The sequence below is a fragment of the Pristiophorus japonicus genome, chromosome 1 (assembly GCF_044704955.1).
Source record: "Pristiophorus japonicus isolate sPriJap1 chromosome 1, sPriJap1.hap1, whole genome shotgun sequence".
NCBI classification, from domain to species: domain Eukaryota; kingdom Metazoa; phylum Chordata; class Chondrichthyes; family Pristiophoridae; genus Pristiophorus; species Pristiophorus japonicus.
Genome location: NC_091977.1, coordinates 500,455,539 through 501,389,667, shown reverse-complemented (window position 1 = coordinate 501,389,667; position 934,129 = coordinate 500,455,539). Strand labels below are relative to the sequence as shown.

Here is a 934,129-nt window from a genome sequence, read left to right as displayed (position 1 = left end):
AAAAGGACCAATTTTGGGGTGCAACATTCCGTGCCTGATCTGCAACTGCATTACTGGCCCTGCCATATCAGTAAAGGCGGCTTTCCAGGCGTCCCTAGTGGCCCCTTGAATCTGTGAGTTAGAGGCCTAATGCCTGTTTAAGGTCCTTTGATGACAATTCATTAGGGCTGAGCAGAGCAGGCACCAGCCTTGTTCCACACAATTATTTGGTTCCTAATGGGACCGCTGGAGGCTGTCATCAAAAAAGTAAGTATATTATTTTTAATTTCCCTTTATGTGGAGCCAAAGGGAGCAGGAATGCTCCTCCTGGCTCAATAGCACTATTGTGCATTGTAGTTAGTGAGCAGCTGGCCCAAATTGGTCCTTTCCTAACCAACAAGCTACCTTTGGATGTCTGTATGGTATCTGCAGTTTACCGGCAATATGTTGATGAGGCCGGAGGATGGCTTATATTGGCATGAGCCTCAGGACTTCCGCTTCTGGCGTGCTCAGAGTGCATCGCCTATTTCAGGCGCAAAATGGGCATGGACCAATTTCTAGACCAGTGACTCATGCTGGGTTATAGGTCCACTTGGGCTGGCAGCTATCTGGCGCCTCATTAAAGTAGTCATTCATCATGTGTGAACCTGTAGGATAGTAAGTGTCAACTGCTTACTTGACCATAGAGAGCATCACAGCCAGGCAAATTCCTGCCGTCAGCTATTGTCCACACATCCACACTCTCCATCACAATGGAGTAAGAGCTCTGACTGGTTTCATTTTTCTTTCCCTCCCTAACCAAGTGCATTTAAGGCCACTTGCAGCACTCCCAACTCCTGCCCCGATGAGATCCACTTTCTCCGGACAGACCTGGTCTGCATAGCTTTGTGCCACAATTAACTATACATTTATCCATTGAGCCAATTTCAGGCCCTTGATCACGATGATGTGTGTACTTATATTTAATAAATTAGGGTACAATTATCAGTGAAGTAATATGACTATTATTTCACTCTAATGATAAGCACAACTGCAATGATGGAAAGGCAAGCTGACCAGTCTCCTCAACCTGCAGACAAAGGAGATGGAGCTTGTCCATTTAAAGAAGTTTCCGTTAATACATTATTTTGAGTTCATATCAATAAATTATTATTTCATTATTCATTTGTGAGTCACCTCACACCACCCCTCAACCAGGGAGCCTGAAATATAAATGGGTTGGCCTAATCTTTCCAGTCCCATCTCTCCAGTTTTTGTAAGAATCCTGGTCGATGGAGCCAGGAAAGCGCTTGGTTATGCATCTGCTGCGTCTTTACCTCTTCTCCCCCCCACCACCTTTTCTGGAGGACAATTCTGGCGGCATGCAAAAATGCAGCTACGTTTCCCACCATGTGTTCAGTTTTAAATGCTGGACACAGGGACTGCTAGTTAGGCTGCCGTGTCCAGCATTCAGGGCTGAATCGAGGAGGCCTCAGAAGACCTGTGCAAGTGCTTTCAGAGTATGGCCATGCACAAGCCCATTAGCACGTTTGATTTTTTTTTAATTGTTCCAGCAACTCACTTCCTCCCACTGATGCTGGCCACAGCAAGTCTCCACCCCTAATCTGGCTTTATTCCTTAGTGGAAAAGGTGAGCCCTGGAAAGTCAACTGGAATCAGGAGGTAGCTCCATTGCTTGGGCAGAAGTCCTTCCTGCCCCACAATTGGATAGCCTAGGCCATTGACAAATGCTAATTGCTGTCTGAGGACTGTGATTATGCTTACCGTATGTGAGTTTGTCATTAAAAATTATTTGTTCCATAATAGTATAATACTGTATCATTACAAAATGCAATTAATGTTGCTCACTTGATAACAGAAGATTTCTAACATGAAATTCCAAGTCCTACATTATTGATTTGAGATTCCTTCACGTTATACATCATAGAACCGGTCTACCTTCAGCTTCTGTATCATATAGTATCTCCAAACAGAAATCTGCCACTAAAGGATTGCAAAATAAAGTTCACCAACATTTTTATTTTATATATAAATATATATATATATTATATATATATAAAAATAGTGTGTGTGTGTGTATGTGTGTAAATCTATCACACCATTGCTCGTGGTGAATCGGAGGATACACTAAAGTGTGACAAGAAGAGTGATGCTTACATGAAGGAGTTAACTTTAACCGAAGTCAACGGGGAGTAAAATTGGGCTGGCTGTAAAACGGGTAGTTGACTCGATTCCTGCTTGCGGGTCAGGTTAACTTTACCGCCGAAGTGTGCATTTATGCACAAGACTTTTAGCAGAGCTACATTATCGATATAGAAATATATTCTAAATCATAATCTATGTCAAGGAGTTGAAATGACGAGAATCACTCTCACAATTTGATGTGATCGAAACCCCTTGATTGAATTCACGGAACTTGCAGTCTGACAACTGATACCCTCCATAAATTCAATCTTTGCTGTTGGGGAACTTTGACCACATGGGTTGACGATTTAGTGAAACGCAAGGCTGTGTGATGCTTACTTAGTGGAATACAACGAAAATGGAATGTAGATCTTTATTACTTATTAATTAAGAGAAGGGTGCTTCAATGAACATATATGGACTACGTAACCTACCAATCAAATGTATAAATTGTTGAGGTAGCAGTATATGTTTATTAACAAAAACACACTCAAAGCTGATATATTTTGCCTAAGAAATAATATCTAAAGATTTTATTAACCCTGAGTGAAAACTCTTATGCACTGGGTAGAATCACATTTTTTTGGATACAAGTATTACATTCAAAAGTGTTTATGTGCACTGTTCGGCTTCCCCAGAACTGGGTGAAGACCATTTCTGCACAACCTCTTATCATTGTGCATCTACAGATATTGTTTGCCATGTCTTGCTATTAAGGCTGTCTCTGCAGTGGAAGATACTCTGGAGATTCTTGAGCCAATATTCACTTGCAGCGGTGGCAGTGCCGAAAAACTGGTGGGAGTGGACTGGCTGCCCGTTATACACCACGTCAGATTTTCCTTTCGATTGAAGTCAATGGAAAGGAAAATTGGAAGCCGATCCTCCAGCAATATTTTTCCACCACTGCTGCAAGTGAAAACCGGCCCCTCTGAGGATTCAATCCTTGGAATTTGAGTGGGTTTGCAGTTCCTCAGCATTGTCTTCAATCTTTCTGTTCTCCCTTTAGCACTGTTTCCTTCTTTTGTTGTGATTGATGATGGACCCAACATAACAAATTTGCCATATAAACAATGCCAACATAAGAGTTTTCACAGAGACTGCTTACGGCGTGATTGTTAAATTATTTAAAAAAATGAGATTTATCTTTTATTACTGTGTTTTGTTTTGGGGTTTGCAACAATTTTACAAAATGCCAACCTTCAAAGGAAGAGCAGTTCACTGTGATGCTTCCTTTTGCTTATCCCAGAATGAGATTCTTTTTTTTGCAAATGTATCTCATGGTGCTATTTCTTGAACACTTTTGTCACCTGTGTAGAATTATTGTTTGAGTATGTACATGGATGTGTATAAAGTATAGTGTATGAGTGAAATGAAGTGCACTGTTGTAGCATTATTGATGCATGAACCACTTTTTTAAAACTGTTTAACCCTTGGTGGGGGGGGGGGGGGGTGGAGGGGTTGATTTTAAACCCTTCGGCCGAGCAGGAGGGGCTGAAAATTGTAGGACAGCATTTACCATCCTGTTCCCGTCGACATCTGGGTCCTTGAAATGGAAGGCCCGGGTTGAAGTTTTATTAGCCTATGCAATTGGAGTCCCGTGAAGTCAGTAGAATTCCTCTGCAATTTTGAGGTGCCAATGGGCAGAGCGTGCACCACATGCTTGGCACTGAGCAGCCTAACCAGTGGTCCTTAACAGAAACCAGGAAAGGCCTGTAAATGACATTTGTGAGGTCAGAATGAGTAATAATGGTCTTCCTGGCCCCACTAAGTCATCCCTTCTTCTGCCCAACCCTCCATGGACTTCTCCCGAGATTGCAACCCCTTGCTTTAACATAACTGGACTGCCTGGCTTCCACAGTGAAGCCACTAGATTTACAAGCCTAGCCAACCAATGTACCTGCTCAAAATGCCCGAGCAGCTCATCAACAGAATGTTAATGATGGCCAACCATAAAATTTGCTTGGATTTCTCACCGGTGACATCAGACAAGTAGCGGGCACCTGCTTAATGTCCGCTGAGACTCTTGTGTGTATATTTAAATGCTTCATGCTCTGCCTTTGGAGCCATCACTTTGAATATGCATGAAATTTAACTCAAAGCCCAGCTTTCTGTGAGCTCATCCAAAATGTACAGGATTTTTCTCCTGATGTTTCACATCGATGTTGCTCCAAACAGATTTTTGGAGGCTTTAGAAAAAAAGCAATAAAATAAATATATAATATTCATTCATAATTCACCTTTCAGTCTCATTAGTTTAACAACTAAATGTATACATTATGACAAAGATGTGGAATGCAAAGCTAGTGGTTTCTGCAAAAACTTGAGCTAATGGAGTAAAATGGGCAGCATTGAATTATCTGCCCATTATACATGATGGAATGACAAATGGGGCAGGGCAAATAATGGGTAGGCCAGTTCAATATCCTTCATCTTACATCAGTATTGAAGGCTAAAATTACACCCCGTGAGTCTGGAGTTGACAAAGATATGAATCTACAATTACATATAATTTACAGAACATGAACAGGCCATTCAGACCAATGAGACCATGCCGAGCTTTATGCTCCACATGAGCATCCTCCCAGTCTATACTTCATCTCACCCTATCAACATATCAGTGTCTCCCATAGTGTTGATCATGAAGGAAAATGTGTTGTGTATTGTTTGGAGATGCCATATTTTTACTTCAGTTTTTCATAAAATGTATTGAAGGCCTAGAAATTGGAAAACAAACTGAGCACAGGGAATATTCCCAACGCCGGAATGGGTAGGCCCCCATATAGGGCCTCGAGCCACATTTATATGAGACCGACAAGCTACAGACACCTGCTGGGTGTCCTCGGGTATACGCACTGACAAAGAGAATTTCAATTTCAGGCCATTGCATTGCTGGCAGCAACCCTCAAGTAGGTCCTGGGAGAGGATGTCAATCAGGAGAGGGGGCAAGTGAGGCAGAGGTGCGATTGGGAGGGTGGGGGGAAGTGATTGGGTGAGAGGCGGGCAGCAATCGTCGGAGAAATGTAGAAAGTAATCGATGAGGGAGTGGGTGATGGAAGGGGCAGTGATCATGAGTGAAAGGGGCAAAGATTGGGAGAGTGTGGCAGCAATCAGGGGAGGTAGGGGACCAACGATTGGGAGAGGGAGGGACAACGATTGGGAGAGGGAGGGACAACCATTGGGAGAGGGAGGGACAACCATTGGGAGAGGGAGGGGACAGCGATTTCTAAGTCAAAAGATTTAAAAAAGCCTTTCAATAAAATTGAAATAAAATCTTTGTGTTGAAATCCAACTAAAAGAGATTCCCAAAGGATTGAGAATGACAAATCGGAGGGGACATAGCTATATTTGTTCAAAAACAACAAACTGTTTCAGAAAGAGTTGAAGCTATTTGGGTACAGGTATATCAAGCTATTAGCCTAAAGTTGATCACCAGGATCTATTCTAGGCCTTTAGGTCAAAGGGCCCTTTATGATGAGACACTCTGGGTGCAAATTACAAGGGCAATTGAATTAGATGATGATTGTATAATGGGTAATTCTAAGGGGGTGAATTTCCATATGGGTTCTCCCACTCTTCCATCATAACTTCGACAGAAGAGCTGCATAAACACTATTGACATCAGTTTTCTGGGGCTCTTCCACTGAAGGTACTGAAGATGATCAGGCAACCCACACAGAAATTCATCCCCATTTCCCAAGCATTCAATGATCCAGTGGTGATCCATCTAGTATTGAAGGCAGGATAGCTGAAAAATTTGTTAAAAAAAAAACTTGACTGTTTCCTTACCCATGTTAGGGGTAACTGGGTACTAGATTAATTTCTAGTAATAACTTAATCAGCCAAACTAAACCTACTGAAAATGTAATGCTAATATCAGATTTAAGAGGACTAGATTTGCAAAGATGGCAAATAATTTGCACCAGTTTAATTGGGAAGTCCTACTCATGCAACATGGAAGAACAATGGAATGCTTTCAAATGATCCTTATGCAAAATTTATGTTCTTAGACTATGGTTAAATACGCTAAATTGGTTAACAGGTCATGTTCAAAGAAAAATCTGACTTAGGAGAAATATTTGTACAGGCTTAAAATAAAGAAGGAAATAACTTGCATTTATATCGCATCATTCACGAGCTCAGGACTCATTGGCTCCAAAGTGTTTTTTAAGCGAATGAAATAGCATTGAAGTGTTATAATGGAGGAAAATATGGCAGCCTGTTTGAATACGGCAAGGTCCTACAAGCAGTAATCAGATAATTGCCTAGTTAATGTTTCAATGATGTCAGTTGAGGGATAAATATTAGTCAGGAAACAGGGAAGAACTCACCTCATCCTCTTTGAAAAATGTAATGGAATTTTTTTACATCCACCGGAGAGGTGGATGGTTTAACATTTCATCTAAAAGACTTCCTCAGTACTGGACTGAAGAAAATAGTTCTCAAGAGAACAGGAATATGCACTGATCTCATCAAAAGGCAATGAAAGCTATCAGGGCAACCAACAACACAGAAGAAGACCATAGTGTATAGTTGTTGGGAGTAAGATCCATAACTGTGATGAATGACAATAATAAGGGAAATATGACAATCTATCTCTGCTCAAAAGACAGATGGGTACAAAATCTTTAAGAAGTATACAATGGAATATTTTTATATTTCTCTACTAAGCAAAGATGATAGCTTAGAACTCAGTAAAGCTTCCAACCTTCTGTGAAACTTGGATGGCAGATGAGCAAGTTAAAATAAACAGCCATCTTGAAGCTGCTTTGTGATGTCATCTCCAGCAACTCATTTGTTACTTCCATTGGTTGATTGTTCACATGGGCAATCAGAAGGGTTAAATCAAATGCCATTGTTAAAAAGTGACACTTAAAAAAACACTGAGCAGGTATCACCACAGACCAATGATGGGTGAGATTGTTCAATTGCATTGTAGTGACTGACCAATCACAGTACATGAACAAATATCATTGTTCAAACCTGTTTTGTGTATTGTTTGTAGTTTAGAGATTTGTCTATTTCGTCCCATTATTTTCTCCATTGCCATTTTTACTTCTATTGCATTCACGCAGTTCCTCCCCCTGACTTATTTTTAGGTTCCTTTGTATTGCTGGTATTTTATCACCTTCTTCTGCTGTGAAAACAGATAAAAGTATTAATTTAACGCAATAAAGTGTGAAGTGATGCATTTGGTAGATAGAATGAGGAGAGGACATATAAGCTAAATGGTACAACCCTTAAGGTGGTGCACATGCAGAGACCTGGGGGTATATGTGCATAAATCATTGAAGGTGGCAGGGCAGGTTGAGAAAGCAGTTAAAAGGGTTTACGGGATCCTGGGCTTCATAAGTAGAGGTATAGAGTACAAAAGTGTAGAAATTATGATGAACCTGTATAAAACATTGATTCGGCCCCAACTGGAGTATTGTGTCCAATTCTGGACATCACACTTTAGAAAGGATGTGACGGCCTTAGAGAGGGTGCAGAAAAGATTTACAAGAATAGTTCCAGGGATGAGGGTTAAGTGGATAGACTGTAGAAGCTAGAGGTGTTCTCCTTGGAGCTGTGAAGGTTGAGAGGAAATTTGATAGAGGTATTCAAAATCATGAGGGGTCTAGACAGAGTAGCTAGAGAAAAACTGTTCCCATTGGCGGGAGGGTTGAGAACCAGAGGACACAGATTTAAGATGATTGGCAGAAGAACCAAAGGCAACATGAGGAAAAACTTTTTTTTTAAACAGCGAATGGTTAGGATCTGGAATGCACTGCCTGGAAGGGTGGTGGAGACAGATTTAATTGTGGCTTTCAAAAGGAAATTGGACAAGTACCCAAAGGCAAAAGATTTGCAGGGCTATGGGGAATGGGCAGGGGTTGGGACTAGCTGAAGTGCTGTTGCAGAAAGCCAACCAGCCGAATGGCCTCATTCTGTACTGTAACCTTTCTATGATTCTATACTTTGGTAATCTGTATTTATCTTGTGATATCACATCCAAGTGGCATTTTAAGATGCAATGGACTATTTTGAGGAAATACAACAATTTTTATCTTGTATTTTTTTAGCACCTTTAACGCAGTGAAAAGTTCCAAGGCGCTTCACAGGAGTATTATGAGACAGAAAGTGATATGTCCTTGTATACAGTATAAATGCACACGAGGCCCATGCTTGAGAGAAGGTCAGTCTGTGATCTGTCCCTTATTCCTTAGCACTCAAGTAATGAAGGTGGGTGGAGCTTCCCCTTTTATACCTGAAGATCCAGGTTAGGAGTGTCTCCCACCTAGTGGTCATTGTTCTCACAGTGTACAACTTAGGTCAGATTATACATGGGTTACAATGCTGGTTGAATACATGACATCACTTCTTCCCCCAAAGTCTTATTTGGATCACAGGTTGAGTCTCTCTGGTGGTTTACGCTCTCTTGTAGAGCGTCTGAGTTGGGGCTCCGGTTGTTGGGCGCTGGCCTGAGTGTCTGCTGTTTGCGGTGCCTCAGGCCTTTCCAGACTGCCCACAGTGACTGAGCTCTCCTCCCTTTGGTTCTGGTGTTCGGTCACCTGTGGTGGAGTGAACCCTACATCGTGTTCTTCCTCTGTTTCTTCTATGGGGTTGCTGAATCTCCTTTTTGTTTGATCCACGTGTTTGCGGCAGATTTGTCCATTGGTAAGTTTAACGACCAGAATCCTATTTCCCTCTTTGGCAATCACAGTGCCTGCAAGCCATTTGGGCCCTGCAGCGTAGTTGAGGACAAAAACAGGATAATTTACATCAATACATCGCGCCCTCGCATTTCCGTCATGGTAGTCATATTGTGACTGGCGCCTGCTCTCGACAATTTCTTTCATGGTGGGGTGTATAAGGGATAGCCGGGTTTTGAGCGTCCTTTTCATTAGCAGCTTTGCAGGTGGAACCCCTGTGAGCGAGTGTGGCCGGGATCTATAGGCCAACAGGAGGCGTGATAAGCGGCTTTGTAGGGAACCCCCTTGGATTCTGAGCATCCCCTGTTTGATTATCTGCACTGCTCGTTCTGCCTGGCCGTATGAGGCCGGCTTGAACGGTGCCGTTCTGACATGGTTGATTCCATTGCCTGCCATGAAGTCCTGGAATTCAGTGCTTGTGAAGCACGGGCCATTGTCGCTGACCAAGACGTCCGGTAGACCATGGGCGGCGAACATTGCCCGTAGACTTTCTACCGTGGCAGAGGATGTACTTGAATTTAAAATGTCACACTCAATCCATTTGGAGTAGGCGTCTACTACAACCAAAATCATTTTTCCCATGAAAGGACCTGCGTAGTCCACATGGATGCGTGACCATGGCTTGGCGGGCCAGGACCAGGGGCTAAGGGGGGCTTCCCTGGGTGCGTTGCCCAGCTGAGCACACGTGTCGCACCTGCGAACACAAAGTTCCAGGTCTGCATCTATCCCTGGCCACCAAACGTGTGACCTGGCAATTGCCTTCATCATGACAATGCCTGGGTGCTCATTGTGAAGTTCTCTGATATACACCTCTCTGCCCCTCGGGGCATGACTACTCGGTTTCCCCACAGTAAGCAATCGGCCTGAATCGAGAGTTCATCCTTGCGCCTATGAAACGGTTTAAATTCCTCACGGCATGCCCCGTCCGTGGCTGCCCAGTCCCCATTCAGGACACATTTCTTAACTAAAGACAGTAGCGGGTCTTTATTTGTCCAGACTTTAATCTGACGGGCTGTCACAGATGAGCCTTCACTTTTGAAAGCTTCAACAGCCATGACCATCTCAGCATCATGCTCAGTTGCCCCCTCAGTGGTGGCTAGTGGGAGCCTGCTGAGTACATCGGCGCAGTTTTCAGTGCCCGGTCTGTGCCGAATTGTGTAGTCATAGGCGGCTAACGTAAGTGCCCACCTCTGTATGCGGGCCGATGCATTTGCATTTATGGTCTTGTTGTTGCCCAAAAGGGACGTTAGGGGTTTGTGATCTGTCTCCAGCTCAAATTTCCTGCCAAACAGGTACTGGTGCATTTTTTTTACTGCATATTCACATGTTAGCGCTTCCTTTTCTACCTTCCCATAGCCCCTTTCTGGAGGCATAAGCTACCGGCTGTAACTGACCATTGGCATTCACTTGCGGCAACACACACCCGACCCCATAGGACGACGCATCGCACGTTAGAACAAGTTTCTTACACGGGTTATATAACGTTAATAGTTTGTTGGAGCATAACAAGTTGCGTGCTCTATCAAAAGCCCTTTCCTGGCTGTCCCCCCAGACCCAATCACGACCTTTGCATAAGAGCACGTGTAGCGGCTCTAACAGCGTGCTCAATTTGGAAAGAAAGTTACCAAAATAGTTCAGGAGCCCCAGGAACAAACGCAGCTCCATCGTGTTGCGGGGTCTGGGTGCTCTCTGGATCGCTTCCGTTTTGGACGCAGTGGGTCTGATCCCGTCTGCTGCTACCCTCCTCCCCAGGAATTCTACCTCTGGAGCTAAGAAGATGCACTTCACCTTTTTCATTCACAGTCCTACCCGGTCCAGTCTGAGTAGCACCTCCTCCAGGTTGTGGAGGTGTACTTCAGTATCACGAGCCGTGATGAGGATGTTGTCTGGAAAAACCACCATCCTTGGAATCGACTTGAGGAGGCTTTCCATATTTCGCTGAAAGATCGCGGCAGCCGAACGAACATCTGTTATACTCAAACAACCCCTTGTGTGTGGTGATGGTGGTCAGCTTCTTCGACTCACTCGCCAGCTCCTGGGTCATGTAAGCTGAGGTCAGGTCCAATTTTGAAAAAGGTTTGCCACCGGATAGCGTCGCAAAGAGGTCCTCCGCTCTCGGTAGCGGGTACTGGTCTTGGAGTGACACCCGATTGATGGTGGCCTTGTAATTGCCACATATCCTGACCGACCCATCCGCCTTGAGCACCGGCACAATTGGGCTCGCCCAGTCACTGAATTCGACTGGCGAGATGATGCCTTCCCTCAGCAGGTGGTCCAATTCGCATTCTATCTTTTCCCGCATCATGTACGGCACCGCTCTGGCCTTGTGGTGTACTGGCCTGGCGTCCGGGTTTATGTGGATCACTTCCTTGGTCCCCATGAAAGTGCCAATGCCGGGTTGAAATAATGAGTCAAATTTGTCCAGGACCTGTGAGCATGATACTCGCTCCACAGAAGAAATTACATTGACATCACCCCATTTCCAGTTCGTGATAGCAAGCCAACTCCTCCCCAATAGTGCAGGACCGTCCCCCGGGACAATCCAGAGTGGCAGCCTGTTCTCTGAATCTTGGTGGGTCACGACTACCGTGGCACTGCCTAGCACCAGAATGATCTCCTTTGTATATGTCCATAGCTGTGCGTTAATCGGCAATAATTTTGGCCTCCTGGCCTTGGACACCCACAACCTTTCGAACTGTTTGATACTCATCAGGGACTGGCTGGCCCCTGTGTCTAGCTCCATTAATATTGGGATGCCATTGAGGAGCACTTTCATCATTATCGGTGACGTCCTGGTATATGAACTGTATATGTGCTCCACATGAACTCGTTGAACTTCAGCTTCCAGCGATTTCCCCCAGTATTCATTTGGCCTCGTAGGGCTTGCATCGGGCCCGTCCTCCTCGTACATCAATCTGGCTGCAGGCTTCCTGCACATACGCGCCAAGTGACCACTGATGTTGCAGTTTCTGTAGGTATATTGCTGATACCTGCAAGCTCTGGCTGTGTGTTTGCCTCCACACCTCCAGCATGAGCTGGAGGCCCCATTGTTGGAAACAAAAAGTCCATTACCAGTCGATCGTCTCTGACTGTCTCTGTAACTGTCCTTAAGCGTACCATTAACAGGTGTTGATGGCCTCATTACTGGCCGCATTGTCCATTGCGATGGCATGAATCGCCGTTCAGCTAGCCATTGTCTCTGTTGAATTCCCCCTTTGGGTTCGACTACATGCTGGGGCATGTCCGATTGCCCTTGTCTGCCTAGAGAACTGTGTGCTGCATTAACAATGTTGACTCCCTGGTCGTTTGCCGCATTTGAGCCAAGATTTTTGTCATACATCATTCTGGTCTCTTCCTCCCCTGAGATAAGTGTCTGGGCTATCAGAGCCGCCGCTTCCGAGGTCAAGTCTTTGGTCTCAATCAGTTTCCTGAAAACCCCAGCGTGCACGATGCCCTCAATAAAAAAGTCTTGCAGCATCTCCGCTCTACATGCATCTGGGAACTTACATAGGCTCGACAGTCGCCGGCGATCTGCCACGAAGTCAGGAACGCTTTGCCCTTCTCGCCGACAGTGCGTGTAAAACCGGTGTCTCGCCATGTGCATGCTGCTCGCCGGTTTAAGGTGTTCCCCGATCAACTTAGTGAGCTCTTCGAACGTCTTGTCCGCTGGCTTCTCTGGCGCTAGAAGGTCCTTCATCAGGGAGTACGTTCTGGATCCACAAACCGTCAGGAGATGAGCCCTGCGTTTGTCGGCCGAATCCTGACCCAACCATTCCTTAGTGACAAAACTTTGCTGTCGTCTCTCAATAAAGTCATCCCAATCATCACCAACACAGTACCTCTCTTCTGTGCTGCTAATGGCCATGCTCGCATGGTTTAATTCCCAGTTTCTCGTCGCCAATGATATGTCCTTACTATACATTATAAATGCACACGAGGCCCATACTTGAGAGAAGATCACTCTGTGACCAGTTACCTTTATTACCAAGACCTCAAGTGATGAAGGTGGGTGGTGCTTCCTCTTTTATACCTGAAAGTCCAGGTTAGGAGTGTCTCCCACAAGTTCAACTTCTTGTGGTCAATGTTCTCAAGGTGTACAACTTAGGTCAGCTTATACATGGGTTACAATGATAGTTGAATACATGACACATGTATTCAGAGCCAGGAGGAAATATTTAAGCAAACTGACTGTGCATTGCCGGGCTGAGAGAGGTCAGCTCGGTAGGTCAGAAGTCGCTGGGACCTAATTCTCCGCCCCCATAATATTTGCATTGATATTTGCATTCACCCAGCAGTGAAGAGCACCAGAGGGATGAGCTTCAGTGGGGGCCAGGCGACCTATTGCTGACCTGGAATCTTGTCACATTTGGGATCGAGTGTTACACAGGGGTTGCTAAGCGACCTCAGAACGGCGTGTCAGTTTCAGAACGTTGAAACACACTGCTGCTCCGGGCCAGAAATGGATGGGTCGGGATCCTTTAGCTTGTCTGCAAGCGTCTCTTTTCTTTAACGGGTTCAGTTAGATCCCACATCTGCAAGGGAGCTGTGCTCTGTGCCGAGATGTCTGCAGGTCGATTGAAGTCAGTTCAGACCAGCCCGTCGCTTTATTCTTCCAACGGCGTGGCGGAAAAACGCTGGCGGTACAGGATCGAGGTGGATCCCAGCAACGGCGGCCAAAAGAAATTGAAGCTGAAGGGCAGAGAGCTGCTGTCGCTCCCCCTGGAGATATTCGATTTGGGGGAGCTGGAAGTGCTGGAGATGAGCCCGGAACGCCAGGGCTGCCTGAATTACAGGGTGGGCACCGTTCCTCGGGAAATCGGGAAGCTGGCCAACCTCACCGTGCTGAACCTGGACACCAACGAGCTGAGGGAGATCCCGCCCGAGATCGGAGCTCTGCAAAAGCTGGAAAGGCTGACCCTCAGCAACAACCAACTGAGCCGCCTCCCCGCCGAAACGGAGAGGTTGCAGAGGCTGCGGAGTCTGCATTTGGCCAACAATAACTTCCAGGAGCTCCCCGTCCAGGTGTGCCAGCTCCGGCGCTTGTCGTTTCTGGACGCCAGCGACAACAGGATCGAGTCTATCCCTCGCAGCATCTGCAACCTGGAGCGCCTGGAGACTTTGCTCCTGTACTTCAACGCCTTGCGGAGCCTGCCCGACTCCATCTGCACCCTCGCAAGCCTGTGCACCCTCTGGCTGGGGAAGAACCACCTCAAGAGTCTGCCCGCTCGCTTCGGGCACCTGGTGAACCTGGAGTGGGGCCGCAATCACTCTTCCTCAAACTTCGAGGACAATCCGCTGGAATCGCCCCCTCCCGAGGTATGCAGCGGTGGCCCTCAGGAGATCAGCCGCTACTTTGCAATGTGGGATGAATGAGAACCAAATTCCTGCCTCCACCTCTGCCTCAGCTCATCTGCTGCTGAAACCCTCATCCATGCCTTTGTTACCTCTAGGCCTGACTCTTCCAACTGCACTCCTGGCTGGCCTACCACATTCTACCCTAGGTAAACTTGAGGCATTCAAAACTCGGCTGCCCAGTGTCCTAACTCGCACCAGGTCCCGTTCATCCATCACCTCTGGTGACCTACATTGGCTCCTGGTTAAGCAAAACCTGCATTTCAAAATTCTCATCCTTGTTTTCAAATCCCTCCAAGGCGCTCTCCCTATCTCTGTAATCTCCTCCAGCCCCATAACCATCCACCCCCTCCCAACCCGAGATATCTGTGCTCCTCTAGTTCGGCATCCCAAATTATAATCGCTCAACCACCGGTGGCCATGCCTTCAGCAGCCTGGACCCTAAGATCTGAAACTCCCTCCCTAAACCGCTCCACGCCTCTACCTTTCCTCCTTTAAGATGCTCCTTATACCTCTTTGATCAAGCTTTTGGTTACCTGCCTTAATTTCTCCTTATGTGACTCGATGTCAAATTTATTGTCTTATAATACTCCTGTAAAGCACCTTGGGATGTTTTACTACGTTAAAGGCACTAAATAAATACAAGTTGTTGTTGGAAATTTTACACTGATTATTAATAGCATGCATGGGCTACCTACCGACACTGAACTGATAAAATCCCATTATTGTTAAATAGAGTCTACTTGGGACAGAAGAAATATATTTCTATGAATGGAACTGACAAATGAGGACTATACAACTAATCAACTGCATTAATGTAATTGTATCTGGAAGTTATGCTGTGTCATGTCTCCCAGGGGTGTTTAATATGATCATGTAACTCCATCTGCCGCTAATTTACCCAGTCACTTAATCTGACTATGTCTCTTTGTAACTTCCTGCTCCCATCTACACAACTTACTGTGCTTTCTAACTTAGTTATCTGCAAACTTGGTCATTGATCTAAATGGCGAAAAGTTGAGGCCCCAGTATAGAACCCTGAGGATCACCAGGGTTGTGTTTGTGTACTTACAAAAGGCGATTGATAAAGTGGATTTATTAGCAGAATTTAAGCCCATGGGATTAAAGAGGCAGTGGCAGTGTGGGTACAAAAGTGGCTAAGAGACAGAGTAGAGAGCAGTGACAAATGGTTGTTCTTCAGACTGGAGGGAACTATACAGTTTGCTTCCTCAGGGGTTGGTATAAGGGCTTCTGCTTTAAAGAAAGACTTGCATTTATATAGCACAATTCATGATCACTGGAAGTCCCAAAGCACTTTACAACCAATTAAGTACTTATTGAAGTGTAATTACAGTTGTAATGTAGAAATGCGGCAGCCAATTTGCACACAGCAAGCTCCCAATGTGATAATGACCAGATAATCTGTTGTTTTTTAGTGATGCTGATTGAGGGATAATTATTGGCCAGGACACCAGGGATAACTCCCCTGCTTTTCTTCGAAATGGTGCCATGGGATCTTTTACATCCACCTGAGAGTAGATGGGGCCTCGGTTTCATGTCTCATCCAAAAGACAGCACCCCCAACAGTGCAGCACTCCCTCAGTACTGCACTGGAGTGTCAGCCTGGATTTTTCTGCTGAAGTCTCTGGAGTGGGACTTGAACCCACAACCTTCTGACTCAGAGGCGAGGGGGCTACCAACTGAGCCACGGTTAACTTTTTTTGATAGATATTAATGAGCTGGACTTGGGTATAAAGGGCATAATTTCAATGTTCGCAGATGACACAAAACTCAGAAATATCGTAAATAGTGAAGATAGTAGACTTCAGAAGGACACAGACTGGTGACATTTTCAGACAAATGGCAGATGAAATTCAATGCAGAGAAGTATGAACTAATGCATTTTGGAAGAATAATTAACCTTATAAACTAAATGATACAGTTTTAAATGGGGTACAGGAACAGAGAGATCGGGGGGGGGGGGGGTGGTGTCATATATATATTTAAAGGTGATATGGTAAGTTGATAAAGCTGTTAAAAATGTATACAGGATCCAGGGATCTAAAAGTAGGGACAAACAGTACAAAAACAGGAAAGTTATGCTAAAGCTGCTCGAGCCTGTTCCATCATTCAATGGTATCATGGCTGATCTGTGACATAACTCTGTATATGCCTTTGCCCTATATCCCTTAATACCTTTGGTTAACAAAAATCTATCAATCTCAGTTTTAAAATGAACAATTGAACCAGCACATTGTGTCCAATTCTGGACACCACACTTTAGGAAGGATGTCAAAGATCTTAGAGAGGGTACAGAGGAGATTTACTAGAATGGTACCAGAGATGAGGGACTTCAGTTAAGTGGAGAGACTGGAGAAACTTGGATTGTTCTCCTCAGGGCAGAGAAGGTTAAGGGGAGATTCAACAGAGGTGTTCAAAATTATGAAGGGTTTTGATAGAGTAAATGAGGCAAAACTGTTTCCAGCGACAGGAGGGTCAGTAACCAGAGGACACAGATTTAAGGTAATTGGTGATACCAGAGGGGGAATGAGATTTTTTGTTGTATGCAGCATATTGTTATGATCTGGAATGCACTGCCTGAAAGGGTGTGGAAGCAGATTCAATAGTAACTTTCAAAAGGAAATTGGAAATATACTTGAAAAGGAAAAATTTGCAGGGCTATGAGGAAAGAGTGGAGGAGTGGGACTAATTGAACAGCACTTTCAAACAGCCAGTACAGGCACAATGGGCCAAATCGTTTCCTATGGTGTATGAACATGACACTCCCATAAATCTGTCTTCATATTTGGATGATTGGTCTGGAGAGGATCAAGCTGAACTATGATGCTTACCGTGATCTAATAACCTACTGGCTCTCATTGTCTGGCCTGCCCCCAGCACCTGGACAAGGCCTACGAATTGTAGCACAGTAACAGACAGCACCTTAAAGTGGGGAGGGAAAGATAGGCTGAAAAAAAATTTGTAAAAAAACTGCAAAGCACGGGGAAAAAAAAGAAAAACCGTACATGAGAGAGAAAAGGAGTTTGAAGGGAAAGTAGATAAAAATGAAATGGTGGGGAAAAGGGTACAAAGGATTATGAACATGGACACTTTAGGATGTTGCCAGCCTCACCTTTTACTAACAACCACATAGTCATGTGAACTTGTAGAGCCAATAAATCATATCATTCTCATTTGTTGAGACAGACCTGTTCCAGACTGCTAATCCTTAGAACACTATGTAAAGGAACATCTGATCAGCTTGTATCAATACCAGACACCACTATTGGATTTTTAATAAAACATGGTGAACTGCTTTGAGTATTGACAATATCAACATCTTGGAGTCGATTTTAGAGCCTCCTGACCTGGCCGGCATGGTGTGTGAGAGTGGTCAAAATTGTCTGAGTCAACTTACCGCCTAAGGCCACACCGTTCCTACCCAGTGAGATTTTATCTTCACCAACATTGAAGTCGGCTGAGGCTCCCGCCAAATCTAAAAGTCACGGCCCAATTGGGTAACCTGTGCCATGACCCTATTTTAACACACACATTCAAGAGGACTGCACGGTGCCAACCCAAACAGCTTTACCATGGCGGGAGTTGGTGAATAGCTAGATAAGTTAAAGAATGTTACTGTTATGTGGAACCCATGTAGGCCAGAAGGAGCAGGAGATCTCCCTTGGGCCTCACAAGCAGTCCTAGCCCCGGCCTTTCCTCTTCCTTCCCTGAGCAACATTGACCCTGAAACCCCCATCCCCGAGCACGTCCCCTCTGCCGGGGATTGTTCCCTTGGCCCTCGCTCCCGCCACAACCCCCGTTCCCACCCGGACATCATTCCCACCGGCTTCGAGTGGGAGCCAGATCTTTTACATGTGTTAAGATGTTAATAGAGTGAAGTAACACGTGTAAAAGGTAAAGCATCTCTCCGCTGCTTCCATTGTTAGCTCATAAGTGGTATTAACACAGACTGCCCTGAGCTGAGACAAGTACTTTAACAGACTGGTCACATGCCTCCAGTTATTTTCAAAGAGGTAGACAATAAAATACAACAGTAAAAAGGAAATCTGTGAAATAAGAGTTTATATTTCTTGCAAAGAATGGAGCATTATTAGGAAACCAAAGAAAATGCAATGCAGTTATTACCATTGACTCACTAGATTTTTATGGAAAAATGCAAGGGCATCTACAGAATGTATATTTAATGGTATAGAGAGAGGTGAAATTCCTGTTTAATGAAGAACAGGAGAATGCCTGCGTTTCCTTAATTATTGTTCTGCCAATTAAATCGCTTGGGAACATAGGAAAGTACAAGAAAAGCCCATTACGTTCTACCTGGCCAGTCCCACTGTCCAGGCAATATTGTTTCTCACAATACCTGTTAAACGTGAGGTTTCTGAAAATATCAGGTCGTTAATTATGGAGAAAAATGTGCATTCATTTGGTATTCATCAAAGAGAAATGTTACCATTGAGAGTTCTGCTCTGTTTTAACAGAAAGAATAGTGTAGAACATAGAAGCACCACTTGTTTAAGAACAATCACTTTCAACACCTGAAATGTGGTTCTATTTGTCAACAAAGTATATTTTGTTTGGTGAATATGCTATCAGAAAGTTCTTATGTCCTGTATGGTGATGTAAAACTTCAAACTTCCTCTGGTGATCAGGAATTCAAATGTATATGGTTCAGATAGGCAGTATCAACTCCAGCAAAACTCTTGAGAAGGTGAAGCTACTGGTACCAAACAGTTTAAGATCCTGGGAATCAAGATGAAGAAATTCTTTAAAACGCTTGGGAGTTAACTGAACCCTTGACACAACTGGAGCTGTAGACCAATCGGTAACTAAGCATAACCTCTGTATTTGTTTTCTGTTATTTTGACGGTCCTTTCATATTCATAGATTTCTTGCCACTACCCATTCCTATGAAGTGGTGAGGTGGACCCATGCAGGAAGAGGCATCACAGATACCAGGAAAACCTCTGAGCCCAGGTATGCCAGGATGTCCTTGTTCACCAGGCAAGCCAATCTCACCACGGCCACCATCACGCCCATTCTTGCCAATACCAGGCAAGCCAGCATCACCTGTAACAGAGAGAATATGTAGTGAGACCCCTTTAGTACAGAGAGTTGCTAGCACTTGGTTTTAGTTGCCGAGTTGCTTGAAAGTGAATAGAGATTAAACTGGAACCCAAAGAAGCAATTTTTCCCCTAAGTTTCCCCTATGCTTAGCCAAGTGCTATAGTGTTAGACACTATCAAAATTGAACTAAACATGCTGGGGTTAAATTGGTCTTCAAAGGTAGTGCAAATCTGCAGCTCATTTTACACCCCGCCAGATTGAAAGAAATTCAGATAGGGTGTTAAACAGTCTGCCGATTCACTGTCACCCATTTTGCACAATTGCCGAAGACCAATTTCACCCATACATCTCAGAACAATAATGACAATACAGGACTTGTAGTTCTTGCATTTGAACATTTACTAGAACTGTCGTAAATTCCCCATAGTCTGCAGGGTGGTATTACCAACAAAATAATTTCAAGGACAGAGTGTTTTTAACAGTTGTACATGGAAATATCAGTGAAAGTAAGATAATAGTATAGTATTAGGCAGTCCCTCAGATTGAGGATGACCCACTTCCACACCAAAAAGAGATGAGTTCACAGATGTTTCAATGAGGGACCTGATATTCCAGGTCCCAAATTACATATTGGAAGGATGGAAGATGCCTGTGCATAGATACTTTTAATGTGGGGTGGCTGTTGCACACCAGCCACCATACGGGCTTGACAGAGCTAGGTCTTGATCCAGTGGCAAGGGTTAACCAAGACGACTGGAGACCAAGCTCTGTTGCACGGACCTAGTGCGTATACATGCTTCTACTGTCCACAGATCGCAGTTTGGGCTGGCCCATGCTACCCCTGGGCCCTCGCCTCTCCTGGATCCTGAACCCTCGCCTCTCCTGGGCCCCAAACGCTCGCCTCGCCTGGACCCCGATCTCTCACCACTCCTCCACTCCGATCAAAAATGGAGCAGTCAGTAACAGGACATCAATTAGTCTCCTCTTACGTTGGAGGCATCAAATATCGACGCACTGTTATTTAAAATATCAAAATATTAAACTCCAGCCTAGTTGAAGGGTTATTATCAGTATTGTGTTCCTAACACAGATGAGGCTGCACACAGGGAGGTTAAAGTAACAGTGACCTCAGTCTTTAATAAGACACTCCAGAGTGAGGAACAGGCCAGTGGGGCCGGCTTATTTACAGTGCACCCAAGGGATGCTGGGATCCCTTGGGACTTCAGGGGAAGAGCTCCCTGGTGGGGGAACATGGGAGTGCATGCTTTACAGGTACACAACATCACTCCCCCCCCTCAAAGTCAAAGTGAAAACTATTTACAAGGTGAGGCGGCCGGGAGCCTTTCTTTCCCTGGTGGACCGCCTCGGTACAAATGTCTGTTCTGGTGTGTTGGCTGTGCCCTCACTGGGCTGGCATGTTGTTGGCTCTGCAGGGCTTCTAGGGGAGTCTGGCCTTGCTGGACTCTTGGGCATGATTTCCTGGTCCAGCGTGGTGTCATTGATCCTTTGGGTGTGTGTTGTGGGCTCGAAAAAGGTGGTGTCTGCTGTGAGTTGTTCAGGGCAGTCTGTGAACTGCAGCCTCGTTTGGTCCAGGTGCTTTCTGCAAATTTGTCCATTGTCTAGTTTGACTACAAACACCCTATTCCCTTCTTTAGTTATCACCGTGCCCGCGATCCACTTGGGACCATGTCCATAGTTTAGCACATACATAGGGTCATTCAGATTAATTTCCTGTGACACAGTGGCGCGACCATCGTTTACATTTTGTTGCTGCCGCCTGCTCTCTACCTGATCGTGCAGGTTGGGGTGAACCAGCGAGAGTCTGGTTTTAAGTATCATGGTTTTCATGAGTAGCTTAGCCGGGGGCACCCATGTGGGCGAGTGAGATCCTGTGTGGTAGCTGAGCAATACTCGGGACAGGCGGGTTTGGAGTGAGCCTTCTGTGACTCGTTTAAGGCTCTGTTTGATGGTTTGTACTTCCCACTCTGCCTGCCCATTGGAGGCTGGTTTAAACGGGGCCGTGGTGACATGATTGATCCCATTGCGAATCATGAATTCTTTAAATTCGGCACTGGTGAAACATGGCCCGTTGTCACTGACCAGTGTGTCCGTGGGTGGCAAACATGGCACTCAGGCTTTCAATGGTGGTGGTGGTGGCGGTGTTTCCCGACATTATTTCACATTCAATCCATTTTGAAAAAGCATCCACCACCACCAGGAACATTTTACCGAGAAACGGGCCCGCACAGTCGACATGGTCTGGAGGGCCAGAACCACAAACTTAGTGGTGCCACTCTGGGCGCATTGCTCAACTGAGCACATACGCTGCATTGCCGTACACAAGACTCTAAGTCAGAGTCGATACCGGGCCACCACACGTGGGATCTGGCTATCGCTTTCATCATTACTATACCCGGGTGTGTGCTGTGGAGATCCGAGATGAACGTCTCCCTGCCCTTTTTTGGTAGCACTACGCAGTTACTCCACAACAGGCAGTCTGCCTGAATGGACAGCTCGTCCTTTCGCCACTGGAATGGCTTGATTGGCTCTTGCATTTCAACAGGGATGCTGGCCCACCTCCCATGCAGTACATAGTTTTTTACTAGGGACAGCAGAGGATCTTGGCCGGTCCAAGTCCTAATCTGGCGGGCCGTGACAGGTGATTTATCATTTTCAACAAGTCTGCAGGCTGCGCCATTTCCACCCCCGTGGTGGGCAATGGTAACTGACTGAGAGCATCCGCACAGTCCTCGGTGCCTGGCCTGTGGCGGATGGTATAGTTCTACACTGATAGCGCGAGTGCCCACCTTTGTATGCGGGCTGAGGCATTAGTATTTATCCTCTTGTTTTCAGCGAACAAGGATGTGAGGGGCTTGTGATCGGTTTCCAACTCAAATTTGAGGCCAAACAGGTACTGATGCATTTTCTTTACCCCGAACACATGCTAATGCCTCTTTCTCAATCATGCTGTAGGTGCTCTCAGCTTAGACAAGCTCCTGGAAGCATAGGCGACAGGTTGCAACTTCCCCGCAACGTTATACAATACAAGCAGCTTGTTGGAGCATAAAATGTTTCTGGCTTTCTCAAAAGCAATTACTTGGTTTTTTCCCCATACCCAGTTCTCACCTTTACGCAATAACACATGTAGGGGCTCTAAAAGGGTGCTTAACCCCAGTAGGAAGTTACCAAAATAGTTGAGGAGTCCCAGGAACGACCGCAGCTTCATGACGTTCCGTGGCCTGGGCGCGTTCCTGATAGCCTCTGTCTTGGCGTCTGTGGGCCGAATGCCGTCCGCCGCGATCTTTCTCCCCTAAAACTCCACGTCTGTTGCCATGAAAATGCATTTCGACCTCTTGAGCCGCAGCCCTACGCGATCCAGTCGCTGGAGGACCTCCTCCAGGTTTTGTAGGTGCTCAGCGGTGTCCCGACCCGTGACCAATATGTCACCCTGAAAGACCACCGTGTGTGGTACCAACTTGAGTAGGCTCTCCATGTTTCTCTGGAAGATCGCTGCAGCCGACCGAATTCCAAACGGGCATCTGTTGTAGATGAACAGTCCCTTGTGCGTGTTGATGCAGCTGAGGCCCTTCGAAGACTCCTCCAGCTCCTGCGTCATGTAGGCCTTAGTCAGGTCGAGCTTGGTGAACGTCTTGCCTCCTGCCAGCGTCACAAATAGGTCGTCTGCCTTAGGTAGCGGGTATTGGTCCTGCAGCGAGAAATGATTAATAGTAACTTTATAATCGCCACAAATCCTGACCGTGTCATCACTTTTGAGTGCTGGAACAATCGGGCTGGCCCACTCGCTGAATTCCACGGGGGAGATGATGTCCTCGCGTTGCAGCCTGTCCAGCTCGATTTCCACTCTCTCCCTCATCATGTGAGTTACCGCTCGCACCTTGTGGTGAATGGGTCATGCCTCTAGGACCAAGTGGATCTGCACCTTCGCCCCAGAAAAGTTTCCAATGCCTGGCTCAAAAAGGGAAGGAAATTTGTTTAGAACCTGGGTACATGAGGCCTCATCGACATGTGATAGCGCTCGGATGTCATCCCAGTTCCAGCGGATTTTGCCCAGCCAGCTCCTTCCAAGCAGTTTGGGGCCATCGCCTGGGACAATCCAGAGTGGCAGTTCGTGCACCGTGCCCTCGTAGGTGATCTTGACCATGTCGCTGCCTAGTACAGTGATAAGCTCTTTGGTGTACGTTCTTAGTTTTGTGTGGATGGGGCTCAGGGCTGGTCTGAATGCCTTGTTGCACCACAGTCTCTCAAACATCTTTTTACTCATGATGGATTGGCTAGCGCCAGTGTCCAGTTCCATGGCTACGGATAAGCCATTCAATTTTACGTTTAGCACTATAGGTGGACATTTCGTCGAAAATGTGTGCACCCCGTGTACTTCAGCATCTGCCTCCTCTCTCGGAGGCTCGAAATTGCTTTAATCCACCATGGACCGATCTTCCTCTGCCACGTCGTGGTTAGCAGGTTTTGCAGAGCTTGCAGCTTGTTTGGAGTTGCCCCATTGTTCCACAGCTTTTGCAAACATACCCTTTGAAGTGGCATGAATAGGCTGAATGGAAGCCTCCACAACGCCAACAAGGTGTGAATTGCCTTGCATTCATCCTTTGTTGGGGACTCAGTCATCTGGCAGTTGCAGACTCGTGGGTTCTGCCCTGTACATTTCTGCTCGCAAGCACAGTTCCAGTTAATTTATGAACATTGCTAGCACTAGTGTGCTGAGAGATTTGTTTGGTGTTATCACTGGTGGACATAAACGCCTGTGCTATCGCAATGGCCTTACTGAGGGTTGGTGTCTCTACAGTCAAAAGTTTTCGTAGGATGGTCTCGTGGCCAATGCCCAGTACAAAAAAGTCTCTGAGCATTTGCTCAAGGTAGCCATCAAATTCACATTGACCTGCAAGTCGCCTTAGCTCTGCGATGCAGCTCGCCGCTTCCTGATCTTCAGATCGCTGGCACATGTAGAACTGATACCTCGCCATCAGCACGCTCTCCCTCGGGTTAAGATGCTCCTGAACCAGTGTACACAGCTCCTCATATGACTTATCTGTGGGTTTCACCGGAGCCAGAAGATTCTTCTGGAGGCTGTAGGTCGGTGCCCCGCAGACTGTGAGGAGGACCGCTCTCCTTTTTGCAGTGCTTCCTTCTCCGTCCAGCTCGTTGGCTACAAAGTACTGGTCTAGCCATTCGACATAGGCTTCCCAGTCCTCACCCTCCAAGAACTTCTCCAGGATGCCCACGGTTTGCTGCATCTTTGCGTTTGATTCGTATACTCGTCGCCAGTTATTGTGTTCCTAACACAGATGAGGCTGAACACAGGGAGGTTAAAGTAACAGTGACCTCAGTCCTTAATAAGACACTCTAGAGTGAGGAATAGGCCTTAGGGGCCGGCTTATATACAGTGCTCCCAAGAGATGCTGGGATCCCTTGGGACTGCAGGGGATGAGCTCCCTGGTGGCAGAACATGGGAGTGCATGCTTTACAGATACACAACAATCAGCAGAAACAAACGGCAGCTAACAGAATGAACACGATTCAGTAGGATGTGAATAACAGTAGCAATAACAGCAGAATCCAACCCCTGCAGTCACTTCCATCGGTATAAAACCACAATGACAAACAATTCAAAATTAAATTTTTTGAATTGCAAAAGTGTTCCTTTTTTGAGATGATAATGGACCAGAAGTGTTAGGAATAGAAAATACCACAAATATTTATGATATATAATATATCAGCTCCTTTTATCTTCCCTTAACATATTGTATATATGCATGAATGATGTGTTGATATACATTTAGATTAGTGTATAACTCATTTTTCTACTTTTAAAACGGCATTTATTTCCTTTAGAAGACTGGCTGATCACACGTCCAGGCATCTAAATGATTGCTTTCTAAACTCTGAGACTCGCTTGGGACAGAAGGGACATCGGACCATAACTTCTTTCAACATCAGCAGTCACCACAGAGGAAAACATGTAACGTCAAAGAAAAACAAATGGAGAAAGTTGAGGCAAATTCCACTTTTTTGATGGTATAAGAATCTTTCCCAAGTTTGGTGTCACAAAACCGCTACTTTTTGATTCCTCCATTATTTCCTCCTATATTTTTGAACCTTGGGGACATTCTTTGCAGCCGTACCCAATCCTGTCCTCCCTCAACATCCCCACACATTCTGAGAGAAGAGCACATTTCTAGTTATGGAGGGTAAAGTTAGTAGTTAGCTAGGATTATGAGGTGTTCAGGCTCCCACAGTCTCCTGGAGTCTTGCACAGTTGCCTCAAACATATAGGGAGAAGTTCACTGTTTTTGTTGAATTGTTTGCAGGATTTCTTTTTGTATCTATTTTTGGCCTTTTCCAGGAAGTTGTTTAGTTAGTAGATGAGGATCAAGTTTGTAATTGTACCATATGTCTAGATGATATGGGCTTGATGATATGGTCTTTTGTTAGGTCACTGGATAGAGATCAGCAGTTGGAACCCTGTCTGATTTCCTGCTTCCGGCCAACCTGGTCAAATGTGCTGAGGCCAATAGTAGATTTCCTATTGCCATTCTGGTTTAGATCAGCTGATAGCACAGACTGAGAATCAAGATTAAGAGGCCCGGATGTTTTTTCCTCCCTCTCCCCCCTCTCTCCCTCCCACCCTCCACCACTTCCCCACCTTGTCCAGATGTTAGACAAGTCCAGCATACCATAAATGCACTGTGCCTGTCCAGGCCTCAGAATGCCTAACATTGGTTGCACTCATGGCACATGCCTGCCCACTGGCAGGAATTTGTGACTAGAAACAGGAGCAGGAACACAGGTATAGCTGCAGATCTGAGAGGCCTGGACCAGTAGGCCTGGCTGCCAGCCTCAGGGGGCCTCAGGCAGATGTTCTCCAACAGCAGCCAGAAGGTGCTCCAGACCGAATGATTGTAGGGGAGGCTCCAAAAGAACGTACACTTGCTGTCTCCACTCCTATCCCTTTCTAAAGCACCTGGGAAGTGAGCATTGCTATATGGGGTCAGATCTACTATCACTTCCGGTGTACAGAACTAACAATAAAAGCTCATGCGGGAAGGCTGTGGGTAAGAGCCCTTATCTACAGAAGAGTCTAACTGACCAATATGGTTCATGTGTAAGACCAAACTCTTAAAGGAACAGTCTCCCCAGTGGTTACCCCCACTTGATGGTCAGATATTTCTGTAAACAATGGTTGATCAAATGAGGATGTGTGACAAAATGGATTTTTGTCTGTGCTCAGTCTTTTATCTTATATTTTTGAATTGCAAGATTCAACGTGGAGGTATCACACCGGATATATCTCAGAGGAAACCGCATCAGTTTATTAACAGTCAGATAAGTCTAATGACAATAATTAATTCCAGGAGTCAATTGGCTAATCTTATTGCATTCGGTCCCTGGGTCATGTTCATATTTAACCCAGATATTGAGCAGGAAAAGGTGCACTCTGTATCCTAGCAGATGTTAGGTCTGATTAGGTGATTAGCTGGTTGCACTGAATCGGAGAAAGTATCTCATGCGACAAAAAGAATAATGAACATTAAAAAGATTAACACAAGACTCACAGCTCACAGTAACCTTCCAGCCAATAACTTTCCTTCCTGCTTTCTTATTCCTGCAAGTCAAATCTAAGGGCATTTCTTGAGTTGTGTTTCTCAGCTTAGAATCATGTCTTGTGGTATGTAGATCCTGTTTATTTATTCTGCTTTGTGATCTGAAGACTTGAATCACATGCACCCAATGATCCAAGGTATATCTGACGAGATTAGAGCTCTGGTGTTAACTCTCATGAAAAGGAAACCTGATTGAGATCTGAGCTCTCCCGTCCTGTGACAGTTTGAACTGGTGCTCTCCACTCTCTGTCCTGTGACTGTTGGAACTGGTGCTCTCCACTCTCTGTCCTGTGACAGTTTGAACTGGTGCTCTCCACTCTCCCGTCCTGTGACAGTTTGAACTGGTGCTCTCCACTCTCTGTCCTGTGACAGTTGGAACTGGTGCTCTCCACTCTCTGTCCTGTGACAGTTGGAACTGGTGCTCTCCACTCTCCCGTCCTGTGACAGTTTGAACTGTTGCTCTCCACTCTCCCGTCCTGAGATAGTTGGAACTGGTGCTCTCCACTCTCCCGTCCTGAGATAGTTGGAACTGGTGCTCTCCACTCTCTGTCCTGTGACAGTTTGAACTGGTGCTCTCCACTCTCCCGTCCTGTGACAGTTTGAACTGGTGCTCTCCACTCTCCCGTCCTGAGATAGTTGGAACTGGTGCTCTCCACTCTCCCGTCCTGAGATAGTTGGAACTGGTGCTCTCCACTCTCTGTCCTGTGACAGTTTGAACTGGTGCTCTCCACTCTCTCTCCTGCGACAGTTGGAACTGGTGCTCTCCACTCTCCCGTCCTGTGACTGTTGGAACTGGTGCTCTCCACTCTCTCTCCTGTGACAGTTGGAACTGGTGCTCTCCACTCTCTCTCCTGCGACAGTTGGAACTGGTGCTCTCCACTCTCCCGTTGGTGTAGGAGGGAGGGCTTTAGTTTCCTGAACAACTGGGACCGCTTCTGGGGTAGGTGGGACCTGTACAAGTCGGACAGGTTACACCTCAACAGAGACGAGACCAATGTTCTCGCGGGTGGTTTCGATAGTATGGTTGGGAGGGCTTTAAACTAGCTTGGCAGGGGGATGGGAACCCAGGAGAGGACTCTGAGATAGTTAGGGTGGGTGGGAGCTCAGATGAACAGAACCCCAAGAAAGAATGCAAAAGGCAGGAGGCAACAGAGCAGAGTAGCACTGGGGTAAGTGTAAACCACAAGGTGATAGGAAAGGACAATATGTATGAATATAAAGGGGCTGCAGGAGGGGTCAAAACTAAAAATCATGGTTTAGAAACTAGTATTAAAACACTTTACCTAAACGCACGCAGCATTCAAAACAAAGTAAATGAGTTGACGGCACAAATCATTACAAATGGGTATGAGTGGTTGCAGGGGTGGCCAAGACTGGGAATTAAACATACAGGGGTATCTGACAATTCGGAAAGATAGACAAGAGGGGAAGGGAGGTGGGGTAGCTCTGTTAATGAAGGATGATATCAGGGCAGTTGTGAGAGACGATATTGGCTCTAATGAAAAAAATGTTGAATCATTGTGGGTGGAGATTAGAGATAGTAAGGAGAAAAAGTCACTGGTGGCCATAGTTTATAGGCCCCCAAATAATAACTTCACGGTGGGGCGGAAAATAATCAGGAGAATAATGGAGGCATGTGAAAAAGGAACGGCAGTAATCATGGGGGATTTTAACCTACATATCGATTGGTCAAATCAAATCGCACAGGTAGCCTTGAGGAGGAATTCATAGAATGCATACGGGATTGTTTCTCAGAACAGTATGTTACAGAACCTACAAGGGAGCAATCTATCTTAGATCTGGTCCTGTGTAATAAGACTGGAATAATAAATGATCTCCGAGTAAAAGATCCGCTTGGAATGAGTGATCACAGTAAGGTTGAATTTGTAATACAGATTGAGGGTGAGGAAGTAGTGTCTCAAACGAGCGTACTCTGCTTAAACAAAGGGGACTACAGTGGGATGAGGGCAGAATTGGCTAAAGTAGACTGGGAACACAGATTAAACGGTGGCACAATTGAGGAACAGTGGAGGACTTTTAAGGAGCTCTTTCACAGTGCTCAAAAAATATATATTCCAGTGAAAAAGAAGGGCGGTAAGAGAAGGGATAACCAGCCGTGGATAACCAAGGAAATAAAGGAGAGTATCAAATTAAAAACCAATGCGTATAAGGTGGCCAAGGTTAGTGGGAAACTAGAAGATTGGGAAAATTTTAAACGACAGCAAAGAATGATGCAGAAAGCAATAAAGAAAGGAAAGATAGATTACGAAAGTAAACTTGCGCAAAACATAAAAACAGATAGTGAAAGCTTTTACCGATATATAAAACGGAAAAGAGTGACTAAAGTAAATGTTGTTCCATTAGAAGATGAGAAGGGGGATTTAATAATGGGAAATGTGGAAATGGCTGAGACCTTAAACAATTATTTTGCTTCGGTTTTCATAGTGGAAGACACAAAAACCATGCCAAAAATTGCTGGTCACGGGAATGTGGGAAGGGAGGATCTTGAGACAATCACTATCACTGGGGAGGTAGTGCTGGACAGGCTAATGAGACTCAAGGTAGACAATTCCCCTGGTCCTGATGGAATGCATCCCAGGGTATTAAAAGAGATGACGGAAGTTATAGCAGATGCATTCGTTGGACTCTGGGGAGGTACCATCGGATTGGAAAGCAGCTAATTTAACGCCTCTGTTTAAAAAAGGGGGCAGACAAAAGGCAGGTAACTATAGGCCGGTTAGTTTAACATCTGTAGTGGGAAAAATGCTTGAAGCTATCATTAAGGATGAAATAGTGGGACATCTAGATAGGAATAGTGCAATCAAGCAGACGCAACATGGATTGATGAAGGGAAAATCATGTGTAACTAATTTACTGAAATTCTTTGAGGATATAACGAGCATGCTGGATAGAGGTGTACCGATGGATGTGGTGTATTTAGATTTCCAAAAGGCATTCGATAAGGTGCCACAGAAAAGGTTACTGCAGAAGATAAAGGTACATGGAGTCAGAGGAAATGTATTAGCATGGATAAAGAATTGGCTGGCTGGCAGAAAGCAGAGAGTCGGGATAAATGGGTCCTTTCCGGGTTGGAAATCGGTGGTTAGTGGTGTGCCACAGGGATCGGTGCTGGGACCACAACTGTTTACAATATACATAGATGATCTAGAAGAGGGGACAGAGTTTAGTGTTTCAAAATTTTCAGATGCCACAAAGATTAGTGGGAAAGCGGGTTGTGTAGAGGACACAGAAGGCTGCAGAGAGATTTAGATAGGTTAAGCGAATGGGCTAAGATTTGGCAGATGGAATACAATGTCGGAAAATGTGAGGTCATCCACCTTGGGGAAAAAAAAACAGTGAAAGGGAATATTATTTGAATGGGGAGAAATTACAACATGCTGCGGTGCAGAGGGACCTGGGGGTCCTTGTGCATGAAACTCTTTTTGGCATGAATCCCAAAAAGTTAGTGTGCAGGTGCAGCAGGTAATCAGGAAGGCGAATGGAATGTTGGCCTTCATTGCGAGAGGGATGGAGTACAAAAGCAAGGAGGTCCTGCTGCAACTGTACAGGGTATTAGTGAGGCCGCACCTGGAGTACTGCGTGCAGTTTTGGTCACCTTACTTAAGGAAGATATACTAGCTTTGGAGGGGGTACAGAGACGATTCACTGAGCTGATTCCGGAGATGATGATCGATTGAGTCTTTACTCATTGAAGTTCAGAAGGATGAGGGGTGATCTTATAGAAACATTTAAAATAGTGAAAGGGATAGACAGGATAGAGGCAGAAAGGTTGTTTCCACTGGTCGGGGAGACTAGAACAAGGGGGCACAGCCTCAAAATACTGGGGAGCCAATTTAAAACCGAGTTGAGAAGGAATTTCTTCTCCCAGAGGGTTGTGAATCTGTGGAATTCTCTGCCCAAGGAAGCAGTTGAGGCTAGCTCATTGAATATATTCAAATCACAGATAGATAGATTTTTAACCAATAAGGGAATTAAGGGTTATGGGGAGCGGGCGGGTAAGTGGAGCTGAGTCCACGGCCAGATCAGCCATGATCTTGTTGAATGGCGGAGCAGGCTCGAGGGGCTAGATGGCCTAACTCCTGTTCCTAATTCTTATGTTCTTATGTTCTTATTAATGTTGGGGAAGTCCAGAACCAGAGATCACAGTCTAAGGATTAGAGGTAAGCCATTTAGGACCGAGATGAGGAGAGACTTCTTCACCCAGAGAGTGGTGAACCTGTGGAATTCTCTGCCACAGAAAGTTGTTGAGGCCAATTCACTAAATATATTCAAAAAGGAGTTAGATGTAGTCCTTACTACTAGGGGGATCAAGGGGTATGGCGAGAAAGCAGGAATGGGGTACTGAAGTTGCACGTTCAGCCATGAACTCATTGAATGGCGGTGCAGGCTGGAAGGGCCGAATGGCCTACTCCGGCACCTATGTTCTATGTTTCCATGTTTCTATGATATGGAGCTGGAGATACTGATGGACATTGAATAGAATGGAGTTTTCTCCTGGACCATTTGTTCGCTAGAATGAAAGGATTGTAATAACAGAACTTGTAACACTGAGGTTTCCTGTGTTAAGTGTTTACCAGGCAGTCCTTGTGGTCCTGGTGATCCACGTAGTCCTATTCCGTCCTCTCCCTTCTCGCCCTTTTCTCCTGGTGCACCTGTCATGCAGAAAGTCAGAGTTCAAGCTCAGTTCTAACAGCAGAGATCAGCACGAACACAATTTGAAATCTTTCCACAGCTATTTATTGAAACTTTAAAAAAGTTAAGAAATGAAACAAGAAAAGATCGCTTGGCCCATCAACCCGTTGTTTCCAGAGACTGACCCCAAAATCTGCAACCGATATGCAGACAGCTGCCGTAAGTCTACTGGGGCTCTGCTGGAATAGCCAAGACCTGGATGCGCCGAGTCTGGTCCTTAAGCCAGAGATTCTGTGATGGCCTCTCATCCCTAAAAGGCCATTAATGTCATGAGGGCTGGGAGCTCTGGAAGATCAGTGTTTTTCTCCCAACCCGGGCCCTCAGTTGGGACTCAATGCATTCTGTTGGATGTGGGACCCACCTTGAGGTTCAAGCCTGGACCGCTGAGGCCTGGACCTCAAAGAGGCCAGCAACTGATGTCACTTTATGCAGCCTCTTTTGCTGAGACGCACCACAGATACACATCCCCAGTACCAAATGCCTGTTTCTCTTGGCTCTACCCCTAATCCAAGAACATCAGCAGAGTCTGAAGCAGCGACTTGGGGTGCATCCTGGCACCCCATGGATTTTGGGGTTATTGGTTATTTGGCCTTATTGTGGAGATCACCAACCCATTCAACCTCTGAAAGTGAAAGATCTGTGACATTTCCCTTTGGCCCTCATATGTACTGAACAGAAACTGAAGAATATCTCAGAACTTTGATCATTCTGCACCACTTACTGTACTGTAGTCTTTGGTCTTAAGGGATCTAAGATTATATGTGTGGAGCATGGACAGTATATGTTAATTACAAGTCAGCAGGCCAGTACACTACGTGGCATTATCCATTGCCACATGCATTTTACATTTGACTTTTATACTACCACAGCTAGGGAGAAAAGGCTAGGAGGTTACATGTTTACAGTGTTGCTCCAGGGTGGAATTCAAAATCAGCTTTGCTACCAGTCCCTCACATAATCAACATTAAATGTGTTGTTCTCATCTATTTGGTCCTTCTGTGATACACATTATGCAGGCATGTAATACCGGCAAGTCACTTCCTCCCAGTCGCTAGCCTGTACTAATTTAGAAGCTGACTGCTTGGATAACAGTGGGCCAGGGCAACACTTAGTGGGGACCAGCAAACCTGTACCTGAGATCAGCCTATTGAGCTCCCTTCTGACTAATCAATGAGCATATTTACCGTTCGTGTCCACAACAACTTTTGTCTACTACAAGTCTATTGACAGAAACTAGTACACATCTCTACGCTAAAGAGCTTACTGAAAGCTTTCATAAGCGACACGATGGGTAGAAATGGTTTTCCTACCTTTTGATCCTGGTTCACCAGGGTAACCATGGTGACCTTTGATACCTGGTGGGCCTACAGCACCTGGGTGTCCTGCAGGTCCTGGAGGTCCAGCTGGTCCTGGGGGTCCAGCTGATCCAGGGCGGCCTGGTTCCCCAGACACTACTGGCCGTCTTAGGCTGGCAGACAGCTGTGATATTTGCTCTAAAAAGGAAAGAACAGAAATGAGAGCTGGCCTCAAAAACGATCAATTTTATTAGTTGTTAATATGCACTATTTAATGCATTTTATGTTCTTTTAACCATTCTTATCCCACACTAAGTTCCATTCACTGGTCACCCCTATTTGGCTATTGGCTCCCCATTTCCCAGCTCTCTGATTACAACACTTTTATCCTTGTTTACAAATCCCCCCCAAAGATTTGCCCATCCTGTATCTGCAATCGACTCCAGCCCTACACTCAGCTCCCCTCCTTCAATCTTCCATCTGTGGTCTGTTGTGAATCGGTCACCTCCTTTACATCATCATCGATAGTATAGCTTTCAGTCATTATCCACACTCTCCCCCCGCATGCCCATTGGAATTGCTTTGATGAAACCTTCCTTGCCATATCACTTCCCACTTTCAAAAGCCTCCTCAAAATCTGCTTTTTCAATTGTGCCTTCAACCATATGTTCTAAGCTTCCTCCCAAACACCTGCTCAGTGTTTGATTCCTCCGCCCCCCTCCCTCCCTCCCTCCAGCCCCCCCCCCCCCCCACCTCCCCACCTCCCCTCCACGACCCCACCTTGGTAAAATGCATTGGGACATTTTGCTACTTTAAAGGTATGTTATACAATAACAATACAATCTTCATGGGAGGTTGGGGTCGGATTTTACATTATTGCCGATTTAACATCCCCCCTCCCCCTCGACCCTCTCCCGCCAGTCATGGTGGGGTTAAATTTTCCCCCATTGTCTATATTGCTAAATAATATATTGAAGTGATTAAGTTCATTTTATTTTATTGAGAAACCTAGATGAAGAGTCATGACTTGTAGTGCAGGATACCACTATGGTTCAGGAGGGATGGGGAGAAGGCAAAGTAACCCTGGAAGTAACGATTCGGCAATGCTGAACTTGTTTTTTAAAAGCATGTTGATTGTAGTAAGGGGGGGAGCCTGAGGGAGGTAAGGAGTTCCATTGTCAGAGAGAAGATGGTGCGAGGAATCTTGATTTCAACAAAGTGAAAATCTTCTAACCTTAAACATTCAATTAACTTTGTATATCACTTCTGCTAAACCCTTGCAGTTTGGTTGAACCTGTGTCACTGCTTTGTGACATCCTCGAACTCATTATTCCTTTTTCTGCAACAACTCTATGGTCCATTACTGACCAAATTCATTCACAAGGTAGTTGCACAAGAAGGGAAGGAAGCAAAGCCTTTGAAAATCTGTTCAATTGAGATTCTTTGAGAATGTTTGCTCCCCAGCATTCTGGCCCATGTTCAAGACTGTCCCTGTTTTTAAAGAGCAGATTTTTCTCCTTTGTCCATGGCAGCAGTTATTTGTTAGAGGCAGTAACTGGAATGCTGCAGGACCCCTGACCGAGGAGGATAATGGGGACGGTTAGGGTTAGGATCGGCTTCTGCTCAGAGAATTGTCTGTGTGATTTTTCTGCCCTCCTCCCAATCACCTCTTCAAGGCAGACTACAGCTCCAAAGTGCCAGCAGCTTTCTGATGCTGCACCCAAGTTACCATTCTTCAGACGTAAGCCTAGAAATTAAGTGCCCGCAGGCTATTCAGCATGGGGAGGAGATGGGAGGGAGCATTGTAGCCCATCCTGATGCTGGCCTCATCTGACCTCCACCCCTAATAGTGGTCACTCGCTAATGATCTTTATTGATGCTTCTCTTCACCAGCTCAAGAACACTCAGCCATGATCTCATTGAATGGCAGAACAGGCTTGAAGAGGCTGAATAATCTACTCCTGTTCCTATGATACCAAATGTAGCTTCCCTACTGCCCCCATGGCTACAGATCAACTAGCTCAGACTGAAACATAAACTTAGATAAAATCACAGAAAGGATTCAAAGGAGAAGCTAGAAAATAATTTCTTTACACTGAGGAGGGTTAAAATGTGGAATTCTCTGCCATAAAACACCTGGTGTTCAGTGTTGCTAAAGTGAGATTACGACAAATATTTAAGGCCACCAGAAGAAAATCTAGTAGGCGGGAATATGTCATCCAGTTTTATGCGCCCATCCGTCTCAATCTCATCAGAAAATTGGAAAAGAGTGAAAGACATAGAGAGGCCTTGAAATTACACTGTGCTAACAGAGCTTAATGAATTCACATGAAATTCATCTTTCAGTTACTTTAACAGAATTAAATGCCTCTATTAAAATAGCAGCCAATGGATTTTTATACAGCTTTGCCAAGCATAATATTTTCTCAGCTTAATTTCAAGGCCAAAGGGGACGGACAGAGGGAGCACAGAAGGGTGGAGGGACAGACCTTAAACCCCTTGAAAATGAAGACCATCAAGCTGAAGACGGCTCTCACTCACCTTGAATCATGCTCATACACACGTCCCTGATTCGCCGCTCACTTGGCTCTTTGCCCTGTGGAGGAAGATTTTGTTTAGCAGCAAAGGCACATTTGAAAGATCCAACACAAGAATTTAGTCGCTGCTTGCCCTTAAAACTGTAGCACTGAACTATTGGGGTGAATTTTAAAAGTATTTAGTTGTCAAATTACTCCGTTTTCATTCAGAAATTTCTAGCAATCTTGTAAGCTTAGCTGTAATCTACAGGGCTACAGACCTAGTGTTGGGAGATGGGATTAGGCTGGGTAGTTCTTTTTCGACCAGCACGGACACGATAGGGCCAATGGCCTCCTTCTGTGTCGTAATTTTTCTATGATTTCTATGATTCTGTGCATTCTAATGCATGACAGCTATGAGAAATAAAGTATCTAATGATAGTTTTAGTAAAAGCGCACAGTGCGTTAACACAATCTCCTTTTGCCTCTGAAGCCTGGCTTTGTATCCAGTCCAGACTGCTGGGATATATTAAAGGATGTTTTAATGGTCAATCACAATCTAATTTTTGGTGGGAGTAAATTCACAACACAAAACTGCCTATAACTCAGCACAATTGTCAATAAATTTATAGAGTAGCTTTTCCTCTTCAGCACCCAGGCATAAAGAATTGGCGGGGCAGAAGTATTTATCGACCTGGCTGAAAGTGAAAAACTTGCCCACAGCCTCAATCTGCCTCCAGTACTTGAGTGATTATAGTGAAGACCAGAAAGGAAACTTAAAATATTCACCAAAAACACAAAGGTTACATGCTAACAACTGGCTGTCTTGCCACAGAAACTTAACACGTGGCAATCCTGGGTCAATGCCAAAGAAATAGGCTTGAGTACCATTGACCTCAGAGGTATCTCAAAAACTGCTCAGAGCTCATCCAGGGCCCCAAACACTCCTTCCAGGTGAAACAGTGATTTACTTGTACTTCTTGCAATTTAGTATCCTGTATTTGCTGCTCACAATGCAGTCTCCTCTACATTGGAGAGACCAAATGCAAATTGTGCAAATTGGGTGACCGTTTTGCGGTACACCTCCATTCAGTCCGTATGGGTGATCCCGAGCTTCCAGGCGCCTGTCACTTTAATTCACTGGACCACCCCCACTCTGACCTTTCTGTCCTCCGCCTCCTACACTGTTCCAATGAAGCTCAATGTAAGCTCGAGGAACAGTAACTCATCTTTCGATTAGGCACTTTGCAGCCTTCGGGACTCAACACTGAGTTCAACTATTTCAGATCATAACCTCTGCCCCCATTTTTTGGGACGGCAACTGTTGCTGATGATTCTGATATTCTTATTTACACCTCCTCTAGACTCATCTTTTGTTTCTTTACTTGTCCCATTACCAAATCCTTTCACCATCATCCCTTTTGTCATTTAATCATTCCTGCCTTCCATCTTATCACAGAGCTTCCCTTTTCATCTTTCCTCCCCACCCCACTTTCCCTGTCCCTACACTTGCTTAAAACCTGTTACATCTCTAACTTTTTTGAGTTCTGACAAAAGGTCATCGACCTGAAACGTTAACTCTGTTTCTCTGTCCACAGATGCTGCCTGACCTGCTGAGTTTCAGTTTCTGTTTATATTTCAGATTTCCAGCATTAGCAAGAAACAAGGATCTCCAAGAAACAAGGATCTCCAAGAAACCAGGATCTTCACAATGAATTAATGGGCTGTGTCTGCTTAAATAGCTGAAAAATATTTGTACAATCTTGCCTAAACAAAAGAATGTTTTAAAAACTACCTGGGTAAAACAAAACTATATTATATTATAAAGATTAACACACCCTGGAATGTGCAACATGGGTTGAGATCCTATTGATAAAGCATTCAATCTTTGTAGACGCAATGCATACTCTTGCAGTTTATGATATCAGCTCCTTTTCTCGATGTGCTACTGACATTTTTTACATTAATTTCATCCTTGAGATGTGGGCATTGTAGGTAAGGCTGGTACTTATTGCACATCCCTAGTTGCCCTGAAATGGGGTGGTGGGCCTTATTCTTGAACTGTCTTAAATCATCTGGCCTTGCAATATGGGACAAGGTTAGCTCACTGCAGAGCAGCTCATGCAACATTTGAGGAGCAGTGGGCTCAGCAGCTTTGCACTAGAATTGCAATATCCATCCCATAGTGTGCAGGGCACGTCTTCCCTCAGATACTTACATGTTTACCTGGTGAGCCAGGAAGCCCGGGAACCCCTCGTATTCCTTCCAATCCTCGAGCACCGACTCCACCTGAAGGTCCCTGAAAACCAGGCCGCCCACGAGGTCCTTGTGGCCCAATTGGGCCGGTTTCACCAAGCGTTCCAGACTATTAAGGTAAAACCAAAAGGCTTGACTCTGGAAGATGTGTACATTCTACTTCAATGCAACAAAATAAAAAGGTAGAAATGCATTTGTAAACTGTGCAATTTTCATTCAGCTATTTGTATTTTTGGCAGTAGGGCTGGCAGATCTCAAATTAAATTCTAGATTGATTTGTATCCACGCCTTACTGATTGACAATGTCGGTCAGATATTCTGGTTTCATTTATAGACCCACATTTGCACCTAATTTGTATGACTTCAATACTGTTCTGATATCTGAACAGGTTCTTTTTAAATTAAATCTCACTCTTGGCAGGATTAAAGGAATCATTCACTAAGCTAATCTCCATACAATAATCCAATTATTTAAATTTATTTTCAAAGTTTAAAAAAACCCTGTTTGGTTATTCAACCCATTACCTCTCTGCTCTTTCTTCCTCTCTTTTTGTTCAGTTCCATTAAAACTTCACTTAGCTTCCAGTTTCTAGTTCAGATGAAGGGTCTGCACCCAATATATTAACCTGCCTTTTCTCCCTACAGATACCTTACCTGCTGTGCATTTCAAGCATTTTCACCAGATTTTCAGCATTTGTGATACGTTTCTTTTTATTTCCAAGAAAAAGCATTATTTGAAAAGTGATCCTTTGCCTCATCTCTAGCCGCCAAACCTCTATCGCTCTCCATTGCAACATTTCTTGTCCTTCCGTTTTATTGATGCTATACTGCTCATTCCAATTTAAATTTTCTTCTAAGCTGAGCGTCCCCCCTCCATCCCCGTTATGTTGAAATCAAGACTTACCGCATTATCTCCTTCTCTAGCCCATGCGTTCAGGAACTCAAGTCTGTGGAATACTACCTGCCTTAGTGTTGGCTTCCTTCTACAACCTACAAGCTTTTAAAACTCAACTTTGGCATCACCTAATCATTAGGAAGATAGGAACAGGAGTAGGCCATTCAGCCTCTCGAGCCTGTTCTGCCGTTCAATGAGATCACGGCTGATCTGCGATCTAACTCCATATACTCGTCTTTGGCCCATATTGCTTGATACATTTAGTTAACAAAAAGCTATCAATTTCAGATTTAAAATTAACAATTGATCTAACATCAATTGCCGTGTGCAGAAGAGAGATCCCAAATTCTACCACACTTTAAGAACATAAGAACTTAAGAAGTAGGATCAGGAGTAGGCCATAAGGCCCCTCAAGCCTGCTCCACCATTCAATATGATCATGGCTGATCCGATCATGGATTCGGGTCCACTTCCCTGCCAGCTCCCCATAACCCCCCCCATTCCCTTATCAGTTAAGAAACTGTTTATCTCTGTCTTAACTCCATTCAATGTCCCAGCTTTCACAGCTCTCTCAGGCAGCAAATTCCACAGATTTACAACCCTCTGAGAGAAGAAATTCCTCCTCATCTCAGTTTTAAATGGGCGGCCCCTTATTCTAAGATTATGCTCCCTAGTTCTAGTCTCCCCTATCAGTGGAAACATCCTCTCTGCATTCATCTTGTCAACCCCCCTCATAATCTTACAGGTTTCATAGAAACATAGAAAATAGGTGCAGGAGCAGGCCATTCGGCCCTTCATAGAAACATAGAAACGTGGAAAATAGGTGCAGGAGTAGGCCATTCGGCCCTTCGAGCCTGCACCGCCATTCAATGAGTTCATGGCTGAACATGCAACTTCAGTACCCCATTCCTGCTTTCTCGCCATACCCCTTGATCCCCCTAGTAGTAAGGACTACATCTAACTCCTTTTTGAATATATTTAGTGAATTGGCCTCAACAACTTTCTGTGGTAGAGAATTCCACAGGTTCACCACTCTCTGGGTGAAGAAGTTTCTCCTCATCTCGGTCCTAAATGGCTTACCCCTTATCCTTAGACTGTGACCCCTTGTTCTGGACTTCCCCAACATTGGGAACATTCTTCCTGCATCTAACCTGTCTAAACCCGTCAGAATTTGAAACATTTCTATGAGATCCCCTCTCATTCTTCTGAACTCCAATGAATACAAGCCCAGTTGATCCAGTCTTTCTTGATATGTCAGTCCCGCCATCCCGGGAATCAGTCTGGTGAACCTTCGCTGCACTCCCTCAATAGCAAGAATGTCCTTCCTCAAGTTAGGAGACCAAAACTGTACACAATACTCCAGGTGTGGCCTCACCAAGACCCTGTACAACTATAGCAACACCTCCCTGCCCCTGTACTCAAATCCCCTCGCTATGAAGGCCAACATGCCATTTGCTTTCTTAACTGCCTGCTGTACCTGCATGCCAACTTTCAATGACTGATGTACCATGACACCCAGGTCTCGTTGCACCTCCCCTTTTCCTAATCTGTCACCATTCAGATAATAGTCTATCTCTCTGTTTTTACCACCAAAGTGGATAACCTCACATTTATCCAGATTATACTTCATCTGCCATGCATTTGCCCACTCACCTAACCTATCCAAGTCACTCTGCAGCCTCATAGCATCCTCCTCGCAGCTCACACTGCCACAACTTAGTGTCATCCGCAAATTTGGAGATACTACATTTAATCCCCTCGTCTAAATCATTAATGTACAATGTAAACAGCTGGGGCCCCAGCAGAGAACCTTGCGGTACCCCACTAGTCACTGCCTGCCATTCTGAAAAGTCCCCATTTACTCCTACTCTTTGCTTCCTGTCTGGCTTCGAGCCTGCACCACCATTCAATATGATCATGGCTGATCATGCAACTTCAGTATCCCACTCCTGCCTTCTCTCCATAGCCCCTGATCCCTTTAGCCATAAGGGCCACATCTAACTCCCTTTTGAATATATCCAACGAACTGGACTCAACAACTTTCAGTGGTAGAGAATTCCATAGGTTCACAATTCTCTGGGTGAAAAAGTTTCTCCTCACCTCGGTCCTAGATGGCTTACCACATATCCTTAGACTGTGACACCTGGTTCTGGACTTCCCCACCATCGGGAACATTCTTCTTGTTTCTAACCTGTCCAATCCCGTCAGAATTTTATATGCTTCTATGAGATCCCCTCTCATTCTTCTAAATTCCAGTGAATATAAGCTTAGTCGATCCAGTCTTTCTTCAGATGTCAGTCCTGCCATCGCATGAATCAGTCTGGTGAAACTTTGCTGCACTCCCTCAATAGCAAGAATGTCCTTCTTTAGATTAAGAGACCAAAACTGCACACAATACTCAGGGTGTGGTCCCACCAAGGTCCTGCAGTAAGATCTCCCTGCTCCTGTACTCAAATCCTTTCGTTATGAAGACCAACATGCCATTTGCTTTCTTTACTGCCTGCAGTACCTGCATGCCTACTTTCAATGACTGATGTACCATGACACTCAGGTCTCGTTGCACCTCCCCTTTTACTAATCTGTCACCATTCAGAAAATAATCTGCATTTCTGTTTTTACCACCCAAGTGGATAACATCATATTTATCCACATTATACTGCATCTGTCATGCATTTGCCCACTCACCTAACCTGTCCAAGTCACCCTGCATCCTCCTCACAGCTCACACTGCAACCCAGCTTAGTGTCATCTGCAAACTTGGAGATATTACATTCAATTCCTTTGTCTAAATCATTAATAAATATTGTAAATAGCTGGGGTCCCAGCACTGAAACTTGTGGTACCCCACTAATCACTGCCTGCCATTCTGAAATGGACCCGTTTATTCCCACTCTTTGCTTCCTGTCTGCCAAGCAGTTCTCTATTCACATCAATACATTACCCCCAATACCATGTGCTTTAATTTTGCACACTAATCTCTTGTGTGGGACCTTGTCAAAAGCCTTTTGAAAGTCCAAATACACCACATCCACGGTTCTCTCTTGTCCACTCTACTAGTTACATCCTCAAAAAATTCTAGAAGATTTGTCAAGCATGATTTCCCTTTCATAAATCCATGCTGACTTGAACCGATCCTGTCACTGCTTTCCAAATGCGCTGCTATTACATCTTTAATAATTGATTCCAGCATTTTCCGCACTACCGATGTCAGGCTAACCAGTCTATAATTCCCTGTTTTCTCTCTCCCTCCTTTTTTAAAAAGTGGGGTTACATTAGCTACCCTCCAATCCGTAGGAACTGGTCCAGAGTCCATGGAATGTTGGAAAATTACCACCAATGCATCGACTATTTCTAGGGCCACTTCCTTAAGTACTCTGAATGCAGACTATCAGGCCCTGGGGATTTATTGGCCTTCAATCCCATCAATCTCCCTAACACCATTTCCTGACTAATAAGGATTTCCCTCAGTTCCCCCTTCTCGCTAGACCCTCGGTCCCCTTGTATTTTCCTTAGTGAAGACAGAACCAAAGTATTTGTTCAATTGGTCTGCCATTTCTTTGTTCCTCATTATGAATTCACCTGATTCTGACTGCAAGGGACCTACATTAGTCTTCACTAATCTTTTTCTCTTCACATATCAGTTTTTCTGTTCCCTGCAAGCTTACTCTCACTCTATTTTCCCCCTCCTAATTAAACCCTTTGTCCTCCTCTGCTGAATTTTAAATTTCTGCCAGTCCTCAGGTTTGCTGCTTTTTCTGGCCAATTTATATGCCTCCTCCTTGGATTTCCCTTGTTAGCCACGGTTGAGCCACCTTCCACGTTTTATTTTTACGCCAGACAGGGATGTTCAATTGTTGTAGTTCATGCATGTGGTCTTTAATTGTCTGCCATTGCCTATCAACCGTCAACCCTTTAAATATCATTTGCCCGTCTATCCTAGACAATTCACATCTCATACCATCGAAGTTACCTTTCTTTACGTTCAGGACCATAGTCTCTCAATTAAATGTGTCACTCTCCATCTTAATGAAGAATTCTACGATATTATGGTCTCTCTTCCCCAAGGGGCCTCACATGACAAGATTGCTAATTAATCCTCTCTCATTACACAAGACCCAGTCTAGGATGCCTACTCTCTAGTTGGTTCCTCGACATATTGGTCTAGAAAACCATCCCTTATGTACTCCAGGAAATCCTCCTCCACCGCATTGCTACCAGTTTGGTTAGCTCAATCTATATGTAGATTAAAGTCACCCGTGATAACTGCTGTACCTTTATTGCACGCATCCCTAGTTTCGATAAGATCACTTCTCATTCTTCAGAATTCCAATGAGTAGAAGCCCAACCTACTCAACCTTTTCTCATAAGTCCAACCCCTCATCTCCGGAATCAACCTAGTGAACCTTCTCTGAACTGCCTCCAAAGCAAGAATATCGTTTCTTAAATATGGAAACCAAAACTGTACGCATTATTCCAGGTGTGGCCTCACCAATATCCTGTATAACTGTAGCAAGATTTCCTTGCTTTTATAGTCCATCTCCTTTGCAATAAAGGCCAAGATTCTATTGGCCTTCCTGATCACTTGCTGTACCTGCATACTAACCTTTTGGGCTAGATTTTCTACTTTTTTTGCATGCTTAACGCCCACTTAACATCCATTTTACCGCTAAAATTAGATTTAACGCCGATATATCTATCGCCACTTAGCCACAAAATGGAGACTGATGGGCATTTTTCGGAAACTTATCGCCAAGCGTTACTTTCCCCATATGTGTCACGCTGGTAATAAATACCGCCCGCCCACTTTTTGGGGGCGGAATCACCAGAATGGGCAAAATCAACGGCCATAATATTGCCCAGTGTCACTTTAACGCCGAGACTCAATAATATCTCCCGCCCACTTTTTTTTGTCGTAAAGATCACATTTGCCAAAACTAGTGGCCATGAGATCGCCCAGCGTCACTTTCACCACCTCGCACACATATCGCCCACAATATCGCTGGCCCAAAAAACCGCCGGGAAAAAGTGGAACTAACTGGAACTACTCACAGTGTTATGGGCGCCATGTTCTACATCACATGTCGCATACTTTAAAAGGCTTCAAGCTCGGGGGAGTTCGGATGTACTCTGGAGGTTGTTGGAGTTGATGTGAACATCTGTACAAACATCTTGACCATACTGTGACCGTTTGGAATTTAATAGGTGTCTTCGTCGGGACATTCATTGTTTGTGACCAATCGGTGGAAAGCAGAGAGCTATTGCAATGGGGTCTGTCCTTTCTCACCCTCTACTGATGACCAATTACATGCTGCAGACTCGAGATGGCCGAAGGTACGCTCCACAGCATTATGTACCCAATGTAAAATATGCTAGACTGATGAGGAGGACCAGACGTTACACTCCCTGCAAGTACAGGTAGAAGCAGTCTTACCTCAACTTGCTCGACACCACCTGCCTTCGGGGACTGCGGTTCCACAAAAAGGTTATCACTGTGGTCTGCCAGCTCATAAGGGGAGATCTGCAGCCTGCCAGCACCATCAGTACTGCACTGTCCATCAAGGTCAAAGTCACCGCCGCACTATCGTTCTACGCCTCAGGTTCTTTTCAGGCCTCAGCTGGTGACATTTGCGGTCTGTCTCAACAGGCCACACATCGCTGCATTAGACAGGTCACTGAAGCCCTGTAGGCATGCAGGAGGGACTTTATCAGCTTCCCTATGACCAGGGAGGCACAGAGTGAGAGGGGTCCAGGATTCTTCAGAATTGCAAACTTCCCCAAGGTGCAGGGAGCAATAGACTGTACGCACATCGTGATGCGGGCGCCTTTTCAGGATGCAGAGATTTTCAGGAACCACAAGGGATTCTACTCCTTGAATGTCCAACTCGTTGTCGACCACCAGCAATTTATAATGGCAGTGAATGCTAAATTTCCGGGCAGCATCCATGATGCTCACATCCTGCGTCAAAGCACTGTATCTGACTTGTTTAACAATCAGCCACAAGGTCAATGCTGGATGATTGGTGACAAAGGATATGGCCTTGCCACCTGGCTGATGACCCTCCTGCGTGACCCCCACACCGAAGCCGAGAGGCAATACAATGAGAGCCACAGAGCCACTCGCAATATCATGGAGAAAACCATTGGAGTGCTTAAGCAGTGCTTTAGATGCCTGGACCACTCAGGAGGCGAGCTCCAATACCACCCTGAGCAGGTAGCTCAATTCGTGGTGGTGTGCTCCATGCTGCACAACGTGGCTATCAGGAGGGGACAAGAATTGCCTGATGAGTCTGACAGTCCACCTCACCAGAGAGAGGAGGAGGAGGACGAGGAGGTGGACGCTGACATCGGCCCAGACAATCAGGCTGATGCTGAAGCCATGCCCCTGCCCCCTGTAGACCGCATGGAAGGGCCCGTGGTGGCATGATAGCTGCAAGAGCCTTATGTCAGGAGCTCATCAATGAGCGCTTTGCCTGAAAAATCGTTGGTGTTATTTACAAGCCTGACACACTGCTGGGTGTGCAGGTCATACATCAATGGTGAGCATCACCTTGGTGACAGTTAAAGTTTAAATTGAATGAAGTTAAGTGTAATTATACCCTTTTGATGTTAAGGAATCACCAGTGTGTAATGGTGCAGCTATCTGAGCCAATGCGCAACAAGGTTTTGTTAAATAATAAACATTTAAACCAAACAGTTGTCTGAAATCATCAACATTTCTGTAAAAACCAACCCTTCTCCCCACCCCCCCCACTTCTCCCCCCCACCTCTACCTCTACCTTTTCCCCTTCTGACTCCAAGCTGCCTGGCCGAGGAGTTCCTCAGGCGATGCTTCATTGGGGGGGGGGGGTGGGGGGATGAAGGCCGAACCACTGCTTGGATGGATAAGGGAGAGGACGGTCCCGAGGTGGGAACATGATCTCAGCCAGAAGCAAGATGTTGCTCCTGGCTCCCATGTGTGGTTGGCAATGGGGGTGCGGCACCTTGGGGTGCAGTGCCGCGCTCCAGGACCACTGGGAGCCCTCTGCCACCAGTGTTCCTGGCTACCAGCTCCAGGGCCTCCACCATCCCTTCCATGTTATATATTACTTGTTGGACAAAAACTTGGTGCCAACTATGTTCTTGGTGCTTAGTAGGCTTTTTGCTGCTGGTGAATCTCCTCCCAGAACAGCCAAACAAGCACATACCACAGCCACACACTCTTTCAGTCCCTCCCAGCTCCCGCTCTCTCTGCCTCCTCTTCTGTGCATGTCGTGATAACCCTTGACCTCCTGAATCACGGGAATCGAGCGTTGCATGCCGTTGCTAAAGACGGCGACACTTTAAGGCAGAAGGTCAGCGAGATTTAATGCTACCGCCCATTTCATATCGCTTGCGGTAACACCCAATTTCAAAAATGGCGACTAGGTGCTTTGAGAATAGACGCGAAGCCAGCGATCTGAAAACACATTTTTACCGCCCACGTCGGAAATAACGCCCATTTTTGGGCGATATGCACAAAAGTGTAAAATCTAGCCCTTTGTGTTTCATGCACAAGTACCCCAGGTTCTGCTGTACTGCAGCACTTTACAATTTTTCTTCATTTAAATAATAACTTGCTCTTTGATTTTTTCTGCATAGTGCATAACTTCACACTTTCCAACATTATACTCCATCTGCCAAATTTTTGCCCACTCACTTAGCCTGTCCATGACCTTTTGCAGATTTTTTGCGTCCTCTTCACACATTGCTTTTCCTCCCATCTTTGTAGCATCAGCAAACTTGGCTACGTTACACTCAGTCCCTTCTTCCAAGTCATTAATATAGATTGTAAATAGTTGGGATCCCAGCACTGATCCCTGCGGCACCCCACTAGTTACTTATTGCCAATCCGAGAATGAACCATTTATCCCGACTCTCTGTTTTCTGTTAGTTAGCCAATCCTCTATCCATGCTAATATATTACCCCCAACTCCATGAACTTTTATCTTGTGCAGTAACCTTTTATGTGGCACCTTGTCAAATGCCTTCTGCAAGTTCAAATACACCACATCCACTGGTTCCCCTTTATCCACCCTGTTCATTACATCCTCAAAGAATTCCAGAAAATTTGTCAAATATGACTTCCCTTTCATAAATCCATGCTGACTCTGCCTGACTGAATTATGTTTTTCCAAATGTCCTGCTATTGCTTCTTTAATAATAGACTCCAACATTTTCCAACCACAGATGTTAGGCTAACTGGTCTATAGTTTCCTGCTTTTTATCTGCCTCCTTTTTTAAATAGGGGCGTTACATTTGCGGTTTTCCAATCTGCTGGGACCTCCCCAGAATCCAGGGAATGTTGATAAATTACAACGAAAGCATCCACTATCCCTGACGTTACTTCTCTTAAGACCTTACAATGCAAGCCATCAGGTCCAGGGGATTTATCCACCTTTTGTCCCATTATTTTACTGAGTACCACCTCCTTAGTGACTGTGATTGTGTTAAGTTCCTCCCGCCACCGCCCCCCTCCCCCCCATAGCCCCTTGACTATCCACTGTTGGGATATTGTTAGTGTTCTCTACCATAAAGACTGATACAAAATATTTGTTCAGCGTTTCTGCCATCTCCATGTTCCCCATTACTAATTTCCCTCTTGTCCTCTGAGGGACCAACATTTACTTTAGCCACTCTTTTCCTTTTTATATACCGATAGAAACTCTTGCTATCTGTTTTTATAATTCGTGCTAGTTTACTTTCATAGTCTATCTTCCCTTTCTTAATCATTTTTTTAAGTCATTCATTACTGGCTTTCAAAAGCTTCCCAGTTTTCTATCCTCCCACTAGTTTTGGCCACTTTGTATGCCCTTGTTTTTAATTGGATACCATCCTTTATTTCTTTTCTTTTACACCATTTCCTCCTCACTGGAATATATTTTTCTTGAGAGTTGAGAAATATCTCCTTAAATGTACGCCACTGTTCATCAACTGTCCTACAGTTTAATCTATTTTCCTAGTCCACTTTAGCCAACTCTGCCCTCATACCTGTGTAGTTTCCTTTATTTGTGTGTTGAAGTGTTTCCTAATTTCACTTCTGAAAGGCCTGGCTCTAATTTTTAAACTATGCCCCCTAGTCCGAGGCTCCCCAACCAGCGGAAATAGTTTATCTCTATCTATCCTGTCTATTCCCCTTAATATCCTGAAAACTTCAATCTGATACCCCTTAACCTTCTAAATTCTGGGGAATACAATCTTAATTTGTGTAATCACTCCTCGTCACTTAACCCTTGAAGTCCGGGTATCATTCCTAAGGTGTGGTGCCCAGAACTGCTCACAGTACTCCAGGTGTGGTCTAATCAGGGCTTTGTATAGCTGCAGCATAACTTCTATCCTCTTGTATTCTAGTCCTCTAGATATAAAGACCAGCATTCCATTAGCCTTTTTGATCATTTTCTGTACCTGTTCATGACAATTTAATGATCTATGTACCTGGACCCCCAAGTCTCTTTGGACCTCCACTGTTTTTAGCTTTTCATCATTTAGAATGCACCCTGTTCCATCTTTTTTAGGATGACCTCACATTTGCCTACACTGAAATCCATTTGCTTCTCTTCTTTAGAAGGAAAAACAAAATTGGTGGGGAGGGGACAGGGTTATTCACATCTGACCTTGTACCTCATCCTTAATAAAATACCATCACCAACAATCTCAAAACAATTAGAACCAATATTAAAATAAAATCTCGAGAACGATTTGCCCCCATTAAGTTGATACATACCTCTCCTTTCATGCCTTGAACACCAGGAATGCCCTTTAAAAGACAAATACATCATTTTCCATATGAATATGAAATATCGACAAAGGAGAGCAATGCTTACACTGCAACAAAACCATGGGGGTAATCTTCATCTCCTACTGCATGCGGCAGTAATCTGGTGGAGCAGATTGCTCTCCCATTGTAGAACCTGCCTGATTTTCATCCTATTTCCGCTTGCCCAGGTTAATACCCAGGCGACAAATTTAAATATTGTCTGAAGACTCCACTTGGTCTTGATTCCCTGTGTGCAATGCCATGGGACATTGAAAAATACATCTACATACAAATATACATGGAAGCTGCTCCTTAATTGGAAAAATGGTCATCTGTAGCAATTGCTGCTGCATTACCTTCAAATAATACCATAATCCTGGAAATTATTATGGATACTCAGGAAAAAAAGTTGTGCCAGGTGGAGATCAATCTTTATGAATTTACAATCAGTGAGAATCAATTAATTCCCAAACATTCAACAGTAGCTAAAAATTCTCCTGTAATTGCTTGATTCAAAAATTTCAATTTGAGCGTAAGTTTTGCTGGGGAATTTCATAGTGCAGCAAATGCCAACAGGCACCAGGTGGTGCAATAGCCATGGACCTATATTTACAAAGGCTAAATACTGAGGACTTTAACTTATTTCATGACTTACCTGCTCACCCTTTTCTCCATTCTCGCCATTCATACCTGGTTTTCCCTTTTAAAAGAAAAATGGAAGAGATTCAATCAGGTAGTGCCCGAGTTTATCGGGACCATATGGTGTCATTGTAGATAATCACCAGTCACAGGTGAATAAGTACAGGTACTGGTATATTTGAAAATGTCACCCTCGGATTATCAGCCATCATTTCTTATTTACATCTGAGTTTTATCCAGATCGGTATCACGGTGCTCTGTCAGCACATTAATTCAGACCAAGGTGTTTAAGATGGATGATCCAGCGATTGGAAAGCAGCTAATGTAACGCCTCTGTTTAAAAAAGGGGGCAGACAAAAGGCAGGTAACTATAGGCCGGTTAGTTTAACATCTGTAGTGGGGAAAATGCTTGAAGCTATCACTAAGGAAGAAATATCGGGACATCTAGATAGGAATAGTGCAATCAAGCAGACACAACATGGATTCATGAAGGGGAAATCATGTTTAACTAATTTACTGAAATTCTTTGAGGATATAATGAGCATGGTGGATAGAGGTGTACCGATGGATGTGGTGTATTTAGATTTCCAAAAGGCATTCGATAAGGTGCCACACAAAAGGTTACTGCAGAAGATAGAGGTACGCTGAGTCAGAGGAAATGTATTAGCATGGATAGAGAATTGGCTGGCTAACAGAAAGCAGAGAGTCGGGATAAATTGGTCCTTTTCGGGTTGGAAATCGGTGGTTAATGGTGTGCCACAGGGATCGGTGCTGGGACCACAACTGTTTACAATATACATAGATGACCTGGAAGAGGGGACAGAGTGTAGTGCAACAAAATTTGCAGATGACACAAAGATTAGTGGGATAGCGGGTTGTGTAGAAGACACAGAGTGGCTGCAAAGAGATTTAGATAGGTTAAACGAATGGGCTAAAGTTTGGCAGATGGAATACAATGTCGGAAAATGTGAGGTCATCCACCTTGGAAAAAAAAAACAGTAAAAGGGAATATTATTTGAGTGGGGAGAAATTACAACATGCTGCGGTGCAGAGGGACCTGGGGGTCCTTGTGCATGAATCCCAAAAAGTTAGTTTGCAGGTGCAGCAGGTAATCAGGAAGGCGAATGGAATGTTGGCCTTCATTGCGAGAAGGATGGAGTACAAAAGCAGGGAGGTCCTGCTGCAACTGTACAGGGTATTGGTAAGGCCGCACCTGGAGTACTGCGTGCAGTTTTGGTCACCTTACTTAAGGAAGGATATACTAGCCTTGGAGGGGGTACAGAGACCATTCACTAGGCTGATTCCGGAGATGAGGGGGTTACCTTATGATGAGTAGACTGGGTCTTTACTCCTTGGAGTTCAGAAGGATGAGGGGTGATCTTATGGAAACATTTAAAATAGTGAAAGGGATAGACAAGATAGAGGCAAAGAGGTTGTTTCCACTGGTCGGGGAGACTAGAACTAGGGGGCACAGCCTCAAAATACGGGGGAGCCAATTTAAAACCGAGTTGAGAAGGAATTTCTTCTCCCAGAGGGTTGTGAATCTGTGGAATTCTCTGCCCAAGGAAGCAGTTGAGGCTAGCACATTGAATGTATTCAAATCACAGATAGATAGATTTTTAACCAATAAGTGAATTAAGGGTTATGGGGAGCGGGCGGGTAAGTGGAGCTGAGTCCACGGCCAGATCAGCCATGATCTTTTTGAATGGCGGAGCAGGCTTGAGGGGCTAGATGGCCTACTCCTGTTCCTAATTCTTATGTTCTTATGTAAACAATTCTAACATTGCAACAGTGACGACACTTCAAAGATTTTTCATTGGCTGTGAAGCGTTTTGGGAAGTATTGAGATTGCGATATGCGCTATATAAATGAAAGTCCTTTCTTTTCTCAACAACAACAATAACTTGCACTTATATAGTGCCCTTATTATAGAAAATGTCCCAAAGCACTTCACAGAGGTGCAATAAAAAAAATGAATGTTGAGCCAAAGTAGGAGATATTGAGAGGGGTGGAAGAGGATGTGTTTAAAGAGGTATTAAAGGAAGAAATGGAGGTGCAGGGTCAGAGGAGTTTAGGGAGGGAATTCCAGAGAGTGAAGCCTCGGTGGATAATGGCAAGACCGCCAACAGCGGGGGTGAAGGCAATGTATAAGAAGCCTGAGTTAGAGGAATGGAGTTGTGGGGTTGTGGACGAGGTTACAGAGATAGCAAGAGGCCATGGAGGGACATAAGGGTGCAAATTTTAATTTTGAGGTATTGGGAACCAGGAGCCAGTGTAGGTCATCAAGGACTTGAGTTATTTGTGAGCAGGGTTTGGTGAAGGATAGGATAGGTGCAGCAGAAATACTTAACTCGAGCACAACTCTCTAATAGTTCAGTTGGTGAATTCACCGCGCAGTATACAACTGGGACTTAAGCAGCGATTTTGCAAAACCGAGGCTGTGTTTGGCTCGCTATCTGGCCCAAGTTAGCCCACAACAAACTGAGATGGCATTGCCCAGTTTTCCAGGATGAGGTCATTTGAACATCTCATAAAGGCATTAACCGGTTAATAATGGATGAGCCAGCACTGCAGATGAGGAAACAGTGAGAAAGCCGCACGATGCAGCCAGAAGCCCATTTATTTCAAATTTGGAGCTTTGACAACGCTTGGGTTGACCAAGAGTCCCCACATGGGACTTGCTGAAAATTGGACACACTACCCATTTCACAACCCTTGTTCCCAGCTAGCGATGCTCCGCAGCACGACTGGGATCTTGTGAAATGCCCCCTATACAATCCAAAGAGGTTCCAGGTTTGGTGTTCATTCTTTGTTTAGTTCACTGATCTCAGCAGTTGCAGCTGGAGAGGTGCTTCAGTTGGGTAGCACCCCAGAGATAGGGAGAGGGAAATAAAAAGAAAATCAGACCTCCCGATTACTAAGCAGTGACTCCCGCTGGACTGAACACGTATGTTGACATCAGTCGAGGATAGCAGGAGGCTTGGCTGTAATGCCCATCAATGCTGACTATCCTCCCAACACTTTAATGTCAAATTTCAAGCAGGGAGCAGAGCGACTTGAATGAGATGGGGCAACAGCTGTATTCTTGTCTGAGTCAGCACTTTCTGGACAAGGGAAGAAAACTGGGTTGGGGAGGGTGGGGACTTTACATTCTCCTCCTTTAAAATGCAAAACTTAACCATGGCTTGGATTCTACAAAGAACAAAAGTAACTAAAAGACTTTCATCAGCTTTTGCTGGTTGCCTCTCTGAATGTCAACACCATTGAATGGATGCATAATTATTTTACCTCATTTCCTTTGAGACCAGAAATACCAGCAGAGCCCTGAAAAGAGAAAACACAGTATCTGAATAAACCAGTAGTAGCAAACTAATGTAATCATCAGTTCCTGGGATTGATCAATCAGTGCAGGAAAGAACACGACCTTGAAATTATGTTCTGGAGGTAAAACCTTCAGAAGAACTAATGGATCCTAGCGGATTGGAAAACAGCAAATGTGACACTAAAAACTGATAATCAAGGGGCTATTGGGATGGGGGAACTTAAAACAATCACTGTCACTAAAGAAAAAGTACTAATGGGAACTAAAGGTGGAAAAGTCCCCTGGACCTGATGGCCTGTACCCTCGGGTCTTAAAAGAAATGGCTGCAGAGAGAATGGATGCTTTGGTTGTAATCTGTCAAAATTCCCTGGATTCTGGAGAGGTCGCAGCAGATTGGAAAACCGCAATTATAAAGCTCCTATTTAAGAAAGGATGGAGACAGAAAGCAGGAAACTATAGACCAGTTAGCCTAACATTTGTCATTGGGAAAATGCTGCAGTCCATTATTAAGGAAGTAGTAGCAAGACATTTAGAAAATCATAATACAGTCAGAGTCAGCATGGTTTTATGAAAAGGAAATCAAGTTTGACAAATTTGCTGGAGTTTTTTGAGAATGTAACGAGCAGGGTGAATAAAGGGGAACCAGTAGATGTCGTGTATTTGGATTTTCAGCAGGCACATAAGGTGCCACATAAAAGATTACTGCACAAGATAAGAGCTCACGTGGTTGGGGATAATATATTAGCATGGACAGAGGATTGGCTAACAACAGAAAACAGAGAGTCAGGATAAATGGGTCATTTTCACGTTAGCAAACTATAACTGGTGGGGTGCCACAGCGATCAGTGCTGGGGCCTCAATTATTTACAATCTATATTAATGACTTGGATGAAGGGACCGAGTGTAATGTAGCCAAATTTGTTGATGATAAGGGAAAGAAAGTTGTGAGGAGGACGCAAATAATCTGCAAAAGGATATAGATAGGTTAAGTGAGTGGGCAGAAATTTGGCAGATGGAGTATAATATGGGAAAATGTGAGATTATCCATTTTGGTAGGAAAAATAAAAAAGCAAATTACTATTTAAATGGGGAGAGATTATAAAATGCTGTGGTACATAGGGATCTGGGGGTCCTTGTACATGATACACAAAAAGTTAGCATGCAGGTACAACAAGTAATTAGGAAGGCAAATGGAATGTTGGCCTTTATTGCAAGGGGATGGAGTATAAAAGCAGGGAAGTCCTGCTCCAACTGTACAGGGTGTTGCTGAGACCACAGCTGGAGTACTGCGTACAGTTTTAGTCTCTTTATTTAAGGAGGGATATACTAGCTTTGGAGGCAGTTCAGAGAAAGTTCACGAGCTTGATTCCTGAGAGGAAGGGGCTGTCTTATGAAGAAAGATTGAGCAGGTTGGGCCTACACTCATTGGAGTTTAGAGGAATGAGAGGTGATCTTATTGAAATGTATAAGATTCTGAGGCTGCTTGACAGAGTAGATGCAGAGAGGATGTTTCCCCTCGTGGGGGAATCTAGAACTAGGGGGCATAATTTCAGAATAAGGGATCACTCTTTTAAAACAGAGATGAGGAGGAATTTCTTCTCTCAGAGGGTCATGAATCTTTGGAATTCTCTACCCAAGAGAGCTGTCGAGGCTGAATCATTGAATATATTTAAAGTGGAGATAGACAGATTTTTGAATGATAAGGGAGTGAAGTGTTATGGGGAGCGGGCAGGGAAGTGTTGATCAGATCTGCTGATCAAATCAGCCATGATCTTATTGAATGACAAAGCAGGCTTGTGGGGCCAAATGGCCTTCTCCTGCTCCTATTTCTTATGTCCTTATGTTTATGGTCTAAGAAACATCATCATCATAGGCAGGCCCTCGGAATGGAGGCAGACTTGCTTCCACTCCTGAGGCGAAGTGAGTTCTTTGGTGGCTGAACAATCCAATACGAGAGCCACAGACTTTGTCACAGGTGGGACAGATAGTCATTGAGGGAAGGGGTGGGTGGGACTGGTTTGCCGCACGCTCTGTCCGTTGCCTACACTTGATTTTTGCATGTTCTCAGCGTTGAGACTCGAGGTGCTCAGCGCCCTCCCGGATGCACTTCCTCCATTTAGGGCGGTCTTTGGCTAGGAACTCCCAGGTGTCAGTGGGGATGTCGCACTTTATCAGGGAGGCTTTGAGGGTGTCCTTGTAACGTTTCCGCTGCCCACCTTTGGCTCATTTGCCATGAAGGAGCTCTGAGTAGAGCGCTTGCTTTGGGAGTCTCGTGTCTGGCATGCGAACTATGTGGCCTGCCCAGCGGATCTGATCGAGTGTGGTCAGTGCTTCAATGCTGGGCATGTTGGCCTGGACTAGGACGCTGATGTTGGTGTGTCTGTCCTCCCAGGGGATTTGTCGGATCTTGCGGAGACATCGTTGGCGATATTTTTCCAGCGACTTGAGCCATACAGTAGGGCAGGTATTACAACAGTCCTAGAGACCATGAGCTTGGTGGCAGTTTTGAGGGCCTGGTCGTCAAACACTCTCTTCCTCAGGCGGCTGAAGGCTGCACTGGCGCACTGGAGGCGATGCTGAATCTCGTCGTCAATGCCTGCTCTTGTTGATAGGAGACTCCTGAGATGTGGGAAGTGGTCCACGTTGTCCAGGGCTGCGCCGTGGATCTTGATGACTGGGGGGCAGTGCTGTGCAGCGAGGACAGGCTGGTGGTGAACCTTTGTCTTACAGATGTTTAGCGTAAGGCCCATGCTTTCATACGCCTCAGTAAATATGTTGACTATGTCCTGGAGTTCAGCCTCTGTATGTGCACAGACGCAGGCGTCGTCCGCGTACTGTAGCTCGACGACAGAGGTTGGGGTGGACTTGGACCTGGCCTGGAGAAGAACACAGTTCTTACGATGGCTGTTCGCATCTGTGGTGATGACTTTATCACCCCTGCAGCGCCCCACCCGCCGCCCTCACCTCTTTTCGGGGCTGACGGATTGTACCAAATGCTGCACTGCTTTCTGACTGGACAGAAGACTTGCTTGCACAGAAAAGAGTTGAATCCAACTCCCGTAGAGCCGACTCGCATGCAGCACCATCATCAGAATGGCCCCATGTGCATTCCAAAGTGACGCTTCTGTGTATGGGCACTAGGTCAAGCCCTCTTCCCATTTGCAACTCTTATTTCAAAGTTAACAACTCCAAGAAGTACGTGCCTCCATTTTTAGTAGCTGAAAATGAGTAGATGCTTCTCTTTTGAAATTAAAAGTGGGTATATAGTGTATACCCTGACTACACCCTGGTTCCAGGTTTTTCAGCCCATTAACTTTATTTCTGAAAATGGAGACTGCAGAGAATAGCACAGAAATGACAACCCAGAAACAGGAGGTTCAGTCCACCCAGTCCGTGTTGGTGCTTCTCCTCCATAGGAGAATGGTCCTAATCCTATGAGAGCAGTGATCCTAATCCCAGGGGAGCAGTGGTCCTAATCCTACGTGCTCGCTCTGTTCCCATATTCCTTCATTCACCTATTGTTCTCCCACTTATATAACCTATTCTTAAATGTTGACATGATCTCTGCTTCATTAACAAACTCTAATAGTTCATTTCAGAGCCTCATAATCCACTGTATATAGAAGGTTTCTCCTAGTCTCTGTCCTAAATCTCTTAAATTTAATATTATGTCTATATCCCCTTGTTCGAGACCCCTCAATCACTGAAAACATTGGGCCCAAAATTGGCCAGGAGTTTTTTTTTGGAGCAACTTGATTTTTTTGGAATATCTTAAAAATCCACATTTTGCATATTCAATTTGCGCCAGTGTAAGTGAGTTAGTTAGGATTTTTTAGTTTAGTTTTTTTTTCAAAAAGGTGGCGTTACCAGCCACCTTCACCTGTTTTGGCCATTTAGGCCACTTTGGCCAGCTAATAGTTACTCCAAACTAACTTCGGCCAGCGCATGTGGCCACATGGCCGCTTGTGAAAACCCTTGCGGAGAGTTAAGAAATCAGCGCAGGTAGGTACATCGGAGGCCAGCAGAACTTAATGACTTGACTAAAGAATGTAATTAGGATCAAACAGCTATACAAGACGTCATATGACAAACTTCGCAAAGTTAATTTACTATACAACAGAAGCATTCATGGAAGTTTAAATTACAAAAATAAAAGTAAAAGATAGTTGAATTAAATTGCCCTAATCTCACAACTAATTTAAACAACTATTTGTTTGCAATGATTATACTGGGCCAAAATTGAGCCCATATTATCTAAATAAAGTCTACTTCAATAAATAAGATATTCTCTCAGTGTTCCTCCGTCACTTATATACTTCTTTCACAATAGCACCAGGTAAATAGGCTTGACAAATGGTCACCACTATTCACAAGAGACAAAACATATTTACATAATTTTTCCAAAATATCCAAATAAAAATAGAAGTAAGTAAGTCCTACCCTACCTTCATCTTCAGCCCGGGAAGGCAGCGGGGCAGCATATGCGGCCTGGGATAGGGGCGGAACGCACCAGCAGCCGGCATGATAATGATGATGATGATCGGGTCCCACACTGCAGCACGCACACTGAGAGGCTGGGGCAGGAGGTACTGTGCATGCATGCTCACTCCAACGCGCAAGTGCAGATGTCCCGGCACTGTTTTCAATGCGGGATGCTAGCTCCGCCCCCAATCCGGGAGAGGCCGGACAGCGTCCAACGTGGGGACCGATTTTTTCGGAGCACTTTTCAAAGCAAAAAAGCCACGCATCTCCGGTGAGTGCGCCGAAAAAAGTGGTGGGTCCATTTTGAGCCCAGTATACCTCTGCCTGCTCTGACCCAACTCTTCATCATTTTAAACATCACTATCAAATCACCCCTTAGCCCCAATTTTTTGCGTTCTTTGTATTTGTATTTCCTCATACCAGGTAGCATCCTAGTGAAGCTATGCTATACTCTATGTTTTAATGTGCTCCTTATAGTGTAGAGTCCAAAAGTGCGTGGTGTACTCTAACTTAGTCTTAATAAGATTTTACATAGATTCACCATTACACCTCGATTTTTATATTCAATACCTCTTGCAATTTTAATTGCACTAAAATGTTTGCGTATCTTTAAAGGGCCTTACCTGTAACATTAACCTGTCTTCCTAGTTGACAAAAAAATGTTCGACTTCATAGGGACCAAAATTGTCCCTTTCATTAAGAGCCGTGGTGGCCTGAAAATGGCACATACCGCTCAGTTTGCGCGGAGGGATCTCCATTTTGAAATTTGCCCTCGTGGATTTTCCCGGCGGAGAATGTCTCCACTCCGCCCGTCTGGCCGCCCCATCAACCCTTTACCAACCAGCGGCGATTCCCTTCCTGCTGGAAATTGCCCCACGGAAATTGCCCCGCGGGAGTGGATCGGCTGCCAGTCAGTGCCACTGACAGCTTTTTGTGGTTGGGCGGCTCATCCGCCCTTAAAGGGGAGGACACACTGCCAAGGCCGGCATTTTATTTTCATTGTCGGCCGACTGTCAGGCCCGGCAATGGCGGCCATGGGCTCTTGGGTACTGTGCCGCTGGCCCGGCCAAAACCCTCACTCGTGGCCCAGTGTTTGCTATTAAAGTGGCTGCAGATTTTGCAGCAGATCTCCCCTTTAACTGAAGGGGCGGGACGTGTGACGTCATCAGCGACGTGCTGATGACTCAGAGGGATGGCAGTTCCGACCCACCCGTACAACTGCCCCTCTGACGATGGCCCCTTCAAACTTCCCGCACCTCCGAACTGCTGATGACACCATATCCGCCCCGCAGCAAAAAAAACAAAGAGCTGAATTTCTCCGGATTGTCCGCCCCATACGGTAGGTGCACCCCATTTTGGGCTGAGGGCAATTTCGGCCCCGTAGTGTTTATGTTAACACTGGTGAAAAATCTTATGCTAATCCTTAACAAATACATATAATACATAAATTGTACGGTATATTCTTCCACTTTTTAACTAATTAATGTCTTACCTTATCTCCTCTTCCTCCAGGAAAACCAAGAGGCCCCTGAAGACCTGGACGACCACAATCACCCTTCGATCCCTATTAATCAGAAAATATCAATTAGTTGGAGAAACAAATGAGCTATGGTCACAAGAAGGAGCTATGCTTGCACAGAATGTGGATCAGAGATAGGGTCAAAACATTGTAGCTCCAATCTCCAACCCACATTCCTTGCAAGTGTGACGAACCATTGGTAATATGGAATCATGGAATAATACAGGTTTAAGGGGCGAATGGCCTACTCCTGTCCCTATGCTTCTGTGTTCTTTAAACTTTAAAAGAGTTTGCGAGGCACAATGGGTTAGCACATTTTCTATTAATCTCTGGACATTTTGGGCACAAACTTGATGGTTCAAGTGGCCTGTTGTGTCGCAACATTTTATGATACTAACCCAGCACGGACTATAGGGTGAAAATCTACTCTATGGGATGCTAAGTTGCTACATAAGATATGTTTGGGCAATGTCAATGAAATTCACGGTCAGTGTGGAACGGCAGCATAAAGCTTTCAAAATATGGCAGGAGGCCCATCTCATTAACATAGCTCTGCCCGCTTGGAGTGTAACCCCACCTCCCTCCCAAGGAACCCTCAAGAAATCTCTGGGCAATGCAAATGAGGTAGATACCTAGCGTAATGGGTCTCCACCCCTTTTCTTTTGTTCTGTGCAGGGGTACAGATAGCAAATTACGAAGATATTAAATTCTGGAGATTTTTGCCTCAGTTACCCTTTGTCAACAATTGTAGTTAAGTGTTGTTCAGAGGGCATTGTCATTTAGTACATCAATAATACAATACCAGGAATCAGTTGAGTGTAGATGAACAGAGTAGGGTGGAATTTCATATCTTTCTCCTCTTTAAAATCATGCCTCAGGTGATTAAATAAACTGTAAAACACTCCAACCTAGCTCCCGCAATGGGTCAGTGAATTATTCCAGCTGAGCCACACAGACAATGAAGATCCCTGGTCCAATATTGAGTTTTTTGATCTCAGCTAGTGCTGGGAGCACTGAAATTCATCGTAATGCTTAGGTTGGGGAGGGGGCACGAGGTTAATCTAGGTTTCCCACTCCTGATTTCTATCCACCGACTCCTGCTGCAACTGAGTGTGTCTGTAGACGTTCGTGTGAGGATAGAATCAGGTTTGGTTGTGATGTTCCACTCCTCTCAGTGGGTAGCACTCTCACCTCTGAGTCAGAAGGTTGTGGGTTCAAGTCCTACTCCAGAGACATGAGCACAAAATCTAGGCTGACACTCCAGAGCAGTACTGAGGGAGGGCGGCACTAGCAGAGGTGCCATCTTTCAGATGCAATGTTAAACGTTGGATGTAAACGATCCCATGGCACTATTCGAAGATAAGCAGGGGAGTTCTCCCCGGTGTTCTGGTCGATATATATTCCTCAACCAATGTCACTAAAACAGATTATCAGGTCATGATCTCATTGCTGTGTGCAATTTGGCTGTCGTGTTTCTTACATTAAAACAGTGACTACACTTCAGAAGTTTGGCTGTAAAACGCTTGGGGACGTCCTGTAATTGTGAAAGGCACTGAATAAATGCAAGTTCTTTTTCCTATTACATGGCAACATTTACAGTCAATGGCTACTTGAATGCTGATTGGCTGTGGCCTTAGAGGCCTACCACAACACAGTATTGCAGGAACCCTCTTTGCTGCGGTTTTAAACTTCAGAGAAAAAAAATCTAATTTTTGAAAATAGTGCCTAAGCCTAGGCAATCCATACACATTTGAATATATACACCCTTCTAGACTCTTCCATCGCATCTGGCAAGAAATCCAGATTGTGACAGAGACAAAAGAGCAGGCGGAGCTGGAGGAATGCTTCACAATCAATTTTCAACTCTGTTCACGTAGATTCACACCAGTTCCTCGGCGTAACTCCTGTGTAAAATCATGGCAATGATAAATGTGACACATTTCTCAACAACTTCCCTTAATGTATGTGCACACTATCAGTTCAGTTGAAACATTGTTTTACTTACAGGAGAGCCTGGCAAACCAGGGGGTCCAGTAGGTCCTGGCTCTCCAGTACTTCCCTGTTAAAAAAAAAAGCATCATATTAATCTTTAGTATAATGTAAAAATACATGCTTTGTATTGCAAGACTTCCAACAGCAGACATAGCTGGATAAGACGTCCCTCGGCTAAACCATTGGTTGAGTCTGCCAAATGGAAACTGAAGGGATATTGGGGCCCATTTTATTAACTCCTTTTGTTTTTGGGCAGGCACGAGATTTTAAATCTGACGGAAATTAGTTCTGCCGACTTGCCACCTAATTTATGACTTATATGGTCTGGCCTTAGGAGGGCCTTGGAAGCTCCTATTCGAAGCAACTGAGAGCCTCATTCTGCTACTCAAAGTGGCACATAGATTTTAAAGGTAAGTGACTTTACACCTTATCTGGATCCTTCTTGACCAACTATTCTGCTGGAATCGTGACATGCCATCATTTATATGGAACTGCATGAGTGAGCAAGACCCAACATTGCCTGTTTGGCCACACTTGTCAAGATGGCACCAGCATTTTACATAAGAAATAGTAGCAGGAACAGGTCATTTGGCCACTCGAGCCTGCTCCGCCATTCAATAAGATCATGGCTGATCTGATCTTGGCCTCAACTCCACTTTCTTGCCTGCTCCCCATAACCTTTGACTCCCTTATTATTCAAAACTCTGTCTCTCTCCACCTTAAATATAGTCAATGGCCCAGCCTCCACAGCTGTCTGGGGCAGAGAATTCCAAAGATTCACGACTATCTGAAAGAAGAAATTCCTCCTCATCTCCGTCTTAAATGGGCGACCCCTTATTTTGAAACTATGTCCCTGAGTTCTAGATTCCCCCACGAGGGGAAACATCCTCTTTGCATCTACCCTGATAAGCCCCCTCAGAATCTTATACGTTTCAATAAGATCATCTCATTCTTATAACCACCAATGAATATAGTCGCAACCTACTCAACCTTTCTTCATAAGACAACCCCTTAATCTCAGGAATCAACCTCGTGATCCTTCTCTGAACTGCATCATTTCTGCAGGTCCTGGGATCTGTTCACTCAGACAGGTGCTGGGTCGCTCCGTCACTTGTCTGCAGACCCATGTCTAAATTTAGGGTTCCTTTCCCTTTCGTTCTTCCAGCTAATTTTAATTCTCTGCTCTCCAAAACTTGCTAAAATGTTGTCCCTCATGCTACCCTCTAATTGTTGCCATCCCTATAAATTCAGCTTAGATGCAACTTTCCTTTCCACCATTCGTGTCTTCCATAAACCAGTTTGCTCTTGGAGCAATGACGAATTATTCAAATTCGCTTAGACAGCAGAATTGGGCGCTATTTGCACTTGACCAATACGGTGGATTAGCTTCTGTTCTAACAATTTAGAACTAACTCTGACTGAAAGTTATTATTTAAGTGGAGAAAAATGGCCAAGTGCTGCAGTACAGCAGGACCTGGGGATCCTGGTGCATGAAGCGTAAAAGGTTAGTATGCAGGTACAGCAAGCGATCAGGAAGGCCAATGGAATCTTGGCCTTTATTGCAAAGGGAAGCAGGGAAGTCTTGCTACAGTTATACAGGGTATTGGTGAGGCCACACCTGGAATACTGCGTACAGTTTTGGTTTCCATGTTTTAGAAAGGATTATACTTGCTTTGGAGGCAGTTCAGAGAAGGTTCACTAGGTTGATTCTGGAGATGAAGGGATTGACTTATGAGGAAAGGTTGAGGAGATTGGGGCTCTAATCATTGGAATTCAGAAAAATGAGAGGTGATCTTATCAAAACGTATAAGATTATGAGGGGGCTTGACAAGGTGGATGCAGAGAGGATGTTTCCACTGATAGGGGAGACTAGAATGAGGGGGCATAATCTTAGAATAAGGGGCCGCCCATTTAAAACTGAGATGAGGAAGAATTTTTTCTCTCAGAGGGTTGTAAATCTGTGGAATTTGCTGCCTCAGAGAGCTGTGGAAGCTGAGTCACTGAACAAATTTAAGACAGAGATAGACAGTTTCTTAACTGATAAGGGAATAAGAGGTTATGGTGAGCGGGCAGGAAAGTGGACCTGATTCCATGATCGGATCAGCCATGATCGTATTAAATGGCAGAGCAGGCACGAGGGGCCGTATGACCTACTCCGGCTCCTATTTCTTATGTTCTTACGTAAGGACAAAAATTGCCCCTGGAGTCTGAGCAAAATAGCTGAGCTGCTGACAATGTCAATATAATTTTACAGCATGCCAACCGATACAGCGCAGTTAGACATATTCCATTGCACAGTATGTCACTGGCATATCCGTTTCATCAACTACAGATTTTTAATTATCAAAGAATTCTAGAAATGTAGACTCAAATGGAGACTATTTGGCACATCATCCATTCTCCTGTCCTTTTCCCACATTAATCTTAGAAACACTGAATGGTCATTGCACAGAAAGAGGCCATTCAGCCCGTCGAGCCCGTGCCGGCTCTCTGCATGAGCACTTTAGCTAGTCCCACTCCCCCACCCTTTCTCCATAGCCCTGCAATTTGTTTTCCTTCAGGTACTTATCCAATTCCCTTTTGAAAGCCAAGACTGAGTTTGCTTCCACCATCCTTTCAGGTAATGCATTCTATGTATGTATTTCACTGGGGAGAAATTCATTATCGCCCCGTTTGGGGCGCTAATTTTTAAAAGTTTGAAATGTTAGTGCCAGGTGCTAACAATTTCAAACTTATAAAAGATTTGCTGTTTAGCTTGGAATTTTCGGTTGCCCAGCCGGCTTAGCGCCTTAAGAGAGGTGTGCAACGCCTCCTTTAGTGCTCCACCCCACACTCAGGACCCAGGATGAATTTTGCTGACTTAGGCGCAAACTGTTCCCGCCGCCATAACCGATCCAAAATGAGCAGAACCGAAAATCCAGCCCTAGGTGTTGACTGTGAGATAGATGTACACAGCTGAGAAATGGGACAATGAACAGAATCTTTTGGAGATGTTTTGTGTCCTTTATTTATTCAACTAGAATGTGTGACACAAATCCCAGCAGACTTTCATAGAAACATAAAAACATAAAAACATAGAAAATAGCTGCAGGAGTACGCCATTTGGCCCTTCGAGCCTGCACCACCAATCAATATGATCATGGCTGATCATGCAACTTTAGTACCCCATTCCTGCTTTCTCTCCATACCCATTGATCCCTTTAGCCGTAACTCCCTTTTGAATATATCTAACGAACTGGCCCCAACAACTTTCAGTGGTAGAGAATTCCACATGCTCAAAACTCTCTGACTGAAGAATGGTAAGTCCGAAGAAATTAGTTTGCTGGACTTAGCTCAGTTTGACAGCAATAAACTAACTACAACCGTGACAACATATAACATCCATTTAATGCCTCATACCCATTAAGTGACTGCAACATGGACTGGCCCTCGTCACACCCAATCTAAAGACCATAGATAATATTATCACTAGAGCCAGTAACATCAGGAGAGGATTTTAGAATAAAAGTGAAAATAAAAGGAAAGTGGAGGTAAATAACTTGAGGTTACTTTGTTCTTCAAAGCTGCCATAATGGGCCTATGCGATTGTTGGAATCTGCCAAAATATTTACTTGGCCGAATTGAATCCGAGAAAGTATTCCAGTCTCGCTCCCCCAGTTGGTCGATTCTGAGCTTCTTGGCTTATTATACAATCAGAGTGTACACAAGCAATAACTCAGTTTGCATGCCACCATCACAAAGGATCTCAATTCTTGGCTTGACAAAGTATAAATGGTGTAAGATGGATGACCCCACTATAAAAACAGCTACAAAACCTGGCTATATTGATGGCTTAGTTATTTTGTTAAAGATCGAAGATTCCACTCGGACTAATTTTTCCAACTATTTCCTGAAACTGGTAACTCGCGCTGGGTTCTACAGGGACTGACCATCCTCCAGCACAAGACAAGATAATCTTTCAGCAAGTGCGAGAAGTCTATTTGTGTGTGGGAGACATCACAGCAAAGCCTTGTCCTGTCCATCTGTCATCCATGTGCACTTTCCAGCATGACTAAAGGCTGATATTCTTCCCTCATTGGCAGATACATTCTCTTCCTTAATCCAAGGGCATTTGAGACCAGATGCAGCTCCTCAGCCACTGCCCTGGCTGAAATCAGCTCACTCTGGGATCTGGTCCATATAGCTCAGTTCCAAATGGGCAAAAAAATAGAAAAGCAGAGTATTTTTAAAATTCTGATTGGAGAGTGTTGGTGTTCAGAGGGACCTGGGTGCCCTGTACACAAATCACTGAAAGTTAACATGCTGCAAGCAATTAAGAAAGCAAATGGTATGTTGGCCTTTATTACAAGAGGATTTGAGTATAAGAGTAAAGACGTCTTACTGCAATTATATAGCGCCCTGGTGAGACCGCACCTGGAGTATTGTGTACTGTTTTGGTTTCCTTACCTAAGGAAGGCTACACTTGCCATTGAGGGAGTGCAAAGAAGGTTCACCAGACTGATTCCTGGGATGGGGGAATTGTCTTATGAGGAGAGATTGAGTAGACTAGGGTAATATTCTCTAGAGTTTAGAAGAATAAGAGGTGTTCTCATTGAAACATACAAAATTCTTACAGGGCTTGACAGGGTAGATGCAGGGAGGATGTTCCCCCTGGCTGGGGAGTCTAGAACCAAGGGTCACAGTCTCAGAATAAGGGGTCGGCCATTTAAGACTGAGATGGGGAGAAACTTTTTCACTCAGAGGATGGTGAATCTTTGGAATTCTCTACTCCAAAGGGCTGTGGAGGCTCAGTCTTTAAGTATATTCAGGACAGAGATCGGTAGATTTTTGGATATTAAGGGAATCAAGGGATATGGGGATAGTGCAGGAAAGTGGAGTTGAGGTAGAAGATCAGCCATGATCTCATTGAATGGCAGAGCAGCTCGTGGGCTGAATGACCTACTCCTACTCCTGCTCCTACTTATTGTGTTCTGTTACTTACCAACTGAGTCATTTTTTAATTTTATTTATTCATTCACCGGATCTGGGCATCGTTGGCAAGGCCAGCATTTATTGCCCATCCCTAATTGCCCCTGAGAAGGTGGTGGTGAGCTGCCTGCTTAAACCGCTGCAGATTGTGATGAAAATACTCCCACCTTGTTGACTTTGTCATAGCGGTTTGATACAACTGAGTGGCCATTTCGGCTGGGCCATTTCAGAGGACAGTTACGATTCAACCACATTGCTGTGGGTTTGGAGTTTAGGGGCCATGAAAGTTTTTGTTTCACTGTAACACTAATAATTCAGTCTCTGAAGCATTACCTATTGTGATAGAAGATTAATTACATCCCTTCCATCTAATGTTGTACAGTTTGAACAAATGCAACAAATGTTATAGGCAATGCCAGTGTTACAGTACTTACAGAAGGGCCTTGCAGTCCTTGGGATCCCCTTTGTCCTGGGGTTCCTGGGTCACCCTTAGGAATAAAAGTACCACAATTAACAAGTGCATGGAATATCAGAAACTGTGTAATTGGTGTAAGATGTCATTTTATGGCCCAGTCTGTTGGATTGTGGGAAGGTATTGAAATGAAAGATGGCTGTCAGAGTGATAAATGAGTAATTTTCTTCAACTTCATCCGCATCACTGTGTTGAAATTATGATTTTTACAGAGTCTGCTATGCTACCTCATTCTTTCCTAGGATCTCAAAACTGTAGAATTCCTTATTTTTTATCATTCTTCAGGATGTGGAAATTTAGTACCCATCCTGAGTTATCCTAGTGAAGGTGGTGGTGGGCCTTCTTCTTGAACCATTGCAGTCCATGTGGTGAAGGTGCTCCCACAGTGCTATTGAGTAGGGAGTTCCTTTGCAGGTTGTCTCAAGACAGGTTAGATGCAGGAAGAATGTTCCCGATGATGGGGAAGTCCAGAAGCAGGGGTCACAGTCTAAAGATAAGGGGTAGGCCATTTAGGACTGAGATGAGGAGAAACTTCTTCACTCAGAGAGTTGTTAACCTGTGGAATTCCCTACCGCAGAGAGTTGTTGATGCCAGTTCATTGGATATATTCAAGAGGGAGTTAGATATGGCCCTTACGGCTAAAGGGATCAAGGGGTATGGAGAGAAAGCAGGAAAGGGGTACTGAGGGAATGATCAGCCATGATCTTATTGAATGGTGGTGCAGGCTCGAGGGGCCGAATGGCTTACTCCTGCACCTATTTTCTATGTTTCTATGTTTCTATGGAGGTGGAGCTGGAGCGAAGTGCAGAGACACACATGACATCAAAAGAGAATTTGAAATAAAGATCAAAAACAGTCCACAATAATTTAGCCAATGAAGGGAAGGTCAATGGGAACCATAATTTCTTCAGTCATGGGGGGGGGGGGTCTTTGGGTGACTGCATGGAGTCGGAGTTTGGGGAGCGCAGCCTGATGGAGATCACAGGAACCCTGGCCCCCTCTGCTATGGACTACAGCTTACCCCAGGGTGGTGTAATTCTCAGGATAAGATGTGGAGTCGGATCTTGACCCAACAATGATGCAGGAACGGCAATATATGTCCAACTCAGGAAGGTGTGTGACTTGGAGGGCAACTTGTAAAGGTGATGATAGTGCCATGTTCCTTCTGCCCTTGTCCTTCTAGGTGGTAAAGGTTGTGGGTTTGGAAAGTGCTTCTGAAATAGCCTTGGCCTCTTGCTGCAGTGCATCCTGTAGATACGACACACTGCAGCCACAGTATGCAAATTTTGTTTAAGCTTCTGTTTAAACTCGTGGATTAGGTGTCGCTTTGTCCTGGATGTTATTGAGCGTCATGGTTGTTATTTCAGCTGCACCCATCCAGGCAAGTTGAGAGTATTCCATCACACTCCTGACTTGTGCCTAGTTGATGGTGGAGTCAGGGGGTGAGCAACTTGCCAGAGAATACCCAGTCTTTGACCTGCTCCAGCAGCTATTTTATTTATGTGGCTGGTCCAGTTGACTTCCATGAGTCTTCCTTTCTTTCTACTAGCTGCAGGATTTTTAACCCCAAACTTGGCATCACCAAACTCATTCTTGAGTTACTTCACCTTCTCTCCTGTTCCTTTCAACCTGGGTGGTGTCCTGTATTATTTGCCTTGGCCTTTCATCAAGGTTTCTTAACAATAAAAATAGATTAACTAATGGAGTTAGATGCTATGATAAACTACAGGACCACAAATAATATATGTTTGTATGCACGTTGTGCTCTATAACATTTGTTACAATGTAGACAATGATGTCAAAGTAAAATCATTGTTAGTGACTTGAAATCAATGCAAATGAGTTGAAATCACTGCTAGCGACAAGTAATAAGTGCAGGTGAACAATCAGATTGGACATTGAGCAGACACTTTAATGTCTCCATACCAGAATAATTATATGATCCACAAGATGTTAAACAATGAGATAACCACTTGGATCCCCATTGAGTTCAAAGGTATTTCCATTTCCTTGGAATAACTTATTTGTTTTCAATGCACACGCTGTGACATTGAGAAGCAGACTAATTTTACAGTTAAACCTACTCCTGCTGTACAGTGAAAACTTAAAGAAATAACTGGCCCAGGTAGTGTGAAATCTCCCTGGACATGTTGGTGCTCCAAGAGTTAACCTGCACACTGCCTTTAGAATTTTATCCGGAGTCTCCACCCTTTAGCAGTTGTCCTTCAGACTGCCGTGCTCCAGTTTTGAGGTCATTTTCCAGGAGTTACCCTGAGGACATTAAGAGGCAACTACATAGTGTAGAACTAGAGTCACATGTAGACCGTACCTGGTGGGTGTGGCACGTTTGTACAACAATTTGACAGCTGGTGCTAGGCCACATATTACCAGATATTTGAATTCAATATCACAACTTGCCATGGTAGGTTTAAGCTCAATAACCTCTGGGTTGCTAGTCCAGCACCATAACCACTAGGCCGCCGCATGTTCTTGTCCCATTGCCACCTCTGACAAGAATAGTTTCTTCAACAATGGCTAATGTAAAATAAAGTTAAGGAGGGAGTTATAAATTCTCTCGTAGTTCTCTAGCAATTACGTTTATGGGCAGTTCAGCCATATAGAACAGAAGGGCTTAGCTTCTTAGCTTTGATCCCCATTGTGTGCTGAGTTAGTTGATCTCACTCAGGGCTGTAGTAAAGGTGCTTCAGTTGGCCATAGCTGCTCAGAGTTAGACAGGCAAAATCAGATTGCCACTATCCAGTGCCCCCGACTGGAACTGCATGTATGTAGTTGTTGGGAGTGGACCACTCATATTGACAAGTATTTGCAGGAGCTGCTCACCTTGGGGTGGGGGGGGGAGGGGTAATTATTTTGAACAAAGAGGAGAAAAGCATTTTTTTAAATCAATCTCATTATAGCTCCTTGATGTCCAAATATTTATCTGGAAGAATTCTTTAAATCATAGAAATGATACTTACAGGCTCTCCTGGAGTACCAGCAGGTCCCATTTCTCCCAGTTCACCAGTATCACCCTGTAATAGGGGCAACATATATCATATACATAAATGAGAATTTTACATTACACTACTTAGCTGGAAAAATATATGGAAAGCGAAGTAAAAGAAGAAAAGTGTGAGCATCAGAACAGAGAGAGAACCTTAAGTTGGAAAAAATGAAAAAGACTTGCATTTCTATAACGCCTTCCACAACCACCGAACATCTAAAAGCACTTTACAGCCAACTTTTGAAATGTAGTCACTGTTGTAATGTGGGAAAGGCAGCAGCCAATTTTGTGCACAACAAGCTTCCACACACAGCTATGTGATAATCTGTTTTAGTGATGTTGATTGAGGGGTAAATATTGGTCAGGTCATCGGGGATATCTCCCCTGCTCTTGTTCAATATAGTGCCATGCGATCTTTTGCGTTCACCTCAGAGGGCAAACGGGGCCTTGGTTTAACATTGCATCTGAAAGACGGCACCTCCGACAGTGCAGAACTCCCCCCGCACTGCACTGGAGTGTCAGCCCAGACTTATGTGCTCAAATTTGAATCCACAACCTTCTGACTCAGAGGTGAATGTGCTACCAGCTGAGCCACAGCTGAGAGAGAAGTAAATGAGCGACAGGGAGAGAAAGAACTAAACAAGAGAGGAGAGAGAACTAAATGAGGAGAATAGAAAGGAAGCAAAACAAAAGATAGAAACTAAATGAAGGAGACTGAAAACTATGGGCCCAAATTTGCCCAGGACTTGCTCTGTTTTTTTTGGAACAACTTGATTTTTCTGGAGTATCTTAAATATCCCCATCCTGCACATTTAATTTGCGCCAGTGTAAGTGAGTTCGTTAGGATTTTTTTTAGTTTAGTTTTTTTTTCAAAATGTGGCATTACCAGCCACCTATGCCCGTTTTGGCCATTTGAGCCAGTTTGGACAGCTAATAGTTGCTCCAAACTAACTTAGGCCAGCGTATGTGGCCACTTGTGGCCGCACAGAAAACCCTTGCGGAGAGTTAAGAAATCAGCGCAGGTTGCCAGAGATGGGGGGGGGGGTGGAAGGGAAGCACAGAGGACCTTGCAAAGCATAAACACCTTCACAACAACTAATACAGATCTTGTACTGAAACCTTTGCATAATTTACACATTCCACTATATATATATGCACTTTTTAATATCAGAAGACAAAGGGTTTCATAAAGCCATTTATGAATCAAATATTTTGCTAGCAGGGCTATAAACGATGGTCACTTGCGCAAGGTACCTAAAGGTGCCCATGCAGTTACTCCCCAATAAGGCACCCGTGGGTGCTGATGGAATGTTCCCAACAGGGTATCTATGGGCATCCATGCAGTTGTTCACTAAGAATTGGTGGGATTTTTAAAAAATTGACCTAAGTTACTGACAGACCAAACCTCAGGAAAGTTTTCTCTCGTCATTCTCACCTCTTAACTGCCAGTTGCATTGTGCCATTGACAGAGACATTTTCTAACTCATTTAAAGAAACTCGCCTCCTTCCCCCTCCCCCCCACATCAAAACTCTCCCCCGCGCCCCCCCCTTCCCTCCCGATCAAAAGTCTCCCCGCACCAACCTGTTTCTTATAGCCCTCAGCGTGGGAAGACAGCGGCCGGCCTGTGCGGCAGGCCACTTGGCCAGGGATAGGGGCGGCAAACATCGGGTCATCCCTTCGGCCAGGGATAGGGGCGGCGAGCATTGGCTCCCGCTCACAGCCTGCAGGACGCGCTGGGAGGGCGAGGAGCTACTGCGCATGTAGACTCCACCACATGAAGGCAGCTGCCGGCACTGTTTTCGGCGCAGGGCTGTAGCTCCACCCCCCCCACCCCCCACTGCAGTATACACACCACGCCAGGGCCCGGGACACACAGCAGAGCGGCAGAATTGTGAGTACGTTTTTTGGCGCCGTTTTGAGTGCACAAAGTCAGCGCATCTCGGGTTATTGTGCCAGAAAAAGGGGTTGGGGAAATTTGGGCCCTAAATAAGGGAAGGCTAGAGAGAACTAAATGGGACGCGGGATAGAAAGATTTAACAAAGAGAAGACATAAAACTAAATGAGGGGGATTGTGAACTAAATGAGAAATAGATAACTAAACAAGGACAGAGAAAGAATTAAAGAAGGGAGCAACATCCAAATAATGGAGAGAAAACTAAATGAGAGTTGCAGAAGAGGGAAGATAAAATAAATTGAAGAGCAAAAGGAAGAAAGAATGAGAAAACTAAGAAAGAAAGGGGGAGAAATTCGGGAGTGCCCTTTTTGGGATACTAACTTTTGAAAGTTAAAAAAATTAATACCTGGTGCTAATGCTTTTCAGCTTTCAAAAAAATTCAGTCTTTGTGCTCCATGAGGTGGTGGAGCACTACATCAAGTGCTCCACTTCCTCCCTGGAACGTAACAGGATGCAGGCGGGGCAATAGAACACAATATAAGAACATAAGAAATAGGAACAGGAGTCAGCCATTTGCCCCCTCAAGCCTGCGCCGCCATTCAATAAGATCATGGCTGATATGATCCTGGCCTTAACTTCACTTTCCATAACTCCTCACTCCCTTATCTTTCAAAAATCTGTCTATCTCCACCTTCAATATATTCAATGACCCAGCCTCCAAAGCTCCCTGAGGTATAGAATTCCAAAGATTCACGACCCTCAGAGAAGAAATTCCTCCTAATTTCCATTTTAAACGGGCAACCCCCTTATTCTGAACCTATGCCCCCTAGTTCTACATTCCCCCATGAGGGGAAACATCCTCTCTGCATCTATCCTGTCAAGCCCACTCATAATCTTATACTCTCAGTCTTCTAAACACCAACGTGTATAGGCCCAGAAGTATAGGACAGTGGTGCATCACTGCACACGGGGCTGTGAAGCCCTGTTGCATTCCGAAGCTCCTTCCCTCCCTTAAAGGGAAGGGCCATCACTGCAGGCTCTGCATTGGGACCAGTGAGCTGGTCGTCGACGGCAGCCGTGATCTGAGCCCGATCAGCAGAGTGCCGGGCTGATCGATTGCGGCCAAAAATGACCCGGAGGGTCAACACGCGGCGAAAACCCAGTCGCAAACCACCCGAAAATCCAACCGATTGACTTTACCATCTTCTGACTTATTTTGCATTTTCCCTGCTTATTTCTCTCAGTCATGCCTTTTCATTTTGGAGCTGTTGTTTTCAACAAACCTTCTGGTTTTCTAGCATACTTTTCTGTTATACCTACTATAAGCCCTGCAGATGTGATACCTGTATCATAAATTTAAACAAATCATAGAGGGACATGCTGATTCAAACAAAACTAATTGCAAACTGATAGCAGGACTAAGATTCAGGAACCTGCACCACAGCAACCCCACAGGGACTGGAACAGAACAGGATCCTCTGTCTACTTTCAACTTCAGTTGCTGAGTGGGTCTTTCAAATGCAGAAACAAGCTGAACTCATTTAATCGGGAGAGCTCAGCCAGAATTAATAGGTTTTGCATGTGGTATTTTACATATTTTACAGCAAAAGAGGAAATAGCAGAGGCTTTGACCGTCATTTTCCAGTCCTCTGATTACAGGTGTGGTGCCAGAGGACTGGAGGACTGCTAACGTTGTATCTTTGTTTAAAAAGGGAGAAAGGGATAGACCAAATAATTACAGGTCAGTCAGCCTAACCTCGGTGGTGGGAAAATCATTGGAACAAATCATAAGGGAGAGGACAAATCTTCATTTGGAAAAACATAGATTAATCAAAGACAGTCAGCATGGATTTGTTAAGGGAACATCGTGTCTGACTAACTTGATTGAATTTTTCGAGGAGGTAACCAGGAGGGTCAATGAGGGCAGTACGTATGATGTAGTGTATTTGGATTTTAGCAAAGCTTTTGATAAGGTCCCACATGGCAGACTTGTCATGAAAGTAAAAGCTAATGGGATCAAGGGCAAAGTGGCAAGTTGGATCCAAAACTGGCTCAGAGATAGGAAGCAAAGGGTAATGGTTGAAGGGTGCTTTTGTAACTGGAAGGCTGTATCCAGTGGGGTTCCGCAGGGCTCAGTGCTGTGTCCTTTGCTTTTTGTGGTATATATCAATGACTTGGACTTGAATGTTGGGGGTATGATTAAAAAATTTGCAGATGACACTAAAATAGGCTGTGTGGTTGATAATGAAGAAGAACGCTGTGGATTGCAGGAAGATATCAATGTACTGGTCAGGTGGGCAGAACAGTGGCAAATGGAATTCAATCTGGATAAGTGTGAGGTAATGCATTTGGAGAGGTCTAACAAGGCAAGGGGATGGTATTAAATGGTACGGCACTGAAAAGTGTAGAGGAACAAAGGGACCTTGGAGTGCAGGTCCACAGATCTCTAAAGGTAGCAGGCCAGATAGATAAGGTGGTTAAGAAAGCATATGGATACTTGCATTTATTAGTCGAGGCATGGAATACAAGAACAAGCAGATTATGCTTGAACTGTATAAAACACTGGTTAGGCCGCAGCTGGAGTACTGTGTCCCCTGCACTACATTACAGGAAAGATGTGATTGCACTGGAAAGAGTGCAGGGGAGATTTACAAGAATGTTGCCTCAACTGGAGAACTTTGGCTATGAGGAAAGACTGTCTGTTTTCTTTGGAATAGAGGAGGCTGAGGGGAGATCTTATTGAGGTGTATAAAATTATGAGAGGCCTGAATAGAGTGGATATGAAGGACCTGTTTCCCTTGGCAGAGGGGTCAACAACCAGGGGATATAGATTTAAAGTAATTGGGGGGAGGTTTAGAGGAGATATGAGGGGAAATTTCTTTACCCAAAGGGTAGTAAGGGTCTGGAACTCACTGCCTGAAAGGGTGCTAGCAGCAGAAACTCTCACCACATTTAAAAAATACTTGGATGTGCACTTAAAGTGCTGTAGCCTACAGGGCTACGGACCAAGAGCTGGAAAGTGGGATTAGGCTGGATAGCTCTTGATTTTCTATGATTCTATGATTCTTTGTCATCCTCTAATCTCTCTACTGCTGAAGCCATCTCCACATAGCTCAATATCAATTACTATAGATTGCACCCCCCACCCAACAATTCACAACTCTCTGTGAAGTCCATCAGAGATTTTAATACTGCTTCCTACTATGGGCCAGCTTTTCTGATACCATTTTCTCTCTTGCTCTCTCTCTCTCTTTCTCTCACATTCAATCCTATCCTCAAATGGACATAAGAAATTATTTTGTCTCGTAGATGACTGCTTTCTCACTTCGAGCGTCCAACCTCTTTGTCTCTGTCACAACCATTCTTGTCTATTTTCTCAATAACATTCTGATCATTGCTCCTCTGAACTTGGCCCTCTGAAACAGCAAGTACACTGTCCTACACATTGAACCGCCCTGCATCATCATTATATTGGAAGCGAGACTCGTCACACTGTCACTCATTGTTTCTCACTATAAATAAGACAAAAGAACACCTAAAAATGCAGCAAATCTGAAATAAAAGTTCAGAAAATGCTGGAGATACAAAGCAGCTCAGTCAATGTTTTGAAAGAAAAATAGTAGGCTGATGTTGTGGGTGTATTCTCGATATATACGCTTCAGCAGACTAAGGGCTCACAAACAAAGCATTTGTATTTTCTTTTTAGAGATGCTGTTGGACCTATTGTGTAGTTCCAACAATGCTGATTTTATTTTGTTGGCCCTGGGATCCCAAGGCTCTGGGAGTCTGCAGTACAGCAACCTTTACTTTATTTCTCAAATATTTTTAAAAAAATAAACAGAGTACCTTTTCCCCATTTGGTCCTTTCTGTCCTGGTGATCCATGTAATCCCTTAAAAAAGACACATACAAGATATTACAAATTTTCCCCCACTGGTTTAGTTACAAGGCCACTGTTACCTCCTGGTATTGTGAACAATCGCAGTACTGCCAACATTCTCTACTTACCTTTAAATCCTGTGATTTGTGGAAGTACTGTATCATATTAATGCTCACATTTTATGCAGCAAATTCAAGCATGCAGAAAGCTGCATTTAAATTTCCTCCAACTGTTTAAAAAACTTCTTCAAATCTCACTACCTGCTGGTGAATCAGAAGTGTTCACAACTCTCTCGTCACTGAATGTAATTATGCTGTTTTTTTTCTCAAAGAGCAACTTACACCTTATCCTGTCTCTCAGAAGAATCTTAAAAATGCTTCACACAATGAATTACTTCAGAAATGTTGTTCCCAGGATCCTTGTTTTTAGGTGAAGACATCAGCCATTTATACACATCAAAATGCCACGATCAGCATCATCATCATCATAGGCAGTCCCTCGAAATCAAGGAAGACTTGCTTTCAATCGAAAAGTGAGTTCTCAGGTGGCTGTACAGTCCATTGAGGGAATTAGAATCTCTGTAACAGTTGGGGCAGAAGAAAGATACCCCAGTACTGCACTGGAGTGTCAACCGATTATTACATGTTCAGGTGTTGTGGTGGGACTCGAACATGGCTTTCTAGCTCAGAGGTGAGAGTGCTCAGCCAGCTTGACAATTTCAAACTAATATAAGTAAAGGAAATAAATGATTGAAACACGTAATTTTTTTGTCACGGTATAAATACTTACAGGTAAACCCGGAGCCCCAGTTTCCCCCATTCGGCCTAGTAATCCAGCATCGCCCTATATTACAAACATAAGAACATAATGATTTGTTGGAACAGTTAATGGCCATTACCCACCAGATTGACCCTTTTTTTATTGAGCTAAACATTATCTACCTAGGACGGAGGAGGGGCGACGGGGGGGTGGGGGGGCGGGGGCCGGGGGTGGGGCGTGGGGTGGTGGTGGGGGGCTTCTGCATGATTCTGGAGGCAAGTGCCAGCACCACCTCAGACATTGGGATTCCACTTGGGTTAGATAGCGAGTTTGAGCGTTGTGCACGTGGTGAATCACAGAGAACCAGTGATCAGCAGCGGGTATCAGTGGCAGGAACAGCACAAGAGACAGCTCACCGAAGAGCGAGGTCCTCTCTCAGCTCTGCTTCGGAGAACACAGGTGATGCTGACAGGGACCCAGCCATGTAAAGAAAGTCGTTAGCATCACACAAGCTACTGTACGAATTATTGGAAGGCCTGCTGAGGATTTCACCACTATTATTGGCAGTAAGGAAGCCTGTGTCCTCCAGCACTCTACAAACATTTGCTGTTTCCCTTTAAATAATAGGTCATCATTTGCTGTAACAGGGCAACCAACGGCGTCCCCTCAATAGTTAGACTTGCCCTTGCCCGTTTAATCACCATGATATTTTGCACCGCAAGTTGCTGAAAGTGCAAGGTGATAACGTCGTAGTGAGGGAAACCGGGCACCTGGGATATGAGTGAACAGGGCAATCAACTGTGTATCTCCTTAAATAATTAGGTTGAAGGATTGTGAAATTAACAGCACAATGACTGCGAAGGAGGTCTAATTAGAGTGGGTGAATTCAACGTCAAATCAGGTACAGAAAAAAAAATAAAGAGAGAGAAAGAAAGATTGGATTAAGAGAGACATAAAAATGAGACAGAAAGGAAAAGTAAAAACGAAAATTCTAATTTTAAATTTTACATAAAAAATCTCCAACAACAATTAAAACCTGAAGGAATGAGACTTCATGCTTGTAATAATTAATTTTCAGTGCCAGGTTGTTTGGCAGTAGTTAACACAAATGACATTAAAAGGGTACTTAGACTGAAATAGATAAGACCTAACTTTCTGTGACGAGTTTAGTTTATACCTACCGTGCAAATACAACAATTTCACAGTGTTCAATGCATTTAAATGGTGACCCAGACAGCGAAATGTTGTTTTTGCAAAACTAATGACAGAGCAGCACATCTTGAACAGCAACTTTTTTATTTCCACATTTATCTGACCTCAGTTGAAAATGCACATAAATAATTGCGAGTGCCATTCGCCTCTGTTATTTTGACAATAAATCATGGCCCATAATAAATGTGTTTGTGTCGAAGAGCTATTGCCAATTTAGCAACTTAGTGTAGCATCAACAAAATTCTTGCTGTTACCTTTTTGCCTTCAGCTCCAACATTCCCATCCCGTCCAGGATGCCCAGTATCACCCTAAAACACAAACAATAAGTGAAAGTAAATTGTGGCTCCACAGTCAATTGTTCTTTTTTTCTTTTAAGAATTTCTCCCTTCTGAAGCCAGTGACTCCTTCCAGGTTGCAGCTCCACAGACACTTGCCCCAGTGTCCATTATTCATGTGTGAACCTGGTCAGGGAGTGTCAGCAGGATACTTGACTTGTGGGGGCATCAAAGCCTAGCCTTATCCTGTCCTGACCCGGCATGTACACACACCCGCTTTGTAGCAAAAGCCATGGAATAACAAGCTGGATTAAGAACCTTAGGGGATTTTCACCTCATTGCAAGACCCAGTGCAACACCCCAAGGATTGGCCTAACTGACGTCGGCTAACTCAACACAGAGTTGAAATCGAACCGAGGACCTTCTTTATCAGCTACTAAATGGGCAAACTCACTGAGCTATCAGGGGAGACCTACACTGTTGTTTTATTTTCAATTAATTTGTATCCCTTTGGATACCAGGCTTCTGGTGGATATCAATGTACCACTAAAATGTAGAGCACGTTATTTAGTAAAATTTGTAAAACCCCCTTCCTGCCACTCCATATGCTACCCTACATCACGGGCCTCATAGTATCAGTTCCTAATGACCGACTATCATCTCACATTCGCACCTCTTCTCCAACTTTAAATGAACAAGTTATAAAGTGGCTCAGTTGGCATTTAGTTGAGGACACAGCAATGATGTGAATGATGTATTAATATGTCATTCATGGAGGTATGTTAGCATTGGGATTAGAAACCTAGAGGCCATGACAAGTTGTGAAATTCAAATTAATAAATCTACTCATTTGTGGACTAGCACCAGATAGTAACAACTGGTTCACTAATGTTCTTCAGAGAAGGCAATTTCCAAGCCCCTACTTGGTCTGGCCTACTCATCTCTCCAGCTCCACTCTATGCGGTTAACTGTTAATGCATGCTGACAAGGCCTAGCAAGTTACTAGAAATTGGTAATGAATGTGACCTTGCCACTATCACCCACATCTTGAAAACAATTTTTTTTTAAATGAATATTGCACTCCTGTCAGCAAGAAGCTGTGTTTTTAACCAATATACTGGACACAGCACAGGAGCACTGACAATCGAGCAATTTTGCTGCATGTAAATGGAGCGGAAATGTAGGGCTGGTTACCAGGATTTTAGCTTATATTCATTCACAGGATGTGGGTGTGGCTGACAAGGCCAGCGTATATCACCCACCCCGAATTGCCCTTGAGAAGGTGATGGTCAGCTGCCTTCTTGACAACAGAGTGCCTTACTTATTTCAGAGGGCAGTTAAGAGTCAACCACATTGGGGGTCTGGAATCACATGAAGGCCAGACCAGGGAAGGAAGCGACCTGCCCGGAATTGCCCCTGGGATGCCGTAGGCGAAAACGGGTAAGCGCTGAGCCCCTTACTTTTCACCAGGGGTGGGGGTGCACACTGCGATGATAGTCTTGCACCAACCCCTTTGCGGCCCATGGGGAAAATTGCCCCGTGGGAGGCAAAGTTTTCATGGCTGGGGCGGCCTGGCTGCTCTTAAAGGGGAGGGCCTTGCGCCACGGCGGCCTCTTGGGTGCCAGGCCATTGGCCTGGCCGAAACCTTCCCTGGTGGTCCAGTGGGAGCCAGGAAAGTAGCTGCAGAGTTTGCAGCGGCCTCACGCCCTGCTAACGCCCCGGCAGCACCATGCGGAGGCAAATCACGCCTCTAATACTTCCCCGCACATTTCTTTTAGACAAAGACTCCAATTCTGCAATATTTAGTGGCCCATCTCACCGGGCACTAAATATACTTATTTAATTCAAATTGTGCGCCCCATTTGGCAATTTTGTGCCTGCCAGGGGGTGGGTTCCAAAATTGGTCCCAGTGCCCATGGATCAGGAAAGGAAACACCAGCCTTGGTTCCTGTTTTTGATTACTATTGCCCCCTACTAGTAGTATGCATGCAGTGAGGACAGAATTGGGCCCAACTGCAATATCCACCACAATCAAATAGCCCACTGACACTCGGTGTCCTCGTTCACGTGTGAATAATGGCTGCTTGGGCACCCAGCCAACCATACATGTGGAACTCTGTTCCATTAAGGGGAGGGGGGTTGGGGCACCTTCAGAAAAAGAGGGAGGGAGAAAATTAAGAAAATGATATATTATTTTCATAAAATAATATGATAGTCATTACAAAGTTAGCCCGACAATGTTAAACACTTACACGTTCGCCTTTAGGTCCGGGAGTACCGTATGGCCCTCGCGGTCCCTCTGGGCCCTAGAAAACAAAGAATAACTGTAAAAGGATTCAATGCACACAAATATCTAGCTATCTTTGGAATGAAAGGTCTTTATTCTTTTTTATGTTCTGCTTTATTTTGATGTGCCAATTTGTCACTTCAATGTCGGTCTGAACCCTGGTCTGTGCTGAGTTAGCTCTTTTCTGCCAGACAGCAGTGGGAGCCCTCTTACTGATTGCAATGTTTGGTTCAGGAAGAGAGAAAATCATCGCTTGCTATTTAATGATCCTGTGGAAGCCGGAAGTTGGGCGATATTAGGGTTGGCCTCGACTCTGATGCCATCCTCCAACAGTTGAATAGCCTGGCAGCACTTGCAAGTGAAGACAAGCGGGATTTCAGAGGAGCTGACAGCTGTGGAACTGTATCCCGACATATGCCCTCAGGACAGAAAATTGGGAAAGCGGGAGAACTCTGTTTTTGAATCAGCTTTTTATTTTTACCTTAAATTTCATTTAGATTACTGCCGTAATCACTTCCCAGGTATTCACTGTTCTCCAGAATAACTATCATAACCAACAACTTATTCATATATTACAATAGACAATGTTGCGCATTTGTATGCAAGCATTGACTTAAATAATTTAAAAAGAGAGCTGAACAAAAACTTACTTTGGCGCCTTTAATGCCTGGCTCTCCGTTTCCACCTCTTGGACCTTCTGGCCCCTAAAATATAGAAGACTTTCAACCATTGACAGTTGTTCTTTATTAGCAGGGGGCACTGGTATCTGAGCAATACTGCTTTCCAAAATTGATTGTATTTCTAAAAATATTTTAACATACCGTGTTAACAATAAATGTGGTTTCTATTTATTTTGCTGCCTTCTTTTTCATCTCCACAAGTGATATTCCCATAATAATCTCTTTTTTTGAAAAGACATCCGAGTATTCAACTCCCTCAGTGAGTTGAGAGTGAAAAATCCCTGTTTGAGGTGGACTCCACGGTCATAGATAGTCCAACCCACTTACTAATATATGATCTGAGATCTGTCAGTCAAATTGCTTAATCACTGGCTACTGTTTCGGAGTGTTAGCTTGTCTCAATTAGCATCATTCCCACCTCTGGATCCGAATGTAGTTTGGTTTCATTCCCCCATATTAAGATTCGAGTACATAACCTAGGCTGGCACTCAACTGCAGTATTGTCAGAAGGACTGTCCTTTAGATGGACATTAAATTGATCGGTCGCTGATTGGAGCATGGGCAGGCATTGCAGGAGCAGCGATGTCGATGCAAAGGAGCGGCGAGAGATTGTAGAGGGACATGATCGGGGCCCAGGAGAGGCATGAGTTCAGGGCCAGAAGAGGCGAGGGCCCAGGGGCAGCACGGGCCAGCACACACTGCGATATGTGCGCGCACTAGGTCCATGCAGCAGAGCTGGTCTCCAGTCGTCTTGGTTAATCCTTGCCACTGGACCAAGACCTAGCTCCATCAAGCCTGTGTGGTGGCTGGTGTGCAACGGCCACCACACGCGAAACAAAATCCATGCACAGGCATCTTCCACCCTTCAAGATTTAGTTTGGGACCTGGAATTGAAATACCTGTGAACTTTTTGGCATGGAAGTAAGTCATCCTCGACTCGAGGGACTGCCTATGATGATGAAATTGAAGTCCATTTAACTGCCCCATTGCCTTTGCCAAGCTGCGATCTGCCTGTTCAGGGGCACGTTATAGTGAGGCAGTGAGATCAAATGGATCAAGGGGCCTTTGCATCTGAAAATATCGTATGAAACCAGATGAGATTCCCAGTGAGACAGAGCAAAATGGCCCTTCATCCGGCCTACTCAGAGCCTACTGGCTGCTCCACTGATTCAGTTAGTACTTGTGCCAAGCTATTGGGAATGCACCAATATATTATGCTTGAGAAATGTAAGTTAAAAGGAGCAGCCTCAAGGGGCTGGATGGCCTTTTCTCAATCTATACTTTCTAATGGTTTTAGGCTCTAATCTCTGACCTGCCTATAGAAAAATAAATTGAACTATGGATCACTGCACCTTTAACTTAAATGAGCATAAAATAATTGAATACTTACAGTCGACCCAGCTGATCCTGGAGGCCCCGGCAAACCATTAAATCCTGGAATTCCCTGAATGAAAAAAAATCACTTTAATTTTTAAAAAGTTTTATACACTACAGTTCCTTTTTGAATACTGTTTGAAAGCTAGCTAGAAGCCCTTTTTGTTGTAGAATGCTTTTAACAGTGAGATTAGATGTGTTCTCCCTTTTGGGAGGAGCCATATAAAAGGCATTGTATTTCAAATCATGCTGTATGAGAGAAGATTATAAAGCAGAATATAATGGCTGTATTAAAATTTGAAAGTTACAGAATTAATAAAGATTTGAGACGGTTTTAATCCAGTAATCATTGTTATATATGTGGACTTGTATTTACCCTATTTTCTATGTTTCTATAGTCCTTACTACTAGAGGGATCAAGGGGTATGGTGAGAAAGCAGGAATGGGGTACTGAAGTTGCATGTTCAGCCATGAACTCATTGAATGGTGGTGCAGGCTAGAAGGGCCGAATGGCCTACTCCTGCAACTATTTTCTATGTTTCTATGTTTCTATGAATAGCGGTGCAGGTTAGAAGGACCGAATGGCCTACTCCTGCACCTATTTTCTATGTTTCTATGTTTCTATGTTTACTCTGTACAGCCACCAGAAGACTCATCCCCTGGAGTCCCAATAGATCCCAGAATCTCTTGGGAGCACAGGTATTTAAGGAGGCTTCACAGGTTGGAGAGGTACTCAGGAGACCTGCAATAAAAGACTAAAGTCACACTTCACTTTTAGCTGACAGTGTTCAGTCTGACTCTTTCTCCATGCACGACAACTGGCGACGAGATATAGATAGCGAACCCAAAGATGCAGAGAACAGTGGGCATCCTGGAGAAATTTTCGGAGGGAGGTGATTGGAAAACTTTTGTGGAGCGATCCGATCAATACTTCGTGGCCAACGAGCTAGATGGGGAACAGTGCGCTGCCAAACAAAGGGCGATCCTCCCCACCGTATGGCCTCATGAAGAATCTGCTCACTCCAGCGAAACCCATGGAGAAATCGTACGACAATTTGTGCACACTGGTCCGAGAGCACTGGAACCTCTGATGGCGAGGTATCGGTTCTACACCGACAAAAGGTCTGAAGACCAAGAAGTGGTGAGTTATGTCGCCGAGCTAAGAAGCCTTGCAGGACATTGCGAATTTGAAGGATATTTGGAGCACATGCTCAGAGACTTTTTCGTACTTGGCATTGGCCACGAAACCATACTTCGCAAACTTTTGACCATAGAGACCCCAACCTTGAGTAAGGCCATAGCGATAGCCCAGGCGTTCATTGCTACCAGTGACAATACTAAGCAAATCTCTCAGCACACAAGTGCTGCTACAACTACTGTGAACAAAGTGATGTTGTTTTCGCATCATAACGTACAGGGCAGGTCACACATACCTGCAGCTGCACGTCCGCAGATGTCTGAGTCCACCATCAAGGGTGATGAATGCAAGGCCATTAACACCTTGTTGGTGCTGCGGGGGTGATCATCGTTTCCATTCATGCCAATTCAAAGAGTACATTTGCAAGGGCTGTGGAACAATGGGACACCTCCAACGTGTGTGCAGGCGAGCTACAAAGCCTGTTAAACCTGCAAACCACTATGTTGCAGAGGAGGACAGATCCACGGAGGATCACGACGAACCAGAGCCTCGGATCAAGGAGGCAGAGGTACATGGGGTGCACACATTCACCACGAATTGTCCCCCGATAATGCTGAATGTTGAACTAAATGGACTCCCGGTGTCAATGGAGCTAACACGGGTGCGAACCAGTCCATCAAGGGCAAAAAGACTTTCGAAAGGTTGTGGTGCAACAAGGCCTCAAGGCCAGTCTTAACTCTAGCTCGCACGAAACTAAGAACTTACACAAAAGAACTGATTCCTGTAATCGGCAGTGCGACCGTAAAGGTCTCCTACGATGGAGCGGTACACAAGCTACTACTCTGGGTGGTACCGGGCGATGGTCCCACGCTGCTCAGCAGGAGCTGGCTGGGAGAGATACGCTGGAACTGGGACGATGTCTGAGCGCTATCACCTGCTGATGACACTTCGTGTGCACAGGTCTTAAACAAATTTCCTTTGCTGTTCTAACCAGGTATCAGGAAATTCCAAGGAGCAAAAGTGCAGATCAACCTAATTCCGGGTGCGCGACCCATCCATCACAAGGCGAGAGCAGTACCGTACATGATGAGAGAAAGAGTAGAGATCGAGCTAGACCGCTGCAAAGAGAGGACATCATTTCACCGATTGAGTTCAGCGAGTGGGCCAGTCCTATTGTCTCAGTCCTCAAGGGAGACGGCACCGTCAGAATCTGTGGCAATTACAAAGTAACTATCAATCATTTTTGACCAATACCCACTACCAAAGGCTGACGAACTCTTTGCAACACTGGCGGGAGGAAAGACGTTCACGAAGTTGAATCTGACTTCAGCCTACATGACGCATGAACTGGACGAATCATCGAAGGCCCTCACCTGCATCAACACGCACAAAGGTCTTTTTGTTTATAACAGATGCCCGTTTGGAATCTGATCAGCAGCGGCGATATTCCAGAGAAACATGGAAAGCTTACTGAAGTCGGTCCCGCACACCGTGGTCTTCCAGGACGACATCTTGGTCACAAGTCGGAACACAGTCAAGCACCTGCAGAACCTGGAGGAGGTTCTTAGTCTTCTGAACCGCGTGGGGCTCAGGTTAAAACACTTGAAGTGCCGTTTCCTGGCACCTGAAGTGGAGTTCTTGGGAAGGAGGATTGTGGCGGATGGCATCAGGCCCACCAAGACGGAGGCAATTGAGAACGCACCGAGGCCACAGAATGTGATGGATCTGCAGTCGTTTCTGGGACTCTTGAACTACTTTGGTAACTTCTTACCGGGTCTCAGCACACTGCTAGAACCACAACATGTCTTAGTACAAAAAGGGGAGAATGGGTTTGGGGCAAAAGCCAAATGCCTTTGTAAAAGCCAGAAAATTGTTATGCTCAAACAAATTGCTTGTGTTGTATGATCCATGTAAGCGTTTGGTACTAGCATGTGATGCGTCGTCATATGGCATCAGGTGTGTATTGCAACAAGCTAATGATTTCGGGAAACTGCAACCGGTTGCTTATGCATCCAGGAGTCTGCCTAAGGCTGAGAGAGCCTACATCATGATTGAAAAAGAAGAGTTAGCGTGTGTCTATGTGGGAAAGAAAATGCATCAATAACTGTTTGGGCTAAAATTCGAATTGGAAACCGACCATATGCCACTTATATCCCTGTTTTCCGAGAGTAAAGGGATAAATACCAACGCATCGGCCCGGATCCAGAGATGGCTGCTCACGTTGTCCACATATAACTACGCCATCCACCACAGGCCAGGCACAGAAAATTGCGCCGATGCTCTCAATAGGCTGCCATTGCCTACCACAGGGGTGGAAATGGCGCAGCCCGCAGATCTCGTCATGGTTATGGAAGCATTTGAGAGTGAACAATCACCAATCACTGCCAGGCAGATCAAAACCTGGACAAGCCCTTATTATCTCTAGTCAAAAGCTGTGTGCTTCACGGGAGCTGGTCCAGTGTCCCAGTGGAAATGCAGGAAGAGATAAAGTCGTTCCTGTGGCGCAAAGCTGAAATATCTATACAGGCAGACTGCCTTCTGTGGGGCAATCGAATAGTGGTCACCAAGAAGGGCAAAGACACCTTCATCAATGACCTCCACAATACCCACCCAGGCATTGTAATGATGAAAGCGGTAGCCAGGTCCCACGTATGGTGGCCCGGTATCGATGCGGACTTAGAGTTCTGCGTTCACAGATGTAATACATGCTCGCAGTTAAGCAATGTACCCAGGGAGGCGCCGCTAAGTTTATGGTCTTGGCCCTCCAAACTGTGGTCTAGGGTACACGTCGACTATGCAGGCCCGTTCTTGGGTAAAATGTTCCTTGTGGTTGTAGACGCGTACTCCAAGTGGATTGAATGTGAGATAATGTCGGCTAGCACGTCCACTGCCACTAGAGAAAGCCTGCGGGCTATGTTTGCCACTCACGGCTTATCCGATGTCTGGTGAGCGACAATGGGCCATGTGCTGAGTTCAAAGAATTCATGACCCTTAACGGGATCACACATGTCACATCTGCCCCATTTAAACCAGTGTCCAATGGTCAGGCAGAGAAAGCAGTGTAAACCATCAAGCAAGGCTTGAAGAGGGTAACTGAAGGCTCACTGCAGACTTGCCTCTCCCGGGTCCTGCTTAGCTACTGCACGAGACCCTACTCATTCACTGGGATCCCACCTGCTGAAATGCTCATGAAAAGAGCACTTAATACAAGGCTCTCGTTAGTTCACCCTGATCTAGATGAACAGGTAGAGCGCAGGTGGCTTCAACAAAGTGCATACCATAATGGAGCAAATGTGTCACGCGAGATTGAAATCAATGATCCTGTGGTTGTATTAAATTATGGACAAGGTCCTGTATCAGTAAGTAACCTTTAGCATTATTGTGACCAAAATAATTTAATCTAGAGATTAAGTCATGACAGGACAACTCGGACACGTGTTATGCTCCTCCTGTACTCTGTGGGAAGTGAGGAAGTCCAGTGTCCCTGACGACTACATATCCAGGAAGTGTATCCGGCTGCAGTTCCTGACAGATCGCATTGCGACACTGGAGCTGCAGGTGGATTCACTCTGGAGCATCCACAATGCTGAGAATGACGTGAATGGCAAGTTTAGTGAGTTGGTCTTACCGCAGGAAAAGGTTAGATAGCAAGATCGGGGCTGGGTGACCAACAGGAAGAGCAGTGGAAGGAAGGTAGTGCAGGGGTCCCCTGTGGTCATTCCCCTGCAAAACAGATACACCGCTTTGGGTACTGTTGAGGCGGATGACTCATCAGGGGAGGGCAGCAGCAGCCAAGTTCATGGCACCGTGGGTGACTCTGTTGCACAGGAGGGCAGGAAAAAGAGTGGGAGGACTATAATGATAGGGGATTCTACTGTAAGGGGAATAGATAGATGTTTCTGCTGCCGCAACCAAGACTTCAGGATGGTATGTTGTCTCCCTGGTGCAAGGGTCAAGGATGTCTCGGAGCGGGTACAGGATATTTTGAAGGGGGAGGGTAAACAGCCAATTGTCGTGGTGTATATAGGTACCAACGATATAGGTAAAAAATGGGATGAGGTCCGACAAGACGAATTTAGGGAGCCAGGAGCTAAATTAAAAAGTAGGACCTCAAAAGTAGTGATCTCAGGATTGCTACCAGTGCCACTTGCTAGTCAGAGTAGGAATCGTAGGATAGCTCAGATGAATACGTGGCTTGAGGAGTGATGCAGAAGGGAGGGATTCAAATTCCTGGGACATTGGAACCGCTTCTGCGGGAGGTGGGACCAGTACAAACCGGATGGTCTGCACCTGGGAAGGACCAGGACCAATGTCCCGGGGGAGTGTTTGCTAGTGTTGTTGGGGAGGGGTTAAACTAATATGGCAGGGGGATGGGAACCTATGCAGGGAGACAGAGGGAAGTAGAATGGGGGCAGAAGCAAAAGATAGAAAGAAGAAAAGTAAAAGTGGAGGGCAGAGAAACCCAAGGCAAAAAGCAAAAAGGGCCACATTACAGCAAAATCCTAAAGGGTCAAAGGGTATTAAAAAGACAAGCCTGAAGACTCTGTGCCTCAATGCGAGGAGTATTCGGAATAAGGTGGACAAATTAACTGCGCAGATAGCAGTTAACGGATATGATGTAATTGGCATCACAGAGACATGGCTCCAGGGTGACCAAGGCTGTGAACTCAGCATCCAGGGGTATTCAACATTCAGGAAGGATAGACAGAAATGAAATGGAGGTGGGGTGGCGGTGCTGGTTAAAGAAGAAATTAATGCAATCGTAAGGAAGAACATGAGCTTGGATGATGTGGAATCTGTATAGGTGGAGTTACGGAATACCAAAGGGCAGAAAACGCTAGTGGGAGTTGTGTACAGACCACCAAACAGTAGTAATGAGGATGGGGACAGCATCAAACAATAAATTAGGGATCCGTGCAATAAAGGTACAGCAGTTATCATGGGCGACTTTAATCTACAAATTGATTGGGCTAACCAAACTAGTAGCAATGCGGTGGAGGAGGATTTCCTGGCGTGTATTAGGGAGGGTTTTCTAGACCAATATGTCGAGGAACCAACTAGAGGGCTGGCCAAACTAGACTGGGTGATGTGTAATGAGAAAGGACTAATTAGCAATCTTGCTGTGCGAGGTCCCTTGGGGAAGAGTGACGATAATATGGTGAATTCTTTATTAAGATGGAGAGTAACACAGTTAATTCAGAGTCTAGAGTCCTGAAATTGGGGAAAGGTAACTTCGATGGTATGAGAATTGAATTTGCAAGAATAGACTGGTGAGTGATACTTAAAGGGTTGATAGTGGATAGGCAATGGCAAACATTTAAAGATCACATGGATGAACTTCAACAATTGTACATCCCTGTCTGGAGTAAAAATAAGAACGGGGAGGGTGACTCAACCGTGGCGAACAAGGGAAATTAATGATAGTGTTAAATCCAAGGAAGAGGCATATAAATTGGCCAGAAAAAGCAGCAAATCTGAGGACTGGGAGAATTTTGGAATACAGCAGAGGAGGACAAAGGGTTTAATTAGGAGGGGGAAAATAGAGTATGAGAGGAAGCTTGTTGGGAACATAAAAACTGACTGCAAAGGTTCCATAGATATATGAAGAGAAAATGATTAGTGAAAACAAACGTAGGTCCCTTGCAGTCAGATTCAGGTGAATTTATAATGGGGAACAAAGAAATGGCGGACCAGCTAAACAGATACTTTGGTTCTGTTTTCACGAAGGAAGACACAAATAACCTTCCGGAAATACTAGGGGACCGAGGGTCTAGTGAGAAGGAGGAACTGAAGGATATACTTATAAAGCGGGAAATTGTGTTAGGGAAATTGATGGGATTGAAGGTCGATAAATCCCCGGGGCCTGATCGTCTGCATCACAGAGTATTTAAGGAAGTAGCCATAGAAGTGGATGCATTGGTGATCATTTTCCAACAGTCTATTGATTCTGGATCAGTTCCTATGGACTGGAGGGTAGCTAATGAAACACCGCTGTTTAAAAAAGGAGGGAGAGAAAAAACAGGTAATTATAGACCATTTAGCCTGACATCAGTAGTGGGGAAAATGTTGGAATCAATTATTAAAGATGAAATAGCAGCGCATTTGGAAAGCAGTGACAGGATCGGTCCAAGTCAGCATGGATTTATGAAAGGGAAATCATGCTTGACAAATCTTCTGGAATTTTTTGAGGATGTAACTAGTAGAGTGGACAAGGAGAACCAGTGGATGAGATGTATTTGGACTTTCAAAAGGCTTTTGACAAGGTCCCACACAAGAGATTGGTATGCAAAATCAAAGCACATGGTACTGGGGGTAATGTGCTGACGTGGATAGAGAACTGGTTGGCAGACAGGAAGCAGAGAGTCGGGATAAATGGGTCCTTTTCAGAATGGCAGGCAGTGACTAGTGGAGTACCGCAGTCCTGAGACCCCAGCTCTTTACAATATACATTAATTGAAGGAATTGAGTGTAATATCTCCAAGTTTGCAGATGACACTAAACTGGGTGGCGGTGTGAGCTATGAGGAGGATGCTAAAAGGCTGCAGGGTGACTTGGACAGGTTAGGTGAGTGGGCAAATGCATGGCAGATGCAGTATAATGTGGATAAATGTGAGGTTATCCACTTTGGGGGCAAAAACATGAAGGCAGAATATTATCTGAATGGCGGCAGATTAGAAAAGGAGGAGGTGCAACGAGACCTGGGTGTCATGGTACATCAGTCATTGAAAGTTGCCATGCAGGTACAGCAGGCAGTTAAGAAAGCCTTAGTGAGGCCTCACCTGGAATATTGTGTTCAGTTTTGGTCTCCTAATCTGAGGAAGGACATTCTTGCTATTGACGGAGTGCGGCGAAGCTTCACCAGATTGATTCCAGGGATGGCTGGACTGTCATCTGAGGAGAGACTGGATCAAGTGGGCCTTTATTCACTGGAGTTTAGAAGGATGAGAGGGGATCTCATAGAAACGTATAAGATTCTGACGGGACTGGACAGGTTAGATGCGGGAAGAATGCTCCCGATGTTGGGGAAGTCCAGAACCAAGGGGCCATAGGCTTAGGATAAGGGTTGGCCATTCAAGACTGAGATGAGGAGAAACTTCTTCACTCAGAGTTGTTAACCTATGGAATTCCCTGCCGCAGAGAGTTGTTGATGCCAGTTCATTGGATATATTCAAGGGGGAGTAAGATATGGCCCTTACGGCTAAGGGGATCAAGAGGTATGGAGAGAAAGCAGGAAAGGGGTACTGAGGGAATGATCAGCCATGATCTTATTGAATGGCGGTGGAGGCTCGAAGGGCCGAATGGCCTACTCCCGCACCAATTTCTATGTTTCTATGTATGTTGGCCTTCATATCTCAGGGATTTGAGTAGAGGAGCAGGGAGGTCTTACTGCAGTTGCACAGGGCCTTGGTGAGGCCTCACCTGGAATATTGTATTCAGTTTAGTCTCCTAATCTAAGGAAGGACGTTCTTGCTATTGAAGGAGCGCAGTGAAGGTTCACCAGACTGATTCCCGGGATGGCGGAACTGACATATGAGGAGAGACTGGATCAACTCTGCCTTTATACACTGGAATTTAGAAGTATGAGAGGGGATCTCGTAGAATCTTCCAAGATTCTGACGGGACTGGACAGGTTAGATGCGGGAAGAATGTTCCCAATGATGGGGAAGTCCAGAACCAGGGAACACAGTCTTAGAATAAGAGGTAGGCCATTTAGGATGGAGATGAGGAGAAACTTCTTCACTCAGAGAGTTGTTAACTTGTGGAATTCCCTACCGCAGAGAGTTGTTGATGCCAGTTCACTGGATATATTCAAGAGGGAGTTAGTTATGGCCCTTACTGCTAAAGCGGTCAAGGGGTATGGAGAGAAAGCAGGAAAGGGGTACTGAGGGAATAATCAGCCATGATCTTATTGAATGGTAGTGCAGGCTCGAAGGGCCAAATGGCCTACTCCTGCACCTATTTTCTATGTTTCTATATTTCTATGTCCTAAGTTGCTTCCTGGCACTGTCATGGCCAAAGAGGCGAGCAGGGTGTTTCGGGTCAAACTTTCAAATGGACTCATTCACCGGAAACACTTGGACCAAATCAAACTCAGATTCACGGACTACCCTGAGCAACCCACCTTGGAGCCTACCTTTTTTAATCCCCCAACATACAAACCAGTGGCAACGGCACCACGGTTGACCACGAAGCAGAACCCATCAGCCACAGCAGCCCAGCAGGACCCAACACAACAGGCAGCCCAGCAAGGCTAACTGCACAGCAGGCCAGCGAGGGCCCAACAACTGATTCAACAACACCCGTTTTCATACCGAGATGATCAACCAGGGCAAGAAGGGCCCCAGATCGACTCACATTGTGAATAGTTGCACTATTGACTTTGCGGAGGGGAGTGTTGTTATCTATGTGGACTTGTATTTACTCTGTACAGCCACCAGAGGGCTCATCCCCTGGAGCCCCAAGGGATCGCATAATCCCTTCACAGGTTGGCGAGGCACTCTGGAGACCTGCAATAAAAGACTAAGGTCACACTGTACTTTAAGCTCACAGTGTTCAGTCTGACGCTTTTTCCATACACAACAATCTTTATCTTGATTGTAACTGACAGCAGGGTGTGTAATGCTGGCTCTAAATCACACCCAGCAGCAGCTTAAATGTTGCTAAATGGTTCATGGACAAACTGTGGGACTTCACAATAAAACAACGATAATGAGCAAAAAGGATGCGTTCACAAGCTTTTAATTAGATTTGGGCAATTCGCAGTTCTAGATAATTCACCAGCACCACATACCTTTGATCTATGTCTGTAACACAGGCTTGACTTGGAAGCTTAGAAATTGGGTCACGTAGTGCTCTTTTTTCAGGCGCCACATGACCTCTTTGGTACCTAAAATGATTTTCAGGAAGTGACCGCCATATTGGGTAAGAACAAACAAGAGGCATCCTTTACATACACCTGAAGCAGGCATAAGTCCATTTGCAAATACAAATAAGGGGCCTAATGCCTATTTCAGGTCCCTGCTGCAACATTGCTTTGACCTGATGCAGCCAGACCTGACTGCGCTCAAGAGAAACTAACTCTATAGATAGCTTGCAAAAAATAGGTGCTAATTCCATGTAAAGCTCAATCCCACTCCCAGCCCTGAGACACCTTACCCCGACCTCCAGGCTCAGACCCAACCTCCAATCTTCCTCCCCCCAGGCTGTGACCCCCGGCCTCCAATCTCCCTCGGCCTAGGCTGCGGCCCCCGACCTCCAATCCCGCAACTTCCAGGCTTCGATCCCCCACCACCTTCCCCTCAAGCTCCAACCCCCGACCTCTGAACTCTCTCCACCCGGCACCGACCCCAACCTCCAATCCCCTTGCACCCAGACTCTGACCCCTGACCTCCGATTGCTCTCCTCACAGGCACCAACCCCCCGACCTCAAATTTGCTTCACACAGGCTCTGACCCCCAATCTCCGATCTCTTCTCCCGCCCCTGACCTAAACTAAAGAGTACAATTCTAAAGGGGATGCATGAACAAAGAGACTTATGTGCCCAAGTCATTGAAGGTAGCAGTGCAGAATGAGAAAGTGGTTCAAAAAAGCATCCGGGATCCTGGGCTTCATAAATAGAGGCAGAAGGAGAGAAATTCAGAAGCGGCACGTTTGGGGCTTTAACATTTAAAAGTAGAAAAAATTAACGGTAGGCGCCAATCTTTTTCGACTTTAAAAAAATTCGGGGATAGCGCTCCAGGAAGGAAGTGGAGCACTCAATCAGGCGGTAGTTTGAGCAGCACTGCACACTGTGCTGTGCAACGCTGCTGCGTAGAAAGGCTCCTTCCCTCCCTTAAAGGCAAGGGCCGTCGCTGCAGGCTCTGCAACATAAAAATTTACCTTCTCCCTGACGGCAGCCGCAATCCAGCCCGATCGGCTCGATGCAATGAAAGAGTGCCGGGCTGATCGACTGCGGCCAAAGAAGAGCAGCGACAAACCTGAAAGAGAGCGGTTACATTTTGTTTGGACTTACCTCGCCTACCTCGCCTTTAATCATCGCCCCCGAAGCGCCCAGCCTCCCGATGCACGCCTCCTGCAGCTGCCGGTGTTTTCACCCGGCGATGCAGTAGGGGGCAGAACCCAAGTTCAGATCTCGGGCGAAGCACACGGTGATGATGTCACAATCTCCAGGCGAAGGAGATTGGGGCACAATGCCGTACTGCCGCAAACCTTCCGCCAAATATGGCGTGAGTCGATGTTATCACCGCGCCCACTTGGTACCTGGCTAGTGCCCTGTTATCGCCCCCCCCCCCCACCCCCCCACAGAGATGCTAAGGAAGCCAATTTCTAGGCCACAGAGTACAAAAGCAAGAAAGTTATGATGAACATTTATAAAACACTGGTTTGGCCTCATCTGGAGTATTGTGTCCAATTCTGGGCACCAAACTTTAGGAAGGATGTGAAGGCCTTAGAGAGGGTACAGAAAAGATTTACTAGAATGGTTCTAGGGATTAGGGACATCAGTTAAGTGGATAAACTGGAGAAATTGGGCTTGTTCTCCTTAGAGCAGAGAAGGTTGAGGTGTTTAATAGAGGTGTTTAAAATCATGAGGGGTCTGAACAGAGTAGCTAGAGAGAAACTGTTCCCATTGGCAAAAAGGTCAAGAACCAGAGGAAACAGATACGCAGAAGAATCAAAGGCAACATGAGGAAAAATGTTCTTACACAGCGAATGGTTAGGATCTGGAATGCACTGCCTGAAAGGGTGTGGAGGTAGATTCAATTGTAGCTTTTTAAAAAATTTGTAGGGTTATGGGAAAAGGGCGGAGAAGTGGGACTAGCTTAAAGTGCCTTGAAGAGCTGGCATGGGCTCGATGGGCCAAATGGCCTCCTTCTGTGCTGTAACCATTCTATGATTCGATTATTTTATGATCTCTGATCTCTCTCCTCCGACACCCAACCTCCAATCTCCGACATCCGACACCGAACTCCGATCTTTCTCCTCACAGGCTCTGCCCCCTGAATTCTGCTCTCACTACCCCAGGCTCCATCGTTCTAGCCTCTGACCTGCCTCTCACACAAGCCCCCACCACCACCACCCCCCCCCCCCCCACCCGTCCTTCAAGCCTGCTCACACAGGATCCCTGACCTCCACGCCCCGATCCCACTGGCTGCTGCCTGCTGATTGTACCCCTTCGCTCGCCACCGATAGCTCCCCCAAGACCCCTGATCCCCCCCACGGAGGTACACAATCATCCCTCATCTATCCACGATCCCCCAAGACATCATCTCCATCCCGGAGGCCATCACTTATTTTGTACTATCAGCTTCATCTATCTGCTTAGAGCTCCTCCTGCAGCCCAATCTCTACAGGAATGAAGACCCAGACCCATTATCTGTACCTTACTATTTGTGCATAGGGTTACTGCCCTGCACAGGTGGGGTGAGGCTTCCGAATTGCTAACTAATATAGTTATGATCAAGATTGAAATCCCAACATTCCAACTCATTTAATCTAGTGTCAGCCAGACAGTTCGGTGAGATTCTCATAATGGAAAAAGGTAGCATTCCCCTGGCCTATGCAGTGGATACAGAATGCCTGCTGGCTTATATAATAATTTGAGTCAGTCAGTCAACTAAGAACGCTGTCAAAGTGCACAGCTTGAAATCGTTGCCATGACAACCACCGAGGACAATATTTTGGATACAGCTCTCGCAAAGATTAGAGAGAAGAGTGTTTTGTTATGGTAATAGGAATGTGGCAGTTTTGTTTTAATTCAGAAGCTTCCATGAAGGGCACCATTAAGATTTTTAAAAATAGTCTGCAAGTCAAGAAGAATTAGCGATTTCCTTTGATTGTAAAAGTCTTTAGTTGTTAAGAGGGGGAGAAGATTGTGGAGTTCCACAGTTTTAATGTAGTGGGAAAGAATGACTGACGAGTAAGATTTAATAATGAATTAACAAAGAGGTAGTTAGTACTGGCCTTCGCTAGACCTGTTGATCTGCTGTTCTGTGTAGAACATTGTATGTCACATGATTCTGGGGTAAAGATGTGACTCTGCATTGCTGTGCACTGACCACACTCGACCAGCTCCGTTGGGTGGGCCACATTGTCTGCATGCCCGACACAAGACTCCCAAAGCAAGCGCTCTACTCAGAAGTCATACACGGTAAGCGAGCCCCAGGTGGGCAGAGGAAACGTTTCAAGGACACCCTCAAAGTCTCCTTGATAAAGTGCAACATCCCCACTGGCACCTGGGAATCCCTGGCCCAAGACGGCCCTAAGTGGAGGAAGAGCATCAGGGAGGGCGCTGAGCACTTCGAGTCTCATCGCCGAGAGCATGCAGAAAACAAGTGCAGGCAGCGGAAGGAGCGTGCAGCAAACCAGACTCCCACTCACCCTTTTCTTCAACGACTGTCTGTCCCACCGGTCACAGAGACTGTAATTCCCATATTGAACTGTACAGTCACCTGAGAACTCACTTTTAGAGTGGAAGCAAGTCTTCCTCGATTTCGAGGGACTGCCTATGATGATGGTAATGCTGTGAGATTTTGTGACTCAACCTGGGTTGCCACAAGAGGAGGCTAGTTGTTCCCCTAGAGCAAGGGTTTCTTACATGTTCTGCATTGGAAAGGCCTGGGGGAAAATTATTCATCCAACCCTATAGCTAAAGAAAATAGAGGAAAATCAGCCAAAAAAGGAAAATTTTCAGGAGAGGTTTCCAGAGTACAGGGATGTAGTGACTGAATGATCAGCCTCCTCCAGTGAAGCAAGCACAGGATGCCACTTGGACCATATGATCACATGAGCTAGAATGAGGCCATGGAAGGATTTAAAGACAAGGATGAAAATTCAGGAAGTCAGTTTGCTGGGAATCAGGGATGATGGGTTTTGGAACCTTTTGCAAGGGTGGTGCCTGATTGTGGAGTTCCGGATTCATTGGAAGCTTCTGAAGGGTGAGGAGAACACTGCAGACAACAATCCATGAAACGATGGAGAGGCAGATTTGAATTTTAGCAACAGTGAACAAGAGGTAGGTACATAAAGGAGCAATGCTCTATCAACAGAGGAATACTGTATTGGTGGCAGTAAAAAGCTTAGCTCACGGTCTAATAGGTTGCACATCTGGATTTATCCTGAGAGGCCAGCGAGGGAGGATGATGAAGTAAGTGCCGGGAGCTGAAAAGGATGGTTTCAGTTTGGACAGGGCTGAAAGAAATGGTGTCTCATCTCACTCTTGATGCTTCTGGTCCAGCAATGCCTCACTTAAAAAATTCTCATCCTTATTTACAATTCCCTCCAGGGCCTCGCCCCTCCCTATCTCTGTAACCTCCTCCAGCCCCACAACCAATGTTCCCTCCTTTTCAGGGTGTGCACGGCCCACTCAGTTTCATTAAATTTTACGTTGAAAAAGCCAGCCCCGGGCTGCGCAGGACCGGCAGAGAGGTGCACGGCTTACATACCTTATAGGGAACATTGCTTACAACCCTCCGAGATCATTGCACTCCTCCAATTCCGGCCTCTTGCGCATCCCCGGTTTTATTTGCTCCACCATTGGTGGCCGTGCCTTCAGCTGCTTGAACTGTTAGCTCTAGAATTCTCTCCCGAAGTCTCCCTGCTTCTCTACCTCTCTCTCCTCCTTAACTACATTAAAGGCACTATATAAATACAAGTTTTTGATGTTGTTGTCAGGCAGTGAGGAAGCCTTGGTGATAATTTAAGAAAATGATTTGGGTGTCATTGGCCCATATATAGAAACGAATGCAATCTTTATGGATGATGCCACCAGAGAGTAACATGTAAAAGAAGAAAAGGAGGGGGGTGGAGTTGGGTCTAAGGATATAACCTCTGGGTTTCATCAAAGGTGACTGCAAGGACATGACAGTAAAGCACTGAGGCGATGTATTGACTGTGTTGGGACATAAGAAGGGGAACTATGAGAACTGTGCTGCAGACATGGTTGGGAGAGGAGGAACAGTGGAGGACAAAGAAGTGATAAACAGTATTGAAGGCAGCACAGAGATTGCAGAGGAACAGGAGAAGAGGGAAACAGCTGGAAGAAAAATATTTTAAAAGAATAAAGAGAGAATTAAGTGAAACATTGGAACATTTTTCACTAATACTAACATGTACCATGGACCATGATGGCTAAAACAGTGAGGGATATTTCCTTGCAGGTGACTATAAAATGACTGGCAATTACAATATACAGCTCCTTAGGAAAATGCAGTCATGGCAACTCTCGCGATTTAATCACAGGACAGGCAATTTTTAATGAAAGTCCCCCACCAACTCACGATTTAACTCAGAAAACTCGCGAGTTAAAGGATTGATTCACCTATCGACTCTGGATCAGTTCCTATGGACTGGAGGGTAGCTAATGTAACACCACTTTTTAAAAAAGGAGGGAGAGAGAAAACGGGGAATTATAAACCGGTTAGCCTGACATCAGTAGTGGGGAAAATGTTGGAATCAATTATTAAAGATGAAATAGCAGCGCATTTGGAAAGCAGTGACCAAGTCAGCATGGATTTATGAAAGGGAAATCATGCTTGACAAATCTTCTAGAATTTTTTGAGGATGTAACTAGTAGAGCGGACAAGGGAGAACCAGTGGATGTGGTGTATTTGGACTTTCAAAAGGCCTCTGACAAGGTCCCACACAAGAGGTTAGTGTGAAAATTAAAGCACAAGGTATTGGGGGTAATGTATTAACGTGGATAGAGAAGTGTTTGGCAGACAGGAAGCAGAGAGTTGGGATAAACGGATCGTTTTCAGGATGGCAGGCAGTGACTAGTGGGGTGCCGCAGGGCTCAGTACAATATAAATCAATGACTTAGATGAAGGAATTGAGTGTAATATCTCCAAGTTTGTAGATGACACTAAGCCGGGTAGCGGTGTGAACTGTGAGGAGGATTCTAAGAGGCTGCAGGGTGACTTGGACAGGTTAGGTGAGTGGGAAAATGCATGGCAGATGCAGTATAATGTGGATAAATGTGAGGTTATCCACTTTGGTGGCAAAAACATGAAGGCAGAATATTATCTGAATGGCAGCAGATTAGGAAAAGGAAGGTGCAAAGAGACCTGGGTGTCATGGTACATCAGTCATTGAAAGTTGGCATGCAGGTACAGCAGTTAGCGAAGAAGGCAAATGGCATATTGGCCTTCATAGCTAGAGGATTTGAGTATAGGAGCAGGGAGGTCTTAATGCAGTTGTACAGGGCCTTGGTGAGGACACACCTGGAATATTGTGTTCAGTTTTGGTCTCCTAGTCTGAGGAAGGACGTTCTTGCTATTGAGGGAGTGCAGCGAAGGTTCACCAGACTTATTCCCGGGATGACAGGACTGACATATGAGGAGAGACTGGATCGACTGGGCCTGTGTTCACTGGAGTTTAGAAGAATGAGAGGTGATCTCATTGAAACATATAAAATTCTGACGGGACTGAATAGGTTAGATGCAGGAAGAATGTTCCCGATGTTGGGGAAGTCCAGAACCAGAGGTCACAGTCTAAGGATAAGGGGTAAGCCATTTAGGACTGAGATGAGGAGAAACTTCTTCACTCAGAGAGTTGTTAACCTGTGGAATTCTCTACCACAGAGAGTTGTTGATGCCAGTTCGTTAGCTATATTCAAGAGGGAGTTCGATATGGCCCTTACGGCTAAAGGGATCAAGGGGTATTGAGAGAAAGCAGGAAAGGGGTATGAGGTGAATGATCAGCCATGATCTTATTGAATGGTGGTGCAAGCTCAAAGAGCCGAATGCCCTACTCCTGCACCGATTTTCTGTGTTTCTATGTTTCTATGTTTCTATTCCAAACCAGAACTTCTGCACAGAAAAAAGTAGCAAACTCTGCCTGCATGCCCCATGCGCCTCTAGTCTATATATACTGAAGCAGTTCCAAAAGGGGACGGGCTCCCATTACCTGGACAGTGATTGATTGACAGGTACACTTCAATGGAATTTTCGCAAAACATACAGGAGGCGTGACCATGCCAGTAAGATCAAGGGTGGAGGGGTGGTGCTAACCGCTTGTCCGCTTGTTGAGTTTAGATCTTTTAAGGTAGCAAATTTTCAATCGGGCTGGTGTTGCGCCTGGCCAATGAACTCTGGTACAGGGACCCAGGTTTCTTCAGGGACCTGAGCTACAGAACCCCTAACCTGGATTAGCTGGTGGAGGTAAGCTGGTGATTCAGCGACTTCTATAGTGCATCCAGTGTATCCAGCCGATGGGAGCAGGGTCCCATGCATTGGCAATTAGACAGGCCGGGGACTGGGAACGGGACAGGCTGGGGACTGGGAACAGGTCAGGATCAATAATCAGCATTGATTAAAATGCATTAATCTGGTTAATATACAATAATTAATCTGCAATTAATAATATGTTATAATCGGCAATGATTACTATGCAAACATCTGATTAATATGCCATAATTCGTCTGCAATCAATATGAAACATCTGCAATAATTAATATGCAACAATCTGCATTGATTAATATAATATTTTGAGCTTATATGATAGCAAATTTTCAATGCGGGTTAAGTATGTGCAACATAAGATGGATGTGAAAACAAGTCTTTGTAGTTCAAAAGCACGAGGTGTTCAACAGACGGCTTCCTTTAATCCATGTGTGAAATCCAGAAACAAAGCTGTGAAGGGAGTTGTAGCAAAAAGGGGAAACAGTTTATGAAGATAGGTGTAGGAAATATGAACACTAAATCCTGCACAAAGAACGAGACGAGGCAGCTAAAAGTTCTGGCACCAATTTTCAGATGCAGTAATATCGTTTTTGTAAAGAGCTGTGATCGGTTGGAGATTAAATAAAACCACTAATGAGGTTTATAAACAAACTGTCAATCTATATTGGTTTATGTTTGAAAAAAGAGCACCTCATGATTTCTTATCAAATTTGTCTCATGATTTAAGAGATGCTGGGGTTGGCATTACTGAAAATGTTATTAATACATTATATGCTACTCACTTTACTTCCTTTATCGCCTGCCGCACCGGGAAATCCTCGAGATCCTCGAGAACCCTGTAAGAAACAGAGTGAAATAAATACTATAACGGGATAAAAACAAAGGGCCTGAAATTATGGGCTCACTACGCCGTGTGGTGGGGTGAGACTTCCATCCATTCCTTGAAAGCCTTTGACCCAGTCCCTAATCCTGGGGACAGAATCATTTTAATATTTGTGGCAGTCTGCATTTGCAATAGAGGCGGCCGGCCTGAGGAGGTGCTGGAAAATCAGAGCAGTTTCCTGCCTCTCTAATGGAGGCAGACAGAGGCCTACAACAGGCCGATGATTTGAAGTCAAAAATGAACGAGGGCCTCCCTCTGCTCTCAGCAGCCATGGGACCTGCTGGGGCTTATAGGATGTTGTGCTGTGCAGAATTGATTGTGCCGCCCCTGAACTCTCTGGTAGATGCAAGACGAGCAGGCTTAAGATGCCGCCGCCCCATCCTCTGTCATATCGACATTTGTGGTGGAGTAAATAGGGCATAGACCCAGTGGGTCCAAGTTCTGCCCCCAAGTTCCTGCTCTCCGCAGGCAAAACTCCTCTATCCTTCCCCAACACCAGATTTCCGGACCCAAAAAATTTAAATTAATTTTAATTTTAAAATCATTACTTCTTTATCACCCTAACTAATCTGTGCACCATGGCATTACTTCTTTTTATGCTCTGGGTTTTATTTTAACCCTACCCACCTGGTGCAAACTCAGCAGATAAACGATTAAAACCCATCGGATTACGACATTTCCGATTTTTATGCGCAATTCTGGACAGGCGGCCAAGCCGTCTGACCAAAGCTGGGCGGATTCCTTCTTTAACTTTGCAGATCGGAGCCCAAAGACGTCACCGAGCCCCCAATTGCAATTTTAACTCTGGCTGAAGCAGAAAAACCATTGCAGCTTTCCTGCCAGGTGAAGGCCTGCCAGAAAAGGTCTGGAAGCAGAAGAGGCCATTCAAGGAACGTAAGTTTCTTAGTTTCCGTTGCGGAGCCAGGAGGAGCAGTAATGCGCCCCACAAGAAAAGTTTAGGCCTCCACTACCTCGGTGTCCCTGCCCCCCTGCCCCCACCCCCCCATTCTTATCGAGGGACACTTGGTTTCCACCAGGCGTGCAGTATTAAAATCACTCCCCTAAATACTTGAATTTAAGTCCATTTGGAATACATAAAACCCATGACGATGGGGGGGGCGGGGGGGGGGGCAGGGACACCGAGGAAGTGGAGGCCTAAACGTTTCTTGTGGGAAGAGTGGGGTGAGTTAATTTTGGTCTATAAGGCTCCAAGTGCAGAAATGTGCACACTGCCAGTGCATGTCAGGAATTTAGATGTGCATCCAATTTGTGGCTATCATGATTTTCCACCTATTAAAAGTACTGGATGAAAAATCAAGATTGCACCCAAATTCTTGGCATACATATATTCCTATCATGCAAAGCTGAATGTCGGAAGTGCAACTGAGGAAAATTTATCCTTATGTGGTTTCATATCATGAATGGACCAGCTATGGAGCTCCCATCAGTATAGATACAGGTGCACCCCTCTCTAACACAGCTGTCTCATTTTCCCTGCTTAGCTGTGACAGCAATGCTTGCCTTGAAATGGTCTTTGTTACTGGTCACACAAAAAATATGCTGTGAAAAAATCTGCACAAGACACACACAGTATGAAGGCATAACATGTTGCTGGTTGCATTACGATTTAAAAAACGGTATTTGCAATGGGTCTAACATGGAAGAGAAGGCTAACTTAATGTATGAAAGATTAAACCAAGACACCTGCCTTACACACCTGTGGTTTGAAATCAATATCCAACATGTATGAGGCTACAAATAATTGTTGTGGGCGTTGTTATACAAACATTTAATGTTCTGTATCAAATTCCTCTCTCCTCTACTTTTACCAGAGGTGTTGACCCATTTAAAATAAACCACTTAACACTTCTGTTAAAACAGCAGAGTGAGGAACTTGATATGAGCATATTAAGCAGTTGTACGATAACATCACAGATAATATTTTTTCGCCTATGGTGTTTATCAGGATGATAATCAGGATTAAAATAGTTCAAAACAAGTACATTAAAAGAAAATCTGGTTCGTATTCTAGAATATGCTTCAATTGGATGCTATTACATACATACCTCAGATCCAGGGGCCCCTCCAATACCTTGTGGCCCAGAGAAACCACGATCCCCCTGTGTTTAGAAGCAACAACATGAATTAATACATATACTGGATAAATCTGACATTGCCAAGCTTGGTGCTGACACATGGTGCCTAAACTGGGAAAGTGTTTCATTTCTGAGCAGGGAAACCCTCACTTTGATGAATGCAGAATTCATCCGAAATCTGAGCCGACAAGACTCATTTGGTTAGGGTGCTGTCCAGTGTGCAACTCAGCCACTTGGATCAGGAGGGCCCCAGTTTTGTTCCTTGGTCTATGCTCAATACTTTTCCAAGCAATTTTCTCTCCTGAAGATTTTGACTTCCTTTTGGGGTACAATTGCACAAGAGCCAGATATCTTTCCTTACCTCACCCCAAGCGGTCTTTCATATGTGTGAGCCTAAACACAGAGGGGCCAAAATTGCCCCCCCCTTTTTTTTTTAAGGCCCATTACTGTCTCAGAGAGACTCTTAGAGGCGGTAACAGAGAGGTAAGGTCAATCTGCCAGGGGGAAGGCGTCGGATGCAACCCGTACACAATTGCTCCCAGACTGGGGGCGGCGGAAATGGTTTTCCGTCACACCCCGTCTTTGTGGGCACACCTGGCCCGCCGACATCTTTTCCGCACCGCAGGAGAGCAGTCGGCGCTGGTCGGTGTGGGGCACGAAGGTGCTGGTGGCTAGGTGCTGCGGCTGCCCTTAAAGGGGAGGGCGTACCGCCGCAGCCGCTATTTTGTTTTGATTGTCAGCCAACTCTTGAGTTGGCCTAACAATGGCGGGGCTGGTTCCGCCAAACCTATCCCTGGTGACCAAGTGAGTGGTTCGACGGGGTCAGCGTGGTGTTGATGGACACTGCCCCGATCCCAGCCCACTACCGCCTCCAACAGGGCTGGGAGGCAGTTTCTGATTTAAAGAGCCCAATTTCCCAACTCTTCCGCCGGGCGGTAATAATTCAAATAATTCAAATTATCCGCTTGAAACGGGGCAAAGGCCAATTTCCCCCCGCCCCCACCCCCCCCGAATATCAGTAGGGTATTTCACCATGGGATCATATTATAATCGTGCCCACTCCTGCTCTAGCCCACTCGCATGCAAAGGTTCATTGATGTTTACAGCACAGAAGGAGGCCATTTGGCCCATAATGTGCTGCTGGCTCTTTGTTAGAGCAAATAGTGCTGGACAGTGATTAAGAGCAGAGGGCTTGACTGATCTTTCCCTTTCTTAACACAGGACCAACACTATGACCTGTAGCATTACAATCACTCTGGCTGAAATCAAATGACTCAGCAAAGACCAGAGACCGAACCTGGTAATTCAGGATTGGTCAGCTCAGCTACTCACTGCATTAATTAGTTATACATTGGTCTGTGCTGAGTTAGCAGAGCTTAGCCAGGGTAGCAGTGAAGGCACATCAATTGCCTCAGCAGTCCTGCCTTAGAGAGGGTGGGGAGGGAGGAAATCAGTTAGGATTCCTGACGATAGTATCCAATGACCATTGCTAGAAACTTTCCAAGTATCACATTGTGTGAAAACAGCATCAGGCTCATCTATATTGTCGTCCACTCCACTGGTCAAAAAGTCTGCAAATACTCAGTATCTAGGTTCACTGAAGTGTTCACTTGTACAATATCTCTGGAACTGTATATTAGCGGGAGCCAGGATCTTTGCGATCGAAGTGGTTAAAACTGGGGAGAGAACACGGTATATCATCAACATTTGCTTACAAACGAACAAACAATGAAACAGATAATGAAAATCTTCCTTCCATTTACACTCATTCTACCACAAATCCAATGGTTCTGTCACAATCTTAATTGTAAAACTTTTAAAATCTCATGTTTCCCAATACAAATTTAAAAGCTAAATGCATGCAACACTCGTAACAAAATAGATACAAATGGGTATGATTTGGTAGCCATTACAGAGACGTGATTGCAAGGTGACCAGGACTGGGAACAAAATATTCAGGGGTATTTGACAATTCGGAAGGATGAGATCAATGCATTAGTGAGAAACGATATTGGCTCAGAAGATCAAGATGTGGAATCAGTTTGGGGAGAAGGAATAATAAGGGGAAAAAGTTGCTGGTGGGCGTAGTCTATAGGTCCCCCAACAGTAGCTACACTGTTGGACGGAGTATAAATCAAAAATAAAATCAAGTGTAAAAAAGGAACAGAATAATCTTGGGCAATTTTAACCTTCATATTGATTGGACAAAGCAAATTGGCCAGGGTAGCCTTGAGGAAGACTTCATAGAGTGTATCCGGGATAATTTCCTTGAACAGTACATTGCGGAACCAACCAGGGAGCAGGCTATCTTAGATCTGGTACTGTCCAATGAGACAGGATTAATAAACAATCTCCTAGTAAAGGAATCTCTAGGAATGAGTGACCATAACATGGTTGAATTTCAAATTCAGTTGGAGCGTGAGGATGTTGGATCTCAAACCAATGTCCTAAGCTTAAATAAATGAGACTACAAAGATATGAAGGCACAGTTGGCTAACGTGGACTGGGAAAATAGATTAGAGTGTGGGACGGTTGATGAGCAGTGGCAGACAGTTAAGGAGAAATTTCATAACCCTCAACAAAAATATCGGAAGAACGTTCCCGCTGTTGGGGAAGTCCAGAACCAGGGGTCATAGTCTAAGGATAAGGGGTAAACCATTTAGGACCGAGACGAGGAGAAACTTCTTCACTCAGAGAATTGTGAACCCGTGGAATTCTCTACCACAGAAAGTTATTGGGGATAGTTCGTTAGATATATTCAAAAGGGAGTTAGATGTGGCCCTTACGGCTAAAGGGATCATGGGGTAGGGAGAGAAAGTAGGAACTGAAGTTGCATGTTCAGCCATGATCATATTGAATGGTGGTGTAGGCTGGAAGGGCCGAATGGCCTACTTCTGCACCTATTTTCTATGTTTCTATGTTTCTATATCCCAATGATAAGGAAAGACTGTAAGAGAAGTGATAACCATCCGTGGCTAACTAAGGAAATAAGGGATGGTAGCGCCCCCTTTGGGTGTGGTATCAGCTGCAAGGCTGGAGTTCCTGCACTTGGCGTGGAAGTCTGACTCCGCTTGCGGTATTGGGGTTACCGCCCCCGAAAGCAAGTGGAGTACAAAACAATGTGCTCCACTTTCTTTGTGGGGTGCGAGCGGGGCAGGAGCACAGGGAGAAGGGTGCTACGCGATGCGCTGGGATGTGTAGCACTGCCCTGTAGAAGGGGCTCTCCCCTTCATTAAAGGGGAGGGCCCAGTTCCGACTCTGCGGGTCCCGACCTGAACCACCGGGGAGTGGTGAGCCATGGCATAAGACCAGCACTCAAGCGGAGTGCTGAACTGCCAGATTGCGGCACGGACTCTGCGTTCCACGATGCATCAGGCCGCGACCGGTAAGTCGGACGATTTTTCTTTGCACACGTCAACTCTCCTTTAATTAACCTCCTGTGCATGACCTGCAGACCCCTGAAGCTGCTACCGTCATTGCCCGCCGCAGCTTCAGGGATCGCTCCCGAATTTTTGCTCCGGAGCGAAAATGGGTCGTTGCACACGGTGATGATGTTCACCAGCACAGCTGAGCAGGGCACTACCGGTTACCGCCACGCTAAACTCCCACGGAATTTAGCAGGAGTTGTTAGTAGCGCCATGCCTGGGCGAAGAGTCGTTTACGCCCCGTTAGTGCCCCCTCCCCCCAGGGGGGCAAACAACCCCAATTTCTCTCCCCATTTTAAAAAATAATTAAGTCATTGCAGAAGGAAGGAAGGTAAGCTTTTGGGATATAACTAACTGGGGCTTGCCTAATCGCCTTTGAGGCATCAGAGAGGAATCTTAGACAAAGGTTCCTAAATTGGCTTTTTTTTGTCTGTCCAAATCTTTAGAGAGAAGGGAAAGGCTGGAGTTATGGAGATTATTCTAGTAAGCAATGGAGAGAGTGCAAATGGGCCTTTGCTCATCCTGGATATATAAGGTGACATTAGAGTAATTGAGTATTTTATATATTTTCTCTAACTTGGAGAAATGTACTGTATCACTCATGAGGAAATTTGGCTCTGTTCACATACCTTTGGACCCTCCTTTCCAGCCTCTCCAGAACTACCTTTTTGGCCTTTAGGGCTCTAGAAGAAAAAAGGCAGTTAGCTTAAGAATCAATTCTGAGCAGGCTCATGGCACACTGTGCTGGGGAAGCAAAATATGGCACCATAGGATGGAGGAACACAAGGTTGATCCACTTCACATCTGAGCTCCCAGTCTCAGCCATGCTCCCCTGTGAGAATAGAAACCAGTCTTCAAAAAAGAAGGGGGACAATTGGAGTCATTTCCTTGCCACTGTGATGCAAGATGGGGGATGGCACTGGCAGAAGTCTGGGACCATGACGACCACCCAAACACAGGAAGTGCATAGTCCAGCAACACACTTGCAGGTGGAAAAACAGAAACACCTCATAAAAGGGGATCTGTCTCTCCAAACCCTCACATCACAGAGTGAAAACCCTGTGCAAGCATTAGCAAAGCAAAATTCAAATTTATCAACACAACAGGAAGGTAAGCTGGCCTTTAAATGTCATCTTGGCTCAATTGGTATTATCCTCACCTCTGAGTCACAAGGTTGTGGTTTCAAGCTTCACTCCAGGACCCAAGCACATAATTTAGGCTGCCACTTCAGTGCAGAACTGAGAGAGTGCTGCACTGCCAGAGCCTTTGGGTGAGTCATTAAACAGAAGCCCTTTCTGTCCATTTAGGTGGATGTTAAAGATTCCATGGCACTACTCAAAGAAGAGCAATAAGTCTTCTTGTTCCTACCCAACATGCCTCCCTCAGCTGACAGAACCTTCCCTCAAGACCTGAAATAGTTGGAGAAGAGTGTGTGATAGGATAGATTATTAATGGGCTATGGATGGAGCCAATTCATTTCACATTTTCTTTTACCATGCTTTCTTATGTGACAGGTTTCAGGGCATTTACCAGGGTCAAAAGTCCTCAATTATGGTATTTATATAAGTTGGAGGAGCATAATGTAAATGAATTGTTGTTTACCTTAAACCCTGGTAGGCCAGGGGGCCCAGGAGGGCCTGGAGGACAGGACATTGTACACTGAAAAACATAACAAAGATTCTCTTAGTTATGTTGCACAAAAAAAACATCAGAGTAAAGGAATTCAAATAAAAAATTCATTGTTCAAGTAAGTGATTTATATCCCGCAGATGGGAGATACAGCAGCAAAGTTTTCTTGTTTCATTTACCATTGCAATAGTTATCAGGTGTGGGCATCTTCCAATCCCCATTCACCTTACTAGCTGACAGAGTGACCCAACTGACCAATAGAGTGCAGCCACTATCCAGATCCACTTCCCCAATACGGCTTCTACTGTAGCACCTCCCAAACCCGCGACCTCTACCACAACCCACGACCTCTACCACCTAGAAGGACCAGAGCAGCAGGCGCATGGGAGCACCATCACCTGCCAGTTCCCCTCCAAGTCACACACCATCCTGACTTGAAAATATATCGCCATTCCTTCATCGTCTCTGGGTCAAAATCCTGGAACTCCCTCCCTAACAGCTCTGAGGGAGTACCTTTACCACAAGGACTGCAGCGGTTCAAGAAGGCGGCTCATCACCACCTTCTCAAAGGCAATTAGGGATTGGCAATAAATACTGGGCTTGCCAGTGATGCCCACATCCCAGTATTGCACCCCAACGCCCGATCCAGACCTGAGGACAAGAAAAGAACCTGCATGGTCTCACTTGGTTTATTTTCTATAATTCGCTGTTCTCCAGTGTTGAATTCTCCTTTTTTTCTTATATCTCGTGTGATAGGACAAAATGACTGGAGTGTTAGCAAGGGCTCCAGGACTAAGTCAAAGACAAAATGGAACGTGCTTTCTTTTAAAAGTAACAGCTTCCAGTAACATTGGGATGCAATTAAAGCCTTATGATTTCCATCAATTAAGAAGTTTCAAAGTGACCTGCAAGCTAACTGTTCTGGGGCGTGCAGTGGGTGTAGCAATGAAAGAGAGAGGCGATAAGCCACTCCTGCACCTATTTGCTGGGCCTGCACCTACTACAGTAAGTGCAAGACCAACTCACCTCATCTCACTGGCGAATCCAAAGAAAATGTAACAGTTAAAGAGGCCCAGCAAAACTGGTCTCCACCTGTTAATCCTGACCTCTGTGCCTGGCAAAATAGGTGTTCTTAGTAGGTAAAAGTCAGGAAAATCAGCCTCCTGAACTCTAGATCTCTGCCTAATTCAACTTTCCCTACTTTTTTTCATATCCTTTAACATCCTTATTTCCCAAATACATCTCCAGTTCTCTTTCAAACATCTCAACTGACTCTGCATCAATGGCCTTTTGGGCAGTGTCCTCTACACACTCGCTATGCTTTGTGATAAGAAATTCTCTCTGACTGAGTTCAAATTTTAAAATTGCATTTCCGGGGCATGTTCTGGTTTACTTTTGCCAGTTTCATTAAAAATAAAACTTCTCCAGCTTGACCACGTCTGATCTAATGAAAAGTCTCACCAGAAATGTTCACCGATCTTTCTCTCCCAAGTTCTGGTTGACCTGTTGTGCATTTTTTGTATTTTCTATTTTAATTTTCTTTTTGGTCAGCCAGTTACATGTGGAAACCCATCACCGTGGTCAATGGATTCCAAACTAATATACAGCGTACGGCAAAATCCACTCAGGTTATATTTAATAAAAACAGAAAATGCTGGAAACATTCAGCAGGTCAGGCATCAAGTGCTGAGTATTTCCAGCATTTTATGTTTTTATTTCAGATCCCAGCATCCGCAGTATTTTGCTATTGTATTCGTGTTTATATTTGCCAAATATGGAGTGCGCACTATCTCCCAGTGGCAACACAAGGATGGGGTCAAAGACAACAAAGGAAATTGATTGCCAGGAGGTAGGATTCTGACCTAAACCAAGCTGGACGGAGAGAGCTTCACAGAGGGCACATTTCTGTGCCAAAAATCACTCAAAGTGAGGACTTGGATTAAGCAGCTGGTGATGCGTAAGCCTGCGACACATCATTTGTACTTGGGAGCCTAAAACATCAGGGTGTTCGACATAGAGTTTTATCTTTGAACACTCTGTGCACTTACCACAACATCTCCACTTCCATCTGCTCCTGCCACGCCAGGTGGGCCCTTTGCAAAGGAGAAAAGTAGCATTTAGTCATTTGTATTAAATTAAAAACAAACATGAAAACTGCACCTTAACAAACAATTTTTGTTAATAAGTAAATTATTTTCTGCTATTTTGTTTTGTAGCATGATTCATGAGTGTCACCGGGCTTTTTATACTTCGTTCGTCATGGACTGCAGTGATTCAAGAAGGTGGCCCACTACCATCTTCTCAAGGGCAATTAGGGTTGGGTAATAAATGCTGGCCTTGCCAGCGACGCCCATGACATTTTCTTTTAAAGTGAACATTATGCACGAGCCTGGACAGTGAGGGTCAGAGGCCACTTAATTATGGGAGGCAGTACAGTAGAGATGAATCCTGTTCACACAACAAAATTAATGTATGTTTTGAGTAATTCAGTTTAAAAAATTGGATCTCCCTTTGTATGTCTTCTAAATGGAACTGGCACACAATCAACAACAGGTACATGTACCAGACAACTACCACTGGAGAAATAGGAAAAGAATAATGCAGAACTTACTTTGGGCCCTGGAGGTCCAACTATGCCAGGTGTTCCTTTTGTTCCAGGGTCACCCTAACATTCAAAATAAAACAAAGAGCTAAGAACTTCCTGTGATTTTGTAACACCGTCGTCAACAGAAGAATCTTCATTCTGTAGTTCCTCCAATAACGTACATGTTCACACAATCGAATTCAAGTGCACAGACAATTCCTCTTGGCTGCAGTCCAAACTACATAGTGTGACATACAGCTCCCTACTTGTGTGGTATTTAATAGAGGAACAGCAAAATTAAAACCAGAAAGTGCAAGAAATGTAAATTAAAAAAGACACATAATAAGACCGGCATGATTGCATAATGCGTTGGAAAACAGAAAAGAAAAAGACTTGCATTTATTCAACACCTTTTACAACCTCAGGACATTCCAAGGCACTTTACAGCCAATGAACTACTTTTGGAATGTAGTCACTGTTGTAATGTAGGAAACACAGAAACCAATTTGCGCACAGCAAGCTCCCACAAACAGTAATGTGATAATGACCAGATAATCTGTTTTTGTGATGTTGATTGAGGGATAAATATTGGCCAGGATACCAGGGAGAACTCCCGTGCTCTTCTTCAAAATAGTGTCATGGGAACTTTTACGTCCACCTGAGAAGGCAGACAGGGCCTCAGTTTAATATCATCTGAAAGACAGCACCTCCAACTGTGCAGCACTCCCTCAGTACTGCGCTGAATTATGTGCACCAGTCCTTGGAGTGGGACTTGAGCCCACAACCAGTTGACTGAGAGGCAAAAGTGCTACCGACTGAGCTACTGCCAACACAATTAGCACCTCCAAGGAGGGAAAGAATGTAACTTCAAGTCTACACACATGGGGGCCGAAATTGGTGGATCGCCCAATTCTCGGCAGTCTCATGGTAGTCGGTCAATCTTCACCGTCCGGTACCACTAAGCGGAGTGCTAGCATCATTGATCTGGGCAGTCCTGAGCGGTGCGTCAGCGGAGTGCGACGGATGGTCTACTCCGGCGGTGCAGGGTAAGTTGTCTGGGACTTGGGACTCTTTGGGTCCCACGTTCTGCGCATGCGTGCTGTTCCATCGACCTCCGTCTTCCCCTCCCCCGCTCCACCGCTTACCCCTCCCCCACCCTCCATGCCCCCGAGAAGAGCAGTCTGGAGGCCAGAGACTGCCGACGTTGTATCACAGTTAAGTGGAAATTTTTAATTGTTTTGTGCAGTGTTTTTGATTTATTTATAATACTTATATTGTTATTTATTTATTTTCGCATTTTTCGGGGGGGGGGGGAATAGATTTATTTGGGGGACTAAATCTCTGGGGGGGGAGGACTAGATCTCTGGGAGTGGGATTAGATCTCTGGGGAGAGGAGTAGATCACTGGGAGATTGGATCTCGCTGGGGGGAGATCAGATCTCGGGGGAGGATTGGATCACTGGGGGATTAGATCTCTCTGGGGCAGATTAGAACTCTGGGGGGGAGGACTAGATCACTGGGGGATTAGATCTCTGGGGAGAGGACTAGATCACTGAAGGGGAGGACTATATCTCTGGGGGGAGGGAGAGAAATAGATCATGGGGGGGAGGAGTAGATCGCTGAAGGGGGGGAGGAGCATTGTAGTTTACATACTGCCAACATACCATCGGCATAAAACCACCTTTTTTCAGATGGTGTGTAGCTCCGGTGGACTTTTGGACGGTTTGTAGGGTGCTCTGTGTGGACGAACGGTATGCATACTGTTCGGTGGTATGCTGCTGATGAATTTCCCGCCGGGCAGTATGTGGGCGGTATGTCGATATTTTTTTATCAATTTCGTGATTTTGGGTGGTATTTCGGCGGTCCATGGGCGGTATGCGATGGTATGTCCACCAATTTTCGGCCCCATTGACTTCTCAATCTTAACTATGCCACTGAGGTGGCGGTCTGCACTTTTACAGATAGGAAAAAATTTGTACTCTGTGCCATTCTGCACATCGTGATTTATTGGTTCGAGAGCGGCACTAATAGGGGCCTGTCCAGCTGCCTGTCAGGCTTCTTACATAGGCCTGGATTTTGCAGTCAGCAGCAAATGACGGGATTCACCGTTCATTACGCTTACAGCTGATCACAGACTCTTAGTAGGCTTTTGCATGGCAATTTACAGTAATTAGAGAGACATTTCAGTGTGGCACCTTCCAAAAAGAATCTAGGACCTGTGTGACCAGGGAAAGCAACAGCGTGTATCTTCAGCCAATCAGATTCAAAAATCCTTACTCAGCCGCGCAGAATATAAACTAGGAGGTATAAGTTAGAATACTGAATTCAATGTAAAATCAAGCAAAATAAAGAGGTAAAAAAAAGATGGCATTAAGAGAGATTAAAAGAAACAGAAAAAAAGTTATTAAAAAAATTATTTTTAATTCTTTAAAAATCTCCGACAATAATTAAAATCTGAAGGAATGAAACTCCACACTTGTAAATATAAATTTTCAGTGGTTGTTTGATAATGAAGACTTATCACGCTGTTAAAAGTTCACTTGCACTTGACTGGACCAGCCCAAGCTTTTTCTGGTGTGTTTAGTGGGTATCTAGTGGGTAAGTACCACAACTTCATGCTCGTCATGTTGTAAAGTGTCGAGTCTCTTGTTGAGATACCAGTATAGCGAAGCTTGTGAAGGAGCAGAGCAACTCAGACAGCAACTTCCTGATTTCCGTGTTTAACTGCTTTCCAATTTACTCCGTAATAACAGTGAGCGCTGATGGCCTTACCGTTATTTCAGCTGCAAAATCTGGGCCATAGAAGTCACAATATAGAAACAGGATATTCAACCCAGCCACATCTATATTTACTCTCTATGGGCCCTAGTTTGCCCCGTCTGCTAGAACGGTGCACCTCCATGAGGTGCGCGGAATTGTAGTACAGAAACGGCGCCGATTTCTTACCTCCGTATTCTCCCCATTGGTTCCAGGCCTGTGGCCTGTGGCGCAGTGCATCGGAACGCGTGGTGGGCGGAGCTACAGCCCTGCGCCAAAAAGAGTGCCAGTAGCTGCGCGCGTGCGCAGTGGAGTCTGCGCGCGTGCACAGTAGCTCCTGGCCCTCCCAGCGCGTCCTGTCTCCGGGCGACCCTATCCCTGGCTGAAGGGACGACACGATGTTCGCAGTCCCTATCCTGGGCCGAGGGACCTTCCGCACAGGCCGGCCGCTGCCTTCCCACGCTCCCTGAACAGTTCCCATGGCAACACTGCAGTATGGAGCGTGTACACAGGGAGATTTAGGCCACTTTGTTTGCAGTGCTAAGGAAATAATGTTGGCAGTCTATATAATATACTCCAGTACATAAACGTAATTACTTTGAGCATGCAAATATGACATATTTACCTAGCACTCTTTTCAGGAGGCAGGACCCTTTGTTCTTGGATTAGCAGCCCAGCCAGAACTTACCCCTTTGATGTCTATGTATCTCAAATAGTATCAGCATTTTACACAATGACTAAATATGCTGCAGTAGATGAGGTAGGAACTTTTAATTTTTTATTTATTGATTTATTGATTGATTGATTGATTTATTGAATTATTTATCATTTATTATAGATGATGGTTCTTTATTTCTAAAAGTGAAGTGTTTAATGCTTTGGAAAATCCTCTAACTTCCTTCGAACTTCCCTTCTCCCCGCGCCCGCGCCCCCCTCCCCCCATCTCTGGCTATCGGCGCCTGATTTCGAAAGTGTCCGCAAGGTTTTGCTGAACGTACAAAAGTGCACATTTACTCTGGCCTAAGTTAATTTGGAGCAACTATTTGCTGGTCAAACTCGCTTAAATGGCCAAAACAGGCGTAAGTGGCTGGGAACACCCCATTTTGAAAATATAAACTAAACAAATAAAAATCCTAACTGACTCACTTACACTGGCGCAAATTAAATGGCCAGAATTGCAACTAAAAAGATACTCCAGAAAAATCAAGTTGCTCCAAAAAAAATGGAGCAACTCCAGGGGAAATTTGGGTCCTATATAACCAAATAGTCCTAATCACATTTAGCTGTCTGTCCACATATTCCTTCAACCCCTTTTCCTTCATCCACCTATCCAATCTCATCTTGAATGTTAACATAGTTTCTGCATCAACCTTTTAACCCTTGAAGTGAATTTCACAGTCGTTCATCACTGTGTAAAGAAGTTGCTCTATGGTCCCTCATTCTCACCCCCTCTGGATGATGTGTGGAGTTGACAGATCCAAGCAACACACAGACAGTAGAGAGATGAAAAGTTACATTTATATTTTCTTGTAACAACTTATGTTTACATAGAATCATAGAATGGTTACAGCACGGAAGAAGGCCATTTGGCCGACTCTCTGCAAGAGCACTTCAGCTAGTCCCATTCCACCGCCCTTTCCCTATAGCCCTGCAAATTTTTTTCCTTCAGGTACTTATCCAACTCCTTTTTGAAAGCCGCGAGTGACTCCACACTAGGCAGTGCATTCCAGATCCTAACCACTCGCTGCGTAAAAAAAGTTTTTTCTTATGCCGCCTTTGGTTCTTTTGCCAATCACCTTAAATCTGTGTCCTCTGGCTCTCGAACCTTCTGCCAATAGGAACAGTTTCTTCCTATCTACTCTGTCCAAACCCTTCATGATTTTGAACTTCTCTATCAAATCACCTCTTAATTTTCTCTGCTCTAAGAAGACAAGTAACAAGTTGTACATGTTACATTTTTTTTGTGATTTGTAAACACTAATGACCAAACCAAATTAAAGTAATATAAAAAGAGAAAGAAAGGTTTAATGTTTCAGGAGGAGCAGGCAGTTCATCAGAATTTAGAACCTATCTTTAAGCTTTTTGATGCTGACTGAACTGTTGTGCATTTTTTGTTTTAATTTCTTATTTTCTTCCACTTGAGTGACTTTATGCTGGATATTCCGATGCCCAAATATTTTTGCAGCTTAAATTAGGTGGCCAGAGTTGTTAAATGGGCAGTTTTCTCACCTCTCCAGAAATACAGGGTTTGCATCCATTTCTGAAGGCAATCGGCAGGCAATTTGCGCTGATGAAGCCTCTGGGAACTGGAGCTACAGACCTAATGGTACCACTAGGATGCAAAAATGCTTGATGAATTGGGCAGGATAGGTGGTGATAGGGACACCCACCTCTAACAGGCAGGTGTTTTGATTACATAGTCATTTGAGAGGATATTAGTAACTCACACAATTCCTCACTGTTCTTGTGTCTAGGAGCCTGCAGTATGTGGAAAGTGCAGTCGCACAAAGGTCACTGAGTTTCCCGCCGACTGGGTTGTCGCCAAAAAGAGTGAAATAGCACCAAAAACCCAGTCGCAAAATCGACGAATTTCTAGCCCATACTCATAAGCCTTTGTCATAATTATTGTAACTTACTTATTTTTTCCCTCAAGCCCATTCCTGACACCAATGGCAATCCTTCTGTCAGATGGGTTTGTTAAAAAAAAAGGACCTATGGAGGGATGCCAGGCAGGTCAGACTCACTGAAAGCTGTTATGTTCCCATCCGTCAGTGGGTGCAGTATCTACAGACTCTAGCAGATAATTTATGCTAATGAAGGCTCTGGGGGCTGGAGTACAAGAGAGTGGAAGTTACGCTACAGTTGTACAGTTGTATAAAGCTCTGATTAGACCACATCTGGAATACAGCGTTCAATTCTGGACAATGCACCTCAGGGAGGAAATTTTGGCCTTGGAGGGAGTGGAGTGCAGATTCAACAGAGTGATACAGAGACTAAAAGGATTAAGTTATATGGAAAGGTTGCATAGTCTAGACTTGTATTCCCTTGATTATAGATTATGGGGTGATATTATTGAGGTGTTTAGAGGGTAGAGAGAAACTATTCCCTCTGTTGGGGAAGTCCAGAACAAGGGGGCACAACATTAAAATTAAAATTAAAGCTAGGCTGTTCAGCGGTGATGTCAGGAAGCTCTTCCTCACACAAAGCTTAGTAGAAATCTGGAACTCTCTGCCCCCCAAAAGCTGATGAGGCTAGATCAATTGAAAATTTAAAAACTGTGATCGATAGATTTCTGTTAAGCAAGGTTATTAAAGGTTATGTAACCAAGGCAGGCAAATGAGTTAAGGTACAGATCAGCCATGATCTAATTGAATCGCGGAACAGACTCAAAAGGTTGAATGGCATATTCCTGCTGCTGTGTTCCAATGGCACCACTAGTATATGTGAATGCTTGATTAACCTCAATTACATCCAAGTAATTGATTTTTCCTCCGAAGCAGCTCAATCAACAGGGAAGCCATTGCAGTGTTGTAGCATCTGCTACAAGGAAACCTGCAGCTACCATGCAGCAAAGGACTGTCATGTCCAGTAAGAGTAGCAAGCAGCCATGAACTTGAACTTGGCAGCGCACCCTTGCTACGACGTTGCGCTTTTGAGATGGTGCTGTGCAGTGGCACAGAAGGCTATCCTCTTCGCAATCACCTCAGGCAGCACCATCTCCAAGGTCAGGTGCTCCGTCACTGGTATACAGCCTCATACCTGCACCTTGGGTTTGCTCTCCTTCAGTTTCTTCTTAATCCTCTGCCATTCCCATCTTGCCAAAGGCTGAAAATGGGTTTTCAGATGCCTTTTGAGGCTTTCAGAGTGTCCTCACATTGTGACACTCCCTTTAAATTGTCGCCATCTTTTAAATTTAACTTACGAAACTTTCTGCTCCTATTACTAGTTTGCTCCATACATCAGTTGGATCTACACTTACAACATATGATAATGAGCTGAACCTGGTAAACTGAGCATGAACGGTCCATTATCCCTTCAATCTGTCTAAACCCGGTAAATAACGCCAATATTGAAAAATCTAATCATGAATTCTTTGAAGTTATCTGCTTACAGGCTTCCCTGGAAGTCCTGGGTCCCCAGGGAGTCCATTTTCGCCAGGTGATCCCTGAAAAATAGCAAGATAGCAGACAATGAGAACACAGCCAATAAGGAGCATTTCATGAATTCCCTCAAATGGTTTCGAAAGATCTGTAAAGCAAATGGTATTGATTAGTTTACTGGCCTTTTCCCATTCCATGGTTTCTTATGCTTTTATAAATTTCTGTCAGAAAATCATGGGGCCGGGCAATCACGTAATATTCAGATTCAACTGTTTCATCTCCCGTGAAACCATATGACATAGGTAGTCTAAGATTGGACAAGGACAGTGCCAGTTTGGAGATAATAGCTGCAGTTGACACAATGCCACAGAATTTAATCCATATGTTATTCTCATAATTTTAAAGCCTACGTTAAACTCAGCTTACTTGCTGGTGCCCAGCTGCAGATTTAAATGTGCGAAGCCCACACAATCTGGATCCTGTGGTTTCTGCTGAAAGCTGGAGTATCACTATGCAAATACAGACATTGTGGGGGTAGTTTTCAAAAAACTCGCCAGGCAGGAAACAGGTGGGTTATACCTCGCCTGGAGCCAATGAAGAGTAAAATAGTGCTGAGTGTATTCATCTGATCAGAACCCACCCAACAAGTTAGGTTAAAATGGCTCCCTATAAGTCTGTTGATGTAGTTACGATGTACCAGTGCTGGGACTAGCGTTCATTGGGTGCTGGACACCTTATACCCAAAAGAGCTGACTCCACATCATAATTGTTATGTATGAAGAAAGAGTCTGACTGGATACTGTGAGCTCAAAGTAAAGTGTGACCTTAGTCTTTTATTTCAGGTCTCCAGAGTGTCTCTCCAGCCTGTGAGACCTCCTTAAGTACCTGTGCTCCCAAGGGATTGTGGGATCCCTTGGAACTCCAGGGGATGAGCCCTCTGGTGGCAGTACAAGGTATACACAAGTTTACAGATATAACAATAATGTGATTCATTTAATGAATTTGTATGCTCTGGAAACACTACAGAGGGTCAGAGGCAGGAATGTCAGATGCCATCAGCCAATGAAGGCCTGCTGGATTCCCATGAAATGGCAACATTTTTGTGCGTCCCAAATGTGGTAGAGACTTGGGGCTGAATTTTCCGGGGTGGTAGCGGGCACAATTGGTTGCGGGTTGGGTGGGAAAGTTGTTTTTTTTCACAGCAGGTCGGGAACCACGCCTGTCAACCTGAGGCGCGAGTTCCATGGCCATTGCTCCAGCTGATTACTTGACAGATGGAAAACAACCAAAATAAAAATATGTTGATTACGTCAGCTAACAGATTGATGGAAACATGAAAAGCTACTGGTAAATGTTAATTCAGAAATTCTTGAAGGGATGCGAGTGCTGAAGATTCCCCTACTACCCTGGATGGTGAGGGAAATACATTTTTCCTCGGCCATTCTTGGTTGTTGCCTTCCAACTCAACAGTACTCACAGTGAATTGATCTGCACTATAAAAATAACATATACCATTTTAATAAATGTGTTGTTTCTAGTCAGCTTTTTCTCACAGTAAACTGTGATTGTCCAGTTAGACATTAAATTAAGTCACCAACCGCAACAATTTCATTCTCGTCACTCATTCCACTGGTTCAATTTGCTTTCAGTCCCTGAATATGACTAATTTAAGTTTTCAGTCTGAGACTTAAGAGTGAATTTCTGTGGAGGTTCTCTCACTTGTCCATTGTTAACTTCAACAGAAGAGCTGCAGAAATCCCAGAAACACAGTGTAAGCACCACTTACACTGTTAGGGATTCTGCAGCTCTTCTGCTGAACTTGCATAAGATTGTAAATTCACCCCTTTACAATTACATTTAAAATCTGCTTAATTTTATGTCTAACCTATCACACACATCTTTTATTTGTACCAGTTACTGATACAAAAGTCGATAGATTTATGACTAAAGCATCAATAACTTACCAATTAAGATGCTTTTTAAATGATGTTCTTGAACATATTTGTAGGTGGAATCATATTACTTAATGATGTTTAAATATTTCTTTGTCTCTCATATATAACTTTTATTATATTATTGTACAGTAAAGATTCAACAACCATTATGTTAGATTAAACTTAAAATTTAATGTGGCCACAGTCCCTTTTGAGGATTCCGGCTTAAAATGCGTCATGAATGATGTCACCAGACCCGCTCCATCTAATTGGACCGGGTAATGCGCTGGACTGACTTAATAGGCCCCATTAAGGCAAGTTCATTTTCTACAGTGGGATGGAGCCAGCAGTGAGGTCGCGACCTGCCACTGACACCGGACCCGCCAAGGTAAGGAAAATTCCAGCCTTAGGTCCACATGTATGTATTTGGTCATAGAAATCCAGGAAAATGGGGACCAGTAAGAAAGAGTGGTCCTATAAGGAAAGGGCCAGCCTGAATCAGAATTTAACTTTTTTGAGGCAATCTTCACCTTCAGTGCCCATTGGGAATGATACTCAGGGGCTCCACTTCCATTAACTGCTTTTTTTCTGGGGTCATAACGAGTCTTGTGCACAGTCTCTGAACATGGCAGTGTTTTGGGCTCACAATGGGGATGTAGAGAGCATTGAGCACATGGTAGACTTTAAGCCCCCACATCCAATAATATAGTATCATTATGCATCTGCCATCGCATTATCGAGAACATGCACTCTTAACTTCAAAAGACAGTATAACGTTGACAGTGCCAGTGAGGAACATATTTAACATACCTTGGGGATAATTTTAACTTTGGGCGAAGGTGTAAAATGGTTGATATTGAATTAGCCATCTGATTGTGCCTTCAATGGAAAGGAATATCAAATGTCTTGTATAATGGCAAGTAGTTTGATGTAGCCCAATTTACACCATCGACTAAAGTTTAAATTATCTTCTTGTTTGCACCAAAACTCGAGTGTAAAATGGGCAAAAACCTGTTAAAATACCCACCTTTTATTAGAATACAGTCCTTCCAAACCAACCAATTTACATATGCCAACAAAACACATGTAACAGCCAATGCTCCATATATGTGAAAAAAAGGAATAGCATAAAGCCTAGCAGAAAAGACACTCCTTTATTACACGTCTATCATTATAGCAAAAATACTTCATAGTTTCACTGGTGAAAACTATGGAGCTGCAATTGGACGCTCCCACCCTATTTTGTTTGTTTTTACCGCCGTGGTGGTTGAGGTCGTCTCTTGAGCGACATTCCGCTCTTTGTTTTTTTTCACTTGGATCCGGAAGTCGCTCTTAATCGAGGCGGAAACACGGTGGTGGCAACACCTGAGAAGTGGAAGTTGGGGGTGGGGGATGCGGAGTAGCCACCGCGATGACATCACTTAACGGGGAAAGCCTTTGCGATTTTAAAACTTTAGCCACCAGGGAGGGTTTCAGCCGGGCCAGTGGCCTAGCACTCAAGAGGGGGTGCTAGGCTGCCTGTTGGCGACCCGGCCAAACCCGGGGACATAATTGTCGGGTCGACATGGCAGTCGGCCGACAAAATAAATCATGGCCGTACTGCCATTGCAGAAGGCCTCACTCTCGCTGGACCGCCGGGGAAAAGCTTGTATTGGCACTGCTGGGCGGGCCGAAGATTTTCATGGCGGGATTGCGCTGTCGGGGGCGTACATCGGCGGTGTGCACTGTGATGACGCACTTAATATGGATCAGCAGCAGCGGAGCAGTGGTTGGGGGGTGATGGGGGATTGGGGCATCCCTGGGTTAACACGTGAGCAGAATTTTGATAATGCACTTCGCTTTCCGGTGTTAAGAGGCCTTAATGGAAGGGGTAATTTCAGCTCCTATAAGTACAGGTACAGAAAATCAAGCAGGTGAACTTTATTGCACAGTAATTACAAGAGAATTATTACATAATTATTCTGTTGTATAACAACTTCCTACGTGGGATTTGGCATTATATCCGTTGAAACGATTAACAATATATAGATAAGCAAAAATATAAACTATAGAAAGTTTAGTTTTGGCTTTAAGTCAATTATCACAGAGGCTTCTCCCAGTCTGTCCAAGTTATAACGACCGAGTGAGAGAAGCCCCAAGGAAATTCACCCTCATCAGGTGATGAAAGGGATGAGGGGAACTAAATTTACAAGTACAACTTGAAGGGGAATTTTTTAGGTATACGAGTACGTTGTATTTATTTAGAAAAGTTGAATTCTTAATTTGTAAATGTGGAATGATCTTTTTCCCTTCCTTGATCTTCTGATCCTCCCGAGGATGAGGTCGTAACAAGCTAACCATCAACACTTTAGTCATTTCACCTCTGGCCTTTCCGCTCTGGTTTCCAAGTTCCAAATAAACCATCTTGTACGCTCTTCTTCATCCCTGCATCTTCACTATGTTGAAAACATATTTCACTAAGTTATTCTTTAGCAAAATCTCAAAACTCGATCTGCTTACCTCCTTCAGTCTTCACTTACTCCAACAACCCACTGCTTCTAAACTGATCTTGATCTCATCTGACCAGTACTGTTTAAGTTATCTTCTTTTTAAACTTTGGTGATGATCCACACTATGTGGCCTTAGTTTCTCAATAAAAAATTACCTAACTGAATCATAGGTACAAGTAATGTCACTCTATTACAATAACTCCAATTTCTGAATTTCTGAAGAAGATGATATTTTTCTTCCTTGCATGAAGAATGATTCCACAATCCCATTTTCCCACTACAATGAAAGGAAGCATGGATGGTGATAGCAGCTGGAACTTTCTCCCTTACAGCATTGTTGAAGTACCAACATCACACGGACTGCAGCTGTTCAAGAAGTTGGCTCACCACCATCTTCTCAAGGGCAATTAGGGATGGGCAATAAATTCAGGCCTTTCCAGCAACGCCCACATCCCGTGAACGAATATTAAAAAAAAGGCTACATACTGAAGCTCCAATTCTCCCAACCAGCCCCAGTTGCTTGTGGTCCCCTCCTGGTAGTTTGCGATCACAGACTCGCTCCTTAAACTTTATGCAAATCACATCAAGAATTACAGTTAATCCCATGTAAAGATCTTATTTACTTACTGGGATTCCAATTTTCATTGGTCCCTGTTGAAAGACAAAAAGAGAAGCTCTTGTTAAACATAACTCAATTATATCACATAAAGTATTGTTTTTTTTAACCAATGCTGGGTGTTTTACATCTGAATGCCAATCAGATTGTCGGAAATATTTGAACTTCATCCAGCTATACAGATTTCTGAATGTATTGCCATGTCTATTGACTTTTTTTGATGTAGTCAAGTAATTATATTCAGACAAGAACATAAGAACATAAGAACATAAGAATTAGGAACAGGAGTAGGCCATCTAGCCCCTCAAGCCTGCTCCGCCATTCAACAAGATCATGGCTGATCTGGCCGTGGACTCAGCTCCACTTACCCGCCCGCTCCCCATAACCCTTAATTCCCTTATTGGTTAAAAAATCTATCTATCTGTGACTTGAATACATTCAATGAGCTAGTCTCAACTGCTTCCTTGGGCAGAGAATTCCACAGATTCACAACCCTCTGGGAGAAGAAATTCCTTCTCAACTCGGTTTTAAATTGGCTCCCCCGTATTTTGAGGCTGTGCCCCCCTAGTTCTAGTCTCCCCAGCCAGTGGAAACAACCTCTCTGCCTCTATCTTGTCTATCCCTTTCATTATTTTAAATGTTTCTATAAGATCACCCCTCATCCTTCTGAACTCCAACGAGTAAAGACCCAGTCTACTCAATCTATCATCATAAGGTAACCCCCTCATCTCCGTAATCAGCCTAGTGAATCATCTCTGTACCCCCTCCAAAGCCAGTATATCCTTCCTTAAGTAAGGCGACCAAAACTGCATGCAGTACTCCAGGTGCGGCCTCAGCAATACCCTATACAGTTGCAGAAGGACCTCCCTGCTTTTGTATTCCATCCCTCTCGCAATGAAGGCCAACATTCCATTCGCCTTCCTGATTACCTGCTGCACCTGCAAACTAACTTTTTGGGATTCATGCACAAGGACCCCCAGGTCCCTCTGCACTGCAGCATGTTGTAATTTCTCCCCATTCAAATAGTATTCCCTTTTTTTGTTTTTTTTCCCAAGGTGAATGACCTCACACTTTCCAACATTGTATTCCATCTGCCAAACCTTAGCCCATTCGCTTAACCTATCTAAATCTCTTTGCAGCCTCTCTGTGTCCTCTACACAACCCGCTTTCCCTCTAATCTTTGTGTCATCTGCAAATTTTGTTACACTACACTCTGCCCCCTCTTCCAGGTCATCTATGTATATTGTAAACAGTTGTGGTCCCAGCACCGATCCCTGTGGCACACCACTAACCACCGAACTTCACAGCATAAGTTGTTGCTAGGGTAAGAACAGTAAGCCAAAAGAATGGGAAGCATAAATGTGAAACGGGAGATTCCAAGAAGAATTTACTACACACAATTACATCAGCACATATCAAGAAGAAGCTATTTGGAGAATACTGAAAACAAACAGTGGGTTTATCAACATACAGCTTCTGACTCCTTCATGTAAGAAAAATGTTTGGCTACTGTATTCAATAGCTGGTACACATATTTGGGAAATGAACTGTGACATAATGGAGTCTATCTAACTTGTCCTTCACTAGATACCTACTGAGTCAATAAACAAGTTGCATGCTTATCCAAGTTAGCCAACTAAAGAACCAAAGTCAGTGATATAACTACACAACCACACCTGGCCTCTGTTGTTACACCCTGAGCTTTCATGGTGAGGAAGGAGATTAACAAAGTTGATCCAGCTATATTGTTCACTATGATAAAGGGTTAAAATGCCAAGATTTAAGAAATTGGGAGGTTAAGGAAAGAAGAAAAGTTAGACTGGTAACAGAATTATGGATTAAGATACCAGGGAAGGCCATTCAAGTAAACAGTTCAGACTCAAATATTTCAGTGCTCGCTGGCAGACGTCCCATCAGCGATCCTCTGTTGACTTCAGCTCTTTCAAGACCCTCTTTAAAACCCAACACTTTGACAAAGCTTTTGGCACCCCACCTAATGTCTCTATGTTTGGCCCAATGTGCATTTTTGTTTAACATTGCCTCTGTAAAGCACCTCGAGATGCTAACAATGCTAACTTGGGATACAAGTTGCTATTGTGAAAAGAAATTCAGGGATATGTTATGATGCAGGTCAATGGGGCAGGTATATTGGGCCCAATGACCCTTTTCTGTTCTTAAAACTGTTTGTGTTCTTATCGTGCAAATAGTACAGCTCACAGACCTGTTTAAGTCCAAACTCTGGCCAGCAACAGCTTTAAAAGTAGTTTGGCAGAATCCAAAATGACATGGTATTTGTTTTTGCTTCAGTATTAATTAGTCAAGTCAGTCGCAGATCATTAGCCTTCAGTCACATCATCATTGGTTTAATCTCCGACGCTTAAGCCCCCAGCAGTATACAGGCTAAATAACCTCGAAAATGTTCAATATGGAATAGCATTTCAAAGGTTAATACTTACTGGTGGACCTTCTGGACCAGGCATGCCAGGGGGGCCCTTCAAAATAAAGAGATTATTGGAAAAAATATTACATTAGAATATTACAGATCACATTTATGCAAATCTCATTAGTTTATGCAATAAAGGAATTTCTGTTTCTTATATTTCCTCTGGCAGACATAGGATAAGTGAACCACTCTTGTTACTGCTAATATTATTCTTGAAAGAGCAACCTAACGTGATTCACTATATTTTCTCTCCTTTTTTCTTAGAGGCCCTTCACTGTGTCACTGCAATGTGTCAGGATCTCTTTGCATATAAGCTAACTGTCTGTGTTTTACATACTCTCTACATGCTAACATTTGTAGACAAAAATCAGCTCCACTCTTAGCCTCTTATCACAAATCTGCTCTGGAACTCTTGTTGCTGCACTCATTTTGCTCCAAACTCTCATGAGATCAGAAGTTTCCACTTCAGCATGCAATAGCATTCAAAATCAGAGCAGCAACTACAGAAGGTGCTGTGGAGGGAATTCAAGGACAGTGCCTGGGAGGGAGAGAGGGGAAAGTATCACTGGTGAGGAAGAAGGAGAAAATAAAGTTTGAGGGTAGCACTGGTAGGGAGGGAAGAGAGAAGGAAGGCATGTTGATGGGGAGGGTGAGAAAAGGAAGCGTAAGTGATGCTGAATGAGGAGGGGGGAGCGGGGGGGGCGGGGGGGAATGAAGAAAGCCTGAGAGTGGCACTTGTGAGGGAAGGAGAGGGGGAAGATTGAGAGTAGCAGCAGTGAAGGACAGCAAGAGCATGAAGTCTGAAAGTAGCACTTGTTGCTTGGAGGGACAAGAGGGAACCTGAGTGCAGTGTTGCAAAGGTTTGTGCCAGTGTGAACTGGATGGGGCTAGGAAAGTGCAAGCATAAATTGGAAGAAAGATTGCTAGAATGAACTGAAGAGTGTCTTAATGAACTCAGGAATGCTGGAGGAGGAAAGGCCCTTTGTGGACATGGAGAAAAGCACTGTTGGAGATAGTCCTTGTAAACTGAACTGGAGGAGGAGAGAGTCATGATCTGGGGCTGTTGGAAGGAGAGAGTGTTTAATAATGACGAGAATACATTGTTTTTAATGTAAAGCTTCAACATTTTCCAAGAAAAGCATGGCTCCTATCCTCCCAGGGCTTGGAAGAACTAAGTACAATATTAAATTTGCTGCCTATAGCCCTGGGATTAAAACCATTGGGATTAAAACCATCATGTGCTATTCAATAATACATTTATTTTAAAATAAATTTAACTAAAACTTTTTTCTGTCAGTAAAATATTATCCACTTGAAGACATTTCCAAATGGCAAAGAAAGTGGTTTTCAACTTAGCAACTTCTCCTTCATTTTCAGATTTAAAAAAAGCACAATTCCCATTATAGAATCTAAAATGCAGGAAAATGCATCAAATTATGCACAAAAATAACTTAACATTTTAAGAGGGGGTGGGGGAAATTCCAAAATTTTGTATTCAACACTTGTATTCCTCTTCAGATTTCCAGATATTTATTTTCTTGTCCCTCTAAACGTGGAGAAATGTTGGGCATACCTAGAGCTTAAGTTAGCAGCCCATGTCCCATTGCATCTAGGCGCCATAGAAATGCAAGTCTCTTTATCTCCCCTTTCTGTTTCCCTTAATATTACCTCTTTCCACACATATATTTAGGCCAGTTGCAGAACTGTCAACTTTTCTGGGCCTCGGTCATCTTTTTAAAGCTGTTGGCCAGCTTTTGTTAGTTTTCTAGGTTTGCATTTATGCTTTTCCAGTACAAATGTCACACTATTAATGTTTTGATGATCACATAAATCGAGTGGGCATTAGGTGGGAAATCCAGGGGTTTCTTCATGGTGCTAAGCTGGGGGGGGGGAGGTGGGGGGATTCCCAGGAGAGGACCACAGAGGGAGCACTTTTGTACAGTCAGGAGGATCCTTCAATAGAAAAGCAGTCATTTTCCTTTTTTTGGAAAACTTGCAGCAGTCCCTTTAAGGACCATTGGTTTTTAACATTCAATGCTGTTCAGAGGAAGATGAACATAAGAACATAAGAACATAAGAATTAGGAACAGGAGTAGGCCATCTAGCCCCTCGAGCCTGCTCCGTCATTCAACAGTGCATCACAGTGCTGTTACTGTGCCAAGATCTTTTAATGATCATTGAATCTGACAAGATCATGGCTGATCTGGCCGTGGACTCAGCTGTTTAATGTGTCTTAGACTATTTTAATGTGTCCTAGACTATTTTAATGAGGATCCTGTCTGCTTTAAATGGGAGTGTTGGCCGTATAAATCGAGGCCAACTGGAATATTGCATCAAGCAAGCCTCGGGTGTGAAATCGGCACTTTTTAAGATTGTCAACCTGCTACCTGCTACTCACACTGAAAAGTAGGCAAAGTAAAATTGTCCCATACCTGTTTAATGTGTTCTGCAAACATTCTGACTATGCGGTAAATTATTATGTGAAGTGTTGTTATGACGTTGGTGATATGTGAGGACACGTAACTAATGAGATAGGTATTTACTTTTCGCAAGAACAGTAAGAATTAACCTCGACTTTGCCCAACAAATGCTTCAAAATGGTCAGATTCAATGATCATTAAAAGATCTTGGCGCAGTAACAGCACTGTGATGCACTGTTGGATGGTTCCTAAATACCGGAACCGTAGAAACATCATACCAAGGAAGTGCACTGATGTATATCGTAGGGCGTATGGTTAGATAGATATTGTGGAATTTTAGCAAGTAACAAGATCGCTATCTAAAGTGCACAATTAATTCTCCCTTGCCCCCATCCCCGCCACCCCCCCCACAAAAGATAACAGCTGTCGCTTTACTAAACAGTATTACATACCCTTGAAAATCCAAATACGATATCTAATGGCTGTTCTATTCCAAATGTCTGTTAGTTCAACAATATGTTTAATTAAAGCCAAACGTAGTTAGCTACCACATTTCAGTGTTGCGTGTGTCCTTAGGGTGCAGCAGAAAATGGTCTTATGCTGTCAATTAGCAGCAAATACACATGGGAATGTTTTGCTGTAATCTTTACCATTCACCCTGGCAATGATTCATAAATTTCTATTGTTAGAAGCAGAAATAGCTCGCTCTATTCAAACTATTGTAAAGGTCAGCCTGTCTAATGGGGCGACCTTCATTATTACCTGAAAGGCAAGATTACAGTATAATGAAGAAAATAATGGCGAAAGCTTTAACATTTGAATAATTGAAAGGTGACTCATTACTTTGATATAAATGTCTCTCGTATTGGTTATTGGCTTATCTTTCTGATAAGTTTTCTTTCTCAGTTTAAAAAATATTACTCTATTTGTTCACCCACTTTTTTCTCCTCCTGGTTTGACAAAGCCATATTCCAGGGGAGGGGTAAGAGCAGGCAGCTGACCCTCTGCCAGATTATGGGTATTGGGGTGATATAGTAATTTGAAGCACCAATGCACAACACCATTTAATGGTTCAATTCAGACATGAATCCCACTTTGCCCCTTCCTACTGAGTTTCTGATCTCAGCTATGCTGCTGTGAAGAGGTGTGATTGAAGGCCAATCACCTCCTCATGGGAGTGGAAGTGATAAACTCAGAGGGAGAGTCATCATCTTGTTTCATACCTCCTTGTGGCCAGTAAAGAACAACGTTAGAAGAAGTTTGGGAGCAAGAACTAAATAGCCTGATGAAAATTATAGGGAGAATAAAAAGATCCAACAGGGATTTTCAGCAGACCTTTTAAATTTCACTGGATGACCACGGGAATCACAGAGCTCGGGAATCACGTTTGTCAACCTGAGGCGGCAGCTCAGTGGCCATTGAGCGAGGTCATTAATGCAGAGCATGGAAATCCCCCAAAATACTCCCACATGACACCTGCTTACTTGACTATGGGAAAGGCTCTTGCTAACTCCATTTTGAGCATAGATTTAGGTGTCTACAGTTTGCAAGTCTTTTCAGCAACCTTGGAAGCCACTCTCACTACATCGCTTGTAACTATCACACCACTGATAGATTACCCCTCTGATCTCCACTTGACCTTCCATCTATTACATCGGCATGGATGCTGCTTAGACTGTTTCACCTTGGTCCTCTGAATCAGACCAGGATGAGCCCCAACACCAGCAGCAGCAGCAACACCACCAACAATCTTTTCCTCAACAACCTGATGCTCCACTGGACAGAGGGCATCAGTGCAGGGCTGCACTGTGCCAGAGGCAATACCCCCAATACAGGGTATATAGGAAGAGCATGAGCTTCCTCAGCATAACTGAGCAGCTGTGCCAAAGTAGGCTCAGGCTATCACGCCAGATTGTCGCAGACATTTGCAGCTTCTCCTGCAAGGAGGACAAGAAAAGTTTGAGTGGGAGTGATGGCATGAGTGTAACGCATGTGTGGGTTAGATATGTAGTAGGTAACTATGAGGAAGTGGGGTGCCAATGCCAAAGTGCCAATGCCAAATGGCCTCCTTGTGTGGTGTTACTTGGTATGATTGCATTAGGATGAGGGTGAATATGAGGGGTGGTTAGTCAAAGGGGGATGTGAGTGTGTACATTGAGAGAGTACGATACATGGACATGCAAGGTACGTTGGTGTGAGTAATGATGTGCAGGAGCAGGGTTGGGAAGGCAGAGTGATGGGGATGTGGTGATAGGCATAGCAGGATGAAGGTGAGTGTGGCTTTGCACTCACCTTTCCTGATCTTATCAGATCATTGAAGCTCTTCCAGCATTGCACCCAGGTCTGCCTCACCACATCCCTGCTGTTCGCCTCCTCAGCTATTTGGAGCCAGGCTCTTTTTGTCTCTTGTGGAGGTCTCTTCTGCCCACCAGCAGTGAAGAGGACCTCCTTGCATGCTCAGACTCCCTCCATAAGAATATGTAGGGAGTCATTGGAAAACTGGGTTGCAGAGCTTTGTCTTTGCGGAGTCATGATTTGAAGTGTGAGCAGTAAGAAGATCCTGCAATATCCTCCCTGCACACACCTAGATGAACGTTTAAAGGTGATGTGGCTAAGGCTGCTTTAAATATCCCTGCTGGAAAAGAGTCATGGATGACATCATCAGACCCATTCCATTTAATAGGGCCTGGAAATGCACATGTTTGCCTTAATAAGGGCCATTAACTGAAAGTTGCTCTGAGGTGCAGGATCATTGTAACAACGTAGTTCCGACCCGTCACGCACCTAACCAAACTCAGTAAGGAAAATTACGGCCTTTGCAAAACTTTGTAACAAATCTGCTTCCCATCAGTTCATGGTCACCTGTACTGGTTGTCTGGAACCATAGAGGTTGATGTAATAGAACTCCCCTTATGGATTACTGCTCCCCTTGTGGATTACTGCTCCACTACTGCAACTACTGATGTAAATACAATAAAAGGGTCATGAGGCAAATTCACATGATGACAGTTTTCTGTTAAGTGCCATCTTGTGTGTGTCAGACAAGCTATGTTGATGGATATGGCCGACCAATGCTCCTGAGAATTTTGTGCCATTTCCAGTCGTCAGACAACTGAGGTGAATTGCCTGCAGGTTAAAAGTACAAGGCAATTGGGCCCCAAGGCCTCAGTGACTGGCCAAGCTAACAGTACATTGAAGTCGTGCTATCGGTGCCTGGGACAACACATTGCTCAAAGCTGTCCATATGTGAAGGCAGAGTGTTTCTACTGCAAGAAAACTGGGCATCTTGCGAAGATATGCCGACTGAAGAGTAAACCGATGTTCAATGCTAGAAGTAGAAATCGCCCGAGACTAAATAGCATTGAAGAGAAGCAATAGAATGAGGAGGTTCTGGAGATACACGTCATCAGGAGCACGAGGGTATCTAACAGCGATTCGCGAAGTATCGTCATCCAAGTAGATGTTGCAGGAACTAGGATATCCATGGAAATCAACACCGGTGCATCCATGAATGCAGTACCGGAATCGCCATATCTCGACAAGTTACATGATTTTTCACTGGAGAAATCAAAGATAGAGTTGTGAGGCTACTCAGAAGAGAAAATCTCTTTTGTAGGACGTATCACCATACTGGTGAAATATAAGGATTAGTTTCAGAGCTTGCCTTTCATAATAGTAGCAGGATACAAGCCTGCCTTGATAGGTAGAAATTGGTTGGGATCACTGAAGCTGGATTGAAATGAGATTTTTCGTGTGGAAACAAAATATGACATTGAATACAGACTATCAGCTGATCACAGTAATGCTGATGCTATGTCTAGGTTGCCATCCCCATCACAAGTTACACCCAATAGGGAAGAAGTTTTATTTTCATACCTTGATGAATTGCCATTCACAGCTGAAGAAATTGGTAGAGCAACCAAATATGATCCAGTTATGTCAAAGGTGTATGATTACATAGCAAATGGTTGACTAAACCAGGTATCAGAGTAAGGTATTCATCCATACGTCATTCATAGGAATGAATTGCCAGTGGATAAAGATTGTGGGGTGCAATAGTAGTTATTCCAAATAAATTCGGATATCTTCAGGACCAGCACCTGGGAATGTGCTTGACCAAGAGTTTTGCACGCAGTTACTTATGGTGGCCAGGTTTAGATAAAGAGATAGTGTACATCATTAGTCAGCGTACAACATGTCAATCGGTAAGCAAGAAACCACCATCAGTACCATTACAGCCATGGAAATGGCTTCCCAGGGTGTGGCACAGCGATTTTGCTGAGCTAGGAGGACAACAATTGTTCACTGTGATTAATTGTCATTCGAAGTGGGTAGAGGTGTTTCCAATGCGGAAAGTAACAACAATTAAAACACTAGACAACTTGCAAAGATTGTTTTCTTCATATGGCCTCCCAGAAGAAATTGTGTCTGATAATGGACCACAATTTTGTTCAGAAGAATTTTCACAGTTCATGACCAGAATCGGTGTGAAACATACCAAAGTATCACCCTGCTTCAAATGGTGCAGCAGAGCACATAGTACAAATTGTAAAACATGCCCTCATCAAGCAAATGTTGGATCCAAATCCAAGGAAACGGCAGTTGTCGTTGGACCACAAACTAGCAAATATTCTAATTACTTATCGTAATACTTGTCATACAACTACTGATAGAACACCAGCAGAGTTGTTTCTCAAACGACAGCCATGAACCAAGTTCTCATTGTTAAAGCCAAACTTGACACAATCAGCAGGAGAAACAATTAAGTTAGAAAGAGAATCATGATAGAGTAGAGTAAGAGAAAGAAGTGTGAAATTGAATTAGGTTACAGTGAAGAACCTTCACCGTAAATGTGAAAGTGGTTACCAGGAAGAGTAGTGAAGATATATGGCCCTCGTTCATATTTGGTCAAAATGTTTGATCATGGAAAGATTAGGTTTGTTCATATTGATCATATTTTACCTAAGATGTGGAAGGAGTTGAAAGTTGAAATGATTCGAGTACCTCTGATGAGTCACATAGTTTTGTTCCAAGTAGAGACCCAGTAGCAAATCCTATATCAGTTGTACTATAAACAAGTCCAAGAGAAGGTCAAAATTTAAATCTGTGTCCAAGTCAGGCAGACAAACAGTCTAAAGTTGTAGAGAGTCTAAATGTAGATCAAGGGTTGCCCTTGGAGAAAAACTCTCTTCAGGCTCCATTTATATTGATCTCCGTTTTCAATATCTATCCAATTTTCGATTTAAGGATGCAATGGTTTCTGACTCGACCACTGTCTATGACAAAGCTCCACCAGCACATTGCGTAAAAAAATGTCCATCAACCTCTCTTAGTGACAATGTTAAATTGATGATCCAATGTCATTGATTGCCCAACCATAGGAAATAGCCTTTTCCTTTCATCTCATTGAAACCATCATAATTATAAAAATGGGTATTAAGTCCCTTCTTAGCCTTCTCTAATCCAGTGGAAATAATCCCATTATCTCAAATCCCTCCACATAACTAGTTTCCCATCCTGTTAACACCCTGAAGAATCTACACTGTATGCTTTCTACGGCTTTAATTTCCTATTGGAATGCACAAAACTATATTAGCATGTTAATCATTCTTATGTAGACTTGTCAATTGGAACTTTGGTGTTTAAGAATCAATGGCTGAGTAGGAGATGTACTACTTGGTCAACAACACAGAGGTCGAAATCGGCGAGGAGTGGAGGTTGGAATCGGGGAGGAGTGGAGGTCGGAATCAGTGTGGAGTGGAGGTCAGAAGTGATGAGAGTGGAGGTTGGAAGTGGCAAGGAGCGGAGGTCTGGAATGATGAGGAGTAGAGGTTGCAAACGACGAGGAGCGGAGGTTGGAAGCAGCAAGGAGCGTAGGTCGGAATCAGGGAGGAGCGGAGGTCGAAAGCAGCATGGAGTGGAGGTGGGAAGCAATGAGGAGCAGAGGTTGGAAGCAACGAGGAGCAGAGGTTGGAAGCAACGAGGAGCAGAGTTCAGGACCGACGAGGAGCAGAGGTCGGGACCGGTGAGGTCCAGAGGTCGGGACAGGCGAGGTCCAGAAGTTTCGATGGGTGAGGTCCGGAGATCGGAAGCGGAGAGGAGAGGAGGGTCGAGCCACAGAGGAACGGATAAGTTGGAGCCCAGAGGTGGAGCAGCGTGGACAAGACCAAGGGAAGGCGCAGCATGGGCCAATAGCGAGGCTGTGAGGGCGGTGAGGTTCACATTGTGTACTATGAATTCGACATAGAGAGCGGTCTTGTGGGAATGAGGAAGGAAGGAGGACAGTAGAAGTATGTTTGAGTTTGTGTGTATGTATTGGCACATGCGGCGGAGCCTGGTCTCCAGTCGTCTTGGAATTCCTTGCCACTGGACCAAGACATTGCTCTGTCAAGTCCATGGGGTGGCTGATGTGCAATGACCACCCAATGTTAAAAAAATTCACGTACAGGCATCTTCCACTGTTTAAAATGAATTAATCAGTCACCTGAGTACTCGTTTTTAGTGTGGAAGCAAGTCATCCTCGACCCCGAGGGACTGTCTATGATGATGATGAATTACTACCTAGTATGGTGGTACATCTCCTGACAAACATATCAGATATGTTCCAGACATATTAGTGCTATAGGCTGATCACAGCTGTGGTAGTGTCATAACTGGCCTCAGTGCCCTTGGATTAAGGGAGGTTAAACAAAGCCATAATCCTCACTCCTGATCATTATTCAATGTTGGGCTAATGGAAGTCCATATCATAGGCAGTTCCTCAGAATCGAGGAAGACTTGCTTCCACTTTTAAAATGAGTTCTTAGATGGCTGAACAGTCCAATACGTGAACCACAGTCTCTGTCACAGGTGGGATAGTCAGTCATTGAGGGAAGGCGTGGGTGGGACTGGTTTGCCGCATGGTCTTTAAGCTGCCTGCGCTTGATTTCTGCATGCTCTCGGCGATGAGACTCGAGGTGCTCAGCGTCCTCCCGGATGCACTTTCTCCACTTTGGGCAGTCTTTAGCTAGCGACTCCCAGGTGTCAGTGAGGGTGTTGCACTTTATCAGGGAGGTTTTGAGGATGTCCTTGTAACGTTTCTGCTGCCCACCTTTGGCTCGTGTGCCGTGCTTGCTTTGGGAGTCTCATAAGAACATAAGAAATAGGAGCAGGAGTAGGCCATACTCCGCCATTCAATAAGATCATGGCTGATCTGATCATGGACTCAGCTTCACTTTCCTGCTCGCTCCCCATAACCCCTTATCCCCTTATCGATTAAGAAACCGTCTATTTCTGTCTTAAATTTATTCAATGTCCCAGCTTCCACAGCTATGTGAGGCAGCGAATTACACAGATTCACAACCCTCTGAGAGAAGAAATTTCTTCTCATCTCTGTTTTAAATGGGTGACTCCTTATTCTAAGATTGTGCCCTCTAGTTTGAGTCTCCCCCATCAGTGAAAACATCCTCTCTGTATCCACCCTGTCAAGCCCCCTCATAACCTTATACGTTTCGATAAGATCACCTCTCAGTCTTCTGAATTCCAATGAGTAGAGGCCCAACCTACTCAACCTTTCCTCATAAGTCAACCCCGTCATCCCCGGAATCAACCTAGTGAACCTTCTCTGAACTGCCTCCAAAGCAAGTATATCCTTTCGTAAATATGGAAACCAAAACTGCACGCAGTATTCCAGGTGTGGCCTCACCAATACCTTATATAGCTGTAGTAAGACTTCCCTATTTTTATACTCCATCCCCTTTGCAATAAAGGCTAAGATACCATTGGCCTTCCTGATCACTTGCTGTACCTCCATACTATCCTTTTGTGTTTCATGCACATGTACCCCCAGGTCCCGCTGTGCTGCGGCACTTTGCAATCTATCTCCATTTAAATAATAACTTGCTCTTTGATTTTTTTCTGCCAAAGTGCATGACCTCACACTTTCCAACATTATACTCCATCTGACAAATTTTTGCCCACTCACTTAGCCTGTCCATGTCCTCCTCACTCATTGCTTTTCCTCCCATCTTTGCATTGTCAGCAAACTTGGCTACGTTAAACTCAGTCCCTTCTTCCAAGTCGTTTTTATAGATTGTAAATAGTTGGGGTTCCAGCACTGATCCCTGCGGCACCCCACTAGTTACTGGTTGCCAACCAGTGTCTGGCATGCGAACTATGTGGCCTGCCCAGCGGAGCTGATCAAGTGTGGTCAGTGCTTCAATGCTGGGGATATTGGCCTGGTCGAGGACGCTAATGTTGGTGCGTCTGTCCTCCCAGGTGATTTGTTGGATCTTGCGAAGACATCATTGGTGGTATTTCTCCGGTGACTTGAGGTGTCTACTGTACATGGTCCATGTCTCTGAGCCATACAGGAGGGCAGGTATTACTATAGCCCTGTCGACCATGAGCTTGGTGGCAGTTTTTAGGGCCTGGTCTTCAAACATTTTTTTCCTCAGGTGGTCGAAGGCTGCGCTGGCGCACTGGAGGCGGTGTTGAATCTCATTGTCAATGCCTGCTCTAGTTGATAAGAGGCTCCCGAGGTATGGGAAGTGGTCCACATTGTCCAGGGCCGTGCAGTGGATCTTGATGACTGGGGGGCAGTGCTGTGTGGCAAGGACACGCTGGTGGAGGACCTTTGTCTAACGGATATTCAGCGTAAAGCCCATGCTTTCGTACACCTCAGTAAATACGTCGACTATGTCCTTGAATTCAGGCTCTGTATGTGCACAGACGCAGGCGTCGTCCACGTACTGTAGCTCGATGACAGAGGTTGTGGTGGTCTTGGACCTGGCCTGGAGATGGCAAAGGTTGAACAGGTTCCCACTGGTTCTGCAGTTTAGTTCCACTCCAGTGGGGAACTTGTTGACTGTGAGGTGGAGCATGGCAGCGAGGAAGATTGAGAAGAGGGTTGGGGCGATGGCGCAGCCCTGTTTGACCCCGGTCTGGACGTGGATTGGGTCTGTGATGGATCCGTTGGTAAGGATCATGGCCTGCATGTCATCATGGAGCAGGCGGAGGATAGTAACGAACTTTTGAGGGCATCCAAAACAGAGGAGAACGCTCCATAGACCCTCGCAGTTGACACTGTCAAAGGCCTTTGTAAGGTCGAAGAAGGCCATGTATAAGGGCTGGTGCTGTTCTCTACATATTTCCTGCAACTAGAGGGAGGAGAGCATGCCGGGAGATCTCAGAGATGCAGTGATCGTAACCATCTTTAAAAAAGGGGACAAGTCCGACTGTGGCAACTATAAAGGAATCTCCCTGCTATCAGCCACTGGGAAAGCCATCTCTAGAGTTCTCCTCAACCGTCTTCTCCCTGTGGCCGAGGAGCTTCTCCTGGAGTCACAGCGCGGATTTCGTCCCCTTCAGGGCACAACGGACATGAAAGTCCATATGCATGGATGTCAGATGAGGAAAGGGTCAGGCTTAATGATGATACCACTCCTCCGTCATGGCCAAATGACCTCCTGACACTCATTGTCTCGGCTCAGGTATGAAAAATTGCCAATTGGGCAATGTTGTTGGAATCTAACCAAGGCATGAGCCAGTGTCTTCAGAAGATGAGAGAAAAGGTAATAAGACTGGGTAAAGAGTGAAAACAAGTTTTTTTAAACTTGAGATAAATTTTCTGCTTCAGCGTTCCAGGCACTTGCATAGACTGTGTTCAAGAAATCACACATCTCCAGACCATGATTTTCCATCCATTAAAATTGACAGCCTGCTCTCTGTCTACACTCTGTCTACACCTGGCTCCAAAGTAAAGAATCCCCCACTGTCTTTAATACTTAAGGAATATGAAGTGCCTTGGTATGTTCAGCCACATTAAAGGTGCTTTGTGGCTGTAAGTTGTTGCTGTAGTATTTCTCGATCCAAATAACATCATTCCAGTTTCCTGGATTTATTGAACATTAAAACGTTACAGGAACTTATTTTTGCTAAAGTTAATAGATAACAGACAAATATATATTTTGAAAACTGAGATGAATTCTCAATGTATTTGAGATAGCTGGGCCAGCTTCCCAAAATCAAAACCTGAGAATTTCCTTGGGATGCTTGCAAATAAACAATTTGTGACTCTCCCAGCGTGAGTTTAGGAGCAGCATGAAGATCATCAGATTCCTCATTAAAAAAAGTGCAGTTCAGCATCTGGTAAAACAGCAAATGTTGCAGTATGCTGCTGTAATTGTTAATTAGCTCAGCTTCTGGGCACTTTCAGCAAGATGAAAGAGAAGAATTTTCATTAGCTCCCCTGCCGAGATTATCAATGATACATCAGGCTGCCGAGTTGGTGGTGCAGAATCACCTCCCCCCACCACCCAATAGGTCAGGATAATGAAACTTCTTTGTATCTGTGCGTTGACTTATATTGTGCATGAAGGAATGGGAAAGTTTACAATTTTTAAATGTCTCGTTTATTGCTGAGACCCCTCGGGTGATGTGCAGCAGAAAGCTATCAGTGGGTCAGCTGATGCAATGCTGCATGGAGATCCACCTCAGCAAGAGAAAAAGTGGTTCTCAAGGCACAGGATAGTTCACCTGGCTATCATCAAGCATGGGATGACATTGATCAATCCTTGGAATCACTTGTGCTTACTGCTTCCTGACTAAAAATGAGTGTGCTAATAAGCATCACAGCAATGAGAGAAGGAACAGATGGTACGCAGATGTTATGGCTTCAATGTGGAATTCCCAGACAGGCTTAGTTACTGCAACATTCAGGAGCAGTTTACAATAACAGCTCCTCTGCCACATTGTATCAATGTGTTTTTCATTCGTTTTTTTTCATCTGAATAATATTGAGTAAAATGATTGCCAGCGCTGATCAATAGTACTAGCATCATTAGCTGTACCAGCACGATCTCTTCTACTTCAGACCCTGCAGACCATGTCCCATATTTACCCAATTTTCTGTCTTTCCTTTTGGAAGTAGGTGGCTTATATTGGGTGAGCAGCTCCAATACTGAGATAGGCAAAGCCTCGACCAGGCCAAAATCCCCAGCATCGAAGCACTGACCACACTCATTGGGCGTGCCACATTGTTCGCATGCCCGACACAAGACTCCCAAAGCAAGCGATCCACTTGGAACTCCTACACGGCAAGTGAGCCCCAGGTGGGCAGAGGAAATGTTTCAAAGACACCCTCGAAGCCTCCTTGATAAAATGCAACCTCCCCACCGACATCTGGGAGTCCCTGGCCAAGGATCGCCATAAGTGGAGGAAGAGCATCCGGGAGGGTGCTGAGCACCTCGAGTCTCATCGCCGAGAGCATGCAGAAAGCAAGCGCAGGCAGCGGAAGGAGCGTGCGGCAAACCAGACGCCCCACCCACTCTTTCCTTCAATGACTGTCTGTCCCAACTGTGACAGAGACTGTAATTCCTGTATTGGACTGTCCAGTCATCTAAAAACTCACTTTTAGAGTGGAAGCAAGTCTTCCTCGATTTCGAGGGACTACCTATGATGATGATGATGATGATGATGATATCACCTGGACCTAACTACAAGAATCGCAGAGCTCACAGCGGCTCTCCCCTTTAAGTGAAGAGGAGAGATGTGGTGACGCGCCAACATGATGACTGGCAGCGGCGGACACTCTACCCACCCCAGATTGAAGGACACTCTGCACCCATTTCCGCCATGGTGGAAAAAAAAGACAAAAGTCTGAATTTCGCGCAAGAGGCCACTGTGTCCATTGCGGCAGTGAAAACAGTTGAAACACGGTAAGTGCGCCCCGTTTCCAGCGGAGGTGAAATAGTCGCACCTCATATCAAATGTAGAGCTGAAGTTCAGACATCTAGGGATCAAACTCAAAAATTAACCATCCCTTCAAGAGGTACTGTGGAAATCCAAGATCTTCTAATCCTTATCACTATAATCTTTAATGTTTATAATGGCTAGCTACATATTTGAACTGTGTGAAAAATATGTTAGCATTCAGATTTCCAACTCCTCTTCTGTGTCTTTTCTTGAGGCTATTCTCTGCCACCTATTCTCTGAAGCAAGCAATACACTGTTCTGCAGTGTCAATCTGTTGTTAATAACATGTCTCTGAATGAAGGCAGATAGCATTATGCTAGGCAGGATACTAAGACAAAGCTTTCCATAAGGCCCCCTATTCCCTTCTCAGTCCCTTATATCCCTCTATGAGAGCCTCTCATGACTGCCTTGTAACTGACAGTCACTGTGAATCAGTTGGTAACAGGTCTAAGGGCCATTTATTGTCCTTCAGTGGGATTTTATTGGGAATAGTGACTTAAGATTAACCTTTTCTGTGCCACGGAGTCCCTTATATCCCTCAGTAAGGGCCCTGCTCAGTACCTTACTTCTCCCTATAAGGGCACCTCTCATTCTCCACTCAGTACCTCGTACCCCTCTGAGTGCAGGAGTTGGACAGAAAATATCAAATAACAAGAACTTTGGCTGGTCGATCTAATTAGCATCTGATGTTCTTACCGATCATGGTTGTAGAACGGAATATGAAACTTAAGGAAGAAGGGACCATACTGCCAAGCAGCCATATTATGAATCCTATCCCTATAAATAAACCTTTGAAGGCAGACGTCTCTTTGTTGATTCCACAAATAAGATGAGTGCACGTTCTGGAGTCTGTATTCGAAAAGCACCATTGAATGCAGATTATACACATTCCCTTTGAACTTTAAATAGCAGCAAGAATAAAAGCACATTCACAAATGCAGATCGTCTGCATTTTATCACTTACCACTCGACCTTCAGGACCCATTGGTCCTATTGGGCCTGGTCGTCCCTAGTCAAAATAAAGACAGCAACGATTAATGATTAAGAATTAACACTAAATCCTCTGAAAACATAAATTAAATCAAGCTAAATGTTCAAAGCCCACAGGACAATTGAAAGGTTGCGTTTAAAAGCCTGAAATTTGTAAGACAGAGAGGCATAAGTTTGATGTCTTAGGGAAGAATGGGTTAAAGTAGTGCAACGAGTTTTAATTTCAATTCAGTGAAAGGTAGAAGGAGGAAGAACAGCGTGTAGGACAGAGTCGAAGGAACAAGACAGAAAAGCTTTGATCAGTATTAACCATAAAGGAATTGAGAAAACAAAGACAAAAACATTTGAAAAGAGAAAGGAATTGGGGGACGAGAGATGAGAATGGCATTGACGAATAGATGAAAAGTTTTTGACTGCATGTGAGAGGAGCCTGGAGAGTACGCAGAGATGGGAACACTCGTCAAGTCTTGTTTGAACCTAACCTTTCTCGAGAGTTAAATGTTAATGAGGGAAAAGAAGTGTTTTCAGAACAAAAACAAGTATGTTGAGAGCTGTCTAATCACTGGAAGAGATGTGAGTTCCATTTGAGGTCAGAGGAGATTCTGAGATCAAGAATATCATTGGATAAAGAAGGATTTAAGGTGTCAAGGGAATAATGGTGACATCTACTGTTCAGATTGTTAAGACTCATGAAGAAACTGTGGGGGTAACATGAATGAAATCCATCTTCTCAATATGAAAGAAACTCAGAAACTGGGGGGGTGAAATTGCCCTGCGCTCCGATTGGGGGCGGAAACCAGCTGGGGGCGGGACTTTCTGTGCCCGCCGCAGAAGTCCCACCCCCGCCGCTGAATTGGGCTTACCACTCCTCAAAGGAAGCGGAGCGCAATCTTGCGCCCTCCATTTCCTTTAGGGGTGGTTCCTGGGGCGGTACCAGGACGGGGAGAGATGCGCCAGTCGGATGCTCCACATAGTGCAGACACGCTTCAATGCCATTCCCCTTCGCTTACAGGGGAGGGCCGCTGCACACTCTCCAAGGCCTCTGATGGCCTCCACTAGGCCACCAGGGCAGCGCGGAACTGGGCCTGCAGCCCGACACCCAAAACAGAGTGTCGGGCTGCATGATGGTGGTCTGGACCACGTCAGGGCCACCATACTGGTGCCGACCTGAGAGCTGGCACCCTCCACTTTAATTCCCGCCCCGAGAGTGGATGTCGGCTAGCTTCGCCACCCATAAGGCTGGCGTTGACATCCGCTCGCACCAGCCTTGCGGCCCAAGGGGCAATTCACACCGCAGGATGGTAAGGGGTCAGCACTGGGGCAGTGAGGGGGTCGGCGTGCATGGCGATGATGTCATCGTCAGTTGTACGGCGGCTCGAGGCGCAGTGCTGCCATGGCAGTGTCTCCGCAAACTCCCAGGAAATTTCCCGGGAACTAGTAACGCCATCCCACCACACCCCCCGTCCCCACCAACACCAACCACCGCCACCTCCCCGCCCCCCCCCCCCCCCCGGGCCTCTAAAAAAGGGGAAATTTAGCCCCCTAGGTCTATAAGTACCCTAACAATGAGGTATCTGGGAATGACCTGTAGTACTTACATTCATTCCTGGAAGGCCAGGCTTTCCCGGTAGTCCTGAGAATCCAACTTCACCACGCTCCCCTTTCTGACCCTGCATTGGAACAAAATTGACGTGTTGCTTAATTGGGCCGTTGCTGTTAGCTGAACTTCACTAAGAATATCCACAGGCTGTGTATCTTACTGGTAACAGAGTTATTGGTGTCGTTTCAAACTGCGACCTATGGGTTTCAGATGATAATATTTCAAACAAGAGAAAAGAATAAGCATTTCAAATTGAGAAAAAAGGGAGACCTGAGGCTTGAGTGGGGACAATGAATCATTGATTTGTTTTAAGGATGTCTCAACCAAAATGGCATTGTATATTATTTATTAAAAGTCTTGCACTTGCACGTATTTCTTGTTACGCACCTCTTCCTTTTGCTTCGCACACTGTGAGCAAGACTACAGGAGATTCATTGGTATAAAAAGAAAACATTGCAGCGAATGTTTTACGTTCTGCTGTTTAAAATGTCTGCGTCATTCTCTGATAATTAACAGGAGCAACAAGAAGCTGCTATAAAACTGGATGCCCCAGCGAGTCACTACGCATTTTTATTTACTCGCTATTATGTCCTTTCTTGTATTACAAAGAGCCAATGTTTCCCCCCCCTCCCCCCGCGCACCGTGAAATATTGCGGAGAAACTCTTGCTGCAGCCGCTCAGTGCCACCAGCAGCTTTTTAAAAGGGCAATAACGGACTGGAAATCAGGGGGCCGAAATCGCCCACCGCCGAAAATGGGGCGCACCTACACTGTTTCAGTTGTTTTTACCGGCGCGGTGGATGTGATGGCCTCTTGAGCGAAATTCCATTCTTTGGCTTTTTTTCCAGCGGTCCGGAAGTCGGTCATGATGGGGGCGGAGGTGTTTCAGTGAGCGACGGTTCGCAGTCTAGAGAGGCGGATGTTGGGGGGGGCGGATGGAGTGTCCGCCTCTGCCACTCATCAGCGTAGCACGGATGACGTCATCACGGTGCCGCGTCACCACGTCTCTCCCCTTCACTTAAAGGGGAGGGCTGCTGCGATTCTTTAGGTTAAGTCAACTGGGCCACCAGGGAGGGTTTTGGTCAAGAGTGGGTGCTAGGCTGAACCTGCGGGGCAGAATTGCTGGCCCGACACGGCAGTCGGCCGAAAAAAAAAAGATAGCGGCCGCGGCAGTAGGTCCTCCACTTTAACGTTAGCCGCAACGCCATTTTGCATCACTCCAAGCATTGGCAGAAAAAGCTGGTAGTGGCACCGAGCAGCTACAGCAAGATTTTCTAGATAGCATTTTGTGATCAGGGAGGAACATCAGCGGTGCAGGCTCTTATGACACACTTAGGACGGATCGGCAGCAGTGGAGCGGTAGAGGGGGGAGTGGACACCACAGGAGTGGAATTTTCAAAATGGCGGCCATTTCACGAAAAATCGGCGGCCATCTCACTCCGCAGCGTGGCTGACGATTTCTGACAGTAACAGGACTTAAGGGAAGGGGCAATTTCAGGCTGAAGAAGAACTAAACGGCACAAAACATTTAAGTCAATAATGATTTTGCCATGTAATTTAATTCACTTAACTCTTCTATTCTTTTATCTGTTTTAGCCGTTGTATCAAGTTTGGCAAGGAGTTCAGAAAGGAATGCAAACTGTACCAACTATGACAACAACAACTTGCATTTATTCAGTGCCTTTAATGTAGTAAAACCTGCCAAGGCACTTTACATGAGCGTTATCAAACAAAATTTGCCACCAAGCCACATAACGAGCTAGTAGGGCACATGACCAAGCTTGGTCAAAGAGGTAGGTTTTAAGGAGCATCTTAAAGGAGGAAAGAGGGGTAGAGAGATGGAGATTGCAATTACAGTACTGGAAAAGCAATCACAATTGTTACGGATATCGGAACATGTATTTATGTCATTTACTTTCATTACTATACAGGTGCAGCGTCAAAAATCCGGAGTTCCGGAATCCAGAATGTTCCGCAATCCGGACTTCGGACCTATCGGTGTCAGGGTCGTCTGGAATCCGTAAAATGTTCCGGAATCCAGAACTGTCAACGCTGCCAACCTCAGGCCTTGCCTCGCTGCCCTTCATCCCGCTCGCTGTCATTACCCTTACCTCGGGGCTTCCTCGCTGGCTCGACCGAACACCTCCACCACAGCGGGGCCCGTCCGAACACCTCCACCACAGCGGGGCCCGTCCGAACACCTCCTCCACAGCGGGGCTCACCCGAATACCTCCTCCACAGCGGGGCCCGCCCGAACACCTCCTCCACAGCGGGGCCCGTCCGAACACCTCCTCCACAGCGGGGCCCGTCCGAACACCTCCTCCACAGCGGGGCCCATCCGAACACCTCCTCCACAGCGGGGCCCGTCCGAACACCTCCTCCACAGCGGGGCCCGTCCGAACACCTCCTCCACAGCGGGGCCCGTCCGAACACCTCCTCCACAGCTGTGCTCGCCCGAACACCTCCTCCACAGCAGGGCCTGCCCGAACACCTCCTCCACAGCAGGGCCTGCCCGAACACCTCCTCCACAGCGGGGTCCACCCGAACACCTCCTCCACAGCAGGGCCTGCCCGAACACCTCCTCCACAGCAGGGCCTGCCCGAACAGCTCCACCACAGCGGGGCCCGTCCGAACACCTCCTCCACAGCGGGCCCACCTGAGCACCTCCTCCACAGCGGGCCCGCCCGAACACCTCCACCACAGCAGGGCCCGTCCGAACACCTCCTCCACAGCGGGCCCGTCCGAACACCTCCTCTTTCTGATGTTCCAAAATCCGGAAATATCCGAACCTGGGCTCGGGTGTTTCTGGATTCGTGATGTCAGAAAGACAATCGAATGTCCGGAATCCGGAACAGCCTCGGTCCTGAGGGTTCCGGATTCTCGACACTACACCTGTATACACATTACAGGGCAGCACGACAAATCTTTAAAAACAAAAGGACCTTTAAATAACAGATTAATCACATCTAGCAATATCCCACAGTATTTGACAGTTAATCTTTTTTTTAAGAACAGTTCGTCAATTATGCGTGTCCTTTAGCCAGTGACACTGGATGAACTGTGTGCTCCAGTTAATAGAATGCTAACAAAGCTTGAGTTTTAGCACTTGATGAGGTTTCTAAACCTAAACATAAGCGCTAGTTACACTGATAGACAAAAAGTCTTGCACCCTAGCATCTGATGATGTGAACAAACCATGAAATGTCAGTGAACTGGTTACTAGGCAATTTTCATACCTCGGCAGAAACGCTTGTATAAAGAGCTGAATATATTGATTGGCAAAAAGGGCATGACACATCAGCACAAGGAATAAATCCAGAATTTTGCAATTCATTTAAATATTTTATTCATTGAACAGCTATTAATTTAACAGGAACAGCTATTGTTGGAAAATGAAGAAAAAGGGATTTGTGCATGGACATTTTATTCTCTCACATTTAAGTGTGCCTTGACTGTGATAGAATGCAGAGTTGGCATGAATATCTCTGGAAATCACTGTCACCAAAGAATGAAAAAAGGACTTCAACATGGGACATAATAATGTAAGGACCAACTCGAGGATTCAGTGATACTGATTTTCTGCCTGAAGTGACAGGGAATATGGGTGTGCATATTCACGTGAGTATCAAAGATCATGCAAAGGAATACACCATCTGACATATTTCCTTTCATTTGCACCCCAGCAGTGCTGCGTGCCAGAAATACCTGTGAATTCCTGGCATCTGGAGTTGCTTGGTGTTGAGCATTCTGTGAATCGATAAACTGAAGCAGATTTGGGACAAATTTTAAAGAAGTTCGAACACGTTATGGCCAGCCGCACAGGTATGCTACAGCCATTTTGAGACCACCTCACCCCCGCCCACCGCCCCCCTCAAGCTGGCTTCCCAACAAAGGTAGGAATCATGTCAATAATCAGACAATGATCATAACATCTGAAAGTCGGCCAGGGAACAAGACTAGCCATTACGGTGGGTGGATTTGCTGGCTCACTGAAAACGTGTTGGGATTCTACCAAAGTAGTAAATCCCACACCTGCTGTCTAACCCACAGAGCAACATGAGAGTGAACTTTCCAAGATTCCATTCCATTCCACTGGTGGGCCAATTAGAGAATCAGGCGTGATGATCAGTGTGGCAAACTTGTGGAGCTGATTTTCCAGCCAATAAAAGTAATCACAATGTAGACCATAACAAGCTGTTTCACCATGTCCAGAACAGTAGAAGCAGATGACAAGATGACAGGCTTGAAAGGGACGGGTGGGGGGGGGGGTGACTTCAAAACGAATCTGCAGAAATATCTGTGAGTAAGTCATCAATCTATGGAGCAGGATCAGTAGGGAGATGGTGGAAGCAATTAGTATTGATAAATTCAAATGCAAATTAGCTAAAGTTCTATCAGAAAATAACATTTTAGGATACAGTAATTTGAGACATGACATGTGGTGAGTGTAGCATGATTGGAAGGAACAGGTAACTTTGGAACTGTGGTTCCCAAAACTCTCCACCACTGGGGCTTTCCTCTCCTCATGTCTGGGTCTGTTGCAGACTAATTGATATCAAATCAGGAGCATCCAAATTAGGCATGAACTGTCCAATCAGAACTCGCGTCAAGCAAAATGGAAGGAGGCATGAAGTCTTGCGAAATTCACCCACAAAACTCTGTGACACTGTAATGGTCACGTGACATCCAAGGAGGAAGATACTAATATATTGAATCTTTGTTGCAATTATTTTGTATGTTTTTAGGGGAGATGTTTACAGCAGCCAGGATAGTATACCTGCATCAATGGCTTCACATGGTAGCTCCTTCTAAATTGGGATCAGCTTTTGCAGAATTTTGCAAACTTTCACTAATTATGTCCTTACACTTTACACAAAGCTTCAGATGGTTGCTTCTAACTTAATGACACTTGAAAACAAATAGTACTTACCGGAAGGCCTGTCCGACCAGGAGCACCTGCTCCACCCTGCAAAAAGTAAATTAAACATGATCATTTTTACAATTATTGAACTATATTAAACTACTATTTAATTATGGTTGGAATTATCTTTGTACCCAAATGAAGGATGTTAGTCATAGAGAGTAGAACACTTTAATCAAATCTGTCACCTAGTAGCAGCACCAAGCATTCCTCACAGGTATAGCATGGCCCAGAGCAAGTTCCCTTTGCTCTATCTCGATAAATAATCCTGAGCGCCGAACATAGACACATAGAAAATAGGTGCAGGAGTAGGCCATTCGGCCCTTCGAGCCTGCACCGCTATTCAATGAGTTCATGGCTGAACATGCAACTTCAGTACCCCATTCCTGCTTTCTCGCCATACCCCTTGATCCCTCGAGTAGTAAGGACTACATCTAACGCCTTTTTGAATATATTTAGTGAATTGGCCTCAACAACTTTCTGTGGTAGAGAATTCCACAGGTTCACCACTCTCTGGGTGAAGAGGTTCCTCCTCATCTCGGTCCTAAATGGCTTACCCCTTATCCTTAGACTGTGTCCCCTGGTTCTGGACTTCCCCAAGATCGGGAACATTCTTCCTGCATCCAACCTGTCCAATCCCGTCAGAATTTTATGTTTCTATGAGATCCCCTCTTATTCTTCTACATTCCAGTGAATATAAGCCTAGTCGATCCAGTCTTTCTTCATATCTCAGTCCTGCCATCCAGGAATCAATTCGCTGCACACCCTCAATAGCAAGATTGTCCTTCCTCAGATTAGGAGACCAAAACTGTACACAATATTCAAGGTGGGGCCTCACCAAGGCTGTGTACAACTGCAGTGAGACTTCCCTGCTCCTATACTCAAATCCTGTCGCTATGAAGGCCAACATGCCATTTGCCTTCTTCACCGCCTGCTGTACCTACATGCCAACTTTCAATGACTGATGTACCATGACACCCAGGTCTCGTTGCACCTCCCCTTTTCCTAATCTGTCACGATTCATATAATATTCTGCCTTCCTGTTTTTTGCCACTGAAGTAGATAACCTCACACTTATCCACATAATAATGCATCTGACATGCATTTGCCCATTCACCTAACCTGTCCAAGTTCCCCTGCAGCCTCCTAACATCCTCCTCACAGCTCACACTGGCACCCAGCTTAGTGTCATCTGCAAACTTGGAGATATTACACTCAATTCCTTCAACTAAATCATTAATGTATATTGTAAATAGCTGGGGTCCCAGCACTGAACCTTGCGGTACCCCACTAGTTACTGCTTGCCATTTATTCCTACTCTTTGCTTCCTGTCTGCCAACCAGTTCTCTATCCACATCAATACATTACCCCCAATACCATGTGCTTTAATTTTGTACACTAATCTCTTGTGTGGGAGCTTGTCAAAAGCCTTTTGAAAGTCCAAATACACCACATCCACTGGTTCTCCCTTGTCCACTCTACTAGTTACATCCTCAACAAATTCTAGATTTGACAAGCATGATTTCCCTTTCATAAATCCATGCTGACTTGAACCGATCCTGTCACTGCCTTCCAAATGTGTTGCTATTATATCTTTAATAACTGATTCCAACATTTTCCCCACTACCGATATCAGGCTAACCGGTCTATAATTCCCTCTCCCTCCTTTTTTAAAAATTGGGGTTAGATTAGCTACCCTCCAATCCATAGGAACTGATCCAGGGTCGATAGAATGTTGGAAAATGACCACCAATGCATCCACTATTTCTAGGGCCATTTCCTTAAGAACTGGGATGCAGACTATCAGCCCCTGGGGATTTATTGGCCTTCAATCCCATCAATTTCCCTAACACAATTTCCTGACTAATAAGGATTTCGTTCAGTTCCTCCTTCTCGCTAGACCCTCAGTCCCCAATAATTCCGGAATGTTATTTGTGTCTTCCTTAGTGAAGACAGAACCAAAGTATTTGTTCAATTGGTCTGCCATTTCTTTGTTCCCCATTATAAATTCACCTGATTCTGACTGCAAGGGACCTACATTTGTCTTCACTAAACTTTTTATCTTCACATATCTATAGAAGCTTTTGCAGTCAGTTTTTATGTTCCCTGCAAGCTTACTCTCATACTCATACTCTATTTTCCCCCTCCTAATTAAACCCATTGTGCTCTTCTGCTGAATTCTAAATTTCTCCCAGTCCTCAGGTTTGCTCCTTTTTCTGGCCAATTTATATGCCTCTTCCTTGGATTTAACACTATCCCTAATTTCCCTTGATAGCCACGGTTGAGCCACCTTCCCTGTTTTATTTTCACACCAGACAGGGATGTACGATTGTTGAAGTTCAGCCATGTGATCCTTAAATGTCTGCCATTGCCTATTTACTGTCAATCCTTTAAGTATCATTCGCCAGTCTATCCTAGCAAATTCACGTCTCGTACCATCAAAGTTACCTTTCTTTAAGTTCAGAACCCTAGTCTTTGAATTAACTGTGTCACTCTCCATCTTAATGAAGAATTCTACCATATTATGGTCACTTTTCCCCAAGGGGCTTCGCACAACAAGACTGCTAATTAATCCTCTCTCAGTACACGACACCCAGTCTAGGATGGCCTGCTCTCTAGTTGGTTCTCTGACATATTGGTCCAGAAAACCATCCCTTATACACTCCAAGAAATCCTCCTCCACCGTATTGCTACCAGTTAGGTTAGCCCAATCTATACGTAGATTAAATTCACCCATGATTAATGCTGTACGTTTATTGTATGCATCCTTAATTTCCTTAATTTGATGCCATCCCCAACCTCACTACTACTGTTTGGTGGTCAGTACACAACTCCCACTAGCATTTTCTGCCCTTTTGTGTTCCACAGCTCTACCCATACAGATTCCACATCATCCAAGCTAATGTCCTTCCTTACTATTGCATTATTCCTTACTAATCCCAATTACATCATATCCGCTAACAGCTATCTGCGCAGTTAATTCAGCCACCTTATTACGAATGCTCCTCGCATTGAGACACAGAGTCTTCAGGCTTGTTTTTTTAACATTCTTTGTTCTTTTCGAATTATGTTGTAATGTGGCCCTTTTTGATTTTTGCCCTTGATTTCTCTGCCCTCCACTTTTCCTTAGTTCCTTTCTACCTTTTGCTTCTGCTCCCATTTTACTTCCCTCTACTACCGTCCAGTTTGTACTGGTCCCACCTCCCCCAGAACTGGTTCCAATATCCCAGGAATTTGAATCCCTCGCTCTTGCACCATTCCTCAAGCCACGTATTCATCTTAACAATACTGCTATTTCTACTCTGACTAGCACGTGGCACTGGTAACAATCCTGAGATTACTACCTTTGAGGTGCTACTTTTTACTTTAACTCCTAACTCCCGAAGTCCAGCTTGTAGGACCTCATCCCGTTTTTTACCTATATCGTTGGTACCTATATATACGACAACTGGCTGATCACCCTCCCCCTCCAGAATGCCCTGCAGCCGCTTTGTGACATCCTTGACCCTTGTACCAAGGAGGCAACATACCATCCTGGAGTCTCGATTGCGGTCGCAGAGATGCCCATCTATTCCCCTTACAATAGAATTCCCTACCACTATAGCTCTCCCACTCTTTTTCTTGCCCTCCTGTGCAGCAGAGCCATCCATGGTGCCATGAACAGCATAGCCTATTGTGCCAGTGCAAGATTGAATTGATAATTTTTTCTTGAATTCCCTCAGGGGTAGGGGGGAATTTTCGCAGAATATGATCATCTTTGATGCTCTTCTGAAATTTGCTTTCCTGTTCCTACTAAGTTCCACATTCATCCTCGTTCCGACATTCTCATCGTGCTGAAATTGAGAGGTGTCAAAATTCTCCTACTCACTTTTCCACAGCACCTCCAAACTGTGGAACTTTTTACTAGCCTCCGTCTTTCCTTTCTCCTACTACCTTTATGGTTTTAAAGCCCAAGATTGATATAACAATATTGTTGTTTTCTGATTTCCCCTACGATTTACCATTTTTGCTGTTCTGCTAATGGGCCTTGGCCTTTCAGCTTGGTTTTCCCAATCAAAAGAAAATTGTGCATGGAAGGAACCTGGAGTATTGTGTGCAGTTTTGGTCGCCTTACCTAAGAAAGGATATACTTACCATAGAGGGAGTGCAGCGAAGGTTCACCAGACTGGTTCCTGGGATGGCAGGACTGTTGTATGAGGAGAGATTGGGTCGACTAGGCCTGTATTCACTAGAGTTTAGAAGAATGAGAGGGGATCTAATTGAAACGTATACAATTCTGACTGGGTTGGATAAACTGGATGTGGGGAGGATGTTTTCCATGGCTGGGAAGTCTAGAATAAGACGTCACAGTCTCAGGATACGGGGTAGGAAATTTAGGACCGAGATGAGGAGAAATTCTTTCACTCAGAGGGTGGTGAACCTGTGGAATTCTCTACCACAGAAGGCTGTGGAGGCCAACTCACTGAATATAGTTAAGAGGGAAATAGATAGATTTCTAGAATCAAAAGGCATCAAGGCGTATGGGGAAAAAGCCGGAATATGGTGTTGAGATAGAGGATCAGCCATGATCATATTGAATGGCAGTGCAGACTCGAAGGGCCAAATGGCCTCCTACTGCTCCAATTTTCTATGTTTCTACGTTTCTATGAACATGTTCAATGGGCCCAAATAGCCTATTCTCATTCAATACTTTGTTAAGTTCCTATCTAGGCTCAGATAGTAGATTCATCCTAGTGTTAAGCATATCCTAATACTCTGTTTATACTCAGAACCACAATAATTTGCAATCCTTCCAGAACAAGAGGGCATAATCTTAACATTTAGGCCACTTAGGAGTGCAATCATGAAGCACTTCATTACACAAAAGGTGGGGGAAATCTGGAACTCGCTCCCCTTGTGGATGCTGCGTCAATTGAAATTTTTAGACTGAGATCAATAGATTTTTGTTACGTGAGGATATCAAGGGATATGGAACAAAGGCGGGTAAATGGAGTTGAGGTACAGATCAGTCATTATCTAATTGAATGGCAGAACAGGCCAAAGGAGTTCAATTGCCTACTCCTGTCCCTATGTTCTTATGTTCACAGGTGCGCAACGAGGCCTGTCCTTGGCCAAGGCATGAACAGGAACTGTAAGCTGCATTCTCAAAGCATAATTTGAAATTTCCCCTTGTTTTTAATGCAGTTTGGTGATTTGATCAGGCCCTTTTATATTTGCTATCGTAGAATCTGCACTTTCGCAGCCAGATCTATAGCAAAGCCAGGTGGTTGAAGATTTTACAGTGACTTGGTACCAGAGGAACTAAGTTCCATCTATTTATATTGAGCTCACCAAAGCACATGTGCAAACAAAATGCATCAGTTTCATCCTAAACCAATTTAGTTGCGTTGCCAAGAAAAACTTGGACAGCCTCTCTGATTCTAGCCTTGAAGAAATCAGGCTGTTATTTTGGAATTATAAAACTTTAAAGACTTACATCAAGTCCAGCTCTTCCATCCAGGCCAGATGATCCTGGAAGCCCTGGAGATCCTGAAGGACCTGGCAAACCTGGTGGACCTGGTACACCCGGTGGACCTGGCTTTCCATAGTCAGGTCTTGGACCTCTGAATCCAAAATCAGGCTAAATGAAAGGAAGAACATCAGTGCGAATTAGTAAACTCCCACGCTTTTTTGAGGAAGGTTTCTTTAAACTCTACCACAGCAAGTGTGCCACAATTGTGCAAAAAGGCCTGTGCTTGGCCTATATTTGGGGAAATGGTGAAGTTGAACTTGAAGAAATGGTAAAATGTCCTCACTTCCCCAATTAGGTCAGTGTCTATTCCATGAGGGTCTTTGAGCTTTCCTTCAGAATTTTGACACTAATCTCCTTAAAGGCACGTGAGGCATGCAATGTTTAAATCACCAGCTCTCATTACATCAAACAACAACATAAATCTTGAGCAGAATCCTTCTGAAGTTTGAGATGATAAAAATGGAAAGTTTGGTGAATTGTAGTGGCTTCATTTTATTCATCTGTTGCTCAAAGCCCAGGTTCAACTGCATTCCAGTTGAAACAACCAAAATTTCACTGATCATTTTTTTTCTAAACTAACTATAGATCATCAAATTTTCCCCTAAACTCTGCGAGGACTGAATAAGTATGAGGCGAGGATAATAAATTAAGCGTTACTTTTAAATTTCCTTCAGGATGGAACAATTTTATTTTTTCTTAAAAGTTTATTAGTAACTTTTCTGTTCATATATCCCTGCAGAAAAGACATGCTCCACACCCTCGAGTCCCCACACACTATAGGGAAGGAACTGATCAAAGTTGGTTCCCCAAACGGAAAAGAAAATCAAGGGAAGATTCCCTCTATAAAATTGTTATGCGGTTCCTAGCACGCGTATACAGAGCAACATTGGGAAGGTGCCCAGGGATAGATTGGTTGCCTGTCTCCTTGAATGGAGATGGTGTAGGATACAGGGAAACTTTTACAGTTTCAGTCCGATACCAAACTGGAGAAAGCTTCACAACCGAATACACATAGGGGTGAAATTGGTCTTCGGAGGTAGCTCAAAATGGGCGATAGTAAATCAATAGTTTATTTTACACCTGCCCGATATTCTTCCCATTGATGTCAGTAAATTGGACGCGGTGTAAAATGGGCTACTGATTCATTATCACCCGCTTTGCTCTACCATCGAATATAAATTTCACCCCCATAGTGAACAAAGGAGTTCATTCCCTCATTATTCCCCGACTAACTTGTTTTTGAAGAAAAATTACATTAAAATAGAAGTATTTACATTTTTAACAGTGTAGTTCAATTTTTTAGCCCTTTTCCCCTTGATTTAAAAAAGTGCATATTTTTTTAGATATATATATATACAAATTGAGGACATAATGGATCACAAACGCTTCTTTTTCCTTTGGTGAAGGCTGAGATTTTCCACCTCAGCACTTCTGGCACCGGCTGAGAATGCTTATCAGGAAAATTCCGCACCCTGAACAGCTAATTCTATGTACATTAAAATTAATGGTCATAAAATCACAGGCTGGCAGTGAATCAGTCCCTGAAATGTGCTGCTGGTCTTTGCCAAGTAACAGCTAATTGGGAAGGAGCAGGAGTAGTGTTGGTGTCTGTGTCCATCCCCACTAATGGTTCAGCAGCTTCAGGGAACGAGGGAGAAGACGGCAGAAAAAAAATAGCTTACGGCTTCTCGGCAGAGTGTTATTAAATTGTGTCATTAAAAATTAAAGGGATTTTTTAAATCTTTGTCTAAAATTATTTTTTACTTTCTTTTGGAAAATAGGTGATTGTTAAACAAAACTTTGTACCCCTCATGAAATTTCTACTGGAAATATGTAAAATAGAAATTAAATTAACATTGTGCAGTCACTGGATACATTTCTTCAAACAGTTCCAGCCATTTCGTCCCAAATCTTTTACTCTACTCAGAGTGTACAGACAAGCGTGCAACTACTTAAAGAGACAGCACCTCACCTCTTGCTGGTCTTCTGCAGGATGTCAGCATTGTAAGTTGCATCACTTACACTAACTGCAAAACACCCACACAAGAGTTTGGGGTACGTTTTGTGTTGCACTGTATTTCTGTGTGAATACACATGTGAATGTCTGTGTATGCATATCTCATATACATGGATATCTATGTCAATATGTATGTCTGTATTCTGCTTGGCTGCATATTGATTTCATTGTATGTGTGCTTGTCTACGATGACCTGTACTTGGCTGAGTGATTATCTTGATGGATGAGAATATATAACTTGTGTCAGTGTGTTTTTTTATTCGTTTTCCTGGGATGTGGGTGGCCAGCATTTACTGCCCATCCCTAATTGCCCTCGAGAAATGGTGGTGAGCTGCCTTCTTGAACGGCTGCAGTCTGTGTGGGGAAGCTACTCCCACAGAGCTGTTAGGTAGGGATTTCCAGGATTTTGACCCAGCGACGATAAAGGAACGGCAATATATTTCCAAGTCAGGATGGTGCGTGACTTGAACGGGATCTTGGAGGTGGTGGTGTTCCCATGTCCCTGCTGCCCATCCTTCCAGGTGGTAGAGGTCACGGGTTTGGGAGGTACTGTCTATGGCTCTCTAACTCAATTGCCTGTCTCTATGAGTGTCTGTGTTTATGGGGGCAATTTTAAACCCTAATAACAGGTGGGTTGGGTCAGTTGAGATGTTAAAAATGTTTAAATCTCAAACCTGATTCCAATTTGCCTCCAACCCACTCACTTCCGGGTTTAACGGAGAAGGGGCAGAGGGAGGGTTGCCAGCCTGTTCCCAGGTGACAAGGTTGGCTCTTTAAATATTATTATGAGGCTGGGAGCCTCACATTTAACCTGCTTTACAGGTTTAACACTGGCTAGTCAGGTTTTCTGGGCCTCAGGAAACCAGACAGCTCAAGGGAGGCGAGGACGGCTTCGGGGAAAAAGTAAGTGCCTTTACAGCACTGCTGGTGGGCTAGGACGAGCAGGAGTACCTCCCCTGCTGCCCCCTTCCCCCCTGGCCCACCTCCCTCACTCCTGATCGGGGATCGTGCCCCCCAGGATGGGGGTCCGCACCCCCTGGGATTGAGGATCGGACCCCTCCCCCCCCCCCACGCCACACTCCCATTAGCAGCTGCAGGTCCCTTATCTGCAGCTGCTGCCTGCTACAGAGTGCTTCCTGACCAAAACTCCTCGCCACCGCCCATCGCCCCCCCCGCCCCCGTTTACCAAAACCACCCCTGTTAATATCGCTGCTTCTGTGTTTGTCTGTGCCTCTCTTTTGACCTGTTTATATCTGTGTCTCTATCTGCCTGTTATTATATTATTGGGAAAGATTGAACGCTGCCTTAGAACAGCCATAACCTGGAAGCTAAATAATATTTATGTAATATGTGTGTGCGTGTGGTGTGTGTGTGTACACATATTTATATACCCTTGACACAGGCATGCCCCCTGACAGGCCCTTCTGCTGGAGGGGTAGGAACACAGGTTTAGGCCTATGAGGTCTATGAGGAGTGTGTTGCGGGACTGGTCGATGGCCTCTGTGCCTTCTGTTTGCTGCTCTCCAACAGCAAGTGAGAAGGACACCTGGCTGAAGGAGGGAGAGAGCAGACACCAAGCCTCTCCCATGGCATTGCTGCAGGCAGTGGAAAGGAGGAGCAACATCCTTTTTCCTCCAGGGTCAGGAAGTCCTCCAGGCATCTGCTGAGCAGGCAATGGGAGGACATCGCTCAGGACATTGCCGCAGGCAGTGGACAGAGGGGATGGGGGAAGGGAGAAGAGGGGGAATGAGGGGTGTAGAATGGGGGGAGGAATGGGGGAAGGAGGATGGGGAGGGGTGAGGGGGAATGCGGGGAGGAAGGAGGAGGGGGATGTGGGGGTGGGGAGGGGGGGTGGGAGGGGGGAGGGATGGGGATGGCGAGAGTGGTGAGGGGGAATGGGAAGTGGAGGGGAAGGGGCGGTGGGGGACTAGGAGGGGAAGGGATGGGGAAAGAGGTGGGGAGGGGGAATGATGGGGAGGGGTGAGGGGGAATGGGGGAAGAAGGGGGAGGGGAATGTGGGGATGGGGTGGGGGAGTGAGAAGGAGGAGGGATGGGTACGGCGAGAGGGGTGAGGGGTAAAGAGATGTGGGGGAAGGGCTGTGGGGGACAAGGAGGGGGAGGGATGGGGGAAGGGCAGGGGCTGCAGAGGAAGGGGAGGAGGCTGATGGGGAGGGATGGGGAAGGGATGGGAAGGGCAGGGGGTGTGGGGGATGGGGAGGAGGCTGATGGGGAGGGATGGGGAAGGGGTGGGAGGAGGGGCCACCATTCAGTGTATGAAACTTCTCCCATTTTGTGCGAGGGAGGTTTTGTACGTTGTTTCTCTGTGCAGGGACTTTGCTGATTATTCAGTGTGAGGATCTCACACATTTGTGATGGGGAATCACGTCCATGATCAGATCAGCCATGATCTTATTGAATGGCGGAGTAGGCTCGAGGGGCCAAATGGCCGACTCCTGCTCCTATTTCTTATGTCCTTATGACATCAATGCCAGCAGCACTGCCCCAAGAACATGGCTGCAGTGCAGAAAAAGAATAAGGATCTAACTAGAGTTGTTAAGGTAAGAAGACTGATCTCACATTTTTTCATCACAGCTGCACCAACCACAGTCTTGTTAATTCCAACACTCACAGCAATCACAACACCGCCCTCCTTCACTCACTCAGCACTATTATCAGCTTCACTTACCCATCACTCACATCACACACACTGTCAACTATTTTACCATGACAGCCACATTCTCCAAACACCTCACAAGACTCTCAATTAACACGCTTTAATCTTTCTTGCAGGAGAAGGTCGTGCACAACAGCAGGCAACAGGAGGAGGAAGAGCATGTCAGCATAGCAGCTCCTCTCTGGAAGAGAACATCCTGGCAATAATGGGAAGGAGCAGAGAGGTCCTGGCCACTGGCAATGCTGGATGAGACTTCACATAGGGTTTTATTTATACCTAATCGTCTTTGTCTCTTTTCACTTTTCCCTCACCCCAAACACTCTGCAGGAAAAGCTGTGTATGCTTTCAACACACACTTCTTTCTCCCTGCTGTCCTCACACCACAAAATAACCCTGCCCCCATTCTTTCATTTCAACTGCTGAGAATGTCAACACCCCTCAGCCAGTGGTGGAAGAGGAACGCCATGTTGCTGAAGATGCATCATCACTTAATCTGACTCTCGCAAGCACATTCTCAGATATTGATGCCACGCGGACTTTAGAGGCTAGATTAGACATTGAATGAGGATGTTTTTGGTCTGATATGGCATGGGCGCAACAAAAGCTGTCAGAGCTGTCATGATGATGGGCACCATTGCCGCGTGCATGGAACAGTTCAGTCGGTGCATGTTGGCCAGAATTGGCTCCGTGCTCTGCACAAAGCCTTGCAAGAAGCTTAAAGCTGGACTCCTTCATGCCCTGAACCGTTATGATCAGTTTCACTGTCATGGTACCCAGTGCAGCTAGCATTTCCTGGTGTATGCCCTCGAACTCAGCAGCTGAGACCTCTGCAGGAAAGTAAGGAACTAAAGAGGAGAGGCATTTAGGGGACCATGTACAGAAATCAATAAAAACTAGTGGAAAGGTACAAAAAATTATTTAAAAGGCTAACGGAATGTTAGCCTTTATCTCCAGCGGGCTAGACTACAAAGGGGTGGAAGTTATGCTATAGTTGTATACAGCTCTGATTAGACCACATCTGGAAAACTGCGTTCAGTTCTGAGCACCTCACCTCAGGAAGGATATTTTGGCCTTGGAGGTGGTGCATCGCAGATTCAACAGAATGATACTGTGACTAAAAGGATTAAGTTATGAGGAAAGATTGCATAGACTAGGCTTGTATTCATTGGAATATAGATTAAGGGATAATATAATTGAGGTGTTTAGAGGGTAGAGAGAAAGGCGGAGATAATTTGAATTAAGTGATTATTCTCCGCCCAAATCCTTGGGGCAGAGAATGTAGCAAAATTGCCCTCTTTTTTTCAATGTGTTCGGGCGATGCTTCGGGCAGCTGCGGGGCGGAAGTGGGTTCGGAGCGGGGTGGAAGTCGGTTGGGAGCGGGATGGAAGTAGGTCGGGAGCGGGATGGAAGAGGGTGTGGAGCAGGGCAGAAATGGGTTGGGAGCAAGGCGGAAGTGGGTCGGGAGCAGGGCGGAAGACGGGCTATGTCATTGATGCGTGCTTAGAATGTCAGCGCGAAGCATCACAACATGCAAAGCCTCACAACATTCCTCCCCTTCAGTTAAAGTAGAGGGCCTCTGCGAACTCTGCAGCCACTTTAGTGGCGCCCACTGGGCCACCAAGGAGGGCTTCGGCCAGGCCAGCGGTCCAGCACCCAAGAGGGGTTGCCAGGCTATCTGTTGGCCGAACACATGACCACCATTATTGGGCCAACTTCAGAGTCAACCGACACTTAAAATAAAATGGCGGCCGTGGCAATGCGCACTCCCCTTTAAGGACGGACGCATCACCCAGCCATTGGCAGCTTCCCGCCGGGAAAAGCTGTCAGAGGCACCGAGCGGTGGCACCTCCGCTCCCGCGGGGCAATTTCCCTCACAGGGTGGAAAAGGGTCACCGGCGGATGGTAAGGGGTTGACGAGTGCCCAATGGGACTGGAACACGGACGGAGCGGAGACCCGTTTCTGACGCCCCCAACACGGGGGCAATTTCTGATGGGTTGGCCCATCTGCCTGCCCCCGGTTGGAAAGGCGGTACCGCCCCATTACCACCTCTAAGAGGCAGCAATGGCCCTTAAAGAGGGGGCAATTTTGGCCCCAAACTATTTCCTCTGTTGGAGGAGTCCAGAACAATGGGGGTATAACCTTAAAATTAAAGCTAGACTGTTTAGTAGTAATGTCAGGAACTTCTTCCTCACACAAAGGGTAGTAGAAATCTGGAACTCTCTCCCCCAAAAACTGGTTGAGGTTAGGTCAATTGAAAATTTCAAAATTGAGATTGATAGATTTTTGATAGATAAGGGTATTAAAGGATATGGAACCAAGGCGGGTAAAGAGAGTTGAGATACCGATCAGCCATGATCTAATTGAATGACAGAATAGGGGCTGAATGACCTATTCCTGTCCCTATATTCCCATGTGACCTCACCCTCCGGCGACCTGGTGCCTGTGGCATCCTATGCCCATGTCCAAGCTCTTGTGCCCCGGGAAGATCCCTCCTCACACCTAGCCTCTGAAGTATGCGTGGTTACAATCTCTGAACTGGCGCATGCTAGGGTCAGAGCGAGCTGCATCTTCAGGAAGGCTGGCATTCTCTTCCTGAAGTGGCAGAGGTATCTTCACATTTCTAGCACCTGAGAGGAAAGAGAGGGACAAGGCAGAGCAGAGGAAGAAACCGCTGGTGAAAGCAGTTACAGATTGTCATGTCGAGTGTGTGGGGAGAGATAGAAGTAAGAAGGGAGAAAGAGGATAAAGTGTGGTGAACCCGAGTCCCTGAGTGACATCTCCTCCAGCATGAACATGCCTCTCCCCCTGCCTGTAATGGCCCACACATTTTCTTCCACAAGGGAGAGGGTGTACAGACGGGCGTGGCCTCCAACGGCAGCCTCCTGGTGTAGGTTGTCTGCAGCTTTCTCCTGCAAGAAAGACGAAACTGTTTTAGTGACAGTTTTCCAAGGTTTTTAGAGAATGTATCTGTCATGGTGGAATAGTTGGCATGCTGTATGTAAGATGGGAGCTGCAGAAAAGTGAGTGTTGTAATAGTGAGGGCTGCAATTGGGGTGAGTGTGTGAGTATGAGGAGCAGGAACTGGAGAGAAGTGTGATGCAGTGATTGTAGGAGAGGGAAGGGATTTGAAGGAGGGGTGCATTGTGAGTAGCAAGGCTGGAAGTGGTGGATCTGTGAGCAGAGACTAAGAGAGCTGTTTCTTAGCTTGATGACTCTGGTGAGGTCATTGAACTTTTTCCGGTATTGCAGCCGTTTCCTGGAAGCAAAACTCCTGGCAGTGACCTCCTCAGCGACCTATGAGGGCAATTAACTCCCTGGGCAGCGGAGGAATGGCAGGATCTCCCTCTCCTGTCCACCACCAGAACCAGGGCCTCCAACGTGGCATCGGAGAAGCTGGTTGCCCTGTCTAGAATTCTTCCAGCCATTTTAACCCTTTGACAATGTTTCCCTGCTGCCTGCAGCCAGAATGCACATCCCCTTTAAGAGGTGTTGGCTGCCTTTAAGTGGCGTCAAAGACTCTCAATTTTCCACTCTGCAAGGAGGCGTGCAGCCAATGAGTGATGGCACTAGCTACATGGTGGAATCATTTTAACGAGGTCCCAGCACAAATTTAACGTGTTACCTCGGACCATGTGAACAGGTACGTGCAGCATTCCTCCTGTTCCCTGCGCACCATTTTTAGGCACAATCAAATTTCTGGGCCCTTATGTTTTAATCTCTCCATGGCCTCACCCTTCCCTATCCTCAGTTCCCTCTACCACCTCCCAAACTCTCTGACACTGGCCTCTTGTGCATTCCTCCTCCTTCACCGCACCCTTGGAGGTTGTGCCTTCTGCCACTTGGGTCTGAATTTCCTTCCCTAAATTGCCATCTCCCTCCCTCCCTTCACTGAATCCTACCTCTTTGACTCAGCTTTTGATCACCCTTCCTAATCTTTCATTCTGTGGCTTGGTGTCCATTTTTCCTCACACCACTGGGAAGCACCTCAGGTTGGTTTTCTATGTTAAAACCCCTGGTTGATAATGTATCATGAAGAATTCCAAACAAAATAAGTTAAGTAAAAAGAACCGGTCCCTCAGCATCTCACCATTTTCCTTCTCTGAATTGAAACGGATGGTCACAGAAACAGTGAGACCTGGAGTTTTAATCTCTGACCGTTTGTTGGTTAATGAATACCTGGTGTGGTATTTTGCTGCAATCATGAACCTTTTTTTTAAACCAGAGGAATTTTCAAAGAGATCGATAAAGGAGATACTGCCTCCTAAACCTAAACTATATTAAAAAGTATTTAATTAATGGCAGTTCTACAGCACATGCAGGCAACTAAACAAACTAGGTTTTCTAATAGGAATTGTACCAAAGAACTTGCATGCATTCTATTCTATAGAATCATGCGTAAATTATGATGCTACAAAGAACTATATTTAACACACACTGGTTCTAAGAGCTACTGAAACTGTCAATTGCATCCATTAGAATGAATTACTGAATACCTCGGAATTAGGGATAATTCTCTGAGAGGGAGAAAAATTGGAAAAAGTAATGGTTAGCACTGTCTTAAAAGTGTGAAACACATTTACTTCTTGGGGCAAAGATGAGGAACATATGCAAAGTACAGTGAAGTCAGGAGCTAGGGTGGTCAGCCATTTTGTGATCTGACCTCTATCTGACAAGTATGAGTACAAGACCCTCCTCACCTTCCCATAGAAAAGGTTTCATCATTAACCACACCCCCCCCCATCCCCCCATCAACCCCCAACTTCCAATGTATCGTATTGGAAAGGTTTAAGAGTGATATTCTACACACCAGACAGCCTGGGCCCCTGGAGGTCTATTTAAATCTACCCAACAGTGTCTCACGAATCGATCAGTTTGGTAAAGAAAGGCTGCTAAAGTTTGAAGGAAGAGAAAAATAGCCTGCTGCAAATGAATTGGTCACATTTAAACAAAGGAAGAGATCCTTTTACTTTGATAATCTGACTTTTAAGATATATATATATATATTTGTTTGCAGGATGTGGCGACACTAGCATTTATTCACACACCCCGGGTCATATTGGGAGTCAACCACATAATGTGGTCTGAAGTTGTATGTAGAGGTAGCAGGTTCCCCTACACAACAACTCATGGTCATTTCTTGTGGTACTAGCCCACAAATTCTGAGATGATATTAATTCTGAGATTATCAGTTTCACAACTTGGCATTGTGTGATTTGAACTCATGGGTTGCTAACCCAGCGCGATAGCCAGTATGCTGCTGTATCACATACAATACTGCATCTGAAGTTTGGTTCGCCTTTTTGTGCAAATCAGGGTTCACCAAACAAGACTAGCCTGATCTCCTGCCAAATGGTGCAACTGGATTAAAAAAAGGGCTACGTGTATTTGCCAAATGTTAAACTTGGCTGGTTGCCCTGTTCCAAAACAAAGGTTTCTTTACTTTTTTGCCCAAATAGATTTGCTCCCCACCTCTTTTGAAGTGCTGATCTAGATAGGGGTACTGTTCCACTGGTACCAGCCACCATCTGGCACCTCACCCAAGTGCTCATTCTTAACATGTAGCCTGGATAATGAGCAACAGCTTTTCCTTTAGACCCCTAGAGCAGCGCAACCTCCGTGGGGTAAACCTTCTGCCTGTGCCCAAGACCTCAGTCAATTCTCTGAGGTCAGTTTGAAGGTCAGGATCAGATCAAGATCAAGGTAATTACTATCATTTTTTGGGGGGTTCTGATAATGTTTGCATAGCCGCTGGGTCAGCCACAGCTCTTTAAATGCCTCCTCTCTGCCTCCTTAGCAATGCTGGCCACCAGCAACGAATCAACATTATTAGCGCCCAGCGTTGCTATGGTGCAATGGGCAGGATGCATGTCATATGATGTATTCTCAATATTTGTATCTCATTACCATGCACCCACTTACATTTGGATGCATGTATTGTATGCCCAACGTCACCTCCAGTGAGAAATTACAGAAGTGGCACTAGGCAGCGGGAAGATGGCACAACTGTTTGCCACACGATTTTCCTCCGCTGCCCACTGCAGTGACATCTTTGTGTAGTTTCCAAAGAAAGTCTGTTAGGGCTATGACAAAACTGTCCAATTACATCCTCACTCAATATATACATAATCAAGCACAAATTACTGACTTCCAATCAGGAAACCTTAGCTATTTGTTTATCCCTCGGTGCACTAAATGATGCTAACAATTGTTGCTTCATCTCTGATTTCCCAGCTCAGATCAACTAATTTAGTGTAGTCTAGTGATCAAATATGAGATCTTCCTAGTCTATGTGGATCATTTGGAGAATGCCTTTATAACTGAGAAATTAGGGGGCTTTTTTATTAAACTTTATATACGTATCTCGACTTCCTCCCTCAAAGATACCACAGAAAAATAGAAAATAGGTGCAGGAGTAGGCCATTCAGCCCTTCGAGCTTGCACCACCATTTGAAATGATCATGGCTGATCATGAACTTCAGTACCCCATTCCTGCTTTCTCTCAATACCCCTTGATCCCTTTAGCCGTAAGGGCCACATCTAACTCCATTTTGAATATATCTAACGAATTGGCCTCAACAACTTTCTGTGGTAGAGAATTCATCATGCTCACAATTCTCTGAGTGAAAAAGTTTCTCCTCATCTTGGTCCTAAATGGCTTACCCCTTATCCTTAGACTGTGACCCCTGGTTCTGGACTTCCCCAACATCGGGAACATTCTTCCTGCATCTAACCTGTCCAATCCATCAGAATTTTATATGTTTCTATGAGATCCCCTCTCATTCTTCTAAATTCCATTGAATATAAACCTAGTCGATCCAGTCTTTCTTCATATGTCAATCCTGTCATCCCGGGCATCAGTCTGGTGAATCTTCGCTGCGCTCCCTCAATAGCAAACACATCCTTCCTCAGACTAGGAGACCAAAACTGCACACAATACTCAAGGTGTGGTCTCACCAAGGCCCTGTACAACTGCAGTAAGACCACCCTGCTCCTATACTCAAATTCACTCGCTATGAAGGCCAAGATGCCATTTGCCTTCTTCACCGCCTGCTGTACCATTCAGTGGTGGGAACTCATTCATTCCTCATATGTAGGTAACTTGTTATTCCATATTGATCTAAGTTGAGTTTTCATTCTTCAAGAGTTATTATGATATAAGAGTTATTACGTTAATTTAAAAGGAACATGTCAGCATAAGGAATCCTTCCAATGTGACTTCATCACTTTCAAACAAGCACACATGTTTTCCTTTAACTGTAGGTTATCTGGCTTCCCCAATGGGTCAACAGGTTGAGTCAATGAGCAGCTGAGCCATACCAGGGCAAGAAGATCTCAGATTCGATTTCCAGTGTATTCTGAGTGAGCTAATTACATTCTCACTCAACTATGGTTCCCGCTGCAAACTGCTGCTCAGTGACCCATGCTGGAAACAACATGTCGATGTTGATGCCAAGATCAGCTGCTATGTTTCTTCATGGTCTAATATCTGATGTTCAGTGGCCGAGTGTGTGTACATGAAGGAAGACCACTTGGGTGAAGTACTGGCGAACTACCAGCTCCTGTGGCACTGTACTCCAGCCTGAGTCAGTGACTTCAGGAAAGGAGTGAGGAAAATAGAGGGGAAAGTGGGGGAATGGCTGGGGAAAGGGGGGAAGTAAATGAAAGACAGTGGGAGTTACACTGCTGCTGGCAAGAAGTGAAACCAATCGAAGGCCACCTCTTGGAATAGTTTCACTTACAACAATATGGGTTCACACTGGCTCACTGAACATTTCAGCATGGCACTGGTGCCAAAGGTGCAGTATGACAGCAGAATAAAATAACTTTCAAGTATTCTGAACAGGGAACTCCTTCAACAGCTCAGCTGCTAGATGTACTACCCAGTGTCACACTGAGCCATACAGAGTAGGCATTTTTCAACATAATTCCACTCTGTGGTAAGGTTCCTGATCTCAAATGGTGCAGTCATATTGGAACTACAATTTCTTCAGTGTTCCTGGGCTAAAGAAGATCAGACACAGTTCCTGATGGCTGTCCAGTAATTTCCCCTCTCCCTCCTGGATAAAGTGTGTGTGTGACGTCAAGTGAGGACAAAGTCGGAATGTCACCACATGGTTGAATACTCTGTTGACATTCATTAGTCAAGGCTCACACATACACAGCAGCCTCTTGGCTGAGATAGCAGGGAGCAGTTGGTGCCCATGGACCCATACTATAACATCAGTGCCATCAAGGGAGGGGGGAAATAAAAATTAAAGAGGATTATTCTGATGTTTCTGTGAATATTATTTTTTTAATTTCCTAAGATATACTAAACAACAGTGACTACAATTAAAAAATAATTAATTGGCTGTACATCACTTTGGAAAGTCCTGAGGTCATGGAAGCTGCTAAATAAATTCAAGTTCTTTCTATATATACACAATATGTTATTGCTGTTGCTGTCTCCCTAAGTTTATATCTGCCCTTGTATTTTTTTCTTCTTGATATGAGATAAAGTCTAAACTAATAAAATATGTTTAAAAATTAAGGACTGAGGAAGGGACAAAAATATCCCGAGGGGTACCAAATTATGGAATTGCTAACAATAATGCATGCCCTCTAGTGGAGGGCAGAAGCAATGTCTATTCAGCTGAACAGCCGGCACCTGAATCATTCAGGTATTTAGGGGGCAGCTTCAGATAGCCAGAATTTGCTTCAGAAAGCTCAGCAGAAAAACTAAGGAACTGTGTCATAAATTAGGGGAGACGGGGCGACAGACATGGGACAACAGATCAGAAAGTGCGAGATGCACAGATCGACTTGAATTTCAAAATCCATCCCCATCCTCCTGGATATGAAAGCATGAACTTTCAAATTCAAATTTGGCTGAATTTCTGGGAACGGGAGAGAGAAGAGGAGAGCAGCTTGGCACATCCCAATCACTTGCAGTCTCAGTTAATTTAATAATATGAAGGGAAAATTTGAATTGAATGCATAGCTGAAGTAATGAAATAAAAACAATATATTTCCCACAGATGTCCGACACATACATAATTGGGAATATATTAAAATCAGTGGTGAAAAGGTTCCCTAACGGCTCAGTTGATAAGTCCAGTTCTCAGTGCGGAATGGATCCGGGTAGATGCCAGCAATATTCCGCTTAATTTTGTTTGGGTGCGTGGCCCCTTTAACAGGCTGCATAGCCCATTCAAATTTCCGCCCCTGCATGGTTTGTCCCCACTGTAAGGCTGGCAAGCAGCCTACGCGGGACCTCCAGAGCGCTGCACGGCCATGCAGCTTAACAGGAACATTGAATCCCAGGTTTAATGCCCCAGTCTCCGCTGCGTTGGTTAATCTTTGCCAGTCAGTAGATGAGATAATTGGTCTGTGTATGCCTGGCAGCATAATAAAGTAGCCAGGCTTCCTGATCCTGATTGCTATTCAATGACTTCCTGTTGGAAGTACACAAATGTGGATGATGGATGAGAATAGGGTACCGCTCATGATGGAATAGCTACTCATCTAGATACACACATGAAAAATGCTTGCTAAGGTTGGCTGGTACCCATGGAACAGTCACTGCCTTCAGGGGTATGGGAAGAAAAAAAATTAATGCTTGACTTATATTTACATGTCGACACCCTGGAGGAATTCATGCCTTTGTATTTTTCTTAATAGTTTTCTCTCTGGATTCACTTTGGAGCATCAGCGATGCTGAGAATGTCGTGAATAGCACGTTTAGTGAGTTGGTCACACTGCAGGTAAAGGTTAAAAAGGCAGATAGGGAATGGGTGACCATCAGGCAGAGCAGGAGTAGGAAGGCAGTGCAGGAAGCCCCTGCGGTCATCTCCATCCAAAACAGATATACTGCTTTGGATACTGTTGGAGGAGATGGCTCATCAGGGGAAGACAGCAGCAGCCAAGTTCATGGCACCATGGGTGGCTCTGCTGCACAGGAGGGCAGGAAAAAGTGTGGGAACGCTATAGTGATAGGGGATTCTATTGTAAGGGGAATAGATAGGAATTTCTGCGGTCGCGATCGCGACTCCAGGATGGTATGCTGCCTCCCTGGTGCAAGGGTCAAGGAGGTCTCAGAGTGGCTGCAGGGCATTTTGGAGGGGGAGCGTGAACAGCCAGTTGTCATGGTGCATACAGGTATCAACAATATAGAGAAAAAACGGGATGAGGTCATACAGGCTGAATTTAGGGAGCTATGAGTTAAATTAAAAAGTAGGACCTCAAAAGTAGTAATCTCAGGATTGCTACCAGTGCCATGTGCTAGTCAGAGTAGAAATAGCAGAAGAGTTAAGATGAATGCGTGGTTTGAGGAATGATGCAAGAAGGAGGGATTCAAATTTCTGAGACATTGGAACCGGTTTTGAGGGAGGTGGGACCAGTACAAACCGGACAGTCTACACCTGGGCAGGACCAGAACCAATGTCCTAGGGGGGAGTGTTTGCTAGTGCTGGTGGGGAGGGTTTAAACTAATATGGCAAGGGGATGGGAATCTATGCAGGGAGACAGAGGGAAGTAAAATGGGGGCAGAAGCAAAAGGTAGAAAGGAGATAAGTAAAAGTGGAGGGCAGAGAAATCAAAGACAAAAATCAAAAAGGACCACTTTACAACATAATTCTTAAAGGACAAAGAATGTTAAAAAAACAAGCCTGCCGGCTCTGTGTCTCAATGCGAGGAGCATTCAATATAAGGTGGATGAATTAACTGCGCAGACAGCTGTTAACGGATATGATGTCATTGGGATTATGGAGACATGGCTCAAGGGTGAACAAGGCTGGGAACTCAACATCCAGGGGTATTCAATATTCAGAAAGGAGAGACAGAAAGGAAATGGAGGTGGGATAGCGTTGCTGGTTAAAGAGGAGATTAATGCATTAGTAAGGAAGGGTATTAGCTTGGATGATGTGGAATCTGTATGGGAAGAGCTGCGGAACACCAAAGGGCAGAAAATGCTCGTGGGAGTTGTGTACAGACCACCAAACAGTAGTAGTGAGGTTGGGAATGGCATCAAACAGGAAATTAGGGATGCGTGCAATAAACGTACAGCAGTTATCATGGGTGACTTTAATCTACATTTAGATTGGGCTAGCCAAACTGGTAGCAATACGGTGGAGGAGGATTTCCTGGAGTGTATAAGGGATGGTTTTCTAGACCAATATGTCAAGGAACCAACTAGAGAGTTGGCCATCCTAGATTGGGTGTTGTGTAATGAGAGAGGATTAATTAGCAATCTTTTAATATGGTAGAATTCTTCATTGAGATGGAGAGAGACACAGTTAATTCAGAGACTAGGGTTCTGAATTACTTAAATAAAGGTAACTTAGATGGTATGAGACGTGAATTGGCTAGGATAGACGGGCGAATGATACTTAAAGGGTTGATGGTGGATAGGCAATGGCAGACATTTAAAGATCACATGGATGAACTTCAACAATCGTACATCCCTGTCTGGTGTAAAAATAAAACGGGGAAGGTGGCTCAACCATTGCTAACAAGGGAAATTAGGGATAGTGTTAAATCCAAGGAAGAGGCATATAAATTGACCAGAATAAGGAGCAAACCTGAGGACTGGGAGAAATTTAGAATTCAGCAGAAAAGGACAAAGGGTTTAATTAGGAGGGGGAAAATAGAGTATGAGAGGAAGCTTGCAGGGAACATAAAAACTGACTGCAAAAGCTTCTATAGATATGTGATGAGAAAAAGATTAGTGAAGACAAATGTAGGTCCCTTGCAGTCAGAATCAGGTGAATTTATAATAGGGAACAAAGAAATGGCAGACCAATTGAATAAATACTTTGGTTCTGTCTTCACTAAGGAAGATACAAATAACCTTCTGGAAATATTAGGGGACCGAGGGTCTAGCGAGAAGGAGGAACTGAAAGAAATCCTTATTAGTCAGGAAATTGTGTTTGGGAAATTGATGGGATTGAAGGCCAATAAATCCCCAGGGCCTGATAGTCTGCATCCCAGAATATTTAAGGAAGTGGCCCTAGAAATAGTGGATGCATTGCTGTTCATTTTCCAACATTCTATGGACTCTGGATCAGTTCCTATGGATTGGAGGGTAGCTAATGTAACCCCACTTTTTAAAAAAGGAAGGAGAGAGAAAACGGGTAATTATAGACCGGTTAGCCTGACTTCAGTAGTGGGGAAAATGTTCGAAGCAATTATTAAAGATGTAATAGCAGCGCATTTGGAAAGCAGAGACAGGATTGGTTCAAGTCAGCATGAATTAGAAAAGGGAAATCATGCTTGACAAATCTAGAATTTTTTAAGGATGCAACTAGTAGAGTGGATAAGGGAGAACCAGTGGATGTGGTGTATTTGGACTTTCAAAAGGCTTTTGACAAGCTCCCACACAAGAGATTAGTGTGCAAAATTAAAGCACATGGTATTGGGGGTAATGTATTGACGTGGATAGAGAACTGTTTGACAGACAGGAAGTAGAGAGTCAAGATAAATGGGTCCTTTTCAGAATGGCAGGCAGTGACGAGTGGGGTAGCGCGAGGTTCAGTGCTGGGACCCCAGCTACTTACAATATACTTTAATGATTTAGATGAAGGAATTGAATGTAATATCTCCAAGTTTGCAGATGACACTAAGCTGGGTGGTAGTGTGAGTTGTGAGGAGGATGCTAAGAGGCTGCAGGTTAGGTTAGGTGAGTGGGAAAATGCATGGCAGATGCAGTATAATGTAGATAAATGTGAGGTTACCCACTTTGGTGGCAAAAACAGGAAGGTAGAATATTATCGGAATGGTGACAGATTAGGAAAAGGGGAGGTGCAATGAGACCTGGGTGTCATGGTACATCAGTCATTGACAGTTGGCATGCAGGTACAGCAGGCGGTGAAGAAGGCAAATGGCATGTTAGCCTTCATAGCGATAAGATTTGAGAATAGGAGCAGGGAAGTTTTACTGCAGTTGTACAGAGCCTTGGTGAGTCCACACCTTAAATATTGTGTCCAGTTTTGGTCTCCTAATCTGAGAAAGGACATTCTTGCTATTGAGGGAGTGCAGCGAAGGTTCACCAGACTGATTCCTGGGATGGCAAGACTGACATATGAAGAAAGACTGGATCGACTAGGCTTATATTCACTGGAATTTAGAAGAATGAGAGGGGATCTCATAGAAACATAAAATTCTGACGGGATTGGACAGATTAGATGCAGGAAGAATGTTCCCAATGTTGGGGAAGTCCAGAACAAGGAGTCACAGTCTAAGGATAAGGGGTAAGCCATTTAGGACCGAGATGAGGAGAAACTTCTTCACTCAGAGAATTGTGAACCTGTGGAATTCTCTACCACAGAATGTTGTTGTGGCCAGTTCGTTAGATATATTCAAAAGGGAATTGGACATGGCCCTTACGGCTAAAGGGATCAAGGGGTATGGAGAGAAAGCAGGAATGGGTTACTGAAGTTGCATGATCAGCCATGATCATATTGAATGGTGGTGCAGGCTCGAAGGGCTGAATAGCCTACTCCTGCACCTATTTTCTATGCTCCTATGTTTCTCCCATCCCCTCCTTTTCCTTTCCCCAAGGTCCTTGCTGGGATATAGTTCACAGAGCAGTTACTGAACTTAAGATCGTGCTGGTCTATATGGCAGTGTATTAAATAGCTGAGCACGGGTCCCATCCTTTAGATTCTGTTTCATTGATCATTAGTCACAGAGATGGCAACTGCAATATACGATCTGAAGGAAGGCACCTCCACCACTGGAAAAGACCAACTCATATCTACTGGGTTCTCAGTGTGGACTCAATACCCTCACTAATAAGTTATAGCTTAGTATATAGAAGCAGCATCAAATGATTTGAAATAACGTGGGCCCAGTAATTACTCTATCCTAGTCGAAAAAACCTTAGCAGAACTACCTAATGAACTGAAATATAACAAGAGTCATCATGTTAATAAATCCTACATATTAACTAAAGAGATATTCACATGCAGGCACAAATTAGTAATGTGAGGTTACGTTTGTCCCGATAAGGGAATAAGGGGTTGTTGGGAGCGGGCAGGGAAGTGGACCTGAGTCCATGATTGGATCAGCCATGATCATATTAAATGGTGGAGTAGGCTCGAGGGACTGTATGGCCTACTCCTGCTCCTATTTCTTATGTTCTTATGTTCTTAAACATACATAACATATGGCTTAACATATATAAGAGAAAAAAAGTGGTGGAGTGATAGGTGGAGAGATATATGTCTTATTGGAACAGATATATTGCAAAGGAGGAAGGTCTTCAGAAAACAAGGAACATCCGGCCCATTCTGTTTGCTCTGGAAATTAGGACTCGCAATAGATGACATGTTCTTCTAGAAAAGAAAATAGGTGCAGGAGTAGGCCATTCGGCCCTTCGAGCCTGCACCACCATTCAATAAGATAATGGCTGATCATTCCCTCAGTACCCCTTTCCTGCTTTCTCTCCACACCCCTTGATCCCTTTAGCCGTAAGGGCCATATCTAACTCCCTCTTGAATATATCCAATGAACTGGCATCAACAACTCTCTGTGGTAGGGAATTCCACAGGTTAACAACTCTCTGAGTGAAGAAGTTTCTCCTCATCTCAGTCCTAAATGGCCTACCCCTTATCCTAAGACCGTGTCCCCTGTTCTGGACTTCCCCAACAACGGGAACAGTCTTCCCGCATCTAACCTGTCCCGTCCCGTCAGAATCTTATATGTTTCTATGAGATCCCCTCTCATCCTTCTAAACTCCAGTGTATAAAGGCCCGGTTGATCCAGTCTCTCCTCATATATCAGTCCAGCCATCCCAGGAATCAGTCTGGTGAACCTTCGCTGCACTCCCTCAATAGCAAGAACGTCCTTCCTCAGATTGGGAGACAAAAACTGAACACAATATTCCAGTTGAGGCCTCACCAAGGCTCTGTACAACTGCAGTAAGACCTCCCTACTCCTATACTCAAATCCCCTAGCTATGAAGGCCAACATACCATTTGCCTTCTTCACTGCCTGCTGTACCTGCATGCCAACTTTCAATGACTCATGAACCATGACACCCAGATCTCGTTGCACCTCCCCTTTTCCTAATCTGCTGCCATTCAGATAATATTCTGCCTTCATGTTTTTGCCCCCAAAATGGATAACCTCACATTTATCCACATTATACTGCATCTGCCATGCATTTGCCCACTCACCTAACCTGTCCAAGTAATCTTGCAGCCTCTTAGTGTCCCCCTCACAGCTCACACCGCCACCCGGTTTCGTGTCATCTGCAAACTTGGAGATATTACACTCAATTCCTTCATCTAACATGAAATGTATATTTTCCCCAAGCTTTCTCCTTTCCTGAAGGTGGTGACTCATACTGGGCTATGGCTCTCATTTAAGTTTTTATTTTATAGTAACTATTTTCAGGTACAGCACCTAGTCATACATTTATATTGTGCTCAGTGGATACCATGTAGATTGATAGGGAGTGAGCCTTTATATGGTCTATGGGTCTACAGACTAGCTCGCCCTAGTGAGTACGAATAGTTCTCTCCCATTCCCTCCTCTTCCTTTCCCCAAGGTCCTTGGAGCCCTAGGCTGTGAGTGCTGCCAGGCCATTAAAGGATGCGAGCCATTATATTGAGTCTGAACCAATCTCCACACCTTACAAGGTGGCTTTAATGCCTCTAGTCCATCTGAAAAGTAATTGAACACAATTTAATAACAGCCACTTTTCTATTGGTGGAATAAAATTGAAGGGAATGTAATTCTCAGTACTATTCTCCTATACTTCTCAGCATTCAGCTTCAAAGAGGCACTGGTGGAGACCAGTGCCCAGGGGATGCATGGTCTGGGAAAACCAAGGGTATTGAGAAGAAAGTACAGGGTTTTATACCTTCACCAAAAGATTCTCGGTGCCAAATTGCGATCAATTGTGTTTCAGATTGACTAGTTACACTTGTAATGTTGTGAAAAATGCAAACTCCATCTCTTGGTTTAAACCATTTTATTTTTTTAATTGTGATTCAAAAACAATTTATGTGAATCCCGATCTAATTTAGTAAAAATTCAATCCAGAAATTTTATGTGGTATTAATCTGCCCATATCCAGTATATACTAATATAACAAAGAGGAGGAAGGTAACAGAGAGGAGAAACTAAGAAGAAACACACAAAGAAATGCTGTCAAACAGAGGAGGCACAAACCGCAGAGAAAGAGAGATAGACAAGATGGTGGGGGGGGGTGGAGGGGAGAGAGACCAACAAATTGAGAGGAAAGAGTTGCACAAAGAAAGGAAAGGGACATATGCAGAGGAGAAAGATGGAGCAAGAAAGTCAAACTCAAAGTGACCGACATTAAGAAAGAAAGTCAAAAAGGAGAGCAAGAGATACACACAAAGAGAGGAGAGAGAAAAACACAAAGACAATGGGAATAAGAGGAGAGAGTGGAATGGAGAGAGGGAGAGAAAGAACCAACAGAGGCAGACTAATAACTTCACAGAAAAGTGAGAGAGATAGAGAGACAGAAAGCTCAGCCAACTGGGGCTGAGCTTTTTACCTGTTGTATGGATAACTCTGTGCAGGCCTCACGGTGCGCTCGTTGTGGATCACAATGAATCAGCATCCATTGCAGCTCAAACTAGAAGGAAAAAAGAATTGTTACAAATGAAACAGAAAGGGTAGAGCAGTCCTAATGTGCATTGCTGCTCCATTGTGACGTGTAAGACACCACATTTTTTAGTTTGTGCATTTCCCATACTGTAAGTTCCTGACGGCGATGGGCATTGACCAGGAGCCAGGTATTTCTTCAGATAGCAGAAAACACCTGCACTCCTGTCATCACAGGCCAGTCTCTCAAACACAAACTCAGTTCAGGAGTATCATTCCTAGAACACATCGCAGGGGCAGGTACATACTAATTTTTTTCAGTTTACAATGAGCTTGCCGGACCAAACAATCTACTTCAAAGGGCTATTTTTAAAATAGGAGTTTCACATAAAGGCAGTAATAGAAACATTCTTACTTCCATTAATCTAACATATCAAATAATGCAAATGAACAGAAAATAACAGTTTTCAGACAAAAACTTTAAAGCCACCAAGTCCAAGCACCAGTTATGTGTCTCTAGTTTATCAAAAACTTTGCTACTATTCACGACAATTTTCCTCACTAAACATCTCTGCCTCTCTTTCCTCTAAGACGCTCCTGAAAACCTACCTCTTTGGCCAAGCGTTTGGTTATCTGCCCTAATATCTCATGTGGCTCGGTGTCAAGTTTTATTTGCTAAAGCTCCTGTGAAGTGCCTTGGGGCGTTTTACTACGTTAAAGGTCCAATATAAATACAAGTTGTTATTGCTGTTGTTGTTGAACATTGCAGACACAACTAGTCAGTTTTCACTGGGCGCATTACAGAACTGTGCTCTGGAAGGACATTCTGTGGCCTATCAAATGATCTGAGGTACTTTTGTTCGAAAGCTGGAGTGGTCCGAGTAAAAATTAATTATATCATTTGATTAAAAAATCGTAACATTGGAAAACCCTGTACGTTGCCCCTGCACCCGCCACCGCGTGGGATAGTTGAGTTGGCACTGACTGCCCTTGAACTTCCTGTCACCACTGCTGTGTTGCTTTCCTTGCAGGCCTCCTTCACTCCATGCCAATCAGATCTTGTGCAGAAAGACTTATGTTCCTGCATCGCCTGCCAGATCTGAAGCCTGTGCAGAGTTCACAGTTCTACCAGACATTCTTGACGTAACTTAATTTCAGTTTTGGTTAAAAACAATTATTTTTGCTGTCATTGCCTCTTTTTGCTGCTGCGGACCTTTCAATTCTGCAGCAGCTCAGTAATTCATGCCCCTCAAAGGGCAGGCTCCGAATGAATGGTGTTCATAAAGCTGGGAACTTGCTGTATTTATTTAAATGAAGCTTGTCCCCAAAAATTGTGGCGGGATCAGGCCATGTCTGGTCAGGCAGCTACAAATCTTCTATCGCCCCTCAAAGCCTCCTTGATAAAATGCAACATCCACACCGGCACCTGGGAGTCCCTGGCCAGAGACCGCCCTAAGTGGAGGAAGTGCATCCGGGAGGGCGCTGAGCACCTCGAGTCTCTTCGCCGAGAACAGGCAGAAATCAAGCGCAGGCAGCGGAAGGAGCATGCGGCAAACCAGTCTCCCCACCCACCCTTTCCTTCAACGACTGTCTGTTCCACCTGTGACAGAGGCTGTAATTCCTGTATTGGACGGTTCAGTCACCTAAAAACTCACTTTTAGAGTGGAAGCAAGTCGATTTCGAGGGACTGCCTAAGATGATGATGATGATGATCATATTTCAGCTCAGGATTTTACTAAGCAGAACATCAAGGCCTTGGGCTAGAACCGCTACTTTTTTTGCATGCTTAACGCCCACTTAATGCCTATTTTACCGTTGAAATGAGGTATAGCGCCCAGATATCGCCCATTTAGCCACAAAATGGAAACTGATGCCCATTTGTTGGAAACTTATCGCCGAGTGTTACTTTCCCCATGTGTTTAATGCCGGGAAAAAATATTACCGCTCGCCCACTTTTTTGGGGCGGAATCATCAGAATGGGCGAAATCAACGACCATAATATCACCCAGCGTTAATTTCCACACTGATATAATGCCAAAATTCAATAATACCGCCCGCCCACATTTTTTTGTCGTAAAGAGCATATTTACTGAAACTAGCGGCCATGAGATCACCCAGGGTCAATTTCACCATGTCGTACACATATTGCCCACAATATCGCTCGCCCCAAAAAACCGCCCACAAAAAGTGGAACTGTTCTGAACAAACGCCAGCGGTGTGGCTGGCATTTTTGAAATCCCACTCTTACGTGAGGAGCTGATATCTGAACGATTTGCCTGAAAGAACGTTGATGTGAGTGACAACGCTGACACGCTGCTGTGTGTGTGCAGCTCAGACATCAATGGTGCCCATCACCTTGGTGCCAGTTAAAGTTTACGTTGATTGAAGTTAAGTTGTATTTAACCCTTTCATGTTAAGGAATCACCAGTGTGTCACGGTCCAGCTATCTGAGACAATGCGCAACAAGGTTATGTTCAATAAAAAAAATGTTATACCAACATTGGTCTGAAATCATAAGTATCACAGGCAATAACAACCAACGGCCGCCCACACCCCACTTTTTCCACCACTGACATCAATCAAATGTTCAACATGTCCAGCAACACAGAATACAAAGGCAAAGCAGAAGGGTGGTACCAAGCCCCCATACAATACAGCAAATTGCATACACCCAGATGGAGATATAACACAGCCATCACCTGCGGACATGCATCTCACTTTCCTTCCCCCCCTCCCCTTCTTCTCCCCACCTCTACCCCATCCGTGCCTCGCTCCACGGCGCCTGGCCGAAGAGCTCTTCAAGTGGTGCCACATTGGGGGGGATGAAGGTCGATGCGGTGGTTGTACGGGTATGGTAGCGGGGAGTTCCGAGGGGGAAACATTCTCTGATGCAGAAGCAGGGTCTTGGTCCTTGCTCTCATCTGTCGTTTGCAGTAGTGGTGTGGACCTAGGGGTGGAGTGTCGCACTCAGGGACCACTGAGAGGCCTGTGGCAGCAGTGTTCCTGACTATCACATCCAGGGCCTCCTCCATTCGCAGAATGTACTCAGTTGTCGGGATATGCCCCCCCCAATGCTTCGATGAGCTGGTCACCAATGTCTATAGTCCTCCTGGATAACTGTACCATCTCTCCGCTGTCATGTGGCACTCGTGGAACAGACCTGCTGCGTCCATGGGACCTCCACGGGGACAAATGGAGTGCCCTGTGGTGAGGTGCTTGGGGCCGGTCCCTCCAGAGTGGATGTGGGAATGACCGGAGGACCACTAGATGGCCTTAAGGTGGAATGGCTTCTGAAGCGTGGTGATGCAGGTTCCTCGAAGTCCGCACTCTCATCCATGGAGAACAGACCCAGCAGATTGACGGGCGAGAATTGGAGCTCCTCAGCACCAGATGTAGGATCGTTTGGGGAGTCGGTCCCCACGCCCCCACCTTCTGACTTCTGTGGTCTTGCTGGCTGAGCTGAAAAACATAAATGAGGTTATTAGAGAAGGGGGTGCTAGGGTCACAAGATGAGTCCAGCGCGACTCACAGCATATGCATGACAAAAGCACCACCATTCTCAAAATCATCACAGACATCACATTTCATGACAATCAACACATTTGCATTCCAATGATTTTCATTAGGCCATCATTATTTCTATCACAATTTTAGAAATCATCTATCATATATGATTGTTCGGATATGAGTGGGTGTGGCATCTATTGACTTTACATGACGCAATGGTGTAAGCTTTACTCACATGGCATCACTTCAAGGTCTGCAGTTGCGTTCGTGTGCTTCCCCACAAGTGCGAGCACTCGCTCCTCCATGTCAGTGATGTCGCTGGGGACTGGTGGCTCCCCACCTGTTCGCCTCTGCACGGACCTCATCGTCGATAGCTTCTTCTGTAAAAGGTGATACGACGTCATGGCATGAGATCATTGCGTGATATCATTGCTAGGTACTGTCACAGAACCTGATACAACACATAACCGACAGATGTAATCATGATTATTCTGAAAATTGTCTTTCTTTACCTAAAGACATAGCTCGTGACTGCAGGCTTTAAGTAAAACATTCCCGATAAAAGTGAAAGACCTCACATCTGATGATAGTCACTCATGACTGTTACAAATCAAATTATATAAATACATAAGTACATGTAAATCAATGTAATACTTACTCTTGCAGATTCCACAAGGTCGTTCCATCGTTTGCGGCATTGGTTTCCTTCACGCACCTTGTTGGTCGCTGACGAGACCACCTCTGCTATCTCGGTCAATATCTTCTGGTATGCCTTTGGGTTGGGCTTACGACGCCCTCCCTGTATCAAATCACCTCAGCGTGATTCGACTTCCTGCAGGAGGGAGGCATTTGCCTCGTCTGAGAACCTCCTGGGTCTTTTGCACCCTCCAATGTGCTCCTCTCCCACCTCACTGCTCTCTTCAGCGTCAATCTTCACAACGTGCTGCGATGCCTCCTCCTCTCTCTCCATAATAGGCCAAATTCGGGCAAATATGTGGCTGGTAACACCTACTTTTTGTTTGCCTACTTGCTTTAAAGCTCTAAAGTCTCCCGCCTTCCTCCCAAAGCAGCCACACCACATGCACACACGCCTTCAGTCCCTCTGAGCTCCCTCTCTCTCTGTCGCCTCTTCTGCACATGTCATGATGATGCTTGACCTCCTGAATCGCGGGAATCAAGCGTTGCCATGCCATTGCTTAGGATGGCCACACTTTACGGCAGAAGGTCAAAAAAATTTAACGCGACCGCCCATTTTATAACACTCGTGGTAACGTCCATTTTCAAAAGTGGAGACTGGGTGCTTTGAGAATGGGCGAGAAGCTGGCGATCTGAAAATCCTTTTTTAATGCTCACGCCGGAAATATTCCCCATTTTGGGGCGATAACCACAAAAGTGGAGGTTCTAACCCTAAATGTTTAACCCAGGGGTAGGCAGTTAGACATGCATCATTCCTCGTGTTTATTCCAGAGGTAACAACTCTACAGTTGCCCTTCTATACTTGTAGTAATCATGAGGGACGAATTCCTCTGGTCAGTATATGTCGTATTAACGTAACTGATTTTACAATGAGGGTGAAATTGGCCCTCGGCCCGATTGGGGGCGGTAACTTTCTGGGGCCGGGACTGTTACCGCTCGGCCCAGAAGTCCCATCCCCGACTTGGAATTGGGCCATAAGCCCCTCAAAGGAAGCAGAGCACTGTTTCCGGCTCTCCGCTACCTTTGAGGGCGCTCCTGGGATGGTAGCACGCTGCTGAGTCCAGCGCTACAATGCCCCTCCACTTCCATTAAAGGGGTGGGCCACAACCATTCTGCAAGGCCCTTTGCTGGCTGCCACTGGGCCACCAGGGATGCGTTAGACCGGGCCTGCAGCCTGGCAACCAAAACACATGCCGGGCTGCAAGATGGCGGCCCACCACAGTGTGGGATAGTTGAGTTGTCACGAACTGCCCTGGGATTTACTGTCACCACTGCGGTGTGGCTCTCCTTGCAGGCCTCCTTCACTCCTTGCCAATCAAGGAGGTAAGATCCCAGCCTGCACCAACCTATCACTAAACCCCGGAGAGGAAGTTTCTCACATGAAGACCTCAATTAAGTCTTTTTTTAGCCAGTCCCTCGAATCGAGGATGACTTGGTTCCACGCCAAAAATGGATGAGTTCAATGAGTTCACAGGTGTTTCAATGAAGGATTTAATATTCCAGGTCCCGAAATGCATATTGAAGGATGGAAGATGTCTGTGCGTGGATTTTTTTAACATGTTGCACATCAGCCAAAACAAGGGCTTAACAGAGCTTGGTCTTGGTCCACTGGAAAGGGTTAACCAAGGCGACTGGAGACCTGCTCTGCTGCACAGACCTAGTGCGCACACATATCACAGTATGGACTGGCCCGTGCTGCCCCTGGGCCCAAGCCACTTCTGGGCCCCGATCACATCGCTCTGCAATCTTTCGCCGCTCCTTCGCCGCGACATCGTCGCTCCTGCTGTACCTGCCCACGCTCCAATCACCAACCTGGGTTATGGTGATGTCCAAACCAGTCGCCCTTTTCACAGCTTTCACCCTCCTGCACCAGCTCGCGCTGTACCCTGTAGCGGTATGCCGCCACACTGCTCCAAGGCCGCCGCACGTCGCTCCTTTTATGGCCCCGACCTGCTGCTGATATTCTCACACAGGGCAGGGCTGCCCTAAGTGGAGGAAGAGCATCCGGGAGGGCGTTGAGCACCTCGAGTCTCATTGCCGAGAGCATGCATAAATCAAGCACAGACAGCGGAAGTAGCATGCGGCAAACCAGACTCCCCACCCACCCTTTCCTTCAACCACTGTCTGTCCCACCTGTGACAGAGACTGTAATTCCCATATTGGACTGTACAGTCACCTGAGAACTCACTTTTGGAGTAGAAGCAAGTTTTCCTCGAATTCGAGGGACTGCCTATGATGATGATGAATTGAGACTGTTCAAAATCATTTCACTTGACAACTTTGAAGTTCATCCGAGATTTCATCCCGAGTGTATGGGCTGGATTCAAATCCAAGTACCAGGGGCTCAAACAGATTTAACCCACTGCGCCAACCTATGTAAATTTTTTGTATACCATGCAGGAAGTGGATATTGCTAGATATCTGGATATCCCAGGCACTCAGATGGTGTGGTTGAAAAGTTAGAATTCTGAAAATGTTTGCCGACTCCTAATCTGAGGAAGGACATTCTTGCTATTGAGGGAGTGCAGCGAACGTTCACCAGGACCGGAACCAATGTCTTGGGGGAGTGTTTGCTAGTGCTGTTGGGGAGGAGGTAAACTAATATGGCAGGGAGATGGGAACCTATGCAGGGAGGCAGAGGGAAATAAAAGTGAGACAGAGGCAAAAGATAGAAAGGAGAATAGTAAAAGTGGAGGGCAGGGAATCCCAAGGCAAAAAACAAAAAGGGCCATATTACAACAAAATTCTAAAGGGGCAAGGTGTGTTAAAAAGACAAGCCTGAAGGCTCTGTGCCTCAATGCGAGGAGTGTGCGGAATAAGGTGGACGAATTAACTGCGCAGATAGCAGGTTAATGGATATAGAAACATAGAAACATAGAAAATAGGTGCAGGAGTAGGCCATTCGGCCCTTCTAGCCTGCACCGCCATTCAATGAGTTCATGGCTGAACATGCAACTTCAGTACCCCATTCCTGCTTTCTCACCATACCCCTTGATTCCCCTAGTAGTAAGGACTTCATCTAACTCCTTTTTGAATATATTTAGTGAATTGGCCTCAACAACTTTCTGTGGTAGAGAATTCCACAGGTTCACCACTCTCTGGGTGAAGAAATTCCTCCTCATCTCAGTCCTAAATGGCTTCCCCCTTATCCTTAGACTGTGTCCCCTGGTTCTGGACTTCCCCAACATTGGGAACATTCTTCCTGCATCTAACCTGTCTAACCCCGTCAGAATTTTAAACGTTTCTATGAGGTCCCCTCTCATTCTTCTGAACTCCAGTGAATACAAGCCCAGTTGATCCAGTCTTTCTTGATAGGTCAGTCCCGCCATCCCGGGAATCAGTCTGGTGAACCTTCGCTGCACTCCCTCAATAGCAAGAATGTCCTTCCTCAGGTTAGCAGACCAAAACTGTACACAATACTCCAGGTGTGGCCTCACCAAGGCCCTGTACAATTGTAGCAACACCTCCCTGCCCTTGTACTCAAATCCCCTCGCTATGAAGGCCAACATGCCATTTGCTTTCTTAACCGCCTGCTGTACCTGCATGCCAACCTTCAATGACTGATGTACCATGACACCCAGGTCTCTTTGCACCTGCCCTTTTCCTAATCTGTCACCATTCAGATAATAGTCTGTCTCTCTGTTTTTACCACCAAAGTGGATAACCTCACATTTATCCACATTATACTTCATCTGCCATGCATTTGCCCACTCACCTAACCTATCCAAGTCGCTCTGCAGCCTCATAGAATCCTCCTTGCAGCTCACACTGCCACCCAACTTAGTGTCATCCGCAAATTTGGAGATACTACATTTAATCCCCTCGTCTAAATCATTAATGTACAGTGTAAACAGCTGGGGCCCCAGCACAGAACCTTGCGGTACCCCACTAGTCACTGCCTGCCATTCTGAAAAGTCCCCATTTACTCCTACTCTTTGCTTCCTGACTGACAACCAGTTCTCAATCCATGTCAGCACACTACCCCCAATCCCATGTGCTTTAACTTTGCACATTAATCTCTTGTGTGGGACCTTGTCGAAAGCCTTCTGAAAGTCCAAATATACCACATCAACTGGTTCTCCCTTGTCCACTCTACTGGAAACATCCTCAAAAAATTCCGGAAGTTTTGTCAAGCATGATTTCCCTTTCACAAATCCATGCTGACTTGGACCTATCATATTACCTCTTTCCAAATGCACTGCGATGACATCCTTAATAATTGATTCCATCATTTTACCCACTACCGATGTCAGGCTGACCGGTCTGTAATTCCCTGTTTTCTCTCTCCCTCCTTTTTTAAACAGTGGGGTTACATTGGCTACCCTCCACTCCATAGGAACTGATCCAGAGTCAATGGAATGTTGGAAAATGACTGTCAATGCATCCACTATTTCCAAGGCCACCTCCTTAAGTACTCTGGGATGCAGTCCATCAGGCCCTGGGGATTTATCGGCCTTCAATCCCATCAATTTCCCCAACACAATTTCCCGACTAATAAGGATTTCCCTCAGTTCCTCCTCCTTACTAGACCCTCCGACCCCTTTTATATCCGGAAGGTTGTTTGTGTCCTCCTCAGTGAATACCGAACCAAAGTACTTGTTCAATTGGTCCGCCATTTCTCTGTTCCCCGTTATGATGTAGTTGGCATCACAGAGACATGGCTCCAGGGTGACCAAGGCTGAGAACTCAACATCCAGAGGTATTCAACATTTAGGAAGGATAGACAGAGAGGAAAAGGAGGCAGGGTGGCGTTGCTGATTAAAGAGGAAATTAATGCAATAGTAAGGAAGGACATTGGCTTGGATGATGTGGAATCGGTATGGGTGGAGCTGCAGAATACCAAAGGGCAGAAAACGCTAGTGGGAGTTGTGTACAGGCCACCAAACAGTAGTAGTGAGGTTGGGGACAGCATCAAACAAGAAATAAGGGATGTGTGCAATAAAGGTACAGCAGTTATCATGGGCGACTTTAATTTACATATAGATTGGACGAACCAAACTGGTAGCAATGCGGTAGAGGAGGATTTCCTGGAGTGTATTCGGGATAGTTTTCTTGACCACTATGTCGAGGAACCAACGAGAGAGCTGGCCATCCTAGACTGGGTGATGTGTAATGAGAAGGGACAAATTAGCAATCTTGTTGTGCGAGGCCCCTTGGGAAAGAGTGACCATAATATGGTAGGATTCTGTATTAAGATGGAGAGTGACACAGTTAATTCAGAAACTAGGGTCCTAAACTTAATGAAAACTAACTTCGACGGCATGAGGCGTGAATTGGCTAGAATACACTGGCACATGATACTTAAAGGGTTGACGGTGGATAGGCAATGGCAAACATTTATAGATCACGTGGATGAACTTCAACAATTGTACATCCCTGTCTGGAGTAAAAATAAAACAGGGAAGGTGGCTCAACAGTGGCTAACAAGGGAAATTAAGGATAGTGTTAGATCCAAGGAAGAGGCATATAAATTGGCCAGAAAAAGCAGCAAACCAGAGGACTGTGAGAAATTTAGAATTCAGCAGAGGAGGACAAAGGGTTTAATTAGGAGGGGGAAAATAGAGTATGAGAGGAAGCTTGCTGGGAACATAAAAACTGACTGCAAAAGCTTCTATAGATATGTGAAGAGAAAAAGATTAGTGAAGACAAACGTAGGTCTCTTGCAGTCGGATTCAGGTGAATTAATAATGGGGAACAAAGAAATGGCAGACCAATTGAACAAATACTTTGGTTCTGTCTTCACGAGGAAGACACAAATGACCTTCCAGATGTACTAGGGGACCGAGGGTCCAGTGAGAAGGAGGAACTGAAGGATATCCTTATTAGGCGGGAAATTGTGTTGGAGAAATTGATGGGATTGAAGGCTGACAAATCCCCGGGACCAGATTGTCTGCATCCCAGAGTACTTATGGAGGTGGCCCTAGAAATAGTGGATGCATTGGTAATCATTTTCCGACATCTATCGACTCTGGATCAGTTCTTATGGATTGGAGTGCAGCTAATGTAACACCACTTTTTAAAAAAGGAGGGAGAGAGAAAACGGGAAATTATAGATCGGTTAGCCTGACATCAGTAGTGGGGAAAATGTTGGAATCAATTATTAAAGATGAAATAGCAGCGCATTTGGAAAGCAGTGACAGGATCGGTCCAAGTCAGCATGGATTTGTGAAAGGGAAATCATGCTTGACAAATCTTCTGGAATTTTTTGAGGATGTAACTCGTAGAGTGGACAAGGGAGAACCAGTGGATATGGTGTATTTGGACTTTCAGAAGGCCTTTGACAAGGTCCCACATAAGAGATTGGTGTGCAAAATCAAAGCACATGGTATTGGGGATAATGTATTGGCATGGATAGAGAACTGGTTGGCAGACAGGAAGCAGAGAATCGAGATAAATGGGTCCTTTTTGGCTGAGTGCTAGGACCCCAGCTCTTTACAATATAATTAATGATTTGGATGCAGGAATTGAGTGTAATATCTCCAAGTTTGCAGATGACACTAAACTGGGTGGCGGTGTGAGCTGTGAGGAGGATGCTAAGAGGCTGCAGGGTGATTTGGACAGATTAGGTGAGTGGGCAAATGCATGGCAGATGCAGTATAATCTGGATAAATGTGAGGCGTGAGGTTATCCACTTTGGTGGCAAAAACACAAAGGCAGAATATTATCTGAATGGTGGCAGATTAGGAAAAGGGGAGGTGCAATGAGACCTGGGTGTCATGGTTCATAAGTCATTGAAAGTTGGCATGCAGGTACAGCAGGCGATGAAGAAGGCAAATGGCATGTTGGCCTTCATAGCTAGGGGATTTAAGTATAGGAGCAGGGAGGTCTTACTGCAGTTGTACAGGGCCTTGGTGAGGCCTCACCTGGAATATTATGTTCAGTTTTGGTCTCCTAATCTGAGGAAGGACGTTCTTGCTATTGACGGAGTGCAGCGAAGGTTCACCAGACTGATTCCAGGGATGACTGGACTGACATATGAGGACAGACTGGATTGACTGGGCCTGTATTCACTGGAGTTTAGAAGGATGAGAGGGGATCTCATAGAAACGTATAAGATTCCGACGGGACGGGACAGGTTAGATGCGGGAAGAATGTTCCCGATGTTGAGGAAGTCCAGAACCAGGGGTCACAGTCTAAGGATAAAAGGTAAGCCATCTAGGATCGAGATGAGGAGAATCTTTTTCACCCAGAGAATTGTGAATCTATGGAGTTCTCTATCACAGAAAGTTGTTGAGCCCAGTTCATTGGATATATTCAAAAGGGAGTTAAATGTGGCCCTTACATCTAAAGGGATCAGCGGGTATGGAGAGAAGGCAGGAGCAGGGTACTGCAGTTGTATGATCAGCCATGATCATATTGAATGGTGGTGTAGACTCAAAGGGCCAAATGTCCTGCTCCTTTAACTATTTTCTATGTTTCTATGTTTCCCCCCTTCCCCTCACATTCCAAGGACTCCCCCCCAGCCGCCTGATGCATCAGCAGATTAAACAGTGTTTATCGATTAAGTACTTAAGTGATAAATAAGCATGGTGCATGGCATTGAACTTGAATATTTAGAAGATAGCTGATACATCACAAGTATAGGTTGCTCCATCATGCTGAAAACAGGCGTCTGTTATATAATGGATGAGGAAAGTCTGAGATTTCAGACAATAGTTGCTGGAAAGTATTAACTGAAATCTGGGTATGAGAACACGCCATTATTTATCCAGGGTTCAGTGCCTACAATAATGGTATTGCACACAAGAAAGCAGCGTGTCCTGAGGATCCACATGTAAAACTGGTGGAAACACCATTCAATGAGGTATGATGTGTGTCCATGTTGCAATCAGATGGATGGCAATGCCTAGCTTGAGTTATACCGCTCAGCACTTCGCTTATTAGGAGCTCATAATAACAGCTGTCAACCTGCTGCGACCCTGAAACTGCACTTGAATGTTGTCTAATGATGAATTAGTGATCAGCCTTCTTGAAGGGAGGCAAACAGAGTCTCTGTTTCCATTGCCAGATGGCACATCTTGCAATGGAGACTCAGAACCAAATCTACCTCCATGACAGACTCGACTTAATCCTATTCCTAAGCCAGGCAGTTCCACATTGACTGGGCAGCCAACTGGTTCACTACTTAAACTTGAAGGCACGAACCTGTCACCGGGGGCTGGGATTCTTCCCACTTGGCTCTCGATAAGCCGACAAGCAAAATCCTGGCTGGACATAAACATGGGAAACTTCCCAGTGTAGACCGTGTAATTTTAGCTAATTAAACTCCAGAATTCAATCGGAAGTTCCTGAGCCTTGTCTTTGCCAACCTGTACCTAAACTCTCTAGATTTAGCTAAATGCGGTATGTTCCTGCGGAGAAAGTGTGCACTCAATATTGAGCAAAGTGAAATTATACCAGCAAGGATTCTGAGAAATAAGATTTTAGACTCAATCAAAACAAACAAAATAGAAAGATTATCTCACCACTACTGATACTTTGGAGTTTGAATCCAGTCGTCCTATCAGCGTATCACCATCTACATTCACGGTGCCCTTTGGCTTAATGGGTTGGGATGCTACTCGATGGCAGTCCACGAATAGGCTGACAGTATCCCTCTCCACACCCACCAGGATCTTATGCCAGTCAGTATCAAAGATCTGCGAAACCCCTTGGAAAATGGCTGATTGCAGGCTGCTATCCAGGCCGACTAAATAAAACTCCAAGGACTGGGTGTTGCCATTTAGTCTCAGGCCTACTTGCTCGTAGCCGTTTTCATCCACAATCTGCCACAAGTTCCACACTTTATTAACGGTGTTTTTTACCATCCTGAAGGTGGTGACAAAGGAATATTCCTCAGGCAGCCCTCGTGGGTAAATTATTCTAGAAGGAATCAAATAATCACGTTACATTACACAGAGTAAAATGATTTAGTCTTTACAAATTGCTACTCATTCACTTAGTATTTCAGACCAAAGCCTCTGCTCCTATTTTTCTCTCTCTCACATGGCAGCTGCCATTCCCATCTTATCTAGAGTCACTTTTGTTTCTTAACTTGTCCCATTACCATCTCTTTTGCCTTGCACCATCATCCCTTTTGTCTTTTAATCTCTCCTGCCTTCCACCCTATCACAGACCTTCCCATTTGTTCTTTCCCCTGCCCCTACACTTGCTTAAAAACTTGTTATTTCTCTAACTTTTTCCAGTTCTGACGAAGGGTCATCGACCTGAAACGTTAACTCTTGTTTCTCTCTCCACAGATCCTGCCTAAACTGCTGAGTATTTCCTGTATTTTCTGTTTTTATTTTAGTATGATCATTATTTTCCTTATTTATCTTTCTCTCCAGTTCTTTCATTTCTCATTATTCTTTTTCTCCTGCTGTCACTAGCTCATGCTGACATACATTCCCGTATCGTCTCAGTATATTATCAGAGCAGCCATTCTTCGTGTGAATGTTGGCAGACTGGTTATGCTCTTACCTAATGTCTGCAGACATGCACTTCCATCAGAGGTCTCTGGATAATGATCAATAACAAGAACCCCAGCCATTTTTCCCCTTGCTCACCCAGGACTTAGAGACCAATTGTCCACTTTATTAGTTGAATGCAGACCCTGAGGGCCAGAGAAAAGTGTTTTTGGAGTGGTGGGGAGCAGTAGGAGTGACAGCAACATGGCCCTCCCCTTACTGGGCAGTCAGGCTACATTCTGTGGCATTCTGGGACAAGTATAGTGACATGGGTGCTCTGTTCAAATGAGGTCACTTCCCACTTACCCTGCATACTCAATCTGGATGAGGAGCGGGGGCGGGGGGCGGGGGGAAAGGAGGCAGAGGGTTCATCGATCCCAAATTCATTGCTGGGATACCTGCCTGAGGATGTTTAGGCCATGTATCTCTGCATGTGACGGAATGAATAAACCTGCAGGCAAGTGATGGACTGTGGCAACATCCGAGCCTTTGAAAGACAGCAATATGATCATTGGCTGCATGGGGTGGGTACAAGGGAGGGTGATAATAGGGCAGCAGCACATGCTGCCTGTTAGACGATGGTGGCCAAGGACTCAGGGGCCATCAACTACACCCCGGATTTTTGGAAGCCCTTCCTGGCTCTTGGGAAATGTTTTGTGTCCTGACGAGCTGCTGCCTCTTTGCTTTGGGAATGTAATCATGCTGCTCCTTGCAAAAAAAGATCAGAAATTGCAATCTCTGTGCTGGGCCACGCGATCTGTGGTGGGGCAGGATGGGACTTCTGGCCACTCCTTTGCCCTCACCTTGACCCCCATCCTCATTCACCAGGACAGTCTTATTTAAATAATAGGGCGTAACCAGTACTACTGGGGCATCCAGCCAAGGGCCTGTTGAGATCCTGCAGTAGCACCTTCCTGCTTTGTTTGGAGGGGAAAGGTGCAGACCAGCATGGCACAAGTTCTAAAACTTAGACCTCGCTGATCTCATGCTAGTCTGCCTGTCTCCAAACATCAATTGATCTCTCTAAGGTCAATTGTTGAGTTGTGACATTGGTGCACCCACATGCTGACCTGTACGGCAAGTACACAGGAACCTGTTCCCACTCATTCTAGCAGCAATGAAAAGTTCTAATGGGAAGGATCTGGTGCTTCTCCCTCCTTCCTGACTTCAGTTTTGAGGAGGCAATGGTGCGACGCTGAGCTTGTTCAGAAATCCCACCAGTTCCAACTACTGTTGGGTCTGCAAATGATAATTCCTGAAACCAAGGGACTGATTTGGCCGATATCACCACTGGTGTAAAAGTTTAATCTATGCCCAGAGGAAGGGCCTATGCCTGTGGAATAACTTGACTGCAAGTTACCCATCAGTGTGGGATGCACACTTTAATTAGTGATCACCATTGGATAATTGTAACATATATCAGAAGTTAGATTTATATATACCACCTGTAAGATACACCTATTTTTCTTGGAACAAGGCAGAAGGAAGAGGCCATAAACAAACCGTTTTAAAGTAAAACAAACTATTTTAAATTAAAAACTGTTGGATTACCTGGGAGGGAAAAAGACATCAGCTTAAGGCAAGTGATGACTCATCACCCATTAAAAGCAATCTCTGTGATCAAGGATGAAACTTAGTTATGCATACAGACAAAGACATTGATACCTCAGAGACTACAAGTCTGCAAGAAAACCAGGATTACAAAGGACCCTACAAAATACACATTTTTGGATAACAGAGCATTCAGAATAAGGAGTTATCTTTTGCACTGTCGACTCCGTATGCAAATTAGTAGCCATTCAAACTCATCACCACAGCCAGTTAAACAAATCACTGCTTCGACCCAGACACATTAATCGGACCCCAGCCCAGCAGGAAACTTATTCATACTATGGATACAAATATATGAACACAGAAACAGCAAGCAGACACGGAAGGAAAGGAACACAAGCAGGCACGGAAAGAAAGGAACAGCACTGCAGAGAACGGCTGGTAGAAGAACCAACAGGTCAGGGAATCAACAACCATGAACCTACAATAGCTACAGCCAGGGCTGGTGATTGTATGTCTTAAGTCAATTCCTCTCAGAAGTCTAATCCTGTAGTTTTAGTCAGTTTTTGTAGTGTAATAAAACTGACACTGGGTTAAGCCTAAATTTTGTGCCACGTGTTGTCCTTTCCCACGATAAGTTCCAAGGTCTAAGAATTAAAGTAGAGTGAAAAACAAACACCCTACAAACCTAAGAGTATGGACCCAAACTCAAAGTGTTCCCTGCAACCATACTCCTAGAAATTGCATGGGAATTGTCTGGTGGGAAATCAGTGGAAGCCCCAGTGTTAATGATATGCATTCAACCCTTTGTAACCTGCATGACACCTAACCATCAGAGGGCCCACCTGTTGGAGTCCCAAGGGATCCCAGCATCCCTTGGGAGCACAATATATAAACAGCCCTCCCACGCGGTACCTACACTCTGGAGTCTTATTAAAGGAGCTAAGGTCACACTTGCTCATTGTACATAGTACTAAATTTCATCCTTTATTATGTGTGTACCAATTGGCGACGAGGTAACGAACAACCGCGCGAAAATGCAAAGAACAGTCGGTATCCTGGAGAAGTTCTCAGAAGGGGACGATTGGGAGGCTTTCATGGAGAGACTCGACCAATACTTCGTGGCCAATGAGCTGGAAGGGGACAAGAATGCTACCAAATGAAGGGCGATCCTCCTAACTCTCTGTGGGGCAACAACCTATGGCCTCATGAAGAATCTCCTGGCCCCAGCTAAACCAACAGAGAAATCCTATGAAGAATTGAGTACGCTGGTATGGGAGCATCTAAACCCGAAGGAAAGCTTTTGATGGCAAGATATCGGTTCTACACGTGTCAACGATCAGAGGGCCAGGAAGTGGCAAGCTATATCGCCGAACTAAGGCGCCTCGCAGAACATTGTGAGTTTGAGGGATTCCTAGAACAAATTCTCGGAGACTTTTTTGTACTGGGCAGAGGACATGAGACAATCCTTCGCAAACTGTTGACTGTAGAAACTCCGAATCTAAGTAAAGCCATAACGATAGTCCAGGCATTTACGTCCACCAGCGACAACACCAAACAGATTTCACAGAGTAAAGAAGTTTCGGCCAGTACTGTGCATAAAGTAATGTCGGTCTCAAACAGAAGTGTACATGGCAGAACGTACATGCCGGCTGCTACAGCCCGACCTCAGTTGATCCAAAATCCGCCATCAATCGCTAATGCGAAGCAGTTAACACCCTGCTGGCGCTGTGGAAGTGATCATCGGATCATCGGCCCCATCAATGCCGCTTTAAGCACTGTGCACGCAATGGTTGCAGAACAATGGGACACCTCCAATGAATGTGCAGGCGAGCTGCAAACCCTGCAAACCACCACATTGCAGAGGAAGATCGATCCACTGTGGTTCAGGCTAAATTGGAGACTCGTACTGAGGAGACAGAAGTGTATGGGGTACACACATTCACTCTGAAATGTCCACCAATGATGTTGAAAGTTGAGCTGAACGGTATTCCAGTATCCATGGAATTGGACACGGGGGCAAGTCAGTCCATAATGAGTAAAAAGGCCTTTGACAGGCTATGGAGCAGAAAGGCACACAAGCCCAAGCTCAGCCCTATTCACACCAAACTAAGGGCTTACACCAAGGAACTAATCCCTGTAATTGGCAGTGCAGAAGTCAAAGTCTCCTATGACGGAGCAGTACACGAATTCCCACTGTTGATTGTGCCAGGGGATGACCCCATGTTGTTTGGCAGAAGCTGGCTGAGAAAAATCCGCTGGAACTGGGATGAGATCTGAACGCTTTCGTCCATCGACGACGCCTCATGTACCAGGTTCTGAGCAAGTTCCCATCGTTGTTCAAGCCAGGCATTGGAAGCTTCTCGGGGGTGAAAGTGCAGATCCATTTGGTTCCCGGCATATGACCCATCCACCACAAGGCACAGGCAGTACCGTACATGATGCATGGAGAAATAGAAATTGAGCTGGACAGGCTGCAACGTGAAGGCATCATCGTGCTGGTGGAATTCAATGACTGAGCCAGTCCGATTGTCTGGGTACTTAAGGAGGACAGCACAGTTAGAATTTGTGGGGACTACAAAGTAACGATTAGCCGTTTTTCGCTTCAGGACCAGTACCCGCTACCCAAGGCAGACAACCTATTTGCGAACCTGGCTGGAGGGAAGATGTTCACCAAGCTGGACCTGACCTCAGCCTACATGCCGCAGGAGCTGGAGGAGTCTTCAAAAGGCCTCACCTGCATCAACACGCACAAAGGTCTGTTAATCTACAACCGGAGCCCATTCGGGATTTGGTCGGCCGTGGCGATCTTCCAGCGGAACATGGAGAGTCTGCTAAAGTCGGTTACTCGCACAGTGGTTTTCCAGGACGACATACTTGTTACAGGTCGGGACACCATTGAGCACTTGAAGAATCTGGAAGAGGTTCTTAGTCGGTTGGATCACGTGGGGCTCAGGTTGAAATGCTCTAAGTGTGTTTTCCCGGCACAGGACGTCGAGTTCTTGGGAAGAAGAATCGCAGCAGACGGCATCAGACCCATAGACGGAGGCCACGCCGAGACCACAGAACGAGACGGAGCTGCGGTCATTCCTGGGACTCCTTAACTATTTCTGTAATTTCCTATCTGGGTTAAGCATCCTGCTAGAACCCCGACATCGCTACTGCGCAAGGGAAACGACTGGGTAGGGGGGAATTCATAAGAGGCTGCCTCAGAAATCTGTTGTGTTCAAACAAACTGCTTGTCCTGTATAACCCTTTTAAATGATTAGTGCTAGCTTGCGATGCGTCATCATACGGGGTCGGGTGTGTGTTACAATAGGCTAATGAATCGGGGATTTTGCAACCGGTCGCTTATGCGTCCAAGAGTTTGTCCAAGGCCAAAAGGGCCTACAGCATGATTGAAAAAGAGGCTCTGGAGTGCATCTACAGAGTGGAAAAAATGCACCGGTACTTATTTGGCCTCAAGTTTGAGCTTGAAACTGACCATAAGCCTCTCATATCGCTGTTCTCGAAGAGCAAGGGATTAATACCAATGCCTCTGCCCACATCCAAAGATGGGCGCTCACGCTGTCGGCATACAACTATGTAATCCGCCACAGACCGGGCACAGAGAACTGCGCAGATGCTCTCAGTCGGCTGCCATTGCCCACCACCGGGTTGGAAATGGCACAGCCAGCGGACTTGCTCATGGTCATGGAGGCATTCGAGAACGAGAAGTCCCCCGTTACGGCGCGCCAGATCAGGACCTGGACCAACCAGGATCCTTTACTGTCCTTGGTAAAAAACTGTGTCCTCCATGGGAGCTGTTCCGGTGTCCCAGTGGAGATGCAGGAGGCGATTAAGCCATGCCACAAACGCAAAGACGAGTTGTCCCTGCAGGCGGACTGTCTATTGTGGGGCAATCGCGTGGTCTTGCCCACGAAAGGCAGAGATACATTCATATGTGAACTGCACAGCACCCATCCAGGCATCGTAATGATGAAAGCCATAGCCAGATCCCATGTGTGGTGGCCCTGCATCGACTCAGATTTAGAGTCATGCGTGTGCCAGTGCAACACTTGCTCTCAGCTGAGCAATGCATCCCGAGAGGCACCGCTAAGTTTGTGGTCGTGGCCCTCCAAACTGTGGACGAGGATCCACGAAGACTATGCGGGCCCATTTCTAGGCAAAATGGTTTTGGTTGTCATGGACGCTTCCTCAAAATGGATTGAATGTGCAATAATGTCTGTAAGCACGTCGACGGCCACTATTGAAAGCTTACAAGCCATGTTTGCCATGCACGGCTTGCCTGATGTCCTAGTCAGCGCTAATGGACCGTGCTTCACCAGTGCTGAATTCAAGGAATTCATGACCCGCAACGGGATCAAACACATCACATCTGCCCTGTTCAAGCCCGCATCCAACGGCCAAGTAGAACAGGCAGTTCAGACCATCAAGCAAAGCTTGAAATGTGTGTCGGAAGGCTCCCTGCAGACCCGGTTGTCCTGAGTACTGCTCAGCTACTGCACCAGACCCCACTCACTCACCGGGGTTCCCCCAGCTGAGCTGCTCATGAAAAGGGCGCTCAAAACAAGGATCTCTCTTGTCCACCCTGATCTCCATGATCACGTGGAGGGCAAGCAGCATCAACAAAGTGTGTACCATGACCGCACAAATTTGTCACGCGATATTGAGATCAATGATCCTGTGTTTGTGCTCAATTACGGACATGGTCCCAAATGGCTCGCTGGCACGGTCACAGCCAAAGCGGGGAGTAGGGTGCTTCAGGTCAAATTTTCCAATGGGCAAACGCACAGAAAACATTTGGATCAAATCAAATTGCGGTTCACTAATAGCTACAAACAACCCGAAGAGGACACCACCAATTTTGATCCTCCAACACACACACAAGTGGCAACTGACATCATGGTTGACCATGAAGCTGAACTCATCATCCCCAGCAGCCTGGCAAGACCGGCTGCCCAACAGCCCAGTGAAGAACTGACCAACCCACCCACACCCGCATTTGTAGCGAGACGATCGACAAGGGAGCGTAAAGCCCCAGACCATCTCACTCTGTAAATAAATGTACTGTTGACTTCACGGGGGAGTGATGTTATGTATTTAACCCTTTGTAATCTGCATGACACTTGACCACCAGAGGGCCCACCTGTTGGAGTCCCAAGGATCCCAGCATCCCTTGGGAGCACGGTATATAAGCAGGCTACCCATGAGGTACCTGCACTCTGGAGTCTTATTAAAGGAGCTAAGGTCACACTTGCTCATTGTACACAGTACTCAGTTTCATCCTTTATTATGAGGGTACCAGTTAACAGCTAAAAGCAGTCGTTTACCCGATTTCTCCTGGAAGAACCCTGTGGAATTTCAGGGCCATATGTCATCATTAGGCCACCAAAGATAATGGACTGCACCTACTATGAGACCACTATTAGATACTTGGCCTGGAATTTTACCAGCCCTGCAGAACACTAACAGCACAACTGTCAAAATCAATGTGGCCATGACCCCGTTAAGAAAACTGGCTGATGACGCGTCATCAAATGACGTCATCAGACTCGCTTCCTTCAATTGGCTGGGAACCTCGCAGGGTGGGCTTAACAAGCCCCATCAACAGAAGATTGTTCATACTGTGCGGGCTTTGCCACCCACCATTGACCCGGCCGCCCAGGACTCCCTATGTTTGGCAAGATCGCTTCCATAGGGCTAGAATTGAGTAGCGGCCCGTTTGGGGTGATAGCTTTTGAGGGAGCGCAAAAGTGTCGACGGGCCCTACCCAATTGTCGCAGACGCAAACTTCTGGTTTAGCGCTCCATGAGGGAAGTGGAGTGCTGAGGCAAGCACTACCACTTCCCTTGGAGCACTAACCCAGGCGAGTGGGATGGTAGAGGCAGAGCGCTGCACAATGTCCCATGCTGCGCTGCCGGGATCGGAGGCTCCTTCCCTCCCTTAAAGGGAAGGGCTATTGCTGCAGGATCTGCAATAAATCTAAACCCTGCTCACCAACGGCACCCGCAATCCGCGACAATTATCCCCAAGCACTCTAACAGAGTGCGGGGCTGATCTATCTATCGGCAGAAGAAAATATTTTAAAAAATGACCTGAGGGCTCAATAAAATGTTTTCCCTTATCTCACCGGAAATCTCTTTAAATATCATTCGCCCCAAGCGGCCGACCTACCTTACAATGCCACCTGCAGCTGCTAGTGTCGATGCACAGCGATGCTGCTTGAGGCGGAACCGAAGTTTGCATCCGGGGCAGTACCCGGGCGCTGCGCACCGGATGACATCACGATCTCCGGTGCGCAGGAGATTGTGGCTTTAGGGTTTACCGCCGCCACTAACCTGCAAGGCAAGTTCGCAGGCGTCGGTACCCTCGCGGGCTCGGTCACAGAGCCAGTAACGCCTCCCTATCACCTCCCGGAGGCGCTAACAGGAGGCGCAAGGGAGGCCAATTTCTCCCCCATATTCACAAATAGCCCACTCGAGACCATACAATGGTATTCTCCTCCCATGGAATCAATAGCAGATAGAAGCAAATTTACCTCTAGACATCCAAGAACACAAAGCTGTACCCAGTAAGGTACCAACAGCAACTGGACTCATAGTAGATGTTCAGCAGCAGCCAGTCGCATTCACTGGGCCACTATAGATTGTGGACCTACATTAACCATATGATTCACCAGCAATTAGGTGCACATGCACCATGAGCACAGGTCAAAATATCACAAGTATTTCAATGGCTACTCAGCACTGGACTAATGTGTAACTATAAATATCACATTTCGTCATCGATACAGTTTCTCTCACATGACAGAAATGTACAAGTGCTTAAATTTCCACACATTTTAATAACAACCTTTGGACAGTCACATATGTTTTTGCAATCCCTTTGTCTTTTACATTTAAGACTAAGTGCATGTTTACAAAGAATAAATTACGTTCTTGCTGGATTACATCACCAAAGTTGACGTAACATTTCAGCACATAGATATTAGCATTTTTACTTATTTTTTAAAATTCTATAAGCTCTGAATTTCTGAAGTGGCAGCCACACTATTACAATTATTGGACCAGAATTTACTGTAAAGATAAAGATGAGGCTGCCAGTGCAGATGCACAATTAAACGTGATAAAATGAAGGTTGCTGTCTCAGATGCGCTTCTCCGCCACAGGCTGCGTAAAGACAAAGTCTCGCTGTCTAGCTCTCCATTCAAACGTATTGAACGATGTGAAGTTCCTGTACTTACATCATAGATACAGACTAAATTCACCACAGAAAGTTAAGGCTTGTCAATTTCAGGCTAAGTACCCTTTTTAATTGTGTGATAGGTCTTAAATACTGCCAAAAAACCTCTCTGCACTGAACATTTATTTTTATAAGTGTGGAATCTCATTCCTTCACATCTTAATTATTGTTGAGGTTTTTTTTAAATTAAATTCAATTTTTTTAAACGTTTACTTTCTGTCTCTTTTTCTCTCTCTCTTAATTCAATCTTTGTTTTGTTTTCTACACCTGATTTGACATTGAATTCTATTTTAACTTACACTTCCTGGTTCAGACTCTGTGCTGCTCTTTAACAATCTGATTGGTCAAGGAGGCACACAGTTGCTTGACCTGTTCTCACAGGTCCCAGATGCCCTGTAGAGGGTGCCGTGCCATTTGGCTCTCTAACTGCCAAAGCAAAAGGTCATAGGGCTAGAACCTCCACTTGTTTTGCATGCTTAACTCCCACTTAACGCCTATTTTACCACTGAAATTACGTATAACGCCCACATATCGCCCATTTTGGCACAAAATGGAAATTGACGGGCTTTTTTAGAAAACTTATCACCGAGCGTTACTTTTCCCATGTGCTTAACGCTGGGAGAAAATATGACCGCCCGCCCACTTTTTTAAGCGGAATCATCAGAATGGGCGAAATCAGCATTACTTTCCGCACTGAATTAACGCCGAGATTCAATAATACTGCCCGCCCACTTTTTTTTGTCGTAAAGAGCACATTTGGCGAAACTAACGCCCAGGAGATACCCCACAGTCACTTTCACCATCTCGCACACGTATCGCCTATAATATCACTCGCCCAAAAAAACGCCCATAAAAAGTGGCACTCTTCTGAACGAATGCCAGAGGTGTGGCTGCCATTTTTTAAATCGCAGGTCGCTTCATACAAAAGGCTGCTTCAACTTCAGGGGAGTTTGCATTGACTCTCGAGTTCTTCTCAGGTGAAGTGAACATCTCAACAGACACATTTTCAGACTCTGGACTATTGGGGGTTTACTCTAGGTGGCTTTTAGTGAGGAAATCATTGCTTTGGATCAATCACTATTATACTTTCAATGCAATAGGGCCAGCCATTTCTCAGCCTGCATCGATTAATACACAGATGCTGCAGAGTGCAGATGGCTCAATGTGTACTGTACATCATTATGTCCCCAATTTAAGATGTGCAAGAATGAGGAGGAGGGCCAGACCATACACACCATGCACATACAAAGAAAAGAGGTCTTACCTCAACGTCTCCGACCACACCTGCCTTCGGAAACTGCAATTCCACAAGGTGGTGATCAATGAAATATGTGAGCTCATCAGGCCACATATGCAGCCTGCCATCAGGACATCATTGTATGTCGAAGTCAAGGTCACTGTGGCACTGTCTTTCGACGTGTCCGGTTCCTTTTGGGCCTCCGCGGTTAAGATTTGCCCTCTGTCTCACCATGCAATCCGTCACTGCATTAGACAGGTCACAGAGGCCCTGTACGCGAAAAGGGTGGATTTTATCAGCTTCCTCGTGACAACGGAGGCTCAGACTGACAGGGCTGGAGCATTCTACCACATTACTCAGTTCCCCAGGGTGCAGGGAGCTATACAGTGCACTCACATCGCCATGCGGCCGCCTTCTCAGGATCCAATGCGTTTTCATAATACAAAAGGATTTCACTCCCTGAAGGTCCAAATAGTTGTCGACCACAACCAGATAATAATGGCAGTGAATGCCAAATATCCGGGCACCTTTAATGAGCCTCACCTCCTGCGTGAGAGCGCTGTCTCTGACATGTTTAAGAGTCAGCCACAAGGACAATGCTGGATGCTTGGTGATAACTGATATGGCCAAGCCACCTAGCTGATGACCCCGCTAAGTGACACCCACACCAAGGCCGAGAAGCGATACAAACAGAGCCACAGAGACACACGCAATGTGGTCCATAGGCAATTAGGCTTATAGAACTTTGCCTGGTCTCCAGTTGTTTTGGACCCCCTTGCCACTGGACCAAGACCTTGTTCAGCTAAGCCCGTGTGGTTGCCGATGTGCAGGGGCCACCCCACATTAAAAGAACTCACGCACAGGCATCTTCCACTTCATCAGTATGAAGTTCGGGACCTGGAACGTCAGGACCCTCATGGACAATCCCAACAACAAAAGATCGGAAAGCCGCACCACCATAGTTGCCCGGGAACTCAGACGTTTTGACATTGACATCGCCACCCTAAGCGAGACCCGGCGGGCAGGGGAAGGCCAGTTGAAGGAACATGGTGGAGGTTACACCTTCTTCTGGAAAGGGAAACCAGAGGCAGAACGCCGCCTTCATGGAGTTAGCTTTGCCGTCAAGAATGAGCTGGTCGACCATCTCAAAGACTCCCCCTGTGGGGTTAACGAACGCCTCATGACTCTTCGTATTACCCTATCTCGGAACCAATGTGCCACAGGCTTCAGTGCATACGCCCCTACACTCGATGCAACGGATGAGGCTAAAGAGGGATTTTATTCCAACCTCAAGACATCCTTGTCCCACGTCCCCACAGGTGACAAATTGATCCTCCTGGGTGATTTTAATGCCAGGGTTGGCAAAGACACAGCCCTCTGGGGAGACATGATTGGCAGAGAGGGGATAGGGAAAACCAATTCCAGCGGTACCCTACTCCTGACAAAATGTCTAGAACGTGAACTCCTAATCACCAACACCCTGTTCCACCAGAGGGACAAATACAAGGCATCATGGCAACACCCTCGGTCCAAACACTGGCACCTGCTTGACTACGTCATCATCCAAGCCAGGGATCGCAAGAATGTGCGCATCACCCGCGCCATGACAGGAGCTGACAACTGCTGGACGGACCACTGACTAATCCGATCCATCATCAACATTAACATTGCTCAAAAGCAGAGGGGACAGCAGAAGCAGTTCCGCAAAAAAGTTAATGCCGTGGCACTTAGAGACCCAGCTGAGAGAGCACTATACAGCCAGCGCCTCACAGCCAATCTGGCGTGCCTTGATGACCCTTGATGCAGAAGCAGCATTTTGGTCCTTGCTCTCATCTGTCGTTTGCAGTGGTGTTGCGGAACCTAGGGCTGGAGTGCCGCGCTCGTTGACCACTTGGAGATTTGTGGCAGCAGTGTTCCTGGCTATTGCATCCAGGGTCTCTGCCATCCGTGGAATGTACTCGGTCATGGTGGCCAGCTGTCGGCATATTCCCTCCAATGCTTCGATGAGTTGGTCACCAATGTCTATAGTCCTGCTGGACAACTGTACCACCTCTCCGCTCTCATGTGGTGCTCGTGGAACAGACCTGCCGTGTCCATGTGACCTTTGTGGGGTCGGCGCCATCCTGGGGACAAATGGGTTGCCCTGTGGTGAGGTGCTTGGGGCCGGTACCTCCAGAGTGGAGGCGGGAATGACCGGAGGACCACTAGATGGCGTTCGGGTGGAATGGCTTCTGGAGCGGTGCACTGCAGATTCCTCGAAGTCAGCGGTCTCATCAGTGGAGAACAGACCCAGCGGATTGACGGGCGAGAATCCGAGCCCCCCAGCACCAGTTCGGAGAGTCGGGCCCTGCGCCCCCACCTTCTGGCCTCTGTGGTCTTGGCTTGGGAAGCACTGCTAGCTTAGCTGCAAAACATAAATGAGATTATTAGAGGAGAAGGGAGTGCTAGGGTCACAAGGTGAGTCCATCGCTACACACAGCATATGCACGACAAAAACACCACTGCTCTCAAAATCATCACAGACATCACATTTCATGACCATCAACACATTTGCATTGCAATGATTTTCATTAGGCCAGCATTATTTATAGGACATTTTTAGAAATCATCTATCATATATGATTGTTCGGATATGAGTGGGTGTAGCATCTATTGACTTTATATCACACAATGGTGTAAGCTTTACTCACGTGGCATTACTTCAGGGTCTGCAGATGCGTCCATGGCTGTCCAGTGTGCTTCCCCCACGAGTGCGAGCACCCGCTCCTCCATCTCAGTAATGTCGTTGGGGACTGGTGGCCCCCCATCCGTTGGCCTCTGCACAGACCTCATCGTCGATAGCTTCTTTTGTAAAAGGTGACAGGACAACATGGCATGAGATCATTGCGTGATATCATTGCTAGGTACTGTCACAGAGATAGATACAACACATAACCGACAGATGTAATCATGATTATGATGAAAATTACTTAAATATGTGCACCATGCTTTGAGTAAAACAATGTAATACTTATTCTTGCGGATCCCAAAAGGTCGTTCCAACGTTTGCAGCATTGGTTGCCCTCACAAACCTCGTTGGTCGCCGACGAGACCACCTCTGCTATCTCGGTCCATATCCTCTGGTAGGCCTTTGGGGTGGACTTCCCACGCGTTCTCTGTGTCAAATCACCCCAGCGTGACTCGACCTCCTGCAGGAGGGAAGCATTTGCCTCGTTCGAGAACCTCCTGGCTCTTTTGCGCCCTACAATGTGCTCCTCTCCCACCTCACTGCTCTCTCCAGCGTCATTCTCCACAACATGATGTGATGCCTCCTCCTCTCCTTCCATTATAGGCCAAACTTGGTCAAATATATGGCTGGTAACAGCTAATTTTTGTTTCCCTACTTGATGTGAAGCTCAAGCAGCCATACCACACCCAGACATGCCTTCAGTCCCTCTGAGCTCTCTCTCTCTCTATCTCCTCTTCCGCGCATGTCATGATGACCCTTGGCCTCCTGAATCGTGGGAATCGAGCGTTGCCATGCCGTTGCTAAGGACAGCGACACTGCATCGCAGAAGGTAAAAAAAAATTTAACGCTGCCGCCCATTTCATAGCACTCGCGGTAACGCCCATTTTCAAAACTGGAGACTAGGTGTTTTGAGAATGGGCAAGAAGCCAGCGATCTGAAAACTTTTTTACCGCCCACGCCGGAAATAACGGCCATTTTTGAGCGATAAGCACAAAAGTGAAAAATCTAGCCCATAGAAATGAAATGGGCGAGGGGAAGTGTAATGAACAGCAGGCGCCATTCGTTCGCCAGCTACAGTACATTCTGGCCCATCGTCTTTAGACACACATTAGTGGGATAGCAGAAATAGAGTCAAGGCAGATTTTAGCTCTGTGCTCCATGCAATTCTATATCCAGTACAGTACAAATTATCATTAGAAAGGGAGGCCAAGGTTTTAATTAAAGACCATCAGCCCATACTTAACTTTCAGAGGAGTGCAAGCTTTTCTGAGCTTTTAATAAATTTGGAAAGATTGATGTGCATAGATGGTCACCCAAAAGTGTACACATTCTCATTTTATTCAGCACTTCTGCAACATTTGAAATATCATTTTAAATCACAATTCTCTCTATTTTCATTTCCACTTATCTTGCCTTCTTACTGAAACTCAAGATTCCCCTTTTTCTAACTCTTTCTCCTTCACAACATGAAAGCAAAATACTGCGGATGCTGGAATCTGAAATAAAAACAGAAAATGCTGGAAATCTCACCGGGTCAGGCAGCATCTGTGGAGTGAAAAACAGAGTTAACGTTTTGGGTCGATGACCCTTCATCACAACTGCCGAATGTTCGATAAGAACACATTCTTAAGAAGTACTGAAAGGGGGAGGGGTGAGGAAAGACTAAAAGGGAAGGTCTGTGATAGGGTGGAAGGCAGGAGAAATTAGAGAGACAAAAGGGATGATGGGCCGAATTGAAATTGTAATGGCAGGAGTAGAAAAAGGTTAGTCTAGATAGGGTGTGAATTGCAGAGTAATGACCAGCTGCCATTGGAGATAAAGAGAAAAAAAACATAAGCTCGGGGTGAGGGAGGGGGGGTGCAGAGCCAAAGATAGGCAGAGGTTATGCTTTGAAATTGTTGAACTCGATGTTGAGTCCAGAAGACAGTAAAGTGCCTAAATGAAAGATAAGGTGCTGTTCCTTATGTGTTATGCTTGCATTGAGTTTCATTGGAACAGTGCAAGAGTCCGAAGACAGAGATATCAGAGTGGGAGTGGAGTGGAGAATTAAAGTGACAGGCGACCGGAAGCTCAGGGTCACACTTACGGACTGAATGGAGGTGTTCCGCAAAGCGGTCACCCAATCTGCATTCCCTGAGCTTATGTTTTGTTTCTCTCCACAGATGCTGCCTGACCCGCTGAATTTTCCAGCATTTTCTGTTTTTATTTATTTCTCTTTCATTTGGATGACCCAAGAATGCAGAGCCAGAGCCACTAAGATATCGGCCAGTAGACATTCCATCATACACTAACTGCTGTAACTACCCATCTAAAAAAAAGCGATGTGTTATGCTCAGTCTGATATCCCTACTACTCACTTAACTTCCTTGAATTACACAACTTTGATCTCCATATATTTTGCTCAGCTTACTAAATTTATCTGCTATCACCATCAGCCTCCTAATCTCAATAACTATTTAGAACTATTACATACAGAGCACCCTGGATATAACTCCCGCTCTGATTTCTCTCAACCCTGGGGAAGGAAGCACCTCGATTTTATTCAGCATCTTCTGTAGGGCAACATAACTGAGACTGACAACCTAGTGTGGGAATCATGGGAAGGTACCCATGACCAACTATTTAATAACTCAACAGGCTGGTATTCCAAAATACTGCAGCATGGTACTGTCCTGCAGATGACCTTACCATGAGGTATGAAGATCCCCACTTAGCTCACTATCACCCCCCACTCAGCTCACTATCACAGCCTGTACATCAGAACCGATTTATTTTAAACTGCTTCTGAGGAACCCTTGGCTCTTCTCAGGAATGTCTTGCCACTGAAATGAATAGGTACAAACTACATGAAGTAAATTTGCTCTTAAAGGGGTATCATCTTCTTGATAAAACATCGAGGAGATCTCTGGTGGCTCCACGATCTGGCACTCCCACTAGGGAGCAACGCTTGCCGGGAATGCATCTCTAGAAATTGTGGGCATGCAAGCCTGTGATTTTCCATCCACTTTAGAGGTAGGCTTCCTGTGGCCCCACTGGGAGTGCTAGATTGTGCAATTCCCACATCATTTGTAAATAAGAGGTACACTTGATTGGTGATCCATTGAGCTAGATTGTATTATGAACCATATTTGTTCCTTAAAAAAAACAAATAATAAACACTTGCTAAATTAAATAATCCCTATACAAACTGCATTACAATAATTTCCAAATAGTCTATAACAGGGCTGCAGAAAATTAGCTTTCAGATGTGGCTCTACCAGGAATATAAGGCTTGCCTGCATAGCATAATGGCAACAAGATGTTATGATGGAAATATTCAATAATGTATTCAAAATATCTAACTGATTGTTGGTCATTTTACAATATTACCTTCCATTAGAGTAATCTCACTGACCAACATTACACTGTCCATTGTTGTGAGATTATTATTCGTGGACTAATATTACATGTCCTGTAATCGTGAGATTGTCACTCATTGACTAATGTTACACCTTCCAGTATAGTGCAATTGTCATTCATTGACTAGGGAGCAGCGCTTACAGGGAATGCATCTCTGGAAATTGTGGGTATGCATGTCATGTAATAGTGAGATTGTCACTCACTGACTAATAGTACACCTCCCAGTATAGTGCAATTCATAGAAGTATGGATCATAGATCATAGATCATAGATCATAGATCATAGAAAGTTACAGCACGGAAGGAGGCCATTTTGGCCCATCATGTTCCTGCTGGCCAACAAAGAGCTATCCAGCCTAATCCCACTTTCCAGCTCTTGGTCCGTAGCCCTGTAGGTTACGGCACTTCAAGTGCACATCCAAATATTTTTTAAATGTGGTGAGGGTTTTTGTCTCTACCACCCTTTTAGGCAGTGAGTTCCAGACCCCACAACCCACTGGGTGAAGAAATTACCCCTCAAATCCCCTCTAAAACCTTCTACAATTAGGTTAAATCTATGCCACCTGGTTTTTGCCCCCTCTGCTAAGGGAAATATGCCCTTTCCATCCACTATATCTAGGCCCCTCATAATTTTATACACCTCAATAAGGTCTCCCCTCAGCCCCCTCTGTTCCAAGGAAAAGAAACCCAGCCTATCCAATCTTTCCTCATTGCTAAGATTCTCTACTCTCGGCAACATCCTCGTAAATCTCCTCTGTACCCTCTCCAGTGCAATCACATCCTTCCAGTAATGCGATGACCAGAACCGCACGCAGTATTCCAGTTGTGGCCTAACCAATGTTTTATACAGTTCAAGCTTAACCCCTCTGCTCTTGTATTCTATGCCTTGGTTAATAAAGGCAACCATTCCGTATGCTCGAGGGGCCATATGGCCTTCTCCTGCTCCTCTTTCTTATGTTTTTAATCACCTTATCTACCGGGCCTGCTACCTTCAGGGATCTGTGGACCTGCACTCCAAGGTCCCTTTGCTCCTCTACATATCTCAGTGTCCTACCATTAACTGTGTATTCCCTTTCCTTGTTAGCGCTCCCCAAATGCAATTGTGATTCATTGACTAATATTATCGTTTGTAATCATAACCTATATTACACCTCTTATAATGAGGAGATTGCCACTCACTAACCAATATTACTGTTGTACTACAATTAAAATTGAAAGCAAATAGTAACATAGAGACTAATTTTTGAACTTTTCATTATAAAATGGCCAGCATGCTTAGTGGGTTAATGACATGAGTAAACTAGCTGAACTGTGGAGGAGAAGTAGATAATGGCTGGAATTTCCTCAGGGCTGCTCCCAGTCCGCTGCTGTGAAAGAGCAGTGGTAACCCTTGTTTTCATGAGTAAACGGCTTTTCCGCCGTACTTCCAGCAAAGGAACGGCGGCAAAGCAGCAGCAGATCCAGGAAACTCTACAGCCAATGACGTGAAGCAATGTTTTGTGTTTGAGAAGTGAATGGAGAAAAACCTCGTTTACCCTTGGTCAGTGATGGCAGCATAACTCACCTTGACAAAGGGAACTATTTCCAAATAGCAACATGGGCTTGCTTGTGAGAAATGGAAAGAAAGATCATCTGTATTAAACACACTGGTGGATAGTTTTTTTTTAACCATACTCAGATTAAAACAGTGCTGTGCATAATCTTTAATCTTGGGGATTGCTTCCTGTTAGTTTCCCTTTAAAATTAATTTGCAGGGACCAGGAATGCTGATCAGGAGAGCTACTTAAATGGGAACAAACCAAAGAAAATTCAACATGTGAACTCACACAGATTTTGACTCTTCTTTCCTACCTTGTTGGAATTTCAAAGTTTGCCTCTCGGTCAAGTCTGAAGGCAATCTGAAGTGGAGTCGAACCTTCCACTCTCCTGACACCCCGCAGTGGAATGGTATCCAATTGGAATTGGGTAATGAGATCAAATCCTGAGAGCACGGGGAAGCAAAATAATATCAGGTGGGTATTCAGTCATTAAATGGGGCATCTCTAATGTCACTCTGCCCATTTTATGAAATGGGTTGTAGAACATGTATGAGGAACGTTTGGCATCACAACAAAGGAGTAACCATTACATTAACAGATGCTATGCATTATAAGAGAAAGCCTTGGCAACTGCACAATTCGAGATGATGGTTACAGCATTGTCAGCAATCAGCATTTACTGCCAAGCCCAAAGATTTGCAGACTTTATAAAAGCTGATTCACACAAGAAACAAAACTGTAGGTTTATCATGAAGATTAAAAACCTTCAAGTTATGAGACTCATAATCAAGCAACTCTGTGTTTGTAATAATTATTGATTTTGCTCAAAATAGCACAGCAGCCAGGATATTCCTCCATGGAAGCCAGGTTCCCGTGATCTTTGGCGGCAACACTCGTCCCAGGGGATTTCAGGGGTCAGCCTCATTGTGAGATTTGTGATTTATGGTAGGATGTCAACCTGTGTTGGAGAACCAAACTGAGTGGGTGGGGGGGGGGGGGAAGAGAAAGAAAAATGGCTGCTGCAGGCCCCAGCAACTGCAGCAGTGGAGTGAGAGTGAGATTGGCTGCTTTGCAGCAGCTGAGGAGGAGCTCATTTTCAAATAAAAAAAAAAATCAAGATCCCAAAGAGAATTTGAGGCCCTTCAAATGTCTATTGCTCTGAATCTGTGTCAGAATTCTTCGATACGAGTTATGCACTCTGCCACAAGAGCTATCAGGCACATTTCTGGGCAAAGTTCCTTTTAAAGTCTGAAAACTTGCCTGGTAAGTCATCTTGTCCAATCCTAATATTGGGACACACAGTGCTGTCATCCAGACCATTGAAGTTGATTCTGTGTTCTACTGCTGGATAAAAGAAAATATAATTAGACCGGTGGATAAAATATTAAACTTATCAATTGGAAACAGATGTATTGTATTCACATTCAGTGTAATTGTAGAGTTAAGAGTCAGAAGGTTATGGGTTCAAGTTCCTATCCCAGAAACTTGATCACCTAATCTCAGCTGACACATCCGTGCAGTACTGTGGGAGTGCCGCGCTGTCGGAGGTGCCGCCTTCAGTATGAGACATTAACCAAGGCCCCGTCCGACTTATCAAGTGAATATTAAAGATCCCATGGTACTATTCAAATCAGGGCAGGGGAGTTCTCTCAGTCCTGAAAGGCGCTATATAAATGCAAGTTCTTTCTCTATTTATTTGAATGAAATGGTTTTTATAAAGAGGCTGGGAGGTGAGGGCAGTGTGTACCTTTTTTTTGTAACTATTGGAGACGAGAAATGTTTGTTGCGAATATTGGACTAAGGATGTAAGTAAAGCTAGAGGGAAGTTGAATGAAGAATCTAAATGGGATAAAGGCTCAACAGTGGGAATTATAAACAAAGTGGTTTCTGTAGATGTGCTAATCGGGAAGATCTGATTAACAATCCATAGACTGTAAGTGGAAGGGAATTAGGGAGTTGCACAGATGTCTTGGCAAAGTACGAGTAGGTGTAATAAGTCTGGACTTATACACGGTACGTGTTATATATGCAAACTTCTATATATACTGTACAGCCACCAGATGGCCCATCAACTGGAGTCCCAAGGGATCCCATAATCCCATGGGAGCACAGGTATTTAAGGAGGCCTCACAGGTTGGAGAGGCACTCTGGAAACCTGCAATAAAGGACTAAGGTCACACTTTACTTTGAGCACACAGTATCCAGTCAGACACTTTCTTCATACATAACAACTGCCGATGAGATACAGATAGCGAACCCAATGATGCAGAGAACAGTGGGCATCCTGGAGAAATTCTCAGAGGGAGATGATTAGGGAACCTTTGTGGAGCGACTCGACCAATATGATGATCTGTGCACACTGGTCCGGGAGCATTTGAACCCAAAAGAAAGCATTCTGATGGCGAGGTACTGGTTCTACACCTACAAAAGGTCTGAAGGCCAGGAAGTGGTGAGTTACGTCGCCGAGCTGAGACGCCTTGCAGGACATTGCGAATTCGAAGGACATTTGGAGCACATGCTCATAGACTTTTTCGTACTTGGCAATTGCCATGAAATGATACGTCGCAAACTTTTGACTGTAGTGACCCCAACCTTGAGTAAGGCCATAGCGATAGCCCAGGCGTTCATTGCTACCAGTGACAATACTAAGCAAATCTCTCAGCACACAAGTGCTGCTACAAGTACTGTGAACAAAGTGATGTTGTTTTCAAATCGCAACGTACAGGGCAGGCCCCACACGCCTGCAGCTGCACATCCGCAGATGTCTCAGAGTCCACCATCAAGGATGATGAATGCAAGGCCATTAACACCTTGTTGGCGCTGTATGGGTGATCATCGTTTCCATTCATGCCACTTCAAAGGGTACGTTTGCAAGGGCTGTGGAACAATGGGACACCTCCAACGTATGTGCAGGCGAGCTGCAAATCCTGTTAATCCTGCAAACCACCATGTTGCAGAGGAGGACAGATCCACGGTGGATCATGATGAACCAGCGCCTCAGACCGAGGACGCAGAGGTACATGGGATGCACACATTTACCACAAAGTGTCCCCCGCTAATGCTGAATGTTGAACTAAATGGACTCCCGGTGTCAATGGAGTTGGACACGGGTGCGAGCCAGTCCATTATGAGCAAAAAGACTTTTGAAAAATTGTGGTGCAGCAAGGCCTCAAGGCCAATCTTAACTCCAATTCGCATGAAACTAAGAACTTATACAAAGGAACTGATTCCCGTAATCGGCAGTGCTACTGTAAAGGTCTCCTACGATGGAGCGTTGCATAAGCTACCAGGCGATGTTCCCATGCTGCTCAGCAGGAGCTGGCTGGGAAAGATACGCTGGAACTGGGACGATGTCCGAGCACTCTCGCCCGCTGACGACACTTCGTGTGCCCAGGTCTTAAACAAATTCCCCTCGCTGTTCGAACCAGGCATTGGGAAGTTCCAAGGAGCAAAAGTGCAGATCCACCTAATTCCGGGGGCGAGACCCATCCATCACAAGGCGAGAGCAGCACCGTACATGATGAGAAAGGGTAGAGATCGAGCTAGACTGGCTGCAAAGAGAGGGCATTATTTCGCTGATCGAATTCAACGAGTGGGCCAGCCCGATCATCCCAGTCCTCAAGGGAGACGGCATTTTCAGAATCTGTGGTGATTACAAAGTAACTATCAATCCTTTCTCCCTGCAGGACCAATACCCACTACCAAAGGCTGACGAACTCTTTGCAACGCTGGCGGGAGGAAAGACGTTCACGAAGCTGGGCTTGACCTCAGCCTACATGACGCAGGAGCTGGAGGAATCCTCAAAGGGCCTCACCTGCATCAACACACACAAAGATCTCTTCATTAATAACAGATGCCCGTTTGGAATTCGATCAGTGGCGGCAATACTCCAGAGAAACATGAAAAGCTTACTGAAGTCAGTCCCGCACATGATGGTCTGCCAAGACGACATCTTGGTTACAGGTCGGAACACAGTCGAGCATCTGCAAAATTTGGAGGAGGTTCTTAGTCGACTCAACCACGTGGGGCTCAGGTTAAAATGCTTGAAGTGCGTTTTCCTGGCACCTGAAGTGGAGTTCCTGGGGAGGAGGATCGCGGCAGACGGCATCAGGCCCACCGATTCAAAGACGGAGGCAATCGAGAACGCACCAAGACCACAGAACGTGATGGAGCTGCGGTCGTTTCTAGGACTCCTGAACTACTTTGGTAACTTCTTACCAGGTCTCAGCACATTGTTAGAACCACTGCACACCTTACTGCTGAAAGGGGACAAATGGGTTTGGGGCAAAAGCCAAGAAAATGCTTTTGTAAAAGTTAGAAAATTGTTATGCTCAAACAAATTGCTTGTGTTGTATGATCCATGTAAGCGTTTGGTACGAGCATGTGATGCGTCGTCATATGGCGTCGGGTGTGTATTGCAACAAGCTAATGATTTTGGGAAATTGCAACCGGATGCCTATGCATCCAGGAGTCTGTCTAAAGATGAGAGAGCCTACAGCATGATTGAAAAAGAAGCGTTAGCATGTGTCTATGGAGCAAAGAAAATGCATCAATATCTGTTTGGGCTAAAATATGAATTAGAAACTGACCATAAACCATTGATATCCCTGTTTTCCGAGTTTATGGTCTTGGCCCTCCAAACCGTGGTCTAGGGTCCATGTCGACTATGCAGGCCCGTTCTTGGATAAAATGTTCCTTGTGGTTGTGGACGTGTACTCCAAATGGATTGAATGTGAGATAATGTCGACAAGCACGTTTGCTGCCACCACTGAAAGCCTGCAGGCCATGTTTGCCACACACAGCCTGCCTGTTGTCCTTGTGAGCGATAATGGGCCATGTTTTACCAGAGCTGAGTTCAATGAATTCATGACCCGCAACAGATCAAACATGTTACATCTGCCCGGTTTAAACCAGCATCCAATGATCAGGCAGAGAGAGCAGTGCAAACCACCAAGCAGGGCTTGAAGAGGGTAATAGAAATCTCACTGCAGACTTGCCTATCCCGAGTCCTGCTTAGCTACCGCACGAGACCCCACTCGCTCACTGGGATCCCACCTGCTGAACTGTTCATGAAAAGGGCACTTAAGACAAGACTCTCGTTAGTTCATCCCGATCTACATGAACAGGTAGAGAGCAGGCAGCTTCAACACAGTCAGCATCATGATAGCACAAATGTGTCACGCGAGATTGAAATCAATGATCCTGTATTTGTATTGAATTATGGACAAGGTCCCAAGAGGCTTCCCGGCACTTTTGTGGCCAAAGAGGGGAGCAGGGTGTTTTGGGTCAAACTGTCAAATGGACTCATTCACCAAAAACACTTGACCAAATCAAACTCAGATTCACGGACTATCCTGAGCAACCCACTTTGGACCCTACCTTCTTTGACCCCGCAACATACACACCAGTGGCAACCGACACTGCTGTTGGCCACGAAGCAGAACCCATCATCCACAGCAGTCCAGCAATGCCAGCTGCACAGCAGCCCAGTGAGGGCCCAACAGACGACTAACCAATACCAGCATTTTCCCCGAGATGATCAACCAGAGCAAGAAGGGCCCCAGATCGACTCACCTTGTAAATAGTTACACTGTTGACTTTGGGGGGCGGGGGGGAAGTGTTGTTACAAATGTAAACCTGTTTTTACTCTGTACAGCCACCAGAGGGGTCATCCCCTGAAGTCCCAAGGGATCCCATAATTCCTTGGGAATACAGGTATTTAAGGAGGCTTCACAGGTTGGAGAGGCAATCTGGAGACCTGCAATAAAGGACCACGGTCACACTTTACTTTGAGCTCACAGTATCCAGTCAGACTCTTTCTTCATACATAACAATACAGATGCGGGTTGGTGCAGGTAGTCCATGAATGAGTCGGGGGCGCGGTTGAGGTGAGAGAAGGACTGCCGAACGGATACAAGCTTTTCCTTGCATCCTATTCAGGAGTACTATCTATAAACAAATGGCAACAATAACTTCTAAACTGTGAAATTCTTGGAGATTGGATGGAAGTGAGCACATGTTTATATGTCACTATTAAGGATGAAATAGCAGCGCATTTGGAAAGCAGTGACAGGATCAGTCCAAGTCAGCATGGATTTATGAAGGGGAAATCATGCTTGACAAATCTTCTGGAATTTTTTGAGGATGTAACTAATAGAGTGGACAAGGGAGAACCAGTGGATGTGGTGTATTTGGACTTTCAAAAGGCTTTTGACAAGGTCCCACACAAGAGATTGGTGTGCAAAATCAAAGCACATGGTATTGGGGGTAATATACTGACATGGATAGAGAACTGGTTGACAGACAGGAAGCAGAGAATCAGGATAAATGGGTCCTTTTCAGAATGGCAGGCAGTGACTAGTGGAGTACCGCAGGGCTCAGTGCTGGGACCCCAGCTCTTTACAATATACATCAATGATTTAGATGAAGGAATTGAGTGTAATATCTCCAAGTTTGCGGATGACACTAAATTGAGTGGTGGTGTGAGCTGTGAGGGGGACGCTAAGAGGCTGCAGGTGACTTGAGTGGGCAACTGCATGGCAGATGCAGTATAATGTGGATAAATGTGAAGTTATCCACTTCGGGGGCAAAAACGCAAGACAGAATATTATCTGAATGGCGGCAGATTAGGAAAAGGGGAGGTGCAACGAGACCTGGGTGTCATGGTTCGTCAGTCATCGAAAGTTGGCATACAGGCAGGTACAGCAGGCGATGAAGAAGGCAAATGTTGACCTTCATAGCTAGGGGATTTGAGTATAGGAGCAGGGAGGTCTTACTGCAGTTGTACAGGGCCTTGGTGAGGCCTCACCTGGAATATTATGTTCAGTTTTGGTCTCCTCATCTGAGGAAGGACGTTCTTGCTATTGAGGGAGTGCAGCGAAGGTTCACCAGAATGATTCCCGGTATGGCTGGACTGTCATATGAGGAGAGACTGGATCAACTGGGCCTTTATACATTAGAGTTTAGAAGGATGAGAGGGGATCTCATAGAAACATGTAAGATTCTGACGGGACAGGTTAGATGCGGGAAGAATGTTCCCGATGTTGGGGAAGTCCAGAACCAGAGGATACAGTCTTAGGATAAGGGGTAGGGACTGAGATGAGGAGAAACTTCTTCACTCAGAGTTATAAACCTGTGGAATTCCCTGCCACAGAGAGTTGTTGATGCCAGTTCATTGGATATATATTGGAGAGAGTTAGATATGGCCCTTACGGCTCAGGGGATCAAGGGGTATGGAGAGAAAGCAGGAAAGGGGTACTGAGGGAATGTTCAGCCATGATCTTATTGATTGGTGGTGCAGGCTCGAAGGGCCGAATGGCCTACTCCTGCACCTATTTTCTCTGTTTCTATGTTTCTACGTATGAAGTTACAATTTGGAACATTAACTGTATTTGTCTATTAATTTAACCAGAAGGCACAGCCAGATACCAACTGCAAAAACACATGGTTAATTGTGAATTAAAGATTATTGGCTTATTCCTGGTAAACGCAATCTTTACCTGAGGGGGTCATAGAGGAATTTTCCAGATTTTTTTCCCCCCTTTTTGGCCCAGGAAATATTTTTCTTTTTTCACCCTCACCCAGAAGATTTCATGGGGCAGCGGTGGCGGGGGGCAGGGGGGGAGTGGAGTGGAGCATGGGGTAGGAAGTGCTGAGTCATGCTGCTCCAGGCATCGTGAGTGTGGACCAGCTGGTCTTTTCCTGCCCATCATTTGCATATGTTTGTATCATTTTTTCCAGCATCACAGAAGTCTAATGCAATTCTTATTAAACTAAGTTTTACTTACTACACAATACTGGAGACCAAAATAATGTCTGTAAGCTTGCAAAAGTGAAAATACACAGCTTCACCAAGAATCCCTCCTGTTTGTTCCTGGTTCAAGGCAAAATTAAAAGTTAAACAAATGTCAAAAATCATTAAACCAACAATAGCAACATCATATATAATCAGACATAAGTTATTATTAAAGGTGTTGTCTTCAAGGTCAAGTGTTGATTAGACAACTCTTTTCGCGGGGGGGGGGGGCATGGGATGTGGATGGAAGAAGAGCAATTGGAGCCATTTGTTATTTTCATCATGCTGGCATCAGCCATATAACGGTGCACAATTAATTTCAGTCTAATTTATGTAAACAAAAAGAATATAGGTTTGTCAAACACTTTCTCATGAAGATAATGCCCCATTAACGCTATTCATTCTCAAACTAATGTTCATATAATAAGCATACATCAAAATGGCCACAAAACAGTGTAGGTATCATCTAAGATATAATCTATAATATATAAAGAGACTCCTATTTTGCATATGCTGCAACATCCTGTTCGGTTTTGGAGCAAGAAGATGCAGAGCCACAGACTGGAAGAGAGTAGGGATGATTTCTCCTCTCGGACATTCTCATGCCAGATGCATTGTGAGAACAAGCACATCAGAGGCCAAATATATTTTGTGGGGCTGGGGGCGGGTTGGGGATCGGGGTGCTGGATGAGATAGGGCTCCTAAGCCTGCCATTGTGCAACTATGATCTTGACAATTGGCCAAAAGCAACATTGGGAGCAACATGGTTATCTTGCTCTCTCCCAGATGGTTCCGGTGAGGCCAAAAAGTAGGGAACCTGCCTGTCCCTGTAGGAAGGTTGATATTTCAACAAGCCAGAGTTGCCTTAATTAGGTCTTTATAATCCTGCTGTCTAACTATGTTCAACATCTGTCCATTGTAATAAAAAGATCAGAAAACAGTTTTTTAATGAGTTGTTCAGTAATGGCTTTGCTCTGAGGTTATCAGACCTCCTCAACTGAATGACAGTTTTGTAACTCACTGCTGCCATCTATTGTGCTGTGTGTAACTGACTCCCAGCAATTTAAAATTTGTGTAACTTTCTGCTAGCCAGCTACATATGTGGTTTCCAACCGATGGGCCAAAAGCCACATGTGGCCTTCAAGCCCTGGTCCTGAAAGTCCAGGCTGCTCAATTCTGTTTGCACATATATTACTTATTTGCAGTTTTGACCTGTTTGAGTTTTTGTGGGCCTGGAGGTTTAGAAAAAGGAAGGTTTTTAGTGCTTTTGCCTCATAGGAACATAGAAACAGGAGTAAGCCATTCAGCGCTCTGAGCCTGTTCCTCCATTCAATTAGATCATGGCTGATCTGTACCTCAACTCCATTTACCCGGATTTCCTCCCTTGATATCCTTAACCCAATATATATCAATCTTAGAATGGTTACAGCACAGAAGAAGGCCATTTGACCCGTTAAGTCCGTGCCAGTTCTCTGCAAGTCCCACTCCCCCGCCCTTTCCCCATAGCCCTGTTAATTCTTTGCCTTCAGGTACTTATCCAATTCCATTTTGAATCTGCCTCCACTACCCCTTGAGGCAGTGAATTCCAGATCCTAACCACTCGCTGCATAAAAAAGTCTTTCCTCACGCCACCTTTGGTTCTTCTGGCAATCACCTTAAATCTGTGTCCTCTGGTTATCGAACCTTCCGCCAATGAGAAAAGTTTCTCTCTATCGACTCTGTCGAGACCCCAATCTCAATCAATCTCAATCTATTGACCCAGAAAACACAGCCTTTTGGGGGAGAGTGTTCAAGATTTCCACTACCCTTTGTGTGAAAAAGTGTTTCATCATTTCACTCCTCAATGGCCTAGCACAATTTTGAAGTTTGTGCCCTCTTGTTCTGGAGTCTCCCACTACAATAAATAACTTCTCTGTAGCTACTCTATTAAATCTGTTTATCATTTTAAATGACTGGATTAGGTTACTCCTCAATCTGCTAAACTCAAGGGTATGTAAACTAAGTTTATGCAACCTTTTAAGCTCTGATATCAATCTGATAAATCTGCGCTATACCATGTCCAAGGTCAATAAATCTTCGCTACAATTTAGTGCCCAAATCTGAATGCAATACTCTGGATGGAACCTGATCAACGCTCTGTTTAACTATAGCATCAATTCTTCACTTTTGAATTCCAACCCCATTGAGATACAGATCAAACTTCCATTAGTCTTTTCAAGATCATAAGAACATAAGAAATAGCAGCAGGAGTAGGCCACCTGGCCCCGTGAGCCTGCTCAGCCATTTAATAAGATCATGGCTGATCTGATCATGGACTCAGAGACTAGGGTCCGGAACTTAAGGAAAGGTAACATCAATGGTATGAGACGTGAATTGGCTAGAATAGACTGGCTAATGATACTTAAAGAGTTGATGGTGGATAGGCAATGGCAAACATTTAAAGATCACATGGATGAACTTCAGCAATTGTACATCCCTGTCTGGAGTAAAAAATAAAATGGGGAAGGTGGCTCAACCGTAGCTAACAAGGGAATTTAAGGATAGTGTTAAAACCAAGGAAGAGGCATATAAATTGGCCAGAAAAAGCAACAAACCTGAGGACTGGGAGAAATTTAGAATTCAGCAGATGAGGACTAGGGGTTTAATTAGGAGGGGGGAAATAGAGTATGAGAGGAAGCTTGCTGGGAACATAAAAACTGACTGCAAAAGCTTCAATAGATATGGGAAGAGAAAAAGATTAGTGAAGGCAAACGTAGATCCCTTGCAGTCAGAATCAGGTGAATTTATAATGGGGAACAAAGAAATGGCAGACCAATTGAACAAATACTTTGGATCTGTCTTCACAAAGGAAGGCACAAATAAATAAACGGGAATACTAGGGGACCGAGGGGCTAGTGAGAAGGAGGAACTGAAGGAAATCCTTATTAGTCAGTAAATTGTGTTTGGGAAAGTGATGGGATTGAAGGCCAATAAATCCCCAGATAGTCGACATCCCAGAGTACTTAAGGAAGTGGCCCAAGAAATAATGAATGCATTGGTGATCATTTTCCAACAGTCTAACGACTCTGAATCAGTTCCTATGGAACACCACTTTTTAAAAATGGAGGGAGAGAAAACGGGGAATTATATACCGGTCAGTCTGACATTAGTAATGGGGAAAATGTTGGAATCAATTATGAAAGATGAAAGATGAAAGATGAAATAGCAGCGCATTTGGAAAGCAGTGACAGGATCGGTCCAAGTCAGCATGGATTTATGAAAGGGAAATCATGCTTGACAAATCTTCTAGAATTTTTTGAGGATGTAACTAGTAGAGTGGACAAGGGAGAACCAGTGGATGTGGTGTATTTGGACTTTCAAAAGGCGTTTGACAAGGTCCCACACAAGAGGTTGGTGTGCAAAATTAAAGCACATGGTATTGGGGGTAATATATTGATGTGGATAGATAACTGGTTGGCAGACAGGAAGTAGAGAGTCGGAATAAACGGGTCCTTTTCAGAATGGCAGGCAGTGGCTAGTGGGGTGCCGCAGGGCTCAGTGCTGGGACCCCAGCTATTTACAATATACATCAATGATTTGGATGAAGGAATTGAGAGTAATATCTCCAAGTTTGCAGATGACACTAAGCTGGTTGCGGTGTGAGCTGTGAGGAGGATGCTAAGAGGCTGCAGGATGACTTGGACAAGTTAGGTGAGTGGGCAAATGCATGGCAGATGCAGTAAAATGTGGATAAGTGTGAGGTTATTCACTTTGGTGGCAAAAACATGAAGGCAGAATGTTATCTGAATGGCGGCAGATTAGGAAAAGTGGAGGTGAAATGAGACCTGGGTGTCATTGTACATCAGTCATTGAAGGTTGGCATGCAGTTACAGCAGGTGGTGAAGAATGCAAATGGCATGTTGACCTTCATAGCTAGGGGAGTTGAGTAGAGGAGCAGGGGGGTCTTGCTGCAGCTGTACAGGGCTTTGGTGAGGCCCCATCTGGAATATTGTGTTCAGTTTTGGTCTCCTAATCTGAGGAAGGACGTTCTTGCTATTGAGGGAGTACAACGAAGGTTCACCAGACTGATTCCCGGGATGGCAGGACTAACATATGAGGAGAGACTGGATAGACTGGGCCTGTATTCACTGGAGTTTAGAAGAATGAGAGGGGATCTCATAGAAACATATAAAATTCTGACGGGACTGGACAGGTTAGATGCGGGAAGAATGTTCCCGATGTTGAGGGAGTCCAGAAGCAGGGGTCACAGTCTAAGGATAAGGGGTAAACCATTTAGGACCGAAATAAGGAGAAACTTCTTCACTCAGAGAGTTTTTAAGCTGTGGAATTCTCTTCCACAGAGAGTTGTTGATACCAGTTCATTAGATATGTTCATGAGGGAGTCGGATATGGACCTTCCGGCTAAAGGGATCAAGGGGTATGGGGAGAAAGCAGGAAAGGGGTACTGAGGTAAATGATCACCCACGATCTTATTGAATGGTGGTGCAGGCTCAAAGGGCCGTGGGACAGACAGTGGTTGAAGGAAAGGGTGGGTGGGCATCTGGTTTGCCGCACGCTCCTTCCGCTGTCTGCGCTTGTTTTCTGCATGCTATCGGGGACGAGACTTGAGGTGCTCAGCGCCGTCCTGGATGCTCTTCCTCCACTTAGGGTTGTCTTTGTTCAGAGATTCCCAGGTGCCGGTGGGGATGTTGAACTTTATCAAGGAGGCTTTGAGGGTTTCTGTCATGTATCTCACGATGTCAAGTATCTTGCACTACTGTACATAACTGTATCTTACCATGCTCTACATGACTGTAACCAGAGATGACCTGTAACCACAAGCTTACCTTACCACCAGGGGTGCACTTGCAGGAGACAATGGATACCTGTCCCAGACAGATATATACGGACAGATCTCAGGCAAGTGTGGCATTCGAGAGCTGTGTAATAAAGGTGCAGGTCCTGAGTGGCCTTGACTTCAGTATGTGCTTCGTGTGAATCTCTACTGCAAGGACAGGACTTTACAGTGGCGACGAGGATGGGATTACAGAATCCACAGAATGGCGACCAATGGCTCAGATGAAAAATACAATGCTGGAGATAATTGGGAGGACTTTATAGAAAGGCTCCAGCAAAGCTTTGTAACCAAAGACTGGTTAGGCAACGATAAGGCAGACAAGAGCCCATCTCTTGAACAGGTGTGGCTCGAAAACATACGCCTTAATGAAGGACCTGCTGGCACCCGAGAAACCAGCAAGCAAGTCGTTTGAAGAGTTGAGCACACTGGTAAGAGACCACCTGAAGCCAGCGAGCAGCCTACACATGGCCAGACACAGGTTCTACAACTACAGACGCTGTGTGGGCCAGAGCATACCCGACTTCGTGGCAGAACTTCGGAACTTTGCTAGCTTATGTGAGTTCTCCGATGAACTAAGGAGAGAAGTACTGAGAGACTTTTTTATTGAAGGAATAGGCGACGCAGGCATTTTCAGAAAGCTCAGAGACAAAGAACCTGACCCTAGAGGCAGCAGCACTGGTTGCACAGATATTCCTGGCAGGAGAAGAGACGAGGTTGATCTACACTGCGGGTACGACAACTAACAAAACATCGGAACAAGGGGTTCACAGAGTGAAACAAGCTGCTACCCCCACACATAGACAAAGGCAGGAGAGCAGGCCCTCAACAGCAGGCAGTGGCACCAGAAGCCATCAAAGGCCACATGAACGGCCGTTCACACCTCATCAACCCACAATGCGAGCAATCAACTACAAACTGAGAAATGCTCAAGAGAGATCAGCCAGACGCAGCTCATCCTTTGGAAACAATGAAAGCGGTCTGTGTTGGAGATGTGGGGGAAGGCACTCATCAAGGGGGTGTCGATTTCAGCATGCTGTTTGCAGAAACTGCGACTATACAGGGCATCTGGCCCGCATGTGCAGAAAAACAGCAGCTCGGCTGGTATACGAATTGGAAGGGTCGGAAAGCGGACCAGAAGACGGTGGGGACAGTGCCCGGGACACCGATGTACAGCGGGTCAACACGATCAATGGCCACTGCTACTGCAACAAGATGCCTCCAATAATGATGAGGGTCCTACTCAACGGGATACCCGTCAACATGGAGTTGGATACGGGAGCGAGTCAATCTCATGAGAGCTCAACAATTTGAACAGCTGTGGCCGCACAAAAGAGACAGACCAAAACTCACAAGGGTCGACACCAAACTAAGGACCTATACCAAAGAAATCGTCCCAGCAGCGCCATGCTCTCAGTCACACACAAAGGGACAGTGAACCGACTTCCCCTGTGGATTGTCCCCGGAGATCTCCCAGCACTGCTGGTGAGAAGCTGGCTGGCAAAACTAAACTGGAAATGGGATGATGTTCACGTCATGTCATCAGAGAAACGGACCTCCTGCTCAACAGTTCGAAGTTGATTTGAACATCTCTTTCAGCCAGGTGTGGGTGCCTTCAAAGGGGCTAAAGTCAAAATCTACATCACACAGGATGCTAGACTGGTCCATCACAAGGCTAGAGCTGTACCCTATGTGATGAGGGAAAAGGTTGAGCACGAACTAGACAGGCTTCTATGGGAAGGCATTATATCACCTGTGGAATTTAGCGACTGGCAAGTCCCATCTTCCCAGTTATGAAGCCTGATGGATCCGTACGAATCTGTGGGGACTACAAATCTACCATAAACAGAGTCTCCCTACAGGACCAGTACCCGCTGCCCAGAGTGGAGGACTTATTTGCCATATTGGCTGGAGGAAAATTTTCTCAAAACTAGATCTCACATCTGCGTATATGACGCAAGAATTGACCGACGAGTCCAAGCTACTCACCACCATCAACACACATTGAGGCCTTTTCATGTACAATCGATGCCCATTCGGTATCAGGTCAGCAGCTGCTACATTCCAGCGCAACATGCTCAAGTCCATCCCGGGGACGGTTGTATTTCAAGACGACATACTTATCACGGGCAGGGACTCCGACGCCCATCTCCGCAATTTGGAGGAAGTACTAAAGCGGTTGGATCGGGTAGGCCTAAGAGTTAAGAAATCCAAGTGCCTGTTCCTCGCGCCCGAGGTTGAATTTTTGGGCAGAAGAATTGCCGCTGATGGAATCCGCCCAACAGAGTCCAAAACCGAAGCAATTCGCCTGGCACTCAGGCCCCGGAATGTCTCAGAACTGTGCGCCTTTCTCAGGCTACTCAATTACTTTGGGAACTTTATGCAGAACTTAAGCACGCTGCTGGAGCCTCTCCACGTGCTACTCAGAAAGAGGTGCGATTGGTTTTGGGGGGATGCCCAGGAACGCGTCTTCAACAAGGCATGCAACATTCTGTGTTCCAACAGTGTTTAGGCTTTCTTTGATCCAGGTAAAAAGCTAGTTCTTACATGTGATGCATCAGTGTATGGGGTTGGGTGCATTTTACAACATGTCAATAGTGCGGGTAAATTATAACCCGTAGCTTATGCCTCCAGGTCACTTTCGCGGGCGGAGCGCGGGTAAGGAATGGTGGAGAAGGAGGCACTCGCGTGCGTGTACGGTGTCAAATAGATGCACCAATACCTTTTTGGGGCCAAGTTCGCATTAGAAACCTACCACAAGCCCCTCACGTCCCTACTATCCGAGAGCAAGGCAATAAACGCCAACGCCTCGGCGCGCATTCAACGGTGGGCACTCATGCTGGCGTCTTACGATTACACCATAAGGCACAGACCAGGCACAGACAAGTGTGCCGACGCGCTTAGCAGGCTACCCCTAGCGACCACGGAAGGGTCTGACGAACAGGACTGTGAGATAGTCATGGCAATCAATGCCTTTGAGTCCACAGGTTCGCCCATGGCGGCTCGCCAAATCAGAGCCTGGACGACCAGCGACCCCACGTTATCCCTAGTAAAAAGATGTGTCTTAACTGGTGACTGGGCAGAGGCTCGCGATGCCTGCCCCGAGAAGATCAAACCTTTCCATAGGCACATGCATGAGCTGTCACTACAAGCAGACTGCCTGATGTGGGGCAGCCGAGTAGTTATGCCTCTGTGAGGCAGAGAGGCATTTGTCCGGGAGCTCCACCACGAGGACCCGGGGATCGTTCTCATGAAGGCCATAGCCAGATCTCACATCTGGTGGCCTGGCATTGACGCGGACTTAGAGCTCTGCGTCCGACGGTGCACCATTTGTGCCCAACTCAGAAATGCCCCCAGGGAGGCCCCCCTGAGCCCTTGTCCCTGGCCCAACAAACCGTGGTCGCGGGTGCACCTAGACTATGCGGGCCCATTCATGGGCAAAATGTTCCTCCTCGTTGTAGATGCATTTTCTAAGTGGATCGAATGCACCATTTTAAACTCGAGCACCACCTTCACCACTGTGGAGAGCCTTGGAACCATGTTCGCAACTCACGGCATTCCTGACATATTGGTCAGTGATAATGGTCCATGCTTCACCAGTGCAGAATTCCAAGATTTTATAAGTGACGACGGCATAAATCACTTTAAGACGGCACCATTCAAGCCGGCCTTTAACGGCCAGGCGGAGAGAGCAGTGCAGATCATTAAACAAGGCATGCTCAAAATCCAAGGTCCCAAGCTGCAGGGCCGCCTGTCGTGACTGCTGCTGGCATACAGATCTCGCCCGCATTCATTGACTGGAGTTCCCCCGCGCAACTATTAATGAAACGGACCTTAAAGACAAGGCTCTCATTAATACTCCCAGACATACATGAACTCGTTGAGGCAAAGCGCCGTAAGCTAACCGAGTACCATGACCGAAATTCGAGGGGGAGGTGGAATGAGATAGGGGACAAAGTGTTTGTGCTAAACTATGGCAGGGGTCCCAAATGGCTTGCAGGGACAGTAACAGGCAAGGAAGGAAACAGGCTACTGGTGGTACAAATGGACAATGGCCAAACCTGCCCGAGGCATGTAGACCAAGTCAAAAGTAGATTTACCAACAACACTGCTGAACCAGAGGCAGACTACAATGTGGAACTCACACCACACCTGGTGGACAGACAGAGGGAACAACCTGAGGAAAGGGCAGTCTCAACTGACAGCCCAGGCGAGACACCAACAATCATACTGAACGAAACAGACAACCCAGGCGAGATACCAGCAATCACACTGAAAGAAAAACAGGCACCAAGGCAAACAACTGAACCACAACTAAGATGCTCCATGCGAGAGCGTAGACCACCTGAGAGACTGAACCGAAAAGACAATAAGACCTTGGTGGAGGGTGATGTCATGTATCTCACACTACTGTACATAACGGTATCTTACCATGCTATACATGACTGTAACCAGAGATGACCTGTAACCACAAGCTTACCTTACCACCAGGGGTGCACTTGCAGGAGACAATGGATACCTGTCCCAGACAGGTATATAAGGACAGGTCTCAGGCAAGTGTGGCATTCGAGAGCTGTGTAATAAAGGTGCAGGTCCTGAATGACCTTGACTTCAGTATGTGCCTCGTGTGAATCTGTACTGCAGGGACAGGACTTTACAGTTTCCTTGAAATGTTTCCTTTGCCCACCTGCGGATCACCTGCCGTGTAGGAGTTCCAAGTAGAGCGCTTGCTTTGGGAGTCCTGTGTCGGGCATGCGGACAATGTGGCATTTTGAAGGGCGGAAGATGCCTGTAGATAAGTTCTTTTAACGTGGGGTGGCCGTTGCACATCGACAACCACATAGGCTTAGCAGAGCAAGGTCTTGGTCCAGTGGCAATGGGGTCCAAGACGACCGGAGACCAGGCACTGGTGTATGAGCCTAGTTGCCTACGGTGGGATGTGAGCCATAAGCTCGTCGTTGAGCAGCGCCCTTCGGTGAGGTGGTGAGAAAACCGAGGCATGGCTGAGGGCAGGCATTGCGATAGTCAGAGTTCCACTTCGTGGAAGGAGGAGCGATCAGAGAGGTCAGAGTGGCCACAGCCATTGTGCACACCACGTGCTCGACAGGAACACCACCGTTGAGTGGGCTCAGCTTCACTTCCCTGCCCCTTCCACGTAACCCTTTATTTCCTTATCGCTCAAATATCTGTCAATCTCCACCTTAAATATATTCAATGACCCAGCCTCCCCAGCTCTCTGGGGCAGAGAATTCCATAGATTTACAACCCTCAGAGAAGAAATTTCTCCACATCTCAGTTTTAAATGGGCAGCCCATTATTTTGAGACTATGGGCTCAATTTCCCCCGGTCATTTGCGCCGTTTTTATGGCGCGCGTCATTTTTTCTGGCATATTTTATTTTTTCCAAATTTCCCCCTGCGATCTGTACCGGCGTAACTGACTTAGTTACGATTTTTCGAGGCCAGTTTTTTTTGACGTCCTATCCCTCATGTCTGCGCTGTTTTTTTCAATTGTTCGCAGTTTGGCCAACATTTTTTTCTCTTAGTTTGGCATATCTGGCCACTCCTGAAAAACCTTCTGGTGAGTTAAGAAAACCAGCTCACATTCACAAATCTGCGCTGAAAGACGCCATTGTTTTAAATCAAAAATTTTGGAGGGAATCAAGAACACTGTCAAAATCAATAATAAAGTTCAACTTTTTTTTAACCTGTCAACGTAGAAGTGTAAATTTGTTGGATTTCAGAAGTTTTCTCATTTTTTTACTCACTCACATGCCACCGGTGAACATCTTGAAGCAGTGCTCGAGAGTCGTAGGTTTGGCCGGCAGAATCGGCCCCACGCCCGGACACAGGGGCTCGGGGTTCAGCTATAAAACAAGCCATGAGGGGGGGGGCGGGGGGAGGGGGGAGGGGGAGGAGAGAGGGAGAGCGAGATGCCGCTCGGAAGGCTTGGATCCTGGGGAGGGGGAGAGTGAGACGTCACAAGACTACAATTAGTAAAGGCTGGGGGGCGGGGGTGGGGGGAGGGCGGGAGGAGAGAGAGAGAGAGAGAGAGAGAGAGTGTGAGAGAGAGAGAGAGAGAGAGAGAGAGAGAGAGAGAGAGAGAGAGAGAGAGAGAGGTGGCGATCGTAAGGCTTGGAGCCCGGGGAGGGAGAGAGAATTCACAAAACTCGGGGGTGGGTGGGGGGGGGAGGGGTGTGGGGGAGGGAGAGAGGCAAAGTCACAAGACCATTGGGTCCATCCATACAGACCTGGAGAGATACAACTGCGAACCTGTGCTGCCTACTTTCCTGCCATTTTGAGCTTCTTTCAAAGGTTAAATTTAAGTATGGGGGCAATACTGACAATACCATACCTTGTGCAAGCCTTCTGCATCATGGTGCCATGTAGTAGACAATTGATTCGACTTCATCGCATCAGGAACATCAGAGCCTGTAGAGCGCTGGGCAGGAGGTCTTACACCCCCTTGGGTATATCGAGACAGGCGTTCGTATCTCCACCTGAGTGATGCAGACTGTGTCAGAAGGCTGTGTTCCCGCAAAGAAGTTGTAAGTGAGATCTGTGAGTTGGTCAAAGCATCAGTTGAAGTGAAGGTTACAGCTGCACTTTCATTCTATGCCTCCGGATCGTTTCAAGCTACAACTGGGGATGTGCGCGCCATCTCAACATGCAACACATATCTCCATTCGCCAAGTCATGGTTGCACTATACGCGCATAGGACTGACTTCATAAAGTTCCCCATGACCGCTCAAGCAATCCATGACAAGGCTGTGGACTTCTCCAGGATTGCTGACTTCCCAAAGGTACAGGGCTGCATTGATTGTACCCACATCGCCTTGCGAGCACCTTTGAAGGATTCAGAGATGTACAGGAACAGAAAAGGCTTCCACTCCATTAATGTGCAGCTCGTGTGTAACGACTTGCATCATGTCATGTCAGTCGATGCAAGATACCCGGCAGCACCCGTGATGCATTCATCCTACGTGACAGTGTTATATCTTCCATATTTCAGCAGCAGCAGCCAGAAGGGCAGAGCTGGCTACTGGGAGACAAAGGGTACGGCCTCGCCACCTGGCTCATGACCTCCCTACATGTAACCCGGACAGAAGCTGATCGTCAATACAACATGTCGCACATTGCGACACACAGCATCATAAAGAGGACCATTGGCAAATTGAAACAGCGTTTCCAATGCCTGAACCATTCCGGAGGCTACTTGCTGTACTCCCCTGAGATTGTCGGTCAGTTCGCTGTTGTGTGCTGCATGCTGCATAACTTAGCCATTATGAGGCAGCAGCACCTGGTTGTAGAAGACCCACCAGCGGTGAGAGTGGTTGATAATAATGATGTGGAAGATGCAGGTGACGAGCAGGAGGAGGAGGAGGAGGAGGACGACGAGGCTGAGGAAGCCATGCAAGTGCCTGAGGCTGGAGCACGACGGCGAAGGAGGCCAGGCCATCATGCTCCTTTAACAATTCCTCGAGCCTTGCACCAGCAGCTCATCCGTGAATGCTTTACTGATGCCTGAGGGCTCAGCGACAACTATTCCACATGGTCATGTTTACTATTCAGAGCCATTCCGTACTGTTATATTCTATGAATGGAACATAATTCAGTTTTAATGTAAAATATATTTTATTCAAAAGTTTACAATGTACTTAAGTTAACTTTAATAAAATTATTCTTGTATCAAACTTTACTTTAATATCACTCTTTAAGATCACTTAAAAACTTTAAGATCACTTATAAACTTGTAAATGTATATAACTTACAAAAAACTTAATTTGAGAACAGTTACAACAGTAACAATAACAACAACAACAGCAGCAAAGAAAGACTGCACCCATCTCTCATGCCCCTTACTGTAAGACCGCCCGCTGCGCTTGGTCTTGGACACCCCACCACCCCTCCCCGCAGGCGGTGGCGCAGTGTTTCTGGGTTTGATACCAAGCTTATTCTTTCTAACATCTCGGGTACTGCATACTATTGAGGGAGTGCAGCGAAGGTTCACCAGACTGATTCCCGGGATGGCGGGACTGACCTATCAAGAAAGACTGGATCAACTGGGCTTGTATTCACTGGAGTTCAGAAGAATGAGAGGGGACCTCATAGAAACGTTTAAAATTCTGACGGGGTTAGACAGGTTAGATGCAGGAAGAATGTTCCCAATGTTGGGGAAGTCCAGAACCAGGGGACACAGTCTAAGGATAAGGGGGAAGCCATTTAGGACCGAGATGAGGAGGAATTTCTTCACCCAGAGAGTGGTGAACCTGTGGAATTCTCTACCACAGAAAGTTGTTGAGGCCAATTTACTAAATATATTCAAAAATGAGTTAGATGAAGTCCTTACTACTAGGGGAATCAAGGGGTATGGTGAGAAAGCAGGAATGGGGTACTGAAGTTGCATGTTCAGCCATGAACTCATCGAATGGCGGTGCAGGCTAGAAGGGCCGAATGGCCTACTCCTGCACCTATTTTCTATGTTTCTATGTTTCTATACCTCTTGAAGTTAGGGGGCATCAGCGTCAGGCGGTAAGTTGGAGGGCCTGGCTTTGGGCACTTCAGAGACTGGTGTGGGGATTGGAGTGGGAGTGACAGTTGATTCTGTCAATGGACACGGGGTCTGGACATGTTCCCTTATTGCAGCAGATAACTCCCTCATGCGCCCTGAAAGTTTCTCAACGACCTGCATGTGGAGCAAAACTGTCTGAATTACCTGCAACATTCCCTCGGTCATGGTCAGTGACGTGGTTTCCACTACCTCTGACATTCCCTCTCTCATGGCCACTATTTCTTCACTGATGGTCCTGGATATCGTTCCCATTTGTCATTGCTGTTACTTCTCCCGACAGTCCCGCTACCTCATCACTCACCCCAGGAGTGATCAGGTAAGGTCAATGCTCTCCGCACTCTGAACCACATCTGTTAGATCCTGCACCTCAGGAGAGCGCGGTCGAGCTCCCCTTCCCCTCCTCCCCATGGGTGTGAATCGCACCCCAACACTGGGACTCGCAGCCTGGGACAGTGAGGCCCTGGTTGTGCCTCGCTGCACCACACCACTGGGGCCCGCAGCCTCGGAAGGTATGAAACCATGGAATGGCTCACCAACACTCAAATCACTAGTCATGGAAGGGGCTGTCACCTCCATGAGCGGCACCTCCTCCAAAGTCAGTACAACAGTGGGAGTTTCATCCAGCTCCATCCCTCCCCCTCACCCCCATGGATGGATTGGAAGATGTTCTCCTCTTCAGCCTCGCCACGTCTGAATCTTCTTCTGCATCATCAGGGTTGGCTTCAAGTTCTGGAAAATATAACAGAAGTTAAATGGTTAGCAGCAGAGGAGGGAGCAGGATGGGTGGCATGAGTAGGCTCACACATAGCAGGGCAGGCAGCAGGTTGATTTGAAGGGCCACGATGAATTTGCAGGATATACCCTCTCCCTCGAGTGTGGGCCCAGCTTGAGCAGTATTGATTGCTTTTTTCCAGGCAGGACCCATCAAAGCAGCGACCCTCTCATCCAAGGGTGTCAGTGGGTGCAGATTTGCTGGGCCTCCTCCTGTTAGAGTTCTTTCCCTTTTATTATGTGCCATCTTCCTCTGCAAAGATGAAAATGCAAATTTTTAGAGAGGGTGTCTTTCTGCTGGGTGGGACATATGCAGCTGGTCACCTTTACAATTGCATTGAATAAATGATAATATTACTTACACTAACTACTTGACCAAGGTCCTGCTATTTCTTTTTAAAGTGGCCTCCAGATCTCATGGTAGTCACCACTGCGCAGTAATCTTCTGCAACTCGGTTCCAGCATTTCTTCATTTCTTTTGATGGAACTTTTTTGTGACCTCTGCTGGTGTCCAGCTCCTGCCATCTGTTCTCAATCACAGTAACTAGTGCCTCCACTTCTTCCTGTAAGAAATTATTGGTCCTTGCACTGCGCTGCATCTTGTACTGCTGCAGCTGCGATTTTTCCAATGCTCTCAGGCAGCATTTGTAACACACACAACTGGCTCTTTGAAAATGGCTGATTGCCAAATCCGAGCTGTACTGAGCATGCGCGTCCAGCAGATCTATGTCAAAAATGTAACTTTTTTTCCCACACATGCACAGAAGGTGTGGCTTCGTTTTTTGGTTCAGACAGCAGGCTCCACCCTCGAGGCGACTGGACGTGCTGCGCGGTGCCAAATTCGAATTATGCATCTTGGAAACTTTAGCAAAATATTTCTGGCCAGAAAACTGGCTTGGTGAAAATTGAGCCCACAATCCCCTAGTTTTAGTTTCCCCCTATAAGTGGAAATATCCTCTCTGCATCCACCTTGTCGAACACCCCGCATTATCTTGTATGTTTTGATAAGATCACCTCTCATTCTTCTGAACTCTAATGAGTAGAGGCCTAACCTACTCAACCTATCTTCATAAGTCAACCCCCTCATCTCCAGAATCAACCTAGTGAACTTTCTCTGAACAGCCTCCAATGCAAGTATATCCTTCCTTAAATTTGGAGACCAAAACTGTACACAGTACTCTAGATGTGGCCTCACAATATCCTGTACAGTTATAGCAGGACTTCTCTACTTTTATACTCTCTCCCCCTTGCAATAAAGGCCAACATTCCATTTGCCTTCCTGATTACTTGCTGTACCTGCATACTAACGTTTTGTGTTTCATGCACAAGGACTCCCAGGTCCCTCTGTACTGCAGCACTTTACAATTTTTCTCCATTTAAATTATAATTTGCTTTTCTATTTTTTCTGCCAAAGTGGGTAATCTCACATTTTCACTTAGCCTGTCTATATCCCTTTGCAAATTGTTTGTGTCCTCCTCACAATTTGCTTTCCCACCTAGTTTTGACCTCACACTTCCCTGCATTGAACTCCATTTGCCATAGTTTTATCCAGTCACTTAGTCTGTCTATGTCCCTTTGTAACTTCCTGCTCCCATCTAAATAACATACTGTGCCTAAATTAGTGTCCTCTGCAACTTGGATATACAACTCTCTATTCCTTCATCAAGTCTTTAATATGCATGCTGTAAAGCTGAGGCCACAGCACAGATTATTTGTCACATCCCGTTAATCCAAGAACATTCCTTTTACCCCTATTCTCTGTCTCCTACGTCCCAACCAATTACTGACCCATGTCACAATGTCTTCATTGCTGTGTGTTTTTATTTTTTCCAATTATCTCTTTGCAGAATCTTATCAAATGCCTCCGGACAACATAGACAACATCCATAGACATTCCCCTATCCACTTTGTTCGAAATCTCCTTAAAAAAACTCAACTAGAATAGTGAGACATGACCTACCCTTCGTAAATCCATGCTGACTCGCTTTGATCAGTTGATACTTGTCCAAAATGCTTAGTCACTCTTTCCCTGATAAATGCTAAATCATAGAGAAACATAGAAACATAGAAAATAGGTGCAGGAGCAGGCCATTCAGCCCTTCTAGCCTGCACCGCCATTCAATGAGTTCATGGCTGAACATGAAACTTCAGTACCCCCTTCCTGCTTTCTCGCCATAACCCTTGATCCCCCGAGTAGTAAGGACTTCATCTAACTCCCTTTTGAATATATTTAGTGAATTGGCCTCAACTACTTTCTGTGGTAGAGAATTCCACAGGTTCACCACTCTCTGGGTGAAGAAGTTTCTCCTCATCTCGGTCCTAAATGGCTTACCCCTTATCCTCAGACTGTGACCCCTGGTTCTGGACCTCCCCAACATTGGGAACATTCTTTCTGCATCTAACCTGTCTAAACCCGTCAGAATTTTAAACGTTTCTATGAGGTCCCCTCTCATTCTTCTGAACTCCAGTGAATACAAGCCCAATTGATCCAATCTTTCTTGATAGGTCAGTCCCGCCATCCCGGGAATCAGTCTGGTGAACCTTCGCTGCACTCCCTCAATAGCAAGAATGTCCTTCCTCAAGTTAGGGGACCAAAACTGTACACAATACTCCAGGTGTGGCCTCACCAAGGCCCTGTACAACTGTAGCAACACCTCCCTGCCCCTGTATTCAAATCCCCTCGCTATGAAGGCCAACATGCCATTTGCTTTCTTAACCGCCTGCTGTACCTGCATGCCAACCTTCAATGACTGATGTACCATGACACCCAGGTCTCGTTGCACCTTCCCTTTTCCTAATCTGTCACCATTCAGATAATAGTCTGTCTCTCTGTTTTTACCACCAAAGTGGATAACCTCACATTTATCCACATTATACTTCATCTGCCATGCATTTGCCCACTCACCTAACCTATCCAAGTCACTCTGCAGCCTAATAGCATCCTCCTCGCAGGTCACACTGCCACCCAACTTAGTATCATCCGCAAATTTGGAGATACTGCATTTAATCCCCTCGTCTAAATCATTAATGTACAATGTAAACAGCTGGGGCCCCAGCACAGAACCTTGCGGCACTCCACTAGTCACTGCCTGCCATTCTGAAAAGTACCCGTTTACTCCTACTCTTTGCTTCCTGTCTGACAACCAGTTCTCAATCCACGTCAGCACACTACCCCCAATCCCATGTGCTTTAACTTTGCACATTAATCTCTTGTGTGGGACCTTGTCGAAAGCCTTCTGAAAGTCCAAATATACCACATCAACTGGTTCTCCTTTGTCCACTTTACTGGAAACATCCTCAAAAAATTCCAGAAGATTTGTCAAGCATGATTTCCCTTTCACAAATCCATGCTGACTTCGACCTATCATGTCACCATTTTCCAGATGCACTGCTATGACATCCTTAATAATTGATTCCATCATTTTACCCACTACTGAGGTCAGGCTGACCGGTCTATAATTCCCTGTTTTCTCTCTCCCTCCTTTTTTAAAAAGTGGGGTTACATTGGCTACCCTCCACTCCATAGGAACTGATCCAGAGTCAATGGAATGTTGGAAAATGACTGTCAATGCATCCGCTATTTCCAAGGCCACCTCCTTAAGTACTCTAGGATGCAGGCCATCAGGCCCTGGGGATTTATCGGCCTTCAATCCCATCAATTTCCCCAACACAATTTCCCGACTAATAAAGATTTCCCTCAGTTCCTCTTCCTTACTAGACCCTCTGACCCCTTTTATATCCGGAAGGTTGTTTGTATCCTCCTTAGTGAATACCGAACCAAAGTACTTGTTCAATTGATCCGCCATTTCTTTGTTCCCCGTTATGACTTCCCCTGATTCTGACTGCAGGGGACCTACGTTTGTCTTCACCAACCTTTTTCTCTTTACATACCTATAGAAACTTTTGCAATCCGCCTTAATGTTCCCTGCAAGCTTCTTCTCGTACTCCATTTTCCCTGTCCTAATCAAACCCTTTGTCCTCCTCTGCTGAGTTCTAAATTTCTCCCAGTCCCCAGGTTCGCTGCTATTTCTGGCCAATTTGTATGCCACTTCCTTGGCTTTAATACTATCCCTGATTTCCCTAGATAGCCACGGTTGAGCCACCTTCCCCTTTTTATTTTTACGCCAGACAGGAATGTACAATTGTTGTACTTCATCCATGCGGTCTCTAAATGTCTGCCATTGCCCATCCACAGTCAACCCCCTAAGTATCATTCGCCAATCTATCCTAGCCAATTCACGCCTCATACCTTCAAAGTTACCCTTCTTTAAGTTCTGGACCATGGTCTCTGAAATTACTGTTTCATTCTCCATCCTAATGCAGAATTCCACCATATTATGGTCACTCTTCCCCAAGGGGCCTCGCACAATGAGATTGCTAATTAATCCTCTCTCATTACACAACACCCAGTCTAAGATGGCCTCCCCCCTAGTTGGTTCCTCAACATATTGGTCTAGAAAACCATCCCTTATGCACTCCAGGAAATCCTCCTCCACCGTATTGCTTCCAGTTTGGCTAGCCCAATCTATGTGCATATTAAAGTCACCCATTATAACTGCTACACCTTTATTGCATGCACCCCTAATTTCCTGTTTGATGCCCTCCCCAACATCCCTACTACTGTTTGGAGGTCTGTACACAACTCCTACTAACGTTTTTTGCCCTTTGGTGTTCTGCAGCTCTACCCATATAGATTCCACATCATCCAAGCTAATGTCTTTCCTAACTATTGCATTAATCTCCTCTTTAACCAGCAATGCTACCCCACCTCCTTTTCCTTTTATTCTATCCTTCCTGAATGTTGAATACCCCTGAATGTTGAGTTCCCAGCCCTGATCATCCTGGAGCCACGTCTCCGTAATCCCAATCACATCATATTTGTTAACATCTATTTGCACAATTAATTCATCCACCTTATTGCGGATACTCCTTGCATTAAGACACAAAGCCTTCAGGCTTGTTTTATTAACATAATACTAAGATCTATTAGTATCAGCAATTTGAGATATAGGCAAATGAATAGGAACATGGATTTAATCTTTCTATGTAGCCCGACCCCCCTACCCATTGCACACACATATTCAACCCATGAAGACAAAAGAGTGGATACCCTTGTTCCATTTGAATCATTGCCAGTAACTTAGTATCATCTGTGTAGTTCAATGCCCACAATTCATTATCCTCTATGTAACTACCAACTATTTAATGCATTGAAACATAGGTTTCCCAACATATGATTATATATTTTTTCCCTTTCCTGGTCTTCTACCAGCTAGGATGACCAGATGTGGCATATGACGACCTTGAGACATGATATATGCTAAGTGTAGCAAGCTTGGGAGGAAAATGGTGATGTTGGACCTATGGTTCCCACAGCTCTCTAAAACTGGGTATTTTTCACATGGTATTTCTAGGTCTGTTGTAGAATAATTGATGGCGATTGATTGCTATGATTAGTCAAGAACTCCATTATCATTGTATCATGTGACTACCAGGATTGTAGAAGGCAAACTAGATGGACCTTGGCCTTTTTATTCTTCTTGCAATTCCTATGTTCCTATGTGGTGTCCTACTGTCTTCTCCATGACCACTGTCAATATCACTTTACGCACAAGTTAAGTGCTCCAAAAGTTTACAGTTAGGCAAATGCCAGCTTCCTTCCAATACTTAAAGGGCAGTAGTGCATGACACGCCTTTTCACTTACCCACACAGACAGGAAATAGCATTGAGAGCCACTATGAGACAGCTCACGACCAAAACCAGGACCACCCACTCATGGCAACAAGGTAAATGAAAAAGATGGAGAAATAGCAATAACAAAAAATTTCAAAGCAAACTCCGCAGAATCATCTAACTAGATAACGAACTCAAATGATAACAAATTAAACCCATGCCGAAAAATCTGATTGTCTTCAATTTCCATTTTAAAAATCTGTTTGTTCATTTCATAGTGGTCCAATTAAAACCTGTTTGGACCCAGCGACTAGTGTTTGAAATAGAAGTACGTGACACAGAAACAGGCCATCCAGTCTGTATGGACATTTATCTTCCACGTGAGCAAATACTCCTGATCATATTTATCTGGCCTGTTCCCATATCCCTTTATCCCCTTTTTCTTCATCCACCTATCCAAACTAACTTAAGAATTGACATAGTTTATGCCTCTGGAGTTGATCTAATATTCGTCGACAATCAGAACGCTTATTTCAACAACAACAACTTGTATTTATATTGCATCTTCCATCCCAAGGTGCTTTATAACAGGAGCGTTATAAAGCAAAATTTGACACCGAGTTCCGTAAGTTGATATTAGGGCAGATGACCAAAAGTTTGGTCAAAGAGGTAGGTTTTAAGGAACATCTTAGAGGAGGAAAGAGGGGTAGCGGGGCGAAGATGTTGGGGGGGAGGGGGGGGGAATTTCAGAGCTTAGGGCCTTGGTGCAGCCACCAATGGCGGAGCGATTGAAATTCGGGATGCTCAAGAGGCCAGAATTAGAGGAGTGCAGATATACCTACCTACCTCTTTGACCAAGCTTTTGGTCACCTGCCCTAATTTCTCCTTATGTCTCGGTGTCAAATTTTTTGTCTTATAATATTTCTGTGAAGCGCCCTGGGATGTTTCACTACATTATAGGCGCTATATAAATGCAAGTTGTTGTAGTATAGTTTCATCTAAACATAGCATCCACGGTTTGATGTGACTAAACTTTAAACTTAAACTTTTGGCTGCCTTAGTTTAAAAAAATACAGTCATCAGAAGCCACCAACTAAGCAGAACTCTACCAAAAGTTTACAGTTAGGCTCTTTAAATCTAGCTCTGCAAAACTCTTATCGTTTGATTTACGTTTACTTTTAACCTCTGATAGAAATTAAACCGTTTAATCATACAAACGACACTTTTAAGGTTTCCATCCTCACTTAACACTCAACAAATCCTTTGCTACTTCGCATTATAACGTCACATATATATTTATTCGCAAACGCAAGCTAAATGTACATTTGATCATTTTCCTCTGTGAATTTGACCTGAGGTTTCTTGCTATAATGCTACAAGTTTTTAATGAGTTAAAGGATCGGTAAGTAGAACCGTGATCTTCGCGAAAATAATCGTGGCCCATATTAAATCGTTAAATCAATCTAAAATTCATTGAGATGTCGTTTTAGACAATACGATTTGCTGCAATTACTTTTAAATTGCAAATATATTAGCACAGCTAAATTATTAAAATGGATTGGAAGTCCTTCCTACCTTGACCCATGGAACAAATCCAATCCCATGTTCGTTTCAAATCAGGAACCAGGCAAGTGGGAAGCGGGAGAAGAAATAGTTGGGCGAGTAAAAAAGTAGAGAAGGCGAAGCTTTAGAAGCGACTCATTTGCGCCGAGCAAGGATGCGGCAGAAGGACTGGAGGCGCAGAGCGAGACTCAGTTGAAGCTGAGCTCGACTGCCCCTGGCAAAAGCTGGGACCTTGCACCATCCCATTGGCTGCCAGTCTCATCAGACTTGGCTGGCTCCAACCTTTCTCAATAAACCCTCCCGCCTCTGTCCCACCACGTCGAGTACAAAGGTAGCCAAGGGAAGGTTTTAATTTGCTTCAGCTTTTATGGCGTATTTGCATGGTTGTAAAACAGATTCTTCATCCACCGTACAACCCAGTTTCTGTTTAGCACAGAGAATACTGCTTTTGATCTCACGTCTGGGGACAACAGAATTTGAATAATTGGTGTGTGCTGGGAACTGTAAATGGAAACTCGATTAGATTTTAATAATTGTCAATAAGAAAAAAGGAAAGGTTTGGATTTATATAGCGCCTTTCACGACCACCAGAGGTCTCAAAGGAATATAAGGTTCCTTGAATTGAAAGCTAGAAAGAACTTGCATTTATATAGCGCCTTTCACGACCTCAGGACGTCCCAAAGTGCTTTACAGTCAATTAAGTACTTTTGAAGCATATCATTATCATAGGCAGTCACTCGAAACGAGGATGACTTGCTTCCACGCCAAAAAGGGATGAGTTCACAGGTGTTTCAATGAATGACCTAATATTCCAGATCTCGAACTACATATTGAAGGGTGGAAGATGCCCGTGTGTGGATTTTTTTAACCTGTGGTGGCCGTTGCACACCAGCCACCACACGGGTTTGACAGAGCTAGGTCTTGGTCCAGTGGCAAGGCGACTGGAGACCAGCTCTGCTGCACGGACCTAGCGTGCACAAATATTGCAATGTGGGCTGGCCCGTGCTATACCTGGGCCCTCACCTCTTCTGGGCTCTGATCTCACGCCTCTCCTGGGCCCCGACCTCATCCCTCTACGAAATCTTGCCACTCCTTCACCCCGACCCCGCCACTCCTGCTGTACCTGCCCACACTGCAATCAGCGATCTGGATTTGGGCGATGTCAAATCCAGTCGTCATCTTCACAGCCATCACCCTCCTGCAGCACCAAGCACTGCTCCCTGCAGTGGTATCCACTGCATGTTTCTCCCTCTAATGGCTCCGGCCTGCTGACGGTCTTGCAGGCTGAGACCGTGCCGATTTTCGGGCCGGGCTGCCGCACGTCACTGTTGTCGTGTAGGAAACACAGCAGCCACTTTGCGCACAGCAAGCTCCCACAAACAACAATGTGATAATAGCCAGATCTTCTGTTTAATAAGGTTGGCGGAGGGATAAATATTAGGCAGGACACTGTGGAGAAATCCCCCTGCTGTTCTTCAAAATAGTGCCGTGAGATCATTTACATCCACCTGAGAGGACTTGGTTTAACGTCTCACCTGAAAAACGGCACCTTTGACAGTGCTAGTGAGTAGATGTCCTAATTCTGCACTTTATCAGTTATAGTTGATTAGATCTGAACAATGTTAATTATGAATCTTGATTGAGATATAATGAGGAGGTGGGGGATAGAGCAGGGTATCTGGAACTGTGGAAAATTCACTAAAATATTAACCATATTATCATCATCATCATCATCATCTTAGGCAGTCCCTCAAAATCGAGGAAGACTTGCTTCCACTCTTAAAATGAGTCCTTAAGTGGCTGAACAGTCCAATATGAGACCCACAGTCCCCGTCACAGGTAGGACAGATAGTCGTTGAGGGTAAGGGAGGGTGGGACAGGTTTGCCGCACGCTCTTTCCGCTGCCTGCACTTGATTTCTGCATGCTCTCGGCGATGAGATTCGAGGTGCTCAGCGCCCTCCCGGATGCACTTCCTCCACTTAGGGCGGTCTTTGACCAGGGACTCCCAGGTGTCGGTGGGGATGTTGCACTTCATCAGGAAGACTTTGAGGGTGTCCTTCTAACGTTTCCTCTGCCCACCTTTGGCTCGTTTGCCGTGAAGGAGTTCCAAGTAGAGCGCTTGCTTTGGGAGTCTCGTGTCTGGCATGTGGACTATCTGGCCTGCTCAGCGGAGCTGATCAAGTGTGGTCAGTACTTCAATGCTGTGGATGTTGGCCTGGTGCATATGTCCTCCCAGGGGATTTGTAGGATCTTGCAAGATCCTGACCATATTAATATCAGTAAGAAATGAATGATAAAACAGGCTGCCATGCACAGAGAGGAGTGGAAGTCTAGAGCTGAGCAAGGGAACCTCTATCATGATGAGCTTCCTGCATCCGATCCAGGAGTGAAAGAGAGGTGTAGGAAGGTATTCACATTTTGAACAAACATGAGCTTTAAGAGAGCTAAAAGTTGTTTCTAGAAGCTCTCCAGTGACTGTCCTGGTTAAGACAGTGACTAGCTCAGCCATAAACAATCACGAAACCTCAGATTGAGGTCCCAGTCTGTACTTTGTTAGCTGCCCTCGTCTGAGCTGATGGCAAGAGAACTGTAATTAACCTCATCACCCAGCATAACCAGACAAAAATCAGCCAAGATGCACACTCGTGAATGTTATTCTGTGACCACTGCTGGAAGGAGATGTGTATGGACATCATACAGAGACAGGATCAGCTTCAACTGTGATCTCCCCGTCCCCCCGGTATCTTGACAACATTCATTGTTTGGACTCACACATAAAGAATGGTAACTTGGGTTATGTACCAGAGCTGGAGCTGTACAGCAAGGCATTAACACTTTCAGGCTAAAAGGAGGGAAAGGAAGAATATTAGCCAAAAAAAAGGATACATGAAAGCTTTTATGGGGAAAAGAATTGGTGTGGAAAGAAATCAAGCTTCCTAGAGATAGTTTTAGCAATGAAATAAATTTGGGGGTTCCATTCGAGGTCAGAGGGGATATTGCAAGGGTGGGGCCATTAAGTCTAAGAGGTCATGGTTGTTTGCTAAATTGTGACAGACATTACAAGATCATAAGATAGATGCAGATGAGAAAGATCATTTAGCTCACCTTAGCTCGTCCATTCAGAGAAAGATGTATCACGCCCCCATCACGTTATCTAACTAATTCTTAATCCAAGGTGTTCACCACGGCTAATTCACTAGGAAGACCATTTCAAGTGTTAATCACTGTTTGAAAAAGTTCTTCCTAACATCTATTTCCTTTCATCAATTTTAAACTGGGTTTTCTGGTTCTATTGTCCTAGCAGACTTTAAATCCTCCAGATTAACCTTATCTATGCCACTTAGCATCTTATATACTTGTATACCATCACTTCTCAGTCAACTCATTTCAAGGCAAAAACCTCCATGGCTTGAATATTTCCTTAAGTGTTGGTGACCAAAACTGACCATGGCACTGCACAGTTTTAACATGACATCTTCCATCTTATAGTCAACCAACATAGGATGCTAGAGGGATGGTAGAGACTGAGGACTCCAATGGAAATGAGTTCTGCCAGATTCTTGCTAGTTTATGGACCCACTCTACTTTCCTGTCAGGCCTGGGGTAAGTGTTTGAAGCCTTCAAATTAAGTCGAGCTGACCTTCATTACAGTATGCAAAAGGGGGTGGGGATGGCCACCATGAACATACAAATATACAAAATTGATGGGCAGGAAAAGACCAGCTGGCCCACCAAGCCTGCCCACTCTCACGATGGCCCGAGCATTATGAAAGATAGAAAGACTTGGATTTATATAGCGACTTTCCCGACCACTGGACGTCTCAAAGCACTTTACAGCCAATGAAGTACTTTTGATGTATTGTCACTGCTGTAATGTAGGAAACGCAGCAGCCAATTTGCGCACAGCAAGCTCCCACAAGCAACAATGTGATAATGACCAGATAATTTGTTTTAGTGATGTTGATCTATAAAGACCTTCAGTATGATGTGATCTCTTCCCAAATCAAGAACATGGCCAGCTGCCTCTTGAAGGCACACAGAGAGTCAGCATACACCAGACCAGCCGATAATGTATTCCAGGGGCTCAATACTCTCTGGAAAAAGAAGAAACGCCTAACATCCAGTCTATTCCTACTCTTACCATGGTTTAAACTCCTGCTGGTCACAAGAACATAATAACATAAGAAATAGGAGCAGGAGTAGGCCATACGGCCCCTCGAGCCTACTCCGCCATTCAATATCATGGCTGATTGGATCATGGACTCAGCTCCACTTACTCACCCACTCCCTATAACCCCTTATCCCCTTATCGTTTAAGAAACTATCTATTTCTGTCTTAAATTTATTCAATGTTCCAGCTTCCACAGCTATCTGAGGCAGCAAATTCCACAGATTTACAACCCTCTGAGAGAAGAAATTTCTCCTCATCTCTGTTTTAAATGGGAAGCCCCTTATTCTAACATTGTGCCCTCTAGTTCTTGTCTCCCTCATCAGCAGAAACATCCTCCGTGCATTCACTTTGTCAAGCCCTCTCATAATCTTATACATTTCGATTCTTCTGAATTCCAATGAGTAGAGGCCCAACCTACTCAACCTTTCCTCATAAGTCAATCAACCTAGTGAATCTTCTCTGAACTGCCTCTAAAGCAAGTATATCCTTCGTAAATATGGAAACAAAAACTGCTTGCAGTATTCCAGGTGTGGCCTCACCAACACCTTGTATAGCTGTAGCAAGACATCCCTGCTTTTATACTCCATCCCCTTTGCAATAAAGGCCAAGATATCATTGGCCTTCCTGATCACTTGCTGTCCTTTTGTGTTTCATGCACAAGTACCCCCAGGTCCTGCTGTACTGCGGCACTTTGCAATCTTAAATAATAACTTGCTCTTTGATTTTTTTTCTGCCAAAGTGCATGACCTCACACTTTCCAACATTATACTCCATCTGCCAAATTTTTGCCCACTCACTTAGCCTGTCTATGTCCTTTTGCAGATTTTTTGTGTCCTCCTCACACATTACTTTTCCTCCCATCTTTATATCGTCAGCAAACTTGACTATGTTACACTCAGTCCCTTCTTCCAAGTCGTTAATGTAGATTGTTAATAGTTGGGGTCACAACACTGATCTCTGCGGCACCCCACTAGTTACTGATTGCCAACCAGAGAATGAACCATTTATCCTGACTCTCTATTCACTGTTAGTTAGCCAATCCTCTATCCATGCTAATATATTACCCCAACTCCGTGAACTTTTATCTTGCGCAGTAACCTTTTATGTGGCACTTTGTCAAATGCCTTCTGGAAGTCCAAATACAACACATCCACTGGTTCCCCTTTATCCACCCTTTTCGGTACATTCTCAAAGAACTCCAGCAAATTTGTCAAACATGACTTCCCCTTCATAAATCCATGCTGATTCTGCCTGACCGAATTTTGCTTATCCAGATGTCCTGATACTGCTTCTTTGATAATGGACTCCAACATTTTCCCATTGACAGCTGTTAGGCTAACTGGTCTATAGGTTCCTGCTTTTTGTCTGCCTTCTTTTTTAAATGGGGGCATTACATTTGCAGTTTTTCAATCTCCTGGGACCACTCCAGAATCCAAGAAATTTTGGTAAATTACAACCAATGCATCCACAATCCCTGCCGCTACTTCTCTTAAGACCCTAGAATGCAAGCCATCAGGTCCAGGGGATTTATCTACCTTTCGTCCCATTATCTTACTGAGTACCACCTCCTTAGTGATTGTGATTGTGTTAAGTTCCTCCCCCCCATAGCCCCTTGACTATCCACTGTTGGAATATTGTTAGTGTCCTCTACCATAAAGACTGATGCAAAATATGTGTTCAGCGATTCTGCCATCTCCATGTTCCCCATTACTAGTTCCCTGGTCTCGTCCTCTAAGGGACCAACATTTACTTTAGCCACTCTTTTCCTTTTTATATACCTATAGAAACTCTTGCTATCTGTTTATTATATTTTGTGCTAGTTTACTTTTATAGTCTATCTTCCCTATCTTAATCATTTTTTTAGTCGTTCTCCCCAATCATAGGAATAATCTATCAATAAGCATGCTATCCAGCCCTTTAATTATTTTATAGAGATCTATCAGGTCACCTCTACACTGCTTTAAAATAAATAGACCAAGGTCCTTGAACCTATCTGAGTAGCTGAGATTCTTTAAGCAAGAAATTACACCGTTTTCTAACCTACATGCATGCTGGACAATGAGTATTCAGGATGATGATTGAGACATTGGCAGCAACATGGCCTCAGACAGAGGTGCAGGTGGGAGGGCCATTAAAAAGCCCATAAACCTTAAAGGTAACTGTACTAGACTTTTTAAAGGCCCTTCGTAATGTTTTTAAAGCAATTATATTCCCCCAGCTGCTCCTTAGGCTTTCATGACCTTTTGTCCCAGTTACTGTTATTCATTTATTTTGCCCCATGCTCCCTTAATTGGCACCAGAGGGTTTGCACCCAGAAATCCTTTGCGCTGACATGTCCAAAAAGATGCCAATCAGGTTAGGGTGCCCAAGAGGTGCTCTGTGGCCTTCTGTCTACCAACACCTCGACCGCACCCTATATTTACAGAGGTAGCAAACCTCACTTTGGGAGATGTTGTTGGTAAAGGTTTCTCGTCCCAATAAAAGCCACACCAGCAGACCCCCAGTGTCATCACAATGAGATGTGGAGCCTGTCCTACCCTTATGCTGGAAGGTTCATCAGACGCAACCCATGAGGCCAAAGAGGGTTTTTACTCCAATCTCGAAAAATCCCTGTCCTGCATCCCCGCGGTCGACAAACTGATCCTCCGCGGTGACTTCAACGCCAGGATCAGCAATGACACAGACCTCTGAGGAGGTGTGAGTGGCAGAGATGGGGTAGGGAAAGCTAACTCCAGCGGTACCCTACTGACAAAATGTCTAGAACATGAACTTGTCATCACCAACACCTTGTACCGCCAGAGGGACAAATACAAGGCATCGTGGCAACACCCTCGTCCAAACACTGGCACTTGCTCGATTATGTCATCACCCGAGCCAGGGATCACAAGGATGTGCGCATCACCCGCACCATGACAGGAGCTGATGACTGCTGGATGGACCACCGCCTAATCCGATCCATCATTGACAACAACATAGCCCCAAAGCGGACGGGGCAGCAGAAGCAGTGACTGAAAAAAATAAATGCCGGGGCACTTAAGGACCCAGCTAAGAGAGCCCTATACAGTCAGCGCCTCACAGCTAACCTGGCATGTCTTAATAACCCCGAGACGCAGAATGCCCACAGCGCTTGGTCTGCCCTCCAGGCCTCCATAACCAGTGCCTGCAAAGAAACGCTCGATCACTCAACCAGGAAACAGCAGAACTGGTTTGATGAGAATGATCAGGAGATTCAAGAGCTAATAGATCACAATCACAGGGCATTTCTGAGCCTTAAACAACAACCCAACTCGGGAGCAGCAAAGCAGCATTACAAATGACACAAGGCTGAGGTCCAACAAAAAAAACAGGTGGATGGAGAAAGCACAGGAGATACAGCAGCTGGCCGACAGCCATGATGTGCGAGGATTCTTCATCGCAGTCAAGGCCACCTGCGGGCCAAACACCCAAGGCCTCACTCCATTGCTGGCCAAGAACAGGGAAACACTCATCAAGGACACCGAGGCAGTCAGGGCCCGCTGAAAGGAGTACTTCGAAGATCTCCTCAATCAAAGACTCTGCCTTTGACTCGAATGTTCTCAACTCCATTCTGCAGCATGCTACCTGCCACCACCTCAGTAAGACCCCATCACTGCACGAGGTAGAAAAAGCCATAAGACAGCTAAAAAACAACAAGGCTACGGGAGCGGACGGAATCCCTACTGAGGCATTGAAGTATGGCAGAGAGGCACTGTTGATGCGAATACATGACCTCATCTCTCTCATCTGGAGGGAGGAGAGCATGTCGGGAGATCTTGGAGATGCAGTGATCATGACCATCTTTTAAAAAGGGGACCAGTCCGACTGCGGCAACTACAGAGGAATCTCTCTGCTATTAGCCACTGGAAAAGTTGTCGCGAGAGACCTCCTCAACCGTCTTCTCCCTGTGGCCGAGGAACTCCTCCCAGAGTCACAGTATGGATTTCGTCCCCTAGAAACATAGAAACATAGAAAATAGGTGCAGGAGTAGGCCATCCGACCCATCGAGCCTGCACCACCATTCAATAAGATCATGGCTGATCATTCACCTCAATACTCCTTTCCTGCTTTTTCTCCATACTCTTTGATCCCTTTAGCCATAAGAGCCATATCTAACTCCCTCTTGAATATATCTAATGAACTGGCATCAACAACTCTCTGCGGTAGAGAATTCCACAGGTTCACAACTCTCTGAGTGAAGAAGTTTCTCCTCATCTCAGTCTTAAATGGCTTACCCCTTATCTTTAGACTGTGACCCCTGCTTCTGGATTTGCCCACCATCGGGAACATTCTTCCTGCATCTAACCTGTCCAGTCCCATCAGAATTTTATAAGAGTCTATGAGATCCCTCTCATTCTTCTAAACTTCAGTAAATACAGGCCCAGTCGATCCAGTCTCTCCTCATACGTCTATCCTGCCATCTCGGGAATCAGTCTGGTGAACCTTTGTTGCACTCCCTCAATAGCAAGCATGTCCTTCCTAAGATTAGGAGACAAAAATTGAACACAATATTCCAGGTGAGGCCTCAACAAGGCCCTGTACAACTGCAGTTAAACATCCCTGCTCCTATACTCAAATCCCCTAGCTATGAAGGCCAACATGCCATTTGCATTCTTCACCACCTGCTGTACCTGCATGCCAAATTTCAATGCCTGTTGTACCATGACACCCAGGTCTCGTTGCACCTCCCCTTTTTCTAATCTGCCGCCATTCAGATAATATTCTGCCTTCATGTTTTTGCCACCAAAGTGGATAACTTCACATTTATCCACATTATACTGCATCTGCCATGCATTTGCCCACTCACCTAACTTGTCCAAGTCACCCTGCAGCTTCTTAGCATCCTCCTCAGAGCTCACACCGCCACCCAGCTTAGTGTCAGCTGCAAACTTGGAGATATTGCACTCAATTCCTTCATCTAAATCATTGATGTATATTGTAAATAGCTGGGGTCCCAGCACTGAGCCCTGCAGCACCCCACTACTCACTGCCTGCCATTCTGAAAAGGACCCGTTTATCCCGACTCTCTGCTTCCTGTCTGCCAAACAGTTCTCTATCCACGTCAATACATTACCCCCAATACCATGTGCTTTAATTTTGCACACCAATCTCTTGTGTGGGACCTTGTCAAAAGCTTTTGAAAGTCCAAATACACCATATCCACTGGTTCTCCCTTGTCCACTCTACTAGTTACATCCTCAAAAAATTCTAAAAGATTTGTCAAGCATGATTTCCCTTTCATAAATCCATGCTGACTTGGACCAATCCTGTCACTGCTTTCCAAATGCGCTGCTATTTCATCTTTAATAATTGATTCCAACATTTTCCCCACTACCGACATCAGGCTAACCGGTCTATAATTCCCTGTTTTCTCTCTCCCAACTTTTTAATAAATTGGTGTTACATTAGCTACCCTCCAGTCTAGAGGAACTGATCCAGAGTCGATAGACTGTTGGAAAATGGTCACCAATGCATCCACTATTTCTAGGGCAACTTCCTTAAGTACTCTGGGATGCAGATTATCAGGCTCTGGGGATTTATCGGTCTCCAATCCCATCAATCTCCCTAACACAATTTCCTGACTAATAAGGATTTCCTTCAGTTCCTCCTTCTCGCTAGATCCTCTATCCACTAGTATTTCCGGAAGGTTATTCGTGTCTTCCTTCCTGAAGACAGAACCAAATTATTTGTTCAATTGGTCTGCCATTTCTCTGTTCCCCATTATAAATTCACCTGATTCTGACTGCAAGGGATCTACGTTTGTCTTCACTAATCTCTTTCTCTTCACATATCTATCGAAGCTTTTGCAGTCAGTTTTTATGTTCCCAGCAAGCTTCCTCTCATACTCTATTTTCCCCCTCCTCATTAAACACTTTGTCCTCCTCTGCTGGATTCTAACTTTCTCCCAGTCCTCAGGTTTGCTGCATTTTCTGGCCAATTTATATGCCTCTTCCTTGGATTTAATACTATCCCTAATTTCCCTCGTTAGCCACGGTTGAGCCACCTTCCCCATTTTACTTTTTACTCCAGACAGGGATGTATAATTGTTGAAGTTCATCCCTGTGATATTTAAATGTCTGCCATTGCCTATCCACCGTCAACCCTTTAAGTATCATTCGCCAGTCTATTCTAGCTAATTCACGTCTCATATCGTCAAAGTTACCTTTCCTTAAGTTCAGGACCCTAGTCTCTGAATTAACTGTGTCACTCTCCATCTTAATAAAGAATTCTACCATATTATGGTCACTCTTCCACAAGGGGCCTCGCACAACAAGATTGCTAATTAGTCCTTTCTCATTTCACAACACACAGTCTAGGATGGCCAGCCCTGTAGTTGGTTTCTCGACATATTGGTCTAGAAAACCATCCCTAATACACTCCAGGAAATCATCCTCTACTGTATTGCTACCAGTTTGGTTAGCCCAATCAATATGTAGATTAAAGTCCCCATGCTAACTGCTGTACCTTTATTGCACACATCCCTAATTTCTTGTTTGATGCTGTCCCCAACCTCACTACTATTGTTTGGTGGTCTGTACACAATTCCAATATCGTTTTCTGCCATTTGGTATTCCGCAGCTCTACCCATACAGATTCCACATCATCCAAGCTAATGTCCTTCCTATGGGGCACAACGGACAGCTGCAGGAAAAATGCAGGGAACAGCGCAGCCCTTATACATGGCCTTCTTCGACCTTACAAAACCCTTTGACACTGTCAACCGCGAGGACTATGGAGCGTCCTCCTCCGTTTCGGATGCCCCCAATAGTATGTCACCATCCTCCGCCTGCTACACAACGACATGCAGGCCGTGATCCTTACCAACGGATCCATCACAGACCCAATCCACGTCCATACCGGGGTCAAGCAGGGCTGCGTCATCGCCCCAACCCTCAATCTTTCTCACTGCCATGCTCCACCTCACAGTCGACAAGCTCCGCGCTGGAGTGGAACTAAACTACAGAACCAGTGGGAACCTGTTCAACCTGCGCCATCTCCAGGCCAGGTCCAAGACCACCCTAACCTCTGTTGTTGAGCTACAATACGTGGACGATGCCTGCGTCTGCGCACATACAGATGCTGAACTCCAGGACATAGTCGACGTATTTACTGAGGTGTACCAAAGCATGCGCCTTACACTAAACATCAATAAGACAAACGTCCTCCACCAGCCTGTCCTCACTGCACAGCACTACCCCCCCAGTCATCAAGATCCACAGTGCGGCCCTGGACAACATGGACCACTTCCCTTATCTTGGGAGCCTCCTATCAACAAGAGCAGGCATTGACGACGAGATCCAATACGGCCTTCAGTGCGCCAGTGCAGCCTTCGTCCTCCTGAGGTAAAGAGTGTTTGAAGACAAGTCCCTCAAAACTGCTACAAGCTCATGGTCTACAGGTTTGTAGTAATACCCGCCCTCCTGTATGGCTCAGAAACATGGACCGTGTACAGTCGACACCACAAGTTGCTGGAGAAATACCGGCAATGATGTCTCCGCAAGATCCTACAAATCCCCTGGGAGGACAGGCGCACCAACGTTAGCGTCCTCGACCAGGCCAACATTCCCAGCATTGAAGCACTGACCACACTTGATCAGCTCCGCTGGGCAGGCCACATAGTTCGCATGCCAGACACGAGATTCCCAAAGCAAGTGCTCTACTCGGAACTCCTTCACGGCAAACGAGCCAAAGGTGGACAGCGGAAATGTTACAAGGACACCCTCAAAGCCTCCCTTATCAAGTGCAACATCCCCACTGACACCTGGGAGTCCCAGGCCAAAGACTGTCCTAAGTAAAGGAAGTGCATCCGGGAGGGCGCTGAGCACCTCGAGTCTCGTCGCCTAGAGCATGCAGAAATCAAGAGCAGGCTGCAGAAAGTGCGTGTGGCAAATCAGTCCCTCCCACCCCTTCCCTCAACGACTACATGTACCATCTGTGACAGAGACTGTGGTTCTCGTATAGGACTGTACAGCCACCTAAGAACTCATGGCAAGAGTGGAAGCAAGTCTTCCTCGATTCCGAGGGACTGCCTATGCTGATGATGATGATTGACAACATACCATCCTTTACATGGTGTTACATGAAAGAGGGGAAGATGATTTCTCGTCAGCATTGCCCGTTTGTCTGCACCTGCCAAGATGCCATCAACCATTTATGTAGGCCCTGACAAATCCACCTGGGAATGACTGTGGAAACCTGCCTTCTCGCAGGCCACAGCTGACTGTTACTTGCCCTGTACATGTGCAAAATTATGCTCCACAATAGCCACAGGTGTCCTTGCAGCAGATGGCAAAGTTCAGCATCTTCTCTGGATTAGCAGATTCAATTTGAGTTACAGACAATTTCCCTCTCTTCTCAATGGTTTCATTCTTAACCCCTTCTGACATTGCACTTGGAGTTGTGACTTACTATTGGAATGAGGGCAAAGATTCAGGCATCTACTAAAGCATTGCCTACCAAATTAGAACTGCTTTACAATTGAAGATGAAAATCACCCCTGTTAAGTCTTGAGTTTACTTTTACTCCTAGATCTGCTTCCGGTTCACCTTTAACTATGTCTAAAACCTCTGCAGCATATTTGGAACATTTCGTTTTTCTACCTTGCACTTATTTGTTTTATATTTCATGAAATGTTATCTAATTGTTTTGTAGGCACCTGCCTGCTTCACTGATCTCGAATCTCCTGCCACTCTCCCACCCCCAGTTTAGTATTACCTGAGAACTTGACCAGCTTGTATTGAGAGTTTCTGCATCTAAGTGAGTAATGTAGATTAGAATCATAGAATTATAGAAATTTATGGCACAGAAAGAAGCCATTCAACCCACGTGTCAGGGCTGGCCAAAAAAAGATCCATTCAGCTTGATCCCACGTTCCAGCTCTTGGCCCGTAGCCCTGTAGGTTACGGCACTTCAAATGCAAATTCAAGTATATTTTAAATGCAATGAAGTTTTCTGCTTCGAATACTCTTTCTGGCAGTGAGTTCCATTCCCCCACCACCCTCTGGGTGAAAAGAATTCTCCTAAACTCCCCTCTAATCCTTCTACCAATTACTTTAAATCTATGCTTCTGATTATTGACTTCTCTGAAAAGAGAAATAGGTCCTTCCTATCCACTCTATCTAGACTTCTCATAATTTTATACACCTCAATCAAGTCTTCCCTCAGCCTCCACTGTTCTAAAGAAAACAACCCCAGCCTATCCAATCATTCCTCATAGCTAACATTCTCCAGTTCTGGCAACATCCTCATAAATCTCGTCTGTACCCTCTCGAGTGCAATCACATCTTTCTTGTAATGTGGTGACCAGAAATGTACGCAGTACTCTAGCTGTGGCCTAAGTAGTTTTATACAGTACAAGCCCAGCTCTATAACCCCCCTGCTCTTTTATTCAATGCCTCGGCTAATAAAGGAAACATATCCCATTTGCCTTCTACCTGTCCTGGGGTCTGTGGACATGCACTCCAAGGTTCCTCTGTTCTTCTACATTTCTCAGTATCCAACCATTTATTGTGTATTCCCTTGCCTTGTTAGCCCTCCCCAATTGCATTACCTCACATTTCTCCATATTGACTTCCATTTGTCAATTTCCTGCCCACCCACATTGATATCTTCCTGTAGTCTACAGCTTTCTTCCTCACTATCAACCACGCAGACAATTTTTGTATCCTGCAAACTTTTTTAATCATATCCGCTACAATGAAGTACCTGAATAAATCATTGATATGCACCACAAAAAAGGGCCTAGCACTGAGCCCTGCGGAAACATACGTCAACCATTACACTTTGTTTCCTGCCACTGAGCCGATCTTGGATCTAACTTGCCACTTTCCCTTGGATCTCATGAGCTTTTACTTTTCTTACCAGTTTGCCATGCAGGACCTTGACAAAAGCCTTGCTAAAATCCATGTAGATCACGTTACCCTCGTCAATGTTCCTGGTTACCTCCTTAAAAAATTTAATCAAGTTAGTCAGACATGACCTTCCTTTAACAAATCTATGCTGACTGCTCTTGATTAATCCATACCTTTCTAAATAACGATTCATACTGTCCCTCAGAATTTTTTCCAATAATTTGCCCACTACCGAGGTTAGGCTGACTGGCCTGTAATTATCGGTCTATTCCTTGCTCCCTTTTTAAACAACGGTGCAACATTAGCAGTCCTCCGGTACCATACCTGTAGCCAGAGAGAATTGGAAAATGACGGTCAGAGCCTTTGCTATTTCCTCCCTTGCTTCTCTTACCAGCTAGGAATACATTTCATCTGGGACTGGTGATTTATCTACTTTCACAGATAGTAAACACAAGAAATAGGAACATAAAAAAAATAGGAGCAGGAGTAGGCTGTTCGGCCCCTCAAGCCTGCTCCGCAAATATTTAAACCCCTTAATATTTCCTCTTTCGCTATGTTTATCTCATCTAATATTTCACACTCCTCCTCCTTAATTACAATGTCTGCATTGTCTCTCTCTCTTTTGTTAAGACAGACGCAAAGTATACATTAAGAACCATTAAGAGTCTTTCACCTCAACACACAGGTTACCTTTTTGGTCTTTAATAGGCCCAACTCTTTCCTTAGTTATCCTCTTGCTCTTTCTGTATCTATAAAACATCTTTGGGTTTTCCTTGATTTTATTTGCCAATAATTTTTAATGCCTGCTCTTTGCTTTCCTAGTTTCCTGTTTAATTTCACCCCTGCACTTTCTATACTCGTCTAGACCTCTGCAGTAATGAGCTCTTGGTAACTAATATAAGCTTCCCTTTTTTGTCTTATCCTACCCCGTATACCCCTTGACATCCAGGGGCTCTAGGTTTGGGAGTCCCACCCTTTTAGGAACAGTAGCAACCGCAGCACTAAACCCTGCACACTCTGGCAGCAGACAGCAGGCAAATTTCGCAAGTTGAGAAATGGCTACGAGAGGACCAAAGAAGACACAGAGGTTCCCTGATGCAGCATTGGAGGCTGTACTCTAGATCATGATTAGGAGGAGGGGGAGCCTGTTCCCTCCAGGAGGCAGGAAGTTCTCTAGGCAACACCTCCGCCACCAGTGGGAAGTGATTGCTGAGGAGGTCAATGCCAGGAGCTTTGCTCTCAGAGCATGGCTGTGATGCTGAAAGAAATTCAATGACCTCATCTGGACTGTTAAGGTAAAAATTTTATCTTTCAGCTCAACTATTCCTTACACTTGCACCTCCTGCAATCTGAACAATCAGAATATGTCTCTCCCCTGCTTCCTTTCACTCTTATCCAGTTACTGCACCACACTTCGCTCTACCTCCTTCACCTACTCATATACTCTACACTTCCTACTCTAACCACTATAGCAGCCCTAACTCCCTCACACCTCACATCTTGCACATAACATATTCGACCATCACAGGGACATTCTTTAACCTCACCTTCTTTCTTGCAAAAATTGTGACAAGAGAAGGATGTTAAACCCTCCTTCACATCCACTGACCTGTGGAAGAAAATATGATGGCCATCACAAGCAGGAGGGGAGTTCTTTCTTTCTTCTATCTCTCCCCTACATATTCTGCACAACAAACTGCAGATGCTTTCACCAGCCATTTCTCCTTCTTTGCTCTCTCCCTTCATACGAAAACCTAAAACTCGTCCCTCTCTTTCATTTCAATTGCTGAAAATGTGGATGCCCAGGATGAATGAATCATGATTGTTTCCAGAAAATCAGGCATAGCCCTACATTATGCCTTGCCTGTGGTCACAGACAATCTGAACATTGAGTGAGTGGAATCCCTTTCTATTCAGAAAGATGCTAGCCTGGTGATGGGGAGCACACAAGGCAATTTGGTGCAGTCTACGGCATCTTGCACCCTGGGGAAGCTGACAATTCGGGCAAAGGCTAATGCTCTTTTCTCCTGCTCCGCCCTATCCATTGAGAAAGAGATGTAAGTGTTGCTCGGGAGTTAGAGTTGTGGTAACAGCAGGTGACATAGCTCGTGATTGCCTCCTTGGTGAAGCAAAGACTCCTTACACATTGCTTCTCAGTAAAGTTAAGGTTGGGGAAATCTGAAGATGCTGTGGGTATAGTCTGCTGCATAGTGCTCTCCTCCCTCTTCCCTCAGCTGCTTCTGCTCTCTCCTGTCTTCTTGGCCTTTCCCCCTCATCTTCTAGCCCAAAAGGCAGACTTACCAGACTATCATGACTGCAGTGAAACTGTTTTGAAGGCAAACAAAAACAGTCCAGAACCATCAAAAAGATGTTAGCAGAAGTCAGAAATCAGTTGTAGAAGGCCATAAAATGCCCAGAAGTTAACCAGCAGCCTAAAAGGACAAGCCATTAACGAATCTGTATGTCGTGGATGAGCCCTTTAAGTAGCACCATCGAAGGGTCCTTGCTGCCTATGGGTTGCCAGGTAAGTTTATCACATGGTGAGTCAGGGGCTGGGGTAGACCAATTTCACAAAAAAGAGTCCGACAAAAAAACATAGCACACTTATTTAAATATTTTAATAAAGCTTGTTAATGCGTCCGGTGCACCCTGGACGTCTACAGAGGAGCCCGATCCAAATATACACTTGAAATGTGGAATAAGTGCATGAATGCTGCCGCAATATTGGATGATTAGGTACTCATTTTATACAATGTGCCATCAATGTGCTTTGCGCATTGGCTTGTTGAGCCACTCCTGCAAAAACTACTGAATGTAAATCTTTCCAATGCTTGTAGGTCGCAGTCATCTTTGTTCTAAAGTGCTTTGTATTATTAATGATGGCTTGCCATGCATCGTGTTATTAATGGTGTTGTACAATGTAATATAATTGACGATTTTTTCTAATCTAGCCATCACATTGCACCAGAGAGTCAAACAAGATGCCCATTCCTGCCTGTGAATACTTAAACAATACGTTACTGATAGGTCTATCAAGAAACCAGAGCAGAGGAGAACTGCTTTCCCAAGGGAGAAAGGGTAAATCATAGGAAGAGTCAACTTGACCTGCGCTCATTCATCTCTTATTAGCATTGGCAGAGATCTGAGTGCTTTACATAAACTTGGAGCAGATTGTCAAGTTATTATCGACTCTCAACTTAAGAGAAGTACTGTTAAAAACAACAGAGAAATATCTCTTACATCTCCTCAGCAATTGAAAACAAGCTTTGCACTCAGACACCCTAAAATATGCTCTTAGATGATTTCCCTGTTCATCTACCCTTGATCAAAGGATGGTGATGGGTGACTGAAAAATAATCCAAAAAATGGACCTCTCAACATGATCATGGAACATTTGTAGCAATATAATAGTGCTGTACTTTGGAATGGTAGGATGTAGCATATATCCACAGCTTTTCTCATCTGTGTGGCGCCTGCGCTCGGTCACACCGGTAAGGGAAAGTAATCAATTTTAAAACAGAGAACATAAAGAAGATTTGTGTTCTCATGAACCCTCTAGCACTTACCAAGGGTTTAGCAGGAGGTTATGGCGAAATTGAGAGCATTTGCACCTCCCGTTAGCGCCCCCGGGAGGCGCCAATGCCTTTGCGACCGGGCGCGGCGCTGACATCGACTCCCACCATTTTGGGCAGGAGTTTAGTGGCGGCGATACGCATTGCACCCCTATCTCCTGCGCCCGGAGATCGTGATGTCATCGTCATGCTCATCGCCCCATTAGAGTCCCGGACTCAAAACTCACTTTTGCCCCCTGCAGCAACGGCAGGCGGAAACACTGGCAGCTGCGGGACGTGTGAATCGGGTGGCCAGCCGCTACCGGGGCGATGATTAAAGGCGAGGTGACCGAGGTAAATTAAAAAAAACACATACCTTTGTTGCTGCCGTTTTCTTCATGGGTTCCTGCCTGCGATCGTTCAGCCTGGCGCTCCGCTTGATGTGCCGGGCTCATCGAGTAGGTCCGCTGCTCCCTTGGTCCAGGTAGGTACTTTTCAATTGCAGAGCCTGCAGCGATGGACCTTTTAAGGGAGGGAAGGGCCCTTTGAACGCGGCAGCACTGCACGGCCCAGTGTGTAGCGCTGCTGAGGTTTCTGCCCTGCCTGCGTCCTTTAGTGCTCCAAGAAGGAAGTGCAGTGCTTGATTTAGTGCTCCACTTCCTTCCTGGAGCGCTAAAGCTAATTTTTTGAAAGCTGAGAAGCATTAACCCTTGGCTCTACATTTCCCAGCTTTCAAAAATTACCTCCCCCAATGGGGCGATAATGAATTTCACCCCCTATCTGACCACTGAGGCTATCATCTATCATCATATTTTTGACTGCATGAGCCTGATTTTTGGAAGAAAGAACAAATGTGCATTTATATAGCACCTTTCACATCCTCAGACTGTTTCAAAGCATCTCACAGCCAGGACATTACTTTTGAAGTGTAGGCATTTTTGTTAGGTAATTTTCATAAAGCAAGGTGTACAAACAGCAATGAGATAAATGGCCAGGCAATCTGTTTTTTGTTAGATTAACATTGGCCAGCTCATTGGGAGAATTCTCATGCCCTTTTCCATGTCGTGCCATTGAATCTTTTACATCTACGTAAGGAGGTACACAGGGTCTTGGTTTAAAAACTTGGTCCAAAAGATAATGTCGTCGTCCTTCAGCACTGCACTGAAACTGTCAGATTAGATTATGTACTCAAATCCTGGAGTGGGGCTTAAACCCACAACTTGCCAATTTAGAAGCAAGAGTCTTACCACTGAGCCAAACTGACACTTCAGTGAACTGTTGGAAATTTCTAAAATTGAGACATTGAATAAATTTAAGACAGAGATAAACAGTTTCTTAACCGATAAGGGAATAAGGGGTTATGGGGAGCAGGCAGGGAAGTGGAGCTGAGTCCATGATCGGATCAGCCATGATCATATTAAATAGTGGAGGAGCCGTATGGCCTACTCCTGCTCTTATTTCTTACGTTCTTATGGGTTGGACCTCCTTTATCCGGCACCATCCCTCATCCTGCATGATTCTGGTGGCTGGGGGTGCATGCGCAAAACGCGGCCGACCTCCACCCCGACTTTGGGGCCCGCCGACACTCGGCCCTCTGGGGCCACTGACACTCAGCCCGCTGGGGCCCGACGACACTCGCTGGGGCCCGCCGGCACTTCACGGCTCGCTGACACTTCGGGCCCACCCGGGACACCGACCCCCTCCCCCGCTCCCCGACCTCAGGCCATTTCCCCCTCCCCCCTCGGGCTAACTTTCCTTTATCTGGCAAAATCCCTTATTTGGCACAGGCCAGGTCCAGAGGGTGCCGGAGTAAGGGATGTTCAACCTGTATTAGCTAATCACGAAAATGTTTTCAAGTATTATTTTTTTCTTGCTTATGGTGCAGAGGCATCGGTTGTTAAGGTTATCAATTAATTTTCATCAACAAAAGATCAAACTCAAGCCACGATTACACCCTATGCTCCACTCATCATTTCACTTGCTTGGATTTTGAATTGACGAACGATGACTGTCCACTCCTCACCGTCTCTTAAAAGGGCAAAGCAGAAACCATGAAGGAGTAAAAGTTCATCCTGGCCCATTTTTGTGCAGATAACCGATAGCATGTTTCGAGAGCATGCCCCAACTTGGAGGCCTGAGGCTCTCCAGTAATTGGGCCATGGGCCTGATTGTAATAATAGGAGTGAGCTGTTGCCACCTGTTGTGCCTCCAGATGCAGCTCACCCATGTGACTGGCTCAAATTTGGCCCACATGCCTTGCTGGCAGTGGCCCTCAGGTGTGCTGTCGGCCTGATGGAGCATTCTTGCTTCCCCGGCTCCACGGGAAGGTTTAACAAAAAACAAATTCACCTTAATGTGGTGACTGCTGCTTAGGCTGCAGCAATGGCTAGAAAAAGCCGAACCGAGCGGGATCAGTGCCTGCTCTGCTCAGCACTGCCCAATTTCCAGCAAGTGACCTAAAACAGGTGTTAGGCCCCTCGGTCATGTATTGAATGGGCCTAACACATTAGCCATGATCTTATTGAATGGGGGAGCAGGCTCAAAGGGCCAAATGGCGTTCTCCTGATCCTATTTCTTATGTCTTTATGTTCTAACGCCTGTTTCAATGGACACCACTGGTGCTTTGGCAGCTGCCTATGACAATATGATGATGCCCGTACCCCCCGGCACAGACGTTGCACCCCAAAATTGGTCCCTTTTCCACCCGCAACGCAGACCCATTTCTACCCCAAAGAATTGGAGTTAGAAACACAGGAGTCTTCTTGGTGTAAGTGGTAACAATTATTTAAACCATATTATTTACTGCAGGCTCTACAAGTTACCAGTAGGTGGAGTGCTACTGCAAACATTGCAGAAGAAAGTGTGCACTGACCTACCCTTTAGCAATGAAGGAACCTTCGTACATTAAAAAACCTGCAAACGTTTTTCTATCAGATAACTCTTGTAAAACTGATTTTCTGTTTGTTACTGTTGCTGAGTATTAATGAATATAACAGAAAAGTAGCGACCACCCATCATGGTTTAGTTTATAGTTTCTTCTGGTCATTGTGTGTTGGTGAGATTGTAAACATGGCGGAGAGATTTTTCTGTCTTCCCTTTGTCGAGCAAAATCACTCTAAAAGAACTGGCTGATAATTTCACCGGAAATAATGACCAGAGAAAATCTTTATCCTGTGACTTTTTTTTCAATTGATTATTTTGAGTGTCACCTTTACAGGAATGTACAGGAATAGGAGTCAGCCCTTAGTTCCATTGAGCCAACACTTCCATTTTGTTAACCATGTCAGCACTTTAATCCCAATTTCTTGCCCTCTCTCCAGATCCATTAATATCTGTGCTTCCTGAGTAATTTATATCTACCTTTCAAACACTTTGATTGATTCTGCATCTGTGGTCTTATGGGACACCCCAGATTCCACATTCACTTGTGTGAAGAAAAATTGTTTTTCTGGATTCAATTTTAACCAGCTTCATTTGAATTCTAATGTACGTTGCCTTGTTCTTGATTCTCCTTCAAGAGGGACAAGTTGTTTCCGATCTACTTTATCAATTCCCTTCATTATTTTCACCACCTTAGTCAGATTTCCCCTTAACCTCCTAATCGCTAAAGGAATATAACACAAGTTTCATCGTCATAGGCAGTCCCTCGGAATCGAGGAAGACTTGCTTTCACTCTTAGCGTGAGTTCTTAGCTGGTTGTACTGTCCAATACGAGATCCACAGTCTCTGTCACAGGTGGGACAAACAGTCATCGAGGGAAGAGGTGGGTGGGACTGGATTGCCGCACGCTCTTTCCGCTGCCTGCGCTTTAGTTCTGCATGCTCTCGACGACGAGACTCGAGGTGCTCAGCGCCCTCCCGGATGCACTTCCTCCACTTAGGACGGTCTTTGGGCCAGGGACTCCCAGGTGTGAGTGGGGATGTTGAACTTTATCAGGGAGGCTTTGAGGGTGTCCTTGTAACGTTTCCGCTGCCCACCGTTGGCTCGTTTGCCATGAAAGAGATCAGAGTAGAGCGCTTGCTTTGGGAGTCTTGTGTCTGGCATGCGAACGATGTGGCCTGCCCAGCGGAGCTGATCAAGTGTGGTCAGTGCTTCAATGCTGGGGATGTTGGGCTGGACGAGGATGCTAACGTTGATGCGTCTGTCCTCCCAGGGGATTTGTAGAATCTTGCAGAGACATCATTGGTGGTATTTCTCCAGCGACTTGAGGTGTCTACTGTACATGGTCCATGTTTCTGAGCCATACAGGAGGGCAGTTTTGAGGGCCTGGTCTTCAAACACTCTTTTCCTCAGGCGGCTGAAGGCTGCACCGACGCACTGGAGGCAGTGTTGGATCTCGTCGTCAATGCCTGCTCTTGTTGATCGGAGGCTCCCAAGATAAGGGAAGTGGTCTACGTTGTCCAGGGCCGCGCCATGGATCTTGATGACTGGGGGGCAGTGCTGTGCGGCGAGGACAGGCTGGTGGAGGACATTTGTCTTACTGATGTTTAACGTAAGGCCCATGCTTTCGTACGCCTCAGTAAATACATCGTCTATGTCCTGGAGTTCAGCTTCTGTATGTCAACTGTGAGGTGGAGCATGACAGCGTGAAAGATTAAGAAGAGGGTAAACCCAAGTTTACCCAATCTCTCCTCATAACTAAGTCCCATCATCTGAAGTATCATCCTGACCAACCATCACTGGACTCCTGCCAACTCTTCATAAGGTGAGGTTCCTAAAAACTGAAGACAATGTCCAATGATATCTGAATTTTGATGTGTAGTCATTCTTGTCTTGTAGTCAAATGCAGCAGTCATCTCGTACACAGCAAGATCCCACAGATCAGAGGCAAAAGTGCTATCACTGAGCCAAGAGTGACATCACTAGCCTGCTACCCTAACCTGCCTCTGCTCTACTCCTGGGATATAGGTCTGGCTTAACCATTTTATTATTTTGTACAATGAATTTCTGGTAAGAGTTACTGATAATAAACACCCATTCATTCAGTTTGTTAGACTTCAATATAAGTTCTCTCTGAAGGTTGTGGGCTCAACCTTGAGCATTGAGCATATAATGCAGTACTGACACTTCAGTTCAGTATTGTGGGAGTGCTGTCTTTTCAATGAGTTGCTAAGTTGTGTGTCAATTTATATGGATGTAAAAGATCCCAAAGTAAAATATCCAGAAATGAGATCTCGTAAAGGAATATTTCTGGACAAGTGTACAGATTAGCTAAAAAAATATTTGCAGCGACACACACAACTATTGCTATAGCAACTCTAGCTGGATCAAAGCAAGGTCACATAGATTTACATAAAAGGGAACATCTAACATCTGTCCATCTTTTTCTTACAGATAAAGGGATAGAAGAAGGATGAAAATAGTCATAACAACAGAGATTGGCTGAAACCAGACAGAGACAGAGAGACAGAAAGAGTGGAAGATAAATAGAAAGATAAAAGGGAGACAGAAAGAATGAATGAGTATAGCCGAGAAATTACTTGTAGCAATTTTGGCGGCTGAAAGTTCCTATGATATTCCTCTATCCATTATTTTAGCAGAGATGTTAAACCATTTAACATAGATGGATTAATGTCTGCATTAAAATAGTAGACATAGGAATGTCATAGAGATGCATTATGAGTGTCAGCTGTGGCTCAGTGGGTAGCACAGTTGGTTCTTAGTTAGAAGGTTGTGGGTTCAAGTCCAACTTGAGTACATAAATCTAAGCTGACACTGCAGGGGAGTGCTGGACCTTTGGCATGGGCACATCAATGTAATGCTACTGAAGTGACCTATGTGGACACGATGGCAGTGTCACGAGCAGAAGTAGCTACACTTGCACAAGGAGAGCAATTCCATGTATTTTGGGCCCCCTAAGTGTTCGGTTGCTCATATCAGCAATAGGAATTTCTAGCTAGAGGGAAAGCTACAGGAAGTGAGGCAGCACCATCAATTTTGCTTTATTTTTGCTTGTGACCAACACTGCAGGAGGCCAAGAAGTTTTTTAAGCAAAAGAATAAACAAAATGAAACACCGAGATCTGAGATAAAAGCAGAAAATTCTGGAGACGGGCAGCAAGAGGTTACAGATGGAAACCTGTTGTCAGAACTGATGTCGGAAGACAGGAGAACGACTTTATAGGACTTGTCAAAACAAAGAGATGAGACAAGCAGATAAAAGGCATGAGTTAAAAGGCAACAGACAAAAGGCTATCTACCCATACAAAGTGGTAGCTGAAACAGAATGAGAACATATTGGAAACACTCAGCAAGTCAGACACAGCATCTGTGGAGAAAAGTGACAAGTTAATGTTTCAGACCTAACACTTCATCACAGCTCGTGAAGTGCTGATGAAGGGTTATGCCGGAAACGTTAACATCTCACGTCCCTCCACAGATACTGATGATTTGCTGTGTATTTCCAGCATTTTCTGTTTTTTTTCAGATATCCAGCATCTGCAGTATTTTGTTAATAGCTTCTAAACAGAGTTTTAAAAAGCTGAAGAGAGATGCTAAGTGCTGTATATAAGGAAAGACTTGCTTTTATATAGCACCTTTCACAGTCACTAGACATCCCAAAGCACTTTACAGCCAATTAAGCACTTTACAGTCAATTAAGTACTTTTTTAAGTGTAGTCACTGCTGTAATATAGGCAATGGAGCAGTCAATTTGTGCATGTGATAATGACCAGATAATCCGTTTTAGTGATGTTAGTTGAAAGATAAATCTCGGCCAGGACATCAGGGATAACGCCCCTGCTCTTCATCAAAATAGTGCCATGGGATCTTTTACATCCACTTGAGAGGGCAGACAGGGCTTCAGCTTAATATATCATCCGAAAAGCAGCATCTTTCACAGTGTAGCACTTCCTCAGCACTGCACTGGAGTAGCAGTCGAGAATTTTGTGTTCAAGTCTCTGGAGTGGGACTTAAACCCATAACCTTCTGAGTCAAAGGCAAGGATGTTACCAACTGAGCCATTGGCTGACACAAAGGTCACTCCGGCTGGCACCCCTAGTCTTTCTCTGATTCCATGCTTGCCAATATTTTTAATAACCTCTACCTCCTTTGAAAATTTCTGTCATGATCCCCTTTCTAAAAAAAGCCGTCCTTAACCCATCTATCTTCTCCAATTACCACCTCATCTCTAACTTCATTTTCAAATGTATCGTCACCACTCAGCACTATCCTTTAAGTCCAGCCAGTTTCTGCACTGCTTGCAGAGGAATGAATGAAAGAAAGAAAGAAAGAAGGAAGGAAGGAAGGAAGGAAGGAATGAAGGAAGGAAGGAAGGAAGGAATGAAGGAAGGAATGAATGATATGGTCGCCCTTGTGCATTGCTTCCCATCTGTTGCCAGTTCTGTATGACTGCTTGCGTGTGGTTCCGCTTCTGTCTGTTTGATTGCAACCATTACTCCTCCAGAAATGACTTCCCTCTCCACCACCGCACAATCACCTCAATGATCAATCTTTGGCATCCTCCACTTCCTCTTCTGCATCCTGCCCTTTGATGACATATTCTGCATGGCAGTATCTACATATATGCTGATGACATCCAGCTGTACCTCTTTACCATTTTGAGAAAACCAACGTGATAGATTCCATTCTTGTGCCCATCCCCAACCATTTTCCCCAGCTAAACCAAATTGTGCAAATTCTTGGTGTTCCGCTTGACCCTGAGCTGAACTACAAACACAATATCTTGTCCGTTATTAAAACATCTTAATTTCAGCTCCAGAACATTGCATGGCTCCTCTTCCACCAAACTAATGTAATAAACCCTTATCCACATATTGGTCACCTCTAAACCCAAGTCCTGCAATGTTTTCCTAGTTTACTTCCATCCTCCACCTTTCTATAAACTCCAACACAGTTGCCCAACCTGCCCATCACCTCGTTCTTCATTCACCAACATTGGTTCCCTGACCCCCAAAACATTGAATTATTAACCTTGCCTTTATCTTCAAATCCAGCTTCCTCCCAGGCAAAATGAGGAAAATATACTATCAAAATTTGTGGTAGAAAATGGTTGGAAGACAGAGGGATGGAAATTGCTCTGCTTTGCGATGCTCGTTAGTGCATCCAGGGGCACTAACAAGGCACAAGACAGTTTTCGCCCGGAATGGGGGGGGGCTGCAGGCTCCTGTGAAATTGCAATGGCATGGACCAGTTGGGCCGAATGGACTGTTTCTGTGCTGTACATTCTGTATAGTTCTAAGTAAAAATCTTCCAACTGTATTTACCATCCACAGTGTTTCCTCCCTCCCCACTCTTCCGCCCCCATCTTTCTTACCCTTCTCCCATGCCCTCTTCCATACTCCACCCTTTGTCAGCACATCCCCTGACTTCCCTCTCCCATAATCCCCTTTCTCATTCCTTTTTATTTGCCTCCTCCCCACCACCTGCTTTCTCCTCCTTGTCCTCCGCTTCCACCTCCTTTCCTCTTACATCTCTCCCTCCCCGACATTAGTTCCATCATAAGAACATAAGAACATAAGAAATAGGAACAGGAGTAGGCCATACGGCCCCTCGAGCCTGCTCTGCCATTCAATAAGATCATAGCTGATCTGATCATGGACTCAGCTCCACTTTCCCGCTCGCTCCCCATAACTCCTTATCCCCTTATCATTTAAGAAACTGTCTATTTCTGTCTTACATTTATTCAATGTCGCAGCTTCCACAGCTCTCTGAGGCAGCTAATTCCACAGATTCCCTCTGAGAGAAGAAATTCCTCCTCATCTCTGTTTTAAATGGGTGGCCCATTATTCTAAGATCATGCCCTCTCATTCTAGTCTCACCATCAGTTCAAACATCCTCTCTGCATCCACCTTGTCAAGCCCCCTCATAATCTTATACATTTCGATAAGATAACCTCTCATTCTTCTGAATTCCAATAAGTAGAGGCCCAACCTACTCAACCTTTCCTCATGTCAACCCCGCCATCCCTGGAATCAACCTAGTGAACCTTCTCTGAACTGCCTCCAAAGCAATTATATCCTTTCGTAAATATGGAAACCAAAACTGCACGCAGTATTCCAGATGTGGCCTCACCAATATCTTATATAGCTGTAGCAAGACTTCCCTGCTTTTATACTCCATCCCTTTTTCAATAAAGGCAAAAATACCATTGGCCTTCCTGATCACTTGCCGTACCTGCATACTATCCTTTTGTGTTTCATGCACAAGTACCCCCAGATCCCGCTGTACTGCAGCACCTTGCAATCTCTCTCCATTTAAATAATAAGTTGCTCTTTGATTTTTTTCTGCCAAAGTGCATGACCTCACACTTTCCAACTGCCAAATTTTTGCCCACTCACTTAGCCTGTCTATGTCCTTTTGTAGATTTTTCATGTCCTCCTCACACATTGCTTTTCCTCCCATCTTTGTATCGTCAGCAAACGTGGCTACGTTACACTCAGTCCCTTCTTCCAAGTCGTTAATATAGATTATAAATAGTTGGGGTTCCAGCACTGATCCCTGCAGCACCCCACTAGTTACTGGTTGCCAACTAAAGAATGAATCATTTACCCCGACTCTCTGTTCTCTGTTAGTTAACCAATCCTCATCTTCACCCTTTCACTCGGCTTGATCTGAAAAATGCACGGATCGATTTCATCTCATTTGTACTTTGGCCTTATGTCTGCATTTTTATATTCCTTGAAACCACTTTATTAGGTGCAAGCTAGAAAATCTTTAGACTGACAGTTGATAGTGCAACTGAGCTTTAAAACTAATAAGCCTGTCTTGACAACAGGAGCACTGTGTTTCCACTCACCATGCATATGTAGCAGTTTGTCCTGCTGATTAATCAGCATTCTGCATTGTTGCGAATATTGAAAAGGAATCTGTAGTCCTACCAGCGTCAATTCTAACTAGAAAGATAGCAGTGTGAGAGCTTCTTTCTTTAGTCTGACAAGGAAGGGGCCAGGGATAAGTATTTTTATTGCACTTTATGGCTGGCCACACACCATCCATCACTTAAGAGAGCAATCTGCTTCTGTCAAATGGATATGGATGGGTTGGGAATGGGGATGAAGATGAAGATGACGACAAAGATAGGGATGGAAATGGGTTGGGAAATGGGTTAGGTTGGGAATGGGGATGGAGATGGGTTGGGAATGGGGATGGAGATGGGTTAGGTTGGGAAAGGGGATGGGGATGGAGATATGGATGAAAATGGAGCTGGAGATGGAGATAGGTTGGAATGGGGATGGAGGTGGGTTAGGTTGGGAATGGGGATGGGGATGGAGATACGGATGAAAATGGAGATGGGGATGGAGATGGGTTGGGATGAGGATGGGTTGGGATGGAGAAGGAGATGGGTTAGGAATGGGGATGTGGATGGGTTGGGATGGGGATGTGGGTGGGTTGGGATGGGGATGTGAATGGTTTGGGATGGGGATGAAGATGAAGATACAGATGAAAATGAAGATAGGTTTTGGGATGGAGATGGAGATTTGGGGAGATGAGAAGGGAGAATCACCACTTTACCTGCAGGTGCAGATCACTTCAATTATTTTTTACATATATTACCAATTTTCACCAATGTAGGTCAGCGAAATTACAGGTGTGCTCTCCAATGATTTTTCATTCGTTACAGGGTGATTTTAATACTGCATACTTCTGGAATGGAGCCGCACCAGCTGGGAAGGCTATTTGTGAAATTGTGGACACATTCTGTAAGAATAAAAGTGTTTATTAATGATTAAAATTGATACTGTGTATGTATAAATGTTAAAAGTGTAGATTATACAGAAAGGCCTGTTTATGTTGAAACAAATTGAAAGCCCACAGGTTGCCAGCATTAGCTGAGCTTTGAAGGAAAAGAAACAAAATGAAAGCCCCCAAAGGTGGCCGCATGGGTTTTGTGTATTGGTAAGGTATTTAATCTAATCAAGAGATGTCTGAGCAAGGCCAGACAGCCACATGTGTGAGGAGAGCCAATAAGGAACTGCCCTGGAACCAAGGTCCAATTGTGAGGCTTTCAGAGGGACAATAGCTTTGAGAGGTTTAAAAGAACTCAGCCAAAGACTTTTCTCTCTCTCCTCAACCAGCCAGCCAAAGGGAAGTAACGTATATCACTCTTTATTATAACCTCATTGTATCTGTTGTAACTAAGGTGGATGTGCATCTGTGTGTGTTTGTTAATAAGCTGTTCCAATTGTTTTAGAAGAATTGTCTCACTGTCAAATTTAATGCCAAAGATTTAGAAATCTTACAATTCTCCACTATAATGAAATTTTATGAATGTGTTCTCCTGCCTGGCTTGCTGGAGGTGCAAATCGGGCAATCATCGGCACGTTCCCCAGAAGTGTTAGTCTATAAATCGTCCCTCAGATTAAGCAGTAACAAATATGCCATTGACAAGTCTGTTCACTGCTTTTAGTGTTTTATTGATTCATTTGCTGAATTGTTCATCTTAAGTGGTTAACTCCTATTTTGTCAACAAAAAGGAAACTTTTGAAATTCAGAAATTGAGTCAATAAATTAAATACAATTAGCAGAGAGAAAATGACTGCTTGCGTAAACAGTGTTCATAAATCAATAAATGGTCAATAAACAGTGCTAAATTTTGATTGTTGTCAATCATTTTTTTTAATTTCACTTGTGCACCAGAAGTTTATAAATTCCAGATTTGTTGATAGTTTTCTGTTTTCTATTCTCTGTGTCATAAGAACATAAGAACATAAGAAATAGGAGCAGGAGTAGGCCATTTTGCCCATTGAGCCTGCTCTGCCATTTAATAAGATAATGGCTGATCTGATCATGGACTCAGCTCTACTTCCCTGCCTGCTCTCCATAACTCTTTATTCCCTTATCGCTCAAAAATCTGTCTATCTCCACCTAAAATACAGTCAATGACCCAACCTCCACAGCTCTCTGCGGCAGAGAATTCCATAGATGTACAACCCTTTAAGAGAAGAAATTCCTCCTCATCTCGGTTTTAAATGGGCGGCCCCTTATTCTGAGACACTGTCCCCTAGTTTTAGTTTCCCCTATGAGTGGAAATATTCTTTCTGCATCCACCTTGTCGCGCCCTTTCATTATCTTATATGTTTCGATAAGGTCACCTCTCATTCTTCTGAACTCAATGTGTATCATCATCATCATCATAGGCAGTCCCTCGGAATCGAGGAAGACTTGCTTCCACTCTTAACATGAGTTCATAGGTGGCTGTACAGTCATGTGTGTATATGTATAGGCCCAACCTGTGTACATGTACATAGGCCCAACCTACTCAACCTATCTTCATAAATCAATCCCCTCATCTCTGGAATCAACCGCGTGAACCTTCTCTGAACAGCCTTCAATGCAAGTATATCCTTCCTTAAATCCGTACATCAAAACTGTATGCAGTACTCTAGAAGTGGTCTCACCAATAGCCTATACAGTTATAGCAGGACTTCTCTGTTTTTATACTCTATCCCCCTTGCAATAAAGGCCAACATTCCATTTGACTTCCTGATTAATTGCTGTACCTGCATACTCACTTTTTGTGTTTCATGCACAAGGACCTCCAGATCCCACTGTACTGAAACATTTTGCAATTTTTCTCCATTTAAATTATAATTTGCTTTTCTATTTTTACAGCCAAAGTGGGTAACCTCACAAAGTGTGGCGTAAAAATAAAAAAGGGAAGGTGGCTCAACCGTGGCTAACTAGGGAAATTGGGGAAAGTGTTAAATTCAAGGAAGAGGCATATAAATTGGTCGGGAAAAGCAGCAAACCTAAGGACTGGGAGTAATTTAGAATTCAGCAGAGGAGGACGAAGGGTTTAATTAGGAGGGGGAAAATAGAGTAAGCTTGCAGGGAACATAAAAACCGACTGCAAAAGCTTCGATAGATATGTGAAGCGAAAAAGATGAGTGAAAACTAATGTAGGTCCCTTGCAGTCAGAATCAGGTGAATTCATAATGGGGAACAAGGAAATGGCAGACCAATTGAACAAATACTTTGGTTCTGTCTTCTCTAAGGAAGACACAAATAACCTCCCGAAAATACTAGGGGACCGAGGGTCTAGCGAGAAGGGGGAACTGAGGGAAATCCTTATTGGTCAGGAAATACTGTTATGGAAATTGAAGGGACTGAATGCCGATAAATCCCCAGGGCCTGATAGTCTGCATCCCAGAATAGGTAAGGAAGTGGCCCTAGAACTAGTAGATACATTGGTGGTCATTTTCCAACATTACATGGACTCTGGATCAGTTCCAATGGATTGGAGGGTAGCTAACGCCACTTTTTAAAAAAGGAGGGAGAGAGAAAACAGGGAATTATAGACCGGTTAGCCTGACATTGGTGGTGGGAAAAATGCTGGAGTCAAATATTAAAGATGTAATAGCAGCACATTTGGAAAGCAGTGACAGGATCAGTCCAAGTCAGCATGGATTTATGAAAGGGAAAATCATGCTTGACAAATCTTCTAGAATTTTTTGAGGATGTAACTAGTAGAGTGGATAAGTGAGAACCAGTGGATGTGGTGTATTTGGACATTCAAAAGGCTTTTGACAAGGTCCCACACAAGAGATTAGTATGCAAAATTAAGGCACATGGTATTGGAGTAATGTATTCACGTGGATAGAAAAATGGTTGGCAGACAGGAAGCAAAGAGTGGGAATAAATGGGTCCTTTTCAGAATGGCAGGCAGTGACTGGTGGGGTGCCGCAGGGTTCAGTGCTGGGACCCCAGCTATTTACAATATACATTAATGATTTAGACGAAGGAATTGAATGTAATATCGCCAAGTTTGCAGATGACACTAAGCTGGGTGGCAGTGTGAGCTGCGAGGAGGATGCTAAGAGGCTGCAGGGGGACTGGGACAGGTTAGGTGAATGGGCAAATGCATGGCAGATGCAGTATAATGTAGATAAATGTGAGGTTATCCACTTTGGTGGCAAAAACAGGAAGGCAGATTATTATCTGAATGGTGACCGATTAGTAAAAGGGGAGCTGCAACGAGACCTGGATGTCATGGTACATCAGTCATTGAAGGTAGGCATGCAGGTATAGCAGGCACTAAAGAAAGCAAATGGCATGTTGGCCTTCATAGCGAGGAGATTTGAGTATAGGAGCAGGGAAGTATTGCTGCAGTTGTACAGAGCCTTGGTGAGAGCACACCTTGAGTATTGTGTTCAGTTTTGGTCTCCGAATCTGAGGAAGGACGTGCTTGCTATTGAAGGAGTACAGTGAAGGTTCACCAGACTGATTCCCGGGATGGCAGGACTGACATATGAGGAAAGACTGGATCGGCTAGGCTTATACTTACTGGAATTTAGAAGAATGAGAGGGGATCTCATAGAAGCATTTAAAATTCTGACGGGATTGGACAGGTTAGATGCAGGAAGAATGTTCCCGATGTTGGGGGAGTCCAGAACCAGGGGACACAGTCTAAGAATAAGGGGTAAGCCATTTAGAACTGAGATGAGGAGAAACTTTTTCACTGAGAGTTGTGAATCTGTGGAATTCTCTGCCACAGAAAGTTGTTGAGTCCAGTTCGTTGGACATAGTCAAAAGGAAGTTAGATGTGGCCCTTACGACTAAAGGGGTCAGGGAGTATAGAGAGAAGACTGGGGTGGGGTACCGAGGTTGAATGATCAGCCATGATGGCGGTGCAGGCTCGAAGGGCCGAATGGCCTGCTCCTGCACCTATTTTCTATGTTTCTATTTTTCCCACATTATATTCCACCTGCCAGATTTTTGCCCACTCACTTAGCCTGTCTATATCCCTCTGCAGATTTTTTGTTTCCTCCTCACAATTTGCTTTCCCACCCATCTTTGTATCATCAGCAAATTTGGCTAGATTACACTTGGTCCCTTCATCCAAGTCATTAATCTGGATTGTAAATAGCTGAGGACCTAGCACTGATCCCTATGGCACCCCACTAGTCATTGTTTGCCAACCATAAAATGACCCATTTAATCCGACTCTCTGTTTTCTGTTCGTTCGCCAATCCTCTATCCATGCGAATATATTATCCCCTACCCCGTGAACTTTTATCTTGTGCAGTAACCTTTTAAGTGGCACCTTATCGAATGCCTTCTGGAAAGCCAAATACACCACATCCACTGGTTACCCCTTATCCATCCTGCTCATTACATGCTCAAAGAACTTGAGCAAATTTGTCAAACATGATTTCCCTTTCATAAACCCATACCGGCTCTGCTTGATTAAGTCATGCTTTTCCAAATGTCCCACTACTGCTTCCTTAATAATGGACTCTAGCATTTTCCCAACGACAGGTGTTAAGCTAACTGGGCTATAGTTTCTTGCTTTTTGACTGCCTCCTTTTTTAAAAAGGGATGTTACATTTGCGATTTTCCAATCCGCTGGGACCGCTCCAGAATCTAGGGAATTTTGGTAGATTACAACCAATGCATCTTCTATCTCTGCAGCCACTTCTTTTAAGACCCTAGGACGTAAGCCATTAGCTCCAGGGGACTTGTCCGCCTTTAGTCCCATTATTTTACCGAGTACTACTTCATTAGTGATAGTGATTGTATTAAGTTCCTCCCTCCTTGATAACCCCTTGATTATCCACTATTGGGATATTTTTAATGTCTTCTTCCGTGAAGACCGACACAAAATATTTGTTCAACGTCTCTGCCATTTCCCTGTTCTCCATTATTAATTCCCCAGTCTCATCCTCTAGGAAACCAACATTTACTTTAGCCATTCTTCTCCTTTTTTTGTACCAGTGTAAACTCTTACTATCTGTTTTTATATTTCTGAGATAGCTGGCGAAGCGCCCGCCCTCTTTGGTCTGGAGGATACTTGTAATACGAAAATCTGTATCGTATGACATACAAAGGACCTCGATTGCAATTTTGAGGTGCAAATTCACTCTTTACACTTGCGCTGGTGTTGAGTGGCCCAGCCAGCGGTCCTTAAAACACACATTTTTTTTAAATTGTTATTTTTTGTGGGGCAGAAGCAGAGCAGGCTGTTCCACCAGGGCCCACTAAAACAAAATCCAGTCCACTGCCAGCTGGTGTGCGGCACATCCCCCAGGATCATCTCTATTTCCCCACCTCCTCCCCGACCTCACCTAAAGCTCCGACAACTGATCAACTGCATTTATGTTCCACCGATTTCCTGCTCACCCGAACGGCCTTTGCAATGCTGGTTTGGTGTATGTAGCTCGCCAATAGCATGTAAATGAGGCCCGGGGCTCAAAATGCCTCAGACATCAGAGTAGTAATAATGGGCAGGCTTTAGGCACAGTCTGCCCACTGACCGCCCATTGCATACCTCAAATTAAAATCTGCTCCTGTGGCATGCAGACTGACCCTCTCCCTTCCCTCCTTCACACATTGACATGAATACACACAGGCCCTTAGGTATCTTAGCAGAAGGAACCATACAGTGATAGAAATTTGAGAAGTGACAGCTTGATTAATACTTTCTAAAATTTGTCAATCTTTGGTAACTCATTTTAATTACTCTTGATAGTAAGTCTATCCTGTAGAAACCATTTTAATCAGAATTGATTAATTTGTGTAAGGACATTTTAGGAACCCGGAATGTGTAGATCAGAGATTAATCTTGAGCAGCAAGAAATTGTCACATGCACAGCTGAACAAAGCATAACAGTAGCCAATAAGCATCAATCAGCTTTAGGTTTCCAAGGGTTGGAACTTCCCCTCCATAGTCGTCATCATCATCATAGGCAGTCCCTTAAATCGAGGATGACTTGCTTCCACGTCAAAAAGTTCACAGGTCTTTCAATGATGGACCTAAAATTCCAGGTCCGAACTAAATCTTGAAGGGTGGACGATGCCTGTGCTTGGATTTTTTTAACGTGTGGTGACCGTTGCACACCAGCCACCACACAGGCTTGACAGAGCTAGGTCTTGGTCCAGTAGCAAGGATTAACCAAGACGACTGGAGACCTGCTCTGCTGCACGGACCTAGTGCGCACACATATCGCAGTGTGGGCTGGCCTGTGCTGCCCCTGGGCCCTCGCCTCTTCTGGGCCCCGAACTCGCGCCTCTCCTGGGCCCCGATCACATCCCTCTACATTCTCTCGCCACTCCTTCGCCCCGATCTCGCCGCTCCTGATGTACCTGCCCATGCTCCAGTCACCGACCTGGACCTTAGCGACGTCCCTTTTCACTGCCCCTGTCCTGCTCCATCACGTGCTGTTCCCTGGAGTGGTATGCTGCCACGCAGTTCCTTCCGCTCCCTGGACTGCTCCGATGGTGCTCCAGGGGATTTGCAGTCATAGGCACATAGTCAAAGACATAGCTGTTTGCACCCTCACCCCTCAACCTCCCCCACTACCAAAAATTGTGTGGTGAGAAATAACATGCATTATGCACTCTCAAAGATGCATCTCAGCACTGAGTTCATGTATGTTTATTAATGGGAGCTGAAAACTAGATTTAAGGTGTCTTTCAGGGGGGGTCCTGCTGATTTGGAAAAACTTGCTTTGCTACGTGGAGAAGGTCACAGATTTGATCCAGGCACTACTTCAGGTCTACATTATGCTCATAATCAGTAGAAAGGCATTCATGGGATGTAAGGCCAGCATTTATTGCCCCTCCCTAATCGCCCTTGAGAAGGTGGTGGTGAGCCATCTTATACAATTTGCTGGGCCATTTCAGAGGGCAGTTAAGAGTCAACCACATTGCTGTGGGTCTAGAGTCACATATAGGCCAGACCAGGTAAGGCAGCAAATTTCCTTCCCTAAGGTACATTAGTGAACCAGATGAGTTTTATGACAGGTATTTTTTTTAAATGTACTCAACTGAATTTAAATTCCCCAGCTGCCATAGTGGGATTTGAATTCATGTCCTCAGATCATTGGTCCAGGCCTCGAAACTACTAGTCCAGTAACAAAACCACTCTACTAAGGCAACAGACTAGTAACATATGGGTAACCAACCCTCTCTGCCTATTTCATTCGTCAAATTAACATGAGATGAGAAATGATGTTGTACAAATATTAGCGCATCAGCATTTTATACATAAGTATGAGATTGCTTTATCCATTATTTCATCAGAAACACTAACCACTCCTTGGAAATAACAGATTCTCCAAATTCTTAATTCTAATGAGGCAGGCGACAGGATCACAGCAAACTGGGCCGCCGGCTTCATTCATTTTATCTCATAATACTCCTGTGAAGTGCCTTGGGATATTTCACTATGTTAAAGGTGCCACATAAATACAAGTTGTTGTTGTTTATTACTTGCGAGCTATGGGCGCCAATCGTAGCTCCAGGTGCAGCTTGCCGGTTGGGCAGGGGAAGCAAACTCGGTCAGCTGGGAAACTGGTCAAAGCCCTCAGGTAAGTCTGGGGCTTGGAGGTAATCGAGAGGGAGAACAAGTGACAGCACACCTGCTCCTCCTGGCTCCACACTAATAAAAAAGTTGAAGCTTACCATTTGAGTGGCAGCCTCCAGTGGTTCCTTTACTAGCCATTGGTTTGGCTGCCGTAAGCCAGAAGAAACTGATTGCTCATGCTTGGCGCCGGCTGCGGTCATTTGCTGTCGAACTTTGCAAAGAGGTCATAAAACAGGTGCTGGTCTCCCGATTTTCATATGCCAAGGGACTAGTGCCAATTTCCTTAACCAATATAGTGAACAGCACACTTCCGGCGTGGTTTGAGCCCCCGGATGCCACCCATCGTATTGGGCTGTCAGGCGTCCATGTTACGCCAGTTTCTCAGAAGTCTTCTTTTTAAATTTGTTTTTCTTCACATATTTGTGCTATCATGGCATCTCACCCTGTCTCAGCTGTTATAAATTGTTGTATTAAGAGCTGAACATCAATTAGCTTTTGGTTTCTAAGGGTCTACAGGCAGAAGTCTGTCTTCAGAGGCATCGATTTCCCTCCCACCTCAGTGATTGCAGGCAGAAATAATTTAGAAGTCATAGAAGTTTACAGCACGGAAGGAGGTCATTTCGGCCCATCGGGTTTAGCAGCTTTGAAAGTAGATTAAGTCCCCACCTGGATGAATTACATCCCAGGCTGTTTGGCGAAGTAAAAGAGAAAATAGCAGAGGCTTTGACCATCATTTTCCAGTCTTCTTTGGATTTGGGCATGGTGCCGGAGGACCGGAGGACTACTAATGTGGTACCTTTGTTTAAGGAGGGAGAAAATGGATAGGTCGAGTAATTACAGGCCTGTCAGCCTAACCTCAATGGTGGGAAAATTATAGAAAAAATCCTGAAAGACAGAATAAATCTACATTTGGAAAGGCAAGGATTGATTAGGGACAGTCAGCACAGATTTGTTAAGGGAAGATCGTGTTTGACTAACCTGATTGAATTTTTTGAGGAGGTAACCAGGAGGGTCGATGGTGGAGTGTATATGGATTTTAGCAAAGCTTTTGATAAGGTCCCACATGGTAGACTGGTCATGAAGGTTAAAGCCCATGGGATCCAGGGCAAAGTGGCTAGTTGGATCCAAAATTGGCTTAGAGGTAGGAAGCAAAGTGTAATGGTTGATGGATTTTTCCTGCAGCTGTCGCGCTCCAAAGATCATGTCCATTGTGCCCTGTAGGGGATGAAACCCGCACTGTGACTCCGGGAGGAGCTCCTCGGCCACAGGGAGAAGACGGTTGAGGAGAACAATAGCGACAACTTTCCCAGTGGCTGATAGCATTGAGATTCCCCTGTAGTTGCCGCAGTTGGACTGCAGGTAAGTCTACCAAACTCGGGCCCAATGTGTATTCCCTTTCTTGTTAGCCCTCCCCAAATGCATTACCTCACATTTCTCTGGATTAAATTCCATTTGCCACTGTTCTGCCCACCTGACCAGTTGATTGATATTTTCCTGCAGTCCGCAGCTTTCTTCTTCATTATCAACCACACAGCCGATTTTAATATCATCTGAAAACTTCTTAATCATATTCCCTATATTCAAGTCTAGATCAATTTGAGCTTTGTGCTCATTGTGCACTATTAAAAAAGTGGTTTACTTATCAATTGGTTTCATGGACAGTTACTAAAGGGGGCTTCAGAAAAAAAGAGTAGGTGCCCCTCAGTTCGTCTTTGAGTTGATTGTCGTACCATTTATGACACATTGTCGGTACAGTTTCCATTTGCTAAGATAATTGGGATCGGGTCTCTATTTTGAAAAGCATTGTTTGCCAGTGGAACAGCTAATACTAATACGATGAAGAAAGGTCATCGGCCTGAAACGTTAACTCTGTTTCTCTCTCCACAGATGCTTCCTTAACCTGCTGAGTATTCCCAGCGTTTTCTGTTTTTATAACAGCTAATACTCACTGATTGGTCAAGTGCCAATCCTCAATGGAAAGGGCCCAAATGGGATAACTTTAATTGAGTAAGCCAACCCTCTGCATATTTGAATTCACGTAGACCTTGAAATTACACTCTAAAAGTATTATTGTTTTAAAACTTAACGCGTTTGTATGAAATATCTTTGTCTGCTGTTTAATAGAAGTATTAATTAGGTTAACACCTACACTAAAATAGTAAACAAAGGAATTTCACATGAATGTGCAATCATTTGCAGGCTGATAATCACAAAGTTTCATTTCAAGGCTGTTGTGTCTGCAACTTTTTGCGTCTTTATTTCTAACATGTACAATGGGCCTCAGGAGAGTGTGAGGGTCATTTCAACCGGACCCACCCAGCGAGAAACTGACGGGATCAGGTCAGCTGCCCGATTGACACCCCACCCAATTTTACTTTCTATTGATGTGGCGGCCAATCTGATTCGTCAGTTTCCTGCCAGGCAGATCAAGTTGTGGTTACCCCCACTGTGATTTTTATTCTAAGTACAAGTCTGTGACGGTTCCAGAAATAGGCAGGGGCAAGACTATGTAGAGATTTAAACAGGAGGATGAGAATTTTAAATTTGAGGTCTTGATGCACCAGGATCCAATATAGGTCAGCAAGGACAAGGGTGATGAATGAGCAGGACTTAGCGTGGCATAGGATATGTATGCAGAGTTTTGGATGAGTTGTAGTTTGTGGAGGGTAGAGAATGAGAAGCCGGCCAGGAGAGCATTGAAATAGACAATTTTTGAGGTGACCAAAACGCAGATGAGCGTTTCAGCAGCCAATGGCTGAGCCACAGGTGGAGGCGGATGATGTTAGTGAGATGGAATTAAGCGGCCTTTGTGAGAGAGAGAGACTATGGGGTCAGAAGCTCAGCTTGGGGCTGAATAGGATCCTGAGATTGCAAACAACCCGGTACATTAGTCGGGGAGGAGAATAGAATTTGTGGTGGGTGCTGAAACTAATGGCTTCAGTCTTTCCAATGTTTAAATGGAGGATATTGAGACTTATCCAGACTGAATATCAGATAAACAGTCTGACAACACAAAAACAGTGGCAGGGTCGAGAGAGGTTACGGAAAGATAGAGTTGGGTGTCGTAAGTGTGCATCTGATCCTGTATCTTCAGATGATGTCACCAAGGGATAGCATGTAGATGAGGAAGAAGAGGGAGCCAAATAAAGATCCTTAGAGAACTCTGGAGTGTGGGGATACAAAGAGAAGCCATTGTTGGAGATACTTTGGATTGACTCAGTAAGTGAGAGCAGAACTGAGCAAGGACAATCCTACTAAAGCTGGATATCGGAGGAACAGTGTTTAAAAACAAACTTTCATTATTTACCCACTCAAAACCTTTCATAATCTCAACATTTCTTAATATATCCTCCCCTAGCCTTCTCTGTTCCAAACAAAAGCTTCAATTTTTCAAGCTGTTCTTCATACTGTAATCTTTAATTCCTACTATCATTCTAGTAAACCTACACTGTACTCTTTCCATACCTGTAAAATCCTTCCTAAAATGGAATAAACGGTATGCAATACTACAACTGTGGCCAAACCAATATTTATATGAATTCAATGTCATTTCTTTGCTTTTGTATTCAATATGTAAAGGCCAGAATCGAATTTACAATAATTAGGGCCTGTTTTTTACCTGCAATGCCACCTTTGAAGATCTTTGTAAGAACACTCATAGATCTCACTTGCTGTCACTGCTCCTTCTCCTAAAATATACTATGATACATTTCTTTGCATTGAATTGTATCTGCTACCTAAATGCCTACTCTTGCAATCCTGTGTATTCCACCTCACAATTTGCCATGTCCTTCAACTTCAAAATCATTCCTCTTGTGCCCATGTTCAAATAGTTTACATAAATGGAAACCAAAAATGGGGTAGTGCAGGCGAGTGGAGTTGAGGTAGAAGAACTACCATGATCTCATTGAATGGCGGAGCAGGCTCGAGAGGTCAAATTGACTACATCTGCTCCTATTTCTTATGTAAAAGAAGTCCCAGCATAGATCCCTGTGAGGCACCATTGCCCATATCCCACCAATTCAAAAAACTGTGATTTACATCAATTCTGCCTTTTGCTCCTTAGTGAGCTCTCTCGATAGGAATATGGCAACATAGGCCATTCAGCCCCTCGAGCCTATTCCGCCATTCAATGAGATCATGGCTGATCTGCGATCTAACTCCATATACCTGCCTGTGGCTCATATCCTTTAATACCTTTGGTTAACAAAAAGCTATCAAACCCAGATTTAAAATTAACAATGGATCTGGCATCAATTGCCGTTTGCGGTAGCGAGTTTCAAACCTCTACCAAACCTCTCCACTTATCTGGCTGCAATAGCTTTAACATCATGCACCTTTTGTTTCAAAATAACAAGTCTCTTATGTGGTACTTTATCAAATCCTTCCTCAAGATGAAATGTCTTCTGAAATGCTACAGAAAACAACATGGCAGTAAGAGCAGGCCTGTTGTTTTGGGCACTAAAATTGAAGGTTTCTGTAGAGACAACCAGCATGAATTAGTTTATGACGGCCATAAAGGGCTCTTATCTTTACATAAAATAAGAATAAGCCAGGTGTGGCATGGGCTTGACAGTGGAAATGTGCATTTTCTGCTGAACAAGGCAAGTGATTTGTTGCAACAGGCAATTAGTTATCGCTAAGATCTGCTGAAAGCAGCATTTTCACAGCCTCTGGGAACTTTTAACACAAAATTGGGGTATGTGGGCACCTAAGCGTCCTACAGTGGGGGCTAGTTACACTTGGGAAGATCAGTGTTAATGAGGCAGTAAGGCCTAAAAATAGGTTAGGTAGCTACGCTGTCCCATTAACCCCAATGATTGGTCTGCTTTAACCTTCACAGAGGCCTATAGCTGGGAAGCAAGAAGCACCTACCTGAAAAAAGTGGTCGCCCTCATTTTCATGCAAATTGGGGTCCAATTGATGTAGTTAAGACCCTGATTTCAATTTTAAGGGACACATGGGTGGCGCTTGCGACCCATGTGCACTGACATTCTGATCAGGAAACGGCGCCAGAAAAATATAAAAACTGGAGACGCTGGAAGGAAAGCTCCTCCTGGCTCTACGAAATGACTGCGGGCCATTGCCGGCATGGCTTTGCCCTGGCTCAGAATGTCATGCCCTCCCCCTTCCACACACCCCACCCCGTCCCTCTGGGCACCTACCCGCGGGCCTCCGCCGGCATTTCAGCTGCCGAACCGTCCAAAGATCGGCGAGCTGTGTTAGAACGCCTGTGTTTGCCGTCCGCCGCTCACTTGCCAAATTCAAATGAGCCCACAGCCTCAAAATGGCGGCTGCCTCTTCGGTCGGCACTCCTTCGGTCGGCCTCACAAAAATTGGCCCCAGGGAGTACGAAATTGAACAGTGGATGCTGTGGGATGTTATGCCACATGAAATGGCATGCTATGCTCCTGGCATTTTATCCGTGAGAATGCAGCTCTGTTATTACATTGGTTTCTGAACATTGGCTACGTCAGCAACATCTTTGACCTTTTCTTATTTAAACAGATACTAAAGGTGTCGTATGTCTTGATGTGGCATTCTTGGTGGTAGATTCACTCACAAAGAAAGAGCTTGCATTTATTTGAGCATCTTATTGTAACCTTAAGAATGTCGCAAAGTGCTTTGCAACCCCATGGTATTTTACAAGCAAGTTGCAATTCTACTGCTAATAGCATGCCAGATTAAAATAGATAATATGATTGTTTTAATTTTACATTTAAAAAAACAATGTGTTCTCTGGATGTGGGATACGCTGGTAAGGCCACATTTATTGCTCACCTCTAGTTGCCCTGAAAAGCTGGTGCGAGGCCTTCCCCTTGAAACGCTGCAGTCCTTGCAGTAATGGGGCTCTCACAATAGTTGCAGAGTTCTCAACTCCAGAACATATTCACACGAGGCATATACTGCAGGCAAGGTAACTCATGACCTGCACGTTCATTCCCCGGACCAAGGAGTGCTGAGCCTGCGTGAAACCTCCCTTTAAGTACCTGGCTGACCAGGTGAGGAGTGTCTCCCACAAGTTCACCCCCTGTGGTCAAGGTGTGTATTTCACAGTTGTATACAGTGTACAGTGTTGTTACATATTGGTTACAGTTATGTGAAGGTTACAAACATGACATCACCTCCCCCTCATGTCTTTGGGTCAAAGATTGAGTCTTTCAGGCGGTCGACGCTCTCTCGTGGAGCGCCGCAGTTGTGGCTCTGGTGGTTTAGCCGTGGCATGCATCTCTGTCGCCTGGTTCCGGCCTGTCCGGGCTGGCCGCAGGGACTGTGCATGCTGTTGACTGTCCTTGTTGCTCGTTCACTGGCAGTGGTGTGGTTGACATCCCATGGTCTATTCCTCAGTGTCCATGCTGATCCTTTTCTTTACACTGTCCAGATGTTTGCGGCATATCTGCCCATTGTTTAGTCTGACCACTATGACCCTATTCCCCACTTTACCAATTACGGTGCCCTCAAGCCACTTGGGTCCTAGTGCATGGTTAAGCACAAATACTGGGTCATCCATTTCTATACACCTCCCCTTTGAGTTTCGATCATGGCACTCGGTTTGGGACTGCCGCTTGCCCTCAACAATGTCTGCCAGGTTTGGGTGAATGAGGGATAGGCGCGTTTTGAGCGTGCGTTTCATGAGGCGGTCTGGCGGAACTCCCGTGAACGAGTGGGGCGGGACCAACAGGCCGGCAGGAGGCGCGATAGGCGGTACTGAAGAGAGGGTCCCTTGTTTTATGACTTGGATCGCCCGTTCTACCTGGTCATTGGAAGCCGGCTTGAACGGTGCCATCCAGACGTGTTTAATGCCATTACCCGACATAAACTCCTGGAATTCATGGCTGGTGAAACACGGGCCATTGTCGCTGACCAGGATGTCCGGCAAGCCGTGGGTCGCGAAAACCGTGCGCAGACTCTCCACGGTGATGGATGTCGTGCACGAGTTTAATATGATGCACTTGATCCATTTCGAGTATGCATCGACTACAATCAAGAACATTTTTCCCATGAATGGTCTCGCATAGTCCACGTGGATGTGTGACCATGGCCTGGTGGGCCAGGGCCACGGGCTGAGTGAGGCCTCCCTAGGGGCATTGCCCAGCTGGGCACACATCGTGCACCTGCAAACCCAGTGTTCCAGGTCTGAGTCAATCCCCGGCCACCATACATGTGACCAGGCAATGGCATTCATTAGCACAATGCCAGGATGCTTGCTGTGGGGTTTCCTGATGAATGCTTCCCTTCCTTTCTGGGGCATGACTACACAGCTGCCCCATATTAGGCAGTCGGCTTGGATGGAGAGCTCATCCATCCGTCTCTGAAATGGTCTGACCTGCTCGGTGCACGCCCTGTGTGCGGGTGCCCAATCCCCAGTCAGGACACATTTCTTTATCATGGATAGGAGGGGTCCCTGTTGGTCCAGAGTTTGATCTGGCGGGCTGTGATGGGGGAGCCTACGGTGTCAAAAGCCTCAACAGCCATGACCATCTCAGTGCTTTGCTCCGCCGCCCCCTTGGTGGTGGCCAATGGAAGCCTGCTGAGCGCGTCAGCGCAATTTTCGGTGCCTGGCCAGTGCCGAATGGTGTAGTCATACACAGCCAGCGTGAGAGCCCATCGCTGTATGCGAGCTGACACATTGGCATTGACAGCCTTGCTGTCGGACAACAGGGATGTTAACAGCTTGTGATCCGTTTCTAACTCGAACGGTCTGCCGAAAAGATACTGGTGCATCTTTTTCACACCGTAAACACAAGCGAGTGCTTCCTTTTTGACCATGCCGTACCCACGCTCTGCCTGGGAGAGCGACCTGGAGGCTTAAGCCACCGGTTGTAGTCAGCCGTCGTCATTTCCCTGCTGCAACACGCACCCAACCCCGTATGATGATGCATCACATGTTAAAACTAGTTTTTTACAGGGGTCATACAAAGTCAACAGATTGTTCGAACAAAGCAGGTTCCGCGCCCTGTTGAAAGCCCGTTCCTGATCGTCCTTCCAGAACCAGTCACAACCCTCATGCAGGAGCACATGTAATGGCTCCAACAATGTGCTTAAGTTAGGCAGGAAGCTCCCGAAATAGTTCAAAAGTCCCAGGAACGATCGCAACTCCAATGTGTTGCCAGGCCGGGGCGCTCGACGGATCGCCTCCGTTTTGGATTCGGTGGGCCGGATCCCGTCTGCGGCAAACTTCCTGCCCAAAAACTCGACCTCTGGGGCCAAAAACAAACACTTGGCCTTTTTCAGCCGCAGGCCTACCCGGTCCAGTCAGCGTAGCACCTCCTCCAGGTTGTGGAAGTGTTCCTCGGTGTCTCGACTCGTTATTCGGATGTCGTCTTGGAATACGATTGTGCCGGAAATGGATTTGAGCAAGCTTTCCATGTTCCTCTGGAAGATTGCGGCCGCAGAACGAATGCCAAACGGACATCTGTTGTAGATGAATAATCCCTTGTGCATCGTGATGGTGGTCAGAAGCTTGGATTCTTCAGCCAGTTCCTGAGTCATGTAGGCCGAGGTGAGGTCCAACTTAGTGAACAGCTTGCCACCTGCTAACGTGGCAAAAAATTCCTGCGCTCTCGGGAGCGGGTATTGGTCCTGCAGCGACATTCGGTTGATGGTGGCTTTGTAGTCGCCGCAGATCCTGACCGAGCCATCCGCTTTAAGGACAGGAACGATGGGAATTGCCCAGTCACTGAATTCAACGGCTGAAATTATGCCCTCTCTGAGCAGCTTGTCCAATTCACTCTCAATTTTCTCACGCATCACATACGGCACCGCTCTGGCTTTGTGGTGCACTGGTCTGGCGTCCGGGGTGATGTGTATCACTACTTTGGTGCCCTTGATCGTTCCGACGCCGGGTTGAAACAGTGACCCGAATCTTTGTAGGACCTGCGAGCATGAACTTCGCTCCACAGATGAAATGGCGTGCATATCTCCCCATTTCCAGTTCATCTCGGCTAGCCAGCTCCTTCCCAAAAGCGCGGGGCCATTTCCCAGAACAATCCAGAGTGCAGGCAGTTCTGTGATCTATCGTGTGTTACCACCAGGTTTGCACTGCCTAGCACTGGGATGATTTCTTTGGTGTACGTGCGTAGCTGCGTGTCAATGCGTTCCAGTTTGGGCCTGCTAGCTCTGTGTGGCCATAGTCTCTCAAATTGTTGGACACTCATGAGGGACTGGCTGGCTCCCGTATCCAGCTCCATGTGCACCAGGATGCCATTCAATAAAACTTTCATCATCATGGGTGGCGTTTTTGGTGTATGAGCTGCGGACGTCAGCCACATGAACCCTCTGAACTTCAGCATCCATGGCTTTGCCCCAGGCATCATCCTGCATTGCTGACCCCTCGTTTGATTCCTCTGTTTCATAGATTAGCCTCGCTGCAGCCTTTTTGCACATTCTGGCCAAGTGTCCTCTGGCATTACAATTCCTGCAGGTGAACTGCTGGAACTTGCAGCTTTTAGCAGTATGTCTACCCCCGCATCTCCAGCATTGGCTGAGATTGTTATTCACAAAGGGGCTGTTACCAGGCATTCCTCTCTGATTGTTCCCTTGGTTGTCTCTAAGCACTCTGTTGGTGAGTGTCAATGGTCCCATCACGGGACGCATTGTTCCTCTTGATGGCGTGAACTGCCGATCCTCCTGCCATTGTCTCTGTTGCTTTCCCACCCTAGAGTCTGTGGCTGCCTGGGTGGTGTCGAATTGCCCTTGCCTGCCTGCCTGGGCGGTGTCGAATTACCTTTCACTGCCTGCAGGGTTCTGTATCACTTTTACAACATTAACTCCCTGGTTCATTGCAACGTTAAAACCGGGGCTGCTTGCGTAAATTATCTTGGTCTCCTCTTCCCCCGCCAAGAAGATCTGAGCTATCAAAGCTGCCCTTTCCAAAATCAAGTCCTTGTCCTCAATAAGATTCCTGAAAATACCGGCGTGACTAATGCCTTCAATGAAAAAATCCCTTAACATCTCCCCCCTGCAGGCATCTGTGAACTTACAAAAGCTGGCCAAGTGCCTCAGGTCTGCAACCAAGTCCGAGATATTTTGCCCTTCCCGACGCCGGTGTGTGTAGAACCGATGCCGGGCCATGTGTTTCTGCTCGTTGGTTTCAGATGTTCGCTGATTAGTTGGCTGAGCTCTTTGAATGGCTTGTCGGCCAGCTTGAGAGGTGCAAGCAGGTCTTTCATCAGCGCGTATGTTTTTGTCCCGCAGCTTGTCAGTATATGCGCCCTCCACTTGTCAGCCGCTTCCACTCCCAGCCAGACCTTTGTGACAAAAGTCTGCTGGAGTCGCTCCACAAAATCCAGTCCTCACCCACACAGTAACATTCCTCTGTGCTACCGGTGGCCATCCTTGTGGTTCAGTGATTCCCGTTTCTCGTCGCAGATGTAGAGTTCTCAACTCTAGAACATATTCACACGAGGCATATACTGCAGACAAGGTCACTCATGACCTGCATGTTTATTCCCCGGACCAAGGAGTGCTGAGCCTGCGTGGAACCTCCCTTCAAGTACCTGGCTGACCAGGTAAGGAGTGTCTCCCACAAGTTCACCCCCTGTGGTCAATGTGTGTATTTCACAGTTGTATATAGTGTACAGTGTTGTTACATATTGGTTACAGTTATGTTGAAGGTTACAAACATGACAATAGTGTTGGTAGGGAATTCTAGGATTCTGATCCAGTGAAGATGAATTAATTGTAATACATGTCCAATTGGTTTGTGACATAAGAGGGAACTTGGATGTGATGGTGTTCCAACAACATTACTGCTCTTATCCTTTTCGGTAGTAAAGTTCGCAGGCGGGTGCTGTCAAAGCAAACTTGGTGATTTGTTGTGCAGATCCCCAGCATCGAAGCACTGACCAAACTCGACCAGCTCCTTTAGGCGGGCCACATCGGCCGCATGTCCGACACAAGACTCCCAAAGCAAGTGCTCTAGTTGGAACTCCTACACGGCAAGTGAGCCCCAGGTAGGCAGAAGAAATGCTTCAAGGACACCCTCAAAGTCTCCTTGATAAACTTTACCATCCCCACCAGCAATTGGCAACCCCTGGCCCAAGACTGCCCAAAGTGGAGGAAGAGCACCCGGGAGGGCGCTGAGCACCTCGAGTCTCGTCGCTGAGAGTATGCAGAAAGCAAGCGCAGACAGCAGATGGAGCGTGTGGCAAACCAGACTCCCCACCCGCCCTTTCCATTAATCATTGTCTGCTCCACCTGTTACAGAGACTGTAATTCCCGCATTGGACTGTACAGCCACCTGAGAACTCACTTTTAGAGTGGAAGCAATACGGTGGAGGAGGATTTCCTGGAGTGCATAAGGGATGGTTTTCTAGACCAATATGTCGAGGAACCAACTAGGGGAGAGGCCATCTTAGACTGGGTGTTGTGTAATGAGGGAGGATTAATTAGCAATCTCATTGTGCGAGGCCCCTTGGGGAAGAGTGACCATAATATGGTGGAATTCTGCATTAGGATGGAGAATGAAACAGTTAATTCAGAGACCATGGTCCAGAACTTAAAGAAGGGTAACTTTGAAGGTATGAGGCGTGAATTGGCTAGGATAGATTGCGAATGATACTTAAGGGGTTGACAGTGGATGGGCAATGGCAGACATTTAGAGACCGCATGGATGAACTACAACAATTGTACATTCCTGTCTGGCGTAAAAATAAAAAAGGGAAGGTGGCTCAACCGTGGCTATCTAGGGAAATCAGGGATAGTATTAAGCCAAGGATGTGGCATACAAATTGGCCAGAAATAGCAGCGAACCCGGGGACTGGGAGAAATTTAGAACTCAGCAGAGGAGAACAAAGGGTTTGATTAGGGCAGGGAAAATGGAGTACGAGAAGAAGCTTGCAGGGAACATTAAGGCGGATTGCAAAAGTTTCTATAAGTATGTAAAGAGAAAAAGGTTAGTAAAGACAAACGTAGGTCCCCTGCAGTCAGAATCAGGGGAAGTCATAACGGGGAACAAAGAAATGGCAGACCAATTGAACAAGTACTTTGGTTCGGTATTCACTGAGGAGGACACAAAAAACCTTCCGGATATAAAAGGGGTCAGAGGGTCTAGTAAGGAGGAGGAACTGAGGGAAATCTTTATTAGTTGGGAAATTGTGTTGGGGAAATTGATGGGATTGAAGGCTGATAAATCCCCAGGGCCTGATGGACTGCATCCCAGAGTACTTAAGGAGGTGGCCTTGGAAATAGCGGATGCATTGACAGTCATTTTCCAACATTCCATTGACTCTGGATCAGTTCCTATCGAGTGGAGGGTAGTCAATGTAACCCCACTTTTTAAAAAAGGAGGGAGAGAGAAAACAGGGAATTATAGACCGTTTAGCCTGACCTCAGTAGTGGGTAAAATGTTGGAATCAATTATTAAGGATGTCATAGCAGCGCATTTGGAAAATGGTGACATGATAGGTCCAAGTCAGCATGGATTTGTGAAAGGGAAATCATGCTTGACAAATCTTCTGGAATTTTTTGAGGATGTTTCCAGTAAAGTGGACAAAGGAGAACCAGTTGATGTGGTATATTTGGACTTTCAGAAGGCTTTCGACAAGGTCCCACACAAGAGATTAATGTGCAAAGTTAAAGCACATGGGATTGGGGGTAGTGTGCTGACGTGGATTGAGAACTGGTTGTCAGACAGGAAGCAAAGAGTAGGAGTAAATGGGTACTTTTCAGAATGGCAGGCAGTGACTAGTGGGGTACCGCAAGGTTCTGCGCTGGGGCCCCAGCTGTTTACATTGTACATTAATGATTTAGACGAGGGGATTAAATGTAGTATCTCCAAATTTGCGGATGACACTAAGTTGGGTGGCAGTGTGAGCTGCGAGGAGGATGCTATGAGGCTGCAGAGTGACTTGGATAGGTTAGGTGAGTGGGCAAATGCTTGGCAGATGAAGTATAATGTGGATAAATGTGAGGTTATCCACTTTGGTGGTAAAAACAGAGAGACAGGCTATTATCTGAATGGTGACAGATTAGTAAAAGGGGAGGTGCAACGAGACCTGGGTGTCATGGTACATCAGTCATTGAAGGTTGGCATGCAGGTACAGCAGGCGGTTAAGAAAGCAAATGACATGTTGGCCTTCATAGCGAGGGGATTTGAGTACAGGGGCAGGGAGGTGTTGCTACAGTTGTACAGGGCCTTGGTGAGTATTGTGTATAGTTTGAGGAAGGACATTCTTGCTATTGAGGGAGTGCAGTGAAGATTCACCAGACTGATTCCCGGGATGGTGGGACTGACGTATCAAGAAAGACTAGATCAACTGGGCTTGTATCCACTGGAGTTCAGAAGAATGAGAGGGGACCTCATAGAAACGTTTAAAATTCTGACGGGTTTAGACAGGTTAGATGCAGGAAGAATGTTCCCAATGTTGGGGAAGTCCAGAACCAGGGGTCACAGTCTAAGGATAAGGGGTAAGCCATTTAGGACCGAGATGAGGAGAAACTTCTTCACCCAGAGAGTGGTGAACCTGTGGAATTCTCTACCACAGAAATTAGTTGAGGCCAATTCACTAAGTATATTCAAAAGGGAGTTAGATGAAGTCCTTACTACTCGGGGGATCAAGGGGTATGGCGAGAAAGCAGGAATGGGGTACTGAAGTTGCATGTTCAGCCATGAACTCATTGAATGGCGGTGCAGGCTAGAAGGGCTGAATGGCCTACTCCTGCACCTATTTTCTATGTTTCTATGTTTCTATGTTTCCTCGATTTCGAGGGACTGCCTATGATGATGGTGATTTGTTGCAGCTGAAGCTCACCAGTGTAGAGGCGATGGATATTAAGTCAGAGGCAGGGACACTTGGATAGTATCCACATTTTTGAGTGTTATTGCAGCCGACTCCATTTCGGCAAGTGGTGCATATTTCATCACATGTCTGACTTGAGCCTTGTAGAAGGTAGATTGACATTAAGGGGCCAGGACGTGAGCCACTCTACCCTGCAAAGAGCCACGGGATTGATATGGCTGGTCCAGTTCAGCTTCTGTTCAATGGTGACCAGGATGTTGCTGATTGAAGGTCAAGATGAGATGGCGAGACTTTCTCTTGGTTGAAATGGTCACTTACCTGCCATTTACATGGTGCGAATGTTACCTGCCGCTTGTCAGCCCAAGAGTGGATGATATCCAGGTATGGCTTTAGGCTGGAATGGGAAACTTCATGACTGTAGGAGTTGTAAATGAGCTGAACTTGATGGAATAGTCAATGAAGAAACCCACCCCTCACTTATGATTGAGGACAAGTTATTGATAAAACAGCTGAAGATGACTGGGCTGAGGATGCTTGTCTGATAGTCACAACAACTTTCTTTGCATCAGGCATTTCAGCCGTTAGAAGTTTTTTCCCATTGACCAGAGTAACCTCAGTTTTATTATGACTCCTCACCGACCTGAAACATTAACTGTGTTTCTCTCTCCACAAACACTGTCTGGCCTGATGAGTATTTCCAGCAGTTTCTGTTTTTATTTTAGATTACCCACATCTGCAGTATTTTGCTTTTGTATTGATGAGTAGGTGTCACTTAATAGCATTACTGATGACTCTTCTATCACTTTACTGATGATTGGGAGGAGGCTGTTAAGCAGTACTTGGCCAGATTGGATTTATCCTGTGTCTTTGTGGAAAAGATATGCCTGGACAATTTTCCACATCTTTGGATAGGTTCCTGTGTCATAGCTGGAACAGCTTGGTTCGGCGAGCAGCTAGCTCAGGTGCACAGGTTTCAAGCAGTACAGCCAGGATGTTGTCAAGGTCCATAAGTTTAGCTGATGTTATATAAGATATAACAAGACAAAAGTAAATTACTGTGGATGCGGGAATCTGGAATAAAAAAAGAAAATGCTGGAAATCTCAACAGGTCAGGCAGCATCTGTGGAGAGGAAGCAGAGTTAACGTTTCGGGTCGATGACCCTTCGTCAGAATTGGAGAGTGTTCGAAAAGAACAGATTTTTAACAAGTACTGAAAGGGGGAGGGGAAGAAAGAACAAAAGGGAAAGTCTGCGATAGGTTGGAAGACAAGAGAGATTAGAGAGACCAAATTCAAATGATAATGCCAGGAGTTAGAAAAACATTAGTCAAGACAGGGTGTGAATGGTGGGATAATGACCAACTGACATTCGAGGAGAACAAAAGAAAGAAAGAAAGAGGCTGAGGGTGGAGGGAGGTGGGAGGGGGTGAAGGGAACCAAACATTGGCAATAGTTATGCACTGAAATATTTGAACTCAATGTTGAGTCCAGAGGCTGTAAAGTGACTAAATGAAAGATGAGGTGCCATTCATCGAGCTTGCGATGAGTTTCGTTGGAACAGTGTAGGATGCCGAGGACAAGAGGTCAAAGTGGTCAAAGTGGGTATGCAGTGGACAATTAAAATGACAGGCGACTGGAAGCTCAGGGTCACACTTGCGGACTGAACGGAGGTGCTCCGCAAAGCGGTCACACAATCTACGCTCGGTCTCCCAATGGAGAGGAGACCACATCGTGAGCAGCGAATACAGTATACTAAATTGAAAGGTGACTTGGACATGTTAGGTGAGTGGGCAAATGCATGGCAGATGCAGTATAATGTGTATAAATGTGAGGTTATCCACTTTGGTGGCAAAAACAGGAAAGCAGATTATTATCTGAATTGTGACAGATTAGTAAAAGGGGAGGTGCAATAAGACCTGGGTGTCATGGTACATCAGTCATTAAAAGAAGGCATGCAGGTATAGCAGGCAGTAAAGAAAGCAAATGGCATGTTAGCCTTCATAGCAAGAGGATTTGAGTATAGGAGCAGGGAGGTTGTACAGAGCCTTGGTAAGACCACACCTTGAGCATTGTGTACAGTTTTGGTCTCCTAATCTGAAGAAGGACATTCTTGCTATTGAGGGAGTGCAGCGAAGGTTCACCAGACTGATTCCCAGGATGGCAGGACTGACATATGAAGAAAGATTGGATCGACTAGGCTTATATTCACTGGAATTTAGAAAAATGAGAAGGGATCTCATAGAAGCATATAAAATTCTGACCTGATTGGACAGATTAGATGCAGGAAGAATGTTCCCGATGTTGGGGAAGCCCAGCGGTCACAGTCTAAGGATAAGGGGTAAGCCATCTAGGACCGAGATGAGGAGAAACTTTTTCACCCAGAGAATTATGACCCTATTCTCTACCACAGAAAGTTGTTGAGTCCAGTTTGTTGGATATATTTAAAAGGGAGTTAGATGTGGCCCTTACAGCTAAAAGGAACAGGGGGTATGGAGAGAAGGCAAGAGTGGAGTACTGAAGTTGCATGATCAGCCATGATCATATTGAATGGTGGTGCAGGCTCGAAGGGCCGAATGGCCTGCTCCTGCACCTATTTTCTATGTTCCTATGTAAGTACAAGTAAATCGCTGTTTCACCTGGAAGGAGTATTTGGGGCCCTGGATAATGGGGAGGGAGGAGGTAAAAGGGCAGGTGTTGCATCTCCTGCACTTGCACAGAAAGGTGCTGTGGGAAGGGGAGGGGATGGGGGTGACTGCAGTAGAGGACACTAAAAATATCCCTACAGTGGATAGTCAAGGGGCTATGGGGGGTGGGGGGGAGGAACTTAGCACAATCACAATTACTAAGGAGGTGATACGCAATAAGATAATGGGACTAAAGGTGGATAAATCCCGTGGACCTGATGGCTTGCATCCTAGGGTCTTAAGAGAAGTAACGGCAAGGATTGTGGATGCATTGGTTATAATTTAACAAAATTCCCTGGATTCTGGGGAGGTCCCAGCAGAATGGAAAACTGTAAATGCAATGCCCCTATTTAAAAAAGGAGGCAGACAAAAAGCAGGAAACTATAGACCAGTTAGCCTAACATCTGTGGTTGGGAAAATGTTGCCGTTCATTATTAAAGAAGCAGTAGCAGGACATTTGGAAAAACATAATTCAGTCAGGCAGAGTCAGCATGGATTTATGAAGGGGAAGTCATGTTTGACAAACTTGCTGGAATTCTTTGAGGATGTAACGAACAGGGTGGATAAAGGAAAACCAGTGGATGTGATGTATTTGGACTTCCAGAAGGCATTTGACAAGGTGCCACATAAAAGATTACTGCACAAGATAAAAGTTCATGTGGTTGAGGGTAATATATTAGCATGGCTAGCAAATTGACTAACTAACAGAGAACAGAGAGTCAGAATAAATGGTTCATTCGCGGGTTGGCAATCAGTAACTAGTGGGGTGCCGCAGGGATCAGTGTGGGGACCCCAACTATTTACAATCTATATTAACGACTTGAAAGAAGGGACTGAGTGTAACGTAGCCAAGTTTGCTGATGCTACAAAGATGGGAGGAAAAACAATGTGTGAGGAGGACACAAAAAACCCGCAAAAGAACATCGACAGGCTAAGTGAGTGGGCAAAAATTTGGCAGATGGAGTATAATGTTGGAAAGTGTGAGGTTATGCACTTTGGCAGAAAAAAATCAAAGAGCAAGTTATTATTTAAATAGAGAAAGATTGCAAAGTGCCGCAGTACAGCCGGACCTGGGGGTACTTGTGCATGAAACACAAAAGGTTAGTATGCAGATAGAGCAAGTGATCAGGAAGGCCAATGGAAACTTGGCCTTTATTGCAAAGAGGATGGAGTACAAAAGCAGGGAAGTCTTACTACAGTTATACAGAGTATTGGTGAAGCCACACCTGGAATACTGCATGCAGTTTTGGTTTCCATATTTAAGAAAGAATATACTTGCTTTGGAGGCAGTTCAGAGAAGGTTCACTAGGGTGGTTCTGGAGATGAGGGGGTTAACTTATGAGGAAAGGTTGAGTAGGTTGGGCCTCTACTCATTGGAATTCAGAAGAATGAGAGGTGATCTTATCAAAACATATAAGATAATAAGGGAGCTTGACAAGGTGGATGCAGAGAGGATGTTTCCACTGATGGGGGAGACTAGAACTAGGGGGCATAATCTTAGAATAAGGGGACGTGCATTTAAAACTAAGATTAGGAGGAATTTCTTCTCTCAGAGCGTTGTAAATCTGTGGAATTTGCTACCTCAGAGAGCTGTGGAAGCTGTGACATTGAATAAATTTAAGACAGAAATAGACAGTTTCTTAAACGATAAGGGGATAAGGGGTTATGGGGAGCAGGCAGGGAAGTGGAGCTGAGTCCATGATCAGATTAGCAATAATCTTATTGAATGGCGGAGCAGGCTCGAGGGGCCGTATGGCCTTCTCCTGTTTTTATTTCTTATGTTCTTATGTTCTTTAGGCACTTTACAGCCTTCTGGACTCAACATCAAGTTCAAAAATTTCAGAACGTAACCGTTGACAATCTTTGGCTCCCTTCCCAAGGCCCCTGCCCCCACCCTAGCCCCCTCACTCCCCCGCCCCCCTCAGAGCCTGTTTCTTTCTTTCTTTTATTCTACATGTCTCTAATGGCAGCTGGTCATTATCCCACTATTCACACCTCTGTGTGTGCGCTAGGTCCATGCAGCAGAGCTGGCCTCCAGTCGTCTTGGGTAATCCTTGCCACTGGACCAAGACCTAGCTCAGTCAAGCCCGTGTGGTGGCTGGTGTGCAACGGCCACCACATGTGAAAAGAATCCATGTGCAGGCATCTTCCGCCCCTCAAGATGTAGTTCGAGACCAGGAGTATTAGGTCCTTCATTGAAACACCTGTGAACTCATCCCTTTTTGGCATGGAAGCAAGTCATCTTCGCTTCGGGACTGCCTATGATGGCGAGGATTCACACCCCATCTTGACTAATGTTTTTCTAACTTCTGGCATTACCATTTGAATTTGGGCCATCATCCCTTTTGTCTTTCTAATCTCTCTTGTCTTCCAACCTATCACAGACCTTCCCTTTTGTTCTTTCTTCCCCTCCCCCTATCAGTTCTAACGAAGGGTCATCGACTCGAAACGCTAACTCTGCTTCCTCTCCACAGATGTTGCCTGACCTGCTGAGATTTCCAGTATTATCTGAAGATATAACAATACATTGACATTTATGTATATTAAAAACAGAACAGCAATCTTTTCAATTCAGTCGGAGAGACTGCAGCTTAAAGATGATGAGGCTGATTAACTTGTCCACCCTCTGCACATATGCTAATGATATGGAGAATTGCCCAGAAGTGCAGAAAATGTGCACATATTTCCGAGCTGACATTGTTTGAACATTGGGTTGTTTCGCCGGCAAACTTCCATGAGTTGTGACAGTGAAGTGTAGGAAATGGAGGGATGCTACAGGCCTTGAAGTTGAGCAGCTTAAAGGTCTTCTGAATTTGGAGATGATATCTGCCCCCATTGTTTCCATGGCACCATTGCGTTAGTCTGTCAGAGAATATTTTGCCTGGGAGCCTTGGGAATCTCTGCACGAGGACTATTTATTTTTTAGCACTGTGGCATTCTTTCTTGGAAGAGAAAACACCTTTCTAGAGGGAGATGTTGCTACCTTTCGTAGCTGAAGGGGCCATGGATCCTAGTGTTCAAATATAGGATACTTCATGAGCATGAAAGCCTATATTGCGGGTGTGACTTGCAGTTTGTAACATATGGCATCAAGTGGGAGGAGTACACATCTCAGGTGTGATGTGCTGATGCACAGCATGAATGCATGCAGGCAGCCTTGGAATGAATCGCAACTCCAGGTACATCTGCAGCAGAGTCCCCCACAGCAGGGGCCTAATTGCCAGCATAAGGATCTCTCACCAATGGTCAGACTGCTACAATTCAGACATTCAACTCTACTATGACCTCTTCAGCAGACAAGCTCGCCGATGAGCTTGGCCAAATGATCATTACCCCTTTGCCCAATGTCACTGCTGCACTGAGTACTGTACAGTCTCAGATCAGTGAGCAGAATGACCTGGAGACTGGGCGCAGGGCCAGCCTGAATTGGCTCTCGTCAATGCTGCTGCTATATCTCCAGATGGCTCTATATCTGCAGCAGCCCCCCTATGCTCTTGATTGCACAAGAACCTGAAAATAGGCAGGGCCAGATTGTCCCTGCACCAGTGGAAGGATAGTATAACAATACATTGACATTTATGTAAATGTCACTCCCTATTTAAAAAAAGAGGCAGACAAAAAGCAGGAAACTATAGACCAGTTAGCTGAACATCTGTCGTTGGGAGAATGCTGGAGTCCATTACTAAGGAAGCAGTAGCAGCACATTTGGAAAAGCATGATTCAATCAAGCAGAGTCAGCATGGTTTTAAAAAAGGGAAATCATGTTTGACAAATTTGCTGGAGTTCTTTGAGGATGTAACAAGCAGCATGGTTAACAGGTAACCAGTGGATGTGGTGTATTTGGATGTCCAAAAGGCCTTCGATAAGGTGCCACATATATTAGCATGGATAGAGGATTGGCTAACTAACAGAGAACAGAGAATCGGGATAAATGGTTCATTCTCGGGTTGGCAACCAGTAACTAGTGGGGTGCCGCAGGGATCAGTGCTGGGACCCCAACTATTTACAATCTATATTAACGACTTGGAAGAAGGGACTGAGTGTAACGTAGCCAAGTTTGCTGACGATAAAAAGATGGGAGGAAAAGAAATGTGTGAGGAGGACACAAAAAATCTGCAAAAGGACAGAGACAGGCTAAGTGATTGGGCAAAAATTTGGCAGGTGGAGTATAATGTTGGAAAGTGTGAGGTCATGCACTTTGGCAGAAAAAAAATCAAAGAGCAAGTTATTATTTAAATGGAGAAAGATTGCAAAGTGTCACAGTGCAACAGGACCTGGGAGTATTTGTGCATGAACACAAAAGGATAGTATGCAGGTACAGCAAGTGATCAGGAAGGCCAATGGTATCTTGGCTTTTATTGCAAAGGGGATGGAGTATAAAAGCAGGGAAGTCTTGCTGCAGCTAGAGAAGGTATTGGTGAGGCCACACCTGGAATACTGCGTGCAGTTTTGGTTCACATATTTACGAAAGGATATAGTTGCTCTGGAGGCGGTTCAGAGAAGGTGCACTAGATTGATTCCAGCGATGAGGGGGTTGACTTATAGAAACATAGAAACATAGAAAATAGGTGCAGGAGTAGGCCATTCGGCCCTTCTAGCCTGCACCGCCATTCAATGAGTTCATGGCTGAACATGCAACTTCAGTACCCCATTCCTGCTTTCTCGCCATAACCCTTGATCCCCTTAGTAGTAAGGACTACATCTAACTCTTTTTTGCATATATTTAGTGAATTGGCCTCAACAACTTTCTGTGGTAGAGAATTCCACAGGTTCACCACTCTCTGGGTGAATAAGTTTCTCCTTATCTCGGTCCTAAATGGCTTACCCCTTATCCTTAGACTGTGATCCCTGGTTCTGGACTTCCCCAACATTGGGAACATTCTTCCTGCATCTAACCTGTCTAAACCCATCAGAATTTTAAACGTTTCCATGAGGTCCCCTCTAATTCTTCTGAACTCCAGTGAATACAAGCCCAGTTGATCCAGTCTTTCTTGATAGGTCAGTCCCGCCATCCCGGGAATCAGTCTGGTGAACCTTCGCTGCACTCCCTCAATAGCAAGAATGTCTTTCCTCAGGTTAGAAGACCAAAACTGTACACAATACTCCAGGTGTGGCCTCACCAAGGCCCTGTACAACTGTAGCAACACCTCCCTGCCCCTGTACTCAAATCCCCTCGCTATGAAGGCCAACATGCCATTTGCTTTCTTAACCGCCTGCTGTACCTGCATGCCAACCTTCAATGACTGATGTACCATGACACCCAGGTCTCGTTGCACCTCCCCTTTTCCTAATCTGTCACCATTCAGATAATAGTCTGTCTCTCTGTTTTTACCACCAAAGTGGATAACCTCACATTTATCCACATTATACTTCATCTGCCAAGCATTTGCCCACTCACCTAACCTATCCAAGTCACTCTGCAGCCTCATAGCATCCTCCTCGCAGCTCACACTGCCACCTAACTTCGTGTCATCCGCAAATTTGGAGATACTACCTTTAATCCCCTCGTCTAAATCATTAATGTACAGTGTAAACAGCTGGGGCCCCAGCACAGAACCTTGCGGTACCCCACTAGTCACCGCCTGCCATTCTGAAAAGTACCCATTTACTCCTACTCTTTGCTTCCTGTCTGACAACCAGTTCTCAATCCATGTCAGCACACTACCCCCAATCCCATGTGCTTTAACTTTGCACATTAATCTTTTTTGTGGGACCTTGTCGAAAGCCTTCTGAAAGTCCAAATATACCACATCAACTGCTTCTCCCTTGTCCACTCTACTGGAAACATCCTCAAAAAATTCTAGAAGATTTGTCAAGCATGATTTCCCTTTCACAAATCCATGTTGACTTGGACCTATCATGTCACCTCTTTCCAAATGCGCTGCTATGACATCCTTAATAATTGATTCCATCATCTTACCCACCACCGATGTCAGGCTTACCGGTCTATAATTCCCTGTTTTCTCTCTCCCTCCTTTTTTAAAAAGTTGGGTTACATTGGCTACCCTCCACTCGATAGGAACTGATCCAGAGTCAATGGAATGTTGGAAAATAACTGTCAATGCAACCGCCATTTCCAAGGCCACCTCCTTTAGTACTCTGGGATGCAGTCCATCAGGCCCTGGGGATTTATCGGCCTTCAATCCCATCAATTTCGCCAACACAATTTCCTGACTAATAAGGATTTCCCTCAGTTCATCCTCTTTACTAGACCCTCTGACCCCTCTTATATCCGGAAGGTTGTTTGTGTCCTTCTTAGTGAATACCGAACCAAAGTACTTGTTCAATTGGTCCGCCATTTCTTTGTTCCCCATTATGACTTCCCCTGATTCTGACTGCAGGAGACCTACGTTTATCTTTACTAACCTTTTTCTCTTTACATATCTATAGAAACTTTTGCAATCCGTCTTAATGTTCCCTGCAAGCTTCTTCTCGTACTCCATTTTCCCTGCCCTAATCAAACCCTTTGTCCTCCTCTGCTGAGTTCTAAATTTCTCCCAGTCTCCGGGTTCACTGCTATTTCTGGCCAATTTGTATGCCACTTCCTTGGCTTTAATACTATCCCTGATTTCCCTTGATAGCCACGGTTGATCCACCTTCCCTTTTTTATTTTTACGACAGACAGGAATGTACAATTGTTGTAGTTCATCCATGCGGTCTCTAAATGTCTGCCATTGCCCATCCACAGTCAACCCCTTAAGTATCATTTGCCAATCAATCCGAGCTAATTCACGCCTCATACCTTCAAAGTTACCCTTCTTTAAGTTCTAGACCATGGTCTCTGAATTAACTGTTTCATTCTCCATCCTAATGCAGAATTCCACCATATTATGGTCACTCTTCCCCAAGGGGCCTCACACAATGAGATTGCTAATTAATCCTCTCTCATTACACAACACGCAGTCTAAGATGGCCTCCCCTCTAGTTGGTTCCTCGACATATTGGTCTAGAAAACCAACCCTTATGCACTCCAGGAAATCCTCCTCCATCGTATTGCTTCCAGTTTGGTTAGCCCAATCTATGTGCAGATTAAAGTCACCCATTATAACTGCTGCACCCTTATTGCATGCACCCCTAATTTCCTGTTTGATGCCCTCCCCAACATTTCGACTACTGTTTGGAGGTCTGTACACAACTCCCACTAACGTTTTTTGCCCTTTGGTGTTCTGCAGTTCTACCCATATAGATTCCACATCATCCAAGCTAATGTCCATTCTAACTATTGCATTAATCTCTTCTTTAACCAGCAATGCTACCCCACCTCCTTTTCCTTTTATTCTATCCTTCCTGAATGTTGAATACCCCTGGATGTTGAGTTCCCAGCCCTGATCATCCTGTAGCCACGTCTCCGTAATCCCAATCACATCATATTTGTTAACATCTATTTGCACAGTTAATTCATCCACCTTATTACGGATACTCCTTGCATTAAGACACAAGCCTTCAGGCTTGTTTTTTTAACACCCTTTTTCCTTTTAGAATTTTGCTGTACAGTGGCCCTTTTTGTTTTTTGTCTTGGGTTTCTCTACCCTCCACTTTTCCTCATCTCCTTTCTGTCTTTTGCTTTTGTCTGCTTTTTGTTTCCCTCTGTCTCCCTGCATTTAACTCCTCACCAACAGCACTAGCAAACACACCCCCTAGGACATTGGTTCCGGTCCTGCCCAGTTGCAGACCGTCCGGTTTGTACTGTTCCCACCTCCCCCAGAACAGGTTCCAATGCCCCAGGAATTTGAGTCCCTCCCTGCTGCACCACTGCTCAAGCCATGTATTCATCTGCGCTATCCTGCGATTCCTACTCTGACTAGCACGTGGCACTGGTAGCAATTCCGAGATTACTACTTTTGAGGTCCTACTTTTTAATTTAGCTCCTAGCTCCTTAAATTCGTTTCGTAGGACCTCATCCCTTTTTTTACCTATGTCGTTGGTACCAATGTGCACCACAACAACTGGCTGTTCTCCCTCCATTTTTAGAATGTCCTGCACCTGCTCCGAGACATCCTTGACCCTTGCACCAGGGAGGCAACATACCATCCTGGAGTCTCGGTTGCGGCCGCAGAAACGCCTATCTATTCCCCTTACAATTGAATCCCCTACCACTATCGCTCTCCTACTCTTTTTCCTCCCCTCCTGTTCAACAGAGCCAGCCACGGTGCCATGAACTTGGCTGCTGCTGCCCTCCCCTGATGAGTCATCCCCCTCAACAGTACTCAAAGCAGTGTATCTGTTTTGCAGGGGGATGACCACAGGGGACCCCTGCACTACCTTCCTTGCACTGTTCTTCCTGCTGGTCTTCCATTCCCTATCTGGCAGTGGACCCTTCACCTGCGGTAAGACCAACTCGCTACACGTGCTACTCACGTCATTCTCAGCATCGTGGATGCTCCAGAGTGAATCCACCCTCAGCTCCAACTCCGCAACGCGGTCCGTCAGGAGCTGGAGATGGATACACTTCCCACACACGTAGTCGTCAAGAACACTGGAGTCGTCCCTGAGTTCCCACATGGTACAGGAGGAGCATAACACGCGACCGAGCTGTCCTGTCATGACTTAACCTATAGATAGGCAACAACAATGAGGAAAGGTTGAGTAGGTTGGGTCTCTACTCATTGGAATTCAGAAGAATGAGAGGTGATCTTATCAAAATGTACAAGATTATGAGGGAGCTTGACAAGGTGGATACAGAGAAATGTTTCCACTGATGGGGGAGACTAGAACTAGAGCGTATGATCTTAGAATAAGGGGCCGCCCAGAGATGAGGAGAAATTTCTTCTCTCAGAGGGTTGTAAATGTGTGAAATTCGCTGCCTCATAGAGCTGTGGAAGCTGCAACATTGACTAAATTTAAAACAGAAATAGACAGTTTTTTAAATGATAAGGGGATAAGGGGTTATGGGGAGCCGGCAGGGAAGTGGAGCTGAGTCCATGATCAGATCAGCCATGATCTTATTGAATGGCAGAGCAAGCTCGAGGGGCCATATGGCCTATTCCTGTTCCTATTTCTTATGTTCTTTTTTCTTATTCTGCTGCACAAGATAAAAGCTCATGTGATTGGAGGTAATATATTAGCAGGGATAGGGGATTGGTTAACTAACAGAAAACAGAGAGTCAGGATAAATGGGTAATTTTCCGGTTGGCAAACAGTGACTAGTGCAGTGTCGCAGGGATCGGCGCTGGATCCTCAACTATTTACACTCAATATTAATGACTTGGATGAAGAGACCAAGTGTAATGTAGCCAAGTTTGCTGATGATACAAAGATGTGTGCGAAAGCAAATTGTGAGGAGGACACAAAAAAATCTGCAAAGGGATATAAACAGGTTAAGTGAGTGGGCAAAAATTTTCAGATGGAGCACAATGTGGGAAAATGAGAGGTTATCCACTTTGGCAGAAATAATAGAAAAGCAAATTATAATTTAAATGGAGAAAAATTGCAAAGTGCTGCAAAACAGAGAGATCTGTGGGCCCTTGTGCATGAAGCTCAAAACATTAGTATGCAGGTACAGCAAATAATCAGGAAGGCCAATGGAATATTGGGCTTTATTGCAAGGGGGATAGAGTATAAAAGCAGAGAAGTCCTGTTACAACTGTACAGGATATTGGTGAGGCCACACATGGAGTACTGCATACAGTTTTGGTCTCTGTATTTAAGGAAGAATATACTTGCAATGGAGGCTGTTCAGGGAAGGCTCACTCGGTTGGTTCAGGAGATGAGAGGGTTGACTTATGAGCATAGGTTGAGTACGTTGGGCCTATACACATTAGAGTTCAGAAGAATGAAAGATGATCTTATTGAAACTTATAAGATAATGAGGGGGCTCGACAAGGTGGATGCAGAAAGGATATTTCCACATAGGGGAAACTAAAACTAGGGGACATAGTCTCAGAATAAGGGGTCGCCCATTTAAAACTGAGGAGAAATTTCTTCTTTCAGAGGGTTATAAATCTGTGGAATTCTCTGCCCTGGGAGCTGTGGAGGCTGGATCATTGAATATATTTAAGGCAGAGATAGACATATTTTTGAGCGATAAGGGAGTAAAGGATTATGGGGAGCGGGCAGGGAAGTGGAGCTGAGTCCATGATCAGATCAGCCATGCTTTTATTAAATGGCGGAGCAGGCTTGAGGGGCCAAATGGGCCTACTCCTGCTCCTATTTCTTATGTTCTTAGCCTGAAGCAGGACTGTCTGGGGTCCTTGCTCACTGAGTTCAAGAACCACCCATCCCATGAGCGTCTCACGAATATTCAGCTGAGGCTTACTGCCCGGCTCCCACTATAGGGACTGCATTGAGAAGGAAAAGGAGATTAGTCAGGCGAGTATAACACCACTCTTTGACAGGAACGGTGCGAGCAGGCATTAGTTTCAGACGCAATTCTGCCTTTGGTTCTAAAATGTTTTCAAAGCAGTTGATGCTGGACGCAATTTCATTTAGGTTAATGAGGGTGAGCCAACATTTGTGCTGGGAGAATGGCATTACTGGGGAATGAGCAGGTTATTCGTGAACATGTTGGGAACCATAGTAAGAGGTGAGGAACTGGGATAGTTTGTGCAGAACGTTGCGGGTGGGTGGGAGCGGGGTTCATCAATAGACATTTAAAATTCCTCAAGAGCCAATCTTAAAAATGAAAGAATCACGTGAACTGCCAGGGAATCTGGCATTAAATTGCATTGTTTTGTGGTGATGGCCACAGGCCTCCTGGATATCAATGGAATCAAATGCTTTGCTGCAACCCAAAAGATGTCAATGCTCTGGCGGTCCCCATTGATACTGCTATAACTGTGCCAGGCCGGCAGTGTGGCTGCAAGTCACTCTGCAGCAGGTTACACAACTCCTTGCTGAATCTATAATCATTCTTGTTCCTCGGTGAGGTGTGCAAAATTCCTGTTGGGTCAATACATTCTGCAACTGAGTAATGCCTTGAAGATGCCCTCCTCCTTTCATGGTGGCTTATCTCCCTGGATTTGAACAGGAATTCCTGCACATCAGTATTCCATCAACGACTTGTTTGTTCAATGATTTGGACCCCAGTAGAAACAAAGCACAAAGTCTGTCGGTTGTGCGACTGGAGCAGACACTAGGCTGCCCATTTATTCTGTGCGTGGCACCTAAACCTAAGTGTACTTTGGGTGCAATATACAGGAACATTAGCCCCACCGTTTAAGAACATACATAAGAACATAAGAAATAGGAGCAGGAGCAGGCCGTACGGCCACTCGAGCCTGCTCCACAATTTAATACGATTATGGCTGATCTGATCATGGACTCGGGTCCATTTCCCTGCCCGCTCCCCTTTGTTATGTTTAGAATAACTCCACAAGACTGCACACCTTAAGCTCAAACTGTTGTGACCTTGGTCTCTTTATTGTAACTCCAGAGTGAGGAGGCAGCATGGTAGTCTGCCTTTTATACCTGCTTGCCCAGGGTGTGCAGGTGACCCTTGGGTCTCCCACAGGTGCACCCCGGTGGCAAGTCTTACACATTGGTAGTATTTACATACATAACATAATTCCCCCCCAGAGTCTTATGTACAAGTTATTTACAAGTTGAGGCAATTCGGGGCTCTACGTTCCCGGGTTGATCACCTGAGTTGAAGTCCTGGCATGGGTGAGTTGGTCGGATCATTGCTGCACTGCGGTGTGGCTGGTCTGATCGGACTGTCGGGCACAGTGGGTTCATCCTCGTGGTTGACCGCGAGGTCGATTGATGGTTGTGTGTGTGTGGGTAGATCACTGATGGTAATGTCCTTTTCAAAGTGTTCTTGGTTGTCAGTGAACCACAGTTTGGTCTGATCCAAGTGCTTTCTGCACGTTTGTGCATTCAAAGGTTTGACAACAAACACTCTATTTCCCTCCTTGGCTAACACAGTGCCAGCATCCCATTTGGGACCATGACCATAATTAAGAACGGGGTCATTGACCTCAATGTCACGTGATAAAGCCGTGCGATCATGGTACATGTTATCCCGGTGACGCCGGGTTTCTACATGATCATTGAGATCAGGCTCGACTAAGGAGAACCTGGTTTTGAGTGCTCGCTTCATTAGCAATTCTGCAGGGGGAACCCTGATAAACGAGTGGGGTCGCGTGCGGTAGCTGAGCAGAATTTGAGATAACTGGGTCTGCAGGGAACCGTCCATCATGCATTTCAAGCTCTGCTTGATAGTTTGGACTGCCCGTTCTGCTTAACCACTGAATGCGGGCTTAAACGGGGCAGACCTGACATATTTGATGCCATTGCGGGTCATGAACTAGTTGAATTCTGAGCTGGTGAAGCATGGTCCATTGTCACTAACAAGGACGTCGGGCAAACGATGGGTGGCGAACATGGCCCAGAGGCTTTCAATGGTGGCAGTGGACGTACATGATGATATTATTATACATTCAATCCATTTAGAGTAAGCGTCCACTGCTACTAGGAACATCTTTCCCAGAAAGGGGCCAGCAAAATCTACGTGGACCCTTGACCACGGTTTGTAATATGTCCTTACTCTACAGTACAAATGCACACGAGGCCCATACTTAAGAGAAGATCAGTAACCTTTGTTAGCCAGCACTGAAGTGATGAAGGTGGGTGGAGCTTCCCTTTTTATACCTGAAAGTTCAGGTTAGGAGTGTCTTCCACAAGTTCACCATCTAGTGGTCAGTGTTCTCACGGTGTACAACTTAGGTCAGTTTATACATGGGTTGCAATCACAGTTGAATACGTGACATCACCTCCCCGCCAAACTCTTATTGGGATCACAGGTTAAGTCTCTCTGGTGGTTTATGCTCCCTTGTAGAGCGCCTGTGTTGGGGCTCCGGTTGTTAGGCACTGGCCTGAGTGTCTGCTGTTTGTGGTGCCTCAGGTCTGTCCGGACTGCCCACAGTGACTGGGCTCTCCTCCAGTTGGTTCCGGTGTTCGGTCACCTGTGGTGGAATGAACTCTACATCTTGTTCTTCCTCTGTTTCTTCTATGGGGTTGCTGAACCTCCTTTTTGTTTGATCTGCGTGTTTGCGGCAGATTTGTCCATTGCTAAGTTTAACGACCAGAATCCTCTTCCCTTCTTTGACAATCACAGTGCCTGCGAGCCATTTGGGCCCTGCAGCGTAGTTGAGGACAAAGACAGGGTCATTGACATCAATACATCGCGCCTTTGCATTTCCGTCATGGTAGTCACATTGTTCTCAACAATTTCTTTCATGGTGGGGTGTAGAAGGGATATCCTGGTTTTGAGCGTCCTTTTCATCAGCAGCTCTGCAGGTGGAACCCCTGTGAGCGAGTGTGGTCGGGATCTATTGGCCAACAGGATGCGTTATAAGCTGCTTTGTAGGGAACCCCCTTGGATTCTGAGCATCCCCTGTTTGATTATCTGCACTGCTCGTTCCGCCTGGCCATTTGAGACCGGCTTGAGCGGTGCCGTTCTGATATGGTTGATACCATTTCCTGCCATGAAGTCCTGGAATTCAATGCTTGTAAAGCACAGGCCATTGTCACTGACCAAGACATCTGGTAGACCATGGGCTACATTGCCCGTCGACTTTCTACCATGGCAGAGGATGTGCTTGAATTGTGAATGTCACAATCGATCCATTTGGAGTAGGCGTTTACTACAACCAAAAACATTTTTCCCATGAAAGGATCTCCATAGTCCACATGGATGCATGACCATGGCTTGGCAGGACAGGACCAGGGGTTAAGGGGGGGCTTCCCTGGGCGCATTGCCCAGCTGAGCACACGTGTTGCATCAGCGAACACAAAGTTCCAGGTCTGCATCTATCCCTGGACACCAAACGTGTGACTTGGCAATTGCCTTCATCATGACAATGCCTGGGTGCTCATAGTGGAGTTCTCGGAAGAACATCTCTCTGCCCATTTGGGGCATGACTACTCGGTTTCCCCATAGTAGGCAATCGGCCTGAATCGAGAGTTCATCCTTGCGCCTGTGAAATGGTTTAAATTCCTCAGGGCATGTTTCGTACGTGGCTGCCCAGTCCCCATTCAGGACACATTTCTTGACTAAAGACAGTAGTGGGTCTCTATTTGTCCAGACTTTGATCTGACGGGCTGTCACGGGTGAGCCTTCGCTTTCGAAAGCTTCAACAGCCATGACCATCTTAATAGCATGCTCGGTTGCCCCCTCGGTGGTGGTTAGTGGGAGCCTGCTGAATGCATCGGCGCAGTTTTCAGTGCCTGGTCTGTGCTGAATTGTATAGTCATAGGCGGCTAACGTGAGTGCCCACCTCTGTATGCGGGCTGCGCATTTGCATTTATGGCCTTGTTTTTTGCCAAAATGGACGTTAGGGGTTTGTGATCTGTCTCCAGCTCAAATTTCCTGCCAAACAGGTACTGGTGCATTTTTTTTACTACATATACACATGCAAGCGCTTCCTTTTCTGCCATCCCATAGCCCCTTTCTGCCTGGGACAGACTTCTGGAGACATAAGCTACCGGCTGTAACTGGCCATTCTGCAACACACACCTGACACCATAGGACGACGCATAGCACGTTAATACAAGTTTCTTACATGGGTCATATAGAATTAACAGATTGTTGGAGCATAACAAATTGCGTGCTCGATCAAAAGCTCTATCCTGGCTGTCCCCCCAGACCCATTCGCGACCTTTGTGTAGGTGCACGTGTAACGGCTCTAACAGCGCGCTCAATTTGGGAAGAAAGTTACCAAAATACTTCAGGAGCCCCAGGAACGAATGCAGCGCCATCATGTTATGGGGTCCGGGTGCTCTCTGGATCGCTTCTGTTTTGGACGCAGTAGGTCTGATCCCGTCTGCTGCTACCCTCATCCCCAGGAATTCTACCTCTGGAGCTAAGAAGACGCACTTTGCCTTTTTCAGTCGCAGACCTACTCGATCCAGTCTGCGTAGCACCTCCTCCAGGTTGTGGAGGTGTTCTTCAGTATCGCAACCCGTGATGAGGATATCGTCTTGAAAAACCACCATCCTTGGAATCAACTTGAGGAGGCTTTCCATTTTTCATTGAAAGATCGCGGCGGCCGAGCGAGTCCCGAAAGGACATCTGTTTTTCTCAAACAACCCCTTGTGTGTCATGATGGTGGTCAGCTTCTTCGACTCACTCGCCAGCTCCTGGGTCATGTAAGCTGAGGTCAGGTCTAATTTTGAAAAAAGTTTGCCACCGGATAGCGTCGCAAAGAGGTCCTCTGCTCTCGGTAGCGGGTACTGGTCTTGGAGTGACACCCGATTGATGGTGGCCTTGTAATCATCACATATCCTGACCGACCCATCCACCTTGAGCACCAGCACGATCGGGCTTGCCCAGTCACTGAATTCGACTGGCGAGATGATGCCTTCCCTCAGCAGGCGGTCCAATTCGCATTCTATCTTTTCCCGCATCACGTACGGCACCGCTCTGGCCTTGTGGTGTACTGACCTGGCGTCCGAGTTTATGTGAATCACTACCTTGGTCCCCATGAAAGTACCGATGCCGGGTTGAAATAGTGAGTCAAATTTGTCCAGGACCTGTGAGCACGATATTCGCTCCACAGAAGAAATTGCATTGACATCGCCCCATTTCCAGTTCATGACAGCAAGCCAACTCCTCCCCAGCAATGCGGAATCATCCCCCGGGACAATCCAGAGTGGCAACCTGTTCTCCGAATCTTTGTGGGTCACGACTACCATGGCGCTGCCTAGCACTGGAATGATCGCCTTTGTATATGTCCGTAGCTGTGCGTCAATCGGCACTAATTTTGGCCTCCTGGCTTTGGACGCCCACAACTTGTCGAACTGTTTGATACTCATCAGGGACTGGCTGGCCCCCGTGTCTAGCTCCATTGATACTGGGATGCCTTAGAGGAGCACTTTCACCATTATCGGTGGCGTCCTGGTGTATGAACTGTATATGTTCTCCACATGAACTCGCTGAACTTCAGCTTCCAGCGATTTCCCCCAGTGTCCATTTGGCCTCGTAGGGCTTACATCGGGCCCGTCCTCCTCATACACCAACCTGGCTGCAGGCTTCCTGCATGTACGTGCTAAGTGACCGCTGACGTTGCAGTTTCTGCAGGTATATTGCTGATACCTGCAAGCTCTGGCTGTGTTTGCCTCCACACCTCCAACATGAGCCGTTGTTGGAAACAAAAGGTCCATTACCAGTCGATCGTCTCTGACTGTCTCTGTAACTGTCCTTAAGCACACCATTGACAGGTGTTGATGGCCCCATTACTGGCCGCATTGTCCCTTGCGATGGCATGAATCTCCGTTCAGCTAGCCATTGTCTCTGTTGAATTCCTCCTTTGGGTTTGACTACATGCTCGGGCATGTCCAATTGCCCCTGTCTGCCTGGAGAACTGTGTGCCGCGTTAACAATGTTGACTCCCTGTCCATTTTCTGCATTTAAGCCAAGATTTTTGTCAAACATCATTCTGGTCTCTTCCTCCCCTGAGATAAATGTCTGTGTCATCAAAGCTGCCATTTCCAGGGTCAAGTCTTTGGTCTCAATCAGTTTCCTGAAAACCCCAGCGTGCCCGATGCCCTCAATAAAAAAGTCTTGCCATGTGCATGCTGCTCGCCGGTTTAAAGTGTTCCCCGATCAACTTACTGAGCTCTTCAAAAGTCTTGTCCGCCGGCTTCTCTTGCGCTAGAAGGTCCTTCATCAGGGAATACGTCCTGGATCCACAAACCGTCAGGAGATGAGCCCTGCGTTTGTCGGCCGAATCCTGTCCCAGCCATTCCTTAGTGACGAAACTTTGCTGTAGTCGCTCAATTAAATCGTCCCAATCATCACCAACACAGTACCTCTCCTCTCTGCTGCTGGAGGCCATGCTCGCGTGGTTTAAATCCTAGTTTCTCGTCGCCAATAATATGTCCTTACTATGCAGTATAAATGCACACGAGGCCCATACTAGAGAGAAGGTCACTCTGTGACCAATAACCTTTATTAGCCAGCACTGAAGTGGAGAAGATGGGTGGAGCTTTCCCTTTTATACCTGAAAGTCCAGGTTAAGAGTGTCTCCCACAAGTTCACCACCTAGTGGTCAGTGTTCTCACGGTGTACAACTTAGGTCAGTTTATACATGGGTTGCCATGACAGTTGAATGCATGACAGTTTGGAGGGCCATGACTACAGACTCAGTGAGGCCTCCCTTGGAGCATTGCTCAACTCTGAGCAAGTGTTACATTGGTGTATGCATGACTCCAATTCCGAGTCAATGCCAGGCCACCAAACGTGCAGCCTGGCGATAGCCTTCATCATGACTATGCCTGGGTGGTTACTGTGGAGCTCACAGATAAACATTTCCCTGACTTTTTTTGGCAAAATTACATGATTTCCCCATAGGAGGCAGTCCGAATGGATGAATATTTTGTCCTTGCATCGGTGGAACGGCTTAATTTCATTTTGCATTTCCTCTGGGACCGCAGACCCAGCTCCCATTGAGGACACAGATTTTTACGAGTAATCGAACCGGGTCCTGGCTAGTCCAGGTCCTGATCTGGCGAGCTGTGATGGGTGCCCCTCGCTCTCAAAAGCATCCATTACAAGGAGCAAGTTTGCGGGTTGCGCCAGTTCCACCCCGGTGGTGGGCAATGGTAGCCGACTGAAGTCATCCGCACAGTTCTCAGTGCCTGGCCTGTGCCGGATTACATAATCATATGCAGATAACTTAGTGGCCATCTTTGAATGTGGGACGAAGCATTGGTGTTAATACCTTTGCTTTCTGTGAACAACGAAATGAGTGGCTTGTGGTCAGTTTCGAGTTCAAACTGGAGCCCAAATATGTATTGGTGCATTTTCTTAACCCTGTATACGCATGCGAATGCTTCTTTCGTAACCATACTGCAGGCTCTTTCAGCCTTAGATAAGCTTCTGGATGCATATGCAACCTTTTGCAATTTGCCTGACACATTGGCTTGCTGTAACATATAACCGACACCATACAAAGATGCATCACAAGCTAGAACTAAATGTTCACATGGGTCATACAATACAAGTAACTTGTTAGAAAATAGCAGGATTCTGGCCTTGTTAAAGGCTGTCTCTTGAGATTTACCCCAAACCCAGTCGTCGCCCTTGCGAAAGTTACCAAAATAGTTGAAGAGTTCCAGGAACGAACGCAGCTCCGTCACATTCTGTGGTCTGGGTGCATTCTTAATGGCCTCCATCTTGGAGTCTGTGGGTCTGATGCCGTCCACCGCAAACTTTCTCCCCAGAAATTTGATCGCTGGCGCCAGGAAAACACACTTGGAGCGTTTCAGCCTGAGTCCCACTCTGTCCAGTCGCTTGAGAACCTCTTCCAGGTTGTGCAAGTGTTCAGTGGTGTTGCAGCCAGTCATCAAGATGTCGTCTTGGAACACCACGGTGCACGGATCCGATTTCAGCAGACTCTCCATGTTCCTCTGGAAGATGGCCGCCGCCAAGCGAATCCCAAAGGGGCATCTGTGGTATATGAACAGTCCTCTGTGCGTGTTGATGCACATCAATTTTTTCGAAGGGTCAGCCAGCTCCTGTGTCATGTAAGTAGAGGTTAGATCCAGCTTGGTGAACGACTTCCCACCTGCTAGTGTTGCAAACAGGTCATCTGCTTTGGGTAGTGTGTACTGGTCCTGTAACAAGACTCGGTTGATTGTTAGCTTGTAGTCCCCGCAGATTCTGACCGTCCATCGCTCTTCAATACTGGCACAATTGGGGTGGCCCACTCATTGAACTCGACTGGCGATATGATCCCCTCTCGTTGAAGTCTGTCCAGCTCGATCTCAACTTTCTCTCACATCATGTATGGAACCGCTCGGGCCTTGTGATAGAAACATAGAAAATAGGTGCAGGAGTAGGCCATTCGGTCCTTCGACTCTGCACCAGAATTCAATAAGATCATGGTTGATAATTCCCTCAGTACCTCTTTCCTGCCTTCTCTACATACCCCTTGATCCCTTTAGCTGTAAGGGCCATATCTAACTCCGTCTTGAATATATCCAATGAACTGACATCAATAACTCTCTGCGGTAGGGAATTCCACAGGTTAACAACTCTCTGAGAGAAGAGGTTTCTGATCTCAGTCCTAAATGGCCTATCCCTTATCCTAAGACTGTGTCCCCTGGTTCTGGACTTCCCCATCATCGGGAACATTCTTCCCTCATCTAACCTGTCCAGTCCCGTCAGAATCTTATAAGTTTCTATGACATCCCCTCTCATCTTTCTAAACTCCAGTGTATAAAGGCCCAGTTGATCCAGTCTCTCCTCATATGTCGGTCCCACCATCCCGGGAATCAGTCTGGTGAACCTTGGTTGCACTCCCTCAATAACAAGAACGTCCTTCCTCAGATTAGCAGACCAAAACTGAACACAATATTCCAGGTGAGGTCTCACCAAGGCCCTGTACAACTGCAGTAAGACCTCCCTGCTCCTATACTCAAATCCCCTAGCTATGAAGGCCAACAGACCATTTGCCTTCTTCACCACCTGCCGTACCTGCATGCCAACTTTCAATGGCTGATTTACCAGGTCTCGTTGCACCTCCCCCTTTCCTAATCTTCCGCCATTCAGATAATATTCTGCTTTCATGTTTTTGGCACCAAAGTGGATAAGCTCATATTTATCCACATTATACTGCATCTGCCATGCATTGGCCCACTCACCTAACCTGTCCAAGTCACCCTGCAGCCTTTTAGCGTCCTCCTCATAGCTCACACCGCCACCCAGTTTAGTGTCATCTGCAAACTTGGAGATATTACACTCAATTCCTTCATCTAAATCATTAATGTATATTGCAAATAGCTGGGGTCCCAGCACTTAGCCACTCGTCACTGCCTGCCATTCTGAAAAGGACCCATTTATCCTGACTCTCTGTTTCCTGTCTGCCAACCAGTTCTCTATCCACGTCAGTACATTACCCCCAATACCATGTGCTTTGATTTTGCACAACAATCTCTTGTGTGGGACCTTGTCAAAAGCCTTTTGAAAGTCCAAATACACCATATCCACTGGTTCTCCCTTGTCCACTCTACTAGTTACATCCTCAAATAATTCTAGAAGATTTGTCAAGCATGATTTCCCTTTCATAAATCCATGCTGACTTGGACCGATCATGTCACTGCTTTCCAAATGCGCTGCGATTTCATCTTTAATAATTGATTCCAACATTTTCTCCACTATTGATGTCAGGCTAACCAGTCTATAATTACCCGCTTTCTCTCTCCCTCCTTTTTTAAACAGTGGTGTTACATTAGCTACCCTCCAGTCCATGGGAACTGATCCAGAGTCGATAGACTGTTGGAAAATGATCACCAATGCATCCACTACTTCTAGGGCCACTTCCTTAAGTACTTTGGGAAGCAGACTATCAGGCCCCAGGGACTTATCGGCCTTTAATCCCATCAATTTCCCTAACACAATTTCCCGCTTTATAAGGATATCCTTCAGTTCCTCCTTCTCACTAGACCCTCGGTCCCCTAGTATTGCCAGAAGGTTATTTGTGTCTTCCTTCGTGAAAACAGAACCAAAGTATTTGTTGAACTGGTCTGCCATTTCTTTGTTCCCCATTATAAATTCACCTGAATCTGACTACGTTTGTCTTCACTAATCTTTTTCTCTTCACATATCTATAGAAGCTTTTGTAGTCAGTTTTTATGTTCCCAGCAAGCTTCCTCTCATACTCTATTTTCCCCGTCCAAATTAATCCCTTTGTCCTCCTCTGCTGTATTACAAAATTCTCCCAGTCCTCAGGTTTGCTGCTTTTTCTGGCCAATTTATATGCCTCTTCCTTAGATTTAACACTATCCTTAATTTCCCTTGTTAGCCACGGTTGAGCCATCTTCCCCATTTTATTTTTACTCCAAACAGGGATGTACAATTGTTGAAGTTCATCCATGTGATCTTTAAATGTTTGCCATTGCCTATCCACCATCAATCCTTTAATTATCACTCACCAGTCTATTCAAGCCAATTCATGTCTCATACCATCGAAGTTACCTTTTCCCAAGCTCAGGACCCTCGTCTCTGAATTAACTGTGTCACTCTCCATCTTAATAAAGAATTCTACCATATTATGGTCACTCTTCCCCAAGGGACCTCGCACAACAAGATTGTAAATTAGTCTTTTCTCATTACACATCATCCAGTCTAGGATGGCCAGCCCTCTAGTTGGTTCCTCGACATATTGGTTTAGAAAACCATCCCTAATAAACTCCAGGAAATCCTCCTCCACCGCATTGCTACCAATTTGATTAGCCCAGTCAATACGTAGATTAAAGTCGGCCATGATAACTACTTCACCTTTATTGCATGCATCCCTCATTTCTTGTTTGATGTTGTCCCCATCCTCATTATTACTGTTTGGTGGTCTGTACACAACTCCCACTAGCGTTTTCTGCCCTTCGGTATTCCGTAGCTCCACCATACAGATTCCACATCATCCAAGCTAATGTCCTACCTTACTATTGCATTAATTTCCTCTTTAACCAGCAACACCACCCCACCTCCTTTTCCTTTCTGTCTATCCTTCCCAAATGTTGTATACCCTTGGATGTTGAGTTCCCAGCCTTGGTCACCCTGGAGCCATGTCTCCGTGATGCCAGTTACATCATATCCGTTAACTGCTATCTGCGTAGTTAATTCGTCCACCTTATTCCGAATACTCCTCGCATTGAGGCTCAGAGTCTTCAGGCTTGTTTTCTTAACACCCTTTGCCCCTTTAGGATTTTGCTGTAATGTGGCCCTTTTTGCTTGGTGCATCAGGGACTAGCTGGATCTGCACTTTGGCGCCTGTGAAGTTGCCGATGCCTGGCTCGTATAACAACGGGAATTTGTTTAGCACCTGGGCACACGAGGCGTCATCTACTGAAGACAGTGCTTTGATGTCGTCCTAGTTCCATCGGATCTTTCCGAGCCAGCTTCTGCCGAACAGCGTTGGGCCATCGCCTGGTACAATCCATCGTGGTAAATCATGCACAGCTCCATCGTACGATACCTTCACTGCCACACTGCTAATGACTGGTATGAGCTCTTTGGTGTAAGTGCACAGCTTGGTGTGGATCTGGCTTAGTTTTGGCCTTTGTGCCTTGTTGCCCCACTGTTTCTCAAAAGCCTTCTGGTTCAGAATTGACTGACTCTCCCCCGTGTCCAATTCCATGGAAACTAGAATGCTGTTTAATTTGACTTTTAACATTATCGGAGGGCTTTTAGTGGTGAAGGTGTGTACACATCCTCTTCGGCCTCGGGTTGAGTTGTCTCTCTTACTTGTTCAGCGTGATCTGCGCCGGATCGGTCATCTTCTGCCGACTTTGCCACATGGTGAGTCGCAGCACGTCTGCACATTCGCTGCAGGTGCCCCATTGCTGCACAGCCCTTGCACACATAGTGCTTCAATTGACATTGATGGACTCAATGATTACCCCCGCAGCGCCAACATGGTGCTAATGGATTTGCATTCACGCCCCACGGCGGACTCTGAGTCATCATAGGTCTGGCCTCTGTGGGCGTATAGGCCCTGCCATGTACAGTTCTGCCTGCTGAAGGCGTACTTTATGCACAGTACTTGCCGGTAAAGTTCCAGTGCTGCAATGATACCTGTTTAATGTTATCGTTTGTATATATAAAAGCCTGGGCTATTGTGATGGCCTTGCTCAGATCTAGGGATTCGGCAGGCAGCAGTTTGCAAAGAATGACCTCGTGGCTGATTCCAAGTACAAAAAAGTCCTGCAACACTTCCCCCAAAAATCCAGCAAATACGCACGGTCCCGCAAGGCGTCTTAGGTCGGTAGCATAGCTCGCCACATCCTGGTCCTCGGAGCGGTGGTGCGTATAAAAGCGATACCTGCCCATCAAGATGCTCTCCTTCAGCTTGACGTGTTCCCGAACCAGAGTGCACAATTCTTCATATGTCTTATCTATTGGTTTCGTTGGTGCTAGCAGATTTTTGATGAGGCCATATATCGTGGACCCGCAGACGGTGAGGAGAATCGCCCTGCGCTTGACTGCGGTTTCTACCTTTTCCAGGTCATTGGCCACGAAGTACTGGTCAAGACGCTCAACGAAGGCTTCCCAATCATCACTCTCAACAAATCTCTCAAGAATACCAACGGCAGCCATAACTGCCTGAAAGTTCGTGATCTATTACTCATCGCCAATTGTTACGTTTAGAATAACTCCACAAGACTGTACATCTTAAGCTCAAACTGTTGTAACCTTGGTCCCTTTATTGTAACTCCAGAGTGAGGAGGCAGCATGGTAGTCTGACTTTTATATCTGCTTGCCCAGGGTGTGCTGGTGACCTTTGGGTCTCCCACAGGTGCGCCCCCTGGTGGCAAGTCTTAAACATTGGTAGTATTTACATACATAACTTCCCGTAACCCCTTATTCCCTTATCGTTTAAGAAACTGTCTATTTCTGTCTTAAATTTATTCAATGTCGCAGCTTCCACAGCTCTCTGAGGCAGCGAATTCCACAGATTTACAACCCTCAGAGAAGAAATTCCTCCTTATCTCAGTTTTAAATGGTGGCCCCTTATTCTAAGATTATGCCCTCTAGTTCTAGTCTCCCCCATCAGTGGAAATAACCTCTCTGCATCCACCTTGTCAAGCCCCCTCATAATCTTATACGTTTCGATAAGATCACCTCTCAGTCTTCTGAATTCCAATGAGTAGAGGCCCAACCTACTCAACCTTTCCTCATAAGTCAATGCCCTCAGCTCCAGAATCAACCTAGTGAACCTTCTCTGAACTGCCTCCAAAGCAAGTATATCCTTTCATAAATATGGAAACCAAAATTGTATGCAGTATTCCAGGTGTGGCCTCACCAAAACTTTCTATAGCTGTAGCAAGACTTCCCTGCTTTTATACTCCATCCCCTTTGCAATAAAGGCCAAGATTCCATTGGCCTTCCTGATCACTTGTTGTACCTGCATACTTTCCTTTTGTGTTTCATGCACAAGTACCCCCAGGTCCCGCTGTCTTGCAGCACTTTGCAATCTTTCTCCATTTAAATAATAACTTGCTCTTTAATGTTTTTCTGCCAAAGTGCATGACCTCACAGTTTCTAACATTATACTCCATCTGTCAAATTTTTGCCCACTCACTTAGCCTGTCTATGGCCTTTTGCAGATTTTTTGTGTCCTCCTCACACATTGCTTTTCCTCCCATCTTCGTATCGTCAGCAAACTTGGGCTACATTACACTCAGTCCCTTCTTCCAAGTCGTTAATATAGATTGTAAATAGTTGGGGTCCCAGCACAGGGAGCTCGATGAGTTTCTGGAGGAGGCTGATATCGCTGCGTATAAAGGGCAGGTGGGACATTCGGTGATGTACCTCATGGTCACCGAGGGGACATATAGCCTACTCCTGTTCCTATTGCTTATGGTCATTGTTCTCTCCTGGAACTCATTTCCGATCACCGTCAGGGGTCAGAGAGGAATTTCCTACAATTCTTTTTCCCTGAGTTTTTTAATTCTATTTTTTTAGCTCTCCTATGACATTATGTGGCTTCTGGGTGGGGAACATCGAGGGTGATGATGCTTAGTTGCAACACAACTGAATGGAGCAAGGTCGATGGACCAGCTGTCTTATTCCGCCCATCTTTTTCAAATGTTAGTACAATACAACCCATGATACAATCGAGGGTTAGAGTGTGGTTGGTTCAGTTGCACTCGGTCAGCTAGCAAATGTCTAATCTGTGCTGTAACACGGGGAATTCATCTTCTCCATGAACCATTTTACTCTAAATAAGTAAAAGTTCAGTCAGTTTCTCCTTTTCTCCTCGGCTGTAACCAGTCACTCACCTTGATCAATACTGTCATGTTCCACATATTGGGTGCAATTTTCCCCGGTGATTTGCACCGTTTTTTTGGATCAGGCTGCTTTTTTTGGCCTAAGTTTAAAAAAAACAGTTTCCTCAATCAATTTGCACCAGCATAACTCAATTATTTACTATTTTTTTAGGTTCGTTTTTTTTCAGCACAGGGGGCATAACCTGTCACCCGCACCAATTCTAACCACTTAGGCAAGTTTGGCCAGCTGAGAGTTACTCCAGTTCTGCTTAGGCCAGCGTATGTGAGCTCTGCGGAAAAACCTTCTGGAGCATTAAAGAAATTGGCGCAGATAAGGAAATCGGCACAGGTAAGTGCAGTAGATGCCCAGACAGGGGGTTGTGGGGGAAGGGGAGAGAGAGAGAGAGAGAGAGAGAGAGGACCGGGGACCCGGAGGAGGCCATTCGGCCTGGGATGTCGGGCGTTGGTAGTGGGACTGGCTTTAATAATTGGAGGTAAGTTGCTACAATATATTTTGATGTGTTTTTAAATTGATGCATGTGTTTCAATGTGTTGGGAGCTGGCTGTATGTTTCACTTTGCAGCCTCAGCTCATATTGTCCCTGGTTACCATGCAGCCCAATCTTTTTGGCGCAGATCAAGGCTCCACCCCCAAAACTAAAGGATTGGTTAGGCCATGCCAAAATGAAGAAATCCAACAGAGAAACTTAGAACATTTTTTTTGGCATACTTGGGCCCCCAAAAAACAGGTGTAACTCTTCAAGTACGCCAAAAAAATAGCTTTGGGGAAAATTGAGCCCATAGAGTGAGGCAGTAGCAGAAATTGGTCATGGACCTGAAATATGTGGAACAATGTTAGTATTCTTGCCAGATCCTTGGTTGTTCCAATGACGGACTAAAATGTTGAAAGAAGAAAATAAGGTTCATTATCAGCTTTTCAAAGCTAAAAATTAAGCCCCTTGTACAAAGAAGATTAAGGAACAATGAAGGGAGAGAACATTGATAGAAGGTGGAATTGGTGGATGGCTTTATACCTGTGAAATTGAATGCTTAATGAAGGGAAATGCTAGAACTGCTTGAAAAACAACAGGAAAAAAAACTCAATTTATGAGGTCATGATTCAGTCAATAGTTTTAAATGATGCTGAAGATCTGAACTTTGACCAGGCACTGAGACTAGATGTTTTTCTGCAACAGACTGTAAGGAGGTCATAGTGACCAACATATAAATAATGAGCAATGGTCTGAGTAGGTCATAGTGACCAACACTGTAATATGTGTGCTGTAATAAGAAGGTTCTGGTGGCCAGGCCATGTTTGCCACATGGCTGAAGATTGATATCCTCAGCTAGTGATGGAATGGGGCCCAGATAAGAAGAGACCAAATGGGAGACCAAAGCTGAGGTAATGTTACCCTACATGGGAAAGTCTGAAGGGTAGCATGACAACAAACAAGCACAGGAGTTGGCAGGGAATAGAAAATGATGATAAGCACTCGTGACAGTTATGAATATTGTAGCTCATCAATATGCAATTGAAGCTGTGTTTGCAAATGAGTCGGTAGTCATTCATTTTCTATTTTTGCATCATCGATCTCTGCCATCAATAACTTGATGCCGCAAATTTTTGAATTTTCACTGCTGTGTTAAAAATGTTAAAAATACAGCTAGTCAGGCAAGGTTAATTCGATTGAGTCCTGAATTAGTATAATTAGTAATCTCTCTTTAGAGGAAATAATTATCTGTTACATTCTGGGCTCTCTCCAACTCTCTTGACTTGTGTGCACAGGAAAAGACAATTTTCATAAGCAGGCCCTTGTCATTTAGCCGATACTTAGTTTCTTGTGTGCGATGTGAATGGGATAGTATGCAAAAAGACTAACAATTTTTTGTGACTGGTATTTTGAGTCAGAGAGTACAGGGTCAACCACTATGTTTCATGTTCACTTTTAAAAGTGGAAAACACCACATTGCCAGACTGTTGCTAACAGGAAGTAACCAGCTGTATTAATATTTCATTTAAATATTATTTAAATAGAAACTGGGTGGCACAATGGGTTAGACAATGGCTGTTCACCTAGAAACAGAATTTTGCAGGTAGAAGGAGGTCATTTTACCCATTGTGCTGGCTCTTTGAAAGCTATCTACTTCGTCCCTTTCCCTTCCCCTGCCCATTTCCCATGCCTTTGTTTTTTTTTTCTTTTACAAGTGTTTATCCATTTCCCTTTTAAAAAAACTATTCTGAATTCTTCTTCTAATGTTTCTGCCTTTGGAACCTGAATTGAAATTCAGCCCAGACTGATAGAAATAAAGTCTCCTCTGCCATTGGCTGTAAGGGTTTCCTGTGAAATAAATCTTAATCCCAATTTTTAGTGCTCTGGGCCTACAGCACCAAACAACCCCTAATTCAGCATTAATCTCTTTCAGAGAAGGCACAAGCTGGCTCATTTGAGAAATAGAAAAAAATGTCACACTGCTGCATTAGCGGATGCTCTCTGGGATTGGGGCTGAGGTAGGGTGACCATATTTTCTAAACTGAATCTGGGACCACACACGTTCAGAGCACAGCAAAGTACCCAGGATGGGAAAATGTCGGTTGCGCAGTGTAGCATCACCAATGAAAGGACAGAGTGGGGTGTAGGTGCCAGCCAATGGGGCGGCTCTGTTTGCGCGGGAGGTGTGCTAGCAGTGTTTTCTGTGTGAGCTTGGGAACAGGTAAGATAGCTCATTGGCTGATGATGTGAAAATGCGATTGGTCGAGGCGGGGTTGCCCCAGGGCTGCCACTCACTGGTAATGGAGAAGCTCGCCCAGTCAGGGGAAGCTCAAGGGTGACCCCGCACCGACCAATCAGATTTGCATTTTCACATCATCAGCCAATGAGATATCCAACCTGTTCCCGACCTTTCATTGGTCCAAACCAAAGCCAATTCGGTCAAACTGTCATCACAAACCGTGATCCTCCCATTCATTGGTCCAAATCGAAGCCAATCTGGTCAAAGCAATTCAGCAGACAACAAACGGTGATCTGCCCTTTCATTGGTCTGTCACTGCTAAAGGGCAGAGAATCTGTCAATCAACAGTGGGCATTGTTGATTGGTCTGTCTCTGAGACCCTAAGTGTATGGACGGATTTACATGAGTTGCAATTTGGCTGAATGGAGTTCATTCAAATAAAATTCGGGGATGAGTTTCATGAACTGGGGACTCTTCAGGGGAAATAGTTTGCCTGGGGACAAAGTACATCATCTAGCGACTGTCTCTGGAAAACAGGGATGTATGGTTACCCTGGGCTGAGGTATGCCACTTAGGAGCTTTGCTATGCATCTGGTTGTTCGATAGTTGACTTGGGAGTGCTTGGTACTAACAGTGCGTACCCTAACTGGGAAGAAGTCCATTCCCCAGCACTAATGGGGAGGAAATTGCGGTCGGACGCTTCCTTCGGGTGAACGCCTCCGACCAGACATTTTTTTTACAATGGTGGCCCTGGAGGAACGTAGGATTGCGGTCGGAGGCCTAGTTTCATAGTCCAATGTACAGGAGCATGCATTCCAGGTACATATTTATAACCTGGGATCATGTGGGCCTGGACCACCATAGAACATCTAGTCTTCTCATTGATAATAATGGGTACTCCATTTGTATGAGCTCCCATTACTATCAATGAGAATACTCCCAAAAGCAAGAAACACAACACGATAAATTTTTAAAAACTCACATATTTAAAATTAATTGAAATTGAATGTACTTAAATGTTTAAGAAAAAGATATATATTTTTACATGTTTTAATAGGGTTAAAAATAAACTTAAATCAATGGACAGGGTTTTTAATATAAAAATGAGTGATTAAATTTAATTTTTCTATGTTTTAAAACCTGTATCTGCTTTTACCAGGCGTAAGAGTTTGAAGGACATTCGGTGGGCAAGAGTTGGGCAAATAGTCCAATCTCTGCCCCGCTGCTGTCCCTTCCTGCGGGGATGCATGCAATCTGTCAATAGGCATTTTGACAGATTGTAAAAGCAGGTTTTTAGCGCATGCGCATTGCGCGCTGATTACCGGCATTTTCCAGGCCTCTTTGGGTGCGTGCGCACATCGTATGCACCCAGAGAGGCCGCAATTTTCGGCCCAATATCATTTACTTTGATCAGCACAAAAAAATATTTAAAAAGCTACAAACACTTAAATAAAAATCAATAAAGAGTCCAAATTTTTAGCAGGTATTCCCAGAGGCAGACAATCTGATGATCTTCCATGGCGGGCCTTGTTAATTCCTTATTGCGGTTCACCAGACCGATTCCTGGGATGAGAGGATTGTCCTATGAGGAGAGATTGAGTAAACTGGGCCTATATTCTCCAGAAATTTAGAAGAATGAGAGGTGATCTCATTGAAACATACTAAATTCTTACAGAGCTTGACAGGGTGGCTACAGAGAGGATGTTTCCTCTGGCTGGGGAGCCTAGAATCAGGGGTCACATCTCACAATACGGTCAGCCATTTAGGACTGAGATGAGAAGAAATTTCTTCACTCAGAGGGTGGTGAATCTTTGGAATTTTTTATCCCAGAAGGCTATGGAGGCTCAGTCATTGAGTATATTCAAGACAGAGATCAAAATATTTTTGGATATTAATGGAATCAAGGGATATGGAGATCTGGCAGGAAAGTGGAGTTGAGGTAGAAGATCAGCCATGATATTGGTGGAGTAGGTTCTCGGGGCCGAATGGCCGACTCCTGCTCCTATTTCTTATGTTCTTATGAAATAGGTACCCCAAGGACGGAAACAAAGATTCTGGAAAAAAACAGAATTTTTATCAAAGGACAGGTTTCAACACACAAGGACCAAAAGAGATTCTTTCTCTGTGTTAGCTGTCGCTCTGTGGGTAGCACACTCATCTCTGAGTCATAAGGTTGTGGGTTCAAGTCCCACTCCAGGAACTTGTGCACATAAATCTAAGTTGACACTCCAGTGCAGTGCTGAGGTGGTGCAGAGGCCTGGTCCTCTTTGTACCCCTAAGTGCAGACCTGGAGTTTCTATTGTTGGTGGCACCCTTGCCTCTGAATCAGAAGGTGTGGATTCAAGTCCAACTCCAAAGACCTGAGCTAAATATCTAGGCTGACATTCCAGTGCTGCACTGAGGGAGCACTGCACTGTCAGATGTTAAACCGAGGTCCCGTCTGCTTTCTCAGGTGGATGTAAAAGATCCCATGGCATTGTTTCGAATAAGAGCAGGGGAGTTATCCCCGGTGTCCTGGCCAATATTTATCCCTCAATCACCATAACAAAAACAGAATGGGCGGGATTTTTGGTTTTCGGCAAAATAGATGGTTTTATGCCAAAATTACCGTTTTTGCTACGCTACCGTTTTCAGGCCGAACTTTTGGATTTTGGTAAAATCGGCGTTGCACGAGGATTCGCGGCGCACACCGCGAGTTTCGGCAACTTTAGTCCGAGGCCGATAGCGCTGTGAGAGAGTCCTTGGGAGGGGGGTAAAAATGAAAAAAAGATTGCAAGAAACAAAACAAAATCATTCACAAAACATTCATAAAACCTTTATCTACTAAATCGCTGAAAAGAAATTTAAAAATTAAAACTTTAACTGACCTTTTTTGTAGGCCTTCATACTTACACGGTATTCTGGGTGCAGAATACGGGTCCCTCGAGAAAGTCCAACGTTGCACGTCGGCATACCCCTCCCCGGCGGTACGTGGAAGCACCGCCGCAAAAAGGTGCCCGAGGATCCCGTGGAGGGTCAAATCACGGCAAAAACCCGGTCGCAAAGTCGGCAAAAATCCAGCCCATCTGGTCATCACATTGCTGTTTGTGGGATCTTGCTGTGTGCAAATTGGCAGCCACGTTTCCCACATTACAACAGTGACCACACTCCAAAAGTACTTCATTGGCTGTAAAGCGCTTTGAGACATCCTGTGGTCGTGAAATGTGCTGTATAAATGCAAGTCTTTCTTTTTTTCAGGCAATCACAGTATCAATCAATTTCATTAATTAAGTACATAGGGTGTAAACAGCATGCCAGTGCCTGCTTGTTCAGTCACTTGCTCATGGCGTCCAACGGATGCCGAAAACAAGGCAATTTCAACTGATTTGAAACACTTCTGATGGTTCAGCAACTAATATTAACTGGTTTTGTTTCCTTTCCAGTTGGCAACCTTGCATATATTAGCATTTCAAAGACATAGGCAGTTTTAAATGTAATTAACTTATGGACACAGGCAGCTGGTCCTGAGGGAACCAGCTTGAGTAGATGCCCTCCCTCTACCCATGAATTCTCCAGACAGTTTAGTATATTGTTTATTTCAGATATGAAAACAAGGGATGTCTCTTTACAAATACAACTATCCAGAAGCAAATATTTAAATTACATCCATCTGTCCATTTAAAGTCATGTCAACAAAAAACACAATCCAGAAATTTTGAGAGCAGAGCTTCTGCCACATGTTCCTAAGTAGTGAGAAATTTGCATTTTGAAAAATTACTTTTGCTGTCAATAATAGTTGGCCAATTTCCATGAAAACAGTCATGTGATGCGTTCCACATCAACATTCTGTTGTCACATATACTGAACTCTGAAAATAGCTAAGATTTCAAACCATAAGTATTTGGAATTCTCGTGAGCATTCCATGCAATCTACTTTGTGATGTTGTAATTAAGTATTACATGAATCTGTGCTACTGCTCATTGATAACAGCTTGCAAAGATGTCTCCGCAAGATCCTACAAATCCCTGGGAGGACAGACAGGACCAACGTTAGCATCCTTGACCAGGCCAACATCCCCAGCATCGAGGCACTGACTACACTCGACCAGCTCCGCTGGTCAGGCCACATTGTTCGCATGTCAGACACGAAACTCCTAAAGCAAGCGCTCTATTCGGAACTCTTTCACGGCAAACGAGCCAAAGGTGGGCAGAGGAAACGATACAAGGACACCCTCAAAGCCTCCCTGACAAAGTGCAACATCCCCACTGACACCTGGGAGCCCCTGGCCAAAGACCGCCCTAAGTGGAGGAAGTGCATCCGGGAGGGTGCTGAGCACCTCGAGTCTCGTCGCTGAGAGTGTGCAGAAATCAAGCGCAGAGAGTAGAAAGAGCCTGCGGCAAACCTGTCCTACCCACCCTTTCCCTCAACGCCTCTCTGTCCCACCTGTGACAGGGACTGTGGTTCTCATATTGTAATGTTCAGCCACCTAAGGACTCATTTTTAGAGTGGAAGCAAGTCTTCCTCAATTCCGAGGGACTGCCTATGATGATGATTTACAGTGATGTACTGCGATCTATAAACTTGCATCAATGTCGCCATCATCTTTCTGCACTGCTACCGACTCTCCTTCCTACAGCACATCCTTGAACTCTCGACACTTCAAAAAGTTTCTGGACTTCACACGCCTGCTCTGGATAGTATTTCATCGATGCTCTGTGCTGGCCCTATCCTGTTCATGTAGGCTTTGTCCTTCCATGGGACCTGTGACTTTGACCCTAGTATCCCTACTATTGTATCCCATTAACTACTACATTTAAACAGGCCTATGTAACCTACGCTTTTCCCGTGTCCATTTGCATGCACACTTTGGCTGCCGCTCCAGGCCCAATCCGTTGAATACTTTTCCACATTTTCCATCTCTTTCCTTTTCTCTTTATCCCTCCCTGACAGTTCTCTCTTGTCATCTTGCCTCCTTTCATCTCTTCTCACAGATATTCTGCCCTCCAAAATCCATACCCCAATCCTTCATTACTCTTTGACCTTCCGATTCTCCTGCCACCGTCCCAGGCTTGACTCCCTCCTAGACAACATAAGAACATAAGAACATAAGAATTAGGAACAGGAGTAGGCCATCTAGCCCCTCGAGCCTACTCCGCCATTCAAAAAGATCATGGCTGATCTGACCGTGGACTCAGCTCCACTTACCCGCCCGCTCCCCATAACAATTAAATCCCTTATTGGTTAAAAATCTATCTATCTGTGATTTGAATACATTCAATGAGCTAGCCTCAACTGCTTCCTTTCCACAGATTCACAACCCTCTGGGAGAAGAAATTGCTTCTCAACTCGGTTTTAAATTGGCTCCCCTGTATTTTGAGGCTGTGCCCCCTAGTTCTAGTCTTCCCGACCAGTGAAAACAACCTTTCTGCCTTTATCTTGTCTATCCCTTTCATTATTTTAAATATTTCTATAAGATCACCCTCATCCTTCCGAACTCCAACGAGTAAAGACCCAGTCTACTCAATCTATCATCATAAGGTAACCCCCTCATCTCCGGAATCAGCCTAGTGAATCGTCTCTGTACCCCCTCCAAGGCTAGTATATCCTTCCTTAAGTAAGGTGACCAAAACTGCACGCAGTACTCCAGGTGCGGCCTCACCAATACCCTGTACAGTTGCAGCAGGACCTCCCTGCTTTTGTACTCCATCCCTCTCGCAATGAAGGCCAACATTCCATTCGCCTTCCTGATTACCTGCTGCACCTGCAAACTAACTTTTTGGGATTCATGCACAAGGACCCCAGGTCCCTCTGCACCGCAGCATGTTGTAATTTCTCCCCATTCAAATAATATTCCCTTTTACTGTTTTTTTTTCCCCAAGGTGGATGACCTCAAATTTTCCGACATTGTATTCCATCTGCCAAACCTTAGCCCATTCGCTTAACCGATCTAAATCTCTTTGCAGCCTCTCTGTGTCCTCTACACAACGCACTTCCCCACTAATCTTTGTGTCATCTGGAAATTTTGTTACACTACACTCTGTTCCCTCTTCCAGGTCATCTATGTATATTGTAAACAGTTGTGGTCCCAGCACCGATCCCTGTGGCACACCACTAACCACCGATTTCCAACTTCAAAAGGATCCATTTATCCCGACTCTCTGCTTTCTGTTATCCAGCCAATTCTCGATCCATGCTAATACATTTCCTCTGACTCTGCGTACCTTTATCTTCTGCAGTAACCTTTTGTGTGGCACCTTATCGAATGCCTTTTGGAAATCCAAATACACCACATCCATCAGTACACTTCTATCCACCATGTTCGTTATATCCTCAAAGAATTCCAGTAAATTAGTTGAACATGATTTCCCCTTCATGAATCCATGTTGTGTCTGCTTGATTGCAGTATTTCTATCTAGATGTCCCGCTATTTCTTCCTTAATGATAGCTTCAAGCATTTTCCCCACTACAGATGTTAAACTAACCGGCCTATAGTTACCTGCCTTTTGTCTGCCCCCTTTTTTAAACAGAGGCGTTACATTAGCTGCTTTCCAATCCGCTGGTACCTCCCCAGAGTCCAGAGAAGTTTGGTAGATTATAACGAATGCGTCTGCTATAACTTCCGCCATCTCTTTTAATACCCTGGGATGCATTTCATCAGGACCAGGGAACTTGTCTACCTTGAGTCCCATTAGCCTGTCCAGTACTAGCTCCCTAGTGATAGTAATTGTCCCTTCCCACATTCCCATGACCAGCAATTTTTGGCATGGTTTTTGTGTCTTCCACTGTGAAGACCGAAGCAAAATAATTGTTTAAGGTCTCAGCCATTTCCACATTTCCCATTACTAAATCCACCTTCTCATCTTCCAAAGGACCAACAGCTTCCCTCTGTGCCTCACTAGGCATCCTACGTAGGGCCCATCGAGGCACTCGTCACTGCCCCATCACGAGCAGCAACTCCAACTGTCCCATCCTACTCTCTCACCGACCATCCTACCCCGTGCGCCCAGTGGGGGTTAATCTTGCCAATCTCCTCCCTATCCAACTCATTGCCCCCCCCCTCCCCAGCACCGACCCAGTGGACACTGGCAGTGGGGCAGTCTCCCTCCAGAATTTACATTCGCTTGAATACAAGGCATCCATGAGCTTATCATGGATGATGGCATCGACATTATGGCCCTGACAAAAACTTGATTGAGGGGCGATACCACCTTGCCCTTAAATGGAGCCTCCCCGTCTGGCTATACCTTCCACCACTTGCCCCACTCAGACCACCATGGTGGCAGTGTGGCTCTCATCAGCTTATCACTGCTTGGTCTGTCCCTTTATTTCTCTGGCACTTTCTCCTCCTTTGAGCATCTCACCTTATTCCATCCCTTTCACCTCTCATTTAAAATTCTCATTCTCTACTGCCCACCTTAGTACCATCAAATTTTTACTACCGATATTTCATCACTACTTTCCTCCCTCTGCCTCTGTACCGAACGACTTCTCATCCTCGGTGATTTCAACCTCCATCTCAATTCATCACTCCCTCTCTCCTCTGAGTGCACTATCCTCCTATCCTCCCTTAATCTCTCCCTCCATGTAAACTCCCCAACCCATACTCACGGCCACCTCTTGCCATTTCTTTTGACCTCGCTACTCCCACCGTGTCAATCGCAGGTAAGGCCATCCCTGATCACTTCCTCGTATCACTCTCCACCCACATCCCCCTTCCACCCACCTTCCCCACCCCTTTGCTCTACCTCATTCTGTGCTCACCCCTGGAAAAAATGCTCTCCTGACTCTCTTACAACTGTACTTATGGACTCCCAACTTCCAGCCTTTGGCCCTCCATTCACCATGGTATTTCTGCAGCTACCGATTTGCTCAATCACACCCTCAACACCATCTCTGATGCCCTCATCCCTGTTAAAACAATTACTCTCTCTCACCCTGGCCATTCCCCCTGGTGCAACCTTGGTCTTTGCTCCCTTAAGTCCAAGGGACGCAGACTTGAATGCATTTGGGCGACCACTGATTAACCATTTACCGCCAAATCTGGCTGGACCATATGAAGTATTATAGGGTCCTACTCTCATCTGCCAAAATTGCTCACTATTCCAGAATCATTCTTTTTTAATCCCTCTCTCCAGTCTCCACCCACACCTCTGACAATAATAAGAACATAAGAACACAAGAATTAGGAACAGGAGTAGGTCATCTAGCCCCTCGAGCCTGCTCCGCCATTCAAAAAGATCATGGCTGATCTGGCCGTGGACTCAGCTCCACTTACCCGCCCGCTCTCCATAACCCTTAATTCCCTTATTGGTTAAAAATCTATCTATCTATGATTTGAATACATTCAATGAGCAAGCCAGATAGATTTTTAACCAATAAGGTTTGGCCGCCTCTGCCTCTGCCTCTTCCCTTCCTTGCCCTAGCCCACTGGGCCAAACTCCCTCTAAGGTTTCCCCTTGACCTAGCCCTGACCTCACATCTTTCTCCAGTTTCTTTCCGATCTCCCCTCATGACCTTTCCGAGCTCATCCTGTCCATGAGACCCACTTCCTGCTCCCTTGACTCTATTTCTACCAAACTGCTGATCACCCAACTTCCTTTTCTGGCTCCCATGGTAGCTGACATTTTTAACGGTTCTCTTTCCTCAGCAAGGCCAGATTAAGGGCCTGATGGGCCTGGGACAAACTGATCCAAATGGACCTATATTTATGTTTGTTCATGTTCATTACATTATGTATATGATTCTGATTCTGAGTATGAAAACACAGGCCAGCATATTCAACAATGAAAGCATATATTCTGTATCAAGTAGGTATATATTTTAGTTCTGGTAACATTGCAATACTAGATTCCAATATATATATGCAAATTTCTCTCAATAACATGTGAACTGTTGGGTGGGACTACACTTGCCTAGTTCCATTCATATCTATGTAATTATAGCCATAGAATCACCTCCAATGGCTTCTCTTCCCACCCCACATTGTTACCTCTAGTGTTCCCCCAGTATCTATCCTTGGCCCCCTCCTATTTCTCATCTACATGTTGCTCCTTGGTGTCATCATCTGAAAACACAGCGTCAGTTTCCACATGTACGCTGATGACACCCAGCTCTACCTCACTGGCACTTCTCTCGACCCCTCCACAGTCTCTAAATTGTCAGACTGCTTATCTGACATCCAGTTCTGGATAAGCAAAAATATTCTCCAATTCAATATTAGGAAAACCAAAGACATTGTTTCTGGTCCCGACCAAAAAATCCGATCCCTAGCCACTGACTCCATCCCCCTCCCCAACTTCTGGCTGAGGCTGAATCAGACTGTTCACAACTTTGGTGTCATATTTGATTCTGAAATGAAATTTCGACCACATATCCACAGCATAATTAAGATTGCCTATTTCCACCTCCGTAACATTCGATAAGGTACCACATAAGAGGTTACTGCACAAGATAAAAGTTCACGGGGTTGGGGGGTAATATATTAGCATGGATAGAAGATTGGCTAACTAAAAGAAAACAGAGAGTTGGGATAAATGGGTCTTTTTCCGGTTGGCAAACAATGACTAGTGGTGTGCCGCAGGGATCAGTGCTGGGTCCTCAACTATTTACAATCAATATTAATGACTTGGATGAAGGGACCGAGTGTAATGTAGCCAAGTTTGCTGATGATACAAAGATTGGTGGGAAAGCAAATTGTGAGGAGGACACAAAAAAATCTGCAAAGCGATATAGACAGGCTAAGTGAGTGGGCAAAAATTTGGCAGATGGAGTATAATGCGGGAAACTGAGAGGTTATCTACTTTGGCAGAAATAATTGAAAAGCAAATTATAATTTAAATGGAGAAAAAGTGCAAAGTGCTGCAGTAGAGAAGGACCTGGGGGTCCTTGTGCATGAAACATAAAAGGTTAGTATGCAGGTACAGCAAATAATCAGGAAGGCAAATGGAATGTTGGCCTTTATTGCAAGGAGGATAGCGTATAAAGACAGCGAAGTCCTGCTACAAATGTATAGGGTATTGGTGAGGCCACACCTAGAGTACTGCATACAGTTTTGGTCTCCGTATTTAAGGAAGAATATACTTGCATTGGAGGCTGTTCAGAGAAGGTTCACTAGGTTGATTCCGGAAATGAGGGGGTTGACTTAAGAGGATAGGTTATGTAGGTTGGGCCTATTGGAGTTCAGAAAAATGAGAGATGATCTTATTGAAGGGGTTCGACAAAGTGGATGCAGAGAGGATATTTCCACTCATAGGAGAAACTAAAACTAGGGGACATAGTCTCAGAATAAGGGACTGCCCATTTAAAACTGAGATGAGGAGAAATTTCTTCTCTCAGAGGGTTGTAAATCTATGGAATTCTCTGCCCCAGAGAGCTGTGGCTGGGTCATTGAATATATTTAAGATGAAAATCGACAGATTTTTGAGCGATAAAGGAGCGGGCAGGGAAGTGGAGCTGAGTCCATGATCAGATCAGCCATGATCTTATTGAATGACAGAGCAGACTCGAGGGGCCAAATGGCTTACTCCTGCCCCTATTTCTTATTTTCTTATCACCCGTCTTCGCCCTTGCATCAGCTCATCCACTGCTGAAGCCCTCATCCATGTTTTTGTTACCTCTAGACTTGACTATTCCAACACACTCCTGGCTTGCCTCCCAAATTCTACCCTATGTAAACTAGATGTGGTCCAAAACTCGTCTGCCCATGTCCGAACTCATACCAAGTCCCGCTCACCCATCCCCCTGAGCTCACTAGATTGGCTCTTGGTTAAGAAACGCCTTGATTTCAAAATTCTCATCCTTGTTTTCAAATCCCTCCATGGTCTCGCCCCCTCCCTATCTCTGTAATCTCCTTCAGCCCCACAACCTCCGAGATGTCTGCGCTCCTCCAACTCTGCCCTCTTGTGCATCCCAGAATATAATCGCTCAACCATTGGTGGCCGTGCCTTCTGTTGCCTAGGCCCCAAGCTCTGGAACTCTCTGCATAAACCTCTCCGCCTCTCTTTCCTCCTTCAAGACACTCTTTAAAACCTACCTCTTTGACCAAGCTTTTTGGCCACCTGTTCTAATTTCTCCATATGCGGCCCAGTGTCAATTTTTAAAATCTCATAATACTCCTGTGAAGTGCCTTGGGATGTTTCACTACATCAAAGGCACTATATAAATCCAAGTTGTTGTTGTATTACTTATATTATTACAACTCTGGATGTGTCTTCAGTTGGCCAGTCTTATCAGTTCCCTCAAGGGTGACCAGCCAGCAATTACCCAGTTGTGACTTCAGATACTTGCACTTTGACCAGTTAACTCTGGTTTTGTCCTTGATGCTGACAGTATTTATATTATTTCAATTCTAGCTGTGCATACAGCTGGCCTTTTCCTTTCCTTTGGTTTGTTAATGGCATTGCTTATAATATTTCTACAGAAAAGAAAGACTTGCATTTATAAAGCACCACTCACGACCACCAGGCATCCCAAAGCGCTTTACAACCAATGAAATACTTTTTGAACTATAATTACTGTTGTAATGCAGGAAATTTGAGCTCAGCAAGCTCCCACACACAGCAATATGATAATGACCAGATAATCTGTTTTAGTGATGTTGATTGAGGGATAAATATTAGCCAGGACACTAGGGTAACTCTTCTGCTCTTATTCGAAATAGAGCCATGGGATATTTCATGTCACCTGAGAAAGTAGACTGGGCCTCGGTTTAACATCTCATCCGAAGGACAGCACCAACCTCAGTATATCATCATCATCATAGGCAGTCCCTCGGAATCGAGGAAGACTTGCTTCCACACCTGAAGTGAGTTCTTTGGTGGCTGAACAGTCCAATTCGAGAGCCACAGACTCTGTCACAGGTCAACCCCAACAGTGACAGGCCGGAACGCTGCATCGCCATAGTTGCCCGGGAACTTAGACGCTTTGATATCGACATCGCCGTCCTAAGCAAGACCCGGCGGCCAGGGGAAGGCCAGCTCAAGGAACAAGGTGGAGATTACACCTTCTTCTGGAAAGGGAAAGCAGAGGAAGAATGCCGCCTCCACGGAGTCGGCTTCGCCATCAAAAACGAGCTGGGTGACCGCCTCAAAGATTCCCCCTGCGGGGCTAACGAACACCTCATGACTCTTCGACTCACCCTATCCCGGAACCAGAGCGCCACAGTCATCAGTGTGTACACCCCAACACTCAATGCACCAGATAAAAGGGTGCAACGAGACCTGGGTGTCATGGTACATCAGTCACTGAAGGTAGGCATGCAGGTACAGCAGGCAGTAAAGAAATCAAATGGCATGCTGGCCTTCATAGCGAGAGGATTTGAGTATAGGAGCAGTGAGGTCTTACTGCAGTTGTACAGGGCCTTGATGAGACCACACCTTGAGTATTGTGTGCAGTTTTGGTCTCCTAATCTGAGGAAGGACGTGCTTGCTATTGAGGGAGTGCAGCAAAGGTTCACGAGACTAATTCCCGGGATGGCAGGACTGACATATGAAGAAAGACTGGATCGGCTAGGCTTATATCACTGGAATTTAGAAGATTGAGAGGGGATCTCATCGAAACATATAAAATTATGACAGGACTGGACTGGTTAGATGCAGGAAGAATGTTCCCGATGTTGGGGAAGTCCAGAACCAGGGGTCACAGTCTAAGGATAAGGGGTAAGCCATATAGGACCAAGATGAGGAGAAACTTTATCACCCAGAGAGTGGTGAACCTTTGGAATTCTATCCCACAGAAAATTGTTGAGTCCAGTTCATTGGATATATTCAAGAGGGAGTTAGATGTGGCCCTTATGGCTAAGGGGATCAAGGGGTATGGAGAGAAGGCGGGAGTGGGTTACTGAAGTTGCATGATCAGCCATGATCATATTAAATGGCGGTGCAGGCTCGAAGGGCCAAATGGCCTGCTCCTACACCTATTTTCTATGTTTCTATGATGAGGCCAAAGAGGGTTTTTACACCAACCTCGAAAAATCCCTGTCCTGCGTCCCCGCGGGCGATAAACTGATCCTCCCCGGTGACTTCAATGCCAGGGTTGGCAAGGACACAGACCTCTGGGAGGGTGTGATTGGCAGAGAGGGGGTAGGGAAAGCCAACTCCAGTGATGTCCTACTCCTGACAAAATGTCTAGAGCATGAACTTGTCATCACCAACACCTTGTTCCGCCAGAGGGAAAAATACAAAGCATCGTGGCAACACCCTCGCTCCAAGCAGTGGCAACTATGTTATCGTCCGAGCAAGGGATCACAAGGATGTGCGCATCACCTGCACCATGACAGGAGCTGACCACTGCTGGATGGATCATCATCATAGGCTGTCCCTCGGAATCGAGGGAGATTTGCCTCCACTCCCAAAGTGAGTTCTCTGATGGCTGAAAAGTCCAATACGAGAGCCACAGACCCTGTTACAGGTGGGACAGGCATTCGTCGAGGGGAGGGGTCGGTGGGGCTGGTTGCCACATGTTCCTTCCGCTGCCTGCGCTTCACCTCTTCACGCTCTTTGTGTTGAGACTCGAAGAGCTCAACACCCTCCTAGATGCACTTTCTCCACCTCGAGCGGTCTTTGGCTAAGGTCTCCCAGGTGCCAGGGAGGCTTTGAGGGTGTCCTTGTAACGTTTCCGCTGCCCACCTTTGGCTCGTTTACCATGAAGGAGCTTCGCATAAAGCATTTGCTTAAGGAGTCTCGTATCTGGCATGCGAACTATGTGGCCTGCCCAACGAAGTTGATCGAGTGTGGTCAGTGCTTCAATAATGGAGATGTTAGCCTGGATGAGGACACTGATGTTGGTGCACCTATCCTCCCAGGGGATTTGCAGGATCTTGTGGAGACATCATTGGGAGCAGCCTTTTTCGATCTTACAAAGGCATTTGACACTTTCAACCGTGAGGGTCTATGGAGTGTCCTCCTCCGTTTCGGATGCCCCCAAAGGTTTGTCAACATCCTTTGCCTGCTTAACGACGATATACAGGCCGTGATCCTTACCAATGGATCCATTACAGACCCAATTCATATCCGGACCGGGGTTAAACAGGGCTGCGTCATCGCTCCAACCCTCTTCTCAATCTTCCTCGCCGCCATGCTCCATCTCACAATCAACAAGCTCCCCGCTGGAGTGGATCTAAACTACAGAACCAGTGGAAAGCTGTTTAACCTACGCCACCTCCAGGCCAGGTCCAAGACGGATCACCGCCTAATCCAATCCATCATTGACATCAACATAGCCCCAAAGCGGAGGGGGCAGCAGAAGTAGTGCCACAAAAAAGTCAATGCCGGAGCACTTAAGGACCCAGCTAAGAGAGCCTTAAATAGCCAGCGCCTCGCAGATAACCTGGCTTGCATTGACGACATCAAGATGCAGAATGCCCACAGCGCTTGATCTGCCTTCCAGGCCTCCATAACCCGTGCTTGCAAAGAGACGCTCGGTTACTCAACCAGGAAACACCAGGACTGGTTTGATGAGAATGATCAGGAGATCCAAGAGCTAATAGATCGCAAGCGCAGAACATTTCTGAGCCTTAAACAACAACCCAACGCGGGAGCAGCAAAGCAGCATTACAGACTGCTTAAGGCTGAGGTCCAACAAAAAACCCGGGACCTAAAGAACAGGTGGTAGATGGAAAAAGCACAAGAGATACAGCAGCTGGCCGACAACCATGATGTGCGAGGATTCTTCATCGCAGTCAAGGCCACCTGCGGGCCAAACACCCAAGGCCTCACTCCATTGCAGGCCGAGAATGAAGAAACATTCATCAAGGACACCGAGGCAGTCAAGGCCCGCTGGAAGGAGCACTTCAAAGGTCTCCTCAATCGAGACTCTGTCTTTAACTCGAATGTTCTCGACTCCATCCCGCAGCATGCTACCCGCCACCACCTCAGTGAGACCCCAACACTGCACGAGGTAGAAAAAGCCATAAGATAGCTTAAAACCAACAAGGCTATGGCTACGGACGGAATCCCTGATGAGGCATTGAAGTATGGTGGAGAGGCACTGCTGGCGCGAATACACGACCTCATCTCTCTCATCTGGAGAGTGGAGAGCATGCCGGGGCATCTCAGAGATACAGTAATCGTGACCATGTATAAAAAAGGGGGACAAGTCCGGCTGCGGCAACTACAGAGGAATCTCCCTGCTATCAGCTACTGGGAAAGTCGTTGCTAGAGTCCTCCTCAACAATCTTCTTCCCGTGGCCGAGGAGCTCCTCCCGGAGTCGCAGTGCGGATTTCGTCCCTTATGGGGCACAACGGACATGATTTTTGCAGCGCGACAGCTACATGAAAAAATACAGGTAGCCGGGCCAGCCCTTATACATGGTCTTCTTCGACCTTACAAAGGCCTTTGACACTGTCAACCGCGAGGGTCTATGGAGCGTCCTCCTCAGTTTCGGATGCCCCCAAAAGTTCGGCACCATCCTCCACCTGTTCCACGACGACATGCCGGCCGTGATCGTTACCAACAGATCCATCACAGACCCAATCCATGTCCGGATCGGGGTCAAACAGGGCTGCGCCATCGCCCAACCCTCTTCGAGTGCAACCTCAGTACAGCACTGGAATATCAGCCTAGTTTTTTAGCTCAGGTCTCTGGAGTAGGACTTGAAAGTAGACCTTCTGATTCAGAGTTGCGGGTGCCACCAACTGAGCCACTGGCTGACACACCATTTGCGTATGTGCAGTCTAGCTCTTGTCTTTTCATACTAGACAATATTATAATACTATAGCTCTGTATGTTGCCCACTCTCTTTTCCACTGTACTTCCATTTGATGTGACTAGTCAATGGTAATATTTATATGTGGTGACTTTGGTGGGGGTGGATGCCCCATTGGGTAAACATCCATTTTTATCTCAATGGCCATCAATCTATGGCTAAATTTAGACATGTGCACCTAAGGGAGGTCATGGAGTTGCACAGTAGTCTCTGTTTTGACCCTGAGATGAGCTGCTGACCACATATCTGAGACATAACTAAGACCACCTATTTTCACCTGCGTAACATCTCCTATCACCACCCATTCCTCAGCTGAAACCCTCATCCATGCTTTTGTTACCTCTAGCTTTGAATATTCCAGTGCACTCCTGGCTGGCCTCTCATGTTCTACTCTATATAAACTTGAGGTCATCCAAAACTCGGGTGCCCATGTCCTACACCGGTTAAGCAATGCCTCAATTTCAAAATTCTAATCCTTGTTTTCAAATCCCTCCATGGCCTCGGCCCTCCCTATCTCTGTAATCTCCTGCAGCCCCACAACCCCTCACCCCGAGATATCTGCGCTCCTCTAATTCTGCCTTTTTGATCATCCCTGATTATAATTGCTCAACCTTTAGTGGCCGTGCCTCCAGCTGCCTGTGGCCTAAGCTTTGGAATTCCTTGCCTAAACTTCTCTATCTCTCTTTCCTCCTTTAAGATGCTCCTTAAAACCTATCTTTGACCAAGCTTTTGGTCATCTGCCCTAATATCTCTGTATATCCTTAAATCTAGGCTGACACTCCAGTGCAGTGCTGAGGGAGTTCCGTACTGTTGGAGGTGCCGTCTTTCGGATGAGACGTTAAACCGTGGCCCCGTCTGCTCTCAGGTGGACGTAAACGATCCCATGGCACTATTTTGAGGAAGAGCAGGGGAGTTATCCCTGGCTCCTGGCCAATATTTATCCCTCAATCATTTTAACAAAAACAGATTATCTGGTCATAATCACATTGCTGTTTGCTGTGCGCAAATTAGCTGTCGTGTTTCCTACATTACAACAGTGACTACGCTTCAAAAGTACTTCATTGGCTGTAAAGCACTATGGGATGTCCGGTGGTCATGAAAGGCGCTATATAATGCAAGACTTTCTTTCTTATATGACTCGATGTCAAACCTCTTGCCTTATAATACTCCTGTGAAGCGCCTTGGGGCATTTTATTACATTAAAGGCGCTATGTAAATACAAGTTGTTGTTGCTCCATTTTGACAGTCAATGGGACCATTTAGCATGTTTGGAAGAAGGGTATGCACCCCAAAGATTTCTTGTTCTCTCCACACATGCTGACTGATCTGCTGTGTGCTTTCAGATTTTACTATTTTTGTTTCAAATTTCCAACATTTTATAGAAAATTAAAGAACTTGCATTAATAATGCACACTGCATTACTTCAGTACCCTAGAACCAATAATCTATTTTTGAAGTCTATAGTCAGTTGTGTGAAACACAGCAGTCAAATTGCCCAAACAGCAATGCGATAAATGATCAGGTGATCTGTTTTAGGGATGTTGAAGGTTAAATATTAGTCAGCATTTTGCCTTTTAGCAGCATTTGACCTCTGTGCCAAAAGAATTGTCCCCTCTATCTCCCATTGTCCTGTCCTCCATGCTAACGGGGCAATGAAAACCTTTGGAAAAAGTCGCAACTCTGGGTGTTGGTGCAACTTCCCCAGCTGTCCTTCCCTGCATTTTGACCAATGATAGCAATTCCGGGTGTGTGAGCGTCCGGCCAGAAACCACACGCACCTCTCGTCCCACCCATCTTGCAACCAGTCAGCAGAATGCCTGGAACTCCGGGTGCTGCTGCAGTTGGCCGCGCTCCCTTCACTTTCTCATTACTTTGGTTGCTGGGTTTTTAGTTGTTGCTGTGACTGACGTGACGTCAGCAGCCCAGAAGAAATTGCCTTCACAACAATCTCCTGCACCCAGAGAATCAGACCCAGGGTATCAGGAACAGAGAGAGACTGGTTCTGGGGGAGGGAAACATGTGAACAATTCTATTTAAAATTGTGCAAAATAACCATGGCAACAAGAAGATTAAGCAACTAAGGAAAAAAACAGAGAAAATCTTCCCTTTGGAAGGAGAGAAACTGCAGGTCTCAGGAAACAGGTAGGAGATAATTGTGATTTATTTTTTTATGTATACACACACACACATATAAAACCATGTGTATATTATATATATATATATACGCACATACACAAACACATATATAAAACCATGTGTATATTATATATATATATATATGCACGCACACACACATATAAAACCATGTGTATATTTTATATATATATGCATATATAGTAATTCCTACCACGTGTTAACAGAAAAATGTATCTACGACATCTATTATAAGTTAACACAATATGGAATCTTGAAGATCAATGAATGATTGGAGTTTTCATTTTACAAAATGTGGTTGTCATATTTTAGGTTGTGTCATATTTTATCTACGACATCTATTACAAGTTAACACAATATGCAATCTTGACGATCAGTGAATGATTATAGAGTTTTCACTTTGCAAAATGTGTTGACATGGTTGTGTCATATTTTAGGTCAATCGCAGCAGATATTTGAATCATTTAGAACTAGCCCCATGCAGTGCGGTGAGTGATGAAGTAAGTGAATGGGATGAAGCGTGGAGCTGGCTGTGCCTGCGGTCCGTGGCGTTGCTTGTTGTGCTGCGGGTTGGAGTGTTACAGCGGGACCAACTGGCTACATTGTGTGAAAATGACACACTATCCCCCCCCCCCCCCCCCTGCGCTGAACACATACACACCAAAGGCTTGGACTTCAGCATTTAACCCCAGTGTGTGCGTCTGCTTTGCAATTCACGCCAACAGTGATCCACGCCAAATCAGCAAAGGGGGGCAAAAACAAGTCGGTGATGCAGTTTGAGTAAAGTCATGTTTCATTGCGGTCAGAACCAGGATCTTGTATTTTTTAAGTTATAAATTAAAAGGGTCTGGCATCGCAGATTATTAATGTGTATTTTGTTTTCTAACCTGGGTTGAGAATGTGAGTCAACACGCAGAGGGACCCAGAGAGCTTTCAAACACAAAAAAGAGACAAATTGAGGTTAGATATCAGCAGCGTCTCGCTGTGTGATCGTTTAAAAACATCGATTACCTGGAATTTTTATTTCGTTGCTCGCCTACTGAGATTTAAGAACCGGGGCTGATCAAAAAGATGGAGATCTACATATATTTTATATATATTCACAGCAGCATGAGTGGTGTCTATGATATCATTCAGACCACGTACTTTGCATCAAGTCATGCCTTTAATATTTACGTAGTCCCTTTCGATCTTATCTTCCTCACCCCGTAAAACATTGGCACGCAATTGTATCACAAAATATGTTGACCTTAAACGTGGCCGTGCGTGCCTATGTCTATATGCATGTATAAAAATTCAATATGTAGGTTTGTGTGTATATGTATATATGCATTTATATGTATATGTGTGCACATATACTTGTGTATGCAGGCGTGAATGTATACGTACATGTGCGTATATGTGTGTAATATATATATGTGTATCTTATGTGAATATGTCTGCATATATGTATATATGTGTGTATATATGTGTGCATATGCATGTATATGTGCATGTATCAGTATATGCAAGTGTACACGGATCAAGGACAAAGGTTTAAAAAAAGTTTAAAGTGCGAAAGCAGGCATTTGATCAGCTCTGTTAGAACTCGCTTGTTTTGACTCATGCTTCACAATTAGTCATGCTGTCGGACTGATGCATTTATAGGCCACCACAACCGCCATGTGTGGTCCGAGCAGCAGAGCTGGTCTCCAGTCGTCTTGGGTAATCCTTGCCACTGGACCAAGACCAAGCTCTGTCAAGTTCATGTGGTAGCTGGTGTGCAATGGCCACCACACGTTTAAAAAAACACGCACAAGCATCTTGCACCCTTCAAGATGTGGTTCAGGACCTGGAATATTAGGTCCTTCATTGAAACAACTGTGAATTCATCCCTTTTTTGCGTGGAAGCAAGTCATCCTCGATACGAGGGACCGCCTATGATGATGATGTGTGTATGTGTATATATATATATATTATATATATCTGTGTGTAAATGCTTGTATAAATGTGTGTGTATATATGTGAATCTTTATGTATGGATATGCGTGTCATCATCATCATAGACAGTCCCTCGGAATCGAGGAAAACTTGCTTTCACTCTTAGAATGAGTCCTTAGGTGGCTGAACAGTCCAATACGAGAGCCACAGTCCCTGCCACAGGTGGGACAGACAGTCATTGAGGGTAAGGAGGGTGGGACAGGTTTGCCGCACGTTCTTTCCGCTGCCTGCGCTTGTTTTCTGCATGCACTCGGCGATGAGACTCGAGGCACTCAGCGCCCTCCCGGATGCACTTCCTCCACTTAGGGCGGTCTTTGGCCAGGGATTCCCAGGTGTCGGTGGGGATGCTGCACTTTATCAGGGAGGCTTTGAGGGTGTCCTTGTAACGTTTCCACTATCCACCTTTGGCTTGTTTACCATGAAGGAGTTCCGAGTGGAGCGCTTGCTTTGGGAGTCTCGTGTCTGACATACGGCCAATGTGGCCTGCCCAGCAGAGCTGATTAGGTGTGGTCAGTGCTTCAATGCTGGGGATGTTGGCCTGGTCGAGGACGCTAATGTTGGTGCGTCTATCCTCCCAGGGGATTTGTAGGATCTTGTGGAGGCATCATTGGTGGTATTTCTCGAGCGATTGTGAAGATATGCATGTATGCAGAGAGGATGTTTCCATTGGTGGGGGAGACTAGAACTAGTGGGCATGATCTTAGAATAAGGGGCCACTCATTTAGAACTGAGATGAGGAGAAATTTCTTCTCTCAGAAGGTTGTGAATCTGTGGAATTCACTGCCTCAGAGAGCTGTGGAAGCTGGTACATTAACTAAATTTAAGACCGAAATAGACAGTTTCTTGAGCGATGGGTGGATGAGGGGTTATGGGGAGCGGGTGGGGAAATGGAGCTGATTCCATGATATGATCAGCCATGATCTTATTGAATGGCAGAGCAGGCTCGAGGGACCTTATGGCTACTCCTGCTCCTATTTCTTATGTTTTTATATTCGTATGTATATATGTGTGGATATGCGTGTATGCGTGTATGTGTGCATGTGTGTACAGATTCGTCCTCCCAAACCCGGAAACCTCAGGACCGAAGCCGTTCCGGATTTCGGGTATTTCCGATGACCCGAATCCGGAAATGCCTGGGCTGAGGTTCGGGTATTTCTGGAATCTGGAAACCTATTTGGCTCAGCGGTGACCCGTAGTTAGTAAGAAAAAGAAAATGCCTGGGAAAAACCTATGTTGCAGCCCTTGGGACAGCAGTAGGTATGAAGACCTGCAAAAAATTGAAGTTAAAGTTTTTATTTTTTAATGCTTTTGCAGCGATTCGATAGTTCAGTATCTTGTGAATGTTTTGTGATTTAAAAAAAAATATATATTTTTTTTTGCGATTTTCTTTTTGGTGTGTGTGTCTGTGCTTGTGCGGTGGGGGGACGGGGACTATGAAACAAATTCCGGATTTCGGAACATTTTACGGATCTCTGACGACCTTTCCATCAATCTGCGCAATGTCTGGATTTTTAGAACATTCCAGATTTTGGAACTCCGGATTTGGGAGGTCAGACCTGTGTAAGAACATAAGAAACAGGAGCAGGAGTAGGCCATACGGCCCCTCGAGCCTGCTTCGCCATTTAATAAAATCATGGCTGATCTGATCATGGACTCAGCTCCACTTCCCAGCCCACTCCCCATAACCCCTTATCGTTTAAATTTATTCAATGTTCCAGCTTCCACAGCTCTCTGAGGCAGCGAATTCCACAGATTAACAATCCACTGAGAGAAGAAATTTCTCCTCATCTCTGTTTTAAATGGGCGGCCTCTTATTCTAAGATCATGCCCTCTAATTCTAGTCTCCACCATCAGTGGAAACATCCTCACTGCATCCATCTTGTCAAGCCCCCACATAATTTTATACGTTTCGATAAGATCACCTCTCATTCTTCTGAATTCCAATGAGTAGAGGTCCAACCTACTCAACCTTTCCTCCTAATTCAACCCCCTCATCCCTGAAATCAACTAGTGAACCTTCTTTGAACTGCCTCCAAAGCAAGTATATCCTTTTGTAAATATGGAAACCAAAACTGCACACAATATTCCAGGTGTGGTCTCACCAATATCTTGTATAGCTGTAGTAAGACTTCCCTGCTTATATATTCCATCCCCTTTGCAATAAAGGCCAAGATACCATTGGCCTTCCTGATCATTGCTGTACCTGCATTGTTTCCTTTTGTGTTTCATGCACAAGTACCCCCAGGTCTCGCTGTACTGCAGCACTTTGCAATCTTTCTCCATTTAAATAATAACTTGCTCTTTGATTTTTTTTCTGCCAAAGTGCACGGCCTCACACTTTCCAACATTATACTCCATCTGCCAAATTTTTGCCCACTCACTTAGCCTGTCTATGTCCTTTTGCAGATTTTTTGTGACCTCACATTGCTTTTACTCCCATCTTTGTATCGTCAGCAAACTTGGCTATGTTACACTCAGTCCCTTCTTCCAAGTTGTTTTATACATATGCGTGTATACTTGAGGTCATCCAAAATTCGGTTGCCCATGTCCTAAATTGCAACAAGTCCCGTTCACCCATTACTCCTGTGCATGCTGACCTACATTGGCTCCCGGTTAAGCAACGCCTCGATTTTAAAATTACCATCCTTGTTTTCAAATCCCTCCTTGGCCTCACCCCTCCCTATCTCTCTCATCTCCTCCAGCGCTACAAACAAAACTGTGTTCTGCCAATTCTAGACTTTAAGCATTTCCGATTTTAATCGCTCCACCATTGTTGGCGGTGCCTTAGGTTACCAAGGCCCTAAGCTCTGGAATTCCCTGCCTAAAGCTCTCCGCCTCTCTACCCTCTTTCCTCCTTTAATACGCTCCTTAAAATATACCTCTCATCTGCCCTAATTTCACCTTATGTAGCTCTGTGTCAAGTTTTGTTTGATCATGTAAGAAAAATCAAGAAAAACCCAAAGATGTTTTATAAATGCATAAAGAGCAAGATGATAACTAAGGAAAAAGTAGAACCGATTAGAGACCAAAAAAGTAACCTGCATGTGAAGGCAGAAGACGTGGGAATGGTTCTTCATGAAAACTTTGCGTCTGTCTTCACAAAAGAGAGGGTCGATGTAGACATTTTAGTTGAGGAGGAGTGTGAAATATTAGATGAGATAAACATAGTAAGAGAGGAAATATTAAGGGGTTTAGCATCTTTGAAAGGAGATAAATTGCCAGACCTGGATGAAATGTATCCTAGGCTGTTGAGAGAACCAAGGGAAGAAATAGCGGAGGCTATGACCATCAATTTCCAATGCGCTCTGGCTACAGGTGTGTACCAGAGAACTGGAGGCCTGCTAACGTTATACCCTTGTTTAATAAGGGAGACAGGGATAGACCAAGTAATTACAGGCCAGTCAGCCTAACCTCGGCGGTAGGAAAATTATTGGAAAACATTTTTGAGGGATAGTATTAATCGTCATTTACAAAGTCACACATTAATCAAGAACAGTCAGCATGGATTTGTTAATGGAAGATCATGTCAGACTACCTTGATTGAATTTTTTGAGGAGGTAGCAAAGAGGGTTGATGTGGGTAGTGCATTTGATGTAATCTACATGGATTTTACCAAGGCTTTTGACAAGATCCCACATGTAAAAGCCCATGGGATCCAAGGGAAAGTGGCAAGTTAGATCCAAAATTGGCTCAGTGGCAGGAAGCAAAGGATAATGGTTGATGGGTGTTTTGTGACTGGAAGGCTGTTTCCAGTGGTGTTCCGCAGGGCTCAGTACCAGGTCTCTTGCTTTTGTGATATATATCAATGATTTAGATTTCAATGTACGGGACATGATTAAGAAGTTTGCAGATGATGCAAAAATTAGCCGTGTGGTTGATAGTGAGGAAGAAAACTGCAGACTGCTGGAAGATATTAATGGATTGGTCAGGTGGGTGGAAAAGTGGCAAATAGAATTCAATCCGGAGAAGCGTGCGGTAACACATTTGAGGAGGGCTAACAATCAAGTGGATACACAATAAATGGTAGGATATTGAGAAGTGTAGAGGAACAGGGGGACCTGGGAGTGCATGTCCACAGATCCCTGAAGGTAGCAGGCCAGGTAGATAAGATGGTTAAGAAGGTATACGGGTTGCGTTCCTTTATTAGCTGAGGCATAGAATATAAGTGCAAGGAGGATATGCTCCATCATCATCATAGGCAGTCCCTTGGAATCGAGGACTTGCTTCCACTCCCAAAGTGAGTTCTTTGATGGCTGATCAGTCCGATACGAGAGCCACAGACTCTATTACAGGTGGGACAGACATTAGTCGAGGGAAGGGGTCGGTGGGGCTGGTTTGTCGTGCGCTTCTTCTGCTGCCTGCGCTTGGCCTCTTCATGCTCTTTGAGTTGAGACTCGAAGAGCTCAGCGCTCTCCCGGATGTACTTTTTCCACCTCGGGCGGTCTTCGGCCAGGGTCTCCCAGGTGTCAGTGGTGATGTCGCACTTTACCAGGGAGGCTTTGAGGGTGTCCTTATAATGTTCCGCTGTCCTCCTTTGGCACATTTAACAATGAAGGAGCTCCGCTTAAAACATTTGCTTCGGGAGTCTCGTATCTGGCATGTGAAATATGTGGCCTGCCCAGCGAAGCTGATCGAGTATGGTTAGTGCTTCAATACTGGGGATGTTAGCCTGGTCGAGGACACTGATGTTGGTGCGCCTGTCCTCCTAGGAGATTTGCAGGATCTTGCGGAGACATCGTTGGTGATATGTCTCCAGTGACTTGAGGTGCCTTCTATACATCATCCATGCCTCAGATCCATACTGGATATGCTAGAACTGTGTAAAATACTAGTTAGGCCACAGCTAGAGTACTGCTTACAGGTCATCACATTACAGGGAAGATGTGACTCCAGGCCTGGAGAATTTTAACTATGAGGAGAGATTGGACAGTCTGGGGTGGGTTTTCTTTGGAACAGAGGAGGCTGAGGGGAGATTTAATTGAGGTATAATGAGGGGCTTAGATAGAGTGGATAGGAAGGACCTATTTCCCATATCAGAGAGGTTAATAACCAGGGGGCATTGATTTAAAGTAATTGGTACAGGATTAGAGGGGAGTTGAGAATTTCTTTCACTCAGAGGGTGTCTGGAACTCATTGCCTGAAAGGGTGGTAGAGGCAGAAACCCATATTGCATTTTAAAAAGTGCTTGGATGTGCATTTGAAGTGCCGTGGCTTACAAGGCTACGGACCAAGAGCTGTAAAGTGGGATAATGCTGGATAGCTCTTTTTCAACTGGCACAGACAAAATGAGCCGAATGGTCTCCTTCTGTGCTACAAACCCCTATGATTCTATAACGCTCCTATGAAGCACTTTGGGACATTTTACTTTGTGAACGGCGCAATATAAATGCAAGTTTTTGTTGCGTGTATATGTGTTTGTTCATGTGTATGTGTGTTTATATGTGTGTTTTTACATGTGTATGTGGGTTTATATGTGTATGTGTATATACATGTATGCATGTGTTTATGTGCGTGTGTATGTGTACATGTGTGTATATGCATGTATTGTATATGAATATACATGCATGTGTATATATTTGTTCATGTGTGCGCATGCGTGTGTCTAGTGTGTGTGTATATATATATGTAAATATGTGTGTGTATACATCCCATATAAGATTTTCTCCGAGACTTTTTTGGGTTGAAAAGCCCTAACATAGCATTGTGATTAGCCTTATTCCTGCCCTCATCATTATCTGCAGGGTGGCAAGCAACCAGATCAATACACAATAGTTTCAATGAGGCTCAACTGGAGCACTGTACAGTTTCCTCATTGCATTTAGTATTTGAATCCAATCAAAATTCAAACCCCTTTTTATTTTTCTGCCATCTCCTATTTGGATGTCATCATCATCATAGGCAGCCCCTTGGAATCGAGGAAGACTCGCTTCCACTCTAAAAATGAGTCTTTATGTGGCTGAACAGTCTAATACAAGAACCACATTCCCTGTCACAGGTGGGACAGATATTCGTTGAGGGAAGGGGTGGGTGGGACTGGCTTGCCACACGCTCTTTCCGCTGCTTGCTCTTGATTTCTGCATGCTCTTGACAATGAGACTCGAGGTGCTCAGCGCCCTCCCGGATGCACTCCCTCCACTTAGGGTGGTCTTTGGCCAGGGACTCCCAGGTGTCAGTGGGGACACTGCACTTTATCAGGGAGGCTTTGAGGGTGTCCTTGTAACCTTTCCTCTGCCCACCTTTGGCTTGCTTGCCGTGAAGGAGTTCCGAGTAGCTCGCTTGCTTTGGGAGCCTCGTGCCTGGCATGGGAACGATCTGGCCTGTCCAGCGGAGCTGATCAAGATGTAGCATGCGATGAGTTCACAAATCCCCTCTAAGTCTCTTTCAAATTCTTTATTGGCAAGTGGAATCCCATTTCTGGATGTTAAAAAAAATTATTGTGTTTTTTTTCTGCCACTCGATGACAGGCAGCCATGCTGCATCCACACTGAGCTCATCAACAGTAACCGCATCATAGTTCAGCAACGCTACCCCAGTTCAAGCAGTGGTGTGTCAAGACTTCATTCGTGCATTGATATCGATCCATTGTAAGAAAAATTGGACTTAAGCCTTTCAATGTTGTGCAATATGCTTCTTATATAATACACTATTCAACATCTTAAATTATTCCCAGCACAACCATCACTACCTGACAAGCCTGTAACCACTAATAGTTCACCTAAATTCTATATTTAGGTGGCTACTACTCTTAATTCAGATTATCTGATAATTTAATTTTTTGGGAACTAAATTTCCAGTTTGCAGTGTTACTTATGCTGCTTAATTCAAATTATTGGATAATTTAATGTTTTAATGCAGAAAAACTGAAGTCAGATTATCAGAAATAGACTGCAGCTCAAAATACTTTTTCTAGTCGCAGCCCAATTTGGAATGGCAGGTTCTGTAATTGTACTGCAGGATATTTGTTGCAATCGAAGTGGGCATTATTTTAAAATTTCCTTCGCCAATCATTGTGCTTAGCTGGAATTCTATCCGTCTATTATGTTGGCAAGCCCCCGCAGGGGGAAAAAATACTACATTGTTGTGTCAGTCTTTGAAAACAAACCTTAAATTGGTTGAACCAGTCAATCTGTGGGGTTTAAATACCATACGTTGTGTGATATGTATTAGACTGTTTTTAAAAAAAAAGTCAGGCATGGATACCTCACTCAGCCTTTACATTCATAAGTAGGGCACTCATGATTTGAGATATCTTTTGATAAAATACCAGTTTCTATCAAGCACCCTCTTTTATAGTCAAAGAAAGAAAGACTTGGATTTATATCGTGTCTTTCATGCCCTAGGACATCCAAAAGTGCAGCCAAGTCACTGTTGTAACGTAAGAAACATGGCAGCTAATTTGCAAGGTTCAGCAAACAGTAATGAAATAAATGATGAGATCATCTGTTTTAGTGATGCTGGTTGAGGGATAAATGTTGGCAAGGACACCGGGAAGAACTCCCCTGCTCTTCTTTGAATAGTACCACGGGATCAGGTTGACCTAAAAGATCTCTTGGCACCTCAGACACTGCAGCACTCCCTTAGTACTGCACTGCACTGGAGTGTCAGCCTAGATTTTTGAATCCCCATTTCTGAACTGGGACTTGAACCCACAGCCTTCTGAATCAGAGGTGAGCGTGCTACCAACATGTAGAGAATAGAGCTGGCATGGCAAATGATGCATGAGAGAGGTGGCTTCATCAGTGGCTCAGTGGATCAATTCATCATGTGCTAAAACGTAAAAACGAAGGTCCGAAGTTTATTCCCAACTTTTGGCTAATGTGAGCTAAAATGATGCTAATGGTGATTCATTTGATCTCGGAATTTCCTGGGGAGGGGATGAAAAATTTGCTTGGATTCCCACTTCTGCTCACTATCCAGTAGCCCGTTTAAAAAAAAAATGTGGGTCAGGACAGGGGTGAGCACAGCTGTGATTCTGTGGCCCAAAGATCAGTGGCACTCGCCATTCAGGCACACATATGGTTAATTGAGCGAGGTACAGAAGGGGTGATGTTGCCTGTAGAGTTTTACTGTAGCACGAGTCACTGGTTTCTAGTGAGGATGGAGAAAAGCAGAGGAATTGGAGTTGGGTGGGGGCAGATAAATATATGGGAGTCAGAAGGCTTGAATACTGTACAGCACATTAACTACATTTATAACACTCACTTAAACATAACCACAATCCAACCAGAAATGTTTCGTTTGACATGTCAAGGGAGGTATCAGAAGGTGCTTGCGGGAGACGGTTGGAATACAAAGGGATTTGACTGCTGGCAGCTGACCAAGATGTGGGTGCCTGAATGCATAATGAAAAACAAAGTTGGTTCTGTAAGATCTTTTTCGAGCTCATGATGTTCCAATGATAAAAATCAAATTTGTGATACTTTTGTGCACTAATTAAGGAAAAATGTAATCTGAGCAGAATTCAATGATGGGCAAAGTAAGTCCTCCTGAAGCCACGTTGTATTATTTTAATGAAGAACTTTGAGAGAAATGCCATCATTGTATGTCCTTCTGTTGTGAATTCCTGTAACAAGTAGGTGCGGCTTTGAAGGGTTGTCAATCTGTGCTGCTTTGTGCCAGAACACTGCCAGGGTGTGAATTGTGAGGCGTGTTGGAATCTCCTGGCTGTTTTGCTCGTAGCAATGTTACATCACTGATGCTGTGCTATTGTTACTGACGCTGCACAAATGAATTAATGCATAGGGGATAATAGAGACATCTTATCATTGTCACTTCAACCTCAAGGTGTGTGAATGCCAAGGAACACATTCTTTGGAATATGAAGAAATGCAGGAGTGTTTTTCTTTTCATCCAAGTACTAATTTTAGCGGAGCTGTATGTCATCATCATAGGCAGTCCCTCGAAATCGAGGAAGACTTGCTTCCACTCTAAAAGTGAATTCTCAGGTGGCTTTACAGTCTCTGTCTTCCCCACCTGTGACAATCATTGAAGGAAAAGGTGGGTGGGGAGCCTGGTTTGCCGCATGCTCCTTCCGCTGTCTGCGCTTATTTTCTGCATGCTCTCGACGATGAGACTTGAGGTGCTCAGCGCCCTCCAGGATACGCTTCCTCTATTTTGGGCAGTCTTGGGCCAGGGATTCCCAGGTGCCAGTGGGGATGTTGCACTTTATCAAGGAGGCTTTGAAGGTGTCTTTGAAACGTTTCCTCTGCCCACCTGGGGCTCGCTTGCTGTGTAGGAGTTCTGAGTAGAGAGCTTGCTTAGAGAGTCTCGTGTTGGGCATGCGGCCAATATGGTCCGCCCAATGGAGCTGGTTGAGCATGGTCAGTGCTTCGATGCTGGGGATGTTGGCCTGAGCGACAACACTGACATTGGTGCGTCTATCCTCCCAGTGAATTTGCAGGATCTTGCGGAGGCAGCGTTGGTGGTACTTCTCCAGCGCTTTGAGATGTCTGCTCTATATGGTCCACGTCTCTGAGCCATTTAGGAGAGCGGATGTCACTACTGGCCTGTAGACCATAAGTTTGGTGCTAGATTTGAGGTCCTGGCCTTCAAACATTCTCTTCCTCAGGCGACCGAAGGCTGCGCTAGCACCCTGGAGGCAGTGTTGGACTTCGTCATGAGCTGAGGAACACAACTTTATGCTTGAGTCTACCTGTTTTCTAATTTCCATATTTGCGTCACTATTTTCTGTGTTTCTGCTGGCAGAGTGTCACGACAACCAATCAATTCTTGCAACTGTCAGCTTCGTTCAAGCCCATTCCAGAACTTGAGCACATAATCTAGGTTGACACTTCAATGCAGTAGTGAGGGAGTGCTGCAATGTTACAGCTGCTGTCTTTCAGATGAGATGTTAAACTGAGCCCTGACTGCCTAGTCAAGTGGAAGTGAGAGATACCATAGCACAAATGATAGAAGAGCATGAGAGTTCTTGTACTTTGCCAAAAATGTATTTGCGGGAATGCCAAAAATGTATTTGTGGGTATGTTAGGGTAGGAACTGCGGAGGTGGGGGAGGGGTGAGATTCATTATTGTCCCATTTGGGAGGGGCAACATTTGAGAGGTGGAAAACTTAGCGCCAGATGCTAAAGTTTCTCTCCTCTCAAAAAGTTCGGTTTAGCGCTCTCGGAAGGAAGTGAAGCGCTAAATCAAGAGCTCCACTTCCTTCTTGGAGCGCCAAGGGACGGACGCCTCAGCAGCGCTGTCGTGTCATGCTGCTAATCTGCAATGAAATAAGGGACCTACCTGGACCACATAGAGAGTGGGCGTGTCTCGCGATCAGGCCGGTAGTTGAGCGGAGTGCGGGGTGAGTGATCGCGGCCAGGAACCCTGTGAAGAAAGCACAGCAGCACCGCGAAAAGCAAGGTTTTTTTTTTACTTCCCTCGGCCACCTCGTCTTTAATTATCACCCCGGTAGCGGCCGGCCGCCCGATCCACACCTCCTGCAGCTGTCCGTATTTTTGGTATTTTTGCCCAGCACTGCTGCAGGGGACGAAAGTGAATTTCAGGGCCGGGCGTGACCAGGGCGATGTCCGCAGCGATGACGTCATGATCTCCGGGCGTTGGAGATCGGGGCGCAAAGATGTAGTGTCACCGCTAAACTCCCGCCCAATATGGCGGGAGTCATTGTCAGCACCGCACCCGGGCGGTAATGCATTTGTGTCCGCTAAACTCCCGCCCAATATGGCGGGAGTCATTGTCAGCACCGCACCCGGGCGGTAATGCATTTGTGTCCTGTTAGCTCCCCCTGGGGGCACTAACAGGAGACGCAAATGCATTGAATTTCGCTCCCTAATAGTTCTCGTGGGCAGTACGAGAAGAAAGTCCGTTACAGAATGATCATATATGGACTCGGTGGAAAGGGGCTTGATGGGCTGAATGTCCTTTTCCTTCCTTTGGATATTCTTGTGTTCTTCCTTCGACCAACACCACCAAAATAGATCAACCGTCAATCCTCTCATTGCTATTAATGAAATCTTGATGTGAGCAAAATGGTTGCCCACATTTGCATACATAACAACAGTGTAGACTTTGATGCACTTTATTGTATATGAAGTACTTTGGGGCATCCTGAGGGAGAAGATGAGACGCAATATAAATTCTTTCTGTGCAGCCCAGGTTGTTGCAGATTCTGAGATTGGAGGAGATTTCCAGAACCTTTCCTTGGGAGATTAAATGGATTGGGTCTAATCAATGATGGAGCAGTGAAATCTGAGACTCAGTAAAACTGCATCTAGTGGGGGAACCACTGCATTTAATTTAGACTGAGATCATTGGCTTGAGTTCAAGTTACTTTGCATGCGTTGACATGAATGCACAAATTTGGAAGTACAGTTGCACCATCTATTATGAAGTTTGGTTTGAATTTCAAGCATAATTTTAACAGTATCACAGAAAATGTCAAAAGATACTGCAGACTAGTGTCACAAGGGTCGGCTTCTCCAGTATTCAGCACACTGAGCAGCATCAGCGTTTTGTTATTTTGATTAAATTCAGTCAGTAGATGTTATGGATCCCATCTCTTCCATGTGTAGCAATTTTCAAGTGGAACTGGGTGATGCAGCAGATTAAAATACTTTCCTTCCACAGTGGAGCCTGGGTTGTTCAGGTCCTGCAGGATCTTGAAATGCATCAGCCATGATCTTATTAAGTGGCGGAGCAGGCTCGAGGGGCCAGGTGGCCGACTCCTGCTCCTATTTCTTATGTTCTTATGAATATGACCAGTTCAACTCCACCCAGTACCTAGGGTTGCCAATCCTGGATTGTCCGGACGCGTTCCAGAACGGGACGTGAATATCCCAGGCATTGCTGCTCGCATCCTAGGAGAACTTAACCCTTTAAATTTCCTGCTACCACAGACGCTCTCCCTGCTTTGTGATTTTACTGGCTGCCGCCGCAGAGAAATCGCCAGCCTGATGTTGACCCCCCCCCCCCCCATAAGTCGCGGAGAAGCGACCTCTGCTTAGGGGTTACCGGAAACCGGATCGGCTGGTGGAGAAACAGCTGGGAGTCTAGGGTGAGACGGGGAGAGAGAGAGAGTTGGAGCGAGCAATGGTGTGTGGCTGGGTTAAAAGAGGGTGAACAAGGACTAGTGGGTAGGGGACTGGGGCTCCGGGGGGTGGGGGACACTGCAAGGGACAGGGGTTGAGAGTCGGGGAGAGCGCGTGCGTAACAGCAGGCTGGGGTTGGAGAGAGGGAAACAGAGGACTGAGGCTCTGGGGTGAGAGAGGGAGACTGGGAAACCGAGGCCAAAGGTGGAGGGGCGCGGGGGGGGGGGGGGAGGTGACTGAGGAATGGAGACACGGGATAGGGAAAGACTGGGGAATGGGGGAACGGGATAGGGAGGGGAGACTGGGGAATGGAGGTTGTCGGGAGAGAGAGGCACTGGGGATCAGGGGAATTGGGGTTAGGACTGTGTGGCGGGGGGGGGGGGTGGGGGGGGAGGGAGATGGGAAATGGGGTGGGGGTGGGGACCAGCATTTCCTGCCGAACTGGGAACAGCAGCAGCAGCAACGTGGTGAGTGGGAGTGGCACCGAGAGAGGAGCAAGTGTGAGTGACACCTGGGAACTTTACTGTGGGCAAATAGTGAAAGGTTGTTTTCACATATGGGCAAATGGGGAACAAGAGAATGGAGTCTGAGGATTCTCACTGGAAGAAGGGTGAAGGAAGGTTTTTGCACTGACAGCTATTAAACCTTGGGATGCTTCACCATAAGAGGCTATTGAGGCAAAGACTCATTTAAAAAGGAATGGGAAGAGTATTTGAAAAAAGGAATAAAAGATATAGCACATTTCATGACCTCAGCACACCTCAAAACCATTTACAGCCATTGAAGTACTTTTGAAGTGCAGTCACTGTTGTAATGTAGGAAACACAATGGTCAATTTGCGCACCTATTTTTTAGTATTGTTGATTGAGAGATTAATATTGGCCAGGACACCGAGGAGACCTCCCCTGCTCTTCTTCGCAATAATGCCGTAGGATCTTTCATGCCCACCTGGACGGGCAGATGGGGTCTCGGTTTAACGTCTTGTCCATAAGACGGCCCCTCCGATAGTACCTTAGCATTTCCTCAGTACTGTACTGAAATGTCAGCCTAGATTTTTGTGCTCCTGTGTCTAGAGTGGGGCTATGCTTTGTGCGATTGGCTTGGTTCAGGCCGGTCTGTGCCGGCAGGCTTTGAAGTGTGAAATCCAAGTCCAAATTGGCCGTGGCTGGGGCTCCCAGTTCAAAGTTGTCACATTCACAAAGAAACAAAGTCCAACCAGAGGCCAAGGAGATGGGGCCTATTAACAGTGTCATCGACTGGGGAGCCTGACTACTTGTGCAGTGCAGGTGGATTGTGGCTGTAGTTACAGGCTGAATATCAGCAGGTTACGGGATTGTTATTAATTGCAGGTAGTAGATCAGGGCTTTGCATCTGTTACTACCACTTACAAAATAGATTACGGGTGAGTTATTTTATTACTGCTGGTTGGGAGAGGAATCTGAGTATTACCAGTATTATTAGTTATCGGTGCCATATCAATGAGTTATTATTAGTTACTGGTGGAATTCTTCCACCTCTGTTTTCCCCCCTATGAATCCCTTTTTCATCATCGGTTTCCCCTCTTCACCTGCTCGCAGGTGGCCTCCTGGTTCTTGGAAGTCCTCGCTCAACAACTGCTGGCACGAAATCACGAGCAAAGATACTCAACTAGAGGGGACTCCATGCTTTATTCGGTAAATGCAATAACATTTGCAGATGTCCCCTGATCGAACTTCCAGCAATATTGCCAACCAGAATTTGCAACCCGAACAAGGTTGACCAAGGGGACAAAAGTTCAACCGTAATGAAGAAAACTGCCTCAAAGAATTGACTCACCATAGGCAGTCCCTCGAAATCGAGGAAGACTTGCTTTCACTCCTAAAGTGAGTTCTTTGGTGGCTGAACATTCCAATACGAGAGCCACAGACTCTGTCACAGGCGGGACAGATATTCATCGGGGGAAGGGGGAGGTGGCACTGATTTACCACACGCTCCTTCCGCTGCCTGGGCCTGATCTCTTCACGCTCGCAGCGTTGAGATTCGAAGAGCTCAACGCCCTCCGGGATGCACTTTCTCCACCTAGGGCGGTCTTCGGCCAGGCTCTCCCAGGCGTCAGTGGTGATGTCGCACCAAAGAATTGACTATCTCAGTTAGCGAGGCCTTGAGGATGGTTGTGCAGGAAGTGGAATTGTATTGGTCAGTTGAAGGTTCCCTTGAGAGTTTGGAGCAGTGCAGAGCTTCACTCTGAATCGGTCCTGTATTTAGCCTTTTAGTATCATTCCCCCGAGTTCTGGAAAATCCGGCCGGCAGCCGTTAAATCACAAAGGCTGTTAAAATTTGAGACATGCAGCCTCATTAACATATTTAAATAACAGACCTGCCTCTGGAGAGCAGGTTAATCGCCCCCCCCCCCCCCAAACTTACATCTGTTAAAACCCGAAGTGAGCGCTTTGGAGGCGGGTTTGTGAAATTTTAACCACCCCCGCCTCCCTGCACTCTCCCATCTGTTGAATATCTTTGGTCTCTTTTCAGCATTTGCAGTCCAGTATATTGGTACGTTCGTGACATTTAAAAGGGGTTTGGGACTAAATTGGACAGCTCAGGCATGACGGGGCGAATGGCTTCTGCGCTATCCGATCGATTGTAAGATTCTGAGGGCAGTTGAACATGATGCTCCTCAGTCTCCGCAATTCCTGCTCCTGTGGTTAGGAGGAGTTCACTGACAGCCCAGGCTGACTGCCTGCATTGCTAACTCGCTATTTCCATCTGAGCCAGCACTTTTTCTACTGCAGCACAAATTAGACTGGGACTTTGGCCGGTGGAGGATTGTCAGTACAAATTTACTGATGCTCTGGGCTATATAGCACCAACATAATGTCTTAAATTAGTACTGGAACTATAGAACGTTTACGTGGGGATGTGTAATGATGTAATCGTGTCATCAACCTGCTGATTACATCTAAAAGGAATCCGAATCATCTATTTTTTATAATATTTTGTTGCCAGTATTGCAACAGGTTTCTGTCATAACTGAGCTGGTTAAGGCAGTTAGTAACTGAGCCAGATAGACTGGGGAGGTCCCACTTTTGATTCCTGGCCTCTGCCGAGTTATCTAGGCTCAGCCAGGTAATGTCATGCACACTACAATTGGCATGGTGACATTTAGGTATTGGGAGTGGGAGCGTAGAAAGCGCTTGTGTGTGTGGACATCTGATGGGAAAAATATTTGGCTTGCCTGGAATGTCCTCCCATGGTAGACTAGCTTAATAGCCTGCAGTCAGTGTCTAGGTTCTCACATACAAATTCGGCATTGTGGGAAGTACTAGAGGGCACTCAATATCTGTTGGACCGTACCCTTGCAAGGTATCAGCAACTTCAGAACAATGGGAGGGGGAAAAATCAGCAAAGAAAATGAAGAAAAACAGATCCTGGCCTAGATCTTTTTTTTAAAGCCCCCCCCCCCCCCATGCAACAGGCGGACGAGGGTCGGGGGGGTGGGGTGGGTAGAGGGGGTATGGGGCGTTAAAAGTATCACAAAGAAATTGTATTTCTATAGCGCTTTTCACGATCACCAGATGTCCTACAGCACTTTAAAGCCAATAAAGTACTTTTTGGAGTATAGTCACTGTTGTAATGTAGGAAACACGGCAGCCAATTTATAAGAACATAAGAAATAGGAACAGGAGTAGGCCATTTGACCCCTCGAGCCTACTCCGCCATTCAATAAGATCATGGCTGATCTGATTATTGAAACTGCTCCACTTCTCTGCCCGCTCCCCATAACCCTTTATTCCCTTATCGCTCAAAATTCTGTCTATCTGCGCCTTAAATATATTCAGTGACCCAGCCTCCACAGCTCTCTGGGGCAGAGAATTCCATAGATTTACAACCCTCAGAGAAGAAATTTCTCTTCGTCTCAGTTTTAAATGGGCGGCCCCTTATTCTGAGACTATGTCCCCTAGTTTTAGTTTCCCCTATGAGTGGAAATATCCTCTCTGCATCCACCTTGTCGAGCCCCCTCATTATCTTATAAGTTTCAGTAAGCTCACCTCTCATTCTACTGAACTCCAGCAAGCTCCCATAAACAGCAATGTCATAATGACCAAGTCATATTTTTTTTGTGGTGTTGATTGAGAGATACATATTGACCAGGATACCAAGCATAACTTCCCTGCTTGCTATTCTTCAAAATACTGCCATGGGATCTTTTACGTGCACCTGTGAGAGCAGACAGGGCCTCGATTTAATCTGAAAGACCGCACCTCCGACAGTGCAGCCCTGTCTCAGTACTGCACTGGAGTGTGAGCCTAGATTTTTGTGCACAAGACTCTGGATTGGGACTTGAACCCACAAAGGTCTAACTCAGAGGTGAGAGTGCTACCCACTGAACCATAGCTGACGCCTCGGGTACGGCAACCCAACCCCATTCCTGCCCCGTTAAATTTTAAAGTGCAGAATTCAGGCCACGGACAAGGCTCCCACAAAAGGCAGTAGGGGCCTAATTACCATACCAAACTCTCAACCTGATGACATAGTCAGCGGTCGACTTAAATTTACCAGAAAGTCAATGAGAGGACGGAGCAATGGGATTACTGGCAGCGGAACTGAGGGGGGGAGCTATCTCTCCTTGTGGGCCAGGAGGAGTAGCTGTGCTCCCGCCAAGCCCCTCAAGAAAGGCTTTGGCCTCCCCCATCCCTGACCTCCATTCTCCCTGCCCCACCCGCCTTCCCAGTCACAGGCCTCCCCATGGCTGACCAGATCTTCCTCTTTCCCCCACCAGTCCAGATTGCCCCACATTCGTCTCCGGCACCCACCCACTCTCAGGAACTGACCCCAGTGGTCACCAGCTGCTGCCTCTTGCTGCCAGTGATCCCTCCTGCCCGCTGGCCTGGCTGTCCATTTGGTCCGTTGATGAGCGGGAGGCGGAGCTACAAAGTTTTAATACGGCTCTGCCAGTAAGATCGGCAGGACCTATGCATAGCTGGCCTTGCTGAGTTTTTTGGTCGTTTTTGGTCTTCCTCGCACTCTCCCCACTTGCCCATAAATACCGGGCCCCTGGATTTACGTCTGCAGTTGCCTAAATGATGGGAGTGGATGGAGACATAAGAACATCATAAATAGGAGCAGGAGGAGGCCATTTGGCCAACTCGAGCCTGCTCCACCATTTAATAAGATCATGGCTGATCTGATCTTGGGCTCAGCTCCACTTCCCTGCCCGCTCACCATAACCCTTTATTCCCTTATCGTTCAAAAATCTCCACCTTAAATATATTCAATGACCCAGCCTCCACAGCTCTCTGGGGCAGAGAATTCCACAGATTTACAACCCTCTGAAAGAAGAAATTCTTCCTCATCTTAGTTCTAAATGGGCGGGCCCTTATTCTAAGACTATGTCCTCTAATTGTAGTCTCCTCTATCAGTGGAAACATCCTCTCTGCATCCACCTTGTCGAGCCCCCTCAACTTTCTTATATGTTTCAATAAGATCACCTCTCATTCTTCTAAACCCAAATAGGCCCAACCTGCTCAACCTTTCTTCATAAGTCAACCCCTTCATCTCGGGAATCAACCTCGTGAACCTCCTCTGAACTGCCTCCAATGCAAGCATATCCCTCCTTTAAATAAGGAGCCAAAACTGTACACAGTACTCTAGGTGTGGCCTCACCAATACCCTGTACAGTTGTAGCAGGACCTCTCTGCTTTTATACTCTATCCCCCTAGCAATAAAGGCCAACATTCCATTTGCCTTCCTGACTCCTTGCTGTACCTGCATACTAACTTTTTGTGTTTCATGCACTAGGACCTCCAGGTCCCGCTGTATTGCAGCATTTTGTAATCTCTCTCCATTTAAATAATAATTTGCTTTTTTATTTTTCCTGCCAAAGTGGAAAATCTCACACTTTCCCACATTATACTCCATCTACCAAATGTTTGTCCATTCACTTAGCCTGTCGATATCCTTTTGCAGATTCTTTGGGCCTAAAATTCAGTACCGCTGGAAAGCTGGTGCTCCCCCACCTTTTTGTGGCCATTAGCGCCGAAATTTTTTCGTGGCTGGGCCACCCCATATTCAGCTCCAAAAGTGAACAAATGGCTTCCAGCGCTAAGGAACCCTTCCAAAGTGGATGTTTCAGCGGTGTGGCTGTCTTAATTTGAGTGTTATCACCACTGAGAAATTTTGCATGCAGGTAAGGATTTCTAACAAGCCCGTTGCTCCCAGGCCTTTTTAAAGGCCAGGGTTTGCAGCAAGGACCTGAGGAGGGGTGGAAGGAGTTTGGAAGGATGGCTGGTGTAAGAGGTGAAAGGAGAGCCAACAGGTTCACGGATATGGAGCTGGAGACACTGAGGGACGGTGTGGAGGACAGAAGAAGAATACTGTTCCCTGATGTGGGGAGACCTAGCACACCACCAGTACATAATGCATGGAGGGAGATTGCAGGGGAGGTGTCAGGCACCTCCATATGTGTGAGGACGCACCCTCGCAGGAGGGTGCTGGCCAATCCGCACCTGGCCCTTCCAGGATGGCGATGGGTCGACGCCTCCTAGCTCTGGGGCGACGGGGATCCTCCTCCTCCTGCGCCGCCTCTTCCTGCTCCTACGCCGCCGCCTCCTCCTCTTCCTCACTTCTTCCTCCTCCTCCTCCTCAGGTGGTACTGCTGGCTCGACCTCCAGCGGTTGTCCCCTCATGATGGCCAGGTTGTGCAGCATGCAGCAGATGCGACGATGCTGGAGACCCATCGAGGAGAGTACTACAAGGTGCCACCAGAGTGGTCCAGGCACCGAATCGCTGCTTAAGGATGCCTGTGCACTGCTCGATGATGCACCTGGTGGCACAATGAGCCGCATTGTAGGCATGCTCTGGCACTGCCCTGGGGTTCCGCAGAGGAGTGAGCAGCCAAGTGGACAGGGGATATCCCTTTCCCCAAGCAGCCAACCGCAATCCTGATTGGGGCCGGTGAAGATGGCGGGCACACTGGTCTGGCGTTGAATGAACAAATCATGGCCGCTGCCTCCCTTGCACGGTGCTGACAGCGATGCCTTCTCCTGCGTGCTGCTTCTGAGCAGGTGTACCAGGTGTTGCCCTCCCAACACTCCTCCCATCCTCAGTGTGAATACTACGAAGCAGATCTCTGCAGCCCACAGGCCTCCACTAAAGAGTCAGACCTGAAAGTTGTACAAATGTGCAAACCTCTGTGCAGCACTCAGCAAGTTGAATGGAGCCAAAACAATTAATAAAACTATTAAAGGATAAATACAGTGGATGCTGTAATCTTAAATAAAAACACTAACAATTAATAAAACAATTTCCCTACCAAAGGGTCCCGATTGCGGCAACACTCCAGCGGTGTCCCGTTCCAGCACCAACTCGAATACCTCGCGGGGGTACTGCTGGGAAAAGCCTTACCTTTTTGCTGCTGAAAATCCCTGTCCTGGTGGCTTTCCAGCGGCCCGCACGCTGCAGAGCTCTCCGCTGGAATGTCTCCTTTACAACGGCTTCACCGCACCGTTTCCGGCAGAAGTGCATACCTCTCAAACCCCCCCCCCCCCCCCAAGCTGAATATGGCTCGGGGAGGGAAAATCATCCGACCACGGCAGCCCATCGATTTTTTTCAGTCGCCCGCCCAAACTCCGCGATAGCCGCCCCTTCAGGGACAGTGAATTTCGGCCTCTTTATGTCCTCCTCACAACTTGCTTTTCCACCCATCTTTGTATCATCAGCAAACTTGGCTACATTACACTCGGTCCCTTCATCCAAGTCATTAATATAGAGTGTAAATAGTTGAGGCTAATCTGTTACGGGAAACAGATCTTCGTATTGAGGCAACACCAACTCTTTATAAAAACGAACAAATTATACTGTTTTGTGGACAACTTGAAAACTGAATTAAAAGGGTCATAGTGATGATCTTGTGATTCCAGTGCCATGTGATGAAATGTGGTTAATTCAAAATCAAAGGCTGGCAGCAGAACATACTGGCGCTCTTGAATGCAGCACCATTGAGGTGCAGTAAGCAAGTTTATTCCCACAACTTCAGCCTACAAAGGGCCCTTCCAATATTGTGTAGGGATGCTAACCTTCCAGAATTGCCCTGGAGTCTGCAGGAATTAAAGATTAACACTGCTCCGAGCAATCGGGAAGAAAAGTCATCGGGGCATGAAAATAAAATTGATTTTTAAAAAAATTTCTGTTTATTAGTTATAAAAAATATTGGAGATGAGGGAAAAAGATTTTTTGATTGGATGGGGAGGTTGGAGTCGGGACGTCATGTGATCAAACCTCCAGGAATACGTGCAGAGCAGAGTTGATGACCCTAATATTGTGCTGTTCGATTGCTAATCGCATCATTGTATGATTTGTTTTGTTATTACTATTGAAGGTCTGAGATATAAAGAGTCACGTCCTATAATTAGGCAGTCAAATATTTGGGGCCCGAAATTGATGAAGGCCAAGGCCCGTCCAAGTTCCGCTCAAAGTACCACTGATGGCTGCCGAGAGACTGGGCAGTACTTTGCCAGGAAGATTCCTCTAAAAGAGGTGGCAGTACCGATTGGTGTCAAAATAACGGCTTACGCTGTCAATCTGGGTGGCAGCGGGCGGGAGCTCTCAATCTCGGTGGCAAAAGCTCTTGCCGCCGAGGATGGAGTCGGGCCCAGGGAGGGTGGAAGAGCTGAAAATAAAAAGCATTACAAAAAAAAAAGAACAACGGACACCTTCAGGGGACCCCATCCAGGGAAGTGCGAAAATAATATTTTAAATATGCTCCCTAACCTTTTTTTTCCCGTTCTTCATACCTACCATCGGGGTTAGACCTGCCTCCACACAGCGGTCCTGACCCCTGCTAGCGCCGACTCCCGCCCTCACCAATCTGGCATCTCGGCGAGCGGGCGGCCACTTGCGCTACCTTCCAGCCCAAGTGGAAACTGGGAGAGCGAGGAAACCGGAGGCAAAACTCGGCGGCAGTGGGCGGTAAGGTCACCAACATTGGGCCCTTGTCGTTTATTCTTCCTGAATTCAGGTCAAAATAGTTAATTCGAGGCAAGCTTTTTCCAGATCAAAAATGTAACAACATTTTTGCAATCTGAAAAGTTTCGTCAGCGAAAGAATGTTGGAAAGAAAATACAATGCTGTTAAATTATGAAGGATCACCGACTAGCTCCAGTGATGGTTGACATGTATCATTTGCTGCATCTTCTGCCACCACCCCCCTCCCCAGAGAACTCTGTACAGGTATGTGATACGTTACGTTGCTGCTGCCTGTACAAAGTGCTCCTTGAGCCAAGCAGGCAGAGCAGCTGTATTGTCACTCCGGGACTAAGCACACAGATACCAATGTTTCCAGGATTTATTAGGCTTAACTTTAATCTTGGAATTGATTTTTTTGGCATGCACTTGTTCGGTTTGATTGGGTTAAACCCTAAAAGTAGCAGGTTTACTGATCGTGCAAGCCACCACCAAAGTTGAAAAAGAGATAACATAAATCGAGAAGTTGAACAGGGTTTGAGGTCCTGACAGCGCAGTTGTGTGAATCACTCTGATTGTATTGGGTTTGCCGACTATTATTGCATTAGAATACTAAGTGTGTTATATATACTGACTTTTACTGTGCAATACATTTCCCATTAATCAACTGACTGTCACTTGGTAAGCTTCCAGCCGTTGCATTACATTTGTTAATCCTTCAGGTTAGGCATCATTTGCCATTGAATTGACGTGCACTACTGTGATTCTTGGCTTTGGAGAGGGTGCAGAGGAGATCTACTAGGATGATACCAGGAGCGAGGGACTTCAGTAGAGAGACTAAAAGAGCTGGGGATCTCCTTCGAGCAGAGAAGATTAAGGAGACATTTAATAGAGCAAGTCAAAATTATGAAGGCTTTTGATGGAGGAAATAAGAAGAAACTGTTACCACTGACGGAAGGGTCAGTAACCAGAGGGCACATTTTTTAGCTAATTGGCAAAAGAACCAGAGGGGCGCTGAAGAGAACATTTTTATGCAGCGAGTTGTTATGACCTAGAATACACTGCCTAAAATGGTGGTGGAAACAGATTCAGTTGTAACTTTCAAAAGGGAATTGAATATATACTTGGAAAAGTAACATTTGCAGGGCAATAGGGAGTGTGACTAGCTGGAGAGCTCTTTCAAAGGCCAATACAGGAAGATGGTGCGAGGAGCATGGCAAGGCTGGCTGTGATCGCGGGCTGCAGATCGGGGATTGCGGGGTTGTGGGGGCACGGGTTCGGGGGTGGGGGCACGGGTTCGGCCGTGATCATGAGGCAGGCTGCAGATCAGGGCTTGGGAGGAGGAGGGTTGCCGATTGCGGTAGGGGCTAGAGAGAGGCTGCGATCGGCAGAAGGGAGGCCAATGGCTTCTTTGAGGGGCCAGAGGCAGCACTCCAGCTGCTCCTGGCCCACAAGCAGTGCTATAAAAAGCAATTGCCTTCTAGAGCCGGTATCTCTTGCCTGCATTTCGCTGCCGGGTTTCCCGGGCTTTGAGAAACTCGACTGGCAGCAGTTAAATTTAAATCTGGCTGCCAATTGCACTGTGGGAACCTGATTTAAATATGTTAATGAAGTGTCCCGCCTGTCCAAGACGGGCCACGCTCGCGCCTCACTTCCCACAACGGCAGGTGTGTGTTGGGGGTTGAGTTTCCTTTTTTTTTAGGTTATAACCCCTGATCTCCTCCCACCTGTCGTGGGGGTGTTAACATTGTGGCCTATGGGCTCAATTCTGGGCAGGAGTGGCTCCGTTTTGTTTGAGCAACCTGGTTTTTCTGGCGTAACTTAAAAATCCCCAGTTTCCCCAATCAATTTGCACCAGCGTAACTCGGTTACAATTTTTTTAGTCGTTTTTTTTCTCAAAAGGGGGCGTTACCAGCAACCTACGCCAGTTCTGCCCATTTCGGCAACTTTGGGCAGCTAATAGTTACTCCATTTCTACTTAGGCCAGTGTATGTGGCCACTTCAGAAAACTCTTGCGGAGAGTTAAAGAAATCGGCGCAGGTAGGTACATCGGAAATCATTCGGCCTGGGATAGGGGCGGGAAGGGAAGTGGATAGGACCTGCCTTACCCTTAGTACTTTTTGTTTGCAAACATTGCTAACAATTCAATAAGAAATAAAAAATTGAAGTCCTACTTCATCTTCAAACTCTGCCCGGGATGGCAGCAGGCCGGTGTGGGAGGCCACTCGGCCTGGGCTAGGAGCGGGACAACATACCGGGAGGCCACTTGGCCTGGGCTAGGGGCGGGACAACGCACCGGGAGGCCACTTGGCCAGGGCTAGGGATGGGCAGGAGAACTGATAGAGCTCCTGCCTGCCGGTGATTTCTATCCATTCTCTTGCCCGCCCCTAGCCCAATAAAGGTTGCAGAATAAATGCAGATCATTTTACCTAAAGGAGCCCAGCAACACAGGGAGGAAGAACATCGCCACACTCAAATTGACAGAGAGACCTACATCAATTGGGACTGTTGTTGCAGACTCGCAGCGCTATTGCGCATGCGCGACATCACGAATCACCCCACTGCGCATGTGCAGATGTCCCAGCGCAGAACAACTGGCCACGCTGCGCGACTGCAGTGAAGAGACCAGACTGCGGCCAAAGTTCCAACATTTTTTTTGCCGCATCTGGGAACCTACATAAGCGGCGCAACTCCGGTAAGTGCGCCGAAAAACGGGCTCGGCTAAAATTGAGGTCTGTGATTCTAATATCAATCTGATGCACTCCAGAGTACGTTTTTTTTTAAGAAAGTGATTTTGAGATAGAACTCGTATGTTTAAGTGCTTTAATTCCTTTTCTTATCTGAAACTCTTGAGGTTACAGCCTTGTACTTACAGATAGCTAGCCAGTAAATAAATTTATCCACTTCTAAGTTTAATGATTTATTGAAAATGATTAATTTAAATATTCATACACACCAAGATGTAGAGCTCATGCAGTGGTTCAGTTGTTAAAGTCAGTCAGCCATACGGACCAGGAAGGTCCCACATTCAATCTCCAGCCTGTGTTGTCAAAAGATAGTTGCACTGTCGTTGGCTTCAGCGGCCTTGGGCTAGAGGAGTGGAACAATTAACTAGGGTTCCTGCTCCTGACTGCTATCCAGTGACCCATATTATAAAGTACACAACTGAGAACATGATTGACATGGCTTTCATGTTCCACCACAACAGAATAGCCTGCCAACTATTCCAGTCTTGTGACGAATGGCCATCTGCATGACGTTCCCTATGGCAATGACATCTGTGATCATACCCCAGAATGACTTTGCATAGAGAACGTGATTAGTTGAATGCTCACACACATTAGATCCTTTTTAAAAGGGAAGATGCAGCTTTGCTTCAATGTTCATTGTTTTCCAAATAAGGTTAACTTTGCTTTGAATGTTCCCCATTAATTGGACGGGGTGTCTTTTCCAGAGGTACATTTTGTGTAGTGCCTCAATTCCCCAGCTAATAACTAAAGGGAAACAATAGATGACAGTGTGCTTGGTTTGTTCTCACAACGGAAGCGACTGCTTTGTATAAACAGGATATGAATGACTGGATGTATCGGACCCACAGGAATATCGGAATAGGAGGAGGCCATTCAGCCCCTAGATACTGCTCTGCCATTCAGTTAGATCATGGCTGATCTGTCCCTCAATGCCATTTACCCACATTATCTCATTAGTAGCTAGCTCAATGACTACTTGATTAATTTTGATTTACAGTCAACTTATATTTTTTCAGTGCCAATTTTCAAACCTCCCCTTCTCCTGAAAACATTGACTCCTTACTGAGGTAGCGTTCCACAGATGCTAGTTCCACATGATCCACTACCTCGCTCTTGCCATTCCTCATGTGATCCGAGACAGTGATTGTTGGTAGGCGATGTGATTGCAGGGTTTCTCACCAAGGTTTTCCCCTCCCCCAACCCTGCGCACTGAGGGCACTTGTAATGCCCCAACTTCCGTCAGGTAATTCAACGAACATCAGTGGACCAAACTGCAGTGAGGTTACAACTGGTTAAAATCGCACAATGAGCTTCTGCCTAATGACCCTTTTGAGTTTCAGTTGAAAGGTTCCACAGTGTGGGCCTCGGGTGAGGACAGAATCAAACTTGGCTGTGGTTGCCATGAGCCTTTAATAATGGCCAACTATGGCTGACATTCGCTGTCAAGGCCTATCTATAATAAAAGTCATTTTTTGTCAGTCCTGGGGATTTTGTCTGGCCGGTGCCGGGGCTGGGAGCATGTGGTCTGGACTGTGACAGTTGCACTGACCAATGGGTGATCAGGGCCCGCCAGGCCACGCAACCAATCAGGGCGAGTCTGCTCACATGAGGAGGTGGCAGTGGTAGCAGCGGGGCTAATGGGCGCAGGCACGGGGGGGGGGGGGGGGGTGGGGGGGGGTCGAGAGGAGCGCGTGGTGGGTGAGAGTAAAAGAGGGAAGGGGAGGGGCAAAGAGGGAGGTGAGGGAGGGGAAAAGATAATGGGAGGGAGAAGGGAGGGGGAGAGTGTGAGAGAGAGTAAGAATGGGAGGGTGAGTATGGGGGAAGGTGGGAGGGGGACAGACAGAGAGAGAGAGCGGGAGGGCGAGAGGGAGGGCGGACGATAGGGAGGACATCAGCGTTGATTCTATAGACGAAAAAGATAAGTCTACACAAGTACTGTTGCACTAAAGATACTTATTTGACCGCAAATGTTTTGTGGGTCTCTGCTAGTACATGAATAACAGGCACTTGGATGAGGTATGGGAGTGTAAATTGAATCAATGAAACTGTAGACCAGTCAGGGATCAACCCCTTCAGGAGGAAATTGGCGCAGTAAAACTGGTGAGAAAAGAAAAGGAAATCATGCAGTCCAGAGGCCTGCTGCATTGAAGCATTAAATTGCAATCTCACAGAGATGTTGGCAGAAGGGGGAGCAGTGTCGTTTTGTTTCACTGAGTTGTCTGTATTGCCTGTACTGCTGTGGGGGGGTTTCTTGCAGATACCTGGTTTGGGTAGAAAATCATCTGGAAAATTGGCTGTCTCATTCTGGCACACCTAGAGGCTGGTTTGGAGCAATATATGTGGAGCCGTGGGAGTGGAATTCGAGGGAATTCATCGGAAGAAAGAAACTCATGCAAGACGCTACATTTCAGACGATTTTGGAGTCCTTGCTTATCCAAAGTAGAATACTGCCCCGAGAAATACATGGATGAAATTCATGAGAGAATTCTAATTTATTTTTGAAATGGCAATGAACTTTATATTTTAATGCCTCATTACTCACAAGCTGGTGTTGTATTTAGTGCTGGATTTCCTACTAGTGAGTAAAACGGACCTGATAATTCCAAGTATTTTTCCATAAGTTCCTCAAGAGCTTGAAATGGAACTGGAATCGTATCGTACAGTAAAAATTAGTAATTGGTTTCTCTTAGCCCCACCACTCAGTTTGAGGGATATATATAGAAATCTGTAATATCTATACATTAAGGCCCCAAGTTTCCATACGCGGCAAAACAGGCACCCCTCCGAGCTGGGCGCCCGTTTTTCGCGCCGAAAACGGCGCCTGAAAAAAAACACGCTATTCTCGAGCGCTTTGCAGCTCGATGTCTGCTTGGCGCGGCGCACAGGGGGCGGAGCCTACCACTTGCGCCGATTTTGTAAGTAGGAGGGGGCGGGTACAATTTAAATTAGTTTTTTTCGTGCCGGCAACCCTGCGCGTGCGCGTTGGAGCGTTCGCGCACGCGCAGTCTGAAGTAAACATTGGCACTCGGCCATTTTAAAAAGTGCTGCAGAAAAAGTGAAAATTTGTTTATTGAACCCTTGCAAAGGCTTGCATTTTAATTTTCTTGATATTTCTGTGTGTGAGGGTGAGGGAGTGCATTCTGTAATTAAAGATAGACTGTGATAAATGGGACACATGCACTTGTTTGAGATTATTCAAATTCTTTGTAGCTGTTCAATTTTTAAAAATTTTTAATAAAACCACATTGCCCTTCCATGATCAGCACTGAGGCTTCTTCCAGCTTTCTCCCTCTGCCGTCGGTCGGGTCCGACGGCAAACCGCTGCCTGAAAGGCCTACCTGAAGCACTTTCACACAGGTAGGAACATGGTTTATTTAATCTTTTCTTTGCTTATAAATTTTTATTCAAGTTGGATTTATTTGTATAATATTTGTATAAGTATAACTAAGGATTTATTGTAGAATGTAATGACTTCCCTTCCCCCCCCTCCCCCCCCCACCTCATTCCTGACGCCTAATTTGTAACCTGCGCCTGATTTTTTAATGTGTAGACAAGGTTTTTTCAAGCCTACAAAAATCTTCACTTGCTCCATTCTAAGTTAGTTTGGAGTACGTTTTCACTGTGGAAACTTTCAAATCAGGCGTCAGTGGCCGGACACGCCCCCCTTTGAAAAAAAAATTCTGTTCAAAAGCGAAACTGTTCTACCTGACTAGAACTGCAGAAAACTTAAATGTGGAGAATTCCGATTTCTAAGATAATCCGTTCTCCACCAGTTGCTCCTAAAAAAAATCAGGAGCAAATCATGTGGAAACTTGGGGCCTATATATTGGTAGCTATCTACAGTATATAAAGAATCTACATGTGCACAGAGCTCCTGCCGACACAACTTGACTTACCTGTTGCTACATTTTAGTCACACATTTTATACCCACTGTTTCCCTGTACCCACGTTTATAATAGGTTCAGCTACGTAAATGCATTACTCTGATTGCACAGTCTGGCCATCAAGATTTCCACAAATCACTCAAAAAGCTTTTTGAAGTTATTGTCATTTGCTATTATTTTCCCCTCAGAAACTGAAATTTCTAACATTCAAAATAAGAACTTCAGCAACATAAATTGAAAAATGACATGCTTCACACTAATGCCATTTCAATTATCGATTTAATTGTCCTTTGTATCTTTCAGTATCATTAAAATGTTTTACCCAAAGGCCTATTCGAAAAGCCTGAGCTTTGACTTAATATTTTTGCCCAGAGCTGTGATTCTGAATTTAGATCGTGCAATCTGAGCATATGCAGTGTGCATCATTGGCCAGGATACAATACAGTAGTTCAGTCAGTTGTACTGATGGAATATTTTAGCAGTTTTTCCTCTAATTTTTTTTCAAAGTTACTTGAAGAAAAGTTAAAGGACAATATTCAAAATCTATTCAGGTAAAATTTGTTTGTTCTTTTAAACAGCTTTTGTGTATTACTGTGAATAAAAGATAGACTTTTGGTTACACACGTATTGTAGTTTTTGTGTTGTGTCCTACTTTAGAAAGTGCAGTAAGCTCAGAGAGTGAGATAATGATATGTGCCTCATTGTAATTAAATACATTTTTAATTGAATTTTGAAGCAGCAGCCTCCAATTGTCACACCTATCAACCTGTTATTTTGGCAATGGAAAATATTAAATATTCTAATTACTAAAAAGTAGTCACAGAAATAGACAGAGTTCCTTTCTTCATTTTATTTTTTTTCCAGAAAGAAAATGAGCACTAATTGTTTTTGTTGATAGTAATTATTATGTGTAAATGTTCATAGATGCGAGCCAGCAGAGAGAGAGAGAGCGAGAGAGAAAGAGAGACAGACAGACAACGATATACACCCAGGGACCAATCACAAAACACCCAATTCAGTATTTAGAGATCTTTTAGAATGTCACGACGTGCTGCGAAACTAGACTGACTTTTGACCTTTTTTTGCACAAAACGGGTCCAAAACGATCAATTTGTGTCGCCAATAGAGCACGACTGAAGCACACGTATTGATGCAGGCACCTTTTAGTCCTGTGTGTCTGCCTAAAATGAGGGTCCTTAGACTGATTTAGCCCCATTTCTGAAATTTGCTTGCGCTACTGCTCGCTTCGTCACTTCTTAAAATCCGCCCAGTCAATCATGGCAGGAACAGTTGGGAAGCAGTCTTCACAAGCGCTAATTAAATGGATCCTCATCTTCGTTAAGGTGAGTCATTTCAGGCTGTTTGTTGGGCTCGGCTTGGCTGCAATGGCAAAAACTTTTAACTACTTTTTGGTGGTGAGGGAGCTTTTCTGTCCTTAAAATTCTGCACAATTGTTGCTGCCATGGGCGTTCTGCTGGGTCTACCTTTTGGGGCTGGAGGATGAAGAACATCAGTACCAGCAAGGGAGAGTCCATAGACCTGCAGTTGCTGCAAAAAGAGGGTGAATGAGGGGAGGCGGCAGGAGACTGTCCATGCACGGGTGTTCAGGAAGAGAATTTCACACTGCAATCTAACTGAGGACCAGTGCTTCAACAACAACAACTTATATTTAAATAGCACCTTTAGCGTAGTGAAATGTCCCATGGCGCTTCACAGGAGTATTAGCACAGGTGACCAAAAGCTTGTTCATAGAGGTATGTTTCAAGGAGCATCATGAAGGAGGAAAGCGAGGCAGAGAGGTTTAGGCAGGGAGTTCCAGAGCTTGGAATCGAGGCAACAGAAGGCATGGCCACCAATGGTTGAGCAGTTATAATCAGGGGTGCTCAGGAGGGCAGAATGAAAGAAGCGCAGTCATCTCGGGAGGGTTGTGGGGCGGAGAAGATTAGAGATAGGGAGGGGCGAGGCCATAGAGGGATTTGAAAATAAGGATGAGAATTTTGAAATCGAGGCGTTGTTTAACCGGGAGCCAATGTAGGTCAGCGAGCACAGAGGTGAGGGGTCACAGAAGGGAACTGTGTCACCTGTTAGAGCACCAACTAGAACCCCACACTAGAGCGTGGACAGCACTGCCCGTGGCTCTCGAGGTCACCTAGATTTCTATGTCACATTCCAGGTTGCAGCAGGCGACATCAGCAACACAACCTAGTTTGCTGTCCACTGCTGTATCAAGGATGTCACTGAGGCTCTGTCCTCAAGGAGGAATTAATTAATTTCAGTCAGAGCAAGTGAAGCAGAACAAAAGAGCTTTGCAAGGATTGCAGGGTTCCCAAGAGTACAAAGAATAATTAACTGCACACAAATTGCTTTGCGTGCTCTGTGTCAAGCCTCGGGCATCCAGGTGAACAGGAAAGGATTCTACCCCCTTAATGGTGGTGTGTGACAACAAGCAGTGCATCGTGCAGGTGTGTGGCTGTAGTCATGATGCCCTTATCCTTTTGTTGTTCATTCATGGGATGTGACATCAGCATTTATTGCCCGTCCCTCGATGCCTTTGAGAAAGTGGTGGTGAGCCTTCATGAGCAGTTTGATACAAGTTAAGAGTCAACCATGTTGGCATGGGACTGTAGCCACATATAGGCCAGACTAGGCAAGGACAACAGGTTTCTGACCTTATAGGGCTTCGTGGTCACTTTTACCAGCTTTTCTTTTCAGATTTAAACTGAATTCAAATTCTCAAACTGCCACGGTTGGATTTGAACTCGCATTCTCTGGATTATTAGGATTATTAGTCCATGCCTCTGGATTACTAGTCCAGCAACATAACCATTACGCTGCCATATCCAACAGACCTCAACACCCTGTCTCTCACACCCGGACCATCAGATGTCAGGTTACTGCTTAGGGACCGGGATATCCCCTGTATACGTGGCTCATGACTCCGGTCAGGAACCCGAGCACAGAACCTGAGGAGTGCTCGAATCAGAGCTATGCATTCAGCAGATCTCTGATCGAATAAACTATTGGAATTCGGAAACAGAGGTTCCACTGCCTGGACCGTTCTGGAGGTGTTCTGCTGTACAACCCTGACAAAGTCTCCAAATTTGTGGTTGTCTGCTGCACACTCCATAACTTTGCCCTCCAAAGTAGCCAAGCCTTGGAACCACCTGGGGAGCAAGAATTACAGGAGCGGGATGATGATCAGAAAGAGGATGATGATGAGGAAGAGTGCGGGTGACCAATCGCTCCAGCTGCCAGAGCTGTGAAGCAGCAATTAATTGAGGCGAGGTTTAGCTGAAGAATCCCTCCTCTCTCTCCATTGTAATATCTGTACACTCGGAAGTGTACACAATCCTGGGTCTTGCACTACCATCACCAGCAGCAGTTAACAAAAGCACCACATGTTTCACTCTTTGAAATCATGCTTCCAAAAAATTAACAATAGACAACTAAAAATCACCTCGGTGCAAAGCCCTGGTGCCTGACTTCTGTGCTGTTTTGTCTATTCTGGTGTTTGTATGAAGCAGATCCCCTGTGGCTGAAGCTTGGGAGTTGGCAGAAAACTGCTGACCTTCCACCAAGGGCACATGAAATGGTCCTGGTGGGCGACTTTGAGGAGCTCTGGGCACAGAGGACCCGTCTGCAGACTGCAGCATCTCAGTGTTGGCTGATGCAATTTGGCTGCTTTGGCACCAACGAGGACATTGGTTGAGAAGCTGGTGGGGTAGCAGCCTCTCCCATGGTGCCGCTGCCACTCTCATGGGCTCAGCTCACAGCACTGGGCTTTGCCTGGGAACAGAATGATTTGAGGCTCTTGATGCTCCTTTCTGTAGTCTTCCTCATAGCTTTAAAGCCAGAGTAGCTGCCTCAGCCTGAGCTCCCAGCGAGGCTGTCAGCTGCCACTCTTGGCTCCACGGCTGAGTCCCCCTCCCTGCAGTGTTCACAGAGCTGACCATTTGGCCGCCGATTGACTGCAGTGTTGTGATGGCCCGCACGAAGACTCCACACAAGTTGGAGTTGGGCTCTGTGCTATGGTGCTAAGGCTCACTGGCAGGCAACCAAGTGCACCTAGAAGTGCTTGGTGTATATCTATCAGTCATCTTCTGTACGCTGGGCCCTCTTAAAGTCCACATCTGTGTCCCTGCTGCAGAGTAAGGATGCGAGCTTGCCCTCCATTGAGATGCTTGCTCAGCTGTCCTATCCCCTTGGCCTTGCTCCAGTTATCTAGTACTTGGTGTTCCACCTTGTGCAGACCCATCTAACCTCTGTCTGAACTCGGATGCCAGTCGCTGAGCTGGTGCCTGTAAGGGTAAGGTTGACTGATGCTTCTTCATCGTGCCTCCTTCCTAGGGCTGTTGGAGCTGTAATGAAAGAGTCGGACAGTTAGTGGCAAGGATAAGCACAGGCAGCTGAATGGCTACTGAAGTGGCCGCTTAAAAAAAAAAGTTAATTATTATTTAAATAGGGAGAGACTACAAAATGCTGTGGTACAGAGGGATCTGGGGGTCCTTGCACATGAAACACAAAAAGTTAGCATGCAGGTACAGCAAGTAATCAGAAAGTCAAATGGAATGTCGGCTTTTATTGCAAGGAGGATGGAGTATAAAAGTAGGGAAGTCCTGCTCCAACTGTATCGGGCTTTCCTGAGACCACACCTGGAGTACTGCGTTCAGTTTTGGTCTCCGTATTTCAGGAAGGATATACTTGCATTGGAGGCAGTTCAGAGAAGGTTCACGAGTTTAATTCCTGAGATTGAAGGGGTTGTCTTATGAAGGCAGATTGGGCCTATACTCATTGGAGTTTAGAAGAATGAGAGGGGATCTTATTGAAATGTATAAGATTCTGAGTGGGTTTGACAGGTTAGATGTAGAGAAGATGTTTCCCCTCGTGCGGGAATCTAGAACTAGGGGGCATAGTTTCAGAATAAGGGATCGTCCATTTAAAATGGAAATGAGGAGAAATTTCTTCTCTCGGGGTTGCATTTAGGGTTAGGGTTGGAATTCTCTACCCCAGAGAGCTGTGGAGGCTGGGTCATTGAATATATTTAAGGTGGAGATAGACAGATTTTTGAATGATAAGGGAGTCGAGGGTTATGGGAAGCGGGCAGGAAAGTGGAGTTGAGGCCAAAATCAGATGATATTGAATGGCGGAGCAGGCTCAAGGGGCCATATGGCTTACTCCTGCTCCTATTTCTTATGTTCTTATGAAAGCAGCTGCACTTTATCATGCAGTGCGCGTGTAATGTTACATTGCAGTGTGAAGGGAAAAAGTGGGTAAGATGTGCAGAAACCCCACGGGTTGTGTCCTCCAGCCTCGCCAGTTGGTGTGGGCCTGACTCGCTCCCTGCCCACGATGTTCAGGACATGGATATATACTCGCTGTCCTCCTGTGCATGCCTGCTCCCAGGTATTGTGTGTTAACCTATCCTGGAAGATAAAAGGGCGTGTGTTAATGGTAGCCTGGTAAGGTGTACACATACTGGTTGGATATACATTTGAAAAGGAGAAACAATGCATGGTTGTGGGGAAAGAGCAGGGGAGTGGCACTAATTGGATGGCTCTTTCAACGAGCCAGCACAAGCACAATGGCCTCTTTCTGTACTGTTTGATTCTATGTCTTGATGATGATGTACTCATGGTAGAATAGTATGGATATTGTGTGGCGCGGTGATGGGCATAATAGTGAGGAGGGTATCAGGCGCGGAATGTGAGTCGAAGCAGAAGGAGGTGGACTTAAGTATGCTGCCGTGATTGGAGGAGAGTGAAAGGAAGCAGGGTAGGGAAGGCTTGTGAATGAGGCTACAGGTGGTACAGAGTTGAGGAGAGAATAATGCGCAATATGAGTGAGAAGTAATATCTTAGCACCTCTGGTGAGGTCATTAAACTTGTTTCAACATTGCAACACAGCCCTCCTCTGCCACCTCTTGCCACTGCTGCCTGATTGCCTTGAGACCCGGCCCCTGGCGGGAATAACACCTCACTCCAGTGGACCACCTCCACCAAGACTCCCAATGAGCATCTGAGAATCTGGGAGCCCTCCCAGCAGTTGTTTCTGACTTTTTTTAGTCTGTACAGCACTTGGCAGTGTACAGCAGCCAGAGTACACCTCCCCTTTAAGAGGTACAGGTTACCTTTAATTGACATCAGGGATGCCCGATATTCCTGTCCTTCTCCCCATTAGGTGAGCTGTCAATGGACAGTACGAGTGGCAAGGGTAGTCCACTAATCAGGCATGAGGGCCAATTTTTCAATTTAATGACACCCATATGATTGGCTTCTTGTTGTAGGTGCAGTGCCGATTCAGCGACCGAAACTGGGTGCAGACCAATTTCTCCCCCTAGGAGTGTCGCTAAGCCTAACTGCGCATTCATCCCCCAGTTGGGCCAAACCTGAGGTTCACGTTCCACAGCTCTGCCAAACCCCAGGTTCCCCCCGGCAATGCCAGATCAAAGAGGTGGGTTTTACTGAGGGTCTTAAAGGGTCACCCCTCCTAATATCCCCATTTTTGACTCTTGTCCATTTTTTCCTAATGCCTTACGAAGTGCCTTGTGGCATTTTTGTACATTATAGGGCCGCGCCTAGAACGGCGCAGCCCCGACCTGGACGCCCGTTTTTCGCGCCACAATGTGCGCTGAAAAAAAACTTACAGATTCTCCGGCTCCCTGCTGGTCCTCTGGAGTCAGGCGCGGCGCAGCAGGAGCTGTAGGGGGCGGAGCTACAGTGGGCGCGCATGTGCAGTAGTTCCAGGCGCCCAAAACTGTGTCGGAGGGGCCCGAAGCACACAGCCCCTAGCCCTGGCCGAAAGGCCTCACTGGGACTGCGTGCATAAGGCTGCCTCCCACGCCCAACTCCTGCTTCCTCCCGACCTGATTCGACTCCCGCTTCCCCCCCGGACCCCGACACCGACCCGATTCCCGCTTCCTCCCCCGCCCCTGCCCCCGGACCGGACCCCCCGGATGGGACCCGGCCCGCGCGCCCCCCCCCGCTGCCATCCGACCTGACCTCACTCTCCCTCCCTCCCGACCTGACCCGCGCTCCCGACCCCGGACCTGACCTGACCCAACGCCACCTACCTGTAAATCTGGTGCTGGGGACGGGCCCTGCCCGAAGTCTTGGGCCCGGCCCGTTCAGCCTTCTCTCCCCCTTCTCCTTTCCCCCCCCTTCTCCTTTCCCCCCCCTTCTCCTTTCCCCCCCTTCTCCTTTCCCCCCCCCTTCTCCTTTCCCCCCCCTTCTCCTTTCCCCCCCCCTTCTCCTTTCCCCCCCTTCTCCTTTCCCCCCCTTCTCCTTTCCCCCCCTTCTCCTTTCCCCCCCCTTCTCCTTTCACCCCCCTTCTCCTTTCACCCCCCTTCTCCTTTCACCCCCCTTCTCCTTTCACCCCCCTTCTCCTTTCCCCCCCCCTTCTCCTTCCCCCCCTTCTCCTTCCCCCCCTTCTCCTTCCCCCCCCCCTTCTCCTTCCCCCCCCCGTCTCCTTCCCCCCCCCCGTCTCCTTCCCCCCCCCGTCTCCTTCCCCCCCGTCTCCTTCCCCCCCACCTCCTTTCCTTTCCCCCCTCTCCCTACCATTCTCCCCCCTTCTCCTCTCCCACCTCATTCCCCTTCTCCCCCCTCTTTCCCCTTCTCCCTCCCTCTTCCCCCTCCCCTCCTCCCTCCTCCTCACCCCCCCTCCTCCCTCCTACTCACCCCCTCCCCTTCTCCTCCTCCCCCCCTTCCCCTCTTCCTCCTCCTCCCCCCTTCCCTTCTCCTCCTCCCCCCTTCCTTTTCTCCTCCCCCCCCTTCTCCTCCCCCCCTTTCCCTTTCCCCTCCTCCTCCCCCTTCCTCTTCTCCTCCTCCCCCCCTTCCTCTTCTCCTCCTCCCCCCTTCCTCTTCTCCTCCTCCCCCCCTTCCCCTTCTCCTCCTCCCCCCCTTCCCCTTCTCCTCCTCCCCCCCTTCCCCTTCTCCCTCTCCCCCCCCTTTCCCTTCTCTTCCTCACCCCCTTCCCCTTCTCCTCCTCCTCCCCCTTCCCCTTCTCTTCCTCCCCCCCCTTCCCCCTCCCTCTCCCTCTACCCACCTCCTCCCCCTCCCCTCGCTGTCAGAAACACACACTGACAGACAGAGAGTGAGAGACACACAAAGACAGACAGACAGAGAGATAGAGACACTGACAGAGACACACTTGGGCGGGGGGGGGGGATCCCAGCACGCTGTTGGAGGGCTCCCGGTGCTGCAGTCGGTAAATAGAAAATGTTTTATTTATTGATTTAAAAAAAAATCTTACTAATTTTTTTTGATTGATTTATTGATGTTTTATCATTTATTATTGATGATGGCTCTATTTGTAAAACTTAAGTATTTAATGTTTGTAAACTTCCCTTTAAACCCCCCTCCCCCTCATTCCCTACGCCTGATTTGTAACCTACGCCTGATTTTCTAAAGTGTAGACAAGGTTTTTTCAAGCGTACAAAAATCTTCACTTACTCCATTCTAAGTTAGTTTGGAGTAAGTTTTCATTGCCGAAACTTTGAAAATAGGCGTAAGTGGCCGGACACACCCCCTTTTGAAAAAAAAATTCTGTTCCAAAGTGAAACTGTTCTAACTGACCAGAACTGGAGCAAATTAAATGCCGAGAATTTGAATTTCTAAGATACTCCGTTCTACACCAGTTGCTCCAAAAAATCAGGAGCAACTGAGGCCGAAACTTGGGCCCATAGTTTCTATATAAATGCAGGCTATTTAAGTGTTGTTGCTTTTACTTTAATGTGAGCACGCAAAAATTATTTTGGGGAGAAATTGGCCTTGTTTGTGCTTCCCATTATAGCGCCTCTGGAGGGCGATAATGGGGTGCTAACGGCATACCAACCGGGCGTTCCGAAATTACTGATGCCCATGAACTTGCACTAAAACTTACCGTCTCGACCTCTTGCGCCCTGGAGATTGTAACATCATCCGGTGCACAGTACCCCGTTGTCGCCCCGGATCTGCAGCTTCGCCGGGCGTCAACAACGGCAGCTGTCTGAGGCGTTGTGACCGCGGCTGTCCGCTTGGGGAACGGTAATTAAAGGCATTGGTGGTCAGGTAGGCCAAACTTTTTGTTATGTCTTGAATTAAAAAGTCAGATTAGATACTGCAAGCTCAAAGTAAGGTGTGACCGTAGTCTTTTATTACAGATCTCAGAGTGCCTCTCCAGCCTGTGAGGCCTCCTTATATACAGGTGCTCCCAAGGGATTGTGGGATCCCTTGGGACTCCAGGGGATAAGCCCTCTGGTGGTTAGACATGGTATTTATAGGTTTACACACATAACACTTTTATTATCACCCCACATTACAACACTGACTGCACTCCAAAAGTACATCATTGGTTGTAAAGCGCTTTGAGATGTCCGGTGGTTGTGAAAGGCGCTATATAAATGCAAGTCTTCCTAAGCTGTTTATTGAATTTTTTTCCATGCTGCGATTGATCAGCCCCGCACTCTCAAAGTGTTTGGGCTGCTCCTCGCCAACCATTCCCAGCCTTACCTTGAAATGACCTCAGCAATGGCCCTTCCCTTTAGGGAGGGAAGGAGCCTGTGAATCTGGCAGCGCTGCATGAAACATTGTGCAGTGCTCTGCCACTACCACCCCTCTTGCTCCATTTAGCACTCTCAGGAAAGTGGCAGCGCTTGATTTAACGCTTCACTTCCCTCCTGGAGCGCTAAGCCAGAAGCTCGCGTCGCATTCACTTGTATAGCGCCCGGCCATACTTTTACATTCCCACAAAAGCTATCGCCCCAAACAGGGCGCCACACAATTTCTAGCCCTTAAAATCCACCTTGCACCACAAGAGCGGACTGGTATGTTAATCAGCTCACCTGAGAGGTAATGAGCAGCCACTGAAACTGTTACCCTTAACAATCTGCATCAGTAGGGAATAAAAATGGAAAATGCTAAAAAGATTCAGCAGGTCAGGCAGCATCTGTAGAGAGAGAAACGTGTTCAATGGGCCGAATTTTAACAGCTCGAAACGGGTGGGTGTGGTTTGGGATATATGTTAAAATTTTCCAACTCTGAACCCCGACCGCACCCCACCTCCAACCCGCCCACTTCCAGGTTTAACGGAGGAGGGACAAGGGGATCAGTCCCCCGTGCTCCTGCGGTTTGCTCCTGTGGCCTGCTTCCGAGTCCTTCCCGCCCGACGGGAAGCCAAGCCTGTCAATCAGGCTGGCTTCTGGGCGGGGAGCCTGTCGATGACATGCTGTGGGACTTCTGTGTTTCCCGCCCAAAACTCCGCCTCGCTGCCTATGTAACTCATCCCTGTTAATATCCAGGCCAATGTTTCAGGTTGATGACCTTTCATTCGAACATACTTTGTGTGTATTTACAATCGAGGTTGGGAGGAACTAAAGTCACACATACACAGCATGAGGTGCAGAAATGGGAAGAGAAGTCATTGCAGGATGTTTCTCTGGCTACATTCTGTTAATAAGACATTTTAGATTGATGGAGGATTTGATATGACTGGCTTTCGTTTTAAAGATTTGCCTACAGAGGCAAGAAATTAGCCTGGAATAAATGTTCCTATAATTAGATGTGACAGCCGCAAATACATGTACAGCCGCAAATACATGTACTGTTTTTATTAAATGGTGGACACAATGTGAATGATAGGTCTACATTTCATACACTTCTAGTTACAGATAACAATCAAAATACAACATTAACCTGGCTTCCTCCATCGCAGATGTAGCAATCAGGGAAATTCTCAAAGGGAGCATTAATAATGGGATCAGAATCAATAAAAAAAAAAGCCTGATGCTTGCTGTTAGCTAACAGGAGCAACAGCCACACTGGATTCTGGCACTGGGCCAGCTCCTTAACCTTTGAGCACTGAATTTCCATTGAAGCTCTCCGAGACACACATCTTCTATATCCTGCAGCATCTGTGAAATGTTTTTGTAGCTCTTGATTTGTCATGTGGACTTTTCGTGTTGTCTCAAAGTGTTAGCGTTGTGAAAGCTTTATTTGTTGGACATGTATATGGACTGTACGTTAGGATCAAAAACTCATATTAGCCTCTGTCTCTGTTCTCTTCGCCAGACTTATGAAGCTGAATTTTAATTTCCCTTTCTCGCTCTTGCGATCTCTGTCTCTGTCACTTACGATCATTTTCAGTCTTTCTGTCTCTCTCTTTCTCCCCTCTCTCTTGTCTCTCTCTCTCTCTCTACTAATTTCAAACTCAAAGACTTGCAATGCATTGAAGATCTGAAAATTAGGTGTATTATCGTCCTACTGAACAGGCATTTAAAGGCAAATTATTCACTTTGTTGAAGGATTCAAATACCTTCGATATTCAACATTCAAATAAGTTGTTAGGGAAGGCAATTGAAGCAGTTTGTATAAATGGGTTCCTGGAGAGAAATGGGTTTGAGGGTTACTGGGGGAAGGTGGATAGATCTGTGAGATAGGGGGATGTTTGCTGGACCTAACAGTATTGCCTATTTCTAAATATTCTTTCATTATTATAAAAAAAACTATTCCATAGAAACAAAACATGGCTTGCAATGAAAAAGCAAAATATGACCCCATGGGCTAGAAATTGCGAAGTGCCCCAATTGGGACGACAACTTTTCAGGGAGGGCAAAAGTATCGCTGGGCGGTAAAGATTTGATTCTGCCGGGAACTTCCACTTTAGCGCTCCAAGAGGGAAGTGGAGCGTTAAATCAAGCGCTCCCACTTCCCTTAGAGCGCAAAAGGGAGTGAGAGGGGTGGTGTCGCTGAACAACGTTTGGGGCAGCGCTGCTGTCTTTACAGGCTCCTTCCCTCCCTTAAAGGGAAGGGTCAGTGTTGCATTGAATGAATCTTCAGGCTGTGTGTCTGTTGGGCCACGGCACCTGCGCTACGTGCATAGTAGCCCCAAGCACTCAGAGTGCAGGGCTGAGCAATCGCAGGGGCAAAATAAAGCAAGAGGCATCCGAATGGGGACATTTATAAATTCTGCCCTACCTGACTACCACTGCCTTTAATTAGTGCTCCCCAGTTGGCCAGCCGAGGTGGCAACGCCTTCTGCAGCTGCTGCTGTTGTCGCCCGGCGATGCTGCAGGGGGCGGAAGCGAATGTTGAATGTTACAGGGGCGGTAATGGGGCGCTGCTCGCCGGATGACGTCACGATCTATGGGGTGCAAGAGATTGAGGCGGTAAGTCTTAGTGCCAGTGCAAAATCGCCAGAGAAGTTCGTGGGCGACGGTGATTTTGCCGCGCCTGGTCGGTAACCCCTTAGCGTCCCGTTATCTTCCCCCCGCAGGTGCTAACGGGAGATGCAAACCAGGCCAATTTCTCACCCCATAAGTCTATTGTGGTGCAGAAATAATAATATTCTAAATAGTGACACAGATTTTTCATTAAGCTTTCATTTGCATTTTGCTTTCCATTGTCAACTATTGGCTGTAGTTCAACATCACAAAAAAACTCTGACATAAACCCTACAGGGTATTTGGAGGTGAGCAGATGGACAGCATGTTATCAAGTAATTGTTGGGATTTTAATCACATTTTGGGATACAGATGGCATGTGCTCTGTCTAATGTGATACAAAGCATACAGACCAGGAAGGATCCAAGTTCAGTCCTATGTTGGGTTACTTGATCCCAGCTAAGGTGACAGTGAAATGCTACAATTTGCTTCAACTTGCCTGAGCTAGATCGGAAAGACAAACTTCAGTATGTGTTCCAGCTCTAGATTGCTTTCCAGTGACTCTTGGAGGAAAGTACACACGTGTGAACTTTGGGTTCGAACAGGACCAAACTTGATTTTGGCATCCACAACTGAAACTCTTACTGTTTGGGTTCACATATTAAAGAATAGTCACTCGAGCGAGAACTGAGGGTGCTGGTAGATGTACTGTAGTTCTAGCTGGCGTCTTCAAGACAAGTGGGGAGAAACTTGGTGGGGACAAAAATGAAAAAACCATATAGAGGTACTGCCTAACACCACACAACAGATTCCAGCATATATATCATTGAAGCGTTTTTGTCAGAGATATGGAATTGAGCATGGAAATCTAATTCACAGTCAAGTGATTTCTTTCATACCACTATCCAACATTGGAAGCACGTGTTGTAAACTTTAAAGATTGTAACAGCATCCAGTGTACTGTCTAACCCTGGATATGTGGCGGTTATGGTACTGGAATAATGACACTGGAGTGTGGGTAGGTACATCAGGAGCAACGAGGTCAGGGCGCAGGAGCGGCGAGTGATCGTGAAGTGATGTGATCGGGGTCCAGGACAGGCGTGAGTTTGGGGCCCAGAAGAGGTGAGGGCCCGAGGTCAGCACGGGCCAGCCCACACTGCGATATGTGTGCGCGCTCGGTCTGTGCAGCAGAGCCGGTCTCCAGTCGTCTTGGTTAATCCTTGCCACTGGACCAAGACCTAGCCCTGTCAATCCCGTGTGGTGGCTGGTATGCAATGGCCACCACACGTTTTTTTTTAAATCCACGCTAGGCATCTTCCAGCCTTCAAGATGTAGCTCGAGACTTGGAACATTAGGTCCTTCACTGAAACACTTATGAACTCATCCCCTTTTGGTGTAGAAGCAAGTCATCCTCGAGTCGAGGGACTGCCAATGATGATGATGAATAATAACATGGAGATTGTGAGCTCAAATCCCAGCATGGCATGCTGTGAAATTAAAATCAATAAATCTGCTATATTGTGGGCTAGCACCTGAGAAATGACAATGAAAGTTGCTGTTTTATTGTGAAAACCCAACTGATTCACTAATGCCTTACAGGTAAGGGACCCTGCCACCTGGTCTGGCCAACATTTGACTCCATTTCCACAGTATGTGGATAACTCTTCATGCTCTCGTGAAAACTAGGGATGGACAATAAGTTACCATCCCAAGAACAAATAAAAAGAATGAAATACTAATACTAGAAAAAGTAGCCATAAAAAATGTCAGATTATTGTTAAAAACCCACAGATCTCCTCCAGAATGTCATCCATTCTGGCCGGCGTGTGACTCCTGTCTCTCAACGCCCTCGAGAAAAGCTTCGCTCAAGTTTGCTCCAAGAAGGAATTTTAAAAAATTGTTTACCACGAGACTTACCGTCAGCAAAACCTCCACCATCAATATCCTGGGGGGTGGTCACCACTGATCAGAAACTTAACTGGACCAGCCACATAAATAATGTTGCTACAAGAGTAGGTCAGAGACTGGGTATTCTACAGCGAGTGCTTCACCTCCTGACTCCCCCAAAGCCTTTCCACCATCTACAAGGCACAAGTCAGGAGCATGATAGAATCAGGGGGAAAACTCCTCATTAGCTGGAGTCACACCTAGCACAAAGGAAGATGGTTGTGGTGGTTGGAGGTCAATCATCACAGCCCCAGGACATCACTGCAGGAGTTCCTCAGGGCAGTGTTCGAGGCCCAACCATCTTCAGCTGTTTCATCAATGATCTTCCCTCCATCATTAGGTCAGAAGTGGGGATGTTCGCTGATGATTGCACAGTGTTCAGTGCCACTTGCAACTCTTCAGATAATGGAGCAGTCAATGCCTGCATGCAACAAGACCTGGACGACATTCAGGCTTGGGCTGATAATTGTCAAGTAACATTTGCATCACACAAGTGCCAGGCAATGACTATCTCCAACAAGTGAGAGTCTAACCATCGCCCCTTGACATTCAACGGCATTACCATCGCCGAATCCCCCACCATCAACATCCTGGGAGTCACCATTGACCAGAAACTTACTGGACCAGTCACATAAATACTGTGGCAACAAGATCGGGTATCTTACGGCGAGTGTCTCATCTTCTGACTTCCCAAAGCCTTTCTATCATCTACAAGGCACAAATCAGGAATGTGATGGAATACTCTCCAATTGCCTGGATGAGTGCAGTTCCAACAATACTCGAAGCTCGACAACATCCAAGTCAAAGCGGCCCGCTTGTTTGGCACCCCATTCACCACCTTAAACATCCCTCCATCACCGACGTACCATGGCCGCAGTATGTACCATCTACAAGATGCACTGCAGCAACTCACCAAGGCTTTTTTGACAGCACCCTGCCAAACCTGCGACTTCGACCACCTGGAACGACAAGGGCAGCAGGCACATGGGAACACCATCACCTGAGAGTTCCCCTCCAAGTTACACACAATCCTGACTTGGAAATATATCGCCGTTCCTTCATAGTCACTGGGTCAAAATCCTGGAACTCACTCCCTAACAGCACTGTGGGAATACCTTCACCACATGGTCTGCAGCAGTTCAAGAAGATGACTCACCACCACCTTCAAAAGGGCAATTAGAGATGGGCAATTAACGCTGGCCTTGCCAGCAACACCCATATCCCGTGAACGAATACAAAAAAAACAAACTTGAAAAGAAAGAACCTGCGTTTATATAGTGCCTTTCACAACCTCAGGATGTTCCAAACGATTTACAGCCAATAAAGTACCTTTGAAAGGTATTCATTGTTGTAACGTAGGAACAAAGCAGCCAACTTTCCCAAAGCAGGACCCACAAAGGGCAATGGGATAAAGACCAGATAATCTGTTTTAGTGATGTTGGTTGAGGGATAAATATTGGCCAGGACACCTGGGCGAACTCCCCGGCTTTTCTTCCAAAAAGTGCCATGGGATCTTTCACGCCCGCCTGAGAAGGCAGATGGGGCCTCAGTTTAACACCTCCAACAGTGCAGCACTCCCTCAGCACGGCACCGAAGTGTCAGTCTCGATTTTGTGCTCAAGTCTCTGGCGTGGTACTTGAACTTTCTACCGTTCTAGATTCAGAGGACTAGAATTTCCTATCAGCCCGCCAGCGCCTGATCACCGCCCAAAAGACCGCAAAGACGGGGAAGATTATCGCCGGCAAAAACTCCCCCCACCCCCCCCCCCCCCCCCAATATAAAAAAATTCGCCAAGTGAAAAACATGGGCTTTGCACCCCTATTCTAGATGAAAAAGTGCAATTTAGGATCGATTGGGCGGTTCGTAAACAAAATGGGCGAAAAATTTAAAAATCAACCCTGAGGCTACAGGTTGGGCCTAATACCAGAAAAACAATCCAAATAATTTTTCAAAAAACATCAACTAAAAAAAATCAAAACAACATTCCCAAGACACTTTTAAACTAAATCACCAACACATTTTTAAAATAATTAGTAAAAAAACAATTACTAACCTTTTTCTTGCAGAGGTACTCACCTACCGCCCAGTTCCGCTGATTCTCATGGGCATATTTTAAAACTTACCTACGGGTCCCCACCCAGCCAAATATCGCGCCGGGGGATCTCCGAACAGTGCATGCCAGCGGTCCTCTCCCCAGCGATACCTCAACCGCCAGCGTCATAGGGAATTTTTCACTCACCTGATTACTGCCCAGAAACCGGGCGGTAAGCCATTGAAAATTCCATCCCAGAGTGTGCTACCCACTGAGCCAAGACTGAGACCTGATAATAAAAACACTATACTCTCCACTGCGCTTTGACTCTGGATTTCCGGTACAACTTCTCTTAATGTTAATGAGAGGTGAAGCAGCTTTGCATCGATGCTACAGTTGTAAAAGTAGCCTTAGATTCAGGGAAGTTTACACTTGAATTACATTAGAGTTGGAAATGATGCAGAGTCTGATCCTTGTTAAATCAACTGAACCCCATCCACCACCTTTGTGCACTCTCTTTTAGCACACTTCTATTTGTTGCTGGAAAATGTTTTGTTCTTATGTTCTATTGTTGTTAGGCATCCTAATAATCATTGGCCCAGAATTTGCTGGAGAGTGGCATCACATGGTTACCCCGTCAGTTGGATTTGTTTCCTCAAAAAAAATTTTCATTGCAAATTGTTCAAACTGCGAATTAATAACGGGTAACGGGGCACCTGGGACCTTGATGAATGATGGGTCCAACAGTCTATCTTCCTAAGCAATTAAATTTAAGGATGGAGAAAGAAACAGAGGCACGATGGAAAAGGAAACTAGGTGAATTAGAAGTCAATGTAAGAAAAAAATTAAAATTGAAGAAACCTCGAGGAACAATTCACTAGTTGTAGGAGCGAGACGTCACAGTTTCAGCCGTTCTCTTTCTGGGCTTCCGAGGTTGAGTGGAACATAAATTAACTATTAACAGGGTCCTTATGATTTTACATACCAGCCGAGTGTAACTTAACAGCCGCTTAACTGAAAGTTTTTGGAGTGTGACCCTCCCCGCCCACCTTTAACCCGGGGGCACTTGTTTACAGATACAACAACAATAGTTGTAATTTAACAGCACAAATGCAGCAATTTCTTGAAACTCATGGGGAGGTTGACGGTGAGTTCCATTGTTTGTGAGGCAGAGTGCTAATTGTGGAGCGGCGCAAATCGTCTGGCAATTTGTGGTGATTTGTAAGTCACAGCATATCTCATCCTTGCCACAAATTGCTGTGTTTTTTTTTACTCACTAATAAATGCGTGCTCATTTAACACGCTGTTATTTACCAGCAAATTCTGGGCCATTATCGGCAGTGAATGATTTAAACAAACCAACTCTGCTTGTTATGGTTTTGTGCAACTTTATATTCAGCAGCTCCATGCTCACTCACAAACTCCATCTTGTAGACTGTCTTCTCCAAACTGTATTTAAGAAGTTGTTACTTCATTGTAACACTGACATTTAAGGGAATATCTTTCCATGCTAATACTCAAACTGATATCTTATAACCAATAATGCTTGAAGGGTCTCTCAATCCAACATTGAGTTTTTAAAAAAATAACTTCCATTTCTTATTTTTTGTCCAAGTAAATTCACAAACTGGTTCCCCATATCAGTCAAATGTGCCCAGTAAGATTAATGGCTTTACAAATGTGATTGTTCTGTGCTAGGTTGGTCATCTTAGCCAGGACAACAGTAAGTATGCTTAAACAAAACCTCTCTGTCCTTCATGTAGGGAGGGGAATATTGGCCAGTAGTCTACTCCTGATCACTATTCAGTCACCCCTTTTGGAAATTGTGTACATATGAACATAGGTCACTGAGAGGATTGGGCTTGCCTGTGATGCAACTTGTGGTTAGACATCCTGCTAGTGGCCATGGCTAATGGTAATTTATGCCGGTGGAGCAGTTCCTTAACAGACAACTAACCTTCAGGGGAGGGAACAAATAAACTCCATGTATTTATGTTTTTAATTTTCCCCTATATAGCATTACTCAGTAGCTTTTTGTTGAGCACTGCAATCTCACTATCTGCCTACCTATTATCTCTTTCTATCTATCTGCTGATGGCAGCAGGATCCCAGAGTTGATGGGTTAGGGATGGAAGCTCCGAGGCATTTGGAGCAGCAGTTCTACTGCAGACCACGGGCGAAGGCTGTATGAATACCATTGCATATTGAAGTTGCATCTTGCTCTAAAAGGCCAAGTCTTCAATAACTTTAATCACAATGCTCGTTAGTTACAGTAATGCAATCAGTTTGAAGCAAGTGTGACATTTATTGCTGCGGTTTGATCAGAGAAAGTGACCTGAGTTCAAATCAATCCTCTTAGTTAAATTATTTCTGCTTTGGGTAGTACTTATGTATGTTGTTGGCTAATGGCCATATTTTCCATTGGAATAATGAAATGTGAGCCACAAAATGGCTCAACCATGCATTACACTCGATGTATATTATTGGTGTTGTGAAACACGTTGGGACTATCAAATGTAGTGCTTGATTTATATTTATGAAAAGTAATAATGGCCCTCAAGTAAGTACTTGGAGAAACAGTTTAGCGGAAGAGATGCAGAAAGGTGAGTAGTATGGGAGGATTTTTTTGTTGATCGTATGATAATTGTTAGATGATTGAAATTGTTAACGTAAAACAAAGTTTTAAAATTCCTCTGATGGTCCTGGGTTTCATTCCACAATCTGTGCTGAGTTAGCTGATCTTATTCAAGATAACAATACCTAGATTGGAAACTGTCTTTTTTTTGAATGGGGTTTCTTTCCTGATAGCTACCCTGCTGGAAAATGAGTACATGTCTGTCTGTGCTGCATAGACTTTGGTTAAGGATGGGATTGGGCTAAACTTTGATACTTTCCTCCCCCTCTTTCATGATCGAATACCCGTGTTGACATTCACTGTCCAGGCCAATTGGGTGAGGTTCAAGATGACCCAGTATATCAGCCTTTTGAGGAGAGGAGTAGGGGATAATCGCTGCTGACTGCCACACACTAGCACCTTGCACTTACAGCGTAGGCTGGGATATGCTGTGCTGTTTTGTGCCTTCCTCCATTCTCATTATTGTGAGATTCAATAGATATCTTTCCAGTCCATCTGTACAATGTCTTGTATGGCTATAGGTAGCCCCTTTCCTTCCTCGCTCTACTATAGCTCGATCCAGTTCCATCATCCAGGTTTCTCCTTCCATGCATTTCTCTCTTCCATCTTAGTTTTAATTATTTTGTTGCCTCCTGAAATGCCAATGCAGATGCAGAAGCATTTCTCTTTCCACATCAATGATTGAATATACTCTTTTGAATAACTCATTCAGAGAGTCCTTCTTAGCCTAAGTGGCCCAATACCCCAGCACATGAAGCTTTGCACACTAAGCCGCCAAGGCTGCCAGCGCCATTGCTAATTTTTCTGTTTTATTTTTTTCTTTATTGCTGAAATGTTAACTTATTTTCCTGCGGTTATTTTCCTCTGTATTCGTCCCTCCCAAACCATAGTATCCCTCCTCTACCACGGCTTCGGTGCCTCCCTGAAACCGCTAAGTTTGGGCTCAAAGGTTTACCGCGTTAGTGCTGCAGCAATCAGCTCGGCAGAGCGGCAGGAGGAAGGTTTGCAGCTCGCCACGGCGACTCCTCACAGGATGAACTGTTGATCGGCTCGGATGCCTTTCACAGGCACAGCGACTCTGCTTTCATCACTTGTTGCTTCATCGGTTGACTGCACCGAGTAGAGCCAATGGAACACTCCCTCAGTACAGCTCTGGAATGTCGGCCAAGATTATGAGCACAAATTCCTGGAATCACACTTGAAGCCGTTGCATTCTGGGAACGGTAGCATAGTGATTGTGTTTCTGGATTAGTAATCCAATGGCCTGGACTCTTGATTTGGAGATATGAGTTCAAATCCCACCATGGCAGCTGAGGAGTTTAAATTCAGTTAATTAACTAAAAATCTGGATTAAAAAGCTAGTATCAGTAATAGTGACCAGATTGTTGTAAAAAAAAAATGATCTGGTTCACTAATATCCTTTTAGTGAAGGAAATCTGCTTTCCTACCTGGTCTGGCCTATGTGACTCCAGACCCACACAATGTGGTTGGTTCTTAACTGCCTTCTGAAATGGCCTAGCAAGCAGTTGTTAAGAAGGCAGCTCACCACCACCTTCTCGAGGGCAATTCTGGATGGGCAATAAATGCTGGCCTTGTGAGTGATGCCCACATCCCATGAATGAGTTTTAAAAAAAAAAAAATTCTGATCCAGAGCTCAGAATGCCACCAACTCAACGAAACTGTAATTGAGAGCATTCCTGCTTCTCCGGGCCCTACTAAAAATAACACAGTTTATCTTTCCAGGGCCGCTCTCCAACATTAAAACCGGTCGGGGAGCACATGACCCACGCTCTGACCAATTTTTTTCTTAAAATGTCAATCATGGTCCTGCGCATGTCATCGGACCCCGATTTGCATATTCAAAAAGGACTCACTGTCTGAAACATTTGGGCACCCAGTGGTATCCGCTTGTACAAATGGTGACAGCCAGAGCAACAGTGTGAAGGGAGTCTACCAAGCCCAATTTGAAGCCGCTGGCACCGATTTTGACAAGTTTAAATCTGCCCCAATGTGTCACCTGCCCCTGCAAATGAAACCTGGCATCCCCTAATCTGAGTTATAACCCTTTATAATCGGTTTTCTTCTGCAGGTCGTATTTCTATTCACAGCTGGTATTCTCAAGAGGAATTCTAATTCTAATCTATTGACCTACTATGGTAAAGATTAAAAGGGAAACAAAGGAAATAAATATGTAATGCCACAAAATTGCCCAATTGACCTTATTCTGTCATGATTATACAAAGTACAGTGAAATGGCATGATGATGCACAGTCTGTCAGCAGTGTCTGCTTACTGTCACTGCATACATTCAGTTTGTTCCGTTCTACCTGTGGAGATAGAATCAGAGAATAGATACAGCACAGAAGGAGGCCATTCGGCCCGTCGAGTCTGTACCAGCTCTCGGCAAGAACATTGCAGCTAGTCCCACTACCCCTGCCCTTGCCCTGTAGCCCTGCAAATTTATTTCCTTCAGGTACTTATCCAAATTCCTTTTGAACGCCACAATTGAATTTGCCTCCACCACTCTTTCAGGCAGTGCATTCCAGATTCTAACCACTCGCTGCATAAAAAAGTTTTCCTCATGTTGCCTTTGGTTCTTTTGCCAATCACCTTAAATCTGTGTCCTCTGGTTCTCGACTCTGCCCAGATCCTCATGATTTTGAATACTTCTATCCAATCTCCTCTCAACCTTCTCTGCTCTGAGGAACCCCAGATGTTCATTGACAGCAATGTTGCAAGTCATCTTCTGGAAAAATTATGAAACAAACGGCTCTGGAAACTTTAATGACTATTTATTTACTGTGCTACAATTTCTACAGGTGCCTTTGAGCACTAAAGAAATTGGGATTCCAGATAATTAGCTCCCTGTTACATTACAATTCAGGCAAGTAACTAGGTAAATAGTTCATCCTTGTGATTACACATTGTGTAATATATATTCAAATATCCTTCCTCAGGAAGTCTTGTTCTCAAGTCTTCCCTCACAAAAATTACAATTACTGCACCATTTGTGCAAGTCACTGATTTTTCCTCTCACAAATCACAGCATAATTGATTCATCCAGCTCAGAAGAAGACCATTGGACCCACTGTGCCTGCACAGAGCTATCCAATTAGTTCCACTCCCCTGCGCTTTCCCCATAGCCATGCAGATTTTTGTTTACAGGTATATATCTAATTCCCTTTTGAAAGTTATTATTGAATCTGCTTTCACCAGTACATTCCAGATCATCATAACTCGCTGCATAAAAAAATTCTCCTCTCTTTCCCCCACCCCTCCCACCCGGCTTCTCCAATTACCTAAGATGATACATTCTGCTTCCCTTCTTGTGACAATGCTGCATTTGAACACCATATTTATAGAGATGCAATAGAATAACTGCAAATGCTTGAAATCAGAAATGCAAACAGAAACTATCGTAAAGGCATAGCAGGCCTGTCGGCATCTGACAGCGCAAGTTAAGTGAATGTTACTTATAGAGGACCACTTCTTCGGAATGGAGGAAGGGTCCCATTCCAAAAGGCGAGCCTGTCTTTTTTTGGTGCTGACTGGCCTACGATGTATTATGGTTCTTAATTGTTCAAGCTTTCTGTCCTGTGCTGCTATGATTAAGTCTTCTCAGTTAGATGCCATTTAAAGCTGTAATACAGTAAAACCACCATCCAATTTGTCGTGTCAAACTCAGCAGGTAAAAATAAATTGGGAAGCAAATCTAATTTATTTTTAAATAGGATTCAATGAAAATGAAGCTTGAAATAAAGCCTAAAAATGGTGTAAATACAAACAAAGACCATGTGAAAATAAAAGACAAGTTAACATTTTAGCTGGAGATGCTACATCAGAACAGATCATAAAGGAACTGTCACATAGCAGGATGTATTCACAATGAGGTGAACCCTAGTACTTATATAATTTGCCTCTAGTCAGGACCTCACTCCTTTCTGATGCCAACTTCAAATAAATTGTCAGAAACATGCTGATACTAACAAAAACATGAAACTGGTTATTTAACAGTTACATCCTGGGACATATAACGTATTGTCAGATGTTCAGACCCAACCTGCTGGGTGCCATCTTAACACAGGCTGCACTCAGTAAATGGTTCAGTAAGCCAATTTAAATCAATTGTATTTTATGCACAGCAAATCCTAAGTTATTAATTGTGGACCTTTGGCTTGCATTGAGTTGGCTAAAGTCTGCTGGGATTGCAGCCGTGCTACACATATTGGCGCCCGTTATCCCGGCGGTGGGTGGGAATGGGGGGGCGCGCGGGGATGATGGAGGAGTCGAGAATGCATGTTATAAATGTTCTGGGTATCAACCCGTTAGCCTGGCCCATTCCCAGAATTTGCAGATAAAGGGATCATTTCAAATACAGCTTTTAAAAAAAAATTCAACTAATGTCTTCCCTTCTAAAACATATTGTGAATTTTGCTCCCACGTCCTATCCATCTTCAGCAGAAAAAAATTCTCCAACCTTGCCCTTTGCTCTTTAGTTGATCTTAAATTTATCCCATGTAGTTAGCGACTCACCAACCAGTTTTATACCGATCGACATTATCGAAACCTGTCATTGTTTTAATTACCTCTATTAGATCTTCACTTAACTTTCTTGTTCCACAAGAACTTGCTTTAATATAATGCATTTAAATCTAGGAAATCATCCCAAGGTGCTTCACAGTTGTATTATCTGACAAAATTCGAGACCGAGCCATATAAGGAGCGATTCGGACAGATGACAAGGTAGGCTTTAAGGAGCATCTTAGGAGAGATCTAGTACGGAGGCGAAGAGGTTTAGGGAGGGAATTCCAGAGCTTAAGGCCTAGACAGCTGAAGACATGGTCACCAATGGTGGCGGCAGTGAAAGTCAGGCATGCAAAAGAGGCCAGAATTGGAGGAATGCAGAGTTTTCTGAGCTTTGTGGGGCTGAAGGAGGTTACAGAGATGGGAAGGGGTGAGGCCATGGAGAAATTTGAACATGAGGATGAGAATTTCAAAATCGAGGCGTTTGTGGGTTGGGAGCCAAAGTAGGTCAGCGATCATAGGGGTGATGAGTGAACGGCACTTGGTGTGAGTTAGGATATGGGTAGCTGAGTTTTGGATGAGTTCAAGTTTATGGAGGCTGGCTGGGAGAACAGTGGAGATAACAGAAGTATGGAAAAGGGTTGCCAAGGCAGGTGTAGAGGCGGGCAATATTACAAAGGTGGAAGTAGATGGTCTTGGTGATGGAGAGGATATGGGATTGGAAGTTCATCTCTAGGTCAAATAGGACGCTGAGATTGCAAACAGTCTGGTTTAACCAGAGACAGTGGCCAAGGAGATGGATGGAATTGGCGGTTAGGGCAGGGGCCAAAGACAATGGCTTTAGTCTTCCCAATATTTAATTGGAGGAATTTTCTGCTCATCTAATACTGGTTGTCGGGCAATCATTGTGAAAAATCATCGGCAGTGGAAGGATCGATACAGGTGATGGTGAGATAGAGTTGGGTGCTGGCCAGGTATGAAATCTGACATGTTTTCGAATGATGTTGCCGAGGGGTGGAATATAAATAACAAATAGGAGCGGGCCAATTATAGAACCTCGGGGGACTCCAAAGGTAATGGTGCTGGAGTGGTGAACAAAGCCATTGCAGGAGACTCTCTGGCTATGACTGGAGTGATAAGAATGCAACCAGGCGAGGGCAATCCACTCAACTCGACAACGGAGGAGACATATTAGAGGAGGATGATATGGTCAAATCGTGTCAAAGCCTATATAAAAGTTGGAAAGGATGAGGAGGGGTTGTACACCATGCTCACAGTTACTTCGGGGCCACGCTTACAAGTTATTTAAGGGAAGAACTGGGTTGGATATTCTTTTCCCAGAAAATAATGGATCTGTGGAACCGGCTGCTGGCTTGCGCAGTGGACCTTGATATGCTATATTCTCCTCTCTCTCTCTCTCTCTCTCTCTCTCTCTCTCTCTCTCTCTCTCTCTCTCTCTCGAGAGAGAGAGAGAGAGCTGGATCTGTTTCTAGCTGAGGCAGAGATGGAAACATAGACATAGAAACATAGAAAATAGGTGCAGGAGTAGGCCATTCGGCCCTTCGAGCCTGCACCACCATTCAATAAGATCATGGCTGATCATTCACCTCAGTACCCCTTTCCTGCTTTCTCTCCATACCCCTTGATCCCTTTAGCTGTAAGGGCCATATCTAACTCCCTCTTGAATATATCCAATGAACTGGCAACAACAACTCTCTGCGGTAGGGAATTCCACAGGTTAACAACTCTCTGAGTGAAGAAGTTTTTCCTCATCTCAGTCCTAAATGGCTTACCCCTTATCCTTAGACGATGTCCCCTGGTTCTGAACTTCCCCAACATCGGGAACGTTCTTCCTGCATCCAACCTGTCCAGTCCCGTCAGAATTTTTTTGTTTCTATGAGATCCCCTCTCGTCCTTCAAAATCCAGTGAATACAGGCCCAGTCGATCCAGGCTCTCCTCATATGTCAGTCCTGTCATCCCGGGAATCAGTCTGGTGAACCTTCGCTGCACTCCCTCAATAGCAAGAACGTCCTTCCTCAGATTAGGAGACCACTGAACACAATATTCCAGGTGAGGCCTCACTAAGGCCCTGTACAACTGCAGTAAGACCTCCCTGCTCCAATACTCAAATCCCCTAGCTATGAAGGCCAACATACCATTTGCTGCCTTCACCACCTGCTGTACCTGCATGCCAACTTTCAATGACTGATGTACCATGACACCCAGGTCTCGTTGCACCTCCCCTTTTCCTAATCTGCCGCCATTCAGATAATATTCTGCCTTCGTGTTTTTGCCCCAAAGTGGAATACCTCACATTTATCCACATTATACTGCATCTGCCATGCATTTACCCACTAACTAACCTGTCCAAGTCACCCTGCAGCCTCTTGGCGTCCTCCATACAGCTCACACTGCCACCCAGCTTAGTGTCATCTGCAAACTTGGAGATATTACACTCAATTCCTTCATCTAAATCGTTAATGTATATTGTAAATAGCTGGGGTCACAGCACTGAGCCCTGCGGCACCCACTAGTCACTGCCTGCCATTCTGAAAAGGACCTGTTTATCCCGACTCTCTGCTTCCTGTCTGCTAACCAGTTTTCTATTCACGTCAGTACATTACCCCCAATACCATGTGCTTTAATTTTGCACACCAATCTCTTGTGTGGGACCTTGTCAAAAGCTTTTTGAAAGCCCAAATACACCACATCCACTGGTTCTCCCTTGTCCACTCTACCAGTTACATCCTCAAATATTCTAGAAGATTTGTCAAGCATGATTTCCCTTTCATAAATCCATGCTGACTTGGACCGATCTTGTCATTGCTTTCCAAATGTCGCTATTTCATCTTTAATAATTGATTCCAACATTTTCTCCACTACTAATGTCATGCTAACCAATCTATAATGACCCGTTTTCTCTCTTCCTCCTTTTTTAAACAGTGGTGTTACATTAGTTACTCTCTAGTTCATAGGAACTGATCCAGAATCGCTAGACTGTTGGAAAATGATCACCAATGCATCCACTATTTCTAGGACCACTTCCTTAAGTACTCTGGGATGCAGACTATCAGGCCCTGGGGATTTATCGGCCTTCAATCCCATCAATTTCCCTAACACAATTTCCCAATAACTAAGGATTTCCTTCAGTTCCTCCTTCTCACTCGACCCTCGGTTCCCTAGTATTTCCAGAAGGTTATTTGTGTCTTCCTTCGTGAAGACAGAATCAAAGTATTTGTTTAACTGGTCCGCCACTTCTTTGTTCCCCATTATAAATTCACCTGAATCTGACTGCAAGGGATCTACGTTTGCCTTCACTAATCTTTTTCTCTTCACATATCTATAGAAGCTTTAAAGTCAGTTTTTATGTTCCCAGCAAGCTTCCTCTCATACTGTACTTCCCCCCCCCCCCACTCCTAATTAAACCCTTTGTCCTTCTCTGCTGACTTATAAAATTCTCCCAGTCCTCAGGTTTGCTGCTTTTTCTGGCCAATTTATATGCCTCTTTTTTGGAGTTAACACTATCCTTAATTTCCCTTGTTAGCCACGGTTGAGCTACCTTCCCCGTTTTATTTTTACTCCAGATAGAGATGTAGAATTGTTGAAGTTCATCCATGTGAACTTTAAATGTTTGCCATTGCATATCCACCGTCAACCCTTTGGGCCCAAGTTTCCACATGATTTGCGCCTGAATTTTAGGAGCAACTGGTGAAGAACGGACTATCTTAGAAATCGCAATTCTCCACATTTTTTTTTTCTGCAGTTCCAGCCAGTTAGAACAGTTTCACTTTGGAACAGAATTTTTTCTTCAAAAGGGGGCGTGTCCGACCACTGACGCCTGATTTCAAAGTTTCCACAGTGAAAACGTACTCCAAACTAACTTAGAATGGAGCAAGTGAAGATTTTTGTAGAACTGAAAAAACCTTGTCTACACATTAAAAAATCAGGCGCAGGTTACAAATTAGGCGTCCAGAACGAGGTGGGGGGAGAGGGGGGAGGAAGGGAAGTCATTAAATTCTGTAATAAATCCTTATTTATACTTATACAAATATTATACAAATAAATCCAACCTGAATAAAAATTTATAAGCAAAGAAAAGATTAAATAAACCATTTTCCTACCTGTGTGAAAGTGCTTCACCCAGGGAGAATGCTGCAGTCAGCCTCACAAGTTGAGGCAACCGTTCGTTCCCGCGGGGGGGGAAGGAGGAAGCCGTTCGTTCCTGCGGGCGGGGGGGGGCGGAGGGAAACGGCTGCCTCAACTTTCTGAGGCTTCCTGCAGCCTTCTGACTGCTGCAAGAAGCCTCAGTGCTGATGTGCTGATGGCAATGTGCTTTTATTAAAAAATGTTCAAAAATTAAACAGTTACAAAGAACTACAAAAATGGCCGAGTGCCAGTGTTTCCTTCACACTGCGCGTGCGCGAACGCTCCAACGCGCACGCACAGGGTTGCCGGCAGGAAAAAAACTAATTTAAATGGTACCCGCCCCTGCCACTTACAAAATTGGCACACGTGTAGGCTCCACCCCCCTGGGCGCCGCGCCAAGCAGACAAGGAGCTGCAAAGCGCTCCAGAATCACGCGTTTTTTTTCCGGCGCCGTTTTCGGCGCGAAAAACGGGCGCCCAGATCGGAGGGGCGCCCGTTTTTTATCGTGTGGAAACTTGGGCCCTTTAAGTATCCTTTGCCAGTCTATTCTAGCCAATTCACATTTCATACCATCAAAGTTATCTTTCCTTAAGTTCAGGACACCTTGTATAAGAGGTATGTACCCTGTAATATAACCTGGACTAGTTTTGTTCGCTTAAAGGGGCTGGAGATGAATTTTTCTGATTTGATCAGTTAGCCTGGGTTTCTATGATTTTTGTGCCTCTCCCAGGGGATTTCATGGCTCTAGGTGGGTCATCATCATCATCATAGGCAGTCCCTTGGAATCGAGGAAGACTTGCTTTCACTCTTAAAAATGAGTCCTTAGGTGACTGTACAGTCCAATACGAGAACCACAGTCCCTGTCACAGGTGGGACAGATAGTCGTTGAGGGAAAGTGTGGGTGGGACTGGTTTGCCGCACGCTCTTTCCGCTTGATCTCGGCGATGAGACTCGAGGTGCTCAGCGCCCTCCCGGATGCACTTTCTCCACTTCGGGCAGACTTTGACCAGGGACTCCCAGGTGTCAGTCGGAAGTGTCTGCATCACAACTGTATTGTATAGGCTTGATTGACCAGTGAATTATTTTTGCAAGTTCAACCACTTTCTTCAGTATTCCTTCATTATCTATAATTATACAATCAAATTGTTCCATCTCTTCTTTTATCCTTTCTGATTACAACATTGTTTTTGAAAACCAAGGAAAACTACTCCGCCATTGCTTCATCCTTCCAAAGATTCCTTTTTTCATCTCAATTCAGCCTAGTCTGTAATTTTTTTTACTTTTTAGACTGTCTCAAGCCCTGCACTTTAGCACATACACTAAGTGGACAATTAGTGCACTACTGAGCGAGTGCTGCATTGATAGAGTAACACACTGTCAGAGAGGCCGTGCTTCGATAAGATGTTAAACATCTACTGTTATGTTTGGGTGGACATTATATAACCTATGTCACTACTGCAACAAAAGTTCTCCCAATGTCCTTCGGATGTTGCTGTTGCAGAATGCAATGGCAGCCTTGTTTGCTAAAATAACAACAGATAATTCATTCCAGAAGCAATTCACTGTGTGAAGGTTTGAGATGTGATAATAAGTTGCTATCTAAGTGCAAGTCCGTAATCTTTCCATTATGCTGTGGTGCCAGGCAACCCTGAGGGTAATACAATGCTCCTTTTGTAAGCATATGTCATTTACATCCTCTGAATGATGAGGCTGTTTGGATTGTTCCCAGCTTACCATTTTATCTAATTTTATCTAAATTCTGATCTTTGATTGAAGCATTTTATCAAGTACTATACATAACATAAGAAATAGGAGCAGGAGTAGGCCATTCAGCCCCTCGAGTCTGCGCCACCATTCAATAAGATCATGGCTGATCTTCTACCTCAACTCCACTTTCCTGCACTATCCCCATATCCCTTGATTCATTTAATATCCAAAAATCTATCGATCTCTGTCTTGAATATACTCAAAGACTGAGGGGCCGAAATTCACCATCCCTGAAGGAACGGCTACAGCGGGGTTTGGACTGCCGATCGAAAAAAATTGATCGCCCGACTCGGTTGGGCACTTTTCCCTCACCGGGCCATATTCGGCTCCGGGAGGTGGGGAAGGGAGGTGGTGTTTGAGCAGGGCTCACTTCCGCTGGAAACGGTGGGGTGAAGCCACTGTAAAGGTAAGTTTCCAGTGTTGAGGTCTGCAGCTTGCGGGCCGCTAGAAAGCGGCCAGGACAGGGATTTCCAGCTCGAAAAAGGTAAGAGTTCTTCAGGCAGTGCCCCCACGAGGTATTCGAGTCGGTACTCGAAAGCAACACCATTGGAGTATTACCCTTTGGGAGGGAAATAGTTTTATTAATTTTATTGTTTTTATGTCAGATTGCATCATCCACAGTATTTAGGTTTTCGTGAGTTTTATTAATTGTTTTGGCTCCATTGAACCCGCTGAGTGCTACTCTGAGGTTTGCACATACTTTTGTATAACTTTCAAGTCTGTCTACAGTGGAGGCCTGTGGGCTGCAGAGATCTGCTTGGCGGGGTTCACCCTGGTAGGAGTGTTGGGAGGGTAACACCTCATACACCTGCTCAGAAGTAGGGCAGCACGCAGGAGTAGGCATCGCTGTCAGCACCGTGCAGAGAGGCCAGACCAGTGTGCCCGCCATCATGACCGGCCTGAATCAGGATTGCGGTTGGCTGTTTGGGGACAAGGGATATCCCCTGTCCACTTGGCTGTTCACTCCACTGTGGAACTCCAGGTCAGCGCCAGAGCATGCATACAGCGACGCTCATTGTGCCACTGGGTGCATCATCGAGCAATGCATAGGCATCATTAACTAGAGGTACTGGTGTGTAAGAATTCGGCGAAAACACTTTTTGGACCGTTTGGACTTTGCTTAGACATTTTCACTGTACAGCAGAAGAGCTTGCTGGCACAGATCCAAACATGTTTAACTTGAATATACATCAGCTGGGCGGGAATGAGAATGGCTGAACGCAGGAACATCATGGTTGATGAGCGCCTTTTGTCATGGAATGGGAACCCATCAGTGAGACATTAAATAAAGTGGACGGGGTTTCAGGCCATCGAAAGACAAAGGAAAGATATTTTGACCACAGACTCATCGGAGCCACATATCAAGGGACGCCCAGTTGACAAAGGAGCAGGCACAGACTTGAGTTTATTTTTCAGTTGGAAAGCCTCAGGAAGGACAGTTGGACTTTTAGCAGTCTTGCAGGTATAAGAGAATGGCAGTTGGAAGCCATCTCTCTCTCTCCCCTCTTCTACGCCTGCTTGCAATTCAGAAGGACTGGGATGGAGAGAAGGAACACCAGAGTGCCTTGCTACTTCGACTGGGAAGAGGACCTTGTGACATGGACTTGAATACCACAGATTGGTACGGACCCAGAAGATATGCCTCATCGGGAGAAGCATCGAGTAAGCCAGAGGGGTAATTGGTGAGCATTTATCCCAGCCCACGCATCTTTAAGACCACCGCATAGTTCGAAAGGGTGTCGTGTGCCCCAACCAAGCCTTAGGGGTTTTAGTGGGGAGGTTTTTTGCAAAGGTCTTCAGTGCATACACATTCTGTTGGACAGATTTCAGTGGTGCAATTTTATATCCAAGCATGGGTGGTTTAGACGTGGGTACTTTGCTTTAGGGGCCTGCTTAGACAGGCCAGACTGTGAGTTGTACTGTGTTTGTTTGTATTACACTACCAGGGTGTTTTTATTGGGTGCAGGTATGTTTTAACTTGAATAAAAGCATTGTGAAGGTTGAAACCAAAAATATCTGTATGACTGTATATTACTGTTCACTACTATAATTCCGGAGTCTAGAACTATTGTAAGAGGGGTGATTCGAAACCATCAGGGGCAAAACCACTTACAGGTGCCTGGACTGCTCTGGTGGCACCTTGCAGTACTCTCTTCAACGGGTCTCCATCATCGTCATGGTCTGCTGCATGCTGCACAACCTGACCACCATGAGGGGACAGCTGCTGGAGGTTGAGTCAGCAGTACAACCTGAGGAGGAGGAGGATCCCCGTCGCCCCACAGCTAGGAGACATCGACCCATCGTCACCCTGGAAGTGCTGGGTGCAGATTGGCCAGCATCCTCCTGGGTGGCTGCGTGTTCTCATATATGGAGGTGCCTGACATCTCCCCTGCAATCTCACTCCATGCATTTTATACGGCCTGTCTGCCAGGTCTCCCCATATCAGGAAACAGTATTCTTCTTCTGTCCTCCACACCGTCCATCAGTGTCTCCAGCTCCATATCAGTGAACCTGTTGGCTCTCCTTGCACCTCTTACACCAGCCATCCTTCCAAACTCCTCCCTCCCCCCCCCCCCCCCCCCCCCAGCCAAGGCCTGGAAGCAGCTGGCTCCTTAGAAACCCTTACCTACATGCTGAAATTCTCAGTGGTGAGAACGCTCAAATTAAGTCATCCGCACTGCTGAAAAAAGCACTTTGGAAGGGTTCCTTAGTGCTAGAAGCCATTTGTTCACTTTTGGAGCTGAATATGGGGTGGCCCCAAAAAGGCTTTCCAGCAGAACAGAATTTCGGGCCCCTACAGTTTAGGTCTCCTTATTTAAGGAGGGATGTTCTTGCATTGGAGGCAGTTCAGAGAAGGTTCACTAGGTTGATTCCTGGGATGAAGGGGATGTCTTCTGAGGAAAGGTTGAGCAGGTTGGGCCTGTGCTCATTGGAGTTTAGAAGAATGAGAGGTGATCTTATTGAAACATATAAGATTCTGAGGGTGTTTGACGTTAGATGCAGAGAGGATGTTTCCCCTCGTGGGGGAATCTAGAACTTGGGGGCATAGTTTCAGAATAAGGGGTCGCCCATTTAAGACAGAGATGAGGAGGAATTTCTTCTTCGAGGGTCGTGAATCTTTGGAATTCTCTACCCCAGAGAGCTGTGGAGGCTGAGATATTGAATATATTCAAGGCTGAGATAGACAGATTTTTGAATGATAAGGGAGTCAAGGGTTATGGGGAGCGGGCAGAAAAGTGGAATTGAGGCCAAGATCAGATCAGCCATGATCTTGAATGACGGAACAGGCTCGAGGGGCCAGATGGCCTACTCCTGCTTCTATTTCTTATGTTCTTGTATCCCAGCTAGGTTACCGCCCCTAATCGGGATGAGGGCCAATTTCTAGCCCCAAAACTGTACACAATACTCCAGATGCAGTCTCACCAGGGCCCTATATAATTGCAGTAAGACATCTTTACTCTTCTACTCAAATCCTCTTGGAATAAAGGCCAACATACCATTTGCTTTCTTAATTGCTTGCTGTACCTGCATGTTAACTTTCAGTGATTCGTGTACAAGGACACCTAGGTCACTTTGAACACCAACATTTCCCAACTGCTCACCATTTAAAAAATAGTCTAATTTCTATTTTGCCTACCAAAGTGGATAACTTTACATTTCTCCACATAATATTCAATTTGCCATGTTCTTGTCCCACTCACTTAGTCTGTTTATATCCCCTTGAAGCCTCTTTGCATCCTCCTCACAACTTACATTCCCACCTAGCTTTGTAATATTCCCACCGACTCTTCTAATTTATTTCCTCTTCAATCCCCTCCTCTAACTTTTATATCTGGCAGAGCTGTTAGGGTAGCTCAGTTGTTTGTATTTGTGCCAGTCAGAATTTGGCCAATTTTTTACGGTTCTATGCTGGAGAAATGGAGGGAGATTATGTTCTGGCATTTTGTGCCTGGAGTACATTGACACTTGGGTGGGCAGGTCTTGTCTTTAGGGAAGACACATATACATATACATATACCTGTAGAGTGCAAATCAAATCATGGCACCCAAAACAAGAGGATTGTGATTCAGTCTATAAGAGCTAGTTACAGCTCACTTGTGTAGGTAACCTCCTGAGATATGTAAGTGACCTAGAGGCTGAAAACTGGGGATACAATTAAGGTAAATTCACCAATCCTGTTCAGAGTAAGGTCAGAGAATCAGCCCGACAGTATTCCAGAAGTGTTCTCCCTTTGAGTGTGGCTCCTTGCTGGCAGTGCAGAATCGGTGCATTTAAAATAATAGGTACATTCTTAAAATACCTTTCTTCTCTCTTTAAAATGTTGACTTGTGCCGCGATACAGTTCTGTGGCTGCCAGCTTATTATCCAGTATCCTTGCAAGTTCTTCATTCTTCATCTGTGATCCTAGATAATGTGTGTCCCAGATGATTTGACTGTGGGGCATCACAGCCTAGAAGTATCCAGTGCAAATAAAGGAGGCCGAGCAGTGCCCTAGCTGAGATCAGCTGAATGAAAAACTGAGTCCCCAGTACAAATCCTTGAGGAACACCACTTGTTGCATCCCACCATTTCGCGGCCGGGAAGGGATTTCTGCACCGGGTGCAGGAAGTCCCACCCGGACGAGGTTACTGCCCCGAAATGGGGCATAACACAATTTTTCCCCCTAGAGCATTATTAATTCCAGAGTGTGGCACTGAGATAATTAATGGCATGGAAGCCAGTGTTTAGGCGAAATGGGTGCAGGGAATAGGCAGTCAGCGAATCTGAGAATTCAAGGTAGAGGTTGTCATGTATCTCACATTACTGTATATAACATTATCTCTTACCATGCTATACATGACTGTAACTGGATATGACCTGCAACAATAAACATACCTTACCACCAGGGGTGCACTTGCAGGAGACACTCCATACCTGTCCCACTGTGGTATATAAAGGGAGGTCTCAGGCAAGTGCAGCACTGGAGAGCTGGAATTAAAGGTGCAGGTCCTGAGTGGCCTTGACTTCAGCATGTATCTCGTGTAAATCAGTACATTAGAGTCAGGACTTAACAGTGGCGACGAGTTACGGGATCACAGAATCCTCAGAATGGCTACCAACAGCTCAGATGAGCAATACAATGCTGGAGACAATTGGGATGACTTTATAGAAAGGCTCCAGCAAAGCTTTGTGACCAAAGGCTGGCTGGGCGACAATAAGGCAGACAAGAGAAGAGCCCATCTCTTGACCAGCTGTGGCTCGAAAACATACGCTTTAATGAAAGACCTGCTGGCACCCGAGAAACTAGCAAGCAAGTCGTTTGAGGAGTTGAGCACACTGGTGAGAGACCACCTGAAGCCAGCGAGCAGCCTACACCTGGCCAGACACAGGTTCTACAATGACAGACGCTGTGTGGGCCAACGCATACCCGACTTCGTGGCGGAACTTCGGAGGCTGGCTAGTTTATGTGAGTTCCCCGATGAACTAAGGAGAGAAGTACTGAGAGACTTTTTTATTGAAGGAATAGGCCACGCAGGCATATTCCGAAAGCTTATAGAGACCAAGAACTTGACCCTAGAGGCAGCAGCACTGGTCGCACAGACGTTCTTCGCAGGCGAAGAAGAAACGAGGCTGATCTATACTTCGGGTACGACAACCAACGAGGCATCGGAACAAGGGGTTCACATTGTGAAACAAACCGCTACCCCCACACACAGACAAAGGCAGGAGAGCAGGCCTTCAACAGCAGACAGTGGTGCCAGAAGCCATCAAAATCAAGGGCCACATGAATGGCCGATCACACCTCATCAACCCACAATGCGAGCAATCAACAACAGATTGAGAGAAGCTCAAGGGAGATCAGCCAAACGTAGCTCATCCTTCGGAAACAATGGAAGCGGTCTGTGTTGGAGATGTGGGGGAAGGCACTCAACCAGGGTATGTCGATTTCAGCATGCTGTTTGCAGAAACTGCAACTACACAGGGCATCTGGCTCGCATGTGCAGAAAAACAGCAGCTTGACTGGTATACGAATCGGATGGGTTGGAAAGCGGACCAGAAGACTGTTGGAACAGTGCACGGGACGCCGAAGTACAGCGGGTTAATACGATCAATGTCCACTGTTCTTACATCAAGACGCCTCCAATTATGATGAGGGTTCTACTCAACGGGATACCAGTCAACATGGAACTGGACACGGGGACCAGTCAATCCCTCATAAGGTAACCCCCTCATGAGGTGGTTAACTTATGATGATAGATTGAGTAGACTGGGTCTTTACTCGTTCCGAAGGATGAGGGGTGATCTTATAGAAACATTTAAAATAATGAAAGGGATAGACAAGAAAGAGGCAGAGATGTTGTTTCCACTGGTAGGGGAGACTAGAACTAGGGGGCACAGCCTCAAAATACGGGGGAGCCAATTTAAAACTGAGTTGAGAAGGAATTTCTTCTCCCAGAGGGTTGTGAATCTGTGGAATTCTGTGCTTAGGGAAGCAGTTGAGGCTAGCTCATTGAATGTATTCAAGTCACAGATAGATAGATTTTTAACCAATAAGGGAATTAATTGTTATGGGGAGCGGGCGGGTAAGTGGAGCGGAGTCCACGGCCAGATCAGCCATGATCTTGTTGAGTGGCGGAGCAGGCTCGAGGGGCGAGATGGCCTACTCCTGTTCCTAATTCTTATGTTCTTATGTTCAACAATTTGAACAGCTGTGGCCGCACAAGGCCAAAACTCACAAAGATCGACACCAAACTAAGGACCAATAATGAAAGAAATCGTCCCAGTCCTTGGCAGCGCCATGCTCTCAGTCACACACAAAGGGATGGTGAACCGACTTTCCCTGTGGATTGTCCCCGGGGATCTCCCAGCCCTGTTGGGGAGAAGCTGGCTAGCAAAACTTAATTGGAAATGGGATGATGTTCACGCCATATCGTCAGAAGAATGGATCTCCTGCTCAACAGTTCTAAGCCGTTTTGAACATCTCTTTCAGCCAGGTGTGGGCGCCTTCAAAGGGGCTAAAGTTAGAATCTACATCACACAGAATGCCAGACCGGTCCATCACAAGGCTAGAGCTGTGCCTTATGTGATGAGGGAAAAGATTGAAAACGAACTGGACCGGCTTCTGCGGGAAGGCATTATCTCACCTGTGGAATTCAGCGACTGGCAAGCCCCATCGTCCCCGTCATGAAGCCTGATGGATCCGTGCGAATCTGTGAGGATTACAAGTCTACCATAAACAGAGTCTCCCTACAGGACCAATACCCGCTGCCCAGAGCGAAGGACCTATTTGCCACGTTGGCTGGAGGAAAACTTTTCTCAAAACTTGACCTCACATCTGCGTATATGACGCAAGAACTGACCGAAGAGTCTAAGCTACTCACCACCATCAACACACATCGAGGCCTGTTTGTGTACAATCGATGCCCATTCGGCATCAGGTCGGCAGCTGCTATATTCCAGCGCAACATGGAGAGTCTGCTCAAGTCCATCCCGGGGACGGTTGTATTTCAAGATGATCTTCTCATCACGGGCAGGGACACCAACTCTCATCTCCGCAATCTTGAAGTACTAAGTCGATTGGATCGGGTAGGCCTAAGAGTTAAGAAATCCAAGTGTCTGTTTCTCGCGCCTGAGGTTGAATTTTTGGGCAGAAGGATTGCGCTGATGGAATCCATCCAACCGAATCCAAAACCGAAGCGATTCGCCTGGCACCCAGGCCCCGGAATGTCTCGGAACTGCGCGCCTTTCTCAGGCTACTCAATTACTTTGGGAACTTTATGCAGAACTTGAGCACGCTGCTGGAGCTTCTCCACGTGCTACTCAGAAAGGGATGCGATTGGTTTTGGGGGGACGCCCAAGAACGCGCCTTCAATAAGGCATGCAACCTTCTATGTTCCAAGAGTGTTTTAGCCTTTTCTAACCCAGGTAAAAAGTTAATCCTTACATGTGGTGCGTCAGCGTACGGGGTCGTGTGCGTTTTGCAGCATGTCAATGATGCGGGTAAATTGCAGCCCGTTGCTTATGCCTCCAGGTCACTTTCGCGGGCGGAGTGCAGGTACGGTATGGTTGAGAAGGAGGCGCTCGCGTGCGTGTATGGTGTCAAAAAGATGCACCAATACCTTTTCGGGGACAAGTTTACATTAGAAACCGACCACAAACGCCTCACGTCCCTACTATCCGAGTGCAAGGCAATGAATGCCAATGCCTCGGCGCCCATTCAGCGGTGGGCACTCATGCTGGCGGCTTATGACTACACGATTAGGCACAGACAACTGTGCCGACGCGCTTAGCAGGCTACCCCTGGCGACCACAGAAGGGTCCAACGAACAGGCCTGTGAGATGGTCATGGCAATCAATGCCTTTGAATCCACAGGTTCGCCCATGACGGCTCGCCAAATCAGAGCCTGGACGACCAGCGACCCCACATTATCTCTAGTTAAAAGATGCGTTTTAACTGGTGACTGGGCAGAGGCTCGCGATGCTTGCCCCGAGGAAGTCAAACCCTTCCATAGGTGCATGCATGAACTCTCACTACAGGCAGACTGCCTGATGTGGGGCAGCCGAGTAGTTATGCCCTTACGAGGCAGGGAGGCGTCTGTCCGGGAGCTCCATCGCGAACACGGGGATCGTCCTCATGAAAGCCGTAGCCAGATCTCATGTCTGGTGGCCTGGCATTGACGCGGACTTGGAGCTCTGCGTCCGTCGGTGCACCATTTGTGCCCAACTCAGTAATGCCCCCAGGGAGGCCCCCCTAAGCCCCTAGGCCTGGCCCACCAAACCATGATCGCGGGTGCATGTCGTCTATGCGGGCCCATTCATGGGCAAAATGTTCCTCGTAGTCGTTGATGCATTTTCAAAATGGATCGAGTGTAGCATTTTAAACTCGAGCATCACCTCCACCACTGTGGAGAGCCTTAAAACCATGTTTGCAACGCACAGCATTCCTGACATATTGGTCAGTGATAATGGTCCGTGCTTCACCAGCGCAGAATTTCACGATTTTATAGTTGACCACGGTATAAATCACGTTAAGACGGCACCTTTCAAGCCGATCTTCAATGGCCAGGCGGAGCGAGCAGTGCAGATCATTAAACAAGGCATGCTCAGAATCCAAGGTCCCATGCTGCAGAGCCGCCTGTCGCGACTGCTGCTGGCATACAGATCTCGTCCGCATTCGTTGACTGGGGTTCCCCCCGCGCAACTATTGATGAAACAAACCTTAAAGACCAGGCTCTCGTTAATCCTCCCAGACATGCATGAAATTGTTGAGGCTAAGCCTCAAAAGCTAACTGAGTACCATGACCGAAATTCGAGGGGGAGGTGGAATGAGATAGGGGACAAAGTGTTTGTGCTAAACTATGGCCGGGGTCCCAAATGGCTTACAGGGACAGTAACAGACAAAGAGGGAAACAGGCTACTGGTTGTACAAATGGACAATGGCCAAACCTGCCGGAAGCATGTAGACCAAGTAAAAAATAGATTCACTGATAACACTGAAGAACCAGAGGCAGACTACAATGTGGAACTCACACCACACCTGGTGGATAGACAGGTGGAATAACCTGAGGAAAGGGCAGTCTCAACAGACAGCCCAGGCGAGATACAGCAATCACAACGAACGAAAAACAGACATCAAGGCAAACAACTGAACCACAACTAAGACGCTCCACGCGAGAGCGGAGACCACCTGAGAGACTGAATCTATAAAGGCAATAAGACCTTGGGGGAGGGTGATATCATGTATCTCACATTACTGTATATAACTGTATCTTACCATGCTGTACATGACTAACTGGCTATGACCTGTAACAATAAGCATACCTTACCACCAGGGGTGCACTTGCAGGAGACACTCCATACCTGTCCTACTGAGGTATATAAAGGGAGGTCTCAGGCAAGTGCAGGACTGGAGAGCTGGAATTAAAGGTGCAGATCCTGAGTAACCTTGACTTCAGCATGTCTCTCGTGTAAGTCAGTACATTCGAGTCAGGACTTAACAGAGGTAGGGGTGAGGCCATGAAGGGATTTAAACACTAGGATTGCAGGAGCCAATATAGGGCAGCATTGATGGGCAAGAAGAACTTGGTGCAGGATAGGATATGGATGGGAGAGACTTGGATGAGCTGAAGTTTATCGAGGATGGAAGATGGGAGGCTGGTCAGGAGAACATTGGAATAGTTGAGTATGAATGTGACAAAGGCATGGATGAGGGTTTTAGTAGCAAATTGGCTAAGGTAGGGTTGGATGTGGCTAATGCTACAGAGGTGGCAGTCGGCACTTCCTGTGATTGAGAGGCTATGGTGTTGGTGTTCAGCTCGGGTTTATTAAGATACTAAGGTTATAGACAGTCTGGTTCAGCCTGAAACAGTGGCGGAGGAAGGGAATGGAGTCAGTGTCAAGCGTGCAGAGTTTCTGGCGCTGGAGAGGTCGAGCTGAATGACATCAACGTATATGTGGAAGCTCACACTGGATCAATTCATGATGTCATTAAGGGGCAATATGTAGATGAGAAGAGGAGGGAAACAAATGGATCTTTGGGCACTCCCGAGGTGATGATGTAGGGTGAGGTCAGGGGTTAGGGTGAGATACTTTGACTACAATCGGATGGGTAAGGGCAATCCTGTGCATCTGGTTCATGGAGGAGAGGCATTGGAGGGGAATGATTTGTTGGGCCATGTCAAAAGTTGCAGAGAGGTTGAGGAGTACAAAGAGGGATAATCTTTGTCGCAGAAAATTATGTTTGGGACTTCAGTTCGGACTATTTCAGTGCTGTGGTAGAGGAGAAAACTCAATTAGAAAGATTTAAAAAGAGTTATGGACGAGATGGGCACTGACTTGGGAGGCAACAACATCGTTAAGAAAAGGGGGTTAGAGATGAGATAGTTTACAAGAATAGAAGAGTTGGTGATTGATTCTTGAGGAGGGAATTGATGATGGTGGTTTTGAGCAGGAGGGGCAATGGTGCTTGAGGAGAGGAACCCATTTACAATGTCAGCCAGGATGGGGACCAGGAAAGGAATTTGGATAGCCAAAAGCTTATTGGGAATGCGGTTGAGGGAGCAAGAGATTGGTCTTATGACGGAGATGAGCTTGGAGAGCTGATGAAGAAGAATTCAGTTAGATATAGCCATTATCCTCTATTTATTAATTCCTGTGCTGCAGCCTACTTGGAAACACGTAATGCAATCTGATAGAGCTACTGTTGTTTTTCAGCAGTCACCTAGACCCCCTGACTTGCCCTAAAATATTTTCATTGCTACACCCATGATTTACTGTAACCTTGAAGGCTAAGGCTCAAGAGCTTGAGAGAGGCTGTGGATGGCATAATTACAAAGCATCTCTTTCATTGATACAGAACAGTGCCTGCGAGCTTTCATCATAGTTCAGAGAAATGGATTGCTGTTGAACCCTAATTACAATTACTGAGGCAGACTGAAGATTGCTGTAGATAGTTTTAAAAATTGCTGCAATATTCCACATAACCTGGGGCTCAGTGCAAAATTCATCTAAACCACTTGCGTATAAAATGGTGAAAATGAGTCACTTCTATTGAGAGCAATTTTGTTGCAGGGCCTGTACTCGGCATCTTGGTAACTTTAGTATTTTACTGTTTTGCTGATATGAGTTTGGGGCAGAATAGATCCAGGAAATTGAGGACTGAGAAGAGAGCTGGTGGGATAGAATTGGAAAATAGCAAAGTGCAAGTGGAGGGAAAGGATAGAATCAGGCACTAAAGAAGTACGGAGCTGGGAGCCTATGAAAGTGGGAATCAGTGGGAGAAAAAGTGAGGTGAAGTAATAGAGTGGGAGATGACGACTTTAGAAGTGGCACTTAGCAAGTGGAAAACTGGGAGATGACATGGGTAATCAACCAATGAAGAAAGAAATAAATAGAAAAAGAAAATACTTAAATAGGAATCAAAAAGTGGAAACTATTGAAGAGACAAAAGAGCCAACAAATGAAAAAGCAAAACCAAGCAGCTGAGTAAAATGGAGGTGAGTTGAGAAGTAAAGTAAAAAGGGAATAACTAGAGAAAACAAGAATAAAAGAATGGGACAACTTAGTTGCAGAAGTTTTTTTCTTAACAATTTTTCATTATAAAATGGGATCTACAGAGACAGTCTTCATTGTGGATAGATGCTGTCCTGTCTGCCAATTACTGTCTCTTTCAACAGAAAGCAGAACAGATTTATGTTTATGCAGTACCAGTCACACAGAATGCCTTGTCTTTGCACAAGATGTTCTCAACACGATTCCCAATTTTGAACACTAATGTCATTAACTGTATTTGAAAGGCAAAGGAAATCTTAACAGATTATATTTCAGAGCAACTTCCGAAAAATGGATTGTTACAAGAACCATCAGTGCGTGTAAGTACCATCACTATCCTTTAAGGATCTTGTCTCTTTGAACCACAGACCATTTACAGAGAAGGAAAACAACTTTAGATTGTTTTTGCTTTGGCAAACAGGAGGCGTATTATGCAGGCTAACTGGTTTCAATAGGTGTAAGAGCAATGATGGAGGAGCTGAATGTGAGATGAATTCAAACATCTGAGCGTGTTGCATCCAGTGAAGGTAAATGGTGACTATCTATCTTTATGCCACGCATTTGCTCCTTAGCTCAGTTGAATTGTCACAGAATAGCCTTGTGACTGCGTCCACTGTCAGACTAACCAACAATTTCCTGCAATTTTCTCCACCCTTCTACTTCTAATTGCTGGTTACTGAGCTATTTATTTCCTGTCTGATGGGATGAATCAGTTGCCTGGAATCCTTTCTGTGAAATCCTGATGCTAGTAATGCAATCGGGTGTCCATAAAACCGTTGAAAAAATACCAAAAGAAATTTTCCCAAAAGCTCTGGACAAATCACCAACACCAAAGTTGAAGCAATTTTTCTTAAAAGACAGCACATAACTCTCTTGTTTCTGTCCTGGAGCATGGTGTGGATTGTAGTACAGATCATAGAAACATAGCAACATAGAAAATAGGTGCAGGAGTCGGCCATTCGTCCCTTCTAGCCTGCACCGCCATTCAATGAGTTCATGGCTGAACATGCAACTTCAGTACCCCATTCCTGCTTTCTCGCCATACCACTTGATCCCCCTAGTAGTAAGGACTTCATCTAACTCCTTTTTGAATATATTTAGTGAATTGGCCTCAACAACTTTCTGTGGTCGAGAATTCCACAGGTTCACCACTCTCTGGGTGAAGAAGTTTCTCCTCATCTCGGTCCTAAATGGCTTACCCCTTATCCTTAGACTGTGTACCCTGGTTCTGGACTTCCCCAACATTGGGAACATTCTTCCTGCATCTAACCTGTCTAAACCCGTCAGAATTTTAAACGTTTCTATGAGGTCCCCTCTCATTCTTCTGCACTCCAGTGAATTGTTGAGGGCTGCCATTTCACTCTCTGAAATGCAGAACAGATTTGAAATCCATATTTTTTTTGCATTTTTGAAGGGTTATATGGTCATGGGTCTAATGTTGGTACCAGCTTCATGACCATGAATAAATTCTCACACACAGGCTATGCAAGAAACCTCAACAGTGATTTTTTCGATGACTTTAAAAAAAAAAAGATTAAATAAGGGAAGATAGACTATGAAAGTAAACTAGCACGAAATATGAACACAGATAGCAAGGTGTAGGGTGTGAGGACTCGCCTACAGAGTCAAAAATATCGAGAGTAAAAGGGGCCAAAATTGCCCCGCGCTGGATTTGCAGCACATCATTCGAATTTGTGGGTCGGGTTGCGCCAGCGCTGACCCACTGGGCCATCGGGGAGGGTGTCGGCCGGGCCTATGGCCCTGCGCCCAAGAGGGGGCGGCCCGGCCGAACCAGCAGCCGCAGTCAGCCGACACAATAGAGATGGCGGCTGCCGCGGAGGCACCTTCCCTTTAAGGGTGGTCGAGGCATGAAGCCACTGACAGCTTCTCACACCGAGAAGCTGTCGGTGGTATCGCCCCGCGCAGACCTCACTCCCGCAGAGCAATTTCCTCTGTGGGGCGCAATGGGGTCGGCGCAGAACGATAAGCGGATGGCCCGCACGGTGATGAAGTCATCGGCGTGGCACAGGGCAAAATCCTTTTCGCCGGGGGAAATTTCGGTGGAGTGCTCTGCGAAGCGCCCAGGCGAAAACCCTTTAGTGCATCCTTATCGGTGGGTATAGTTTTGTCGCAAATCATAACGTAGGGTAGAATAGGTCTAGAAAGCAATTAGAAACTTATCTATCTCTCTCTCTGTCAAAAAAGCAAGACACAGTATTAGCGTTCCCTGCTTTGGCTCTCCTTGTCGGAGCACCCTGTGTCAGTGTAGGAGCTCCCGGTGTCTTTGTATCAACCTAACTCCGTTGGGTTAAGAACTGAATTTTTTTTAGGAATAGGAAAATAAGGTTGAACAAGCTTGTCCCTATTTCATACATTAACTTCTTTATTTGACATTTAAAATTAATCTGAGAACAGTCTTAGCTATACAGGGTTAGAACTAGGGCAAGAAGAGGAAAAACAAATAGATATGCAAATTTTCCACAGTGAAGAACGAGATATGCTGAGGACACCAAAGGAAAGGAAAGACCCTGAGTACTAATGGAACTTCATGATGGGCTCTTAAAGGAGGTGGAAAATGAAGTTGTCATACCTTGATGGATATTTGAAGGGAATTGTGTCAAAAGACTGGAGAGAAGCAAATGTTGTGCTGCTTTGTGAAAATGGACAGAAGGATAACCCAGGGATCTATAGACCTGAGAGCTTGACATCATTTATGGGTAAAATGATAGAACACATCCTCAGAGAATAGTGAGGCGTCAGGAGAAACATAGTCAAAGGTTGTAGATCTTGCTTGACAAATCTATTTAAGTATTTTAAGGATATAACAGTTAATGAGGGGCTAACTAAGTAGATTTAAGACTTCAGCAAAGTCTTTGATGTGGTATTATATAGGAGGTTGCTAAACAGGGTAGAAAGAGACAAGCTTTTGAAGTGGGTAACTGAGTCAGATGATATAAAGATAGTCATTAAGGGAGCAGCATCAATATGGAAAGGGATGACGAGCGCTCAATCAGAGAGGTTGGTTCTGAGGTCATTTTTGGTTTTTAGCTATATTAATGATTTGGCGGAGTCAACGGTAACAAAAATGTTCAAGTTTGCAAAGTATATAAAATTTGGAAGGATTTAAATGGCAGGAACAAGTGGACAGTTGAAGAGAATCTAAATGGGTATTGATCTGAAAACTAGGAAATGTTGTATAATGTAAAACAAATACAGTTATGAAGCGGCTAAGTGAAACAAATAGTAAGAGTTCAAAGTAAATGGGAACAGTGGACAGCTAATTATACAGGAGAGAGATCTAGCAGTTTAATGGCAATACCCTTAAACCACCAGTGCATGCACTGGTGGAGAAACAATGCAAACAGGATTGTAGGTTGTATAGCTTTAGCAATTGAGAAGAAATCCTATGAAATGATGATAAATAATTTGTACAGTGGCCTGGCCAGATGGATTTCCCCAGTGATTGACATTTTTTTGTCTTAAATTTAAAAATCCAAGTTTCCCCAAAGATTATGCACCAGCGTAACTCAGTTACGATTTTTTTAGGATAGTTTTTTTTTACTTCAAAGGGGGCATGACCCCCCAGCTGCCGTGTGGATTTTAACTCCTGACTCCGGATCGTTAGTCCAGGCTCTGAATTACGAGTCCTGTAACATAACCACTGTGCCACCGTTCCGTTAATGTTGCAAATCTTTTCACTTTGTCTGACTTCAGATCATGGTTGCAAGACAATTCAGATAAGGATTAGGTTCAGTTGCAGAAGCTCCTTTCACTTTGTCGAATACCATAGGACTGTACAAGATAAGGATGGCTCTACTTTAAGTCTAATCCTTGGCACTTCTTAGAACATAAGAAATAGGAGCAGGAGTAGGCTATATGCCCCTCGAGCCTGCTCCGCCTACATTGGTCAGACAACATAATCTGCCATTCAATCTAGAAAAGCCTGGTTGGATACAGCTCCGGCTACATTTGAGAACCAGAAGCTATCTGCGGAAGATTTGTTACCCTACCTTGTGTGCGCATCTTAGATTTTATTCTTTCTGTTTTCCCAGGGTTCAGCTGAATTGTTGCAAACCCTATTTTTAGGATTCTTTTAGGTTACTTCTGCAGAGCGCATGAGCACAGAGCCGAATCACACCTCAATGGAATATTTTATGTTGAAAATCAATCTGCACTGTCGAATTTCCCTGTGTACAATGGAGAAATATAAAATAGAAAGACTTGCATGTATATAGTGCCTTTCCTGACCTCAGAACATCCCAAAGCGCTTTACAGCTAACCTAATACATTTGAAGTGTAGTCACTGTTGTAATGTAGGAAACACGGCTGCCAATCTGCGCACAGCAAGGTCACACAAACAGCACTGTGAAAATGATCAGATAATCTGGTTTGGTGATGTTGGTTGAGGGATCAATATTGGCCAGAACTTTCTTGCTCCTCTTCGAATAGTGCCATGGAATCCTTTACGTTTACCTGAGAGGGTTTAACAGCTCACTTGAAAGACGGCACTTCCAACAGTGCTGCACTAGATTATGTGTCAGCCTAGATTATGTGCTCGAGCATTTTTCCTGTGTTGTGACATTGGTTTTGAATCTTCAGAACCTCAATTTACATGTAGCTATTGATCATGCAGAATCCCAGTTGGCCCTGAAATAATACAATACTTGTCCATCCACTGTAATTGCTCGATGGGGATATTAAGTTCCTTGAATACAGCACAGTTTTGGCTGGTATAATAAGAATTCCCATCGCTTTTGTTATTTTATTCGTGTTCTGCTCTAACTCATTCATTCCAGGTCCTTAAAACTGCGTGGAACGTTTTACCTCCCTCAGTCTTGCCGTTCTCTTTCAAACTTCATCTTGCACAATCTACATGTTTTGTCATTTATTGTTATTATTTCCTGATTTACTCCATGCTTGCTTTTTATTTTATTTTAACTTAAAAATAAAAATTTGTTGATCTAGGAAATCAATTCATACAAAAGATAGGCACAGCATAAAATGAGCGATTTGAAATATCAGACAAAGCTCGAAACAATGAAAGGCCTGTCAAGCCTCTTCTGCCATTTTGTTAGCTCTGGCAACTCTGTTACATTTTGGGCCCAAGTTTCGGCTCGAGTTGACCCTATTTTTTTGGAGCAACCAGTTCAGTATGGAGTAGCTTAGAAATCGCAATTCTCGGCATTTAGTTCTAGTTCGTTAGAATAGTTTCGTTTTAGTACAGTTTTTTTTTCAAAAGTCACTTCCGCCTGTTTTGCAAGTTTAGGCAGCGGGCTCCGCCACCGAGGAGGTGATCGGGCGGGGCCCGCCGTCAAGGAGCTGCTGGTCGGGCGGGCCCCGCCACCGAGGAGGTGTTCGGGCGGGGCCCGCCACCAAGGAGCTGCTGGTCGGGCGGGGCCCGCCACCAAGGAGCTGCTGGTCGGGCGGGCCCCGCCACCGAGGAGGTAAGGGCAGGCAGGCCACTCGGCCCAACATAGGGGCGACGTCCCTTCGGCCAGGGATAGGGTAGCCCAGAGACAGGATGCGCTGGGAGGGCCAGGAGCTGCTGCGCATGTGCACAGCTGCCGGCACTCTTTTTTTTTTCTCTTTTTGGCGCAGGGCTGTAGTTCCGCCCCCAGCGGCTTGTGCTGCGCTGCGTTGACTGTGAAACAGGCCTGCTGGACTCGGAGAATCGCGAGGTAAGTTTTAGGCACCTTTTTTATTCTTAAAAAATAGACAGGCCTCTCGGAGTGCACCGTTCTGGGAGGACATCCGAAACTTGGGCCCATTAATCCCAATTCTCTGCCTTCTCTCTATAGGATCAATTTTAACTCCCAGGCGGGAGCATGGCCTGTCTGGGAGTGGCGAGGGAAAGCGCAGCTGATTTTAACGGCTGCCCGACATCCTGACCAAAATGGCTGGGAGGTCGGTGCCATTAAAACCAGGTGACAGGAGACCACCAGAAGGAATGGTTTTCCACACTATGGTAAGTGGACAGGAAGGGTTTGGGAAAGGGTCACAATCGAGGGAGGGGGAGGGAAGCCAGGAGCAAGGGAGGCCCAATGTTTCCCTTGAGGGCTGGGAGAAGCACTCCTGAATTTATGAAGAAGTGTGCGATTTCACTTCTTTAATTTGCCTTTCTTTGCTATGTGCAGAATATTGCATGTGTGTTTGTGAATACAGTGAAGTAGGGACTATCAGGTAGAAGAATGCTTCGCAAACTGGCTACAAAATAGAAAACCGAGAGCAGGGGTTAAAGGTAGTTACTCGGATTGACAAAAGGCAGGATGTGGTGTTCCACAAGTTTAGTTGCTGGGATCACTGTTCACCAGTTACATAAATCGGCATGCAGTTCTACACCGCCGATCAGAGTGGAGATGGGCGACAGAATGGGCCACGATTGTCAACCGTTGGACGTGGTTGCAAGCTCAGGTCTCCGTACTGGAATACCGAATAAGGCAGCAGACAGACATATACAGACAGATCCGTGCTCACAAGGCAGGTGCAGAGGTTGACACTGGAGCAAAAGTTTATTATTTTTCCCCATTAAAGGAGAACTCCAGCTACTTAAATGGTTGTACACGTCAGTACTTGTTCAGAAATTTAGATGTGTGTTGTGGCAAGGGTATGCTGTTCTCCTTTACCCAGTATATTCCAGGCACGACATTCACTGTTTTTAGGCACCACTTTAATCTCATGTCTGCAGGAGGGAGATGGAAATGCCCTTATACATGCAGAGCAGGTCTCCAGTCGTCCTGGTTAACCCTTGCCACTGGCTAAAGGCCTAGCTCTGTCAAGCCCGTGTGGCGGCTGATGTGCAACGGTCACCACACGTTAAAAAAATTCACGCAAAGGCATCTTCCACCCCTGGAGTTCAGGACTGGAACATCGGTCCTCCATTGAAACATCAGCGAACTCATCCCTTCTGGTGTGGAAGCAAGTCATTCTCGTTCGAGGGACTGCCTATGATGAGGATGATGAAATGATTTGGACTCGGGAATCAGAAGCACAATTAAAAAATTTGCGGATGGCACCAAGTTGGGAATGTAGTTAACACAAAGGAGGACTGCGATAAATACAGGAAAACAATGGGGGGAAATCTTGGGGGGGTGGGGGGCGGTCAGCGTGTGTGTTCGGGGGTGGGTTGGGTGGGAAAAAATGTTTTAGACAGTGGGTTAGGACCCCGCTGTCAACCCGACCGCCATGCGCCTTTCCCAGATGTCAGGTCTGTCAGCGCTGAACAAACAAAACACACAGTGGCGGAGGAGGCAATTCAGGACATTATGACCTTGTTCAGTGGTGGGGTCATGGACCAGGGGGAGACAGGAGGAGGTGTCAGAGTTGGTGATCAGCCTCTGCAAGGTAGAGGTCGGATCGCCAAACAACAACAGCGCCACTATAAGCCCAGTGACTCCCACAGCGACCAGGACTACTCTTCCTCCCACCCCACATCTTGAAAGGACTCTATTCCATTCACCCAGTTTCTCCATCTCCGTCGTATCTGCTCTGACAACGCCGCCTTCCACACTATTGCCTTGGACATGTGGATTCACCTCTGCCGTGGTTAACATGGCTCTCGACTGTGTTTGTTCTATTTCCGCATCTCTGCTCTCACCCCTTCCTCCTCCCTCCCCCTCAGAACCATGACAAGGTTCCCCTTGTCTTCACCTTTTACCCCACTAATCTCCACACTCAACGGATGATCCTCCGCTATTTCCGCCACCTCCAACGTGATGCCACCACCAATCACACCTGCACCTCCCCTCCCCTCTCAGCAGTCCGAAGGGACCGCACCCTCCACGCCACCCTGGTCCATTCCGCCGTCACCCCCAGCACCCCATCCCCTTCCCACGACATCTTCCCGTGCAAGTACAGGAGATTCAACACCTGCCCTTTTACCTCCTCCCTTTCCACTATCCACGGCCCCAAATACTGCTTCCAGATGAAACAGCGGGTATGATGATGTCACTTGATCACACGTCATCCGCCTGTTTCTTTAAAGGTACCATGCGCAAATTGATTTCGACATTTGTGCTGTTGGTATTCGACAGCATTGAGGTGCTGCAAACACTGACAAACACTGCAGAGAAATGCACGGCTGCACCCAAGCTCTCCCGTGACTCCCTCCGGAGATGTCGGAGTAGGAGTGGAGAGGGAAATTAAAGTGACAGGTGACCGGAAGCTCAGGGTCACGCTTACGGACGGAACGGAGATGCTCCGCAGAGCGGTCATCCAATCTGCGTTTGGTCTCCCCAATGTAGAGGAGACCACATCGTGAGCAGTGAATACAGTATACTAAATTGAAAGAAGTACAAGTAAATCGCTGGAAGGGAAGGGAATCTCACTGTGTGCTGTGACTCCGGAGGGAGTCACGGGAGAGCCTAGGTGCAACCGTGCATTTCTCTGCAGTGTTTGTCATTGTTTGCAGCACCTCAATGCCGTAGAACACCAACAGCACAAATGTTGAAATCAATTTGCGCATGGTATCTTTAAGGAAACTGGCTGATGACATGTCATCAAATGACATCATCGCACCCGGATCTGTCAGTTGACTGAAAAAAGCATTGGGCTTGGTCAGACCGTCCAATCAGGGCAAAATCATTTTAGACAGTGGGCTGGAGCCAGCAGAGGGGGCCAGGACCCGCCACCGATGTCGCCCGCCAAGGATCCGCCAAGGTAGGGGAAATCGCAGCCAATAATAAACTTGCAGAACGGGAGTATAAGTGGCCCTTCCCTTTAACTGAATGGGAGATTGTAGCATGTCAGTGCTATGCGGAGCTTCTGCATAACACTGACCTCTTTAGCACGGCACTGCGCCCGGAAGCACCCCTCCAACGAGGTGGAGTGCCTAAGACAGCGCTCTGCCTCATTGGTGGGCACTAAGCCCAATTGCACCCTGGGGGCGGTACTTTCGGCGCAGGCTGTAAAAGTCTCAGGCCCGGAAGATTACTGACCCCAAATGGGACGCGGTGTAATTTTGGCCCCTAAATGTAGAGGGACAAAGAGATCTGGGGATAAAGATTTACAAAATAGTCCATTTTAAAAAAAAAACTAAGCACTGGGGTTTATTTCTGGAGGGACTGAATTTAAAAAAACAGATAAGTTATGTTGGAATTCTAATTGTGGTTAGACCACACTTGGAGTACTGTGAACAATTTTGGTCTCCATGTTATAAAAATGATATAGAGGCATTGGAGAAGGTGAAAAAAAGATTTACTGGAATGATACCAGAACTAAGAGGTTATACCTATCAGGAAAGTCTGAACAGGCTGGGGCTCTTTTCTTTAGAAAAGAAAAAACTGAGGGTGATCTGACAGAAGGCTTTAAGATTCTGAAAGGGTTTAACAAGGTCGAGAAGGTGTTTCCACTTGCAGGCGAGAACAGAATAGGGGCCATCAATTTAAGATAGTCACTAATAAATCAATGAGGGAATTTAGGAGTAAGTTCTTTACCCAGAGTGGTTAGAATGTGGAACTCGCTACCACAAGGAGTAGTTGAGGTGATGACCATACATGCATTTAAGGGAAAGCTAGTAAGCACATGAGGGAGAAAGGAATAGAAGGATATAGAAATATAGAAACAGAAAATAGGTGCAGGAATAGGCCCTTCGAGCCTGCACCGCCATTCAATAAGATCATGGCTGATCATTCACCTCAGTACTCTTTTCCTACTTTCTCTCCATACCCCTTGATCCCATTAGCCATAAGGGCCATATCTAACTCCCTCTTGAATATATCCAATGAACTGACATCAACAACTCTCTGCGGCAGGGAATTCCACAGGTTAACAACTCTCTGAGTGAAGAAGTTTCTCCTCATCTCAGTCCTAAATGTCTTACCCCTTATCCTAAGACTGTGTCCCCTAGTTCTGGACTTCCCCAACATTGGGAACATTCTACCCGCATCTAGCCTGTCCAATCCCATCAGAATGTTCCTATGAGATCCCCCCTCATTCTTCTAAATTGCAGTGAGTATAAGCCCAGTCAATTCAATCTTTCTTCATGTGTCAGTCCTGCCATCCCGGGAATCAGTCTGGTGAACTTTCGCTGCACTCCCTCAATAGCAAGAATGTCTTTCCTCAAATTAGGAGACCAAAACTGTGCACAATATTCAAGGTGTGGCCTCACCAAGGCCCTGTACAATTGCAATAAGATCTCCCTGCTCCTATACTCAAATCCTCTAGCTATGAAGACCAACATGCCATTTGCCGCCTTCACCACCTGCTATACCTGCATGCCAACTTTCAATGACTGATGTACCATGACACCTGTAAGGGGTGGTCACGGGGGTCAGGTTCACCTCTGACCTACTTGAGCGGTTCGAATCGCTCCCACTTCCTTGGGTTCTGGACTCTATTCATTTGGGGATGTGATAAAGTGCAACAGACCACTGGTTTGGTGCAAAAGAACTTTGATTATATTTCCTTATCCTTAACAAATTGTCACACTTATAATTACATTAATAAAGAACAGTACATCACACATTCAAAGGGGTTGCAGTGAAAATTACATCTCCCACCACCCAAATACCTAATACTGGTTAGGTTAGACTCCAGGGCAGACAGGGACTATGCTTACCAATACTTTCTGGTCAGTTAGCGGTAGTTCACGGTTTCGGGGTTCGTTAGATTCTGTAGGTTCTGCTTGCCGTACCCCAAATGTTGGAGAGGACTTCTTTCTGCGCAATCTTCAGTTGGGTTGAGTCTGCTGATGCGGTAGGGCGCGTTTTGGATTTGAGGGGTAAGTACCCGTTTTCTTTCATTAGGAATAGGTTTCAAAGTACTTTTAAGTAACGTTTTCACCTGTTGGTAGTCAGGCCTAGATTGTAGAGTGGAAACTTTAGATTCTTTGGTTTCTGCCTTGCGAAGTTTTGTTTCGAGGTTGGTCGATCGCGGTGGTTTTAGTGATGCCACGTTGGCTGTGGTTGGTTGCTGCCGTGATGGTGACGTTCTTCCTTCCTTTTCAATTTCAGGACGTCAAGGCTGGAGAAGTTAGTTTACAACTGTCGCGTTGGTTTCTCTCCCTTCTTGATGGCATAGGCGTAGTATGGCATATCCTTTGTTAAAACGGGGGCCAGTTATACTGTAGGAACTGTCCTAATCTTCGCACCAAATCAGACCAAAATTCTTTGTTTAATTTTGGCGGGCTCGACATTTCTTTGTAATATTTTGGCGGGCTTGTTAAAAGTTAATATGTCTTGGGTGGGTTGATCTTCTAAATCTGTTTGTTAATGGAAATATTAGCTTGGTAATCGCAATGTTCTTTGTGCTTGGTTTTTGCATGTAGGCTGGAGTGGGCCTTTTGTTTTTATGCATAGGCTGAAAATGGCTTTCCAGGTTCACGTTGATGGCTGGCCATCTCTGAGATGATTGTTGCAATGTTAATGTCTCTTGTCGAGAAAGCTTTTCAAGTATCCATTTTCCAAACAATTTACTTTAGTCTCAATGCTCCAGATAGTTTCAATAATGAAACTGGCTTCTTTAGTTCTCTAGACCTGCCCACAGAATCCCAAATTCGATTAAAGTTCGTAGATTCTTCTATGAGCATTTTAGTTAGGACTTCAAACTTTCTGGTTGATAGTTCCAAATTAAATTTCCTTTCCAATGAGTCCAAACACTGGGGGGTTGCGGGGGGGGGGGGGGCGGGGGGCAGGTTCCCACGAAGTTTGCCCTTCTCTTACACACCCAGGTCTCGTTGCACCTCCCCTTTTCCTAACCTTCCTGTTTTTGCCACCAAAGTGGATAACCTCAAATTTATCTACATTATACTGCATCTGCCATGCATTTGTCCACTCACCTAACCTGTCCAAGTCACCCTGCAGCCTCTTGGCATCCTCCTCACAGCTCACACCGCCACCCAGCTTAGTGTCATCTGCAAATTTGGAGATATTACATTTAATTCCTTCGTCTAAATCATTAATGTATATTGTAAATAGCTGGGGTCCCAGCACTGAAGCTTGTGGTACCCTACTAGTCACTGCCTGCCATTCTGAAAAGGACCCGTTTATCCCGGCTCTCTGCTTCCTGTCTGCCAACCAGTTCTCTATCCACGCCACTACATTACCCCCAATACCATGTGCTTTAATTTTGCACACTAATCTCTTGTGCGGGACCTTGTCAAAAGCCTTTTGAAAGTCCAAATACACCACATCCACTGGTCCGCCCTTGTCCACTCTGCTAGTTACATCCTCAAAAAATTCTAGAAGATTTGTCAAGCATGATTTCCTTTTCATAAATCCATGCTGACTTGCATTTATATAGCGCCTTTCACAATCTCAGCCAATGAAATACTTTTGAAGTGTAGTGTTAAATTGTAGGAAATGTGGCAGCCAATTTGTGATGATGACCAGATAATTTATTTTAGTGATGTTCACTGAGGGATAAATATTGACCAAGACAACGGAGGTAAACCCCCTGCTCTTCAAAGAATTTCCATGTAACCTGTTACGTCCACCTGAAAGAGCAGGTAAATGGCCTCGGTTTAACATCTCACCCCCCAAAGAGATGGCACCTCCAACAGTGCAGCACTCCCTCAGTACTGCACTGGAGTGCCAGACTAGATTTTTATGCTCTAGTCTCTGGAGTGGGACTTGAACCCACAACCTTCTGATTCAGATGCGAGAGCGCTACCAACTGAGCCATAGCGAACTGGGTTGATGGGATGAGATGAAGAAGGGTGGGAGGAGGCTCGTGTGGAGCATGAACACTTGCATGGACCTATTGGGCCGAATGACTTGTTTCCGTGCTGTATGTTTGTTATGCGTTGTAACAAAATGGGAAATAAATAAAGAGAAAGCAGCACCGACGGTTTGTGTGTATAAGTAACGAGAAGGATAATCGAAACAGAATAACTTAGTTTCGGTGGGCCATGTTGAAGACTGTACATTCTGTCCATAACCTGCTGAGATAAGTCATTGGGAAATATCTGTAGGAGGTTCAATTGTAAATCTATTCTGACAGCAGTGTGACTCACTGCAATTATTCTGGCAGTTAAGGAGCATTCTGAACATGTTAGCTTTTAATATTGGACTTGCCTACACTGCGAAGCAGAGTTTCAGATGTATGCATCTAGCTGCTCATACACCAGGGGTATAAAATATCCAGAGGACAAGGATTTTGAATTGAATATATTTGGGGGTGAGAGCAGAGAGCCAATTTAGGCAAACGAGAATAGGGGTAATGAGCGAATTGGATTTATCCCGGGGCAGGATGTGTGGCAGAGTTTTGGAAATGTTGGGATTTATGGAGGATGGGAGATCAAAATTGGGAAGGACAAAGCTATGAGCTTCAACTCGCACAACACACTGCCTCTAATTCCATCACCCTACCAACTCAATGTCTCGGATAAACCAGGCAGTTCACAACCTTGGCTTCTTATATGATCCCATGCTTAGTTTCCAACTGCATATTACCCACCTTCACCCCCTACCTTAGCCCATTTGCTGCTGAAACCCTCATCCAGACTTGACAATTCTAATGCTCTCCTGGCTGACATCCCATCCTCAATGGTAAGACAGAGGAAACCGGGGTTAGTATGTACTAAGCAAGGAGATCTTCCTGTGCTGAATGGTATATACTTTAATGCAAGGAGTAAAGCGAATAAGGCGGATGAGCTAAGAGCACAGGTAGACACTTGTGAGTATGACATTATAGCCATTACAGAAACATGGCTGAAAGAGGGGCAGGTTTGGCAGATCAATATTCCTGGCTACAGGATTTTTAGACAAGATAGAGAGGGAGGTAAAAAGGGGTGACGGGGGGGGGCGGAGTTGCAGTACTGATTAAAGAAACTATTACAGCGGTGAGGAGGGATGATATGTTAGAGGGATCATCAAATGATGCCATATGGGTCGAATTGAAAAATAAAACAGGGGCAATCACACTGCTGGGCGTGTATTATAGACCCCCAAACAGTGGGAGGGAGATAGAGGAGCAAATATCTAGGCAAATTGCTGTGAAGTCCAAAAACCATAGGGTAGTAATAGTAGGGGATTTTAACTATCCAAATATTGATTGGGACAAATTAAGTGTGAGGGGTATAGAGGGTGCGGAATTCTTGAAATGCATTCAAGAGAACTTTTTTAGTCAGTATGTAGCGAGCCCAACACGAGAGAGGGCTGTCTTGAATTTAGTTTTGGGGAATGAAGCTGGGAATGAAGAGGTATTAGTGGGAGAGCACTTGGGTGCCAGTGACCATAATTCAGTCAGATTCAAGTTGGTTATGGATAAGGACAAGAAAATAGGCCTGGAATAAAAGTTCCGAATTGGGGAAAAGTTAATTTTGCAAAGTTAAGGAGTGATTTGGCCATAGTGGACTGGAAACAGCTACTTGTGGGTAAATCCGTGTCGAAATAGTGGGAGGCATTTAAGGAGGAGATCCGGAAGGCTGAGGCCAACCATGTGCCCTTAAAGAATAAGGCTGGGAAAAATAATTCTGGAGCCCCCTGGATGTCTAGAGACTAACAGGGAAGGATTCAGAAAAAAAGGGATGCTTATGTCATATATCAACGGCTAAATAGTATAGAATCTTTGGAGGAATATAGAAAGTTAAGAGGCAAAATTAAAAAGGATATTAGGAATGCTAAGAGTGAGCACGAGAAATTCTTACGCTAAAGAGTCAGCAGTTTCGCCCGTCTGATCTGAGCTACTGATCTGTGGGGCTGAGACAGATTTGGTCAACTTGCTGAGTGCCACCTCTTCTTCGTCTTCGAAAGGCAAGGAACTGATTGATGTCAAAGAAGCCTGAATTTCACTAGGCAGACTGGTGCCACTTTCAGTCTGACCACCCTCCAGTGAATTCCTATTGACTGCTTGCGCTCGAACTATCTGCTGTACAAGGTCCCGGTCACTAGATAAATCCAGAGGTTTACGCATCTCTGACCAAGCCACTGAACTGGGTTCACTCTCTATTCCTGCCCACACTGCGACATGTGTGCGCACTATGTCCGTGCAGCAGTGCAGGTCTCCAGTCGTCCTGGTTAATCCTTGCCACTAGATAAAGGCCTAGCTCTGTCAAGCCCATGTGGTGGCTGATGTGCAACGGTCACCACACGTTAATAAAATCCACACTCAGGCATCTTCCATCCCCTCAACTGGAGTTCAGGACTGGAACATCGGGTCCTTCATTGAAACATCTGTGAACTCTCGTAGAAGCAAGTCATCCTCATTCGAGGGACTGCCTATGATGATGATGATGATGACGCTGATGATATTCTGGATGAAATAAATATAGTGAGAGGAAGTATTAAGGGGTTTAGCAGCTTTGAAAGTAGATAAGTCCCCAGGCCCGGATGAACTGCATCCCAGGCTGTTGAGCGAAGTAAAAGAGGATATAGCAATGGCCTTGACCATCATTTTCCAGTCCTCTTTGGATCTGGGCATGGTGCCGGAGGATTGGAGGACTGCTAATGTTGTACCCTTGTTTAAGAAGGGAGAACGGGATAGGCCGAGTAATTACAGGTCTGTCAGCCTAACCTCAGTGGTGGGAAAATTATTGGAAAAAATCCTGAAAGACAGGATAAATCTACATTTGAAAAGGCAAGGATTAATTAGGGACAGTCAGCATGGATTTGTTAAGGGAAGATTGTATCTGACTAACCTGATTTAATTTTTTGAGGAGGTAACCAAGAGGGTGGATAAGGGTAGTGTGTATGATGTAATTTATATGGACATTAGCAAAGCTTTTGATAAGGTCCCACATGGTAGACTGGTCATGAAGGTTAAAGCCCATGGGATATAGGGCAAAGTGGCTAGTTGGATCCAAAATTGGCTTGGAGGTAGGAAGCAAAGGGTGATGGATGTTTTTGTGACTGGAAGGATGTTTCCAGTGGGGTTCCGCAGGGCTCAGTACTGGGACCCTTGCTTTTTGTGGTCTATATCAATGATTTAGATTTGAATATAGGGAGTATGATTAAGAAGTTTGCAGACGACACTAAATTGGCTGCGTGGTTGATAATGAAATGAAGAGGAAAGTCATGGGCTGCAGGAGGCTATCAATCTACTGGTCAGGTGGGCAGAGCAGTGGAAAATGGAATTTAATTCAGAGAAGTGTGAGGTGATGCACTTTGGAAGGGCTAATAAGGAAAGGGTATACACATTAGGCAGTAGGCCACTTAATAGTGTAGATGAACAAAGGAACCTTGAAGTGCTTGTCCACAGATCCCTGAAAGTAGTAGGCCAGGTGGATAAGTGGTTAAGAAGGCATACGGAATGCTTGCCTTTATTGGCCGAGGCATAGAATATAAGAGCAGGGAGGTTATGCTTAAATTGTATAATACTTTGGTTAGGCCCCAGCTGGAGTATTGTGTGCAGTTCTGGTCACATTGTTATCGGAAGGAAGTGATTGCAGAGGAGATTTACTAAGATGCTGCCTGGAATGAAGAATCTTCGTTATGAGGACAGATTGGATAGGCTGGGTTTGTTCTCATTGGAACAGAGGAGGTTGAGAGGAGACCTCATTCAGGTGTACAAAATATTGAGGGGTCTGGACATAGTGGAGGGGTCTATTACGAGGGGGCATAGTTTTAAGGTGGTTGGTGGAAGGTTTAGAGGCAATTTGAGGGGGGGCTTCTTTACGCAGAGGATTGTGGGGATCTGGAACTTGCTGTCTGAAAGAGTGATGGATGCAGAAACCCTCCGCACTTTTAAGGGATGGTTGATGGGCACTTAAAGTGCAGTAACCTGCAGGGTTACAGACCTAGAGCTGGTAATTGGGATTAGACTGGTTGACCTTTTGTTGGACGGCGCAGATGTAATGGTAAGTACTGCAGGGAATTGAATACGGCCAGGGTGATCTCCTGGACTCGTTTCGATCACCTGGATGGGTTGGAAAGGAATTTTCCCAGATTTTTTCTCGCTAAATTGGCCTGGGTTTTTATCTGGTTTTTGCCTCACCCAGGAGATCACACGGCTCCTGTTGGGGTGGAGTGTTGAATGTTTCAGTATAAGGGGTGTTGCAGTTGTATGAGGCGGATTGGTTGGCTGGGCGCTCTTTGCCTTTCTGTCATTGTTCATGGGTTTATATGTAACCTTTAGGGCTGCTGACCAAGGGCCGTGTTGCTCTTTGTCGGCCGACGCGGACACGATGGGCCGAAATGGCCGCCTTCTGCGCTGTAAATTTCTATGTTTCTTCTTTGTTTCTATCTCCTTCAGTCTTATGTTTCTTCCTGAGCGATCTATTCCTCTGACTCTGGCTTTCAGTGCATCACCTCTCCATTGGACCCACCATTGATGGCAGAGCCTTCAACTGTTTTGCTCCTCCTACTCTTTGCAGCTCTCTCTCTGCATGTTTCCACCTCTGTCTCTCTCCCGCCACCTTTAAAACCATTTCAAGGTCTTTTTGACAGATCCTTTGGTCCCCAATCTCTTTCCCGCCTTTATCTCAACTTTCATTTTACATATTTGGTGGTGTCTGAATATTAAAAAAGTCCTAATGTGCTTATATAAATTAAAGTTGTTGTCATCATTATTGTGAAAATATGGAATGTGTTATATAACTGCAAATACTTTCTTTCTTCACATATTAAATGAACATGTTAAATTTCTGGAAGTCAACATAAAATTCAGCCCAAGTTTGAAAAAATTGCACTTCGGCAGAAAAAAAATCGAAGAGCAAGTTATTATTTAATGGAGAAAAATTGCAAAGTGCTGCAGTACAGCAGGACCTCAGGGTCCTGGTGCATGAAACACAAAAGGTTAGTATGCAGGTACAGCAAATGATCAGGAAGGCCAATGGAATCTTGGCCTTTATTGCAAAGGGGATAGAGTATAAAAGCAGGGAAGTCTTGCTACAGTTACACAGGGTATTGGTGAGGCCACACCTAGAATATTGCATAGCTTTGGTTTCCATATTTAAGAAAGGATATACCTGCTTTGGAGGCAGTTCAGAGAAGGTTCACTAGGTTAATTCCAGAGATGAAGGGGTTGACTTATGAGGAAAGGTTGAGTAGGTTGGTCCTCTACTCATTGGAATTCAGAAGAATGAGAGATGATCTTATCGAAACCTATAAGATTATGAGGGGGCTTGACAAGGTGAATGCAGAGAGGATGTTTCCACTGATAGGGGAGACTAGAACTAGGGGACATAATCTTTGAATAAGGGGCCGCCCATTTAAAACTGAGATGAAGAGTAATTTCTTCTTGGGGGGGGGGGCGGGGGCGGTTGTAAATCTGTGAAATTTGCTGCCTCAGAGAGCTGTGGAGGCTGGGTCATTGAATAAATTTAAGACAGAAATAGACAGTTTCTTAACCTAAAAGAGATTATGGGGAGAAGGCAGAGAAGTGGACCCGAGTCTATGATCAGATCAGCCATGATCATATTAAATGACGGAGCAGGCTCGAGGGGCCCTATAGCCTACTCCTGTTCCTATTTCTTATGTTCTTAAATTCAGTTGAAGAATAGGAAAATGTTGATCTTCTGTTATATTCAAGGTACAAAGAAAAATTAGAATATTGGAAATGTAAATTGCAAATATAAAAGGCCTGGAAGCTTACAGTATGTCTATCGGCACCTGACAGGTAGATTGAAGAGGCTGCATAAAACAAACAAGGGAAAGGAGAGCTATAAGCCACTTGTTATTTATTGAGCGATCCTCGACTGAGCAATTGTAGGAAGGTCCATTGTCATATTAAGCCAAGGAAACAACAGCTTGATTGATGAGACTTTGGCTGAAATTGCCCCTTTTTATAGCCCCGTTAGCATCTTCGGGGGGAAATAAAGTATTTGCTTGGGTGAGGAAGGTGCTACCGCCTCCCGAGGATATTTTACTGGAGGTTTGAGGGGGACGGCACTATCCCGGTAGCGGCGCGTCCTACAATTAGTGCCTCGGGCCGGCACAGAACGGCCGGTGATGTCATTGCTATGCTCGCCAACCCCATGCTGGCCCCTTTGCGCCACGGGCAGATGTCAACGGCAGGTTTGTGGTCGTGAAGCTGCCGGACATCCGCCGCCGGTGCGCCCCTTAAAGGGGAGGCTCTTAGCGCCCTGGGCCGCCATTTTATTTTGTCGGCCGACTCTTGCGTCGGCCCGCCAATAGCAGCCTTCGTGTTTTGGGTGCGGGCCTGCTGGCTCGGTCGATCATGTCCCTGGTGGCCCAGGGTCTGGCCACTAAAGGGCCAGCTGCCCCCCCCTTTAATTGAAGGGGAGGAGTGTTGTAGTGCATCAGCGTTACCCGGAACATCCGTGTTAGCGCTGGCCTTCTCAGCGTGGCGCTGGACCCAGCACCGTGCTGCTATCCCGGGAGCGCCCTCCAAGGATGCGGGGAGCTGGAGACAGCACTCCGCTTCCTTTGAGGTGCACAATGCCCAATTCCGCGTCGGGACGGTACATCCTGGTTGGGCGATAAAAGTCCCGATCCCAGAAGGTTGCCGCCCCCAATCGGGGCAAGGAGCAATTTCGCCCCCCCAAAGTGTGTTATGATTTGGCAAAGTGACCAACCCCTCCCCCCAAAACACGAGGGCCTACTCAAATCTTTCAGAAGTTGGATGTGAAGTTTTTGAGATGAAATTCTCCAGTGCCATGCTCCTAGTGGGGAAATGTACTTAAATTGAGTATGGTTTGGAGCATTGGTGCTGCATTGTTGTACTATCTCTGACCTGCGCTCCCTTTGAGCGTGGAATTGTGGAATCAGTGAATTTACTCTGTACTGTCTTAGATTTAGTCAAAGTGGTATAAGCAACAAATGAAGTCTTATTACATTTTATTACTTATTAACTTCTCAGTACTCTGCTTTTGGGGGTCATTGTTCTTGGATGCAGGTATTATCTTCATGGTGTGCTTGATAGTACAGTAATGGCTCAGAACTGTAAAAGATGCACTTTAATTGAATAAGCTCTGGTGCTGCAGGCATAGTACAGTGCTGCCTCATCTCATTATCATTCTAGCTTTGTATTAATAAATTGCTTTACTTTCTAAAATATATTGTGTACTCAATATTCAAAACAAGACTAAATTTGCTTTTGGCCCACAGTTATTTCATGCGTGGACTTTTTTGAGATTAAGCAATCAAAATGGTGAGAGGTCACGTGGCTTTGACAATAACATTCAGTAGTTACAATTTCCTTTTTTGAAGCAGCTTTGCACACAGTAATTGCTATTCTAAGGATGTTTACTTTTGTATGGAAATCTGTACCTATAATTGCGTTTTGTTTAAAAGTGAATTTATTGTCAGTTTTATTTTTATACTGGAGTGTATTTTTTGGTGAGAATGTAACCATTTCAAGGAATACCATCAAGTCAATTTACTGAGAGATGGTGGGGCCGAAATTCAGGGTCTCACAAAGACCCGTTACTGCCCATTTACGGCGGCCATGCGGCGGAATCCTGTGGCCGCCGCTTTGTGATCAAATGGCCGCCTCAAACCAAATTCAGGTCGGGGATTTTTCGGCCTGGACCCGATTCCACCCCGATGATGATGGCCGCTGCAAGCGCATCATCAGAACTCGCACTACCGCTCTCCCTCACCTGAAAAATAAACTGTCAGAAATTTATCTCACAAAATCGTTCCCCCACCGCGCGGTGCCACCGACAGCTTTTTCCGTCGGTGCACCTTATCTGGAGTGTGTGTGGCCCGGCAGTGCGACGGCTTTTCAAGGGGAGGGCCCACTGCCGTGGCCACCATGTATTTTTGCCGGCCGACTTCACGATCGACTGTCAAGACAGTGGCCACGGGTTCAGCCGGCAGCCTGGCACCCCCTCTTGGGTTACAGGCCGCTGGCCCGGCCGAAACCCTCCCTGGTGGCCCAGTGGCCGAAGATAAAAAATGACTGATGCTCTCCCCTTTAACGGAGGGGAGAGAGCGTGGTGACGCACATGCGTTGTGTCGTCGCCACCACTCCACCGCTGATTGATGGCAGCGGAGTCCCGGTCCCGACCCAAATTCAGCCCCTCAGTCTGCCTTCCTGTCTATCTCCCGTCCCCACTATCACCGACTCCCGGTGGGACTTTGAAAAAATTTCAAAGTCCTGAAAATCGCCTCATGGATCCCAATGGTAAAACCAGGTAGGAAACTCATAGGTGCGGCAGCTTTCTGGCGTATCTGAATTTCGGCCCCGGTGTCTAGAACTATGAGTTGCGGTGGTTCTGTCACTGATGTGCGGTGAGGATACTGCCTAACGGTGAAATACAGTCACTTACCTAGTTAATGTGAAAACATTGGTAGTGTGTGTCTTTCCCCATTGCTGTAAAAGGAATGTATAACAGAAGTTATTTGTACTGGTCCTCTGTCTTTGGGATCGGGATTGGGAGCAGAGAAGGGAGTGGGGGAATGTTCCCTGAAGTGAACAGTTAGCTAGAGATGAATGGTGAAGACAGATGAATATTCTGATGTTTTGCTTGATTACCTCTGGAGATCATGGAATATTTATACAAAACTTCCCTCTGGCGATTAATGGGTGGGGTATGTTATAAAAATCTGTGGAAGGAATAGGCTTGGTTGGCTATCTTTCATGCTTTCTTATCTGCTTTCCACGGTCAAAATGTTCTCCATAGTGTAATGTAGGATCATAGATCCCTGTTATTAGCTATCTTGAAAAAGCTGCAGGAAGATAAACGATAGTAGCCTCGGTGGGGGGGAGGGGGGGGGGGGGTGGTGTGAAGTACTGTCTGATTTTTATTTTCCCTTCTGTCACCGTTCTGCTCTGCTTGACAGTGCATCACGATAGCACAACCAACGGAGGTTGCAAGGACCATATTCTGTTGCTCTGTAACACATCCCATTGGTGTGCCATTTCATTGTCACTGACCCAATGTGAATGTGTTTGAAGTTTGGGTTGTCTTCCTTTTAACCTTGTTAAAGAATTTGACATGGTCAACCTTCTGGGATTTTCTGCAGATTCCGTGACAGATGCTGTATATACAAAGGATGACAAATAAAGTTGCTATGGTGATACAGAAGGCTCTTGACACTGATTAAACTAAAATAGAATTCCTATAGAACACGTCAACAAGACATCATGTAACTGTAATAATTTTTTGAAGTGAAGGGCAACAAGTCTGCCCCTATTTAATAGGCTAACTCTTCCTACCGCCTACTCACTAAAATTGTCAATCCTTTCTTTCTCCAATAATGCATCGAATTGATCCCGAACCCAATTTATACCGTTGTTTCAGTGTTCACAATTCTATTACACTTCCTGTGAAACAGCCGTACGTGACTTCCCTTCTTATTCTTCACTTAAGTTTTAACTTGTCCTCTGGTCTTTGAACCTCTCACCATAGCGCATCATTTGTCCAGATCAGTTTTCTTAATTCCCTTCTTAATTACAAAACAATTACAGTCAGATCATATCAGTCATATCAAGCACAAATCCCAATTTCTTTGTCCTTTCCAAATATTTTTTATTTGTAATAAAAAAAGAATTTGCATTTATGTAGCACCATTTCTGTCCAATGCAGTAATTGTTATGTAGGCAGACATAGCAATTTTGCACACAGCAAGATCCCACAATCGGGGATCCGAGCCCTACCCTCCCCCAGGATCCAAACCCCACCCTCCCCCGGATTCATTGTTGGAAGGTATTTTTATCACAACCCTGCATTAGCGAGGCTATATCCTTTCACTCCCGGCCAGATCTAGAATCTGTCCATTTCTATTATGAATTCTTCAGCCAAGTCTATAATCACGAATGCCATGGTCTATAACACTTCATTGTGTGAAGCAATCATTTTTTTAAGTCTTCAGTTTGAGGTTCCCTGACTTGTAATTATCACCCCAAGGACTTCATGTCTTCCATAGCAGTATCCTTTATGATTTAAAAAAAACATTTGGTTCAAGTGTCTTTTTCATTGCGAGGGAATTTGAGTACAGGGGTAGGGAGGTGTTACTACAGTTGTACAGGGCCTTGGTGAGGCCACACCTGGAGTATTGTGTACAGTTTTGGTCTCCTAACTTGAGGAAGGACATTCTTGCTATTGAGGGAGTGCAGCGAAGGTTCACCAGACTGATTCCCGGGATGGCGGGACTGACAACTGGGCTTGTATTCACTAGAGTTCAGAAGAATGAGAGGGGATCTCATAGAAACATTTAAAATTCTGAGGGTTTAGACAGGTTAGATGCAGGAAGAATGTTCCCAATGTTGGGGAAGTCCAGAACCAGGTGTCACAGTCTAAGGATAAGAGGTAAGTCATTTAGGACCGAGATGAGGAGAAACTTCTTCACCCAGAGAGTGGCGAACCTGTGGAATTCTCTACCACAGGAAGTTGTTGAAGCCAATTCACTAAATATATTCAAAAAGGAGTTAGATGTAGTACTTGCTACTCGGGGGATCAAGGAGTATGGCGAGAAAGCAGGAATGGGGTACTGAAGTTGCATGTTCAGCCATGAACTCATTGAATGGTGGTGCCGAATGGCCTACTCCTCCACCTATTTTCTATGTTTCTATATAGAAACTCATTGACTTGTGCCTTATTGTGGCGTTTGGTATAAGTTCAGTCAGTTATTGCTCAGCCTTGCTAATTACATAAAATTGTCAACCATGCAAACACTTCCAGGGTAGAGGATACAGTGAATGTATTTTACTTGACTATGAGTACAACATTACAGTAATATTAATATACCCTTTCCAGTACCTCTGTCTTTCATGTAGAAAGTTGTCCAAACCATTAGGAACAGGAGTAGGCCCTTCTAGCCTGTTCTGCCAGTCAGTTAGATCATGGCTGATCTGTATCTTAACTTCATTTACACGGCTTGGTTCTGTAACCCTTAATAACCTTGCCAAACAAAAATCTATCAATCTCACTTTTTCAATTAATCCAGCCTCAACAGCTTTTGTTTTTTTTTAGGGGCGGGGGTGGGGGGGGAAGAGAGGAGAGAGTTCCAGATTTCCACTATCCTTTGTGTTAAGAAGTGATTTCTGACATCACCCATGAACAGCCAAGCTCTAATTTTAAGGATCATTCTTCTACTAAGCCCCACTATTTTGATTGCGATTGTTAAGCTTACTGTGATTTATGACCTGTTGATAGTTATTACCGTTTTAAATACCGCACCGCATCTGTGCTGTGCATCATAATATTATGACATTGGTCATTGTAAGGTCACTTTGGAAAAATGTCGGGTCCTCCGAATGTAAGCCCTTACAGAGCTATACTTTGTGTCTATTTCATATTACTTTTTTCTGTTATCTGTAATTTTCTGTGCTGCTGAATTATAAATTGCATCGAAGCCCACAGTGTAAAGAGCACTGTGAGATGATGCATAACCAAATGAATTGGGAAGGAACAAGCATTGCTTTGGGAATCAGAATCCCAGAGAAGCAGCACTAATGGAATCAATTTTGTCTGGTGACCTCAATGAATAGATCTATAAATGATGCTACTAATTTTAGGGTCACTGATATGATTGCAATGCTCAGCTAATATCATGAGTGAGTGAATGAATATTAAGATAAAGGCTCCTTTGCTGTAAGGTTTGCTTCAGTACTGATGGATTTCCTACCCACAGCGTGCTCTTCTGATTTGCCAAATAACCTTGAACTATTTAAGAGATATATGCAGATCTATTGGGGTCTGCCAGCTAGCCTCCCCCTCCACTTGCCAAGGCTTTATTCTGACTTGAGCTATAGTATAGTTCTGTGGGCATTGGTCATCTTTTGTTAACTTGCTAACATGGCCATGTTCCCACCTGTGACTTTAGCGTGAACAAGTTATTAAACCATGGAGGACTTCACAGCAAAGTCCGATCCTGTTGTCACCCAATGTTCACTTTGCAGTAGCAGTCCCCGGTTAGCTGTCAAATCTCTCCTAGCTTGCTATCTGGGCTACTGAGACTAATTTAGTGTCTGCACTGTCACTCTGTCAGAGATGAGCTAACTCAGCATAGGCAACAGGATGAGAGAAGATACAGGTACAATACGACAGTTTGGTAATGCACACTTCCCCTTTAATAGCACTGCTGACATTGATGCGACAGTGTCGAAGGCAGTAGCTCTATCTACATCAGAAGAACTATATTGCAATTCAGATCAAATCTGGGAGCTTCCCGACACAATTTCACACTGAGCCAAATAGATGTTCTACCACTCATTCTTATTAGCATATTACCATGATTTGTGCTTTAAACCATGATTTATAGGCAGCCATTTTGTGATGTTAATTTGTTTGATTAACATTGCTGTGTTTGTGATGTGATAATGGAACTTCATGGTGCCCTTTCAGGCTAGCAACAAAATATCTTTTGCCAGGTATTTATAAAGCATACCACTAGGTCTCCTGTGGTGTTGTCCATGGAAGTTCAAATCAAAGCAAATTCTCCTCAAAAGCATTAAAAGTGAAAGAGCATCGTTGAGAACGATCTATAATCAGAGGTGCAAAAAGTTACCACAAATCAGCAAATTAAATGTGTAAGTCACACATACACAAAAAACATGTAACAGTGAATCATTTTGCTGTGTTCGCCCTGGCTCAGTGTTTCTGAGTCAGAAGTTGTGCGTTCATCCCACTCCAGAGACTTGAGCACAAAAATTTAGGCTGAGATGCCAGTGCAGTACTGAGGGAGTGCTGCATTGTTGAAGGTGCTATCTTTTGGATGGGATGTTAAACTGAGGCCCCGTCTGCGCTCTCAGGTAGATGTAAAAGATCCCATGGCACTAATTCGAAGAAGAGCAGGGGAGTTCTCTGGGTGTCCTGGCCAATATTTACTCCTCAACTAACATCATTAAAACGGATTATCTGGTCATTTACACAATTTGTGGAAGCTTGCTGTGCACAAATTGGCTGCCCTGTTTCTTACATTACAACGGTGACTACACTTCAAAAGTACTTCATTGGCTATAAGCTCTTTGGGACATCCTGAGGTCTTGAGAGGCACTGTATAAATGCAAGTCCTTCTTTCTTTTACGTAAAGATAGAACAGGGGCAAACTGAAGCTAGGGAAGAAGAAAATGGTAGGCAGCTGTTCCAAACTTACTGATGTCCAGAATGAAGGTTAGGGATGTTGGTAGTGCCCTGGGGCTGTGATACTCTCAATATTGGTGCAGTAGTTTTGGGAATCTGGAACTTCTGATGCTTCATCTCTTGGTTGAAGTGTAGAGCTGCAGATATGACTGGGGGCCAGTGAAACCTGTAGCTGCTCACTAAATAATTGTTCAGCTAGCGGCGTGACAGAATGGTGATGTACAAATAAGGAGTGCATGACATACAGAACAAATTTAATATGATACAGATTTAACATTCTAAGAGAGTGACAAAGCCCCCCCGTCCACTACCTTAAACATTCACTCCCTCCACCATCGTCACACCATGGCTGCAGTGTGTACCATCTACAAGATACTCTGCAGAAACTTGCCAAGGCTTCTTCGACAGCCCCTTCTAATCCCCTGAATTCTACCGCCTAGAACAGTGGTTCTCAACCTTTTTGTGTCCGCGGCACACTTTCGAATACTAGAATATTTGGTGGGAAGGGGTTAAAAGGTGACCACAAGTTTTTTTAAAAAAAGCAAGTTTCAGAAAATGTAAAAAACATTTTATTAATCACAGTATATGAAGATATACAACATTGTACACATGTATGTTATTAATTATTTTTTATTCTGAAAGTAACAAAATAATAAGCTATAATAATAATTCCTCATTAATTATAGATTAGTATTTTAATGTGACACTTGAGCCTGACGTTTTTTAGTTATGTCACTAATACTAGGGCGTATAACCGATAAGGCGACTCTTATTTTGTGTTCAAGTTCGCTAAGTTTTTCCCGTTTTTTGCATTTGATGTTCGTAAGAGTTGAGAATCCTAATTCGCAGAGATATGATGTTGAAAACTGCATCAAAATTATCAAGGCTTTTTTTTGATATTGCAGGATATTCTTCTTCAATAGAAATCCAGAACACATCAAGAGACATCTGAATGTTTCATTTTAAGACCGCGATCTGTAAAAATAGAAGTCAATTCTTCTTCTTGCAATGTAAAATCAAAATCTGACGTACTAATTGGAGAAAATGGATTTCTTACCCAATCATACTTCTCTACATCCAAAGATGGAAAATATTTTTTGATATTGTCTTCCAGTGATGCCAAGTGCTCTATCACGATAATATTGTGATTTGGTATCTGTTTGGTATCTATAAGTGGGAGAGTTGGGGGGGGGGGGGCGGTGGGGGGTGTCGAGTACTCAAAGGAAACAAATTTTGCCAAAGGATTTTGTTCTGAGCATGGACATTTAAATTGTTTGTGTGTGTGTTGTCTCTTGTCATTATTACTTATACAACTCTAGAACATAGTTTTTTTGATAATAGAGATAAATAGATAGTTATTTGTCAATATTGGCAATGTTTACTACAGCAGTAGCGTCATACCTATATAGGTAGATGACATATGTGTCTGTCTCTCTCTCTCTCTCTCTCTCTCTCCCCTTCCCCTTCTGTTTCAGAGTTAAATGGTTTGTGTTTCATTATGAAATCAGCTAAAGTCCACCATACTTTTACACAATTTGGCGGCACACCTGTGAAGGGTTCACGGCACACCAATGTGCCGTGAAACACCGGTTGGGGCCCTAGAAGGACAAGGACCACAAGCAAATGGGAACACAACCACCTGCAAGTTCCCCTCCAAGTCGCACAGTATTCTGACTTGGAAATATATTGCTGTTCCTTCATCGTCGCTGGGTCAAAATCCTAAAACTCCCTCCCTCACAGCACTGTGGGAGAACCTTCACCACAGGGACTGCAGCGGTTGAAGAAGGCGGTTTACAGCCACCTTCTCAAGGTCAGTTAGGGATGGGCAATAACTGTTGGCCTTGCTTGTGGCGCCCACATCCCATGAATTAATTTTAAAAAGATACACCATTAAGGATTATGTGCCAATTCAGTAACGTACAATACAGGAGCCACTGACAGACAACAATTTACTTATTTTATTACATATTACATCTAATCAATTTTATTCCTCTTCCAAGACTCACGCGCACAGAGCAGACTGTGAATATTCTGATGAATGGCTACCAGCATAGTTTTAAATTTAAAAAAATCTATTTTTCCTTTCTCATTTTCCCCATGATTCAGAATGCAGTGACTCACGCTAAATTGGGTACTAGTGGTCCTCCAATGCTTAAACCAGTGTAAGCCTGGGTCTCAATTTGATCATGTTGGTACCATTGTTCAGCTAACATCATCCTTAATTGGCATTCACAAATGGGCACTTCGAGCAGGCATTGTCATACGATTGCCAAGAGAAGGAACTGTCACTATTGTTCTCCTATTCCTGCTCTTTTCCACCTGCCCACCATTCACCAACCCCAATCAATAACTGATTTTAGTGCCTCAGCTACAGAACTGGACAGAACATAGACCAAGGATCATACTTGTGATCTTGCCAGTCTGTGGCTCAGTGCTACATTGTATGGCTTCCCTGCTAATACTCTCACCTCTGGGTAAGAAGGCCCCATTCCACGACTTGAATGCGCAGTCCAGTGTAATACTAAAAGGGTGCTGCATTGTTGAAGATGTCATCCTTCAGCTGCGATCTTAAACCAAAGTTTAAACTTCCCATGGAACTATTCAAAGCGCTGACATGGATGTTAGCATTCCACCCTCAACCAACACTATCAAAAGCAGAATAACTGGTTCTAGTCAACATTCATCTCTTAACCATCACCACCAAAAAAGCAGAATAACTGGTTAGTCATGTTTACGTAATGTTGCTGGATTGGAATGGTTGACGCACCTGCATTTCAGAAGCAATTCATCGCGTAAAAGGCTTTGAGACGTTTTGATGATGTGATAAAATGCGATGTAAATGCAAGTATTGTTTTTCTTTTGTGATGTATTTATCCAGTGAGCTACTGGGGTGTGAGGGATGCTGACTGTTATCAACCTGCTGTTGGTAGGCTTGAAGCTCTAATGTTGCTTTGCTTTCTGTTTCAAAAACAGAGATCAAGACAAGGCCAGTTGGGCATAAACATGACCTTAATGAAGCACAATTTTTGGAGTTTGCCAAACAACATTTTGTGGCACTATTTTGGATAGCTCTACCAAAGAGCCGGCTCAGACACGATGGGCTGAATGGCTCCTTCTGTGGTGTATCATTCTATGATTCTATATTTTTTAAATTGAACCTTATGCCTAACTGCAGTTTACAACTTCATTGGACTCCAGTATAACTAGACTTCATGCCAAAATAATACTACCAAAAGTCTGGATGGAAGAATTTCAATATTTGCTATTGGCTCTCCCCTGGTATTGATTACTGAGTGCAAGAGCCGTTTTTATAAAACTACTAATTTACCATGAGTGAAAGTTAAATTGGGTGCTTTTTTTACAGACTGTGTTATTTGGTTTTGAGTAGTGGAGAAGTGATATTGAAGCAGCAAAGAGGAAGAATGGATGGAACTTTTCAGAGGTTGTGTTTTTTTAATTATTTATTCATTCATGGGATGTGGACGTCACCAGCAAAGCCAGTGTTTATTGCCCATCCCAATACAACTGAGTGGCTTGCTAGGCTATTTCAGAGGGCAGTTATAAGTCAACCACATTGCTGTATGTTTGGAATATCTCCTGTGCTTTCTCCATCCACCACCTGTTCTTTAAGTCCCAGGTCTTTTGTTGGACCTCAGCCTTCAGCCGTCTGTAATGCTGCCTTGCTGCTCCCGAGTTGGGTTGTTGTTTAAGGCTCAGAAATGCCCTGTGCTTGCGGTCTATTAACTCTTGGATCTCCTGGTCATTCGCATCAAACCAGTCCTGGTGTTTCCTGGTTTAGTGACCGAGCATCTCCACTGGTTATGGAGGCCTGGAGGGCAGACCAAGGGTGTCCCACCCATCCTTTCCCTCAATGACTATCTGTCCCATCTGTGACGGGGACTGTGGTTCTCGTATTGGGCTGTTCAGCCACCTAAGGACTCTAAAAATGAGTGGAAGCAAGTCTTCCTCGATTCCGAGGGACTGCCGATGATGATGACGTTTGGAGTCCTATATAGGTCAGACCAGCTAAAGGACATTAGTGAACCAGATGAGTTTTTATGACAGTTTCATGGTCACCATTACTGATATTAACTTATTTATTCCAGATTTTATTTAATTGAATTTAAATTCCCCAGCTGCCGTGGTGGGATTTGATCTCATGACTCCGGCTCATTATTCCAGGCTCTGAATTACTAGTCCAATATCATAACTCCTATGGTGCCGTAATCCTATGTGGGGGGAGTAGGCAGTAAAATGGAAGTTTGGGTTGAGGCGGAGCGGTGGAAAGTTCAAAGATGAAAGAAGATAAAAAGTTGAGGGTTAAAGAGAGCTTGGAGGGGAGTGCTACGGCGGAGGTGCTAAGGTTTAACAGCAATCGGGGGATGGTCTTCGAGCTTGGCAGCACTGAGGGAGGTGGTTCTGAAGTTTGCAATACAGTTGTACATCTCCAGTCCGGCACCCTTGGGATTTGACTGATGCCGGACCAGAGAGTTTTCTGTACCTTGGGAGGTTACAACGACCCTAGCGTTGTCAGCAGTACCCTAGCCTTACCGGGTATTGCTGACAACGCTGCTGACAACGATCCGGCCGCGTTCTGCACATGCGCTGCGCAGAACCCTACTGTGCAGCATTTCTCTGGCCCAGCTTCGGTGCCTCAGTCAGCTGCCTCGCTCGTCGCTCCCTCTCCCCACCGACCCGACCTCGGAGGGAACACCGGAGGCAGCGGGGGGAAGAGGAGCAGCCAGCCCCAGGACACAGCACGCGTCGCGACCCCCTGCCGGGAATGATGCCGGACCAAGGAGTCCCGGACTGGAGAGGTACAGCCTGTAATTCACAGGAGGCCCTGGGATATTGAGGCACTGGGACGGCATCTTGATGTTTTTTCGCAAGGGGCAGGGTTGTGAGCTTTGGTAGTATTGAAGGACTGGTCCTGGGGTTTGGTAGAACAAGGGTAGGAATCATGGGGTTTCAATACTGGGAGGAATAGACCTGTCATTTGTGGCTGTGATTCTTCCCACTTAACTGCAGATAATTTTGCAAGTCAAGGGGAGGGTGGTGTTAGCTGGGCAAGGTGTGAAACCTATCAGTGCTCTGTGCACACTTTGAGGTTTAAACAGGCTTGATGATCTCAAGAATCTTTTCTCAATCCACGTTTCCTATATTCTTAACTCGTGCTGCAGATAACCTCGTTCAGGAAACTGACCCCATTAATTGGGCAGCAAGAACCCCAGATATGTTAATTGGTGTCAGCATTTACCCCTACATTACTACAGTGACTACATTTAAAAGTGATTAATTGGTTGTGAAGCACTTTGGGAAGCCTTGAGGATGTAGAAGTTGCTATATAAATGAAAATTATTTGTTCTTTTCTTTCAAATGCTAAATGCATGTATGTTGCTTTTCATTTTTGAGAAAGAAATTGGTAAGCTGGGTGGAAAGCAAATTGTGAGGAGGACACAAAAAATCTGCAAAGAAATGTCGACAGAAATTTGGCAGATGGAGTATAATGTGGGAAAATGTGAGGTTATCCACTCTTGCTTTTCTATTTTTACTGCCAATTATAATTTAAATGGAGAAAAATTGCAAAGTGCTTCAGTACAGAGGGACCTGGGGGTCCTTGTGCATGAAACACAAAAAGTTAGTATGCAGGTACAGCAAGTAATCAGGAAGGCAAATGGAATGTTGGCCTTTATTACAAGGGGGATAGAGTATAAAAGCAGAGAAGTCCTGCTACAACTGTACAGGGTATTGGTAAGGCCACATCTAGAGTACTGCATACACTTTTGGTCTCCGTATTTAAAGAAAGATATACTTGCATTGGAGGCTGTTCAGAGAAGGTTCACTAGGTTGATTCCTGAGTTGAGGGGGTTGACTTATGAAGATAGGCTGAGTAGGTTGGGCCTATACTCATTAGAGTTCAGAAGAATGAGAGGTAATCTTATCGAAACATATAAGATAATGAGGGGACTCGACAAAGTGGATATTTCCATTCATAGGAGAAACTAAAACTAGGGGACATAGTCTCAGAATAAGGGGCCGCTCATTTAAAACTGAGATGAGAAGGAATTTCTTCTCAGAGGGTTGTAAATCTATGGAATTCTCTGCCCCAGAGAGTTGTGGAGGCTGGGTCATTGAATATATTTAAGGCAGAGATAGACAAATTTTTAAGAGATAAGGGAATAAAGGGTTAAAGGGCAGGGAAGTGGAGCTGAGTCCATGAATAGATCAGCCATGATCTTATTAAATGGTGGAGCAGGCTTGAGGGGCCTAATGGCCTACTTCTGTTCCTATTTCTTACGTTCTTAAATTATCCCCAAACTCCATGATGGTTGGCCATCCTGGCTTTCAATATTGTGTATTTTTTATCTCCCAAATTTCCACCTTGCAGATCTTTCCAATTTCAGGGTAATAACCTCGTAGCTAAGCAATTGCTCACTCACCTGCATTGTTTACCATGCAACCATTTATCTCATTACTTAGTTTACTGATATATGTTGTATCAAATAGAATAAATTGAATGCTTGTGTTAACCTTCAGGCCCAGGTGGAGTTAAGAATGTGAATCACTGACCATCCAGCCTCATGTGTGACATGCCCAAGTTTTTTTTGACTTCAACTACAGAGGGAAAGTTAAAAATTCATGTTTGCCTGGGAAAGGGTCTGATCACTCATAGGAACAAGAGTATGCCCATTCAATCCCTCGAGCCTGTTCCATCATTCAATTAGATCATGGCCAATCTGTACCTGAACTCCATTTACTGGTATTTGCTCCATATACCTTGATACTCTAGTCTAATAAAAATCAGTTGCCCTCAGTCTTGAAAATTTCAAGTGTCCCAGCATCCACAGACTTCTGGGAGATTTCCAGATTCCCACTAGTCTTTATGTTTCCTGATTTCACTCCTAAATGACCTAGCTTTAATGTTAAGATTACATCCTCATGTTCTGGACTCCCCCACCAGAGGAAATAGTTCTTTTGTATCTACCCTATCAAATCCCCTTTTTATTTTAAAGACATTATTAGATCACCCACCCTTTCATCCGGTAAATGCAAGGAAATACAAATCAATTTGATGCAACCTGTCCTCCTGTTTTAACCTTTTAACAGGTCTAAGCATTTTATGTTCAAGGCTGTGCTCATGCTATCTAAGATCTAACTATATAATAGCGTAATCTAGGGCTGTAACAACTTTGTGATCTGAACTGATTTTCTATCTTTCGTACATGCCCTTATGTCTGCCCTGCTGTAATCTTGATCCACCTCTCACTTGTGGGACCCTCATGATTCTGTCATTCACCTGCTGTCAGCAAGCAGCCTCTGGACCACGTGACTTTCCAGTACGCCCTGCCCGGAATGGGTGGGAAATCGGCCGGTGGGATTTAAATTCTTCATCAACATCATCATCATCATCATTATTATAGGCAGTCCCTCGGAATCGAGGAAGATTTGCTTTCACTTCCGAAGTGAGTTCTTTGGTGGCTGAACAGTCCAATACGAGAGCCACAGACTCTGTCACAGGTGGGACAGATAGTCGATGAGGGAAGGCTCGTTCCGCTGCCTGCGCTTGATTTCTTCACGCTCTCGGCGTTGAGACTCGAAGTGCTCAGCGCCTTCCCGGATGCACTTTCTCCACTTAGGGCGGTCTTTGGCTAGGGATTCCCAGGTGTCAGTGGGGATGTCAGAATTTATCAGGGAGGCTTTGAGGGTGTCCTTGCAACGCTTCCGCTGCCCACCTTTAACTCGTTTGCCGTGAAGGAGTTCCGTGTAGAGCACTTGTTTTGGGAGTCTCGTGTCTGGCATGCAAACTATGTGGCCTACCCAGCAGAGCTGATCGAGTGTGGTCAGTGCTTCAATGCTGGGGATGTTAGCCTGGACGAGGACGCTGATGTTGGTGCGCTTGTCCTCCCAGGGGATTTGTAGGATCTTGCGGAGACATTGTTGGTGATATTTCTCCAGCGACTTGAGGTGTCTACTGTACATGGTCCATGTCTCTGACCCTTACAGGAGGGCGGGTATTACTACAGCCCTGTAGACCATGAGCTTGGTGGCAGTTTTGAGGGCCTGGTCTTCAAACGCACCTTTCCTCAGGCGTCCGAAGGCTGCACTGGCGCACCGGAGGCGGTATTGGATCTTGTCATCGATGCCTGCTCTTGTTGACTAGAGGTTCCCGAGATATGGGAAGTGGTCCATGGTATCCAGGGCTGTGCCGTGGATCTTGATGACTGGGGGGGGGGGGGGGCAGTGCTGTGCGGCGAGGACAGGCTGGTGGAGGACCTTTGTCTTATGGATGTTTAGCGTAAGGCTCATGCTTTAGTACGCCTCAGTAAATACATCGACTATGTTGTGAAATTCAGCCTCTGTATGTGCGCAGACGCAGGCGTCGCCCACGTACTGTAGCTCGACGACAGAGGTTGGGGTGGTAATGGACCTGGCCTGGAGATGGCGAAGGTTAAACAAGTTCCCACTGGTTCTGTAGTTTAGTTCCATTCCAGCGGGGAGCTTGTTGACTGTGAGGTGGAGCATGGCGGCGAGAAAGATTGAGAAGTGGGTTTAGGAGATGACGCAGCCCTGTTTGACCCTGGTCCGGACGTGGATTGGATCTGTGATGGATCCATTGGTAAGGATCACGGCGTGCATATCGTCGTGGAGCAGGTGCAGGATGTTGACGAACCTCTGGGGGCATCCGAAACGGAGGAGGACGCTCCATAGACCCTCGCGGTTGACAGTGTCAAAGGCCTTTGTAAGGTCGAAGAAGGCCATGTATAAAGGCTGGCGCTGTGCCCTGTATTTTTCCTGTAGCTATCGCGCTGCAAAAATCATGTCCGTTGTGTCCCATAGGGGACGAAATCCGCACTGCGACTCCGGGAGGAGCTCCTCGGCCACAGGGAGAAGACGGTTGAGGAGGACTCTAGCAACGACTTTCCCAGTGGCTGATAGTATGGAGATTCCTCTGTAGTTGCTGCAGTCGGACTTGTCCCCCTTTTTAAAGATGGTCACGATTACTGTATCTCTGAGATCCCCCGGCATGCTCTCCTCTCTCCAGATTTTTTTCTTTAATTTCAAAATCTACTTTATTCATCTAAAAATTTGCACAATACATTCGAAAGCAGTTCAGTACATTTGGATGCGGTCAGCAATTCCATACATTACTGCAGTTCCATTCAATGCATTTCTTTACTTTACATTTCAAGGTACAATTCATACAATCCAGGATACATTGTGGTACGTTCATCAAGTTACATTACATATTCCCTCCAGATAAGAGAGATGAGGTTGTGTATTCGCGCTAGCAGTGCCTCTCCGCCATACTTCAATGCCTCAGCAGGGATTCCATCCTCACCCTTTTAAATTACTCTGACCACTGCTCACCTGCCTAAAACTGGGCCCCAAGTTAAAATTGAGGTCATGGGACTCTTTCTTTGTTCCAGATTGTCAGCGTAACTGTTGCAATGCCAGGTTCATTTACATATCGATCCTCGTTCTGTCTCAGTGGATCCATGCTGCAAGAGGACATCGAATCTCGGTAAATTCCTTTTTAAATTAAAATCAGCGCCTTTCATATCCAAGTCATTTCTGCGAAGAAAAAAGTGATAAAATATCATAAAACCTGACAATGGACATTAAGGCTGCTGCTTAAAGCTTTGTGAAGAGAAAAAAAGGGAGGAATGTCGATTGTTCGCGGTTAAATACTCTAAAGCTTCTGTGGGCTTCAAGTTATCAGCAATTTCTTGACTATTTTGACATCCAACTCTTCTCCAATCCAAGCAAAGCAATTTTGGGACCGAAATTTAACCCGCCGGAAATGGGTCACGTGTTTGCAGTGTTTTGGCCGCCGCAATGGATGCAGCGGTCCATCTTGCGAAATTCAGCTCTTTGTCGTTTTTTTTCGAGCGAGGCAGAAGTCGGGGCCGGAATGGAGTGACCATCCTAATGGGGGCAAAAGTGGAGGTGGGACAGAGACTCCGCCGCTGTCAGTCATTAGCGCCGGGCTGATGACGTCATCGTGCTGGCGCGTCAAAACGTCGCTTCTACTTCAGTTAAAGGGGAGGGCCGCTGCGAGCCCTGCATCTTTTTAACGGCCGGGCCAGCAGCCTGGCACCCAAGAGGGCGTGCCAGACTGCCTGTTGGAGGCCCGGCCGAACCCGGGGGTATAATTGTCGGGCTGACCTAGCAGTCGGCCAACAAAAAGAAATAAGATGCCGGCTGCAGCACCCTCCCATTTAATGGCGGCCGCGCCACCATTTCAAACACAGTGCACCGACAGGAAAAGCTGTTGGGGGCACCGGCCGGCGGCCAGAAGACTTTCTCAGCTGAATTTCACTTCCGGGACAGGACATGGAAACATAGCAAATAGGTGCAGGAGTTCGGGCCTTCGAGCCTGCACCACCATTCAATAAGATCATGGCTGATCATTCACCTCAGTACCCCTTTCCTGCTTTCTCTCCATACCCCTTGATCCCTTTAGCTGTAAGGGCCATATCTAACTCCCTCTTGAATATATCCAATCAACTGGCATCAACAACTCTCTGCGGTAGGGAATGCCATAGGTTAACAACTCCCTGAGTGAAAAGTTTCTCCTGATCTCAGTCCTAAATGGCTTACCCCTTATCCTTAGATTGCGTCCCCTGGTTCTGGACTTCCCCAACATCGGGAACGTTCTTCCCACATCTAACCTGTCCAGTCCCGTCAGAATTTCATGTGTTTCTATGAGATCCCCTCTCATCCTTCTAAACTCCAGTGAATACAGGCCCAGTCGATCCAGTCTCTCTTCATATTAGCAGTGCGCGCTTTGATGATGCACTTAGGATGCTTTGACAGCAGCGGAGCAGAAGTGGGGGGAGCGGGGTGGATATAGTCACTGTTGGAAAAACCCCCCCGAGGAGAATTTTGTGAGCGGTGGCCATTCGACGAAAAATCGGCAGCTATTTGACACCGCTGCGTGGCCGGCCTTATCGGAGGCTGAATTTTGGCCCGTTTGTTTCTTGTTCAGCAATCAACTTTCTATCCATTCTGCCAAATTTCCTCATGCTATATGCCTGAATTTACTTACCAAACCTCTTCTGAGATACCTTATTGAACACCTTCTAAAAAAAATTGATATACACATCAGTCATTATGGACTCAATTTTCCCCAAAGCTGTTTTTTGGCAAACTTGAAGAATGATGTCCATTTTTTGGGGGCCCATATACAGCAAAAAAAATCATCCAAGTTTCCCCGCTCATTCCAGGTATGGCCTCACCAATAATCTGTATAACTGTAGCAAGACTTCCCTGCTTTTATACTCCATCCCCTTTGCAATAAAGGCCAAAATACCAATGCCTTCCTGATCACTTGATGTACCTGCATACTATCCTTTTGTGTTTCATGCACCAGTACCCCCATGTCCCGCTATACTGCGGCACTTTGCAATCTTTCTTCATTTAAATAATAACTTCCTCTTTGATTTTTTTCTGTTAAAGTGCATGACCTCACATTTTCCAACATTATACTCCATCTGCCAAATTTTTGCCCACTCACTTAGCCTGTCTATGTCCTTTTGCAGATTTTTTGTATCCTCCTCATATTGGTTTTCCTCCCATCTTTGTATCATCAGCAAACTTGGCTACGTTACACTCAGTCCCTTCTTCCAAGTCGTTAATATAGATTGTAAATAGTTGGGGGTCCCAGCACTGATCCCTGCGGCACTCCACGAGTTGCTGGTTGCCTACCCGAGAATGAACCATTTATCCCTACTCTCTGTTTTTTGTTAGTTAGCCAATCCTCGATCCATGCTAATATGTTACCCCCAACCCCGTGAACTCTTATCTTGTGCAGTAACCTTTTATGTGGCACCTTGTCAAATGCCTTCTGGAAGTCCAAATACACCACATCCACTGGTTCCCTTTTATCCACCCTGTTCGTTACATCCTCAAAGAATTCCAGCAAATTTGTCAAGCATGAATTCCCCTTCATAAATCCATGCTGACTCTGCCTGACCGAATTTTGCTTTTCTAAATGTCCTGCTACTGCTTCTTTAATAATGGATTCCAACATTTTCCCAAACACAGGTGTTAGGCTAACTGGTCTATAGTTTCCTGCTTTTTGTCTGCCTCCTTTTTTAAGTAGGCTCATTATATTTGCAGTTTTCCAATCTGCTGGGACCTCCCCAGAATCCAGGGAATTTTGATAAATTACAACCAATGCATCCACAATCCCTACCGCTACTTCTCTTAAGACCCTAGGATACAAGCCATCAGGTCCAGGGGATTTATTTGCCTTTCGTCCCATTATCTTATTGAGTACCAGCTTCTTAGTGATTGTGATTGTGTTAAGTTCCTCCTCCCCCTGCTATAGCCCTATAGACCTACCTACTCCATGGCTATTCTCTTACTTTTTACATGCTTATCCAGGCCCTTCTCTAGCTTTTTTCATATTCCCTTTTAGCCCTTCTCGTCCCCCTACTGCACGTTCTGCATTACTCATGATTATCTTTGTGTTGTTAGACCTAAATTATTTAGGGCTCCTTATTTAGGGATTGCCTCCCTATTTAGTTTCAATTTAGATTTAATCTTTCTATCCACAAAGCTCGATTGTTGATGCAACCCGTTTTTGCCATAGGAATCTATTTGTTTTGTACTCTCTGATCTCTCTACCCATTTGTTAACTTTTCTGCCCTGTTCTCTTGGTCCAGATCCCTTCTTACCTCGTTTACCCTCTTTGGCTTTTTTCAGTTGAGCACTCTTATCTTTTATTCTTTATTATCATTTTTATTATTATATTGAGCCTAACTATGTTGTAGTCACTGTTTCCCAGTTCTTACATGGCTTGACAGGGTAGATGCAGGGAGGATGTTTCCCTTGGCTGGTGAATCTAGAACCAGGGATCACAGTCTCAGAATAAGGAGTTGGCCATTAAGGACTGAGATGAGGAGACATTTCTTCACTCAGTGGGTGGTGAATCTTTGGCATTCTCTATCCCAGAGAATTGTGGAGGATCAATCGTTGAATATATTTAAGGCAGAGATCGATAGATTTTTGGATATTAAGGGAATCAAGGGAAATGGGGATAGTGCAGGTAAGTGGAGTTGAGGTAGAAGATCAGCCATGATATTGAATGGCGGAGCAGGCTCGAGTGGCCGAATGGCCTACTCCTGCTCCTAATTCTTAGGTTCTTATGATCTTATGTCCTACTTTAATGTCAGTTACTCGACTGCATTTCCCAGAGCTTAACCAAGAAATGCTTCTTGTCTTGTTAAACTAGAAAGATCCTGATCTTGGCAGCAGTTCTGGATGCATTCTAAAAGGCAGTCCCAACTTTGATTGCATGCAATAAATCTTTATTTCACTTTATTTTGAATAGTTCAAATTGGCCAATATTGTTGCCGTGTTGTTCTTCCATATCTCTGCCTGCAGATCTCTCCCTGCTGTCTCATATCCACTGTTTGGTGGCCTGTATTGCACACCCAGAATTGTACCATTTTTCTATTATTCCTTAGCTCAATTCATATGGATTTTATCTTAACACAAACCTTTAGGGCATCCTTACATTCTAGCGGTGATAGAATCCTTCAGCGACATTGCTACCCCAGCTGCCTTTTTCTTTTGTTATCTCTCCTGGAAACGTTATGACCAGGCGTATTAAGCCACATATCATCATAGGCAGTCCCTCGAAGCGAGGATGACTTGCTTCCACAGCAAAAAGGGATGAGTTCAAGATGTTTCAATGAAGGACCTAATATTCCAGATCCCGAACTACATCTTGAAGGGTGGATGCCTGTGCTTGGATTTTTTTAACGTGTGGTGGCTGTTGCACACCAGCCACCACACGGGCTTGACAGAGCTAGGTCTTGGTCCAGTGGCAAGGATCTGTTATATGCATTGTATCATATCCCTCCATATTTATTCATGCTTCAAACTCTGCAATTTTGGTTTGACTGATTTGTGTATTCACATACAAACCATTCAATCCTGACTTTTTTTTGGAAGATTGACCCTTATTCATTTTCCTGAATATGTCATTTAATTTTTTGAAGTCCCTTGCCTCTTCTGCACCGTGTTTTTACCTCTCAATGCTTCATTGCCTTTTTCTTTGGCTTTCTCTTCTGTTAATATATTCTCACTATTTATTTCAGCCAAGCCTTCTCCCCAACCAACAGCTTTAGTAATCTTGTCGGCTAAAGTCGATATATGAAACTACATTAAAAGATATGATGCTAGACAAGTAATGGATGGAATTTTAAAAATTAATACATAAATTACAACAAATATACATTTGTTTAAGGGACAAAATCCCCACAGGAAAAGTGGCTAACAAGAGAAGTTAAAGATAGTATTAGATCAAAGGAAGAGGCTTATAATGTTGCCAAAAGAGTAGTAAGCTTGCGGATTGGAAGGATTTTAGAATTCAGCAAAGGAGGACCAAGAAATTGATTTAAAAAAAAAGGAAAATAGAATATCAGAGTAAGCCAGTGAGAGACATAAAAAACAGACTGTAAAAGCTCCAATAAGTATGTAAAAAGGTAAAGATTAGCGAAAGTAAACATGGGTCCCTTACAAGCTGAGACAGGAGAAATTATAATGACGATTAAGGAAATGGCAGAGAAATTAAACAAATACTTTGGGATGGAAGTTTGGTTGGAGGCGCCTTAGGGTGTTAATAGTGGCAGGTCGGTAAATCTTGCACCGGAAAATGGTTTATGATGATAGCCAAAAAATGTGGTTGCTGTGCCCTGAGAGTGGAGTGGAGCGCTAAGGGAGGTGTTCACACCTCTCTCAGGACGCTAGGCCGGGTGAGCAACTGAAACTCCATTGCTAAAGAGCCGACATTGTAGCGCCCCAAGAGAGGGTTCCCTGGAGAAAAGAAATCGGGACAAAAAACATTCCTGATAAATTATTCCCCCCAAATACAGGTGAATCGCAAAAATAAATCCGTAAAATATTAATTTAACTTGCCTTTTCCAATCATTCCTTCCCATAGCACCCCCGGACAGCTCTGCATGGCAGCTTTCAAAGGCGCTGTCACCACGGGGTGCTATGGGTGCCGCTACAACCTAATATCGAAACGCTGTTGAAACCGGGGGCATTGCACACTGGCTCGACACTCCTGGCTGGTACTGGTCAGGACCGCCGGCATCGGCACAATGAATGTGCCGAGCGGCGCGAATGCTGGTGCTCATGGCTCCAACCCTTTTAGCGCCCCTGTTCTGTCCCTTTCCAGGGGCACTAAGCGACTGAATTTCTATCCCTTTGTGTCTGTCCTCACTGAAGAAGATGCAAAATGCTTTCTGGAAATAGTGGAGAATCAAGGGTCTGGCGAAAATGAGGAACTGAAATAAATTAGTACTTAAAAAAAAAGTACTGGAGAAATTAATGAGACTGAAACCTGATACTGATGGCCGACATCCTAGGGTTTTAAAAGAGCTGGCTATGTAGAGATAGTGGATGCATTGGTTGTCATCTTCCAAAACTCCATGGATTCGAGAACTGTTCCCGCAGATTGGAAGATAGCAAATGTAACCCCATTATTTAAGAAAGGTGGGAGAGAGAAAACCAGAAACTACAGACCAGTTAGCCTGACGTCAGTAGTCGGGAAAATACTAGAATCTATTATTAAGGACCTTGTAACATGGCTCTTAGAAAATAATAATAGGATTGGGCAGTGTCAACACGGATTTATGAAAGGGAAATCTGCTTGAGTTTTTTGAGGTTGTAACTAGCAGAATAGATAAGGGGCAACCAGTGGATGTATATTTGGATTTTCAGAAGGCACTCGATAAGGTGCTGCACAAGAGGTTATTGAACAAAATTAGGGCTCATGAGATTGAGGATAATATGCTAGCATGGATTGAGGTTTGGTTAACGGACAGAAAACAGAGAGTAGGAATTAACGAGTCATTTTAGGCTTGGCAGACTGGTGGGCTACCGCAAGGATCAATGCTTGGGCCTCAGCTATTCATAATCTATATCAATGTTTTGGATGAGGGGACCAAATGTAATATATCCAAGTTTGCTGATGATACAAAGCTAGGTGGGAATGTAAATTGTGAGGAGGATGCAAAGAGGCTTCAAGGGGATATAGACAGGCTAAGTGAGTGGGCAAGAACATCGCAAATGGAATATGATATGGAGATATGTGAAGTTATCCATTTTGGTGGGAAAAATAGAAAAGCAGATTTTCTTTTTTAAATGGTGAGAGAATGGAAAATGTTGGTGTTCGAGGGACCTGGTATCCATGTACACGAATCACTGAAAGTTAACATGCAAGGTACAACAAACAATTAGGAAAGTGAATGGTATGTTGGCCTTTATTACGAGGATTTAAATATAAGAGTAAAGACTTACAATTATATAGGGCCCTGGTGAGACCATACCTGGAGTATTGTATACAGTTTTGGTCTCCATACGTAAGGAAGGATATATTTGACAGAGGGAGTGCAACAAAGGTTCACCAGACTGATTCCTAGGATGGGGGGGATTGTGCTATGAGGAGAGACTGAGTAGACCAGGTCTATATTCAGAAATAGGAGCAGGAGTAAGCCATTCACACTCTCAATAAGATCATGGCTGATCTTCTACCTCAACTTGACTTTCCTGCAGTATCTCCATATCCCTTGATTCCTTTAGGGAAACTCATTTCCTAGAGTTTAGAAGAATGAGAGGTCATCTCATTAAAACATCAAAATTCTTACAGGGTTTGTCAGGGTAGATGTAGGGAGGATGTTTTCCCTGGCTGTGGAGTCTAGAACCAGGGGTCACAGTCCTAGAATAAGGGGTCGACCATTTAGGACTGAAATGAGGAGAAATCTCTTCAGTCAGAGGGTGGTGAATCTTTGGAATTCTCTACCCCAGAGGGCTGTGAAGGCTCAGTTGTTGAATATATTTAAGACAGATATTGATAGATTTTTGGATATTGAGGGAATCAAGGGATATGGGGATAGTGCAGGAAAGTTTATTGAGTTCGATGATCAGCCATGATTTTATTGAATGGCGGAGCAGGCTCGAATGGCCCACTCCTGCTCCTATTTCCTATGTTCTTATGTTGTGCCTCTCTAGTTTCATAGCTAGACTTTCTCCAAACCCCTACCGTTTGGATTTTAAAAAATTATTATTATTCTGAATGATTTAAAAATACACCTACCAGCTCCCATAATGCCCCATTTGGCAAATTGAAGTGTGGAAAGGAACCATATAAAGCAAAAGACTCAGGTCTAATTTCTGGGCAGTGTTAAGTTGGATCATCTTAATTGAGACAACAGTATGGCACCACAATTGGCATCAACCATTTTGGGTTAGGGAGGTGAAAATCGACCAGTGTTTCTGCTCCCAATCGCTATGCAGTGACTGCTGCTGAAAATGAGTTGCCTTGAACTTCAAGTGAAGGCCTATTAGGGTAAAATAGTATGCCAACCCTTACTATTTATGGTGACCTGTGCAAAATGACCACACGGGTAAGGTATAGGAGGCGATTGGTGCCAATGAAATTGTACTGCAGCATATGAGCCAGTGTCTTCAGGAGAGAAGAAGAGAAAACTGACAAATGAAAGCACTTTCCCAAATCCCGCTAAGGGAAGGCATCTGGTGTCGCAGTAATCAAATGATATGCTTGTTTTGCAGTGCCTTTCCTGCGATCACGGTGAGTTTTTTGTCAGAACATTTTCAGTTATCGAAATGTAAAATCTCCACGCTCTGCAGCAGAATTAAATGCATCATAATTAAATTATGTATTCTTTTCTAGTATGTTCTTACAAACCAAGCCAGCTTTCTGCTGATTCGAGGTTGTTATTTACACTTGCAGTGCTTAAAGTGTGTAGGCAGAGAACTGCGGAAGCAAAATATCCTCTCACTGTTGACTTCACAATATTACAGTGACATGATTTATTGCCAGCCTTAAGACCCACTGGGAAAAAAAAGAGTCGGTACCAAATTAACCTTTCCCTCCCCCACCCTGGCGTCTTATTGCTATTTATCTTAATCAGTTCAGAGGACATACTGGACACCGACTTTCATTCAGCTCCTCCCTTCTCCCACCACCACCAGGAGGAATGGGTCGATCTTAATGAAGTCCCACAATTTTGTCCACCAGGGTGAGTTGGAACTGCAATGCATCTGTCTTTCCAGCTCCAGTATGGGTGAAGTAAAACACTCGTGTATAGAGGAGTGATTCATTCATTGATGGCTGGTGGTCTTCATATTCGAGTCCTGTTTGAGGCAATAAGTCCAGGAACTATTACAGTGTGTCAGCATCCTGTGGATACATTAAATGCATCATGTATCTTTTAATGTTAACATACTGTAGGAGCTGTAATGTTTATGGATGCTTTTAATATACTGAATTGATGTGCTTTCAAAGTGGTAAGCTATTTTATTACTTTGGCTGAATCGGAATTCACTTTTCTTTGAAGGCAATGCATAGTAAGCAGATTAGAAGCTACGGGATTGTGCTGAGGCCAACATCTTTGTTGCTCAATTCATAGCCTACATACCATTATCCTTAAAATGATTCATTTACAGTGATGTACCCCTTTTGCCAGCCCATGCATGTTTTAGTTAAGATCCTTTTGAAGAAGTGACTCTACACAACACAGCACAATATGCGTGCGGATTTTCTCTTTGTCCACAGTATTATAATGTTTCCTCAATTTTCGCAACCCCCCAAATCTTCTATTTTTCTCACCTTTTTCTTCCTGATCCAAGAAAGACAGTGGTCCTATTTCAGGCACAGTCTTCACTTTAGGTTATTCTTGAAATGTTTTCTGTGACTGTCTATGGTGCTTCCTGTTATCAGCTGCCTGTAGAATACTGCGTTGAAAAGTTATTGCATTCAGGCGAATATAGGGAAATGACAAGAAAATGGAGTAGGGAGTGAAGATCGAATAAAAGCACAATGGGCAAATAGTCTCCTCCTATACAGTACATTTTGTGATGCTTGCCCGACTGAAGCTTTGCTTGCGTAACCATTACTTTGATGCCGGTCATGTTAGCGTGCTGCAACCACTTGTCACTCTGTATTTCCGCAATATATTAGTGATAGATTATATCTTTCTTTTCTGTAATATTTCTGTTTGTTTCACATACCAAAGGTAGAGCCCTGGCTATGCAGCATATGTGTGTACATTGCATCCAAGCAGGCCACATTGACCTTTTTGATGTGGCTGTTGGAATTAGGACATATTTCTTCTGACTTTCTGCTTCATTATCCCCAATAACAAAGTTCAAGTGGAGCGTAATGGAATATAAATGTGAGCAGAGATAATTTATGGTTGACGTCTGCCCATATTATGCAAAATTCTTATTTCTGTTTGTCATTATGACAGGAGCAGGGAAATCCTGCTAGAAACAGGCGGTGTCTTCTTAATAATATTACGGTGCAGTGGAATAAGTCATTAACGTGCCCATGCAAAACGAGCAACCAGATTGCCAGGAAGTTATTGGATGTGGAAGTAATGATTTAAAGGGGAAGACAAAGTACTGTTTTGGAAGGATGATTTGTGATCAGTTTTGTGCATTTGTTTTTTTTAAAAACCTTTATCTTCTGCCACAGCTCTGGCACTGCCATATTTCACGTTTGACTTTATGGGCTCAATTTTGGCCAGGTGTTCCGTTTTTTTTGGAGTAGGCTGCTTTTTCTGTCGTAACTTAAAAATTCCCAGTTTCCCCAATCAATTTGCACCAGCGTAACTCACTTAATTAAGTTTTTTTTAGGTTAGTTTTTTTTCTCAAAAGGGGGCGTTACCAGCCAACTATGTCAGTTCTGCCCATTTAGGCAACTTTGGCCAGCTAATAGTTACTCCATTTCTACTTAGGCTAACACATGTGGCCACTTCAGAAAACCCTTGAGGAGAGATAAAGAAATCTGCGCAGGTAGTTACATCGGAGGCCTGGGCTAGGGGCGGGAAGTGGAGAGAACCTGGAACTAAACCAACCAAGCCTTACTCTTAGCAATGTTTGCAAACAAAAATTACTAACAATTCTATAAGAAATAAAAAATTAAAGTCCCACCTTCATCTTCAAACTGCAATTCACCTTTCTGCACTTGGTCCGGGAAGGCAGCGGGCTGGTGCGGGAGGCCACTCGGCCTGAGCTAGGGGCTGGACAACGCACTGGGAGGCCACTCGGCCTGAGCTAAGGGCTGGACAATGCACTGGGAGGCCACTCGGCCTGAGCTAGGGGCTGGACAATGCACTGGGAGGCCACTCAGCCTGAGCTAGGGGCGGGAGCGAGTGAACTGGCCGGCATCGGGATTCAAAGGAGAGGCTGCAAGCAAATCAACGGAGAGTTGGCGGTGCAGGGGGGGGAAGAGGGAGTTGGCATAACTTCCTTGCTTTTGTACTCTATGCCTCTATTAATAAAGCCAAGGATCCCATATCCTTTTTTTTAACAGCCTTCTCAACTTGTCGTGTCACCTTCAAAGATTTGTGTACGTACAACAACAACTTGTATTTATATAGCGCCTTTAACGTAGTTAAATGCCCTAAGGCGCTTCACAGGAATGTTATAAGACAAATCAAATAAATTTGCCACTGAGCCACATAAGAAGAAATTACAGCAGATGACCAAAAACTTGGTCAAAGAGGTAGATTTTAAGGAGCATCTTAAAGGAGGAAAGAGAGGTGGTTTAGGGAGAGAGTTCCAGAGCTTGGGGCCTGGGCAGCTGGAGGCACGGCTACAATAGTTGAGCAGTTATAATCAAGGATGCTCAAGAGGGAAGAATTTGAGGAGCGCAGACATCTCGGGGCAGGGGGGAGGGCGTTGTGAGGCTGAAGGAGATTACAGAGATAGGGAGGGGTGAGGCTATGGAGGGATTTGTAAACAAGTATGAGAATTTTGAAATCGAGGGGATACTTGGGGGACACCAGAGGTAACGATGCGAGAGTGGAAAGAGAAGCCTTTGCAGGTGATTTTCTGACTACGATTAGATAGATAAGAATGAAACCAGGCGAGTGCAGTCCCACCGAGCTGGACGGTGTTGGAGAGGCATTTGAGGAGGATGGAGTGGTCAGCTGTGTCAAAGGCTGCAGACAGGACAAGGAGGTGTAGCTTACCTTTGTCACAGTCACAAAGGATGTCATTTGTGACTTTGATGAGAGCCGTTTTGGTACTTTGGCAGGGGCAGAAGCCAGATTGAAAGGATTCAAACATGGAGTTCCAGGAACGATAGGCATGGATTTGGGAGGCGACAACATGTTCAACATGAATACACCCCCAAGAGCTGTTGCTGCATCACCTATAAAATTGTACCATTTTATTTATATTGGCTCTCATCCCTCTTCCTCCCAAAATGTATCACTTCACACTTCCCTGCATTAAATTTCATATCTGTTGAATCTCGTTCAATTTACTGATGAGACCACTAGCATGATGGATAGAGGAGTGTTTATGGCTATTGTCTATGTGGACTTCCAGAAGACATTTGGAAAGGTTCTGCACAAGAGATTATTAGCAAAAATGCAAACTTAAGCGTGTGACATGGGTGGGTAATTGGCAGCTAGTACGGAGATAAAGTGCAGGGATAAAGGGAATGATTAGCAGGATGTGACAAGTGATGTGCACCGGGCACCTGTACTAGGTCTCGGCTTTCCACCATTTCTATTAATGACTTGGATGCAGTAATAAAGAGTTGTATATCCAGGTTTGCAGAGGATGTTAAGTTAGGAGGCAAAGTTACGTTGTGGAGATGGGAATGATGGTTACAAAAGGACATAGACAGATTAAGTGTGTTTGGCAAAACTGTGGCAAATGAAGTTTAATATGGGGAGGTGTGAGATCATCATCCACTTTGGATCCAAGAAAGACCTTTGGTAATATTTTCTTAACGGTGAGAGACCTGGAGCTATGGAGGAGATAAAGACAGGCTAAGTGAGTGGGTAAGAACATGGCAAATGGAGTACCTGTATAATGTGGAAAAATATGAAGTTATCCACTTTGATAGGAAAAATAGAAAACCAGAGTATTTTTTAAATGGTGAGAGATTGGGAAATGTTGATGTTCAGAGGGACCTGGGTGTCCTTGGACATGAATCACTGAAAGTTAACATGCAGGTACAACAAGCAATTAAGAAAGCAAATGGTATGTTGGTCTTTATTACAAGAGGATTTGAGTAGAAGAGTAAAGACGTCTGACTGCAATTATATAAGGCCCTGGTGAGACCACACTTGGAGTATTGTGTACAATTTTGGTCTCCTTACCTAAGGAAGGCTATACTTGCCATTGAGGGAGTGCAATGAAGGTTCACCAGACTGATTCCTGGGATGGTGGGATTGCTCTATGAGAAGAGAATTGAGTAGACGAGAGCTTTATTCTCGAGTTTAGAAGAATGAGAGCTGATCTCATTGAAATACACAAAATTCTTACATGGCTTGACAGGTAGATGAAGGGAGGATGTTTCCCCTGGCTGGGGAGTCTGGAACCAGGGGTCACAGGCTCAGAATAAGGGGTCGGCCATTTAGAGAGGAGAAATCTCTTCACTGAGGATTGTGAATCTCGGAATTCTTTACCCCAAAGGGCTATGGAAGCTCAGTCGTTGACTATATTTAAGACGGAAATGGCTAGATTTTTGGATATTAAATGAATCAAGCGATATGGGGATAGTGCAGGCAAGTGGAGTTGAGGGAGAAGATCAGCCATGATTTCATTGAATGGTGGAGCAGGCTCGAGGAGCCAAATGGCATACTCCTGCTCCTATTTCTTATTTTCTTATGTTCAAAGAGATTGGGTGTCCGTGTACACAGATCGCTAAAAGCTATTACACAAGTACAAAAAGTAATCAAAAAGATGAATTGAATGCAGACCTTTATCTGAAGAGATCTGGAATACAAAAGTGAGGAAGTGATGATTCAGTTGTACTGCATTCAATTTGGAACACTAAGGGGCCAAATTTTCCCCTTTTTTATAGCCCCGTTAGCACCTCCGGGGGTGCTAAAGGAGCGCAATGATGTTTTTGCCCGGGAGAAGGGGACAATACCGCCTTCCGGGAATTGCCCTGAAAGTTTGGGGGCTGCTGCCTCAGCAGCGCCATGCCGCGCCCCACCCTGTAATTTTTGCCCCGGGCCGGTGCACAATCGACGATGATGTTATGACCGTGGGCACCGACCCCTTTACGCCCCGTGGGGGAAATTGCCCCTTAATGGGGAGGTCTGCAGCGCCCCGGGCCGCCATTTTAATTTGTTGGACGATTCTTGCGTTGACCCGACAATGATGGCCCACGTGTCGACTGGGCCGCCATCATGTAGCCCGGCACTCCATTTTGGGTGCGGGGCTAGTGGCCCGGCCGATCACATCCCTGCTGGCCACAAAAGGGCCTTCAGAGTGCGCATCAGCCCTCCCCTTTAATTGAAGTGGAGGGGTGTTGTCGAGTGTCAGCACTATGTGGATGCCTCCTCAGCAAATTGCTGCCGCCCCGGGAGTGCCCTCCAAGGAAGGAGACACTTCCTTTGAGGGAGGCACGGCCCAATTCCGCGTCGGGGGCGGGACTTCCGGACCGGGCGATAAAAGTTTCGGCCCTGGACGTTTACTGCCCCCGCTCGGAGTGAGGGGCAATTTTGCCCCCTAAACCTCAGAAAAGATATATTGACCTTGGAGGGTCATTGGAGAGGGTACAGCGTAGTTTCACCAAAATTCTAAAAGGTCTTAAAGGGTTACATTTTGATGATCAGTTGGATGAACTTGGCTTGTATTCCCTTGAGTTTAGATGGTTTAGGGATGATATCATAAGAACAAAAGAAATAGGAGCAGGAGTAGGCCATTTGGCCCCTCGAGCCTATTCCGCTATTTAATAAGATTACGGCTGATCTGATCTTGGGCTCAGCTCCACTTCCCCACCTGCTCCCCATGACCCTTCATCCCTTATCGTAAAAAAAATATGTCTATCTCCACCTTACATATGTTCAATGACCCAGCCTCCACAGCTCTTTGGGGTAGAGTGTTCCACAGATTTACGACGCACTGAGAGAAGAAATTCCTCCTCATCTCAGTTCTAAAAGGGCGACCCCTTATTCTTAAACTATGCCTCCTAGTTCTCGATTCCCCCACGATTGGAAATAATTAAGGTGTTTAAAATGATACGGCAGATGCAGTGGGAGAATCCAGAATAAGGGGGCATAATCTTGCAAGTAGAGCTTCACATAAAGGGTAGCGGACTTCTGGAATTATATGCCTCAAAAGGCCGTGGATGTTGGGTCAATTGAAATTTGCAAGACTGAGTACTCGCCCAGCTTATTCCAAAGGTTATGGTTTACCCCCACTGCAGGACTTCACTACATCATCTCGGCTGACAGTTAACTGCAGTACTGAGAGAGTGCTACATTGTTGGAGGTGCTGTCGGGTTCCCAACTCCCCCGCGAACTCTCTCGAAACCAGCGGTTTGTCTCTCGAGCAATGCCGCTGGCTACCCAGGAGAAAAGTTTGTGCGGAGATGACCTACCTTTTGTTGCATGTTATTTTATTTAGACAGGGAGATTCAAAGGTCGCAGGGCTGACGTTTTTAAATGGTGCAGCAGCCAATCAGCCTTCAGGGTGCACTTCCGGAGTTCCGGAAGTTTCATTTGGAAGAGCTGCTGCCTGGGAATGCCTGGACCAGTTACAGCACTGGTCCTGTCCAACAGGTACGATGTACTCGCTACTGTCCGCGTTGGGGGGGGGGGCGGGGGGGAATAGCCAAATAGAAATATGGTAGTGATAGATGACTCTATAATTAGGGGGATAGATAGCATCCTCTGCAGCCAAGAATGAGAATCCTGAAGGGTGTGTTGCCTACCTGCTGCCAAGATAAGGGATATCTCATGGTGGCTGGAGAGGAACTTGGAAAACAATGGGTAAGTTCAGGAGTTGGGCTCCAAATTAAAAAGCAGGACCTCGCGCGCAATAATCTCTGGATTATTGCCCGAGCCACGTGCAAATTGACATAGAAACCGACAGATCAGGACAATTAACACGTGGCTAAAGGGTTGGTGTGGGAAAGAGGGGTTCCTTTTCATGGGACACTGGCACAGTTCTGGGACAGGAAGGAGCTGTACCGATGGGATGGGACCTGTGTGCTAGTGGAAAGGGTAAGTTGGGAGGTGGCAAAAGCTTTAAACTAGTAAGATGGGGGGTGGGGTGGCGGGGGGGGGGGAGGGGGGTGGCGGAGGGATCTACAAGAAATGTAACCAGCTTAAATATAAACAAAATAGGGAAAGAGGACATAGGAAAAAAATAAAGTAAGGGAGGACATTGATAACATGGGAATAAATTAAGTTATAGAACAGGAGTCTAAAAAGATGGTTAAACATAAAGTGAGAGGAATTAAAATTGAGTTGAACTGTCTGTAATGCAATGCACACAGTACCCGTAAGAAAACAGGATTGCTGGAGACAATCGTGCATTGTGAGGAACCAGACATAGTAAGGATTACTGAGACATGGCTAAAGAAAAATCAGGACTGGGAATTAAACATTGCAGGGTTTAATATATTTTGAAAAGAGAGAGAGGGGAAAAAGTGGAGGTGGAGTAGCTGTACTTGTTAGGGATAACATAATGGCAGTCGAAAAAAGGTATCAACAAGAGAAAAATAGAATCCATGTGGATAGAGATAGAAGATAATAAAGGATTAATCACATTAATAGGTGTAGTCTACAGGTCACCTAATAGTGGAATGGAGGTGGAGGAAGATATATGCAGAAAAATTAGGGAAATGAGTAAAAAACTTAGAATAATAATCATAGGGATTTCAACTACCCTGATATTAATTGAACAGAAGATGTAGGTAAAGGGGATAAGGGAATGGAGTTCCTGTAATGTGTATAGGACTCCTTTCTAAACCAATATGTAAAAAGCCCAACAAGGGAGGATTCGCTATTGGATCTAGTAATGGGGAATGAACCAGAGCAGATGAGAGAAGTTAAAGTAGGGGAACATCTGGGCAATAGTGACCATAATATACGTTTTAGATGATAATTGGGAACGACATAAGTTGATAAACTAGGAGAATAGATTGGGAGAAAAGCTGATTTTGAGGGGCTGAGAATAGAACTACGGAAAATAAAATGGGCAATAATATTGTCAAAAAAACAATGTAGAGCAAGCAATGGGAAACATTTAAAATGGTATTCAACAGAGTGCAGGAAAATACATTTTGCTAAAAGGAAAGAACAAATTAAGCACTATTGAGACTCCATGAATGAATAAAGCCATAAGGGAACAATTGAGGGTAAGGAAAGAGACATTCATGAAGTACATAGACAGTAGGGGAGTATATGATAAGGGAGAATACGAAAAGATTAGGAGAAAAGTCAAAAAACAATTCGGAAGGCAAAGAGGAACTAAGAAATTTAATTATCAAGGAACATAAAACAAAAGAGTAAAATATTTTACAGGCACATCAATAAAAAAAAGAAGGTTGGGAATAGGGCCATTAAGGGATAGACAGGGTAATATCACAGCTAACGATAGAGAGATGGCAGAAATATTAAATAATTATTTACCAGAGAGATAGAACAGGTGGACATGACATTGGATGATGAGATTAGTAATGAATTAAGTACATTTAAAATAAAAAGGGGGATATATTAAATAACCTAATCAAACTCAAAGAGGATAAAACCCCTGGTCCGGATAGATTGCATCGACACATTTTAAAAGAATCTAGGGAAGAGATAACAGAGGCATTACTACACATATTTAATAATTAGTTGGAAAAGGTGTCGTGCCAGAGGACTGGCGGATAGCTGACATAATACCTATATTTAAGAAGGTGGATAGAACATGTCCAGGGAATTGTGGACCAGTCAGTTTAACATCGGTGATAGGAAAAATAATGGAATCCCTACTAAAGTAGAAAATAGAATAACATTTAGAAACCAAAAATATAATAACGAATAGTCAGCATGGATTTCAAAAGAGAAACTCTTGCTTGACCAAACTCATTTCATTTTTTGGGGTGATGGAGAGAGTAAACAAAGGTAATGCAGTAGATGTAATTTATCTAGATTTTCAAAAGACCTTCGATAAGGTACCCCCTAATATAGACTGATGAACAAGGCCAGAGAATGCGGACTCAGGGGACAAGTAGTAGAATGGATAGCTAGCTGGCTTCAAGACAGAAAGCGGAGAGTAGGGGTAAAAGGTAGCATTTCACAGTGGCAGAAGGTGGGTAGTGGTGTTCCACAAGGATCAGTGCTGGGCCCATTGTTGTTCACAATTTATATTAATGATTTAGATTTTGGAATCAAAAACACAATTTCTAAATTTGTGAATGACACCAAATTGGGGCGATCGTCAATACTGAGGATGACAGCAGCAAATCAAAGGAGGACATTAATAAACTTGCAGAATGGGCATATTATTGGCAAATGAAGTTTAACATAGATAAATGTGAGGTATTACATTTTGGTAGGAAGAATAAGGAGGTCATTTATTACTTGGAGACTGAGAGTCTAGGTAGGGTAGAGGAACAGTGGGATCTCAGAGTCCAAATACACAAATCGCTAAAAGTTGCAACACAGGTTAGCAAGGCCATAAAAAATGAACCAAGTACTAGGTATAGAATTGCAAAGTAGAAAAGTTATGCTAACCCTGTATCGAACCTTGGTTAGACCACACTGAGTACTGCGTACAGATCTGGTCACCGTATTATAAAAAGGATATAGAGGCACTGGATAGGGTGCAGAGAAGATTTACAGGGATGATACCAGAAATGCGAGAGTATACATATCAGGAAAGGATGAAGAGGCTGGGTCTCTTTTCTCTTTAAAAAAAAAAGAAGGCTGAGGGGTTACCTAATATAGAGGTCTTTAAAATTATGAAAGGTTTTGATAGAGAAAATGGCCCCAAGTTTCCACACGCGGCAAAACAGGCGCCCCTCCGAGCTGGGTGCCCGTTTTTCGCGCCGAAAACGCCGCCTGAAAAAAAACGCGCTATTCTCCATCGCCCTGCAGGTCCTCTGGCCCTCGGAGCAGCGCAGCAGGAGCTGTAGGGGGGCGGAGCCAGGTCCCTGCGCTGAAAACAGTGCCGGGATCTCTGCACATGCGCGCTACAGTGGGCACGCAAGTGCAGTATCTCCAGGCGCCCGAAACTGTGTGGGAGGGGCCCGAAGCACGCAACCCCTAGCCCTGGCCGAATGGCCTCACTGGGGCTGCGTGAATAAGGCTCCTCCTGCGGCAAGCTCCTGCTTCCTCCCGACTCCCGCTCCTGCTCCCCCCCCACCCCGGACCCGACCCGACCCGACTGCCGCTCCCGCTCCCCCCCGACTGGACCCGACCCGACCCTACTCCCGCTACCCCCTGACTGGACCCGACCCGACTCCCGCTCCCTCTCCCGCTCCCCCCTGACTGGACCCGACCCGACTCCCGCTCCCGCTCCCCCCCGACTGGACCCGACCCGATTCCCGCTCCCGCTCCCCCCGACTGGACCCGACCCGACTCCCGCTCCCGCTCCCGCTCCCCCCCGACTGGACCCGACCCGACTCCCGCTCCCGCTCCCCCCTGACTGGACCCGACCCGATTCCCGCTCCCGCTCCCCCCGACTGGACCCGACCCGACTCCCGCTCCCGCTCCCCCCCGACTGGACCTGACCCGACTGCCGCTCCCGCTCCCCCCCGACTGGACCTGACCCGACTCCCGCTCCCGCTCCCCCCTGACTGGACCCGACCCGATTCCCGCTCCCGCTCCCCCCGACTGGACCCGACCCGACTCCCGCTCCCGCTCCCGCTCCCCCCTGACTGGACCCTACCCGATTCCCGCTCCCGCTCCCCCCGACTGGACCCGACCCGACTCCCGCTCCCGCTCCCGCTCCCCCCCGACTGGACCCGACCCGACTCCCGCTCCCGCTCCCCCCTGACTGGACCCGACCCGATTCCCGCTCCCGCTCCCCCCGACTGGACCCGACCCGACTCCCGCTCCCGCTCCCCCCCGACTGGACCTGACCCGACTCCCGCTCCCGCTCCCGCTCCCCCCCGACTGGACCTGACCCGACTCCCGCTCCCGCTCCCCCCCGACTGGACCCGACCCGACTCCCGCTCCTGCTCCCCCCCGACTGGACCTGACCCGACTCCCGCTCCCGCTCCCGCTCCCCCACGACTGGACCTGACCCGACTCCCGCTCCCGCTCCCGCTCCCCCCTGACTGGACCCGACCCGACCCGACTGCCGCTCCCGCTCCCCCCCGACTGGACCCGACCCTACTCCCGCTCCCGCTCCCCCCGACTGGACCCGACCCGACCCTACTCCCGCTCCCCCCGACTGGACCCGACCCGACTCCCGCTCCCGCTCCCCCCCCGACTGGACCCGACCCGACTCCCGCTCCTGCTCCCCCCCGACTGGACCCGACCCGACTCCCGCTCCCGCTACCCCCCGACTGGACCCGACCCGACCCGACTCCCGCTCCCGCTCCCCCCGACTGGAACCGACCCGACCCGACTCCCGCTCCCGCTCCCCCCCGACTGGACCCGACCCGACTCCCGCTCCCGCTCCCCCCTGACTGGACCCGACCCGACCCGACTGCCGCTCCCGCTCCCCCCCGACTGGACCCGTCCCTACTCCCGCTCCCGCTCCCCCCGACTGGACCCGACCCGAATCCCGCTCCCGCTCCCCCGCGACTGGACCCGACCCGACCCTACTCCCGCTCCCCCCGACTGGACCCGACCCGACTCCCGCTCCCGCTCCCCCCCCGACTGGACCCGACCCGACTCCCGCTCCTGCTCCCCCCCGACTGGACCCGACCCGACTCCCGCTCCCGCTCCCCCCCGACTGGACCCGACCCGACCCGACTCCCGCTCCCGCTCCCCCCCGACTGGACCCGACCCGACCCTACTCCCGCTCCCCCCCGACTGGACCCGACCCGACCCTACTCCCGCTCCCTCTCCCGCTCCCCCCCGACTGGACCCGACCCTACTCCCGCTCCCGCTCCCCCCCGACTGGACCCGACCCGACTGCCGCTCCCTCTCCCGCTCCCCCCTGACTGGACCCGACCCGACTGCCGCTCCCTCTCCCGCTCCCCCCCCGACTGGACCCGACCCGACTGCCGCTCCCGCTCCCCCCCGACTGGACCCGACCCGACTCCCGCTCCCTCTCCCGCTCCCCCCCGACCCGACTCCCGCTCCCGCTCCCCCCTGACTGGACCCGACCCGACTCCCGCTCCCGCTCCCCCCCGACTGGACCCGACCCGACCCGACTCCCGCTCCCCCCCGACTGGACCCGACCCAACTGCCGCTCCCTCTCCCGCTCCCCCCCGACTGGACCCGACCCGACTCCCGCTCCCGCTCCCCCCTGACTGGACCCGACCCGACCCGACTCCCGCTCCCTCTCCCCCCCGACTGGACCCGACCCGACTCCCGCTCCCTCTCCCGCTCCCCCCCGACTGGACCCAACCCGACTCCCGCTCCCGCTCCCCCCCGACTGGACCCGACCCGACCCTACTCCCGCTCCCTCTCCCGCTCCCCCCTGACTGGACCCGACCCGACTCCCGCTCCCGCTCCCGGACTGCATCCGACCTGACCTCCCTTTCCCCGACCTGACCTCCCCCCTCCCTCCCTCCCTCCCCCCCCCACCGACCCAAATCGAACCTCCCCGACGCGACCCGACCCAATGCCACCTACCTGTAAATCTGGTGCAGGGGACGGGCCCTGCCCGAAATCTCGGGCCCGGCCCGTTCAGCCTTCGGTCCCGACGGCAAACCGCTGCCTTTCACACAGGTAGGGACATGGTTTATTTAAATACGTATTTTTATCATAAAAACCCTGTCTACTAAGGTAAGTTTATTTTAAACCCGATTAAAACACATTTAAAAAAAATATATATCTTTTCTTTGCTTATAAATTTTTATTCAGGTTGGATTTATTTGTATAATATTTGTATAAGTATAACTGAGGATTTATTGCAGAATTTAATGACTTCCCTTCCCCCCTTCCCCCCTTCCCCCCCTCCCCCACCTCGTTCCCGACGCCTAATTTGTAACCTGCGCCTGATTTTTTAATGTGTGGACAAGGTTTTTTCAAGCGTACAAAAATCTTCACTTACTCCATTCTAAGTTAGTTTGGAGTACGTTTTCACTTGTGGAAACTTTGAAATCAGGCGTCAGTGGCTGGACACGCCCCCTTTTGAAAAAAAAATTCTCTTCCAAAGTGAAACTGTTCTACCTGACTAGAACTGCAGAAAACTAAATGTGGAGAATTCCGATTTCTAAGATACTCCGTTCTACACCAGTTGCTCCTAAAAATCAGGAGCAAATCATGTGGAAACTTGGGGCCCACGTTTCCACATGGGGAAGAGCATAACTAAAGGCCATCAATATAAGATAGTCACCAAGAAATCCAATAGGGAATTCAAAAGAAAATTCTTTACCCAAAGAGTGGTGAGAATGTGGAACTCACTACCACAGGGAATGGTTGAAGTGAATAGTGGCCCTGAAATTTCGGTCTTGCCGTGTCCGTACGTAGTGCGCACGGACCCGGTGAGGCCTCGCAAAAGGCACTTTTTGGCGGCAATGTTTGTGCGCTGAAAACTAGCTTTTCCGATCTGTCAAGATTTCTCTTGGCAGATCCTCTGCATCCCCGGGAGAAAGACAACCACGCGGGCGAGATTGGACTATTTGCCCAACTCATGCCCAGCGAATGTCCTTCAAACTTTTACGCCTGGTAAAAGCAGGCGCATAGCTTACTTTTACCAGTGTAAGAGTTTTAACTCATATAAAAATAAAATTTAAATACGTATTTTTATCATAAAAACCCTGTCTACTAAGGTAAGTTTATTTTAAACCCGATTAAAACACATTTAAAAAAAATATATATCTTTTTTTCAAAAATATTAACTTTAATTTCAATTAATTTTAAATATGTGTGGTGTTTATTTTTATTATGTTGTGTTTGGGTGTTTTAGGGGGTTATTCTCATCGATAGTAATGGGAATTCGTAAAATCGGAGTACCCATTACTATCAATGAGAATACTGCAGAGTGATTGGTTGGCCCACGTGACTCCAGCTTCTCCGTCCGTATCTAGAAGACGTGGACGTGTTGCGAAGTGCGTGGAAAGAAGGCCTTCAACTGGAATCCAATGAGCCTCCGGGACCACCAGGTACATTCGTAGAGAAATTTTGGGTCGGAGGCGTTCATCCGAAGGAAGCCTCCGGCTGGAATTTCAGGGCAGTATTTAAGGGGAGGCTAGACAAGCATATGAGGGAGAAGGGAATAGAATTTATGCTGATAGATTTAGATGAGGAAAGACGGGAGGAGGCTCGAGTGGAGCATAAATACCGGCATGGACTGGTTGGGGTCGAATGACCTGTTTCTGTGCTGATATCCTATGTAATCCTATGTAATGTAGTGGAGCTGCTGTGGATCAGAAGAGGACAGACTGGAAGCAATTCGAGTTTGTGTCCAATAACAAGCAATTGTTTGAAATGAATCACTGCCTTACTCAACATTTAATTAGTTTCACTCAGGTGCACCTTGCCTTATAAAACCATGGAGCAGCTTATTCTTGGAGTTTCACTTGCCAGGGTTTCAGATTAAATTTACATTTTCTGAATGCAACGCTAAAGGTACAAAGCTGAAAGGAGCTGCATAACTTGTTTGCCAACGAAAACTTATGCGCTTAATTGGAATACATTTGTTTTGGGAACTGGGGGCCTCAGGAGTCCGGAAACTGGATGCCCTGGGAGAGGAGGGACAGGGCGAGCTCAGTATTCCGGCTTCGGGGAGAGAGGCAGATGGGATTGCAGAATAGATTGCCAGGGAGAGGTGGAGACTGCAAAATGGGAGCTCGGGGGAAGAGAGGGAAACTGGGGGTTCAGGGGAAGATAATGGGATTGGGAGTCGGGATGGAGAGATGGAGACTGGGGCTGGGGGATAGGGGCTTGAGCGGGGTTGGTAGCGGGTGGGGGCAGAGAGGGAGACTGGTGAATAGGTTGGACAGGGAATTAATATGATTTGCAGAGCCCAGAATATTGCAGCATGTTGAGTGGGAGCAGCACCATGAGAGGAGCAGCCAGTAAAAAGGTGAATGAAAGCTGGAGGCTGACCAGACCTTGTGCAATGCAGGGGGATTCTGGCTGTAGTTTCAGGGTGAGTATCAGTGAGTTATAGGATTACTACTAGTTACAGGTAGGATAATTAGTGTTACACCTATTGCTATCAGTGAATTATTGTATTACAGTAGGTAATGAGGGAAATCTTGAGGTTTATGAGTACCTGTATTACTATTAGTTATAGGTGCACTTTGAGTGTGTCACTATTAGTTATTGGTGGAATCAAAGTTCCTCCCAGCTCTGGTTCCCCCCTACAAATCCCTCTCCTGCCCTCTGTTACCCGTCTTCACCTGCTTCTGGTTCTCCGAACTTCTTGCGCAAAACGACAAGTAAAGTTACTCAACTACAGGGGACCCAGCCTCTGTAAGGTAAATGCAGTAACCTTTGCAGATGGCACAGGATCAGATACAACAGATCAGATGTCACATGTTCAGATGTTATGTGGTCAGGGTGTCACGTGATCAAACCTACAGGATTGCCTCCAACCAGCGTTGGCAATCCTAAGATGTTGGCCTAGAATTTGGGAAAGGCCCATTTTTAGGCAAAGAATAGCTGTGCCAGAAACTAGACGGCCAAGGTTTGCTTGAAGTGGGGATTCGTGCCTCATTTCAATAATTGAGGTGAGCTGCCAGTGCCTATTGCGCCTCCAGAGGGAGCTTGCTGCTTTGCTCTGCTCTAATTTGGACCAGCTACCTCAATAGCAGTGGTCCTCAGCTATGTCCTCGGATGGGGAGTAAGTAAAAATGTATATTTTGGTGATGGCATCTGTAAGGTTCGAAAATCCACAGCCGCATTTTATTGGAACACCCTAAGGACAAGAAAACTAAGAATGGGATCGTCCTATACATTTTAAATGAACATTTTTGGCCAAGTAAAATCCTCAGACCAGGCAGGCTGGGAAACGTGTGGGCGGATACAGACATTGTGGAGTTTGGCTCACAAGCGAGACAGAGGCACTGGCCAATGAGGGAAAAGTGCATTCTGGCAGGCCAATCAGGGATCGAGTCGGGCCTGAAGCGGGGAAATCCTCAACCAATGGGGACTACCCGGCCCAGTTCGAAAATATGACTCACCCCTAATCAAATTCTGAATGTGGACCATCAGCTACCTGATTAATATGGACAGTGGACAATAGTCCTGAGATCACTGTGGTGATGGCCCATCAAAGGGGAGGCCCAAACCGATTGACTCCCAGGACTGTTACAATGGACCAGTAGACTTTGAGGTACCAATGTGCACTGAAACAATACCCCTGTCCTCACACCTACTTGTACCTGTGACATCTTCTGATTAAATATTCAAAACTATCTCCCCGCCCAAACTTACACAATAGACCACCAACTGAGTTTGGGCGCGAAAAGGCCAGAACTAAATTGGCTACAAATATAGAACCTACAGAACCACTGAGAGGGGAGAAGCAGCTGGAGCAGTAGGAGAAGGAGTCGAGGAGCAGTAGCATGCACAGACAGACAGAAACCGAGAGAGAACGGAGACGGACTGTTACTGGCTGGGAAACCTACCATCGGACGGGCCCTGGACTCGACTTGTGTGCAGAATATACAACCCAACGACCGAGAGGCCCAACATTGTCTCAAGAAGCCGAGCCGCACACCGAACAACGCTCTGAGGCCAACCAGCTGAAGAACCGGAGACCGAAGTAACTGGGAGAGGCAACATTCACTCCAGCTACCCCGTAAACCAACCATCCTAAGGCTAAAAAAATAACTGTCAAAAGGGATCGTAAGTATTATCCTGGGGTTTCTTTTCCCAACTGTCAGCCGAGGTCAGTCAGGTATAAAGGGGGGTGGGGGTGGTGTTGGAAATGTCTTGTAAAGATAAAATTGTGTAAGGTTTTCGTTGTCTGTTTTTTCCCTTAGATTTTCATAGTTTATAAGTGTGTGTCAGATATGTGTTTTGATGAAGTTTGACCTTGTTGGAAACTTACCGTGGTTAATAAATTGGACTTGCCCATTTTTTTCGTTCCAAGGACCACTTGTCTCTGAGTGTTTTGTTTTCCCTTGTGGAAGCTCATAATCCACCAAAATTTTGAGGTTAGAACCAGATAGGGGTGCGAGGGCGCTTCGAAACCACCAGTTTAGTGATCAGCGAGCCATAAGCTGCTGGACGTCCCCTAGAAGGGGCAGAGAGGCCCAATACACCAACAGCCACCAAAGACCCCCGTAATTGGGTAGAGCAAAAACCCCCTACACATCTAATCATCATCCGAAAGAGTGTGTTTACATTCTTTCAGAGTTGCATCCATTGTGACCGTTTGTCTCAGAACATTTTATCGTGTTGAGTTGAATATTAATTATGTAGCTATTTACAATTCATAGTAGGCAATTAGCTTCTTTAAAGACTCCTTTCTTTTCTTTATCTGTGACCCGAAATTAATTCAGTTATCAATGCAGAATCTGATGTGCAATTTGTGTTTTTGTGTCCTAACAAAAAAAACAGGAGTATGTCTGATGCATCAATGCATGTGTTTGCAATTGTTGCATCAGTTTAGTTTATATACTGTGTGTTAAGGTAATTTAATGAAGTGCACCATTGCCTGAGTTGGTAAATGCACTGTCCTATGACATACTGAGCCAGCAGGGTGATAGTTGTGATCACAGTCTGTGCTGAATTAGCTGATCTAAGCCCAAGTTAGAAATAAAGGTTTTACATATTGGCTTCAATACCCCAGGGCAAGCAAAAGGGATGGGCAAAATCAGCCAGGGTTTCTGCACTTGCTTGATATCTGATGAAAGTACTTGGGCTGGATTTTGGGCTTTTTGGATTTCGGGGCGTTATTCGCGGCGGGATATTAAAGTTAGCACCTGAAAATATTTGTGCCTCCGACTGCAAGTTTCGGTGAAAATGTATGCTGGAGGAGCGTTGGCGTTAAGTCAGGTGTTACACAACGGACTTTGTGTGCCTGAGCCGAAACTTGCGGCGGTAAACAAGTTTCATTGTTGTTTAGAGCCCTGCAACATAACGTTGTACATTGTATGTTTTTTTTTTGGTGGAGGTGTTTTTGTGACTTTGTTGCAGCAAAATTTATGATTTATCATTTGCCATTCGTATCTTTTGCATCATTCCAACGTTCACTGGAGATGTGCCTTTATGGGGGCACATAGCGTGTCCAGTATTAGCTCCATCCCTCAGTTTCCTCCATTTAGGAGAGTCGGTCCATTATGAGCTGGCGACGTGCGACTCTTGGTCCAGCAGCATCTCCACGCTGCCTCTCCCGTGGATGGGGTGGCTATCCAATGGAGGCCTCGCCAGGCTCCTCTTTGTCATCCTCCGCCCCCTGAGGTGGGCCTGCAATCCCCACTGGCAATGCTTAGCCCCTCATGATGGCTAAGCTGTGCAACCTGCAGCACACTGCAATTAATTTGGAAACCTGTTGAGGGGAGTATTGAAGGCTGCCTCCAGAGCGGTGCAGGTATGGGTACGCCCGTAGGAGATGGCATATCTCTGTCAGCACTTCCTTTCGGAAGTGCAGCCTTCTCACACACTGCTCATCAGAGAGCTGTAGATCTGAGCGTTGGTGCCTGTAAACCCGTGGGGGGTAATCCCTCCTCCCCGGACGTCTTCGACCTCTCATCATCCTTGGGTCGATAAGACCAAGTGTCCTTCCTCTAGCTTGAAACCGCCTGGCAATAGCATGTAGCATGATACGTTGGCGAACTAGTAAATCCCCCATTAAATTTTCTCACTGAAGTTGTAAGGGCACAGTAATGGCAGATAAAAGTAAAGTTTGCAAGTTGGAGCTTCACACAGCATTATGTGCGTAACCATTGTAGTGAATATGACCTACGATGTAGGATCCTCATCCCTCTATTTAAAAATGCTGCCAATATTGCCTGCCACACCCTGGGACTGCCTATTTTTTTCAGGCGTTTCCAGGGTTGGGAGTTAAATGAGGCATTCAGGCCAAATGTTCAATCCGGGGCGCTAACACAGCGTTGCACAAAGATTGACTTCATTGTCACGCTAAAAATGGAGGGCATGGCGGTAAGTTTTTGTACCGGCGCAAATCAATAGCTGAATCTTCCGTCCGGGCGGTAAATCCTGGATGCCCGGCATAACGTCCAAAACAGCATTTAATGCCCCGCTGGGGCGCTAACCGAGGCGCAAATGAGCCGAAAATCCAGCCTCTTGTATGTGAACATTGACTGAAGGATTGATAAGGCTATACCACAAAGCCTCCTGTTATAGAATATCATGCTGACCCTCTCCATCTCGGCTCTCACATGAAGAATGGCTACTTCTTGAGCTACAGAAATGTTTCTGGTTCCCATGGAACGGTACTGTAGCTTTGAGAGGAGAAAAGGTTCGGGGTACTTAACTAAAACAGGTGTATTGGAGATTGGCTTTACATAGACAGTGCTCAAGTGTCTTAGCAACAGAAGGTTGGTTGGCTTAAGTAAGAGAGCATAGTGTGTTTTGAGGAAAGAATTGAAAAACAATGGTTACCATTACAGTGATGAAATGGAGTGCGGTGATATAAGGAATACTTTAATTGTTTTATAACTGCATTATTTTGTAATGTCACTGAAGCAATTCCTTCTTGTGAATTAATTTGCTCTTTGGTTTCTTTGCTTCCAGGTGATGCACTGGGATAGATCATGTCTGAAGTACAAGGAACTGTTGAGTTTTCAGTCGAGCTGCACAAATTTTACAATGTGGACCTCTTTCAGCGAGGGTGAGACTCATTTTCATGCTGCATTTCCTTGTTTAGGACTGTTTTTCATTGTATACCATTAGCAAGGCACCCCAAAGTACCCACGTGCTGAATATACCGTTGGCATATAATGTGAATACATATTGGGCTGGATTTTTGGCTTTCTCCGTTTTGGGGAGAAAACGTAAGTGATACGTGAAAATTACTGCCCAATTAATGTCAGCAATTAATTGCCTAACTTTCGGCACTTGGGGTCTGCGCCAGTAGCACAGCGCAAAGGGAGGCGTTTTACTTTTACACGAGGTGCTAAGTTGGATCCTCAGCAACTTAAGTGCAGGGCTGGGAGCGCATCGAAAGAGACCTTGGGAGGGGACAAAAATAAATTCAAAAAACTTTCAAAAAACATTGCCAACACCCTTACATAAGAACATAAGAAATACGAGCAGGAGTAGGCCACCTGGCCCCTCGAGCTTGCTCCGCCATTCAATAAGATCATGGCTGATCTGATCATGGACTCAGCTCCATTTCCCTGCCCACACCCCATAACCCCTTATCCCCTTATCGCTTAAGAAACTGTCTATTTGTGTATTAAGCTTATTCAGTGTCCCCGCTTCCACAGCTCTCTGAGGCAGCGAATTCCACAGATTTACAACCCTGTGAGAGAAGAAATTTCTCCTCATCTCCTTATTCTAAGATCATGCCCTCTAGTTCTAGTCTCCCCCATCAGTGGAAACATCCTCTCTGCACGGGCGGGCGGGTAAGTGGAGCGGAGTCCACGGCCAGATCGGCCATGATCTTTTTGAATGGCGGACGGGCTCGAGGGGCTAGATGGCCTACTCCTGTTCCTAATTCTTATGTTCTTGTGCATCCACCTTGTCAAGCCCCCTCATAATCTTATACGTTTCGATAAAATCACCTCTCATTCTTTTGAATTCCAATGAGTAGAGGCCCAACCTACTCAACCTTCCCTCATGTCAACCCTCTCATCTCCAGAATCAACCTAGTGATCCTTCTCTGAACTGCCTCCAAAGCAAGTATATCCTTTCGTAAATATGGAAACCAAAACTGCACGCAGTATTTCAGCTGTGGCCTCACCAATACCCTGTATAGCTGTAGCAAAACTTCCCTGTTTTTATACTCCATCCCCTTTGCAATAAAGGCCAAGATTCCATTGGCCTTCCTGATCACTTGCTGTACCTGCATACTATCTTTTTGTGTTTCATGCACAAGTACCCCCAGGTCCCGTTGTACTGCAATCTTTCTCCATTTAAATAATAACTTGCTCTTTGATATTTTCTGCCAAAGTGCATGACCTCACACTTTCGAACATTATACTGCATCTGCCAAATTATTGCCCACTCACACAGCCTGTCTATGTCTTTTTGCATATTTTTTGTGTCCTCCTCACACATTGCTTTTCCTCCATCTTTGTATCGTCAGCAAACTTTGCTATGTTACACTCAGTTCCTTCTTCCAAGTCGTTAATATAGATTGTAAATAGTTGGGGTCCCATCACTGATCCCTGCGGTACCCGACTAGTTATGGTTGCCAACCAGAGAATGAACCATTTATCCCGACCTGACAAATTGCTGCAAAATATAAATAAATAAAAACTTTAACTTACCTTTTTTTCCATTTTTCAAACTTACCGCTGCTGGCAGGGCTGGACTGCCGTGTTTTTCCCTGGTGGTCTCCTTGGCGTGGTGTACGGATCGAGTGATTGCTAAAACTCGGATGGTAACGCACTCAGAGTCTTTACACCTCGGTGCAGCTCTCCCTGGCGGTGCTTCCAAGCGCCGCCGCAAAAACTGAGCCAAAGATTGCGACCGGGCGAAAAACAGCTGAGCGCCCCACTTTTCAACATGGTGAAAACCTGGTCACAGACCACCCGAAAATCCAGCCAATTGTGGGGTTCAGTGGTGCTGGCCATTCTCATGGATGCAGAGAGGATGTTTCCACTGATGGGAAGGTGAGAATTAGAGGGCATGATCTTAGAATAAGTGGCCGCCCATTTAAAACTGAGATGAGGAGAAATTTCTTCTCTGAGGGTTGTAAATCTGTGGAATTCGCTGCCTCAGAGAGCTGTGGAAGCAGGGACATTGAATAAATTTAAGACAGAAATACACAGTTTCTTAAACGATAAGGGATTATGTGGAGTGGGCAGGGAAGTGGAGCTGAGTCCATGATCATATCAGCCATGATCTTATTGAATGGCGGAGCAGGCTTAAGGGGCCGTATGATCTACTCCTGTTTCTATTTCTTATGTTCTTATAAACAGACTTGTGTTCAGCATTGTATCCTTACTGCTTATTATCTAATAATACAATGGCATAATCCACATGTGTAACGATAGGATCCCTTGTGATTTCAACTGGGTATTGTGTATTTCAACGGTGCTTTGACAGGCACCTCCAGTTTTTCAGTAGAGAGACTGCAAACACTTTAGTGAAACAAGGTCAGGTACGAATTGTTAAACTGCTTTAATTTATAATCAATCCGTGAATATACATAGTGACAGTTATAATCAAATCTCACCTTAAGTAACTTTAGAACACTCAGAAAATAATAAATGTACATCACACAATAAGCTGGCTCACTTAACTTTTCCTGGCCAGCCCTTCCCAGAACTACCTGATTGAATGACCTTCACACAGAACATTCTGTCCTTTTTCTCCGTGTTTTTATGAAGTTGCAAGGCAAGTTTGTCTCTTTTTCGTCTTTCCCGCATACTGACTCAATAAAACCAGCAACAGCTTTCCTCCCATCTATATTTTGAAGTCTGGGCTTCAAAAAACCATCTTCAGTTTTTTATAAAGTGAATAAGAGCCATTCTGGCTTGATGAGTCAATTGCGCATTGGTGTCAGTTTTAACTGCCCCCGACTGGTGCAATCCGGACGGGGGCACAGTTCAAATGAGTTCAGTCACGTAACCTCTTTGATCCCTCCATTTTCCCGCCATGTCCTGATCTTAACCTGCTCCTTTGAGCAGGTGAGCGAGACACCCACAGGAAGGCCGCGGGGTCCTTCTTTAAATATGCAGATCGGGTCCAGCGATGACATCATCGGATCCCGATCTGTAATTTTAGTCCGAGACCCGAGAGGGGCAACAGTGATGGCTTCCTCGTCAGACTTTACCTGCCAGGAGCCTGATCATGGGCTAGAGGATGCCCATCAGGGAAGTATGAACATTTTTATTTTAGATTTGTCAGGAGGAACAGGAATATCGCCTAGAAACCAATTTATGCCAATGTTGAAACTAAACTGGTAAAAGTACACCGGTATTGATTGAAATGTTGGCATTGGCAGCTGATATCAAGGACAGTGATGGTTCCAATTCTGCCATTGTCACTAATTTCTTTATTTACGGCGTATGCCGGGAACAAAGACATCTTTTAAAGATGCAAGAGTGGGAATAGACATCCATTGTTAGCATCAGGGGCTTTCAATTCTGTTCCAGCACGATGATGTGCAGAGCAAAGCTTCCTCTATTCTGCCCAACAATATGCCTTGGCCTCAACTGCAGGAGCGTGTCACCCACTGCACCAGTGTGACATGAGAAATGGGAACATAAGAAATAGGAGCAGGAATTGGCCATTTGGCTCCTCGAGCCTGCTCTGCCATTTAATAAGATCATGACATTTTTCTCTTTCTGACGTAAACCATCCCTGCAGTCTCAGATGTCAAATTATCAGCTTTGGACCAACTGACTATGAATTTGGGATGGTCTTGTGCTTTGGAAACTGAATTAAGTTTTCCTAAACTCCTTTTGCATAGAGACACAGGCAGCAGAAAGAGGACATTTTCATTATCTGCTCCATATGCACAGATTGCATTTGAGCCCAGCTCCCTGAGCTCATCATCATCATAGGCAGTCCCTTGAAATCGAGAAAGACCGGCTTCCATTCTAGAAGTGAGTTCTTAAATGACTGTACAGCCCAATACGGGAATTACAGTCTCTGTCACAGGTGGGACAGACAGTCGTTGAAGGAAAGGGTGGGTGGGAAGTCTGGTTTGCCGCACGCTCCTTCAGCTGCCTGTGCTTATTTTCTGCATGCTCTCGGCAACGAGACTCGAGGTACTCAGCACCCTCCCGGATCTCTTCCTTCACTTAGGGCAGTCTTTGGCCAGGGATTCCCAGGTGTCGGTGGGGATGTTGCATTTTATCAAGGAGGCTTTGAAGGTGTCCTTGAAACATTTCCTCTGCCCACCTGGGGCTTGCTTGCCATGTAGGAGTTCCAAGTAGAGTGCTTGCTCTGGGAGTCTTGTGTCAGGCATGCGAACTATGTGGCCCGCCCAACAGAGCTGGTCGAGTGTGGTCAGTGCTTTGATGCTGGGAATGCTGGCTGAGCGAGGACACTAGCATTTGTGTGTCTGTCCTCCCAGGGGATTTGCAGGATCTTGTGGAGACAACGTTGTTGGTATTTCTTCAGCGATTTGAGGTGTCTACTGTATATGGTCCACGTCTCTGAGCCATACAGGAGGGCAGGTATCACTACAGCCCTGTAGATCATAAGCTTGGTGCCAGATTTGAGGGCCTGATCTTCAAACACTCTCTTGGACAGTGTCCAACATACTGCACTGTAAAGATTATTTTACTCAGTTGGGCAGTGTCCAATATACTGTACCATTGCAACTATTTTACTCAGTTGGACAGTGTCCAACACACTGCACCATGAAGACTATTTCACTCTGTTGTTGCTGATAAATGGGCCTTTTGTTATTTATTTGCAGATTATTGGTATCTTTTGTTTTTATTTAAAAAATAACAAATCATAAAACATAGCTAGAGCTCTATGAGATAGAGAATTTCCTGTTGGCAGGAGATCTAGCCCATTGTGTCAGGAGTAATATAATGGTGCATAATTTTTCTAAAGTTGGACTAGGTTTGGGCCATCCATCCAAAAAACCCAGAGTATGCTCTGAAATCATCAACTGTAATGATACTGCTTTAATCTGGCAGAGTCAGCATGGTTTTATGAAAGGGAAATCATGTTTGACAAATTTGCTGGAGTTCTTTGAGGATGTAACGAGCAGGATGGCTAAGGGGGAACCAGTGGATGTGGTATATTTGGATTTTCAGAAGGCATTCGATAAGGTGCCACGTAAAAGGTTACTGCACAAGATAACATTTTATGGGTTGGGAATAATATATTAGCATGGATAGAGGATTGGCTAACTGACAGAAAATAGAGAGTTGGGATAAATGGTTCATTTTCCGGTTGGCAAACAGTGACTAGTGGGGTGCCGCAGGGATCGGTGCTGGGTCCTCAACTATTTACAATCCAGATTAATGACTTGGATGAAAGGACCGAGTGTAATGATGATTTTGCTGATGATACAAAGATGGGTGGGAAAGCAAATTATGAGGAGGAGACACAAAATCTGTAAAGGAATATAGACAGGCTAAGTGAGTGGGCAAAAATTTGGCAGATAGAGTATAATGTAGCAAAATGTGAGGTTATCCACTTTGGCAGAAAATATATAAAAGCAAATTATGATTTAAATGGAGAAATATTGCAAAGTGCTGCAGTACAGAGGGACCTTGGGGACCTTGTGCATGAAACACAAACGTTAGTATGCAGGCACAGCAAGTAATCAGGAAGGCGAAATGGAATGTTGGCCTTTATTGTAAGGGGGATAGAGTATAAAAGCAGAGCAGTCCTGCTACAACTGTACAGGGTATTGGTGAGGCCACACTTAGAGTACTGCATACAGTTTTGGTCTCCGTATTTACGGAAGGATATATTTGCATTGGAGGCTGTTCAGAGAAGGTTCACTTGGTTGATTCCGGAGATGAAGGGTTTGACTTATGAAGATAGGTTGGGCCTATATACATTGGAGTTCAGAAGAATGAGAGGTGATCTTATTGAAACGTGTAAGATAATGAGGGGGCTCGACAAGGTGGATGCAGAGAGGATATTTCCACTCATAGGGGAAACTAAAACTAGGGGACATAGTCTCAGAATAAGGGGCTGCCCATTTAAAACTGAGATGAAGAGGAATTTGTTCTGAGGGTTTTAAATCTGTGGAATTCTCTGCCCCTGAGAACTGTGGAGGCTGGGTCATTGAATACATTTAAGGTGGAGATAGACAGATATTTGATCGATAAGGGAATAAAGGGTTATGGAGAGCATGCAGAGAATTGGAGCTGAGTCCATGATCAGATCAGCCATGATCTTATTAAATGGTGGAGCAGGCTCAAGGGGCCAGGTGGTCTACTCCTGCTCCTATTTCTTATGTAATGGTTGTGGTTTCTTCTTTGTTAATTTGGTTACCATCAATCAAACTGTTCTAGACAGCAAAAATGAATTTCGGCTGTAGTATAAAAATGGGAGTAACTATTTGTTTTTTCTGCACATGCGTCTGTCAAGCTCTGCTCCCCGATGCCTCCCACCCAAACTGGAAGTGCTGGACTGGAAGTGCTTCCCCCCTCTCATTCCATGTGGCCGAGAGTGGCGGCGGGCGGTCTGAGAAGCAGCTGACGGCTGAGAAGTGGTGGTGGATGGGGGGCCGAGAGGGAGGTGGAAGGGAGATGGAGACTGGGGGAGGGAGAGGGGTTGGGGTGGGGAGAGAGGGATCTCAGAGAAGATGGATCATGTTCTTCCAACCCGCTAGAAGGGACATCGTTGGAGTGGATGAATTCTAGAAGTCACGACACTGTCACTATTCACCTCATACCCAATAAACCTGTTAATAATCCGTATACAATGCCCCATCTATGGTGGGGGTGGGGGGGTAAGGTCATGCAATTGCACTGGTGTAAGGATGGACTTTGGCTGGGAGAGGATGCACTTGCACTAGGGTACAGGACTTTGGCTGGCCCTTGGTGGCTTCTGTGGAGATCTAACCTCTGTGGCTTCTGGAAGTCAAAGTGGATCGAGTTACAATTTGCAAAGTCAGTGAGACTTTGGGATGCACGGTTCCAGTTACACATTCCAGAGAAACGTCAGGGTGTGGCTTATCCTCCAAGGGAATCGATCATTGACAAAGGCCGGACCAGGGCGGCCATTTTCACAGTACAAATAAGCACATCCTATAAAAATGGCTGGTGTAAACATTAAGGTTGTACAAGTAAAACACAAATTATGGTGGGCTGTGGTATCACCATTTGCATTTTAATGACTGAATCTCATCAGATCTTTTCTATGGTTAAATGTAGTATCTTTGACTGATGGTCAGCTGATGACATTTCTGGTCTTCATAGCTAAGGAATCATTGTAGTTCACACATCATTAAATTGTGATGCTACACATCACAGGCTCCTTACAATGCATAAGTGAGTTTATACAGCGAGTAGCTGTGTCATATATATAGTAAAAGGGCCCAGGTTTGAAGTAGCTGTTCTCATTAGGAATGGCGGAGGGGTGCTACAATAGAGCTCAATGCTTTGAGTTAGGAAAGAGAAAACTGGACAGGTCTTGGGCGGCTGATAGTTCCGAAGTGGATTCATTGTGGCTGTGTAGGACATCAAAGATGTCTGCCCACTGGCACCGATATAGGTAAACTTCTGCCTAAATCATTCCTTTACCTTCTACCTGCCTTACTTTTTCAAATTCTTCTGTTCTTAAAATGTATTTTCATTTCCTCACTTAGATCTTCATATATCACTGCACAGTTTGTACTTCAATCCAGCTTTTCAAAATAATCTGACTGCTGGGCATTCAAGCCATTATCTCCTCTCTGTGACAGCATTAATGCATTTCTAATTTGTGATTCCAACTTCTCTTTTCTCCTCGACCCTTTTGTTGTGTTGAGTCCCATTTGGAAACATGCTTCTTTTTTGAGCTGCGTATTTCTGGCATTCTCTGTTTTTAATTTTAGATTTCAAGTGTTTGCTGTTTTCTTTGTTGTTGTTCCCTGCCCTAAGGGCCAACATCAACTACTGGAAGTGCACATGAGCTGAAGGAAGCCCTTTTGTTGCATGCATCGGAGTTCAGAACTCCTGTGCTTTTCTGAGGTTTTGCATTGTGCTTAAGGTTTATTGTTTAGGTAGGTTAGGAGCTTTACTTGTATCTAATCCATGGGCAGGGGGTGGTTTAGGCTTGCACTGAGTCTCAATGGAAGAAAATGTTTCATTCTCAGAATGAATTCCCTCATAGAATCATAGAATTGTATTGCACAGAAGGAGGCCATTCGATCCATCGTGCCTGTGCCTGCTCTTTGGTAGAGCTAACCACTTAATAGCAGTCCCCTGCTCTTTCGCTGTAGCCCTGTAAATTTTTTCCCTTTAATTATTTATCCAATTCTCTTTTGAATGTTACTGTTGAATCTGCTTCCCACACCCTGTCAGGCAGTGCATTCCTCATCTTAACAAGTACAAAAAATTTATTTCCAGCACCTCCGAAAAATTCTCCAAAGCAATTCCGCAACTTTGTCAAATGTAATGTTAAAGTGAAATGCTGGTCTGCTGCAGCTACTTTAGTGTGGAGAACTTGAAATGTTAAATTGCATGTGCCACGAAAGATAAGGGTGTAGTTTGTGAGCCACAACTAACATTAGGAATGTACGTCTGAATACGCAGAACTGGACCTGTTTGCCTTTCTGTTCTTACAGACTGTTTACCATTGACGGTAAAATTATTCATATTCATTATGAGGACCTCCTGTAATTTAATGATGGAGTGAGGAGAGAGAATAATGAATGTATCTGTCACTAGCTATCGGGTAGATCATGCTTTGTTTCTCCCTCAACGCTTTCCCAATTCAATTGCTGCTCACATTAGCATTTAATTCCTGAAGGAAGCCAATTTGAGATATGAAATGTTCTGACACAGGAGCCTGAATGCCCTAGCAGTGTTGGGTGATTTAACTGTTGGTACAGTGAGAAGGGCTGTTTAGATATTTTAACAATTTATTTTTTCTGGCCAGTTATATCTCCTCCTCAACAATACTCTATCCAGTACCTTGACCAAGTAGCCATTCTTTGGGTTGGAAATTGGGTATCGGCTGCTTTGAGATGGTAATGGCGCCGGGACGCTACCTTTAGCACCGGGCGATATCGACCGCCTCAAAGTGCGATATTCAGTTGTATCGCCACAAGAGGAGAGTGGAGCGCTAAGAGAAGCGTTCCGCACTCTTAGGGCGCTAACAGAGCGATAGCCACGGAGGCCTACTCAATTTTTTGTCGCTAGGATGCCGGCATCCTAGAAGGCTGGAATAAACATCCTCGTGAAAATTTCAATAAACTTCCCCACGACTGCAAAAAATAAATAGAAGTAGAAAAACTGAAATGCCATCACTTACCTTGCACGCCGATGATATTGGCCTGGGATCAACTGCTTTCCCCTGCTGGTCTCTGCGCCAGCTGCTACCGCAGGCAAAAGAGTAAATTTTCCAAACGCGCGACTACGGGGGCGTTGCACACTCGGTGACGTTACCGAGTGGGCGGGACTAGCGAGCGCAGTGCAGACTATCAGCGGCGCTGCTAAACCTTCATGGAAGGTCGCGGCAGGAGTTGATAGCATGGCGCTCGGGCAGTAGGTGTTTAGCGGCCCCTTAGCGCCCCCTCTCTGGTGCTGATGGTGGCGCTAAACAACCGAATTTCTAGCCCACTGTACATTGCTGACATATAAGGCTACTGTCAGCAGTTTAAAAAAAGTCCTTGAGAGCTGTTTGATTGCCATAAACACATGTATGGTTTAGAATCATGGAATCAGAAACTTACAGCACGGAAGGAGGCTATTTGAGCCCATCGTGTCCGTGCCGACCTTTTGTTTTTTATTGATTGCTATTGTCCTTCAGGGAACATGCTACATCTTCCTGGTTTGCCCTGTAAGGGACTTGAGTCTACACTAGGTCCTTGCTAGGTCGGGCTGGGAGTCAGGCTTATTGCCCTCGAAAGCCACTGGAGTAGTACAAACAATCACTACAGCACCAAAGGCAGCAAGAAAGAGTTTTAAGATCATTTCTCATCAATATTAAAGTTGTACAGCTTGTATAAATTCTCCTCACATGTTTCAATCGAACAAACGCTCCCCAAAGATTCCGGTTCAAAATAATTGATTTGAAAGAAACAGGCTGATAAGTCATAAGAACATAAGAAATAGGAGTAGGAGAAGGCCAACTGGCCCCTTGAGTCTGGTCCGCCAGTTAATAAGATTATGGCTGATCTGATCATGGATTCAGCTCCACTTCCCTGTCTGCTCCCCATAACCCTATATTCCCTTATCGCTTAAAATTCAGCCAATCTTGGGCAGAGAATTTCACAGAATTACAACCCTCTGAGAGAAGAAATTCCTCCTCAACTAGTTTTAAATGGGCGGCCCCTTATTCTGAGACTATGCCCCCGAGTTCTAATTTCACCTATGTGTAGAAATATCCTCACTGCATCCACCTTGTCGAGCTCCCTCATTATCTTATGTTTCGATAAGATCACCTCTCATTCTTCTGAACTCCAATGAGTATAGGCCCAACCTACTCAGCCGATCTTCATAAGTCAACCCTCATCTCAGGAATCAAACTAGTGAATCTTCTCTGAACAGCCTCCAATGCAAGTATATCCTTTCTAAATACGGAGACCAAAACTGTACGCAGTATTCCACATGTGGCCTCACTAATAACCTGTACAGTTGTAGTAGGACTTCCCTGCATTTATACACCATCCCCCTTGCAATAAAGGCCAACATTCCATTTGCCTTCCTGATTACTTGCATCTGCATACTAACTTTTTGTGTTTCATGCACAAGGACCCCCAGGTCCCTCTGTACTACAGCACTTGCAATTTTTCTCCATTTAAAAAATAATTTGCTTTTCTATTCTTTCTGCCAAAGTGAATAACCTCACATTTTCCCTCATTATACTCCATCTACCAACTTTTTCCCAACTCATTTAGCCTGTTTATATCCTTTTGCAGATTGTTTGTGTCCTCCTCACAATTTGCATTCCTATCCATCTTTGTATCATCAGTAAACTTGTCTACATTACACTCTGTCCCTTCATCCAAGTCATTAATGTAGATTGTAAATAGTTGAGGCCTCAGCACCGCTCCCTGCTGCACCCCACTAATTACTGTTTGCCAACCGGAAAGTGACCCATTTATCCCAACTCTCTGTTTTCTATTAGTTAGTCAATCCTCTATCCATGCTAAAATATTACCCCCAACCCCATGAACTTTTATCTTGTGCAATAACCTTTTATGTGGCACCTTATAGAATGCTTTCTGGAAATTCAAATAGACTGCATCCACTAGTTCCCCCTTGTCCACCCTGCTCGTTACATCCTCAAAGAACTCCAGCACATTTGTCAAACGTGATTTCCCTTTCATAAAACCATGCTGACTCTGCTTGATTGAACTTTTCCAAATGTCCTGCTACTGCTTCCTTAATAATGGACACCAGCATTTTCCCAACTACAGATGTTAGGCTGTTATATTTGTTATTTTCCAGTCCACTGGGACTTCCCCAGAATCTAAGGAATTTTGGTAGATTACATCCAATGCATCCACTATCTCTATAGCCACTTCTTTTAAGACCCTAGAATGCAAGCCATCAGGTCTAGGAGACATGTCCGCCTTTATTACCATTATTTTACCTAGTACTACTTCTTTAGTGTTAGTGATTGTTTTAAATTCTTCCCTCCTTATAGCTTCTTGATTATCCACTATTGGGATATTTGTTCAAAGTCTCTGCCATTTCCCTGTTCCCCATTATTAATTGCCCCATCTCATCCTCTAAGGGACCAACATTTACTTTAGCCACTCTTTTCCTTTTTATATATCTGTAGAAACTCTTACTATCTGTTTTTATATTTCATGCTAGTTTACTTTCATAATCTATCTTCCCTTTCCTTATAAACATTTCCCAATCCTCTGGCCTCCCACTAGCTTTGGCCACATTGTATGCTATTGTTTTCAATTTGATGTCCTTCTTTATTTCCTTAGTTAGCCACGGAACGTTATTCCTTCTCATTGGGATATATTTTTGTTCAGAGTTATGAAATATTTCCTTAAAATGTCCACCACTGCTCATCAACTGTCCCACACTTTAATCTATTTTCTCAATCAACTTTAGCCAACTCTACCTTCATACCTATGTAGTCTCCTTTATCTAAGCTGGTTCGAGATCCAACTTTCTCACCCTCTAACTGTATTTGAAATTCAAACATGCTGTGGTCACTCCTTCCAAGCGGATCATTTACTCGGAGATCGTTTATTAATCCTGTCTCATTACACAGGACCAGATCTAAGGTAGCCTGCACCCTGTTCAAGGAAACTATCCCGGATGCAATCTGTGAACTCTTCCTCAAGACTACCCTGGTCAATTTGATTTGTCCAATCAATATGGAGCTTAAAATCGCCCATGATTATTGCCATTCCTTTTTCACAAGCTTCAATTATTTCTTGATTTATACTCCGTCTAACAGTGTAGCTGCGTTAGGAGACCTAGAGACTACACCCACCAGTGACCTTTTTCCACTTATTATTCCATATCTCCACCCAAACTGATTCAACATCTTGCTTTTTTGAGCCAATATCGTTTCGCACTGATCTCATCCTTTACTAACAGAGCTACCCCACCTCCTTTTCCTTTCTGTCGGTCCTTCCGAATGTTCAAATAAACTGAATATTTAGAAGTATGACATACTTCTGGCTGCTTGGTCAGTGGAGATATTAAGCCATTTAAAATAAATGGGTTATTACACTTGCATTAAACTCGCAGTCAGAAGATTATCATATGAAAACATTGAAATATTCGACGGCTAAAACGCTAACAGTAATGTCTAGGCTATAGTTGCTGAAACGTATGGGTGATCATGTTGAAGCGAATGCACCATTGCTAGTGTTAATACATCATGGGTTTTCAGGCACGAAAGTTGCTTTCTAAATTGTGGGAGTCACAATCTTGTGCTCAGTGGAATCTCAGTTTGCAGGTGTTCAGATTTTATTGCATTAAGGTTTTGCAGATAAAAAGAAAACCTAATTGATTTTTTAAAAAAGTAATGCATCAGGAGGTATTTGATTTGACTAGCTGAGGCACGTTAATGAATTTATTTAAAGTGCACTGTTCTATTTTGGCAAGATTGTATTTTGCTGTGGGCTGTGGACGCTTGATTATCTGTGAATTTTGTACTCATAAACTCCTAATGCATTATTCATGAATAAACTGCAAATATGCCTTCCTGTATGCTTTTTTCCCCTCCTTCCATCCTCTGTGTGCTGAAATCAAGCTTCAACACAGTCTCAATTTTCCTAGCACTTCAAGGCTGCAGGAGCATTCGCAGCTACAGTGTTGGTGCAATTTCCTTTGGTTTTGTATCAATACTGCAATTATAGTGTAAATTCAGCCTGAATTTGGAGTCAGGGCCCGATTGCCATTGGAACGATGAGGATATCAGACGAGATCATCTTATTTTGTATCGCATAAGAGTCAATTTTGGCCTTGATGCCTGATTCACACAAGTTTAGCATTCTTACAAAGACTAAACTATTTTGCACTGTCACTCATTTTAAAATGTGAATGTGCACTAGTCTTCCCTTCCTCTTATAAGTTACAAGCTTCTCACCCAAATTTGGCTTCAACTAAAAAATGTAATTTTGATGTAATATGGCCCTTTTTGATTTTTGTCTTGGGTTTCTCTGCCCTCCACTTTTACTTTTCTTCTTTCTATCTTTTGCTTCTGCCCCCATTCTACTTCCCCCTGTCTCCCTGCATAGGTTCCCATCCCCCTGCCATATTAGTTTAACCCCCTCCCCAACAGCACTAGCAAACACTCCCCCTCGGACATTGGTTCAGGTCCTGCCCAGGTGCAGACCGTTTGTACTGGTCCCACCTCCTGCAGAACCGGTTTCAATGTCCCGGGAATTTGAATCCCTCCCTTTTGCACCATTTCTCAAGCCACGTATTCACCTGAGCTATCCTGCAATTCCTACTCTGACTAGCACGTGGCACTGGTAGCAATCCTGCGATTACTACCTTTGAGGTCCTACTTTTTAATTTAACTCCTAGCTCCCTAAATTCAGCTTGTTGGACCTCATCCCGTTTTTTACCTATATCATTGGTACCTATATGCACCACTTCAACTGGCTGTTCACACTCCCCATCCAAAATGTCCTGCAGTCGCCCCGAGACATCCTTGACCCTTACACCAGGGAGGCAACATACCATCGGGAGTCTCGATTGCAGCCTCAGAAATGTCTCTCTATTCCCTTTACAATAGAATCCCCTACCACTATAGCTCTCCCACTTTTTTTTGCCCTCCTGTGCAGCAGAGCCACCAACAGAGCCACCCCATGGTGCCATGAACTTGGCTGCTGCTGCCCTCCCCTGGTGAGTCATCCCCTCCAACAGCACCCAAGGTGATGTATCTGTTTTGGAGGGGGATGACCGCAGGGCACCCCTGCACTACCTTCCTCTGCTCTGCCTGATGATCACCCATTCCCTATCTACCTGAGTAACCTTTATCTGCGGTGTGACCAACTCACTAAATGTGCTATTCACGACATCCTCAGCATCGCGGATGCTCCAGAGTGAATCCATGCGCAGCTCCAGTGCCGCAATGCGGTCTGTCAGGAGCTGCAGCTGGATACGCTTCCCGCACATGCAGTCGTCAGGGACACTGGGATCATCCCTGGCTTCCCACATAGCACAGGAGGAGCATGATATGGGTCTGTGCTCTCCTGCCATGACTTAGCCCTTAATTAATGTAATTTGGCAACCATGTCAAAGGTTACCTACTGATAAAGGAAAAGAAAAAGAAAAAAAACTACTCACCAATCACTTACCCCCTTGGCAGTGACGTCACACTTCGATTTCTTTTTACTTCTTTTTTACCTTCTCTCCCTGCACCCACTGGCCTCCTCGAACTCCAGCTGCTCCGACGATGTTGGTCCTTTTATAAGCCTCCCCCGTACTCCCGCGCCGACTCCTCAAACTCCTGCTCCATGGCTCTGTTAAACTGAAACATTACTTTCTCTTATTTGTATTCCAGCTCCCTTGAGATATAGGCCACCACTCCAGTAGCCTTTTAGATTATGTTTTATTTCTGTGCAATGGATTTTTAGTGATTTGTGCATTTGCACACTCAAATCCCTTCACGCATTCACAGTTCCTAGTGACTCGCCATTGAGAAAATATTCCGATTGTCTTTCTTGGATCCAAAGTGGACGACTTCACACTTTGCCATAATTTTGCCAAACACATTTAATTTGTCTATTCCTTTTGTAACTATTGTACCCATTGACACAAATTACTGTGCCTCCTAACTTAGGGCTCAATTTTGGCCCAGCCCGTTTTTCAGCGCACTTACCAGAGATGCGGCGCTTTCACCGTTCCGAAGTGCGGCGAAAAATTTCCTTCCCACTTTCACCGCTGTCCGACCTCCTCACTGTGGTCGCGCAGCGCGGCTAATCGAGTCGGGGTGGACCCAGCGTCCTGCGTCTGCACATGCGCAGTGGAGTGTCCGCGCATGTGCAGTAGCTCCTCGCCCCCCGGCCTGTCCGTGTGCTTGCTGCAGCCGCTGTGTGGGACCCGATGCCGGCCAAATGTTGTGAGTAGGGGTATAGAGTGGCAATTGCACGGACTGCTTAGTTCCACTTGGTTGGAAAATGCCTATTTATGGATTTAAATTGGAAAATACATTGCTTATTGGTGTGCATTAACAGGTGATGCAGTCAATTTAAGTAGCATGTTTCTTTAGATACCCACGTTGAAAAGCCTTGATTGTGGAAAATGGGGATTTTTAAGTTACGTCAGAAAAACCAAGTTACTCCAAAAAAAAACGGAGCAACTCCTGGCCAAGATTGGTGTCTTATGAAAACTTGGATATACAGCTCTTTCTTACTTCATCCAAGTCATTAATATATATGGTGTAAAGGTAAGACCCCAGTACAGGTCCCCGGTGAACATCACCTGCTAATCTTCCTTTTATCCCTGCACTTAGTCTCCTAGCTCCCACCCAATTACCAACCTAAGTCACACGGTTTCATCCAATTCCATGCTTTTTTATTTTTGCGAATAAGCTTTTACCTTATCAGATGTCTTCTGGAAGTCTATATCGGCAACATCCATAGACACACCTCTATCCACTAGATTAGTCACAAATGACCTACTCGTGGCAAGTCCATGCTGATCAGCTCGTACTTGTCCAAGTGCCTAGTCATTCTGTCCCTGATGAAGAATCCAGAATTTTTCAAAACCCGCCATGGTCTCCCCGCAACCTATCTCTGTAATCTCCTCCAGTCTGGGAAGCAAACTAATAAAACTGAAGGCTGACAAGTCCCCTGGACCTGATGGCTTGCTTCCTAGGGTCTTAAAAGAAGTGGCTGCAGAGATAGTGGATGCATTGGTTGTAATCTACCAAATGAAATGGAAATCGTGTTTGACAAATTTATTAGAATTCTTTGAGGATGCAACGAGCAGGGTAGATAAAGGGGAACCAGTAGATGTAGTCTATTTGGATTTCCAAAAGGCATTCAGTAAGGTGCCACATAAAAGGTTATTACATAAGATAAGAGGTCATGGTGTTGGGGGTAATATATTAGCATGGATAGAGGATTGGCTAATTAACAGAAAACAGAGTTGGGATAAATGGGTCATTTTCAGATTTGCAAACTGGTGGGGTGCTGCAGGAATCAGTGTTGGGGCCTCAACTATTTACAATCTATATTGATGACAGATGAAGGGATCAAGTGTATTGTAGCCAAATTTGATTATAATACAAAGATAGGTGGGAAAACAAGACGTGAGGAGGATGCAAAGAGTCTGCAAGGTTAAGTGAGTGGGCAAAAATTTGGCAGATGGAATATAGAACATAAGAACATAAGAATTAGGAACAGGAGTAGGCCATCTAGCCCCTCGAGCCTGCCCCGCCATTCAATAAGATCATGGCTGATCTGGTCGTGGACTCAGCTCCACTTACCCGCCCTCTCCCCGTAACCCTTAATTCCCTTATTGGTTAAAAATCTATCTATCTTTGACTTGAAAACATTCAATGAGCTAGCCTCAACTGCTTCCTTGGGCAGAGAATTCCACAGATTCACAACCCTCTGGGAGAAGAAATTCCTTCTCAACTCGGTTTTAAATTGGCTCCCCCTTATTTTGAGGCTGTGCCCCCTAGTTCTAGTCTCCCCAACCAGTGGAAACAACCTCTCTGCCTCTATCTTGTCTATTCCTTTCATTATTTTAAATATTTCTACAAGATCACCCCTCATCCTTCTGAACTCCAAGGAGTAAAGACCCAGTCTACTCAATCTATCATCATAAGGTAACCCCCTCATCTCCGGAATCAGCCTAGTGAATCGTCTCTGTACCCCCTCCAAAGCCAGTATATCCTTCCTTAAGTAAGGCGACCAAAACTGCACGCAGTACTCCAGGTGCGGCCTCACCAATACCCTATACAGTTACAGAAGGACCTCTCTGCTTTTGTACTCCATCCCTTTCGCAATGAAGGCCAACATTCCATTCACCTTCCTGATTACCTGCTGCACCTGCAAACTAACCTTTTAGTATAGTGGTGTGTATCCCCGCCTGTCACGCGGGTGACCGGGGTTCAATTCCCCGACGGGGAGGCAGTTGTTTCAAATTGTAGAATTTTGGGCACCGGAGGGACTGGAGTGCATCATCACGCCCGGCAACCAAATTTTAATTTGATTTTACGTTTTAAAGTTTAATTTGTTTTAATTGCCGGTGCTTTTAGTGTCCCCCTTCCCTTTTATAGGGGGCACTGGGGAAAAATTGTGATTTTAGTGCCCAAAAAAAAAGAAAAACACAAAAAAAAACAAAAAAAGGAAAAAAAAGGGCCTTGTAAATGTCTGGTGTGTCACCCAGGTAGGGTGGCATGGTTTAATGTCTTTTGTTTTTGCAGATAAACTCCAAAAAGAGTTTCATGCACAAGGACCCCCAGGTCTCTTTGCACCACAGCATGTTGTAATTTCTCCCCATTCAAATAATATTCCCTTTTACTGCTTTTTTTCCCCAAGGTGGATGACCTCACACTTTCCGACATTGTATTCCATCTGCCAAACCTTAGCCCATTCGCTTAACCTATCCAAATCTCCTTGCAGTCTCTCTGAGTCCTCTACACAACCCACTTTCCCACTAATCTTAGTGTCATCTGCAAATTTTGTTGCACTACACTCTGTCCCCTCTTCCAGGTCATCCATGTATATTGTAAACAGTTGTGGTCCCAGCACTGATCCCTGTGGCACACCACTAACCACTGATTTCCAACCGGAAAAGGACCCATTTATCCCAACTCTCTGCTTTCTGTTCGCCAGCCAATTCTCTATCCATGCTAATACATTTCCTCTGACTCTGCGTACCTTTATCTTCTGCAGTAACCTTTTGTGTGGCACCTTATCGAATGCCTTTTGGAAATCTAAATACACCACATCCATCGGTATACCTCTATCCACCATGCTCGTTATATCCTCAAAGAATTCCAGTAAGTTAGTTAAACATGATTTCCCTTTCATGAATCCATGCTGCGTCTGCTTGATTGCACTATTCCTATCCAGATGTCCCGCTATTTCTTCCTTAATGATAGTTTCAAGCATTTTCCCCACTACAGATGTTAAACTAACTGGCCTTTCGTTACCTGCCTTTTGCCTGACCCCTTTTTTAAACAGAGGCATTACATTAGCTGCTTTCCAATCCGCTGGTACCTCCCCAGAGTCCAGAGAATTTTGGTAGATTGTAACGAATGCATCTGCTATAACTTCAGCCATCTCTTTTAATACCCTGGGATGTATTTCATCAGGATCAGGGGACTTGTCTACCTTCAGTCCCATTAGCCTGTCCAGCACTACCCCCCTAGTGATAGTGATTGTCTCTAATATGGGAAAATATGAGTTTATCCACTTTGGTAGGAAGAATAGAAAAGCAAAATATTGTTTAAATCGAGAGAAACTACAGAATGCTGCGGTACAGAGGGATCTGGGTGTCCTCGTACATGAAACACAAAAAGTTAGCATGTAGATACAGCAAGTAATTAGGAAGGCAAATGGAATGTTGGCCTTTATTGCAAGGGGGATAGAGTATAAAAGTAGGGAAGTCTTGCAACAACTGTACGGAGCGTTGGTGAGCCAACAACTAGGGGCCAAAATTCACTGTCCCCGTGGGGTTTGGGTGGCCGATTGAAAAAAAATCGATCGGTCACCGCGACTGGCTGATTTTCCCTCCCCGAGCCATCTTCAGCTCGGGGGGCGGGTGGCGGGGGGGGGGGGATTTGAATGGTGCGCACTTCCGCCAGAAATGGCATGGTGAAGCCGCTGTAAAGATAGGTTTCCAGCATTGAGCTCAGCGGCCAAGACAGGGATTTTCAGCAACAAAAAGGTAGGACTTGTTCAGGCAGTGCCCCCTCAAAGTATTCGAGTTGGTGCTCGAACGCGACACCGCTGGAGTTTTGCCGCGATCGAGGCCCTTTGGAAGGGAAATAGTTTTATTAATTTTAGAGTTTTTATTTCGGATTCCATCATCCACAGTATTTAGCTTTTCATATAGTTTTATTAATTGTTTTGGCTCCATTAAACCTGCTGCGTGCTGCTCCGAGATTTGTACATACTTTTGTACAACGTTCAGGTCTGACTCTTTAGTGGAGGCCTGTGGGCTGCAGAGACCCGCTTGGCAGGGTTCACCCTGAGGATGGGAGGTGTGTTGGGAGGGCGACACCTGGTACACCTGCTCAGAAGCAGGGTGGCACGCAGGAGAAGGCGTCGTCATCGGCACCATTCAGAGAGGCAGCGGGCAAGGGAGGCAGCAGCCATGATGCATTCATTCTGTGCCAGACCAGTGTGCCCGCTGTCTTGACCGGCCTGAATCAGGATTGCGGTTGGCTGCTTGGGGACAAGGGATATCCCCTGTCCACTTGGCTGCTCACTAATGTGGACCCCCAGGACAGCGCCAGAGCATGCATACAATGACGCTTATTGTGCCACCAGGTGCATCGAGCAGTGCATAGGCATCCTTAAGCAGAGGTTCCGGTGCCTGCACCGCTCTGGTGACACCTTGCTGTACTCTCCTCAATGGGTCTCCATAATCGTCGTGGTCTGCTGCATGCTGCACAACCTGGCCATCATGAGGGGTCAGCCACGGAGGTTGAGCCAGCAGTACCACCTGAAGAGGTGCAGGAAGAGGAAGAGGATCCCCGTCGCTCCAGAGCTAGGAGGCGTCGACCCATCGCCACCCTGGAAGGACCGGGTGCGGATTGGCCAGCACCCTCCTGTGAGGGTGCATTCTCACATATATGGAGGTGCCTCACACCTCCCCTGCAATCTCCCTCCATGCATTATGTACTGGCGGTCTGCCAGGTCTCCCCACATCAGGAAACAGTATTCTTCTTCTGTCCTCCACACCGTCCATCAGTGTCTCCAGCTCCATATCCGTGAACTTGTTGGCTCTCCTTGCACCTTGCATCTCTTGCACCAGCCATCCTTCCAACCTCCTTCCAAGCTGCTTCCCCCCCCGCCCCCCCAAGGTGCCACTTAAAAAGGCCAGGGAGTATCTTGCTCGTTAGAAACCCTTATCTGCATGCTGAATTTCTCAGTGGTGATAACGCTCAAATTAAGATTGCCACACTGATGGAAAAAGCACTTTGGAAGGGTTCATTAGTGCTGGAACCCATTTGTTCACTTTTGGAGCTGAATATGGGGTGGCCCAGCCACGAAAACATTTTGGCGCTAATGGCCCCAAAAAGTTGGCGGGAACACCAGCTTTCCAGCGGTACTGAATTTCGGGCCCCGAGAGTATTGCGTACAGTTTTGGTCTCCTTATTTAAGGAGGGATGTTCTTGTATTGGAGGCAGTTCAGAGAAGGTTCACTAGGTTGATTCCTGGGACGAAGAGGTTGTCTTCTGAGGAAAGGTTGAGCAGGTTGGGCCTGTGCTCGTTAGAGTTTAGAAGGATGCGAGATGATCTTATTGAAACATATAAGATTCTGAGGGGCTTGACGGTAGATGCTGATATGATGTTTCCCCTCACGGAGGAATCTAGAACTAGGGGGCATAGTTTCAGAATAAGGGTTCGCCCATTTAAGATGGAGGTGAGGAGAAATTTCTTATCTGAGGGTCACGAATCTTTGGCATTCTCTACCCCAGAGAGCTTTGGGGATCAAGGGGTATGGCGAGAAAGCAGGAAGAGGGGGTACTGAAGTTGCATGTTCAGCCATGAACTCATTGAATGGCGGTGCAGGCTAGAAGGGCTGAATGGCCTACTCCTGCACCTATTTTCTATGTTTCTAATGAGGCTGAGAAATTGAATATATTCAAGGCTGAGATAGACAGATCCTTGAACTATAGGGGAGTCAAGGGTTATGGGGAGCGGGCAGAAAAGTGGAGTTGAGGCCAAGATCAGACCAGTCATGATCTTCTTGAATGGCGGAGCAGTCTCAAGGGGCCGTATGGCCTGCTCCTGTTCCTATTGCTTATGTTCTTGTATCCCATCACATACTCGCTCTATCCATTCCAAGCAACAGTCGAGAGACATTTATCTCATAGGGAATTAGAGAGCGCAGCTGATGGTGACATATGAGGGAGAAAATGCAAGCACAAGAGTCCTCAGACGAATATCCTGGCCTTTGCTGCTCAGAGGCTTTACATTTAAAAAGGCGATGCTTGCAGTGCCTCAAATTTTGGTGCAGTTATTGTGGGCCACATTGTGGATACCATCTGTGACTCCTTGAAGCTTGGAAAATCTTTGGGAAATCCTGCCATTTTTCAAATTGCTGTGCTCTGTTTTGTTTCATTGGTTATGCATGGGGAAACTGATTAAATTGCCAGCTGTAGAGAACACTGAAAGTGGGATATGTTTGACGCAACTAAATGGAACAGTTTTTACACTTATCTGTTGTTGAATTCCTTGAAGGCCGCTGAAGAATTTTGAGCAGGTCCCACACAATGACTGCCACGCTCATCGCTAAGTAATTTTGGAAATGGGTCCTTGATTCGGAGTTTGGTTCCCCCCTGAACGTATTAAAGTTGCCTAATGTTTGAGGGTGCCTAAAATATTGCACCCTCGAATTTAGCAGTGGGACCGATACCATTGCAGATTGGACACGGGCCATCCCACTGCTAAATTGGTATGCTTTGTGCCTGTTTTACGCCTGGAAAACATGCGCAACTGATACCAATTTCCACTCTATTGCGAGTAACAGGATAATGATGGAAAAAGGGGTCAATGACATTACCTTGTTGATACTGTCTCATTTGATTGTGCCAGCTCAAAAATGGGGTGGTCTCCGCCATCTGCTAGAAAGGATGGCAGAAAATTGGACAGCTGCTAAAATCAGATGGAAACTCTCTCAATAGAATATCCTCCTTCCACCCGATCATCGTCCAAAATATGGACGGAAAGTTGCTGGAAATCGACGCTGAAGAATGGCCTCTTTGGTGAGCTACCAAAGGGCACAGTGCAACTGAAAAATTGGACCCTGCCATGACTTCAGGAAAAGAAAAAACTGGAGAGGAAAGAATAAAATCTTCCCTGTCAGCAATTACGTACTGGTAAAAGCCAAATCCATCTTCAATGCTTCAATGAAAATAACTGGAGAAAATGAAATGGAATGCCACATCATGCAGACCTTAAGATATTAGATTGCAGGATTTAGATTGATTGCTTTTAAACCGCATTACTATTGCACTGTAGCCAGCAAGCTTTTTGTCAGTTTCATTTGCCATTTTTTAAAATTCTAAATCAATGTCTCATCTCTTTGTACTTAATTAAATGGTAGCTATTACCGCAGCGTGCAGTGAGAGTTCGCTGGCCTCAGCCAGTTGTGGCCCTAAGACTGGCCCCAATGTCCTTGGGCTAGGGAGAGCAATGATAAATCATGTTTCCTGATTGCCATCCACTGATCTCTTCTGAAAAATAAATGTGTATAGAGATTGATTGAAGCCAAGATGGACTTGGCTGCAACACCTTTCACCGTTGAATAGCCTGGAGAAATTCACCGTCTAGGCTTGCATATGATGAATGGCTAATTGGGTCTAAATTACTGTGCGTCTACCTCTTGTACAGTACAGAACACTTTGAATCTCTTCCTATCATTTTGGAATCTGTTGACGGTTACATCTCTGTGAAAGTGGTTCTAGAATTGAACCTTTGATCTTTTTTTGTCCTCTTTGTCTTCTTGGGACTGTTGTGATGAGGAAATGGAAGGCTGCTGGCAGCTTCAGAACCATATCCTGCAGGAGGCTCAGAGAGGAGGAAACAAAACTAATTGTTTTTAGATTGCATTTTAAATAAATGCATGTTTTATCTTCATTATTTTTCTGCTACTGTATTGTTTTTAGTCTGGCAGTGTCTGTCATGCTTGAGTGATCTCTCCAGCTGTTTATAAGAACATAAGAATGAGAAGTCGGTCCCTTGTGCCTGCTCTGCCATTAAATAAGATCATGTCTGATCTTCGACCTCATCTGAACTTTCCTGTTCTATCCCCCTATCCCTTGATTCCCTTAGAGTCCAATGCCTAGAAATTGGCCTCCTCACCACCTCCCGGCGACGCGGGTGGAAAACAGGGCACTAACTGGGTTTCGACCGGGCGTGACAATAACATCGACATCCGCCATATTCGGGGGGTTTGCGGGGGCAATGCGGCATTGTGCCATGATCTCCTTCGCCCAGAGATCGTGACGTCATCGCCGTGTGCATCGCCCCGGTAGTGCCCTGGACCCGAGCTTGGGTTCCTCCCCCTGCAGCATCACCGTGCAAAAACACCGGCAGCTGCAGGTGTGTACCATCGCTGCAGTAACTCGCCAAGGCTTCTTCGACAGCACCTCCTAAACCCACGACCTCTACCAGCACAAGGGCAGCAGGCGCCTGGGAACTCCACCACCTGCAAGCTCCCCGCCAAGTTACACACCATCCTGACATGGAAATATATCGCCGTTCCTTCATCGTTGCTGGGTCAAAATCCTGGAACTCCCTCCCTAACAGCATTGTACCTTTACTACAGGGACTGCAGTGGTTCAAGAGAGCAGCTCACCACCACCTTCTCGAGGGCAATTAGGGATGGAGTAATAAATGCCAGCGATGCCCACATCCCAGGACAAATAAAATAAAAGAAGATACCCCAGAAATAAAAACAGCGAGGAAAGCAACGGGAAACTAACCCCAGCTGTTCTTCCCCAGTAATTGGCTTAAAAATCTCTTGTGTGAGACTTGAGTTTGGACCTACCCTAAGGCAGATCACTACAGACAGACTCCGTAGTGTTTTATAGATTCTGCTTGTTGTGCTTTCATGTGGTTTTATAGATTGCAGTTTGGCATGTTGATTGGAGATGAAAAGAAAAGCAGAAAATATTGAAGATGCAAAGAATGCCAATCAGAATATGAAAAGGTAAAGATAGGCCAGGTTAACCTTGCCCAAAACTAGCGTGCTCAGGTTGCAGAAATGTCTTTTATAAGGCTGGCCAAAACACTTCAGGCCTTCTGCAGAAAATAAGGAGGGAATATCTACCAACCAATTTCACAAATAGGCAGCTTAGTGTTTGCTGTATTTTGATAGCATCAGTTTTGGGCAAACTCTTAGTACCCATAATTCAAGATCAAAATATAAATGCAAGGGTCAATCCTCATACAACCAGCATAGATTCATCAAAGTCAAGTTGTGTTTGACAACTTGAATTGAGTTTTTTAAGGCAGTGACTGGACAGACTGGAAATGCAGTTGATGTATTGCACATAGATTTTCAGAAAGTGCTCGATAAGGCGTTTCACAAGAGATTTGTTAGAAAAATTCAGAGATATTGTATAAGAGAAATGTGGAAGTTGATTGATTGGACAGTGTTTAGGGTAAATCGTTGCTCAGTCGGGAGAAGAGTTGGAAGTACTCTATCTCAGCAGACAGTTCTTGTTTCAATTGTGTTCTTGAAACGTATAGCTGTTTTGGAACAGGGAACAAAATCTCAAAACCTGCTCAAGGCACAGAATTTTGCACCCAGGTTTGCGGCTCGGTCAGCAAAATTGATCAGCTGGGCCCTGAGTGTGGGGCGGAGCACTAAGGGAGGCGTTACACACCTCTTTAAGGGCGCTAGATCGGCTGAGCAAGTTAAAATCCTGAACTTAACAGTCGGCTTCGGAGCGCTCTAAGAGAGGTCTGGGGCGAAAAAAAACCTGAAAAAATTACCAAAAACATTTCCAATAAATAACTCTCTCCACCACAACATAAATCGCAAAAAAAAATCAAACTTGCCTGCGGTTGACATTACTTACCTCATTATGGCCGCTACTGCTGGGACCACAGGTGAGCCTGGCCTTGCTGGGCTGTTGAGCTTAATGGGTTCGATTTCCTGGTCCGGGGTGGTGTCGTTGATCCTTTGGGTGTGTGTTGTGGGCTCAAAAAAGGTGGTGTCTGCTGTGGGTTGTTCAGGGCAGTCTGTGAACCACAGCCTCGTTTGGTCCAGGTGCTTTCTGCAAATTTGTCCATTGTCTAGTTTGACTACAAACACCCTACTCCTTTAGCTATCACCCGTGCCTGCGATCCACTTGGGACCATGTCCCTAGTTTAGCACATACACAGGGTCATTCAGATCAATTTCCCGTGACACAGTGGCGCGACCATCGTTTACATTTTGTTGTTGCTGCCTGCTCTCTACCTGATCATGCAGGTTGGGGTGAACCAGTGAGAATCTGATTTTAAGTGTCCTTTTCAAGAGTAGTTCAGCCGGGGGCACCCCTGTGAGTGAGTGGGGTCTCGTGTGGTAGCTGAGCAGTACTCTGGACAGGCGGGTTTGGCGTGAGCCTTCTGTGACTCGTTTGAGGCTCTGTTTGATTGTACTGCCCGCTCTGCCTGCCCATTGGAGACTGGTTTAAACGGGGCCGCAGTGACATGTTTGATCCCATTGCAGGTCATGAATTCTTTAAATTCGTCACTGGTGAAACATGGTCCATTGTCACTGACTAGCATGTCAGGCAGGCCGTGGGTGGCAAACATGGCCCTCAGGCTTTCAATGGTGGCGGTGCTTCCCGACATTATTTCACATTCAATCCATTTTGAAAAAGCATCCACCACCACCAGGAACATTTTACCGAGAAATGGGCCCGCATAGATGACATGGATCCTCGACCATGGTCTGGAGGACCAGGACCACAAACTTAGTGGTGCCTCTCTGGGCGCATTGCCCAACTGAGCACACACGCTGCATTGCCGTACACAGGACTCTTAAGTCAGAGTCGATACCGGGCCATCACACGTGGGATCTGGCTATTGCTTTCATCATTACTATACCCGGGTGTGTGCTGTGGAGATCCGAGATGAACGTCTCCCTGCCCTTTTTGGGTAGCACTTCGCGGTTACCCCACAACAGGCAGGCTGCCTGATTGGACAGCTCGTCCTTTTGCTGCTGGAACGGCTTGATTAGCTCTTGCATTTCAACGGAGATGCTGGCCCAGCTCCCATGCAGTACACAGTTTTTTTACTACGGACAGCAGAGGATCTTGGCTGGTTCAAGTCCTAATCTGGCGGGCCGTGACAGGTGATTTATCATTTTCAAACGCTTCCATGACGATCAACAAGTCTGCGGGCTGCGCCACCATCAACAAGTTTGCAGGCTGCGCCATTTCCATCTTCGTAGTGGGCAATGGTAGCCGACTGAGAGCATCCGCACAGTTCTCGGTGCCTGGCCTGTGGCAGATGGTATAGTTATACACTGATAGCGCGAGTGCCCACCTTTGTATGCGGGTTGAGGCATAAGTATTTATCCCCTTGTTTTCAGCGAACAGGGATGAGAAGGGCTTGTGATCGGATTCCAGCTCAAATTTGATGCATTTTCTTTACCCTGAACGCAGACGCTAATGCCTCTTTCTCAATCATGCTGTAGGCCCTCTCGGCCTTGGACAAGCTCCTGGAGGCATAGGCGACAGGTTGCAACTTCCCTGCAATGTTAGCTTGTTGTAATACACAACCGACTCCATACGACGATGAATCATATGCAAACACAAGTCTTTACACGGGTTATACAATACAAGCAACTTGTTGGAGCATAAAATGTTTCTGGCTTTCTCAAAAGCAATTACTTTATGCAATAAAACATGTAGGGGCACTGAAAGAGTGCTTAACCCTGGTAGAAAGTCACCAAAATAGTTGAGCAGTCCCAGGAATGACCGCAGCTCCGTGACGTTCTGTGGCCTAGGCGCGTTCCTGATAATCTGTGTCTTGGCGTCTATGGGCCGAATGCCGTCCGCCGCGATCTTTCTCCCCAAAAACTCCACTTCTGCTGCCATGAAGACGCATTTCGACCTCTTCCGCTGCAACCCTACGCGATCCAGTCGCTGGAGGACCTCCTCCAGCTTTTGAAGGTGCTCGACGGTGTCCCGACCCGTGACCAATATGTCGTCCTGAAAAATCACCGACTTGAGTAGGCTCTCCATGTTTCTCTGGAAGATCGCTGCAGCCAATCGAATTCCAAACGGGCATCTGTTGTAGATGAACAGTCCTTTGTGCATGTTGATGCAGGTGAGGCCCTTTGAAGACTCCTCCAGCTCCTGTGTCTTGTAGGCCGAAGTCAGGTCGAGCTTAGTGAACGTCTTGTCTCCTGCCAGCGTCGCAAATAGGTCGTCTGCCTTAGGTAGCGGGTATTGGTCCTGTAGCGAGAAATGATTAATAGTTACTTTATAATCGCCGCAAATCCTGACCGTGCCATTACTTTTGAGTACTGGCACAATCGGACTGGCCCACTCGCTGAATTCCACTGGGGAGATGATGCCCTCGCGTTGCAGCCTGTCCAGCTCGATTTCCACTCCTTCATCATGTGAGGTACCGCTCGCACCTTGTGATGAATGGGTCGTGCCTCTGGGACCAAGTGGATCCGCACCTTCGCCCCGGAAAAGTTTCCAATGCCTGGCTCAAAAATGGAAGGAAATTTGTTAAGAACCTGGGTACACGATGCCTCATTGACATGTGATAGCGCTCGGATATCATCCCAGTTCCAACGGATTTTGCCCAGTCAGCTCCTTCCAAGCAGTGTGGGGCCATCGCCCGGGACAATCCAGAGTGGCAGTTCGTGCACCGTGCCCTCGTAGGTGACCTTGACCATGGCGCTGCCCAGGACAGTGATAAGCTCTTTGGTGTACGTTCTCAGTTTTGTGCGGATGGAGCTCAGGGCTGCTCTGACTGTCTTGTTGCACCACAGTCTCTCAAACATCTTTTTACTCATGATGGATTGGCTAGTGCCAGTGTCCAGTTCCATGGCTTTGGGTAAGCCATTCAATTTTACATTTAGCATTATAGGTGGACATTTCGTCGAAAATGTGTGCACCCAGTGTACTTCAGCATCTGCCTCCTCTCTCTCAGGCTCGAAATTGCTTTGATCCACCATAGAAACATAGAAAATAGGTGCAGGAGCAGGCCATTCAGCCCTTCTAGCCTGCACCGCCATTCAATGAGTTCATGGCTGAACATGAAACTTCAGTACCCCCTTCCTGCTTTCTCGCCATAACCCTTGATCCCCCGAGTAGTAAGGACTTCATCTAACTCCCTTTTGAATATATTTAGTGAATTGGCCTCAACTACTTTCTGTGGTAGAGAATTCCACAGGTTCACCACTCTCTGGGTGAAGAAGTTTCTCCTCATCTCGGTCCTAAATGGCTTACCCCTTATCCTCAGACTGTGACCCCTGGTTCTGGACTTCCCCAACATTGGGAACATTCTTTCTGCATCTAACCTGTCTAAACCCGTCAGAATTTTAAACGTTTCTATGAGATCCCCTCTCATTCTTCTGAACTCCAGTGAATACAAGCCCAGTTGATCCAATCTTTCTTGATAGGTCAGTCCCGCCATCCCGGGAATCAGTCTGGTGAACCTTCGCTGCACTCCCTCAATAGCAAGAATGTCCTTCCTCAAGTTAGGAGACCAAAACTGTACACAATACTCCAGGTGTGGCCTCACCAAGGCCCTGTACAACTGTAGCAACACCTCCCTGCCCCTGTATTCAAATCCCCTCGCTATGAAGGCCAACATGCCATTTGCTTTCTTAACCGCCTGCTGTACCTGCATGCTAACCTTCAATGACTGATGTACCATGACACCCAGGTCTCGTTGCACCTTTCCTTTTCCTAATCTGTCACCATTCAGATAATAGTCTGTCTCTCTGTTTTTACCACCAAAGTGGATAACCTCACATTTATCCACATTATACTTCATCTGCCATGCATTTGCCCACTCACCTAACCTATCCAAGTCACTCTGCAGTCTAATAGCATCCTCCTCGCAGCTCACACTGCCACCCAACTTAGTATCATCCGCAAATTTGGAGATACTGCATTTAATCCCCTCGTCTAAATCATTAATGTACAATGTAAACAGCTGGGGCCCCAGCACAGAACCTTGCGGCACTCCACTAGTCACTGCCTGCCATTCTGAAAAGTACCCGTTTACTCCTACTCTTTGCTTCCTGTCTGACAACCAGTTCTCAATCCACGTCAGCACACTGCCCCCAATCCCATGTGCTTTAACTTTGCACATTAATCTCTTGTGTGGACCAATCTTCCTCTGCCACATGGTGGTTAGCAGGTTTTGCAGAGCTTGCAGCTCGTCTGCAAGCTCATTGGAGTTGCCCCATTGTTCCACAGCTCTTGCAAACATACCCTTTGAAGCGGCATGAATAGGTTGAATGGAAGCCTCCACAACGCCAACAAGGTGTGAATTGCCCTGCATTCATCCTTTGTTGCAGACTCTGAGTCATCTGGGTCATCTGAGGCCTGCTGGCAGTTGCAGACTCGTGGTTTCTGCCCTGTACATTTCTGTAAACACAGTTTGTAAAAAAGCTCGCAAACACAGTTTCAGTTAATTTATGAACATTGCTAGCACTTGTGTGCTGAGAGATTTGTTTGGTGTTATCACTGGTGGACATAAACGCCTGTGCTATCGCAATGGCCTTACTGAGGGTCGGTGTCCCTACAGTCAAAGGTTTTCATAGGTTGGTCTCGTGGCCAATGCCCAGTACAAAAAAGTCTCTGAGCATTTGCTCCAGGTAGCCATCAAACTCACATTGTCCTGCAAGTCGCCTAAGCTCGGCGACGTAACTCGCCACTTCCTAACCTTCAGATCGCTGGTACATACAGAACCGATACCTCGTCATTCGTACGCTCTCCCTCGGGTTAAGATGCTCCCGAACCAGTGTACACAGCTCCTCATCCGACTTATCTGTGTGTTTCACCGGTGCCAGAAGATTCTTCAATAGGCTGTATGTTGGTGCCCCGCAGACCGTGAGGAGGAACGCTCTCCTTTTTGCAGCGCTTCCTTCTTCGTCCAGCTCATTGGCTACAAAGTACTGATCTAGCCATTCGACATAGGCTTCCCAGTCCTCACCCTCCGAGAACTTCTCCAGGATGCCCACAGTTTGCTGCTTCTTTGCGTTGGATTCATATACTCGTCGCCAGTTATTGTGTTCCTGACACAGATGAGACTGCACACAGGGAGGTTAAAGTAACAGTGACCTCAGTCTTTATTAAGACACTCGAGTGAGGAACAGGCCTTGGGGACCGGCTTATATACCGTGCTCCCAAGGGATGCTGGGATCCCTTGGGACTTCAGGGGATGTGCTCCCTGGTGGCGGAACATGGGAGTGTATGCTTTACAGATACACAACACTTACTTTGAGCTTGCAGTATCTAGTCTCACTCTTTATTCAAGGCATAACAATTGGCGACGAGATACAGATGACCAACCCCACCACAACAATGCAGAGCACTGTGCACATTTGGAGAAATTTTCGGAGGGAGATGATTGGGAAATCTGCGTGGAGCAAATCGACCAATACTTCGTGGCCAACGGGCTGGAAGGAGAAGCGAACGCTGCCAAACGAAGGGCGATCCTCCTCACCGTTTACAGGGCACCAACGTATGGCCCCATGAAAAACCTGCTCACTCCAGCGAAATCCACAGACAAGTCATACAATGAGTTGTGCACACTGGTCCGGGTGTATCGAAACCCGAAGGAATGTGTTCTGATGGCGAGGTATCGGTTCTACACGTACAAGAGGTCAGAAGGCCAAGAAGTGGTGAGCTTCGTCGCCAAGCTAAGGCGCCTTGCAGGACATTGCGAGTTTGAAGGACACTTGGAGCACATGGACAGTGACTTCTTGGTACTTGGCATTGCCCATAAAGTAATACTTCGCAAACTTTTGACTGTAGAGACCCCCACCTTGAATAAAGCCATCGTGACAGCCCAGGCGTTTATAGCCACCAGTGACAATACCAAACAAATTTCTCAGCACACTAGTGCTGCTGTAAGTACTGTGAACAGAGTAACGTTGTTTTCGAATCGAAATGTACAGGGCAGGACATGCATGCCTGCAGCTGCATGTCTGCAGATTACTGAGTCCACCATCAAGGATGGTGAATACAAGGCCATCAACACCTTGTTGGTGCTGCAGGGGTGATCATCATTTACATTCATGCCGCTTCAAAGGATACGTTTGCTAGGGCTGTGGAACAATGGGACTCCTCCAACGCATGTGCAGGCGAGCTGCAAACTACCATGTTGCAGAGGAGGACAGATTCACGGTGGATCATGACGAACCAGAGCCTCAGACCAAGGAGGCAGGGGTATATGGGGCGCACACATTTACCACAAAGTGCCCCCTGATAATGCTGAAGGTTGAATTAAATGGACTCCTGGTGTCCATGGAACAGGACATGGGCGCAAGCCAGTCCATAATGAGCAAAAAGACTTTTGATAAATTGTTGTGCAGCAAGGCTTCAAGGCCAGTCCTGACTCCCATTCGTACTAGACTGAGATGATACACAAAGGAACTCATTCCTGTAATTGGCAGTGCTACTGTAAAGGTCTCCTATGATGGAGTAGTGCACGAGTTACCACTCTGGGTGGTACCGGGCGATGGCCCCGCACTGTTCGGCAGAAGCTGGCTGGGAAAGATACGCTGAAACTGGGACGACGTCCGAGCACTTTCGTCCGTCGATGATGCCTCATGTGGCCAGGTCCTAAGCAAGTTCCCCTCACTGTTCGAACCAGGCATCGGGAAGTTCCAAGGAGCAAAAGTGCAGATCCATTTGATTCCGGGACCGCGACCCATCCATCACAAGGCGAGAGCGGTACCTTACATGATGAGAGAAAGGGTGGAGATCGAGCTGGACAGGCTGCAACGAGAGGGCATCATTTCGCTGATCGAATTCAATGAGTGGGCCAGTCCGATTGTTCCAGTCCTCAAGGGAGACGGCACCGTCAGAATCTGTGGTGATTACAAAGTAACTATCAATCGTTTCTCACTGCAGGATCAATACCCGCTACCAAAGGCAGAAGACCTATTTGCGATGCTGGCGGGAGGGAAAACGTTCACGAAGCTGTACTTGACCTCGGTCTACATGACACAGGAGCTGGAGGAATCATCGAAAGGTCTCACCTGCATCAACACGCACAAAGGTCTCTTCATTTACAACAGATGCCCTTTCGGGATTCAATCGGCCGTGGCGACATTCCAGAGGAACATGGAAAGCTTGCTGAAGTCGGTCCCGCGCACCGTGGTCTTCCAGGACGACGTCTTGGTTACAGGTCAGGACACCGTCGAGCATCTGCAGAACCTGGAGGAAGTTCTTAGTCGGCTTAATGGTGTGGGGCTCAGGTTAAAACGCTCGAAGTGTGTTTTCCTGGTGCCTGAAGTGGAGTTCCTGGCGAGAAGAATCGTGACGGACGGCATCTTGCCCACCGATTCAAAGACGGAGGCAGTCGAGAACACACCGAGACTACAGAACGTAACGGAGCTGTGGTCGTTTCGAGGATTCCTGAACTATTTTGGTAACTTCTTACCAGGCCTTAGCACATTGTTAGAACCCCTGCACTCTTTATTGCACAAGGGAAATGAATGGGTATGGGGTAAAAGCCAAGAGATTTAATAGAGGTTTATTTTTAATTATGAAGGGTTTTGGTAGAGTGAGGAGGGAAAGACTATTTACTCTGAAGAAAATATTGAAAATGCAAAGAATTTTAATCAGTATATGAAAGAGAAAAGATAGGCTTTTTCATCTTCCAACTAATGAGTATCCTCTTTGGGTGTTAGTGGATGGGGTGGAAGTGTTAAGTCTGGTCTCTGTAGGGTCAGATTGTGCACAAGGTCTCTTTGGGCAGTCCCTTGGAGTTGAGGATGACAGATGCACAAGATAGCACACTTGGCAATGTGAGATCAGAACCAATTCAACTCTCCATGGTGATGATCCAAAATCAGAACCACGCAGGTCTGGAGCACAAAAGGAACACTATTGATGATTGACTAGCCAGCTTGGCTCATTAATGGGACCTGGAAAAGTAAACACGGGGGATGGGGAGGAGCGGGGCGACACTTCCCACTCTGTTATCCTGCAAGGCAATGCCCTGACAATTAGGGTGATCTGAGGTGACAAAGCAGCTGGAAGTTTGCCACTACTCGGTGGTATTAGTTGATTAATATTCAGCGATACTCCGTGCACAAAGAGGGCTTTCTAAGCCTTTTGCTCATCTGTACCTAGGTTCTCATAAATCAACTAAGCGGTATGTGCCCCTTTGAGGAACATGCATACACTCCATGTTGGGCACACAGGGACTATCTTTCTTGTTTTAGATGGAGAGGGAGGGAATTTGAAAGTCAAAAAAGTACATCTGACGTGGCTCCAAAATAGAAGGGAACACAGATTGGCACCTATTGAAAATCAATTGGAAAATAGAGCAGACAGGCAAGGTCTGATGTCGGTGAAGTCAGGCTGAACCCTGTTCCTGAAATTTACTTTGAGCATGATTGGAACAGTGTTGGAAACCAAAGATTGCCTGAGTAGCCATTCTTTGTGTGTAAGTTTGAACAGCGAGTGTTAGCAGATTATTTAACTTGTGGACAGCATTCCAGCCGAATGCTCTCTCTTTCTCACCCAATGTTCACACACAAACCTTGCAGCAGATATCATTAGCTCGCAGTCGAGAGTGGGAACCCTAATCAGGTTTATTTTGCTCTCTAGCCACGCTTACATCCAATTGCTGTCACTGAGATCAGCTAATTCAGCATAGACTGTGAATTAAATGGGGAACATGCTGTTCCATATACCCCGCTATTCCGAGGTTTGTGTTTGCTGCAGTGCTGCTGATCAATCCTATATGTGATCTCTGCCTGCACAGCCCAATAACTAATTATACAGTAGTGTAACCTTAACAACAGGATCCCTTTGTGAGCTGGACTGAATATTGTGTATTTCATGTTTACCCTCACTTACAGTTTCCCAATCTTTCTGAAGGCGGACTGAACAGTGCAATGAGGCGAGGCTGGATGCAAATCTTTGGGTTGCTTCATTTCATAGACAGCAACTTGAAAGTACAGCGTAACTGATGTCATCAAATCACACCTTGATTGCACTAACTATCCGTGAGAATAATAAAAATATGGCACACTGGCAGGCTCACTTAATTTTTTTCTGGTCAGCTGTTTGATTCTTACCGGGTTAAGATGTGTGAGCATCTCTTCACTAGGGCCAGCTTTGTTTCCTAGCCGGCTGATTGCCCTTGTGTCCCTTGTCATTTTTTTTTTCTAGTCAGAGGGAGGACAGTCTTCCTGATTTTTTTTTCCCATCCAATAATTCACCAGTAAACCAGTCTGCTTAAAATAGAATTATATAGAAATTATCCCAGAGTACTTAAGGAAGTGGCCCTAGAAATAGTAGATGCATTGGTGGTCATTTTCCAACATTCCATGGACTCTGGATCAGTTCCTATGGATTGGAGGGTAGCTAATGTAACCCCACTTTTTAAAAAAGGAGGGAGAGAGAAAACAGGGAATTATAGACCGGTTAGCCTGACAAAGGTAGTGGGGAAAATGCTGGAATCAATTATTAAAGATATAATAGCAGTGCATTTGGAAAGCAGTGACAAGATTGGTCCAAGTCAGCATGCATTTATGAAAGGAAAATCATGCTTGCCAAATCTTCTAGAATTTTTTGAGGATGTAACGAGTAGAGTGGATAAGGAGAACCAGTGGATGTGGTATATTTGGACTTTCAAAAGGCTTTTGACAAGGTCCCACACAAAAGATTAGTGTGAAAAATTAATTCACGTGGGATTGGGGATAATGTATTGACGTTGATAGAGAACTGGTTGACAGACAGGAAGCAAAGAGTGGGAATAAACGGGTCCTTTTCAGAATGGCAGGCAGTGACGAGTGGGGTACCGCAAGGTTCAATGCTGGGACCCCAGCTCTTTACAATATATACATTAATGATTTAGACAAAGGAATTGAATGTAATATCTCCAAGTTTGTAGATGACACTAAGCTGGGTGGCGGTGTGAGCTGTGAGGAGGATGCTAAGAGGCTGCAGGGTAACTTGGACAGGTTAGGTGAGTGGGCAAATGCATGGCAGATGCAGTATAATGTGGATAAATGTGAGGTTATCCACTTTGGTGGCAAAAACAGGAAGACAGATTATTATCTGAATGGTGACAGATTAGTAAAAGGGGAGGTGCAATGAGACCTGGGTGTCATGGTACATCAGTCATTGAAAGTAGACATGCAGGTACAGCAGGCAGTAAAGAAAGCAAATGGCATGTTGGCCTTCATAGCGAGAGGATTTGAGTATAGGTGCAGGGAGGTCTTACTGCAGTTGTACAGGGCCTTGGTGAGACCACACCTTGAGTATTGTGTGCAGTTTTGGTCTCCTAACCTGAGGAAGGACATTCTTGTTATTGAGTGAGTGCAGCGAAGGTTCACCAGACTGATTCCTGGGATGGCAGGACTGACATATGAAGAAAGACTGGATCGACCAGGCTTAGATTCACTGGAATTTAGAAGAATGAGAGGGGATCTCATAGATGCATATAAAATTCTGATGGGATTGGACAGGTTAGATGCAGGAAGAATGTTCCCAATATTGGGGAAGTCCAGAACCAGTGGTCACAGTCTAAGGATAAGGGGTAAGCCATCTCGGACTGAGATGAGGAGAAACTTTTTCACCCAGAGAATTGTGAACCTATGGAATTCTCTACCAAGTTGTTGAGTCCAGTTCATTGGATATTTTGAAAAGGGAGTTAGAACTGGCCCTTACGGCTAAAGGGATTAAGAGGTATGGAGAGAAGGCAGGAGTGGGGCACTGAAGTTGCATGATCAGCCATGATCATATTGAATGGTGGTGCAGGCTCGAAGGGCCGAATGGCCTGCTCCTGCACCTATTTTCTCTGTTTCCATAACACAGAAACTGGCCATTCAATCCAACTAGTTTGTTTTGATGTTTATTCTCCACATGAGCAGTGGTTCTAATTATTAATGTCTGCCTTGTTCCCATATCCCTTTATTCCCCTTTAACTCAATGACCTATTTATCTTCTTCTTAAATGTTGACATGTTTACTGCTTGTTGTCAAGAGTAACAGAGGAATATAGAGTTTTTTTAGCCCGGGAAAAAAATTATACATTCGTTTTTGCCTGCAATGAATTTGAGCCCCTCTCGGGATCTGATTTCATACAGCACCATTTTCCTGCATTTGGAAAGAAGATCAGGTAACTCAAAAATGAGTAGTTTGATGATGCAGAGCTTGCTTTTAATGGCCTGCAAATTTTAAGAAGAAAGGATAGTCGAAGTTACACAATTTTTTTAGGTTTTATGGAAGAATAAGTGTAGGGGATTGTGCAATGAGTCTTGATTTCAACACAGTCAGAATGTAATAAGGGGGAAAATCATGTAGGATGGCATATTGGAGGAAAGCTCAGAGGAGTTCTAGCCATAGTAATATGAATAAAACAGAGATAAAATAGGTTATGACAAAGAGTAGGAGGTTGGATACTAAAGGCGTAAGAATCGTGACTCTGATATACCATCAATATAAACGTGTTCTGCAGTGATTCCCAGAACATGTTTCACAATTAAACCATAAGATATGCTGCCAAAGCATTGGGTTTCTCTAATCTTTCTTTCCTGTCTGTCCTCCAGGTACTACCAGGTGCGTACAGCACTAAAAATCCCCCCCCGAATTCCTCACAGGCTGACGGCAACACTGACCGGACCCACAGGTAAGAAAACAGGTTGTAGAATGCTGAACTGATATTGGCGAATTACTGCCTCATACGCAAGAAACACAGCCAGAAATTTATTGTGAGAACTTTCTCTGCTGCTGGGATGTTCTGGGGATGTTTAGATATAATTTCAAACAATCCACTACAATTTTCTCAACCCTTCTCTTACAGCCAGTGATTCATGCTGGGGTTTGGTGCCACAATGGTGCCCTCTACCTTGCCTGAAAAGCCATTCTTTGTGTGTGACCAAGCTATTCATCCCATCGTCACCTGATGCCTACGCATGTGCACTTCCCAGTAGGAGTCACAGGACAGCGTTCAAGAGCACAAACCATGGCCTGAGGTGGCTGAGCTCAATTGTAGTGTTGTAGCAGTTAACCTCGCTGAGCTGAGCTGAGCTAACTCGGCACTGATCCGAGCTGTCAGTCAAACACTACGGTTAGGACCACGGTTTGCAGTCAGTGTCTTGCACTGATCTGGCCACCAGCAAGCCTGCCCAGCAGATGCTGCAGTAAGCAAGAGTACATTTTGTGCCGGAAAGCATCTGGAATCCATCCTTGGTTAATGCGAGTGCACAGCATGGAGCCACAAAGCTGCTGTGGCTTCAGCAAGGTGCTGAGTGTTCTGGTACGTACACAATGAATTAAAAGCTAAGACTGGCGGGTGGAATGCACAGCAAATGCATCATTGGAAGGCAGTTGCACCTGAAGGTAGCATTTGTAATTCAGTGGGCATTCTTGTAATTCGTTGAGCAAGCGGGAAGCTTTGAATACTTTTAATTAGACTTTACACAGTGTGCTGATGTGCATTGAGCCTGCCGTGATTGTCCTGTAACATCCTCCTGCAGTGACTTGATCGTGGCTGACAGCCAGCTGTTAGAATTAATTTGTGGCAGGAAACATTACAAATGTTTACCCGTAACCTGCTGCGTAAAATGAGAGTAACATTGCGGAACTGGCAGAAGAACAAATGTAACGGTGTCACATTAAGAATGTTTTGGACAAAATAAACAGATATGGTAGGGAGACAAAAGACAGAACATAGTAAAAGGATTTGTGGATATTTACAAAGAATTATATTGAATATACAGCACAGAAACTGGCCATTCAGCCCAATCAGTCCATGCCGGCGTTTATGCTCCATCCAAGCCTCCTCCCATCCTTCCTCATCTAACTTAATCAGCCGAACCCTTTATTCCCTTCTCCCTCATATGCTTATCTAGCTAGATGCACCTTTAAATGCTCTTCCCCACAAGTGGAAACACTCTAAGACTGCCGCTAATTTATACTGCAGACTGCCATTCCGCACCTTTGCAGCCACAAGAGCTCTGTGCGTGCGTGCTTGAGCACTTGCATAGACCTCTGCACCTGGCTGAATTACACCCTGCAACTGTTGACCCAAACATCAGGCTTCACCCCAGCCTTGGAAATCACAAATGATGAGGAACTCAGCTGCTTTGAAGTTAGACTGAAATAGGTGAAATAACATTTCTAAACGTTTCTTTTGATTGAAGAATTTAGATTTGCATAAGGACCATATCACACGATACTTCTGTGCCTTTTGTAACAATTTACTTTTTTTTCAAGTTACCTCTGTAATTTGTTCTGCGCCCACCATTGCTGCTGAGATTGCAGCTGGTGTTGCTCCAATAATGGGGGGTTAGGAGAAATGTTCGCATGTTGTTAGGACATGGAAACAGTGGTGGAAGCAGAACTCAAACAGCTTTCAAAAGGGAAGTGGATAAATATTTGGCAAAAAGTGTAGAGGAATGAGACTAAGTGGATAGTTCTTTGAGAGCTGGCACAGTCACGATGAGCTGAATGGCTTGTGTCAAGTATTGATGCTTGGGGTCACTAGACACCAGGGAGCGCCACTATTGGAGGTCATTGGGCTGCACGCGCGTGTGCGCGGGCCCTGGTATATAAGTGCTGGTGCCATGTCTTTGGGCGTGAATATAGTGGACAAGGTTTACACCTGAGTGAGTTTACAGTAACAAGTCTTTTGAGTCGTTATATACGTAACAGCTTGTAAAAAAGGAACGGCAATAATCATGGGTGATTTTAACCTTCATATTGTTTGGACAAAGCAAATTGGCCAGGGTAGCCTTGAGGAGGAGTTCATAGAGTGTATCGGGATAGTTTCCTTGAACAGTACACTGCGGAACCAACCAGGGAGCAGTCTATCTTAGATCTAGTACTGTGAAATGATGCAGGATTAATAAATTATCTCGTAGTTAAAAGATCCTCTATGAATGAGTGATCATAATATGGTTGAATTTCAAATTCAGTTGGATGGTGAGGAACTTGGTTCTCAAACCAGGGTCCTAAGCTTAAATAAAGGAGATTACAAAGGTATGAGGGCAGAGTTGGCTAAAGTGGACTGGGAAAATAGATTAAAGTATGGGACGGTTGATGAGCAGTGGCAGATATTTAAGGAGATATTTCATAACTCGCAACAAAAATATATCCCAATGAGAAGGAAAGACTGTAAGAGGATAACTATCCATGGCTAACTAAGGAAATAAGGGACGGTATCAAATTGAAAACAAGGGCATACAATGTGGCCAAGACTAGTGAGAGGCCAGAGGCTTGGGAAATTTTTCAAAGCCCACAGAGAATGACTAAAAAAATGATTGAGAGGGAAGATAGATTATGAAAGTAAACTAGCACGAAATATAAAAACAGATAGTAAGAGTTTCTATAGGTACATAAAAAGGAAAAGAGTGGCTAAAGTAAATGTTGGTCCCCTGCTCCTATTTCTTAAGTTCTTATATTCTTCTGGTTAAGCGCACAAACTCTGAATCCTGTAAGTGTAAATACCCTGATATTGAGAGTTTAATTGCTATTTGGCAGGTAAAGTCTGCAGTTGAGAAGGTGTAAATTCCCAGTTCAAGGCCAGAATAAGGCAGCATGAAATGACTGCTTTTCATTCTCTTTTCTTAATATAAACTTTTTACACTTCAAAGTATGACGCATTAAGGTGTGGTGCTCTCAAACCTTTATTATAGGTAAATGGAACTTAGATACTTAATAAGGACTGAAGGAGTAGCAGTAACTGGACAAAAAAGAAAACCCTCTGCATTCTCAGTGTTCTAAATGTTAGCTGAATGTAGCAATTGGGCATTACTGGAAGCTTACTTACCTTGAAATTGTATCCTTTCAATATCAATACAATAATGTTAGTGTGAAATTTCTTTGCCCGCTACTTTAATAGGAAGCGGGATGAATGGGTGCGTAGGGTAAGCTCGAATGCAAGGCTGAAGAGATTTCAACTCCTAGGCCTCAATTTTATAATGCATATCGAACTTCCTCCCACCCCAGCAGGAACCACTGCCTAGCTGGTGGGCAGTCAGCGATCGTGGTTGTGGGAGGAAGGGAAGCCTGGGGCAGGCGAACACTCTTGCTCTTCATGGCCCACAAGGAAACCGTACAAATTTGTATTTTAGCTGGGCCTCTTCTGGTCCTTAATCAGCTTCCGGCAGGTTAGGCCCGGTGGGGAAGTCACTACTGCTTCCTCACTCAAGCATCAGGCTAATATTGCAGTCAGGCCCCGATGACACCATCTGCATATTAGCAGCAGTAGCAGCAAACATTGTGCTTTTAAAATCCAAAGCCTGCTGTCCAAATCGCAGATGTTCACTCACTGGGAGACATGTTATGGAGCAACATGAGACCCAGCCAGCTCGCGGGTCGTGAAAACTTCTAACAGTCCTTCGTTTTTTTTTTCTTTCTGCTGATTACGACAACGACAAAGATTTGATTTACAATACTATTTTTCTTTCCATTGATTTCTACATAAATTACATTCTTAGCTTGGACGTACAATGTTTTATGTCCCTCTGTCATGAGACTTCTGTATTTTTGTATATTTGTTCAGGCATATTGTTCACTGTGGCCAAAAATCATACAATGACACAGCGTAGAAGGAGGCCATTCATCCCATTGTGCCTGTGCCAGCACTTTGAAAGAGCTATCCAATTAGTCCCACTCACCTACTTTGCCCCATAGCCCCTGAAAAATGTCCCCATTCAAGTATTTAAAGGGTTCAAATACCAGGGGATGCATATTAAAATTTAGGAGTAATAAGAGAAGTCAGGCAGTACTTTTGTACTGAAAAGGTAATGCAGCTGTTGATTAAATTATATGGGGAGGCTAAAAAAGCAAACAGTATGGCCAATATTTCATCTACTGGATCAGAAGTGAGGCAGGTGATGTCAGTGGCAGTTTCCAACCTTGCAGCTATTTCCATGCCGGCTTCCCCCATGACTTTCTGCTGATTGGGCTTGTTAAGCCTGTCCAGCGAGATTCCCAGCCAATTAAAAGGAAGTGGGTCTGATAGCATCATTTGATGACGTGTCATCAGCCGGTTTCCTTAAAGGGTCATGGCCAAATTGATTTTGACAGTTGTGCTGTCAGTGTTCTACTGCATTGAGCTGCTGCAAACACTGACAGAGGTGCACAAAGGTGCACGGCTGCACCCCAGGCTCTCCTATGACTTTCTCCATATGCTTATGGAGGCAGTCACAGCACGCAGGGAGGTTCTCTTTCCTTCCAATGCACAGAAGAGACCTCCCCAGGACACCAACACAGCCTGGTTGCTCATTGTACAAGAGGGCACAAGCAGAGATGTCGTCAGGAGGACCTGTCTGCAGTGGCACAAACCTTTCAATTATCTCAGTCGATCACGAAACGTTATTGCAAAGCCACACTCAACCTCATCCTGCTGTGCCACTCATCACATCCCCGTCACTCTGCCTTCCCTACCCTACCCTACACATTATTACTCACCAATTTACCTTGCAACTCCACCCATCTCTCTCTCTCTATCTACATTATCACATCCCCATTTCACTATCCACGCGTCACACTCACCCTCATCCTCGTCCAATCATATCAACTAACAACACACAAGAGTAGGCACTTGGGTGTTTTATCCAATGTTCATGTAAAGTTTCTGATAAAGGTTTCAATGTTTGACAAAAATTTTCAAGACTTTGTCTTCTTGGATGATCTGTGCACCTTTTGAAGTGGTTGAGTGAGTTGCAGTGAATGGTGCGAGATAATGGTACACCCCGCAATGGTGATGAGTGTGAGAGGAATGGCTTGGGCATTGCAGGGATGCTTTATGGTGTGGGGTGGTGCCAACCTAGTGCATCATGTGGCAGCCAGGGTGCACAGCGTCAAGTGAAGTAAATCTGGCCATGGTGAGGCCATCCCTGGCAGCAATGTGATCAGGTGCTGATGCCCTGCATCCTGTGCAGCAATAGTTGATTGCGGAGAAGGTTGTTGTTGGTGCTGCTGGTGTGCCTGGTGTTGGGGATGATTGTGGTGGGATTCTGAGGACCAAGGTGAGATTTTTTTCAAAGGCACCGATGCTGATGGAATAGATGGCAGCTGAATTTGAGATCTGTCAATGGTGAGAGAGGTTGTTCCAAGGAGATGACAGTGGATAGAGAGTTTACTCCAAAAACTTCCAACCTGCATAAAGCGCAAGTGTATTCCAAATCCTGAAGGTTCCAGTCTCTATGATTGGAAAGTGAAGAGCTGTGAAATGGTAGGTTTTATACCACATTTGCAGCTGTCAACTGTTCGGATGAATGCATACTCATTGAAAACCCGATCTACTTACCTGACGTGATCCCCGAGCGCCATGAACTTCGTCAAAAAGCTGGAAAAATGGTAAGTAGAGAGTAAAATTGTCTTCAATTGTCTTTTAACTAGCTCTTAATGATGTATGTTGCCTCCCCCGCCGTTTGGAGACTAGCGTGGAGGTGGGTTGACAGCAGGCTCCCGACCCGCTGTCAATCATTTCCATTTTGACAGCTGACGCAATTCCAAACCCGTCCTCTTAGCGCCAGCCAAATTCCGGTCTATAAGTGGGTTCAAGAGAAAATTGTAGTTATTTGGAGAGCTAACTGATATGAGAAGATGGATATAAGGGGTTAATCTATTAAAAAAGGGCAACTTGTTGGGCTTGTTGGTCTTTTCCTATTCCTCTATATCCTGGTGTTGAAATTGGGCCATGTGCATGCTTGTTTTTTTGAAAAGCAAGTTTTGTAGATGATAACATAATCAGTGATCCAAAATGCTCTTCAGTTTACTCATGAATAAGGCCTTAAAGCTGTCATAACCAATTAGTCTCATGTGGGAGGAGAAAATCAGTCATGCCTCTTACCCTTGAGCCCTATTCAATAATTCCTACCTGAAATTGCATGCGTGTTGGTAAGACGGGACTGGACTCAGTTGTGAAGATTTTGATAGAATGAGCAGGAAAAGTCTATTTCATCTGGTTGCAGAGTGAGTCAATAGTGAACAAGACAGTTGTTTGAGCATCGAGCGTTTTGCCACTGGGACTAATTGAGGCAGTGTCCATTGCATTCTTTAAGAGAAATTGGATAAATATTCTAAGCAGATGAAGATACAGGATTATGGGGAGAGAATGGAGCATCGGAATTGTTTGAGCAAAGAATTGGCACAAATGCAGTTGGGCTGAAAAGCCGCCTTCTGAGCTGTAAAGTTCTGTGCTTTTATATCGTCTTTTAATTCATATCCTGATGTTTATACTGTTAAATCTGTTTCCATTGCCCTATCCATTTACGAGAAAAAGGATTTAGCAGCATTAATGTCAGGATTCAACCGATGAACCCTGGGATCTGAATCTAATTTTGGAAAAAAAATTATAAAAGCAGCATTCGGCTCCACCCGCCACGGCGCAGCCTTGGACAACGTGGACCATTTTCCATATCTCGGGAGCCTACTATCAACAAGTGTAGACATAGACGACGAGGTCCCAACACCGCCTCCAGTGTGATATCAGAGCCTTCGGTCACCTGAGGAAGAGAGTGTTTGAAGACCAGGACCTCAAATCTGGCACCAAGCTTATGGTCTACAGGGCAGTAGTGATACCCACCCTCATGTATGGCTCAGTAGACACCTCAAATCGCTGGAGAAGTACCACCAGCGCTGCCTCCGCAAGATCCTGCAAATCCACTGGGAGGATAGATGCACCAACGACAGTGTTCTCGTTCAGACCAGCATCGAAGCACTGACCACACTCGACCAGCTCCGTTGGGTGGGCCACATTGTCCGCATGACCGACACAGGACTCCCAAAGCAAGCGCTCTACTCGGAACTCCTACACGGCAAGCGAGCCCCAGATGGGCAGAGGAAACGTTTGAAACCTCCTTAATAAAGTACAACACCCCACTGCCACCTGGGAATCCCTGGCCCAAGACCGCTCTAAGTGGAGGAAGAGCATCCGGGAAGGCGCTGAACACCTCGACATGCAGAAACCAAGCGCAGACAACGTCGGGAGCTTGCGGCAAACCAGACTCCCCACCCACCCTTTCCTTCAATGACTGTCTCCCTTGTGACAGAGACTGTAATTCCCGTATTGGACTGTACAGTCATCTGAGAACTCACTTTTAGAGTGGAAGCAAGTCTTCCTCGATTTCAAGGGAATGCCTATGATGATGATGTATATCTCTGTTTGGTAAATTTCAGAACATTTTCCATCCTTAGGAGTTCTACATTAATTGTACTTCTAGCTAGATCTTTCATCCTCCGTAAACTTGAACTCATCCAAAAGTCTGCTGTCTATTCTGACCAAGTCCCGTGCACCGATCACCTCTATACTCGCTGACCTATATTGGCATGCAATTGTGACCATGCCTTCAACTGTCTGTCTAGGCCCTAAGCTCTGGAATTCCCTCTCTAAACTCTCTAACTCCTTTCCTTGAAGACACTCCTGAAAATCTAACTCTTTGACCAAGCCTTGGTCATTTGTCCAAATATCTGGTCATTATCACATTGCTGTTTGTGGGAGCTTGCTGTGCGCAATTGGCTGCTGCATTTCCTACATTGGCTGTAAAGTGCTTTGGGACGCCCGCAGGTTGTGAAAGGAGCTATATAAATGCAAGCTTTTCTTCTTTTTACCTAATTTTCTCAATTTAAACGGTGTTGAGGTGGAGCTCAACAGCAGTTTGCCTGAGAACCATTTCATTACAAAATACTATCTCTTAATTCTCTTGCCAATTTTCTCCTCTTCTGTCTCCAATCCTGAAGGCATTGAGTCATGCTGTGGCATGATTCCATGGGCGTGGGTGTACTCCGGAATTTGGCTATTTGACAGTGGCTGACTTACCTCACTCCTTATCCACATTTGTACTTCTAGCAGGGGTCACTGGTTAGAAATCATGACTGGAACCCTTGCAATTTTGCTTCCTTAAACTGAGCAAACTGAGGTTAATTGTAATGCCTTCGGGCCCAAGTTTCCCGAAAGAAGATAAATGGCGTTCACTTACCTGTACGCCCGTTTTTTTTCGGCCCCTCAGCGCTGAAAATAAAAATGTTATCGCACCACATGCGCCTCTCTGGCGCCGGCGTGACCGATCCAAATCTGCAGGGCGGAGTCTCCAATGCGCGCTTGAAAAAGAAACAGGCACCAAATCGCGCATGCGCATCGCACTCAAAAGAAAAAATTAACCCACTGGGCATGCGCGTTGTGCATACGCACCAAAAAAAAATACACATTTGGACATGCGCAATCGAAAGTATTAAAAAAACCAGCATGTGTGGGGACTGTGGATCACCATTGAGTGGCAGAGGTAGATTTGTAGATAGGAAATACAGCTTCGTTCACGAGATGGCTGCAATGGAAGGGCGCAGTGAAGGCGAAAGGGCCAGGACGGAGAAGGGGAAACCGTAAGGGCGAAGAGATTTCATGTGGAAGAAATTGAACGCCTGGTAGACTTCATCGAGAGTAGATGGGGAATTCTTGAGAACAAGAGGAGCTTCGGTAAAAATAAGCTTAAACCATCAGAACTTGCAAAAGTTTGGGACCAGGTCGCAGTCGAGTTTAATGGAATGTCCATGACCCCGAAAACCGGTGCGCAGCTGAAAAAGAAGTGGCAGGACCTCTGACAAGCAGTGACTGTAAGTAATACGTTAAAATTACATTTATTTGGGCTTTTGTATATTTATGCATTGCAATAACATCTGTAAATGTGATCCGTGTGTGTGTGTGTGTGTGTGTGTGTGCGTGTGCGTTCAGAAGGACCCTCTCTCAAATGTTCCATTTGCATCTTTGTAGAAGATGGTGTCACACATCAACCGAGAATGGTCACAAACTAGAGGAGGTCTGCCAAGTAGGCTGCAACTAACAGCCGTGGAGCAGAGGATAGCGTCAATGATTAAATGTCACAGAAAACGACCAACAATCAATGCGGAAGCTGGGCCCAGTTTTCCATTCGAGGGTAAGCCCTGCAAATTGCACAGTCCAGGTTGGCTAAATGTTACGTCATGCATGTGCTTCCTATGCTTCTTCCTCAATGATGCTAACCAAGCATCTATCTATCGTTTCAGAGGTTGAGCATCAGGAGGAGACAGAAGGTGCACCTGAAGTTGAAGGAGAGAATGTTCAAGGAAACGCCACGCCAGATATTCCAACTCAGGACCATAATGGGCAGCAAGTCATAAGTCATAGATGACAAGATGGTTATCCTGGATTGGAGGTGCTGAACCCCTCGAGGATTCCAAGCCCTTTCATGAGTGAGAGGACTTTTCTAGGTGTGACGTCTGAGGCTGCGGGTACATGTGTGTCGCAGCAAGCCACACCTGCGGGACATCATAGGAGGGCGAACTCCTGACCTGATGCAGAAACACTGGACTCTGAGAACATAGGATATTTTGTGGGATGAGCGGGGAGGACATCCAACAATTTCAATTGCTCCTGAAAGCCTTTGGTGGGGTGAGGGCAGAATTGGGGGAACTGTCATTACAGGTTGAAAGACTTTCGGGTCGGTTGAACGAAGTAGTATCAGCAATAGGAGAGCTCTTCCAAGCTGTCCTTAATGGGAGGGGTGCTTTCCATCTGTGCCAAATTCAATGGTTAATCCTGAGGCTGAGGTTGACGACGAAGAGAACCCAGGCATTCCACTATAACACATTTTGGCTCTGTCCCTGTTGCAGCTGAGCATCAAGAAAGGCCGCGCCATAAAAGAAACAGATTACAGCTGGGGGTACGGGTGCCAAGGAAGCAGAAGTCTGCAACTACGGGCACACGCAGGGGTAGTGCCATCGACTGGGGCAGGATTGGCGCACAGTGCTAATGAAGAGTATAGATGTCTTGTTTGTTCTTTGGTTGCTTTAGTTGATTGTTCGTTGTAAAGTTTGCCACGGTTTTGAATAAAGTTTTAAAGTTATGAAGGTTTAAACAGAAGTGAAGTCAAGCTAATTACAACTGTGCTGTACAAATGTTTAATAAACATTTTAATTTTGGACATTTAACCTGACTCCTGCACTATAGACCAGTTAGCCTACCATCTGTGGTTGGGAAAATGTTGGAGTCCATTAGTAAAGAAGCAGTAGCAGGACACTTGGAAAAGCAAAATTCGGTCAGGCAGATTGAGCATGGATTTATGAAGGGGAAGTCATGTATGATAAATTTGCTGGAATTCTTTGAGGATGTAACGAACAGGATGGATAAAGGGGAACCAGTGGATGTGGTGTATTTGGACTTCCAGAGGGCATTTGACAAGCTGCCACATAAAAGGTTACTGCACAAGATAAAAGTTCACGGGGTTGGGGGTAATATATTAGCATGGACAGAGGATTGACCAACTGACAGAAAACAGAGTGTCGGGATAAATGGTTCATTCTTGGGTTGGCAACCAGTAACTAGTGGGGTACCGCAGGGATCAGCGCTGGGACCCCCAACTATTTACAATCTATATTAACGACTTGGAAGAAGGGACTGAGTGTAACGTAGCCAAGTTTGCTGACCATACAAAGATGGGAGGAAAAGCAATGTGTGAGGAGGACACAAAAAATCTGCAAAAGGACATAGACAGGCTAAGTGAGTGGGCAAAAATTTGGCAGATGGAGTATAATGTTGGAAAGTGTGAGGTCATGCACTTTGGCAGAAAAAAATCAAAGAGCAAGTTATTATTTAAATGGAGAAAGATTGCAAAGTGCCGCAGTACAGCGGGACCTGGGGGTACTTGTGCCTGAAACACAAAAAGGATAGTATGCAGCTAAAGCAAGTGATCAGGAAGGCCAATGGAATCCTGTCCTTTATTGCAAAAAGCATGAAGTATAAAAGCAGGGAAATCTTGCTACAGCTATACAGGGTATTGGTGAGGCCACACCTGGAATACTGCATGCAATTTTGGTTTCCATATTTACGAAAGGATATACTTGCTTTGGAGGCAGTTCAGAAAAGGTTCACTCGGTTGATTCCAGGGATGAGGAGGTTGACTTAGGAAGAAAGGTTGTGTAGGTTGGGCCTCTACTCATTGGAATTCAGAAGAATGAGAGGTGATCTTATCGAAACATGTAAGACTATGAGGGGGTTTGATAAGATGGATGCAGCGAAGATGTTTCCACTGATGGGGGAGACTAGAATTAGAGGGCATGATCTTAGAATAAGGGGCCGCTCAGTTAAAACAGAGATGAGGAGAAATTTCTTCTCTCGGAGGGTTGTAAATCTGTGGAATTCGTTGCCTCAGAGAGCTGTGGAAGCTGGGACATTGAATACATTTACGACAGAAATAGACAGTTTCTTAAACGATAAGGGGTTATGGGGAGCGGGCAGGGAAGTGGACCTGAGTCCATGATCGGATCAGCCACGATCGTATTAAATGGCGGATCAGGCTCGAGGGGCCGTATGGCCTACTCCTACTCCTATTTCTGATGTTCTGATGTTCTTATATTCATGTTTTAATGCTGCACTAATAATTACAGGATAACCGGACTCAAAATGTAAAATGGCTTCACCCATTGCAACCTATTGGTTTAAATGATACAGGGGCAGGTTCCAGTTCTAAGGTGATCATGGATCCTGCCTTGTTCTGGGTCACTGATATATGCAACGAAGTACCATGGTGCATATGTCAGTGACCCTCACCCAGTCTCGATCCATGAACAACTTCGTCCTATTGTCCACCTAAGCACTCCAACACTCTGAAACTCCATTAAAATATACAAGATTCGTGGTGGGAGTATTTAGTAAACATAACAATGTCCATCTAAGCACTCCAACACTCCTTTGAAACATAAACGATTTGTGGCGGTAACATTTAATATAAATTATGTATTTTCCACCTATCCACTCCAATACTTCATAAAAACATAAAAGATTTGTGGTGGGATTCTTCTTTTTTTCAATGTAATGTTCCACCTTTAATAGCGATCAATGCTGCTTGCCTTTGAGCCAGGAGTGTCTTGCACTGACTTTTGTGTGGAGACCTTCGGCCTGGGCTGGCGGAGGACCTTTGGCTGGGGGCTAGCAGTGGCTGCATTCGATGTCCAAGAGAGTGGGGAGAAGACTGCACTGGAGCCCAAAAGAAAAATGAATTTGATTGGTATGCTGATTCTTCATTTTTGGGTGTTTCAAAAGGTTTCCCTTAACTATTTGGAGAACATCGATGGAAAAAGGTAAAGATTTTTTTTTTTTGCCATCATTCTTTTTTCATCGCAGGAGCATCAGTATTGGTAAGTTTCTATTTATTTTTTATTTTATACCTGCTTATAGTTAATATTTGGTTTTTAAATTACATTAAAATGTATTTGTAAGATACAGGGAGTCTCTTTGGCCAGGGATAGGAGCGGGCCAGCACAGATTCTCTAACAGCAGGTAAGAGTTTTTCCAACGGTGTTTCTAGGGTCTCTGCGCCAATTTAAAACATTTTGTAGGTGGGGAAAGTTTGCCTTATGTGAGGAAATGGCACAGAACCAGCTTATACAGGTACACTAGCACCAAACATTCTGGCGCTGGTAGTAGACGCCGGCGCCCCGACGTTGGCGAATCTTTGGACTGAGCTTTGGCGCCAAAAAATTCACTGGGCGCCGAAATAACACCACCCAGTGATGGGCAAAATTGAGGCATTTGGGCTGTCCCAGTTGAGATGAACTCATTTAATACAGATCAGGGATTAAGCCTGAAGTTTTTTTCTCATCCATGTGGCTCACTGAACTATCTGAACCGAGGAAGCATTTTTACCTTTTTGAATTCAAGTCATCATGTACATTAATGGGAATTAACATTCTTTTTTATTCTCAGAATCTGTGTGGTGGAACTAGTGTTTATTTTTGGATTAAGCAGGCTCGAAATACAGCGCATTGATTTTATTTAAATTGGATCTGTGCTCAAGAAATCTCTTTTCTGTTTTGAGTCATCACCATAGGCGGTCCCTCGAACGAGAATGACTTGCTTCCACATGAGTTCACAGATGTTTCAATGAAGGACCCGATGTCCCAGTCCTGAACTCCTGTTGAGGGGGTGGAAGATGCCTGTGTGTGGATTTTTTTAATGTCTGGTGACCGTTGCACATCAGCCACCACATGGGCTCGACAGTGCTAGGCCTTTATCCAGTGACAAGGGTTGAACCAGGACGACTGGAGACCTGCTCTGCTGCACGGACCTAGTGCGCACACATATCGCAGTGTGGCCTGGCCTGTGCTGCCCCTGGGCCCACGCCTCTTCTGGGCCCCGTACCCTCATTCGCCGCATCTTCGTCCATGATGTTCCAGGGCCTGGCGCTCCAGCTCTATTTATAGCCCCGACCTGTGGTGGTGTTCTCACACAGGTCGGAGCGGCCCACGATGGGCCGGGCCCTGGAACATCTGTTTTTGAGTAGTCAAAAATTGATTTGATCCACTTATACTGATGTGGTTGCTCATAGAATATAGAAATTTACAGCATGGAAGGAGGACATTTTGGCCCATCATGCCCGTGCCGGCCAACAAAGAGCTATCCAGCCTAATCCCACTCTCGAACTCTTGGTCCGTAGCCCTGTAGGTTACAGTACTTCAAGTGCACATCCAAGAATCTTTTAAATGTGGTGAGGGTTCCTGCCTCTACCACATAGAAACATAGAAAATAGGTGCAGGAGTAGGCCATTCGGCCCTTCTAGCCTGCACCGCCATTCAATGAGTTCATGGCTGAACATGAAACTTCAGTACCCCATTCCTGCTTTCTCGCCATACCCCTTGATCCCCCTAGCAGTAAGGACCTCATCTAACTCCTTTTTGAATATATTTAGTGAATTGGCCTCAACAACTTTCTGTGGTAGAGAATTCCACAGGTTCACCACTCTCTGGGTGAAGAAGTTCCTCCGCATCTCGGTCCTAAATGGCTTACCCCTTATCCTTAGACTGTGACCCCTGGTTCTGGACTTCCCCAACATTGGGAACATTCTTCCTGCATCTAACATATCTAACCCCGTCAGAATTTTATATGTTTCTATGAGGTCCCCTCTCATTCTTCTGAACTCCAGTGAATACAATAGTGCAGACATTTCAAATGCCGGTGGACACCATTTGTCATAACTAATTAAGATGTTTTTGTTCCATCATCATTAAGGAGGAGATCAGTGCAGAGAGGAACTAATTTAATGTGACGTTTTCCTGTTGTCGACTGAGATAGAAAAAGTCTCGTGTTTCATACCATGTAGTTGAAATTTGATTCTCCTGGGCCTTAAATTTGCGGTCGGAGGATTCTCACGGGCGGATGTCTCCAACCAGCAAAAACATAGCGAACTTAACTGATGGTCGCGGAGGTTAGGACACTTGCTCCCTTGGGCCTCTATGCTTAGGCCGCGTAAGCCTAAGGGGCATATCCCAGGGATGCATGCGGTTCTCGAGTGCTCCTGGGATCAGCTGGGACGGTCCAACCAATGAAAGAAGGGGAGCCCCATTCATATTTATGAGGATTCTAGACTCCTCATAAGGATGAATGGGAATACCCCCAAAATAAATGTACACTTCAAATTTACATATTTTAAAGAGACTAAAATTAAACTTTTTTAAATGTATAAATTATTGAAAAACATTTATTTTCTGTTCTTTAAAAGTCTTACGCTAGTAAAAGCTGGTCTTATGCTTGCTTTTACCAGGCAGAAGAATCTCAAGGGCGTTCATTGGGCAAATAGCCCAACTCTCCGTCCGCGGGTGACCTTTTCCCGGAAATGTGTGTGATCTGTCAAGAAGATCTGAGTGTTAGCGCATGTTTAATCCCGAGTGCGCACCAGTTAAGGACCGCAAATTAAGGCCCATTGTTATTTTCCCTGAGAATTACTAGTTTGGATCTCAAATTTTCACTGGCAGCTACTGGCGACAGTTTGTCTCTGAGCTGAGCTTCCGATCCCATATCCTGCTCATCACAAAGACTGCCTACTTCTACCTCCATATCATTGCTTGTCTCTGGCCTTGCCTCAGCTTATCTACAGCTGAAACCCTCATTCATGCTTTTGTTATCTATAGATTCAATGCTCTCCTGGCCGGCCTCCGCCCTTCACCCTCCATATACTTCAGTTCATCCAAAACTCAGCTGCCCGTATCCTGTCTCGCACCAATTACTCATTACTCATGATCCGCTCATCTACATTGGTGCCCAGTCCACCAATGCTTCAATTTTAAAAATTCTCATGTTCGTGTAAAACCCTCCCTATCTTGGTGATCTCTTCCAGCCCTAGAACCCTCCAAGAACTCTGCGTTCCTTCAACTTTGGCCTCTTGCGCATCCCACATTCCCTTTGCTCAATTGATGGCTTGCCTTCAGCTATCTAGGCCCTAAGTTCTGGAATTCCCTTCCTAAACCTCCGCGTTTCCACCTCTCTTTCCTCCCTCAAGGTCATCCCAAAATTTACCCCTTTCCCCAACCTTTTAGTCACCTGTCCTAATATCTCCTTCTCTGGTTCAGTGTCAATTTATTATTTGTTACAAAGAAAAAAAGAACGCCTTGCATTTATATCGCTCCCTTCATGACTTCATGAATACCCAAAGTAGTTTACAGCTAACGAAGTACTTTTGGAGTGTCCTCTCTGTTCCAATGTAGGAAACGCAGCAACCAATATGTGCACAGCAAGCTTCCACAAACAGCAATGTCACAATAATCAGATAATTTGTTTTTGTTATGTCGATTGAGGGATAAATATTGTCCAGGACACCAGGGATCACTCCCTTGCTCTTCTTCGAAATAGTGCCATGGGATCTTTTATGTCAACCTTAGGGAGTCGACGGGGCCTCGGTTTAACGTCTCATCTGAAAGATGGCACCTCCGACAGTGCAGCACCCCCTCAGCACTGCACTGGAGTGTCAGCCTAGATTTTTGTGCTCGAGTCCCACAACCTTCTTGCTCAGAGGCAAGGGTGCTACCCACTGAGCCACAGCTGACACTATATAAATCCAAGGGGGCGATTTTTTTCCTGGCTCCTTTAGGTGCTAAAGAACCTCCGAGTTGCTAAGATGGGGTCCTGAGTTGCAACACCTGGTTAACGCAAGATGCCATCTTGGTAAAGAAGTTGAAGCGTGCACTTGGACTGGATGCTCGGAGGTTCGTTAAGGGGATGATTGCCACTTAAGTTGCCTGCGAGCACATTTTGGTGCTTAGTGCTAAAACTAATGCGCTCTCCTAACAGCCACCAGCCGAACAGGAGGAAACAAGTTGTTGCTGAGGATTCGAATGCTACTAAAAGGCACACTCAGCTTTCGCTGTTCACTTGCTGCTGGAGATTTGAAGAGTACTTTTGCAATCCATTGGGAGACTTTCTGGGACAGTTTGTCAGCACTTCATCAACGCTCTTACCAATATTTATTCTGAAAATTCTCTGAGGACTTCATCGAAAAAGAATAAGTGCTGTGCTACTCTAGCTTATTGGTCATCGGAAGAAAGGGAGTGATTGGTCATGGGCATTTGTTAGGGGTTCCCCTTTGGTCTGCATGAGAAATGGGAGGAGGACATGAGGCCAAGCAGAGCAGCACCACCTGCTGCACGAGAGGGGAGTTGGAGGGCGAGGTGGACTTCTTCCCCCTGCGGGTACAGGACATCCCTCCTCCTCTGGATCTCCTCCACCAGGTCCTCTGGTGTTGCGTCCGAGAACCTGTGCGCTCTTTCCCTCGGTCACTCAGCCATCTTGAAACGTGCTGTTGTGTGTCAGTCAGCACACTCCATACTTTCAGTGGAAGTGGGTGCATGGAGCCAACATATACTGCTCCATGAAAATTGTTTCCAAACAGCGCTTGAGCGCTGAATGTGCAGATTGAGGATTCTAGGACTAGAGGAATAGTCTAAAAATTAGAGCCAGACATTTCAGGAGTGAAATTAGGAAACACATCTACACACAAAGGCCCCAAGGGAATAATAGAGGCATGTGAAAAAGGAACGGCAGTAATCATGGGGGATTTTAACCTACATATCGATTGGTCAAATCAAATCGCACGGGGTAGCCTGGAGGAAGAATTCATAGAATGCATACGGGATTGTTTCTCAGAACAGTATGTTACAGAACCTACAAGGGAGAAAGCTATCTTAGATCTGGTCCTGTGTAATGAGACAGGAATAATAAACGATCTCCTAGTAAAAGATCCTCTCGGAATGAGTGATCACAGTATGGTTGAATTTGTAATACAGATTGAGGGTGAGGAAGTAGTGTCTTAAACGAGCATACTATGCTTAAACAAAGGGGACTACAGTGGGATGAGGGCAGAGTTGGCTAAAGTAGACTGGGAACACAGACTAAACGGTGGCACAATTGAGGAACAGAGGAGGACTTTTAAGGAGCTCTTTCATAGTGCTCAACAAAAATATATTCCAGTGAAAAAGAAGGGCGGTAAGAAAAGGGATAACCAGCCGTGGATAACCAAGGAAATAAAGGAGAGTATCAAATTAAAAACCAATGCGTATAAGGTGGCCAAAGTTAGTGGGAAACTAGAAGATTGGGAAAATTTTAAACGACAGCAAAGAATGAATAAGAAAGCAATAAAGAAAGGAAAGATAGATTACGAAAGTAAACTTGCACAAAACATAAAAACAGATAGTAAAAGCTTTTCCCGATATATAAAACGGAAGAGAGTGACTAAAGTAAATGTTGGTTCCTTAGAAGATGAGAAGGGGGATTTAATAATGGGAAATGTGGAAAAGGCTGAGACGTTAAACAATTATTTTGCTTCGGTCTTCACAGTGGAAGACACAAAAACCATGCCAAAAATTGCTGGTCAGGGGAATGTGGGAAGGGAGGACCTTGAGACAATCACTATCACTAGGGAGGTAGTGCTGGACAGGCTAATGGAAATGCATCCCAGGGTATTAAAAGAGATGGCAGAAGTTATAGCAGATGCATTTGTTATAATCTACCAAAATTCTCTGGACTCTGGGGAGGTACCAGCGGATTGGAAAGCAGCTAATGTGACGCCTCTGTTTAAAAAAGAGGGCAGACAAAGGGCAGTTAACTATAGGCCGGTTAGTTTAACATCTGTAGTGGGGAAAATGCTTGAAGCTATCATTAAGGAAGAAATAGCGGGACATCTAGATAGGAATAGTGCAATCAAGCAGACGCAACATGGATTCATGAAGGGGAAATCATGTTTAACTAATTTACTGGAATTCTTTGAGGATATATGGTGGATAGAGGTGTACCGATGGATGTGGTGTATTTAGATTTCCAAAAGGCATTCGATAAGGTGCCGCACAAAAGGTTACTGCAGAAGATAAAGGTACGCGGCGTCAGAGGAAATGTATTAGCATGGATAGAGAATTGGCTGGCTAACAGAAAGCAGAGAGTCAGGATAAATAGGTCCTTTTCGGGTTGGAAATCGGTGGTTAGTGGTGTGCCACAGAGATCGGTGCTGGGACCACAACTGTTTACAATATACATAGATGACCTGGAAGAGGGGACAGAGTGTAGTGTAACAACATTGCAGATGACACAAAGATTAGTGAGAAAGCGGGTTGTGTAGAGGACACAGAGAGGCTGCAAAGAGATAGGTTAAACGAATGGGCTAAGGTTTGACAGATGGAATACAATGTCGGAAAATGTGAGGTCATCCACCTTGGTGAAAAAAACCAGTAAAAAGGAATATTATTTGAATGGGGAGAAATTACAACATGCTGCGGTGCAGAGGGACCTGGGGGTCCTTGTGCCTGAAACTGTTTTTGGAGTTCACCTGCAAAAACATAAAACATTAAACGGTGCCACCCGACCTGGGTGACACTCCAGACATTTACAAGGCCCTTCTTTTTCCCCCTTTTTTTTTTGTGTTTTTCTTTTTTTGTTTTTTTTTTTGGGCACTAAAATCACAATTTTCCCCAGTGCCCCCTATAAAAGGGAAGGGGGACACTAAAAGCACCGGCAATTAAAACAAATTAAACTTAAAAACGTAAAATCAAATTAAAATTTGGTTGCCGGGCGTGATGATGCACTCCAGTCCCTCCGGTGCCCACCTCTCGCGGAAGGCCGCGAGCGTACCGGTGGACACCGCGTGCTCCATCTCCAAGGACACCCTGGACCGGATGTAAGAGCGGAAGAGAGGCAGGCAGTCAGGTTGAACGACCCCCTCGACCGCCCGCTGCCTGGACCGGCTGATGGCACCCTTGGCCGTGCCCAGGAGCAGTCCTACGAGGAGGCCTTCGGACCTACCTTCTCCCCTCCGCACAGGGTGCCCAAAGATCAGGAGAGTGGGACTGAAGTGCAGCCAGAATTTCAGGAGCAGCCCCTTCAAATAATGGAACAGGGGCTGCAACCTCGTGCACTCAATAAAAACATGGAACACGGACTCCTCCAGACCGCAGAAATTGCAGGCGGCCTGGGAGTCCGTGAACCGGCTTAAAAATTTATTGCACGGCACTGCTCCGTGCACCACCCTCCAGGCCAAGTTCCCGATGAATAGTGGGAGGACCCCTGCATAGAGTGCCCTCCATCGGGGACCCCCGCCTCCTCCGGACGGCAAGATGGTACGCCATGGCGTGTCTGGACGGCCGGCGAGGATGGCAAAGTTGAGAGTGTGCAGGAGCAGCCCGTACAGGAAACCCCTCCGCGCGGAACTGAAAGGCACGGAGGGGATTTCCCCGAGGCGGCTCAAGTTGTGAGGCGCCGGCCCCCGAGGGAGGTTCCGGGGTTTGGCGCCGATGAGGAATTCCGTCCGGACGGGGGTCAGTTCGGACGGGATCTCCCCACGTGCTTGAGCCTCCTCGATGCACCTAACGGAGTCAGGGCCCAGAGCTGTTTTTAGCGACTCGATGGCATCGGCCGCGTGGCGGACGTTTGCAGAATTTAGGCGCCGCGCCAGCGTGTCTGGCGCCATCCAGCCCGCTCCTTCGCCATCGAGCAGGTCCCTGACCCTGGTCACCTCACCAGCCACAGCCCTCCATCGGGGACCCCCGCCTCCTCCGGACGGCAAGATGGTACGCCATGGCGTGTCCGGACAGCCGGCGAGGATGGCAAAGTTGAGGGTGTGCAGGAGCAGCCCGTACAGGAAACCCCTCCGCGCGGAACTGAAAGGCACGGAGGGGATTTCCCCGAGGCGGCTCAAGTTGTGAGGCGCCGGCTCCTTGTGCCTGAATCCCAAAAAGTTAGTTTGCAGGTGCAGCAGGTAATCAGGAAGGCGAATGGAATGTTGGCCTTCATTGCGAGAGGGATGGAGTACAAAAGCAGGGAGGTCCTGCTGAAACTGACCAGCGTATTGGTGAGGCCGCATCTGGAGTACTGCGTACAGTTTTGGTCACCTTACTTATGAACGATATACTAGCCTTGGAGGGGGTACAGAGACGATTCACGAGGCTGATTCGGAGATGAGGGAGTTACCTTATGATGATAGTTTGAGTAGACTGGGTCTTTACTCGTTGGAGTTCAGAAGGATGAGGGGTGATCATATAGAATCATTTAAAATAATGAAAGGGATAGACAAGATAGAGGCAGAGAGGTTGTTTCCACTGGTCGGGGAGACTAGAACTAGGGGGCACAGCCTCAAAATATGGGGGAGCCAATTTAAGATCGAGTTGAGAAGGAATTTCTTCTCCCAGAGGGTTGTGAATCTGTGGAATTATCTGCCCAAGGAAGCAGTTGAGGCTAGCTCATTGAATGTATTCAAATCACAGATAGATTTTTAACCAATAAGGGAATTAAGGGTTATGGGGATCGGGCGGGTAAGTGGAGCTGAGTCCACGGCCAGATCAGCCATGATCTTTTTGAATGGCGGAGCAGGCTCGAGGGGCTAGATGGCCTACTCCTGTTCCTAATTCTTATGTTCTTACGTTCTTATGTTCTAAGTTTCCCCGCCCCTTTTTTCAGTGCACTTACCCGTGGTGCGCCGACTTTCTTTCCAGTATCGGCGCCGAAAATGTAGCTGCTGATTCTCCCCACTCCGTGGACCGTCAGAGGGTCTGGCGCGGCGTGGCAATCACAGTGGGAGGCCTGCGTCGAGAACAGTGCTGGCAGCTGTGCGCGTGCGCTGTGGAGTCTGTGCGCGTGCGCAGTGGAGTTTGCGAGCATGCGCAGTAGCTCCTTGCCCTCCCAGCATGTCCCGACGCTCGCTGCCCCTATCCTTGGCCGAAGGGACGACCCGATGCTCGCCGCCCCATCCCGGCCGAGTGGCCTGCCGCACAGGCCGGTCGCTGCCTTCCCGCGCTCACTTAGACTCTAGTTCATTGTTGTAGCCTCTCGCACCCCCATTGCCTGCGTTCTCTGCTGCCAGTGCTGCCCCTCCCATTCAAGTGGCGCAGTGTGTGCATGGTGTGTTCCGAGGGAAGCTTGCTGGGGAGCCCGGGGGAGCAGGAGCTGGGGGAGCCCGGGTGGGGCGCGGCTTGAGTCCGGGCCACCAGATCAACACCAGGAGTCATACAGCATGTTTGCGGGGGAATCCTTCGAGACACGACACTGGGAGGATGAAGCTACTGGTTTGTGTCGCTGATCACGTCTATGACAAGAAATTTCAAAGCATTAATGCCTAAAGACAATATCTCTTTTGGACTTTATAAATCGAGTTCAAGACTCAAGCCACTCTGAGGGCCACAAGGAACAGGTTCGTGCGGGGAGACTTTTGATCGGGATGGGGGGAGGGAGAAAGAGTTTTGATGGGGGGTGGCGGGGTGCGGGGGGGGAGGAGGAGACTTTCTTTAAATTATTTAGAAAAAGAACAAGCTGCTCGAATTAGAAAAGTTGTCCCTAGACTTTCTGCTGATAAGACCAGTAAGAAAGGCAGTCAGCACCATCAAAATCCAACTTCTGATATAAATGCTATTTAAAAAGTGCATATTTTATGAAGCTTTATACAGTGGAATGTGTAAATTATGCAAAAGTTACAGTACAAGATCTGTATTAGTTGTTGTGAAGTTGTTTATTGGGAAGATTGAAGCCATTGTTTTCAGTCCCCACCACAAACTCCGTTCTCTAGACACTGACTCCATCCCTCTCCCCAACTCCTGTCTGAGGCTGAACAAGACTGTTTCCAACCTTGGTGTCATATTTGACCCTGAAATGAGCTTTTGACCACATATTTCCATTTCCGTAACATCGCTCATCTCTGCCTTTGCCTCACCTCATCCGATGCTGAAGCCCTCATACTTGCCTTTGTTACCTCTAGACTTGACAATTCCAATGTACTCCTGGCTGGCCTCCCACATTCTACCCTACATAAACTAGAGCTGATCCAAAACTTGGCTGCCCGTGTCCTAATTCGCACCAAGACTCACTCATCCATCACCCCTGTGCTCGCTGACCTACATTGGCTTCTAGTTAAGCAACACCTCGATTTCAAAATTCTCATCCTTATTTTCAAATCCCTTCATGGCCTCGGCCCTCCTTAGCTCTGTAACCTCCTCAAGCCCCACAACCCCCGGAGATGTCTGCGCTCCTTTAATTTTGCCCTCCTGAGCATCCCTGATTGTAATCGCTCAACCATTGGTAGCCGTGCCTTCTGTTGCCTAACCCCCAAGTTCAGGAACTCCCAGCCTAAACCTCTCCGCCTCTCTACCTCTCTTTCCTCCTTCAAGATGCTCCTTAAAACATGCATCTTTGACTAAGCTTTTTTGGTCACCTGCACTAATTTCTACTTATGCGGCTCACTGTCGAATTTTTATCACATAATACTCCGATAAAGCGCCTTGGGACGTTTCACTACAATAAAGGCGCTATATAAATACAAGTTACTTTTGTTACTTTTACTCTTTCACCTAAATAATGCCAAGGTGTTGTTATTTTGAAACCCAAGCAATCAGCAATTCAGTAGAATTTGATGATCGTCGCATCATTTCAGTTTGTTTGTTAATCAGGAGCAGATAGACTGCAGACCGAATGGGCACTACTGTGTCTCTTAAGTCAGATATATTACAATGCTACTAACATGGAGCATTTGTAACTGTGCTCAGTTAGAGGAGCAGTTCGGGTGGCATATTTGGCAGCAGCGATGCTTTTGTAAGGATGGGAAAAATCTGCGAGGTGCCTGCTCCTGATTGCTGTCTGTTGGAAGTGAGTGTGGGTGGACACCTGTGATCAAATAGCTTCCAAACACTGCCAAGGCTCAAAGATGAAGAATAGGGGTAGTATTGGAGACCTGTTGGTTCAAGGGAACAGTACTCCAACATCTCTCTGGACATTGAAGAGAAAAGAAAATACACACCCATACATTATATACACATATATATGTGCATGAGTGAAATACCTCTTTAAATAGTGTGCGTTATTTTGCTGTGGAATCTGTGTAGCATTATGACTTGTTCTTAAATTCTGTGTCTCACATTACATAAAACCACTTATTAAAATATACTGCCCATAAGGCAGTGGTTGACAGTGGTAATGGTATCTACAGGAACAGGGGAAATTGACAAATTGATAAAATAAAACTTCTTGTTACTGACAAAAGTACCAATGTCTGGAAGTATGCTGAAGGCCATAAATATCCTGGGATCCAAATAACATTGGTAAACCACTCTAGCTTTGCTTTTAGATTTAAACAAAGCCCCGTGGGTTTGCAAATATAATGCAACTGACCATTCCCTGTACAGCAAAGAACCTGGAGTTGTGCTGTGATCATACTTGAAGCACTCTGCTGGTGTAGTCAATTACCTGCACATGTTCTCTTCCTGCTGCTTGTAGCTCTTGGGGTTTTGGTTTTGGTTTTGGTCTCCAAGTACACTTCAGTTTCCTAAATGCAAACTTGTTTCCAGGAGCTGCAACTATCTGCGATGTAAATCATGGTCTTTGGACCTTTAGACTAATGTTAGCTTTGGAAAAGAAATTACCATTATGTCTCAATTATTGAGCACTTGATTTGTAACTTAGCGCAGTTGCAATCTGTTATCACTGGTAGCAGATCCCCGTGCAACTGCTCACTTGTGTATTCAGCTGCAATTTGAAATATTGAATTTGTGTGGATGCAAATACACTGGAAGAAAAAGAGTTTGTATTCCATTTTCTCTGTTTTCCCCACATGTGTGCTTAGCTAATTCTTCTCTACGGTTAATATTCATGACTGTCTCTCACTGCCTTACTCCAGGTACTAGGCAGCTAGAGCATTGGATCCAAGGAGAACCTGCCCGCCCTGGGAAAACAGTATAGAGAGATCCTGTGAATATTCGGGGAGGGCGAAGGGTGCAGTTGTACACTGCCAGTTGAACACACACAGCCTCAAGAGGTGCTTTTACCGATACCTAATTGACGGTACTGACACACACAATCTTACCAATCTTTGATTAGCTGACAGCAGTACGGAACCAATTTCTCTTGGGTCTCTCCATCTGCTGCTAATGCTACCACTTCCCACAATGGCCTCTAAACATGCACTTGCATCCTGACCGAAAATTATATTATGGTGCTAGCCATGCAGGTTCAATTTGATGCAGTAAAGTGTGAGGTGGCACACTTTGGGATAAATAAACAAGGAACAAGCAGATACACGTAATGGAAAGATGCTCAAGGGTGTGGAGGAACAGGGAGACCCATGGGTGCAAATACATAATTCCCTGATTGTTCAACTGCAGGTAACTAAAGCCGCAAATTCCACTCGAAGCGCTTCCACTTCTCACCCGCTGCCCACTTCTCAGTCACATGTGGCCTCGTCTCCCACTGAGTCTGCCCCTGCACAGGTTCAGGTGGAGCAGTCTTTGGTGAGGCCTGTAATGTATGCACCTGTGAGGATGCTCACAGGTTTGCATAGCTGTTGAGATGGAGCGAGAGTTGGGCACCGGAGGGACAGGAGTGCATCGTCACCCCCGGGAACAGAATCTTAATTTAATTTGGCAAAGTTCCCAGTTAATTTGTTAATTTGAGGGTTCTAATGTGCTTACAAAAAGGGGGCCCTTGATTTAAAGTTATTTGAAAATAGTTGTATAGCTGTTGAGTGGGAGTGGCTTAGCCAGTCACGTGATGTTCAGAAGACTCCATAAAACCCCAACCAGTTGGGTTCAGGGAATCCACGATGAGGCAGGTATTTGTGAGCCTGGTGGATGAACTGGTAATGTGCAGTGTGATTGTTAAACCTTTTGCTAATAAACCAACTTGTTCTGAATACCAATGTGTTGCTATGAATTCGCTATGAATTATTAAGTAAAGAACCCATGAAGCAAATACATTAGAGCCCTCACGGTCTCCAATACCCAGAGGACGTTGGCCAAGAGCATCTCAGCAGTCAGAGCAGGGATGTGAGCAGCCAGCTTGCCTCTACCCCTGCTGAAGCCACACAGGTTGCATCTTGTAGAAGCAATGCTCCTGATAAGCTGTGCAGCTGTTTGCCAGTCCCGTGCAGCCCGCCACTGGCTTTTTTAATATTAATTTCCGCGCATGCGCAAAACTGTAAATGAGCCAAGTTGCATTGGGTATCTCTTGTCGCCTAGCATCCAACCCTTAAGTCTACTTCCAGGTACCGAAGAGATCGGGGACCCTGGACTGCCACAGGATGAAAGCATCATGGCAGCTGCCCGGAAATCTTGCGGACACCGACATAAACATAGGTTTCTGGTTGCACGCCGGCTACACATTAATGGGGTGGATGCCCTTGCAGTTTACAAATACTCCGTTGTTCTGGTGTGCCCGGCTTACCCCAATTGTGCACTCGATGGCGCTCTGCACAGAGTTGCAAAACTGAGCGCCCGCTCATTCTGACTGGCATAATCACTGGCAAAGTTGACATAATTGCCAGCTTTGGCAGACAAGCCATCAGTGACCTGTCTTGTGTATTTGTGGGTGGCCAACTGGGAGATCCTGGATATGTCTGCGGCAGAGCCCTGGATGGATCCGGGGCAAAAATGTTGAGGGTGGTGGTGTCTTTGACAACCTTTGGTAACGCGTGGCCATCAGGTCCAGCAGGCAGCAAGTCTTCTTTTAAGAGGCTGCAGATGTCTGCCACCACCACATGTGGCATCCTGAGCCTCCTGAGACTCTGGTGTTCAGACATGTCAAGGAAACTCAGCCTCTGCCTGTAGACCCTCTGTCTTAAGTATTGCCTCCGCGAGCTGCATCTCTCTGCTGGTTACCTCTCTGCTGGTTACCTCTGTGTTGCTGCCCTCTCTGCTGCTGCCTTCTCTCCTGTGAAGCTGCAGATCTGTGAGCAGGCTGCTGCGGGTGCTGTTACTGGTGGTGTCGCTGGTCACCTTGGTTCTCATCTGAGGTCCAATCTAAGGCAGCATAAGTGGCACCCATCCTGGTGTGATGGAGCAAACCGACAAAGTGTAGGAAGTAACTTCTCAGCAAAAGTCTTGTGAACAAATCCTTTCCCACAAGCAGGAAAGAAAGCAGCTGTGAATACTTATTGGCATATTTCCTTGAGATTGATTCAGCCCCCTCAATTGCCATTGAGTACTCACCTTGCTTTCACTGACGAGATTCAGGAAGCCCGGGAAACCTGTGGTCCGACATTAAAGCCAAAAGTATGTGTTGATATCGTTCTAATTGAGCGATTAACATACATTAATTGACAACCTGCCTCTCCCGAGGGGATTGCACGCACGCGGCCTAACACACTCGAGCTAAATGTGGAGGTTGGCGGGTTGGAGCCGGCTTTCTGACGCGCTGACTTTTGTCCTGGTTTTAACCCCCCCACCAACACCTTATACCCACCTCGAAGTCACACACTTCATCGTCACTGGGTCAAAATCTTGGAACTCCCTCCCTAACAGCACTGTGGGAGTACCTTCACCACACGGACTGCAGAGGTTCAAGAAAACAGCTCATCACCACCTTCTCAAGATACTTAGGGATGGGCAATAAATGCCGGCCTTGCCAGCGACACCCACATCCCATGAACAATTTTTTTTTTAAAGTGCTCTTAAAGGTTAACACTTTGCCCAAAATCATAGCCTCGCAGCCTCATGAAAATATTGAAATGGTGGAGCTGTGTCCCAGTGCTCCCACATTTCCCATCCCGCCTCTGTTATAACCGGAAGTGGGTGGGCTCGGGGCGGGTTGGTTTTGGGGGGGGGTTCAAAATTCCGCCCATACATTTTTTTAAAAAAAAGGAAGTTGCGAATAAGAAGGAAAGTCAGGGAAAGATTTGTTCTTAATGTAAACTGGTCTGTGGTACATTGGTATATTAGTGAAGGACATTGAAACAACAGGTTCAAGAGGAAACCTGGATGTGTTCCTTGAGAGAGAGAGAGGAATGAGTGAGTGATAAGAAGGTGGGTTGACAATGTTAATCCATCAAAAAGGAATGGGTTTATTGGGCTTTCTCTGTCCTTAAAAACCATATGCAGAACTCTCGTGCCTATGATTGCAATGGAGGAAAGGCTAAAATAGGCTTAGCATCAAAGTGTTGTCAGGACAATTTATTCTATATTTTTTATCTTGGTGTTCCTGGGATGAGAGGATTTTCCTATGAGGGGAGATTGAGTAGACTAGGCCTATATTCCCTAGAGTTTAGAAGAATGAGAGGCAATCTAATTGAAACATATAATTCTTAAAGGGGCTTGACAGGGTAATGCTGAGAAAACACAGTCTCAGAATAAGGGGTCGGTAATTTAGGACTGAGATGAGGAGAAATTTCTTCACTGAGTGTTATGAATCTTTGGAATTCTCCACCCCAGAGAGCTGTAGATGCTCAGACATTGAGTATGTTCAAGACAGAGGTCGATCATTTTTTGGGAACGAAGTGAATGTGGGGAATATGGGGACAGTGCGGGAAGGTAGAGTTTCATGTAGAAGATCAGCCATGATCTTGTTGAATGGTGGAACAGACTCGAATGGCCAAATGGCCGACTCCAGCTCCTATTTCTTATGAAACTCCAAAAATTGGGCCACAATAAGTACCAGATAATTAGAACAAATAAGCTTTTATGTAACACATCCTTAAGACATTCCAGAGCATTTCACATCCCATGAATTACGTTTTGAAGTGTCGTTAATGTTGTTATATGAACAATGACGGATAGGTAAAGACCCTCTGGTCCATCCAGCCTGTCACACAATTGCGATACCTTGTGTATCACAATATACATACACCCCACCTCACCCCAAAACCATCTGATCTTCTGGGAGAGGGCAAAAATCCAGATTTAAAAACCCAGGCCAATTTGGGGGAGCAAATCTTGGAAATTCCTCTCAGACCCATCTATGTGATAGAAACTAGTCCAGGAGACCTCTCTGGCTCCGAATTCCCTGATGTACCTACCTTTTGTAAGATGTGGAGTTGATGGCCGTCCCAACCAGAAACGGGTCCAGCTCTCGCTTGAAGGAATTCAGTGAATCGCGTCCACCGCACGAGACAGCAGCCTGTTCCAGAGGTCCACTATTCTCTGGGAAAAGTACCACCTCCTAGAGTTGTAGGCTAACACATTGGCTAATTTGTGCATAGAATGTTCCAACAAGCAGCAAATGAGATGAGTTACCAATTAAACTGTGGTGGTTGATTCAGGGATTAATGGCCGGGGTGTGTGGAGAGGCCTACAAAAGGCCACAAGATAAGGAGTCGGGCAGCGTCAGTGAGAGGCGACAGTCCGGGGTGCGTGGATAGGGAATGGAAGGCCAACAGGAAGAGCAGTGTAAGGAAGGTAGTGCAGGGATCCCCTGCGGTCATCCCCCTGCAAAACAGATACACCGCTTTGAGTACTGTTGAGGGGGATGACTCATCAGGGGGGAGCAGCAGCAGCCAAGTTCATGGCACCGTGGCTGGTTCTGCTGCACAGGAGGGCAGGAAAAAGAGTGGGAGAGTGATAGTGATAGGGGATTCGATTGTAAGGGGAATAGATAGGCGTTTCTGCGGCCGCAACTGAGACTCCAGGATGGTATGTTGCCTCCCTGGTGCAAGGGTCAAGGATGTCTCGGAGCGGGTGCAGGACATTCTGAAAAGGGAGGGCGAACATCCAGTTGTCGTGGTGCTCATTGGTACTAACGATATCGGTAAAAAACGGGATGAGGTCCGACGAGATGAATTTAAAGAGCTAGGAGCTAAATTAAAACGTAGGACCTCAAAAGTAGTAATCTCGGGATTGCTACCAGTGCCACATGCGAGTCAGAGTAGGAATCGCAAGATAGCTCGGATGAATACGTGGCTTGAGCAGTGGTGCAGCAGGGAGGGATTCAAATTCCTGGGGCATTGGAACCGGTTCTGGGGGAGGTGGGACCAGTACAAACCGGACGATCTGCACCTAGGCAGGACTGGAACCAATGTCCGAGGATGAGTGTTTGCTCGTGCTGTTGGGGAGGAGTTAAACTAATATGACAGGGGAATGGGAACCAATGCAGGGAGGCAGAGGGAAACAAAATGGAGACAGAAGCAAAAGACAGAAATGAGATGAGTAAAAGTGGAGGGCAGAGAAACCCAAGGCAGAAAACAAAAAGGGCCACTTTGCAGCAAAATTCTAAAGGGTTTAAGTGTGTTAAAAAGGCAAGCCTGAAGGCTCTGTGCCTCAATGCGAGGAGTATTCGGAATAAGGTGGACGAATTAACTGCGCAGATAGCAGTTAACGGATACGATGTGGTTGGCATCACGGAGACATGGCTCCAGGGTGACCAAGGCTGGGAACTCAACATCCAAGAGTATTCAAGATTTAGGAAGGATAGACAGAAAGGAAAAGGAGGCGGGGTGGCGTTGCTGGTGAAAGAGGAAATTAATGCAATTGTAAGAAAAGACATTAGCTTGGATGATGTGGAAATTGTATGGGGGAGCTACGGAATACCAAAGGGCAGAAAACGCTAGTGGGAGTTGTGTACAGACCTGCAATGAGTAGTAGTGATGTTGGGGAGGGCATCAAACAGGAAATTAGGGGTGCATGCAATAAAGGTGCTGCAGTTATCATGGGTGACTTTAATATGTATATAGATTGGGCTAACCAAACTGGAAACAATACGATGGAAGAGGATTTCCTGGAGTGCATACGGGATGGTTTTCTTGACCAATATGTCGAGGAACCAACTAGGGGTGAGGCCATCTTAGACTGGGTGTTGTGTAATGAGAGAGGATTCATTAGCAATCTCGTGCGAGGCCCCTTGGGGAAGAGTTACCATAATATGGTGGAATTCTACATTAGGATGAAGAATGAAACAATTAATTCAGAGACCATGGTCCAGAACTTAAAGAAGGGTAACTTTGAAGGTATGATGGTATGAGGCGTGAATTGGCTAAGATAGATTGGCGAATGATACTTAAGGGGTAGACAGTGGATGGGCAATGGCAGACATTTAGAGACCGCATGGATGAACTATAACAATTGTACATCCCTGTCTGGCGTAAAAATAAAAAAGGGAAGGTGGCTCAACCGTGGCTATCAAGAGAAATCAGGGATAGTATTAAAGCCAAGGAAGTGGCATACAAATTGGTCAGAAATAGCAGCGAACCCGGGGACTGGGAGAAATTTAGAACTTAGCAAAGGAGGATAAAGGATTTGATTTGGGCAGGGAAAATAGAGTACGAGAGGAAGCTTGCAGGGAACATTAAAATGGACTGCAAAAGCTTCCATAGATATGTAAAGAGAAAAAGGTTCGTGAAGACAAACGTACGTCCCCTGCAGTCAGAATCAGGGGAAATCATAACTGGGAACAAAGAAATGGCAGACCAATTGAACAAATACTTTGGTTCGGTATTCACTCAGGAGGACACAAACAAACTTCCGGATATAAAAGGGGTCAGAGGGTCGAGTAAGAAGGAAGAACTGAGGGAAATCCTTATTATTCGGGAAATTGTGTTGGGGAAATTGATCGAATTGAAGGCCGATAAATCCCGAGGGCCTGATGGTCTGCATCCCTGAGTACTTAAGGAAGTGGCCTTGGAAATAGCGGATGCATTGACAGTCATTTTCCAACATTCCATAGACTCTGGATCAGTTCCTATGGAGTGGAGGGTAGCCAATGTAACCTCACTTTTTAAAAAAGGAGGGAGAGAGAAAACAGGGAATTACAGACCGGTCAGCCTGACATTGGTTATGGGTAAAATGATGGAATCAATTATTAAGGATATCATAGCAGCGAATTTGGAAAGAGGTGACATGATAGGTCCAAGTCAGCATGGATTTGTGAAAGGGAAATCATGCTTGACAAATCTTGTGGAATTTTTTGAGGATGTTTCCAGTAGAGTTGTCAAGGGAGAACCAGTTGATGTGGTGTATTTGGACTTTCAGAAGGCTTTCGACAAAGTCCCACGCAAGAGATTAGTGTACAAAGTTAACGCACATGGGATTGTGTTGACATGGATTGAAAACTGGTTGTCAGACAGGAAGCAAAGAGTAGGAGTAAATGGGTACTTTTCAGAATGGCAGGAAGTGACTAGTGGGGTACCGCAAGGTTCTGTGCTGGGGCCCCAGCTGTTTACATTGTACATTAATGATTTAGACGAGGGGATTAAATGTAGTATCTCCAAATTGTGAGCTGCGAAGAGGATGCTATGAGGCTGCAGAGTGACTTGGATAGGTTAGGTGAGTGGGCAAATGCATGGCAGATGAAGTATAATGTGGAAAAATGTGAGGTTATCCACTTTGGTGGTAAAAACAGAGAGACAGACTATTATCTGAATGGTGACAGATTAGGAAAAGGGGAGGTGCAACGAGACCTGGGTGTCATGGTACATCAGTCATTGAAGGTTGGCATGCAGGTACAGCAAGCGGTTAAGAAAGCAAATTGCATGTTGGCCTTCATAGCGAGCGGATTTGAGAATAGGAGCAGGGAGGTCTTACTGCAGTTGTACAGAGCCTTGGTGAGGCCACAGCTGGAGTATTGTGTACAGTTTTGGTCTCCTAACTTGAGGAAGGACATTCTTGCTATTGAGGGAGTGCAGCGAAGGTTCACCAGACTGATTCCCGGGATGGCGGGACTGACATATCAAGAAAGACTGGATCAACTGGGCTTGTATTCACTGGAGTTCAGAAGAATGAGAGGGGATTTCATAGAAACGTTTAAAATTCTGATGGGTTTAGACAGATTAGATGCAGGAAGAACGTTCCCAATGTTGGGGAAGTCCAGAACCAGGGCTCACAGTCTAAGGATAAGGGGTAAGCCATTTAGGACCGAGATGAGAAGAAACTTCTTCACCCAGAGAGTGGTGTACCTGTGGAATTCTCTACCACAGAAAGTTGTTGAGGCCAGTTCACTAAATATATTCAAAAAGGAGTTAGATATAGTCCTTACTACTAGGGGGATCAAGGGGTATGGCGAGAAAGCAGGAATGGTGTACTGAAGTTGCATGTTCAGCCATGAACTCATTGAATGGCGGTGCAGGCTCGAAGGCCGAATTGCCTACTCCTGTACCTATTTTCTATGTTTCTATGACATCGCAAGTACTTCCTGCTCTTAGAATAATTGCATGGGATCTTTTCAACCCACTAGAGCAAACAGTCACTGCTTCTGTTAACCTTTCATCTCGAATCCTCTGACAATATAGCACTCCCTCAGAACCGCATTGAAATGCCAGTTTAGATTGAATGTTGAAGGCCTGGAGTGAATTCGTATTGAGTTGTACTTCTCCATGTGCAGCAGTTGGCTTTCGTACCAATGGGCTCAAGCCCAGATTAAAGGAAAGTAGAATATTAATTCTGGTCACGGCTTATTTGGTAGCACAGATCACCGAGCAGAATGATTGGCTTCTGGAGACAGAAGGTATGTAGGAATGGGCCGGATTATCCCTTAGATTCAGAATTAAAGCACAGGAGTCCATTTGGATCTCCGAAAGAGCTATTAGCTTAATCCTTAATCTATCCCCAGATATAGGATATAGGACATGTCCTGTCCTATCGTCAGAGCTTTGAATTAGCTTTTTTTTCCAAATGTTTATCCACTTCATTTGTATCAGCTATAATGGATTCTGCTGCCACCATTTTTTCTGTTGGGACATTTCACATCTGAACAACCCTCTGTGCTTCAAAATAAGTTGTCCTAACCACATTCTTCATTCTTTTGGTGATGATAAATTTATGATGACACAGTTTCTGACTGAGCAGTGGAAATAATTATTCCCTATTTACCTTGTCAAACCCCTTGTACTTTTGAGCATGTCTATCTGATCTCCTGTTAACCAACGTTCTCTTCTTTTCCAATGAACGTGCCCCCACTTTTTCCAGAGTTGTGAACTGTTGCTGAGGACAGACAGGAGTTAGGAGAGAATCCTCGCCACTCCTGCTGTACTTGCCTGCGCTCCAATCAGCGACCTGGTTTTGGGTAATGTCAAATCCAGTCGCTCTCTTCACATCCATCGCCCTCCTGCAGCTGCTCGCGCTGCATCTTGTAGCAGGAGTGGCGAGGTTGGGGCGAAGGAGCGGTGCAGACAGGGCGAAGTAGCAGCGAGAGTTTGTAGAGCAACGCGATTGGGGCCCAGAAGAGGCGAGGGCCCAGGGGCAGCACGGGCCAGCCCACACAGTGATATGTGTGCGCACTAGCTCCGTGCAGCAGAGCTGGTCTCCAGTCGTCTTGCCACTGGACCAAGACCTAGCTCTGTCAAGCCCGTGTGGTGGCTGGTGTGCAATAACCACCACATGTTAAAAAAATTCACACACGGGCATCTTGCACTCTTCAAGATGTAGTTCGGGATCTGGAATATTAGGTCCTTCATTGGAACACGTGCGAACTCATCCCTTTTTGGCGTGGAAGCAAGTCATCCTCAATTCGAGGGACTGCCTATGATGATAATGATGATAATGAGAGAATCCACCTCAGGAAAGGTATATTGGCCTTGGCGGCAGTGGGTGTTGGGGGGAGGGGAGTGGGGTGGGGCGGGAGGCTGGGGAGGTAGTAGCAGTAAAGATTCACCAGAACTATACCAGGGCTTAAGGGCAAAATTATGAGGACAAGTTGCAGAAACTTGGCTTATTTTCTCTTGCGTATAGAAGATTAAGAAGTGATCAAATTTAGATGTTGAAAATGATAAAAGGATTCAACAGGGTGGAGAAAGAATTTGGGAGAAAAACTCGGGCTGGACGCAAACTACTTTTCGCCCGGGCGTTGCGCTGCTAACAACCGCAGGAGTTTAACAGCGACGGTAACCAATAACGTGGAATGTGGGAAGGGAGGACCTTGAGACAATCACTATCACTAGGGAGGTAGTGCTGTACAGGCTAATGGGACTCAAGGTAGACAAGTCCCCTGGTCCTGATGAAATGCATCCCAGGGTATTAAAAGGGATGGCGGAAGTTATAGCAGATGCATTCGTTGTAATCTACCAAAATTCTCTGGACTCTGGGGAGGTACCAGTGGATTGGAAAGCAGCTAATGTAACGCCTCTGTTTAAAAAAGAGGGCAGACTAAAGGCAGGTAACTATCGGCCAGTTAGTTTAACATCTGTAGTGGGGAAAATGCTTGAAGCTATCATTAAGGAAGAAATAGCGGGACATCTAGATAGGAATAGTGCAATCAAGGAGACGCAACATGGATTCATGAAGGGGAAATCATGTTTAACTAATTTACTGGAATTCTTTGAGGATATAACGAGCATGGTGGATAGAGGTGTACCGATGGATGTGGTGCATTTAGATTTCCAAAAGGCATTCGATAAGGTGTCACACAAAAGGTTACTGCAGAAGATAAAGGTACGCGGAGCCAGAGGAAATGTATTAGCATGGATAGAGAATCGGCTGCCTAAGAGAAAGAAGAGAGTCGGGATAAATGGGTCCTTTTCGGGTTGGAAATCGGTGGTTAGTGGTGTGCCACAGGGATTGGTGCTGGGACCACAACTGTTTACAATATACATAGATAACCTGGAAGAGGGGACAGAGTTGTAGTGTAACAAAATTTTCAGATGACACAAAGATTAGTGGGAGAGCGGGTTGGATAGAGGACACAGAGAGGCTGCAAAGAGATTGAGATAGGTTAAGCGAATGGGCTAAGGTTTGGCAGATGGAATACAATGTCGGAAAATGTGAGGTCATCAAAAAAAACAGTAAAAGGGAATATTATTTGAATGGGGAGAAATTACAACATGCTGCGGTGCAGAGGGACCTGGGGGGGTCCTTGTGCATGAAACTCTTTTGAGTTAAACTGCAAAAACATAAAACATGTATCCGTGCCACCCGACCTGGATGACACACACAAGACATTTACAAGGCCCCTTTTTTATTTATTTTTTTTTTTGTGGTTTTTTTTTTTTTTGGGGCACTAAAATCAAATTTTTCCTTTTTCCAGTGCCCCCTATAAAAGGAGAGGGGGACACTAAAAGCACCGGCAATTAAAACAAATTAAACTTTAAAACGTAAAATCAAATTAAAATTTGGTTGCCGGGCGTGATGATGCACTCCAGTCCCTCCGGTGCCCACCTCTCGCGGAAGGCCGCGAGCGTACCGGTGGACACCGCGTGCTCCATCTCCAAGGACACCCTGGACCGGATGTAAGAGCGGAAGAGAGGCAGGCAGTCAGGTTGAACGACCCCCTCGACCGCCCGCTGCCTGGACCGGCTGATGGCACCCTTGGCCGTGCCCAGGAGCAGTCCTACGAGGAGGCCCTCGGACCTACCCGCTCCCCTCCGCTCAGGGTGCCCAAAGATCAGGAGTGTGGGACTGAAGTGCAGCCAGAATTTCAGGAGCAGCCCCTTCAAATAATGGAACAGGGGCTGCAACCTCGTACACTCAATAAAAACATGGAACACGGACTCCTCCAGACCGCAGAAATTGCAGGCGGCCTGGGAGTCCGTGAACCGGCTTAAAAATTTATTGCACGGCACTGCTCCGTGCACCACCCTCCAGGCCAAGTCCCCGATGAATAGTGGGAGGACCCCTGCGTAGAGTGCCCTCCATCGGGGACCCCCGCCTCCTCCGGACGGCAAGATGGTACGCCATGGCGTGTCCGGACGGCCGGCGAGGATGGCAAAGTTGAGGGTGTGCAGGAGCAGCCCGTACAGGAAACCCCTCCGCGCGGAACTGAAAGGCACGGAGGGGATTTCCCCGAGGCGGCTCAAGTTGTGAGGCGCCGGCCCCCGAGGGAGGTTCCGGGGTTTGGCGCCGATGAGGAATTCCGTCCGGACGGGGGTCAGTTCGGACGGGATCTCCCCACGTGCTTGAGCCTCCTCGATACACCTAACGGAGTCAGGGCCCAGAGCTGTTTTTAGCGACTCGATGGCATCGGCCGCGCGGCGGACGTTGGCAGAATTTAGGCGCCGCGCCAGCGTGACTGGCGCCATCCAGCCCGCTCCTCCGCCATCGAGCAGGTCCCTGACCCTGGTCACCTCACCAGCCACAGCCCTCTCTTCCGACCGCCACATGAAGCCTCGGCCGTGGAGGTACGGATTCCCGAGCAGCGGCTCCTGCAGGACGGCCGCCACTCCAGCCGGTGGAGAGCTGCGCTTGGTGGAGACTTTGTTCCAGACCCTGATGAGTTCCCTGTAAAAGACAGGCAGCTCCCGGAGGGCGGTCCTGGCACCCCCCAAGTTCACAAACAGGAGCTGCGTGTCATAATTGAGGTCGAGCTGCTGGCGGAAGAAATACCTCGCCAGAGCACACCACCTAGGAGGGGGCTCGACGTAAAGGTATCTCTGCAGGGTCTGAAGACGGAAAGTCGCGAGCTGGGCGCTGACGCACACCAACGACTGACCGCCCTCCTCAAGCGGGAGACTCAAAACCGCGGCAGAGACCCAGTGCTTCCTGTTGTTCCAGAAGAAGTCCACCAGCTTCTTCTGTATCTTGGCGACAAACGCAGGGGGAGGGGTCAAAGTGACCAGCCGGTACCACAGCATTGCGGCCACCAGCTGGTTTATGACTAGCGCTCGACCCCTGTAGGACAGCACTCGGAGCAGTCCTGTCCAGCGCCCTAGGCGAGCGGCGACCTTGGCCTCCAGCTCCTGCCAGTTCGCCGGCCAGGTTCCCTCGTCGGGGCTAAGGTAGACTCCCAGATAGAGGAGATGGGTCGTGCTCCAGGCAAAAGGCCTGAGCTCCTCCGGCAGGGAGTCCACCCGCCACTGACCCACCAGGAGTCCGGAACATTTCTCCCAGTTGATCCTGGCGGAGGACGCGGCCGAGTAAATCTCCTGGCACTCACGCATCCTCCGCAGGTCAGCGGGATCCTCTACCGCGAGGAGCACGTCATCGGCGTAAGCCGAGAGGACGACCTCCACGCCCGGCCCTTGCAGAGCCAGTCCCGTCAACCTCGTCCGCAAGAGGCGCAGGAAAGGCTCCACGCAAACGGCGTATAACTGGCCGGACATGGGGCATCCCTGGCGCACCCCTCTCCTAAAGCGAAGGGGCGCCGTCAAGGACCCGTTAACCTTAATCAGACACTCCGCGGCGGCGTACAAAAGTCGGATCCGGGCGACGAAATGCGTCCCGAACCCGAAAGCGCGCAGAGTTCCGAGCAGATAGTCGTGATCCACCCTGTCGAACGCCTTCTCTTGGTCGAGGGATAGGAAGGCGACCGACAGACCAGCCTCCTGGGAGCAATGGATGAGGTCCCGGACCAGATGGATGTTGTCGTGGATCGTCCGGCCCGGGACCGTGTATGACTGGTCGGGGTGGATCATGTGGTCCAGCACGGCACCAAGGCGAGCAGACATCGCCCTGGCGAAAATTTTGTAGTCCGTGCTGAGGAGGGAGACCGGGCGCCAGTTCTTAAGGAGGCGGAGATCGCCCTTCTTAGGCAGCAGGACGATGACTGCCCTGCGCCAAGATCCTTGTGCATGAATCCCAAAAAAGTTAGTTTGCAGGTGCAGCAGGTAATCAGGAAGGCGAATGGAATGTTGGCCTTCATTGCGAGAGGGATGGAGTACAAAAGCAGGGAGGTCCTGCTGCAACTGTACAGGGTATTGGTGAGGCCGCACCTGGAGTACTGCGTGCAGTTTTGGTCACCTTACCTAAGGAAGGATATACGAGCCTTGGAAGGGGGTACAGAGTCGATTCACTAGGCTGATTCCGGAGATGAGGGGGTTACCTTATGATGATAGATTGAGTAGACTGGGTCTTTACTCGTTGGAGTTCAGAAGGATGAGGGGTGATCTTAGAGAAACATTTAAAATAATGAAAGGGATAGACAAAATAGAGGCAGAGAGGGTGTTTCCACTGGTCGGGGAGACTAGAACTAGGGGGCACAGCCTCAAAATATGGGGGAGCCAATTTAAAACCGAGTTGCGAAGGAATTTCTTCTCCCAGAGGGTTGTGAATCTGTGGAATTCTCTGCCCAAGGAAGCAGTTGAGGCTAGCTCATTGAATGTATTCAAATCACAGATAGATAGATTTTTAACCAATAAGGGAATTGAGGGTTATGGGGAGCGGGCAGATCAGCCATGATCTTGTTGAATGGTGGAGCAGGCTCGAGGGGCTAGATGGCCTACTCCTGTTCCTAATTCTTGTGTTCTTATTATGTTCCTATGTCCTGCTCCTACTGGTAGCGCCCCGTGCCGCTGCACCGATGATGACATCATCAACGTGTGCAGCAACCCATTTGCGCCCGGAGTGAACATTCGGTCGTGCCCTGTGAAGCTGCCACGGGACGAAAATTAAAAGGGAGATGTGGCAACAAAAAAAAAATGGCCCACATGTTTGTAGATCGCGGGGGTCCGTGCCGCGATCTTGCAGCCCGACATTCCGCTTTTGTGCCGGGCTGCTGCCACGGCACCCGCTCCCTGTTGGTCCAGTGATGGCCCCGTTTCCCGCCCGCAGAGTCAGCTGCTTGGACCTCCCCTTTAATGGAAGGGGAGGGCCCTGTCTTCATGCCAGTGTTATGCGGCCCACCACGTAGTGCTGCAAACCCCATGTGGCTTTGCGCCCCGGTCCCTCCCCCGAGAGGAACTGCAGCAGGATATTTTGCGTTGCACTTCCTCTCGGGTGCGGTAAGCTCAATTTCGCTCCCGGGGTGGGACTTCACCCCCTTTATCTATTTCCTCAACTGGGGGAATCCGGAACAAGAGGGAAGCAGTTCTTCACACAATCTGGAACTCTTTCCTCCAAGAGACAATGGGTGCGAGGCAAATTGGAGCTTTCAAGACTGAGATCAGTCGATTTTTGTTAGGTGTGGGTATTAAGGGATATGAGTCAAAGGCAGGTAAATGGGGTTGAATTACAGATCAGGCATGATCTAACTGAAAGACGGAACAGTCTCTAGGGGCTGAATGGCCTACTGTTCCGTTATTCCAGAAAAGATCATTTGAACTACACACATCTATTGCACTGGTAAAATGAATTGATCTGTTTCATTGTGGTTACTTTTCACTAATAATGCACATTAATATGAGCTGTTTGTTAATCATATGAAATTGCTTGAGTGAATAAAGGTTTTACTGAAAACCAAAATGATCCTGTTGCTGCAGAATAGCCAAAACCTGCCACGTCACAGCTGCTGTCTCTTACAATGATTTTGGAATCACTGTGACAGTTCCTGTCAAAAGGCTTCACCAAATAATATCCTCCTTTTTGTTTCAAATCCATTTTCTTTTGAAGTATAATATCAGCAATCCCAGTTTCAAGGATGCATCAAATATCTGTATCCATTTCAATTGGACAGCTGCACTAGGGTGACATAGGTTTTGGAATATTCCTGAACTGCAATGTAATTTCACTAAGTTCTAATGAACGATCTTTCTATTAGCCTATCTTTTGTCTTTTCAAATACTGATTGATCTGTTGTACCGTTCTGTGACTTCTATTTAACTCTACAGCACTGAAAGTGTTTGAAAGTCCTCTTTATTCTTCCAGCTACACATCTTTCTGCTTGTAAAATGTTAATTTATCTTCTGTTTTATCAAGTTCTGCGCCAAAGAATATATACATTTCCAGAGGGCAGTCCATAACGGCAATGATCCTGGGAGCCGAAATTGGGCCCCGCCCCAAACGGGGCACATTCACCATATTTAACGTTTTTCTCCGCCCCAATCCATGGGGCAGAGATCCGACAGAAATTCAGGTCTTTGAAATGTTTTTCCCAGCAGGTCCGGTGTTTTGGGTGGGTGCAGGGTGGAAGTGGCCTTCGGTCGGGTCGGCCACCTGTCCCAGTCATCAGCGGCTTTAGTTCGGTCCACTGGGCCATCGGGGAGGGTTTCGGACGGGCCAGTGGCCTGGCACCCAACATGGGTGCGCCGCCCAGGCACCGACTGGTGGTCGATCCGCTTCCGCGGGGCAATTTCCCGTGCGGAACGGAAAGGGGGACGCCGGCAATCGGTGGGGGATCAGTGTGTGCCCGACGGGGCGGGAGCACGGGCGACACGGTAGCGATTACCGCTGCAAAGCCCAGATAGGGCAATTTAAAAGTTGGTCCTTACTCCGTCCCGACTAGGCGGGGAGTCATTGAGGTGTTCACGGCTCTTAAAGAAAACGGCATTTTTGGCCCCCTAGACTCCAGGGATAGGTATCCTGCCATGGAATCATTCCTCACCCTGCTTTTATCAGTGGACTGAAGTCGGGACAAGTACAATGGTCGCGATTTCCCCGACCTGGGTGGGTCTGTTGCACCCAGGGTTGGTGGTGGGTCCCGGCCTTGCTGCTGGCTCCATCACGACCTCCAACATGACTTTCCCCTGATTGGGCTTATTAAGCCTGCCCAGCGCATTTCCCAGCCTGTTGAAGGAAACAGGTCATTTGATGACAAGTCATCAGCCGATATCTTTAAAGGGACCATGCGCAAATTTACTTTGACATTTGTGCTATTTGTGCAACTTTGGCACATTTACACAATAAATAGTGTGCAATTTTTGAAACTTTTAAAAACAATACCCCGAAACGATGCACTTAACGCACATCACATGGGCCTTTTGAGGTGCTACAAACACTGACAGAGGTGCACAAAGGTGCACAACTGCACCCAGGCTCTCCCATGACTCACTCCATATGCTTATTGCAGGAGTTCTCTTCCCTTCCAATGGGCGGAAGGGACCTCTCCAGCCTAGTTGCACATTGCACAGGCGGGCACAAGCAGGGATGTCATCAAGAGGACCAGGCTGCAGTGGTGAAAACTGTTCAATGATCTCAGTAGATCACGAAACGTTACTGTAAAGTCACACTCAACCTCATCCTGCTGTGCCACCCATCACATCCCCATCGACCTGCCTTCCCTACCCTACTCCTGTACATCCTTACACCAACTTACCTTAGACCTCCACCCATCCCCCTCTATCTACATTATAACTTCCCGATCTCAGTAGCCATCCCTCACACCCATCCTCATCCTAGTCTATCCATATCAACTAACAGCACACAAGGGTAGGCACATGTGAAGTTCCTGTTAATGTGCTGTCAAACATTAAAATCTTTATTTTCAACACTTTCCATTCTTGGACAGATTTGTCTGGCTTAGTGCATTGCAGTGAATGGTGAGACATCACAGTACCCCCCGCAATGCTGATGAGTGTGAAACGAATGGCTTGGCCATTGTCGGCATGCTTCTTGTTGTTGGTATGGGGTGGTCACAACCTGGCGCATCATTCGGCAGCCAGGGTGTACAGCGTCTAGTTAAGTAAATGTGGCCATGCTGAGGCTATCCCTGGCGTCCCGGGCAGCAATATGGTTGCGTGCTGATGTCCCCTGTCCTGTACACCATCAGGTGATTGCGGAGAAGTTTGGTGTGTTTGTTGGTGCTGCTGATGGGCCTGCTGCTACTGATGTTGTAGTTGATCGTGGTGGGATTCCGAGGACCAAAGTGAGACAGTATAAACCGTACCCATTCTGATGTAATGGTGGCAGGTGAACTTGAGATGACAGAAGCGATCTGTCAATGGTGAGAGAGGTTGTTCCAATGAGGTGACACTGAATAGAGAGTTTGCTCTAAACACTTGCAGTCTGCATAAAACTCAATCTGACTTCCAACAGTAAACAACAGCTTCTGAGCTTGGAAAGTGAACAGCTGTGAGATGGGAGCATTTATAGCTCACTTTCAGCTGTCAAGTAATGAGATGATTCCATGGCCATTCAACTCCTGCCCTGCTTACGTGACATGATCCCCGAGGAGCGTGGACCCCATTGAGCGACCTGCTAAACTCTGAAGGTGATCTGAAAATAGTTCTTAATCCTCTATTAACAAGGTCATAAATACCTGAATTGCCACCCCCTTTGCTGCGTGCCGGGTCTGCTGAGCGTTGACAGACCCGACATTGGGGAAGGCACGTGGTGGCAGGTTGACAGCAGGGTCCTGACACGCTGTCAAAAGTTTTTTTTCCCCATCCGACCTGCCATCGATTGCACGCGCTGACCCCCCCTGGAAAATTCCCCCCAGAGTCTTTACTCCAATATCAGTCTTCCTATAGTTATAGGTACAGTGAATGATGTGTATGTATCCTGATATCAGCTTTTAGTGTCAGTGTACATACAAGAATGATGTGCACTGTGAATCACCATATAGGCCCCGAGTTTCATGCCGCGGCAAAAACGGCGCACCTCCGAGCTGGGCGCCTGTTTTACGTGCCGAAAACTGCGCCTAAAAAAAAATCCGATTTTCTCGAGCTTCTTGGAGCTCGTTGTCTGCTTGGCGCGGCGCGCTCTTCGCAGCAGGGGGCGGAGCCTAACACTTGCGCCGATTTTCTAAGCAGCAGGGGGCGGGTACAATTTAAATTAGCCTTCGTGGTGCCGGCAACCCTGCGCGTGCGCGTTGGAGCGTGCGCGCACGCGCAGTCTCACACAAACATTGGCACTCGGCCATTTTTAAAAATACTGCAGAAAAAGTGAAGATTTGTTTCTTGGACCCCTGCAAAGGCTTGTAATTTAATTTTTTTTGATATTTCTGTGTGTGAGGGAGTGCTTTTAGCAGCACTGCTGAATAAATCACCTGCTGAAATCAGTGAGTTCAGCTTTTCACTGCTAAACTTGCAGAACCGGTGCTGCATTGGTGCATGCAAAGTAAGGACTGTGTGTTTGGAGAAATAAGAGTGCCAATTCAACTTTGCAATAATACGTGGTATTGACAATGCAGCACCCATTCTGCAAATTTAAATATAATACTGTCGATGTGGCTGCCTCTCCCTGTCCAAATGGCCTCAGTCGCCCTCACAGCTCGAAGGCTGCTGCTGTATCTTCGGCTGCCGGCCAGCCACTGACGCCGCTGATATCCTATGGCCGAATGGCCTCACGTCCGTCTGCTGCTGATTCTTTGGCTGCCGGCCAGCCACTGACGCCGCCCCTAAATCGTGGCCGAATGGCCTCAAGAACCTTAATGAGCTGCGTGTGTCCTGCGTTGATTCTTCGGCTGCTGGCCAGCCACTGACGCCGCTGCTATCTCATGGCCGAATGGCCTCACATCAGTCCGCTGATTCTTTGGCTGCTGGCCAGCCACTGACGCCACTGATATCTCATGGCCGAATGGCCTCGGGTCCGTCCGGTGCTGCTTCTTCGCGGCCAGCCATGAAGAGAATGAAGGCCTGCCTCAAGCACTGCAGCTCAGCTCGAAGCTTGCTGCCACTGCCGTCGAGACACTGACGCCACACCGCTGCCTGTCTCCAACATGAAAGGCCTGCTTGAAGCACTTTCACACAGGTAGGAACATGGTTTATTTAATCTTTTCTTTGCTTAAAAATTTTTATTCAGGTTGGATTTATTTGTATAATATTTGTATAAGTATAACTAAGGATTTATTGTAGAATTTAATGACTTCCCTTCACCCCCCCACCTCGTTAACTACGCCAGTTTGTAACCTACGCCTGATTTTCTAAAGTGTAGACAAGGTTTTTTTGAGCGTACAAAAATCTTCACTTACTCCATTCTAAGTTAGTTTGGAGTAAGTTTTCACTCACAAAACTTTGAAATCAGGCGTAAGTGGCCGGACACGCCCCCTTTTGAAAAAAAAAATTCTGTTCCAAAGTGAAACTGTTCTACCTGACTAGAACTGGAGCAAACTAAATGTGGAGAATTCAGATTTCTAAGATACTCTGTTCTACACCAGTTGCTCCTAAAAAAATCAGGAGCAAATCATGTGGAAACTTGGGGCCATAGTGTTTATGTTTAGAAAAGTGCTCTCTGAATTGGATGCACTTGCAGTTTAAAAATATTGATTAATGGAGAATGTCAGCAGTAGAAGCTCTTCGGGCCCGCTGGCCCGTCGACTCTTTGGGGCCTGCCTCGGGCCGCTGACCTCTCTCTTTCCCCCCGACCTCAGGTGACCTCTTTCCTCTACCCCCCCCCCCACCTCCCCCGCCGATGACCTCCCCTCATCCGGCACAGGTTAGGGCCCGAGGGTGCCGGATAAGGGAGGTATAACCTGTATCAGTAAAAGTGACCATAAAGCTGTCGGATTGTCGTACAAAACCCAACTGGTTCACTAATATCCTTCAGATAAGGATATTTGCTGTCCTTACCCAGTCTGTCCTATATGTGACTCCAGTCCCACACCGACACGGTTGACACTTAAATACCCTCTGAAGTGTCCTAGAAAGCCACTCAGTTGTATCAAACCACTACAAACAATACAGGCTGCAGTGGTTTAAGAAGGCGGCACACCAGCAGCTTCTCAGAGAAACTAGGGATCGGCAACAAATGCCGGCCTTACCAGCGCTGCACGCATCTCAAGAGAGAATTTTTAAAAATTCTGTACGTAGAATTGAAATGATTCTTTACGGGTGTTGTAGATTTAGATTATTCTAAAATTAGTGTTATCTCACAATCCAAAATACCATCAAATATCCTCTGTTAAAGTCTATAGATCACATCTTGTAAAATTAAGAGTGGCGTTTTACCGCAGTGCTAGGATAGTGCTGCCTCCATCTCTTGCTTTCTTGCTCTCCAATGAGAAAAAAACAATAGAAAACACCTGCAAATATCACACTATGAAGAAGGAACCAAATAAAGAAAAAGGGAGACATAGAAGGGCAGCAGAAAGAATAAAGATTAGCAAGTAATGAGCGAGCAATGAGCGAGTAATGGAACAATACTATTTGCCTGTCCCCTGAAGCTTCTTTGACAGCTTGTACCGTTTAGCTGCGTTTATATGCTGGAGTTAGAGGATGCCTCTGGGTGTCTGGCTTGCAACTAAAAATGTCACTTCAGCTATTTGTCTAAAGTTGACAGCTGTGCGTTCAGGCAATCTCTCTTTGTCTTTCTTTGATTTTGTTAATATTACTATGTGCTCATCATTTTTTTTGTGCTCATCAAAATGAGGGATCTTAGTGGGGGAGAATGGGATGCTACGCATTTCAGGAACCCTGTAGTGTCCTTACACCTTGCTATGGAATCACACGAGGCATGTACTGCAGACAAGGTCACTATATGACCTGAACCTTTATTCCCGGGACCAAGAAGTGCTGACCCTGCGTGGGACCTCTTATATACCTGGGTGACCAGGTGAGGAGTGTCTCCCACAAGTTCACCCCCTGTGGTCAAGGTGTGCATTACTCAGGTGTATACAGTGTACAGTGTTGTTACATAAAGGTTACAGTTGTGTGAAGGTTACAAACATGACATCACCTCCCCCCAACGTCTTTGGGTCAAAGATTGAGTCTTTCAGGCGGTCGACGCTCTCTCGTGGAGCGCCGCAGTTGGGGCTCTGGTGGTTGGGCCTTGGCATGCGTTTCTGTCACCTGAGGTGATTCCGGCCTGTCCGGGCTGGCTGCAGGGACTGTGCATGCTGGTGAATGTTCTTGTTGCTCGTTCACTGGCAGTGGTGTGGGTGACATCTCATGATCTTCCTCGGGTTCCTCAGTGTCCATGCTGAACCTTTTCTTTACTTGGTCCAGATGTTTACGGCATATCTGCCCATTGTTAAGTCTGACCACTATGAACCCTATTCCCCTCTTTGCCAATTACAGTACCCTCAAGCCACTTGGGTCCCAAAGCATGATTGAGAACGAATACAGGGCCATCAATTTCTATGCATCTCCCCACTGAGTTACGGTCATGGCACTCATTTTGGGACTGGCGCTTGCCGTCAACAATGTCTGACATGTCTGGGTGAATGAGGGACAGCCACGTTTTAAGTTCCACGGGCGGTATCTATAGGCCAGCAGGAGGCGCGATAGGTGGTACTGAAGGGAGGGTCCTTGAATCCGGAGCATGCACTGTTTTACGATTTGAACCGCACGTTCCGCCTGGCCATTGGAAGCCGGCTTGAACGGTGCTGTCCTGACGTGTTTGATACCATTACCCGACATAAACTCCTGGAATTCATAGCTCGTGAAACACAGGCCATTATCGCTAACCAGGATGTCCGGCAAGCCGTGGGTTGCAAAGACCGTACGCAGACTTTCCACGGTGGTGAATGTCGTGCACGAATTCAATATGATGCACTCAATCCATTTCGAGTATGCATCGACAACGATAAGGAACATTTTTCCCATGAACGGGCCCGTGTAGCCTACGTGAATACGTGACCATGACCTGGTGAGCCAAGGCCACGGGCTGAGTGGGGCCACCCTGGGGGCATTTCCTAGCTGAGAACACGTCGTGCACCTGCGAACCCAGTGTTCCAGGTCTGAGTCAATTCCCGGCCACCATACATGTGACCGGGCAATGGCCTTCATTAGCACGATGCCTGGGTGCTCACTGTGGAGTTCCCTGATGAATGCTTCCCTTCATTTCTGGGGCATGACTACCCGGCTGCTCCATAGCAGGCAGTCGGCTTGGATGGAGAGCTCATCCATCCGTCTGTGAAACGGCCTGACCTCCTCAGGACACGCTCCGTGTGCGGGCGCCCAATCCCCAGTCAGGACACATTTCTTTATCGGGGATAGGAGGGGATCTCTGTTGGTCCAGATTTTGATCTGGCGGGCTATGATGGGGGAGCCTGCGGTGTCGAAAGCCTCAACGGCCATGACCATCTCCACGCTATGCTCCGACGCCCCTCGGCGTCAGCGCAAATTTCGGTGCCTGGCCGGTGCCGTATGATGTAGTCATACGCAGCCAGTGTGAGAGCCCATCGCTGTATGCGAGCTGACGCATTGGCATTGACAGCCTTGCCAACAGGGATGTTAACGGTTTGTGGTCCGTTTCTAACTCGAACCTTCTGCCGAAAAGGTACTGGTGCATCTTTTTCACCCCGTAGACACATGCGAGTGCTTCCTTTTCAACCATCCCATATCCCCGTTCTGTCTGGGAGAGCGACCTGGAGGCATAAGCCACAGGTTGGAATTGGCCCTCATCATTACTCTGCTGCAACACGCACCCAACCCCATAGGATGATGCATCACACGTTAAAACCAGTTTCTTACAAGGGTTGTACAAGGTCAACAGCTTGTTAGAACAAAGCAGATTCTGTGCCCGATTGAAAAGCCCGTTCTTGACAGTCCCCCAAAAACCATGCACAACCCTTACGCAGGAGCACGTGCAGTGGCTCTAACAATGTGCTTAAGTTCGGTAGAGAATTCCAGAAGTAATTCAATAGTCCCAGAAATGACCGCAACTCCGATGTGTAGCCGGGCCTGGGCGCACGACGGATCGCCTCTGTTTTGGATTCGGTAGGCTGGATCCCGTCTGCGGCAACCCTCTTGCCCAAAAACTCGACCACTGGGGCCAAAAACACACACTTGGACTTCTTTAGTCGCAGGCCTACCCGGTCCAGTCAGCGTAGCACCTCCTCCAGGTTGTGGAGGTGTTCCTCGGTGTCTCGACCCGTGATAAGCATGTCATCTTGGAATACGATTGTTCCGTGGATGGATTTGAGCAAGCTTTCCATGTTCCTCTGGAAGATAGCGGCCGCTGAACGAATGCCAAATGGACACCTGTTGTAAACGAATAGCCCCTTGTGTGTAGTGATGGTGGTCAGAAGCTTGGATTCATCAGCCAGTTCCTGAGTCATGTAGGCTGAAGTGAGGTCCAACTTGGTGAACAGCTTGCCACCTGCCAGCGTGGAAAAAAGATCCTCCGCTCTCGGAATCGGGTATTGGTCCTGTAGTGACACTCGGTTGATGGTGACCTTGTAGTTGCCACAAATCCTGACCGAGCCATCCGCTTTGAGAACAGGAATGATGGGGCTTGCCCAGTCACTGAATTCAACTGTCAAGATTATGCCCTCTCTTAGCAGCCTGTCCAACTCACTCTCAATTCTCTCACGCATCACATACAGCACGGCTCTGGCTTTGTGGTGCACCGGACTGGCGTCCGGGGTGATGCGTATCACTACTTTGGTGCTCTTAAAAGTCCCGACACCTGGTTGAAAAAGTGGCTTGAATTTCTGTAGCGCCTGTGAGCATGAACTTCGCTCCACAGATGAAATGGCGTGCACATCCCCCCATTTCTAGTTCATCTCGGCTAGCCAGCTCCTCCACAAGAGCGCGGACCATTCTCGGGGACAATCCAGAGTGGCAGTCGGTTCTCCGATCCATTGTGTGTGACCACCAAGTTTGCACTGCCTAGTACTAGGATGATCTCTCTGGTGTATGTCCCTAGCTGCGTGTCAATGCGTTCCAATTTTGGCCTGTTAGCTTTGAGTGGCCATAGTTTATCAAATTGTTGGGCACTTATAAGTGACTGGCTAGCTCCTGTGTCCAGCTCCATGCGTACCGGGGATACCATTTAATCGAACTTTCATCATCATAGGTAGCGTTTCGATCTACGAGCTGTGGACGTCTGCCACATGAATCCTCTGGACTTCAGCGTCCATGGCTTTGCCCCAAGCATCACCCTGCCTTGCAGACCCTCGTCTGGCTCCTCTGCCTCGTAAACTAGCCTCGCTACGGGTTTTCTGCACATTCTGGCCAGATGCCCACTGAAGTTACAGTTTCTACACATAAATCGTTGAAACCTACAGATTTTCGCAGCATGTCTGCCACCGCACCTCCAGCATGAGTTGAGATTGTTGTGAACAAAGGAACTGTTAGCAGGCATTCCTCTCTGATTGTCTCTCTGATTACTCCTGAGCACTCTGTTGCTGAGTGTCAATGGTCCCATCCCGAGACGCATTGTCCCTGTGATGGCGTGAATTGCCAATCCCCCTGCCATTGTCTCTGTTGCTGGCCTACCCTAGAGCCTGTTGCTGCCTGGGCAGTGTCGAATTGCCCTTGCCTGCCTGCGGGGTTCTGTGTCTCGTTTACAATGTTAACTCCCTGGTCCATCGCCACGTTGGAACCAGGGCTGCGCGCGTAAATTATCTTGATCTCCTCTTCCCCTGCCATGAAGGTCTGAACTATCAGGGTTGCCCTTTCCAAAGTCAAGTCCTTGGTCTCAATAAGCTTCCTGAAAATCCCGGCATGACCAATGCCCTCAATGAAGAAATCCCTTAATATCTCCCCCCTGCAGGCGTCTGTGAACTTAGAGGCTGGCCAAACGCCGAAGGTCCGTAACGAAGTCCGATATGCTTTGTCCCTCCTGATGCCGGTGTTTATAGAACCGGTGCCGGGCCATTTGTATACTGCTCGCCGGTTTGAGGTGCTCACTGATCAGAGTGCTGAGCTCTTCAATGGATTTGTCCGCCGGCTTCTCGGGTGCGAGCAGGTCTTTCATCAGCGCATACGTCTTGGATCCACAGCTGGTCAGTAGATGCGCCCTCCGTTTGCCAGCCGCTTCCTCACCCAGCCAGTCCTTCGTGACAAAGCTCTGTTGGAGCCTCTCAATGAAATCGTCCCACTCCACACCAACACAGTACCGTTCCTCTGTGCTACCGGTGGCCATCCTCATGGGTCGTTGATTCCTGTTTCTTGTCACCAAATGTAGTGTCCTTACACCTTACTATGGAATCACACGAGGCATGTACTGCAGACAAGGTCACTACGTGACCTGAACCTTTATTCCCAGGACCAAGAAGTGCTGACCCTGCGTGGGACCTCCCTTTATATACCTGGGTGACCAGGTGAGGAGTGTCTCCCACAAGTTCACCCCCTGTGGTCATGGTGTGCATTACTCAGGTGTATACAGTGTACAGTGTTGTTACATAAAGGTTACAGTTGTGTGAAGGTTACAAACATGACAAACCCAGTGTCAGCAAATGCTGCTAGGTCAAGAGTCAGGCCAGACGTAGAGTAAAGCTCCCTCTAATCTGCCCAACAATATGTCCTAATCTCAGAACAGTATCTTCTGCTGAAGCAGGCACCAAGGACATTTTTCCATTCTACATCTGTCAGCTCTCTGAGTGAGATTTCCAATTGCTGCCAAATTAAGCCAGGAAACTCACTTCACATAGAAGGAGGAGACTTTCACACAATCAGTCTTGATTGGATTTGAACCTAGGGCTGGAATTTTCCCCTAAAAAAAACGGTGGGTTTGGAGCATGGAGCAGTTAAAGTGTAAAAAAAAATGAGATTCCCAACTTGATCCCTCCTCCAACCAACTCACTTCCGGTTTCCCCAGAGGCGGGATGGGGCGACCAACCTGCACCCAGGGGGCATTACCTCAATTTAAATATTGTAATGAGGCTGGAAATCTCTCTTTCACTGTCCATTTTGTGTTTAACTGCATTTGTGAAACCCGGCAGTTAAACAGAGGCGGGGACAGCTGTATTCAGGAGGTAAGTGGCTTTATACCTACCTCCTGGATGCAGGGTCCCCAAACATACCCACCCCCCCACAATCAGAGACCTCTCCCAAGAGGCCTCTGATTGCCTTCCCAGGACTTCCCCTCACCTCTTCCCCCAGCGATAATGATGAGGCTGACCACAATCCTCCGGTGTCCAGCCCCGATCCTCACGCTCCCTGACCCCTGCTGATCTTTTCCACCCTCCCAATCCCCGGTCGACCCCTACCGAAACTCTCCCCCAGACCGACCCCTGGCTTCTGAGGCCTACCCACTCGCAGCCAGCCAGCCTGTCAATCTGGCTTGAGGCTTCACATTCAAACCATATCCTGCCGTTAAAGTGGGCAGGGCCTGTGAGAAACCCGGGCTCCTGGATTTCCGTCTCTGAGCCCTCCTGCCCCCAACACGCCTTCCTTGAGAAAATTCCATCCAAGGTGAAGGGTCAGTTTTTACCTCACCCTGCTACCTAGTTCCCCTAATAACTGCTTCTCTGAGCACCCCTCTATTGTTCCAAATACTGCATTCTTCACTCTCTTGCTTGACTTTGGCTCCTCTCTCAATTGGGCCGAAAATTCCGGCCTAGCCGGGTCCATACGAAGTGCGCACGCACCCGGTGAGACCTCGCAATAGCCGGTTCTCGGGGCGCAGTGCGCAAGCGCCGAGAAGCGGCTTTTCCGATCTGTCACAATTTCTTAGAAAAATTCTACGCATCCCCGGGAGAAGGACATCCACGCAGGAGAGATTGGGCTATTAGCCCAACTCATGCCCAGCGAATGTCCTTCAAACTTTTACACCTGGTAAAAGCAGGCATATAGCTTATATTTACCAGCATAACACTTGTAAAACATAGAAAAATTAAATTCATTTTTACATTAAAAACCCTGTCCATTAAGGTTCGTTTATTTTTAACACTATTAAAACACATTAAAACATTTCCCCCAAATATTTTTTTTTGTAAAGCATGTAATTACATTTAATTTAAATTAATTTTAAATATGTGAGTTTTAAAAAATATTATTGTGCTGTGTTTCGGTGTTTTAGGGGGTTATTGTCATTGATAGTAATGGGAGCTCATACAAATAGAGCTTCCATTATTATCATTGAGAATATTGCATAGTGATTGGTGGTCCAGGCCTACGTGACTGCAGCAGTACGTACGTAGCTGAAAGATATCTTCCCATGCGCTGCGCAGCGAATCTAGGCTTCCTACCGGGATCCTACACTCCTCCGGGACCACCAGGTACTTTCGTAGATTTTTTTCGGGTCGGAGGCATTTCTACGAAGGAAGCCTCCGGCTGGAATTTTCCCTCCAATGTTTCTTCTCCTAACCTTTTCAACATTGTTATTGTTTTCCACTATGGATTTCTTGAAAACAAAATAGAACTAATTATGATTTGGAAATAAACTGAAGTGTTGGCCACAGAGTATTTGCCATTCAATTTGAAAATCAATCTTGAGCTTTTTAAGACCAGTTAAATACTGCAAGTGAGATTTTATTTACTGTGTTACTCTGTAAAATCTCTTGCATATACCATTTCATCATATGTGATTTAGTTTATGAAGGTAATATCTCTGTTTAATGTTCGACAGGTAGAATAAATACTGACAATATTTCCCAATAATGAAATAATACTCACTAAACCTACAGTGATTTCGAAGCTTTATGATGCTATCTGAACAGCTCTATGAGATGTTAATCCCAGATACACATTGGTGCACAACTGGTTTAGCCATCTATCTGGCAGGTTCACATCATGGGACCCTGGCTGTGACTGCTGCCGCCAAGTTCCCCCTCCCGTCCGCTGGCCATGTAGTGTGGTGGGACTCCAGGAACATTTATTTTAAATGAGGCACCACCTCACCGGATTCTCTGGGTGCACCGCCAACTTTGCAGCTCACGAGCACCCTTCCTTTCCTGCCTTTTATAGTCGGGGCCTACATTTTAGAAGTGCTTCATTAGCTAGGAAGTGCTTTTGGGATGTCCTGTGCTTGTGTAAGGTGCTATATTAATGCAGGTTTTTCACATTCCAGCCTTAGTGTACTCTCTCAGGTGTCCATTATTCTGTAAAGGGGTACAGTAGCATTGTGGTTATCAAGGGAGTCCAGGGTTATGGGGAGCGGGCGGGGAAGTGGAGATGAGGCCAAGATAAGATCAGCCATGATCCTATTGAATGGCGGAGCAGGCTCGAGAGGCCAAATGGCCTACTCCTGCTATTTCTTATGTTCTTATGTGATTATGTTACTGGAGTAGTAATCCAGAGGCCTAGACTAATGATCTGGAGACATGAGTTCATATCCCATCATGGTGGGGAATTTAAATTAGTTAATTAAATACAAAGCTCGTGTCAGTAATGGAACTACCGGATTGACGTAAAACCCCATCTCGTTCACTAATGTCTTTTAGAGAAGGAAATCTGTTGACCTTACCTGGCCAATATGTGACTCGCAGCAATGGTTGACTCTTAACTACCCTCTACAAGCCACTCAATTGTACCAAACCGCTACAAAGAAGTATCGTGGACTGCAGTGGTTCAAGAAGGCTGCTCACTACCACTTTCCCAAGGGCAATTAGGAATGGGCAATAAATGTCAGCCTTGCCAGCGGCGCTCACATCCCGTGAACAAATTTTTAAAACATCTTTAGATTCCTTGATTTCAAATTATAGCTCATTCTCGGGTGGCTGTTATATTCTATACATAAACTAGCTGAAGCCCTCAAGTAAGTCCTGCTTTATAATTGCTCAGATGCCTATTGATCTGTTGGTCACGTTTTATGATTTAAGATTTCCAGAACAGAGTGCTAAATTATAAGATTTACCCATTATTTTAATACATAGCAAAATTCAACTGAAACCCTCAATAAAATTACAGCTTTGTAGCTCACACACAGCTACCCATTATTCCCTAACCAGTGTTGTAGCTTTTGTTTCAAATTACTTTCCACATACATACAAGGGTAAATACAGTGATCCTGTACTCCCACACGCTAACGGAATACAGTTCGAACAATCAGCATTGTAGTCCTGTCTCCGGTCTACATTCCTATTGGGTGTGCAAGATCAGCAAATTTACCTTTTGATATATCGTGCGCCATTAAAATCTGACAAGCCAGTTAGAAAGAAGAATATGTTAAAGGATTGCATGGGAAGTTATAATTAAGCAATTACCTATCACTTTTATTTATATGTAGAAAAAGACCCGTGAAGTACATTCTGAACCCTCTTCTGGAGAATATCATCAACAACTTGCATTTATATAGCACCTTTAACGTAGTAAAAGGTCCCAAGGCTCTCCACAGGCGTATTATAAGTCCAAAAAAAATTGACACTAAGCTGCATAAGGAGAAGTTAGGGCAGGTGACCAAAAGTTTGGTCAAAGAGGTAGGTTTTAAGGAGCATCTCTTCCCTACACCCACTCCCTAACTCCCAGCCACCAATAGTTGAATGATTATAATCAGGGATGCTGAAGAGGGCCGAATTAGAGGAGCGCAGATATCTCGGGAGGGTGGGGGGGGAGGGGCTGCTGGAGGAGATTACAGGGATAGGGAGGGGCGAGGACATGGAGAAATTTGAAAACAAATGAGAATTTTGAAATCGCGCGTTGCTTAACTGAGAGTCAGTGTAGGTCAGCGAGCACAGGGGTGCTGAGTGAACGGGACTCGATGCGAGTTAGGACACGGGCAGCTGCGTTTTGGATCGTATCAAGTTTACATGGGGCAGAATGTGGGAGGCCAAGCAGGAGTGCATTGGAATAGTCAAGTCTCGAGGTAACAATACAATAAAATGATTCACCACCAGATAGAAGATGAAACTATAATGTGATTGGAATTGTTCATAAATAAATAAATAAATAAAGAAAGATAGATTACGAAAGTAAACTTGCGCAAAACATAAAAACAGATAGTAAAACCTTTTACCGATATATAAAACGGAAAAGAGTGACGAAAGTAAATGTTGGTCCCTTAGAAGATGAGAAGGGGGATTTAATAATGGGAAATGTGGAAATGGCTGGACCTTAAACAATTATTTTGCTTCGGTCTTCACAGTGGAAGACATCAAAACCATGCCAAAAATTGCTGGTCACGGGAATGTGGGAAGGGAGGACCTTGAGATAATCACTATCACTAGGGGGGTAGTAGATAGACAAGTCCCCTGGTCCTGATGAAATGCATCCCAGGGTATTAAAAGAGATGGCGGAAGTTATAGCAGATGCATTCGTTATAATCTACCAAAATTCTCTGGACTCTGGGGAGGTACCAGCAGATTGGAAAGCTGCTAATGTAATGCCTCTGTTTAAAAAAGGGGCAAACAAAAGGCAGTTAACTATAGGCCGGTTAGTTTAACATCTGTAGTGGGGAAAATGCTTGAAGCTATCATTAAGGAAGAAATAGCGGGACATCTAGATAGGAATAGTGCAATCAAGCAGACGCAACATGGATTCATGAAGGGGAAATCATGTTTAACTAATTTACTGGAATTCTTTGAGGATATAACGAACATGGTGGATAGAGGTGTACTGATGGATGTGGTGTATTTAGATTTCCAAAAGGCATTCGATAAGGTGCCACACAAAAGGTTACTGCAGAAGATAAAGGTACGCGGAGCCAGAGGAAATGTATTAGCATGGATCGAGAATTGGCTAGCTAACAGAAAGCAGAGAGTCGGGATAAATAGGTCCTTTTCGGCTTGGAAATCGGTGGTTAGTGGTGTGCCACAGGGATTGGTGCTGGGACCACAACTGTTTACAATATACATAGATGACCTGGAAGAGGGGACGGAGTGTAGTGTAACAACATTTTCAGATGAACAAAGATTAGTGGGAAAGTGTGTTGTGTAGAGGACACAGAGAGGCTGCAAAGAGATTTAGATAGGTTAAGCGAATGGGCTAAGGTTTGGCAGATGGAATACAATGTCGGAAAATGTGAGGTCATCCACTTTGGAAAAAAAAACAGTAAAAGGGAATATTATTTGAATGGGGAGAAATTACAACATGCTGCGGTGCAGAGGGACCTGGGGGTCCTTGTGCATGAATCCCAAAAAGTTAGTTTGCAGGTGCAGCAGGTAATCAGGAAGGCGAATGGAATGTTGGCCTTCATTGCGAGAGGGATGGAGTACAAAAGCAGGGAGGTCCTGCTGCAACTGTACAGGGTATTGGTGAGGCTGCACCTGGAGTACTGCATGCAGTTTTGGTCAACTTACTTAAGGAAGGATATACTAGCTTTGGAGGGGGTGCAGAGACGATTCACTAGGCTGATTCCGGAGATGAGGGGTTACCTTATGATGATAGATTGAGTAGACTGGGTCTTTACTCGTTGGAGTTCAGAGGGATGAAGGGTGATCTTATCAAAACATTTAAAATAATGAAAGGGATAGACAAGATAGAGGCAGAGAGGTTGTTTCCACCGGTCGGGGAGACTAGAACTAGGGGGCACAGCCTCAAAATATGGGGGAGCCAATTTAAAACCGAGTTGAGAAGGAATTTCTTCTCCCAAAGGGTTGTGAATCTGTGGAATTCGCTGCCCAAGGAAGCACTTGAGGCTAGCTCATTGAATATATTCAAATCACAGAGATAGATAGATAGGGAATTAAGGGTTACGGGGAGCAGGCGGGTAAGTGGAACTGAGTCCATTGCCAGATCAGCCATGATCTTGTTGAATGGTGGAGCAGGCTCGAGGAGCTAGATGGCCTACTCCTGTTCCTAATTCTTATGTTCTTATGTTCTTTCGAGGCAATTGGTCATTTGTTTATCGCTGGTTCAGTGTCTACATTCAGTTCACTGAGATGAAAAGAAAAATCAAGAACAATGGAAATTTGAAATAAAAAGAGAAAATGCAGGAAACGCACATCAGATCAATCAACATCTTGGTAAAAAGCAAGGTTAGCGTTTTGAAGGGCACCCTTCATCCGAGGTGTGGCAGCTAACTTCATCACAGAGCAGTGATTGAAACTGGGGCTTCAATATTAACTGGGATGTGTGTTCGAGATAGGTGGGGTGCGGGCGGGAGGAAGACTCTCCCGGGGATCACAGCTTATGTTTCGGACTACTTTAACCACTGGGTCTCATTTAAATACTGGAGCACTGTCTCCCACTCAGGACTGACATCAAGATCGCTGGGAGTCTTCGGACACCGGGGAGCCAAAAGAATAGTCTTCGGCACAATCTCAGCGCTGGGCAAGGGCTTTGGCAGCCGATGTCCGCTTACAGACGAAGAGGCAAGGTCAATCCTGGGGAGGCCCAAGTACTCCTTGGAGGGCTTGGGGGGAAGCACTGCAGGGCTTTCTCATAACAATCATTTTTAAACTCACCTAGGCCTCTTCTATCCAATTGGCATCTCCCGTCATGGTTTGGCTGTCGGGTTTGACCGGTGGGTTTGGCCGGTGGGCCACCACTTGACTCATAGATAAAGTCATGTTGCCGCACGGTAGACGTCATCAGGCTGTGACTTTTTGAATTTAAATGAGGCCTCTGCCTGTCTATAGTGGGAGCCTCAGCCGACTTGAAAAGCAAAGATGAAATGGCGCTGCACAGGAACGGAGTGACCTCAGATTGGAACCATAGATTACAGGGAGGTCTCAGATTTGATCTGTGCTCTGTGTTGAATTATCTACTCTCAACTGGGGAAGCGGCAGAGAAATTGGTCTAAATGCTCATTGATTAGAGGGCTGAATTGGCCAAGTTTCCCACTTCTGATTGCTAACTAGTGACTGCTGCTGAACTGCAATGTGTGGATGTTGTATCTGAACAGGATTGGGCTCAATTACGACATTCCTTGTAGTCAAGTAGCCTGCCACATTCTCTACTTAGCCTCATGAATAAAGAATAGCCATCTATGTAATGCCTGTGAACCTATGTCCCACCTTCAAGAAAGATGGAGATGGCAGAAGATTGTTGGAAAAAAATAGGATGAAAAATTCAATAGAAGCAGCTCAAAGAAGTTATAAAGGGGGTCATTTTATTGAAAGGGTGAAAACAGGCGCTAACTGTGTGCTGTGCTAATAAAACACGCATGTTTGAGGGTCTGGTTTTAGCATGCAATTTTGATCCTAATTGCTGATTACCATAATTTGAATTTGCCCGGAGATGCTAAAACAGACTCCTGTAGGTTTAGCACTCAGGCGCTAAGGAGAACACAATTTTTTTTGGAGCATTATATGTTGGCTCCATTCACCCACTTCCAGTGAAGATCTGGAATGTGCTGGCACGTTTCAGGATGGCTCGGGGACCGAGTGAGAGGGCGCACAGGTTCTTGGACGCAACACTGGAGGTCCTGATGGAGGAGGATCAAAGGAGGAGGGATGTCCTGTACCTGCAGTCCACCTTGCCCTCCTGTCCCTCTCTCCTGCAGCAGCCGGTGCTGCTGTACCTGGCCTCATAGAAACATAGAAATTTACAGCACTGAAGGAGGAGGTCATTTCGGCCCATCGTGCCCATGCCGACAGAGAAAGAGCCACACAGCCCTCGGTCAGCAGTCCTGAAGGTTACATATAAACCTATGAACAACGGCGGAAAGGTAAAGAGCGTCCGGCCCAACCAGTCTGCCCCACACAACTGTGCTACCCCATGCATCGCAACATTTTACACCCCACCCCAACCGGAGCCACACGATCTCCTGGGAGAGGCAAAAAACCATCTCCCATTCCTCCTGCAGACCCAGGAGGCCCCTGGCAAAGTGCCCATGACCAAGCACTCCCTTTTTCCTCGGGACCTCTAAGGTAAAGTTGCACAGCTCTTACTCGTTTTGGATGGTCATTGGAGAATTTTTTAAGTAAATGTTGATAGTGTTCGTGACGTCTTGGCAAAGTGTCCCAGAAAGTCTCCCGATGTGTTTCAAAAGTCCTCTTCAAACCTCCAGCAACAAGTAAACAGTAATAGGTGATATATCTTTAAGTAGCGCTCAAAACACCTCTAACGACTCGTTTACTCCCAATCAGCTAGTCGCTGTTAGGAGAGGGCATTGGTTCAAGCGCTAGCCACCAAAATGGCTGCAATCTCCTTTATATGCGGTAGCAGGCAAGTTAAGTGCTTAATGATCCTCCAGGCGGCCGTTCCTAGAGCAAGCTTCAACTCTTTTACCAAGTTGGTGTCTTATGCTAAACGCAGGCTGAACCATTGCTTCAACATAAGAACACATCTTGGCCACCTTAAAGGCTCTTTAGCCCCTAAAGTATCTGTGAAAAATCGCCCCCAAATTATCCACACGAGCCAGGATCACTGGATGGCCATCTGGAGCTAGATCCCTGGCCCATGTGTTCACTTCCTAGTCCAGAGGGGCACGCAGGAGAAGGCTGTGCTGTCTCCAACGGCTCCAGAAGCAGCGGGCAAGGGACACAGCACACATGGCTGCTGAACATGCAGAAGACCATGGATATGGCGACAGACCTCAACCCAGAGAGGTGACCCAGGAAGGACCTGCCGTCAGGAGGAGGGTCATGTACACTAACCCCCAGCACCAGATAGTGGGCGAAATCGAGAGAAGGCAGGATGCACAGGAGGCAGATGCTTGCCAGCTGCAGGCTGCAGAGGGTGAGGAGCAGCAAGAGCATGAGGAAGAAGGCAATGAAGGAGCTGCCGTAGGACGACGCATAGATGTGGGGGGAGAAGGCCCTATCGTGCAAGGGTCTACAGACAGCAATTTTTGTACATGGACCTGATGGATGACCAATTTCTCTGTAGACTTCAATTCTGGAAGAACATCATGAGGGAGCTAAGCAGTCTCCTGCAACCAGACCTCCAGCCTTTGATGAGGCTGAGAACAGATCGGACTGTTGCAACCAAAGTGACCATAGCACTCAATTTCCATGCCACTGGATCTTTCTACGCTGCTACAGCAGACATATCGAACATTTTGCAGTTCACTGCACATAGCTCCATCCATCAAGTAATAGATGCTCTGTATGAGGAGGAGGAATTACATTTCCTTCCCAATGAGCAGGGAGAAGCTGTTGGAGCGGCAGACTGGATTTGTGTGAATTGCGGGGTTTTCCAGCATTCAGGGTGCCATAGACTGCACCCATGTTGCATTGAGAGCATAGAACAATCCTGAGATGTTCAGAAACCGCAAGGGATTCCACTCCCTCAATGTCCAACTGGTTCCGTTGCTTGGACCGCTCTGGTGGAGTGTTGCAGTACTCGCCTGAGCGGGTCTCCCTATTCGTGGTCATGTACTGCATGCTTCACAACCTGGCAATCATGAGGGCGCAACCATTGGAGGACGAGGCAGCAGTACCACCTGAGGAGGAGGACCAGGAGGAGGAGGCGCAGGAGCATGATGCCCACGAGGAGGAAGAGGAGGAGACACCGGAGGAGGACCAGGATGCGGGTCGCAGGAGGTGGCGTCGCCATCCAAACCCTGCAAGGGAAGTGCAGGACCATCTTGTTACTGCTCGTTTCCGATAAGTTCATGCCCACTTCACCCTTCATCTTTGCATCTCCATGGCCAACCCAGTGAGCCCTTTCACACATCATTGGCCACAGTGAAATGAGAGACCTGCACAGATATGGGAACACAAAATAAAGATTTATTATACAAGAAAGAAAGGTGCAAAAAACAAACACACAATCATTTATCACCCTTGTGCATCTCCTTATAACCCCTCTTAGGCAAGCCTAATCTCGAATTACGTCACAATCTTCATCATCACAGGCAGTCCCTCGAACGAGGATGACTTGCTTCCACATGAGTTCACAGATGTTTCAATGAAGGACCCGATATTCCAGTCCTGAACTCCAATTGAAGGAGTGGAAAATGCCTGTGCGTGGATTTTTTTAATGTGTGGTGACCGTTGCACATCACCCACCACACGGGCTTGACAGAGCTAGGCCTTTATCCAGCGGCGAGGGTTAACCAGGACGATTGGCGACCTGCTCTGCTGCACGGACCGAGTGCGCACACATATCGCAGTGTGGGCTGGCCCATGCTGCCCCTGGGTCCACGCCTCCTCTGGGCCCCGTACCCTCATTTGCCACACCTCCGCCACGATCCCTCGCTGCTCCTTCGCCACAAAACGTCACAGTGTCTCTGCTGTGGCTGCATCATGGGTCTGGGTAGGCTGCTGTGTTTCAGGTGTCGAAACTACAGATGTCCTTCTGGAAGGGCCGGCTGCACACTGGGCAGCAGCACCTCGATGCGTTCAGTCGGTCTTGGCTGGGGCGATTCCATGCTTGTCGGCAATGGCGGGGTGACAGATCTGGGCTCAGGACTGCTGTGATCCCGAGAGAGCATATCGTTATCCTGGTCCGAGGAACCTGCGCCACACCCCTGGGGCAGCACCCCACCACCGCCACCAATCTGAGGGAGCACAGGTGGGGGGGTGGGTGGGGTGGCACCACACTGAAAGGTCCTCCATGGCCCGTGGTAGACCTAGCCGCGATGGCAACACTCAGATCTCGCGTGGCATCCAGCTGAGACTCAATGCTGTCGTCCTGGCTTTGGCTCACACTCGGGGTCTCCTCTGCAATCATAAATGGCACAAGGGCTTCCGTGAGGGTGAGGAAGGGCATTGCACCATGCAGCCTGCAACTTGCACACAATCATAAGCAAATGCACAGCAGGGAGAGATGGCATTAAAAGAAGGCCTTCACTTACCCATGCTGCCCCCAGCGGGATCCACATGACAGGCAGCCACAGGGAAGGCAACATGTGGGCCCACTAACGTCTGGACCCTTTCTTCCAGATGAGTGAGCGTGTTGGATCTCTGGCTCCCCACCACCAGTCCTGTGTTGCTCCATACGGTTGTGAAAAACCTTCGCCTGCAAAGCAAATAATGCTTGCTGAATAGCAGTGTCTTGAGGCCTCGTCAATGAGTTAAAGTGTGGGTCCATTACATGTAGCTGTAATTCTGACATAAAAGGGAGCCTCCATTGCGAGAACACACATACACACGCATATATATAATACACAGGCCTCACAATTAAATGTTGCTTCAGTGACTATATAGTGTATGTTGGAAATAAGAGAAGGTGAAGGAGAGGCTCACAGATGGAAGGTGAGGAGTTGGGGGAACATGTACTCCCTTTCATCAGTCGAATTATGTCGTTGAGCCATTTACAACATTGGGTGGCGGTGCGGTCATGAATGGAGGTCCCTGAGACCTCCACAGCGATCTCCCTCCAGGCATTAACGAACACAGCGCAAGTCGGTCTGCCTGTGTCGGGGTAAAGAACACGCGTCCGCCCCTCCACAGCCTCGATCAGGGTCTCGAGTTTCGCATCAGAAAATCTGGTGGCCCTCCTTGCTCTTCCTGGACTTGCCTTACATTTGCAAGAAACTGATTCCCTGCTCAGGACTGAGCGGCAAACCCTGCCCTTTAAGAAAGGCCAGGGAGCAGCTGGCTCGCTTGCAACAAAATCAGCACCAGCTGAATTTCTCAGCCCAGTCGGCCACTCCACACCCACACCGCTGCAAACAGCCCATTCCCACCACCAAGACCGCACCGCTCCTTTTTTTTTTATAGCAAAATTGCTGAACTTCGAATGAACAGCAAAAAGCGGTAGGTGCACTCCGTTTCAGACAGAGGTGAATTTCTACCCCGCTAAGTCTAATTGCGACTCTTGCTGAATTCAGCTAAGTCATTCAATAATAAAGATCCACCATGAGCTCGAGTATATCAGATGATCCCCAAACCTACAAGGACATCAGGAGCATTTTACTTTTTAATGTAAAGTAACACACGAACCTTGATGAAATGTTATATTCATGAGGAATTAACAGCAATGTTACAACTTGCAGAATTACCTTTAAAGACATGGAGGAAGAATTTTTCTTTACTGCTGGCAGCTTTCATGAAAGATATTGACCAGATTTTCTGCCATTCACTAAGGAAGACACAAATAACCTTCCGGAAATACTAGGGGACCGAGGGTCTGGCGAGAAGGAGGAACGGAAGGAAATCCTTATTAGTCAGAAAATTATGTTTGGAAAATTGATGGGATTGAAGGCCGATAAATCCCTAGGGCCTGATAGTCTGCATCCCAGAGTACTTAAGGAAGTGGCCCTAGAAATAGTGGATGCATTGGAGGTCATTTTCCAACATTCTATAGATTCTGGATCAGTTCCTATGGACTGGAGGGTAGCTAATGTAACCCCACTTTTTAAAAAAGGAGGGAGAGAGAAAACAAGGAATTATAGACTGGTTAGCCTGACATCAGTGGTGGGGAAAATGTTGGAATCAATTATTAAAGATGTAATTGCAGCGCATTTGGAAAGCAGTGACAGGATCGGTCCAAGTCAGCATAGATTTCTGAAAGGGAAATCGTGCTTGACAAATCTTCGAGAGTTTTTTGAGGATGTAACTAGAAGAGTAGATAAGGGAGAACCAGTGGATGTGGTGTATTTGGACTTTCAAAAGACTTTTGACAAGGTCCCACACAAGAGATTAGTGTGCAAAATTAAAGCACATGGTATTGGGGGTAATGTACTGACGTGGATAGAGAACTGGTTGGCAGACAGGAAGAAAAGAGTAGGAATAAACGGGTCCTTTTCAGAATGACAGGCAGTGACCAGTGGGGTACCATAAGGTTCAGTGCTGGGACCCCAGCTATTTACAACATACATTAATGGTTTAGACGAAGGAATTGAATGTAATATCTCCAAATTTGCAGATGACACTAAGCTGGGTGGCAGTGTGAGCTGTGAGGAGGATGCTAAAAGGCTGCAGGGTGACTTTGACAGGTTAGGTGAGTGGGCAGATACATGGCAGATGCAGTATAATGTAGATTAATGTGAGATTATCCACGTTGGTAGTAAAAACAGGAAGGCAGATTATTATCTGAATGGTGACAGATTAGTAAAAGGGGAGGTGCAACGAGACCTGGGTGTCATGGTACATTAGTCATTGAAAGTTGGCATGCAGGTACAGCAGGCGGTGAAGAAGGCAAATGGTATGTTGGCCTTCATAGCAAGAGGATTTGAGTATAGGAACAGGGAGGTCTTACAGTTGTACAGAGCCTTAGTGAGGCCACACCTTGAACATTGTATGCAGTTTTGGTCTCATAATCTGAGGAAGGACATTCTTGCTATTGAGGGAGTGCAGCGAAGGTTCACCAGGCTGATTCCCGGGATGACAGGACTGACATATGAAGAAAATTGGATCGACTAGGCTTATAGTCAGTGGAATTTAGAAGAATGAGAGGGGATCTCATAGAAACATATAAAATTCTGACAGGATTGGACATGTTAGATGCAGGAAGAATGTTCCTGATGTTGGGGAAGTCCAGAACCAGGGGACACAGTCTAAGGATAAGGGGTAAGCCATTTAGGACCGAGATGAGGAAAAACTTCTTCACTCAGAGAGTTGTGAGCATGTGGAATTGTCTACCACAGAAAGTTGTTGAGACCAGTTCGTTAGATATATTCAAAAGGGCATTAGATGTGGCCCTTAAGGCTAAAGGGATCATGGGGTATGAAGAGAAAGCAGAAATGGGATACTGCAGTGCATGATCAGCCATGATCATATTGAACATAAGAACATAAGAATTAGGAGCAGGAGTAGGTCATCTAGCCCCTCGAGCCTGCTCCGCCATTCAAAAAGATCATGGTTGATCTGGCCGTGGACTCAGCTCCACTTACCCGCCCGCTCCCCATAACCCTTAATTCCCTTATTGGTTAAAAATCTATCTATCTGTGATTTGAATATATTCAATGAGCTAGCCTCAAAAGCTTCCTTGGGCAGAGAATTCCACAGATTCACAACCCTCTGGGAGAAGAAATTTGTTCTCAACTCGGTCTTAAATTGGCTCCCCCGTATTTTGAGGCTGTGCCCCCTAGTTCTAGTCTCGCCGACCAGTGGAAACAACCTCTCTGCCTCTATCTTGTCTAACTCTTTCATTATTTTAAATGTTTATATAAGATCACCCCTCATCCTTCTGAACTCCAACGAGTAAAGACCCAGTCTACTCAATCTATCATCATAAGTAACCCCCTTATCTCCGGAATCAGCCTAGTGAATCGTCTCTGTACCCACTCCAAGGCTAGTATATCCTTCCTTAAGTAAGGTGACCAAAATTGCACGCAGTACTCCAGGTGCGACCTGACCAATACCCTGAACAATTGCAGCAGGACCCCCCTGCTTTTGTACTCCATCCCTCTCGCAATGAAGGCCAACATTCCATTCGCCTTCCTGATTACCTGCTGCACCTGCAAACTAACTTTTTGGGATTCATGCACAAGGACCCCAGGTCCCTCTGCACCGCAGCATGTTGTAATTTCTCCCCATTCAAATAATATTCCCTTTTACTGTTTTTTTTTCCAAGGTGGATGACCTCACATTTTCCGACATTGTATTCCATCTGCCAAACCTTAGCCCATTCGCTTAACCTATCTAAATCTCTTTGCAGCCTCTCTGTGTCCTCTACACAACCCACTTTCCCACTAATCTTTGTGTCATCTGAAAATTTTGTTACACTACACTCCGTCCCCTCTTCCAGGTCATCTATGTATTTTGTAAACAGTTGTGGTCCTAGCACCGATCCCTGTGGCACGCCACTAACCACCTATTTCCAAGCCGAAAAGGACCTATTTATCCCGACTCTCTGCTTTCTGTTAGCCAGCCAATTCTCGATCCATGCTGATACATTTCCTCTGACTCCGCGTACCTTTATCTTCTGCAGTAACTTTTTGTGTGGCACCTTATCGAATGCCTTTTGGAAATCTAAATACACCACATCCATTGGTACACCTCTATCCACCATGCTCGTTATATCTTCAAAGAATTCCAGTAAATTAGTTAAACATGATTTCCCCTTCGTGAATCCATGTTGCGTCTGCTTGATTGCACTATTCCTATCTTGATATCCCGCTATTTCTTCCTTAATGATAACTTCAAGCATTTTCCCCACCACAGATGTTAAACTAACCGGCCTATAGTTACCTGCCTTTTGTCTGCCCCCTTTTTTAAACAGAGGCGTTACATTAGCTGCTTTCCAATCTGCTGGTACCTCCCCAGAGTCCAGAGAATTTTGGTAGATTATAACGAATGCATCTGCTATAACTTCCGCCATCTCTTTTAATACCCTGGGATGCATTTCATCAGGACCAGGGGACTTGTCTACCTTGAGTCCCATTAGCCTGTCCAGCACTACCTCCCGAGTGATAGTGATTGTCTCAAGGTCCTCCCTTCCCACATTCCCGTGCCCAGCAATTTTTGGCATGGTTTTTGTGTCTTCCACTGTGAAGACCGAAGCAAAATAATTGTTTAAGGTCCAGCCATTTCCACATTTCCCATTATTAAATCCCCCTTCTCATCTTCTAAGGGACCAACATTTACTTTCGTCACTCTCTTCCGTTTTATATATCGGTAAAAGCTTTTACTATCTGTTTTTATGTTTTGCGCAAGTTTACTTTCATAATCTATCTTTCCTTTCTTTATTGCTTTCTTAGTCATTCTTTGCTGTCGTTTAAAATTTTCCCAATCTTACTAGTTTCCCACTAACCTTGGCCACCTTATACGCATTGGTTTTTAATTTGATACTCTCCTTTATTTCCTTGGTTATCCACGGCTGGTTATCCCTTCTCTTACCGCCCTTCTTTTTCACTGGAATATATTTTTGTTGAGCACTATGAAAGAGCTCCTTAAAAGTCCTCCTCTGTTCCTCAATTGTGCCACCGTTTAGTCTGTGTTCCCAGTCTACTTTAGCTAACTCTGCCCTCATCCCACTGTGGTCCCCTTTGTTTAAGCATAGTACGCTCATTTGAGACACTACTTCCTCACCCTCAATCTATATTACAAATTCAACCATACTGTGATAACTCATTCCGAGAGGATCTTTTACGAGGAGATCGTTTATTATTCCTGTCTCATTACACAGGACCAGATCTAAGATAGCTTGCTCCCTTGTAGGTTCCGTAACATACTGTTTTAAGAAACAATCCCGTCAGCATTCTATGAATTCCTCCTCCAGGCTACCCCGTGCGATTTGATTTGATCAATCGATATGTAGGTTAAAATCCCCCATGATTACTGCCGTTCCTTTTTCACATGCCTCTATTATTCCCTTGATTATTGTCCGCCCCATCGTGAAGTTATTATTTGGGGGCCTATAAACTACGCCCACCAGTGACTTTTTCCCCTTACTATCTCTAATCTCCACCCACAATGATTCAACATTTGTTCATTAGAGCCAATATCATCTCTCACAACTGCCCTGATATCATTCTTTATTAACAGAGCTACCCCACCTCCTTTCCCTTCTTGTCTATCCTTCCGAATTGTCAGATGCCCCTGTATGTTTAATTCCCAATCTTGGCCACCCTGCAACCACATTTCTGTAATGGCCACCAAATCATACCCATTTGTAATGATTTGTGCCGTCAACTCATTTATTTTATTTCGAATGCCGCGTGCGTTTAGGTAGAGTGTTTTAATACTAGTTTTTAAACCATGATTTTTAGTTTTGACCCCTCCTGCAGCCCCTTTATATTCATACATATTGTCCCTTCCTATCACCTTGTGGTTTACACTTACCCCAGTGCGGGTAAGTGGAGCTGAGTCCACGGCCAGATCAGCCATGATCTTGTTGAATGGCGGAGCAGGCTCGAGGGGCTAGATGGCCTACTCCTGTTCCTAATTCTTATCTTCTTATGTACTCTGCTCTGTTTCCTCCTGCCTTTTGCATTCTTTCTTGGGGTCCTGTTCATCTGCGCTCTCACTCACTCTAACTAGCTCAGAGCCCTCTCCTGGGTTCCGAATACTCCTCGCATTGAGGCACCGAGCTTTCAGGCTTGCCATTTTATTACACTTTGACCCTTTAGAATTTTGCTGTACATTGGCCATTTTTGTTTTTTGCCTTGCGTTTCTCTGCCCTCCACTTTTACTCATCTCCTTTCTGTCTTTTGCTTCTGTCTCCATTTTGTTTCCCTCTGTCTCCCTGCATTGATTCTCATCCCCCTGCCATATTAGTTTAACTCCTCCCCAACAGCACTAGCAAACACTCCCCCGAGGACATTGGTTCCGGTCCTGCCCAGGTGAATGTTGGTGCAGGCTCAAAGAGCTGAATGGCCTACTCCTGCAGCTATTTTCCATGTTTCTGTGAATGCATACAAGAGTCTAGGCCATTTATGTTGAGCATTCTTTAGAATATAATAAATTTTTTATGGTGATTTGTAGGAAAATAGAATTATTTCTGACCCAGATGTACTAATTTGAAACAGTAGCCCATTTCGAAATTGTTCCGTTCATACTGTTTTACTCTCGAATAAACTCCCCCGCCAAGTGTTTTTAATCAGGTACTGTCGCTCTGCTATGCTTCAAATAATGTAACCTGGGAACAAGGGCCAACAGGCTCAATCACTGAGTATATTCAAGACAGAGATTGATAGATTTTTGGATATTAAGGGAATCAAGGGATATGGGGATAGTGCAGGAAAGTGGGAGTCAACGTTGAAGATCAGCCATGATCTTATTGAATGTTGGAGCAGGCTCGAGGGGCCGAATGGTCTACTCCTGCTCTTATTTCTTATGTTCTTATTTAACAAATGTCAGCAGGTTGTGGATTCAAATCCCACTCCAGGATTTCAGTGTCTAACCTAGGCTAAACCCTAATGCAGTATTGAAGCAGTGCTTCATTGTAAGAGCTGCTTTCCTTTGAATGAGAGATTAAAATGAGGCCTGTAGTGCTGACCAATGTTCCTCCATCAACCAACACCACCAAGAACAGTTTAACTGTTGATTTACCTAATTGCTGTTTTGGGGGATCTTGAAGTTCACAGTGGCTGCTATGTTCACCTACATAGCAAGTGGCTGCACTTCAAAAATGATTCATTATACATGAAGTGTTTTTGGGATGTCCTCAGAGATATGATAAGGTGCTATATAAATGTAAGTTTTTTTTTGGTTGAAATTACAAGCCATTTTAATCTTGAACTGTTAATTTTTTGCTGCAGAGAGAGATAATGTAAAAAGGCTGGAAAATAAACAGCAATTATTTAGTGCTAAAACAGACTCATACATAATTCAAGTGATGATGCTTCAAGAATAGACATCTAGTGACATTTTAAAGTATTATATTGTTAGAACATTCTAATGTACATTTAAGTGCATCTCTTAAACTGTGCTGTTTAATATCTATGCAGAATAGGAATCACCTTCACATAGCGAGTGATATTATGCAAGGTCATACCTTGTGTCTATGAGCTAATACAGCCATAAATTGCTAATGCCATCAGGAGTCACTAAAGGCAAACATTAATTAAATTAACAGCACTGTACTTATGGAAATCCAATTTCAGCTTGTGATCACTGTGGTGCAGACATGCTGTACATTGTGACTGCAGTGGAAAATTCAGCAGGTTTTTAATTATTAATTCTTAGGATGTAGGCGTCACTGGCAAGTCTGGCACTTATTGCCCATCAATAGTTGCCCTTGAGAAGATTCTTGATGTGCTGCAGTCCGTGTGGTGAAGGTACTCCCATAATGCTATTAGTTAGGGAGTTCCAGGATTTTGACAGCAACAATGAAGGAATGGCAACACATGTCCAAGTCGGGATGGTGTGTGTCCTGGAGGGGAACGGATGGTGATGCTTCCATGCACCTTCTGCCGTTGTCGTTCTAGATGGTGGAGGTCACAAGTTTTGAAGATGCTACCAAAAAAGCCTTGGCGAATTGCTGCAGTGCCTCCTGTAGATCGTACATGTTGCCGTCACAGTACATCGGTGGTGGAGGCAGTGAATGTTTAAGCTAGTGGATGGGGTGCTGATCAAGCAGACTGTTTTGTCCTTTATAGTGTCGAGCTTCTCAAGTGCTGTTGCAGCTTCACCACCCAAGCAAGCGAAGAGTATTCCATAACCCAGAAAATGCTGGAAATCTCAGCAGGTCAGGCAGCATCTGTGGAGAGGAAGCAGAGTTAACGTTTCGGGTTCCTGACCCTTCGTCAGTACTGGAGAGTGTTTGGAAAGAACAGATTCTTAACAAGCACTGAAAGGGGGAGGGGAAGAAAGAACAAAAGGGAAAGGTCTGATAGTTTGGAAGGCAGGAGAGATTAGAGAGACAAAAGGGATGATGGCCCAAATTTAAATGGTAATGCCAGGAGTTAGTTGGTCATTATCCTGCCATTCAAACCGTATCTTGACTAATGTTTTTCTAACTCCACAGATGCTGCCTGATCCGCTGAGATTTCCAGCATTTTCTGTTTTTATTCCAGATTCCAGCATCCGCAGTATTTTGCTTTTGTATTCCATAACACTCCTGACTTGTGGAGTGAATTTGATAGTCAGGTGGTGAGCCACTCACCACAGAATACCCATTCTTTGAACTGTTCTAGTAGCCACAGCATTTATGTGATTTGTCCAGTTAAATTTCTGACCAATGGTGACCCCGTGAATTTTGATGGTGGGAGACGAGGTGATCTAATTGAAACATATCAAATTCTTAAGGGGCTTGATGGGGTTAATGCTGAGAAGATGTTTCCCCTGGCTGGGGAATTTAAAGCATGGCGTCACAGTCTCAGAATAAGGGGTCGGCCAATTAGCACAGAGATATAATAAAATCATTCCATACATAGAAACATAGAAATTTACAGCGTAGAAGGAGGCTATTTAGGCCCATTGTGTCCGTGCCGGCCGACATGAGCCGCACGGCCCTTGGTCAGCAGCCCGAAAGGTTACATATAAACCTATGAACAATGACGGAAAGGCAAAGAGCACCCAGCCCAACCAGTCCACCTCACACAACTGCGACATCCCTTATACTGAAACATTCTACACTCCACCCCAACCGGAGCCTTCCACATCTGTAGGTAAAATATGATCATTGTGAACAAACCTAAACTTTCCATGATCAAACATCTTGACCAAATATGTGCAAGGGCCACATATCTCCACTACTCTTCCTGGTAACCACTTTAACCATTTATGGTAATGGCTCTTCACTCGAACCATCGGATTCAATTTCACACTTCTCTCTCACTCTACCTCTGTCTTAATTGTTTCTCTTCTACTGACTGTGCCAAGTTTGGCTTCAACAACGAGAATCTGGTTTGTGGCTGTCATTTCAGAATTGTTCTGCTAGTAGTTGTATGAGGAGTATTATGATAAGTAATCAGAAAATTTGCCAATTTGTGGTCAAAAGACAACTGCCATTTCCTTGGATTTGAAACCAACATTTGCTTGATGAGGGCACGTTTTACAATTTGTTCTGTGCGCTCTGCTGCACCATTTGATGCACGGTGGTACAGTGGAACTTTGGTATGTAGCACACCATTTCTGCTTGTGAACTGTGCAAATTCTTCTGAACAAAATGGTGGCCCATTATTCGACCCAATTTCTTCTGGGAGGCCATCTGAAGAAAACAATCTTTGCAAATTGTCAAGTGTTTTACTTGTGATTCAACCTCTACCCACTTCGAATGGCTATTTATCACTATGAACAATTGCTGCCCCTCTGACTCAGCAAAATCTGTACGTAACCTTTGTCACACTCTGGGAGGCCATTTCTATGGCTATAATGGTACTGATGGTGGTTTCTTGCATACCGATTGACATGTTGTATACTGACTAATGATGTACTCTATACCTTTATCGAAAAATGACCACCATAAGTAACTGCATACAAAACTCTTGGTCAAGCACATTCCCAGATGCAGGTCATGAAGATCTCCGAATAATTTGGACCTGAACTTATTAGGTATAACTACTCTTGCATCCCACATAATACAATCTTTATTCACTAATAATTCATTCCTACGAACAAAGTATGGATGAATATCTTTCTTTGATACCTGGTTTATCCAGCCATTTGCTAAGTAATCATACACCTTTGACATGTCTGGGTCACGTTTGGTATCACCTACCAATCTTTTCAGCTGCGACTGACAGCTCATCAATGTACGAAAAATAGAACACTTCTTCCCTATTGGGTGTAACTTGTGATAGAGATGGCAACCTGGACATAGCATCAACATTACTGTGATCAACGTTACTTAGATCTACCTTAGCGATAATGTTCCCACTTTCTAGTATTTTGAGTTCTTGCTCAACTTTCTCCTTGAGTACGTATGGTACATAAGAACATAAGAGATAGGAGCAGGAGTAGGCCATACGGCCCCTCGAGCCTGCTCCGCCATTTAATACGATCATGGCTGATCTAATCATGGACTCAGGTCCATTTCCCTGCCCGCTCTCCACAACCCCTTATTCCCTTATCGTTTAAAAAACTGTCTATTTCTGTCTTAAATTTATTCAATGTCCCAGCTTCCACAGCTCTCTGAGGCAGTGAATTCCACAGATCCACAACCCTCTGAGAGAAGAAATACTTCTCATCTCAGTTTTAAATGGGCGGCCCCTTATTCTAAGATTATGCTCTCTAGTTCAAGTCTCCCCTATCAGCGGAAACATTCTCTCTGCATCCACCTTGTCATGCCCCCTCATAATCTTATACGTTTCGATAAGATCACCTCTCATTCTTCTGAATTCCAATGAGTAGAGGCCCAACCTACTCAACCTTTCCTCATAAGTCAACTCCCTCATCTCTGGAATCAACCTTGTGAACCTTCTCTGAACTGCCTCCAAAGCAAGTATATCCTTTCGTAAATATGGAAACCAAAACTGCACGCAGTATTCCAGGTGTGGCCTCACCAATACCCTGTACAATTGTAGCCAGAATTCTCTGCTTTTATACTCCATCCCATTTGCAATAAAGGCCAAGATTCCATTGGCCTTCCTGATCACTTGCTGTACCTGCATACTAACCTTTTGTGTTATATGCGCAAGTACTCCCAGGTCCCGCTGTACTGCAGCATTTTGCAATTTTTTTCCATTTAAATAATAACTTGCTCTTTGATTTTTTTCTGCCAAAGTGCATGACCTCACACTTTCCAACATTATACTCCATCTGCCAAATTTTTGCCCACTCACTTAGCCTGTCTATGTCCTTTTGCAGATTTTGTATGTCCTCCTCACACATTGCTTTTCCTTCCATCTTTGTATCGTCAGCAAACTTGGCTACGTTACACTCAGTCCCTTCCTCCAAGTCGTTAATATAGTTTGTAAATAGTTGGAGTCCCAGCACTGATCCCTGCGACACCCCACTGGTTACTGATTGCCAACCCAAGAATGAACCATTTATCCCTACTCTCTGTTTTCTGTTCTTAGCCAATCCTCTATCCATGCTAATATATTACCCCAACCCTGTGAACTTTTATCTTGTGCAGTAACCTTTTATGTGGCACAGGATGAGGCTTGCAGTAAACTGGTCTAGCGTCCTTCAGCACTCTGACACACGCCTTGATGTCTTGGATCGGACTGCTTGTTTCGCGGAACACCTTCGGATATTGCTTGATGACGTCAGCTTTCGATGCAAATTTCGTTTGCACACGTAAAACCTCATTCCAATCCAGCTAAAGTGATCCCAACCAATTTCTGCCTATCAAGGCAGGATTGTCTCTTGCCACTACTTTGAGAGGCAAGCTCTGAAACTGATCCTTGCATTTAACCGGTATGGTGATGCGTCCTACAACAGGGATTTCTTCTCCTGAGCAGCCTTTCAATTTCTCCAGTCGAAAATCACACAATTTGTCGAGAGGCTCACGCAACCTCTCTGGCTTCAGGTGTGGTACTGGAGGACTGCTAATGTGGTACCTTTGTTTAAAAAGGGAGAAAGTGATTGACCATTATTAAGGAAGCAGCAGCGGGACATTTGGAAAAGCATGAGTCAATCAAGCAGAGACAGCATGGTTTTATGAAAGGGAAATCATGTTTGACAAATTTGTTGCCATTATTTGAAGATATAACAAGCATGGTGGATAAGGGGGAACCAGTGGATGTGGTGTATTTGGATTTCCAGAAGGCATTCGATAAGGTGCCGCATAAGAGGTTACTGCACAAGATAAAAGCTCACAGGGTTGGGGTAATATATTAGCATGGATAGAGGATTGGTTAACTCACTGAAAACAGAGAGACAGGATAAATGAATCATTTTCAGATTGGCAAACAGTGACTAGTGGGGTGCCGCAGGGATCGGTGCTGGGTCCTCAACTATTTACAATCTATATTAGTGACTTGGATGAAGGGACCGAGTGTAATGTAACCAAGTTTCCTGATGATAAAACGATGGGTGGGAAAGCAAATTGTGATGAGGACACAAAAAATCTGCAAAGGAATATAGACAAGCTAAGTGAGTGGGCAAAAATTTGGCAGATGGAGTATAATGTGGGAAAATGTGAGGTTATCCACTTTTTGGCAGAAATAATAGAAAAACAAATTATAATTTAAATAGAGAAAAATTGCAAAGTGCTGCAGACAGAGGGTGCCCTTGTGTGTGAAACACAAAACGTTAGTATACAGGTACAACAAGTAATCAGGAAGGCAAATGGAATGTTGGCCTTTATTTCAATGGGGATAGAGTATAAAAGCAGAGAAGTCCTGCTACAACTGTACAAGGTATTGGTGAGGCGACACCTGGAGTACTGCATACAGTTTTGGTCTCCATATTTAAGGAAGGATATACTTGCATTGGAGACTATTCAGAGAAGGTTCACTAGGTTGATTCCGGAGATGGGGGAGTTAACTTATGAGGATAGGTTGAGTAGGTTGGGCCTATACACATTGGAGTTCAGAAGAATGAGAGATGATCTTATTGAAACATATAAGATAATGAGGAGGCTCGACAAGGTGAATGCAGAGGGAATATTTCCTCTCATAAGGTTAACTAAAACTAGGGGACATAGTCTCAGAATAAGGGGCCGCCCATTTAAAACTGAGATGAGGAGACATTTCTTCTGAGGGTTGTAAATCTATGGAATTCTCTGCCCCAGAGAGCTGTGGAGGCTGGGTCGTTGAATATATTTAAGGTGGAGATGGACAGATTTTTGAGCGATAAGGGAGTAAAGGGTTATGGGGAGCGGGCAGGGAAGTGGAGCTGAGTTCATGATCAGATCAGCCATGATCTTATTGAATGGCGGAGCTGGCTCGAGGGGCCAAGTGGCCTACTCCTGCTCCTATTTCTTATGTTCTTATGTAGACCGAGTAATTACAGGTCAGTCAGCCTAACCTCGATGGTGGGAAAACTATTGGAAAGAATTCTGAGGGACAGGATAAATCTTCATTCAGAAAGACACGGATTAATCAAGGATAGTCAACACTGATTTGTTCAGGGAAAGTCGTGTCTAACAAACTTGATTGAATTTTTTGAGGAGGTAACAAGGAGGGCAGTGTATTTGATGTGGTGATTCTGGATTTTAGCAAGGCTTTTGCTGAGGTTCCACATGGCAGATTGGTGACAAAAGTAAAAGCCCATGGGTTCCAGGGCAAAGTGGCAACTTGGATCCAAAATTAGCTGAGGCAGGAAGCAGAGGGTAATAGGTGTTTATGTGACTGGAAGACTGTTTCCAGTGGGGTCCGCAGGATTCAGTATTGGGTCCCTTGCTTTTTGTAATGTATATCAATGATCTCTAGACTTGAATATAGGGGGTATGATTAAGAAGTTTGCAGATGATACTATAAATTGGCTGCGTGGTTGATAATGAAGAAGAAAGTTGTAGACTGCAGGAAGATATCAATAAACTGGTCATGTGGGCAGAACAGTGGCAAATTAAATTAAATCTGGAGAAGTGTGGGGTAATGCATTTAGGGAGGGCTAACAAGGAAAGGGAATATACATTAAATGGTAGGACATTGAGTAGTGTAAAGGAACAAAGGGACTTTGGCGTGCAGGTCTACAGATCCCTGAAGATAGCAGGCCAAGTAGATAACGTGGTTAAAAAGGCATACGGAATGCTTGCCTTTATTAGCTGAGGCATAGAATACAAGAGTAGGGGGGTTTTGCTTGAATTGTATAAAATATTAGTGAGGCCACAGCTTGAGTACTGCGGCAGTTCTGGTCACCACATTAGAGGAAAGATGTGATTGCACTAGAGAGGGTACAGAGGAGCTAGAGAGGGTACAGAGGAGCCTTACGAGGATGTTGCCAGGAGTGAAGAATCTAAGCTATGAGGACAGATTAGATAGGCTGAATTTGTTTTCATTGTAACAGAGGAGGCTGAGTGGAGACCTCATTGAGGTGTATAAAATTATGAGGGGCCTAGATAAAGTGGATAGAAAGGGCCTATTTCCCTTAATCGAGGAGGGCAAAAACCAGGAGGTATAGATTTTCTGGGCCCAAGTTTCGAGCCGCGCCTAGAACGGCGCAGTCCCGACCTGGATGCCCGTTTTTCGCGCCACAAAGTGTGCCTAAAAAAAACTTCCAGATTCTCCAGCTCCCTGCAGGTCGTTTGCAGCTCGGCGCAGCGCAGCAGGAGCTGTAGGGGGCGGAGCCAGGTCCCTGCGCTGAAAACAGTGCCGGGACCTCTGCACATGCGTGCTACAGTGGGCGCGCATGTGCAGTAGCTCCAGGCGCCCAAAACTGTGTGGGAGGGGCCGAAGCACGCAGCCCCTAGCCCTGGCCGAATAGCCTCACTGGGGCTGTGTGAATAAGGCTCCTCCCACTGCTAGCTCCTGCTTCCTCCCGACCCGACCTGACTCCCACTTCTACCCCGCCCCTGGACCGGACCCGACCCCGACTCCCGCTTCCCCCGCCCCCAGACCCGACCCGACTCCCGCTTCCCCCGCCCGGATCCGACACCGGCACCGACCCGACTCCCGCTCCCCCCCCCCCCGCCCCCCCCGACTGGACCCGACCTGACCTCCCTCCCCCTGACCTCCCTCTCCCTCCCTCCCCCCGACCCGAACCGAACTGACCTCCCTCCCACCACCCTCCAACCCCGACCCGCGCTCCCCCCGACCCGACCCGACCCAACGCCACCTACCTGTAATTCGGCCCTGCCCGAAGTCTTGGGTCCTGCCCGAAGTCTCGGGCCCGGCCCGTTCAGCCTCCCTCCTCCTTCTCCTTTCCCCCCCCCCCATCTCCTTTCTTCCCCCCATCTCCTTTCCCCCCCTCTCCTTTCCCCCCCTTTTTCTTTCCCCCCCTTTTTCTTTCCCCCCTCATTTCCTCCTCCCCCCTCCCCCTTCTCCCCATCCCTCCCCCTTCTCCCCCATCCCTCCCCCTTCCCCCCCCTCTGCTCCCCCCTCTCTCTCCCTCTACCCCCCTCCTCCCCCTCCCCTTGCTGTCAGAAACACAGACACTGACAGACAGAGAATGAGAGACACACACACACACACAGACAGAGAGATAGAGACACTGACAAAGACACACTGAGGGGGGGGGGGGGGGCATCCCAGCATGCTGTTGGAGGGCTCCCGGTGCTGCAGTCGGTAAGTAGAAAATGTTTTATTTATTGATTTTTTTAAAATTAGTTCTTATTAATTTTTTTTGATTGATTTTTTGGTTGATTTATTGATGTTTTTATCATTTATTATTGATGATGGCTCTTTATTTGTAAAACTGAAATGTTTAATGTTTGTAAACTTGCCTTTAAACCCCCCCCCCCACCATTTCCTACGCCTGATTTGTAACCTACGCCTGATTTTCTAAAGCGTAGACAAGGTTTTTTCGAGCGTACAAAAATCTTCACTTACTCCATTCTAAGTTAGTTTGGAGTAAGTTTTCACTCACGAAACTTTGAAAACAGGCGTAAGTGGCCGGAAACGCCCCCTTTTGAAAAAAACATTCTGTTCCAAAGTGAAACTGTTCTAACTGACTAGAACTGCAGCAAACTAAATGGCGAGAATTCCGATTTCTAAGATACTCTGTTCTACACCAGTTGCTCCTAAAAATCAGGAGCAAGTCATGGTGAAACTTGGGGCCAAAGTAATTAGTGGAAGGTTTAGAGGGGATTTGAGGGGAAATGTCTTAACCAAGTGGGTGGTCGGGGTGGTAGAGGCAGAAACCCTCACCACATTTTAAAAGTACTTGGATGTGCACTTGAAGTTCTGTGATCTACAGGGCTATGGACCAAGAGTTGGAATGTGGAATTAGGCTGCATAGCTCTTTGTTGGCCAGCATGGACACGATGGGCCGAAATGTCCTCCTTCTGTGTTGTAACTTTCTATGATTCTATATAGTGATTTGATACTCCCATGGATGCACCAGTGTCGGTTTCCATGGGTATCCTGGTTCCTGCAACATCTACTTGGATGACGATACATCACGAATCGTTGTTATATATCCTCGTGCTCCTGATGACATGTATCACCAGAACCTCCTCATCCTGTTGCTTCCCTTCAATTCTGGTGATTTCTACTTATAGCATTGAAAGTTGACTTACTCTTCAATCGGCATGCATTTGCAAGATGCTCAGTTTTCTTGCAGTAGAAACACTCTGCCTTCACATATGGACAGCTTTGAGCGAGGTGTTGTCCCAGACATCGATGGCACAAGTTTAATATACTGCTACCTTGGCCAGTTGCTGAGGCCTTGGGGCCCAACTGCCTTTTACTTTTAACCTGCAGATGATTCACCTCGGTTGTCTGATGGCTGGAAATGGTGCGAAATTCTTGGGAGTATTGGTCGGCCATGTCCCTCGACACAGCTGTCTGACAAGCGAAATCAAAAGTCAAGTTAGGGGTTGTCAACAACTTTCTTCTGATTCCTTCATTTTTCATTCCACAAACAAAACAGTCTTGCTGTGCTCTGTTCTGAAAGCTTCCGAAATGACAGTGAATGGATAGCTTTTTTAATGCTACAATGTACTCACTGATACCCTCATCAGTTAATTGATTTCATTTTCCAAAATGATAACTTTCAGCAATTTCCAGGGGCTCAGGACTATAGTGCTGTTTCTCTGTCAGTGGTATGTCCTTTGGCTTGATGGAAACAAGCAAATTTTTCAGAGTTTCATACATCTCACTCAAGAAAATAGCCCGTTTCCTTTCTAAAACCACCTGGTTACAGTTTTCAGCATCGGGGACTTTGACGATACTATTAGTGGTGAAAAACATTTCGAGCCGCTCCACATACGCTCTGAAAGTCTTTCGATCATGATGGAACTCACCCAAGTGCCCTATTATTCCCATAGACATGGCCCTCTGGACTCTGGCAATGTCAACAGTTCAGCCAAGTGTGCTTGTAATTTACCGTGGATTTTTAGCTGTTCTGCAAAACAAGGAACCTCTTAAAGTCTCTCTGGCATTTGGCTGGATTATCCACCAACAAAAATTTCAGCTCAGGAATCCGATTATCCTATCCTCATCGGCAATGTGATATATTCTTACGACATCACTGACAAACACGCTCTACATGATGGCTCCAATACAGAAACTGTCATCATATGACTTTGTCACATGACCCTTTATTGTATTTAAATCAGTGGTTGCATTACCGCAGTAGTCCATTAGGGGGAGCTCTATTACACCCATGAATCTTCTTCCACCACCCTTTCAGGTAATGCAACCAAGTTGATGGTCACCCTCTGGTAGCTTGCCCAAAGAGCCTCAATGTTGAGTATTGGTAGACTGCTCAAATGTGTAAAGCATCACAGCATAGCTGAGCCTGATCACGTGCAATACAATGTCCACATGCACGCATACTTTCTGGAAAAGATAACTGGATTATGATCAAGAGCTTCAGCACTGGCTGATATTTAGTTTTCTAACCTAATGCCCAGAACCAAATGTAACATCACAACTGTGGCCACAGCTGTTTGAGCGCAATTTAGATATTGAATCTGGGAGTTTCTGAACTGTAGGCTCAACACAACACTGTTTTGATTTTAAATTGCAAATGGTGCAGATGATTAGCCAACGTTGCTACCAGGATTTTGGTAAAGCATATGGTCGGTGCATAATACTTTGCATCCTCATATGTGGTGAGTAAACAGTCAGCAATCTTGGGTTGTGTCTGGAGAGAGAGTATCTTGAGTTGTATAACACCAAGGTGAAACACTGGTTGGTTACAGGTCACCTGTGCTGTAACGCTCTGTGCTTCTGTATCGTCTTTTAATTCATATTCTGGGAGCCAAGCTCCTGGTGTTTATGCTATTAAATCTGTTTCCATTGCCCCAATAGTCTGCCAAAAAAAGGATTTGGCAAGATAAATGCCGGGATTCAGCCAATGAATCCTGGGCTTCTAGGTCAAATTAAAAGAACCGTACTAAAGCAGCTTTTGTCTCTACCCTGTATGTCTCTATTTCAAAAATTTCCCATTCTTAGGAGTTCAACTTTAATTGTACTACTAGCGAGATCTTCCATCCTCGGCAAACTTCAGTTCATCCAAAACTCTGCTGCCTGTATCCTGACTCGAACCAAGTTCCGTTCAATCATCACTCCTGTGTTCACTGACCTATATTGGCATGCATCCCTGGCCGTGCCTTCAGCTGGCAAGGCCTTTGGTTCTGGAATTCCCTCCCTAAATCTTGCTACCTCTTTCTCTTTTTAGTCGCTCCTGAAATCCTATGTCTTTGACCAAACTTTTGATCACCTGTCTTAATAGCTTCTTATGTGGCTCGGTGTCAAATTTTGTCCAGTAATGCTCCTGTGAAGTGCTTTGGGAGGTTTTACTACGTAAAGGCATTATATAAGTGCAAGTTGTTGTTGTTGCCGCTGCTACCTCCGAGACAAATTTAAGATAAATAAGAGCATCAGACAAGAAATGTATTGTGTTTAGCTATCTCAGTCCCACTCCTAATGAGCGTGGGGCCACAGCCTTCAACTGACCTAAATGAGGCATCAATTGCATTCGAGGCTACAGGATGCTGTCGTAAATGGAACAAAGAATGAAACTGGTGCTGTCACAGTTGATTTTCTGAGGTTGTGTAACTTGGGACTAAGGTAGATTGTTGGTGCAGAGTATAGGGGGTTTTACTCGCCATCTGACTGTGCTGTCTGTGACCTAGGAACCGCTTGAGACTTGTGCAGCATGCCCAAAGTGGATGTTCCATTCACAAACACTATCATTTATTGATGAGCATAAATTTCAAGTCTAAAAAAGAGCATTAAATATATTAGCACCAATTAGATTGGTATGGAAAGTTTGTTTTGCAGTTGGGGTTCCTTTAGGGACAGGTAATGGCCATTAAATATGTTTAACTAGTTCTTCTTTCTACTTTCTCCACACACTGTTGGAACCAAGCCTAACTTGCTAAGTTCTGGAGAAATCACATTGAGCTATCAAAACGCAAATGCAAAACATTACTGATGATGCATGTGACCTACTCACATGTCATCTCACATGTCATATGAAGCCCCAAGGTCTTTGCTGTTGTGTCAGTTAACTTTTCTCCAGCAAGCACTAATTTGTTCTTTGCCTCTCTCCATTAACCTCTAGTCACTAAGGTTTAATAAGAAGTCTCCAGCGTCTCCAGAAGTAGAACTGATTCTCATATATTTAGTCTGGTTTGTTGCAGTTTATCTATTTCTATTCTAGGAACCTAAGGTTGTTAAACAAAAACCTTCAGAAAATGTCTTATTTAGCTAACCTTTTCAGTATCCTGCTCCAACCTACCATAAAGATTTTCAATATTAATCATTTTTATGCAACCCTTTTATATAAAAAAAAAAATCCCTGTCCAACCCTCAACAAAGTATTTGCACGTGTGAAATTGATGAGTTACGCATGGGTCGTATTTGCTTTGAAAAGATTAGGCAGAAGCAGATTCCAACATTGTCAATTTAAAAGACTGATTGAAGAAATAAATTGATAATTTCCATTCTGATGAAATAGTGCAGCAAAAATAAATTCAAGACCACTGTCAAAGCTTATCCTTTTTGGAACAAATATTAAAGGCAAATCATGGCCTTTAAAAGGCTACAGATTTTATAGACAACATCTTTATGCATTTCCTCTCCCTCCCTTTCTGCCTGAAACACACACACTCAACACCCAACACACACCCCCAACACACACACCACACAACACACACACGAAACACACTGTTTTCTTCCTTCTACTCTTGTAGCTGGTATATTTTCCAAAATCTTAGGCAGACTTCAGTACCTTGCTCAAGCCCCACTTTTCACGTGTCAGTCCAGATGGTGTGTGCTGGCAGGATGTTATAATAACCTTGCTTGCTTTCCACACAAGAATAATTCCAATCAGAGACACTGGAAGTGGAATTTTAGTTAACTTTTCCCTTCCTGACCTGACACAGAGGTACGAATGCTAATTATAGTGTCACGGCTGCTTTCCTGACTGAGATTAGCTAAATCCGGATTGCATTTTTTGTCTGTCTATAAAACATCCAGGCTCCTTTAACAGATTTTTGGCATGAGAGTGCTTTTGGCATGAAAGCATTTGTACCTGCAATTTTCTGCACACTGAGTTCCCATTCCTAGCTGTACCTTCAGGGCAAGGTATCAAACAGAGACTAGAAGTTTCCCTATAGGCCAAGAGGGGAAGGAGAATCAGAGTGCGCAACAAGAGAGTTACTGTTGTGTATCTTCTAGCAGATGGTTTAACAATAGTGTTAGCAGTGGCTTGGCAGGAGATCATCCATCCTTCAGGCCAGGAATACTTGGTACGCAGTTGGGAAGATCTAAAAAAAGAGTGAATTTTGAACAAGAATCATATAAAAATCCAGGCACTAAAATTACACCATGGATTCGAGCATAGAAACACTTAAACGAACACCTTTGTCTAAAATTCCTCGCTCCACTTACTAAAGTGAAGGGATTAACACCTCCACTGAAATAAAGGTGGGAAGAATTAATATTGAACTCATTACAGTGAAAAAAACACTGTATTTTCTTCAATTTATTTCTGGTAAACTGCTTGATGTGCTGCTCAACAGACTATTTTGCTCCTTGACAATTTTTTTTTCATTAGTTGGACTAAAAATCACTCATCATTTTATATTACTGCCCTGCTGATGTTCTCCCTTAGTTTCCTGGAGCTGGTGACTCACACAAGGGTTCAATGTGTACTCTTTTTACTGATGCATGTTCAGTCCCAGTTGACGAGTGAAGGATACATCTTATTTGCTCTTCATAGCTCAGCTGGCAGATTCACTCCTGTGTAACTGAGGCACACAGAATCAGCTTGTGCCTGGTTCGATTCCTGCTCTGCTCGAGTGAGACTTGTGTGTGTGATCCCAGACAGTGGGTGTTGGAAAGTTATTTGAAAGCAGGAAGTGGGGAATACAGGAACATGACAAAATAGGAACAGTAGGCCATTCAGCCCCTCGAGCCTGTTCTGCCATTCAATTAGATCATGGCTGATCTGCGACCTAACTCCATATACCTGCCTGTGGCTCATATCCCTTCCAGAACAATTGATCTAGCATCAATTGCCGTTTGCGGAAGAGAGTTCCAATCTTCTACTACCCTTTATGTGTAGAAGTGTATCCTAATTTCACTCCTAGGTCTGGCTCTAATTTGGAGACTATGCCCCGAGTCCTAGAATCCCCAACCAACAGAAATAGTTTCTCTCTACCTATCCCATCTGTTCCCCTTAATATCTTGAAAACTTTGATCAGTTCACCCCTTCGCCTTTTAAATTCTAGGGAATACAACCCTAATTTGTGTAATTTCTCCTTGTAACTTAACCCTTGAAGTCCTGGTGTCATTCTGGTAAACCTACGCTGCATTTCCTCCAAGGCCAATAATGTGGTGCCCAGAACTGCTCTCAATACTCCAGGTGTGGTCTAACCAGGGTTTTGTACACCTGCAGCATAACTTCTACCTCCTTGTATTCTTGTCCTCTAGATATAAAGGCCAGCCTCCCATTAGCTGCAGGCTGCAGGAAGATATAAATGTACTGGTGAGGTGGGCAGAACAGTGGCAATGGAATTCAATCCGGATAAGTGTGAGGTAATGCATTTGTGGAGGTCTAACAAGGCAAGGGAATACACATTAAATGGTACGACACTGAAAAGTGTAGAGGAACAAAGGAACCTTGGAGTGCTTGTCCACAGATCCCTGAAGGTAGCAGGCCAGGTAGATGAGGTGGTTAAGAAGGCATATGGAATACTTGCCTTTTTTAGTCGAGGCATAGAACACAAGAGCAAGGACGTTATGTTTGAACTGCATAAAACACTGGTTAGGCCACATCTGGAGTACTGTGTGCAGTTCTGGTCACCACATTACAGGAAAGATGTGATTGCACTGGAAAGGGCGCAGAGGAGATTTACAAGAATGTTGTTGGGACTGGAGAATTTTGACTGTGAGGAAAGATTGCAGATGCTGGGTCTGTTTTCTTTGGAACAAAGGAGGCTAAGGGGAGACCTGATTGACGTGTATAAAATTATGAGAGGCCTGGATAGATTGTATAGGAAGGACCTGTTTCTCTGGGCAGAGGAGTCAACAACCAAGGGGCATAGATTTAAAGTAATTGGGGAGAGGCTTAGAGGAGACATGAGGGGAAATTTCTTCACCCAGAGGGTGGTAGGGGTCTGGAACTCACTACCTGAAAGGATGGTAGAGGCAGGAATCCTCACCACATTTAAAAGATACTTGGGTGAGCACTTAAAGTGCCGTAACCTACAGGGCTACGGACCAAGAGCTGAAAAGTGGGATTAGGCTGGATAGCTCTTGGTCGGCCAGCGTGAACACGATGGGCAGAAATGGCCTCCTTCCCTGTTTAAATTTCTGAGCTTTTATGATTTGCCTTTTTGATTATGTTCTGTACCTGTTCACGACATTTTAATGATTTATGTATCTGGACCCTCAAGTCACTTTGGACCTCCACTGTTTGTAGCCTTTCACCATTTATCCTTTTTAAGTCCAAAGTGGATGACCTCACACTTGCCTACATTAAAATCAATTTTCCGCATTTTTGCCCATTTACTCAATCTGTCGATATCCCTTTGTAATTTTATCATAGAAGTTTACAGCACGGAAGGAGGCCATTTCAGCCCATCATGTCCATGAAGGCCAACAAGAGGCTTTCCAGCCTAATACCGGAAATACTAGGGGACCGAGGGTCTAGCGTGAAGGAGGAACTGAAGGAAATCCTTTTTAGTCAGGAAATTGTGTTAGGGAAATTGATGGGATTGAAGGCCGATAAATCCCCAGGGCCTGATTGTCTGCATCCCAGAGTACATAAGGAAGTGGCCCTAGAAATAGTGGATGCATTGGTGGTCATTTTCCAACATTCTATAGACTCTGGATCAGTTCCTATGACTGGAGGGTAGCTAATGTACACCACTTTTTAAAAAAGGAGGGAGAGAGAAAACAGGGAATTCCCCACCGGTTAGCCTGTGGTGGGGAAAATGTTGGAATCAATTATTAAAGATGCAATAGCAGCGCATTTGGAAAGCAATGACAGGATCGGTCCAAGTCCAAGTCAGCATGGATTTATGAAAGGGAAATCATGCTTGACAAATCTTATAGAATTTTGGGGGGATGTAACTAATAGAGTGGACAAGAAGGAACCAATGGATGTGGTATATTTGGACTTTCAAAAGTCTTTTGACAAGGTCCCACACAAGAGATTGGTGTGCAAAATTAAAGCACATGGTATTGGGGGTAATGTATTGACGTGGATAGAGAACTGGTTGGCAGACAGGAAGCAGAGAATCGGGATAAACAGGTACTTTTCAGAATGGCAAGCAGTGACTGGTGGAGTGCTGCATGGCTCAGTGCTGGGACCCCAGCTCTTTACAATATACACTAACACTCAATTCTTTCATCTAAATCGTAATATCTCCAAGTTTGCAGATGACACTAAACTGGGTGGCAGTGTGAGCTGTGAGGAGGATGCTAATTGGCTGCAGGGTGACTTGGACAGGTTAGGTGAGTGGGCAAATGCATGGCAGATGCAGTATAATGTGGATAAATGTGAGGTTATCCATTTTGGGGGCTAAAACACGAAGGCAGAATATTATCTGGATGGCGGCAGATTAGGAAAAGAGGAGGTGCACCGAGACCTGGGTGTCATGGTTCATCAGTCACTGAAAGTTGGCATGCAGGTACAGCAGGTGTTGAAGAAGGCAAATGGTATGTTGGCCTTCATAGCTAGGGGATTTGCGTATAGGAGCAGGGAGGTCTTACTGCAGTTGTACAGGGCCTTAGTGAGGCCTCACCTGGAATATTGTGTTCAGTTTTGGTCTCCTAATCTGAGGAAGGACATTCTTGCTATTGAGGGAGTGCAGCGAAGGTTCACCAGACTGATTCCAGGGATGGCTGGACTGTCATACGAGGAGAGACTGGATCAACTGGGCTTTTATTCACTGGAGTTTAGAATGATGAGAGGGGATCTTATAGAAACGTATAAGATTCTGACGGGACTAGACAGGTTAGATGCGGGATGAATGTTCCCGATGTTAGTGAAGTCCAGAACCAGGGGACATAGGCTTAGGATAAGGGGTAGGCCATTTAGGACTGAGATGAGGAGAAACTTCTTCACTCAGAGAGTTGTTAACCTGTGGAATTCCCTGCCACAGAGAGTTGTTGATGCCAGTTCATTGGATATATTCAAGAGGGAGTTAGATATGGCCCTTACGGCTAAGGGGATCAAGGGGTATGGAGAGAAAGCAGGAAAGGGGTACTGAGGGAATGATCAGCCATGATCTTATTGAATGGCGGTGCAGGCTCGAAGGGCCGAATGGCCTACTCCTGCACCTATTTTCTATGTTTCTATTCCATAAAATAAATCCAGAACCGCTCCCTCCCATGTTGGACTTGCTACATACTGGCTAAAAAAATTCTCTTGAATGCACGTCTGCCATTTCCTTACTATGATTGATAATATCACCGCTTTCAGTTTTTAAGGGGCCAACATTGCTCCTGATTACCCTCTTTTTCCGAAGAGAATTTTATGTTAAATTTGCGTTGAATTTGATGTCCCTTGCAAGTTTCCTTTTATACTCCTGTTTTGCATCTCTTACTCTATGTTTTGTGACCCTTTGGTGTTCTTTGTATCTTTCCCATTCGCCAGGATCTGTACTATTCTTTGCCTTTTTGGAAACATCAAAACCAAAACCATTTCTGTTCTCATTTGACGTCCATACAATTGCACCTTTCAGCACAGGTCACTGGATAATGATCAGCAACAGAAACCCCAAGCATTTACCCCCTCCCTAACCCAGAAATGGTGTAGCCAATTATTTTGTCCACACAGTTGCCCCCGTTGAGAGCTAATTTGGCGCAGAGCAGGGATCGAACCAAGTAGATTCCTCGTCTGTAGGCCTCAGTTTCACAGAAAGGAGCTAATAAAGAGGGATATTTGAATCGTCTCCTGGGATTAAACATCCATCAAGCAAAAAAAGAATGAAACAACATAAGAAGGATTTGTTGACATGATTCATATGTGGTTGAATCTTTTCACATTACCATGACTTCAGGGTGATTGTAACCGCATTGCTTGATCCCTCTCTGACAGGCATCTTCACTGCGCCTGATAAGATCATAAAAGCAGTAAATCATCACAGACACAACAGAAAATTGTTAGTGAGATGTGGAAGAATTAGCACAGCAGTAATCTCCGTGTTCCACTGAGTCTGATAATGGCTGTGATTCCTCCACCTGCCTGGACCTGAGTTTTTTTTGGGGGGGAGGGTGGTGAGGGGGTGGGCGAGAAGTTGTGTTCTGACATTTTGAAATATATATTGATTATTTATCCTCTTTCACAGGCAGTTGCTATTTTATTAATTTTTTTTGTGTTTGAACTTTGTGCTTATCAAGGTGAGGGATGTTTGTGCGGGGGAATGGAACATTTGCACTGTTGGCTTCAATCAATTCCAGGTCCGATATATTGCAAGTTAGAGCAGCGTAAAACTGCCTCTACTCTTCTGCAACATTGCACCCAAGCTGCAATCTTAGAAAAGCACGCCCTATTGCGCAGTGTGACTTCTTTCCATTTTGCACCTTGACCATCCTGTAGCCTCTCTGAGTAAGAATGCATCAGTGCTGAATTCTGCACAGTTTCAGCAAAAGGTAATCAGGAAGGCGAATGGAATGTTGGCCTTCATTGCGAGAGGGATGGAGTGCAAAAGCAGGGAGGTCCTTCTGCAACTGTATAGGGTATTGCTGAGGCCGCACCTGGAGTACTGAGTGCAGTTTTGGTCACCTTATTAAGGAAGGATATACTAGCCTTGGAGGGGGTACAGAGACGATTTACTAGGCTGATTCCGGAGATGAGGGGGTTACCTTATGATGATAGATTGAGTAGACTGGGTCTTTACTCGTTGGAGTTCAGAAGGATGAGGGGTGATCTTATAGAAACATTTAAAATAATGAAAGGGACAGACAAGATAGAGGCAGAGAGACTAGAACTAGGGGGCACAGCCTCAAAATACGGGGGAGCCAATTTAAAACCGAGTTGAGAAGGAATTTCTTCTCCCAGAGGGTTGTGAATCTGTGGAATTCTCTGCCCAAGGAAGCAGTTGAGGCTAGCTCATTGAATGTATTCAAGTCACAGATAGATAGATTTTTAACCAATAAGGGAATTAAGGGTTATGGGGAGCGGGCGGGTAAGTGGAGCTGAGTCCACAGCCAGATCAGCCATGATCTTGTTGAATGGCGGAGCAGGCTCGAGGGGCTAGTTGGCCTACTCCTGTTCCTAATTCTTATGTTCTTATGTTCTTATTTAATTTCCTCCCCCGCAAACTACACGCTTATTTTGCACCATAATATACGAGGGACTAATTCCTATAGGATTTGATTATAATCTAAAGAGTGTGTTGGCTTGATAACTCATCATTGACAAACTTGCGAATGACTTGTACTCGCCTTGATGAGTGGGCTGTAAATCTGATGTCATTGGTCTTCATTTTATTTTGTGTCTGTCCCCACCGACTCCAGGGAATCCCTGACCCACGACCGCCCAAAGTGGAGGAAGAGCACCCGGGTGGGCGCTGAGCACCTCGAGTCCCGTCGCCGAGAATAAGCAGAAACCAAGCGTCAACCCAAGCTCCCCGACCACCCTTTCTTTCAACCACTGTCTGCCCCACCTGTGACAGAGACTGTAGGTCCCGCATTAGATTCCTCACTCAGTCACCTGAGAACTCATTATTAGAGTGGAAGCAAGTCATCCTCAACTCCGAGAGACTACCTATGATGATGATGTTTCTTCAATGCTTTGGAAACAAACCATAAAGAGCAGTGAGGGGCATATGATGTGGGTTCAGATGTTTAGACTTCAAGCCGTCTATTCAAGCAAATTTTTATAGGCAAATAGTTTCAATGATTAGTATTTGAGGTTGTCTTAATGGAATATGACAGATATTCAATGGCCATCATCATGTGTGATATTTCTTAAAACACATCAGAAATCTCAATCATATCATGCTATTTCTCTTTTACACAATTCTTGTCAAGGCAGATTAGTGTGAGACCTTGCAAAATACCTTAAACTTTGTCAAATTAGAGATTGAGTTTTTTTAAAGAAAATAGTGTTCATTTTTTTATTTTCCTCTCTTTTCCAGTTTCTATCTATATTCAACACCATCCCCAGTCGAGAGGTCAGCTGATGACCTACTCAGCCCTACTCTATAATGGGGCCACTCGAAGGTACACACAACTGCCATTCTATGGCTCACTTTGTCAATGCTGGAGAACCCAAAATAATTTTTTGGAACCCCCCTGTGACAGTAGATTTTTTTTTAAATCGAATAACCTAAGTGAATGCCCATGTAGTAGGCCACAAGCAATGCTGAAAAGTTTTATGGAGAATATTGGCAAGTATTGATTAGATAATGCACAGATTGTATGAGGAAGGAACGACTGAAAATAGTAAGGAGTTTTGGTAAGTGTAGGGGGTATAGAGTTGCAGCAGGCAAAGAGCAGACAGATAGGTGGTCACTAACTGGTATGCTGAAGGTAGTGAACTAATCTGACGTATGGTCCAGGTTATCAGGCTCATCAGTATTAGGAGGGTCTGCGGAATCTGATTGTATGTAACACTTGCTTATGTATGTAAGCACACTTATAACACTTAAAGCCTGATGGTTAATGAACCATCCTTAACCGTAGTAACATATAACAAAGACAGTAGAGGTCAGCAGTTAAGATACATAACATTTTGACTAGAGTTCTCTCAGGGAAGAGATAAGAAAGCTGGTGTTTGTGAACAGAGTTTTTTCACATGTCATGGGGACTAAGGTAAAGTTCACATCAGTGAACAACACAATTAACATATGATGGGAGATGGACAGTTGGGAAACACCACTTAGCCAGTCTGATAAGAGACAACTAATCAATGTAACTTGGCTGATGAGCAGTAAACCAACCGGTGCTTTAGTGGGAAAGGCACACACTTCGGTTTGTTGTATAATTATGGGTGAGAACCATTGTTCTGGGAAGGTTCACGTTTGAACTCTTCCCGTGCATACGCTCGAATAAACCGGTTAAACCGAAGGTTTCGTCTGAGTGATTCCATGGTCGTTATACGAACGGGCGGGTGTTGATTCCTTATATCAGGGAGACCACCTTGAATGAGAGAAGTCTTTTAACCCCTACAGTAAGGAATAGTTATGAAATACAGAATTAGAGCAGGAAACTATGTGATGAGTTTTGGTTTCAACTCAGTGAAGAGCAGAAGTATGCAGTACAGATTTACACGAGGCACATGCTGAAGTCAAGATCACTCTGGACCTGCACCTTTATTTCACAGCTCTCGAGTGCCACACTTGTCTGAGACCTGCCTTTATATACCTGTGTGGAACAGGTATGCAGTGTCTCCTGCAAGTGCACCCCTGGTGGTAAAGTATGCTTGTGATTACAAGTCATATCTAGTTACAGTCATGTATAGCATGGTAAGATTCAGTTATTTACAGTAGTGTGAGATACATGACATCACCCTCCCCCAAGGTCTTATTGTCTTTATAGATTCAGTCTCTCAGGTGGTCTAAGCTCTCGCGTGGAGCGTCTCAGTTGTGGTTCAGTTGTTTGCCTTGGTGCCTGTTTTTCTTTCGGTGTGATTGCTGATATCTCATCTGGGCTGTCTGTTGAGACTGCCCTTTCCTCAGGTTGTTCCCTCTGTCTGTCCACCAGGTGTGGTGTGAGTTCCACATTGTAGTCTGCCTCTGGTTCTGCAGTGTTGTTGGTGAATCTACTTTTTACTTGGTCTACATGCCTCCGGCAGGTTTGGCCATTGTCCATCTGTACAGCCAGTAGCCTGTTTCCTTCCTTGCCTGTTACTGTCCCAGCAAGCCATTTGGGACACCTGCCATAGTTTAGCACAAACACTTTGTCCCCTATCTCATTCCACCTTCCCCTCGAATTTCGGTCATGGTACTCAGTTAGCTTCCGGCGCTTTGCCTCAACAATTTCATGCATGTCTGGAAGGATTAACGAGAGCCTAGTCTTTAAGGTCCGTTTCATCAATAGTTGCGAGATCTGTATGCCAGTAGCAGTTGCGACAGGCGGCTCTGCAGCGTAGGACCTTGGATTTTTAGCATGCCTTGTTTAACGATTTGCACTGCTCGCTCCGCCTGGCCATTGGAGGCCGGCTTGAACGGTGCCGTCTTAACGTGATTTATGCCGTGGTCAGCTATAAAATCTTGGAATTCTGCGCTGGTGAAGCATGGACCATTATCACTGACCAATATGTCAGGAATTCCGTGCGTTGCGAACATGGTTCCAAGGCTCTCCACAGTGGTGGAGGTGGTGCTCGAGTTTAAAATGGTGCACTTGATCCACTTTGAAAATGCATCGACGACGACGAAGAACATTTTGCCCATGAATGGGCCCGCATAGTCTACATGCACCTACGACCACGTTTTGGTGGGCCAGGGCCAGGGGCTTAGGGGGGCCTCCCTCGGGTCATTACTGAGTTGGGCACAAATGGTGCACCGCCGGACGCAGAGCTCCAAGTCCGCATCAATGCCAGGCCACCAGACGTGGGATCTGGCTATGGCCTTCATAAGGACGATCCCCGGGTGCTCGCGGTGGAGCTCCCGGACAAACGCCTCTCTGCCTAACTACTCAGCTACCCCACATCAGGCAGTCTGCCGGTAGTGATAGTTCATGCATGCGCCTATGGAAAGGTTTGATCTCCTCGGGCAGGCATCGCGAGCCTCTGCCCAGTCACCAGTTAAAACACATCTTTTGCCTAAGGATAACGTGGGGTCGCTTGTCGTCCAGGCTCTGATTTGGCGAGCCGTCATGAGCGAACCTGTGGATTCAAAGACATCGATTGCCATGACCATCTCACAGTCCTGTTCGTCGGACCCTTCCGTGGTCGCCAGGGGTAGCCTGCTAAGCGCGTCGGCATAGTTGTCTGTGCCTTATTGTGTAGTCTAAGACGCTAGCATGAGTGCCCAACGCTGAATGCGCGCCAAGGCGTTAGCGTTTATTGCCTTGCACTTGGATGGCAGGGACGTGAGGGGTTTGTGGTCGGTTTCTAACGCGAACTTGGCCCCGAAAAGGTATTGGTGCATCTTTTTGACACCGTACACGCATGTGAGCGCCTCCTTCTCGACCATACCGTACCCACGCTCCGCCCGCGAAAGTGACCTGGAGGCATAAGCAATAGGTTGTAATTTACCCACATCATTGACATGCTGTAAAACGCACCCGTACGCTGACGCATCACATGTAAGAACTAGCTTTTTACCTGGGTCAAAAAGGCTAAAACACTGTTGGAACATAGAAGGTTGCGTGCCTTATTGAAGGCGCATTCTTGGGCATTCCCCCAAAACCAATCGCACCCCTTTCTGAGTAGCACGTGGAGAGGCTCCAGCAGTGTGCTCAAGTTCTGCATAAAGTTCCCAAAATAATTGAGTAGTCCGAGAAAGGTGCTCAGTTCCGAGACATTCCGGGGCCTGGGTGCCAGACGAATTGCTTCGGTTTTGGATTCTGTTGGGCTGATTCCATCAGCGGCAATCCTTCTGCAGAAAAATTCAACCTCGGGCGCGAAAAACAGACACTTGGATTTCTTAACTGTTAGGCCTACCCGATCCAATCGACTTAGTACTTCCTCCAAATTGCGGAAATGGGAGTTGGTGTCCCTGCCCGTGATGAGTATGTCATCTTGAAACACAAACGATGCCGAATAGGCATCGATTGAAGATAAAAAGGCCTCGATGTGTGTTGATGGTGGTGAGTAGCTTAGACTCTTCGGTCAGTTCTTGCGTCATATACGCAGATGTGAGATCTAGTTTCGAGAAAAGTTTTCCTCCAGCCAATGTGGCAAATAGGTCCTCCGCTCTGGGCAGCGGGTATTGGTCCTGTAGGAAAACTCTGTTTATGGTAGACTTGTAATCCCCACAGATTTGTATGGATCCATCAGGCTTCATGATGGGGACGATGGGACTTGTCCAGTCGCCAAATTTCACGGGTGAGATAATGCCTTCCCGCAGAAGCCGGTCCAGTTCGTGTTCAATTTTTTCCCTCATCACATAAGGCACAGCTCTGGCCTTGTGATGGACTGGCCTGGCATTCTGTGTGATGTAGATTTTAACTTTAGCCCCTTTGAAGGTGCCCACACCTGGCTGAAAGAGATATTCAAAATGACTTAGAACTGTTGAGCAGGAGGTCCGTTCCTCTGACGACATGGCGTGAACATCATCCCATTTCCAATTTAATTTTGCCAGCCAGCTTCTCCCCAACAGAGCTGGGAGATCTCCAGGGACAATCCACAGGGGAAGTCGGTTCACTGTCCCTTTGTGTGTGACTGAGAACGTAGAACATAAGAATTAGGAACAGGAGTAGGCCATCTAGCCCCTCGAGCCTGCTCCGCCATTCAACAAGATCATGGCTGATCTGGCCGTGGACTCAGTTCCACTTACCCGCCCGTTCCCCATAACCCTTAATTCCCTTATTGGTTAAAAATCTATCTATCTGTGATTTGAATACATTCAATGAGCTAGCCTCAACTGCTTCCCTGGGCAGAGAATTCCACAGATTCATAACCCTCTGGGAGAAGAAATTCCTTCTCAACTCGGTTTTAAATTGGCTCCCCCGTATTTTGAGGCTGTGCCCCCTAGTTCTAGTCTCCCCGACCAGTGGAAACCTCTCTGCCTCTATCTTGTCTATCCCTTTCATTATTTTAAATGTTTCTCTAAGATCACCCCACATCCTTCTGAACTCCAACGAGTAAAGACCCAGTCTACTCAATCTGTCATCATAAGGTAACCCCCTCATCTCCGGAATCAGCCTGGTGAATTGTCTCTGTACCCCCTCCAAGGCTAGTATATCCTTCCTTAATAAGGTGACCAAAACTGCATGCAGTACTCCAGGTGCGGCCTTACCAATACCCTATACAGTTACAGAAGGACCTCCCTGCTTTTGTACTCCATCCCTCTCGCAATGAAGGCCAACATTCCATTCGCCTTCCTGATTACCTGCTGCACCTGCAAACTAACTTTTTGGGATTCAGGCACAAGGACCCCCAGGTCCCTCTGCACCGCAGCATGTTGTAATTTCTCCCCATTCAAATAATATTCCCTTTTACTGTTTTTTTTTCCCAAGTTGGATGACCTCACATTTTCTGACATTGTATTCCATCTGCCAAACCTTAGCCCATTCGCTTAACCTATCTCAATCTCTTTGCAGCCTCTCTGTAGCCTCTACACAACCCGCTTCCCCACTAATCTTTGTGCCATCTGCAAATTTTGTAACACTACACTCTGTCCCCTCTTCCAGGTCATCTATGTATATTGTAAACAGTTGTGGTCCCAGCACCGATTCCTGTGGCTAACCACTAACCACCGATTTCCAACCCAAAAAGGACCCATTTATCCCGACTCTCTGCTTTCTGTTAGCCAGCCAATTCTCCATCCATGCTAATACATTTCCTCTGACTCCGCTTACCTTTATCTTCTGCAGTAACCTTTTGTGTGGCACCTTATCAAATGCCTTTTGGAAATCTAAATACACCACTTCCATCGGTACACCTCTATCCAAGGACTGGGACGATTTCTTTGGTATAGGTCCTTAGTTTGGTGTCGATCTTTGTGAGTTTTGGTCTGTTGCTTTTGTGCGGCCACAGCTGTTCAAATTGTTGGACGCTCATGAGAGATTGACTAGCTCCCGTGTCCAGTTCCATGTTGACGGGTATCCCGTTGGGTAGGACCCTCATCATTATTGGAGGTGTCTTGTAAGAACAGTGGACATTGATCATGTTGACCCGCTGTACCCCAGCATCCCGGGCATTGTCCCCACCGTCTTCTGGTCCGCTTTCCGACCCTTCCGATTCGTATACCAGTCGAGCTGCTGTTTTTCTGCACATGCGAGCCAGATGCCCTGTATAGTTGCAGTTTCTGCAAACAGCATGGTGAAATTGACACCCCCTTGTTGAGTGCCTTCCAGCACAGAGTGCTTCCATTGTTTCCGAAGGATGAGCTGCGTCAGGCTGATCTCTTTTGAGCTTCTCTCAGTCTGTAGTTGATTGCTCGCATTGTGGGTTGATGAGGTGTGAACGGCCGTTCCTGTGGCCCTTGATGGCTTCTGGTGCCACTGCCTGCTGTTGAAGGCCTACTCTCCTGCCTTTGTCTGTGTGTGGGGGTAGCGGCTCGTTTCACGCTGTGAACCCCTTGTTCCGATCTTTCGTTAGTTGTTGTACCCGAAGTATAGATCAACCTCATTTCTTCTTCTCCTACCAAGAATGTCTGTGCGACCAGTGCTGCCGCCTCTAGGGTCAAGTTCTTGGTCTCTATAAGCTTTCGGAATATACCTGCGTGGCCTATTCCTTCAATAAAAAAGTCTCTCAGTACTTCTCTCCTTAGTTCATCGGAGAACTCATATAAACTAGCCAGCCTCCGAAGTTCCGCCACAAAGTCGGGTATGCTTTGGCCCACACAGCGTCTGTAGTTGTAGAACCTGTGTCTGGCCATGTGTAGGCTGCTCACTGGCTTCAGGTGGTCTCTCACCAGTGTGCTCAACTCCTCAAACGACTTGCTTGCTGGTTTCTCGGGTGCCAGCAGGTCTTTCATGAAAGTGTATGTTTTCGAGCCACAGCTGGTCAAGAGATGGGCTCATCTCTTGTCTGCCTTATCGTCGCCCAACCAGTCTTTGGTTACAAAGCTTTTCTGGAGCCTTTCTATAAAGTCCTCCCAATTGTCTCTAGCATCGTATTTCTCATCTGAGCCGTTGGTATCCATTCTGTGGATTCTGTGATCCCGTAACTCATCTCCACTGTAAAGTCCTGACCCTGCAGTACAGACTTACACGAGGCACATGCTGAAGTCAAGATCATTCTGGACCTGCACCTTTATTTCACAGCTCTCGAGTGCCACACTTGCCTGAGACCCGCCTTTATATACCTGTGTGGAACAGGTATACAGTGTCTCCTGCAAGTGCACCACTGGTGGTAAAGTATGCTTGTGGTTACAGGTCATATCTAGTTACAGTCATGTATAGCATGGTAAGGTACAGTTATATACAGTAGTGTGAGATACATGACAACATTAGTTATAGAATGTAAGCATTATTGAGGGAAGGTGCCCACATCCCACTACTTTGTACCACGTATTCCAGTGGTGTCTTATCACCCTAGTCATTTTATGGCAGTTTATCTTTAATCTCTTTGTGGGCAATATGGTTATTTTGAATGGTATCTACTAGAATAGCACCAGCTTTATTGAGCTTTTGTCACATCTGTACGTCTTTGGCTTGAGCTCAAGGAGATAGTACTGTCTTCACAATAAGCTAATCTCTATCTGCAAATAGATTTTTTTTAAAACTTGTTCAGGGGATGTGAGCGTTGCCGGCAGGGTCAACATTTAGTGCCCATCCATAATTTCCCTTGAGAAGGGGGTGGTGAGCCATCTTCTTGAACCGCTGCAGTCCGTGTGGTGAAGGTACTCCCACAGTGCTGTTAAGGAGGGAGTTCCAGGATTTTGACCCAGCAACGATGAAGGAACGGCGATATAATTCCAAGTCAGGATGGTGTGTGACTTGGAAGAGAATTTGGAGGTGGTGGTGTTCCCATGCGCCTTCTGCCCTTGTCCTTCTAGGTGGTAGAGGTTGCGGTTTTGGGAGGTGCTGCCGAAGAAGCCTAGGCGAGTTGCTGCAGTGCATCTTGTAGCTGGTACACACTGCAGCCAAAGTCAGCTGGTGGTGGAGGGATGGACTTCTAATCAAGTGGGCTGCTTTGTCCTGGATGGTGTCGAGCTTCTTGAGTGTTATTGGAGTTGCACTCATCCAGGCAAGTGGAATAATATATTCTGTGGCAGAGTGATAGGTTTTTAGATTTACTAGAGTCAGTTAGCAGGATAGGAAGCTGTATTAAAGACTGTATTTAAACAAATAATTGATTTTCATGTAGAAAAAAAAGAACACATGGCAATAAATCTAACCCTAACTACTGCTGACCATTGAACACTAATGTTTGTTTTGCATTTGAACAGAATCTTATTTGCTGTATCTTGATGCCAGTGCCTATTGTAGTACTGAGTGCTACAGATCAGGAAGGTCTCGAGCTTGGTCTCTGCTTTGTGCTGAGTTGAATGAATTTCAGTTAGTGTTGGTAAGGGCATTAGAGTTTGCCTGGAATGGGAGGCAATCAAACTAAGTTGCTTTCTGGTGGATCCGGATAGCTGTGAATGTCCCTTCCATCACCCAGATTGAGTTGTCTGCCAACATTCAATGTCACCACTCACACATACTGGAGGGCTGCCAGCACTCGTGGAACTACATGAGAGAGCACCTTCAGGGCAGGGGAGACAATTGGCCAGGACCAATAGGCGGAAAGATGATAGTAATTACCTAGCTCCCCCACCCAGTCTCCCTGGGTTCCAACACTCTTGAAATGGTGTACAGATGTTTGGAAACATTTGATGTTTGAGGTACAGGAAAATTTCAATTAATTAAGTCCTTTGGTCTTAAATGGAAAATAAAACCACATTTGCATACGTTAACAGTGCAGACACCTTAAACTTCTAATTGGGAATAAAATATATTGGAAGGCTACTAGCTGCGCTTTGTTTGTTCAGTCCCTAGGTCTTTGCAAGAAACCTGATTACATTTTGTATATTACTGCAGAAGTAAACATGTTGTAGTCCATTGAATTGTTCAATCATTAATTGCATCAAAAGCACGAATAGCAATCTCACTGAATGCATAGTGTTACTGTAGTGCATGCAATAATATGAGGTTTCTGAAGTGTTATTTGAAAAAATAAATTCTTTACCAAGCTGAATAGTAAGTTTTAGTAGTTAAACATAGGGGCCAAAATTCAAGCAGGCCAGAAAGCTGGCGCACCAACGATTTTTTTTACCTGTTCTTACCGCCGGGTACGATGAGACGGCCTTCCGATCGATTTTCTCCAGTTGAACTTTTTTTCGCATCGGACCGGAAGTCAGTCATAGTGGGGACGGAAGTGCGGTGGTGATTCCTGGTGAGGGGTGGAGTTGGGGTGGGACCCAGTATCCGCCTCTGTCACTCAGCGGCAGAGTGGTGGTGATGTCACTGTGCGTGTACGTCACCACGTCTCTCCCCTCATTTAAAGGGGAGAGAATTGGCAATTCTGTCGGTTCGGGCCACTGGGCCATCAGGGAGGGTTTCAGCCAGGAGTGCCAGGTTGCATGTTGGCGACCCGGCCGAACCTGGGGCACTAATTGGCCAGCCGATCGGGAAGTCGGCCGGCAAAAATAAAAGCATGGCGGCTGCGGCAATGTGCCCTTCCCTTGAAGGGCTGCTGCGCTGCCGTGGCCCACAGACAAGAAACAAGGTGCACCGACAGAAAAAGCTGTCGGGGGCACCGCATGGCAGATCAACGATTTTTGCAGGTAAATTTGGGGCGGAGTGTGCTGGAGATGCAGGAGATCGGCGGCGCGTGCTTTGATGACACGCTTGCGGCAGTCGGCAGCAGCGGGGCGGAAGTGGGGACAGGTCGAAAAATCGGCGAGCTAAATTTGGGTCGGGGCGACCCATCGACTGCAACACGGCAGCCACTCGATTCCGCCACATGGCTGCCGCAAAACGGCGGTGATGGGCCTTATCCGGATCCTGAATTTCGGCCCCATAATGTTTTGTGCAGAGATCTCATTTTTATTTTTGAGGGAGGCGGCGATAGATTTAACATTTTCTCCTCATCTTAATCGCTCCCGAATTCGAACATCTTCTCCAGCCGAAGCATATTGGCAGGCCTCTGCCAGGCTTCCCATGGGGAGGTGAACAAGCTCAACCTAGTGATCACATTCCCTTCAACTTTTTCTCTGTCACTGGCCTTTGCTCAGCCCCTGACCTCGCAGGCATGGTCGGGATGGGGATTCACAAGTGTAAACAGTTTGTCAGCTTGAATCACTTGTTGGTAGTCAAGCTTTTGGGTAATAATTTTGTACATTTGAGCCTCACTCCAGGACTTGAGAAGATGATCTAGGCAGAAATCGTAAAGCAACACTTGTGGGAGTGCTGCATTATTGGAGGTGCTGTCGTTCAGATGAACTGATCTGTTGAGGTCCTGTCGGTCTGTTCAAGGAGATATTATGGGGCCGAAATTGACCTTCGCCCCAAATGGGAGCGTACCTTTCGAAATAAATGATTGGCCTCTTTAAGTGTTTTAATTTGTCTGGGTGGTGTTTGGGGTGGCCGAGGGGTGGAAGTGGGTCGCGAGCGGGGCAGAAGGTGGGCAGTGTCGATCAGCGCCGCGCTGAGCACGTCATCACGACACAGATGTGCCGTGCTAACGCGTAGCGATGTCCCTCCCCCTTCAGTTAAAGGGGAGGGCCACTGCGAGCTCTGCAGCCACTATAATGGCACCCACTGGGCCACCAGGGATGGTTTCTGCCGGGCCAGTGACCCGGGACCTTGGGCGGGAAGGGATCGGCACCGGGCAGTAAAGGGTTGGCATGTGCCTAACGGGACGGGAACACGGGCGGGACAGAAACCCATTTCTGCTGTTCCCAGCCCGGGGTCAATTTCTGATGGGTCGGCCCATCTGCCTGCCCCCGGTCGAAAAGGTCTTACTGCCCTATTGCCGCCTCTTAGCCCCACCTGAGTGTGCTAGCGTTAAAACTTTCAGCAATGTTTCTTTTCTAAATTTTCACGTTGTGCTTCTTCTGATGGTATGACTGAACTCAAGAACACATGATATGAGTAATCACAGATGTGAACCCACAGCCTGCTGCTCTGTGCCGTAACATATTTGAATGACAGTGAGTCACATCACGTTGGACTTGTTTTTTTTTGCAAAAGAAGGTCTCCGAAATGATCTAAATAAAGTTTTTGAGTTTACGAAGGTAATTCACAAAATTTCAAGTGAATTACTCAATAAAATGAGGTATTCAAATACCAAGGGACGCAGGTTTAAAATTCGGTAGGTAGGAATTAGAAGGCAAGTCAGGCAGATCTTTTTCACCCAAAAGTTGATGGAGTTGCAGAATACGTTACTGCGAAAGTAGTCATATTTATATAGCACTCGTCGTGTAAAATAATGTTTGAATTTGAGTGAGAGGGAGGGGAGATGAGATTCCAATGGTGCACCTCGGAAGCATCGTTTTTTACGGAGACCTTTTGAAGGTGGGGAGAAAAGTAAAAAGCATCGTGGTTTACTGAGAGAATTTCGGAGGGCAGGGGTGTAATAGCAGTAAGATCCGTCTCTAATAGTGGAATAGGGAGCCAGCATTAATTCAAAGTCACAGGAATATAGGCAGCGGGTTGGGATATATGACCCAGTGAGCAGTTAGGCAGATCAGTGGAGTCAAAACCTTAATACATCTGGATGGATGATGGTGAAACCTGAACAGGTGTCTTCAGCTTTGCTGGTGTTCGGCTGTAGGAAATATTGATTTGACCAGCACTTGGGGCTGGATTTTTGGCTGAGATGATGTTCCGAGTAGAACGCTTGCTTTGGGAGTCTCGTGTCTGGCATACGAACGATGTGGCCTGCCCAGTGGAGCTGATCAAGTGCTTCAATGCTGGGGATGTTGGTCTGGTCAACGACGCTAATGTTGGTGCGTCTGTCCTCCTTGGGGATTTGTAGGATCTTGCAAGACATCGTTGCCGGTATTTCTCCAGAGACTTGAGGTGTCTACAGTACATGGTTCATGTCTCTGAGCCATACAGGAGGGTGGGTATTACTACAGCCCTGTAGACCATGAGCTTGGTGGCAGTCACTCTTGCCCTTCCCTGGCCACTTACTCAGGTTGAATCAGACTGTTTGAAACCTTGGTGTCCTGTTTTACTCCGAGCTGAGTTTCTGACCCCATGTTCTCTCCATCACAAAGACCACCTACTTCCAACTATGTAAATCACCAACTCCACACCTCCCTCAGCCCATCCGCCACTGAAATTTTAATTTATGTTCCTGTCACCTCCAGTACTCTACAGGCCAGAGTTCCATGCTCCACCCTCTGCAAATATCAGCTCATCCATAACTCTGCAGCGCATTCCCTATCCCACACCAAGTCTACTCATTGCCCCATCCTTGCTGATCTACATTGCATCCTGGTACCCCAACACTTCAATTTTAAAATTCTTATCCTCGTATTTAAAACCTGCCATAGCTTGCCCTCTGTAACCTTCTTCACCACTGCAAATTCTTTGTTCTTCTGAATCAGGTCTCTTGGGCATTCCTTCCCCCACTTTTCCTCTCACCATTGGTGTCTGTGTCGTCAGCCACAAGGCCACGTGCTCGAGAATTCCGTGAACGTCTCTGCTTCTCGACATTTCTCTCTCTCAAGCTTCCGATCAGTTCTCTTTCATTAGATTGGCATCTGTTTTTCTTTCAGTCTTTGTTTTTCTACATTAAAGATGCTCCATAAGTTGTTGTAGCACTATGGTAGCATAGTGGTTATATTACGAGACTAATAATCCACAGGCCTGGACTAATAATCCGGAGACGTGAGTTTAAATCCCACCATGGCAACTGGGGAAATTTAAATTGTTAATTAAATAAATTTGGAATTAAAAAGCTAGTATCAGTAATGGAGTCCATGAAACTACCGAATTGTTGTAAAAACCCATCTGGTTCACTAATGTCATTTCGGTATATCTACCTGGTTTGGCCTATATGTGATTCCATACCCCCATACCCACAGCAATGTGGTTGACTCTTAACTACCCTCTGAAATGGCCGAGCAAGCCACTCAGTTGTACTAAACTGCTATGACAAAGTCAGCACTGTGGGAGTACCTTCACCACAGGAACTGCAGCGGATGGGCAATAAATGCCGACCTTGGCAGCGATGCCCATGGACGAATAAATACAAAAAAAGTAGTCGTAGTAGGAGTAGCAGTATTATAGCAACAGTCAATGGTGGTGACACAGAGGTAGAGTTGGATTTATCTTGCATGTGGAAGCTGACCTTGTGGTTGCCAAGGGGTGACAAAGATGATAAATAGGAGCTGGGCAAGGATAGAATCCGGGGCTACATTGCAGATGACAATGACAGGGTGAAAAGCCATTTGAGCAGATCCAAGGACTGCATTGGGACAGATGGGAGTGGGGCCACAAGAGTGCGGTACCATGAGGTGGACTCAAGTAGTGTTAGTTGATAGCGTTGAAGGTGTCAGAGAGCTTGAGGAAGGTATGATCACAATCACACTGGAAGCCATTGTTTACTCTGATCAGGGTGATCTCACTGTTGTGGCCTTGTCAGAACTTGGGTTGAAGTGTCTGGAATAGGGAATGGCTAGTGAGGTGACCGGGAGGCTCGGGGAAAGCCACTGAAGCAGACAGTCCAAAAAGAGAGAAGGAATTGAGAAATATGGTGAGAAAGTGGTAGATAATACTGATCTCTGAAAAGAGGTTTGAGCTTATTGTGTGTTATGGTCTTTTCTTGTTTCGAAGAATTCTTTTATTTAGGGTGCGCTAGTAATTTAAAAAAAAAATTGTAATCAGAATTGTGTTACACAATTATTTTGAACGGTAAAAGTATTTTTTTCTGTGTGTACTTAGTAGTTGTTTGTTTTTTTTTGCAGGTGATTCAGTCCCCAGCCCACCCTTCATTCATGACAACACAGTTTACAGCAGGATATTCCAGATCCTGTACAGAAATGAAGATATCGTAGTGAACGATCCCAGCCTTTTCAGAGTTCACCTCTTATTGGATGGAGACAGGGTGAGTTATTTTATTGAGTACTGTGTCCCGAGGGCAACGACACTGCACAGGAAAGGATACATTTATTGCTCATAGGGGGAAGTTGCATTTGAAAGGAGCATGGGTCAGATCTTCAGTACCACTGTATTGTAGCCCAGTTCAGACCTGTGCTTCCATCTGCTCGTGGAATCAGATTGCAGAATTCACCTTATAATCTTTTCTCTTCACAGTTGTCTCCACAAATAAATGGCAAACCTGCATTCAGAATGTCTTGTTTGATTAGCTCCCTCTTATTGTAAATGTTGGGAACATAACACGTGTTAAATGTTACCTTCAGAAGAAACGCACACACAAAAACCAGATCAATAGAATACAATTGGCCAGTTTAATGGACTGTTAAATACTGAGCAAACCGATCAAATAAATGAGGGAAAGCTCTGTGTACAGGAAGTAGTCAATAGTTATTATACCGACAGTCTTCATCACTTTTCTGTCTTTGATCAGTTTACTTGCCATCAAGTTCTCAACATATTTCCTCTGCGCCTACAGCATCACTAATTAGGAAAGAGGTTGAGAGGAGAATGATCAAAACAGTCACGGTCAAGATAGGATAGTATGCGTTTTTATGTAAAAAATTGAGAAGAAAATATAGGCCTGATTCAGGGATCCTGGATTTTTAAAAAAGCCACCAGGGCCACTGAGCAAAGCCCAAATTACACACTGGCAGCATGATGCGTTGAGCTTGCTGGATGATGGTACAGATAATGCCTATCGATATTATACACTCACAGCACTGCTTGAGCCTTTTAATGGAAGCAAGATGAAGCGTCCTTCACAGAATATCATGAGCATTCAGCCTTTAAAGAGCCGCTGCTCATAATTAAAGGCAAGTGGCTGTATATGGGGTTACATATGTTACAGCCTTTTTTAAGGAGTGGGGATGGGGGGTGGGAAGTAATAACCAAGAACAAAGAGACGAATATTCAAACCAGAGTCTGTGAGCAAATGCTCTGACTCCTGTTTGATGCTGGCAAAATGGATGATAGAATCAAGCGATATGGGGATAGGGCGGGAAAGTGGAGTTGAGGTCGAAGATCCCGCCATGATCTTATTGAATGGCGGAGCAGGCTTGAAGGGCCGTATGGCCTACTCCTGCTCTTATTTCTTATGTTCTTATGAGCTGTTGCATGAGGAGAGTGCAAGTATGCTGCACTCTCTAGGTTTCCCTCTCTTCACACCCTCCTCCTGCATGCCAACCTGTGGAGTCACAGAGACAAGGGCCTGGATTTTCCGGGGCCTATGACCATGTGCACACAGCGTATGTAGTCGTAAGTAGCCCGCAAGTTCTGATCAGTCAAGTTTCGTCTTGACTGATCGTACCAATCTGCAGGAAATGGACGTTTGCTGGCGCAGAGTTGGGCTATTTGCTGCGTACGGCCTTCTTTTAACAAATTAATGGTTTAAATACATATTAAAATACATTTTTTTTAATGATTAGTTTAGGTTATTTTTGGCCCCCTGAAAAACGTTTACATTTATTTTTCAAAGAATTAAATTTTTGTTTTAAAGGTAAATATAATTAAATTGTACTTTAATTTTGAACATGTGATGATTTATTTTTATTTAAGTGCTGTGAAATGTATTTTTTAGGGGATGCCTAATTATGCTTATGGGGATTCCGTACGTAAATTGAATCACCATTAGCACAATGGGAACCTCCCTTTGTAATTGGTTGGGCCGGCCCATGTGATCCCAGGGATGCTTGCAAGCTGCATGCGCTCCTGGAATACGTGGGTCTTTACGCAAGCATATGCCTGCAGGCCCAGAAGTGCGAGTCTTCAAATGTTATGGAGGCACTAGATAGGTGCGTACTTTCCGTGCGGTTCAGAGACATTCACCCGCGGGAAGCCTCCGACTTCAATTTCCAGCCCAAAGTAGATTCTGCAAACACTATATTTAGAATTTGCGTGCATCGAATTTCTTCACCAACCATTATATGGTAAGCATTATGCATATATAATATTATCTATATATTATCTATATATTATATACATATATATATTATATATATTTCCGAATGCAAAAAACAATTTTAAGTAATCAGTTATTAAAAAAATTGATTAAACAATTGTTCTGCTAAAAATTATTTTTTGCAATTCTATCCAGTATTTTTAAATAACACTTTAAAAGCAGCATGAAAATTGCTTCAATAAAGAAATTAAATTAAAAAGGCAATAATTTTATTAGCGTGATAGCCTGTCGGAATGCTTTTGAGTCATCTGCTACCTCAGGTGAATCAAAAAGACTGATTACAACAGTTCCATTTTAAATACTGGGAGGTTTCATGAGATTTCTTCTTCCGCCTCCTCCGCACCTACTTCCATCCTGTGGAGAAACTCCTCTGCTTGGCTTCTTCATGATGACAGATTTTCAAATGTATTCCGTTTGTTTAGGAATCAATTAAAATAGGATATACATCAAAAAAAGCAAAAATAAAACTGTGACATTTGCAGACATAAGAACATAAGAACTAGGAGCAGGAGTAGGCCATTTGGCCCCTCGAACCTGCTCCACCATTCAATAAGATCATGGCTGATCTGATCCTGGCCTCAACTCGACTTCCCCACCTGCTCCCCATAATCCTTGAATCCCTTATCATTCAAAAATCTGTCCATCCCCACCTTAAATATATTCAAAGACACAGCCTCCACAGCTCTCTGGGGTAGAGAATTACAAAGATTCATGACCCTCCAGTTGCAGTTTGCCAACCTGAAAATGACTCATTTATCCCGACTCTCTGTTTTCTGTTAGTTAGCCAATTCACTATCCATGCTACTTTATTACCCCCACCCCGAGAACTCTTATCTTGTGCAGTAATCTTTTGTGTGGCACCTTATTGAATGCCTTCTGGAAATACAAATATACGACATCAACTGGTTCTCCTTTATCCACCCTGCTCGTTACTTCTTCAGAGAACTGCCGCAAATTTGTCAAACATGATTTCCCTTTCATAAAATCATGCTGACTCTGCTTGACTTCATTATAGAAACATAGAAACATAGAAAATAGATGCAGGAGTAGGCAATACGGCCCTTCGAGCCTGCATCACAATTCAATAAGATCATGACTGATCATTCACCCTTTCCTGCTTTCTCACCATACCCCTTGATCCCTTTAGCCATAAGGGCCATATCTAACTCCCTCTTGAATATATCTAATGAACTGGCATCAACAACTCTCTGTGGTAGAGAATTCCACAGGTTAACAACTCTCTGAGTGAAGAAGTTTCTCCTCATCTCGGTCCTAAATGGCTTACCCCTTATCCTTAGACTGTGACCCCTGGTTCTGGACTTCCCCAACATTGCCCACTAACCTAACCTGTCCAAGTCACCCTGCAGCCTCTTAGCATCCTCCTCAAAGCTCACACCACCACCCAGCTTAGTGTCATCTGCAAACTTGGAGATATTACACTCAATTCCTTGTCAAAAGCCTGATGGTCTGCATCTCAGAGTACTTAAGGAAGTGGCCCTAGAAATAGTGGATGCATTGGTGATCATTTTCCAACAGTTGATCGACTCTGGATCAGTTCCTATGGACTAGAGGGTAGCTAATGTAACACCACTTTTTAAAAAAGGAGGGAGAGAGAAAACGGGTAATTATAGACCGGTTAGCCTGACATCAGTAGTGGGGAAAATGTTGGAATCAATTATTAAAGATGAAATAGCAGCGCATTTGGAAAGCAGTGACAGGATCAGTCCAAGTCAGCATGGATTTATGAAAGGGAAATCATGCTTGACAAATCTAGAATTTTTTGAGGATGTAACTAGCAGAGTGGACATAAGAACATAAGAATTAGGAACAGGAGTAGGCCATCTAGCCCCTCGAGCCTGCTCCACCATTCAACAAGATCATGGCTGATCTGGCCGTGGACTCAGCTCCACTTACCCGCCTGCTCCCCATAACCCTTAATTCCCATATTGGTTAAAAATCTATCTATCTGTGATTTGAATACATTCAATGAGCCAGCCTCAACTGCTTCCTTGGGCAGAGAATTCCACAGATTCACAACCCTCTGGGAGAAGAAATTCCTTCTCAACTCGGTTTTAAATTGGCTCCCCCGTATTTTGAGGCTGTGCCCCCTAGTTCTAGTCTCCTCGACCAGTGGAAACAACCTCTCTGCCTCTATCTTGTCTATCCCTTTCATTATTTTAAATGTTTCTATAAGATCACCCCTCATCCTTCTGAACTCCAACGAGTAAAGACCCAGTCTACTCAATCTATCATCATAAGGTAACCCCCTCATCTCCGGAATCAGCCTAGTGAATCGTCTCTGTACCCCCTCCAAAGCCAGTATATCCTTCCTTAAGTAAGGCGACCAAAACTGCACGCAGTACTCCAGGTGCGGCCTCACCAATACCCTATACAGTTGCAGCAAGACCTTCCTGCTTTTGTACTCCATCCCTCTCGCAATGAAGGCCAACATTCCATTCGCCTTCCTGATTACCTGCTGCACCTGCAAACTAACTTTTTGGGATTCATGCACAAGGAGACCCATCTCCTCTATCTGGGAGTCTACCTTAGCCCCGACGAGGAAGCCTGGCCGGCGAACTGGCAGGAGCTGGAGGCCAAGGTCGCCGCTCGCCTAGGGCGCTGGACAGGACTGCTCCGAGTGCTGTCCTACAGGGGTCGAGCGCTAGTCATAAACCAGCTGGTGGCCGCAATGCTGTGGTACCGGCTGGTCACTTTGACCCCTCCCCCTGCGTTTGTCGCCAAGATACAGAAGAAGCTGGTGGACTTCTTCTGGAACAACAGGAAGCACTGGGTCTCTGTCGCGGTCTTGAGTCTCCCGCTTGAGGAGGGCGGTCAGTCGTTGGTGTGCGTCAGCGCCCAGCTCGCGACTTTCCGTCTTCAGACCCTGCAGAGATACCTTTACGTCGAGCCCCCTCCTAGGTGGTGTGCTCTGGCGAGGTATTTCTTCCGCCAGCAGCTCGACCTCAATTATGACACGCAGCTCCTGTTTGTGAACTTGGGGGGTGCCAGGACCGCCCTCCGGGAGCTGCCTGTCTTTTACAGGGAACTCATCAGGGTCTGGAACAAAGTCTCCACCAAGCGCAGCTCTCCGCCGGCTGGAGTGGCGGCCGTCCTGCAGGAACCGCTGCTCGGGAATCCGTACCTCCACGGCCGAGGCTTCATGTGGCGGTCGGAAGAGAGGGCTGTGGCTGGTGAGGTGACCAGGGTCAGGGACCTGCTCGATGGCGGAGGAGCGGGCTGGATGGCGCCAGTCACGCTGGCGCGGCGCCTAAATTCTGCCAACGTCCGCCGCGCGGCCGATGCCATCGAGTCGCTAAAAACAGCTCTGGGCCCTGACTCCGTTAGGTGTATCGAGGAGGCTCAAGCACGTGGGGAGATCCCGTCCGAACTGACCCCCGTCCGGACGGAATTCCTCATCGGCGCCAAACCCCGGAACCTCCCTCGGGGGCCGGCGCCTCACAACTTGAGCCGCCTCGGGGAAATCCCCTCCGTGCCTTTCAGTTCCGCGCGGAGGGGTTTCCTGTACGGGCTGCTCCTGCACACCCTCAACTTTGCCATCCTCGCCGGCCGTCCGGACACGCCATGGCGTACCATCTTGCCGTCCGGAGGAGGCGGGGGTCCCCGATGGAGGGCACTCTACGCAGGGGTCCTCCCACTATTCATCGGGGACTTGGCCTGGAGGGTGGTGCACGGAGCAGTGCCGTGCAACAAATTTTTAAGCCGGTTCACGGACACCCAGGCCGCCTGCAATTTCTGCGGTCTGGAGGAGTCCGTGTTCCATGTTTTTATTGAGTGCACGAGGTTGCAGCCCCTGTTCCATTATTTGAAGGGGCTGCTCCTGAAATTCTGGCTGCACTTCAGTCCCACCCTCCTGATCTTTGGGCACCCTGTGCGGAGGGGAGCGGGTAGGTCCGAAGGCCTCCTCGTAGGACTGCTCCTGGGCACGGCCAAGGGTGCCATCAGCCGGTCCAGGCAGCGGGCGGTCGAGGGGGTCGTTCAACCTGACTGCCTGCCTCTCTTCCGCTCTTACATCCGGTCCAGGGTGTCCTTGGAGATGGAGCACGCGGTGTCCACCGGTACGCTCGCGGCCTTCCGCGAGAGGTGGGCACCGGAGGGACTGGAGTGCATCATCACGCCCGGCAACCAAATTTTAATTTGATTTTACGTTTTAAAGTTAATTTGTTTTAATTGCCGGTGCTTTTAGTGTCCCCTTCCCTTTTATAGGGGGCACTGGGGAAAAATTGTGATTTTAGTGCCCAAAAAAAAAACCAAAAAAAAGAAAAACACAAAAAAAAAAAAAAGGGGGGGAAAAAAAGGGCCTTGTAAATGTCTGGAGTGTCACCCAGGTTGGGTGGCACCGTTATTGTTTTATGTTTTCACAGGTAGACTCTAAAAGAGTTTCATGCACAAGGACCCGCAGGTCCCTCTGCACCACAGCATGTTGTAATTTCTCCCCATTCAAATAGTATTCCCTTTTTTTGTTTTTTTTCCCAAGGTGGATGACCTCACACTTTCCGACATTGTATTCCATCTGCCAAACATTAGCCCATTCGCTTAACCTATCTAAATCTCTTTGCAGCCTCTCTGTGTCCTCTACACAACCCGCTTTCCCACTAATCTTTGTGTCAAGGGAGAACCAGTGGATGTGGTGTATTTGGACTTTCAAAAGGCTTTTGACAAGGTCCCACACAAGAGATTGGTGTGCAAAATTAAAGCACATGGCATTGGGGGTAATGTACTTACGTGGATAGAGAACTGGTTGGCAGACAGGAAGCAGAGAGTTGGGATAAACGGGTCGTTTTCAGAATGGCAGGCAGTGACTAGTGGGGTGCTGCAGGGCTCAGTGCTGGGACAGCAGCTCTTTACAATATACATCAATGACTTAGATGAAGGAATTGAGTGTAATATCTCCAAGTTTGCAGATGACACTAAGCTGGGTGGTGGAGTGAGCTGTGAGGAGGATGCTAAGAGGCTGCAGGGTGACTTGGACAAGTTAGTTGACTGGGCAAATGCATGGCAGATGCAGTATAATGTGGATAAATGTGAGGTTATCCACTTTGGTGGCAAAAACATGAAGTCAGAATATTTTCTGAATAGCGGCAGATTAGGAAAAGGGGAGATGCAACGAGACATGGGTGTCATGGTACATCAGTCATTGAAAGTTGGCATACAGGTACAGCAGGCGGTGACGAAGGCAAATGGTATGTTGGCCTTCATAGCTGGGGGATTTGAGTATAGGAGCAAGAAGGTCTCACTGCAGTTGTACAGGACCTTGGTGAGGCCTCACCTGGAATACTGTGTTCAGTTTTGGTCTCCTAAACTGAGGAAGGACGTTCTTGCTATTGAGTGAGTGCAGCGACGATTCATCAGACTGATTCCCGGGATGGCAGGACTGACATATGAGGAGAGACTGGATCAACTGGGCCTGTATTCACTGGAGTTTAGAAGATTGAGAGGGGATCTCATCGAAATGTAAAAAATTCTGATGGTACTGAACAGGTTCGATGCAGGAATAATGTTCCCTATGTTGGGGAAGTCCAGAACCAGGGGTCACAGTCTAAGGATAAGGAGTAAGCCATTTGGGACCGAGATGAGGAGAAACTTCTTCACTTAGAGAGTTGTTAACCTGTGGAATTCTCTACCACAGAAAGTTGTTGATGCCAGTTCATTAGATATATTCAAGACAGAGTTAGATATGGCCCTTAAGGCTAAAGGGATCAAGGGGTACTGAGGTGAATGATCAGCCATGATCTTATTGAATGGTGGTGCAGGCTCGAAGGGCCGAATGGCCTACTCCTGCACCTATTTTCTATGTTTCATCTCTCTGATCCCATTTACCCTATGCAAATTTGCTCTTGGCTCAGGTAGTAATCCAGAGATTATTACCTTTGTGGTTCTGCTTTTTAATTTAGTCCGTAGCTGCTCATACTCCCTCAGCAGAACCTCTTTCTTTGTTCTACGCATGTCGTTGTTACCTACGTGGACCATGACAACTGGATTTTCTCCCTCCCACTCCAAGTTTGTCTCCAGCCTAGAGGAGATGTCCTTAACCCTGGCACCGGGCAGGCAACGCAGCCTTTGGAACTCATGCTCTCGGCTGCAGATAACAGTATCTATCCCCTTAACTATACCGTCCCCTACCACTATCACATTTCTTTTTACTCCCCCCATTTGAATGGCCCCCTGGTACCACGGTTCTGTGGTCAGTTTGCTCATCCTCCTTGCAGTCCTTGCTCTCATCCGCACAGGGAGCAAGAATCTCGTGCCTGTTAGACAATGGCAAGGGCTGAGTCTTCTCCATGACTATCTCCTTGGTCCCCACACCCTCCTGGCCCTGACCACGGATCAAAGGATCAAATTTGAATTAATTAACCTCAGGGGTATGACTGCCTCCTGGAATGCAGCGTCCAGGTAACTCTCCCCCTCCCTGATGTGTCGCAGTGACTGCAGCTTGGCCTCCAGCTCATCAACATGGAGCCGCAGTTCCTCGAGCTGCAGACACTTACTGCAGGTGTGGCCGTCATGGACTTCAATGGTGTCCACCAGCCCCCATATGCAGCATGCAGCTAAGTAGTCAGAACATTCACATTTAGGCCCGTAATTTGCGGTCAGTGGCAAAGCAAAGACGGTCGCCACTGGCCTCAAAGACAGCTGCCTTCAGAGATCTCGTGATCTCTGTCGTGAGAAGTTTCCCTTTCTCGATGTGCAATTGATTGTAGCGCAGTGAAATGGGAATTCCCAGCGAGGACCTACAGGGATGTCAACCAGCTGTCTAAGCAGCCAATCATATTGAAGAATTCTCACAGACATCAAACCAGGAAATGAAAAGCAGCTTTTATCCTCATCTTTTCAAAATGTAACCTAAAGCAAAATAAAGATTGGGACTTTCACATGGAGATAAGGCAGAAGTTGAAATATCATGAACAAACTTTGAAAAATGTTCTTTTAAAGATTTTTTTAAAATTGTAACTTTTATCATAACGGAGAAATTTGAAACTCCACAAATTAAAAAAATAGTTTTTCAGGGCTACAGCGGTTGTTTAGGAGTCAATACCTTGTTACAAACCCCAACTACACCTATTCCAACAAGGCTTAACATTTAATGGGGTTCTTATCACCTATATGAGCACACAAAAACCCAAGTTTTCTTTAGATCTGCTGATTTCACTGATTACAGCGATTGCCACCTGTAGGGCCCAAGTTTCGAGCCGCGCCTAGAACGGCGCAGTCTCGACCTGGACGCCCGTTTTTCGCGCCACAAAGTGCGCCTAAAAAAACCCTCCGTATTCTCCACCTCCCTGCAGGTCCTCTGGCCCTCGGCGCAGCGCAGCAGGAGCTGCAGGGGGCGGAGCCAGGTCCCTGCGCCGAAAACAGTGCCGGGACCTCTGCACATGCGCGCTACAGTGGGCACGCAAGTGCAGTAGCTCCAGGTGCCCGAAACTGTGTGGGAGGGGCCCGAAGCACGCAGCCCCTAGCCCTGGCTGAATGGCCTCACTGGGGCTGCGTGAATAAGGCTCCTCCAACGGCCAGCTCCTGCTTCCTCCCGACCAGACTCCCGCATCCCGCCCCCCGCCCCTGCCGGACCCGACACCTGCTCCCTCCCCCCCGCCCCGCCCCCAGGACCGGACCCGACACCCGCTCCCCCCCCCCGCCCCCGCCCCCAGGACCGGACCCGACACCCGCTCCCCCTACCCCGACTCCGGACCGGACCCGACACCCGTTCTCTCCGCCGCCCCCCCCCCAGGACCGGACCCGACACCCGCTCCTCCCCCCGGCCCCCATACCGGAACCGACACCCGCTCCCCCTACCCCGACTCCGGACCGGATCCGACACCCGCTCCCCCCCCCCCTCCCGCCCCCGGACCGGACCCGACACCCGCTCTCCCCCCGCAACCCCCGCCTCTGGACTGGATCCGACCTGACCTCCCTCCCCTCGACCTGACCTCCCTCTATCTCCCTCCCTCCCCCCGCCCCGCCCCCACCCCTGGACCGGACCCGACACCAGGTCCCGGCCCGTTCAGCCTCCCTCCCCCTTCTCCTTCCCTCCCACCCCCCCCATTCTTCTTCCCCCCCCAATCTCCTTCCCCCCCCCCCAATCTCCTTCCTCCCCCCCCCAATCTCCTTCCTCCCCCCCCAATCTCCTCCCCCCCCAATCTCCTTCCCCCCCCAATCTCCTTCCCCCCCAATCTCCTTCCCCCCCCAATCTCCTTCCCCCCCCAATCTCCTCCCCCCCCCAATCTCCTCCCCCCCCCAATCTCCTCCCCCCCCAAATCTCCTCCCCCCCCAATCTCCTCCCCCCCCCCAATTTCCTTCTCCCCCCCCCATCTCCTTCTCCCCCCCCAATCTCCTCCCCCCCCAATCTCCTTCCCCCACGATCTCCTTCCCCCCCCAATCTCCTTCCCCCCCCAATCTCCTTCCCCCTCCCCCCAATCTCCTTCCACCTCCCCCCAATCTCCTTCCCCCTCCCCCCAATCTCCTTCTCCCCCCCAGTCTCCTTCTCCCCCCCAATCTCCTTCTCCCCCCCAATCTCCTTCTCCCCCCATCTCCCTTCTCCCCCCATCTCCCTTCTCCCCCCTTCTCCCCCCTCCCCCCTTCTCCCCCATCCCTACCCCTTCTCCCCCATCCCTACCCCTTCTCCCCATCCCTCCCCCCTTCTCCCCCATCCCTCCCCCCTTCTCCCCCATCCCTCCCCCCTTCTCCCCCATCTCTCCCCCCTTCTCCCCCTTCCCCTTCTCCCCCATACCTTCCCCTTCTCCCCCATCCCTTCCCCTTCTCCCCCATCCCTTCCCCTTCTCCCCCATCCCTTCCCCTTCTCCCCCATCCCTTCCCCTTCTCCCCCATCCCTTCCCCTTCTCCCCCATCCCTTCCCCTTCTCCCCATCCCTTCCCCTTCTCCCCCATCCCTCCCCCTTCTCCCCCTCCCCCTTCTCCCCCATCCCTCCCCCTTCCCTCCCTCTGCTCCCCTCCCCTCGCTGTCAGAAACACAGACACTGACAGACAGAGAATGAGAGACACACAGACAGACAGAGAGATAGAGACACTGACAGAGACACACTGAGGGGGGCATCCCAGCACGCTGTTGGAGGGCTCCCGGTGCTGCAGTCGGTAAGTAGAAAATGTTTTTTTTATTGATTTAAAAAAAATATATTAATTTTTTTTGATTGATTTATTGGTTGGTTTATTGATGTATTTATCATTTATTATTGATGATGGCTCTTTATTTGTAAAACTGAAGTGTTTAATGTTTGTAAACTTCCCTTTAAACACCCCCCCCCCCCAATTCCCTACGCCTGATTTGTAACCTAAGCCTGATTTTCTAAAGTGTAGACAAGGTTTTTTCGAGCATACAAAAATCTTCACTTACTCCATTCTAAGTTAGTTTGGAGTACGTTTTCACTCACGAAACTTTGAAATCAGGCGTAAGTGGCCGGTCACGCCCCCTTTTGAAAAAGAAATTCTGTTCCAAAGTGAAACTGTTCTAACTGACTAGAACTGGAGCAAACTAAATGACGAGAATTCCGATTTCTAAGATACTCCGTTCTACACCAGTTGCTCCTAAAAATCAGGAGCAAATCATGTGGAAACTTGGGGCCATAGGGAGGGTGGTCTACAACACAACCTGTGTTGGAGCAGTGAATGAGTTACCACAACTTCAGGATTTTCACGTCTCGATGCACATGAGCTAAACCCTGAAGTTACGGTCAGTTTCAGAGAGGTAATAAGGGCGAACACTGATTGTTCGCCATCATTACCCACCGTAAAATCTGGACCATGATGTCTCACTTTGGGAAAATCTGTAGAAGCTGGGCAAAGAGCAGCCCAGAGAAAATATCTGAGAGTTATTCAGTGAAACATATATCCTGGTGATGCATCGAGGGAGTTGTTAAACCAGTTGATATCATAGAATCATAGAATGGTTCCAGCACGGAAGAAGGCCATTCGGCCCATCAAGCCCATGCCGACTCTCTGCAAGTACACTTCAGCTAGTCCCACTCCCCCACCCTTTCTCCATAGCCCTGCAATTTTTTTTCCTGTAGCTACTTATCCAACTTCCTTTTGAAAGCCTTGATTGAGTCTGACTCCACCACTCTTTCAGGCATTGCAGATCCTAACCACTTGCTGCGTAAAAACATTTTTTATGTCGCCTTTGGTTCGTTTCCCAATCACCTTAAATCTGTGTCCTCTGGTTCTCGACCCTTCTACCAATGGGAACAGTTTCTCTCTACTCTGTCCAGACCCCCCGTGTTTATGAACACCTCTATCAAATCTCTCAATCTTCTCTGCTCTAAGGAGAACAACCCCAGCTTCTCCAGTCCATCCATGTAACTGAAGTCCCTCATCCCTGGCACCACTGTATAACTTCCTCCAGTCCGAAAAACAACCGTTCACCACTACTCTCTGTTTCCTGTCACTTAGCCAATTCCGTATCCATGCTGTCACTGTTCCTTTTATTCTATGGGCTTCAACATTGCTGGCAAGCCTATTACGTGGCACTTTGTCACATGCCTTTTGGAAATCCATGTACACCACGTCAACGTCATTGCCTTTACTAACCCTCTCTGTTACTTCATCAAAAAACTCGATCAAGTTGGTTAAACACGATTTGCCTTTAACAAATCTGTGCTGGCTTTACTTAAATAATCCACACTTGTCCAAGTGACTGTTAATTTTGTCCCTGATTATTGTTTCTCAAAGCTTCCCCACTACCGAAACTGACTAGCCTATAGTTGCAGGGTTTATCTTTACGCCCTTTTTTGAACAAGGGTATAACATTTGCAATTCTCCAGTGTCTGGTACCACCCCCTTTCCAAGGAGGATTGGAAGATTATGGCCAGTACCTCCGTGATTTCTTGCTTCAATTCCTTCACTGTGCTAAGTTACATCCCATCTGGTCCTGGTGATTTATCTACTTCAAGAACAGCCAACCTTTCTAGTACCTCCTCTTTTATCAATTTTTATCCCATCCAGTATTTCATCTACCTCCTCCTTCACTATGTCTATGGCAGCATCTTCCTTGTTGAAGACACATGCAAAGTATTCATTCACCTCTGCTTCCATGCCTAGGTCTCCTTTTTGGTCCCTAATCGGTCCCATTTCTCCTCTTACTTCCCGTTTACTATTTGTATGCCTGGAGAAGTCTTTGGATGACCTTTTATGTTAGCTGTCATTCTATTCTCATCCCCTCTCTTTGCCCCTTTTATTTTCTTTTTCACTTCTCCTCTCACCTTTCTATATTTAGCCTGATTCTCAGATGTACTCTCGACCTGACATCTGTTATATGCGCTCTTTTTCTGCTTCATCTGACTCTCTCTTTCCTCATCCAGGGAACTCTGACTTTAGAAACATATAAAATTCTGACGGGACTGGACAGGTTAGATGCAGGAAGAATGTTCCCGATGATGGGGAAGTCCAGAAGCAGGGGACATAGTCTAAGAATATGGGGTAAGCCATTTAGGACCGAGATGAGGAGAAACTTCTTCATTCAGAGAGTTGTTAACCTGTGGAATTCCCTACCGCAGAGAGTTGTTGATGCCAGTTCATTGGATATATTCAAGAGGGAGTTAGATATGGCCCTTGCAGCTAAAGGGATCAAGGGGTATGGAGAGAAAGCAGGAAAGGGGTACTGAGGTGAATGATCAGCCATGATCTTATTGAATGGTGGTGCAGGCTCGAATGGCCGAATAGCCTACTCCTGCACCTATTTTCTATGTTTCCGCTGCCCCCGGACTATCCGCCTACCCCCGGTTGGAAAGAACTTACTGCCCTGTTACAGCCTCTTGATGTCGCTAAAGGGCAGCATGTAGATGAGAAATAGGAGCCGGGGAAAAGACTGAACCTGGCTCCTCAAAAGCTTCTGCCTGCAGCACGCGCCGTTTCTCAAAGGGCGACACAATCTGATCACTGCTCTGGCAATTTTTGTGGAGAAATAGTCTAACTTTACACTTTGAGGCTAAGGTCAGGAAAGCTGGCAGGTAATAACTAGTCTTCCTCTCCTTTTTGTAAATGCTTTTGTTTTAAAAGAATGCTCAATTGGAATGTGTTCGTGACGATGCAAAATCTGACAACACACTTGAAAACTTTTAATGTATATGCATCTCCTATAGAGTTGCATATGTTAAATCAGGTGATGCACTCTTTCACAATGACTGAAGAGTTATGCCTACGTAATACATAATGCTAAAGTGTATCTTTGTATAAGCTGGTCTGTCCTTTTAAGTCCAGAAAGTCCAATTTGTATAAGTAAGTGCATAGGTCACTTTGCATTTAATTATGATTTAGTCAGGGAACTTTGCAGATTTGAATTTGCTTATTGGTTTCGGTTTGCAGCTCGGTATTTTCTGGTTGTTTTGTGTGTATAATAACGTGTACTGCCTGGAGTGTGTGATGTCTACCTGCACTCATTTGTTTTTAATATAAAACCTGCTCCAGTTGCAGCTCCAAAGTGGCATAAACCACCAGAGTAAATTTAATACACCATCAAGCATAACTTGCTTAATTTCGTAAATAAACATTCAAGACTTTTGGAAGCATTAAACATTAACAAGGATATGAAATCAAAGTTTATTTGTATCCAAAAAAATCTCCTTTCTTCATTTAGCCTGGTCAGTATTGGCTAGGAGGCATAAATGGATTATATTTATATCACACCTGATAAATGCTGTCACTCTAGGTACAGTCAAGAACAGTGAGTCGGTTATCGCAGGATAAAGGAACATTTAAAAGAAAAGGTGAACAGATTGTGATTTCTTTTCCAGTTTTAATTAAACAAGCTCTTCCCATGTAGTCAAGTATCTTTATAAACACAAATCAAATTCATTTCTCATCTTGAAAATTTACAGACACATTTTCTGCAAGGTTTTTTTGGGGCCTTTATGAAACAAATTGACCAAATTTGTGGGTACGGTAGCATAGTGGTTATATTACTGAACTAGTAATCCAGAGGCCTGGACTAATTATCCGGAGACACGAGTTCAAATCCTACCACAGCAGCCGGAAGAATTTAAATTCCGTTAATTAAATAAATATGGACTAAAAAGCTAATGTAAGTAATGGTGACCACGAGGGCCCAAATTTGCCCAGGAGTTGCTCCGTTTTTTTTGGAGCAACTTGATTTTTCTGGAGTATCTTAAAAATCCCCAATCAGCACATTTCATTTGCTCCAGTGCAAATGAGTTAGTTAGAATTTTTTTTAGTTTTGTTTTTTTTTTCAAAAGAGGGCGTTACAAAGAAACATGGAAACCTAGAAAATAGGTGCAGGAGTAGGCCATTCGTCCCTTCGAGCCTGCACCGCCATTCAATGAGTTCATGGCTGAACATGCAACTTCAGTACCCTATTCCTGCTTTCTCGCCATACCCCTTGATCCTCCTAGTAGTAAGGACTACATCGAACTCCTTTTTGAATATATTCAGTGAATGGGCCTCAACAACTTTCTGTGGTAGAGAATTCCAAGGTTCGCCACTCTCTGGGTGAAGAAGTTTCTCCTCATCTCGGTCCTAAATGGCTTACCCCTTATCCTTAGACTGTGACCCCTGGTTCTGGACTTCCCCAACATTGGGAACATTCTTCCTGCATCTAACCTGTCTAAACCTGTCAGAATTTTAAACGTTTCTATGAGATCCCCTCTCATTCTTCTGAACTCCAGTCAATACAAGCCCAGTTGATCCAGTCTTTCTTGATTTGTCAGTCCCGCCATCCTGGGAATCAGTCTGGTGAACCTTCGCTGCACTCCCTCAATAGCAAGAATGTCCTTCCTCAAGTTAGGTGACCAAAACTGCACACAATACCCCAGGTGTGGCCTCACCAAGGCCCTGTACAACTGTAGTAACACTTCCATGCCCCTGTACTCAAATCCCCTCGCTATGAAGGCCAACATAACATATGCTTTCTTAACCGCCTGCTACACCTGCATGCCAACCTTTCTTGACTGATGTACCATAACACCCAGGTCTCGTTGCACCTCCCCTTTTCCTAATCTGTCACCATTCAGATAATAGACTGTGTCTCTGTTTTTACCACCAAAGTGGATAACCTCACATTTATCCATATTATACTTCATCTGCCATGCATTTGCCCACTCACCTAACCTATCCAAGTCACTCTGCAGCCTCATAGCATCCTCCTCACAGCTCACACTGCCACCCAACTTAGTGTCATCCGCAAATTTTGAGATACTACATTTAATCCCCTCGTCTAAATCATTAATGTACAATGTAAACAGCTGGGGCCCCAGCACAGAACCTTGTGGTACCCCACTAGTCACTGCCTGCCATTCTGAAAAGTACCCATTTACTTCTACTCTGATTCCTGTCTGCCAACCAGTTCTCAATCCACGTCAGCACACTATCTCCAATTCTATGTGCTTTAACTTTGCACATTAATCTCTTGTTTGGGACCTTGTTGAAAGCCTTCTGAAAGTCCAAATACACCACATCAACTGGTTCTCCCTTGTCCACTCTACTGGAAACATCCTCAAAAAATTCCAGAAGATTTGTCAAGCATGATTTCCCTTTCACAAATCCATGCTAACTTGGACCTATCATGTCACCTCTTTCCAAATTCGCTGCTATGATATCCTTAATAATTGATTCCATCATTTTACCCATAACCAATGTCAGGCTGACCGGTCTATAATTCCCTGTTTTCTCTCTCCCTCCTTTTTTAAAAAGTGGGGTTACATTGGCTACCCTCCACTCCATAGGAACTGATCCAGAGTCTATGGAATGTTGGAAAATGACTGTCAATGACTGTTTCCAAGGCCACCTCCTAAAGTACTCTGGGATGCAGACCATCAGGCCCTGGAGATTTATCGGCCTTCAATCCCATCAATTTCCCCAACACAATTTCCCAACTAATAAGGATTTCCCTCAGTTCCTCCTTCTTACTAGACCCTCTGACCCTTTTTATATCCGGAAGGTTGTTTGTGTCCTCATTGAATACCGAACGATAATACTTGTTCAATTGGTCTGCCATTTCTTTGTTCCCTGTTATGACTTCCCCTGATTCTGACTGCAGGGGACCTACGTTTGTCTTTACTAACTTTTTTCTCTTTACATATCTATAGAAGCTTTTCCAGTCCGTTTTAATGTTCCCTGCAAGCTTCCTCTCGTACTCTATTTTCCCTGCCCGAATCAAACCCTTTGTCCTCCTTTGCTGAGTACTAAATTTCTCCCTGTCTCCGGGTTCGCTGATATTTCTGGCCAATTTGTATGCCACTTCCTTGGCATTAATACAATCCTTGATTTCCTTGGATAGCCACGGTTGAGCCACCTTCCCTTTTTTATTTTTACGCCAAACAGGGATGTACAATTGTTGTAGTTCATCCCTGCGGTCTCTAAATGTTTGCCAATGTCCATCCACTGTCACCCCTTTAAGTATCATTCGCCAATCTATCCTAGCCAATTTACGCCTCATACCTTCTAAGTTACCCTTCTTTAAGTTCTGGACCATGGTCTCTGAATTAACTGTTTCATTCTCCATCCTAATGTAGAATTCCACCATATTATGGTCACTCTTCCCCAAGGGGCCTCGCACAACGAGATTGCTAATTAATCCTCTCTCATTACAAAACACCCAGTCTAAGATGGCCTCCCCCCTAGTTGGTTCCTCGACATATTGGTCTCGAAAACCATCCCTTATGCACGCCAGGAAATCCTCCTCCACCGTATTGTTTCCAGTTTGGTTAGCCCAATCTATATGCATATTAAAGTCACCCATGATAACTGCTGCACCTTTATTGCATGCACCCCTAATTTCCTGTTTGATGCCCCCCCCCCCCAACATCACTACTACTGTTTGGAGGTCTGTATACAACTCCCACTAACGTTTTTTGCCCTTTGGTGTTCTGCAGCTCTACCCATATAGATTCCACATCATCCAAGCTAATGTCCTTCCTAACTATTGCATTAATCTCCACTAACCAGCAATGCTACCCCACCTCCTTTTCCTTTTATTCTATCCTTCCTGAATGTTGAATACCCTTGGATGTTGAGTTCCCAGCCCTGATTATCCTGGAGCCACGTCTCTGTAATCCCAATCACATCACATCTGTTAACATCTATTTTCACAGTTAATTCATCCACCTTATTACGGCTACTCCTTGCATTAAGACACAAAGCTTTCAGGCTTGTTTTTTTTAACACCCTTTGTCCTTTTAGAATTATGATGTGGTATGGCCCTTTTTGTTTACTCGGCCTTCCACTATTGCTTTTTACCTTTCTACCATCTGTTTCTGACTCCATATTACTTTGCCCTGTCTCGCTGCATAGGTTCCCATCCCCCTGCCATATTAGTTTAAACACTCCCGAATTGCATGAGCAAATGTTACCCCCAGGACATCAGTTCCAGTCCTGCCCAAGTGCAGACCGTCCCTTTTGTACTGGTCCCACTTCCCCCAGAACTGGTTCCAATGTCCCAGGAATTTGAATCCCTCCCTCTTGCACCACTGCTCAAGCCACGTATTTATTCTAACTATCCTGCTCCCTCTACTCTGATTAGCACGTGGCACTGGTAGCAATCCAGAGATTACTACCTTTCAGGTCCTACTTTTTAATTTAACTCCTAGCTCCCTAAATTCAGCTTGTTGGACCTCTTCCCGCTTTTTACCTATATCATTGGTACCTCCATGTCCCACGACAACTGGCTGTTCACCCTCCCTCTCCAGAATGCTCTGCAGCCGCTCTGAGACCCTTGCACCAGGGAGGCAACATACCATCCTGGAGTCTCGGTTGCGGCCACAGAAACTCCTATCTATTCCTCTTACAATAGAGTCCCCTATCACTATAGCTCTCCCACTCTTTTTCCCGCCCTTCTGTGCAGCAGAGGCACCCATGGTGCCTTGAACCTGGCTGCTGGTGCCTTCCCCTGGTAAGTCATCTCCCCCAACAATATCCAAAACGGTATATCTGTTTTGGAGGGAGATGACCGCAGGGGACTCCTGCACTACCTTCCTGCTCTTGCCTTGTTTCTTGGTCACCCATTCACTATCTGTCCAAACCCTTACCTGCAGTCAACTCACTAAATGTGCTATCCACAACATTCTCAGCATCGCGCATGCTCCAGAATGAGTCCATCTGCAGCTCCAGTGCCGTCATGCAGTCTGTCAGGAGCTGCAGCTGGACACACTTCCCGCGCACATAGTAGTCCCTGACTTCCCACGTAGCACAGGAGGAGCATGACACAGGTCCGAGATCTCCTGCCATGACTTAACCCTTAAATTAATTTACTGAGTAAAATTTACTTAAACACCAAACAGCTACTTAGTAGTTCGTTGCCAATTAAACCAATCTAAAAGTCCATCTAAAAGAGAGTCATACTTACCAGTTGAACAGCTAATCACTTACCAGCTTGGCTGTGACGTAACCTCTCGATTTCGCACCACTCTATCTTTGTTTGCAGCTGGTTGGGCTGGTCTCTGGGCCTCCATCTCCTACTCTCACACTCCTTATCAGCTGCTCACGTGTCAGCACTGGTAGGAAAAACAAGACAAAACAGAACCTGCCACCCCCACTTGCCCTTAAAACTCACCCACTTACCAAACTCACGAATGCCACTCTTTGCTGCTGCACTCCATGCTCTGCACGAGCTGCCTCTTTTTACCAGCCACTTATGCCTGTTTTGGCCATTTAAGCCAGTTTGCACAGCTAATAGTTGCTCCAAACTAACTTAGGCCAGCGTATGTGGCCACTTGTGGCTGCACAGAAAACCCTTGCGGAGAGTTAAGAAATCAGCGCAGGTAGCCAGAGATGGCCGGGGGCGGGGGGAAAGGCAGAGAGGACCTTGCAAAGCACTAAACACCTTCAAAACAACATTCAAGAAGCATAAAAATGATCAATAAACATAAATAAATAATAAAAAATAAAACTTAAGTCCTATCTTCATAATTCGGCCCAGGAATTCAATGGGCCGGCCGGTGCGGGAGTCCACTCGGCCGGGGATAGGGGCGAGAGAACTCACTGGATGGAGAACGCACCGGCAAGCCCTTCAGCCAGGGCTGGGGTGGGAGAATGCACCGGGAAGCCCATTCCAGCCACGGCTGCACCAGACAGTGAGAAATGGCCGATCGAAGTTTTCCTCCCGCTGTCTGGCTGGCTGCTTGCTGCTCCATTTTTAACTGGCCAGCTCAGGTGGTTTCCGAAGAAAGGTGCTCGGCTTGCCAGCACCCCCTTTCATCCAGCAACAATGACTGCCCGGCATCGGGTCCCACGCTCCAGAGGAGCTACTGCGCAGGCGTGACACCTCCAGTGCACATGCATTGAGCTGCCGGCACTCTTTTGAGCACAGGGCCCTAGCTCCACCCCCCACGATGCACCAAGCACGGGGACAGAGTGGGGAGAATAAGGCGATATCTTTTTGGCGCCGTTTTGAGAGTAGAAAGTGGCCGCATCTCACGTAAGTGCACCGAAAAAAACGGAGGGCCAAATTTGGGCCCCATGAAACTACCGGTTGAGGTAATAATCCAACTGGTTCACTAAAGTCCTTTTAGGGAAGGAAATCTGCCATCCTTACCCAGTCTGGCCTATTCATGACTCCAGACCCACAGCAACGTGGTAGACTCTGCACCACCTTTTCAAGGGCAATTAGGGATGGGCAATAAATCTGTTTGATACTGTGCATGCGCACTTGATCCGGCCACACATGCGCAGTGCAATATATGAGGAAGCTGGAAATAGGGCCAAAACACTTTGGTGAGCCTCGAGCTGCTGCCATTGCTGCTCAAGCCTGAGCTTGGTACTATGGCTTTTGGATTATCTTTCAAAAATCAATGACGATACTGAAGGAGTCCTCGGGACTTTTGCCGAGAATACCGATATTATCTACACAAACATTTTTTTGGCCTTCAGAAAGAGGGGGTGAGAGAGAAAGGAGAGCGGAGGGGGGAGAGAAAGGGGATCGGGGGAGAGAGACAAAGAGAGAGAGCGAGAGAGCGTATCGGAGTGGGGGGGAGAGAGGGAGCGGGGAGAGAGAGAGAGGATTGGAGTGGGGAGAGAGTGGGCAGAGAGAGGTGATCGGATGGGAGAGAAAGGGGATCAGAGGGTGGAGGGGAGGGGAGAGAGTGGGAGAAGGTCAGATGGGAGGGGAGGTGGGTAAAGAGCACGGAGGGCACTGTGAGGATGGGGGAAGAACATGATCCTGGTTTAAGGGGGGGTAGGGGGGTTGAGATGGAAGTGAGAATGTGATCAAGATGGTAAGATGGATCCCGTTCTTCCAACCTCGCCCCCTTTACACCCGCACCACGTTCTTTCTCCTCCCCTAGACCTGGTTGATTTCACTGAAAGCTGTCACTATTCACTCCACACCCAGTAACCCTGATAACAATCCGTGACTCTCACACAATGCCCCATCTACCATCTATTGGAGGGAGGGGGATATGGGGAAAATGTCAGGAACCTGTTGGGGTGGGGGGGGTGGGGGGAGATGGTCAGGAACCCGGGGGAGGGGAAGGAACTTGGGCAGGGAACGGACAAGAATCCGAGCAGGAGCAACTTGTGCAGGGTGAGGTGGTCAGGAACCCGGGGTGGTCAGTTCAAGAACTTGGACGGGGGCTATTGGGGAAGAAGGTCAGTAACCCAGTTGGGGGTGGGGAGGGGAAGAGGTCAGGAATTGGGTGGGGAAGGAGGTAAAGAACTTTGCAGGGGTGGGCGGGGGGGGCGCGCAGGGAAGGTCAGGAACCTGGGAAGGCGGGATGATCAGGAACTCGGTATCGTGGGGGTGGCGCGGGGGGAGGGGGAGGTGGCAGGGGGGAGGTCATGCACTTGGACGGTGGATGGGGGGCAGGGGGGGTTGTTGCTGGGACAATATCTTAACCCATGAGGGTGAGCCCTGTCTGTTTCCAAGTGAGCTCTGTTCTGTCTGGAGTAAGCAGTCAAAATGTCTCGAATTACACAGGGAATGTCTCTAACTACTCAGGGCAGTGTCCTAGGGTTAGCCATCTTCAGCTGCTTCATCAATGAACTAACCTCCATTATAAGGTCAGAAGTGGGGATGTTCACTGATGATTGCACAGTGTTCAGTTCCATTCGCAACTACTCAGAAAATGAAGCAATCCATGCCCACATACAACAAGACCTGGACAACATTCAGGCTTGGGCTGATAAGTGGCAAATAACATTCCCGCCACTCAAGTGCCAGGCAATGACCATCCCCAACAAGTAAGAGTCTAACCACCTCCCCTTGATATTCAACGACATTACCATTGCCGAATTCCCCACCATTGATCAGAGACATAACTGTATCTGCCACATAAATACTGTGGCTACAAACGCAGGTCAGAGGCTGGGTATTCTGCAGCGAGTGTCTCACCTCCTGACTCCCCAAAGCCTTTCCACCATCTACAAGGACTCTCCACTTGCCTGGATGAGTGCAGCTCCAACAACACTTAAGAAGCTCCGCATCATCCAGGACAAAGCAGCCTGCTTGATTGACATCACCGTCAAAATTCACTACCTCCACCAGCGGCACTCTGTGGCTGCAGTGTGTACCATGTATAAGATACACTGCAGCAACTCGCCACAACTTCTTCAGCAGTATTTCCCAAACCCACGACCTCTACCTCCCAGAAGGACCAGGGCAGCAGGCGAATGGGAGCACCATCACCTACAAGTTAACCTCCAATTTGCACACCATCCTGACTTGGAAATACACTGCCGTTCTTCATTGTCGCTGGGTCAAAATCCTGAAACTCCCTCCCTAACAGCACTGTGGGAGTACTTACATCACAGGACTGCAGCGGTTCAAGAAGGCGGCTCACCACCAACTTCTCAAGGGCAAATAGGGATGCACAATAAATGCTGTAGTTGCCAGCGATGCCACATCCCGAAACAAATTTTAAAAAATACTTTGCAAAGTAACTCATTACGTAGGCAGGGAGGATCGAATTACACATTCCAGAGAAACTGCTGGGCGTCTCTTGTGCTCCAAGGGGACCAATCAGAACTTTGGTGTTGCTAATAGACACGTCCGTAAATGCTGGCCTTGCCAGCGACACCCACATCCCGTGAATGAATTATTAAAAATGTTCTTCTCGTATGGATTTCTCAACAGCTAACAATAATTTTTTTTGACTGATCCTGCTCTCACACCTAGACTTTTAAACCATTCCTTCTCTGCATCAATTTTATTTTTTATTTCTCTCGAAGGTATCGATAGTATTCTGCTGCTTATTTCTCAAAGCTACCCTCTCTTACTCCTCCTAAACTCAAAGTACACCATTCTACAAACTCTTCCTTTTCCCTACACTCCAAGAGTTAATCAGGTTCTTTGTCCTGGGAGGAAATGAAACATAGAAACATTGAAACATCTAAAATAGGTGCAGGAGTAGGCCATTCGGCCCTTCTAGCCTGCACCGCCATTCAATGAGTTCATGGCTGAACATGCAACTTCAGTACCCCATTCCTGCTTTCCCGCCATACCCCTTGATCCCCCTAGTAGTAAGGACTACATCTAACTCCTTCTTGAATATATTTAGTGAATTGGCCTCAACAACTTTCTGTGGTAGAGAATTCCACAGGTTCACCACTCTCTGGGTGAAGAAGTTTCTCCTCATCTTGGTCCTAAATGGCTCACCCCTTATCCTTAAACTGTGACCCCTGGTTCTGGACTTCCCCAACATTGGGAACATTCTTCCTGCATCTACCCTGTCTAAACCCGTCAGAATTTTAAACGTTTCGATGAGATCCCCTCTCATTCGTCTGAACTCCAGTGAATACAAGCCCAGTTGATCCAGTCTTTCTTGATATGTCAGACCCGCCATCCCGGGAATCAGTCTGGTGAACCTTCGCTGCACTCCCTCAATAGCAAGAATGTCCTTCCTTAAGTTAGGAGACCAAAACTGTACACAATACTCCAGGTGTGGCCTCACCAAGGCCCTGTACAACTATAGTAACACCTCCCTGCCCCTGTACTCAAATCCCCTCGCTGTGAAGGCCAACATACCATTTGCTTTCTTAACCGCCTGCTGTACCTGCATGCCAACCTTCAATGACTGATGTACCATGACACCCAGGTCTCTTTGCACCTCCCCTTTTCCTAATCTGTCACCATTCAGATAATAGTCTGTCTCTCTGTTTTTACCACCAAAGTGGATAACCTCACATTTATCCACATTATACTTCATCTGCCATGCATTTGCCCACTCAACTAACCTATCCAAGTCACTCTGCAGCCTCAGAGCATCCTCCTCGCAGCTCACACTGCCACCCAACTTAGTGTCATCCGCAAATTTTGAGATACTACATTTAATCCCCTCGTCTAAATCATTAATGTACAATGTAAACAGCTGGGGCCCCAGCACAGAACCTTGTGGTACCCCACTAGTCACTGTCTGCCATTCTGAAAAGTACCCATTTACTCCTACTCTTTGCTTCCTGTCTGCTAACCAGTTCTCAATCCACGTCAGCACACTACCCCCAATCTCATGTGCTTTAACTTTGCACATTAATCTATTTTGTGTGGAACCTTGTCGAAAGCCTTCTGAAAGTCCAAATACACCACATCAACTGGTTCTCCCTTGTCCACTCTACTGGAAACATCCTCAAAAAAACTCCAGAAGATTTGTCAAGCATGATTTCCCTTTCACAAATCCATGCTGACTTGGACCTATCATGTCACCTCTTTCCAAATTCGCTGCTATGACATCCTTAATAATTGATTCCATCATTTTACCCACGACCGATGTCAGGCTGACCGGTCTATAATTCCCTGTTTTCTCTCTCCCTCCTTTTTTAAAAAGTGGCGTTACATTGGCTACCCTCCACTCCATCGGAACTGATCCAGAGTCTATGGAATGTTGGAAAATGACTGTCAATGCATCCACTATTTCCAAGGCCACCTCCTAAAGTACTCTGGGATGCAGACCATCAGGCCCTGGGGATTTATCGGCCTTCAGTCCCATCAATTTCCCCAATTCAATTTCCCGACTAATAACAATTTCCCTCAGTTCCTCCTCCTTACCAGACCCTCTGACCCCCTTTATATCCAGAAGGTTGTTTGTGTCCTCCTTAGTGAATACCGAACCAAAGTACTTGTTCAATTGGTCTGCCATTTCTTTGTTCCCAGTTATGACTTCCTCTGATTCTGACTGCAGGGGACCTACGTTTGTCTATACTAACCTTTTTCTCTTTACATATCTATAGAAGCTTTTGCAGTCCATTTTAATGTTCCCTGCAAGCTTCCTCTTGTACTCTATTTTCCCTGCCCTAATCAAACCCTTTGTCCTCCTCTACTGAGTTCTAAATTTCTCCCAGTGCCCGGGTTCGCTGCTATTTCTGGCCAATTTGTATGCCACTTCCTTGGCTTCAATACTATCCCTGATTTCCCTTGATAACCACGGTTGAGCCACCTTCCCTTTTTTATTTTTACGCCAGACAGGGATGTACAATTGTTGTAGTTCATCCATGCGGTCTCTAAATGTCTGCCATTGCCCATCCACTGGCAACCCCTTAAGCATCATTCGCAATTCTATCCTAGCCAATTCATGCCTCATACCTTCAAAGTTACCCTTCTTTAAGTTCTGGTCCATGGTCTCTGAATTAACTGTTTCATTCTCCATCCTAATGTAGAATTCCACCATATTATGGTCACTCTTCCCCACGGGTCCTCGCACAACGAGATTGCTAATTAATCCTCTCTCATTACACAACACCCAATCTAAGATGGCCTCCCCCCTAGTTGGTTCCTCGACATATTGGTCTAAAAAACCATCTCTTATGTACTCCAGGAAATCCTCCTCCACCGTATTGCTTCCAGTTTGGTTAGCCCAATCTATATGCATGTTAAAGTCACCAATGATAACTGCTGCACCTTTATTGCATGCACCCCTAATTTCCTGTTTGATGCCCTCCCCAACATCACTGCTGCTGTTTGGTGGTCTGTACAGAACTCCCACTAGTGTTTTCTGCCCCTTGGTATTCCGTAGCTCCCCCATACCGATTCCACATCATCCAAGCTAATGTCTTTCCTTACAATTGGCTTAATTTCCTCTTTCACCAGCAACGCCACCCCGCCTCCTTTTCCTTTCTGTCTATCCTTCCTAAATGTTGAATACCCTTGGATGTTGAGTTCCCAGCCTTGGTTACCCTGGAGCCATGTCTCCGTGATGCCAACCACATCGTATCCGTTAACTGCTATCTGCACAGTTAATTCGTCCACCTTATTCTGAATACTCCTCGCATTGAGGCACAGAGCCTTCAGGCTTGCCTTTTTAACACACTTAGACCCTTTAGAATTTTGCTACAAAGTGGCCCTTTTTGTTTTTTGCCTTGGGTTTCTCTGTCCTCCACTTTTACTCATTTCCTTTCTGTCTTTTGCTTCTGTCTCCAATTTGTTTCCCTCTGTCTCCCTGCATTGGTTCCCATCCCCCTGCCATATTTAATTAACTTCTCCCCAACAGCACTAGCAAACACTCCTCCTAGGACATTGGTTCCGGTCCTGCCTAGGTGCAGACCGTCCGGTTTGTACTGGTCCCACCTCCCCCAGAACCGGTTCCAATGCCCCAGGAATTTGAATCCCTCCCTGCTGCACCACTGCTCAAGCCACATATTCATCTGAGCTATCTTGTGACTCCTACTCTGACTAGCACGTGGCACTGGTAGCAATCCTGAGATTACTACCTTTGAGGTCCTACTTTTTAATTTAGCTCCTAGCTCCTTAAATTCGTCTTGTATGACCTCATCCCGTTTTTTACCTATATCGTTGGTACCAATGTGCACCACGACAACTGGCTGTTCTCCCTCCCTTTTCAGAATTTCCTGCACCCGCTCCGAGACATCCATGACCCTTGCACCAGTGAGGCAACATACTATCCTGGAGTCTCGGTTGCAGCTGCAGAATCGCCAATCTATTCCCCTTACAATTGAATCCCCTATCACTATCGGTCTCCCACTCTTTTTCCTGCACTCCTGTGCAGCAGAACCAGCCACGGTGCCATGAACTTGGCTGCTGCTGCTCCCTCCGATGAGTCATCCCTCTCAACAGTACTCAAAGCGGTGTATCTGTTTTGCAGGAGGATGACCGCAGGGGATCCCTGCACTACCTTCCTTGCACTGCTCTTCCTGTTGGTCTTCCATTCCCTCTCTGGCTGTGGACCCTTTACCTGCAGTAAGACCAACTCACTAAACGTGCTATTCATGTCATTCTCAGCATCGTGGATGCTCCAGAGTAAATCCACCCTCAGCTCCAATTCCGCAACGCAGTCCGTCAGGAGCTGGAGGCGGATACACTTCCCGCACACGTAGTCCTCAGGGACACCGGAGGCGTCCCTGATTTCCCACATAGTACAGGAGGAGCATAACACGTGTCCGAGCTCTCCTGCCATGACTTAACCCTTAGATTAACTTAAATTGGCAACAACAGTGTTAAAAGTTACTCACTGATATAGAAGAGAAAAAAGAAAAAACTACTCACCAATCACCAGCCAATCACTTACCCCCTTGGCTGTGACGTCACTTTTCTATTTCTTTCCACTTTTTTGCCTTCTCCCTGTAGCTGCACAAGCACGCCTCTCCACACACCTCCTCGACGCTGCTCCCGACTCAGCGACACACCGCCCGACCTCGCAGCCTTTTATATTCTTCTTATAAGCTATCTTGTCTGGTTATGGTTCTCCTGAAAACTGGTAAAATGGACTCTTCTGTATGGTTTTCTTTCAAATCTGCTGCTTGACCATTATACATTATGTGGGTTGATTTGAACACTAAAACATCTTAACGGTTTGCAGGCTTTGTTTCTTATCTCTGCAACTCTCAGCATTAGTTCTTCTTATCAGTTACTTCAGCTTTTATAGCTTACGGAGGCTCCAATTTTCTTGCTGACACAAACGCTGCTCTCGCCAGGCATTCTGGACTGTAAGCAAAGACCATCATGCATCCTGATTTTGGTCAAACTGATAGTTCTCTTTTCTATTATCAAGAAATCGAGGGTTTCAAATCCATTATTTTAATCTCCTTTAAAACAAGTATCACAAGTCCAGAATGAAAAGTACAAAATCCTTCACTACCTCTTTCTCTTGCTACAATCAACAGACTTTTAAACTTAAAGGTTAATCGATCCTAACTAGTGCTTCATGTCTGGGAAATTCCTCGAAGTGCAACCAGCTCTGCCACCGTAACATCACTGGAAATGCAGCAGAAACCCCATTCACGCACATAATGAGATTGCTGTGATGCTTCTAATGAATTTATGCTGGCAGAGCATAACAACAACAACAACTTGTATTTATATAGCACCTTTAACGTGTAAAACGTCACAAGGAGTTTCACAGGAGTATTATGAGACAAAACATTTGACACCGAGCCACATAAGGAGAAATTAAGGCAGGTGACCAAAAGCTTGGTCAAAAAGGTAGATTTTAAGGAGCGTCTTAAAAGAGGAAAGCGAGGTAGAAAGGCGGAGAGGTTTAGGCAGGGAATTCCAGGGCTTAGGGCCTTGGCAACAGAAGGCACGGTCACCAATGGTTGAGTGATTATAATCAGGGCAATTGTAAGCAGCTCCGAGTAATTTTCTGGCCCATGTCTTTAAAGCCAGGTCATGGGGGAAAGGGTTGTTTGCTACTTACCCACACTCGTATCCATATTAATGAATTGATAACAACTCAAATTTAATTATGTTAAAGAGAAATTATATTCTACCAAATCATCTCATAATCAGAAAGATTGCAAAGAGGACAATAAGCTGTTGTTTACTGTTGCAGCTACCTTTGTTTGCATATTTAATCCTTTCAAGTCACAGGGAAGGGGCTCAGAGCAGACATCATTGATTAAATCTTGTTTTCAATCACATTATAAATACTCTCAAGGTTATTTTCCTTGCCTCACATCGAGGCAGTCCCTAGTATGGGTTTCTGCTTGTGTTTTCTCACAGCAAACACTGTTCACTTGCTGTGTGGGTCACATGGACAAGAACGTGCAAGCGACTGCCCGGGGGTATTCATCTTGGTAAAGCATTGTACTACCCGACCATTCTGGTCTTTGTTGCAGATACTTTACTGCAATAGGAGTGCCAACTTCCAGTCGATCATCGATAAATACCTTGTGAGTAATGGTCGACAGGGCTGTAGTGATACCCGCCCTCCTCGATGGCTCAGAGACATGGACCATACACAGTAGACAAATCGCTGGAGAAATACCACCAACGATGCCTCCATAAGATCCTGCATATCCCCTGGGAGGACAGACACACCAACGTCAATGCTCTCGATTAGGCCAACATCCCCAGCATCGAAGCACTGACCACACCGTTGGGCTGGCCACATTGTCCGTATGCCGGGCACAAGACTCCCAAAGCAAGCGCTCTACTCGGAACTCCTACACGGCAAGCAAGCTCCAGGTGGGCAGAGGAAACATTTCAAGGACACCGTCAAAGCCTCCTTGATAAAGTGCAACATCCCCACCGATACCTGGGAGTCCCTGGCCAAAGGCTGAAGTGGAGGAAGAGCATCCGGGAGGGCGCTGAGCACCTCGAGTCTCGTCGCCGAGAGCATGCAGAAAACTAGTGCATGCAGCAGAAGGAGCGTGCGGCAATCCAGACTCCCCACCCACCCTTTCCTCCGGAATTGGACTGTTCAGTCACCTGAGAACTCACTCTTGGAGTGGAAGCAAGTCTTCCTCAATTTTGAGGGACTGCTTATGATGATGACTGAACGGTATCTCATATACTGAATTTGTTGCCAAAAATGTGTCAACCGTCTGCATAAAAATTGCCATTGCAAAAAAAAGCAAATTAATTATCGGAACAGTCAGGAAGATTCAGAACAGCAGTAGCAAAATACTAATTAAATCGTTTTTTTTTTATATACTATAAAATGTTGCTCAGAATAGAATATGGAAGTGGAACAGTATAGCGTTGGAAATCCAATTAGAGAAAGTCAAAATCATCACAATGGAAGGACTGATTGCAAAAATTTCTGCACTGTCCTGTCACCATTTGACAATTTGATGTTATTTCAGTGATCTGCTTGATTTATGATTATGACTATTCTAATACACAAGTGTGGAGTCATGGGAAAAGAACATGAAGTTATCACATTGATCAACTTCGTGCTCAGTGCAATTTTCCTCATAATGTCCTTGCTGATGGTCAGACCGTCTCCTCTGCAGTTCCCATCGCAATATGAAATCAAAAGTTGTGTCTAAAGGGTGGCATTGCAATGTTGGGTATGGCCTAGCTCTGAAACTCATCAGCTACCAGGAAATTACATGCAAACTTTACAGCTTGTACATTTTAATTATTTTTTTTTAATTTCTTGGAATTGTTTTGGAAGCAACTATAGTTACAGCAATAATGGCATAACATGTGGTTAGTAAAACGGGATGCACCAGGATGATGACGCTATGGTAACAAAGAACTGGGTTGTGTTTTCGGTAAAAATACTGTTTTTGGATTTTTTCATTCCAAGTTTGAATCTAGATTAAATGTGTGAAAAAAGATCCTTCTCAATGGCTTTAAATTTTCTCGGCCATGAATATATGCCTTAAATGAAAGAATTCTCATCCTTGTTTTCAAATCCCTCCATGGCCTCGTCCTTCCCTATCTCTGTAATCTCCTCCAGCCCCACAATCCCCCGAGATGTCTGTGCTCCTCTAATTCTGCCCTCTTGAGCATCCCTGATTATAACTGCTCAACTATTGGTGGCCGTGCCTTCTGTTGTCTAGGCCCCAAGCTCGGGAACTCCCTGCCTGAAGCTCTCTGCCTCTCTACCTCTCTTTCCTCCTTCAAGACGCTCCTTAAAACATACCTCTTTGACCAAGCTTTTGGTCACCTGCGCTAATTTGAACTTATACGGCTCGGTGTCAATTTTTTAAATCTCATGGGACATTTCACTGCGTTAAAGGCTCTATATAAATACAAGTTGTTGTTGTTGTTGAATTCGGCGAAAACTCGAAAGCAAAAACTTAAACATTTGGACATTGTTTGGACACATTTTCTCTTACTGCAGAGAGCAGACAGCACTGACCTGGGGCAGGTCCAAACATATTTAACTTGAATACACGTCAGCTGGGCGGGAATGAGAATGGCTGAAAGCAGGAACATCAAGGTTGATGGGCGCCTTTTGTCATGGAATGGGAACTCATCAGTGAGACATTAAGTAAAGTGGCTGGGGCTTCAGTCCATCCAAAGACAAAGGAAAGCTTTTTGAGCACAAACTCGTCGGAGCCACACATCGAGCTACAGCCCAGTTGACAAAGGAACAAGCCAGAGAGACTTGATTTTGCATTTTCAGTTGGACAGCCTCAGGGGAAGGACAGTTGGATTTTTGGCATGAATAGGAGCATTTTTGCAAGTATAAGAGGTGCAGTTTTGGCTGCCACCTCGCTCTCTCGCCCCTCTTCTACGCCTGCTTGCAATGCATAAGGACTGAGCACTCCGTCTGGGACGGAGAGAAGAAACCCCAGAGAGCCTTGCTACTTCGACTGGGAAGCTGACCTTGAGACTGGACTTGAAGGCCCAGAAGATACGCCTCATCGGGAGAAGCAGCGAGCAAGCCAGAGGGGTAATTGGTGAGCATTTATCCCAGCCCACACATCTTTAAGACCACTGCATAGTGTGAAAGGGTGTCGTGTGTCCCAACCAAGCCTTAGAGGATTTAGCGGGGAGGTTTTTTGCAAGGATTATAAGTGTACACACATTCTATTGGACAGATCCAGTGGTGCAATTTTGAATCCGAGCAGGGGTAGTTTAGACGTGGGTACTTCGCGTTTGGGGCCTGTTTAGACAGGCTAGACAGTGTGTTGTACTGTGTCACTACCAGGGTGTGTTTTTACTGGGTGCAGGTGTATTTAAACTTGAATAAAAGCATTGTGACGGTGGAGGTGGTGTTGAACCTCGTCGGCGATGTCTGCCCTTGCTGATAATAGGCTCCCGAGATATGTCCAGTGCCGCGCTGTGGATCTTGATGACTGGGAGGGCAGTGCTGTGTGGCGGGGTCAGGTTGGTGGAGGACCTTTGTCTTATGGATGTTTAGTGTAAGGCCCACGCTTTCGTACGCCTCGGTGAAGATGTTGACGATGACTTGGAGTTCAGCTCTGTGCACAGACGCTAGCGTCGTCCGTGTACTGCAGTTCAACGACAGAGGATGGAACGGTCTTGGATCTGGCCTGGAGATGACAAAGGTTGAACAGGTTCCCACTGGTTCTATAGTTTAGTTCCACTTCAGCAGGGAGCTTGTTGAGTATAAGGTGGAGCATTGCAGCGAGGAAGATCGAGAAGAGGGTTGGCGCGATGACACAGCCTTGCTTGACCCCGGTTCGGACGTTGATTGGGTCTGTGATGGATCCGTAGGTCAGATTCATGGCTTGCATGCCATCGTGGAGCAAGCGGAGGATGGCGACAAACTTTTGGGAACAGCAGAAACTGAGGAGGACGCTCCATAGTCAACTTTAACAGTGTCAAAGGCCTTTGTAAGGTCAAAGAATCAAAGGGTTGGTGCTGTTCCCTGCAATTCTCGTGCAGTTGGCGCGCCGTAAGGATCATTTCCGTTGTGCCCATAGTGGACGAAATCCGCACTGGGACTCTGGGAGGAGCTCCTCAGCCGCAGGGAGAAGACGGTTGAGGAGAATTCTGGCGAAGGCTTTCCTAGTGGTTGACAACAGGGAGATTCCTGTGTTGTTGCCGCAGTCGGACTTGTCCCCTTTTTTAAAGATGGTCACGATTACTGCATCTGTGGATCTCCCGGCATGCTTTCCTCCTTCCAGATGAGAGAGATGAGGTCATGCATTCGTGCCAATAGTGCCTCTCCGCCATACTTGAGTGCCTCAGCGGGGATTCCATCCGCTCCCGATGCCTTGTTGTTCTTGAGCTGGCAGATGGCCTTTTCTACCTCGTGCAGGGCTGGGGTTTTGCTGAGATGGTGGCAGGTAGCATGCTGCGGGATGGAGTCGAGAACACTCATGTCAAAGGCAGAATCTCGATTAAGAAGATCTTCGAAGGGCTCCTTCCAGCGGGTCCTGACTGCCTCGGTGTCCTTGATGAGTGTCTCCCTATTCTTGGCCAGCAGTGGGCCTTGCGTGCTTGGGCCGTAGGTGGACTTGACTGCGGTGAAGAATCCTCGCATCTCATGGCTGTCGGCCAGCTGCTGAATCTCCTGTGCTTTCTCCACCCACCATCTATTCTTTAGGTCGCGGGTTTTTTGTTGGACCTCGGCCTTAAGCCGCCTGTAAAGCTGCTTTGCTGCTCCTGAGTTGAGTTGTTTTCGGTTCAGAAATGCCCTGCACTCGTGATTTATTAGCTCTTGGATCTCCTGGTCCTGATGGTTCCTGGTTGCGTGACCGAATGGCTCTTCGCAGGCACTGGATGTAGTGGCCTGGAGGGCAGACCAGGCGCTGTGGGCACTCTGCGTCTCGGGGTCATCAAGGGTCGCCAGGTTAGCAATGAGGCGCTGGCTTTATAGGGCTCTCTTAGCTGGGTCTTTGGGGTCAAGTTTCGGCCTGAGTTGCTCCTATTTTTTTGGAGCAACTGGTTGAGAATGGAGTATCTTAGAAATTGCAATTCTCGGCATTTAGTTTGCTCCAGTTCTAGTCAGTTAGAACAGTTTCATTTTGGAACAGATTTTTTTGAATTCAAAAGGGGCTATGTCCGGCCACTTACGCCTGTTTTGAATGTTTAGGCAGCGAACGCTTACTCCAAACTAACTTAGAATGGAGTAAGTATAGATTTTTGTATGCTCAGAAAAACCTTGCCTACACTTTAGAAATTGGGCGTAGGTTACAAATCGGGCGTAGGGAACGAGGTGGGGGGGGGGGGGGTGAAGGGAAGTAATTAAATTCTGCAAGCATTCAACAGTCTTACTTATACAAATAAAGAGCCATCCTGAATAAAAAATTATAAACAAAGCAAATATAAAATATTGAATATTCCTACCTGTGTGAAGCAGCAGCAGCCTTCGAGCTGCGGTGCTTCAGGCAGGCCTTCCTTCCATGTAGGGGACAGGGTCGGCGTCAGTGGCTCGACAACAGCTGAAGACACAGCAAGCAGCCTTCGAGCTGCGAGGGAGGCTGAGGCCATTCGGCCAGGGGATAGGGGCGGCGGCAGTGGCTGACGGCGGCTGAAGACACAGCAAGCAAGCAGCCTTCGAGCTGCGAGGGAGGCTGAGGCCATTCGGCTAGGGGATAGGGGCGGTGGCAGTGGCTGACGGTGGCTGAAGACACAGCAAGCAGCCTTCGAGCTGCGAGGGTAACTGAGGCAATTTGGCCAGGGGACAGGAGCTGCGTCAGTGGCTGACGGCGGCTGAAGACACAGCAAGCAGCCTTCGAGCTGCGAGGGAGGCTGAGGCCATTCGGCCAGGGGACAGGGTAGGCGTGCAAAGCATCGGGAGGGAGAGGCATCCAGCTAGCCACTTTGAAACTTAAATTTGTAATTGCAGAATGGGTGCTGCATTGTCAACATCACGGATTATGCAATGGTTCGCCAGCAATTCACTGCATAGGAAAGAATTGATTAGAGCTCACCGCACCAGGAACGTCATAGCCCGTAGGCTGATGGGCAGGAGACCTTACCCATGTCGGCAATATCGAGCCAGGCGCTTGTACCTGGACATGAGCGAGACTGGTTGTGTCAAAAGGCTGCGTTTCCGCAGAGAAGTTGTCGTTGAGATCTGTGATATGCTGAGAGCAGATTTGCAGCCCAGAAGCAGAACGCCAACTGCCTTGTCTGTTGAAGTGAAGGTTGTAGTGTCTCTGCACCTTGTTACAAACTCACACGAGGCATGGAAATATCCGACACGGTCACTCTGTGACCTTCACCTTTATTGCCAGGACTGAAGAGTCCTGATCCTGGGTGGGACCTCCCCTTTTATACCTGGAAGCCCAGGTGAGGAGCTCACTCCCTGTAGTCAGGGTGTGCATTACAAGGGTACAGGTACAGTATGCATGAGTTACAGTTACATACTTATTGCAAGATGGTGAAATACATGACAAAGGTAACAGCTGCACTTGCCTTCTATGCCTTGGGATCGTTTCAGGCTACAACTAGAGATGCGTGCGCCATCTCTCAACGTGCAATACATGCCTGCGTTTACCAGGTCACGGCTGCACTGTATGCGTGGAGGAATGACTTCATCAATTTCCCAATGACCGCACAAGCGATCCATGAGAGGGCTGTGGACTTCTTCAGGATTGCTGGCTTCCCAAAGGTACAGGGCTGCATGGATTGTACCCACATAGCCTTGCGAGCACCTGTGGAGGATTCCGAGCAGTACAGAAATAGAAAAGGTTTCCACTCCATCAATGTGCAGCTCGTATGTGACGACAAGCAGCGCATCATGTCAGTCGATGCGAGATACCCTGGCAGTACCCATGATGCGTTCATCCTACGCGACAGCGTTTTATCTGACATGTTTGGGCAGCAGTCAGAAGGGCAGAACTGGCTACTGGGAGACAACGGGTACGGCCTGACCACCTGGCTCATGACGCCCCTACGTGTGATACGGACAGAAGCTGACCGTCAATACAACATGGCGCACATTGCGACGCGCAGCATCATTGAGAGGACCATTGGCATATTGAAACAGCAATTCCGATGCCTGGACCATTCCGGAGGCCACTTGCAATACTCTCCTCAAATTGTCGGTCACACTGTGTGCTGCGTGCTCCATAACTTAGCTATCATGAGGCAGCAGGAGCTCATAGTGGAACCAGAAGACCCACATGAGGGACCAGTGCCTGATGATAGTAATTTGGAAGAGCAGGATGAGGATGATGACGACGATCAGGAAAGCATGCAAGTGCCTGATGCCGGAGCACGAGGTCGGAGGAGGGCTGTCCAGCGTGCTTCTTTAACGATTGCTCGAGCCCTGCGAAAGCAGCTCATCCGTGAACGCTTCAATTGCTGATGCCTGAGGGCTCTGCGACCACTGTTGCGCATGGACATTCTTTGGAGTTGTTCCTACGTTGTGTTGTGTTAATGGAACATGAAACAGTTTTAATGAAAAAATATTTTATTGAAAAGTTAACGTCACTCTAATAAAATATTTGGTGTATCAAACTATACTTTTTAATATGACTCTTGAAGATCACTTAAAAACTTGTAAAGTTACAAAACAGTTTCACATTGAAAATTCTTACTCTCTTAAGATCACTTAGACTTCAGGATCACTTTTTAGGTGCAAAATTAAATAAGATACAAAAAGTGAGAGCATTTACACTAAGATCACTTAAAAACCCTAAGATCACTTATAAGTTGTAAAGTTACAAAATTTACAAAAACATTTCAATTTGAAAAACGCTACTACAGCTACATCAAGAACAAGAACAAAAGCAGCAAAGAAAGGCTGCAACCATGTCTCATCCATATCTCAGTGAATGTTCACTTCTTCATGGGGATGTCGTTTGATTGGCCGGGCTGTGTGCCCTTATTGCAGCAGCTACCTCCATGTGCCACCACTTGCATGCCCTCCCTGATGGCCTATGCCGTCGATTGCACTACCTCGGACATTCCCTCCCCAAGTTCCCTACTGCTATTTCTCCCGTCAGGACTGTCACTTCTTCATCCACTGCACTGACGCTACCAATGAGTGATCGGGTAAGCTCATTGGTCTCCATACCCAATGCCACAACCTGAGCCACATCTGTTGCACACTGCATCTCAGGAGAGCGTGTCTCCAATCTCCTTCTCCTCTGCCTGGGTCTGACTCGTGGCACCACTACACTGGGAGGCGCGGGCAGCGACGGTGGGACGCTCGGTGTTCTAAACGGCACCACTACACAGGGAGGTGTGGGCTGGGACGGTGGGATGCTTGGTGTTCCAGACGGCAGTACTAGAGAGAGAGGCGCGGGCTGGGACGGTGGGGCGCTCGGTGTTCCAGACGGCAGCACTTGAGTGCGAGCCGTGGGCTGGGATGGTGGGTGAATGAGTGTAAACTGCTCCATGATATCACCAGCACCACTGGGACCCGCAACGTCGGAATCAAAACCATGGAAGGTGGAACCAGAACCTATGCAAAGGGTTGAAACTCTGGTGCCCCTTAATGGGGGCTCATAAACATTAATTTGGAAGCTCTCCCCGTAGACATTTCAGTCATTGCCGCCATCATCCAGTCTGGATCGTCTGCATCTGGTTGTACTGGTTCTTGTTCTGGATCCTCAGGGTTGACAGCAGCAGCAGCATCATCATCATCATGTTCTGCAAAATATATCAGAACTGTCAAATATTTAACAGCAAGGGAGGAGGCAGGATGGGTGGCATGAGTACTCTCACACATAGCAGGCCAGGCAGCAGGTTGATTTGAAGGGCCACGATGCATTTTCAGGACTTACCCTCTTCCTCGCGTGTGGGCCCAGCTTGTGCTGTACTGATTGCTTTTCTCCATGTACGACTCATCATAGCAGCTACCCTCTGTTCCAAGGGTGTCAGTGGATGCAGATTGGGCACGCCTCCTCCTGTTCGAGTTGCTTCCCTTTTGTTGTGGGCCAATTTCTTCTGCAAAGCATAAAATATAACTTTTTACAGAGTGCGTCTTTCTGCAGGGTGGGACATACAGATAGTCACATTACAATTACGATTACATTAAAAAATGAAAATATTACTTGACCAAGGTCGTGCTATTTCTTTTTACACTGGCTTCCAGATCTCCTGGTATACACCACTGCGCAGTAATCTTCTGCAACTTGGTTCCAGCATTTCTTCATTTCTTTAGGCGGCACTTTTATGTGACCTCTGTTGCTGGTATCTAGCTCTTGCCATCTCTGCACAATGACGTTGACTAATAGCTCCACTTCCTCATGCAAGAAATTCTTTGTTCTTGGTGGACGTTGTTCCATTGCTGTATTGAATTGATACTCTTTTATTTTTCAAAACACACAGTCCTTATTTTGCATGCACCTATGCAGCACCTGTTCTGGAAGTTCAGCAGCGAAAAGCAGCACTCACTGATTTCAGCAGGTGATTTCTTCAACAGTGCTGCTAAAAGCACTCCTTCAGACACCAAAAAATCACCAAAATTCAATCCCAAGCCTTTCCAGAGGTCCTCGAGACAAATCAACAAGTTCCTTTAAAAATGGCCAAGTACCGATGTTTATGGGCTACTGCACGTGTGCGCACGCTCCAACGCGCACGCGCAGGGCTGCCGGCACGACGTTCTCTCATTTGACTTAGCCCCGCCCCCTTCACTTGCAGAATCGGCGCGACTCTTTGGCTCCGCCCCCCGCTGATGTCTACGCGCCGCTCCGAGGGACCTGCAGGGAGCCTGAGAATTGCAAGGTACATTTTTGTCGTGCTTTTAGACGTGAAAAACGGGCGTGCCTGTCGGGGCTGCGCCATTCTAGGCCCGGCCCAAAACTTGACCCCTTTGATTTTTCTGTGGCACATCTTGGATATCTTGGTCTCCAAGATAGCAGATGGGATAGCAGCTCCCGAGTGAGCTCTCCCCGAACAAACCTTCCTCTGGCCATCTGCTGCCATCCTTCAACTCTCTCTCCCTCAACAGTTCAGTATTACCTCTGAGAACGCAGAAAGTTGCTATTTGCCATTCCTCACTGTGTTGTAGAAATGTAGGAGGCAATACCTCATTGGAAAGCTACACAAGCAACACGGTCCCAATTGTAGCTGAAAAATGTCAGCACTCAGTCCTCCTCTTGCTGTTGTTCTGTCTTGATTCATCTTGCAATTTGCACTTTATTAATCAATCAATTCCATTTGCATGAGATTAGAGCATCTTGGGGGAAACATTTTTTACCCCAGTTTTGTCTTCCCCACTCTTATAGGCACTGAGGCTGATTTTTCCATGCTTCCGATCAGTTGCACCCTGGAATTTTCTGGGGCATTCCCAATCCTTTCTATTTTGATGGCCAGTGGGGCATCCATTTTGAAGGGTGCCCAGAAGAAGTGGGCCTCAGGCTCTGTGTGCTGCCTCTCTCCAATTAGAGAGAGGTAAACGGCAAACAAACAAGACCCAAAGTGAGTCCCTTTTTGTTAAGTCCTGTCCCCTCAGTACAGATTCACACGAGGCATGTAGTGAAGTCAAGGTCACTCTGGACCTGCATTTAGTTCCCAAAGTAATTGAGTAGCCCGAGAAAGGCGCGCAGTTCTGAGACATTCCGGGGCCTGGGTGCCAGACGAATTGCTTAGGTTTTGGACTCTGTTGGGCAGATTCCATCAGCGGCAATCCTTCTGCCCAAAAATTCAACCTCGGGTGCAAGAAACAGGCACTTGGATTTCTTGACTCGTAGGCCTACCCGATCCAACCGCTTTAGTAATTCCTCCAAATTACGGAGATGGGACTCGGTGTCCCTGCCTGTGATAAGTATCTCGTCTTGAAATACAACCGACCCCGGGATGGACTTGAGCAGACTCTCCATGTTGCGCTGGAATATGGCAGCTGCCGACCTGATGCCGAATGGGCATCGATTGTACATGAAAAGGCCTCGATGTGTGTTGATGGTGGTGAGTAGCTTGGATTCCTCGGTCAATTCTTGTGTCATTACGTAGATGTGAGGTCTAGTTTTGAGAAAAGTTTACCTCCAGCCAATGTGGCAAATAAATCCTCCGCTCTGGGCAGCGGGGACTGGTCCTGTAGGGAGACACTGTTTATGGTAGATTTGTAGACCCCATAGATTCGTACGGATCCATCAGGCTTCATGACTGGGACGATGGGACTTGCCCAGTAGCTAAATTCCACGGGTGATATAATGCCTTGCCGCAGAAGCCTGTCTAGTTCGTGTTCAATCTTTTCCCTCATCACATAGGGTACAGCTCTGGCCTTGTGATGGACCAGTCTAGCATCCTGTGTGATGTAGATTTTGACTTTGGCCCCTTTGAAAGTGCCCACACCTGGCTGAAAGAGATGTTCAAATCGCTTTATAACTGTTGAGCAGGAGGTCCGTTCCTCTAATGACATGGCTTGGACATCATCCCATTTCCAGTTTAGTTTTGCCAGCCAGCTTCTCCCCAGCAGTGCTGGGGGGTCTCCGGGGACAATCCACAGGGGAAGTCAGTTCACTGTCCCTTTGTGTGTGACAGAGAGCATGGCGCTGCCGAGGACTGGTACGGTTTCTTTGGTATAGGTCCTTAGTTTGGTGTCGACCCTTGTGAGTTTTGGTCTGTCTCTTTTATGCGGCCACAGTTGTTCAAATTGTTGAGTGCCCATGAGAGATTGACTCGCTCCCGTATCCAGCTCCATGTTGACAGATATCCCGTTGAGTAGGACCCTCATTATTATAGGAGGTGTCCTATTGTAGGAGCAGCGGTCATTGATCGTGTTGACCCGCTGTACATCGGTGTCCCGGGGACTGTCCCCACTGTCTTCTGGTCCGCTTTCCGACCCATCCGATTTGTATACCAGCTGAGCTGTTTTTTTTGCACATGCGGGCCAAATGCCTTGTATATTCACAGTTCCTGCAAACAGCCTGCTGAAATCGACATCCCCTTGACGATTGCCCACCCCCACACCTCCAGCAGAGAATGCGTCCATTGTTCCCAGAGAATGAGCTGGGTCTGGCTGATCTCTCTTGAGCTTCTCTCAGTTTGTAGTTGATTGCTCGCATTGTGGATTGATGAGGTGTGAACGGCCGTTCCTGTGGCCCTTGATGGCATCTGGAGCCACTGCCTGCTGTTGAGAGCCTGTTCTCCCGGTTTTGTCTGTGTGTGGGGGTAGCAGCTTGTTTAATGCTGTGAACTTCTTGTTCTGATATTTCGTTATTTGTCGTACCTGCATTGTAAATCAATCTCGTTTCTTCTTCCCCTACCAAGAATGTATGTGCAACCAGTGTTGCTGCCTCTAAGGTCAGGTTCTTGGCCTCAATGAGTTTTCGGAATATGCCTGCGTGGCCTATTTGTTCAATGAAAAAGTCTCTCAGCATTTCTCTCCTCAGTTCATCGGAGAACTCACATAAACTAGCCAACCTCCGAAGTTCCGCCACAAAGTCTCTGGGTATGTTCTGGCCCACACGGCATCTGTAGTTTTGGAACCTGTGTCTGGCCATGTGTAGGCTGCTCGCTGGCTTCAGGTGGTCTCTTACCAGTGTGCTCAATTCTTCAAACGACTTGCTTGCTGGTTTCTCGGGTGCCAGCAGATCCTTCATTAAAGCGTATGTTTTCGAGCCACAGCTGGTCAAGAGATGGGCTCTTCTCTTGTCTGCTTTGTCGTCTCCTAACCAGTCTTTGGTTGCAAAGCTTTGCTGGAGCCTTTCTATAAAGTCCTCCCAATTGTCTCCAGCATTGTACTTTTCATCTGATCCATTGTTCGGCATTCTGTGGATTCTGTAATCCCGTAACTCGTCGCCACTGTAAAGTCCTGTCCCCTCAGTACAGATTCACATGAGGCATGTAGTGAAGTCAAGGTCACTCTGGAGCTGCACCTTTATTTCACAGCTATGGAATGCTGCACTTGCCTGAGACTGTCCTTATATAGCTGTCTCTTGCAAGTGCACCCCTGGTGGTAAGGCATGCTGGTGGTTACAGGTCATATCTTATTACAGTCATGTATCGCATGTTAGGATACAGTTATATATAATAATGTAAGATACATGACACTTTTTTTCCTCCAGGCTTGCAGCAGTAGTTCATTTTTCTCCCCTGTTTCCAGGCGTGAGGATTTGCCAGGATGTATAGCCGATGCAAATGAATTGAACATCGAAAGACAGGCAGGTTCAGGGCATTGCAGGTGCAGTGCGCTTAAAGTCCGCTTTGCTTGCCTGCACCTAGGCATAGGAAAATTGTCACAACAGGATAGAGTTCCACCTGTACAGTATCCCATCTGGTATCTCGCTCAACTAGCCCTTCAGGATATGTGAGCCCAGACAGTGGCTGCATGCTGGCTATTTGATAATGTTGAGCAACAAAACTGACCCCAATTCTATCCTTGACTAATGTCCACGGACACTTGAAATTTCGGATGGGATACTGGGATAAAGAGCACTGTGCCCTTAAGCAGGATTTCTTAGCACTAATGATGGGATTCTATTTCTACCCATACATGGGGCGCAAGAACAGAGAAGCCTCGGGGTGCTTGTGCACAAATGCAGTTAATAAAGTATATGGGATCCTGGGCTTTAATTAGAGGCAGAGAGTACAAAAGCCAGAAAGTTATGCCAAACCTATATAAAACTCTAGTTTGGATCCAGCTGGAATATTGTGTCCAATTCTGTGCACCACTCTTTAACTTTAGGAAGGATGTGAAGGCTTTGGAGAGGGTACAGAAGAGAGTTACTAGAATGAGTGATTATAGTTACATGGAAAGACTGGAGAAGCTGGGTTTGTTCTCCTGTGGGCAGAAAAGGCAAAGAGGGGAATTGATAGAAGTGTTTAAAATCATGAAGGAATTCGGTAAAGTAAATAAAGAGAATTGTTTCCAATGGCTGAAATGCCGATAATGAGAAGACACAGATTTAAGGCGATTGGTAAAAGACCCAGAAGTGACATGAGGAATAACTTTTGTAATCAAAGCATGGTTAGAATTTGGAATGCATTGCGTGAAGGTGGTGGGTACAGATTCAAAGGGAATTGGATAAATACTTGTCGGAGAAATAATTGCAGGTATATGGGGAAAGAGCGGGGAGTGGGACTAACTGAATTGTTCTTTGAAAGAGCCGGCACAGACTCGATGGGCCGAATCTCGTTCTGTGCTGTATGATTCTATGGAAGTATTTTTTTTTTCCTTTTTCTGTTACACTTACGGGATGAATGATGGTTGGCCTGAAGGAAATAGATAACTTGTAGCCAGGCCTGTGTCATTTTATAACTGGCTGCGAGTTTTGAGTAAGATCTGCCCCTTCCCATATTAGTAACTTACTACATGGAGAATAGTGAATGTGGGCCTGCATTCTAATGCATATAGTGTGATTAATGTGACTCTACCATGGCCAACGTGGCATCAATTGAGTTACCTTCACTCCATTAAAAGCCTACTTTGAAAACTCTGTTCAATATTCATCAGGAAATGCTTATTCTGCAGATGCTACATGGAAGGTTGCACTCTCCCTTCCTCAAGCATTTATTACAGCTGTCGAACCAAAGTTTTTCATGGATACCACATGAGCAATACTAAATGAGCTGTGAAAGGTACAGGCCACGATTATCTCCATGTCTGCTGTTGTGCAACCCTTTTGGATAACTAGCAGTCTTGTTAGACTACAAAAAGTTAAGACTGTTGATTAAACACTTATAAAAGAAGCTGAAGAAACATTTGACTTAAAATTGGAATAGTGAATGCAGGGATAAATATAGACTGAGATGATCAAATAATCCCTGAGATACAACGGTTCCTGTGTTGTGGCAGGAAGGGGAGTACAACTTGCCAGTGTTGAATAATGAGAAATGAGATAAAGCAGTAATATTTGGGAATCAAGCAGCATTGACACAAAGCTTCTCTTCAGAACATTCAGTGGGTGGGGTTGAGGAGCTTGTAAGAGCTTTTTGATGTAGTCTGAGAAAGCATTGGGAATTATAAGGCAACTATTATAAGGAATATTTTCCTATAGCAACATAATTATTTTTGATATTGACAGTAATGCCATAGCTGACTGGAAACACAAACATAGAAACATAGAAAATAGGTGCAGGAGTAGGCCATTTGGCCCTTCGAGCCTGCACTGCCATTCAATAAGATCATGGCTGATCATTCACCTCAGTACCCCTTTCCTACTTTCTCTCCATACACCTTGATCCCTTTAGCTGTAAGGACCATATCTAACTCCCTCTTGAATATATCCAATGAACTGGCATCAACAACTCTCTGCGGCAGGGAATTCCACAGATTAACAACTCTCTGTGAAGAAGTTTCTCCTCAGCTCAGTCCTAAATGGCCTACCCCTTATCCTAAGACTGTGTCCCCTGGTTCTGGACTTCCCCAACATCGAGAACATTCTTCCCGCATCTAACCTGTTCAGTCCCGTCAGAATCTTATATGTTTCAATGAGATCCCCTTTCATCCTTCTAAACTCCAATGTATAAAGGCCCAGTTTATCCAGTCTCTCCTCATATGTCAGTCCAGCCATCCCTCGAATCAGTCTGGTGAACCTTCGCTGCACTCCCTCAATAGCAAGAACGTCTTTCCTCAGATTAGGAGACCAAAACTGAACACAATATTCCAGGTGGGGCCTCACCAAGGCCCTGTACAACTGCAGTAAGACCTCCCTGCTCCTGTACTCAAATCCCTGAGCTATGAAGGCCAACATACCATTTGCCTTCTTCACCGCCTGCTGTACCTGCATGTCAACTTTCAAGGACAGATGAACCATGACACCCAGGTCTCGTTGCACCTCCCCTTTTCCTAATCTGCCACCATTCAGATAATATTCTGCCTTCGTGTTTTTGCCCCCGAAGTGGATAACCTCACATTTATCCACATTATACTGTATCTGCCATGTATTTGCCCATTCGCCTAACCTGTCCAAGTCACCCTGCAGTCTCTTAGGGTCCTCCTCACAGCTCACACGCCACCCAGTTTCGTGTCATCTGCAAACTTGGAGATATTACACTCAATTCCTTCATCTAAATCATTAATGTATATTGTAAAGAGCTGGGGTTCCAGCACCGAGCCCTGCGGCACTCCACTAGTCACTGCCTGCCATCCTGAAAAGGACCCGTTTATCCCGACTCTCTGCTTCCTGTCTGCCAACCAGTTCTCTGTCCACGTCAGTACATTACCCACAATACCATGTGCTTTGATTTTGCACACCAATCTCTTGTGTGGGACCTTGTCAAAGCCTTTTGAAAGTCCAAATACACCACATCCACTGGTTCTCCATTGTCCACTCTACTAGCTACATCCTCAAAAAAATTCCAGAAGATTTGTCAAGCATGATTTCCCCTTCATAAATCCATGGTGACTTGGACCGATCCTGTCACTGCTTTCCAAATGCGCTGCTATTTCATCCTTAATGATTGATTTCAACATTTTCCCCACTACTGATGTCAGGCTAACCGGTCTATAATTACCCGTTTTCTCTCTCCCTCCTTTTTTAAAAAGTGGTGTTACATTAGCAACCCTCCAGTCCATAGGTACTGATCCAGAGTCGATCAACTGCTGGAAAATTATCACCAATGCATCCACTATTTCTAGGGCCACTTCCTTAAGTCCTCTGGGATGTAGACTATCAGGCCCTGGGGATTTATCGGCCTACAATCCCATCAATTTTCCTAACACAATTTCCTGCCTAATAAGGATATTCTTCAGTTCCTCCTTCTCACTCGACCCTCGGTCCCCTAGTACATCTGGAAGGTTATTTGTGTCTGCCTTTGTGAAGACAGAACCAAAGTACTTGTTCAATTGGTCTGCCATTTCTTTGTTCTCCATTATAAATTCACCCGAATCCGACTGCAAGGGACCTACGTTTGTCTTCACTAATCTTTTTCTCTTCACATATCTATTGAAGCTTTTGCAGTCAGTTTTTATGTTTCTGGCAAGCTTCCTCTCGTACTCTGTTTTCCCCTTCTTAATTAAACCCTTTCTCCTCCTCTCCTCCTCCGGTTTGCTGCTTTTACTGGCTAATTTGTATGCCTCTTCCTTGGATTTAATACTATCCTTAATTTCCCTTGTTAGCCACGGTTGAACCACCTTACCCGTTTTATTTTTACTCCAGACAGGGATGTACAATTGTTGAAGTTTGTCCATATGACCTTTAAAGGTTTGCCATTGCCTATCCACCGTCATGCCTTTAAATATCATTTGCCAGTCTAATCTAGCCAATTTGCGCCTCATACCGTCTAAGTTACCTTTCCTTAAGTTCAGGACCCTAGTTTCTGAATTAACTTTGTCACTCTCCATCTTAATAAAGAATTCTACCATATTATGGTCACTCTTCCCCAAGGGGCCTCGCACAACAAGATTGTTAATTAGTCCCTTCTCATTACAAGCTAAAACAGTAAAGAAAAGGGGTTTTCATTTCACATGTTTCTAATTGCCTGCATAACAGTCACCACACTTCAAAAAGTAATTCTTTGTGTAAAATGGCTTTGAGATATTTTTAACGTGGCTGGCATATTAATGCTAGTATTATTTGTTATTTTGTACTATTAATTCTTGAATTACTGCTCATTCAATAGAATGGTTTTCAGAAATTACATTCATCTGGATTGTATCCCATGAGTAATTGTGCCAGCATTTGCATCGCTGCCTTCAGGTGCCTCAGTGGTAGTATTCTCGCCTCTGAGTCAGAAGATTATGGGGCCGAAATTTCCCACTGCTGGAAACGGGGCAGTCCCACCCCGTTTCTTGTGTTTTCACTGCCGCGGTAGGTGAGGTGGCCTCTTGAGCGAAATTCCGCTCTTTGGCTTTTTTTCCCCGGCGGAACGGAAGTTGCTCATAATGGGGGTGGTAATGCAGCGGTGAGCACAGTAGAAGGGCGGAAGTTGGGGCGGGGGTGTAATGGCCGCCGCCGTCAGTCATCAGCGTAGTGCTTATGATGTCATCACGGCGCCGCATCACCAAGGCTCTCCCCTTCACTTAAAGGGGATAGCCTGCGCGATTTTTAAAATCGGTCCACTGGGCCACCAGGGAGGGTTTCGGCTGGGCCAGGGGCCGGGCTCCCAAGAGGGGGTACCAGGCTGGCTGTTGGCAGCCCGGCCAAACCTGGGAGCATAATTGTTGGCCCGACATGGCAGTCGGCCGACAAAAAAAACATGGCGGCAGCGGCAGTGCGTCCTCTTTTAATGGGAGCCGCACCGCCATTTTAGAAGGTCACAGCCTCACTGCACCATCTCAAAAAAGCAAGTTTTGGCACCGCCCAGCTGGAGGAAGATTTTCTCGGCGGAATTTCGCCGTCGGGAGGGAACATTGGCGGTGTGCACTCTGATGACGTATTTGGATGGATCGGTAGCAGTGGAACGGTGGGGGGAGGGGGGAGCGGGTCACCGCTGGGATACTGCAGGAACGGAATTTTGATAATGGCGGCCATTGCACTCCGCAGTGTGGTCACCGATTTCCGGTGGTCACAGGCCTGAAGGAAAGGGGAAAATCTGGCCCCCATAGGTTCAAGCCCCACTCCAGAGACTTGATTGTTATGGGTATGAACTTTAAATGTGGTGTTAAACTGAGGCCCCATCTGCCCCCTCATCTGAACATAAAAGATCCTACTGCACATTTTGAAGAACAGCAGAGGAGTTCTCCTGGTGTCCTGGTCAACATTTATCCCTCGTTCAATACCACAAAAAGTAGATATTCTAATAATTTATTCCATTGCTGTTTATGGGATCTTGCTGTGTCCAAATTGGCTGCATGGTTTCACTACATTACAACAGTGACTGCACTTCTAAACCACGTCTATCAAATACATCTTGCAAGATGTTGATCCTTGGGGCTGTGACGTATTCTACCAACAGTAGATTTTCTTGTTAAAGGAGTAAGATAATCTTCTTCGTGTATTGGATGGGCACTTGTCATCTACCTTCTTAATCTCGACGTGGCGCAAGATTTATCAAGCACTGAACTGCTCAATTTTGTGATCACAATAACTACTACCTGCATTTATATTGCACATTTAACATAGAAAAATATTCCAAGGTGTTTCACAGAGAGGTAACCAGACAAAAAAGGATGCTCCGCCAAAGAAGGAGAAATTAGGAGGGTTGACCAAAAGCTTGTTCAAAGTGTTGGGTTTTAAGGAGGTCTTAATGGAGGAAAGGGAGGTGGAGAGGCTGAAAGATTTAGGGAGAACAAGATTGAAATCCCTCAATTTCCGAAGCACAAAAATCCATCAAAGAATGTTTAGGGGAGGAGGAAGGAGGACAAAGTAGCATTGCCTCATAAATGCACAGGAAAGCTTTTAAAGAAGGGTATCTTGAATGGTTTAGGTCATTGAGTGATGAGATTCACAGAGATCAATCAGTTCTTATTCAGGGAAAAAACAGGAATCAATTCAAGTGTTTTAAAATTAATTGGAATCAATCAAATAGAAACTGTGATGTTCTTTCAGAAAAAGTGCAATGAGAAGTTGGAGGGGAAAGCAGTATGATTGGTTTGGAAGTCATGAATTAGATGTTATTGAAGAAACTATCCTCTGTACCTAAATAATCTCACAGGTGGGACCTCGTCTATAAAGTTCCAGAGATAGGTACTACACCTATCCAGTAGGACTTACTCCATAATATTAATATTGAAGGGACACACAGGTAATCCAGTGCCTCAACTTTTGCCTCTACAGTCGCAAATGTACAAAGCTTCACAGAGAAAGTCAAGCAAGCCTTTGCTTTTGTATTAACATTACCGATGCTGAGTTAGTAGTTGCAGGATTCAAGCCCTGCTCCAGACAATGCTGGCAAGTGGAGACCGGACGTTTGGCTCTGAATTGTTAGTTGACATCCAGAGTGATGCTCGTGATTGGTGGGCACTAATGCCCCCTCCTCTCCCCACCCACATCATGTGGATTGTGGGATCCCATAAAACCCTCCGTCCATATAGGACTAATCAGCCAATTGGCTGGTATAAGGTTGGTTATGGCTTTCTATCTGTATGTTTTTATTACCACACTGGCATTTATCCATTATGCTTTATTTTTAAAATAACCGCCAAGAGTTCCTCAAAGTAGAGATAGCCTTTGGGTAGTTACTTTTGCTCTACTGTGTGGAGCTTAATGCTATGACTTTAATGAATCAGTAAAATCTCACTTTGAGTATAACCTATATGCTTCTCCATCAGTTTTATATTCCTTTTCATATTATCTTACTGTAAAAATAAGATAGGACTTTTCTAAATCTGTATTCGTTTTATAGGTCACGCTGTATTCAGATACCCACCATAATGGCGGGGGCCCCTAGTAGATAGTGGAAATTAGCAGATAATCAAGGCTCCCTGAATTTAATCTTAAACGCTATGTGCAGCGTTACCTGAGCACAGAAATGAAGTCACGTACAATACAAATAAAATTAATGCATTTTATTCAACAAGGAGATGAAATGTAAACAACAAAATAAATATTATGTAATTTTAACACTTTGCATAAGGTTTCATGATATAAAATTTCTGGCTGATAATTGCAGTGTGGATGATGGAGGTTTCACTGTATGTGTCGTCATCATAGGCAGACACTCGAAATCAAAGAAGACTTGCTTCCACTCTTAAAATGAGTTCTCAGGTGACTGTGTGGGACAGACAGTCATTGAAGGAAAGGATGGGTATGTGTATGTATAGCTGAATGGTCCAAGCTTATTGTCTACAGGGCTGTAGTGATACCTGTCCTCCTGTCTGGCTCAGAGACATGGACCAAATACAGTAGACACCTCAAATTGCTGGAGAAATACCACCAATGCTGTCTCCGCAAGATCCTGCAAATCCCCTGGGAGGATAGACGCACCAACGTCAGCAGAGGAGGACAAAGGGTTTAATTAGGAGGGGGAAAATAGAGTATCAGAGAAAGTTTGCCAGGAACATAAAAACTGACTGCAAAAGCTTCTATAGATATGTGAAGAGAAAAAGATTAGTGAAGACAAATGTAGGTCCCTTGTAGTCAGATTCAGGTGAATTTATAATGGGGAACAAAGAAATGTTAGACCAGTTGAACAAATACTTTGGTTCTGTCTTCTCAAAGGAAGACACAAACAACCTTTCGGAAATACTAGGGGACCGAGGGTCGAGTGAGAAGGAGGAACTGAAGGAAATCCTTATTAGGCGGGAAATTGTGTTTGAGAAATTGATGGGATTGAAGGCCGATAAATCCCAGGGACCTGATTGTCTGCATCCCAGAGTACTTAAGGAAGTGGCCCTAGAAATAATGGATGTATTGGTGATCATTTTCCAATAGTCTAGCGACTCTGGATCAGTTCCTATGGACTGGAGGATAGCTAATGTAACACCACTTTTTAAAAAAGGAGGGAGAGAGAAAATGGGTAATTATAGACTGATTACCCTGACATCAGTCGTGGGGAAAATGTTGGAATCAATTATTAAAGATGAAATAGCAGTGCATTTGGAAAGCAGTGACAGGATCGGACCAAGTCAGCATGGATTTATGAAAGGAAAATCATGCTTGACAAATCTTCTCGAATTGTTTTAGGATGTAACTTGTAGAGTGGACAAGGGAGAACCAGTGGATGTGGTGTATATGGACTTTCAAAAGGCTTTTGATAAGGTCCCACACAAGGGATTGGTGTGCAAAATTAAAGCACATGGTATTGGGGGTAATGTACTGACGTGGATAGAAAATTGGTTGGCAGACAGGAAGCAGAGAGTCGGGATAAACGGGTCATTTTCAGAATGGCAGGCAGTGACTAGTGGGGTGCCGCAGGGCTCACTGCTGGGACCCCAGCTATTTACAATATACATCAATGATTTAGATGAAAGAATTGAGTATAATATTTCCAAGTTTGCAGATGACACTAAGCTGGGTGGCGGTGTGAGCTGTGAGGAGGACGTTAAGAGGCTGCAGGGTACCTTGGACAGGTTAGGTGAGTGGGCAAATGCATGGCAGATGCAGTATAATGTGGATAAATGTGAGGTTATCCACTTTGGGGGCAAAAACACGAAGGCAGAATATAATCTGAATGGCGGCAGATTAGGTAAAGGGGAGGTGCAACGAGACCTGGGTGTCATGATACATCAGTCATTGAAAGTTGACATGCAGGTACAGCAGGCGGTGAAGAAGGCAAATGGTATGTTGACCTTCATAGCTAGGAGATTTGAGTATAGGAGCAGGGAGGTCTTACTGCAGTTGTACAGGACCTTGTTGAGGCCTCACCTGGAATATTGAGTTGAGTTTTGGTCTCCTAATCTGAGGAAGGATGTTCTTGCTATTGAGGGAGTGCAGCGAAGGTTCACCAGACTGATTCCAGGGATGGCTGGACTGACATATGAGGAGAGACTGGATCGACTGGGCCTGTATTCACTGGAGTTTAGAAGGATGAGAGGGGATCTCATAGAAACATATAAAATTCTGACGGGACTGGACAGGTTAGATGCAGGAAGAATGTTCCCGATGTTGGGGAAATCCAGAACCAGGGGACACAGTCTAAGGATAAGGGCTAAGCCATTTAGGACTGAAATGAGGAGAAACATCTTCACTCAGAGAATTGTTAACCTATGGAATTCCCTGCCGCAGAGAGTTGTTGATGCCAGCTCATTGGATATATTCAGGAGTGAGTTTAGATATGGTCCTTATGGCTAAATAGATCAAAGGATATGGAGAGAAAGCAGGAAAGAGGTACTGAGGTGAATGATCAGCCATGATCTTACTGAATGGTGGTGCAGGCTCGAAGGGCCGAATAGCCTACTCCTGCACCTATTTTCTATATTTCTATGTTTCTTGATCAGACCAACATCCCCAGCATCGAAGCACTGATGATGATGACACTCGACCAGCTCCGTTGGGCGGGCCACATCGTCCACATGCCCGAGACAAGACTCCCAAAGCAAGCGCTCTACTCGGAACTCCTACACGGCAAGCAAGCCCCAGGTGGGCAGAGGAAATGTTTGAAGGACGCCCTCAAAGCCCCTTAATAAAGTGCAACATCCCCACCGACACCTGGGAATCCCTGGCCAAAGACCACCCTAAGTGGAGGAAGAGCATCCGGGAGGGCGCTGAGCACCTCGAGTCTCGTCGCCTAGACCATGCAGAAAACAAGCGCAGGCAGCGGAAGGAGCGTGCGGCAAACCAAACTCCCCACCCACCCTTTCCTTCAACGACTGTGACACGTGTGACAGAGACTGTAATTCCTGTATTGGACTGTACAGTCACCTGAGAACTCACTTTTCGAGTGGAAGCAAGTCTTCCTCGATTTCGAGGGACTGCCTATGATGATGATGATGATGCTGAGCTTTATTGTGAAGGGTGCATTATACTGGTAACAAGCCTACTTAAGTGCCAATCTAGAATCCTTTAATTTCACTCTCGAGTAGTTTCTTATTACGAATGTGGACAGTTTTGAGTTTTTCTATCCAGATTTTTTAAAATTTACTGAAAAGTAAAAATTGACTGGCATTCTTAATAGTAGTATCCATATTCAACATTGAAACAGACTTGATTAGAGACTATACCTTCACCAGCATTCAGCTCCCATAAGTAATCACCTACTTCCAATGAACTGAAGCAAAACCTTGTGCTCATTTATTCTAGGTTAGCATGCCCTTGGAGAACTATCGGCCTTCACTACTGATTTCCACTACATGCCCATGTCACTTCACAAGATGATTAATATCAGTCATACTCGTCAATTTGTAGTAGATTATACTACCAAATGTACATATTAAGATGCAGATACATTTGCTGCAGCAAGCAGTAACAGCAGGCCAGTTCACAGTGCTTTTCAAACTGTCCTTGAATGAGTCAGTTGATCTCCTTTGAATATCTTTGCAGATCTTTTAAACAAAGAGTAGACAAATATTTTTCAGAAAGTGAGTGACTGCCTGATCCTGACTGGTTATGGTTTTTCTTGGAATTACGTAGACATTCCTACGACACAATCATATTTTACCTCTATGTAGATTGCAGTCTGATAATAACCATAACTAGTGTATCAAATGGGTACAGTAGCATAGTAGTTATGTGACTGGACTAGTAATTCAGAAGCCTAGACTAATGATCTGGAGACGTGTTCTCAAATCCCACCATGGTTGCTGGGGAATTTCAATTCAGTTAATTAAATAAATGTGGAATTAAAAAGCTAGTACCAGCAATTAAATTATCGGATTGTCGGAAAAACCCAACTGGTTCACGAATGCTCTTTGGGGAAGGAAATCTGCTGTCCTTACCCGGTCTGACCTATAGGTGACTCTTAACTGCCCCCTGAAATGGCCTAGCAAGCCATTCAAATGTACCAAACTGCTACGACAAAGTCAGCACTGTGTGGGAGCACCTTCGCTGCAAGGACTGCAGCGGTTCAAGAAGCCAGCTCACTACCACCTTTTCAAGGGCACTTAGAGGTGGGCAGTAAATGAACGAATAAATGAATAAATAAATGTGAACAAATAAATTTAAAAATGTATCTTATGAAATTTAGTATTGTCTTTGCAAAGTCAATTTGCAAGACAGGGGCAGTTTACTGGAAAAATAAACAGCACGTTGCATGACACATAGAAAGGCATGCCAATGGCCACCTTCAGCATGCTGTAAATACTCAGGTTATAATTATGAAGAATATAAGAAATAGGAGCACGAGTAGGCCTTTTGGCCCCTCGAGCTTGCTTCGCCATTCAATAAGATCATGGCTGATCTGATCATGGACTGTGCTCCACTTCCCTGCCCGCTCCCCATAACCCTTTGCTCCCTTATCGCTCAAAAATCTGTCTATCTCCACCTTAAATATATTCAATGACCCAGCCTCCACAGCTCTCTACGGCAGAGAATTCCATATATTTTCAATCCTCTGAGAATACATTTCTCCTCATCTCAATTTTAAATGGGCGGCCCCTTATTCTGAGACTATGTTTTAGTTTCCCCTATGAGTGGAAATATCCCCTCTGCATCCACCTTGTCGAGCCCTCTCATTACCTTATATGTTTCAATAAGATCATGTCTCATTCTTCTGAACTCCAATGTGTATAGATCCAATCTACTCTTCATAAGTCAACCACCTCATCTCTGGAATCAACCTAGTGAGCCTTCTCTGAATAGCTTCCAATGCAAGTATATCCTTCCTTAAATATGGATACCAAAACTGCATGCAGTACTCCAGGTGTAGCCTTCGCAATACCTTGTACAGTTGTAGCAGGACTTCTCTGCATTTATACTCTATCCCCCTTGCAATAAAGGCTAACATTCCATTTGCCTTCCTGATTACTTACAGTACCTGCATACTAACTTTTTGTGTTTCATGCACAAGGACCCCCCAGGTTCCTCTGTACTGTAGCACTTTGCAATTTTTCTCCATTTAAATTATTGTTTGCTTTTCTATTTTTTCTGCCAAAGTGGATAACCTCACAATTTCCCACATTATACTCCATCTGCCAAATTTTTGCCCACTCACTTAGCCTGTCTATATCTCTTTGCAGATTATTTGTGTTCTCACAATTTCTTTTCCCACCCAACTTTGTATCACCTGCAAACTTGGCGACATTACACTCGGTCCCTTCATACAAGTCATTAATATAGATTGTAAATAGTTGAGGACCCAGCACCGATCCTTGCGGCACCCCAGTAATCACTGTTTGCCAACCAGAAAATGACCCATTTATCCTGACTCTCTGTTTTCTGTTAGTTAGCCAATCCTCTATCCCTGCTAATATATTACCCCCAACCCCGTGAGCTCTTATCTTGTGCAGTAATCTCTTATGTGGCACCTTATCGAATGCCTTTTGGAAATCCAAATACGCCACATCCACTGGATCCCCCTTATCCACCCTGCTCATTACATCCTCAAAGAACTCCAGCAAATTTTCCAAACAGGATTTCCCTTTCATAAAACCATGCTGACTCTGCTTGATTGAATCAGGCTTTTCCAAATGTCCCACTACTGCTTCCTTAATAATGGACCCCAACATTTTCCCAACAACAGATGTTAGGCTAACAGGTCAATAGTTTAATGCTTTTTGTCTGCTTACTTTTTAAAATAGAGGCATTACATTTGCAGTTTTCCAATCCACCCTGAATCCAGGGAATTTTGGTAGATAACAACCAATGCATCCACTGTCTCTGCAGCCTCTTCTTTTAAGACCCTAGGATGTAATCCATCAGGTCCAGGGGACTTGTCCGCCTTTAGTCCCATTATTTTTACCAAGTATTACTTCATTAGTGATAGTGATTGTATTAAGTTCCTCCCTCCCTATAGCCCCATGGGATGTTTTTAGTGTCTTCTACCGTGAGGACCGATACAAAATATTTGTTCAACGTCTCTGCCATTTCCTGTTCTCCATTGTGAATTCCCCAGTCTCATCCACTAGGGGACCAACATTTACTTTAGCCACTCTTTTCCCTTTTTATGTACCTGTAAAAACTTTTGCTATCTGTTTTTATATTTTGTGCTCGTTTACTTTCATAATCTATCTTCCCTCTCTTTATCATTATTGTTGCTTAATAGCCAGTGATGCTGATTGATTGTTTCAAGCACTTGGGCATGCTCGGTGACTATTTTCCCAAATGCTTACCCCTGTTGTAATCAACAGTATTGGATTGATTAGGTTCTTTCTTATATACGTGAGACACATCCAAAAGAACAGGAGCCAAATTCCCAGCATACAGTTTGGAAAGCCATTGTGAGGATGATCTCTTTCTCAAAACTGTAAGGGGTTTTCACAGGGTTGTTGTGCCTTGGATGTCTCTCTCTGGGCTTCTACCCTCACAGCTTATGCCTGGCCTGTGAGGTACCCTGAGTGCTGCAAGAGCACCCCTGGAGAGACTGTGTCCACAGCTTATGAAGGGGGTTTTGAGACTCGTGCGTCCCCACAGCTTATGCCTAGCCTGTGAGGCACCTGTGAGTGTCAAACACTCCTAACCCCTTCTTCCCTAGCCTGTGACACACAGTTGAGCGTTTTCGAGGTGCTCCTAGCTTCCCTTACACTGTTCTGACATAAGACTCACGATCAGGAGATGTAATACAATAGAACTGAGACAAGGTGATTCCAAGAGGAACTTTAAGCTTCCAATTTATTTGACAAGGTGCATCTCAACAAACAGCAATACACCAACAAAACAATCCCCCTAAATCCCACTAAACGGACACAACGAAAATCTTTACACCAGTTTAGCAGTACAATGCCCAACCTCCCACCTTTCCTGGCCTAACTGAGTTGGGAGTTCTGGGGACCAGAGGTTATACTCACTACTGTGCCTTCTGCAGTCTGGTGGTTTGTTTCTTCTATCTTCAGTGTCTTTGGACACTGGTTTTCCTTCCGTGTCGAGAGGCCTGTGGTTGTGGTTTTTTTTTTTTTATAAATTCGTAGCCAATCGTTTCCAATTCTTTGTCAAGTCACAAACGCCAGAGGTCACCCTGCACCAGTCAAGGATCACTCTGCGCCAATGCTCTTAGCCAAAAGGCCTAGAGCCACTGCACCGTTCCTGGAAGTACTGCAATACCAGGTTCGTGCCATGGAGGTGGATGGGTCAGGTCCCCCACACACCTCCGTGGAGGTGGATGGGTCAAGCCATCCCACCCACCTCCTGTTTACAAAAATGTAAGCATATACCTTCCTGACCAGGGAGAAACCACCCGGAAGTCATGGTGGCTGGTCAGGTTAGTTATGCAGATCTTAGCCAAAAGGCCTGTGGTTGTGGTTGTTGAATCACCAGGGCAGGGAAAATCATCACTCCTCTCTCTCACTACGTCAGAAACCCCTTTTTTTATAGCCAGATTATCCAGTCCGCCTCTCCTGCTGAAGTCGATTCTTCTCATTGGTGGACTTTTGATTTTGAAAAATGCAACAGTTTGAGGTTTTTAGGTTTTTTTTTCCCCACTGATCTTAACCTACTCAAGGTTTGAGTGGGTGTTGATTGCATTGGCCTCCTGTAGCCATTGTGCTAGTCTGGCCTGAGCCAGATATTTCTATGCCTGATGAAAAAAGGTGTTGGAATATGTATGTGGCATTGTTTAAATGCTTAATGTTTTCAAGGGGCAAGTTTCGAGGGTATACAGTTCCCAGACAATTTGATTAGTTCCAATGTCCAAACTGGCCCTTTTGATATTGACTCCACCCCTTTTCTTGCAGACCTTTAAAAAAATCCCAAATTCGATTAAAGTTCGTAGTTTCTTCCATGTGCACTTTAGGATTTCAAACTTTCTGGTAGATAGTTCCAAATTAAATTCCCTTTCATTTGAGTCCAAACACTGGGGGGGTCTCCATTTGTGTCCCAAAGTTTTCCTTCCATCGGTTTCAATTCACAGCACAGACTGATCCCACAGCCCTTTTCCTTCTGGGTAAAATGAGGGGGTTTTCGTCCTCCCCTACAAAACGAACAATTTTTAAACAAAGAAATACAATACAACGGGAAAGCCTATAAACTATGGGCAGTAATATACCATTTTTAATCACGCCTTCTATATTTGTTACTGTATTTGGTTAATAGTCTGACTATTTGAAGTCTGCTGTAATTCTGTCACACGAAAAAGAATTTCTCCTGGAGGGAAATTAAATATGGAGATAAAAAATACTTGTATGAACTTAACATAAAAACATAAGAAATAGAAGCAGGAGTAGGCCATTCAGCCCCTCGTGCCTGTTCTGCCATTCAACATGGCTGATCTTCTACCTCAACACTTTCCTGCAATATCCCCATTGTAACGAGATAATGTATAGTGCTCTCTAGCTAGGAGGTATCAATATACTGTATAGCGCCCTCTAGTCAGGAGGTACAGGGAGCTGTATTGAGAGAGAGGGTCTGTGAAGGAACGCCATTTTAAAGCTCCACATGTCTGTCTGAAACCTACCAAATAAATAGTAAGTTGAACTAAGTGTGTTCAAGAGTGTACAAACGATTATAAAATACATGCATATCCCTTGATTCACTTAATATACAAAAATCTATCGATCTAAGTCTTGAATATACTCAACGACTGAGCCTTCACAGCCCTCTGGTGTAAAGAATTCTAAAGATTAATCACCCTCTCGGTGAAGAAATTTTTCCTCATCTTAGTCCTAAATGGTCGACCCCTTATTCTGAGACTGTGACCCCTGGTTCTGGACTCCAAAGCCAGGGGAAACATCCTCCCAGCATCTACTCTGTCAAACCAGCAATCCAGAGGTCTGGACAAATAATCCGGAGATATGAGGTCAAATCCCACCACGTCAGCTGGGAAATTTAAATTCAGTTAATTAAATAAATCTGGAATTATAAAGCTAGTATCAGTAATGGTCAGCTGTCAGTAATGGGTAGCACTCTCGCCTCTGAGTCAGGTGGTTGTGGGTTCAAGTCCCATTCCAGGAACTTGAGCACAAAAAAACCTAGGCTGACACTGAAATGCAGCGAGGAAGCACTGCACTGTTGGAGGTGCCATCTTTCGGATAAGATATTAAACCGAGGCCCGGTCTGCTCTCTGAAGTGGACGTAAAAGATCCCATGGCATTATTTCGAAGAAGAGCAGGGGAGTTATCCAATATTTTCTACTTGCCAATATTTATCCCTCAATCAACATAACTAAAAAAAAATTGATTATCTGGTCATTATCACATTGCTGTTTGTGGGAGCTTGCTTGTGTGCAAATTGGCTGCCGCGTTTCCTACATTACAACAGTGACGACACTCCAAAAGTACTTCATTGGCTGTAAAGTGCTTTGAGACATCCGGTAGTCGTGAAAGGCGCTATATAAATCCAAGTCTTTCTTTTTCTTTTTATGGTAACCATGAAACTACCGATTGTCGGAAAAACCCAACTGGATCACTAATGTCCTTTTAGGGAAAGAAACCAGCTGTCCTTACCCAGTCTGGCCTATATGTGACTCCAGACCCACAGCAATGTGGTTGACTCTTAATTGTTTTCTGAAATGGCCTAGCAAACCACTCAGTTGTACCAAACCACTAAAACAAAGTCAGCGCTGTGGTACCTTCACCACACGGGCTGCAGCAGTTCAAGAAGGTGGCTCACCACCACCTTCTCAAGGGCAATTAGTGATTGGCAATGAATGCAGGCCTTGCCAGTGACGCCCATATCCTGTGAACAAATAAATAATTTTTGTTTAAATTGTTAATTTGTGAACTAAACCTTTCCCACACATATTACAATGATACTCACCAGTCATGTATTCTACATTTACAATATAAAGCTGGCTCACTGTCACACCAGTGAGGGAGGCAAGTGATTAATTGGATTGGAGGGTACGTTGATTTAACTTTTAAGTAACTTCACGAGGGATAACGGTCAGTTAATTTCATTGAAGGAAAACCTCGGATGCGATTTGTGAAGAATAAACACCTAAATATTAACCTGACTTTTCCTTTTTTAGATAATCATCAACCTGATATGCGTTCTGTTTACAAAATTTTCAAAAACAACTTGCCTGAGTGCAGATCAGTTAACTCAACACTGATTTTTGATCTATGTGGTTTAATTCCACACTATGATTACCAACTGAATTATTGTGGCATTTATTGTACCAACTATTTCTTTCACTGACGGGAGCAACCTCTTCTTTTTATTTTGCAGGTTGAAGAGGCATTGAATGAAGTAGACTTTCAGCTGAAGCTTGATCTGCATTTCACTGACTCTGAACAGCAGTGAGTAATATCTTTGCATCTCACTAGTATTGGTGCTAAATGGGATAATTCTAGATTGTGGACCATCCATCTACCATTGCTTGTTGTCACTAGTACATCATTTGCATTTCAAGATTATTATTTTCCCTCCATCGGTAGTCAGTCAGAATACTAAGGGCTGGAAATTGCCCTCCGCCCCGTTTAGGACGGATAATTATTCGAATTATCACCGCCCAGCGGGATTCGGTAGGAAAAGGCGGTAAATTCGGCACTTTAACTTTGTCACCGCCTCACAGCGCTGTTTGGGCAGTGTACGGGCGGGTTTGCACTGACACGTAACAATGTCAACTTAAAGGGGAGGGACGCTATGAGGCCTCTTTGGCACCCATTGGGTCACCAGGGATGTGTTCAGCAGCCGCCATTGTTAGGCCAACTGCAGAGTCAGCCAACACCCAGGGGCAATTGTGGATGGATCGCACCCTCTGCCCGCCCCCGGTCGGTAAAGCCTTGCGGCCCTGTTACCGCCTCTTAGAGAGAAAGCAGTAACGGACTTTAAAAAATGGAGCAATTTTGGCCCCTAAGTGTCTGCTCGTCATTGGTGACATTCTTGCCTCTATCCAGGACTTGACCACGTAAAACTATACTGACATTTCATTGTAGTACTGAGGAAGTGCTGCATTTTCAGAGGTACCATCTTTTGTATGAGATGTTAAGCCCTCTTTGCCTATTCAGAAGAACACAAAAGATCTCATAGCAGTAATTGGAGTTCTCCTAACCAACAATTAACCCTCAAAACAATTCACCAAAGCAGATATTTGTGTCTCTGTTGTTTTTGGGTACTTGCTGTGTGCAAATTGATTGAGTGTTTGCCTACATAGCATCTGCGACAGAACTTCAAAAATAATTTGTTGGCTGTGAAGCCCTTTGTGATATCCCGAGGATGTAAAGGTGCAATATAAAGGCATCTTTTCTTCTTTATTTTTGCTCAAAAATAATTCAGCTCAAGTTACGAGAAGAGAAACAAGTTCATTGGCACATTAAAGACACCTAATTTATTCATGGGAGAGGTCTATTTAATGAAAGCATAAATTTGTCCTTGCTTATTGTACTATATTTAGTGATCAAATGTTGCGCAACTAATATCCTGATGTTTGCCACTATTGGGTAGATAGAAAGCAGAAGTTAGTTGTGTCTACAGAAAATGCTAAAAGAACAGTTCTGACGATGGGTCACAGACCCGAAACGTTAACACTCTTTCTCTCCACAGATGCTGCCTGACCTGCTGAGATTTCCAGCATTTTCTGTTTTTATTTCAGATTCCAGCATCCGCAGGATTTTGCTTTTGGACTAGTTGTGTCTAATTCTGTGGAAAATCAGGCAACAAGTTGTTACCTGAAGACTGTCTCATAATTCTTATGAGCACTTGCAATACCTGTTCTGAAATTCTTGTTAACCAATCTTGTTGCATAATTTAACGGCAGTATCTGTTTACAGAAATTCAAGCAGTACTTTGTGTGCATAGTTGTCAAAAAAAATCTCTTTGTTTAATCATATCTCCAAACTTGGGCAGTGAGATGCTAAAGCAGTAAAAAGCTGATCACATCAGAATAAATGAATACTCGATAGAAGGCTCATAAAAATTGTAGATGTGAACTTTCCATTGCTATCTGTCCATTCCTAATGTCAAATATTTAATTTAAACTTCTAATTGTCGTCCCATTTATTTGGATGGTTGGAGCCATCATTCTGTTCCCATATATTCAATAATGCTCTGAAATGATAAAGATAATGAAATCACATGCTGATGTACACATGCAATTTAATTCAGCTGCTTAATGTTATCAGGCTCTAGAGTTCCTCTTGTCCACTTCTTCCTGTACATTTAGCATTCATTTTATCCAATTCTCTTCCCCTAAATGTGGTTACTAATGTTGGGGGACTGCTCCCAAAATGTCAGCAAACTCCTGCAATGTATTAGAAACATAGAAAATAGGTGCAGGAGTAGGCCATTCAGCCCTTCGAGCCTGCACCACCATTCAATGCGTTCATGGCTGAACATGCAACTTCAATACCCCATTCCTGCTTTCTCGCCATACCCCTTGATCCTCCTAGTAGTAAGGACTACATCTAACTCCTTTTTGAATATATTTAGTGAATTGGCCTCAACAACTTCCTGTGGTAGAGAATTCCACAGGTTCACCACTCTCTGGGTGAAGAGGTTTCTCCTCATCTCGGTCCTAAATGGCTTACCCCTCATCCTTAGACTGTGAACCCTGGTTCTGGACTTCCCCAACATTGGGAACATTCTTCCTGCATCTAACCTGTCTAAACCTGTCAGAATTTTTAACGTTTCTATGAGATCCCCTCTCATTCTTCTGAACTCCAGTGAATACAAGCCCAGTTGATCCAGTCTTTCTTGATAAGTCATTCCTGCCATTCCGGGAATCAGTCTGGTGAACCTTCGCTGCACTCCCTCAATAGCAAGAATGTCCTTCCTCAAGTTAGGAGACCAAAACTGTACACAATACTCCAGGTGTGGCCTCACCAAGGCCCTGTACAACTGTAGCAACACCTCCCTGCCCCTATACTCAAATCCCCTTGCTATGAAGGCCAACATGCCATTTGCTTTCTTAACCGCCTGCTGTACCTGCATGCCAACCTAAGTAGCTATTCTGCCTTTTTGAATCTTGACATTCAGCCAAGGCTATTGAATAGTGGAGAAGGAGAATGTCACAACAATCCTAATTCAGTCCACACATACACTTTCCAGCAAGGATGGTTGAATGGCATATCACTGCTGGAACCCTGACTAATTTTCACTTCCCCAGTCTGTCTCTCAGGCTAATTGTAGGGAATTGCTGCTGTCCTGGCTCAGCTAACGCTAACTAATCTATGTGGCACATTAGCACACTATATAATTCATTGACCTAATGAGTCATCAAAAACGTCCTCATGTTTAATTTTTGAGCAAAACTTTATAAATGTGAAGAGGGATCCAGATCAGACAGCTGCTTAACTTCATCAGAATTCTTCAGGTTTATTTTTTATTTAACCCACGTACTGATTGTGAGACTTCATAGTCATGTGGACATCTGAATAGAAATTTAATGTCATGATAATCAGGTTCACACGAAGAAGCAGGTAGATATCTTGGGTTCGGACTCTTGACTGAGCTCACCTGATTGACGATAACAGTCATAATAGCAACAAGAAATTGTATAGCACCTTTCACTCTTATACTTCCCGACCTGTGGAGCTGTTCTCTCACAGGTCGGGGGTGGGGGGGGGGGGGGGGGTTGGGCCACGATGCACACACACAGCAGGGAAATGGTCTCTCCCCATTGCGAGTACGTTGGTATTTCAACAGGTTGGATAAATCAATGAATCTTCCTACACAAAGAGCAGGTGACTGGCCTCTCCCCAGAGAGAACTCGCTGGTGTCTCAGCAGATCCTTTTTGCTTTTAAATCTCTTCAGTCAGAACATTTAAAAGGTCTCTAATCAACGTGAACTCGCTGGTGATTCAACAAGGTGGATGACTGAGTGAATCCCTTCCTACACTCTGAGCAAGTTAATGGCTTCTCCCCGGTGTGAACTCACTGGTTTGTCAGCAGGTGGTATGATCGAGTGTATCCCTTCCCACACTCGGAGCAGGTGAACCGCCTCGCCCCAGTGTGACTGCGTTGCTGAATCAGCAGACTCCTTGTTCTTTTAAAGCTCTTCTGACAGTCAGAACATTTAAAAGATCTCTCATCAGTGTGAACAAGTTGGTGTGAAATGAGGTTGGTTAACTGGGTTATCCATCATCCAGCGCGAGCTGCTCCAAATGTGCGACGGCTTCGAGGTAGGCGACTGGGTAACGTCATCAAGACCCAGGTCGCTGTTTGGAGTGTGGGCAGGAGCATCGGCGGGACACTGATAAAGCAGAGGAGCGGGAAGGGATCATGGCTGAGATTCGGTGGGTGATTGTGGCGGAGGTTCGGCAAATGTTTGGTGCGGAGGTGCAGTGGGTGATCGTGAACAAGGTGCGGCGAATGTTTTGTGGCGGAGGAGCGGTGGGAGATCGTGGCAGAGGTGCGGCAAATGAAGGCACGGGGCCCAGAAGAGCTGAGGGCCTAGGGGCAGCACAGGCCAACCCACACTGCGATTTGTGAGCGCTCTAGTTCCATGCAGCAGAGCAGGTCTCCAGTCGTCCTGGTTAACTCTTGCCACTGGATAAAGGCCTAGCTCTGTCAAGCCCGTCTGGTGGCTGATGTGCAATGGTCACCACATGTTGCACATCAGCCACCAGACGATGGCTGGTGGCTGATGTGCAACATGTGGTGACATGTGGCCTTCAACTGGAGTTCAGGACTGGAACATCGGGTCCTTCATTGAAACATCTGTGAACTAATGTGGAAGCAAATCATACTCGCTCGAGGGACCACCTGTGATGATGATGAGCATGACCAAACTTCCCAAATCACTTTAGAAGGGGAGCGGTGCCCACGGTGCAGGAAGTAGGAGTGACGTTTGGTGAGAGAGGAAGGATTTTGAGGATGTGTTTTAAAGTGCAAAGATGAAAATTCTGGGAAGAGAATTTTAAAGAGTAAGGTTGTAGAAGCAGGGACACTTACAACAGGAAGAATAGAGGGTTCAAGCTGGGACATAGGACTGGAGAAGGTGGATGGTGGCATAAGGCCACGAGTATTTCAAAGAGAAGGATGAAAATTTTAAAGATAATGTGCAAGATGGGGACAAGACAGAGGTGTTGGATCACTTTGTGGGATAAGCTAAGAGCCACAGAACTCTGGAGGACTTGCAATTGAGGAAGATGGAACTGGAAGGCCAGAGAGGTGGGCATTGGATAAATCAAGCCTTGAGTTGTTGAAGGTGTAGAGGAGGGATTTGAAAGTTCAGAGGAGGCGGGTGAGGACAGTGTGGGTCAGGGGATGTGTCGGAGACGGAAGTAAATGTTCTATTTTGGGCCACGTCTGGGGTTTGAAGCTCAGATCAAGTCTGGCACTAAGGTCCTGCTTTTGTTTGAGTGAGTAGCTTTAGTTTACTTAAATTCTGTCAGTGTTGAGTTGAAGGAAACTCTGGCTCACCCACGACCTGATATTATTCAGGTCGTGTTATATATTTAACCCTTGATAACCTGTATCACACCACCACCAGAGGGCCTACCTGTTGGAGTTCCAAGGGATCCCAGCATCCCTTGGGAGCGCTGTATATAAGCAGACCACCACGAGTGACTTGCACTCTGGAGTCTTATTAAAGAAGCTAAGGTCACACTTACTCATTGCTCACAGTACTCAGTTTCATCCTTTATTATGAGCATATCAAGTAGCTGGGCAGTTAAAAAAAGAAAGACTTGCATTTATATAGCGCCTTTCATGACCACCAGACATCCCAGACAACTTTAAAGCCAATCAAGTACATTAGGAGTGTAGTCACTGTTATAATGTAAGAAATGCGGCCGCAAATTTGCGCATTGCAAACTCTCACAAACAGCAATGTGATAATGACCAAATAATCTGTTTTCTAGTAATGTTGATTGAGGGATAAATATTGGCCAGGACAACGGGATAACTCGCCTGCTCTTCTTCGAAATTGTGCCATGGGACCTTTTACGTCCACCTGAGAGCAGATGGGGCCTCAGTTTAACATCTCATCTGAAAGACGGCACCTCCGACAGTGCAGCACTCCCTCAGTATTGCATTGGAGTGTCAGCCTAGATTTTTGTGCTCAAGTCTGTGGAGTGGGACTTGAACCCATAAACTTCTGACTCCGAAGCAAGGGTGTTACCCACTGAGCCACAGCTGACACAGTACAAGACAGTTATGGAACTAAGGGTGAATGGGTCAAGGAGGCATCACATACAAAAGGAACCTATCTCCATAATTGTGGATGATATCGAAGAGGGGTGGATTATAGAAGAGGGATATAAATAATCAAGGAGCACCCTGCAGGTGATCAGTGGTGTTATTGTAGTCGGATGGGGGCATTGAGGAGAAGCGATAGAGAGGCTGGAATTGTCATCGATGGTGACTGCTCTTTAGAGCTTGAGGATAATGGGGAAGGCTCGCTTACCATGGTTTACCATGGTCATATTTACACAGGGTCTCATGCTGTCCAGCAAACAAAGGCAGCACCTGGTATCAAGTAGTTCAATCCATAAATTTCCAAGTTTGATTTCCATTCTTTTCTAAGTCAACTGATCTCAATAAGAGATGAGATATTTCACCAGCCTCAGAAGCCCCGTCCTGGGAAAGTGAAAAATTAGCCACCGTTTTCAGTTGTGAATGTTATCTAGTGGACCCGACTAAAAAGTGAAACTATTGATGCCCCCTTGGGCAAATAATGCATCAACGCTCATTAGTTTGGCCAGTACTTGGGAATGGCTGCCAGCACAAGATACTCTATGACTATTGATGGTATTTGTAATGATACCCCAGCAATAGCGCCTTCAGGAAAGGAAGCAGAACACTTGGTGGGAATGGATTTTCCTCTCGGCTGATAACCACAAGATTACAATATTCAAACGATCACCTAATATTGTTGAAGCAGTTCTCAGGTTAGAGTGGCTGCTTCCCGTATTTAAATGGCACGCGGAATCTAAAATGGATTGCAGCATGGGAATCATATGTCAGTATTTTAATGCTGGCACCTTCTCCTCCCAATATAGTTTGAAAATTTGGCTGCAGACTATTGAGAATTCCACAAACTTCAGGCTATGCTAGTACCTGGGGGAGGTTTCAGTATTGAGTTGTGAACAAATCCTCACATAGGTCAAGGATGACTGAAAATAGGAAAATATCAACAGATTTAGGCAAAATACTTGAGTTATTTAAACAGGGGTAAAACTGTAGAAAGCCCGAGGGCCAAAATTGCCTCCCAACTAAGATTCGGCGCACTAGCCGATCTTTAAGCTTTTTGGGCGGATCTTGCGCCGATATTCACCTCTTTGTTTTGTATTTCCGGTCAGGGTGGTGTTGAGGGGCGGAAGTGCCCTTGGATCGGGCCGGCCGCCCCATCGAGTCATTAGTGCGTCAGGGATGTGCCACTGCTGCGTCACAATGCCCCTCCCCATCAATTAAAGAGGAGAGCCGCTGTAAACTCTGCAAATAGTTTAGTTAGGCCCACTGGGCCACCAGGGAGAGTTTTGACTGGGCCATTGGGCCAAAGGGGATACCGGGCTGCCTGTTGGCCCCCGGCCCGGCCGAACCCGTGGCCACCATTGTCGGGCCGACCTTGGGGCAATTTCCCGCAGGGGTGGGAAAGGGGGTCGCCACAGGTCAGAAGGACGTCGGCACGGAAACCTATTCCTGCTTCTCCCGGCCCAGGGGCCATTTCTGATTGGTCGGCCCATCCCGTCTGCTCCTGGTCAGTAAGGCCTACCCACTCCATTACTGCCTCAAAGCGCTGGAGAAGTACCACCAATACTGCCTCTGTAAGATCCTGCAAATCCATTGGCAGGATAGTCGTACCAACGTCAGTATTCTCGCTCAGGCCAACATCCCCAGCTTCGAGCCACGCTCGATCAGCTCCGATGGCCGGGACACATCGTCCGCTTGCCCGACGCGAGGCTCCCAAAACAAGCGCCCAATGCAGAGCTCCAGACACGGCAAGCGAGTCCCAGGTGGGCAGAGGAAATGCTTCAAGGAGCCCCTCAAAGCCTCCTTGAAAAAGTGCAACATCCCCACCAACACCTGGGAATCCCTGGCCCAAGACCGCCCAAAGTGGAGGAAAAACATCTGGGAAGGCGCCGAACACGTTGAGTCTCTTCGACGGGAGCACGTGAAAGCCAAACGCAAACAGCGGAAGGAGCGCACGGCAACCTAAGCACCCCACCCATCCGTCCCTTCAACCACTGTCTGCCCCATCTTTGACAGAGAGTGTAGGTCCCGCTTCGGACTCATCAGTCACCAGGAACTCATATTAGTGTGGAAGCATGCCATCCTCCACTCCGAGGGACTGCCTAAGAAGAAGAGGTTTACAAGGCATACATATCTACATTGATATGCTTTTTCTCCATTATATATATATATGGGGAAATAAATTACTTCAGTGTAGATATGAACATCTTATAAACAGCTTGAGTAAGAGCAGATATTACTGTGAGTCAGAATTGATTGGCTGGAATCCCACTGTACAATGAGAGTAATTACTGTAAGTTAGTATTAGATTGCCCAGATATTCCACTGTACAGTGTGTGATTATGACTGAGAATCCGAATATGATTGTCCCAGGTGTCCCAGGCGGAGTTGACATTTCAGTTGAACAAAATCAAAAGGTGCAGCGTTTCCACATTGGAAAACTTGTCTGTATAACTGGAATAAAGTATCATGCAGCGTGACTCTGTTATCATCAACATTTAAAAAATTTATCTTATTGTGCTATATTTAGAAAAAGTGATGATACAAGGGGCAGAATATAATTATCACACAATTATTTTCTTCACTTTTGTTGCCGATATTCGCCTGCTGAAATTCCGAGGTGTGAGCCTGAATGGATTTTACTACATGTAACAGTGCAGAGGTGAACATGGTTCTGGGAATGCTATTCATTTTCTCTCTATGAATGTTGATTGATACTGTGAAAATGTTTGACTTCTATTATTGCTGTGGGACTGTTCAGACAGTACAAGGCTTAGTTTCATTAAACAGGAGAAATTGGAAGGTTGTAAGAAGCTGAAGCTTTCACTTTTTATTGCAATTATTAGTCTGAATCTGAGACAATATTTTAAGTTATTTTTGCTGTTTCCTCTGTCTGTCAGCTGTGCTCGGTGGTAGCACACTTGCTTCTGAGTCAGAAGATTGTGGGTTCAAGTCCCACTCCAGGAACTTGCGCTCTTAAATCTAGGCGACCACTTCAGTGCAGGGCTGAGGGAACGCTGCACTGTCAGAGGTGCCGTCTTTCGGATGAGATGTTAAACCGAGGCCCTGTCTGCTCTTTACGGTGGACATAAAAGATCCCATAGCATTATTTTGAAGAAGAGCAGGGGAGTTATCCCTGGTGTCCTGGCCAATATTTATCTCTCAATCAACATAACAAAAACAGATGATATGATCATTATCACATTGCAGTTTGTGGGAGCTTGCTGTACGCAAATTGCTGCCGCGTTTTCCACATTACAACAGTGACTCCATTTCAAAAGTACTTCATTGGCTGTAAAGTGCTTTGAGATATCTGGTGGTCGTAAAAAAACGCTATATAAATGCAAGTCTTTCTTTTTGTCTGTTTTACCTTGTCTTCCCTTCCCTTCCCTTCCCTTCCCTTCCCTTCCCTTCCCTTCCCTTCCCTTCCCTTCTCTTCCCTTCCCTTCCCTTCCTTCCCTCCCTTCCCTCCTTTCTTCCCTCCCTTCCTCACCAAATCCGACTCTGAATAAAAACTGTACAGCTCCTTCTCAATCATATCCCCATCGCCTCCTCTCTCCACTAACCCCAGGATTTTAAAACTAAGCTTCATACCTAACCGTAGCTTTTTGATTTATCTTGCCTTTTTTCCTACTTCTTTCAATCTTGCTGCTGCTCTGGAGTATGAGGTTTGATTCACCGAGATTTCTTTTATTACTTTCCATAAGTGCGAAGGTCATACTGTTTTCTGTCCGCAACATCTAGCCTGAAGCAATGTTCGCGTGTATCTAAAAAAGCAGAATCTGGATGGTTCATTGCAAGTGCATGGGCACATGAAATGGAAAACAGACTGTCTCAGGCTTGGTGCCAAGCCAAGAGTTCGATATAAGTGACCTCTGTGGATCCTGAATATCGGAGTTAAACAACTCCTAACTCATTACATTCTCTGTAACCACAATTCTCCATTTACACTAAATAGATAATTATGATTTCTTTGCTGATTAATTTAAATAATTGATTGTGCTTTCTCTATTAAAAACTCTCAGTTTTTTGAATGATTTGTCAATATACATATATTGCAGGATTTTTATGAGCCTTTTCATCATTGCCCAATGTCAAATAATCCGAATAAGAGATACGCCTCTAAGTTACATCTGAAACCTGTTTTTCTGTTTTCCTACAGATTGAGTGACATTGCAGGAATACCTTTGATCAGCAGTCGAAGGCTGGGCCTTCACTTCCATCCCAGGAGGGGGTTACACCATCATGTACCTGTCATGTTTGACTATTTCCACCTCTCAGTCATATCCGTTACAGTGCATGCATCGCTTGTTGCCTTACACCAGCCCTTGATAAGGTACAGTAGGATCGTGACTAAGAATCTACCATTACTTTCTACGTGTTTTAAAGAGATGTCTTACCAGAAAACCCATTGTATGGTTACTTAGTGCTGCAAACCAAAGCAATATGCCATGAGACACAACTGCTGCAGAGAAGAGGTTGAGGGACCTTAATTCACTGGTATGCCGAGAAGAGGCAGAACATAATTTTACACCTACTTATACCCTCACTATGAGATCCTAAACTCACCTGAGCACCAAACATAAGCACAGTACTCCTCTGTATGCAAATATCTGACAGAGGATGCTTCAGTCCTGGCCATTGACAGGCTTTGCCTTGTGGGCAAATGTGAAGCACTGTTGATTGAGGAAGCAAAATCATTTTTTTCAGTTAATTTCAGGAAAAACTCAAGCAAAGTCCTTCTTAAGGCAAAAGCAAGATCCAAGTTTGCATGAGCATACCTAGTTACTCATACCTCCCTTCCCATTGTGCCCCACTGTTGGTGATTCCAAATGTTGGTGCAGAGTAGAAGAAGCTTTACCCAGCATCTACCTGATGGTGTACCTGACCTGGGGAATATTTGAGTCCAAATTTGCTGCAAAAAAAAGTGGGAAGAAATGGGGGAAAATAAAACTTCCATTCTCAGTGCTGACATCCCTCAGCTAAACGAGCGTAAACAAATATCATCCCCCCCCCCCCACAAAAAGTGGAACAAGCTATATGAATTCTTCATTTTTACCAGCACTTTTTCTGTACCCTAGTTTTCCTCGACTAAGCAAGGGGTCGTGGCTTGGTAAAAGTGGTCAGGAGCTGGAACCGGATGCGTCTAATCTGACTCTTGAAAACCTCATGTTTGGCTCTAGCTACTACAAGCAGCTCACAGTCGAGGTAAGAGAGTCACCACTTCAGTTTTTCCTGGAGGCTGTTTTCCAGGGTCTCAGATACTTTGCCATATTCATGAGTTGGAACTACAGATCACTTCTCTCATATGCGTTTGCCTTTGCTGTTCATTTTTATGCAGTATCGTAATTATGAACACGTTGTATTATGATACGCTTTATTTCAATGCATCTATAAATAATAGATTGTTTTATTTCTCGATCAAATACTTAGACACGTGGAGAAGATTAAAGTTTACTTTAGAAAGTTTGAGTTTTATCAGAGCAGAGTTATGCAGCACCTTGATGAACTAAATCTAGATTTCCCTCTTGCTATTGAAACATAGAAATATAGAAATAGGTGCAGTAGTAGCCATTTGCCCCTTCGGGCCTGCACCGCTATTCAATAAGATCATGGCTGATCATTCCCTCAGTACCTCTTTCCTGCTTTCTCTCCATAACCCGTGATCCCCTTAGCCATAAGGGCCATATCTAACTCCCTCTTGAATATATCCAATGAATTGGCATCAACAACTCTCTGCGGCAGGGAATTCCACAGGTTAACAACTCTGAGTGAAAAAGTTTCTCCTCATCTCAGTCCGAAATGGCTTACCCCTTATCCTAAGACTATGTCCCCTGGTTCTGGACTTACATAAGAACATAAGAATTAGGAACAGGAGTAGGCCATCTAGCCTCTCGAGCCTGCTCTGCCATTCAACAAGATCATGGCTGATCTGGCTGTGGACTCAGCTCCACTTACCCGCCCGCTCCCCACAACCCTTAATTCCCTTATTGGTTAAAAATCTATCTATCTATCTGTGACTTGAATACATTCAATGAGCTAGCCTCAACTGCTTCCTTGGGCAGAGAATTCCACAGATTCACAACCCTCTGGGAGAAGAAATTCCTTCTCAACTCGGTTTTAAATTGGCTCCCCCGTATTTTGAGGCTGTGCCCCCTAGTTCTAGTCTCCCCAACCAGTGGAAACAACCTCTCTGCCTCTATCTTGTCTATCCCTTTCATTATTTTAAATATTTCTATAAGATCACCCCTCATCCTTCTGAACTCCAACGAGTAAAGACCCAGTCTACTCAATCTATCATCATAAGGTAACCCCCTCATCTCCGGAATCAGCCTAGTGAATCGTCTCTGTACCCCCTCCAAAGCCAGTATATCCTTCCTTAAGTAAGGCGACCAAAACTGCACGCAGTACTCCAGGTGCGGCCTCATCAATACCTTATACAGTTACAGAAGGACCTCCCTGCTTTTGTACTCCATCCCTCTCGCAATGAAGGCCAACATTACATTCGCCTTCCTGATTACCTGCTGCACCTGCAAACTAACTTTTTGGGATTCATGCACAAGGACCCCCAGGTCCCTCTGCACCGCAGCATGTTGTAATTTCTCCCCATTCAAATAATAATCTCTTTTTTTGTTTTTTTTCCCAAGGTGGATGACCTCACACTTTCCGACATTGTATTCCATCTGCCAAACCTTAGCCCATTCGCTTAACCTATCTAAATCTCTTTGCAGCCTCTCTTGTGTCCTCTACACAACCCGCTTTCCCACTAATCTTTGTGTCATCTGCAAATTTTGTTGCACTACACATGTCCCCTCTTCCAGGTCATCTATGTATATTGTAAACAGTTCTGGTCCCAGCACCGATCCCTGTGGCACACCACTAACAACCGATTTCCAACCCGAAAAGGACCCATTTATCCCGACTCTCTGCTTTCTGTTAGCCAGCCAATTCTCGATCCATGCTAATACATTTCCACTGATCCCGCGTACCTTTATCTTCTGCAGTAACCTTTTGTGTGGCACCTTATCGAATGGCTTTTGGAAATCTAAATACACCACATCCATCGGTACACCTCTATCTACCAGGCTCGTTATATCCTCAAAGAATTCCAGTAAATTAGTTAAACATGATTTCCCCTTCATGAATCCATGTTGCGTCTGCTTGATTGCACTATTCCTATCTAGATGTCCCGCTATTTCTTCCTTAATGATAGTTTCAAGCATTTTCCCCACTACAGATGTTAAACTAACTGGCCTACAGTTACCTGCCTTTTGTCTGCCCCCTTTTTTAAACAGAGGCGTTACATTAGCTGCTTTCCAATCCGCTGGTACCTCCCCAGAGCCCAGAGAATTTTGGTAGATTATAACGAATGCATCTGCTATAACTTCCGCCATCTCTTTTAATACCCTGGGATGCATTTCATCAGGACCAGGGGACTTGTCTATCTTGAGTCCCATTAGCCTGTCCAGCACTACCCCCCTAGTGATAGTGATTGTCTCCAGGTCCTCCCTTCCCACATTCCTGTGACCAGCAATTTCTGGCATGGTTTCTGTGTCTTCCACTGTGAAGACCGAAGCAAAATAATTGTTTAAGGTCTCAGCCATTTCCACATTTCCCATTATTAAATCCCCCTTCTCATCTTCTAAGGGACCAACATTTACTTTAGTCACTCTTTTCCGTTTTATATATCGGTAAAAGCTTTTACTATCCGTTTTTATGTTTTGTGCAAGTTTACCTTCGTAATCTATCTTTCCTTTCTTTATTGCTTTCTTAGTCATTCTTTGCTGTCGTTTAATATTTTCCCAATCTTCTATTTTCCCATTAACATTGGCCACCTTATATGCATTGGTTTTTAATTTGATACTCTCCTTAATTTCCCTGGTTATCCACGCCTGGTTATCCCTTCTCTTACCGCCCTTCTTTTTCATTGGAATATATTTTTGTTGAGCACTATGAAAGAGCTCCTTAAAAGTCCTCCACTGTTCCTCAATTGTGCCACCGTTTAGTCTGTGTTTCCAGTCTACTTTAGCCAACTCTGCACTCATCCCACTGTAGTCCCCTTTGTTTAAGCATAGTATGAGACACTACTTCCTCACCCTCAATCTGTATTACAAATTCAACCATACTGTGATCACTCATTCCAAGAGGATCTTTTACGAGGAGATCGTTTATTATTCCTGTCTCATTACAGAGGACCAGATCTAAGATAGCTTGATCCCTTGTAGGTTCTGTAACATACTGTTCTGAGAAACAATCCCGTATGCATTCTATGAATTCCTCCTCCAGGCTACCCTGTGCGATTTGATTTGACCAATCGATCTTCGCCAACATCGGGAACATTCTTCCCGCACCTAACCTCTCCAGTCCTGTCAGAATCTTATACGTTTATATGAGATCCCCTCTCATCCTTCTAAACTCCAGTGATTAAAGGCCCAGCTGAACCAGTCTCTCCTCATATGACAGTCTAGCCATCCCTGGAATCAGTCTGGTGAACCTTCGCTGCACTCCTTCAACAGCAAGAATGTCCTTCCTCAGATTTGGAGACCAAAACTGAACACAATATTCCAGGTGAGGCCTCACTTAGGCCCTGTACAGTGCAGTAAGACCTTCCTGCTCCTATACTCAAATCCGCTAGCTATGAAGGCCAACATACCATTTGCCACAGAGTGTTGTTAACCTGTGGAGTTCTCTACCACAGAGAGTTGTTGATGCCAGTTCGTTGGATATATTCAAGAGGGAGTTAGATATGGCCCTTACGGCTAAAGGGATCAAGGGATATGGAGAGAAAGCAGGAAAGGGGTACTGAGGTGAATGATTAGCTATGATCTTTTTGAATGGTGGTGCAGGTTCGAAGGGCCTAATGGCCTACTCCTGCACCTATTTTCTATGTTTCTATGTTTCTATGTTTCTATGCCGCCTTCACCACCTGCTGTACCTGCATGCCAACTTTCAATGACTGATGAACCATGACACCCAGGTCTTGTTGCAGCTCCCCTTTTCCTAATCTGCCGTCATTCAGATAATATTCTTCCTTCGTGATTTGCCCCCAAAATGGATAACCTCACATTTATCCACATTATACTGCATCTGCCATGCATTTGCCCACTCACCTAACCTGTCCAAGTCACCCTGCAGCCTCTTAGCGTCCTCCTCACAGCTCACAACGCCACCCAGTTTAGTGTCATCTGCAAACTTGGAGATATTACACTCAATTCCTTCATCTAAATCGTTAATGTATATTGTAAATAGCTGGGGTCCCAGCACTGAGCCCTGCGGCACTCCACTAGTAACTGCCTGCCATTCTGAAAAGGACCTGTTTATCCCGCTTCTCTGCTTCCTGTCTGCCAACCAGTTCTCTATCCACGTCAGTACATCACCCCAATACCATGCGCTTTGATTTTGCACACCAATCTCTTGTGCGGGACCTTGTCAAAAGCCTTTTGAAAGTCCAAATACACCACATCTGTCATGTTTGTAACCTTCACATAACTGTAACCTTTATGTAACAACACTGTACACTGTATGCACCTGAGTAATGCACACATTGACCACAGGGGGCGAACTTGTGGGAGACACTCCTCACGTAGTCATCCAGGTATATAAAGGGAGGTCCCACGCAGGGTCATCACTTCTTGGTCCTGGGAATAAACGTTCAGGTCACCTAGTGACCTTGCCTGCAGTACATGCCTCGTGTGATTCTATAGCAAGGTGTAAGGACACTACATTTGGCGACGAGAAACGGGAATCAACGACCCATGAGGATGGCCACCGGTAGCATCGAGAAACGGTACTGTGTCGGTGAGGACTGGGACGACTTCATTGAGAGGCTCCAGCAGAGCTTTGTCACGAAGGACTGGCTGGGAGAGGAATCGGTGGCAAGCGGAGGGCGCATCTACTGACCAGCTGTGGATCCATGACGTATGCGCTGATGAAAGACCTGCTCACATCCGAGAAGCCGGCGGACAAGTCCTTTGAAGAGCTCAGCACTCTGATCGGTGAGCACCTCAAACTGGCGAGCAGTATACACATGGCCCGGCACCGGTTCTATACACACCGGCGTCGGGAGGGACAAAGCATATCAGACTTCGTTGCGGACCTTCGGCGTTTAACCAGCCTCTGTAAGTTCACAGACGCCTGAAGTGGGGAGATGTTAAAGGATTTTTTCATTGAGGGCATTGGTCATGCCGGGATTTTCAGGAAGTTTATTGAGACCAAGGACTTGACTTTGGAAAGGGCAACGTTGATAGCTCAGACATTCATGGCAGGGGAAGAGGAGACCAAGATAATTTACGTGCACAGCCCTGGTTCCAACGTGGCGATGGACCAGGGAGTTAACGTTGTAAACGAGACTCAGAACCCCACAGGCAGGCAAGGGCAATTCGACACCGCCCAGGCAGCAACAGACTCTAGAGTGGGCCGGCAACAAAGACAATGGCAGGGGCATCAGCAATTCACGCCATCACAAGGGACAATGCATCCCGGGATGGGACCATTGACACTCAGGAACAGAGTGATCAGGAGTAATCAAAGAAACAATCAGAGAGGAATGCCTGCTAACAGTTCCTTTGTTCACAACAATCTCCGCTTATGCTGGAGGTGCAGTGGCAGACATACTGCAAAAACCTGTAAATTTCAACAATTTATGTGTAGAAACTGTAACTTCAAGGGACATCTGGCCAGAATATGCAGAAAGCCCGTAGCGAGGCTAGTTTACGAGGCAGAGGAACCAGACGAGGGGTGTGCAAGGCAGAGTGATGCTTGGGGGCAAGCTATGGATGCTGAAGTCCAGAGGGTTCATGTGGCAGACGTCTACAGCTCGTAGACCAAAACGCCAGCTATGATGATGAAAGTTCTATTAAATGGCATCCCGATACACATGGAGCTGGACACAGGAGCCAGCCAATCACTTACGAGTGCCCAACAATTTTAAAAACGATGGCCACACAAAGCTAACAGGCCCAAATTGGAACGCATTGACACGCAGCTACGGGCGTACACTAGAGAGATCATCCCAGTACTAGGCAGTGCAAATTTGGTGGTCTCATACAAAGAATCGGAGAACCGGCTGCCACTCTGGATTTTTCCGGGGAATGGTCCCGTGCTCTTGGGGAGGAGCTGGTTAGCCGAGATGAACTGGAAATGTGGGGATGTGCACGTCATTTCATCTGTGGAGCGAAATTCATGCTCACAGGTCCTACAGAAATTCGAGCCACTTTTTCAACCAGGTGTCGGGACCTTTAAGGGCACCAAAGTAGTGATACGCATCACCCCGGACGCCAGACCAGTGCACCACAAAGCCAGAGCCGTGCTGTATGTGATGCGTGAGAGAATTGAGAGTGAGTTGGACAGGCTGCTAAGAGACGGCATAATTTTGCCTGTTGAATTCAGTGACTGGGCAAGCCCCATCGTTCCTGTCCTTAAAGCGGATGGCTCGGTCAAGATTTGTGGTGACTACAAGGCCACCATCAACCGAGTGTCTTCCGCCATGTTCCAGAGGAACAGGGAAAGCTTGCTTAAATTCATCCCTGGAACAATCGTATTCCAAGATGACATCCTAATCACGGGTCAAGACACCGAGTAACACCTCCACAACTTGGAGGAGGTGCTATGCCGACTGGACCGGGTAGGCTTGCGACTAAAGAAGTCCAAGTGTGTGTTTTTGGCCCCAGGGGTCAAGTTTTTGGGTAGGAGGGTTGCTGCAGACGGGATCCGGCCTACCGAATCCAAAACGGAGGCAATTCGTCGCGTGCGCAGGCCCGGCAATACATCAGAGTTGCGTTCGTTTCTGGGACTGTTGAACTATTTCGGGAACTTACTGCCAAACATAAGTACATTGCTGGAGCTGCTACACGTGCTCCTGCGTAAAGGTTGCGATTGGTTTTGTGGGGACTGTCAGGTATGGGCTTTCAATTGGGCGCAGAACCTGCTTTGTTCTAATAAGTTATTGACCCTGTATGACCCCTGTAAGAAATTGGATTTGATATGCGATGCATCATTCTATGGGGTTGGGTGCGTGTTGCAGCAGAGTAATGGTGAGGGCCAACTCCAACCTGTGGCTTATGCCTCTAGGTCGTTCTCCCAAGCAGAAAGGGGTATGGGATGGTTGAAAAGGAAGCACTCGCATGTGTCTATGGGGTGAAAAAGATGCACCAGTACCTTTTCGGCAGAAGGTTCGAGTTAGAAATGGACCACAAACCGTTAACATCCCTGTTGTCTGACAGCAAGGCTGTCGATGCCAATGCATCAGGTCGCATACAGCGATGGGCTCTCATGCTGGCTACGTATGACTACACCATACGGCACCGGACAGGCACCGAAAATTGCGCTGACGCGCGCAGCAGGCTCCCACTGGCGACCATCGAGGGGGCGTTGGAGCAAAGTGCAGAGATGGTCATGGCCATTGAGGCTTTTGACACCGCAGGCTCTCCTATCACAGCCCGCCAGATCAAAATCTGGACCAACAGAGACCCCCTCCTATCCCTGATAAAGAAATGTGTCCTGACTGGGGATTGGGCACCCACACACGGAGCGTGCCCCGAGGTGGTCAGGCCGTTCCGCAGACGGATGGACGTACTCTCCATCCAAGCTGACTGCCTGCTATGCGGCAGCCATGTAGTCATGCCCCAGAAGGCCAGGGAGGCATTCATCAGGGAAAAAGAGTGGGAGAGCTATAGTGATAGGGGACTGTATTGTAAGGGGAATAGATAGGAGTTTCTGCGGCCGCAACCAAGACTCCAGGATGGGATGTTGCCTCCCTGGTGCAAGGGTCAAGGATTTCTCGGAGCGGCTGCAGAGCATTCTGGAGAGGGAGGGTGAGCAGCCAGTTGTCGTGGTACATGTAGGTACCAACGATACAGGTAAGAAGCGGGAAGAGGTCCAACAAGCTGAATTTAGGGAGCTAGAAGTTAAATGAAAAAGTAGGACCTGAAAGGTAGTAATCTCTGGGTTGCTACCAGTGCCACGTGCTAATCAGAGTAGAGGGAGCAGGATAGTTAGAATAAATACGTGGCTTGAGCAGTGGTGCAAGAGGGAGGGATTGAAATTCCTGGGACATTGGAACCAGTTCTGGGGGAAGTGGGACCTGTACAAAAGGGACGGTCTGCACTTGGGCAGGACTGGAACTGATGTCCTGGGGGTAACATTTGCTAATGCAGTTCGGGAGTGTTTAAGCTAATATGGCAGGGGGATGGGAATCTATGCAGCGAGACAGGGCGAGGTAATATGGAGTCAGAAACAGATGGTAGAGAGGTAAAAAGCAATAGTGGAAGGCTGAGTAAACAAAGGCAAGAAACAAAAAGGGCCACACTACAACATCATTCTAAAAGGACAAAGGTGTTAAAAAAAATCAAGCCTGAAGGCTTTGTGTCTTAATGCAAGAAGCATCCGTAATAAGATGGATGAATTAATTGTGTAAATAGATGTTAACAGATATGATGTGATTGGGATTACAGAGATTTGGCTCCAGGATGTTCAGGGCTGGGAGCTCAACATCCAAGGGTATTCAACATTCAGGAAGGATAGAGTAAAAGGAAAAGGAGGTGGGGTAGCATTGCTGGTTAAAGAGGAGATTAATGCATTGGTAAGGAAGAACATTAGCTTGGATGATGTGGAATCTATATGGGTAGAGCTGCAGAACATCAAAGGGCAAAAAACGTTAGTGGGAATTGTGTACAGACCTTCAAACAGTAGTAGTGATGTTGGGGAGGGCATCAAACATGAAATTAGGAGTGCATGCAATAAAGGTGCATCAGTTATCATGGGTGACTTTAATATGCATATAGATTGGGCTAACCAAACTGGAAGCAATACGGTGGAGGAGGATTTCCTGGAGTGCATAAGGGATGGTTTTCTCGACCAATATGTCGAGGAACCAACTAGGGGGGAGGCCAGCTTAGACTGGGTGTTGTGTAATGAGAGAGGCTTAATTAGCAATCTCGTTGTGCGAGGACCCTTGGGGAAGAGTGACCATAATATGGTGGAATTCTGCATTAGGATGGAGAATGAAACAGTTAATTCAGAGACCATGGTCCAGAACTTAAAGAAGGGTAACTTTGAAGGTATGAGGCGTGAATTGGCTAGGATAGATTGGCGAATGATACTTAAGGGGTTGCCAGTGGATGGGCAATGGCAGACATTTAGAGACCGCATGGATGAACTACAACAATTGTACATCGCTGTCTGGCGTAAAAATAAAAAAGGGAAGGTGGCTCAACCGTGGCTATCAAGGGAAATCAGGGATAGTATTAAAGCCAAGGAAGTGGCATACAAATTGGCCAGAAATAGGAGCGAACCCGGGGACTGGGAGAAATTTAGAACTCAACAGAGGAGGACAAAGGGTTTGATTAGGGCAGGGAAAATAGAGTACGAGAGGAAGCTTGCAGTGAACATTAAAACGGGCTGCAAAAGCTTCTATAGATATGTAAAGAGGAAAAGGTTAGTAAAGACAAACCTAGGTCCCCTGCAGCAAGAATCAGGGGAAGTCATAACGGGGAACAAAGAAATGGCAGACCAATTGAACAAGTACTTTGGTTCGGTATTCACTAAGGAGGACACAAACAACCTTCCGGATATAAAAGGGGTCAGAGGGTCTAGTAAGAAGGAGGAACTGAGGGAAATCCTTATTAGTCGGGAAATTGTGTTGGGGAAATTGATGGGATTGAAGGCCGATAAATCCCCAGGGCCTGATGGCCTGCATCCCAGAGTACTTAAGGAGGTGGCCTTGGAAATAGCAGATGCATTTCCAGTCATTTTCCAACATTCCATAGACTCTGGATCAGTTCCTGTGGAGTAGAGGGTAGCCAATGTAACCCCACTTTTTAAAAAAGGAGGGAGAGAGAAAACAGGGAATTATAGACCAGTCAGCCTGACATCAGTCGTGGGTAAAATGATGGAATCAATTATTAAGGATGACATAGCAGCGCATTTGGAAAGAGGTGACATGATAGGTCCAAGTCAGCATGGATTTGTGAAAGGGAAATCATGCTTGACAAATCTTCTGGAATTTTTTGAGGATGTTTGAGTAGAGTGGACAAGGGAGAACCAGTTGATGTGGTGTATTTGGACTTTCAGAAGGCTTTCGACAAGGTCCCACACAAGAGATTAATGTGCAAAGTTAAAGCACATGGGATTGGAGGTAGTGTGCTGACGTGGATTGAGAACTGGTTGGCAAACAGGAAGCAAAGGGTAGGAGAAAATGGGGACTTTTCAGAATGGCAGGCAGTGACTAGTGGGGTACCGCAAAGTTCTGTGCTGGGGCCCCAGCTGTTTACATTGTACATTAATGATTTAGATGAGGGGATTAAATGTAGTATCTCCAAGTTTGCGGATGACACTAAGTTGGGTGGCAGTGTGAGCTGCGAGGAGGATGCTATGAGGCTGCAGAGTGACTTGGATAGGTTAGGTGAGTGGGCAAATGCATGGCAGATGAAGTATGAAGTACTTTGGTGGTAAAAACAGAGAGACAGACTATTATCTGGATGGTGACAGATTAGGAAAAGGGGAGGTGCAACGAGACCTGGGTGTCATGGTACATCAGTCATTGAAGGTTGGCATGCAGGTACAGCAGGCGGTTAAGAAAGCAAATGGCATGTTGGCCTTCATAGCGAAGGGATTTGAGTTCAGGGGCAGGACTTGTTACTGCAGTTATACAGGGCCTTGGTGAGGCCACACCTGGAGTATTGTGTCCAGTTTTGGTCTCCTAACTTGAGGAAGGACATTCTTGCTATTGAGGGAGTGCAGTGAAGGTTCACCAGACTGACATATCAAGAAAGACTGGATCAACTGGGCTTGTATTCACTGGAGTTCAGAAGAATAAGAGGGGATCTCATAGAAAAACGTTTAAAATTCTGACGGGTTTAGACAGGTTAGATGCAGGAAGAATGTTCCCAATGTTGGGGAAGTCCAGAACCAGGGGTCACAGTCTAAGGATAAGGGGTAAGCCATTTAGGACCGAGATGAGGTGAAACTTCTTCACCCAGAGAGTGGTGAACCTGTGGAATTCTCTACCACAGAAAGTTGTTGAAGCCAATTCACTAAATATATTCAAAAAGGAGTTAGATGTAGTCCTTTCTACTAGGGAGATCAAGGGGTATGATGAGAAAGCAGGAATGGGGTACTGAAGTTGCATGTTCAGCCATGAACTCATTGAATGGCGGTGCAGGCTCGAAGGGCCGAATGGCCTACTCCTGCATCTATTTTCTATGTTTTTAATTCCACAGCGAGCACCCAGGCATCGTGCTAATGAAGGCCATTGCCTGGTCACATGTATGGTGGCCAGGAATTGACTCAGACCTGGAACACTGGGTTCGCAGCTGCACGACGTGTGCTCAGCAGGGAAATGCCCCCAGGGAGGCCCCACTCAGTCCATGGCCCTGGCCCACCAGGCCATGGTCACATATTCACGTAGACTACGTGGGCCCGTTCATGGGATAAATGTTCCTGATTGTTGTCGATGCATACTTGAAATGGATCGAGTGCATCATATTGAATTCGTGCACGACATTAACCACTGTGGAGAGTCTGCGTACGGTCTTTGCGACCCACGACTTGCCGGACATCCTGGTTAGCGATAATGGCCCGTGTTTCACTAGCTATGAATTCCAAGAGTTTATGTCGGGTAATGGTATCAAACACTTCAGGACAGCACCGTTCAAGCTGGCTTCCAATGGCCATGCGGAACGTGCGTTTCAAATCATAAAACAGGTCATGCTCCGGATTCAAGGACCCTCCCTTCAGTACCACCTCCTGCTGGCCTATAGGTCCCGCCCGCATTCACTCACTGGAGTCCCGCCCGAGGAACTACTCATGAAACACATGCTTAAAACGCGGCTGTCCCTCATTCATCCAGCTCTGTCAGACATTGTTGAGGGCAAGCGCCAGTCCCAAATCGAGTGCCATGATCGCAACTCAGTGGGGAGATGCATAGAAATTGATGACCCTGTATTCGTTCTCAATCATGCTTTGGGACCCAAGTGGCTTGAGGGTACTGTAATTGGCAAAGAGGTGAACAGGGTCATAGTGGTCAGACTTAACAATAGGCAGATATGCTGCAAACATCTGGACCAAGTAAAGAAAAGGTTCAGCATGGACACTGAGGAACCTGAGGAAGATCATAAGATGCTACCCACACCACTGCCAGAGAACGAGCAACAAGGACATTCACCAGCATGCACAGTCGCTGCGGCCAGCCCGGACAGGCCGGAATCACCTCAGGCGACAGAGGTGCATGCCAAGGCCTAACCACCAGAGCCCCAACTGCGGCGCTCCACGAGAGAGCGTCGACCGCCTGAAAGACGTTTGGGGGAGGTGATATCATGTTTGTAACCTTCACATAACTGTAACCTTTATGTAACAACACTGTACACTGTATACACCTGAGTAATGTACACCTTGACCACAGGGGGTGAACTTGTGGGAGACATTCCTCATCTAGTCATCCAGGTGTATAAAAGGAGGTCCCACGCAGTGTCATCACTTCTTGGTCCTGGGAATAAACGTTCAGGTCTCGTAGTGACCTTGTCTGCAGTACATGCCTCATGTGATTCTATAGCAAGATGTAAGGACACCACAACATCCACTGGTTCTCCCTTGTCCACTCTGCTAGTTACATCCTCAAAAAATTCCAGAAGATTCGTCGAGCATGATTTGCCTTTCATAAATCCATGCTGACTTGGACCAATCCTGTCACTGCTTTCCAAATGCGTTGCTATTTCATCCATAATGATTGATTCCAACATTTTCCCCACTACTGATGTCAGGCTAACTGGTCTATAATTATCCGTTTTCTCTCTCCCTCCTTTTTTAAAAAGTGGTGTTATATTAGCTACCCTCCAGTCCATAGGAAATCATCCAGAGTCAATATTGAGTTCCTGATTGCATTCCAGGTGTTCTCCATAATAGTAGGAATGCTCGCAAGATTCACTCCTTTATTAAAAGGGTCCCGATAGCAAGAATTCCACTTTAAAATAACTTGAAAAAGGGGTTACACTGTCACAAAATGTTAATAAGCAATTATTATCATAGAATCATAGAAATTTACGGCACAGAAAGAGGCCATTTCGGCCTATCATGTCCATGCTGGCCGACAAACAGCTATCCAGCTTAATCCCACTTTCCAGCTCTTGGTCCATAGCCGTGCAGGTTACGGCACTTCAAGTGCACATCCAGGCACCCTTTAAATGTGATGAGGGTTTCTGCCTCTACTGCCTTTTGAGTGCCAAACCCCCACCACCCTCAGGGTAAAGAAATTTCCCCTCGTATCTCCTCTAAACCTCTTACCAATTACTTTAAATCGATGTTCCCTGGTTGTTGACCCCTCTGCCAGGGAAATAGGTCCTTTCTATCCACTATATCTAGGCCCTACTATTGCTACTGTTCCTTTTCCAATTTCCTTATCCTTTCTAAAGACCTTATAACCTGCAATATTTATCTCCCAATCATGTCCTGTCCATCATAGCCAGGTCTTAGTGATGGCCACTATTTCACACCCTTTTAGCTGAATTTGCACTTCTAATTCACTTGTTTTATTTATCATGCTACGTGCATTAATGGAGAGAACTTTTAATTTGGGCAATAGGTGCTGTAAATTAACAAGGAATATAAAAAACAGATTGTAAGAGCTTCTATAAGGATGTAACTATGAGGAGATATGAAGGAAGTAAGGATCTAATGAGAGTGAGGAACTTATAAAATTCTAAGAGGGTTTGACAAGGTAGATGCTGAGCGGTTGTTTCCCCTGGCTGGAGAGTCTCGAACTAGCAGGTATAGTCTCAGGATAAAGAGTTGGCTATTTAGGACTGAGATGAGGAGACATTTCTTCACTCAGACGCTTGTGAAAGGAAATTATGGAGCATGGAGCCTCGGCAGCTGAAGGCAAGGCTGCCAATGGTGGGGTGGAGGGGAGGGGGCAGCAGGATGCAGAAGATACCAGAGGAAGAAAAATGGAGAGTTTGGACAAATGGAGGTTGTAGAGCTGGTAACCGGGATAGGACATGGCAGGAAGGGATTTAAACATAAGCATGAGCATTTTAAATTTGATATGTTATGTGACTAACGTAGGTCAGCATGCACAGTGATAATGGGCAAGTGCAGCAGAATAAGATCTACTTCTGTCAGCAGAGGTTTGGATGAGCTGAAGTTTATCGTGGAATGGAGGTTGGCCAAGGGAGCATTGGAATAGTCAAGGCTGGAGCGCTGCACAGCTTGAACGGAACGCTGAGGATAGCTCATTCAAAACTGTATGTTAGACAAGCTTTCTTTCTTAGGTCCAAAGTGGATGAAGGGGATGTGTGGTCGGAAGCTTAGTTAAAGAGACAAATAGGACTGTGAGATTTCAAACAGTTAGGTTCAATCTTTAACAGTGGCTGAGGAGGAGGATGGAATCAGTGTTAAATAAAACGCAGTGGTTGTGAACAGTCTGGTTCAGGCATTGTCCAAGGTATGGGTGTGGACAGTTTGGGAAGAGTACAGATTTTGTAGCAAGACCTGAAGGTGATGTCTTTGGTGTTCCCAATGTTTAGCTGGAGGAAATTATAGCCAATGTTCCCTTTAATTTTCTTTTTAAGTGTGCGGTGCATTTAACGAGTTGCGTGGCCCATTCAAAATGTGTGGAGTTTCCTATTTAAAAATGATGAGCTGAGCCGGTGGCGGGGGAGCTGCAGAGAGCCACGGGGGGAGCTGCAGAGAGCCACGTGGGGGAGCTGCAGAGAGCCACGGGGAAGAGCTGCAGAGAGCCACGGGGGCGAGCTGCAGAGAGCCACGGGGGGGGAGCTGCAGAGAGCCACGGGGGGGGAGCTGCAGAGAGCCACGTGGGGGAGCTGCAGAGAGCCACGGGGAGGAGCTGCAGAGAGCCACGGGGGGGGAGCTGCAGAGAGCCACGGGGGGGGAGCTGCAGAGAGCCACGTGGGGGAGCTGCAGAGAGCCACGGGGGGGGAGCTGCAGAGAGCCACGTGGGGGAGCTGCAGAGAGCCACGGTGGGGGAGCTGCAGAGAGCCACGGGGAGGAGCTGCAGAGAGCCACGGGGGCGAGCTGCAGAGAGCCACGTGGGGGGAGCTGCAGAGAGCCACGTGGGGGAGCTGCAGAGAGCCACGGGGGGGGAGCTGCAGAGAGCCACGTGGGGGAGCTGCAGAGAGCCACGGTGGGGAGCTGCAGAGAGCCACGGGGGGGGAGCTGCAGAGAGCCACGGGGGGGGAGCTGCAGAGAGCCACGGGGCGGGAGCTGCAGAGAGCCACGGGAGGGGAGCTGCAGAGAGCCACGGGAGGGGAGCTGCAGAGAGCCACGGGGGGGAGCTGCAGAGAGCCATGGGGAGGGAGCTGCAGAGAGCCACGGGGGGGGAGCTGCAGAGAGCCACGGGAGGGGAGCTGCAGAGAGCCACGGGGAGGGAGCTGCAGAGAGCCACGGGGGGGGAGCTGCAGAGAGCCACGGGGGGGGAGCTGCAGAGAGCCACGGGGGGGGAGCTGCAGAGAGCCACGGGGGGGAGCTGCAGAGCACTGCGCAGCTTAACTGGAACGCTGATGATAGTTCATTCAAAACTGGATGTTTGACAGGCTTTCCTTCTTTGGTCCAAAGTGGATGCCCTCACATTTCTCCCCACACAACTTCATCTGTCAGTTTTTTTCCACTCACTTAATCTATTAATGCCCCTTTGGAACATTCTGCTCCCATCTTGACTACTTACTGTGCCGCCTAGCATAGTGTTGTCAGCAAACTTGGTTATACCGCTCTCTATTCTTCTAAGTTATTTTGATAAATATAGCGAAAAACTGAGTACAGATCTCGGCGGGGGCACTGCTAGTCTTAAACTGCCAATTGGAATACATACCCATACCCACCTCAAAAAGTTTGACGAGGTAAGTAGACATGACTTACCCATTACAAATCCATGCTGGCTCTCTGATCAGTTCATGCTTGTCCTCAGTCACTCTGTCCCAAATAACGGATTCCTTTAGTTCCTACAACAGATATTAAACTAATAGGTCTATAATTTCCTGGTTTCTCTCTCACGTTTGTTAAATAAGAAGTGACATTGGCAATTTTACAATCCAAGGGGACAATTCCTGAATCAAGAGAGCTAAAGCATCTGCAATTTCCTCGCCTATTTCTGTTCACCCTGGGGTGGAAACCATCAGGGTCTGGAGATGTGTCAATTTTCAGACTCAATCTTTTCTCTGTTTCCGTTTTTGTACTTATTATTAAATCTAGTAAGTTCCTCTCCTTGATTTATTTGAATTTTTCCTCGCTTCACTGGTATTTTATCCTCCTCTGCTACGGTGAGGAGTGAAACTTAGTAATCATTTAACAAGCCTACCCCACTTCCTTATTTTCAATTACAATATTGCCTGTACCTGTCTTTAAGGGGGCCCACATCATCCCTATTCAAGCATTTTCTCTCAATACACTTGTAAAACCTTAGTGTTATCATTGATTTCTCCGGCAAGTTTTTTCTCGTATAGTCCCTTTGTGCTGCTCTTACTACTTTCTTTCACTTTGCTGTTTATATCTCTCCAACTCAACGGGATTTCCACTATTCTTTGCATTTGTGTAAGCCCTTTTAGTTTTATTCTATCCCTCTCTTTTGTTGAGTCTTAATTGCTTAAACCTGCAGCGAAGTTTGCAGATTGACAGATGCTGGGAGCATTTTCAGCTGCAGGTCAAAAGAAATCAACCCCTGGTTCTGGAACTCCCCAGCAATGGAAACATTCTTCCTGCATCTAACCTGTCTAATCTCGTCAGAATTTTACATGTTTCAATGAAATCCCCTCTCATTCTTCTAAATTCCAGTGAATATAAGCCGAATTGATCCAGTCTTTCTTCATATGTCAGTCCTTCCATCCCGGAAATCAGTCTGGTGAACCTTCGCTGTACTCCCTCAATAGCAAGAATGTCCTTCCTCAGATTAGGAGACAAAAACTGTACACAATATTCAAGGTGTGGCCTCACCAAGGCCCTGTACAACTGCAGTAAGACCTCCCTGCTCCTATACTCAAATCCTCTCACTACAAAGGCCAACATGCCATTTGCCGCCTTCACTGCCTGCTGTACCTGCATGCCAACTTTCAATGACTGATGTACCATGACACCCAGGTCTCGTTGCACCTCCTCTTTTCCTAATCTGTTACCATTCAGATAATAATCTGCCTTCCTGTTTTTGCCACCAAAGTGGATAACCACACATTTATCCACATTATACTGCACCTGCCATGCATTTGCCCACTAACCTAACCTGTCCAAGTCACCTTGCAGCCTCTTAGCATCCTCCTCACAGCTTACACTGCCACCCAGCTTAGTGTCATCTGCAAACTTGGAGATATTGCATTCAATTCCTTCGTCAAATCATTAATGTATATTGTAAATAGCTGGTGTCCCAGCACTGAACCTTGCGGTATCCCACTAGTCACTGCCTGGCATTCTAAAAAGGACTCGTTTATTCTGACTCTTTGCTTCCTCTCTGCCAACCAGTTCTTTATTCACATCAATACATTACCCCCAATACCATGTGCTTTAATTTTGCACACTAATCTCTTCTGTGGGACCTTGTCAAAAGCCTTTTGAAAGTCCAAATACACCACATCCACTGGTTCTCCTTTGTCCACACTACTAATTGCATCCTCAAAAAATTCTAGAAGATTTGTCCATCATGATTTCCCTTTCATAAATCCATGCTGACTTGGACCGATCCTATCACTGCGTTCCAAATGTGCAGTTATTACAGCTTTAATGATTGACTCCAACAATTTCCACACTACCGATGTCAGGCTAACCAGTCTATAATTCCCTGTTTTCTCTCTCCCTTTTTTAAAAAGTAGTGTTCCATTAGCTACCCTCCAATCCATAGGAACTAATCCAGAGTCTATAGAATGTTGGAAAATGACCATCAATGCATCGACTATTTCTAGGGCCATCTCCTTAAGTACTCTGGGATGCAGACTATCAGGCCCTGGGGATTTATCGACCTTCAATCCCACCAATTTCCCGAACACAATTTCCTGACTAATAAGGATTTCCTTCAGTTCCTCCTTCTCGCTAGACCCTCAGTCCCCTAGTATTTCTGGAAGGTTATTTGTGTCTTCCTTAGTGAAGCCTAACCAAAGTATTTGTTCAATTGGTCTGCCATTTCTTTGTTCCCTATTATAAATTCATCTGATTCTGACTGCAAGAGATCTACATTTGTCTTCACTAATCTTTTTCTCTTCACATAGCTATAGAAGCTTTTGCAGTCAGTTTTTACGTTTCCTGCAATCTTACTCTCATACTCTCTTTTCCCCCTCCTAATTAAACCCTTTGTCCTCCTCTGCTGAATTCTAAATTTCTCCCAGTCCTCAGGTTTGCTGCTTTTTCTGGCCAATTTATATGCCTCTTCATTGGATTTAACACTATCCCTAATTTCCCTCTGTGCTGTATGCCATTATTATGGTGCAGAAATTCCAGCAAATTATGGCGTGAGTGACTTATGCCATTACGTACAACATGCCATAATTTTCTGGGACCTTTGCACTGCTCAACCATTAGCCCTCGCCGAAAACAGCTGGAACTTACTTTGTCATTAGAATCAATACATTGGCCACGCGCTTCATATTTGTCACTATGATCGCTGTGGTGTATTCTAATCCGTTGCCCAGAAAATTGTGGTGTAAATTCGCCACTGCAGCACAACGATCTAATATATGGTATTTCATGCCAATTTCGCCTTTGGCAGCGAATTCCGGCCCATTATTCACAAAAGCTCTAACTGTAAGCAAGTCTCTGCAGAGGCACATATTGTGTACAGTTGATGAAACAGTTGTCATAACACCTGCAAGTGTATTGTTGGTGATACAGCTAAGTGCCAGTCAGAACCTTTTTGTTCCTATACAGACTGCACATTTTGTTCACTGGCAATCTGTTTCTAATTGATGTTTTGCAAACCTTTCAATCTGCACCTCACAGTTGTGGTGTAATTCTTATGCATGTCATTAGCTTGATGTAATTAAATTGAGGAGCAATGGATACTTGGGAATAATCATAAGGATCTCTGATCAAGGAGTTCACATTTTTAAAAAGGGGGGTGCCTGAACACATCTCTCAAAAGCACTTCATAGAAAATGTTTGAAGTGGAGCGAATGCACTCAGTAGGATCTCACAAACAGGAAGGAGATAAACGACCAGTTGTTCTATTTCTTTTGGTGATGTTAATTGTTGGCCAAGATACCGTTTACAGCATTGGGATCAGTACCCTGACATACTTACCCGCATCTATTTCCCTTTCGAAACTACTGCTATCACACCCTTCTCAAAAAAACTCTCCTCAACCCTTGCACACTACTGTCAGACTGCTTGTCTCATATCCAGTCCTGGAATAACCACAATTTTGTGCAGTTATATATTGGTAAGAGTGCATCGATCATCTTTGTTCTCACCATAAACTCCATACCCTTGCCACTGATTTCATTCCCTTCCCTGGTCACTATCTCAGGGGGAACCAGACTATTCGCAATCTCACCGTCCTATTTGACCCCAAGCTGAGCAATCCAACTGGGCTGCCCTTTTTTGATAGACCAAACCTACTTACCCACTTTCTTGTCTTGTATCTCAAAACCTTCTCTATCCAGCAATTGTTTCTTAAACCCATAAAAACTGTCCTCTTCAGTAGCCTTTCCTGGTAAAGGCACGGAACTTGCTTCGTAATATCTGCGAGGCTGTCAGTGCCATTATTACTGTATAAAACTGACAGCAAACTCTGGCATCCACACATGCGCAGTTAAAAGCAGAGAATCTGTAAATTGTTATCAGTGATACCGTGCTCCTCCACAGGGTGCGCTGTTGCAGTTTTCGCAAATGGAATTAATTGGAAGTCACTGATTTGCCTTGAACTTCCAACTATTTACACAGTATTCGCACTGTAAGAACCAATTAAAAAGTTGTGCCATGTTCAGTCAGGAGTAACTGAGTTTTTAACGCCGTACTAAGCCATAATTACAGGTGAACAACCTCTCTAGCCCAGAAAAACTAATTTTACAAGTATGGAGTCTCATTTCCTCAGAAGAACATTTAAAAATTGCAGATTGTTTAAAAAATAAAAGTTATTTAAAAAAAAATTGTGTTCTGATATTTACATTTCTCCTTTAGCCCCATGTATCTGTCCCAGTCTTTATTTTGCTTTCTGTACAATGATTTAAATATAATTTATATTCCCTGCTTTTTACTTCCTGCTTTGCCATCTATGAGAATTCTTCGATCTGATTGGCTGATCAGCCTTCCTGATGCCTGCCCTGTTGCTGGACACTACAAATGCCCTGTAGAAGGCATCAAATTCGAAGTGATGTCGGAATTAAAGTCTACACTCTCGAGCCCCATCAAACTTCGTGGGCAGCTTTCTTTCGATGTCAGCGGCAAGCTCCGTTCCTTCGTCACTGACTATAAAACCCGGGCCATTGTATTCCACATCATTTACCTTTTGGATGGAAAATTTTCACCTGACTTCCCTTTAAATTGTAAATTGATCTACTATCGGATTGAAGTTATCAATTCTCTATCGTAATCTTGGGAACTTCAATTAGGTCACATTGAACTCTCCTCTTTTTGAAAGATAATACGCCTAATCTCTGACCTTTCCCCATAACTTTGAGTGCGTTCACAAAGGTTCAGCTGGATAAAATGGCATGTAGCTGAGTTATACAGACCATACAGGTTCCAAAATCAAGTCTAGGTTCCTGTTGTTGTCAGGTGGTAATAGACGGCACAATTGATCTCTTCATTTCAGAAATCAGAAAATCACTCAAAATTCACTTGCCTGAATCTTAACCTGTGACCTCTGCTGGAAAATGTACATGTGTAGATATTGGTCAAAATGCAAGGCCTACTATTCTTCTCGGACATGGAAAATATACATTGAAATTAGGTGCAGGAGACCAGCTGCACTTCATCCCAGCACATGTGTATCAGTAGCTTCAGAACAAGAGCTGAGGTGCTTCAGTAAAGTACACTGGGCTCCATGTGCATCAGTGCCTTCAGCACAGAAGGAATAAAATTGAAAGAACCAAGTGAGATATGTCTGAACTATGTGTATTGTCAAAAGTGAAGTACCTTGCTAAGCTGAACAGAGCAAGTGATTTTCACATTTTATCCTCCGGCCCTCAACTTGACAGTCTGGCATCAAGTTTAAAAAAGATTTTAGTTGTAACAGACAGAAAATAATCGTGCCCCATAATCTAGGGGTCTCAACACAGCAAATACATTGCAGACTACCATATACATTCGAATACTTCAAAGAAAATATCTCACTGCCCTCTTTTTGCTTAGCTTCAAATACAGTGCAGTGTGCTTGCAATTTTATTAGTAGTAATGGAGCAAAAGGCTCTGTAGGAGCTGGGCAACTCTGGTGTCATTGCCTACATTTCACAATAACTCTTCGTAACCGGTGCTACCAAATGATGTAAATGTCTCTAAATATAAGTTGGGTTCAGACCTGTTGACTCAGACACAACTACACAATTATATTTTTAAAAATTAATTTAATCTTCATGTATGACACACATCAAGTCATCATCATCATAGGCAGTCTCTTGGAGTCGAGGATGACTTGCTTCCATTCTAAAAGTGAACTCTCAGGTGACTGAGGAGTCCAATGCGGGGACCTACAGTCTATGTCACAGGTGGGGCAGACAGTGGTTGAAGGAAAGGGTGGTCGGAGAGCCTCGGTTGACGCACGCTCCTTCCGCTGTCTACACTTACTTTTTGCTTGTTCTCAGCGATGGGACTCGAGGTGCTCAGCGCCCTCCCGGATGCTCTTCCTCCACTTTGGGCAGTCTTCGGCCAGGGATTCCCAGGAGTCAGAGTGATGTTGCAATTTGTCAAGGAGGCTTTGAGGTTGTCCTTGAAGCGTTTCCTCTGCCCACCTGGGGCTCGTTTGCCATGTCGAAGCTCCGCATAGAGCGCTGACTTTGGGAGTCTCGTGTCGGACATGCGGACGATGTGGCCCACCCAACGGAGCTGATTGAGTGTGGTCAATGCTTCGATGCTGGGGATGTTGGCCTGAGCGAGAACGCTAACATTGGTGCGACTATCCTGCCAATGGATTTGCAGGATCTTGCGGAGCCAGCACTGATGGTATTTCTCCAGCGCTTTGAGGTGTCTGCTGTATATAGTCCACATCTCTGAGCCATATAGGAGGGCGGGTATCACTACTGCCTTGTAGACCATGAGCTTGGTGCCGGGTTTGAGGTCCTGGTCTTCAAACACTCTCTTCCTCAGGTGACCGAAAGCTGCACTGGCAAACTGAAGGCGGTGTTAGACTTTATCGTCAATGTCTGTTCTTGCTGACAGTAGGCTCCCGAGGTATGGTAAAATGGTCCACCTTGTCCAAGGCCTTGTCGTGGATTTTGACAATCGGCGGGGCAGTGCTGTGTAGTGGGATCAGGTTGGTAGAGGACCTTTATCTTGCGGATGTTTAGCATAAGGCCCATGCTCTCTTAGGCCTCGGTGAAGATGTTGACAATGGCTTGGAGTTCGGCCTCCGAGTGTGCGCAGACGCAAGCATCGTCTGTGTACTGTAGTTTGATGATGGAGGATGGGATGACCTTGGATCTAGCCTGGAGGCGGTGGAGGTTGAACATATTCCCATCTGTTCTATAATTTAGCTCCACTCCGGCGGGGAGCTTGCGAAGGGTGAGATGTAGCAAGGAAGATCGAAAAGAGTGTTGGTGCGATGACACAGCCCTGCTTGACCCCGGTCCGGACGTGGATTTGGTCTGAGGCGGATCCATTGGTCAGGATCACGACTTGCATGTCACCGTGGAGCAGATGGTGGATGGTGACAGACTTTTGAGGGCAGCCGAAACGCAGGAGGACGCTCCATATTCCCTCATGGTTGACAGCGTCAAAGGCCTTTGTGAGGTCAAAGAAGGCCATGTACATCAAGTATCAGCTCAAACATGGATTACATACATAGGATTACATAGGATATAGAGCACAGAAACAGGCCATTCGGCCCAACCAGTCTATGCCAGCGTTTATGTTCCACTCGAGTCTCCTGTCTTTCCTCATCGAACTATCAGCATAACCCTCTATGCCCTTCTCCCTCATATGCATGTCTAGCCTCACCTTAAATGCATCTATACTATTCACTTCAACCACTCCCTTGGTAGTGAGTTCCACATTCTCACCACACTCTGGGTAAAGAAGTTTCTTCTGAATTCGCTATTTGATTTCTTGGTGACAATCTTATTTTGATGGCCTCTAGTTTTGTTCTTCCCCACAAGTGAAAACACTCTCTGTGACTACTCTATCAAAACCTTTTATAATTTTAAAGATCTCTATTAGGTCAACCCCTCAGCCTTCTCCTTTCAAGAGAAAAGCGACCCAGTCTGTTCATTCTTTCCTGATAGGTATATCCTTGCATTTCTGGTATCATCCTTGTCAATCATTTTTTTTGGCCATCGCAGTAAGAGGACACTGCGCTACCTTTCTGCTATGGGGCAACCTTACTCATGGAATGCATGGAAGATCACTGCCCCAGGAACTACATCAACCGCTCAGCTGTGGAGGATTCACCGTAGCTAACTGTCTAGGCTAAGACTCTCTCCCTTTATACCCTCTCTGATCACTGCTTTGTGTCAGATCTGATGCAACCTTTGTGTTTTGCAGCTTTCACATGAACTCTATTCCACTTGTCTCAGCAGATAGAAACATAGAAACATAGAAAATAGGTGCAGGAGCAGGCCATTCAGCCCTTCTAGCCTGCACCGCCATTCAATGAGTTCATGGCTGAACATGAAACTTCAGTACCCCCTTCCTGCTTTCTCGCCATAACCCTTGATCCCCCGAGTAGTAAGGACTTCATCTAACTCCCTTTTGAATATATTTAGTGAATTGGCCTCAACTACTTTCTGTGGTAGAGAATTCCACAGGTTCACCACTCTCTGGGTGAAGAAGTTTCTCCTCATCTCGGTCCTAAATGGCTTACCCCTTATCCTCAGACTGTGACCCCTGGTTCTGGACTTCCCCAACATTGGGAACATTCTTTCTGCATCTAACCTGTCTAAACCAGTCAGAATTTTAAACGTTTCTATGAGGTCCCCTCTCATTCTTCTGAACTCCAGTGAATACAAGCCCAATTGATCCAATCTTTCTTGATAGGTCAGTCCCGCCATCCCGGGAATCAGTCTGGTGAACCTTCGCTGCACTCCCTCAATAGCAAGAATGTCCTTCCTCAAGTTAGGAGACCAAAACTGTACACAATACTCCAGGTGTGGCCTCACCAAGGCCCTGTACAACTGTAGCAACACCTCCCTGCCCCTGTATTCAAATCCCCTCGCTATGCTGCTGGCATCCTCGCAAGTAGCACCGGAAAACATCAAATGTTGCAGACACTGATATAAAAAATATTATTAAAAGTGGCATCATTATTTTTTTGAAATTGAAGGTTCACATTTCACACAGTTACAGCATAAAAACAGCACAGCACTAACGGGTCTTTTCAGAGAATTAATCAGACCTACTATCCTGATTAACCCTTTCCATCCTAATCTCGGGCATTCACCCAGAACTATTAACCAGCACCAGTACCAGGACTTAAACATTTAAGGTATTTGATATAAGGGGCCGGATTTTTGAGGGGTTTGTGACCGGGTTTTCGCCGTGTTTTGATCCTCTGCGGCAAAAATCCTGTCGCAAAGCCCGGCCGGGAATCTCCGGTTTGTTCTTTGTGGCAGCGATGTACCGCCAGGGAGAGGTGTGCTGACGTGTAATGACGCGGATTGCGTTACTGTCTGAGTTTCAGCACTCTTCTGAGCCGTACGCTGTGCCAGCTAAAACCTGTCGGTGCAGCCCTACCAGCAGCGGTAAGTTGGAAAACCTGCAAAAAAGGTAAGCTAAAGTTTTTATTTTTACATTTTTTTTCAGCAATTTGGTAGCTAAGGGTCTTGGTAATGTTGTTTGAATGTTTTTTGAAGTTTTTTTTCCCCCTCCCAAGGCCTCTCTTGCAGCGCAAACGACCCCGCATTAAAGGTGGCAAAGATCGCGTTTTGTGCCATAAATGTTTATGCAATGCCTCCCTTACCGCAGACCCCAAAGGCCGAAAGTTCGGCTTAAATTCGGTAACGTGGCATAAACGGTAATTTTCACGTATCGCTACCGTTTTTGCCCAAACCTGAAAATCCAACCCTAGGGGTTACTAATTCATTATCGTCCAGTTTGAGGCCGTGACACCACCTGGTCACTAATTTTAGCGCCGGGAGATGTTTACGGCCTCCATCCGGGATATTGGTTTTTAGTGCCCCAAGAGGGGAGTGGAGGACTAAGGGAAGTGTTGGCACTAACCCTGATTCTTGGGGCGCTTTCGCGGGAGTGTGGCTGACGTTCTGGTATCCTAGCGCCTAAAGGGGAGGTCAGATGGACCACCCGAAAACTGAAAGAAAATGCAAGGGAGATTAGCAACAGTGTTGAACACCGAAGAGAGATACATTAGTACAAATACATTCCATTTTAATCGACCACCTGCGCACCCGCGGAAATATCGCCCTGATAGCTTCTTCGGGACGCCTGCCTTCCCTGTCGGAATTCGGGCTAGGCGCTGCGGCAAGCGAAAGCATTCAATTGTGCAACCGCGGCACTAAGGGAGCGTTGCAGACTCACTGACATCACCAAGTGGGTGGCGCTAGAGTGCACAGTGCTAAATCTTAGTGTCACCAGTAAACCTCCACTGAAGGTTGCAGGAGGCACTGCCAGCTCAGTCAGTAAGACTTTAGTCACGCGTTATTCACTGGAGTTCAGAAGAATGAGAGGGGACCTCATAGAAACGTTTAAAATTCTGATGGGTTCAGACAGGTTAGATGCAGGAAGAATGTTCCCAATGTTGGGGAAGTCCAGAACCAGGGGTCACAGTCTAAGGATAAGGGGTAAGCCATTTAGGACCGAGATGAGGAGAAACTTCTTCACCCAGAGAGTGGTGAACCTGTGGAATTCTCTACCACAGAAAGTTGTTGAGGCCAATTCACTAAATATGTTCAAAAAGGAGTTAGATGAAGTCCTTACTACTAGGGGGATCAAGGGGTATGGCGAGAAAGCAGGAATGGGGTACTGAAGTTGCATGTTCAATGAACTCATTGAATGGCGGTGCAGGCTCGAAGGGCCGAATGGCCTACTCCTGCACTTATTTTCTATGTTTCTATGTTAACGACCCTCTCGGGCACTAACGGTTGGCGCTAAGCGAAGTAATTTTTAGCCCTAAATGTTTTCAAAAATAAATAATTAAAAAATAATATTTAAAAACATAAATCATGAATCCCCAGATGTTTTATTAGGTTCTTTCCCAGGACTGAGTTTCAAAAGCCTGTGCAACTTTGTGCACATATATTATAATAATTGACTGTAGGTTAGAGTTTCACTGTAAACGCACTAAACACTTTAAATAACCAACTGTTTCAGTGGTGGGAAAGTGCTCCTGAGAAAAAATTTCCAAATTCATTGCAATGTTTACTATGCTTAATAAAGTGCCTGAAGAACCCCACGATAGTTCCTGGATTACTGTCAGCAATGTGGCACTATGGGTTGTCTCGGGTGTAGGTTGTCAGCAGGGAGCACAGGAAGGCCATTCTATGCGGGGGTGGGGTCAAAATAATGATGGGTATAAGCCTTCATGAATTCCTCACTTGAAGAAGTTTTAGGGCTGTGCATTCCCAGCAGTGAGCTGTGTGAAGCCTGGTTTGGTTGTTCAATGTACTTAGTGCAGCTTTACTATAAGTATCTGCCCCGGGGAACTAAGCACTGCCCTGCTCTAGCTCTACAGCTACATTTCTGGGCATAACCTGCGAATTTCCTTCACAATGTTACTATGGGCTGAATTTAAACTTCTGGCTGATGAGGATGAAGGTGACTAACAACAGCACCAGCAGCAGCAGACCCAGCAACAGACTGCTGCTCACAGACCTGATGCCCCACAAGAGAGAGGGGAGCAGCAGAGAGATGCAGCTCGCAAGTGGCCATACCTGGCACACATGTATCTACAGGCAGAGGATAAGCATCCTTGACACGTCTGAACACCAGCGTCTCAGGACGCTCAGGGTGTTGTGTCATGTGATGACAGACATTTGCAGGCTGCTGGAACAAGACCTGCTGCCAACTGGACCTGGTGGCCAGGCTTTACCAGAAGCTGTCAAAGTCACCACAGCCCTCAACTTCTTTGCTTCTGGATACTTTCAGGAATCTGCCAGAGACATGTGCAGGATCTCACAGTCAGTGGCATAATGCACAAATGCACAAGACCGATGGCTTATTTGCCAGGGCCGCCAATTATGTACACTTTGCCTGCGATGACACCAGTCAGAAAGAGCGGGTGCTCGGGTTTGCAGCTCTGGCTGGCTTCCCACAGGTGCAGAGCATCTTCGACTGCACACGTGACAATTAAGACTCCCCCAGATCATCCAGGAGCATTTATTAACCACAAGGGCGTCCACTCCATCAATGTGCAGCTGGTGTGCAACCACAAAAAGATGCACGTGATTCTCAGGCAGCTGCCACAATGCTTTCGTCCTGCGGCAATCCACCCTCCCTGATCTCTCTGCACCTCGAAGCAGAGTTAATGGCCAGCTGCTCAGAGTCCCACTTAAAACCTGGCTGATGGCACCTCTCGGAAACCCAAGGAATGAGGCCCAGGAGCGATACAATGAATGCCATATCACCACCAGATGTGTAATCGAACAAGCCATCCGCATGCTGAAGATGCACTTCAGGTGCCTGGACAGATCTCGAGGTGCCCTACAGCACGCACCAGCCAGGGTCTCCAGAATGGTCTAGGTGTGTTACACTCTGCACAGAATTGCACAGCAGCAAGGTTTGGACCTGCAGGAGGAACAGAGCACAGAGCCTCTGCAGAGGATTTCGGGGAGGAGGGGAGGAGGTGGAAGCAGAAGGTGATGCGGGCAATGCACCACCAGTGGCACACATTGCTGACAGGGATGCCCTCATTGTTGAGAGGTTCACTTGGGTTCCACCAGTCCTGCAAACAACCAAGCATCCCTTTCACAGTCCCCCAATTGGTTATCATCAATTCATGTCTTCCCATTCAGCACACGACTGAACAGGCCACTTGCCAGCAAGCAATCAAGAAAGGCCAAGACATGAAACTGTTGCAAAAGAATAATATTTATGTGCTTCACATAGAAAACAGACTCTTACCAATCTAACAATATGTAACACACCACACGTATGTTCATACCCTTGTGCAACTAGAAATCTTTACTCTTCCTTTTCCTAGCGCTTCTACATGGTGCGACCCCTGGTGAGGTAGGCTGCTCCGATCCCTGCCCTGACTGCTGAGTTGCTCTTGGCCGATGTCCTCTGGAGCCCACGAGGGTCCCGCCAAAGACTGCTCCACCTGCATATGTGCAGAGACAGACTCGCCCATTGGGACATGAGGCAGTGTGTGGGCTACTGACTGAGGGAGGGCCAATGGGTTAGAAATGGGAGTGATTTGAGCCGAGTCCCCACTTCCATGTCCCCTTTATCCTTATTCCTCATGGCCTAGTCTCACTTCCCTGCCAGCAGTGAGCTGGACAACACTTTGCTGCAGAACAGTGGTGTGATGAACGGCCAAGGCTAGGGTATCACTCACCCTATTTCAGGCGACATGCATTGGTGAAAGCCTGCATGCCCTCGTGTGATTGCCACGTTTGATGCTCCGTGCAGTTGGCCACTCTTTCCGTGGAAGAAGACATCATCACAAAGGCCTGCAACAGCATGCGACTCATGCTTGAGGCAGATTCCGCCAATCTCTCTGCAATGGTGCACAGTGTGGCTGGAACACCTGCCAGTACATCGCACATACTCGCTGCTGTCCAGAATTAACTTGATTATCAACGGCCCCTGGGCTACAGCATCTGCTTCTAGCTGAGCAGAGCTTGGAGAGCCCTGCGCCCTTTGACATGGAGTCAGCACTGCTGTCCCTGACCTCCACCATCTGCTCTGCAGATGTTAGTTGGGAGACAGCTGGAGGACCACCTCTGGTTCTCTTTCCCCCCCCACCCCGTCCCACCCTTGTCATGCTGGAGGGAAAGAAGAGACGCATGAGTGAATGTAATGGCCAGTGTTCGCCCGATGGATGGAGAGCATTTGTTGAGGATGACTGAGGGAGAGGCATGACATTGTATAAGGATAAGGGTGAGTGTCAGTGCTGGATAGGTAAATGGGAATGTGAGTGAGCGCGTAAACAGAGATGTACCTGCAAGTTAAGTCGGTGTGAGGAGTTATGTGCTGGAGCTGGCATGAGAAGGCAGAGTGAGGGGAGTTAGGGCGATACACACATCAGGATGTAGGGCAATGTGCCACTGCTTTCACCTTTCCTGCCCTGCTTAGGTTGTTGGAAGTGCTTCCTGCATTGTATCCAGGAACATGGCACCACACTCCTGCTGCTGACCTCCTGGGAAACCTCGCTGAGCTAAAAAGTCACTGACCGCCGCGCTGCACTTAATTCCGGGTTTTGACATGCTATGGCCACCATGGTGAATGGGGAAAAGAGGAAAAGTTACCCCAGGATTGGGTGTATCTCAGGAGCGGAAGGGGAGGGTGGGGGGTGAAAGCCACATCGGGGCTCAGCTGGGGTCCTGAGCCGTGGGAGAGATGGCAGGTGGGAGCAGGAAGAAGTGGCAGAGTGATTATTAGATGAGAGGCCCGATCTTTTGTGCCCCTTAGCTTGGACACAGCGCTTCGAGGACATGATTAGAGATAAGTACAATCAATATGAGAATAGTGCAACGGCACCATCTACCTTCGAGACTGAGCGAAAAGGGTTTCATTCAGGGAAGTATAATAAATAGCTACATTTAAATGTAAAAAGGGGCACAGTAGAAAAAGCATAAGAAAGTGTTACAAAAGTGTTGCCGACACTGGGGTGGAGTTTCTGCTCAAAATGACGCCCTTTTCGTAAAGTGTTTTTTTTCCCCGAGTTTTCGCACAAACTCATTTGCATATTGCCGAATGCAAAATCTGCCATGAACCAGCACAATCAGGCGGCGTTTTAAAACGTAAATTTTTTTAAACCGTTTCGCTTTTAAAATATTCCTTGATATAGTTATCAGTGGTAACTTTGGTTTATCACAAAAAATAAGCATTTTAAATCACAGTGTCAATCTGTGAGTAATCTAGCGCAAAAGATCGCAGAAACTCGAGTTGCACTGAATGCAATTTGCAAGTAAAATTCTGCAATCGTTTTTTTATTCATTCCTGGGGCATGTGCATCGCTAGTGAGGCCAGCATTTATTGCCCATCCCTAATTGCCCTTGAGAGATGGTGAGCTGACTTCTTGAACTGCTGCAGTCCGTGTGGTGAAGGTACTTCCACAGTGCTGTTAGGGAGGGAGTTCCAGGATTTTGACCCTGTGATGATGAAGGAACGGTGATATATTTGCAAGTCAGGAGATCGCGGGTTTGGAAGGTGCTGTCGAAGAAGTCTCGGCGAGTTGCTGCAACTTGTAGATGGTACACACTGCAGCCACGGTGTGCCGGTGGTGGAGTGAGTGAATGTTTAAGGTGGCGGATGGGGTGCCAATCAAGCGGGCTGCTTTGTCCTGGATGGTGTCGAAATTCTTTTGTGTTCTTGGAGCTGCACTCATCCAGGCAAGTGCAGATGATTCCATCACACTCCTTACTTGTGCCTCATAGATGGTGGAAAGGCTTTGGAGAGTCAGGAGGTGAGACATTCGCTCTGACCTGCTCTTGTTGCCACAGTATTTATGTAGCTGCCCAATTATGTTTCAGTTTAATGATGACCCCCAGGATGTTGATGGTGGGGGATTCGGCGATGGTAATGCTGCTGAATGTCAAGGGGTGGTGGTTAGAACTCTCGCCATGGCTTTTTCGGCAACACCTCCCAAACCCGCAACCTCCACCACCTAGAAGGATAAGGGCAGCAGGCGCATGGGAATGCCATCACCTGTAAGTTCCCCTCCTGACTTGGAAATATATCGCTGTTTGTTCATCGTTGCTGGGTCAAAACCCTGGAACTCCCTCCCGAACAACACTGTGAGAATACCTTCACCACAAATGCTGCAGTGGTTCATGAAGGCAGCTCCTCTCTACCTTCTCAAGGGCAATTAGTGATGGGCAATAAATGCTGGCCTTGCCAGCGACGCCCACATCCCAGAACGAATTAAATAAAAAGTCATTGCCTGGCACTTGTGTGGCACAAATGTTACTTGCCACTTATCAGCCCAAGCCTGACTGTCATCCAGGTCTTGCTGCATGCGGGCATGGGTTGCTTCATAGAAACATAGAACATAGAAAATAGGTGCAGGAGCAGGCCATTCAGCCCTTCTAGCCTGCACCGCCATTCAATGAGTTCATGGCTGAACATGAAACTTCAGTACCCCCTTCCTGCTTTCTCGCCATCTGAGGAGTTGAAAATGGAACTGCACACTGTGCAATCATCAGTGAACATCCCCACTTCTGTCTTATGATGGAGGGAAGGTCATTGATGAAGCAGCTAAAGATGTTTGTGCCTAGGACACTGCCCTGAGGAACTCCTGTAGCGATGTCCTGGGGCTATGATGATTGACCAACAACCACAACCATCTTCCTTTGTGCTAGATAAGACTCCAGCCAGTGACGAGCTTTCCCCTTAATTCCCATTGACTTCAGTTTTACTAGGGCTCCTTGATGCCACACTTGGTCAGTTGCTGCCTTGATAAGGGCAGTAACTCTCACCTCACCTCTGAAATTCAGCTCTTTTGTCCATGTTTGTGTTATTTATGCAATAAAAGTTCAAACTGAGTACTGCTTAACTATGCAAGCTATGACCTTGCCTGTGCTTTATTTAGTCCCAAAGTGACTCACAAAATGGCTGGCCTGTTATACCAGAGCAGCACCATGTGCGTGCTGCTCAGTGGCCTCCAACAGTGACACCATCTGGTGGCTACAAACAGCATGTACATACATGACAGTTTGGATCAAGGCTGTAATGAGATCCGGAGCCAAGTGGTCCTGGCGGAACCCAAACTGAGCTTCGGTGAGCAGGTTATTGGGAGTAAGTGCTACTTGATAACACTGTTGATGACAACTTCCATCACTTTGCTGATGATTAAGAGTAGACTGATGGGATGGTAATTGGCCGGATTTGATTTTTCCTGCTATTTACCAGGAGATACCTGGGCAGGCTTCCACATTGTCGGGTAGATGCCAGTGTTATAGCTGTACTGGAGCAGCTTGGCTAGAAGCGTAGCTAGTTTTGCGCTGGTTACACTGATATCAGGGAAATTGTACTGAAAAAAACAGCAGAATCGAGCAGAAACTCCAGGCCGCCACTATCTGCAAGATGGTTGAAAGATAGTTCTGTATTCTCAGTTGGGAGCTATGTTTTCAGGAAGAGGGAGTTGGAGATGGAACATTGAGCAATGCTTGCAGAGAATATCGAGAGTACAGGTTTGTGGAATTACCCCTTTAATGTACTGTAGTTACATACTTTTAAATCTATTGTAGATATATAAAAGTTAATCAGTGTAGAGCGATAACTTCTTCATAAATAAACAATGTGGTTTAGGTTTCCCTGGTGTGATTTTAAAATAAAAATTATATTGTTTTCCTGTAAGTGTACGTTAGTAATGGCTGCGACTGCTTTTATGTTCATCTTCCTGTATCTTTTATAACGTAGTTTGCCTGCAGAGAGGTTTCATAATTGGATCTGCTCCACCCAGGGGTCCTGTTTGATCCCCAGTTAATACGCCGGACTTGCTTTCTCAGCAACTGGCTACACCCCAGAGTGAAATCATCAGAAATTGCTTCCAAACCTTAAGGCTTCGCTCATTGAAAGAGCCACATTATTGTTCTTCCATGATTATAGTGCTGCGTAATGTCTTACATTTTTAAGTCAGTTGTTTAGTTGCCATTTCGAAAGTTGGTAGAAATGCTTTCCTCCAAGCTCAAAGGTTGTGAGTTCTAAGATTTTCTTCTTGTGGGAGGTGGGTGAATGATGTTGGCATGAAGAAACATATCAAATCTAATTTAATTGCTCCCTGGTGAATTCTGGAACAGCATCAAAGGAGAGTACATCTGCGAACACTTGTGATTCTCTGTCATGAAAAAAAGTGTCACACCATTGAGAACATCAGAGAAAATTCTTCTTTTACATTACAACTCCAACCTCATATCCTGTGCTGTGTAAGATTTGGATCACATGTCACACACGGATTACCCAAAAGGGTCTTAAGAGTCATAGGTCATTTCAGTAAGGATATAATCAAATACAACATGCAATCTGGATAGACATAGTAGACATACGACTGTGACAAGCAGCTGTTATTGGTCCCGATCAGACAGGTGGCTGACATGTGCAAACAGCTCTCCTCTCCACCGTCTGTGCTAAAAGCTCTTAGATATCTCTTTTATTCTCTTTTTAGGGGTGGGCCTGGGGTAGAATATGGACAGGACTATCTAACCTGTAAAGGGCTTATCCTAAACCAAGGTGCCCAATGGTATGTCGAGTTCTTTGTCTCAACTTTCAGATGAAAACCCTCCCTGTCCCATGAGATCATTCTTTTGTTTATCTCTTCTTTGGACCTCTGGTTACCTTCTCTCGGACAGTTTGTTTATTACAAGGCTCCTCGCTCGACCTCTTATCAGGCCTAGTCATGCTTACATGATGGCCTGTTTCTGCGTTATGCCCATGTAAACAACATCTCTGTGAAAATCATGGGGCCCCTTATCTGACATGGCTGGAATCCTTCTGTGTCATCAATTATTCCGGCTGCCGAACCAGGCATGACCTTTTACAAAACAGTTATGTCTTTTACAATTCACAATTATCTTCCAATTCACAATTTCTTACACTGTCCTGCCTTTTAAGAAGTGCTTAGAATTCTTAGCCCGAATGATGACTGCTTGTTGCTCCCTGTTGACCTAACTTGATTGAATATATTTCATTGGCTCACACCGAGCCTCATAGATGGCACAATGCATGGAGTCCAAATGATCCACCCCCTCAAGTAGCAAGAAAAAAAGATCTGGTGCAGGTCAACCTGCTTAAATTGCACCTGCTAATGAGTCATGGAGCAGCAGGTGTAAAGAAGTCAGTTTGTGAGACTGTCCAACCTTCTTGTCTTCAGACAGAAATGGGAGAGGGGGTGGAAAGAGAACAGAATTGTTAAATATTTTATAGGTTCCCAATCCTGACCGCTATGTAGGGGCCCTTACTGGAATGTGTCCGTCTATGAGCACATTGTCAGACTAAAATGTAATTCTTCCAAAGACTGCATGTCCTGCTGACACGCAATGGCTGATCTTCCTCGTTTGTGCCTTCAGTGTAAATAATTGTCCAGGTGGATTGCATAGAGGAAGATAAAATAGGGAGGGTCACACACCCACAATAGAGCCTGCACAATTTTCCAGCTATTTAAATTGATCCTTGTTTGTCTGATTAGCCTCTATATGTTCCACTGAGGCGAATATTTACAGCCAAGTATAAAAGAGGAAAATCTACTCCCCCACCCGAAAACCCACTTCCCTGCTATCTAGGATAATACATGAATTCTTTGAGGATGTAACGAGCAGGGTGGATAAGGGGGAACCAGTGGATGTGGTGTATTTGGATTTCCAGAAAGCAGTCGATAAGGTGCCACATAAGAGCTTAATGCACAAGATAAAAGCTCACAGGGTTAGGGGTAATATGTTAGTTAACCAATCCTCTATCCATGCTAACAGAACACAGAGAGTCTGGTAAATGGGTCAATTTCCGATTGGAAAAGTGACTAGCGGGGTGCCGCAGGGATCAGTGCTGGATCCTCAACTATTTACAATCTATATTAATGATTTGGATGAAGGGACCGAGTGTAATGTAGCCAAGTTTGCTGATGATATAAAGATGGATGGGAAAGCAAATTGTGAGGAGGACACGCACAATCTGCAAAGAGATATAGACAGGCTAAGTGAATGGGCAAAAATTTGGCAGATGGAGTATAATGTGGGAAATTGTGAGGTTTTCCACTTTGGCAGAAATAATAGAAAAGCAAATTAGAATTTCAATGGAGAAAAATTGCAAAGTGCTGCAATACAGAGAGACCTGGGGGTCCTTGTGCATGAAACACAAAACATTAGTATGCAGGTACAGCAAGTAATCAGGGAGACAAATAGAATGTTGGCCTTTATTGCAAGGGGGATAGAGTATAAAAGCAGAGAAGTCCTCCTACACTGTACAGGGTATTGATGAGGCCACACCTGGAATACTGCGTACAGTTTTGGTCTCCGTATTTAAGGAATGATACAGTTGTCTTGGAGGCTGTTCAGAGAAAGTTCACTAAGTTGATTCTGGAGATGAGGGGGCTGAATTATGAAGATAGCTTGGGCCTATTCTCATTGGAGTTCAGAAGAATGAGAGATGACCTTATTGAAACTTATAAGATAATGAGGTGGCTCAACAAGGTGGATGCAGAGAGGATATTTCCACTCATAGGGGAAACTAAAATTAGGAGACATAGTCTTAGAATAAGGGGCCGCCCATTTAAAACTGAGATGAGGAGAAATTTCTTCTCTGAGTTGTAAATCTATGGAATTCTCTGCCCCAGATAGCTGTGGAGGCTGGGTCATTGAATATATTTAAGCTGGAGATAGACATGTTTTTGAGCGATAAGGGAGCAAAGGGTTATAGGGAGCGGGCAGGGAAGTGGAGCTCAGTCCATGATCAGATCAGCCATGATCTTATTGAATGGCGGAGCAGGCTTGAGGGGCCAAATGGCCTACTTCTATTCCTATTTCTGATGTTCTTATGAAGAATAATCATTAAAGTTAAAGACCTTTAGGAGAGGGAGAGTGAAAACTACAGAGGGGAAAAAAATAAGAAAAAACAAAAACAATTGATTAGCTCCCCTCTGAAAATTGTGTGATCTTCTTTACTGTGTTTCACAAATTTCAATTGATAGCAGCTAGACTGGTTTCTGAAGTGCTTTGAAACTGACCTGCAGAAAAAAGATTGTCACTTTGATCGCACAAATCAGGTCATCAGACATGATTCTTTCGTGCATGAATAATCAGAGAAGACATGTAAAAGGGATATTAAGCAGATGTGATAAGGTCTAATGTCTTGCAGTAAGAGTTACCTTGTTCATTAAAAGTATTAAATTATAGCAGCATTAAAAACTCCTTCTGCAGGATCAGATGAATCATTATCCTCTTGTATTTTTAGATCACAACCTTTACCAAGCTTTTGCCAAATAATAAAAATGTATTAGAAACATAGAAACATAGAAACATAGAAAATAGGTGCAGGAGTAGGCCATTCGGCCCTTCTAGCCTGCACCGCCATTTAATGAGTTCATGGCTGAACATGCAACTTCAGTACCCCATTCCTGCTTTCTCGCCATACCCCTTGATCCCCCTAGTAGTAAGGACCTCATCTAACTCCTTTTTGAATATATTTAGTGAATTGGCCTCAACAACTTTCTGTGGTAGAGAATTCCACAGGTTCACCACTCTCTGGGTGAAGAAGTTCCTCCGCATCTCGGTCCTAAATGGCTTACCCCTTATCCTTAGACTGTGACCTCTGGTTCTGGACTTCCCCAACATTGGGAACATTCTTCCTGCATCTAACCTGTCTAACCCCGTCAGAATTTTAAATGTTTCTATGAGGTCCCCTCTCATTCTTCTGAACTCCAGTGAATACAAGCCCAGTTGATCCAGTCTTTCTTGATAGGTCAGTCCCGCCATCCCGGGAATCAGTCTGGTGAACCTTCGCTGCACTTCCTCAATAGCAAGAATGTCCTTCCTCAGGTTAGGAGACCAAAACTGTACACAATACTCCAGGTGTGGCCTCACCAATGCCCTGTACAACTGTAGCAACACCTCCCTGCCCCTGTACTCAAATCCCCTTGCTATGAAGGCCAACATGCCATTTGCTTTCTTAACCGCCTGCTGCACCTGCATGCCAACCTTCAATGACTGATGCACCATGACACCCAGGTCTCTTTGCACCTCCCCTTTTCCTAATCTGTCACCATTCAGATAATAGTCTGTCTCTCTGTTTTTACCACCAAAGTGGATAACCTCACATTTATCCACATTATACTTCATCTGCCATGCATTTGCCCACTCACCTAACCTATCCAAGTCGCTCTGCAGTCTCACAGCATCCTCCTCGCAGCTCACACTGCCACCCAACTTAGTGTCATCCACAAATTTGGAGATACTACATTTAATCCCCTCATCTAAATCATTAATGTACAGTGTAAACAGCTGGGGCCCCAGCACAGAACCTTGCGGTACCCCACTAGTCACTGCCTGCCATTCTGAAAAGTACCCATTTACTCCTACTCTTTGCTTCCTGTCTGACAACCAGTTCTCAATCCATGTCAGTACACTACCCCCAATCCCATGTGCTCTAACTTTGCACATCAATCTCTTGTGTGGGACCTTGTCGAACGCCTTCTGAAAGTCCAAATATACCACATCAACTGGTTCTCCCTTATCCACTCTACTGGAAACATCCTCAAAAAATTCCAGAAGATTTGTCAAGCATGATTTCCCTTTCACAAATCCATGCTGACTTGGACCTATCATGTCACCTCTTTCCAAATGCACTGCTATGACATCCTTAATAATTGATTCCATCATTTTACCCACTACCGATGTCAGGCTGACCGGTCTATAATTCCCTGTTTTCTCTCTCCCTCCTTTTTTAAAAAGTGGGGTTACATTGGCTACCCTCCACTCGATAGGAACTGATCCAGAGTCAATGGAATGTTGGAAAATGACTGTCAACGCATCCACTATTTCCAAGGCCACCTCCTTAAGTACTCTGGGATGCAGTCCATCAGGCCCTGGGGATTTATCGGCCTTCAATCCCATCAATTTCCCCAACACAATTTCCCGGCTAATAAGGATTTCCCTCAGTTCCTCCTCCTTACTAGACCCCCCGACCCCTTTTATAACCGGAAGGTTGTTCGTGTCCTCCTTCGTGAATACCGAACCAAAGTACTTGTTCAATTGGTCCGCCATTTCTTTGTTCCCCGTGATGACTTCCCCTGATTCTGACTGCAGGGGACCTACGTTTGTCTTTACTAACCTTTTTCTCTTTACATATCTATAGAAACTTTTGCAATCCGTCTTAATGTTCCCTGCAAGCTTCTTCTCATACTCCATTTTCCCTGCCCTAATCAAACCCTTTGTCCTCCTCTGCTGAGTTCTAAATTTCTCCCAGTCCCCAGGTTCGCTGCTATTTCTGGCCAATTTGTATGCCACTTCCTTGGCTTTAATACTATCCCTGATTTCCCTTGATAGCCACGGTTGAGCCACCTTCCCTTTTTTATTTTTATGCCAGACAGGAATGTACAATTGTTGTAGTTCATCCATGCGGTCTCTAAATGTCTGCCATTGCCCATCCACAGTCAACCCCTTAAGTATCATTCGCCAATCCATCCCAGCCAATTCACGCCTCATACCTTCAAAGTTAGCCTTCTTTAAGTTCTGGACCATGGTCTCTGAATTAACTGTTTCATTCTCCATCCCAATGCAGAATTCCACCATATTATGGTCACTCTTCCCCAAGGGGCCTCGCACAACGAGATTGCTAATTAATCCTCTCTCATTACATAACACCCAGTCTAAGATGGCCTCCCTCCTAGTTGGTTCCTCGACATATTGGTCTAAAAAACCATCCCTTATGCACTCCAGAAAATCCTCCTCCACCGTATTGCTTCCAGTTTGGTTAGCCCAATCTATGTGCATATTAAAGTCACCCATTATAACTGCTGCACCTTTATTGCACGCACCCCTAATTTCCTGTTTGATGCCCTCCCCAACATCACTACTACTGTTTGGAGGTCTGTACACAACTCCCACTAACGTTTTTTGCCCTTTGGTGTTCTGCAGCTCTACCCATATAGATTCCACATCATCCAAGCTAATGTCCTTCCTAACTATTGCCTTAATCTCCTCCTTAACCAGCAATGCTACCCCACCTCCTTTTCCTTTTATTCTATCCTTCCTGAATGTTGAATACCCCTGGATGTTGAGTTCCCAGCCCTGAACATCCTGGAGGCACGTCTCCGTAATCCCAATCACATCATATTTGTTAACATCTATTTGCACAGTTAATTTATCCACCTTATTGCGGATACTCCTTGCATTAAGACACAAAGCCTTTAGGCTTATTTTTTTAACACCCTCTGTCCTTTTAGAATTTTGCTGTACAATGGCCCTTTTTGTTCTTTGCCTTGGGTTTCTCTGCCCTCCACTTTTCCTCATCTCCTTTCTGTCTTTTGTTTTTGCCTCCTTTTTGTTTCCCTCTATCTCCCTGCATTGGTTCCCATCCCCCTGCCATATTAGTTTAACTCCTCCCCAACAGCACTAGCAAACACTCCCCCGAGGACATTGGTTCCGATTCTGCCCAGGTGCAGACCGTCCGGATTGTACTGGTCCCACCTCCCCCAGAACCGGTTCCAATGCCCCAGGAATTTGAATCCCTCCCTGCTGCACCATTGCTCAAGCCACGTATTCATCTGAGCTATCCTGCGATTCCTACTCTGACTAGCACATGGCACTGGTAGCAATCCCGAGATTACTACTTTTGAGGTCCTACTTTTTAATTTAGCTCCTAGCTCCTTAAATTCATTTTGTAGGAACTCATCCCTTTTTTTACCTATGTCATTGGTACCAACGTGCACCACGACAACTGGCTGTTCTCCCTCCCTTTTTAGAATGTCCTGCACCCGCTCAGAGACATCCTTGACCCTTGCACCAGGGAGGCAACATACCATCCTGGAGTCTCGGTTGCGGCCGCAGAAACGCCTATCTATTCCCCTTACAATTGAATCCCCTATCACTATCGCTCGCCCACTCTTTTTCCTGCCCTCCTGTGCAACAGAGCCAGCCACGGTGCCATGAACTTGGCTGCTGCTGCCCGCTCCTGATGAGTCATCCCCCTCAACAGCACTCAAAGCAGTGTATCTGTTTTGCAGTGGGATGACCACAGGGGACCCCTGCACTACCTTCCTTGCACTACTCTTCCTGCTGGTCTTCCATTCCCTCGCTGGCTGTGGACCCTTCTCCTGCGGTAAGACCAACTCGCTACACGTGATACTCACGTTATTCTCAGCATCGTGGATGCTCCAGAGTGAATCCACCTTCAGCTCCAACTCCGCAACGCGGACCGTCAGTAGCCGGAGGTGGACACACTTCCCGCACATGTAGTCGTCAGGGACACTGGTGTTGTCCCCGTGTTCCCACATGGTACAGGAGGAGCATATCACGTGACCGAGCTGTCCTGCCATGACTTAACCCTTAGATACACTTAAATTGCCGACAACAATGTTAAAAGTTACTGACTAATAAAGAAAAAGAAAAACTACTCACCAATCAGCAGCCAATCACTTACCACGTTGGCTGTGACGTCACCTTTTGATTTCTTTCTACTTTTTTGACTTCTCTCAGCTGGAGCTGCACCGGTACGCCTCTCTCGACTCCCGCCTCTCTCGACGCTCCCCGGACTGCTGAGCCTTTTATAGGCTGCTGCCTCTCTCGACTCCCGCCTCTCTCGATGCTCCCCGGACTGCTGAGCCTTTTATAGGCCGCTGCCTCTCTGGACTCCCGCCTCTCTCGACGCTCCCCGGACTGCTGAGCCTTTTATAGGCCGCTGCCTCTCTTGACTCCCGCCTCTCTCGATGCTCCCCGGACTGCTGAGCCTTTTATAGGCCGCTGCCTCTCTCGACTCCCGCGTCTCTCGACGCTCCCCGGACTGCTGAGCCTTTTATAGGCCGCTGCCTCTCTCGACTCCCGCCTCTCTCGATGCTCCCCGGACTGCTGAGCCTTTTATAGGCCGCTGCCTCTCTCGACTCCCGCCTCTCTCGACGCTCCCCGGACTGCTGAGCCTTTTATAGGCCGCTGCCTCTCTCGACTCCCGCCTCTCTCGACGCTCCCCGGACTGCTGAGCCTTTTATAGGCCGCTGCCTCTCTCGACTCCCGCCTCTCTCGACGCTCCCCGGACTGCTGAGCCTTTTATAGGCCGCTGCCTCTCTCGACTCCCGCCTCTCTCGACGCTCCCCGGACTGCTGAGCCTTTTATAGGCCGCTGCCTCTCTCGACTCCCGCCTCTCTCGACGCTCCCCGGACTGCTTGTTGATTTGTATTCTTGTTGATTTCCCTATTTATATTCTAGTGCAGCATTACTCGTGTTTTATGAGGTTCGGAGCACTGAGTCATACAAAGCACTATATATTATTTTGCTGCTAATAAGCTGGTTTGTCCCCTTAAGGCCACACAGATCACAAGCAATGCTGGAACTGTCATCCCCTAAACCATGTATATAGTGGTCATCTGATGTCCCACTCGCAACAGCTCTCTGTGGTGGTTGGAGGTCAATCACCTCAGGCCCAGGACATCACTGCAGGAGTTTCTCAGGGCAATGTTCTGGGGGCAATCATCTTCAGCTGCTTCATCAATTACCTTTCGCCCATCATAAGGTTCAAACTGGGGATGTTCGCTGATGACTGCACTGACTTCACTTCCATTTGCAACTCCTCGGATAACGAAGCAGTCCATGCCCGCATGCAGCAAGACCTGAACAACATTCAGGGTTGGGCTGATAGGCGCAATTAACATTCGCACCACACAAGTGCCAGGCAATGACTATCTCCAACAAGCGAGAGTCTAACCACCGCCCCTTGACATACAATAATATAACCATCACCGAATCCCCCACCATCAACATCCTGGGTGTCAACATTGACCAGAAACTTAACTGGACCAGCCACATAAATACTGTGGCTACAAGATGTCAGAGGCTGGGTCTTCTATGGCAAGTGTCTCACCTCCTGACTCCCCTAAGCCTTTCCACCATCTACCAAGCACAAGTCAGGAGTGTGATGGAATACTCTCCACTTGCCTGGATGAGTGCAGCTCCAATGACGCTCAAAAAATTCCACACCATCCAGGACAAAGCAGCCTGCTTGATTGGCACCTCCACCACCACCTTAATGGGAGTTCAGCATGGATTTATGAAGGGAAGTCATGTTTGACAAATTTGCTGGAATTTTTTGAGGATGTAACAAACAGGATGGATAAAGGGGAACCAGTGGATGTGGTGTATTTGGACTTCCAGAAGGCATTTGACAAGGTGCCACATAAAAGGTTATGGCACAAGATAAAAGTTCACGGGGTTGGGGGTAATATATTAGCATGGATAGAGAATTGGCTAACTAACAAAACAGAGTCGGGATAAATGGTTCATTCTCTGGTTGGCAATCAGTAACTAGTGGAGTGCCGCAGGGATCAGTGCTGGGACCCCAACTATTTACAATCTATATTAACGACTTGGAAGAAGGGACAGAGTGTAATGTAGCCAAGTTTGCTGATGATACAAAGGTGGGAGGAAAAGCAATGTGTGAGGAGAGCACAAAAAATTTGCAAAAGGACATAGACAGGCTAGGTGAGTGGGCACAAATTTGGCAGATGGAGTATAATGTCGGAAAGTGTGAGATCATGCACTTTGGCAGAAAAAAATCAAAGAGCAAGTTATTATTTAAATGGAGAAAGATTGCAAAGTGCCACAGAACAGCGGGACCTAGGGGTACTTGTGCATGAAACACAAAAGGTTAGTAAGCAGGTACAGCAAGTGATCAGAAAGGCCAATGGAATCTAGACCTTTATTGCAAAGGGGTTGGAGGATAAAAGGGAAGTCTTGCTACGGTTATACAGGGTATTGGTGAGGCCACACCTGGAATACTGCGTGTAGTTTTGGTTTCCATATTTACGAAAGGATATACTTGCTTTGGAGGCAGTTCAGAGAAGGTTCACTCGGTTGATTCCGTAGATGAGGGGGTTGACTTATGAGGAAAGGTTGTGTAGGTTGGGCCTCTACTCATTGGAATTCAGAAGAATGAGAGCTGATCTTATCGAAACGTATAAGATTATGAGGGGGCTTGACAAGGTGGATGCAGAGAGGATGTTTCCACTGATAGGGGAGACTAGAACTAGAGGGCACGATCTTAAAATAAGTGGCCACCCATTTAAAACAGAGATAAGGAGAAATTTCTTCTCTTAGAGGGTTGTAAATCTGTGGAATTCGCTGCCTCAGAGAGCTATGGAAGCTAGGATATTGAATCAATTTAAGACAGAAATATTCAGTTTCTTAAACGATAAGCGGTTATAGAGAGCGGGCAGGGAAGTGGATCTGAGTTCATGATCAGATCAGCCATGATCGTATTAAATGGTGAAACAGGCTCGAGGGGCCATATGGCCTACTCCTGCTCCTATTTCTTATGTTCTTATGTTCTAAAACATTTACTCCCTCCACCACCAACTAAAAGATGTACTGCAGCAACTCGCCAAGGCTTCTTCAGCAGCACCATCCAAACCCGCGACCTCCACCACCTGGAATGACAAGGGCAGTAGGCGCCTGGGAGCACCAGTACCTGCAGATTCTTCTCAAAGTCACGCAACATCCTGACTTGGAAATATATCGCCCTTCCTTCATTGTCGCTGGGTCAAAATCCTGGAACTCCCTCCCTAACAGCATTATGGGAGTACCTTAACCACACGGACTGCAGCGGTTCAAGCAGGCAGCTTACAACCACCTTCTCAAGGTCAATTGTGGTTGGGCAATAAATGCTGACCTTGCCAGCGATGTCCACATCCAGAAACGAATAAAAAAAAAGAATCAAACTTGTCTTACTTCACATAAGAATTAATTTTAGGGGGAAAAAATTCTGTATAACAATACTAAAAGGCTGAACTCCCATTAAGGGTAAATTGCACACTTTTCTGGACTTTTACACTCCTCTGGCCTTTCGCTGCTCAAGGTCAGTTAATCCTCTCCTGAACAAAGAAATGGCAGACCAATTGAACAAGTACTTTGGTAAGGAGGACACAAACAACCTTCCGGATATTAAAGGGGTCAGAGGGTCGAGAAAGAAGGAGGAACTGAGGGAAATCCTTATTAGTCGGGAGATTGTGTTGGGGAAATTGATGGGATTGAAGGCCGATAAATCCCCAAGGCCTGATGGTCTGCATCCCAGAATACTTAAGGAGGTGGCCTTGGAAATAGCGGATGCATTGACAGTCATTTTCCAACATTCCATAGACTCTGGATCAGTTCCTATGGAGTGGAGGGTAGCCAATGTAACCCCACTTTTTAAAAAAGGAGGGAGAGAGAAAACTGAATTATAGACCGGTCAGCCTGACCTCGGTAGTGGGTAAAATGATGGAATCAATTATTAAGGATGTCATAGCAGCGCATTTGGAAAGAGGTGACATGATAGGTCCAAGTCAGCATGGATTTGTGAAAGGGAAATCATGCTTGACAAATCTTCTGGAATTTTTTGAGGATGTGTCCAGTAGAGTGGACAAGGGAGAACCAGTTGATGTGGTATATTTGGACTTCCAGAAGGCTTTCGACAAGGTCCCACACAAGAGATTAATGTGCAAAGTTAAAGCACATGGGATTGGGGGTAGTGTGCTGACGTGGATTGAGAACTGGTTGTCAGACAGGAAGCAAAGAGTAGGAGTAAATGGGTACTTTTCAGAATGGCAGGCAGTGACTAGTAGGGTAACACAAGGTTCTGTGCTGGGGCCCCAGCAGTTTATATTGCACATTAATGATTTAGACGAGGGGATTAAATGTAGTATCTCCAAATTTGTGGATGACACTAAGTTGGGTGGCAGTGTGAGCTGCGAGGAGGATGCTATGAGGCTGCAGAGTGACTTGGATAGGTTAGGTGAGTGGGCAAATGCATGGCAGATGAAGTATAATGTGCATAAATGTGAGGTTATCCACTTTGGTGGTAAAAACAGAGAGACAGACTATTATCTGAATGGTGACAGATTAGGAAAAGGGGAGGTGCAACGAGACCTGGGTGTCATGGTACATCATGCAGGTACAGCAGGCGGTTAAGAAAGCAAATGGCATGTTGGCCTTCATAGCACGGGGATTGAGTACAGGGGCAGGGAGGTGTTACTACAGTTGTACAGGGCCTTGGTGAGGCCACACCTGGAGTAATGTGTACAGTTTTGGTCTCATAACTTGAGGAAGGACATTCTTGCTATTGAGGGAGTGCAGCGAAGGTTCACCAGACTGATTCCCGGGATGGCAGGACTGACATATCAAGAAAGACTGGATCAACTGGGTTTGTATTCACTGGAGTTCAGAAGAATGAGAGGGGATCTTATAGAAACGTTTAAGATTCTGATGGGTTTAGACAGGTTAGATGCAGGAAGAATGTTCCCAATGTTAGGGAAGTCCCGAACCAGGGGTCACAGTCTAAAGATAAGGGGTAAGCCATTTAGGACCGAGATGCGGAGGAACTTCTTCACCCAGAGAGTGGTGAACCTGTGGAATTCTCTTCCACAGAAAGTTGTTGAGGCCAATTCACTAAATATATTCAAAAAGGAGTTAGATGTAGTCCTTACTACTAGGGGGATCAAGGGGTATGGCGAGAAAGCAGGAATGGGGTACTGAAGTTGCATGTTCAGCCATGAACTCATTGAATGGCGGTGCAGGCTCGAAGGGCCGAATGGCCTACTCTTGCACCTATTTTCTATGTTTCTAATATCTTGCCTAAGGCCATTCTCGAGTGTCACATCATTCTCTCTGTTAGAATGTTTTTTTGTATCCATGGTGAATACCAGTGCAGGCGTCTCAGTGCCACAACACTGGTGTACCACATTGAATACAAGGTGGTGTATCTCAGGGGTCAACCCCCTGTATTAGATCTGTGTGGACCAGACACAGGTCTGTATTGGGTCTGGAAGTCAAGGGTCTTGGCCACTAATTTATAGTCAGCACTGAGGAGGAATATAAAAAAGAAAAAAAGACTTGCATTTATATAGAACCTTTCATGCCATCCCAAATCACTTTACAGCCAATAAAGTACTTTTAAAGTTTAGTCACTGTTGTAATCGGCACAGCCAATTTACGCACAGCAAGCTCCCACATCTAAATCATTAATGTACAATGTAAACAGCTGGGGCCCCAGCATAGAACCTTGCGGTACCCCACTAGTCACCGCCTGCCATTCTGAAAAGTACCCATTTACTCCTACTCTTTGCTTCCTGTCTGACAACCAGTTCTCAATCCACGTCAGCACACTACCCCCAATCCCATGTGCTTTAATTTTTGCGCATTAATCTCTTGTGTGGGACCTTGTCGAAAGCCTTCTGGAAGTCCAAATATACCACATCAACTGGTTCTCTCTTGTCGACTCTACTGGAAACACCCTCAAAAAATTCCAGAAGATTTGTCAAGCATCATTTCCCTTTCACAAATCCATGCTGACTTGGACCTATCATGTCACCTCTTTCCAAATGCGCTGCTATGACATCCTTAATAATTGACTCCATCATTTTACTCACTACCGATGTCAGGTAGTGGGTAAGCTTTAGAGTTTGAGGCTTGTGAAAGTGGCCAGGACATTTTCTCAGATTGGAGACTCTTTCCTGCCAGCTGAAGCTCACTGACTGAGATTGGGGCATCAAGCGACTGTCTGCTTATTTGACAGATTTGTGGGAGGGGGAAGCTTGGATAGATATCGTGCAGTTTTTTGTCGATTGACTTAAGATAGTTTATTGTGTCTAAGCAAGCTGCAGGTTTACTGTTCAATTAATGGGGTAGTTTTGACTGTGAAATCGTGTAAAATGGGTAATAGCAAATAGGCAGTCCATTTTATAACTCGACCGATTTTTATTTACATTGACTTCAATGGAAATAAAAATCAGGAGAGGTGTAAAACGGGATGATCACCCATTTTAAATTATTGCACAAAGTTAAAATTACCCCTTATGAGTGCCGAAGGCTGCCTGGTTATTACAAATTCCCTTGAGCTCCGATGTCCTTTGGGGCTGTGAAATGAAAATCAAGTGTCTTCTGTGAAGAGTGTACGATCTGCCTCATCAGATTACTGCGGAGATGGTGAAGAAGAAACCTACCCCACTGTTTTATAATGGCACGAAGGTTGTACCGTGTAATGCATTATGTCCGATTTTGCTGCTCAGATAGAGCTGTGTTAAAACTGGCCTGACACACAATCCAATAGCTATGGTGAGAAAAGTTTGCTTATTGACAGCAGCTTGTAAATTCCCAGCTGCCAACCAGCAGGAAATATTTGGCTTACTTCCTCTTGTTATTTTTACACTTGAAGTGTGACAGAAATCTGCATGTGTGAAAAAGTGTAGTGCTGGAAATGAAGTGTCTGCAGAGTGACTGACCTAATTCAAAACTAAATGAACAGAATGCATTATTATATTATGATATTAATTGCTATCCAGGAGGGCAAAATCCAGGGCCTGGAGTGCACCTGTCTTGGTTGACCTGGGAGTAGTGAATTGTGGGCCCTGTGGCTGAGTGATCAGGATCTGAGCTCGATGCCGGCAGGAATGCGCAGTGAGGGGCGAAGCTTGGCGATGAAGTCAGGAGGCAGTGAGCCTGGGGCTGTGGCCAGGAGCACTGGCGTTTTCTCCCGGGAAATTATCCCTGGTGGTTTGGGGGACGCTGTCTCGGCAGTGTCGCGCCCGTGATTAGTGCCTCAGACCGGCGCGCAACCGGCAATTGCCGCGTGCGCCGACCCCTTACCACCCTGTGGGGGAAATTGCCCCACGGGTCGCGAGATGTCGCGGGTGGATGTCAAAGCCAGCTTCAGGTGTCGCCACCGGGCGCCCCGGGCCGCCATCTTTATTTATCGGCCGACACTTGGTTCAGTCCGACAATAACAACCCTCGCGTCAACTGGGCCACCATCGTGCAGCCTGGTGCTCCATTTTGGGTTCTGAGCTGCTTGCCCGGTCGATCGCATCCCTGGTGGCCCAGTGGTGGTGCAGAGCGGAAGGGGAAGGGCATTGTAGCGTGTCAGTAGCGCTGGCCTGCTCTGCGTGACACCGGACTCGATACTCTCAAAGGAAGCAGAGTGCCGGAGACAGCGCTCCCTTCCATTGAGGAGCTTACGACCAATTCCGCGTTGGGGGCGGGACCTCCGTGTTTACAACCGGCGTAGGACCCAATTTGCATATTTAAGAAGCCTCCCAGTGGAAAAACGGGTGAAGGCTGCTTGCTCCTTTACAGGCTGCATGAAAATTGCGTCATTGGGCCTTGTGCATCAGTGGGCCGGACCCTTCCCCCCTCCCGCACCCCTATTTTCAAGTTGCAAATCGCCCCCATGACCCATTGAAGGGGTTCTACAGTATTATAGGACTACAAACACACTTTCACAGAGATGCAAACCTTTAGTAATAAAGATAGATTAATATGTAGCATTGTAGAGTGTGCTGTCAAACAGTGGAAATGTGGAAATGCATTTGTGGAGAAGGTATGTAGAACAGCACAATCCTGCAACGGTTCACAGTGGCGGGCCCACCACCTTCTCAGGGCAACTTAAGGATGGACAATAAATGTGACTTTGCCAGTGTCGCTGATAGCTCAAGGAAAAAAAGGACATGTAGGTTGGAAATGTAACAGCACAGAAAGTAGTACAGAAGTAGGTGCAGAAAGTGAAAATTGTATCACCTTAGCTACAAATGGTATTATTCATTTTATAATGTTGAATCTGAAGGTTTATTGGGATTGTGCTAAGGCCTGAATGCATCGTAGATATATACATAACATTTCCCCAGGTTGTGTTTTTATTTTACTTATATGTTGAAGGTTTTTGGTTCCTCATGTTATAATAAATCATTCCTTGTATTCGGTTATTTTTGGTATTATCAATATATACATGCAAGAAACCGGGGGTGATGGTGGGGGGCGAATTTTAACTCACTCCCTCATAACAGGCGGGATGGGGGCGAGATTGGGGGTGTTAAATCGACAAACGCTGCTTCCGTTGTAACCGTAGCGGGTTTGGGGGCATCCAAGTAAACTGCTCTGGAGAGGCGGGTCAGTGATTCTAAGATTTAAATAAGGGCTCCGATCCTCGGACTTCGGCAGCTATTGAAATTTAACGTTGGTCGGCCGGGTTTCCCAGGCCTCGGGAAACCAGCCAACTAAAGGGACGCGGGAGCTGCCAGACCCATCAGCAAAGTGCTGTTTAGAGCACTGGTTGTGGGCCAGGAGGAGCAGGAGTACTCCCCTCAACCGCTCAAGCAAATCCCCTGCCACATTCGGCTGACCCCCCCCCGCCCCCCGCCCTCTCACCACCAACCGGCGATGTTTCTCTGCCCCTCCTTCCTGATTACCGGTCTGACAAACCCATCACCCCCTCCTCCCCCTACAAACCCACAATGTGCCGGGGACAAAACCCAATGGTTCCAGTCTGCGGCCCTCAAAGGCTCACTCTCCTGCCCGGCAGTCGGTCCATCTGACTGGCTGCCGGGCAGGAAACGGAGTAAAGAATGATAATGAGGTCTTGCCATTAGATTCACATTCCGACATTTCCAGGTTTCCCTCCAAAAACTTGTGCCCCCTCCGCTCCCTCCTCATAAATATTGGAGCCCTGTAGAGATCTTTGATGCTATAAATGTTATTCCAACTCTTAGTTACTTTATTAACTTGCAGAGCTCTAAAAGCTGTATACAGGTTGAACCTCCCTTAACTGGCACCCTCAGGACTTGGCCTGTGCCGAATAAGGGATTTTACCGAATGAGGGGAGATCAGCGGCCCGAGGTCGGGTGGGGGGGGTGGAGAGGAGGTCAGCGCCCCGGCAGGCCCGAAGTGTTGATGGGCTCGCGGTGGGTCGAGTGTTGGTGCGGCTCCAGAGAGTGTCGGCACGGCCCCAGCAGGCCTAGTGTTGCCGCGGCCCCAGCGGGCCTAGTGTTGCCACGGCTCCAGCGGGCCAAGTGTCGGCACGGCCCCAGCGGGCCTAGTGTTGCCGCGGCCCCAGCGGGCCTAGTGTTGCCGCGGGCCAAGTGTCGGCACAAGTCAGGGTGGAAGTCGGCCGCGTTCTGCGCATGCGCCGCCGGAGTCATACCGGACGAGGGGTGGTGCAGGAGAAGGGAGTCCCGAATAAGGGAGGTCCAACCTGTGTAACCAAATGAAAATTAAACATTTCCATGGTGGATGGTTGACATCATAAATATTCAGGTTTGTGTCCTTCCAACTTTGACACTCAGACCTGACTGATCGGACATTAGTCTCCTCCCTTTGCTGACCACAAAAATCCTGGGGTATAAATTGCCCCCCGCCCAAAACGGGGCTCTCCCACCTCTTATGAATGGCTTTTACCGCAGCTGCGGTTCAGGTCGCCTCTTGAGCCTCTTGTTGTGCTTTTTTCCCTTGGCTCCAGAAATCGCTCTTAATGGGGGCGGTGGCAACACTTGAGGGGCAGATACGGGACGGTGACAAACTTGAGGGGAAGATACGGGACGGTGACAACACCTGAGGGGAAGATACGGGACGGTGACAACACCTGAGGGGAAGATACGGGACGGTGACAACACCTGAGGGGCGGAGACGCGGCGGTGGCAACACCTGAGGGGCGGAGACGCGGCGGTGGCAACACCTGAGGGGCGGACGTTGGGTGCGGAGCGGAGTCAGCGTCGCAGTGATGTCATCACGGCGCCGCATCACCACGGCTCTCCCCTTCACTTAAAGGGGAGAGCCTCCACGATTTAAAGACTTGGGCCAACCAGGGAGGATTTCGGCCAGGCCAGTGGCCCGGCAACCAAGAGGGGCTGCCAGGCGGCCTGTTGGCGGCCCGGCCAGTCGGCTGACAAATTTTTTTAAAATGGCGGCAGCAACAGCGCTTCCTCCCCTTTAAGGGAAGCCGCACTGCCATTGCAGAAGGCCACAGCCTCACTGGACCACTGGGACAAAACAGGTTTTGGGCACCGCCGGGTGGGCCGAAGATTTTCCGAAGGGAATGTCGCCGTCGGGTGGTTGGATCGGCAGTGCGCACAGTGATGACACGCTTACCACGGATCGGCAGCAGTGGAGCGGTAGCGGGGGGGGGGGGGATCGGGGCACTGTTGGGAAAACCTGAGAGGGCAATTGGGGCTATCAGTGGCCATTCCAGGAAAAGTCGGCGGCCACTCCACTCCGCAGCGTGGCCGCTGGATTTGCGGTGGTAACAGGCCTTAAGGAGAGGGGAAATTTTGGCCCCCCCTATGTGGAATGAGTTTGGGCAATTTTAACCCAGTTCCAAGTAGCTTTGTCAAAGCACACACTGCTTATACTTCAACACTAAAGTAGCCAAATTAATTAACTGTCCAAACTAATCAACTGTGCAAATTAGTAGGCTAGCATTGCAGTATTATTCCACCCGAATGATCATAAAATGTCTTCTAAATTAACTTGTGCCACTGTGCATTTGATTAGCATTATTTCAGGAAGATTGACCAATCAACTCTTGCTGGTCCCTAATTGGTTGCTGTATTGTGTAAATTGAGAGTGCAAACTTGTCCAGGCTTAATTCCCAGTAGGTACATTTGTTCTTCTGGCTAATCTATTGTGTGCCCTTCTCCTCTGTTGCACCTTTTGAGGCAGAGCTATCCAGCACAGCGCTGAAGTTTGGAATTCTCTTCCTTTAGGTGCCTCCTCTGTCCTCCAAAAGCCTTTGTGAAGCTACTCACTTTTACTGCCTTTGATATCTCTAACTTCCGTTCATTCTTATGTGTCATAGCTTTCCCAGGGATGTTATTGTGAAAGGCACTATAAAAATGAAAATTGTTGAGTGGAATTCAGGCAAGAGGTGTGTAACTGCCAGCAGGAAATGGTCTTGCACCACTTTCCCTTCACACTGCTGACTGTGTAAGTGCATCTGCAAAAGAGGGAATTTTAAAAAGTTAATTTGTTTAATATTTTTAATCTTAGTGGAAAGCCAACTATCACAATGGGGGAAATTTTGAGGAAAAGGGACAGTAGCTGAAAATGGTGGGGAATGACTTACTGCCCAGTTCTCACTGACTTTATGGCACACGCGCTGTGCACACTCCGTCTAGTTTCAGCTGGACGTTCACTTTAAGAGGAGTGATTTTACCCGGCCCTTACCCACCTCCCGAATGGATCCCCCCTCCATGACCTAACACAGTCTGGCCGATATTGTGCCAGCCTGGAGCTAGCGAGCTGCCCGGGGCATGGTAATTCTGCCCGGCCTTCAAAATGATTGACACCTCCCCTCAGCCCTAATGGGCGGCCAACTGATAGCATAGAGACGTGGAACAAATTTTGACTAACTTTAAAAATTACTAATATTACGTGACAGTGTGTTGTCCATGCATGTCTTCCTGGGTTACGGTTTCCCTAGCTTGAGAGTGCCAGGGTGTGGCGGCTTAAAATGGTCGCTCACCACTCCAAGTAAACGTGAAACTGTTGTTAGTAGTACAATATGCTTGTTTTATTTGGTCTCCGGATGTGGGTGACACTGGCAAGGCTGCATTTATTACCCATTGCTCGCTGCCCTGAGAAGATGGTGGTCGACCACTTTCTGGTTTTGCGGTTGGGGCATTCAGCGGGCTTTACAAGTTAACTACATAGTCATGAGACTGGAGTCATATGTAAGTGAAACTATAGGATTGGCAGGGTTCCTTCCCTGAAATATATATGTCAACTAATTGTTTTTTTTTAAACAAACAAAGTTTTCCTCATAATTTTTCTGGTGCCAGCTCAGAAATGACCAGAATTCAGTTTGACAACATGCCTTGGTGGACTTCCCTCTGGGGTTTGCAGTCAGGTACCAATACCATAACAGTACTGTACCCAATGGTAGCACCCTGAGTTATCTGCTTGTGTTGTAATAAATGCTGTTTGACCCTATGTTACAGTGTTCATGTTTATTACAGATAGCCATTTACACCAACATACTCGGGACATGCACCTTTGTTCATCTCCCCTAACTTTTTCCGGTAAATCTTAGTGTCCACTTCCCCTTTTTTGTAATTCCTTGGGATATGTCCCTGAATTAAAGGCACTGCAAGTTGTTCTTCTAGTATTGTTGTGGTATTCTTCTGAATTACAGCATTAAAAAGAAAAGAATAATCGATTACTGCACAGAGAAAGCAATAAAATACATGTTTTAAAAAAAAAAAATGTCTCAAGCTTTTAGTGGCCTACAGTGCTGCTGATACTGAGCCATTCAGACTAGGAAGATTCCAATTTGACCTCCTGTCTGTTCTGAGTTAGGGGATGTAAGTCCAGGCGGCTATAGGAAAGCCGCGACACCCCTAAGAAGGGAAACAGTGGTGAGGGTTTCTGTTGATGATTAATATCCAGCATACGCAGATACAAAGTGCTGTGCATGGACATTAAGTGAGAACAGCTTTGAGCTCGACTGTGGTACCGCTAAGAAAGGTTCACTTGGGTGAGGGGTGGGGGAGTGAAGGAACTGTACCCCAGCAAGAATCTGCATCTTCAGAAGAAGAGAGAAATTTGTGGGAACATTTCTACTTAATTGATTTAACCTGAGAGGTCTTGATTTGCATAGTAGTCGTCATCATCATCATCATCATAGGCAGTCCCTCTGAGTCGAGGATAACTTGCTTCCACTCTAAAAGTGAGCTCTCAGGTGACTGAAGAGTCCAGTGTGGGACCTACAGTCTCTGTCACAGGTGGGGCAGACAGTGGTTGAAGGAAAGGGTGGTCGGGGAGCTTCGATTGACGCACGTTTCTTCCGCTGTCTACACTTGGTTTCTGCTTGTTCTCGGCGATGGGACACAAGGTGCTCAGCATCCTCCCAGATTCTTCTCCTCCACTTTTGGGGGGGTCATGGGCCAGGGATTCCCAGGAGTCGGTGAGGATGTTGCACTTTGTCAAGGAGGTTTTGGATACTCTCAAAGTCTCCTTGACAACCGCATAGTCATGAGACTGGAGTCCTTGAAGCGTTTCCTCTGCCCACCTGGGGCGCGCTTGCTGTGTCGAAGCTCCGCGTTGAGCGCTTGCTGAGGGAGCCTCGTGTCGGACAGGCGGACAATGTGGCCCAGCCAACAGAGCTGATCGAACGTGGTCAATGCTTCGATGCTGGGGATGTTGGCTTGAGCAAGAACACTGACGTTGGTGCATCTGTCCTGCCAATGAATTCGCAGGATCTTGCGGAGGTAGCTGAGGTAGTACTGTTGTGTATCTGTAAAGCATGCACTCCCATGTTCCGCCACCAGGGAGTGCATCCTCTGAAGTCCCAAGGGATCCCAGCATCCCTTGGGAGCACTGCATATAAGCTGGCCCCTAAGGCCTATTCCTCACTCTGGAGCGTCTTGATAAAGACTGAGGTCACTGTTACTTTAACCTCCCTGTGTGCAGTCTCATCTGTGTTAGGAACACAACAACTGGCGACGAGTATACGAATCCAATGCAAAGATGCAGCAAATTGAGAGCATCCTGGAGAAGTTCTTGGAGGGTGAGGACTGGGAAGCCTATGTCGAACGGCTAGACCAGCACTTTGTAGCCAACGAGCTGGATGGAGAAGGAAGCGCTGCAAAATGGAGAGCGGTCCTCCTCACGGTCTGCGGGGCACAGGGTGCCCATACCTCATGAAGAATCTTCTGGCTCCGGTGAAACCCATAGATAAGTCATATGAGGAGCTGTGTACACTGGTTCGGGAGCATCTTAACCCGTGGAAGAGCGTGCTGATGGCGAGGTATCAGTTCTACACGTGCCAGCGATCTGAAGGTCAGGAAATGGCGAGCTACGTTGCCGAGCTAAGGCGACTTGCAGGACAATGTGAGTTTGATACTAACCACCACATGGCAGAGGAAGATCTGTCCATGGTGGATCAAAGCAATTTCGAGCCTCAGAGAGAGGAGTCAGATGCTGAAGTACACGGGGTGCACACATTTTCGACGAAATGTCCATCTATAATGCTAAATGTAAAATTGAATGACTTACCCGTAGCCATGGAACTGGACACTGGCGCTAGCCAATCCATCATGAGTAAAAATATGTTTGGGAGACTGTGGTGCAACAAGGCACTCAGACCAGCCCTGAGCCCCATCCACACAAAACTGAGAACGTACACCAAAGAGCTTATCACTGTCCTGGGCGGCGCCATGGTCAAGGTCACCTACGAGGGCACGGTGCATGAACTGCCACTCTGGATTGTCCCGGGCGATGGCCCTACATTGCTTGGAAGGAGCTGGCTGGGAAAAATACGCTGGAACTGGGATGACATCCGAGCGCTATCACATATCGATGAGGCCTCATGTACCCAGGTTCTTAACAAATTTCCTTCCCTTTTTGAGCCAGGCATTGAAAACTTTTCCGGGGTGAAAGTGCGGATCCACTTGGTCCCAGAGGCACGACCCATTCACCACAAGGTGCGAGCGGTACCTCACATGATGAGGGAGAGAGTGGAAATTGAGCTGGATAGGCTGCAATGCGAGGGCATCATCTCCCCAGTGGAATTCAGCGAGTGGGCCAGCCCGATTGTTCCAGTACTCAAAAGTGATGGAGCGGTCAGGATTTGCGGCGATTATAAAGTAACTATTAGTCGTTTCTCGCGACAGGACCAATACCCGCTACCTAAGGCAGACGATCTATTTGCGACGCTGGCAGGAGGCAAGACGTTCACCAAGCTCGACCTGACTTCGGCCTACATGACGCAGGAGCTGGAGGAGTCTTCGAAGGGCCTCACCTGCATCAACAAGCACAAGAGACTGTTCATCTATAACAGATGCCCGTTTGGAATTTGGTAGGCTGCAGCGATCTTCCAGAGAAACATGGAGAGCCTACTCAAGTCAGTACCATGCACGGTGGTTTTTCAAGACGACATATTGATCACGGGTCGGGACACCGTTGAGCACCGACAAAACCTGGAGGAGGTCCTCCAGCGACTGGATCGCGTAGGGCTGCGACTGAAGAGGTCGAAATGCGTCTTCATGGCAACAGAAGTGGAGTTTTTGGGGAGAAAGATCGCGGCAGACGACATTCGGCCCACAGACGCCAAGACAGAGAGGCTATCAGGAATGCGCACAGGCCACAGAATGTCACTGAGTTGCGGTCGTTCCTGGGACGACTCAACTATTTTGGTAACTTCCTACTGGGGTTAAGCACCCTCTTAGAGCCCCGACATGTGTTATTGCATAAAGGTGAGAACTGGGTATGGGGAAAAAACTATTTAATTGCTTTTGAGAAAGCCAGAAACATTTTATGCTCCAACAAGCTGCTTGTATTGCATAACCTGTGTAAAAGACTTGTGCTAGCATGTGATGCGTTTTCGTACGGCATCGGGTGTGTTTACAACAAGCTAACATTGCGGGGAATTTGCAACCTGTCGCCTATGCCTCCAGGAGCTTGTCCAAGGCCGAGAGGGCCTCCAGCATGATTGAGAAAGAGGCATTAGCATGTGTGTTCGGGGTAAAGAAAATGCATCAGTACCTGTTTGGCCTCAAATTTGAGCTGGAAACCAAATCACAAGCCTCTCATATCCCTGTTTGCTGAAAACAAGGGGATAAATACTAATGCCTCAGCCTGCATACAAAGGTGGGCACTCGCGCTATCAGCGTATTAGTATACCATCCGCCACAGGCCAGGCACCGAGAACTGTGCGGATGCTCTCAGTCGGCTACCTTTGCCCACCACGGGGGTGAAAATGGCGCAGCCTGCAAACTTGTTGTTGGTGGCGCAGCCCTCAGACTTGTTGATGGTCATGGAAGCGTTTGAAAATGATAAATCACCTGTCACGGCCCGCCAGATTAGGACTTGGACCAGCCAAGATCCTCTGCTGTCCCTCGTAAAAAACTGTGTACTGCATGGGAGCTGGGCCAGCATCCCCGTTGAAATGCAAGAGCCAATCGAGTCATTCCAGCGGCGAAAGGACGAGCTGTCCATTCAGGCAGACTGCCTGTTGTGGGGTAACCACGTAGTGCTACCCAAAAAGGGCAGGGAGATTTTCATCTCTGATCTGCACAGCACACACCCGGGTATAGTAATGATGAAAGCAATAGCCAGATCCCACGTGTGGTGGCCCGGTATCGACTCTGACTTAGAGTCTTGTGTACGGCAATGCAGCGCGTGTGCTCAGTTGAGCAACGCGCTCAGAGAGGCACCACTAAGTTTGTGGTCCTCGCCCTCCAGACCATGGTCGAGGATTCATGGCGACTATGCGGGCCCATTTCTCGGTAAAATGTTCCTGGTGGTGGTGGATGCTTTTTCAAAATGGATTGAATGTGAAATAATGTCAGGAAGCACCGCCACCGCCACCATTGAAAGCCCGAGGGCAATGTTTGCCACCCACGGCCTGCCTGAAATACTGGTCAGTGACAACGGGCCATGTTTCACCAGTGCCGAATTTAAAGAATTCATGACCCGCAATGGAATCAAACATATTACCTCGGCCCCGTTTAAACCAGCCTCCAATGGGCAGGCAGAGCGGGCAATACCAACTATCAAACAGAGCCTTAAATGAGTCACAGAAGGCTCACTACAAACCCGCCTGTCTCGAGTACTGCTCAGCTACCACACGAGACCCCACTTGCTCACAGGGGTGCCCCCGGCTGAGCAACTCATGAAAAGGACACTTAAAACCAGACTCTCGCTGGTTCACCCCAATCTGCATGATCAGGTAGAGAGCAGGCAGCAGCAACAAAATGTAAACAATGATTGCGCCAGTGTGTCACGGGAAATTGATCTGAATGCCCCTGTGTATGTGCTAAACTATGGACATGGTCCCAAGTGGATCGCGGGCACGGTGATAGCTAGGGCGTAGGGTGTTTGTCGTCAATCTAGACAATGGACAAATTTGCAGAAAGCGCCTGTACCAAACGAGGCTGCGGTTCACAGACTGCGTTGAACGACCCACAGCAGACACGCACCTTTTTCGAGCCCACAACACACAACCAAAGGATCAACAACACCACACCGGACCAGGAAATCGAACCCATGATGCCCAACAGCCCATCAAGGGCAGGCACACTCAGCAGCCCTGCAGGGCCAACAACACACCAGCCCAGCAAGGGCACAGCCAACACACCAGAACAGACATTTGTACCGAGGCGGTCCACCAGGGAAGGAAAGGCTCCCGACCGCCTCACCTTGTAAATAGTTTTCACTTTGACTTTGACGGGGCGTGATGTTGTGTATCTGTAAAGCATGCACTCCCATGTTCCGCCACCAGGGAGCGCATCCCCTGAAGTCCCAAGGGATCCCAGCATCCCTTCGGAGCACTTTATATAAGCTGACCCCTAAGGCCTGTTCCTCACTCTGGAGTGTCTGAATAAAGACTGACGTCACTGTTACCTTAACCTCCCTGTGTGCAGTCTCATCTGTGTTAGGAACACAACAGGTACTTCTTCAGCTTTTTGAGGTGCCTGCTGTGTATATAGTCCACATATCTAAGCCATATAGCAGGGCGGGTATCACTACTGCCCTGTCGACCATAAGCTTGGTGCTGGATATGAGGTCCTGGTCTTGAAACACCACACGTAATAGTGTAATTGCAAGAGCTGTCGTCACATTTATATCAAAGAAAACAAATTTCCCAAGCAGGCTGATAATTGATAACATGATTAATCGTTCCAAACTAACGCCAGGATGTCACATGTTTCTGTGCTCAACAGTGATTTATGAAGTTATTCATTGCACTCTAGGTGTCAGATTGGTTAGTATCTCATCTTGTAGTACAAGGCATGTGACATTTCCAGTGCATTCACATAGCTGACAAAACAAATATTACGGTTGGCTGTATCTCAAACCTTTTTCCTATCCTGTTTATACATTTCATCATCAGCACTTCGGACTGAGACACTGTTCAATGCATCAGTCCTCTGACCCGCGATACTGTCCTGTATACATGCAGAACGAGCCCTCAAAATTCAGGCTGCTATTATGCCAGCACAATCAGACCCTGCTGTGCTGCCCACATGACCAACTCCACAACTTGGCATGGTGGGGTTAGAACTCTCTGGGTCACTTATTCGGAACCAGAACCACTACACTACTGCATTTAATATTACTACTGAGTAAATAGGTCCTTTTCATTCAGCTCTTAACCAAAATATGAGGGTGCCGAAATTGCACCTTCTGATTAAGGCCTCTGGCCGCCTGAAAGCGACTTTGTCAAGGAGGCTTTGGGAGTGTCCTTAAAGCGTTCCCTCTGCCCACCTGGGGCTTGCTTGCCGGGGCGGCGTGGAACAGCCGCTGAGTCTTCACGGAGCGGCCGCAATTTTAAACATTGTCCTTCCTCGGGGTCGGAGCGGTGTAGGGGACTGCTCCACCTGTTTTCCCGCCGTGGCATGCACGCGCCAACCCCTTACTGACTAGTAACGAGTCCTTCCTGAAATTGCCCTGCGGGAAATATCCCTTTTGCGGAATTTTCCCGCGGGAGCAGTGCCGCTGCCGATCGGTGCCCCCAACAGCTTTTTCTGTTGGTGCACTCCTTGATGGTTGGCGGCGCAGCCACCCTTAAAGGGGAGGTGGTGCTGCCGGTGACACCATTTTATTTTGTATTGTCGGCCGACTGCCTGGTCAGCGCGACAATTATGCCCCCGGGTTCAGCAGGGCCGCTAACAGGCAGCCCGGCACCCCCTCTTGGGTGCCAGGCCGCTAGCCTGGCCGAAACCCTCCTTGGTGACCCAGTAGATCTAACTGAAAAATATGCAGAGTTCGCAGCAGCTCTCCCCTTTAAGTGAAGGGGAGGGACGTTGTAACGCGTCAGCGAGACACGGCCCGTCATCAGCGCTGCAAGGGCACATCCGCCCTTCAGCCACCACAACATCTGCCCAGTCAGAAAAAAAACTTCAAAGTGCCGAATATCGACGGCATCTCCGCTACATGGGTTGCGGCAGAGAAAAACGTTTGTTAAAAAAAAAGGAGGGTTTCGGGCGGTGGGCTATTTCAGCCCCGAGGAATAGAGCATCTTAAATTTTTCAGTAATAGGAAACTTAGAATATTTATAGTACAACTCAAGTTACCAAAACACTTTCTTGCTTAAACAAACTGATTTTTGTTGTAACAGTGAACATGGTTTAGAAATTCTCACTTTTCAAAATAAGCTCCGATTTCCCCAACTACAAACGCAAACAGCAATTCTTCAGGGCATGTTTTGACAAAAGAAAAAGTAAATACAGTCGTTCAGAAGTGCCATGAAAATGTTTGGTGGCAAAACACGTCAGCGATCCCCTGGCAATAAATTACTGTAGCCAATGGCAGCGCCCTGAGTTATCTGCTTGTGTTGTGACAAATGCTGTTTGACCCCATGCTAAAGTGTTCACGTTTATTACAGACAGCCAGTCACACCAACACACTCGGGACATGCACCTTTGTTGATCTCTCCTAACCTTTTCCCATAACTCTTGCTTAGTGTCCGCTTCCCCTTTTTTTGGTTAATTAATTTCTCCTTCATTAATTTAGTCTGCAAGGGCTTGATTTTCAAAGTAATGTAGTAGCAAGAGATTTTATCAAAGAAAACAAATTTCCCAAGCAGGCTGAAAATTGATAGCATGAGCAATTGTTCCAAACTAACGGCAGGACTTCACATGTTTCTGTGCTCAACAGTGATTTCTGAAGTTATTCATTAGGTGTCAGATTGGTTCGTATCTCACCTTGAAGTACAAGGCTTGTGACATTCCCAGTGCATTCACAAAACTGACAAAATATCTGTATCTCGAGCCTGTTTCCTATCCTGTTTACACATTTCATTGTAATCGGACTGAGACACTGTTCAGTGCATCAGCCCTCTGACCCGAGATACTGTCCTGTGTACAAGCTGAAACAGCCCTCAAAATTCAGGCTGCATATTATGCCAATACAATCGGCCCCTGCTATGCTGCCCACATGACCAATTGCAAATTCAATTCCACAACTTGGCATAGAGGGGTTAGAACTCTCTGGGTCACTCGTTCGGAACCACGACTGCACGTGATACTACTGTTGAGCAAAAATGTTGCTTTCATTCAGCTCTTGTCAAAGCATGAGGAATAGAGCATCTCAGTAATAGGAAACTGAGAACATTTATAGAACAACACAATTTAGCAAAATACTTCCTTGCTTAAACAAACTGCTTTTTTTGTAACAGTGGACATGGTTTAGAAATTCTCACTTTTCAAAAACATCTCTGATTTCCCCAACTACAGACCCAAACAGCAAACCCTCAGGGCATGTCTTGCCAAAAGAGAAAGTCAGTCGTCCAGAAATGGCATGAAAATGTTTGGTGGCAAAATACGCCACCGATCCCCCGGCAATAAATTGCAAACTATGGGATGTTCTAGATGGCAGCCTAAGAGGTGGAACCTATCGACAAATCTATTAATAAGCTTTAGAGTTCAAGAACTGCACATTGAATTGTTCAGTAGTTGTATATTGGATATATTTACCAAGTGCTATTTATTAATTCTTCTCTAGAAAAGAAGCTATTTAAAAGAATGATTTTGCAAAGGAGTTTACATATTTAAGTACTGTGAGAAACAAATTAAAGTTTCTTTTTAAAATAAAAAACACTAATTAATCCAAAAGTAACATTTGGCTGGTGGGGGAAGTTGGTAATTAAGAAGTACTTATGCTTTCCTCATAATTTTTAAAGCTGTGCTGCATGTTATAGCTACAAAAGATCTCCATAGAAAAATTAGCAATGGATATATTAATATCATTTACACTGATCTTCCATTGAAAAATCTAACAAAATACTACTTATCGAAGTATTTTCAGCTTTACTCTTTTGTATTCTTCACCTAAGGATATAATTGAGTAAACAGGGTCGGGCTATAATTCAACATATTGCCTTGGGTGCAGAAATGACACTGCAATAATTTCTCCAGCCTCTTGCTTGGGCCATTATTCTTAGTCCCTCTCTAGTTCCCAGTGCAGCAGTTTGTCAATAACTGCAGTCAATGTTTATAGAACATCTCATTGCCAAATCCATAGATGAGCAGTCTTGATTCAAGATCATTTTTGGCAATCTGATTCATTCAGTCTTTCATTCATTCTTGGGATATAGGCGTCACTGATAAGGCTGGCAACCATGGTTGCCCTTGAGAAAGTGGTAGTGAGCTTTTATCATAAACCACTGCAGTCCATGTGGTGAAGGTACTATCACAATGCTGTTTGGTAGGAAGTTCCAGGATTTTGACCCAGAGGCGATAAAGCAATGGCGATATATGTTGAAAGCGAGATGGTATCTGATTTGGAGTGCATCTTGGTGGTGATAATGTTCCCATGCACCTGATGCACTTGTCCTTCTAGGTGGTGGAGGTCGCGGGTTTGGGAAGTGCTTCCGAAGAAGCTTGGTGATCACTGCAGTGCATCCTGTAGATAGTACACACTGCTGTTACACCAGTGGTGGAGAGAGTGGCTGTTTAAGCTGCTGGATGAGTGTTGTAGCTGCACCCATCCAAACAAGTGGAGGATATTCCATCACGCTCCTGACTTGTTCCTTGTAGGTGGTGGAGAGACTTTGGATAGTCAGGAAGTGGGCAACACATCACAGAATATCTACCCTCTGACCAGCTCTCGCAGCCATGGCATTTATGTGGCTAGTCCAGATCAGTTTCTGGTCAGTGGTGTTTCTGAGGATATTGATGGTGGATGATATGGCTATTGTGATGCCATTGAATGTCAAGGAGATGGTTAGGCTCTCTCTTGTTGGAAATGGTCATTGCCTGGCACTTGTGTGGCTCAAATGTTACCTATCACTTATCAGCCCAAGTTTGCTTCCATTTAAGCTGAGCACTGTGCAATCATTAGTGAAAAGCCTCACTTCTGACCTTGTGATGGAGGGAAGGTCATTGATGAAGCAGCGCTCGGATGCTGCTGTAAGGAACTAGATGTAAAGTACCACAAATTTCTAGCTTCATTGCATGCATTGTCAATAACAAAGCACACATGTATTTTATGGAGAAAATTTAACTATTTTAACGTATGTGTGTTTAAATGGCGGCCCCCATTTTAACTTTGGGTGGGTTTTGGGTGGGTGGGTCAGTAGTGAGGTGAAAGGTTTCTAGAGGAAGAAACCGCGTTGGTATGAGTCGTAGGCAAGCCCTTAGATTCTCTGAGGCCGATCGGAGGTTCTGCTGGAAGAGGTCAGAGCAAGGTGAGACGTTTTCTTTCCAATCAGTTGGAGAAAGGTTCCTGAAAACCAAGTCCACCGTGCATGAAGAGATAAAGCAGAGATTCCTTTTCAGATCCAGGAGCATCAGCCCTAGGACCTGGATGCAGTACAGGAAGCAGTGCAATGCTTCTCAAGAGTAGCACACGTAAGTCCAGCTCTTCATTTCTCCATCTCTCTCAACAACACTGGCAACAGTCCTTTTCTCCCTCTCCCAGAAGTCTCAACAATTCCCTCCCTTCCATTACATCCTTTACCGCCCAGCACAAGGGTACACCATACCACTACTCATTCTCATTATAAACACACACTCACCTCTTCCTTGCTCCCTTCACAGCAGCTAGTGGCACTATTCTCTTCTCACTTGGTAGCATTTGCAGAATCATCAATTTCTCTCTTGGCTCCGTCCTCACTTCGCACTGGCTTTCCACTCAATACCTTCCCATCCCGATTGTCTCTTGTTTCTTCTCACTCTCAGCATTGGTGCAACAGGCAAAAAACTCCACACATCTACACTCTCTCCTTTATAGCAGATACTGACTACCTCTCACCCTCTCCCTCTGCACGACAGAACGGAGCACAACACAAGGGAGAGGAGTAGGATTGGGGTGGGTGAGGACCACCCAAAATAGTGAACCTCACCGAGCTGAAGCAGCAAGCTCTGGAAATTAATGTGACTCCATAGCTGTTGGGAGATGTGTTATAAGCCAGATGTGTAGGGGGTAACGCTTGTCACCTAGCAGCCATGCTCTGAAATTCCTGGACAGGCGCAAAAGTGGAGAATAGATGAGTGACTCAGAATGAAGATGATGTTGCAGCTACCAGTAAAACTAGCGCAGACTTGAATTATCCTTCTGCGGTGATCACACTTTGAACATTGATGGAGTGAAAACCCTTCCTGTTTGCATAAACTTTTGTCTCTGGACTAATACATTTGGGAAGAGCGGCAGCTAAATACAAAGCACTGTTCAAAGATTTCCATCGTTTCTAAGGGAGATGAAGTGCCAGTTGAAACCCTTTGATCTTCATATTAGACAGGATGTTGAACCTTTGCCCCGGGACTACTCATATTAAACATATTCAATCATGGCATTAATTAGTTATATGAAGCCTGATTGGGGTGTAAACCGCATCTTGTCAAATTATTCTGTGCGCCATTGTGTCTTTGAACTAGCGTGATTTATATATTCCGAAGAACTGTTGATTTAGGGAATATACATCACTCAACCTCTCCGGTAATATTTGATTCTTTTTTAATTGCGTCTAAAATGGACAGCAAGTTTCAATATTGTAGTGAAGAATATTGCTACCCATGTCTGAAGATTGCATCCTCAAGTCTGTTTCCTTCAAAAGTCTTGCAGATTGTAGGACTGATAAAAATATTTACATTCTTGTGAACTGTATCACTCTTTCTTTCAAGAATTTGTAATATAAATATCTTGCTGTTTATACTAACATGTAATGATCTTATTTGCATTAAATCTGGCCATTCATTGTAGCCTGAATACAACGGTCTCACTGTTAGGTAGTGCCTTTTGAGGTGGAAATGATAATATGGTGGACAGCCCATGTAATCACAGGTGCAAAATACTACGGTATATCAGTCCTGCCACACGCTACCTCAGTCACATCATGCATATCATCTCAGTTCATAGTTCACATGGGTTGGTGATGGAAGCTGTCTTTTTACTGCGAAAACAAGATACAAGTGTTGGGAGAGATCCTGAATTCACTCAGTTGTTTGTGAGTACAGGTATATCAAACATAATCTTGGGATTCAATTTATCCATACACTAGAATCTTGCATATCTCAATAAGAAATCCCCAATCTTTTTTCTCTAGCATCAGTGTTCCTAGTTTCAGTAGTCCCTCCACTTAGTTATGGTGCCTAATTGAATTAATATATTCATAAATATTTTTTGCTGATTAATGCACTTTGAACACAAGAACTGGCTTCTTGGCTGTTATTACAGGTAAAAACTCATTTTACCATATCATTAATCAGCAATTACACAGTTAGTGTTCCCCACCTCAATTAACTGGGCTTTGAAGAGGTGTGCATTACACACCAGTTTAATTGGGTTCCCACTGAGATGTTTTACAACATTATGCCACGTCTGTTAGCTCTGGTAATTAGAGCTAGCTTGATTTTTATATATATATATATACATATGTATGTATGAATTGCTGTCGAGTGGAGCAGCCCAAGAGTATATAGTTATGGCTCTCTGGGTGACTGTCAAAGACATGAAAGATTGCATTAGCGAGAGGGCCTACCATCACAAATCAGAGAGAGTACCACTTGCTCAGCATCAATGCACTCGGTATTATTCCTGTCCTGGGATCACATTGACCTTAATGGAAAAGTATTCTCCCTATTTATGTTAATTTTAATATGTCAATTTAAAAATATATACATTTCTCTCGACAGTTTTCTGCCCTTTACATGGCCCCCTCTCTTGAAGTCATTGATTATGTTGAGGTAGCTTCCCCATGCTAGCAGCCCATTGGCACCTTGCCCAAATTTTCATCCTTTAAGTGTGAGGCTGGACAGTGAGTGGCAGCAGGTTATTCAGCGAGGAGAGCATTAAAGCAAGCCTGATCCTGTCCTCACTCGATGTCCACGCACTCGCAGGAGACAATGGATTGTGGTCAGCCTCCATTTGGTGCCTCCCTGTGTGACAAAACTGGGATTGATAACTGGACGAGTTTTAACATCTGTCGTTCCTGCTCCACGACAGAGATTTTGGTTTTAGATTGTCTCATGAGCTCAGCACTTCGCAAATTATTGCTGCATTATGTTTTTTCATCAACCTGTGGTTTTTTTCTAAAACTGAATATTGGGAATTTTCTCCAATTGAATATTGAGCAGAACGAAGCCATTGTTTTCGGGCCCCCACCACAACCTCCGTTTCCTAGCCACTGACTCCATCCCTCTGTCCAATCCCTGTCTGAGGCTGAACCAGACTGTTCGCAACCTTGGTGTCATATTTGACCCTGATATAAGCTTTTGACCACATATCCACAGCATAACTAAAACCGCTTATTTCCACCTCTGTAACATTGCTTTTGCCTCAGCTCATCCACTGCTGAAGCCCTCATCCATGTCTTTGTTACCTCTAGCCTTGTCTATTCCAATGCACTCCAAGCTAGCCTCCCACATTCTACCCTGCATAAACTAGAGGCGATCCAAACCTCGGCTGCCTGTGTCCTAACTCGCACCAAGTCCTCTGTACTCGCTGACCTACATTGGTTTCCGGTTAAGCAACGCCTTGATTTCTAAAATTCATCCTTGTTTTCAAATCACTCCATGACCCCTCCCTATCTCTGTAATCTTCTCTAGCCCCAAAAACCCCCAAGATGTCTGCACTCCTCTAATTCTGCCCTCTTGAGCATCCATGATTATAATTGGTGGCCGTGCCTTCTGTTGTCCAGGCCCCAAGCTCTGGAACTCCCTGCCTAAATCCCTCCAACCCTCTACCTCTCTTTCCTCCTTCAAGACACTCCTTAAAACATACCGCTTTGACCTGCGCTAATTTCTACTTGTGCGGTTCGGTGTCAAATTTTTTATCTCATAATACTCCTGTGAAGCGCAATGGGACGTTTCACTACGTTGTTGGTGTTGAAATCTTTTCCGTCAGATTGATAAAAGTGATTTACAATGTGCTTGGATTTGTCTTTGAGCAAGTTTGCCTGCCTGTTTGTGAGCTTTTCAAGTCGTCATTTTCCACAGCTGCATCACTTGGCAACTTTAAAATGAATTGTCTCAATAATGGGATCAAGAAGAATACATTAAATACGTGTATACATACAACTTGCTGTGGAGTTCCAGACTCCTGTTATAGTTCCAGTCCTGATCTCAAAACTAGTAAAACGCAACCCACGTAATTCACATTTGTCTAGACACACACCTGTTTTTTTTAATTGAGAAACCTAAATGAACGGTTACCAGGCCTATAATTCAGGACACCACCAAGGCTAAAAGGAATAGGAGAAAGTAATGATTAGACAATGCCAAGATTGGTCTTTAAACCCTGTAGCCGTTACGAGATGGGGAAAGGCTGAGGGAGGTGAGCAGTTCCACAGGTCCTGGAAAAGAATGAGTTACAGTAGGCGATAGCATGCTAAGTTTTGATTTCAAACAATGAGGATGCAGAGAGAAGGTAATATGCGTAGGACCTCGTATTCAGAATATAGGAGGAACAAAAGAGGAAAGGAAAGTTCAGAGGAGTACTGACCATACTAAAAAAAAAGAGGAGCAAAGTTGTAACAGAGAGAATTGTTGCAGCCGAAAGGTGAGGCGTTGTGATTCTGTTTCCTCAGTGTCTGGAAAATGTCAGAATTGCTTAATTGTTCCCATACTTTGTGCACTTTGAGCCAGAGAAAAATACAGGAAAGCTGGTGCAGTTCTAGTAATTTTTTTTTTAAATGCATAATTATAGGAAGTTTGACCATGCATCCCAGTGTTCCCAAATCATTCTCTCTCTTCTTTCTGTTAGGGGAGCACTAATGTCACCTCTGAGGGTTGCCTGCAGCACGCATACCGATGGCATGAAAGCCTGTGCCGAATTTTACTCTCTGCCTACAAAGGACTTCTCTGCTACTTCAGTGCACTCATGAAACAGATCCCAGAAGTGCATCAGATTCAGCTGGGTAAGAGATGTAGTCACTCTCAGATTTGTGCAATGTTATCCCAATACCCTTGCTCCTTTTAACGAGCTCTGTCTCTCTCATAAACATAAAATGAGGTGTTGGCATTGCACTAACCCTCAGTAAAGCACATCAACATATTAAACAGATTATGGTAAATAGACCGTGGCCTAGAAATTGGCCTCCTTAGCGCCTCGCGTTATCTCCTCCGTGGGGCGATAACGGGGCGCTAACGACTTAGCAATAGGGCGCAGTGAGATGAGCGACCCCCGCTAACTTGGGCGAGAGGTTTGCGGCGGCGGTAACATTTTGTGCCATGATCTCTTTCGCCCGGAGATCGTGACATCATTGCCGTGCGCATCGCCCCGGACCCGAACTTTGGTTCCGCCCCCTGCAGCATCGCCGGGCGACAACACCGACAGCTGCAGGAGGTGCTGCTCGGGAGGCCGAAAGTTTCGGAGGCGCAAGTAAAAGGGAATGTTGGCACGGGTAGGAGAAAAATTTTAACAATGCATAAAGTGATTTTTTTTTTTTATTGCACCTGGGCTGTGATCGATCAGTCCGGCACTCTGCTGCAGTGCATGGGGCTGTTCGGGCCGGATCGTAGCTGCCGTCGGGGACCAGCTCACTGGTCCCAATGCAGAGCCTGCAGCGATGGCCCTTCCTTTTAAGGGATGGAGGAGCCTCGGATCGCGGCAGCGCTGCAAGGGACATTGTGCAGCGCTGCACCACTACTGCCCTGCCTCCGTCCTTTAGCACTCCAGGAAGGAAGTGGAGCGCTTGAATTTAGAAAAAGCTGGGAATCATTAGCGCCAGCTGCTAATTTTCCCAGCTTTCCAAAGTTAGCGCCCCAAATGGGGTAATATTGAATTTCTCCCCCCACTTCGCATATCTTAAAGATGAGAGGGTTCCCATCGTAGTTGGTATAAATTGTCTGTTGTAGGCCTGAGTATGGGTTATCTACCTGCCCTCCACCTCTGAGAACTGGCACCAGAGAAAATCCAGCAGAACACAGAGGTGGCGTGGGTGTTTTCAGAGGCCATGGGAGAGGTATTATAATTGAAGTGTTATCATATGATCTTCATGTTAGAGTACCATAAGCAATGCATTCTTTGTTCAGATATGCAGGACAAGGAGCTATGGGGTATAACTTAATAATGACTGTGCTAACCTGATAACTTGCAAGTGACATAATTGCAATTGGGTTACAGTTGGAACTGGATATAAATTACATCCCACGGGCTCTTCATAACTTTATCTATTCATACTGGCAGGTTTAGCCATTAGAATAGATGTATGTTGATTTTAAATGTGAACTATTTTGAGTGGCATCACTGTGAATAATTTTTTTTCAGAACCCCTATCTCTGCAAAATGTATCCTATGATGTCATCTTCATGGGAAGTGTTCTTAAAGATGACGCAATCACCCCCAAAAAATCTGCAAATATTGGGAAGCTAAAATAAAAGTGGAAAGTGCAGGAAGTACACAGCAAGTCTGTCAGTATAAAAAAAAAAGACAGGTTAACATGTCGTGTATGTCCCCCTATCAGAAAGCTTCTGACAAAGGGCCCACACTGAAAACGTTAACCTGACTTTCCTTGTTTGAAGCTGAGGAAGTTACAGGGCTATGGGGAGAATGCAGGGAACAGACATGATGGACCGAATGGCTTCCTTCTCTGCTGTTTATGATTCTGATTCTATTTCCAGCTTTTTCTGTTTACACACTATCACAGGCTGCATTATAGAATGGTTACAGCACAGGAGAAGGCCATTCAGTCCATCGATCCCATGCCGACTCTCTGCAAGAGCACCTCAGCAAGTCCCACCCTCCCACACTATCCGCGTAGCCCTGCAAATTATTTTCTTTCAGATACTTATCCAACTCCCTTTTGAAAGTCGTGAATGAGTCTGCCTCCACCACTCTTCCAGGCAGTGCATTCCAGATCCTAACCACTCGCTGCGTAAAAAAAGTTTTTTCTCATGTTGTCTTTGGTTCTTCTGCCAATCACCTTAAATCTGTGTCCTCTGGTTCTCAACCCTTCTGCCAATGGGAACAGTTTCCTTCTATCTACTCTGTCCAGACCCTTCATGATTTTGAATACCTCGATCAAATCTATTATTATAGACATTTTGTTCTTGAGGGGTAGAATTCTTAAAGACTATATTTTTATCTCTGCCAGAGGACTGCCTCATCGAAGAAACGCTGACCCAGCTCCGCATTAACCTACAGGTGAGGAGTTTGATTACTTATTTCACACAAATTGTTTTGTTCTTGGGAGAAACCTTGAGGGGGTGAGGTTGAACTTTGCCGATGGCATAACATGGACAGAAGCGGATCAGCCACCCATTACAAACCCTTCCCTTTCCCTTGACGCACGGCCAAGCTTCTACCGCCCATTTAGCGTTTCTGCCGAAGTTAAATTTCAACCCCCACCATGACTTAAATCTAACGGGTCGGGATTGAAGGCGTAAGCCAGGAATGAATCAAATGGTTCGCTGAAAGGTAGAAAGTGACAAGTACTTTCTGTTTCAAGGTACAAAATGGTAACAGAAATACCACTTGGGGTAACAGTTTAAAAGCTGTTTCGTATAATTTCCAGTCACTATAGATTTTCTTCAATTAAAGTGAAGCTTCCCAAACTCCCGACGTGATATTTTAGTACAAGACGCTGTTCCCCACAGTGATGGGGGAGATGCTGTAATTGTAAGGGAAATGAGAGGAAGGAAGTATGAGTGGAGTGCCTCAGGGATTGGTGTCGGTGCAAGTACTGTTTCTAATTTACATTAACAATTTGGATTTAGAAACTCAATGAAAATTGGTCAAATTTGCCTGTCATGCTAAATGAGGAGAAGTAGTTGTATCTAAGGAGGCAGTTTGGGAACTGCAAAATGAGTTGGAAATAAAGTTTAACATGAGTAAGTGTAATGTTGAAAGAATAAATGGCCAATTATAAATACTTCGTGATCTGTGTTAAATCAGCGAAGGGTTAAGTTGAAAGAGATGCAGGCACTTTGTTGACCTGACGCTCGACATGTCCAGCAATTTGCAAAGCTATTAGAATGCTGAAGTTGAAAAAGAATCCAGTACAAAAGAAATAAATACTTGCATTTCTATATTTTCATGACCACTGGACGTCCCAAAGCGCTTTACAGCCAATGAAGTACTTTTTGATATGTAGTCACTGTTGTAACGTAGGAAACGCAGCAGCAAGCTCCCACAAACAGCAATGTGATAACCAGATAATCTGTTTTAGTGACGTTGATTGAGGGATAAATATTGGCCAGGATACTGGGGATAACTCCTCTGCTCTTCTTCAAAATAATGCCATGGAATTTTTAACATCCACCTGAGAGAGCAGACAGGGCCTCAGTTTAACCTCTCATCCAAAAGTCGGCACCTCCGACAGTGCAGCACTTAATTCAGTACTGCACTGGAGTGTCAGCCTAGATTTTTGTGCTCCAGCCTCTGGAGTGGGACTATGAACCCACAACCTTCTGACTTAGAGGCGAGGGTGCTACCCACTGAGCCACAGCTGCAAATCAGAAGATATCTGCTTAAAATTGTACAGTGCTCTTATCAGAGCACAACGCGAGTACTATACCTAATTCTGGTCACTTTAGTACAATGGAGATATTCAAGACCTGCAGGAAGATAAGAAATTGCCACTAGACTCAGAGGGCTCAGTTATAAGGTAGTACTGAAAACAGTCTTTCTAATATTGAAAGCAGGTGATTGAGAAGTGACCATTGCAGAGAAAAGTTATCCCCACCGCACAAAGTTGATGGTTTTCACCGTGCATTCATCGCAACACTATTAATAGATTTTGACCTCCAGGGCAGAAAGAGACCATGCTCACAGCAATTCCCATGGCCCCAATGATAAGGACCAAAAATCGCACATACACCCTAATTTCCTTCTCTTCCCCCAACTGAGCAGAAGAAAGAGGCCAGGGTAAGAAAAAAATATTCCTCAACCCTCTGTGCCGCACTGGGAGGTAGAAGAGAAAAATAGTTCCTCCTCACAGCTCCATGCCATTGTCAGCTGTGGCTCAGTGGTAGCCCACTCACCTCTGAGGGTTGTGGGTTCAAGTCCCACTCCAGGAACGAGCACAAAAACCTAGGCTGACACTCCAGTACAGTACTGAGGAAGTGCTGCCGTCTTTTAGATGAGAAGTAAAATTGAGGCCCCGTCTACTCTCTCAGTTGGAAGTAAAAGATCCCATGGCACTATTTTGAAGAAGAGTAGGGAAGTTATCCCCGGTTTCCAGGCCAATATTTATCCCTCAATCAACGTCACAATAAAACAGATTATCTGGTGATTATCACATTGCGGTTTGTGGGAGCTTGCTGTGTGCAAATTAGCTGATGTGTTTTATACATTAAAATAGTGACTATACTTCAGAAGTATTTCATTGGCTGTAAAGTGCTTTGGGACGTTCTGAGGTCATGAAAGGCGCTATATAAATGCAAGTCTTTCTTTTTTTATTCTTTACTGAGCACAGAGGCCTGGAGGAAGAATATCTCCGGGCATGGAGAAGGGAAGGAGATCTCATGTCACTCAGCTGTTAAAGAAATCTAAGCCTGAGATGGGCAGGGCAGCTGACTGCTATCCCCCCCTCTCCACTTTCCTCTGCATGTACCCATTTCCTTTGCATCTGCCTGTCCACATCCCTATCCTCCCATTTCCTCCACCCCATCTGCTGTGCTCTGCCCTTCTATTCCTGCTCCCCAGTCCCCCATTCTTCCCTAATCCCATCCACTTTTCCCCAGGCCCCCCACCCCTATTCGCCACCTATACCTTGCTCTCCCCCCAGGTACCCACCCACTTCTTCCCCTTCCCATCTGCCTCCACCCCCTCCCTTTCCACCTCCCCTACCTCATTTCCCCCCTCTACTAACTGTGCTAACCCTGAATCCGATACTTGGGCATAGGTTAAAAACTAATTCTGATCAGTACAAAGAGCAATCAACACATGCATAACCTTCCAGTCAATGAAGTGGAGGCAAATGTCATGGAATAGTATAAATAAACTGTTGCCTAATTGTTAACTGCAGCATCCTTGTCACCTTGTACTTTATGTTCCTTTTTTGGGCGATAGATGAGCGATAGCCCAGCCATCATAAGGGGAAAGTCCAGCCCCCTGTTTTGATCTGTTTTGTGTCTTTCTCCAAAGATACTTTTACCTCATAGATTTTTCAAACAGCAGTCTGTGGATCTTAGGGGTTTGCAATGGATTTGCGAGATCATCCAATTTCTGTTCCTTTAGCTGGGCACAATGTACACCAATGAGCCCGGTGCCACGGGAATTCTCTCTTTATTTTTTTATCTTTGTTTGTTCTGCTAGCAGATTTTCTGTTGGTATATGCTGATCATAAGTATTATTTTCAAAGCAGTTTCCTTTTGCGTAGCTGACATTGGCTTTCAGAAGTTAACACAAGAAGTCCCAGGAGAGTGATGGAGTTCACACACACAAACATTTATAAACCACTGTTTCACAATGTGATGGTTTGCTGTTGGCTGCATGTGACTGTTCCTACTGACACGGATGACATGCTGTAATACAAAGGAGACCAGCTTCTTGCTTCACTGTGCCCAGGATCCAACTATTCCTGGATCCCCAAGATTGAGGCGGGTTGGGCTGAAAGTAGTAACTCCTTGCCATTGTCCCAATACTAGAATCAAAGAATGTTACAATATAGAAACAGACAAAAAAAATTGCACTGGAATACAGTGCAATTTTGAATGGTTTATCAGAAGCTATTGACTATTTTGGGAAGTCACAGAGCAATACATTCTCACTATAAAAGTGCAGCTATTGGCCCTGAAATTCCAATGTCCCGGGTCCGTACGAAGTTTCTACAGACCCGGGAAGGCATCGGAAAAGCCGGTTTTCAGCGCGCAATGCGCAGACGCTGAAAACCGGCTTTTCCAATCTGTCAAGTTTCTGGTTGACAGATCCTCCGTATCTCGGGAGCGAGGACACTTGCCAGGGCAAGATTTCCGATATTTACGAATATTTTGCCCTGCAAATGTCCTTTAAAATCTTGCCCTACTTTTACAGGTGCAAGTGTTTAAAAATACACAAACACATTTTAAAATAAAGTTATAAAAACACATTTTATTGTTAAAAACCCTCCCCACTACGGTAAGTTAATTTTAAGGCTTAACTAAAAAAAACTTTTTAAAAAGTCGGGAAAATATATTTTTTTATAACAACTTTAATTTAAATGAATGTTAAATATGTAGTTTATTTTCTATTTTTTATTGTGTTTTGGGTGTTTGGGGGTGGGGGGTTTCTCATTCATAGTAATAGGAGTTTCAGACTTACGGAACTCCTATTGCTATGAATGGGAATCTAATCTTCACCTGATTGGCTGCTGTCTCCAGCTCCCGGCCTGCGCACGTCCCCATGTGCACGTGTTGCGACGTGCAGTCACAAGAGGCCTCGGGCTCGGAAGTTCCAATGGGTGCAGCAGCAACAGCTAAATGCGCATCTTTTTTCTCTCTTTCTGTCGTTTGCCCGCGGGAAAAGCTCTACCGGGATTTAAGGGCCATTGTATTTCAGAGTGTGACACCTACCGGAGTAAAAGGTACTGCAGGTACCAGTGAGTTCTTGCATCCAGTTTACGCTATTACACTTCATGTTACAGGTATAACACTTTTGCTATCACATTTTTGTCATCACACATTGTTAATTCAAAGTAAAATCGGCATATCAAAAACTGAAGATGTAAGAGCATAGAAAATAGGAGCAGGAGTAGGCCATTTGGCCCCTCGAGCCTGCTCCGGCATTCAATGAGATCATGGCTGATCAGGCTGGGGAGCGGAAGGAGCAGCGTGGCAGCCTAGACCAGCAGTCCGTGCGGCCCCCAGCCTGCGAGCACCAGGCCGGGGAGCGGAAGGAGCAGTGTGGCAGCGTACCACTCCAGGGCGCAGCACGTGCTGGAGCAGGAGAGCAACGGCAGTGAAAAGGGACGTCACCAAGATCCAGGTCGGTGATTGGAGCGTGGGCAGATACAGCAAGAGCGGTGAGGTCGGGGCGAAGGAGCGGTGAGAGACTGTAGAGGGACGTGATCGGGGCCCAGGAGAGGCGCGAGTTCGGGGCCCAGAAGAGGCGAGGGCCCAGGGGCAGCACGGGCCAGCCCACACTGCGATATGTGTGTGTACGAGGTCCTTGTAGCAGAGCAGGTCTCCAGTTGTCCTGGTTAATCCTTGCTACTGGACCACGACCTAGCTCTGTCAAGCCCGTGTGGTGGCTGGTGTGCAACGGTCACCACACGTTAAAAAAATCCAAGCACAGGCATCTTCCACCCTTCAAGATTTAGTTCGGACCTGGAATTTTAGGACCATTATTGAAACACCTGTGAACTTTTTGACGTGGAAGCAAGTCATCCTCAGTTCGAGGGACTGCCTATGATGATGATGATGGCTGATCAGATCATGGACTCAGCTCCACTTCCTTGCCTGCTCCCCATAACCCTTTATTCCCTTATCGCTCAAAAATTTGTCTATCTCTGCCTTAGATATATTCAATGACCCAGCCTCCACAGCTCTCTGGGCAGAGAATTCCATAGATTTACAATCCTCTTAGAGAAGAAATTCCTCCTCATCTCAGTTTTAAATGGGCAGCCCCTTATTCTGAGACCATGTCCCCTAGTTTTAGTTTCCCCAATGAGTGGAAGTATCCTCTCTGCATCCACCTTGTTGAGCCCCCTCATAGGGAATGTATGAATTGAAAGCAACTAAAACAGTCAATAAGTAACTGCTAAACATTTAGAAAAACAACTGATCCTGAATGACCAGTCGGGACAACCTACCAATAAGAAGAAAATCAAAAAAGTGAAGCAATTGAATCACTCAAAATGCTTTTTGAAAAATGTACACCCACAACTTTTTCTTTTCTCTAACAGAAATTTCTAATGTCCAAAGTAAGGTTTTAAACAAAACATTAAAAGATTACATATTTTACGACAACAGATTCTCAATAAAATCGTTCCCTCTTTAAAAAAAAAACTCAGTATGCTTTATCAACCTCTTGTCTTACTTTCAAAGGTTTGTGTTTCTGAACCCCTTAGCTCTCTGCACCTCTATTCCTTTTAAAGTTTGACCATTTAACATACACGTCCTCTCCTTACTTTTTCTCCATAAAATGCATCACCTCACGTTAGTAATACTGTCAGTATATGTGGTATGGCTGTAGGTTGCAGGTAAGTTGTCTGTAAGAACATGTTTTATGTTGTAAAGTATTTACGATCTTCTTGCAGATGTTCAACAGCCCGGACAAAGTGGCGGAACTGATCAGCAGGGACCTGGCCCAGCTCTGCTCCTGTCTCGCAGCACTGTGGAGCCAGTTCCTGGACAGCATGACACTCCAGGCAAACGTTACCGCCTTCCTAAGCCAAGACCATCACAGTCTGAGGGTAACGGCGCCACATTTTGTTTTGTATCATTACAATGTTACCATACCATGACTCGGGTTGCAGAATTCCAATATGGGGATTAATAGTAATGAAAAATTTAAAATACAATATTTTATTGAAATAACCCTGAAGAGGAGAAGGCTTGTTGCGGGAGCAAGCTATTTTAGATCTGGTCCTGTGTAATGAGACAGGAATAATAAACGATCTCCTGGAAAAAGATCCTCTCGGAATGAGTGATCACAGTATGGTTGAATTTGTAATACAGATTAAGGGTGAGGAAGTAGTGTCTCAAACGAGCGTACTATGCTTAAACAGAGGGGGCTACAGTAGGATGAGGGCAGAGTTGGCTAAAGTAGACTGGGAACACAGACTAAACAGTGGCATAATTGAGGAACAGTGGAGGACTTTTAAGGAGCTCTTTCATAGTGCTCAACAAAAATATATTCCAGTGAAAAAGAAGGTTGGTAAGAGAAGGGATAACCAGCCGTGGATAACCAAGGAAATAAAGGAGAGTATCAAATTAAAGACCAATGCGTATAAGGTGGCCAAGGTTAGTGGGAAACGAGAAGATTGGGAACATTTTAAACGACAGCAAAGAATGACTAAGAAAGCAATAAATAAAGGAAAGATAGATTATGAAAGTAAACTTGCGCAAAACATAAAAACAGATAGTTAAAGCTTTTACCGATATATAAAACGGAAAAGAGTGACTAAAGTAAATGTTGGTCCCTTAGAAGATGAGAATGGGGATTTAATAATGGGAAATGTGGAAATGGCTGAGACCTTAAACAATTATTTTGCATCGGTCTTCACAGTGGAAGACACAAAAACCATGCCAAAAATTGCAGATCACGGGAATGTGGGAAGGGAGGACCTTGAGACAATCACTATCACTAGGGAGGTAGTGTGGACAGGCTAATGGGACTCAAGGTAGACAAGAACCCTGGTCCGAATGGAATGCATCCCAGAGTATTAAAAGAGATGGTGGAAGTTATAGCAGATGCATTCGTTATAATCTACCAAAATTCTCTGGACTCTGGGGAGGTACCATCGGATTGGAAAGCAGCTAATGTAACGCCTCTGTTTAAAAAAAGTGGGCAGACAAAAGGCAGGTAACTATAGGCCGGTTAGTTTAACATTTATCGTGGGGAAAATGCTTGAAGCTATCATTAAGGAAGAAATAGCGGGACATCTAGATAGGAATAGTGCAATCAAGCAGACGCAACATGGATTCATGAAGGGGAAATCATGTTTAACTAATTTACTGGAATTCTTTGAGGATATAACGAGCATGGTGGATAGAGGTGTACCGATGGATGTGGTGTATTTGGATTTCCAGAAGGCATTCGATAAGGTGCCACACAAAAGGCTACTGCAGAAGATAAAGGTACGCAGAGTCAGAGGAAATGTATTAGCATGGATCGAGAATTGGCTGGTTAACAGAAAGCAGAGAGTCAGGATAAATGGGTCCTTTTCGGGTTGGAAATCGGTGGTTAGTGGTGTGCCACAGGGATCTGTGCTGGGACCACAACTGTTTACAATATACATAGATGACCTGGAAGAGGGGACAGAGTGTAGTGTAACAAAATTTGCAGGTGACACAAAGATTAGTGGGAAAGTGGGTTGTGTAGAGGACACAGAGAGGCTGCAGAGAGATTTCGATAGGTTAAGCGAATGGGCTAAGGTTTGGCAGATGGAATACAATGTCGGAAAATGTGAGGTCATCCACCTTGGAAAAAAAAACAGTAAAAGGGAATATTATTTGAATGGGGAGAAATTACAACATGCTGCGGTGCAGAGGGACCTGGGGGTCCTTGTGCATGAATCCCAAAAAGTTAGTTTGCAGGTGCAGCAGGTAATCAGGAAGGCGAATGGAATGTTGGCCTTCATTGCGAGAGGGATGGAGTACAAAAGCAGGGAGGTCCTGCTGCAACTGTACAGGGTATTGGTGAGACCGCACCTGGAGTACTGCGTGCAGTTTTGGTCACTTTACTTAAGGAAGGATATACTAGCTTTGGAGGGGGTACAGAGACGATTCACCAGGCTGATTCCGGAGATAAGTGGGTTACCTTATGATGATAGATTGAGTAGACTGGGTCTTTACTCGTTGGAGTTCAGAAGGATGTGGGGTGATCTTATAGAAACATTTAAAATAATGAAAGTGATAGACAAGATAGAGGCAGAGAGGTTGTTTCCACTGGTAGAGGAGACTAGAACTAGGGGGCACAGCCTCAAAATACAGGGGAGCCAATTTAAAACCGAGTTGAGAAGGAATTTCTTCTCCCAGAGGGTTGTGAATCTGTGGAATTCTCTGCCCAAGGAAGCAGTTGAGGCTAGCTCATTGAATGTATTCAAATCACAGATAGATAGATTTTTAATCAATAAAGGAATTAAGGGTTATGGGGAGCGGGCGGGTAAGTGGAGCTGAGTCCACGGCCAGATCAGCCATGATCTTGTTGAATGGCGGAGCAGGCTCGAGGGGCTAGATGGCCTACTCCTGTTCCTAGTTCTTATGTTCTTATGTTCTTATGAGCTCATATTGAAACGGAGATATTTCTGCATGTGTTTATGTATCCTTGATAATAAAAGGCTTTCAGGCCAATATGGCCGCGCTCCTATCCTTCGGCTAATTTAATTCCTGCTCCACCATCTCTTGGAATAGGTTAAAAAAATAAATGAGAGACCTGGAGCCAATTCATGACTCAACCATCAAACATTTCTCTCTGACCCCTCATGGATGATCAGAAGAACCGATGAGGCCGTTAATGATTTTCCAGAATGATTTACTCTTGCATTCCATTTCCTGTGATCACTTTGTTTTCCAGAAATTCATCTATCACCACCTTGAAGGACTGTAAAGATGTAATCTCACTAGAGAGGATACAGAGAAGATTTACGAGGATGTTGCCAGGACTGGAGAATTTTAGCTCAGAGAAAAGATTGGATAGGCTGGGATTGTTTTCTTTGAAACAGAAGCGGCTGAGGGGAGACCTTTATTGAGGTGTATAAAATTAAGAGGGGCCTGGATATAGTGGATGGAAAGCATCTATTTCCCTTAGAAGTGAGGTTAAAACCAGGGGGCATAGATTTAAAGTAATTGGTAGAAGGATTAGAGGGGAGTTAAGGAGAATCTTTTTTACCCAGAGGGTGGTGGAGGTCTGGAACTCACTGCCTGAAAAGGTGGTAGAGGCAGAAACCCTCATCGCATTTAAAAAATACTTACATATGCACTTGAAGTACCGTAACCTGCAAGGCTACGGACCAAGAGCTGAAAAGTGACATTAGGCTGGATAGCTCTTTTTTTGGCCGGCACAGACACTATGGGCTAAATAGCCTCCTTCTGTGCCATAAATTTCTATCATTCTATTATTCTATAAGCAGTCTTCACTACTACTGTAAAGGAGATTACATTAAAAGATCTGCTAACTGATGGCTGCACAGATATCTACTTCAATGAAATCTTGCTGTCTACCAACAGCAAGAAAAAGAGACACTCTGTCAATTCTGAATTTAAAACCTTACTAGAATAGAAAATATAGGCTCTCCCAAAGCATCTGCTCAGTATTTAGCTCAACTGTGGAGATCAGAAAGCTGCTCGGGTTAATTATCCTAGGGCTAGAACCTTCACTTTTTTGGCATTCTTAATGTCCACTTAATGCCCATTTTACTGCTGAAATGACATATAATGCCCATAGATCGCCCATTTTGGCACAAAATGGAAACTGACGGGCATTTTTAGGAAATTTATCGCCGAGTGTTACTTTCCCCATGTGCTTAATGCCAGGAAAAAATATTACCACCTACCCACTTTTTTGGGGCGGAATCAGCAGAATGGGCGAAATCAACACCCATAATATTGCCCAGCGTTACTTTCTGCATGGAATTAATGCCGAGATTCAATATTAACGCCCGCCCACTGTTTTTTGTCATGAAGAGCATATTTACCCAAATTAGCGGTCATGAGATCACCCACCATCAATTTCACCACCTCGCACACATATCGCCCACAATATCGCTCGCCCTAAATAACGCCCACAAAAAGTGGAACTAACCTGAACAAATGCCAGCGGTGTGGCTGGCATTTGTTAAATCCCACTCTTAAGTGAGGAGCTGATATCTGAAAGATTTTCCTGAAAGAGCGCTGATGTGAGTGACAATGCTGACACACTGCTGTGTGTGTGTGCAGCTCAGACATCAATGGTGTTTACGTTGATTATGTTCGGTTGTATTTAACCCTTTCATGGTAAGGAATCACCAGTGTGTAATGGTCCAGCTCTCTGAGACAATGCGCAACAAGGTTATGTTCAATAAAAAAAATTTAATACCAACATTGGTCTGAAATCATAAGTATCACAGGCAATAACACCCAACCCCTGCCCACACCCCACTTTTCCCACCATTGACATAAATCACATGTTCAACATGTCCAGCAACACAGAATACAAAGGCAAAGCAGGACGGTGGTACCCAGCTCCATACATTATAACAAATTGTATCCACCCAGATGGAGATATAACACAGCCATCACCTGTGCACATGCACCTCACTTTCCTTCCCCCCTCCCCTTATTCTCCCCACCTCTATCCCTTCCCCTCCTCACTCCTCAAACGTGCCTCATTGGGGGGTAGATGAAGGCAGATGCGGTCGTTGCACGGGGACGGGAGAGGGGGTTGCCGAGGGGGCAACATTCTCTGATGCAGAAGCAGGATCTTGGTCCTTGCTCTCATCTGTCGTTTGCAGTGGTGGTGCTAAACCTCGGGGTGGAGTGGGAGGCCTGTGGCAGCAGTGTTCCTGGCTATCGCATCCAGAGCCTCCGCCATCCGCGGAATGTACTCAGTCATGGTGGCCAGCTGTCGGGATATTGCCCCCCCAATGCTTCGATGAGCTGGTCACCAATATCTACAGTCCTCCTGGACAACTGCACCATCTCTCTGCTCTCTTGTAGCGCTCGTGGAACAGACCTGCTGCGTCCACAAGGCCTCCGCGGGGTCAGCGCCGTCTGGGGGCAAATGGGGTGCCCTGTGGCTAGGTGCTTGGGGCCGGTACCTCCAGAGTGGAGGCGGGAAATACCTGAGGACCACTAAATGCCCTTAGGGTGGAATGGCTTCTGGAGCGTGGTGATTCAGGTTCTTCAAAGTCCACGCTCTCATCCGTGGAGAACAGACCAGCGGATTGACGGGCAAGAATCGGAGCTCCTCAGCACCAGATGTAGTAGGATCATCCGACGAACTCCTGCCCCGTGCCGCCACCTTCTGGCCTCTGTGGTCTTGCCTGGGCCGCGCTGTTGGCTGAGCTGCAAAATACAAATTAGGTTATTGGAGGAGAAGGGGGTGCTAGGGTGACAAGGTGAGTCCAGCGCTTCACACAGCATATGCACGACAAAAGCACCACTGCTATCAAAATCATCACAGACATCACATTTCATGACCATCAACACATTGTGCATTGCAATGCTTTTCATTAGGCCAACATTGTTTTTATGACAATTTTAGAAATCATCTATCATATATGATTGTTCGGATATGAGTGGGTGTGGCATCTGTGGACTTTACATGACTCAGTGGTGTAAGCTTTACTCATGTGGCATCACTTCAGGGTCTGTGGCTGTCCAGGGGTGCTTCTCCATGAGTGCGAGCACACGCTCCTCCATATCAGTGATGTCGCTGGGGACTGGTGGTCCCCAGCTGTTCACCTCTGCATGGACCTCATCGTCGATAGCTTCTTTTGTAAAAGGTGACAGGACGACATGGCATGAGATCATTGCGTGATATCATTGCTAGATACTGTCACAGAGACTGAGACAACACATAATTGACAGATGTAATCACGATGATTATGATAATTATCATTCTTTACCTAAAGACGTACACCATGATCGCAGGCTTTGAGTAAAACATTCCCGGTAAAAGTGCAAGACCTCACATCTGCTGATAGTCACTCATGACTGTTACAAATCAAATTATATAAATACATAAATACATGTAAATCAATGTTACACTTACTCTTGCGGATCCCACAAGGTCGATCCGTCGTTTGCAGCATTGGTTGCCCTCATGCACCAAGTTGGTCGCCGACGAGTCCACCTCTGCTGTCTTGGCTCTATCTTCTGGTAGGCCTTTGGGGTGAGCTTCCCACGCCCTCCCTGTGTCGAATTACCCCAGCAAAACTCGACCGCCTGCTGGAGGGAGGCATTTGCCTCATCCGAGAACCTCCTGGCTCTTTTGCACCCTCCAATGTGCTCCTCTCCCAGCTCACTGCTCTCTCCAGCGTCAGTCTCCATAGCGTGCTGTGATGCCTCCTCCTCTCTCTCCATTCGGTCAAATATGTGGCTGGTAACACCTATCTTTACTTTGCCTACTTGCTGTGAAGCTCTAAACTCTCCCTCCTTCCTCCCAAAGCAGCCACACCACACCCAGCCACGCCTTCAGTCCCTCTGAGCTCCCTCTCTCTCTGTTTCCTCTTCTGCGTATGTCATGGTGACCCTTGACCTCCAAAATCGCGGGAATCGAGCGTTGCCATGCCGTTGCTAAGGGCGGCCACACTTTACGGCAGAAGGTCAAAAAAATGTAACGCTACCGCCCATTTTATATCGCTTGTGGTAACGCCCATTTTCAAAAGTGGAGACTAGGGGTGGTTAGAATGGGCAAGAAGCCGGCAATCTGAAAACCTTTTTTTACCGCCCATGCCGGAAATATCGCCTCTTTTTGGGCGAAAGTGGAGGTTCTAGCCCCTAGTCAATAGTAAGTTAGCTGCTCTTGGCTATAATTTGGCTCTGTGTTCAGGGAAATTAGGAGCCAAATGCTAGCCAATATCTCTCCTGGGAGGTTGTATGTGTGTACATCCGTTGAGGATAGGACTGGACTCTCCTGTGATGTTCACCACAGTTGAATAGTTTGCCAACGCACTCTGCCAGTGGTTACACATGTGCACTTGGATAAATTGTCAGAGAGTGACTGGAGTGTACCCCAGCGAGCAGTCACAGTCTTCAAGGGACCAAAAGGTGAAGGGAAAAATCACCATAAAATGAGGAAGTAAAGAATTGGAAAGTGTACCGTTAGTGTAGTGGCAAGAACAATTTATGCTCTTTGTCGAAAACCTATAAAATGTAGCAGTAATTCTGGTAACTAGATCCTAATATAGTGTCTCATCTGCATGGAAAATGGAAACATGGACATTATATGGAAAATGATTATCACCAGATAAAACCCTTGCAAAATTGGGTGATCAATGCACTTTGCACAAGACTGAAAGCCTAGATGTTATGTGGGCTATCATAAGAACATAAGAAATAAGGGCAGGAGTAGGCCTTTCGACCCCTCGAGGCATTCAATAAGATCATGGCTGATCTTCTACCTCAACTCCACTTTCCTGCATTATCCCCATATCCCTTAATTCTCTTAATATCCAAAGTTTGATCAATCTCTGTCTTGAATATACTCAAATCATCTTGTAGAGGCCACTGCCAGACTGTTGTTAATTCAATTGGAAGGGCCAAGGTGATCTGAGAACACTTGGGCTTTCTTGTTGATTGACCCTCTTGAATCCAGTCATTATCGCTTTTGCAATATAATCCTTTAACCAAACATCTTGTAGTAACTGTGCTAACATATTCCATCCAAAGCAACTTTGCTTTTGTTAAAGGGAAATTGTTAATATTGGCTGATATTAGCAGAGCTTTCAACTGGATTTATCAGCAAAGTGGTGTGAGGATGTCACTCACATCGCAAAAATCCAATTTTGTTTTGGGAATATCATTATATCACTTGCCAGGGGTGTGAAATGTCATACTAGTTAGCAGGGCTCCTTCCCTCTTTCCAATGGCAACCACCCTCTCCCCCAAATGGCCCCAAGACACAGTTCTACCTGTAACTGAGACAGGACAGAAAGGTCCCAGGTTCAATCCTGCTTTGTGCTGAGTTTGTTCATCTAGAGTGAGGCATTCATAGTTCCATGTTGCGATTACTATCTAACTGGAGCATCTTCCAGGCGAGGGCAGTACGAAGCTTGGCTATACTGTCACTGCATCGTTTAATACCCTGTCAGCGCTCGTGTCCAAAGTAGCATCTCAAAAATGGATACTTGGATGAAGTACTGGGGGAGCCACTACCTGTTGAATTGTACTCTACACGGCACCTGTGGGAAAGGAGGGTATTTCTTTTGTAAGTGCTAATATCTACTGATCCAGCTAATCACTTGCATGACTGACCAGGAGTCCTGCTCTCCAAACAGTAGCTACTCCATCCTACGCTGTTCCAATCAAATCCTGCAGTTTCTTCATTAGGAATAGAAAATGAGCAAATCTGACTTCAATTAATTTTTTTAAATTAGCGAAGTGCTGGTGTGCTCTATATTAATAATACTCAACACAACTGATAACTAATTTTGCCTAAGGCCACATTTCATATTTCAACAACTTCCATGCATAATATAAAATCAGTGAATAATAAGGTTAATTAAATAGCTCTGCCAGTAGTCCCCAGATTGCTGTGAGGCTACATCCCAGCTGCGACTGTCATTCAAATTCACCACCTTCAGTATTTCCAGCACCTTTCTGCATATTCCCAGTCAAGCCGTTACTGTGGTATCTTTGGTCAGGAGAAATATATTGATAGGAGCGTATTAAGCAAATTTGCGATTAAAAGCTGGAAATATGTAGCAAATGGCTCAGCACCTGGAAGAGTTTAAAGAAAATCAACATTTCAAGTGGGCCACTTCATCATAACTGGCACAATTAGGCTGGAGAGACTCCTTTTTATAGGATGAGCAAGTGCAAATCAGGACAAGAAAGCTAAGGGGAAGAAGAATAGGTTCTTCTGTCTCGGGGGTGACGGCACTACCACTGGGTCAAGGAGAGACATCTAGGCCCCAGTATTAACGGGGGAGGGGAAAGGTTGCGGGGGAATCTGGTAGCAGGTAAAGCGCCCGGCAAGGCTGCCGATCGTCACAGCAGAGACTCATTTAAATAAATCATTGCAGACACCTGCCCTACAACTGGCCAGATTGACTACCTGGCCAGTGGGTAGGAGCGGAAATTAGCAGCAGGAGGCCACGGCCAGGGACCCGTGGGAACGAACCCCGGCAGTCAGTAGACCATGGACCACGATTGGCGGGGGGGGGGAGGATGTGAAGGGAGCTTAAAAGATCGGGGCCGCTATCAGGAGCAACATATGAAATTGAAATGTATAAAATTCTTAGAGGGCTTAGGAACAAAGGAACAGGAGTAGGCCATTCTGCCCCTCGAGCCTGTTCCCCAGTCAGTGAGATCTTGCCTGATCTGTATCTTAACTCTATCCACTTGCCTTGGCTCCAGATCACTTAATACCTTTGGTTATCAAAAATCTATCGATCTCAGATGTAAAATTATTAATTGAGCTAGCATCAACTGCTTTTTGTGGTAGAGACTTCCACAGTTCTATCTTTGATTGAAGAAGTGTTTCCTAACTTCTCTCCTGAATAACAAATACTTGGATGTGCACTTAAAGTCCTCGTGGGGTACTGAAGTTGAATGTTCAGCCATGAACTCATTGAATGGCGGTGCAGGCTAGAAGGGCCGAATGGCCTACTCCTATTTTCTATGTTTCTATGTTTCTAAGTGACGTTACCTAAATGGCTACGGACCAAGAGCTGGAAAGTAGGGGAAGTGCAGGAAGTGTATCCTGCTGCAGCACCTGACAGATCACATTGCGGCACTGGAGCTGCGCATGGATTCACTCTCGAGCATCCGCAATGTTGAGGAGATCGTGAATAGCACGTTTAGTGAGTTGGTCACACCGCTCAAAGCAGGCAAAGGTTACAAAGGCACAGAGGGAATCGGTGACTAGCTGAAAGAGCAGTAGAAGGAAGGTAGTGCAGGGGTCCCCTGTGGTCAGCCTCCTGCAAAACAGATACACCATTTTGGGTACTGTTGGGGGGATGACTCAACAGGGGAGGGCAGCAGCAGCCAAGTTCATAGCACCATGGGTGGCTCTGCTGCACAGGAGGGCAGGGAAAAGAGTGGGAGAGCTATAGTGGTAGAGGATTCTATTGTAAGGGGAACCAAGTCTCCAGGATGGTATGTTGCCTCCCTGGTGCAAGGGTCAAGGATGTCTCGGAGCGGCTGCAGGACATTTTGGAGGGGGAGAGTAAACAGCCAGTTGTTGTGGTGCATATAGGTACCAACAATATTGGTAAAAAAACAGGATGAGGTCCTACAAGCTGAATTTAGGGAGCTAGGAGTTAAATTAAAAAGCAGGACCTCAAAGGTAGTAATCTCAGGATTGCTACCAGTACCACGTGCTAGTCAGAGTAGAAATGGCGGGATAGCTAAGATGAATGCGTGGCTTGAGGAGTGGTGCATGAGGGAGGGATTCAAATTCCTGGGACATTGGAACCGGTTCTGGGGGAGGTGGGACCAGTGCAAACTGGATGGTCTGCACCTGGGCAGGACCGGAACCAATGTCCTAGGGGGAGTGTTTGCAAGTGCTGTTGGGGAGGGGTTAAACTAATATGGCAGGGGGATGGGAACCTATGCAGGGAGACAGAGGGAAGTAGAATGGGGGCAGAAGCAAAAGATAGAAAAAAGAAAAGTCAAAGTGGAGGGCAGAGAAACCCAAGGCAAAAATCAAAAAGGGCCTCATTACAGCAAAATTCTAAAGGGACAAAGTGTGTTAAAAAGACAAGCCTGAAGGCTCTGTGCCTCAATGCGAGGAGTATTCATAATAAGGTGGACGAATTAATTGCGCAGGCAGCTATTAACGAATATGATATAATTGGGATTACGGAGACATGGCTCCAGGGTGACCAAGGCTGAGAACTCAGCCTCCAGGGGTAATCAACATTCAGGAAGGATAGACAGAAATGAAAAGGAGGTGGGGTAGCATTGCTGGTTAAAGAGGAAATTAATGCAATAGTAAGGAAGGACATTAGCTTGGATGATGTGGAATCTGTATGGGTACAGCTGCGGAATATCAAAGGGCAGAAAACGCTAGTGGGAGTTGTGTACAGATCACCAAACAGTAGTAGTAAGGTTGGGGACAGCATCAAACAAGAAATTAGGGATACGTGCAATAAGGGTACAGCAATTATCATGGGCGACTTTAATCTACATATAGATTGGGCTAACCAAACTGGTAGCAATGCGGTGGAGGAGGATTTCCTGGAGTATATTAGGGATGGTTTTCTAGACGAATATGTTGAGGAACCAACTAGAGGGCTAGAAAACCATCCTAGACTGGGTGATGTATAATGAGAAAGGACTAATTAGCAATCTTGTTGTGCAAGGCCCCTTGGGGAAGAGTGACCATAATATGGTAGAATTCTTTATTAAGATGGAGAGTGATACAGTTAATTCAGAAACTAGGGTCCTGAACTTAAGGAAAGGTAACTTCGATGGTATGAGGCATGAATTGGCTAGAATAGACTGGCAAATAATACTTAAAGGGTTGACGGTGGATAAGCAATGGCAGTGGCAGACATTTAAATATCACATGGATGAACTTCAACAATTGTACATCCCTGTCTGGAGTAAAAATAAAACGGGGAAGGTGGCTCAACCGTGGCTAACAAGGGAAATTAGGGATAGTGTTAAATCCAAGGAAGAGGCATATAAATTGGCCAGAAAAAGCAGCAAACCTGAGGACTGGGAGAAATTTAGAATCCAGCAGAGGAGGACAAAGTGTTTAATTAGGAGAGGGAAAATATAGTATGAAAGGAAGCTTGCTGGGGCCATAAAAACGACTGCAAAAGCTTCTATAGATATGTGAAGAGAAAGAGATTAGTGAAGACAAACGTAGGTCCCTTGCAGTCAGAATCAGGTGAGTTTATAATGGGGAACAGAGAAATGTCAGACCAATTGAACAAATAGTTTGGTTCTGTCTTCGCGAAAGATGACACGAATAACCTTCCGGAAATAGTAGGGGATAGAGGATCTAGTGAGAAGGAAGAACTGAAGGAAATCCTTATTAGTCAGGAAATTGTGTTCGGGAAATTGATGGGATTGAAGGCCGATAAGTCCCCGGGGCCTGATGGTCTGCATCCCAGAGTACTTAAGGAAGTAGCCCTAGAAATAATGGATGCATTGGTGATCATTTTCCAACAGTCTACTGATTCTGGATCAGTTCCTATGAACTGGAGGGTAGCTAATGTAACACCATTTTTTAAAAAAGGAAGGCGAGAGAAAACGGGAAATTATAGACCGGTTAGCCTGACAGCGATAGTGGGGAAATTGTTGGAATCAGTTATTAAAGATGAAATAGCAGCGCATTTGGAAAGCAGTGATAGGATCAGTCCAAGTCAACATGGATTTATGAAAGGAAAATCATGGTGACAAACCTTCTGGAATTTTTTGAGGATGTAACTAGTAGAGTGGACAAGGGAGAACCAGTGGATGTGGTGTATTTGGACTTTCAAAAAGCTTTTGACAAGGTCCCACACAAGAGATTGTTGTGAAAAATTAAAGCACATGGTATTGGAGGTAATGTATTGACGTGGATAGAGAACTGGTTGGCAGACAGGAAGCAGAGAGTCAGGATAAACGGGTCCTTTTCAGAATGGCAGGCAGTGACTAGTGGGGTCCCGCAGGCCTCAGTGCTAGGACCCCAGCTATTTACAAAATACATTATTGATTTAGATGAAGGAATTGAGTGTAATATCTCCAAGTTTGCAAATGACACTAAGCTGGATGACGGTGTGAGCTGTGAGGAGGATGCTAAGAGGCTGCAGGGTGACTTGGACAGGTTAGATGAGTGGGCAAATGCATTTCATAATCTGAGCAAAGACATTTTTGCTATTGAGGGAGTGCAGCAAAGGTTCACCAGACTGATTCCCGGGATGACAGGACTGACAATTGAGGAGAGACTGGATCGTCTGGGCCTGTATTCACTGGAGTTTAGGAGAATGAGAGGGGAATCTCATAGAAACATATCAAATTCTGACGGGACTGAACAGGTTCGATGGAGGAAGAATGTTCCTGATGTTGGGGAAGTCCAGAACCAGGGGTCACAGTCTTAGGATAAGGGGTAAGCCATTTAGGACCGAGATGAGGAGAAACTTCTTCACTCGGAGAGTTGTGAACTCTACCGCAGAGTTGATGCCAGTTCGTTAGATATATTCAAGATGGAGTTAGATATGGCCCTTATGGCTAAAAGGATCAAGGGGTATGGAGAGAAAGCAGGAAAGGGGTACTGAGGTGAATGATCAGCCATGATCTTATTGAATGGTGGTGCAAGCTCGAAGGGCCGAATGGCCTACTCCTGCATCTATTTTCTATGTTTCTATTAGGCTGGATATCTTTTTGTCGGCCTGCGCGGACACGATGGGCCGAAGTAGCCTCCTTCCGTGCTGTAAACTTCTATGATTCTATGCATGTTCCCTTGTCCTAGAATCCCCCACCAACAGAATATGTTTCTCTCTAGCGATCCTATTAATTCCTACAAAATCTCAGTCGTTCACACTTTAACCGTCTGTATTCCAGAGACTATGGGCTCTATTTTCACCACCATTGGGCGCCCTTTTTTTGGCGTCCGCTGATTTTTTTTTGAGCAATCATGATGTTGCAACTTTCCTCAAAGTTTGTACGCCGGCAGCGACTGTCAGCACCGGTTTTTTGTGCGCAAGATATTTTGGCGCGGGTCTGATTGAAAACTGATTTCCGCGCCGTTTTTGGCCCTTTAACCGATTTTCGCCAACACTGATTTTTTTCAGGGCGGTGCACAGTGGCCTTAAGTACTGATCAGGAAAACCCTACACTAACTTAAGGAAATCGGCACTGAGTATATTTCTGAGTTTTTGGAGCGAGGGAAGAAGACAATTTAAAACACAAATTCATGATGATTTTTGCAGAGGGAACTTGGAAAATAACTCGTAAAGTTCATTATTCCCACAGAATGTTTTTACGAATGGGCAATTTACGATTCCACCCCAACACACCACAGAATCTCTGCTCACGGGGCTCCAGGCATGGGATCGCTCCCTCGGCCGGACACATGCACAGGAGCTCAGAGCTTGGATTCCCAACCCGCCCTCCCCCCCCCGCCCTCACCCCAGGCTCAGCTTGTAAGGAAGAAGCCCAGGGGGCGGAGAATGGGTGGAATCTAAGCATCGAGCTCCTGTATTTCTGTCCAGCCGAGGGAGTGATCTTGCCGGTATGCACTCCGAACTGTGCATCAGAGAAGGCAAAATACAGCAGCAAACATCGGCATTTTGGCACAAGCTATAATTAAAGTGCCGTAAATCTCTGCATCGCGTCTCCATAGCGACAGAGCTTAGTGTTGCGCATCAGGGTGTGGTGCATTCTGCTAGGGCGTCAACCAGCAAAGGTGTGTATGCTGTGCTTCAGTAAGTCTCGCAATAACAAGAATAACAAAGTTAAGAGTTATAATTATTGGTGGAAATCTTACTATGTCTCATATAGTAAGGTTATTTACATGCATGGCATGTGGAAGCGACGGCCACAACGACGCCGCCGTCACACAAACCAGATCACTCGGGCATTAATCGGGAGGAGGCCATACCCTGATCGAATCTACAGGGACAGGAGCTCATACCTACACCTGAGCGAGTCAGACTGCATTCGCAGGCTGCGATTTAGAAAGGACGACATCCCTGAGATCTGCCAGCTAGCCAGGTCAGCCATACAGCCAAGAAGTGGCAGGAGGACTGCCCTACCTGTGGAAGTGAAGGTCACTGAAGCACTTGCCTTCTATGCTTCTGACTCATTTCAAGCAGCAACTGGGGACATGTGCTGCATCTCACAGCACGCCACACATTGCTGCATTCGACAGATGACTGTTGCACTATATTCCAAAAGGGACTAGTTCATCAACTTCCCTATGACCACGCAGGCAATGCGAGACAGGGCTGTGTGGTTCTCCAGAATTGCTGGCTTCCCAAAGGTACAGGGTGCGATCGACTGTACCCACATCACCTTGAGAGCACCTTTGGATGGCTCTGAAGTTGATCGGAACAAGAAAGGGTTCCATTCCCTAAATGTGCAGCGGATGCCAAATACCCAGGTAGCATCCATGATGCTTTCATCCTACGCGAGAGCGTTATATCAACCATGTTTCAGGAGCTGCCAGAAGGGCAGAGCTGGTTGCTCGGGGACAAAGGGTACAGGCTCGCCACCTGGCTTATGACCCCCCCCTACGCAATCCCTGCACTGAGCCAGAGTGTCTGTGCAACATTTCGCACATAATGACACGGAGCATCATAGAGCGAACAATTAGCATCCTGAAACAGCGTTTCCGATGTCTGAACCACTCTGGAGGCTACCTGCAATATGCCCCTCACTATGTCGTCAGTTCACTGTTGTGTTCTGCACAACTTGGCCACCTTGAGGGGCCAGGTCCTGGACATTGAAGATCTTCTTGAAGGTGGGTGGGGGGGTCTGGGGGGCTGGAGAAAGAGGAGGACGAGGAGGTGCAGGAGGACGACAAACCTATGCCAACACCTCGACCCGCAGGACGATGGCGGAGGAGGCAGCCTCGTGCATCTGTAGCTCTCGCTAGAGACTTGCGTCAGCAACTAATCCGTGATCGCTTTGCTGCCTGAAGGCTAAACGGCCCGACAGTGTTGATTCAAAAAATAATGTTGTGTTGGTTTATGTTAGTTTAATTCAAAAAATAATGAGCAGGATTCTGCTTAAATTTAAAAAAATAATTCGGTTTATTAAACATTTGTACAGCTTTACTTAACTTTCATAAAAAAGTTTGTATTAAACTTTTCAATTAAGAAAACAACAAGTAGCAGCAACAAACTTTAACTGCTTTAATCTTTAATCTCTCCTCCCCTTTATTCAAAGACCTTCGCGCTGTGCATCCCTCTTGCCCCTATTATTGCCTCTACCCCTACCCATGCCCGTTGTCTCAGATTTCTACTTCCTCACCATGACCCCAAGGTTTTTTCTACTTTCTGCGCGAAGGCACATTTGTTCTTGGTGGGGTGGGGTTGGACAGGGACAGACCTAGCAGACAGCATTGTGGAAGACCCGGGTTCATCGTCTGACTCTTCTTTAGCCTGTGGATGAACCCCCGGCACACTACCTGACTTTGGACTGGGGATTGGAAAGTGAGTGTCAGTAGTTGATGCTGCCAATTGCTGTTGGGCAATGACAGCCTGGGTGTGTTCACTTATTGCAGCAGCTATCTCTGATATTTCCTCCCTAATCTGTCCCGACACTGCACCAGCTGCCTCCAACATTCGTTTATATAATCATCATTTAGCCTTTGGAACCTTGGTAACATTCTTGTGAATCTGCGCTGCACTCCTGCCGTGGCCAATATATTGTTTCTAAGCTCTGCTGCCCAGAACTGTACTCAGTACTCCAGACGTGGCCTACCAGGGCTTTGTATAGCTGTAGCAAAATGTCCTGCCATTTATATTCTAGCCCTCTTGTTAGAAAGACTAACATTCCATTAGCTTTTTTGATTTTTTTTTGGTACCTGACGACAACATTTTAGTGATCTGTGTACATGAACCCTTTAAGCTCTTTTGACCTCCACTGTTCCTAGCTTTTCAGCATTTAAAAATTACTCAGATTTATCCTTTTTTGGTCCAAAATGGATGACCTAACACTTACCTGCATTGAAATCCATCTGCCACAGTTTTGCCTACTCACTTAATCTGTCAATGTCTCTTTGTAATTTTAAACTCTCATCTACACTATTTACTGTGCCACCAATCTTTGTATCATCGACAAACTTGGATATCATAGAATAGTACAGCACGGAAGGAGGCCATTCGGCCCTTTGAGTCCACCCAAGCCGTATATGGCTCTATTGTGGGGAGGAAGTGGAAAATGTGAAAGATCGGGGTTGCAGTGGCAGGTTGGGTTGGGGGCAGGGTCAAACATGAAAGATTGGCACTGGGGGGGGCCGAACATTTCTTCGATTCCTGGGATGAGTACTCCTACTCCTCTTGGCTCACAAGGAGCTTAAATATAGGCAACGTTTTCTCCTGGCCTATCGACTTCTCCCACCATGTTTCTGCTGCTGGGCAGCAGAGAACACAGGACGCCCCCTGTAATGAGGTTAAAAATAAGTTGCGGCATCATTGGCATCATCGAGCCGCGATTTTGCTGCTTTTAACAGGAGCCTCGCCTAAAGTCTAAGGGCTAGACTTTCCACTTCACATCGCCCATCTATCACCCAAAACGGACCTCTATCGCCCATTTTGAGTAAAAAGTGGAAACTAGGCCCAAAATATTGCTGGAAAAATAAGCCCCCAAGTTTCGGCTCACTTCGCCGAACTGATTGCCGAGCTGATCGCCGACACAAGGCCCATCCCAACTTTCTGCACATCGCGGCATTTCGCCGGGCTGATGGAAGGTCTGAAACCATCACTAAGCAATAGTTGCTTTTCCCGGGCTTTACAGAAGGAAATGGGCAATACGGACGCCATTTTTAAGATCGGAGGAAGGGTGGAGGCAACTGAAAAAAACGAGCTAGATGTGAGTTATTTATAGAGTTATTTACAGATAGATCAACTCAGAATATTAAATTATATATAAATTTATTGATAGCTTAGTGGATAGGCATTTGTTTTGTGAAAAGTGCATTTATAGTGAGTGAAATCAATTATTGATATTGTTGGGGCCCATTAGACTGACTGGTATACAGTGTTAGACTGGGGTTGGTGTAGAGAGTAGTAGTAGAGAGAGAGAGTAGTTTAATTAAGTGAACGTAATTCTTGATAGTGATGGGGCCTATGCTTTCTGTGCCATGACTCGTAACTGCTCACACGCTAGTTTCTGAAAGGATCAATCGAAGAGGTGGCAGAGTAAAGTGTAGACAGAGACAGAGGAGGTAAGCAATGAAGGTACTTGGAAAAGCAATCTTACCTCAACTTGTCTAAAAACGCATGTCTTAGGAGGCTGCGCTTCCAGAAGGCGATCATCAATGAGATTTGCCAGCTCGTCAAGGGTGATCTGCAGCCTTCCAGCACCATCAGAGCCGTACCGTCCGTTGAGGTGAAGGTTATTGCAGCCCTAGCCTTAAATGACCAGGGAAGCACAAACCAGGAGGGCTTTGGGTTTTTCGAGAATAGCAGACTTCCCCAAGCTGCAGGGAGCAATAGACTGCACACACATTGCCCTGAAAGCCCCTTTAAAGAACATGGAGGTGTTTGTAACAAAGGGATTCCACTCCCTGAATGTGCAGCTTCTTGTCGACCACAACCAAATAATCATGACAGTAAACGCTACATTTCCAGGCAGCATCCATGATGCTCACATCCTGCGTGAGAGTGCTATCCCTGACCTGTTTCTCAATCAGCCAGAAGGTCACAGTTGGATGCTGGAGGATAAGAGATATGGCCTTGCCAGTTGGCTGATGACCCAACTGCATAATCCCATCACTGAAACAGAGATTAGCGACACGCAACATCGTTGAAAAGACAATTGGAGTCCTAAAGCAGCGCTTCAGATGACTGGACCATTCTGGTGGCAGCATACAGTACCACCCTGACCAGATCGCTGAGTTTATTGTGGTGTGTTGCATGCTGCATAACCTAGCTATAAGGAGAGGACAACTAATGCCAGATGGGGTTGTAGGTCCACCTCCAGAAGGAGGGGAGATGAAACAGCCAGCCGGCGAGGATCAAGAGGAGGAGGAGGAGGCTGGTGAGGACAATCAGCCTAGTGATGTAGCCATGGTCCCACGGCCCCCTCCCCCCAGAAGCCCCGGAAGACCATTACCCCATGGGAGCTACGCGGCTGCAAAGCTGTTGTGTCAGCAGCTCATAAATTAACGCTTTGCATGAACTTGCATTGGGGGACAGTGAAATTTACATTTACATTTACAGTTATGGTTAAACAAAAGTTGCATTTGCCTAGAGTTACGTTGAATTTCATTTTAGCCTTGCCTGCACTGGCCCTGCTTGTCCATTGTCCAACATTTTCATTAATGCTTAAATGAGCTAAAGTTATATTTTTGTTATTGTAAGACAATGCACAACAATTGTTAGATTCAAATAAAAGTTTTAATTTTGACAAAACGATTTTTATTCAACACCCTCCCCCCGCCCCCCCCCAACCTGTGGCCACGTCTCCCTCCAGATCCTTTCCCCCCCACCGCATCTAAGGCCCTCCTGCCCGTTTTGGTCCCCGCAGACTAAGACGTCGCTGGCCTGCAGTGGGCAACGCCAAGACTTCTGGCCGTGGTGGTGGTGTTGGAGTGGAAGACGAGGGTAGTGGCTCGTCTTCCGAGTCCAGAGGACCTGTATCCTCCGTACTCGCTTACGTGCTCGGGGTGTCACCAGGACGTAACACGACACCTCGGGGTGCAGTGCCGTGTCCAGCCGGCAACGCATGCCGAAGGGCATTTGTTGCGGCAGTCTGTTCGCGGACCCCTTCCAGGGTCTGCCGTGCTACCTCCGATAGCTCGGGTAGCACGGCAGACACCTGTGAGAAGTCTTGCGCGAACTGTGTGAACCCCTGGAGAAGATCGCGACCGTCTCCGCGCACAGGGACATCAAGCCCTCCAAGTGGTCAGCCGGAGGCGATTGCTGACCTCGCTGGCCCGGCCTCCGTGGGGTCGGTATGTGCAAAATGGGGCGCCTTGGCATTGCCGGCTGCACGCCGCTGGGTGCTGGTGCCTCTTCTGTCTCAATTGAGACGACTGCAGGATCATTCCCCCCCCCCCCCCCCCCACCCTCTCCGCCCCACAAAAATGTAGTCCTCCTCCTCCTCCTCCTCCTCCTCCTCTTCAGGCTCAGTAGGCATCTGGTGCTGCTCCTCCTCTGCAACGTTTCGTGTCGGTGAAGGTGTGGGTTGCACCTCGACCAAGGTTTCAGGGTGACCTTAAAAGCACATTAGAGATTATTAAAGAGCTTAGAGCTCATGGAAGCACACATTAACGAGCGACTTTACATATCAATGCATTTCACTACCCCAGAAAGCAGCAGCGACTGCTTCTTATGCACAAAGGTTGCATGCATGACACGACATAATAAATCGTATATTCCGTATTGCATTATATATATTTACAGGTTATCACAGTACATTACTCTTTAATACTGTTTGACACATTACTCACGAGGCACATCGCTGGGCTCCGCCAGACCGCACTTGGCGACAGAACGTGTTTCGGAGCCTACGAGCGCGATCGCACGCTCTAGGTCCGTTAGTGGAGTCAACAGAACAGAGCCCCCCCACCCCCCCACCCCCCCCTCGGTACGCCTCTGCTTTGCCTTGTTGTTCAATATCTTCTTCTGCAAACGAGAAAAGAGCAGCGCATTAGCATAAGCTAATGGACTAGGTAGTATCATGGAGTCACAACAGTTAAATGTTACATGCTACAGCTTGACACATATACATCTCTCTATGGACTTTATGGGATCTTAAAATGGAGTTTATGCAATACCTGTATGAATCATTAAATACAATTCCATCCAGGGGATTCAATTTTATACTCACAATTTTCATAAGTAAAATAAAATGCTACTTACTCTTGCTGCAGCCACCAGGCTATTCCAACGTTTGCGGCACAGTTCCGAGCCCCTTGCCTCATTAGATGCCGAGGTCACCACGGCAGCAATCTCTACCCAGATTTTTCGATATGCACGCGATGGGGGTTTGCCATGGGCACCCCGAGTTAAGGCCCCCCAGCATGCAATCACCTCGCTGACGAGGGCCTCATTAGCCTCATCACTAAAGGGCTTTGCTCTTTTCCTATCTCCCTCTGACGCCTCCATTTGTGATTTATTCATTTCAGCCATGTGTCTCAGTGCCTTTTCAATTGATTCTCTCTCTCTCTTTCTCCTCCACCCTATACCTTCTGAGTATGTGTAATGACCCCTGACCTCCCAAAACGCAGTTTAAAAAAAAAAATCAGCCCCCCAAAAAATTAACACATGCGTAGAATGCCGTTGCTACGGAAGCTTTTTTTTTTACTTCCGTTTTCGGTGGGCAATCGTGACATCGCTGGAGAACCACATCACCCATTTTACATCGCTGGGCTAAAGCCAAGTGGAAAATCGCAACAAAAAAATGGGCGATGTACCAGCGATCAGCAAGGCTGAGACATTCCACATCGCTGGAACAAGGCCCATTTTTTTCGTCGACTTCCCCTTGTGGAAAGTCTAGCCCCAAATTTGTTGAAGGCTGTTCAGAAGGAAAATTAGGTAATGTTCTTCCCATTTGTTGACAATGCTGTCATTGACAAGTTGCAGCCATCCAACCTTGACATGTAGTAACTGAGGACAATGGTAAAGAATCAAAAAATAATTCGAACAAAATCAGTGGAGAAATACAAAGAGGACAGACAATTCACTATTATTTATTGTTTCTTTTTAAAAATCACATTTGCACTGTTCTAAAAATCAGAATGGAGAAACCCTACCACTGTCCTTTGATTTTTGCTACCACTAATTACCTCTCCAGCTCCCAACCAAGCCAAAAGTCAGGCAACTTATTTCCAGACCTCTGCCAATACGTCTCTTATTCCAGATGCTAAGAAATGCTGACTGGTCTTGCTTTTGCAACTCTCACTCCAAAGGGGATGACTCCCTATGTGATACAGCCAAAGAATTGGTACACGGACTGGGGTTCTGATACTCTGAAACACAGCATATTGAAGATTCACATATTGTCAGAAATACGATGATTTCATGAGGGAAACTGGCTTGATTGTGTCTTTTTTTTTAAGTTTGACAGTATTGTGTGTGTGTGGGGGTGGAAAAGGGTATGCAGCAAAATGTAGCTGTCCTGATATGCATGCATTTAAAAATGGCTCTATACCATATCATTAAAAAGGTACTTAGACTTGAAATGACTTGACTTAACTTTCTATGGAGAGTTTAGCTCGTATCTACCTCACAAATACAACAACACTTTGTATTTACATAGTGCCATTAGCATAGTGAAACGTTCGCAGGTGCTTCACAGGAGTATAATAAGATATAAATTTGACACCGAGCCGCGTAAGTAGAAATTAGCACAAAGCAACTCAACGCTGGTCAATGCATTCCAATGGTGAGGCAGATAGCAAGATGCTGTTTTCATTTAGCTATTGGCGGAGTGTCGCATCTCGGATAGCAACTTTTAGATTTTTGAGTTGATGTACGCATCTGCCCCAAGTCTGAAGTTGTTGTAGCATTTGTGCATAAGTAACAGCAAAATCTGGGTCATTGTGTCAGGAGGCTGAAATGTGAAATGGAAATTTCAATCTGATTCAGTAGCTGGTGCATTTTATGAGGTTTGGGTTAAGGATCATTGCTGGGTCAGAGCAGCAGTACTTTGAGACATCCTGAGAGATGCGACAAGACACTATATAAACGCAAGAAACCGGAGAGAAAATGGGGATTAATGAAACTCATGTCTGTCTCTATGCAGGTAAGAAGATTCTCAGAGGCCTTCTTCTACATGGAGCACCAGAAAGAGATGGCACTTACATTCCAGGAACACATGTGAGTCTTCTCATTAATTGCCATTGCATTTGTCAGATACTTTTTCATTGCACAAACCCTACTTGTTAAATGAATGGTATTCCATACTTTGCATTTAAGTCATGTTTATGTGCAAGGAAATGTGTAAGTGAAGACATGTGTTTATAACATGTATCCACGCTATGAGCTAAACTGTCATGAGCAGTTCCACAGTCAGATCCTAGAGAAGACTAAAGGAAGTAACGTCACTGATCACTATTGTGCAATTCCCAGCAGCCACCTTAGGAGGAGCATTGACAGCGGCTGGGAGATTGGTCATCAACCTTGGGCAGGAATGATGCATGACCAAGGAGACACTTAAAGAGAGAAGGAGGGAAAAGGTGCTGCCTGACTTTCCTTCATACTCACATTTCCCGACTTTCCAGTTTGTTTTCCTATAATTCCACAAATCTACAACAGCAATTTGGAATTATATGGAACCTTCAAAATACAATAAAGTAATGACAAGACATTTAACAGGGGCATAGTGAAAAACAAACCTGGAGCAAAAGAGAAAAAGATAGAGATTTCCTTTTAGTAAGGACTTGAAAGAGGGGAGGGAGTTGGAGAGCCAGAGAGAGAGGACATTCCAGGGAGTAAGCAATTGAAAGTATGGCTTGCAAAGAGAGTGGGGGGAATTCTACAAACGATTGGAGTTAGAGAAATTGAGATTTTGAGACGGGTTAAAAGACTGGTTAGAAGTCATAGAGATAGGAAGAGGTAAAACTAGGGAAGGCTTTAGAAACTAGGATAAGAATTTTAAAATTCAGATGTTGGGGGATAGAGAGCCAATTTGAAGGGTGATGAGATTTGGTGCAGACTAGGAAACAAATTGCAAAGTTTTGTCTGAGCTTCAGTCTTCAAATATTTAGCTAGAAAATGTTACGGCTCATCTAGGACTGCATGTTAGATTAGCAGCGTGACAGTGCAGAGACAGTGGAGGGATTGAGACGGGTGCTGGAAAGACAGAGCTGGGTGTTATTAGCATGTATTTGGAATCTAACCTGATGTCTACAGATGATGTCACTGAAAAATAACATGTAGATGAATAAGAGAATTATCCTTTATGTTAATCAGGTGCCATCTGAGCTCCTTCCCTGCTCACTTCTTAATTTTTAACGTGTTACTTGTATTTGACCCTTTTACTGTAATGAAAGGTTTGCCTGGTTCAACTTTTCGATTACCTTAATTTATAAAAAAATCAATTCGGTCACCTTGAAATCTTGGCGGGGAGGAAGAGAAATTGCAACATAGCCACTATGTGTTGTTACTATTAGTGAGATTTAACTCCATTGCAGCGCTGGTTTTGGTCAACCTATAATAAAGATGATGTTTAAATTGATATAATTTCCATTGCATTTTGACAAATGGAAGAGAATGTTCTCTTTCATAAACTGGTCAGATGGGAAATGTTGTTTTTCTTGGCACAAGGGAAAATAATGCAGCTTTAAATTAAATGAGATAACTAAAAAAAAAAAATTATGTTATCATGAATAACTCCATCTAGGTATTCCTAGAAACAATTGTGTTTCAGGCACTAAGAGCACTGGCATAGTATCTCATCGTATCTCTGTTTCATTATAAAGTAATTGTTTTTAAATATTGATATTAATCTTCAAATCCTGGAAGGAAAGGATCTTTTGATTTATTTTTCTTTGACAACTTTTCTTCGATCTCATGGTTTGTGCTGAAATTACTGATACCCACTGGGTGTTGTCTGAGATGCTATACTTGGCCTGTAGAAACGAGATCAGCCAGGGTTCATGTGCCTGATCATTATCTAGTGCATCCTGCTGGAAACACTTTGTGCGCATGGATGTTAATGTGAGGACAGAACACTCAGTCAGTAGTGGGTACTTGGATGAGGTACCAGAGGAGCTGATAACTGATGCAACTAGAACATAGGAAATAGGTGCAGGAGTAGGCCATTTGGCCCGCCATTCAATAAGATCATGGCTGATCTGATCTTGGCCTCAACTCCACTTTCCTGCCCACTCCCCATAACCCTTGACTCCCCTGTAGTTCAAAAATCTGTCGTATCTCCACCTTAAATATATTCAATGAACCAGCCTCCATAGCTCTCTGAGGTAGAGAATTCCAAAGATTCACGACCCTCTGAGAGAAGAAATTCCTCCTCATCTCCATTTTAAATGGGCGCCCCCTTATTCTGAAACTATGACCCCTATTTCTAGATTCCCCCATGAGGGGAAATATTCTCTCTGCATTTACCCTGTCAAGCCTCCTCAGAATCTTACATGTTTCAATAAGATCACCTCTCATTCTTCTAAACTGCAATGAGTATAGGCCCAACCTATTCAACCTTTCTTCATAAGATAACCCCTTCATCTCAGGAATCAACCTAGTGAACCTTCTCTGAACTGCCTTCAATGCAAGTATATCCTTCCTTAAATAAGGAGAGCAAAATTGTACACAGTACTCCAGGTATGGTCTCACCAATACCCTGTACCATTGTAGCAAGACTTCCATACTTTTATACTCCATCCCCCTTGCAATAAAGGCCAACATTCATTTGCCTTCCTAATTATTTGCTGTATCTGCATGCTAACTTTTTGTGTTTCATGTATGAGCACCCCCAGATCCTTCTGTACCGCAACATTTTGTAGTCTCTCTCCATTTAAATAATTTGCTTTTTTATTCTTCCTACCAAAGTGAATAACCTCACATTTTCCCACATTATACTCCATCTGCCAATTTTTTGCACACTCACTTAACCTATCTATATCCCTTTGTGTCCTCCTCACAATTTGCTTTCCCACCTATCTTTGTATCATCAGCAAATTTGGTTACAGTACATGCTCTCCCTTCATCCACATCTAATGTGCCCAAGGATAATTCAGTGCCTCCATTAGAGGAGACAAGACATTTGAAAGAAAAACAATAAAGTCCTCGGCACTATTGTGTCTTTACAAGGTGAAAAATGTTACTGGCTTTTAAAGGAAAACAAAGAAAAGTATCAAGACTGAATGATTTTATGTAAAGCGGGCTCCAAAAGTTCAGCTGTACAGCTGTATTATCGAATTTGACTACGAATGAGAATGAAACATTGATTGTTTTACTTTGAGGCAGGGATAAGCAAACCTTAAGGCAAAAATGATTAACATCAATCCCCAAATCATGTTCTGAATGATTGTGGCTGCTGACTGGAAATGTGCCGACTTACCATTAGAGCTGTTTTGTATTACTGCTGGTAGTTGAAATATGAGAACATGACACCCTGGTGTAGATGGGCCAATAAACTGGCCACTCTTGGCTGTAAGGAGAGGATAGATTGAAATCTTGTCATTGGCCCTTGCCTCCTGATAGTATTTGAAAGAGAACAAAAATCTGGGTGGGATGTTTTAAAGTGAAATTGCTATGCCGCCTCCCCCCACCCCCCCAAAAAAAAACAAACAAACTAAAATCACAGTTGATTGTCATACTTAAGCTTTTAACTGTGAAAAATAAAAAGCAATGTGTTTCAACTGCAGCCTTTCTCTGGCCAGAATAGAACCGATGCCTGTAGTATAAGTCCATCTTTAGGCAGCTCCCATTACATTGTGCATAGATTGACATCAATTAACAAGGTTAGCTGTGGCTGGCACTGATCTCCCTCTTAAGGACAGAGCCCCAGCCATCCCTGAGAGGAGAAATACTCTTGTTTTAAAAAAAAATGGTGTGCAGCTAGAAAGAAAGAACTTGCATTTATACAGCGCCTTTCACTACCTCTGTATGTCCCAAAGACCCGTACAGCCAAAGAAGAATTTTATTTAGAGTGTAGTCACTGTTGTAATGTAGGGAAGCATGTCAGCCAGTTTGTGCTCAGCAAGGTCGCACAAACAGCAATAAAATAAATGAGCAGGTAATGCATTTTTAGTGATGTTGGTTGAAGGATAAATACTGGCATGGAGATACCAGGAGAAATTCTCTGCTCTTCTTCAAATAGTGCCATGTGATCTTTTACGTCTACCAGATAGGACAGAGGGGCCTTGGTTTAATGTCTCACACAAAAGACCACACCTCACTCAGTACAGCATTCCCTCAATATTATGCTGAAGTGTCAGCCTGGATTTTGTACTCAAGTTCTGGAGTGGGGCTGGAAGTCAGAGGTGAGAATGCTACTACTGAGCAAAGGCTGATGGCTAAAGCCAGCCTTTCATGTACTTATTCTCTGGTGGTTTTTAAGCAACAAGAAACAGAGAGTGTGTTAATAATTCATAGGAACAGGGGTAGGCCCCTCGAACCTGTTCCGCTTTTCAATGAGATCATGGCTGCTCTGCGACCGAACACCATATACCTATCTTTGCCCCATTTCCCTTAATACCTTTGGTTAGCAGAAATTTATCAATCCCAGATTTAAAATTAACAATTGACCCAGCATCAGCTTCCATTTGTGGAAGTGAGTCCTGCCATTACTCTATTCTACACCTTCAGCAGTGATTTTATCACTAAGGTGAACTGTTGAAATATCTTTGTATCTGGCTGCAGTCATTACCAACAGGTAAAACTAAATCCATATCATTGGTCAGAACCTTTGCAGGCCAAGGAAGGAATTTAAGCCTGAATTAAACTTGAGTGCTGAGAAGTCAGGCTAATTTTCCAGTTTCTAGAAGAAGCTTAGTATTGAGAAGTTGAGAGAAATGTGCATTATGTCTTTTGTGGGCAGCCACCATCCAAGCCTTATCCTCAGACCTGCTCATCCTACTCAACATAAATGATATTTAGTTACCAGCTTGTAAGAGCATTAAATCTCTCTTCATGCATTTCCTGCTCCTAGAATCCAAAGTCACAGTCAGATTGCGGCAGCTGTCAGAAATTCGCCCTACCTCACCAGCATGCCTCCTCTGCCCATCGAGTGTCTGGATATAGATGGAGACTGGAGCAATCTTCCTATTATATTTGAAGACAGATATGTAGAATCTATTTCCAAAGGTTTGTCATGTTTTCTGATTTTTTTTTTTAAACCTCAGCCATTCTATTACATATGTATTATATAGACAGGTTATTTTTATTTAATTATATAAGATTCTAGCCTAGAAATTACTGTTGGTGATTGTTGCATTTCATAATTTTTAACTAGTTTGTTATTAAGTTAAACTAAGCTAAGCAGAGATTAAATCCATAGCATACTGTATATAGAAATGCGGATTAGAATTTAGCCAAAAGAAGTTATATCCTGCTGCAACGTCGAGCCATGATTGCAGTTCTTGCCACAGCAGTTTGCGACGATGGCGTTTGTGAACACATCCCAGTGAGGACATTGGGAGATTGCTGCTGTGGCTTCATTCATATGAGCCCGGCGCAGGGCATGCTTCTGAGGAAGCTTGTACCTAGCAGGGTAGTAGCTGGTTTGATTTGCAGCTGAACTAGCCAGTCCTGGGGCACGGAAAGCTGAGGGAGGATCATAGGTCCATCATTTGGCTTCCAGTCCAGCTAAGAAAGGAAACACAGAATCAATTTGCATGGTCTGGTAAGGACCAACAGGGGGCCCAAAATTGGCCAGGAGTTGCTCCGTTTTTTTTTGGAGCAACTTAATTTTTCTGGAATATCTTAAAAATCCCCATTTTGCACATTCAATTTGCACCAGTGTAAGTAAGTTAGTTAGTATTTTTCTAGTTTAGTTTTGTTTTTTTCAAAAGGGGACGTTACCAGCCACCTACGCCAGTTTTGGCCATTCAAGCCACTTTGGACAGCTAATAGTTGCTCCAAACTAACTTAGGCCAGCGTATGTGGCCACTTGCGGCCGCACAGAAAACCCTTGCAGAGAGTTAAGAAATCAGCGCAGGTTGCCAGAGATTGGGGCGGTGGGGGAGGAGGGAAGCGGAAAGGACCATGCAAAGCACTAAACACCTTCACAACATTCAAGAAGCATAAAAACCATCAATAATAAATAAAAAAAAATAAAACTCTAGTCCTACCTTCCTAACTCAGCCCGGGAAGTCAGCGGGCCGGCCGTTGCGAGAAGTCACTCGGCCGGGGATAGGTGCGGGCGGGATGACCGGGCTGGAGAGCACAGGAAACTGACTCTCTAACTGACTCCCTCTGACTCTCTCTCTGACTATTTAGTGATCTGACTCTCTCTCTCTATTCCAGTGATCTGACTCTCTCTGACTATTCCAGCAGCCAGCCCAGCGCGCGTTGTGAGGCCATTCAGCCGGGGATAGAGGCGGGATGCATCGGGTCCCACACTGCAGCACGGCTGGGGGCAGGAGCTACTGCCCATGCGCGAAACCTCCAGTGTGCATGCGTTGAGTTGCCGGCACTGTTTTCACACAGCGCCCTAGCTCCGCCCCTTAATGAACCGACCACGCCATGCCAAGCCATGGGAGAGGCCACAGAGCGGCCAGAATCCAGGGAGATCTTTTCGGCGCCGTTTTCACTCTAGGAAGTCGGCGCATCTCCGGTGAATGCGCTGAAAAAACGGGTGGGCCAAATTTGGGCCCAGGGAGTGGCGATTTGCTCTTTAATTCCAACTTAGTGCCAATCCATTTCAGAGAAATTGCTGGTCACCAAAGTTATATTTGGCCTGTTAACAGGGGCAGTGTGGTATGCTTTGTTATTTTCTATGTTGCGAGGAATACTACAAAATAAATTGAATTCACTGTAATCATTACTCCTATGTGTTCACTATAGAGTTTTGGAAGATAAAAACGCATGTGAGGACACGTGTGAGATTATAGTCCAGTACACGTTAAAAAGGGGCTATTCATTGCTATAACCACTCCCCTTCCCTCCCCAACCCCCACCCAATGGTCATGCTATCATATGACTAGATTTTGGGCAGCAAAGGTCATCTCCTGGGATCCACTTACAGGAGAGATTGTTGTTCTTCAGCCTGAGACAATATCCCGTGCCATCCCTTTATAACAACAAGATGAGCTGGCAAAATGATTTCATGGTTCCCTAGTCAGTAGTTGAACAGAGGTGTTATGCCTTTAGTTTACTGTTAAAATAATGAGCAGAGGAATGCCAAACAAATGCATTAAGTATTCATTCACTAATCTAGTCAACAGCAATTTCTAACCTTATATGAATTGCAATTTCTGGCAGCCGAACATTTCTGGTAGTATAATGTCGCACTCCCAAGAAGAAAGAGACAAACCCCCTCAGTTTGAATGCCAGCTTGTATGCTTTTACGAACCAAGTTGTAGCTACTGTCACTCAGCTTGTTAAAGGATTAACTTTAGTTATTCATTTCCCTGAGTAGAAGGTTGTGGATTCAAGTTACACACTACGGGCTAGAACCTCCACTTTTTTGAATGCTTAAATTCACTTAACGCCCATTTTACTGCTGAAATGACGTATAACGCCCATAGATCGCCCATTTTGGCACAAAATGGAAACTGACGGGCATTTTTAGGAAACTTATCGCCGAGTGTTACTTTCCCCATGTGATTAACGCCGGGAAAATATATTACCACCCGCCCACTGTTTTGGGGCGGAATCAGCAGAATGGGCGAATTCAACGCCCATAATATCGCCCAGCGTTACGTTCCGCACGGAATTAACGCCGAGATTCAATAATACCGGCCGCCCACTTTTTATTGTCGTAAAGATCATATTTGCCAACACTAGCGGCCATGAGACTGGCCAGCGTCAATTTCACCACCTCGCAAACATATTGCCCACAATATCGCTCGCCCAAAAAACCGCCCAGAAAAAGTGGAACTAACTGGAACTAATCACAGCGTTGTGGACGCCATGTTCTACGTCACATGATGATTCTTTTCAAAGGCTGTTGTGCTTCAACCTCGGAGGAGTTCAGATGTACTCTGCAGGTCGTTGGAGTTCCTGGGGCATTGGAACCGGTTCTGGGGGAGGTGGGACCAGTACAACCGGACGGTCTGCACCTGGGCAGGACCGGAACCAATGTTCTAGGGGGAGTGTTTGCTAGTGCTGTTGGGGAGGAGTTAAACTAATATGGCAGGGGGATGGGAACCAATGCAGGGAGACAGAGGGAGACAAAAAGGAGGCAAAAGCAAAAGACAAAGGAGATGAGGAAAAGTGGAGGGCAGAGAAACCCAAGGCAAAGAACAAAAAGGGCTACTGTACAGCAAAATTCTAAAAGGACAAAGGGTGTTCAAAAAACAAGCCTGAAGGCTTTGTGTCTTAATGCAAGGAGTATCCGCAATAAGGTGGATGAATTAACTGTGCAAATAGATGTTAACAAATATGATGTGATTGGGATTATGGAGACGTGGCTCCAGGATGATCAGGGCTGGGAACTCAACATCCAGGGGTATTCAACATTCAGGAAGGATAGAATAAAAGGAAAAGGAGGTGGGGTAGCATTGCTGGTTAAAGAGGAGATTAATGCAATAGTTAGGAAAGACATTAGCTTGGATGATGTGGAATCTATATGGGTAGAGCTGCAGAACACCAAAGGGCAAAAAACGTTAGTGGGAGTTGTGTACAGACCTCCAAACAGTAGTAGTGATGTTGGGGAGGGCATCAAACAAGAAATTAGGGGTGCATGCAATAAAGGTGCAGCAGTTATAATGGGAGACTTTAATATGCACATAGATTGCGCTAGCCAAACTGGAAGCAATACGGTGGAGGAGGATTTCCTGGAGTGCATAAGGGATGGTTTTCTAGACCAATATGTCGAGGAACCAACTAGAGGGGAGGCCATCTTAGACTGGGTGTTGTGTAATGAGAGAGGATTAATTAGCAATCTCATTGTGCGAGGCTCCTTGGGGAAGAGTGACCATAATATGGTGGAATTCTGCATTAGGATGGAGAATGAAACAGTTAATTCAGAGACCATGGTCCAGAACTAAAAGAAGGGTAACTTTGAAGGTATGAGGCGTGAATTGGCTAGGATAGATTGGCGAATGATACTTAAGGGGTTGACTGTGGATGGGCAATGGCAGACATTTAGAGACCGCATGGATGAATTACAACAATTGTACATTCCTGTCTGGCGTAAAAATAAAAAAGGGAAGGTGGCCCAACCGTGGCTATCTAGGGAAATCAGGGATAGTATTAAAGCTAAGGAAGTGGCATACAAATTGGCCAGAAATAGCAGTGAACCCGGGGACTGGGAGAAATTTAGAACTCAGCAGAGGAGGACAAAGGGTTTGATTAGGGCAGGGAAAATGGAGTATGAGAAGAAGCTTGCAGGGAACATTAAGGTGGATTGCAAAAGTTTCTATAGATATGTAAAGAGAAAAAGGTTAGTAAAGACAAACGTAGGTCCCCTGCAGTCAGAATCAGGGGAAGTCATAACGGGGAACAAAGAAATGGCAGACCAATTGAACAAGTACTTTGGTTCGGTATTCACTAAGGAGGACACAAACAACCTTCCAGATATAAAAGGGGTCAGAGGGTCTAGTAAGGAGGAGGAACTGAGGGAAATCTTTATTAGTCGGGAAATTGTGTTGGGGAAATTAATGGGATTGAAGGCCGATAAATCCCCAGGGCCTGATGGACTGCATCCCAGAGTACTTAAGGAGGTGGCCTTGGAAATAGCGGATGCATTGACAGTCATTTTCCAACATTCCATTGACTCTGGATCAGTTCCTATCGAGTGGAGGGTAGCCAATGTAACCCCACTTTTTAAAAAAGGAGGGAGAGAGAAAACAGGGAATTATAGACCGGTCAGCCTGACCTCAATAGTGGGTAAATGATGGAATCAATTATTAAGGATGTCATAGCAGCGCATTTGGAAAATGGTGACATGATAGGTCCAAGTCAGCATGGATTTGTGAAAGGGAAATCATGCTTGACAAACCTTCTGGAATTTTTTGAGGATGTTTCCAGTAAAGTGGACAAAGGAGAACCAGTTGATGTGGTATATTTGGACTTTCAGAAGGCTTTCGACAAGGTCCCACACAAGAGATTAATGTGCAAAGTTAAAGCACATGGGATTGGGAGTAGTGTGCTGACGTGGATTGAGAACTGGTTGTCAGACAGGAAGCAAAGAGTAGGAGTAAATGGGTACTTTTCAGAATGGCAGGCAGTGACTAGTGGGGTACCGCATGGTTCTGTGCTGGGGGCCCAGCTGTTTACATTGTACATTAATGATTGAGACGAGGGGATTAAATGTAGTATCTCCAAATTTGTGGATGACAATAAGTTGGGTGGCAGTGTGAGCTGCGAGGAGGATGCTATGAGGCTGCAGAGTGACTTGGATAGGTTAGGTGAGTGGGCAAATGCATGGCAGATGAAGTATAATGTGGATAAATGTGAGGTTATCCACTTTGGTGGTAAAAACAGAGAGACAGACTATTATCTGAATGGTGACAGATTCGGAAAAGGGAAGGTGCAGCGAGACCTGGGTGTCATGGTACATCAGTCATTGAAGGTTGGCATGCAGGTACAGCAGGCGGTTAAGAAAGCAAATGGCATGTTGGCCTTCATAGCGAGGGGATTTGAGTACAGGGGCAGGGAGGTGTTGCTACAGTTGTACAGGGCCTTGGTGAGGCCATACCTGGAGTATTGTGTACAGTTTTGGTCTCCTAACTTGAGGAAGGACATTCTTGCTATTGAGGGAGTGCAGCGAAGATTCACCAGACTGATTCCCGGGATGGTGGGACTGACCTATCAAGAAAGACTGGATCAACTGGGCTTGTATTCACTGGAGTTCAGAAGAATGAGAGGGGACCTCATAGAAACGTTTAAAATTCTGACGGGTTTAGACAGGTTAGATGCAGGAAGAATGTTCCCAATGTTGGGGAAGTCCAGAACCAGGGGTCACAGTCTAAGGATAAGGGGTAAGCCATTTAGGACCGAGATGAGGAGAAACTTCTTCACCCAGAGAGTGGTGAACCTGTGGAATTCTCTACCACAGAAAGTAGTTGAGGCCAATTCACTAAATATATTCAAAAGGGAGTTAGATGAAGTCCTTACTACTCGGGGGATCAAGGGGTATGGCGAGAAAGCAGGAAGCGGGTACTGAAGTTTCATGTTCAGCCATGAACTCATTGAATGGCGGTGCAGGCTAGAAGGGCTGAATGGCCTGCTCCTGCACCTATTTTCTATGTTTCTATGTTTCTATGAATGGCGGTGCAGGCTAGAAGGGCTGAATGGCCTGCTCCTGCACCTATTTTCTATGTTTCTATGTAAACATCTTGACCATACTGTGACCGATTGGAACTTAATAGACGTCTTCATTGGGACATTCCTTGTTTGTGACCAATTGGTGGAAAACAGGGAGCTACTGCACTGGGGCCTGTCCTTTCTCACCCTCTCTTGGTGACCAATTACATGCAGCAGACTCAAGATCGCCGAAGGTACACTCCACTGCATTACGTGCCCAATGTAAGAAGTGACAGACTGATGAGGAAGACCAGACGTTACACCCCCCGCAAGTACAAGGAGAAGCATTCGTACCTCGACTTGCCTTCAGAGACTGCGCTTCCACAAAGAGGTTATCACTGAGGTATGCCAGCTGATAAGGGCAGATCTGCAGCTTGCCAGCACCATCAGTACTGCACTGTCTGTCGAGGTTAAAGTCACCGCGGCACTGTCGTTCTATGCCTTGGGTTCCTTTCAGGCCACAGCTGGTGACATTCGCGGACTTTCTCAGCATGCCACACATCGCTGCATTAGACAGGTCACTGAAGCCCTGTACGCATGCAGGAGGGACTTGATCAGTCTCCCTATGACCAGGGAGGCACAGTGAGAGGGCTCTAGGATTCTCCAGAATTGCAAACTTCCCCAAGGTGCAGGGAGCAATAGACTGTGTGCACATCACGATGCAGGCACCTTTTCAGGATGCTGAGGTTTTCAGGAACTGCAAGGGATTCCACTCCCTGAATGTCCAACTGGTTGTCGACCACCAGCAAATTGTACTGGCAGTGAATGCTCAATTTCCGGGCAGCATCCATGATGCTCACATCCTGCATGAGAGCACTGTATCTGACTTGTTTAACAATCAGCCACAAGGTCAATGCTGGATGCTTGGTGACAAAGGATATGGCCTCGCCACTTGGCTGATGACCTCCCTGCGTGACACCCACACCGAAGCCGAGAAGCGATACAGTGAGAGCCACAGAGCAACTCACAATATCGTGAAGAAAACCATTGGAGTGCTGAAGCAGCGCTTTCGATGCCTGGACCACTCAGGAGGTGAGCTCCAATACCACCCTGAGCAGGTAGCTCAATTCGTGGTGGTGTGCTCCATGCTGCACAACTTGGCTATCAGGAGGGGACAAGAATTGCCTGATGAATCTGACAGTCCAGCTCACCAGAGAGAGGAAGAGGAGGACGAGGAGGCGAATGCTGAAATTGGCCCAGACTATCAGGCTGACCCTGAAGCCATGCCCCCGCCCCCCTGTAGACTGCATGAAAGGGCCCGTGGTGGCATGATAGCTGCAAGAGCCTTATAATCAGGAGCTCATCAATGATCGCTTTGCTTGAAAGAGCATTGGTGTTATTTACAAGGCTGACAAACTGCTGGGTGTGCAGATGATATATCAATGGTGGGCATCACCTTGGTGACAGTTTAAGTTGATTGAAGTTAAGTGAAATTATAACCTTTAATATAATGGTGCAGCTATCTGAGCCAATGCGCAATAAGGTTTTGTGAAATAAAAAACATTTAAACCGAACACTAGTCTGAAATCATCAGTATTTCTGTATGAAACCAACCCTTCCACCCGCCCCCCCGCCCCCCCCCCCCCCGGCTTCTCCTCCCCACCTCTTCCCCTTCCCCTCCTGACTCCAAACTGCCTGGTCGAAGAGATCCTCAGGCGATGCTTCCTTGTGGGGGGGGAGGAGGGTGACGGCCGAGCGCTGCTTGGACGGATACGGGAGAGGATGGTCCCGAGGTGGGAATGTGCTCCGAGCCAGAAGCAAGATGTTGCTCCTGGCTCTCGTGTCATTGGCAATGGGGGTGCGGCACCTTGGGGTGCAGTGCCGCGCTCTGCCACCAGTGTTCCTGGCTACCAGCTCCAGGGCCTCTCCTCCATCGCTTCCATGTTATATCTTATTTGTTAGACAAAAACTCGGTGCCAACTATGTTCTTGGTTCTTAGTAGGCTTTTTGTTGCTGGTGAATCTCCCTCATGCCTCCCACAACAGCCAGACAAGCACACACCACAGCCACACATGCTTTCAGTGCCTCTGAGCTCCCTCTCTCTCTCTGTTCCCTCTTTTGCGCATGTCATGATATCCCTTGACCTCCTGAATCACGGGAATCGAGCGTTGCTAAGGATGGCGACACTTTACGGCAGAAGGTCAAAAAATTTAACGCTAACGCCCATTTCAGATCGCTCGCGGTAACGCCCGTTTTCAAAAATGGGGACTAGGTGCTTTGAAAATGGGCAAGAAGCTGGGGATCTGAAAACCCTTTTTTACTGCCCACGCCGGAAGTAGCGCCCATTATGGAGGTTCTAGCCCTAGGACTTAAACACGGAGTCAAGGGACACACCAGTCTAGTGCAAGGGCACATACCCAAGCCCCACTGCCTGATGCAGGATGTTGAAGTTCCAATATACTATGCTCCTGCACCTCAGGCACAATCCCTCCAAGCTGTGAACTGAAACTCCTCTTCTTCAATAGTTAATTCTACATTAACTATTAAAGAAGAGGAGTTATGGGGAACTGGGTAAAGCAGTAGGTTATATACTCTTTTCTTTTTACTTGTTGGGATCTGTTTGATTTTCAGCCCCATCTGATGCAGTAAATGTCTCCTCTGTTTTTCAACTGTAAGACTTCTACATGAATGTATTTGAGCAGTGTTACAAATTTGGGTCTGCCATAGATACCTTCTCAGATACTGTGGTGCAGTCGCTCACTCGCTTCCATAAGTGGTCTGAGCATCTTATTTTTGTGCAAGTTGACTCACACTGTCATAAATCCGTTTGTAGGACCCGAGGATGTAGTAATACCTGAGGGAAGACCAAACAAACACTTGGTGACATAGGGCCAGATGTGCTTAATTTCACAGTAAGGTGAAGATACAGAACTAGGCTCACTTCATTCAGTCTGCAGAACATACCTTAGAGTGATAATGGCCCGTATTTTCCGGGCTTGTGACCACGTACGTATCATAAGTGCCCTGCAAGTTCTGCATTTATGCATGTCATGCGCAAAAACCTGGAACTTGCGATCTGTCAAGTTTCAGCTTGACAGATCCTCCGCATCTTTGGGAAATAGACATTTGCTGGCGCAGGTTTGGGCTATTTGCCCAGCAAATGTCCATGAAATTCTTACTAGCGTAAGGGTGAAAATAAATATTAATGTAAATTTTTTATATCATTTTAACATTCAAAAACCTGTAAAATAAGTTTGTATTTTTAGCCCCTTGAAAAATGTTTAAATTTATTTTCCAAAAAAATTTAATTTTTGCTTTAAATGTTTAATTAAATTGTATTAATTTTAAACATATAATGATTTTTTTATTTCAGTGTTGTGTAAATGTATTTTTAATGTGATTCCTATTAAGCTTATGGGGAGGGATTTCTTCTCTCAGAGGGTCGTGAATCTTTGGAATTCTCTACCACAGAGCGGAGCCAAATGGTCTACTCCTGCTCCTATTCCTTATGTTTATTCCGCACGTAAATGGAATCCCCATAAGCATAATAGGAATCTCCTTTCTGATTGGTTGGGCCGGCCCTCGTGACCCCAGGGACGCTTGCGAACCGCATATACCCCTGGGATACGAGGGCCTTTACGCAGGCCTATGCCTAGAGGCCCAGGAGCACGAGTTTCTCCGGATCCGCCTGCGGGAAGTCCTCGACTGCAAAATATGTCCCAATATTACATAAGAAACGTGTCACGGTAGCACACGTCGATCGGTCATCTCACTTCAGCAGGTGACTTCTTACTATTCTTTAGCATTTCTAACTTCTTCATCTTGGCAAAAGCTCTGTCAGCTTACCCCTTAACAACCCTGACTGCCTTTGCAGCCATTCTGTTCCAAGTAGCCTGCCTGCCAGGCTGTTTTCCAGTCTCTTTCTTATATCTCTCTGTTCACAGCCATTAGAAAGGATCAAAGGTTTTGCAGTACAATGGTTATAAGGTGTTTGCCGAGGCAAGCTAATGAATTGGTTATTTACAATCTCCGAGGTAACAGAATCACAGCTAGCTCATTAGCATCTTAACGACCTTTTGCCTCAGCCTCTTTTTAATTTGTCTGGAAACACCATGCTTTAAAAAAGCAGCATTAAAAGTCACAAATTTTTCCAGATTCTCTCTCTGGAAAATAATCACAAAAAAACTTCCTCAGCCATGACAAGCAGTCTCAAGCCCACAGCAGAAAAGTAACTACCAATTTGGGACTAAATTAGAGTCTCACTCGTAAGTGGCTTCAGCTTGGCTGGTGTGAGGAATGGGAATGTGTCACAGTAGTAAGGGCAATGTTCCGAGGCTGGGGTTGAGGCACATTTTTCGGCCAAAGTGGAGGGAAGGGAGCCTTACTCCACATCCAACCGGATCTTACTTGATCTAGACACAATGATGGCGACGAGGTTCACTGGGTTGATTCCTCAGATGAAGGGGTTGACCTATGAAGAAAGGTTGAGTAGGTTGAGCCTATACTCATTGGAGCTTAGAAGAGTGAGAGGTAATCTTTTTGAAACATATAAGATACTGAGGGGGCTCGACAAGGTAGATGCAGAGAGGATGTTTCCATTCGTGGGGGAGTCGAGAACCAAGGGGCATAGTTTAAGAATAAAGGGTCGCCCATTTAAAATTGAGATGAGGAGGAATTTCTTCTCTCAGGTGGAATTCTCTGCCCCAGAGAGCTGTGGAGGCTGGGTCATTGAATATATTTAAGGTGGAGATAGATTTATGAGCGATACTGGAGTGAAGGGTTATGGGAAGTGGGCAGGGAAGTGGAGCTGATCAGCAATGATCTCATTGAATGGAGGAGCAGGCTCGAGGGACCAAATGGCCTACTCCTACTCCTATTTCTTATGTTCTTATTACACTGGAGGGACTCATTTTAACCAAACCTGCCCGATGGGGAAACTGATATTGTCCGATCGATCGCCTGACTTTACTTTGCATTGTCCAACTGGGCGTTAGAAATAGGAAAAGGTTACCTTCCATCAGCACTAAACCTCTCACATTGATGAGCAGAGAATCTGTTGGAAGTATAAAGAGTCAAAAAATGGAGGGGAAGAGGAGAGAAGATATGTGCATATTATATTGAAATTACACGCTTACTGGTCAGGTGATAGATGTACTCCAGAGAGACTAATGTTAGTTTGATTGATGCACACACTTCTGCTATGGCTCAAGCATGTTCTTGAGAGCATAAACCTAGTTTTACATGATAAATAAATGACAACGGGAACATTTTTAAACAAGCTCTTTGTTCGGTGTTGTTTATTTTGAGTGTGTTTAAAAGGGGGTCAAAATTGAGGTGAAGTGATACTCACATCAAACATAAACTTGTATTGCCCTATGCAGCCATCTAGTGGTGCTGGAACAGATTAATATTGTCGGTGCTTAGATTTAAATTTCAAAGAAATTATGATCCACAGACGATCACAGCACAGAAGGAGGCCATTTAGCCCTTCGTGTCTGCCGTGCTCTGTGCTAAAACAATTCAAAATTAATATCACTGCCCTGCTCTCTCTCCATCGCCCTGAATTGTCATCTGATTTAAATATTTTTCTACTCATCCTTATAAAGAAGCTGGGTGTGTCTGCCTCAATTACTTGATGTGGCGAAACATTTCATCCACCAACAATTAAATTACATTACGGAATGCTAGCATACAAAAGCTTACCACGTTTTCTCCTTTGGAGGAATTTCAGATCTAAGTGCTAAGTGTATGCTTGTGTCCCACAACATCATTTCAGGGCCTAATTTATCTTTTTCACAGGTATTCTTCTCTTTGCTGTTTTTAGACTTTAAAGTGGGACTTCCCATTTCTTTATTCATTTGCTCCAGTTAGCGATCAGAGGAAAATATTTCTCCATGATGCTGATTCTTTTCAGCGCCATTGAAAATAAATGTCATTTTTGCAAATTTTCTTTTGTGATGGTGCATCATAGTGAGTAGAACATTTTTGTTTGTCGTCCAAATGTTATGGTGAAACTTTGCGCTCACCAGTTTGAAGGATTTCCATGCTGAGGCTATTGAACTCTTTTATGGGCTTTTTTTGCATCCAGGATCAGAATTGAGTGCTGTCAGGTGAGGTGAAGCAGGGTTAAAAACATACTTGGGAACAATTTCCCCCAACAAGCTCTTCACCTTTTGATCAATCAACCCAATAGACCCATCTTCTCATTATAACACTAAATCGTGCTCTCCTGAAATGCATCCAGTTGCTTCTTGAACCCATATATTATTCCTGCTTTCAACACACACTTCCCTTCTTAATCCGAACATCCTAATTTTGAACTTGCAAGATGTAACTTTTAAGGTGCGGACTAAACTTCCCTCAACTGTGTGCTTTAATCTGACCCCACTTCAGCATATCGCACTGGACATTATGGGGTAGGCTTTCCACGTCACATCGCCCATATATCGCCCAAAACGGCCTTTCATCGCCCATTTTGACAAAAAAGTCGAAATTCAGGTTGGATCATCGCCAAAAAATTATCCCCCTAACTTTCGGCTCACATCGCCGAGCTGATCGCTGAGGTGATTGCCCGCACATCGCCCAGCCCAACTTTTGGCACATCGCTGGGCTGATAGCTCGCTGAGAACATCGCTGGAGAATGGTTGCTTTTTCCTGGCCTTCCTCACAGAACTCGGCACTACGGACGCCATTTTGAAAGTCGGAGGAAGGGAGAAGGCTGCTAAAACAAGGGGCTTTTAACATCCTTTTACTGATAGATCCACTCACATTTATACTTATATTTATATTTCAATGTACAACAGTTGCATTAATGTTTTAACTTAACTTTACTTACAATTGTGCATTGTTTTTTAATAACGTAAGATTCAATAAAATTTTATTATTAACAATTTCAATTTTAAACACCTCTCCCACCCCCCCACCAACAGAAACAGTAACACGAACAACAACAAGAAAAACATGTACAACAGTAACACCCCCCACCCTAGCTGTGGCCACGTTTTCCTCCAGATTCTGGACCGCCCCCCCCCCCCCCCCGTGTCCTAGCCCCACCCACCCATTTTGGTCCCCCGGTACAGGGACGACACGGGCGTGCAGCGGGCAACAGCAATACTTCCTGCCATGGTGGGGGTGATGGTGGCACGATCGGCTGTTGGGGGGGGTGTTGGAGGGGACGATGAAGCACGGGCAGGGGCATCGTCTCCCAAGTCAGAAGGAAGTGCTTCCTCCTGACTTGCTTGTGTGCTGGGGGTTGTGCTTTGATCGATCACGGCACCTTGGGGTGCAGCGCCGTGCTCAGCCAACAACACATACCGCAAGGCATTGGTGGCAGCGGACTGTGCGCGCATCTCCTCCAGCGTCTGCTGCATTTCCTCCGCTTGGGCAGCAGACACCCAGGAAAATTCCCGTGCGAACCGCTGGAGCTGCTCGCAATTTATCGCGACTGTCTCCTCGCACAGGGAGTTCACGCCCTCTATCCGATCGTCCACTGCAGGCGAGTGCTGAGCTCGCTGACCCCACCTCCGTGGGGTCGCCTTGGCGTTGCCGGCTGCCCGCCGCTTGGTCCCGGTGCCCCTTCAGTCGCAATAGCAACTTCCACGGTGGCCGCAGGTTCATCCCCCTCCGTGGCTACCTCCATTTCTTCCTCTTCCTCCTCCTCTGGCTCGATCGTATCCTCCTCCTCCTCCTGTGCGGCTTCCACTTGCGCCTCTGGTTGACCTTCAAAGCACAATTGAGCCTATTGAACTTATTAGAACAGAAGGGTACACATTACTGACAAGACTTTACATATTAATGTATCATCTGGATTTAATTGCCCCAGAAAACCTGCCACGGCTGCATCAGTCGCAGTTGGACACAGGTTTATGGGAAGCACACAGAGAAGGGGACAGTTGGCCAGATGACCTTCCACTGTTCTTATTGCTTATGTCTTATGTTCTTATGTTGTCAACCTGAGAGTAGCACAAAGGCTGCATTCATGACATGACATTACATCATCCGTGCAATGCATTTTAATTACACTTTATCCAACTCTCCAACGGCAAAAAACTCCACAAATCTCCTCCCTCCAACTCCAACAACTCTCTCCTTTATCTCTCCTCTCTCTCTCCCCAACTGCCTTCTGCGCATATGTGGTTGACCCCTGACCTCCCGAAATGCGCAAAATGCTGTCGACTGGAAAAAAAATTTTAAATCGCATGCGCAGAAGGCCATTGATGGGGAAGCTTTTGCCTTCCACATCGCTGGCCGTTCGTTGGGCGAGCGTCACATCGCTGACCTTTCGCATCGCCCATTTGACATCGCTGGCCTATCGCCGAGTGGAAAATCGTCATCCAAAAAATGGGCAATGAGCCAGCGGTCAGTAGGGCTGGGACATCGAACATCGCTGGAACATCGCCCATTTTTTGGGTGATAGACAGCCAAGTGGAAAGTCTAGCCCTTAAGTTGCCTCTTTCAGAATTCTAATTGGAAAGTCATTGGTTTGCGCTGCGCGCTCACACACTTAGGAAATGGCTTGAGATGTTCGAGTATGTGGTTTTTACTTTATTTACTTTTCCCTTCACAGCTAACCACGGGTTTGACAGCGACACATCCAATAAGGAGGTGGGACCGAAGCTGAATCCTGTGTTCGACACTCGCGTTTCAGAGTTTGGAAGTTTACCAGTTGGAGTGAAAGGGTTCCAGCAAGCACGAGATGGCGGCTTGACTTCTGAGGCCTTGACGATGCTTGCGACAAGGACTGAAACTGTTTCCTTGGAAACGATGTACAACTCTGTGGATTTGGCTGCTTTTGTCAGCCAAGAATATGATGAATTTAGTGAGGCCGAAATCAAAAGCATTCAGAGCTCCTCAGACGTGGAAAAGTGTATTGGTCAGTGTCAAGGGGAACTCTCTACAATCTATGAAAATCATACTGAATTGCTCAGATTGAATGAAAAGTCATCGAGTTCTGAGCAGCAAGAATCTGTCCCTGAAGCATTAGTCAAACAGACTAGGTCAACATCAGGCTTGATGTATATTGAGGTAAAACCCAGTAACAAAGATCCTTATCGTGGTGAGACCGTGTTGGTAGTTTGCTCCCCAAATATAACAGATACAAATGAGTTGTCTGTATCTAATGACTGTGAACTTAGTGAGAAAGAGGAATTCAGTGAACTGGGTTTGGACTTGTCGCATCCTGTAGTTAACTCTGAAGATATGGACATCGAACAAGAATCTATAAGAAGAAGAATTGAGTGTGCTGACTATCCCATTATATCTGGGGCCATGAAACGATCTCTTTCAATAATATCTGATTCTGGAATAGAGAGTGAACCCAGTTCAGTGGCTTGGTCAGAGATGCGTAAACCTCTGGATTTATCTAGTGACCGGGACCTTGTACAACAGATAGTTAGAGCGCAAGCAGTCCATAGGAACTCACTGGAGGGTGGTCAGACTGAAAGTGGCACCAGTCTGCCGAGTGGAATTCAGGCTTCTTTGACATCAATCAGTTCCTTGCCTTTCGAAGACGAAGAAGAGGTGGCACTCAGCAAGTTGACCAAATCTGTCTCAGCCCCACAGATCAGTAGCTCAGATCAGACGGACGAAACTGCTGACTCTTTCGCGCAGGATCAGACTGTTGATAAACAACAATGGGTCAGTGAGCATCCCTCAGAAAAGGCAGAGGGAGGCAAACAAGAAACACATTCAGTTCAAAGTGATAGCAGTGATGTATTTGATTCCCCGACAGATAAAGATATCCTGCATACGACTACAGAAGATTCAGTGCTGGACAGTGGCAGCACAACAGGGGCTACTGAAAAGACCACTATTGCGACAATAGCCAATAATCAGTGGTTTTCCTCTGAAGTGAATAGTGATTGCCACCATCATACATTGGATGCTGATGGCCTTAAGGATTCAACAAATCACGCTTTTAAAGAGCTTGTGTGTAAGAAGGTGGACTTTAATGAGTTATTAGATACAGATATTAATACTTCTGACCCTGACAGTCACACAGAGGAAATTAAATCTTTACAACTTCCCCTTTCTGATGAGCTTCAAAATGACCAACATGGTTCATTTGGCGACAAGTTGCCAAATGCCGAATATGTGCCGAACACGAGTGATGAGACATCGATGTGTAAAGTGACTGCACAACCTGGCCTGACAACAGAAACACTGGAGCCCATCACAGCTACTTACAGTGACGTCATTTTGACAGACAGAACATGTCATGAAGAAGACCCCTGCCTCCACGAAGGAAAACTAGAAACTGGAATCAGAATGGACCAGCATTATGATAGCTGTAGCCAATTACAGGATGAGCAAGGGGGCGAAAAGCTGCCAGTTGGCAGCAACAACGGTGAACTCCAACCTCTGGTTGATGGTGGAAATTCTTCTGGAACTGGTGGCTCAGGCATGGTATTTGAGAAAAGAAACATGGTTGAGGTGGTGAATCTTTCTGTTTCATGCACAGCCACATGTCTGCCATTTTCTTCCATGCTCAGGGATTCTCCAGTTGCCTTTCCTTCAAAGCAGGTGGCGTCTCCCATCACCAGACAACCCATGGGCTCTTTTGGAGTTGTCTCAGCGAATTCACAGGACACTGATGCAGAAACCAACGAGAGAATGGAGAGGTAAAGTTTCAACCAGTTACTGATTTAAATGTACCTCGCCCTGTGGCTTTGTGGGTAAGGACATGGCACTGAGACATTCAGGGCAGGGGCAGATTGGGTTCAGTGTTAGAGCTGGGTTAGACTATCTCAACTGGAGCATCGGTATGGCAGACCCAACTGGCTGAAATACCACCACTGACAGTAGGAACAGAAAAAAAAATGGTCTGGATTTCGAACATCCCAGCATCGATCGGAACAGGATTAAGCTTTGCCACACATGGTAAATTAGCTAGCCAGTAATCACTATCACACACATCAGACAGATTTATTATGATTCAAAGTAAAAAGAGTTTCAGCAACTATATTGGCCCGGAATTTGCGGTCCTGATGACGGTGAACTGGCAGCGTTCATTTTGCCTTTGAAACTGACGGCAACTTTAAGATTTAACGCGTGCGCAGCCTAACGCGGAAATCCTGAATTTGCGAGCTGTTATTCACTGCCCTGGCACAGTCTGCGCTGTGCCCCCCACCTCATCCCCCGCACCGGCAATCAGTGTAATCTGTCAAATCATGGAAACTGACGAAAACGTTGGCTCTTCCGCGGTAATACCACGATTAAATACCCCATTAAAAACTAAACCCTTCTGGATTAGGTGTAACTGGGGTTTTAACAGCGGATTTACTGTTAAACAAAGGTTATAGCCCTTAAAAACTAATGTCAATTTTGTGAAGTATCAAATTTATCCATTATAATAAAAATGTTAATTTTTAAGAAGAAACTAAAACAATAAAATGTAATTTTTAAAAGTTTGTTGAACCTTATTTCAGATTTGCCTTTCCTCCGTGTGAGAGCCCAATCTTTGTTTTGCTCTCTCTAACATTTATAAGAAGTTAGAATCAAAGGGGCCGAAATTGATGATCCTACCGCCGGCTGCTACCGAGTTTTCTCGGCGGTTTCTCTGTTTTTTCGCCGCTCTCCCCTCCGTGGGAGATTGGTGAGGCCCTCATGCCGGCAGTTTGCAAAGTCCCGACTCCAGCCTCGGCATAACTTTCTCCAGGATTCCATTTGCCGCCCAGAATCCCACCTACCGCCCAGAATTGGCGTGTAACACCCATTTGTACCACTGGGCGCTTTTTTCTTCATTTTTTACAAAATTTCCGCCCAAAGTACCGTCAGGATGTTAGCGGTCTTTTCGACGGTAAATGGGCGGAACTTGCCTTTGATCAATTTCGACGCCAAAGGAGCTTACCCACTTCCTAGTTCGCTGTCTGTGAGAATTCTGCGTTCTGATTGGCTGCTTAGACAGCTTGTTGACAGCACAGAAGTTCTTTGCTGGGAATCCCCATTTACTGGTCGATTTCAATTATGAGTCGGAATATCCAAAATTCTCGCTGGAGGTCGCGAGATCTTTGTGCGAAGCTTGCTTTGTGGCCAGGGGCGAACGATTCACTTCGCACTGCCTACAAATTAGAGGCTCACGTCTGCTTGTAGCAATCCCATCAATTCATATCGGGATAAAATGCAGCACATCCCAGAACACAGAAACAACATGCTGCAGATTTCCACTCATTGGAGTGCAGTACATAGAGTAGGAGATCAAATAATACACAGAGCAGCAGACAGAGCACCTTTGCCCTGCTACACCACTTCAAGTGAAAGTGAGGACCTAAATAGCAACATTTGGCCGAGATATCTGAAAGCAATTATGTTGTTTAATGTCTTGTCTAGAATTGCTTCTGCAATCTAATTTGAGTTATTCCCCAAACTATTCTGTAGACATGCCACTTAGTTTGTCACAAAGACAATGACAATCGTTTTAAATTATGTTTTGAATAATCTCAGTTGTCATCCAGCATGTATGTGCAGCCAGAGATCCTTACTCCCCACTGTACTAAAATACATTGCCTGAAAAATTAATATATCTACTGGTTTCACCTTACAGTTTGTTTAAGAAGACATTGTAACACTGACATGTAGCAACTTGTTCACTTAGGGTGATATTGATGTGTATTTTCTTTCATTAGTTTAAACTTCAAAATATTTTCATGTGCATCAAGGCATGGGATTTTGTGTTGGGGAAAGCAGCATGTTTTCACGTTTCACTATCTATGGTCAGCATTAAGTGGTCCCATGTTAGGAAGAGCACTACAATCTAGATATATGATCAGTTGAATTCCACAAGTGACATTCCATGGTCCAGACAGTACACGGACGAAGGAAGGCTTGCTTTTAAATAACCTGCTTATGTTTACATGATCTCCGCTTTTCTCAATTTCATTTTGCAATGATATTAAGTTCAGTTCTGTCAATCTTTCAGATGAGGCCCCGCCTGCTCTCTCAGGTGGATGTAAAAGACCCCATGGCAGCATTTTGAAGAAGAGCAGGGAAGTTCTCCCGGTGTCCTGGCCAATATTTATCCCTCAATCAACATCACTAAAAACAGATTATCTGTTCATTATCACATTGCTGTTGTGGGAGCTTGCTGTGCGCAAATTGGCTGCCGCATTTCCTACCTTACAACAGTGATTACACTTCAAAAGTAATTCATTGGCTGTAAATGCTTTTGGATGTCCGGTGCTCATGAAAGGCGCTATATAAATGCAAGTCTTACCTATCTTGAAAGAAAAACATCCTTTTCACCGAGGCTGACTGGTTTTACCCAGTGGGTAGTGGTCACTGTGCATTGAATGATCTGATGGTATTGGGGAAAATTCATCAGTGATCAAGCGGTAGAGATTTAACTTGGGCAGTGGCGCTAAACAGCGGTATCGCTTTGGCCGCCTGTAACATGCTCGATTAATATTCAGTTCTGTTGTCATTAATGGAACTGAATATAGGGTGGGGATTATAACGGGCAGCAGATACAATACCACCTAGTTTGAGTTACCAACTCAGCAAGCCAATCAGCATCTGTGAAGAGAACAGTCAATTTAATTTTGGGTATGGCCCCTTCTTCGTCTCTGGATCAGTTCCTATGGACTGGAGGGTAGCTAATGTAACACCACTTTTTAAAAAAGGAGGGAGAGAGAAAACAGGGAATTATAGACCGGTTAGCCTGACATCAGTAGTGGGGAAAATGTTGGAATCAATTATTAAAGATGAAATAGCAGCGCATTTGGAAAGCAGTGACAGGATCGGTCCAAGTCAGCATGGATTTATGAAAGGGAAATCATGCTTGACAAATCTTCTAGAAACTTTTGAGGATGTAACTAGTAGAGTGGAAAGGAAGAACCAGTGGATGTGGTGTATTTAGACTTTCAAAAGGCTTTTGACAAGGTTCCACACAAGAGATTGTTGTGCAAAAATTAAAGCACATGGTATTGGGGAGTAATGTACTGACGTGGATAGAGAACTGGTTGGCAAACAGTAAGCAGAGAGTCGGGATAAACGGGTCCTTTTCAGAATGGCAGGCAGTGACTAGTGGGGTGCCGCAGGGCTCAGTGCTGGGACCCCAGCTCTTACAATATACATCAGTGATTTAGATGAAGGAATTGAGTGTAATATCTCCAAGTTTGCAGATAACACGAAGCTGGGTGGCAGTGTGAGCTGTGAGGGTTAGTTGGACAGGTTAGGTGAGTGGGCAAATGTATAGCAGATGCAGTATAATGTGGATAAATGTGAGGTTATCCACTTTGGGGCCAACAACATGAAGGCAGAATGTTATCTGAATGGCGGCAGATTAGGAAAAGGGGAGGTGCAACGAGACCTGGGTGTCATGGTACATCAGTCATTGAAAGTTGGCATGCAGGTGCAGCAGGCGGTGAAGAAGGCAAATGGCATATTGGCTTTCATAGCTAGGGGATTTGAGTATAGGAGCAGGGAGGTCTTACTGCAGTTGTACATGGCCTTGGTGAGGCCTCATCTGGAATATTGTGTTCAGTTTTGGTCTCCTAATCTGAGGAAGGACGTTCTTGCTATTGTGGGAGTGCAGCGAAGGTTCACCAGACTGATTCCCGGGATGGCAGGACTGACATATGAGGAGAGACTGGATCGACTGGCCCTGTATTCACTGAAGTTTAGAAGGATGAAAGGGGATCTCATAGAAACATATAAAATTCTGACGGTACTGGAATGGTTAGATGCAGGAAGAATGTTCCCGATGTTGGGGAAATCCAGAACCAGGAGTCACAGTCTAAGGATAAGGGGGTAAACCATTTAGGACCGAGATGAGGAGAAACTTCTTCACTCAGAGAGTTGTTAACCTGTGGAATTCTCTACCGCAGAGAGAATGAGTTGATGCCAGTTCGTTAGAAATATAGAAACATAGAAAATAGGTGCAGGAGTAGGCCATTCAGCCCTTCTAGCCTGCACCGCCATTCAATGAGTTCATGGCTGAACATGCAACTTCAGTACCCCCTTCCTGCTTTCTCGCCATACCCCTTGATCCCCCGAGTAGTAAGGACTTCATCTAACTCCCTTTTGAATATATTTAGTGAATTGGCCTCAACTACTTTCTGTGGTAGAGAATTCCACAGGTTCACCACTCTCTGGGTGAAGAAGTTTCTCCTCATCTCGGTCCTAAATGGCTTACCCCTTATCCTTAGACTGTGACCTCTGGTTCTGGACTTCCCCAACATTGGGAACATTCTTCCTGCATCTAACCTGTCTAAACACGTCAGAATTTTAAACGTTTCTATGAGGTCCCCTCTCATTCTTCTGAACTCCAGTGAATACAAGCCCAGTTGATCCAGTCTTTCTTGATAGGTCAGTCCCACCATCCCGGGAATCAGTCTGGTGAATCTTCGCTGCACTCCCTCAATAGCAAGAATGTCCTTCCTCAAGTTAGGAAACCAAAACTGTACACAATACTCCAGGTGTGGCCTCACCAAGGCCCTGTACAACTGTAGCAACACCTCCCTGCCCCTGTACTCAAATCCCCTCGCTATGAAGGCCAATATGCCATTTGCTTTCTTAACCGCCTGCTGTACCTACATGCCAACCTTCAATGACTGATGTACCATGACACCCAGGTCTCGTTGCACCGCCCCTTTTCCTAATCTGTCACCATTCAGATAATAGTCTGTCTCTCTGTTTTTACCCCCAAAGTGGATAACCTCACATTTATCCACATTATACTTCATCTGCCATGCATTTGCCCACTCACCTAACCTATCCAAGTCACTCTGCAGCCTCATAGCATCCTCCTCGCAGCTCACACTGCCACCCAACTTAGTGTCATCCGCAAATTTGGAGATACTACATTTAATCCCCTCGTCTAAATCATTAATGTACAATGTAAACAGATATATTCAAGATGAAGTTAGATATTGCCCTTATGGCTAAAGGGATCAAGGAGTATGGAGAGAAAGCAGGAAAGGGGTACTGAGGTGAATGATCAGCCATGATCTTATTGAATGGTGGTGCAGGCTCGAAGGGCCGAATGGCCTACTCCTGCACCTATTTTCTATGTTTCTATGTTTCCTCCAAAACATAAACACCTGAAACATTAACTTGACTCTTGTCTCCTGATGCTGACTGACCTGCTGAGTGCTTCGAGCATTCTTCTTTCGCATGAAACGTTAAACCGAGGTCCCATCTACTCCCCACTACCTGGACGTAAAAGATTCCATGGCACTATTTTCGAAGAACAGCAAGGAATTTCTCCCCAGTGACCTCGGCTAGCATTTCTGAACAGATTATCTGGTCATTATCATGTTGCTGTTTGTGAGACCATGCTATGCGCAAATTGACTGTTGTAGCTTCTGTGTTACAACAGTGGCTGCACTTCAGAAGTATTTCACTGGCTGTAAAACGCTTTGATATGTCCTGAGTTTGTGAAAGACGCTATATAAATGCATCTTCTTTCTTCTTTACCCCCTCGAAATAAGGCTGCTTGAAGAAAATATTGACATATTAGACCCATTAGAAATTGGGTATATCCCGTCCCTAAATGGAGAGGTCCTCTTAAAATCCCTGAAAGTGAAAGTACTTATATTATAAACCTTTTGTAATGTGTAAAAGATGTAAGGGCATTTACCCTGTTCAAATAGGGATTCTGGGAGTGTGAAATTTAAGGGCGGAATATTGTACTAGCAATTAGAGATGGGCAATGAATGCTGGTCTTGCCCACATCCTATGAATAAATTAATAAAACACTTCTCCATCTACATTGTAACTTTTTTTTTGCAGTTTTGTTCAGGCTAAAGACGAGTTGATCAAGGGACTGAAGTTTGAAGGTTTCTTGTACAGTGACTTGCCTTTTCTGGCTTCGGATATCCCATACTTCACCCCAGAAGAAGAGGAGGAGAATTTGGAGGAGGGAATCCACCTGGTTATCTGTGTTCATGGACTGGATGGTAAGTAGTGACCATGGAGTTAGCATTTACAATAATACCCTCCCCCACTCACCCAGCACTAAAGAGGAGAATTACTAGCAGGATTTTCCTTGTTCTTGTATTCACTGGGAACCACATTTGTGATCACAATCTCTCCACTGTATGGACTGTGCCTGTATGTTCTGAGGTTTTCTCTCTCTCTAAAGTAAACCAACGCTATGGTGGTAGGTCTCTTCCATCAGCCATAGATGCCAGTGGAAACCTTCCATTAAAAAGTTTGGAACTGAGATGATGAACCTGAATGGTTCTTGAATTTTATATGTTCCTTTTGAAGTACCCTGAAACTGTCGCTGAGATTGGCAGACACAGCTCTGAATTAAATGTAGCATCTTCCTGGTCCTTATGATGCAACAGCACACTGACGGGGAAATTCAACCCGTTTGCGTCGGCCGTTAAGGTCGGTTTGGAAGAAAAAAATCAGACTCCGGTTGCAGTGACTGAAACCCCAGATCTCCGTTGCTCACCACTTCCCCACCTTACCATCCCTCTGGCACAGGACATCGCAGTGTCCTCCTGGGTACAAAGCTGAAATGAGAGGCACCACAAAACAAAGAGTCCAAACTTGTAAAGTCATCAATTCGAATTCAACACAACAATGCCAACCAATCACCCTTGTACATTCCCTTAGTGCCTTTCTTTCGTGTTTCCTTTCCTAATCTAGTGTTCCTATGCAGTGGTTACCCAGTGGCTGCTGGAAAGCTGCTGACCTTCAGTGGGGACACTGCAGATGGCCTTGCTGGATGACCTCGAGGAGCTGGTGGCTGGGAGTGTGAAATCGATTAACGGTGTTTCTTTTTCACTCTCCTCTCCCTCTTCTTGGTTAACCACTGGCTGGGCAGGCTAGATTTCCTGGATGTCTGGAATGAGGAAGGCACAAGGGTAGGATTGTGGTGAGGAGAGGGGGCTAAAGCAAGAGGTGCAAGTTTACACCACGTGCAGTTTGCAAATCTGAAGAGATTGTGGGAAGAGGGGGAAGTGGGATGTGAGAAAACATAGAAACATAGAAATTTACAACGCAGAAGGAGGCCATTTCGGCCCATCGTGTCCGCACCGGCCGACAAAGAGCCACACGGCCCTTGGCCAGCAGCCCTAAAAGTTACATATAAGCCTATGAGCAATGACGGAAAGGCAAAGAGCATCCAGCCCAACCAGTCCGCCTCACACAACTGCGACACCCCTATTACTAAAAACATTGACACTCGACCCCAACTGGAGCCATGTGCTGTCCTGGGAGAGGTAAAAACCAGATAAAAACCCAGGCCAATTTAGGGAGAAGAAATCTGGGAAAACTCCTCTCCAACCCATCCAGGCGATCGAAACTAGTCCAGGAGATCACCCTGGCCATATTCTATTCCCTGCCGTACTTACCATTATATCTGCTTCATCCAACAAAAGGTCATCCAGTCTAATCCCAAGTACCAGCTCTAGGTCCGTAATGTAGTGTATGGAGAAAGAGCCAGATGGAACACTGTGAGCTCAAAGTAAAGTGTGACCATAGATTTTTATTGCAGTTCTCCAGAGTGCCTCGCCAACCTGTGAAGCCTCCTTAAATACCTGTGCTCCCTTGAGACTCCAGGGGCTGAGCTCTCTGGTGGCTGTACAGAGTAAAATATAAGTTTACATATATAACAACACTCCGCCACCCCCTCCCAGCCCCCTTCCAAGGTCAGTAGTGTAACTATTTACAATGTGAGTCGATCTGGGGCCCTTCTTGCCCTGGTTAATCGTCTTGGTGTGAAAGCTGGTGTTGTTGAATCATTTGTTCCTCGCTGGGTTGCTGTGCAGCTGACCTTTCTGGGCGATTGCCACTGGTGTGTATGTTGGGGGATCAAAAAAGGTAGGGTCCAAGGTGGGTTGCTCAGGATAGTCTGTGAATCTGAGTTTGATTTGGTCCAAGTGTTTCCGGTGAATGAGTCCATTTGAAAGTTTGACCCGAAACACCCTGCTCCCCTCTTTGGTCACGACAGTGCCGGGAAGTCACTTGGGACCTTGTCCATAATTGAAAACAAATACAGGATCATTGATTTCAATCTTGCGTGACACATTTGCGCTATTATAGTATGCACTTTGTTGAAGCCGCCTGCTCTCTACTTGTTCATGTAGATCAGGGTGAACTAACGAGAACCTTGTCTTAAGTGCTCTTTTCATGAGCAGTTCAGCAGGTGGGATCCCAGTGAGTGAGTGGGGTCTCATGCAGTAGCTAAGCAGGACTCAGGATAGGCGAGTCTGCAGCGAGCCTTCAGTTACCCTCTTCAAGCCTTGCTTGATGGTTTGCACTGCTCTCTCTGCCTGATCATTGGACGCTGTTTTTTAAACGGGGCAGATGTTACATGTTTAATCTCGTTACGGGTCATGAATTCTTTGAACTCAGCACTTATGGTCAGTTTCCAATTCGAATTTTAGCCCAAACAGGTATTGATGCGTTTTCTTTACCCCATAGACACATGCTAACGCTTCTTTCTCAATCATATTGTAGGCTCTCTCAGCCTTAGACAGACTCCTGGATGCATAAGCAACCGGTTGCAGTTTCCCGATTATTAGCTTGCTGCAATACACACCTGACGCCATATGATGACGCATCACATGCTAGTACCAAACGCTTACATGGATCATACAACACAAGCAATTTGTTTGAACATAACAATTTTCTCGCTTTTACAAAGGCATTTTCTTGGCTTTTACCCCAAACCCATTCATCCCCTTTTCGTAGTAAGACATGTTATGGTTCTAACAGTGTGCTGAGACGCGGTAAGAAGTTACCAAAGTAGTTCAGGAGTCCCAGAAACGACCGCAGCTCCGTCACGTTCTGTGGCCTCGGTGCGTTCTCGATTGCCTCCGTCTTCGAGTTGTTGGGCCTGATGCCGTCCGCCGCAATCCTCCTTCCCAGGAACTCCACTTCAGGCACCAGGAAAACGCACTGCGAGCGTTTTAACCTGAGCCCCACACGATTGAGTCAACTAAGAACCTCCTCCAAGTTCTGCAGATGCTCGACTGTGTTCCGACCTGTGACCAAGATGTCGTCCTGGAAGACCACGGTGTGCAGGACCGACTTCAGTAAATTTTCCATGTTTCTCTGGAATATTGCCGCCCCCGATCGGATTCCAAACAGGCATCTGTTATAAACAAAAAGACCTTTGTGCATGTTGATGCAGGTGAGGGCCTTCGATGATTCCTCCAATCCCTGCGTCATGTAGGCTGAAGTCAGATCCAGCTTCGTGAACGTCTTTCCTCCCGCCAGCGTTGCAAAGAGGTCGTCGGTATTGGTCCTGCAGGGGAGAAACGATTGATAGTTACTTTGTAATCGCCACAGATTCTGACGATGCCATCTCCCTTGAAAACTGGGACGATAGGACTGGCCCACTCGTTGAACTTGATCAGGGAAATGATGCCCTGTCGTTGCAACCGGTCTAGCTTGATCTCTATGCTTTCTCTCATCATGTACAGTACTGCTTTCGCCTTGTGATGGATGGGTCGCGCCCCCGGAATTAGGTGGATCTGTACTTTTGCTCCTTGGAATTTCCCGATGCCTGGTTTGAACACTGAAGGAAATTTGTTTCAGACCTGGGCATACGAAGTGTCGTCAGCGGGCGATAGCGTTCGGACGTCGTCCCAGTTCCAGCGTATCTTTCCCAGCCAGCTCCTGCTGAACAGCGGGGTCCATCGCCTGGTACCATCCAGAGTGGTAGCTTGTGCACCGCTCCATCGTAGGAGACCTTTACGGCAGCACTGCCGATTACAGGAATCGGTTCTTTCTTGTAAGTTCTTAGTTTCGAGCGAAGTGGAGTTAAGACTGGCCTTGAGGCCTTGTTGCACCACAACCTTTCGAAAGTCTTTTTGTCCATTATGGACTAGCTCGCGCTCGTGTCCAGCTCCATTGACACCGGGAATCCATTTAGTTCAACATTCAACATTATCGGGGGACAATTCGTGGTGAATGTGTGCACTCCATGTACCTCTGCCTCCTCGATCTGAGGCTCTGGTGCGTGTGATTCTTCGTGGATCTGTCCTCTGCAATATGGTGGTTTGCAGGTTTAACAAACTTTGCAGCTCGCCTGCACACTCGTTGGAGGTGCCCCATTGTTCCACAGTCCTTGCAAACGTACATTTTGAATCGGATTGAATGGAAATGATCACCCCCGCAGAGCCAACAAGGTGTTAATGGCCTTGCATTCATCACCCTTGATGGTGGACTCTGAAACATCTGCGGATGTGTAACTGCAGTTATGTGTGACCTGCCCTGTACATTACGATTCGAAAAGAACATCACTTTGTTCACAGTACTTTCGCTGCACTTTTGTGCGGAGAGATTTGCTTCGTATTGTCACTGGTGGCAATGAACGCCTGGGCTATCGCTACTCAAGGTTGGGGTCTCGACAGTCAAAAGTTTGCGAAGTATGGTTTCGTGGCCAATGCCAAGTACGAAAAAGTCTCTGAGCATGTGCTCCAAATGTCCTTCAAATTCGCAATGTCCTGCAAGGCATCTTAGCTCGGCGACATAACTCACCACTTCCTGGCCTTCAGACCTTTTGTAGGTGTAGAACCGGTACCTTGCCATCAGAACACTTTCCCTCGGGTTCAAATGCTCTCGGACCAGTGTGCACAAATCGTTGTACGATTTCTCCATGGGTTTCGCTGGAGTGAGCAGATTCTTCATGAGGCCATGCGTTGGTGCCTCACAGACGGTGAGGAGGATCGCCCTTCGTTTGGCAGCGTTCTCTTTCCCATCTAGCTCGTTGGCCACGAAGTATTGGTCGAGTCGCTCCACAAAAGTTTCCCAATCATTTCCCTCCGAGAATTTCTCCAGGATGCCCACTGTTCTCTGCATCTTTGGCTTCGCTATCTGTATCTCGTCGCCAGTTGCAGTATAGAAACATAGAAACATAGAAAATAGGTGCAGGAGTAGGCCATTCGGCCCTTCTAGCCTGCACCGCCATTCAATGAGTTCATGGCTGAACATGCAACTTCAGTATCCCATTCCTGCTTTCTCGCCATACCCCTTGATCCCCCTAGTAGTAAGGACCTCATCTAACTCCTTTTTGAATATATTTAGTGAATTGGCCTCAACAACTTTCTGTGGTAGAGAATTCCACAGGTTCACCACTCTCTGGGTGAAGACGTTTCTCCTCATCTCGGTCCTAAATGGCTTACCCCTTATCTTTAGACTGTGACCCCTGGTTCTAGACTTCCCCAACATTGGGAACATTCTTCCTGCATCTAACCTGTCTAAACACGTCAGAATTTTAAACGTTTCTATGAGGTCCCCTCTCATTCTTCTGAACTCCAGTGAATACAAGCCCAGTTGATCCAGTCTTTCTTGATAGGTCAGTCCCGCCATCCCGGGAATCAGTCTGGTGAACCTTCGCTGCACTCCCTCAATAGCAAGAATGTCCTTCCTCAGGTTAGGAGACCAAAACTGTACACAATACTCCAGGTGTGGCCTCACCAATGCTCTGTACAACTGCAGCAACACCTCCCTGCCCCTGTACTCAAATCCCCTTGCTATGAAGGCCAACATGCCATTTGCTTTCTTAACCGCCTGCTGCACCTGCATGCCAACCTTCAATGACTGATGTACCATGACACCCAGGTCTCTTTGCACCTCCCCTTTTCCTAATCTGTCACCATTCAGATAATAGTCTGTCTCTCTGTTTTTACCACCAAAGTGGATAACCTCATATTTATCCACATTATACTTCATCTGCCATGCATTTGCCCACTCACCTAACCTATCCAAGTCGCTCTGCAGCCTCACAGCATCCTCCTCGCAGCTCACACTGCCACCCAACTTAGTGTCATCCGCAAATTTGGAGATACTACATTTAATCCCCTCATCTAAATTATTAATGTACAGTGTAGACAGCTGGGGCCCCAGCACAGAACCTTGCGGTACCCCACTAGTCACTGCCTGCCATTCTGAAAAGTACCCATTTACTCCTACTCTTTGCTTCCTGTCTGACAACCAGTTCTCAATCCATGTCAGTACACTACCCCCAATCCCATGTGCTCTAACTTTGCACATCAATCTCTTGTGTGGGACCTTGTCGAACGCCTTCTGAAAGTCCAAATATACCACATCAACTGGTTCTCCCTTGTCCACTCTACTGGAAACATCCTCAAAAAATTCCAGAAGATTTGTCAAGCATGATTTCCCTTTCACAAATCCACGCTGACTTGGTACCAATGACATAGGTAAAAAAAGGGATGAGTTCCTACGAAATGAATTTAAGGAGCTAGGAGCTAAATTAAAAAGTAGGACCTCAAAAGTAGTAATCTCGGGATTGCTACCAGTGCCACGTGCTAGTCAGAGTAGGAATCGCAGGATAGCTCAGATGAATATGTGGCTTGAGCAATGGTGCAGCAGGGAGGGATTCAAATTCCTGGGGCATTGGAACCGGTTCTGGGGGAGGTGGGACCAGTACAATCCGGACGGTCTGCACCTGGGCAGAATCGGAACCAATGTCCTCGGGGGAGTGTTTGCTAGTGCTGTTGGGGAGGAGTTAAACTAATATGGCAGGGGGATGGGAACCAATGCAGGGAAATAGAGGGAAACAAAAAGGAGGCAAAAACAAAAGACAGAAAGGAGATGAGGAAAAGTGGAGGGCAGAGAAACCCAAGGCAAAGAAAAAAAAGGGCCATTGTACAGCAAAATTCTAAAAGGACAGAGGGTGTTAAAAAAACAAGCCTAAAGGCTTTGTGTCTTAATGCAAGGAGTATCCGCAATAAGGTGGATGAATTAACTGTGCAAATAGATGTTAACAAATATGATGTGATTGGGATTACGGAGACGTGGCTCCAGGATGATCAGGGCTGGGAACTCAACATCCAGGGGTATTCAACATTCAGGAAGGATAGAATAAAAGGAAAAGGAGGTGGGGTAGCATTGCTGGTTAAAGAGGAGATTAATGCAATAGTTAGGAAAGACATTAGCTTGGATGATGTGGAATCTATATGGGTAGAGCTGCAGAACACCAAAGGGCAAAAAACGTTAGTGGGAGTTGTGTACAGACCTCCAAACAGTAGTAGTGATGTTGGGGAGGGCATCAAACAGGAAATTAGGGGTGCGTGCAATAAAGGTGCAGCAGTTATAATGGGTGACTTTAATATGCACATAGATTGGGCTAACCAAACTGGAAGCAATACGGTGGAGGAGGATTTTCTGGAGTGCATAAGGGATGGTTTTTTAGACCATTATGTCGAGGAACCAACTAGGGGGGAGGCCATCTTAGACTGGGTGTTATGTAATGAGAAAGGATTAATTAGCAATCTCGTTGTGCGAGGCCCCTTGGGGAAGAGTGACCATAATATGGTGGAATTCTGCATTAGGATGGAGAATGAAACAGTTAATTCAGAGACCATGGTCCAGAACTTAAAGAAGGCTAACTTTGAAGGTATGAGGCGTGAATTGGCTGAGATGGATTGGCGAATGATACTTAAGGGGTTGACTGTGGATGGGCAATGGCAGACATTTAGAGACCGCATGGATGAACTACAACAATTGTACATTCCTGTCTGGCATAGAAATAAAAAAGGGAAGGTGGCTCAACCGTGGCTATCAAGGGAAATCAGGGATAGTATTAAAGCCAAGGAAGTGGCATACAAATTGGCCAGAAATAGCAGCGAACCTGGGGACTGGGAGAAATTTAGAACTCAGCAGAGGAGGACAAAGGGTTTGATTAGGGCAGGGAAAATGGAGTATGAGAAGAAGCTTGCAGGGAACATTAAGACGGATTGCAAAAGTTTCTATAGATATGTAAAGAGAAAAAGGTTAGTAAAGACAAACGTAGGTCCCCTGCAGTCAGAATCAGGGGAAGTCATAACGTGGAAAAAAAAAATGGCGGACCAATTGAACAAGTACTTTGGTTCGGTATTCACGAAGGAGGACACGAACAACCTTCCGGTTATAAAAGGGGTCGGGGGGTCTAGTAAGGAGGAGGAACTGAGGGAAATCCTTATTAGCCGGGAAATTGTGTTGGGGAAATTGATGGGATTGAAGGCCGATAAATCCCCAGGGCCTGATGGACTGCATCCCAGAGTACTTAAGGAGGTGGCCTTGGAAATAGTGGATGCGTTGACAGTCATTTTCCAACATTCCATTGACTCTGGATCAGTTCCTATGGAGTGGAGGGTAGCCAATGTAACCCCACTTTTTAAAAAAGGAGGGAGAGAGAAAACAGGGAATTATAGACTGGTCAGCCTGACATCGGTAGTGGGTAAAATGATGGAATCAATTATTAAGGATGTCATAGCAGTGCATTTGGAAAGAGGTGACATGATAGGTCCAAGTCAGCATGGATTTGTGAAAGGGAAATCATGCTTGACAAATCTTCTGGAATTTTTTGAGGATGTTTCCAGTAGAGTGGATAAGGGAGAACCAGTTGATGTGGTATATTTGGACTTTGAGAAGGCGTTCGACAAGGTCCCACACAAGAGATTGATGTGCAAAGTTAGAGCACATGGGATTGGGGGTAGTGTACTGACATGGATTGAGAACTGGTTGTCAGACAGGAAGCAAAGAGTAGGAGTAAATGGGTACTTTTCAGAATGGCAGGCAGTGACTAGTGGGGTACCGCAAGGTTCTGTGCTGGGGCCCCAGCTGTTTACACTGTACATTAATGATTTAGATGAGGGGATTAAATGTAGTATCTCCAAATTTGCGGATGACACTAAGTTGGGTGGCAGTGTGAGCTGCGAGGAGGATGCTGTGAGGCTGCAGAGCGACTTGGATAGGTTAGGTGAGTGGGCAAATGCATGGCAGATGAAGTATAATGTGGATAATTGTGAGGTTATCCACTTTGGTGGTAAAAACAGAGAGACAGACTATTATCTGAATGGTGACAGATTAGGAAAAGGGGAGGTGCAAAGAGACCTGGGTGTCATGGTACATCAGTCATTGAAGGTTGGCATGCAGGTGCAGCAGGCGGTTAAGAAAGCAAATGGCATGTTGGCCTTCATAGCAAGGGGATTTGAGTACAGGGGCAGGGAGGTGTTGCTACAGTTGTACAGGGCATTGGTGAGGCCACACCTGGAGTATTGTGTACAGTTTTGGTCTCCTAACCTGAGGAAGGACATTCTTGCTATTGAGGGAGTGCAGCGAAGGTTCACCAGACTGATTCCCGGGATGGCGGGACTGACCTATCAAGAAAGACTGGATCAACTGGGCTTGTATTCACTGGAGTTCAGAAGAATGAGAGGGGACCTCATAGAAACATATAAAATTCTGACGGGGTTAGACAGGTTAGATGCAGGAAGAATGTTCCCAATGTTGGGGAAGTCCAGAACCAGGGGTCACAGTCTAAGGATAAGGGGTAAGCCATTTAGGACCGAGATGCGGAGGAACTTCTTCACCCAGAGAGTGGTGAACCTGTGGAATTCTCTACCACAGAAAGTTGTTGAGGCCAATTCACTAAATATATTCAAAAAGGAGTTAGATGAGGTCCTTACTGCTCGGGGGATCAAGGGGTATGGCGAGAAAGCAGGAATGGGGTACTGAAGTTGAATGTTCAGCCATGAACTCATTGAATGGCGGTGCAGGCTAGAAGGGCCGAATGGCCTACTCCTGCACCTATTTTCTATGTTTCTATGTTTAACCTTCATGACCAGTCTACCATGTGGGACCTTATCAAAAGCTAGAGTCCAGATACACTACATCGTACGCACTACCCTCATCGACCCTCTTGGTTACCTCCTCAGAAAATTCAATCAGACATGATTAGACAGACATGATCTTCCCTTAACAAATCCGTGCTGACTGATCCTAATTAATCCTTGCCTTTCCAAATGCAGATTTATCCTGCCTTTCAGGACTTTTTCCAATAATTTTCCCACCACTGAGGTTAGGCTGACAGGCCTGTAATCACACGGTCTATCCCTTTCTCCCTTCTTAAACAAGGGTACTACATTAGCAGTCCTCCAATCCTCCAATCCGCCAGCACCATGCCCATATCCAAAGAGGACTGGAAGATTATGGTCATGGCCTCTGCTATTTCCTCTTTTACTTCGCTCAACAACCTGGGATCCATTTCATCCGGGCCGGCGGACTTATCTACTTTCAAAGCTGCTAAACCCCTTAATACTTCCTCTCTCACTATATTTATTTACTCCAGAATATCACACTCCTCCTCGATATCAGTATCTGCATTACCCCTTTCCTTTGTGAAAACAGATGCAAAGTATTCGTTAAGAACCCTCCCAACATCTTCCACCTCCACATAAAGATTATCCTCATGGTCTTTAATCGGCCCTACCCTTTCCTTAGTTACCCTCTTGCTCTTAATATATTTAAAGAACATCTTAGAGATTTCCTTAATTTTACTGGCCAAGAATTTCTCGTGCTCTCGCTTAGCATTCGTAATATCCTTTTTAATTTTGCCTCTTAACTTTCTTTATTCCTCTAAAGATTCTATAGTATTTAGCCATTAATATATGACATAAGCGTCCCTTTTTTTCTTAATCCTCCCCAGTAAGTCTCTTGACATCCTGGGGGCTCTAGAATTATTTTTCCCAGCCTTTTTCTTTAAGGGCACATGTTTGGCCTGAGCTTTCTGGATTTCCTCATTAAATACCTCCCACTGTACTGACACTGATTTACCCACAAGTAGCTGTTTCCAGTCCACCATGACCAAATCACTCCTTAACTTTGAAAATTAGCTTTTTCCCAATTCGGAACTTCTTTCCAGTCCTATTCTTGTCCTTATCCATAACCAACTTGAATCTGACTGAAGTATGGTCACTGGCACCCAAGTGCTCTCCCACTAATATCCCTTCAACCTGCCCAGCTTCATTTCCCAAAACTAAATCCAGACCGCCCCCTCTCCTGTTGGGCTCACTACATACTGACTAAAAAAGTTCTCTTGAATGCATTTCAAGAATTCCGCACCCTCTATACCCTTCACACTCAATTTGTCCCAGTCAATGTTTGGATAGTTAAAATCCCCTACTATTACTACCCTATGGTTTTTGGACTTCACAGCAATTTGCCTACATATTTGCTCCTCTATCTCCCTCCCACTGTTTGGGGGTCTATAATACACGCCCAGCAGTGTGAGCGCCCATTTTTTATTTTTCAATTCGACCCATATGGCCTCATTTGATGATCCCTCTAACATATCATCCCTCCTCACCGCTGTAATAGTTTCTTTAATCAGTACTACAACTCACCCCCCCACCCCCCGTCTTTTTACCCCCCTCTCTATCTTGTCTAAAAATCCTGTAGCCAGGAATATTGATCTGCCAAACCTGCCCCTCTTTCAGCCAAGTTTCTGTAATGGTTATAATGTCATACTCCCAAGTGTCTACCTGTGCTCTTAGCTCATCCACCTTATTCGCTATACTCCTTGCATTAAAGTATATACCATTCAGCACAGGAGGACCTCCTTGCTTACTACATACTAAACCCTGTTTCCTCTGTCTTACAGATTCGCTTTCTAGATTCTTGCTATCCAACTCCTGCTTTACTTCCTTCCCTTTTGAATTCGTTCTCAAGTTCCCATCCCCCTGCCAAGCTAGTTTAAACTCTCCCCAACAGCACTAGTAAAACTCCCCGCGAGGATATTGGTCCTGGCGCTGTTGAGGTGCAACCTGTCCGATTTGTACAGGTCCCAATGCCTCAAGAATTTAAAGCCCTCCCTCCTACACCAACTTTCCAGCCACATGTTCATCCTCTCTATCCTTCCATTCTTATACTCATTAGCACCGTGGCACCGGAAGTAACCCAGAGATTTCCACCTTTTGAGGTCCTACCCTTTAATTTTTTTATTCCGAGCTCCCTGTAGGACCTCATCCCTTATTTTACCTACGTCGTTAGTCCCGATATAGACCACAACCTCTGGGTGTTTACCCTTCCCCCCCCCCCCCCCAAGGATACCCTGCGTCCACTCTGACATCCTTGACCCTGGCACCAGAGAGGCACAAAACCATTCGGGAGTCATGTCTACAGCCGCAGAAACGCCTGTCTGTTCCCCTAACTATAGAATCCCATATCACGAGGGCTCTTTTGTTCTTTGAAGGAGGACAACATATGAGGATACCGGCACCTTGTATTCTTTCAGCCCCGCCGCTGGCTAAGGGCTCAGCCATGCCCCTGCCAAGAATGGCCAGCACCGTCTCCTTCAAGGGGGTGAGGTGAAGCTTGGAATGTGAGGTGTACCTTGTGATTGGTGGAGATTGTTGGTAGGTGAGTGAGGCGGTTGTGCATTGAGCAATTTGGGAGACTAGTGGTGCAGTTGGTAGGAGACGGCTTTTGAACATGCATTCACTGACATTGACCACTTGACTGAGTTCATGAAATTTCTTTGGGCACTGACTGGCAGTGACTGCCTCAGCGATCTGGTTCCACATCCTTCTTTCTGGAAGGTCTCCGGGCCCCCTGTGGGTAGAGGAACTCTTTTCCTGTGTTGACCCCCTGCACAAAGCTGGAGTGCTGCATCCACGACCCTGGGGGCCCTTTCCCTGGCCTGTTGAACCCTTTGGGTAAGTGCTGAAGCACTTTTAACATGTTTCATTAGCAGAAGCAGTTCACCTTTAAGAGGTGCAGACTGCCTTTAAGAAGAGCAGGTTAGCTTTAGCGTTAGGCTGTGTGCTGCAATCATTACAATTAGTTGACGTTATCTAATTTTTGGGCACTGTGTGGTGCATTTTACCCATTGAAAGATTAAGAGAGCTTGCTTTTAAAAAGGCATTTATGTGGGTCATATAATCACAAAGATGATAGCATGTTAGCGTAACAAGCTTAACATTTTTTGAAAGCCAGAATTTCCTCTTTCCTTCTTTACTCATGGGAAAAAAGGCTATTTAACCCATAAAAGCCTGTTGTTGGCGCAGTCCATGCATGCCCACCTCAAATATGGACTTCCCCCTGCCCACCAGCACCAAATACTCCAAGCTCTCTTCCTCACTCCAATGTGAATCAAACAGTTCTATTAATATTTATTTCACCTTCAATCCCCTTTCTCAACAGTTTTTAAGGTGTCAGTTAAACTTTTTTCTGGTAATCTGTTTCACATATCCACTATCCTGTGGGGGAGGAAGGAAACAATTCTACTCATTTATAATCTTGTTCGAAACTTTTGAATTTTATAAATGTATCTATGTTTGCTGTCCAAGTTTAATTGCATGTGTAGCTCTAAACTTACTTATATTAAGCCCAGACTCGACATATTTTGCTTCCAAGAGAATGGGCTAAAATCTCCCAGGAATGCGACAGTGCCATTTTAGGGACTGCACAACCCTGGCTCAGAGCGACTGCCCAACTTTCCCTTTTCTCTTGGCTGCATGACCTCTGGTTGCTGCTGCACTGTGCCATAGTTGATGTCATGAACTTGTGGTGGAGCAAGCTACATATGCCCTCTTATTCAGTGGTGCAGCAGGCTGGACCCTTGGTACACTGTGATCCTCTGATGCTCTTCCTGTTGCATCATTCTTAGTAGAAATTGTGTTTTCTGAGACAAATGTGTCAGCTGTGGCTCAGTGGACAGCACACTCACCTCTGAGTCAGAAGGTTGTTGGTTCAAGTCCCACTCCAGGGACTTGAGCACATAAATCAGTGCAGTGCTGAGGAAGTGCTGCACTGTTGGAGGTGCTGTCTTTCGGATGAGACGCTAAACCGAGGCCCCGTCTGCTCTCTCAGGTGGACATAAAAAATCCTATGGCACTATTTCGAAGAAGAGCTGGGGAGTCCTGGCCAATATTTATCCCTCAATCACCATAACAAAAACAGGTTAGGCACATATAAGATCAGTCTTATACTCACACTAGTTCCATAGACTTGCACACATCCCAGGACTCAATGGGATCAGAAGTAGAAATTCAGTTAATTTCCATCTTCTTTCAGCTGCAGGAACTGAGATGAGTTAAAGAATGCTTATTCATTTCAGGTAACAGCGCAGATCTAAGACTTGTGAAGACTTTTATTGAGCTGGGGCTTCCTGGAGCCAAACTGGATTTCTTAATGTCAGAAAGGAACCAGGTAGGGAATGATAAGGTTACCTGGGTCACTAATCTTATCTGTGGGGAATAAACTCTTAGTTCTTTGTTAATCATGAGATCTATTAGAACAGGAGATGAAAAGAAAAAAAGAGGAAAACCTGAAATAAAAATAGTGCATTCTGGAAATGGCGCAGCATTAAAAAAATGTAGGTTAGGCTTTTCTTCTCTGAAACATAGGCCCGTAAATTGCGGTCAGGGCGAAGCAAAGGTGTTCTGCCCTAATATCTCCTTATGTGGCTCGATGTCAAATTTTAGAAACATAGAAAATAGGTGCAGGAGTAGGCCATTCGGCCCTTCGAGCCTGCACCACCATTCAATTTGATAATCGCTCCTGTGAAGACGTTCCACTACGTTAAAGGTGCTATATAAATACAAGTTGTAGTTGTTGTTGCACGTCCATCCGCACTCGCTGTCTAGACTTGCACATAATGGTCATGAATGCCAGGTGCCAGAAGGCGGCTAGTGCCCATGGAACCTTATCCCAGCACAAGGCAGGAGAGGAGACGGTGGCAAAAAACAGGCCAGCAATTAAACACATGGTGTGAAAAATAATAAAACCTACAAGCTTAAACCAACATCAGTCTCTGGTGGATTAGGATTGTCAGCGGCTGATATCCTTCCTGAAGAACAGAATGTAACACCTCGTAAATTAAAAACTGCAGGATGCCAGATGTTTCAAAGCAGCTCCATTTGACAGTACTGACAAAGGACACTAGAGGGAGCTATTACCTTATAAATGAACAAGCCGAGCTTCTTTGTCTTTTACTGTCTTGTGCTGCCTTTACTATTCAAAAGGCACATTCAATTTTCACACTGTAGTGCTGGATCTTTATGGGAAAACTAAGCTGCTTAAATTCAGGGGTTGTGCCAGAAACCCCATTTTGTCTGACATTCACTGGTCGAACTCATCCAGGAGCAATTTGAAATTTGGGGAGTCCACTTGCTCCTTAATGGGTGTACAGGTTACCCATCATACAAAATATGGCTTCCTCTCTCTTTGCTGGCTGTCCCTTCCATGCAGCAATTTTTCTTCCCCCAGTTTGGCATGACCACGACCTGAGGGGAACAGCATTAAAAATACTCACTCTAGATGTATTAACATTGGATGGCCAGTGGGGGGAAACCTTTGTCCTGCAATTTCACAGTGAGGGTTTGATAGTATCGTGGTTATGTTACTTAAAAAAAAAATGTAATTCTTGGGATGAGTGTCGCTGGCATTTATTGCCCATTCTTAGTTGCCCTTGAGAAGGTGGTGGTGAGCATTCTGCTTGAACCGCAGCAGTCCATATGATGAAAATACTCCTACGTTGCTGTTCGGGAGGGAGTTCAATAATTTTGACCCAGCGACGATGAAGGAACAGCGATCTATGTCCAAGCCGGGATGGTGTGTAACTTGGAGGGGAATTTGGAGGTGATGGTGCTCCCGTGCACCGGCTGCCCTTGTCCTTCTAGGTGCAGGAGGTGCTGTTGAACAAGACTAGCAACCTGGAGACCCACCATGGCAAATTGTGAAACTGAATTCAATAAATCTGTTGATTTGTGGGCTGGCACCGGAATAACCAAGCTGGTTCACTAACATCCTTCAGGCAAAGAACACCTTCCCAGGCCTACATGTGCTTGACTTTCTGTGTCCTCTGTGGCAAGTCATAGAAAAGCGCTATAAAAGAAACCCCACTACCATTACCTCAGGGCATCTAGACACGGGCAGTAAATGGGGCCCGGCCTCATCTCCCATATCTCAAGAACAAAAAGGAAAATAAAACAGCCACTACCTTAAAAGGGAAATATGTATTCCACTAAACAGTCGAGTAAACCTGAATGTTATAAAGGAAGATGCTTTGGTGTTAATGATGTTCCTCATTCGCCACGTATTACATTGTTTTATAATTAATTCATGGAATGTGGGTGTCACCGACAAGGCCAGCATTTATTGCCCATCATTAGTTGCTTGAGTGGATTGCTAGACCATTTCGCAGAGTGGCTAAGACTCAACCACATTGCTGTGGGTCTGGAGTCACATATAGGTAAGGACAGCAGATTTCCTTCCCTAAAGAACATTAGAGAATCTGATGGGTTTATAACGACAATCCAGTAGTTTCATGGATACCATTATTGATGCTAGTTTTTTATTCCAGATTTATTAAATTCCCCAGCTGCCATGGTGGGATTTGAACTCGCGTCTACTTGATTACTACTCCCAGGCCTATGGATTACGAGTCCAGCAACATTACCACTATGCTACCGTTCCCGCTGTCCTTTAGAGAGCATTTTGCACAGAATGTCTTCTCCTCCCGTCACGTCATGACTGATCACAATGTCGGTTTGGATGAAGAATGCCTGGCAGATCATTCATCTCCGCCTTCCTGAATACCAACCCAATCCGCTATTTTTTTTATTCGTTTCTGGGATTCGCCCATCCCTACAAAGGCCAGCATTTATTGCCCATTCCAAATTGCTCTTGAGAAGATGGTGGTGAGCCACCGCCTTGAACCACTGCACTCCTTGTGGTGAAGGTACTCCCACAGTGCTGTTAGGGAGAGTTCCAGGATATTGATGAAGGTACGGCGATCTATTTCCAAGTCAGGATGGTGTGTGACTTGGAGGGCAATGTGGAGGTGATGGTATTCCCATGCGCATGCTGCCTTTATCCTTCTAGGTGGCAGAGGTCACGGGTTTGGGAGGTGCTGCCGAAGAAGCAGAGCAAAGTTAGCAATCAGGGTGCAGTTGTTATCTCAGTCTTGGGAGCGTTCCTTCTGAGAATAATTCACCATAGCTCATCTTTTCCTGTTATACCCTTTCTCATCACTGCTACATGACAGCTCTGGCCACAACTCCCCTCCGTTACTCAGCCATTACATGAACTTTATCTGCGCAGTTGGCCCTCTTTTGCTGAATTAGCACTCAAGTGTCGAACTATTCAGTCTCGGCTGCCTGTTCCCACAGATCTAACCTCCTTATCCACTTCACTACTGGGCTCAAGACATACAGAATAGTTCAGACATTGATTAGCTATTTCAAAGCATTGTGGCTTAAAACTATATCATCATGTTTCTCAGATGAATAGTAACATTTCCCACAGCTACAATGAACTCAGTAACCTTGTTACCTAAAAAAAAATCAAAGCACATCATACTAACTATCAAATTAGCAGCTGGATCTCTGCTGCTGCCCTGATTAACCCTTTCCATTGTTAACTAATAACTATGGTATTCACCCCAACTGAATACGAATTACTCACAATGTTACATGCCAGGAAAGATCTACACCAACAGGCTGCTTTAAACAGAAGTTCTAAAGTATATGATTGTCAACCGCTTAGCATTTACGTTGCTTCTTTGATGAAAAATATCCTGAAGTGCTTCACAGGGAAATGTTTGCTGAGATGACGATGGAAATATGAGATGGGGTAACCAAACGCTTGGTCTAAGGGGTGGGTTTTAAGGAGGGTCCTGGAGGAAGAGAGAGGAGTGTAGAGGTATTGAGGATTAGCACGGTGCCTGGGCAGCTGAAGGCATTGTCGCCATTGATGGAGCGAACAGGATAATGTACAAAGGGCCTGCGGCAAAGAGGTAATGGAAAGTCACCCGTTAGCATCAGTTATCTTTCATATAACAATATTGTAGAGCAATTCAGTAGATTGCACTATCCTTTGTTGTAAACAATCTAGCATTTAATGAGACCCTGTTGTCGAGTAAATTGCCCTGTGTAGAATTACCGCCCTTGATCAAGTTCATAATGTGTAGGATGGGAGGGAGTGGGTGAGCAGGAGATGGAATTATGGCTTGAAGTCTGATGTTTGCTTCGTTCCTGATGTACATTATTCAAAACCTTCACTAATAATACTTTGTAAGACACAGAGTTAAGGTGCAAACTATCATTTTAATTTTTCAAGTGATTTTGGTGTCAGCTTTACATTCCAGAAATTTATGTGCAACCTGTTCAAAATTAGCTGAACGATAAGCTGAGTGCTCTGACCTCTTTTTCTGTGTCACACCTGAATGACACTGTTGCTGCTTTGTTCTGAATTTATTTGACTGCAGAGCGACACCTTTGCTGATTTTGATGCAATGACGGACCGACTCTTGGACGAGATTATTCAACATATCCATCTCTACAATCTGACAATATCTAGAATAAGGTAAAAGAGCCACAATTACTTACCTTGTACATTATTTCCGAACTAAAAACGCATGTGTATCTAAATGGTGAAATCGTGTCGTTGACAGACTTAAAACAAAATTAACGTTGATAAGCATTCAAGACAATAACATCACGTATCAAAGCCGACTCCTTGGCAATATGCTTGGCAACACAATTTCAGTTTTCAAAGTATCTTTATACTTCAATGTACTGAATGTATTCTCAGTGGTTAGAGCAGCCACCTTTCTTCTATTTGTTTATACATTTCTACTGACAACACCAAAAAAAACACAATTTTGATGACGAGCCAAAACGAAGCCAAACTTCTTCTCGGTCGGAAAAAGAACAAAGGAGATACAAGTTCTGAAAATAATGAAGAGAATCGTTGCAATAGATTAACGGCCAAGATAGGGGAATGAGATAATGCCGGTTACTGGCAGGAACTCTCCGTCGGAATGGGCTAGGCCCGAAGCCCGATCAAAGTTGCGCCTCGAGCAACGTCCCCGCTAAGCTGCAGGGACGCACAGCTATCTGGCGGTCCCGATGTGAAATTTTGCGTGCGTGAAACTTTGAATGGGCCGCACAGCTCATTAAAGGGACCGCGCACCCACAAGAAAAATTAGGGGGAACATTGGCTTCGAGCCTCATTTAAGTTAGACCGATGGGGTGCGGACAGCTTTAGCACGTCCCCAAGCAGCTCGCCGGTGATGGGGATGTAATGTTTGGACCACTGCGTCACTGGCGGACGAGGGGCCAACGAGAGGGAGGGAGGAAGCAATGGGGAGGGGGACAATCGAGAGGGAGGAGAGGCAATCGGGAGGGGGGGCCAGCAATGGTCTTCGGGACTCCTGGGGAGCTGAGATAGGCACTCTTGCTCCTCCCAGCACCACAGTCAGGTTAAGTTATTTTTTAAAGGACCGCTGGTTATACCACATGCTGACATCCTGAATGCAGCAGCCCAGAGACACAGAACCCTGAATCAACATTTAACCTTTAGCCATTCTTGTGCTGCACTGCAGTTCTGAGACATTTGCCATTCTAAAACTAAGTTATTTAACAGTTTGTAAAATCCCTGATACTGGTGGAAATTGCTGTCAAGAAAGTTGATTGATCTGAATAAGCTGCTCAACTACATCCTTAATAAATCATGACAAGAAAATAGACAATGCTGTTTTTATAGGGTGTGGACAGGGGACAACAAAAAAGGTCTGACACAGGTGTAGAAAGGCTTGTTTCTAGGGGTTACTGCATTGGGTATGAACATCAACCATTAAAATGTGGGGCCTGATTGAAAATCCAGCTTAGGCTATTGAGATGAACGTTTCTTTAATCTGTTACCTGCTATGTGTAATCACTTTGGACAATCTTAATCCAGTTCTTAGTGGGCATGGGCACAGAGAATGCAAATGTTTTTAATTCGCCGCTAGTTGGCAATCTCACTCAGAGAGGTCATAGGTTGGCTGGTGTTGGAAATCAAACGTTGTCACACGGATACTCTCCTGAAGCTGGGGCTCCAACATGTTGGAGAAGAGTAGAAAGAGCTTTACTTTGCATATAAAAGTGAGAGCGCAGAAAACCTGCGAAACTGTGGGGCAACCACTTCTGCCCAATCTCACTTAACGTACTGGTCAGAGTTCAGGGGCGTGTATTAGATAATCACCCCTGTGCTCGCTGACCTACATTGGCTTCCGGTTAAGCAACACCTTGATGTTAAAATTCTCATCCTTGTTTTCAAATTCCTCCCTATCTCTGTAATCTCCTCCAGCCTCACAACCCCTGAGATTTCTGAGCTCCTCCAATTCTCATCATCATCTTGAGCATCCCTGATTTTAATCGCTCCACCATTGGCGGCCGTGCCATCAGCTGCTATGGCCCTAAGCTCTGGAATTTGCTCCCTAAACCTCTCCGCCTCTCTACCTCTCTTTTCTTCCTTTAAGGCGCGCCTGAAAACTTACCTCTTCTGCTCTAATATCTCCTCATGTGGCTTGATGTCACATTGTGGCTAATAACACTGCTGTGAAGCGCCTTGGGTCATTTTACTATGTTAAAGGCGCTATATAAATACAAGTTGTTCTTTCCAGACCGCTCAAGAAATCCATCCGATGAACTTCTGGTGGGCCTAGCAGTAGCTGTGCCTGCTAACAGCAGGCAGAGATGATCATCTAGGCCACAAGTGGGCTCCAGCAGCAGTATTAGTTAAAGTCTTCTGGTTCACTTCCCTGGGAATCAAGGGAGTTTATTCAGCCGTACTTTCTAACAGCATGGGAGACTCTTTTCAGGACACTGACAGCACTTGCGACCTCTGCCTCCCCTCCGATCTTACTGGCCCAGAAATTGTGGTCAGAGACTTCCTGCAGGCGGATATCTCCGATCAAATTTTTTTTAAACGAAGCTACCTGGTGGAACATATACTTGTGGTCGAGACCTAGATGCGCAGTCCAGCGTATGGGCTCACGCATCCCAGGAATGTAAGCGTAACCTGGGATCACGAGGGCCTGGACCACCAATGAACATGGAGTATTCTCATTGATAATAATGGTGAGCTCCGTTTGTACGAAAACTATCAATGAGAATACCCCCAAAAACACAGAAACGCAACACAATAAATAAAAAAAAATACACCTCACATATTTAAAATTAATTGAAACTGAATTTCGTGTTTTAGACAAAAAAAAATTGAATTTTTAAAAATATGCTTCAATAGGGGTAAAATTAAACTTACGTTAATGTTTTGAATATAAAAACTTGTGATAACATTTAATTTTTCTAGCTTTTATTAGTCATACGCTGGTAAAAGTAGGCTGTACACCTGCTTTTACCAGGCGTAAGAGTTTGAAGAACATTCGCTGGGCAGGAGTTGGGCAAATAGTCCAAATCTCCGCGTGCGAATGTCCTTCTCCTGGGGATGTGTGCGATCTGTCAAATCGCAAATGTTGACCTTGGCACATGTGCACATCGTGCACGCCCGGAGAGACCGCAATTTATGGCCCATTGTGCCTCTGTGATGTGTGCACCGTTGCTGGGGAAACTGCCCCAATGTTTTAAAGTTCCCCCCACCCCAATTGTTTTCTCCCTCCCTCCCTTTCGGAATGGGGTTGCAGTCGGAACAAAATAGCATGTAGATGATCTTCCCTGTTATTATCTAACCTGGGAGTCATCGCCCGAAAGGGGAAAGTGTTCCATTCCCCAGGACTACAATTTCTCTTCTCGATGAGCACAAAGTTCAGACAAACAAAATAGGGAGAAGTGGAAAAATACACATCTGCAGCAGCTGAACAAGATGTTGGACAAAGCAATATATATATATAAAATTAACCAGCACTAATGCCTTTGGGATGAATTGCCATCAAGTTGTAGCGAGCCACCATGTCCTTCATCATAAAGTGATAGATAGCTCATCAAATTCATTTCCCATTACAGATTGTCTAAAATATTCTCCCTGCAAAACATTTGGCTCGATTTGCAGACCATTCCCTGCCTCTCCTCCATGTGTCCCCAGAGGCAATACCAAGTGGGCCTAATAGATCATATCCAATTCACTCAGCAAATTATTGAACGCAAACCAGCGTGAAAGGAAAGGGGCAAGTTTCGAAACACAAGCAATTATCCAGCTCCCAGTAGTAACCCATTTCTTCCTTTCCTCTACAGTGGAGGAAGAAGAACAGGTTTCAAAGTGGGCTGTTTCTTTATCAACTGCGGAGCAATTGTCAGCAAGTGTTCATTGCCAGGTGATAACGTCACGCTCGTCTTTGCTGATTGTTCTCAACGGCAAGGTTTGGGGCTTCCTAGGTTTAAAATTACAAGAAAAATCTAGGGGGAGTACATTTTGTTCACCATGCTACCTCATTTTCTACTGAAAATAGATATATTTATAAAACTAAGGCTGGATTTTCAGTTGAGGGCATTTTGGGGCGTTAATTATGGCGGCGTGGTAATTATGTTTGCGCCTCAGTCAGCAAAATTCATCAGCTGGGCCCTGAGTGTGGGGCAGAGGGCTAAAGGAGGCATTACACACCTCTCTTAGGGTGCAAGGCCGGCTGAGCAACTGAAAATACGTTGTTAAAGAGCCAGCCTCAGAATGCCCCAAGAGAGGTCTCTGTGGCAAAAAGAAATCACAACTAAAAACACAACAAACATTCCCAATACCTTAAACACCCCAAAATAAGCTAAATCACAAAAATAAAACTAAACCAAACATTCAAACTTGCCTCATTCACCAATTCCATCACTCACCGCTGCCAGGACAGCTCAAACCAGGCGGTCCCACCACGGCGCACTGCAGAGCACTATAGGTTCAGCACGCCACAAACTTCAAAGTGCATTCGAAACCGGTGGTGTTGCACGCCGGCTCAACACTCCTGGATGATGCTGCTCTGCGCCCCCGCTAAACCGGCGACAACTTTGCTGGCAGGGCCATTACTGCCCCTCTGTGGCACGAACAGAGAGAGCAACATAATAAAAATCCAGCCCCTAGGCCAGAAAAAGCAGCAAACCTGAGGACTGGGAGAAATTTAGAATTCAGCAGAGGAGGACAAAGGGGTTAATTTGGAAGGGGAAAATAGAGTATGAGAGGAAGCTTGCTGGGAACATAAAAACTGATTGCAAAAGCTTCTATAGATATGTGAAGAGAAAAAGATTAGTGAAGGCAAACGTAGATCCCTTGCAGTCAGATTCAGGTGAATTTATAATGGGGAACAAAGAAATGGCAGACCAATTAAACAAATACTTTGGTTCTGTTTTCACGAAGGAAGACACAAATAACCTTCTGGAAATACTAGGGGACCGAGGGTCTAGTGAGAAGGAGGTAATGAAGGAAATCGTTATTAGGCAGGAAATTGTGTTCGGGAAATTGATGGGATTGAAGGCCAATAAATCTCCGGGGCCTGATAGTCTGCATCCCAGTGTACTTTAGGAAGTGGCCCTAGAAATAGTGGATGCATTGGTGATCATTATCGACTCTGGATCAGTTCCTATGGACTGGAGGGTAGCTAATGTAATGCCACTTTTTAAAAAGGGAGGGAGAGAGAAAACGGGTAATTATTGATCGGTTAGCCTGACATCACTAGTGGGGAAAATGTTGGAATCAATCATTAAGGATGAAATAGCAGCGCATTTGGAAAGCAGTGACAGGATCGGTCCAAGTCAGCATGGATTTATGAAAGGGAAATCATACTTGACAAATATTCTGGAATTTTTTGAGGATGTAACTAGTAGAGTGGACAAGGGAGAACCAGTGGATGTACATAAGAACATAAGAACATAAGAATTAGGAACAGGAGTAGGCCATCTAGCCCCTCGAGCCTGCTCCGCCATTCAACAAGATCATGGCTGATCTGGCCGTGGACTCAGCTCCACTTAGCTGTGGTGTATTTGGACTTTCAAAAGGCTTTTGACAAGGTCCCACACAAGAGATTGGTGTGCAAAATTAAAGCACATGGTATTGAGGGTATTGTACTGACGTGGATAGAGAACTGGTTGGCAGACAGGAAACAGAGAGTCGGGATAAACAATCCTTTTCAGAATAGCAGGCAGTGACTAGTGGGGTGAAGCAGGGCTCAGTGCTGGGACCCCAGTGATTTACAATTTACAATAATGATTTAGATGAAGGAATTGAGTGTAATATCTCCAAGTTTGCAGATAACACTAAGCTGGGTAGTGGTGTGAGCTGTGAGGAGGACGCTAAGAGGCTGCAGGGTGACTTGGAACAGGTTAGGTAAATGGGCAAATGCATGGCAGATGAAGTATAATGTGGATAAGTGTGAGGTTATCCACTTTGGGGGCAAAAACACGAAGGCAGAATATTATCTGAATGGTGGCAGATTAGGAAAAGGGGAGGTGCAACGAGACCTGGTGTCATGGTACATCAGTCATTGAAAGTTGACATTCAGGTACAGCAGGCGGTGAAGAAGGCAAATGGTATGTTGGACTTCATAGCTAGGGGATTTAAGTATAAGTGCAGGGAGGTCTTACTGCAGTTGTACAGGGCCTTGTTGAGGCCTCACCTGGAATATTGTGTTCAGTTTTGGTCTCCAAAAGACGTTCTTGCTATTGAGGGAGTGCAGCAAAGGTTCACCAGACTGATTCCCGGGATGGCAGGACTGACATATGAGGAGAGACTGGGTCGACTGGGCCTGTATTCACTGGAGTTTAGAGTGATGAGAGGGGATCTCATAGAAACATCTAAAATTATGACAGGCCTGGACAGGTTAGATGCAGGAAGAATGTTCCCGATGTTGGGGAAGTCCAGAACCAGAGGACACAGTCTAAGGATAAGGGGTAAGCCATTTAGGACTGAGATGAGAAGAAACTTCTTCACTCAGAGAGTTGTTAACCTGTGGGATTCCCTACCGCAGAGAGTTGTTGATGCCAGTTCATTGCATATATTGAAGAGGGAATTAGATATGGCCCTTATGGCTAAAGGTATCAAGGGGTATGGAGAGAAAGCAGGAAAGGGGTACTGAGGTGAATGATCAGCCATGATCTTATTGAATGGTGGTGCAGCCTCGAAGGGCCGAATGGCCTACTCCTGCACCTATTTTCTATGTTTCTATGCTTCACATTTATACATAGAAGCCTAGAAATTCAATGGCAGCATGCCCAGTTTTTGGGAGCTAAACAGACGCTTAAGCCTCCAACATGACGAGCGGGAAGCACATGCTTGTTACGAGCCAGATGTGTACTGCCCGCCATATTAGTATAGGCAAAATAATAGGCACTCGCGGCCCGCACGTGCGTATGCATCTGCAAATAAGGGGCCCGACGCCTGTCTGAGGGCCCCTGTACACAATTAGGTTGCCGGGCCGACAGCATTCAGGAAAATCAGATCTGCTTGAAGCCTAACTGGCATCTTTAAAGGGACTGCTGCAGGCCAAGAAGGTAAGTTTTTTTTTTTAAAGTACTGGATTTTTAAATAAATTACTAATAACTACTTTATTTAACCACTTCTACATTCAAGGATAATATGATCACATGAACATCACAAACAGCACAATAAATTGGTTTCAGAATTACAGTATAACTTTAGTTATTTTCCATATGTGGAGCTGGGAGAAGCAGGAGTGGTCCTCCCAACTCCACGTTAAAACTATGGCTCACTGCCAGCCATCGCTCATCCTACCTCCCCAACGCCCGAGTGACCCACTACAAGTTGCCCCCGATTGCCCTCCCTATAACGATCATTCCCTAATGATGGCATCCCATTCCCCTTTAACAAACTTCCGAAGGGCCAGTCCGAGATTCAAAGCACCTTCGCCAGCAAGATCAGCTAACTTACATTGACTATTTTTTTCCAACAAAAATAAGGTTTTATAATTACATCACCATTTGAAAGTGATAATTTTTCAATTAATTTGTTCAAAGACATGAATGTATAAAAAAAAAATAACAAACAAGTAATCATTAACTATTCAATGTGCCGATGAGGAAACACTGGAGAGAAATGTACATTTCTCAGCTTTGAAAGGAGGTGACTAAGAAATGGCCTAATAGAGGTATATAAGATAATTAGCAGTATAGAAGAGGTAAATCTGGAATACTATTTCAATCTAAACCATGGCAGGATGATAGAAGTACAGGTTCAACAGGCAGAAGGTGAATTTAAGACTACGTTAGGAAGGTTTTCACATAGGGAGTGATCAAGGGATGGACTTCTGGGTAGGGAGTTGGAGGTGAAAGCCATGCAACCATATAAGAAACATCCAAATGTTCTGATTGGGGGACAGTAGGTTATTTCTACATTGCTAAGCAAGTATGGGTCAAATAGCCTCCTCGTCCATATCTTGTGATTTTTACAATGTAGAGACTAAAATTTTCTGCATTACACCAGCAAAGAAAATCCTGAGAACAATTTATCTAGTTATTTCTATTGAATTATGGTTCATGTAGGGAGTTAGAGAAAGGTTGATCATCATCGGAACAAAGTAAGTCGTTCAAGTTTTTTTTTAAATTCATGACAGCAAAGTTTGACTGCCAGAGTCAGAGCAGTTCCCCGGAGTATTGTTTTAAAATGCAGAAACCCATAAAATCCAGCATTAAAAGCTACAGGATAATCTATTCGTCTGAGATTGTCAAACATCTTTCGATCATTCGAACTTCCTTGGCCTTGCTACCTCAGTCTGTCGAAAGTAAACAAAAAAAAAAATCTTAAAAGGGAAACTGTAGGTTCTTTGAAATATACATACAAAATTCCTCACACAGATCAAACTTGAGAAACAAAAAGAGAGGGAATGCACAGTAGGTCAGTCAGCATCTGAAAGAGAAACAAAGGTCATCATCATAGGCAGTCCCTTGGAACTGCTTCCACTCCTGAAGTGAGTTCTTTGGTGGCTGAACAGTCCAATACGAGAGTCACAGACTCTGTCACAGGTGGGACAGATAGTCATTGAGGGAAGGGGTGGGTGGGACTGGTTTGCCGCACGCTCTTTCCACTGTCTGCGCTTGATTTCTGCAGGCTCTCAACATTGAGACTCGAGGTGCTCAGCGCCCTCTCGGATGCACTTCCTCCACTAAGGGTGGTCTTTGGCCCAGGGCTCCCAGGTGTCAGTGGGGATCGAGCGCTTTATCAGCGAGGCGTTGAGGGTGTGCTTGTAGCGATTCCGCTGCCCACCTTTGGCTCATTTGCTGTGAAGGAGCTCCGAGTAGAGCACTTGCTTTGGGGTCTCGTGTCTGGCATGCGAATTATGTGGCCTACCCAGCAGAGCTGATCGAGTGTGGTCAGTGCTTCAATGCTGGGGATGTTAGCCTGGACGAGGACGCTGATTTTGGTGCGCCAGGGGATTTGTAGGATCTTGCGAAGACATCGTTGGTGATATTTCTCCAGCAACTTGAGGTGTCGACTGTACATGGTCCATGTCTCTGGGCCCAATGGTCATTCCTCACCCCTTCTTTTCACATGCTCATATGGTAGAAATCTACAATCAAACAATAAAGTGCTGAACATAAACAGCAAGTCTATCAGCTTTGGAAAGAGGGTTAATGTTTCAGTAGGCACGGGACCCTTCAACAGTTCATAACAAAGGTTTGATTGTAGATTTCTATCATATGAGCATGTGAAAAGAAGGGCGAGGAATGACCATTGGGCCAGTTCATGCTCATTCTACTTGCTGCCCACTGCAAATTTGTGTCCCATCACCTCCCACCATCAGTAATGCTAACCGTAGGGAATAAAAACCGTGACTAATTTCGGGAAAAGATCGGGATAAATACATTAAAGGACATTAATGAACCAAATGGGTCTTTATGATAATCAACTGTCACAAAGAGGCCATTGTTGCCCATGAAACATCACTAGCTGAATTTAATTAACCACACACATCCCCAATACATATAGAAATACATTAAATCACAACACAGAAACAACATTTGTCGGTATTTACCCACTACGCAAGCTAATTAGTTATAATCACATTTTAAACCCTGTTCCTCTATCCTTTCAACTCCTTTTCCTCTGCCCACCTTTCCAATCTAATATGTTAACTTAGTTTCTGCTTCAACCAGTAACGCTGGAAATGGATTTCACATCCTCACAACTCTCTATAAGAAGAAATTTATTGTGCCCTTTATTCACAATCTCTTACATTTAACCTTGTATCAATGCACCTTTGTTCTTGACCACTCAATTACTGGCTGTCAACACAGGGGCAGTGGATGGGGTCAGAGAAGTTTTTTTGTTATTTATTCATTTTTGGGATGTGGGTGTCGCTGTCAAGGCCGGCATTTAATGCCCATCCCTAATTGCCCTCGAGAAGATGGTGTGAGCCACCTTCTTGAACCAGTGCAGTCCTTGTGAAGATACTCCCATAGTGTTGACTTTGTCATAGTGATTTGCTCGGCCATTTCAGAGGGCAGTTCAGAGTCAACCACATTGGTGTGGGTCTGGAGTCACATGTAGGCCAGACCGGGTAAGGGTGGCAGATTTACTTCCCTGAAGAACATTAGTGAACCAGATGGGTTTTTTTTAACGACCTTCTGGTAGTTTCATGGTCACCATTACTGAGACTAGCTTTCTTTTTAATTCCAAATTTATTTAATTAACTGAATGTAAATTCCACAGCTGCCGTGGTGGGATTTTAACTTAGAAAAATAGGTGCAGGAGTAGGCCATTCGGCCCTTCGAGCCTGCACCGCCATTCAATGAGTTCATGGCTGAACATGCAACTTCAGTACCCCATTCCTGCTTTCTCGCCATACCCCTTGATCCCCCTAGTAGTAAGGACTACATCTAACTCCTTTTTGAATATATTTAGTGAATTGGCCTCAACAACTTTCTGTGGTAGAGAATTCCACAGGTTCACCACTCTCTGGGTGAAGAAGTTTCTCCTCATCTCGGTCCTAAATGGCTTACCCCTTATCCTTAGACCCTTGGTTCTGGACTTCCCCAACATTGGGAACATTCTTCCTGCATCTAACCTGTCTAAACCCATCAGAATTTTAAACATTTCTATGAGATCCCCTCTCATTCTTCTGAACTCCAGTGAATACAAGCTCAGTTGATCCAGTCTTTCTTGATATGTCAGTCCCCCCATCCCGGGAATCAGTCTGGTGAACCTTCGCTGCACTCCCTCAATAGCAAGAATGTACTTCCTCAAGTTAGGAGACCAAAACTGTACACAATACTCAGGTGTGGCCTCACCAAGGCCCTGTACAACTGTAGCAACACCTCCCTGGATTACTAGTCCAGTAATTTAAGCACTATGCTACCATACCCCGGTAGTGTAGAGAGGTAGAGCTGGGTGTCGTCAGCATCTATATGGAAGCTGACCCCATGTCTGTGGATGAGGCTGCCAAGGGGCAGCAGGCAGATGGGGAAGAGCACAGGGCCAAGGATGTATCATTAGGGTCTCACTGTGAGGGTGGGAACACTGTGGGGGTGGGAAGTGAAGCTTTTTGCTGGAGATGCTCTGTCTAAGTTTGAATAGGTAAGAGTGGAGCCAAGCATGAAACAGTCTCAGTGAGCTGAAAGGCACTGAAGGAAGATGTAGTGGTTGAATGTGTCAAAGGATGCAGAGGAATATGAGGGATAATGCACCATGGTCACATTCACGGAGGATGCCGTTTTGGTCCCAAGGCAGTGACAGAATCCTGATTGGAGCGATTCAAACATGTAGTTGAGTGAAAGATGGATATGGATTTGGGAGGTGACAACATCTTCAAGGATATGGAAAGGAAAGAGAGTTTGGAGATGTGGTGGTAGTTTGCAAGAACAGAGGGGTCAAGGATAGGTGATAATGCCACTTTTAAAAGGGATGGGGATCTGAGGAGGAGGACCAATTACAATGTCATGTAGCATGGAAACTAGGAAAAAAAAGTTAGGTGCTAATGGGGCAATGGGGTAAATGGGGTAAACGGAGCAGGAGTTTAGTCTCATGGACCCGATGACTGGGCGTGATGGGAAAGAGGAGAAAAACACAGAGTCAGGGCAACAGTGGAACTTCATATGTTCCAGCAAGATCTGTTGATGGTGGAGCGAGTCTGGGTGAGGGTTGGCTTGATGGGCAAGGATAAGGGGGCAAGCAGCACAGGCAGCTGAATGAATGGTCTCAATCTTAGTGACAAGAACGTCCGTGAGCTTCTTGTACTTGTGGGAGTTGAAGGCAGAAGAGACGGGAGAGAGGTGTAAGCAGATGGGTGATAGTTAATATAAGATGCAAAGTTAATATAACTTTGCTCTCCAGGACGATCCTGGACTAGTAGATGGTTTTGGCAGAGGAGAGTTAAGCCTGATGGTGCTTGATATGGTTCAGCAAGATCTGGTGATGCTGGCTAAAATGCACATAAACCGAGTCAAACATGCAGAATGCTCACTTTATTGCAAAGTTGGCCATGACCATGGACCTGTGAATCAACATCTTTAGGAGAGGAGGAAGAAAAATGGAACAAACTACATTTTTAACAACTGATATTTTTACCCACGTCTTCCCTCTCCCATGATTGATTAAATATAGGGTAGAGTTACAGCAATTTAAAAGCTAAGGGCTGAATTTTCGGTTTGTTTGCGCCTCTGATAGTGCCCCGGAGGGACGGTAAGCGGTGTTTCTCGGCGTTACGGCAGGCATCCAGCTTATATCGCCCAGCCGACAAATTCAGCTCATGGTTTGTGGTGGCGTAAAAAATTACCGCCCGCCCTCTAGTTTCACTGAGATCATGACGTCAATCGTCATGCAATGCTCCACTACCACCCCGGATGCAAAATTCAGCCCTAATGCCTCATTTAATGCCCGCCCCAGGAAACATCTGAAAAACCAGCCGTTTCCAGGCTGCAGCAGGTGGTATTGGCAGTGTATTTAAATGGAGGGATGAGGCTCCTACATCGCAGGTCATATTGACTGCAACATCACGCTGTGTGAAGCTCCAACTTGCAAACTTCACTTTTATCTGCCATTACAGTGCCCTTACAACTTCAGTGAGAGAATTTAATGGGGCGTTACTAGTTCGACTTCGTATCGTGCTCCGTGCTATTGCCAGGCGGGGTCAAGCTAAAAGAAGGGCTCTTGGCCATGTCGACCTATGGGTGAGGAGAGGCTGAAGATGTCTGGGGAGGAGGGTTTACCCCCTCCACGGGTTTACAGTCACTAACGCTCATACCTCCAGCTCTCTGAGGAGCAGTTTGTGAGAAGGCTGCGCTTCAGAAAGGAAGTGCTGACAGAGATATGCCATCTCCTACATGCAGACCAATGGCTGGACCGCTCTGGAGGCAGCCTTTAATACTCCCCTCAACAGGTATTCGAGTTCATTGTGGTGTGCTGCATGTTGCTCAACTTGGCCATCATGAGGGGCCAGGCATTGCCAGTGTGGATTGCATGGCCACCTCAGGAGGAGGAGGAGGACAACGAAGAGGAGCTTTGCGAGGCCCCCATTGGATAGCCATACCATCCATGGGGAAGGCAGCGTGGAGATATTGCCGGGCCAAAAGGCGCACATAATGGTCCAGTTCTCCTAAATGGAGGAAACGGAGGGATGGAGCTAATACAGGACACGCTATGTACCCCCATGAAGGCACATCTCCAATGAATGTTGGACTGATACACAAGACACCAATGGCAAAGGATGAATCATAAATTTTACTGCAACAACGTAACAAAAACTCCCCCACCAAAATAAAACCGTACAATATACAGCGTTATGTTTCATGCCACTGAGCAACAATTAAGTTCCTTAAAACAACAAAACATTTTCAACGGCGCGATTTTCGACTGGGGCGCAAAAACTTCCTTGTGTAACGCCTGATTTTGGGCCCCCGATCATGGAACCTCATTTTTTGCCAAATTTTGCAGACAAGAGCACAAACTTTTTCCAGGCGATATCAGGGTCACCATTACCGCCCCGTAATCTCAAAAGCCGAAAATCCAGTCCATTAAGTTAAGAAAACAAGAAGAGGGCTTCAAGGCTTATTTTCGTTGGAAAATCGATCCTGACATGATCTAATCGAACTTTTCAAGATTATGAATGGCAAAGGACCCAAGTATCAGGGAAATAAATTAAAAATGAGAAAGAAGGGCAATCAGGTGGAACTTCTTTACTCAAAGCGTAATAGAGCTGTGGAATCAGTTATCAGGAAAAATCATTGATGCCAACATTTTGAATGGGTTCCAAAAGCAATTAACTGTATTTCTGAAGTGAGAATGGATTGGGGTGGGGGGTACGTGTGGGTAGGATGTGAAGGTCATTAGTTGGGATTGATTGCTATCAAAACTATCCTGGCTTGTTGACCTTAATAGTCTTTCCTGTTCCTAAAAATTCTCATGTTCATGCACTCCATCATTTGCTTCCTTTAGAGACTAAGTATAATATAAGTCATTGTGAAGTTCACACCCTCTATTAAATCTTCTGAGGGAAAATACTGCATAATTATTAACTAATCCTCAAAGGTGAGAAAGTTAATCTCCAGAATACCTATTGATCATTGCTGTGGAAATGCTAGTGACCAAAACTAGGGAGCATAGACTGCTATGGCTAGAGGAATGGGAAAACTCCTGAAGAACTTTCATCGCAATTAGCTGGAGAGAATTAAATTGAACCATAGAATGTTACGGAACAGAAATAGGCCATGTGCCACATGACGCACTTAAATTAATTCCATAGCCTTTAAGATTCATCTTTTACAAGTAATCATCTGATTCTTGTTAGAATTTATGGACATTGCTTTATGAAAAACAGTTTGCATTTGTACGGCACTTCTGAGATAGGAAAATCATCCCAAGGTGCTTCATAGAAGCCTAAGGGAAACATGGATGCTCAACCAAAGAGGAAAGGTTAGGTGGGATGATCAAAACTTTGGTCAAAAACATGGGTTTCAAGGAGGGTTTAAAGGACCAGAGGGAGATGGAGGGGTTCAGAGAGGGAATTCCAGAGCCTTGGGTCGAGATGGCTGAAACCAGGGCCACCAGTGGTTAGGCGGAAGGCAGAGAAACAAAGAGTTCACATCCTGATCCTCTTCTGACAGGCCTGCACCTGGACGAAAACCACAGCGTCTCCCCCGCTCAGGTCAGAGTTAGAATTATAGCTGATGCCCAATGATTTCATCAGATCCCAATCTGCATTTTTAAAGAAGGACCCTGCTGCCTGTGGGAGGGCGTCTTAGCTGCCTGTCCAGAAGTACTGGTAGAAAATGCCAATGGGAGATTGGACATGACATCAGTGAATAAGTCACCCAGTGGATATTAACTGCTTACCCACTTAGTTTCCAACAGACAAGTAGGATTAAAATCTCCCATTTCGCTCTCCTAATCAACCAAGGTCAATCTATACTTTAGATCATAAGAACCTTTAGACAAAGAAAAGCCTTAACATGAAGCTATGTTAAGCTTCATATTACAGTGTACACAAATGTAACAATTGAAATGTAACAATTCTTGAAAACGTAGGGCTGGATTTTCGGCTCTGATGATTTCAGGGCGCTAATGGCGGCAGGGCGGTAAAGTTTGCACCCAGGAACAGTTTGCGCCTCAGTCAAAATTGGGCAGCTGGCCCCTGAGTCTGGGGCACAGCGCTAAGGGAGGTGACACCTTTCTTAGGCTGTTAGCACGGGAAAATCCAAGCTAAAGAGTCGGGTCGGGAGTGCCCCGAGAGATGCCAGGGGAGAAAAAAAACAAACCTTATAAAACCCCCACAAAAACATTGCCAATACATAGCCCACACCATAAATCGCAAAATAAATTGAAAGAAAAAACAATTACCTCTTTGCAGTTGGTATAGGCTTGACCACCCGATTTCCCAGGCGGCCACAGTGGGGCGTGCTCGGAGGCGTATGGATCGGGCGGTAGTCAACAGGTGTGTCGGTGTCGAAATCAGGGGCACAGCTCTTCCGGGCGGTACTGCCTCGTGCCGCCACAAAACCAGCCCCGAAAACCCCCGCGGGGCACTGGAGGCTGACCTCCCACCCAGAAGACCTCACCGGTACCATTGCCGCCGCTCCGGGGCAAAATATGGAGCGCAAAGGACTGGAAAGTGCACCCCTTGATGAGGAAAGGCCATGTAGCCCATCAAGTATATTCTATCCATCGACCGTGACACTGGGAGTATCCAATTTGTTTGTAACCATGGACCACTTAATGAGTATCAAAGATTCTCATGAACTGCATATAAATTTACTATCCCTATTCCCATTCATTTGTATATATCTCAGGCTATGGACACTAACAGAACTTGCGGTTCTCATTTATGCATCAGTGAGGTAATGGCACTTAAAACAGCCCTTTCGAAATCTGCAGGACTACAAAATTTAAGCAAAACAAACCAGCATGCAAGCAGTAGAGGGCCAGTTTTTCAGTGCTGCTTAAGTGGAGCTGGTGTAAAATTCACGGAGCTGATTGCCCATCATTTTCACCATCAGCCCATTTGAATAATTAACATGAATTCCCAGTGCAAAGTTGTACTTATGGCCTAATGGGGCATGCAGAAAATCTGGCTGGCTAGCAACTCTTAAACGCTCAACCTTTTTTTAAAAAGAAAAAAAGAAGCATGTGCGTCCCTGTGTGGAAATGAATAGGAAGGGGAGCAAAAGAGAAGAATGTTGGAAGCTGAGACCTGGGGAATTCTTATGCCCCACCTTTCCCTAATGCTCTGCAAAGCTGAAATTTCCACACAGACGTACGCAAGCATCGCATGCAGGAGCTTACAGCGTGAACTCTGCTAGAACTTGTGTCAGGAAGCTGGCATTTTCCCCTTTTCTGTTATGCTAGGCTTGGAAAAGTGGCTTGCCAGCATTGTCTCTGACCCACAGCAAAACACCACATAGCGTCCTGTGTCTTTCACAGAAGTTCACAAGCACCAACCCAGCTACACCGCATCATGGAAAATCAGCGAGGGAGGAGGTAGGGCGAACAAGTCACATTGACAAAAAAAGGAGTAGGAACCTGCTGGACAGCAGTGCAGTGATATTGGCTAGCAGTGACATGCATCTTTTTTTCTTTTCATCGAGAAAGGAGATAAAAGTGCCGTGATTTTCACTGATCTGATGCTTCACTCACTTGTTGATTGTCAGCACATTAGCCGACAGTGCAGTGCTTGGCTGAAATGAGCTGGAGCCAAAAATATTGAGCCCTGCAGTGCCATTGACGGCACTGCCAGGTTGGCTGCAGATGGCGTAGCATATGGTCGAGTTGTGTGATTGTCTCTCGGCTGACTTGGAGCGTGTGGAGACAATTGCCTCCCAGCATTGTTGGTTAGGTGTTTCAAGGGTTGCATAATGGGAAATGTAATCAATTCAGTTCAGATGCCTGTTGATCTGCCATGGAACCGTCGGAAGATTAGAGCACATTTGGAGGCCATTTGGGTCATATGATGGTTTTTTTTTGTGAGAGCGATCCTAAACTCATCCCCCAGCCGTGATTTCTCCCCACAGCCTGCATCTTGCTCTGTTTCAAATACCTAACCAATGTTCCCTGAAAAGATGCAGTGGTCTCTGCGTCAACTATTCCCTGTGGCAAAGCATTCCATTCTCCAACAACTCTTTGTGCAAGGAGATTTCTCTCAACCTTTCATCTAGTTCCACTACAGCCATGCGATACTGTATTGCGGGAGCAAGCAAAACGTCATCATTAATTTTACTTTGACTTGCAGCCCACCATGGGACTCTGCAGTATGTGCTTAATTGCTTTGTGATTCAGCCTGCTTTTGTGAGAGGTAGAATTGGAGAGGTTTTCACGTACCCTATTTTATTTGTTGCATCCCTTCCAGTTGTGCTGTCAGTGTGTCATGGAAGGCCCACTTTCTGATGACTGAACCCAACAATAAAGGAATACTTCTTTGGGACAGAAAGGAAACAGCTCAACGTGATGGAAATAAAAACTGTAGTAATAAATAGTATCCAAAAAATTCCACTAATAAAAACCCCACAGCAAGCATAAGGAAAAAGGACAAAGTAAACAGAGATATTACCCTTTTAAGAGCTGCCTAGCTGATCACACTTCTCTTTAATCCTGTTGAAACCTCCAATTCTAAAAGCCATAAATCAAGCTTGATTGCATTGCCATTAATTTGAGGTGGGTAATGAAGCTCACACTCGACATAAATGAGAGCATTGGAAAATCACTGCACATTTGCCGAAGGCCTACTGGCCCAATTTTCCAATGCTTGCTGCTTCTTGGAAAAAAAAAATCTACCCTCATAGAAGTAAGTTGCCTGTGTATCATGGGCTGAACTGCAAACGCTCATGGGCCATGTATGGCTTGCTGACATAGTTTGGATACCACTGATAGAGTCTACCCTCCTAGGAGCTCTACCTCATCCACTTAATTTCTTAAAGGAAAGTAATGTATCAATCATCCCACTCAGAACTCAGTCGCTAACTGGTGGCAACATAATAAAAATATAAAAATAGGTTTTATATGGTAAAGCAGACTGAGACGCACTTTATCTGTGGCCCTTGGCCTTTTATCTCCATTTCTCAATATAATTTTCAGCTATGCTGACATGCTTTGTGATGTCCACGGACCTTGATATTTGTCTTTGGAATTGCTTATTCTCCATGTTAAATGTTGGCAACATATATTTATCTTTGACTGCAGAGAGTGGAGCTGACACCCAATGTATTCTGAGAGATTTTCATTCATCTGCTGTGTTTCCATGCAGTTTCATTGGCCACTCACTGGGCAACATCATCATTCGCTCCGTGCTGACTCGGCCAAGATTTCGATGTTACCTCAGTAAGCTGCATACCTTCCTGTCGCTGTCTGGACCACATCTGGGAACACTATATAATAACAGCACGCTGGTTAGCACAGGTATGTTGGTGGAGAAAGCAGAGTTTGGTTTGGTAAATAACATGGAAAGATACACTGGGTGAATTATGGATTTTGTGCAATGGTCATGGCAGAAATCTGACTATTTTGGTAGATAATTTAAAGAATGTTACTTGACACTGGTTTTTAAAAAAAAAAGTGGTGATTCTATTGCTTACCAGTAAGAAACACTTAGGCTCCCCGCATATATGCTAAAGAGACCCACCCATACCTCGCCACTACTTCCCTGTCTGCCATCAGGCTGTGGATGTCAAAATCTCTTCCAACTGGAGCCTCATTTTTGGCCCACAGCCACCTGCCTCAAGCTGAACCAAATTGTGAAAATCCTTGACCTGTTAAATCCAGAGCTGAGCTTCAAACTCCGCACCTTATCCATCACCAAGGCCGCTTACTTTCGCCTCCACATCACTGCCCTGCACCTCCCTCCCACTGCTGCTGAAAACATTCCCCACGCTTTTGTCTACTCTTCCCATCCCCCACCCTCATAAACTCCAACTTGTTCAAAACTCATGTACCTGTACTCTGTCCCAAGCCAAGTCCCGCTCGCCCATTACCTCAGTTCCCACTGACCTACCCGGGCTTCCTGTCCCTTCACTGAAGGGCATGACTGAACGACGTAGGTTTTTATTACAATCCAGCAGCTTCTGTGATCATTTTTTTCTGATACCAGCCCACAAATTAGCAGTTTAATTGAGTGCAACATTTACAAATTGCTGTGGTGGGTTTTGAGCTTTGAATTTCTAGGATGTCTGGGTGACTGTCCAGGGCCAGCCTTGAATAATACTACTTGATCGAGGTGAATTAATGCTAGCCCAGCAAAGGGACAACACCTTCAGGATGGGGAGGGGGAGTAAGAGAGCTTGGCTTGAATCAGCCATGTATAAATTCATGTATTATGTATGTATATCTATCAAGTTATTCATGGCAAACAATATCACTAAGAAGCCCTAATTACACTGACATTCCCTCTGATATTTCAAGTGCGTACTTTTAGTAAATCCAAATCTTTTTCAGAAAGATTTTTTTTAATCCTCTTGTTTCTTCTGCTGAAAATAGAGAATTTTCCTCCTTTTTTGTTGGGAACAAATGCTTGCTGATGAAAAGCACTGGAGGCAATGCCAGACTGTGTCGAACATACAACAGTAGTTTAGTTGTGCTCTTAGACAACAGCTGTTCCCATAGTTTTGCACTATGACATGTTTTACTCAATTCAAATCCACTCGGATGCTAATCAGATCTAAACAAATCTATATCAATCTCAATTTGTTCACAGAGAGACTTAAAAGAGTCACACCAGCATTAGCACGTTGTCTGTTTACCTCTGGGATTTGCTGTTTAATCCAGCTCAGATGGATGAAAGTTATCTGTCTCTGTGTCTCAGTCTGTGGGCGTCGCTCTTATTTGCTGTCAATTTTTCTCGCTGTCTGTCTCTTTCACTCTCAGGTTTAATTTTCTCTCTCTCTCATCGTTTCTCCTGAAAGGCTCCACCGTGAAATGAATTTGGCTGCCTCAGCCAATTGCCGGTGATGTGATTCACAGCACACACCTGCCGACAATTCCGTGCTAATTGCCAATCTCAGTCAGATTGCATCTGGTGTGGGGAAATAGGAATGTCGCACTGCTACAGCAGGAGTCAAACTCATCTTCCAGTGAGTCTGAGCCAAGAGGTGTCTGTTGCAACAAATTTCTAATCCTGGTGGTAAAGAACTGATTCTAATTATAGTGGCAGCCCCATTACCTGCCATAATAGTACAATGCTCAGCAGACTGTCAAAAGCTGCACTGTCAGGTACAAAACTGGACAAGTGACAACCCTAGGCTTCGACTCCTTTGAGGGAGAGAATATAGCTTAAAAACTGTCCGGGCATGGCATTAACAGCTGTTTTCTTTCTATGTCTGAAAATACAGACAGGTTATCCACTCTTGGATTACTTCCAGTATTGAGCTGGCCTCTATGAAATGAACTATAGCACCTTGCAGAGAGAGGCGAGAGGCCCACTTCTTATCGAATATAGCATTTACTCAATACCTTGCTCCCCTTCTAACCCATCTATCCTATGAACCTAGTTCCCACTCAGATGCTTGATTGATCAGTTCTTGGCTAACTTCCTAGATGGCAATCAGTGGTGGCTCTTTCAAAACTAAATGTAATCTCTCAAACTGTGATCAGAGAATTCTGATATGAATATCTCAGCTGCCTTTCAGATGCCATTTCTTCATTTATCCTTTCCTGCACCTCTTCTAAAACCTGTTTTGTTCTCCATAACAGAACATCAAAAAAGGCTGGTTGACTGAATCTTTTTTCACTTTAGCCTCCAAACTCTCCCTCCATCGATTTGTTTCTTATTGGTTTAACTCTGGTCATTGCTGCTCTGAACTTTCCTCTCCTCCTCTGAAGCTGCCAACACAATGTCTTCACCCTCGTCAATAGATGCTGCACTGTATCTCACTCTTACCTCATTCCTTCCCCGGACCTTTTTAACTGCTTCAGACTTCTTTCCACAACCTATCTGCTTTGAAAATCAAGCTAGGCTTCACCTAATTGTTACTTGACTAATCCTGTCTTCTCTTCTAGCCTTTTAATCTTGATTGTGAACCAGATGGGGAATGGCTGTGCTTCAGCAGTTGTTGGTCACTAATTGTGCCTTTTCCACCACTCTAGGCCTTTGGCTCATGCAGAAACTGAAAAAGTCTAGCTCACTGTTACAACTGACCTTCAAGGACCAGGCTGACCCTCGCAAGACCTTTCTGTATAAACTCAGTGAAAAACCAGGTAGGTGCTATGTGACCTGTGCATTTTCTGTTGAGTGGTATATCCCATTGAAGTGTATGCTTTGCTTTTATCTCCTCTCCCTCTCCCCCTTCCCCTTCCAACTTTCTTGCTTCTTTGAAAGCAATGACTACTGCTGGGGTACAATTGCACATGTGCGAGCAACCTTAAAGTACCTCACTCAAGTGCATGTTCATCCGAGTCTTGCTACAGTTACACAGGGTATTGGTGAGGCCACACCTGGAATACTGCACACAGTTTTTGTTTACGAAAGGATATACTTGCTTTGGAGGCAGTTCAGAGAAAGTTCACTAGGTTGATTCCGGAGATGAGGGGGGTTGACTTATGAGGAAAGGTTGAGTAGGTTGGCCTCTACTCATTGGAATTCAGAAGAATGAGAGGTGATCTTATCGAAACGTATAAGATTATGAGGGGGCTTGACAAGGTGGGTGCATAGAGAATGTTTCCACTGAAAGGGGAGACTAGAATTAGGGGGCATAATCTTAGAATAAGGGGCCGCCCATTTAAACTGAGATGAGGAGGAATTTCTCCTCTCAGAGGATTGTAAATCTCTGAAATTTGCTGCCTCAGAGAGCTGTGGAAGCTGGGACATTGAATAAATTTAAGACAGAGATAGACAGTTTCTTAACCAATAAGGGAATAAGGGGTTATGGGGAGCGGGCAGGGAAGTGGATTTGAATCCATGATCGGATCAGCCATGATCGTATTGAATGGTGGAGGAGGCTCGAGGGGCCGTATAGCCTACTCCTGTTCCTATTTCTTATGTTCCTATGAGTCATTGCTGTTTGGAAGCCAGTCAACTATAGTGAGCATTGCGACCAACCCTGTCCTCGTCTGATATCCACACATATGAGACCAGTAGGAGTCTGTGACAGTTCTGTCATTTTCAACACTTTCTCTTTCAAAGGCCTGATAGTTTCACACTCCTTTATGATTTTAAAACTGCCTATTTTGCTTTCTGTCTTGCAGAGATAACTTGGTTCAAGTCGAATGATTAACTCAGCTGAAATCCATTTAGGATTTCCTCTAGGTATTCATTGTATCGATTGACAGAAAATATGGCAAGCTAAATTGATTCACACAGGCTAAAACAATTATCCACTTACTTCTACTTAAATAATACGCAAAAACAAATCCATTAGGCTTATACTATAAAAGCACAGTAAATGTATAAAACAATTCTGGCTCAGTCGCCAAGAGCTTTATTTACCCCTTTCAAGCATTATAGCTATAACTAGTTAATCAAATGATTCTTCATTGGAATCTTTCAGTGCTTCCTTCAAAGTATGTGTAGTGCTAGCTCGCGATTTCAGAGTTGGGTAGTCTATACAAAATGTCAGAAATTCAATAAAGAATGAAAGACACTGAGGCACGGACTATTTGTTTTAAACCCTTTGTTCTTTGAAGATAGGGCTGTCAATCAATCATGATCGAAGCAACTATATATTTTGACATGGTACAATAACGCAGGTTAGACTACAGTATCATGAAGAAAACCCAGTGGAATGCTAATGAAAAGATAAACATGCACTGTCTGGAATCTGAGCCGGTACAGTATAGTAATTCTGTGTGAGCAGCCAAAGAATAGTGGCAACTGCTAACAAACTCTATACCATAGCTAACAAAGAGTTAAAATGCACAGTCCGGTTCACCATGTCGTTGATCTTGAGTAGCTGTCATTCTATGTAAAACTCCGTGATATCTGTTGTTCTGTATGTAGTCACACACAATTTAAGTATATTATTATTCTGTTTATACTTAAATATCTATATGCTGCATACTAAATAGAAAGCTTAGCTTTGGTAGTAGTGAGTTAGTTGGCTGGGCAGTAGTGAGTTAGTTGGCTGGGCTCTAGTGAGTTAGTTGGCTGGGCTCTGAATGCTTGGTTCGGTTCAACTTGATATTGCCTCGTGTTGATACTTTCTTTTGCCATGAAATAAAGTGGCATTGATGAGAAATAGGGGAACAGTGCTTTACCCACAGCACCTCCCAAACCCGCGACCTCTACCACCTAGAAGGTCAAGGGCAGCAGGTGCACGGGAACACCACGTTTTCCTCCAAGTCACACACTATCCTGACTTGGAAATATATCGCTGTTCCTTCATCGCTGAGTCAAAATCCCAGAAATCCCTCCCTAACAGCACTCTGGGAGTACCTTCATCATACAGACTGCAGCAATTCAAAAAGGCAGCTCACCACCACCTTTTCAAGGGCAATTAGAGATGGGCAATAAATGCTGGCCTTGCCAGCGACGCCCAAATCCCATGAATGAATTTTTTTTAAACTTGTCTTTCTCTTTATTTTTCGCGAAAAATGTTCTGCATCATAAATCTTCACTACGGAAAAAATGGATTGGAGATTTTCTCCTAGCTCTGCGTCAATGTTGCTCACTAGTCATCTTTCTGAAAGACACGAGTGGCACTAGCTTTGATTTAGTTACTTGCATACTAAAAAGGGTTGTGGGTTCAAGTCCCACTCCAGGGACTTGAGCACAAAACAAAATCTAGGCTGACACTTCAGTGCAGCACTGAGGGAGCACTGCACTGTCGGAGGTGCCGTCTTTTGGATGACATGTTAAACCGTGGCCCCGCCTGTTCTCTCAAGTGGATGTAAAAGATCCCATGGCACTATTTCGAAGAAGAGCAGAGGAGTTACCCCCGGTGTTCTGGCCAATATGTATCCCTGAATCAACATAACAAAAAAAAAACAGATTGTCAGGTCATTATCACATTGCTGTTTGTGGGAGCTTGCTTTTGCGCAAATTGGCTGCTGCATTTCCTACATTAGAACAGAGAATTAGGTCAAATTCAGATTATTGCAAAGCAGTGCTAAGTGTCCCAGTTTGGATCTACATTCTCTGCCCCCTCCCCCATTGAGCCATCAAGAGAACAACTGATACCCTGAAACCCTTATGAATATGGTAGTTTAAAATAGCCATTTGGGTGCTTCCTCCTCTCCCTCAGTGTCCCTTTGCGGAGCTGGTTGCTTCGTGTATATTATTCATGGCAGTCATCATGATCATCATCATCAGTCCCTCGAAATCGAGGAAGACTGGCTTTCACTCTAAAAGTGAGTTCTCAGGTGACTGTACAGTCCAATACGGGAATTACAGTCTCTATCACAGGTGGGACAGACAGTGGTTGAAGGAAGGGGTGGGTGGGTAGTCTGGTTTTCCGCACGCTTCTTCCGCTATCTCTGCTTGATTTCTGCATGCTCTCGACCACAAGACTCGAGGTGCTCAATGCTCTCCCGATGCTCTTCCTCCACTTTGGGCGGTTTTGGGCCAGGGATTCTCGGGGACCAACGGATCTAGCACAGACCCAATCCATGTCCGTACTGGGGTCAAGCAGGGCTGCGTCATCGCGCCAACGCTCTTCTAGATCTCCCTCGCTGCAATGCTCCACCTCACTCTCAACAAGCTCCCCGCTGGAGTGGAACTAAACTATAGAACCAGTGGGAATCTGTTCAACCTTCGTCGCCTCCAGGCTAGATCCAAGGTTGTCCCATCCTCTGTTGTCAAACTACAGTACGCGGACGACGCTTACAGCTGCGCACATTCAGAGGTCAAACTCCAAGCCACCGTCAACATCTTCACCGAGGCGTACAAAAGCATAGGCTTTACGCTAAACATCCGTAAGACAAAGGCCCCGAACTTGGTGGACTTACTGCCCGCTGCTGCTGAGTCTTGGTGGTCTCTCCTCTGAGCGAGTTTAGTGGAGACCTCCCGTCGGCAGGGAGGGAAGACCGCTGGGAACCGCCCATTGGCGCGTAAGTGTCCTCCCACCCACTGAGCTGCCAGTTTGGTTCGGGCGAGAGTCCACTGAAGGTTTTCCAATGTTTTTTTATTTTTTTGAAAATGTTTTATTTTATATGTTTCCCCCCCTCCCTCAATCCTCGGCAGTACTTTGCAGAGGATTGCATTTGCTGCCGAGATTGGGAGCTGCCGCCCAGATTCAGGGGGTAAGTCACTTTTGCCGCCGGGCAGACTTTTTCACAAAACTCCCACCCAAAGTACCGTCTGGTATCTCAGCGGTCCTTTGGGCGGAACTTAGCTTCCACCAAGTTTGGGGCCCATGGTCCTCCACCAACCTGACCCCGCTACACAGCACTGCTCCCCGATCATCAAAATCCATGGCGCGGGCTTGAACAACGTGGATCATCATGGCAGTGGGGCATCAATAATACTGTTCATCCTCCTTCTCTCACTGTCCAGGGAGGGGAAACAAAGGAAAATATTAGGAAGTGAGGTTAGCCTAGCATATACCGAAAGACAGATCAGAGAAAGATTTTCTCAAAAGCTTAATGTTATTGCTACACATTACCACGAGATGAGTTCTTGTGGAACTCCAGCCAGAGATCCATTTTACCTCATTGCATAGAAGTGGAGCAACAATAACTTGTGCATATATATAGCACCTTTAAGGTAGTAAAACATCCCAAAGTGCTTCACAGGAGCGTTTTCAAACAAAATTTGGTACCAATCCACATTAGGAGATATTAGGACAGATGACCAAAAGCCTGGTCAAAGAGGCAAGTTTTAAGGCGTGTTCTAAAGGAGGAGATAGACGTAGCGAGGTTTAAGGAGGGAATTTCAGAGCTTAGGGTCTCGGTAGCTGAAGGCAGAGCTGCCAATGACTGAGCAATTTAAATCAGGGACGCGCAGGAGGCCAGAATTGGAGGCGTGCAGAGATCTCAAAGGGTTGTAGGGCCGGAGGAGGTTACAGGTTTTGGGAGGGATGAGGCCATGGAGCGATTTCAAGACAAGCATGAGAATTTAAAATCAAGGCATTGCTGGACTGGGAGCCAATGTAGGTCATCGAGCACAGGGATGATGGGTGATCAGGACTTGTTGCGAGATGCGAGTTAGGATATGGGCAGCAGAGTTTTGCATCAGTTCAAATTTATGGCAGGTGGAAGATGAGAAGCCAGCCAGGAGAGCATTAGTATAGTCGAATTTGGTGTCAAATTTATCTGTTTTGTCTTGTAACACTGCTGTGAAGCGCATTGTTTTTTTTTACTATGTTAAAGGCGCTATATAAATAAAAGTTATATTATTATTAGTCAAATACAGAGGATGCAAAGGCATGGATGTGGGTTTCAGCAGCAGATAAGCTGAGGCAGGGGCAGAGATGGGCGATGTTACGGAGGTGGAGATAGGCGCTCTTAGTGATTAAGCAGATATATTGGTCAGTAGCTCATCTCGGGGCAAATACCGCACTAAAGTTGTGATCGATCGGGTTCAGCCTCAGACAGTTGCTAGGGAGAGGGCTGGAGTCGGTGGCTTGGGAACTTCCCAATATTTAGTTGAAGGAAATTTCTGCTCAACAACAACAACATGTATTTATATAGCACCTTTAACGTAATAAAACGTCCCAAGGCGCTTCACAGGAGTATCATAAGACAAAAAATTTGATACCAAAGCACATAAGGAGAAATTAGGGCAGAGGATCAAAAGCTTGGTCAAAGAGGTAGGTTTTAAGGAGCGTCTTGAAGGAGGAAAGAGAGGTGGAGAAGTATAGGCAGGGAATTCCAGCGCTTAGGGCATAGGTAAAAAAAGGCACGGCCACCAATGGTTGAGTGATTATAATCAGAGATGCTCAAGCGGGCAGAATTACGGAGCGCAGATATCTTGGGGTTGTGAAGCTGGAGGAGATTGTAGAGATAGGGAGGGGCGAGGCCATGGAGAAATTTGAAAATAAGGATGGATGAGAATTTGAAAATTGAAGCATAGCTTAACCGGGAGCCGGTGTAGATCAGCGAGCACTGGGGTGATGGGTAAACGGGACTTGGTGCGAGTTAGGACATGGGTAACCGAGTTTTGGATGACCTCAAGTTTACGTAAGGTAGAACGTGGGAGGCCATCCAGGCGTGCGTTGGAGTAAAGACTAGAGGTAACATCCAGTACTGGAGCATTCCTGAGAGTGGTCCTGAGCAAGATATTGTTTGGGAATGTAGATGTTGACAAAAAGTTTGCAAAATAAAATTGCTGTCCAAATTACTATTGCGAACATAAGTTCATATGAAAGGTTTGCAATATTAATGTGATTTAAAGAGATCGATGTAGTTGGCATGTTTGTTTATTAATGAGCATATGTACAAATATTAAGTAGGTTCTCATAAAGTACGAACATCTGTCAAAAATACTGAAACAGATGTTCTTGCAAGTCATTGTGCCGCTGTAAATGTTGCGGTGAAGATTTTATTAACTGCTGTGCTGCATGAAGTAATCTAATCTGCAAGACAAAGCTCATTACTGCTGATAACAAAGTCACAAAGAGTTCTATTTTGAAATATGTGGCATGTGAAATCATCTGAAGTTCTGTCACGAATCTGATATCAGCCTTTCTGAACTTTTCCAGACGAGTGCATGGTGCGGACGAAAATGCATTCACTTATTGATTTGTTCTCTGTGAGATGAATGAGGACCAACAGAGGCTTTAAAAAATATATTATTTACAAACGTTCATCATGATCAAAATAAAAATTCAAATAATTGAAAGTTTAAGTGTATAAGCCACGGCATATGAAAGACTTCCATTTTCCCAGCACCTTATCACTGCTCACAGAAACATCGCAAAGAACATCATTAACAGTGCATTACTTTGAAGAGCAGAGGTGGTTATGTCGGCATATCCAGCAGCCATTTTGGACACCACAAAATTCCCCAACCAACAGCGAGTGATCTATTTTTGATAGTGTCGACTAAAGGAGGTATTTTGACCGCACCAGCAGGACTGCCAGCTCTACTGTGATTGGCTAGAGGTGGTTGTCAGCTAATCAGGATGATGTTTTCCCCCTTTGAGTCCCTCCTCCAAAGTGGACAGTAGGCCGGGGAAACATAAAAATAAAACAAGTAGGATATTTTTCAATTTAAAAAAATATATATGATTGGATTGGCTAAATTCAGGTGTGTGAATTATAAATGAGGTAAAAGTAAAGCCGGAAATGATAAAAGTAGAAGAGAGAGAATGAGAAACTGGACTAGCAGAAGTGCAGTGTTTAAGATTTTTATGAGTTTGTTTTAGTGCTAAAGGGTGAATATTACAATCAAAATTAAACGCATGAGATGCCTGGAGGTTTAGAAACATAGAAACATAGAAAATAGGTGCAGGAGCAGGCCATTCAGCCCTTCTAGCCTGCACCGCCATTCAATGAGTTCATGGCTGAACATGAAACTTCAGTACCCCCTTCCTGCTTTCTCGCCATACCCCTTGATCCCCCGAGTAGTAAGGACTTCATCTAACTCCCTTTTGAATATATTTAGTGAATTGGCCCCAACCACTTTCTGTGGCAGAGAATTCCACAGGTTCACCACTCTCTGGGTGAAGAAGTCTCTCCTCATCTCGGTCCTAAATGGCTTACCCCTTATCCTTAGACTGTGACCCCTGGTTCTGGACTTCCCCAACATTGAGAACAATCTTCCTGCATCTAACCTGTCTAAACCCGTCAGAATTTTAAACGTTTCTATGAGGTCCCCTCTCATTCTTCTGAACTCCAGTGAATACAAGCCCAGTTGATCCAGTCTTTCTTGATAGGTCAGTCCCACCATCCCGGAAATCAATCTGGTGAATCTTCGATGCAATCCCTCAATAGCAAGAATGTCCTTCCTCAAGTTAGGAGACCAAAATTGTACACAATACTCCAGGTGTGGCCTCACCAAGGCCCTGTACAACTGTAGCAACACCTCCCTGCCCCTGTACTCAAATCCCCTCGCTATGAAGGCCAACATGCCATTTGCTTTCTTAACCGCCTGCTGTACCTGCATTCCAACCTTCAATGACTGATGTACCATGACACCCAGGTCTCGTTGCACCTTCCCTTTTCCTAATCTGTCGCCATTCAGATAATAGTCTGTCTCTCTGTTTTTACCACCAAAGTGGATAACCTCACATTTATCCACATTATACTTCATCTGCCATGCATTTGCCCACTCACCTAACCTATCCAAGTCACTCTGCAGCCTCATAGCATCCTCCTCGCAGCTCACACTGCCACCCAACTTAGTGTCATCCGCAAATTTGGAGATACTACATTTAATCCTCTCGTCTAAATCATTGATGTACAATGTAAACAGCTGGGGCCCCAGCACAGAACCTTGCGGTACCCCACTAGTCACTGCCTGCCATTCTGAAAAGTACCCATTTACTCCTACTCTTTGCTTCCTGTCTGACAACCAGTTCTCAATCCACGTCAGCACACTACCCCCAATCCCATGTGCTTTAACTTTGCACATTAATCTCTTGTGTGGGACCTTGTCGAAAGCCTTCTGAAAGTCCAAATATACCACATCAACTGGTTCTCCTTTGTCCACTTTACTGGAAACATCCTCAAAAAATTCCAGAAGATTTGTCAAGCATGATTTCCCCTTCACAAATCCATGCTGACTTGGACCTATCATGTCACCATTTTCCAAATGCGCTGCTATGACATCCTTAATAATTGATTCCATCATTTTACCCACTGCTGAGGTCAGGCTGACCGGTCTATAATTCCCTGTTTTCTCTCCCTCCTTTTTTAAAAAGTGGGGTTACATTTGGCTACCCTCCACTCGATAGGAACTGATCCAGAGTCAATGGAATGTTGGAAAATGACTGTCAATGCATCCGCTATTTCCAAGGCCACCTCCTTAAGTACTCTGGGATGCAGTCCATCAGGTCCTGGGGATTTATCGGCCTTCAATCCCATCAATTTCCCCAACACAATTTCCCGACTAATAAAGATTTCCCTCAGTTCCTCCTCCCTACTAGACCCTCTGACCCCTTTTATATCCGAAAGGTTGTTTGTGTCCTCCTTAGTGATCGTATCAGTTGTTGGTAATTGAATTATTCCTTTAATGGTAGTGCTTGCTCAGGGAGCCTGGAATTTTCAATGATCCATAAAGATTAAAAATTATGATTTGCTTTTTTATTTCTTCAGAAGTGTATTTAAACATATATGGGCTAGAAATTGCATCGCGCCCCGTTTGGGGCGATAACTTTTGCGGGAGCGCAAAAGCATAGCTGGGGGAGCCTCGATTCCAGCTGATGTAAACTTCCAGTTTAGTGCTCCAGAAGGCAATTGGAGCGCTAAATCAAGTGTTACCACTTCCCTTGGAGCGCTAACCCAGACAGGAGGGGCAGTGCAGCGTTTAAAAGGAAGGGCCTTTGCTGCAGGATCTGTATTAAATGTACTTCAGTGCTCGCCGATAGGAGCCGCGATCTGCGACGATCAGCCCCAAGCACGCTAACAGAGTGCGGGGCTGATCAATCGCGGCCGAAGTAAAGAGAAAAAAATGTACAGAGGATTGTTAAAAGATTTTTCACTTACCTCACTGGCGAACCCTTGAAATACCGCTCCCCAAGCAGCCGGCCGACCTTTCAAAGCCTCCTGCAGCTGCCAGTGTTGACACCTGCCGATGCTGCATGGGACAGAACCAAAGTTGGCAACGGGGGCAGTACCGGGGCGCTGCACACCAGATGACATCACAATCTCTCGGGCGCAGGAGATTGTGGCGTTGGGGGTTACTGCCGCCGCAAATTTCCAAGGCAAGTTCGCGAGTGTCACTACTCTCGCTGCGCCCAGTCGCAGAGCCCTGCTATCGCCCCTCTCCCCCCCTCCCCCCAGAGGCGCTAAGGGGAGGCGCAAAGGAGGCCAATTTCTTCCCCTAAGTGTTGATGACATCTAGGGGAGTAGCTTGAGTACTGAGTTCAATTAAATACTTCCCATTTTTTTCCCATAGGCTGTCGTACTCCTAAGTGAAATGAATTTTGGGCAGGTTTGTAATGTATGCATCCCTGAGTCTGCTCATAGGTTTGAAGAGCTGTTGCATTGTGAGTGGCTTAGCCAGTCACGTGATGTTCACAAGGCTCAATAAAAGCCCAGTGAGTCAGTTGGGTCTAGGTCATCCACGATGAGGCATGCAGTTGTGAGCCTAGTGGATGAACTGGTAATGTGTAGCGCTTGGTCTGCCCTCCAGGCCTCCATAACCAGTGCATGTGAAGAGACATTTGGTCACTCAACCAGAAAACACCAGGACTGGTTTGATGAAAATGATCAGGAAATCCAAGAATTAATAGATCACAAGCACATGGCATTTTTGAGCCTCAAGCAACAACCCAACTCGGGAGCAGCAAAGTAACATTACAGACGGCTCATGGCTGAGGTCCAACAAAAAAACCAGGTCCTAAAGAACAGGTGGTAGATGGAGAAAGCACAGGAGATACAACTGGCTGGCAGCCACGATATGCAAGGATTCTTCATTGCAGTTAAGGCCACCTATGGTCCAAACTCCCAAGGCCCCATCCCACTGCTGGCCAGGAACGGGAAAACACTCATCAAGGACACCGAGGCTGTCAGGGCCCGCTGGAAGGAGCACTTTGAAGATCTCCTCAATCGAGATTCTGCCTTTGACTCGAGTGTTCTCGACTCCATCCCGCAGCATGCGATCCTCCACCACCTCCGTGAAACCCCAACATTTCACAAGGTAGGAAAAGCCATAAAACAGCTCAAGAACAACAAGGCTACGGGAGCGGATGGAATCACTGCTGAGGCACTGAAGTATGGCGAGAGGCGGAGGCGCTGTTGGCGTGGATACATGACCCCATCGCTCTCATCTGGAGGGAGGAGAGCATGTCGGGGGATCTCAGAGATGCAGTGATTGTGTCCCTTTTTTTAAAGATGGTCAGGTCCAACTGCGGCAACTACAGGGGAATCTCCCTGCTATCAGCCACTGGGAAAGTTGTCACTGGAGTTCTCCTCAACCGGCTTCTCCCTGTGGCCGAGGAGCTCCTCCCGGAGTCGCAGTGCGGATTTCGTCCCCTACGGGGCACAACGGACATGATCTTTGCAGCGCGACAGCTGCAGGAAAAATGCAGGGAGCAGCGCCAGCCCTTATATATGGCCTTCTTCGACATTACAAAGACCTTTGACACTGTCAACCGCGAGGGTCTATGGAGCGTCCTCCTCCGTTCCGGATGCCCCCAAATGTTTGTCAACATCCTTTGCCTGCTCCACAACGACATGCAGGCCATGATCCTTACCAATGGATCCATTACAGACCCAATCCACGTCCGGACCGGGGTCAAACAGGGCTGAGTCATTGCTGCACCCCTCTTCTCAATCTTCCTCGCCGCCATGCTCCACCTCACAGTCAACAAGCTCCCCGCTGGAGTGGAACTAAACTACAGAACCAGTGGGAAGCTGTTTAAACCACGCCCCTCCAGACCAGGTCCAAGTTCACCCCAACCTCTGTCGTTGAGCTACAATACGCGGACGATGCCTGCGTCTGCGCACATTCTGAGGCTGAACTCCAGGATATAGTCGATGTCTTTACTGAGGCATACGAAAGCATGGGTCTTATGCTAAACATCCGTAAGACAAAGGTCCTTCACCAGCCTGTCCTCGCCGCACAGCACTGCCCCCAGTTATCAAGATTCACGGCGTGGCCCTTTACAACGTGGACCATTTCCCATATCTCGGGAGCCTCTTGTCAACAAAGGCAGACATTGATGCGGAGATTCAACATCGCCTCCAGTGTGCCAGTGCAGCCTTCGGCCACCTGAGGAAAAGAGTGTTTGAAGACCGGGCCCTCAAATCTACCACCAAGCTCATGGTCTACAGGGCTGTAGTAATACACGCCCTCCTGTTATGGCTCAGAGACATGGACGATGTACAGAAGACACCTCAAGTCGCGAGATATATATCACCGACGATGTCTCTGCAAGATCCTGCAAATCCCCTGGGAGTTCAGGTGCACCAACATCAGTGTCCTCGTCCAGGCTAACATCCCCAGCAATGAAGCGCTGACCACACTTGATCAGCTTCGCTGGGCAGGCCACGTAGTTCGCATGCCAGACACGAGACTCCCAAAGCAAGTGCTCTCTGCGGAGCTCCTTCACGGCAAACGAGCCAAAGGTGGACAGCGGAAACGTTACAAGGACACCCTCAAAGCCTCCCTGATAAAGTGCGACATCACCACTGACACCTGGGAGTCCCTGGCCAAAGACCATCCCTAAGTGGAGAAAGTGCATCCGGGAGGGCGTTGAGCACTTCGAATCTCAAAGCCAAGAGCATGCAGAGGTCAAGCGCAGGCAGCGGAAGGAGCGTGCAGCAAACCTGTCCCACCCATCCCTTCCCTCAACGATTGTGTGTCCCACCTGTGACAGAGTCTGTGGCTCTTGTATTGGACTGTTCAGCCACCAAAGAACTCACTTCAGGAGTGGAAGTAAGTCTTCCTCGATTCCGAGGTACTGCCTATGATGATGATGATTGTTAAACCTTTTTTAATAAACCGACTAGTTCTTAATAACAATATGTTGCTATGAATTCTTAAGCAAAAACCCATGAAACAAATACATTATAGGTTGAACTCAATTCCCAGTGTCTGCAAGCCGACAACAGAAAGCTAACCAGTATTACGCACTGAGTGGCACTAAATTGACAGTCTGCTTTGTAGAGGCCACAAAGGTGCCTGGTGTAGAAAGTAGGCATGTCGCACTAGTGCATGTGAACTGCTAAGATTGGGATTGAGGCACAATACGGGAGCAGACTAGAGGGAGCGTCACATTCCAGCTGGCTGTGCTGTGCGTCACCTGGGCGTGCTTGTTGCAGACGGTCGGTGCAACAAGTTGAAAAGTGTTCCCATCCCAACCACCAAAATTACACACTTCAAAGAGCACAGATACAAAAGTCACAAAAATGTGGAAAAATAAAATCTGTCCTTGCAGAAGATGCACACTGTCCAAAGAAATAGCGAGCTAAATGTCACATTCAATAAAAAGTTACTACTTCCAGCTGATATGTGAAAGAAATAGAGGCTATGATTCGGCCAGCCATGCAACACGACAAATGCAAGATTGACAAATAGAGACATTTATTATGCCACACATGTCATGGCATATCGTCTGTTGACAATACTTGCAGAAGTTGTAACCCAGTTGAAACTGTGATGTCATTCCATGGGAAACATACATTATATCATTATACATACATTATAGCATTTCATTTTCCTTCCAATCTTCTCCCCTCCTCTCCTGAAAGGGATGACATGATTGGGATCAATTCCAGAGTCATCAGCCACCCACAGGCAGCCCACGCTTCATCTGTGAAATTAGATAATGATTGTCAGCAAGCTATTTGTCTAAGGGTGGGGGGAGTAATGCGGCAGGTACCACAACCAAACCTAATTCTCCTGAGCCAACATCCATGCACACTTGGGCCAGAATCTTCCCAGCCCTGCGAGTGCAGGTTTGGAGGCGGGCCCACTGTCAAAATGGCCGAGATTGACAACAGGGCGGGATCCCGCTCTGAATCCGCCACCGTGTCAATTTCTAAAGTTTCGGGTCTGGCTACAGTTCAAGACCGACACCAAGCAACGGGCCAGCCAATTTAGATAGTTAAAAGGTAGTTAAGCAGTATTTTACCATGTTTTTAACAAGTTTCCCGGAGCGCAATCATCACGTCAGGTAAGTAGGTTGCGTGTTGTGTCAGCATGGAATGATTCACTAACCTGACAACGACAAATGGTCTATGAAAGCGCCCATTTTTCGGTGTTCACTTTCCAAGGTTAGAAGCAGTTGTTTACTGCATTTAGAAGACAGATTGACCTCCAGTGTTTGGAGTAAACTCTCTATTCAGTGTCACCTCATTGGAACAACCTCTCTCACCATTGGCAGATCGCTTCTGTCATCTCAACTTCATCTGCCATCTATTCCATCAGCAACAGTGCTCTTGAAAAAATCTCACCTTGGTCCTCAGATTCCCAACACCAGCAGAACCAGGCACACCAGCAGCATCAACATCCACACCAAACTTCTCTGCAGTCAACTGATGCTGCAGTAGACACTGGACATCATCACCCATGCACATTGCTGCCCGTGACGCCAGCGATGGTCTTACCATGTCCAGATTTACTTCACTTAAGTGTACACCCTTGCTGCCACATGATACCCCAAGTTGGCACCACCCCATACCAGCACCATAAAGCATCCCTACAATGTCTATGCCATTCCTTTCACACTCATCATCATTGGGTGGGGGGGGGGGTGACGTTATATCTTACCATTCACTAGAAATCACTAAGACACTTTCAAAGGTGCACACAAATCTGTCCAAGAAGGCAAAGTGCTGAAAATAAAGATTTCAATGCTTAACAACACATTAACAGAAAATTTACACAAACATTTGCTAAAGCACCCAAGTGTTAACCCTTGTGTGTTAGTTTGAATGATTGGACAAGGATGAGGGTGAGTGTGAGGGGTGGCTAATGTGATAATGTAGAGAGAGAGAGATAGATGGAGATGCAAGGTAAGTTGGTGTGAGTAAGGATGTGTAGGGTAGGGTAGGGACAGCAGAGTGATGGGGATGTGATGAATGGCCCAGGAGGATGATCCACTGAGATCATTGAAAGATTTGAACCATTGCAGCCAGGTCTCCTGACGATATCTTTGCGTGTACCCTCCTGTGCAATGTGCAACCAGGCTGCATGGATCTCCTGGGGAGGTCTCTTCTGCCCATTGGAAGGCAAGAAAACCTTCCTGCATGCTGTGACTCCATCCGTAAGCATGTGGAGGGAGTCATGGGACAGCCTGGGTGTAGCCGTGCCCCTCTGTGCAGTGCTTATCAGTGTTTGCAGCAGCTCAATGCTGCGGAACGCTGATAGAACAATTGTCAAAATGTACGTGGACATGGTTCCTTTAACAAAACCAGCAGATGTGTGTCATCAGATGGCGTCATCAGACTGGCTTCCTTTTAATTCTTGGGGAACCTCGCAGGGTGGGCTTAACATGCCCCATCAACGGAAGATGGTTTATACAATGTAGGCTGGAGCGAGGAGCAGCTTCACCACCCGCCACGTACCCTCGCTGCCCCGCTCACGCCACAGTTGGCGAGATCACGGCCTTATTGTCCAATAGGAGTCACGGGTACACTGAAGCTAATCATGACTGTTGACCCGGCTACGATCAGCTAGCTCTTTGCAAAGTAATGATTAAATCTGAGACATTCCTGGTCTGTATGATCCAACACCGCACTGAGTGAGAATTTGGACTTTTGAGTATCGAAAGACAATTTTGGTGTCCGTTGGAATAACCAGGACACGTTTTATCTATAAATTGTAGGGTGGGATTTGGCACTTGCATCTATGTTATGATTGGCAGCCAGCAAAAGAAACTGAACTAGTTAATTCTGGTATTTTCTGTATTTCCCATAAATCAAATGAATGAATGAAAATACCCAGTTTTCAATCTCCTGCTCCGCTAAGTTCACACCACAGCTCGGTTGCTTTGAGGGACCTTACCTCCATTATGCTCCCCCCACCCCAGCATGGACAGGTGTGGGTGAGGGGCGGGGGGTGCAGAGGAAATAATGGTCCTTCGAGTGGATGTTGTCATTAGCTCTTATCAAACAGCTGAAGAATAGCTTTGGTGGCAGAATGGGAGTTGGTCACCCGCTTTTGGTGGCGCCTTGCAAGAAGGCCCAGTGAGACCTGGGGAGGAACGAGTGAAAGCAGAAGCTACTAGTAATTGGAAGACAAAAAGCTTTATGTGGATCTCATTTTCTCATTATGACCTGTTATTTGGATGTAGGGCTGCAGTACTTCAAGAATGTTATGCTGGTGGCATCAACACAGGATCGCTATGTTCCTTTTCATTCTGCCCGGATTGAAATGTGTAAGACAGCTTTGAAAGATAGACAGACTGGTAAGTGTTGTCTTTGTGATTTTTCTGCTGTGTTTTCTTTAAGCACCTATAGTTGGTGCTAAGTTTCAGGGCAGCAACGAGGTTGCAAGGGTTAGGAGAGGTAGTGATTCGGTGACGCCCAGACTGGGTTTTAAAAGCCTTTAGATGGCAGGAGCGAAGGAAGGCTGGTACAGGTATGTGAAGGAATGACTCAGACTGGATCATGATCACCTCTCCCCCAGCTCACTGACATCTCGATATAGTGCCAATCCTACTGCCACCTTAGATAACAGAACAGCTATTTTTTTCAATTTCCTCTCTTGTTTCGCTTAAGCTCCAAATATCGTTGCACTGTCTCCCATCGTAAATAATTACCAGGACGTCAAAACTGTGGAGCTCATTATCCCTAACAGTTTTCCCTTCCTTGCACAATCCACGGTTTTTAAACCATAAGTTTGGCATCAGCTAGCTACTTATGACCTGGTTTAGCTTATCTTCTCTCCTATTCAGTTCAACTTTATTTGGTTTCTCAGTAAATTAAAATTCATGATAATAATTGCTTAGGAAAAATGAACATTTATTAAATGGTAAAAATATTCCAGAAACGTGAACTCTGAACAACAGTGATGAAGTTCTAATTAAACATATTGTAAAGGCGATGGCTTACATACCTGAGGGAAGGGAATACTGTACTTCCATTGTTACCGAATAAGATCAGCAAGCACTCTCTGCCTGGTTTGTGTTTGTTAGCTGGGCGTTGCACTGATTCTATGCCGCCAGTTGGAATCTGTGGATGTTCTCACTGGATGAGAGAAGGTTGAGAGGTGAAACGATTTCACTTTATCCAGAAACCAGGTACAGCCTGAGGTCGAAGGGGGATAAATTCAAAACGAATCTGCGGAAACAATGGGCCGTTAATTGCAGCCACTCCAGGTGCGTACAATGTGCGCACGCGCCCGAAGAGGCCCCGCAAGTTCCGGGTTTAGGCGAAGCGTATGCGCCTATACCCGGCACTTAGATCTGTCAAATCGCCCACCTCCCCGGGAGAAGGATCTTCGTGGGCGGAGATTTGGGCTTTTTTCCCAACTCTTGCCCAGCGAATGTCCTTCAAATTCTTACGCCTGGGAAAAGCAGGCATACAGCCTGCTTTTACCGGCGTAAGAGTTTTAAAAGATAGAAAAAATTAATGTTATTGCTTATTTTTATATTAAAAGCCCTGCCCATGAAGGTAAGTTTATGTTTAACACTGTTAAAACATTTTCAAAAAATCTTCAAAAAAAATATACATTTTTTCAAACATTAAATTTAATTTAATTTCTACTACTTTTTTAAAAAGTGAAGTGTTCTTTTTATTTGTATGCTTTTTTGGGGGTTTTAGGGGTATTATTATGAATAAGAATACTTCATTGTGATTGGCCCAGGCCCACCTGATCCCAGGAAGCGTATATGCTCCTGGGATGCACGGGCCTCTGCGCTGGAGGAACACTTACCTGCTGCAGCTGGCAGCTCCCATCTCCTTTTAGCTGCCAGGTTTCCCGAGGCACAGAAAACCTGGCCTCCAGCCGTTAAATTTAAACGGCACACAAATTGTGAGGCATATTAACATCACTGACTTGCCTCTCCAGAGCGGGTTACCCGGCCGACAACAAACCCATCATGGTTAAACCTGAGGCCAGTTCCATTCGAGGCGGATTGGAGTCGGATTTCACATTTTTAACCAATTTACCACCCTCTCCCACCCCTCATGGGAGGTTAAAATTACACCCTATAACGTTGTCTGGTTTGGTTTGAGAATGGGAAAATAGCACACTGGTGCAGTGAGGTTGGGACACTGTTGCTTTGCCTGATTTGGACCCTGGATTAGGAACATTTTCCATTGTTAACATCCCTCACCTTTCAGAGCGAAAAATTCATATTTATTTTTAAATCAGGTATTTTTTGACTGTATAAGATATTGAGTTGATCAGGGGTGTAGTCAGGACAGACATAAATATGTACATTTGAAATGTCAACTTCTGTTGTGAACAGTTCACATATTTCCACTTTTTTTAAATGTTTCTCGCCGGGACAGGTTGTGTCTACACCGAGATGATCAACAACCTCCTTCGACCGGTGACAGAGGCTGAGGACTGCACTCTGATCCGCTATGATATTTTCCACGCACTGCCAAACACTGCCAACGCGCTGATTGGACGGGCAGCTCACATTGCCGTCCTCGACTCTGAACTGTTCCTGGAAAAGTTCCTGCTAGTGGCAGGACTAAACTACTTCAAGTAGCACCCCCTCGCTCATCCCCCCCCCCCCTCACGGCACCCCAAAGTGTTTTTGTGACAACATTTCCAGGTGCTTTCTTGTAGGAAAGCACTGACCGAGTCGGTGTTGATTCTTTATGACATGTATCCATACATTAACCCGTGCGATCAACATGATTGTATTGTAAATAGTACTAAAAAAAATTTACATTTCAGATTAAATCTATCTAAAAATGCTTTCCTGCCTTAAACACACAGAGAAATTAAGAAAAGGCTTTCTATGAAAAACAACTTCAGTAGGCGATTCTGATTTATCTTTTTATTTATTGTTTAACTGTCACGTGTCTGTCTCCACACGGAAAAGAACTGATGTTGATTCCTCCCCTGTGAAATGAACATGGCACGGCAGTGGCTTCTCAGACAAACAAAATGGAATGTACGCCATCTGATACACGCGTGTCCGCCCCGCGCCAGTTTAAGCCTGCGTTCCCCCACTGCAGCCTATTTTATCACATTTGCGTGCTTTGATAAGAGCCATTTCATGCAGTGACGTGAGACATGCAGAATGATGGGTGAAGAAGAATAATCACAAGTAAGCAGGCTTATTGTTGGGTTTGGGTGGCATCAAGTAGTTAGGAAACATTACCTGAAGTCCCATTATGAGTTTAGAAAATCCATCACTCCCCTGTATCTGTTATTTCTTATAATAGTTAGTGCAAAGGTCACAGCAGAAATTTTTGTTTCTTTTTAGATTAATTTTATTCATATCCTGGCAGACACTGACATTCATCTTGGCTACATTGAGTGATTCGAGATTAGAACAAATTTTTATTAGCTGAGTGTTCATCGTGGTGAGGAATGTCAGTACTAGGGAATAGAATATAATTTTACTCTGGACACCAAGGGGTCGAAATTGCCCTGATTTGCGACGCCCATTAGCGCCTCCGGGAAGCACTAACGGGGCACAAAAGAGTTCTCAGCTGGGTTGGGGGTGGGGTGGGGTGGCATTACCGGTTCGTGTGATATTGAGTGGGAGTTAGCAGAGGCACTGCCATGGTGGTGGCGCCGCGCCCCGCTGGTAGCACCGAGGCCGGCACGCAACAGGCAATAATGCCATCGTCGTACGGGCGACCCCTGAGCATCGCGGCGGACATTACCCTGCGCTCCGCAAGGCTGCCGCGAGCAGCGTCAGCGCCAGTCTTGCGGGTCGCGAACCAGGCCGACCTCTGCTCGCGGGGCGGAAGTTAAAGGGGAGGTGGGGAGCGCCTTGCGCCTCCATCTTGCCGTTTTGGCTAACTCGCCGATCGGCCCGACTTCTGCCTCCTTTGCATGGTCTGAGCCGCCATCGTGCAGCCCGGCACTATGCTTTCGGTGCCAGGCTGCAGCCTCAGCACCATGCCATCCTGATGGTCCAGTGACGGTCATCAGAGGCCTACAGAGTGTGCAGCGGCCCTCCCCTTTAACCAAAGAGGCGTTGAAGCTTGTCAGCGGTGGCGGGGGTGGGGGGGTCCAATCACTGGGGAGGTTAACAGCTTTGCTTGTGGGGCTGGGGGAAACCACTCCTGCTCCTCTTGGCCCACATGCAGTGCTGTAAAAACACTATTACATCCAGCAGTCCTCGCCTCCCTTTAGTTGCCACGTTTCATGAGGCCCGGAAAATCTCACCAGCCAGTGTTCAAGCTGGAACAGAAAATATCTGAGGCTTGCAGCTTCAATAAAATATTTAAATGAGGGACCCACATTCTCTGAGCGGGTTGGTCACCCGTTCCGCCTCTGTTAAAACCAAAAGTGGCAGGGTTCAAGGCGGGTTTGAAATTTTTGACATTTTTACACCCATCCGACCCAAAGCACCTGTTTTTGGTGGTTAAGATTCCCCCCACTCTCTCACACTTACACACACTTTCTCTCTTTTAGACATACTCACACTTTTTCTCTCTCTCTCACACACACACACTCTCTCCCACACACACATGCACATCCTCTCACTCAGACACACATCAGTCGAGATCAGCTGACTTCTCAAAGACCGGTTATCGAACATGGGATCTGTTGTCCTGCACAGCTCAGCTACCTGCTGGCTTTACCAATTGGGCCATTGAGGAAGCTCAGAATCTTAGACAACCTGAGTGAAATTATGATGTCATCCAAAATACAACAAGTGTGCTGAAGCCTTGTAAGGCACTCCCAGCCCTCTGTTAGTCTCTCTGTGAACTGCCATGAGGAGACAGGAATCAAAGAATTACTCTGAAATGTTGTTGGGGAATTGATTTTAATGCTAGGATTTGGTTTAATTATGTTGTGTTTGGGAGCTCCTCCTGTTAAGTGTAAAAGTGCCATAACCTAATTCAGTGCGTTCTTTGTTATGAAATATTCCCGTATCATAGTGTAAGGGCCTATATGCACCGTTTATCTTTCTATAAACACTAATATTTACAGTGATATCCTAATCCTGACAGTATTTGGGATTGTACATGTAAGAATGTAAAATCCAGTTTATAAATCGCACCTTCAACTGTGTTCTTTATTGAAATGACAGGGTAAAAATAAAATGAGGAAATAATTTATACACTGGTACAGTCTGTTACCTAGATGTTAGTTACTATGAATATGAGCCTATTATATTGTGCAATATGAGTCTGTGGTTAACTGATGATTACAACTGACATTTCAAAGTAGCATCCAACTGAGTTTCTTTGGGTTAATCAAAGTACGTAAGTATTTTTCTACTTATAAAGCAAGGTTGTGTGCCATGACATTTTTGCCTGTTGTCTGCCCACATCCCTTCCCAGCATATCCAATCCCACTTCTTCTGCTTCATTTCAAAGACCAGACAAATAAGCTAAGAAGAAACCCCATAAATCCTGGAAATCGGAAATAAAACAGAAACTGCAGAAGATAACACAACAGGGCGATCAGCATCTGAAAGAGAAACTCTAAAGGGGTAGATTTTCATCTTCACGTCCTGGGAACTAATCTGTCAGAGCGGATAGATCACCCGTTATAAAACCCACCCGTAACCAATGGAATGAAAATCGGACGGATTCCACAATGGATGGGAAATCCACTCTGCCAGAATATCATCCATGATGTGAAGAGAAAAATTTACCCCAATATTTCTGGTACGAAACTACTTCTGAACTTTTTTTTTTCCTTTCTAACCAACTTTTGAGATAATGAGTTGTTGGCTCCTTCATGTCTTTCAGTACAAGATCTGCTTGAACCATATTTCTATGATTTGCTTTATATCATTTCTTCTCCTTTTAGACAGTACTTTGCCATCCATTCTTCTTCCTGAAATAAACTTTCCTTTTGATGATTTGCATAAGGCAATTTTTACATTCCCTATTTTCTATTGTTCCTGTCTCGGGCGAAGTGAAGTTCAACCTCTTTTACTGCTTAGACAAGAGCTAGTCATGCTGGACCCCAGTATGTAATGCAGAGACCCAAAATGCAAGAATCCAGTTCCCCGTTATTTAATAAACCAACTCCCTTAACTGGACGACATATTCTTAGATCACACATTAATGTGAAATGAAACTGGTGTAGGCAACCTGCGTGTTTCCTGTCAGCTGCATTCCTGCAATATAAAAGGCCCTTATGAAGTGATCAAACTCTCTCTATGGTGGCTGGTGTTATTGAGACTCAGGCTTATGGCAATGTCACACAAAGCCGAATGAGATAGAGTTGAGTCATAAGTGCTCCTTTTAATATATCAAGCCATTGTGAAACTTAACTTCCTTTTTTATCTGTCAATTTCTATTGATTTTTGTGTAAAAAAAATGACTGCTAATGACATCATCAGGCAGAACTATCTGAGGAACATTCCTGAGTCCCAACTGTGTGCGGAAGCTCGATTGGTTGATGTACAGTGGACATGGCAAGGTCATTGAGGCATTATTGGTAATGGACTGTATCTGTTGTCATCCTAAATCAGTTCATGGCACAGTTGGGTTTAAATGATAGCTGTACTCCAGCATCATCCTCTATAATATCTTGGGAAATATTTGATTTCCCATATGGCCAGATCACCCCTGCTCCTGCCACATTTTTAATAAGTTGTGCAGCAGAACTATTGTTGTGGGGGCTTCGAATCTATGCATGAGGGGATTCACAAAAATAAAATATATGGGGAGCTACAGCCTACCCCGTTTTATTTTAAATAATGCCACGATCACCAAGAACTTTAGTGTGTTGGACTAACAAATTTCAAAATGGCTGCTCAGGTACACATGCATATTACACTCCTGCTTTTATTACTATAATAGAAATAATAAGCTGCCTTAATGCACTCTTAGTTTAAACAGTTACCATTAAGCATTTCACAGTTCATTTCATTAAACAGTTACAGATTGCTTCTTGTCTCTCGTGGGTCTATGACACACAGTGACATTTTTCTACAAGTCCATTTACAGTGTGTATCAGCCTTGTCAGTTTAACAAGGAAACATGCACTTTACTAAAACCAAGTTGCTCCAGGTTCAGGTGCTGAATTTGAGTAAATCGAGTGATAAATGTGTTTCTCTGAACCGATGCCAAATCAGTGGCCAGATAAGTGAACTTTACAGCTGAAATTAAAAGTTCTGCATTAAACGAAGTGGACTGTGCCAGATTACAGTTGACTTTGTGATTAAATTATCACCAAAACCGCATCCATTAAGTCGAAAAGAGCTTTCCATTTTAACCTTGCTAATTAAGGGTTCCACATTACATGGATGAATTAACTGGTTTTGTTATTCTATCCATTTGCCTCTTTTTTCCACCACAAGTTACACCATGTAGTCGAGGACAGGTATAATAGTCCAATGTACTTTAGCATTTTCACTATGGTCATTGCTTTTCTAAATTTTCTTCTCCTGTTTCTTCTAATCCCGCAGTTCACCATTCTACATCGACTCCACCCAGTTTCATTGTGTTCAAATCATGACCAATCCTATTTTTTTTAAAATCTCAGCACCTGAAAACTGTGGAACCTGCCCTGCTGTGTCAACACGCGCTCATTGAGTCGCACCCTTGCCTCTGGCGGTTGTGGGATCAAGTCCCACTCCAGAGACTTGAGCACATAAATCCAGGCTGATATTCCACTGAGCGAGTGTTGCACTGTCGGAGGTGCTGTCTTTCGATGAGATGTTAAACCTAGGCCCTCTCTGCTCCACTCAGGTGGATGTAAAAGATCCCATGGCACTATTTTGAACAAGAGCAGGGGAGTTATCCCTGGTGTCCTGGCCAATATTTATCCCTCAATCAACATAACAAAAACAGATTATCTGGTCATTATATTGATATTTGTGGGAGCTTATCGTGCGCAAATTGGTTGCCGCATTTCCTACATTACAACAGTGACTACACTTCAAAAGCACTTCATTGGCTGTAAAGTGATATGGGACATCCGGTGGTTGTGAAAGGAACAATATAAATGCAAGTTTTCTTTTTCTTTTTTGCTCAGACTTCCTTCTCACCTATAATTTTCAGGCTTCTAAAAATCAAAGTTTGGTGTTATCTAATCCATTCTCCTTAAGTTATCCTATGCTCTTCAACCTTGGTAGCATTCTCCCTAGAGATCTTGATCCACCACCTGGATTAGTCAATAAGATTTGTCAGTCTAGAATCAAGTCATAACTAAACCAAGTTACATAAAAGTACATAGGCAAACTGCAATTAAAGAAAAAAACGTCCCTAATTATGGAATCGTACAGCACAGAAGGAGACCATTGTGCCGGCTCTTTGAAAGAGCTATTCAATTAGTCCTACTCCCCTGCTCTTTTCCCATAGCCCTGCAATTTTCAAACAGGAAATTCTTTGAATGCACAGCAACTCAGTCAGCACCTGAAAGATGGTAACATTTTGGGTGTGAACCTATACAACAACATATGAAGGATTAACCGATTTTTTTCTGTCTCCGATGCTGTTCAACCCTTCCACCAGTTTCTGTTTTTAATTCAGATTTTCAATATTCATAGCTTTTTGATCCAAGATTTACACATTCACATGTGGCAAGCTGTCACTAGCAAAACCAAATAATCTTCATGGACCCATATTCCCTCTCCCACTTTTAATATTGTAACCACAGGATGTAACAAATAATATCGCCAATCCATTAGCGACTAGTCGTATTTTTAACATTTCATCAGAGGCAGGCCATGTATTGACACTTCAAATCTAATGGAGATCTACCCTGGTCCCAGACCCAGTGCTGAAAGGGTTGACTTTGTGGCAAGCACACAAACATACACAGACAATTTAATAGATATCGGATACAAGCAGGGTGGGACACCTCAGACTTTGGGAAGTTTCTCGGAGCAGCTGCCCTTTCACCGACATTACTTCGCTGGCAGAGCGGGAGCATGTAAACGGGATTTCCGCTGCACTTCATGCGAAGTAACGCCAGAGGAGTGGGAGCAGCATCCACAAATTTCCTATCCTTTATAATTATTCATGTAAATGAAAGCAGAAGTTTATTGAATACATTGATGCCATTGCAAGATGGAAATCTTCTATTTATTTTGACTAAAACTGTGTACAGAACAGATAGTCGTCAATGCCAATATGCTTCTACTATTTTTCTACATTTGCTTTTGCATCATTCGTGGTGGCTTGTTTTCTGTGTACAAACTGAATAAAGTTCTTGACTTCCTTTATTTGGAGCTTGTGTAGTCTTTCAATGTGGCAGCATCAATCTAGACCTGGTGATCGATACATAGCATTTCTGTTGGAAACCATCTGCATTGGACATCATGATGAATAACAAGAAGTCTAGGGGATGGACTCTTCTGGATAAATATTGCTCCTTCAATTTGCTTAATTGGAATTATATGTTAATTGGATATTTTTTTTCTACGTCTTATTTAAATTGCTTAATTCGAATCCCTGGATAATTTTATATGTTTTTAAGCTGAAATAAATGAGTTCAGGAGTTCTTCCAATGTCAAGGCCAACATTCCTCTCAATCCACACCATGAAATAGATTAACTGCTCATTTATCTAATGGCTGTTGGTGCAGAGTGGTTGCTCCATTTGCCTACAGTACAGTCCCAGCCTTTCAACAGTAATCCATTCTGTGTAGTGCCTTGAGCCATTTTCACTTTGACATTGTCAGCCTTGGCTCAGTGGTAGCACTCTTGCCTCTTTGTCAGAAGGTTGCTTCCGACCACATATCCGCAGCATAACTAAGACTGCCTATTTCCACCTCCATAACATCGCCCGTCTCCGCCCTTGCCTCGGCTCATCCGCTGCTGAAACCCTCATCCATGCCTTTGTTACCTCTAGACTTGACTATTCCAACGCACTCCTGGCTGGCCTCCCACATTCTACCCTACATACATTGGCTTCCTGTTGAGCAACGCCTCGATTTCAAAATTCTCATCCTTGTTTTCAAATCCCTCTATGGCCTTGGCACTCCCTATCTCTGTAATCTCTTCCAGCCCCACAACCCCCCCCAGATATCTGCACTCCTCTCATGCTGCCCTCTGCAGCATCCCTGATTATAATTGCGCAACCATTGGTGGCCGTACCTTCTGTTGCCTAGGCCTTAAGCTCTGGAATTCCCCGCCTATACCTCTCCGCCTCTCTTACCATTTTTTTCTCCTTCAAGACACTCCTTAAAACCTACCTCTTTGATCACCTGCCCTAATTTCTTCCTATGTGGCTCGATGTCAATTTTTTTAATCTTATAATGCTCCTGTGAAGCGCCTTGGGACGTTTTACTACATTAAAAGCACTATGTAAATACAATTTGTTGTTGTTGTAGGTTCCAGTCCCACTCCAGAGACATGAGCACAAAATCTAGGCTGACACTCTAGTGCAGTGCTGCACTATCAGAGGTGCCATCTTTCAGATGAGACATTAAACCGAGCCCCCGTCTGCCTCTCGGGTGGATGTAAAAGATCATATAGCATTTCAGAGAAGAGCAGGGGAGTTTTCCCCAGTGTCCTGGCCCATATTTATCCCTCAGTCCGCATCACTAAAACTGATTATCTGGTCATTATCGCATTGCTGTTTGCAATGTGGGAATTTGCTGTACACAAGTTGACTGCTGCGTTTTCTACATTACAACAGTGACTACACTTCAAAAGCACTTAATTGGCTGTAAAGCGCTTTAAGATGCCCTGAGCTCATTATATATATATGCAAATCTTTTTTCACTTGGTAATAGCCAGATGTAAAACATTGGTATCAGGAAATGTGACAATGAAACTGTTGGATTGTAAAAACCCAACTGGTTCATTATAGTCCTTTAGGCAAGGAATCCTGCTGCCCTAACTGGTCTGGCCTATATATAACTCCAGTCCCACACCAACACATTTGACCTGAAGTGGTCGAGCAAACCAGTCAGTTCTATCAAAATGTCTCAACTAGGGATGGGCAATTAATCCTGGCCTTACTAGTGACAGACACATCAATTTTTCTAAACTAAATTCAAATGCAAAGTAGTTTCTGTATTACATTTTCTATGTATACCATGCACTTTTTTTTTGGTAGTTGCCAATTTGTGACACAATCACACCTGTAGCTGCATACGTCTACCACTAGATGATGGAGTTCCAGAAGCAGAAGATCCCCACACTTGCCCCCACGCCATCACTAATGCACTCTGATGGAAATTCACTTTGTCCTGACTTTCTGTGGGCAAAATCAAGGCAGATACACTTGTCAGTTTCTATAAGTAATTTCTGGTTAAGGAAACCAAAGACAAACAAGTTATACAAAATTATATATTTTTAATGAGAAGATTAGTCCTTCCAGCCACATCATCATCATCTCCTGTTTCATGTGGACAACCCTCAACTTTCTCATGTCGTAAACCGATACTGCTCCAGTTGCTTTAAATCAGACTTCCTGATATGGGATATCTCAGTAATGGTCTCCATAATATGTGGGACATGGTGCAGAATTGCAAGACTGATCTGATTTTAAAAAAATAATAAATCCATATTTACATGGTGAGTATTTATTGCAAATGCACATCCATAACACTATAATAATGCTGTAAATAACTTGAACTCCCTTCCCCCGCCTTCCTTTGAGTTCTGCATGCAAAGCTGCTTATTTGGAATTAAGACTAATCTCATATTTTCCAAGTAGATGCGATGAGAGTTTAATGTTAATCCATAAAAATAAACAGTCAATGAAAATGTTCAAAGATTAGATGAAAAGAGCTTTAAGAACTGTACGATTAATACTCCACCGTCTGCCAGATCTCAGTCATATGAATCCTGTCCTACATGGAGTATTTGTTTTTTTTTCTTGTCATCTTGTCCTCCAAGGTTGGGTACCAGATAGCATGAGAAACCACTTACCTGTGACTCTACCCCCCAGATTTTTTCTTTCCCCTACTTAGAAACATTGCTGGCCCTGCTCAGTGCCCCTCTGCACAACATAGCTCAGACTGGAAACTTAGCAGATAGGAGTCAAATTTCCATCTGACCCCTCTCAATAGCATTGCTACACTCCGCACCATTGCACTGCCACCCACCAAAGACATTGTCCCTATCAAATCAATCGTCATTCCGTCTACACTTCCTTGCCAAAGGGACAGCCACATCCTGGATGTCAAACTCTAAGATGCTGAATGATTGAAAGGAAAGGGGATTCTTGGCAGAGATCTGTGCCAGTCGAGTGTTTTCCCAGGGCTCCATATTTAAGGCCATGTATAGGGGTTGGCGCTGTTCCCTGCATTTTTCCTGTAGCTGTCGCGCTGCAAAAATCATCTCTGTTGTGCCCCGTAGGAGACGAAATCTGCACTGTGACTCCGGGAGGAGTTCCTCGGCCACGGGAAGAAGACGGATGAGGAGGACTCCAGCGACGACCTGTGGCTGATAGCAGGGAGATTCCTCTGTAGTTGCCGCAGTCAGACTTGTCCCATTTTTTAAAGATGGTTATGATTACTGCATCTCTGAGATGCCCCGGCATGCTCTCCTCTCTACAGATGAGAGAGATGTGGTTGTATACTCGCGCCAGCAGTGCCTCACCGACATATTTCAGTGCCTCAGCAGGGATTCCATCTGCACCCGTAGCCTTGTTTTTAAGCTGTCTTTATGGCTTTTTCTACCTCGTGCAGTGTGGGGTCTTACTGAGGTGGTGGCGGGTAGCATGCTGCGGGATGGAGTCGAGAACATTCGAGTCGAAGGCAGCGTCTCTATTGAGGAGATCTTCGAAGTGCTCCTTCCAGTGGGCCCTGACTGCCTTGGTGTCCTTGATGAGTGTTTCCCCATTCTTGGCCAGCAGTGGGGTGGGGCCTTGGGTGTTTGGCCCGTATGTGGCCTTGACTGCGATGAAGAATCCTCACCCATCATGGCTGTCAGCCAGCCACTGTATCTCCTGTGCTTTCTCCATCCACCACCTGTTCTTTAGGTCGCAGGTTTTTTGTTGAACCTCAGCCTTGAGCTGTCTGTAATGCTGCTTTGCTGCTCCCGCGTTGGGTTGTTGTTTAAGGTTCAGGAATGCCCTGCACTTGCGATCTATTAGCTCTTGGATCTCCTGATTATTCTCATCAAACCAGTCCTGGTGTTTCCTGGTTGAGTGACCGAGCGTCTCTTTGCAGGCACTGGTTATGGAGGCCTGGAGGGCAGACCAAGGGCTGTGGCATTCTGAGTCTCAGGGCCATCAAGGATAGCCAGGTTAGCTGTGAGCCGCTGCCTGGATAGGGCTCTCTTAGCTGGATCCTTAAGTGCTCCGGCATTGACATTCTTGCGGCACTGCTTCTGCTGCCCCCTCCGATTTGGGGCTGTGTTGATGTTGATGATGGATCGAATTAGGCAGTGGTCCATTCAGCAGTCATCGACTCCTGACATGATGCGGGTGATACGCACATCCGTGCGATCCTTGGCTCGGACGATGACATAGTCGAGCAGGTGCCAGTGCTTGGAGCGATGGTGTTGCCAAGATGCTTTGTATTTGTCCCTCTGGCGGAACAAGGTGTTGGTGATGACAAGTTCATGCTCTAGACATTTGTCTGGAGTTAGCTTTCCCGACTCCATCTCTGCCTATCACACCACCCCAGAGGTCTGTGTCCTTGCCAACCCTGGCGTTGAAGTCACTGAGGAGGATCAGTTTGTCGTCCGCGGCAACACAGGACAGGGATTTTTCGAGGTTGGAGTAAAAACCCTCTTTGGCCTCATCAGTTGCATCGAGTGTTGGGGCGTACGCACTGATGACTGTGATGCACTGGTTCTGGAATAGGGTGAGTCGAAGAGTCATGAGGTGTTCGTTAGCCCTGCAGGGAGAGTCTTTGACACTGTCAACCGCAAGGATCTATGGAGTGTCCTTCTCCGTTTCGGTTGCCCCCCAAATTTCGTCACCATCCTCGGCCTGCTCCACGGCGACATGCAGGCCGTGATCCTTACGAATCCATCATAGACCCAATCCATGTCCGGACTGGGGTCAAACAGGGCTGTGTCATCGCCCCAGTGCCCTTTTCAATCTTTCTCGCTGCTACGCTCCACCTCACAGTCAACAAGCTCCCCACTGGAGTGGAACTAAACTACAGAAGCAGTGGGAACCTGTTCAACCTGGGCCATCTCCGGGCCAGGTCCAAGACCACCCCAACCTCTGTCGTTGAGCGGATGATGCCTGCGTCTGTGCACATACAGAGGCTGAACTCCAGGACATAGTCGATGTATTTACTGAGTACGAAAGGATAGGTCTTACGCTGAACATCTATAAGACAAAGGTCCTCCTCTAGCCTGTCCTCACCGCTCAGCACTGGCTCCCAGTCATCAAGATCCACAGCGCGGCCTTGGACACCGTGGACCACTTCCCATATCTCGGGAGCCTCCTATCAACACGAGCAAGCATTGACGACGAGATCCAACACCACCTCCAGTGTGCCAGTGCAGCCTTCGGCCGCCTGAGGAAAAAAGTATTTGAAGACCAGGCCCTCAAAACTGCCACCAAGCTCATGGTCTACAGGGCTGTAGTAATACCCACCCTCCTGTATGGTTCAGAGACATGGACCGTGTACAGTAGACACCTAAAGTTGCTTGAAAAATATCTCCAATGATGTCTCCACGGAATCCTACAAATCCCCTGGGAGGACAGACGCACCAACATCGGCGTCCTCATCCAGGCTAACATCCCCAGCATTGAAGCACTGACCACACTTGATCAACTCCATTGGGCAGGCCACATAGTTCGCATGCCAGACACGAGACTCCCAAAGTAAGTGCTTTACTCGGAGCTCCTTCACAGCAAACAAGCCAAAGGTGGGCAGCAGAAACATTACAAGGACACCCTTAAAGCCTCCCTGATAAAGTGCAACATCCCCACTGACACCTGGGAGTCCCTGGCCAAAGACCGCCCTAAGTGGAGAAAGTGCATCCGGGAGGGTGTTGAGCACTTCGAGTCTCAACGCGGAGAGCATGCAGAAATCAAGTGCAGGCAGCGGAAAGAGTATGCGGCAAACCAGTCCCACCCACACCTTCCCTCAACGACTATCTGTCCCACCTGTGACAGAGTCTGTGCTTCTCGTATTGGACTGTTCAGCCACCAAAGAACTCACTTCAGGAGTGGAAGCAAGTCTTCCACGATTCCGAGGGACTGCCTATGATGATGATATTAGCTCTATACTGGTCTAGTGAACCCTATTAAAATTAATATAACCATTGAAAAGTAGGGAAGTTGTGCTAAACTTGTATCGAACACTGGTTAGACCACACTTGGAGTACTGCGTACAATTCTGGTCACTATTATAAAAAGGATTTAGAGGCTCTGGAGAGGGTGCAGAGAAGATTTACAGGGATGATACCAGACATGTGAGCATATACATATCAAGAAAGGATTAACAGGCTGGGTCTCTTTTCTGAAGGCTCAGGAGTGACCTAATAGAGGTTTTTAAAATTATGAAAGATTTTGATAGAGTGGGTACAGGGAGAATATTTCCATTTGTGCGGAAGAGCATAATTGGAGGCCATCAATATAAAATAGTCACCAAGAAATCCAATAGGGAATTCTGAAGAAATGTTTTTACCCAAAGAGTGGTGAGAATGTGGAACTCGCTACCACAGGGAGTGGTTGAAACAAATAGTATAGACATGCATATAATAGAGAAGGGAATAGCAGGTTATGCTGATAGAGTCAGATGAGGAAAGATGAAAGTAGACGCGAGTGGAGCATAAGCACCAGCATGGACTGGTTGGGCTGAATGGCATGTTTCTGTGCCATATATCCAATGTTATTCTGTAATGCAGCCAGTTCTGCCATGTCTAATTACAAGTGGATCTCCTGTAGTGTTATAGATGTGTCAGCCAGTTGCTCAGTTGTTAGCACTTTCGCCTTTTGAGTCAGAAGGTTGTGGGTCCCACTCTAGAGACTTGAGCACAAAAGTCTAAGCTGACACACCTGAGGGAGTGTTGCACTGTCAGAGGATGCAATCTTTCGGCTGCTCTCAGGTGGATGAAAAAGATCCCATTGCACTATTTCAAAGAAGAGCACAGGAGTTATCCCTCAAGCAATATAACAAAAACAGATTTTCACATTGCTGTTTGTGGAAGCTTGCTGCCACTTTTCCTACATTACATCAGTGACTACACTTCAAAATTGGCTGTAAAGTGCTTTGGTGGTCGTGAAAGTTGCTATGTAAATGCAAGTCTTTCTTTGTAGTCTGAGATCTAGTTTAGCTGTTTACTTGGCCTATCGTAAGATCAAGCTGAAGGATTGTCAGCAGGAGATCTACAATCTAGGTGACTGTAGCTTCCCGTCAGTTCTACAGGTCAATTGAACCATGGGTGTCCAAGCATTGTCATCATTGGGCTGAAAAGGTACTTACTACGGTGTCTCAGGTGTTCAAATCTATGATTCCATTAATCTGCATACATCTCAAGTTGCTCATAATAACAAACCTTGCTATTCCAATCCACTAATGAGGCAACACTGCAATTGCAGCTTTTTCCATTCATCGAAACCCATAAAACTCAAAAAGCATTAACCAGGAAATCAGTATAGATGTGGGGCTTTGAGGGACGGGTTGCCCAAGGTCACATGTTGGACACCCCTGAGTTAGAGATCAAAAATTCCTTGTAAATGTCAGGCTCCAATATGAAATTGGCTTTTTATTTTCTGACATTGTTGTTTCTGTAATGATATGTATATATGTGTGTATATATATGTATGTATAATTCTGCTGCCAAGGTGGATATTTGACCCTTTAAGGCTATAAATTCTAATTGTTAAATAAACCGTCTCAGTTCAAGCACAGTTTAATTGTTGGTTAGTCAGGGAACTTTGCGGATGGAAATGCTTGTAGGTTTCAAGGTGAAGGTCAAAAATATGCCACATTAAGTGAGTGGCTTTCTTTTTTTTGTACCCCGACTATCGTTTTATTTAAATCATTCTCAGTATGTGGCCATCGCTGGCAAGGCCAGCTTTCATTGCCCATCCCTACTTGTTCTGAAAAGGAGGTGGTGGGCTTTGTTCTTGAACGGTTGATGGCAGTTTGATACAACTTAGTGGCTTGCTGGGCCATTTCAGACGTCACTTATGAGTCAACCACATTGGTGTGTCACTGGACTCATATGTAGGGCAGACTGGGTAAGGACGGCAGGTTTCCTTCACGAAAGGATATTCGTGAACCAGTTGGGATTTTACCACAATTCAACAGCTTCACGATACCAACTTTTTTATTTCCATATTTATTCTTAAACTGAATTCAAATTCAAACTGCCACGTTCTCAGGATTAATAGTCGAGACCTCTGGATTACCAGTCCAGTAACATAATCACTCTGGTACCATATTCCAATAAGTTAATCAAAGGATATAGGTATTTTTGACTCTGCACATTGCAAATAATTTGTTTTTGTCATACTTCTTTTTAAGGATGGAAGAGAAACAACATTTTTATATAGAGAGATATGATGGCCAAAACACATGCTGGATGCCCTGTATGAAAAGTATATATATTTTTCTGTTATCTGGCTCTCTTAATGTCACTGGACCACAAACTAATATGGCTGGAAAGGTAGGCCAGCAGCTTCTTCCAGCGCTACTCTGTACTAACTCCTAGAGGGTATATGCCAGTTGCCCAACGTTTGGGAATGACTCCTGCTCATTTTACAGTGCTAACCCAGTGAGGAAAACTAAGATTCTGTTTGGTTCCTCCCAGCAATCATACAAAGATGCAGCTCAGATCATGTACTTGTTGGCTAAGGGATCAAATCAGCATTTTTGTGCAGTTTTGCTCAATGCTTCAGTGTTCCAACGTACACCACTATTGAGCTGTTGATACTTGGAGGGGAATTTTTCGGGGAGTCAGCGGACACATTTGGTGGCGGGTCGGGTGGGAAAATGCTTTTTTTTTGACAGTGGATCGTTGCAATTGAGCCAATTATTGGCTTGTTTAGAAGCCCTTAACAGTGATATTTTACTCACCAGATCACCCACAGATTTCACGCTGTTCCTTGACCCCGGCTGTTCCTCTGAGGTGGAGGTTGAGTGGCCATTGAAGCAGATGATTGGTGACAGCTTTAAAACTTGTATAAAACCTCACCATTTACACCTGCACACTTTCCAAAACCAGAGATGCTTTAGTTTCTCCCCTTGGAAGACAGATTCTGCTTTATGCAGGCTGCAAGTCTTTGTAGAAAATTCTCCAGCCAGGCTCACCTCATTGCAGTTATCTCTCCCTCCTTTGACAGAGTGCTTCTGTCATCTCACCTTCAACCGGTATCTATCTACTCCATCAGGATGGGAACTATTTAAACTCTGTCACCTTGGTCCTCAGAATCCCACCACGATGAACCCCAACACCAGCATCAGCAGCACCAACAGCAACACCAACCTTCTCCGCAATCAACTGATGCTGCACAGGGCATCAGCACTCGACCACATTACTGCCCAGGACACCAGGGAAGGCCTCACCATGGCCACATTTACTTCACTTGACACTGTACACCCTGGCTGCCACCTGATGCGCAAGGTTGGCACTACCCCACACCAACATCATAAAGCATCCCTACAATGTCCAAGCCATTCCTTTCAGACTCATCACCATTGCAGGGGAACCGTTTTGTCTCACCATTTACTACAACTCACTAAGCCACTTCCAAAGGTTCACACAGATCTGTCCAAGAACGCAAAGTGTTGAAAAGAAAGGTTTCAATGTTTGACACCACATTAACAGAAACTTTACATGAACGTTGGATAAAACACGCAAGTGCCTACTCTTGTATTGTAAGTTGATATGATTGGACAAGGATGAGGGTGAGTGTGAGAATTGGCTAGTGAGGTGGGGAAGTGATGATAGAGAGAGAGGGAGGGGTGGAGAAGCAAGGTAGATTGGTGCGGGTAAGGATGTTCAGGAGTAGGGAAGGCAGAGTGGTGGGGATATGATGAGAGGCACAGCAGGATGAGGTTGAGTGTGGCTTTGCAGTAACGCTTCGTGATCTACTGAGATCATTGAAAGGTTTGTGCCACTGCAACCTGGTCCTCCTGACGACAGCCCTGCTTGTGCCCTCCTGTGCAATGTGCAACCAGGCTGTGTTGGTATCCTGTGGCAGTCTCTTCTACCCATGGGAAGGGAAGAGAACCTCCCTGCGTGCTGTGACTCCCTCCATAAGCATATAAAGGGAGTCATGGGAGAGCCTGGGTGCAGCTGTGCAGCTCTGTCAATGTTTGCAGCACCTCAATGCTCTAAACCACAGACAGCACAACTGTCAATCTAAGTTCGAGCATGTTCCCTTTAAGGAAACTGACTGAACACGTGTCATCAAATGAGGTCATGACCCACTTCCTTTTAATTGGCTGGGAAACGCAGTGGGCAGGGCGTAATAAGCCCAATCAGGAAAATCATTCTGCACAGCGGGCTGGAGCCAGCAACGAGGTCAGAACCCACCACCGACGTCACCCGCCACGAACCTGCCAAGGTTGGGGAAATCACGGCCTTTAAAGATTGTGTTTAGCTCAACCTAGCTGCTTATTCCTCCCTTCAGATCTGCTGAAGTGACTAACATGGTATGGAGAACCGGGTTTAGGTTGTTAGTGGCTAGATAACCAAAGTGATGCACACTTTAAATTAATTTAAATTAATTTAAAAAATATATTTGTTTAGTTTTGTTATCTCAAATAAGGTCACTAAAATAGACCCGAGTGCTCTCAGGCTGGAGGGAAAATATCAACCAGTGTCCCTGTTACTGATCACCAATTAGTGACTCCATATGTGTTTGGATGTCAGGTGAGGACAGCATCAACTCTAGCTGTGATGCCCCCACAATAGAATATATCCTCACCCATATTATTGGTTGGTGAGGGGACTTTGTAGATTGAAAAGTTCTTGCAAGTTTCAGATTGCAGATCAAATACTTAAGTCACTGTCTAGGCTCACACTGTTGGTGCAGTACTTTTTAGTTATTGTGAAACACATTTTGATATAGATAATGTTTTATAACCTTTTGCTCATGAATTAAATTAATCTGTTAGTCATGAACTAGAAAGGAACATCCAAAAAAATCTAAACCTTTCTTCCTCTGCAGTTTCAACGAGTGCCTTCAGAGGCAAACTACAAAATAACTAAGGCCCCACTTTATAAAATCATAGAATGGTTACAGCACAGAAGGAGGTCATTCAGCCCGTCGAGTCTGTACCGGAACCTGAGAGAGGATTTTCCCTGGTGCTTCTGATTGCTGTGTGACAATGAGATCCACTCTGCCATGGAGCTTCCCACAACATTGGGAAGATCACAACCAAACTGCCATTATCGCAAATACAATGTTGCACTAATTGTGTATATATTTGGTGTCTTTATTTAAGGAGAGATATACTTGCATTGGAGATGGTTCAGAGAAGGTTCACTAACTTGATTTCTGAGATGAAGGGGTTGACTTATGAAGAAAGGTTGGACAGGTTGGGCCTATATTCATTGGAGTTTAGAAGAATGAGAGGTGATCTTATTGAAACATATAAGATACTGTGGGGGTTCGACAAGGTAGAGGCAGAGAGGATGTTTCCCCTCGTGGGGAGTCTAGAACTGGGGGGCATCGTTTCAGAATACGGGGTCGTCCATTTAGAACTGAGATGAGGAGGAATTTATTTTCTCAGAGGATCGTAAATCTGTGGAATTCTGCCCCAGAGAGCTGTGGAGGCTGGGTCATTGAATATATTTAAGGTGGCGATAGACAGATTTTTGAATAATAAGGGGGTGAAGGGTTATGGGGAGCGGGCAGAGAAGTGGAGCTGAGCCCAAGATCGGATCGGCCATGATCTTATTAAATGGCAGAGCAGGCTCGAGAGGCCAAATGACCTACTCCTGCTCCTATTTCTTATGTTCTTATGTATATATGATTCAAGTATCCGCAGCTCCCATTAAAGTTATGTTTGCATCATTGAAGAAATTGAGCATGCGTGAATTCCCATGCAATTATTACTATTACCAAACCCACCACTGCCCAACCTCCCCAAATATAAACTGACTTGATACAGCAGCAAGCGAGCCAGATCATATTCCAGTTCCATATTTGACTTTAACAATCAGATCAGAAGTAGCAACCAAGAAGTGGAAAAGTATATGCTGTGCTAATAAACATAATGCTGCTCCACCTCGTTTATTTTAAACTCTTGCAGTAAACCTTTCTGGCTTGAAGCTTTCCCAGTAGTTTATTGCTTTGTGTGAATTGAGTCGTACCGATCAAGAATAAGCTGAAACCAATTCCTTCCATACTGAAATGAGCAACAACATCAGCTTGCATTTGTATAGCACCTTTAACGCAGTAAAACTTTCCAAGGCGCTTCACAGGAATGTTATCAAACAAAATTTGACACCGAGCCACATAAGGAGATATTAGGACAAGTGACCAAAAGCTTGGTCAAAGAGGTAGGTTTTAAGGAGAATCTTAAAGGAGGAGGGAGAGGTAGAGAGGCGGAAAGATTTAGGGAAAGAATTCCAGAGCCGAGGGCCTAGGCAGCTGAAGGCATGGACGTCCTGGTCACTGTCCAGTAACATCTGCTCGAAAGCGGCCATGTGTGGGCATTGCATGAAGACAACAGCAGGTTGGATTCCCCCACTCTCAGCTAGCTTGGCGGCACTCACTGTCTAGGCTCATCCATGGCGAATGAGCACTCGGGTGAAAGAAAGTGCTTTACTACGTTTCCTTGGATGCCTCAAAGTGCTTCACGTTCAGTGAATGATTTTTTGAAGCACAGTCGCTATCGTTATTTGAGCAAACACAGCAGCCAAATTATGCACAGCAACATGAAAGGAAGAAAAGGAAAACTTATTTTTGCAGCAAATCTGCAGTAACAGGATCTGTTTTTTTTTCGACTTCACAATGAACTGAGTTTTACACATTTCAGACTTTCTCTGTTAAAATGCACAATTACCAGTAATGGATTGTAATGTGACCTTGTTTGATGTTAATACGGCTAGGCTTTTCAAAGGTTGTAAAGAAAGCAATTTTCATTTTCTCTTCTTTTTCTACTTAATTTTGCTTTAATAATATAGATTCAAGCACAAGGTTAAAAATTGGCACATTCTTTACCATTTGAAAGCCTTGACCGTCTTAACAGCTGATGGACGTTGCAGACAAATGGGAACAATTAACGTAATTGCAAACTTCAGCACAGCCAGGCTTATTATCCCTTTTGTAAATTGGGATTGCAAAAGGCATTTACTCTGCTCCCGAGCACCAATTTCTGGATCAATTATTGATTATACAAAAGGGTAACTCAATCATTTTAACTCTATTTCAAATAAATAGAGAGACTCAACATTGAGACTTTTTAAAAAAAAGGGCAGTGTCGTAATCAAGGCCTTTTTAAAGAGGATGTTTCACGTTCAGGATTGGCATTAACAAAACAGGCCCAATTTTAACTCAATGCTGGCAGGGTGGAGGCGGGGCAGGTAGAAGAACAGCAATTTACTCCCTGTGATCGTGCTGTTTTCCTACTGGGTCCAGATATTAACCTGTTCTTTTAAGCAGGCTAGCAGGACACCCGCCGGAAGGCAGCAGGGTCCTGGTTTAAATATGCAGATTGGGTTCCAATGACATAATCGGTGAAATCACAGTTGGAATGTTGGGTGCAGTTTTGGGATCCACATTATTAAAGGATGTTGAGGCAATAGAGAGAATTCATAAGGATGCTGCTTAGTTTGAGGAAATAAAAAAAAGACTTACATTTACATAGCGCCTTTCAGATCACTGGACCTCTCAAAGCGCTTTACAGCCAATGAGGTACTTTTTAAAGTGTAGTCTCTGTTGTAATACAGGAAATGCGGCAGCCAATTTGTGCACAGCAAACTCCCACCAGCAGCAAATGGAATTGACCAGATAATCTCTTTTAGTGATGTTGATTGAGGGATAAACATTGGCCAGGACACTGGGGATATCTCCCTTGTTCTTCTTCAAAATAGTGCCATGGGATCTTTTACGTCCACCTGAAAGAGTAGACGGGGCCTCGGTTTAACGTCTCATCCGAAAGATGGCACCTCCGACACTGCAGCCCTGCACTGGAGTGTCGGCTTCGATTTTTGTGCTCAAATCTCTTAAGTGGGACTTGAACCCAAAATGTTCTGACTCAGAGGCAAGGGTGCTACCAACTGAGCTACTAATGAATGCAAAAAAATGCTTAAAAATTTCAACTGCTTTTTGTTGGAACAGAGGAGATGATTGTGTGAATTGTTAGAGGTGTTCAAAATTTAGAAAGGATGGGGCAGACTGTTTCCAGTAGTTGAGGGGTCTAAAACAAGGGGTTATATATATATAGATATAAGATTAATTGTAAGAGATTCAAGACAGAGAGCAGGGAAAAGTTTTTTAAACAGAAGGTTTTGAGGATTTGGAATGCACTTACTAGAGTTAGTGATTTGAAGCATTGACCTTGTTTATATTTAAGAATCTTATAGGTGGTTTAAGGAAACGGGAAAAAAAATAAGGGAGTAGAGTGGGCAGTGGGATTCGGACGACTGCTCATGTGGAGTATAAACACTAACACAGACTGCTTTCAGCTGAATGACTTGTTTCTGTGTTGTAATTTCTGTGTAATTCTGTGTAATGACATAAATGAACGTTGATGTCAATTACTCTTCCTAATGGTTTGATCAATTTTTAAAAGAGTCAAAACTACCCTTTAAAAGGACACCTTCATAAAAAATGACTTGATATACATGTGCTTATTTACAGGCACATGACACAATGATGTGTGTCCTTTGAAACATGTCATTTTCACTCATTGGCTTAATTGTAACAAAAGACACTCAGCAATTTGGATTCCATCACCAAAACCTAGCCTTCAATCCAGTTCTAGTTGCAAAAATCCAACTTGTCCTGATAAAATAATCATGTAGTAGGCACTGAGTTTGAAAATCGCAGGAAATATTATACAATTAATGCTATTTGCAAGAAAATGTATCTTCTCAGCAAAATATTTACTATTGGTACCATTCACTGAACAACAGAGTTCTCTGGTGTCCTACCCAACATTCCTCCTTCAACCAACTAGCAAAAATACATTATCTGATCATTCATCTTATTTGCTATTTGTAGAATTCTGCTGTGTTTATATTGACTGCTGGGCTTGGCTACAATAACTACACTTCAAAAGTTATTCATTGTATATGAAGCCCTACAGGACATCCTGAGAATGAGAAAAGGACGATATAAATGCAAGTTTTGTGTTTGAGTAGTCTCTTCCTCTTTCTAAACTCTAATTGTGCTACACCTCTCAGCATCTTCAAAACCTTCTCAAAACCTGCCTCTTCAAGTCACCTCCCCTAACTCTAATTCCAACGCCTGGTTGGTGTCCTGCATGCTATCCTTGGTGAAGCCCCTCGTGATGTTTTAGTACATTAAAATGAAATGCTATTGTTGAGGGTGCAGACAAGACAAATGATAATTTGGCTAAGGTACCAAAGGGTAGTTGATGTCCATCAAATATAAAAATAAAGACGTGCATTTATATGGCGCCTTTCACGACTACCGGAGGAATCAAAGCGCTTTACAGGCAATGAAGTACTTTTTTGTTGTAATAACGGAAGCCTGAGCATTGTCAGCACTTTCTGGAGCAAAGGAAAGTAGTTTAGTAGGGAAAAAAAGAGCATTCTTTCTTTCAAGGGGCGATATTATCACTTTGACCACTCCAGTCCCCAAGGAGTCTTCAGCAGTCAACGACAATAGATGCCATTATAAGAATAACGGAGCAGACCAAACACTTCTTTATAATGGCTTGTGATGAAGGAGATTGGATGACATGACAGAACTGTCTCACACTGCTTCATCTTGTGAGAGTCGCAAATTGCCAGTGTTTTGATAACAGGTTTCTGTCATTTCAACAGCTGTTTAATGTCATCAGTATGTTTCATTTTTGAAAAATTAGGATAACTGGGGTAATTTGCTCTGGTGTGTTGACGACATAATAAACATAGCAGGAGGATGGCCTATCATTGCTATTTCTAGCAAAATTATAAAAGCATTTCAAATGATTGTGTTTGCAATTTCACCAGAAATAGCGAGAGCATCTTCCTGCTATGATTACATTGCTGACACACAGTAACCACAGGACTTTGCTACCCTGCACACCCCCACCCCAGTTACTTCTAGTGCAAGTTTGGTTCTGTCATGTATGTAACCTTCATGTAACTGTAACCTTCATGTAACAACACTGCATACTGTATACACCCATGAAATGCACACCTTGACCACAGGGGGTGAACTTGTGGGAGACACTCCTCACCTGGTCATCCAGGTATATAAAGGGAGGTCCCACGCAGGGTCATCACTTCTTGGTCCTGGGAATAAAGGTTCGGGTCACAGAGTGACCTTGTCTGCAGAATGTGCCTTGTGTGAATTTATTGTAGTGTGTAAGGACATTACATTTGGCGACAAGAAATGGAAATCAACACTCACGAGAATGGCCACCGGTAGCTCAGAGGAACGGTATTGTGTTGGTGAGGACTGGGACGATTTCGTTGAGAGGCTCCAGCAGAGCTTTGTCACGAAGGACTGGCTGGGAGGTGCAGCGGCCGACAAGCGAACGGCGCATCTACTGACCAGCTGTGGACCTAAGACATACGCGCTGATGAAAGACCTGCTCGCACCCGAGAAGCCGGCAGACAAAACCTTTGAAGAGCTCAGCAAACTGATCGGTGAGCACCTCAAACCGGTGAGCAGTATACACATGGCCCGACACCGATTCTATACACACCGACGCCGGGAAGGACAGAGCATACCGGACTTTGTTGCGGACCTTCGGCGCTTGGCCAGCCTCTATAAGTTCACAGACGCCTGTAGGGGGGAGATGTTAAGGGATTTCTTTATTGAGGGCAATGGTCATGCCGGGATTTTCAGAAAGCTAATTGAGACCAAGAACTTGACCTTGGAAGCGGCGGCGTTGATGGCTCAGACCTTCATGGCAGGGGAGGAGGAAACCAAGATAATATACGCGCACAACTCTGCTTCTAACGTGGCAATGGATCAGGGAGTTAACATTGTAAATGCAACTCAGAACCCCGGAGGCAGGCAAGGGCAATTCGACACCACCCAGGCAACAACAGACTCTAGAGAGGGTGCTCAACAGAGACAATGACAGGTTGAACGGACATTTACACCATCACAGTGGACAATGCATCCCGGGATGGGCCCATTGACACCTACTAACAGAGTGTTCAAGAGTAATCAAAGAGACAATCAGAGGAATGCCTGGTAACAGCTCTTTTGTTCACAACAATCTCAGCTCATGCCAGAGCTGCGGGGGCAGACATGCTGCAAAAACCTGTAGGTTTCAACAATTCATCTGTAGAAATTGTAACTTCAGTGGACATTTAGCCAGAATGTGCAGGAAGCCCGCAGCGAGGTTAATGTACGAGGCAGATGAACCCAAAGAGGAGTTTGCAAGGTAGGTTGATGCTTGGGACAAAGCAATGGACGCTGAAGTTCAGCGGGTTCATGTGGCAAACGTCCACAGCTCATATACCAAAACACCACCTATGATGATGAAAGCCTATTAAACGACATCCAGGTACGCATGGAGCTGGACACAGGGGCCAGCCAGTCACTTATGAGTGTCCAACAATTCGAGAAACTATGGCTACTCAGAGCTAGCAGACCCAAACTAGAATGCATTGACACGCAATTACGGACATACACCAAAGAGATCATCCCAGTGCTAGGCAGTGCAATGTTGGTGGTCACACATAATGGATCAGAGAACTGGCTGCCACTCTGGATTGTCCCAGGAAATGATCCTGCACTTTTGGGGAGGAGCTGGCTAGTCGAGATGAACTGGAAATGGGGGGATGTGCACGTCATTTCATCTGTGGAGCGAAGATCACAGATGAAATGCTCACAGGTCCTACAGAAATTTGAGTCACTATTTCAACCCGGTGTCGGGACTTTCAAAGGTACCAAAGTAGTGATATGCATCACCCGGACGTCAGACGAGTGCACCACAAAGCCAGAGCTGTGCCATATGTGATGCGGGAGAAAATTGAGAGTGAGTTGGACAGGTTGCTAAGAGAGGGCATCATTTCGTCCGTTGAATTCAACGACTGGGCAAGCCCAATCGTCCCTATCCTAAAAACGGATGGCTCGGTCAGGATCTGTGGCGACTACAAGGCCACTATTAACTGAGTGTCACTACAAGACCAATGCCCACTTCCGAGAGCGGAGGATCTTTTTGCCACGCTAGCAGGCGGCAAGCTGTTCACCAAGTTGGACCTCACTTCGGCCTACATGATCCAGGAACTGGCCGAAGAATCCAAGGCTACTGACCACCATCACCACGCACAAGGGGCTGTTTGTCGACAACAGGTGTCCGTTTGGCATTCGATCAGCGGCCGCTATCTTTCAAAGGAACATGGAAAGCCCTGGAACAATCGTATTTCAGGACGACATCCTTATCACGGGTCGAGACACCGAGGAACACCTCCACAACCTGGAGGAGATGCTACGCCGACTGGGCCGGGTAGGCCTGTGACTAAAGAAGTCCAAGTGTGTGTTTTTGGCCCCAGAGGTCGAGTTTTTGAGCAGGAGGGTTGCCGCAGACGGGATCCGGCCTACCGAATCCAAAACGGAGGCAATTCGTCGTGCGCCCAGGCCCGGCAACACATCGGAGTTGCGTTCATTTCTGGGACTCTTGAACTATTTCGGGAACTTTCTGCCGAACTTAAGCACATTGTTGGAGCCGCTACACGTGCTCCTGCGTAAGGGTTGCGATTGGTTTTTGGGGGGACTATCAGGAACGGGCTTTCAATCGGGCGCGGAACCTGCTTTGTTCTAATAAGCTGTTGACCCTGTACAACCCCTGTAAGCAATTGGTTTTGACATGTGATGCATCATCCTATGGCGTTGGGTGCGTGTTCAGCAGAGTAATGATAAGGGCCAACTCCAACCTGTGGCTTATGCCTCCAGGTCGCTCTCCCAAGCAGAACGGGGATATGGGACGGTTGAAAAGGAAGCACTCGCATGTATCTACGGGGTGAAAAAGATGCACCAGTACCTTTTTGGCAGAAGGTTCGAGTTAGAAACGGACCACAAGTCGTTAACATCCCTGTTGTCCGACAGCAAAGCTGTCAATGCCAATCTGTTAGCTCGCATACAGCGATGGGCTCTCACGCAGGCTGCGTATGACTACACCATACGGCACCGGCCAGGCACCGAAAATTGCGCTGACGCGCTCAGCAGGCTTCCACTGGCCACCACTGAGGGGGCAGCGGAGTAAAGCGCTGAGATGGTCATGGCTGTTGATGCCTTTGACAGCGCAGGCTCCCCCTTCACAGCCCGCCAGATCAAAATCTGGACCAACAGAGATCCCCTCCTATCCTTGATTAAGAAATATGTCCTGACTGGGGATTGGGCGCCCACACACGGAGCATGCCCCGAGGATGTCAGACCATTTCACAGACGGATGGATGAGCTCTCCATCCAAGCCGACTGCCTACTATGGGGCAGCCAGGTAGTCATGCCCCAGAAGGGAAGGGAAGCATTCATCAGGGAACTCAACAGCAAGCACCCAGGCATCGTGCTAATGAAGGCCATTTCCCGGTCACATGTATGGTGGCCGGGAATTGACTCAGACCTGGAACACTGTGTTCGCAGGTGCACGACGTGTGCCCAGCTGGGTAATGCCCCCAGGGAGGCCCCACTCAGCCCGTGGCCCTAGCCCACCAGGTCATGGTCACGTATTCACGTAGACTGCGCGGGCCCGTTCATGGGAAAAATGTTCCTCATTGTCGTTGATGCGTACTCGAAATGGATCGAGTGCATCATACTGAATTAATGCACGACATCCACCACTGTGGAGAGTCTGCATGCAGTCTTTGCAGCCCACGGCCTGCCGGACATCTTGGTTAGGGACAACGGCCCGTGTTTCACTAGCTATGAATTCCGCGAGTTCATGTCGGGTAATGGCACCAAACATGGCAGGACAGCACCGTTCAAGCCGGCTTCCAATGGCCAGGCGGAACGTGCGGTTCAAATCATAAAACAGGGCATGCTCCGGATTCAAGGACCCTCCCTTCAATGCCGCCTATAGCGCCTCCTGCTGGCCTATAGGTCCCGACCGCATTCGCTAACGGGAGTCACACCCGTGGAACTACTCATGAAACGTACACTTAAAACTCGGCTGTCCCACATGCATCCAGATATTGTAGAGGGCAAGCGCCAGTCCCAAAATGAGTGCCATGACCGTAACTCAAAGAGGAGATGTGTAGAAATCAATGACCCTGTATTTGTTCTTAATCATGCTTTGGGGCCCAAATGGCTTGAGAGTACTGTAATCGGCAAAGAGGGGAATAGGGTCACAGTGGTCAGACTTAACAATGGACAGATATGCCGCAAGCATCTGGACCAAGTAAAACAAAGGTTCAGCATGGACACTGAGGAACCTGAGAAAGATCATGAGATGTTGCCCACACCACCGCCAGTGAACGAGCATCAAGAACCTTCAGCAGCATGCACATTCCCTGCGGCCAGCCCGGACAAGCCGGAATCACCACAGGTGACAGAGACGCATGCCAAGGCTCAACATCCAAAGCCCCAACTGCGGCGCTCCACGAGAAAGCGTCGACCACCTGAAAGACTTAATCTTTGACCCCATAAGACATTGGGGGGATGGGGGTGATGTCATGTATGTAACCTTCATATAACTGTAACCTTCATGTAACAACACTGCATATGTGGCCATTACAGAGAAATGGTTGCAAGGTGGCCAGGACTGGGAATTAAACGTACAGGTGTATCTGATGATTCGGAAAGATAGGCAGGAAGGGAAGGGAGGTGGGGTAGCTCTGTTAATAAGGGATGATATCATGGCAGTTGTGAGGGATGATATTGGCTCCAATGAACAAAATGTTGAATCATTGTGGGTGGAGATTAGAGATAGTAAGGGGAAAAAGTCACTGGTCGGCGTAGTTTATAACTTCATGGTGGGGCAGGCAATAATCAAGGGAATAATGGAGGCATGTGAAAAAGGAACGGCAGTAGTTATGGGGGATTTTAACCTACATATCGATTGGTCAAATCAACTCGCAGGGGGTAGCCTGGAGGAGGAATTCATAGAATGCATACGGGATTGTTTCTTAGAACAGTATGTAACAGAGCCTACAAGGGAGCAAGCCATTTTGGATCTGGTCCTGTGTAACGAGACAGGAAAAATAAACGATCTCCTCATAAAAGATCCTCTCGGAATGAGTGATCACAATATGGTTGAATTTGTAATACAGATTGAGGATGAGGAAGTTGTGTCAGAAACGAGCGTACTATGCTTAAACAAAGGGGACTACAGTGGGATGAGGGCAGAGTTGGCTAAAGTAGACTGGAAACAAGGACTAAACGGTGGCACAATTGAGGAACAGTGGAGGACTTTTAAGGAGCTCTTTCATAATGCGTGACAAAAATATATTCCAGTGAAAAAGAAGGGCGGCAAGAGAAGAGATAACCAGCCGTGGATAACCAAGGAAGTAAAGGAAAGTATCAAATCAAAGACCAATGTGTATAAGGTGGCCAAGGTTAGTGGGAAACTAGAGGATTGGGAAGATTTTAAGCAACAGCAAAGAATGACTAATAAAGAAAGGGAAGATAGATTACGAAGGTAAACTTGCGCAAAACATAACAACAGATAGTAAAAGCTTTTACAGATATATAAAACGGAAAAGCGTGACTAAAGTAAATGTTGGTCCCTTAGAAGATGAAAAGGGGGATTTAATAATGGGAAATGTGGAAATGGCTGAGACCTTAAACAATTATTTTGCTTCTGCCTTCACAGTGGAAGACACAAAAACCATGCCAAAAGTTGCTGGTCATAGGAATGTGGGAAGGGAGGACCTTGAGATGATCACTATCACTAGGGAGGTAGTGCTGGACAGACTAATGGGACTGAAGGTAGACAAGTCCCCTGGTCCTGATGAAATGCATCCCAGGGTATTAAAAGAGATGGCGGAAGTTATAGCAGATGCATTTGTTATAATTTACCAAAATTCTCTGGACTCTGGGGAGGTACCAGCGGATTGGAGAGCAGCTAATGTAATGCCTCTGTTTAAAAAGGGGGGCAGGCAAAAGGCAGGTAACATCTGTAGTGGGGAAAGTGCTTGAAACTATCATTAAGGAAGAAATAGCGGGGCATCTGGATAGGAATAGTGCAATCAAGCAGACGCAGCATGGATTCATGAAAGGGAAATCATGTTTAACTAACTTACTGGAATTCTTTGAGGATATAACGAGCATGGTGGATAGAGGTGTACCGATGGATGTGGTGTATTTAGATTTCCAAAAGGCATTCGATAAGGTGCCACACAAAAGGTTACTGCAGAAGATAAAGGTACGCGGAGTCAGAGGAAATGTATTAGCATGGATAGAGAATTGGCTGGCGAACAGAAAGCAGAGAGTCGGGATAAATGGGTCCTTTTCCGGTTGGAAATCAGTGGTTAGTGGTGTGCCACAGGGATCAGTGCTGGGACCACAACTGTTTACAATATACATAGATGACCTAGAAGAGGGGACAGAGTGTAGTGCAACAAAATTTGCAGATGACACTAAGATGAGTGGGAAAGCGGGTTGTGTGGAGGACTCAGAGAGGCTGCAAGGAGATTTGGATAGGTTAAGCGAATGGGCTAAGGTTTGGCAGATGGAATACGATGTCAGAAAGTGTGAGGTCATCCACCTTGGAAAAAAAGCAGTAAAAGGGAATATTATTTGAATGGGGAGAAATTACAACATGCTGTGGTGCAGAGGGACCTGGGGGTCCTTGTGCATGAATCCCAAAAGGTTAGTTTGCAGGTGCAGCAGGTAATCAGGAAGGCGAATGGAATGTTGGCCTTCATTGTGAAAGGGATGGAGTACAAAAACAGGGAGGTGTTGCTGCAACTGTATAACGTATTGGTAAGGCCGCACCTGGAGTACTGCGTGCAGTTTTGGTCACCTTACTTAAGGAAGGATATACTAGCTTTGGAAGGTGTACAGAGACGATTCACTCGGCTGATTCGAGAAATGAGGGGGTTACCTTATGTTGATAGATTGAGTAGACTGGGTCTTTACTCCTTGGAGTTCAGAAGGATGAGAGGTGATCTTATAGAAACATTTAAAATAATGAAAGGGATAGACAAGATAGAGGCAGAGAGGTTGTTTCCATTGGTGGAGGAGACTGGAACTAGGGGGCACAGCCTCAAAATACGGAGGAGCCAATTTAAAACCGAGTTGAGAAAGAATTTCTTCTCCCAGAGGGTTGTGAATCTGTGGAATTCTCTGCCCAAGGAAGCAGTTGAGGTTAGCTCATTGAATGTTTTCAAGTCAAAGATAGATAGATTTTTAAGCAATAAGGGAATTAAGGGTTACGGGGAGAGGGCGGGTAAGTGGAGCTGAGTCCATGACCAGATCAGCCATGATCTTATTGAATGGCGGAGCAGGCTCGAGAGGCTAGATGGCCTACTCCTGTTCCTAATTCTTATGTTTTTATGTTCTTATACTGTATACACCTAAGAAATGCACACCTTGACCACAGGGGGTGAACTTGTGGGAGACATTCCTCACCTGGTCATCCAGGTATATAAAGGGCGGTCCCACGCAGCGTCATCACTTCTTGGTCCTGGGAATAAAGGTTCGGGTCACAGAGTGACCTTGTCTGCAGAATGTGCCACGTGTGAATTTATAGTAGTGTGTAAGGACGTTACAGGTTCATCACGATAGAGGAGTAGAAAGTAACTGGAGGAGAGGCAAGACCTGGTGCGGCAGCAGGATCTAAAATCTGCTGCTACTTAGAGACAATAGCAGTGCACGAGGCAACAGGGATGGAAGCAAGGTCCAAAAGAGGAGCAACCAACTTCAGGGGGTCTGACCTGGATGTCCTCTTTATGAGAAATGGATAAGAGAGGATGGGCTGTGTGGAGTTTGAGAGCAGGTGTCTGATCAAAAATGTGGTATGCATTCTGTGGATGGAGGTGGCTATGGCAGTGAGTGCTACATCCTTGACCCTCATGTCTCATTGCAGTGCAGCATGAGGCTTCACAACCTTTCCAGGACAGCCAATGACATAGAAATTATAACACAGAAACAAAGGTCTTCGTCTCAACCAGTCTGTGTTGGTCTTTATCCTCCACACCAGCAGGAGATCTAATCCCATGTACCTGTCCTGATCCCATTATCTCTTTATTCTGCTTTACTTCAACCACCTATCTAATTTACTCTTAAATGTTTGCTCGCAGCTGCTAGAAGAGCGATAAATCCAGGTTTACGGATGCATTTGAACTTTCTGTCACCCTTCCGGCAATGCTATGACAGCGGACAAGGATCATCTCGGATGAAATTTGTGGCCATGGTCTCTTCAATCATTAACCAGTTCATTCCCAAACACTGCTGCATACATCCTGTCCTGCACTAAATCCCATACTCCCACCACCTCTCTTCTCACTGATCTACACTGGCTCCCTGCCCTCCAACACCGCAGATGTTAAATCCTTGTCATTTTTAAACCCATCTAGCAATGACCTTGCTATACCCTATTTCTACAGCCTTCTCTCTTCCTAACCCTTCTATTGTTCTGACTTCAGCCTCTTGTTCATCCCACTTATTTTCAGCCTGCAACTAACAGCAGGGCGTTCAGTCATCCGGATCCCGCAGTCGAAATTCCTCCAACGCTGAAGGATTTGTATATGTGAACCCCATATCCTTCTCTGCTCATCTACTCTTTTAAAGTTTTACCATTTAGTATAAATTCTTTACCCGATCAGTTCTCACAAAATGTATCACTTCACATTGCCATATTAAATTTCATCTGATCTCTATATTTGCCCAATCTAATTTGTTTCCGCTTTCCTGAAGTCACTTCTCTTCCCTTCTTATTTTTGTGTGATTTGCAAATGTTGATAGTATGCAAAGTTTAGACAGTTCACTATCTATGTATTAAGAGCGATTGTCACATTACTGACCCACGGAGTACTAATTTTTAGATCACTCCAGTCCAATAAAACATTAATTGACCATTCATTTCTGTTTTCCATTCTTTAACCAACATGCATGCTGTCACACTCCCTTTAATACCAGGCACCTTAATTTAAACAATAATACTCCTATGAAACACCTTTTGAAAATCTAAATACACAACATCCACTGTACTTCCTTTATCAATAATTCCATTATTTTTTAAAAAGAACTTTATTAAATTTGTCAGACATGTCTTGCTTACAAATCGACATTGGCGGATCTTAATTGACCCATGTCTTTCTAGGTGATTATTAATTCTATATCATATTATGGCCTCCGCTAATACAGGCTAATTGGTCTATAGTTACCTGGTTTATCCCTTTCTCCTTTATTGGATAGAACCTTTATACTGGTATTCCTTCATCATCTGACACAACTTCTTATGTTTGGAAAACTGTGGTTTGAGCTTCTGCTGTTTTCTCTCTGATTTACTCAGTATACTGAAATGAATGCCATCAGTGCCATCCAATGCCTTTTCTTCTTTGAATTGCACCAATGTTTTTCAGTATTATCTCCTAATCTATAGTTATCCAATCCAATTGCTCTCCTTCCTCCCCTTGTAATCTTTCGTTCCCACTACCATACAGTTAAAACACGGGGAACCAGACAACGGACTGGGATAGACTAGGGAATGATACGTACCGACAGATTACGGGGGCAGAGGGGAGCAGAAGTGTGCTGGGACAAGTGGTGGAAGGAGGAACAGGGAATTTGTGTGTGTATGTGGGGGTCGGAACGGATCTGCCAGCGGGTGTGTCGATTGCCTTTTCGAAGCAATGGCAGGACGCTGGGGCTGGGATCAGATGGGATTGGAGTATGGACTCCTGCGTGATCCCAAACCCTCCCAACACAATAAATTCCATGGAGCTTGTCGCATACAAGAGGAAGCCCTTGCCCACAGCTCCACCGGTACAGGCGACAGAAGTTAGGTGTCCCGCCGCCACACCAGGCGTAGGAAATGGTTTCGTTTTAGTCCTGACCGGGAAGGTTTTATTCCAGGGGGTGCATTACGCAGTCGCGTCGGTCATTTTAAACTTCACCGGGGTACATCTGCCCGAGTGGTGACCAAAAGAAACTGAGCAGCTGTATGAGGCGCTCATTGAAGAAATGTTCCGCCAGTTCTTTGAACTCAGTTACGGGGATGAGAGTGAGGAAAGGTTGTATGACATGGGAGTGTACGATAACGTTAGTCCGGGAGGCAAAGGCGAGGGGTGCTCAATGATGTCGCTCCGACGCTTAGTGCGGGTACATCTCTCGTCAACACAAACCGGAACACAGGGGAGGAAATTAAAGGGATAAATTTCCCGTCCTGGTGGGACATTGGTTTGAATGTAGAAGTTCCTCCATGGATCCGGATTTGCTCGCACACTCTTGTAATTATACAGTTTCTCATTGTAATGTATTTGTTGCGGTTGTCTTGCAAAAGGCGAAGCAAGGCGCTCCAAAGTCGGTGGGAGGCCTTGGTTAAAGGATGAACCTGAATGTTTTTCTCTGTCAATATGTTGTACGAATGTTTTCGTGTTGTATTTTAAGGGATGCATTCGGGGTGTTTAACAGTAAAGTTTAAATGGTTGGTTGGAGGCCATGACATGTTTGCAGCAGCGGAAGTTTGATATTTCAGAAGGATTCTTGAAATATCATAGGGGCGACGTGTAAGAATTCAGAGAAAACATACTTTTGGACTTAAGTTTTGGACACATTTTCTGTTACTGCAGAGGAGCAGAACAGCATGAAGTGGGACAGATCCAAACATGTTCCACAGGAACACACATTAGGTGGGCAGGAATCAGATGGTTGATGGACAGGCCCTTTGTCATGCAATAAGTGAGAGATCAAGCAGATTGGTCAGTGCTCAGGTCAAAAAGAAAGCTATTCGACCACCAGACTGGTCGGATGTTATTGAAGAAACAGCCAGTAACAAAGGAACAGGCCAAGGACATTGATTTTGTTCTTTCAGTTGTACTACCTCAGGCGAAAGGACAGTTGTTCTTTTGGCGCGAGTAGAAGCATTTTTGCAGGTATAAGAGTGGCAGTTTGCAGCCATCTCTCTCTCTCAGTCTCTCTCCTCTTTGACGCTTACTCGCTTCGTTCAATGCACGAGGACTGAACACTACATCTGGGACGGCGAGAAGAAACACCATCCACGAGCAAAGAGAGCCTCATTGGGAGAAGCAGCGAGTAAGCCAGAGGTGAACATTTATCCCAGCCCACACATCTTTAAGACCACCGCATAGTGTGAAAGGGTGACGTGTGGCCCAATCAAACCTTAGGGAGAACACCAGTGGCAGGTCAGGGCCATAAAAAGAGCGCCGAGCAGCAGCCTAGGAGCAGCGTGGAGGCATGCAACTTCAAGGAGCAACACGAGCTGTGATGGCAGCGAAGAGTGACGTCATCATAGAAACATAGAAAACATAGAAAATAGGTGCAGGCGTAGGCCATTAGGCCCTTCGAGCCTGCATCACCATTCAATATGATCATGGATGATCATGCAACTTCAGTACCCCATCCATACCCCTTGATCCCTTTAGCAGTAAGGGCCATATCCAACTCCCTTTTGAATATATCTAACGAACTGGCCTCAACAACTTTCTGTGGTAGAGAATCCCACAAGTTCACAATTCTCTGAGTGAAGAAGTTTCTCCTCATCTCAGTCCTAAATGGCTTAACCCTTATCCTTAGACTATGACCCCTGATTCTGGACTTCCCCAACATCAGGAACATTCTTCCTGCATCTAACCTGTCCAATCCTGTCAGAATTTTATATGTTTCTGTGAGATCCCCTCTCATTCTTCTAAATTCCAGTGAATATAAGCCTAATCGATCCAATCTTTCTTCATATGTCAGTCCTGCCATCCCGGGAATCATTCTGCTGAACCTTCGCTGCCCTCCCTCAATAGCAAGAATGTCCTTCCTCAGATTAGGAGACCAAAACTCCACACAATACTCAAGGTGTGGTCTCACCAAGGCCCTGTGCAACTGCAGTAAGACCTCCCTGCTCCTATACTCAAATCCTCTCGCTATGAAGGCCAGTATGCTATTTGCTTTCTTTACTGCCTGCTGTACCTGCATGCCTACCTTCAATGACTGATGTACCATGACACCCAAGTCTTGTTGCACCTCCCCTTTTACTAATCTGTCACCATTCAGATAATAATCTGCCTTCCTGTTTTTGCCACCAAAGTGGATAACCTCACATTTATCCACATTATACTGCATCTGCCAGGCATTTGCCCATTCACCTAACCTGTCCAAGTCCCCCTGCAGCCTCTTAGCATCCTCCTCGCAGCTCGCACTGGCACTCAGCTTAGTGTCATCTGCAAACTTGGAGATATTACATTCAATTCCTTCATCTAAATTATTACTGTATATTGTAAATAGCTGGGTTCCCAGCACTGAACCCTGGGACACCCCACTAGTCACTGCCTGCCATTCTGAAAAGGACTCATTTTTTCCCTCTCTTTGCTTCCTGTCTGCTAACCATTTCTCTATCCACGTCAATACATTACCCCCAATACCATGTGCCTTAATTTTGCACACTAATCTCTTGTATGGGACCTTGTCAAAAGCCTTTTGAAAGTCCAAATACACCACATCCACTGGTTCTCCCTTATCCACTCTACTATTTACATCCTCAAAAAATTCTAGAAGATTTGGTCAGTGATTGGAGCGTGTGCATATACAGCAGGAGCGGCGAGGTCGGGGCGAAGGAGTGAAGGAGGCGAGAAACTGTAGAAGCAAAGGAGCAGCGAGAGACTGTCGAGGGACATGATCGGGGCCCAGAGGTAGCATGATTTCAGGCCAGGAGCCCAGGGGCAGCACGGTCCAGCCACACTGCGATATGTGTGCGCGCTAGGTCCGTGCAGCAGAGCAGGTCTCCAGTCGTCTTGAGTAATCCTTGCCACTGGACCAAGACCGAGCTCTGTCAAGCCTCTGAGGTGCAACAGTCACCACACGTTAAAAAAATCCACGCACAGGCATCTTCCAACCTTCAGGATGTAGTTCAGGACCTGGAACTTTAGATCCTTCATTGGAACACCTGTGAACTTATCCTTTTTTGGCCTGGAAGCAAGTCATTCCCATTTCGAGGGACCGCCTATGATGATGATGAGGGGTTTTAGTGGAGATATTTTAGCACGGATCGTAAGCGTACATAGAAACATAGAAATTTACAGCATAGAAGGAGATCATTTCGGCCCATCGTGTCCGCGTCGGCTGACAAAGAGCCGCATGGCCTTTGGTCAGCAGCCCTAAAGGTTACATATAAACCTATGAACAATGACGGAAAAGCAAAGAGCATCCAGCCCAACCAGTCCACCACACACAACTGCGACACCCCTTATACTGAAACCTTCTACACTCCACCCCAACCGGAACCATGTAATCTCCTGGCAGAGGCAAAAACCAGCTAAAAACCCAGGCCAATTTAGGGAGAAAAAATCTTGGAAAATTCAGGCGATCGAAACTAGTCCAGGACATAACGCTGGCCGTATTCTATTCCCTGCAGTACTTACCATTATATCTGCGCTATCCAGCAAAAGGTCATCCAGTCTAATCCCAATTACCAGCTCTAGGTCCATAACCCTGCAGGTTACTGCACTTTAAGTGCCCATCCAACCATCTCTTAAATGTGGTGAGGATTTCTGCATCCACCACTCTTCCAGGCAACGCACAATTCCGTTGGACAGATTCAGTGGCGTACTTTTGAATCCAAGCAGGGTTGTTTTCGACGTGAGTACTTTGCGTTGGGGACCGTTTTCGATGGGCCAGGGTTGTGTGTTGTAATGTGTTTGTTTTACACCACCAGGGTGTGTTTTATTGGGTGCAGGTGTGTGCTTTAACTTGAATAAAAGCATTGTGATGGTTGAGACTGAAAGATCCGGCTGTAACTGTGTATTTCTGTTCACCACTGTAATTCCGGTGTTGTAAGGGGGGTGATTCGAAACCAGCAAGGGCAAAACCACTTACACTCCCCACCCCCCCTTCCCCACCTCTCTCCTCTCTCCCACTACCTCCGATGTTTTCTCTCCCATTTCTGGTTCCGGTTTCGGGTCTGGCTAGTCTGTGCATGCGCGAGAGGCGTCAGGGGGGCAGAGTCCAGAGGGCAGAAAATAAACAGTGCAACTATTCACTCTGTAAATTTATTGTATGCCTTTTTTTTATCATATTTTAATATTCTTTCCACTCATCCCAGAAGCTCCAGCTTAAGACACATCTTCTTTACTTCTTGTGGGAATATGTCTAGGTTTCCTAATGATTTCCTGTTTGAACAACCGCTATATCGATCTAACAGAAACTGTAGACCATCAAGTACTTTTAGTGTTTTTCTGCCCAGTTAATTAATGCAATAGTTCTGATATCTTTTGACTGTTAACGAAATCTCACAATTGTTCTCAATCTTATTAAAATCATTCAAGTTGTTTGCTAGATAACATGTTAGCACTAGTTTTGCTGGGAATCATACATTTTGAATAGTAAAATCACAGAACTGTATAGGAGTTGCATTCCCAGTGCTTAATATTTAAATTTTCCATTTGAAATGACATCTCATCTGTCACACAGAGCAGGACACAGTCAAACAAAAACAGAACAGGATCTGTCTTTGATCAGTTTAGAGTAAGTAGACGACTTAACGAAAAAGCACATGGAACTGGGGAAAGTTCCAAATCTTTTTCTTCCTTTCTGTATTTCTTACATTACTAGAACCGATTTTTGCGATAACCAATAGGCCCCGCCACAATCGCTGGTTATTGTAAGTGGTTTTGCCCTGCCCGTAGCGAACACACAAATCCCCTTACTACGAATTCTGGACGATAGGGATTACTGAGGACAGATTTGAACACGGACAGCGTTTTCGGGTTCATCCGTACAGTGTTTATTAAGGTTAACAAAAACCACCCCACTCGTATACAGTACAAGCGGTGTGTACACAACAGTACAGTTTACAACAGTACAACCCTGGCTTGTCCAACAAGCCCTGTCATGCTGACTTACCACGACCGTGAACTAAACTATCACCGGACCCTTCCAACAGTAAACACCCTCTGGTTTGGTAAGAACATACAGGCACCCACTTTCCCAGCTAAATGATCTTGTGGGGGTGTAGGCTTAGCAATGCTCACCAATGCCCTTGATCTTGCTTGCAGCTTCTTCCTGTATGTCTCGGCTACCTGGCTCCATACCGGCCTTGCGGTATGCGAGTCCCAGTCTGAGTCGAAGAGCGTCTCGGTTGGAAGAGCAAGGCTCAGCTCCTCTTGACGTTCCATTGTGGTGAGGGCAGGAGAGAGAGAGAGAGCTATCCAAAATGGCTCTCCGATATACCCCACCGAATACACAGACCGCTGTCTGTGTTTAAATGGACGCAGGGCCTCAGGGCATGGTTTCCAGGCTTCCTCTCAGGTTTGGATAGGTCATCCACTCAAGTCCTCTTCCCGCCTAATGGGGCCTGACCTCCATGGTAACAAAAGGTGCTTGAGCTTTGATGTCTTCTTGATATGTTTTTAATTGATAACAGGTTTTATAATAGACCACTTTCCATACCTCGGGAGCCTGTTATCAGCAAGGGCAGACATCGATGACGAGATTCAACACCGCCTCCAGTGTGCCAGCGCAGCCTTCGGCCGCCTGAGGAAAAGAGTGTTTGAAGACCAGGCCCTCAAAACTGCCACCAAGCTCATGGTCTACAAGGTTGTAGTACTACCCGCCCACCTGTATGGCTCAGAGACATGCACCATATACAGTAGACACCTCAAGTCACTGGAGAAATACCATCAATGATGTCTCCGCAAGAACCTGCAAATCCCCTGGGAGGACAGACACATCAACATTAGTGTCCTCGACTAGGCCAACATCCCCAGCATTGAAGCACTGACCACACTGGACCAGCTCCGCTGGGCGGGCCACATTGTTCGCATGCCTGACATAAGATTCCCAAAGCAAGCGCTCTACTCGGAACTCCTGCATGGCAAGCGAGCCCAAGGTGGGCAGAGCAAACGTTACAAGGACACCCTCGAAGCCTCCCTGATCAAGTGCAACATCCCCACTGACAACTGGGAGTCCCTGGGCAAAGACCACCCTAAGTGGAGGAAGTGCATCCGGGAGGGTGCTGAGCACCTCGAGTCTCATCGCTGAGAGCATGCAGAAACTATGTGCAGGCAACGGAAGGAGCGTGCGGCAAACCAGTCCTACCCATCCTTTCCTTTAATGACTGTTGGTGCCACCTGTGACAGAGACTGTAATTCCCGTATTGGACTGTTCAGTCACCTAAGAACTCATTTTAGTGTGGAAGCAAGTCTTCCTCGATTTTGAGGGACTGCCTATGATGATGATGCTATTTTTAATGTCCTTAATGGTCAGTACTGCCTATGATGATGATGATGATATTGGTCGGTGATGGCTTCGATCTTGTTTCGATCTCCCAGCCAATTTAACTTAACAAACTCATCTTTTCAGACGCATCAACATCATCATAGGCAGTCCCTCGGAATCGAGGAAGACTTGCTTCCACTCTAAAAATGGGTCCTTAGGTGGCTGAACAGTCCAATTCGAGAACCACAGTCCCTATCACAGGTAGGAAAGATAGTTGTTGAGGGAAAGGCGGGGTGGGACTAGTTTGCTGCACGCTCTTTCCGCTGCCTGTGCTTGATTTCTGCATGCTCTTGCGATGAGACTCGAGATGCTCAGCGTCCTCCCGGATGCACTTCCTCCACTTAGGATGGTCTTCGCCCAGGAACTCCCAGTTGTCAGTGGGGAGGTTGCACTTTATCAGGGACAGTGAGTCGCTAGCCGGATTATCCATGCCTTGGAAGTGGGCCTCTCGGGCCATTGTTCCCAAGGACAGTCCGTTACTATATGAATGCAACCTGCTTACGTCAGCCACCTTCAGCATGAGTGTTTTTCCATTGCTTCCCCCAAACAGCCTGTCCAGTTTTTAATGAGGCGATATTTAAAAATGAATGGGGTCTGCACCAACTGCTACAATGACAACAGCGATTACACTTAAAGTGCTTTACTGACAATGAAGTACTTTTGGAGACATCTGGTGGTCATGGAAAGTGCTTTATAAATGCAAGTTCTTATTATATCTCCTTTAGAAACAGGAAGGAAGGGAGATCATTTATATTGTACCTTTCACAACCGAAGGACGGACCTGTAATATGGCATTGTTATAAAGTTCAGTTGGTAACATGGTAACAAACTAGAAAAGATGTTGGAGCTTAAAAACATGGCTCTTTACAGCTGAGCAATTTTGAAACAGCTATATGCAGTTGCAAATAATTTTTAGGTCAGAGAAAACAGCCTGGGAACTTCCTGTACTTCACTATTGATAGAAAGTTACAACATTATAAATAAACCACATTTATATATTCTTATCTATGCTATTTTAAATGGGATAATTCTCTTGTTAAGTAGTAAAGAGAATAATTTAATACAAGCATGTTCTAATAACATCATCAACAGTAATTTGTACTATCTAACATTTATAGATGCTTCAGTATCTATACACGTGTAACTTCATCTTACATCCATGTCTGTCTTTATACCTGTCTGCCCTCCCACGTTCTACCCTACATAAACTTGAGGTCATCCAAAACTCGGCTGCCCATGTCCTTGTTGTGTATCTGTAAAGCATGCATTTCCCATGTTCCACCACCAGAAAGCGCATCCCCTGAAGTCCCAAGGGATCCCAGCATCCCTTGGGAGCACTGTATATAAACCGGCCAGTAAGGCCTGTTCCTCACTCTGGAGTGTCTTAATTAAGACTGAGGTCACTGTTACTTTAACCTCCCTGTGTGCAGTCTCATCTGTGTTAGGAACACAATAACTGGCGACGAGTATACGAATCCATGCAAAGATGCAGCAAACTGTGGGCATCCTGGAGAAGTTCTCGGAGGGTGAGGATTGAGAAGCCGATGTCGAATGGCTAGACCAGTACTTTGTAGCCAACGAGCTGGACGGAGAAGGAAGTGCTGCAAAAAGGAGAGCGGTCCTCCTCACTGTCTGCGGGGCACCGACCTACAGCCTCATGAAGAATCTTCTGGCTCCGGTGAAACCCACAGATAAGTTGTATGAAGAGCTGTGTACACTGGTTCGGGAGCATTTTAATCCGAGGGGTAGCGTGCTGATGACGAGGTATCGGTTCTATACGTGCTAGCGATCTGAAGGTCAAGAAGTGGCAAGCTATGTCGCCGAGCAAAGGCGAGTTGCAGGACAATGTGAGTTTGATGGCTACCTGGAGCAAATGCTCAGAGACTTTTTTGTACTGGGCATTGGCCACGAGACCATCCTACGAAAACTTTTGACTGCAGAGACACCAACGCTCAGTAAGGCCACTGCGATAGCACAGGCGTTTATGTCCAGCAGTGATAACACCAAACAAATCTCTCAGCACACAAGTGCTAGCAATGTTCATAAATTAATTGAAACTGTGTTTGCGAGCAGAAATGTAGAGGGCAGAAACCACGAGTCTGCAACTGCCAGCACGCCTCAGGTGACCCAGATGACTCAGAATCCGCAACAAAGGATGAATGCAAGGCAATTCACACCCTGTTGGCGTAGTGTCGCTTCCATTCAGCCTATTCATGCCGCTTCAAAGGGTATGTTTGCAAGAGCTGTGGAACAATGGGGCACCTCCAACGAGCTTGCAGACGAGCTGCAAGCTCTGCAAAACCTGCTAACCACCACGTGGCAGAGGAAGATCGGTCCAGAGTGGACCAAAGCAATTTTGAGCCTCAGAGAGAGGAGGCAGATGCTGAAGTACACAGGGTGCACACATTTTCGACAAAATGTCCACCTATAATGCTAAACGTAAAATTGAATGGCTTACCCGTAGCCATGGAACTGGACACTGGCGCTAGCCAATCCATCATGAGTATAAAGATGTTTGAAAGACTGTGGTGCAACAAGGCACTCAGACCAGCCCTGAGCTCCATCCACACGAAACTGAACGTATACCAAACAGCTTATCACTGTCCTGGGCAGCGCCATGGTCAAGGTCACCTATGAGGGCACGGTGCATGAACTGCCACTCTGGATTGTCCCGGGCGATGGCCCCACACTGCTTGGAAGGAGCTGGCTGGGCAAAATACGCTGGAACTGGGATGACATCCGAGCCCTATCACATGTCGATGAGGCCTCATGTACCCAGGTTCTTAATAAATTTCCTTCCCTTTTTGAGCCAGGCATTGGAAACTTTTCCAGGGCGAAGGTGCGGATCCACTTGGTCCCAGAGGCACGACCCATTCACCACAAGGCGCGAGCGGTACCTCACATGATGAGGGAGAGAGTGGAAATCAAGCTGCACAGGCTGCAACGTGAGGGCTACATCTCCCCAGTGGAATTCAATGAGTGAGCCAGCCCGATTGTTCCAGTACTCAAAAGTGATGACACAGTCAGGATTTGCGGCGATTATAAAGTAACTGTTAATCGTTTCTCGCTACAGGACAAATACCCGCTACTTAAGACAGACGACCTATTTGCGATGCTGGCAGGAAGCAAGACATTTACCAAGCTCGATCTGACTTCGGTCTACATGACGTAGGAGCTGGAGTAGTCTTTGAAGGGCCTCACCTGCATCAACACGCACAAGGAACTGTTCATCTACAACAGATGCCCGTTTGGAATTCGGTCGGCTGCAGCGATCTTCCAGAGAAACATGGAGAGCCTACTCAAGTCGGTACCACGCACGGTGGTTATTCAGGACGACATATTAGTCACGGGTCGGGACACCGTCGAGCACCTACAAAACCTGGAGGAGGTCCTCCAGCGACTGGATCGCGTAGGGCTGCGGCTGAAGAGGTGAAAATGCGTCTTCATGGCAACAGAAGTGGAGTTTTTGGGGAGAAAGATCGCGGCGGACAGCATTCGGCCCACAGACACCAAGACAGAAGATATCAGGAACATGCCCAGGCCACAGAACGTCGTTCCTGGGACTCCTCAACTATTTTGGTAACTTCCTACCGGGGTTAAGTACCCTCTTACAGCCCCTACATGTGTTATTGTGTAAAGGTGAGAACTGGGTATGGGGGAAAAAAACAAGTAATTGCTTTTGAGAAAGCCAGAAACATTTTATGCTCCAACAAGCTGCTTGTATTGTATAACCCGTGTAAAAGACTCATGCTAGCATGTGATGCATCGTCGTACGGAGTCGGGTGTGTATTACAAAAAGCTAACTTTGCGGGGAAGTTGCAACCTGTCGCCTATGCTTTCAGGAGCTTGTCTAAGGCCGAGAATATCTCTAGCATGATTGAGAAAGAGGCATTAGCGTGTGTGTTCGGGGTAAAGAAAATGCATCAACACCTGTTTGGCCTTAAATTTGAGCTGGAAACCGATTACAAGCCCCTCATATCCCTGTTCGCTGAAAACAAGGGGATAAATACTTATGCCTCAGCCCGCATACAAAGGTGGGCAATTGCGCTATCAGCGTATAACTATACCACCTGCCACAGGCCAGGCACCGAGAACTGTGCGGATGCTCTCAGTCGGCTACCATTGCCCACCACGGGGGTAGAGACAGCGCAGCCTGCAAACTTGTTGATGGTGGCGCAGCCCGCAGACTTGTTGATGGTCATGAAAGCGTTTGAAAATGATAAATCACCTGTCACGGCCTGCCAGATTAGGACTTGGACCAGTCAAGATCCTCTGCTGTCCCCAGTAAAAAAAACTGTGAACTGCATGGGAGCTGGGCCAGCAGCCCCGTTGAAATGCAACAGCTAATCAAGCTATCCCAGCGGCGAAAGGACGAGCTGTCCATTCAGGCAGACTGCCTGTTGTGGGGTAACCGTGTAGTGCTACCCAAAAAGGGCAGGGTGGCGTTCATCTCGGATCTCCATAGCACACACCAGCGTATAGTAATGATGAAAGCGATAGCCGGATCCCACGTGTGGTGGCCCAGTATCGACTCTGACTTAGAGTCCTGTGTACGGCAATGCAGCGTGTGTGCTTAGTTGAGCAACGCGCCCAGAGAGGCACCACTACATTTGTGGTCCTGGCCCTCCAGACAATGGCCGAGGATCCATGTCGACTGTGCGGGCCCGTTTCTCGGTGAAATGTTCCTGGTGGTGGTGGATGCTTTTTCAAAATGGATTGAATGTGAAATAATGCGGGAAGCACTGCCACCACCACCATTGAAAGCCTGAGGGCCATGTTTGCCACCCATGGCCTGCCTGACATACTGGTCAGTGACAACGGGCCATGTTTCACTAGTGCCGAATTTAAAGAATTCATGACCCGCAATGGGATCAAACATGTCACCTCGGCCCCATTTAAACCAGCCTCCAATGGACAGGCAGAGTGGGCAGTACAAACAATCAAACAGAGCCTTAAACGAGTCACTGAAGGCTCACTCCAAACCCGCCTGTCCCGAGTACTGCTCAGCTACCGCACGAGAACCCACTCGCTCACAAGGATGCCCCCGGCTGAGCTACTCATGAAAAGGACACTTAAAACCAGACTCTCGCTGGTTCACCCCAACCTGCATGATGAGGTAGAGAGCAGGCGGCAGCAACAAAATGTAAACGATGGTCGCGCCACTGCGTCACAGGAAATTGATCTGAATGACCCTGTATATGTGCTAAACTATGGACATGGTCCCAAGTGGATCGCGGGCACGGTGATAGCTAAAGAAGGGAGTAGGGTGTTTGTAGTCAAACTAGACAATGGACAAATTTGCAGAATGCACCTGGACCAAACGAGGCTGCGGTTCACAGACTGCCCTGAACAACCCACAGCAGACACCACCTTTTTCGAGCCCACAACACACACCCAAAGGATCAACGACACCACCCCGGACCAGGAAATTGAACCCATCATGCCCAACAGCCCAGCAAAGCCAAGCTCACCCAGCAGCTCTGCAGGGCCAACAACACGCCAGCCCAGCGAGGGCACAGCCAACACACCAGGGAAAGAAAGACTCTCGACCGCCTCACCTTGTAAATAGTTTTCACTTTGACTTTGCGGGGGAGTGCTGTTGTGTATCTGTAAAGCATGCACTCCCATATTCCGCCACCAGGGAGCACATCCCCTGAAGTCCCAAGGGATCCCAGCATCCCTTGGGAGCACTGTATATAAGCCGGCCCCTAAGGCCTATTATTCACTCTGGAGTGTCTTATTAAAGACTGAGGTCACTGTTACTTTAACCTCCCTGTGTGCAGTCTCATCTGTGTTAGGAACACAACAGTGCTAACTCGCATCAAGTCCGGCTCACCCATCACCCCTGTGCTTACTGACCTATATTGGCTCCCGGTTAAGCAACACCTCCATTTCAAAATTCTCATCCATATTTTCATATCCCTTCATGGCCTCACCCTCCCTATCTCTGTAATCTCCTCCAGCCGCACAACGCCCCTCAGATATCTGTGCTCCTCTAATTCTGCTCTCTTGAGCATCCCTGATTATATTCAGTCAACCATATACGCCCTAACTTCAGTTGCCGAGATCCTAAGCTCTGGAACTCTCTCCATGACCCTCTCTGCCTCTTTACCTCTTTCTTCCTTTCATCATCATAGGCAGTCCCTTGGAGTCGAGGAAGACTTGCTTCCACTCCTGAAGTGAGTTCTATTGTGTTCCTAACACAGATGAGACTGCACACAGGGAGGTAAAAGTAACAGTGACCTCAGTCTTTATTAAGACACTCCAGAGTGAGGAACAGGCCTTAGGCGCCAGCTTATATACAGTGCTCCCAAGGGATGCTGTGATCACCTGGAACTTCAGGGGATGCACTCCCTGGTGGCGGAACATGAGAGTCCATGCTTTACAGATACACAACATCACTCCCCCCCACAAATTCAAAGTGAAAACTATTTACAAGGTGAGGCAGTCGGGAGCCTTTCTTTCCCTGCTGGATCGCCTCGGTACAAATGTCTGTTCTGGTGTGTTGGCTATGCCTTCGCTGGGCTAGCGTGTTGTTGGCCCTGCTGGCCTTGCTGGGCTGTTGGGCATGATAGGTTCGATTTCCTGGTCCTGGGTGGTGTAGTTGATCCTTTGGGTGTGTGTTGTAGGCTCGAAAAAGGTGATGTCTGCTGTGGGTTGTTCACGGCAGTCTGTGAACCGCAGCCTCGTTTGGTCCAGGTGCTTTCTGCAAATTTGTCCATTGCCTAATTTGACTAAAAACACCCTACTCCCTTCTTTAGCTCTCACCGTGCCCGCGATCCACTTGGGACCATGTCCATAGTTTAGCACATATACAGAGTCATTCAGATCAATTTCCCATGACACAGAGGCGCGACCATCGTTTACATTTTGTTGCTGCCGCCTGCACTCGACCTGACCATGCAGGTTGGGGTGAACCAGCGAGAGTCTGGTTTTAAGTATCCTTTTCATGAGTAGCTCAGCCAGGGGCACCCCTGAGAACGAATGGGGTCTCATGCGGTAGCTGAGCAGTACTCGGGACAGGCGGGTTTGGAGTGAACCTTCTCTGACTATTTTAAGGCTCTGTTTGATTGTTTGTACTGCCCGCTCTGCCTGCCCATTGGAGGCTGGTTTAAACGGGGTCGAGGTGACATGTTTGATCCCATTGCGGGTCATGAATTCTTTAAATTCGGCACTGGTGAAACATGGCCAGTTGTCACTGACCAGTATGTCAGGCAGGCCATGGGTAGCAAACATGGCCCTCAGGCTTTCAATGGTAAGGCGGTGGCAGTGCTTCCCGACATTATTTCACATTCAATCCATTTTGAAAAAGCATCCACCACCACCAGGAACATTTTACCGAGAAACGGGTCCGCACAGTCGACATGGATCCTCGACCATGGTCTGGAGGGTCAGGACCACAAACTTAGTGGTGCCTCTCTGGGCGCGTTGCTCAACTGAGCACACATGTGGCATTGCCGTACACAGGACTCTAAGTCAGAGTCGATACTGGGCCACCACACGTGGGATCTTGCTTTCGCTTTCATCATTACTATACCCGGGTGTATGCTGTGGAGATCCGAGATGAACGCCTCCCTGCCCTTTTTGGGTAGCACTACGCGGTTACCCCACAACAGGCAGTCTGCCTGAATGGACAGCTCGTCCTTTCGCCGCTGGAACGGCTTTATTAGCTTTTGCATTTCAACGGGGATGCTGGCCCAGCTCCCATGCAGTACATAGTCTTTTACTAGGGACAGCAGAGGATCTTGGCTGGTCCAAGTCCTAATCTGGCAGTGCCGTGACAGGTTATTTATCATTTTCAAACGCTTACATGACCATCAACAAGTTTGCAGGCTGCGCCATTTTCACCCCCGTGGTGGGCAATGGTAGCCGACTGAGAGCATCCGCACAGTTCTCGGTGCCTGGCCTGTGGCGGATGGTATAGTTATACGCTGATAGCGCGAGTGCCCACCTTTGTATGCGGGCTGAGGCATTAATATTTATCCCCTTGTTTTCAGCGAACAGCGATATGAGGGACTTGTGATCGGTTACCAGCTCAAATTTGATGCCAAACAGGTACTGATGCATTTTCTTTACCCCGAACACACACACACTAATGCCTCTTTCTCAATCATGCTGTCGGCCCTCTCGGCCTTAGCCAAGCTCCTGGAGGCGTAGGCGACAGGTTGCAATTTCCGCACAACGTTAGCTTTTTGTAATAAACACCCGACTCCGTACGACGATGCTTCACATGCTAGCACAAGTCTTTTACACGGGTTATAAAATACAAGCAGCTTGCTGGAGCATAAAATGTTTCTGGCTTTCTCAAAAGCAATTACTTGGTTTTTTTCCCCATACCCAGTTCTCACCTTTTCGCAATAACACATGTAGGGGCTCTAAGAGGGTGCTTATCCCTGGTAGGCAGTTACCAAAATAGTTGAGGAGTCCCAGGAACGACCGCAGCTCTGTGATGTTCTGTGGCCTGGGCACGTTCCTGATAGCCTTTGTCTTGGCATCTGTGGACAGAATGTCGTCCGCCGCGATCTTTCTCCCCAAAAACTCCACTTCTGTTGTCGAACTCTTCAGCCGCAGCCCTACGCGGTCCAGTCGCTGGAGGACCTCCTCCAGGTTTTGTAGATGCTCGACAGTGTCCCGGCCCGTGACTAATATGTCATCCTGAAAAACCACCGTGCGTGGTACCGACTTGAGTAGGCTCTCCATGTTTCTCTGGCAGATCGTTGCAGCCGACCGAATTCCAAACGGGCATCTGTTGTAGATGAACTGTCCCTTGTGCGTGTAGATGCAGGTGAGGCCCTTCAAAGACTACTCCAGCTCCTGCCTCACGTAGGCCGAAGTCTGGTCGAGCTTGGTGCACATCTTGCCTCCTGTCAGCGTCGCAAATAGGTCTTCTGCCTTAGGTAGCGGGTATTGGTCCTGTCGCGAGAAACGATTAATAGTTACTTTATAATCTTGACCGTGCCATCGCTTTTGAGTATTGGAACAATCGGGCTGGCCCACTCACTGAATTCCACTGGGGAGATGATGCTCTCGTGTTGCAGCCTGTCCAGCTCGATTTCCACCATCTCCCTCATCATGTGAGGTACCGCACGCGCCTTGTGGTGAATGCGTCGTGCCTCTGGGACCAAGTGGATCCGCACCTTCGCCCCGGAAAAGTTTCCAATGCCTGGCTCAAAAAGGGAAGGAAATTTATTAAGAACCTGGGTACATGAGGCCTCATCGACATGTGATAGGGCTCGGATGTCATCCCAGTTCCAGCGTATTTTGCCCAGCCAGCTCCTTCCAAGCAGTGTGGGGCCATCGCCCGGGACAATCTAGAGTGGCAGTTCGTGCACCATGCCCTTGTAGGTGACCTTGACCATGGCGCTGCCCAGGAGAGTGATAAGCTGTTTGGTATACGTTCTCAGTTTTGTGTGGATGGGGCTCAGCGCTGGTCTGAGTGCCTTGTTGCACCACAGTCTCTCAAACATCTTTTTACTCATGATGGATTGGCTTGCGCCAGTGTCCAGTTCCATGGCTATGGGTAAGCCATTCAATTTTACATTTAGCACTATAGGTGGACATTTTGTCGAAAATGTGTGCACCCTGTGTACTTCAGCATCTGCCTCCTCTCTCTGAGGCTCGAAATTGCTTTGATCCACCATGGACCAATCTTCCTCTGCCATGTGGTGGTTAGCAGGTTTTGCAGAGCTTGCAGCTCGTTGGAGGTGCCCCATTGTTCCACAGCTCTTGCAAACATACCCTTTGAAGCGGCATGAATAGGCTGAATGGAAGCCTCCACAAAGCCAGCAAGGTGTGAATTGCCCTGCATTCATCCTTTGTTGTGGATACTGAGTCATCAGGGTCACCTGAGGCCTGCTGGCAGTTGTAGACTCGTGGTTTCTGCCCTGTACATTTCTGCTCGCAAACACAGTTTCAGTTAATTTATGAACATTGCTAGCACTTGTGTGCTGAGAGATTTGTTTGGTGTTATCACTGCTGTACATAAACGCCTGTGCTATCGCAATGGCCTCTAAGGGTCTCTGAGGATTGGTGTCTCTACAGTCAAAAGTTTTCGTAGGATGGTCTCGTGGCCAATGCCCAATACAAAAAAGTCTCTGAGCATTTGCTTCAGGTAGCCATCAAACTCACATTGTCCTGCAACTTGCCTTTGCTCGGCGACGTAGCTCGCCACTTCCTGACCTTCAGATCGCTGGCACGTGTAGAACCGATACCTTGCCATCAGCACGCTCTCCCTCGGGTTAAGATGCTCCCGAACCAGTGTACACAGCGCTTCATACGACTTATCTGTGGTTTTCACTGGAGCCAGAAGATTCTTCATGAGGCTGTAGGTCCATGCCCCGCAGACTGTGAGGAGGACCGCTCTCCTTTTTGCAGCGCTTCCTTCTCCGTCCAGCTCGTTGGCTGCAAAGTACTGGTCTAGCTGTTCGACATAGGCTTCCCAGTCCTCACCCTCCGAGAACTTCTCCAGGATGCCCACAGTTTGCTGCATCTTTGCGTGGATTCGTATTCCCGACGCCAGTTATTGTGTTCCTAACACAGATGAGACTGCACACAGGGACGTTAAAGTAACAGTGACATCCGTCTATATTAAGACACTCCAGAGTGAGGAACAGGCCTTCGGGGCCGGCTTATACACAGTGCTCCCAAGGGATGTTGCGATCCCCTGGGACTTCAAGGGATATAATCCCTGGTGGCGGAACATGGGAGTGCATTCTTTACAGATACACAACAAGTTCTTTGGTTGAGGCGCTCTTAACAACCTCCCTATTGATCAAGGTTTTGGTCACCTGCCCTAATTTCTCCTTGTGTTGCTTAGTGTCAAATTTTGTTTGGTTATACTCCTGTGCAGCGCACTGGGACGTTTTACTACATTAAAGATGCTATATAAATACTAATTGTTGTTGTGTGTACATATCTGACTCTCGACCTCTAAAGCTATTATCTATAATTCAACGCAATGTCTATTCAACCTTACATTTATTGGTTTAGAAAGCATTTTTTTTTCTTCCTTCAGTTTTTCCTGCAACCATTTCTCAGACAAATGCTCAATGTACATGAACCGTAGTGCTAAATCCTTTTCAACCAAGCATGAGATGAACCAGCCGGGCCTGTCATGATATCAATGTCACTTGTCCCTCAGAGAGTTGAGAAATTGAGCCGTGAGTTGTTCTAGCAGGTTCCAGCAGTGTCAATGCAGCAGTGCGTCAGTTAGAACATAAGAACATAAGAAATAGGAACAGGAGTAGGCCATACAGCCCCTCGAGCCTGCTCCGCCATTCAATAAGATCATGGCTGATCTGATCATGAACTCAGCTCCACTTCCCCGCCTGCTCCCTATAACCCCTTAGCCCCTTATCGTTTAAGAAACTGACTAAATTTAAGACAGAAATAGACAATGTCCCAGCTTTCACAACTCTCAGGCAGCGAATTCCACAGATTTACAACCCTCTGAGAGAAGAAATTTCTCCTCATCTCTGTTTTAAATGGGCAGCCCCTTATTCTAAGATCATGCCCTCTTGTTCTAGTCTCCCCCATCAGTGGAAACATCCTCTCTGCATCCACCTTGTCAAGCCCCCTCATAATCTTATACGTTTCGATAAGATCATCTCTCATTCTTCTGAATTCCAATGAATAGAGGCCCAACCTACTCAACCTTTCCTCATAAGCCAACCCCCTCATCCCCGGAATCAACCTAGTGAACGTTCTCTGAACTGGCTCCAAAGCAAGTATATCCTTTTGTTAGTATGGAAACCAAAACTGCACGCAGTATTCCAGGCGTGGCCTCACCAATACGTTATATAGCTGTAGCAAGACTTACCTGATTTTATACTCCATCCCCTTTACAATAAAGGTCAAGATACCATTGGCCTTCCTGATCACTTGCTGTAACTGCATACTATCCTTTTGTGTTTCATGCACAAGTACCCGCAGGTCCCGCTGTACTGCGGCACTTTGCAATCTTTCACCATTTAAATAATAACTTGCTCTTTGATTTTTTTCTGCCAAAGTGCATGATCTCACAATTTCCGACAATATGCTCCATCTGCCAAATTTTTGCCCACACATTTAGCCTGTCTATGTCCTTTTGCAGATTTTTCGTGTCTCACTCCTCTTTGTGTGCTGTGAATGGTTAGTCTATGTAGAATTACTTGTAGTGTCAGCTGTGGCTCAGTGGATAGCACTCTTGTCTCTGAGTCAGAAGGTTGTGGGTTCAAATACCACTCCAAGGAACTTGAGCACAAAAAAAGTCTAGGCTGACACCTAGAGGGAGCACTGCACTGTCTGAGGATGAGATGTTAAACTGAGGCCTTGTCTGCATTCTCAAGTGGATGTAAAAGATCCCATTTCAAAGAAGAACTGTGGGGGTAATCACTGGTGTCCTGGCCAGTATTTATCCCACAATCAAAAAAACCTAGATTATCTGGTCATTATCACATTGCTGTTTATGGGAGGCAGCTTGTGTGCAAATTGGCTGCCATGTTTCCTACATTAGAGTGATTATACTCCAAAAGTACTTCATTGGCTGTAAAGTGCATTGAGATGTCCCATGGTTGTGAAAGGCGCTTTATAAATCTAAGTCTTTTTTATTTCAGAACGGGTTTATCCAGCAATCCATAGCCCCTCCTATTCTAAATAAGGAAATTACTGTGCTACAATTTGACTGAGAAAGAACAAGAAATGGAGCTTGTTAGTGTTAGTGTTTTATCAGAAGAATCACTCAACACTCAGAGTTGGTTCCAACGCCAATGCGGCCTTTATTAACGCCAGCGGGGAGGAAGCCTCAAGACTGGATCCAGGCACTTCACTCCGCAGAACAAAGGGCTTCATGGATCTTTATATGTTTTACAACAGTTTACTACAGTTACATCATATAGATTATAAATTCAATTAGACCAATAGATAGAGTTAGTTTCTAAACATAAAGTGGCTCATGTGTTGCTAAGAGATGTGTTGCTAAGAGATGTGTTGCTAAGGGGTGTGTTGCTAGGAATGACTCATGTAACATGAATCCAGGCCTCCCCTTATCTTACTGTCCTTGGGTGCTGTCTTTGGTAGCCTCCTTATCTTAATCCTGTTACAGAGTCATATTGTCCTTACTTCCACCAGAACATTTAGTCCTGAGGCTTAGCTGATTAGCTTGTTAGTCCTGTGTGTGGGAAACAACAATTATCAGTTTCCAGGAATGCAGTCTATGTCAGCTAACAGAAATCCCTTGAGGCTTCACTGGTAGCCATTTTATGATTCAAGTGACATATAGTTCTAACCTTATACTACAGGTGCCGTTGCCCTAGGGTGCCTAATGCCTACAACAATTCCCTCCTTTCGGTAAGGGGATTAGTCCTAGTCCGCCTTTAACCGACCGCCCTACACTTGTTAGTTTTATGTGCAAGGCCCGGTACTCCCTGCCTCAACATGCTGGCCAGTCACGCGGTTTCAGGAGTCCCAGTTGCTTAGATCAAATTGACAAAGCTCAAATCCTCCTTCCCCTTTACAAGGTAGGCTTGTTTAGTATTTGGGGACCGGTCATGGGTCCCTCTTCGTTGTTCATGGTGCCTACATGCAATTGTATCCCGACCAGTATGTGTGAAATTATTCTAATCCAAGGATGGATGTTCACATTTATTCCCCAGTCCCAGACCTTTCTACACCAACTCTGACTTTGTAAGTCTACATCGATATCTACATCAAGGGAAATCAGGGATAGTATTAAAGCCAAGGAAGTGGCATACAAATTGGCCAGAAATAGCAGCGAACCTGGGGACTGGGAGAAATTTAGAACTCAGCAGAGGAGGACAAAGGGTTTGATTAGGGCAGGGAAAATGGAGTATGAGAAGAAGCTTGCAGGGAACATTAAGATGGATTGCAAAACTTTCTATAGATATGTAAAGAGAAAAAGGTTAGTAAAGACAAATGTAGGTCCCCTGCAGTCAGAATCAGGGGAAGTCATAACGGGGAACAAAGAAATGGCAGACCAATTGAACAAGTACTTTGGTTCGGTATTCACGAAGGAGGACACAAACAACCTTCCAGTTATAAAAGGGGTCGGGGGGTCTAGTAAGGAGGAGGAACTGAGGGAAATCCTTATTAGCCGGGAAATTGTGTTGGAGAAATTGATGGGATTGAAGGCCGATAAATCCCCAGGACCTGATGGACTGCATCCCAGAGTACTTAAGGAGGTGGCCTTGGAAATAGCGGATGCATTGACAGTCATTTTCCAACATTCCATTGACTCTGGATCAGTTCCCATAGAGTGGAGGGTAGCCAATGTAACCCCACTTTTTAAAAAAGGAGGGAGAGAGATAACAGGGAATTATAGACCGGTCAGCCTGACATCGGTAGTGGGTAAAATGATGGAATCAATTATTAAGGATGTCATAGCAGTGCATTTGGAAAGAGGTGACATGATAGGTCCAAGTCAGCATGGATTTGTGAAAGGGAAATCATGCTTGACAAATCTTCTGGAATTTTTTGAGGATGTTTCCAGTAGAGTGGACAAGGGAGAACCAGTTGATGTGGTATATTTGGACTTTCAGAAGGCGTTCGACAAGGTCCCACACAAGAGATTGATGTGCAAAGTTAGAGCACATGGGATTGGGGGTAGTGTGCTGACATGGATTGAGAACTGGTTGTCAGACAGGAAGCAAAGAGTAGGAGTAAATGGGTACTTTTCAGAATGGCAGGCAGTGACTAGTGGGGTACAGCAAGGTTCTGTGCTGGGGCCCCAGTTGTTTACACTGTACATTAATGATTTAGATGAGGGGATTAAATGTAGTATCTCCAAATTTGCGGATGACACTAAGTTGGGTGGCAGTGTGAGCTGCGAGGAGGATGCTGTGAGGCTGCAGAGCGACTTGGATAGGTTAGGTGAGTGGGCAAATGCATGGCAGATGAAGTATAATGTGGATAAATGTGAGGTTATCCACTTTGGTGGTAAAAACAGAGAGACAGACTATTATCTGAATGGTGACAGATTAGGAAAAGGGGAGGTGCAAAGAGACCTGGGTGTCGTGGTACATCAGTCTTTGAAGGTTGGCATGCAGGTGCAGCAGGCGGTTAAGAAAGCAAATGGCATGTTGGCCTTCATAGCAAGGGGATTTGAGTACAGGGGCAGGGAGGTGTTGCTACAGTTGTACAGGACATTGGTGAGGCCACACCTGGAGTATTGTGTACAGTTTTGGTCTCCTAACCTGAGGAAGGACATTCTTGCTATTGTGAGAGTGCAGCGAAGGTTCACCAGACTGATTCCCGGGATGGCGGGACTGACCTATCAAGAAAGACTGGATCAACTGGGCTTGTATTCACTGGAGTTCAGAAGAATGAGAGGGGACCTCATAGAAACATTTAAAATTCTGACGGGGTTAGACAGGTTAGATGCAGGAAGAATGTTCCCAATGTTGGGGAAGTCCAGAACCAGAGGTCACAGTCTAAGGATAAGGGGTAAGCCATTTAGGACCGAGATGCGGAGGAACTTCTTCACTCAGAGAATGGTGAACCTGTGGAATTCTCTACCACAGAAAGTAGTTGAGGCCAATTCACTAAATATATTCAAAAAGGAGTTAGATGAGGTCCTTACTACTAGGGGGATCAAGGAGTATGGCGAGAAAGCAGGAATGGGGTCCTGAAGTTGAATGTTCAGCCATGAACTCATTGAACGGCGGTGCAGGCTAGAAGGGTCGAATGGCCTACTCCTGCACCTATTTCCTATTTTCTATGTTTCTTCTTCCAGTACTTTGATTTTAGTTTGCAGTTGGTGGTAGAGCTTTACGGATTGACCCACCCTGAGCCTCAACTCTCGTAATACTTCGGTTAGATGTGGGAGAGGGACCTGATCTGGCTCGTCATAATCCTGCAAATGATCATGGAGCTGATCGGTTACCTCAATAACTTCGGACTTCCGGCGCCTAACCTGGGTGATATGTGCTTGCCCGATTGTGACAGGTCGTAGTGGCGTAAAGCAAAAGTTTGGCTGTGGTATAGGGCACTGCAGGTCACTATACTGGTATGAACGCTCTGTGGTAGAGACGCAGTATCTTCCCTTCCCTCCGTAGCCTGCCCTCGTGATGTGTCTGTGTGCGGGCACTATTTCTAGTACGCACCAGTCGGTTCGGTTAAACCCGCACTCGTCTAGCTCACCTCGGCCTACTGGGTGAGGGCATACTGTGATCCCCCCCCTTTGCTTGCAATCTGTTAGGGAAATCCCAGTAAGTATGTTGTTTTGACGAATGGCGGAGGTGGTGGTCAGATAGTAGCGTATGGAGACATTTTCCCATATTACTCCGATATTCTCTAGTTGGTGCAGGGGGAACGGTCCTGAGTCCGGCGTTGCTATGGGGATCATCAGAACTATCCCTATCCCAGTATTCCTTCCCATTTGGCAGTCTGGAATTGCTGGGTATACTCGGGTCAGTCCCTTCAGAGTACAATTATCCAGTGTCCCCCTTTGGTTAACCAACTGAGCCAAATGTGAACTGTCTATCCAATCGGGTACTTCCCCGCTTTGGATCTGGTCGAGATTGTGGCGGATCTGTCCCACCATCCACAGACCATAAGCGTGACAGAGTTGCCCCTGTCTTTGCTTTCCCGTATCTTCTTTTTCTCTATCAATGAGATGATTGATGGTTTTGGCATGAGCTTCCAGGACTGAGATGCCATCCAACTGGATTTCGGCACCCTCCTTTCCTAGGTTGGCTTGGTCTTCCTGGTTTTTCTCCACCCTCTCTAATAACCCCTTCATCACCCCTCTAAGCTGTTCCACCCTCTCATTTAACCCTTGTATATCTATTGAGTTTATTACGGAGGTCCCTGTATTGAAAACGGTGGCAATATCATTAACTATTTCCCTCTTTATCCTGGGGGCTGACCCCTGTCCTCGGAATCTACTGGCACCCATTGCATCGGCAGCCTGCTGCATTACAACTTTACTTAATACATTGTACATCTTCCTTGACTGTTCTGTACAGTATTCCGACATCTGGATGCCTGAAATATTGATCAGGACAGGCACAATTTCATGTTTAACATTATCATACAATAATTCCCCTTCGTTGTACATTACAATCCCATTCTCTGGTCCCTTAGTAGTTATGGGACAAGGCAGTTCCTCGGGCAATGTAGTGGTTCTTATGGGGCGCGGTTTCGGAGGGGGTGAGAAGCATACATACAATGATATTGCAGCTGCCCCCACCTCTTCGTAGTACCCACACAGCCCCACTCCCTTTTTGCAGATGACTGATTGCTGGGACTGTCCCGGAGGCGCGCAAATTATGCCGAAAGTACATTCATCGGGCCCTTTGACATCCCTCCATTTAATGCAGCTGCTCCTTATACCCGTGGAGCACTGTACACATACCTGGTTCTTATTAGGATTTACTTGTAACCATGCATTAAAATAAGTCCTGTCCTTGCTCCAATCCTTGGCTGCTGGGATGCACATTCCATCCGTTAAATTAAACAAGACTCTATAGTTAATGTAGTTGTTTATTTCCTGAGTGCACTGCAATCCGTTGGTATCATCCAGTGTTTGCGTGGGTCTTGAGGTTCCCAGTATCATGAGTCCCTAGTGTCGAAGTCACCACTGCGGTCCCATCTTGGTGAGTATTTTATCTGAAAATTTTAAACAGATAGCCTGGTGGTCACCAGGTGTTAAGTTCTGGTCTACTTGTGTCACTATCACTCTGTGGAATCGAAGGTAAGGATTAGGTTAACCATGTTTTTTATAGTCGTACCATCTCTATCACTCCATGTCCCTGTCTGGGCTGCCGTCGGTTTTGCGTTTGAGCCTGCTGTGCTCGAGCCTGCACGATGACCCATCTAAATATTATCCAAACTCCAATCAACACCAATGCCACCATTATTCCTCCAAACATCGCTGTCTGCTTTACCGTTAGGTTGGGTTTGTGGACTACACCTACCCACCGTGGGGTACATTGGTTCTATTGCCATAGGTGATGGTGCTATGGCTGCGCACTGCACTATCCGTCTAGTCCCGTTTTTTTTTTTAAAAACCATCTCTTCCAGCCTGTTTATCTTAGCTTTTAACTCTTGACCAGCTAGTTCCGTTTTATTTTTATTCTGAATATCCCACCATTTCCTCTGTCTGTCAGGTGAGTCTTCTTTATTTTATTAAGAAATCCAAATTAATAATGTCCAGTATAAAACAGCTGTCAATGGAAAGGGTTAACTCCTTTACAGGTTTGTAAGAAAGCCTGATGTCATTACGTGACTTCACGTAAACATCCGAAAAAAAATGTTTTTTTAAAGTCTTTGTGCCTTCAAAACTTGCTTAGAAATTAGGAATCCGTTAAACAGCATAAATTAGTAAAGTGGTCATAATAAAACTCTTCTCATCAGGGAAGACGGCATTTTAGAGTAAACTCTAATGTTTTCTTAACTTCTAATTCAAGTACTTGCCAAATAATTTTTTTTTTTAAATTGATTTAAAACGAGACCACACATTTTTAATAGCAATTTTGTTTACTAAAATTCAATTTTAAAAAAAAATTTCTCTCTCAGCACAAAATCTAAACCTCTGTGCCAGTTCCATTTTGGAAATCTTTTCAAACTGCATTGAAACTTTCTCATAATTTAAAATTCGAATCCATGTAGTGTTTTTTACCTCTTCCAATTTTGTTTTTCTAATTAAACCAATATCTTTTTCACAGCAAACATCAACTAGTATTTAGTAAGTTATGTCTTTTTTCCATCACAAACACATTTGTTAATTTAAAATCATTTATTTACTTTCAAAGTGGTGTCTTTATCTTTTTCTTTTCTCCATAACTGGAATGGAGCCTAGCTTTGAGGGTTTGAGGGCTGCTTTTCATTATCTCAAAATGCTCAGTTTCAAAGTCGTTAAAATGTCTCTTCTAAACTGCTAAAGCTTGCTGTTTTTAACATTTTCCAAAAGTTCCTTTTACGCCTTCGCAGATAGCTCGCCACTCGCCCAGGAGTTTGACCTGATCAGATTTAATTTAATATTTTTTTTTGAATCCACCTCAGTATTTTCTGTGCCTTCTCTGAATATCTCAAAATCCCAATTCAAACTTTGTAATTTCAATCTTTATTGAAAACCTTTTTTTTTGTTTTGAGCTAGAAGCTTTCTTAAAAGGCATTCTTTATCTCATTCTGAGACTAAATTTATGTCTTTCAATCCAATGTAATCAATCATTGCATGTTTTCTTTCGACAAGTAAATTCTTTTTTTTTTTAACCACCGGAACCATGTATTTTTTATCTTTTGCTCAACAAACCTATCCTTTGTACATTTCCTAGCTCCATAACTTATCATCCGAATAAATCCACACCTGCGTTTCTAACTTAAAATGTCTTAAAACTTCCCACATACAGGACAACACTACAAAGGGTTAGCTAAAATAAACAGACACTTGCATTCCTCTTCCAACCAGGCTTTCAGAAACATGACAACATAAAAATTCATTCCGCAGTCACAAAATCACACAGGGACTCTCACTCAATGACCAGACATTTACAACAGTCTCTCTTCTTTCCTATTAATTGTTTTGGCCGGCTCCATTTTTGGATCCATGACCTTTCAGGGAATTCGTAGTTTTATCTAAATAATTCCTCACATAACTTTTGTAGTGGACTACCGGTATTGGTTTTTCCGTTCCTTCACCCACCATTCCCGTTGGGCTCCTGAGGATCCCACCCTGCTCTAATCATTTTCTCGATTAGTTTCTTTTGCTTTTCCGCCAGATGGCGGGTAAGGGACCCTTCTGATTCCCACTCGAGTTTACTACTTTATCTAGCCATTCCTGGGTAGGACTAGAACCATTAGGAATCTACTCTCAGAGGTTTGCCTTTTACCTCTCACAATTTGTAGTAGACCGTCTCTGGGCTGCTGTCAGGTCACAAGTCTGCTGTTACACAAACTTATACAATTCTTAAAACGCGTTTAAGCAATTCCCGCAGTGCTCTACGTATCCTTAACGACTACCTACCACCGCTCTGCCCATTGGTCCGACCCTGTTCACAGGTTTGGATTCCGTTAGCCGCTGTACACCGCTTGGTTCTCCCCCGGGGTATATTTCAAATCACACTACTGGGTCCGGAAGATGTCTTTCAGTATCACGATCCCACGGTCTAAGTGTGTTCCCTACACCTACTTGGTTCCTGGCCGTCACGTGGGACAAAAGTCCTCTTAATTCAGGCTCAGGCTAGGTGTTTGAGATATTAGACCATCTCCTCGTGTCGATCAACCTTCTTCCACCTTCCGCACACTTTATAATTAAAAATTGTTTTTTATACTCACCCGGGTTTTTCCAAGGGCATCCAGCGACTCCGGGAAATCCTGCCGACTACGCCACTGTTAGTGTTAGTGTTTTATCAGAAGAATCACTCAACACTCAGAGTCGGTTCCAACGCCAATGCGGCCTTTATTAATGCCAGCGGGGAGGAAGCCTCAGGACTGGATCCAGGCACTTCACTCCGCAGAACAAAGGGCTTCATGGATCTTTATATGTTTTACAACAGTTTACTACAGTTACATCATATAGATTATAAATTCAATTAGACCAATAGATAGAGTTAGTTTCTAAACATAAAGTGGCTCATGTGTTGCTAAGAGATGTGTGGCTGAGAGATGTGTTGCTAAGGGGTGTGTTGCTAGGAACGACTCATGTAACATGAATCCAGGCCCCCCTTATCTTACTGTCCTTGGGTGCTGTCTTTGGTAGCCTCCTTATCTTAATCCTGTTACAGAGTCGTATTGTCCTTACTTCCACCAGAACATTTAGTCCTGAGGCTTGGCTGATTAGCTTGTTAGTCCTGTGTGTGGGAAACAACAATTATCAGTTTCCAGGAATGCAGTCTATGTCAGCTAACAGAAACCCCTTGAGGCTTCACTGGTAGCCATTTTATGATTCAAGTTACATAGAGTTCTAACCTTACACTACAGGTGCCGTTGCCCTAGGGTGCCTAATGCCTACAACAGAGCTATAACTGATGTCTTAAAACTCCATAAGTGAGGAAAGTTAATTCAGCGAATCTTAAGGCATATATTATTTAAATCTATCAAATTGGATGTCTAATTGAATAACTACATTTCAAACATCTACCTCGTTTTTGGCCACTATGGTTTTCATGGAAAATGAATATTATTCAAACTAGAGGCTTACTTAATTTATTAATGGAATCCTTACGACACCCCATAATACTCCCCGTGACCATATATGATGCTTCTCTTTTTGCAGAGGACTTTTTTATCATCTTCCAAATGCAGGTAGTAGTGTTCATCATCATAGGCAGTCCCTCGGAGTTGAGGATGACTTGCTTCCACACTAAAAATGAGTTCTCAAGTGACTTAAGAGTCCAATGTGGGACCTACAATCTCTGTCACAGGTGGGGCAGACAGTGGTTGAAGGAACGGGTGGGTGGGGTGCCTGGATTGCTGCATGCTCCTTCCGCTGTCAACTCTTGGCTTCAGCTTGCTCTTGGCAAAGAGACTCGAGGTGTTCAGATTCTTCCCGGATGCTTTTCCTCCACTTTGAGTGGTCTTGGGCCAGGGATTCCCAGTTTTCGGTGGGGATGTTACATTTTTTCAAGGAGGCTTTGAGGGTGCCCTTGAAGTGTTTCCTCTGCCCACCTGGGGTCTGCTTGCCATGTCGGAGCTCTGAGTAGAGTGCTTGTTTTGGGATTCTCGTGTCAGGCATGCGGACGAAGTGGCCCGTCCAGTGGAGCTGATCGATTGTGGTCAGTGCTTCGATACTGGGGATATTGGCCTGAGCGAGGCCAATGGATTTGCAGGATCTTGCGGGGCAGCGTTGGTGGTAATTCTCCAGTCTTTTGAGGTGCTTGCTGTACATATTCCATGTCTCTGAGTCATATAGGAGGATGGGTATCACCACTGCTCTGTAGACCATGAGCTTGGTGCCGGGTTTGAGGTTCTGGTCTTCAAACACTCTTTTCCTCAGGTGACCGAAGGCTGCACTGACACACTGAAGGCGGTGTTGGACCTCGTTGTCGATGTCTGCCCTTGTTGACAGTAGGCTCCCAAGGTATGGAAAATGGTCCACGTTGTCCCAGGCTTCGTCGTGAATTTTGATAAATGGGGGGCAGTGCTGTGTGGCAGGGGCAGGTTGGTAGAGGACATTTGTCTTACGGAGTTTAGTTTAAGGCCCATGCTCTCGTATGCCTCGGTGAAGATGTTGATGATGGCTTGGAGTTTGGCCTCCGAGTGTACGCAGACGCAAGCATCGTCTGTATACTGTAGTTCGATGACGGAGGATGGGACGGCCTTGGATCTGGCCTGGAGGCGGCGGAGGTTGAACAACTTCCCATTTGTCCTGTAATTTAGCTCCACTCCAGTGGGGAGCTCGCTGAGGCTGAAATGGAGCAAAGAAGTTACATTATAAATGCTAAGTTTCCCTAAAGCTTACTGGAAGCTTTGAGTTAGCTGGACCAACAGTTGGAGAACTACAATTGGTCCTAGTTTACCTGAGCTAGGGAAGGAGAGAATCAACAAAGGTTCTGGGGGAGAAATTGGGTGCATTTGCACCTCCCGTTAACGCCCTCCGGGGATCGGGACGCCATTACCATGCTCATCACCCCGTCAGTGCCCAGGCACCTAAATGAGATAGATTCAGAACAGATCCAGCAGCTCAAAACTGGGCATCAATTAGGCGCAGTGGGCCATCAGCAGCAGCAGAATTTTACTCCATCACAATCTTTAACCTCATAGCCCGGTATATCCCTCACTCTACCATTACCATCAAGCCAGGGGACTAATCCTGCTTCAATGAAGAATGCAGAAGAGCATGCCAGGAGCAGCTCTTTTAGGCGTACCTAAAAATGAGATTCCAATCTGGGGAAGCTGCAACACAAGACTACATGCATGCTAAAAAGTGGAAGCAGCATGCTATAGACAAGGCTAAGCTATCCCACAACCAACAGATCAGATTAAAGCTCTGTAGTCCTACCACATCGAATCGTAAATGGTGGTGGACCATTAAACTAATGGGTGTAGGAGGCTCCATGAATATACCCATCCTCAATTATGGCGGAGCCCAGCACGTGACTGCAAAAGGCAAGGCTGAAGCGTTGACAGCCATCTTCAGCCCGAAGTGCTGAGTGGATGATCCATATCAGCCTCCTCCTGAGGTTCGCACCATCACAGAAGCCAATCTTCAGCCAATTTGATTCACTCCACCTGATATCAAGAAAAGGCTGAGTGCACCGGATACAGCAAAGGCTATGGGCCCCCGGTGTCGTGCTAAAGACTTGTGCTCTAGAACTAGCCGCGCCTTTAGCCAAGCTGTTCCAGTACAGCTACAACAATGGCATCTATGCAATAATTTGGAAAACTGCCTATGTCCCGTCCACAAAAAGCAGGACAAATCCAATCCGGCTAATTGCCGCCCCATCAGTCTACTCTTAATCATCAGCAAAGCGATGGAAGATGTCGTCGACAGTGCTATCATGCGTCACTTACTCACCAATAACCTGCTCACCGAGGCCCAGTTTGGATTTCGCTAGGACCACTCAGTGCCAGACTTCATTACAGCCTTGGTCCAAACATGGACAAAAGAGTTGAATTCCAGAGATGAGAGTGACTGCCCTTGACATCAAGGTAGCATTTGACTGAGTGTGGCATCAAGGAGCCCTAGTAAAACTGAAGTCAGTGAGAATTAAGGGGAAAACTATCCACTGGCTGGAGTAAAACTAACACAAAGGAAGATGATTGTGGTGGTTGGAGGTAAATCATCTCAGCCCCAGAACATCGCTGCAGGACTTCCTCTGGGCAGTGTCCTAGGTCCAACCATCTTCAACTGCTTCATCAATGATCTTCCCTCCATCATAAGGTCAGAAGTGGGAATCTTCGTTGATGACTGCACAGTGTTCAGTGCCATTTGCAACTCCTCAAATAGTGCAGCAATCCATGCACGCATGCAAAAAGACCTGGATGACATTCAGGCTTGGGCTGATAAGTGGAAAGTAACATTCGCGCCGCGCAAGTGCCAGGTAATGTTCATTTCCAACAAGCAAGAATCTAACCATCTCCCCTTGACGTTCAACAGCATTACCATCACCGAATCCCCCACCATGAACATCCTGGGAGTCACCATTGACCAAAAACTTAACCGACAAGCCACATAAACACTGTGGCAACAAGAGCAGGTCAGAAGCTGGGTATTGTGCGGCGGGTGTCTCACCTAATTCCCCAAAGCCTTTCCATCTACAAGGTACAAGTCAGGACTGTGATAGAATACTCTTCACTTGCCTGGATGAGTGCAGCTTCAAAAAATTCAAGAAGTTTCACACCATCCAGGACAAAGCAGCCCACTTGATTGGCACCTCATCCACCACCTTAAACATTCACTCACTCCACCACCAGCACACTGTGCCTGCAATGTGTACCATCTACAAGTTGCACTGCAGCCAAGACTTCTTCAACAGCATCTTCCAAACCTGTGATTTCCTGACTTGCAAATATAACCACTGTTACTTCATCATCACTATGTCAAAACGCTGGAACTCCCTAACAGCAGGAGTACCATCACTATATGGACTGCAGCAGTTCAAGAAGGCAGCTCACTACCACCTTCTCAAGGGTAATTAGGGATGGGCAATAAAGGTTGGCCTCGCTAGCGATGCACACGCCCCAGGAATGAATTTTTAAAAATTGCAGCATTTAATGTACAAATTGCATTCAGTGCAACTCGAGTTTCTGCGATCTTTTGTGCAAGATTACGCAGATTGATATTGTGATTTAAAATGCTTATTTTTTGTGAAAAACCAAAGTTACCACATTTAAATACATTAAGGAATATTTTAAAAGCAAAATGGTTCAGAAACATAGAAACATAGAAAATAGGTGCAGGAGTATGCCATTCGGCCCTTCGAATCTGCACCACCATTCAATAAGATCATGGCTGATCATTCACCTCAGTACCCCTTTCCTGCTTTCTCTCCATAGCCCTTGATCCCTTTAGCCGTAAGGGCCATATCTAACTCCCTCTTGAATATATCCAATGAAGTGGCACCAACAACTCTCTGCGGTAGAGAATTCCACAGGTTAACAACTCTCTGAGTGAAGAAGTTTCTCCCCATCTCAGTCCTAAATGGCTTACCCCTTATCCTTAGTCTATGTCCCCTGGTTCTGGACTTCCCCAACATCGGGAACATTCTTCCTGCATCTAATCTGTCCAGTCCCGTCAGAATTTTATATGTTTCTATGAGATCCCCTCTCGTCCTTCTAAACACCAGTGAATACAGGGCCAGTCGATCCAGTCTCTCCTCACATGTCAGTCCTGCCATCCCGGAAATCAGTCTGGTGAACCTTCACTGCACTCCCACAATAGCAAGAACGTCTTTCCTCAGATTAGGAGACCAAAACTGAACACAATATTCCAGGTGAGGCCTCACCAAGGCCCTGTACAAGTGCAGTAAGATCTCCCTGCTCCTATACTCAAATCACCTAGCTATGAAGGCCAATATACCATTTGCATTCTTCGCCGCCTGCTGTACCTGCATGCCAACTTTCAATGACTGATGTACCATGACACCCAGCTCTCATTGCACCTCCCCTTTTCCTAATCTGCCATTCAGATAATATTCTGCCTTCGTGTTTTTGCCACCAAAGTGGATAACCTCACATTTATCCACATTATACTGCATCTGCCATGCATTTGCCCACTCACCTAACCTGTCCAAGTCACCCTGCAACCTCTTAGCGTCCTCCTCACAGCTCACACCACCACCCAGTGTCAAACTTGGAGATATTACATTCAATTCCTTCATCTACATCATTAATGTATATTGTAAATAGCTGGGGTCACAGCACTGAGCCCTGCGGCACCCCACTTGTCACTGCCTGCCATTCTGAAAAGGACTCATTTATCCCGACTCTCTGCTTCCTGTCTGCCAACCAGTTCTCTAACCACGTCAGTACATTACCCCCAATACCATGTGCTTTGATTTTGTACACCAATCCCTAGTGTGGGACCTTGTCAAAAGCCTTTTGAGAGTCCAAATACACCGCATCCACTGGTTCTCCCTTGCCCAATCTACTAGTTACATCCTCAAAAAATTCTAGAGGATTTGTCAAGCATGATTTCCCTTTCATAAATCCATGCTGACATGGACCGATCCTGTCACTGCTTTCCTAATGCGCTGCTATTTCATCTTTAATAATTGATTCCAACATTTTCCCCATTACTGATGTCAAGCTAACCAGTCTATAATCCTGGTTTTCTCTCTCCCTCCTTTTTAAAAAGTGGTGTTACATTAGTTACCCTCCAGTCTATAGGAACTGATCTGGAGTCGATAGAGTGTTGGAAAATGATCACCAATGCATCCACTATTTCTCGGGCCACTTCCTTAAATACTCTGGGATACAGACTATCAGGCCCTGGGGATTTATCGGCCTTCAATCCCATCAATTTCCCTAACACAATTTCCTGCCTAATAAGGAGTTCCTTCAGTTCCTCCTTCTCACTAGACCCTTGGTCCCCTCGTATTTGCGGAAGATTATTTGTGTCTTCCTTTGTGAAGACAGAACCAAAATATTTGTTCAACTGGTCTGCCATTTCTTTATTCCCCATTATAAATTCACCTGAATCTGACTGCAAGGAATCTACGTTTGTCTTCACTAATCTTTTTCTCTTCACATATCTATAGAAGATTTTGCAGTCAGTTTTTATGTTCCCAGCAAGCTTCCTCTCATATTCTATTTTTCCCATCCTAATTAAACCCTTTCTCCTCCTCTGCTGAATTCTAAATTTCTGCCAGTCTTCAGGTTTGCTGCTTTTTCTCGCCAATTTATATGCCTCTTTCTTGGATTTAACACTATCCTTAATTTCCCTTGTTAGCCACGGTTGAGCCACCTTCCCCGTTTTATTTTTACTCCAGACAGGGATGTACAATTGTTGAAGTTCATCCATGTGATCTTTAAATGTTTGCCATTGCCTATCCACCATAGAACATATAATAATTAGGAACAGGAGTAGGCCATCTAGCCCCTCGAGCCTGCTCCACCATTCAAAAAGATCATGGCTTATCTAGCCGTGGACTCAGCTCCACTTACCCGCCCGTTCCCCATAACCCTTAATTCCCTTATTGGTTAAAAATCTATCTATCTGTGATTTGAATACATTCAATGAGCTAGCCTCAACTGCTTCCTTAGGCAGAGAATTCCACAGATTCACAACCCTCTGGGAGAAGAAATTCCTTCTCAACTCGGTTTTAAATTGGCTCCCCCGTATTTTGAGGCTGTGCCCCCTAGTTCTAGTCTCCCTGACCAGTGGAAACAACCTCTCTGCCTCGATCTGGTCTATCCCTTTCATTATTTTAAATGTTTCTATAAGATCACCCCTCATCCTTCTGAATTCCAACGAGTAAAGACCCAGTCTACTCAAAATAAGGTAACCCCGTCATCTCCAGAATCAGCCTAGTGAATCGTCTCTGTACCCCCTCCAAAGCTAGTATATCCTTCCTTAAGTAAGGTGACCAAAACTGCATGCAGTACTCAACCCTTTATGTATCATTCGCCAGCCTTTTCTAGCCAATTCACGTCTCATACCATCAAAGTTACCTTTCCTTAAGTTCAGGATCCTCTTCTCTGAATTAACTGTGTCACTCTCCATCTTAATAAAGAATTCTACCATATTATGGTCACTCTTCCCCAATGGGCCTCGCACAACAAGATTGCTAATTCGTCCTTTCTCATTACATGTCACCCAGTCTAGGATGGCCAGCCCTCTAGTTGGTTCCTCGATATATTCGTCTGGAAAACCATCCCTAATACACTCCAGGAAATCCTCCTCCACCGTTTTGCTACCAATTTGGTTAGTCCAATCTATATGTAGATTAAAGTCGCCCATGATAACTGCTGTACCTTTATTGCACGTATCCCTAATTTCTTGTTTGATGCTGTCCCCAACCTCACTACTACTGTTTGGTGGTCTGTACACAACTCCCACTAGCATTTTCTGCCCTTTGGTAGTATGGGAAGACATGAATTGATGATGACCAACTGGGGGGCTGTGAAACGGATGCTTGGTTGCTGTTCCACCAGGTTCACGTGGGTTCACTGGTGGAACCCACGTGAACCTTACAAAAATGAGGGCATCCCTGTCAGCAATGTGTGCCACTGGTGGTGCATTGCCCGCATCACTTTCTGCTTCCTCCTCCTCCTCCCCTCCTCCCCGAAATCCTCCAAAGAGGCCAGGAGGATGAGGTGGTTAAGAAGGCGTACAGAATGCTTGCCTTTATTGGGCGAGGCATAGAATATAAGAACAGGGAGGTTATGCTTAAATTGTATAATAATTTGGTTAGGCCTCAGATCGAGTACTGCGTGCAGTTCTGGTCACCGTATTATAGGAAGGACGTGATTGCACTAGAGAGGATACAGAGGAGATTTACTAGGATGCTGCCTGGAATGGAGAATCTTAGTTATGAGGACAGATTGGATAGGCTGGATTTTTTTCTCATTGGAACAGAGGAGGTTGAGAGGAGACCTCATTGAGGTGTACAAAATATTGAGGGGCCTGGACATCCATTGGTAGAAGGTTCTATTACAATGGTGCATAGTTTTAAGGTGGTTGGTGGAAGGTTTAGAGGGGATTTGAGGGGTGGGGGGCTTCTTCTTTACGCAGAGAGTTGTGGGGATCTGAAACTTGTTGCCTGGTAGAGTGGTGGATGCAGAAACCCTCACCACTTTTAAGAGATGATTGGATGAGCACGTACGGACCCAGAGCTGGTAATTGGGATTAGACTGGATGACCTTTTGTTGGACGGCGCAGATATAATGGTAAGTACTGCAGGGAATCTAATTCTGGACTAGTTTTGATCGCCTGGATGGTTTGGAGAGGAATTTTCCCAGGTTTTTTCTCCAAAATTGTCCTGGGTTTTTATCTGGTTTTTGCCTCTCTCAGAAAATCACATGGCTCCAGTTGGGGTGGAGTGTAGAATGTTTTAGTATAAGGGGTGTCGCAGTTGTGTGAGGCGGACTGGTTGGGCTGGGTGATCTTTGCCTTTCCGTCATTGTTCATAGGTTTATATGTAACCTTTAGAACTGCTGACCAAGGGCCATGAAGCTCTTTGTCGGCCAGCATGGACACGATGGGCCGAAATGGACTCCTTCTGCGCTGTAAATTTCTATGTTTCTATGTTTCTAAGAGGCTCTGTGCTCTGTGCCTTGTACCTCCTGCAGGTCCAAACCTTGCTGCTGTTCAATGTTGTGCAGAGCGTAACAAACCACGACCATTCTGGAGACCCTGGCTGGTGCATACTGTAGGGCGCCTCGAGATCTGTCCAGGCATCTGAAGCGCATCTTCAGCGTGCAGATGTCTTGTTTGATTACACATCTGGTGGTGATATGGCATTCATTGTATCGCTCCTGGGCCTCATTCCTTGGGTTTCTGAGAGGTGCCAGCAGCCAGCCGGTAACTCTGCTTCGAGGTGCAGAAAGATCAGGGAGGGTGGATTGCTGCAGGACGAAAGCATCGTGGCAGCTGCCTGAGAACCTTGTGCACACCTGCACATCTTTTTGTGGTTGCACACCAGCTGCACATTGATGGAGTGGACGCCCTTGTGGTTAATAAATGCTCCTGGGAGATCTGGGGGAGCCTTCATTGTCACGTGTGCAGTCGATGATGCTCTGCACCTGTGGGAAGCCAGCCAGAGCTGCAAACCCGAGCACCCGCTCATTCTGACTAGTGTCATCACAGGCAAAGTGTACATAATTGGCGGCCCTGGCAAATAAGCCATCGGTCACATGTCTCACTGACTGTGAGATCCTGTACATGTCTCCGGCAGATTCCTGAAAGTATCCAGAGGCAAAGAAGTTGAGGGCGGTGGTGACTTTGACAGCTTCTGGTAAAGCCTGGACACCAGGTCCAGTTGGCAGCAGGTCTTGTTCCAGCAGCTTGCAAATGTCAGTCATCACATGACACGACACCTGAGTGTCCTGAGACGCTGATGTTCAGACGTGTCAAGGAAGCTTATCCTCTGCCTGTAGATACATGTGTGCCAGGTATGGCCACTTGCAAGCTGCATCTCTCTGCTGCTCCCCTCTCTCCTGTGGGGCTTCAGGTCTGTGAGCAGCAGTCTGTTGCTGGGTCTGCTGCTGCTGGTGCTGTTGTTAGTCACCTTCGTCCTCATCAGCCAGAAGTTTAAATTCAGCCCATAGTAACAGTTTTACACAATGTGAAGGAAGTTCGTAGATCATGCCCAGAAATTAAGCTGTAAAGCTAGAGCAGGGCAGTGCTTAGTTCCCCGAGGCAGATACTTATAGTAAAGCTGCACTAAGCACATTGAACAACCAAAACAGGCTTCACAGCTCACTGCTGGGAATGCACTGCCCTAAAACTTCTTCAAGTGAGGAATTCATGAAGGCTTATACCCATCATTATTTTGACCACACCCCCACATAGAATGGCCTTCCTGTGCTCCCTGCTGACAACCTACACCCGAGACAACCCATAGTGCCACATTGCTGACAGTAATCCAGGAACTATCGTGGGGTTCTTCAGGCACTTTATTAAGCACAAACATTGCAATGAATTTGGAAATCTAACTACCATGCTTTTCTCGGGAGCGCTTTCCTACCACTGAAACAGTTGGTTATTTAAAGTGCTTAGTGCGTTTACAGTGAAACTCCAACCTACAGTCAATAATTATAATATATGTGCACAAAGTGGTATAAGTAACTAACACAGGCTTTGACACTCAGTCCTGGGAAAGAACATAGAAACAGAGAAAATAGGTGCAGGAGTAGGCCATTCGGCCCTTCGAGCCTGCACCGCCATTCAATAAGATCATGACTGATCATTCCCTCAGTATCCCTTTCCTGCTTTCTCTCCATACCCCTTGATCTCCTTAGCCATAAAGGCCATATCTAACTCCTTCTTGAATATATCCAATGAACTGGCATCAACAACTCTCTGCGGCAGGGAATTCCACAGGTTAACAGCTCTCTGAGTGAAGAAGTTTCTCCTCATCTCAGTCCTAAATGGCCTACCCCTTATCCTAAGACTATGTCCCCTGGTTCTGGACCTCCCCAACATCGGGAATATTCTTCCCGCATCGAACCTGTCCAGTCCCGTCAGAATCTTACACGTTTCTATGAGATCCCTCTCATCCTTCTAAACTCCAGCGAATAAAGGCCCAGATGATGCAGTCCAGCCATCCCTGGAATTAGTCTGGTGAAACTTCACTGCATTCCCTCAATAGCAAGAATGTCCTTCCTCAGATTAGGAGACCAAAACTGAACACAATATTCCTATTGTGAATGAACCTAGTAAATGAACCTAGTAAAACATCTGGGGATTCATGATTTATGTTAAAATATTATTTTTTAATTATTTATTTTTGAAAACATTTAGGGCTAAAAATTAGTTTGCTTAGCGCCAACCGTTAGTGCCCGAGAGGGTCGCTAATGGGCCGCGCTGGCAGTGCCTCTCGCGACCTTCAGTGGCGGTTTACCGGCGGCTCTAAGATTTAGCAGTGTGCACTCTAGCACCACCCACTTGGTGATGTCAGTGAGTCTGCAACGCTCCCTGAGTGCCGCGGTCACAAAATTGAATACTTTCACTTGCCGCAGTGCCTAACCCGAATTCCGACAGGGAAAGCAGGCGTCCCGAAGAAGCTGCCGGGGCGATATTTCCACAGGTGAGCAGGTGGGTGGTTAAAATGGAATGTATTTGTACTAATGTATCTCTCTTAGGTGTTCAACACTGTTGCTAATCTCCCTTGCATTTTCTTTCAGTTTTCGGGTGGTCCATCTGACCTCCCCTTTAGGCGCTAGGATGCAGAACGTCAGCAGCGCTCCCGCGATAGCGTCCCAAGAATCAGGGTTAGTGCCAACACTTCCCTTAGTGCTCCACTCCCCTCTTGGGGCACTAAAAACCAATATCCCGGTTGGAGGCCGTAAATGTCACCCAGCTCTAAAATTAGTGACCAGGCAGTGTCACGGCCTCAAACTGATGATAATTAATTCGTAACCCTTAGGGTTGAATTTTCAGGTTTGGGCAAAAATGGTAGCGATACATGAAAATTACCGTTTTTGCCACGTTATCAATTTTAAGCCGAACTGTTGGCCTTTGGGGTCTGTCGGCAAGGGAGGCGTTGCACAAGCATTTGTGGCACAAAACGCGATCCTCACCATCTTTATTGCGGGGTCGTTTGCTCTGCAAGAGAGGCCTTGGGGGCGGTGGGGGGGTGGGGGAAATTAAAAAAAACATTCAAACAACATTACCAAGACCCTTAGCTACCAAATCACTGAAAAAAAATGTAAAAATAAAAATTTTAACTGACCTTTTTTGCAGGTTTTCTAACTTACCGCTGCTGGCACGGCTGCACCGACAGGTTTTACCTGTCACTATTCTGGGCGCGGCATACGGCTCGGGAGAGTGCCGAAACTCGGACAGTAACGCAATCCGTGTCGTTACATGTCGGCACACCTCTCCCTGGCGGTACATCGCCACCACAGAGAATGAGCCAAGGATCCCGCCCGGGTTTTGCGACTGGGGTTTTGCCGCGGAGGGTCAAAACGCGGCGAAAACCTGATCGCATACCCCTCGAAAATCCGACCCCTTGTATCAAATACCTTAAATGTCTAAGCCCTGGTACTGGTGCTGGTTAATCGTTCAGAGTGAATGCCAGAGACTAGGATGGAAAGGGTTAATCAGGATGGTAGGTCTGATTAATTCTCACAAAAGACCCGTTAGTGTTGTAACTGTGAGAACAGCAGCTTCACAGAGTCACTGACACTCCCCGGAGGCAGTGCCTCAGCAATCCTACTGATCTGTTGGAGGACAGATTGCTGGATTGCTGTGACACCCTGCAAGCCCCTTTAAACACTGGTAAACACAGCCACGATGGCAGCAAGCTGAGCTTGCACAACAGGAGTCTGAGCTTCCACTGCAGCACCCAGACGTTGGGTGATTTCTGCTGCTATGGAAGCCGAGATCTTCGGCCATCAGACACTGCATCCTGGTTTGGTCCACAAGTGTATTAATGGAGTTGGCCATCACTTCCAACCTGGAAAGGACGAGATCCAAGCTCTGTGCCAAGTTGGAGCTGGACTCCTCCATTGACATTGTACGCGGATTTTCTGGCAGGTCTGCCAATGCGCCAAGCATTTCATTGTGCATACCCATCGACCTTCCTCTGTAGCCTGCCTTATCGAAGTGTTCATCTGAGTCCTCTGCAACAGAACTCATGTGTGACCTCGTCCGGCGGGGAACTGGCACCATTGCTTCCCTTGCCCTTGCCCTGGCTGTAGCCCACTCATGCCTCGTGTTTCACCATGTGCAGATCCCATGTCTAAGCTATCCTCTAAAGTACACAGAGTACCAGTATCTGAGCTGTTGACTGCGAGTGTGGTTCTGCATCTTCAACATCACTGCCTTCTTTCTCTTCCAGTTCTTGCTCTGCCACCACTGCCTGGCCATGTCGCAGTTTGGGGTATCTGAAAGGAGAAAGGCAGAAGGGTAGGGTTGTGGTGAAGGTAGTGGGGTGAAGCAAGAGGTGCATGCTTACACCGTCTGCAGCTTGTAAATCAGAAGAGATTATGGGATGAGGGGAAAGTGGGATGTGAGAAGGAGGATTAGGTATGAGGGTACCGTCATCTTGTATTGGTTCAGACCTGCTGCTGGCTATGGGCTCAATGATGGCTGCTCCAATTATGACTAGTGCTGTCTTCTCCATGGGAATCAGTTCATGCAGGCTTGTCTGTACCTGTACGTGTAGCCCCTGCTGGCTCCAGTTATGCACCATCTTGTCCTGCAAGACAGAGTAAAGTGTGTCAGTGAGTGTAGTGCAATGTGTTTGGATAATGTGCCTGTCACGGTTGAATAGCTGACAGTGTGTGCAAGTTGTGAGATGTGAGTGTGAGGCTTGCAGCTGCAGTAAAGCTGAGGTGAAGCTATGAAGGTGAGGTTTGAGCCCTGTTTGATAAAGATTGTTGGTAGGTGAGTGATGGGGGTGTGGTGCATTGAGCAGTGTGTGAGGCTAGTGGCGTAGACGGTGGGATATGGCACTTGATGATGCATTCACTCACCTAGAACACTCGCGTGAGATCATTAAACAGTTCGCGGCACTGGATTCAGATCCTTGGGACAACACTCGTCGCAATCCTCCAATCCTCCTTAGACACAGGGCTGGTGCCACAAGACTGGAGAATTGCAAATGTCACACCCTTGTTCAAAAAAGGGTGTAAGGATAAACCCAGGGTAAATTACAGGAAGTCAGTTTAACCTCAGAAGTCGGGAAGCTTTTAGAAATGGTAATCCGGGACAAAACAGTCACTTGGTTAAGTGTGGATTAATTAAGGAAAGCCAGCATGTTATTGTTAAAGACAAATTGTGTTTAACTAACTTGATTGAGTTTTTTGATGAGGTAACAAAGATGAGGGTAATGCAGTTGATATGGTGTACATGGACTTCCAAAAGGTGTTTGATAAAATGCCAGCAAAGTTGAAGCCCATGGAATAAAAGGGACAGTGGCAGCATGGATACGAATTTGGCTAAGTGACAGGAAACAGAGAGTAGTGGTGAACGGTTGTTTTTCAGACTGGAGGAAGGTATACAGTGGTGTTCCCCAGGGGTCAGTACTAGGACCACTGCTTTTCTTGATGTATATTAATGACTTGGGTGTACAGAGCACATTTTCAAAATTTGAAGATGGCACAAAACTTGGAAGTATAGTAAAGACTGAGAAAGATAATGATAGAACAAGAGGACATAGACAGGCTGGTGAAATGGGCGGACACGTGGCAGATGAAATTTAACACAGAAAAGTAATAAGTGATACATTTTGGTAGGAAGAACGAGGAGAGGCAATATAAACTAAAGGGTACAATCCTAAAGGGGATGGATGAACAGAGAGACCTGAGGGTATATGTGCACAAATCATTGAAGGTGGCAGGGCAGGTTGAGAAAGTTGTTAAAAAAGCAAATGGAATCCTGGGCTTCATAAATAGAGACATAGAGCACAAAAGCAAGGAAGTTATGATGAACCTTTATAAAACACTGGTTTGGCCTCAACTGGAATATTGTGTCCAATTCTGGGCACCGCACTTTAGGAAGGATGTGAAAGCCTTAGAGAGGGTTCAGAAAAGATTTCCAAGAATGGTTACATGGATAGACTGGAGAAGTTGTAATTGTTCTCCTTAGAGCAGAGAAGGTTGAGAGGAGATTTGATAGAGGTGTTCAAAATCATGAGGGGTCTGGACAGAGTAGATAGAGAGAAACTGTTCCCATTGGCCGAAAGATCGAAAACCAGAAGTCACAGATTTAAGGCGACATGAGGAAAAACTTTTTTACGCAGCGAATGGTTAGGATCTGGAATGCACTGCTTGAAAGGATGGTGGAGGCAGACTCAATCATGGCTTTCAAAAGGGAATTGGATAAATACCTGTGGGAAAACATTTTGCAGGGTTACGGGGAAAGAGCAAAGAAGCGAGATTAGCTGAAGTGCTCTTGCAGAGAGCCGCATAGGCTCGACGGGCCAAATGGCCTCCTTCTGGGCGATAACCAATCCGTGATTCTATGATTCTATGATTTAGTGACGGCTTGAGTGATCTTCTCCCACGGCCTTCTGGTGACCAGCCTTGAAGACCTCCTGCCCCCTGTAGTTAGAAGACCTCAAGACATTTTTGTACCACCAGGACCAAGCCCTCCAGTGCCGCATCCGAAAATCTCCTTGCCCTTTCTCTTGGCTGTTGGGCCATGGCTCTGTTCACAATGACAATGAGGTGCTTCTGCAACAAATCACCTCCTCTTTAACTAATGCAGAAAGCCTAGGCCAAAATGTTTTTGCCAGTGGACTGCATTTGATATTGGAGCCCTAATTCAGCCCTAATTCACTCAGCAGTGCGATTAGCACTGAGATCAGCACTACAATCATTATAATGAGCAGGCAGCTCGAATTTTGCATGCCATCTGCACCACTTTGAGCGGACATGGGCATATCGTGCTGCATGATGCCTGCGCCCACTTTCGGGCCTTATCCAATTTCTAGGCCTTTCCTAAAATACTGTTTTAGGACATATCTGGACATTTTAGGGCACTTTTAAATGAATTCTCTTACAGTGCACAATACACACAATTCGTAATGGGCTAACAGCTGTTGAAAACACTTTGACCAGAATTTTCTGAGGGGTCAGCGGGCTGGAAGGGTGGCGGGTCAGGTGGGAAATTAGATTTTCTTTGACAGCAGGTTGGGATCCTCGCTGCCTTTCCCAATGTCAGGGCTGAGTAGACCCAACGGGCAGCGGCGGGCGACCCAATTAAACTCATTACCATCTAGCTGACAGATCATTAGCAGGTATTTTTAACTTACCTCTTCACTGGCTGGAGTCTTACCTAGCACAAAGGAAGATGGTTGTGGTTGTTGGAGTGGATTTTCGGACATAGCAAAGCATGATGGGGTAAGCCAACTATTTGCCTTTTCACTAAATGAACTTTGTACCAAGATTGAACTCTGCAGCAACAAGTGACTCATGGCCAGGTGCAGGCCACTGTTTCATAGAAAGCTTTGCAACAGAACAACTAACCACAAAAGAAGATACAGAGGAAGGGCCCCCAAACTCGCGCCATGCGATCAAGTTTCACTAGGACTAAAAAGTTGTGCAACAATATGATTGGTTGTATGTAAATGAATTGCGTTGCCATATGGATTGATTGGTTGTATGTAAATGAATTGCGTTGCCATATGGATTGATTGGTTGTATGTAAATGAATTTAAATGATTGTGTTCTGCCCTCTGTAAACTGCTTATAACCCCGCGGCACCAGGCACTCGGGGAGAAGGTGCTTCGCAGATCGCGGGATCTCAACTCTTCTCCCAGAGCTCTGTTAGCAATAAAGTTGTCTCTCTTACCTTACCAGAGTCTATGTGAATTTATTTTCACTAACATGGTGGTTGGAGGTCAATCATCATAGCCCCAGGACATCGCTGCAGGAGTTCCTCAGGGCAGTGTCCTAAGCCCATCCATCTTCAGCAGCTTCATCAATGACCTTCCCTCCATCATAGTGTCAGCAGTAGGGATGTTCACTGATGATTGCACAGTGTTCAGTGCTATTAGCAACTCCTCAGATAATGAAGCAGTCCATGTTCGCATGTAGCAAGAGCTGCATGGCATTCAGGCTTGGGATGATAAGTGGCAAGTAACATTTGCACCGAACAATTGCCAGGCAATGAGTATCTCCAACAGGGGAGAATCTAACCACTGCCCCTTGACATTCAAACGGCATACCAACAAGAGCAGGTCAGAGGCTGGATATCCTACGGCGAGTGTCTCACCTCTTGACTCCACCAGCTACAAGGCTGAAGTCAGGATTGTGATGGAATACTCTCCACTTGCCTGGATGAGTGCAGCTCCAACAACACTCAAGAAGCTTGACACCATCCAGGACAAAGCAGCCCGCTTGAATGACACCCCATCCACTACCTTAAACCTTCATTCCCGGCATACCATGGTTACAGTATGTACCATTTATAAGATGCACTGCAGCAATTCACCGAGACTTCTTCGGCTGCACCTCCCAACCCCACTGTTAAGTCCTGACTCTAATGTACTGACTTACATGAGACACATGCTGAAGTCAAGGTCACTCAGGACCTGCACCTTTAATTCCAGCTCTCCAGTGCTGCACTTGCCTGAGACCTCCCGTTATATACCTCAGTGGGACAGGTATGGAGTGTCTCCTGCAAGTGCACCCCTGGTGGTAAGGTATGCTTATTGTTACAGGTCATATCTAGTTACAGTCATGTATAGCATGGTAAGATACAGTTATATACAGTAATGTGAGATACATGATATCACCCTCCTCCAAGGTCTTATTGCCTTTATAGATTCAGTCTCTCAGGTGGTCTGCGCTCTCGCATGGAGCGGCTTAGTTGTGGTTCAGTTGTTTGCCTTGGTGCCTGTTTATCGTTCGGTGTGATTGCTGGTATCTCACCTGGGCTGTCTGTTTCGTTCAGTGTGATTGCTGGTATCTCGCCTGGGCTGTCTGTTGAGACTGCCCTTTCCTTTGGTTGTTCCACCTATCTGTCCACCAGGTGTGGTGTGAGTTCCACATTGTAGTCTGCCTCTGGTTCTTCAGTTTTATCAGTGAATCTACTTTTTACTTGGTCTCCATGCCTGCGGCAGATTTGTCCATTGTCCATTTGTACAACCAGTAGCCTGTTTCCCTCTTTGTCTGTTACTGTCCCTGCAAGCCATTTGGGACCCCGGCCATAGTTTAGCACAAACACTTTGTCCCTTATCTCATTCCATCTCCCCCTCGAATTTCGGTCATGGTACTCAGTTAGCTTTTGAGGCTTAGCCTCAACAATTTCATACATGTCTGGGAGGATTAACGAGAGCCTGGTCTTTAAGGTTCGTTTCATCAATAGTTGCGCGGGGGAACCCCAGTCAACGAATGCGGACGAGATCTGTATGTCAGCAGCAGTCGCGACAGGCGGCTCAGCAGCGTGGGACCTTGGATTCTGAGCATGCCTTGTTTAATGATCTGCACTGCTCGCTCCGCCTGGCCATTGAAGGTCGGCTTGAAAGGTGCCGTCTTAACGTGATTTATACCGTGGTCAACTATAAAATCGTGAAATTCTGCGCTGGTGAAGCACGGACCATTATCACTGACCAATACATCAGGAATGCCATGCATTGCAAACATGGTTCTAAGGCTCTCCACAGTAGTGGAGGTGGTGCTCGAGTTTAAAATGGTGCATTCGATCCATTTTGAAAATGCACCAACGACTACGAGAAACAATTTGCCCATGAATGGGCCCGCATAGTCTACATGCACCAGCAACCACGGTTTGGTGGGCCAGGGCCAGGGGCTTAGGGGGGCCTTCCTGGGGGCATTACTGAGTTGGGCACAAATGGTGCACCGGCGGACGCAGAGCTCCAAGTCCGCGTCAATGCCAGGCCACCAGACATGAGATCTGGCTATGGCCTTCATGAGGATGATCCCCGGGTGCTCGCGATGGAGCTCCCGGACAACCGCCTCCCTGTCTTGTAAGGGCATAACTACTCAGCTGCC

General features: G+C 45.7%; 3 protein-coding genes across 9 annotated transcripts; 2 read left to right on the top strand and 1 right to left on the bottom strand.

The window, feature by feature from the left end:
* The first annotated feature begins 13,411 nt into the window (after positions 1-13,411).
* On the top strand, positions 13,412-14,224 carry LOC139270083 (leucine-rich repeat-containing protein 30-like). The gene has a single exon (XM_070888418.1). It carries the CDS (start codon positions 13,412-13,414, stop codon positions 14,222-14,224), a length of 813 nt encoding a protein of 270 aa, XP_070744519.1.
* A 4,852-nt stretch (positions 14,225-19,076) lies between these two features.
* On the bottom strand, positions 19,077-213,242 carry LOC139260322 (collagen alpha-1(IX) chain-like). Its single transcript, XM_070876799.1, has 38 exons — positions 213,217-213,242; positions 210,951-211,036; positions 204,424-204,507; positions 203,477-203,606; positions 184,486-184,882; positions 171,768-171,848; positions 159,754-159,774; positions 150,533-150,676; positions 145,066-145,101; positions 140,135-140,206; positions 138,511-138,555; positions 123,407-123,442; positions 120,962-120,985; positions 115,923-115,976; positions 109,083-109,136; positions 108,520-108,564; positions 106,445-106,501; positions 105,472-105,525; positions 101,388-101,441; positions 99,221-99,274; positions 81,139-81,192; positions 79,719-79,772; positions 79,034-79,087; positions 76,761-76,814; positions 75,325-75,378; positions 74,503-74,547; positions 68,736-68,789; positions 65,720-65,773; positions 60,331-60,384; positions 58,299-58,370; positions 52,291-52,326; positions 49,019-49,063; positions 48,331-48,363; positions 37,659-37,805; positions 35,466-35,520; positions 32,940-33,122; positions 31,512-31,589; positions 19,077-19,288 (listed from the first exon to the last, which is right to left on the bottom strand). Exons 1-38 carry the CDS (start codon positions 213,240-213,242, stop codon positions 19,077-19,079), a joined length of 2,892 nt encoding a protein of 963 aa, XP_070732900.1.
* Positions 213,243-329,657: 116,415 nt separating this feature from the next.
* fam135b (family with sequence similarity 135 member B) lies at positions 329,658-857,866 on the top strand. Of its 7 annotated transcripts, XM_070895470.1 has the most exons (22): positions 329,658-329,910; positions 330,360-330,422; positions 382,928-383,014; positions 464,173-464,269; positions 501,065-501,144; positions 603,137-603,276; positions 662,205-662,275; positions 672,274-672,447; positions 673,193-673,319; positions 740,434-740,587; positions 742,766-742,815; positions 748,850-749,005; positions 771,312-771,385; positions 776,178-776,332; positions 790,947-792,999; positions 799,109-799,275; positions 813,186-813,277; positions 817,338-817,435; positions 835,506-835,657; positions 838,337-838,447; positions 854,029-854,142; positions 856,193-857,866. In XM_070895470.1, exons 4-22 carry the CDS (start codon positions 464,193-464,195, stop codon positions 856,396-856,398), a joined length of 4,251 nt encoding a protein of 1,416 aa, XP_070751571.1. In that variant the 5' UTR covers positions 329,658-329,910; positions 330,360-330,422; positions 382,928-383,014; positions 464,173-464,192; the 3' UTR covers positions 856,399-857,866. The 7 variants fall into 7 exon arrangements, with proteins under 7 accessions (XP_070751571.1, XP_070751588.1, XP_070751580.1 ...); XM_070895487.1 differs by lacking the exon at positions 330,360-330,422; XM_070895479.1 differs by lacking the exon at positions 382,928-383,014 and having other exon boundaries at positions 330,360-330,410.
* The last annotated feature ends 76,263 nt before the right edge of the window (positions 857,867-934,129 follow it).

Bases quoted from the DNA above. Each gene is read 5' to 3' on its own strand.
- LOC139270083 (XM_070888418.1), top strand. From the start codon at position 13,412: ATGTCTGCAGGTCGATTGAAGTCAGTTCAGACCAGCCCGTCGCTTTAT.
- LOC139260322 (XM_070876799.1), bottom strand. From the start codon at position 213,242: ATGGCTGAGCAGGCTCACGGGGCCAG. The intron at 159,775-171,767 runs GTAAAAAGCTCA...TCTCCCTCTCAG, and splicing joins CAGAGTTATCCATACAACAG to AGAATTATCCCTAATTCCGA. The intron at 138,556-140,134 runs GTAAGTACTACA...TATTTTGACTAG, and splicing joins CTGGCCTTCCAGGAATGAAT to GGACGACCAGGCCCAATAGG.
- fam135b (XM_070895461.1), top strand. From the start codon at position 464,193: ATGTCTGAAGTACAAGGAACTGTTGAGTTTTCAGTCGAGCTGCACAAA. The intron at 603,277-662,204 runs GTGAGTTATTTT...TTTATTTTGCAG, and splicing joins TCTTATTGGATGGAGACAGG to GTTGAAGAGGCATTGAATGA. The intron at 835,658-838,336 runs GTATGTTGGTGG...CCACCACTCTAG, and splicing joins CAGCACGCTGGTTAGCACAG to GCCTTTGGCTCATGCAGAAA.